The following is a 1,017,974-nucleotide window of genomic DNA, read 5'->3' as shown; positions in this document are numbered from 1 at the left end:
GAGTCAACTCGGGGAGGAAAGATGGAGAATCTCTTCCGGAGAGCGATAGGACCAGCGCAAGAGTGGCAGAGCAACGAGAAGTGAGGATTGAAGAAGGGGAAAGAAAGGCGACGGTCAACGTCTGCTTGCACTGCAGAAAACGAAAGATCAGCGAAGGCCCAAGCGGCGCGTAGCACCTGAAGAAGAGAAAACGAAAGGAAAAGAAAGGGAGGGAGGGAAGAGGACACGAGAGAGAGAGAGAGGTGGAGGGACGTACCAACGGAGCGGGTTACTGAGAGACGGCTGATGTGGCCAAACAACACCAATCAATCTCTGTGATCGCAACTGTCGCCGCGTCTGCTGTTCCACTTCGAAGACGGGAACCGGCTCTCTGAGGTGCAGCGTCCAGGCTGCGTTGGCTGGCGAGCGCGACAAAAAAAAAGAAGGACGATACGAAAGACGCGTGAGGTTATTCTGGCTTGCTCTTTCCCATCCTCCCTTGAACTATGAAGGACGCGCACGGTCTCCATGGCTACTTGCACGACCTCTCGCCGGCAGCCGCGCTGCGTCCAGACACGACGAGAACCATTCCTTGCCTATTGCGGTCACGCTTCCCCACCGCGTCCGCAGCTGATGTTGCTATATTCTGCGCAGTGCGCACCTCGTCGGACGTTGTCCTGCCGTCTCCAGTCGTCCCCACCCACCGTGTTCCATATTTACTGTCCACTGCTTCTCCTTGTCTATTCTTGCGATTGAACGGCATCATTTCTATTATCGGTTCTGCAATGCATCGCTTTTGTTTTTGATTGCTCCGCCAGATGCGCTCTATTTACAGCGTCGGCACCTATTCCGTGGTTAGGGTCCCAGGCGTCGCATCGCGCAGTATTGACCCTCCCTTCTTTATGATCTAGATATTTTCAAGAGGCAACGCCCATGGCAGATATCCCCGCGACGCAGCCTGCTGCGTCCCTTATGATCGCTTGGCAGCTCAGAGACAAACGAGTGTTGGTCGTGGGCGGCGGTGATGTTGCGTCAGGGCGCATCGGGCACGTACTCGCAGCCGGGGCAGAGGTCACGGTGGTGTCGCCCCGCGCGGGCCTCCATCCCGCGACGAAGCAGCACATCGACGCGTCCGACCGCATCACGTACCACGACCGCACCTTCGTCGCGGCAGACCTGGACGGGGCGGACATGGTCCTCACCGCCATCGACGACGTCGCCGTCTCGCGCGCGATCGCGGCCCAGTGCCGGGCGCTGCGCATCCCCGTGAACGTGGCCGACGACCCGCCCTGCTGCGATTTCTACTTCGGCTCGCAGATCCGCCAGGGCCCGTTGCAGATCATGATCTCCACGAACGGGCGGGGTCCGAAGCTGGCGAATATCATACGGCGCAGGATCGAGGAGAGCCTGCCGCGGGGGGCCGGAGAGGCCATTGAGAAGGTGGGGCGGCTGAGGGAGAAGCTCAAGGAGCGTGCGCCCGGCGTGGGCGGTGACGTGAGCAGGCGGCGCATGAGGTGGATGGTCGACCTGTGCACCGCGTGGGAGATGGACGAGCTGGCGCTCTTGAGCGAGGAGCAGATGGAGAGGATGCTCGACGAGGGCTGGGAAAAAGACTCTGTGCTCAGCCCAGAGGCGCTGGGAGTGGGGTCGTGAGATTCGGAGGTCAGTCGTGCCAGTGCCCGTTCTGCGGGATGCCCAGCTGATCGGCATTATCTGCGATCGGCAGATATGTGTATCGTTATTATTCTCAGGCGACATGCGCACGACGGCAGCAGGTAAGCCTCGAGCAAGTCTGGTCCCATGATGCGTCGGTGCTTCTTGCCTCGCGCGAAGCGCATGAATGATTGTCTTTTTAGCGCTTCCGTAGATGATGTACAAAGGGTGTCGTCTCCGTGATGTATTCCGCACTTGTTGACTGCCTCCCGCTGCAGAGCCGCACGAGCGAGTCACCGGCGGCAGCCGCCGTCAGCTGAGAACAGCATGGAAAAAGCTGGATGCATGACTCAGTGAGTGACGGCGTGACGCATATATACGAGTACACGCGCGTCACCCGTCTGGCCCCGCACCGCACCGCACTCCACCGTCCACTCTCCTCTTGCCTCCGACTCCCACAACCACCTCCCCCTTAGACCACCCCGACCCTACCCTAGACACCATCACCACCATCATGAGCGACGATTGGGATGCCAAGCTCGTTATCGGCCACAAGGCCCGCGCTCCTAAAGTAACCAGGACCACATCTGATCTGAACGGTATGCCGCTCCCTGTCCTAGCCCAGCCCCCGCGCCGTCGCTGACCTCGCTCTCTACGCAGCGGTATGTTCTCTGCAGCGAGTATCGTGCGTGAGGGAGAGCGTGTGCTCACCGGAAGATAGGCGAGGCGCGCCGGCGCCGTTGTTGCGACCGACAAGAAAGTGACCGCGGGGGGCAACAAAGCCCACCAAGGTGCGCCGCGCCGCGCTCCGTCCGCTCTTCTGCCCTCTGACCGCCGCCCGCAGGCACCGACCACCAGCGCATAGCGAAGCTCGACCGCGAAAACGAGGTCGCGCCGCCGCCCAAGATCTCGCAGACCGTCGGCAGGGTGCGTCTCTCTCCGTGCATATCTCGGCGCCGTTTCCTCGCACGCGCTCACGCCTGTCCGTTGGCCCCGCCGCGCAGGCGATGCAGCAGGCGCGCATGGACCTCAAGCTCTCGCAGAAGGACGTGGCGCAGAAGATCAACGAAAAGCCGTCCATACTGCAGGACTACGAGTCGGGCAAGGCCATCCCGAACCCCCAGATCCTCGGCAAGCTCGAGCGCGCGCTGGGGGTCAAGCTACGCGGTGCGCATCGTCCCGTTTTCGTTTTTCGTCCCCGTGGTTCTGACGCCCGGCGCTCGCAGGCACGGACATTGGGAAGAAGCTGGAGGCGCCGAAAAAGTCGTAGTTTGGCCCCTCCGTAGTCGCCCGCTCGCCGACGTCTGTCCTCGTGTCTGATGCTTGCTCTCAGTGTGTGTGTGTGTGTGTGTGTGTGTGTCGTTGTTGTTGTTGTTACAGTCTCATACGTTCATTCCGCGTTACATTCGCTGTACCAATTTGAAAAGCTTTATGTGTATCGGATGGTAGTACAGAGTAAGAGTAAGGGATACATGGGGGCGATAGAACAGGTACACGAGGATAGCAGAGACGACGATTTAACCAGCCTGATCGCCGTCGGCGGCGCCCTGCAGGAAAAAAAAAGCGTCAAAAACTGCCAAAAGCGCGAGAGGATCGTTCTGGGGAGCGCACGTAGGAGATGTAATCTGGGCTCTCGCAAGCCTTGTACTCCTTCAGCAGCTCCTCGGCGGTCGCTCTGGAACGCAAACATCGGTCAGATCGGCCGCGGCCAGCCAGGGAAAAAAAAAAAAGCAAGGGGGGAGGCGCTCGCCTCGCGTCGTCGAACTCCTCGAGCCCGTTTTCGAACATCTTCTCCTTTTTGTACTGTTCCAGGAACGCGTTGCGCTTGCGGAGGCGGTCGAACTGGTCGAGCATGCGCTTGAACAGCTATTGGGGCGGGCAGGGGCGATCAGCGATCAGCGCGTATTCTCAGAGTGGCAACGGCAGACGGGGGATGCGCACCGACGCGATGCTGGTGTGGTTCGCGAGCATGAGGCCGCTCACGCGGTGGTTCGTGGTCACGTACGGCGAGCGGCGCGTGAGCGCGACCTGGATCGAGGCGGGCCCCCACGGGATGAAGTTGGCGAGCTGGCGCTCGCGGATGCGGAGCAGCGACTGGTGGACGTCGGTCGGGTCGACGTCGCCCTGGATGATGTTGAGGATGGAGATGTAGCACGCCGTCTTGCTCGGCGTCGTCGAGACCATGCGGTTCTTGGGCTGCAGGAGGCGGCGCATGACGTCGAGGACGGTCGTGCGCCGGATGGGCTTCGCCTGGGCGGACGGTGGAGAGGACGTCATCGTGAGCGGGAGGAAGGAACGGGGAAGGGAAGGGGGCGCACCTTGTCGATGTTGTCGCTCGTGAAGGGGGTGTAGGAGGTCATGAGGAAGTGGCAGCGCGGGGTCGGGATGAGCGAGGCGATGATGCCGACGAGGTCGTTGTTCATGTAGCCCGGGTAGCGGAGGGTCTGCGTGCTGGCGGCCATGACCGTCGACACCTGGACCGGGCGCGCGGGGACACAGGGCGCGGGCGCGGCGGTTTGGTTCAGACGGGCGCGAGAGAGGGCGGCGCGGGAGAGGTGCGCACCAGCTGGTTCGTCTGGTCGAACGAGGGCGTCGACGTGTGGAGCCTGTCGGCGTTGATGCGCGCGAGTGCGCCGTTGTCGAGGACGACGACCGAGTCGGCGTGGTTCGTGAGGCGCTTGAGGGTGAGCAGCGCGTTGTACGGCTGCACGACGACGTCGCCCTCCTGCGCGTTCGGGAAGACGGAGTAGGTCTGGATGAGCTTCTTCGGGAACTTGTCGTTCAGGCGCTCGAGGAGGAAGGAGCCGAGCCCGGAGCCCGTGCCGCCCGCGATGGAGTGCAGCATCATGAATCCCTGCGCGGAGGGCGGTCAGCGCCGCGGCGGTGGCACGCGATCGCCGGGTCAAGGGCGGGCACGCACCTCGAGCGAGTCGCTGCCCTCGGCCTCGCGGTCGACCATCTCCATGATGTCTTCATAGAGACGTTCGCCCGCCGAGTAGCCCTGGGCCCAGTTGTTCCCTGCGCCGCCGCCGTCCTTGGAGACGAATATGTTCTCTGGGTTGTAGAGGTTCGCGTAGGGCGAGGTGATGATGTTGTTGATGACCTGCACGCACGGTCAGCTCGCGCGGGGCGGAGGGACGGCGGAGGGACGGACCCGCGGCTCGAGATCGACGAGGATCGCGCGGGGGATGTAGTGCTCGTCGTCGGCCTGGTAGAAGAAGACGTCCTTGCGGTCGCCGCCCTCGGTGGCCCACTCCTCGAGGATGCCCTCCTTGTTGATGCCGTGCTCGGCGCAGAGGCGCTGCCAGAACACGGAGCCCACTGTGCGCGCGAGACGGGTGAGACGGGACGGGAGGGAGAGAGAGAGAGACGGGCGCGCACTCTGGTTCCCGCATTGGCCGATCTGGACGGTGACGATCTCGCGCGGCATTCTGTTCCGTCGAGTCCAACGCTCGGCCTCAGTCTCAAGCTCGAACCCGCGCCGCCTTCAACAACGCGTCCACGGCGCGTCTGTCACATCCGTCACACAATGTGTCACACATCCGTCACGCAGCGCGATCAATGCAACGGTGGACGATGGATTGCAGCAGTCCCAACGACGGTCAGCCTTCAGCATGACCTAGGCAAAACAGGTAGAGTAAAACCAACAGGAACCGACGTGTGTGTATGCGTGTAAGTATGTGTGTGTGTGTGTGTGTGTATATGCGTGAGTGCGCGCGCGGGCCTTGAGCCCGCGCTATGAGATGAATAGAATACGTGGCTACCGAGCGAAGCGGGAGACGTGTCGGACGAGTGGCAATGTGGCAAACGAGAAAACCCAACGGGAGAGAGAAAGGGACGGGGACGGGAAGACGCCGCGATGGAGATGAGGGGATAAACAGATCCGGGTGGCTCCTTCAGAGTCGACAAGCACGCACGAGACGAGAGCTAAAAAGAGCTAGAAAAAACGAGAAAAAAAAAGCACACAGGGAAGCGCGAGAGGACGGATCGAATAATGTAAGAAGGAAATCGAGGTGCTTGTTGGATATAGCGTATGTATATGCGCGGGCGTCGTGATGATGGGCGAGGGAGACGAGAAACGATAAAAGAGAAATCAAGGGAGAAACGGAGCGCAGAGACGGAACACGAGCAGAAAGGAGCCTCCCCCCACGATGTACGTAGGATGAACGACACGGCATATCACCACACGACAAGCGAACCAAGCAGAAAAAGAGAAAAAAAAAGAGCAGAGAACAGAGAACAGAGAACAGAGAACAGAGAACAGGACCTATCGGCCACCGAAAACGCAACTCAACCACGACACCCAGTCGAAGCTTCAACCTCACCGCTTCCCCCCTCTCCTCATCGGCAGCTTTTTGATAGCCCGCCCAGCAGCCCCCGTCCCAGGCCCCGCAGACGGCGGCGCCCCCATCGTAAACAGCGACGACGCCCCGCCCGCCACAGGCGACCCCAACGGCGCCCCTCCAAACATCGCCGCCGGACTCCCCGGCCCCGCCCCGAACCCAAACTGCACCGGCGCAACCGCCGGCGACGCAGGCTGGCTCCCCGGCCCCGCCCCGAATCCCCCTACACCCGCGCCAGAGGGGCCGCCGAACGGGTTCGCGCTCGCGGGCGCGCCGTTGAACGAGAACGCCGGCGGCTGGCCAAACGCGGGGCTCGCGGGCGTCGAGCCCGCCGTGGGCGCGTTGAAGCTGAACCCCGTTGGCTGCTGCTGCGGCGCGGCGGCTGGCGCGCTGAACGGGAACGCCGCGGACGTGGAAGACGACGGGCGCGAGGCGTCGCCGAACGAGAACCCAGACGAGCCCGGGCGCGCCTGCTCCGCCGGCGCGCCGAACGCGAAGCCGGACGACGGTGTGCGCGCCATCTCCGGGGCTTTCTGTTGCTGTTGCTGTTGCTGTTGCTGTTGCTGCTGCTGGCCAAACGCAAACGGCGCCGGGGACGACGCGCCCTCGGCAGGCTTGAGAGCACCGAACGAGAACCCGCCCGCGGACGACGGCGCGCTCTCCGCCGGCTTGGAAGCCCCGAACGAGAACCCGCCCGCAGACGGCGGCGCAGGGGCAGGGGCCGCAGGCTTGACAGGCGTGAACGAGAATCCGCTCGCGGTCGCGGGCCCATTCCCAAACGGCGACGCCGGCGCTACCGAAGTCGGCGTGCCCGCCGGCTTGAAAGAGAACGGCGACGCGGCGCCAGACGCGCCGGCGCCGGCGGGGGGTGGCGTAGAGAACGAAAAGGCGGGGGGCTTCGTCGTCGCCGCCGCGGCGTTGGCAGCGGGGGTGCTCCCCGGGACGTGGATGGAGAGCTGCGGCAGCGCGGCTTTGGCGGCGCCGGCGCCGGCGCCGCTCTCGCGCGTCGGGCTCTCGTCCATGCGGACCTCCGTATCCGCTTGCGGGGCGATCATCGGATGAGCGTGTGCGTGGGCATCGGGCGTCTGCGCGGGGGCCGGTGCGGGCGCGCCGAACGTGAATGGCTTGCTCGCCGTCGGGGCGGTCGCTGCGGGGGCGGCGGTTGCGGCGGCGGGAGTGGGAGTGGGAGCGGAGCCAAAGGAGAACGGCACCTCTTTCTTCTCGGCTCCTTGTGCGCCCGTTGCGTCTTTCGCGACGGGCGTCGAAGGGGCACCGAATGTGAACCCGGACGGGGCGCCGCCGAAGAGGGTCGACGAGCTCGGGGCTGCCGCAGCAATAGCCGGAGCAGCGGTAGTAGGAGCGGGTGCAGCGGGTGCAGCGGGTGCAGACGAGCCAAAAGCAAACGGCGGCGGCTTCGACCCAGGCGCACCGAAGGGTGAAGCGGGAGCCGACGTCGCTGGCGTAGCGTTGTCTTTCTTTGGCAGGAGACTGAACGGCAGCTGCGATGGCGCGCTCGAGGTCGCCGCCGATGCCGGAGGGGCAAACGAGAACGCCGCGGGAAGCTTTGGCTGCGCGGCGGTCGGCTCAGGTGCAGGAGAGGGAGCAGCAGGCGTGGCACCGAAGAGCGCGCTCCCAGCCGGAGCCCCAGCCCCGCCGAACCCGCCAAACCCTCCAAACGTCGCAGGCGCAGGCGCAGCTGACGCGACCGCCACCGCCGGGGCAGCCCCGTCCTTCTTCTCGGCCGGAGCCGTGGGCGCGGGCGTGGGCGTGGGCGTGGGCGTGGGCGTGGGCGGTGCGACGCCCGTGCGCTGGAATATGCCCGAGCTCGCGAAGAAATTGGGCATTGGAGCGGGCTCCTGGGCGTCGGCTTCAGCGTCGGCTTTGGCAGCGGCTTCGGCTTCGGCTTGCGGCGGCGTAGGGGCCTTGGGGGGCGCCGCAGGTGCCGCAGCAGCAGGGACAGCGACGGCAGGAGGCGCCGCGGCGGTAGTCGACTTGGTGAGCGAAAAGGGCAGCGCAGCGATCGGGGCGTCTTTCGCAGGCGCGCCGTCGGCAGGCGCGGGGGACGACAGCACGGTGGCTGCGGCCTGTCGCAAACTAAAGTCAGTCGCGAGCTCGAAGCGGGTTCAGATATCAAATAAAAAACGCACCGCAGAGGGCGGGGCGAAACTGAATCCGGGGGGCGGGGCAAACGTCATGTCGACCTCCCTCGGCCTGGCCTTGACCCTGTCCCCGTCCCTGTCCTCGTCCATGTCGACGTCGCCCGCCTGCACGCCGACGTCCACCGGGAGGTCGAATGCGCCGCGCCCGTCGCGATCGTCCTCCTCCTCGAGCTCGCGCGCCGAGAACCGGTTCCGGCCGCGGTTGCGCACGGGGCCGACCGTGCGCGCGCCGCCGCTCGGGCCGGAGGGCCGGCGGCCGCCGGCGACGCCGAGCCCCGCGCGTGCGCCGGGGCCAGAAGCGGCGGGGGGCGGGCCTGCGATCTTGCGCGCGGGGGCGACGGGGATTGAAGGCGGCGGCGGCGGCGCGGTGGCGCGGGGGTCATTGTCCTTGTCCTCGCTCTTGGTCTTGTCGTCACGGGCGGCGGCGCCGTGCTTGCGCCTGCTCGGGCCCAGGTAGGCAGCGGGGGCGTCCTCGTCCATGCTGTTCTCGTCTGCGAGCACGGCGCGCACCTGCGCCTCGCTGTCGTCTGCCATCGCCTCCGAGTCTTCCTCGTCCCGTTTGCGCGCTGCGGCGGCCTCCTTCTCGGCGGCAGCGGCGTCTTCCTTGCGGCGGCGCCGAGCGAGGAGCTTCTTGAGGGGATCGCCGCGCGGATACGGCACGCCGGGATCTGCCTTGTCCTTTGTGTCCTTTTTGGATTTCTTCGGGGTCGGAGACATGGCGGAGGGGGCGTGGCCGAGGCGCGGTTTGGAGTCGTGGCCGCGGTGCATGGGGACGACGTGGCGGGCCTTGGTGCGGGCCTGGGAGAGCACCGGGGCGGAGGGGTCGGGGGCAGCGGCGTTAAGGCGGGTGGGCACGAGCGGGGTGCGGTAGATCTCGAGTTCTTGGAGGGCGCGCTCGGCGGCATTGGCGGGGCGGAGGTAGTCTGGGGAAGGGGAGGGTCAGAGGGGTGCGTGTGAAAGAGAAGGAGGAGGACGGACTGGAGGAGGGGGCGCTGGTGTCTTTGGGCTGCTGAGAGCCAAAGACGAGCGAGCTGCGGGATCGGACGAGGGGCGCGGCCTGGGCAAGCGCGTCAGCGAGAAAGCGAGGGCAGACGTTGTGGCACTGACCGATCTGTGGGCCTGGGCGAGGGATCCGAGGGTGGTGACGGGGGCGGGGTGATGGGGTGCGGGTGCGGGTGCGTGGGAATCGGGAACGGGGGGCGGCCTGACGAAGACGGGGCGGGACATGAGGGCGGTGAGGGGCGGGGGCTCGGAGGGGTTGCGGTCGCGGCGCTGGGGGTTGGGGCCAAACTGGGTGGCGGGGGGCGTCGGGGAGAGGCCGGAGCGCATGCGGAAGGGCGGGTTGTGGGCACCCGGTAGGGCGAGGTCCATGGAGACGTCGCGGCTGACGGAGAGCGGGACGAAGGTGGGCTCTCGGGTGACGGTGCGGGAGTGCGGCGGGGGATCCATGGACATAGTGCGGGAGAGGCCTTGAGGCGCGGTGGGACGGGGGCGGAGGTCGGCGGGGTGTGTTGCGATGGGCTCGAGGGTGTGGCGGGCCTGGAGGCGGGCAGGTGCCTGACGGACGGGGTGGGGGAGGGCGGAGAGCGGGGGATCGAGGTAGCCGGTGTTGGGGCGGGGGAGTTCGCGGACGGGGCTGTGGAGGCGCATGCGCTTGGGCCGCGACGGGAGCTCGTCGGGGTCGAGGTCGGCGGGCGAGTCGGCGCGACGGCGATGGGCGGCGGAGGCGGCGTTCGGGGGCGTGGGAGGGGGACGTCTGCGCTTGCCCTGGGCGGACGCTGGCTGGTCGAAGCTGTCTGCGGTGGAGAACCAGGAGAGCGGGGCGGTGACGATGTTTTTGATGGTGGAGAGCACCGAGGCGGCGCGAGTGGGCGGCGGGCGGCGGTAGTAGGGCTTTGTCTTGCGGCGGGGGAAAGGCGCCTGCCGCGGCGAGCGGGTGGACTGCATCTGTGGCGACGGCGACGGCAGCGACGGGGAGGACGACGAGGGCGAGGACGAGGGCGAGGGCGAGGGCAGCGAGGTGGGGTCGTGGGCAAAACCAGACAAGGGCAGTGGCCGCGGGGTCCCGCTGATGCATCGGCGGTGTGCGGGGGCCGCGAGCGCGTCGATGGTCCCGTCGCGTCGTGACGTAATGACTGGCTGACCTGCGTCCGTCGACGATGTTGCGCTCGCTCGGACACACCGGCCGCTCTTACAGCACACAGCAGAGCACGCACACAGCCGCACTCTTCATCGACTCCGTCTTCCCCATCCGTCTCGGCGCCTGGGAGTGCGTTCGAAAGTGTCGCTATTTTATTTGCTGCTCACTCTTTCCTGCAGCCTGCGCTACTACTACGGCCTCCTCCGCCAAGAGTCCCTCCTCGATGCCCTCGGCGCATCCCTCAACGCCGTACACGCCCATGGCTTCACCCCAGTCGCCCTAGAGCCCCACCCAAAAGACGGCGGCGTCTTTCTTCGCTTCCAGTACACCGCACCCGCACCCGACCCCGCTCTCCTCGCTCAAATAGAGCGCGCCGTCCGCGACCACCTCCGCGCGTCCGGCGGCGTCCCCTCCTCTGCCGGCCTCCGCCGGGGCGACGCCTGGCTCGTCCGCGGCACCCCCTGGCCCGAGGTCCGTCCGCCCTCGCCCGCCCTCTCTCCCCCCGCACTGACACCCGATTTAGGACATGCGCCGCTTCGCCTCCCCCATCCTCCGTGTCGCCTTTGACGGCCCGGACGTCCCCGAAGAGGTCCTCTACGCTCTCCTCCGCCCCTACGGCCGCATCCTCGACATCGTCCCGCCCACACCCGCACCCGCCGGCGCCCTCCGCGCCGCCACCGTCACCTTTGCAGACACGCGCGCTGCCGTCATCGCCCGGCACGCCCTCCACGGCCTCGCGGTTCCCGCCGCTGCCGCGTCCTCCACGCGCCTGCGCACCGCCTTCCAGCCCGCAGTCCAGGCCCACGCCCTGCGCGACTGGGCCACCGCCCACCCGCGCATCGTCATCCCCGTCCTCGTCTTCCTCCTCGGCACCCTCACCTACACCGTCCGCCTTCCCTCCCCTCCGCGTCCCCTCACCGCGTGCTCACTCGCTTGTTATTCTAGGTGTTCGACCCCATCCGCGCCTTCATGGTCCAGGCCAAAATGCAGGACTGGCTCGACTACCGCCGTGCGTCTCCTCCCCTCCCCAAGCCCTCCTGTCGCGCACGCCGCTGACACCGACCGTCCATCGCAGAGTTCACGCTCTACAAGTGGCTCCGCCGCAACGCCCTCGAGCGCCTCTCGCTCTCCCTCGACATCGCCCCCGACGGCGACGTCGTGGACGAGGAGGGCGCCTGGCAGGAGCGCCGCGAGGCCGAGGCCGCCCTCAGGCGCTATCTCGCCGACGTCCCCAGTGCGTCGTCTGCCCCGTTGCGCCTTCCGCACGCTCGATGACTCGATTTTTTGCATAGCCACGGTCGCGTTCGTGCACGGCCCGCAGGGGAGCGGCAAGTCGCGCCTGCTAGGCCGCATCCTGAAAGATATCGACCGGTGCGTCTCCCCTCCCCCCCCCCCTCCTGCTTAGCCGCTCACCGACCGCCGCCGCCGCCTCCTTCTCCCAGCCCTGCCCTCGTGATCGATTGCGCGCCGCTTCTCCACGCAGGCACCGACGCCCGCCTCCTCGCCGCCCTCGCCGCCCAGACGGGCTACTGGCCCGTCTTCACCTTCCTCAACTCCGTCAACCACCTCGTCGACCTCGCCAGCGTCGGCCTCATCGGCCAAAAGGGTGCGTGCGCGACGCTCTTTCTCTCTCTCGTCTCTCTGTCGCGAGCGAGCGACGCCGTCCTGATTTGTGTTTCTCTTGCATGCGACGCCGCGCCGCGCAGCCGGCCTGAGCGCCTCGCTCCCCGAACAAACAACCCAGCTCCTCGAAGTCGTCGGCACCGCCCTCCGCGCGTCCGCCGCGACGCGCCGCACGGGCGCGCAGTGCGCCCGCAACCGCACGGCACAGGCCGCGCAGGCGGAGAAGGAGGCCGCGCGCGTGCGGGAGCGCATCGCGCGCGGGACGTGGTTCGATCCGCGGATGGGCGCCGTTGCGGGGGGCGGGGTGATGGCGGAGCTGGGCGTCGGTGACGAGCGCGTGTGGGAGGCGGATCTGGAGGCTGCGAAGCCCCGAGGCGCCGCGCGCGATGCGGGGGACCACGTGGACGCGCTGCCGGCGGTTGCACCGGATATGGACGCGGACGCGGACGCGGTGGGCGCGCTGCCGATCGTGGTGGTGAAGAACTTTGCGCCGGGGGGAGGGAGGGAGGACGTGATGGACGTGTTTGCGCGCTGGGCGGCGGCGCTGGTCGAGGGCGGCGTCGCGCACGTCGTCGTCGTGAGCGACAACCGGGAACACTCGAAGCGGCTCGCGAAAGGTGCGGCTCATGTGCGCGGAGGTTCGATTTTCGGGTAGCTGACGTGATGATGCGACGCACCGCGGCCAGCGATGCCGGCGAAGCCGCTGAGCACGATCGCGCTGTCGGACGCGGACGCGGCGGGCGCGCTGATGTTCGTGAAGCTGCGCCTGCGCGAGGCGGGCGTGGAGCCCGAGTGGACGGCCGAGCGCACGGAGCGCGTCGAGCGGCTCGGCGGGCGCGCGAGCGACCTCGCCAGTGTGAGTAACCCCCCTACCTGCTCTCGCTCTCTCTTATTAATTTTATGTCGACGGGTGTGCGGCGCGATGCGGCGCACAGCTGATCCACAAGGTGCGCGGCGGGCAGCGGGTCGAGGACGCGGTGGAGGACATCGTGGGGCGCGGCGTCGCGGAGCTGCGCAAGGGCGCGTTCGGGGACGACGCGGAGGACGCGCGGGCGCTGCCGTGGACGCGCGTGCAGGCGTGGGCGGTCGTCAAGGCGCTCGCGCAGGCGAACGAGGTGCGCGCGCTTTACCTCCTTCGTATTTCGCGCCTTCAAGCGCTGACGCGCATGCCGCGGACGGCGCGCGCAGGTGCCGTACCACGACGTGCTCGTGAACTTCCCGTTCAAGGGCGACGAGGGCGCGCTGCGCGGCATGGAGCAGGCGGAGCTGATCGCTATCACCGCGCACGACGGTACGCCGCGCTCTACTCTGCGCCTCTATTTGTCCCTCCCTTATTCTGTGCGTCTTGCTCACGCTGTCTGTCGCGCACGCGCATAGGCCGCGCGGCCGCGATCCGACCCGGCAAGCCCGTGTACCGCCACGTCTTTGAGCGGCTCGCGAACGGTACGCACCGCTCCCCGGGCACTGGCATTGGCACTGACCCCGGCATACACAGACGCTGTGTTCGCGGCGACGCAGGACCTCGCGCTGGACGCCGCGCTCGCCGCGCGCGCGGAGGACACGATCCGCGCGTGCGAGGCGGAGCTCGGCGCACTGCGCGCGCTCGCGCCCGACCCCTCCGGCGGGTCCTTCGGGTGGGCGAAGGTGTGGCGCTGGGGCCGCGGAGGGGCCGCGGCGGCAGCGGTGGCGGCGCGGGAGCGGCGGGCGGCGTATTTGTTGCGGCGGATGCGCGCGGCGCAGGGTGTCGTGGAGGGCGTGGAGAGGCGGGAGGGGGAGCTGAAGAAGGTGCTGAAGCGGGGCGGGTGAGGGGGGCGTGCGGTAGCAGTGTAATAGTGTTGACGCAGGTATCTCTTTTTCGAGTGCTTCTCTTGCTTGTATGTAAGGTCTTTCTAACCCCGTAAACACACAGGAGATGACCTTGGATCTGTTTGTGTCTCAAGTGTGCATTGCTTCGATGTGCTCGGACCTTCGTTGCGGTCTTACACTTCCATCGTTGGAGCAGTCGTCTTCGAAGTTAGTCGTCCTCGGGGGCGTAATGTGCGACCCCATCTGCCAGGTTGGAGTCAGCGATGTCATGCTGGCTGATTTGCCCGTCGCAGGCGGAGTCTCAGGAACTGTCGCAGTGGGAGAGTATGATCAGATGCGAAACTTTTAGTGAGCATGAGAAACACATCCGAAGAATCCGTCAGAGATCGGCGCGGCCTCAATAATCGTGAGCCGAGCCGCGCTCTCGACAGTTAACGGGTTGTGCATCAACGTGCACAACGCCGTTCTGATTATTTTACGGTACCGATACAACCTTGCGGGCGCCACTGCACGGCGTGCAAGAACCAGCGAGAACCGTGCGGGAACCACCACTGAATAAGAGGTATCGCCTCAACTCTCTCTGAATGGAACATCACGATCCGTTAGGGCATCAGGATATTTTAGCACATCGCAGCACGTCAAAGATGCGCAAACTAGTTCCATGGGGTTTGGTGCATGTCTGACTGACACAACCGAGATTCACGCTTCCAGCTGCTGCCTGACAACTGGCTGACGGATCGAACTCGCGCGCCGCGCGCTGCCGAAGCACAGCGCTGAAGGTCCAGACAGACGGAAGAAGGAGCGTCTATTTGACGGATCGAACTCAGCGCCTATTCACATTCGGTGCCCGTTCATATTCGGCGCCTGTTCATATCCGGCGCCCATTCACATGCCTTTTCTGCCCTATATCCCATCTCCGCAACAGCGATCTCGCCGTACGTACGTACACGCATCTTCTAGTGTCGCGCGCCGCCCCCCTCGTGTGTACCCAGCCCAGATGTGACAAGCACCTTTGGACACACCTGAAGAGGGGTGTGGAGGACTCTGAGGTACGTACGTCCCTATCTTGTTTTCTTTGTCCCTTCTCACAGCTTTGTGCGTCATATCGCGTTATGTATATGTACTGTGTCTAGTTGATGGCCTTCCCTTGGTGTGAATTACGCTGTGCAGCTTTCTCAAAGAACCACTAGCGGGAAGAACGGCAGGACCAGCATTGGAACCAGCGTTGGGAGAAGTATCGAGAGTGGCGGGACGACTCAGCGGCAAGACGAGCGGCAAGGTGAGTGGCAGGACGAGCGGCAAGGTGAGTGGCAGGACGAGCGGCAAGGTGAGTGGCAGGTGCCAGGCCGCGTCCAAAGGATGTGTCGCGGTCACGTTCTAAATTACCCGTAGGATGGCGGCGAACCGTCAGCGTCATTTTCAGGCTGCGGCACCAGAATCAAACTATTCGGACTCTCATCAAAGTTGAACATTGAACGCCGAGCGCGCCTACACTTCTCAAAGTTGACACTCATCTCCTCAGGGTCAGGTGGTCTCTTCGAAGCTTGATTCCTTCTCCACAGCTCTGAACCTGCAGTCCTAATATAAATTAGCTTGGCTTTGCATTCTCTGTACGTATCTCCTCATCACCCTCACTCTTATGAACGACGAAGCTGATAGAAACATGCAAGAATTATCGCACGACGTGACAAGGAAATATGCCCCCCTCGTTCTGCCAGACAGTATTCATTGCCAGCATAATGCTCTTCTAGAGTCGTCCTCTACCCTGTACTGGGACCCTCCATCTCATGTTCAAATGACATATGACGTTGGTCATGGTCGCTCACCTGACTATGGAACACAGAGCATTGTCAGTGCAGTATATTCTGGTTCACGCTGTGCGTCGATATCTATGACTCTGTTGTTTTATACCAATTCTGCTCGCTGAGTATTGATCCAGACCGTCTAGTAGGTTTGTCACAACATCTTACACAAGGGCTAGCGCATCATGTGAATTTTCACAATGGTGAGTATTCCCTTCAAGGTGTCTATGACCATTTTTCCCAATGCTCACAGACGCCATGCTACATCAAGACTATCATCTCATATCGCCTGTGGAATCGGCTGTGCACCGCGATGGTGATATGGATCATCAATACATGTACTATAGATCTTCCTACTCCTCGAGCGTCAGATTCCATCAAGACGCAGCTGATGCTTCATTGAGTGAGGTTTTCAATAATCAAGTTCTATCGCTAGGTCTCAATCACTCTTAGGTGGATATATCCCACACCAGCCTGCACAGTCGGGTATAAGTGGTGACGTCGAAATGACTGGCACTCAAGGTGAGATTCCTTTTCCAGATCTTTGTATTTTGATGGGCCTATGACCTATTACCTTCAGGTCTGCATGTGCCTATGAACGAGCTGATGGCCCACACTGAAAAACAGGTCTTCCTAATTCACCAATTCTACCACGACATCTTGATTGTATCTTCTCATCCCTACAGGTAGCCCCGTCCTACTTCGAGGACAATTCGCAGTCTGGAACATATCTGGAGGAGACGTTCGGTAAAGAAAGCGTAAAGTCGCTCCTGTTCCAGGACCCTTCGGACCCTGTGATCAAGTCGGCGCCGTACAACTCCAACCCTCCCGTACACATCGTCAAGCAAAAATTATTCATACCCTATGACAGGACGAAGCGGACACTCCAAGAGCGTTCTAAGAACCCTCTCCCATCCCCAACCTTCTTCAATTGCGATGATGGTGCCATCGGTGTGTCTCTGGGACGTGCTAGACAGGGACACGGTTTGGCCATGAATTCGAACCATTCATCACCTCTAGGAGATCGTCAAACTTTACAGTTGAAGATCTGGGTACACTGTCTTCTACCCGCCTGTCTCTTGAAGGGCGCTCAATCAATCTCCATTGCTAACAGATTTACGACACCGCAAAGCCTGACTTGGACAAGCAACTTGCAACAAAACGCCCAACGGATTTGAAGAAGCTGATGAGCTCAATTGCCAATCATGTTTATCAACTTCTATCGGTACGTCAACCATGATGCATTGATGTATATCCATAAGTTGATCAACCCACATTCGCTAGACTGGACCCTGCCAAGTCGAAAACCCGGACGATTATGTTCTCATCGGGTACACCTTCGTATCCAAAGGGGCTATCATGCCCATCCTCCGGTGTCCTTAGGTGCCAACATCTTCCGCGTAATACCTCTCGAATACCAATAACGAGACTTGTGAATGTGCAACAAATATCCGTGATTTTCTGCTCTATATATTGACCCTGGCACTGGTCGTCTTTTTGTATCTCTATCCTCTATATTACAGCAATCGATTGTCCTAGCCCACAGACACGAATGCGGCTGCTCCTTTGAAGTCATTGATACCAGTTGCCTGCGGGGCATAGCACTTGCCGAACGAACATCTATCGTGTGTGGCCCACAATACCAAGACCAATGCAATAAGAATGTACATCGGAGTTGTTCCCGATGGTGCTATGTCACACTAGTCTATAACAGCATCTCGTTCCTCGTCATGTACGCATACGCCTTGATTGAAAATGCGACCTTGCTCCCTCTGTTCTCCACCCGTGCGGACCACGCAGCCAACGACGTGATGGAGAAGGAGACCCGTAGGAGAAGGGAGGCGAGCACATGGATGGGGCCGCGGATGCCGCAGTAGGCACGCTGCCGTGGTGAAGAACGTCGCGTCGGGCGTAATGAAGGACGTGATGGACATGTTCGCGTGGAGGGTCGCGGTGCTCATCAATGGCAAGGTTGTGAGCGACAATATAGACGCACTCGACCGCTGCGCCCCGAGTGCTGACGCCTGATTTTGCTGACTGGACGGCACCAGCGCTGCCGTCGAAGCCGCTGAGCACGCGATCGCGCTGTCGGATGCGGACGCGGTGCGCGCGGTGCAGTTCGTGAAGGAGCGCCTGCGCAAGAGCGCGTCGAGCGGCTCGGCGCGAGCGATCTCGATAGCGTGAGCACCCCCCTCCCTCTCTCCTCCCTCTACTTTGATTTAGCATTTTTATCTCGGCGGGTGTGCGGTGCGCTGACGGCGTGATGCAGTGGGCAGCTGATCTACAAGATGCACGGCGGGCAGCGCGTCGATGATGCGGTGGAGAATATCGTGGGGCGCGGCGTCGAGGGACGTGTTCGGGACGACATGGAGGACGGCGCACGCTGCCGTGGATGTGCGTACAGGCGTGAACGGTCGTCAAGGCGCTCGCTCTTCTCTTTTGTGCGTCCCCGTGTCTTGTGTGCTGACGCCGCGGATGGTCGTATGGTCGGATGAATTGTGCGCGCAGGTGCCGTACCACGGCGTCCTCGTGAAGTTCCCGTTCAAGGGCGACGAGGGCGCGCTTCGCGGCATGGAGCAGGCGGAGCTGATCGCCATCACCACGTACGACGCGTACGCCGCGCTCTGCGGCCTTCGTCTCTCCTACTCACCGCTCATCGGTACTGACCCCGACCTGGATTGACGCCTCACGCTGGACGCCGTGCTCGCCACGCGCGCTGGGTCCCGAGGCGGACGCGGGCGGCGAGCGATTCAGGTTGGCGATGCTCTGGCGCGCGTGGGCACGGGAGCGGAGGCGTGGCGATGGAGGCGTAGCAGCGAGCGGCGCAGGGGGTGGTGGTGAGCGTGGCGCGGCGGAGATGCGGGCGTGTTTGTTCTGCAGGGCAAGATGAAAGACCGTTTATGCTTCTTGACAGCGAGAAAACCCACGTATAGTCGTAGTAACGTTGTATTCCGCGCAGCGTGAGCGTGTTCAACGTTCAGGACAGAGATCTTTCAATTGTCACGCTTCCAGCCGGCCAGATCTATTAGCTAGATCTTTGTCCTTTGCTTGAGTCCTCATGAAGTGCGTTGAGCGGCTTAGCGCGCGCGCAAGCGATCTCGCCAGCGCGAGTACCGCGTCTCCTTTGTTTCTGCACAGTGCGCTGGTGACTATATTGCGTGATGCGGCGCGCAGCTGATCCACGATATGCAAGTGATATGCACGGCGGGCAGCGCGCCGAGGGCGCGGTGGTAGCTATCGTAAAGCGGCGTCGCAAAGCTGTGCAAGGGCGCGTTCGGACTCGACGACGCGAAGGCTCGCGGAGGACGCGCGTGCATGCGCATGCGTAGGCGAGCGAGGGCCGCGCGTTTACTCTCTGTGTCCCTGCCTCTTGGCGCGCTCCGCGGTATGGAGTCACCGCACACGGGTACACTGCGCTCTGCACTTCGGTCCCTCCCTCTGCGTGTCTCTCACTCACGTCGCTCCCGCGTGTCCGCGATCCATCTGGCAAGCCTATGTACCGCCAAGTCCTCGAGCGGCTCGTAAACGATACGCATCTCTCCCGCTCTCGTCTCTTGTTACTCGTCCGCTCGCCGCGCGCGCTCAGGCGGTTCGAGTGGACTAAGGTCTGGCGCTAGCCCCGCGGAGGTGGCATGATGGCGGCGGCAGGGGAGCGGGCGGAGAATTTGCTGCAGCGCATGTAGGCGACGCAGGGGATGATGGAAAGCGTGAAGCGGCGGGAGGAGGAGGTAGGGGGCGGGGCGGGTGAGGCTATGTCGAGGGAATCATGTGCAGTATTTTTCTGTCGTGAGTGTTGTTTCGAAGAGGTTTCTCTGCTTGGTGAGCCGTTTATTGTCGCGCAGCGCATGAGGCTTGAGCCCATGGAGGGAGCACGTCTGAACTACGTCTGAGCATGTTCAGGACAGAGATCTTTTAATTCTCACGCTTCCAACCAGGTCTTTGTCCGGGCCCCCTACGCACGAGCAACCTCGACAGCTCTTCCGACAAGTTCATCTTGTTCTACATCCCCACATTGTCTATACTACTATAGTCCCATTGGAATCTACAATCCAAGTCCGATCCTGTGGGTATTGAGCATTGATCGCTGATACAAACCGAGCAAGAGCATCTCTAGTAACAGCATACTACTCCTGGGGGTGTCTCTCCCCCAAGGCCTCTCCCGGTGCCGAGTGAGTTCGGATTTGGATACTATGCTCGTGACGGTCCTTGATTCGTATTTGCAGTGAGCGCTCTTCTCCCCACACTGGCGCCCGAGGTATATGGGGAAGGGACGCCGCCGCCCGGCTGCACATAATAGGCCATTCATATCGTGTACTTACAGTATTGCGCACCCTCCCGAGTCCAACCAGCTCTAAGCGTGTCTCTTCATTTCCGATCCCAATCAGTCTTCCATTGCATACAACCCAGACCTTCCACCAATGTCAGGGACACACAACAATCGTGCACAGGGTGATCCGTCAGGGAAAGACACATCTATGGCCGCAGTCATGTGTAGCGCTACAGTGCGTTGAGCATTCCCCTCGTAGTAGTCACCACAACTAATTCGTCCAGTCAAGTCGGAAGCAGAACCGTCCGTGAGTATCTACGCGATGTGGGTGCCATCTCTTGTCCTCACGGTGATCTCTAGGCAGAAGGGTCCTCTGAACTCCCTGAGGACGATATCATCGAAAGCCAAGTTTGCGATGCGGACGCACTCGACGCACTTTCGTACTCGATTGTGCAGGAATGGAAGCAGGAAAGTCAGTTGTCGTCACTCGAGACGACTCTGGATCTCCTCCGCGAAGCGCGCAATTCTCAGTCTACAGATAAGGATGATATCCCTTATCGAGATTCAACGAAGGACTTTGCCCTCGTCTTGGTCGTCAAATATGTTTGGACGGGACATGACGCGGCTTTGAATGGTGCTGTGAAAGTCATCACAGATGCCCTGGAGTCGGAGACTGGCTGTCACGAAAGCGATGTCGCACAGGAGAGGCGGACAGAGGCAAGTATATCCATCCATCCTGTTTCAACGCTAGCTTTGGTTAATGAGTTTCATAGCCTGATGTGTCATCGCTCATTGCGAAAGTTCTCAACAACGAAGGTCAAGCAGCAGAGGGCCTGCGTTATGTTTTAAATAGCTTTGGCCAGGTTGCACCGGTCTCGAAACTTAATTCCGCGATCTCGCTGTATCGTCAGGCTGTTAGATAGCGTGGGATTTCAGATGTCAAGCGATTGACGTCGATGTATCTCTTTGCAAACGCTCTTCTCTTGCACAACCTTCACACACGACAAGCTCGGTCTTTGGACGAAGCGATTTCAGTCGCTCAGGAAGGACTGCGCCTCCAGGCACCATCTCATCGCATCCATTCACACCTGCTAGGGATACTTTCGGCTGCTCTCGTGATCAAGTACATCTTGGAGGGTCGCGCCCATGACGTTGCCGAAGCACTCCGTACCAGCGCTCAACGGTCTGCAATGCAAGCAGAGGCGCGGGAATCGTTCGAGCGAGGTCAGACCGTCGTGAGGCAATTCCAGACATCACGCCGGGCAGAGGATCTCGACGCTGCATGTCTACTCTTCTATCGAAGCATCCGCACCTTGTTCAGCGTGGATGCTCCCTAGTATCATGAGGTACTCGACCGGCCGGCTGAATGGCGCTGTGATTTTTTCGAGGAGACAGGCCGCGAATTCGACCTCGAGGAGTGCATAGCTCTCCATGAAGAGCACCTGTTGTTTTTCCCTGCCACGCATCGTAGTCGCCCGAAATTGCTGGCCGACTTGGCCAGTGCTCTTTCGATGCGATCCGAGAAGAAGGGGCAGAGGGGTGACATGGAAAGGACAGTCAAACTTTGCAGGGAAGCCCTTAGGCTTGTTCCCGCTCCACATCCCATCCGCCTAATGGTGCTAAGTAACTTGGTGAATGCGCTCTGGGGTCGATTCGAGCAGGAAGGTGAATTGGACGACCTTGGAGAGGCCATCTCGCTTCTCAGGGAGGCCCTTGTCCTCTGTGCTGCGCCGCATGCCGCCTATCCCATGCTCTTGAACAACCTTGTGGATGCCGTTTCAGTTCGTTTCGAAAAGAACAGGAAATTGGACGACCTGGAAGAGGCAATCTTGCTCCGCCGGGACACTCTCACGCTCCGTCCCGCTCCTGATCCTGGGCGCTGCGACTTTTTGAACAGGCTGGCGAAATTGCTGATGACGAGAGTTGAGCAGTATCGCCGGCTGGTTGATTTGGAAGAGGCGATCTCGCTTGTCAGGGAGGCCGCCATGCTGTGTCCTGCATCGCATTCGGACCATCCGAAACTTTTGGACAATCTTGCAAATATGCTCTCCGAGCGTTATGAGCATGGCGGTCGAGCGGAGGACCTCGATGAAGCAATTGAGCTTCACCGACGTGCTTTGGCGCTCTTTCCTGCTCCACATCCTTCCCGTGCGATATCGTTGAGCAACCTAGCGGGTTCGCTTCAGAATCGATTCGAGCAAAGATGTCAACTGGCCGACCTCGAAGAGGCAATCTTGCCGCTCAGAGAAGCTCTCATGCTGTGTCCCTTCCCACAACCGAACCATTCGAACCTATTGAACAATCTGGGGACTGCGCTTTCAAAACAATTCGAGGAGAGAGGCCAGATCGATGACCTTGAAGAGGCGATCGTTCTCTACAGGAAAGCTCTCTTGCTCCATCCTGCTCCCCATCCCACTCGTCCGAAGTCCTTGAACAGTCTAGCGAATGCACTCATGACAAGATTTGAGCAGAAAGCAGATCTGGATGATGCCGCCGAAGCGGTCTTGCTTATGCGGGAAGCGCTTACGCTCTCTCCCGCACCACATTCCGATCACTCGATGTCACTGCACAACCTGGCAAATGTACTCATCAGAAGGTTCGAAAAAAAAGGCCAAATCGCTGATCTCCAAGAGGCAACCGTACTCTACCGCAAAGCCCTTGCACTCCATTCTGCTTCACACTCCGGTCGTCCCAAGTCGCTGAGCAATCTGGCAGCAACGCTGCACATCCTCTTCAAGGAGGAAAGTCAGCTGGATGTCCTCGAGGAGTCGATTCTCCTCGTTCGGGAGGCGCTTGTGTCCCGACCCGCCACACATGCCGATCGTCCGATGCTGTTGAACAGCCTAGCGCTTGTTCTGTCGAGTAGATTTGCCCAGAAAGGTCATCAGCGTGACCTTGGAGAGGCCTTCTCACTGCATCGCGATGCTCTACTGCTACGTCCTGCTCCGCATTACAAGCGCCCTGCGTCATTGAGCAATCTGGCGAGTGTGCTGTTGGAGCGGTTCGAACAGGAAGGTCGGCCAGATGATCTCGCAGAGGCAATATCACTTGGCCGAGAAGCTATCGCACTCTGTCCTGCTCCACATCGCAATCGTGTGAAGGCTCTAAACAATGTGGGGAATGCGCTGCTGAGTAGGTTCAGACAAGGAGGTCAGGTGGAAGACATCGACGAGGCGGTCTCACTCCTTCGAGAAGCTCATCTACTCTCTCCTTCTTCACATAACGACTATACGATCTCGTTAAACAACCTGGCGAATGCACTGTGCAGACGATTCGCGTACAAAGGCGCACCCAATGACCTCGAAGAGGCGGTCTTGCTTCTGCGAGAAGTCCTTGTGCTTCATCCTGCCCCGCACCTGGATCATCCAAAGTCATTAAGTAACCTGGCCGATGCACTTCAGAGCCGCTACAGTCAGGGGGGTCAGTTGGATGACCTCGAAGAGGCAATCTTACTTCTGCGGGAAGCCTACACGTTCCTTCCCACCCCACACGCCGGGCAATCGAAGTCGTTGAGCAACATGGCCATCGCCCTCCATAGTCGATTCGAGAGGAAAGGCCAGATCGATGACCTCGAAGAAGCTATTTCACTTGAACGAGAATCCCTTGCTCTTCGTGCTGCTCCACATCCCAACCGTTGGACATCGTTGAACACTCTGGCAACAGCGCTACGAAGCCGATTCAAGCAGCAAGGCAAACTAGATGATGTCGAGGAAGCAGTCCTGCATCTGCGGGAAGCCCTCGCACTTTGTCCTGCACCACATCTCAGCCGTTCGAACCTGGTGTATAACCTTGCAATCACACTCTCAAGCAGATTCAGGCAGAAAGGTCGGAAGGACGACCTCGAAGAGGCAATTTTACTCCTACGCGAAGGACTTCTGCTCTGTCCCGCTTCTCATCCATTCCGGAGCCATTATCAATCGTGGCTCGCTCTTTGTCTTTGGAAACAATACAAACTGAGCGCCGACACAGCCTTACTCGAAGAAGCCATGCTCTCATTTCGTACCGCAGTTGCGTGTGACTCGTCTGTCCTCGATTCCTCGAAAGCAGCTCAAGTGTGGGCAAGATGCGCAGATGAATCCGATCAGGAGTTTGCCTTGGAAGCCTGGATCCATGCCGTTGAACTTCTCCCTCGTTTGGCGATGATGGCTTCGTACATGAAGTCCCGTCATCAGCTATTGGCCAACCACTTGGGGGATCGTCTGATCGCGAGTAGCGCTGCCACTTGCGCCATCCGTTTAGGTCGATACGATCAGGCTGTCGAGATGCTGGAAGAAGGCAGATCTATATTTTGGTCACAGGCTCTGCAGCTTCGGACCTGCTTTGATGGCCTCTGGATGGTCAACCCCGAACTAGGGGGAACGCTGCAGGATGCCTCCCGTGCTCTCGAGCAGAGTTCATTCCATAAGACTTCCAGTGTCGGTGCTGTTTATGATCCGTCTACAGCGATGACAGCGGAGGCTCAGGCGGCACGATTTCGTCAACTGCACGACAAATGGTCGGCAACGCTAAAAGAAGTTCGGGATTTGGAAGGCTTCCAAGATTTTCTGCGTCCTAGAAAATTAGCATCGCTGAGGGAGGCTGCGGCTCATGGTCCCATTGTTCTCAATGCCACCGAGTCTCTCTGTGATGCGCTGATCATCACCTTAACTGGTGTAGAGCGCGTCTCCCTGTCCTCAATGATGACTGGTCGCGATGCTCAACTTCTCACCAACTCTCTACTCGATGCCGTCTTCAATAATCTCACACATGCAAATCAAGTTTCCCTGCAGTCCTTGCTTCAAAAAGTGTAAGCTTCCCGCGGTGCCCCGCTCACCGAGCAAGATCAGGCTCAAAAACGACATAGGATGCCTGAACGGGACGACATCTTCCGGGGCCTCCTTGCGATACTCTGGACGTCTGTAGTGTAGCCGGTGATTCAGTGCCTTGGTCTCGAGGTGAGCACATTTCGACATCATTTGTGCCGAGAGCTGACAATGAACCATTACGCATACTATAGAAATCTGATTTTTCGCTGCGTGTGTGGTGGTGTCCGACGGGGCCGTTCGCTTTTCTTCCAATCCACGCAGCTGGGATATATGACGGGGAAAGCCCTGAGAACGCGTCAGATTATATGGTGTCGTCCTACATCCCGACACTAAGCTCTCCTCGCTAGCTCGCCTACACCCTCGAGCTCAGATTCGTTTCAGGTGATGGTAGCGATACAACCTGAGCCCAGTGATCTTCGATACTCCCAGCTGCCTAACACGCGCGAGGAATTGAAGCAAATCGCCAAACATGTACCAGCCTCCTTTCTCATCAAGCTCGGCGACCGCGACTCCCCGTCTTCGAATGTGGAAGCCGTCCTTTCCCGTCTTCCTCACGTGTCCATCGCCCACTTTGCGTGCCACGGTATCGCCAACTCATCTGATCCGTTGGCCAGCGCCCTTCTGCTCAACGATGGCCTCTAGGAGGTCTCCAAAATCATGGAGCAGTCTCTCCCAGATGCATCCCTAGCTTTTCTCAGCGCATGCGAGACTGCAGTGGGGGACGTGCGATTACCCGATGAAGCCTTTCACCTAGCGGCGACGATGTTATTCTGCGGGTTCCGCAGGGTGGTTGCGACTATGTGGTGAGTGCCAGAGCTCCCTGTTCTAAGCGATGTCTCAATGGAATGACGACAGGTCAATCTACGACGAAGATGATCCCAAGATCGCGGACGAGTTTTATGGACATCTTTTCCATGGGGTAAAAGGGCGATTTACCTGATACCACAGAAGCGGCTCGTGCACTTCACCTCGCGGTGAGGAAGCGGCGCACCGAGCTCAACAACAGCTCTTTTGCGCGCTGGGTACCGTTCGTGCATTATGGGCTGTGATAAATAGTAGTCCACTACGTAGACTGTTTTTCGTTGGCCTGGTGGCTGTATCGACAAAGTGCACACTTGTGGGAGATCGGAGCTTGAACGACACAATTAACGACGCTCTACTACTCGAACGACCACCACCTCAAACGACGACGAGATGGATGGACCGGGGCACCTGCTTTCGCTCAAGGTGATGCGGCTCTCCGTACGTTGCTGGTCTTGTTGTCGCATGAACGACTTGTCGAGAGGATGACGGTCAAACCTCATAAGTAGCGGCCCTCTTTGGCGAGCGCCTGGGAGCCCTTCTACTCCAGCTCTCCTGCCTTCTCTGCACACTCCACCGCCTCCGTCCTCTCTCTCCAAGGCAAGGCTCCGCTCCCTGGCCACCCGAAGACTCTGCGCGACCTCTCGGGCGTGGCCGAGCTCCTCACCCTCCCCGCCTCCTTCGGCGCCATCCAGCTCGGCGAGACGTTCTCGGGCGCGCTCGCGGTGAACAATGAAGCCGTGGGCGCCGTCGGCAGCGTGCTGCTGCGCGTCGAGATGCAGACCGCGACGAGCAAGGTCCTCCTTGCCGAGCTCGGCGGCCCGACGTTTGTCCTCGCCGCGGGCGACACTCTCGAGACCGTTGTGCAGCACGAGATCAAGGAGCTCGGCCAGCACGTCCTCGCGTGTACCGTCACATACCAGCTCCCACCTGGTGCCCGCCCACCTGCAGCTACGTCCTCAGAGGGTGCAGTGGATCGCGATCCGAGTGTGCAGACGTTTCGTAAATTCTACAAGTTTGTGGTGCGTGCCTCTGAGCGTTCGCATGCGCGGCGTTGTTCATCTGTGAGCAGGTCACGAATCCGCTGTCGGTCAAGACGAAGGTTCACGTGCCGCGCTCGCCGTCCGCCCTGCTGTCGCGCAATGAGCGCGAGAAGGTGTTCCTCGAAGTTCATATACAAAACCTAACTCAAGAACCTATGTGGTTTGAGCGCATGCTCTTCGAGCCCGCGCAGGGGTGGCGAGTGGACGATGCCAATGTCTTTGCTGCAGGCGCATTGGACGCCGACGCTATGTCTGTAGGCGGGGAGAGTTTGTTCTCCGGACCGACAGGAATGATGCAGCCTCAAGACGCGAGGCAGTACTTGTGCATCCTCAGCGCCACTGTCTTACCGACTTTTGCTGTACAGCATTCACCAGGGCAGGTGATCCCCCTCGGGCGACTTGATATTACATGGAGATCGTCGTTTGGCGAGCCAGGGCGGCTGCTGACGTCGGTGAGTGATTATCGATCTAAGACTCCGCATACTCTTATTGAGCGATCTACTGCAGATGCTCTCTCGACGTATTCCTCTTTCCCCTACCACTCAGCCACCACGCCAACCTCCATCGGCCCTTCCCCTGCATCTCCAACGCTCCGCCACTGTCCAGACCCCATCACAGGGCTCACGACCCCCTTCGCGGGCGAGCACGCCGCCGATCGGTCCTGCATCATACCGTCCAAGTTCACCATTCAAGAATCGCCCCATGTCCATCCCTCCAAGAACCCAGAGCCCCGTCACTTTTGGGTCTGCGGGGCAGGCAATGGCGTCGGGGCAGGGGCTGACAATGGCGACGATCCCGATGCTTGATGCTGTTGACGTCGATCTCGTCGTTCGAGCCATACCCCGCGATCCTCTCTTGATCGAGACTCCTTTCAGCGTGGCGTTCACGCTCGCCGTTTCGGCGACGATGGTGCGCGCGCGGGGTCGAGACCGCGTGCTCTCGATTGCCGTGCAGCATGTCCAACCGACGCAGATACGCCCATCACAACAACCGTCTGCTCCTGCTGTTGAATCTGTCGATCAGCGCGCGTCAGTGAAGCCCATCGGGCTTGCGCCGCCTTCTGTGACCTCGACGCCGCTGAGCAGGGTGATGGACGATCGCACGCTCGTGGGCTCGCCGCAGCAGCAGTACCTGACGCACGGAGAGGACGAACGCTCTGGAGACGGCGTGCCACTTCTGCCGAGCCCTGTGCCGGAACCTAAAGACGCAGAGAAATACGCCAAACCGAGCGCTGGGGGAGCGAGATACCTTGGCGCGTCGGCGCTCTTCCTCCCGCCCGTCCGCCTGTCTCCCTCGGGCGAGGAGCCGCAAGGGAGTGTCGAGAGCGACGACGACTCTTCGGCCTCGCACGATGTCAAGCTTCCGGCGGCGAAGGTGGAAGCCTCTTGGGATTTCGAGCTGTCATATCTGCCGGTGAGAGCGGGTTTCTCGACTGTCGGTGGGCTGAGGGTGTTGTTGGTGGAGGATCGGTGGGAGGACGGGGACGAAGAGAAGGCCCTTGTCGAGGGGCGGCGACCGGCACCCGCGCGGGTGTTGAAGGAGTGGGATGTCGTGGGTGAGTTATGGGTGCAAGGCTAAAAACCATGCAACCACTTTATTGTCTAATATTCTCTGCTGTACGCGCTACACATGTCACTCGGAATCGTTGACTTCTGTCGCTCGAGACCGCTCGACAATTCAGCCTCACCACTTCTCCAAACCACTGAGACAGGAAGTCATGCTTGCTTATGGCGAGGGGTGCTGCGAGATGATTGTGTAGATAACACTGCATTTTGGCTGATGCTTTGACTGGCATGCCTGGCATGACTGACATGTGCACAAAAGAAATTGAGTGTGCTGTCAGACATGTATATAGAACACATGACTGCTCTGGCAGGTATGCTCTTGGTATGTTGATTTATTCGCCCTCTTAGTGATCCCTGCTAGAGAATATATGTGCTGCTGAATAGTGAAGCACATACAGCCTCTAGCAGGGATCAGGTATTGAGAATAAAGAATGATTCAACACACCAAGATCATCTAGCCAAAGCAGGCCAAGATCCTGTTGATATTAGACAGACACATTACCTTTCAAGAGAATCACGAAGCTTTGCAAATTTTACACATATTGTGAGGAATTGATAGCCATAAGCTGCCCATGTTGCTCTAAAGCCTCTTGCATCTTGATCAGACAATGCTGATCTAAAACTTTCACAGTCTTCAAACAAGGTGAGAATGGTATCCCTGATGATGAATAAACAATGACTGACCTTGAGGAAGGATACATGACAGCATCTGTAGTGACTCTAAGTTGAATACAAACCCTCCTTTGATATCTCCTGACTCTTCAAGTATCTATAAACAGAGAAAGATAGGCTGCTGATTAATGATAGGTCTGGGCTATAAGACTCACCATCCTATCAAGAACCACAAGCTCTGCATAGCACCTCCCTTGCAGATCATCCAGGTTGATTGAGCTTGAGGGTGGTGTCATACTAGGATTCAACAATGTTCTTGCATTGTCATCGTCGTTGTCATCATTGCAATCAGAAGTTTCCTCTTTAATGAAGGAACTGCCGTGCTGAGAGGAAAAGAGTGAGTAGCCATTGACAGCACAATTGTCGCAAGATGCAGCGCAGTCCTCCGGGTTGAACACTTCCTCAAAACGGCCCAGCAGCTGGAATCGGCGGCAATCCACGTTGTTGCGGCAGAATCGCTCGACCTCCTGGACAAGTTCTATCAGCCGTTCCATTTCGGGCACTGCCTCACGCTGGATTACCGCAATCCGACGCTTGCAGTCTTCGGAAGAATAGTCTGCAACAAAAAGTAAGATGAACCACTCGGCGCGAAGCTCCCTCGATACACATACACAGAACACAATCCGCTCGCTTCCCATCTCGCCCGGCACGTCCAGTTTCGTGCACATAACTAAATCAGAGGTTACGTCGTTAATCGAAGAGAATACGGCAATGAAGCCAAGTACCTTAGGAGCGACGACGGAATGTCGTGGTGAATCACGAAACGCACTGTCAAAGGGTCAGGATCAAAAGCCTTATCATTAGCATATGGAACGAGCATACCATTGAGCTTGTTGATCCCTAACCCGAATGCGACCTAAAAAGAAATATATTGCATCGTCGTTTCCAAATCGCGTCAAGCAAGATTACTCTGCTTACCGTCCCTACGATTATATTCCAATCCCCCGCGTGCCAACCTACGAGTACGTCCTGCTTTTCGGAGAGCTCCATATCTGAGTGAAGGTATCTAGCCTTGAGACCCAGTTCTCGAAGCTTTCGCGCGACTTGCTCGCACCGCTCCTTCCTGTTGCAGTAGACGATGCCGGCATCACCTTCGTGCTCTGTTCTGATGAAGGTGGCAATGTCTTGTATTACCGTCTCGGCTACCGTCGATTTCTTGGTATGCACGATGTATCGAAGATTCGCACGATGGAGTGATTGCGAGAGGAATAGATGATCGGTACGGAGACCAAGGGAGCGCACGATTTCGCTACGGTCTTTGGCGGTGACGGTCGCTGTCAGAGCCATTAGAGGAACGTTGGGGAATTGTTCGTGAAGGATCCCCAATTTTGCATACTAGGAATAAAGAGGGTGTGAGCGCTATAGTCATCTGAGATACGTTCGAGAGACAAACATCTTCTCTAAAGTCCTTTCCCCAGGTACAGATCAGGTGTGCCTCGTCGATGACCATCCTTGCCAGTTTCTGCTCAGAATGCAGATGCTTGAGAGCGCCCATCATGCGTCTGTCGCAGGCGAGTTTTTCGGGTGTGATATAAAGAAGGGCCGGCTTCGGCCCATGCTCGACGAGTCGGCTCCATATTTTGTCGCAATACTCCTCGGAAACATTCGATGCGAAGAATTCAACGTCGACGTCGATGCCTCTCAAATACATGACCTGATCAACCACGAGAGAAATAAGGGGTGAAATGACTAGAGTCATGCCACCTCTGGTTGTATTGTCGTGGATTGCGGGGAGTTGAAACGTGAGGCTTTTACCTCCTCCGGTCGGCATGACAGAAAAAACATCCCTGCCGCACAGAGTCGCTTCGATGACCTCCATCTGGCCTGGACGAAAAGCTGTGAGACGAAAGGTCTTATTCAAGATACGTTCAATCTCTGCGAGGTCAATGGGCGGCGATGACAGAAGGCAAGTTTCGTCACAATCCCATTCGTCCACATCAAGGAAATTGCTCCACAACTCGTCATCGCTGCTGGAGGGACTGGATACTTTCTGCCGTTTCGACGGAGGAGGTGTCGGTAGATAATTCGTAGCTGGGCGCTTGTTAGCGCTTGACGAAGAGCGTCCATCTGAGGGCTTGGAGGGCGGCGTCATCGTTGGCTATTCAGGTCAGACTGGATATGGGGGAAGATGAGCACCGGTGCGAGGCTAAGGAGAAGCGGAAACAAAACAAACAAAAGATACCTCAGCGCTACGGGGAAAGAGGAACTGTATGACCCTGGCGTGTTGCGGGGAACAAAGTCGGCGCGCACCGACGGGGATGATTGCATCCCATTTAGTCAGTTATCACGATCTGCAACGACTCCGGCCACGAAGAAGATGATATTGAAAATAATTATATACGTGAGTCCTCAATTCGTTCTCATGTCGTTACCTATCTTATCACATCTCGATCTCCATACCTTCAACGGGTCTTTCAGACTGCCTGCCACGGATGACTAACCAGCTGTTGTACCGATAGGAGAGCTTGGTACCTAACATCTGGATTCTTGTGCGACATCAGCTCCATCACACGCGTCTTTGCACCGAAATCGGTCACGACCCTGCAAGAACGAGTTCTCCATGACAAATACACAACACAATATTGGATGGCAGACGTACTTTTTGCCTCGTTCATAGTGTTTAACATACTGTCCCAAGTCGTGCGCGGCTACAGCGAGCACGACGGGGTCCGGCGACTCTTGAAGCAGACTGACTAGTTGCCTATGTAAGGCAAGGCGATGCCCGGCATCATTAGCGTCCAACCTGGTTCAGGGAAGCATAACACAAACTTGAGGCAGGCATGGTCCTTCTCATTCAGTTTGACGGCATTCTCTTTCCAGAACATATCCGATTCGTGGACTGGTGTCCAAGACAGGTGGCCGGAGGTCAGCTCCGAGGTATATTCGTCCCATGTTCTGCACGAGGCTTAGATCGTGCCAGATCAAATTCACAAAAACAGTAACATACGTAAGGCTCTCGAACCTTGTCTTGAGCTCGTCACGGAGAAATTGTACATCTTCGAGGATATCCTCATCTGACCATTTGCGCGTGGCTAGGTTGTTCGAGAAAGGTAGAAGCTGTGAGACTAGCATGGCGGGAAGGTTCGCGGACGGGGCTTTCGTGACAAGGTTCTGTTGAGAGATTAGGTTTTTTGACACGGAATTGTCGAGCTGCAAGAGACGCACCCTAAATGTTGCGACTATGACACGAATTACTTTCTCTTTGACTGCTGCTTGAGCAATGTCAACAAACAATGGTATGATGTCATATTTCCTGGCAAACAGTCAGCACGCTCTATAAGCGCAAAGAAAACACAAGTTTTACTGATTGATTTGCTCTGCAACCTCCTGCTCGAATGATAATAGCCAGAAGCAATATCCAACTTGGTAGCTCATTTGAGGACCAGGATTCCGCTTCAAGACGTCTACTAAGCTGTCGAATCGTGAGCCTGGATAGATCGCCCTGAAAGAAAGAGAATAGCCCACCCACCCAGAGATGATGCTTGGATGTTCCCAGACTGCTTTTCGCACTTCAGGGCGAGGTAGGATAACTTCTAGGCACTGTACAGCGATATCTAGTTTGTTATGCGACGCGTTCTGTACAAAAGCCGATATTGTGGCGAGGAATGGCTGAAGGTGATGGTGAGAAAGAGGCGTTGATTCAGAGCTAAGATATAGATGCGGTATGCGTTGGTCCTAGATCAATAAGCAGCACGACTCGTATGACGCACGTACCTCAATAAGACGGTGAGAATCTGAGCGGCTTTGAGTTGTACAAAGTCATCTGTGGTCTCGAGGACACTTTATAAAATCCGTATTGGGATGAGCATATTTGTGTAGATCTGGTATAGAGCGCACCGGAGTAGTGGCCCATAGGGTAGCTCCGGGTCTGTTTCTGCTGCTTTTGTGAACAGCGATATGCGTTCGTCGTGATCTACTGAGTCGACAATTAAATGCGGAGTTATAAACTAGATGCATATCGCGCACCGGCGATGGCGTCCGTGATGAGGACTAGGATACACTGCAGGGTGTCAACTGCTTGGAACTTCTTGAGCAGCCGAAGGTATAGGAGCGCGTAGGTCTGGCCTTCCGAGAGTAATATAGACTCTACTTTTGCTCTCGGTTGTCGGTCAACCCTCGTGATAAGGGCGAGCTCTTCCGAAGTCATGAGCCCTGTCCGTTGATATCCCTACTCCGGGACATCTAAGCTGCATCGACAGAAAGCAACGCTGAACGGTGCATACCTTCCATAAACCAGGTTTCAAGCGCAAGCTCGCAGAGCTCTCATCAAGATACGCGTTGGAGACCAGTGAGAGGGACATGGTTGGAAGATAGTGGCCGTTGCCTTACAAGCCCAACGAGTTGCGCGGACTCGAGCAGCGGAGCGGCTGCCCTAACAGGCAAAGTAAATTACGTAAGCAGATTTTCTGTGCTGTTTCCGAATCGAGTAACGAGCTGTCTGACATCCAGCCATGAACCATTCCTCCCGCTCCTGGCTTTCCTCATGTAGGCGACATACCACAGGTATGATCTCCTCCAAGTGCACGTATGTATTACCGCCTAACTTATTTTCCAGCTCGTGCCCTCAATTCGTGCTACCGCGGGCTGGCTACGGAGGCCGTAGCGTCAACAGAAACGACCTCGACAGGACCCCCCCCGCCCGTTAAACCTCGTCCAAAGCAGGCCTCTCGACCGATTCTTCACACTTCTGTGATATTAAATCGCTCGCCTATACTTACGCGCACTCCCTCGTTCTTCGAGCGCGCTTTCTATGCCTACCAGGCTCGCATCCGTCGCGCGCTGCACAACCCGTTCCCATACGAGTTCTACTTCAAGCAGGGATCGCTTCTCGAGGCGAAGTTTAACCTCGAAGAGCGCCAGCGCGACCGCACCGCGTTTGGGCGCGGATTTGGCGCGGATTCCCGCAACGCGCCTGGTGCGAAGCTGACGGCGGAGGATCTGAAGAAGTTTGGGCAGGCCGAAGACGAGTCGACGGTGTCCCGTAAGCACGCGAGTGACGAGACCGGGGATGTAAAGAGCTTAGACCGAAAGGGACAGCGGAACCTGTACTTGCTGGTCCAACGGAAAGAGAATGGGCGTGACGTGTGGGGATTCCCGCAAGGCAAGGTCGAGGAGGGAGAGCTTTTGCATCAGGTACGCCTATGCCGAATCATCACGAAACTTTCCATAAACTTTGCCTATCAAAGGCTGCGCGCCGTGACCTTCTTGCACAATGCGGCGAGGGTATGGACACCTGGATCGTCAGCCGAAAGCCGATAGGTCTCCACGAGATTGAACCTTCCGCACCACCTAAAGACACCTCGATGCCCTCGAAAGTATGTCCACCTATTGAGCCTTTTACGCAACTCATTCACACATGTGTTCCAGACTTGCGTCTTTTTTTTCAAAGCTCACATCATGGCTGGCCAAGTGCAGCCAGACGGTAAAAATGTCTCCGACTTCGCCTGGCTCACAAAATTGGAGATTCGGAAGCGGGTAGACCCTAAGTATTGGGATGCAACCAAGGATATGCTATCTGACTTCTAAATTCATATAATATCACTCCTAGCATGCCATGGAACCTTGACAGTTTGAAACATTCTATGGCAGACCGCGTCTGATGCAAAGGTAGACTAGTGAGAGATAGCCTTGGGCTTTTTCTGCGCATCATCAAATCGGCGCACAATGACATCGCACTTGGTCGTCTTGCAGATGTGCTTCGACCCATTTTTGATTGCGTCCGAGAAAAGGGTTAGACCTGCGGCACGTTCTACTGTCTCAACTATGACACGCCTCCTGGTCAGCATGGCGCCGTCGCGTTCTTTGAGGGATAGGAGACGCTCACCAGGGACCACGAAGCTTTCCAACGGTGCCTCGTCCGGAATAATCGCGTTTGGGAGGACAAACGCACCTGTCGAGATCTCGAAGACGTTGGGTGTGGAAGGAGAAGATGGCCGCGACGTGAGAACGACTTTGGCGAAGTGCGTCGGTACAGAAATATTTGGAGGGTTGCCAATTACTTCGTGCGTCTGCGAGCAAAGACAGTATTTCAGAACTGAGTGTAGACGTATGGAAGAGCGAAAGTAAGACGACTGACCACTCGCCATTTACCGTCTGGATCACGGTGTGGGAGGTATAAAGGAATGGTAAAGACATACACATCCGCGAAGGAGCCAGTCAGACGCCGGCACCAATCCTCTACGTAGGCCCAGTCTAAATTATCATACGATAGTCAAGGTGAGTGCTGGAGCACAAGATACTATCGCAGACGAACGCACAGTGACGGTTGAACCCTGCACCAACCTGAGGCGCGATGTTAGAAAGAAGGAACGTCTCGTCCATCGCATCCTGTTACTTCAATCATAAGCTAGACTCGTCAGACAAAGATTGGATCCACGAGCCTGGGATTTCTTCGCATCAGCGGCTGGAACCCTGTACACAGATCGTGAATATTTTCGATCATAATTGGAAGCGAGTGCGCTCACATGTGGCCACGGTCATAACCACTCCGGAAATAATCCTGCAGCCGTGCGCGGAAAGGCAAAGGAATTGCCTCGTCTTCCTTGAATTGCGATTTCTGACGGTCACCCTTCTCACTCTCTGATGAACCCTTCCCAGATCCAGAGCGTCCGAGAGACGATGCGGTCAGATGCTCTGCTGTCTGGGATTAAAGCCCTCGACTTAGAACTTGGGCTGATCAGCGAGCATATATTCATACCCAGGCAGGGTGTCGCAGACGGCGATCATAAGCAGCTGCGTATGCCTTTCTAACGAGCTGGTCTGAAAGAGGGCCTATACAACGGCATGAGATGAATATAGACTGTTAGACTGGACGACTCCGAACCCGGGTTGCCATATTTTAACACAGGAACAATCTCGGACTTTGCTGAAGGCGACAGGCGCAAGTCTCCTTTGGCACCGGTGTCAATGACTGGAAAGTTTTGCGAAGCAGAGGTCGAAGCTGGAACGGCGACTGCGAGCTCTTTCCTCTTGGATACACCGAGGGCAGTGGCGACTCCTCCGCCGACAGCAGCGCCGACAGCAAAAAACGCTGCGCGGATGACTGTCGCACTGGGCATGGAGACGAGATGAGAGCGAACAAGAGAGGGACCGATGCGCGCTGTTCACCGACAAGACGTGTTTGATTCTGCACAACGCCGCGCAGCTTCGGCCAAATCGGGATGTACGAGTACGGATGCAAAATAGTGGGGAAAAGCATGTACACCAATTCTCTATTATTCAGTCGTACACAATCGGAGAAGAAAGCATAGATATCGAGAATGTAGACATGAAGGTATGATATATATATATAACGAGCAACCGAGCAGACGTTGGTAAGAAATGAGGAAGAGCTAGTGACTTTTTATCTTGCGCTGCAATGTATTGGGCTGAGTGAAATAGAAAACACATGAAAAGAGTCAAGCAAAGGAGGGGAAGTTAATCTTCAGGGCTGAAGCGATGCGATCGGATTCAAGAGTTATACAAGATGATTTAAACGCAGCGTAGGATGAACTAGAATGACTGGGATCACGACGCGATTGAGAGGAATAAGAAAAGCCTCATGAACGAAAAGCCATTAATCGATGTAGTCGGCAAGCAATCGTTCTTCGAAACCTATTAGATTGGATCACTTATCTCCATTATCCCGCACCGCACTGCAGGCGTTTCACATCTCCAGAGGCTGGTGCGACTGAGCCTCGAAGCCACGAGACTGACTCTCGCTCACCACCACACGCTCGCGCCTGGTCCCAAAGCCGGAGACCCCAGGGCCCCTTGGCTGCCGAACAACACCGCTGGTGGGACTCTCGAGTCTGTCGTTATTGTTGACCATGCCGCTCACACTAGCGGGGAGGCTAGGGACGGGAGGGATGGAGCTCCCGAAACCAAGAGACTGACCGAAGAGAGCACCAAAGCCCCCTGGAGAACGACGCGATGGTGATGCGATCGTCGCATAGCCTTCGCGTATGTTGCCATTGGAAGAACGAGTGTTCAGGCGCGGAGCCTGGGTATGGAGAGTCTTCATATCTGGCATAGACTTCTTCGCACGGAGAGTCTGCGACAACGGAGAGGACGATGTGGGAGACAGGTATGCAGAAGGGGTGCGCGTCAAGCCAGGATGGTGAGAGGACTGTTGTCTCTGCAGAACGTCGTTAGTCAGCATATCGTGGCCTCGCATCTCCGCGGCAACGAACCTTTTCTGGGTCAATGCGGGTAACGACCGCATGACGTTCTTCACCTTCGCCGATAGAATAGTGATACACTCCGAGCTTCTGAGCGATAAGATGCACGATCCTCCTCTGTTTGGGGGTTAAAGTCCTGGAGAATGCGAGCTCGTCGCGCATGTGATCGTCCTTGAACAAGAGAATACGCGAATAGATGTCTAGGGTAGAGGGGTCGTTCAAATCAAGCTCGTTAGCCGATGACTTGCTTGAAGAGCTTGGAGTGGATGGGATCATCGGAGGCGGTGTCTGCACCCCGTAGGGCTGGGGAACTGGCATGGGAGGCGGGTTGGGTGGCGAATACTGCTGCTGTTGAGGCTGGTAAGAAGCGGCGCTTGCGGAAAAGGAGCGTTGAGGACTGAAGGTCGGGGCAATGATGGGACCAAAATCGTCATAGTGCTGCTGCGGGACACCTTGTTGGACGGATAGCTGCTCCTTCTCAAGCTGCATAGACCGCATGCGGCGGATGGCCTTCTCGCGCTCAATGCGTTCTTTCTCTCCGGCCTGGAGCACCTTTTTGTACTCGACACGCAGCTTGCGGCCTTGAACGTCGAAGCCGTTCAAGGCAGCAACGACGGCATCAGCATCGGACGCCTGTCTAAAATTGGCGAAAGCCAAGCCACGGAAAGAGCCTGACTGGTCAAGATGGTAATTGAAGGCATACGGGGTAGGAATGGACAAAGATGCCTGGATTCGGACGATGTCAAAAATCGGAACTGGTGAGCGCTGAGAAAGTCAAGAGGGGCACTGACGATGATGTCCAAGAGAGTCTCGCGCTTAACATTAAAAGGGATGTTCTTGATAACGATGGCGGTGGGTATAATCTCGTCATCGAAGGCCTGGCCGGGAAGGCCTGCCATGTTGAGAGGCGTACCCATGTTAGAGAGAGGAGGGGAGCCTCCACCAGACGAGAGATCCGAGGTGTTGGGGGGCGAAAGAGAGCGGTTGTCGCTGAAAAGGGAGGGGTTTTCGAGCCATTGCTGTTGAAAATGCGAGGTTTAATCTATGACCTGCTATCATCGAGCACGATCAAGAGAAAGATGGCGCACAGAAGGGAGGCCGCCGCGAGCAGGCTTGTTCTTCAGGGGAGACTGACTCATGCCGAGAGGGTTGTACTGGGGCTGGCCTGCGATAGCAGGGGAAGTTTGAAAATGATACTGAGGTCTACCGTTACCGCTGCCGCTGCCGTCGTAATCGTAAGTATCGTGTAAACGTTGAAGGGATGGCCGGGAAGAGAGCGACAGCGAGGCGATATCCGGAGTAGAAGAAGAACTAGTCATGATATCCTGAGAGAAGGGATACAAAGGATACTTGTGAGCTATAAACCGTTCGTAAAGAAGAGGAGAAAGACGAAGTGCAGCAGTGAGTGAAGGACTGTGATCAACGAACGCGGGAGGGTGTACACCGGACCCTAAAGTATTTCTAGGCTAACTCCGATTTCATCAGTCCCACGAGGCCCTCTCTCATTCTTTTTTGCTGCCTTTTCCGTCTCGTATCACACAGCAGCGTGCTCTCTCACGGGGAACCCGCATTGCATTGCGTCGCTTAGTGAAAGCTTGTTTTGAACAGCCTCCCTCCTCAAGAAACCACTAACAGCTCATCATGGAAGCTATGGCGAGCGCTAGATCTGCTGCGCTGCCACTGGTACTAGCCATCGATGCTGTCTTGCCATGGAACGCGTCCAACAATGCAGTCATGATCGTACACACCGCACTACAACCCCAGCCATGATACTATGTACTCAACGCCTGCACAAAGCAAAGACCCAAACACTCTCCAAACCTGTAACCCTGACCAAAGGATATAGACCTCCAAACCTCCAGACCTTCGACTGATATATGCCGCACTCATTGAACACTGCCAGAACTGACAGCTACGCGTTTCGGTGGGGCCAGAACGGATTCCACGTCAAACGGCACGGATATTGACCTAGAATGGTCCCACGGGCCCCGTGTTAGTTTGCTGCTCTGTAATGATGGCGAAGGCGATGCTCGTCCCGTAGACACGGGTGATGGGATGGGAAGATGAGACGGCTGGGATTGGGGCGATGTGACGGCATTGGCTGTGATCACGGAGGTAACCTCGCGCGAACGGGGTACAGGTCCACGGGCAACGGTGGATGGGGGATGAAATGTGGGTCGAGGGATGGATGGCAGTGTGAATTTGGATTTTCCCCTCGCAGGAAGAGGGCCGTCGATGAGACGGAGCGCAGTGGGGGGAGGGCGACGGGGCATTGTTGGGCGAGGAATTGATTATGAGGTGCTCGGAAAGGGCTACTGCACGTTTCAACGAACGTGAGGGTTCTTGTGATGGCCTGCGAGCACGATTCACTGTTGTTTAAGTATGGTCTCTAGATGCTGCGGCACAGCGAACTGACCTCGGTATCTCTGCTTCTTTGGTATTTGTTGGGTCCGCACGGCCAGCCTGCGGCAGATGCTGTTCTCGAAGGTGAAAGCCGCGTGCCACTCGTAAAGGGCAGTCGGGTCAACCGACTGGAACAGAGTTTCGCTGACAAGAGAAAGAAACAAAGGGAAGCCACCGATGAGACCCACAACCAGAAAGCCTAGCACGCAAACTGATGAAACCGAGCGAAGGAACGAAGGCACGAAGGCCTCAGCCATCGCTTACGTAATATCGGTACTGACGACGAAACCGACATCAATTTCATGCGTCGTTGCTAGGCGCAACATGAGAAGCGGATATCTTGTTCAGACACAGAAGGTACATGATGCAAAGGACCCAAAGAGTACAGAGAAAGGGGAAAAGGTAGAATCGGAGGCTTGACAAAGACAGTACTCTGAATGATTATTGATGCGAGGTCTTGCGAGGTGCACAGAGCGAAAACAGTGAATGGACAGATGTAAGATGTGCTGCGGAATAGCAATACAATGGTGCATGAACTAGGCCGATGGTTCGTCGCTGATGGGACGATAGTGCTTCATAAGCTGCGATTTGAAGGCTGGCGATAGATGTGATTAGGATGATGACAAGGAAACCTATCGAAATGTGAAACATACAAGCCGGAGAATCCCAGATAGTGGAGGCCTCGGTATTTAATGGAGAGGCATTATTAGGCTCTAGAGGTATGATAAGAAAATGCATTACAATGACATATTACAAACTCAGCACCTCCGAGGAGAGATTGCAATGACAGCAAGATTGTCTGCACGCTGTAGACAGCAGACCATTTGTCCTATACACAGCGTCATGTTTGATAACTGCTCAGAAGTTAAATAAGTCTCCACGGGACGCACCTGAAGGATATCCAAGCAAATAGCGCCAGTACCAATGTCAACGTTTGGATGAAAGCACGGGGAATCGAATTTGATATGGGGAGGAACGAAAGGATAATTTGAAGGGAACGTGATAGAAATTTTGAAGGCCAAGCCAGCGTAGACCTATTGACAAGGCGTTGAGGATGCTGAATACATCACGGATGCATGGAATAGCGCACCGTTCCGGCTGGTCCTTCAATCGTTCCAATCCAGTCGAACATATTTGCGTCGGATTTTGGGAATGCGGACTAGGTACAGTCATTCCAGATCATCATCCCCAGTCCGTTAAGAATAAAACGCACGATTCCAGGAGATGAAGACATCTAGTCAGACATGATAGAAATCAGTTGTTAAATAGCATGTGTATAAAGTAGCCACGCACCATCAGATTCATAAGCTCATTGCCGAGTCTATCAGTTGCAAAAGACGGTAGGATATCAAGAATTTGCTGAGTGGAAATCACGAGTTCCTGACCGTTTCGTTACGCTGCCAGCACTTTCATTTACAGTGTCAGCCATGGCGGATTTGGGGGAAGAACGCGCGGGGGCGAGAGAAGATGTAACTTGATCCATATCAATGAAGTTATGAAAGGCTGAGCGCTACAAATTTGGACAGAGAAGTAACAGGAAGAGGAAAACAGATCAAAGTGCGATGAAGGTGGGGAACACTGAAGACAGCGGTGAGGAGGAACAAGGACGGTGGAAAGTTTGTTGAACGCGCGACGAGACGGTCACGTGCTACGTGACGAGCGCTTGTTTGGCGAGGTTTGTCGTGACTTTGGATTGCCTCCGGTGTCGAAGCTAAAGCACTTTGCTGAGAATAACAACGAAGGAATGTTCTGCACCAACGATGGCGAATGTGTATGGGTGCCGCGCGCACGACACTGTGTCCTATTTCGTGGCTGCGTCATCCAGTGTTGGCTGAAGGGTGTTGATTGCCCCAGACGGCGCCCGAATAGACACCGGGTCGCTCCGCCGCGCCGTGTGACGAAAGCTCCTTCTCTCTGTACATCCACCGGACCGCCATGTCCTCCACATTCTCTCCAACACCTGGCGAGCTTGCCATTGTCAATCAATTGTTTGCTCAGAACGACCCCCAGAAGTTCGGCATCATCACGGGAGAGGTTGCTGTTAAGATATTTGGCGGTGCAAAGCTCTCATCCACAACCTTGGGGAAGATATGGAGTATAGCAGACGCGGAGAACAACGGCTTTTTGACGCGCAAAGGTGTAGCTGTTGCCGTCAGGCTTATGGGTTGGGCACAAAAGGGCGACGATGTGTCTGAGGAGTTGATCAACAAACGTGAGTAGGGCTCGCAGCCAGCCTGAGGCCCTAGCAGGGTTGCAACACTCATTCACACTTCTGGCAACAAAACAGCTGGACCCTTGCCTGTGCTCGAGGGATATCCACAAATCCCTGCGCAACGTGCAGCACCGAGTCCTTCACCGAGGTCCCCTCCTCCACCGGCGCTTCCGCCATTGACGACTATGGACAGGGCGAAATTTAATCGACTGTTTGTGGGCTGTGGGCCGGTCAACGGCTTGCTCAACGGTGCGTCTTAGCTTAGTCATGTTGTGTCCTGTCGTGTTCTCAAGCTCTGGCTCAGGCGAGAAAGCCAGGGACGTGTTCGTGAAGTCCAAGCTTTCGGTTGAGAAGCTCTCTCAAATATGGTTTGCACTACGCCTTCTTTTTTCCTGGCGAATCCTGACGATTCTGGTTCTGGTGCAGGAATCTATCCGACACGCAAAGCCGAGGCTCGCTCGATGCTACTGATTTCTCCATTGCGATGTATCTGATTCAACTTTCGATGTCGGGCCAGCTCTCTTCGATCCCTGCCACGCTTCCCCCCGGTTTGTATGAGCAAGCGACTGGTAGGAATGATGGTGTCACTGCACACGCTACAGGCGGTAGCGGCTCTTTGAGCCCAACGCTGACAGGTTCATTTCCGCCCCGCTCCGCAACTAGCGCTATCCAGCCGCAATATACTGGTCAAACTGTTCAGCAGCATTTCACCGGCCAGCCTCTTCCTCACCAGTATACCGGGTCTGCATTCAAGGTAGCGCCTACCATCCCTCCTCGGCCCGCGCCAGCCGTTCCACCTTTCCCTGTGCCGCCAACTGCACATGCACCACAATGGGACGTCACGCCCGCAGAAAAAGCGAGCTCGGATAGATTCTTCGATACCCTTGATAGTCAAAAGAAAGGCTATATTGAAGGTGATGTTGCTGTACCTTTTATGTTGCAGTCCAAGCTGGCCGAAGATGCTCTGGCGCAAGTCTGGTGCGTGTTGTATCTCCCAAGTCAGTAGATAGTATGACCTCATGTCGCATTCTGGCATTGTGCTCTACAGGGACCTCTCCGACCTGAATAATGATGGCCGCTTGACTCGCGACGGTTTCGCAGTCGCCATGCATCTCATTCAAGGAAAGCTTACTGGTAAAGATATTCCCGCCTCTCTACCAACCTCTCTGGTTCCACCGTCGATGCGGACGAATGGTGTCGCAGCATCTCCCCTCCAGACCCAGCAACCGCAGCAAAGTGAAACCATTAGGGATTTACTATGGGACGAGACTCCCCCTCCATCGGCTATCACTCCACAATCCGTACAACATCAACCAACTGGTTCACTCCACATGTCTCCCAGCGCATTCTCCACTCCTTTTCTTTCCACTCAGCAGGCGTTTGCCGCTGCTCAGGATCCTTTCGGCAGCTCCACCAGTAAGTCGTCATTTTGAACATAGCACTCATCATTCATAATTTCCATCCTGCAGCCACCAAAGATCTTCTGGGTGATGATGATGATGCCGGCACGACCTCCCCTCCCATACATGATCATTCAGCCGAGATCGGAAACGTTCAAAACCAATTGGATTCAACCAAACGCTCGTTGGAGACTACCAAAGCCGAGCGTACCAGCATTGAAGCTACCATCGCTAATCAAGCGGCACAGCTATCCGCTCTCCAAACGCAGCTCAGCTCGGCGAAGGCAGCCTACGAAACCGAAACGCGTCTCCTTGCTGCGCTGCGGGAGCGATACACTAATCAGACAACCGACATAAACAAGGCTAGGGAGGAGCTCATCCATGCGGAGAGTGATCTGAGTGCCGTGCGTGTGGAGAAATCCGAGATCGAGCAACATCTGCTTCGGGACAAAGAGGAAGTCCGAGACTTACAGCGGAAGATGACCGAGGCGGGTAGCACCATCGAACACGTGAAAGTGGAGATCGAGAAGGCAAAGAAAGACGCAAAGCAGCAAAAGGGGCTATTGGCTATCGCGAAGAAACAACTGGCCACGAGAGAGACTGAAAGAGCTAAGATCGAGAAGGATCTCGAGGAGGCGAATGCAGAGGCCCTGGCAGCTGCAAAAGAACGGGAAGAGGCAGAGTCATTGCTTAGCAAGGAGATACCGGCCGCTCCGTTCGCGAACGACGCACATACGACGACGTCTCCTTCGGTGGACAGTTTGGCGTTCGCCGCAGCCCAGCCTCTCCCCGCTACTCCTGGCAGTCCGGGATCCATTATGAGTGGATCAGGAAGCAAGAGCAACAACCCTTTCGAGAGACTTGTGATGTCCCATACTGGCTCGTCGACTCGCTCTCAATCACCGTTCTTGCCATTCACAAATGCATCAGTCCCAACACCGTTCGTTGCGCCCCCTCCCCCGAACGGCACGGCAGCGATGACAGATGATCCTTTCAGCTTGGCTTTCGGAACCGAGGAGCCCACGAATGTACCATCCTCGGGACTTACAGATGTTGGTGCAGAGCCACAAAGCTTAACGCCCAGGCTGCCATCCATCAACGCGAATGTCACTTCGACTGATGAAATGTCTTCGCCTCTCAGTGACAACGATATGTTCAGCACGCCACCTACAACTGCTGTGCCAGTCCTGGCACAGCACTCTGGATCTATGAGTCAAGCTGGCAGTTTCCCTGGTGTAGAGGCGACTCTTTCCCAGCTCTCCCCTGCAGAGGCATTTTCCTCTGAACCTCCCGCAGCGCACGAGCCGGAGACTGATCTGAATGCTCCGCTCAAGGAGATTGACATCGACGAATCTGATAGTAGTGACGACGATACTGAAGACAGTCAGCCTCTTGCCACCTTGGTGAAGAGGGCATCCAACATCCCCCCAGCGCCTCAGGAACCTGCCATCGCCACTAACGAAGCGACTGGAGCTCCTAGCACTGGCTTTTCGTTCGACGATGCGTTCGTTGAATCGTCTGGTCAGGAGACTCAAGCTGCCCCTCCCTTGGCACAGTCCTTGGAGAAGGGGCTTCCTCCTACATCCCAAGCAACTACTCCATTTGATTCGTTTGCAGATACACATGTCCCCCCGGCCATCGAGACAGTGCTAGAATCTCCTTCCAAGGTGCCTGCTGGCGTGAGTGATTTTGACGAGGCGATGGGCAAGATCCCTGGTTCTGCTTCCGGTACATCGGATCCTAACTTCACGTTTGACAATTCGTTCGACGATAACTTTGATTTTGGCGCTGCGAGCGGGACTGCATTTCCTCCTGCTCCATCCTCCAATGGAAACGCTGCCCCTGCACCGTTTCTAGCGGTCGCCCCTGCTCCCGCTCCTGCTCCGAAGAACGACGGGTTTAACTCTGTCTTCGCTCCACAAGTCAGCGCTCAGCCGCCTTCTCTGACATCGCTTCCTCAGGCTGCCCCCGCTCAAATTGCGCCTTCGCTTTCGTTTGATGACGCATTTGGTTCAGCATCATTCGCCACTCAATCGCAGCCGAGCCAGCCTTCGGCGAGCAGCGAAGCCCATGGTATCTCTTTTGATGATGCATTTGGTGGCGTTGGCCCATCACAGGCGCTAGCTTTGGACGACAACTTCGGGACGGCTTCGTCACGAGCGTCGTTTGTGCCTCCTCAAACCCAATCGCCAACCAGTGCAACGCCTTTTCCAACTGCATCCCCACCTCGTGACTCTTCATCGTCCTACAACGCGTCTCGGATGTCGGCGTCTCCGCCGGTCCGCGCAACGTCACCCCCTCCCCGTGTGTCCTCTCCGAAACTCAGGCCGTCGACAGCGTCCTCGAGCAAAGACGGCCATGAGAAGAAGGAGCCGGTGAGGCACTCTAAGCTCAGCGTATGTGCTTTCCTCTATTCTGTAGGCTCTATGGTGCGACTCACAAGCTCTTAGATCCGATTGCCCTTTGGGAAGAAGAAAAAGACCATGGAGCCGGCGCCCCTGCCACCCTCACAGCTTTCGCAGCACCTGTCGCCCTTGCCCGAACCTACCGCTGTTGGGACGACGACCCCTGCGGTGGAAGATGATGTCGAGCCTGTCAAGCAGCTGTCGGCCATGGGCTTCAGCCGTTCGCAAGCAGTTGCTGCGCTGGAGGCGAATGCGTACGACTTCCAGAAAGCGCTCAATAGTTTGCTTGGTTCTCAGTGAGGTTTTTTTATGTTCATCGAAGGAAAATAAGGAGCCCTTGTATTCTCTCTCTCTCTCTCTTTTGACTGTAAAGCTGCAAGCGATAGTGCTTGGCTTTGGTACATTCGTTTGATCCTATCTACATACAATCCTACGGACGCTCATTACTAGCTTTGTTTCCGCTCTCGATTGTGGCATCTATTGCTCCGTCGATTCTTATCTGCTCTCTACAGATTCGTTATAATGAATGATGTGTTTTGCGAAAGCTATGCCAGGCAGGGTGGCTGGGTCAGCTGATAACAATACCACCCCGAGCGGATACCAGTTCATGGCCACAGTCTGTGCTCGCCCATTGACCTTAACTGCCGCAGTTCAACAGGGCTTTATACCTCTCTGCTCATCGCCTCCCATTCACCCTCGGGGCACATCTACCGTTACCCTGCGACAATCCTATTATTATTGGGCTCGTGCCTCCCTGATACAGTATAAAGCCAGCTAGCCTGGCAAGGGTGCTGGCATCGCAGCCTCTCTTCCCCTGTTCTTCTCTTCCTAGCTCTGTTGCTCTGGCGTGCACCCTCGACGTTCAATACGCTTGATGCCTGCATTTGATGTTGTGGTCGTGGGCTGCGGGGGAGGCCCCTCGGAAACGAATTTGTCTGCGTGCGTCGTGCGAATCTGTCCCATGTCTCAGCCTCGGTGTACTGACGTCGCCCTCGGACGCGCCTGGTTGGGCTCCTGCGTAGCTATCTGCTCAAGCCTTACGATGCCGCGTGGTTGGACGGGACCGTCGCTCTGGAAGCTGGTGAGTCGCGCGCGTGCTGCTGTGGATGCGAACGTGCGCTCAGCTCAAGTGTGCACCCAGGCTCCGGGCTCGGGACGCTGAGCTACGTCATGGCGCTGAACCCCAACCTTTTCGATGATGAAGACGCCCAATCCACCTGCGGCCTCTCAGCATACGACGTCTACTCGTCGATCCGGTAGGTGCACGCGCGCACGCGCACACGAGTCTCGCCGGTCGCTCACGTTATTCTGTAGCTGTTTCCTCATCACCCACGCCCACTTGGACCACATCAACGGCCTCGTCCTCTCCGCGGGCACGCTCAAGGGCCCGCGTAAACGTATTCACGCCGCGCGACACGTTATCGACAACATCGAAACCGTGTTCTCGGATCGCGTCTGGCCGAAACTCGCCTCCTGGAGCGCGAAGGACGACGATTACAAGCTGATGTACGACCCGTACGTACACACAGCCGCCCTCCTCCCTCGCGCGCGTGCACATCTGATCCGGGCCCGGCGCCACGAGGCCAGGCTCAAGTTCACAAAGTCCTACCGGACGATCTCCCCCAACGTCTCCGTCCGCATGACGGCGGTCACCCACGGCCACAACGACACGACGGGCGTGTACGAGTCCACCGCGTTCTTCCTCCGGCACGACCCCTCCGGGCAGGAGCTGCTCTTCTTCGGCGACGTCGAGCCGGACAGCGTCGCGTCGCGGCCGCTCACCCTCGCGACTTGGCGCGCCGCGGCGCCCATGATCCCCGAGACGCTCGGCGCGATATTTATAGAGTGCTCGTGGCCCCTCGGGCGCCGCGAGGATCTGCTGTACGGCCACCTGAGCCCCGAACACCTCACCGACGAGCTCGCGGCGCTCGCGACGGAGGTCGTGCGCGCGCGCGGTGGCCTCGAGGAGTGCGCATCCGAAGACGCGACCCCGGTCTCGAACGGGGGCGGCACGAACGTCGGCAAGGCGCAGCCCGCCACGACGGGCAGGCGCGTGGCGCGGAGGGCCAGGGTCGCGCCCTACGGCGTTCCCACGCCGCACGGCCACCCCCAACACAACATGGACATGGACGAGCCCCCCTCCTCGGATGTCCAGGCCCTCCGCAAGAAGCCGCGCCCGAGCCCCGTCGACCCCGAGCTCCTGCGGGACGCGCTCAAGGGCCTGCGCGTGTACATCACCCACTGCAAGGACGACCTCGAGGGCCGGTACGATCGGCCGATCCGTCACGTGATCGCCGACCAGGTGCGGGAGCTCGTCGAGAAAAAGCGGCTCGGCGCGGAGATATTGAGCGTTGAGCAAGGCTCGCGTATAGGTCTGTGCTATTCCGAGCTGGGGCTTTCGTCGCGCTGACGCTCGTCTGCGCCTCTCTAGTTATTTGATGCTTTCATGGACGATCTCTCTCTCCCTCTCTCTCTCCTATCGTACATTCACGTTTGGGCCCATAAGCACCGTGTATCCTTAGTCGCTGTAGCATTACTCCCCCGTCGCCTTTGCTGTCCACCGTCTTGCTTAACTCCTTTCTCTCTCTCTCCCTCCTTCTCTTAGCCTACGAGCATACCTACCCCCTATTGGCGTTCGCCCTAGCCCGCGACCGTCTTCACGGCCTTTCGATGTTCTCGCACGTGCCAGATGCCCATTACAACAACGAATTATGTGTTATACGCCCGTCCTCCTCGCCTGTAAGATCGTTTGTACTTTCGAAGATAATCATAAGGGGTCGTGGCGAGCTAAGTAGGGCTTGCGTGCGTGCACCTGGCGCAGCCGGGGCATCCTCGACGGCAGCTCGATCCGCGCATAAAAAGCATCTCTGGTGCGGGACAGACGGGTCCGGTATAAAGAAAGAAAACCCGAGTGAAACATGGGAAAGACAGAGTGCGGGGGAAAAAAGAAGAAAAAAATTATGGATAGGACAGCAGAGCAAACAAGAGGTATGTAGCAACGACGCAAAGCTATCGACTGCGATCACGACGAGGCGTAGAGCTTGACGACGCCGTCCGCGCCCGCGCTCGCCATGAACGGCAGCGACGGGTGGAACTGCACGTCGAGCACGCCCTCGTGCGCCTTCTCCCGGTGGCTCGTGATCTCCTGCACGCACGCGCGCGTGCCGAGGATGTCCCAGAAGCGGATCGAGCAGTCGTGCCCGCCCGAGAGGAGCGAGAAGCCCGCCGCGTCGATCGAGAGCGAGGTGACGCCGTCGAGGTGCGCCGGCATCGAGTGCGTGCATTGGCCTGAAATTCAGAAAGAGGCGCGGGCGCGTTAGTGTGCTTGCGCAGCGCGTGGAGTCATTCCTACGCATAGAAGAACGGCACGGACCTGTTTCGATGTCGAAGACGCGGATGTACTTGTCCTCGTGCGCGGTGACTAGGAGCGACATCGTAGGATGCGAGACGAGGCTGTTCACCTGCGACGAGGGCCCGTCTGCAGCAAAACGCACGACGCGCGCGGTGAGCTCCTTGATCAAGACCCTAGAGCACCCACGAGGACGGGCTCACCGTGACCGGGCTCGCTCTGCAACCGCATGAGCTCCTTCCCCGCCTCGATGTCGAAGATCTTCACGACCGCGTTCTGGTACGCGACGGCGACCTTCTTGAGGTCGACCTTGATCGCCTCGACGGCCGTCGCGCCCGGCATGCCCTCCGTCTGCTCGCCCTCGTGGTCCAGGCCGTAGTACGACCACGATAGCTTGAGAGCGCCGCCCGCGGGCCCGCTCACGTCCCACACCTTGACCGCGCCCTCCGCGCCGCAGCTGATGAGCGTGCTCTCGTCGCGCGCGAGCGCGAGGTCCCAAACCGCGTCCGTGTGCCCGACGAGCTCGCCGCGCATCCGCGTGCGGTCGAACGGCGCGTACGTCGTGTGCGCGGCTGGCGGGAGCGCCCACACGCGCACGGTCTGGTCGAGCGAGGCGGAGTAGAGCAGCTGGCGCGACGGCGCGATGACGAGCCGGGTGATCGCGGCGGAGTGTCCGCGGAGCGTGAGCCGCGGCTCCACCTCCGTCACGAGTCGCGCGCTGTACATGTGGGGAGAGGGGTGAGCGGCATTAGTGTTTTTGCGATCAGCCAGGGGAGGGTGTGTGCGGGGCGGGGCGAGATAATTATACGCACGCGGATGAGGCGAGGCCGGCGACGTCCATGCGCCATATTTTGACCGTACAGTCGTCGCCGCCGGTCGCGAGACAGAGTTCTGTGGGGTGGAACGCGATCGCACGCACGGCGTCCAAGTGACTGAGAGGCACATCAGCAAACGGGTTCACACGCTCAGATTCTAAAGGAAAAAAAAGGGAGAGACGGAAACGGAAACGGAAGAAAGAGCGCATCGATCGGACGGGCCCCCAAAATAAATCACGCAGCGACTGACTTTCTCAGCGTCCGTTTCGGCTTCCACGCCTTGGCCCCGTTGCTGTCGTCCAGCGCGCCGGACTCGTCCTCGTCCACCTCGCCTTCCTCCTCCTTGCCCTCGTCGTCCGCCTCCTGGCCCACGCGCGGATCCCACGAGGCCGCTCCACTCGCGACAATGGTCCCTGCCTGCGCCGCGTCGTGGGCCATCTTCAGCTTCGCGCGCCACTCCCCTGCGTCATCTGGACGGAAGATCGCCGTGACCTGCTGTGCCTCGGCCGCGTCCCTGTCCTTGTCCGCGTCCTGGCCCTGTGGCTGCGGGACGGGCTGTCCCGCTTGCTGTGGTGGCTGAGACTGGGGCTGGAGCTGCTGCTGCTGATAGGGGTGACTCATGGTGCCAGAGAGTGGCGGCTGGGGCTGCGGTTGCACCGGGACCATGCCGGGACCCCCTCTCGGAGCGGGCGAGGAGGACGGGAGGATGCTCATACCGTTGAGAATGGGAAACTCCTTGCCGACCTCGGGCATAATTTTGCGTGGGCGCGCGCCGTAGTTGAGCTGCTCGAACGAGGGAACGTTGGGGAGCGTGACGGGGAGCGCGGGGTTGGCGAGCAGCTGGCGCGTGGGGAGCGGGTTCATGGCTTGGTGGGACGTCAGATACGATATTTCCTGTAGGCACCTAGGATGAAACCGAACATAGAGTCAGCATCTGGGGTCGCGAGGCGACGGGGAGGGACGCACTGCTTGAGGTAGTCGCGGCTGCGCGCTCTGCTCTTGGGATCGCGCCCAGGCGGAGGCTTGCCCACGGTGGCGGCGGCAGCGGCGGGGCCGTTCGTGCCGACCCAGTTGGAGGTGGCTGTGGCTGTCCACGCGGACGGGCGGCTCTGGGAAGGATTGCCGTTCGGTATCCGAGTGTCGGGAGGCAGCAGGGAGTCTGGGCGGAGGGAGAACGAGCGTCAACGACGACGGTGCTCGAGATATATGCCACAGGGTGTATCGCGACGGGGGAGGGAAGAGAGGACGGACCTTCGCTGCGGGGCGAGCTGCCGCTGCTGCCCTCCTTGTTGGAGAGCACGTCGTCCTTCTGGGACTGCGCGCCGGGCTGCTGTCCTGGGACGGACTTGGGGGCGGGCTGGGGTTGCTGGGAGGAGGAGGCGGCGGGCTGGGTGAGCTGCTTCGATCTGGGGGGCGGGGACACGTCAGTGTCAGTGTGGGGAAGGGCGCGGGCGGGCGGACGGGCGAGAGGAGCGACTGACCGCTCGACGCGGAGGGCGTATTCGAGCATTTTGATGCGGCGCATGAGGTCGACCTTGATGTTGTCAAAGGAGCGGCGCTCGCCCTCGAGGAGGGCGATGCGTGCCTGCAGAGGTCGGGCGGTGGGAATGAGCATTGAACGAGGTCAGCGGGGCGGGCGGGGACGTACGCGCATCTCGGCGCGCTCGATCTCCCACTCGTTGCGGTCGCGCTCGTAGCGGCGCCATTCAGACTGGAGGAAGTGGAGGACGTTGGAGAGGGTGAAGTCCTGGCCGTTCAAGGGGGGCGGAGGGATGTCTGCGAGGTGCTGCTGCTGTTGCTGCTGTTGCTGCTGCGGGTGCTGTTGCTGTTGCTGTTGCTGCTGCTGCTGCTGCTGCTGCTGCTTGTTTGGCTGGACGGAGGCCAACATGGGGATCTGTATGTGGTGGGGGTGGATGTGGTGGGACGGGAAGGGCGGGAGGAGGTCCTGGCCGGCTCTGGCTCGCGACGGCGCGTTGGCGAACATCCTGCACAAACAACGTTACAGCCACAGCCGCTGGCAACCACTCCTCTGCTCGAACAACGCGGGCGCGGTCGGGGGGGATGGCGAGCACACCGCTCGACTGCCTCGTTCCTGCTGTGTCTCTTCAATTGGGCCAGGCCCGCTCCCGCTCGAGATCTCGCTAGCGCACTCCGTTTTACGACATCTCCCTGCCCCGTGTTCACGCACGCACCGCCAATCGATGCAGCCCTCCGTGCTCATCAGGCGAATCGCGCCAACGTTCACTGCACCCGTCCCTCGAGGCACAGGACCAGTCTCTGACTCTCTCTCGGAACATACCAGGTCTCGCGCTCTCCATGCACACTCGAGCGCGGACATCGCGAGCACCAAGGATCGTGTTGCGATCCGCACACGCTGCGCGCTGTCCATGAGCGACGAGCCTCATTTCACGACCGGATAAGAGATCACGCCTGCGCACGCGCGCTCAGTGCTCACCCGCAATTTCAGTGCACCACCAACAGAGCAGCCCTATTAGATCGCGCAACGCATGCATGAATGATAGGTCGACGCAAATATCCAACAGCGAACATCTAATAGCACAACAGCAGCGCCCATCGTGCACCCCCGCAAACCGTTTATTTCTTCCCAGACCTGGCGATCGGCGAGAATGATGAGGGGACGAGTCCGACGCAGAACAGAGGACGCACTTCTTGATCCCGCCGCCGGGCGGGCCGCCTGCAAATCCCAGCGGGTCAGACCGATGACGATAACGAGCACGACAACAACGGCTGCGCGCATGTCAGGGAAGGAACACGCGCGACGCTTACCCTTCGTGGCTGTGTGTGCGCAAAACGCTCGATCAGCGGGGGCGGGGGGCGGGAAAAGAGGGCAGCATGTGCTTGCCTTTCATCTGTGCGGCCTTGAGCGCGGCGGCGTCCGCCTTTTGCTTCTCCTTGAAGGCCTGGTCTTCCTCGTCTATCTCCTTCTTGTCCTTCTTGGGCGCCTGGCGGCGGCGGCGGCAGCGGCGGCGGAGGGATTGGGGATAAGATGGAGATGGATGTGAGTGTGGGCTGGGGCCATGAAGAAGAACAAACGGACCTTGAGAGGCTTGAGTTTTCCACCTTGTCTGGACATCGTGAATGTGTTCGTGAGCGAGTGTGTTTGAGTAGAGCAAGTTGTGAGGACGAGGACGAGGACGAGGAGAGGATTTGCACGGCCACGTGCGAGCAACCCATCGGGATCTTATCTTATCTTATGACCCTTGGTTCGCCAGAGTGCGATCATCCAAAGCTCAGTAGTCTCTCAGATGTCCGCAAGGTGGCTTTCGGTCGTCCTCTTGCTTGTCTTGCTCTCCACAGGACCGTCCATGGGCCTCTCGGATCCTCAAGCTCGTTTTCAGCTTCACCAGGGCGACGAATGGACGGTGGAACTGTCTACGGAATGGGACGTGAGTCACCTCTAGTACGCCCATCCGCCCCCTGCTGAGATGCATCCACCGCAAGGTCCTGGGACCGTTCCCGATCCACGCCCGAGAACAACACTTCCTCTCTCCCTCCTTCCCGCTGAATCGTGAGCCCGATCCCCCTGCTTCATCCATCCGCCGTCTCATCCTCCATCCACACCAGTCTCCCAGCCCATCGACTTCCACAAGTCCTGGCCATCGTCCTACGCCGACGGCGGCCTCGTATCCTGGTCGACAGTCAACGCGACGGACTCGGCTTCCCCCGACCCCGGCAACCTCAAGGTCTCCTTCCCACACATACGGTGCGTACTAGAACCTCGTCCTCCTCACGCACGCGCACGACTGATCGAAGCCCGGTCGGAAGCACAGGTGGAGCGCCCTCCGCGCGACAGAGGGCTGGGCGGCGCTGCAGCACCACGCCGTGCTGCACACCACCCTCACCGTGCACGCCCCACAGCCTCTGTCAGAGTCCGAGTCGCAGCCCGAGCCCCAGGCCGTCCTGCCGAACCTCATCGTCACCCTGACCCAGGGCGCGTTCTTCACCATCCTCCCCGCGCACGATGCCGGGTCCTCGTTAGACTCCGCCATCGTGCCGGAGTGGTACTCCGGGAACATCTACGCGATGGAGCGCGCCCCGCCCAAAGCCGTCCGCTTCCCCGCGCCTCCATCCGCGCGCGGATCGACGACGTACGACGTGTTCGTCAGCGGGGACTACGAGGTACTCCCCACGCAGCAGAGACGAGCCTTGCCAGTGGCCGCCCTGACACCGTCCCCCGCCCGCTCTAGATCCGGCTTTTCGGCGACCCCACTGCGCGCGGCGAGGACACCCCGACGCTCGACATCACCATGACCGCGGCGCTCGAGCCGCCGGGGCCTGTGCCCGTCGTGCGCCAAGCCACGCACGACGTCGCGTGCGACTTTGTCGACGGGTTCGCGTTCGGCGACGCGCTCGGTGTCGGCCTGCGGAGCGTCGCGGGCTGGTGGACGGTCGACGCCGCCGCCGTCCCGCACGGCGTGCGCGCGCAGGTATCGCAGCCCCTCCGGCTTCCTATTTGTTTCGTGCGGCCTTGCGTGCGCTGACATCGCTCCCTCGATCGCCGCGCAGGGACTCGACGTCGCGCTCGTGCGGCCGCAGATGACTATTGCCCCGGGCCAGACGCGCATCGTGCCCCTGCGCATCGCGCAGGACCCGCGCGCGCCGTTCGCGGGCGATTCGCTCACCGTCGAGCTCACGCTGGCGTCCGGGACGTCGAGGACGACGGTGTCCGCGACGCTGCCCATCCGGCACCGCGCGCACGCGCTCGACGGACCCCGCGCGGGCACGGGCACGGCATCGGAGGCCCTCGTGCAGGCGTCATATTTCTTCGCGGGCGCCGTGCCGACCGCGTTCAACGTGCTCTTGCCCCTGGAGCCGACGCCGAGAGGCGAGCGGCCGCGCCCGCCGGTCCTCGCGCTCCGTGAGTCGCCTTGCCTGCCCCATTTCCATTTCCCCTCTCCGCGTGCGCAGAGCCCGAAAACTGAACGCGCGTGCGTGTGTGGCGCAGATGGCGCGGGCGTCGATGTTCTCGCTGATTCTTTCTGGGCGGACGCGATCCCGCGGCAGAACCTGAGCTGGGTGGTGATGCCCGCCGGCCGCACGTCCTGGGTGAGCTCGCGCGCGCCGACCGCTCGACGATGTGCAGCGCCTATCTGACGCGGGCGACGTAGGGACTCGACTGGCACGGGCCCAGCGCGCAGGACGCGTGGCAGGCGGTGGACGCGCTTGGGGCGATTCTCGCGCGCGCCGAGCGCTGGGGCGCGTGGCGACTCGCGCCGGACCCGCAGGTGCTCGTCCTCGGCCATTCGAATGGGGGCCAGGGCGCATGGTACCTCGCCGCGCGCTTTCCGGACAGGGTCGTCGGAGGTGAGCCGGGCCCCGCCTTTGCTGCTCGCGAGCGCCGGCGTGCTGACCGTTGTAAACTTGGAGCGCAGCGGTCCCTGCTGCCGCGTACATCAAGGCGCAGGCGTATGTGCCGCTGACGCAGTCGAGGTGAGCCGTGTGTGGACTGGACTGCGTGCGTTCGTCGCTGATCGTTCGCGCGTCTGGCACGTTGACAAGGTCGGCGCACTTCATCGACCCCTCGCTCCGTGCGCTCCTCGAGACGTCTTTCACGCCCGACGACAACGACCTCTTCATGTCGAACCTCGTCGACACTCCCATACTCGCAATACACGGGTACGCGTTTCCCAGTCCATCCGGTCGTTCACACTGATGTTGATTCGACGAACCTGCCGTCGTTGTAGAGGCAGCGACGAGAACGTACCGACTTGGCACACCAGGGAGCTGGTCAGCACGCTCAAGACGTGGAACCCAGCCGCCAACATAACGTGCGCTCCGATCCGCCGTCCCGCCCTCACAGCGACCCCGACACCGTCCTGACCTATCGTCCCCAGCTACCACGAAGCTCCAGGCGAACCGCACTGGTACCCATCCGTCTTCAAGAACGAGCAAGTCGCGGGGTTCCTGCGCTCGATCCTGCAGCCCGAAGCGCAGCCGGAGCGGCGATCCAGGTCGTTCACGCTCACTGTCGCCCTTCCGGCCGAGAGCGGACCCCTGCACGGCTGGAGGATCCTGACCTTGGCCACACCGGGCAGGTGAGCGCGCTGTGCCTTGCAGATGTGCATGCCCGCACCGCAGATGACGCCCATATATGCTCGTCACAGACTCGCGCGGCTAACTGTCCAGGAGCAAGACGGTGCCGTGTCCGTCAGGACCTCCAACGTCGCCAGCTTCTCGTTCGACGTCGTGCGCGCGCGCGTGGCATCCCTGAAGGTCGACGGGGCCGAGCTCCGCCTCCCTGATTCCAGCCTAGATGCCAAGGCGATCCACGTAAAAAAGACCGCCGACGGATGGGAGGTGAGTGCCCTCAGCCATCGACTCTCCGCGCGGCCTCTCACGTCGTCCCTCCGGAAGCCGCGCGCGCCTAGAGGCGCAGCGGCGCTACTCGCACCGCAGCCGTCCGGCCGCCTCGCCACGATCCTGCAGTCTGCTGGCCCGCTCACCATCGTCGTCCCCGCCCTCCACGCCTCCTCGCGCGCACTGTCCGTCGCGCACCGCCTCGCACACGACCTAGACGTGTACCATAAGCTCGACGCCGAGATCGTCGCGGACGGCGCGGCGCTGCAGCGCCTCGGCGCAGGCGAGCTGGGGCCGGGCAACGTCGTCGTCGTCGGCATGGGCGGCAGTGGCGACGCGGCGGCAGAGGGGCGCTTTGCGCGGCAGGTCCTCGGGCTCGGGAAGACGGCCTTTGGGATGGACGACGGGGCTATGCTCACGTTGAGAGGACAGCGTCTGGACGAGCCCTCGCAAGGTGAATCCGCTGGCACGCAGGGTCGCGTGAGCGGCGAGCGGCGCGAACTGACGCTCTTTTCCCTAGGCGCGATCTTCTTACATCCGCACCCGACGAATTCCTCGGCCAGTATGCTATTCATGATCGGGAGCGACCTCTCGGGCCTCGAGAGGATCGCGAGGCTGTTTCCTATCCGCACTGGCATCTCATTGCCAGATTGGCTGGTGATCGAAGGCGAGGCGGACACGTCGGGGGCTGCAGGCGTACAGGCGGCAGGGTGAGTTCTGTCGGACTATTGCGAGGCTGAAGACTCAAAAGCTGTTGAACGATTTTGAAGGCTATGGGACGCAGAATGGAGCTGGAAAGAGGTCGTCTCTTGGCACCATTAACGAAGCGTACGTAGGTAGTGTGATACAGGGGATATATAGGTGTAAGTACTCATCGTAGGACCTAAAAATCAAAGTTCGAGTCTCACGCGGATGCCTTTTAAACACGTTGACAGAGGGAATGATGGTACAATACAGTGTGTGATAGATAATAGGAAAGCCCAGAAGAGAATGCACGAATGTAGATGGGACAGATAGCGCGAGCAGAACTACGACAAGCGATTCTTTCATGACTGGAATATGGACCTCGCCACCTGAAACCGCCACCTACGTCAGCAAGTGGTCAAGAACTCAGGACTCGACGACTGACACTCTCGAGAAGTAGGGTAACCTCAGGCGCAGCCCGGATAAAATCTTTGCTCCAAAAGTCGTACTTGGGGTTGCGGAGAAGTTCGATGAAGGTGACCAAGGCACCCCACGGGTGAGGGCGATGAACAATGAACCTCTCCAACAAAACCTTGGTTACAACTTCACTGAACATATCGTCCTTCACTTCGACGAAGAGGTAGAGAACGAGTGAGCTAAACCAGTGGGTGTGCGCGTTGGGGTAACGAAGGTGTAAGACAATGGAGCTCAATAGATGGTGTTGACCTATCAGGAGAGTTAGCCAGGAAAGCAGGCGTCAAGAAAAACACTCACCCTCAGTGTCCATGCTCGTCGCCAAATATCTCAAGGCAACCACACCAGGGTCGCCAGCGTTGAACAGAGAGGAGCCACTCCTGGCCTTGGCTTGAGCTACCGAAGACACTCCGATGTACATGACCAAAGAGTTGATCAAAGACAAGTTGTAAGTCTCCGAGATTCCGTCCGAAGGTGACTGCTTCAAACGATCTTTGAGAGAAGGAAGGAAGGACGGTGAACCACGATTGAGGAGGTATTGATCGAGGTGAGTGCGAAGATCACCAGTCTTCAGCCCAGAGGTGAAATCAGAAAGGATAGGAGGTATAGGTCCCATTTCGGGAATCGAATCAAATTTGACATTACGAAGGTGCGGGTCGGGGAGGGTCAAGGTGGGGGGGAAGGCGCTAAGGACGATGTTGCGGAGTTGGATGCAGCGAGGCGGGATCATATCGCAGAGGCTGAAGTAATACTCGCTGAGGAACTCGGGAAAGTCGTGGAGAAGTACAAGAAGCAATCTCAGCGACCCGCGATAAAGGTCGCGGGACGATTGCTGCAATTCGGCAGACTTGAGGAAGGGAGAGAGGAACTTGAATAACGAGAGTAAGAGTTTGTAGAAGGCCGACCATCCCTAAATAATGAACATTTAAGCGCCGTGAAAAGATGTCCAGGAAAAGTAAAATTACCTCGCGATTTTCGGATAAGAGAAGTTTTGGCATAAACAGCCGATGAGAAATGAGACTCATCCACGAGAATGCAAACCCAGGGAAGTACGTCGGCTGCAACGAGCTGAAAGTGTCACTGCAATGAGGATGTGGTAAGTACCAACCAGCACTCACACCGACTAGAAACATACCTGATGGCAAGGAGTAGCTGGAAGTAGACTGATCCGAGATGACCCTCGATGGCATGCAGATCATTGATCAAGCTAGAGAAGAAGCGGAGGAAGGGTTTCTGTTGGAACGCGGGTCCTTGTTCCTCATGCATGTTAGCAAGCACCAAGACAAAGATCGAGAGAATCTTGGTCAGATAATGAACCTTCGCCTGGTCGTTGTTGACGCCGGATGCATCCCCGTGGTACTTGATGATGTAGACAATGAGCCTTGACATCGCATCCAAAGCATGGAATGCGTAGGCGTAGTCACCTGACGCCATGCACTTGAGATAGCTGTTGACGCTAGATTCTGCACACACTCGGAAGAAGAACGACGAGACGTCCTCGGCCTTCAAAATGCCCTGCTTTGTCAACTGAGTGATATAGGCGACGAATGACTTTTCCGGCGAATGAGAGCGCTGGAAAACGGTGACCCATTGCTGGAACCAGATGAAGAGCTTTTCACGAAGTTGTTGCGTCTCTGACTTATTGGCAAATGTGCGCGCGGTGACACCATCTCCAGCAACCTGCGAGGGTCGGCGAACACCCCTGAGATCTTCCAACAATCGGTGGGTCCTGTCGAGGCGCAGTCAGAAAGAAATCATAATGTTCATAGAAAATGGACATACTCGTCGTGTCCCTTCCCGGACTGAGCAATCTGCGTGAGGACCTCAATCGTGAACGAAAATTGACTCTGGGAGGCAAGGGGAGGGTCGCAAGTAAGGCATTCGCGGATGAGACCGGCAGCGAAGTTTTGGAGGCTTGGACGCTGGTCCCCGGATAGTAGCTTAGCCAACTGCTGATCCTGTTGAGCTATAGTGATCAAGCCACTGCGAAGCAAAGTTACGGTGACCGGGATGTTGAGCTTGCGCTGATCGGATGATGCGTCAGATATGCCTCGACAAACTGGAAAGAACACAAACCCACCTCGTCATCGGCATATATTAACCAGGTGATCGCCTCCTTCGCCACATCTTCAAACGAGTGACACAGCTGATCCAATAGGGCCACATAGATATCCCGGGCCAACTGAGAAGGAGTCTTGTACAGAAGTTGAACAATCTTCTGCGAGATTAACAGCGGTGTGCGGTGGCGATCGGGAGACTCTGCAGCGAGGTAAAGGATTTGCCTAACCAAGTGACGAACTTCGTGATTGGACGCCAACGCAGCAAGAGACTGGATTGGGAGTTGAATCAAAACAGCCTCTAGCTCCTTGACCAAAGCCTAGAGCAATGTGAGTGGATTGTACAGTAAAAAGATACACCACTTACACCGAACCGGTCCATAGCTTCCTGATGAGACGGCACTGTTGGTACTGTGAGGGGCTGATCCATGACCGGGGACGAAGGGTACATCGCTGAAGACAGTGGATCATGACGAGAGTATGACATAGTCGACGACGGCCGACTCGCCCAGCGACGTTTTGTGTCCAAGCCAGCTTCCAAAAACATAAATCTATGCACAGTGCCTAGATAATCAAGCTTGCTCACCGAAGTCTTCATACACGCCGATCTGATTTGGCTGAACTCCGCTTGGTTTAATCCTGAGAGGATCCGGTAGAGTTTGAGAGAAGTTGGAATTAAGCGCAGCGCTGTCCCAAAACATCTGACCCCGATTTGTCTGTGAAAGAGTGCATAAAGAACTTGAATGACATGGTGCATTGATTTACGAACCTGACGATGACGTCGCCGAGCTTCATACGCAGGAGCAAAGCTTTCGTCCACATCGGCGATAGCACGTTCCATGGCTGCCTTCTCGATGGCTTGGCAGGCCAGGTCGAGATTCTCTTGAACGAGCATCACAACCACCGGGTCAGGGATCATTTGCTATAAGCTTATGTCAACGCTGGACCATATCCCATGAAATTGTGCAGAGCGCACCTCACTGAAACCGTGTTCAATCAAAAACTGGCGCATATGGCTCGACAGGTTGCTTCGCAGCGGCTCCTTGCAGGTGACGAGGGCAAGGCTTCCAGCTAGCTTTTGTGCCATGCTGTGCGCTGCTTGACGCAGTGTTTCCTCGTTTCCTTCCGTTGCAAAGTCCTTCGCTACAAGTTCGCGGGTCGAGATGCCCGCAATCGTCACAGAACGTTCTACGACGGGAAGGATGATCTAGTGAGATAAAACGTCAGCGTCCGAGTTTGCGTTCGTGTGAGATATGTCAAACTTACCTCTCGCACAGACCGATCGACAGCCAGTTGAACAGCGCGTTTGAAGGTGTGGTTGGTGGAGAAAGGTGCGAGTTGAGCGTTGACGGTGACATGCTGAATGAGATCCGACAAGATGACTTCGATTTGAGATCCAATTACACGCTGAGCGTCGGTAGCATTAGCAGATCCCAGGGCCAACAACGAAGAGCCGCCTTGCATATGGACGGATGGATCGTAGCCGCCCATGGGCAAGGAGTCTATGTCGCCAACATAATCGGGTAAACCAGGCCCTGACATCGGATCGCCGAAAGGCCTACTACGCAGGACCGCGGTGGCTTCGACGGTATCGAGATCGATGTCCAAGCTTTTGCAGAGCACTTCGATTTCAAACTTCATGTTCAGCTTTAGTTCCGCATAGTGGTACAATTCCGCAAGCAAGCTGACGACCGCCATAAGCCAAGGGTTCGGAGGTCTAAACACTTTCGACTTCGCCGCGGGCTCCAACGTTTTGCAAACGAAAGGAATGGCGACAATGAGTCGACCGTTGTCATAACCCTCGACGAGCAGCTCCTTGAAACCTAAGTTCTTGTGCTTGATCGGTTTGTCCCGGGCTAGCGTGATGGTTCCTAACCAAGAGCCCATGTTCTTGAGAATCGCACGTTCGGAGCTCGACTGCATCGTTTTTTCCGCGTTTAACAAGTGCGCCGATTTTGCAATCGTCTCCTGGAGGACAAACTTCAGAAGAGTCCCTTTGTCGAGAGCGTCCAAGAACCGAAGGTATAGCTGATGATTGTTGGGCTCCGTGCTGACACGCTGATCGACAAGATAGTTGGCAAACCATCGAGCATAGTCATCTTTGAAGGAGCCCTTCATGTCCTCCAACTTGCTGTCAAAGTTTGTTGGGGCCAGATTGTTCACAATGAAGAGAATTTTGTCCGAAACCTCTTCCGGAGGCGGCTCCAGGGCGTCGTCGTACTTATCGGGTTTGATGGAATTAAATACAGGTAGGGGTTCCGCGGGAGCAGTGGAAAGGGCTCTCATATCCGCCGGGTTAATAGAGCTGTCGTTGGCGTTGGCGAGGGCTCGCTGGATGCTGGCAGCGAGATCGGGGCGAGCTTCCAGCAGGTGGGGTATGCTGAGCAGAGCCTGGCATAGAGGCTGCCACTCTGAGAGACGGGATTCGAATCGCGACAGCGCCTGGATACCGAATTTGAAAAGATTGGTCTCCGGAGAGCAATTCAAGGCATCGATGACATATCGGATGGCGATACCAAGAGGGATGTAGTCAACGAGTTCGTACTGGATGATGGACCCAAATAGGTAGCCAGTCATGGCCAATTCCCGAGGAGGGTACCATGTTTGGAAGAATTTATACTCATCAAAGAGAAAGTGGAGCATGCAAGAAAAGATTTCGTGGTCGCGGGAATTGGATGAATTCTTGTTGCGCTGCAGCATGGCGATCACCTCGTCGATGGTTATGTGTTCGTCATACATCTGCTTGAAGATACCATCCACCTCAACCTCAATGTCCGATGCATATGTGACCACGGAGAAGCCTGGCTCGGCATCAGAGCCAGGAATCAAGTTCATCAGGCGAGGGTGTATCTGGAGGCAGGCGTTGCGGACTTCAAGGCAATAGTCGACGTCGTTAGGGTGCATGATACTAGCACTGTTCGCAAGCGTGTGAGTAGAATGTCGGCACAACAAGTAGAATACTTCTCACCTGTTACGGAGGACGCGAAGAAATATGGTAATCGTCAATGGATTCAGCGTCATGGTCCGAGAGTCAACTGCCGCCTCCGAGATCCTGGTTGCTTTCTCGCTCTCCATTTTTGTGTCCAAGAACGCGATCACGTCGTGGAGGAAGTCCGCACCATGAGCCGTAACATTGTCTGCCAACCACTTGTCGAGATTCAGATATTCTCTTCGAGAAGCCAAAGCCGCAACATCAAGCGCAAAAGCGAAAGGCCGGACATCTAACAGAGCATCCAAAATCTGGGAATATCGTAAGTAACAACGATCGATGCTTTACGAGCGCATTTACCTTTAAATCTTGTGCAACATCCAAGATTCTGGTGATGTTAAGAGGACTGTCCTCATAGAAATCGCGGAAAGCGTTGGTGAGGTAAGTTGGTTGAATCTGCCAAATTCGCATGAAAACTAATTGGTGATTAGGGTGTCCAGCCAAGAACATATTGAGGAGCTTCTGAGAATATTCCAGCCGGATTTCGTTCCAGGACAATTGCTGATACATATGTCAGAGCGAACGCTTCAATCGTAGAGAAATTGTACTTACAGGAGCCTCAAGCAATCCCATGTGAACTAACTCCGCGCTTATGCGGACTGCTTTGTCCAACATCTCCCGCACGAAATTCCTTATATCAGCGGAGTCCGAATCCGCCAGGCGGACCAACACTTCGAAAAGATCCAAGGAGTTCCAGGTATGACCCTGGACGTTCGCAGCGAGGGCCTTAATCGTTGGGCTGGCGTTAGTAACATCATCCATCGTAACAATTCGCCGACCAGGCAGCGTAACAAAATTAAAAGTGTCGGCTGGGAGAGAAAGGAGAGCGTCCAGAAGGCGTAATTGATACAAGGAATTAGACCACATTGACCAGAAACCAGTCACGGCATGTACTTCAGCCTCGCGAGGACTGTTCAACAAGATGGCAATCAGCAGCTTGAGAGTCGCTGTATCAACACCATTGCGATCCGGGATGTCGAATGCTTTGATGGCATTGGCCCAGTTCAAAGGGACAGACTGCGGAAAGCGTCAACATGCAAACCAGCCAATGAAGTGATGACAGCTTACATAACTACTTAGGGCTCTAACAAACGCATTAACGTCACCTAGAGTCGAGCCCTCCGCCGCTTGCCGAGCCAATGTCGACATGTACTCGATGACTTGGGCGTCCCGTGGAGGGTTGGAGTCGGACACACCGAACCGAAGCAATAGTGCGCGTACAGTGTCTACGTCATTTGTAATCTCAGGCCCAAATTGATTGAACGCCTGAACGAGGGTCGTGCCCGGCGGTAGACTTGAACAGACGTCATTTCGAGAAGACCGGAGTGATAATCGAAGCATTCCTACCTCAAACGCGGAAAAATCTGGTGCAACATGGGCGCAACCGTCTCCGACCCATACTTCGCCTGTGCCGCTGCGATCAGCGCCTGTCTCTGGGTCGCGTCCAGCGTCGGCGACTCGAGCGACGGCGCGACAAGAAGGTTTGACAACAACTTCGCGACCTGCGATGGCGACAAGTCCGCGTGATCGAAAGAAGGGTGCTGACACAGGGACAGCACGGCGTTCTCAAAGTCTACACGTATGATGGTAGATGCCTGTTGAGAGAGCTCTCTCCGTGTGGGCGCAGACACAATGGACGACGCCAGCACGAGCCGCTCGAGCGGGCGCAGGCCTATACGATCCGCAAATCGCACGAGGTCGAAGTGCCGAAATATATCCCCTTCACCCCGATCGAGCCCATCTCTAAAACGATCCGCGAGGAAAGGGTCGCGCGCAAGACGCTGTGTTTCTTGAACAAGTAGGCGGAACGTGAGCGAAGTTGAGGTATCGAACGCGGAGAGTGCGGCAGTCGAAAGGAGTCGGGACTGGGAGTGGGCTATGAGGCGGCGGATGAAGTGGAGGTATGTTTCGATCCCATGCTGTTCAGACAGCTGCAGCGGGCGGTAAAAGAGGGCGGTAAGGTCGCGTGTCGTAGGCAAAAGCAGTGCGAAAAGAGCAAGATGCACGTACCGAGCGGATCTCGGCTTGGTTTCGCTCGAAGTTGTCTTCGGTGAGAGTGGAGAGAAGAAAAACGATTTGAGCCTTGACGATCGTGTGTATGTTGTTGTTCGGAGGGTTGTCCATGACGGGGGTTGGTGCAGCTGGAGCCTCCGTGCGTCGACCACTTCCTCCGCTGCCAGAAGTCGCTCTTATGGTTGAGAAGGGAGGTCCGTAAGGCTGAGAAAAAGACGCAGGCCGTCTATGACGGCGAGCACAATGTCAAAGGCTACTCAGGCTCTCCGCCGTGTGCACCTACGCGCGGACTGTCTGCACTCATTTCCAATCTCCGCTTCAATTCCAGTGGCTAAGCTCTAAGAGCTATGTTGCTTGTCGGCAGGTTTGCTTGTTAACGGGTCCTGCAGAGTAGGTCCTACTGTAGTGGTAGTCCCTGGACTCATGAAACCCAATTGACTCGTTCGCGAGGCTCACGGTCCCCTTCAAATAACCTCTCATTAACCATTAATGCTGTCTGGTATCATCCAATAATACAAAACTACCTAGAAACGATGTACAAACCTATTCAAACCCTTCCCTATTGATAAAGTGCCAATAACCCGGAGAACAAACAAATCGAAATGGCGAAGAGCCGGGGACTCCATAACGCGGCATCGTTACTCTGCGCAGATTGTGCCTGTCGTGTAATTTGAGGCGCGTACTTGCACATCGCAGCGCCCTTCAAGATCGCATCTGGTACCAGGATGACGGGAACACCGCCCTTAGTATACTCAACTTCCACCGTTCCATTGCTACCAACGGCCCATTGGGTGCACGTGAAAATGCTGAGGGTGCAGAGTTATTCAGGATTTGTGTCAACGTATAAATGGAGGGCTTACTCTGTGGAAGCGAAACTATTGTCCCAAGGCGTGTATGCCTTGATGCTGATATTCGCCGGCTGGCATTTCCCGTTGTGAGTCTGTCAATATTAATCGAGGGGGATTGAACAATGCGTACCGGCGAACCAATGTTCGTCAAAATTGTGATGACGTTTCCTCTCATGATAGAAATACCGTCAGGCTCGGTCGTCAATACTTGTGTTGTAGAGTTCAACCAGCTTGTCTGAACAAGATAGTTGCGAAGCTGCATTGATCGACGTGAGCAAAAGAGGACATAACGGATGCCCAGAAGAACGGATGGCATTTCAGCCTACGTGCCTGGTTAAGAGTGGCGGTCATGTTGTACGCCGTAGTCTTCTGGTAACCTGTCGGCCACAAAGCTTCACGGTTGAACTGGAGAAACAAGTGCTCAGTAGATGGCAGGTCATGTCACGGATGCACATACAGGATCAGCAGCACCGCTAAGACTCTGCTCCTGGCCGTAGTAGACGATCGGAATTCTGCTCGAAGATCAATCGCACTCTCAGCGGAAAAATTCGGGATACATACCCATCCTGAGAAGAGCACCAAGTTAGTGTTTCACTTGAGCAAAGATAAAAAAGACTGCTTACCGACATAAAATTAAAGGCCATTGCATTACTGTCATCCGATGAGCATGCCGAATCTACCAAATTCCAAGTAGGAATATATACTCACTAAAGCGATTGAGGATCGACGGAAAGATTATGCCAGCGAGGAAGATCCTGGTTCTCCAAGAAATTGCCTAACACGGAAGTGTCCTACAGAGGTAATATTGGGCAAGGACGAAACACACTTCGAATGTATCCACTTGCCTTCATGCTCTTCTGCAAATGCTGGAGCATGAGCGTGACGGCCGACATGTTTCCTGGACCCGGGATGCTAAAGCCTTGCACGAGGGCATCGTACATCGGGTAATTCAGGATGGAGTCCATCGAGTTCTGGTACGTGGAGGCCAAACTTTCATTGGACGTCAGAGAAGGAATCCTCGTGACAAGTGAGTCGCGGTGCACTTACGCGACATCGTCACCAAAGACCTCGCCCATGCAGAACACGCCAGCTTTGCCACAAAATTGTGGCCAAAATTCCGGTTTCACGTGTCTGGACCCAAAAGTTGACGAGTCACAATGGAAGCAGAGGATTCAGGTGCTTACTTAGCGGCTAGAATATTGCTATCAGCTGGAACGGTGAGGAATACACGCCGAGAGATGCTCACCATCAATACGCAGACCATCGATCCCGTACTCTTGGACAAGAGACTGAATCCATTCTCCATAGGCAGATATCACCACTGGGTCCTCGGTGTTCACGTCAGGCAGCGCGACCTTGGTGTCGCCAAGCCAACATTCTTGAATGCTCGTGATGTTGTTCCAATCCACGGGACAATACGGGTGATATTGAGACTCGTCAAACGTTTCAGCATGCGGCTCGTACGCGAACAGGCATGCATGCAACCGACCTGATCCTTGAACATATACGTGGACAAATCAGGCGTCGTCGATGTTGCCATCACGTTATTCGCAACAACGTCGACCATCAGAAACCTTCGAGAGATGGAAGCTTCAGTTGCGAGTACGCCAAGGGGGCAGATCTGCTCACATGTTACGGCGGTGCAGTTCATCAGAGAGCGCCTTCAGATCGTCAGAAGTGCCATAACGACTGTTCAGCTTGGTTGCATCTGCGACCCAGTAGCCGTGGTAGGGATCGCCGTACGCAGTGCGCGGGCCTTCGTAGTTTTGGGAGACGGGACTGATCCAGACTATATGCGCGTAAAATGCTCTCAATCACGGTCGGCGGGCAAGACAGCGGTGAGCGGCACTCACTGGCGGTGAACCCGGCATCTTGGATGTAGTCCAGGTTTTCACGGATGGTGTTCCACGTCCCTCCGCACCAGGTCTGCTGGCCAGGATCACACGCATTAGTATTTGCCCCGGAGGGGAGAGCGTAACGGTCCGTGATTATTCTGCGCGACTGTTAGAGCGACAGGAGCTTCCCTTGTGAAGGTGCGTACTGGTATATAGACCGGCCTCTCCATTCGGCCGCGGTTGCGGCGAGTGCAGAGCCCATGAGGGAGAGAACGAACGACGCAGTAAGGGCATGCATTATGAACCGGCAAGGGTACGCCGAGGCTTAAAAATGAGTGTAGTGTCGGGAGGTGACTAAGTCTGATATTAGAGAGCGTAGACGAGAGGGAGCGACTGAAGGGGCCCTTGACCAGCACGGACTACGCTTGCGACGGTGTACCGTGTTGGCAGAGACGTTGGGAGAGTGTGTGCAAGAGGTAAAAAAGGGCCCTGCCAGGAGAGTCGGAGGCGAGGCCATATGTATTTCTTGATGTTTGGATCATGTGTACACCGAAGCCATGCAACCGTTCCGTCGGCGAGTGGCAGCTATTTTTGATTAGCCTTTCGCCTCCTTGGTGAAACGCTGAGTCCGCCTCGGGATCAAGTACACAAACGGGACTCCTGCGGTCGTTTTCAGGTGCTCTAGCAGAGCTCCTGCTGATTCCTGTGGGATTTCAGTGCAGATGTGGGGTAAGTATTGGATATAACCCTTTAGTTGACAGATCTGCGGTGGCTGTCTGGGGCTGTCTGGGGACTGCCAGAGGGTGCCCAGTACGTACCGATTGCATTTTCGGCAGTAGAGCACCACGTGGGAACGATGTAGCAAGTGAACCCGATTTGGCGCTCGCCGCTACGACCGCAACATACGTACTGTACACCAGTCCGTACACTCGACGACCGGCACATTCGAACCCATCTCGAAGCTCTTCGTTGCTGCAAGTTGGCAGAAGTCGGCTTGCCTTTGACGCGTAATACCTGTTGACCTCTCTTGGTAAGACGCACAACGCGTTGATCGCAGAACCGCATGTCTAGTCACCTTGAACCTCAGTCATTCACAAGGTTTGGATGGGTGGTCTGTGCATGGGTTCTGGTGGTTTCATTCCAGGTATGATCTCTGAAGCAAGACATCTCTCGCGAAGGCATCCCCTGCCCAGAATCTGAACTCATTCTTCAAGTATGGCTACCACATTTCCACGCTTAATCAAATCCAAGCCGTCCTCACATGCAGGGGACGCGATGCCTCCATCCCATTTTACTACGGCCTCCCGTCATGCATACCCATGTCGGACAGCACCTTTTCCGTTGTAACCTCAGTGTTCACCGTCGGTGGCCTCATGGGCAGCTTGGTCGCAAATCTTATTCTGGACCGCTATGGCCGCAAGGGCGCTGTGCGAGCCAGTGGCGCGCTCTTTGCCCTTGGTGCAGGGTTGATGACCATCTCGGCATCTATCGGCCTTCTGATGTTTGGAAGGTGAACGGTCCTGTTTGCTCGAGGATCCAAGTGGGAGCGCTGATCCCGAATTGCAGAGTGCTAGCAGGCGCCGGTGCTGGGATCGGCCTCTGTGTTGGCCCAATTTATCTGTCGGAACTGGCACCTCCGAGAATCAAAGGCAGTGTCGGTGAGGGTCACTCGCACACACGGTGCTCTATGCTGTGATGTTGATAGCATGTGTGCGCGAAAGGTGTTCTGACGCAGCTCGCCATCGTTATTGGCATCATGGTCACACAAGCCATGGGGCTTCAGATGGCCACCCCTACACAATGGCGCTTCGTTCTCATGTTCTCCTCTGGCTTATCCGTCGCACAGCTCCTTGTCAGTCCGCTCGTAGTGGAAACTCCCGTTTGGCTGAAGAGGAGAGGGGAGCTGGCTGACCTCAAAGCGGTTGAACAACGCCTTTGGAAGTACGACGTGTCAGATGCTGACAGTAAGCTCATGGAAATTTACGAGGCGACTCGCTTGATTTGCAACAGCTGATCTGTATAGACTCTGCTGCTGATGTCGAAGATCCTCTGCTCGAAGAAGGCGAGGAAGAGGAGGAGGATCACCCCAGTTTGGCAGCGGAACGAACACATTCCGTATCCGTCTTCCAGCTGCTCACCGCTAGGCAGCTTCGTCGACCTTTCTTCGTCGCGTCCTTTGGTATGCTTGCACAGCAGCTGTCAGGCATCAACGCGGGTAACAAATAGCTCCCTCGCTTTCCACGACTAAGGGTTGTAAGTTGACCCTTTGATAGTGCTCTACTACAGCAACGACATTCTATCCAAATCTTTACCGGACATGGGACCCTACATCTCTTTGGGGATCACCATTGTGAATGTTCTGATGACAGCACCACCTATCTTCCTCATCGAGGTATCTGAAGTTGACACTCAACTCATCGAATGATGTTGATTCATGTGACATGTAGCGATGGGGACGACGGACACTTTTATTACTGTCCTCAGTGGGAGCCGTCTTGTCACTGATCCTCGTCGGCTACGGACTGGATTCGAGTGCGGTGACGCTTGCGAGCGTGGCCATTATGACCTTCGTCACGTACGTTCCAAAGAAACATATCAGTGCGGATCTTGCTCACGAGATTCTCACAGGTCGTTCGCTACAGGATTGGGTCCCGTTCCATTCGTCATCATTCCGGAAGTATCTCCGTCGAATGTATGCGTTCATTTCTCCTCCACACAGTACTCTCTGTGAGTTGGATAGTAGATACTGACTGCTCCGGTTATTCAGGCCGTGGCAGCCTTATCATCCGTAGCACTCTCACTTAATTGTAAGTTTATCCGATTCACTGAGGACGCATGATTGACCACATGATGTCCAGGGGTCGCAAATTTCTTCGTCGGCCTCGTATTTCTTCCCCTCCGGAATATCCTGTCTGGGGGTGATGTGGAGCGCGAGGGGAGAGTGTTCTACGTGTTTGCTGCTGCTCTGAGTTTATCGACATTGGGCTTGCTGAGAAGCTACCGGGGATAACATTTTCGGGGTTTTGTTCTTCTTGAGGGGATTTTTCAGTCTCATGATGAAATATCTTGGTGGTGGATGGCATTAATAAGGTCTTGCCAGTACTAGTCGTTTGTAGCATTTTGTTGGTCCGAGTCGAAGAAGTTCGAACAGATAGTAGTGACGTGATCCACTTGTGTCAAGGTCCGCGTCATTCAGTGCTTGTTCTTGTTGCACAACACATCTGCACCCCGAATATATCGACCGCCGCCCACCCACACAATATGACGACCATCACAGACATCCAGTCCAAGGCCCAGCTTGATGCTCTGCTCGAGCAACGGAAAGACAGCCTCGTCGTGATTGATTTTCACGCAACCTGGTGCGGTACGTCCTCCGTGCACTCTGCCATCGGCGAGTTTCCCTGAGTCAAGAAATTTGCGGCACACATCACTCTGTGTATAGGACCCTGCCATGCCATCGCTCCCCGCTTCAACGAGCTCAGCCGCGAGTTCACGAGCGCTGCCTTCGTGCGTGTCGACGTCGACCAGGTGCCCGAGGTGGCGCAGCAGTACTCCGTCAGCGCGATGCCGACGTTTTTGTTCATCAGGAACAAGGGCGTGGTCGCCACGGTGAGCTACATGCCCTCGTGTATAGGATGCCTAGAGACTGATTCATTGTCGACCTGTACAGTTGAAGGGAGCGATGCCTAAGCAGCTCGAAGATCTCGTCCTCGCTCACAGTCAAGCGCCTGCAGCCGCGTCTTCCTCTGCTGCTGCTGCTTCCTCCAGCTCTGGCTCAAATGGCGCTTCATCCGACGTACGTACTGTACGCTAATCCGCGATCGTCGCAGGGAGCTGATGGCTTCGCACCCTCAGCCATCACTGCTCGAGCATCTCGACCTGAGCCAAGTCAACTGTCTCAACGAAGCCGCAACCCATACCCTCAAAGGCATTGTCTCACAAAAGAAGTTTAACACCACCAAAGAATTTTTGTTGAGCGACGCCGATGAGCAGCTCCTCTTGAACATCGAGGTGTGTGTTCATCGTCGTCTTGTTCTGTCAAGCACAAGATAGTCAGTTCTGACGTGTGCGCAATATAGTTCAACCAGGTGGTCCGGGTGCGCTCAATTGTCATCCAGTCCTCAATCCTTGCCCAAGCACCAAAGAGCATCAAGCTGTTTGTGAATCGGCCGTCGCTCGGGTTCGACGATGTCGAAGATGCCCAGGAACCCGAAGCCGCTCAGGTATTGGAACTCACAGAGGAGCAGGTCAAAGAAGGGAAGCCTATTCAGTTGAGATTCGTGCGGTTCCAGGCAGTCAACAGTCTTCATGTGCGTTTTCCCTGCACGCGTGCGAACGATCACTCATACGATGCTCATGATCTGTGTATAGATTTTCGTGGCATCAAACCAAGGTGGAGAAGATGAGACGCGCATCGACGCTGTCGACGTTTTTGGTATTCTTTCGGGGTGTGTATTTCCGTTCGTTGATGTTAGATGGCATGAATCTGAATATAATTCACAGCGTTACGAGAGACCTTAGTGGCCTGAGGAAAACAGATGACTAGTGGATGTATATGACACCTTTGTATTTGATAGTCTTGTTTTGATCTATAGAGAAATGTCAAGATGACCGGCTATGCTTAGCGCTCAATGTGTCACCGCGGAAAGTACATGTCATTGTACGTCTCGATTTTTTTTCTTGCAAGATATCATAGGTTACATATGTCAAGATAATTAATACATTGGCAACTTGGAAGACCTCGGAGCACAAGCGATGGGCGGGCCAACTATGCTCGCCGATCGCAAACTTTCTTATGGCCCTTCCAATGCTCCTTCTGACAAGAGTAGTCACAGTACCTGCACAGTGCAATCGGTCAAGAGCAGATATTTAGTGGGACATCGACGAAGCGAACCTCGCTTTTTCGCACCCCTTGCATTTCTTCAAGAGCGCGCTCGGGTTTCTGCACCATGAACAACGGTAAAGCTCTACATCGCTGAAGTTGATCTTCGGATGAAGATATCCTTGATCATCTTCGTGCTGGTGGCCTCCCGCAATATCCGGATCTTCGATTTCGACCTTCTCGAGCCAAACGGCGAGGTCATCCTCGGCAGCGGCCGCAGAAATGTCAGATGGCATGGTCTCGGAGAACTGGGGGATGTGAGTATCCCACTCCTTCCACGCCTGTTCCATACGGTCGATGATGGTGGTGCACGTCAGGCGCATCTGGGTCTTGCTGATCGGACGTGAGAGGAAAGTAGAAAAATCGTCTGCAAGCTGCAGCTTCCCTTTCAGTTCCTGAACAGCGGGGAAACCCCAATAACAAGATAGTAAGATGAAGTCGATAAGTGGGCTGCGCAATTCTGACCTTGAGTTCCCTATTATCCGCGTGGAGTTCATGGCCTTTGACGAGGAGCATCGAGAGTAGGTTGATATACAAGACGCTCTTCATGCTGCGTGTATCCGGGGGTGCCTCTTGAATATAGGTGTGAGAATCTTCCATGGCGCACATGGCGAGCGCAAAACCCTCTGCCAGGTTATGCCCCACATTCATGGCTTCGTCCAATTTGGCCAACGCGAGGGTCATCGCGTGCTCGGCTGCTCGATAGATAAGACCAAACCGCACGTAATCGGACATGTTGGGGCACTTCATCCCCTGCTTTGCGATGCGGAGACCATCCACGGTGTCGGCACCCAACGTGAGCACGTAGTACCAAAATCCAACGTGTGGGCTGCGCTCTATGGCTTTGCGGGCCATGGCATGAGCTTCAGGCAGGCGAGACTTTATGATCAGATATTTCAGCTGGACAATGTCCGCCTTGTCTAGCTCGCCTGCGGAACCATGATCGTGAAGTGCTTTTGCTGCGAGCGGGAGTGAATCTATCCACCATATGAACGGCAGTCCTATGCTCCTTATCTCCCGCTTTCCCGTGCGTGGATCCTCCACCTCCCATGCGCCTTGACTGATGGAGTACTCCGTTCGAAGGATGTACTCCGCAAACTTTAGCCCGAGCGCATGAAAGTCACGATCTTTCGTGATGTCCGCCATCGCTACCTGGAAGTCGCGCATTGTGTTGACGAGCGTGTATGTTTCGCAGCGCGGCATGCCATAGTTCATCAGCACATCTGTGAGGTTGTCTGGCCAGCGTTTGCCAACGGCTTCAACATACTTCCTCGGATCCAGACGGGTGTCTTCAATTTCGTTGTCTTTATAGTATAGTCGTAGAATGCCACCAAGGCCCGTAGCCCGAGTACGAATGTCGGCATCTCTCGTACACGCGACAAGCAGGTTGACAACGCTGGGGATGGCGTGAAACTCTCTGTGGCAATGTTGTGCAGCACCGGATAGGAGCACAAGAGAATGATCAAAAAGCATCTGCGGTACTTGGGGCTTGCGGATGAAAGAGATTATCGTGCGAACCAGCCGCGGAACATGGACAAGTGGCAGCAGCTTAGGGTCAGGAGGTTGCTCGTTATTGGTGACGCTCGCTACACTGTGCGATAGCACTGTGATCGTTAGCTCAACCGCTTTCATGTCATGCGGCTGTTCATCGAGCAGTTGCAAGAAAACGGAGGTCTTTTTTGCGATCTGGAGACGGACGTCTATACCTCCATGATGGGTGACGGAGCTGAGAGCCTGTAGAGCAATATGACAGCATACGGGCCGATCCAGCAAGGGTATCACCATCGCCATGAAGTCTAAAGACAGAGGCGTCGACCTTGACCGCTCATTGAGAGATCACAGAAACATACCAGCTTCTTTGAAGATACGATCCCTTAGAATCGTGTCTGCGGACATTTTCGCGTAAAGTGCAATAACGGCTCCTGCGAGTCGATCATTCTTGCTGCTACGGGCGAATGAGTAGAGAAGGTTGAGAGTGCGCGATATATCGTCAAAATTCTTGTGCAGCTTCTTGAACCCGCTGCGGGTGACCATATCTAATATCAGAAGGGTGAAGCAAGACAATAGTGTAAATTTTTGCTGATGGTCTCTTTTGTCAAAGAACAAAGGATCGAGGAAGCGGAGGCGGAATCTCTAGTCACTTAGAGGAAATCGAGCCTTCAACCGTTCCAAGGCGCGGCGGATCACGATGGAGATTAAATGACATACCGGGTAAGTCAAGCATGGCACATAGAATATCTACAACATTGGACCATCCCTCTGCGTGATAGACGCTCTCTAAGAATTCGTCTGGAGGGACATATTCCGACGACTGAGCGCCTGAAATGCTAACGCGCGCGGGCTTGGGGCGGTTGGCTTTTGATTTTTTCTTCTTTGCTGAGCCTGGCATGGTGAGTGTGCAAAACGCCTGAAAAAGCGACCGTAAGTAAATTAGAGAATCGAGGATCTTTATACGTCAAACAAACCCAAATGCCTCTTTTCCCACGAGAAATTAAACGTTCCGTATGCAGCTACTAGCAGTAGTTCCATGTTTGTAAGCTTTATTCTAATAACTTGTTCCAAAGTCTGACAGTGGGAAATAAGCATGTTTCTGTCGATTATTATGCTTGTGCTACGGGGTGGCAGGCTGGTGTCGATCGTACAGCAGGGAGATACAGGACGTGCGAAAGTGTGAGAGTCGGTCGAACCGACTTGGCCGAAAGCGGTAATAAGCAGGTGTTGCTGGTCACCGTGCCCAAAAGGACTACTTGGAACTGGTTTTCCTGACTTTATCACCTCTCCGTCCTCGAACGCCGTTACCACAAATATGGCAGAATCACAGCGCAAGGAAACTGACGCCTTCTTCTCATTTTTCGCCTCGTTTGATCTTACCAGACCGGTGACGACCGTCTCCGACCTGAGCGATGGTGCCGCGCTCATCGAGATCCTTTCCACTATGTGAGAGCAGGTGTCTAAGCAATTCTGTTTCTTCGGCTGATCTCCTATATTCTATGAAATAGAGATGCAGAGTACTTCCGTCAGCCTACACGGCCTTCCGCTCAACCCTCGGACAACTGGGTCTTGCGATTCAGTGCCCTGAAACGGGTCTACCGTCTCATGACACAGTACTTCTCGGACGTCTTACGCCAACCCACAAGCGCATTGGACGTCCCAGATTTGCAGGCAATTGCAAAGGACCACAATGTTGCATCTACCTTGCTTATGTGCCGCCTCGCCATCGCCATCGCCGTGCAGTGCGAGAAGAATAAGGGCTTCATCGAAAAGATACAGGGATTGAGTGAGACCGATCAGCACTACTTAATGAAGGCCATCGAACAAGTGAGTATTGCATTGGCTTCGACAATGCGAGAGCTCGTAGTAACATCGTTGTAGGTCATGGTTAAGGTGAAATCGGCAGCTGGAGGTGGAAATGCTGGTGAAGCTAGTATGACCGAGTCAGTGCCTTTCTATCATGGTGGTCTATAAGTTGACGATCGGTGCAAACTTAGGGACGACCATTACTATCAGATCCAATCCGAACGTAGTCGCGTGCTAGCCGAAAAAGAGACCCTTGAGAAAGTGTACCAGACTCTATTGGAGGAACACCGCACTTTGCAGACCACTTACGACGATGCCGTCTCTGAAAAAAACGAGGCGCTTGCTCGTGCGCGGGAGGTCCAACGGGAGGTGGATAACCGGAGGAACGATAAAGCAGACGTCATGATGCGTGCTGAGATCGACCGGCTTCGCGTTGACCTGTGAGTAATAGTTTCTTCGCTTATTCGCATCGCATACTCAAGTGAGTCATTATGTAGTCAGAAGAGCGAAGACAATCTTGCCGTGGCTGAGTCCGAAGTTGACAAGCAGACAAACATGGTATCTGACTTGACGCGCAGAGTAGAGGAGTTACAAGTACATGCAGATGAAGCGGCGAGGTTGAAGGATCAAGTGGACGAGTAAGTTTCCTCAATGGTACAAAGGGTATATTGATGTTGATCCTCAATAGGTATCGTCACGCAGCAGACCGGTTAGCCAAGACCGAAAATGTAATGGAGAAGTATAAGAAGAAACTCCAAGAGGGTGCCGATCTACGACAGCATGTCAAGGTAAGGCCTTTGCCTAATCATATATCACTCGGTATGGATACATATCCTTTACAGTCACTAGAGAAGCAGAATGCGGATCTTGTGGATAAGAATGCATCGCTCGAAGAGGAGTACCGCAAAGTCGCGGCTTTCAAGCCCCTCATGGAGTCTTACAAGAGCCAAATCGTCGATCTGGAAGGCAAAGCATCGACGAGGAATAAGGAACTCGACACCTTGCGATACGAACTGGAGCAGACAAAGACAAAACTGCGGATCACAGAGGAGGAAAGGGCGAAGGATTCCGAGACGTTGGAGCTCTACCAGGAGCGTGTACGTGAGCTTGAGTTGAGCTCCCATCGTCCCATCCCGTCCGCGAAACCTGCAAAAGCTCCGCGCATCAGTGACGTGGCCACCGACGAAGATGGCATAGCCACAGAAGAGCCGCTTGACTCGCACGAGGAAGTGAATATGGAGGAGGAAGCAATCAGTCAAGGTCTGGGTGGAGAGTTGGATGATGCGCTCACTGGAACCACCATGACCGATCTCAAACTTCAAGTCCGCAAGTTGCAACGCGAATTGGAAGCCGCTAAAACCAACCATTCCGACTCGAGTCGTGTACTTGTGCTCGAGAATTTGCTCGATGATGCGAACCGGATGAAGGCGAGGTATGAGGCTGACTATCTTGCTGCACATCGGGAGAAGTTGGTCCTGCAAAATGACCTCGAAGAGATTCGCAGCGGAAAGGCATTGGGTGACGGGTGAGTATATTTCGTGTTAAGCAGGGCTTCCCTCTCATATTATGTTTCTATGTCCAGCACCGAGGCTGCCATCGCTCTGCGTCAACGCTTGAACGAAACAGTGGATCAATTTGACGCTTTGCGCAAGGAGCATGCAGAACTCGAGGTCAAGTGTGAAAGCATGACCAAAGAATTGACGATCGCTAGATCAGACTGTCAGTTGCGTCTTGTGATATGTCATAGTCTGATGCTCATCCTGTTCTTTGTCAGTAAACTTGGTCAACAAGGACCAGCTTGAGATTCTTGCTTCGTTGCGGGAGTCCGTCAATGAAGACAAGACAGGCTTGGAGGCCGAGCTCGATCGGATGCGCAAACAATTGAAAGAGGCTGCCGAGAAGAACAAGATGCAGTTAGAGCAGATCAACGGCCTGCTGTTCGAAAAGGTGAACCTTCAAAGCGACGGGATTGGCCAGCGGGAGAAAATGCTACAGCGGGAGCGTGACTTTGGGTCAGTCATTTGGCATCCGATCTATATGTTAGAAATTCACTAGCTCACCCATGTTTTCTAGTGAACTTCGTGCGGCCATGGGCAAGGATGTTCCTGAAGATGTCAAATCTCGCGTCCTTTCACAGCATGAGGATAACGTACAGCTGAGGGAACAGCTCAAGACTACTCAGGAAAAGCTAGTGAAGGCCCGAGCTGTTAGTATCCTCCGCTCAGCATCTTATATGGGAGGTGTATATTCTGATCGATGCACCTGCAGTTCATCAAGTCACAGGACAAGCTTTTCAAAGAAGAGCAAGCGAAGTTGACTGGATCGGCCCCACCTGTTAGTTCGCTCCCACAACCCTTGTACATTCGAATCGCTTATCGACGTCCCTGATCAGGGTACCTTCGACGAGGCGGAAGGCAGCATTCGTTCCAAGGTCAAGATCTTAGAAGAGGAGGTTGCACGTACAAAGGTCTTCAATCCTTGCTTCATTTCTCTTTGTTTTCATGCTCATGTTGACATATCACAACTGCTAGCGACTTCTCAAGGAAGCCAATATCCGATATCGCAAAGAGCAGGAGCTGCTACTGGGCGCGGTACATAATCTCGGGATGCGTGCAGCGCGAGACCATTTGGGACATCCGCAACAGCAAGGTCGTCTGGGACCCACCAGCTGGTTAGGGCAGCAGCGCAGAAACGTGCGTATCTATCCAATCACTGCCGGGAAGGCCACTGACGGCGCTCTTTCTTTCCAGTTTGGCTCAAGTCTGCGGCGGTGAGCTGGTACCGGCACATCGTGTTCATTTGATTTCTTTCTCTAGGCTGCAAAGAGTCTGGTATCGTCGGGAGGGGTCCGGGATTCTTTGATACCCTTAGCGTATTCTCATCTACATCACTGACTGCATCACCCATGTCTGTATCACTTATTCCATTTCACTCATTTCGGACTTTTGTTGGATATCTTCCTTAGTACCAAGTAGAACTGTCGTATAGAATCATGTTCACGCTCTTTCTGTTCTGTGCGTTCAACATATGTAACCGGTTACGCGTAGCCAGTGTGCCAGAGCCAACGAGTGTAGACATCGCTATCTTCGACCACATACACAGCAGCGAGAGATGACTCAGGCAGGAGGTTCTGTGATTACATTTCTGCAATAAGGACTGACTTTTCTCTTCAAACACTCTCATTATACATCTTCACACAGCTCGGGCATGAGCGACATTGATGCCTCGAAGGCCGACATGCAACTCTACAAACCAGTGGCGACTATAGCCTCGGCCGTCATCGACGGCTCGCGCCTCGAAGGCGGGGGCCAACTCGTGCGCAATGCCGTCGCGCTCTCTGCGCTCATGTCCAAGCCGATTATCGTGCAAAACATTCGTCAAAATCGAGTCCCCCCGGGATTGAAGAAACAGCATCAGGCCGGTACGTCGCACCCGCTCGTACCTGCGCTTGTCCTGCCCCGCCCACTCTACCGCGACCCGCGCAGGCATACAGCTTGTTGGAGAGATTGCGTCCGCGACGCTCGCCGGAGTACGCGACTGCTCTACAGAGATCCACTTCCACCCGGGCGCGCTGCGCCTCTCGCGCGAGTACAAAGCCGATTCAAAGACGGCCGGCTCGACCGCGCTCCTTCTCCAAGTCGCACTGCCCACAATCCTCTTCTTCTCGGCTCCCACATCGCCGCCGACACGCCTCGTGCTGCGTGGGGGCACAAATGCGCTGCACGCGCCGCAGATCGACTACACGAGCGTCGTCCTGCTCCCATTCCTCCGCAGGCTCGGGCTCGAGCCGCATTTGGACGTGCGGAGGCGCGGGTACTGGCCCAAAGGCGGGGGCGAGGTCGAGTTCGCTCTGCCCCCAGTGCCGGGCCCGCTGCGCCCCGTGACGATGCTGACGCGCGGGGCTGTCCGTGCCGTACGCGGGCGCGCATATGTGTCGGGGGTGCCGGCGTTCCTGGCGCGGGAGATGCGGGACGCGGCGATGGCGTATCTTGTCTCGAGGGGTGTGGACGCGTCGGTGATCGATATCGAGGCCGTGCGTGAAAGGGACAAGGACGCGTTGGGGGGTGCATCGGGGATTTTTGTGTGGGCGGAGACGGTGGAGGGATGCTTGATCGCGGGCAGCGCTGTGGGAATGAAGTTGCTACATCCGAAGACGGTCGGGGAGGAGGCAGCAGAACTGTTGTGGAGGAATCTGGAGCACGGGGGGTGCGTCGATGAGTTCATGCAGGTGCGTTCTTTGAGTTATATTATTGGGAGTCATCTGCGGAGACGCGCTATGGGCAAATAGGACCAGATGATCATCTTTCTCGCTCTCGCGAAGGGCGAGTCAATCGTGAAGACAGGGCCGTTGACGTTGCACACGAAGTAAGTGGCTCTCTCACCCGGGACGTTCTCATTGACCCCTCTCGTTATTCATCAGGACGGCCATATGGGTTGCCGAGCAGCTCACCGACGCCAAGTTCGAAATCGAGGAGGATTCGTCGGGACAAGGTGTCCTCATCCGATGTCAAGGTATCGGTCTCACCGCCGAGCAAATACCACATACGAACAAAACAGAGGCTAGCCCACCACCACGTGCGAAAAGCCGCGTCTTATATGATTCCCTATCGAAACGCTGAGTACAAACAAGGATTTCAATCCATTATTATCCTGCGCACTGAGCAGGCTCGCCGACGACAGCCGCCGCGCGCGCGAAAATAATACATGTATAGCAAACTGTCCAGTACATATGGTGGAAATTAGATGCGCGACGGGAACCCCTGATCACCGATTCCAAGATAGAAGACTCATGTCTCCGAGCCGCCTGCGGGAAAGGGCACGTGAGTGGACAATGGCGAGAGCAAGGTGGGGAAAGGGGTACCTTGGCTTCAGGAGGTGTCGGATAGTACCTGTGACGGCGAGCAGAACGAAGAGACCGGCTGCAGCCACGTATGCCCAGCCGAGGAACGGGTTCTTCCCCCCCATCCACGATACCGTGGTGATGACTATCGACTTCGTTCCTGAGTAGGACCGCACTGGGAAGTCTGAAAAGAAGGGGATAACATGAGCTGAGATAAGACGGCACGATGAGCAGACGTACTCATGGTGACGTTGAGCTGATACCGGCCCTTGAGCAGTTTGTCGCCATCGTTCCTGCCGTAGAGCTTAGTGAACGTGGGGAGGCCGGCGGTGCGCATCCAATTCTGAAAGTGCTCGTTGGAGCGGAGGTCGGGTGGGGGCTTGTCCGTCGTGTAGCCATCGGGGAACTGGGCGGCCCAATTCGGAGGCGGAACAATCTCGTCAAGGTTATAGTCGGGGGAGTTCGTATATTTCTTTGCCTCTCCCGGCCAGGCGATGCCCTGCTCGCTGAACTGATACGAGTCCGTAGCGTTCTCAGAGGGGTTGAGCATCGTCAGGTTCGAAAACGTGTCTGCGGTAGTCTATCATGAGATGGTTGACGGTGAAGAAGGGGCGAATGGATCGAAGGAGGTATAGATACATGGACAGAGGTGGAAATGGAGCCTTACCGTTGAACATTGAGTTAGCGATCAAGCCGCATGGGTAGACGACTTTGTTGTCGAGGATGGCGACAGGCTTGCAGTTACCGTTGTGAAGATCGCTCGCCGTGCGGTTTTTCCCCTTAAGCTGGTCGGAGTCGTAACTCTGGACATATCGACGGTGATTTTGGTAGAAGTTGGTGAGCTTGTAGTAGAGGAGGACAGTGTGATCGAGATCGAATGGAACGTCGAACTGGACGATACACTGATTGCGAGCGGAGTTGTCTGTTGAGCTGTTTATGAAGGCATACTGGGGTGCGGTATATTGTGCATCGGACTGGGAGGAACGAAGGCGGTAGGTGTAGTGGGGAACATTGACAAGGTTGTTCTGCGCATCCGAAAGGGTGGACTGAGCGGTCAGAGTGTCACAGTCTGTGTAGTCGATGGTCATTTCTGTGACCTGTCGTGAATGAACAGAACAGTGAGTGAGTGGATCTGGAGTGGGAGAACGGGCGAGGACGCACGGTGCTGCTGCCCCACACGAGCAGACCGCCGATGGGGGCGAAAAGGATACCGATGATGAAGAGAGTGGGAAGGACTGCCTTTGGAGTGAGAATGGGCTGCCATGCCTTCAATCGTTGCTGCTTGAACGCAGTATCTGGAGGACGATGTCATGATACATAGGCGAGACTGAAGCGAGAACGACTGACTGGCCGGGCGCTTCCAGCTGCCCTTTTCCTTCTTTGGTTCCGAATTGTCGTTGGGGTCGGCGTTCTTCCGCCTGTTGAAGATGGCCATGAAGAGAGCAGAGGCCTCTGGGAGGACGCCTGAGGGAGAGAGATGATGGAGGGGTTGGTGAGAGTGCCGGACTGCTTGGGCCCACCCGGCTGACTACGTGATCTCGCTTGCCTCAGCGTCAAACCCGGCCACACACTGCCTTTGGGCAGTTGGGCGCTCACTGTCATCAGCGTCGCCGTCTGTCGCAGTCCCTACACAACTAGTCATATCGCATGCCGCTTGCGTGAATGATGTGCGGCCTGCGGGCCATCAACTGATTCAATATGCACAACATACTACCATAACTCATACGCCAATTAATAAGTAACAGAATATAACACTTTCTACGTGATCCACACCCCATAAGCGTCTAGCCTGCCCTCCGAAAGCAACCCGGCCGTGAGTGGCGCGCGCGCACCAATTGTACAAGGCCACACTGTCTCGCCGCACCGTCATACTACCGTCAAGTCCCATACCAGCATCCATCAATGACCTCCGAGGTGGTTAGAGCGTGGGGCTCGTCGGCTTATCCAAGTCGTCCAAGTGTGATGTGGTGGTCGATGAGGACGTAGGCGCGGAGTTTTGTCGGCGCTCCCTACGCAGGGAGCGCCGCAGGCGTGTTTGAGCCATGATCGTGGCAGATGGAGAAAGGACAGGAGCAGGGACAGCAGCCGGAGCAGGGCCGGGTTTATGCGTGGAAAGGCGAGCGGGCAGTCGTATCTTGAGTGAGGTGAAAGAGCCCGACGTCGAGGTAGAAGTCTGCGAATGAGCGGATTGTACGGGGGCCACCGCGCGGGGTGTCGCCCCTGCCGTCGCAGGGAGAGCGGGTGTAGAAGGTACAGTGATGGTGCTGGGTGCTGTGTGCACGGCGACGGGCTGATGTTTGGCGGCGAATAAGGCAAGAGGGCGGGCCGAAGTTTCGCCGTTAGTCAGCTGAGGGGAGGCTTGAGATTGCGAGGAGGGCGGAGCCGCGACCACAATCGCGTCCTTGGCACGTATACGAGAGGATCTGGAAGGTGTAGCATTAGTCGGAGCCGACTTCCGTGGTCTCCCAGGAGGCCTCTTCGCCTTGACTGGCGCGAGCGACTGGGTGGAGGCTGGATCGACGTCCATAAGGGTCGGAGCTGAATGAGAGAAGACTGACAAGCCTTCGTCGGCAGAATCCTCCAAGTCAAGCTGAATGACCTGTAGCATCGAAGAAATGCAGATGAGTGAGACGACGGCTGGAAGGCGGTAGTGCGGGCGCAAGTGAACGAAGACCTACGTATTTGACGTCCCGCTTGGATGCTCTAGATGGCTGTCTGCGTTCTGGCTCTGTTGCTTTCGGTTCCGTTTGAACATCGAATGGCTTCTTGAACAAGAGGGAATCCAGGTCTATGGGACTAGGCTCTCTTTTGATGGGTCTGCGTTCTGTCTGTTGCACTCGCTTTGATGCGCTCCTCCCCCGAAAGTGGCGGCCTGCAGAACTGACACGGGAATGTTGATCATTCTGTTCAACCAGGGTAGAAGGACCTGGCTGGTTAGATGCGTTTGACTGAGCTAACGATTGCACTTGGGTGAAGGGATTTGGCTGTACGGGGGGCTTCAGACTGACAGAAAGCCTCGGTGGAGCAGGAGGCTTTGACGGAACCAGCTGTGCTCGGGGATCTATATCTGTTTGGACGCCACCATCGACTAAGAGTCGTCGCATGCCATTCGTGACGAGTTTCACGGGCTCTGGAGTGGCCGTCGACGAAGAAATTTCGGATGACTTCATATCGAGCAACATCTACACAACGATATCATTAGCGTATGGGTAAGGTTGCTTGGTCGTCAGCCTCACCAACGCCGTCCGTAGATCCTCAGCTTGAAACGACTGAAACAGCAGCTGCGGCGGAGGAAATACTTGACCCGGATCCTCTACCTCTTCAAGGGAGCTGAGGGAGGTAAGAGGTGAAGACATGCCGCTCGTGGCACCAAAGTGTCTTAGGCAGATTGTCAGCAAGTAAAGGATAGATCAAGGCGCATATATGCTCACTGGTCAGGCGGATTTCGTACTTTGTTCAGTTTATTCCAGAAATCTAGCTTGATGATTCGTTCTGGGACTCGATACCGTCGACCGTTGATGAATACTTCATCAACAGAGACTCTAGTTTCATCAACAGGAGAAACTTCGGGCTCGACGATTTCAATATTGCCGTTGTTGACCTGACCGGGCTTGTTGATGTCTATTGGTGGGGCGTTCTGCTTGGGTATCCTGTGTTTTGGGAGCTGCAAGCAAGATTAGCCCCTCAATCCCATATCTGAGGTGGCTACTTACCAAGGTATTTTCAGCGTGGAGGGGACACATCCATTTTTTGTCGAACGGAGGCATGTTCATCAGAGGAGGGTCGAGGCAATCAAGGTGCCAGTGATTGGGGCAGTAGTCACAAGACACGATGCTCTTCCAGCTCTCGTTGCTGGATACGTACCCTTGAGCTGACCGAAGACGTTTAGCTGCAGGCGCAGTGACTGCCATCCCATCTGGAATCGCAGATGTGGCACATCGATAGCATAAAACTGGGTCTCCGTTTCTATCCTTGGTCCGATAAGGATCACGCTCCTCAAGCTGTCCATGCCGACTAAGATAGGAATTGGTTAGATGTTAGTAGTGAAAGAGAAGGCTGGGCTGACTTCAAACGAGGCGGTTTGACGGTGGACGTGTCCACATAGGCACCGCGTGCACTGGTACCGACTATTTCGCATGAGCTTCTCCGTGACGTGATCTATGAAGTATGAATATTTACTTACCACTTTTAAAAAATGTCCTTATTTCATCGGGGAGTTGGAACTCCACGGGAAGGGTGTTTTGAAGGTGTACGATAAGGGGTGACATGAAAGAAGGGGGAGGCTTGGGCGGAGGATTCTGTTGATGTTTGTCAGTCTTGTTCAAAGTCGAAAAGAGTTGTTCAACGCACTTGGCGAAGTTTACAGCTGGGACAATACCATCTGTCGTCACCTTCGGGAAGGTCTGAGTGCTCCATTGGGGGGTCAAGGCACCAAAAGTGATATGCTCGTGGGCACCCATCACAGTATACTAGTGAACCCAGCGAACGGCACGCCGAACAGTGATCTTCATTTCGCTGAGAGGATGTCATGATCAACGGCTTTCATAGAAGAGCTGTGGGGGCATACCACGAATGAGGTGGGGTTGGAGTCAGTCATCTGCAACGTGACAGTCGATGGCTCCTCCTTGACCCTGACTACAACCTTCTCCTTCCCTTTCCCCTTGTCTTTCTTCGATGCTCGGGAAGTTCCAGACATCGCGACAGGATCCTCCAAATGCGAAATGGAGTTGGAGCGGGAGAGCATGGGACCGTCCGAGTCCGCCGCTGCGAGGAAGGGATCGGAATCTGGAATATCTAACATAGCCGATGCCACCCCCTCGTTGACGACGATGCTGTCCTCTGAAGGATTGAGTGCGTTGAGCCCGCGTGCTGAGACCCGCTGCCCCCGATGGGACGAAAGCCTGCTTTGAGCACAGGGCGCCGTGTGACGTGGACGCATAAGAGCGTTTCAAGTGAACCGACAAGGGTTCCCCATGGGAGGAAGTGAAAAAAGTTCAACACAAAAGTTTTTAATGATAGCTTTGTGAGAGAAAAAATCACTACGTACCCTTTGTCAATCCTAGCTCGTTTCCGCCTGGGGCCCTCCACCGCCGGGTTCTGCTCCAAGCTGCCGACTGTGGGGCCAGTCGTGACCCCTCCGTAGGTAGTACCTGGGTCGTACTGAGGCAAGTAGGAGACGACAGGCATAGGTTTTCTAGGATCTCGCTTTGTAGCTGCCTGCTGCACAGAAGCGAGCGAAGGTGGCCCAGGGAGGATTTCTGTCGCCAAGGCTGGATCTCCAGAGTCAAGACCCGAGCGGGGCTGCTGCACTGCGGGTACTCCTGGCAACATATAAGCTGGGACATTCGCTACAGAGGTCATACCGTCCGACGACTGATTAGTCGATTCTCAACGAGAGAGGGGGATGCGGCTGTGACGCGTTGGCGACTAGACAAGTTGGTGGAGGTGTTTATAAGAGGCAGCTAGACAAGTCTGTGCAATGGTGGCGAATCATGACCATCGCAACTTATTCACACTATATATTACATGCAGCCAACACCATACTCACTACACCAGAACTAATGCATACAAGCGTACATCCAACATGTCATCAACCAGAAGGATATCTTTCTATAACAGCCTCCATCCTTTAATATTCTCAAGAGCGTCTCTCTTGCGCATCAATGTCACCCACAAAAGGGTCCAACCTGAATGCCACTCACATAGAAGAACGGTCCTGGTTGTATGAGAAGGACGACAACAGAGAGCTCGTGCGTTGAGAGCCCGAACGGCACAGGTTTTGTCGTTCATGTTGTGATTGCCGAGCGGTCTTTTCGAAAGATACGGTTGTGGATACCATGACAATGGGAAGATAACGAAAATTAAGTGCGAGAGTCATTGGAAGAGAACAACGGGCCAGGTAATCCAAACATGAACAGCCCATAAATGTCAGTTTCTGAGGACGATGAGCAGAAGACGGTCACCAGCCAGTAGAGATCACAAGAACGGTGTTCCCCAACACAGGTCGGGTAAGGGCAGAGGAGTTTTCCTTGAGAGTTCACCTGTACCTCGTGTTAGAACTTGTGAAGACCTATTGCGCCTGGGTGATGATATATATGGCTGGATGTACCTTGTTACTTGAGATTCTACATGGTGCATGATACTCGTCCTGCAGCTGACTTGACATAGGGTTCATCGCTGAAAGACCTACAAGGATATACAGGTAAGGATCCATTTGTGAGGAAGATGCACGATGAGATACCCCTATTATAGGTGGGGACGGCATAGCCTGACATAGCCTGGCATAACCATGAAAGATGGGCTTTGTCAAAAAAAAAATGATACACGCATACAGGTATTATTAGGGGCAGAGCATTATACACTTACCTGGGACGAGCTGGTTCATAAGTCTCCAATGCTGAACTCAACAGACAACTGAGCCTCATTGTACGTGCGCACATCTCATATGTCCGCGACTAGCCCCGACTGCCAAGACTCAGTGAGAAACAGCCATCGAGTACAGATACATTTTGCACACTGAACGAGTGCGTCGCCGAGGATAGCTTTCGTGATAGACCCAGTCAGAAGATTTGAGGCTAAGGTGATTCCTGGACGATGCGGCATACGCTGTATAGGACATAGATTGAGAACACAGTCGAGGTCAGAAACAGATGAAATGCTGAAGCGCTGATGCATCACCTTGGAAGAACGATCTTACACGTGGTTATCTTATCTTGACTGTACAACCGTAGACAACTGTACCGAAGCTGTACCGATGGCTCTATAACCCTTCTACAATTGGCCGCTATTGGCCGTTCGTTTCATCTTTCCGAACGGTCTGCTTTCTCCCAGCATCATGGATCGTCCGGACATGGTGTCAAGCTCAACGTCAGCGCTCATCAAACGTTTCAAGATGTGCCTCAAACGTGTCCCCCATCGTGAGCTCCCATTCGCAGTCTGGATTGCACGTCTATGACGCTTTGGTCTTCGTGCGATGAGAACTCTATAGCTGTGGTCCTCAGAATATATATAAGATCCAATCCCTCCAGCTGCTTTACGGCCAACCTCGCTTTCTCCATTGATGTTTGCTCGAAGTATAATCGCTTTGGTAGCACTATCGACAGCTTCGTTTGTCGGAGGTTTAAACATCCTCTTGACTAACGATGATAGTTGGGCATCGGCTAATATCAGGTATATACGCAGCGATCATTGAAGATTCGTAGCACTGATGAAGGCTCCAGGGCAACGTACACTGCACTCAAAGCTGCTGGGCATGACGTTCTAATGGTTGCGTTAGTGCACTTCGCACAAAATGCAAGCGTTTTCTTGACTTTTTTGCCTGCAATATCAGACCAGCCATCAATCAATCTGGACATGGAGGAACTTTCGTTTTGCCTTCTGGAAACATCACGGCTCCAGGAGGAGAATTTGGTTCAATCCCTGTGGGCGCACCGTTTTTTGGACAGGATGCGACAAATCCTGACCTATGTAACACGACGCATTGAATGCCTGTAATCCTAGCACTGATACATTTTCTGCTAGGGTATTTCAATGGCACCCCCGCTGCTGCTGCGATCTGGGGCATAGACGTTATAGCGCCTATGCACTTTGGCAACAAGACAATCGACCTTGCCGTGTCCGGCCCCAATGAGGGTCAGAATAATGGCCCATTCTCGTTCACCATCAGTGGCACTATCGGTGCTTCTTATGCATCCGTTGAGCGTGGGGCATGTATTCATACCCACAGGCATTTCATGCGATGGCTAACACAACTTGTTTTCCGCCTTAGATTCCCGCCATCGCATTTTCCGCTGGTAATGGCACTCACAGATCTTTTACTACCAACGCTGGCGCCGAGAATGATCCCGCTAATATTGCTGCCGCAGTGAGTACTCATTTTTGAGGGTTTCGGATTCGAATAGTAAAGCAAATAAAGCTTGTGACGAAATTTGTTGCCGCTCTCGCTGAAGGAGTCAAACCGTCGTCTCGCCTCCTTCCCTTGGGTCTCGGGTTCAAGTGAGAGTTTGATGCTACCTTTATGGTTATCTTCGTTCTGATCACTGTGTAGCGTCAACTTCCCTGTGTTTGGGCCCACTAGTAATTGCACGAACCCGCCCTTCGTTCTCACCCGTCTCACTAGTGGAGCGACCATCAACAAACTTTCAATAGACCCCACAACCGGCCTTCCTTCGTCCACAAATATGTATAGATATAAAGTTCCAACCTCTTCCCCTACCTGAACTGAGGCGGTTACTGTTTTAGTCAAGCACCTGGCCTAAATACAGTCCTTAATGGTTTACCCAACCTTCCCGGTGCGTTCGATGGCTGAAAAGCTAGCCCTCGTAATGTTCTCGTCTAATTTCAGTACTTCCAGGTGAAACACCTACAAGTGCCGGGTGTGCTACCGCTGTCAGCGTATACTCTGTCGACTATGATGCTCCGGTCACTGCTGCGGCGCCCATCCAGGCTCATCTCGCACCTCTTTTCCAGAGATCACATGAGAAGTGATAGCAAGACGAGAGCATGAACGGAAGTTGATTGTTGGGATAGCATGCCTAGCAAATCGAGTTCATTGAGAATGTTCTGCTGACAAGTGCATGATGCGATACGACATGACGAGCACAGACTTGATCTCAGGTAATGTACAACGGTAGATACCTCCGTCTCCAGGTAGTGAGACAGTGCGCGCGCAGCAATAGATCGAAGGGTGGGACAAAGGAAGGACGAAGGCACCAGATTTGCGTCCGTCTTTCCAGTTAAAATATCTCTTCTAAGAAGAATGGGCAAGCGAGGAAAAGGGAAGACTGAAGGGTAAGAAATTTGGACGTCGTCGGAGCTACAAAGATCATCACAGGGGTGTCTTGGTATTACGGGAATGTGAAAGCTTGCTACGAGTGAAGTTTTGGGAGTAGACATGCGCGTTAACGGATGGAAGAAATTTCGAGTTCGCGTCGACGGGAAGACCAAGACAGTAGAGAGAAATGAGGTCTCTGCGACAAGAATTGGGGGCTCGACAGGCTGAAAATACTTGTACAGGAAATAGTGCGCGTGCAGTGATTGACACAAGGATGGCAGGCGTCTACTCCAGCATGGAGTACAATTTCACAATGGTCTCCTTTCGCGAGATTGACCGCTGCAGTGTGATGAGTAAAAATCTCTCCGCTACGCATAGAGCTGAAGCCGCACAGACAAACAGAATCTGAGCTCACCTACAATGCTGCGCAGCGCGGAGAATGATACAATTATACAATGTATCAGCGTGCCGCTTCTAGTTTTGCTATGCTCTTCGACTGTAGAGTTTTGCTACTGGGTGATATGCTGTAAGATATGGCCAGACCCATCGGAAAGAATTGACATGCGCGCTTGTAAAATAAGAGACAAGGGTCGAGGGGAAATGGAGACGGACTGCAGACGGACTGCAGACGGACTGCTAAAACAGTCGCATGCACACAATTGTATAAGCAGCACGTGCTTTGCGATCTTAGTCGAAAAGTTGTGCAAGTCTAGGCAAGTCTCTTGCTAGTGTCTTGCCACCATGGCTCGCGGTGTACTGCTCACATCGAACCTTCCTCAGCTCCAAAATCTTATCAAGAGAGATCCTGTAGCGTACAAAGAAGAGTTTATACAGCAATGGAATCATTACAACAGTGTCCGCCGCATTTTTCAGATCAACCCAGACGAACAGGCACATCACTTCAAAGAGCTTGTCTCATTCATCTCTCAGGTTCGTCAAACCTTGCTCTGCAACTCGATTGTTTGACTGATTCTTGACATAGGTTGCGTCTTGTTACCCGAAAGAGACAGTCGACTTTCCGACTCACCTTTCGTCCCTACTACTGGAACACTACGGAGCACTTTCTGCTGATACTCGGCATACGTTAGTCCAGAACCTTGTCCTTCTCCGAAAGAAGAATGTCATTGCATCGATAGAGTATGTCATATCTGCGTCTTCTTCACATTGTCGCTCATCTGTATTATTCAGGCTGCTCAAAACACTCTTCCCTCTTCTTCCCCGCACGACATCTTCGTCCCTTCGTACTTTCATACGCAAGACAATTTTGAATGATATCAAAACAGCCAACCAGCACTCGAAGAACCACAAGCTCAACAGAGCTGTCCAAGCGATGCTTTTTGGTATGCTAGAGCATGGGATGGACGGTGAAGTTATTGGTGACAAGGGCAAGGCAAGAGCTCAATCCACGCAGAGCGCTCCTGCTACTAGTCAAAATAACCACGATGCTATGTGGGCCGTTGTCCTGACGAAGGAGTTGTGGAAGAAAGGCATTTGGTGCGTCTTCCTTCATCGGCCCTCCAACTCTGAAATTCATGCATGTGAGCAGGGATGACGCGAAGTCCGTGGCAATTGTCGCTCTGGGATGCTTTCATCCAGTGGTCAAAGTGCAGAGTGCTTCGCTACATTTCTTTCTTGGGAGTGAGGAGGAGGAAAATGACAGTGACGACGAAGATCCTGATCATGTATGTTGTCGACTCAATGCATCTCCTATCGCAGTTTACCCCTTTCTCCAGATACCAGACATCAGGTCTCTAGAGCACAAACGGAATGTCACAAAAAAGACACGTAGCGGCGACAACAAATTGCGCAGAAACATAAAGGCGGCTGCGAAGGTACTCGTCGTCTGTGTACAATCCTTAGACATCTTCTTACATCTCTTCCAGAAACGCAAAGCAAGATCCATCGGATCGACGCCCAACTTCCCGGCGCTCCACCTTCTGAACGATCCGCAAACGTTTGGAGAAAAACTTTACGATATCCTTAATAAGTACGACAAGCGCTTTTCCCTCGACCACAAGATCCTCATCATGCAACTGCTATCACGCGTGATGGCAGCGCACAAGCTGACCGTTCTAAGCTTCTACACTTATATTCTTAAATATCTCACTTATCACCAGCTACGCGTGCCTGCTATCCTGGTCGCTCTTGCCCAGTCTGTCCACGACCTCACTCCACCCGATGTCTTAACGCCAGTGATACAGAAGCTGGCGCACGAATTCATTCATCCCGGTGTTGGCAGTGAAGTCATCGCCGCCGGACTGAATTCCATTAGAGAGGTATGTCGAAGACAGCCGTGGGCAATGGAGGAAGACCTTTTGGGTGATTTGGTGGAATATAGGAAAAGTCGAGAGAAGTCTGTCACAGCTGCAGCTAGAGGATTATTGCAGCTATATCGCGAAGTCAATCCTGGTATGTTGAAGAGAAGAGAGCGGGTACGTCACCTCTTCCTCGTACAAACGTGCGGCCGTCATTTATATTCATATTTCAGGGAAAAGCAGCAAGCATGGGAATCGCGGAAGGCAGCCAACCATTACCATTTGGTCACAGTGCGCAAGCAGCTGTGGATATCGAAGGCCTTGTGGTAAGTATCACGAGTATTTGCTATCCCCTATTATGATTGATCCCTTGATCAGCTCCTCGAGGACCATCTCAAAGAACTGCGGGCCGAAGCTGGCGTTCAATCTGGCGAAGACGATGCCGACGAAGATGCTTGGGATGGTTGGGACGTGGAATCGGATTCATCTGAACAATCAGACGATTCTGATGGCTGGATCGCAGTGGCCAGCGACGGAGATGACCACTTGAGCCTCAGTGACAGCGATGACGAAAGTAGTAAAAAGAAAGAACGATTGACTGAACCAATTCCCCCACACGAAGAGAGTCGCGTTTCGTCATTGGCCACTACGAAGGCCAGTCTCTCGGAATGAGTGTAAATTGGCTTGTGTACTAACCATGACTATTCAGATCCTCACACCTGCCGACTTCGCTTTGCTCAACGATCTTCGCCTCAAAGCGGCCACCAAGGAGGTAGAAAGTGGCGGCGGCAATGCTGCAAAGCGCAAGCTAGCAGTCCTCGAGGCATCTAAGAAGGCTATGTCGTCGAATGCGGACGATTCCAACAACTTCATTTCGGAGAACGACATCCTTGGGCCTCGAAAGAAAGCCAAAGCTGACTATGAGGAGCGTATGGCTTCAATCGCAAAAGGACGCGAGGGACGCGAGAAGTTTGGTTCCTTGAAGGGGAAGAGAAATAAGGAGATGCCGAGCAGTTCAACCAACAGGGAAAAGAAGAAGAACAAGCCAATCATGATGATAATGGGCAGCAAGGAAGTCAGAGGAAAGAAGAAGGCGTCGTTGCGGGACAAGCAGCAGAGGTTGAGGGCTCATATTGACAAGGCGAAGAAAGCATATCATTGAGTATCTCGATTTCACTCTGTTGAGTATTCTCGGCAGTAATATCATTTATTGCGTGGAATTCTTTGAGTCTGTATTCGTGAGCGTATCTTTGTATCTTACTATTGCTAGAGACCGTGGATATGCGAAGTGGTAGGCAGTCTACACGGTCTCGTCATTGACTTGATGAGCAAGCTCGAAGCCAGCGGCGAAGTGGAACAAGCGAGCATCAACGACGAAACCCTAGCATAGATTTGATTGATGTATGACTGAGATTGAGCAACGGGCTTACCTTTTTCTCGTATTCTGTGAAAAGTTCAGTGGGCGACGTTAGCCTTTTTGCAAGTTTTACGAGTCTGAAGCTACCTTTCAGCTCCTTGTATAAGCCTTTCAGTTCCACAACGCGTCGGACTATTGCTTCTCCGTCATCGAGCTTTTGATCCGGTGTTTCGAGCTTGCCTAGAAAGACGACATTGAGAGTGACTAGCTTCATGTTGGCTGTCGTCATGCCTGAGATCATTGATCGCATATGAGTCCTGAAACTCGATAGGCAGCACACGACTGACCAGGATCTGTAGCTAGGACTGCCGTCATATCGACAACGCTGTCTGCTACATATCCCGTCTCTTCCTTCAATTCCCGGATGGCTGCTTGTTCGGCTGTCTCGCCGTTGTCAATAAGGCCAGCCGGAAGTTCTGATGGCATGTTGCAATGAAACAGGCAAGAATGCCGAGATATAGAACAACTTGCCAACGATAAATTTGCCGATGGGAGGGCGATATTGCTCTATAATCACAGTCGAGACAGGGAAGGCTCGGGTCTTGGACCGAATGAGAGCCAGGATGGCGACTGCTGTAAAACATATGCATTTCGGTCGTATCAATGCGCTATAGGCTGTGAAGTAACAAACCGTCTACGTCCGTCGATCCCCTGGTCCTTCTCTCTGCGACCTCCCATGCTCTCTGAGAAGAGGTACAGAGATTAGCTATTGGACTTCAAAGCAACATATGCATGGAACAGCACACCTCCTTGCCTTCGCTGTCTTTCCACTTGATTTTCTTCAGACTCACCCACCTACTACTGTTATAGACACGTAGGTGATTGTCAAAGCTAGGATACTGACTTTGCATTACGAGTGTCCAGATCCTCCTTTGAGAGGACGACAGGATCCTGGGCCATCACACTTATCGTCCGGATCGGTCCTTTAAATCGGCCTTGTAAGATGTGCAAAAGTGCTGAACGACTTTGGCGAAGGGAATGATGGATGAAAGGAAGAAACCTCTGGGGCATTATAGCCAAAATTTTGTTTCATCGACATTGGACACCGAGGCACATGCATGTCATGAGTGCTCGAGCGCGTCATGAGTGATGTGAGCCTTCGCTTCGTCCCTCGTCCTCTGCGCGCCCGAGCCTTTCTAGTCTCCGCCGCCACTTCTTCTATGTACTCCAGACTGGACATCAACGATGGCGATGTCGTGGGCACTTTCAAGCACACAAGGGTTTCACACCACGATCTCTGCCCGTATTTCCATCAATCCTCCACCAGCGGCGACTTGCTCCCTCCATCTGTCTCTGCAGTTGCCGGCCCACCTGTTCGTAGACCCTTATGAACTTGATCACTACAGTGCACCCTATTCTTTCCAAATATTTGGGCCATCCAACCTCGAAGCGCCTGTATTTATTGTCGACAACAGCGACACCACCCTCTTGCTCAACATCACTCTGATGGATCATGGCGGTAATGGTCAAATCGCTATAATCGATGTGCCTTTACACTCACGCTACGGACGTCCTCTTCGCGGACACGCGACTGGCATTCACAACATTGTCATGACCGCTCCGACTGTATTCTGGGCTTGTAACGATCTGGGTGAGTCTTGCAAAAGCTGCCATGACTATCATCTTCATCTTTTCCATGCAGCTACTCCTCTCGTCGCCAAGGTGCCTGCAGACCTGCCCCCGTCTATCCGACCTTATTTGACTGGTGCAGCTGTGTCATTCATCCCCATCCCCGCCGAAAAATCAACTCCATTGTCACAAACGATTCGTATTCCTGTAGGCGAGCTTCAGGACTTGCAGAGAGTGGAGATCATCACTGCGCTTGGAGTCTTCTTCGCTTTTGCATGGCTCTTCCACGCAGCATGGCGGAATGCGCGCCGTCCACCTTTTGACGAGGTCTTGTCCAGCTCGAAGAAGGATTGAATCGCTGGGACGGTGTCGCAGTCAGAAGTCAGCACTATAGGGTATCCTTCGTATATCATACCATCGTCACGAGATTCCATCGAGTAAACAAGACGTTAAGTAACCACACACCGCCGCACCTTCACCATCTTCCCCCATTTCCCTCTCATGCTTTCTTTCAGCGCTAATGAAAAAACATCTTGAACTCCACTACCTGTCTTCGCTGAACACTCAATGTACTTGGCACCTATCTCCTTCGCCACGTCAGATCCCTGCTCCGATGTCACTGGCGTCTGTCCCTGTGCTCCCAGCATCCTGCGGGTCTGGTCATCACGACGCAAATCCGTCTTCGTACCGACCAAGATAAGAGGTGTTCCCTCACAAAAGTGAGCCACTTCTGGGTACCACTGCGAGACGTGACTGCGTGTTTATTCCCGAGTTTGTACCAAACGGAAAGAATAGTAGGCATACCTTGTCTTGGACATTCGCTAGACTCACTGGGAAGTCGATTGAGAATACGATGAGGATGACGTCGCTCTCTGGGTAGCTGAGCGGTCGTAGACGGTCATATTCTTCCTGACCAGCAGTATCCCACAACGCAAGTTCGACGACCTTCCCCTCATATGATACTTGCGTCACGTAATTCTCAAACACTGTTGGAATGTATGCCTGGCGATAGTTGAACGAAACACGGTGGAGGTGTCACTGACGCGGACATACCTCTGGGAATCTATTCTCTGCATACACTATAAGAAGACATGTCTTGCCGCAACCACCTTGGTCAGAAGGAAAACAGATAAGCGAAGAACGAGTTTGAGATAGATGTACGCGCACCATCGCCCACGACTACTAACTTCTTCTTGAGGTCTGGTCTTCGAGGCGCCTTGCCTGATTGCCCAGTCTGATAACTATCCATAGGAATTCAAAAGAGAGATGAAATGGAAAAAAACTTGAACCTCAGTAGTCGAGATGTGAGATAGAGACAGGTTGAAGGAGGTGGAGGATGATGATCAGTAAGTCTTGTGGTGAAGCTATCCCTTCAGTCCATTGTGCGGTCGCAAGAACGCGGTAACGTGATCGTATGGACTCCAATAATGCGTTTGCCCCTGTTTGGCCACCTGCTGTGTGTCATGTCTTCAAACCGCTATCTCCTCTATCCTGTCGAGGACGTTGATAAAGATGGATGGCTCTATGGCTGGTCGGACCGTCAATGTACTTGCATTGCAGGTATCCTTCAGTGTGTTTCACGAAGTTCGTTCATGTCTGATTTCTGCCGCTGTCAATACTGACATTCCGAGCTCCTTTGTATCTTAGATGCTGCTCAACAATGCCTCGATATACTCTTGCATCAAGGGGCCTATCCAAATGCTCATTGCGCCCTTCCGAAGGTACTAGGACATTCCTCTCTATGGAATGAGAGGCCTGTATCTCGATTACATTCAATGTCTGACAATGCCCCCTTCTCGTGCGTTGGCTCGTCGCGCCATATTTGGTGTCGCTGACATGGCAATCTAATAGATCTCAGTCTCCGACGACTTTCCTGTATCACCGGTCGGCTTTTGGTAACATGCGCCTCCAATTATCAGACACAATTTCGGGCGCGCCGCGCTCTGACGCACAGTATTTTTCGTTCGACGAGTCGCTGCAACTCGGACACTTAGGACTCAATCAATCGATAACAAATCAGGTATGATTGTGCACATTCCATTACACTCTATCATGTTTACACGGTATGTTTCAGTTAAACTTTGCTCAGCAACTTGCTGTCAACATTCTTGCATCGGGCTCCCTACTTTCGCAAATCCAGATGGTCATCGGAAAGAGTGTTCCTTGGAGGTCCTTTGGCTGTCACCAGTCCATTCGGCTGTTCTATTGTGCACTGCTATTCCTAGAAGAGTTCATGAAGATGCAATGGCTGATCAACACATCTAACTTGGGTTCGTTATTACCAGTTCACAGCTGCTTTCATCTCATTGCATGCCAGTATCACAGGGTCGGATGCGTATCCGGTCAATCATCGTGTTGCTGCAATCTTCTAGGATCTCGAATCAGTATGTAATGGATTTGGATGTCTTTATCGGATATACTGCTTATAAATTGTTAGATTGAACAACACTATTTGGCTCACTCTTAATGATTTGATTCTGGGTGTTGCTATTGGATCCTTTGTTTGCGAGAATCATGCAGCAATCTCATCAAAGTTTGACAAATCCATGAATGTCAGTATTTCAATCAATCATTTTGCTTTAATCAACTTATAACCTGTATAGTATGTTTTCATTGAACTTGTGACTGAGTGTCTAATATGGCTAAACAACTGGCCAGCTGGTCTTAAGCTAAATACAGAGCTTAGCTCTTTTTGTTGTCATATGTTTTTAGGCATTATTGGTATCTGGACTTGTGAGTCATTCTCATAATTAATAGTGTAATTATTTATGAATTTTGTATATAGATTTTTATCAGAGTCTATCTCTTCATTTTCCTATGATTGTATATTTTATTGGCATAATAGGCTATTGTGGCTTAACATTTCTATTATCAACCTTCTTGGATTTGTTGAGATTGTTAACTCTTCATATATCTCTTGGATTTATTATATGGAATAGGTTGATCAAGTTTCAATTGTCTTTTCTTCAATCACTTGGAAATCTTTTTCATGGTAAGTGTAATTAAAATCTAATCTTAAATAGGCATTAATAACTTTGTAGGAAAACAGCTTAATGTGCTTCATAATAGGATTGAACCATGGCATTATGAAGTTGATCAATTGATACTCGGCACAATTCTTGTTACTCTTTTTACATTTAGTCTTCCCACTTTTCTCAGCTATTTTATGCTTTTTGCTATTGTAAGTAATCTGATTTTTATCTTAGCTATATATTACTAATAAAATTATAGTTTAAACATTTAGTGATTATTATTGAGACTCTTATTCAACAGCTTATTGAGTTGATGAATAAGTTTCCATTATTTCCATTAATACTCAAAATCAAGCATCCAGCTAGACTTACTGGTATGTGATTTGTGGCAAAAAAAAGTTTAATATCTTATTTTATTGATTAGGTTTCTTTTACTTTCTTTTACAAAATGGTATTCAAAATCTTAAGGTAGGTTGTATATTATTATAAAAATATCATAAAGCTAATTATTAAATAGGGACAATATATGTCTTTTCTCTCAATTTTCCAGTATTTTGATGATATATAATATTATGAATTTCTTAGCTTATATATAATTCTCTATTATAAAAAAGCATGCTTAATATATAAGATAAATGTGTGATATATATCTTATCTTATCTAGAGAATATAATTGGCTGGTATATGTACTAGACCCTGTAATATAATACTAATACACATGGTTAGCTAATATTCTTCAACTATATTGTATTTAATAACAAATTAGATATATTCCTCTTCTTGTTTAAACTTTATACTGGGTGCCATTTAGTATTCTCCATATCTATTTATTACCTTTTTGTTTAAAATAGCCAAGGATTTAAGATAGTCTCATAATATATTAACTTGTACTCTATATCTGAGTAACTATACAATAAAAGATTAAAAATAGTAAAGTAAAAGATGTATTTTAGTTTTAGATTGATGCTATTTGTTATATAAGCATATTTTAGTTCTATCTTAGACCAAAAATACTTAGGATTTTTTTATAGTTTTCTAGTGCTATAGTATACTACTTAGTTAATGGCAATAATAGCTTTATAGGTCTGCTATATGTGCTCTATACTATAAACATAAGAAACTAATATTTTGAGGTAAGTCAAGTAGTTTTTAATATGCACATTTAACCTGAATTTCTTTATGCCTTGCTAATTAGCAATATTTCATTTAGTATTGTTAAAAACTTACTTAGCATATTACAGGATTACACTCATCAAGCCTGGTACTATAGTTGAGAAAATAATCTAGATTACAGTCCTTAATAGCAACTCCTATATTCTGCTATATCTATATTTAGTGAGGCATAATTAAGAATAGGCATATAGTGTGACTATAACTTGCTAAATAATAGCTTTTTAAGTAAAATCACAATCATTGTTGCTTGGAGTAGGCTAATTATTATTTGACCTTATTAATTGTTGGTAGAGCTTTGGCTATATCTAGGAATTGTTTTGGTAATTAACAATAAGGCCAAGGATGGATTTGTTTAGAGTGTAGTATAGTGTAAGAATAATTTAATTATTAAGCTATTCAATGACTTGGTCAAAGTGCTTTGGCCATAATGTTAGGATATTTTCTAGTTTGATATTATTATAGTTATTTTCTCCAAGCCCTGGACTATAGAGGTATTTAAGTTGGTCTAGGAGAATATTATTGGCTCTTTCAACAAGGCTATTAATCCATACAGAGTAAGCTGCTATTCCTTTGTATTTGATGTTTTAGTCTCTGCAAAATGTAGTTATACTATTATTTTCAAAGTACAAGCCTCTATTAGTTATAAATGTGTCCAGTTTGGTTTAACCTGTGGTAATTGTTGTAAGCCCTAATATAGTGGTTTTTGCAGTAATGAGCATGCCATCTCTCTAAGTGCTAAGATCCCTATTTTTGCACTCTGTTTATAGCTAGTCACATAGGTTTGTAAAGCCTTGAGCAGCCCTAGTATAGGCATTTACTTACTCTTTTTGAGGCTTGAGTCAACTTGCAGCATTGTATAATACTTTCTAAGGTCCTTATGCAAACATATTCATAATAGTAGGCTAGCTTAGTTGTTATTGTAGCATATTTAGCAGCACCTTGTGACACTTGTGATTATCTCTATATGTAGCTCAGCTAGTTAGTAAAATGCCATTAATAATACCAATGCTGCCATGCCCTAAATTTGTGTGCCTTGTACTATCCTATAAAAGAGCTTTGATATTTATCTTCATGATACTTTTCTTGTAGCAAGCTTTATTGTACATATCTATTAGATATTTTAGGTCTTGTAATTTATTTTTCTTCATCCTTTACAAAATCTATCTTGTTTGTGCCTTATATCTCTTTACTAAATATCACTTTGTTTCTCAACCATAGTATAATAGGACCTTATAGTTTACAAGCACTTCTACACATATGTCTACTTTGTCTCTTAATTTTACTGTCTTGGCATGATATTGCTTTTACTTTACCTTATAACCTTGCACTTGCTTTATTTACTTTGATTTTACAATAAATACCTATCTATAACTCTATTATATACTAGTTTTGAACACTTTTCTATTTATAGCTTAATTTTACAAGAAGATCTTGCTTATCTTGCTTATCATTGCTATTGTCTTTGCCTTACTTGCTTTACTTTGCTCCACCATTATACCTTTTGTTAGAGCCCTTGTTGCTGTTCTTAAAGTTGCCTTGGTCAATTATGACCTTGGATTGTGTATTATACATTGTACCATACTAGCTGTATACTATGTAACCTTAGATTGCCACAAACAACCTTGCTAATCCTTGTACACTCTTTATGCTATCTTGTACCCTATTTTATTACTCATAAAAGATCCTTTGATTTTTAAAGAAGTTGCATCTGGGAAATGCCTCTCTTGTATTAAGCTCTAATTAATGATAATTTTATGAAATTTTACTAAAATAGCATTAGCATTTTTTTGCTTACCCTCTCTATTATTTTAAGAGCTGATTACAGCTAATTAGTTGGATAGATTTTCGGAAAAATAGAATCTATTATAGTATTATTATTTCTTGCTATTACTACAATCTATAACCTAGAGATATCTATAAAGGTTACTACTTGAATATTTATAGCTAAAGTCTTATTTTATAAAGAACTTGTCTTTGGCCAGAGTTGAACCTACAACCTTATAATTATACACATTCTAAATAGACGCTCTAAACTACTCAGCTATAAGGTTAAACTAATATCTTGGTAATTCAAATATATTAACATAATTTAGGCAATCTCAATATTTCTAATCTTATTACTTACTTATTTTTGATTTACTTTTGATCAAAAAATATTCAAAAAATCAGGGCTTTTATAATCTCAATTTATGTACTAAATAAGAATATGATATACTAAATAAAAATAAAGAATACACTCTATGTAGGATAAAAAAATATTCTGGTACTTACATAATTTGGATTTAGAGTCTGTATTATTGTACTTGAGTTATAGATTTGAGTAAACTCTAGAGTTATAATAAACATGGTATTTATTACAGATTTGATCATAAAGAGAATTATAGATAATTATTTATAATATATCCTAATTATTTTAGATAAGCATTATCAATAATTACGTATAATTTGGATTTAATATAAGGGGGGGTTTCTAGATGTTATTGTATGTACCTATTAGATAGTATAGGTCTTATAATACACTTCTCCTTATTTACCTTATCTCACTACTATACTCTTTACTAAATATTACTTTGTTTCTTAATTGTAGCATAACAGAACCTTATAGTTTATAAGCACCTCTATACATAGTTTTTCTTTATCTCTCAATATTCCAGTCTTAGCATAATGGCAATTTTACTTTACCTTATAACCATATGTTTATTCTACTTACTTTGATTTACTATAAATACCTACTAGCAATACTGTAATAGACCAGTTTTGAATATCCCTTGGTTTAGAGCTCAACTTCACAAGAAGACCATACTTATATTGTGCCTCATCAATATTGCTCTCATTTTACTCAATTAGTCCCATATTCTTTATTGCCTTTATCACCAAAGCCTTTGTTACTGCTCTTAAAGTACTCTTGGTTGCTTATAACCCTAACCCATATACTTATATATAGCTCACATAATATTGTATTACCTTATTCAACTATCCTTAATACCTCACTAGATATCTTACATAATATCTTATAGTATGTATCTTATACCCTATTTTGTAATTCACAAAGGTCTTTTAATATTCTAGTAAAGTCAGCTCTCTGCCTACTCTATATTTAGTAGTGTGTTTTATGTTGTGTTTTCATATACAGAGCCTATTACAAACTACTTGTTCAGTAACCCTAAGAGTAAGAGGTTCTTTCCTAGGTTGCTCGTGGAGGAAGAGTGGAACAATGGTCTCAATTGTACATGTAACACAAGAGCCAGGTGTGTATTGTAGCATAGGCAATAGAACAAAGGTTGCAGTGTGAAGACTGCCATGGAATAAAGTTCTGTATGTGAGGATACAGAAAAGACAAGAGAATAGACTAAAGAATGTTAGCCTATTCTATGGGCCTTTTATACTACTTTAGGAAAGGGTGTGAGAATCCTGTATATATATCCATAGGTATTCTCTAAGTTGTTTCCCTCTCAAAACAACTACTCTTGCTTCTTTGCTTGCCTCCTTCTGACCAGGAGGACAAGGAGCTCTATGCCTATGTGTGAGTAGTTTGTAAGGTGGGAAAGGATGCCTGCTATAACAGGCTTGTGATACTTGACCAATGATGGATGATCCATTGGGAGTGGATGACCAAAGATTATATCTGTACCTTAGTGTATGCCTTAGGGTGAGGCTACCTAGTAGTTATAATAATTGTTGATATGCTAGAGGCAGCTCTAAGTGCCAAGCACAACACTCAAACAACCTCTAATGTAGGGGTGCTAGAGCTAGTATCTGATACCCAAGGAATTGTTAGTGATGACTTTAGAAATCGAAGGTGTACTGAGAAACAATGGGGAGTATGAGATTATAGCACCCGAACAGTTTCAGAACTATGCCAAACACCAACCAAATGTTTGGTCAGTTGAGTCAGGGATTTGGTCGGTAATGAGAAGGTAGTGTCACGACCAACAACTACGTGCTTCAAGAGCTACATGGGACTCTGACAATATATGAGGGAGGATGGGGGGTATGAGTGAAGAGATGAGTACGAATGCAAATGAGGCTGAACGACAAGGATAACAAGTTTTTGGGAGTTGATGAAGACAATTTTGATGGTTGAGATGAGTGTGAATGAGCTCTGAACTGTGGGGTGTGAAAGCTGGTTTATTCCAGAGTTGTATGTAGGTTTTTATAGTAAACAGAGCCCCTAAGTAAAATATCAAACATAAAATGAGGGTAGACATCAAATAGGCACCAAGCCCTAGCAATCAGAGAAGATAAGAAGGTAGGTGAGATGTCCATATGGGTTTCGAAGGTGATAAGGTAAAAGTTACTCAGCGATGGCAAAATCCTGAATGTTTGGGATTTGTCACCTGAGTGTAGGTAGCAGGAACAGGCGTTGGTGAGCCAATGAAAATAAAGAAGATATAACGTACAACCAGGGTGGCCAAGTAATGGTACAAGATTGTGTTTGACCGACCATGTGGAAGTCAGGAAGATAAGCGATAAGGACTGACTGACTTATGGAGCACATCGGCTGACATGGAATACTGGCTCTGATCTCATAAACACCTATCGTAATACTCCTATGCAGTCATGGTAAGTACATAAAGTGTGGGCAAACTGACCCAAGTGCTGCCGAATGTCCTTTGGTGGGTTACAGTCGGTCGGGTGGGGGCCGACTGTGTTCAGTGCAAGTTGGTGTCTTTGGTACTCATCTAGCGCTGTTCGGTGTCTTCCCAAAGCTTCCCGAATACCTCCCTCGGACCCTAGCGTGGGTGCATGCTCATCATTGTATCAGAATAGACCACCATTAAGGCCTGATAAGTCATGATTATAACAGAGCCATTGCTAGCATATTAGCATGTAGATAAGAAGGCTGGTATTTGTTGACTAAACTTATATGCAGTAGATTGTATACATGATACCAGATTATGTCATATAGTTGATTATCAATATTTGTTTCTAAGATTATAGAAGATTCCTAGTAATTATAGATATGACAAATGATGCAGCTTAGCAATGGCTGGCTATTATAGTTATGTCATATAGGGTTTTGTTGAAAATTGCTAGGATCTTGGATATATAAGATAAAAGAGAGGTTTTTAGCAAATAATGGTTAATATGTGGGCTATAAAAATAGTATGAGGATATATATTCTTTTTATCTACTATAGTCTTCCTACTATAGTATATTTTGTCCATTATAGTTCCCCTACTATAGTTCTCCAAATATTATCAACTCATATACTATTGTATAGTCAAGACCATTGTTCTACTCTTTTTTATTATGAAATTTAGGGAAGAACCTACTACTCTTGGGATTATCAAACAAGTAGTTTATCATATATAGATGAAAGACTAATTACTACAAAGAAGAGAATTTATATAAAAATGCTATTTAGTTTTTGAAATAGAGCTTGTAAAAGTAGTATTAAGCATAAGAAGAAATAAATATGGCAATTCTTTTTTAGAGAAGAAAAAGAGTTTTAATAATATAAAAGTAGAAAAACTATATTAAATGAGCAAAGTTATTCAAGATGGAAGAAGGATAGAGATGGCAAATCTTTCCTAGAAAAAACACATAATAAAAGCTTTGTAGATAACAAAGCACTTTGGAAAAAATTATATAATAAATTAGGGGACCTCAATGAAGATAGAAAAGAAACAGATATGAAAAAAAATTCCTAGATAGAGCACTAATAATAGAAAAAGACATTAATTTGAAAAATCCAAAGAAAAAATAGTGGCAACAATATAGTAATTTATTCCTAAGGAAAATACACATACAATATATGAAACAGTATATTAGAATGATCTAAGCATGGTAAATAAGGCAATGTTACACAAGTGAGGAAAATGGCAGCAAAAAAGGTTATTGAAAACAATAGCAATATACTAAACAAAAGTAAATAAAATATAGAAATTTGTATTATATTATGGTAGGCTTAGATACAGCTAGTTATTTCCAATTTCTACTACTCCACTTAAGCTCTAATAAGGGCTCTATAAGAGACTAGCTAGGCTCACTAAGGGCATTTTTGGTAGAGCATACCAAATAAGAGTTCAACTTAGCCAAATTTTCATGATTGAGCTCCCTTTGGCTTCCTCTTGTATCCACACTTATTATCTTTTTGTATAAACACAAAGATGAGTTTATATAAATATTATTAGGATAAGTGTATATATATAATCAACTAAATAATAAGGAAAAAAATTCTTGCTCTGTAGTATATAAAATAATATTGCCTAAGTCAGAAATTGAACCAGCAGCACAAAAGGACCAAAAACAAACTTAATAATTTAGCTATTAGAAGCACACTAAAAATATTCAGTCAACAGCCAAAATATATTTATATTCTAAGGGTTACTAGAAGTTCTTTTATGATTTTGCCTTTAAAAAGCTTTTTGAGTGTGTTTAATCGCCATATTTAAGTATAACAGTAATAAGATATCATTAAACCCACTTGTTATAATTATAGTCTGCCGGGACCTATAAAGGTCTAGTCTAACCAGCAACTAATCATTACAAGTACTGGGTGATGCCATTTATAGCACAAACATTATGGTCTAGGGTATAATTCTTAGGTCATCAACTCCTAGTGGATATCAGCATTACTAGTTAAGTATCAGAGAATATATTCTAGAAGGGATATCAAAGAAAGGACTAATTACTACTTCACAAAGAAACCTATCTTGTTGGAACTCCTATGTCAAAAGGAAATGATAAAAGAAGCATAAGAGTAGGTGCTAAGAGAAAGCAGTGACCATTAGAGAATTTCTGAGGGAAAGTAACAGAATTCTCATAACCTCCTAAAGTAGTATATAAGGTCCACAGAATAGGCTAAGGATCTTTGGTCTATTCTCTTCATTCTTAGTTAGCCTCTACACTATCTATTTTTGTTTAGTATAGTCATCTAACTATATCTCCATGAATACTACCTCCTCCTATACAATCATATAGTCAAGGCTATTGTTTCATCCTTTCTTATCGTGCAACCTAGGGGAGGACCTCCTACTCTTGGAGTTACTGAATGAGTAGTTCATAATACCACTTAAAAAGCTTGTTAGAAGCAAAATTATAAAAGGATCTTTAGTAACCTCTAGAATGTGAATATATTTTGGCTATTGACTGTTTTTAATATGCTTCTAATAGCTGAATTGTTAAGTTTGTTTTTGGTCCTCTTATACTACTAGTTTAATTCTTGACTTAGGCAACATTATTTTATATACTACAGAGCAAGAAATCTTTTTTTCTTTTTATTTAGTTGATTATATATATATACTCATCCTAATAGCACCTATATAAACTTGTCTTTGTGTTTATACAAAAGGGTAATAAGTATGGATGCAAGAGGAAGCTAGAGAAAGCTTAATTATGAAAATTTAGCCAAGTCAAACTTTTATTTGGCATATCCTACCAAAAACACCCCTAGTAAGCCTAGGCAGATTAGAGTTGGCTTGGCTTGTCCAGCCATAATAACTCTAATAGAGACATGTCATAGCCTTTTAAAGCCTACTTGGTCTACTCCACTTGGTAAGCACAGGGCTAATATTATGGTAACAAAGCCCTAGGAATATACAAACTATGGTCACTACTCTTATAAAAAGTTATACTACTTTCCATCAATCTGTAACCACATGCTCCAATTTCTTTGTTCATTCTTACTACCTTCAAAAAGCCAGTTAACTGTGATAACTTCAAGAAAACCTTCACTTTCTTTTGGTTCTTCAAACTTTTCTGCAAAACTTGAAAATGCCATGTAAGGTAGAAAATCTCTGTGTGGCTGCATTGGAGCATAATTAGCATACTATATAAACTCTTGCAAATCAACCATATCTCACCTCATGTAATGCAATAGAAGCAGGTAAATTAAAAGCCCGATAGAGGTTGTTGTGCCATGCCAATTCCACCGAACCTCTAAAATAAAAACATCTAGACCAGGTCGTTAGCTATTGTATTCATATCAGCAGCTAAGTTTATCCCAACCTTATTCTTACATCTGATTTCCGCGCTAGTTCAATGTAATGCCTCCGGGTCTGCACATCCCGGTTAGTGTTGTCTGCGCGTGCCACTATGAGCTTATCCAGCCAAAATGTATAAACATGATTTACCGATGACGCAACTCTTCCCGGCTCTAATTGCCTCATCTACGGCTTTGAGACATTTCGGACGAGAACCTAGCGTGTCCTGGTTGATGTGAGCATACCCCGCAGTTCTGAAGTGCTGCCTATAGAACGAAGATTTGCCGATGCAAGGAAAGCCAACAAAGAGAACTATTTCAGGGAAAGACGCCGCGGTTGCTGGAATGATAGATGTTCCTACGGGCAAAATGCGTGGCACTACAAGAAGCTCAGCATATCAGGTACACACACTTCTCTTCAAGGACATACCTGATTCGAGTGACGATACATTGAAGCCTGGTAGTTTGTAGGAAGCCTCGGAAAGATTGAGAAAATAAGCCTAGAATAACTTCGGTCGCGTAAACTGGGTCCGAACTCTTTATCACTGACCTCCGGTGTATGAAACGGCAGTTCGACATTCAGCGCAAACTTCCTATCTGTTGAAGCAAAATCGTTCGGACGACCTGCGGCATCACCGACATAGAAAGAAGTGGCTTTGTCTGAAAAATGATAGATGATGAGCGAACGACTCCAGTTGTGTGTCAAGGGCATTGACCTATTTCAACACCTTCGGCTTTGAACACGCGTTCAAGCTCATACCACATACCGGGCATAGGCTTTCGATAACCATCTTTGGCTGTAGCAGCAAGTAATCGAAACGGAACGTCAGGGAGCTATATATCGTTGTTACATGTGAGAAAATAAAGCAGACAAGGAGGACTCACTGCCGAGGCAACCAGTGAGATCTTTTTCTTCCATTCCTCAAGTTGCGAAGACCTGATAGCTTGATTGGAAATTAAGACGACAGCAGACCTGATGATGATAGGGCAGTCAATTTCAATAGCCACAAGATATATTGGAGCCGAAAGTGAAGTAGCACTAACCCAGAATTGTGTACCTCTTTGAGTTTCTTGGGTACGACATCCTTCCACCACTTCCATTCTGACGGCGACTTCTTCTTCTTGAAGATGTGAGACTGAAGCAACGTGCCATCAAGGTCGAATGCGGCGACTGTCGTGGATGCTCGGGGCGACAGATTGACACCGTGCAAACAGGTGCGTTTCGGACCCAATGGGGCCAGCCATTGAAAACTCGCTGTGGACGATGGCTGACTTTGTTTTGCGAAGATGGGAAATACTGAAGAACATAAAAAAATCGCCGAAGCAGGGGCATGGTGGGCTCACCCTTAACAATCTTCTGGGGAGTTTCACTCTCTACAAGCGCATCTCGAGACAATGGTCGTTTCTTTGAGTCTTGTAAGAGACATGAGTAGTTGAGACTTGACACGATCAAGGTAGATACATACTGGAAAGGTTCGTGGACAGCTTCGATGACGATGCCATGGATCTCGACGATACGCAGACGCGTCCCCGCGGTCGGAGTGGTGGTCGGACGTGTCGCAAGACGCGTTGCATCATGAGTTTCAGACGCCTTGGCCTCGGCTCGTTGAGCATAGGTAATCAGCATGTACGTACAAAGCGGAAAACATATCTCTCGATCAAGGATAAAGTAGTGTCTTTACTCTCCTCGTAATTCTCGTGAGAGCTCCTTCCTTTCCTTTTAATTTATTCTTCACCTCTCCTCCTTATCCGTCCACCATGTCTCACACCAACCATGACAATATCTGGACCGATGCCATCACTCCGCACCCGACGATGCAACACTTCCCTTCGGAACCCCTGTCTCCTCACCCTTCGACGTTGGTCTCCACCTCTTCGCCTCTCCCGTACAAACAGGATCCGTGGACTTTCTTCCGCACACGAAGACGCAGATCTCTGATAGCGCTTCTCCTAGTCGCGTCCTTTCTGCTCTTATTCTTCGCTCAGGCGCGAATAGGTGAAGATAGAGAGAGACGGATATGTTTTGACTCTGTCAAGCTGGACGTCGGACGCGACCAAGCGCACCTTACTGTCCAGTCCCCATCGGCTGTCACCGTCACTGCACCAGCCCGGACAGAAACTGTCACTATCTATGAAAACGCGCCGATAATTCCCGCTGTGACTGCCTCTCCACCCGCCACCACAGAACCTGTTTACCAGCCGCACACTGTTGAGTCAGTTGTATTTGCGTTCATCATGTGGTCCGAAAATTCAGCCATAGAAGGTTCAATTCTTATCAAGGTGAGGTCTTTGGTTTTTAGTCTGTGACAGTAGGAAGCGCAACTGATTCCGTAAATGTCCTGTAGTCGGCGATCATGTATAGCACACGCCCGCTTGAATTCCATATTATCTGTGATGAACCCTCACAGAACTATCTGCAGGGACGTCTTTCTCTGCTTCACCACCCTGTGTTCGATGTCACTGTGCGCTTTTATCGTCCGTCTTGGCAAAGTATGGTAGACAGGATCAGCCGCGAAGGTGGAATCAGCACGGACCATTCCGCTGGTGTCCGTAAGTCGTCGTAAGGACCGCGGCCGCTATTCGTTGAGACTGACAACCTGTTCTCTAGCCGGCCTTATGAAGCTCTTCATTCACGAGATTCTACCGGACAGTGTCGCCAAAGCCATATATGTCGATACAGACGCATTCTTCCTCACAGATCCCACTTTACTTTGGCAAACCTTCGCACACATGAACGCATCAACGGCTATCTCCATGCCCACACATCCCGATCAAAAGACTCCACATTGGCATAATGCCTCCAAAATCTGCTCCTGCATCATGCTCCTCGACCTTTCTAAACTTCGTGCCCTCCGCCTCATGGATTCTAGCTTCTATCGAGACGATACGTCTGGACTTTTCCCCCCTGCGCTCTCACCTCCGACGTTTGAGGCTCTTTTCGGTCCCCCAGGCCCTGACGGCCACTACAAAGATGTTGCCCTGGGAGACCAGGGGTATTATTGGGCTATTGTCAGCAATCGTACAGACCTATTTGAGCATCTTTCGTTTGACTGGGAGGTGTCGAGTTGCCTGCTTGACATGTATGGGACCGGCGTCGGACATGACGATGCGACAGAAGAAGAACAGCGGCGCGCTATGCTCCATTTAAACGAGACCCCTCACCAGGGCGAGGCAATCATGCCCAAACTTCTCCACTTGTGAGTCTCTCTTCGTTTACGCATCTTCTGTAGTTGAAATGATACATCGCTCGCTTTTCAGCAATTGCCTCGACGGCGTTGATGTTTACTTTGAATGGACCGGCTGGTACGATCCCGACAACAGCTTGACGCAGCGTTGGGGGTCTGCACTCGACTACCATGTCGGCACGAAGTGGATATGGTTGAATCGTGGTCATGGCAAACTCGACATGGACACGATCGTTGAACCGCTATTTGCCGACCAACGTTTTGCACTAGAACACTCACGTGGTTTTACGCCATGATTTGACCTTGTTATATGATACCATTAATCTGCTTAGATTTACTCACAAGTATATCCCTTGTCTCAATTATTGTATCTATCAATCCTTATTTTCACACGTCTAGACGACACAACATCAGGTTTGATCTCCAAAATATTCTCTATCCGTCGTGGGCTTCACTACAATTTGCGACTGCTTTGGTTTTGGTCGATGTGTGTCGACTGCACCGATAGGTAATGTGTATCTAGATTGAAAGTCAATCTTGCATCATAGGTGGCAGTCAGGGATAGCTACCTTTCCTCGTCACAACCATATGCTTTCGGAGTGAGCTTGATGACAGTATGCAAAGGGATCTTGATGTATGGTAGATCGGCTTGGGGGAGGTTATGGAAATATGCGTAACTGTAGAGCGCGTACGTCAGAGAGAAATCAAGATCAATTCAGATCACTCACAGGCACCGAAGAATAGCCTAACACATAACCTGCCTTCAGCAAGCGTGGGCAAATGAGGGTAGTCCTACGTACCTGGTGACCAATAATGAGGATGTTCTCTTGCCGTTCAAGCTCCATGATCACAGGCTCCAGACGAACGACAACATCTCGGTAAGATTCACCCCCTAGAAGGGCTTGAATCACTTATTTTCTGATCTAAAGGATCAAACGATACCTCGATATCTGTAATTGAATTTGTCCTCGTCTCGATTTGCGAAGTCCTCCGGATATGCTTGCTACAATACAAATCAGAGCAGCTGAACCCGGCACCAAAAAACAATTACCTCTATCTCTTCGTAGGTCATCCCATCGCAAACACCAGCGTCAAGCTCGTCCAGTGACTTCCAAGTCAGTTTGGTGTATGGTAGCTGATGTGCAGTTTGTATTGTGCGTTGCAACGTGGATGTCCAAACCTGAAACGGCACGACATATGGCAACAGCAGCGATATGACAGCAAAAAATGTACCGTTAGCGGTGCATCGCCAATATTGTCTGTGATGAGAGCTGGCAGCATGGTGGCGTAACGCATCCCACGTTCAGACAGGTACGAATCACCTCCAATCTTTCCTTCAACATTGAATTGGCTTTCTCCGTGCTGCAATTTTCAAAAGTTAGCGCAACGTTGGCCATCCATCAGGAAGAACTCACACGTGAAAAGAATATACTCCTCGGCTTCAGGTGCAGATTCATCAAGTAGAACGCAATTCGACTCTGTAAGTACCCATGGATCCGACAGACGGTAGTCTGATTTCCGACATTGGTGATGCGCAGATACGACAGGTGAGGTTCTGTTATTGTCTCGTATACAGATTCGTATTGTTTGATACGGCGAAGGAAGTCCTGCTTGGCATCTTCCGGAGACATGTCCTTGTAGTCCGGGTCACCCGAGCTTACTTTCAGTGCGACATTTGCCGCAATGAGCGCCGGATCATCGCAAACGGATTCGAGAAAAATGACAACGATGCCCTTTTCCTTGGCTACGCGGGCTTCGATCTTAGCTCTAGAGCACTGCCTGTAAGAGAAAATATGACTGAAATAATCATGAAATTTCACCTTCGAGCTCGCGTGCTATTCGTGGCATCTATGAGGCACAATCAACAATTAGTGCCCCCGACGTTAGAAGTAAGAGCTTGTTCACCATGAATTCCAACATTGCCGCCTTCCTTCAACCACTGTATCAACATTTCTAGACTGTCTTCTGCAAGTTGGTCGCGCGATCGTGTTGCTTCAACATTATCATGACTAAAATAAGATGCCGTGTGATCCTCTTTGATCCCGCTCCTGAAGAGTGTATTGGCACAATCAGCAGCATCCGTATGAGTGATAACTACTTACTGCTGTTTCTTCAGCCTTGCACGGCTACGCCGTAGTTGGCCGACATTGAAAACCTGTACCATCTCTTCAGCGAATGGTAAATGTGGAGAGATGCACATGCGATATGAACCTTGACATCATATTCCAACCACTGATCCATAATGAGTACATCCCAGCCAACGGTCAACGCGATTGGCTAACCTGCAGGTAGCGCATGAGCTTATTACTCAGGTATGATTTCCCTCGAGCAGGCAATCCAACCTGTAGGAATGCATCAACAATCTGATCATTAATGCTTGCGCGAGTTTGTGCCCGTACCATCGCCAACACGATCTTGGCTTCAGAGTAGTCAGGCTTTGCAACTATGTCAATGATCAGCAATCTAGCTTTTTGGATATATATACGTCAGACATACCCTTGCCTCCGATTCCAACTACCGATCGCGGCGGGGTCGTTGCCTGAGAGCCCTTCCGACTGGAAATATTAGATTCATCGAATTGTTTCAGCCTGTAGTAGTTCCATGAGAGTACCATCCAAAGACTGATATCCCAATCAAGTCATCCTTACATTGGTCCACCAGCTCCGAATAAGGCTGGCGGTTCCAGCGAAGCGTTCGAGGGAGCAGGTATGATATCCTTTGAGTGATTTACCAGAGCATTGTCGACCCTTGTCAAGTCCTCAGGTTCGAGGTGAAAGGCAGGGCTTGTAGGTGTAGTGAAGACCGAGTCGGCCATCGCTATCGTACCCAGATGAACGAGGAGAGTTGGCTAGTGCAATTCATGTGATTACGAATATAGCAAGCACTTTACGGGGTAGATCCAGATCTGCACAGCCCCGACTCTGTTTGGCAACAGCCTTGGGATAAAACAACCTCAGCCTCCGCCCTGCAGTCTATGGGCATAAGTAGTATACTGTACATCTTCACGTATTCTTACAACATTACTCTACTGTGATGCAACATCAAGATAATGCACCTCTGAGCATGCCCGCAACCTCTCCGCAGCCTGTTCCGGCGTCAGATCTCGCTGAGACTCGGCCATGAGCTCGAAGCTGACATCGCATTGCTGAATGAGACATTTTGTGAGATTAAAGTGAGATCGACGCACCCAACCAGGAATTTCTTTACGCTTGCACTTCTCAGAAGTGGGGGATAGAAATGCAAGTGCAGATGCGCCACGTTCTCGTCTTCGTCGTCTTCGCTTGGGGTACCATCTTTCGGCGGTACGGGACGCTGATGAATACCCATGGAGTATGCGAACGAACAATTAAAAAGGTTGTCGTATCTCCTCGTGATGGCTGAGAGAATGCTTGCGAATGAGAGCTTCTCCTCGGTAGAGAGATGGACGAGGGAAGGGACATGACGATGATGAGGCAGCACTGCAGAGTAAGATGTTGGTTCGCTAAACAGCATGAGTATGCCGCAGATCACCTACACATAATCTCAAAAGGCCACGTCGCCCACCACGGCACCACAGCTACCCAATGCTCGTTACGTGCAACAACGCGCCCCTTGTCCCTTGAGACACCAATCTCAAAATGTATGTATTCGCAGAGCATACATGGTCTGCCCTTCGGACCACGTGGTGCCTCTGACGGTGCAACTTCAGGATTAAGAGAAAAGTGGGCGAGCGAGGCGAGTTCTGTCGACGGAAATGTGGGAACCTCGGTGAGGGACCACACTTGACCATGAGGGTGAGGATTAGAACATCCCATCATCGCACCCTTGTTCTGTGTAGGCTCTAAGCAAGAGCAGAGGGACACAGGTTCCACAATGACGCCTACCTCGAAGATTTGAACATATTTTATTCCTTCCTGTGTACCGCGTTCCTTGTACACCTTGATCCACTCCTCGATCACCTTGTGAATGTCGTTTAGGGCTAGCCGTGCGAGGGTGAGGTCATGGCGAGGATGGAAGATGATGACGTCACATCCCCCCTCGACAGGTTTCATGGCCAAGAGTGGGTGTGGGGCGGTAGGTGCAACTGGGCCAGGAGGAGGCAGCACAGCAGCGAAGTCGTTGGTGAAGACCATGGTGGAATCGTAAGCCGAGTTCTTCTGACCACCAACACGGTCATTTCCCGGGCAGAGGTAGCATTCGGGATCATACTCCGGCAACGATGACGACTGTGGAGGCTCTGTCTGGCCTAGCCATGGACGTTTCGTCCTGTGAGGAGAAACGAGGATGTACTCATTTGTGAGTGGATTAACTACCAGTAAGAGATTAGATGTGGCTACGAGGAAAACGAACGAAAGGAAAATACGAACAACGACGGTGGGGATGGGTCGATGGATCGAACGCTTCAGCCATCGGATCGATGATGTGAAGAGGAACTTCATTCTGTCTGTGGAGAATCGAGGGCTCTTTATAAGACGATCTGCTCAAGTGAGCCTTGACGGCTTCCGCCGGCACACCGGTCCGTTACTCTGCACCTGCCTCACCATGTCCGACTCTGTCTCCAAACGTCGTCGCATCCAACGGTCCCCTTCTCCGGTCTATAAGCTAGATGACACAGATGCCTATGAACCTTATGTCCCCGTAGCCCAACGCCGGCAAGCAAAGATTGCAAAGCTCTCATCGTGGGGGGCCAATGGTGACAGAGACAAGGCGCGTCGGCTGCAGGAGGAGATGGAGGAAAAGGAGGACGAAGAGATGGAGGAAGTGAGACGAAGAGAAAAGGCTCGTAAGGAGAGGACATTATTGATGGAGGCCCAGGAAGTTCATTCCAAAAAGGCTGCCGAAGGTGCGTGGCGTGGTTCTTCCTGTGTCTCCTCGACGCTCATGCCCCACTCCAGATGCAAAGAAGACCGACGCCGAAAAGACTGCAGAGGAGGAAGCTCAGATTCTTGCTGCTATTGCGAGCAGAAAAAAACTGGCGTCCGATATGGAGCTGGCCAAAGGTATCCAGTATACAGAAGCTCTTAAAACAACGTTCGTGTTCACCTTCATTTCACCCACCATGTCATTAACACACAGTCGACAGATGGAGACCGCCCAAGTATATACGAGATACTCCAGTAGAAGAGATCCAAAAGATACGCGACAAGTATCACATCGTTGTGGAGGGTGACGAAGCTACACCACCCATCGAGCATTTCGCCGTGAGAAGCGCTCTTCTGTCCAAAGTATTCATGATCCAGCTAACTTGACAACTTCAGGACATGAAGATACCTGAACCACTGTTGAAGTTTCTGAAGTCAAAACGTATAATCACTCCAACGCCAATTCAACTACAAGGCCTACCAGTAGCGTACGTCTCTTGGACGTCTGTCTGACTGTCGGCTGACTTATTATCAGGCTCTCAGGCCGAGACATGATAGGCATTGCGTTCACCGGTTCTGGGAAAACACTTGCATTCTGCCTCCCGCTTATGATGCTTGCTCTCGAGGAAGAAGTCAAACTCCCTTTTATCCGTGGTGAAGGCCCGGTCGGCGTCATATTATGCCCCTCGCGCGAACTGGCATCGCAGACATATGAAAACATCCTGCAATGGGCCGAGGCTCTCTCGAGCACAGGTCAGTATCCTCGCTTGAACACACTGCTATGCATGGGGGGTATTTCGATGGGGGAGCAAAGCCACGTGTTAAATAAGGGGCTGCACATTGTTGTTGCCACTCCCGGGCGGCTCATCGACATGCTCGAGAAGAAGAAGTTTAACTTCGACAGCTGCAAGTACATGTGCATGGATGAGGCGGATAGGATGATTGACTTGGGCTTTGAGGATGACGTACGGAACATCATGAGCTTCTTTAAGGTGCACATCCCTATATCTGCTGCGTCAAATGAAGAGTCCTGATGAACCGTATTCGACAGCGCCAGCGCCAAACTCTCCTCTTCTCGGCCACCATGCCCCGTAAAATCCAGGACTTTGCCCAACAATCCCTCATCCAACCTGTCCTAGTCAACGTCGGTCGCGCTGGTGCAGCCAATTTGGACGTCCTACAGGTCGTAGAGTATGTTAAGCAAGAGGCCAAGATGGTTTATCTCCTTGAATGTTTGCAAAAGACTGCTCCTCCGGCGATCATTTTCAGCGATAACAAGAACGAAGTCGATGGCAAGTGAACATTGTCATTTATTCACTTAAAATTAATGATTTCACTGCATGCTTCAGACATTCAAGAATATCTTCTTCTTAAGGGCGTAGAAGCAGTGGCCATACACGGTTCTAAATGTACGCCAGTCTCCAACGTGTATTCTGATCTAAGGCTTACTAACATGCTCGGCCATACTCGTAAGCGCAAGAAGAACGACAATATGCCATCAAGTCTTTCAAATCCGGTGCGAAAGATGTCATGGTCGCGTCAGGTGTTGCCTCCAAGGGGCTTGATTTCAACGACATCCAACACGTCATTATCTTCTCTATGCCCAAAGAGATTGAGGACTATGTCCATCAGATCGGCCGCACTGGGCGAAGTGGTAGAACAGGTATCGCAACGACCTTCGTAAACATGAATACATCAGAGCAAACCTTGTTGGATCTGAAATATCTACTCATGGAGGCGGGCCAGAAGTGCGTGCCGTGTGGTTTCACTATCCGTCAAGGAATCTTGACACCTGTGTTCCGGTTTTTAGAGTCCCGCCATTCCTGCAAACTATCGAGGACCCGCGAGCTGCACAAGGCGGATCACTCAAAGGATGTCCAGTCTGCGGAGGTATTTTGGCTCTATATGTTCCTATGTTCTTCGAGCTTATTCGTGGCCTAAGGTCTTGGACACGGTATTTCCAATTGCCCGAAACTGGAAGATACTCAACGCAGACAAATGGCCTCCCACCATGGCGCGCAAGACATCGGCGGCTATTGATTCTATCAGTGGATTGCTATGCAGCACTTCCTGTGTGTATTTCTTTATGATGTTCTTACTACTCATTTGTCTGCGTGAGAATCCCGCGGCTCGATAGTTGTGATCGATTCATGTATCTTTATTTTTGACCCGAATGTAGTCACCTGAGTAGCTCCAGCTTAATATTGTGAACACATAAACACTGTACTTCATTCATCAATAATAGCAAGGGCTTTAACATGAATTTTTGCGGCAGAATTGTCGTAGAAAGGCGTGACACACACCACATGACGTGACTAGACGTGATCGACTGGAAGTTCAGCTGTCGTTGCAGACAACCAACTCTCAAACTGCTGCTATGAACAAACAACCGGGGTACTGGTACCCATCCATGGGCAACCAGGAATTGATAGATTGCTTCGATACTTGGGGAATCAAATTGACCACCCAACAGCTCCTTAAACCGTCCCCCGAGTTCGTGTACGACGTTTACCTCGCTTGCATTCTCCAGGTGAACGGGGTGACACAGCAAGTGCTGGATGAAAGGCTCGAAATATTACTGGCCGCGATTAATGAGCCTAATCCGGTATCGTTGATTTTGATCCTATCCATGCTACCGAGTGCTAACTCTCATTGGCGCAAAGGATATCTTTGGAAATAGCCTTAGCCAAAACCTCATCTTGTACCAGATGTGAGTACCTCCCATTGAGACTCATCAAGCATACGTCCTTGAACCACACTTTCAAGATCTCGCCTTGCAGATGCTGCGAAAGTGCCAGATTTCAATATCAAAGACCTGACCTTTCCTGATTCAACTCGGACGTGTGGCATACTCTGTGCCATTGCGAATTTCATCAAATTCAACGAACAATGCGAGGTCTTCATCTCCGAGCTTCGCGACGGGTCTGCTGCTCTTGTAAAAGAACGAGAGATCGTCGCAATGGAGCTAGCTGAAGTGCGAAGGAACAATGCTGCACTCAGGTATCTTCAAGTCATTGCTATCCCGATCGCTTATCCTACATTGTTGCAGTGCAAAGCAAGCGGAGGACAGACCTATGTGTGAAAGCCTTCAACAAGAGAATGCAGGTCTCACGGCACACCTGATTGCGCAAAAAGAGATACAAGGGGTTCTGCTGAAGGATATCGAAAATCTCAAGGCGGACAGGGAGTCTCTAGTGCAACGAAAAGTTCATGTCCTCTATATTGATGAGTTTATAAAACTGACCCTTTTTCTCCACAGGAAGGGCTCAATGCAGACAGTGCAGTTGTGTCCGATACAGTAGCACGTACACGTTCTCGCATTGTACAGTCTCCGGAACGTATCAGACGCAATATCTCAAGTATGAGCACAACGGCAATGGAGGACAAGAAGACACTTGGAGCTCAAGAGGCGAAAGCTCGCGATCTTCAGGCCAAAATCTCCGCTCTCTTGAATATTGAAAAGGTTTTGTATTTTACATCTATGTTTTCTGTCGATCTAACCACATTTCTTTTTACGCCTATTAGGACGTCCGAGGGGCCTTGGAGCAGCTACAAACTATTGAGAAGGAAGCTTACGCTCTTGAACTCACCCAAAAAGAGTTCATTGACACTCGAGACCATCTCGACCAAAAGAAAATCGAGCGTACAGAATTAGAGATGAAATATCAAGCAAGCTTTGTTCCGCCCTATCTATCAAGTGTGAAACTCATGTCATTTGTGTTCCTTAGCGTGTGCAAAAACAGCTATCAAACGCTCAAGAAAAATTAGAACGCGCACAACAACACGCCGAAGATAAGCGGCTTGCCGGTCAACACACGATTGAGCGATTGCAACGCGAATATGAAGAAATGGTTCTCGACCGCCGTGACAATGAAAAGCAGGTAGAGGAGTTGCGCAGTAAGGCGAATGAGTTTGAACGACAGGTCAGATCGTCTTCCCAATGTTGAGGTACAGAGGCTTACCACAACCCGCAGATGGCTGAGCATCTACGCAGTTGCGAAGCTGAGCTGAACGAGCTGCTCACAGAGTATTGGAAACTGCGACATGAGACTGGTGTGTCTTTGTACCTATTGAGCCATTTTGCAAGATACTGAATCTATTACAGAGGTATATATGGAGATACTCGCAAACAAGCTAGGCATGCGTGTTTCTGCAACCTAAGGGGATTTCTGAATTCAAATATATGTGTCTCGCCTACCAGTGTATTGATTGTGTTAGTATCATGTATACCTATATCATTATTATCAGTTCCCCTTCCGTACCGAGCCACATCATCTAGGAATTACATTAGTACAGAATTGAATAGTACAGAATCTTTACAAATTCATCGCACGAGGTGAACGATTATCGTCCTTTCCGCTTCCCTGTGCATTCCCGACAGTACCACTTAGTAGACTTTGGCGGTTCTGTGAGACCAGCGCAACTTAAATGGAACTGTGACAGACAAATCTGTGAGATGACACATCGAGAAACATGAGTTAGCTTACCCATTCGCGTTTGCATCCAGCATTGTCGCAGGCCACCATCTATGTGACAGGTCAACGGATGGGTATGTACAAAGCAAGCATGGTACTTACGTGTCCATAAGATACCTGATCGCAGTAACAATACTTTGGCTCGTTTGGATGAACTGGCAGGTCCCCTGAAACAACAGCGGTGGAAGGAGGAATCTTTAGCTTGAAGTTTGGTTGAGGCGCAGGCGTTGTTGCCTTGCTTGTGTCTCTCTCAGCAGCGTCTTTCTCCTTTTTTCTCCCCTTGCCTTTCTTGCTCTTTTTAGAAGCACTGCGTCCCCTGTCAGCCGCCACATCGCCAGAGGTCAACCCGAAAGCAGGACTTTCTTCGTCTCCATTGTCCACTTCTGCATCCTCGACATCGACGTCCATGTTTTCGTCATCAAGTGCATCAAAACCGGGGAGTGGGCTTGATTCTATGCGTGGTCCACGGGTCCACCGTGGAACAAGGAGGTCGGGTAGGAGAGCTGGATGATAACCAGGATGGAGATCGAGAGAGAGAGCATCTTCTTGTTCCTTGATAGCTCGATCTAGCATACGGATATGCCGATCCACCTATACGTGCATCGTCTGCCATGACATGAAGAAATCGATGGCTCAAGATGGCTCACTGAGTTATATGCAGCTTGAGCGATATGAACCTTCTCAAGAGATGCCTGAACGGCGTCTTCTGCTAGACGGGCGACCTGGGATAGCAGCTCCCGGGGAAGCTCAAAGGGCGTTTGGGATTCTAGAAGAACTGGTGCCGATACTGGTGTGCGCTGAGTCGATAAGGAAGCGGCGGTGGACGGTCCGACAGGATCAGGTTGTTTGGACGGGAACGGATTCCGAGCACCAGCATGTGGAGATGGCGCATTCCGAGATATGAAAGCACTTTTCTCAGAGTGATTAAGTTCAGCTTCGGTGCCATCTTTCATCGTTGTGTCCCCGTCCCCAAGTGGAGTGCTTTCGGGGCTTTCTAGCGGCATTTTGACAGGGTCTGGTGTTCGGGCTGGTAAGCCGGCCAAGGATCTCCGGACCGAGATATATTGCTGCAGAACTGGGGTGACCTTTGCAGCGTGCCCTGCGCGATGCGAAGTATATCCGTCTGTCTACCCAATGCTGAGAATGAACCAATTCACATACTGGTGGCTTCCTCATCTAATTCCTTCATCAATGCGAAATGTCGATGTAACTGCAAAGGCAGCTGCTCGAGAGCTACAGATTCCTGTTTAGAGCAGCAGTCAGTCTCAGGAGACGCGGCTAAACAAATACCTTCATGATACTCCTCCTTGAACGCCTCCCAAAGCTCCGCTTCTTTTGATACCTCCTTGCTCACAGATTCTTCATGCTGAGCACCGTTTGGCGAGTCCACCGTCTCACCTACATCATCTGATCGAACATCATCCTCATTTGAGGCAATGGAGCCGGGGGCAGCGTCCTGGCTGTGATCCCGCCCAAATGCTTGAGAGCGCCGTCGTTTGCGTGCAGGCATGAAAGCGTGGGAACATATTTGACTCGTGCCTCAAGGTCTCTCAACAGCTCTCAACCTGTTCTGCATGGCTGGTGACTTGACCCTCAATAGAGTATTATTTGCAACTTTTAAAGACGTGATCTCTATACCATCTTCGATCTACATACGGTGAACTGTTCCAAGGTCAAGGGAACGTACGGCATGTGACATTGCTAGATGAATTGGATATTATATTGTGGTGCAGAGTGATGCGACGGATTACGACGATGTGCAGGAACAACAGAAGGACAAGCAGAGCAGTAATAGGTAAAATACAGCGGACCAAGGGGTATGGAGGGCCAGCTTGTGTTTTCGTAAAAGGTACTCAATCTAAAAATGTACGATCAAAGTCATCATGGAGGTAAAATAAGTGAGAAGGATGTGAACATCAAGTTCACTTGTTGGTGGTCGTCTTTGAATCGACTTGTCAGTGTCATAGAACCAGCCGTGTGAATAAGATATACGTACTGCAAATCCGTTCAGTGTTCGGCTGGAGTGGTATGAGGATATGGCTTGTGTTTGGGACGTTCGGTAGGATCTCGCAGAACCCATCGAATGCATCGACGTAGAGCCACTGGGCGTAGAGGGAACTGCATTGGTTGTACGAGTGACACGAGCAGTTAGAGGCGTAGGAGCGCTGATTTGCGACTTCTTTGGCGTCTCGACGGGTTTGCTGCGACTAGACAGGTTTGAAGCAGAAGCGAGCAACGCTTTCGCAGTGCCAGGAGCAGGCGCGCTGATCTTCGCACGCCGTCCCGCAGTGAGGAATGGATGGCGCATCGCGTTCTGAGGCTTGATACGGCGCTCAGGATCCCAGACAAGGCACTTTGCGATGAAGTCGACGAAGAGCTCATCGTCGCAACGCAAAGCCTGCGCAAGCGTCTTCGTGCCTGGACGTCTTCGACGGCCCTTGGAATTAACGACAGGCCGTGGCGCACCGGTTGAATCTAGGTGAACATATGTGAGCAACCCAAGACATCCCGGTGAGGTGAGATGACTGACCAAAGAAGAGTCTCTTTCGAGAACTACGGTTGACAAAGTCTTTGTCCGGAACACCCAGCACCTCCATGATGCAAGACAACTGCTCTTGCTCATTCTCGCCAGGGAAAATGGGAAAGCCGGTGTACAGTTCGGCAAGAATACATCCAAGGCTCCACATGTCGATGGCCATGTGGTAGTTCATGCCCATAATAACTTCGGGGGATCGATAGAACCGGCTCTGAATGTAAGTATAAACTGGGGGAGAGATGAGAACGTCGTCCTACAGGCGATGATGGGATGCCCGGCAACTCACTTTTCTCATGTTCGAAGCAACTGCTACCAAAATCGATGACCTTGATGGCACTCTTCGCAGGATGTCGTAAAAGAACGTTCTGCAGACAGGATGAGGACGATGAAGGTGCGTGATACGAATCAACCTTACCTCTGGCTTCAGGTCGCAATGTACAATACGGTGATGTCGCATCAGCGAGAGCGAGGCGAGCATTTGCGTGGTGAAACGGCGAATCAACGCGGTGGTAAATCCGACAAACCCGTTGGCCTTGATGAGCTCGTAGAGATTGATGCTGAGGAGTTCCATGGCAATGCACAGATGATCGCGGAAGTAGAAATGCTCTGTCATCTTGATGACATGGTGTTTCTCGTCGGCATCCTGTAGAACATTGCGTTAAACGAGTGCAGAGATCGAAGAGTAGATGCGTACCCATTTGCGCAGATTGTCGAGGATCTTGATTTCGACCAAGGCCTGATGATGAAAGCGTTTCTTGTTGCGGATGATCTTGATAGCGACGGATTCACCAGTGCAGTGATCGCGACAGTTGAGCACTTGACCAAAGGAGCCCTTGCCCAAGGTGTCTATGACCTCATAGCGATAAGCCAGGTGGTCGTGATTGACGATCAGATAGTCGCCTCGCTCATCGTCGTACCCAAAGTTATTCGTCGGTTTGTCAGGGTGCGCGGGCTTCTTCTCGCTATTCGCGCCAATATAATACACAGAGGGGAAATTCAAAATTTCCTTCCGTTCGTAATCAGACAGTTGATGACGTTGGCTGCTCTTGAGGATAGCTATCAAAAAGGCATGAGGAATGAAAAAAGGTTCAGAAGCGAAGAGCTTACCAGCCGGAGTTGATGGTGGAACAGGGGGTGAAGGTTCAGGGAAACGAAGCATGCCTTCCAACTCTTCTTGGGTGGCCCCATGCGCCAGCTTCTTCTGCTGCTGCCGCTTGATATAATGCATCATCTCCTCGTCACCCAGCAACTCCTCTTCATCAACGGAACTTGGCACAGGGGATGGGGTATTGAGCGATTGCCGGCTGGATGACGGCGTACCCATTGCCTGATGTATATTCGAAGCATTGGAGTTGGAGCTGCGAGAGTGAGGCAATGACACCTTGGGGCTGAGAAGCTTGAGCTTGGATGGGGAGAGCGCGGAAAATCGGTGTTGAGTCTCGCTCGGAGCCACCGACGATAATGATGCCACTGAGCTGGTCGACGATTTGCGGAGGCCACTGAACGACATCGAATCGCGATTGCCCTTCCTCGGAATGCCCGACACAGATGTATTGGCGAGCCCAGAGGCTTGTCGAGCAGAAGACCCGTTCGAGGATGGCGAGGCACGGACAGACTGGCGTTGCACGGCCGTGGTGAGCGTCGCCTTGGGGGTCTCGCCGTTTTCCAAGACGCCGAACTCGTTGGTGGATGCGGCAGGAGATGGCGAAGGTTCGTTGCTAGGGGCCACAAGGCCGCTCACGTTCATGCTTGCCCTACGACTGGTCATCGTGGCAGAGCTGGACGTAGACCCTTTCAGTGCGGGTGATGTGACGGTCGAGGTGCGACTATGAATACGAGGGATCTTCGTGGGAGTTTCCTTCGGATTGGCCGATGAGACATGTAGAGACGAAAGGGGCTCCTTGCCATCCTTGGAAAACGACGTATTGCCAGCTGTGATGCCGACCGATGGTGAACCAGCGATGGTGGGCAGTTGGCTACGGTTCCTCAATGACGCATCCGACTGCCTCTGCATCGAGCTGATCGTCTGAGACGTGACTCGCGATCCAGTGGTAGTAGTGCGAGTCATTGAAGAGCCGGTCGTGGAGGGACTAGCCTTAAGATTGGCAACTCGTTGAGCTGTTGCCGGCGGCAACGCACTGATCTGCAGAGGTGGCATACTTACGGGCTGGGACTTCTTCTGGTCCGTGGAAGATAGAGTCTGCAGCACGACAACCGTCAATTGAGTGGTGGCAGAAGGCAAAACGCGCGTCAACTCACCTTGCCACGACGCCTGCCCATCAAAACCGAAATCCTGCCCTCTTTGTCATCCTTCTTTGACTTCTCTTTGTCCGAGTCCTTGCTGCGAGTGCTCTCCTTGCCGCTCTTGCCATCGCTCTTGTCTCCTTGCAAATTTCTCTTTGAACTGGACCCTTTCAACAGGGAGCCCAGACTCAGCATAGACGACTTTTTCTGGGCGGAGTTCGTCACAGAGGGAGTCGACAAACTCGAGTCGATCGGAGAGATACTGCTTTGAGTGGGTAACGCCAACAGTCCGTTTGATGCAGTTGGCGAGGTCGAGGGCTGTGTAGAGGTGGACGCGTGCAATTGAACACTCTGGGACGAGGAACGACGGAAGAATGGGATAGACGACGGTGTGAGGCGTTTAGATGATCCACGGCGTATCGAACTGGAAGGACTGAGCGGGGTGCGCTGCGCCCCTAACGAGGCTGATTGATTCGCGCTAGATGCAGTCCCAGGTCGGCTGGAAACAACACGATCAGGTATCTGTGGCTTCCGCGGAACAAAAGCTGATACTAACGATGACGGCGAAAGGGCATGAGCCGAAGACAGAGACGACAGCGACGCAAGAGAGGCTGCCGACGTCATTGCCTCGGGCTGACTTGGTGACCATCCCTCGTTGCGATCCTTGGAATGTGACCTGCGACTGAGGTGACCAAAATGAGCAGAACGGGGACTGACTCCGAGAGGAGACCCCTTTATACCCGTGTGCTCCTTGACAGAAGGAGATGACGGAGAACCGGACAATTTCATTCCAAGCGCATTAGTGAAACTCCATTTCTTGGACGGGGTCTTGAGCACGGCCGGTGCAGAAGCAGCAGACGTGTACCCTGGGACCAGATTCTGGCCGGGAAAGTCCATTTGGGGAGTCAGCGAGGTCGTCTGGGATACACTCCTGGCTGACGGCACGTCCAAGGGCATGTTACGGTCGCGTTCATCCTCGGCAGAAGTTATATCCTTGCCCTTCTCTTCGGAAGGCTCAAGAGGGAACTTTGCGCTGGCGGCAGACTGTGGCGGCGAACGGTAAGTGGTAAGGTCCTTGGGTAAAGGCGGCACAGGCGGCACAAGATCCCCAGCGTCCAACAGCTCGCCCGCCGCGAGCGAAGCGACGCGATCCTTGGAGACCGCATCCGCAGACTGCGAGCTTGAGATATCGCTGCCACCACTATTCCTTCTCGTCTTTCCAATCGAATGTCTGCCCGACTGAGCAGAGACTGACGTGGCGCTGGTCGTGGTCGAAAGCGAGGCTGAGTCCCTAGAACTGGTCGTGGGGGTGCTCGTGTAGGTCGTCGAAGAGGCAGATCCGCGCTTGCCCGTGTAGCTCAAACGAGCGCTTGCAGTCGACTTTTTTGGCTTGTCTTGTGCAGGCGAATTGAGCTGATTCTCATCGCTACTGCCAACAGCACTACCAAGCTCGCCTGTCCCAACATCGCCAATAGCCAATCCCAGTCCAACGACAGGGTGTCCATTTTCCTTCTCCCTTTCCCGTGATGCATTGCCTTCGCGCGCACTATCCCTGCGAGTGAGCTTGGCGCCGTCCGTGCCAATGCCTTCCCATTGACTGGTAGTCTTCGCTGGTGTGCCAGGGCGACTCGAACCAGGACGAACACTCCCGACGCTCGTACGCTTACGCGAAGCAGTTTTCCCAGACAGGCCATCCAACTTGCGAAGAGCCTCGGCTGTGGCCTGATCGTCGAGACCAGACCAACCTTCCTGTGTACCGCGAAGCAACGAATGGGCGACATTGGGAGAGTGGTGCGTCTGACTTTCTTTCAATGAAGAATAGGAAGGGGTTGACGTGATAGCGCCGTTACTGCCCGCATGGCGAAGGAATTGTTGGATAGACGAGGTCGAAGGCGAAGGTGGGAGGTGGGAGAAGTCAGTCGTGTGAACGCGACGAGAATGGTGACTCTCTCCGTGACTGGACGACGACGAACTCGCCGACGTATGCCGCGCGTGCCTCTCCGGCTTTGAGGCAAAGCTCGCGGCGACAGCGTCTCGTTGACGCTCCTTCCCTTTGTCCCGGCCAGAGGGAGGCGCGCCTACACCTAGACTGCGATGCTTACGGGTAGAAGTCTTCTCGTCCTTCGTTTTGTCCCCAGCAGACAGATTCCTTTGATGCTTCTTGATCAAGGTCCCCGACTGGTCAAGTTCAAACTCGTCCGAAGTGCGCTTCTTCGCCTTGTGAAGAGGGGTCAAGAACGCGCTGGGCGGGATGGGGACAATATTGACACCTGAGAGCGAAGACGACCTCGAAGGCGTCTGGGGTGCTAGGGCCGTGGCAGCGGACTGGCTGGGCGCTGACTGACGATGGCGGGGATAGAGGATCTCCTCACCGCCACTTTCCTCGGTGACCGATGGACGCGTGCGAACGGGCTTCGGGAGCGCCCAGACGTCCAGAGGCTATTGAGAATGGTCAGAACAAGTGAAAGTCCGCGAAAATGATCTCGATAAATACCTCTTCACCCTCCTCTCCCTCGCCATCAATGGCTTCTATAGTCCATGGGCTATCTGGAGACTCGACGTCCAATTCCTCCTGGGCGTGCACCTCACCCTCTTCTTGGACCCCATCCAGTTCACTCTGACTTTCCGACTCGAAAGCGTGATTGCGATCCAATCGCGTCGTCCAACGCGGTGTGGCCAGCTCACCTAGGCCATGAAGCCCTCTCCTGTCGATTGTTGCGGGATCTCTGATGGGTGTGACTGGCTCCTGGGCGTAGCGTGATTCGGGTGTCTTGCTGTGGGTACCGGATGTGGGGAGCGGGGGAACCGGGGAACCCGAAGGAGAATGGACACTGAAGTAGTAGGGGTCCAGTGACGAGGAGGGCGAGGGCGAGTGGGGTACGTCGGAAGCCTGCGCAGACGAGTCGTCCGTCAAAGGAGTCGGGCGTAGCTATATGAAAAACGGATCAGTGAGAGATGTGAGGGGGTACGCGACGGGCTGCAGACCATGTGAGCGAAACGTTGGGTATCCTGGAGGCGATGGTGATCTGGCTGCGCACGAGGGGTGGCATTGAAAGAGTCATCGATGTCGAGGGCAGGAGGGCGGACCCTCCTCTTCGAAGGGCTCTCGTCGTGGGCTGGTGCGGACGACGAGAGGGGAGAGGAGGACGCGGACATGGGAGGAGAGAGGAAGGGTCGAACCGTCAAAGGCACAGGGTGGGTAAAGAGGGACGAAAAAAAGAGAAAAAACAACAGAAAAAAGGAGGCGGCGAGCTACGGAATTTTGTATTGTGGATCGATGGGTTTGATAGATAGAGTGAACGCCACGGCGAGCTCGACGAACGGGCTGCGAGTGCGGGATGCGGTTGATGGGCTCTGCTCGCGCGGCGGCCCCTCGTGTCCCTTGTTTGGCCGCATTTGGCATCGGTGGCTCATCTTGGCCCGTCCCGCCCGCGAGCCGCTGGGGCCGTCACGCTGAGCTGACTGAGTTGCTGACTGTGTGCTTTGCGCTGCGCGTTCAGTTGAAGCAGGCTGCAGGCCTCCGCAGGACATCGTCCACAGTCTCCTCACAGACACGCACGCGGCGCCTAGACCAGAGGTGACGGAACACCAGCATTAGATGCACAAGGCGTCTGTTTGTGCGTGTGTGCACGCACGCACAAAGCGCAAGAGCCGCCTCGGTTCGGTGATAGGGTCAGAGGGCACGGCAATGAGCACGCCGTATAGGAAAGCAGGCAACGGGCATGGAACGTTCACGTCGATCATACTTTATAAAAAGCTGCGAACGGGCGCGACATGCGTCTGCTGTTCATCTCGGCGGAGACTGGGAGGGGAGCCTGGATTGGGGCGGAGAGCGAAGATGCAAAGTCCGGGCGCGGGGCCCCCCGAGGGTTGAAAAGACGGCGAGGACGAGGGCGACTCCGAGCGACTTTCAGCCCCCGCGTCACGTCTTCCCCCATCGCTTTGTGTCCCGCCTCTCCGCTCTCCGCCATCTCAGCGACATTTCCGGTACGTCCAGAGCCCATGCTCTTTGTCCTCGTCCTCCTCGTCCCCCTCGCCCATGTCGCTCACCCATCGCCTCCAGCGTCCCCTTTGTTGCGCCCCTTATCGCCCTTGTCTCCTCTCTGCCGTCCCCTCCCCCCGCGCTCCGAGGCGCTTCTATTCATTCCTCTATCGGGTATAGACGCCTGCGACACGTGTTCGCCACCAGCGTGATTAGTCCGACCCTCCCCCTTGCCCGTGTCCCCTTCGTCTGCACCACCCTCGCCCCTCCTCTCTCGCCCCCCCCCCCCCTTCCTCTCCCCAGACGATGTCCTCTGCCCGTGCACACTCCACCGATGCCGACGACGAGCACAACGACGGCTCCCCTTCTGCTGCCGCAGTACAACCCTCCATGACGATGCACCCCGTCTCCTACCCCGGCATGCCCATGCATATGTACCCCTTTGCTCCCGGCATGGTTCCCACCCACCCTCAGATCAGGTCCAAGCGCAGGCAGGTCAAGAACGCCTGCACCAACTGCCAAAAGGCTTGCAAGAAGTGCGACGACGCTCGCCCCTGCCTCCGCTGCGTCAAGTACGGCATCGGAGAAGAGTGTGTCGACTCTCAACGCAAGGAGAGGAAGAAAGGAATCAAGCGGGGTCCTTACAAGAAGCGCGATGGAAAGAGTGAGTTCCTCGTTTGGCCATCCCTCGCACCCATTCTACCCCCATCCCGCGTGCACTCACGATGTGCCCCTCTCAACGGATCGCGCAGACACTTCCCCAGACGAGCAACTGGATGACCCAGTTCAGCAGGGGATGCCGATACAACCCGGCGCTCCTGCCCCAAGTCCAGGGCCCCCGGTGCCGTACATGGGGCCCATACCTTACCCATCCGGCCCCTTCTATCCCCCCTACCCCGTTCCACCTCCTAAACCGGGAGAGCCTTATTATCCCGGCTTCTACCTCACCCCTGTTCCACATCCCCCCCCGAGCAATGGTCAGGACCCGGAAAACGTGAACGTGGGCTATCCGCCTCCTCACTCTCAGTTCTATCCCACCACCTTCCTCGCCCCCTATGCTCAGCACTATCCCCCAGCCTATATGATGCAGCGTCCAGACGGCCAGATGCAGATGCAACCCTCCCCTTATGCATACCCGCCGATGTACGGTAAGCCGCCTTCCGCCGCCGGCCCTAGCATGGACAACGGAGCCGGTGGCATGCACATGGGCGGCAGGCGAGAGGATCAGCCGGACGGTGGCAGGGGAGACGGCCTGATGGGGCTCGACAAGGCGGTCTGATGGAGGTCCGGAGGTTTTGTAATTGTAAATGTATTTCTGGTTGGTGCACTTTTTTTTGAATATGGTCTCGTGTATGGAATCACGCTTGCTTCGTTCTGCGTACAAATGTCCTTGCTTATACCGAATGTGATGTTATCTTAGCCCGCTGAATGCCCGTGGGACTTGTTGGTTGGCATCAGAACCGTAAGGTGACCTGGGAAGGGTTGTGTGAAGCTGCGGGCGTAAGAAGGTAGCATGGCAATGAAACAAACACGTAAACAAACAGACAACGGCATGAGAACAAACCGCAGGGCCACAGGAAGCATCTACAAAGGAATGCGACAGATGACAAGATATGTGAGACGACGTAGCACACTGCCATCGCTGGGTACTTTGTAGAACGGAACGAACAAGGAGGGGAGACCCGCGGGCGAGCCGCGGGGACAGATGCGAGCTCCGCTTGGAGCTTGGCGACGGACAAGGGGCGCGAAGCGGAGCGGGGGAGGGAGCGGAGGCGGTGTTGAGGCCGCGGCTGCGCTGAGCGACGGCGGGCAACGATCAGTATGCGCGGTGATTCCGTGAGGGCGACAAACGCCGCGCGGTTCTCACAGGTCGAGAACGGGAATCCAACTTCGCTGCATCAGGGTCGGAGCGCCCACATGCACTTCCGGCCTCGACTCGAGTCCCAGCCCCCGTCTGCACACGCTCGAGTCTGGTCTGGGCTGAAGCCCCTTGCGTTGGACACGTAAAGCGGCACTGGAGATGTGGATGCCAGCCGACGCTAATCAGGCGAGGAAGTCTCCTGAAAGAATGCGTAACAGATATATGCGGCAATTATCCGAGTATTATATTACAGACGAGAAAAACAGACGGGAAGAGGAGAATCGGCTGCCGTTTTGGACGTCATATCTCGACGTCATTGGCATTATCCAGGCATCTCAGCTTTAACATTACATCACTGCCTACAACGCGAGTGAGTCAGGCGAGACAAGCTCGAGGGTTTCAGAAACTGCTCACCCCATTCTTCCAACGAAAACAGATCCAGCGACCCGCCAAAATACCTAAATGAATCACAGCCGATGAGTAAAGCAAAGGCACGATGTATGACGGGGATCACTGACTTGGCATAGAGTCTGCTCATGGGGAGCCCGAAGCCCAGCCCGGCAATCGTCCCCATCCCAGTCTGCACGCCTTTCCCTGTCATCTCCCCAAATAAATTCACCTCACCCGCACCGCTGCTGCCCGCCCCAATCGCGGCGCTCCCACCGATATGCTGAGCTGCATAGGGCCCGCCTTCCGAGCCTTCGTCGTGAGAGGCGCCACGGCCGGCCGTCGTAAAAGCATAAGAGAAGATGCGCGACATGTTGGACGGGGAGACCCCGCCGCCATGATCGCGGATGCGGAGGGACAGCACTGAGGATGCAGACACGCCGGCGAGGTGCGGTGGTGGCGCGACGGTGATGAGCACGGGATGGAGGGGGTGGACAGTCGAGCTGCCGTGTTGTTTGTAGTGGTGCTCGACGGTTGCGCGAAAAGAGTTTTTGAGGATCTCAGTCAGGATATACTCAAGATGGACAGGAATGTATCTGGACGCGGGGAGGAAGTTTACACCCTGCGAAAAGAAAAGGCGTCGCACTCACGCGAACGTGGCATCGGTGTGGCCGTCGATGACGATCGGCGGACTGGCACCCAGGGTAGCTTCACATAGCTCGCTCACAAAGGACGCACACATCCGGATCATCTCCACTGGCGAGCATTTCATGTCGACCACCCCGGCATAGTCCCTGTTCCGCCCCGAGTCCTGAAGTACGTGTGACAGCAAAATGTGCTGCTCCGCGATCAGACGCACCGCAATGCGATTTCGGATGGCGGCATCGAGGAAGCTGCTGATCTGCATGGGGGACATGTAGCGTGTGCACTCTTGAAAACTATTAAGAGAATAACCAACACATCAGGTGCACTTCAGCCAATCCTGCATCTTCGAAGACCTTTTTGGATGCGCTCACCCTTTTGCAATCGTCGGAATGTCGTTTGCGTGATCGTGCACGAGCGTGTCGAGCTGCGCCGTGAACTCAGCGTTCTCTTGCAGTGAAGTGACGCGGGGGTACGTCGCGAGCCATAAGAAACTCTTCCGAAACCCATCGAGGATGCGTGCGATGTACGGGTTAGTGCCGACAATGAACGGTAGCCCCTCGAGCGAGCGGATGCGCGTCGCGAGACGACGAGGTATCTCGGCTTGTGCATATGCCACAGAGAGCAATACCGACTCCTCAGTGAGAGGTCGGCCTAAAGAGAGCAGAGTACCTAGAGTAAGTGGCCTGGGTGTATGCTGGGCATGGATGGCGAGTAAGCGCGAGAGTTCTGGCGACGCTGGCTGTGGCGTCCGACGATAGTGAGACAAACGACGGATGGCTATTGATCGTGACTTGCTGCGAGAGGTCGCGGTATACGAACGTTGCACAGTGAACATGGTTGTCGCAAGAGCAGTCACTAAAACTCATGACGGTCCGAGTCTCGTTATACGGGCGGAACAAGCGTCACAATGGACAATATGGCTCGATGTCAGATGCTTCTTGTTCACACATGTACATGTACATTCTCAACGACAGGGAAAGCTAAATTAAACATAGACAGAAAATGTACACAGGCGGAGTCTAGTTATACACTTGGTAGAGAGGTCTGCAAAATGGAAAGAAGTGTTGAGCGAGATGATCCCTTCTGGTAGTGGAGTAGATTACTTACGTGCTTGAAAACTTCGTGCCTTGCTGGACTACCTTCTCAACAGCATCGAGGAAGTCACGCTCGGTGGCAACCTTCCGCCGAGCGCGAATAGCGAACATACCGGCCTTGATGGGAAAGAACGTTATTTTCATACACTTCTGATGACGCAGCACGTTCTTACCTCGGTTGAAACGGACCGTAGCTCAGCGCCAGTTGTGTTAGGACACAACCGGGCAATCAAGTCGAAACGAATGTCCCGCTCGACGCTCATACTGGAATGACATCGGAGAATTCATCAAGAGACGCTGGACTACGAACAACACAATCACTGACCTTCGGGAGTGGATGCGGAGGATGTGCGCTCGGCCTTGTGCATCCGGTAATGAAAACTCCACTCGCCGATCCAGACGACCGGGACGCAGGAGCGCGGGATCAAGGGTATCTGGCCTAGATGCGGATGAATTGAGCGTGTTTCTGAAACTTGCCAACCAGCGATACCCACCTATTCGTCGCCATAAGTACTTTGATGTTCCCTCGTGGGTCAAACCCATCGAGCTGGTTAATCAACTCCAACATCGTCCGCTGTACTTCATTGTCACCTCCAGCCCCATCGTCGAACCGCGTCCCACCAATGGCGTCCACTTCATCGAAGAAGATGATGCAAGCCTTCTTGCCTCGTGCCATCTCAAACAACTCACGAACCATCCGCGCACCCTCCCCAACATATTTCTGTACAAGCTCGGAACCAATGACACGGATGAACGTGGCGTCTGTCCGGTTGGCAACTGCACGTGCACACAAGGTCTTGCCAGTCCCTGGTGGGCCGAAAAGTAAGACCCCCTTCGGCGGATCGATGCCGAGGTCGACGAAACGCTCTGGCTATAGATATCGTCTAGCAAGGAAGTTAGTTCAAGTGCGAAGATACTCACAGAAAGTAATGGTGTCTCGACGACTTCGCGCAGTTTCTCAATCTGCTCCTTGCATCCACCAATGTCCGAGTACGTCACATCTGGTTTCTCCTCGACTTGCATCAATGTGACCGACGCATCGATCTTCGGGGGAAGAGGTATCATGATTTGATATTTATGTCGGTCTACGCTGTAAGTCACTGTTAACTTACCGCACCTTGATTCAAACACACAAGCAACACTCACCCGACACGCATACCCTCCTCAATATCCGATGGCGCTACACGATCACCAAGGCCGACAACAAACTTGGCAATTTGTTTGATGTTGATGACATATTTGTCTTGTTCGTCTGCGCCCTTCTGGCCTTGAGCAGCGCCTGCGGGGTTCACAGCTCGAGCTGCCTCTGCTTGCTTCTCGTCCACGGGAATAATCTTCGTACACCGAGCGACCTGGAAGGCGTGTGCAGACATACGCTGACGATCGGCGGGAAGGTCCCAGAGGTTGGGTGATGAGAGACCGGTGTCGGATTCCTTCACGCCTGGAAATGGTTTAATAGATTGGTAAGTACGCGCTCAGTATAATAGCTTACCCAGCTTCTCATTGATTCGCTTCTGAATGTCTTTAATATCGCCGTCTATTTTCTTCAGCTGTGACGCGTAAGGGCCTTGTCCCTGAAGAGAAATAAGCTCTCGGGGTGATTCCAGTGTGTAAGCATGATACACACATAAGTCTTGAGAATCTGAATGTCACTATCATCCAGAGCTATAGTGTGTCGGAACGTATTGAAAATAAAGATAGATAATGCACACTCACAGACTATCTTCTCCTCCTTCTCGTCCACCTTCTTGTTGTCTAAAACACAGTCAATATCCTGCTTGATTGATTCTAAAGACACGCATACACTTTTCCCAATCACTTGGAGAGGGGCAAGACATCAGCTCGGGTATGACGCTTAACGAGTTATAGCGTACGCTTTAGGTGGCATCGTGAACAGCGATGAGGGCGGTTGTGGTGGTAATAAAGAAACGTAGTCGAGCGAACATGGATGGACGACGCGTCACTCTCAGTCTGGTCGCGTGCTCGGGCTTTGCCAGAGACAAGTCGACTTCTAGACTCCCACGGTCCCGGATCCGGATAACTCGATTAGTACGCAGCTTGCTGGTTCTCCACCTGTATTATTGACTTGAACGACGACGATGGCCGGCGCACTCCCAAACGCAAAACGGAATCTTCCAAAGATCGCAGATGAGGAGCGCGAGTCTCGCTTCGGTCAGGTCTTCGGCGTGTCCGGGCCTGTAGTCATAGCAGAAAACATGACCGGGTGTGTCATGTACGAGCTTGTCCGCGTCGGGCACGATGAGCTCGTCGGAGGTGCGTTGAGCTTGCGTTAGAGTCTAACGGATTCTAATGCGTGGGCAGAGGTCATCCGTATTGATGCCGACAAGGCGACGATCCAGGTCTATGAGGAGACCTCAGGCGTCACCGTCGGAGATCCGGTACTACGAACGGGGAAGCCGCTCAGTGTCGAGCTTGGGCCTGGTAGGAACCCGTCAAGTGTTTGTCCATTGAGAGAGGTACTTATATCCCGTGTATAGGTCTGATGGGTAATATCGTTGACGGTATCCAACGGCCATTGCGCGTACGTCCCATCCTTGCCCTTGATACTTCAGCTTGCACATCGCTGCCCCTCAGGCTATTCAAGAACTTTCGAAATCCATATATATTCCTCGTGGAATCAACACTGAAGCGCTTGATCGCTCACTGCAGTGGGAATTCACTCCCACCAACTTCCAGGTGCGTATCTGTCTTGAAACCTAAGCAGAGCGCACGAGCTTTATTGTCTTTTACCCTCTCTTCCCAGGTCGGTGATCATGTCTCAGGCGGTGATATCTTCGGACGCGTATACGAGAATTCCCTCGTCGATGCGCACAAGATCATGCTATCTCCCAAAGCAATGGGCACCATCACACATATAGCAGAAAAGGGCAGCTACGCCGTTGACGTACGTCCTGTATCTGACATGTTCAATGGAATTTCGTTCATCTAATGCGCTTGGGTAAGGATATTGTCTTGGAGACCGAATTCCAGGGCAAGACCACAAAGCATACAATGATGCAATTGTGGCCGGTCCGTGCACCACGTCCTGTCGCAGAGAAGCACACGGCGAACTACCCCCTTCTCACTGGCCAACGCATCTTAGACGCTCTATTCCCGTAAGTGCGCAAGCGGGACAGCTCACTACCACGAGGCCTCACGATCATTGCAGATGTGTACAAGGAGGAACTACCGCCATTCCTGGCGCCTTCGGGTGCGGAAAGACGGTCATCTCACAAGCCCTGTCCAAATTCTCCAACAGCGACATCATCATCTACGTCGGATGTGGCGAGCGCGGAAATGAGATGGCTGAGGTCTTGATGGAGGTATCGATATTCCTTGCGTTTAAAACATTGTTTTTTGTTGACCATGCTATCTCCAGTTCCCTGAGCTGACAATGGAGATCGGTGACCGCCAAGAGCCCATTATGAAGCGCACGACGCTCGTCGCGAACACATCCAACATGCCTGTCGCCGCTCGAGAAGCATCTATCTACACAGGAATCACCCTCGCAGAGTACTTCCGTGATCAAGGTACCAATGTCTCGATGATGGCCGACTCGACATCGCGTTGGGCCGAGGCGCTGCGTGAGATCTCAGGTCGTTTGGCAGAGATGCCTGCAGACTCCGGCTACCCCGCCTATCTGGGTACCAAACTCGCCTCTTTCTACGAGCGCGCCGGAAAAGTTACTGCGCTCGGCAACCCTGTCCGCCAAGGCACTGTCTCTATTGTTGGCGCGTAAGTTTTTCCCCCATCGTAACTTCTTTTGTCCTTGTGCTGCGGCTGAGCTCCTCACCGCAGTGTGTCGCCGCCTGGCGGTGATTTCTCCGATCCCGTTACGTCCGCCACGCTTGGCATCGTCCAGGTCTTCTGGGGACTTGACAAGAAGCTGGCCCAGCGCAAACACTTTCCTTCTGTTAACTGGAACTTGTCGTACTCGAAGTACACGAAGGTGCTCGAGCCGCACTATGAGAGCACAGAGCCTGGGTTTGTTGAGCTGCGCACGCGGACGAAAGAGATTCTTCAGAAGGAAGAAGACTTGGCCGAAATCGTGCAACTGGTCGGGAAGAGTGCGCTGGGCGAGAACGACAAAATCACGCTCGAGGTTGCACGGATGCTGAAGGACGATTTCTTGCAGCAGAACGGCATGAGCGAGTACGATCGCTACTGTCCGTTCTACAAGACGAGCGCGATGCTGCGCAATTTTGTCGGATTTCATGACGCAGCGCTCAAGGCGGTCTCGCAGGGGGATCTTACGTTCGCCAAGATCAAAGACGCAGCAGGCGATATCATGTTCAAGCTGTCGCAGATGAAGTTCGAGGTTCGTCAGTCTTCTTTTGGTTAAAAGCGGATGTTCAGAAACTCGGCTTCTAGTCTCCCTCTCAAGGGCAAGAAGCGATCAAGCAGAAGCTCGACGGCCTCCACGCAGAAATCCAAGACAAATTCAGAACGCTGGTGGAGTGAGCGTATGAATTTGCGGCTTTCCGGCTTTTGGATGAGACGACTGCAATCTCGCAGCCTGACTGGCTGTATCGGCGGCCAGTAATGTGATGAACGAGGACTTTTCGTTTGAAGATGTGTAGTTTTCTACATTATACATCCATACCCCCCCCATGTCGTGCGCTGTGTTGCGACGAGTGCTGGCGGTAGACTGTCCACGCATCGTCGTCACGTGAAACAGGACAAGCGAGACATGATGGCCACTCAAATTGGCCACTACGCCACAGGTGGGCTAGCCGACAGACTGACGTCACGATGATGGCGCTGTAATGACGGGGCTGGTCTGTCGCATCATCCGCCCACAGCCGCTGGGTGCAACCAAGCAGTTCACAGACGGTGCGTAGACCAAGCAACCTAGTACTCATGGTTATAGGAGACGACACAGGACCACACACACAAACCTGGGCGATCTGGATCTGATCGCGACCCCTTCATCTGGTCCGCAGTCGAGGCCGCCGCAGCGCCGTCACGCGCACCCTTTTCGAGCGACTTATCGACTGCGGATATGACGGCGGCAAGCGCGGAACTGTGCGCTTCACAAAGACCCTTATAAAGCCCGACAGGAGGTTTACCATGATGCACGTCTCTTGCACGAGCACCATGTTGCTCTCCGCCCTCATCACCGTACTTTCCGCGGGTCTGACGGTCGCAGCATTGCCTGGGCCATTCCGCGTGCAGCATCCGGAAGAACCACACGACATCAACGATGTCCTTTCAACTGGTCGGATGGAGCCTGCACAGTGGAAGCTCGATGATTTCGACAGGTTCACATCGCCGCCGAGGCCTCCTTCGGAGTCGCACCACAAATCCATCTACGACATCCTGAGCGACAATTCTGAGTGTGTCTGAATATTCCCCTTCATCACGTTTCACGTTTGACGCCGCTTGCACAGGTTTTCCCACCTTCTGAAACTGGTCAACTTCTCTGAAGACGTCGCAGACATATTGAAAGACACCTCCACCAGGTGACACTTTACGTTATTAACCATGATGGTCATGAACTTACACCTCTCCCCATAGCATCACCTTTTTTGCTCCACCCAATTGGGCGCTTCGCCCCCCTCACCATAGGCGCGAGGACTCTCTTAGTTCTTTGGGTTTCCACGACTTGACGCAGAGCGATCCTAATTTTGATCTCCTGCGCGCTTTACACGCCATAGAGTCGCTTGATACCCCATCGCCTTTAAAAGGGGATGGCGTTCTCGATGGTGATGATGACGAAGATAAAGAACGTCGCAAGCGGATCCTTCAGAAGATCGTCCGGACAGTGTTGCTGTACCACATCATTCCTGCAGAGTTGAATGCTCAGACCCTCGCTGTGAACATTACTCATGCAACCAATCTCACTATCCCTGGTGAGACATTGGGCGGCCAACCTTTGCGCCTTCGTATTGCCTCCGGACCTCCCATCATTCACGGTGCGCTTACCGTCAACTTTTACGCCAAGATCATCAGACCAGACGTTTCTGCTCTAAACGGTGAGCATCTTCCACCTCGTCCATGCATCATGACTGATAGACGCTGTCAAAGGCGTCATTCACGTCATCAATCATCCTCTTTTCCCACCCACGTCAATCTTTGAAGAGCTTTTCAATTTCCCCGATATATTTTCTACTGTTGTGAGTGTCCCAATGTGGATCTAATAACTTGCATAGCAATTCTAAATATCATCCAGACTTCCGCCGTTCAGCGTGTCCACTTGACCAAGGATCTCGATTGGCGTTATGTACCTGAGAAAGATAACAAGGGGTCTTTCAAAGGCACTCCGGCGTCGACTTTCTTCGCCCCTTCCAATTCCGCCTTCAAGAGATTACCCGAGAAACTTCGTCTCTTCCTGTTCTCGCCCTTCGGCGAGCATGTGCTCAAGAAGCTGTTGGCGTTTCACGCAGTTCCTGATTTCATCCTGCATACTGGTGAGTCTATATAACTCATCGTCTCTGCCTTACTAAAACATCTCTTTCAGACTACGCATACAACGTGACTTCGGACTCCGAGGTGTTCATGGATATTATTGTTATCGAGCACAACGCCCCTGAACTTACATTGCCTTCACATTGCGGGACGCCCCCGTCCGATTGGCATCCACACCCTCCTTCTGGGCACGATATCCCACTGCCCCCGCCCCACGGAATGCCCCGTAGACCGGAATACCCACACGATTCACAAGACGATGAGATTCCTCGCAAGCCGCTCTTCCCCTTCTTCGGGTTCCATCGTGGTCCTCATCACTCATATTTGCCGCCGAGTCCTCATTCCGATTTCTCTTGCGGACCTCATGGTCGCGAGCCTTCTCGCGATCATCCCATGCCCGATTTCCCCCATAGTCCACCTCGTCCTTTCCCTGGCAGTCGAGCGCCACACCCGGAACTACCCTGCGGTGCCCCTATGTCCGAGCATCCTCGCGGACCTCGTCGGCTACCTCAACCCTTCTCCGAATCCCCTCACAGGCCTCACGCTCCTCCTATTGGCCCTCCTTCGTCTTCTTCACCCCCAGGTGCCCCGGGCGGATCTAATCTGTACGCTTTCAACTACACGCTTCCCACGCTCCTCTCGAACAGCAGCCTTCACGTCCGTGTCGTGAAACGTGTACACAAATTACCTCTCCCCGGCCCGCATCACCCCAAATCATACACAACCGAGTTTTTCGTCAACGGTCAGCCAGTCTTCCTCTATGACATTCCCGCGCGCAACGGTGCAGTACATGTCATTGGGAAGGTGCTTAACCCTCGCGCACACTCCCGACAAGGACCACTCAGCAACCATCATGACGAATCGCGTCCCGGTTGGGTAGATGATGCTGCGGATGATTGGGAGGATTGGGAAAGTTGGTTGCCGGCTTGGGCAGACGAGCAGTGACCCTTAACAACTCTACCTACCATTGACATGAATTTTCTCTAAATTTTTCCCAATGATTTTCGGCGAAGTGCTTTCATTTCATTCTCATCAAATTCAACAATTATCATATGTACGAATTATTCCTTACTGTATCAGCGTACATCGAATAAACTTGATTGCTCGTCACCCCGCTCCTTCCCTGCCATCGTTCTCATCCCCTTTACCTTCTCTTCGCGGTCTGATTTGGAAGCAAGATGCCGATGCAGTCTTGTCTTTTGATGTACCACCCACTCCGTTTGTTCCTCAATCATGACCGGCTGTTCCGGATTGACTGTGCATGTGGGACATACAATCTTGCGTCGTGCTGCCAGAACTGCGGTGGGACTGAATGCAAAGGTGTAAGTGCGGTTGGCATTAAATGTATGACGAGATGAACTGCTTACTTGGCTGGTTTGCTCCTCACGGATAGCATATTCATCGCAGCTATCGATAGCGAGCGAGGGTCGGGAAGTGGCGCCTGTTTCAGGAACCCTTTCAGATGCGCCAACGTTAGCTATGTTGCAGCCCACGTAAGGCTGTCATTGGACACACCTTGTGTGATTTGGAAGGCGACTTCTTTCACGTTAGTTGTCCATTGGTCTCCAAGTTCTAGCAAACTTTGTGAGTCGGCTGCAAACAGATAAATGGATGCCATACCTGTTGCATCTAGCAGATATGCAACTGCCGTGGCTAGTTCTTTACTTGGCTGTGCAGCATACATTGCAGGCAGGAGCTTGTTACGAATCCAAGATACCTGCCGCTTAGCATACTTCCGAGTGGAGAGCTTCATATCATCGACAGCTTCTGCAAACGCTTTCTCTGATGGTGACGCTGCATTGAGGTATTCATGGAATTCCCTGTAACCTGTTCTTACAAATGAGCATCAGTAAATAGATGTGATGAAACATAGATGTTTCTACCGATTGATTGGTAGATTCCCAACGTATATTCTGTTGAAGACTGATTATTCCCTTCCGTACTGGAAGATGGAGCTCGGGAAGCAATGCTTCGCATAGTACGTATTTCGTCCAAGAGGCCTTGCTGCAAAGGCTGAATTGAACGTCGCTAACGTGAGAAGAGTCTGAACCGAACCTGAACCATCTCCTCAACACGTCTGTCAAGACGAGGATTCAAAGATTTCGGGTCTGCATATAACCAGAAACACAGCGTGTCGTATCTATTCATGTGAGCATGATGAGAATCGCATCTGATTGAAGATAGGGACACCGACCTAGGGCGCAACGCTGTCTTGGACTGTTCGGAGAATATGTCGCTTGGTCTTCGCCCACTGTCTCTCGTAATGACTAGGCTTCGCAGGACCTTCCGTGTGTCTTTCCAATGCCATCGGCCGGCGACCACAGGGTCAAGTGTAGAGAGCAGGGAGTGCAAAGCAAATGCTGCCTGTGGGTCTTCGGATGCTACGGGTGGTGTCTCCGGGAGGTTGTTGAAAAGATTCAGGAGATCGGACGGCAATGTGGCTGTTGATTTTATAAGGTCTTCTGAGATGAAGGAGGCAGAGCTTGAGCCAGATGAGATCGGTTCTGTAGCCAACCGGTCTGGAAATATGAGATGTTGGATCCAATAGGATGTTCCACCAACGACAATGGGAATCTGTCTTCTAGCATGCGTCTCCTCTATCTGTCGGAGAGTGCCATGAATGAAAATTTTTGGACATCAGAAGCATGAAAAGAACATCTAACCGCCTGCATAGCATCATGAACCCATTGACCGACGACATATTGCTCTCCAGGTTTTTTGAAGCTCATCAGAAGGTGCTCAACACCATGCCTCGCCGAGACGGGAAGCTTGTTGGTGATCACATCCATCCCGTCGTAGACTTGCATCGAATCAGCATTCAGGATTCTTGCGCCATTCCAACCATTCGCGAAAATCTCCTGGCGTAGTCGAAGAGCAAGCTCGACAGCAAGTTTAGACTTGCCAACCCCAGTCGTTCCGCAGATCGCTATGAGAGGAAGCGGAGACATCATTCAGTGCTGTGATATATTATCTGTATACAATATATGAGCTCGCTCTGCTTGCCGATAGCAGAACTAGTGAACGAACTTGCAAGCTTGTCGTTGTCTTGACACGTAAAAACAGGCTTCTGAGTCCTTTCGACATGATGATGACTGGCTGAAATGCAGCAAGATTCAGCATTATCTCTTGATATGGTAGATTGCCCTGTCCGCAAAAGGGCAAATATGATAAATGCTACCTTTTACGCATCTTGACATGTTGAAACGTTGACAGCTGTTTCTGAAACCTTGGCCGAGGGGTTTCCTTCTTGTGACTTACACTGTATCTCACATGGTCTGCTCTAATGGGTTGCATTGCCTCAAGGGACGAATTGACCAAGTCACGACACATCTCGATAGCCTACAAGAGGCTTCAGATCGTCCTTCATGAAGTGTCCCCTAACCTTGTGTAAAAGGGTATACACGGGAGAACGTCGCAGAAGAAAAAGGTATAGCATACAATATTACAATCAGACTGCAGGATCCGTAATGAGAGGGGCCGCTGTAGTCCCACTAGCAGCTTGCTCTGAATCTTGTTGTACATTAATTACATCCTCATTTGATGCACCTTGCCCTCGTCCACGGCCCCTTCCGCGCCGACCCTCACCTCTGCCCCTACTTCTTCCACTCCCTCGTGAACGCGGCGACGTTGGAGGAGAGAGCTCTGTGTCGACGTGGTCCCCGTCACCCTTTTCAGCATCTGGTCTGCTTGGCGAGATGGGGGATATCTTGACGGTCTCGGTCGCAACAGGCTGCACGCTTTGGGACTTACCCCACTCCCCTACCCCTTTCTTCCCTGAATCCCACTCTCTATGCTGGATTTTGTCCATTTTGCGCCGTGCATTCTGTTCTCGGGTGCGGTCGACACTTTCTTGCACTCTTCGCGTCTTAGCCTGCCTAACGCGTTCGACCTCCTGCGTCTTTTTGAAGGCCGCCTCATCTGCTTGGACATCCTAAGGAATGATGAGCACTTCACTAATGACCATGAAGCTGCATCCCATACCAATCGTCGCTGCTTGATCTTTTCATTCTGTTCTCTGATGCGGTTTATTCTCTCGGCAAGCTCTTCGTCACTCAGCTTATCCTAGAGAAGATGTGAACGGGATGTCGAAGAGTATTGAGCAGCATAGACATACTCGAGGAATACCTCCAGTCTTCACACGCTCCAGATTTACATACGGTTTCTTCTTGTCTCGCGGTTTGACATCGTCAGCGGAGACGGATTTCTCGGCCTCGTCAGCAGCAATTTCAGTAAGGGAAGTATCATCTGCGCTGGGATCGGGTATAAAGTGCGGAATGTCGGACGATGAAGACACTGTGGGGTCTTCGAGATCGAGCCCCAGAGAGTTTATAGGAGGGTCGGAGGTTTTCATAAGACCAGTTTCTCTGCCTGGAGCAAAGTTGGAGTTCTGAACACTCGAAAGCACACAGTTCTGAAGTCCTCCTGCAGGATGGTTGTTGAAGACGTTTAGAGGCGTTTGACGTACCTGTGGGATGCTTACATTACACTGCGCGCAGAGCCTGGGGTTTTCTATGGAAGCCCTGCGGTCAGACTGAACAAGGACGAATATGGTACCAATGTCACTCATTTATCACGATCTACGTGACAAAAGCGTGATGCTTGGAGAGAACTAACCCTTTTTAAGAAGATCTGACACAGGAATGTCCATGACGCAATAGGGTCCCAGACGGTCCGCGACTGGACCTGGCCTATGCCGAGCCCAAGGTTGCGATAATAGAGCACCTTCTCATCGATCTCTCCTTCACTCTTGATCACCACAATGTCTCTTTCTAACAAGCTCGCTGTGACCGACCTTGACCTCACGGGCAAACGCGTGCTCATTCGCGTGGACTTCAATGTCCCTATGCAGGACGGCAAAATCACCAACCCCGCCGTACGTCCCTTTTTGTGTCTCTCATGGTCCTAACATAATGCATATTGTATAGCGTATCGTTGCAGCGCTGCCGACGATCAAATACGCTCTCGAGAACGGTAAGCCAACTGTGGAACCACTGTCACAGATCTTACAATTACAATCTTATGGAGCTAGGCGCGTCCACGGTTATCTTGATGTCTCATCTTGGTCGCCCAGATGGACGGCCGAACTCCAAATATTCCCTCGAGCCTGTCTCCCATGAACTCTCTAAGCTCATCAGCAAGCCTGTTACTTTTCTTTCTGATTGTGTGGGACCCGATGTTGAGAAGGCTGTCTCCTCCGCTACACAAGGCTCCGTCATTCTCCTCGAGAACTTGCGGTTCCATATTGAGGAGGAAGGTTCCGTCAAGAACAAGGATGGAACAAAGACTAAGGCTGATCCAGCAAAGGTCACTGAGTTCCGGGAGGGTCTCACAAAACTTGGGGATGTCTATGTGAACGATGCATTTGGTACCGCTCATCGTGCCCATTCAAGTATGGTTGGCATCAAGCTGCCTCAGCGTGCTGCTGGATTCCTCGTCAAGAAGGAGCTCGAATTCTTTGCTAAAGCACTCGAGAGTCCCGAGAGGCCTTTTCTCGCTATCCTTGGGGGTGCTAAGGTCTCCGACAAAATCCAGTTGATTGACAATATGCTCGACAAGGTCAGGAAATCGCTCTTTTGCCACTGTCACATTCTCATCATCAATCTGACAGGTCGATTCGCTCATCATTTGTGGCGGCATGGCCTTCACGTTCAAGAAAACTCTTGAAGGTGTTTCTGTCAGTCTATGATTTATGTCGCTCTCGGCTGTAGCACTCAGATCAGACGGTATCATCAGATCGGAGACTCCCTTTTTGATGCTCCTGGATCCGAGAAAGTTGCCTCTCTGATCGAGAAGGCTAAAAAGAATAATGTCAAGCTTGTCTTCCCCGTTGATTACATCACTGCGGATAAATTTGACAAGAATGCAAACGTGCGTATCATACCTGCGTCTTCTTCGACATTGAGCGAGACATTGTTTGGAAAGATAGACGGGAATTGCCTCAGATGTAGACGGTATTCCAGACGGATGGATGGGCCTTGATGCAGGTCCCAAGAGCCGAGAGATTTATCGTCAAGCCGTCCTGGAGGCTAAGACGATCTTATGGAATGGGTCAGTACATATCACAGGACTATGATTCGGCAACTATACTCATCTTTTCTCCAGCCCGCCTGGTGTCTTTGAGTTCCCCGCTTTTGCTGAAGGATCAAAGTCGCTCTTGAATGCCAACGTCACTGCCGCCCAGAATGGTTCCGTCGTCATCGTCGGTGGCGGCGATACCGCGACTGTTGTTGCTCAGTATGATGCGGAGGACAAGTTAAGTCACGTCAGCACCGGTGGGGGTGCCAGTCTTGAGCTTCTTGAGGGCAAGGTCAGTTGTTCATCCACGTGTGTCCATAGTATAGGCTAACACACATACAGACGTTGCCGGGTGTTGCAGAGTTGAGTGAGAAGTAGAACGGTTGATAACAAGTATGAAACAAGAAGAAACGAAGATGAAGAGGTATCGCTTGTTCTGTAAACCGTGATGCCATATATCACAGACTGTATTTTTCGTACGGGATCACAGGGCGACCATCGGCAACTGACAAGCGGACAGAAGTGAGCAAGTGATCACATGGGGCAGTCGAAGCTCGAGCTTTGTTGAAGGCAACAAGACACCAGAGCTGTGCAACCTTTCACGTGTAGAGAGTTGATAAGGTTGACACGGTGGCGAGCTTATACACAGAACGACTGTTTTCTGTGTAAGGTCAGCCACGGAGACTGAGTGGCGAGAACTTGGCGAGACCAAGAGGCCAAATACATGTAAATGTCGAGCATTCCGTAATTGATGTGGCAGAAGCCGAAACGTCTGTAAGAGTCAAGCTATCCTGAGAATCGAGATCCAACGAGCATACACTAAGCAGCTTTCAACCTTACCACCAAGTCAGTGCTGCTGGCCATGGCGCGTCCTACTCGACGTCGTACAACACGGTCCACGGCGCATATAGACCCCGAGCCCAAGGCTGACTCTCCTCACTCTTCTGCCACATCCGTCTCAGATGTCACAAAACCTGCCAGGGCGGATGACGACAGATGCCCGGCCTGCAAAAACGAGAACGTGGAAGACCTAGCATCTATAAAGAAAGAAAACTGGATTCGATGCGACGCATGCAGGGCTTGGTTTCATTGGAGATGCTTAAACGAGTCTGGGGATCTGGACACCATAGACAAATGGTGCGTCTACCACAAAGCTGCTGCAGCATTCAGTTATCGTCAATGATGCTTCACACGTCTACATCAGGTTTTGCACATCATGCCAAGAGCAGGATCCCTCTCGTACTAAAACACTCAAACCTCCTGCGCGGAAGTCGACGCGAAAGAAACTAGCCCATGACTACGCCAATATGCACACTGGGCTAAGCTCGTCGGACCCAAATAGGTGGTTAAACATGCTTCAGGGAAAATCTATCGCAAAAGACCATTTCAAACGATTGAATGGTGAACAAGTCAATCTGGACTGGGTCAACGGTGATCCCGATGGGTTCAGGGAACCCGTTGTGATCGAGGAGCCAGAAGGATTGGGTATGAAGATGCCCGGACGTGACCTGTCGATTGAGAGCATTGCAGACACTTTGGGAAGAGATACGCCAGTTGAGGTCATCGGTACTTTGTCTCTTTCTTGATGGCAAGATGCTAGATGCTTAGATCGTCTGCATGATTTCTGCCATAGATGTAGCCTCACAGTCGAATTCTCCAGGTTGGACCCTCGGCAAGTGGGCAGGCTACTGGTCGACAGAATCTGCATCTCGTGACAAAGTTCGGAACGTTATATCGCTCGAGGTTTCCGGGACAAAGCTTGCTGACGAGATATTGCCTCCGCGGTTGGTGCGGGAGATGGATTGGGTGGAGAAGTATTGGCCGAATAACAAGAAAGGGCCTGGACAGGTGTACCCGAAAGTCCAATTATATTGCTTGATGGGAGTCGCAGGCGCGTGGACCGTACGTATCAGTGTGCTACTTCGTAGAGTCACAATGGGCTCACAAGTCGAGTAGGACTGGCACATCGACTTCGCTGGCTCGTCGGTATATTACCATATACTCCGAGGTTCGAAGGTATGTTCATGGACGTGTCACGATATATGATCCACTTTTCTATCCAATCCAGGTATTCTACTTCATCCGACCAACACCCTCCAATCTTGCTGCGTACGAGCGCTGGTCTGGTTCAGACGTGCAGAGTCATACTTGGCTAGGCGATATGGTGGATAATGTTGTAAAAGTTGAGCTCAGCGAAGGTAACACCATGCTGATTCCTTCGGGATGGATACATGCTGTCGTGCGTCATATCTTCATCTTCACAGACTGTCTTCCGCTGATGGATCGACAGTATACACCTATAGATACATTAGTTTTCGGAGGCAATTTTTTGCACTCATATGATGTGGCAATTCGTGCGTTCAAAATGTTGTCGTTTTCTGCGGTCGACTCAATTCTCCGCCTTAGAACTCAGAGTACGTGAGATTGAGAATGTTACTCGGGTGCCAAAGAAGTTTAGATTTCCCTTCTTTACTAAGTATGTCAACACTATCTCATGTGGACAAACGTTGACACGAATGTGTAGAATGTGCTGGTATGTAGGCGAAAGGTACCTGAGAGACCTCAAAGCCAGAGAAGAGTTTTCGGAACGTATCCTACAATCGTTGGATGCGCTGGCCGGATATCTGGTGTTAGAGGCACGAGCCTTGGAACGAGGCCCGGAGGCATCGAAACGGGAAGCAAGGGAGCAATTGCCTAGTGATAAAGTCAAGGATGCTTCGGCCGTGGCACGAGAGCTGAGATGGAGAGTAAAATTAGCATCGGGCGATTTCAGCGATGATGAGGATGACGATCGACTAACGAGGAACCACGAGCAGTCTTCGGCGTACAAGCGAAAGCGGGAAGAGAGAAACAGCCCTGAATCATGCCAGGACCCTATTTCGACGTTCAGGCATTTCCAGCCGAAAATCTGGGACGGTGTCTCTTCAGAGGTAATTGTCTCCCAACAAAAGTCGAGGACCCGTTCGAACTTTGAAGAGGAGCGGTGGATGGATGCTTGGCTCGATTGGAACAAGGAGCTTCTTGGATCCGCCGAGGATGGTGTGGCGGTCAATCGAAAGCGTCATGTCGTCGTAAAGGTGCGAAGAACAGCGAAGGGGTTGGAACGACATAGAGTGGAGAGAGTAATAGAAGAATGGGATTGGACTTCTCCTCCTAACCGTTTAAACAACCTGCTCGCGGACGAGGATAGTCATATGGACTTTTGACATATTTTAGTTGCTGTAATTCCTCGCTTTCTTGTAGGGTGATCTGTCTCTTGAGTGCGCAGTACTTATGTGTGGACTCGCTGCTGATATATAGTATATCAGTAGGTTCGCAGCGCTCTACAGGCGTTGTTGATTGACTTTGAACCGTTCAGGAAGCTCCCCGTTCAGCCGTTCCCGCGGTTGGGGGAGGCAGCACGTGCAATGCGACCATATGACCCACAGATGGATTGGCCGTAGATTGAATTATCGCCGACAGACCTAAAGCTACCTAAAGGTGCCAGGAATACAGTTCTTGCTCTCTTGTCACCGCATCCTCAAATTGGGACCTATATCGCCCGCGTCCCCCGGTCGACTTGAAAAGGAATATCAGCTTCGTACTTCAAGTTGACTCCAGGGCCTAACTACTACAGCCTTAACAACAACCCATTTCAGATTCTATGGCCGATGCGCAAAGCCACCTTGATATTGGATCGCGTCCTCACCATCGTACCTTGGATCCCGAACCTGGCTTCAGGACGAGTCGCCGTCGTGGATATGTTCAAGCGGACACACAGTCAGGATGGTCTCCGGACCTGGGTGCAATTCCTGACGAGACTGTTTACGACGACTCTGATGTCCTTGCTCCACCTGGTGAGAATTTCCTCTCAGTCAAGCCTTACGACTTGTTCATGTATTCTGAACCTTGCTTCACGAGATGCAGGTCATTCCTTCACAGCATTACAGAACCGCTCTGTGCCTTCTTTGCCATCTCAGCATCAATCGCCACAACAGGACTTGATGCCATCCCTCCCTTCATTACCACCATACGACCCTACATCCGCGCTCGATACATTTCATGCACTTCAGCTCAACGATCCTGTTACTCGAGCGGGAAGTGCGATGTCACGTTCGTCAGATCCAACGCCCCGTGGAGATCCTATTCCCCGTGCGAGCTCTTCTATGTCTCATCATTCGCAATCACAGATGTACTCAAGACCCCTCAATGGACTACCCTCTCGACCAAATGCCAACCGGACGCCATCATATCCATATTCTTCACAGTCACAGCAGGAAAGTTCACGACCGTTTGACAATATCTCAATTCGCTCGGGGTACAGTTCTGGCCCTCATTCCAGTGGCCACGAGGATAGTAACTACACTCCTGCTCTGGATCATATTCTAGGTATCGATCATACCACCCAATACCATACGAATGATCCCAACCTTGCCGGGGATTTGTATTATGCTGGTCAAGCTCCCTACGGTTATCCTACTCAAGGCTATCCCAACCGATACGCCCCCCCCGTCCATCCTCGACTTCCACAATCCGGCGAGTACAACCCTTTGTACGCGGCAGCATCTGACGTTCTAGGAGTTGGTCCACCCCCAGTCGCGTCTTCTACGACTGCCTATCCTATGACTGCCCAGGCTCATGCGGCGGAATATTCTCAGAGCAGCACATCTCTCATCTCCAGTCAGTCGGCACCTGTCATGGGACCTCCCACCCAGGTACTATATTCACAAGACATTGCTACGTCTCAATTTATACAACCATCCAATCCGACTTCAAGTGCTTCCACCATTCGGTCTCTCGATGAGGCCGAATTTGAGGAAAGATCTCCATTGTATCGCACGGGCACGACTGCTTCTGCCACACTCCGTACGCAGAAAACGAAGGCTGTTGATCTTCGTGCCCCTCCATATACCAAAGAATACATCGATAATTACCGTCAGCGCATCAAAGCCGACCCTGACCCTGAAGCTCACTTTGCTTATGGCAAGTATCTTATCGACGCTGCGAAGAAGATAGGAGCAGATGCCAAGGATCAGCGCGCCGTCCGCAAATTTCGTGATACCCTCATCCAAGAATCGCTGAAGGTAATGCGACGCTTGGCGACACAAGGTCAGCCCTACGATGAAGCACAATTTTTCTTGGCCAACTGTTACGGGACTGGTATGCTGGGCCTTCAAGTGGATCATGAGAAGGCGTATCACCTCTACCTTCAGGCTGCGAAACAAAATCATGCCGCTGCTACGTATCGTGTCGCGGTGTGCAATGAGATTGGTGCTGGGACAAGGAAGGAGCCTCCACGAGCCGCCGCTTTTTATCGCAAGGCAGCATCATTAGGCGATACCGCTGCCATGTACAAACTAGGGATGATCTTGTTACAGGGTTCTCTTGGGGAGGCAAAAAATCCAAGGGAAGCCATTGGATGGCTACGGCGCGCGGCCGAGCAGGCGGACGAGGAGAATCCACACGCTCTTCATGAACTCGCACTACTCCACGAGATACCGAACGGCCAGTTCATCCCTCACGAACCTCTCCAGTCGAAGGAGCTCTATACACGGGCTGCGTATCTGGGATACACACAGTCTCAATACAAGCTTGGTCAATGTTATGAATATGGAGCTCTTGGATGTCCTGTTGATCCCCGGAGATCAATAGCATGGTATACCAAAGCTGCGGAGAAGGGAAATTCGGAGGCCGAACTTGCTCTGAGCGGATGGTACCTGACAGGAAGTGACGGGGTCTTGGTACAAAGTGACTCAGAGGCATATTTGTGGGCAAGGAGAGCAGCAAATAAAGGGTTGAGCAAGGCTGAGTATGCCGTTGGTTACTATGCAGAGGTTGGTATTGGTATCAAGCAGGATGTTGAATTTGCCAAACGATGGTATATGCGAGCGGCTGGTACGTTTTTTCTACACTCTAAATAATACTCTTGACCAACAAGTTGTTACAGCACAGGGAAACAAACGAGCTATGAACAGGTTGACAGAGATGAAGCGGCAAGGAAGCAAGCGAGCGAACATGGCGCGACCCACTCGACAGCAGGCAAAGGATGAATGTGTCGTTTGTTAATGATACAACAATGGAGAGCAATCGATTAATTGTAGATTCCCTAATGAGGATTCTGGTACTCGGGGCTCTTCTGGTTTGATGGAGACTAGACAGATGTTAGGTCTTGTCACAGAAGAGACACCAAGGCTCCGCTCCGCCGTCTCCAACGGCATGGGATGTGTGCCTTCCAAATGATTATTCCTAAGAGTAAGCATACTAAGTAAGGCAAACATTGAATGATGGTGTGTCGGAAGGTGACCGAAGGTCTGCCGATGACGAGGACCGGGGCTCGTACGACTGTCTTAGATGTATGAATTCGATGCAGTGACGCAATACTGGGCAATATGAGGGACTAACCCGGACAAAATCAAAACTTTTACCTCAAAAACATCTGTTTTTTAACAAATCTCAACAATTCCTGGCAAATGCTGTCAATTGTCGACAATGTCCGACCACGATTGTCGCAAATTGCCGCAATTGGGTGCAACTTATCCGGCAGCCAATTTACCAATTCCATTCTACAGAACTCACAAATTTTCAACCCCTCAAAAACTCTTCCCAGATACCATACAATTATCAGCATTTGTCAACAATCTCCAAGTCTACAACACAGCCCTCAATCCAACAATATCCAACAATTGCTGACAATCAGCTAGGGCCATAGGTGGCATGGCATAGTGCACCCTAATATAACTTAGAGATAGAGTAGCAAGGCATAACAATATCTGACAAGAACCAAGAAAGCTTAAAAAGTGGATATAACATCAAGATTGGGCAGGATTAAAAAGCAATTATGATAGTGGACAATTGTCAATAATTGTTGGCAATAAGATCAAGGGCAGTTTGTCAGCAATTATCAGTAATTGACACATCTTGCCAACAGTGCCTAGTTGATGACAATTGCTAACAATTGCTGATAAGAGACCACCTGCCAATTGTAAACAATTGCTAGCAACTGTGGTGTTTATATAGAATTTGCTAGTAATTGTTACAAATTGTTATATATTGCTAACCAGACTCTAAAAAGTTTTATTTTTGTTTAAGAAAACCCTTCATAGGGTAAAGCAAGAACCATAATTCAGATAATATAGAAGGTTAAGAAGGTTGATACCACATTGTAGATAAAATAAATTACATAGCAAGACCTGAGTTTGGATAATTCTTAGAAAGCCTCTTTTTGGGAAATCAATAGTTGTCTAACATTGAAAGATTGCTTGGAGATTTTAAATATTATTAAGACCCTTTATTTTTAAGAATATGCTAGTATCTCTTAGAATTATTCCAAAAGGCCTATCAAAAGCACATCATGTGCTAAGAAATTGAAAATCTTTTAAGTAACAAGACCCACCAAAGCTCTATGCTAGTGTCTTGGAACCTTTAGCTCTTAGAAAGTTACTTGCAACCATAGTTATAAAGTATACAGAATATATTTTATGCTATATTATAGATACAAATTTCTAGCATTAAAAGGGCAAATATGGACCAATAGCACTACTATAGAGTGCATGAGATGAGCCCAAATATATATAAAGGAATGGAAAAAGAAGTACAACTTTACCAATGACTGCTATAGACCCTGCTGATACAAACAATAGGGTCACAAATTACATAAGTAAGGAGGATAAAGAAAAGCCTATTTGAGCAGCTCCTTACAGCTATAGTTGAACCTATGCTAGGGATGGTGCAACACACTTGAACTTGGGCTTAAGCTTAGGCTTAGGAATGCTGCATATGCATGCAAGCATGTGTTTATAGTAATATAAGTGTAAATGACAGATACTGGTATTAGGAGAGAATATAAATATTAGCAGTAGTGGTAGGACAGTGTTATTGTGTAGAGGGTGGCTATGTGGAAATAAGGACAAGCATAATAGGAGTACAGTGTATGCTGGTAGAGTAGGGGCTTGGGCTCAGACTAAAGCTTAGGTTCTTTGCATGCAATAAGTGTGCAAAGACATGGGTATGGATACAAGTATAGAATATGGGGAGGGTAAGGATAGAGGTTATTGAGGTGCTATATTAGATGCCCAGGCATATATCTATAGGGTCAAAACTAGCAACGTAGCTAGAGCATATAGATCAAAGGCTACAAACAGTGAGCCTCATGGCCTGTGGAAGACTTGAAAGAGAAATAGAGTAGGATAGGGCAGTAGTAGAACAAGATAGGATGAATGTATTTAGTATGAGCTAAATATGTGACAACAAAAACACAATGTTTGTGTTAGTATAGAGTGATGACTAATACCTATTAGTCCTTGTTTAGCATCATGCCTGAGTCTGTGACTCTAACCTATTTTTTCTATTTTCCAATCCTCTACTACAACTACTTTGACCTTAGCTCATTCAATACTATTCTTGTTTCTAATCTCTTTTTCTCTCTCTTTATTCTTTTTTTCTATTAACCTTATCTCAGACATACCCAATATTGAACCTCAATAGTAATAGGTGGCTACTTTGTCTATTTTCTACTTTTTGTCTCACTAGCTTGTGCTTAGCTCTCCTTTGTGTGCTTACCCACTTTGCTCACTTGCTTTCCTATGCTTCAGGCATCTTCTATCTAAGCATCTTTGATATTAATGAGAGCACCTACCCTAACTGCCTCTAGAACCCACTTATTAGCTAGATCTTTAATATAGTGGTAGTTTGTGAGTGCCTTATATTGTATTATGATAGATAAATGGACCAGCTAATATGTATATGCTTCTCTAATAGCAAGAAGTCCTTACATCTGGAAAACTCCGGATTATATCTAATAGTGTCTAAAAGTATCTAGACGTTTAATAGCATCTAAAAGTGTCTAATTTTCTAATTGGGAGCAATACTTTGTGAGCACTGGATTGGTTTCTAATTTTATAATATTAGCACTAATTCCATACCAAGAAATATTTGATTAGCAGTAGGAAATAATAAGTACTACTGCTCTATCAGTGAGAAGGTAAAGATGTGGCACATTCTATACTGTTTTAGCATATTACTCTCCTTTATATATACCTGCACCATCATCTTGTAACTCTTTTGCTGACTTTCCAGCTGCCTTTACAAGGGATATAGAAAGAGAAAAATATACATTGATGCCCTAGCCACTTTGTTGGCAGCTTAGCAGCTGCTACAAGAGACTATGAAGACATTAGTACCTTGGCCTTGCACACTACAGGACATAACATATAGGGTTGGGCTTATGGATGTGCTACATGCAGCCTCATAGACCTTGTCTATTAGTGCAGTGGTCAATATTGTCTTATGCAGCACACAATTGTTCTTACCATTGATATTATAATTTTTAGCACTATCCACATTGTTTATTGCCTTGTTATATAGAAGATGCTCAAACTTGGTGTTTTCCACAGCTATTGGGCTGTGGAAAGAACAGTCATGTTGGTATGTGATGCCAGAATGATATATTTGCTTGTTATGTAGGAAATATGTGCACCAAGCATATTAAGATTATCTCTAACAATCTTGTGCTTATTTATACATAGGCATGCCATATATATACCCTTATCCCTACTCTCTACCTCACTAGTGGCTATTTGGAAAACCCCTCTCTCTTATTAGATCTGAATTATTGATAATTATTAATAATGCTAATTTGAGCTAATTATTCATAATTATGTTTTTGATCAAATTTTCAAATTAAGGTAGTGTCTATACTAGTAGAGTCTCATTGAATATTACACTCAATCATAGTTTTACACATTCTAAATCTAAATTGTATAAGTGCCATAATTTGTTTTTACCCTATATAAAGTGTATTATTTATTTTCCATTAGTGTATTATCTTCTTAGCTGGTATTTAAAATAAATCCTAAAAGGCCTAACTTTTTGGGCATTTACTGCCCTGTTTATTTATTAGATAGAGAAATGATGAATATTGAATAATATTAAAGATGCTGAGATTGCCTATATTATGTCTACTTATTTAGATTACCAAGTTTATATATTAGACCTTGTGGCTTAGTGGCTTAGAGCATCTATTCCGGGTGCTTGTATACATGAGGTTATTGGTTTAACTCTGGCAGAAGGCAAGTTTGTTATAAGGTATATTCTGTGTTTAGGTATTGAACTAGTGCTCTTATAGACATGACTCTATAAGAAGGCTATAAGAACTGTGATGCTTGATTTATTATGATTTTTCCGAAATTTCAAGTTATAATCAATCCTAATAATTCTTAATTTAGGAAAATTATGTCTAATTAGAACAGGTTTAGAAGAGGGGTAAGCTAAAAATGTCTAATCCTAATCTTCCATAATTTAGTATAGCAGAGCATCAATTATAGCTAATTAGAGCTTCATACAAGGGGGTGGTTTTCCAGATGCTAATAAGCCCCTAAACAATAAACAATGGCAACTTTCTTGACTTTCTAGCTATTGGCATTGTAGAAACCACTAGTGACAAGGGTGCCACATTCTTCTACAATATTAGCACTAGGTATGTCCTACTATAGCATAAAGCCTTTTCCCACTAACACTTATCCCCTATATCTTAGATGCAATAATGGGTCTCAGCCAGGCTACTAGTAACCCTAGCTTATTAGATTGGTAATATATGCCATCTAGATGGATAAGGTATCTTACCCACCTGATTACTGAAATGGCACTAGGCTGGTTCCAGGTCATCTGGCTACTATCTATTTATCTTGTATAGAATATATCTGGTTCACTATTTAGTATTAGCCTAAAAATTACTATCATATATTCATGATATTTATATAATATTATAATATTTGGCTGTTTATTTTAGTCCTGATACCTGCTGCTGCCCCTCATCATACACATAATGCCCTTAGAGCATAGATATATTTATTGTACATAATATAATCTATATATAATAGTCATAGAATAACTCTGTGTCACTTCAGACAGTGTTGCCTTTTCTGTGCCTGCAACCCACTCTTATACTCGTCACTGATATGCTAGTAATGTCTCTGAGTGTAAAACACACCCAAAAAATACCCCAATAAGCATAGGTAGGCAGGAGCTAGTTTTAGTATGTAGGGAACTGTTAGCTATGCCACAGCCAATAAGGGAGTGTACTAAAAATATTTAGAGTGTGGAAACAACTCCAATATCAAAATCTTTAGCTGGGTGATGTTTGTTCAGGATTGATCAGGATGACTAGAAGTATTTGAAGCATAGCTGCAATCAAAGTGACATTGACACAATTGGCAGGGAGTGGACACCAGTTGAATATGATATAGACTGAACAAACAACTCCAAGATTGAAACCTTCAGCTAGGTGATGCATGATTGGGATATGATTAGAATGTAAAGGAGAAGAAATGAGTGTGAGGCCACACTGGACACTGGTAGAGGACAACAAACTAGATGAGAGGGAGAGAGCAAGATAATAAGGGCTCTGATAGAGGGTTGCAATCAAATGCAATGATACAAACAAAGGGCAAAATATAAATAAGGATTAAAAGGCAAAGGCTCAAAGTTTCATGAATGCAAGCATATAAATGCAATCTAAATGAGAGGGAGCTAAAGCTGGTCTATTGTGAAGGCCATAGATGCCTTTTTATAGTAGGTCTAAACAGGCATAAGATGGGAAGATTGGCAGAGACATAGAGTACTTGGAAATGCATGCCAAGAGCTGTCAAAGGTAAAGAAAATGAAGAAGTAATAGTGTGAACAATATAAGATAAGAAGCAATAGCTCTAAAGTCTAAATAAGTAGAGAGATTGCCAAGGTGAGTGCACATGGACCTGGAGATAAGAACCATATGCCATATAGGTAAACTAGTCAGAAACTTGGGAGCTTTGGAGATAAGGAAAGAGAGATCAATAGAAGGCATAAGAACAATAAGAGATATAAAGACAGATCTATTCTAAGTCAACAAAGTGTTTGGCTGCTTTTGATTCAGAACACTGAAGATAATTGGGTGTGCCGAAGATGTGAAGCATACCAAACTAATCAGTGACTGGCCATGACAATCTGTAAGCAGCCCCAAATGCTATAAGTGCTAATAAATATATAAAATGACTGTGAACTGCTCTGAATGTCTATATAGAGGTCTGGATACAAAGTTAGTATCTAATAGATAGCTGAGAGCTCTAAATAGATTAGGATTGGTCAAACCTAAGTTCACCAAATAGTCAAAGAATACTAAAAAGCTTTCAAAAGTGGGGTATTGGTGCCTAGAGTGGACTCATGCTTATCAATGCACATGACTTGGACACAGACTATTGACTTACTTGAATACTATTAACATGCTTATGCATAAATACTTATGGTATATAACTTATTCATGGGCTTGGGCTTAAACACTTACTTATATTGATCATAATTGATGCCTTGATTGCTAAAAAATATGGACAGACATTTATCATTGTTACTATACATAGGCATATTGAAGACTGTGGATTACTAATCATGATTGAGAACTTGATCTTTTAGAACCCCTAACACCTGTTAAATGGATTAGTATTTAAAAGCACAGACTAGATCTTGATCCTGCCCTAAATAGCTTATATATACTTATAGCTAAGATGAGCTTCTAAGAAGCTTAGCTTGTTCACTTCATATACAACTTGATCTTTGCACTGTGTCTGGCATTTGGCTACCTTTCTAGCTCACACATCACAAACTCTACCAGATCCAAAGTATTATACTTAGTCCGATAAAGCACTAGATTCATCTCAAAGCCTTATTTACTCTCACATTACTACCATGTATTAGGGACTCACTGCCTTTTATGTCATCTCTCAGAATCCATCAGAAGTTATTTATTGGATTAAGGAAGATAGTCCCATCTCTAATGATCATAGCCCTATCATTGAGAATCATTTTATCCATTTCTTTGAAGACAAGGTCAACAGTAATCCTTATCTATTGGATGGTTACCATTTAAATAGCCTAGGGAACCCAATCTTAGTGCTTATAGCATATGATAGGCCTAATGGCTTAATAGCCTGCTTCTTAGCCTTAGTATCATTGGGATACTTCTTATATGCATCCTCATGAATCTTTTTGAGGCTAGCATTGACATAATCCTAGTAGCCTTGATCACTGTTCTTAATCAGCAACTCTCACTATCAAGAACTCTGAAAGTTAGATTTTACAGGACTGTTTTAGATAGAAGAAGGGAAAAGTGGTGTACCAAGTACACATATTGGCACTAGTGCTCAAGGATTACCTTGATGTTGGCTATGGCTCTAATGGATTCTGCAAGGTTAGCTATATTTTCCTAATCATCAATCAAGAGTTTGATTTGGCTAATATGCAGATCAGGTTCTCTATATAGTGAGCAGATTTAAGTAAACTTACTCACTTTTTTAAGATTGAACAGTATTCTGTCGTAGCTTTCCCAATCAATATGCTAATTTTCTGCTTTTTATAGGGTTACTTTCCAGTTAGAAGGAAGCCCAGAACCTCCCAGCATGCACAGAACTTTCTAATGGAGACAATAATACTCTATTAATAGACCCTGTGAATAATCTATACAATATCAAGGCTCACCTTCACTAAATATAACCATTACCCTTGTATCCTATTATCTGTATAAGAGTGAGTAATGCATGAGTATATTTCTTGATATTTGTTTAATAATGAATAATTAGTATATGGAAGAGTCAAATGGATATTTATGCCATAGACCTTGGCATTGGGTGATAGGGACTAGTTGGAATCTATGTTGATACTGAGGATGTCATGAATCTTTAAGATAGAACTGTAAAGATAAATCTGACATGTATGAGAATTGTTCAATCATGAAAAGCAGAGTTAGTTTAGTTAGAATAGAAAAAAAGGAATTTGTATATAGTAGCTGCAAAAACAGCAAGCTTCTAAAATAAGGTATCTTTTAACTCCTTGGAGGCAATGATCATCTAGACAAGCATTATTATGCTACCATATGTATCTTTATTAACTTCTTCAGCCCATAAATCTTTGATGTTAGTGGTGGTAGTGCTGTATATGCTTTAAGAGTGGTTGGATTTCTATATGATATTGTTTTTATGTAACACTGTAGGATCAATGTTAGATAGAGGATTTGTTAGTCTAGTATCTTTAGGTAGAAGGCTTAAATAGAGGCCTTATTGCAAATACTTGTTGAAGTCCATATTGCTGCCACCTGCTATAAAGAGGAGGATATAAAGTGGATACTGTCTGTATTACCTATTTGGCCATAAGAAGGAAGGCCTTTTTAAGGGCATGGTAGTGATTTTCTAGGAGCATAGGTTTAATATTAACAATCTGCTTGTAGAATGTCTAAACTTCAAGTGTATACCTAGTGCTTATGGTTGTTACTGCCACTGTCTGCTATACAATAAGCCTAACTTTGCTGCCATTGAATCATTGCTAAAGATACATTGCAGATCTTATAAATTTCAAGTGGTATTTCTTCCAAAGTTTCATTGTGAGCTAAATCCCATCAAATAGTGCTAGAGTTTTGCTAAGTGTATATACCAAGAGTTGTCAAAATCTTCTAGTAAACTTGATTTAGAGTAAATAGTTATTATAGCTTTAGATACTATTTCTATAGACTTTATATAGTGGTGAGTGTTTTAAGTGAGTAGATACCAGCATTTCTAATTTATGCATTTGCTAGATTTGCTGCTTATTCTCACCAATTTATGAATATATACTAGTGTAGTTTAAATGGCAAGCAGGCTACATGAGTAGCAAAAAAGTATTATGGCCATTGTGTCTTACCAGATATTATTATACAAGAGCTTTCTACTACTCAGGCAATTTTCTAGGTTTATAATACTAATAGTATTACTCTTAATTATATTCATATCATTGCCTATATTATACACTATTGTATTACTCTATAGCTGTACTTCTTCTTATTTTATTGGATAACTCTCAGTTAGATACTATATGTTACTGCTTAGTTATCCTATATAATATTATTGAGTATGAGTGAGGCCTATATGACAAACCATAAGTTTTAATCATTCTTCAAAAGTCAATTTTAGAGAAATTTGAAATTCTCTTGTATTAAAAGATTATACAAAAATTCCTAGAAACTATTGAAACTCTCTCTTTTTAAGAATTCATTAATATTCCTTATAATAATTCCAGAAGACCTATAATAAGCCCAATATATGCTGCAAAAATGAAGATTTTCTAAGTTTTTAAATAGAATGTTTTTCATTGCTCAAATAAATAGTGGATTTTTATAAGTCCTAGTAACCTAGGTTGATAGGTGACTAAAAGACCTTTCTTATTTTCCTCTTTTTGTCTTGCTAACTTAATAGCTTGACCTCAAAAATATATCAAAATTTATTTGTAGAACTAAAAGTCTTATAGTAAATCTTAGAACTGCCTAGTAAGTCAGATGCATCTTTGAGGCCCATGCCTTATTACAGGTACCAACTCATATAATAAATGAACATTATTTTGAGCATAATTTAGAGTGTGCTATATTATGGTAGGAGTAAGAATAGAGTATACAGTTATGTCCAAATATAGCCCTATCCATTGTTATTATGGGCCCACTGCCAACTTGGCATTACTATTACTATTGTATATGTAGGTATACTTATTGCAGATATTGTAGTTCTTATAAAGAGTGTCAGTGTTGAAGCTCATGTACATTGCTAAGAGAGATAACAGCATCATGCTATTGTGGTAACAATATGTATACAAACATACTAAGCCTAGAAATCTTGAGCCTGCTATTGTCTCTAAGGCTGTTCAAGCCAGAAGTCATTGATAGCACCTACTATAGCAAGCCTGAGAAATTGTAGTTGCTGCTACTACTACTCATGCTACTGCTGCCCAACAAGTGCAAGGCCAGGTATGACTGCTACTATCCTTATTGCTAGTATTTGGCAGGTGGTGGATAAGGTTAGCATGTTTCCTTTCTTCTTCTTATTCTTATCAGTACTTACATCCTTCCTCTATACCTAGGCCCTTATATGCCTTAGAACTATGTTTACCAATACAGACTAGATGACACTTATGCCATATTAAAATAGATGTTATTGCTAAAAATAAGACCACATAATTCAATTAGAACAATATATCCCTCTAGGTATATGTTATACCTCCTACACTGTATCTAGGCTAATATCTATATATACTGAATATACTTCTTGTCTTGTCTTAATGCTGATATATTACTGTGTGATAGTCCCATATGATTCCTTATACATGCTTGCCATCAGCTTTTCTATAGTATCCATTAATGGGTCTAATAGTAAGTGTTCCTTCCAATACATCAATAGTTTTATAGCTATTTGGCATACTAGATATGCTAATTCATTGGGTTCAGACTTCTAGCATGTCTAGCATTTCTAGTGTGCTAGTATGAGTTTGGCTGGAGTTAACTAAGTATGTCAAAATAAAAAAGGCCAGGGTAAGATGCAAACCAACAAGCTGTTGCACAACAACAAAGGACTATAACTACTGTACCAAACAAGTATTAAATACTGAGGTATTTTGGACTTAGTGAAAATTTAACTCATCCCTAGTAAAAACTACAATATTTCACTTTTTGGGCACTTTTCACTGATTAAGGATATAATATGTCTTATATAAGTAAAATTCAATAGTTTATTTTACTCTATAGATGCTCTCAGATATATCTGGAAATATAGTCTTTAGGAACTATCTGGGGGCTAGGCTATTTAAGATATACTTGTGCTTTTAATTGAAGCATATAAGATATGAGCTTGGAACAAAATTTGATGGACTCTTTAATCACATAAAGTTATCTTCATGTATAACATGTTGTATTTCTAGTAAGTGAGAAGTGCCAAAAATACAAAATAGTATAGTTCTCTTGAGGGATAAGTCAAAATTTCGCTAAGTCTAGCTAATGTACTCATATTTTTTTCACCACCTAAGTATTTATCACTTGTTTGGTGTATTTATCACTTGTTTGGTGTAGTAGTTGTAGTCCTTTGTTGTTATGCAATAGCTTGTTGGTTTAGATCTTGGCTTGGCATTCTTTATTTTGATATACTTAGTCAACTCTTGGCAGACTCACACGAGCATGCTAGAAATGCCAGAAATATATTTTTCTAGAATATCTAGTGAATCTACTGGGGAGCTGGAAACTTGCACACTGGAACAATTAGAAAGTACCTGTATAAAGCAATTCTAGCATTCCAGACACAATAGGGAAAGTACCAATGTATACACTTCCTTTTTCTTGTATTCATCTGCCCCCCTAGTTACTATGATGCTTGATCACTCATACAAGTACACAATGCTCCTTAGCCCAGTCATTCTTAGCTCTATCTTGTTGTTTAACATATTACAATCAATTTTGGTGGATGGTGGGAATATCATGATGGTTTTGATGCAGCTGGTGCTTCATTGATGGCAGCATATAGCTATAATGCAGATAAGAGGCTAGGGGTGATATCATACCAATGTACATAGACAAATAGAATGAAAATGATTGGTTAATGAATATTTTTGGATAGCATGGTCCAAATCCAAGATCTATGAAATATCTAGAACTGAAGATCTTCTAGACAATAGAATAGAATATTCCTTGAATTAGTAATCTTTTATTTTTCTCTAAGTAGAAATTCATCAAGGACAAAATAAAACATTCCTAAACCGTGGGGTTTCAAGAATTTTCTCAGAACAGTGTCCGGCTGTGTAATACCTTACTTCAATTATGCGGGCGGAAATGCCGTAATCACCCGCCAAAATCAGGATCAGACCTCCGCTGGGGTATGCCGGGGTCCTTTCTGGATAGTCCGGATACCTAAACACCATCATGGCTAACACAACCGTTCGAGGCGCACAAGCCATTCACGGCCAAAATCCGCAGGTATGTCATTTCCCAATTCACAGAACTGCATGTCTCTTATTCATTTAGTTTCTAGTCGAGACTGTAATCCGCAATCGTATCTATGAATCGTCTTTCTGGAAAGAACACTGCTTTGCATTGACAGGTTTGCTTTGTGCTTTGATATGCCTTTCGTACATTGCTTATCTGGATTTTCTCTACACAGCGGAAACTCTCATTGACAAGTCTCTCGAATTGCGTTGTATTGGGGGAGTCTATGGCAATCAGCGTCCAACTGAGTTCCTATGCTTGTTGCTCAAACTGCTCCAGATACAGCCGGAGAAAGAAATTCTACTGGAGTATCTCCAGGCGGATGAATTCAAGTGCGGACCAGTATCTATGCTACCACTATTCGCTAATACGATCTGCAGGTATCTGAGAGCATTGACTGCGATATACATACGGATGACGTTTGGAGCATCGGACGTGTATGAGCTGCTAGAGCCATTGCTCAAAGATTTCAGAAAATTGCGCTATCGGAACACGAGTACGCATTTGACTGACTGTATGCATGCCACGACCTCATTTGCGCACTTCATAGCCGGCAATAACATTACTTTCATCGACGACTTTGTTGACCAACTGCTCAACGATGAGCGCGTCTGCGACATAATTCTTCCACGCATACCCAAAAGGCAGATGCTTGAAGAAGCAGGAGATCTGGGACCACGAAAAAGCCGACTTCTGGATGCAATGGAAGGCAAGATTGATCGTGGCAGAAACACGAGCAGCAGTGGTAGCAGGAGTAGGAGTAGGAGTGGCAGCCGAAGTGCCGACGAGATGATCCGCGGCAGAGGACGGAGTCTCAGTCATAGCGATAGCACGGCGTCAGATGCTGGTTCGCGGTACGTGTCGCGTAGTCCCTCCAGATCGCGATCTCGTTCTCCCTCTGCGTCGTTCGAGCAGTCACAATCTCTCTCTTGACCGTATGAATGCAATTACAGCACTATCATCAATTGCTGGCCACCTTTACGGAGACTGAACAGTCGACGTAGAGTGAAAAAAAACTGTGTACTGTATGAGCTATTTCTTTTCAAACTTCTCTGTCTGGAATGCTGTGAGCTGCCTCGACAAATCTTTCCAACGCTCCTCTACGAAGGGCATCTTTGTTATGCTCATGGGTGAAAGATAACCGCGGTTCTTCCAGTCAGTGTACCACACTACAGAGAAACTATTTGAGCAAGAAGCGCGAGAAGAAACAGCTAGACGTACTGATATCTTCTCGACGTGTAGGAGCAGCTGGTGTTCGGTCGTCGCGCCCTTTGACGCAGTCGTACAGCGAAAGGCGGTTGTAATACTGGCAGTAGACAGAACCGCCAAGTTTCTCGACTGCCTGGATTGCACTCTTGGAAGCCCGTGACGGGATGATGTGTACAGGGACGTTTAGTTGCTCAGCGCCCTACGCGAGAAATGTCATAAGTTCAGCCCTTATTTCGATCTATAGGAGTGACATACATCGCCCAATAGCTTGATGCCGTCGTGCACATTATGGACACATCCACTCGCTACCAGCTCGCGTGCGGTGATAGGATTTTCTGCACTCGACGTAAGTCGTCCTTGAGCTATCCAATGCGCTAGGCGGTCTAAATTCACTGGCGCGTATGTCTTTCCATTCCTAACGTACGTATCCAGAAGGCGCCGGGAAGTCAAGTTATACCTGAAGGGCAGACGAGGACACGGTACACGCACTGGTTGAAGAAACCGCGCTTCGGGAACAGTTTCGAGATAGGCGTCTGTCCACCTTCAAACCCTGCTTTTGGTTTCCCATTTCCTGACCGTGCCTTCTGGCCTTTGTGACCGCGACCGGAAGTCTTTCCCAACCCAGAACTACGACCTCGACCGAGGCGTTTTTGCTGGAATAACAATTAGAGCAGCTGGAAAGACAAGTACAGGTGTACTGACTGTGTGCTGGGAGCCTTGAGCTGGGTGGAGGTTGAAGAGATGGACACGTCCAGAGGCTGCCCGAAAGCTTGTAGCAGACATAGCAGTCATAGCAGTCTCGTCTCTCCCGCCCTGTTGACTCCTGACCTGGATCATGTGATCCTACGCTATGGCCGCATGCTTACCAAGCGGAATACACCACCGCCCGGTTTTGTTATTGATTTCGAACTGCTCCATTTTTGTCCGGACAGTGTGGGAAACGATACTGACCCAACACGAGCTCCTATGCCGGTCCTACCTCAGAATTCAAGAATTGCCGACTGCATCGGTGAGACCTTGCTTGAGGGTGTTACATTCATCAGTACCATTGTTTGCCAATTGATCATTCACTTGCATGTTATCTGCTGAACGTCTGCTAGGCGACAATTGTTGAATGTTGAGGGCTCATTCACAATGGTATGTCTTGATATTTTCTCTCACTCGCTTATCCTTGTCTTGTTCATTTCTATCTTAAATTGTTTGTCATCCATCATTGCTATCATACTAATCAACGGTGTCTGCAGCTCTCCATGTATCCTTTTGTCAACACAGTCCTTGCTGGCTTGCACCAGGGTATCAACAACAGCATCTTGGTATTGCTGATACATATGCTCCGGAAGCACATATGAGTTCTTTTGATTATGTTTATAACTTCAGCCACATCAGCCACAAATCAACAAAACGGGCCATTTCAGCCACATCAGCCACAGCAAGCCCCAAAATGGCATGCCACAGTTTGGCTATGCTTGCTGCTTCAGCCACAGCAGCCACATATCCAATAACAATTACCAATCATACTGTCACTTTTCCGGAGTTGCAAACAATTTTGTGTTTTCTTTGTAGTGGCCTCATTTCAGCATCTTTCCCTCCCCAATCTTAGCATATACCTACCTTAGCTTCTTAGAATGCAGATCATCATTTTTTTGTGTTTCTAAAATGAGATACCAAGATGCTGAGACATGAATGAAAAGGGACATCTGAAGACAGGCAAAAACAAAGAGCTGCAATTTTTCTAACCATTGGGTCACATGCTGTCATGTTCATAATTGGACCCCACAGTTGCAGCTCTAGAGAGAATGTACAGTAGAGTTGAACAAAAGTATGACTAATTATCATGTGACCTAAGCTTCTTGTCATTCTTTTCACTACTCATTACCAATATTTTGCTGTGGAATGTGAGACACTAATAGCTGTCCTAAGAACTTTTTTATAGCTCAGTATTTTCTTGATTGGTAGTTATACACTAGGATCTGAAAGATCTTGAGCATCTCTTAGAAAATTCCTTTTCTACCCTAGTATCTTAGCAATTTTGCACCTTGGCACACATTTTTCTTTTTCAAGAAAATTTATACACATAATGGTGGCCTATGAGAGCACACATGAGTATTTTTGAAGCATGCAGATTTCAATCACTTTCAAAAAATGGAATGTGATCCTCACATTCTATCTGTAACTCTAGGGAAATAATGATGCTATAAGCAGTCAGCCACACACATCAGCCATAGCTATACTAGAAAAGGTATCTATTTGTATCTAGGTACTAAAAAAACTTTCTAACTTAGCAAAATCTTGCAAATAATGTAAGGAATATCAGGGTGTGGAAAGACCTTGACAAGCAAGGTAATTCTACTAGGAAAATGCTGACTGTGTTAGTAGTGCCTTGCTTATAGCAAACATTTTTACTAGAAGCTGTGTATATTAGTGCTAAAAATTATGACATTATATACAGTATAATTTATCTAATCAAGAAATACTGTTTTTTTTGTATTCTATATACAGTAGGGTTATAGCTAATGCAGCATAACCAATTCAACTAAATAAGCTCATAACTAAACTTCTATATTCTATTGTCTCCCTTATAACACCCTAACAAAAGAAAGGCCTCAATTAATAAACCTACCAACATTTTGTATTAGTAAGGAGGCATGGGAACATTATTGCCATAGTTAAATATAGGGAGCAGGTTTATAGTGTGTATCTTTTTACTTAACAGATTGTCTGCTTCTACTGAGCATTTGGAAAACCCTTCCTTCTTATTAAATCACAATCATACATAACTATCAACAATATTAATTGGTGCCAATTATGATATATTTTATCTGATTACCAGTAATTATAATCATGATCAAATCTGCAAATCAACATAATGCTGTCTATACTACTAGAGTCTTATAAGAAAGCACTATTCAAATTACTATTTTATATCCCTAAATTTCAGATTGAGTAAGTGCTATAAATATTTTCCTCTAATATAGAGTGTATTCTCAATGTCTTATCAGCTTTTAGTAGTAGTATCTAGTATTTAGACTCACATTCTAAAAGACTTATTATTTAGGGTATTTATCAACTTACTTATAAATAAGAAAAATAAAGATAAAAGTTAAATAGAATTAAATATGTTAAGACTGTCTAAAATGTGTCTATATATTTGAATTACCAAGCTAAGTAAATTAGACCTTATAACTTAGTAGTTTAAAGCATTTTGCTAAAGTGCTTGCAAGTATAAGGTTATAGGTTCAACTCTGGTTTAGGACAGGTTTGTTATAAAGTACAATTTTAGGCATAAATATTTAACTAATAGTCTCTATAGCTAAGCTCTGTTAAAAAGTTATAGATAACCATAATACTAGTAAGTAATCCTAGTACTTGGTTAAGTGTTATTTTTTGAAAAATTTAAATGGAAATTATATATGATTAGAGCTGATTATGCATAATTCAAGATAATTAACCTTTATAAGCTATAGATAAAAAGAGAGAGGGGGGAGAGAGAAGAAGGAAAGAAAGATAAAAATTCATAATAATAATAAGTGGAAATTCTATATAATTATAGAGAATTTGAGCATAATCAGAAGTGTAATTTTCCCAGATATAACTTTTTGGCAATTTTTAATCCTTGAGATTATCTCTATGCCTTATCTATCTATGCTAGCTTATGGCAATCACACTGCTCTAATATTTAACCCTGATTACCCTCAAGAACTTTGTTGCTACTTTGCTAACCTTAATTTCCACTTTTCTTGCTTAGTAGTTATTGATAAGATAGAGTGAAAGAAATATGCATGCTACTTTGCTGATTTTGACACATATAAGCTTTGGAAGTCTTTAATGACCTTTTATAATCCCACAAGAACATATTGGGACTTTCACAACTCAATTTACAGGCTCTACCTAGGATTAGGTAATAATAAGAGATGGATAGTTACAGATATATATAGGCTCATTAATAAGTACTAGAGGATTAGAATCATGTCTCTAGGTAATCTAAACAACTATTATTGTTGATTTCTTATAATCTTACTATTCCTCTGTCATAAGAATTGGATAAACAAAGCTAAGCAGAGTTGAGCTTTTTCTCAAGGTTAACAAACTGAACTATGAGCTTATATCTTACAGAGATTACAGGTTAGGTTCCCTAATCATCTTGCAGATAACCTACATCAAATTGCAGAAATCTATGACACTATGTAATTTGTTTTCTATGGCACTAGTATCTTCTCCACATCATCTTAGTCTCCAATAGTTGCAGCCTCTGATTTTATGTCTAAAAAGCCTAGTGACCTTCTAGTTATTCTAGATTGCATTTCCAACTCTCTGGTTGGCACACAGAGTGATATGAGTCTCTCTTAACCTCCATGCTTGCAATTATAGTGTTGAAACAATGGTTTTAAGTGCTATATATTTTATAATGTGGCTGACACCTTATCCATGCATGCTCTGAGATTTATGCATATGTTTGTATAGGAAAGTGCCATTGGAACTTAGAAAAACAAAGTTGTCTTGCCTATAGATTGCTTTGTCTCATATGTGTTATGAACTGCTCATTCAGTAATCCTAAGAGTAAGAGGTTTTTCCCTAGGTTGCTCATAGAGGAAGGGTGGAACAATGGTCTTGACTATACATGTAGCACAGGAGCTGAGTGTATTGCAACATAGGCAATAAGAACAGTGAGCATTGTAGGAAGACAGTGCAATAACAAAAGGGTACTGTAGGAAAACAGTACCAGAATGAAGAGAATAGACTAAAAATCCTTAGCCTATTCTATGGGCCTTTTATACTACTTTAGGAAGGGGCGTGAGAATACCATATATGTATCCATAGGTATTCTCTAAGTCATTTGCCTCTTAGAATGACTACTCTTGCTTCTCTGCTTGTCTCTTTCCAATCAAGAGGATAAGGAGCTTTATGCCTATGTGTGAGTAGTTTGTAAGGCAGGAAAGGATGCCCGCTGCAACAGGCTCATGATACTCAACTAGCAACAGATGGTCCACTGGGAGTGGATGACCAAAGATAATATCTGTACCTTCATGTATGCCTCAGAATGTGAGGCCGCCTAGTAGTTGTGATGATTGTATCTGTATAGACCGCTGTAAAAGCCTGATAAGTCATAATCATAACAATACCCCCGTTTTACATCCTATTTACCTGGTAGGACAACATCTTGCATTTCATTGCCAGTCCATTGTGAGTAGTGTGTGGATGAGTAGAAACTCTAGCATGTGGGTTCTAATTCATGTTGTCAATTTCTTCTTCTTCCTTCTCTGAGGGCCAAACCTCAGTGTTTCCAGGATAGTCGTCTATCCCTATGATTGTTATTTCCTCCTGATGGCAAGTGGTGTCCACGGACAAGAAGGTTGATTGCTTTATGAAGGCTTAGGCCTACTTCTCCAGATTACCAGCATGCTGTCCCAAGCAGTATTGCTCCTATAAATTAAGCTCATCTCCGGTAAGGTAGTGTCAGCATCCAGAGTTTGTTTATCACAAATATGGGCCTAAAGGTAGGGACTACCATATGTAGTATTGGGTTTGAGGCAAAGATGTGAAGAGAATTAGACTAGAAGGGTGTAGTGAGGAGACAGGAGGAGTCTGACTCCTTCTCCAAGACTGCCCGTTTGCATGCACAAATAGCCATCAAGACCATAGCTGATGCATTCGTCAGGTCTACAAGATATATCCACGATGGTAGTTTAAATGTCATTCTGGACATCCACTAGTTTAATGTCATGGTGGATGCCTGTAGTTTAAGGTCATTGTGGACCCATTAGGGTGCCCTGCACTACCAGATAGTTTATATTTTCAGGTTATTTTGGACCTTCATCATCATCAACATGGAGAATCTATAGGGGAAGATGTTTCTGCATGCTGGACCATTCATTGGTTATGTGCATAGGGCCCTAGACCAGACTTCGCCCTCCCAGGTTCCACTAAGGCATGATGGGAATGGTTTATACTATATCAAACTAGATAACTTATAATACCTCAGAATTATGAGACCACTCAGTTTAATGCTATAAGGTAGGCAACTGCTATCATCTGACTGTGTCCCTTGAGTCATGATAGTCTTGGCCTTCTGAGGATGAAGGTAGTTTATCATCATTCCCAATGTCATTTCTGTCAAAAATGACATTAATTGATCCCTGTGGAGCAAAGGGACAAATAGGTTATCATCATTATAGACAAGGGCAATACTCTTTGTCAATATCTTCTTACAATCCCTATGCAGAAGGGGATAGTAGTTTAAAGTCATTATGGACCAATTGGGACTCAGGGTCACCAATCACAACTCCTATTTAACTAAGGAGCAAGTAGTTTAACGTCATTGCAGATATAGTAATATTTGATTGAGATATCCACCATACAATCCCTGTGCTAAAAGGGATGAGTAGTTTAACGTCATTGTGGACGTGGTGATATCTGATTGAGGTATCCCCACACAGTCCTTATTCTTAAAAGGATGGTAGTTTAATGTCATTTTGGACATGATAATATCTCTGTGATAAAGACGCCACTATATGATCCCTATACTGAAAGGGACAATAGTTTATCATCATTGCAGACATATCTTGCCACAAATATTATGGCAAAACAATGCCTAGTTTAATGTCTTCCCAGACATTATTGTTGCTAGATAATCCCAGCTCCAATATGATCCCTGGAACGGAGGGACAGTAGTTTAACATCATTTTGGATGCTAGTAGTTTAATGTCATTTCAGATGCTCACATCGGCGGAATAGACTTTCCAGATAAGTGGCCAGCTCCTGTTGTACTTCCATGATGTGAGCCTAGGTCTGTGATCTAGCTTGTCCGACTAGATTCTTGACTCGAGGCACATGTCCTAGTTGCCTCCTAACTAGGTCTTGGAGCGGAATTCCTTGTACTTCAACTCCAGGACTAGACTGGGCATGCCATAAAGAGATGCATGCTCTTCTACGTCCCCAGACCCCTTGCTTGGATTTGGACTAAGATGACCTGGTGTTCTTTACTGAAAAGTGAATGAACATCAAAGCACTTTGATCACTTATAGGCAGGGTTCTGTGATGCACGTCCTCCTGAAAACCCATACTTCACCAGAATGCAACCATGCTCCATGGGTCAATGGTAGTTTAACGTCATCTTGGATGGGGATAATTTTCCATTGTTTCGGACAAAGACTAGTTTAACATCATTGCAGACCCTAGTAGTTTATAGTTATTGTGGACCAAGCCTTTGGTAGTTTTACATTGTTCTAGATGTTATTTGTGGCCTTGCATTGCCTTGGGGCAAGCATGTTGATACACAAGAGGTGGCTCTAAGTGCCGAGCACAACACCAAAACAACCTCTAATGTAGGGGGTGCTGGAGCTAGTATCTGATACACAAGGAATTGTTAGTAATGACTTTAGAAATCAATGGCATACTGAGAATCAGCAAGGAGTGTAAGGTTATAGCTCCCAAGCAGTTTCGGGACTGTGCCAAACACCAACCGAATGTTTAGTTGGTCATATTGGGGATTTGGTCGGTAACAAGAAGGTAGTGTTGCGACCAACAACTACGTGCTTCATCAGCCACACAGGACTCAGACAATATACAAGGGAGGATGGGGGGGTATGAGCGAAGAGATGAGTATGAATGCAAACAAGGCCAAATGACAAGGAGGACAAGTTTCGGGAGTCAACGAAGATGATTTTGATGGTTAAGACGAGTGCAAATGAGCTCTGAACTGTGAGGTGAAAAAGCTAGTTTATTTTAGAAGTGTATGTAGGTTTTTATAGTAAACAGAGCCCCTAAGTAAAATATTAAACAAGAAATAAGAGTAGATGTCAAATGGGCACCAAGCCTTAGCGGTCAGAGAAGATAAGGTAGGTAAGATGTCCATATGGGTTCCAAAGGTGATAAGGTAAAAGTTAATTAGCGATGGCAAAATCCCAAACATTTGGGATCCGTCATCTGAGCATAGGTAGCTAGAACAGGCATTGGAAAACCAATGAAAATAAAGAAGAGGTATTGTATGACCAGGGTAGCCAAGTAATGGTGCAAGATTGTGTTTGATTGCCCATATGGAAGTCGGGAAGATAAGCAATAAGGACTGACCGACTTATAGAAGACATTGGCCGATATAGACTACTGGCTCCAATCTCGTAAACACTTATCATAGCACTCTTATGTAGTTATGGTAAGTATGTAAAGTGTGGGCGAACTGACCCAAGTGCTGCTAAACATTCTTCAGTGGCTTGTTGTTGGTCAGGTAGGGACTGACTATGTTCGGTAAAAGTCAGCATCTTTGGTACTTGTCTAGCGCTGTTCAGTATCTTCCCAAAGCTTCCCAAATACCTCTCTCAGACCCTAGCATGGGTGCATGCTCATCAATGTTTTAGTAGAGGTAGCCTAGACTCTACTATCTCATATATCAGCAGTTAGGATCCCCTAATATGAAAATAGTCCTGTAAAACTAGAGATCCAAAGTGGGACATCCAAACACCAGTCAGACCTTGACTGTGAGGGTTCACTTAACCGAGTTATGCATCATAATTATTTATCTTGGCTTCGGACTTGCACCAGTTATGTACAAGCATCTATGTTGTACCAAGACAAAGAGCCAGCTTGTTGACACCTGATACAAGAGTAGTCATGTGGAGGGTTCCCTAATGCAGAAAAAACCCTGTAAAACTGAGGATCTAAATAGGACACTCAGTGCATCTGTCAGATTACTCCTTGACAGTATGAATATGAAAATTCCACATATATGTCACATATAAAATATGCCCACTTATGTGCCATGTTCTACTATTCCAAGAACATGGGCTTGTGGTCAGGTACTTCCCCTGCCTTCTTGTCTTTTCACAGTTTTAAGACATGCAGGTCCGATAGTTTAGACATCATTCTGGATATGGGGTAGTTTAACGTTGCTTTTAGATGAGGGTGTATAGTTTAACATCATGAAGAATGAACCTAGTTTTACGTTGTGGCAGACGAGGGTAGTTTTAGGTTGTTTTGGACCTTCTTCCTGTCTTGGGTAAGGAGTTCCTCAACTTCCTTACTCCCTTTCTTGCCCTATCAATGTCTATTAATAATCATACCCTTGATATCTGTTACCCCCTTTATTGGGCCGGTAATAGGGATCTATGTCATCATAATTTCTAGGGTCATCTAGGGCATCCCAGGCATGGAGCTCAGACTAAGTCTAGAAGCAATTTCTTCAAGCCTCCAAATTAGCATGGCGAGTTCTGTAGCTACTTTGGCTATTCTGTCCCTTGTCTGCATAAAGTCAATGATTAATAGGAGGCATTCCAGACTGGTGTCAAACACCCTTGCTAGCATGTATTTCGCATCGGAGGGTTGCCTGGGTTCCTTGGTTTCTTTGTCCTTTATTTCTTTAATAGACAGGCAGTTCCTCCTCATTGGTATTCCCATGGGATAGGGGAAAGTCTCATATCCTATGAGAGGAGGGGGTCGTGGGATTGCCATCTGACATATGAACATCTCATTGTCACAGAAGAGGGCATTCCACAACCATGTGTGGAACCCCTCTTAGATTGATATAACTGCGGGACATTCTCCAGGACATAGGGGTACATTCCAGGTAATGACATGGAAAGGGTTGGTTCTGACTGCTTGAATATCTCCCAACTCCCCTGAGAAGAGGAAAGCTGGAAGGAGTTCTTAGTTGACATACTAGGTGAACTCATCAGGGTAAATAAAGAGGGCTCATGGTTGTCCGTCATTATCCTCATACTAAGATACTGTGTTGGGGTTAGTTTGGAGGGCAAGCATTCTGATCTGTAGGCTTGCACTGGCTAACCATTGTGGTATATTGTTATTTTTGTTTCCTAGTTGTCCTGCTGAGAAATTAGTGAGTCATTGGAGTGCCATGGCAGTAGCCATTTGTATTACCATAGAGATAGTGTTCTACTGTAAGAGAGTGTCTGCATATTGTTCCAGTTCTCCAGAGTGAGGATTTGAATGATGGGCAATTCTTCCCATAGTGCTGGGAACTTGTCCACCAACCAGTACTGTTGGTTGTGTAATTCCTGGTAGAACTGGAACCAGGTCAATCACTCCATCACCTGGTTGTTGATCTCCACCTCTCGTATGTAGTCCTGAGGGGTTTCCAGTCCCAGGAGTCATTGTGATTCTAATAGAAGGTGGAATTCCAGTTATAGGTCTGCTAGGATCACCATTGTTTCTATCATTAGTACCCTCATTCCATGGTGCATCTTGGGAATTCCTCCTAAACAATTGTTTATTAGTATGAGCCCGCTCCCTCTCATTGAACTTAGTGTAGTCTTCAGCATTGTCATCTAAGAAGTTGTTGAGACTTTGAGTAAGGAAGATGATGGCAGTGTTGGACTCTGGTGGTGTTGGGCTTGTTCCTCTGTCAACATATTTGATGTCTAGATTGGTGACTATAAGGATGACATCAGGAGAGGAGTTTCTTAAGGGAGACAAGGCTGTGTTGTCATCATGGAGGAGCATTGGTGTGTTAAGATCTAGGGGTAAGGAGTGTGGAGATGTCTGGTATGGGGCACTTTTGTTGCCCTTTTTATACCTTTTGATCAGAGTGATTTGGAGCAAGGTTTATTAGGGTATTGGTCGTGGAACTCTTTTAAGGCTTCTTCTACTATCCCTTTTAAGAGAGCATAGGGTTCCCAGGTGTTATTGGCTTTGGGATATCCCACCAACTTAACCAAATACTTGGTTCCCCATCCTTGTCATTTTGAGTCCAAGATCATCTCCACTTTATAATGCTCTTCATCATTTAGTATCTTCAGTGGTGGTCTTATGAAGTTTTTTCCATGTGCTTCTATTTCCCTATATTTGGTGAGCATGGTGGCATGGAAAACAGGATGGATTTTCCATTATTGAGGAATTTGTAGCTTATACGCTAGGAGTCCTATTTTTGCTAGAATTTTAAAAGAGCCATATCTTTTAGGGGCAAGTTTGAATTTGAGGTGCGTTGTCTGGATATGGGTTCCTTCAAGCCATACTTGGTCTCCTTCTTTCTATTGAGGAAGCTTCTTATTGAGGTCCTGGTCCTTAGTATGTTAACTTGCCATTTGTAAGCTGGCTGCAGCTTCTTCCTGGACTTCTGTAATTACCTGTATGTGTTCAGCTACTACAGGTACCTTTGTCTCCAGCACTGTGTCTGCTGAATATGGGGGGTTGAAGCTATAGAGTACTTTGAACAGTGGCTTTCCGGTGGCAGAATGTTTTCATGTGTTGTGTAAGAATTTGGCAAATAGCAGAAGGTCCACCTAGTTATCTTGGTGGTAGTTGCAGAACATTCTTAGGAATTGTTTGATCTCCTGGTTAACTTGTTCTGTTTCCCCATCCATTTGGAAATGATATTCTATGCTAAGAGTGGTGGTAATACCTAGCTGTTTCCATAGTTCCTATGTGAACTTGGCTGCAAATTATGGGCCATGATCGGACACTATCTTGGTTGGTAACCCATGTCAATTAAAAATATTGTTCTAGAAGAGTGTGATCATCTCTTCCACCGTAATGGTTTTCTTGCATAGAGTGATGAGTGATGACTATGCTTTTTGATAACCCTTGATCTACTACCACATTAATTGAATCGAAACCCTTGCTCTCGGATAAATCTGTGATGAAATCTGTCAAGATAAATATTGTTTTTGGCCATTCTGGGTGATGTAGCGGCCATGCCACATGGGTGCCACCTTTGGGACTCATTGATTACTTGCCTCTACAGCTGGGAGCGGCCCTACAGCCGTTCCCAGAGCGGGTATATTGCTTTCTTTCTCCATTTGGACTGTCTCACTTTGTTTTTACTTTGTCTCACCTTGTTTCAGTTATTTCACCAGGTTAGCCGGCTGAGGCGGTCCTGTGTGATGTTATTGACACTCCGGACCGAGCTCCAGGTGGAGCTTTTGACTGCTTTGTAAGATATTTCACCTGCAATGACCCATTGATGTTATACCTTCCTTTTTCATTTCTCATTGTTCTGTGTAGCTTAAATACCCATGGTCCGAGGGTAATTCTTTCCTCAGACTCTTACCCTTTGGACCACAGGTGCGCTCCCCTCTGTTCTTTGTATCTACTCAGACTCTTACCCTCTGGACCACAGTCCTGTCATTATAGAGCTTCTTTTGGGCACTCTCTCTGTGCCAGTCGCTTTGTTGTCACTGCGCTCAACAGGTTATGGGCCCTGCGCTCTAGCGACTTTGCTCTACATTGCTTTATCGACACTTTCTGGTCTCCCATCTGCTGTGCCACTCCTTTCTGGCCACACCCCATTGCTGCCACATCTTCCCCATTGCTTTCCCTGCCTTTCCCATTGTCCCACATCGCTTCCAATACTATTCCCTGCTTGTGCCACTCGTGCCACACCATGTCTGACCCCTCATTCGCTCTCCCTTCTGTCTCCCCTCTCAATAATCGCAACTATCCTTCCTGGTCTAAGGAGATCAAGGCCTGGCTTCATCTCAAAGGCCTGTGGCTTCTGGTCTCTGGTGATGAGACAGCCCCTGTTGGCACGAAGGAGAAGCCTGCTGACCCAAAAGAGGTGGCAGAGTGGAAGAGGAATGCTCAGAAGGCTGCTGGTGCGCTCTTACTTTCAGTTGAGGAGCAGTTCAGAGGCGTCTTGGATGGCATTGAGGACGACCCCATTGCTATTTGGACTACACTGGAGGAGCAGTTCAACAAGAAGTCTGCTGGATTGCGTTTCAACACGATGGAAGACCTCTTCTCGATCAAGAAGCGCAACGATGAGTCTCTCCAGTCCCTCATTCATCGTGTCAATGAGTCTATGTGCGTCCTGAAGAATCTCCGCAACTCTGGCTTCGATCTCAAGAAGCAGGACAAGGAGCTCACTTGCATGGCCCTCTTGTGGTCTCTCCACTCTGAGTTTGACACCTTCTGCTCCTCTCTCAGTCTCATGGACATCTTGTCTCATTCCAAGCTCGAGGACGTGTTCAGGCGCGAGGATTTGAACCGTGCACGTTATTCTGATCCCACAGACTCTGCACAGGCCCTTGTGGCATCCTTTCCTTCATCCCCCTCCTCTTCCTCCACCTCCTACAGACGTTCCAGGCCACCCAGGAAGCAGTACAAGTGCGACTTCTGTGGTGCCACTGGCCACACTGATGATAGGTGCTTCAAGAGGATCAATGAGGAGCTGAAGAAGTCCAAGCCACAGCAGGCCCACTCGGTTCAGGCCCCTGAAGCCTCTGGTCCCATATAGTTTGCAGGCAATGCAAGTTTTCGTTCCCCTGCTCCATCCCCTTCATCCACAGCCCCCTTACTTGTCACTGACCTCGATTGGAATGCGGACACAGGTGCGACCTCTCATATGACACCCCATCGCCACTGGCTTCGCAACTATCATCCCTTCGTCGTCCCCATTCGTCTTGCAGACTCATCTGTCATCTACTCTGCTGGTGTTGGGACTGTGGTGTTCAATCCGGTTGTTGGAGGCAAGAGGGCACAGTCTGTGGAGTTCTCAAACGTCCTGCATGTCCCTGATCTCGGTTGTAATCTCCTGTCTGTGCTGTATTTGACTCAGCACAAGCACTTCTCTGTGCTAATAGAAGGATCTTCGATGCATTTCCCCTGGGACGGTGCAGTGTGGTTCATGGCGATTGTTTCTAATGGTTCCAACAATGCATATCTTCAAGGGACCACATCCACCGTTGTTTTGCAGTCTGCTGGTGCTGCTTCTACTCTCCCTCTTGACTTGTCCCTGTGGCATCGTCGTCTCTGCCACTACCACCATGCTGGAGTGCAGAAGATGGTGAAGGAACGACTCATTACTGGTCTACAGCTCGATTCGGACGTGCAGCCTGACCCTGTGTGCGAGCCCTGTCTCTTTGGCAAGATGCACGCTCACCCCTTCCCCTCCACTGGCTCTGTGACCTCCAAACCGCTTGAACTCATCCACTCTGATCTCCATGGTCCTCTCCTTATTGCCACTCACTCTGGAATGCGCTACTGGATCACCTTCATTGATGAGTTCACCAAGCTCAAGGTGGTCTATGTCCTGCACTTGAAGAGTGACACGTTTGAGGCTTTCAAGCGCTATAAGGCTTACGTGGAGAACCTAACTGGACAGCGCATTTTGGCTCTGCAGGATGATAAGGGAGGAGAGTACATGTCCAATGCCTGGGACTTGTTTTGTTTGGAGCATGGGATTGCTAGGAGGCACATGGCACGCAATTGGCCACAGCAGAACAGTGTGGCAGAGCATGCCAATCACATTATTATGGAGGCCCTCACTGCCATGCTCTCTGAATTGCATTTGCTGCTTGTTTTCTGGGGTGAGGCTCTGGCTGCTTATGTGCATGTCTGGAATTGACTCTGGACGTCTACCCTGAAGGGCAAGACGCTATTTGAGATGGTCCATGGGAAGAAGCCGGACGTTTTGCACTTGCAGGTCTAGGGCTGCTTGGCTTATGTGCATGTGCAGAGGGACAAAAAGGATGGATTTGGATTGCATATGGAGAAGTGCGTGTTTATTGGGTATCCTGATGGCTACAAGGCATGGAAGTTCTACAATCCTGCGACTCGGAAGGTCATTATTTCGGAAAGGGCAGACTTTGATGAGCGATTCTTTTCTGGCACTCGCAACTTGAATGCTAACACTCAGTCTGCCACCCCTCCTCCTTCATCTCTATTCAGTCTTTGGGATGCAGATGTTGATCCAGTGCCAGTTCTGGGGGGGAAGCAGATGCTCCTCCTCCTGCTGGTCACCTCAAAGATGCTCCCATCGATCGGGATCATCCTGTAGCAGACCCAGCACCTCCACCACCTCTTGCTCCTGTCGTTGTCCCTCCTGATGCTCCCCCTCCTGTCATTCCAGCGCTACCTCCTGCTCTCAGAACATGCTCTAGGAATCGCTCTGCCACCCCTGAACCAGGTCCATCTGTTACTCGATGCTCTACTCATACTCGTCGTGCTCCTGAGGAATGGTAGAAGGTTAGGACGCTGCCTGGAGACAATGATGCTCATTATGACACTGCTGGGGACGTCCCTGATGCTCCTAGAGAGGCAGAGATGGAACCCATTGTTAAGGACACATTTCTGGCTGAAGTCGAGCGTGCCCTATTCACCTCTGGTGCTGAAAAGGCTGAACCCTCAACGTATCGTCAGGCAATAAAGCGCCCTGATACAGATAAGTGGCAGAAGGCAGCAGAGGAAGAGATGAAGGCTCATGCTCGGAATTGCACCTGGGACATTGTTCCATTCCCTGAGGGCTCCAAGGCAATTGGTTCTCGTTGGGTTTTCAAGGTGAAGCACAATCGGATGGCTCTGTCGAGCGCTACAAGGCTTGTCTCGTCGCCAAGGGCTTCAGTCAGTGCCCTGGGTTTGATTACTTTGAGACATTTGCCCCCACAGCCAAGTTTGCAGCCATTCGTGCCATCCTTGCTCTCTCTGCCCTCGAGGACTTTCACCTGCGCTCTGTGGACATCTCCCATGCGTTTATCAATGGCGATCTGGATACTGTGGTGTACATGAAGCAGCCTGAACGATTTGAGCAGGGAGGTCCTGAGATGGTCTGTCGCTTGATGAAGGGCTTGTATGGGCTGAAGCAGGCAAGTCGGCTGTGGTACAAGAAGCTCAAGGTGGTACTGGAGCGCATGGGATTCAAGGCGATCTACTCTGACAACAGCATCTATATCTATGCCAAGGATCAGGTCAAGGTCATTCTGCCAGTCTTTGTGGATGACTGCACTTTTGCATTGAATTCCTTGTCTCTGCTCGATGATCTTGTCGTTGAGCTCTCTAGGTCGTTCAAGCTTCGCGATTTGGGACCCACCACCGCTCTTCTTGGGATAGAGATTGCGAGGGATCGCGCCCATCGTCGCTTGATGCTCTCCCAGTGCCAGTACATCCTAGACATGCTGGAGCGTTACGGACAGGCCGACTCGACCCCTGTGAAGACTCCCATGGTCCCTGGCACCAATCTCTCTGTCTCCATGGCTCTTGTATTGACTGAGGACAAGGAGTACATAAAGAAGGCTCCCTACATCTCTGCTGTCGGTTCATTGCTGTTCCTTGCACTCGCCACTCGTCCTGACATCGCCCACACGGTCTCTGTCCTATGCCGTTTCAACTCAAATCCTGGGATTGTGCACTGGAAGGCCGTAAAGCATTTGTTTCGCTATCTGAGAGGCACCCTGGATTATCGACTCGTCTATGGTCCCACCGACTCCAAGGAGCTCTTTACTTCGTTCTGTGATGCTGATCATGCAGGCAACCCAGACAATGGACGGTCCACTAGTGGATATGTGTTGCGCATTGGCTTTGGAGTGATCAGCTGGAGCTTCAAGCTTCAGGGACTCGTTGCACAGTCGACCACAGAGGCAGAATTCATTGCTGCCATTGATGCGGGCCGGGAGATTGTCTGGATGCGCAATTTGCTGACTGAACTTGGCTATTTTCTGTCTGAGCCATCAATTCTCCGTGTCAATAACCAGTCGGCTGTTGCAGTTAGCAAGAATCCAGAGCACCATGGGCGGATAAAGCATCTCGATCTTCGTTTCTTTTGGCTCAGGGACCAGGTAGAGGCTGGTGTGATTGTGCCAGCCTACGTTCCTACTGCAGACAACGCTGCAGACATCCTGACAAAGGCTGTTCCACCTGAGAAGGTAAAGATTTGCTATAGTTTGATGGGACTAGAGGATCTGCCGCATTAGGAAGGTGTTTTGGACACTGTAGAGGCGTGCAATCAGGAGGGTGTGTTGTTTTTGGCCGTTCTGGGTGATGTAGCAGCCATGCCACATGGGTGCCACCTTTAGGACTCATTGACAACTCGTCTCTACAGCTGGGAGCGGCCCTACAGCCGTTCCCAGAGCAGGTATATTGCTTTCTTTCTCCATTTGGACTGTCTCACTTTGTTTTTACTTTGTCTCACCTTGTTTCAGTTATTTTACCGGGTTAGCCGGCTGAGGCAGTCCTGTGTAATGTCATTGACACTCCGGACCGAGCTCCAGGTGGAGCTTTTGACCGCTTTGTAAGATGTTTCACCTGCAATGACCTGTTGATGTCATACCTTCCTTTTTCGTTTCTTATTGTTCTGTGTAACTTAAATACCCATGGTCTGAGGGTGATTCTTTCCTCAGACTCTTACCCTCTGGACCACAGGTGCGCTCCCCTCTGTTCTTTGTATCTACTCAGACTCTTACCCTCTGGACCACAGTCCTGTTGTTATAGAGCTTCTTTTTGGCACTCTCTCTGTGCCAGTCGCTTCTTTGTCACTGCGCTCAACAATAAATTGCCAAGGAGCATTGGTGGTTTCTAGGGGGTGAATAGGGGGTCATGTCCTATGTGTCAAGTTCTTCATGGATTGGCATGTAGCACATCCATCCACATAATCATAGACAAATTTGGTCATGTTTTGCCACTAATAGTGTCGTTGTACCATTTCTAAGGTTTTGGCTCTACCTGGATATCCTATGGCTGGTGTGTTGTGGTGTGTCTTGATGATGAGTCTTCGGATAGCGTCATCTTTAGGGACATATATGTAGCCATTTTGCCTAGTAATTCTGTCCTCATGTGTCCATTTTCCTAGATCTCCTTTTATTGCTTATGGGCCTTCTCATAGTAATTTTGTGAGAGCTATGCCTATCAAAGCATCATGTTCTGAATGCGAGTGTCGGATGAGGGAAATAAGGTCTAAGGATATGATTTCCATGGATTTTATGTGCATAGTTTGGTCCAGTTCCACTTCAGTTTCACTTGCCTTGTTGAAAAGTTTGGCTGGAAGTAGGATTTGGAATTTATTGTCAGATTCCACCCCCTCACTTAGATCTGGACACCTAGACAGAGCATCTGAATGATTGGTTAATCCTGCTTTATAGCTGAGTATAAAGTTGAATCTGCTTAAATAAAGGCTCCAATAGGCATGTCTTTATGACAGATCATGTGCTGTTTGGAAGTGTTCCAGGTTTTTATGGTCTGTCTAGATCTCGAAGGGATGTCATGCTCCTTCGAGGTAGTGGTTCCAATATTCCAAAGCTTTTATGATGGCCAAAAGTTCATGGTCATGGATGTTATAATTTTGTTTAGCTGGGGAGAATGATCTAGAGATGAATGTGACTGGGTGCCAATCACCATATTTTCCTTCTTGTAGGAGGGTAGCTCCATAGGCAATTAACAATGTGTCCATTACAAGTTAGTATGGGCATGTAAGATCCGGGTAATTTAGGATGGGTTGGCTAATGAAGGCTTTCTTTAATCATTCGAAAGCATCTTGGCATTTCTGAGTCCAGTTCCATTTTTTGTCTTACTTGGTGAGGTTGTGTAAGGAGCACGCAATGAGCAAAAATTTGTCAATGAAGTGCCTGTAAAAATTTCCTAAACCTAAGAAAGAGCAAATGTCTCAAACTATGTATGGATTGGCCAGTCTTTTATCGCATCCACCTTAGAATTCTCCATTGCAACATAGTCTTTTGAGATCATGTACCTCAGGTAGTTAAATTTCTCTTTATAGAACTCACACTTTTCTGGTTTTAGGTAAAGATCATTGTCATGTAGGATCTGGAAAACATGATTTAGGATGTGAATATGTTCCACTATGGATTTGGAAAAGATGAGGATATCATCCATATATACTATTATTTTTTGAGCCATAATGAGTTCTTGGAAAATCATGTTCATCATGGCCTAGAAGGTGGTGGGAGAGTTGGTTAAGCTAAAAAATATCACCATTGGTTCATATGAACCCAGGGGGGTGATGAATGTGGCCTTCCACTTGTCTCCTTCCTTAATGCATATATTATTGTATCCCCATCGCACATCCAGTTTGCTGAAAATTATGGCCCCTTTTATTACATCCAGTAGTTCCTTGTATTAATGGGAGACATTCAGAATGGTGTGTGAGTTCAGATGGTGGTAGTCCTGTATCGGCCGTAGTTTTCCATCTTTCTTTCCTATGAAGAAAAATGGGACAGCTGTAGGTGACATGGACCAGCGAATGGTTCCCCTTGCAAGGTGTTCCATGATGAACTTTCCTAGTTTATCATGCCTCTCAGGGCTCAAGGCATATATCTTGGGCGTCTGAGTTTTGAATGTGGGTTTTAGATCGAAGGCATGGCCCTAGTAGATGTGTTCCGGAAGTTGCTGCAATTTTTGTTCACTAAAGATGTCCAAGTATTTGTGATGCACTGATATGATAGAAGTGGCTCTGAGTGCCAAGCACAACACCAAAACAACCTCTTATGCAGGGAGTGCTAGAGCTAGTATCTAATACACAAGGAATCGTTAGTGATAGCTTGAGAAATCAATGACGTACTGGGAAGTAGCAAGGAGTATAGGATTATGGCACCTGAATGGTTTTAGGACTGCACCAAACACTGACCAAATGTTCGGTCAGTCATGTCAGCGATTCAGTTGGTAATGAGAAGATAGTGTTGTGGCCAACAGCTACATGCTTCAAGAGCCATACAGGACTCTGACAATATACAAAGGAGGGGGGAGATAAGAGGTACAAGCAAAGAGATGAGTACAAACATGAATAAGGCTAAACAACAAGGATGACAAGTTTTGGGAGTTGACAAAGACAATTTCAATGGTTGAGATGAGTGCAAATGAGCTCTGAACTGTGGGGTGCGAAAGCTGGTTTATTCTAGAGGTGTATGTAGGTTTTTATAGTAAACAGAGTCCTTAAGTAAAATATTGAACACGAAATAAGAGTAGATGTTAAATGGGCGCCAAGCCCTAGCAATTAGAGAAGATAAGAAGGTAGGTAAGATATCCATATGGGTTCCAAAGGTGATAAGGTAAAAGTTAATCAGCGATGGCAAAATTTTGAATATTTGGGATCCGTTGCCTAAGTGTAGGTAGTTAGAACAGGCATTGGCAAGCCAATGAAAATAAAGAAGATGTGATATATGACCAAGGTGGCCAAGTAAAATGGTGCAAGATTGTGTTTGACCGACCATATGAAAGTCAGGAAGATAAGTGATAAGAACTGACCAACTCATGGAAGACATTAGCTGACACGGAATACTAGCTCCAATCTTATAAACACCTATTGTAATACTCCTATGCAGTCATGATAAGTATGTGAAGTATGGGTAAACTGACCCAAGTGCTGCCGAACGTTCTTCAGTAGGTTATGGTTGGTCAGGTAGGGACCAACCATGGTTGGTGCAAGTTAGTGTCTTTGGTACTTGTCTAGTGCTGTTTGGTGTCTCCCCAAAGCTTTCTGAATACCTCCCTTAGACACTAGTGCATGCTCATTATCTCCCTACTGAAATCCTGATTGTCCTCGGTCAGTGGTTAGTGGCTATGAGTTGGAACAGAAAAAAGTGGCATGGAAAAAGTGGCATAGAAAAAGTGGCATGGAAAATAAGTGGTGATGTGGCAAGTTATGTGGGAAAATGATCGGTAAAGAGCAGTGGCATAGGAAGACTAGCTATGGTGTGCACAATAGTGATTGAAGCAGAGTTGGCAAAGTCCTGTGGCATAGAGACTGGGATAAAGGCATAGAAAAACTTGAGTGGGATCAGATTAGGTGAGTATATGGCTGAGGTATGGGAGTAGTGTGGCAAAAGGCGGTAAATCAGCAAAGAGCGATGGTATGGAAAGGCCCAGGTTAATGTGTGTAAGAGACCAAAGCAGTGCCAGCAAACTCTTGTGGCATGGCAACTGATTAGGTAAAGGGGTGGCTGAGTCCTAGTGCCCAAGCTAGATACTAGTATAAGAGTTGTGTTAGCAAAAAGCAGTGGTGCGTATTGTGGCCTTTGCCGAGTACAGTGGCACAGGGCTTTGTCAGGTGACCACAATCCCCTGCTAATTGTTGATTCTCCAGCAACTAAGTCCTTCATCGCCATCCTCCTGCCACTTTGTCTTCTTGTCCGATCCTTTTGGCCTTCCAACATGTCCTCTATCCTTTCTGTCCTTAAAACCAAGCTTAGAGAGTACATGCTTGCCCTTCCTAATAGTGCTGCCGAGGACAAAGATTATGAGGCCTAGGCACAGGGGTTTGCCAAACAAGTGGTAAGTCAGTCCATCCCTTTGCCTTCTATTGGCTGCTAACATCCTTGCAGGCTATTTTCGATTATTTGGCGTGTGGGCAGGACATGCCCAAACTCACAGCCTAGGTTGCCAAGGCTAACAGTGGCCTTGATCATGTTACCACTAATGACTGGCTTGCCTAGGGGTCGCGCATCTTGCTGTAGCATATAGCATGCTTTGCAGTGCAGAAATAGCAATAAATGGCTGAAGAACAGGCCCTGGCAGAGGAGGCTGTACAGGTTATTATTGCCAAATATGAGGCTAAAAAAGCCGAGGCAATGCAGGCTGCTACTACATATCGGTTGGCTGAAGAAAATCATCAGTGGCATTGGAAGGCCTTGGTGGAGGCCATATTCAATGGGTCACTTGATCCTAAACAGGGTAATTGTCAGCTGGCCAAGCTGGAGTCAGAGTTTACCTTTCCTAATCCTCTCTTCCTTTGCTCCCCTTTTCCTTCTGCCACTGTGTCCTTCTCTTGTCCCAATCTATCCACTGACTCCTCTTATCCTGACCCATCTGCCAATGATTTGGAGCTTGTATCCGTAAACAATGCCCTGGACCAAATGAGCATGGGCCTGGTCGCCACCACTGCCCTGACCAATGTGAAGGGTAAGCAATTGGCTGCTGCCATTGTCATCGAGTTCGCATTGATAAGCATTCACCCATGCTAGGGTCCGAGGAAGGTATTCGGGAAGCCTTGAGAAAATACCAAACAGTGCTAGACAAAGTACCAAAGACACCAACTATTACTAAACATGGTCGGTCCTCATCTAACCAACCATAACCCACCGAAGAATGTTCAGCAGCACTTTGTCAGTTCACCCATACTTCACATACTTACCATGACTGCATAGGAGTGTTACAATAAGTGTTTATAAAATTGGAGCCAGTATTTCATGTCAGCCAATGTCCTCTGTGAGTTGGTCGGTCCTTATTACTTATCTTTCCGGCTTCCACATGGTCGGTCAAATGCAATCTTGCACCATTACCTGGCCATCCTGGTCATACATTACATTTTCTTTATTTTCATTGGCTTGCCAATGCTTGTTCCTGCTACCTACACTTGAGCAATGGATCCCAAATGTTTGGGATTTTGCCATCGCTGATTAACTTTTACCTTATCACCTTTGGAACCCATATAGACATCTCACCTACCTTCTTATCTTCTTTGATCACTAGGGCTTGGCACCTATTTGACATCTACTCTCATTTTGTGTTTGATATTTTACTTAGGGGTACTGTTTACTATAAAACCCTACATACAACTCTGGAATAAACCAGCTTTTGCATCCCACAGTTTAGAGCTCATTCATACTCATCTCAACTATCGAAATCGTTTTTGTTGACTCCCAAAAACTTGTTATCCTTGTCATTTGGCCTTGTTTGCATTTATACTTGTCTCTTTGCTTATACCCCTTGTCTTCCCTTGTATATTATCAGAGTCCCGTGTGGCTCTGAAAGCACATAGTTGTTGGTCACAACACTACCTTTTTGTCACCAATTGCCTCCCTGACCTAACTCAACCAACCAAATGTTTGGTTGGTGTTCAGTGCAGTACTAAAACCATTTGGGCACTTTAATCTCACCCCCCTCATTACTCTTTAGTGCGCCCTCACTTTCTCAAGTCCTAATTAACAATTCCTTATATATTAGATACTAGATCCAGCACCCCCCTTGCATTAGAGGTTGTTTTGGTGTTGTGCTTGGCACTTAGAGCCACCTCTAGCATATCAGTGTGTCAACTGACACTGACTGCTAGATGTGTCGTGCTTCCTCTAGGTCCTGGCACAGGCTGAATGTTGTCTGTTTGGCCTCTCGTGGAGTAAAATGGAGCTGGTAAGTTGCTGCAGGATCCTCCGGGCTTGTTGCTGAATAATGTCCTCATAAGTTCCCTCCCTCTTGCCACCTTTTGTTACTTGCTGACCCTTCTTTCTTCTAGGCCAAATATATGTGCCATTAGTGTGCCACTAAGTTTACAACTATAGCTTTTTGGTGCTACATGAGGGCTAGCCAAGTTTCTTGTATGAAGTGCTCTAAGAAGCATAAAGGCTGTAGCTTCTAGCCCAGGTGGATGCTGAAGGACAAAGGGAAGTCAAAGGGAAAAGGAAAGTTAAAAGTGAAAGTGGCAAAAAAGTTGGGGGAGCCAGAACCATTGTGCCTAACTAAGAAGTATAAGGTTGAGGTACTCATCCCCAAATAATCTGTCAGCAAAAGTATCATATAGACCAAATGTGAGTAATTAGTTGGTTATTGCTGGGCTGTGAGCTTATCATATTGTCTAGATGTTTGGGTTTGGAAACCCATCCAGCATTTCCCAACCACCACCCATACTATCCTAGCCCCTTCCCATCCCTGTTCCTCTGCTGTCCCTACCCTGCCTGACTCCTCTCACCTATCTTTTGTCATCGTGCAAGGCATTGCATCAGAGCTTTGGTACCACATTACTATGGCCAAAGGTATGTGTGCCTCACTAGTACATTCGATCGTAATGTGGCAGGGTGAGTTGGAGGTTCTTGAGGCATGTTTGGGTGGATCGGCAGTTTTGGATGTGGTGTTGGTGGAAGACTCATTGGATGCCAAGGATTTGGGAATGTTGGTGTTGGGCAACTTTGTTCCCAATGTATAAAGTAGTTTTAAGGTGTCTGTAGTATAGTAAAATGTAAAATAACAGTGAAAGGACTGTCCTGAGATGAATGAGACATTTGGCAAAGACTAGAGGTGTCGTTTGGGAAATCAGTTGGTGAAATGACTGTGAATGTACTTGTAAGCAAAGCATTTGGCAAAAATGAAGAAAATAAATTGAAATATTAGGGGAAGCCTCAGTATGTCATCACAGGCATAAAACCCTATGGTTTTGTATAAATCAAAAGAAGTCTTCAATGCAGCTTGGTACTTGAATGAGTGATAGGGAAAATGAGTGCCAACTATTTGGTCGGCAATCAGTTGGTGGCAAAAGTACTAAGAGATGTGGAAATGATTGGGTGTCAGTCCATGTCTATGACAAATAAACGAAGATAAGGAATGGGTATATCTGTGAATCCTCCTCCCTACTAAAATTGTGACTGTCCCCAGTCACTGACCAAAGAGAGCAAAGGGTAGAAGGGTGGGATCTAGTTAGAGGTTGCTGAAGCCACATTATTGTCTTTTGCCGATTGGACTAAGCTAGTGTCAGTATCTTTATTAGCACTATTGTCTTCGGCATCATCATTGATCAATTGGGAATCTTCCATAGCCCAAAGGCATTCCTGCAAGATGTCGAAGAGAGCTTCAAGGTCGGTGAGCTTCAGAGACCTACAAGCAAATAAGGAATAACACGGAATGCTGCAACTGGCTGATCAAAGACCAATCCATCGAGTTCGGCCAAAATATACACTCCTCTCCAATTCCTAGAAATTACTAGCAAAGGACCTAAATACCATAGATGCATCTTCCAATTGAGCACCTTTTCTATGGCTGTGTTGTGCATCAGGACAAGTGAGCATCAGTGAAAATTGAAGTTGTGAAGGATGGCCGAATGCTACTGTTTGAATTGTATGGTGGCCTAGACACGGGCGCCAACTACCAAGCTGCAAAGGTAGGCAAGGTCCAATTAGCATTTTTGCAAAGTGATGGCACATCAAGCAATGATGTTGATGGTGCTGAGAGTCATGGTTGGTAGTAGTAGAAGATAGGTGGCTTCAGCAATGTCAAGGGGAAGGAGAAGATGGGTGCTGGTAGCTGCAAAATATAGGGAACAACCCATTTGGTGCTGAACAGTAATACAATCAGCCCAGAATACAAAATAAGCAGCACAATTCCACTTGGCCTAGTCTCCATCAACAGCCTTGAACAGAGCCTGCCAAATATCGAAGTAAGGTTGTTTGGCAATGCCATTTATATGGGAATTGTAGCTGGAAATGCAAATGTGCCAAACATGGTACTTCTTTGCTAGCTGGTTGAGTGCTTTGACAAATGCTAGCCCATTATTAAAGACTATCTCTACCAGTGTTCCCCATCGGCATAGGATATCCTCAAAGATCCAGCTAAGCTTGTTTCACATTGTAGCATCTGGAATTTGGGGTAGTGTGATACCACACAGTGGCCTTGAATGAGATACTTAAAACCACTGGCAGTTGGTATGTGCATAGTTTCCATATACATTTTTGTGAAGAGTGGTGTAGGCGTTGCGACAGTTGGGGGAATGAGGATGTTGCGAGTTTGGTGAATCTGGCAAAGGTGACATGTCCAAACAAACCAGGAAATATCTCGCCTCATATACGGCCACCAAAAGTGTTTGGCAATCAAGGCAGTTGTGGTATAGAAACTCTTGTGAGCAACATTGTCGTGGGCGGCAGTGAGAATTGTGATCTAACTAGAGGGGGCTGCAACCATCTTGTGTCGACTATGTGAGTCTTTTATCCATAGCTTGTCGGCTGCAATGAAGAACTCAGTGCAATATTGCAGGAAAGTCGCATATTCAGAGTCGGAAAGAGAAGGGGGCCAAACCAATGTTCAGTGCCAGTCATAGACCAACCATAGGCATTCTTTGGCTTCCAAAGCTTTCTACAATCTTAGGATATCTGAATTGTCAATGGTTGGGCCTTCATCATTAGAGTTAGCATTGGTTGGGAGGTCGCCTATGAGTGAGAAGGTAAAGATGGCGGTTGTCGAGGTTGAGTTGGTGGTGGGGAATATGTTGTTGATCTGATGGAGGAAGCCATAGAGATTGTCAATCTAGTCATCAAAGTTGTCTTTAGGTTTGGGTCAATTAGTGGGTTGTGGTAGTTATCGGGAGAGACCATCAGGGCTGTGAGAGATGCCAGGGACATGGAAAAGTGTGAAATAGAAGGTGAGGATAGAGATGATTTACCAATTGATGCTGGCGCTGGGTTCAAGATCTGGATTAGTGAGCATGCCCTTGATATAGTGTGTGTCTACTTCAACTATCAGGTTCCAAACACTAATGAGGTACATTTTGAGTGATTGGAGGGCATGAAGAGGCCATAGAGTTTGAGCTTAGGTTGGGAGAATCACAATTTGCAGTCATTTAGGGTGATGGAGCTGAATCGGGCATAGTACCAAACCCATGAATTGTTAAGTGCGCACTGACAGAGATGGAAGCCAACCGCAATTTGTGAGGTATTGATGGTAAGGATGACATTGGCTGCCAACCCATAGTCGATCAGTCAAAAGGCTGGCAATTCAAGAAGTGCTGACTGGAGGTCATCCTGGGCCACTATCTAGTCTGGGCCAAACACAAATGGAAAATCTTTGCATGTTAACATAGTCAGTACATATGCCCTGTATGCAAAATTCCAAATAAAGATCCAAACAACCCTGATCATTCCCAAAAATGCCCAAACATCGGAGAGATCCCTGCACGGTCCTCACTTCATAATCAATTTTACCCTAGACTTGTTGGGAAACCTTCCTTTATATATGCAGCAATGACCTACGACTGTGATTTTGGCTGCACAGAGTGTTGCCTTGTGTTCTGAAAATGTTCCTCCACTATACTTCATCTGCTGAACCACCTGATTGAGGCCTTGAAAGTGCTCCCATACAAACCATCATATGCTGGGGTTGTCAGCATCTGGAAAAACACCCCCTTGTATTAGCTGCAGATTATATCTAATAGTGTCTAAAAGTATCTAAAAGTGTTAATAGTATCTAAAAGTGTCTAATTTCCTAATTGGGAGCAACACATTGTGAGCATTGGATTGGTTTCTAATTTCATGATATTAGCACTAATTCTATACTAAGAAGTCTTTGGTTATCAGTAGGAAATAGTAAGTACTACTGCTCTATCAGTGAGAAGGTAAAGATGTGGCACATTCTATACTATTTCAGCATATTACTCTCCTTCATATATGCCTATACCATGATCTTGTAGCTCTTTTGCTGACTTTCCAGCTGCTTTTATAAGGGATATAGAAAGAGAGAAATGTGCATTGATGCCCCCAGTCACTTTGTTGGCAGCTTGGCAGCTGCCACAAGAGGCTATGAAGACCTAGGTACCTTGGCCTTGCACATAAGATCATTAAAGTTGTCATTGTTAGCCAATGCCTGCTACTGGTCATTATAGGACACAACATGTGGGTTAGACTTAGGGATATGCTATATGCAGCCTTGTAGACCTTGTCTATTAGTATAGTGGTTAATACTGTCTTATGCAGCACACAATCATCATCACTATTGATATTATAATTTTTTAGCACTATTTATATTGTTTATTGCCTTGTTATACAGAAGATGTTCAAACTTGGTGTTTTCCTCTAGCTATTAGGCTGTGGAAAAGACAGTCATATTAGTATGTGGTGCCAGAATGATATATTTGCCTGCCATATAGGAAATATATGCATTAAGCATATTAAGATCACCTCCAACAATCTTGTGCTTATTTATATATAGGCATGCCATATATATATACTCTTGTCCCTACCCTTTACCTCACTAGTGGCTATTTGGAAAACCCCTCTCTCTTTATTAGATCTTGATTATTCATAATCATGTTTTTGATCAAATTTGCAAATAAAGGTAGTATTGTCTATATTAGTAGAGTCCCATTGAATATTACACTCAATCATAGTTTTACACATTCTCAGTCCAAATTGTGTAAGTGCCATAATTTATTTTTATCCTATATAAAGTGTATTATTGATTTTCCATTGGTTTATTATCTTCTTAGCTGGTGTTTAAACTAAATCCTGAAAGACCTGACTTTTTAGGTATTCATTGACCTATTTATTTATAAGATAGAGAAAAGATAAATGTTGAATAAAATCAGAGATGTTGAGGTTGCCTATATTATGTCTACTTATTTAGATTGCCAAGTTTATATCTTAGACCTTGTGGCTTAGTGGCTTAGAGCATCTGTCCCGAGTGCTTGCATACATGAGGTTATTGGTTCAACTCTGGCAGAAGGCAAGTTTGTTATAAGGTATATTCTGTGTTTAGGTATTGAACTAGTGCTCTAATAGACATGACTCTATAAGAAGGCTATGAGAACTATGATGCTTGATTTATTATGATTTTTCCGAAATTTCAAGTTATAATGAATCCTAATAATTCCTAATTTAGGAAAATTATGTCTAATTAGAACAGGTTTAAAGGGGGAGTAAGCTAAAAATGTCTAATCCTAATCATTCTTAATTATGCATAAATAGAACTAATTAGAGCTTAATACAAAGGGGTGGTTTTCCAGATGAGGATGTGCTCCGAAGCTGCTGTTCAGAAGTTCATATCAGGTTGGTAGGCCCGGAATTGGGACATTGTCAATAAAAGGAATGGTAGTGTCTGGGATCTCTGGCTGGAGGATGTGGGTAATGTCGTCATGGAAGATCAGGACCAAATTTGTCCATCCTATAGGCAGAGTGACAAGTTGGTGGGCACTAAACAGGGTCTGGAATGTAGTAAAGTTGCAAGATAATTCAGTGAGCCCTTGTTTGTCATATCCAACATAGAGATCCAGAATGCCACCACAAGCGCAAGCTGCAAACTATTCAGTGATCTGATCGGTATATGGGGGCATACTTGAATGCTAGATGGTAACTGCATCCAGAGGTTTGAGGCTGTGAACAATTCAGAGTTTGGTGCCAGTGAAGGTGTTATTTGTCTTTTTGATGACCATAAATTAGCACGATCAGTGAGAAGAATTCGACGGCTCATAGACTCTAGCGGCAATCTGGGTTTTGATAAGCCAGCACACTTTATCATAAATGCCTAGTGGAATCAGAATATTGTGTTGAACCTAGGGCTTGTGTTCGACCACTGGCATATTGACTGGAGGAAAGAAGTCTTTGCAGAAACGTCCACATTCTCAATTGTCCCAGGCAAATCCCATCTCTTGTAGACACATAAAATGGTGCATGAGCTGTTATTTGGCCAGCCAAAGGAAGTCATCTGAGTGAACTTTGTCGATGAGGTCACATTGTTTGGCTATATATCTACTGGTCAGCATGAAGGGTGGGGGGTTTGGTATCAGCTTTAGAAGAGTAGTGAGAGGATTACCAAAGATGTTCCAAATGATTCAGAACTTTTTGGGGAGGTCAGCCAAGACCAGTCATGTTTTCTATATGACTGGTTTATACTTGTGCTTGGCAGTGAAGATGGCAACCTGGTTGGTGATATTAGTAGAATGGAAAGATTCAGGGATAACTGAGGAAAATAAGGACAACATATCAGAATCAGGATTATTTTTGAGATGATTTTTGGGCCCCAAATTAGAGGCCATAATGTACTTGAGACAAAAATCACAACAAGAGGGAAATGGAAAATAAAAATCTGAGGATGCTTCAATAAGTAGGAAATTGGGGGTATCATGATCGGTAGAAATGATCAGTGCAACTTCTTCTTGATCCTAGATCAATTTATTGAATCACAAAAACCCACTTGTCTTCGGTGCAGAACTTGAGGGAGCCCTTACCGGATTGTCAAAATGGTGGCTTGTTGTTCTATGTTTGGGTTGCTGATGGTGATCATCTGGTCTTTGTTTGAATAATTTTTAATGATACTTTTGGTAAGGATGTCGAAAGGCCAACTGAGGAGAATATTATAGGCTGGGTTCCTGATAATGTGGACTTATAGGTACAGGGTAATGTCACCAATGAGGAATAGAAGATTGCATGCCAGGCCCAAGGATCGGTCAATTTTACCATTCGCCGACTGCATATTAAGGACAATTTCAGGATCATAGATGAGCGCTAGTTTGTTACAAATGCCTTCTGACATGGCGATGACTTGTGAACCCAGATCCCAGGCTATAGATTCTTCAGATATATTCCATATGTATTAGGGATGATGATTGCACCAGATAGAGGTGTTTCTGGCTAGTGCAGGACATTGACAAAGGAGAAGACAGTCGGTTGAGTTAGTGGTTCAAGATCATCGATGGTGTAAGGTAGATTGGCATCTTGGTAGAAGGTCTGAACATTGCTGGCGTCTTTGGTAGGTGATCAGCATGCCAACGTGGACTTTGGCGGAGAGAGAGAGTAGTTTGTGCTAGGTGAGCATCACCTGAGTGGCCATCATCCTGTTGTAGACCTCAGCTACTACCTTCTCATCGTAGATCGGCACCATAGTCTTGTAGGCTGGAGCTGTTGTTTGTGGCCATTCTAGTTGGTGTAGCATTCATGCCACATGGGTGCCACCTTTGGGACTCATTGATTACTCGCCTCTACAGCTGGAAGCGGCCCTACAGCCGTTCCCAGAGCAGGTATATTGCTTTCTTTCTCCATTTGGACTGTCTCACCTTGTTTTCACCTTGTCTCACCTTGTTTCAGTTGTTTCACCGGGTTAGCCGGCTGAGGCGGTCCTGTGTGATGTTATTGACACTCCGGACCGACCTCCAGGTGGAGCTTTTGACCGCTTTGTAAGATGTTTCACCTGTAATGGCCCGTTGATGTCATACCTTCCTATTTCGTTTCTTATTGTTCTGTGTAGCTTAAATACCCATGGTCCGAGGGTAATTCTTTCCTCAGACTCTTACCCTTTGGACCACAGGTGCGCTCCCCTCTGTTCTTTGTATCTACTCAGACTCTTACCCTCTGGACCACAGTCCTGTTGTTATAGAGCTTCTTTTTGGCACTCTCTCTGTGCCAGTCGCTTCGTTGTCACTGCGCTCAACAGGTTATGGGCCCTGCGCTCTAGCGACTTTGCTCTACATCGTTTTATCCACACTTTCTGGTCTCCCATCTGCTGTGCCACTCCTTTCTGGCCACACCCCATTGCTGCCACATCTTCCCCATTGCCTTCCCTGCCTTTCCCATCGTCCCACATCGCTTCCAACACCTTTCCCTCCTTGTGCCACTCATGCCACACCATGTCTGACCCCTCATTCGCTCTCCCTTCTGTCTCCCCTCTCAATAATCGCAACTATCCTTCCTGGTCTAAGGAGATCAAGGCCTGGCTTCGTCTCAAAGGCCTGTGGCTTCTGGTCTCTGGTGATGAGACAGCCCCTGTTGGCACGAAGGAGAAGCCTGCTGACCCAAAAGAGGTGGCAGAGTGGAAGAGGAATGCTCAGAAGGCTGCTGGTGCGCTCTTACTTTCAATTGAGGAGCAGTTCAGAGGCGTCTTGGATGGCATTGAGGACGACCCCATTGCCATTTGGACCAAACTGGAGGAGCAGTTCAACAAGAAGTCTGCTGGATCGCGTTTCAACGCAATGGAGGACCTCTTCTCGATCAAGAAGCGCAACGATGAGTCCCTCCAGTCCCTCATTCATCGTGTCGACGAGTCTATGCGCGTCTTGAAGAACCTCCGCGACTCTGGCTTTGATCTCAAGAAGCAGGACGAGGAGCTCACTTGCATGGCCCTCTTGTGGTCTCTTCCCTCCGAGTTTGACACCTTCCGCTCCTCCCTCAGTCTCATGGACGTCTTGTCTCGCTCCAAGCTCGAGGACGCGTTCAGGCGCGAGGATTTGAATCGTGCGCGTCGTTCGGATCCCACAGACTCTGCACAGGCCCTTGTGGCATCCTTTCCTTCGTCCTCCACCTCTTCCTCCACCTCCTACAGACGTTCTAGGCCACCCAGGAAGCAGTACAAGTGCGACTTCTGTGGTGCCACTGGCCACACTGATGACAGGTGCTTCAAGAGGATCAATGAGGAGCTGAAGAAGTCCAAGCCACAGCAGGCCCACTCGGTTCGGGCCCCTGAAGCCTCTGGTCCCATGCAGTTTGCAGGCAATGCAAGTTTTCGTTCCCCTGCTCCATCCCCTTCGTCCACAGTCCCCTCACTCGTCACTGACCTCGATTGGAATGCGGACACAGGTGCGACCTCTCATATGACGCCCCATCGCCACTGGCTTCGCAACTATCGTCCCTTTGTCGTCCCTATTCGTCTTGCAGACTCGTCTGTCATCTATTCTGCTGGTGTTGGGACTGTGGTGTTCAATCCGGTCGTTGGAGGCAAGAGGGCGCAGTCTGTGGAGTTCTCAAACGTCCTGCATGTCCCTGATCTCGGTTGTAATCTCCTGTCTGTGCTGTATTTGACTCAGCACAAGCACTTCTCTGTGCTAATAGAAGGATCTTCGATGCATTTCTCCCGGGATGGTGCAGTGTGGTTCATGGCGATTGTTCCTAATGGTTCCAACAACGCATATCTTCAAGGCACCACATCCACCGTTGTTTTGCAGTCTGCTGGTGCCGCTTCCACTCTCCCTCTTGACTTGTCCCTGTGGCATCGTCGTCTCTGCCACCACCACCATGTTGGAGTGCAGAAGATGGTGAAGGAACAACTCGTTACTGGTCTACAGCTCGATTCGGACATGCAGCCTGACTCTGTGTGCGAACCCTGTCTCTCTGGCAAGATGCACGCTCACCCCTTCCCCTCCACTGGCTCTGTGACTTCCAAACCGCTTGAACTCGTCCACTCTGATCTCCACGGTCCTCTCCCTGTTGCCACTCACTCTGGAATGCGCTACTGGATTACCTTCATTGATGAGTTCACCAAGCTCAAGGTGGTCTAAGTCCTGCGCTTGAAGAGCGACGCGTTTGAGGCTTTCAAGCGCTACAAGGCCTATGTGGAGAACCTGACTGGAGAGCGCATTTTGGCTTTGCAGGATGACAAGGGAGGAGAGTACATGTCCAATGTCTGGGACTTGTTTTGTTTGGAGCATGGGATCGCTAGGAGGCACACGGCGCGCAATCGGCCACAGCAGAATGGCGTGGCAGAGCGTGCCAATCGCACTATTATGGAGGCCCCCACTGCTATGCTCTCTGAATCGCATTTGCCACTTGTTTTCTGGGGCGAGGCTCTGGCCGCTTATGTGCACGTCTGGAATCGACTCTGGACGTCCACCCTGAAGGGCAAGACGCCATTTGAGATGGTCCATGGGAAGAAGCCGGACGTTTCGCACTTGCGGGTCTGGGGCTGCTTGGCTTATGTGCATGTGCCACCCCTCCTCCTTCGTCTCTGTTCAGTCTTTGGGATGCAGATGTGGATCCGGTGGCGGTTCTGGGGGGGGGGAAGCAGATGCTCCTCCTCATGCTGGTCACCTCGAAGACGCTCCCATCGATCAGGATCATCCTGTGGCAGACCCAGAACCTCCTTCACCTCTTGCTCCTGTCGTTGTCCCTCCTGATGCTCCCCCTCCTGTCATTCCAGCGCCACCTCCTGCTCTTAGAACACGCTCTAGGAATCGCTCTGCCACCCCTGAACCAGGTCCATCTGTTACTCGACGCTCCACTTGTACTCGTCGCACTCCTGGGGAATGGTGGAAGGTTAGGACGCTGCCTGGAGACAATGATGCTCATTCGGACACTGCTGAGGACGTCCTTGACGCTTCTGGAGAGGCAGAGATGGAACCCATTGTTGAGGATGCATTTCTGGCTGAAGTCGAGCGTGCCCTGTTCACCTCTGGTGTTGAAAAGGCTAAGCCCTCGACGTATCGTCAGGCAATGAAGCGCCCTGATGCCGATCAGTGGCAGAAGGCAGCAGAGGAAGAGATGGAGGCTCATGCTCGGAATCGCACCTGGGACATTGTTTCACTCCCTGAGGGCTGCAAGGCGATCAGCTCTCGTTGGGTTTTCAAGGTGAAGCACAACACGGATGGCTCTGTCGAGCGCTACAAGGCTCGTCTCGTCGCCAAGGGCTTCAGTCAGCGCCCTGGGTTTGATTACTTCGAGACATTCGCCCCCACAGCCAAGTTTGCAGCCATTCGCGCCATCCTTGCTCTCTCTGCCCTCGAGGACTTTCACCTGCGCTCTGTCGACATCTCCCATGCGTTCATCAATGGCGATCTGGACACTGTGGTGTACATGGAGCAGCCTGAAGGATTTGAGCAGGGAGGTCCTGAGATGGTCTGCCGCTTGATGAAGGGCTTGTATGGGTTGAAGCAGGCGAGTCGGCTGTGGTACAAGAAGCTCAAGGCGGTATTGGAGCGCATGGGATTCAAGGCGATCTACTCTGACAACAGCATCTATGTCTACACCAAGGATCAGGTCAAGGTCATTCTGCCTGTCTTTGTGGATGACTGCACTTTTGCGTCGAATTCCTTGTCCCTGCTCGATGATCTTGTCGTTGAGCTCTCTAGGTCGTTCAAGCTTCGCGATTTGGGGCCCACTACCGCTCTTCTTGGGATAGAGATTGCCAGGGATCGCCCTAATCGTCGCCTGATGCTCTCCCAGTGCCAGTACATCCTAGACATGCTGGAGCGTTACGGACAGGCCGACTCGACCCCTGTGAAGACTCCCATGGTCCCTGGCACCAATCTCTCTGTCTCCATGGCTCCTGTATCGACTGAGGACAAAGAGTACATGAAGAAGGTTCCCTACATCTCTGCTGTCGGTTCCCTTCTGTTCCTTGCACTCGCCACTCGTCCTGACATCGCCCACACGGTCTCTGTCCTATGCCGTTTCAACTCGAATCCTGGGATTGCGCACTGGAAGGCTGTGAAGCATCTGTTTCGCTATCTGAGAGGCACCCTGGATTATCGACTTGTCTATGGTCCCACCGACTCCAAGGAGCTCTTTACCTCGTTCTGTGATGCTGATCATGCAGGCAACCCAGACAACGGACGGTCCACGAGTGGATATGTGTTGCGCATTGGCTCTGGAGCGATCAGCTGGAGCTCTAAGCTTCAGGGACTCGTTGCACAGTCGACTACAGAGGCAGAATTCATTGCTGCCATTGATGCGGGCCGGGAGATTGTCTGGATGCGCAATTTGCTGACTGAACTTGGCTATTTTCTGTCTGAGCCATCAATTCTCCGTGTCAATAACCAGTCGGCTGTTGCAGTTAGCAAGAATCCAGAGCACCATGGGCGCATGAAGCATCTCGATCTTCGATTCTTTTGGCTCAGGGACCAGGTAGAGGCTGGTGTGATTGCGCCAGCCTACGTTCCTACTGCGGACAACGCTGCAGACATCCTGACGAAGGCTGTTCCACCTGAGAAGGTGAAGATTTGCTGCGGCCTGATGGGACTAGAGGATCTGCCGCATTAGGAGGGTGTTTTGGACGCTGTAGAGGCGTGCAATCAGGAGGGTGTGTTGTTTTTGGCCGTTCTGGTTGATGTGGCATGGATGCCACATGGGTGCCCCCATTGGGACTCATTGATTACTCGCCTCTACAGCTGGGAGCGGCCCTACAGCCGCTCCCAGAGCGGGTATATTGCTTTCTTTCTCCATTTGGACTGTCTCACCTTGTTTTCACCTTGTCGCACCTTGTTTCAGTTGTTTCACCGGGTTAGCCGGCTGAGGCGGTCCGGTGTGATGTCATTGACACTCCGGACCGAGCTCCAGATGGAGCTTTTGACCGCTTTGTAAGATGTTTCACATGTAATGACCCGTTGATGTCATACCTTCCTATTTCGTTTCTTATTGTTCTGTGTAGCTTAAATACCCGTGGTCCGAGGGCGATTCTTTCCTCAGACTCTTACCCTCTGGACCACAGGTGCGCTCCCCTCTGTTCTTTGTATCTACTCAGACTCTTACCCTCTGGACCACAGTCCTGTCGTTATAGAGCTTCTTTTTGGCACTCTCTCTGTGCCAGTCGCTTCATTGTCACTGCGTTCAACATCCAGTGCGCAATCCCAGAATTCGAGTTGAAACGGCATAGGACAGAGACCGTATGGGCGATGTCAGGACGAGTGGCGAGTGCAAGGAACAGAAGGGAACCGACAGCAGAGATGTAGGGAACCTTCTTCATGTACTCTTTGTCCTCAGTCGATACAGGAGCCATGGAGACAGAGAGATTGGTGCCAGGGACCATGGGAGTCTTCACAGGGGTCGAGTCGGCCTGTCCGTAACGCTCCAGCATGTCTAGGATGTACTGGCACTGGGAGAGCATCAGGCGACGATTAGGGCGATCCCTGGCAATCTCTATCCCAAGAAGAGCGGTAGTGGGCCCCAAATCGCGAAGCTTGAACGACCTAGAGAGCTCAACGACAAGATCATCGAGCAGGGACAAGGAATTCGACGCAAAAGTGCAGTCATCCACAAAGACAGGCAGAATGACCTTGACCTGATCCTTGGTGTAGACATAGATGCTGTTGTCAGAGTAGATCGCCTTGAATCCCATGCGCTCCAATACCGCCTTGAGCTTCTTGTACCACAGCCGACTCGCCTGCTTCAACCCATACAAGCCCTTCATCAAGCGGCAGACCATCTCAGGACCTCCCTGCTCAAATCCTTCAGGCTGCTCCATGTACACCACAGTGTCCAGATCGCCATTGATGAACGCATGGGAGATGTCGACAGAGCGCAGGTGAAAGTCCTCGAGGGCAGAGAGAGCAAGGATGGCGCGAATGGCTGCAAACTTGGCTGTGGGGGCGAATGTCTCGAAGTAATCAAACCCAGGGCGCTGACTGAAGCCCTTGGCGACGAGACGAGCCTTGTAGCGCTCGACAGAGCCATCCGTGTTGTGCTTCACCTTGAAAACCCAACGAGAGCCGATCGCCTTGCAGCCCTCAGGGAGTGAAACAATGTCCCAGGTGCGATTCCGAGCATGAGCCTCCATCTCTTCCTCTGCCGCCTTCTGCCACTGATCTGCATCAGGGCGCTTCATTGCCTGACGATATGTCGAGGGCTCAGCCTTTTCAGCACCAGAGGTGAATAGGGCACGCTCGACTTCAGCCAGAAATGCGTCCTCAACAATGGGTTCCATCTCTGCCTCTCCAGAAGCATTAGGGGCGTCCTCAGGAGTGTCCGAATGAGCATCATTGTCTGCAGACAGTGTCCTAACCTTCCACCATTCCCCAGGAGCGCGACGAGTACGAGTGGAGCGTCGAGTAACAGATGGGCCTGGTTCAGGGGTAGCAGAGCGATTCCTGGAGCGCGTTCTAAGAGCAGGAGGTGGCGCTGGAATGACAGGAGGGGGAGCATCAGGAGGGACAATGGCAGGAGCAAGAGGTGGAGGAGGTGCTGGGTCTGCCACAGGATGATCCTGATCGATGGGAGCATCTTCGAGATGACCAGCAGGAGGAGGAGCATCTGCTTCCCCCCCCAGAACCGGCACCGGATCCATATCTGCATCCCAAAGACTGAACAGAGACGAAGGAGGAGGGGTGGCAGACTGGGTGTTAGCATCAAAGTTGCGAGTCCCAGGAAAGAATCGCTCATCAAAGTCTGCCCTTTCCGAAATGATGACCTTCCGAGTCGCAGGATTGTAGAACTTCCATGCCTTATAGCCCTCAGGATACCCAATAAACACGCACTTCTCCATATGCGATCCAAATCCATCCCTTTTGTCCCTCTGCACATGCACATAAGCCAGGCAGCCCCAGACCCGCAAGTGCGAAACGTCCGGCTTCTTCCCATGAACCATCTCAAATGGCGTCTTGCCCTTCAGTGTAGATGTCCAGAGTCGATTCCAGACGTGCACATAAGCGGCCAGAGCCTCGCCCCAGAAAACAAGCGGCAAATGCGATTCAGAGAGCATAGCAGTGAGGGCCTCCATGATAGTGCGATTGGCACGCTCTGCCACGCCGTTCTGCTGTGGCCGATTGCGCGCCGTGTGCCTCCTAGCGATCCCATGCTCCAAACAAAACGAGTCCCAGGCATTGGACATGTACTCTCCTCCCTTGTCATCCTGCAAAGCCAAAATGCGCTGTCCAGTCAGGTTCTCCACATAGGCCTTGTAGCGCTTGAAAGCCTCAAACGCGTCGCTCTTCAAGCGCAGGACATAGACCACCTTGAGCTTGGTGAACTCATCAATGAAGGTGATCCAGTAGCGCATTCCAGAGTGAGTGGCAACAGGGAGAGGACCATGGAGATCAGAGTGGACGAGTTGAAGCGGTTTGGAGGTCACAGAGCCAGTGGAGGGGAAGGGGTGAGCGTGCATCTTGCCAGAGAGACAGGGCTCGCACACAGGGTCAGGCTGCACGTCCGAATCGAGTTGTAGGCCTGTAACGAGACGTTCCTTGACCATCCTCTGCACTCCAGCATGGTGGTGGTGGCAGAGACGACGATGCCACAAGGACAAGTCAAGAGGGAGAGTAGAAGCGGCACCAGCAGACTGCAAAACAACGGTGGATGTGGTCCCTTGAAGATATGCGTTGTTGGAACCATCAGGAACGATTGCCATGAACCACACTGCACCATCCCGGGAGAAATGCATCGAAGATCCTTCTATTAGCACAGAAAAGTGCTTGTGCTGAGTCAAATACAGCACAGACAGGAGATTACAACCGAGATCAGGGACATGCAGGACGTTTGAGAACTCCACAGACTGCGCCCTCTTGCCTCCAACGACCGGATTGAACACCACAGTCCCAACACCAGCAGAATAGATGACAGACGAGTCTGCAAGACGAATAGGGACGACAAAGGGACGATAGTTGCGAAGCCAGTGGCGATGGGGCGTCATATGAGAGGTCGCACCTGTGTCCGCATTCCAATCGAGGTCAGTGACGAGTGAGGGGGCTGTGGATGAAGGGGATGGAGCAGGGGAACGAAAACTTGCATTGCCTGCAAACTGCATGGGACCAGAGGCTTCAGGGGCCTGAACCGAGTGGGCCTGCTGTGGCTTGGACTTCTTCAGCTCCTCATTGATCCTCTTGAAGCACCTGTCATCAGTGTGGCCAGTGGCACCACAGAAGTCGCACTTGTACTGCTTCCTGGGTGGCCTGGAACGTCTGTAGGAGGTGGAGGAAGAGGTGGAGGACGAAGGAAAGGATGCCACAAGGGCCTGTGCAGAGTCTGTGGGATCCGAACGACGCGCACGATTCAAATCCTCGCGCCTGAACGCGTCCTCGAGCTTGGAGCGAGACAAGACGTCCATGAGACTGAGGGAGGAGCGGAAGGTGTCAAACTCGGAGGGAAGAGACCACAAGAGGGCCATGCAAGTGAGCTCCTCGTCCTGCTTCTTGAGATCGAAGCCAGAGTCGCGGAGGTTCTTCAAGACGCGCATAGACTCGTCGACACGATGAATGAGGGACTGGAGGGACTCATCGTTGCGCTTCTTGATCGAAAAGAGGTCCTCCATCGCGTTGAAACGCGATCCAGCAGACTTCTTATTGAACTGCTCCTCTAGTTTGGTCCAAATGGCAATGGGGTCGTCTTCAATGCCATCCAAGACGCCTCTGAACTGCTCCTCAACTGATAGTAAGAGCGCACCAGCAGCCTTCTGAGCATTCCACTTCCACTCTGCCACCTCCCTTGCCTCAGCAGGCTTCTCCTTTGTGCCAACAGGGGCTGTCTCATCACCAGAGACGAGAAGCCACAGGCCTTTGAGACGAAGCCAGGCCTTGATCTCCTTGGACCAGGAAGGATAGTTGCGATTATTGAGAGGGGAGACAGAAGGGAGAGCGAATGAGGGGTCAGACATGGTGTGGCACGAGTGGCACAAGGAGGGAATGGTGTTGGAAGCGATGTGTGACGATGGGAAAGGCAGGGAAAGCAATGGGGAAGATGTGGCAGCAATGGGGTGTGGCCAGAAAGGAGTGGCACAGCAGATGGGAGACCAGAAAGTGTGGATAAAGCAATGTAGAGCAAAGTCGCTAGAGCGCAGGGCCCATAACCTGTTGAGCGCAGTGACAACGAAGCGACTGGCACAGAGAGAGTGCCAAAAAGAAGCTCTATAACGACAGGACTGTGGTCCAGAGGGTAAGAGTCTGAGTAGATACAAAGAACAGAGGGGAGCGCACCTGTGGTCCAGAGGGTAAGAGTCTGAGGAAAGAATCGCCCTCGGACCACGGGTATTTAAGCTACACAGAACAATAAGAAACGAAATAGGAAGGTATGACATCAACGGGTCATTACATGTGAAACATCTTACAAAGCGGTCAAAAGCTCCACCTGGAGCTCGGTCCGGAGTGTCAATAACATCACACCGGACCGCCTCAGCCGGCTAACCCGGTGAAACAACTGAAACAAGGTGAGACAAGGTGAAAACAAGGTGAGACAGTCCAAATGGAGAAAGAAAGCAATATACCCGCTCTGGGAGCGGCTGTAGGGCCGCTCCCAGCTGTAGAGGCGAGTAATCAATGAGTCCCAAAGGTGGCACCCATGTGGCATGGATGCTACATCACCCAGAACGGCCAAAAACAACAAAGGGAGAGCGAATGAGGGGTCAGACATGGTGTGGCATGAGTGGCACAAGGAGGGAAAGGTGTTGGAAGCGATGTGGGATGATGGGAAAGGCAGGGAAGGCAATGGGGAAGATGTGGCAGCAATGGGGTGTGGCCAGAAAGGAGTGGCACAGCAGATGGGAGACCAGAAAGTGTGGATAAAACGATGTAGAGCAAAGTCGCTAGAGCGCAGGGCCCATAACCTGTTGAGCGCAGTGACAACGAAGCGACTGGCACAGAGAGAGTGCCAAAAAGAAGCTCTATAACGACAGGACTGTGGTCCAGAGGGTAAGAGTCTGAGTAGATACAAAGAACAGAGGGGAGCGCACCTGTGGTCCAAAGGGTAAGAGTCTGAGGAAAGAATTACCCTCGGACCATGGGTATTTAAGCTACACAGAACAATAAGAAACGAAATAGGAAGGTATGACATCAACGGGCCATTACAGGTGAAACATCTTACAAAGCGGTCAAAAGCTCCACCTGGAGGTCGGTCCGGAGTGTCAATAACATCACACAGGACCGCCTCAGCCGGCTAACCCGGTGAAACAACTGAAACAAGGTGAGACAAAGTGAAAACAAAGTGAGACAGTCCAAATGGAGAAAGAAAGCAATATACCTGCTCTGGGAGTGGCTGTAGGGCCGCTCCCAGCTGTAGAGGCGAGTGATCAATGAGTCCCAAAGGTGGCACCCATGTGGCATCCATGCCACATCAACCAGAACGGCCAAAAACAACATTTTGAGCATTGGAAGCTTCTATACATATATTTACTTTAAAGGCTATCTTAACCCAACTTTCGATATTGTCCTCAGGTTGCATTTCTTTGTCATTGATTTCATCTGAATTAGTTTTATACCTATCTAATTCTGCTATAAAAAAAAACAGGCATTGATGTTATTTGTGGCCATTCTGGTTGATGTGGCATGGATGCCACATGCGTACCACCTTTGGGACTCATTGATTACTCGCCTCTACAGCTTGGAGCGGCCCTACAGCCGTTCCCAGAGCAGGTTTATTGCTTTTCTTCTCCATCTGGACTGTCTCACCTTGTTTTCACCTTGTCTCACCTTGTTTCAGTTGTTTCACCGGGTTAGCCGGCTGAGGCGGTCCTGTGTGATGTTATTGACACTCCGGACCGACCTCCAGGTGGAGCTTTTGACCGCTTTATAAGATGTTTCACCTGTAATGGCCCGTTGATGTCATACCTTCCTTTTTCGTTTCTTATTGTTCTGTGTAGTCTAAATACCCGTGGTCCGAGGGTAATTCTTTCCTCAGACTCTTACCCTCTGGACCACAGGTGCGCTCCCCTCTGTTCTTTGTATCTACTTAGACTCTTACCCTCTGGACCACAGTCCTGTCGTTATAGAGCTTCTTTTTGGCACTTTCTCTGTGCCAGTCACTTTTTTGTCACTGCGCTCAATACTTAGAGGATTTTCTAAATTGCTATTCTTTTTTAGCTACTACTATTATACTCCTATGCTCATCTTCTTTTGACTAGGAGGGAGATGGCTTGTGTTTTTCTATGAGCATATGCTTGTAAGCCCACTATTAGTCATCTATATTATCCATTGTGACACTTGACCAGTAATAATGGTATCCACTGAGAGTTGATGACCAAGGATATTATCTTATACTATAATATATATGCTATAGTGGGCACTGCCTAGTATTTATAATGATTATTACCAGCTTAGACTGACTATGGAGGTCCTGGTAGACTATAATCATAACAATATATAGTACTCTATAATTAGACAAGAATACTAACTTAAAAAAACCTTGTACTTTCTACAAAAAGTACTTTTATAGGGCCAACTAAGCTATGATACCTTGCCTTGAGCAAATTAATAGTATATGTTGGTTATATAGCATAATTACCTCATACTAAGCAAAAAGTTGAGTATATATCATTATAATAGTCACTAATAAGCATATTGCTAGCAAGCTAATCAATTTTAGTGTATTTTTTAAAAGAGCTATCTATAATATGTATTTATATATACCTCCTTCCATATAGTACTTTTAATGCCAACAATTTAGCAATATAGCTTTTATATGCCCTATAAAGGCAAATCCTATATGTATATATTATGTAAGATTTATAGGTAATTATAAGATGTCTGAATGTATTTTTTCATATTACATACAATGCTTAGAATGATACATATGCCTATTAATATGACAGTTATTTATGCTATCTTCTGGTATTTTGACTCTTAGCTTATTTTATGTCATAAACTATAGAATAGTAATTAAATAACCTTGTTTTCCCTTCACATCAAGTTGCTAAACTACTGCTAAACCACTACAAAATGCTAGAGGTCATCTACTTCTTAATTAATCTTACAAACCTATAAGAATGGAACATACTATGCCTTTAAAAGCCCTCACTTGCCATCAACTACTAGTAGGACTTTTATTATATAATATAGATCCCTATCTTTCATACTTATGCTTTTACATATAACAAGACCAAACATATTTGTAATATCATTCTTATTTGGTTATTAATACTAGCCAACTTATATACACTTATGCTTATACCCTCTCTAGATCTTATTAGTATCATACTTACTTTCTTATTCTATCTCTAGCCTATTATATTTTTAGCATCTATAATCCCTCTAGCTTAATTATTACTATTACTGCTCTTAGCAACATCCTATCTGCTATTTCACATATTAATGAATATGAGATTATACTTAATGGTGACTTTGACTTATATAATCCACTTTAGTCTGGTCTAAATTTTTCTGACTAGACTAAATATATAAATGCTATTGCCCTTATATCATTATTAACTGACTATTACCTTCTTTTATGTCTTTTTCTTATTACCTTGATATTTTATTCTGCTATATATCAAACCCATACTATTATTAACCTTATCTTTGCTATTGCTAATCTAGTGTAGGCAGTTACCTAATATATAACTAGTTTTGATCATAGCTTTGACTATTAGGCTATTAACACATATATTAATCTTAAGCTTATACATGAAATTCCTACCCCTTGGCAAGCCTTTGCAAAACATATTAAAGCCCAACTTGTATATAGCCTACTTCCAACTATAATGCTAAATCTAATCTTGATAAGGGTATTGATAGGCTCATATTTTTATTCTAGGGTTATATTGATACTAAAATCACAATATTATGCTCTAGCCCTCATAGTAACTGATAGTAGTCTTCAGAGCTCTTCTAACTCTTCTAAGAATATAAGACTACCCAATACCATGCTTGTAAGCTAGCCATCTTATTGGCCATACATGAGGTAGTATACCAAGCATAGAACCAATACTATAGTGCTATCTAATGCTAGAAATAGCAATACTAGTAGAAATGAGTTAAAGCAGCAACTAAGATGGGTATCTGGCAAGTTTATAATTACATGGCTAATACCTTTAGCAGTGTTAGACCTACATATATACCAGCTCTTTAAACTGCCACTAGACTAGCCTTTACAAATCACAACGAATTCTATGCCCTTCCAATAACCTTTTTTCCTCCTTCGCCTAGTGCTAATATAATTGATATTGAAGACTATGTCTATAATAAAAGCCTTTTATTCCCTATTACTATGGACAAAATTTTTACTGTTATTAGTGGCCTTAGCCTCTACAAAGCTCCTAGACTATTGGGTGTCTCTAATGGAGTAATCAAGTCTATGCTTGGCCTTGTGCTAGATCTTTTCATAATGATGGCAAATGCATCTCTTTATTTTGCTTATCACTCTATAGCATAGTAGTATCTTAAAACATTCACACTAAAAAGCCACACCACAATAACTCTTTGCTCCTTAAATTATATTGGCCTATTACATTGGAAGACATATTTGGCAAGATCATGGTATTTATAGTTACAAAACATCTCTCAAGCTATGCTAAATAGTTCAAACTGCTTTCTACATTCTATTTTAATGGCAGACTTGGCCAAACAACTATAGATATGGTACTTATTCTATGCCAATAAATTAAAGATGCTTGGCAAATATACTAGGTTACCTTGGCACTCTTTCTAGATATATTACAAGTGTTTCCAACAGTCTCTTATATATAACTTCTCCATAACCTTCATAAATATTATATCCCAAAGGACTTGGTCTTCTAGATAGCAAGCTTTTTCATAAACCATATTACATTCCTATATTTTGACAATTTTGCCTTAGACCCTATTGCTGCTTTCATAGATATTCTACAAAGATCTCCTCTTAGGACTGCATCCTAACACATGCTTCACACATAAACAGAAGGGAAGGTCAGGTGTTTCATTGGACTTAGACATTGATGACTAGGACTGTGACTTGACATAGGCTAGGCATGTGACTCAGGACATAGTCATGAGCTACATATATAACTCAGACTTGGACTGTCTACCACTTACATGCTGACATATGAATGCTTATAACATTATGGCTTATCTTTCTCTTGTCCTTCTATGTGGCTTATTAATATTGATCATGATCAAGTTTTATTTAATATTGCTGCAGACAGACATTTGATATACTTACTATACATGGTTACATCGAAGAGCCACAGATTTGAACTAACAACTGCAGATTACTTAGCATTTAGAAGCATGGACCATATCTCTGTCTGGCCCTAAATAGCATGTACTATATATAGAGGAGCTGAGCTTCTTAGAAGATTAGCTTGCTTACTTTGTATACATCTTGATCTTTGTATTGCATCTGGCATTTGGCCCCTTCAGCCTACACTTTATGAACTCTGTCAGATCTATTGAACCATACTCAGTCTAATGAAGCACTGGACTTATCTCAAAGCTCTTACCATTCTTTCCTATCTGCAATCTACCAGGGACTTGCCACTTACCAAGTCATTTATTGGAACTTATTGAAAGTCATCTGTTGTATTCTTATTGAAAGTCATCTGTTGTATTGGGGAAGATCTCCCAGTACCCAATGAACATTGCCCCATCATCAATCAATATCTCCTCCACTTATTCAAGGATTGGATTGACAGTAAATAAGACTTCCTAGTACAAGCCCAAAGACATGTAATAGTCTTTATCCATTAGGCCATAACTGTTAGCCCAGGGAACCCCTCTTAGTGTATCAAGTGCATATGATAAGCCTAGCAGCTTAACATCACCCCTATTCTCAATTTTTTACCTATTCTTTGTATCTAACCTACTTGAGCTAGTAAACAATATCAAAACCCAATGAAAACTAGTAGCTGGCTTTATTAATAATACTACCCTTCTTGTTAGCTCTCTTTTTATTCATGAAAATATATATACACTCTCTATTCTGGTATATTGGACTGTTGACTAGTTATATATGTGTTAATTTAATATAAAAATATTCTAATTGGTCTATTTTACTTGTCTATCTAAGAACCACATTCTGTTTTCTCTTGGTCCTTAATGATTATATTATTCTACCTTTACCCTTGGCTAAATATCTAGGCATTATTCTAGAAAATGATCTATAATAATGCAAATAAGTCAAAGTTGCCATTACATATGGCATAATAGCCACACTCTCTATTTTCTATCTTACATGTCATACTTTTGGCCTTTGACACTACTATATCTGCCAACTGTATATTAATGTTATTAATCTCCCAACTAGCTTATAGTATTGAGCACTAGTATAAACCAATTTAGGCGAAAGTAGACTAGTACCATTTTAAAGGCTCTATTAGTGTTGTATTGTGCCTATTACATATATAACAGCTCATGGTATGCCTTATTACTAGTATTTTTTATAATATAGCAACTAATATTCTCAAGTACTATACCTGTCTGTTTTCTTTGCACTTATATCTAAATAACCTAGCCTTTGCTACTATAGCTTGCCTTATCTTGCTAAGTACCAAGTATTATTCTTATGTATTTTTACTGATGAATTAGGACTAGTAGACACATTAGGGCTATAGCATATGCTTAGCCTGCCTATAGTTCCAAAATTGACTGCCTATATTACCTTAGATATCTAGTCTATTACACTGTATTTAAAGCAGAGCTTATAGGAGTCTTTTTAAGCCTTAATATTGTATCATGTAGAAAACCCTCTCCTCTTATTAAATTATAATCATATATAATTATCAATAATGCTAATCAGTACTAATTATGATGTATCTTATCTAATTATCATTAATTATAATCATGATCGAATCTACAAATCAACATAATGCTGTCTATACTACTAGAGTCTTATAAAAAAGCACATTTCTAATTGTTATTTTACATACCCAAATTTCAGATTGAGTGACTGTTATAAATATTTTCTTCTAATGTAGAGTATATTCTTAAAGTTTTGTTAGTTTTTGGCAGTAATATCTGGTAGCTAGACTCATATTCTAAAAGCCTTCTTTTGGGGGGTATTTATCAATTTACTTATAAATAAATAGAATATAAGATAAATATGGAATAAAACTAAATGTGTTGAGACTGTCCAAAATGTATTTATATATTTGAATTACCAAGGGTAAGTTAGACCTTATGATATAGTAGTTCAAAGTTTCTTGCTAAAGTCATTACAAACATAAGGTTATAGGTTAAACCCTAGTGAGAATCCCCCTATGGCCAAGAAAATAAGGTGAAAATCTTCACACAGAAATATAACTAGGTAAGAGCTAATAGAAAAAAAGAGATTTAGCTATCAAAGGCTTCTAGAAGAACTGAGGAACTAAATAGAATTCTATAATTTTTCTAGCCTTTTGTCTTTCACTAGGGTTTATCTCTAGCTTTGGACAGGTTTATTATAAAGTATAATTTTAGGTATAGATATTCAACTAATAGTCTCTATAGCTAAGCTTTATTCAAAGTTGTAGATAACCATAGTACTAGCAAGTAATTTTAGTACTTGGTTGAGTATTATTTTTTGAAAATTTTAAATAGAAATTATATATAATTAGAGCTAAATATGCATAATTCAAGATAATTAGCCTTTATAAGCTATAGATAAAAGAAAGGGAAAGCTAAAAATTTATCATAATAATAAGTGGGAATTTTATAAGAATTTGAGCATAATGAAGAGTATGGTTTTTCTAGATGTTATCTTCTTTATTAAAATCCTGACTGTTTTTTAATGGTCTTATGCCATATTATATGACCTAGTGGCTAAGTAGAAAAGTGCATTATAGATATTGGCCAAACCTAGTGATATTAAGGTGTAGTATAAGATAGTAGTTGGTCATAAACAAAGAGACTAGATTATATGGCTATTGTAGGAGTTTGGTTAGAAGATGGCAGTAGCATGTGACTGAGTGGCAAAAATAGAATATAAAAGTATGGAAGAAAGTGAGTAGCATAAACAAGTTGAGTCAGATCTAGGTTAATAACAAAGTGGCATAAAAATAGAGGGTTAACAAGGTATAGTAGTTAATGAGAGCTTAAAGCAGAGGCTTGTTATACTAGAGTGGCTGATGTTTGCTCCTATTTAGTTAGAGGTATGCATTAATAAGCATGTCTCCATGCTGTGCTCTAAGCCCCCTAATTTTGCAGCTTTTATAACATAGATCTTAGCTACAGTATAACCTTAAAACTATTAGTACAATATTACAGGCTTTTATGTAGTTCTATGGGTATTATCATAAGCTCTGATTTTCCTACACAATCCCTCCAATGTTTGCATAACCTTACAGTACTTATGCAATCTCCATAGGCTATTGTACAATTTCTTACTACTTTTTCATTGTTCTTTTTCATTATATTAATATTATTGACCTTGGAAATTTTCACACTCTCATAGTATTGCTTATATGACCTTGTAATTATGCTATTAGTTCTTGGACTTATCTCTATTCTCATTATTTCTCTAAGCTCTTTGCTACTTATGCCAAAACCTTCCAATTTTATGTGAGATAAATAGAGCAATGCCAAGATTACAATCTCATATAGCCTAGAGCAGTTTCATATGTCTTTGAGATTTTCAAGTTTTATCATAGTTTTTCTCTTCTGTGTATCTAATATTTTTTTCTTACTAAAACCTACCTATCCTCTTTATAATATACCAATTTCATTTTCTCCACTATTCAGATCATACCTTGTCCAAAACACTCTTGTATTACTAATTATTGTAAATCTTGTAACCTTATAACCTCACAACCTTGACCTTGACCTCTAAGAGCCATTATAGTATGCTTTAGAGTTTTGTTATTATCTTCCTATTAGCTTCAAACTACTTAGTATTGCTCTAAATTATGTTATAGTCTTATAGTGTCTCATATCCCTATCTTCTAGCACCACTTCTTCTACTTGTCCAAATATCTCTTTATTTTTCCAAGCATCTCTTTGTCTCTCCTTATTTCTCCCTATCATATTAAACCTTATAATATCAAAACCTCAACCTTGCAGTATTACGGCCGCAATATTACAATATTATATCAAATCTTACAATATCAAGTCTTGTAGGGCATCACAAAGTATCACAAAGCATTATAGAGCATTTTATGCCTAGATCTAGACTACCCTATCTACAATTTGGTTGTTTCCTCTAGGCTGACTATTCCTTATACCACAAAGCTAGCTCTTGCCTACTCTATGTCTAGTAGTGTGTTTTATTGTGTATTTTGTAAGTAAAGCTATTGCTAGTGTATCAGCAGCACCCAAGTCTAATTTATTATTTGCCTATATTATCTCTAGTATGTTACTAATACCTCCTACTCTTCCAATCCAGCCCTCTTAATTACCTATTTTCTTCTACAATATTTCCTACCTATGCCTTCCCTTCTTATTAAGCTCTTCCTTGCCTCCTTCTCTTCCCTCATTAATACCTCTCTAAAGCATCTAGCCAAGATGGTGGCCTTTATCACATAGGGCCATAATTTACCAATGACTCTTGTGTATTTATTTTCTTTCTCTCTTGCTTTGTATATGAACCATTCTTTAGAATTAGCTTGAGGCAACTAATGAGCTTATCCTATCTTCCATACTCACATGGTAGCTCAACAGCACCAAGCACATACTTGAAACATATGTAACTAATAAGTAGTTGTAATAGGGGTCCTACATTTTATGGACTCATACAATATACTATAATAAGCACCTCTAGAAAGTGGCTGCCAAAGATAAGGCTTGTTGACTAGCTAAGGAATATTAATTGGTCAATAAAGAGTACATGAGGCATGAGGTAGCTAAAGAAGCTTGAAGGGTTAAAAAGCAATGGGTCATGAATAAGGAATAGCTGCAAAGCCAAAATCTTTGCTATTGTAGCTCTTTTCATGCTTGGTGAAATATTGTAGGCAAAGAGCAAAGCTGAGCCACTAGATAAGGAGTATAGAGTTAATAAGGAGCATAATAAGGACATTGAGATGGCAATGCCTATCTTATGGGTAAGTGACAGGATTGATGCCTTATAGGTGTTGACTACAGTACTATTAGTGTAAAAAAGCCTACTACCCTCTAGTATTGATTTGTTCCTTCTGGATAAGGAAGAGGCAGTGGTGGTGGTCAATTAGAAGAGAAAGTGGTATATATCCCTTGTATAAATGTTGATAAATTCTATGGCCCAGTTAAAGGTGTAGGAGGTCTAGGGGAAGGAGTGTACTATAAAGTGCTAGAGGTAGTCTAAGGAGGGTCTCCTCATGCCAGTGGACTTGCTGGCTAATGGACAATAAGTATGTCTTTCTTTTCTCTCTTTCTAACTGCTTTCTAAGTTGTGTAATAGTTTGCAGTGCCAGAACAAGTTGCTTGTCTCTTGTCCCTTATCTCCTTGTACTACACTTGTTTGTTCTTTCCATTTGCCTTCCTTTTTTCAACCTTCTGCTTCTTTTTCTTTCTTGCTAACTCCTCTTCCTCCTACTACTACCTCTTTGTCCTCTCAGGCCCTCTTTTCTCTTGCCTTTCCTATCCTTTTTATTCTTGACAACATTCACTGCCTTGCTTGTTATATTTATACTGTTTATATAGCAGCTCTGTCTTATTACAGTATTAAACACAATATATATGTTTGTGTTAAAGGATGGCCAGCACCAAAAGTAAGATTTTCCTCTTCTTGGCAGAGTATAAGGTATAGGGTATGTAGCATAGAAAGAGTTATTGAAGAAATATGGTAAAAAAATTTTAAGGGTTTTATGCCACAGATTGTAGGCTAAGAAATAGGTGGGACTAATATTAGAGAAATAAAGTGAGTGAGATAAGAATATAGACATAGCTTCAATATAGGAAGAATTTTGGATATATGAATCTTTAGCAATGACTAAAGCAATCTCTTATTAATTCACAATTGATTTCTTAAGTTCCAAAAACCTAAGTTGCTATGGTGGAGAATTCTCAGAGGGCTTTGTCAAATCATTAGTATTATCACCTTTTAACTAGTATTTAGGTTGCTTATTGTAATCGTCTGGTCTTTATTAGCAATGTTCTTAATGATATTCTCCATGGGAATTTCAAAGGGGCAACCAAGTAGCACATTATATGCTAGATTGCAAATAATATAAGCTTAGAGATAAGGAATGATATTGCCAATTAAGAAAGAAACATTATATACAAGACCAAGAAATTTGTTGATCTTTTTATTGGCCAACTGTATATTAAGAACAATTTCTGGGTCATAGAGTTAATAACACATTCAATAAGTTGCTGGTTATCAATAAGGAGAATAATCAACCTTAAAGCTGAGAATTCTTTAGCAACAATAAGCATTTGGAGAATCTGATTGGGTAATAGCAAGCTAAGGTACTGCTCATAAAAGTTGGGAACTATAGGATCCTAGTAGATGTATTACTGGCTAATAGATAATATGTATAAAGGAAGAGACCATTGAGAATGGGGGATTAAGGTTGTTAATTGTATAAGGGAGCTCTATATTCTGATACAGTGTTCAGACTTTATTAGGTTCTTTGGATAGTGTCCTCCTTGCTAAGGTTACTTTGTAGACTTGAAATCACACTTCTAGGGCAAACAAGAAAAGTTCATGCTGGATAGGTGTCACTAGGGTTGATATTGCATGATTATAAACCTTGGAGGTGATTTTATTATTGTATATAGAGGTCATGGTCTTGTATGCTAGCCTATCCTTTGTAACTACTAGAATATTCAGAGGTATACTAATATTATGGTTATGAGGCAGAGCATAGGTCATATCCAGAATATTTGCAAAGAGGTATACTAGTAGGTTAACTATTGCTAGTGTTGTGGTTGTCCTTGCCATGCCTTGCTAGACTTGAGCTAGTGCTTGTTGAGAGGCTATAAGGGCCAATAATATCAAGTGGCAATAATCTTTTTTTTAAATTCATGTATTAATGTCTAATTATAGCTAGCTGTATGCCTAGATGGTGTCCTATGTATTATATTATGCTATACATAGATGTATGTTTCTCACTCCTACTTTATACTCAGCAATAGCCCTTATAAAGCACATAATGACCTCTAGGAGGTTGGGTTACTTTTGTAAGGATTAGAGAGGGTAAGTAATATATAGTACTTATCTTTCACTTGTCTGTTCATTATGCTAGGTTTAGCTACTGATGCAATAATTCTGTTATCTGCTTCTACTTATCCAGCTCCCCTACTTCTTCTCTGTATGGTCTAGGGATTATTCATTTACTACTCATTCCTTTCTAGATTCCCTAGGTCATCCAATTCTATATCTGTTGTCTTTGGCCAGTTTAGGTCTCTGAATATTCCCTTGAAGCTCTGGGTCTTATTGATGTACTCGTGCCCGCAAAAAGTGTTTAAACAGGTGACTGTGACATGACATGTCTCCTAGTTTCTGACTGTCTCCTGAGAGCAATTGTAAATGGATCGACAATTTGATAGTTTTTATGAAGAGCTAGGAATGTCTTTTATACAATACAGTAGTTAGAATCTTGTATGCCAGCCTTTTGCTGCCTGAACTTGTGCAACTCTCTCTGACATCTTCCTAGTATGTCTCTGAATCTCCTCTTCTGTAATTTCTTCCCATGCATGCTGTGCTGCTAACCATAGGTTCTTGAGAGAATTACTGGCACCTAGGATATCAGCAACACAGTTTTTGAGCAGCAGCCATAATAGCTCGATAGGGTTAAGATCGGGTAAAGATGGAGGATGTGTTAGGGGTGTGATGCCCAGTTTCAACCGAGCAGATTTTGCGAGACAGCTTGTGTGGGCTGGTGCTCCATCTTCGACAACAAGCATGAGACATATCTGCTGCTGCTCCATCCTGTCGAAAAAATCCTTTAGAGGCCCTTCAAAAACCTGTGTAACATACTCTTTTGTATCCAAGCCTCCATCTCATCTTCAGCCCTTCTCACTCATGGTTTCAGGTGGGAATTCCAGCTTGATCAGCGGACCTTTCACATGATGTGCAATACACCCCCATACCATGATGGATTTGCGGCCACTCTTGAAGGTTGGCTGTATGTTCTCAGGAAGAAATTCTTCACCTGGTAATCTCGTCACTCTCCTGTGCCCTGGCCTCTCTTCTAACTACAACTTTGCCTCATCAGTCCAGATAACCTCATTCCAATCCCTTGTCATATTCTCCTTTACCCAAATGAGATGTTTCTGGATAGCCACTGGTAATAGGAAAGGCTTGCGACGTGCAACTCAGTGGTGATAGCCAGCAGAAGTTGCTATGGTGCGAACTTGTCGGGATGTTACATGTTCAACATGCTCAGAAATAATGGAATAAGGGTCCAGACGGTGTGTACGGATTTCACAAAGGACCCTGCGCTGTGTGTGGCCATCAATGATATGTGGCCGGCCAGATTGAGGAAGACTGTGTCGGGTATGGAATCAGTTCTTGCGAGTGACAGTATAATGGCATGCCCCGACAGAAGCACTAGTCAAGAAAGCAATTTTTTGATATAAGTATCCAAGATCATGCAAAGCAAGGATTCGACCTCTTTTTGAGGGTGTAAACTTAGTGGTTCTAGCAGGAGGCATGAATTTCTTAAGACTACTAAAGCTCGGCAACTCATATAGAAGCTTCACGTGACGGTGTTCAAACACTTTTTGTGGGCACGAGTATATGAACAGGTGCCAAAACATGTGTGAATTAGATAAAAAATTTAAAATGTTTCTGCCTACTCATCCAACTACTTGCTCAAGGTGGTATTAACTATCTTTGTAGCTGCTATACTAAAGTAAAAAGTGTGCTACCATCTCTTTATGTAGCCCACATGTAAAACATTTTATTTTGTGTAAATAACATTGAAGGGGTATATGACTAGTATAAAGTTATATTAGGGTAGTGATATATTTATGCAAAAGAAAGAAGGTGATTTTTTGGAATCTGTTAGAAGGCACCATAAAGTCAATGCTCTTTAACTTTGGCCATCTTAGTGAGTTCTCCATATGTTTCTTCTAGTGCTTTTTGAGTCTATTATTGAAACTCTGTCTGGCTATAAAACAACTAATTAGAAGCTATTGCCTCATTATCTTTAGTAGTGCTATGTTGTTGCTTTCAAGTCTTCTTACTACTTTCTTGGCCTTTACATCACTTCTCTCATTTTCTTCCACTTCAATATAGCCTGGTATCCAGCAGATGATTTACTTTTTGTGAATATGCCTATCAAAGTCAATTTTGAGTATCTTGTGTATGATATCTATTAGGTAGGAACCTAAGGAGCTCAATGTTGTTTTTATTGCCTATATAGCTATGATATTGTCCAGTGCAATAGAGGCTAATTAGTATATGGTCTTATCCTATAGAAGCTATATTGCTAATAGAATTCCTGTCAGTTTAGCTTTATAAATAGTGTAATGTCAAGGTACTTGTATAGTACTTTACTTTTCCTATTGGTATAGTAGAGTGCCACTGCTGTACCTACTCTACTACTAATAAGCAAGCCATCCAAATATACTTGTACTTTGTCTGTGTTTCCTTTTTCTTCCTCAATAGCTGCCTCTTTGTTTAGGATGATACTCATCCTGATATTGGAATGCTATTTGGGGCTATGCTGGACTGCCTTGATATTCTTGTAAATGCTTAGGTGGATTCCATAGGCCATGTTTAATAGCTTATAAAGAGGTGATTTGTTTGGTATATAGATTGTTGTGTAGGCTGCCACTAGTATGTATATATATAGAGGGTATTTTTCTAAGAAAGTAGCTAGTCTTGTAGCTTTGTTATGGCACTTTTTATCTATGAGCAAGTCAAATAGGAGGAGATCTGTATATGTGTCAAGGATGTCAGTTGCTGTAGTACATACCACGCCTACGACATGTATCACTGCTTGGTGTTACACTCTCACTAGCTTTTTAACAATGCCTTTTGAACCTTTGCCTACATAGTATAGTGGCATCAAGAGTATATCTACCCTATCTAGCATGCAGGGTAATTCATACCTAATGAAAAGATTAGTATTCTCAAGTTTAGCTAATGCTAAAACTATTTGTTCCTCATAGTCATTCACAGTAAGCTTTATTTTAATGTAATCTATTATTGGTCCTCCCTGGTTTATACTACCAGTGGTATTTCATACAAGGATTAGTTTAATGATTTTCTTAGTGCTAATATTGTTTTTCCTGATGAATTCCTTTGACAGTGTTATACTAGTATACTCCCAATCTAACAATGCTTTTATGGTAAAGTTTCTCTGGTTGTTGAATTAGATCTAAACATCTATTATAAGCTCATTAATGGGTTTTCTCTTTACTTAATAATACACTTTATGCATATCAAGTTATTTTGCAATACTTAGCTCTCTTACTAGGGTTTTATTTTTTTTTCTTATATCTGTAGTCTTGTCTGGTTAAATAATATTATTTAATATGCAATAAATACATTAGAATTTTTAATAGATGGAAATGATACAAAGATTAGCAGGGTTATAGACTGTTCACTCACTAACTCTAAGGAAAACCTAGCTCAGCCAGTAAGTCCTTGCGATCCTTCTCTAATAGTCCATCAATAACTTGTCTTACATAGGTTCTGGTAGACTTTTGCAGTTTTAAGCAGTTATATAATAGATGGCCTTTCTCGGCCGCACGCAACGGAGGCGGCACTTGCACCACAGTTGAAACATAGTCCCTCATAATGGGCTTTCTCAATGTCTATTGGCTATCCACATCTCCCAAACATGGTGCTAGTGCCATTCTTTCAAGTTTGTACTAGAGCCAATAATTGCTCTAATATTATCTTTGTTTTTTTAATTAGTTGTCTCCAATTTGGCATAGAAGAGCCCTTTGTGGAATTTCCAGAACCAGAGGTCCTATTGACTGATATGAGCCTTCTTTCCAAAGTGTCCAATGCTATTATATATTTTCTATAGTCTACAAGAGTGTTGAAAATCAAGCCAGATGAGTAGATCTTCTCAATTAGACTAAACCTCATGTTTCACTCAACCAGATCAATTAGAAAGTGGTTATGGTCTATGCTATACCCTGCCAACCTTGACAGAATATTGAATTGTTGGAAGAACTCTTCCATCATTGAGTTCCCTTAATGAAGTTTAGCCAGCTTGTCTTGTGCTATTTTTTTATCACCAGAGTTAGAAAAGGAAAATCCGAGTTCCTTTTCAAATTCTGCCTAGGTTTCCCAAGCAACTGGATCATATTCTAGGTCTTTGTTGATGAAATTGTGGGCCCATGTATTTGCTACACCTTTATGCATGAATGAGAGGGCAAAGATTATCTTGTCTTTATCTTTTTCAAAGTCCTTCTTGTTGGTTATAGTATATAATCTAACCAAGTGCCAGAATCAGTCAAGGTACTGGCCATCTTATTCTTCTAGTTTGGCAACATGACTTTTCCTAGTGGTAGTAGTAGTAGTGGTGTTATTAGCATTGGCCGTGTCTGCCATAAAGAGTTGTTGGAGGTTTATGAGGGGAGATAGGAGAGGAGATTCTTCTACTTGATCTATGGTATTATTATAGTGCTAAATATTGTTGTTGTTGTTAAGATAGATTCCTCATTTTTCATAAAACCAGGTATCAAAGATTTTTACTAGTCTATGTGGAAGAGAGGGGGAAGAAGAAATGACTGAGAGTTTGATGGAGAGGGAGCATATTTAAAAGATGAGGGGGAGTAGGGTAAAGATCATGGGGTTTTGAAATCTAGGATAACTAATCAGGGTATGCTAGCTTAAACTAGTCAGGTCATAAAATCAAGGCAATACTTCCCAATATATACTATAATCTATCATACTCCAAGTAGCTACTTGTAAGTAGCCTACAAAGCAGTTGTTCCAGAGCCTACTTTAGCTGGGTTGACTACTAGATAGAAGTATTCTAGACCCCAAAGCACTCTCTTTTATATAGGATACATGCCTAACCATTTAGAGTGAGGCATATAGTAGCTATTTACTATTATAATCTTAGGTGGTGTTATAAGTACTCTTTTTACTGAGATGTAATGATATACTAGTAATGCCTCTAAGTGCAAAACACACCCAAAAAATACCCTTATAAGTGCAGGTATGCAAAAGCTGGTTCTAGTGTGTAGAGAACTGTCAGCTGTACCACAACTAACAAGAGAGCATACTGAAAGTGTTTAGAGCTTAGAAACAACTCTAAAATAAAGATCTTTGGTTGGGTGACATTTGTTTAGGATTGATCAGAATGACTGGAATTGTTTGGAGTGTAGCTGCAATCAAAGTGACACTGACACAATTGGCAGGGAGTGGACACTAGTCAAATATGATGTGGTCTAGGCAAACAGCTCCAAAATTGAAATCTTTGGCTAGGCAATATATGATTAGGATTTGATTAGAATGCAAAGAAGAAGGAATGGGTGTGAGGCCACACTGGACACTAGCAGAGAATGACAAAACAGATGAGAGGGAGAGAGCAAGATAATGAGGGCTCTGATTAAGGGTTATGACCAAATTCAATAACACAAAAAAAGAGGCAAAATGCAAACAAGGATTGGAAGGTGAAGGCTTGAGGTTTCATAGACACAAGCATACAAATGGAATCTAAATAAGGGGGAGCCAAAGCTAGTATATTGCAAAGGCCATAGGTGCCCTTTTATAGTAAGTCCAAACAGGTACAAGATAGGGAGATCAGCAGAGGCATAGAGTACTCAGAAATACATGCTAAGAGCTGTCAAATGTAAAGACAATAAAGGAGTGATAGTGTGAACAATATAAGATAAAAAGCAATAGCTATAAAGTCTAAATAATTAGAGTGATTGCCAAGATGAGTATATATGGACCTGGAGATAAGAATCACATGCCACATGGGTAAACCAATCAGAAACTTGGGAGCTTTGAAGATAAGAAAGGAAAGGTCAACAAAAGGCATAATAATGATAAGAAATAGAAAGACTGATCCATTCCAAGTCCACAAAGTGTTTGGCTGCCTCTGATTCAGGATATTAAAGACAATTGGGTGTGCTGAAGATATAAAGTGTACTGAACCAATTGGCAATCAGCTGCAACAATCTGCAAGGAGCTCCAAACACTAGGAGTGCTAATAGATTTATATAATGACTGTAAACTGCTCCAAATATCTGTGCAGAGGTCTAAGTACAAGGTCAGTGCCTGATAAATAGCTAAGAGCTCCAAACGGATTAGGATCAGCCAGACCTAAGTTTGCTAAACAGTCAAAAAATACTTAAAAGCATCTAAAGTGGGATATTAGTGCCTAAAGTTGCCTTATGCTTATTAGTAAATGTTACAAACTGCTTGTTCAGTAACCCCAAGAGTAGGAGGTTCTTTCCTAGGTCATTTGCAGAGGAAGGTGGAATAATGGTCTCAACTGTATACATAGTATAGGAGCCAGATGTGTATTGCAGCGTAAGCAATAAGAACAAAGTGTACTATAGGAAGACAGTACTGGACAAAGAGAATAGACTAAAGATTCTTAGCCTATTCTATGGGCCTTTTATACTATCTTAGGAAAGGGTGTGAGAATCCCGTATATGTATCTATAGGTATTCTCTAAGTTGTTTCTCTCTCAGAATGACTACTCTTGCTTTTCTGCTTGTCTTTTTCCAACCAAGAGGACAAGGAGCTCTATGCCCGTGTGTGAGTAGTTTGTAAGGTGGGAAAGGATGCCTGCTGCAATAGGCTCATGATACTCAACCAGCAACAGATGGTCCATTAGAAGTGAATGACCAAAGATATCTGTACCTTCATGTATGCCTCAGGGTGTGAGGCCACCTGATAGTTGTGATGATCATATCAGAATAGACCACCATAAAGGCCTGATAAGTTATGATCATAACAATACCCCCTTTCTATGTCTTATTCACCTGGTAGGACAACACCTTGCATTTTATTGCCGCTCTATATACAATTTGCTTCCTTGAGTCAATATATCAACCAAATGCATCTTCCAGGATATGACTGCATTTTCTGGGAGGAAGACTGACTTATGTTGTTTGATCCTTTAGGAGTTTTCTATCTCTATTGAGCTGTTTGTTTGTTGTCTGTTGGAGCATTCCAAACACCTCAACTATAAGATGTTTTTCCTTTACCTGTCGATTTATTTTGCCATAGGTCCCTGCCTAATGGTCTTACTCCAGTTTTCCCTGGAATACCTTAAGAAAGGCATATGAATGCAAGTGGTGAATGGATGAGTAGAAATTTTAATATGTAGGTTCTAATTTGTGTTATCAATTTCTTTTTCTTCCTTCTCTAAGGGCCAAACCTTAGTATTTCCAGGATAGTTGTCTACCCTTGTAATTATAGTTTCTTCTTGATAATAGGTGGTGTCCATAGACAAGTAGGTTGATCGCTTTACAAAGGCTTAGGCCTACTTCTCCAGACTACCAGCATGTCATTCCAAGTAATATTGCTCCTATATAGTGAGCTCATCTCCAATTGAGGTCCTAGTCAATCTCAAGCAGTATTGCTCCCATACAGTGAGCTCATCTCTGGTGAGGTAGTATCGGTGTCCAGAGTTTGTTTATCACAAATGTGGGCCTATGGTAGGGAATACTATATATAGTGTTGGGTTTAAGGCAAGAATGTGAAGAGAATCAGACTAGAAGGGTGCAGTAAGGAGACAGGAGGAGTCTGACTCCTTCTCCAAGACTGCCCATTCATATACATAAATAGACATCAAGACCACAGCTAATGTATTTGTCAGGTTTGCAAGATATATCTACAATGATAGTTTAAATGTCATTTCAGGCATTTGCTAGTTTAGCATCATGGTAGATGCTCATAGTTTAAGGTGATTGTGGACCCATTAGGGCACCTTGCACTGCCTGATAGTTTACATTTTAAGGTCGTTTTGGACCTTCTTCATCATCAACATGGAAGATCTATAAGGGAAGATATTTCTGCATGCTGGACTATTCATCGGTTATATGCATAGGGCTATTAATTAGACTTCGCCTTCCCAGATTCCACTAAGGCATAATGGGAATGGCTTATACTATATCAAACTAGATAACTTGTAACACCTCAAGATTATGAGACCACTCAGTTTAACACTATGAGGTAGGCAACTGCTATTGTCTAACTGTGTCCCTCAAGTCATGATAGACTTGGCCTTCTAAGAATGAAGGTAGTTTACTGTTATTTCAGACATTTATCAGCATCATTTTTGTTAAAAATAATGTTGATATGATCCTTGTGAAAAAAGGAACTAATAGTTTATTGTCATTGCGGATGAGGGCAATATTCTTGTCAATATCCCCCTATGATCCCCATGTAGAAGGGGACAATAGTTCAAAGTCATTGCAAACTGATCAGGACCCAGGGTCACCAATTATGACTCCTATTTGACCAAGGAGCAAGTAGTTTAACATTGTTGCAGATATACTATGCCTTTGCAATTCAAAGACCCGGTACACAATCCCTATGTATAAAGAGATGGTAGTTTAATGCCATTTCGGACATGGTGACATCTTTGTGATTAAGATATTACCACACGATCCCTATGCCAAAAGGGACAATAGTTTAGCATTATTGTGGGCATATTGTCACTGGAGATAATTTCAGCTCCAATACAATCCCTAGAACTAAGGGACAGTAGTTTAATGTTGTTTTGGATGTGCATGTTGGCAGAATAGACTTTCCAAATGAATGGCCAGTCCTTGTTGTACCTCCACAATATGAGCCAAATGGAGTCATATGATCTAGCCTGTCCGACTAGATTCTTGACTCGAGGCATGTGTCCTAGTTGCCTCCTAACTAGGTCTTGGAGCAGAATTTCTTGTACTTTGACTCCAAGACTAGACTGGGTACACTGTAAAGAGATGTGTGCTCTTCTATATCCTCAGACCCCTCACTTAGATTTAAACCAAGATGACCTAGTATTCTTTTACCAAAAAGCAAGTGAACATCAAAGCGCTTCGACTGCTTATAGGCAGGGTTCTGTGATGCGGGTCCTTCTGAAAACCCGTGCTTCACCAGAATGCAACCACTCTCCATGGGTCAATGGTAGTTTAATACCATCTTAAACAAGGGTAGTTTTCCGTTATTTCAGACAAAGACTAGTTTAACATCATTGTGGACCCTAGTAGCTTATAGTCATTGCAGACTAAGCCTTTGGTAGTTTTACATTGTTCTAGATGTTATTTGTGGCCTTACATTGCCTTGGGGCAAACACATTTTAGTAGAGGTAGCCCAGACTCTACTATCTCATGCATTAGCAGTTAGGATTTCTTAATACTGAAATGATCCTGTAAAACTGGAGATCCAAAGTGGGACATCCAAACACTAGTCAGACCTTGACTATGAGGGTTCACTTAACCAAGTTATATATTATAATTATTCATCTTGGCTTCGGACTTGCATCAATTATGTACAAGCAAGACAAAGAGCCAGCTTGTCGACACCTAATATGAGAGTAGTCATGTGGAGGGTTCCTTATGCAGAAAAAACCCTGTAAAACTGAGGATCCAAATGGGATACTCAGTGCATCTGTCAGATTACTCCTTGACAGCAAGGATGTGAAAATTCCATCCAAATGTTGCACATGAAATATGCCCGCTTGTGTGCCATATTCTACTATCCTGAGAACATGGGCATTTGGTCAGGTACTTCTCCTGCCTCCTTGTCACTTCACAGTTTAAAAACATGTAGGTCTAATAGTTTAGATGTCATTTCAGATGTGGGGTAGTTTAGGATGGGTTGGCTAATGAAGGCTTTCTTTAAGTGTTCAAAAGCTTCTTGGCATTTTTTGGTCTGATTCCATTTTTCATCTTTCTTAGTGAGGTCATGTAGGGGATGTGCAATGAGTGAAAATTTGTTGATAAAGCACCTGTAAAAATTTCCTAAACCTAAGAAAGAATAGATGTTAACTGTGCATGGTACCAGCCAATCCTTTATCGCATCCACTTGAGAATCTCCCATTGCAACATGGTCTTTTGAGATCATATACCCTAGGTAATTGAGCTCCTCTTTGTAGAACTTGCACTTCTCTAGTTTCAGGTAAAGATTGTTGTCGCGTAGAATTTGGAAAACCTGATTTAGGATGTGGATGTGTTCTACCATGGATTTGGAAAAGATGAGGATGTCATCCATATATACCGTTATTTTTCACATTTTCACACTATGATGAGTTCTAAAAAGATCATGTTCATCATGGCTTAGAAGTTGGCTGGAGAGTTGGTTAAGCCAAAAAACATTACCGTTAGTTTGTATGATCCTAAGGGGGTGATAAATGCAGCTTTCCACTTGTCTCCTTCCTTGATGCATATATTGTTATATCCCTATTGCACATCCAGTTTGCTAGATATTGTGGCCCCTTTTAATTCATCTAGTAGTTCTTGGATTAGTAGAAGGGGGCAAACATTTGGGATGGTATGCGAATTCAGATGGTAGTAGTCCTCTACTGGGCATAGTTTTCCATTCTTTTTTCCTATGAAGAAAAATGGGGCAGCTATAGGTGACATAGACCGGCAAATGATTCCCCTTGCAAGGTGGTCCTTGATGAACTTTCATAATTCACTGTGCTTCTTGGGGCTCAAGGCATATATCTTGGATATTTGAGGTTTGAACATTGATATGCTAGTAATGTCTCTGAGTGAAAAACACATCTAAGAAACACCCCTACAAGCGCAAGTAGGCAGGAGCTGGTTCTAGTGTGCAAGGAACTATAAGCTGTGCAATAACCAACAAGGGAGTGTACTGAAAGTGTTCAGAATGTAGCAAACAAACAACTCCAAAATCGAAATATTCAGTTGGTTGGTTGGTTGGTTGGTTAGTTAGTTGGTTGGTTGGTTGGTTGGTTGGTTGGTATTTGATCAGGATTTGATTGGGATGCAAAGGGGAGGGAATGGGTGCAAGGCCACACTGGACACTAGCAGAGGATGACAAACTAGATGAGAGAGAGAGAGAGCAAGACAATGAGGGCTCTGACAGAGGGCTGCAATCAAATGCAACAACACAAATAAAGGGGCAAAATGCAAACAAGGTTCAGAAAGGCAATAGCTCAAAGTCTTATGGACACAAGTGCACAAATGGAATTGGAATAAGGGGGGAGCCAAAGCTGATGTATTGTGAGGCCATAGGTGCCCTTTTATAGTAAGTCCAAATAGGTACAAGATAGGGAGATCAGCAGAGGCATAGAGCAATCAGAAATGTGTGCCAAAAGCAATCAAAGGTAAAGAAGATAAGGGAGTGATGTTGCAAACACTATAAGATAAGAAGCAATAACTCTAAAGTCTAAATAAGTGAAGAAATTGCCAAGGTGAGGTCACATAGACCTGAAGATAAGAACCATATGCCACATGGGTAAACCATTTAGAAATATGGGAGCTCTGAAGATAACAAAGGATAGGTCAACAGAAGGCATAAAGACAATAAGAGATAGAAAGACAGATCCATTCCGAGTCAACAAAGTGTTCGGCTGCCTCTGATTTGGGACATCAAAGCTGACAGAATGTGCTAACCATGAGAAGCATACCGAACCAATTGGCAATCGGCCGCAATAGTCTGTGGAGAGCCCCTACTGCTGAGAGTGATGATAGATGGATAGGATGACTGTGAACAGCTCCGAATGACTGTGCAGAGGTCTAAATTGAAAGTCAGCACCTGATAAATAGCTGAGATTGCCGAACAGATCAGGATCAGTTGGTCCTAAGTATGCCAAATGGTCAAAGAATACTGAAAAGCTGTGAAAATTGGGATATTGGTGCCTAGAGAATACCCATTCTCATCAATGTGGGCTTTAAATTGATGGCATGGTCCCAGTAAGTGTGTTCCAGGAGTTGCTGCAATTTCCATTCACTAAAAATGTCCAAGTATTTGTAATGTGCCTTAGGGACCCTTTTCTTCAAGTTGGTGATGATGATTTTGTCCTCTAGGTCTTGGTTGAAGCTGGCAAATCCTGACAGTTCCAGGGCTAATTTCCGAATAACTGGTTCCTCTATGGCGATTGTTCCTGAGGGTTTGGAGGTCAGTTTCTCCCCTATTTGGCAAAAGAGATGGCTCAAGGTTTGTTCGAGCATGTCATTTCTCTTCTGCGTATTTTCTTATGTCCTGCAGGAGCCACTTCTTTTGAAGGTAGGCTCATAGTCAGACACCAGAGTCCAATATTCTCTAATATCCTTGAGAGATGTTCAAGGTGCTGCTTTTCGCGCTTGTTAATCCACAGCTTGTGGTACAGTTCCATATGTGCTAGCCAACTGCTGTTTGGTAGCTTTTCCCTTGCCCTAGTGAACCTGTATGATTGCTGGCAATTCTGGGGACACTGATCAAAGTGTACTTCATATTGTCTCCACTTGATGGAGGGATCATGGTATTTTAGCCAATCTGTTCCTAGGATGAGGTTGTCTTTCTCCAGATTGGAAGTGGGTGTCTGAATGTGTTGATATGCTAAAGGTGGCTCTAAGTGCCAAGCACAACACTAAAACAACCTCTAATGCAGGGGTGCTGGAGCTAGTATTTAATACACAAGGAATTGTTAATGATAGCTTTAGAAATTGAAGGTGTACTGAGAAGCAATGGGAATATGAAATTATAGTGCCCGAACGGTTTTGGGACTGTGCTGAACACCTACCGAACATTTAGTTAGTTGAGTCAGGGATTCAGTTGGTAATGAGGAGGTAGTGTCATGACCGACAACTATGTGCTTCAAGAGCCATATGGAACTCTGACACTATATGAGGGAGGACGAGGGATATGAACAAAGAGATGAGTATGAACACAAATAAGGCCGAACAATGAGGATGATGAGTTTTTGGGAGTCAACAAAGATAATTTCGATGGTTAAGATAAGTGTGAATGAGCTCTGAACTGTGGGGTGCAAAAGCTGGTTTATTCCAGAGTTATATGTAGGTTTTTATAGTAAACAGAGCCCCTAAGTAAAATATTGAACAAGAAATAAGTGTAGATGTCAAATGGGCACCAAGCCCTAGGAAACAGAGAAGATAAGAAGGTAGGTGAGATGTCCATATAGGTTCTGGAGGTAATAAGATAAAAGGTAATCAGTGATGGCAAAATCCTAACTATTTAGGATCTGTTGCCTGGTGAGCTAATGAAAATAAAGAAGACATAACATATGACTAAGGTGGCCAAGTAAATTGGTGTGAGATTATGTTTGACCTACTATGTAGAAGTCAGGAAGATAAGCAATAAGGACTAACAGACTTACAGAGAACATCAGCCAACATGGAATACTGGCTCTGATTTTGTAAACACCTATCATAATATTCTTATGCAGTCATGGTAAGTATGTGAAGTGTGGGCAAACTGACCCAAGTACTGCCAAATGTCCTTCAGTGGGTTATGGTCAGTTAGGTAGGACCAACTGTATTCGGTGCAAGTTGGCATCTTTGGTACTTGTCTAGCACTGTTTGGTGTCTTCCCAAAGCTTCTCAAATACATCCATTAGACCCTAGTGTGGGTGCATGCTCATCAGCATTCTATGTGCGTTTGTCCATGAATATCCTAAATTTTGAGGTTTATATCCAGTGCCAACTAGATGAGACCTGCTTTGTTAATAGTGTCATTGACATTGTGAACATTGATTGGGAGATTAAGTGAGTATGTGGGGAAGCAGTGTTTTTTGACCCACACTTTGTTTACTATAATCCCCTGGCATGCTAAGTCAATGGTTGCCTTTACTCCAGTATAATGGGTCCAGTTTGAGACTACCACGTTTAAGCAGATGGGGGTAATAATTTGATTGTTCATTTCTCCAATACAGATACACTTGTCCATGTCAAACTTGGGCCTTGCTTAACCTTTCTCCTTCACTGGTGAGGGAGAGGTCAAGAAAAATGCTTAGCAAATCCCAACACAATTTCTTTTTGCTTGTCCACCCCTAATTCTCTGAGTACTGCTCTGATTCGAGCAGTATGCCTAACATTTCTGTTCTCTTGTTGTCTATTAGGCAACATGACATGTCACTGATAGTTTATTGAGGGTCGTTGGGATGAGGTAGGGTGTGGACGTTCCATTGAAGGACTAGGTTATGGTACCCACTGGTCATTGTGATAAGCATCATTTATCTCCATTCTTCGATATATTCTTGCTTGGTTTCCTAGAGCAGGTGCATTGTTTTTACCCTCAATATTGACCATGTAGTTTCTTCTCCCTGCTTTACCCATGTATCCCTTCAAGTTTCCTCGAATTGGTTGAACACCTCTATGTAGTGATGGGCAGTTAGAAATATAGTGCCCTGGTCTTCCGCAGTTAAAACACAAGATAGGTTGCTTGCCATCAAATTTCCTCTTCTGGCTTTTAGTGTTTCATTTCCTCATGGCATCAATGTCCATATCAATAACTTGGTTATTCATTCTGTAAAGGGCATTTGTGGAGTTGTAGCAGAAAGCAGGCTGGATATGAAAACAATTCAGGAATTCACTTTGAAAGGAGGTGGAGTTGGCAAGAATGGCCTTTTAAGCACTTTTGGCTCTAAGTCACTTATCTATTTTGCAGGCTGTGTTAATCCAATCTTGGATTTCATCCTTTGGTTGGACTTCCTTGTCATAGATTTTATCTATAATGCATAGGTCTAGCCCATGTTAGAAGTAAGGGACTTGCTCCTTTTCAGAGATGTTGGCGTTAGTAACAATAAGGATGAATTGGTTGGAGTACTTGTCAACCATCATCTTTTCTTAGGAAAAGGTCATGAGTGTGCTTTACACTTTTTCAGTCTTGCCCATTTCCCTAAACTGTAATTTGAATTTTGCTAGAAAGTTTGCCCAAGTGCCTAGGTCAGTAGAAGGGTCCACTTCCGCTGTTTTGAAGAGAAAGTTCTCTGCCCAGGCTCCTACCGTGCCATATCTCATGCATGAGAGCACAAAGGAGATTTTGTCCTGATTGGTCTTGTACCAGTCGGACTCTGCTATGAAAAGAAGGAGGCATTAGAGCATGAATTTCTAGGATCCAATATGGTCACCTATGTAATTGTCGAGGAGTTTGACTTTTTCTTTTCTGGGTTGTACTATTGTGGAAGAGATGTTTGTAGAAGTCAATGCTTGTCCCAAAATGTCGGTGAGTGGTTGATTTCAGGTATTGATTGGTGTTTGGTCTGGTGATAGGTCAGAGTCTAATTGAGAGGCTGATTTCTCTTGCTCCAATTCATCAGGGATTTCTAGTTCCAGATCTCTGTACTAGGATGTGGAATCCCAATGGTTCTCTGTTTTGTTCCAAATAAACTCTTTCTCTGTTCTATCGTCAAATGTGAAATAATAACATCCATTTTGGTATAAGTGGTTATCATGGTTTGGTAGGGCGTCTCTATTAGTGTCTTTGTAGAACCAATAGCCTTCTTGTTGTCAAATAGGGCAATTGTTATGACAGAACTGGTTATTTATATGTCTAGTGCCAGGGGGGTAGTTTTGGCCTAGGTCTTGCTCCAAGGTGTGTACAGTAACATGTGTGCAGTAACACTTGCTTAATAGGGGTCTATTTCCCACTAAGTAAGGTTGTGAGAGAGAGTGTGGCAGCAAGCTAGAATGCAAGCAAGATAGGGGCAGAAGAGTTCATTTTAGTGTTACAAACTGCTCGTTCGGTAACCCCAAGAGTAGGAGGTTCTTCCCTAGGTCGCTCATGGAGAAAGGGTAGAATGTTGGTCTCAACTGTATGCTTAGCACAGAAGCCAGATGTGTATTATAGCATAGGCAATAAGAACAAAGTGTACTGTAGAAAGATAGTACTGGACAAAGAGAATAGACTAAAGATTCTTAGCCTATTCTATGGGCCTTTTATACTACTTTAGGAAAGGGTGTGAGAATCCTATATATGTATCTATAGGTATTCTCTAAGTTGTTTCTTTCTCAGAACGACTACTCTTGCTTCTTTGCTTGTCTCTTTCTGACCAAGAGAACAAGGAGCTCTATGCACATATGTGAGTAGTTTGTAAGGCAGGAAAGGATGCCCACTGCAACAGGCTTGTGATACTCAACCAGCAATGGATGGTCCACTGGGAGTAGATGACCAAAGATAATATCTGTACCTTTATGTACACCTTAGGGTATAAGGCCATCTGGTAGTTGTGATGATCATATTGGAATAGACTGCCGTAAAGGCCCGATAAGTTGTGATCATAACAGTGAGTCTATAATGTATATAAGTACATACCCTAGTAGTATCATAGGAATAAAGTGGTGAAGATAATGATAAATGGAGGACATAGATGGGGTATGTGTTTAGTTATGAGGATTATTGGATAAAGAGGTCAAGGTCAAAGGTTATAGTGATGAAAAGAAACATGGGTGTAGAGATAAGAGGATAATTGTCATAATGGTCTTAGGATCTGGTAAAGCAAGTAAAGGGAGTAGGTGACATTGTAAAGAGCTTCAAGCTTGTGTTAATAACAACCTTCTATTGTCAGGCACTCACCCTACTATCTTTGGAATGTGGGGGAGCTTAGAGGGTTGGAGGTGAAACCAGCTTGAAGCTAGGGATATATTGCCTGCTACACTACTCTATATATACTATTTATTCTATATATAGACCATGTAGATTAAAGACAAGCAAGTATGTGTCAGGTAACTACTTAGGAGAGTGTGCCCAAATATGGAATATGGGAAAGTATTATGTGAGTATGACATATAAATGATCAGGCATGTAATACTATAATTAGGTAAGAAGAAAAAAAAAGGATTTTGTACACAAGTCATGACAATACCCTTGCATCACCTTGCTCAATATCTTAACATCTTGCTCAATATCTTGAGATCTCATAATACATATCTTATGCCCTGTTTCTTTACTTACAAAGGTCCTTCAATATTCAAGTAAAGCTAGCTCTCCACATATCCTATTTTTAGTAGTATGTTTTGTATTGTGCTTCCATATACAGAGCCATTGCTAGCACATCACCATACTAACAATTTCTTGTATATTAAATACTAGCTTCTGCCTACCCTACTCTAGAGATGGTTTTATTATTGTACTTGGCACTTAGAGATACCTCTAGCATATCAGCATGTTCCTAAACATCTATAGGGCACTTTAGATATAAAGTTGGTCTACTAGGGCAAAAAATTAGAGAATGGACTCACTGGCTATGTTAATATGGACTAGGCTAGCAATATTAATAACCACAAGTCTATTTCTAGTTATGTCTTTAAGCTCTTAGATGAAGCCATTAGCTAGAGTTTAGTAAAGCAGGGCTCTATGATTGTCTAGTACTAAGATAGAGTATATTACCAGCACTTATACTATAAAAAAGCTAATCTAGCTGCATACCTTATTAGCTAACCTTAGTGTGCCTTATATTGAACTGACACCATCTAGGAAATCACCCTCTCGCATTATGCTCTAATTAGTACTATTTATGCATAATTAAGAATGATTAGGATTGGAGATTATTTGCTTCCCCCCCCCCTAAACCTGTTCTAATTAGACATAATTTTTCTAAATTAGGAATTATTAGGATTGATTATAACTTCAAATTTCGGAAAAATCATAATAAATCAAGCATCACAGTTCACATAGTCTTCTTATACAGTCATGTCTATTAGAGCACTAGTTCAATACCTAAACACAGAATATACCTTATAACAAACTTGCCTTCTGCCAGAGTTGAACCAACAACCTCATGTATGCAAGCACCCGGGACAGATGCTCTAAGCCACTAAGCCACAAGGTCTAAGATATAAACTTGGTAATCTAAATAAGTAGACATAATATAGGCAACCTCAACATCTCTGATTTTATTCAACATTTATCTTTCCTCTATCTTATAAATAAATAGGTCAATAAATACCTAAAAAGTCAGGTCTTTCAGGATTTAGTTTAAACACCAGCTAAGAAGATAATAAACCAATGGAAAATTGATAATACACTTTATATAGGATAAAAATAAATTATGGCACTTACACAATTTGGACTGAGAATGTGTAAAACTATGATTGAGTGTAATATTCAATGGGACTCTACTAGTATAGACAATGCTACCTTAATTTGCAAATTTGATCGGAAACATGATTATAAATAATTAGCCATAATTAGCTCAAATTAGTATTATTAATAATTATCAATAATTTAGATCTAATAAGAGAGAGGGATTTTTAAAATAGCCACTAATGAGGTAGAGAGTAGGGACAAGAGTATATGTATGACATGCCTATATATAAATAAGCACAAGATTGTTGGAGGTGATCTTAATATGCTTAGTGCACATATTTCCTATATGGCAGACAAATATATCATTCTGGCACCACATACTAACATGACTGTCTTTTCCATAGCCTAATAGCTAGAGGAAAACACCAAGTTTGAGCATCTTCTATATAACAAGGCAATAAACAATATGGATAGTGCTAAAAATTGTAATATTAATAGCAATAACAATTGTGTGCTGTATGAGACAGTATTAACCACTGCACTAATAAACAAGGTCTGCAAGGCTGTATATAGCATATCTCTAAGCCCAACCCACATGTTGTGTCCTGTAATGACCAGTAGCAGGCATTGGCTAACAATGACAACTTTAATAATATTGTGTGCAAGGACAAGGTACCTAGGTCTTCATAGCCTCTTGTGGCAGCTGCCAAGCTGCCAACAAAGTGGCTGGGGGCATCAATGCACATTTCTCTCTTTCTATGTCCCTTGTAAAGGCAGCTAGAAAGTTAGCAAAAGAGCCACAAGATAATGGTGCAAGCATATATGAAGGAGAGTAATATGCTAAAATAGTATAGAATATGCCACATCTTTACCTTCTCACTGATAGAGCCGTAGTACTTACTATTTCCTACTGGTAATTAAAGAGTTCTTAGTATAGAATTAGTGCTAATATTATGAAATTAGAAACCAATCCAATGCTCACAATGTGTTGCTCCCAATTGGGAAATTAGATACTTTTAGATGCTATTAATACTTTTAGATACTTTTAGATGGTATTAATACTTTTAGATACTTTTAGACACTATTAGATATAGTCCAGAGCTAATACAAAGGGTCGTTTTCTAGATGACATCTTCTTATAAATAACCAATTGGCTATGGACATTGCACAAAACACTATGTACTATGCCCACACAAAATATATTAGTGTTTGTAATTATTTCATATGAGAGAAAGTCATAAGTGGTAATCTTAGGCTGGAATACATACCCATAGATCAGGTGGCAGATATTTTGATAAAGGGCCTAGCTAGAGAGAAGCATAAGCTCTTTTCCAAGAGGATAGGATTATAGTATATCGGTTAAATAGGGGTATTGTAATGAGTCTTTTTTCCATAGCCCAGTAGCTAGAGGAAAACACTAAGTTTGAGCATCTTCTATATAACAAGGCAATAAACAATATGGATAGTGCTAAAAATTGTAATATTAATAGCAATAACAATTGTGTGCTGTATGAGACAGTATTAACCACTGCACTAATAAACAAGGTCTGCAAGGCTGTATATAGCACATCTCTAAGCCCAACCTACATATTGTGTCCTATATTGACTAGTAGCAGGCATCCACTGACAATGACAACCTCTATAATCTTGTGTGTAAGGCCAAGGTACTGAGGTCTTTATAGCCTCTTATGGCAGCTGCCAAGCTGTTAACAAAGTAGCTGGGGGTATCAATGCACATTTTTCTCTTTTTATATCCCTTATAAAGATAGCTGGAAAGTCGGCAAAAGAGCTACAAGATGATGGTATAAGCATACATAAAGGAGAGTAATGTACTGAAATAGCATAGAATATGCCATATTTTTACCTTCTCACCAATAGAGTAGTAGTACTTACTATTTCCTACTGCTAATTAAAGAGTTCTTGGTATGGAATTAGTACTAATATCATAAAATCAGAAACTATCTTTTTAGCCATAGAAAGAGATGGTTTCCAATTTTGAAATTCAATCCAATACTCATAATGTGTTGCTCCCAATTAGGAAATTAGACACTTTTAGATACTATGAACACTTTTAGATACTTTTAGACACTATTAGATATAATCCAGAGCTAATAAAAGGAAGCGGTTTCCCAGATGTTTGCATATTGCTTTTATACCTAGACTGCTTGTCCACCTCAAGCTCTACATACTGCCATTTCCTACTATATAAGCATGCTAGACTCTTACCAGTCCTTATATCTGTATGCTGTTCTATATGCATATGTGCAGCTTAATAGCCTTTTGTATGATAATGCACAGCTAATCTACCAAACCTTTTATAGATAGCAGATGTTCCTACTCTTATAGTTGTCTATTATATTCTTGCAAAGAATTAGATTATTGCTAATATCAATACAAGCATATTGCTACAGGCCTTTTTACAAAATATGACTTAGTTATCCTTGTCCTTGCTAATATTTATGTGCTTAGTAGACCTATAAGCAAATGAAATTTAAAACAAGATACATGTCCTCTACTTAATACAAGTCCACTAACTATTTTGTCATCTAAATAAAGAAGGGCATTGCTACACCACATGCTCTTTGCTAATAAGGAAATATTTGTGCAGGTAGTAGTGTAACCAAGAAAGGCACTGCTATGTCTTAGATATTAGGCCAAAGGCTTTTGTGCCAAGGATAGGAGTATAAAAGACAATATAATTAATAAGGCCCTACTAAGAGATATGGTCCATGCTTAATATAGCAAAACACATCTTATTTATGTGCCTTTAAAAGAAAATTATCAAGTTTAAGTGTATATATTTTCTTATAATGGAATTATGCTTGAAAAAGGCGAACTTTTTTTTATAGTGCAAGCCTTTATGATAGATGCTGGAGCTGGCATTGCAAGTGCTAGACAACCATATTTTGGATGCTAAAGCTAGCATCAGTATACATACACTCTATAATTGAGTTTGCAAAAGAAAAATATAGGCATGTTTAGCAATATATATAGCTGTAATTACATATATCAATGTTGGTAGATTATTTTTAACATTGCCAAAGACAGTCAAGAATATGAAATTATACAATACAACTATAATTATACTTAATTAGTACAAAAAAACATGGGCAAAAGTAATACAAAAATAGCCACAATTTTCAGGACTTATAGTTACAAGTTTCAAATTGATATTTTGTAAGTGCTACTTTGCTTGCTTAGGTAAGCTGTTGCATGACCGCAATATGTGTTGTAATACCTTCATTACACTGTAACTATTTCTATATTATCTTTTTTCTATTTTTACCAATATCTGTCTTAGCTGGTTCCCTATAGTTTTCTAGAGATCCTAGATAATGCCTAGAGAACTGTGATATAAATGTTTGTAAGCGGTCCTCTTGCTTGTCCTATGCAGAGTTTGGCATGACCATGATCTATATTGTACCACTATTGTGATTTGGCTGCTTTTATATCAATTTTATTTATTTCTTACCAATATTGTGGGTAAAAGAACATAAGGTCTGTCTTAAGTGATTTTCCTTAGGACTGTCACAAATAGCTATAAGTAATAAGAAATCCTAGGCCACAACAATAAAAGAAGATAAGGATATGTTGTGTAAGAAAAAAGTTGATTAGATTGATGAAATCAATGACTTAAATCAGAGAAGACTAGTAAGCAGCAGTTCCTAGATTGGACAAAGGTGGATAGCCTAAGGCTTCTTTACTATACACAAAGTGCCTAAATACATACAAGCAGATGCATAGACCAAGTGACTATAGAGTAAGAATATAGAGTATAGACTTGAGAAGGATCTAACATATCTCCATGCTAAAGGTAAGAAAGTACAGATATATAAGAAAACCTAAACAAGTTTATAATAGGGACCCATATACATGGATTTCTAGATAATGCTCAGAAGGCTATGATATATGACAAAGGTGTTATAATACAGATTATAGTTATACAAGAGCTAATCTAGGTAAGCAGGGTAGTGCTTACAAAATATCAATCTAAAATCTATAACCATAGGTCCCAAAAACAGATATAGTTTTTTTTCCCCAATAAGTACAATATTTTACAATATATATCAGTAATTATATTAGTTATTCGAACAATTCAATCTTGTCTTCTTCTAACTCTCCAGCCCTACTTATTTCTTCTTCTAAAACCGTTATTTTACTAATTTTGTCAATACTCAAAGATAAAGGAATTTCTTCTTTGTCTTGCACTAGTGTTGTAGGATTCTTGTAAAATATGAACTCTGAGAATACCTTATGATCTCTTAGGCACTTTACACCCTGAGCAAACAAGGAAGAAGGAATGATGTGTGGGATGTGAAGATTAGAGTCCAGTATCCTGAGTATACCACCCAATTCAAGAGCAGCAGACTTTCGAGACCATCCACAGACTGGACCTATGGTGCTATTCTGTGTGATTATTATTAAAATCCTCTTGAATCTGAAATTCTCACTTTGAAAGCAATAACGAACCTTGACCAGCCAGCCTGCAACTATATCAATGACACTAAGAGCTTTTGTCTCCTTCTTCAGACTGTCAAAGAACTCAGGCTTCCCGAATCTTTGTCCACTTCTTGGCACAGGGCTTGGAAGAGCATGAAGTGTCGAAAGTGTTTGCAGATGGAAAGTGTATGGATTTGTTTGGTGCCACTAGCAATATCCCAGAAACCAAATCCAACATAAGCAGAGTCAGTGATATGTAATGTCAAGCAACATTTGCATGACTAACGTACACTCTCACCCCCATTTGCATCAAGCCAGCTTAACCCATCCATAACTCCATCGCACTGGTCAATCTCTTCACAGAATTGAGTATAGTTTTGATGGATATACAATCCAAAGAGTGATGCATCAACCGACGTGTCCGCATACAGTGCCTGTCCATTGAAATAATCGAATGATGAACAAAGAGCTTGTCAAATAACGAAGAGCTTACATCGACGTCAACCCTACTTGTTCGCCTCTCTTCAAATTTGATCCATGATGGTAGTGGCTTCGGATTTTTGAGGGTCGTATCTAGTGCTTGTTCAGCTAATCTCTCTCTCTTCGTCGCAGAAGCGGGTGGGAGATCTCCTTTCCCTATATTGGCGTTGAAGTGATCAACCATCAAGCGCCGAACGAAGGATCCACACATACGTTTATTGTAGAGCACCTTGCCGACAAGATGAAAAAGCGCGAGCGCACTCTCACGCCTTGCTGCTACTACTAACGATCTATAGAGTAATGAGTCAGTGATAGAACTATAAGATAAAATATATTAACACACTTGTCTCTCTGCCCAGACTCGCCTGAACTAGTCTTAGCGCAAGCAAACTCCAGTCGCATGACCGCACTGCGTATATCCCCATTTGCTCCGTCAACAATTGCGGTCAGCATCGTTTGTGACACTGTCGCTCCCGCTTTGGCTAGAAGGGCCTTCAAGGCGGAGGTGAGAGTTGTTGGAGTGATCAGATTAAACCTGAACCCGCAAGGCAAGGGGCCAGCACCCAGACGTAAAAGTAGAAAGTAACGTTAAACCAGAATTGCCAAGAGAATCGATACGACGCACGCGATCTGGGTGACCCAAGCAGCACCCATCCCAGGTGGCATGACTGCTCGGAAATCTACGACATCGTCGCGGCCTCTTGCCCGCGCATTACTGCCTTCCGCCCATCTCTCCTCCCCACCTTCTCCTCTGATACCTGTATCGCTCAGCACAATCACGACGGGCGCGGCATCCTCCCGCATATTCTCAACGTGAGTGCGCAGCGCGTGATGAAATCGTTCCCGAACGGCTGGATGCAGTATGTTCGGGAGATCCTCGAGAAGAATAAGCTGTCGGGAGTTTGAGCCTGGCGTATTGCGGATAGTGGACCCGATTGGCTGCGAGCAAGCCGGGATTGAAGCTGGTGTAAATAATGAATGGTATGATCCCGCGCGCGTGAGGAATGATTCGAATTGATCAATCATGCTTTCATAGTCATAGTGTCCTGCGTGCTCTTCTGCCAGGTGACGATGATGCCATGTCGGTGGAAGAAAGCTATTGAATATGTGACAAAAGCTTACGACCGAATGATTCAGAGACCGGGAAAATGTTAAGAGAGCTCCTCCACTCGATGACCTCGATGTTTCGCTCGCGGGATAGAACCCGTATGGTCGTTGTCTTGGCCGAGCCAGCCGGGCCTGTTAGAACCAGTAGCCTCTGCAAGCAGTGTGATCAGCTGTCGAGACACCATAACTGTTCAAAAGACATACACGGAACTTCTTGAGCTTCCCGCCATCAAATGACTCAGTGAGCCATCTGCGCACGTCATCAACTTTGCGTTTGTGCACGGCAAGGTCCGCCTAGTTGATGCCACGACGATGGTAAGCTCAGAGAGCGCATGGCCATGGAGGAAAGAAGGAATTTGCCTCAGTTTGTGGTTCATATCTATCTACCCATAATCTATCATCGTCTGATATCCATTACTTGGGTGGTGTGCCGGGTGAGGGTTGTATGACACGCACTGTGTATCAACTCCTCTTCATCTGTCGCCTTTGTCTTTCCCTTCGTATCACATTGACCGGTTTTTGAGGGGGGATGGAGATGAACAGGAGATGACGATGAAGATGTTGCGTTCCGTCCAAGATCATAGGTCGGCGGGCTAGCCAGCTACCCGCATACCCTATGTCAATGAAAGATCACGGAGTGTAGGGATAAGGCATACCGTGCTAAGGGTCTTCAGTCTCTTCAAAGGTGGAGGATTGTCGAGTTTGAGGACGTTCACATGGGAGGCTTTGGTTTTACGAGTAACTCTTGGAGGCATCACGAAATCGACAGAGCAATGATGAACACGAAGTTGTATGGGCGAGTCTCAAAACCAGTCGTTATTTCTGGTCCCGTAGTAGGTCCCAGGAGGTCCCAGGTTTTCCTGGTCCCTTTTAGGGAGGAGCAGGTTTGATAGGTCATGCCGGGGTCCTGCTGAAACGAGTAGGGCTCAATACGTGCGCCTTCGTCAAAGGTCACTCCGTACACAGGCACATGAATATCATTGTCCGTGCTCCCTCTTCATGGCAGAAGCTATGATCACTGATCAGATTTTTCAAACAGGAAACACTTTTTGGGCGCACCGTCACCCCTGCTGAGCGGTTGCGGCAGCACCAGCGCGCCCTCGCGAAGGCTCAGCGCGAACTCGACCGCGAACGTACTAAGCTTGAGCAGAGTGAGAAGAAACTCATCATGGACATCAAGAAAAGCGCTAAGGCGGGCCAGATGGTGAGCTCACACTCGCTGGTGGCGCAGCCATCCATACTTGCGAACGCTAAATCTGACGCGATGCCCTCCACAGAATGCGTGTAAAATCATGGCGAAAGATCTTGTCCGGACGAGACGATATGTGCAGAAATTTTATCAGATGAGGACACAGCTCCAAGCTGTTGGATTGCGGATACAGACGCTTAGAAGTAACCAGCAGATGGCCGACGCGATGCGCGGTGCCACTCGTGTGCGTCCCCCCCCCCCCCCCCATCCTCTTCCCCGTGTGTATAGCTCACATTCTTCTTGCTTGATATTTGCCGGTCATACGCGCACAGGCGATGAAGGGCATGAACCGCGGGCTGAACCTGCCTGCGATCCAGCGCATCATGAACGAGTTCGAGCGCGAGAGTGCGACGATGGACATGAAGGACGAGATGATGAATGACGCTGTGGACGATGTCATGGATGATGACCTCGAAGACGAGGAAGAGGAGGGAGACAAGATCCTTAAAGAGGTCTTAGACGAGATCGGCGTTGGCCTCTCGCAGCAGGTGTGCATCTTTTCTTCTCGTTCCCCTTCATAAAATGCCACCGCGCTGCTATCCTAACGATTCTTTTTAGCTTACTGACGCGCCCACGGACATCGCTACCTCTGCGCCCCTCACGGAAAACCGTCAGGTTGTCGCGCTCGGGGACGGAGGCATCGCGGCTTCTGGCAGGCCCAAGTCAGGTAATGACTCTTCCGGGGGAAATAACGGTGCAGGCGGCTTATCGGATGAAGACTCATTGCAAGCTCGACTTGATGCTCTTCGCCGAGGATGAGAGGGAGGTTTAGATGTAAACCGATACCCACAACATCCTGCACTCACTTTCCTCGTTCCTATCCCGGGCTTTGTTAATTCTGAACATTTTACACTTGTAGTACTATAATTCTTCTGTCTCTGTTATCCTCTGTTTTGCTGTCTGCCTTACGATTTGTTGGATGTTCACAAGGTATATGAGAATATGGACGACATAGTAAATCACTCCACACACTCCTGGCCACATTTTCTGTACTGTCATACCCTCAGCCCCGCAATCGCCCGCGCCTCTTGCGAGCTCAACTTCCATTGTATCCCTGAGCTGCTGTAAAAATCGTCTACGTCTTCTTCCTACAATGTGCGTACATGAGTCCGTGGTACAGCGTTTGAGAAGACAGAAAGAAAAGGAGACAAAGAGAGATGGAACGGACCTGGTCGAGGTTGATCAAGGTAGAAATATGCTGTAGCCGCACAAATTTCTCGCGCACGTCGCCGAAAGCGGTCTGGGAGGACAGATGTGTAGTGATAGAGCGCAAGTCGTGGTCGAACCGGATCGCACCAAGCTAGGTCGCACATGCAGTTCAGTTTAGGATAAAAGATCTGCGTTTGCATCAAGGAAAGGAGGCGCACCTCACTGTATCGGAGTCCCATAACAATTTTCTCCCAGGGCCGGATCAGTACGTCAAGCGCGAGACCGAAAAAGAGGCGGTAGTTGCTCTCCGTAAATGTATCCTGCAGTCCGAGGTTATAAGCTGTGCAGCCAACACGCGAACTGAAGTCACGTCGAACACACTTTATATCCGTCTACAAGGCCCTCCCAAGCCTTGATAAATCGCTTGCGAATGACATCCTGATACTCGGCCGCAGCGTACGCATCCTCGTCAAGCACATACGAGGCATCTTTGTACACGTCTGCGAGGAGCATGCGCAGCTTCGGGCGCAGGAGCTGATTGAATAGCTGCTCAACGCCGGCCTACATTGGCAGATGCTATTCTGAGGAAAAAAAGTGACGAACGGAGGATGATGGGTAGACGTACCCGGAGGATTGATCGAAATTTGGGCACAAGCATTGTCAACGACGATATACTATTCGTCGCGAGATCAACCTCAGATGCCAGAAAATTCTGTGTGATGGTTGATGATGCAAGAAGGTCCCTCACAAGCCGCTCCATGTGTGAGGCAGATATGTCCAGATCATTCAACAGTGTCTAAATTTATAAAAGAACACCCACAATTAGCATATCTGTTTGTGGCCAGTGTATACATAGCAAAGAAACAAACACACGCACGATAAACGCAACACGACTCTCACGCTCAGCCTTTTCCCCGCGCACCGCGCCCGCCGAGCGGTACACCTCGTCCATCCTGTGCCGCAGCACGCCGGCATAGTCGCGTTCGATGACATCGCGCAGCGCCGCGGCCATGCGTTCCACAACAGGAGCTGCACCTGTCGAGAGGAGGCGCGCAAGGATGACCTTGATGATGTAGAATGCGTCGTCAGGCCTGGTGGTGGTTACGGGGCTGGAGAGTGCCTCCGAGGTCGAAAGATGGTGCGCCTATGGGTAGATAATCAGTATCTTCAGTTAGTTTGAAGGCGTAGGTAGGAGAAGTCGAGAAAGTAGGGATCACGGATGAAACTTCACCTTGTCAATGGCGCTACGGGCGTACCAAGTTTCAAGGGGGGTATAGTAGGTAGTCAGGAGGTCGCTGAAAAGCTTGTTGCAAGCACTCAAGTCTACAGCCATGAGATTCCAGGACGCAGGGGATGGCGGTCGCTCAGATAAGCCGGATACTTTTTCGATGTGAGTCAGATGTGATGCCCCCAAATTGGATGTCGACCCGTCTTCAGAACGCTCAGTCGTCTGTTAAATATAATCAAAATGCAGAAAATATATACATACAAAGATTCCCGAGAATACCTTCAAGCGGTCGTATAAGAATCGACGAAACAGGCTCCATCGGCTGGCCATTCCTGCTGCCTCCGTGATGACTTTGTCGATCTCGCGCGGATCAACCTCTTCGTCAATGCCTGAAAGTTGCGTGGGTGGTCTACGCATAGTAGGCGTAGATGTCGTTAGGGAAAAGAATGAGGTATTGGATGTATCCAAAAGCTACCATCACATTTTGATGTCAACAGGCATATACAAGGATATTTGGAGAGTGGATGAATGTAGATACCTTGCGTTTCATTGAGCGTTCTTCCTCCCAGCCTTCGATCAAAGATTTGGAAACGCGGTCACATTCTTGAAGCAGCCGCACGATCACACTCGCCATTCTACCCGGCCCATAATATTTTTCGACCACAGGCTGGTGCTGATCAACGATCATAGCGATGCTCTCAAAGAGAGCGGTGAGAGATGTGATGTAGAATAGCGGAGATGATGCTAGTGGCGATCCGACCCCGCATGGTGAATACGCAGATCCAAGAGGGGAAGGGCTGTGAGGACGAACTTTTAGCAGATGCGGGAGGGCGCACCTTCACAAGGTCGACAACAAACGAGGCATACGCCTCGAGGCCCTCTGCTTCCCAACCTATGGAAGGGAATAGCTTGAAGAACCGAGTCGTTGCAACAGCATCGCGGGACTTGGTTGCAGCATCAAATTGGCTGGTAAAGACATCTAGAAGGTGTTCTCGGGCGGCTTGCAAAGTCTGAGTAGGAGGAAGGTGACTCTCGGATGTTGGCTGGTCAGAATATTAAATTGAATGGTGCAGTAGAATGATAGAATACGATGAAGGGACTGACAACGGCAACCTCAGCGAAAGCGCCAGAGATAACCTCGTCGGGGAGCGCCATAGCACGCGCACAATATCGCGTGGCTGATTCCCAGTCTTGAGATTCTATAGAAGCCTGCATCGAGAGTAGTGACACCTTCAAGTCCATCACTTGCCCTACGCGCTCGCTCGCCTCGCGGACGCGATGCATCTCCTCATCGAGGGTGCGCACGCGCCCGCCAACGCGGGCGGCGGTGCGCGCAGTCACGGAGACCTTTTGGGAGAAGAGATGTGCTTCGGAGGAGAGCTCTTCGAGATGAGGAACGAGAGACTGCAGGCGGGCAAGCGATGCGAGGATGGGGTCTTGAGCAGCGAGCAGAGCAGAGTCCATGAGTAAAACCTTATGTAGCGGAGCCCCAGCTCCCCAGCTGCCTCAGATTCCTGGTTTACCTCTGGGTTCCAGGTTTGTCTCGCGAGTTTGGGCGGTGACCCCGACCCGTGTCGTAACTAAGGCTCCAACAATTTAGTTTACTTACTGTATATAAACTGTTTTTCTAGATTACATTTACCAGCTATTTACTCAGGTGCTAGCACTATTATTAATATAGTGTTCGGTAATTTAACGGTGTTCGGTAATCGCTCGAGGAGCGATGAGTTCTCAATAGATCTTCTTCAAACCAACTGGAGGTTATTTGGATATCATAACCGAGGTCCCAGAAAAAATCCGAAGCCGAGAAGTTAACGGGAGGAGAGATGGTTCAAGTAATACCTGCTCGGTAAAATCTGTTTGCTCACTTGAGCCAGCCGATCTTGTCCGATTTGCATGGAAATATTTGACTGAGATAAAATAAGATATATCTATACTGTACAAATTTCTCCAGGGACAGATCCCGTGTCATCGCTGAATCGCAGAACATCGTCCTCATCGAGCAAAGTCATACTTGACGAATTAGGAGCTTGGTTCAATCTCCGCCAGCGGCCCGTTTGGAAATATCCAGAAAAAGCAACATGATCCAGGAGGATCCAGGCCTCCTGGAAGCGGAGTGGCAACCACAGCTTCGTGACATCGTCGTGACCATCGTGCGGAGAAATCACCGAACACCCCTCAAACCCACCGGAAACGTTCCGCTCAATGACATACTAGCCTTCCGGTATATTTAAGTACACAGGAAGGTAGTGTGAGTGTTTGCCAGTATACATGCCAAGTCTCACCCTCTCAGAGTCCCATTTCAAAGCTATAGAATATTTTTACGGTTTTCTGGCAGAATGCTGCTGGAAGGATAGTATGTTGTATGTATACAGTATGTATAGGGTTACTTGGGAATTGCCGACTGTATCGGCATGACCTTTGCTTGAGCTTGATACCAATGTGTATCTTTGTCAAAACTTAGTAAGTACTAGTTGTCAATTTTTAGCCACACAAGGTACTTCAAGATCAAAATAATTTAGGACCCATAATTTTCTATATATTAATAAGCATGCTTTTATACTTTGTACCAAGCATCCCATTTAGTCCTTTTTCTAGAATAAATTATAGCTATAGTGCAACAACAAAAGGATTAGTACAACCTTTGTGCAATCTTGCACACAACATTGTAACCTTGAATACTCTTACATAACCTTTTTAGTAACTATACAACATTATAGTGTCTATTAAATTTCTATAAGTATCTGTGCAACCTCCTACAGCTTTTGCATTATTTTTTCTTACTATATTAATGAAGTACTAGTAAGCATATTACTATGCTATGCACTAAGTGCCCTAATTATGCAGCCTTTTAGTATAAATTGTAGCTATAATGTGATACTGAAACTGTCAGTGCAATTTTTTAGGCTTTTATACAATCTTGCACATAATCTTAGCTGTTTTTTTAATTAGTATGCCTCTATACTGTATATTAAGCACCCAAATTTGCATCTTTTTCAGCATAGACCTTAGCTATAATACTATCTCAGAATCACCAGCATAATCTTGTAGGCCTTTTTGTGGTCTTGTGCACACTATTATGACCTCAAATGCTCCTGTGTAACCTTCATAGTAAACACATAGTCTTATAGTGCCTGTGTAATCTTTGTTGGCTTTTACACAACCTTTGATAGCTTTTACATTCTATTCTACTACAGTGCCGGACAAGCAAAGTCAACAATTTTAGTCAACTAATTTTCCCACCCTCCGGAACCACCGGAATTGATGCGCATTCAGTAAATAAGCATTTTGAGCTCCTTACAAGCAAAATCCCATGAGCCAATCTCATGTAAATTACATTTTATTGATTTTGACCCTTAAAAAATTGGCCAACCCCCAAATTAAATGGTAGGGCCTCAGAAATAGCATCAATCAACTCCATTTTTCTATCTGAGTTCAATGGTAGTCTTAAATAGTCCCAAAAAAAATTACCAAGGCTGTAATGGTGGTGCATTTCCAAACCATGACATACTGGGCTACCAAATTATGTAGCATTCAAAGCATCCCCAAGGGCATCCTCCAAGAAAGAAACATGCATTGAAAATTCAGCATTTTCACAAAAAATCAATCCACTCGAGAAACTCACCTGAATTTGAGTCAGACACTGAAGAAGACATGGAGGATATTGATCTTGATAATCCATAAGACAGAGACTAGCTCTCATCTATGAAAAACCTGGTGAGTTCTCAAAAAATTACATTATAATCAATACTGGATAGACCATGAATAGCAGGTCCACATAAATCACACTCACATGGTCCTATTATCAACAATAAGTCAGTGCATATGCAGCAATGCCTAGAGTGGAAGTGAGTGTGAGAGGGCCAGACAAAGTTCAATGGTTATTTTTTAGTAAGCAAGATGACAACCAAGAATGGCAAGGCAAAGGGATTGCAGCAGACTCTTATAGAATGTAGCTTTGATGTCTACACAATAAAGGCCAAGTATTCTCCAATTTGTCCTTTTAAGAGTGACACTTGCTATATAGCCTGACTCCTGACCAGGCAGGATGATTTTTTTTTTCAAGAATCCCTTCTTGAGCAGAAATCAAAAGCTTGAGGTCACATCTGCATCTTTCTTCTGAAGTTCTATTGTGAGCTTCATCCTATTGAGATGGTCAGTTTCTTCAGTCTTTTCTTTTATGGCATGTTCATATTATTCAGTACTAAGGCTAGTACAAGCATTCGTACTGTAAAATTTACAAAGTCAAATTTGAGGATGCAAAGAAAGTGGCACAGCAATGCCTCAATAAGTGTCCTGTCAAGGTGATTCACCAATTTTTTTAATCAATCATGGTGGTTTATGGATGCATATCATAAGGGGCTTATAGGGAAAGTGGCAGAGTGGGCTGTATGCAAACAGAAGTCACATAGAAGGGTTGGGCAGTGCACAATGATGTCTGTTGATGCAATGCTGACCTGAGATTGACTCAGATTGACTCTGATGCCATTTTAGGCCTAATTACATTTTGTTTTTTTCACTCAAAAAATTGGCCACCCCCATTTTACCGTGGGAAATTCCATAAAGGGCATTTTTTGACTCCTTTTGCTTCCCTGAGTCCGAATCTGAACTCAGTTTGTCCCAAAAAATTCCGCCTGGGGAGTTAGCAAAATTGTCGACTTTGCTTGTCCGGCACTGTATATTGGTAAGACTAATAAGCAGGCCTCTATATTGTGTACTGATCCTCTAAATTTTATTATCTTTATAGCATAGATTTCAGCTATGGTATAACTTAGGAACAACTAGTATGGTCTTATGCACAAGTAATCTCAAATACTCGTATTATGTAATCTTGTAGCACCTATAAAATCTCTACAAGCTTTTATATTAATTTTTATATCTTTTGCATTATATTTTCTTATTGTATTAATCAAATAACATGCTAAATAACTTTAGCAGTCCTTATATAGCACTTACAATCCTTTTTTCAACATCCTTAACCTTAGAAATCTCTATACACTGATGAATGTGCCACCTCTCTAAGTGCCAAGGCTATTACAAACTATTTGTTCAATAACCTCAAGAGTAGTAAGTTCTTCCCTAGATTGCACAATGAAAAAGAGTGGGACAATGGTCTCAGCTATACAAAGGTATAAGAAGGAATGATATTAAAATAGACAGTATGGAGACTGTCTGAGTATAAAAGGATATAGTTAGGGGACTGTATTTAATGAAGAGAATAAACTAAAAATCCTTAGCCTATTCTATAGGCCTTTTATACTACTTTGGAAAGACATAAGAATGCCATATGTATTCCCCAAGCATATCTCTAAGTCACTGCTTTTTCTCAGCTACTACTCTTGTGCTTCTCCAATTATCTTCTTTTAACTAGGAGTACAGTGGCTTGTGTTTCTCTATGAGTATTTGCATGTAAGCTCATATTAGCCATCCATATTATATTCTATATTACTTAACTAGCAATGGTGATATTCACTAGAAGTTGGTAACTAGGGATGCTACCTTATACTATAATATACACTCTGTAATTGGAGCTATCTAGTAGTTATGATGATCATTATTAGCATAGATAGCCAAAGAGGCTCTAATAGACTAGATCATAACAAAGGCCCCCATTTTTACACCTTTTTTATAGGTTAATCACTTTATTCATAATATGTTTGCAGCCTTCTCTTAGTACTCTATTAGTGGTCAGCTATATCCTATTAGGCTTAGAGCAGCTCACAGCCTTATACAATCTGTCCCAAGATACCTTATACATATGTGTTTACAATAGCAGACCAATATAGTCATTGTTAGGATCATGTCCTAACACATGCTTGGCACGTGGACAGAAGGGAAGGTCAGGTGTCTCACCCTTGACTAGACATTAACAACTAGGACTGTGACTTGACACGCGTCTAAGCATGTGACTCAGGACATGATTATGAGCTATGCACATGACTTGGACTCAAGCTGGTTACCATTTACATGCTAACACATGAATGCTTACGATACTATGACCTCCTTCTTGTTATGGTTACTAATGTCGATCATGATCAAGTTTCATTAGAACATTACTGCGGACAGACATTCAATATACTTACTATATATGGTTACATTGAAGAGCCGCAGAGTATGAACAATGACTGCGGATTACTTAGCATTTAGAAGCACAGGCCATATGTTTGTCCTACCCTAAATAGCATGTACTATAAATTGGAGAGCTGAGCTTCTTAGAAGATCAGCTCATTTACTTTGTATACATCTCAATCTCTACACTACACCTGGCATCTGGCCCCTTCAGCCCATGCTTCGTGAACTCTGCCAGATCCATAGAACCATAATCAGTCTGACAAAGCACTGGACTCGTCTCAAAGCTCTTATCATCCTCTACCGCCTGCAACCTATCAAGGACTCACTGCCTATCGAGTCATTTGTTGAGATCCCTCCAAAGTCATCTGTTGTATTAGAGAAGACTTGTTCGTACCAGAAGAACAACAACATTTAGTTAACCAGCACCTCCGCCATCTATTCAAGAACAAGATCAATAGTGATCAAGAATTGCTGAACCAAGCTTGAAGACAATCGGTTGTCTTTATACGTTGGGCCGTCACTATCACGATTAGCCCAGGGAACTCTTTTTAGTGTGACAAGGGCACATGATAAGCCTAGCAGCTTAACACTTGAATGAGCTCTTTATTCTCTGCCCTAACATACCCTGGAATGACCTACTCTCTAATTACTAGCCAAATTAGCTCGACAGATAGTAGAAGAACAAACCGAAGAACAGTTATAGCAACCAGAATTAGCAAAGCAATCCAACAAGGAATTGCCCGACCCAGTGATGAGCATGCCACCTCTCTAAGTGCCGGGACCCCGTTTTTCGCAATTCTATGAGCACTAGCATGCTGACCTCAGGGAATACCCCAGACACCACCGGATGGCCCCGCAGCCCAGAGAAATTCCCTCCGATGCCCACTACAACCTCAGCATTACGGTATAGGGCCGACGTGGTCTTGTCTCGCACCCCTCAGTTATTGCCTTACATCATCTCACTCAGCCCCCACACGTATTACACAATGACCTCGAGCCTGCTGCACCCACAAAGACCTCGCCAAGCTCTCGCCATATGCCTTGCAAGCATCGACCGCATGGACCGCACTGCAAGCAGCTCCGTAACACGATATCACAGAGAGCTTTATCATGTGCGCTTATTGGGTAGTACAGGTCCTGTAATCCATTGCCCCTCCATTTTCCCAGAGTTTACCTCGTCTCACCGCTACACCTCTTTACTAAATATCACTTTGTCTCTTGACCATGGCATGATAGAACCTTGTGGTCTGTGAGCACCTTTGTGCGTGGTTTTTCTTTATCTTTCTATGTTACGGAGATATGCTAGTGATGTCTCTGAGTGCAAAACACACCCAAGAAACACCCTTACAAGTGCAGGTAGGCAGGAGCTGGTTCTAGTGTGCAAGGAACTATAAGCTGTGCAACAACCAACAAGGGAGTGTACTAAAAGTGTTTGGAGTGTAGTGAACAAACAACTCCAAAATCAAAATATTCAGTCAGTCAGTCAGTTGGTTGGTTGGTTGGTTGGTTGGTTAGTCAGTTAGTCGGTTGGTTGGCTGGTTGGTCGATCAGTTGGTAGGTCAGTTGGTTGGTCAGTAGGTCGGTAGGTCGGTCGGTCGGTCAGTTGGTGTTTGACCAGGATTTGATTGGGACACAAAGGGAAGGGAATGGGTGCAAGGCCACACTGGACACTGGCAGAGGATGACAAACTAGATGAGAGGAAGAGAGCAAGACAACGAGGGCTCTGATGGAGGGCTGTGATTGAACACAACAACACAAACAAAAGGGCAAAATGTGAACAAGGATTGGAAGGCAATGGCTCAAAGTCTCATAGACACAAGCGCACAAATGGGATTGGAACAAGGGGGGAGCCAAAGCTAGTGTATTGCAAGGCCATAGGTGCACTTTTATAGTAAGTCTGAACAGGTACAAGATAGGGAGATCGGCAGAGGCATAGAGCAATCGAAAATGTGTGCCAAGAAAGATCAAAGGTAAAGAAGATAAGGGAGTGATATTGCAAACACTATAAGATAAGAAGCAATAACTCTAAAGTCTAAATAAGTGGAGAGATTGCCAAGGTGAGTGCACATGGACCTGGAGATAAGAACCACATGCCACATGGGTGAACCATTTAGAAACTTGGGAGCTCTGAAGATAATGAAGAATAGGTCAACAGAAGGCATAAGGATGGTAAGAGATAGAAAGACAGATCCATTCCGAGTCAACAAAGTGTTCGGCTGCCTCTGATTTGGGACATCAAAGCTGACAGAATGTGCTAACCATGAGAAGCATACCGAACCAATTGGCAATCGGCCGCAATAGTCTGTGGAGAGCCCCTACTGCTGAGAGTGATGATAGATGGATAGGATGACTGTGAACAGCTCCAAACAACTGTGTGGAGGTCTAAATGGAAAATTGGCACCTGACAAATGGCTGAGATTGCCAATGGTCAAAGAATACTGAAAAGCTGCAAAAAGTGGGGTATCGATGCCTAGAGCATACCCATGCTCATCAATGGTCTTGGTGTGATATCAATTTACTTTACCTTGCGAGTTCGTGTTTACTATACTCACTTCAACTTGCTATAAATACCTGCCTATAACACTGCAATACACCAGTTTTCGACACCCCTCTGTTTAGAGCTCAACTTTACATAAAGATCTCGCTCATATTGCATCGCACCAACATCACATTCGCTCGATTTAGCACTCGCCACCTTTATCACCGCTATTGTCAGGGCCCTCATTGCTGCCCTTGAAGCTGCCTTGATCACTCGTGCCTTGGCCCATGGTCCACCACTTTATTTCACACAAGAATATTCTCATGTGACCTCGCATCACCTTGCTAGATATCTCAATATCTTGCAGTATGTATCTCATGCCCCATCTCGCAACTTACAAGGGTCTCTCAATATTTGTAGTGAAGTCAGCTCCCCGCCTACCCTGTGTTTAGTGGTGTGTTTTGTGTTGTGTTTTCGCATGCAGAGCCATCGCAAGCACATCATTTTGGAGCCCACCACAAGGGGTTGACTTTTAAAATTCCACTGAGGGACCTCCAATGATCTTCTCAACCCACCGCCGAATGCAACAAGATCCAAGAACTTATCGCCAGCTTCAGTAACCTCGGACTCGACGCCGATCTTAGCCTATTCACAGATGCTGACATTGTGCCTTACCATCTCTCCCACCATCATCTTCTTGACTTAGATAACTTGCCAACTCCTTTATCACCTTCACCCCCACTCAAAACTTCATTCTTCCTAACACCTCCTTTATTCCCAAATTGTACTCAACTTACACCCATCTCCCCATTGCTCGATCTGGCCCAGCTAGAATCCACTCCGCCATCCCTGATCTTATCCTGCCATCACTTGATATCTTCATTGCTTAGTCACACTCCCGAGAATTCCACCCCGACTTTTCCCATGCCCACTTTTACTCTACCCTCAATATTGTGTTCACCCGTAACCTCTTCACACCCACCTCACATTAGCACTATGACTACCCCTTTCATGCCAGCCCACGGCAATAGAACCACACCCACTTTTGACCCTTGCCAACCTCAGGAACTCTGGCGATACTTCTTGGACCTCAAATTCCACTTCAATTGATCTATAGTCATTGACACTACAGAATGCAAAAAACACACCTGCCGATTCCTCGATGTCGACACCTGCAAGCTCTGGGAAACCCTGGCCCAGTACACCAACACCGCAATGTCCTACGAAGATTTTTGCAAGGCAGTTTATTGCCTCTACCCAGGATCAGAAGAAGAGAGGAAATGGTCAGTGGTGGATATGGACAAGTTGGTTGGAGAAAGTAGCAGAATAGAGATTTTATTGCTCAGCAATCTAGGCAAGTACTACCACTAGTTCTTCGTGATCACCTCTTTCCTCCTCAGCAAGGATTGCATTTCCACCACCAAACAAGGTCGCACCTTTACCCGTGGATTTCAGCCCGAATTATGGGGCCGCATCTTGCAACGCTTCCAGCTCAAGTTCCTGGATCACTTTCCTGATGACCCGTACTAGTTACAAGACATTCATAATGCTGCGAGATTTATCTTACATGGCACCTCTTCGACATTTCAACTTGCCTCCTCTAACAGTTCTCGTGTGACTTGCGGAATGAACCATTGATAAAAACTGAGGACCTTGCCACCATGTTTAAATGCATCGCTGAAACCTTCGTCAAAGCACTCATGAACCAGCCCGCACAAGGCTCGACAATGTCACAGCCACCATGCACGCATTGCAATCCCAGTGGCTTAGACCGCTGCATGTTTTGTGGAGGACCCAATTATTTTGTACGTAAATACGGTAAGGTTGCTGAATATATTAGGATTGGGAAGTGCAAGAAGAACACAGAAGGGAGGATCGTATTATTGACAGGCATATTTGTACTGCGAGAAATCCTGGTGATACACTAGAGGTGGCTCTAAGTGCCGAGCACAACACCAAAACAACCTCTAATGTAGGGGTGCTGGAGCTAGTATCTGATACACAAGGAATCATTAGTAAGGACTTTAGAAATTGATGGCATACTGAGAAGCAGCGAGGAGTGTGAGATTATAGCACCCGAACAGTTTTGGGACTGCACCGAACACCAACTAAACGTTCAGTCAGTTGTGTCGGCAATTCAGTCGGTAACAAGAAGGTAGTGTTGCGACTGACAACTACGTGCTTCAAGAGCCACATGAGACTCTGACAATATATGAGGGAGGTCAAGGGGTATGAGCGAAGAGATGAGTACGAATGCAAACAAGGCCGAACGACAAGGATGACAAGTTTTCGGGAGTCGATAAAGACGATTTCGATGGTTGAGATGAGTGCAAATGAGCTCTGAACTGTGGGGTGTGAAAGCTGGTTTATTCCAGAGTTGTATGTAGGTTTTTAAAGTAAACAGAGTTCTTAAGTAAAATATCAAACACAAAATGAGAGTAGATGTCGAATGGATGCCAAGCCCTAGCAATCAAAGAAGATAAGAAGGTAGGTGAGATGTCCATATGGGTTCTGAGGGTGATAAGGTGAAAGTTAATCAGCAATGGCAAAATCCCAAATGTTTGGGATCCATCACCTGAGTGTAGGTAGCAGGAACAGGCATTGGCGAGCCAATGAAAAATCAGGAAGACATAACATATGACCAAGGTGGCCAAGTAAAATGGTGCAAGATCACGTTTGACCTACCATGTGGCAGTTGGGAAGATAAGCGATAAGGACCAACTGACTTATAGAGGACATCGGCCAACATGGAATACTGGCTCCGATCTCGTAAACACCTATTGTAATACTCCTATGCCATCATGGTAAGTACATGAAGTATGGGCAAACTGACCCAAGTGCTGCCGAATATCCTTCGGAGGGTTGCGGTCAGTCGGGTGAGAACCGACTGTGTTCGGTGCAAGTCAGCGTCTTCGGTACTCATCTAGTGCTGTTCAGTATCTCCCCAAAGCTTCCTAAATACCTCTCTTGGACCCTGGCGCAGGTGCATGCTCATTACTGGGTAACAGCCTCAAGGATTGTGTCAATGAATGGCACTGTCACAACCCCAGCCAGATTGCCACTGGCTCAATGATGTTCACCATCAACTCCCCACCAGCACCATCAGTCAGCATTGCCTCCCGACATAATTTTCCCTTGCTCCTCGATGCAACTGCCATATACCAGTTAACGGATGTTGAGAGGATTCAAAGCCTCGAACACAAGCTTTTCGTGCTATGCACCCGAGGAAGCATCAGAACGTGATCCCAGGCCCAGGTCGACCGCGACAGTTGGGAAGATACACCTGAGGTTGACAACTGCCACTCAATGTCTCCTACCCCGGTGGTACCTCAAGAAGCGCCAGCCCACCAAGCCGCAGCCTCGACAAGACCTTGTGCACCGGCGCTAGCAGAACCTCCAGTCCACCTATTTGCCAACACCCCCAACGCCACCTACACGCCACCTCACGATTATAACATTGGGGCACTGCCCAATGGTTCTGCATTCAAGAAAGACGGTCTGGCATACAAGACGATGGCACCCATCTATGATGAGAAAGTCACCTCCAAGGTCTATAATCAGGCAATGTCGACACAAGTGACACTTACTCAGCGCAAACTCCTCTTGCTCACCCCAAAAGTAAGATCTCAAGTTCGTGAGGCAACATCGGCAAGGAGGACACCTCCCAAAGACCCGAATCAAGTCAGGACATTGTACCAAGACATGGAACTCCCCTATGCAATCGACGACCTTGACCCATCAACATTGACAGTCTCCTCCTTTACACACATAATCCACCAACCAGAGACACCTCCACTGGGATCTCTCGTGGTGCCCAATTGTTACGAACAATATCTTAGCTCGCTCTCACCCAGTCAGACTCCCCAACCGCTCGTCGTCGCTAAAGAATCCTCTGCTTTAAGATCAATCATACCCCTCATTGACCACCAGCAACTTGTTGAGTGCGTTATCGACCCAGGCTCACAAGTCATAGCAATGTCAGATGGTATCTGCAACAAGCTTGCCCTCATCTATGATCCAGAGGTCGTCCTCAATATGCAATCGGCTAATGAAGAGATTGACAAATCCCTCAGTCTCACATATAACGTCCCCCTCTTAATAGGCAATATTACTCTCTACCTCCAGGTACACATCATTTGCAACCCTGCCTACAATATGCTCTTCGGTCAACCTTTCGACATTCTCACCACGAGTGTTGTCAAGAATTTTGCCAATAAAGACCAGATGATCACAATAAGCAACCCGAACACCAGATGGAAGGCAATGATCCCAATGGTTCGACAAGGCCCTCCAAGAATTCTCTACCATGACAACTCGGGTTTTTGGGACTTGAGGAATTGATTGACGATCAAGGAGAGGCCACTTTGGTTATTGCTGAAGATCCATATACCCAGAATTCCTTTCATATTGAAGCCATTGCTCCATTCTCATGCTCACCTCGTCCCCTCAATATTAGTCTTGCCTATCTCTCAGCCTGCAATCCATGGCATGAAGCCCTCAAAAATATCTCTCCATCTCTCCTCTACAAGTCTCTCCATGCTATGTCTCTTGGTTCTATTTTGTCCCCCATTTCTCTCCTGCCCCCATCTACATCTCTATCTCATATTGCTTTTTGCTGCTCAGTCCTCATTTTGCCTTGCTCGATGTTACCACTGAATCTCTCTAGCCCAGTCACAATTTTTGCAGCCAAACAAAAATACAAGCCTGTTGCTTTAGAAGTCCGCCTAGTGCTAGCTGACCTTCCTGACAAATTTCGCATTGTCTGTAACATTCGAGGCGACCCCCTTGCAGGCCTACCAACACTCACGCCCAACCCCCCTCCATTCGCACCGACTGGACAATATATCTCCAAACGACGTGACCTGATCAACCAAGTACACTCCTCTGACTTTCTCTGGCCAGCAGAGTGTGAGCTTATGCACCACTTCATGTATCTTCAACATCTCAGGTTTGCCTGGGATGACTCAGAATGCGGACATTTCCATGAGGATTTCTTTCCCCCAGTTAGCATGCCTGTTATCGAGCACAAGCCATGTGTCTAACACAATATGCCAATCCCGCCAAGAATCTACAATGAGGTCTGTTGGTTAATCAAAACCAAGATTGCGGCTGGCATTTACAAGCCTTCAAACTCCTTGTACCGATCTTGCTGGTTCACAGTTGTGAAAAAGACCAACAGCACCACAACCGGCACAAAACTCTGTATTGTCCACAGCCTCGAACCACTCAATGTGGTCACCATACAGCACTCAGGTGTGCCTCCGTATACCAATCAAATTACTAAGCAGTTTGCAGGTCACACTTGCAGAGGGATTTTTGATCTCTATATTGGGTACAACAAGCAAGGTCTCAATGAGAAATCACGCAATTACACAACATTCCAGACCCCATTGATGAGCATGGGTATGCTCTAGGTACCAATACCCCACTTTTTGCAGCTTTTCAGTATTCTTTGACTGTTCAGCACACTTAGGACCAACCAATCCCAATCCGTTCAGCAATCTCATCCATTTGTCAAGTGCCAATTTTCCATTTAGACCTCCACACAGTTGTTTGGAGCTGTTCACAGTCATCCTATCCATCTATCATCACTCTCAGCAGTAGGGGCTCTCCACAGACTGTTGCAGCCGATTGCCAATTGGTTCGGTATGCTTCTCATGGTTAGCACATTCTGTCAGCTTTGATGTCCCAAATCAGAGGCAGCCGAACACTTTGTTGACTCGGAATGGATCTGTCTTTCTATCTCTTACCATCCTTATGCCTTCTGTTGACCTATTCTTCATTATCTTCAGAGCTCCCAAGTTTCTAAATGGTTTACCCATGTGGCATGTGGTTCTTATCTCCAGGTCCATGTGCACTCACCTTGGCAATCTCTCCACTTATTTTGATCTTTCTTGGCACACATTTTCGATTGCTCTATGCCTCTGCCGATCTCCCTATCTTGTACCTGTTCAGACTTACTATAAAAGTGCACCTATGGCCTTGCAATACACTAGCTTTGGCTCCCCCCTTGTTCCAATCCCATTTGTGCGCTTGTGTCTATGAGACTTTGAGCCATTGCCTTCCAATCCTTGTTCACATTTTGCCCTTTTGTTTGTGTTGTTGTGTTCAATCACAGCCCTCCATCAGAGCCCTTGTTGTCTTGCTCTCTTCCTCTCATCTAGTTTGTCATCCTCTGCCAGTGTCCAGTGTGGCCTTGCACCCATTCCCTTCCCTTTGTGTCCCAATCAAATCCTGGTCAAACACCAACTAACCAACCAACCAACTGACCAACTGACCAACTGACCAACTGACCAACTGACTAACCAACCAACTGACCAACTGACCAAATATTTTGATTTTGAAGTTTTTTGTTCACTATATTCCAAACACTTTTAGTATGCTCCCTTGTTGGTTGTTGCACAGCTTATAGTTCCTTGCACACTAGAACCAGCTCCTACCTACCTGCACTTGTAGGGGTGTTTCTTGGGTGTGTTTTGCACTCAGAGGCGTCACTAGCGTATCACCATTCGGAGCACATTGTCTCGTCACCCTTCCGATGGGATGGACAAACTTAGTGCCCATTTTCCATAATGATGTTACTCACATCTTGCAGCCCAAGATTCCCAACACAACAATACCCTTCATTGATGATGTTCCCCTCCAAGGTCCAGCCATGTGATACAAGACACCCAATGGTGGTTACAAGACATACCCCAACAATCCCGGCATCAGGTGATTTGTTTGGGAACACTTTTAAGGCATTAATTGAGTCGTCTAGCACATGAAATACTGCAGCGGGACATTTTTGGGTTATAAAGCGATGCTTTGCATGCCCGAGATCATCATTGTCAGGCACCGCTGCATATATGAGGGCTGACTTCCTGAGGAATCTTGAGTTGAGAAGATAGTCAACTGGGGACCTTGCTGCAATCTCTCATAAGTACAAGCATTCATTGGAATGATTGGTGTCATCCACATCTTCATTCGTAACTTTGCCCATCGAGCACACCCTTTAACAATGCTCACTCGAAAAGACTTCTCTTTTATCTTTAGACCTGAACAGATTGTGGCGCAAGACGATCTCAAATTAGCACTCCTTTCCTTGCCCGCCCTCCGTCCAATTGACTATTCCTCACTAGCCAATGTCATCCTCATAGTCGACACCTTGCACCTCACAGTCAAATTCCACTTCTGCCAGTGTGACCTCGACAATCCGTGAATCCAATACTATGCCAGATTCAGCTCCATCACCCTAAACGACCGTGAGTCAAGATTCTCGCAGCCAAAACTAGAGCTCTATGGCCTGTTTCGTGCTCTCCGAGCTCTCAAGATGTACCTCATCGGGATCCGTAACTTGGTCATCAAGGTAGATGCAAGATATATAAAAGGAATGCTAACAAATCCAGATCTTAAACCAAGTGCGAGCATTAATTGCTGGATCATTGCCATCCTCACATTCCATTTTACCCTCGTCCGCATTCCCGGCGCCTTGCATGGGCCCGATGGTCTCTCTTGTCGACCACCACAGCCAGGCAATTGTCCCAAGGCTGACAACAACTTCAAAGACTGGATCAGCAACCTCCACAGCTTTATGCACTAAATAAACAACCCTCAACCACCGCCGTCAGCGTGCCAGTGCCTCACCATTCTCATGAACACCACCACTAACATTAACAATAACATCCCTCTACCTCTCAACTACTCTGACATTCCTCACACCAGCACAGCAATATTGGCAGATGACCAGATCGTAGCAGTCAGGAAATGGCATTCCGACCTCACATGCCCAAGCGGTCTATCTAACGCTGAGTACACAACATTCCTCCGATACTGCACTGAATTCTTCCTCGCCTCAGACAAGCTATGGAAGAAAGATGTTCAAGGCCGACACAAGCTCATCACGCTGCCCACCCACCACATTTCCATTCTTGCCTTGGCCCACAACGACGTCGCGCACAAGGGCTTCTTTGCCACTTGCATCCTCATCGTGGAAAGATTCTGGTAGCTGCTTATGAGGCAAGACATCGCTTAGTTCATTCGCTCATGTTATCTCTGCCAGATTCAACAAACGCGCAACGTCTTGATCCCTCCAGTTGTTGCATTGCCGGCAACTCTCTTTGCCAAAATATATATGGACACGATGCACATGCCAATGGCAGGAGGCTTCCAATACCTCGTTCAAGGTCGATGCTCAATATTGCACTATCCCGAGTTCCACATGCTCCACAACAAGACTAACGCCGCCCTTGCCAACTGGATCTCCGAGGATATTCTCTGTTGCTGGGGCACCCTCGTCAAGATCGTTTCCAATAACAGACCAGCCTTTGTCAACATCTAGAAAAATACCCCCTTGTATTAGCTCCTGATTATATCTAATAGTGTCTAAAAGTATCTAAAAGTGTTAATAGTATCTAAAAGTATCTAATTTCCTAATTGGGAGCAATACATTGTGAGCATTGGATTGGATTATAATTTCATAATATTAGCACTAATTCTATACTAAAAAGTCTTTAATTATCAGTAGGAAATAGTAAGTACTACTGCTCTATCAGTGAGAAGGTAAAGATGTGGCACATTCTATACTATTTCAGCATATTACTCTCCTTCATATATGCCTATACCATTATATTGTAGCTCTTTTGCTAACTTTCCAGCTGCCTTTAAAAGGGATATCAAAAGAGAGAAATATGCATTGATGCCCCCAGCCACTTTGTTGGCAGCTTGGCAGCTGCCATAAGAGGCTATAAATACCTAGGTACCTTGTCCTTGCACACAAGATCATTAAAGTTGTCATTGTTAGCCAATGCCTGCTACTGGTCATTATAGGACACAACATGTGGGTTAGACTTAGGGATATGCTATATGCAGCCTTATAGACCTTGTCTATTAGTATAGTGGCTAATACTGTCTTGTGCAGCACACAATCATCATCACTATTGATATTGCAATTTTAGCACTATTTATATTGTTTATTGCCTTGTTATATAGAAGATGCTCAAACTTGGTGTTTTTCTCTAGCTATTAGGCTGTGGAAAAGACAGTCATATTGGTATGTGGTGCCAGAATGATATATTTGCCTGCCATATAGAAAATATATGCATTAAGCATATTAAGATCACCTCCAACAATCTTATGCTTATTTATATATAGGCATGCCATACATATACTCTTGTCCCCACCCTCTACCTCACTAGTGGCTATTTGGAAAATCCCTCTCTCTAATTGGATCTTAATTATTTATGATCATGTTTTTGATCAAATTTGCAAATTCAGGTAGCATTGTCTATACTAGTAGAGTCCCATTGAATATTACACTCAATCATAGTTTTACACATTCTCAGTCCTAATTGTATAAGTGCTATAATTTATTTTTATCCTATATAAAGTGTATTATCGATTTTTCATTGTTTTATTATCTTCTTAGCTGATGTTTAAACTAAATCCTGAAAGACCTGACTTTTTAGGTATTTATTGACCTATTTATTTATAAGATAGAGGAAAGATAAATGTTGAATAAAATTAGAGATGTTGAGGTTGCCTATATTATATCTACTTATTTAGATTGCCAAGTTTATATATTAGACCTTGTGGCTTAGTGGCTTAGAGCATCTGTCCTGGGTGCTTGCATACATGAGGTTGTTGGTTTAACTCTGGCAGAAGGCAAGTTTGTTATAAGGTATATTTTGTGTTTAGGTATTAAACTAGTGCTCTAATAGACATGACTCTATAAGAAGGCTATGAGAACTGTGATGCTTGATTTATTATGATTTTCCGAAATTTCAAGTTATAATGAATCCTAATAATTCCTAATTTAGGAAAATTATGTCTAATCAGAACAGGTTTAGAGGGGGGGGTAAGCTAAAAATGTCTAATCCTAATCGTTCTTCATTATGCATAAATAGAACTAATTAGAGCTTAATACAAAGGAGTGGTTTTCCAGATGAAAGCTCTCACCCATCTTGCCAAGAAGTATCACATTTTGCACATTTGAATATTGGGGTACAATTCTCGCGCCAACGGCATTGTCAAAAGGCCGCATTTCGATGTCCGACAAGCTCTCTTCAAGGCGGTTGATGGGGATCAGTTGAAGTGGAATAGAGTGGCACTGTTTGTTTTCTGGGCCAATCGCATCACTGTCCAGCATCGCATGGGTTGCTCACCATACTTTGCAGTGCTGGGAACTCATCCTCTCCTGCCCCTCAATATAGCGGAAGCAATGTACCTCCTTTCACCACCATCCAAGACATTGTCAACCACTGACCTCATCGCCTGCTGAGCAATCGCACTCCAAAAGCATTGCTCTAACCTCGCTTGCCTCCGCACTGCAGTCATTGCAGCACGAGTTAAAGCCACTATCTGATTCGAGACCGACCACCAAGTAACAATTCGAGCATTTCATTTCGATCTCAGAGACCTCGTCCTCATCTGTAACACCGCCATCAAGAAGGCCCTAAACCGCAAAATACGACCTTGCTACTTGGGACCCCCTCTTGTTATATCTTAGAATCGCGGTAGTGCTTACATTCTCACATAATTAGATGGCTCAGTACTTGACTGCCTGATTGCAGCCTTCTGTGTCATCCCCTACTTTGCTCGCAAGAAGCTTGACATACCTAACCTCGACACACTCCTTGACATCTCTGCACAATGACTGCACAAGATGAAGGCCACCACAGACAAGGATCCTGAAGAGGAGGGCCTCCGCAGCAATGAGAAGGACAACTCGGAGGATGAAGCCATGTAATAGGATATTGACACAGTGTCTGATACCAACAAGCCCACCTACCCTCCCTTCTCACGCTGGGCAATGTGACTGAGGACAGCCCAGATTTTAGTAGGGAAGAGAAGGACCAGCTATGATACCCTATTTTTTGCATCCCAATCTTTTTTGCAGCAAGCTTACGACTATTTTTACACTTCAGACTCAGACTAGCAAATATCGCACAGTTAATTCAACGTTTCTCACATCCAGCATTTCCTCTTCATTTCAAAGTTGCATTAACGAACCTTATCGGATTTGCGCAAAACCAAAGGGTTTTATGCCTGTGATGATCTACTGAGGCTTTTACTAATTTCTATATTCTCTCAAATTCCAGTTATAATGTTATTACTTACCATCGAGACCTCTACAACAGATCCCTATTATATAACGGCTTCAACCCCACATGTAATACGTTTTAACTTATTTCTGACATTTCTCACTCACCAAATAACCTTTAGAATCTAGTGAGACTTTACTCAAGTGTTTCTTCCCGATTTTATCACAGATATTACTAAAACCAAGAAAGAAGTACTTTTACATTTTCATTAAAACTTATATATTACATCTAAAAGCATCCGAGATGCTAGTTGAGCACCAACTCCACACTACCCTCGCCATCCTCATCCTCATCCTCTGACCCCTCCGGCAATAATGTGCAAGCACGCTCCAGCTTGGCGAGCTCAGTTCCGCGCACCTCATGCTCGGACAACAAATAGCGGACCTCACTCTCAGTCCAAGCCATCTGCCAACGAAGGATTTCGATGTTGCGGTCCACTATCTGACAAGTCCAGAGTTTACCACGCATCACGTGAGCCAAGCAACAAGCAGGCTGACAAAGGTCATTGGGAAGGAAGCGGGCAGAAGAGGAAGAAGCAACAAGTGGAGGAAGAGCAGAGGAGGTAGAGGTGGAAAGATCATGCACAACGCGAGGAACAGGATGAGAGGAAGGGAGAGGAAGAGGGGCAATGTCCAAAGGGGTCGAAAGGAGCTTCATCTATTGACGGGGACCGTTGCATGACTTGTGATCACGGCGACACTTGAGGCAGTGCATCACATCACCTAGGACGTGGAAACAGACAAAGGGGGTAACGAAGTGGGAACAATAGGTGCAGGGTGGTTTGGCCTAGGGAAATCTGAGGATAAAAAAAGGGGAAAGGAGAGGGAAAGGAGCTCACCTGCTGCGCGCTGGGAGGCAACTAACCAGGGATGATAGAACACCCATCCATCTTTTGCTGACGTTTTGCAGCACACTCCTCTGCTTCCCTATCAGCCTCGGCCTTCAACTGTACCAGAGACTTCACAGACATCCATATAGGCAGGGCGCAATGCTTGCCCTTCCGCTCTTCATCCACGACCTCGCGCTGCTTCCCTTTCCAATCCAGCTCCACCACCTCCTCCTCGCCATCGGGAAGGAAGAGCCCAGTCCTGGATGGCACAAGACTCTCCTCTTGTATGGACAGTGCCGTGGTTGATGCCTGCAAGGAGTCAATAGTGTCGCCCTCCGTAAAATGGGCGCCACCATCTCGACATCACCATCACGCCCCACTACCCAATCCTCGGCACTCACCATGCTAGGTCCTGCCTCCGTCTCCAGCAGCTTGGCCAGATGATGCTCACTCTCTTCTCGCAAGATGAAACCACGCACGTACAAGCCCATGATCTCCCAATCACAAGCCTTCCAACGCGCCTCTTCAGTGACTCCACGCACAATGCGCTCTTCATCGGCCAACTGGTGAGCTTCCACCTCAGCAACACAAGTGACCTCAGCCTGAGCAGTAGTGGCGGCGGTGACCTCAGCCTGGATGCGCTTGTCATGACACATCACATGTGTCTGCAGGATTTGTGTCCCCCACGCTAACCAGTCATTAGTCATGTAGGTCTCGAGGGTGTCCTTAGCACTATTAAGCCAGATTGCAAGCTGTGGGGAAGGCTCAAATAAGGGAATCGCCTCTAGTCTGGCCTAGGAGAGAAGGGTCAGCACAATAGAAATAGAGAAAAGAGAGGACGCACTAGGGTATGGGCAAAGTTTTGACCCCAGGTCATGAAGTCCTCCAACTCGGCGGGATGCTCGAGGGACACAGTGATAAGGTCAGACAGGGTGGAGACAAGGAGATTGACAAGGGATGATGGCATTAGGAGAGACTTTTTGCGGAAGCAGAGTATGATTGAGAAAAGGCTAGATTGAGAGGGGGCAAGGGACACTAGGGAGACGGAAGTAGATGGTGCATTGAACTTGGGTGATGTGTACCCTGACCAAACAGGAACAAGTCACAGCCACATCGGCACCTCGGGCCCCGCACCAACCTGCTTCCTTGACAGCCACAGCATGTTTCCTACGCCACTTGTGTCCATCATCACTTACTGCATCTGCCATTGAGTCACACCTCTGCTCCCACGACCCACGACATCCCGTTCAGGCCAGTTTTACCATCATTTACCAACTTCCCCACGCCACCACGTCAATCCCATGCCACACCTTGATGCCACCGAGCACAGCCAACTTCTGTAGCACACGTGTATCTCAGCAGTTTTATAAGCACTAGCATGCTGACCTCAAGGAATACCCCAGACACTGCCGGGTGGCCCCACAGCCCAGAGCAATTCCCTCCGATGCCCACTACAACCTCAGCATTATGGTATAGGGCCGATGCGGTCTTGTCTTGCACCCCTCAGTCATTGCCTCGCATCATCTCACTCAGCCCCCACATGTATCACACAATGACCTCAAGCCTGCTGCACCCACAAAGACCTTGCCAAGCTCTCGCCATATGCCTTGCAAGCATCGACTGCACGGACCGCACTACAAGCAGCTCCGTGACACAATATCACAGAGAGCTTTATCATGTGCGCTTATTGGGTAGTACAGGTCCTGTAATCCATTGCCCCTCCATCTTCCCAGAGTTTACCTCGTCTCACCGCTACACCTCTTTACTAAATATCGCTTTGTCTCTTAACCATGGCACAACAGAACCTCACGGTTTGTGAGCACCTCTGCACGTGGTTTTTCTTTATCTTTCTATGTTACAGTCTTGGCACGATATCGATTTACTTTACCTTACAAGTTCACGTTTACTATACTTACTTCGACTTACTATAAATACCTGCCTATAACACTGCAATACACCAGTTTTTGACACCCCTCTATTTAGAGCTCAACTTTGCACGAAGATCTCACTCATATCGCATCGCACCGACATCACACTTGCTCGATTTAGCACTCGTCGTCTTCATTGCCGCTATTGTCAGGGCCTTCGTTGCTGCCCTTGAAGTTGCCTGGGTCACTCATGCCTTGGCCCACAGTCCACCACTTTGTTTCACATGAGAGTATTCTTGCATAACCTTGCATCACCTTGCTAGATATCTTAATATCTCATAGTACATATCTCATGCCCTATCTTGCAACTTACAAGGGTCTCTCAATATTTGTAGTGAAGTCAGCTCCCCGCCTACCCTATGTTTAGTGGTGTGTTTTGTGTTGTGTTTTCACATGCAGAGCCATCGCAAGCACATCACCAGAGCCACCACACCGGTCATACACCCAGATTTAACAGAAGTCAATACCATGACCAGATACTCAGTCACTGGACAAGTATATGCAGGAGTAGCAACCTACAGGCTACAACATGCACAAGATTACTTCTTCAACTTCAACGGAAGAATCAGATTCCCCTTTTGGGGGCTTTGCTTTACCAACAAACCCAAGACACCAGTCTCCACAGTTGGAGATCCAGAACTCAGCATTATTCACACCAGGAATGCCATTGACATTGACAACAGAAGGCCAGTCCACTTCCCTCAAGAACACATCACCAAGGACATCAATTCAGAAGGAATCAAATAGGAACTCATCAAGTGTGTCAACAGAGGCACAAATATGCCATCATCATTTTTTGGATCTACACAGTCACAAACTAGGATACGCTGGATCCTACTAGATACTCACCTCACAGAACAGAAATTAGTGGAACCATATCAGTTATTAGAAGAGGAGAGTTTGCCCACAAAACTTATTATTTCAGAAGTTTCATCAGTGAACAAACCTTCAATGAAGTCCTCACACTTTTGGACCAAATCAACAATGGAATTAATGAGATCATCAGAAGAGAACCCACACTCCAAGAAGGACTCAGGGCCGGAAGATGACATGAGATCCCCTTCTACTTCACAGAATAAACAATTGAGTTAACAGTCCAAAAGGGATACCCGCCCCCTTACCATAACAACCCGATCTACATCTTTAAACACTTACCCAAAGACATTGACCAAGACATCGTTTATTGCGATGAGAAGAACAGACACTTCTATATTAGAGGAATCCTCACTGGATTCTACACAAGAAGCGGAAAGGAGGAATTTTACAGTAGGCCATTCCTTGGAAAAGAAAAAGAAATCCATGCCGCACCCAAATTACAGACCACTACACTCACAATCATTATCACCGAGCTCAGAAGAATCAAGCCTAAATCACTGACAAATAGGCATTATAACTCACTAAGACCACACATATATAATGTACTCCAGGAAACAGCCAGTGGAAGTTGACTTTCTTGAAGAAACACACCTGCTATATTCCAATACAAGAAACCTCTCCACAAGCAAGCTTCCAAACCCCTTCATCAGTTGAAAGCCCCTGGGAAGAGCATACTCAAGAACTAGATACAAATGGAGAGCCTCCTGACAATAAGCAGCCCCCAACCAGTAAGATGTTGACAAATATTGGAGATCTTGGATCCAAGGGACTAGCTATGGCCAAACCCACCCCCTTTGATGGAAACAGGAAACAAACAGAGCAGTTCCTTCATGAAATTGACCTAATGATACCCACCAGGAAGCACAACTTCCCGGACAAGTTTACAAAGATTGCGTATGCACTATCCTATATGAAAGGAGGATCAGCCAGAATATAGTCGCAGAATCTCACCAAAGCAAGGAACTTAAACAATGATTGGGACCTCTACACATGGAAACCCACAGAATGCATGACCTCGGTCCATCAGAAAATATCAGTGGACTTCGAGGAATTTGACAAGACAGCAGATGCCAGAGATAAGCTGGCTAGGATCAACTAAAGGAAGGAATCCTTTAACACATACCTTCAGCTGTTTGAGCAAATTGCTGAACTAGCAGGGGTTAATCTTGAAACCAAGAAGACACACTTCTTGAGGGGCCTCAAATGGGAATTGGCCTGAGGAATTTATCAGGCCCCAGCAGCACAGGCCACCTGGGATGAACTAGTGGCCAAGGCCAAGAAACACAAGACCATGTACATAGAAGAAATGCATGCACAAGACCTCAGGCAGGGGAAATATCAAGTTTTCATCCCGACAAATTATTACTCAAACTTTGCCCCAACCCCACATCAAGAACGGAAATCACAATATGTTCCCATGAATGTGGACACAGCAGAATTGGATGTCGAGGCCATCCAATTCAAGAGACTTACCCCAGAAGAAAAAAACAGACTCACCAAAGAAGGAAAGCGCTTCTAATGCAAGAAGCCTGGGCACATGGCGTACGGATGTCCCTCTCAACCCAAACAAAGATTTCCTCCACCTAAAAGAGGAAGATTCCTTCTAAGACCCCGCACAATGAGGGCAGTGGAAGTAGATGAGGAGGAAGAAGACGACTACCAAGATGAAGCCAAGCACAGGGTAGCCCACATCAACCAAGCAATGATGGGGCTCAGTCTCAACAAAATCGCTGAAGTCAAGACATTCAGCGAATCAAAGGGTTTTTAATGTCTCTTCTACCGGCAGCAGGTGTGAAAAGTAGGATTCTTGCAGGAAATTGATATGCTCCTCTGGCCAGCAATGAAGCTGACCAAAAGCACGGACATCCAGACATATTGTATCTCTCCAAAATGAAAACACATGGTGCACCATCACTTCAGATCGAGACGGAACTCATAGGCAAGAATTGAAAGGCTACTACACAGGCTCTAGTTAACAGTGAAGCAACAGGAATATTCATGCACCCCAAATTTGTGGAAAAGCATCAAATCTACACATAGAAAACACCCCACCCCATACCAGTTAATATGGTAATGAGCATGCACCCATGCTAGGGTCCGTGGGAGGTATTTGGGAAGCTTTGGGGAGATACCAAACAGCACTAGACAAGTACCAAAGACGCCGACTATTACTAAACACGGTCGGTCCCTACCCAACCGATGACAAGTGTTTACGAGATCAGAGCCAGTATTCCATATCGGCCGATGTCCTCTGTGAGTTGGTTGGTACTTATTGCTTATCTTCCCGACTTCCACATGGTTGTTCAAACACGATCTTGCACCATTACTTGGCCACCCTGGTTGTACATTATGTCTTCTTTATTTTCATTGGCTTGCCAACACCTATTCCTGCTACCTACACTTGGACGACGGATCCTGAACGTTTGGGATTTCACCATCGCTGATTAACTTTTATCTTATCACCTTCAGAACCCATATAGACATCTTACCTACCTTCTTATCTTCTCTGATTGCTAGGGCTTAGTGCCTATTCAACATCTACTCTCATTTCATGTTTGATATTTTACTTAGAGGCTCTATTTACTATAAAAATCTACATACAACTCTGGAAAAAACCAGCTTTCGCACCACACAGTTCAGAGCTCATTTGCACTCATCTTAACCATTGAAATTGTCTTCATCAACTCCCAAAAACTTGTCATCCTCATCATTCGGCCTTGTTCGCATCCGTACTTGTCTCTTTGCTTGTATCCCTCGTCTTCCCTTGTATATTGTCAGAGTCCTGTGTGGCTCTTGAAGCATGTAGTTGTCGGTCGCGACACTACCTTCTTGTTACCAACCGAATCGCCAACACAACCAACTGAACGTTCGGTCTGTGTTTGGTGCGGTCCTGAAACCGTTTAGGTGCTATAATCTCACACTCCTTACTGCTTCTCAGTGTGCCATCTATTTCTAAAGTCCTCACTAATGATTCCTTGTGTATCAGATACTAGCTCCAGCACCCCTATATTAGAGGTTGTTTTGGTGTTGTGCTTGGCACTTAGAGCCACGTCTAGCATATCAACGGTCCAGAACACAGAGTTCAAGGGAGGACCTATCACAAGATTTGCAGAACTAAAACTACGAGTTCTAGGTGAAGAAGGGGGAGCACACACCAAATCGGCAAAATTCTATATAGCCAAAATCAGGAGAGAAGACGTCATTTTAGGAACCGACTAGTTGTTAGAGCACAACCCAGAAGTCAACTGGCATGCCTATGGATTACATTTTACTAGGTGCCCACCTAGCTACAACATTACCGGAAGACCAATCAAAGCCAAGAGGGCTTTTAGGAAACTAGGACGTTAAGAACCAAGGAAAGGACAGTCAGGCCAGAAAGTGGGAAACACTACAGTACCACTTCCGCGGATAATACCTAAAATCTGGGGATCACAACCCAAAGGAACAAAATTGGAGTACTACCTCAGGACCCAAGCCAAGCATTATATGGCACCGAGATGGGCTAAAGAGGAGACTCAGGAAGGTGGTGGACCGCTATTGGCTCTACCTTCTACAGATCTAGACAAAGATGGAGTATACCTCATCAGATGCCTGGACACAGGGCAATTGGAAGCCCTGGAGTTATACAATGACCAGGATGAAGGATTCAAGATCCATTGTACCAAGACCTCCACCACCAATACACTGGCACGTAAAGCAGAACCTAAAAAAGCAGCGGTAGGCAAACAGACCAACCACACCAATTTGCAAAAATTGGCAGAAGAGGCTTCAAAAGGGAAACCCAAACTACCCTTTGAAGAAATCGTCCCCAAAGTATACTGGAAGTACAGGAAAGTTTTTGAAGGATGAAAACCAGGGAAATTACCACCCAAACGACCATGGGATCACAAGATAGAACTCAAGGACAACATGGAACACTTGCTCAGGCCTAAACTATACAGCCTCAGCCCGATGGAGCAAGAAGAGCTCAAGAAATTTATTGATGAAAGTCTCAAGAAGGGATTCATTCGAGAATCCAAGTCGCATATGGTGTCCCCATTCTTCTGTATCAAGAAGAAAAATGGAAAGCTACAGCCGGTAATGGACTACTGGAAGCTTAACAAAATAACAATCAAGAACAAGTACCCTCTACCAATTATTCAAGAATTACTGGATCTCTTGACAGAGGCAGAATACTTCTTACTGGTAGACATTAACACAGGATATAACAACGTACTCATCGATAAGAAGGATGTCCACAAGGCAGCATTTGTAACAAATCTAGGAATGTATAAACCACTAGTGATGTATTTTGGACTCACCAACTCGCTAGCGATGTTCCAAACTATGATGAACTTGCTTTTCAAGGACCTTATCTATGAAGGAAAGGTAGCCATCTACATGGACAACATTCTGGTGTTCTCAAAGACTATGGACAAACACATCAAGACAATGCAGCAGGTTTTATAGATATTACAGGACAACGACTTATACCTGCAACTCTTGAAGTGTCATTTTCACAAGAAGAAAATCGACTATCTAGGATATGTCATATCTCATGGACACTTGGAAATAGACCCAATCAAAGTGGCCGGAATTACGGAGTGGCTGACTCCAACTAAATTCAAGGAGGTCCAATCATTTTTTAGGATTCTGCAACTCTTATCGCAGATTTATCAAGGATTACTTGAAAATAGCTAGGCTGCTATTTGAATTAACACAGAAGGAACACAGCTGGGATTGGACACCAGCATGCAAAGAAGCATTTCAGGCACTCAAGAAGACATTCATATTATCCCTAGTGCTTGTTATGCCAGAAACTAGGAACCCCTTCTGCATCAAATACAATGCATCAGACTTTGCTACAGGAGTAGCATTATCACAAGTCACCCCAGATGGAAAATGGCACCCCTGTGCCTATATTTCCAAATCACTCTCACCCACCGAACGCAACTACCCCATATACAATAAAGAGTTGCTAGCAGTCGTTCAAGCATTCAAAGCTTGGCAACATTACTTGGAGGGCACCGAGAACCCGGTAGATGTATAGATGGACCACAAGAATTTGGGGTGGTTTAGATCAAGTCAGAAGTTGAACCATCAGCAAGCAAGATGGTCATTATTCCTCTCGCGTTTTGACTACAAATTAACGCACAAGGCGAGAGTAGCCAATAAATCTGATGGTCTGTCACAGTGTCCAGACCATAAAGAGGGGGTGGAATTTGATAATTCAGGCAAAATGCTCTTGGAACTCAAAATTTTCAATCAAGCAAAAGAAATGGGGCGGAGACCTTCTGCAGAAATCAACGAAATCACCCCAAAGAAAGAACTGGACCCCCACAGAATATGGCACATCAGAGCCACAGGACGAGGAGGCATCACGATTATTGACAAAGACCTTAAGAAACAAATTATAGCAGCAAATCAGAAAGACAAGTGGCTAATCAAAACTCTAGCCAAAGTCAAGGAACTAGGCCCTTATAGCATGAAGAAAGGCCTACAGGAATAGAACAATGAAGAAGGACTTGTTCTACATAGAAGAAAAATCTACATTCCTGAAAATAAACAACTTCATCAAGAAATAATCAAGATGAATCATGACAATCTAGCTACAGGACATCCAAGACAAAGAGGAACATTAGCCTTAGTAGGACAAGAATTTACTTGGCCTAGTAATGTGCTAGAGGTGGCTCTAAGTGCCGAGCACAACACCAAAACAACCTCTAATGCAGGGGGTGCTGGAGCTAGTATCTGATACACAAGGAATTGTTAGTGATGACTTTAGAAATTGATGGCACACTGAGAAGCAGCAAGGAGTGTGAGATTATAGTGCCCGAACGGTTTTGGGACTGCACTAAACACCGACTGAACATTCAGTTGGTCGTGTTGGTGATTTGGTTAGTAACGAGAAGGTAGTGTCGCGACCAACAACTATGTGCTTCAAGAGCCACATGGGACTCTGACAATATACAAGAGAGGATAAGGGGTATGAGCAAAGAGTCGAATACAAATGCGAACAAGGCTGAATGGTGAAGATGACAAGTTTTTGGGAATCGACAAAGACGATTTCAATAGTTGAGATGAGTGTGAATGAGCTCTGAACTGTGTGGTGCAAAAGCTGGTTTTTTCCAGAGTTGTATGTAGATTTTTATAGTAAATAGATCCCCTAAGTAAAATATCAAACACGAAATGAGAGTATATGTTGAATAGGCACTAAGCCCTAGCAATCAGAGAAGATAAGAAGGTAGGTGAGATGTCTATATGGGTTCTGAAGGTGATAAGATAAAAGTTAATCAGCGATGGTGAAATCCCAAACGTTCAGGATCCGTTGCCCAAGTGTAGGTAGCAGGAATAGGTGTTGGCAAGCCAATGAAAATAAAGAAGACATAATGTACAACCAGGGTGGCCAAGTAATGGTGCAAGATCGTGTTTGAACAACCATGTGGAAGTCAGAAAGATAAGCAATAAGGACTAACCAACTTACGGAGCATATTGGCCAACATAGAATACTGGCTCCAATCTCGTAAACACCTATCGTAATACTCCTATGCAGTCATGTGGGCAAACTGACCCAAGTGCTGCCAAATGTCCTTCGGTGGGTTATGGTCGGTTGGGTGAGGGCCGACTGTGTTCAGTGCAAGTTGGCATCTTTAGTACTCATCTAGCGCTGTTTGGTGTCTCCCCAAAGCTTCCCAAATACCTCCCTTGGACCCTAGCGTGGGTGCATGCTCATCAGCGCAACCTTGACAATGAAGACTTGACTGACTATCTTGATAATGAGGATGAGGATCTCAATGAGGATGATGAGGACAGAGATGTTGCCACCAACCATCGTCCTTTTTCCAAGCACCCTATTGCCCATGCTATCAAAGTTGAACATCTTCCTTCAGCAGCTCCAACTCGTACAAGCAAGCCAAGATCTACCACAGCATTGGATGTGCTGACATGTATCAGCCAGAGCTTCAATCCATCTGTGCAGACTGCTCGTGGGGAGGATCGTGCGGCATGGTCATTTCATATGACCTAGGTCTTGTCTATGACATTGCAGATAAGAGACTTGCGGGCAGAGAACATGGAATGGCAGCACAGATTTTACGAAGCTGAATGGTGTGCTGATCGCACAGAACAACAGCTTTCACTCAATTGCATGGTTGAAAATCTCACTCGTCATTGATGGTATCCAACTTCCCCTTCCCTTGGCAAGCCACATGCCTTTGATAACCAGTACAAGATCACATACCAAGATGGTGGACATGCAACTATATATGGCATGCAAAATCTTCCTGATCCTTTCAACTTCAATCTGTCACCACAACAGATATAACATGTACCAACACCCCCATTCCAACATAGACCTTCTGCTCCACAGTCACATCCTATGCCTACCCCCCCCTGCCACTTAGTGCTACCTGGTTCAAAACCATAATTCATCAGCACCCATACCTCATACACCAATCCGTCATACACATCATCAAATAGCAGTTAAATCAGCTGATCGTGACTATGGCTTGTGGCCAACAATATTCAGCTCAGGCTCTCAGTTACCTGTCAACAATACTGTGCAGCCATTGGCCCTAGGATCTGAAAATGTCTCCAGTTTGTTGTCACATAGCTCTATAACCACTTTAATAGATCGAAAGAGCAAGAAGATAAAGGGTATGGAAACTGATGAAGAAAATGAACTGATTTCGGACTAGAGAGTGACACTAGCCCCTTAAACCCCCACTCTTTTGTTACTTGATACTTTATAGTGCACAGCAGTATAATCTCTTTATAATATGACCTTATAACCATTCCTTTAGTCAAAGCTTGGCATGATGTGAAAACGCAAGACCCTGTCATGTCTCTGCTGCTCTGAAAAGGCCATTCCTTCGAAACCATCCCATAAATTATCCTGATCTCTATCTTTCCAAATTGGCACATAAACAGACTGGATCTAATTAATTCCTACTAGCTGAGTACGTAAGTTATGCAGACAAAAGCATATCTCTAATATGTTTGCCCTTCTAATGTTGTCATTGATGTCGAGCAACATTCGCAACTGGCCAAATGAACCTTGTAAAGCACACATGCCCCATTTGGCTGTCTGTCAATAAGACAGAAGCTGTCGATTAAACTATAGTGCCTCCCTCAGCTCCTCATCGTCAATGGGCAGCCTCTCTCCCTCCTTCATTGGTATATGGATTTTGCCTGCAATTTGGTCTGTCCCATGTGGAAAAGCTGTATCTGCTACAACATAGTAGCTATCCAGTATGTCTTTCTGCAATTTATCATAGATGGATTTGGCAACTCGAGCATCATGCCAACTGCCCAGACAGTTATGTCTGCCTCCAATAATGAGTCCTACAATAATAAGACACTGCTTATCTCCATGTACATGTCAGTGAAAAGAGTGTACTATTTGCAGCAAAAGCAAGAACACATGACACAAAGTGTGCATGCAACCATCCATTATATGTTGCATTTTCCCACTCAATATCCTCTGAGGTCTCAACATGAACTTTCAGACCATCAATTGTAGCAAAGGCACCTGAGAAAAGAGAGTGTCAAGCCTGAACAAGCTCAGACAGCTCCGAGAACATGTCTGGAGAAGACCAGGTAATCTTAGCAGTATCAAGTGATTGTAGAGTTGCCAAAAGTAAATGAAGCGAAAATCGGAGATATCGAGAGCAGGTGGCTGGTATGATAGCAAAGATCTGCTGAAGATTGAAGCCTTGCATGGTAGAATAGAGATGATGAAGTGCAAGTCCAAGTGCTCCTGCTGCATTAAGAGAACGGTGATGAGCATGCACCCGCGCTAGGGTCCGAGGGAGGGATTCGGGAAGCTTTGGGGAGATACCGAACAGTGCTAGACAAGTACCGAAGACGCCGACTTTTACCGAACACGGTCGGTCCCTACCCGACTGACGACAAGCCACCGAAGGACGATTCGGCAGCACTTGGGTCAGTTCGCCCACACTTCACGTACTTACCATGACCGCACAGGAGGGTTACGATAGGTGTGTACGAGATCGGAGCCAGTATTCCGTATCGGCCGATGTCCTCCGTGAGTCGGTCGGTCCTTATCACTTATCGTCCTGACTTCCGCATGGTCGGTCAAACGCAATCTTACACCATTGCTTGGCCACCCTGGTCGTACGATACCTCTTCTTTATTTTTCATTGGTTCTCCAACGCCTGTTCCTGCTACCTACACTCGGGCGACGGATCCCGAACGTTCGGGATTTCGACATCACTGATTACCTTTTACCTTATCACCTTCGGAACCCATATGGACATCTCACCTACCTCCTTATCTTCTCTGATCGCTAAGGCTTGGCGCCCATTCGACATCTACTCTCATTTCTTGTTTAATATTTTACTTAGGGGCTCAGTTTACTATAAAAACCTACATACAACTCTGGAATAAACCAGCTTTCGCACCCCACAGTTCAGAGCTCATTCGCACTCGTCTCAACCATCGAAATCGTCTTCGTCGACTACCGAAAACTTGTCATCCTCGTCGTTCGGCCTCATTCGCTACGCCTTCAATTTCTAAAGTCATCACTTACAATTCCTTGTGTATCAGATACTAGCTCCAGCACCCCTGCTTTAGAGGTTGTTTTAGTGTTGTGCTCGGCACTTAGAGCCACCTCTAGCGTATCATTTTGGAGCCCACCGCGAGGGGTTAGTATTCAAAATTACCTCAAGGAATCTACGTCGCTCGTCCCGACCAACAGCGGAGCGCGAAGAACGACAAACAGTTATTGATAGCTTCAATACTCAGGAAACATCTGCCGACCGAAGTTTGTTCGGAGACGCCGATATAGTCCCAGAACACTTATCCCACCATCACCACCTTGATCTCGAATCCTCGCCATCGCTCTCACCACCACCCGACTCCACTTTCTTCTTAACCCCACCTTCGTCGCTGAACCGATCGTTACTCCCACCGATTTCCCCTATCCTCGACCTTGCACTCTTAGAACAATCACCCCCGTCTCCTATCCCATCTTTCCACGACTCCATCTCTCCGTTAATCCCACGCAGCCCCATCTTCTGGACGCCGACCATCCGACCGACTTCACTAGAACGCTCCTTCGAACCAGCGACTCCATCCCCGATCACCTTAGAAAACAATACCTTCTCCCCCACCTTTGACTTTCTCACTATGGCGACCCCATCCATGCCCGCTCGTGGAGATCGAACGGCCCCGACCTTTGACCCCCATCAACCCCGCGAATTGAGACGATATTTCTCCGATCTGGACTTCCACTTCGTTCGGTCTGCGGTAGTGGACGAACAAGAAAGAAAGAAACACGCTTGCCGATTCCTAGATGTCGACACCTGTGAGCTTTGGGAATCGCTCACCACTTTCACCGACGCCACGAAGACCTTCAAGGAGTTCTGCGAAGAGGTCTACAGGCTATACCCCGGATCGGAGGAAGAACGCAAATGGTCGGTATCGGATATGGACAAGCTAGTCGGCGAAACGAGCAGGGTCGGCATCTTGTCTCTCAGCGAACTCGGCGACTATCATCGGCGATTCCTGGCGATCACGGTATTCCTCCTCAGCAAGGCATGGATCTCGGTCGCCGAACAAGGACGCGCCTTCGCTAGAGGATTCCAACCGGAGCTATGGGCAAGAATCTCTCAACGTCTACAACTCAAGTTCCCCGATCATTTCCCAGACGACCCATACAACCTCCAAGACATCCACGACGCGGCCCGATTCGTCTTGCACGGCACCACGTCCGCCTACAGCACGATCCCTACCGACATCTCTCGAGCAGCCCCCGCCGCGCCGCCCACCAACGCGATCAAGGCCGAAGACCTGGCGACCATGTTCGAACGGCTCACCGACACCTTTGTCAAGGCCATCACAGCTCAGGGGACGACCAGGCCAGCCGATCGACCATCCCGACAGCCAGGACAAGGCGGCGACAACTGCATGTTCTGCGGCAGTCCCGAACACTTCATGCGCGCCTGTCCCGAGGTCACCGAATACATTCGGATCGGAAAATGCAAGAGGAATATCGAGTGGAAGGTGGTATTGTCAAGTGGGGCATTCGTACCGAGAGAAATCACGGGTAGTAACCTGAAGGACCGAGTTGACGAATGGCATCGCAGGAATCCAGGCCAGTTGGCGACCGGACAGATGATGTTTACGGTAAACGCGGTGCCGACTCACCCGATGACGATAGCCTCCCGTCACGATTCACCCTCATTGCTGGATGTCACCCCGACTTACCAACTCACCGACGTCCAGCGAATCGCGAGCCTCGAACGCGAACTATTCGCGCTCCGAACGCGGGGCGCAAGGGCACGCGAAATGGCGCAGGCAGGACGTTTGGCACCTACCCCTTCACCGGCCCCCGAACAACGAGCGAGGACCGAAACTCCCGAACCCGAACCCCGACCGACCACCCCGACTCAGCGACCGCCCCCGGTACCAGCCAAGGACGATGCTCCGATCCACCCATATGCCAAAGCCCAGGACGCCACCTATGCACCGCCACACGACCGCAACATGGGAGCCCCGGCGAAGATACCATCGGCAAAGAAGGACGCTCCGGCCTACAAAACCACGGCGCCGATCTACGACGAGAAGGTAGCAGCTGAGGTCTACAACAGGGCAATGGCCACTCAGGTGACGCTTACCCAGCGCGAACTACTCTCTCTCTCCGCCGAAGTCCGTTCACAGGTCAGGGAAGCCACGTCGGCACGCCGATCGCCTGCCAGAGACGCCAGCAATGTTCGGACCTTCTACCAAGATGCCGATCTACCCTATGCCATCGACGACCTCGAACCACCGACTCGACCGACCGTCTCCTCCTTCATCAATGTCCTGCACCAACCGGAAACACCCCCGCCGGGCGCAATCATCATCCCCGACATGTACGAAACGTACCTGAAGAATCTACAGCCCGGTCAGGTTCCTCAGCCATTGATAGTTGCTAAAGAATCGTCTGCCCTAAGGTCTATTGTTCCCCTCGTCGATCATCAGCAGGAAGTCGAATGCGTCATCGACCCGGGTTCACAAGTCATCGCCATGTCGGAAGGCATTTGCAACGAACTGGCGCTCATCTACGACCCCGAAATCGTCCTCAATATGCAGTCGGCGAACGGCGAAATTGACCGCTCCTTGGGCCTGGCACGCAACGTGCCATTCCTCATCGGCGACATCACCCTGTACCTCCAAGTCCACATCATTCGGAACCCCGCCTATGACGTTCTCCTCGGTCGGCCATTCGACATCCTCACCGAAAGTATCGTCAAAAATTATTCAAACGAAGACCAGACGATCACCATCAGCGACCCGAACACGGGACGACGAGCCACCATTCCGACGATCAGACGAGGACCCCCTCGAGTCCTTCACCGAAGACAAGCGGGTTTTCGCGACTCGATGAATTGATCCGAGATCAAGGAGAAGTTGCACTGATCATTTCCACCGATCATGATACCCCCCATTTCCCACTTATCGAAGCGTCCTCAGATTTCCATTCTCCATCTCCCTCTCGTCGCGATCTTTGTCTCAAGTACATTATGGCCTCCGATTTGGGGCCCGAAAATCATCTCAAAAACAATCTCGATTCCGATATGTTGTCCTTATTCTCCTCATTCGTTCCCGGTTCTCTCCATTCCACTAATATCGCCGACCCGGTCGCCATTTTCGCCGCCAAGCGCAAGTACAAACCGGTCGCACAGAAAACACGACCAGTCTTGGCCGACCTCCCCGAAAAGTTCCGAATCATTCGGAACATCCTCGGTGACCCTCTCGCTGCCCTTCCGACACTGACACCGAACCCCCCACCCTTCACGCCGACCGGCAGATACACAGCCGAACGACGCGACCTCATCGACAAAGTCCACTCGGACGACTTCCTTTGGCCGGCCGAACGACAGCTCATGCACCATTTCATGTGTCTACAAGAGATGGGATTTGCCTGGGACGATTCGGAACGCGGACGTTTCCGCGAGGATTTCTTTCCTCCAGTCAATATGCCGGTGGTCGAACACAAGCCCTGGGTTCAACGCAACATTCCGATTCCACCAGGCATCTACGACGAAGTGTGCCGACTTATCAAAACCAAGATCGCCGCTGGAGTCTATGAGCCGTCGAATTCGTCCTACCGATCGCGCTGGTTTACGGTTGTCAAGAAGACGAATAGCACCTCCACTGGCACCAAACTCCGAATCGTTCACAGCCTCGAACCCCTGAACGCCGTCACCATCCAGCATTCAGGTGTGCCCCCATATACCGATCAGATCGCTGAACAGTTTGCAGCTCGCGCCTGCGGCGGCATTCTGGATCTCTATGTCGGCTATGACGAACGAGGGCTCTCCGAATCATCTCGCGACTTCACCACGTTCCAGACCCCATTCGGCGCCCACCGACTCGTCACCCTACCCATGGGATGGACGAATTCGGTCCCGATCTTCCACGATGACGTCACCCACATCCTCCAGCCAGAGATCCCAGACACCACCATTCCTTTCATCGACGATGTTCCGATTCGGGGCCCGCCAACCCGATACGAACTTCCGAACGGCGGCTTCGAGACGCATCCCGACAACCCCGGCATACGACGGTTTGTGTGGGAACACTTTCAAGGCCTCAATCGAGTGGTTCAGCGGATGAAGTATAGCGGAGGGACCTTTTCGGGACACAAGGCGACACTCTGCGCAGCCAAAATCACGGTGGTCAGCCATCGGTGCACGTATGAAGGACGATTACCCGACGAATCTAGGGTAGAGTCAATTATGAAGTGGGGACCTTGCAGGGATCTCTCTGACGTTCGGGCATTTTTGGGGACGATCGGTGTCGTTCGGATCTTCATTCGGAATTTTGCACACAGGGCGCATGCACTGACAATGTTAACGCGCAAAGATTTTCCATTCGTGTTCGGCCCAGACCAGATAGCGGCCCAGGACGACCTCCGGTCGGCACTTCTCGAATCGCCAGCCCTTCGGCCGATCGACTATGGGTCGGCAGCCAACGTCATCCTCGCCGTCGATACCTCTCAAATTGCGGTCGGCTTCCACCTCTGTCAATGCGCACTCGACAATCCGCGGGTTCGGTATTATGCCCGATTCGGCTCCATCACCCTTAACGACCGCGAATCGCGATTCTCCCAACCCAAGCTCGAACTCTACGGCCTCTTCCGCGCCCTCCGATCGCTCAAAATGTATCTCATCGGCATTCGGAACCTGATAGTCGAAGTAGACGCACGCTACATCAAGGGCATGCTCACTAACCCGGATCTCGAACCCAGCGCCAGCATCAATCGGTGGATCGTCTCCATCCTCACCTTCCATTTCACACTTGTCCACGTCCCCGGCACCTCTCATGGCCCCGATGGCCTCTCCCGACGACCACCACAACCCTCCGATCGACCCGAACCCAAAGACGACTTTGACGACTGGATCGACAATCTCTACGGCTTCCTCCATCAGATCAACAACACGTTCCCCACCTCCATCTCAACCTCGACAACCGCCATCTTCACCTCCTCGCTCATAGGCGACCTCCCGACCGATACCGAGTCCGACGACGAAGGCCCGACCATCGACTATTCAGATATCCCAAGATCGCAAAAAGCTTTGGAAGCCGAAGAACGCCTATGGTTGGTCCGCGACTGGCACCGAACATTGGTTCGGCCCCCTTCTCTCTCCGACTCCGAATATGCGACTTTTCTACGATATTGCACTGAGTTCTTTATCGCAGCCGACAAGCTATGGAGAAAAGACTCACACGGCCGACACAAGATTGTTGCAGCCCCCTCTAGTCGAATCACAATTCTCACTGCCGCCCACGACGACGTCGCTCACAAGGGTTTCTACGCCACGGCTGCCTTGATCGCCGAACGCTTCTGGTGGCCGCACATGAGGCAAGACATTTCCTGGTTTGTTCGGACCTGTCACCTTTGCCAGATTCGCCAGACTCGCAACGTCCTCATTCCCCCAACCGTCGCCACGCCTGCACCACTCTTCGCGAAGATGTATATGGACACCATGCACATGCCGACCGCTGGTGGTTTCAAGTATCTCGTTCAAGGTCGCTGTTCGGTATCGCACTACCCCGAATTCCGAATGCTGCGACGCGAAACAAGCTCAGCCCTCGCCGACTGGATCTTCGAGGATATCCTGTGCCGATGGGGAACATTGGTAGAGATCGTCTCCGACAATGGACCAGCGTTCGTCAAGGCGCTCGACCAGTTAGCGAAAAAGTACCACGTTCAGCACATCCGTATTTCGGGCTACAATTCCCGCGCCAACGGCATCGCCGAACGACCTCACTTCGACGTTCGGCAGGCCCTGTTCAAAGCCGTTGATGGAGATCAGGCCAAGTGGAATCGTGCAGCTCATTTCGTATTCTGGGCTGATCGCATTACTGTTCGGCGCCGAATGGGTTGCTCGCCATACTTCGCAGCGATTGGAACCCATCCCCTTCTCCCCCTCGACATCGCCGAAGCCACCTACCTCCTGCCACCGCCGACCACAACCCTCAGCACCACCGACCTCATCGCCCGACGGGCCATAGCCTTGCAGAAACGCCGATCGGACCTCGCCCACCTTCGCAGCTCAGTTGTCGGCGCCCGTGTCCAGGCCGCCATCCGATTCGAACAACAGCATTCGGCCACCCTTCGCGACTTCAATTTCCACAGAGGCTCGCTTGTCCTGATGCGCAACACAGCCATAGAAAAGGCGCTCAATTGGAAGATGCGTCCACGGTATTTGGGACCTTTGCTGGTGATTTCTAGGAACCGAGGAGGAGCGTATATTCTGGCCGAACTTGACGGATCAGTCTTTGATCGGCCAGTGGCAGCATTCCGCATTATTCCTTACTTTGCTCGCAGATCTCTGAAGCTCTCCGACCTTGAAGCCCTCCTCGACATCTCACAAGCACGCCTTCGGGCCATGGAAGAATCCAGATCGAACGACGACGACGCTGAAGACGACGACGCCGACGAAGAGGATACCGACACCAGCTCCATCCGATCAGCAGAAGACGACGATGTGGCTTCGGCGACTTCCGACTAGACCCACCCTCCCACTCTTCGCTCTCTTCGGTCGGTGACTGGGGACAGTCACGATTTCAGTAGGGAGGAGGATGCACAGATATACCCATTCCTTATTCCAATTCATTCGTCACAGACATGGACTGACACCCGATTATTTCCGCATTTCTTAGTACTTTTGCCGCCGACCAATCGCCAACCGAATAGTCGGCACTCATTTTCCCCATCACTCCTTCAAGTACCAAGCCGCATTGAAGACTTCTTCCGATTTGCGCAAAACCATAGGGTTTTATGCCTGTGATGACATACTGAGGCTTCCCCTAATATTCCAATTTATTCTCTTCATTTCTGCCGAACGCGTCGCTTACAAGTACATTCACACAGCCATTTCGCCGACCGATTTTCCGAAACAATGCCTCTAGTCTTCACCGAACGTCTCAGTTTAAACTCAGGACAGTCCCTTCACTTTTATGATACATTTTACTATACGACAGAACCCCCGAAGCTATTCTACTCATCGGGAAGAAAGTCGTCCGACACCGACCTTCCCGAATCGTCTGCCTCCGACGAGTCCTCGACCAAGACAGTGTCAGGGGACGTGGAGGGACCCGCCCGCACCTCGAGCGACTCGAGCTCAGCCTGCCACATCGCGACCGATCGCGCCAGCGAAGCACGCGTACCCTCAGCCACCGCGATGCGGTACCGAAGCTCAGACGCGATGCCTTGGGCGACGATGGGCGAGAGAAGAGAAGAGTCGGAAGGAGCGGGGAAGGCAGCCGAACGAGCGCGGGAAGGGCGGGTAGGAGCGAGGACGGCCCTAGCCGTGGTAGGAAGCCGCTGGACCGGCTTTCGGGTGCGAACGGCTGCACCGAACAATACCGAACGATGAGCTCCCATCTCCAATCCAACCGAAAAATGACTTACCTTTCGTTTGGGCGATGCTATCCCCGACTGACCGCACGGGGATAACCACCTCTACCTTACGACGCTTTAAGGGGCGTTCCCTCTCCTCCGCCTTGGGCGCCGACTGCTCCTTCGACTTCCCCTTCCCCTTCTCCTTCGACTTCCCCTTCCCCTTCTCCACCGGCATCCACCTGGGCTGGAAGCTACACCCCTTCGACTCCCTGGCACACTTAGTGCACGACACTAGCCCAGGTCTCTGGTAGCAATGGAACGCCTTGGTCAGAAAGGCGGTCGCACAGCGGTGACAAGCGTAGTTGGCCTAGAAGAAGGATGGTTAGCAAGAGGAAACGGCGGCAAGAGGGAGGGAACTCACCAGTACATCACCAGGTAACAACTCGGGCGGATCTTCGAGCATTTTACCGGCACCATTCCGCTCCACAGGGGACCTAACGGTCGACATTCGGCCCGTCCCAGGGCCGAGAGGAAGGACAACGCGTCCAAGAGGTGGCGTCCGTTGGTGAGCAAACTCGACGACAACAGCCGCGGCCGACTGTTTGCCCTTCACGTCGGTCGGGGCAGCGGCGGCGACCCGACCCACGCTCATTCGGTCCAGGGCATCGGTTGCGGATGCAAGCGCAGAGTCAGCGGCGGACGGGTCGGGATAGGACGAGTCGGCGGACGGGTCGGGATAGGACGAGTCGGCGGACGGATCGGGATGGGATAAGTCGGCGGACGGGACAGGATGAGAAGAGGAAGCGGCGGCGGAGGGAGAAGGAGAGAGAAGGAAGAGAGGGAGAGGGAAGACGGACTTGGCCTCGAGCTCAGCCAATTGACGCTCACCCTCTTCAGGATCAAGCGAGCCATCAAACATCGCGTCCACCAGCAACTCCCGGCGCCGTTCACGATCTACTTCAGCCGACTTCCGAGCCGCAGCAGCCCGCGTCGCCTCAGCTTCGGCAGCCTCCTGTTCGGCGACGGCAACACGCTCCCTCTCCTCCACTAGTGCCTGTTCCTCGGCCGCCTGTTGTTGCTGCAAAGCGACGCGCGCCGCCCGCTGCGGCAGGATTCGCGCTCCCCATACCAGCCAGTCGTCAGTAGCCATCGGATCGAGACCACGTTCGGCCTCGGTGATAAAGTCGGCGAGTTCGGGCACGTCTTGCCCACGCACCGAACGTTCGAAAACAGCCTGTCGGGCGTCAGCAGCCAGCAGAAGACGAGAGGAAGGACTGACTCACCACCCGTTTGGCGAACCCTTGCCCCCAGACCTCGTAATCCTCATATTCGGCAGCGCCGTCCGGGAGGGAGAGCATGTAATCGGCGAGTTTCGCCTTCAGGACAGAAATAAGGGACGACATGAGAGACGAAGAGGGAGGAAGGAAGGCGATGAGGGACTTAGTCGCTGGAGAATCAACGATCATCAGGTGATTGTGGTCACCTGACAAAGCCCCGTGCCGCTGCGTTCGGCAGAAGCCGCGATACGCGCCACCGCTCTTTGCCGACACGACTCTCACGCCAGCGTCTAGTTGGGGCACTCTAGGTCTCAGCCACTGCCTCACCTAATCGGTTGCCACGCCACAGGACTTTGCCAACTCAGCCCCGGTCTCTCTTGCGCGCCGACCCGGTCCTTTCTACGACATCTCCTTGCCGATTACTCACCTGTGCCACATCTCTCCCACGCACCCACTTCTTTCCACGCCATCGCTCATTGCCGATCCTTTTCCCACGTAACTTGCCATGCCACCACATTTTCCACGCCATTTTTTTTCCCGCTCCGACTCATAGCCGCCGACCACTGACTGGGGACAGTCAGGATTTCAGTAGGGAGGAGATGATGAGCATGCACCCGCGCTAGGGTCCGAGGGAGGGATTCGGGAAGCTTTGGGGAGATACCGAACAGTGCTAGACAAGTACTGAAGACGCCGACTTTTACCGAACACGGTCGGTCCCTACCCGACTGACGACAAGCCACCGAAGGACGATTCGGCAGCACTTGGGTCAGTTCGCCCACACTTCACGTACTTACCATGACCGCACAGGAGGGTTACGATAGGTGTGTACGAGATCGGAGCCAGTATTCCGTATCGGCCGATGTCCTCCGTGAGTCGGTCGGTCCTTATCACTTATCGTCCCGACTTCCGCATGGTCGGTCAAACGCAATCTTACACCATTGCTTGGCCACCCTGGTCGTACGATACCTCTTCTTTATTTTTCATTGGTTCTCCAACGCCTGTTCCTGCTACCTACACTCGGGCGATGGATCCCGAACGTTCGGGATTTCGACATCACTGATTACCTTTTACCTTATCACCTTCGGAACCCATATGGACATCTCACCTACCTCCTTATCTTCTCTGATCGCTAAGGCTTGGTGCCCATTCGACATCTACTCTCATTTCTTGTTTAATATTTTACTTAGGGGCTCAGTTTACTATAAAAACCTACATACAACTCTGGAATAAACCAGCTTTCGCACCCCACAGTTCAGAGCTCATTCGCACTCGTCTCAACCATCGAAATCGTCTTCGTCGACTACCGAAAACTTGTCATCCTCGTCGTTCGGCCTCATTCGCTACGCCTTCAATTTCTAAAGTCATCACTTACAATTCCTTGTGTATCAGATACTAGCTCCAGCACCCCTGCTTTAGAGGTTGTTTTAGTGTTGTGCTCGGCACTTAGAGCCACCTCTAGCATATCAACGGTGATGTGGACATGGCATGCTATTCTGTGGTGTCTCATTACAAGGGATATGTAAAGAATCCCACCCATCTGAAAAGCCTCCCAAAAGAATAAGTTCAAATGCTTCCACATTCAAACCCATAGTTATGATGAATGCACGATCACTGCAACTGTTATACAAGGCTGTCCATAGTGTATTCATACAAGGATTTTGAAGAAGCTGAGGGCAAGAGAGGTATGTGGAATGGGCACTCTGGTGCTTGTTACATTGCTGATAAACTTGCTTAATTCCTGCAATTGCAATAGCTGTCGTGACTGAGATCAAGGCATGCTCATCATTCTCAGCATCCTGCAGCATCACTTCTTCTTCAGCTAAGATCATATCAAGCAAAACCAGGTCATCAAGATCCACTGTATATGCTATTATCTAATGTTATCGAAGCTGAACAATAGATGGTGGGCTTGTGGTGTATCTGTGGTGGACTTATCTGTGCTGGCTGCATGGGGGCAGGTCGTGGTTGATGCTCCGCTTATATCAAGTGTGTGCATTCACTGAGTTATAGACGGTCTTATGGTTCTGTAAGATTTCTAGTTTCAAATCTAAAACAAGGTTCGACTCTGATCTATTAATCTAGGACTGCTCTAAAGCCTGTGGAAATGCATCCATTAATGTTAGCAAAGTGCTGGCAGTGGTCTGGTCTACAAGAAATTTAACCACCCAAATAATACCATTTAAACTGTATATATACTATATACATACTGTATGGTTGGAGCGACTCAACACCTTTGTCACATCTTCAATGCTCCGTGTCACTCCCACTCGTTTCTCTTCGCTCGTCTATTTTTCGCCAGCGACTCGGAGCGACTCGAGCGCACGAGGGCCCAGGCAGTGCCCGGAGGGCTGTGATATTTCTGTATGTTTTACTTTTCATAAACTCCTGAGCCCTCATTTCTCTAAATACCTTTCCACCAGAAGCTCGTCTTCAACTCGACCTCTCCCTGCAATGGTAAATTCAAGCTGCTGTGCCCCACCAAAATCCCATATGCTCCTTCCTTTGCCATCCACCGACCCTTCTGAGTATCCCAAAAGGAAATCGCATATCGATCGAGATGAATAATAACCGTCTTTGATTCCCCTGGTGCTAGGTCATACGCCTTGGCGAACCCACGCAGCTGCAGCTTGGGAATGGTCACACCCACATCAGGGTAGGTGATGTACAGCTGCACCACCTCCGATCCAGCCACGGCACCTGTGTTTTTCACGGAAACTTTGACCTCTACTTTGAAGGCAGTGTCATGGGACGATGGCTCAGATATCTTCAAGTCTGAAAGCTCAAAATTCGTGTACGAAAGTCCATGTCTGAGAATCAAATAAGACAACGACATAAGATCTCTATGGGTAGCGTGCTCACCCGAACGGGAAGAGAGGGCGAATGCCTCTAGCTTGATAGTGTTTATAGCCCACGAACAGATCTTCGCGGTAGTGAATCTGCCCGTTCTCGCTGTACAGGTTCGGAAATGCCGGTACGTCCTCAATGCGCGCAGGAAACGTGAGTGGGAGCCGTCCAGAAGGGTTCACTTTGCCAAATAGTACATCTGCCAGTGCATTCCCGGCCTCGTTACCTTGATACCATGCTTGCACTAGTCCCGCGACTTGGTCAGCCCACGGCATCGATACTGCAGAGCCCTAGAGAGAAAGGAGGCTGAGTCGGACGGAAAAATGAAAAATATGTACGAACGCACAGCTTGAAGTACAACAACTGTATTTTTATTGGCTTCGGCAACTCTGGCTATCAATTCGTCTTGGAGGCCAGGCAGCCGAAGTGATGGCCTGTCGAACCCCTCGCCCTCCCATTCAGGTGTAAGGCCACTGACGATGATGGCAACATCGGAGTCAGATGCTAGGTCGACCGCGTCTTGAATGGCTCTCTCCTCGACAATCTTCTCTGCACCCCCCAATCGCTGTGACCAGACGTTCAAGATTCGACTTCAATGTCGCGCACGGTCACTTACGACTCCCCGCATCAAAGCAGGCTGCCCAAAGTTGCGCTCGGGACCTGGGCCATCCACCTGTGGCGGAGTATTTGTGTACTCTACCAGGATTTCCAGAGTTTTTCCCGCAGTGACATTGACTACAGCTTTTTCCTCTATAGTCCCTTGTCTTTTTTCATGCTAGTCAGAACAGTATCGAGAAAATTAGTCTGGATAAAAACGCACCCATAGAAGAAATCGCCTGGTGTCTGCCTTGTCCAATTATCGATTGTCATATGTCCATCGATCCAGAGCTTCGCACGGCCTAGACACAATAAGGATCGAACATACGCGATCGGTACTCATAAAGGGATAACGCACCTGCCACGGTCAATCCGAATTCAAACGGCCCAGTCGTGTCCACCGCAAGGGCTCCCCTGAGTTTGATCGACCATGTGGGTGTGAGACCCTGCGGCAAGAAGTCGTTTAATTTTATGCGCGTATCTTCGACTATATATTCTGCTACAGGTTCGTCCACCTCTCCATTCCTACTATGACTATAAAAAGAGCAGAGCCATCCGGGCCTGCCTGTCGGAGTGGTGAGACTGCTCTCGAGCGTTGGAAGATATTTGTGTGCTTTGGTGCATAGCAAGCACGTGAGCCAGTAGAGTACGGTAAGACTCGTTGATGGACTGACCATAACATCCGAGTTCATACCGTATCTCAATATCCTCGGCAGCACTGTTGATAATTCCTTCCAATGGTGTGATGACATAGGTGGGTTTGAGAGCAGCCGACCCGCCTCCAGAGATAACCCGTGCGCGGGCATTGGGTCCGATGACAGCGATCTTTCGAGTACCCTTGGGTGTCAGTGGCAACACAGTATTATCGTTTTTGAGCACGACGACGCCGCTCGATGCCAAGCGGCGGGCAAAGGCACGCAATACAGGAGAGTCACGCGATCGCTCGACGTTGTCACCGTAAACAACGTCAGAATTCTGTCGTGCAAGCTTTTGGACGAAGGTGAGCAGAGCGGTTACCCGCTCGTCAATGACCTGGGTCCTCAGCTTTTGAGAAGAAAGCGAGTGGTACATGAGGTTCGGTGTGCGCCAGCGTGGGGGACCGGGCATTTCGAGATCGAGGCCAGCGTTGAGAGCCTCAGACGTGCCATACGTTCCATGCCTGATAGATTATGATAAAAATATCATTAAGAGCTCACGTATCACAATCTCCCGATGGTGACAATGAAGGTTGACCACCTTTGGTGCTTACCAGTCACTGATCACGATGCCGTCAAACTGCCATTCATCGCGTAGTATCTTCTGCAGGAGACCTGGATTTTCGGAACAGTGAACCCCACCGATGCGTCCATATGAAGTCATGTATGCCCAGGGCCGAGATATCTTCTGCGCAAGCATGAACCTAGCATCCACCTTACTCATGAAGAAACCCCAGCATCAGTCAACAGTATACGCACGGGTATAGATATATCTCTCGCAAAGCACGATCAGACATGACCGATTCAGCTGCCGTGCGTTCATGCTCTTGATCGTTTCCCACGAAGTGCTTGATCGTGGCGGCGACACCCTTGGATTGTAAACCTGTCACATACGCAGCAGACAAAATACCTGTCCATATGAATGTCAGTGATAGACCTGTCCAGAAACGGCGCAACAAATATACCAGAAAGATGAGGATCTTCGGAGAATGACTCAAATGCCCGACCACCTAGAGGCGAGCGCTGTATGTTGCAGGTAGGAGCAAGAAGGATGACGGATGACTTGAGCTTGGCCTCTTCTGCGAGGAATTGACCGGCCTCGCGAATAAGTCGCTGATCGAATGTCGCTGCGAGCAGCGTCGCACACTAGACAGTCTATGGGTGGTGAGATCACTTGATCGCAAGTCTGGCACGCACAGGAAGACACTGTGCTGGAGTCGGAAGGAAATGTGAGGAACCTCTGACCCCCTAGTAAAATTCAGTAGACTAAAGGCATCCAGAACTAAAGGCTCACGTTAGGGCCATCGCTCATCCGCACAGAAGGAATATGCAGGCGTTCAATAGCTGTTGTATTCCACCAGTCAGGGCCAGAAAGCAGAGAGATCTTCTCATCCAGCTTGAGCTGCGTGACGAGGTCGCTGATCTTAGCATCGAGGAATTGACGAGACATTTCAAAAGCGGAATGGAGGGAGGGGTAATTTGGAAGGGCCAAGACTCATGAGGCTCCATCTTTAAAGTAAGTCGACCATCCATGGAAAAACGTCGGCATAACATAGGATGTCGACGCCAGTTATAGGCGCCGGAAGAGATCGCTGGGAAAGAGAAAGATATATCAAAATTGGAAATAATCAGGTCTTAGATCAAAGTCCGCGGCGGCCCGTCTCAAGTTCTCCTCCTACCATCATCGTCCGAGTTCCATATCTCAGGCTACTCTAGACTGCACATTGAATGTTGACAGACGTCTCTGACACACTCACTAATCTTGCGCTTCCCAAGACATCCGCAACCCTTACCATTCGTGTCATCAAATCGTTCGAGTACCGAACGGAACGCAGTCTCGTTCTTCATAATGTAAATCTTAAAGAAGTGACAGTCGGAGAGCTCAAAAACATCGTTCGGGAAAGTAAGCTTCTTATATTTCTCTCGTTCCCCTTCGTTCCCGGGTGATAATTGATCTAAATCAACGTCGGCAGCCATCAAGGCCAGTCCTGCATGGAAGCCTTATCGAACGGCCCACTTCGGTGAGTCCACCAACTAAATCTGCTCTGATCGACGCTCAATTACCCCGCAAGTAGATACGTTGAAGCTGTACACTAAGGCCCATGGAGCGAAGGTAGATCCGTATACCCTGGTAAAACCTCGGTATTGACATCGCGGACAGACGACCAATCTCATCATTAATCTTGATCACGATGAATGGGTCTTAGATGACGATTCAAAGTCTCTCTCCGACTACGGATTTGGTGCGCCCGTAGTATTGTGTGAGGGTATCCCGTCTAAACATTAATATTTATTGCGCAGAGAATGAGACGGAAGTCAGTTTCTTTGATCGGGGTTTATTTGAAAAATTTAAACTGAACCCAGAGGTGTGTCCCGTCTTGCAACTGATCATCATGCATCAAGCCTCATAGACACTCATTTCTAGACTCGCTGGGAGTGATGGATTTTTGTGGACTTCATGACCTGAGCGAATCAATTTCGCAGACGCTTGGGACACACCGTCGTTCAAGGTGCATTACAGTCCAAAGCAAGAGTCCTCTATACGAGATGTATTACTATTGGAAGTGAGATCGAAAGCATCGGGGCCAGAATGCAGCAAAAATGAGGAATGTGAATGACACAATACAGATGATGAAACACACGATCCAAAAAAACGTACACGAGAATCCACGATCACTGGTTCGCGCACTGCACACGCGGCTCTCCGCTATCCTCCTCTTCCATCGGCTCGTCAACCGCCCTCCGCTGTCGCGGGTCAACTTCCACCAGCTCAACCTCTTCTAAATGGATATTCTTGGGGAACTTCTCGACAGGCTTGCGTGGTGGGAGAGCACGCTCGAGGAAAGTTATTTTCTCAGGATCAATGTGCTCTGGCCACGCAACGGAGACTTTGATGTAGAGATCCCCGGGTTCATGATGCCGTTGGGAGGGCATGCCATGACCATATATGACCTTGAGAGCATCTACATGATCAGGAAGTTAGCCACTGCTTTCGCGAAATCAACCAGCAAACTGTACCGTGTTTGAGGACCTCTCCAGGCGTGATATTGACGATCAAAGCGCGGTCATCCAAATGCTTGACAGCAAACTTTCCGCCGCCGAGTGCAGTGAGGAGGTCCACCTCCGTTTCATAAATAAGATCGTTATCCTGGCGCTTGAAACGATCATGCGGCTTCTCCTCGATGACAATGATGACATCCCCCGGTGAAACCCCTGGCGCCTGGTCGCTCTCTCCATGGAACGTGATGGTCTGTCCACCCTTCATGCCCTTGTCGATATGCACCTCCAACATCTTCTTCTCCGATATAACCTTGCGTGCATTGCATGTTTTGCACTTGTCCTTGTGGTTGATGATTTCGCCTGTACCTGAGCATTCGTCGCACGGCTGCTGCAGCTGTTGAATCATCGGGCCCATCTGCCGCAGAGTGATTTTGACACCACGACCCTGGCAAGTATTGCACGACCGCACGGCACCCTCCTTTCCACCCTTGCCATCACACTTCGCACAGATGATATTGCGCGTGAGCGCAAGCTTAGTCGTCTTGCCTTTGTAAAGGTCTTCGAGTGAGACGTGCACTCGGTGAATGAGGTCCTTGCTCCGGCGAGGCCCTGAGTTGCGGGAGGGGCCACCGCCACCGAAGAACCCGCCACCCCCGAACAACTGGCTGAAAAGATCCTGAATAGGTGGAAGACATGTGAGCACGCAGTCGTGTCCAAAGACGCGCGGTATCTCATACCTGCGGATCCATGCCGCCCGCGCCACCTGATTCTGACAAACCAGCCTCTCCTCGCGCATCGTATATGCTTCGTTTCTGTGAGTCTGACAGAATCTCGTATCTAGACATCGTAAAAAAAGAATTTTTTAACAAAGGGATACTAGAATGCCGCCACGTTGCCGACGTACGCATGAGTAACTTCCTTGAACATATCAGGATCTCCACCCTTGTCCGGATGAAGGCGTAGCGCTCTAGTAGATGAGAAAAAAATCAGACACTGTGCTAGAGACTGATACACCGATGCGCCAATACTTTTTGCGATATGCCTTTTTCAAGTCGGCTTCGGACGCGTCGGGCGACACGTCCAAGAGATCGTAGAATTTCCTACGAGCAAAGAGATGTGAGCACAGCCGAGTTCAGCGCTTAGGACAGCGACAAACGTTTCTTTGACCATGATGGTGGATGGGAAGGGAAGCGAAAGGGTATGGGACGCAAGACGTTGTAGTAAGAGTTAGAAGAACGAGCGGCTGCGTCTTGCAGATAAAGGCAGGGCTTATGGAAACTGCTCGAATTTTCGGGCATGTTCCATCACCCATCCTTCCGTTTTGGGCAAAACGTGGCTGACACACACTCACAGCCTCTTCATTGGGCGCTCTAGTAATTTTATCTACACTGCTCTTACTGAAATACCAACACACAACATAGCAATAGCGCTGATCCGTCAAAAATCTTCACAAGAGGCTAAGTACATACTACTTGGCCACATCAGGATATACGTCAAACCGCCGCTGTGTAGTCACAGGAATGCCCGCCCGAGCTTCGTTGAACTGTTTAGGATCTGTGAAACATCAGATGACTATGATCAAGTATCGCGCATACTTTGGTGCTGACCTATTTTTGCATATATGATTGTCTCCCCCTCTTCTGCCTCACCGAGCTTGGCCCCACTGTATTTTGCGTTAATTCCAAATTTTAGGATACCAGATTCTCTACTTACAAAGGGTCGATCACCATTGAGTGTCCCCACTGGAACGGAATATCAGAGCAGTCAAGCAGATGGGTTGCAGGGAATTCACCGCATGATATCCTGCCGTCAAGTCTCGTGCTGGACTGCACATTGAAAAATAAACTTGATTGTCAACAGCCCTGCCAAAAGATGCAGTCAAGGCGCATCTGTTTGAATGTCGTCAGAACTTAGATAAGCATACCGAGATCGCTGTAGAAGTTCCCAGTGAAGAGGGCCTGTTGTCATATTAAAGGCTCCTGGATATATCAGGACTTGACAACCTGGTGCCAGAGTGAGATGCTAACTCTGACCGGACACTATAAAGAGCAAACCTTTACGAGCAGCGATCATCGCGAGCTCGGGGAATCTGACATCGTAGCAAATTCCAAGACCGATCCGGGCAAAGTCTTTTAGAAGACAAGTACATTATGTATTCACAGTGAAACGCGAGACTGCACCGTGACATACCTGTATCAAAGTAGTTCAGGGTTGTGCCGCCCGTCAATGTCTCGCTTTCCTACGTTGAGAAACATAACATCGAATCCGGCACTTGGTAAATCTGTAGATATTGCTCACCTTGAATGTGATCTTGCCCGGAATGTCGATGTCAAATAAGTGTACTTTCCTGTGGATCGCGACAAGGTCCCCTGAGTCAAAGGTGACATGTAAGGTCAGCTAGGAATGGTGGAGACATGGATTCACACCCTGTGGGTTGTACACTGTCGCAGTGTTATATACCTTCCCGTCCTCGGCATCCCGTTCAGGAATAGAACCTGATAATGCCTCCGTCAGCCTTTATACCAACTTTTGAGCTGGGACGGACCGCCAATCAACCATATACCAGCCTCCTTGGCTGCTTCTGAGAGTAGCCTTACACTCTCGCTGGAGCTCTTCTGGACATCGTAGGTCTTCCCAGGCTTGAATCCTATCGTTTCGGCATACACGGGGAAATGAACATGTCCATACGGTGAGTTAAAGCATTCCTGGATCCATCTTGGTTGTAATAAGCAATGTATTGATAACAAGAGACGTACTGGGAGGACAACGAGGGAAGGCTTCTTATCGCTCGCACCCCCTGCGCGAGCGGCGGTCAGTATCATTTCCTTTGCATGCTTCAAGTTGGCAGCTTTGTCGGCACCAATCTGGCCTAGCTGAATCAACGCTAAGTTGAAGGCCTTGAAATCCGGCGCGGGAGATGACATGGATGCCAGTGATCTAGAGAAGCGGGGGAGTGACGCTCGGTATGTGGAGAGCCAGGTGCGAAGCATCAGTCAAGAGCTTTGGCAAGCCTAGCCCTGTGAATTCCTGGGGTCTAATCTAATCAATTGAGGTATAGTTCACTATCTCATAATGTATGAATCAGATATATTCACAGATATTCACGACACCCTCAAACTCAAAGATTTGAGTATACAGGTATGAGGGGCCCTACTAGGACATGCGATTATCTTAATTGCACCTGTCACATGAGGGGGTCTGTGGAGAGCGAGAAATATTTTATGGTTTTTCTGATTTATGCATTATTAAAAAGTGAACTGTATATCTTTATTGGCCCGCTGAGTACACCATCACTTTCTGCACCATTCTGTACAATGTGAGTCAGATCCCGCTCAAGCCACCCACCCACAGGGTTCAAAGGCCGACCAGTGTCCAGATATATATCTGGGAACAAATTTCTACATCTTGGTCTTCCAACTGGCTTGGTCCCGGAACATGCCTCTTCTTGTCCTCTATAATCCCGTCAGCGGAAACAGTTCTGGCAAACAGATCGTCGAAGAACACATCCTTCCGCTCCTCTCAAAACATGGAAAAGTCACAGATAGGGTCGTGAGCACGGAGCGTCCGGGACACGCCGGCTCACTTGTTGTCAATTTCATCGATCAGTTTCCAGCTAAGGACAGAGTCGTAATCGACATCGTCCTTGTATCGGGTGATGGAACGCTACACGAGATTGTAAATCTTCTGGATGAGGAGTGTGCGCGGCGAGGCGACTCGAAGCCGTTTCCACGATTTCGTATCGCTCTTATCCCAGGCGGGACCGCGAATGCACTGCACTCCTCCTTCTTCCCTCAATCCACGGGCACAGAGACCTCTTCTCACCAATTTGCATCACTTGACGCTTTCCTTGGACCTACGCCATCGGCGAAAACGCTCACGCTCTCGCACACCGTCATCACGCCTCCGCATGCTTCCTCTCAGGACAGCGAGACAAGGGCGCATACTTCTGTTGTGTCCGTTGTGGTCACTTCGACATCCCTCCATGCATCTATATTGCACGATTCGGAGGCTCTTAGGAAAGGCATGCCAGGAATCGAAAGGTTCAAGGTGGCCGCGCAGCAGAACGCAACCCGATGGTATCACTCGCGTGTGCGCCTCCTTCCGTTCCCGCCCTCGTCGAGTGTGCAACGTTACGATCCTGTGACAGACGCATTCGTCCCAGTATCGGAAGCGGAGACAGAGCTCGATGGACCGTTTGCGTACTTCTTGAGCACCATAAATGTCGATCGTCTTGAACCTGCGTTTCGCATTTCCCCTCTCGCACGATCGCATCCTTCGGCATCTACAAACCATGAAGATGGTGCAATCGATGTAGTTGTCGTCCGCCCAAAGAGAGATCCTTCTGTAAAGGACGAGACGGAGGAAACAAGAACGCGGTTTACGGGGAAGGCGTGGCAGGTGCTTGGTAGTGCGTATGCAGATGGCGCGCACGTGAAACTGAGGTATGGAGCAGAAGGAGAAGTCGGCGAGGGAGGTATTGGATTGCCTGTCGTGGAGTATTTCCGAGTCGGCGGATGGGAATGGATTCCAGTAAGTGCAAGCACAGTCCCAACCGAATCTTTAATCATCTTGATACAGGATAAAGCGGACGAAGAAGCGCGTCTTCTATGTGCGGACGGGACGATCTTCACGATCCCGCCTGGCGGGAAAGCCCTGTCAATGATCTTGTCGCAGACCTCACACAAGTTAGACCTCGCTGTATACATATGATACTTTGAGGCCGATTTCAATGCCTGGCGATGTATATCTGAACCGGATGAATCATATATGTCACATTCTCCACCAGCGAACGCCCACCGTGGTATATCAGCGTAAATTAAGATCATGGTCAAGGAGGGCATATGTGCGACAATCGGTTCAAAAGTTGATGGTGCTACGCGAGATGCCGAGTTATGCTGAAGAACTGGTGATGCGGTCGCTGTGAAAAAGCTTGTTGACTGCTTCGCTGGCTACGGCGTGAACTTCTTCGACGGTCGGGGAACTGTCAATCTGTGAAAGAAATATGACATCAGGGAGACGCCGAACTATATATTATAACTTGGCGCACCTTCGCGATCTTATTTAACTTGGCGTAGTGCTCGATGACGGGCATGGTCTGTTCCTTGTATGTACCTACCCATCTGAGTATCAGTATGTGCGCCAAGCGAAACCAGAATGATGTACCAAAACGTTTCTTGATGCTCTCTACATTATCATCTGCACGACCGCTGGTTTGTCCGCGTACAAGAAGGCGCTTGAGCATGACTTCTTCCGTCGTGGTGAAGAATAAGGTTAACGAAGATAGACAAACCTGGCGACATTAATCGATCAGACGTGACATAGGAAATGAATCACAAGCAGAAGCGCACATCCTCCTCAAACTTGAGAGCCTGGTCCATCTTGCGCGGGAAACCATCGATGAGGAAACGGCCCTTGCCGTCCTCCCAGCCAAGCCCAGACTTGATCTTACACGCATCAAGCATTGCGGCCTCGAGCAGCTTGATGGTGACTTCCATGGGCACGATGGTTCCTTCACGGATACAAGTCTTGATGAGATCGCCATAAGTAGATCCCTCGCGATCCTGCTCGGCGCGAAGGAGGTCACCAGCTTTGCACGAATTAGAACTAATCAGATGTGTATGCTGTTGGACTGAGATGTACCAGACAGATGGCAGAAGTTGAAATCTTGCACGAGGCGGGCGCATTGGGTGCCCTTGCCTGAGCATGAATACATAAAGTGGATGCACGGAGTATCGATACTAGGCACTCACCGGCGCCTGGACCACCGAGGACGAAGATAACAGCTACTTTGTTATGATCAAAGACGGTCTTTAGATGATCTCCATGATGGTGCAAGACGTCGGCCACCATCTTGTCGAAGGAGGTAAGTCTATTCTTCTAGATTGTTCTAGGGTTGGGCTTGTCTGCCTCTTCGCTATGAATGGGAGGGACAAGAGGGTGGTCGTTGGGACGAGGACGTGCAGAAGCTGGTGCGGTTACTGCGCGATGATTTACGAGGAAATAGAAAGCACCGAAAGAGAGAAGGGCGACACCTGCAAAGAGAGCTGGGTTGGGTCCTTTAACGACCATGAACGTGCTCAAAGTGAGAGTAGTCACATGTCACACTTGCTGCAAACGATCATGGACATCCGACATCCTCTCCCCGAACACATACACGTCCTCCGCGCGTGCTACAACGACGACGCGCCGGATTTTGTCGCCCTGGGTGGTGACCACTCGGTCCATGTCTATCTCATCGTACGCCTCCGCCTGAGTGTCGCTCTTTTTCCAATAGCTGACCCATTCATATTCCGGCAGTACGAGTCCTCAGCCACTCTTGTCGCGTCATTTCATGTCGGTTCACGGATAACGGCTCTCGCATGGTCTTCGCGCTCAGTGTCGCCCTCTCATTCTGACCAGTGGATTATTGAGTAAGCCTGAAGTGCGTTGTGTTGTTCTTCACTCACGCGTTTCTCACATAAACAGACTCGCAGCCGCCTCTGCAGACTTTGGCCTACATCTCCTAACAAGGTCCCACCATATCAATGCCAGTGAGGATATATTTCCTTTCGGTGGGGGTCTCTCCGGCCACCATGGACGGGTGAACGATATGACCTTTTGCGGAGGCAGCACCGATGACAGTGCGAAATATGTTGCCACCGTTTCTGGTGCGCTAAGTCACCTATAAACACCTTGACCATTCTCACACATCCTTGTTCTTAGACGACAAAATGCTCATGGTGTGGGATCTACATCCGAAAGTTGACGCCCCTGCTTTACAAACACCGACTCCTGCCACTTCTCCTGATCCTAATCCTCCTCTCCTACAGCCGCTCGCTTGGGCTGTCCCTTTCCCTCATCCCCTTACCAGTGTCAACGCTCACCCCTCCGCCAGCAAAGAGCTGATCGTGTCCGACAGTCGTGGCTCTATCTTTCTCACTGATTGGCGCAGCGAAACCAACAAACCGAGTGTCATTGAGCTCGTCGAACCCCGCGCGCTTGCTGACATTGCCACAGGCGCGTTTTCTAACTGGTCAGGGTCTGTTTCGTGGCGCCGCGACTCCGTTGATATGTAGGTGCCGTCATCTAGCCTTTTATTCTCACTGTGTCAGCTGCATAAGGGATCCGAGTCGGGCTGCCGTTACTTTTTGATCTCGATGGGCGAGGTGGCATATCTGACGTCTCTTTTTGTCCATAGCGTAGGCGCTACGTGTGGCCCTCGTTTCGCTATATGGGACTTGGCCAAACTGCAGGGCGGAAAACCCACGGTTACAGGCATGAGTTTTCCCGAAGGAGGACATCGTTTCAGGTGAGCGCCGTTGCCTGCCGCCTTTGTTTCTCCAGATGAATATCATCTCTCCGTCTTGATCGTCCTCCGCAGATGGTGTCAGACCTTCCCAGACTATTTCGCCATCTCGACTCGTTCGCCGTCCAAGGGCGCCGTCATTCATGTCTACAACTATTCGTATGTTCAAGCAGAGCCAACAGTGTTCAATATTGGCCCCCGACCTCTACGAGTTCAAGATTTCGATTTTCTGGCGATGAAGGGCATTCCAAGGATAGTTGCTGTAGTTGAGAGGCAGCTGATCGTATTTTATATAGGTGTTGATTAAGAAGCTCTGTCGATGCTGAAACATATACATTTGAGTCATCTTTGTTGTGCACTTTAACAAATAGAGTGATAGCAAGAGGCCCAGGCTGCTGGAAACTTCTATCGCCGACACGTTTCGCTACACGGGTGTTTCTGTCGAGACCCATCGGAATTGATACTTGAAGCGGGAATATGGTAGGAAAATCCACACGCGGATAAAAGGGTTTGCCAAAAGACGAGTCCCAAGACGACAGGGTCTTGCATAATTTTCTGGAGTGTCGTGCCAGAAAAAAACCGGGTTCCTGAGCCAATACCTGCCTAACTGGGCACCGCAGGTCGGGATGATCGGCAAAGTCCCGTCACGCCCTCAGGCAGGACCCCTGAAAATAGGTAGGGAGCTTTTTCGCCCTTTTTTCTCAAATTTTCGCTCGGATGGGGGTTGTGCCCTCAGTCGAGTCCGGATGAAAGTGCCCATCCGCAGAAGTAGGCCTGAGGGGCTGTCCAGACGTTGGGGGGTCAATATTGGTCAAGGCCTGATTTTGAGCCTCAGTGGAAAGTTTGTCCGTAGCCTAGTGGTAGAAGTTGCTGGCAGTGGGGTAACAGGATCTTAGGATACGGAGTTCGACTCCGGTAATGAGAATTTTGTTTGAGGTCTTCGAAGGCCTTTGAAGGCACATGCATTGATTGCATCACTTCGCGGCACCTCATTCTTACGGCTTCTTACATGTAATAAGTACTTCTTGGTATTCATCTCAAGTGCATCCCTCTTGTTTAATTTTCTTTTCCCTTCAAGCTCTTCGCAACCTGCCATCCTTGACTAGCCAGACTCCTTGACCTCGATTACTTGGTAGTCCTCAGTAGTATAGTATGAGCACAATGATTTGTCAGCTCCTGTTAACTTGTCAATAATACTCTGCAGTGATCTGCAAAGACTGTCACCAATATTGGTGTTATCTCATATCTATCCATGTAGCTTTATGAGCAATCCTATTCAGCAACCTTTCTGGTAGTTCACACACAATTGGCTTTACTCCAGGCCTTCACATATGAACATCTTATATCAGCACTCATTTTTGTGTTTAATGCCAGACAGGCATCAGCAAACCTGTAACCAGTCCCAGCCAGTCCCAGAGCCCCAGATGCTCCTAGATGCTTAGGTCATCTGGGGATATCTGGCTAGATATCTGTGTATGGCCAGATCTGGGCAGATAAGGTGCTCTATCAATAAGCTGACTAGGAGCACATTTCCGGAAGGCAGAGTATGTAAGATTCCCACAGTACCGGAAAATCAAGAAATACATTTGTTGGACTTCAAAGATTTTAATTGACATTGGTGCTATCTGTTAGATTTCAGCTTGTGAGTGGTATTGGGATACTTCCCTGTATCATAGCATTCAAATGATGTATCATATGCCATCATTCTTCCATGGATAGATGCTAAAAATTGCAAAATAGATGACACCTCACAGGGTTTAGGCATCTCAAATTCTGTGAAGTCCCAAAAAGTGCAATATAAGCTAATTGTTGAGGAAGGATATCATGGACATATGGTGGAGTGGATAATTCTGGTACTCACATTGTTCTTAGCCAGTGAATAGTTCTGGGTTCAATCCTTGCTTACTATAGATTAATTTTTGCGGTCATCTATTGACATCAATTATCTAATCACTTCCATATATGGTGCATCTGGACAGATATGTCCAGACACTGGCCAGAAGTCATAGTGTCTGTCTAATCAGGGACTTGAGCATCTAGGGGCTCTGGAGCATCTGTCTAGCTCTGTACAGACACTTCCCAGTTTGCTAATGCAGCTCAGTCTCAGACTCCGACAACTGCCACCTCCAGCTTGATGATATCACTCTCACCACTTACAACAATCTGAACAAGCATTCTCAGAATCTTGGTATTGCTGTGCAGGATTTGTAGAAGCTGAGATGTAGAGGAAAGTGCTTAGCATGAGATCAAGATGATGTGGCTGATGACAAAGGCTCACAGGATGGTTTGTAAATAGTATCTCACATTGTACTTGCATGTTACAGCTTCAATAGGTTTTTTTTCATGTATATTCTAACAAAATACTGGCCTCGAAAGACCTGATTCTAGCAATCCAAGTGAAAATTTGGGTTCTGAAGGCCTGATCTTGGCATCCAATTGATTTTGAGCCCTTAGAATGCCTGATTCTCACATCTGGCCACATTGGGGAAAATAGACCCAAAACCTTAGGCAAATCCGAACTTTTTTGGTAAAATTTGAAAATTTTGTCTGAACTTTTTTGGGCATTTTGCAAAATTTTGCCTGTGCCCCACCTATTTTCAGAGGTCCTCCTCAGGCCTGCTAGGGCTAATGCTCTTAGTACATTGTGTGCTCACCTCTTTGTAGTACTTCATCTTACTATGGCTCTATCTGTCCCTCTCCTACCACCTCCAGGACTTTTGCTTAGATAGAGATCACAAACAATCAAATCTTGAAGACAACAGTGGAGTGTGATCGCTAGGTGGGTCACATAGGGAGGTCTGGCACTTTTTTCCCATATCAGGAGCAAAGTGCTTAGAAACCCAGTTTTTTTCTAGCATGATACTCCAGAAAATTATACAAGACCCTGTAGCATTTTTGTGATTGCACTGTACAATAGGTGATTTAGAATAACAATAAGGATAATATGAGAAGTAAAAAGTACAGTCGCAGACAAGCAAAGTCAACAAAAAAGAAAAATAATTGTAGCGGCTGATGTGCCTAAAATTTACGAAATCTGACTGCAGATTCAGACTCAGGAAGTCAAAAGATGTCTAAAAACGCCCTTCTCAGGATTTTCCCATGAGAAATTGGGACCCACCAATTTTTTGGTGAATTTTTATCAGTGCTAGATGCCCTCAAAAAGATATATGTGACACTATGTGAAGTAAACTAGTTAAGAACTGCCTCAATGCTCATCATTGCACTTTGAGAAACAGTGCAATGACTTTTCTGCTTGCGAATAGCTCATTCCACCACCTTTCTAGTCAACCCTCTGCAATACACATTTATAAAACTCCATGAGCAATTGAAGAAATGACAAATGACCTTGACAGGACAATTGTCGAGGCATTTAAGCACATGCTTCTTTGTGTCATCAAACCTCTCCTTACAGACCTCACAATACCTGTACTTAACAAAACCCCAGTACTGCCAAAAAAAGGGAATCAATAAACAGAGAGAAATAAAATTGAAAATGGCAGAATAAGCAGTTTACTCATCATCTCAATTAGGTTGAGCTCACAATGGAATTTTGGGTGAAATATACAGATGTGACCATGAGCGATAATCTCCTGTTTAAGAAGGGAGACTTGATTCTTGACATCGGCCTGGTTTGAGAGAAGACAAGCCATGCAGCAATGCTCATTCTCAATTGAGCACACCAGCAAGCACTTAGCCCATATGCACATCACCTTGACAATTTTTTTGGCAATAATATATATATATATAGTAAATCTTTGATGGATTCATACAGTACTCATTGAAAGGAGTCGATTGGTGTATTTTACATGATTTATAGACCTTTTTTGTGGGGTCAGCCAATTTTTGGAGGTTTCCGGATCAAAAAATTACTTTTTCTGGACTAACGGCTCATAAGATTTTACTCAAAATATTTCCATGACATCTACTCAAACATTGCTATCGATTCCGGTGTAGCCGGGAAGCCCTAGAAATGGGTGTCGAAATTTGTCGATTTTGCTTGTCCGCGACTGTACATATTACGAAAAATGAGTCATACGAAAGGGAAATGCGATTCAGACGAAGCGGCCAGGATCAACAAGCGCATGAAATAGTCATTGACGCTCCTATAAGTATCGAAGCACGCTAGGGCGCGATATGTGGGAGAGAGAAGACCAAGGTTGGTTCCTTAAAGACCAGACAAGAAAAGACTGGTAAGACGATGAACACAAAGCAGTGACGATAGCATAGCGACAGAAGCAAGATGAAAGAATGGAAAAATGGTAGTGAATGGTCAGGAATTGGTCACAAGAATCGCCATCGCGGGGATGCAGAATGTGATGCAAGACAGGAACAACGTCGAGAATGGATTGGGCGACGAGACCAAATGAAGTTCAGTGCGGGCTGTAGCCTACGACGGGCTGATGGATGCTATATTGGTACTGCTGGTGATGTTCTGGATAGGCATGTTGAGTACGTCCGTACCCCAGCATGCCGCCAGCCCCAGCGCTCCCACTTCCATTACAATTGCCATGACCGCTGCCGCTTGCATACCCAGCATATTGGTTCGCGGATACCGTGTTTTCGCCATACCCAAGCTCGCGGAACATGTGATTCCAATACCGCTGGTCGTCGGGCATCATCTGCGTCTGTTGATTGTAAGGAGCATATCCATTGGATGTGCGCATGCTCGGCTCGCTGGTCTGCATCAGAGGATCCTGCATCGACGGCGGAGGTGGGACATTAGGCGATGCAGGGAAGTGGAAGGAGGACTGTTGCTCCTGTCCCACGTTTTGTGGATACATGGCCGAAGGTGACTGTACCTGAGACGCCGACGGACCGGGATGACGCGAACTGCTCGAATGATCTAACAGGGAACGATGAGTCGCCGGAGAAAGCGATCGGCGGCCAACAGGACTCACTGAATACCCGGACATCCGATGGAGCAGCTTGAAACCGGGCGGTCTCCGTCTGGCGGGCCTTGAAAATATCTTGAGCTACCAGGCCGCGAAGGAAACGGGAATGATAGGCTGCTCCAGTAGAGGTGGGGGACAAAGAAGACGCGTCTTCGTACGCGTCGGCCGCATTAGAGATCACGGTGTGAATTTCGTTGGTGGCGCCCTCGTGCAATTCAGTAAGGGTGTTGGAGCTACGGAGCAGCTGTTCAAATATAGGATCACCTATGAATCAAACCGGTATTTGCAATCTTAATTCAATAGATTACCTTCAATAAGAAAACAGCGCAATAGGCGGTCATGACTGTGATCGAGTCTTGGCCGTAGCGCTAAATCGATAAGAAGGTTAGAATATTCACCCCAAATGGGGAAAAAAAAGTTCTCATACCAGCATGCTCATTGACGCAAATTGCTTAGTGACAATTTGAAGGTTCTCCATGGCGCTGGTATAGCACGCCGACAAAGCCTGCGAGCTGGGAGGAACTCGACTTTGCTGCTCAAAAATCAACACCGCAGTACATGGCAGAACACCGAAGAATGGACATACCGGCGATATAGAGGCTTGGACACCGAAGCTGTTCAAAAACAGTCGCACATACAGTCGGAAGAAGCTCAGAAAGGCAAAGTGGAACAATTCGCCATTGGCGCGGCGCATCTCGTTTTGCCATGTCTCCATCCACTGCGTCAGCTTGCCATTACAGTTGCTAAGCAAGACCTCCTGGTTCACGTCGGCATGAGTGGTGTCGGTGACTCCTTTGTTGGGCATGTAGAAGACGTCGGTGAGCTCAGCCTTGATATCGCTAGTATTGAGCAATTGCCTTGATCAAAAGATTGGTGTTACTCACTGCAATGCGACGTAGCTGGACGAATGCAGCCACAATGACATCTTCTGGCCGGATAATGGAGCCACCCTCTTCATGCCAAGTATTGGAATGTCTGACGAGGTCACACTTCGTCCGAGATGAGCGGAGCCATATCGACGTCTAGCGAAATAAATACTTACTTCAGGCAGCATCCACTGCTTGCCCGTCTGCATATTCAAGCTCCTGTCGTGAACGAAGAGAACAAGATATGTACGCTCGCGGTTGCGCCTCTCCCGCAGTTGGAACTCAGTTTCGTTGGGAGGGGGTTGGGAGAAGTAGCGATTGAGTCCCAAATCCACAGCCATGCGGCAGGCCTAGCAGACGGTATGAAAAGACAGAAGCCCATACCCTCGATGAAAGTACTCACATAGCCAATGTACGTAAATGTACGCTGCGAAGGTGTCAGCAACGGATAGATCATTCGAGGCGAAATGCGAAATGACGGACGGTGTCCTCAGGTTCCTTCCAGTAGGTAAGGCAAGCAAAAGCCTGAACAACCTCGACGCTCTTCAATCCTTCCGCAAATGAACGCACAGCGAATTCATGGGCAAGCTTCTGACAGGCCTTATAAGCTTCAGGCTTGAAGAACTTGCACCCCGCCATGAGGAGGGTTGTGTACAAGAAGGGAGATTTTGTGCGAACATATGTGGGCGAGTGGAGAGCAGGGTCAAACAAGTTGACGAACGGATTGAGGCGCAAAAAGACGAGGTCAAAGAGGACCTTGGCGTAGGCGTCATCGATGATGCCCGCTGTTACAGGATCGTGGAATCCAGGAGGTAGATGAACGGGCGAAACTGTATAGGTAGAGCTCAGGCTACCTTGATCAGAAGGCATCGATGATGTTGGGGGTTCGTGTTCCGGGTTGAGAATAGTTTTGAAGAATGACTGCCTCTGATTTTCTCTACGAATCAGCTTGGCAGGGAACATGCCTTCCCTGTTACGGTCTCCATCATCTTCCTCGTGTTCTGGATTAGTAGACCGAGAACCGTTTCTTGAAGCGTAACTTTCCCCATCATAGTCCGGGGGGAGGTTAAGGGGCGGGAGCTCGGTGGAGAACTGCGAGCCAGGAGTGCCATAGGGATCACTTGGACGAAGACGATAACCAGACTCGGAGCGGCCAGAACGAGCGGGCGAGGTAGGGTAAGGCGTGGAGTTGGAGTCATGGTTGTGCTTCAACTTCGCGCTATTAAGGCCCTTCTCTAGACGCCTCAACATCTTCGAAGCCTCGGAGAGCCTTTGTCCAGGTGAATCATGCGAAGAGTAGTAAAGGGAAGCGTCTTACTTGGAGCCTGGCTTACGACCTCTTCGGTGTTTCTCGAAAATACATCTAAGAAACCAATAAAAATAATGCAAATGTATGCTACGTAATATCCGACTCACTCTGAATTAGAGCGTCTGCAGCGTTGGCAGGGCTGCTGACCGTCTTCTGCACCAACGCATTTCATCTAGATGAGTGTGAGAATACATCTTTCAAAATGCGAAGGAATTGTACTTTAGCAGCGCGGCACACGGTGCAAGCCCTGGCACCTCTCTGGACCGGCGGCTTGGCACTGATTAACAGAGCACGAATGGCACTCGTAAGAAAAATCAGATCGTAGACGAAGGATGAAAGGGGACGACGTACTTGGACTTTGATTGTTCTGTGGTGGGCTCTGGCGACATATGGGGGACCGACTCCATGATAGGAGGAAAAAAGGAGGTAATAGCACGGCGATCAACGAGGTCCGGGCGTGCGTTCGACGACCGAGTATACTATGGCCGAATACAAGATGAGGACGGAGGAAGACGCAGAGCGAGAAAAAAAGGGGATTTGTAAAAGAGAACAAGGACGAAAAGACGACGGAGGAGCAGGAGAGGGGGAAGCGGATGGAGGGAAGAGATGGAAGGGAGACAAGAGGGAGGATGGCGGCGTCTAAAAGGACGAAGGAGGTTGGGTGGTGCAGCCACCGGCAGATTCCGGCATTCCAGCTGAGTTCCAGCTGGCGGCTCTTTCGCATTACGTCTCCATTTCAAGTAACCGCCAGCCCGGCCGGCTGTCTTGCGGCCTCCAAACACTCCGGCATCATTCCGGTTGCGGTCTTTTCCTTGCTCGCCGGTCACCCCCATATCACAGCATATCACTCCCATATCAGCCCAAAATAAAGTCTTGCTCCCATCGGCATTTGTTTGAGCCCCTTGCTCTACAGCGCTCAGAGCAATGTCATGCGGCGTCTCATAGCTTGAGGATGCGTCATAACTCGAGATGCCTTGCATATTTCTGCTTTTGTTATGATGTACAAATGATACATGCCTGTGTCTTCACATTCTGTGGCTGCTTCTTTGATTTTGTCCTCGCTATCGTAAGCATCATGTTTATGTTCACTGATCGCGCGCGAAACATTTTTATCGCAAACACAGCCTTCCACCCCTAGATCCGGCGTGTTATTACAGGCGATTACTTACACTCAGTACATAACAGTTCGGCATAGTTCGGCCTCCGACGGTATCTTCTTCTCCGCTTCAATATGTGGCTCCTAGTGGCGCTGGAACATCCACTTCTTACCTGCTTGCTCCCATGGTCCGTATCATAATCAAGGGTGGTGTGTGGAAGGTATGTTGTCTCTCGTTATTGGAGGCGGGGTCTCGCACTGATATTCTGCAGAACACGGAAGATGAGGTTCTCAAAGCCGCCATTGCTAAGTATGGCAAAAACCAATGGTTAGTCTCGTTTCGTTCGCACCTATCCTACAGTGCTCACCCTCCCAATTACAGGGCGCGAATATCGTCTCTTCTCGTTCGAAAGACACCAAAACAATGTAAAGCCCGATGGTATGAGTGGCTAGATCCCTCCATCAAGAAGACGGAATGGGCCAAGGTGCGCCTCTGCTAGCATCGACCTTTGACTCACAAATCTCATTTTCCTCACAGGAAGAGGATGAGAAACTCCTTCACCTTGCAAAGCTGATGCCAACCCAATGGCGTACGATCTCACCTGTTGTTGGACGGACTGCTACGCAATGTCTTGAGCGGTATCAAAAGCTACTGGATGAAGCTGAGGCGAAGGAGAACGAAGAGCTGGGCTTGGCAGGCCCTGGTGATTCTGGGCCGGGTGCAGACGACGTGCGTAGGCTTCGGCCGGGAGAGATCGATCCTGACCCAGAAACGAAACCTGCTAGGCCAGATCCCATTGACATGGACGAGGATGGTAGGCTCGTCAATACTATTTTTTCTTTTCCGTTATCGAATTTTGTTTAGAGAAGGAAATGCTATCCGAGGCTCGCGCGCGCCTTGCGAACACCCAAGGCAAGAAGGCCAAGCGTAAGGCTCGTGAACGCCAACTCGAGGAAGCTCGACGGCTGGCAGTATTGCAGAAGAAGAGGGAGTTAAAGGCAGCCGGTATCATCATGCGCCACAAGACCAAGAAGAAGGGAATGGATGTATGCTTCTTTTCTCTATGCAGCGCCCGACACTGCTCACGCTTTGTTCGTCTCAGTACAATGCCGATATCCCATTCGAGAAGAAGGCTGCCCCCGGATTCTATGACACGTCTGAGGAACAAGCTCGTGTTACCTCCGCTCCCGTTGGACAAACGCTTCGTCGACTCGAGAACAAGCGCAAACCAGAGGAGGAGGAAGCAGAGCGCAAGAAGCGACAGAAACGCAACAAGGAGGGCGAAAACGGGGCACCTCACCAGACCAAATTCATTGCAGCGAGGGACGCGCAGATTCAGAAGCTGAAAGAAGCTGAGTCCATCGGGCGGAGGAGTAAATTGATGCTCCCTCCAGCGCAAGTGGGTGAGAAGGAGTTGGAAGATATCGTCAAAATCGGACAGGCGGACGAGAACGCAAAGGCATTGATGGGCTCTACGGATGACCCAAGCGCGCAGTTGCTGGGTAATTATGAGGGGTTGGACAGAGCAAAGATGGCTAGAACGCCGAGGACGGCCCCGCAACGTGAACTTATTTTCCCCAGATTACATGTCTATGGTGCTGATCTTATATTCCAGAGGATCATATCTTGTCTGAGGCCCGCAATCTACGCAACATGACAATGGCCCAGACACCTCTACTTGGAGATGAGAACACCCCTCTACATGTCACTACTGATGGCGACACCGGGTTTGGAGGAGCGACGCCGCACCATCAACCTGCTTTCACGCCTAATCCTCTTGCGACTCCCATGCACCGTAATGGCGATGTATCAGCCACTCCTCGAACAGACAACAACGGTGCAACTCCCCTCCGCACACCTATGCGTGATAACCTCAGCATCAACCCGGAAGAAAGATCTTCATTCGTCGGTGACACACCACGCGAGCAGCGGCTCCGCGCGGCCTCTGCCAAGCGCTCTCTCAAAGCTGGCTTCATGAACCTGCCCAAGCCAGAGAACAACTTCGAGCTCCTGGTTCCCGAGGACGAAGACGATGAAGGTACAGAGGCATATGCATTGTCGGAAGAGGATGCAGCGGAGCGGGACGCGAAGTTGAGGAGGCTGAGAGAGGAGGAAGAGAAGAGGATTTTGGCGAGACGCAGTCAGGTCGTACAGCTAGGCCTTCCACGACCGCCAAATGTCGATCTGGATCAGTTGATGCAGGACCTGAGGATCGTGCCTCTTGGAGAGACAGGATTGGAGAAGGCCCAGCGCTTGGTGGATTTGGAGGTTGCGCGTCTTCTGCAGCATGATTCGATCGCGCATCCCATTCCGGGGACGACACAGCCCGGAGGTACGCAATCTGCGTATGAGATTCCTCCAGACGACTATGTCGTGGGGGCCAAGGACGAGATTCAAATCGAACTGGCCGCTGCTGTTGGATTCCCTGATGCTCCTGTGGAGAAGGTCAAGGAAGGTGTCATCGCACTTGCGAAAAATGAAGGTGTCGAGGATTTGTCGTATTGGGCGTATCTCAAGGGTCAACTGGCCTTCGACGTTGCCACCGGTCGATGGCTCACTGAAGACAAGATTTCACTGGAGGCACGCGTTGCCGGATACACTTCATTACTGGAGGAGAGCAAAAATATCATGGCAAGGGAGGCTGGTCGAGCTGCCAAGGTGGAGAAAAAGCTCGGAATAACCCTGGGCGGATACCTTGCACGCTCCCGCGATCTCTCGAAACGGCTCGGCGACGCGTTCGATGAGTTACAGCGCACTAAGATTGACTTCGAGAGCTTCGCACGGTTGAGAGGAAACGAGTCTGCTGCCGGACCAGCCCGGGTGACGCGTCTGAAAGAGGAGGTAGAGAAGTTGGAGAGTAGAGAGAGGATCCTACAGACTATCTATGCTGAGCTGGAACGGGAGAAGAGGGAAAGTGAAGAGCGGGTGGCAGCGCTCGAAGAGAGGATTATGATGGAGGCCGAGGCGTTGAACGAGGCTATGTTGGCTGCAGAGGATGGAGTCGCTGTGTAACTTTTCCATGTATATACTTAGTCTTCCTGTCATATTTATGTTTGTATCACCGATCTGACTTTTTTCCTTTCACCTGGAAGGCCATGTCGATCGCATTGTGCTAAGATTACACGTTCTTCCCTCGTGTGTGTAAAGTGACAGGTTGCATTCATATTGGGATGTGTGTAAGTTACCGAAGAAGATGGATGACGGACAGATCACGCGATCGTTTTCGTGGATTCAGTCCGATGAACAGCCAGAATTAGGATGAAGTGCCTAACATGAGGCACGAGCGTACCCTGCATTGTTTGTCGAACGTGTGCGTTGGCCCCTTCTCTTGTCCTTCACACATACAGATACTAACGTGCTTACCGGCGCATCGTCTGAAAACATACACCCAAGGATGCCTATAGCAGGAGTTGGATCCATAGACATTGCATCCTCGGTCTTATCAGATGGAAGATCGAGGGGACCCACCTTGACAATGGGAATCCATCATTTCATCCAGGTCGCAACAGCCACAGTGTTGGCCGGTGGAGGCTCTCCAACCGCAGGTACTGTAGATATGGAACCACGAGGCAGTGACATTCCTATAGCGGCCATTGCTGGAGGTACAGCTGGCGGGGTGCTTTTGGCGATTACCGCAGTCATAGCCTGGAAGTGGTGGGGAAGCTGTATCAAACATGACCAGGAGAAAAAACAAAAGGAAGCAGTGAGTACTATCCTCAACCGCAGCCTCTGCATCGACGTGCAGCGCTGACAGGTGGTTCACATCGCTCGCAGCATGCTGTCCTTGCGGTCCGAGCGAACACGCGCCGCAATGCATCATCCGCCTTCTCGACTACTCACACGCAGTATCAACCGGCACTGGCGATGGATGCGGGTGGTCGAAAGGTCAAGTTTGCTGCTCCTTCATCCCACGCGCAGAAGAAGTCACGCAGGATAGGGGTTCAGGATGGGCAAAACGGGAATGCGGCTGATCCTACTCGCCCATCTTTTTCGAAGCCGCACCGTCGTGTTTTGGAGAAAACACCCTACGTACCGTCCCCAAGGTCACCCATAGTCCAGAGAGCTGTCGCTCCGACTGCCGGCCATGTGTCAGCCGCATGGCCCTCGCACACAGCTCCTATCACATCTGCAGGAGAGGCTTCGCAGAGAAGACCTCTACATCCCACACCTATACCTAGCACGGTAGTGATGCCTAAAAAAGCCGCAGAGTTCAGTCCGAACCTAGAACAACCCACCCTTCTGCACAAGGACTCGATGACCAGCTCTGACTCATGGTATTCGGCCCAGAGCTTCGACTCGTGGTATTCTATGCAGAGTGGAGAAGAGCATAGGCCTGCACCTTCTCGCCGCCTGTTAAACTGGTTGGATCCCATGAACAGGCTGTCCATTTTAACTCGCAGTTCGGGCTCCATGTATTCGACAACCGATTAGGATAAAAAGTCCATAGATAGCCAAGATTTCACTCCGGAGGACTAGCAATGACAGTAGCGGTAGAGAAGACGGCAAGCTGCTAGGGAGGATTCAAAAACATTTTGAGCTGTTATGATAATTCGTTTACTTACACGACTGTCTTGTCATCTGGATCCGGCTTGATTGAACCTGTACATCTTTGGACTTAGTGAAATTACTAACTTGATGGTCGAACATTCGGCAAAAAGGCAGATGCAAAGTATGTTTTGTTCTATTAAAGATTTTGCTCGAACAGGCTCTATAAACATCGAGGACGAGCTGGAAGGAGGCGAGGCTTGTCACCGAAGGGAGGCAATGTATTGCTATAGAAGTTGTTGATTAATGGCGAGTTGGACAGGTCCAGAAGATATGAAAGCAACCTGCTCGACCTGCGATACGGCAGCCCGGAACTCTGAAACCTCGCGCCAGCAGTCTAGACTTGTCGATGGGTGCGACCTACAGCGAGTTCCAGAGTGAATGACAGGAGCAGAGAGTAAAATGGGAAGAAAGCTCATACCTGTAGCATGACACGACGGCTTCGCCCTTCGTCTTCAACTCAGGCAACTCAACCAATTGTTGTCTCGTCTGGAACCTTTCAACCTTGGTGCGCACCTCCTCCAAGTCACCCAGTAGGACTTCACTGCTCTTCACATCGCCGATAGCGCTAGAATCAGCCTCGGAAGTCGCGCTTACATCCCCTGCCATGTCCCTCTCTCGGTCCAAATTCTCCTTTTCCAGTGCCAACTCAATCTGCTGTCGAACTTCTTCTTCTTCTTCGCGCAAGCGGGCGAGTTCTGATTGTATACGCGCTCGAACGTGACCGTCGAGGGTAGACTGACGCTCTGGATGTGTATCGACCGTGTCAGCAAGGTGGTTGACGAGATCTTGAGAGAACTAGAGAACGGCAGGGATGAGATGGCAACAGTGCGAGCAGAATATAGCTGAAAGGACCTGTATGGGAGTCTCGTTGTAGAAGACTTTCGGTTCCTCGTCGGCTTTTGACTGAGATGCACCCATGACGAAAGAGACAAGGTTAGTGGAGGTTAGTGGGCACCTCCCAATGCGGAAATACGGGGACCACTCTTGCCAACGACGTCGACCTCCGTCCTTCGAGTTTCCTCGTTCAGTCTCGTCAACCTTCAAAAAGAATTTAACTTCTTCACCCTTGCATCATGTCTGAGCGAAAAGGTAAGCTTGTTTCACGGTCTAGCTACATCATGATGCGGTACTGATCCCTCCTCCAGTCCTCAACAAGTACTTCCCGCCCGACTTCGATCCTGCTCTTATACCCCGCCGCAAACAACCCAAGAATGCACAACAAGTTGTCCGTCTCATGGCACCCTTCTCAATGTGAGTCTATAACATCTAGGAACGAAAGCCTTGTCTAAGTCTCGACAGGCGTTGCAACACGTGCGGAGAGTATATCTACAAGGGCAAAAAGTTCAACGCGAGAAAGGAGACCGTCGAAGGAGAGGATTATTATGGTATCAAGATATTCCGGTTCTACATTAAATGGTGGGTACTTCGTCTTGCAGTCCGCTCATAGTCTGAGGCGTTGACTGCAACCCACAGCACTCTCTGTTCTGCTGAGATCACGTTCAAGACAGATCCTAAGAACACAGACTACTCCGCTGAGCATGGCGCCTCTCGTAATTTCGAACCTTGGAGAGAAGAGAAGGCTGTCGAAGAGGAGGACCGACTGGCGAAGCTAGAGGAGGAAGAGAACAACCCGATGAAGGTGTTAGAGAACAGGACGACGGACTCAAAGCGGGAGATGGACATTCTTGATGCGCTGCAGGACATCCGCGCTCGAAACGCTCGAAACGAGCGCGTAGGACACTCGACGGATTTATTGGAGAAGATTGGGGTGCAAGAAGATTGGGATGAAGAGGACGAACAGAAGAAGCGGGAGCAAGAGGAGGACGAAGCGCTGGTCAGGCAAGTTTTCTCGAAAGTCGCTGTCCCCACTGCTGGCCCCTCTCGCTCTCCCGAAAATGCACCCTCCGACCCAGATGTCGATGCTTTGCCACCCTCATCGACTGTTACCGTCAAACGGAAGGCGGACGACCTGGAACCAGAACTCCATAGTCTCCTGCCCGAGTCCACACGAGCCATGATTTCTTCATCGTTGGTGACCATTGAGCCACCAAAGAAGAAGAAAGCGAACGCTCCCAAATCGTTGGGAATAAAGCTGGTCAAGAAACCCAAGGTGAAAGCGATCTCATGACCCTACATCAAACGACGCTCGGAGCACTCCTGGCGTCGTGTTCTGATCATGACTCTTATCACTCCGGGTTGTATTCTGTCTGTTTTAATCAACCATAATGGAGTACATTATTCAGTTTGTTTCACTCAGCAACCACACCAGCCTGCAGCAGAGTACTGAGTAGGCATCTTGCACATGTTCAACAGGCGTCAAAGGCGCTCTGTACTACGCGTGGAGGAAAATACAATGCATGCATTCCGACACAATTGAGCAGCCGTGTGGCTGGACTGCAGACTAATGTGAAGGGTGCAAAGCAACACAGCTGGGACCAGGCCCGGAGGGCCGTGTCATGAAATTGTTGTAATGAGAACATGACGTCAGTTACATACTGTGCTCAAGCTTGGCTATGGACTCTCCACGAGAAGAATTTCCACGAGTGTCCGTTGATACGCAACAGGACTGGCAGCGCATTAGGGCCAACTTCACGCAGGCGGTTTATGCGCGGCTGGACGAGCAGCTTGCGCTCAATAACCTCACCGGACAACGGTCGCTCTTTGCTGACCACGTCCAACAGGTCCTTTCACTATTTTCGTGTTGCCACTTCAAGCTGACTTATCCCGACGCACTCCTGACGCTCACTGTAGCTTATAGATGCGACATTCGACATCGCACGGGCAAATGTACGCGTCAACGGCCGGAATCTGGAGGATTTAAACGGGGACGGTAGAGGTGAGAGGACTGATGACCCCCAATCCATCCTACTACCGCTCAGCCTATGTGCTCTTGTAGAGGTCGAGATTTTCGACGAAGCTCTTGATAGACGCATCTGGTCACTCTCCGACCAACGCTTGATATCGGAACGCGAGATTGCGATCAAGCGGCGAACCAGGCCACAGGAAGTGGTCACGCTCCTAGAAGATCTACTTCAACGCCAACAGGCCGAGGCAGATGATACCAACGAGGAGCCTGATGAAGAGGACGATCAGACTGATCAGCCTCACGTCAACGGTTCGCACTACATATCTTTGCTGTGATGGGGCTATCACTGATATCTGGTTGAAGAACGGCTCGTAGAAGCTGAAAGCACTTTTAAAGATCTCTCTTCCCTATCGGAAGGATTACAGCAGGTGTGTTTCGTGCCTTTCAGTGTGTACCCGTACTCACCATTCAATGTTAGACTGCCCAAACGCAGCTCGAACGCTCAAAACGACTTCGCTCTGCCGACAAGGAGATTCGCGCTCTTAAGACTTGACAGACTCGAGCATCCGCCGACAAAGCTTCTTATCTGTATTCATACTGTATCTGTTCTCAAGTCTTCCGGAGTTAAATCTCGCTAATATACCTGTCAATTGAACACGTATCTCACTGTGATCGAGCATCATGGGAAGAGGACCATAACGGAAAAACGAGAGCAACATTCATGAACCTCTGAAGCCTCCTCTCCCGCCGCCTCGGCTGAATCCCCCGCGTCCTCCTCCACGTCCTCCTCCAAAACCCCCACCTCCAAAGCCACCCCTCGAACCACCTCGTCCACGATCACCCGACATACCTCTTCCACCACCTCTACCGAATCCGCGGCTTCCGCCTCGTGGGGCGCCACGTCCGCCAGGGGCACCTCGACCTCGCCCCCCAGCTCCACCACGTCCACCACGTGATTTTTCTACATAGCCCGCTTGAGTAAAACGCTCGGGGATTTTTAACAAAGTAGGGATACGCACTAATGCCTGAACGCAAAGACCCGATGCCCATAAACTAGACGCTCCGATTTTTTTTAAAAATCAGATGGAAACGCACCTCCGACAATTTTTGGCTTTGGCAGGAATCGCTCTATCGGCAGGAGCTTGTCCCCCGCGATGTACACCTTGTCTCCCTTCTTAAAACTGCTCGCGACCATGCCGTCACCCATCTTTACAGAAAAATACACTTCATTGATCGGCCCAAGGATTTCGTCCACCTTTCCGATGACAGATTTGTTTTGCAAGTAGATGGGTGCGTTAAAGTATGGAACCTTGTCTGCAATGAGGGACGAGCAAAGCATCTCATCTTCGACTGCGTGGATGAAGGATCCCATTTCTGTGAAGAGGCATCAATAAAAGTGGATGTGGCAAGAAAAATCAAAAGGCACTCGCCGAAGACACTGTCGGGCGGACCCATGTCTCGAGGTCCGCCTCGACCTGCAAAACCGCCTCGACCTAGAGAAGAGAGATTTGTGAGGGCGTTCGAGAGGTGCGCATGACTTCTTACCCCCACCACGAAACCCACCACCCCTTCCTCCGCGAGACATTTTTTATTTAGAGAGTGGAAGGGTGCGAGGGCTTGAAGCACAGTATGTGCGGTGTTGTGGTTGGGGATGGCCTGTATATGCGCGCTTAGCTAAGGAATCGAATCACGAGGACGGACATTGGACGGACGCGTCGATCCTCGCACCGGCTCACTCGATCGACCTACAAGTGGCGGCTGATTTCAGCTGCTAAACAACTTTCCTTTGACCACTTTGTGCGCCTCATAGCTCTCTTGGAACGATGCCATTCGACTCGAGGCCGAAGTGCTATGCGTCTGTTGCATCCACTCCTGCGCAACGTTTCCCTCGACCCGATACCATCTTCTTAGCTAAATCAATTTGGGACAAAGTCGTTGCTGAATCCTCACAAGGCAGGGCAGCTATATCCATCACACCTTATCGTTACCCTCCCTCTCTCACCTCAGGCCGCGGTCCCTCACTGCCCTCTTTGATATGCTGGGCTATGCCGGACGAGAAGGTATTGACAGCCTTCCAACGACATACATTTCACCTGAGTTTATATTTGCTAGGCTGAAGGACTAACGGTGCCCTCAGAATTTTTGGAAGAATACGAGAGCATCTTCCCTCCCGTCCCATTAGGTCATCTCGATCACCACAGGACCTATGCTATTTCTCCAGTCCGGCTAGTACTTCTCAGAGAGCTGTTCGTACGCGCGCTTTCCAGGGATGCTTATGAGTTCGCGAAGTCTCATCCTCATGCTCTCGAGGGCTGGTTTTGCTCCGAAGATAAAATCCTTTGCCAAGGATCATTCCGCTCACTGCGTTCGTCTGAACTACAGCTCTCTTCCCCATCGGACTCTGGAGAGTCTCTTCTAAATTATCAGATTTTGATGACCGAACCTGTGCTCCAGGGATATGCTTCGCGGACAGAGACAACCTTTGTGATTTTGCCGCCGACTGAGAGAACGCCTATCGTGACTATCAACGGCACTGAACCATCACCATCATATGTTCCTGTTCAGGAAGACAGCGAAGACGAGGATCTCGAAATCCACGAAGACTTTCTTAGCAACACCCTCTTTTCTCGCCCCATTGACGCTGTGCTGCATGCCGTCTCGAATGGCTCTGCGGATTCCCTTTCGTCGCATGCACCGGGGAACGAATTTGCAGCGGAGCAATTGTCCAACATTATAGATCCAACTTCGGACGACTGCACAGTGTATATTCGAACCGCGGACCTCAGCAAAGTCGGCATCCTCGATGGAGACTGGGTGCGTGTCTATATGCGTTGTCTTTGTACCGCATTTAATGCAACACGTTCACAGGCTATCGCCAGTAGCGCTTCTTCGTCATTCTCGCGTCTGGTTCGAGTACGCGCCGACGACAAATTGGTGATGAAGCAGTAAGCCTTACCGTGATATTGTATCTCATACCGTTCTCACCTCGTCCGTCAGCGGTCATATTGTATGTTCTCCCATCCTACTTCGCAACGTCTTTTCAGACATCTCTCCCTCGTCACCTCGCATACACCTCCAAGCAACTCCTGGAGGACGCCTCCAACCTTTGATACCTGTCGCGAAATCCATCACGATTGCGCGCATCGCATCTCGAGTATCTATCAGTCGCGTGTATCAGCAGCAGGTCCTTCATGCTTTGAAGCGGTACTTTGATGGCACAAAGCGACTCGTGAAACGGGGCGATTTGTTGGCCCTTCAAGTGGATGCGAACGAAATACAATACTCACGTGCTCTCGGGAGCGGGAAGAGTGATCCTGAAAATGCTATCTATGTCGAGTCAGTCCTTGACAAATTCGTGTAAAATTCTGATGCTGACGAGACAGAGTAGACCTACGCCCACAAACTCGTCTCATCAAGCTGTTTTCTTCGTAGTCACCAACATTGATCATGACACACTTGCAGACAACGGCAATGATCTTCCTGGTTCAAACATTCATAAAGGCTCTGTCGTAGGAGAGTTGGGTTGTTGGGTGGATCCTCTTGTAACCCGGATGATTCAGTCTGGGGTTGAACACCTCAGGGTTCCGAATGTCACCGAATTTATGGGTATATCTAGTTCAAAGATATCTCAAATGCAATGCAGGCTTGCTCATTATTCCTTCGTAGCCCTGCATATTGTGAAGGCCCCAGTTGTCTCACCAGACGATTTGATGCCTGGTGGATCAGCAAATCATCAGGCCTTCCACCAGATGCTTGCACTTGCCTCTGTGGCATTCACGTCGCAAGCTTCGACGTATGATCTGCCGATCTCGATATTGTTGAAGGGTGCACGAGGCATTGGAAAGTTCACAACATCATCATGGGTTGCTCAGAGCTTGGGAATGCATCTGTTTGAGGTCCGCCTCTCCTTTCCTCGAACGAACGGATCTCAAACTGACACGGTGCTTAGGTGAACTGCTACGAAATATTCGGGGAGAGCGATACGAAGACAGAGGGCATCCTACGTGCCCGTTTCGAACAAGCTATCTCGTGCTCTCCATGCGTCCTAGTCATTCGACACATGGACGCCTTTGTGCAGTCTACGCAGCCCATAGAGCCTGGGAAAGGTGAGTATATTTCCTCCTTCCAGATGATATCAACTAATCTCATCGTGCAGAGCCTGGGGTAGTGAGTGCTCTCAAAGAACTCATCAATGATTTGTATGGTGCTTGGCGTCTGTCCGGGTATCCCGTCATTGTCTTTGGCACCACAAGTGAATCAACACGCGTTCCAGCAAGCGTCCTGTCTTGCTTCAAACATGAGGTCACATTCGAGGTAAATATATGTACTTGCTTAACTCGCTAAAACTCGAAAATCTGAGTCTCTCGAAAACCCAGGTCCCAGGAGAAATGGAAAGATTCGATCTTTTGCAATCGTTGCTTTCATCCAGTCATCTAGCTCCCGACGTATCCATCCCCAGCCTTGCAAGACAGACCGCAGCATTGGTTGCTGCGGACCTGCAAGACCTTCTGATCCGGGCCAGAACAGCGGCGTTTGCTCGTGCACAGATTTCTACGTCAGTTCTTATTTTTTCCCAATCTTGCACTAGCATTTTATTAATCTGATTTCATTCTCGGTTTCAATTTAGTAGAGCAGACATTCACAGCGAAATCGACTTGTTCTGCGCTGGTATTTCTCTCGCTGCTGCGGACTTTGACGTCGCCCTCGGCGAAGCGAGATCTTCACACTCCCAGAACATCGGAGCCCCCACGATTCCGAATGTGTCCTGGGACGATGTTGGTGGTCTAGCTCAAGTCAAGTCTGAGATCCTAGACACGATCCAGCTCCCTTTAGAGCATCCAGAACTATTTGGCCAAGATCTCAAAAAGCGCTCCGGCGAGTCTTTCTTACTCATCTTATGATGCCTCGCTTACTGAGGTTCTGTCAGGCATCCTACTGTATGGGCCACCGGGCACCGGAAAAACGCTCTTGGCAAAGGCAGTCGCAACATCCTGCTCGCTCAACTTTTTTTCTGTTAAGGGGCCCGAGTTATTAAACATGTACATCGGCGAGTCCGAGGCCAACGTGCGGCGAGTTTTCCAGCGCGCTAGGAACGCGCGCCCGTGCGTCATCTTCTTTGACGAGCTCGACTCTGTCGCACCCAAGCGTGGGAACCACGGGGATTCGGGTGGCGTTATGGACCGAATCGTGAGCCAGCTCTTGGCGGAGCTAGACGGCGTCGCGGCGGGCGAAGGCGGCGATGTTTTTGTCATCGGCGCGACGAACCGTCCAGATTTGCTGGATCCCGCACTCTTACGGCCAGGAAGGTCTGGCTATCCCATATCCTAATTGCTTCCCACCTCATACCAGTCGGTTTCCTTTCCTTTCTCAGATTCGACCGGATGCTGTACCTGGGGATCAGCGACACTAATGAGGCGCAATTGAAAATCATACAAGCGTTGACTCGCAAGTTCCGCCTTGACCCCGAGCTTGATCTCCGGGCCATCGTGGAGAAATGTCCTTTCAATTTTACGGGAGCGGACTTTTACGCATTATGCTCAGATGCGCTGCTCAAGGCGATGTCTCGCAAGGCCGAAGGCATCGATCGCATCCTCGGTGAGTCTATCTTGAGCGAACGGAAATTCCACAGCGTATCCTCATAGCAATCTTAACAGTCGACCTAAACGCCGTACATACACGCCGTTTCCCGATCACGCCGCAATACTACCTCGCCGAGATGGCTTCGCCCGCCGATATCGAGGTCACCGTCTCACAGGAGGACTTCGACGCCGCATTGCGCGAGCTGACGCCGAGCGTCAGCCAGTCTGAGATGGACCATTACGCCACCATTCAACAGCGGTTCTCTCAGCCGGACTCCGATGTCAATGTGCTAGATGCCAAAGATATAGACCAAGAAATCACTTTATCTGCGTAAACTGAATAGCTAGATGTGATATATATATATACACCATACACTACATAATATTCTTCTATCATTTAGATGGTACGAAAGCCCGTATGCTCCTCAAACCAGGAGCATGAATTTCTATAATAGGATGCGCCACAAGGCGAAATCGTCGTCGAGTCGTCGCAGACACTCTACTTAGAACCATCGGTTCGGCGTGAGCCCGACTTTGTCGAGGAGTCCCTTGAGCCCATCCGGCACGAATGCGCCTAACGATGTCGAGGCTTTGATGTGCACCGGCTTGCCCTTGACAGTCATGCTGATTGGATGTCAATGTGCTGTACTGTGTCGCTCGTCCTGGGGTGACTCACTTATAGGAAACAGCGCCATCTATCCACACCTCCAGCGTCGCCGTCGGGGACTCAGGATCCCGGGTATCGATCTCGATGGCAGACCTTGGGGACGGCGCGTCAGGACAGACCAGACTACGACCGACTCGACGGTGCGTGATACGCACCATTTGTGGTTTCCGAGAGGAAGATACTTGAGCACCCTCTCCTGCGGGATCTCGACCTCGACCTCGACCTTCACGTCGACCCCATCTGCGTTCTTCTCCACGACGGCGCTCCTCTGCACCGTGTTTTCGCTCTGTAGACGCAGCGTCCGCACGAGCGGGATGTAGAACATGCTCAGCGGGCTCGTTGAAATCTCGAGCACGCGGTGCCCGTCCTTTCTCTCGCTGTTGAACTCGACGGCCGCGAACTCGTGACGATCACCGGACAGGAGCACAACGTTCGGAACGGCGTGCAGCGCGTCCAGCAGCGTCGCCTTTTCAAGCGCAAAGCCCGCCCACGAGTCTACCTGCGCGTCGTGCGTCCATAGTGAGGTGAACGGGACCGAGGAGACGATAAATTTGAACGTCGCGGTGTTGTTCGCCTGCCCCATCAAAGGACATTTCTCAGGTCGGATGTGCAGTCAGGTGGAGAGGAGGCGCGGAATCGACAGACCTCCCCGAGCCATTTGTGCAGTGCGCTCAACTGCTTGTCCCCGAGCATCGTTCGCGTCGTCTCCCCTTCTGTCTTTACATCGGACCGATACCGCCGCGTGTCCATCACAAAGAACGCAGCGTCCCCGTACCTAAAATCGTAATAGAATTGCTCCTTCTCTATAGGGTCAAAGTTGACGTCGGCGTTATAGATGCGGAACGCGTCCGAGGCGCTAGGGAAAGGCGTGAGCGAGTCATTAGCCTGCCCTGCGAAATTATCGACGATCTGCTCCAAAAAGAGCAAAACCCCGCGGGGTGTTTAAGGTCTCATATCACAGCAACCGACGAAATTTCACGCACCTCGTGGTCATCGTACGTGTGGAAAATCGCTGCGAAGACGGTCAGCAGTGTGCACAGTTGTAGAGGAGCGGGTGAGCACCGTACGTACGAAGCTGCTCGTAGACCTTTCTGAAGCTCGGGCTCTGGTAGTTCCGTCGATAGAGCCGGCGGTAAGCCTCCTTATCTTCGCCAAAATACACAGGCACATCTGCGTAGATGAAATCGCCCAGGAACATCAAGAATTCGGTGCGCGGAGAGCGCACTCGTGTTGTCGAATTCGCTGAGCCCCGGGAAACCCTGGTCGAGTTCGCCTCCAGCTGAACGATGTTGTTGAGCCCCAGTGGATCTGACGACGAGTCATTGAGGCTTTCAAAGTCTGCAGAGTCGGTGGATGGCAGTTCCACCACAGTCTCCGCTGCAGGAAACTTCTCTAAGGCCAGATAATTAGCCAGCAGATCGAATCCCTTGATTGTGCGGCCATGGAACGGCCTATAGGGGAAGTTAGGAGTAACGCAAGAAGACACGACGAAACGGAAGCGGGAGCCGCCTGGCAAACGAGAATCGGGGAACGTCCTAAATCGGATGGGCTTTGCAGAAATAGCCGGAATCAATCCTTTATTCACGTCGACTAATATGTCTGTATCCCAGAAACAAACAAAACAACCGTTGTTTTAGGCAGCGAAGACGGAGCACGAGCCAACGTACATTCATATTCTGTGCTGGGCCATAGATCGTTCAGCTTCGTTGTGTTCGCCCAGTCGTGAGCAGACGTCAAGCTAATAATGGGACCGTCAGTCCACACGTCTGGGGCGGCTGAGCGTTCGCCGGTATCGGAGGCTCTTCGCCAGAGAATGCGAACGGAGTGCGGGGATTCCTCGCTACCATCGGTAGCATGATCGGGCCGGGGGTATCGAACGAATAGCTTCGCTGCATCGGGGTAGATTGCTCCTACACGGGTGAAGGCAACGTGTGAGGCGGTGTCGAAGATGGGGTGAAGGGCAAACTCGGCGACGGCGAAGAGAATGGTGGTGTTGACGGCGAAGTTGAGAAGCTTGGAGCGTTTAGAGGACGGGAATGAGAAGAGGACGTCCCAGAATGTGTCTAAACTTTTGGGCTAAATATTTGATGGTGTGAGTGGGTTTGCTGTGTGAGGCTAATAGGGGGTGTAACTCACGGGCGAAGGAACGGGAGGCTTCGCATGTTTGTCGCCCTTGCTATCGCCCTTGTCGTTTTTGGTCTCGTCGCATGCGGAAGCGCGCGAAGTGGATGCGAAGAGCGCGGGGAGCAAGTATGTGAGATAGAGTGTAGGCAGGAGGATCTCGTTCCACCGTGCGGGGATCTCAGGAATGGGCCCTGGTTAGTTACGTGGCTCGCTGCTGTACGAACCACGGAAGACTGACTATGCGCAGGAACAGCCAGGAGAAAAAGCGGAAGAGCGAGGAAGCGAGGGCGGAGACGTGGGACACGAGCGGAGGCATGCTGGGAGACGACCGTTGCAGCGAGCCAGGGGCCATCGCCGCAGATGGACCTGGCGCTCACCGGCGCAGCACACTGCGCCCTCCCGTCCTGCAACGAGCTCGACCTTCTCCCCATCCGCTGCATCTGCGGCACCCAGTACTGCAGAAAACACTTCACCAGGGACGCCCACGCCTGCCCCGTCGACCCTGCCGCCCTCAGATCCACCGCTGCTGCCGCTTTCGCCCCGCTCCTCCGATGCGCACTCACCACCTGCTCGAAGCCCAGTCTTGAGGCTTACACCTCCTCGAGCACCGCAGACGACCCAGAGCGAATATCTGCGCGATGCCCCCGCTGTCATCTCGCGTACTGCGCTACGTGAGACCGACTCATCCTAATTTGAATCCTATCCGTATATTAATCCATGATAGCCATCGCACCCCCGTCTCCCATTCTTGCCCTATCCCAGAACCCGCCCCGGCGCCGAAGGACCCATCCGCCCACGCTCTCCTTGCTAAATACTTTCCTTCCGCCTCCACCTCGACCGTCACCTCCAAACCTACCCCTCCCCCGCGCCAACGCAGCATCCCCACAGATCCCAAGAAACTAGCCCAGCTCCAAAAGCTCGAGCTCATGAAGATGCGCCACCGTGCGGTCCCCGGCGATCCCAAAGACAGCACACGCACCGCGGTCCCCGTCGACCAGCGGCTGCACGTCAAACTCAGCCCGCATGCCGCCGAATCATCGCCTCCTGGTCTTGGAACCAGCACGAAGCCAGAGTCTGTGTTTTGGTTCCGCAAGGTATGACGCGTTCCGCTCTCTTCTTCCGCGAACGGGTATACCCCAGCTTGTCTGACATTTACACAAGACGACAGGCACAGGCCGCGCGCTCGACCTCCTCGCGGACCACCTCCACACCTCCGCCCCCGCCGGCCATGTAAGTCTCTTCAACTACTTCTCCCACGTGCCGCATCGTTCAGCCAATTGCATGCCTATCCGTATCTAGTTTCTCCAGCTCGCGAAGATCTCCCCAACAGAGGAGGCCACTGTCCTGCGCACTGACCAGCCGTTGGTCGACCAAGTTGAAGACGGCGCGCTCCTCTCGATCTCTACTATCCCCGTTGACGCCTCTGGGGTCCCTGTATGAGCACCTGTGTGTATCACCACCTGCTGTCATGTATTGTCTCACTATCTCGTATCATCTTAACATCGTTCTGCATTCGAATCCCCAACAATGCGCGCACACACGTGTGAGTTTGTAGGAGATAATCAGAGACAGAGACCAAATATATTAGAGACGAAAAATAAAACAAGAAAATCCATACACAATTAGTCGACAGCGGTGACGATATCGACATCAACAACATCAGCAATTCACAAGCGAAATGGACAGAGACAGACAGATATTTGACCTCACAAATGAATGAATGAAGAACGAACAAAGAACGCTACCATATCTAAAATTCACGGCCCAAAACATGGAACTGTCCAACGCCAACAAGGGAACCCCGACCAACAATGTTGCGCTCGCCGAGGACTCACGCGACCAGCGCGGCGAGCCTACGAAGGTGGGACACGTTGAGGTACGCGGGGACGTATGTCTCGAGCCCAGACACCTCACGCGGCAGCGGGAGCTCGTACGGGCCGACCTCCTCCGCCTCGGGCAGCAGGAGGTGGTCGTTCCGATCGTTTGCGACCACGCGCGACGCGACGATGCGGAGGATCTCGGGCGAGATGGGGTTCTGTGCAGGCATGAGCGTCAGTCAGTTGTTCATCAATTCTTCATTCGATGTGAAGCGTGACTGTAACAGCGATAAATCGCACCTCGTAATCTGCAACGTAATAGTTCGTGCACATGCGCTGAATCTGCATTGGGCTGAGCATCCAGCACACGTCGTAGATGATCTCGATATCTGCCGCCGTCGCCTGTAGATGAGACAATAAACCATTAAAAGTGCAGGAAATCTCGCATCAGCCCACGACGCACCTTCTTGAGTTGCAAAAGCTTGGTCGCTTGCATCAAATGCTCGAGTTGCAGCGTGCCCTCGGGCATGTCGTGAGACTTGCACCATTCCTCAATACGCGTGATGTTGTACTGGATCTGCATGGCTGCAAACAACCCTTGGCGTCAGCACGCAATGGCTATTCCTTACCAAAGGCAACCCACCGCGTTTCCACGACGAAAAGTTCCGTCGCATGAGCAGATCGTTAAAGCTCGTCACACCGATGAGCTTCAACAGCTCCGTCACGACCTGCTGCACAACGCTCTCCTCCATGTAATAACTCTTCAGGCTCTTCCACACCTTGTTCAGCAGGTTCAGGATATCGTCCATGCTGAACGCCGGCTGGCTGTTCGAGTTGAACACGCGGTTGAACAATCGCCCGCCGCCATCGCTCGCGATGAAGCCCGGCAACGACTGGCTCTCAATCAGCGCCGGGATGACCATCTTCGCGAGCTTCTTCTTCGTCTCTGTCATCCATGTGTGGTAGATGTTGTACTCTAAGCTGTCCAGGTCATGCTTCACGACCGACACTAGCCGCTCGTAATCTGACCAGTCGAATGGCCGCACCGCGTTCTCCTCTCCCGGACCGATGCCCTGCAGCATGTCCGACTCGGCGACACAGATGAACGACAGCATCTCATGGACGTTTGACAGCCAGTAAACGCCAGGTATGATCGAGTCCTCGCTGAGGAAGGTCTGTGACAGTCATCATGAGCATCACATCATCAACGATAAATATTCACAACAATACGCACCATGACATGCGCCTGAACAGTCTGCATCACGTTCGCCAGGAATCGCTCGCTCTCGGGTATAAGACCGTATTTCCACATCTCATTTGTGACCAAACTGATGAGGTTCGCAGGGAACAGGATCTCTTTCACTGCTGACGGGTTTGTGAGGCTCGGCAGAGGAATCTTGAGGCCTTTGATGAGGCCCTCCAGCACGTCTTCGTCCAACCGCTTGATGTCCTGTAGCAATCGGATCTTCTCCTCCGCTGGATCGTCGTAGATCTCCGACAGCCCATTTGACCCGCGGAACCGCGTCAAGCCGTCCTCGCCGTTGTACGCAACGGACACCGCACGGGGGACTGCTGCCTGGCTGCGCTTCACCATCGTCATCAACTCGTCTGCCGACGTTCGGTGGTCCGGCGGCGAAAGGGCATATATGCCTGCCGAGCTGTGCCGCCGCTGATGCCGCTGAGAGTGTGCGGTGAGTGGAGAACCGTTCGTGCCGTTGGTCCCGTTCGGTTCTTGATGATCTGTGGCGCGTAATGTGGGTGCGAAAGTCGGCGACACGGGAGGCTCGCGCGAGCCCTTGGTGAGGGCATTGAGGGCATACGCACGGTTCAACTGCTCTCGCAAGTTGCTAACCTCGTTTTTCAACGTCAAGATCACCGAGCTGTCCTCGGCCGACCGAGCGGGAGGCAAGCTCTGGAACTCCTTCTGCTGGGTCTCGAGCTCTTCGACCTTGTGCGCAATCTCGCCTTCGAGCTTCCTGATTGTTTCCTCCTTGTCCGACACGACGGCAAGCGTCAATTCCAGGCGTCTCTCGATTTCCTCCTTCTGACGAAGGAGTTCATCGCGCTGAGAGAGCTCGGCTTGTACGGTGACGAGTTCTGACTGGAACTGCTTCGCTCGAGAGTCCGCATCCTCGTGCCGTGTCATCCAAGTTTGCAACTTTTGCTCGACTTCGTTGAGTTTGGATTGCAGCTCCTTCTTCTCCTCGGTCCGTTTTTGGAGGTTCTGTGTGAGCTCCACGACTTTGTTCTCCAACCGGTACGAGATCTCTTTGAACTTGGAGACTGAGCGTGCTTCGGCCTTCAGACCCTTCAGTCGCTTGCGAGCTAACCGCCGCCGAATACATGATTGCAGGTAGACGACATGCTTGACATCTGCACGGAATGTTCGGCGCACAAGACTATATAACGGGCTCGTCAGTGTTTCTTGCTATTTTTAGAGAAGTTGGGACTTACACTCCACGCAAAAGAGTTTGCAAAAGTATAGTAGCATGCTTGTGCTTTCTTTCTTTGAATGCACGACGAGCCTGCGCACCGCGAACGCCTGCACAAGAGATGAGATGGTGAAGTGAATGGTCGAAACCGGGACGTACGACTCTGGAATCGGACAACAGCCAATCTGATGTCGACGAATCGTTTTCTTTGAATGAATGTCCGAGCAGCTTTCTGTAGCCGAATTGCAGCAGTTTCACGACGAACATGCTGGACAAACCGCTTCGCTGTGATGCCTCGCCACCATGTCTGAATCTTGATAGTTGCCCGTCGCAGTTCCTGATAGTGTTTGACCGCCATATGTCGACGCATGTTCTTTTGAACTACGGTGACCATAGCATTCAATCTGCCAGATCGGAACGATTCAAGGGCTGCAAGCATGCCAGCACGGAAGAAGATCTTCGTGCGCCCACTCTGATACTTATCAGGGTCGTTGATAGTCTTCTCGAGTATAAGAGAGCATAATGACTTGAGCTCAAGCTTCTGAATCATCGGACCCCATATAGTTGACGATACGAGCATGTAATATCTGTGAAAATGTGAGAAATATACAGTACTCAACAGGCGGAAACCCTACCGTTCTGCAAATTCCTCGTAGGTCCATCGCGTAGGGTAACCCGCGCAACTAATTCGGATGGTCTCAAGTACACCACAAGCTCGTAGCTGGCTCAAGACCTGTTGGGGTGTGAACTTCCAGGCTTCCTTTTGCTCATTGGGCTTGATGCATCTGATATAGTGCACGTTTGTAACGCTAAGGGTATCCATCAGATTGCTCAATGATGCTTTGAATATTGAGGCTTGAGTGGGCTTCCGGACGGCAGCGCCTGGCCGTTTGGCGCCTGACGACGCTGAGCTTACCAGAGACGAGCGTCCAGGATCCGGAATCAGCGATTGTCGACGAGAACCTCCACTTGCAGAATCGGAAACAGCAGGTGATGCGGGATTGGGGCTTTCTGGAGGTTTTGTGGACGCAAGAGCAGCATCAAGAACTTCCCGCAGAAAAGGATTCTTGGTCGCTGCAAGCAGATTCATCTGTTCGTCGGGAACAGTGTCGCGATTCTTCTCCAGGAACCCCTCTACTTCATAGGTGACATCTAAGGCATAGTGAGCGATTGTAAAAGCAGAGCTACCAAAGCGAGGCTTCTTGAAGACCTCTTTGTTCTCCGGTTTATTGAGTTGGCTGTAAAGCTTCTGGAGGAATGATGCATCCGTGCCCGACGGCATACGAGCCTCTTCGTCAAGAAGAGCAAGCACACCAAGCTTGCCCTCGATAACATCAATGCAAGGTTGGTTATCCGAAAAGTCGATGAACGTCCAGTTGATTTCCTCTTTCACATACTCTTCTTGCTCGAGTTTGAAGACGTGCGCATTGAACTGTAACACAGTCAGCACCGTGCTATGTATGTATACAATGTGGCGGACAGACCTCCTGCTGCAATTTCTCGTTGGCGTAATTGATACTGAATTGTTCAAACGAGTTCTGATGCAAAATAGGTGAGAGATCGGCCTAGAAATGAGTCTTGTTGGACTGACCTTCTGGAAGTGCTCAAATCCGTAGATATCCAGAACGCCGATGAACATTTCAGCCCGCCTCTCTGCCTCACCGTTCTCGCCAGCTAGACTCTCGTTCACGATTGCCACAAGCCACTCGAACAGGCAGACGTAGACGAACTTCGCAACACTATCCCTGACAACTGTGGCCTGTGCAGCATTGAGAGAGGTGACGATCTTCTCCGACCGAGTAGTGATCTGTTTCTTTATCGTCCATTTCTTAAATTCTGCTTTGTCGACGCCCAAGAACCGTGTAGCCAGCAACAATGCACTGTCATTGTCATCTATAGCGGAATCATTGCGCATCGCCGTGATGCCGACGTTGCCAAGATGGAGTAGTGCAGAAAGCAACCGAAAAACTGCCCACTGCTTCTCGACACTGATGCCAATTGTGGAAAGTGCATGCTGTGTCTGCCGGAACTCCTCTGCGTCGTCTACTCCAGGTATTGGCGTTGATTGGGGACCGCCCTGTTTGAGGTAGTGGAATTTGGTGATATCATTGTCTAGTCCTAGATCCTTGCGTTCCTTGAGTGGCGCACCAGCGCAAAGTTGGTAGAAGATATGGTAGTTCCGCTCAGTAAGAGGCTGAAAGACGATACGAGAGCGCTCCAAGAGATATGTGCGTATACGTGCACCAACAATCTCCTGCTTGCCGTCAAAGAGGATCTGGGGGGACAACATGAAGTGAACATAGCGATGCACGAGATACTCTACGGACCTGGATGTACTTTCCAAACCGAGACGAGTTGTCATTGCGCGTCGTCTTGGCGTTACCGAAGGCTTCAAGTGCAGGGTTTGTAGCGAGAATTTGACGTTCAACCTCACTGGACTCATCTAGCGAGATCTTTGTCCTCGCTTTCGTAGCCGCATCTGGAGGGTTCACAGAGGCAAGATATCGCATGATGAACTTGGCCTATGATATATTAGAATCAACACTGAAGAGTCAAAATGAGCAGATTTCACCGATTCGGTCTTTCCAGCACCACTAAACACATGAAATCAAACTTAAGTTTATCACAAATAAACTAGTGTACGCACCTCTCGCCTGATACGATTATTGTCTGGCCCATACCCTCTTTTCTCATAGCTGTATACGCATCCTCTGCAATGGCAAACAGATGCGGCTCTAATTCCCCTCTTTTCCGCCCACTGTAGGCTTGAATAATCTCAGGGCCGTACATTGTAACACGCTGGAAGGGATTGACGGCAATTAGCACGATACCGCTATAGGTATATATGCTGTGTTGTGCATAACGATTTCGGATGGTATGCAAAACTATACCAACACGGTCAGATTCGAACGAACATGGATACTGAACGGCAACACGTACCCGAAGGCTCATTAAGATGAGATAGCGTAGCCAGATCATCCGCGGTCTCCAGAAGAGGTGGATTTCGTAATGGCGGGAGTGAGTCCAACCCTGCTTTAATGTCATTAACGGTCGTGTCGATATTGATGTCCTGGAGGAGAATGAGAGCAGTGGTAAGGAAACATCACGTCAATAATCCCTGAACTTGGCATGTGCACCTTTCCACGTTGGTCTTGAAAAGACAGTTTGATCTTGTCATCAGCACCTCTGACAACATTGGTGACCTCCGCAGAGATCCATCCTTGCTCCTTGTCGGCGAACCAGACTCTGGTTCCCTTGCTATAGATGTTTTCTGCCATGGGCCAGACGATCGTCGTGAAGATGTGACTTCTATATTCGACGGCCTGTCGTTCATCGTTTTCCCACGCCTCGCGTGGAATTCACGTGATGACTTCAGCGCTTCAGCCACAGCAGCTTTCCAAAATACTAGCTTTTCACCCGTCGCGTTGCGACGGCGCAACCATGCTTAATCTGAGTTTTGGTTGCAGTGCTTGGTCTCATGTGTCTATAAAGTCCAGTGCCCGTAAATTCCAGTGCCCATAAAGTCCAGTCCCTGTAAAGTCCAGTGCCTATAAAGTATAGTGCCTATAAAGTCCAGTGCCTGTAAAGTCCAGTGCCCATAAAGTCCATTGCCCCAATATCCCTATATGGATCTTCTGTGACATCCTATAAGGTCCTTCCTGTAAAATTTCCATATAAAACTCTCTATAAGGTCCCATCCATCAGATTCCCCTATGAAATTCTGCCCTATAAGGGTCCCCCATCAGGGTCCCACCTATGAGGCTCCCCTGTGAGGCTCTCTGTGAGGTGCTAAGATGCCATTTCAAGCTCCAATGGCTGCAGAGGCATAGCCCACTCTAGTTGCTAGGGCTGCAAGGAGCACCAAGACATGGCTCACTCTACTCACTAAATTTGTCATGGTGGCCTACATAAGTGTAACCAAGGACATATGACTTGAGCTATTAGCCCAGTGCCACCATTTCTTATTGTCCCCTTCTATTTATTATTTATTTACATATAAAAAATACCTGCAAACAAAACCAAGAGCCCAGAGTGGTTGCCAAGCTAAGCACTTGCCGAATGCCCCCTCATAGTTTACCTGAAGAAATCACTGCAAGACAGTGCCAAGAAAGAGAATTCCCTATGCTTAGGTTAGCCCCAGGCACGTGTGTGCTGACTAACTCCATTTAAATCCCCAACATGCTCTGTTTTGCCTCCCAAAGCCTATGGGACAGTGGTCTCGCATAGTTTGTCATGTGGGATTAGCTGATGGCTAGTTGCCACTGGACCCCTACTGTCACCCTCTATTTAGAGACTAGCTTCTCACCCATTGTGTTGTAACAGCGCAACCATGCTTAATCTGAGTTTTTGTTACAGTGCTTGGTCTAATGTGTCTATAAAGTCTAGTGCCTATAAAGTCTAGTGCCTGTAAAGTCAGTCCAGTGCCCATAAAATATTTTGCCCTAATATAGCTCTCTTGTCATATTCTATAAGGTCCTGCCCATGATATTCTCTACATAAAACTCTCTTGTCAAGTATTATTCAGTTTCTCTATAAGGTCTTACCTATGAGGCTTTTCCATAAAGTGCTGGGATACTATTTTAAGCTCCAATAGCTGCCAAGATATGGCCCATATAAGGTTTTCTTATATAGGTTCCTTCATTATATTCCCCTATTAGGTTCCTCCATTATGCTTACTTATTATGTTCCTTTGTCAGGTTCCTTTATAAGATCTTGCTGGTGAGGCTCTTTTGTGAAGCTTGTCTATAAGGTGCTAGAATGTCACTTTTAGTGCCCATAAAGTCCAGTGCTCTTAAAGTCCAGTGTCTGTAAAGTCTAGTGTCCATAAAGTCCAGTGCCTGTAAAGTCCAATGCCTATAAAGTCTAGTGCCCATAAAGTCCAGTGTCCACAAAGTCCAGTGCCTGTAAAGTCCAGTGCCTATAAAGTCCAGTGCCCATAAAGTCTTATGCCCCAATATCTCTATATAACTCTTTTATGATATTCTATAAGGTCCTTCCTATATAAAGCTTTCTATAAGGTCTTATCCATAAGATTCCCTTATAAGATCCTGCCCTATGAAGCTCCCCCATGAGATTCTCTGTAAGGTTCTAGGATGCCATTTCAAGCTCCAATGGCTGCAGAGGCATAGCCCATTCTAGTTGCTAAGGTTGCTAGGAGCACTAAAACATGGCTCACTCTGCTTACTAAAAGTCTTGTGCCCCAATATCCCTATATGGCTCTTCTGTGACATCCTATAAGGTCCTTTCTGTAAAATTCCTATATAAAGCTCCTTATAAGGTCCTATCCATTAGATTCCCCTATGAGATTCTGCCCTACAAGGCTCCCCCATCAGGGTCCCACCCATGAGGCTCCTCCGTGAGGTTCTCTGTGAGGTGCTGGGGTGCCATTTCAAGCTCCAATGGCTACAGAGGCTTAGCCCACTCTAGGGTTGCTAGGAGCACCAAGACATAGCTCACTCTGCTTACCCCATTTGTCATGGATGCTTGCTTTGCTCACATGGTTTCTTATGTGGCCTACATAAGTGTAACCAAGGACATATGACTTGAGCTATTAGCCCAGTGCCACCATTTCTTATTGTCCCCTTCTATTTATTATTTATTTACATAAAAAAAAAATATCTGCAAACAAAACCAAGAACCCAGAGTGGTTGCCAAGCTAAGCCCTTGCTAAATGCCCCCTCATAGTTTACCTGAAGAAATCACTGCAAGACAGTGCCAGAAAAAGAGAATTACCCTATGCTTAGGTTAGCCCTAGGCATGCATGCACTGACCCACTCCCTTTGAAACTCCGACACACTCTGTTTCACGTCCCAAAGCCTATGGGACAGTGGTCTCACGTGGTTTCTTACGTGGCCCATGTGAGCATAAGCGAGAAGCACACAAGCATAGCCATCGCTTAAGCACCACAATTTTCCAGTGTCACCTTCTATTTATGGATGGATGGATTTCAAGAATCCACTCTCATGAAAGCATGAATCCATGGTGTTGACAAAGGCAAGGCAATACCTCTTCTCCTTGCAGAGTGTTCTGTAGATGAATTATATGAGGGACTGTGCTAGGCAAACATTGATTAAAATACCCTTTCCTGATGATGATTTATGATTTGGAATAGAGTACACAAACTGATTCAGCTTCACTCTTTGACATGAGAAATACAAGGAGGTATCGGGTTTCCCCACAGAATAATACTAGTAGACCACTATGCCGAATATCATGGGCAAGAGGAAAATATTGATCAGCTTTTATTGCCCTAACAATGAGCATTGAAATGCATTGAACCTATCTTGGGTGCAAGGAAAAGTCAATGCATCAACAAATAACTTTAGTGATATCAAATGGCTCATGCAGGCAGAGACAGTATCACCCAAGATCAAAAGAGCCTAATAGGTGCGCATACGACGCTCAGCGCAACAAACGAGATGAACGCGGATATACATGACTATCACGTGAACGTCGATCTACATCACGGGACAGGTACGCCCTTGTCCCCTCTCTCTTTGGCTGGCGTAGGCGGAGTCAATATTACTTGCATGATCTCGACATTGTATCCCCTTCCTGTATCAACATCAAAGACCACGGGCTGATCAGGAGAGAGCGTGAATGAAGTTTGTGAAGCTTGTGACGTCGGCGTGACCCCTGATTCCTTCTCTTCCAACATGCTATCGTCAGGGTGCGTGTTTTCACAGTCTCCACCATCCCGCCCCGCGTCGTTTTTTGCAAGTCGAATTTGGCTGCGCACGCATGCATGAAGCAAAAGAAGCAGAAGCGTGACAGAGAGAAGTCCGACAAAGACAACGGCAACAATGACTGCTTCGTTCCATTCAGTGTCTGGTAATAGGTTAGCCGCAAAGTCTGCTCACAGGGCGCAATAGATCCGTTGGTAGATCCTGCCATGAAATGATGTGAGATAGAGTGGGTGTTATACAAAAGAGTGGAGGTTGTCCTGAGAACGAGAATGTACACGGTTTGGAGAGAGCGCTGGAAGAGTGTTCGATCAAGCCACCATACCACGTGGTTCAATAAAAATTTATTCGAGTTGTTTTTCCATACTGAGCCCAACGTCGACTTCTCTAAGCCTGTTGGTAGAGCCAACGTCCAATTGGCGTGATGGTCGCAATCATTCAAAGGCAAGATTTGGCAAACTCGAACCAGGAAACGCAATCCTCTTGTAAACCCATCCTCCATAACTACCGCAGTGATTAGTACCTCCGATAGGGTCACAGCTCTGGCTTAATATGAACAGCATTCTTCTCGGCTCTAACCTTTCAACGTGAGAATAAGTGGAATGGGTGTTTTCGAGGCGTCAAGACAGGATGTACGTACTGACTGGACGACTGGATCATCTTCATCCATCTTCGTCACTCCACTCATCAGGCTCTCCGACTCCATAAGTCTCTGGGTAACCAGAACAATGAGTCTTTGTGCCCGCAGCGACGGAAATAGCATGCAGCTGTTCTTCCGTGATATGACTTTGCCTAATATCGAGTAGCGAAAGGTCGAGGCCCAGCTCCCGTCGTCGAGTAAGAGCACTCTGCAATTTCCGGAAAAGCTGCTTCTCACCCAACGGGTGGGAAAAATGAGCATGTGAAATCACTAAGGTCTTGAGGGTGTGGAGAGGCACCAGGGTGTCAGCTGCATTCCGAGTAGAGAGCCCCATGTCATTGACACGAGGGAGCATGTTTTCCCACTCATCCGCAAAGGTATACGTGAGGTCATGCGAGACGTGAAACGTTTCGAGTTTTTGAAGCGAGGCAAACATAATCTGCCAGTCTCTATGCTCCATGGAAAACACTCCTGCCATTTTGAGCCCCCTCACGGTCTCCAGATGTAACGGGTCGATTAGCGTCTGCACGACAAGTGTGATCGGGATCAGAGGCAAGGCCTGCGCGCGCCAACAAAATCGCAGAGCGAACCGGTGTTTGTAAGATGTCTGGTCCCATTTTGAAAGGAGAACCTCGACGTCGGATGACGAGCCTTGTAGAAGATCGACCACCCATGATGGGTTTGTGATGCCAATGCCTCGATAATTACACTGCTCCTCCACCACGGCTGTCACAACAGGGAGAGAAATCCTGAGATTCGCATGAGCTGGATTGTGTCGGCACGATATGAGGACGGAAGCTGCAGGTGGAATGACAAAGTATCGAATGAGGTTGCTGGTATCGATAACGAACCCATCTAGACTTAGAGCCTCCATGTGAGGAAACTCGAGAAGACGGTGCTCGCTTATCAAAGGGGGCAGGGCATTGATGGTTTCGGGAATCATTGGTATCGAACGGTGAAGAGTAAGAATCTGAAGCTTAGAGAGGCACCGCAACATGCTGAGGAGATCATGAAGTGAGGGTCGAGCCTGTAAAGGGGTATCGACGATGGTAAGATAGGTCAAATTCTTGCTGAAAAGATGTGATCGCCAGCTGATGCTACACCCTTCAAGGGTTAGGCTACGCAAATGCGGTGCTTCACCCACAAAGATATCTTCAGGAATGTAGCAAGGGCCGCGATATGTGATCCGTAGCTCAAGTACCTCCAGCAATGGAGAAGGACAATTCTTCAATGTAAAAATTAGTCCATTAGCCGCTGAAGGAGGGGTTCTGAGGCGTATAACGCGAGCGTGATGTGAATGGGCAAGGGCAAGATCTACGCGCTCAGAACGAGTACGACCTGATAAAGAGTCATCAACGTCAGCCTCGATCACCAAAGGTGCTCCTCTAGAGCGAGCGAGCATTATAGTTGTCCACGGAGGAGGATCAAACATGATATTTGTCCACATGAGGGCGCATCCAATGGCGGCTTCACGCCATCTACGACATACGTGCGTTATGCGAAGCCACGTAGGAGATTCATCCGTAAATTTTTTGGCAGGGAAGAAGAGGAAGATGGTGGTGAGCAGATCAAGGGGAAGTTTCAAGATCGGTGCAAGGGCGTTCTGATGGAATAACGGGGCGAGACGTCCATCCTGACTCGAGGCGGTGATGACTGCTCGTTGTCGAGCAAAGTCGGATTGCATCTGAGAATCATGATGTCAAATGCTGTCGAAGGAATAGCCGTTGGTGCTCACCATGTCTCAAACAGCGGTGACAAAAAGAACAGAAAGACGTCGCCTGGCCGGAAAGACTTGTTGCCACTTCCCAGTTCCGGAACCCAGCACCCTCCCTTCATCTGTTCGACCACCATCATCGCCTCTCCCTTCTCTACCCTTTATACCCTTTCTAGAGTGCTATATTTTCCCCGATTCTCTAACGACGGCAACGCTATTTTCTCTTTGTTATGATGGAAAGTCTGTTCGGCAAGAAGAAATCTCGCCCACGCCAGCCCTCTGTATCTACCGGAGGCGAGTTGCGTTCCATGCCATACGACAGAGTTCCCCCAGGCTCTCCGTTGCCCATTGGGTCGTCTTCACAAGGCTTTCGCTCCGCCGTCCTCGCCAACGCCATCTCTGCACCTATCACAAACCCCACGCTCACCACTAATGGCACCGATCTCAACCTCAATACCATACAACGCGTCAAGGCAGAGCGGGATCTTGTCTACGCTGCCAACAATGTCTCTATGAGACCAAACTCCCCTCAAATGTCCCTAGTGACAGATGATTCGTCGACTTTGTACAGCGATTCCGCTGAGTCCCCTTCGAAGCCCTACACACCAACTGCGCGCCGACTACGCCAAAGTGAAAGCTCTGGCAGACGAAGTCCTTCTTTGGTCGACTTTGGCCAGTATCCCTCCCCAACTTCTCCTCACCCTCCGCTTCCGCCCCAATCCGCATCCTCCAGTACGATGCGCCCGTCCTCTACTTTCACAACGCGCTCCGACGGCAATCGTACTTCACGTTACGCCCCCTCTGTAGCTCCATCCGAGAGCCATTCAGCCCATTCACACTTCCCACACTTTCATCGTCACGGGCCTCAAGATGACTTTTATTTTCCCCGCCCCGAGAGCGATGCCGAGATCGAGGCGCTCTTCGAGAACATCATGCGCACGCGCGAGATAGGATCCCTTCCGTCTTTGTCGATAGACCAGAAATGGCATATGGTGGAAAGCGACGAGCGTATACGTTGGAAGGAGGAGAAAATGAAGGAGGAGCAGTCGAAGAAGCAGCAGGAAATGGGCAAATCAGCACCCATAGATGAGGGAACGCCGGAATGGTATCTGAGGAAGTTTTTGGACAAAACCATCACAGCCAAGCAAGCTTCTAGCCTGCTTGTTTCCTTGCGCAGTAAGGAAGTGGGGTACGTCTGCCATACATGACATGTACAATCTTTGCTAACCTAAGATTGGACTATTCATAGTTGGTTTCGTCAATTTATCTCAATACAGGGAACGCCGGTATTGGCGCAAGCACTTGCACATATCAGTCGTAAAGGCCCTCAAAGGTACTTTTTCACAACCTGTTGTTGAATCTAGTGTGAACTATCCGTAACAGACGAGACTCCGATGCGGCGCTTGAGATTGAAGTCGTCCGTTGTTTGAAGCAAATTTTGAACCATCCGGTCAGGAATACAGAAGCTCTACTAATAGAAATTTTGGTACTGACGATGTTACAGGCTGCAACAAATGAAGCATTAACACATAATCAACTCGTCACTCAAGTGGCTTCCTCGTTAAATTCGCCTCGGATAGGTACCCGAAAACTCGTCCTCGATCTCTTGACTTTCTTAGTGTACTGGAACACCGAGGCCATCAACCTTGCTATATCTGGTCTCGAGGCCCTGAGTGTCGCGAATAATGAAGGAGACTCGCCTTATGCCTTCTGGTTCAAAAGTATGGAGGTTTCGCTGATGGGTCGAGGTAAGATGGGCAGTCTGGTCGGTGCGAGTGAGGATATGAGAAAAAACGCCGGCGGGTTGGAAGGATCTCTAAATGAATACGCGGTAAGTCTTGCTTATTGAACTCGTCATGCTCTCCTCATGGTATCTTGCATTAGTTATCCAATTTTCTCCTCATCAATGGTATCATGGACGGCATAGACGACCTTGACTTGCGCCTCCATCACCGTGCCCAAATGGAAGCTGCCGGCCTGCAGCGGATTCTTGAACTTTGTCGAAGCTTTGGCCTGGATCAGCTAGATAAGCAATTAGATATCCTTCAAGACACAATCGATTATGACGAACAACAACTTCGGGAACGTCTGGATCAGGAGGTTCTGCGAGATATGAGGAGCTTGGAGGATGTGTACGGCGCTCTCAAAGCTAGGACGGAAGATTCGAAGGCTCACGACTACTTCCTATCTATGATGCAGCACTTACTCCTCATTCGGGAAGAGGGGCCAGGACTTGTTCACTACTATCAGCTACTCGATTCACTGGTCACGGATGTGGTCATGGATAAGAAACTTGCCAATGGAGAGAATCGATTGGGCCAGTCGGTCGAGCGCATCATTGCTCAGTTTAACGACGCAGATCAGTACCAGACTCTGGAAGCAGAATCCGCCAAAGTCCGTGCAGAAGCGCGCCGGCTTCAGCTGGAGAAAGAGTCATTGGAGCTTGAACTTTCACAGGGTAGTGAGGGGCTCGTTGGACAGTTGAAGGAGAGGGTTGCGCATCTGGAGGAGAAACTCCAAATATCACGAGAGAACACCACCCGCCTTCAGGGCCAACTCGAAACGCAGAAGACTGGGTACGAGGAACAGATCGCCCAGCTCGAGGCTCAAATCATGGAGCTTTTCCGAATGCTCCGTGAAGTCGGTAGAGGTGTAGACGAGATCCTTGATGACGTCGACAGCAAGATGGACCGCAAGGCACTCATGGAGACGCTCGAGCGGCATCTGCAGCGGAATAAAACTATCGATATACTCGAAGGTCGAGACGGTGACCGCCCACAGCGCAAGAAACGGAAGGATGGGTTTGACGAGAGTGAGTCTGAGGACAGCGAGGCGACACCTGGAAGGTCGAGCCTTGCGCGACGTCCACACTCAAGGAAGAACAGTAAGCCGTCAAAACCAATGCGTATGTCCGAAGCGGCGAATGGTAGGACCTCTCAATTCATGGATGCCGATGAGGCAGACGTGCAGGAGCAGATTCAACAGCAGCTGGCTGCGGGCGTAAAGATTGTATGTATGATTCCAATATCGTGTGTTTCAATTCTAAGATGTGTGATGTATTCATCTATCTCCATCCTATGTGGGCAGTATGCACCTCGGGATGGACCTGTCTTCAGCCCAAGATCTATCAATCGCTCGCCACGGCGGAAAGACTCTCGTCGTCTTGCCGAAGACAGTCCGCTAATGCAGCGGTCGCACAAATCGCACAACCTACTTGCTGCACCCCTGGAAGATCTAGCAGAAGCTAGCGACGGTGGTTCTACCCGTCCTTCGTCGACACGCGCAGATGACCAGGATGCAGAGAGCGAATATAACCGTTCGACACAGAGCGGATTCACCAATTTGACCGAAGACACCCAGCCGACATCGGTAACATCATCCATAGTTGATAGCGCCCGTCCATCAGGGGGCTCGTTTGCAGAACAGCTTAATAAACATTTCGCAGCTAGAGCCAAGGGTGGTCGCCCGCCATCCGCTTCCAGCAGCCCTCAACATTCGCCAACGTTACCACCTTTGCCTGAAGAATCTGATTCTGGCTCTGCCCCCCCGCCGCCGCCGCCGCCACCACCACCACCGCCGCCGCCGCCGTTCGGCATTGACGGGATTATGTCCCCTCCTCCTCCTCCTCCTCCTCCTCCTCCTCCTCCTCCTCCCCCACCACCACCACCACCACCACCACCACCTGGGAGCCTCGGCCTCATTCCCACATCAGGCGTACCACCACCACCACCACCACCCCCACCCCCACCTCCTACCAAGGGATGGGCCACGCCAACATCTGGACCCAACTCTGCACGTGCGTCTATGTTACTGGGTGCGAATCTGAACTTGTTACTTTCTGCGCGGAAGGGCATGCCCGTGACGCCCAGCACAAAGATGAAGCAACTGCAGTGGGATAAGCTGCCACAGCAGCAGGTGTCTAAGACCCTATGGAGCAACGAGGAGCCGTCAAAAGAGCAAGAAATGCTGGCGAAGCTGTCGACCGACGGAATTTGGCTGGAGATGGAGGAGGACTTCAAGGCTAAACAGCTCGTCATGAACCTCTTGGGTATGCTCCCTAGTGTCGTTACTATGACCCTCTAACAGAGTTCCCGTTTGCAGCCCGACAACGACGCGCGGATCTGAAGAGCGTGCTCGATCCGCAGACCAAGAAACGTGTCGGTAGGTACAATTTACTTTCTCGTGACAGTCTTTCTCTGAGAGTGCGGTCCAACAGAGATTCTCATCCAGCGAGTCAAGAAGCTTGCGCCAGAGGAGGTCGCTCAGAAGATCAAAGAGTTCGATCAGGACGTCTGCACACAAGTCTTCCTCAGTGAACTCAAGCGCGTCGTGCCCACACCAGAGCAGGTCGGTTCCCTTGATTACTTGGCTGTAGTTTGGGCTCATCCTTATAAATGACTCTATAGGTTGGCAAGCTCAACGTCTACCGCAATGCCGATGCCGAGGAGCTCGCTGGCCTACACTCTGCCGATCGTCTCATGGTCAAACTCATACAGATTGATCGCTTGGGTCCACGAATTGAGGGGATGCTGTACAAGATTTCATTTGAGGAACAGTGGGCTCTCTTGGACGATGCAAGTATCACATCAAAAGTCGTCTACGTCGACTGAAGCTGATACTAACCGTCTCCAGGGTGCTCGTAAACTCTCCCAAGCTGGCAAGGCGCTGCTCAGTGCAACTCATTTCAAGGAATTACTCAATGTATGTTGTGCTTGCGGCCATCAATGAGCTAGACTTACCTAGTCATTTTAGCTCATCCTCATGATCGGTAATTTCATGAATGGCACCGGAATAAAGGGCGGTGCATTTGGCTTCCGGGTCAGCAGTATCAATAAAGTGAGTAGCGCGCGAGCCCTTCCGTTATCTCAGTAGTAATATTGAGGTTGTCTCCGCTAGCTGGTGGACACGAAATCCATGAACAACACAACCCTCTTGCACTTCCTTGAAAGAACAGTCGCAAAGCACTTCCCAGAAATAGAGCAGTTTGTGGAAGAGCTGGCCAAACCTGCTGAAGCTTACCGAGGCAAGTTCTCTTGTTCTTCTTGTTCGTTGATTTGTTGCTGAAGCTCCCCTTCTAGTCAACCTGATCGACGTCCGAAAAGGCCTATCTGAGCTGAGAGAGGGAATCAAGACGATCCGGAGCGAACTCCACGACCACTTCTCTGAGGTCGAGCAGAACGACCGTTACTCAAAACAGATGTGGAATTTTCTCGGCAAGGCCACACGGCAACTGGAGGATTTGGTGGATGATGTGAACAATGCCGAGACGACGTTCACCGAAGTGGTGAGATACTTTGGCGAGGAAGACAAAAGTCTCTCATCATCGGAGTTTTATGGCATCTTCAAGACATTCATCACTTCGTATCGGGTTTGTGACAATTCTTCGACACAGTCATTCCGTCACATTACTGATCCTGATTCAACAGAAATGTCAACTTGACAATCGCACCGTTGCAGAGGAGAAGCAAGCGGTGGAAAAGCGGAAGCAAGCGCAGGAGGAGATGAAAGTCAACCGTGCAAAAGCGCGCGAAGCGGCAAGCGCACAGGATCTTGAGGATACGGCGGCGCTCGACAACCTGCTAGAGAAGCTGCGCAACGGTGACAGTGTCGGTCGTCGGATGCGCCGTGGCCGAACAGGTGCGGCAGTGCGGCCATCGGAGTCGCTGACGGTCTCGACGGAGGGATCAATCAGCGGAGGGAGGACAGACACGGCGGATATTGCGCGGGATATGCTGGCGCAGCTGAAGTCGGGCGGATTCGAGACATTCGTACCGACGTCGCCAACGATCAGCGCTACACAGGCGCCAACGACCCGACGGCGGAGATTACGTGCGGAGACGATGGCCGCAGAGCTGGCGGCGGAATTGGAGGCCGTTGGGGAGACTGTGGAGGAGGAACTCATTCTGTCGCCGGCTGGCTCGGCGGTGGAGGTTACGGACACGGCTGGGTAGGACCCTGGGCATTGACGATGACGCTCAGTAGACTGTGATTTTATTATCTGTAATATCTGATTATATTTTGATTATTCTATTCTCGCTATCGATGTCCGGAACCTTTGTAGAACGACCACTAAACACTGAACATTGAAACTGAGCAATGAGCACGACGTCAAGCGCGAGGACCACTCTATGAGCGCCTTGGCTGACTCATCCACGAGCACCCTTATTAGCCCAGACGGACTTTGCTCGTTCCGTATCTCTTTTCACTCTCGACCGCGACAACGACTTAAGTAGAACTTGTCATCGCTGTTCGTCATGTTTGTCTCAGCAGCATTCGTTCTTTCTCTCGCCTCGCTCGTTACCGCTCAGCCCACCAACCCCACCCTCGAGATAGAGGCCATCCAGGCCCACTTCTCCAACGCCGGCCTCGTCCCCTCCCTCCTTCCCACCTTCGCCCCCACCGCCTTCTTCAACCTCTCCTACTCAGGCGTGGGCACCATCTCTCCCGGCCAAAAGCTGACCAAAGACCGTGAGTTCATAACTCGCACAAACGACGCGATTAACCTGGCTAACCCCGCGCCGGCCTATGTGCGTGCGCGAAATCTGCTAGAGGTTTCGCCGACGCCCCAGCTCACCGTTATGCCCGCCAACGACACTGTCAAGCTGGAGGGAAACTACACGCTCGTCATGGCTGATGCTGATGTTGTCGGTACTGATGAATCCAAAGGACAGACCCGCCACTGGCTGGTCAATGATGTCACGCTCACCGGTGTGTCCCGCCAGTCCATGCACCCTACACACGCTGATTACCCCCTTTTGATTCAGGCTCGTCTCCCTTCAATGTGTCCACAGCATCCGGTCTGGCGGTCACAGAGTATGCAGGACCCGCTCCAGCGTCGGGCAGCGGTGCCCATCGGTACGTAATCTGCGTCTGTTCATCTCGGCTCAGCGCGATGACAGCTTCCCACAGCTACGTCATCCTGCTCCTTCCCCAAGGCTCCGACTTCACTCCTCCGGCGAACCTCTCGACGGCCAACGTCGGCGTCTCCGTCTTCAACCTCGAGGACTACATCTCAGTTCGCACTTCGCTTTCTCCTTGTCCCCTGCTGATTGACTCCTCGTCGTCCAGACCAGCAAGTTGGGTGCTGCCGTCGCCGTACGTTCTTTCTTTGGCTCGGTTGAGATCACGCCGCGTACTCACCTTGCATCAGGGCACGTACATTACCGTGGAAGAAGGCACAGCTACGGCCACTCCCTCTCCAACGTCCGCGGTCGTGACATCGACTCTGCCCGCCGCCCACGCGTCAACGGCCGGTGCGTCCGGTACCGCGAGTAGCACCGCTAAAACGACCGCCAGTACGGGGAATGCAGCGATGAGCGCGCAGGGTCTTAGCACGCCCTTGGCCCTCCTCGCCGCCGCCTTCGGTATCATCATGATGTAGGACCATTGCCCTGTAAAGGATACCTGCCTCGCCGTAAGTTAGACCTACGTACCTGTTCTCACTTCACGCAGACTTTAATGTCATCGAACTGTCTCTTACTCGAAGTATTAATGAATCCATCCTAATAAACCAAGCGCTGTGCTTATCGCGTGACGAGAGTAAGATAACAATATGTAGCACGGGATTGCAACAGTGATTCGACGATGCACAGAGGAATGAGTCCACACATAGGCGGTCGGACGATAGCCGCCCTACCCAACACTGTCAATCAGCTGCCATACCTCTCCCTGGCCTGTTTGCGAAGCGTTCAGCGACTTGCTCCAGATGCACAACCGTCTCATCCTATCGAGATGAAACCAAGAACTCACCGCATCCTGCGCCATGTGCACGTACCCCGTGTATCCATCAGGGTACTTGCCAACCTCCTTTGCCTTGCTCGCGCCCAGGCCCGCACCAGCAGCATATAGTGCGGTCTTGCTGCTCGGTCCCACGTCAGCAACGAGCAACGCATATGTGGACCACAATAAAGCGTGAAAGCAAACAGTCTTACATGGGATCGACCCTGCCCTCTCCATCCGCACCGAGCCCGGTGCCCTCCTTCCATCCCATCATCTTCAGTAGCTTGTTGCCCACGTTAGTCTCATCCTGGCCAGGGTTAGGGGGGGGCAAAGGCGGGGAAGGCGGGGGTGGCGGGCCCTCTGCGAATCGACGCATTTTCCGTTTCTCGTCAGAACCTTCGGGCATCGGAACATCTGGTTGATTGTGCATAACCCGCCGCTCGGATGCGCGATCGCGGTATTTCGGCTGCGCTGGGGAACTGGAAGCATTGGAACTGGAAGTCGCTAATGCTTTCGCAGCGTTGACCTTCTCGCGCGCGATCTCGCGCAAGTTCGCGTCTTTGTAGTTTTTCTATCAGGTAGGGTGACCATGAAATGTAAGAAGTGAACGCCGAAGGGAGAGGATGTAAGGCAGAGCCATTTCTATACCTTGTGCAAGTCAGACTCTTTGTTATGCCGCTTCAGCTGCTCCAACGACTTGAACTGGCGCGCACACAACATGCACGCGAACTTGGCAGTATCAGAAAACTCAAACTCGGACTCGGACGGCAAAGGCGTCGCTGGCTTCGCCTTGACCTCGGGTGTAACCTGCTTGATTGGGACAACAACCTGGATCCCGCCTTACATTGAGCCGGATGAATGCTGCCGCTAAACTAAGAGGAGACATTACCGGAGACGGCGCGGTGGTCGAAGTGGTGGCGGCGGGCGCGTCGGCGTTGAAACCTTCTTGGACTTGATTCCACTTTGTGATGTTATTGGCAATCTGTAGAGCAACAGTCAGTCGTAAATAACCACTGAACAGCTGAGTTGAAACGCACCTTCTTGCTGGCAATCATCGGAGCCACCTTCTTGGCCGCAGCAACTGCATGGCATGAACCATCAATAAACGCATCCACAACAAATTGTCTCCGTATCTCAGAGTATGAGACAAACCCTTGGCGTCATCATTCGCAGAGGACTTCTCCACATTAGCATCATCGTTTGTTCCTGACTCATCCGTCATCGAGAATCCCAAGGCCAAAGGAGCCACCGCTTTCGCTATGCATAGGAGTGGTTCAGATATAGCACGATTTCGAGACGGGAAACGTGCTTACGTGCGATAGTAGAAGCGCTTTTGTTAGCAGCCGAACCCTTAAAGTTCAGCGTAACTGGCTTGTTGGACACGGGCAGAACCGAAGCCTCGACAGGCGCGGGACGTTCTGCTACGCTATCGTCGACAGCTAACATTCCAATGGTGAACGCCACTTTTGTGGGCCAGAAAATCATAACACACCTTTCCTCTTCTTTTCCTTCTTACCTGTCCCAAACGTTGGTAGCTGTCGAGCGGGCTCTTGCACTTCAAACTCCAGCATAGCGATAGTGGAAGCCTCATCCCAGTATCGAACCCATATGCCTTCCACCCCACCCAGTGTTAGCGACGACGGAATGCTGGCCTCGTCACGGATCATAGGATCTGGCAGCGGCTGAAACGAGTATATGTGCGCGAAAGAGGCTGCCACAGGGCGATCAGATATCCGGAACCCATTTGGATGGATTTGAGGAGACATAGTCGCCGCAAGGACCGTGGATGCGGCCTAGGAACGAAAAAATGCAATTGAAAGCATCAAACAAGGTCAACGGAGCACACACACAGACACCGTACCTGGACGTCCACAAATTCAACGAAAGCGAAACCCCAACTCGCCATCGTGACCTTGTCCTTGATGAGGATGATGCGTTTCATGCCCTTAGCACCTTCCTGAGACGGACCAGAGGAGCCCTTCATAGCCTGCATGATCGCTTGGGGACCAGAGAGCGGGTCGAGCCCGCGGAACAGCAATATCGGAACCTGTGAGTTGCCAATATCCCGCGTGCCATCGTTTGAGTGCGCTGGCCGTCCGAAGCGGTTCCTGTCCCCAGGGTTCGCACTCTGGGAGTAATCAATCTTGACCCTGCGTCCGTTGTGCGGCGTACCCATCTCCAGCGCTTTGTAAAACGCGGCTGTAGCAGTCGCACCATGCGACGCGGGAGGAGGAACCTGGATGAACGGAAAGAGCGGGTCGACGAACGCACGTGAATGCTCGACTGTCGTGAACTGCGCAAATCCAAAACCCTTCGATTGACCTTCGGACGCGCATAGATGGGCAAGCGGTCGCAGGTAGAAGGATCACAAAGGGAAGCAAAAAAAGAAAGAGACGTCAATGCAAATGGCCAAGAGTAAAGTCAAGTGATGGGCAAGTGCCTGTTGATCTATCTCGGATTATCGTGACCGTCTCGACGGAGAAGCCGTGATTGTTGAGGTATGCCTGTAGCTGTGGCAGGCGTTCAGCGAGAGGCAAATCAGGAGGAAAGGAAAGTCAACGGACGTCCGCCTCTGTAAAGTCAGGATCTAGCCCAAGAAAGATTACATGGGGGCTGGGTTCGCTGGACACGAGGTTCTTTTTATGACCATAGAACCCCCCGCCGCCACCGCCGCCGCGTCCACTACTGCTTGTACCGCCGCCACCTCCGTTGTGTCCACCACGCGTCGGACGAGGGTCCTGCTGCTCCTGATAGCTTGTATCATAGGAGCTGGTGTCGTAGCTGCCTTCATCCCAGTTTTGGGATGCATCATAACTCTGCAAACAATCGATTGTAAATCGTTTGAGCATGATGAGAGGTGCAGCTGCGCTGACGCACCCCATTGTTATACTTTCTTCGTTTTCCTTCACCCTGGTAGTCCTCTTCTCTGCCCCTGACATTTCCGCGACCATTATTGTCATACCAGCCGCCTCCGTCGTCCCAGGTGTTCTTGCCTCTATCCCATTCACGATTGTAAGCCATGAGTTGAGTGACGAGTGACAAAGAAGTGCAAGATGGTGGAGAGAAGCAATTCTGCACAAACAAAGATCAACAAACTTACACTCGACATCCACCATGGCGGGTCACGGTGAGCCCGGCAGCCCTTTTCTTCTCTCTCTCCGCTCACTTGCCTGCTCCCGTACCGCAGGTTATGTGCGGGTGTGTAACCGAAATGCACGTATGATATTCAAAATCTCTAACTCTGTTCCAGACAGACGCGTCCGTAGAACGATGGAACCGTATGGTATGTTGAATCGCGTCATACCTTGTGCACACCCATTCATACCATCTTCGTACTGCGTAGCGTGAGGATGTGTATAAGCATTTTCGCTTTACCTCCAAAGCTAGCTGGATCTCGTTGACTGGGCTACTCTTCATCCCAGCCGGAATGGTCTGGTTCTCAGCTCAGCAGGATGTACGTCCTTGAATCTCCGTTTCTTAGCACATGCTCATGTTCTCTTGTCCAGCTCAAGTGGAGTTTCAGCGGGAAGCGCAAGGGTGAATCCCTGTACAGGATCGCACCTCCTGCCGCCGAGCCAACAGAGGACTGAACTAATTGCTATGTACAAAATCGGCATCTTTCATCTCGTAACTAGACCCGTTTGCAGAACTCAATGGCAATCTTACATCCTGTGCCGATGACTGAGCTGAGCAGCGCATGTGCAGGCGCACGCTGAGAGTCATGCTCGATCGCAGTATCCAAATGTTCCAACTCGTCGTCTCGGAATTCTCCAATGATATCCTTCAATAAGGAAAGACTCGGATGCTCGGTAGTAAACTCAGCCATCTCTTTGAGCTGGCTGCATGAGAGCGACAAGTCAGCTATATGAAGCATTGCTAAATAAACGCGAAGACGAACTCGTCATAGTGTTCGCCGATAACTGTTTCTACAGCCTCAGTGCAAGCCATCGCAGCTTCTTTGCCCATCAAGGCAGTGACAGCGCCAAGTCCAAAGCCAGCGACTTTGGCAACCTCCCAAAGGACGGTGGGCCTGACGCGATGCTGTACCTGCAGCTTGTTCATCACAGCCAGATGTTTCTTTTCTTGCTCCCACATGTCCTGATCGACCCGTGAACAAGACCATAACAACAGTGCGTGCTATGGGCACGATCTTCAAATGCGTTAGCCGCGGGACATACCTGAATCACAGCAGCTGTGCGACGGTCCCGCCGCAAGACAGCCAACTGGCCTTGGTAGATGTAGTTTGCGGCGACTTCTCCAGCTTGGTCGACGCGAAGAGCTGCATTCAACGTGCTCCTCTGAGACGGAGAAAGATCATCGGGTGATGACGATACGGAAAGATGGTGTGCTTGTGTCGAGTCAAGGTATTTCGATGATGGTTGTTGGGTGCCGGTGTGTAGCGCAGCAACCAAAGATGATCGAATACGAATGCAGGAGCGCGGAGATGGACGTGGAGAGACAAGCGGCATGAGATCAAAGACAGGAGCTACTGACAGGAGTTGTGTGCACTGCGCGAGTCTACCGATCGGGTCATGATGCGCCGAAGCGCGGATGGCGGGACCTGGACGATCTCATGAATGCTCGAGCAACCAGGAGCAACCTCGACACCGTGGGTGGCAACGGTAGCAGCCTAGTTTTCTTTTACAAGGCAATTCAGTCCCGACATCAATCCAGGGAGATCCAGGGTTCTCACTGGGCGTCAGATCACACAGTGCACTCCGACGTATCCTGCCAAGACGGCCAAACTTGGCCGACCCCCCTTCCGAAAGTCACCACGTGAAGGTGAGCGGTCTTGGTATGACATACCAAGACAGCATATTTCGCTGCAGTAGGCTGCCTGCTACCAGTATGGCCCTGCCTATGCGAAGTGTGGGCCTGTTCAGATCTTGGCACCGACTGGCATCAATATTGGAGTGTTTCATACATGGGCATTCAGTCCCGTGCCGCCTCCTGGCTGGTTTCTGACATGGATATTATTACGATTCAGTCCCACCGACACGGACAAGGAAAAACGCAACACAGATACTTGATCATGTCCACAGGTGTGTTTTCAAATTCATGAGGTTCTGGGCAGAAAATGTCATACATTAACGAAATAGAAATAGATATGTTGTTGATTTCCTCGCGTATAAAGAGGGAGGCCACTCCTCCCGAATTCCTCAGCTCCTGCTCTCTTCGTATTCATTTGGTACTGGTTGGTGAGACATCTCCCTCTACTCCTCTCCTGCTTTCGCTCCCGATGTTGACCATGTCTTTCCAACAGCCACCTACTTTTTTGTTCCCTAACGAGTCACTCTTTGCTTTCGCGCCCAAACTAATCTTAATCTTCACGATCACATCCATCTGATTCTTCTCATCCAAATCACTTCTGTCATAATGCACTCTTCTTCGTTGATCGCTGCTCTTCTGTTCGTCGCGGCCGCCTCCCCCGCGATCGCTGTTCCCATCTCGTGCGTCTCTCGTCCTTGATATTCCTGGTCTTCGGCTCGCATCCTCACTTTTTCTGTTCATCTTCTGATAGTCAAACGAAGGCTCAAGCTCGTGCAGAGGATATCGATGCTCGTGCGCTGGGCCTTGGCTCGATCGTCAAGGAACTTGGCCTCGGTGCTCTCAGTGGCGGAGCTCTCTCCGCCTTGAACCACTTCATTGGCGGTGACTCGTCTTCCAGTCGTCGCGATGTCAGCCCTGAGGATCTCGCGGAGCTCATGGAGGCTCTTCAAAGGCGGGTCTTTAGCTTTCATTCGATATTTCTCGCTTGCTAATCCTTGTCTGTCCCACAGCGAGTCCGGTGACGGCGACATCGAAGCTCGCAAGCTTTCCCTCGGTACTATCGTAAAGGAGCTTGGCACTGGTGCCGTTACCAGCGGTGCCGTCGCCGCCCTCACCCACTTCCTTGGTAGTGGAAGCGACAGCAAGGCCAACAAGCGTGCGCTCGAGGAGCTTGAGGCCCGTGGTTTCGGCAGCCTCCTCGGCAAGCTGATACCATCTGCCACGGAGAGCGTCAGCAAGGTCTTGAAGAACAGCATCGTCGGTGGGCTTGCTTCTGGTGGTGTCCTTGCCGCTGGTGAAGCCCTCCTCGGCAACGACAAGTACGTTTCTTGTGATACGGTTTATCAGACATATGGTGAATTTCATATTCAGGCGCGAATTGTCCGAGCTTGAGGCTCGTGCCAGCATTGGCCCAGCACTGGCCAAGTTGCCGGCGGCTCTTGGCAAAGGCCTCGCGGGCACCATCCTTGGTAGCCTTGCTGGTGCCGGTGTCGAAGTCGCCGCCACCACTGTTGTGAACAAACTCCCCGCTGACAAGGCGCAGTAGGTGCCACCTTCTTGGTTCACCAAACATATGCTGAATTACCCCTTAGGCGTCGCGAGTTCGACGAACTCGATGCTCGCAGCCTTGGCAGCGCATTGGGCAAGATTCTCCCGCAAGCCACCGACGACATCGTCACTGTTCTCAAGAACAGCATCATCGGTGGTCTTACTGGTGGCGCCGCTGTCGCCGCTGGCAACGCTGCCCTCGGCAATAACAAGCAGCGCGACGTCGCTCACACCCTTCCCTTCGACACCATCGACATCGACCAGCTCAAGAACATCCTCAGCAGCACTGTTGGCCCTGCAACCCTCCCTATCGTCAAGGACAAGCGCGAACTCAAGGATGACGACGTCGTCGCTCTCAAGAGCATCATCGACAACCTCAGAGTCGGTGCTCCAGGCTTCGCTACCCACGTTGATGCTCGCGCGTTGGGCGCCACTGGCAAGGGCATCCTGGGTACCGTCGCCGGCCTTGCCGCGTCGTCGGCAGTTGAGCCCATCATCGACGGGATCAAGGGTCTCTTCGATCGCGACCTCGATGCCGCCCTCGAAGCTCGTGAGCCCCTTGGTGCCACCGGAAAGGGTATTCTCGGCACCGTTGCTGGTCTTGCCGCGTCGTCCGCGGTTGAGCCCATCATCAACGGGATCAAAGGTCTTTTCGATCGCGACCTGGAGTGCGTTTTGTCTTATCCCTCACTGTTGTTCGTTGGCTGACGGGCTGAACTACTTTGCAGCACCGACTCCTTGATTGCCTTGAACTTGCTTGCCAGCCGGGAGCTGAACGAGCTTGATTAATTGACGAATGAGTGTTAACGAATTCTTGACGACCAGTAATCTATGGAGCATATTATCATTATTTGGGCATGTTATATCGTTATTTTGTAGGGTTCTTTGTGTTCCTCCTGTTCTGTAGTTGGAACGAATACAAAGGGTGTTTTCGGGAGCTGAAAAGAGTTTGACAACTTGCAAGATTTTGGAAACACAAATCATGCCTCGGCATTGAAATATTGAAGTCCTATCGTGCGCCATAGATAGCTTTTGTTGACCTTTTCGCGCAAGGCCAAATGGTACTTTGCCTTGGACCTTGGAATTCAATTCAGGATTATAAATGGGGGACATGCTCTGAACCTCTCTGAACTCGGGTTCATGCCAAGAAAAAAGTATCGAACACGCGGCATTCGTCAGAAGGCCGAGTCTGCATCGACGCAAGAACAGAGGTTCGAGACACCATATCGGACCAAAAAATAGATTGAACACGGAACCACCTGGGATCCCATGTATTTGTCCGATCTCCCCATATGGGCTTGGGTCTAGATGCCGCTCCGCGTTGTGCCGTTTTGCATATATTCTCGGTCGGTGTACGGCGGCACTCCTTCTTGCCCTGCCCTCGTTCCAGTTTCTGTGTGTGACATCATGGCCGGCCCCAATCTCGAGGTATTCAAATTTGCTGTCTACGTATTCTTCCCTGTGCTTGTATTCCTGCACTATGGAGATCCAGAATGGTACAACTCGAATGTACTCCCGGTGCGTTCCGTCGGTTTGAGGCACTATATTCCACTCACGGACATCCACAGTACAAGGAGAGAATATTCCCTTCGGAAGAGAAGACCACGCGCAACTTACCCACCCACCATCTTACGGTGCGAGAGGAGCTCGAGCGTATAAAGGCGCAGAAGGCCGCACGCAGAGTTCAGAGAGACAGAGCAGAAGGACGCGTTGTAGAAGAGCCTGTTACGGGGGCACAGGGGACAGAAAGGTTGGTCTAGCTGGCATTGGTGGCTTTCTGGTAAGCTCTCTCGGACACTCAATTCCTCCTTTCTATTGACATCTCCCCTGAAGTAGGTGTGTCGCCGCAATGCTTATCTTAAACTCTTCAACTGCATTCACCCCTGCATCGTATTTATCGGTAAAATCATCCGTATATCCCATCTCATTTGTGCAGCCTCAAATTTTCACTGTCCACCGTCACGTTCCAATATCCCCCTACTGCAACGTCGGCTGCGACGATGTCCTCGTATTCTTTCATCTCGTCGTGAGAGATCTTGAAGCCGCCGCATACGATGAATACCATATTTCTTATCTTCTTGGCCTCAGAATGTACCAGAGGAACCAGAGAGTCAAGGAGTAATGGGTTATACGCGGGTGCGAGTGTGGTAGCACAGGCAAGTTCGACCAGCATTTTGTGGTCCTCTTATGAAATTGACATCTTGAGTGAGAGCTAAGTGCACAAGGTGTATGCATACCCACCTGCAAATAGCCGCCCGGTCTTCATGCTTAGCTCGTCAGGGATGGTAACGCATTTAACCCTTCCTTTTCTCTCCAAGGCCATTTTCACGACGCCGCCTGACGGCTCAGATGCACCTAAGGAAGACGCTTTCGATGTCAAGTTGTGAATGTGTACGAGTTTGACGTCGTTCTTCTCGTCATAACGGACAGAGGTTCCGTTCGGAAGGGTATGTGACGAAAATCGATTTGCCATGACAGATTGGTAAAAGCAGCTTGAGCCATGTGTCTCCAGCGTGATGATGGGTACTATCGAATCGCGACGTGAGTGCAGTGAAGTAGACGAGAACGAGGGGCACTTACCGTCATCCCAATCAGCATTACGACACCCAACTATGATACCTCCCAGAAGTCCTCCCCCACCAACGCTGCAGAAGATTGCATCTGGCTTGGTCGAGCTAGGAAGCTGAGATTTGATTTCGTCAATCATCGAGGCATGCCCCTCCCACAACAGGGGATGGTCATATGCTGGCACCAACACTCTGCAGATTTCCATCAGCAAGGATTCTCTAAACCGTGGACTTACGCACGCATCCGCATCGTCCTTGACTGCTTTCTCAGCCGCTTGTACTGCTTGCAAGTAGTACTCCCCAGCGATGACTAGTTCAGCTCCTAGCCGCTTCAAGAAAAGCCTTGTGCTTTCTGCCACGCCCTTTGGGAGGTATATCGTGCACTTCAGATGCAGCATCTGTGTTGCACAGGCAGCCGCAAGCCCCGCATTTCCCCCCGAGGCACAGATGACATGAAGAGAAGGACCGTGGCGAGCGAATTGACGCTTGACAAAGAGCGAGAGACCTCGATACTTGTACGACTGAGATGGCTGCAGATTCTGTGCACAGATGTGAAATGAAGGTCTGTCACGTCTTTCCATCAGAATTCAAAGAAAATTAACCTCAAGCTTAAGATACACAGAGCAATCTGGGCCAAGGTTGTTAGATATGTGAACAGACGGTATAAGAGGTGTTTCGAGCCAGAGCTTCGAGTCGAAAGCCTCGGAATGTGTGGATGCTATTGACATTGTACACTGGTTAGAGCTTAATCGACAAAGCAGCCTCTTCCTGTCTCGACTGGACCCTGATCTACCCTGATATTCGTCACTTGATTCGTCACGTGGAAGATGTATCGACTCATGACCATGCACTATTTGCTGCTACAGTGCTGCCACCTTGTGACACCTTGCTCAATTCACTAAGAGTAAGTGCCATGTTCAGTCATTTGCAAACAATTCTCTTTTTGTGTTTGTACCACAGATTCTTATAGGAGACCTTGTTCAGAGTGTAGGCATCAGGAAATATCAGACAGGTTAATGCTGTGATAGCCTATTTTACACATATCCCCTCAGCAGACCAGTATAATTGACATAGGTCCTTAAGTTCTTAGAAGTTGATATTATCACTCTTGGACCTCAATGAAGTAGGTTGTCAAATTTGCTTAGCTGGATGTTTTTTCAAGCATACCTCTTCCAACCTGAGTGTGGCTGCCTATTATTTGGTTCTATTAGGCACTCAAGCTCAAGATCTCAAGATCTCAAGTCTGGGTTCCAAAGCAATATAATCCTTTCCATGTGTCTGGTTAAATTCTGATGTGATCCATATAAAGGGAAACATTGAGGAATAATATGTTGATATATGATACTATTAATCCCTATATTGATTATATATACACTATAGTCAAAATTTAGGACCCATAGCTTGCTTTGCAATATTTTAATATTGACAAACAATAGCATATTGTTATAACCACATCCTAACACATGATTTGTAAGGAGGATCAGGTGACAGAAACAAGGTTGGGGTATAGGCTGCTAACTTGTTCATTTACCATTTACATGCTTATACATAAACACTTACAATATATGACTCATTCACAAGCTTTGGCTTAAATGCTTACTTACATTAATTTTGCTCAGTTCCTAGATTCATAATGATATGGACAAACATTCGTCATATTTACTATATTAGAATACATTGCGGACTATATATTATATATCATAATTAAGACTTTGATCCCCCAGAAGTCTTGATACCTGTTAAGTAGATTAGCATTTAGAAGCACAGACCAGATCTGGATCTAGCCCTAAATAGCTTATATGTATCCTTAGCTGAGATGAGCTTCTAAGAAGCTCAGCTTATTCACTTCATATACAACTTGATTTCTACACCACACCTGGCATCTAGCTATCTTCCTAGCTTATGCATTACAAACTTTGCTAGATTCAAAGTGTTATACCTAGTCTAATGAAGCACTAGATTTGTCTCAAAGCCTCATTCACTCTTATATTGCTACTACATATCAAGGACTTGCTGCTTTTTTAGTTATTTCTTGGAATCCATCAGAAGTCATCTATTGGATTAGAGAAGATAGTCTAGTCATGAATAGTCATCACTTGGTCATTGAAGATCACCTTCTTTATTTCTTTAAAGACAAGGTCAATAGCAATAATTACTTTCTTGCACAAGTGCAACAAAGAGCTATAGTCTTTATCTATTAGATAGTCACCATTTAGATAGCCTAGGAAACCCATCTTAGTGCTTATAGTATGTGATAAGCCTAGTGGCTTTATACATGTTAAAAACAAGCAGTATTGCTTGCAGCTATTTACAAAATGATAGTCCTCTTAAATCCAAATGCACAATACTGTAGATGGCTGTATATATCAATTTTTGCATAGCCACTGGAGTTTGGACAAGGCTAGTCACCCTTAGGTAAAACAGAAATTCAAGTAGATATTATGCCTAGTCAAAAAATTGGTATTTTGTTATATATCTGTTAATAACCAGGCACTTACTCTAGGGTCTGAGGGAGGTAACATTCAGGATTTCAACATCGCTAATTACCTTTTACCTTATCACCTTCAGAACCCATATGGACATCTCACCTACCTTCTTATCTTCTCTGATTACTAGGGCTTGGCACTCATTTGACATCTACTCTCATTTCATGTTCAATATTTTACTTAGGAGCTCTGTTTACTATAAAAACCTACATACACCTCTGGAATAAACCAGTTTTGGCACCCCATAGTTCAGAGCTTATTTGCACTCATCTCAACCATTGAAATCATCTTCGTCTCTTGAAAACTTGTCATCCTTGTTGTTTGGCCTCATTTGCTGATATGCTAGAGGTAGCTCTAAGTGTCAAGCACAACACCAAAACAACCTCTAATGCAGGGGTGCTAGAGCTAGTATCTGATACATAAGAAATCGTTAGTGAGGACTTTAGAAATTGATAATGCACTGAGAAGCAGCAAGGAGTATGAGATTATAGTGCCCAAACAGTTTTGGGACTGCACCAAACACCGACTGAATGTTCAGTCGGTTGTGTCAGCGATTCGGTCAGTAACAAGAAGGTAGTGCCACGACTGACAGCTACGTGCTTCAAGAGCCACACGGGACTCTGACAATATATGAGGGAGGACAAGGGATACGAGCAAAGAGATGAGTACGAATGCGAACAAGGCCGAACAATAAGGATGACAAGTTTTTAGGAGTCAATGAAGACAATTTCAATGGTTGAGATGAGTGCTAATGAGCTCTGAACTGTGGGGTGCGAAAGCTGGTTTATTCTAGAGTTGTATGTAGGGTCTTATAGTAAACAGCACCCCTAAGTAAAATATTGAATACAGAATAAGAGTAGATGTTGAATGGATGCCAAGCCTTAGCGATCAGGGAAGATAAGAAGGTAGGTGAGATGTCCATATAGGTTCCAAAGGTGATAAGGTAAAAGGTAATCAGTGATGTCAAAATCCCGAACATTTGGGATCCATTGCCCGAGTGTAGGTAGCAGGCACAGGTGTTGGTGAGCCAATGACAATAAAGAAGAAGTAATGTACGATTAGGGTGGCCAAATAAGGGTGCAAGATCACGTTTGACTGACCATGTGGAAGTTGGGAAGATAAGCAATAAGGACCGACCGACTCATGGAGGACATCGGCCAATACAGACTACTAGCTCCGATCTCATAAACACTTATCGTAACATTCCTGTGCGGTCATGGTAAGTACATGAAGTGTGGGCAAACTGACCCAAGTGCTGCCAAACATCCTTTGGTGGCTTGTTGTCGGTCGGGTAGGGACTGACTATTTTTAGTAAAAGTCGGCATCTTTGGTACCTATCTAGCGCTGTTTAGTATCTCCCCAAAGCTTCCCAAATACCTCCTTCGGATCTTAGTGCGGGTGCATGCTCATCATTGTGTTCATACTCATCTCTTTGCTCGTACCCCTTGTCCTCCCCTTATATATTGTCAGAGTCCTGTGTGGCTCTTGAAGCATGTAGTTGTTGGTCGCAACACTACCTTCTTGTTACCAACTGAATTGCCAACACGACCAACTGAATATTTGGTCAGTGTTTGGTACAGTCCCAAAACCATTTAGGTGCTATAATCTCACACTCCTCACTGCTTCTCAGTGCACCATCAATTTCTAAAGTCATCACTAACAATTCCTTGTGTATCAGATACTAGCTCCAGTACCCCCTGCATTAGAGGTTGTTTTAGTGTTGTGCTCAGCACTTAGAGCCACCTCTAGCAATATAACGCGGTCCTAACGTGCCTCCTGCTAGAACCACTGAGTTTACACCCTCAAAAAGAGGTCAAATCCTTGCTTTGCATAATCTTGGATACTCATATTGAAAATTTGCTTCCTTAACTGGTGCTTCTGTCAGAGCATGCCATTATACTGTCACTCACAAGAACTAATTCCATACCCAACACAGTCTCCCTTGATCTGGCTGGCCACATAACATTGATAGCCACATATAGCATGGGGTCCTTCATGAGATCTGTACACACTGTCTAGACCCTTATCCTATTATTTCCGAGCATGTTGAACATGTAACATCCTAACAAGTTTGCACCATAGCAACTTCTACTGGCTATCACCACTGAGTTGCACATCGCAAGCCCTTCCTATCACTAGTGGCTGTCTAAAAATGTCTCATTTAGGCAAAGGAGAATATGACAAGGGACTGGAATAAGGTTATCTGGACTAATGAGGCAAAGTTAGAGTTAGGAGAGAGGCCAGGGCATAAGAGAGTGACAAGATTACCAGGTGAAGAATTTCTTCCTGAGAACATACAGCCAACCTTCAAGGGTGGTCATAAATCCATCATGGTATGGGGGTGTATTGCACATGGTGTGAAAGATCCACTGATCAAGCTAGAATTCCCACCTGCAACCATAAGTGAGAAGGGCCAAAGATGAGGTAGAGGCTTGGATGCAAAAGAGTATATTGCACAGGTTCTTAAAGGACCTCTAAAGAAATTTTTCAATAGGATGGAGCAGCAGCAGATACATCTCATGCTTATTGTTGAAAATATAGCACCAGCCCACACAAGCTGCCTTGCAAAATCTGCTCAGTTGAAACTGGGCATCATACCCCTAACACATCCTCCATTTTCACCCAATCTTAACCCTATTGAGCCATTATAGCTGCTGCTAAAAAACCATATTTCTGATACCCCAGGTGCTAGTAATTCTCTTGAGAACCTATGGTTAGCAGCACAGCATGCATGAGAAGAAATTACAGAGGAGATTCAGAGACATACTGGGAAGATGCCAGAGAGAGTTGCACAAGTTCAGGCAGCAAAAGGCTGGCATACAAGATTCCAACTACTGTATTGTATAAAAGACATTCCTAGCTCTTCATAAAGACTATCAAATTGTTGATCCATTGACAATTGCTCTCAGGAGACAGTCAGAAACTAGGAGACATGTTATGTCACAGTCACCTGTTCAAACACTTTTCATGGGCATGAGTACATGTCTAGAGCTAGTTGGCTTCTCCCTAAAGCTTCCCAAATACCTCCCTCAGACCCTAGTGTGGGTGCATGCTCATCACTGTTTTGGAAAGGATCAAGCTTAGATTATCTACATAGACTAACACTGAAATATTGAGCCATCATTAGCTATCTCTAGACATTTCTAGCTAGTGAAAGCCAGGTCTCAGCAGTCAGATTCTTAATGGAGTCACATTGGGCTCTTACATTGGTCAAGCAATGCAAAAAACAGACTGAGACATTCATAGATATCAAGTACTGCTCACAGGCCTGACAAAGCATCGCGAAAATGACTGTGGGGAATATCTAGATATGTGAGCAGCGTAAGGAACATAGAGCCTGATTAAGGCAAGTTCTAGGCACGTCGCGATGTCAGCATCAACTCGTGTGCTCTAGTTTGAGAGGACTATCGTTTTGCAAACAGCTGTAAGATAGACCCTAGGACACACGACCTGCACTAATTTTCCGGAGACATGCAGAAGGACACAGCGACCATGGGCAGTCCCCTTGACATCTTCGCCGCGGGTGTTGATAGAGTCCCATGGACTCAACCATGACACGAAGGAAGACATTTCAGAAATCTTGCAAGTTGTCAGACTCTTTTCAGCTCCCAAAAACACCCTTTGTATTCGTTCCAACTACTACAGAACAGGAGGAACACAAAGAACCCTACAAGATAACGATATAACATGCCCAAATAATGATAATATGCTCCATAGATTACTGGTCGTCAAGAATTCGTTAACACTCATTCGTCAATTAATCAAGCTCGTTCAGCTCCCGGCTGGCAAGCAAGTTCAAGGCAATCAAGGAGTCGGTGCTGCAAAGTAGTTCAGCCCGTCAGCCAACGAACAACAGTGAGGGATAAGACAAAACGCACTCCAGGTCGCGATCGAAAAGACCTTTGATCCCGTTGATGATGGGCTCAACCGCGGACGACGCGGCAAGACCAGCAACGGTGCCGAGAATACCCTTTCCGGTGGCACCAAGGGGCTCACGAGCTTCGAGGGCGGCATCGAGGTCGCGATCGAAGAGACCCTTGATCCCGTCGATGATGGGCTCAACTGCCGACGACGCGGCAAGGCCAGCGACGGTACCCAGGATGCCCTTGCCAGTGGCGCCCAACGCGCGAGCATCAACGTGGGTAGCGAAGCCTGGAGCACCGACTCTGAGGTTGTCGATGATGCTCTTGAGAGCGACGACGTCGTCATCCTTGAGTTCGCGCTTGTCCTTGACGATAGGGAGGGTTGCAGGGCCAACAGTGCTGCTGAGGATGTTCTTGAGCTGGTCGATGTCGATGGTGTCGAAGGGAAGGGTGTGAGCGACGTCGCGCTGCTTGTTATTGCCGAGGGCAGCGTTGCCAGCGGCGACAGCGGCGCCACCAGTAAGACCACCGATGATGCTGTTCTTGAGAACAGTGACGATGTCGTCGGTGGCTTGCGGGAGAATCTTGCCCAATGCGCTGCCAAGGCTGCGAGCATCGAGTTCGTCGAACTCGCGACGCCTGAGGGGTAATTCAGCATATGTTTGACGGATCAAGAAGATATCACCTACTGTGTCTGGCTGGAGGGTAGGTTGTTCTTAATGGTTTTGGCACCTACGGAGACACCAGCAGCAGCAAGGCTACCGACGATAGTGCTCACGACGCCTTTGCCGAGAGACGCCTCCAGCTTGGACAATGCTGGACCAATGCTGGCGCGAGCCTCGAGCTCAGACAATTCGCGCCTAAGGATGACATTGAGTCCGCGTTTGAGAAGCCGTACCACAGGAGACATACTTGTTGTTACCGGAAGCGGCACTTCCAGCGGCGACAACTCCACCAGACGCAAGGCCGCCCACTATGCTGTTCTTGAGGACCTTGCTAAGGCTCTCCTCAGCAGATGGAATCAATTTGCCCAGAAGGCTCCCTAGGCCGCGAGCCTCAAGCTCCTCGAGCGCACGCTTGTTGGCCTTGCTGTCGCTTCCACTACCAAGGAAGTGGGTGAGGGCGGCGACGGCACCGCTGGTAACGGCACCAGTGCCAAGCTCCTTTACGATAGTACCGAGGGAAAGCTTGCGAGCTTCGATGTCGCCGTCACCGGACTCGCTGTGGGACAGACAAGGATTAACAAGCGAGAAACATCGAATGAAAGCTAAAGACCCGCCTTTGAAGAGCCTCCATGAGCTCCGCGAGATCCTCAGGGCTGACATCGCGACGACTGGAAGACGAGTCACCGCCAATGAAGTGGTTCAAGGCGGAGAGAGCTCCACCACTGAGAGCACCGAGGCCAAGTTCCTTGACGATCGAGCCAAGGCCCAGCGCACGAGCATCGATATCCTCTGCACGAGCTTGAGCCTTCGTTTGACTATCAGAAGATGAACAGAAAAAGTGAGGATGCGAGCCGAAGACCAGGAATATCAAGGACGAGAGACGCACGAGATGGGAACAGCGATCGCGGGGGAGGCGGCCGCGACGAACAGAAGAGCAGCGATCAACGAAGAAGAGTGCATTATGACAGAAGTGATTTGGATGAGAAGAATCAGATGGATGTGATCGTGAAGATTAAGATTAGTTTGGGCGCGAAAGCAAAGAGTGACTCGTTAGGGAACAAAAAAGTAGGTGGCTGTTGAAAAGACATGGTCAACATCGGGAGCGAAAGCAGGAGAGGAGTAGAGGGAGATGTCTCACCAACCAGTACCAAATGAATACGAAGAGAGCAGGAGCTGAGGAATTCGGGAGGATTGGCCTCCTTCTTTATACGCCCAAGGATATCAAAAAAATGACCAATTTCATTCGGCTAGGCGACATCCTCCGCCCTTGGAAATAGTTGGTGATGGATGCATCAAAAACCAGGCCCTGGTAGATCTGAAAACCCACGCGTAAGTATGATAAAGTATCTGTGTTGCGTTCGTCCTCGTAGGTCCTCGTCCGTCTCGGCAAAATGGGACCGTAACAACGTTACAAGATGGGGGCTAGATAAGTGCTAGCCACAGGCAGGCATTGATGGAACGAGATGGCTTTGATGCCAGTTGACGCCAAGACCTGATCTTCGTTGCTGACCAACACAGGACGTTCCAGGACATTGCGTCGTAACTGGATGACTTTCCACAGGCCTTTAGAGCGAGTTCTAAAGTCCAGATTCTTCCGATGGCTTATTTGCCGCGTCGGCACGGGCGAATACTGGGCGAATCCATTCTGTCGGAGCTTGAGACCCCTCTTCTAGATTTTTGAACTGGAAGGGGGGTCCACTCCCTCCTTTCCAGTTCAAATTCATCGTTGTGAACAGTTTTTTAAGCTCCGACTGAACCTTATTGACTTCTCTGCGCGGAGAGGTGAGTCATAGTTGGAGCTCCGCTTTAATCAAATGCGCGCATACACCGATTTATAGATGGTCCCGTGGTTCTGGAAGATTTCTAGTTTTAAATCTAAATCAGAGTTCGACTCCGATTGATTGATGTAGCATTGCCATAAATACTGTGGAAAGGCATCCACTGTTGTATATCTAAAACATCTGAAGACTAGGCCAGACTAGGAATGTCATAGTTACCTTGATCTCATCTGATATTCCTCTGATCTCCTGCATCTCGCTAAGCTCGAGCGGTCTCGAGCCCATTTCACATTCCATGACGCTCCAGCAAGCGCACCTTGGAGGGAATGTATTTGCGTCTGCTGTCAGAAACTATTGCATTCCAACACGGATTCTATCGTACATACAGCACAAAAACGGAGTGGTAGTAGAATGGCTCAGAATTCGTTGACAGCCTCGAGACAATAGATTATACTTTACCTTTGAAGGTCTTCTAACATGGTGCAATCTGATTCGCTATGTAGGAAGAATTCTCCTCAACACGGTTTGGCATATGTGCCAGAGTATTTGGGGACACCAATCATGTCACCGTCAACTTTACCGTGACTTTCCTCATGAGTCGTGGATCGATGCTTTTGGTCCCCAAGAGAAGTTAACGCGTGGGTCGGGGAGTCGTCATTCGCAAGTGACTCAGTGATCTCGATCTATGAATGTAAGTGAGTACGAGGACCGCCAGACGATAGGGCAACAGCATACAAGATCCGCAACAAGGCGATCGATAAGGACCTCAGTCAAATTTTCTCTTACAACGACACGGAGGATCTCCACTGTCTCCATAGCCGGGGGAAGTTCATAGTTGGGGACAATCCTATAGACAGCGATATGGTCAATGAATATGCGACATGAATGAAGATCAATGCAATCACCATCCTCTCGACCGCAGGAGGGTCTGGATCCATCTTTGCTGCAAATCAGGATGTTTCTCTTTGAATTTGTCAGAGAACCGGAAAGATACGACCGGCAAACCAGGAATATAGTTCTGTTGGCACATCAATGATGGTAACTCGGATATCATTCGATCAACTTGCCTCAACATTCGCTTCATCGACAGCACCAACCGTCTTCGCAGCACCCATCAGGCTTCCTCCTTGCGCATACCGATGAATGTCACTCAGCACTGTATAATACCCAGAGCGCTCGAGTGCGCGTGAAAGCGTGCGCGCATTGGCTAAGCCATTTAGAGCGACCCTTCGATAGCCTTCAAATCCGAGGTGCAGGAAATTGAAATACTGCGCAATGATGGGGGCTGCGGGACGGGAGAAGTTGAGCGAAAAGGAATATTCGACAGAACCGAGGTAGTGGAGCTCGAAAATAAGGTCTTTCGGGAGGTATTTTTGGGAGCGCCAGACAACCCAACCGACGCCAACGTAGGCGAGACCGAATTTGTGGCCGGATGTGTTGATGGAGACGACACGAGGAATTTTAAAATCCCAGACAAGCTTGGGCTGTGAATTAAGCATGAGAAGAACTGCGATATATAAGTTGGCAGGAACGCACCGTGGCAAAAGGAGCAACAAATGCTCCAGATGCACCATCGACTTTGATAGGAGTGAACTCGATTAGCAATTCAATTTGAATCGCGAAGCAGATGTCCGTACCATGAATGGGCACATTGTTGCCTGTCTTGGCCTCATATTCGTCTAGGAGATCGGCCATCTCTTTTACAGGTTCGTAGTGGCCAGTGTAAGTGCCTGTTGTGTGGGTCAATGTGGTATACGTCAACGATGGAAAGAAACATCAACATACTGCCCAAGATGACATACACGCCGATCGTGTTCTCGTCAACGTATTCCATAGCTTTCACTGGGTCAAGCCTGTACTTGCTCGTGGCAGATACAGGAACCAAACGCATCTCAACTTCGAAATAGCGCGCAAACTTTTCAAGGGCAACCTGAGCATTCGCACCCATGACGATGTTCGGTCCTGGCTCATGAATAGACTTGCCGGCTACTTTGCGCTTTTCCTGCCAAATACGTTTCATGGCGAGCCCACCGAGTTGAACAGCTTCAGATGAGCCAGTCGTAGCTGTACCTATGGCCTGGTGAGCCGGTGGCGCATGCCATAAGTCACTCAAAATAGAGATACCTGGGAAGCAACAGCATTTAACAGTGATTCAAGATACATTGAGCAAAACTCACAGCGAGTATGGATTGCCTGCGTCATCGGGTATTCGTCCTGATCAATCAGGTTCTTAGACATGTTCTCTTGCATCAACCTGTCAGCAGCGGCAGGCATCCATGTGTGTACAAACGACGCCAAGTTCAAAAGAGGAGAACCATCGAGAGAGAGCTCGTCATGAATGAGTTGGTAACTGGATTCAGCGTCGATTCCCTGTTGCCAATAATCAATCAGTTTAGCCGTTCCGGAAAAAAATAGTTCATACGGCCTACCGTGGAGGGGATTTTGTATTTTGGAACAGAAGATGTCCCATAACGAGCGCCGTAAGACAAGGAGGTTGTATCTGACTTTGTTAAGTGATGTGCGTGGAGCGGCTTGTCCTAATAGAAAGCTTTTATAGTGGAAGTTAGCTAGTTCAAGAACGTATATACCTTGGACTGCTGTATTAGATGTTCTGGATTGACATGCTTTCGATATAGAGGATCAGTCTGTCAGGTACAGGCAAGAGGTGCAGATCAGGGCACCTTGGAGAGAGACATGGCGCTTTGGGGGCCCGAAGAGGGTGAGGAGCAGAGCGGCAGGTCGAAGGCTTATAAGCAGATTGAAACTCAACGAGGAGTGTATATCGTGCAGTGACGCCGAGTACACCTCTCCATGACCTCACCCAGACCGAGACTGGCCTCATACGGACACTGATGCTCCTGTGTTCTGAAAATAGCCATAGGAGGCATAATTGGCAAAAAAGGCAGCGCGTGATCAACACAATATATGATTCATATGTCAACGTTCAAGAACGTTCAAAGGGCGGCTTGAACCATTGGAATCGTGTGTGCGGTGAATGTTCGCATTCGAGAACTAGACGAAAGCGGCAGAGAGAAGACACACAACGTAAGTTACGATAATTATGTGTGACAATACGACAGGTGCGGTTGTCACGCGTCGCGTCTCTGGCCATAGCACTGCCATAGCCTGCTAACTCACGCGTCAAACGCACCTCGGTCTTGACTGACCACTACAATGTCCTCATCTGACCCATTGTCAGCACACGTTTTCTCTTCCATATTTCAGATACTGATAATTAAGTGTCTAATAGTTCGGTTCCATCAAGTCCTCTCGCCCGCCACCCAACAACGGCGCTGCCTCTTTCCGACAAAATCCCAACCTTCGTTATAAATGCAGCCAACAAAACATACAAACACCAATACGCGAACATTTACTTTGCACGACTACGCATATTGAGAGATTTTGTTCAAAATGAAGCGCAGAAACGCTGGAAAGATATTGCTGGTAAGCCCCAAACTCGGGCCGTACTCTTGGTGAATGTGGTGTATATGCCAGATATATCTGAACATCGCTCGCAGGGTCTCCAAAGCTCGTTCCTCGAGTGCTAGATGTGATCAAAGGACAACTATGTTTTGTCATTGGAACTGTGTACCTAGACATGCCGCTAAAACCAAATGTTTTGGAAGACATCGGGAGAGATGTATGTTGTTCAATATATGTTTTTTTTTGCGACATTAAAGTCTCTGTGGCTTTAGCGCTCCATCCCTGCACCACCTCCAAGAGAAAAAATCTACTCACCAGATGACGTTGTCACACTTGAGGACGAGTCTGGCCGCATTCAGCTTGTCGGTGACCGATTAAAGAAGGCGCAACTGTTGACAGGGGTGATTGTAGGAGCATTAGGGCTGGAAACAAGTGGCGGTGAATTTGAAGTCATAGATCTGTGTTTTGCTGAGATGCCCCCTCAACACGAAGGTGAAAGGTTAGAGCAAGATGAGATGGACATAGACGGTGTGGACAAATGCCCTTTTATTTTTTTCGTGAATTAACTTTAGAATGCTGCAGAAAAATCTTCAGCGGTATCACAGTCCCCGGAGGATTTTGTCGCATTTGTGTCTGGTCTGGACATAGGCTCACACACTCCATCGGATGCACAGATACAGATGCTCGTGGAATATCTCACAGGAGAGAGTGGTGGGCTGGGTGATCAAATTTCAGCCTCTCAGATTACGCGGCTTGTTGTTCTTGGTAACTCACTCGCACCAATCGGAGCTACAGGCACAACGGATGACGGAGAAAAAGAAACCGAGAAAAGGCCTGTCAGTCATCATTCTGTCCAATACCTGAATGTTAGCCATCGCTTGACATCTCACGATCTTTTCTCAGCGCCGATACGGATATGACTCTGCCTCTTTCTCCCCACACCCAATCCTCCACCTCTCCTCGCACCTCCATGACCTTGCATCATCAATGCCCGTCCATCTTCTTCCAGGGGCCTCCGACCCCTCAGGCACTATCCTACCACAACAAAGCTTCCCTCGGGCTATGTTCGGAGCTGCATCTACTTATGCCACTTTCACCTGCGAGACAAATCCTACGTATATACACCTTGCTTCGAGGGCTCAAGACTCTTTGGAAGACTTGAAGAAAGCAGGACAACCTCTTCCGCGCAGCCGCCTGATTCTGGCTACATCTGGACAGCCATTAAACGACATGTTCAAATACTTACCGAGTCCACCGGTCACGCGATTAAGCATTGCAGAATCGACCTTGCGATGGCGACACGTCGCTCCGACGGCACCAGACACACTCTGGTGTCATCCATATTTCACCACAGATCCGTTCATTCTTACCGAAACGCCCGACGTCTACGCCATCGGTTGCCAGCCACGATTTTCGACGCGACTCGTCAAACAGAACTCACAGAAGTGTAGAATTATTCTCGTCCCAGGATTCGCGGAGACAGGAGTGCTGGTGCTGGTAAGCTTGAAGACGCTTGATACGAGGATCGTCAAATTTTCTGTTGAGGGCATGAATCTTGGCATCTCATCAGAGAACCAATAACTAAGTTTTGTATGTCTTTACCATGCTCCCGCACGCGCGTTGATGAATCAGGGACTGCATAGCAGGTTTATTCTTTAATGATCAGCTATTCTTTGAGTGGCGACATCGATCATTGGAACCGGACCAAGTGCGTTACAGAGTCCCGGCTGATCATTTGTTGTTGTCTAGTGCAAGGTGCGTCAAGTTATTTCCTGGGTGTTTTATATTTTCTCGCAATCGTCAAAGTGATGCACTTGCAAAAAAAATACGCTCACATCGATGGGCCAGGATTTCATGTGATGTCGACCACGTGTACTACTGTCTCTCCGCATCCTTTCCTCTCCTTCACTGTCAATCATGTATGGTGCCAGACAAACTTGAGGACAGCGGATTCCCGATTCCGTCCTACGGTGATCTCGGGATAGCGGTACCTGACTTGATAAGTTCACACCTAGCCTAGATGCGGAGAGTTGTTCCCAAGGTATGTGTTACTTTTACCATTGCATGTCCCGGGTGCAATTCGCTAGTGTAAGGTGGAGTGCAAGGTCTTGCATAACAGTCACATCAGTAGTCGAGCCCGCATTCCCACACGCTATTTGAGCGCGTTTGACTGCGGAAATCCGTCTTTTGGGGCTCGTAGAATCCCTTCGGGCGGGATACAAGTGGGTCTCCCCACACTGATTTTTGTCCTCGGAAATGGAGTGCCTGTCGCAGAGCTTCTTGGTGTTGGTCTTTGAGCAGGCACCAGGTCCAGTGATTATTGATTTGCTGCCTCGGGCACCATGTCGCAGGGATGGCCTTGCATGATTTCTGGGAGCGTACTATATGAGTAAGTGTCAGTCACATATTACAGATCTTTGACAACACGATTACAGGATAGCTTCAGAAATGCAATCCGTGCTTATGACAAGCACTGGTTTTCCTTCTGGAGAACATCTGTCGCGTCTGATATGATGAATTCCATTGTCGAGAAAAAATATCTTTGACGTGCGAACCTCAAGCCCATTCTCGGTTTCCTGGTTCGACGGTGCCAAGATCCTGGCTCATTGCTTCGCTTCTCGTTCGCCTCCCTGCACCCTCCGTGTCCTCGACAAGCCCTCTTCCGGTCGGCAACCCGTTGTCTCCACTAATCAAGCACCGTGTGTTGTTGTTTCACAACTTTCCCAGCAACATGTTGTTTCTATTCTTCACACACCTCCGCAGCAAGCCATATGGTCTATTTTGGGTGCCTGCTCTTAAGTGTCTTACGCCTGGCAGTCCAGATTCACATCCCACCCTTTGAGACCCCCGCTTTCCCTTGGCTTCGCCGCGACTCTTGTTGACTTTAGAGCACCTGCAGTTACAATGTTGATCACTGCCTTGACCATCCTTCTGCTCTCCATCGTAGCGAACGCACAGATATATGGCCCAGCACCTGGTGGTAACACTGGAAACACCCCGACCGTTGCTGCTCCTGTTTCCGCACCATCTGCGCCGCCAAGTACCAGCAGCCAGATCAATGTACGTCTGCCTCTCTTCTCAGAAGTCGGTGTTGACAATAGTATTCGCAGGTTGACGTGGCCGCTGGCGGTAATTTCGTGTTCAATCCTAGTAATATCACAGCATCCAACGGGACGCTCGTGACTTTCTTCTTCCCCGGGTTTGTCTGAGCATATATGGTCTGGCATTCATTCTGAGTGTATCTAACCAAAATATAGCGGTTCACTTGCCCATTCGGTCACTCAATCGTCATTCGATGAGCCATGCACGTATCTTGCAGCCACAAATGGGAGCTCTGGAGGGTTCGATTCCGGATTACAGACAGGGGTCCAATTTACCATCAATATCACAGACGACACACAACGTACGTCCATGTCTTGACAATGAGGAATGTCTGGATAACATCTTCCGTCGCCTAGCTATCTGGTTCCACTGCAAGCAAGTGAGCCATTGCGGTCTGGGCATGGTTGGGTGCGTCTAAACCGCTCCCCTTCCCAATGATATATCTGACTGTTGTGATAGCTCGATCAACGCTCCCTCCACGGGGAACACCTTCTCCGCTTTCCAAGCTGCGGCTCTCAAAATCGGCGGGAGCGAGGTCCAGGTGGGTTTATTTACCCTATAGAAAACCAACGATCCTTCTCACCTCGCCCCTAGGAGTCAGACAGTGGGCCTGTGACAGGGGGTGTGGGCGCCATCGCCACGGCGACACCGGCCGCGACGGCTTCGGGGTCGAGCAGTGGGTCGTCGTCCTCAGACGCTACCCGCCTGGCGGTCAATGGGGCATCTGCCTTGATCGCGGCAGCTGTGACCTTGATGTTTGTGTGATAGATTTCTTGGATTGCGCTCCCAGAACGCGCAGCTCGATCTATTCGAAACCGTTGCTCTTTGATTTTGATCGAGATCTGGGAGACGAAACTCGTAGCGAATTCTGATACAATACTCTCGGTGGACCTCTTCTACGATACCAGTATGCGCTAGGACAGACGCCTCAAGGCTGAAGTTTACAATTTGTTCAACGGTAGCGAATAGACCAGGATACCTTTGGAAGTGAATTGTCGACTCCGTACTTGTAGCGGTCTTCCTCGCTGCTTACGCACTTGTCGCTTTACAGCACAATTCGACCACCACAACTTGAACTCACGACTCGACTTCGCACGGGTCATGATTGGCACAGATACCAGCAGATACTAAATAAAAAGAAAAAGACCACATCGCTACAGCATTGCAATTAATCACCAAATCCCCTATGCATGCAAGATCCTAGTCGTCACAATAGCCAAATACAGTTTACGAATACAGCAAAAATTGAGTCTCGAGTCCAAAGCACGACAACAACCACAGCATACGAGCTCCACCCGCGTAGAATAGATGATAAGCGATATCCTGGCATAGATATATCCCGACGAGCAGAGCAACAGCAACACCCCGGGCCGACTGCATCAGGCCGTCTGATCAGGGCTTCAAATCCTGTGACGAGCGCGTCGAGTGCGACGGCGCTGTGAGGCCCTGCTCTGCCGCGCGCACAGCAGCGACAAGATCAAGATGGAAGAACGGCGTATCGTCTGCGACCAGGCCCTCGCTCTCTTCTGACGAAGAGCCGTACCCGATGGCTGATGGAGACTGGGGAGCATTTTTGATGTCCAGTGTCTCGACGTCGGTGGGCGAGTGCTGGGATGTGTGCGGCTCGTCGTAGCCGCCACGGTAAGGCACGACGGGCGCGATCTCGCGCGGTCCGGAAGATGCAGGCAGACCGGTGCCGAACCCGCCCGCGACGAGTGCGCGGCGGATCCAAGGCGAGAGGATGGTCGCAAAGTGAAATTCGACGGGGCGGTCTGTCCACCGCTCCACTTCGTTTCGGGTATCAATTAGTGTCTGAATGGATGTAGTGTCGACTTGCGAACTGTGAAAATGGGCGGTCAGTGTTCTGTGTCTCGGGCTAATGGTCGAAGGGGTGGACTTACACAGTGGAGAAATCGAGTACAATGGCGCGGAGTAATGGTTTGGCGTTGTTTTCCTCTTGCTCTGCAACAGCGCCTCGCGCAGGGCCTGGATCGTTCCATGGACGGTCATGTAGCTTGATGGTGCTCATATCTATGCCTCTCTTGGTGTGCTCCTTGACGTAGTCCACCAGGGCCGAGTTTGCAATAGAGCAATTCGGGTAGAGGAAGCTCTCCTCGAAGCGATAGACAATGACGCCGGGAAGGGGAGGGTCGACTTTGACTTGAGAGTTAATGATTCCGTTGGTCTTGAGAGGAACGAATATGTCGCGAGATTCTTTGGATTTCTCGGCTTGGACTGTGACCCTCCCGAGGAAATATCCACGCGGGTGAGCGATGCGGACAAGCAATAGGGCGAGAGAGGCACAGATGGATGTATAGATGCCGTTTTCGATGGAGGAGAAAACCGTGATGAGGACAGCGGCAGCCCAGATGACGAACTCGAGAGGCGAGACACGCCAGAAAGAGAAGACCTGAGTGGGCTTCGCGACGAGGTCAGCGACGGCATGAATGATGACAGCACTCAGAGCCGCGTTCGGGATCCAGTAAAAGGCTGATGTAAGGCCGTAAAGCGCGACGACCACAACGATAGCGCTGATGATGCCCGCGGCAGGGGTCCGCACGCCAGACTTGGACTTGAGGGCAGAACGAGAGAACGACCCAGTAGCGGGGTATGCATTGAAACATGAGCCTATCGTATTAGTAACGCCGATAGCGATGAGCTCTTGGTTCGGGTCAATCTTGTATCCATTCAGTCTCCCAAATGCTAGTCAAGTAATAGCATTTAGCGACAGATGCAGTGAAGGATCAGGAACCCAAACCCACATTTGGAGATAGCGATGTGCTCCAGTAAAAGAATGATGGTTGCTACTGGGAGCTTTCCCGCGAGAGCACTGAGCAGTGCGCGCTCGATCACGGGCTGGCCGACATGCTGGAAGCCTCGGGGAACGGTCTGTATGATTTTGATGGGGTATTTGCCTTTCGCATTCTTGCGGTGGCGAACGTATAACCACGCCGCGATGGTAAGGACGACGATCACGAAAGCGTTTCTGAGCACGGATATGAAGAAGAATACACGAGCTGACGTGGAGATGTGAATTTGGTTTCAGTTAGAAGGCAATCAAATGAACAGACCTCTTCTGGGGTATCGTCTCGAAAAGTAGTCACAGAGCATACGGATGGCGTATAGTGCGAAAAGAGCAGGGAGGCCGAATGCTGCATCCTTAGTTGTTCCAGGCAGTCCCTTCAGGGTATTGATGATAACCTTGTATGTTGCGGCCCGAGTGCTGATGAAGGGTAAGTTCAAATCCAAAAGATCGACGTGACCATGAAAACACGTACTCGAATCCGGTGATACCCATCAAGCCCGGCACTTGACCAGCAGCGATGCTGATCGCAGAGCCAGTCATGAAACCGCTAACGGCGGGCGCAGGAATGAACTCGACTATCCAACCCAAGCGCAGGAGGCCGAGGCCCAGAACAATGAAACCGCAGATGAAAGCAACTGTCGTCGCAATCTGTGGAGATGACCATACACCAGGATGGGCTGCATTGACATCCCTGATGATTTGGGAGACGGTCAAGGACATGACAGCGACGGGGCCAATGGAAACATCTTTCGACGTAGCGAACAACTATGCCGAGAGCGTCAGTCGAAAAACATTTTGTGAGAGGTAACAATACTAACGCAGTAGATGGCGACTCCGACGAATGCCGAATATAGACCGTATTGAGGCTCCAGTGTAGCGATCTAGATGTCGAAGAAGAGTATGAACAAACACCGAAGCCGCCCATAGCAAAGACTTAGTCATACCTGAGCATATGACATACTCTGCGGCACCAGTACCATACCCACGGTAAGGCCGGCAATGACGTCGCCCGTCAACCATCCAAGGTCTAGAGGAACGATAAGTACGAAGGAAATGGGACGGTAAAAAAATCGCATACTGTATCTAGTGATCCATCCGAGGATGGGGAACAAGCGCTTGAAGTAGTTGATCGTCTTGCGAGGTATGTCAGCTAAAGAACCGATGGGGAAAGGGTGGGCCTACCTCTTGCTTGGGATCTTTGGAGAGGTTGTTGACCCAGTCTTTTGAAGAGATGACCGAGACGCGCTCCTCTGGGTAGCCGATGACGCGCTTTCCGAAGCTCTTCACCGCCGTAGCCATCGTGCAAGGATACGAAGAGAGGCGGGATGGGGAAAGGGTGGAGCAAAGCTGCAGGAAAGAGCGGCAATGTTCTTGATTTTAAGTCTGGAGTGGCTAGACAGGATTAGGGCATATACGCGATGATGCCTTGATTCGTGATCTCAGGGCCAGTGCCTGTCCGATGTACGGTTAGGAAAATCCTATATAGCGCGCAGCTGTGTCGGGTATGAAGCACGAAAACAAGCGTTGGAGCTTCGACGGTTAGGTGACGGGCTGGTCCGTAATAAAAAGGGTCTATGAGAGGAGAAGCGAACGGGGACGGAGAAGGGCGCGCAAACGGATGACATCAATGCCGAAAATTGACCACAATGTCGCAAACATCCTCGAGCACGCAATCCTCCCAGAAATTGACGTGCAATGAGCACGACGCGGAGTTTTAAAGCAGGTGGATGGTCCCAATCAGGAAGGTGAGGTGGATGACTCCAACTGTGGGTCACTGTCTCTCTCAGTCAGTGCCTACTCTTGTACTTCTCCAGTCTCACCAATCCATCTAGGTATGACAAGGTGCTTACCTATAAGCCCTAAGCCCATGGCATGTGAATGATCTCATTAATCCCTATGCTTATGACTCCCGTCATATATCCTCTTCCAATGTCTTGAAGAACCCTCGAGCTTGTAGGCTGCAGAACGGAAGATGATCGAATGACATCGACCGCCCAAGACACTTGAGCGTCTTGCTACATGAATCTCGCCGTAGACAGACCAGAAAGTCGTTTTCGGTCACTCGACGCCCGAACAACACACGATCGCGATATCAGTACACGCAAGTTCGCTGGTCCCGATCTCTGCGAACCACCAGATTCTGAATCGACCGAGAGAACACCGACACACCGGAAACTTTCCTTGGCCACAGCGAGGAACAAGCCTGCGCCACCCAAAACAGTTGGAACGACTTTCATGTGTGGGTCTCACCGGCAAGTACTACATAGCACCTCTATAATTATCTTCAAATCGTTCTGACAGCGACAGAATGTACCTCGAGTATCTGCAAGCCCCTACCCATTCGTCCATCCATCTTGATAGAACACTGCTCGTCGAAGTGCTTCGTTTGTTTTCAGAATTGAGAACCGTCATAATTCTGGTATTTGGAATATCTGTCCTTATAGCGTCGGCGGCCTCTGTTGGCTGATCTCCTACGATCGAAGGGAAAAATCCAAACCTGGAGGGTGCAGGCGCCCAAAGCACAGATCGCTGGCGTGATTGAGTCGAATGTGAACAGATACGTGATTCAATCATAATGAGCTATACATACCGTCACTCTCCCATTTCCAATGAGTACGATTGAGGTCTGAAGAATGGAATGAGGTACGCACCGTCGCTGAAGGTAAACCGAGGCTGTGCAAAGAAGGATTGCACTAGGACTTCGGCGTGTATAGAAGGTTCGGCGTGTATAGAAGCGTGCAGGTGTTGGTGTAAGATGCGCCCGAATTGGGATTCTCAAATAGCATCTCCATGGTTTTTGATATGTTGTGAGAATGAATCGTACAACAGGACAACGCCCAAATGGCGTCACGTTCTCGCAAGACTAATGACAGGAGATCGTGATCAATGATACGGCGAGCGCCAAGAAGCGCTCTCGCGGGCAGACGAAGCACGCATACAAGCAGTATACAACCTCTCGTCAAGGCAAGCAACAAAAGTCACAAGTCCGAATGACAGCCAAGAAGCAATGTGCGTGAAACACGTAGCTTTGGGTGGGCAGAAACCTATACCATGGTCTCCCGTGGTGTACCAGTACAATACATCCTTGTCTCGAAGCGCACTACAATATTGAGAAGTGTTGAATTCTTCGACTGTGACTGCGCAGAAGAACTGAGTGCTGACGGATGTAAACGTTCATCAGGCACTGCCGTGCCTGATATTAGGTAGTAAAGCAAGAAATCTCTACCTACCAAGCATTGCATCCCAGCCACTGTAGAGCACATATATATAAATATTCAGGAAACATACAAGGTGTAGAAATGTATCGTCTGAGGACATATGGAGACGCATGTCGTTGCCGGACGATGCGGGGTCGAAGCGCTGGCAAGAGACGGCAAAGATGATGGGGCCAAGAAAGGCAGGTGTGCTTGTCATGGTCTGCCACCGATAACTTACTACTGGAACACATCACGACCGTCGACACGAACATAACCATCATCTCACCCGCTACCCTCTCTCTCCTTTAATCCTTCAATTCTAACGTATAGAATGACGACGCCTCTAAAATCGGTGCCCCTCGTGGCGCCAGGCCATACGCGTCCCGTCACACATCTTTCCTTCTCCGCCCTCCAAGACGACGGCACCTACCTCCTCATTTCCAGCTGCAAGGATGGGAATCCGATGCTGCGAGAATGGACGGGGGACTGGATTGGCACGTTTGTAGGGCACAAAGGCGCCGTGTGGTCCACCAAGCTCAGCCCAGATGCGTCGCGGGCGGCGTCAGGGAGCGCCGACTTCACTGCGTGAGTCTCCCGTGACACGATGCTCCCGGGAGGGCCTCATGCGGACATCTCGTACTGAATACGCTTCAATATGCTCAGTAAGATCTGGGACTCGTACACGGGCAACCCGCTGCACTCTTTTCCGCATAACCACATCGTCCGCAGCGTCGCGATTTCTCCGATGTCGGGCCACCTGCTCACCGGCGGACAAGAGAAAAAGGCGCGCATCTTCGACCTCGGTCGGCCAGATGCGGAGCCGGATGTTCTCGTCGAGAGCGGCTCGGTGTCAACCCACGACGGCACGGTCAAGAGCGTCGTGTGGGTCGGCGAGCACACCGGCGTCACCGCTGGCGAGGACGGCAAGATTAAGTGAGTGGTGCGCCTCTCCTGCAAAGCCCCGGGACTGTCGGTAACCGTCGGCATTATCCTTCGCGATCGGATCAGGTGGTGGGACCTGCGCACGCGCAAGTTGACGACGAGCCTCTCGTTCCCGAGCTCTATAACGTCGATGGAGCTCTCTCCGCAGACGAACCGCCTCGTTGTTACCTCGGGGAAGACCGTCGCGTTCTTGCCGTCGCTACCCACTGGCGCAGCCACACACAGCCTGACCCTCCCATACGCGCCGTCGTCCGCGTCTATCCACCCGATCTTACAGGATCGGTTCGTCACGGGTAGTCTGACGGACGAGTGGGTGCGAGTGCATGGCATCGATGGGGAAGAGCGGGAGGTGCTCAAGGGGCACCATGGCCCTGTGCACTGCGTCGAGTTCAGTCCTGACGGAGAGCTGTATGCCAGTGGAAGCGGTCAGTCTCGTCGCTCTCGAATAATCATTTCAGCTGCTGATCGTTGCCCTGTGCCTGCGTGATTTTGTATCTGTAGAGGACGGTACGTCAGCGTGCTTACTTCGTTTATATCCTATAGCTCACTCTCTTTTCAGGCACTATTCGTCTGTGGCAGACGACGCCAGGAAAATCATATGGCCTTTGGCAAGGCCAGACCAACGGCGGCTGAACGTCGTTTGCCCGCCGCAGCACTCAACTCTCGTTGTTGTTCGTTCTGAAGTAGAATGCTGTCGTCACTTATTACCTGCTGCTGTTATTCGGTTTGTGTCTAGTTTGGTATATGGAGGTTCTCAATTTCCAGTGTTTATGAATTAGCATTCCTGGTCGACATGCGGTACAGTACTCAGCACGAACACACATGTAAGAACACTGCTTCCTTTATGGGGTTATGCGGAAAATTTACTGGAGGTCAATCTTTTCATTGATGTTTCACACACTGCTAATGACATTGATGACGTTGGGTTTCGAGCTGACCATCATCCGGAAACTCACACGTCTCTCGTGCTAGGTTCTAGAATAGTGTTGGAAGACCTGCCTAGGTCAAGATCCCTATAAGCTTGCGATCCTCAGAACAAGGGAGGCACGCGTAGCGGTCGGCAGCTCTGACTCCGTGTCTGCATAACCACCTAAACATTCTTTGAACGAGACTTGGATCTAACAGAGCAAGCGCTCGAGGGACTGGATAATTAAATAGCAGGATCCATCCGGGACACAAAGTACAGCGCCGTGACAGTCTTTCTCAGAATACAAAAAACCAAGGTCCTCAACGACCTGAACGAGAAACCGACAGTGATGCATCAATCGCGAGGAAGGCCGCAGGTGGAAGAGCACTCCTGGCACGACCTCCCTAGTCTCTCGACCACTCTGCCAGCCTGCCCGGTCGACCCACCGCCCAACCCAGTTCACTTGCTCGGGCCCGCGCCAGTTGTACGATACGCGCTTCGCAGAACTAACTGTGTGCTATCCTGTTTCAGCTGGGCTATCCGTTTGATGAGCGCAGTGAATTTCGCTTTCCTCTGTGGGGTATGTAAATAGGGCAGGAAGTTGTGGATGCACTCTCGCGTCGGTATGGAGGGGTGCTCGCGCAGAAAGTCGACCACGGCGCTGTCCTCAAGCTCTAGAAACTTGCCGTCCGGGCCGACGGCAGGCGGCGGGTGCGGCTTGGACTTTTTGTTCTTGTGCTGGCCCGCGGCGGAGTCGTCCGTCGCCTTGCGCTTCTTGCTCGGTTTGGTGGGGTGGGCGGTCGGCGTGACCATCGATGGAGTGGTGAGGGGCGCGGCGACGGGGCTGGTGGCGCGGCTGCCTGCAGACGCGCCGTTCGGGGCTTGGGACGAGGAGGCGGCCGGGCTGGTGGCGCGGACTGGCGCGCTGGCGACCACCGCAGACGACTGCGCCAAGGGGCTCGTTGCTCGACCGCCGTTCCCGAGGCGGTTGGGTTTGGGGGCCTTGGGGCTCGTCGCACGCTTCGCGACGACTACATGGCCGCCGTGGCTAGGCACGGGGGACGTTGCTCGGGAGTTTGATGTGGATGGGACGGAGGGTTGCGCAGGGGCTACAGTGGGCTGCGAAGGCGGCCGCGAGGCTATAGGAGTCGCTCGCGATGGCAGAGGTTGAGACATAACGGCAGGCTCGTTCGTGACGATAGCCTCTTCCTCTTCTTCCTCTTCCTCCTCGTCCTGTATGTGGGGGGGATGAGTAAATGGAAGCTCGATAAACATACCGTACTGACGTCGTTTTTGTACGGATTGAAGAGCCCGTCGTCGTCATCGTCGTCGTTATCGCCGTGCTTGTTGACAAGTTTATTCAGTGCCTTGCCGGCCTTGCTGAGCTCGAAGTCTTCTTCGTCGTCCGATTCATCGATGTGACCTTCTCGTTGTTTGTTGGCACTGATATACTCGCGCTGGAGCCGTTCCTAAAGACCACGGTGCTATAGCTATAGAACACCGGATCAAGAAGAAATGACCCACTTCTAATTCTTTTGTGAGGTCGTCCTCCTCTTCCTCGACGTTCATCTTCTCCTCGTCGTCCTGGAAGTCCTCAGCAAACAGCATCTCGTCGTAGCTGCCCTCCGCCCCGTTATCTTTCCTCTTCCGCCCTCCGCCCTCGTCGTCGTCATCTCCAAAGAGTGCATCGGAGCCCTTGTCGACCGTCCGGAGTTGCCGACCGCCAGGACCGAGACTTTGCCCCACAGTCATGCCATCGTCCGGTTCGCCCTTGATCGTCGCGGCAGTCGCAGCGGAGGGGCCTTGTCCGTTGTGCTTCAGCAGCCAACGAATGGGATCTTTGTTTTGGTTGATCCGCGCCATCTACGCGCAACGCGGGAGCTCAGGCTGTATTGCAGCAGCAAGGGCGCCACACTCACCAGCGACTCTGCCTCTTCCAAGCTCGGAATATAATGGTTCGGCTTCTTCTGGAACTTGTACCAGCGATGGGCCGGAACGAACTTGAACGTGTTGTTCGAGGCGGGCATGAAGAACGCCTGGGTCTCGGCCTTGACGACCTCCTCCATCGCCCCGACCCATATCTCGCCGCCGCTGGCGTCTTCCAGCACCCACGGATAGCGCTCCTCCTTGCGCAGCTGCCTGATCTCCTCCGCGACCTTGAACACCTGCTTCGTCTTCTTCTGGAACTTCTTCTTCGGCGGCTGGGTCTTGTCCTTCCCTTTGTCCTGCCTGTTCGAGGAGGACGAGCCGTCGGCGTGGATCGGCCTGCCCTCGGCGTCGACCATCACCGTCCGCCCATCCATCCCGATCACGGGCTTGCCGTCAGGCCCGAGCATGGGCCCGACGGCCCTGGCCTGGGGCACGCCGTCGTCTGCGGCGCCGGCCGAGCGGCGCAGGTCCTTGCGGTTGAGCTTGACGGGGGCGGGCCACTTGAGGATGTCGACCTGCTTGCGCGAGTCGAACTTCATGACGTCGTATTTCCAGCCGTTGAGTGCGGAGGAGACGAGCTTGAACTCGGTGTACGGGCCCTCGGGGAGGGCGGCCATGTCGTCGTCGTCATCTGGCTTCTTCGGCGGGGGCCTAGCCACGGCGGGACGGGGGCGCTTGGGGGGTGAGGGCTGCGGAGACGGGGCTGCGCCGTTTGTCTTTTTCTTCTTGGGGTGGAAGAGGAGGTTGATGGAGGGGGGGGCCATGGTGGTAGGGAGGAGAGTGCGAGTGGCGTGCGCCACCTTGCTATTAGACGATTGACTTGTAAGTTAGACGGACCGGGTGCACGTGATGTGCGTGTAGAGATATGACGGCCGCGGGCTCTCGGAACAAGGTGCTCGTTCTCCGTCTCGAGCTCCTCGCATGACTCCAACACCTCTTCGCTCAATACCACCACCAGCACCGTAGAACGACCCAGCGATGCCAGCCAAGTTGCAGCAGCCGCCCCGCCCGCGCTCGCCGTCCCCGCCGTCGCAGACGCACCACCACACGCACTTCCTCCACGCCGTGCCGACGCCCGCGCTGCTCCAGTCCGTCGCGGGCGCCGCGCACTACTCGGGCGTCGACCCCGTCAAGGAGCGCAGCATCGCCACGCGGCGCATGAACTCCCTCGAGCACGACCGCGGGCGCGCGGGGCCCAAGCGGCACAGCAGCGCGGCAGACGAGGGCGCGGACCACCGCGCCGTCGTCGACGACCTGAAGGAGGTGCGTGGCGGCGCTCTCTCCCGGCGCAGACGATCCCCGACCTGAGGCGCGCTGCGCGCAGCTGTATGAATGCAGGCCGACGACGGAGATACTCGAGAGGAGGTGGAGGCGGGATGCGTCGTTTGAAGTGTGTCGTTTCCGTCCTCGAGCGTCTCGTAAGCCAGCTGACGCGGACGCAAGCATCCGCTCACGAGGTGCAAGGACCTCAACGAGATCGCATCGCAGGCATGTCCCTCTCGCTCATCCTGCGGCGCACCGCTAACGTATGCGTCGCTGAACCAGTGGTTTGCTCTGGTATGTTGTTTGTTCGCGAGCCGTCGCCAGGAACGAATTCGCCGATGCGACTTGCACGCACGCAGACTAGGATCATGTCCTCGTCGACGACCCTCGGGCGCCGGGTCCTCGCCTCGACCGACTCGCCCAACCGCGTCATATTCTGGCAAAAACAGGAATACGTGGTACGCATCACGGGATCGAAGAAGGTCCGTGTCACCGTCATCCCCATCATCCCCGTCATCCCTATTACCTCCCTTCCTCTCTTCTCCCGATGACGTCGCTCATGCGCCCGCGCGCACCAGGTGATCGAGTCGATCGTCGTCGTCGACCTCGACGAGGCCGAGAAGATCATCCGCGTCGTCGACCAGTGGCACGGCAAGGACCTCCCGACGCGCTGGGGCGCGCACTTCTTCCGCCGGCTCAACGCCAAGGTCGTCCCGTGGGTGCCGTGGCTCGGGAGCGTCCCCAGGGACGACCCCCGCGGGGGCCGCGGCTGAGCACGCACGACGCACGGCGCGCGTGCGCGCAGCACATGCCAGCGCGTGTTTCTAGCGGCGCTTTCTCGGGAACGCGGCGCCCTTTGTTCTATCTATCGTGGTGGTGCCGATTCCATCGTTTTCCTTCTGGTTGTTGTTGTTTGTAACACCACGATCTATTACTTATGCCTGCTATCGGCGTCCGTATTAACTGCTTCTTGCCGCGTCGCCGATCGTTTACGGAAGGGAGGGGCACGCGGTTCCGCATTACTAGTGCTCATACCATGTATTACTACTACTTGCTGCTACAGTGCTTACCTTACACGAACATCGCCGCCTGTGGGAGGGCGAGCAGCAGGACGTGATGTGATATGCTATTCCGGAGCGCGAGTCACTCGAGTTGGCTGCCCAGTGCACGGTCGGGGGGCGGCGGGAGGAATGCGGAGGGAAGCGCGCCAGGTGACCGCTCAGGGGGTCGGCGCGCGGCGCGCGAGAAGGCGGATAACGTACTGCGCGGGAGAGTGTGCGTGCTCGGTACGTACCGTCGAGGGCTCTCGAGAGCGCGTCGCACGAGCGCGAGCGCGAGCGTGCCGTGCTGCTTGATCGAGAGCCGCAGCGTCCGAGCGCGCAGGGCGCAGCCGCTGCGCGCCCTCTGGCCCAGTACAGTGCAATGGATGCGAGTCCGAAGACGCGCGCGCCCGGAGCGACGATCCGCCGCGTCAGCTGGTCTTCCAGACCACACCGTGACCCTCGACCCGCGACCCACAAATAAGGCGGCGGAACACACGACCCACGACCCACGACCCGCGACCCGACGAGTCAAGACAGGACAGGACAGGACACAGGGTGCGGTCTAGGCCGCGGGGGCGCCGTGGGTAGCCCTTATGCGGCCGGGATACATATAGACACAGTCATAGGGGCGAGCGGCGCAGCGTAGCGAAGCCCCTGCAGATCTACACCCACCCACGAGCGACGAGCGAGAAATGCTGCTGTCTGTCAGGAACGCCTTACTGCGCCGCACTGCGGCCCTCGCCAGCGCCACGCGCACCCGCGCCGCAGCCCCTCCCCCTCTCACAAGACACTTCACCACCACCCGCCCAGCCTCCACCGCCAAGACCCCGCCCGCCGCAGCCCCCGCCGCGCAATCCTCCTCCCCGCCCGCCCCGCGCGGCGTCGCCCTAGCCCTCGCCGCGCAGACCGACGCGCGCATCGCCCCGCGCGCGCGCCTGCGCGACGAGTTCACGCTCGCGGGGCGCGTCGCGCTCGTCTCGGGCGCGAACCGCGGGCTCGGGCTCGAGATGGCGCTCGCGCTCGCGGAGGCGGGCGCGCGGGCCGTGTACTGCGTCGACCTGCCTGCGTCGCCCGGCGCGGAGTGGGAGGCGGTGGCGGAGTACGTGAAGCGGATGGGCGCGGGTGAGGGAAAGGGCGAGGGGACGAGGATGGAGTACGTGTGTGCGGATGTTACGGACCAGGCGCGGATGTGGGCGGTTGGGCGGGCGATTGGGGAGAGGGAGGGGAGGATGGACGTGTGTGTTGCCGCGGCGGGGATATTGAGGGAGCATACGGACTGCTTGGAGTACCCCGCGGAGCAGTTCCGCAAGGTGCGTGCGTGGGCGTGACTCGGTGCGTGCGTGCGGGGCGGCTGGCTGACAGGCGGGGCGGGGCGGGGCGGGTAGGTGTTTGACGTGAACGCGAACGGGGTGCTGTTTACGGCGCAGGCGGCGGGGAGGGAGATGGTGCGGTTCGGGAACGCGGGGAGCATCATCCTCATCGCGTCGATGAGCGGGAGCATTACGAACAAGGTGCGTGAGAGCCTGCATGCGTGCGTGCTTATCAGGCGCCCGACCGGTGTCTATCTCGCGCGGGCGTGTGCTGACGACGACGATCGATGATCGCCGGGGCAGGACCACGCGTGGGTGTCGTACAACAGCTCCAAGTCTGCGGTGCTGCAGATGGGGCGGAGCATGGCGTGCGAGCTGGGCGCGAAGGGGATCCGGGTGAACACGCTCTCACCGGGGCACATCTACACATCGTGAGTGAGCTGAGCGGGCGGCTGCGCTTGCGGGCGTCGGCTGCGAAGCGACAGGGGTAATGAGATACGCGCTGACGCCGGACCGTGGCTGCTGGCGTCTTGCGGTTTTTTTTTTTTTGCAAACGCGGGTGGTGCAGGATGACTGCGGCGTACTTGGACAAGCAGCCGGAGCTGTTCGAGAAGTGGTCGAGGTCGAACCCGCTGGGACGGCTGGGGCGGCCGGACGAGCTGCGGGGGGTGGTCGCGTGGCTGGCGTCGGACGCGTCGACGTTCTGCACGGGGAGCGAGTGAGTGTTGTTCATGTCATGTCGTGTGTTCCGGGCCGAGTGCGGGCGTCAAGCTGACGGAGTGTTGACATTGTGCCGGGAAGCATCATCGTGAGCGGAGGGCACCATTCGTGGTGAGGCAAGGGGCAGGGGGTGGGAAGCGAGGTGTACGTAGGACGATAGATAGGATGTGTTATGTTGGGACGGCGGGGGCGCAGCAGCAAAGTGTATTTTAGTGGAAATTGCATGTGATCTGTGGGAGCTTGGGAACGGCCGAGAACGCCGGATGCGGATGGGGCCCAGAGGACGGGAGGGTGTTGTCGTGGACGGGGGCGCGCAGCAGCAACGATGGAGCGAGGCGCGGGGCGGCCGTGTCACGCCGAGACCGCCAGCAGCGGCCGGTGCCAGGCCCCGCGCAGGCGAGCGGGCGAGGAGGGGCGTGACGGGGTGTGACAGGTGATGTGGGATCTCTCCGTGAGCGCAGCGACTGCGCAGCAGCGCAGCCAATGCACGGGACCGCTATACACCACCAGCCCTCGCCTTCTCTCCCTCTCTCCCTCTCTCCCGTCCGTCCCCTCTGTTCTCCCCACTCCCCGTAGCAAGCAATGGCCTCCGCTCCTCGCAAGCACAGGGAGCCAGACGCTCAAGTCGACCTCGCCGACAGGATCTTCGCAATCAAGCGCAAGAACGCTCCGTCCGTCCTTCTCTCCCGCGCACCCACTCACATCCTCATCGCTGCCCCATCCAGCCCCCCACGCACGCGCGACCGCACAGAGCGCCCCTCCCCCGCCCCGCTCACACCGGCCCCGCCCCCGCGCGAGTCCCCCTCCCCCTCGTCTCCGCGCAAACCCCACCCCGCCCACCGCTCCCCACAGCGCACCGTCCCCCACCCAGACGACGGCGCGGACGACTTCTCCCGACGCCTCACCATCTCCGGGCCCTCCCGCGCCTCCCCGCACCCCCACTCCGCCAAGCAGCAGAAGCTCTTCAACCACCAGACCGACGACGTCCCCATGCGTCGCCCCGCGGACCCGGATCCCATCTCCGACGCCACCAGCTCCTCCTACGCACCCAGGGCCCCCTCAAAGCCCTCCCACCCCCCACGCGACCAGTCCCACCCCGGCAGGCTCTACGACCCCCGCCGTGACGATCCCGTCCGCTTCGCCTCCCAGGCACGCAAGCCCCCCCCTCCACCACCCGCCTCAAAGTCCTCGCGCGACATCGTCTCCGTCTCCTCCGCCTCCTCCTACACCCCCTCCATCATCTCCTCCAGCTTCACCCTCTCCTCCAACACAACCGACGACTCCTCCAATCCCTCCATCTTCGACCGCAAGTCCCGCGACGAGTCAAAGACGACCGCCTTCTCCGCCCAGCTCAAAAAACTCTACCGCGACATCTCCGCACTCGAGGCGAAGATCATGCGCGACGACCCAGACGACGCCGCCTCCGAGGCGCGCCTCGTCCTCCGCCCCTCCCCAGAGCCAAGGGGCGACGACGCAGAGTCCCTGCGATGGCAGAAGCGCATCGAGGATCACAAGTCGTGCGTCCCCCTCCCTCCCCCCCTCTCTCTTTCTTTTCCTCCTTTTGCGCCGTCTAAACGACCTCCTCCACAGCCTCGCCGAGATGATGCACAACCTCCTCGAGATCTCCCTCGCCCCCACCGTCCCCGTCTCCCTCCGCAGCATCCCCGAAAAATACAACATCGTCATCCGCCTCTGGAGCCACGCCTTCCACCGCCTCCTCGAGAACCTCCGCCGCTTCTCCCTCTCCTCCCAGGTCGCCATGGAACACCTCCAGGAGTTCATCTACTACGCCTACACCTTCTACAGCGGCCTCTTCGAGGAGCGCAGCCTCGACACCTTCAAGATCAACTGGCTCGAGGCCCTCGGCGACCTCGCCCGCTATCGCATGGCCATCGCCGGCCTCATCGCCACCGAGGCCACGCCCCCGTCCTCCCTCGCCGCCATCCTCACCTCCGCCCAGCCCTCTCCCGAGTCCGCCGACGCCCAGGTGTCCGCCGCGGTCAGCTCCGTCAGCCGGCAGCCCTTCCCCCGCATCGACGACTCGCCGAGTCCGAGCGTGGGCATCGCCGCCGCCCGCAGGCTCGAGCTCGAGCCCGAGAAGGAGCGCTGGAGGACCATCGCTAGGGAGTGGTACGCGGCGGGCGTGCAGGACAAGCCGGGCATCGGGAAGCTGCACCACCACCTCGGCCTCCTCAGCCGCGAAGTCGAAGGCGAGGAGCTGCGCGGGCTGTATCACTTTGTGAAAAGGTCAGTCTCACGCGGCATTGGCTCCCTCCGCTCTGCGCCCCCTGACGCCCGGTCTTTCCCCCCAGCATGATCACCCTCCACCCGTTCACGACCTCGCGCGAATCCGTGCTCCCCCTGTGGTCGCCCGCGGCGCAGGCGCGGCGCGGCGCGCCGGACGCGTGCGCGCTCGACCTGTTCGTGTACCTGCACGGCATGCTCTTCACGAACATCCAGCTCGACGACTTTGCGCCGACGCTCGGCCGCCTGATCGAGCGCCTCTCGATCGAGGACCCGCAGGCGCGCGAGTGGACGATGATGGCCGCCGTCAACGTCGGCGCCATCCTCGAGTACGGCCGCCCGGCCGGCGCCCTGCGCCGCACGGGTGTGGTCGGCCAGCAGGAGCGGCCCGTCGCGGGCCCCCTTGCCAAGATGAAGCTCGCGCGGAAGCACGCGGCCGGTGCCGGCGCGGATGAGAAGATGGACGTCGACGGGGAGACCCAGCCGTCGCCCTCGCTCTCGGACGCGTCGGCGTCGGCGGAGCCGTTGCCCGCGTTCAGCATGGCGCTCCAGCTGACGTTTGCGATGCTCGCGCATGTCCTGAAGAAGCCCGTCCGGCGCGGGTCCACCCTGGGCGACGCGCTGAACCCGTACCTCACGATCGTGCTCACCTTCCTCGGCACGCTCTCGCAGCATCCCGCCGCGATGGCGCTCCTTGAGCGCGCCGTGCCCTGGGAGATGCTCGCCGCGTTCCTGTGCACGGTGCCGCGCTCCGTGTCGCGCTCCGCGTCGGTCAAGCTGACGCTGGACCGCTCGATGCTCCTGCCCGAGGATTGGAGCCTGCGCGGCATGGCGTGGGGCGGGCGCAAGCTCTACGACCACCGCTTCTGGGAGACGAGCGGCGAGGGGAACATGGAGATGGCGGTGCTGGACGAGGTCGAGGAGGCGCGCGTGGATGGGATGATCGAGGACGACCACGAGGACGACGACCCGAAGCTGCGCGGCGCGCGGCGCGAGCTCGCCGTCGCGGACAAGCGGTGGATGCGCGTGTTCTGGGCGGGCGAGCTCCTCGCCAAGGCCGCGGAGGGCTTCCGGCGCGTGGAGGAGGCGCACGGGCGGAGCCAGTGGGTCGTCGAGGGCACGCTGCGCGACAAGGTGCGCGTGTGGGCGGAGGAGGACCGGGCGGAGCGCGAGGCGGAGGAGCGCAGGAAGCGCGGCACGCGCTGGGACGATTCGGACGATATGGACGTCGACGTGGACGGCGACGACGAGTGGCAGTTCGCAGACTTGTCGGAGCAGAGCGAGGACGACGAGATGGACTCGGACGAGGTCAAGGTGTTGAAGGTTCGTGTGTTGCCTCCGCCCCTCCCACCCCCTTTTTTTGGGCTCGTTTGCCGGTTTGGAAATGGCGGCGGCTGATCGGTTCTGGCCCCCTCTTTCGCACAGGCGCGGCGACGACATCTGCGAAGCCTGCTGCAATCCTCGTCATCCACGAGCCCATCGGAGAACCCGGAGCCGCGCGAGCTCCGCCGAGCCCGGCGGAGCGTCCCGCGCCGCGCCGCGCCCGCGCGCCCGTCGCTGAAGCTGGTGCCGGGGTACACGACCCTCGTCGTCGACACGAACATTTTCCTCTCCTCACTCCCGCCGCTCGCCGCGCTCGTCGACAGCCTGCGCTGGACGGTGATCGTACCGCTGCCCGTCGTGATGGAGCTCGACGGGCTCGCGAGCAACGCGAACGCGCTCGGCGCGGCGGCCAAGGACGCGCTCGCGTTTCTGCTCGCGCGCGTGCGCTCGCACTCGGCGGCGCTCAAGGTGCAGACCTCGCGCGGAAACTACCTCGCGAGCCTCGCCGTGCGCACCGAGAGCGTGGACTTTGACGGACCGGGCGCGCTCGAGCGCAGCATGGACGATTTGATACTCAAGGCTGCGATATGGCAGGACGAGCACTGGACGGACCGCTCGGCGTTCATGGGGGGTGCCGGCGCCGGCTCTGGAGAGGCGCAGAGCACGGCCGGCGCGGCGAAGGTCGTGCTGCTCAGCCTGGATCGAAATCGTCAGTTCATCTCGCCTCGTCTGCCGCTGCGAGCAAGACGCGGCGCGTGTCGCGCGATCCGCGCTCGAACGGGGCGTGCGCAGGCAGTCGGTTCCGAAACCGTACCGCATCGATTGCCTGCGCATCCCCCACTCGCGCGCGGACCGCACGACACACGCCGAGCCTTGCGCATAGCGCGCATATACGTATACATACTGACGTCCGCGTGACCGATCTCCACAGTGCGCCTGAAAGCGCGTTCTCGGCGGCTGGACGCGGCGAACGAGCAGGACCTCGCGGGCTTGTTGGCCTCTGCTGACAATGGACGATCTCTGCTCGGTTGACGAGCGATGTTCCGACAAGCCCTCCAAGGCGTGGACGGACGGACGATCTTATGCGCGCTCTTGCTTTTGTTCTTGGCTCGGGGTAGCCAAGAACAAAAACAAAAGTGCTGTCTGCGCCGGCGGGGAGCTCGTCGGGATGCCGCTCGCCAACCATGTAGAGTTTATCCATTAGCGGCAGAGGCCAACAACCCCGCGATCCGTCTTGCCATCGGCGCCGTCGTTATAATTGTCCGGTGACGCCTATGGCGCGCAGCGCGCAGACTTGGGGCGTGTGGATCGTGGCGGCCGCCCCCGCGGGGCCGTAGAAAATCCCGTATGGCGCGCCAGGATCCGGCTGGATAGCTCGCCTGTTTTTTTTCAATACGTGTGCTGCGTTACCTGTCCTCCCCCCTTGGACCGTTTTGCTCTGGCGACACCCCTCCGTCATGTCTGTCTCGCGCTTTGTGCCCGTGCCCGTGCCCGTGTCCGTGTGCAGTCAAGCCGAAGGAGGCCGCTCAGAGCTTTCTGTGGGCCCCGCAATGGCGTCGTACATTCCTGCTGGCGTCGGCCCCTGGCGCGCGGTCTCTATTTTATTATTCGTGTTTCTGCGTTCGTTCTGCCCCCCGTCATCGTGGCCCGTGGACTTTCCTCCGGTGGTCAAATGCTGCCTCACTCAATATCATCGCCTCGCATTTTAATATCATCGCATAGCATATTTTTTCCAGTATCCATTTCCCTTCCCTTCCCTCCCCCCCCCCCCTCCGTTTCCTTTCCTTTCTTTCCATTCCATTCCATTCCACCCCTCCACCACCCTTTGGCCATGTCTATCTTCTGCATCTCGTCTCGGACCTCAATTATTTATATGGTGGGAGGAACGACCGTCGTCATTCGTTATTTATTCTCGCTGTTTTCCTTTGCTCTTCCTTGATGTTCCTGCTTCTTTCTCGGTTCTGCGCCGTCTGTACAGTAGCAGCACTTACATGTAAAAGTCTCCTTAGTCGCGAGTGATGTAATAGACGGACGGGTGAATGTGAAGAGGGCGCAGTGAGGCCGCGCGAGAGATCGGATCGCTTTCGAGCGAAGGACGTGCTTGCGGTGGACGTCACTTATTAACTTACGCCGCGGCGCGCACTCGCGTCTGGCTGGAGAAACGAGGCCCCCTCGAGGCGGGGATGAGTAGATAGATGGATGGATGGATGGATGGCAGCCGATTTGCGAGTCGCTTCCACGGCTATGATGTATATTTTTTTGTCTACAATCGATATCGCCTACAACAAACAACACATGCAAACTGCTTCTTCTCATCTCTTCTCGCGCCGCGCGGGGGCCGCGCCGCACGCGTGCTTTTTTACTCGAAGATCCAGCTGGCGAGGGTGCTCTCGTACTGGGTGACGCCCTCGGGGAACCAGCTGTGAAGGGGGCACGCGCAGTGAATAATTCGATCGACGAGGACACAGATAATGACGATAGGGAGGAAGAAAACGCGAGATACTCACAGCTTGATCTCGTGCTCGGCGGACTCGACCGCGTCGGAGCCGTGGCAGATGTTGCGGCCGACGGCGAGCGCAAAATCGCCGCGGATGGTGCCTGAGGGTCGACAATCGGTCAGTCAAACGGCTAGCATGACGCGCGCGTGGGGAAGGGGGGGGGGGACGGGATTTTCATGGCTGGACTGCGGGCGTACCGGGGGCGGAGGCGAGGGGGTTGGTAGCACCGAGCATGACGCGGCCGGTCTTGACGGCGTCGAGGCCCTGCCAGACCATGGCGACGACGGGGCCGGAGGCCATGTACTTGATGAGACCGGGGAAGAAGGCCTTGCCTTTGAGGTCAGCGTAGTCTGTGCGCGGGGCGACGATGTGAGCCCGGGGAGAGAGATGAAAAAAAACACGAAACGCACGCTTCTCGAGGTGCTCGGGCGTGGCGTGGACGAGCTTGAGCGCGACGAGCTTGAAGCCGCGCTGCTCGAAGCGGTTGATGATGTTGCCGACGAGCCCGCGCTGGACACCGTCGGGCTGCGATCGTCGCGGTCAGGCCGGTGATCCGCTCGCGGGTGAGAGTAAAAAAAAAAAGACGGACCTTGACCATGATGTAGGTGCGCTCCTGGACAGACATTGCGATGGATGTGAGTGGTAGTGGTAGTGGTGAGGAGAGGATGGGGAGCGGAAAACGATCTCGCAGCGCGATTTTAAGCAGACAGATATCTCGACCATCCGTATCTCGGTGATAGCCGGGGGGGTGTCGGTGGCCAAACAGCAGCCAAACAGAGCGAGGGGGCGCCGGAAAGGCCCGGATGGGATGCGCCTGCGACGCCAGCCGCTGGTTTTCAGCAACACCACACCACCACTCCACCTTGTAACGATGACCTTCTTCGGCCCCCTCGGTATCTCCTTCGCGCCGTACGTGCGCTCGTCCCGCACCCTCTCCAGGTGGCTCAAGCCCGTCGCGTCCTGGTACGCCAACCTCTCCGGCTACAGGCAGATGGGCTTCAAATACGACGACCTCCGTACGTGCCCCCGCCCGCCCCCCACCTCTACGTGCGTCTAACGCCCGTCGCCTCCCTCCCCTCGCCAGTGGTCGAGGAGCGCGAGGATGTCCAGCGGGTGAGCATTCGCCTCCGCGCGCGTTTCCGTCCTCGTCGAGACTGACCGCCGTCCGTGTCCCGTGCACGCAGGCAATCCAGCGCCTGACGCCCAACGAGGCGTACGACCGCGCCTTCCGCCTCAAGCGCGCCTCGCAGCTCAGCATCCTCCACACGGCGCTGCCCAAGGAGCAGTGGACAAAGCCCGAGGAGGTGCGTCTCGCCCGGTCTCTTCGCCTCCCTTGCGTGCTGACGGGGCTCCCGTGCCGTGCCAGGACACCCGCTACCTGAAGCCCCACGTGCAGGAGGTCGAAAAGGAGGACGTCGAGCGGGCGGCTTGGGACACCATGAACGTCGTGGCCAGAAAATAGACATCCTGTGATAGACTGCGTTCTTTGATTTGCTTGCAATCTCTCAGCTGCGTCAGTATGGCGTCACCTTTTGACTTCTTTGCGAGTCCCGTGTCTTGACTTCTGAGCTTGGTGCGACGCTTAGGTTTGTTTCCCGCAATGTCACATCGACATGTGTGCTCGCTCACTACAATTGAGGCCCCGACTGAGTGCACACCGAACGAAATCTTCTCAACAATGCATTACACATCTCTAGCGGTACATTCTATGACAAGCACAATCGTCCCACTTCTCGCGTCTATCTTTTTGTTCTCTCTCTCCCTCTCTACAAGTGAATGGCCTTGACCAAAGGAGAGACGACCTCGCCGCCCTTGGCCTTGTAAAAGTCGACGACCTTCTTGCCCACGACCGCGATGTCTAGGAGCAAAAGAATATGAGTGAACGCTCGTCGAAGGAAAGGGAAAAAGGCGTACTGCTGCCAGTGATCCCGAACTTCTCGTAGACCTGCTTATAGGGGCCGGAAGCGCCCCAGGCAGGAAGACCCCACTGCTCGTGGCTGTACTTGGCCCAGCCAGCGGTCTGCAAGTGATGCGACGACCACCGTCAGAGTTTGTAGTCTACACACAGCACAAGAAAACCGTCACGCACCGAAAGCGCCTCGAGCGACAAGATGGGGGCGCCGCTCCGGAGCACGCTCAGCCTGTACTCCTCCGGCTGCTGGTCGAACACGAGCCAGCACGGGAGCGACACGACACGGGTCTTGATACCCTGCGCCTTGAGCTTCCCAGCAGCCTCGAGCGCGATGCTGACCTCGGAGCCCGTCGACACGATCGTCAAGTCCTCCTTGTCCTCCTCGTGCACGACGTACCCGCCGCGCGCGGCCTTCTCGATCGTCGACGCCTCGAGGTTCGGCAGGTTCTGCCGCGAGAGCGAGAGGATCGAGGGTGTCTGCTTCGACTTGAGGGCGACGAGGTACGCCGCGGAGGTCTCGTTGCCGTCGGCCGGGCGCCAGAAAGCGATGTTGGGCGTCGCGCGGAAGTGGATGGCGGTCTCGACGGGCTGATGTGTGGGGCCGTCCTCACCGAGACCGATCGAGTCGTGGGTGGCTGACGGACACGAGCGCGTCAATTGAAACACACGGCAAGGAGTCTGAGGGATGTGTGCTCACCGACCCAGATGACTTGGTGCTTGCTCAGGGCGGACAGGCGGACGGCACCGGCCGCGTACGAGACGAAGTTCATGAACGTGGCGACGAAGGGGATGATACCACCATACGCGTGAAGACCGTTGGCGATGGCGCCCATGCCGTGCTCGCGGACACCATACCGGATGTACGTGCCCTTGTAGCTGCCAAGGCCAGTGCTCGGGGGCTGGAAGTCCTCCGTGCCCTTGACTTTCGTCAAGTTGCTGCCTGTTAGATCGGCGGACCCGCCGAGGAGCTCGGGGAGAGCGGGAGTGACGGCGGTCAAGACGATCTCAGAGAGCTTGCGCGAAGCCTGCGCAGCGTCGGTCGCCTTGTAGATGGGAAGAGCCTTCTCCCAGCCGTTGGGGAGCTCGCCGGAGATGCGGCGCACGAGCTCAGCGTGTTCGGCGGGGTACTTCTGGGCGTATGTCGCGAGCGCGGAAGTCCACTTTTGCTCGAGGATGGCGCCGCGCTTGCCGACTTCGGCGTAGGCGGAGTAGACCTCCTGAGGGACGTAGAAGGAGGTGTTGGGATCGAAGTTGACCTTCGTCTTGAGAGCGGCGATATCGTCTGCCTTGAGAGCTGCGGATCATGGTTCAACAGAGGCTCAGCGGAGAACTCGGGGACGGAGACTGCTCACGGGCGCCATGGACACCGTGGGTGCCCTGCTGCTTGGAGCCGTAGCCGATGGTCGTCCGCAAGCGGATGAGAGTGGGCTTGGTCTTCTCCTTGCGAGCCTCGGCGATCGCGTTGTAGATGGCTTCCAAGTCACTGCGGAGACGATGAGGTTGTGGACGACAGAGCGACAAGCGAAAAACTGACTTGTCGCCATCATCGACGTGAAGAACTTGCCAGCCGTACGCGAGATACCGCTGCTCGACGTTCTCGGTGAATGCGACAGCGGTGTCACCGTCGATGGAGATATCTGCCGGTCAAATCAATCTCTGTGGACACGAGCAAAAATGCAGAAAGGACTCACGGTTGTCGTCGTAGATCTAAAAGCGCGCGCGGATGAGTGATCAGAGCCGGTTCATGTTCGATTAAAAAATCAATATTCTGCACTTACGGCGATCAGGTTGCCGAGCTGCAGGTGCCCCGCGAGACTGCACGCCTCGCTGGCGACACCCTCCATGAGACAGCCATCACCGAGGAATGCTACAGGCGTCCGTCAGTCGAATCCACGCCAACAGATGGTTGCCGGCTCACCGTAAGTGTAGTTGTCAACCAAGTCGAAACCATCACGGTTGTACACCGCCCCGAGATGGGCCTGCGCCATCGCGAGACCGACGGCATTGGCGATACCCTGCCCAAGGGGGCCAGTGGTGACTTCGATACCTATCGAAGCATTTGATCAGCCGACGAGATGCATCGATAGGACGCAGAGCGCACCATCGGTGTGGTTGGCTTCGGGGTGACCGGGGGTCAATGAATCGATCTGGCGGAAGGCCTTGAGATCATCCATGGAGAGCTTGTAGCCCAAGAGGTGGAGGGTGATATATTGGAGCGCGCAGCTGATGCGGATTCAGAGGACAGTCAGAGACAGAGCGCGGTCTACACATACGCATGGCTGCGGGGATCATCAAGTCAGAACGAAACATCTGCGCCGATCAGGACGATGGACCGCGTACCCGTTCGAGAGCACAAATCGGTCACGGTTAAACCATTTCGAGCTCTTTGGGTTAGCGTTGAAGAAGCTAACGAAAAGGGCAAGCATGGTCAAGAGGCGCCAGAGGCGTCGAATATGGAGATCACTGCGCACCGAGTGAAGAGGACGTGGGTCACGGGCGCCATGCCCATAGGCGCACCTAGAACAGACACGGATCAGATATTTTCGAAAGCTCCACCACACGCCCCGTCCGTCGAGCTCGCCGACTGACCTGGGTGGCCAGAGTTGGCCTTGCCGACGACGTCGGCCGCGAGCGTGCGGATGGTCGCGATGGAGGTTGCATCGGAGGACTGGGGGGTGAATTTGGACATGGCGGTGAGACGGGCGGGGGGAGAGGGTGTATGCGCGAACAAGAAGCCGGAATTTATAGGTGGTGGAGGCAGGTGGAATTGGGGATCGTAAAATGCGCGGTCGGTCCGGGTTTGCAAGCAAGCGTTGGGGTCAACGCCTCCTCGTAACCACATTCTCGGGTTATCTAAGCGCGATTATCGCCTCTGCCGCTGCTGCTGACTTGCACCCGCGGGAACGCGCTTCCTCTTCCATCCTCGCCCTCGTCATCCAGCGACCCCCCCCAGCTATCCACACCGAGCGTGGGCCCGGGAGCCTCGTATTCCCTCCGGCCTACCGACCCTTCAGCCTCATGCACCCACAGGCATCCGAGAGGCGCATTGGTTGGGCTTTTCGCCGGACACGCAGACTCGACGTTTCCCACTGACACCCCTCGTTTTTTCCCTTTCCGTTTCCCAGCCTGCAGGGAGTTCTTCCAGGCCCTCGAGGCGTGCCATGCGAACTTCTGGACAAAGTGGACGGGGGGCTGCAACACCGCGAAGAACCAGCTGAACTCCTGCCTGCACAAAGAGGTGAGCGGCGCCTCGCGGTCCTCCCCCCTCTTTATTTTCGCGCAACGTGCCGCTTCGCTAACGATGGGCTGGAGACCATGGTCCGTGCATCGAAAAACCGCGAAGACGCAAAGGTCCGGCAAGCCAAGAAAGAACAGGCGTGGAAGGAACTACACGAGGACGATTGATCTCCCGCGCCCGTCTGCCTCAGACGAGCTGCCTGTTCCTCCATCTGGACACGGTCAACCATCCGTCGAGCTCCGTTATCGGTGACGTGTCTTGGAAGGTCGGTAGCGTCGAGTTGCTTACACTGCCTGTATAGGCTACGCAGTCAGACAATGAATCACACCTCTCATCTATCATAAACCCTGTGCGTGGAGTCTTCGCACCCGACGAAGGGAAGCGCGCCTCGACAATTGACCATGAGAGTCGCTTTTCGGGTTCTTTCGGTCGATTCTGATCACCGTAGATGCGCGATTAGGGATGCTCGAGCTCCGTCCGTCGCCTATTCCGGGGTCTATCTTGACGTGCTGTTTCATGACCACACAGAAGGCATTTGGGAATCGATCTCTTCAGGCAAAGTAGCACACAGCCTCCGTGGGCAGGCCCACAGCGCCGCATTCCTGTAAGGAGGTGCCGATGTGGGTCTCCGTGGCTCTGCATATATCGATACTCTCGAACCGTCACTGGCCATTGCATGGTATGTCCGCCTTGTGTTTGAGGTTGGCCATAGACCAGGTCATAATTTCGTGACCGCACAATCAGCCATGTCCTGTGCTCATTAATGACTCAGACGGCCGTCTTGAGATATGCTCTGTCGGTGAAATGATGGTCATCAATCACAAGTCACACTGTTAACGATACCATTTACCGCGGAATATGATGCTCGTGTTATGCCCGAGATCGTGACCATGCCCCATATAACTCGCGTGATAGCCAAAGCCAATCTCGGTTGAGCAGGAGAACGGCTTTCGACTTACCTTCGTCAAGGTAAGTAAGAATTAGATGTTGGGCCACACATTGACACCTGCGCCCCAAAAGTGAAACAGATTAATCGCTGATGACCCCAATCTGTCGCCGCAGGGATCATATAAGGATGATGATGTCAGTGTGTATAGTAGTCTTAGGCGGGTGTAGGCTGGGCAGGACGAATGATAAGGCCAAAGGATGGGTGAGTTTTTGGAGGGGCGAGAAATATCTAGCTTGAGGCTGGAGTGGAGATGGGAGAAGTCCTTGAAGGGAGAGAGAAGGACAGATGGCAGCTCAGAGAGTAGACCATGCATTGCTCAAGGGGGCTATGAGGCAGAGAGGCCCCATTGTGCCTCCAGTAAAAGTGCGAAACAAAACATCAAGTCAACTTTGAAGGATACTGGGTCAAACGGACGACGGAGCAAGCAAAAAACACAGCTGGTAGCGGCGAGGTTCGAACTCGCGCGGACTTGCGCCCATTGGGAATCAAGAATGACTTAAATCCAACGCCTTAGACCAACTCGGCCACGCTACCCAGTCTCTATTCGCCAGACCGGCAAGCTATCATGTGCGAGGGATGTTCTTCTGAGAAGCCCGTCGCAGGAAATGCAAATAAGCAGGATGGACCGTGCCAGTGGTGCACAGAGCACACAGCATGGCCAGCGTGTCACAGCAGGCCGCCAGAGAGCAGCAGGCCAGGACTGCGGGGAGAGAGACTGGCGGTGCGGCGGGCGTTATCTTGGGAGTACCAGGGACGAGGTGACCAGGAACCCACTAACGCCCATATAGCCCTCCGCATCCAGCGCGTATATGCCGCACCTCCTGCTCTCTCTCCCCTCCTCGCCCCCAAGCCCAAGCATCAGCACGACCTCTGAGGCCCATGAGCTTTCAGGACCTCGCTGCCCTCTCCAGCGCGCAACAACTCCAGCACGGCATCCACCTCGGTCAGTCTCCGCTCTGTGCTGAGTCCGCCCCTGGGCAGCCGATTGACAGCGTGTCTCGCGATAGTCCGCACGCTCTACGCTTCCGTCGAGAACGTCAAAGTATACCGCGTGAGCCCCCGCCCGCTCCCTGCCCTCCGTCCTCTCCACTCACCCCCGCACACAGCAACAATGCTTGGACCTCTCCAACAGATGCGTCACCCTCCTCCTCGCCCTCCAGGAGAACGCCGTCGGCCTTGAGGGCACCCCGGCCCTCCGCGCAGTCGACGACGTAGAGGCGTGCGTCCCCCGTCCCTTGCCCCTTTTTCCGTCCCTTTCCAGCACATGCCGATCCCGCTTATCCCTCTTCCCAGCGTCATATCTCGCATCCGCTCCCGCGTCCAGGTGTGGGCCGCGCACAACAAAGTAAAGTCCTTCGTCCACCAGACGGATATAAAGCAGGGCATCGATGCCTCGTATCGCGAGCTCGAGACCTGCCTGCGCCAGTTCAACGTATGTCCCCTTCCTCCCGAATCATGATCTTTTCCCGTTCTCATAGATCCCCCCCCGCGCGCACTCATCAGGTCGCCCTGCATCTTGATGCCAGCCGCCGAAGGGACTCTCTGGAAGCCATCCGCGAACGCGATCATCTCGAGCTCCGCGAAATGATGCACAAGTTACTTCAAGACATGCACACCCTCAAGGAGGGCCTCAGCACCGCCGGCCCAGAAGACGTCCAGTCCGTCATACGTGTCATCCAGCAGGTGCGTAGAACAGGCGCCCGGTCTGAGTCCCAACGGTGAGCGATCCGCCCACAGGAACTCCAAGATCCCATGCTAGAGATGCCTCAAGAAAATCAGCTTCGACAAGGCTTGAGGGAGCTGCAGCCGCTTCTGTCACTCCCCGTAATGGCAGACTGTGGGTCTCTGTTTTCGACCGCAATTCCTATCTGACCGTCGGCCGATCGACAGTGACTGGGCAAGTGACAAAGACGAGCGAGCACGCCGTGGCCATGGGCTCTTTCAACGACATCTTCATCGGGCAGTGGTTGGGAGAGGACGTGGTGAGTCCCGATCGCGCTGCGGACCGGCAGCTCTCGCTAACGCCCCGCAGGTTGCCCTAGGATTTCCTCGGCTGATGAATCAATCCCCCGCAGCGCAGCTGGTAAGCTCTCATCAATGCGTGTCAATGCGGTGCTTGACATCTGTGGGTCTCAGCGCTTTCAGAAGCAAGTGGAGATTTGGCGGTTCCTCCAGCACCCCAACGTCCTTCGACTGTATGGCATCGCATTCATCGGCGACTACGTCTACTCGGTACGTTGGAAGCATCGCCGGGGCCCCGTCATGTGCAACCTCTTACATCGCTCTCAGGTCAGCCCATGGATGGACAATGGCAACGCCATCACCTACGTGCAGAACCACCCCGAAGTAGACTGCGTTCGGCTTCTGAGCGAAGTCGCCTCAGGCGCGCCCCAATTTTATCGGCCGTGGTGAGCCCCGAGCTGACGTCGCATCCGATCAGGCCTGGAGTACCTCCATTCCAACAAGATCGTCCACGGAGACCTGCGTGGCGTGAGTTCTGATATGCGCCCTTTTGCCACCTGCGCAGCCTGCTGATGCGCCCACTTTTCCAGATGAACATCCTCATATCCGACACCGGAAAAGCGTGTATCTGTGACTTTGGCCTCTCTCAGGTCATCGAGGAGGTGCGCGTCTACACTGATTCCCATGACCTGTCTCGCCTCACTGCGGATCAGGCCAATCCCGGACCGCAGACCACGACCGCGGGAAACTACCGTTGGCTCGCACCCGAGATGATTGAGCCAGATCCCTTTGCGCCGTCCAAGCCCGCGGACGTCTGGTCGTTCGGCATGCTCTGCCTCGAGCTCTTGACCGGCGCGCCGCCGTATAGCAATCACTCGCGTGACGCGAGCGTCATCCTCGACATCGTCCGAGGGAAGCTGCCTGAGCGCCCGGGCGCTAGCGCTGCCGCGCGCGGCTTGACGGATGCGCTGTGGGAGCTCATGCTGCGGTGTTGGAAGAAAGCGCCAGAGGAGCGGCCGACGATGTTTGAATTGCGCGTGGCCATGAAAAGTATGCTGCCTGACAGGTCGCCCGGCATAGGTGCGTCTCTCGTTCCCGTACCGCCATAAACCCAGATTTTCATCCTTGTTTGGAAGTTACATCACCCCTTCCGATACCTACAGCGTCGCTCCCCATGCCGATCCGCCGCTCACACCAGCCCTCCTTGTCCACCGCGAGCAGCTCGTCCAGCGATATCCCCCCTTTGTCCGGTCTATCCATAACCAGACCGCAGGCCATCGACGTGAGGCGCACGCGAGCCAGCTTGTCGCCATACACCCCCGAAGCGATTCTGCCAATGGAGGAACCTGTCATAGGCAGTCCGCAATCTGTTCCCTCCTATCTCTCACCCATGTCCGCCAGCCACATCCGCCGCACGGGCGGTATCCTGTCCGCCCCCATCAGCGCGTCCCCGCCTTCCATGCTCTTCAAACCCCCACCTTCGCCCGCGTCGGTTCGTCCCGCGCCGAGCATGGCGGCGTCTGCCGACGCTTCGTTGCATGATGGCGCGCGCAGCAGCAATGACGAGCGGAGAGGCAGCCGCGTGGTCTCGCTGCCGTCGTTTTCCGATACGTCGTCGGCGCGACTGGAATTTTCGCCCTTCCACTCGGTGGCGAGCCGCGCGTCAAGCATAAGCGGGGACCCGTCGTTCGTCGTCTCGGACTTTGCTGCGATGCTGGACCGCGCGGTGATGGATCCGCAGGCCATTGTGCGCCGCAACGCGGAGGGGCTCGTGGACGCGGGGACGCTGGAGGGGCTGGTCGGGCAGCTGCTCGCGGACACGGGGAAGGACCAGTTGGAGTATCGGTCTGCGTTCCTGACGAGCTATCGCGCGTTCACGACGAGCGAGGAGGTGTTCAATATCCTGCAGAGACGGTTCGACGACATGGACAGGATGGCGGTGATCACGACCGAGCATCGCGTGTCGACGCGCTATTCGTGAGTCTCCCGTGGGCGTTTGGTCGCTCGAGCGTGTCCTGATGCGTTCTGCAGGATCCTCCTTCTGATGCAGACGTGGCTCAAGATGGAGCAGGGGGACATGAACACCGGGCTTCTCCAGCGAATACACGACTTTGCGGCGTCGATCAAGAGCTCGCAGACCATGGAGACGGCGGCGCGCGAGATCGTCGCGGGCGTGGTGGAGAAGGTACCATCTCGTTCATCGTGGTATTTACGGCGGCGTCGCTCATTCATCTACCTACCGCCCTCCATCAGCGGCGGAAGCTCGAGAGGGCACTTCAAAGCCCGCCTCTCCGGTCTCCGTCCGGGACGACCAGCGGTCGGCGGCCAGTGTCCAAGGCTTCGGACCTCGTCCCCACAGATCTCGCCATCGCGTTCACGCTGATCGAAGGCGACCTGTACAGCAGGATCACGCAGACGGACTGCGTGGTCCATCTGCAGCAGATCTCGGGGACGCGGCACATCGACGCCGCGCGCAAGACGAACAACCGGATCGTGAACTGGGTGAAGAAGTCGGTCTTGCGCTCGGACGAGGTGCAGTCGCGCAGCGAGGTCTTCAAGTTCTTCGTGAACACCGCCGAGGTGCGCGCCCCTTTTCTTTTCTTTTCTTTTGATGCGACGCCGTGATGCCGTCGCGATGGAAGATCCCGCGAGTGCTCACCGAGCCCGGATCGCGCTTCAGGAATGTCGGAAGCTGCGCAACTTCTCGTCCATGTCGGCCATCGTGAACGCGCTGCAGTCGTCGAGCATCACCGCGCTCGTCATCACGCACGACAATTCGCTCAACAAGCAGGAGAAGCGCGTGCTGCAGCGGCTGGACAGCCTCCTGGAACCGGAGCGCAACCACCGCGCGTACAGAGAAGCCCTTCGCGCGTCGGATGCGCCCTGTGTTCCTTGGTTAGGTGCGTCAGGCACCGCAGGTATCCCCATCGGCGCGCACTGACCGACGCGGCGTTCCTCCATTCCCTGTGCCCATGCCCATGCCCAGCCGTCCACCTGCGCGACCTCAACTCCGTCTTTCGCTCGCAGGCGCCCGCAGTCGAGGTCGACGAGCACGCGCTCATCAACTTCGTGCGGATCACGAAGCTCATCCAGCACATCCGCGAGGTACTGCGACACAAGCCGCCCGACCTCGCCGCGCACCGCGGCGCGGGCCCGCTCGACTACCTCCAGCGGCAGCTCAAGTCGATCCCGGACGACCAGAGCATCGAGGACGCGTTCAAGGACCGCAGCGCCGCGCTCGCAAAGCAGGAGCGCGTCATGCACGAGCAGCGCCTCCCCGAACTCAGGGCGCTCGGGTTCCCCACCGGCCCGGCGCCAGCGAGGGGCGCGTCCTCGTCCTCCGCGTCCTCCTCGCGGCCGCCCTCCAAAGATCTCTTCTCGCCCGATCCGCCCCGCGGCCGAGCATGACGCATCGAGCGCACGATCGCCCGGCCTCGCCTCGCTTCTGCCACCACTCCCTACCACACCTTACCGCACCCCGCTTCCCGACGTTCTGGCCCATCGCCTCGCGCCTGTATATACCGCATCGCCGCTTTGACCACATACATACCACTTGTCTCTCTAATCGCACCACCCATCCACCCACCTACCCCCACCAGGCGTTCTTTCTTGACTTCTCCCCTCGCGTCTCCCCCCGCGTTCTGTTGTAATAACCCCCTCCTGGGGCCGCCGGGCTCTCCTCACGCGCCCCAGGATGTACCGTTTACGTGCTGCACGCCTGCGACCGCTGGGTCGATCTGTCGCTCTATTATTCATCCATCATCTATCTATCATCTACTGCTATACCTGCGTCTTTCCCTTCTTCTTGGTCGACCGTTTTTTATACTATACTAGTACTTGTGTGTATCCATAGACGTGCATGGGGGATATTCGGTGATATATACGATCGGTCTATGTATCTGAGCACGCGGGAGACGACATCTTACAATCGGGCTCGAGGGAGCAAACACCAACCAAAATAAACCAAAAAAGTGAGAGGGGGAGAGACAGAGATAAATATCTAGAGCAGAGGATAAGGTAGGTAGGCAGGTAGGTAGGTAGGGTGTGGGGTGTGGGGTGTGGGTGTGGGGTGTGGGTGTGGCAGGCAGATGTGAGAGAGGAGAGGAACGTGCGACGGGCTGATACTACCCTCGGGTCAGCCGCAAAAAGACCAAACGCGGATGTCCCCGTCGTCGCTGCCCGACACGATCTTGTCCTCGCCGAGCGCGAGACACGTCACCGCGCCCGTATGGCCCACGAGCGTCGTCATGCACCGGCTCTCGTCCCGACTCCACACCTACAAACACCCCCGCAAAAAAAAAAAAAACCCCCCCGAACAACCAGCGGGTCAGCGCCTCGCACACGAAAAAAGCCCGGCCGGCACGCCCAACGCACCTTGATCGTGCGGTCGTGGCTCCCGCTCACGAGCCGCATCTTGTCGCTCGCGACCGCCCACACGCCCTCGATGTGCCCGAACAGCGTCCGCACCGCCTTGCCCGTCTCGATGTCCCACAGCTTGATCGTGTTGTCCAGGCTCCCCGACACCAGCACCGGCTGCGCGCGCGGCTTGGGCGGCGGCGATAGCGCGGGGGCCTCCGCCTCTGCGCCCTGCGCGCCGTCGCGGTCCGCTCCTGCCCCAGCGCCAGCCTTTGCCCCAGCCTTTGCGCCCGCCCCAGTAAAGTCAGCAGACAGCCTCGGCGCGATGGCGTCAAAGCCAGGATGGTTCGGCGGAAGCGCGCGCGGCGCGTTGTCCCCGTCCCCGTCCCCGTCCTCGTCGCCGTCGTCGCCCTCGCCGCAGCGGTCGTCGAGCAGGAGCTTCATGCTCTGCACCTGGCCCATGTGGCCCGTGAACTGGCGCACGCACGTCCGCAGCGCGAGGTCCCACAGCCGGATCGTGCCGTCGTCCGACGCGGAGAACAGCATCTTGCCCGCGTCGATGTGGCTCGCGTGCGCCGCGGACGATGGCGGCGGCGGCGAGCGCGCGCGGTCAAACGCGGGCACGCACGATGACGCGCCGGCGGACGACGACGCGGAGCGCGGCTGCGCGTCCCACAGCTGCACGGCGTTGACCCAGTCGCGGTGCCCGCGGAGCGTGAAGCACTCGCCGTTGCGGAAGTTCCAGACCTTGACCGTCGCGTCGACCGAGCCGGACGCGAGCACGTTCGAGTCAAAGTGGAGGCACACGACGCCCGCGGTGTGGCCCGCGAGCGTGCGGATGCACGTGCCCGTGCGCCAGTTCCAGACGCGCAGCGTGCCGTCCATGCTGCCCGTGATGAGCTTCGCCTCGTCGAACTGCAGCGCGCGCACCGCGCGCGTGTGCCCGCGCAGGCAGCGCACCTCGGCGCCGCTCTCGAGGTTCCAGACGCGCGCGGTGCGGTCGTACGAGCCCGTGATGAGGATCGGGAAGGACGGGTGGGTGAGCGTCTCGCTAAACTGCAGACACATGATCCCGTCCGTGTGCCCCTTGAGCGTGCGCACCGAGCAGCGGCCGCGGCGCCAGTTGCGCTCGACCGTGAGGCGCTCGCTGTAGACGGATTTCCAAGGACGCGTGATCATCTCTGAGGATTGTCGATGAAAGGGCGATGCGGATGGGGAAGGAACAGTGCTGCTGCTGTCGATCGAGGCAGATCGAACAGGGTTTGGAGTCGGTGAGGGCGCATGCAATAATGGTACGCCGTGGAGCGACTCTGGGACCAGCACGCGCGACGCTTCCGAGCGCTGTCGCTTCAGCTGCGGCTGCTCACCGAGGCTCTCGTCGTGCTTCCGTTTGCTGCCCGGCGGCGCGGACAACAGCAGCGGCGGCGCGGGCGAAGGCGACGCCGAGTGCGCGTGCAGCGTGCGTCTGCGCTCGAGAACCGGCAGGCCCCAGCCGCACTTGCGGCACTTCTGGCCGATGTGCTGCTCGCAGATGCCCCTCCAGAGAATATCGTCGTCCGCGAGGCCCTTCCACCGCCTGCTGACCTGCGCGGCGCGGCAGAGGGAGATGGCGTCGAGATAGCCGAGGATCTTGAGGGAGACCTCGCGCGGCAGGGCGGTGAAGGGGTCGATGCGGATGAGGAAGGTGAGCTGCTCGGTGAGGAGGGAGAGCTGGGAGAAGCAGCACATGGTGAGGATGCCGCGGAGGATGAGCTCGCGGCGGGGGTGGGGCGAAGAGGAGAAATTTGACCAGACGGCGTTGACGGCCTCGCGCTCCTCGACGGGCAGGGCGTCGAGCGACTGGAAGAAGGGGTCAGCATTGGCTATTACCAATCACTCGGAATCCAATGGGCGGCGCATATGGCCACGGAAGGGCGCATATATGCGGGCCACCGGGGTCGTTCGGATGGTCTATCTACGAGTCGCAAAGAAAGAAAAAACGCACCTGCTGCAGCTTCAAGTTCATGCCCTCGTCGGCCATGCGCTGATGCCTAATGCAGAGCTTGCGGTTCGGGGGCTGCAGATACCGCGAGGCGGCATCTGTATCCCTATCGGCGTCCTGGGTGTCCTGCTTGTCATCCCACTTGGCAGAGGCGTCGTCCGCAGAGAGGGTGGGGAGATCGAAGGTGGTGCTGGTGGGCGCGGGGGAGGGCGAGCGGGACTTGGAGGCCGGGTCGGAGATGCGCGCTGCGGGGAGGGTGTCGCAGACGTAGGACGAGCTGGATGCGAGGGCCATTGTGTGTGTGGGGGGGCGTGGGCGCGGAGGAGATGGGGGTCGGGGGGAGAGAGGACGGGGGAGGGCCTCCTAGGGCTGGTGCATTTGACGGAGGAGAGAGCTCTGGGGAGCACGTCCGCGTCCGCGATTGACGTCCATCGCACGCGACATCGCGCAAACACCACACGTGATCCCCTCCGCCTTTTTTTTTCTTGCTCTCCCCATTCGCCAGAATCGCAGCGCACTTGCCAATGCCGGTCCTCTTCTCACCCCTGGATGGCGACTTGCTGTTGTGCGCTCGACGTGGGTTGCCCGATCTCACAGCCGAGCCCGCAATGGCTGTGCTTGCTGTGCCCGGCCGTCCCCGCCACAGCCGAGCCACTCTGGCAACAGCAGCGCCCAAGGACCAGTGTGCGAGATGTGCAAATCACGATGCGAGATTCGCGACCGCCTGCATGACAACGCGCAACTCGCCCTTATCCCCATATACCAAGCCCGCAATTCATTCGCCCTTGCGCCTCTCCCAACTTCGTATATTTAGCGAGTAAGTAGTACACCGCGATGACGATATCGATGGGCCCGCCCAGCCCGTGTACCCACGGCAGGAGAGCTGCATGTAATGACACTGCAACACACACACACATTTCATTCTCTTTCAATAACAACATCGCACACAAGCTTTACAGCTGCCCTCCTGGAACGTTCGCGAACAGGCCGCTGGAGAATGAGGAAGAAGAAGAAAAGAAGAAAAAAGCAGCAGCAACATCGTCACGTATACAAACGGTCAACGAAAGAGGCGGGGAGCGTGAATCGACTCAAGATGAACAGTGAAGAAGAAAAGAAAAGGGGGGGAGGGGAGGGGGAGGGGAGGCGGTGAGAATGAATAAAAGGGGGAAAGAAAGACCCAGGAATGCACGGACGAGATGCGCGGACGAGCAAACGAGAGAGTGAGAGTGAGAGAAACAGAGAGCGCGAGGCCGACCGCGGCGCTGCCCCGTCAGTCCAACGTGATCCTCATCTGCTCCAATGGTATCGGCACGAAGTTGTTGATATCGATCCCCCGTGAGCGCAGCTCCGGCTCGCAATGTGGTGGCACGAGCTTGTGGATCAGATCTGGGAGCACGGACAGCTCTGCAAAAGAAGGAAAGGGGGGCCGCAATGACACATCCCGCCCGCGTCAGCCAACGCCACGCGACTCTGACAATGACGAAAGAGAGACCACTCACCCTCTCGAGTAAAGTCGAAGAGCGGAGGAAAGTCCTTCCCGTTCGGCATCTTCGCGCCCTCCATCCGCAACTCGTCGAAGAAGGGGTGCACCATCGCCTCCACCGCGCTCAACCGCGCCTCGGGGGTGTACTCCAACACTTTTGACACGAGGTCGATCGCCTCTGGCGCCGTGCGGGGCCGGAACACCTGCACGCGAGCCGGATCAGATCAGATACCAGCATACAGCGTGCCGGGCGCGCTCACTTTTGAAAACGGGTGGGCCTTGATTTGCGGGAACTTGTGTTCCATGTAGTTCGGGTTCATCGTCTTGATCTGCTCCCGCGTGGGCGTCCCCAGGACTTTGATGATCTCCACGAGCTGGTCGATGCCACTCTCACCGGGGAAGAGCGGCAGGCCGAGCATCAACTCGGCCATGACGCAGCCTGTCGACCAGATGTCTGACGTGCGCACGGGACCCCGGGTGAGCTCCGATGAGAAAATAAAAGAGAGACGGTGGCACCGGGAAACTCACCGATGTTGGTGGTGTAGTTCGTCGCCCCAAAGATCAACTCCGGCGCACGATAGTACCTCGAGCAGATATAACTGACGTTGGGCTCCCTCGGGACGAGAATTTTGGCGGAGCCAAAGTCGCATAGCTTGAGGACCCCTGTTGCCGGGTTCAAGAGCAGGTTCTGTGGCTTGATGTCGCGGTGGCAAATGCCGACGGAGTGGATGTAGGCGAGCGAGCGCAGGAGCTGATACATGTAGAGTTTGATTTGGAGGATGGGCATGGGCTGCTTGAGTTTCGCATAGTGGCGGCTGGCACGATAGACTGTTTCGGGGACATATTCGAGCACTAGGTTGAGATACACTTCGTCTTTCTGTGATCAAAGGGCGATGAGGGGGGGGTGCAGTGGCGTCAAAGCGGGACGAAGGGGGGACGGCGGGGAAGCGAAGATGGTGATGGGGAAATACCTTGTCGCCGTTGGAATAAAAGAAGGCTTTGAGGTCGACTACATTCGGGTGGGAAACGAGTCTCATGATCTGCAATTCACGATTCTGGAGGGGGCCATGGCGACAGCGGCCGGGGCGGTCGTCAGCGGTGCGGATGCGGGGGGGAAGGGCGGTGGGGGGAATGGAAGAGGGCCGCACCTTGAATCGCTTGTCCTGCAGGACCTTCTTGATGGCAATATCCTGACCATCATCCGGGCCCGAGACGAGCTTTGCCTGGAAGACGACGCCGAAGGAGCCGTTTCCGATGACCTTGCAGTTGGTGTAGGAGACGTCACGGAGCTCTCCGGACTTGCCGTCGGAGGCCTCGACCTTGACGACCTTGCGGGGGTCGTCGATGGCTGTCGTGATCGACGCGCGGGCGATCCGAGGGGGCGGGGACGATCACGGTGGGACGGGGCGGCGGGCGGGGCGGGTGCGGGGAGGGGCGGTGATGGGGGGGGATGGATGAGGGAGAGCGGAGTGAGCATCGGGACTCGAACACGAGGGGGCGAAACGAGGACGGAGAGGGGTACGGGGGTGGGTGGATGGACGGAAGGAGGACGCACGATTTATCTTGATGCCGTTTATTGGGGCGTGGGTCGTCATTGTGAGGAGGGCGGGCTGGGGCCGGGGGGGACGGGGGCTGGTTCAGGGACACGGAAGAAGATCGAAGGCAGGATGGGAGGAGCGAGCGGAGACGGGGGCTGTGGGTGGGGTGGGCGTCGTGGGGCGGTGGACCGGCAGAGACAGGGCTGGAGGTGTGTGTGTCGGGAGGGCGGGTGTGTTGGTCGGGGACGATGGGGACGAGGGGACGAGGGCTGGGAGGCGTCGTGCGTGGTGGAGGAAGAGCGTCGAGCGGCCGAACCTGTGACCGGCGCACGAGTGTACAAACAAACAACAAACAGCCTCTCCGTCCCAGCCCGCCCTCTATCTCCATCTCTGCCCCGCTTCCCCTCGCTTGCCCCCCCTCTCGCTAACACCCCGCATCACTGCCGCTTCGTCGATCGACTCCGAGCCAGCCGCCTGCCACAGCCAACGGCGCCGCCGCTCGTCAGGCGCGCACTCTCTCCCTGCACCCGCCCGCCTCAGCCCAGGCGTCTCTCTGCTGTTCCAGCCCCCTGCCATGTCTTTCCGTCGCAGGGACATATCCTTTTCAGCCGCATCTGGCAGTGTCCAGAGCGAACAGCCCCTATTTCCTATCATAGATTAAGTCTAGGCTGCCGTACTTGTACATACGCCCCTTCCGTTCGTCGACGCCAAATGAACCACCTGCTATGCGTGACTACCCAGAGTGCTGCCCGGTGATCTTGTCTCTCAGAACCGATCATGACGTGTCCGACCGCCCGACCGCCTTTCGCGACGCGAGGCACAGAATCCGCCGTTCAGCGCGTTCTCATCATTTTGTTCGCAACCATAACAATGGTGCGACGACGGGAGCCATCCGGTTTCCAAACGCCCGTCCGCAATAAGACTGGGCGCTAGCAAGACATCTTTGCGACGCTCGACGTCCTCCTCGAGAAGCGCAGTCTTCAGGGCGTCCATCATCCCCATGCCGTCATCCAGGCGTCCTTCTCGGTCCTCGAAACTTTGCATGGCTTTTCGCCGAGCCGCCGTCGATCTCAGTAAGCACCCATGCGTCGGGGGATACTCGCCGCCTCGACGCCCGGCGTACAACGTCCCATTGACCGGCGGGCCTCTCGCGTCTCGTCGGCTACGCTGTGGCGATCGCACTGCGCGCTTCCCCGACGCAAATCCGCGTCCGCTTCTTTGCGCGCATTTATCTGCAACGCCCCTGGTGCGTGTACGCGCCCATGATGCGTGCATGTGCCGTCACCGTACATGGCCCTGCACGCTGCCTCGCAACGCGACGAGCTCCCACGGGCACACACACCCTGTCAAGCGCGCACGCGTTCCCGTCCCGTCCATTCGCAAGTCCGAGCATCCCCTCCAACGAGGCATGTGCCGCGCCGCCCGCGCTGAGGTCACCGAGTCCCGCAAGCTGCTGCATCGGACATACTCGGACGGGTCCGGCGGCAATGGGGCTATCTCTCTCCCGTCACGAGTCGGCGAGAAGCACGATTCGCGATTCGTGGTGCGCGGGCGAGAGCTGGCGGGAACGTACTTAGCTCGCACCATGGGTCGTCCAAGAGGCCCTCGATCCCTCTGCTCGATCGTGCTCCCGCCTTTCGCCAGGCCTCGCCGTCTCCTCCCCCGTCGCCGCCCCCGCGCTATCACTATCGCTCGCAGGCCAGTCTGACACTCCACATTCATGCTTTTAAATCCACGCCGCTCACGAGACGATACCGAGCAGGCTCACGCTCTCGAGATATGCCGCCCGAGACTAACACGCCCCACGGGCCGGGAGAGGTGCCCGAGCCGCGCGCGGCGCCCAGCGCGTCAGAGCGCGCGCGCAGGGCCGCCCGCCACGTCGAGTGGGACGCCGCACCCGACGCGGTGCGCCCGGCCTCCGCCTCCGCCCTCGCCGAGTCCAGCGCGCCGCGGTACCCGGGGACGGGGACGCGCGGGGACCCGTTCGTCGTGGACTGGGACCTGGGCGACGCGGAGAACCCGTACAACTGGTCGACCCAGCGCAAGTGGGCGATCACGTCGCAGGTGCGCGCGCCGCCGCCGTCGTCGTTGTGCGTGGTATTGGGCGGTGCTGATGGTGCTGATGGTGTGGTGTTGGGGCGCTGCGGTGTCGCTGCGCTCGTGTGTTGTAGCTCGCGCTCGGGACGTGGACGGTGTCGTTCTCGAGTAGTGCGTATAGTGGGGGGATGGCGTATCTGAAGGAGGAGATACCGATGTCGGAGGAGGTCGTCGTGCTGGGCATCTCGCTCTACGTCTTGGGCTTCGCGCTGGGGCCAGTTTACTCTTTCCCTTGCATCGCGAGATTGTGCTGATGTGTATTTTAGTCCTCTGCTCTTCGCGCCTCTTAGTGAGGTGAGCTGGTCGCCGGGTATTACAAAAACACGTTGATTTACCGCGGTTTTATTATTATAGATGTTTGGACGAGTAAGGCCTCTGCTCCCTTGCAGACCCTCCTGGCTCACAACCTCGACCCGAAACAGCGCCTCGTATTTCTCTGCACCTACTCGACGTACACGCTCTTCCACCTCGGTGGCGCGCTCGGCCACAACGTCCCGACCATCCTCACGACCCGGCTCTTGTCGGGTATCTTCGGTTCCTCTCGTAAGCCTGTCGCGCAGATTCTTGTTTCCCTGTCAAGTGGGGTTATAGATTGATTGCAGCGTTGACGAACGCCGGGGGCGCTATTTCGGACATTTTCAATGCTCGTGAGCGGGGCGTTGCGTCGGCCATCTACTCTACTGCCCCCTACCTTGGCCCCGGTACGCCCTTTCCATACCTGCGGAAGGCAAGATCTGCCCTTATCGTCGTGCGATGCATACAGTCATAGGGCCCATAGTTGGCGGTTTCGTCTCTCAGAACCCCAAGCTGGGATGGCGCTTCTCGTTCTGGCTGATGTTCATATTCTCGGCAGTCACCTTCATTCTCGGTGTGATCGTGACGCCCGAAACGGTTCGTCCTCGTCGTCCTTTCTCCTCGTGACGGTTGACATCACGATGTGCTTAGTACGGCCCCGTCCTCCTGCGGAGGCGTGCACGGAAGCTCCAGAAACAGTCGGGCGGCTCCGTCCACTACACGACCATCTACGACCTGGGGCGCCACTTACCCTTCCGAGACCTCATGCGCGCCAACCTGACGCGGCCATTCCGTTCGCCCTGCCCTTCCTCGCGCGCCCTTCCGATCCAGTGACGCTGTTGTGCCCGCGCTGACATCTAGGCTTCCTGTTCACGGAGCCCATCGTCGCGCTCATCGCGCTGTACATCTCGGTCACCTACGCGACCCTCTACGCGGAGTTCTCCGCCTTTCCGATCGTGTTCCAGGAGCACCGCGGCTTCACGGCGGGCGAGGGCGGCCTCGCGTTCCTCGGCATCGGCGTCGGCGTCGTCCTCGGCACCGCATTGGCGCCGATCCAAAACAGGCTCTATTGGAGGGCCATGGACAAGAGCGAGTCTGGACATGCTCCTCCTGAAGCGTCAGTCGTCCAGATGTGCGGTGTCTCTGAAGCTCACCGTGACGGGTGCGTGTGTGCAGGCGGCTGTATTTGTCCATAGTGGGTGCGATATTGCTCCCCGCGGGACTATTTTGGTTCGCCTGGTGCGTGTCCGTTTCCCGGCCGGGGCAGCGTGCGACGACTCACCGGGCCCGTTCTCGTTTCCCGCACACAGGACGACGTTCCCCTCGATCCACTGGATCGTGCCCATCCTCGGCGGGATCCCGCTCGGCACGGCGATCGCGCTCATCCTGCAGTCGCTCACGGCCTACATGATGGACACGTACACGATCTACTGCGCGAGCGCGATCGCGGCGACGGTGCTGCTGCGCTCGGTGCTCGCGGCGGCGTTCCCGCTGTTCAGCCCCGTGATGTTCAGGGCGCTGGGCGACCAGTGGGCGAGCAGCGTGTTCGCGTTTCTGGCGCTGGCGATCATGCCCGTGCCGATCCTGTTCTGGGTGAGCGCCCTGTGCCACTCTCGCGCCCCCGAGCGTGTGTGTTTATTGACGGGCGGCGTCGGGGACAGAAATACGGCCGACGGGTGCGGGCGAGGTCTAGGTTCGCCTGGCACGAGCCTACGGGGCAATTCTCGGACGGGACGGCGACGTCGTCCCGAGCTACGACCATCCGGGAGAAAGACAGGGTTTGATGATTCGCGGGAAACAAAAACATAGAGCTCGGGTTTTATTTTCTCTTACTTAGATGACCATCAGTCAGTAACATATTACGATACGGTCATGTTTTGACGACCATTATGGGATGGGCAGTAGAGGTTCCGCTTTTGGACGGGATGGCTACGTAATTTAATGAGTGCGGGCAGTTGAAGTTGAAACCCGCTGCTGTTGCGACAGACTCCCAAAGCGCCTGTCAGGTCCTCGTCACTCACTCCTTCGTTCACGACCCATCCCTTCTATGTACCGCGACATGCCCACCCCACACTCCTTTCCCCCCGACCACGAAATATCGTCGCACACCGCCCACGCGCCGTCCGGCTCGCGTCCGACCGACTCGCCCGCGTCTGACTCGCCCGAGGTGCCGAACGTGTACGTGCATCCTCCAGAAGAGGAGCAGTACGATAACCCGCCCTGGTGCGTCTTCGACGCGAGCGACCCGCACGAGGACCAGCTGCCGCTCTCCTTGTCCGACGAGTCCCTCGCCGCGCGCGTGCTCGCGCGCCTCGCGCTGGAGAAGCCGCATCCGGCGGCCGACGATGCCCCCGCGTTCCACCGCCCGACCCATGCGTCGGAGGAGGCCGTGATGCCGCGCCGGGGCGCGCTCTACCATCAGCGACCGGAGAGCCCGCTGGGCATCCTTGCGGAGGACGATGCGCAGAGGGGCGGGGAGGACGAGGATGTGGTGGAGATCGTGAAGCTGCGAAGGAGCGCCATGCAAGAAGAGGTCATGGAGGGCCCCGCGCCCGCGCTGAAGAAGTCAAAGACGTTCAGGGCGCGCGCGGCGTCCGCGTTCTCGTCTCTGAAGACCATAGGCAGGGGCTCGCGCAAGCCCCCCGCGCAGAACGTGTTCCAGCCGTCGAGGGAGAACTCTGCTCCTGCCCTGCGGGATTTGACGCAAGACTCTGCGGACGCGGCGCGGTGGTCCACCATGCCCACCCCAAAGCTGACGAAGCGCAAGTCGCTTTCGCTCTCTCAGGTCTTCGGCGCGTCCCAGAGGAACCACCCCGCCCCCGACATCTCAGACTCGTACGAGGAAATCACCCCCGAGTCGTCCTGCGATGTCTTCTTGTCTTCTCCTCCCATGTCCTCGTCGATCCATCGCGCTACCTCAACCACCGTCTCTTCTCCCAGTAACAGCCATACGTCCCCGTCGCTCGATGAAGAAAGCCGACCGGTCTCGCCGAGCTACTCTACGAAGAGCAAGGCGAGACGCCGGTTCTCCCTGATGGACCTCCAGCGCCTTTTCTCCGCGCCAACACAGCCGATGCAGTCCGAGTCGCATGGGGAGACCAGCGACTCGCTGCCTTCGACGGTGGATCCGCCCACACCCAAGGACGAGGCCTACCACGTGCAGTTCTCCCTCCCGTCGTCGCCCGTCCTGGATGCCCTCGCGAGAACGCCAGAGCAGGCCAAGACGCCGCACGACGCGGATGCGGAGCAGGACTTCAGCTTCGAGATGCGGCTCGACTCCTTCCACTTTGACTCGCTCAGCTTCGATCCGGATACTTTCGACGTCCGTAATCTATGATTCAAATATCTACGCGCGCAGGCGTATGTACTGTACGGGTTGACCGCGACATGTTCCTCTGCGACACCTCCCTCCCTCCGTAGACATCTCTACCGTTCGGCGTTGCGAGCCCTCCAAGGGGGGCCCACGCGCGCATCATGTATATCCACGCCACGTCCGTGGATTCATTTATACCACCGCACATAATCCTTCAGCCATATCTGATCCATGGTGGGCCCTCGATCTCTTCGACTTTTCTGTTTTCATGACGTCCTTACGGCTTCTTCTTGTTTCCTCGGAACTTCCTCCTCCGTCTTTCCTGATTATTTCTCTATCATCTGACGTAGTTTATCTCCTGCGACGAATCGATTTCGCAACTGGCGGTTGACCCGCAGCACCCGCTCTGAATATCAGGGACCACAACAGTTCTATCATCGCGACGCTACAGCATATCACTAATCAAGGTCCACAAACCCTCTACTACGAGGAAACCAGCCTTTCGGAGACATGCGAGGTGGGCGACGGCTCCTGGAACGACTGCATCATACGTATGTTGAACACATACCGGACATGGAGTGAACTGCAGATCAGGGCAGTTCAGCGCCCTTAGCGTCAGTACGGAGGGCGGCATCTTCCTCAACGACCTTCTCAGTGATCTCGGGCTTCTCCTCGAAGATACTGTGGACGTCGAGTGGGGATCCGGCAAGCCATGCGGGAAACAGTTGCGTGGTAGGGGGGGGGTCAGTGAGCCCACCAGACGGCGGAGAGAAAACATGTCCGTGCGCCAAGCAGCCCACAAAAACCATCGCGATCTAGATGTATACGACGTATTGGAAAGCCCGATTCCATATGTCCGCAGATGAGATGCCGCAGGTGTTCCTGGTCATGCATGAAGGCCATGACGTTCCCGATCAATTACAGTGGTATTATCACGGTCATGGGCTTCCAGTTGTTGTACTGGATGTCCCTGTGGATGTAAATGAGATCGTATCCCGAAGCGCGTTGAAGAATGCATACAATGCATAGTCCGCGATCACGGAGGCGAGCGTGGAACTATTCATGGCCAGCCAGAAGACGATCTCCCAGACGGCCAGAGGCCAACATACTTGCCACTCCGTCTTACGTGGGTTGGTCGCGCTCGGTCTCTGGGCACCCAACGGGATCGCGACCACGTTGATGAGAGCCTGGGATTCGATGGACGTTGCTCAGTATCCGAGTCTGCATCGCGAGACAAGTGCTCATACCGACATCAACGAAAAGCCCCAAAGCACCTGTTGGCAACGGCGTGCGAAAGACATGTCCGGTGGGAAGGGTGCTTCGGTTACTAGAGCTCAGCGTCCATGTCCAGTGCTGTGTATTGTTCTGGATGCATTATTAGAGCACGCAGCCTGGTGGCTAAACTGCTTCCAGTCGCTAAGGAATATATGTGTTCCCTGAAACACTGTGCACCCTTGTCTTCCTTCACCGAATGGGGTGTGAGCGTCAGCGCCATTCGCTAAAGCACAGATACCGGGCTCCATCGATTTTGATCCAATGGTAGAAAATGGCATACTTGTCCCCGTTTACAGGTCAAAAAAGGCACCGAGGAGATGCCCCAGTTTCGGTACGAGTTGATTGGCACGTATGCGTAGACATTTCACAACGACGTCGGTGCTCGTATCTTCTCAGTTTAGATCACCAGATAGATGCTCAAGGCAGATATAATATTTGCAGGCAACTCGCAGAGATGAGTACAACACCTCAGTACTTCTCCGAGATAACTGAAGAGAGTGGTCGTTAGCGATATGAGCGTGACCTGACGAAGAAGACGCTCACTTAAGGTCACCAATGATGTCCATCCAGTGAAGGGGTGGCTACCAGAAGGCGTTAGAACGAGCGGGTATGCGCGACACAGTGCACCGACCTTCTCCTTCCCTCTCCTGTTTTGGCATCATATTGTTCCCATACGTACCCTGTCCGCTCGTATTCCTGCGCACGGTCAGAAAGGGCTGTGTGAACGGGTAACGCACTCAGCGCACCTTATGAACGTTGTCAACGATATTATGGCGCAGTTCCGAGTAAACCTTCTTGGCCGTATCCTGATATGGACCTTCTTGTGCGGCATACGTCTGTTGTTCACAGAGTCAGCGAACCGAATAAGTCATATTACTTGATCGGTATGAAACGCACCTTGTGCAATGCTCTCAGGGCTAGGTAGTTCATCTGGATCCATATCGGCCCCTTCCAGTAGTTCTCTCCTTGACCAAAGTCAGGATGAGATGCGGATAAGCTCCGCAGGCCATAGGGCGACCAAAGATGCTCAGGATCGCGCAGCAAGTCGAGGATCGCGCCGAGATGTGGCGAGTCAGGTGACACCAGGGACAAAAGGAATGGGAACAGAGATAGGTATCCTCTGTGACAGACATGATATGATTCATCTGCAACGCGGTCAGGCTTCTCGGTCAGGAGATACAGCGATATCAGAGGAAAAGTCACCATCATCGTTCACATTGACATCACAGTACATCTTTTCCTCTTTGTTCCAATGCAAGTCTAAGGCAAAGGCGATGAGATAAATTCACTCTTTGAGCAGACCCATGCTCACCGTCAATGTTGCCAATCACAGCATTTGCAACCTCGTCAAAGTAGCTCGCATCCTCCTCTTCGCCGACGAACTCGGCAATCTCCTTCATTGTTCTGGAAAAGAAGCCCATCCACGAAATGAGATCCAGATGCAGCTCACCCGCGTGGGGCGGGCCTCTGGGGTAGTCGTCCATGCCACTTGTCAGGACGTGCTGTTCAGACCTGCCTCTCCAGCGGTAGGCTTCAGTGCGCGAACGCGCCTTACGTGAATACTGTTTCAGCTGGCCGCGCTGTGTGCGCCTGAACCAATCGTAGTGGCGTTTGAGGGGTTTGTAGATGGATTTCAGGTACGACAAGGCTAACTCAGGATCCTCCAAATAACGGCTTCCAGCTACCCTTGGAGAGGAAAGAGGTATCTGCGTGTCAGCCATGCCGAAGTCTATACCAAGATCCTTATCGCTGGGGCCCCCTGTGGCTTTAAGGCGACCAATGAATGCGGTGACTGCCATGGCCAGAGTAGGGGGGTTGGCAAAGCTTGGGACTTGGGTCTGGAACTCAGGTGGAACCTAAAAATAACACATGCTTGAGATGGAAGTGAGTACGGTTTCACGAGCAACACACTTTGCTTCGTGCTTCCTCTCCAAGGATTTGCTCCCGGGCAACCCAGCCATCTTCGTCAATGAGATTGATCCAGTCTTTCAAAATTTCCAAGCTAGAGCAGAATGAAGTACTCGCTCCCGAAAAGTCGATGCGAAGGTACTTGCCTCAAATCATTGTCCCATTCGCCGATATGCATCAGATGGAAACCCTCATCCCTACCACAGATGTTATTTTCTTGAGAATAGCGAAACAAGCTGAGGCTCACCAATAGAATCCTCGAGGGAAGAAACTTCGACTCGGCGTAGCGGTCAACAGGGCCTTGGGCTCTGTCAGATGAGCACCTCCGTCACCTTTGTCTTTGCTATCCTCTGCATCTCCTTCGGCAGAGAAACTATCATCCTCGTCCCATTCGTACGCAAATGACTTATCGACTATGGATTTTCCGTAGAAGTACCCAACACCACCTATCAGGTTCGAGGTGATGGCTTTGGAGAAGGACTCAATGGACTCCTTTTTCGGTGAAGGCGGGACAGGGAAAACCGACTGGAAGCGTTCGTTAAAAGAACTAGTGAAAGCTTGCATGCCCTCATCCAGGGTAGCAGCTAAAATGTGGATGAGCATCGAGCATTCCCATGAATATTGATAAAGCAGGTGTCACCATTTAACTTTTGTTTCGCACTCTTGCTTTCGAAAAATACATCAAACTGGAATTCACCATCAAAGAGTTTCTGTACTGCAAACAGGTTGCTGTTGGACAGAGCTTCGTCGTTCAGTTGCAGTATGAAAGAAGGATCGGGTGCCCCGCCTGCAGGGTTCTGGTAGGGTGCAAGCGCATCTCGAGCACGTTGCAATATATCCTGTATAATAACCTCTGAAGTGTAAAAGTTCAGTAATCAAGAATAAATAAATAAATTCGATGATACCTTTCGCTTGCCACATGTTGTCTTGGGGGACTCGGAAGCCTCCGTAATGCGTCTTTCCGATCCGGTCTTTGAAGACATCGGCGAATGGACCGCCGTTGAATGCCGCATTCTTGGGGTCTAAAATATGTCAAAAATTCATCAAAATTATCGGAACATATTTGAGTCCATACCATCCTCAATACGAATGGTGAACTCGTCGAGCTCTGGCGTCGAGCCAGAAAACTCGATGGGGCCTTCTATTCCCTGATGCATGATATTAGCTCTGCCACATAAGGGTGGCTCAGGTTGAACTAACATTCTCTGCTTCCTGGGTCTCCATGTCAATGCCTCCAAGTCCCTCAAGGCCCGAATAGAAGATGAAAGACGTGCGAGAGGGAAGATCTAGACGGCCAGGTCAGAAACTCTGTACGAAGATTGTTATACGGTAAAAATGTGTACCAGGGTTCATGGGCTCCCCCTTGATTCGTGCAGCCCAACTCCCACCATGCTCACCACCTGGTATTTTGAGGAACTCGGTGGTGACCTTGACATTGTTCTTGCTGTCCTTCAGGACCTGGACACCTCCATCACGTGCGTCGTACATCGTCCACGTATACCCATCCAACTCGTCCCCTTGGTCACAAGCATGGCGAGAGCCTCCATGACATCCACTTCAATGACCTATTTATGCTTCATATAATCATGGGACATACGTGTAAAGGACTGGTAGTCTTGAGTTCCAAACCATATCAGGCCGGTCATGAGAGACTGTGGTATTCTGGGCTTCAGACCAAAGTAAAGATTCGGCCGATAAGCGCCCCACAAAAGAGAGTCTGTATCATTTGCGGGTTTCGAAAAGACCGAAGGTGCAAGCGGCAGCAGCAACCAGAGCAGTCGCATTGTTGCGAGCGGCGCTGGGTCAGAAGCTGGTCGCCGTTATGTAGGGATGCAGTGATGAGGAATCTATAACGATGTTGTACTTCTGAAGACTTCTGACTACCGTTGCCAGCTTTTCGAATTGGAGACGGGAGTGAGTGATGGCGGCAGTATGATCGAGTCGTTGGACGTGTCAATGCGGTATCCGCAGGAGATAAGATAAGATAAGATCAACATGGCGTTTGTCACAAATCTCTGACTTGGGAGTCGGAATTTCGACTCTGTATTCAGAAATTCACCCGTCGTTCCCGCCTCTTCCTGAGTTCGCCTTTGTTTCCATGGTCCAAGTTACTATCAGGAAGCGCCCCATTGAGGATGCGGTCATCACCCAGCGGAAGTTCTTCAAGAAGACTGCAAGGGGAAAAGTCATTAAAGGTGTGCACCCTGCCGTTCCAACACGATGCTCTCATAGATTACCTCGTACAGTCATAAGGGAGAGATATCTGAGGGATGATGTGTCCTGTGGTATAGAGGGCTGTAGAGAGTGTTCTACCTCGGCCGACACTGCTTTGCCAGTTAATGGCACCTTAGATCACAAACTATTTCCCAACGGCCATTTCATTTTGCCAGACACCAACGTATTTCTAGCTCAGGTGTGTCATTTCTAGTCTCTAATATCCGCTCCCTTGCGAGGTGTGACACTACGGCCACTCGTTGCCCTGTAAAGAGACGGACCCTCGCTAATAAGAGATTCCTCAGATGGATCTCATGGAATCCAGTCTGTTCACCTCCCCCATCATCCTTCTGCAGACGGTCCTCGAAGAAGTCCGCCATCGCTCTTTACCATTATACAATCGCTTGAAGGCACTTGTGAAGCTGGATGAAAAGCGGACATGGGTCTTCTACAATGAATTTCGATCGTAAGTAATCCTCTCGCTTTTTATATCATTATCCATCTACTCACCTTTGCAGAGAGACAGCTGTTGTGCGTGAAAATGGGGAGACACCCAATGACCGTAACGATCGAGGTATGTCTCAACTGATATCAAGGTATAGCTTCAATAGCATAAAAAACAATCATAGGCATCCGCAAGGGAACTGCTTGGTATAACTCTCATCTCTCACTCACACGCCCTGTCATCCGCGGCCAAACCGCTCCTTCAATTCCAACGGTTGTACTCCTCACTGATGATGTAGCCAACCGCCAAAAAGCGGAAAAGGAAGGCATCCAGTGCTTGTCAGGTAAGTACAGCATGTCTCGCCGGTCATACCGTCGTGGAATGAACCTGTCGCTAGTCCGTTCATACGTGGAGGGAATGCCAAAAGCAACCGAGTTGCTTGACCTTCTATCGGTGGCAGGGTCCAACGATCTTGAGCCAACGGTTGCGTCCGGTCGCACTGTCCTATACCCAGATGTACGGTGCTCAGTTTTGCCTCTTGATTGCATCTCACGGCATAATTCGATACAGTATCTGCCTTCTGGTGCTTTGATTGCAGGCATCAAAGCCGGCCAATTGCATCAAGGACACTTCAACGCTAATCAATACAATTACTTAGAGGTATGCAACTTTTAAGATCGTCTTTCAAAAAACACCATCACGAGCGTAAACAATCTAGGGCAGTATCATGGTGACAGGATTTGAGAAGCCTGTCCTACTAATTGGTCGAGAACACATGAACCGCTCTGTACAAGGTGATGTCGTTGTTATTGAAGTCTTCGACGAGAAGGAGTGGAAGGCTCCTGCGGATCAAGTAGTTGACCAAGAAGGTGATTATATGTTGTTTCGCTAGCGTTGTGTCGACTAACGAAAGTATTCGCCAACAGTCACATTGAAGAACGATGATGTCGAGGACTCAGACAAAGGAGAGGACAATGATGCCTTGATAGATGAGCGGAGAGCGCTCAAAAGAGAGGAGTCCAAAACGCCCAATGCGGAGAAACAGCCAACGGGTCGTGTGGTTGGCATTATCAAGCGCAACTGGCGGGCGTGAGACTACTGCTTCATCTTCTGGGAGCTTGTTCTGATGGGTTTGGCTGCAGATACGTTTGCCACATTGATAGCACCTCGTTGACCTCATCAAACCCCACTTCTCTGTCGCAACAGACGGTCTTTGCGACGCCGGTCTCTCGACTTCTTCCAAGGATCCGCATGCGTACGAGGCAGGCTCCCTCTCTTATAGGGCAAAAGATCCTCGTCACTATCGATAAATGGGATAGCACCTCGCGTTACCCAGAAGGCCACTTCGTGCGATCGCTAGGCAAAGTAGAAAGCAAAGAAGCGGAGCAGGAGAGTCTGTTGTTGGAGTTCGACGTTCCATATCGGCCATTTGGGAAAGCAATCCTAGACTGCCTGCCTCCCGAGGGAGATCGCTGGGTCGTTCCCCCGAAGAGCAGTTTGAGCCCCGAGTGGAGGGACCGAGAGGATCTGCGGAATTTGATCATATGCAGCATCGATCCCCCAAGTAATTCGTCCGCTCACCCTGCTGCTGATGTCGAAGTGCTCAATCCGTTGAACATGTAGATTGTCAAGACATAGATGATGCACTGCACGCTCGTCGGCTTTCGAACAGAAATATCGAGGCAGGAGTGCGTAAGTAAAAATGATCTCCACCTTCTGGAGAAACCTCACTCATTGCTTTCTAGATATCGCTGATGTGTCGCATTTCGTACTTCCGGACAATCCAATGGACAGTGAAGCAGCGTCTAGAGGGACTACGGTGTACCTTGTAGACAAGCGAATTGACATGCTACCAGCCCTGCTGGGAACCAATCTGTGCTCCCTTCGTCCTCATGTAGAGCGCTTAGCTTTTTCTTGTATCTGGGTTGGTGAAGCCTCCGTCTCTAACCCTTCGGCGCTGATGTTCTTACTTTAGGAACTCACCCCTGAAGCCGAGATTGTCAATGTTCGCTTCACAAAGTCCGTCATTGCCTCAAAATCTGCCTTCACGTATGAAGAGGCACAGATTCGCAAGGATGATCCGTCAGCACACCTATCTCTCCTCGTTCTATTTGTGTGACATTTATGTGCCCTGCAGGAGCCTCAATGACGAGTTGACGGAGAGCCTTCGATTGCTCAATATGCTCGCGCGTAAACTCAAAGAGGGGCGCATGGCTGCGGGCGCACTGAACCTAGCATCTCCAGAGGTCAAAATCCACATGGATAGCGCTGAGTCGTCAGACCCCGTCGATGTAGAGCAAAAAGAACTGCGGGAAACGAACAGCCTCGTTGAGGAATTCATGCTTCTTGCCAATATCAGCGTAGCTCGAAAAATACAGGAGACGTTCCCACAGACCGCTGTGCTCAGGTACCGTAGTTTGCTGTCTCCACCCTACGTCTCGACTCACGGAGAGGGTGTACTAGACGGCATCTTCCCCCACCGAAATCAAATTTCGAGAAGCTCCAAGATATCTTGAAAAAAAGGCGAGGATTGTCCCTTGATGTTTCGAGTTCTGGAGCATTGGCGGCCTCCCTAGATAAGTGCACAGTGCGTCAAACGTTTGTCATTAATCCCGATTCGGCTCTAACCGCCCAACGATAGGACCCCGATGAGCCAGCATTTAATACCCTAGTGCGCATTATGGCGACACGCTGCATGCTCTCCGCAGAGTATTTCTGCTCAGGCAGTGTATCTTCCGAGACGTTCGGTCACTATGGTTTAGCAAGCTCCATTTACACACACTTCACCAGTCCTATTCGGCGTTACGCCGGTAAGTGCAGGTATAGACATTGCTTTGCCCGTTCTACTAACATGGCCATCAGATGTACTTGCCCATCGCCAGCTTTCCGCCGCCATCGGCTATTCCCCCCTTCATGCCTCCTTGCACACTAAATCGCATGTAGAACGGGTCCTGGACGTTGTAAACCGAAGGCACAGGATGGCACAGATGGCAGGCCGAGCAAGTGTTGAGTTCTATGTCGGATTGGCGCTCAAATCCCGTGGAGAGAAGTCTCACAAAACTGGCGGCGGTCAAGTGACGGAAGAAGCATTCGTTATCAGAACGTTTAGGAATGGTCTCGGGGTTTTTGTTTCCAAGTATGTCCCAGGATCCCCAGTCTCGAGTAGACGTTCTAAACGCTGATGAACCTGTACGAAATTAGACTTGGAATCGAAGGTCTGGTGCTTTTCAAGCGGGAAACTCAGTTCGACGCAGATAACTATACTGTAACTGTCCCTTCGACTAAGACTGGCGGCAAGGAGGTGGAGATTGCGGTTTTCGACAAGGTGACAGTGAGCATAGAAGTGGAAAAGGACAAGAACACACAGCGAGGAAGAGTGAAGATGACACTCGTCAGCCCCGTGGACTCTAGCGCGTTGTAATCAACTCCATTGTGGTCAATTATCCCATATAAGGGCCATTATCATCTTGTCCAAACTGTGGTATCTGCAGACCGACTGCCCATAATATGGTGTTGATTCGTCAGATCGCCTATGGGCCTTGAATGCTGTGCATTCGCAGGTCGTCAAAATAGCTGCAGAACCAGCAAATAATCGAAAGATTTCAAGAGGTCGACGAAAATCAATCAAGATATACACTTGTTATATCTGCATCGCACTTGCAAAATATGCTCGGAGAATGCGTCGAAGTCTCTGTCAGGGTGATGAAGTAAGTTGGCTAACGATGAGTGCAGCACTGCAGCTGAGGGGAGTCAGCATCATCGACACATGTTACCTCCGAGGGAGTTCAAACCGTGGGACCTCGCAAAAATAGAATGCTAGCCATCAAATGGAACATGTACGTGGGTGTTTACTGATTGGCAGCGCCTGGGGGAATTGACTCGGTCAGAGAAGAGGCCAGAGAGTCCATTTATGAGTGGGTTTGGCATGATGGGGTGTTGTTGTGGGTTGTTGTGGCCTCTGGAGTCACGTCACATGAAGGGCTTGTTGTCCTCGCCTCTATAAGCTCTAACCGGCACCGTCTTCAGTATCGCTGCGTCGACCATCGCCTCCTTTCCTCCTTTGCGACTCATTCCAAAGCATCTGTACTCTGTTCAGCTCTTGAAATCCACTAGTTAATTGACATGCGATCCAAATTCAAGGATGAGCACCCTTTTGGTGCGTGCCATGCACAGTCATTGCACACGCAAGCCCGCTCACTTTACCCCTCTGCTATCAGAGAAACGCAAGGCGGAAGCCGAACGCATCAGACAGAAGTATCCAGATCGCATTCCGGTATGCAGTATATACAGGATTGTTACAGTCGTGAACTCACAGTAGTTGTATTGAAGGTGATCTGCGAGAAGGCGGATCGGACAGATATTCCTACAATCGACAAGAAGAAGTATCTGGTACCTTCGGTATGTGCGATCTTCACCTCTTCAATCCCATATTCGGATCATCGTGTCTGGTCTACGGAAGCTGATATGCTTGTTATACAGGATCTCACTGTAGGACAGTTTGTATACGTGATCCGCAAGCGCATCAAGCTTGCTCCCGAGAAGGCCATCTTCATATTCGTCGATGAGATCCTCCCACCAACAGCAGCATTGATGAGTGCAATTTATGAAGAACATAAGTATGTTGTTGTCTTCTTCGTCGCGTCGCCGTATTTTGATCACTGCTACTCCAGGGATGAAGACAATTTCTTGTATGTTAGCTATTCGGGGGAGAATACGTTTGGGCAGCGGGGATGGGTTGAGTTGTCATCAGACGCATGATGGCCGGCCAGTTTGTCATATCGATGCCTCTGCATCATCGACGGATGGCTATGAATGGACTCCCCAGCATAGATAATATGAGCGGTGCCTGGATAATTGGGATGATCGCTCTATCCCTCTCGATTTCCTTCCTTGCCGCTGTTCTCTCCCCGCTCGCGCTCATACCCATCTCCTTTATCCACCTTGCTCGTTTTGGGTCCCTCTGTACTTTAAGTTTGTTCTTGTCTCCTCATCTTACTATCGCAACGTGAAATGGAATATGTGTTTTATACATAGTAGTTATTGTATGCCTGAGTGTCTCAAGCGCTCATTCTCCGCATATGTTGTATCACCCGATAAGATCTAAGCAGATCTAAGCAAACACATTTCCTTGATTCGTTTGCAAATGCATCCTGAACTGGGCGATTGGTGACCCAACCTCGATATCAAACAAACCTGTATGGATACCTGGCGGAACGCTCTGGTAACACTCTGAATATTCGGATTTATGAACCCCTCATGTGAGTTACTCGACAATTGACCCGTTCCACATCCATAGGATGGCACGACTCAATGATGTGTCTTCCAGATCCCCCAGGGCGAGCTCACTCCGTTCGACTCTATTCTACTATCTTGGTACGGCCAATCTCTCGTTGTGATTCACGAATCACTTAATTCTTGTCGAGAAAGCAATTGGAAGCCAATCGCTACACACTCACCCGCTTGGTAGAACATCAGTACCTTCTCTATCTCTTCCATACTCCTTGAGTCCTTATGACTGTTCATAACGTACTGAAAATTATTACATGACAGCCGGCTGTTTCGAATGTCTCCTCGCGAAGAGCGACCAGAGCTTGTTGCCTGAACAGCGATTGTCTTTGAACAAGTCAAATGCCCTTTGGCGGTGTCATGGGGCTGGCCTTGAGGTCAGTTCCTTACAATATTCTGACTCCTTGGCAGCATCTTCATTCGCAATTCAGGACAGCGTGTCATGAAGTGTCTAAGAAGGTGTCGTAATGAACTCTCTTTCCCCCTACACTATTTTTGTGTCTAGGAGTGTCTGCAGTTTGATCAAGGTTCAAGAAACGCCTCGACAACCATGAGATTTAGCGGTGGCTTGCTCGCTTCGGTGGGGCGGCCACCGCCATGACTCAAAGCCACAAACTGAAACGAACGTGGCCTCAAAGTTGCATTGTCTTCGCCACACAACCGCGATTTTGTTTATAAACCCTCCCTCTCTGCGCTTCTTCCTCACAATCCCCTTCTTCCCACCAACCCTCCAACATTCAGGCCATTCACAATTCGTCTCACGCTCTCGTACCCTTACATTCTTTATACGCACATCGCTTGTCTGGAACAAGATGAGTAGCTTTGCAGCCCGCCACCGTTTTGTCATCTTTGGTTGTGAGTGCGATAGTGTCTTCTGTATAAAGCTGAGCCCAACCGCGATTTCGCAGCCATCATTGCCATGTTAAATCTGTGCATTTACATCATCTGCCTGCACACAACGGCGAGCCATGACCAGACAAGTTAGAGCTTGTAACTTGTATTTTTGTTTGTAGAGGCTAATGCAGTCGCAACACCAGACTATGAAATCGCCGCACTAATCTTCAGTTTAGTCTCTGCAGCTGAAGTTCCTATGCTGTGAGCGAGGCCTCCATCTGCCATAGCCACCTGCCTTCGATGTTAACATGGTCCTTTTATCAGCATATGCTACAAAGTGCGATTCAAGTCTGACAAGAATATCCCCAGAATAGAGACGATGGCGTTTGGAGGTCTTTTGTGGATGGGGTTCGGTAAGCTCCTCATGTCTTCTTCCTCATTGAATCTAGCGCATTGACGAGCAATCTACAGTCGTCGCTGTTCTCCTTTCGATTCGTGCGGGACAAGACAGCGGGCTTTGCAAGGACTTCTCTCGCCTTTCTGGCGCCTGCGGTGGCGCTGGCCCAGGACTTGTGGTCTTCGCACTGCTAGCCAGCTGGGTCACCCCTGTCCTTGGTGCGTGCATCCACCTATTTTTTGCTTCCATCGTTCGTTTGTCCTTACTGTTCTGAGATTAGCATCTGTGGGAATCTTCATGCATGTGCGCGAAGGCATGTGGCATGCTCAGAAGGCTCCACTCCGTCCTCTTTACTTGTCTGGCAATAGGGAGAAAGGACCGGATGTTGAGACGTATCCTGCACCGTGGAACCAGTTTGATACTGTACCTTTAGATGACTCTATCCCGACGGTTTCATATGGGCACATGGGTGCATGAACGACATATGTAACTATCGTAATGCGCTGTGTAGACTCCTAATAATGCGCTATACGTGTATTAGTTGATTCGCTCTCTTGTTGTCAAGTTGTTGGCTTAGATGAACAAAAATCTACTAGGCCAGAAGCCGTGCGATGACACAGTGAAGCAGTTACGTGGAGGAGTTATGCACTACTCGAAAAGATTGACTCGTCAACGTCTCCTTCATTCTCCGAGAGAGCGTCATCCCCACCAAGCTCCTTCCAATAGTGAGCCTCTTCATCATCCTCCTGGCCTTCAACGTCATGCAATTCGGCGACGTCTAAGGTTGATTGTAGGTCATTCTCTGCATAGGCGACATCGTTAATACTCACACCAGCCATCAGTGGTTGAGGAGGGCTGGAGTCCAACCCTGATGAGTGAGATGCTGAGGATATTCGAGGATCTGACGGCGGGGAAGAGAAACAGATCTCGTCGTCGATTGAGCTAACGCCTTGAGCGGTGATGATGAAGTTGAGAGAACCTGGCTGAGATACGGAGCTGAAGATGATAGTTAAGCGTCGAACGAGATAAGGCTGAACCTCCACAGCACTCCGAGGCACGGGGGTTTCCAAGCGTGGTCGCTTCGTCTCTCGGCCATGAAGCTCATCCAGAGCCTGCCGTCGATGAGTCCGCGTTAGCATGATGCGTGCGTTGATTTGATTAGCCCATGCCAGTCCAAGAGCGGCGCTTTTCCTGCCCTCCCCTGGGATGCCATCCGCACGACTGAAGAAACGCGCTTGGTCGGCATATATGAGGTCGCCCTGAACGCCGCGATCTGCGCCCTGCGCCCACACATCAACCACATGGTTAATGATTACCACTGCCATGCGATATTGGCTTGCCAATCGGTGAAGCATTTTCGAGATGTCCGAAACGCTCTTGGAGCGTTCTGAAAGCTGAGCAGCAGATGGCCTGTCCTCCGGGAAGACTTCTGCCAGGCTGTCTATGACGAGCAGTCTGACAGGCATATCTCCAGATGTCGCTGAGGATTCTACAAGGGCAGGTACTGAGTTTGAAAGGATGTATTGAAGAGCCCCAACGGACCCTGCCACAACGGTCTTCACATTTGAGAGACTGCAGGAGGATGAAGACAATAGCGGGTTTTCATGCAGCATCTCTACTAGACGAGTCGTCGGGAGTACTGAGTACGTTGTCACGTAGCACGCAGAGCCAGAAAGTCCGCCCTTGGATGATGGGAGCTGTACCATGAGCGAGAGTTGGAGGGCTAGTTGCGTTTTCCCTGAAGCACTGAATGCGAAGTCCTCGTTAAATAACGTTAGGCTTGAGTGGAGCTGAGCATACCCTTCTCCCGCAAGCTCCCAGATCATGCCCGGTCTGATACCTCCTCCGAGTATTCCATCGAGGGTGGAGTCACCTGTTGTAAACGCGTCGGTGCCTGACCGTTCAAGGTCTTCAAGCAGGCTCGGTGGGCGATCTAGAGCTCGACAAACGATGTCTACAATACTCTGTGCCTCTACCAGCGGCACCCTACATTTCCTTGCCAGGTCCTGGGGTGCGATCATCAAAACATCTGTTGCCTTCACAAGACCACCTGTGTAAACTGTTTAAATGCACAAAAGGTTGTAGGCAACACAATCAATATTCACCTCTCTTCAGAGCAACCTTATGAATTGGGTTGAAACCATCCACTGCTGTAAGTAGGACATTATCCATTTGTCAATTTTATGTTGCAGAAGAAGATCGTTCGCATCGTCGGCTAAGTCGAACCGCTGCAGTGTTTCGTCAAAAACGAAGAGTTCGACGCTGACGCGAGCCTGTATAACGCGCCTGTGGCATGCCGGCGACAGCCGACGGGACGTGAGTACTGAGTACTGAACTAATAAAATACGCATACGCCACGACACATAGATACCACTAGCTACAAGTCCTTTACATGAAAGCTAGGCCGTCTGAGACAACAATTCATGCACATGCACGAGATCGGGCGAACAGTTTCAACGATTTCAAGAGCGCTCTGACCGTTGTCTCGTCATCTGCGGCGACTCAGAGGCTCGGCCCAGCAGTCCTCCAACGACGCTGGAGACCGCTTCCGAGATCTGGCGCTGATGACTCTGTGCGTGCTTCACATAGAACAAGCGAACGCTCGTCGAGTTCCAGATGCCGAGGGGAGTCATGCCGCGCACGTAAATCTCGCCCCATATCAAGGAAGACAGCCAGACGATGGAACTCTCGGACCACTGAGGAGGCAATCAGAGGTGATCAGTAGATGAGCATTTTAATGAAGGGGATTCTTACAATGAAGCGCCTAGGGTTCAATGGTGGGGGCGGGGGAAGGACATGCTTCAAGGATGCGTGGCTCAAAAAGTCAACGATGGCTGTGGTGGCGTTCGGCTTGTTCCCGGAGGCCTGAAGTTCTTGAACTTTGGGCATCAGCTCCGAGATAGCCAGCATCACTACGTCGAGAGGAAGCCTGAACAGATGTTGATATTATTTCAGCGATTACTCATGATAGATTCGCCGAGAAGCGACACCACATACCCTTGCTGCCAAGATGTGACCTGAATGACAGTCAGCACCTATTCGACACGATACGACGTTCACTCAAGGCACTCACCCACTCCTGTGTCGGCACAAACCCGTTTCTCCCCACGCCCGCAGCGGCCACACGATCGAGACTAGCGTCTGTATCCAGCGACAAGGACCGTCGCTCCCTCATCTTGCCTCTGACTTTCTCGGAGACAGATGACTGGGCACCATGAGTAGGAGGCAATTCTGTTGTAGGTGACATCAGCGGCTGAACGGAAGGGAGCTCTTCTGCTGCGGCAGTGTGACCCGTCCCATTCACAGGCACTCCGTCTCGTGGGATGACCCGCACTTCAGCCAAGCTGTCCACTGACTGCACTCGGCTGGAAAGGCTGAGCGCGCTGCTGTTCTCGCGTTCTAGCAACCGCTGTTTCTCCTCGTGCGGCTGCTCGTGCTCGCCCACGGCTCTGCTCTTCCCCTTTGCGTCCGCCTTGTTCGCCTGCTCCTCTTTCGCCAGCTGGATCCTCTTCACTTCACGAAGACCCCTTGCGAGCGTAAAGGTTCCTAGATCCTCGAAAGTCTTGTGCGCACGCAGGATGCCGTAGACAAGGTTTGCGTTCTCTGGGAGATGATGAGAGATAACCGCGTTGAATGCTTCCAGCCTACCAGCGGAATATGACCTGTCAAGGCATATCCGTAAAACCAAGCACGGTGCTCACATGAAGAACAACAGTCTTGGGTGACCTTCGTCTGCTAGCAAGAACACGGGGTTCGAAAACGCTGAGAACAGTTGGACTAGTCGAGTCGAAGAGTTCAAGTTCAAGTTCTTGAAATAAGGCGCGGCATTTGAAAGCGCGATTATCAAGGCAGGATAGATCGAATTCAGAGCCCCGGATGTGGTCGCAACGATGCAGTATACGCACTAAGGGATCATGCTAGTCAGAATGATGCGTGATGAAAACGCTTGATCGAGCGTACATTGATCATGAAGTCTGCAGCAGCACCTCCTACATTCCATTTCGCCGGCACATGAGACGCTTTGAGCGGGAATGTGAGCCTCAACCCGAAAGCGGTCTCCGCAGAGAGTGTCTGAATGATATACGACAGCGCTCGGCACAGTCCGTGTTGTTCTAGATATGCGTAAGTACATAACTCTCGAAGAATTGATATGAAAAGACATACGGGGCTTGTCCTTGATCTCAAGAGTATAACACAGCAGATATGCGACTATGTCCATTGATTTCTCTAGGTCAAGGAGATAGACTCTGAATTTCTGAAACCATCACCGTGTTCAATCGAGCATGAAACGGACGGGACGTAATTCGCATACCCTGTTTAACTCGATCATTTTCCAAAAGAATACAACTAGATGCAAGGCTGAGAAACCATTCGTGTGAATATGCGTGATATAGCTCACTTGTTTCGACAATGTATGGAACAGACCTCCGTGATCCGGGAAGTAGATTGTTCACAGACGCCATCTGTTGTTCCAAGATGCCCAAGACACCATCGATGATGAATTGAAAATCTTGTGTTCGATGCTGGTATATGCGTCATCAAGGCCGCCACATAAGAGAGGAAGGACTCGTACAAGTTTTGCTAAGAAGTATCTGAAAGCATTAGTGCGCGGCGTTGGAGCCTGGGACTGATTCTCCCCCGTGCCGGTCGGGACATCTCTCGCGCTACCGCTCTGGAAGTCGAGAAGGGCACAGAGCACCTGAAAGCAATTGCCCACAAGACTTGCTCTTGGGTCTTCTCCTTTGAACACGAGATGGTTGTAAGGTAGACGTCCTGCGACACCACCGATGGAATTGGCTGTATACAGTTGTGATGAATTCATTGCTGTATTCAGTAACGAGCAGAGCACGGTTAGGACGTCGCGCCTCGGGGTGCGCTGAACAAACTGAAGGGTGTAGAGAGATGGAACGGTAAACAGCGAGGCGGGTGGGACGTATATTTGACGCGAAAGGATGATGAGCAGGAGTCGCAAGACTTCAGACTTATTATTATCATATGCATGACTAGGACCTAAATCCACAGTCGAGCCGACGCCTTTCTCCCTGCTGAAAGTTAAGGCCCAGCCAAGGTGAGTCCAATTATAAAGAAACGCACCAGATGATGTAGTTGATTTTGTAGTGGTCCACCTGAATCTTGGACGGCAAAGTAAAGCCACAGCAGAAAAGCAAGTCAACTAAGCAGCTGAAAAGTCGCTCCGCAAGCGAAGGAAGCGTTTTGGCGTGATGAGTCTTGTGGGGAGATGTCCGTTTGGGTTGAGATCCCCCAGTCCCACCTTCACCTTCTGCTGCATCTTCATCGTCGTCCTCTATCACAAACTGCGGCACCTGCTCTGTCTCTTCCTTGCTATCGCGTCTCTCGACGGCCTCCTTCTTCCAGAAAATCTCCTCCTCAAGTATGCTGGACTCACTGTCAATCTCAAATACCACTGGTAACACACGCTGAAGAACGCGTATGCAATTGAGTACTTCCTTAGTGGTGTTGCGCTCTGCCGCTCCTGTTTTGAGTAATGACGAGGTGAAGTATGCGACGGATATGTTGGTAGAGGATGGGAATGTGTGGTCTGAGACTAGGTTGAACAAACGGGCGCATATAACGCGGACGAGGGTCGCGACATTCTCTGGCGCTTCAAGGAGAGCCCGACGGACTAGGGATGTTTGCGATGTAACGGTTTTGTTCAGAAGGACTAGATAGGCACGTACTGTCATTGGGAGAAATGAGAGAAAATACATCGGATGCTGAATCGAACAGAACAGTGTACTGTGTCCAGCAATCGTGTTCAGTCGTGCGCAGCACATGGGCAGACCTCAACTCACTTGATCCCAATACGCATCGGTTTGCGAGATGTTCTGGAGTTCTGTTGTCAATCTGAGAGAAGGATTGTCGAGAAGATAGCAAGACGGACCCGTGAAGTAGCTAATTTCGAGATCCCTGTAGGCTGACTACGGAATGCGAGTTTGGCTTCATCGCCCAACAAGCCAAATGGTGCGGAGAGTTTGGTGGGTATTTTGGAAAACATGATCTCCAATCAAGATGAGGCCAGCTCTAAGTTAAGTAGTGGCTATCTAGAGGACAGATGCTGCCCAAGTGAATAGTCTCGGCTGCTGTGTACGGAAGAATGGACAGTGCTGAAGATTCGAAGAAAGCTCTGCAAGAGATGGCTGTCCGCCACGCGACACGTCCATATCCAGGTCAACCTCATCATCATTCATTCACATTCACTGCGTAGATGAACCCCTTGCTTCGAGCGATACAGAAAACCATCTCACTCTTGCCTCGTCGTCAGCGGCACTGCATACAATGCACTGTGCGATGTCCAGACTCCAGAGGAAAGTAGCTCGGCGCTACCCGGTGATCACGTACTGCTCATCACGCAGACTTTGAGTTCGACGCCTGAAACGTGCGCCACGAAATTCTGAACTCGTACCTCCCTGTACCTCCTGCTCCTCAATAGGAGCACTCCTGGCTGCACTTCGTTGTGCCTCAAGCCATCCAAAATGTTTCCTCGTAATCTCACCCGTCTCTGTCAACGCTCTTTTTCCACGTCCTTTCCCGCGTCCTCAGGACACAGTAAAGTGCGTACCCGGCTCGCCTTTCACCATCACCATCGCCCTCTTCATTGTCATTGATGTACAGTTTTCTGTAGTGGGCCAAGATTAAGCAGCGCAAAGGCATAAATGACGCACAGAAATCCGCTATCTATGGGCGGGCCAGCCGCGTACGTACTGCTGTCCTTTTCCAATATGGAATGCCTTTCTCGACTCTCCGCGCGTTCGGACGGTATACTCAGTGAATGTGTCATAAGATTAGGAAATTATGGTCGCGGTGCGGAGTGCGTAGACCATCTTCTCCCAATTTCTCGAGGCCTCGGAGATCACGCTAACAGGTGATGTGTATTCGGGTACAGACGGAGGCTCATCGGATCCAGACAAGAACCTAGCGCTATCTAACACACTTAAGAGAGCACGTTTGGAGGGTGTACCAAAGGCCAACATTGAGACCGCACTTCTCAAGGCGCGCATTCATCTGAGTCGGTTGTCAATGTCCCTTGACGGCGATCACTTTAGGCAAGCGGTGGAAAGGACAAGGGCAACCAGCTTGCGACGTACGAGGCGATGGCGCACGGGTCCGTTGGCGTGTTGATGTACGCCTGTGCTTCGTCAACTCTCATTTCTACGTTTGTCCCCTGATGCTGTGAAGAGAGTGTCTGACAGACAACGGCAATCGCACGCTGCACAATTTGCGCTCCATTCTCAACAAACATAAGTGCGTCTTTACATACGCCCCAGCCCCCCAGCCCATAAACTGACTTTTTTCCTTCGACCCATGTATATGTGTTTGTGATCTGTCCAGCGCACGATATGCGACTGTTGGATTCATGTTTCAGCGGAAGGGCTGCGTGCGCGTCGCGGTAGATGCAGGGCAAGTAGAGGCGCTCATCGACGCAGCGCTCGAAGCCGATGCGGAGGATTTTGAAGAGCAAAACGTGTCGGAAGAGAGTGTCGAGATCCAGGTGCGCCGTAGCATCTATTTCGTCGTTGAACTCGCTGACACGCGGCCCTGTCATTGTTGCGGCCTCAAAAAGTTTATCTGCCCAACACAATCTCTCACAAAACTCACCGAGGCCGTGATGTCCTCAGGACGCGTCCGGGAGCTGCTCACAAGTGAGCTAATCTACGTACCGACCGAGGCGAGTGAGAGCACAGACGAGGAGCTGGAAAGCAGAGTTGGGGAGATGGTGTATGAGCTCGAAGAGAACGAGGACATCCTTCGAGTGTGGACTACGTTGGACTGATAGTGCGGCTGGGGTTGCATGTTGGATTGGACTTAGATATAGTAAGCTCTAACAATGATTATCCAGGCTTATCCCAACTCTGTTATGCGCTTGTTGTCAACATTCTTAAACGCCTCCCTGCCGACATCAATGTCGCAGATACGAAAACTCGAACGTGATCAAATGAAGTCGGATACTCACCTCGTACAAAAAAAGCCGAGCGCGGTTCACTTGTGCCAGCGGATGCTGTCAGGTGAATCCTTGCAAATTGCCTCGACATCTTGTGGTGTTCCAACACGCGATGCGTCGTAGATTGTAAATTTATAAAATACTCAGAGAGGATCTCACGGTTTAATGAAAGATGTAATTGGCTCAAACCTTTGCGCAAGGACAGACCAGCACCCTGCCAGAGGGGTCGGAATAGCCTGGATGAGTAGGTTTCACGCAGGCAGCATCCGGTGGCGGTGTCAACAAAGAATAAGGTTCGTCAATCAACAACGCGTCCTGCGCTCACGTGATGGGAACGCGGGGCTATAATAGAGGCGCGTTGGCCAGTGCCGCCGCAACAACTCTTCGCTCATCCGCCCATCATCTCCGTCCCTTTGCCACACGCCCCCTCGCTCTATCCCTCCATCCACTCGATCTCTATCTGCAATGTCTGAGTCTGCATCTCCTCTTGCCTCACCCGCCCCTGAAGAAGCCACTATCCAAAAGAAGGCTCCTCGTTCTCGCTCCTCTCGGTCGACTGGCAAGAAAGAGGTTAAGGAGAAGAAGAAGATCACTGCCAAGAAACCTGTCTACAAGAAGTCAGTGGAAGAAAAGTCTGCTACCCATCCTTCATGGAAGGATATCATCAAGGTCTGTTTACTTTTATCATTGTCACTGATGTCAGGCCATAACTGGTTGTGGCAGGAATGCATTGCCGCCAACCCCGAAGACGCTCGCTCGGGCGTATCTCGCAGTACTCTTAAGAAGGTATGTCACTATCTCCCTCAGCACTCTTGTGCTCTCCCTCTGATGTCCATCGTGCGCAGTTCGCAGAGGATAAATACAATCTCGACATGAGCGGCGGTAACCTCTTCCAGCTCAACCGTGCCATCACCACCGGCGCCGAACAGGGTGTCTTCTCTCTGCCCAAGGGGCCTTCGGGCAAGATCAAGCTTGCACCCAAGCGTCCTCGCACTGCCGCCGCCACTGAGATGAAGGAGGTCCGTTAGCCTTTCCCTATGCCACTGCTCGAACACCTGAATCTGTTCTAACCTCAGAACAATAAGCCCACCAGCTCCAATGAGGAATCCGATGGACCCGCCAAGAAGCCCAAAGCACCGAAGAAACTTGTAGAGAAGAAGACGGCGAAAGCCAAGGCAGTGGCTGCTCCCGCCACAAAGGCGAAGACGAAGGCCAAAGCTCCTGCCGCTAAGAAGCCTGCACCCAAGACGAAGACCGCCCCTGCCGCTGCGCCAAAGAAAGCAAAGGAGATTGTACCACTGAAGAAGACGGTCGCACCGAAGAAGGTGGCTGCTATCAAGAAGCCTGCCGAAAAGGCAAAGAAGACGAGCACGGCTAAGAGCTCAGAGAAGAAGGTCGGTCTTGTTGGATCTTGTTCCGTCGCGGTGCTCTCTAACAACACTGATGTCAGGTTGCCGCTGCCAAGGCCGCCGCCACGAAGGCCACAAAGACGAAGGCAGCTGCCAGTAAGACCACAAAAACGAGGGCAGGAAAGAAGGTCCGTCACAAATATTCCCTACGCTCCTGCCAAAACTGATGGGGTTTTGTTTTTGTCATTCTCTGCAGACGGCGGCTTAGCGTTCTCTATCTAGTCATCTCCTTTTCTCTATGGACGGTCTGGTACACACTGCGCTCTTGTTCCGTCCTCGATATTTGGTCCATTGCTACTCCCCTTTGTTGTTTGGCTCTAGCTCTATGTTATACGATTATTATACCTTGTCCTGCCTGGCTGTCCCATTTATCTCTTACATGTACAACGCGAGTCCTCGTTCGGCAGATGACGTTGTCCTGTCAATGTATACATCTGATCTTCTGTGGTATATTATTTCGTGCGATCCGCAACGATTGAAATCTGACGCATGACGCATCGAGCCGCAGATTGCGAGTCCGAACTGAAACAAGAGACGAGCAAAAGTATTGTGTCGGCAGCTGCCGGCCCGACCTTGATATGTATTTATTGTGCGCGGCGTACCTCGCAAAACTGTAACATGCATCTAATGACAGTAGTTCGATCCATGTATAAATCACATCGACGGGAGAGAATAATAGGGCTCTCATTTAAAAGAATAGGCTACAATCTTGAGAATTGAACAGAGGCCTACACGGGTTATAGAATACAAGGAAGTACGGGGAGGAAGGTGGACGCTCGACGAGGGTATTGATGGATTCACCATGGTAGTGATCAGCCGAAAGCAGGGTTGGTTGAGAGCGCCTATCGATCTCGACACCTGATGTGCTCAGTCTACGCAGGAGTCGGCGGATCAGGGGGCTGGGGACGGAAGAGAGAGACCAGATATAGACGAGCCAGCGGGGTGGGGATTGGTGGGATGATGAATGGTGGAGGATATCTGCCTGGACAAGGGGGCATACACATACAGCAGCGGGGAACCAGGGAAGAGCCGGCGACCTCGAACAGGCGCAAGCGTGGGCATAAAGCCGGTTACGGATGAGCGCTCGAGCGTCCGAAGAGAACAATGTGCAAGTGGCGCTTGCTAGCTTGTGGAGACTCGTCGTGCTGGTAAGTGGGGGCAGCGTTCAATGCTAGTGTCAGACAGCGGACAATGGAGAGCGTTGAGAGGAATATGGCATAGAGTGGTTCCAAGACATGTGGAAGGGGGGAGCGAATTCATGCCAATTCGAAAAGACATTGTTCGATCCAACGAGGATCAGAAGTGCGTTCGTCCAAAGAACAATGAGATGATAATGGTGGGTTCGCCGGAGAGAATAAGCTGAGTACAAAAGAGCAAGCAAGTTGGACAATAGTGGAGCTGAATCTCGCATGCCATGGATCCTGACCAGTAAAAAGACCAGTTTCAAGCGAGAGCATCCCTGTTGTAACCTTCGCAGCATGAGGATCCCATCTAAGAAATGGGGGATGGCTGACGAGACGCTACGAAACATCCCCTGTATACAAAGTCATACGGCAGCAAAGGAGAAGAAGCCTGCAACGGCGTTCCTTAACTTGACTTTGATTGACAATTTAGCAGCGATCGCTATGGCGATGAGGGGGAACGGGGGATGCAAGCTGACGCAAGGGGAGGTAAATCTAGGTAAATGGACAGAATACGGGCGAGACTGGGCGCCGCCATGTTTCTTCCGCTGATACGTTGGGTCTGGTATACCAACCTGACTGGGGCTGTTCCGCCGCTAAAATTAAGTGCGGCTACGTAGCAGCATACGGTCGAATTTCTTGCGGAGAGCTCGGTTATGACCTGTTATGACCCTATTAAACACGCAAATCGCAGCCGAGAGATTTTGAACCGCGCAGCGCAGATTAAATTGAGACGAAGTTGGCGGAAGCTCGACGGCTGCAAAGTGCTGCACGTGTACGTCAACGAGCGGGCAAAACGGGTGTCTAGCACGCGACAAGCGACATCGGTGGTGACTCCGGCTGAAACTGTGCGCGTATAGAGTTTGCTGAGCGAGACGGTCAGCCGTTCTTCGACGTGGTCAGTAATAGAATCATGAGGCACGTCGGCACGTACACACACCAAGATCTCCGTCACAGAATCCATGCGTTCAATTGAGGTGCACTGAAAGTCAAGAATTGCGAAACAGTGCCGAGGTGCACCGTCGGACAATTGGGCACGTTGTGGGGTGAAAAAGTGGATTTGTCGGGTGGCTGTGATCGGCTAGGTTGACCTGAGCAGCGCCAAACTGTGTATACGCTGTGCACGGCAGTCCACCAGTCGGACTGTCCAGGAGAGGATGACGTCACATCACACTTGGTCACACTCGGTCACGCAGCATCACGTCCGTCCTCGCCTTGCCTTCTGAGACATCGATGCCGACGCTGGCTTCCTCTCTTTGAACGACGTCGCCCAACCTGGCCTGTCAGCATAGCAAAGTGACACTCTATTCTGCTCACCCCTTTTCGCATTGCGCGTCCTGATCTGGTGCGGCAGCCGTAAGGAACTCAGGACAACATTGATCGCGGATCAGCTTATTCCCGCACTTGCTGTCGTTTTATGGAAGTGCACAAGATGCACACGCTCTGGCGTCGGGCGAATGTCGATGGAAGCTTGACGCTATATGCCTGGCAACTAGTGCCCTTGCCCTGCTCGCGTGTAGACTTCCATGCGATGCGGTCTGCGCAGTGAACATCGGTCCTTCATCCAGAGATGCGCGCTCGAACGCACGCACTCGCCGTCCATGAACTGGGGCCCAACCCTATAGCCGCTCTGAGACCGACCGGGTTTACATTTGGCATGCGATCCCAGATAGGAGTGCTGTATGTGGATCGCTTTAGGTGAGTCGATCAGTCCTGTCCACTTCCGCTGAGCGTTCTCAATCCGGTCGATCTGGTTTTGGAGGGGGGGAGCACAAATCTTAGGTGCTGCGGTGGCTGTGGCCCTCGGTAGGGCCCGTCCGTGGTGCTGAGTGCCCAGCACTGGTATATGCCTCACGGATCTCAGTGTCGCGGCCTCGGCATGTCTGGGATTGTCTAGGTTTGTCCTTGTCATTATGGGGCACGCATGCACTACAACATTGTGGACGTGTCATCCGCTGCGGTATGCTGTCCAACTCCTCAGACTCCCCCTCGGGCTGGAATGACCACGGGCGGTTGACGCTGCTGCGAGGGCATGGCGCGACGGACGCTCCGAGTGGGTACGATTACGCGCGGCGCAATGCGTCATGCATCACGTGAGCTATTGATCTGGAACCCGCCATCTTTTTCAAGGCTCCCTTTCCTTTCCTGGCTGTGCTGCGTCACCTATTACGACGCGGCAACTCCGATTGAGCGTCCGCACGCCCCTCGGTAAAGTTGGATCCGGTCTGGCCCGTCACGGCGCGGGCGTGCGGTGCTTCGAAAGCGTTGAGATCGAGGCGGACGGTGAGGAGGCCTTGCGGGGGCTGAAGAGGAAGCGCACACGGGGAACGTGGCGGTTGATGTGAGTGATGCGCATCTTCTCTCAGGTCATGCGGCAACGTGGGGGCCAAAAGGTTCCCAAATGGGATGTTGGTTTACAGCCTAGATCAAGATGAGGTTGCCGTGGGGAATGGAAGGACGCCGTGTTTTTGTTGCGGCTTTCCAGCTCGCGGCTGCTGATGAGACCGACGATTGTGCTGCGGCTGACTGAATTTTGCAGGGACGACGAACGTGGACGGCGCGGACGTGGCTGGGAGGTTGCCGTGGTGTGGCGCGGATAAGGGAGTGCGGGGCTGGTAATATGGAGGGGGGGAGCGTGGGAAAGCAGGAGCCATACGGAAGGGAGGCCCAAGCAATTTGCAAAAGCGCGTGTTCCTAAGCTTCGCGCGCTATAACCTTGGCCTCCCTCCTGCTCCCTTTCTCCCTCCCCCCGTCTCATCCCACCACCACCACCTCCTCGCCCCTCCCTCCAGCCCCCTCCTCCCCAACTCATTCACGCCCTCCGCTCCATCGCTGGCCGACATCCGTCCCCCATACTCCTCCCCCGCTGTTCATGATACGTCCTGCATGGATCCTGCCCTCGCCACACACCCCATCCCTCACGGCCACCCCTCCGCTTCCTTCCAGCACCATTATGGCACCAGAATCCGCCAAAACTCCGTCATCAAACCCTCGGCGCGTTTGCGACAGCCCGCGGACTCCCCCGCCCCACCACGCCGCATAAGGCCTGCCCTCCCCGTCTCCAAGCCTGGCCAGCCTTCCCTAGCACCTCCGACGGACTCCGGCATCCCTGACTTTCCACCTCCTCATGTCATGCTCCACGTCGAGGATTCGAGCAGCAAGGTGTTCCTGGCCATCGGTCGATCATTTCTGTCTGTGGTGCGTGCCTACCCTATCCCTGTATCTGTGATGTACTCTATCTGACAGCACCCTTCCACTCCCTTGACCCTCTCAGGACAATCGCGCCATGACCATCAAAGATCTTGCCGAGATGACCATGAAGTTCGGCCTCGTATGCCAGAAGTCAGTCCTCCCGCTACCCCTAACCCCACCCGATGGCTAGACTCACGTTCTTGACTTCTTCCATAGCGCGTCCGCCGCTGGCCAGGCCATCACCACCTATATTCGCAATCATATGCACCGGTGTGACACCCAACAGGACTATCCGCTTCTTTCACGCCACGTTCTCTCCGGCACGCCCTCAGACGACGAACTGGTCTCCGCTCTTCATTCCCGTTCCGGTGGCGCCCACTGTGCCCTTGCCCCCGGAGACAATAGGGTCACCAACTTTAGAAGAGGCACCATGGTCTGGTATCTGAGCAAAGCCGCCGGCGCTCCCTGCCCGTTCGCAAGAGCCGGCATCCGCCTCTGCGAGTACACCGAGAACGGGAAGGTGGGTGTGTCGGCAGGCCCCAGGGAGCGGAAACGGGAGAGGGACAGGGTGCGCAGGCAGGAGCAATGCGGTCAGAAGCGGAAGAGATTGGCGAGGGCCTGCGCTGATGGGGGAAAGGCGGATTCTGATTCCGGGAGCGATGCCGAGAAAAGGCCACCGAAGGTGAAGTTGACTCTTCGGTTGAAACCTTCCCCCTCCAGTATTGCTTCATCTTCCCCTTTATCCACTCCGGCCCCGGAGCCGATCCCGAGAGAGATCATCGACGTCTCTGACGACTCAAATTCCGACGACGACTCGATGTCTGTGGACTCTGAAAGCTCTTCAGACGAAGACGAAGACGACGAATCCATGCGAGACTCGCCTTCGTCTGAGATGCCGTATCTTTCACCTCCCGTCGACTCCCCAATCGCCTATCGCCGCTCCCCTTCCGTGCCCTTCTCCGTTGCCTCACCGCCACCAGACTCTGAAGACGATTTTGACTACGTGAATTCCATCTCCGCCTTCCGGCGCTATCCCTCTATGCCACTGCGAGGTGCTCCGTGGGATGACGACGACGACGATATGGATTGGGATGACGAAGACGAGGATGAAGAAGAGTTGGAACTTGGCGGATCGAGCCTTCCACGAATCGCCTCCTCAAGTCACTTTGACGATAGTGGCTTTGTGAAACAGGAACCTTGTGACCACATGAGGCGAGTACTCGATGAATGGGAACATCTCGATAATGGCTTCGACAGCATGAAGGTCATGGAGGTTGTCACTCAGGCTGCTGCTGGATTGGAGGTTTCGTCGAACATGGTGAAGGTCGAAGAGTCTGACCATTGGGAGTACGACAGTCACGACGCACCTAGCCCGACGCCCTACAACCTTCCAGGAGACGACGAGACTTACCACGTTCCGCTCAAGGAAGAAGCGCATACCCCGTCACTCATCATGGGCTATTCGTCGACATTCTCTCCGGACGACGACGGTCTTATATGCGGCTCCCCACTCACCCCTCTGTCCGTAGTTTCGCCTATCTCAGAGATCGGTGAAATGCGATGGGCCACCATGCGTCGGCCAAGCGAGCTCATGTGGAAAGATGCAGAGTTGCTTGGGCCCGACAGCATACCCCCGCACGAGCTCGAGGAAGGAGACTGGGACAGCAAGAAGTCCAGAAGCCAGACGCTGGACCCTGTTCCTTCGATCCGTGCAGTCTCAGAAGCGCCTTCCGACATGTCCCCTTTTCCCGATACACCTTCGGCTGAGTCTGACGATACTCAGGACGAAGTGCCTCCAACACCACCCACTTTCACATCACCTCTTCCATTGTGGCGCCCGTCACAGCCAACGCTATCTTCATCAAGGGCCGATGTTAGACCTCGACCATCTCCATTACTCGAACAGAAAGGAGTTCAGACCGACGTCGTTGTCGTGGACACGTGCGAGCCTTGCTCCCCAGCTGTCACTGCAACGCAAGTTGAAGGTATGACTCTTTTCAATTCGATATGATTCCCAAGTTATTCACTGTTCTTTTTCCAACATAGGCATAACCGTGTATCAGATGACCGTCGAATCGTCCCGTCTGCTCCGCCGCATTGATACCGACTTTGTCAACCTCGGTCTTATTGCCAAATACTTGAGCGTTCCCACCCCTCCAGCCGCTTCCATTCCGAATGCTATGTATGTCACTCAAGGCTCTTCCATCGCATGTGGTACCTGGGTCCCACTCCCAGAGGCTCAGGCATTCGTCAAGGAGCATCGGGCTGCCGACTCCTGCCTTGACACGTTCCTCTCCGACCTCTTGTTTGAGCGTTTCCCCCAGGCCTTGCAGGATTTTCATAGGTCAAACGCGCGTGGCCGCCTTCTAAACCAGTTCGGACCACATTTTGCATCGACGCAGGAAGCCAAGGAAGCCAAACGGCTCCTGCAACGGAGAGAAGTCCCACTCCGCGAGGCCAGTACACCGTGGGAACGCGGCATGGTCTCGTACTGGGATGTGGAAGATCACCTGCTATCCGTGCACCCTTCGCTCACGCTGACGGATCTCTCCCTTCCTATGAAGTCAGAGGACAAGGCTGTGGTGGAGACCCCACTCAGCCCCACGGAGCAGGAGATGTTTCAAACGCTCTGCCATCTCTCGGATTGGGAGAACTCCCCGCCGACCACAGCCGTGCCCATCGCCGATGATTGCGCCCGGGACACTACCGCGGAGGTCGATGCTGATGTCCGGAAGGAGGCCGCGGCGGATGCGGTGGTTGTGCAGCGATCGTGCTCGCGCGATCGTCCTCTTCGGCGTTCCAAGCGGGTAGCAAATGCAATGGCTCGATCGCGGACGCGGTCCAGCAAGAGGGGCTCCCGAAGCTCTTTGTCATGAATTCTAGTTCTGCCTGCGGCCGGGCAGCTGCATCTTTTTCGCCGGCCGTGCGTGGGCGCATCAGGCTAGGTCTTGTTGAACTTGCCGAGACAGACGGCATTTTAATTATTCGGTTTTCATTGTGTTTATGTTCATTGTCGCGAAGCAGACGTCGCGTCTTTTAGAGTTGTATCAGTAACTCGCTCTTCACGTCTTCCCTTCCATTATTGCCTGCATTTGCAGGCTCAGGACGTTTCATCGCCCCGAGTTGAGACCCAGTACTTTACACCACGCGCACAGGCGTCGTCTCCCGCCCACGCCCACGAAGGATACCCATCGGCGTTGGGGCGAGAGATTGCGACGGAAGCATTATGAGCAGCTACGTACGTTATGTCGTGCTATATTTTTATTCCCCCACTCAGTACGAGCACATATGATGTATGGCATGAAAACGAATAGATATGATCGCCCTAGTCCGCAAGGAGGATGGAGAGAGAGTGTGGCACGGACGGACGCAACGAGCACAAGGGCTGCCCTGTTTGTACGAAATAGGGGTGTGCATAATTGACGGAAGGAGACGCAGGGGGGCAAGCGCCGGGTGCGGAGATTGAAACCCGGTAAAGTTAGGCAGGGAGGGCGCCTTGGTCTGCTCCCCACCACTCATTCCCTCTACTTAGTACTATTTACTGGACTTCGTCCTTACTATAGTAGCTGTGGGCAGCTCTTGTTTATCTTCGCCCATCAAAATTCTTTTCATTCCCAAAAAATCCGGTTTTCTGGCTCAACATTACGACTGTCCAGCTTGTCCAGCACATAGTAACCATCGCCTACTATCCGTTTGCGGAGCCCTGCGAGCCCTCTTTCTTCTCGCTTTCTACACGGGCCAGCCTCTGCAACAACCGCACCTTCAGTAATACCTAATCTCTATTCGTCTCCAAGGTTATAATGTCTCTATCCGCCGAACCCGCTGGTTTTTCCAGGACCCCTTCTGGGAAAACCCCTCCCCCGGCTCCCTCCGCTGCCTTCGCAAAGAGGTGTGTGCTTTCCCTGCGTTTTTTTTTTTGTGATGTTCGGCGCTGACAGTTGTCGACAGGGCACGCGAGATGCAAGGGGATGGCATGATTGGCAGATACAGGCCCCCTGCGCTGCGCGCCCTAGCTTCAGGTGGTTCCCCTCCTAATGACATTTCTCCTGCCACCTCCACCACCGCGGCCGATGGCTCTGGTCTGCCCCCCAACACCTACCCCGCTGGATTCAGAAGGGCGAGGGCCGGGACCTTACCCTCAAACGTGTCGCTGGCCGCCCAGCAGTATGCAGCCACAAACACCCTGGGTAGCACCGCCCCCTCCACTGAGTCTTTCAGCGACCAGTTGCAGCAGCTGGCCTCCACGGCACAGAACGCGGCAGCGGCGCCGATGCGGCCGAGCCTGCGCCACTCGGCTTCCGTAGCTTCTTCTGTTGCTTCGTCTGCGCTTACGGAACGTAACAGTCGTCTTCGCTCGGGCTCATTGACAATTCTGCCGTCCGATGGGCTGTCCAACGCGTTCGGTCCAAGCATATTTTCGTCCTCATGGCTCTCAAACAACAACAGCTCGTTCCCTGTCCTGGATGAGCTGCACTCGGTCACGTCGATGGACTCGGGAGCAGACGAGTTCGATGTTCACACACTCGACTATTTGGGACTGGACGAGAGTCACCATAGGATGATGCCCCAGGCGGCGACGATCTCAGAGCTTCGCAACCAGGCTCAGGCTGCTATCGCTGGGAATTTGTCCAACCCGCCCCGCATGCGCGCCACGACGGTTTCACATCCATACCGCCGCATGTCTGCCGCGACGGCGTCGCTCCTGGCCACCCCGAATGCAGAGGAAGAAGAGGATATATACGAACAGTCTTACAACCGCCAGAACATCGATCCCTACGGCGATTCCCTTACGCCCGACAGCTACTACCCACCATCGTATGTCGCGCAAGGCTTCAGGCAGAGCGAGCACCTCGGCGCGAACCTCAATAGCAGGCCGCGTGCCATCTCTGTTGGCATACTCGAGGATCCGTCGCACCTGCACCGTCGCGCTGCTGCGGCCTTGGACCCGTCCCCATACGAATTGGCCACTGCCGTAAACTCGTACAATAATGCTGGGGGCAGTCAGCTGAACATACCCGGTGGTATTCTGAAGACCGACAAGCTTGCGCCCTCTCGTGGTGCTGGGGTGTCTCCCACTGTCCGCTTCCCCAACGGCGAGCTGTCGGCTACGAGGTCGTCGCCGTATTTGGCTGCTCCGGGCCAGACGGGACGTGCTGTTTCCCCCAAGTCCGAGCAGAGCACACAGATGCAGACGCCCACTCGGTCGCTCTGGATCGGGAACTTGGACAGTTCTGTCACAAGCGAGCAGCTCATCCATGTCTTCGCCCCGTACGGCGCCATCGAGAGTTTGAGGCTTTTGCCTGAGAAGGTCTGTCACTGAGGCGCTAGGGGTTTTTCTTCGACAGGCTGATCTCTTTTCTCATTATAGGAATGCGGTTTCGTCAACTTTGTTGACTTGGCAGATGCTGTGCGCGCTAAAGAGGACGTTCTTAATCGTCTTGGGGGAAATATCGGCATGCCTAACGGACAGACCGTGCGCATCGGATTCGGCAAAGCCGACAGCGCGCCGGCCGCCCCAGGAAAGGGTGCTGGCGCATCCACTCCGAACAGTACTTCTTCCATCGGCACTGGCAAGAACGCAGCGAACGCTGGTTTGAGCGGTATCGATGCGCAGCTGCAGTCAAGCCCGACGCGCGCGTTGTGGATCGGCTCCATCCCGTCCACTACCACGCCAGCGACGATTTTGAGCGTGTTCAGTCCTTACGGACCCATCGAGTCGGCGCGTGTGCTGACTCACAAGAACTGCGGCTTCATCAATTTTGAACGCTTGGACGATGCTGTCAGGGCAAGGAAGGCACTCAATGGACGGGATGTCTTAGGTAGTGACGTCGGAGCGATTCGGATTGGGTTTGCGAAGGTCCCTGTCAAGAATGGGCAAGAAGGCGCTGGAGGACAAGAGGAGAACCCTGGTGTCAGTGCGCAAGGCGTGGGCGACCTCAGTGTCGGCGCTACCATCCACGCCCTACGCAGCGTTAAGGGAGCATCGACTATTCCTGTCGATCAGCAGGTGCTGGGGGGCGCCGTTGAGAACTACCGCTCGAATTTGCTCTTGAGCATGATCAGTGCTGGTACCCACAATACCGCGTACGTGAACGATGGTACCCCGAAGCCCGCGGGATGGACTCCGACTGTTACGGAGCAGCAAATGATCATGAAGGAGCTCGCGGGTGGAAGCCCTGATGCGGACGCCGATATCCAGGCTTTGTCGGGTGAGTGACACTAGTCACTATCGACGGTCCTTAGTCACCTAACAAACTGCAGAATTCCGGCCTCCTACCATGTATTACACGACCATCCCTCTTGTTTCCGAGAGGCCCCACAACAGACGTTGGGACGCTTCCAAATTGCGTGAGCTGCGCAAGCGGATGGACTCCAACACCATCTCGGACGAGGAAATTGAGCAGGTTGCGGCCGATTTCCTCGATGGCGAAATCGTAGACCTCGCTTCAGATTGGCTTGGCAACACAGTAAGTAATCGACACCTCCCTCGGACGACACCTCGATTGAGTTCGTTTGTTAGGTCGTGCAAAAGCTGTTTGAGAAGTGCTCCACCCAGGCTCGTCTCGCGATGCTGGAGCGCATCGGCCCTCATTTGGCAATGATCGGTATCCACAAGAACGGGACTTGGGCTGCTCAGAAGATCATCGACTGCGTGCAAACCCCGGAGGAAGTGGCCTTGATAGCGTCAAACTTGCGCCCCTACGCCCCGCCCTTGCTTCTTGACCAGTTCGGCAACTATGTCATACAGTACGTTTGGTCAGTACGTTCATAGGCTTTGCTTGACTCACCGTTTCCAGGTGCTGCCTCCGCTTTGGTGGCCCCGCTGATGACTTTATCTTCGATGCGATGGTCGACCGTTTGTGGGATGTTGCGCAAGGACGTTTCGGCGCTCGCAGCATGCGGGCCTGCCTTGAAAGCCCCAACATCTCCATCAACCAGCAGCGCCGTATCGCAACCGCGATCATCCTCAATTCGATTCCACTGGCGACAAATCCCAATGGCGCACTGCTCCTCACTTGGCTCCTTGATACCTCTGGCTTCCCATCGCGGTACCTGTTGTTGGCACCTCGCTTCACGCCGCATTTGTCGCACCTCTGCACGCACAAGCTGGCTTCTCTCACCGTTCTGCGCATCGTGAACCAGAAGGTGGAGCCCCAGGCATCCAGCCAGGTCGTGGACGCTCTGTTCTCATCCCCTGGTGATCACGTTCTCACGGATGTTTTGGGAGACCAAGTGAACGGAGTCGCGGTCGTGCACAAGATTCTCACCAGTCCTTTCATTGACGCTGCCCAGAGGCCTGCCTACATCGAAGCCACCAAGCGTGTGCTCATTGAGCTCAAGGTTATCGCGACTCAGGCCTATCGTCGTCTGATCGAGGAGGTTGGCCTCCCTATCCCCAACTTCCCGGCGAACTATCCCAATGCGGCTACAACACCGGGCGCGAAGACGAAGTTTGGGACTTCGCCGACCACCTACGGCATGCCTGGTCTTCCATCTGGCTATTCCACTCATGATCAGAACTTAGCCTCTATGATGGCGGCCTTGCAAATGGGCGGCCAGAACCCCCAGTCCGGGCAGCCCCAACTTTCCATTGATCCTGCGTACAACCAAAACAACCCGAACCAGCGCGGTCGTAACTCCAACCCGGCGTCAGCATTCTCCCCGGCGTCCGACCCCTTCAATCCCTTCGCCATCCGTTCCCCCGACTTGTCCAGCCCTCGCGGTGCGACTCCTCGTCGTAATGGCGGCATGTCGTCTACGCCGTCCGTTCCCGCGACACCCGTTCCGTCTGGGCCTTACGGGAACCAGTCGCCCAGCCTTGCCTCGGCTGGCAACATTCTTGGCATGGGCCAACCCTCCTATAATGGAATGGCACCACAGTCTGTTCCTCCCCAAGCGTATCAGGCCTACATGTATCAAATGTACCAACAGAACCTCACTCCCAATATGGGCGCTTTCCACGCCTAAACGACAACTCAGCGTCCGTGATGCATGACCTATATATCTAGCACGTCGCTCTCTTGCATTCTATCCCGCCCCGCGAATTTCTTGTCCTCTACGATTTCTCCCTCGAGTTCTGTCCCCCTTCGTTGGGTTTATGGTTGCTTGCATTGATTGCTCCACACTTTTTGATACCCCTGTTTTCCCCCCACGCAAAGTCTCTCTCCCATACGCCCTACTGCACTCTTTCGAGGACAAAATCGCGGATGAGGATCTTGCGCTGTCGTTGAATAGCCCGATGCTGGAATGGCCGTCGTTTTTCATTTCTTTTTTCACTTCACAATTTGCTGCTTGTTTCTTCTTCTCAGCCAGTTTTGATTCTAGCTTTCTTCCTTCGTCTCTCTATCTCTGTATACATAAGCAAGGCTGTAAAAAGTGGCCAACAAATATTATAGATGGATTCACGCGACCGTCTGAGTTTTGGAGTGCTGTTTATTGCGACTTTTCACGGACACATATTGTACATACGTCATTCATGGAGTTCAAATTTCTAGGTCAATAACACCACGTTTCATGCGAGTTGAGTCCGAGACTTACAACGGGTGCCAAACTTGGGACCTACGATGACCTGAGTCCTTTTTCTGCATAATCACCACTGCGCACCATGGGCTCAGCCTCGTCCAAAGCTGCACGGACACTTCCAAAATCTGTCGCTAAGCTACCGCCATCATGGGCAGGTGCCAGAGCACCAGGTCTCACAGATGCTTTACCTGCAGGTGCCCACGAGTCACAGACTCAAAGACCACCGCTGGCAAGCGAGACGAGAAACGAAGGTATGTCCGCGTTGCCGGCTTGTCGAATGTTTTGACGACATGTGTTGATATCCGTAGCCATTGAAAGAGATGCTCGGGACCCGCAGCTCCTGGCCAACTTGAGCCGGCTGGGCCCTGTGAAGGTGGACCACCATATGCAGACCGTCAGGACGGTACGTCTCCCGGGCCTTCGTTCGTGTGAAGCGCGCCCTCATCTTTGTCGGGAATGAACGTTGGCCAGACGGAGTACGTGAACCAGGCGTTCCGCTCGCGTGCGCAGTCTGAGACGGAGGCCGCATTGACGCGCATGCCGAAGAATCGCTTGCTGGCGGCGTCGTTGGCGGATCTGCTGGAGGAGCGCCGGTTCGTCACGACGCGCGGAGAGCTTGAGGAGCTGGCTGGCAAGTACGGCGTCGACGTGGAGAAGTTGGAGAGCGTTGCACGTTTCGTGAACAGTCCCAGTGTTGACGAGAAGGACATTGTGAGGGTGGTGGAAAGCAACGGGGACGAGGTGGTCACGATGATGGTGGGTGTTTTCTGCGTTTATCCCTATTGTCATGTTGAGCGTGTTGCTCTGCAGGCCTCGTGGAAGGATCCGGTAATAGTCAACGATCCCAATGCGCGGATAGCCTCTGGTTGAGCAGATGCACCAACTTAGTATACTCAGAACCTTTCCATAGTCACTTGTCAGCCCCTCTCATTGCCAATTTCTATCACTCTACATCATCCCGCGCGACATGATTTAATGTAGCTTTTTCCAAAGGACGGAAGTCTGATGTGTGCAGGGTAACTATATAAACAAGATTTATTTCGCGCGTCGATCAAGTTCCCTCCATTGTGATGGACTTCTGAAATTTTGGTGAGACGCGACGAAATCACGTGAGTATTAGGATGACGCCTTCCGCCTTCCGTCGTTCTCGTCGGGTGGACATCCTCCTCGCGTTTGCCTCTCCCGATTTCGACTGCACAATGGCCAGGTCATCATCTTCCCATGTCCTTCCCGTCCTGAGACTGGGACGTGCACAGACTGCCGGGATGACAGATTCACTCGCTGTGAGTGGTGCAAAGGGGTGCAAACAGCGATTGCCACGTCAGCTTTTCCCCACGTGCGCGAAAAAGCCGGGGAGGGAAATCTCTGGAAAGACGCTCACAAGGCCCACCCGTCAGTTATATCTACTGCCGCACCCACGACTCGACCTCCCAGCGTAGCATATTTCGCATTTGCTGCACCTGGTTGCCGTTGCATAGGCCATGGAAGCTCCCTGGACACAGTCCTCGCAGGATGTCCTCCAGCACTTTCAAGTAGACTCCACCGTCGGCCTGTCACCCGAACAGGCCCAGAAACACGCTCAGCTCTATGGGAAGAATGGTATGTAAGGCGTGGCCTCTGTGCTAATTACACATTGAACTGACGTGCTTGGTAACCAGTATTGCCTGAGGAACCATCTACACCGCTCTGGGAGCTCATCCTCGAACAATTCAAGGACCAGCTCGTCCTCATCCTTCTTGCTTCTGCTGTCATATCTTTTGTCCTCGCCCTGCTTGACGACGCTGAAGATGCCACCCTGTACGGTGCTTTCGTTGAACCCTCGGTCATCCTGCTCATCCTCATCGCGAACGCGACGGTGGGAGTGATTCAAGAGACAAATGCCGAGAAAGCCATTGACGTGCGTGCTGTCTTCTTCAGTCCTGTACAGCTCTCTGACATATACATCAAAGGCCTTGAAAGAATACTCTCCGGACGAGGCGAAAGCCTTACGCTCTGGTCAGATTGCACGCATCCACGCGTCTGAGTTGGTACCTGGAGACATCATCGCTGTCGCCGTCGGAGACAAAATCCCTGCAGACTGCCGTGTACTCTCCGTCTCCTCGAGCAGTTTCCGAATCGACCAGGCTATCTTGACCGGCGAAAGCGTCAGCGTCAATAAGTCCATAGACGTTGTCTCAGACTTGAAGGCCGTCAAGCAAGACATGACCAACATGCTTTTTTCTGTAAGTGTTCCTTCGATATTCGTGGTGTATGCATGTCCCTGAACGCCTGTTCTCACAGGGTACAACCGTCGTGAACGGCAATGCCCGGGCGATCGTTGTCTTTACCGGCCAACGCACCGCCATCGGTGATATCCACAAGTCTATCTCTTCTCAGATTAGCGAGAAGACGCCTCTCAAGCGCAAACTTGACGAGTTCGGCGACACACTGGCCAAAGTCATCACCGTCATCTGTATACTTGTCTGGCTCATTAACATCCGGCATTTCTGGGATCCTGCGCACCATGGCGCACTCAAGGGAGCAATTTACTACTTCAAGATTGCCGTCGCTCTCGCGGTCGCTGCCATCCCAGAAGGCTTAGCCGCCGTCATCACCGCGTGTCTCGCCCTTGGAACAAAGAAAATGGCACAGAAGAACGCTATCGTCCGGAACTTACCCAGTGTCGAGACGCTTGGAAGCACTAATGTTATCTGTTCTGACAAGACAGGCACCTTAACCACCAACCAGATGAGTATCTCAAAAGTGAGTAGTATGCATTTGTATAAGTTGGTATCGGTGCTAACTTGGACATTATAGTTCCTCATCGTTGACGCCCAAACGGGCGCCCCGAAGGAGTTTGTAGTTGAAGGCAGCACTTTCTCCCCGTATGGGTCCATCCGCTCTGTCAATGGCAAAGATGCCTCTGATGACCTCCGATCAGAGCCCATTCAACGTCTGGCCGAGATAAGTGCTATCTGTAATGATGCCAAAATTGTCTATAATGTGGTAAGTCATGTCTTTCTCTCTGGCGGCGCGGCATGAATTTAACATTGGCATGCAGGATAAGAATATGTACAGTAATGTTGGTGAACCCACCGAGGCTGCTCTCAAGGTCCTGGCCGAGAAGATAGGTTGCCCTGACAAGGAGTTGACTGTGTCACTTTCTTCGCTCCCTCCCGTAACTCGCGCATCGGCTGTCAACGACTTTTACGAGCGCCGGATTCCCCGGCTACTCACTTTTGAATTTTCCCGCGACCGCAAGATGATGTCCGTCCTTGTCAAGCTCAATGGCACCGGCGCGCTTTTCGTCAAGGGTGCACCGGAATCCGTCTTGGACCGCTGTACCTCGGTCCTTATCGCCGGCGGCCAGCACGTGCCTCTCACCCCTGCCCTCCGCAGCGCAATACTTCACCAGACCGCCGCATACGGCAAAGCTGGTCTCCGGACACTCGCGCTCGCGTTTGTCGATGTACAGGATATCGACGCCGCTCACTATCAGTCTCAGAGCACCGTTGACTACGCGCGCTTTGAGCAGAACCTTACCTTCGTCTCTCTCGTTGGCATGCTCGACCCGCCGCGCCCCGAGGCGCGTCTCGCGGTCGCGAACTGCAAGGCTGCGGGCATCCGCGTGGTGTGCATAACGGGCGACAACAAGGGCACGGCAGAGACGATTTGCAGGCAGATCGGGATCTTTGGTGACGACGAGGATTTGACCGGGAAGAGCTATACTGGGCGCGAGTTCGAGGAGCTGAGTCATGAGGAGAAGGTCCAGGCGGTTCAAAGAGCGTCCTTGTTCACCCGGACAGAGCCAGGGCATAAAAGCCAGTTGGTGGATTTGTTGCAGGGGCTGGGTCTGGTCGTGGCTATGGTATGTGGCTTTTCATGTATCGTTTTGTTGGGTTCTAGAATACTCATGTTTGTGTTCTTGGCAGACCGGTGATGGTGTCAACGATGCGCCGGCTTTGAAAAAGGCAGATATTGGTGTGGCTATGGGAAGTGGCACCGACGTCGCGAAGTTGGCCGCCGACATGGTTCTCGCAGACTCGAATTTTGCCACAATAGAAAAGGCCGTGGAGGAGGGTAGACTCATCTACAACAACACCAAGCAGTTCATTCGATACCTCAGTGCGTTTCCACTCTCGCTTTTCTGTCCCTGCTCTCTGTTGACCGCTTCTCTTCCCGCGATGCCTCAGTTTCTTCGAATATCGGCGAGGTCGTCAGCATCTTCCTGACGGTCCTGCTCGGCATGCCCGAGGCGCTGATCCCCGTGCAGCTGCTCTGGGTCAATCTCGTCACGGACAGCTTACCCGCCACCGCGCTCGGCTTCAACCCGCCCGACCACTCCATTATGCGTGTGCCGCCGCGGAGCAGCCGCGAGCCGCTGATCGGGAAGTGGCTCTTTTTCCGGTATATGGTCGTTGGGACGTACGTCGGTGTCGCGACTGTGGCCGGCTATGCGTGGTGGTTCATGTATTTCGCGGACGGGCCGCAGATCACGTTCTCTCAGCTGGTATGTCGCGCTTGCACTGTCCCACCTTGTGCTGGACTGACCAATTCATCTCGTTCAGTCGAACTTCCACCAGTGCGCGGCACGGTTCCCAGAGATCGGGTGCGAGATGTTCACGAACGTGATGGCGCGGCGCGCGACGACGATGAGCCTGTCGATCCTGGTGACGGTGGAGATGTTCAACGCGATGAACTCGCTTTCGGAGAACGAGAGCCTGTTGCGGCTCCCGATTTGGAAGAACCCATTCTTGGTCGCCGCGATCGCGCTCAGCATGGCGCTGCACTTCATGATCCTCTACGTCCCGTTCTTCACCGTGAGTTTTTTTCGTGCGATTTCCAGCGTCTGGCCACCGGCTGACGTATTTCTTTTGTCCGTTCGCTCGCCCGCGCCAGGCTATATTCGCGATCGAGCCGCTCAACCTGGTCGAGTGGAAGGCCGTGCTGTACTTCAGCGCGCCGGTGGTGCTGATCGACGAGGTGTTGAAGTTCATCTCCGTACGTCCGCTTTGTGTGTCCGTTCCCCAACCGTATTGATGCGCGCTTGCAGGCGACGTTCATCTCGCCGCCGTCCAAGGTGAAGGTGGACTAGACCCGGGCTAGCGTGTATGCGGTGTGCAGGAGTGTTGGATCAGGGGCAATCGAACGTTGGGTGCTCGAGCTAGTGAGCTTGGGCGTGAGCTTGGGCTTCGGCTAGCTTGGGGACGCCGAGAGTGTAGCACACGCGCATGTGTCCTGTAGACCCACGAGTGGGCGGTAATGGTGTGTTCTGTAGATCGTCGTACGGCGACGAGGACGATAGCACGCGTGTTGTTGGTTGTGTTTTCACATCTCACTTATTTCATTCGGGCCGCCGAGCCTTCTTTATGAATGAGGACTGCTTGCAAACACTCAGCTCGGCAAATAAGCTGCTGAACGCTGAACACGACGCGGCGGTCGTACGGGAACGCGCGGGGTAAGGTGGGGACGCATCGAGTTACGAATGCATTGCGGTGGGGCTACTAGGGCGGCGCCTTTCTTTTGCGAGAGGCGACGAGATGGCGTACGAAACGAAACGAAACGAAACGAAACGAAACTACGACACGGGAGGCGCGGCGCGGCGCCGTCACACGCTGACCGGGACTGTCTTTTGCACCTCAGTGTCTTCTGCAGCACGCGCGCCGCCCGGACGCTCGCGCGCGTCGTCTAAGTCTGAGCCCTCCTCGCTCGAGTCCTCGCTCGAATCCGAGTCGGATTCTTCGCTTGAATCGCCCGGGTCCTCGTCGTGCTCGTCGCTCTCGTCGTCACTGTCGGGCGCGCGGGGCTGGGCCTGGGTGGCGCGGACGGCGGCCTCGAGGGCGTCGATGTCCCAGCCGAGGGCGCGCTTGTCGATGCGCAGCGCGAGGAGGGCGGTGCCGAGCTCGTGCAGGGCGGCTTCGCTGATGCGGAGGTCGGGTCGGGTCAGCATTCATATTAAGAGGCCGCAGCGCGCGCGGGAGAGGGGAGGAGAAACGTGGGGCGAAGAAAGAACGAAAGATGAGATGAATGAAATCAAACGGGAGCAGAAACGACGAGCGAAGCGGCAAGCAAAACAGAAGATAGGAGTACTTAGAATGGCGATGAGATACGGCGGGAGAGGGAAGATGCAAAGAGGGAAAGGGAGAGAGCGCGAGACGCACCTCGCGCAGGCTGCGACCCAGGCGCAGAGGTCGTCGAGCCAGATGCGCGCGTAGACGTAGTAGGCGTCGTGCGCGTCGAGGAGGGCACGAAGCTCGAGGAGGCAGCGGAGGACGGTGCGCGGGCCGCGGGCGAGGAGGCGCGCGGCGTCGGCGCGGCAGCGGTCGGCGAGTGGGAAGGCGCGGTGGAGCGGGAAGGCGAGGGCGCGGCGGTAGGAGGGGAGGAGGTCGGCGGGGGTGATGAGCGCGGGTGCGGGGGAGGGCTGGAGGGACGGGATGAGGAGGGCAGAGGCGGAGGCGGAGGGTGGAGGGTAGGGCGGGGGGTCGAGGGCGGCGAAGGCGGGGGTGAGGACGCAGATGGTCCAGGCGCTTTCGGGGGTGGGATCGTGCTGCGTCGTGCGGGCGTCGTAGGCGTACGCGAAGAGGAGGGTGGCGAGCGTGAGGTAGAGGCTGTGGGTCTGGGCGGGGGTGGGGAGGTCTGCGTGCGGGTCAGCGGGTCAGGGGGATCATGTGGACAAGGGGAGGCGAGGGCCGGGCGACGCACATTCTTTGCGCGGGAGGCGGAGCATGGCGAGGTTCTCGGCTTCAGTGAAGGGAGCGACGACGGGTACGGCGAGGTGCGGGTGCTCCCACTCGAGAAGTTCCTCAATGGTCTCTGGGTCAGCGTAGTCCGCCCTGTAGGACGCAGAGATCAGCGGTGCGATTCGCTATGCGCAGAGAGACGGGGCGTGTACATGTAGTGCTCCTCGTCCCACTGCGCATCCTCCTGCGCGACACGGCGCGCGCGGCGGTCGGCGGGAGAGAGGGTCTCTGCGTCGGGGCCGAGGGCGTTGGCTTCATTGGGGGACTCGGCGACATGGCGGAAGTAGCCAGTGTAGGCGTCGAGGAAGCCGTATGGTTTTTGGAGGGCGGTGTGGAAGGAGGTGGGGGCGGGGACGAATTGGGGGAGCTGCCAGTCGTTTGCTGCGGCTGAAGAGGGGGTGAGTCGAGACAGGGGCGGAGAAGAAGGGTAAGGAGGTGAGATGGGCGCCGGGAGTGATGTTGATGTTGGTGCAGATGTGGATGGGACGTGGATGGGAGAGACGGAGACTACTGACCTTGGAGTATCTCGCGCTGTTCGTGTGTCAGGTCTGGGCGGTCGAGCGAGAGCGCCTGCGCGCGCTGCGCCAGGTCTGAATCTTGCGTCTGATGCGTTTCGCGGCGCGGACGAGCATCGCTATCGGCATCCTGGGCGTCGTGTGATGCGAGGACCTCGATCACGGGGGCGGTGGGCGGGTGGACCGGGCGCGGTGCGAGGAGCTTCGGGAGGAGGTCGAGGTCGGGGAAGTGCTCGCCGCGGGTCTGCTTGGAGAGGGTGAGGGTGAGGACGCCGGCGGCGGGGTCGTACGCGGCGGACGAGGCGTCGTCCTCTGTGACGGGTGCGGGGAGGGAGAGGCGGAGGAAGTAGGGGGCGATGTGGATGGAGACGAGGGTGTTGTCGACGTGGATCTCGACGTCGGCGGCCTGCGGGGGCGGTGCTGTGTGTCAGGGGTGGGCGAGGTGAGACGGGAGGGGTGAGTGTGTACGCACGCGGACGGCGGGGCAGGCGACGGTGAGGATGAGCGATGCGTCTGTCTGTTCGCACCTGAAGCGCGGTGTGATCATCTTTCGCTGCAACCCGCGTCCACCCTGGTCTGTCTTGTATACCCATTGGTCAGTCAAGCACGGGCGACTCTCGTCGCTTCAGCTCCCATCCCCCGCCCTCAATTACAACGGTCGCAACCATGTGTGCATCAAAGCGGAACGTGTCCGAGTCCCTCGAGAACACGATCAACAAGTTCAAAACAATCACGACCTTGCTTACAGCTGTCCTCTATCTTCGAGGACACAATACTTCGCTATCCCAGACTTGGACGGCATACCAGAGACAAGACACTGAAAAGCCCCTGACACAGCATAGATTGCTTGATCACCTTGCTACTGTGCTCGTCAGAGACCGTGAAGTGGTGGCTGTGGCCGCAGGTAGGGAGAGGAACACCGACATCAGCCGCGCGCACACGCGCGACGCCCTCTCGCTCTCGCTCATCATCTCAGTCTCACATCAAGGCGACACAGATATCCCCGTGGAAGGCGCGGAAGGTCGACTGATGAGAACCGCATCATCGTCACCAATCTGACGCGCCCCGAAGCCGCGAGCGGGAATACCAGATCGGGGAAGGGAAAGAGGGGACACAGGCTGAGAGAAAAGCAATGTCTCCGTTGAACACAAAACGTGAGTGTGAAATTCTCATCAAACAAAAACCTCTCCGAAACATTTTATAAAGTCTCGAGTTTCATGAGCACGTCTCGAGCGTGATCAACATCATCAAGGGAAAGGTCACCTCGCCTCTCGATCTAGGCATTCACATTGTTTCTCGTGGCTACCGCAAGATGCGCTCTCGACTCAGGTGTACGAGATCACTTGCCTTCCTCAACAAGGTCTGGAATGCCAAACCTGACCGCTTGCCTGAACTATATGATCAGCGGTCTTCATCATTACACAACAAAGAGGACTGCAACCTTTCGGAATTGCTCACACAAACTTTCTGGGACAAACACCTTTTCAGTGTGGAATATGCAGGACTATCCTCCATCGAGTTGAAAACACAAGCACAGAGCAATGATGTTCTTTTTGTCAAGGAGACATGCGTGGCCTTCCATCATATCTTTTGCTCGACTCTGAAAGCCTATCAGAACTGTCTGGACGAGCTTTGCAAAGCCAACTCAAAAACAATCAACAGGACGGCATTACACACCTGGCTTTATTGCACTCTTTTGAAGACCATCACATATTCCAATGCTTTTGCAGACTACCTAACTCTCGCAGTTCCGGACATGTTTGACCATCTTTTTGCAGGTGCAGGAACCAGGTATACCACACTATCTAGAGATCCTCAGGGCAAATCAAATATATTAGAGGAGGAAGGAGATACGGACATTGACAATGCAGATTTGCTTGAAGCTGTGGGCTCGACAACATTGGACGCATACAACCTGCGTCGACAGGTTGTGGTACTACATGCTGTTGACCGCCTCGTAGGTGCAACACCGAACTTTCAGGATATCACTCATACTGTCATCTCTGTCGAACATCTTGGGACAGATATGTGGCACTGGGAAGATGTGGTGAAGGAGATACTAGTCGAAGACGATGCTGTTCGCGTGGAGACAGTGCTCACGCAACTCCGTTCATTGATGCAACAAGACGGGATGGACGCGGGGGGCTCAATTCGCCGCATGTGCGAAGGTTTACTATCGCCGACTCCCGTGTTCCTAGGGTGTGTTCATTGTGAGGGTGGTTTGGCTAGCATCCTGGATGAGAGGAACCTAGACAAGGGCTTGCTTGATTTGAACCAAGTTGCACTTCACCAGGAACTGGACGATGTCCAAGGTGTCAACCTGGAAAATTACCTTTCTTCACACCTTCCAATGCCAATATTGACATGGAGATTTACAGAGCAAGATGGATCCGTGCTATGTTGGTGTCTCTGAAAAGGAATGTCCTGTCTGTAATCTCGTGAATTCTGAGTTTGGCATAGGCGCGGACAAGTGGCTGGCGAAACCACATCACGAATATACACGAGAAGGCAGAGATCTATTTCAAGGCCAAATTGCTGGACTCAATCGATGCGTTGCTCAAAGACAAGCAACAACATGTGCGGACCGATTCTGCTCAAACCGACGATTATCGGTCGGACGCTGATCGCAAGAGCCAAGAAGTCTTGAGGGCGAAGCAAATGATCGATTATGACAACTTGTCTGCAGACCACAGTCTATGGATTCACTGAAGATGGCCAGGTTTGAGTGTCGATTTGCAGAAGGTCAGGCTAGTGTCAGGTTTCTGGCGTAGTCCGAGAGCGCTGTAGTTTTTTCTCCGCATTCTAACCAATAGCATCGTTTGGTCGCCACTTGTAGATCGACGGCTGAAGGGTACTCCGAAGACGAGAGGTGACATCTCCACGATCAGAGAAACGGTGTTGTTTGTTACATGTATATCATTTTTGCATTGCATCAGAGCTGTGATATGTATGAGCGTACTGCGTGAGAGGGCTGATCATCATGAATGTGCTCGCACACAACCTGCGGTGTGATCATCTTTCGCTGCAACCCGCGCCCGAGTCATCCATGCTCTTATACCCGCGCACCCACCTCCACCCCCTCTCCCTCGCTCCCCTCTCTCGTCCCACGAATGGCTAAAAACATTGACCCCCAGGTCTGCTTCACCCCAAGCCGCGTTAATGTCTCTGACCGCCCCTGTCTATCCAGAAACTGCCCGCGTTTCCCCCGCTCGAAACAGTCGAGCAGCTCATCCTCCACCAGAAGAAGGGAAACTGCGTCCCCGTCTATGTCCAGCTCCCCGCGGACCTCCTCACCCCCGTCATGGCCTACCTCCGCATCGCAAAGGACTCAAAGTACAGCTTCCTCCTCGAATCTGTCATTTCCGGCGAGAACATCGCCCGCTACAGCTTCATCGGCTCAGGTGCGCGTGCCGCCTCCGCCCGTCCGCTGCGCCCCCGCTCACGCGTTTCTAGATCCCTTCAAGGTAATCAAGACCGGCCCCAACGAGGAGATCACCGGCGACCCCATGCTCGCCCTCCAGCGCGAGCTCGCCGTCTACCGCTACGTCAAGCTCCCCGAGGTCCCCACTTTCACCGGCGGTGCAATCGCCTACGTCGCCTACGACGCCATCCAGCATTTCGAGCCCAAGACCGCCCGCCCGCTCGACGACAACCTCCACATCCCCGAGGCCGTCTTCATGCTCGTCGACACCATCCTCATCTACGACCACCTCTTCCAGAACGTCAAGATCGTCTCCCACGTCTTCTGCCCCGACAACGTCGGCCCCGCCAACCTCTCCTTCACCTACCAGACCGCCGTCGCCAAGGCCCGCAGGCTCGCCCGCGTCGTCCTCCAGACCGCCACCCCGGAGGTGCCCCAGCCCCCGATTTCCCTCGGCGCGGACGCCGTGTCCAACGTCGGCAAGGAGGGCTACGAGCGCTTCGTGTCTACCCTCAAGGAGCACATCGTCGCCGGCGACATCATCCAGGCCGTGCCCTCCCAGCGCCTCCAGCGCCCCACCCAGCTCCACCCGTTCAACGCGTACCGCACCCTCCGCCAGATCAACCCGAGCCCGTATATGTTCTACCTCGACTGCGGCAGCCTGCAGCTCGTCGGCGCGAGCCCAGAGACACTCTGCAAGGTCGAGGACAACAAGGTGTACAACCACGCGATCGCGGGCACGACGAAGCGCGGAAAGACCGCGGAAGGTGCGCCGCACGCGCCGCCGTCACGCCCTGCGCCGACCCTGATACCCTTTTTGTTTGCGCAGAGGACGAGCGGCTCGGGCAGGAGCTGCTGGGGTCGGAAAAGGACCGCGCGGAGCACATCATGCTCGTCGACCTCGCGCGCAACGACGTGAACCGCGTCTGCCAGCCCAAGACGGTCAAGGTCGACCACCTGATGCAGCTCGAGAAGTTCAGCCACGTGATCCACCTCACGTCGCAGGTGTCGGGCATGCTGCGCGACGGGCTCACGCGGTGCGTTGTTGCGTTGCGTCTATGCGGCTGACAAGTCGAGGGGCCGTGTCGCTGACGCCGCGCGCGGCAGGTTCGACGCGTTCCGGTCGATCTTCCCCGCGGGGACGGTCTCGGGCGCGCCGAAGATCAAGGCGATCGAGCTCGTGTACGAGCTCGAGCAGGAGCGCCGCGGCGTGTACGCGGGCGCGGTCGGGCGGTTCGACTTTGCGGAGGACGAGATGGACACGTGCATCGCGATCCGGACGATGCTGTTCCAGGGCGGCATGGCGTACCTGCAGGCGGGCGGCGGGATCGTGCACGACAGCGTGGAGGAGGACGAGTACCAGGAGACGATCAACAAGCTGCAGGGCAACGTGCGCGCGCTCGAGGCGGCTGAAAGTGCGTTGCGTTTGACTCGTCTTGACTGTTTTTACGGCGCTGACCGCGGCTTGCGCAGAGTATTGGTACGACATACAGCGGAACCGGCCAAAGGGGCCGCCATAGGGGTGAGAGCGAAGGGGTGGGTGTGCGAGTAGAATACGCGAGCGTGTATTATCGTAGTGGGACCAAAAAAAGACAAAAGCTATGTGTACGTGAGCGAGACGTGCCTCGCCCTGCGCTGCCTTTGCTCCTCCCTGCGGGCCTCGGCCTCCTCCTTGAGTGCGACGCCCTCCCTGCCGGCGATGCTGAGGACGCCGGCGATGAGCTCCGCGACGCGGGTGCTCTCGTCGTTGGCGGGGATGGGGTACATGACGATGCGCGGGTCGACGTTGGTGTCGATGATGGCGACGGTGGGCACGTGCTCGATCGCGCACTCGCGGATGGCGTGGAGGTTCGGGATCGGGTTGAGGAAGACGACGAGGTCGGGGGTGACGCGCTCCGCGCGGGCGACGTCTGGGCCGAAGAACTGGATGCGGTTCGTGAGCGTGCCCGGGAGCCACTTCTCGCCGACGTGGAAGCCCTGGGGGCCGAGGCGCGCGGCGGCGCGGCGGACGCACGCGCGGAGGTCGGGGCGGGTGCCGACGAAGAGGACGGTGCCGTCGCGGGCGGCGACGGCGCGGACGAGGGCGGCGGCGCGGCGGAGCATGGGGAGGGTGCGCTCGAGGTCGATGACGGTGACGCCGGCGCGGGTGCCGTACGCGTAGGGCACGAAGTTGGGGTTGAGGAGCGCGCGCGAGTGGCCGAGGTGCGCGCCGGCGGCGAGGAGGGCGGAGAGAGTGAGGTCTTTTGGGGGCGGCGGGCGCGCGAGCGAGTGGTGCGGCTGGAAGGTGTTGTCGCGCGTCTGCGCGGAGCCGAACGCGCTCAGGTGCTCGACTGCGTGGCGAGGGGAAGGAGAGGAGGCGGGTCAGACACCGCGCACACGGACGGACATCGGCACGCACTCAGAGACTTGCGGTCCGCGCGCTGCTGCTGGAACGCCGTCCAGTCTTCCTCGGACGCGAGGCGCGGGGCGTCTGTGGTCAGCGGGCGCGTCTGTGCATGGCGCAGCGGGCGCGAAGCGAGACGGCGGGCTGCAGAGGCTGCTTGTGCGGGACAGCGCATGGCGAGGAGATGGCGAGGAGGTGGAGAGGGTCAAGGCGAGGGTCAAGGCGAGGGTGGCTGTGCGCACAAGAGCGTGAGGTGCGCTTACGTCAGCATCATCGATTTTTTTTCGTCGCCGGTCGACGTCCTCGCTCGTCCTCTCCTCCCTCAGTCCCCGCCCCTCTCTCTCTCTCCCTCTCGCCGTTTCCAAATCCCCCTCCCCGCCCTATAAAAAAATGGAAGACGCATTCGACGGCGCTATCGGCATCGACCTCGGCACAACCTACTCGTGAGTTCCTCTCTCTCCCCGTGGGCTCCGTCGTCCCGTTTCTCTCCCCTCCCGTGGGATCTACCGCTCATCTCTGCGTTTTTCCCCACAGCTGCGTGGGTGTATGGCAGAACGACCGTGTCGAGATCATCGCCAACGACCGTCAGTTTTTTTTTTCGCATTCCTCTTTTTTTCTTTGCGAGCGTCATGTTCAACGTGTTCGCATCCTGCAGAGGGTAACCGGACCACCCCGTCGTACGTCGCCTTCTCGGCAGAGGAGCGCTTGATCGGCGATGCCGCCAAGAATCAGGCCGCGATGAACCCCCGCAACACCGTCTTCGACGCAAAACGTCTCATCGGCCGCCGATTCGAGTGAGTCCTCCTTGCTCTCTGCTCGATCGGGCCGTATCTCATCGGCCTCGCCCACCCCGCAGTGATCCCGATGTCAAGAAGGTGACTTGAATTTCGTCGCATATCCCTTGCGTCGCCGGCGCTCACCCTTTTTTGCGCTCGCCATGCAGGACATGACCCACTGGCCTTTCGAGGTCGTCGAAAAGGACGGATCGCCTCTGATCAAGGTCCAATACCTCGGCGAGGACAAGACCTTCAGCCCACAAGAAATCTCCGCCATGGTGCTGACAAAAATGAAGGACATCTCCGAGGCCAAGCTCGGCAAGACCGTAAAGAAGGCCGTCGTGACGTGCGTTCCCATATTTCAATCATTCTTGATGCGAGACTAAACCCTCGTCGCAGTGTCCCTGCCTACTTCAACGACTCGCAGCGTCTCGCGACCAAGGACGCCGGCGCCATTGCTGGCCTCGACGTGCTCCGTATCATCAACGAGCCCACCGCCGCCGCCATCGCATACGGTCTCGACCAGCAATCGAAGACCGAGCGCAACGTCCTCATCTTCGATCTCGGTGGAGGAACTTTCGATGTCTCGCTCCTCAACATCAGCGGCGGTGTCTTCGCCGTCAAGGCTACCGCCGGTGACACCCACTTGGGTGGTGAGGACTTTGACAACACCCTCTTGGAGCACTTCAAGAAGGAGTTCCAGCGCAAGACGAAGCTCGACATCGCGGACGACCCCCGTGCGCTCCGGCGATTGAGGAGCGCTTGTGAGCGTGCCAAGCGCACGCTCTCCAGTGTTGCCCAGACCACCGTCGAGGTCGACTCGCTCTTCCAGGTAATTTACTCGATGCTTCAACTTACCACGCGTTCGTGTCTGATCGACTATTTTAGGGCGAGGACTTCTCCGCCAACATCAGCCGTGCCCGTTTCGAGGAGATCAACGCTGCGATGTTCAAGTCGACCATCGAGCCCGTCGAGAAGGTCCTCAAGGACTCCAAGATCCCCCGCGAGAAGGTCGACGATATCGTCCTTGTCGGTGGTTCGACGCGTATCCCAAAGATCCAGGCGCTCGTCTCGGAGTACTTCGGTGGGCGCCAGCTCAACAAGTCCATCAACCCCGACGAGGCCGTCGCGTACGGCGCCGCTGTTCAGGCTGCCGTCCTCACCGGCCAGACGTCCGAGAAGACCCAGGACCTGCTCCTCCTCGATGTCGCCCCCTTGTCCCTCGGTGTCGCCATGCAGGGCGATGTCTTCGGTGTCGTCGTCCCACGCAACACCCCCATCCCCACCAACAAGTCGCGTGTGTTCACGACCGTCGAGGACAACCAGACCACGGTCACCTTCCCTGTGTGAGTCCAGCGAGCTGTTTTCCTTGTTTCGTTTTGACATTGACAGACGAGGGACAGGTACGAGGGTGAGCGCACTCAGTGCCGCGACAACCGTCTGCTCGGCGAGTTCGAGCTCAACGGCATCCCTCCCATGCCCCGTGGCCAGGCCGAGCTTGTCACCACCTTTGAGGTCGATGCCAACGGCCTGCTGAAGGTCTCCGCCATGGACCGCGCCTCTGGCCGCAAGGCGTCCATCAGTGCGTAACTCCGCAGACTTTGTCGAGCTTTTACCAACGTTGTTCTACTTTTCTAGGCATCACCAACTCTGTTGGCCGTCTCTCGGGTGCCGAGATTGACCAGATGATCAAGGACGCTGAGCAGTTCAAGCAGGCCGACAAGGACTTCTCTGCGCGCCACGAAGCCAAGTCTGACTTGGAGGCGTACATCCACCAGGTCGAGGGCACGATCACGTCGCCCGAGATCGGGATGAAGCTGAAGCGCGGAGCCAAGTCGCAGGTCGAGGCTGAGCTCGCGCGGGCGTTGGAGAAGCTCGAGATCGAGGACTCTACGGCGGACGAGTTGCGCAAGGCGCAGTTGGGCATCAAGCGTGCGCTGCAGAAGGCGACGGCGGGCATCCGATGAGCAATGGGCGAAAAATAAAGCCATTTCTTTTTCCCTGGATTGCTCTTCTTTTTTCCCTTTCCACAGTTTCTTCTGTCCTTTGTCCTCTCTCTCTCTCAGCCTTGCTTGTGTTGTGTGCTCGCTACCCACGCTGTTCTCCCCCTCCACACTTTTCCATCCTGTACGCTGATGCATCTCATACGTAGTACGGCTTTGAAGCGCGCGTGTCATTACGACTGTATTCATGGCGACGTCCACGAGATTGGATGTGTAGCGATGCCGTTGAACAATGGATGAAGTCGGCCTTTCTTGTCTGACGGCGCACGTGGGGCCAGCTGAGAGCGCACGGGGAGGAAAGCCCGACTGGCAACGGATCCGATTTCCATAAACGGACGGTTGCAGCTCCCACCTTCACCGCCTCGCTCTCGCCTCCCCGCCTCCTCGCGTCCCCCTCCTCTGACGCTCGCGCAACGACGGCTTGTCTCTAGCCACAACAGTCCTTCACTCGCTCTCCGACTCTCCTTCCACCCACCCTCTCCTTATCAGACCCGCTCCACTCGGCGTCGGTCGGCACACACATACACGCACACAGTAACCTGCTTTATTACGACCATGCGCTCCTCGACCTTCCTCAGCGCCTCGCTGCTCTCGCTCGTCCTCCCGTTCGTCGCGGCGGAGGGACACGGCGGTAGCGCCCGTCGCCACCGCGATATCGCGCATCGCCCGCGCGGGGACCTCGCGAAGCGGTTCTCCAACGCTCGGTTCACGTTCTACGACGTCGGCCTGTGAGTGTTCCCCCTGACTTTTTTTTTTTTTTGCTCTCGCTATGTGTTCCCGCCCGCTGTGGGGTTTTACTCCTTAAGGCTTGGGCTTGGGCGGCGTTGGGCTGTGCTGTGATATACATGTGCTGTGATGGGATTGCTTGGGGCGCGATCGTCGACGGCTGGCGGCTGAAGCGTTCACGGCTGACGGCGGCGGTTTTTTGTCTTTAGCGGTGCCTGTGGGATCACCAATGTGCCTTCTGACTTCGTGAGTGCCTGTTTTCTTGGGTTCGACCGCGTAATAGGGGGCGCCGTCGCTCATTGTGTTTTCCCGTCGCCAGATCGTCGCGCTGAACAGCATCGTGAGTCGTCCTCGCTATCGCCGCCTCCCTCGCTCCCCCCTCGCTCCCTTACTCCCTCCGCCTCCTCCCCTCAAGCCCCGCGCCTCGATGCTTGTCCTTGCTGGGACATGCATGCGGGTGGAGGGTCGTGATCCGGCTTTGCTGATTTTTGATCCGTCGTAGCAATATGGCGGCGGTTACCCTGGCCCCGAGTGCTTCAAGATGATCACCATCAGCGTCAACGGCAAGTCAGCCCAGGCTCAGATCACCGACGAGGTGCGCGCGCTCGGTCGTTTGACGTTCCCTGTCTTTCGTCGCGTTTCTCATCACGCCCGCTTTTTTTTTTCCTGCCTTTTTCGCGTCGCTGGCGTCTGCAGTGCCCTGGATGCCCGTACGGCGGCCTCGACTTCTCCCGTGGCCTGTTCGACTACTTTGCGGACGAGTCCGTCGGCGTGCTCACTGGCACCTGGAACTTCAACGACGGCTCTGGCGGCGGCACCGTCTCCTCCAGCACCGCCGATCCGGAGCCCACCACCACCAAGAAGGTGCACACCACCACCACCACCCCCGAGCCCGAGCCCACCACGAGCTCGCCCCCTCCCCCGGAGACGACGACGTCCAAGTCCAAGACCCCGACCCCGACGCCCACCCCGACCCCGACGCCCACTCCGACGCCCACGCCCACGCCCACCCCGACGTCCACCTCGCAGGTCCCGTCCACGACGAGCACCACGCCGTCGACGACGAAGGTGAAGACGACCTCGAGCGCGAAGCCGAGCACGTCGTCCACCCCGTCCGCCGTGCCAACGACTGCGCTCGACCTGTCCTCGGGCGTCGCGAGCGGGCTCGCGGTCGCGACCGGGACGATCTCCAGCACGTCGGGCGACCCCGAGAGCCTCGACGTCGCGAACCAGGCGCTCATTGGCCTCAGCGGCATCATCGCCGGCGGCGCCGCGTTGTAGAGCGCGAGCGCAGAGGGCAGGCGCCCCCGCGTCGCCACATGTCGAATATGTGTATCGCCGCGGACAATAACGCTCCTTCCCGGACGGACATTCCTCGTTACTTAGACAAATTCTAACGCGTCGCATATTTACCTCTGGCGGGCACGTATGGCCTCTCTATATACCCAACACGATCTCACAGTTTATTTACTTATTACTTACGCGCACCGGGGCGCCGATCTCGGGCGGCCCGGTTTTTTTTCCCCTTTTTTCCTCTTTCTCTTTGCCTTCGCTTGTACGTCCCTTCAGCTGCTGCGGCGGGTTCTTTGTGGTCGTATGGGGGATCTACTACACGGGTGACATCGCGTTTGTGCTTCCGATTTTATTTTTCCTGACCAAACTTTTACTTTTTCTTTTACTTTATCGTTTTCATGACCCATGATGCATGACCACTACCCATCCTATCCCTCGTTGGCGCCAGGTGGCCTGCCTTTTTTTCTTTCTTTATTTCTTTTCTTTTCTTTTGGCTGTTATTTGTTGTTGCTGGTGCGTCGCTGATTGGTGTATTCCGCTGGCGTCGAGCGCGGGTGGATTGGAATGGCGATGTTTGTGGTGACTTGCTTGCGTGTGCGTGCGTGCGGCTGTGTGCGGCCTGCTGCCCTTGAAAGAGTCCTTCTGTGGGCGACGTGAGGTGAGCGCGAAAAACTGTGCGAGAGTGCGCCCGCGGAACAGGATCTGGGGCCGGGTGGAGGCCCGTGGGGACATACATACGAGTAAGTACCGGGACTCTACATGGGCAAGTCGAGCAAGGCTGCGGTCCGCGTTCGTTCGTTGTCGTTCTCGGGTGGAGTCAAAGGTCTGGATGCTTTTTGCGTGTTTTGGCTTTTTTTGCGGGTGTCTGAGTTGCTGGGCTGAGCAGAGTCTGGGCGCTCTGGGCAAAGCGTGTGTCCGTCGACCGCCGGGGCGAGAGAGGAGCACTGTAGTCGATGGCCTCGAGATAACCAGAGCCAGGCTGAGCCAGGGCCAGAGCCAGAGCCAGAGCCAGAGCCAGAGTTCAAGAAAGAGTCCAAGAGTTTCTCGCTTGTCTGATACTTAAGGGGGTCGCTTTCGAGCTCGTATAAGGCTCTGTAAGGCTTCCAGAAACTCCGCACCGTCAGGGTGTGGGGAAGCGTGCCCCGGGGAGTCGAACAGTCCGCTGGGGTTGCAGTCCGAGTGAGTTGCCGAAGCGGGAGCAAACGGTAAGCCCGAGCGAGAGAGCGAGTACAGGGAGCCGCCGTCTAAGGAGGGCGCGACAGAGGCCTCGTCGCGGGGTTCGGCGGTGCCGGCGTCCGTGCCCTGATTGAGCGCATATATGCCCTCTGTCGCGGCGTTTTTATGCATAGGTGCTGTTCAGATGTGAGAGGTTAGTTTACTCCATGTATGTAAAAAGGTTTCGAGGGGGGAAAAAGGCTCACCAGCGATCTCGTGTCCCCGTCTCCCTACACGAAAGCCCTTCCCCGCGTTCGGCATCCCAGGATTATCTGGCTTCTTGGATGCTCGCGTGAGGGGAAAAGGGCCACCGGATGCTTCACCAGCGATCACGTATCCCATTCTCCCTACACGAAAGCTCTTCACCGTGTTCGGCATTCCAGGATTGTCTGACTTCTTGGGTGCTCGCCCGAGGTGTAAAGGCCCACCGAGCCCCGTCGATGCTTCACCGTCGATCACGTATCCCGTTCTCCCTACACGAAAGCCCTTCCCCGCGTTCGGCATCTCAGGATTATCTGGCTTCTTGGATGCTCGCGTGAGGGGAAAAGGGCCACCGGATGCTTCGCCAGCGATCACGTATCCCATTCTACCTACACGAAAGCCCTTCCCCGTGTTCGGTATCCCAGGATCATCCGGCTTCTTGGGCGCTCGCCTGAGGGACATCTTTCATGCCCTTGCAGTCGCCAGAGCCTTGTCTCTCAAATTCATTTCTTCACGTTGGCCGTGTCGGTGGATCGTGCGGCGCTGCTGGATGAAAGGCGGATCATGCGTGCGGCACGGTGTGCAGGGGCAATAATCATAGCGAGCATCTGCCTGTGTCCGGTCTGAGGCCATGTGGAACGGAAGAGAAAAAAGTAGCGTTTGTCGAGGTTGTAGAGGCACACCCAAGGATCAAGAGAACATCGACGCGTCCCGATCAAGTCGTCGCGTCTCCCCAATCCAAATCGGGTACTGGAGCATACTGATCATGTCCAGCATTGTTGTCCACCATATGTATTCTGCTGGCATGGCGTCGAATGCAGGATAGTAGCACATTCGAAGAACGAATATATACTCCTGAGTGTTATCCATGCAGTCACGCCGCAGTGGGCACCAGGGCAATAACGCCCGGAGGTGCTTTCCCATCGCAGACAGATAACGAAATGAGTATAAACAGCAGCAACAATACCTTACAAACACCACCACCACCACCAACAACAACAACAACAACAACACCAGCGCCACCAAAAAAAGAGAAACCGCGTAGCAATCCGCCATCTACCTGCGGTCCCGCACGCTCAGCACCAGCAGGTCCTCGTCCTCCAGGTTGTAGCTCGCGATCGTGTTCGAGTTCGCGAGCATCTTCCCGCCCTGCGCGAGCCGGATGCGCGACGCCGGCACCGCGCTCCCCGTCGCGGCGAGGATGCGGTCGCGCAGCGTCGACACGAGGAGCGTGAGCGGCAGCTCGTGCACCGTGACCACCGCCCCGTCGAGCTTCCATTCCGGCCGCGCTGCGTCCGTCGGCATCTGCACCTGAAGCGAGATCGGGTGCTGGAGAGGACGCGCGAGGTGAGCCCGTGTCATCGCAAGGGAATTGAAACACGATAAAGTAAGATAAAATGAAATGGAAGAGGGATCGAAAAAGGAAGAAAAAAAAAAAAACGCACCGGGTGCATGTTGACCCAGTCCTGCTCGGGGTACATCTGTCCCCCCGGCAGCTTCGCGACCCGCTGCTTCTTCGCGGGGGGCATATCGTCTCCAGGCGCGCCGTCCATCATCTCGTCCGCGCTCCGCACCATCCCGGCGCCCGCAACGACCGGGGGCGTACCCGCCGCGCCGGGTGGGCTGAAGGCGGGGCGCCCGGGAGGCGGGGGCTGGTACCCGAACGGCTGTGCGGCGTCGAGGCCCTGGTAGTGCAGCGGCGGGAGCATGACGGGTGGCGGCTGCGGAGGGTAGAGCGACGCGGGCTGCGGGCCCGACGAGATTGTGGCGGCGGAGTACGCCGAGTCGGTCGCGGGCACGGTCGACGCGCCGATGGGCTTCGCAGGGATGGGGAGTGCGGCAGGGGGCGGCGCATTCATCGGGGGCGGCGCAGCGGCAGGGCCGATACCGGGGCCGATGGCATTGGCTTCTTGTCTGTGGATGCATACACACAAAAGGCGCAAGGATGTCAGTAGATACTCTGACCTAACTCTGCATAGCAAAGATCACGTACGGTCCGAGACCCTTGGCGCGATGGATGGCCGCGATCTGCTCGTCGAAGTTGACGTTGGTCGAGTACCTGTCGAGCGTGTTCGCCCTGGACGCCGTGTGCCCGTCCCAGACGACCTTCTCCCGCTCCTTCCGGCGCTCGCGCTCCTCCTCCTCGTCGCGCTTGCGCCGCTCCTCGTCCGCCTCGGCGCCGAAGATGTCCACACGCGTGCGCGCGAGGTTCTTGAGCGACGACACGACGTTCGCGCCGCGCTGCAGCTCCGACGCCTGCGCCTTGCGGTCCTCGAGCGCGTCGCGCTGGGACTTCCAGCGCGGGTCGAGCAGCTCGATCCGCATGTGCTCCTGCAGCTCGTTCACCGGCACCTGCTGCCCGCAGATCGTGCACGTGGTCATCGCGACCTTGGTCTTCGCGCCAACTGTGCAGCGCGAGCAGACGTTCGTCAGCACGACCAAACAAGCGAAGCGAGCGCTCGGACTCACTCTTCGGGACGTAGTCGGTCCTGATTTTCATCGGGCCACCGGCCTCCAGCGAGTTGGCCTGGATGGCCCGCGCTCTCTCCAGCTCCCTCTGCCTCTCCGCTTCGTCCTTTCGTCTCCGCTCCTCGACCTCCGCATCCTCCTCGTCGCTCTCCTCCACCGCCATGGCGTCCTCCTCCGCGGTCGCGGTCGCGGCGGCCTCGGCCTCGGCGGCAGCCTGGCGCGCGCGGTGCGCCTCGACGTCCTCGGCGGTCGTCTCCATGACCATCGCGGCCATGCGTTTTTGCGCCAACGTCATGTTTTCGACTTCCTGCACGCTCATAGGCGGCGGAAGCTCGGACGCGGCATCTGCGGCGGTAAACTCGATCGTCTGCACGATGGCATAGTCGTGCCAGTCGATCTCGGCGAACGCGGCTGTGGGTGCGACGGGCGGTCAGCTGTCCGTCGACGCAGATCCGCACGACGCGACGCCCGTGGCGCACGGTTGGAGTGACGGAGATGACGAGTGGGACGGATGGGTGGAAAACGCACTTCGCTCAGCCTCCCTATCGTCCTCGCGCTTTTTCTCCTGCTCGCGCTTCTTCTGCTCCCACTTGGCGTGCTTCCGCGCGACGTCGAGCATCTTCCACTTGGCGCCCGCCTCCGCGCGCTCCTTGAGCTGCGCGAGCGTCTCCTGGCTCGGGAGCAGCACCCTGGTGTACTGCTCGATCAGCTGGTTGAAGTACGCAAAGAGCGAGTGCGTCGGCTTGAGGAAGTCGAACTGGTAGTTCCGGCCCTCCCTCATGGAAAGCGCGTTGAGGAACGCGCGCCCGCGCCGCGCGGTGAAGAGCGCGGTGAGCTTCATGATGTCCCTGTACCAGACGAATCGAGCATCAGCGATCCCACCCACACCGACTCACCCAAACCGACACGCCACGCGAGCCCAAATCCGACCCAACAAAGGAGACACGCACAGGTCAATCGCGCTGATGTTCGGCAACTCGAGTATGAACTCCGGCGGCGGCGGCTCCTTGCCGATATCGGCCTCGACCGCGGGCTCCGCCTTCTCCTCGCCCTTGGCCTCCTTCACCTCGACGTCCTCGTCGAGCTCGCCCTGCACGACCTTGTCCATGCGGTGCCTGTAATAAGCATGATAAGGGTCGGCCGGGTTGAGGAACGAGAACTTGGGGTCCTGACGCTGGTTCTCGCGGATCTTGTCTTCGAACTGGGGCGGGTTCGCGGAGCGCGCGACGAAGAGCGCCGTGCGGTCGATGATGGCTGTGCGCGCGCATCAGGAGAAGGTGGGAGGACGAGAGCAAGGAGGGGGCGCAGAGATAAAATTGTCAGCGTGGAGTAAATACAACGCACGGACACGGCAGACGGAGAGAGACGCACATTTGACTTCGGGCGGGGGGAGGATGAGTCCACTGGTGAACTTCATCGCACCCTGCGGTGCGTCGTGGGCGAGCATGGCGCCATTGTCGTTGGCGCCTCCATTGATGGCGTGCCCGTTGAGGGTGGGTGGGGTGTTTGAGACGACGACGGTTCCGTTCATCGTCGACGTTGTTGGCGTCTGTGCTAGCAGCTTGCAGAAAGAAACGTTACGTCCCGTGGGAACCTTGCCCGAACCTTCGTGGCCGCGGCCACACGTGACTCCTCCCTCTCTTCCCCGCTGCTACTATGTTCGGCGCGTTCAGGGCCACCTCGCCCGTCAATGTGGGTCTTCTGTGGTGAGTGGACAGCCTCGCGTGCGTGTCCGGGGGCGATGACGCTCTGCGTGCCATTAGGAAAGTGCCATGGCGCCTGTCGTCGACCCGCAAAGCCAATGTCAGAACCCGCTTGAAGAAGGTGGATGCGGTTATTGAAGCCGTGCGGGCGAGCGGCGTCGAGTGCAGCGCACTGGTGTGTCCCCTCGCACCCGAAACGGTTCGTGCATATCTGATACTCGCTCCAGACCAGCGCACTCGAGCTTCCGAAAGAGCACGAGATGGACCCGAAGGACAAGTACACCGTCTTCACCCCTCACGCACGAGGCTACCGAAAGGGCATCCACAAAGTGCCCAAATTCACTCGTGTACGCCCTCTGTCCACACATTTTTTTCAAGCGCTCGTTGATACTCAATGCTGCCCTCAGATCACGCACAGAGTGAACCCCAAGGGCTTCTAGATTACTCCTGCTCGTACTATGTTCTACTTCGTAATATAATGACCCTCGCCAAACCGACATATGCAACGTGTGGGAATTACGGCGTGAAATAACCTAGAAAAGCACGAGCTGAATTTTCCCGGCCTGGATGGCGGCGAAAACCTGTGGTGCGCCGAGCACCGTTTTGAACACCTCGTCTCGCGTCTCCGGGATGTCGAGCAGAGAGCGCGACTTCGAGTCCCGATGGCTGACGTCGAGCATGATGTGCGTGAGGGCCGACACGGCCAGCGCATCTGCAACACATCAAAGCGCCCCTGTCAGCGCCCTCCGACGCGCGCACGAAAGCACGGTATGCACGCACTCGTCTCGCAGAGCAGCTTGCCCACCCTGCCCGGCGTGCCGACCGCTGCGCCGACCTTGGTCTTGTTGAGATACTCGACGTGCTCCTGCAGCTTGAAGTGTTTTGCGAAGAGCTTCGCGACGTCGGCGCCTTTTTCACCCCGCAACGTCTTGCTCTTGAGCGTTCGCGTCACGTCCGCGACGCGCAAGGCCGCGCCAGTGAGGAAGAGCAGCGTGGGTGCCCCAGGCGACTTGGTCCGCTGGGACAGGCGCGTGTGCAGTGTGGGTACCGCTGCGCACCATGATAAAAAGAAAAGGCAAGCGCGCGCGTCAGAACGTGAAACGCGAGATGTACACGGACACGGGCACGGCGCGTGAACGGGTGCCGTGCGCCGAGACCGAGGACGGGTCTGAACGGGTGACGGGAAGGCGCGCGCACCTTGGACTATAAATTGGACGAGATCGTCCAAGCTCCTCGATGCCGTCCATGCGGTCGTGTCCGCTATGGAGGACTCTGCCTGCGCCGTCAATATCAGAAGGCCTCGCCGGGCACAGGAGAAGGGCGGGGCGCACCGGGGATCTGCCTGTCCTGGAGCTCGATTGCGGACATTTTTGGGAAGGACTTGGCCTGCATAGTGGAGAGGTAGTCGGCCAAGGCGGCAGGGGGCTGGGCAGCGATTGACACCTCCTGGGTGGGCTCTGCGAGCTTTCGTTTCTGGGGTAGCCGGCGAGGAGGGCGAGGATGGAGAAGGGATGGGATGACGGGCTGGAGCGACGGGGGACGGCAGAAAAGACTCACCTTGAGCCTGCGCTCCTTCTCCTTCTCCCGTCGTTTCCGCTTCTTCTCCATCAAAGCCTTTTTCTCGTCCGCGCGGTCGTCCTCGTCCTCGTCCTCGTCTGCGCTGAGGAGCTTTCCGATGTCGTCGTTGTCGGCCACGAGGGAGCCTGCAGCGCCATCGTCGTCGAGGGCTACTGTGTCGTCGGGGACGAAGTCGTCTGTGAGGTCGTCGCCGTGCTGAGACATGGGGAGCGGTGGACGGTGGGCAGGGAGGGGAGGGAGGGCGCCGAGGGGGCGGAGGGACGGGCGGCGTGTGCCGGCCGAAGCCGATGAGGACCGCGGCGGGCGCTAGCGGTGGCGGGGTCGCAGCCTCAGAGGATCGCTCGCGTCCGTGGCGACGGTCCAGTCGAGGGCGCCCGATGCCCTTCCACCTCCTCTCTCTCTCACATCCCCCCTCCCTCGCCGCACCCGCACACATCCTCCTCCTCGCCGCCGCCGTTCTCCTCCTCCTCGCTCGATGGTACACGTCCCCTGCTGATCTCCCACACCACCCCCCGGCCCCCCCTTCCTCTTCCACCCCGTCCGCTTCCGTCTTCCGCACCATGTTCTCCATCATCAAGGCGAGGCCCGCGCCACTCCCCGCCAGTTTCATCCGTTCCGCAACAACCAACGACGCCCCCGTGTTCGTCTCAGATTCCGCAGACATCCCTGTCGCAGCCCCAGAACCCCTCCCCCCCTTCGTCCACCAGCCCTTCGACGCCTTCCTCGTCCTCGACGTAGAGGCTACATGTCTTCAAGGCACAGACTTCCAGTGGCCGAACGAGATCATCGTGCGTCTGCTCGCGTGATCACCCCACAAGCTTCAGGAACGTTCTCATCATATCCGTCTATCAGGAATGGCCCGTCTGCCTCCTCAGATGGACGGACAAGCAGAAGAACGGGCACGCAAGCACGCTCGAGACTGTCGACGAATTCAGGAGCTTCGTCCGTCCCACCTGGCGTCCCAAACTCTCAGAGTTCTGCACCGCCCTCACCGGCATCACACAGGTCAGTACCCCCCGTCCCCACCGCTCACCCGTCCTCACACCCTCCCGCTGCGTTCTCGTCCATCTTCTCACCGTCCCCCACCCGTCCCGCGTGCGCAGGAACAAGTCGACAACGCGCCCCAGTTTCCGCAGGTCGCGGAGAATTTTTCGCATTTCCTCGCCAAGAACGGCCTCATCCACCCAGACACCGGCGAGCGCCTCGTTCGCTTCTGCTGGTGCACCGACGGCCCGTTCGACGTACGAGACTTCGTCGTGAAGCAATGCTTCATCTCCAAGGTGAGCTTCAACTCCCCCCCCCCTCCCCACAAACGCCCCCGCACCCACGTCTGCGGAGACGTTGGGCGCCAACTCAGGCGGCGTGCGAGCTCGTGCTCGGGTTCTTACGATAACGCGATCTTCGCACACAGATGCAGATGCCGCACTGGATCAGAGGCGACGTCATGGACGTCCGCAGGGTGGTGAGCCATTGGCAGTTCGGGATGGCGCAAACGAAGAAGGTCGGTCTCGTCTTCCCTTTTCGCGCGCCCGGCCCCTATCTCAATATTCTGAAAATAAAAATAAAAATAAAAATAACACACGGCCGGCGTTTACGTTTGCATTCCCGCACGCACGCACGCACGCACGCTTATCTTCCTTGAACAACGGTCGTGTTTGGACGGGTGCCTTTCGCAGCCGTTATTACCGAGGCGGTTATCGCTGAACATCGCGGGCCAGCTCCGCGCGCTCGGCCTCGCGCCATTCCAAGGCAGAGAGCACAGCGGCATCGACGTCAGTCCCTTCCCCTCTCCCGTCCCCGTCTCCGTCCACCCACGCTGACGTCCTTGCCTCCTTTCTGACGTGTGTTCCGCTTCCGATTTTCGACCGGTCGTGATCGTCGTGCTCGCGGCGTCGCATCGGGCCAGGACGCGCGTAACATCTCGCGCATCGTCACGGAGCTCGCGCGCCGCGGGTTCCGCTTGGAGCCGAACACGCATATCCAGCCTGGCCGCCGGTGGGCGTGGATGGGCAGGTCGGGCCAGGTCATCGAGGCGTACTGCCTCACGTAGCGCGACGCGCGTCACGCCCACATCATACCCGACGCTCGCGGCCTCCGCCGCCTCTTTCCCTTTCTCTTTCAGCTTTTTTTTGTTCCTTTTTTTTCGTGTATCATTCGTCCTATCGCCCCTCACCTCCACCCCTCCGTCTCTTTTCTATCCCGTTTCTTCTCGTCTCTATCCCGCGCGCTGTCGCTGTATCTTCTCCCGGGGTGCCTCCGGGCCTGTCTGCTTCCGTCTCTGTTTGTTCATCTGTTCGTTAGTTGCCCGACATCTCCCCCTCCTCTTTCTCCGTCAAATAATGATCTCTCTTCCTCTTCCGCGCTTCCACATCCATATCCACGTTCCCCTCTCCTCTCGCACCTCTCTGTTCAGATACACACGTACCCTCTCGCTTATCACACGCGCATGTCTATACGTTGTCCGCCTCTCCGCGATCGCGTTCCCCCTCTCTAGCGTCGTGTCGTGAGTCCCCGTTACCGCTCGATCTATCTATCTATCTCTCCGTCTGTCCGCGTCTGTCCGTCGATCGCCGTCACCCGTGTGGGCAGCGGCTCCGCGCGAGCTGGGACGTGTGGTGCTGGTGCTTGGTGCTTGGTGCTGGTGCTGGGCAGCCCCGGGCGGCTGCGCGCCGCGCCGCGCTGTATGCTTTATATATTTTCTCTCTCCGTGCTGTCGGGTGGTCGGGTGGCCTTGGCCTTGGCTTAGTGGTTGTGCCCAGACGTGAGCTCGGAATGGCAGCGTCCACGGGCCTTGTACCCCCCAGCTCACGCTCACAACCGCGTTCGGTGCACGTGAGTCACGGCGCGAGGAGACATGTACAGAGCGCCGAGTGGTAAAAAAAAAAAGAAACAAAAATAGAAACAGAAAGGAAAAGAGAAAGGAAATGCGTACAGTATAAAATTGTTCGTGTGGCAGGCTGTCCGAGGACTGAGACTGCGCGCATGAGTGCCGAGTGGCTGCTGGCTCTGCCTCGTCATTCTGACGCGCCTGACGGCTCTGAGCGGAACCCACACCGGGGCGCTGGAAGTCAAGTTTGGTTGCGATTGCCACAGCTGCCAGCAATATCCAACGTCCAACGTCCAACGTCCAACGTGGTCCGACATTCGACAGCATTTCAATCCGGATTTAGTCCAATCTGGTCCGTTTCCGACAAGGCCCGGTCCAGACTCCACAGCTACTATTATCGAGATCCTGGATCATACTGCTTTTTTCTTTCTCTTGCATCACTGAACGTTGAGTGCCAAGCCGGCACTGGTAGAAGTGGGCCGGGCGGTTCACGACAGTTCACGACGGAGGATTTCGAGACCACTTGTCGAGTCTCGACTATCGAGATGTGACTAGGTCTTCTTATGCACAGAATGATTGTCTTCTGTGTAAATGCCAGCCACGGAGACTAACTAGGTCTATACTTCGACTCGGCCCTAGGACAACAAAATGAATCCAGAGCGGAGACCACAGTAAAAGGCCCGGCATTCTGTAGAGTGATTGCGGGACCCAAAAAGACGATGATTCGGTCGGGGTTGTTTCGAAAGTAGCTACAATAATCTCATCTGAGGACCGAGATCCTCAATGGAATTTGATGAAAATTGAACATTCGCGTTCTTCCACCCTCCAGGCTCCTGCTGCGACAATTTTATTCGCGAATGGGTTCGTGAGAGGTGAGATCGAGTGTCATAGGATGGTCCTTGGGTTCCTCTCTGTTGACATAGTCATTCCGCAGCGAGCATGCTTCACTCGGACCAAGTTTCGTTGAGTCTTCGGCAGACTGTATCTGCGGGGAGCCTCTTCGAGGCCTCAAGGCCACAGGCATCTCCCCAGTTCATATTACCAACACCTGATCGTCTTCAATCGTCCAATTAGATCCAGCCCCCCGCTGCGTTCATTATACCTCGGGGATGCACGAACCATGATTGCCCGTCCGGAGCTGATGTGTATTGCGTCCGTCCAATCAATCATCACGACCGTGAGGTCGCTTCCATGCAATGGACATACTTATCTCCTCCACAACCCGTCTCAGGCTGGCTTCCATTCCGAGTATCTCGTTCTCATCATCTCGAGTGGTTCGTGTGCATTGGCGTGCGGCCAAAAGCCTCCGACTCCCCCTCCCATATTTTATCTCCCCGTCATGGCGTCAACCTCTCACGCTTCCACGATTCGCACATCGTATTTCCAAGCGCACTACGTATACCATATCTTCTTCTCGTCCAATGACAGCCATCCTCGATCTCATTCGTAGCCCAAGCGAGGTACGCGGCTTCGTGACGCGTGGCAGGGTCAAGATATTCTCCACGCCTCGTCTGCCCCTCGAGAGAGCGTTCGAGCGTTCTCAGGCCTCCCTCTCACTTGGAGAATCATGTCACAAAAAGTCTGTTGCCCAAGACTGAATGAAAATAACGCATCTGCGTTCCCGCGAGCCGCTGCGTCGCTGGCGCTCCATTGTCCCGCTCGTCGTGGTCAACGTCAACAATACAACAGCTCAGAAGCAATTCCGCGGAATAGAGTAAGTGACGTGAAAGTGGTAAGAAGGGGGTGCGATACGTAGGTGTGCGCGTGTGTGGAGTGATAATGCGTATGGTGCCCAGAGCCAAACTAGTCTATCGGAAATATATACAGGGCTTCGTGCGACAAAGAAAGCAGCTCACTGACAACAAGGACAAAAAAGGAGACGGTGTCAGAAATGGGAAGATTAGAGGAGGCCGAAGTCAAGTTCCACTCACGAAATCCCACAGCGTCCCGAAAGCAGGGATCCCAGCTTCCTTGCACCCTTGTTGAATCTCCGCATTACCGACATAGTTCGACGTGATGAACACGACTGTTGTACACGCGAACGCATCGAGTAGGCGCGGTCTCAGGGATGAGGGGGCGCAGACACGATGACTTCCATGGACGCACCTTCTGCCTGCCATTCCTTGTACACGTCCCTTACGAGCTTCATTGTGTCGGGTCTGCCCCCTCGGGCCCTACTGTCCCACAGGAGCAGGCGTTCCGGGCCAATATGGCGGTGGATCAGCCCGCTAATGGTAGGCCCGAAGGTCTTCTCGATATCCGAACCTGAGAACGAATAGGCACCGGTGCATCAGCATCCAATCCGGGTTTCCAATGCCCACAGATATAGAGCCCGTCCTTCCTTTCTTCGATCAACGGCTCTGAAGAGAGGCAGAATGACTCACCGATCCAGATCAGATACCTGATGCGGGGAGGAGGAACGATGAGAAGACGAGCGTCAGGTCCCGAGGATGCGTGAGAAGGCTGAAGTTGGACACACCAATAGGGAGACTGCAAGCAGGTGGCCAGCGCAGCACCGATACCGGTCCCGGTGCATACCCGAATGCCCCGAGTGTACAGTTTCGAAGTGTTGGACACGCCGGCAAACTGGAAAGACGCGATGAGAGCACTGTGGGGAGGGGGGGACCACAGCGGGAATGAAACAATACCTTCAGCTCTCGGGTCCAGAGCGTTTTTGGCGGGTCGTTGACGAGACTGCGGGTAAAGTCGCCTATTCGATAGGTGTATCAGCGAATGGCTTTCTTGCCACAAGCGGATAATGAAGGGACTACCTTGCACACCACAGATCATATAGTGGTACTTCGCGTGGGTGCCCTCTCTGAAGACATGGAGTGGGAACAAAGGTCGTGTAGAATCAGACATTTACTCACGAAATAATCCCGAACGCATGGTATTCCATGATTGAAGATCGAGAGATGCGGCCAAGGAGACCTTGTTGCATTCCACGCTCAAAGCGAATCACAGCTACCTTGGGCGACGGCTGTATTTTTAGAGATTTGATTCAGTATGCCATGCTTTCTGAGCTCTAGTGAGCACTTACCAGCTCGATATCGATAGGTACTTCGCGAACGCACAGCCATGGAATGATGATGCTAAAAATAAGTCAGCGCAGAGATCATCATAGAAAATGGAATCGCAGCTCACAAGACCGACATTCCCATTGCAAACCAGAAGTCTTGCTGATGGGCAATGTGTATACCGCTCAGGTTCCACGTTCGGGTAGTCACGTTGTAAGAGTCACCGAGAATTGTGAACACCCCTGCCATGGGAGTGAGGCCCTACGAGGAAGAATCCTAGGTTGATCGCGCTTACATGTCAGAAGAAGTCCTAGCCAGCCAGCGAAACGGTGGTGACGCTCGAACACGCTTTGACCATGTCAGAAACGAAGCACATGCTGTGGTGGGAAGAGCCTACTTGTGGTGCGTGTTACGAACCCACGGAAATGCGCTCAAGGCACTGATGATAACAGTGAGATTTGTGACCGTCCCAAGAACCAAGATGGCATCGTGGTTGATTTGATGATTGCGAAAGTTGTTGACGACTTTTAGAATGAGCCAGCAGACGCCGGAAAGGGCACAGCCACTGTGAATGCCGCCAAGGTGCTGCAGAACTGACGTGCAACCTAGTCGCCACCACAATGGAGACCACTACACGCGTGGGTAATTTGTGTCTTGAGAAGAGATAGCTGTGAGATTTTGCAAGACGTACCTTAGCAAAGCAGAAATTGACAATCGCGTAGAGGACACGGCCGAAAAGCTCATTGCGCATCAAGATGGCGAAGTTCAGGTTTGCCAACGCCATAGCACCATTGTACCTGATAGCGTATGGCCAGTGACCTGACGCAGCAATGCCGATGCCAACCATGTTCAAAGTGAAGACAAAGGTGAAGAGTTTCCTGCAAAGCGATTCGAGATGTCAGAATCAGGTCCTCAGACGAGTCCAAGAGCACGAACCGGTACGTGTTGAACCACAGCTGCCAGAGAATCCACTTTGATACCTTCTTCTTCTTCTTGCCTGCAGGCTTAGAAGCCAGTTTTGTTGGTGCAGGCGTCACTTCCTTGGCAATAACCGTTGCCGTGTCCTCTCTCTTTCCCTTGTAACCGAGAGGCACTATAGCCATCTGCTCAGGGTTTACCTCCAACGTCCCCTTCTCGGCATCATCATAGGCGGGAACGGTTCCTTCAACGTTGGTAGACATTGAGAACTAAAATGACGGTAGCCGAGAATGTCGTCTAAGGAGAGGCCGTAGAGGATTGTCGCGGGAGGCGGGGGGCGTCGAGAGAGATTGCGAACCCTGCGCCCTTCTTATGTCGTAGAAAGTGCCCACACTTGGGAATCGTTCTGTGGGACAAAGATACTGCAAATGAGTAGAAGTACATGTGTAAGCGTAGGAGAAAAGAGCATCCAAGGACATGGACAGTCCGGATCCGTGGTCAGGGAAAGCCGGGAATCATGTCTGCGGATAGAATCTCTCAATCGCAAAGGAACCGAGCCAGGTACTCCTCGAGGAATTATAACGCAACTTCCTACAGGGTGATATGATCCACGCGCGTGCGAGTGCGAACCTATACTTGCCCACACCTATAGGCAAGCTTGTGTTGGCCTCGCAACAACTGGGAAACTACTTCATTGTTGCGGGATATACTTGCGTGTCACTTTCTCATGGCTGGCCTTCGTACTACAGCAGATGAGCTCTGTCTCTATCAGTGAACGTTACGAATTCAATATATCATTGGGAATTGTATCGATCACTTGCCTACGAAGAAATCCAGTGTCGGCCGCGATATCGTGCATTTTACGGCACAAAAGGTGTCGATTTTAGGGTGCGGCTCTCATCATAGGTGGCTTTTGTCGGGAAGCTGCTTAGGACCGATATTACACACGCAGTCCGGAGTGTGGAGCAACGGCACCATGGGTATATAGCTCACGCCCTTCTAATTATGAGCAAGACGGGCTCACGAACCAATGCCAGTGGTGTGAAACTCACCGGGCGGACCATTTGCATGTCCGCTCCAAATCCCGCTGAAGCTTTGAGGTTCGATATGAATGAGCCACACTGAGCACCTATTTTGCTCTACACAAGACGGCTATATCTTCTGTGTTGGTCAACAATTAGGATAGATATTTTGTCATAGTATGGGGCAAATTTTCTAGATGTGATATAAATTTCACTTCATAACGCTTTGCCGGCGCAGTAAACGCTACATTCGCACCGATGCCAAGGTTGAACTCGAGATAGCTTCCATAGCGCGCTGAAGCTGTACAATGACGTTAGGATACTCGTTAATTGGAAGAAGTTTCCGTCGGCGGTTTCAACGGACGAGTTTCATCACAGAATGTCGTATAGTTGGAATAGGATGCCGCGAGTTGCACGTTGAATAACAGCTGGATGTGTCCAACCGATCGCCCTCCATGACAGAGAAGTTTCGGTATATCGGGTCTACCGGGCGTGCCGCAGCAGTGGAACCGGAGCAGTTTGTTTTGCGTTGCCCGACACTGTGAAGACAGGGTACATGTCAGACAGAGCTTTGAAGGGACGCGTGCTCTGCAGACATGGCAAGCTGAAATCAAACTCGGCATGTCAAGCCAGAACAGTCAGATAATTAACATTAACCAGCAAAGACCCAATTCCACTCGCTATAAGTGCAATTTGACTTGACCGTACCTTCTCCTTCACAATTCGGATCTCAGATTTCTGGGTGAGAACAAAGCGGGTATAAATGCCCATGATCCGACAACCATACACAGTATGCATCAACGACGAGTAACACACAGCACTGTCAAGGGGGGCTCCCTTGCCCTGCGACTGCAGTTTGGAGAATTAAAAGATGTCACATTCAACACAAGATGGAGGATACGACAATTTCTATAAAACAACTCAAGCAAGTGATGAAGGTTATTAGATGGCGTACATAGGTTAATACAAGACGATAGGGATAGGTGGTGCAGAACGATAGGCAACCAGGCTCACTCAGGCATATACAAACACAATGATAAAATATATTAGTTTGCTTCTGCGAAGTCGCGAAGATCCTTGAGTTGCTGCGAGATAGACTCCTTGAACACAGCAATTTCGCTACTGTTCTTGACGATAGCTCGGACAGTCTCATCCTTCAACCGAGCAGTCTTCTCCACTTGCTCTCGATATCTGATGTGGATGCGGGTAACGTGAATGACGACGCAACCATCGAGGATTAAGAAGAGACCCACGCAATTTGTAGCCCTTGTAGACGAGACTTCACACCGACACCATTGGCTAGGGCAGCGGTTCTGGCCTGTGCAAGTTCTCTTTCTAGCCGGGTAGCCTCAGCGTTGCTTACGTGTGCCTCTTGTTGAACAGCCTAAACGTCGAGTTGCAGAAAGGTGAGAAACCACTTCGAGTAATAAGAAGACTCACTTCTCGAAGGTCTTCAGCCTGTTCATTCAATGCAACCACCTTCTTCTCGATTTGGTGTATCTCCTCCTCCAAGTTCTCGCACTCTAGCACCAGCTGATCAAGCTCATTGTCGACCTTGATTCGCTCGCTTTCTAGGCCAGCACGCTCGATGCGTTTTGATTCTGCCACTCCACTCAACGTAGGTTTGATGACACGTCGAAGATCCGCGCCCAATAGTAGTTGTTGCGGATTTGATGCTGCGGTATTTAATTCCAATGTCAAGTCGACATCCTCGTACGGTGATGGTAATGGCGGAAAGAGTCCGAGGGTGGAAAGCAGATTCGTGTAGGCGTCTAAAGCCTCCTCCGCAGCAGAACCACGATTCGTGACAGTGACTTCGAGAGATAATATGACCTTATTGGATTCCGCTATCCTATGTCTGAGGTCCTCTAGATTTCGGGAAAGCTGTTCGTGCTCTGTGTTCATCCGGATAACTTCCTCGGGGGATAGATTTTGTTCCTTTACGATATCACTCAGCTTCCCCTGCTCCGTTTTCAGCTCCTCCAGATAATTTGCTGCACGATTGTCAGTCAGCGTGGGACATCCGAAGGATGATTGCGATGATGAACCTACCCCTCATTGCCAACTCTGCCTTCTCCTGAGCAATATAGTCGATGAGCTTGTTTTTCCTCATCTCCCACCGCATTATGACCTCTTGAAACTTCTCTCGATCGCGTCTCAAAGATTGATTGGTTTTCTTTAGCTTTTCGATTGGTGCCTGTGGGTGGCACGCATCAGATGGACCAAGCCGTTTTGGAACAAGCACTGACCGCTTCTGACATGGCCTTCGCGTACTCCAGTTGAGCCTCTTTTAGCAACGCCTTTTGCTCTTCTAGTTCCTGGATGACTCGTTCGTTCTTCTTCTCTAGATTTTGTTATAGCAACTTGAAAAGGACATCTACACTGCCACTCACTGTATCGAGCTTCCAATGCTCTCTCTTGGGGACTATAATCGTCAACACCGGACAGAAAGACTTCATAGGCCTCGCTACAGTGTTCGAATGCGAGTGTGTGATGGTGATGTTCATCATCAAACTCCTCTGGCACCTCACTTGAATCTAAAAGCGTCCAATGCATACTTTCCAAATAGTTTAATCTACCCTACCGTAAAAAGGAAGCATTAGAAATAGCAATCGTCAAATCTTACATTTGTCGAGGCGTACAGGCCATCAACTTACCTTGCATAGCATGGCCAGCCAATGTAGAACACCCAGCAAAGCGGGCCATGAGTCCATACTAGCTGGTGCTGCAAGCCATATGGGTTTAAGCTGGCCAACAAAAGGGTACCGAAGGGCCTTAAGTGCGGTCATAAATTCGTCTTCAAATTTCAAATTGGGGTCGAAAGGATAATTTCCGTCGAGCATCAAAACAAGATGATTGAAGATACCGCGATAATCTCTCCCAGTGATGCTCGTCAATGTTCGCATCGAGATATCATACGATGTGCTCCGGAGCCAATTATAAACATCTTGGCGCATTTTGCTCTGAAACTGGGGCTCTCGAAGTGGACGAACATCCTTGATAACCTGGGAGGTTGGTGGCGGGGGCATGCCTCCTCCCCACATGGATCCTCGACGTGCACTACTGCAAGTTATTGACATCAAGAACATGAGAGAATCCAAGGCGACTCACCTGGTAAGTGGTGTCCGTCCAAAGCTGGGCTTTGAGGCACTAGCTAGCAGTGGATTCATGTTCTGAGAGCGGTACATAGATTGTCGCGGGTTAGTGGATGGAGGTGCCATAGCATTTGGAGGATGTAGTCCTCGGAGAGCTGGGCCAGCTGTGGACAGTCGCATGCCCGATCCTGGCTTCTTCGCAGTGGACATAGGTACAGGGATACCAGAGCGAAGATCTGTGTTGGGAGGCTGCATGGTAAAGCGACGGCCTGCATCGGCCATGGTTAGAAGTGTACTTCGTCAGTGACAAGTCGTATTTAGACGGTCTCCCTCCCGATGTATTGGGAGCCCATCATCCAACAAATCGCGTGACAGATGCACGTGCACACCATATTACACGTGACTTTTGGTCGCTCAGTGTCACCTAGTATTTCTGGTAGAGTGCTCGTTCTAATAATGACTTCATTTACCAAACGAGATCTCTTTGGAGGGACCATAACTGCTACATTGCCATCCAGGCTAGTCGACGCCTCGTACGTTGGTGGATATCTCTGCTCGAATCCTCTCATCGACCAAAAAATCTCAGTAATCTGCGTCAAGTCCCAGACACTCAAGAGGTCCTCTTGTATCCTGACTCCAGCGTCAGCATCATCTTCGAGATCTTACAGAGGGTCGAGCCTGATGACTTTTCTAATGCGGCCAGGTTTGGTATTCTATATCCTAGGCTTTATCTTTATCTCACCGTGATCTTCGACCTTTGCTCTCTTTCAGGTTTCATTTTGACTCTTTGGCTCACGATAATTCGGCGCAGTCAAGCCAAGTGCATGAAATAACTGTCATCCCGAATGACAGAGGAGATGATACCCCTTCTCCCATCGCTCTTTATGGGACTCAACTTGTTCAGAAATTCAATAGGGCCAGTGCGGATGATGTACGAGTTCTCATGGCCCTGTATAGAGTGGAAACTAAGGGCGTGGATCTCGTGCTGACCATGAACGTGCCCATCACGTCCTCCGATGATGGCGCCGTTGGAGAGGAAGGTTTCACCACTATGAGGGCAGATTTTGACTCTGCCGTGCGCTCTTTGCGCATCGTCGATTTCGGTTTATTTGCGTAAAAGTAGGATGGTCATCGATGCATACTACAGTCGTTTGCATGACAGCTTGCACTCGATGCGGGCGAAAAACTGTTTGTTGTAGCCAAATAGTCACATGGGTCACACTGTTACCTACTGTTACTTCGTAAAGTCGGCGGTTGCTCTATGGCACCTCAGCTCTCCGTCGAGTTGAGGGAACTCATTGTCTACTGGCATGACTCACAGCATAAAGGCTCTGACTCAACTCCGTTCATTCAAGGAGCGGTGGTCGTTGAAGTTGTCGCGCGCCGGTGGCTGTGTAAAGTGATAAAGGATATCATGCTGTTTGGCTACAACAAACAATTTCTCGCCCACATCGAGTGCAAGCTGACATGCAAACGACTGTAATATGGAAATTGCATCTATTTTTCAGTACCCTCCGACTGCCCTAGGCCACCAACTAACGGCACCCCTTCTAGTATGAACTACCCACACTGATTAGTTGGTTGCTTGATGAGTCCCTGCGAACTCCGAGTTTTCGCCCCTTCTTCCATGGCAGCTGAATTCTTCCGGACGTCACGCATGTGCATGAGCACCCATGTGTGCGAAGAGGACTCGCTTCCCTGGTGGCATGTCTTAGCACATTTCACTCCTCTAAGTATGCCCAGGGAAGATCAAAACATATCGGACTAGCTTCAATGATACATCATCATCGTGGGCGTCAGGCTCTGTTTATGACCTCGGAAGTTCAGTGCTTTCAATTGGCGTGATTTTAATGGCCTGACCTTTACTTTTGGAGTGTGCTAGGAGTGCGTGCCGCTTACGACGATATCCCGTCCTCCGTCCACGGTATTCATATCGGATTCGCCGCTGAGCTAACACATCACAAAAGAACCTAGTATAAAGCATCCATATATACAAGAGGTATGCCTAGAGGGCTATCGATACAACATATGATTTCAAGAAGACGAAAAACTTGAGAGGGGGCATATTGGGATCGGAATCACCTCAACTGCGTCTCGTCCGCCTCGAGAGAGCAATGGAACATCATGTCTACTGTTCTTGCTCGGCCTCGGCCTCGGCCTCAGGTTCTTCGTCAATACGCTCATGTACAATTGCACTTTGTACACCAGCAGCAGCAGCCCTCGCTTCCCGCTTGCGCTTCGCTGACTCCTTCAACTTGTCCCAGCGCTCACGGAACTTCGCAATCATTGCTTTCTGTTGACAGATTAATATCCGAACGAGATTAAAGAATATAGAAAGGCTGACTTGTTTCTCGCTTTCCACGCGCACTGTTCGTAATTCTTCTTCAAGCTCCTTTATGCGACGCATCAATTCTCTATCTCGCCCTGGATTTATCGGTGGCATAGGCGGTGGGGGCGGAACCAAACCCAAATTCAGACTTCCGATATCAAACGAAGATTGCCCTTGCCGCTGGACCACAAGCGATGCACCCATGGCCCGTTGTGCCTACATCGGCAGTCAGCTTCTCGAAGCAGACGGGTATGCACAACTGCAGTACTTCTCTGCGTGCGACGACAATGTTATCTCTGAGCTGCTGATCTTGCTCCTTACGTATTTCGAGCTGCCGTTCAACGACTTCTAGCTGCTTTTGGGTGGCCTCAAGGTCAGATTTGAGAGAAACGATCTCTTTTTTGAGCATTGACGGCGAAGCCTCAGACTTCGAGGGGATCATACAAAAGGAATCAGAAGAGTCATAGTCTGCATCCGTGTCACTAAGTCATTAGTCTCACAAATTCCATGATCACATGCTTCTGCTCACCTTCGTCCACGATTTCATCAAAATCATTTCGCGGGTCGATGACAGACTGTTTTATGCGCGTTGACTTCGTAGTATCTCTACTAATCTCGCCATCATACGCTGTAGCAAAAGAGTTATCAGGCGATAGGACCCGAGATTGTCCCGAAGCACGGGCTCGACGAGATCGACCGACGTCTTCGTAGTCCGTGTCGCTGCTATTGCTTCCTTCCCTCCCCAATGCTCTACGCGAAGACTCCGGCAAGCCAAGAGATGCTGTGGCAAACGCTACGGGTTGAGATAAATGATCGAGCACTTCCATCGCTTTCCAGAATGTATTGAAAGCGTCTCCAGCGTCTGTTGACTGTGGCAAAACATACGTCAGCGGAACAATCCGGAGATGAAGACACTTAGCAGCGCACCTGTTGCCCAAGGAGCATGAACGATTCATCGACTGTGTGTTGTGAGTCTGACATCCGACCTCGAATGTTTGTTGGAGGCGGGGATGACGAAGGTCGGGAAGCAAAGTATGTTGGAACCGGTGCGGGACGGGGAGCCGCAGGTTTCTGGGGTAAGGAAGGGTCCACACCATCCTGTTTCAATTTTTCTATCCGCCTGTTCAGGTCCTTCGCGATCTTAATGTGTTCACTAAATAGCATGCGCAGTGTTCGTTTGGCCTGCGGAAGAAATGTATGCATAAATGGAGGATCTCCTCGTGAACTCGAGAAAGACACGCAACGTTTTCATCGTGAGATGAGTCAATACAGGTCTGAAACGCTTCTGCTGCTTTCTCGTGCTCCTCTGCAGCAGAGACCAATAATCCTTGGGCGATGAAATCATCGGCGTTGGATGCATGTTGGTGAGCCTGTGCCTTTCAGCCTTAGTTCCATGTTACGGATCGTGACGTGCGTGTACATTTACCGTGGTTAACGGCGATGATATGGTAGACATGCTTCACAGTTAATGAGGGAAACAGGTAGGAAGAGAATTTCTGGAGAACTGGGAAGTTCGCTGTACAAATCTTCAAGGTGCTATGCGAGCTTGCGCGGTGAACTTCCCCAGACGCCCAAAACGAGGTCCATCGGGCAGCCACCCACTTACGTCACACTGCACCTGTCTCTGGACGTGTTAGCTTGTAGGTCCATGTCAGTCAATTTCGCAAAGAAACTGTAGGACGAGACGATACTTTCTGAGTAACTATGGAATATGAATCCAGCACAGAAAGGGATTCTGTAGATTACTACTAACTGTTTGAAAAAGTGATGAAAGTGTTCAATCATGCTGTCATATGGACGGCTATGTCCCCACGACTAATCGACCTTTCCATACAATTCTAGAGGTTGACACTATGCCTGGAATGCAGCCTGTGAATCCGAATCGTCTTAGCAGCAGTTGCAACCAAGTAGTTTGGCAGTGGCCTGAGGTTGCTTCAGAGGCTGGGGATCACAATCCAGACCATCAGTCATAGAAACGAAATGCAGGTATATATCTAGATGAGCGATACAGCCAATCCTACCTGTATCCATTTGCACTACGTCCACCACACCACCGAGCCTTATGATGCATTTCCTCGAGAAGAGAGGTCGAAGCACCAGCGAGAAGGCTAGACTTCTGCAGGGAAAGGTTATTCAAGTAGGAGTTTTCGCGTGGGTGATTGCTTACAGCGTTGCAGATGGATGTCAAGAATGCGGAGGAATCCTATGTGTTCAGGGTCGAAGATGAATGGAGCATGGTAGAGGACGCAGTACGTGTTCCACATAGTCTGGCAGAATACTTATGTTGACCCGCGTACAGACCGAGAAGGAGAAGAACAGACAGCCCTACCTGGTCAGTTGACCTCAAATACTGTGTTGGAGTTATCTGACACGATGAAACGACACTGGCAGACGCTCAATTTTGACCTACCAATTTATGAACAGCACGCCTTACCGCCACCTCCATTTGTGTCCCGAGAGAGCAGTCGAGAGCCGATCGATCGAAAGCCGACTACCCATAGCCGACGAGAGTTGGCGTATGCGGATGAGAGCATGCAATCCATCCGCAACCCATTCCTGGACGCCGCACCTTCAGGGGATACACCGAGGAAACCAATGGACAGAAATCCATTCGAAGACGTTGCAAGACCTATCATTGGTAGCGTCGTTGCACATAAGCCGCGTATCACCAGCCACGTTGCAGCAAACATCAGGTTACCCCTCCAAGCACAGGTGATCAACTGCTCGAGTGACCCAGGGGTGACACCAGCCCGGGACCGCAGAGTCAGGAGGGTAGCAAGTGGGAACGGACAAGGTAGACAGATCGACGTAGAGGAAGGTGGTCTGTTTTTTGCGTCAAGAGTTCACAAGTTTGGCCAGGTGGGCAATGTCTGTTCGTATCAGCCGAGAGAGCCTGACATTTCCATACCATACAAAGCAGCCCGAAGTGAAGCCACAGAAAGCTATACATTTCGATGAAGGACTCATTTCGAATCATCTGCGAGTAGCCATACCGCGGATAGAACTCTCTTTATCGGAGGACATGGGAAGTGGTCGGACCTGAGGAATCAGAGCTTCGTGTTTGCAAGCTTAGAAACGATTGTTGATACCAGTGCCAGGATCGCTTGGATAGTAGTACGTTCTTTCGGCCTACCAATGCATTGCCTCCGCAGATGTAAAACTGCGAGAGTCAAATGAAGCCGTTGCCTGTTGTCGAGATGAACGCTGTTTGATGGAAAAAGGACACTCTAGGACACTCGTGTAACAGAATCAATGGGTAATCAGGGTTAGTCCACGGACCTCGAATAGCGCCACATTGGCGGAGACTCGCGAGCGCGCTCTGCGCTCTCTGAATTACACCTTTTCCTCTCAACAACGATGAGCATGTTCCAGCGCGATCCAAGAGCCGGTGCCTTCCTCGGAGGGGACAGAGTGTCCGGCCAGGACATCCGCGATCAGAATGGTACGTTTGGAATTGTGGTTTCTCAAGTAATCGTTCGTGATTCGAGAGGACACTATTAGTGGTCGCGGCACAGACGATCGCAAACATTGTCAAATCGTCTTTGGGTCCTCTTGGTCTCGACAAAATGCTTGTCGATAACATCGGAGTGGGTCTTCTCTTGCGAGCCTGAGAGGAACTTTTTGACCATAATTCTCAGGAAGTAACGATCTCAAATGACGGGGCAACGATCCTCGCCCTTCTTGCTGTTGAACACCCCGCTGGACGCATTTTCGTAGATCTTGCGCAAAAACAAGACAAAGAAGTTGGCGACGGAACAACTTCTGTCGTGATCATCGCTGCTGAGCTTCTCCGGCGCGCGAATGAGCTGGTGAAAGCCAAGATTCATCCTACGACAATCATCACTGGGTATAGGCTGGCGTGTAGGGAAGCAGTGAGATTTATGCAGGATCAGCTCAGTGTGAAGGTAGATCAGCTGGGAAAGGATGCGTTGATAAATGCTGCCAAGACCAGCATGTCCAGCAAAATCATTGGGGGGTGAGTTTCAATATCCGTGCTATCGCTTTACACCTTGTTGATGATAATTTATGTCAGCGATGATGATCTGTTTGCACCTATGGCTGTTGAAGCCATGCTGGCCGTCAAAACCACCAATACCCGTGGAGAAACAAAATATCCTGTGAAGGCGGTTAATGTTCTCAAAGCTCACGGACGGAGTGCTCGGGAGTCGGTCTTCGTCAAGGGGTATGCTTTGAACTGCACTGTCGCTAGTCAAGGTGCGTATCGGGACATCAGATAGATCTACCTAGCTCAGATCAAACCCCTCTAGCCATGAAGACACGTATCACAAAGGCCAAAATTGCATGCCTCGACATTGACCTGCGTAAAATACGTATGCAACTGGGTGTTCAGATTTTGGTCGACGACCCCAATCAATTGGAAGAGATCCGGAAACGGTATGTCATCAACCGCTTCCCACAACACCGGATTCGCTGAAAATGACTGACAACAGGGAAGCTGATATCACTTTGGAGAGGATACGTAAAATCCTTGCCGCCGGTGCTAACGTTATTTTGACCACCAAAGGTATCGACGATCTTGCGCTGAAGGAGTTTGTCGAGGCTGGGGCAATGGCCGTTCGTCGCTGCAGGAAAGAGGACTTGCGTCGTATCGCCAAGGCTACAGGCGGCCAACTAGTCTCAAGTCTTGCGAACTTGGAAGGCGATGAGACTTTTGAAGCGAGCTATCTTGGCACCGCAGAGGAGGTTGTTCAAGAGCGCATCTCCGATGATGAATTGATCCTTGTCAAAGGGACGAAGGTCGTCAGCTCGGCATCGATCATCCTGCGAGGCGCCAACGATTATATGCTGGATGAAATGGAGAGAGCTTTGCACGACACCTTGTCGATCATCAAGCGAACATTAGAGAGCGGAACCGTTGTTCCCGGTGGTGGTGCTGTTGAGTCTGCTCTCAGCATTTACCTGGAAAACTTTGCAACTACCCTGGTAATTTTTTTATGTCTCATGTTAAATATCATCAGGGTGCTCATATTTTTTGTGCAGGGATCTCGTGAGCAGCTGGCGATTGCAGAATTCGCCACTGCATTGCTTGTGATTCCCAAGACCCTCGCCGTGAACGCAGCGAAGGATTCCACGGAGCTCGTCGCAAAGTTGCGGTCATTCCACAATGCAGCCCAGAATGCGCCAGCAGGCGATCCCAAGAAGGTGCTTCTGCGTTACGGATTGGACCTGCTCAATGGCGAGGTCCGAGACAATGTCACGGCTGGCATCCTTGAGCCCACGGTCAGCAAAGTTCGCAGCCTCAAATCTGCCTTTGAAGCTGCAGTGTCACTATTGCGCATCGACGATGCGATCCAATGTGTACCAGGTGTGTGGGCTCTACTGCATTGTAATCGGTGAAACTGATAACGTGACATTCTTTCCAGAGCAAAAAGGAGAGTCAGACGGTCATGGCCACTAGAACCAAAGCGTGTTTGTACAGTGAAGCTAAAAGTAGTGCAAGAATTTTCTGCCCCTTGTTCCTTTTTGTATCGTTAAGTCTACGAAACCATTTCTGGTGAATATCGGGAGTGGCGTGAAAGGAAAGGTCTGAAAGGACCTCTATCGAGTAAAGATGGACGGTCATCTGAAATTAGCGATCAATGTGGGAAGCCTTGAGTTTGACCCTTAATTTCGGGAGACTGCACTTAGCTTGAGGCCGGACGGAGTCGCTCGGAGACCACTGGACCAGTAGGTGAGGGCGGGATCACGTGATGAGTAAAGACGCGGTTGGTTTGCAAGACCCTTCCGCCGACTCTCATCCCGAGCTTCCTTGCCTGCTTGCTAGCCACTGACCACCTCTCCCACCTTTAGTCTCGGCAGCTTTATCTGGTTGCCTCTCCATATATTACCCTGAAATCTCTGCAATTTATGCACGTCTTGCGCCAATTCTGTATGCTCTAAGGCCATGCAGCCAGAAACCAATCCCTCCTTTTGGCCATATCTGCAACAGAGATTCAATTCACTGGTTTGGTCATGTCTGGATGCAAATTTACACAAATCTGCGCTGTTCTATGCAGAGAGGTATTTTGCTCTCGATCAGGATAATCATGACGCGCGACATCTATATGCCACGGCCATGCTTCGTGCTAGTCAGACCCACTCAGCACTTCATCTCGTAAATCTACCTCTCGACCAGCGGTGTAGTGGTTGTTTGGAGATCAAGTCAAAGTGCTGCTCGCTGCTTGGGAGACATAGGCATGCACGCGAGGCACTGGAGGAGAGCTTGAAAGATTCTACATATTCCCCCTCACGTACGTCTGTTCACGCATCTTTCTCACTTTCTCTAATCCCCATCGAACCGGCAGCATCACTTGGGCAACGCACTACACGTGCATTCCCCGAAGAGGCTGCCCTCCACTGTCAATCTGGCCTGAACGCGATGAAAGGCAAGCTGCCAGACCACGCCCGACGAAGCTTCCGCCTGGCACTGGCGCTCAACCCAATGTTATGGGATGCATTCCTGGGTCTTTGCAGTCTAGGTTAGTACCTCAGCCTCTGGATCACTCGACTCACAGCCATGGTATCAACTACAATCATAGGATCAGTCCCCGAAGTCGAGGAGCTATTCCCATCGCGTCCGCCTCCCATCCGACGTGCACAGTCTGACGAATCTCTGCCGCCGCCAAAACAACCACCTTCGGGGCCAGTTGCCACAGGCGCTGGTTTTTTTACACCCGACACAGGCAATGCTGGAAATCTTTTCCGCACCTACAGAAATGACCATGGCCACCCACCATTCCGCATAACAGGGTCAAGAGATTCTATGTGCGTCCTCGTGCGATCCATTGAAATGCAATGCGCGTTGAAATCTCATACAGCGCAGCGAATGATTCCTTCTCATACCCACCGGAACACTCTGTCCTCCAAGCCCATTATCGCCCCAAAGTGGCGCAATCTCAAGCGTCACGACCATTATATTCATCAGACGAAGCCGGGCCTGTGCCCAAGAAGCTGCGCTCGTCTAGTATACGCCAGCGCTCCGGCGAAATACTACTCAAGGCGTCTAAACTTCCCGCGCCGACCGCGGCTGCAGCGGATGACGCCCGTTCGAAAAAGGCACGCGCACGCCCGGCCTTGACTCTTGCTAACATCTTCTCATCATCTACCGGTCGCCGTCAACAGTCTGCGGCGACGACCTCCAGGAACGCAACAACCGCGGGTGGTGGCAAGTCAGATCGCGAGGCGAACGCGGCTACACGGCGAAGCGCGCGGTTGATGGGGGGACCAAGTAAACCATCAATCCCAGGCAAGGTGGGAACCTCGGTTTTCTTACAATCAGCAGGAGAAAAAAAAGTTAAGCTTTGATTGATGCCTCCAGCCTCCATCAGTTCGAGAACGACGAAAACTGCAGGCAAGGACTCATTCACAGTCGCGATCTATTGATTCCGACATGGACGAAGACCCTGCGACGATGGCGGAAAACACTCACTCACAGTCGCCACCCTCCATAACACATTCTCAGCCATCAGACCCGTCACCTGCTCCAAGTAATCCAATAGTTGCACAGGAGCAGGCAGCGCAAGAAGCATTTGAACTGGAACAAGCGGATCAATACATTTACGATCTAATGCGGTTGTTCGCTAGCGCGATGCGAGCTCTCGCTATCTACGACACGCAGTTATGTCTCGACGAGCTGGAGAAACTACCTCACGTGCATCAACGATCTGCGCTTGTCATGGCTACCGTAGGGCGGGCACATTTCGAACGGACAGATTATACTGCTGTACGTATTCAATCTCGCAGCTCCGGTGACCTCACTGACTTGTCATTGGCTCTTCAATCCTTATCAAACCATGCAGGCGGAACGTGCCTTCCAAGCGGTCCGAACCCTGGAGCCATATCGCTTATGGGATATGGAGGTGTATTCGACCCTTCTATGGCATCTCCAGAGATCGGTGCAACTTTCGTTTCTGGCACAGGAGCTCTTAGCGATCGACCCTCGCTCGCCTCAGGCATGGATTGCTATTGGAAATACCTTTTCACTCCAGAAGGAACGCGCACAAGCTTTGACGTGTTTCAGGCGTGCTCAACAGTTGGACCCCACTTGCGCGTACGCGTTCACCCTCGCCGGACACGAATTGATTGACGAAGACATCGACAATGCTGTTGTGTCGTTCCAATCAGCCCTGCGTGCGGATAGTCGGCACTACAATGCCTGGTATGTCATGTCCACTGCCGTATATGGCTCGATTGACTTCCGTGGAGCCTCGTCGCTTGACAGAAACTGTGTGCTTATCGCTTTTGTTACAGGTATGGGCTGGGAACTTGCTACCTGCGGATGAGCAAAATACGAATGGCCGAGTACCATTACAGGAAGGCAGCGGAGATTCATCCCAACAACGCGGTGCTCCTAGGTTGCGTCGGAATGGTATGTATATTGGATCACGCGGGACTCATCGCCTTTCCAACTAACTGGTGTCCTAGGCCGTTGAGCGCCGTGCTGATCATCAAGCTGCTTTAGCGCTATTCGACCAAGCCGTCAAGCTTTCTCCTGAGAACGCTCTGGTTCGTTATCGTCGAGCAAAAATACTGATCTCAATGAAGCGATACACGGTATGTAGCGGTCTTCTTTCATTTCCGGGACTGCTCGCTGACGTGTGTCCGTGTCTGATGCCTATATTGGCGGGTCGCCTTACTTAGCTTGCCGTGAGAGACTTGGAATTCCTTCGGGATTCGTCGCCAGAAGAGTCGAACGTTATCTTCCAGCTAGCGCGCGCATATCGCCTCATTGGCGATCAGGTGAAGGCAGCGCAGATGCTTGCAGTTGCCCGCGATGTGTCGCCGAAGAGCGTGAACAAGATTAAGAAGTTGCTGGAGACGACGAAGGACGAGGAAGCGGCCGACGAGATGGATGAGGGGTGACGTGATGTGATGTGTAATATGTTTGCTATAGATACATCAGCCAGATATGTGTCGCCTTTGGGCACGGCAAGTGTTGCCACTCTTGCAGGTGGTGAGCGCGAATAGCGCAACGTCGTGCAGAGTACGCGTTATCAAGGTTTATGGGTCGGAGCGACCGGCGAGTGACCCGAGGCTGTCCGACGTGACGAAGCGTGACGCGCTTCCGCCGAGGTGCTGGCGGCTAGCGAAAGACGGTGGCGATCGAGTCACGAAGGTCGTAACGCGCAGTGCCTATATAAGAACCCCTCTGCCGTCAACCGCCCCTCCCTCAGCCCCTTGTCGTCCTCCCTCACTGCCATGTCTACATAATCGTCCAGTTTTTTGCCCCCCTCGATCCTCGCTCTCCCCCTCGCCCCTGTCGCAACCCAGACAGTTAGGCGGTCTCTACTCACAATTATGGTCGACAAGCAAGCCCGTAAATCCAAACACGGTACCATACTCTTCGAGCCTTTCATAGTTTATCGCATACACCGCTAAGACTCCACCGCGTTCGCTCATGTATGTCCTTCTTCATGGATTTGCGGTTTCGTTCCATGAATGACGTCGTCCCAACAGACGACTCCTACTTCCCCGTATATCCCTGCCCCACCTAACCTGCCTTACATGTCATCAGAATCCCGGAGTTTAGTCTCATACGCCCGATCCAAGTTGCACTCGGCCATTGGAACCAGTTCCAAGGACAAATGTAGCTTGCATCGCTGGGTACTTCTCAAAAACTCGATTATTCGCTCTCAGCCCACTACTGTCCCATCTTGCAGCAGCAGCACGGCCGATGTAAATCATGTGTATCCTACTAATGCAGTAGACGAAGAGGCTGGGGACGAGGAAGTGTGTGCAGAAGAGGAACATGATTCGTTCATGTTTCCCGACGCTGGCCAGCTGGCCAATCATCCGAGTAACTCGGCCGTGAACGATTCAGAATCCCAGTGGCTGGACTCCCTCCTCGAGACGCTTGGCGATGAGGACGATTGCGAGTACGACTCGGACGTTCATGTGTCGCTTGTTCCCGTGGACGATGATGACGACTCAGCCTTCACCCCTTCGACGTCACCCATGTCATCCTCCGAGGACCTCACCAGTCATCCAGTGTATTATGACCCACCCATCCCTATGCCATATCCCATCGTCTATCCCCCATATCACTCTCACCTCATTTCGGCTTTTGAATACGTTCCCCTCAACTCCCCCCTCGATTCCAGCTACCCTCCTCTCAACGTTGCGCTCCCGTACTGCGACACAGACGACATAGATGACCTGCCTGTTCCAGACGCCATTGAGGATGAGTCTGACGACGAATCTGACGCGCTTTCTACGCCGTCTACCTCTCGCTCAATGTCTGCTTTTGTTGATCCATCCACTCCACATTCTCGCCAGCAGCAGTCTCTTCCCCAGGTATACGTTGACACGGACGATTCATATTTCTCTCCCTTCGAACTCGATCCGCTCCCCTTTCCCGATGACCGTCGTACATCGCCACTTGTGTTTAATAATGTCTATCATCAAGAGTGCTAGTCTTCGCTCTATTGCCCGGTTGTCGTTATCGTCTTTTTCTCACTGCATATCATCTTTGCGTTATTTGCCTGCACATATCCGTAGTCTTTCAACTTTTTCCAGGGAATATAGTTATGTGCATTCTTCGGAATTGCTCTTGTTGCGTGGTGGTTCGATTTCGTGTCGTGTGCTGGCATGAAACACGGCGGTCTATTTGTGACTTGAGCTGTGACGCGATTCTAGGGGCATGAGTGCATATTACGTCACTAACCCTAGTCCAATCTTAGACTTTGCGACTGACTTGCCTTGCTGGGCCTTTGTAGTGCCCCGTGTTGCCAACTGTATTCCAACAGGGGTTCTTCTGCACCTCGCGAAGATTGCGCACAAACGATAGCGATGACTCGTCGGCAAACTCAATTTCAGCCAATCGGGCACACGCGACCACCGTGTTCTCTGTCTAGACCTCCAGGTTCTCGGGACTCCGATATCAACTCCTCCAATTTCAACATCCCCCGGCACGTTCCCAAGCCAAGGACGACCAGGATCGTCCACCTCGCACCCACGCGCATAAGTACCAGTAAGGTCGGGCTTTGAAGACCTGACTCCTTTGCATCAAACATGCGCAATTAACACGCCCGCGCCCAAACTAGGGGGACCAGCTGATCTTCCATCGCCTCGATTTTCCAACCTTATCGGCCCATTGGTTGTTAAATAAAGCAACCCTTGTTTGATTCGCCGGCCACGTCAGACTGTGACGGAAGTTCCCAGAAAGTTGTATCCGTCCTAGGCGGAAGCGCCTGTGGGGCCACAAATTGAATGGCCAGGCTCACGAACGCCGTCGGATTAGGCCCACCGCTCGGAAGTGGTCGGGCGAGGAGATAAGGAGCTAGGGATCAGTCGAAAATAGTTGCAGGAGCGTCAAGAGCGGAGTGTATGCATCAGACAGCAAAAGGAGTCCGAACAGAATCATTTTTGGATTGACGTTTACGGTTGTGGGAACGGGCATCAACACGAGGCAACCAAACAGCGGTAGGTGCACTCACTCAACCTTGTGAGGCATGGGAACTGCGTGGCCATTTTATTTGATGGTTTGCTGCATGAGAACGACGTTACGTTAGTGCAGGGCGTTGCAGAGATAAGTCATCAGCAGAAGCGCACTTTACCAAGTAGTCGCTGAACAAGTTGCCAATCAAGAACAGGCTGCACAGGCGCTCGCTGGACCAGTTATCCCGCAAGAGCGCCTCATAAAGTCCCATGTCGCAATGCGGCATGAATAGCAGGGTGGGCGTCTCAATGGATAGATCCTTGGACTGCAAAAAGGCGCCGTTCAATGCATGTCGCCACATAACGCAAAGATAGTGATACTTGCGTGGTCTTCCGATCTGCAGGACACGCTCAACTGGGCAAGTAATGCTACGTCCTCGGCGGTGAACGCAGGGTCGTATGCGGCAACTTTATCGCGATCCTATTCACGACAAGAGTAAGATGATAGCCGGTATGTTGCAACTGTATGACATAGCAGATTGTACATACCAAGAAAAGGTTATCGCGTGTCTCGATGAGGAAGGCCAACTGGGATCTAGCATTTCGAGATGAAGCCGGACATCCAAGGCCTAGGCAGAGGACGGATGGGGAATCGATTGACGCCTCTTTCACGGCATCTCTTGTCAGTCCTGCAGGGAAACACGAGGTTTTAATGCTAGGATCAGGAGCACTTGCTAAGAACGAACGGTGACACTCCTGGAGCCAATTGCCTGTCCGCAATTCCTGTAAGGACGAATCGTACAGTTCGGATGAGGTATGCTGCAAGACAAGTTTGCCTGTGCGCTTCTTTCGCGGGCCAGAAGTTTTGAAACCATCTGCGTAGCGAAAGGCAGGCTGTTCGACTGACGCAGCCATGTTATCAGTTTGACAATAGATTCTCTTAGCGAAAGATTAGCTGCCTTCAAGAGAAACAAAAACATGACCCTCAATAAAGTGAATTATTGCCTTCACCTTCAATCAAGGACTCACTGCGGGAGACTAACGAGGACTAACGGTACGACCTGGGTGGTGGCTAATTCAAGTTGGAGTAGGAAACAGACATGTTTCCCACGATGTGTTTTGAGATCTGACTCCATTTGACAAACGTTCAGGCCACGAGCAAAGCTCAAGTCACGACATAGGCCCACCCTGAGGAGCCGTTGGATTCAGGAGAGTATCGCTGCACCGTTGACGGATCCTCGATCAGTCGTTGAGTCACATCAAACCAGAGCAAGTGCATCAAGTTAGCGTGCCGTTCACCGCATTCCTTTACGTGTGAGGATCCTTTGACGGATCTCGAATTGAAAGCGGCGAAACAGGCCATGATCGCACGCCGTATGTAGTACGAGAGGGGTTTGGTCGAACCTGATGATTACACCAATTGGATGAACGACGATCCACCTCTGCTTCAACCGTTTCCAAATGCACCAATGGTGCGCACACTTGCACATACTAGAAATACGCTGCACACTAACATACATACGCGCAAGAACACTTGTCATCGATAGCGGGTGTATCTGACCATCTGTATCAGGCCTTGACTCGGAGATGACTTCCACAACAGAAGCGAATTAGCGACAAGGGTGACTCACATTCCCCTTTTTTGACTGTGATAGAGGTCTAGAAAAGGATCCTTCGGACTACTATGTTTGAGATCCACGACGTATCAGTACAGCATCCTTTATCCGACGTCACCTTACAGCTTCTGTATGGACCAGAGGTCATCCCCAAGATAAGTGACAGACTCTACGCCCACCCCCTTGTTCACCTTCTTCATTTCCTCCGTGCCCATCTTCGTGATACCGATGCCTACGGCATGCTCCTTGCCCTCTGCCTCGATGGCAACGAGACTGTTGGGGGGAAGAGCGGCATCCGCGGGAGGGAGGTAGCCTCCTGCGGAGGTCATCCCAGGGCACATCATATGTGCACCGCTAAGGAGGAAACGAATAGCTCCGCGGTCAATACGGACCCGAGGTAGGACGAAAGGATCTGAGGGAGCGGCACGACCTGTCAGCGTCGTTGCTCACGTGTGATTTGGAAGCAAACTCACATTTGTGAAGCAATCTAAGCGTTGGGTAAAATGGTCCGTCGAAGTGCTGAAAGAACAATGGCTCGCCATGAAGGGTAAATATCGAGATGTGTTCTCTGCTAAGATCAAGCATGTATCAGAAACAAGATCAAGGGCGACCTCGTGTGTTCCATCAATAGAGAAGCGAGAAGTCGACAGACCATTTTACGTGCACGATTGGCTCCTTCTTAGGCCATATATCCTCAAGTGTTTCTGCGTCGATCTTCCAGTGAGAGAGTATGCTGGATCTGATAGATCGCTGCACCGAGGACTTCACGGGGGTCTGCCCCGAGACATCGGATGTCAGTGAAAACCTTGAGCATAGTGATCAGCGGTGGGCGCGGACAGCACAACAGCGGGGCTCACTTTTTGAACATCGAGGGTAGTTATGAAGGCAGGATTTGATCTTTACTTGACCTCAGCCTTGTTCGGCAAACGCCGGTTCAATGATGTCATACATACATCTAACATTCCTTCAACCTCGCACTTAGAAACGGCCGAGTCGTTCACTCACCTTCAACTTTGAACAATAGAGACAATGTAACCATGGATGTCCATATTATGACATTACAAAATGATTCTTCTCGTTTGCTATAGGCTATTGTTACATCCAAAATATGCGAACACCGCAAAAACAATAATAGCGACGTGAGCGTTAAGACTGCTGATAATATGAAGGGGGGGACGATGGAGGGACAGGGAGATGCAAGGACGGCGAATTTGGGAGATGGTTGTGGTGGGGTGCGAACATGAGCAATAAAACACAAAAAGATCACAGGAGCGGAAAGAGCATAAGGTGTCAACCTTCATCAAACGTCGTCATTCAGCGTCTCAAGCCTAGTTAGATATCTTCGTCCTTGTCTTCCAATTGGGACGGTTTCAACATCCCGGGAATACGCATCGCTGCCTCGCGCTCCTCCTGCGCCTTGCGCAGGACCTCTGCTTCTTTCTCGTCGATAAAGAGCTGCTCGGTGCTATCGCCCGAAAACTCTTTGAGCTGAATGAGGAAGTCACGAAGGGCGAGCTTGAAGCGATTGACGTCGCTGTGGTATTCTGAGAGGTTGATGACGAACGATTTGATGTCCGCACTGTAAAAGACATCTTGATTGGTATTGAGAACCTTACAATAAGAAATCAAGAACTCACTTCGATGCATGAGGGAATGCGGATTTGAGCAAGTTGGCGGTAAATTCTCTGACAAAGATGGCGTTGGTCATGTTTGGATCTGGCACGACGGCAGGGTCGAACAGAGGTGCCGAGATCTGGTTCAACGCCACTAGTTGCATCATGCGAGAGAGCAATGTAGACTGGAGTTTGAAACCACTCTTGTGATCCGCATCGGTCAAGACAAAGAACACGTCTTGTAGGAATCTGAGGTAATATTGCTGGAAGAACGTATTGGCCACTTGGGTATCTGCAGCAGCGAAGTTGTTGATGACTTCCAAGCAGACTGATCGTTCGCGTCAGTCACGTATTCTCACAATCGTTCATAATCCCACTTACGATTTAAGCCGGTCTCTACGATATCTCTCATCGTATGCTTGATCGACCAGACAATGCTGTCCATGAATAAACTGAATTGATTCGGCGGGAGTCCAAGTAAAGCTGAGGACGGGGGAATGAGCGGATTTAACATTGAACATCAATACTGATACAAACCTGGGAAACAATTGAGGTTGATCGCTCTCAACAGCTTGAAGAAGCCGACGCGATGTTCAGGGAACTCAGCGAAGTCTTGATTGATCATGGCCAAGGTCGGCTCGAAGACCGCGTCGAAAATAGGGGGAACTTGAGGTGTCAGTAAGGGCTATAGATATTGTCCAGGTGAGCGAGAAGGTATCAGTGTGGCACCATGAATGAAACGCACCCCTAGCCTCGATGTAATGGTCGCCATCACGTTCAAGACTTCGGCGTCTCGTGCTGCTGGTACATTTTGATTATAGTCCCCAAGGACTGAATCCAATAGTGGTGGAATAAGGGTAGTATTGACACTTTCTAGGTCCTCCGCCTTCTTGATGTACGTCTCAACGAGTTTCAAGATCTCTTTCTTCACCGTGCGCAGATGCCGAACCTTGGGCGTCTTCGTGGCGATTTGGCCTAATCAGTCGTCATTCAATAAACGAACAACTTTGTGATCATACAGTGTAGAGCAAATACATACCTTCCTTGGCAACGGTCTCGCTGATGATTCCACTTGTTGCGCGATACAGACCAAGCATATCCATGTATATGCGTCCAATCTGAGGCAAGAAGAAGCTCCCTATCGACGTACAAGCCGCAACGTTGGTTTTGAGGACATTTGCCAGGATTCTCAGGTTGTCGGCGTTGTTCAAGACGTCCAAATTTGCAGACGCTTGAGACATAAGGGAGTCCCACTATAAGTCATGGAAAAAATCGCAGATGAGACACGCATAAGAAGGAAAACGCAAAATGTCCATAGCATTGACAAACACGTACTGCATTGTTTGGCAGTTCCATGAGCTTCATGATGAGTTTCTCTTGCTGCGGTTTATTCGGCTGCGCAGAAATCATATGCCCTACGGCCTCGTAGAAAGTGTGCACCTGCTGTGGTGCGAGATCGACTGTGATGCGGTGAAGGAGGCGTAAAATCTCATCGACAAACGGCTCCTGCTCTTGAGATTGCTGCATGACAAAGTGACGTCGGCACTTGGTCGCAATCTTAATGAATGTATCACACGCCATGTCCTGCACGCCTAGGTTGAAGAGCGTGAACATCGCAGAGACAGACGAGACTATCATAAGACGTACCTTCGTGGGTTTCGTGCATGAACTCGAAGAGCTTGTTCACCACCGTCTTGAGAAACTTCCAGTGAGCCTTGAGGAAGCGAGGGTACTGGCCGACAATATACATGATATCAGAAGCAACAACGGCTTTGTTGTCCTTGCCGCGCTTGATCTCACACAGGCCAAGTAAATCCTTGATGACCGTTACAAGGAATCGCTTCTCGGTCTCCTCATCTGAAAAAATAATGAAGACCAGAGAAGACAGAAACAGGCTATCACAACTCACTCATCGCTCCAGAGATAGAGCCAATAGCCCAGCAAAGAGTGTTCAAGTTCTGCCAAGACCATTCCGACCCGTCAACTTGCTTTGCGAGCTTTTCGGTCAAAATGGTCTCGGTATCTGTAACGTCCAAGTGGGTGAGATAGACAAGTAGCTCGCGCATGGACTTATAGAGCACGATTGTATCGGACTCCTTCATGAATTCGCGAACAATCTCGCCCTCCTCGTTCTCGACAATGAGAACCTGTAGGGGACACTGTCAGCGAAAGGAAAGGCGGCAGAAACGTAGACTCGTGATGCGGACCTCTTCTGGCTTGACCATCTTCTCAATGACGACCAGACGCAGGTTGGACAGCACGTCCGAGTAGATATTCTTCCTCAATGGCACACCATTCAACATGCTCTGTGCCCCACTCGCTCCACCAAGGCTGAGGCCCATCATGAGACCACTGTCGCCGATTGGCAAGCTTTCGATCTCATGATACAGTTCCGCCACAAGCTTGAGCCAGTACTCCAAGCAAATCTTGAAAATCTCGCGCTCATCGACTTGAGATATCTTGACCATATACAGATGTGCGTTCAGAAGGACATCCTGAGTCGTCTCAGTCTCGACGCTGCGGAGATGGTTTTGCAAAAAGTTGGACAGGAACAGGGCGAGGTTGAGAATGAACTCCTGGCCAGCATCGTTCGAGTGAGCGTAAGCCTGAGCAATGTTTGTGTTCGGAGGGACCATGCGGTTGATGGCGGTCATGACCATCTCGAACAGGGAAACATATTTCGGGTCGTATTCGGGTCCAACACTCAAACCGGCGACTTCTGCTAAGCATTTCAAAGTGATGTTACGGAAGTCAGGAGTTTCAAGGAACTTTGAATTGTGCTGCGATTAGACATAACGACAGCAACATAAAGGACGCTTACTCACGCGCTGGATGAGAACATCAATGATAGTGGTCTCGAAAATATACCCCAATGGAATCCAATTCAAGAATCGGAGTAGGGTCTCCAACGATGCCTTGACCAGTGACGTCTTTTGCGCCTCTTCCAGGATCTCTGAGCAGAGCTTGAAGATCTCAGAGAATTCGCCGCACATCTGGTTCTTGAGATTCTTGATCTTGGTTTGTGTCATCTGCTCGGCGGAGAAATCGAAGACCTCTTCAGAAAGGAGACGGAGGATGGCCATGTTGTTCTCGCAGAGAGAAAGATTGGTTTTGCAAGACTCAACAAGCTCTGGGATGAATGTAGGCCAATTATGCGGCCATTCCTGTTTTAGGATCTGAAAATAGAGTTCAAAACTGCGCGAAAGCTGCGTGAGAGAGGGAGACGCACCTGGACAAGAGCAAGGTTGAGCTTATTGATGTATGTTTTCTCTTTCCGCATTGTCGCCTCGTCGGATGCGACTTTGACAGTGACACCGACTACAAAGTTCCGCACACCTGGAATCGTTGTGAGTAGAGGAACACATCGGGTGGGTGGAGTTGAAGCTACCTTGTCTTTGGCCCTCAGGAAGAGTCTTCCAGCGTGTGTTAATCAATTTCTCCAAGATCTGCAGTCCAATATACTACAAACAGCACCCGTGTCTCCCGGTCAATAATGCCCTACAGACGCGTCATAGGAGCACCGCACCTTGGTTTGAGGGTACGAAGACCTCTCCATGATATCTGGGACACGCGTCCATGCTTCAGGGTGGTCTTGAAATTGTGTGAGAGCTTGCTGGGCAAGTTGTTGCTAGTGGCGTATGAATAGCACACATATTTGTTTGAGTTGACCTATGAACAGTGCTGGATGAAAAAAACGCACCTCCTTGCTGCCAGAACCCGAGTAGAGAGTCATTACAACATTGTCCATGAGAGAGACATCAAACTCTCGCGAGAAGTCGAGTAGAGCCTGAGGAAGGACGCGTTAGTAAGATCTAGATGGGAACATACGCAGCAATTACCTCCATGATGGAAAAACGTTTGTATCAAACGCGGAGGGTGATAACGAAGATGAAAAGAAGAGAGAAACGGGGAAAGAGGACGAGGAGAGCGTGGTGGCTGAGCGCTGACAAGTTGAGATTCTTGAATCTTGGGCAGAGGGTCCTTTCCGAGATCCATTATCTAAGAGAGATAATCTGTTATCTCTCTCCCAGCACGTGACAGCGGTGGCGTTGCGTCATTTGTTCCCATTGCCGATTCCCTGCCTGGGCTGCTCAGCAATGTCGCTATGTCTGGGTACGTTCGGTAACCTCGGCCTCGGCACTCTAATCTTTTCTCTCACCATGTCGCTCCCCACACAGATTCCGCAAACGCAAAAAGCATGGCGCGTCGTTGCACAGGGACCTCCCAGCAAGGCACTCAGACTTGACAAGGAGTTACCTGTACCAACACAGCTTGACAAAGGAAATGTTCTCGTCAAAGTGCAAGCAGCAGCGTTGAACCCTGTGTAATAACCCGACCCCTTTCTAGAGAATTCTCGCTGAATACATTGTACAGAGGGTACAAACTCATGAAATTGTTGCCCAACTTTGTATCAGGAAGACCGTTTATTGCAGAGCAGGACTTTTCTGGCATAGTCGTCGATGCCAACGGAACGAACTTTGCCAACGGCGACGAAGTATTCGGCTGGATCCCTGTTGGTAAGAGATCGAATTTGGCAATATATCGCTGTGACTGAAGCGATGCAGATTTGAATCGGAAGACGAAATACGGAGCCTTGTCAGAGTACACCGTTGCACCTGCTGGCAATCTTGCCATTCGTCCTCCTAATATCTCGGCCACGCAAGCATCGGGAATAAGCCTTGCTGGGATGACAGCCTATCAAGCTCTATTTCAATCTGCACAGCTTGAGGAGGGACAGTCGCTATTTGTGAACGGAGGGAGCACAACTGTAGGGTCATATGCTATACAATTCGCCAAGGCTACAGGCGTCAAGGTCGTCGCCAGCGCGTCCGAAAAAAACAAAGATTTTGTCCTTGGCCTCGGTGCTGACGAGGTTTGTCGACAAACAAAGCTTCTCATATTTACACTGACGCTCCCCAGTTCGTTGATTACACGAAGCAAGACCTCGCTACTTTCTTCTCTCAAAACCCACCATCTCCAAAATTCAATGTCATCTTAGATGCCGTTGGCCTTGCAGATGGCTCTCTCTATGCCAAGAGCGAGAAGTACCTCGCTCCAGGCGGCGTTTTTGTTTCCGTCGGACCCACACCTACGGGATGGTCATCCACTCTCCAGCTTCTCAAGCTCATCACCGACTTGGTTCGGCCGACATGGTTGGGAGGCGTAAGAAGAAAATGGACGTGCGTATGCTCAATCAACACGTCTTATAATCTACATCTGACATTTTCTTTTAAGAATGGTTATGGTGTCCCACAAGGATGAGGATCTAGAAGCTATGAGAAAACTGATTGCCGATGGTCAGTCTTTTGGATTCGTGATCCTCGTCGACTATCAGTCCTCATCTTCCCTGACAGGCAAAGTAAAGCCGGTCGTCGACTCTGTGCATGCCTTCGATGACGCTATCAATGCGTACGATAGGATTACATCAATGCGTGCGACTGGAAAAGTTGTGGTCAAGGTTGATCCTAGGGCAGAATGAGGGTAGAGCTTGCGTTTCGTGATCAAGGCCGGCCGCAACTAGTAAATTGGGTTGTCTGTGTAATTGTATACTGACGTTGGAAATATACGAAGTTTCCCGTCTCTCGAGTCCTCCCGTCTCGGGCCTTTTTCACAGCTCTTTAAAGCTTCAAAGCCTTCCAAGCTTCACTAGCTTCACTAATAGCTTCACTCTCCTTTGCTCTGCCTTTCTGGTCAGTAGAGTACGCGTGACGTCACGGCACATGATACGTTCGACGCGTCCCGATTGGGCTGAGACTGTTCGCCCTGCTTACAGGTTCACAACGAATGCCAACTATCCGCTAGCGTCTGACCATGTCGATTGATATTCAAGAAGCAATGTATGTTTTTTGAATCGAAAACAACCTTGTATCGAAATTGCGGAATTGACGATGCGCTCCAAGCCAAGGGATTCGGGACATGGCTCCCGTGATTGACCCAGACGAGGACTACCTCACAGTCGCTGCAATGGAGGAGCAGATGACCAAGAGATCTGTGCAACGTAAGAGAGAATATGAAGATGCACATGGGAAACTGAAAGGTGCGTCATGAAAACTGTATCATATCCCGCCGCGAGCTTCTCACCGGAAGCACCTGTACATCAGCATTATCTCGCATCCTCGATGCGGTACGGACGTCATCCACACGTCCGCCGTCTGTCCCTTCTGCCGAAATACATGCCGAAACTGTCAATGAGCTCGATGCATCGGGCCTTTCACTCGCAAAGGCGATCAACGATGCTGAGAGCGCGGTGTCTAGGAAGGAAGCGGAGCTCGCGCGGCTGAAGGAGGAAGCGCGCGCACTGGAGAAGAGCGATCCGGCTGCTGAACACGACTTGGATGGAACTACGTGAGTCCAATCCTGCTAGAAGAATCGGTGCCTGTTTTGATCGAATACTTTGATGGGATTTCATTGCGATCCAGTTTGCGATTGCAGATCTTTAGAGGACTGGGATTTGAGCCTGTGCTTGACAAAGATGGAAATATTGAGAAGATGCTCGTCGGTATGTGTTCCGCTTTCCTGTTCATGCCATCGAGGCTAATTGGATGTTAAAGAAAGCACATCCGGTGACGTTCACGTCGTCAAAGATGATGAACCTCGCTCAGACTACGAGACAGCCGATCTCTTATGGAAGCTGGCGGCATCTTGAAAAGCACTTTGCCCAACCCCCAGCACTTGATACTTGATCTTGAACCTCCATGTTTGCCATCACCACTGTTGGGCCGTTGCTCATTATGTTGTACAATTATTGTATTACCTCTATAGTTTTGAAGCAATGGAAAAGAGCCCTGACAATGGTAATAGATGGAGGCGACCAATCAGCGGTATAATACAACGTAGTGTATTGGCAGGACGTATGATTAATCAACAACATTATAGAAAACAAAACAGCCGCTCCCAGTCATTCTCTTGCAGTCCATGTCTGGCTTAAGCAGATACTGTCAGTCCATCAAGAGCCTAATGTATGGATATAAATACAATCCACACAAATAATGAGTATCAGTCACTTACATGAAGCCCCTTCCTTACAACCCAGACTCTTCGTTGGTCCTTTTCACAGATCTCCCGAACCTTCACCTCGATAGCGTACTTTTTCACTTTGTGCGCCTTGAGGTCTTGATACACCGAGTCTACAAGGGCAGGCAGACTGCTTGTTGCGAGAGCTGCGATCTTAGAGACAAGGAATGGGAGATGCGCCTCAGGGAAGGGATTCTTCGGTGAGATTAGCGCGCGCTTGGGAGTGGAAACGGCTAATAGCGAAGCGGTAGAGGGTGAGTTACAGTTTGCCGCGAAATGAGATGGCAGAGCTGGCACAGCAAAAATAGGGACCGATGACGAGGCGAGCGCGGACGTGGACGTGGAAGGTGCAGGTTTAACTACCTGCTTTTCGACAGGAGTGGAGACAAACGTGAACGGGTCGATGGGATATGGAGTATCTTGAGCAATATCTAATTAGCAACCAGCACCGACAGGGAAGCGTAAAATACACACCGTTGAAGAGCTGGATTCGATATTGTTTGAAGGGTTCGTATTCGCACTTGCCCATCTTAGTTTCCCAGAATGGGCCCTTGACCAAAGGTACTAAGGGCACAACAGCCTTCCTCTTCTTATTCCTCGTTACGTCTGCGCCCTCTCCTTTCCCCGTCACCTCAACTTTCCGTTTCCCTTTCGCCTGCTCTGGTGGTGGAAATGGGAATCCGTCCATGCCTTCTCGCTCGTCGATAGGCGTGGCAACCTCTTCCTGATCCTCATCCACAAGCCAATCGTCCAGATCCGATGACCCTTCCTCATCATCTCCGTCCTCGTCGCTCGCCTCCGCGACGTCATCCCCTCCCCCCTCCTCTTCCTCGCCCCACTCTTCACCACTGTCATAAGAATAATCAACCACGACGTCGTCGCGTGTGAATGGCGTACGGGGGCCAATTGCTTGTGAGGATCGCGTGAACGTGCCAAAATAGCCCGGGCGCCGGTCTTCGTCGAAGATCAACACTTTCGCAGGGAAGCGCTTGCGATCTTGTAGATCAGCAAGAAGTTCGCGTACAACGGCTATGTCGTCAGAGAGTTCGGCCTCTGAAAGGCGGGCGATTATGGACCGGACAGGATCGGGATGATACACCTTGAATTGAGAACAGGGACGCCTCAAAAGACGCGAAGGGTCCAACGGGAGGGGCAACGAGAATATCAACGATTTGCAATAAGCTAGACGAATGTTAGCATCTTCGGAGATTGAGAACACAATGGAGTTAAACGAACATTTTGGGCTCAGCTCTAAGAGATCGGCCTCTGCATCATGCATCACCGTGTCCCGTGTATCTTCTCCATCGTCATCAATAACGATGACATCCGCATCCTCTCGTTTCTGTCTTCTCGATTCTTGAAACCAATTGATAGGCGCAAGCTCCGCATCCTTCTTCAGCACGAAGGGTCTGAAGGCCTTGTCGAAGTCGGACGTCGAGCTGGTCGAAGATCCGGCGATGGGCTCTCCAGAAGGCGAGCCATGTATCGATGTAGATGCGGAGGCTTTCGGCTTAGCAAAAAAGCTCGCCATGAGGGAGCGGGACTTATTCTGGGCGTCCTTCTCTTTCCTTTCCCTGTCGGCCTTCGCAGCTTTCCTCTCCAGTCGCTCCCTTTCCTGCGGATTGTTCGGTGAACACATTTTTTTTTTGGAAGGACGACTATAGATGAACTGGTCAACGAACCTTTGCAGATTTCTCCGGGTCAGCAGCTTTCTTCGGGCGGCCTGGGCCTGCCTTTATTTGGGCACTGTCATTTTCGACACTCTCGAGATCCACTTTGCTGTCTATTGGGTTGCCTGGTGAAGTTAGAGGTGAGGAGCCGCGGACAGGTGAGAGGTCGTTAGAGGTGGCATGGGAGAGTGCTTTCGGCTTCTGCTTCGCGACGGCACCCACGCCTTTGGTTCCGAGCATGGCATCTCGCTCACTTTGAGGGAGTGCATCAAAGAGAGCTTGCAGCTCTTGCTTAGCCTGTAGACCAATTCTGTCAATGTCTCAAACCATAATATGTAGTCACTCACCAGTAATCTTTCGGCCAATCTTGCTTCGATCTTCTCGCGTGAAGCCTTAGGCAGCCAATGATAGTAATCCTTCTGTACTTCCCACCTCCAGATACACAACAATGCAGGGGTCCTCGTGAGGTTCGCCAGTTCAATGCCATAGTTGACCCTTGTTGCCACGGATCTGATGGTAGCTTCAATCGTCTCCAATGGCAGCGAACTTGCGGAAGAACTCGCTTGAGCCATATCTCCGTCGTTCGGGGTAGGGATGAGCTCTCGTTGAATGTGTTTAGAAAGTGCAACTATGGTTTTGTCGCTGAAAGAATCGATGAGCAGAGCTCTACAACTATACGACACAATCGACACACACCTCTCTTGAGTGAATTTCGCTATGAGCGGCTTGTGCTCGTCTGGTACGTGACTCAACGGGGGGTCTTGGTTCTCTATTCGTCGTTCTAAGAACTCGCGAAACTTCACCAGTTCTATGTTACAGTGAAAGTTGAGCTTGAGCTGCATTCTCCAGCCCAAACACCAAGCCTCCTCTACGCACCTTGCATCGTCTCTGTCATCTTCTCCAGAGACATCGGCTTCTGTTTGAAGCTGACCTTTCCATTCTTCATTTCCACGTGAGACTGTCTCTCCTGTTTCCCTACGGAAAATGACGCGTCAAACCCCCCCCCTCCCCGACTGTGCGACGCGTGATGGCAGCTCACCGTTGATGGAAGAGACCGCTTGCCCTTATAGCAGATGAGTACGGGTATATGGAGAAATGAATGGCTCACACACCATTAGTCGCGTCTGATTCCATTATATCCTCGGAACGGTTGCTTTGTTGTCGGTGCTCGTCGGGGGCTGATGATTTCAGAAGACGGGTCCGCGCCGAGGGTCACGACAACAGCGCCTCAGACGCGTTTTCAGACTCAGCAGCCGTGAGAACGATCTCGACGCGTCTGCGCGCGTGAGGGCCTCTCAAGATCGCCAGACGCGTCTCAGGACGAACTCGAGCTCAAATATGGTGGCCAACTTCTTCCAGCAGCAGTCGTCAAAGAAATCAACGGAAAAAGGAGAAAAGCATGTCGTTGATTCGAACTTACAGCCCTGGGTCGAAAAATAGTTGCGTACCCTTGTCCAACTGAAGGAAGAAGCCGCTATTCTTACCCTGTTGGCAGTCGCCCAAAGACAATTGACGATGTATCATCACAGGAGCACATCATTGCTGTACTTGAAAAGACATTGACTTCGACGAATGTACTCACGTCTCTATACTCGTCATGCAAGTGCTAACGCAAGTGGGTAGCTTCCGCACATGTTGTTCTATGGACCGCCAGGAACCGGTAAAACATCCACAATCCTTGCTCTTGCACGTCAGCTTTTTGGGTAATATTGATCATTTGCTAGCATCCACTTCCTGCTGATTCACTTGCTGTAGCCCTGACAACTTTCGCTCGCGTGTTCTGGAGCTCAACGCCTCGGATGAGCGTGGCATCTCCATCGTGCGTGAGAAGATCAAGAATTTTGCTCGTCAGACCCCTCGAGCGACTACCGTCGCATCCGATGGCAAAACATATCCCTGTCCACCTTACAAAATCATCATTCTCGATGAAGCAGACAGCATGACACAGGACGCACAAGGTGCGCTCAGGCGTATCATGGAGACCTACGCGCGCATCACTCGCTTCTGCCTTGTATGCAACTATGTAACTCGGTACGCCTCACCTCTCTTGTTTCAGCTTCATCTAACCCGTGAGTCATCACATTTGACAGAATCATCGAGCCGCTCGCGTCTCGTTGCTCCAAATTCCGCTTCAAACCCCTTGACGCGACATCCTCGTCCGCCCGCCTCCAACATATTGCCAACGACGAACACATCACTGTTTCACCACCGGTTCTTTCCGCACTTATTTCAACATCCAACGGAGATCTTCGTCGTGCCATTACATACCTCCAGTCCGCGGCCCGCTTATCTGCCGCAAGCATACCTCCAGAACCTATCACAGCACGCGATGTCCAAGAAATCGCAGGCGTCGTTCCAGACTCGATAGTACACGACTTTGCGCGCGCGCTCGGCATTGAAGTAAGACCCAGTCCTGATGGCGACGCGATGGATGTCGATACGGACGGCGCCGCGTTGGCCAAACCGAATAGGAAGACCGAGACCCTACGCGGCTTTGATTTGATTCGGGAAAAGGTTAGAATGCTGATGCGCGAGGGATATTCGGCGTCGCAAATTTTGTCCCAGGTTCGTCCTCGACCATCTTCCATCGCCTTCCGTTTCTGATATCAGATTCTGTTCATATACAGCTGCACGATCTTATCATCCTTCACCCGACTCTAGCCTCACGGGAGAAATCAAAATGTGCGCTGGTGATGGCCGAGGCTGATAAAGCGCTTTGTGACGGCGCGGACGAGGAGCTGTGGATTCTCGAAGTCGCACTTCGAATAAATAAAGCCATATCATCATGACGTAGCGAGAGAGCATGTATTCTGTATCGACCTGTAGCAGTACTAATTGCATCGGTCAGTCCAGGCTGATCGCATCCATGACACAGACCAACATCGCAAAATCGATGCAATGGGTCAAAGAGCACACGATATATCGCCTGCTCCTCGCGATTTATATCCGGGCTCGATTGACATGTATTCACGGAGAATGTCAGCCAGTCTGAGAATTCTAGAATCTGTTCGTGTGGCTGACACCCGCCGCCAGAGCAAAATTCAAAGTTCAGTGGGTCCTAACCCCGCGCGCACAGCTACTGTTGTCCCCTTCGGGGTGACATACGAAAAAATTGGAACGATACAGAGAAGATTAGCATGGCCCCTGCACAAGGATGACACGCTTTCCCAGAGTGGTAGACCTACGGGTCTCAATATTTATTTTTGCCCATCTCTTGTTCCATTTTGTCTGTGTCCTTCGTATCACATGAGTAAGTCTCTCTTAGCTTGGCAGTCCGGCCTTCTGGTCGCCTGCCGTCGTTTCGCAATCCAATGGTCAGTTCTGTCCATGTGGTCTATTCTGGCAATATTTCACCGTTCTACCCCTGAGCCAATATAGGCTTGCAAAACGACTTCGCGAGTGGTTCACAGCCCGACACCTCAGTCAAAACAAGGAAAGGGTATCCCTCTTCCAGTCTATAGCGGGTCAGGCTCTGTCGACTGACCAACGACGAACGCATCAAACCTACGATACCGCGGAAGCTGACACTTTCAATAGATACAGATACAGCGGGCGCATGAATCGCTCAAGAAGAGGATCCATGAGAAACGGAGCCAAACCATCCATTAAGGGTACGATACATGTCGCATGGAGGGAAATACGACAGCGAAACGACAGGCAGGAAGGGATCGCAGACGCTGGATCTCGGCGGCGAAAGCCCACTTTTACCGGGATTTGGTGGGCTGGTCTGTCCAGAGAGGTTTTGCCGCGTCGGGATCCTCCAGCTGGACAGAGATGGACGGGGCGGTCAGCCACGGCAGTAGAGCATTGAATGACGCGGTTGGACGCCGGAAAATCGGGGGCGGCGTGCGCGTATGCCACGACGAAAAGACGGACCTGTGCACTTTGTTGGCGTTGGGTGCCGTGCTGCAAAGCAAGCCTAGCTTGGCGATTTGCGTCGACTTTCCGTCTCAAGTCCGGTGATAGAGCCTGCAATGGCAATGAGTGGTCGTGAATACAGGAGAAGCTGAGGGATTTCCGACAGGTCACACGCGAGGAAACACGGCTTACATTGTATGTCTGTTCAGGTGTTGGGACAGTGGCTACATCCCACGGAACAATCATCGGTAGCTGCCTTTGGGGGGAGCAGTGACAGGTCTCACTCACTCCGCATCAACAAGTACCCCAGTCCCATAACTTTCCGGCGCGCGCATCATTCCAATTGTGACATCGCATCCGAGTCGAAGGTCGATTGTGAGGCGGTAAGGGTGGTGCGAGGGGGGCGGGCAGGGGATTACCACGATGTCATACAAAACGATCACAAGGAAAGAGGCTGCGTACTTCCGACGGTGACTGTCGTGAGCTTCAACCAAGGCATTCTTGCGGACATGTTTGGGCTTGCGTTGTGTGATTCGTCGAGAAGGGTTCGGACGAAAACGTAAAGGGATCTGGGACTCCTGAGGAGGTGTGGTGGTGGGATGCCGCGTCAGATGAAATGACGTCGACCCTGGTATTCGGCCTCGGATACGGCATTTGCCGCCCATCTCTCCAGCATGAACTCATCTTTGCCAATGATTCTTTTCTGTGCAAGCTCCCGTATTAAAGAAGATCTCTCGCCACCCTCAACGAATTGACGCAAAAAAGTCAAGCCTAGAAAGTGCAGCAGGACGCACGCACGGCTTGGCTCCATCGGCGCCTGATCTGGCGACACACATTCATGTGCGTGGTGCACCAGCTGCGATGCAACTTCTTTCAAGATGCAGGGAACCTTGTTTCAAGTGTTCCGCCCCCTGCCAGCGAGTGTTTCTCTTCGAACTTTTCCACTCTATTGTGACCCTGGGTGCTTAGTATCCTCCTCTGACATCATGGCGCTTCCCTACGCGGGCCTTTCGGGTGTGGTAGGATAGAAGATTTAGCCCCAGCGCATCCGCGCGCACAGTAGTCAGCCAACACGACGAGCGCCTATGCTTTCTCATCATGAGCCCAGCGCATCTGGGGGACATCCTGTCGCGCAGACGCGTCGTCATCCTAAGCGCCGACTCGTCCACGCGATCTCAAAGGCTTCCCCGCATGGAAGATCCTGTGGAACGAAGTACACACACGCTGGTGTAGTGGCTGTGGATCTGGGGTGCCCGCACCAGGCTGTCCATTGAATGAACAGCGATAGTCGAGCGTCGCCGAAGCGGGCACCGGCACCGCACTGGGCTATCTCTATGCGTGGTCTGGAGAGGTTAGACTCGGCCTTGTCTCGTCTTGTTCCGAGTCTGGCCAGCATCGGTTCAGATAGCTATCGCAGCGCCCACAGAACTCCTGTGCGGCGGATTCAATTCGGAGATCAGGACACGCCGTCGCCGGGCTGAGCGGAGACGTACGAAGTGAGGTCGAGGATGCTTTCTCTCTGTGCGTTCCCGTCCTCGTTTCGCGCTAGCGTGCACCCGCCTTGCGCCACGGTCACGACATCCAGCATTCAGCACCGATGCACGTTTCTGTCCGGGCGCGCACGCAGCCATTCTTCGCGCGTCGCGCTGACGTCGCGCCCCAGCCCGCGAGTCTATTTCCGACTCCTGCAGACCCGAGGCTGCTTCGCACGGCCTCGAGGCCTCGAGCGCGGATTCATGTGATATGCGCCCCAGCTTCTGGCCCCGCTGTTCTTGTGCACAGACCGCCTGCCTTCCCGCGGCGCCTCTCCGGGCGTGCCCCCGTCCCAGCCCAGCCAAGCCATTCCTCCACGCGCGGGGGCTCCTCGCCCGTCCCGCATCGTCGGGCCCCGCACGCCGGCGCGCGCCGAACGAGAGCCCTCTGATCAAGCCCTCCTGGCCAGGTGCCCCCGCGCCCACGCCGGAAAGCCGCAGCGCGCAGCGCCCCCCCGCGCATCCGCGATTCCCGATCTCCTTTCGTCCCCGCTGTGCCCGAGACGTCGCGCTAGCGCGCGCGCTTCGCCCCTCCCCGCCCCCGGTGACGCTGCTTCTGGGTGCCGCGCACAGACCGACACTGCTCCAGTGGCACTGCGTTTGCCGCTGCGTGCGTGCGTGCGTGCGTGCGTGTGTGCGTGCGGATGGACCGCGGCAGCTGATGCAGTGTGGCCGTCCTCGGAACGGGCGCGGGCGCGCGCGAAAGGCGGCACCACCGGGGTTTGCGTACTTATATGGTGCGCTGTGCGTGTCGTCTGTCCAGTCGGGGGATCGAGATAGGGGGCGATCTGGCAGGTGGCGGGGACGCGCTGTCTCGTGAGACTGAGACGCGCACTCGGCCTCGCGCACTGGCAGGAGGTCTCAGTCGCGTACATGGCGGCTGTCTGTACGTACGTGCAATGCACGCGGTCGGTCGATCGGGTTGGGCGTCACTCTCAAATGACGTCCGTTCGATCGCGTCGTGTCCGAGGAGATTCGATGTCGCCTCTCGCTCGCGCCTTCGACCACGAGGCGGGGATGGCTTCGCGGGGCGTGCGTGCGAGAACGGAGATCACTTGTACTGTAGCACGGACGGACGGACGGACGGACAGACAGAGCGAGAGAGTGCTTTGGCATTACAGTGCTTCGCGGGGCGGCTGCTCGGGGTAACGAATGTACAGAACTATCTACACGCCGTCGCGCGCTGCATTATTGCTCGAGAGATGTGGCCCACCAAGAGGATCGAACGAACGGGGGAACGAGGACAACAACAACAACAAAAAAACAAGGAGCCTGTGGATAACGAGGGGGTAAACACTCCACGGGGTATATATGATACAGTGGGTCTTCGGCTTGATTTGGACGAGGGGTATGGAGGGGTGGAGGGAGCGGCTATCACCAATAATGTAAGGAATAGTTGTATATCGAGGTGCGAATGATGATGCTCGGGAAAAGGGGGATGCGCTGATGAGGGTGGGGTCGATGATGATGATGGTGGTGGTGGTGGTGGTGGTGATGGTGGTGATGCGAATATCCATACAAGCGAGGGCGGGAGACGAAAGCGACGAGCAGATAGGGAGAGCGGATGGACGGAAATGATACGGGAGAGGGTCGCGAAGGGCTACCTGCCGAGGACCTCGCCATAGAAGCGGCGGGCGCTCTTCGCGAGGGATGGAATTTTTGGGCGGGAGAGGATGCCGATGCTGCTCCGGCGACTCTGGGCCTCGATCCGCGCCAGCTCCTCCTCCCACGCGCGGACGTGGTCCGGGGACGCCGCGCCGCCGCTCGCCTGCGCGTGCGTCGTTGTCACGCCCGTCACGGTGTTGATCCTCACCGTGTGCACGCCGCCGATCCCCACCACCGCACCGATCCCCAGACCCCCGCCCAGCCCCTCCTTGCTCACCAGACCCCCCGCCGCCGCCGTCCCCGGCCGCCACACGCCGCCGCCGCCCGCGCCCAGCATCCCGCCCGCGCCCCCCTTCCCCCGATCCCGCGGCCCAGCGCTCGTGTGCGGCCGCTTCGGCGCGCGCGATTCCCGCTGCCGCTTGCCCTCCCGCTGCTTCTCGCCCTCGTCCCCCTCGCGCGCCCTTCGATCGCCCCCGGACGACGCGGAGTGCGGCACCGGCATCGATTCTAGTGGCGGGACGGACGGGACAGGCGAGGGCGGCGCGGTCCGATGGGGGGACTTGGATTTTGAGGAGCTGCGGGAGCTCGAGGCGGCCTGGGAGGCGTTGTATTTGGTGATCGCGAGCTGGCGCTCGGACGCGTTGGTGGAGATGACCGTGAGCGGCTGTTCGAGCAGCTCGATAGAGTCTGTTCCGGAAGGCGAAGATACGATGATCTAACGTGCCCCGCGGCGGCTAGATGAGCTTTCGAGGGAGGCGAACGCGGGAGCGGAGAGGGCGCACCTTGACCTTTACAAAAAACCGCACCCGCACCAGCTCGGTCGCCATCGTCTCGCCCAACGCCCACCGCGCCGAGCTGCGCGATGCGGGCCACTGCATCGTCAGGGTCCTGCTCCAGACGCCTGTCTGCACGTCGCGCACGAAGCGGCCCGACACGTTCTCGGTGCCCGCGACGGTGTTGTTGATCACCTTGTACGGGGCGCCGGTCCAGCTCGAGGGCGGGGAAGCGGGATGGTCTTGCTCCCGTGCCCGATCGCGCACGAGGAGCGGAAGCTGGGAATTTGCGCTCGTGGCCGTCTGCGCGGTGCTGATGGTGTCGAGGGTAAACGTGCTGCCGGACGCGGGCATGATCGGGGATGGCGGAGGGCTGATGGAGGTGGCCGACGGCGTACGCGATAGCGAGGGGAAGGCTTCTCGCGAGGATGTGGGGGAAATATTCGGCGGGGACAGCGTGGAGGCGGAGGTGGGGGAAGCGGGGGAGTTTTCTCGGAGCTCGATGCGGCGCTCGACGGTGAGGCTGGCCGAACGGACGGAGACGGACGGGTCGAGGGGGCGGAGGAAGACGCCGACGGAGAGGATGTCGTGGGGGCCGACGGCGTCGGTGGGGACGGAGACGTAGTAGCGGATGGCGGGTGCGCGGGATTTGGTGGTTTGGTGAGGGAGAAGGTCGGGGGAGGGCAGTGAGGGCAGCGGGATTGAGGAAGGGACGTCGTAGCGAACAAAGGGAAGTTCGGCGGACTTGACGAGCCGAGAGCCGATGCCCATGACGTGGGCATGGGAGATGACTGGGCAAGATGATTAAGATGGCGGGTCGAGGAGAGGACAATTGAGATAGGATGGACGGACCTGCTTCTACGCGCCAAAACAAGCGGTAGTCCTGGAAATACGCGGTGCTGAAGCCGGGGGCATCGCGGGGGATTGTGATGCGGAAAGCGTGCTCGAAGTCAGCGAGGGGGGCGGTGGCGGCGGTGGCGGGGGCGTGCCAGAGGACGGTGGAGTACTCGGCGAGGAGGCTTGAGTGTGTTGTGCCGCGGCGGCCTGTGCGTGCCTCGTAGCAGCGGACGGCGACGATGAGGGATTTTGCCTGGAGGGGCTTGCCGTCTGGGTCGAGCTTTGTACGGACGACTGTCGGAGAAACGGTGAGCGGGGACGGGGACGGGGACGGGGGGGGGAGAGGGACGGACCGCCTTGGACAGTGAGGGGGGTGAGGCCGAGATAGCCGTGGAAGGGGAAATAGCGAGAGCCCGAGTTGCCGTGGGGGGACGTGAGGAGGAGGACGACCATGGGGGCACGGGGGGGAGGAGGAGGAGAAGCATGGCGCGTTCTTATATACAGACCGATCTCCTGCACCAATCCTCCGTCTCCTAACAAGCCTCCCCGCTGACGTCAGCACTCCCTCCCTTCTTCCTCTCTGCCCCCAGTCCCGGCACCCACAGCCATGCCGTCCGCCCTCTACGTCCCCGTCCTCATAGCGGGCATGATCCTCACCGTGCGTCCCCACCGACCGACCGTCCATCCCCCCACCGTCCCCCGCGCTCACGCTTCTCCCACAGGGGTCATCCAACTCCCTATGGTCCAAGTACCAGGCATGTGCGCTGGCCTCTCGTTCCTGTCCCCGCCGGCTCACCCTCCTTCCAGGACATGCAATGTGTCGAGAACTGCGACGATCCAATCTCCAGGCATCACGTCCTCTACGAGCAGCCCGTCTGGCAGACCCTACAAATGTTCCGTCCGTCCCCTTTCCCGTCCCCTCCCCTTCTCAGCTCACCTCCCTCCCCGTCCCAGTCGGAGAGATGCTCTGTATGTCCCATCCCGGCTCGCTGTCCTCACCGCCCTCTCCCACTCACAGAGCATTCAGGTTTCCTCCCCGTGCTCTACGCCTGGATCGCATCTCGCCGCTCTTCCTCCGTCCGTCTACCCCCTGATGCAGATCCCCAAGATAGCATCATTCCAACGCCACCGACAGATCAACCCTCCGAGCCTGAGCTGGCAGGCTCCTTCTCCAAGCTTCCGCCCCCGCAGCTTTCCGGTTGGCGTATCCTCCTCTTATGGCTTCCAGCCTTCTGCGACCTCACCGGCACCACGGTCCGTCCCTTTCCTCTTCTCCTCCTTCGTCATACACTATGTCGCGTTCGGTACTGCACGCCAAAATTAGACTTCGCTCTCACTCTCCGCACGTTCAATCTATTCCCATCTTCTTTTATCTCCATACCTGTTGATCGCGATCCGAAACACCGTCACTTACGTCGCAACGTGATCTCACCTCCAGTTGATGAACATCGGTCTCCTTTACACTCCTGTATCCATCTACCAGATGACCCGTGGAGCTCTCGTGCTCTTCGTCGGCATCCTCTCCGTCCTCTTTCTCCATCGCCGCCTGTGGCTCTACCAGTGCGCATCCTCCCTGCCACCCCGCGAGTGAATCCTGCTCACAGAATCGGTCTAGATGGATTTCTCTCATTACCGTTATGGCCGGCGTCTCGCTCGTCGGCTTCAGCGGCTCCCTCATTAAGGACTCCCTTCACGAGACCGTGACCTCGCTTCTGAACGCCACCGCCCCGAGTGACGGCCCGGTTGCAGAGCCGATCGAACAGCCAGAGGCAACCAGAGTTCTGATAGGTAACTCTCGCGTCAGCATCATCCGCAGAGCCTCGCGACTGAACTCCGTCTCCAGGCGTCTTCTTCATTCTATTCGCCCAGATCTTGTAAGTCCCCATCCAGTACACACGGTTACCGCCATCTATCAGCAGGTCTTAATGGCGCCTCCCATGAATATAGCACTGCAACTCAATTCGTCGTCGAAGAGAAGATTCTCTCCAGGTATGCCGTCCCACCTCTCCTGGCCGTTGGGTACGAGGGTCTCTTCGGCACGCTCTCCATCTTCCTCCTCCTTCCGATTCTCCCCCTCATCACCATCCCCGCCGATTCCCCTGCTGCGCCGTGGTTCGACCTTCCCCGGGGATGGCACCAGCTCGTCGACACTCCCTCTGTGCTTTACTCCGGCCTCGTGATCGCCGTCAGCATCTCGCTGTTCAACTTCTTCGGGCTGAGCGTGACACGGCACGTCAGCGCGACCGCGCGCAGCCTGACAGACACCTGTCGCACGCTCGCCATCTGGATCGTGAGCCTCGGCCTGGGATGGGAAGTGCTCGTATGGCCCATCTCCCTCGTGCAAGTCCTCGGCTTCGGGCTCCTGGTGTACGGAACCGTGAGTTTTTCATCTTTCGCCCGCTCAAAATCATCGTTGACGCGTGCGCTATCAGTTCCTGTTCAACAACCTCGTCAATCCCCCGCGCTTCCTCTGGCGCCCTGCGCCCGCAACCGCGCGCGCCCCCTCGGACTCGGACGAGACCGTCACCGAAGCCCTGCTCGCCCCCGAGACTGAGGAAGAGCGCCGGGAGGCGCTCGACGAGACCGCGGCGCTGCCCGCGGACCTCGGCCAGAGCGGGTTCGACGTCGTGCCCCGCGAGAGGAGCCGCAGCAGGTCCAGGAGCTGAGCGCTGAGCCTGTGCAAGTGGCGGGTCGGGCGGTGAAGACGGACGGGGCGGTCGGTCGTCCAAGCGAGCGAGTCATCGCCGATCATGAGCGTGCGACGGCGCTGGGCTCGGGTGCGGCTCTTTCTCGATTTGATTCGGCGGGGCGGACGGCTGGACTGCTCTATCTTTTTTTAACCTTTTCGTGCTTCGCGCATGCGATATCTGATGCACCGCCGGTACATACACACATAACATGCTACATAATAGTTGAACGAACGGCGCCTCTCCACGCCGACGACGTCCTGGCCTTTTACGTCTCGCCTCGATATATTAATGATTTCGAACAAGCAAACAGGCCTCTTGACCATGTCCATCCGCTTCGCACACCCAGACTGGTGGGTGCGGGTGCTGAACGAAAGCCGGGCGGATCGCGCACATGCGCGGGTCTCCTGTCCTTCTGTGCGATTTCCCCGCAAAGATGGATCGCCGGGCCTCGCCCGCGCGCGGTGCGGTGCGGTGCGGTGCGGTGCCGATTGGGTCGCGCCCAGCGCTGGCTGGCGCAGCTGGCGCAGCCGGCCCAGCTTGGTTCAGCTTGGTTCAGCGTGTTCAGCCAGCCGACCGATCGCGAATTTGCGTCGGCTCGGGCGTTATCGAGGACAGCTATTGGGGTCAGCTCAGCGGGTGTTGCTCGGGACCGACGGTCGGCTGGGGTGGGGTGGGATACTGGAGTGGTGGGATGGCGCGGGATGGCGCGGGCGCCGTGCGCAAGTTTCCGCGACGGAAGGCGGAGAAGTGGCGGAGTACTGGCAGAGAGTTGCCAGTCGATCGCGACGGGTCCGTTTACTGATTATTAGCGTCTCTCTCTAAGTCTCTCTCTGCTTGCCCCTTGCTACTGGAACGAGGAAGCTGGTGTTCTTCCGCTCTCGGACACCCTCGATAATCAATTTAATCAATATCCAACTCGTCGCTCGCGGCGCGGCACGGCATTGGCGCGGCAGGCATTTGTTTTCGGGCGCCTTTTTTTTCTTTTTTCGAGCCTTCCAGCTTCCACACGCGATCGGGATTCGGGGCCACGGGCACGCATGCACGTTATTATATTCGGAGTGCTCGAGCGGCCGCGCGCGAGGATCCGAAACGACAGTCTTGTTCCAGCTTGTTCCATTGCTGCTACTTGCTTCCCCATTTTTTTTTGTTTCGCCTGACTGTCCGAGTCCACGTTGATCGATCCGCAATGCGCATGTTTCACAGACATCGAACAGCGCAGCGGCAAGGTGCGTCATTTTTAGGTGGACACGCGGTGGGACACGCGCTAATGGCAAGCAGCTTTGCGTGCTACTGGCGGCTTAGCAGCTGCTAGCTGCGATTAGTAAGTTATTGAGTTCGTTAGCAGGCGCTGGCGGTACCAGACGGTACCGCGGCGGCGCGGCGCGGCATGTGCACGATCGCCTGTTAAGCGCCGAAGCGCCCACGGAGCAGATCTTGATTTTGAGTTCTGCTTTTTGTTTTTCGCTTTCGCTTTTGTTTTTCATGCGGCCTGCCGCTCCGCGCGCACTGAGACCTGTGGGCGCTCGGCAAGGTCGGAGGGTCGTAGATCTGGACACACTTGGACTTGGCAGCCCCGATTATCGACGACGCCGTGATCTGAGGTGCCGCCTGGTGCCGCAGGACGGCGAGACGACACGAGGAATCAGGATAGATCAGGATTAGGCAAGGCATGGACGGCGTGGCAGGACCGAACGCGCGAGGGCGCGGTATGGGCGCCCGCAGAATAGTCGGGGAGATGGCTAGAGTCTGGCAGAATCCGTTTTCGAAGCTTCCACTCGACTCGACTCGACTCGAATTAACTGGCGGACGACCGACGTCTGGCTTGGCTTGGCTTTTTGGATGCCGTCGAGGGCGTCTTGGCGAAGCCCGACGCGATCGAAGACGGCTCTCCCTGGTAGATAGAGAGAGCGGACAACTGCAGAGAAGCCACGATCGCTCTCGCTTTTTCGACGGCCCGTTCGCGAGATCTTACGACGTCCAGAACCCGACGTCCTCGCCTCGCTTCACACTCGTCCTGTGTCGCCCCCAAATCGGCGTGTGGTGGGTTGACGAAGCGCTTCGATCGTCTGAGGACAGGCGTGCGACATACTACAGGCGCGGAGGATCCTGCACTGTCTCGCACTGTGGAGGAGCTTCCATGTAATTTCTTGACTGGGGATGTGGGCTCGGGGCTGCTCGGTGTACGGCACTTCGGAGATTTTGGCGATTGTAGTAGGCTGTCGGGTTCTCTGCCATGCCGCCGGGTTCAGCGCCCTCCCGAGCTGGCCTAGAAGTGCTGCTACTTATGTGTGGGCTTCGACGGTCCTTCTAAGTACTGATACGTGCTAGCCCTCGCTTGCCTTCTCAATAGGAAAGGTGAGCACTAAGATTTACTGAGTCGACCGTTTCGTACGCGACGACGCTCTTCATCCTGGCAGCCGTGTTTCGGAGACGTCGTCCGCTGCGAGACGCGGATACTATGCTAGTAGGCTAATCTGAACTAGTGTGGGTATGTTCGCCGGCCACGTCGCAGGTGCGTCTTGACCGATTGGCTGCGTACACGTACACGTACATCCCTCACTTCCGACATTTTAGACGCGCCGCAGCTGACCCTGGCTGGCCCCTCTTTCGCCGCGCACCAGTGCCAAACCAAACGCGTCGCTCTAAACCGACCTCATGTTTTACATGGGCGTCGACCGTGCTGCGCGTTACCTGCGTTCAAGTTCACGTTCGCTCATGGCCGTCGGGTCTGGCGCTGTATTGGGTTACCCCAAACCGGTTTAGCGTCGGCTTCCTGGACTCTCGCTCCGTTCTTGGGTGCGCACAGAAGCCGCTGCGCGCCTTCGACCAGCGTAGATCTCTCGACCGATGTCACGCGTCGATTAAATTGGCGGGCCCAGGATCATCACGATTGGATTCGGGGTGCGTTCTATGCGAGTTCTATGCGAGTTCTGTTGTCATGAACTTCTTCAATGCTTCCCCGAAGGCGTAGAGGTGCGTTCGCGACCAATCCTCGACCAGCGTTTCTCCTCATGTGAACTTTGAGGCCTTCTAGGACGCTTCATTATAGTAAGATCTAGTGACCGCTGCTTCGGTATCTTATAAAATGAAAGAATCTTTGATTACAAGCGGCTACTGTGGCCAAAGTGAGTAAGTAAGCGCTTGGTAGGCGTACATATGATTGACGACGTGTTCTTATGTAGAACAATTGACGTATCTGGTTTACGGTGGCCTTGCGGTACAAGCCCCCAAAATGTTCCGCCTTATGAGACTCCAACGATATTCGGCGACATCTTCTGCTACTATACCGGTGTAGCCAGCCGCTAATCAGCCTGATCCCAGGAAGAATACTAGACAGCCGACGACGCACCCTCGTCGCCTGTCCGACTCAATCAGCTTCGCGATTGAATTCATTAGTCTGATACTATTGCGGTGCGCAGCACCAGAGGCTTCTTCTCGATATTTCGGTGGGTGTACCATTCGAATCGACGCGAGTGACTATCACGGGGGTTCTCCACATAACTCTATTGTGTGTTCTTCCGGTCTTCTGCCATGCCAGCTTGTCTTCCATGGATGTCGCAGTGCCCCGCAGGTGTTGCCATGGCAAGGCGCCGCTAGTGGAGTGGGAAGGGGAGGCCGACGTCGACATCCCACCTATCCTGCTCTTCTGTCCATCATGCACTGTGACTCCGATATGAGGTCCGTCAGCTGCTGACGTCGTAGATGCGGGAGTGCGGGACCCGCGGCATCTAGGATCCTCGTATGTGTCGTTAGGCTTACAAAATTGAAAGGCTTTCGCGTCGTATCATGGCGATGTGGAGTGCTCCATCATTCATATCTTCAACGCCTCCATCCATCGTAGTGGGCGTAGGTGGCAACCCACCTACGACGACAAAAGCTCTTGATGAGACATGTCAAAATTTGAAAGACAAGCCTTGTACACACGTTCATGTCACTTGTGATCAAGCGCTGCGCTCATGAATATCAAGATCTCGAAGTCCACGGGCGACGTGCATGGTATGTATCCATTCTTGAGACCGTGTGAGCGCCATGGATACGTGAGTCTTCGTGAATCGAACCTCGCGATTGTTATAATAGCACAGCCGGATGGCTGATGATTGTCGACATAGACTAGCAGCACAGCTGAGTGGTCTTTTCTGGTCGATAATTGTGGTAGGCGGTGATGCCATCAGCCCTACAGCCTACCTCGTGTGAGGGGTCCACGCCGGTTTCATCCTCGAGGCGTCCAATGAGGCTGGTTCCGCGTCTTGCACTCTTTGTCCCCCTTGGCCTTGGACAGGTAGGTGTGTTTCCTGTCGCCCTCTCCTCGAGATCCGATGCCCCAGAGTGCAATCTGATACGATGGGCAGATGGACATCTTGCTGTGTAGCAAGAAGCCGACGTCGTCGAATGGCATGTATGTTCTGGTCCGTATTCCTCCGAGTCGGGTCCCGCTAGCGCGAATAACGTCGATATTGTGCAAACGACCCCACGACATATGGGCGCATCGCGGAACCGTCAGTAGTGTGTGATGGCAGCGCGGGACGGTGGAGACGGCGTCGGTTACGTAAAGCGGGGGTTGGGCTGGAGCACGAGGGGGCAGGCGAGGGTGGTCAGCGTACCCCAGAAATTTGTGCCGTTCTCTTGTTGTTCTGGTCCAGCCATTCAGGTTGTCTCCGCTCGTCCCCATCGCGCCCAGCGCTGACGCTCCTTACACACTTCCTTCTGTCCTTACCGTTTCCCTCCGTCGCTCAGTCCATTCCCCCGTCAATCACCCTTCCTTTGCTGTCACCATGCGTCCATTCACTGGTCTCGCTGTCGTGCTCTCCCTGGCCACGTCTTGGCCCCCTGTCGCAGCAGGTTCGCACGACGTCAAGAATTATCACGCTCGCAAACGCCTGGGTCCCGAGCATCATTTGGGCAAGCGGTTTGAGAACGCGCGGTTTACATTCTACGAGGATGGGCTTGGTGCATGTGGTAAGACAAACGCTCCGGGTGACTACGTGAGTGCATATGATTTCGTTTCAAAGAAGTGAGCGCTCGCTTACATGGTGTCGCTCAGATCGTTGCGCTCAACTCGGCTGTCAGTGATTTTCCTCGAGATGTATTTCCGATCATCGTTGAACGTCTTTTTCGCATTTTCAGCAATACGCCGGTGGTGGTCATTGCTTTGACATGATAACCATCACTGCGAATGGCAAGACAACCCAGGCTCAAATCGTCGACGAGGTCGGTCTCTTGGCCCCGCTCAAGCCCTAAATGGGAACCCATGTTGATCTCCTTCCCCATAGTGCCCCGGTTGCCCTTACGGCGGTCTTGACTTCTCCGAAGGTCTTTTTGATTTCTTCGCTTCCGAGGATGCAGGCGTGATCTACGGCTCTTGGGAGTTCGGATCCGCACCCGCGCCTTCGCCTGCACCCGAACCCACGACCTCCGAAGCGCCCAAGCCCGCCCCGCCTACGACGACCTACACGCCTCCCCCGCCTACGACGACGACGTCCAAGAAACCCCACACAACCACCACACAGCCCCCGCCCGAGCCGACAACGAGCAGCGCGCCTCATACTACGAGCACGAGCACGACGCCTACCACGTCCAGCGCACCGCCGACCACGTCCAGTGCACCTCCCCCGACGACGACGATGGCGACGAGTGTCGTGCCCACCACCGCGTCTATCACCGACGCGAGTGTCGCGACTGCTGGCCCGATCGCCGGCGTCGACGAGGGCAACATATACCAGTTCAACCTCGCGCTCATCCAGCTCGGCATCATGCTCGACGACGCCGCCGCTCTCTGATCGGCCCCTCTCTCGCTCAGCAAATACGCTCGTTATGACGGTCCTCGATACACGCCTGACGGATTCACTATTAGCACAACTACCCTTGTTTCGCCCACGTCCTTTCATCTCTTTTCTTCCCGCGTATTCAACTTCGCTCCAATTTGGCCCTCTGTGCCCCACGCTGCAGGGCGCGATCGTCCGGATTGCACAGTGCATACCCCTCATAGAAACGCATCATTCAATAGTGTACATGCTGCATTAATCGCAAACAGTTTGGGTCCTGTCAAATGCCTCAGTCTCGATTGTAGTCAGCAGTCTCGTCTTGTTCACGGTAGAAGACTGCATACGACCTGTGTTTGCGCGTGGAAAGAGCCAGCTCCGCTCTCGCGATTGAATTCTAGAGTAGTGTAGGTTACAAGGCATGATATGGACATGGCACATATGCGAGCATGGAGGAGAAAGAGCCGTGAACAGACATTCAAAGACAACAGTAAAGCGAGAAACTACAAAGGAAAAGAAGAGGTGGAGGGAAGCTGGTTGAAAAAGAGGGTGGGGTGGGATGTTAAGTTGGGTGCTACTCGAAAAGTAGTAGAGATAGCAGTGTTTGCGAGCCAACACAACAAGGATGAAAGAAACAATAATTCCATCCCGCCCATTCATTAGAGACACGGCTCGACGCATCACCACCCACGATCTACAAGTTCCTATCCGCCTACACAGTCCAATCATGGCCTTGACTCGCCTGACGATAACAACCACGACGAGTATACAATACACCTGCAAGTACGCCAGTAGAGTCCGAAATCATGGACTTTGGGCACCCTCTCCGTTCCGCACCCATAGCAGCATCCCTAAGCGCTTCCGCTCGGCACCTCCGGAGTCGGGTCCTCGAACGGATCTATATTACCAGAAGTCTCGTTCGCACTCACGCTGACGCTGCCGGCGCCCTTCCGGTCCGCCAGAGTTTCTTCGTGGGTATGCTCAACGGAACGCATGCTCACAGGAGATGCGTTATCAGGGATGAGGGGTGCAAGAGGCGGGAGAGGGGGCAAGTGCTCGCGGCGACGCCAATCTGCATCCGAGCTGCTCCCTATAGCGTTATTTGCATCATAAGAGACGGTTTGTTGGCTTGCAATAGTAGGAGGGTCGACATGGCTCTGTGGGGGTGAGGAGGTTATAATGGTCGGGGAGGCAGTGATCGGGGAAGAGGGTGCAGAGGGAGATACTTGATCAGGGGAAGGCGGATTTGAAGTAGACGAGGGGCCGGTCGTAGGAGTTGCAGAAAGAGACGAAGATGGCGATGCTCCGTTAGTTGCAGCACTAGCGTCTTCAGCAGGCGCAGGCACAGGCGCAGGCGCATTGCTACCCTCTCCACTGTTAGCTGCCTCGCGTTGCTGCCTGCGCTGCTGCTCCTCGTGCTCAAGTAACGAAAGCCGCATCGCCTCCATGACCATAAGCTGAACAACGCAATATCATGAGCAACTCACCTCCCCTCGATCATCGTGTGCGATGATGAAAATTGACGCACCTCTTCCAAATCCTGTCCACCTAGCCCCATATGGCCGAGCAGACTATTCAATTCCTGCTGTTGCTGTTGCCGCCTTCTTGACCGCCGACCTCCGCCATTGCCCTCACCACCCTCTCCCGAAGCACCAGCCTCTGGCGGCAGGGGGTGTATGCGACCGCTGGTTATACCAACAGGAATTAACCGGTCACCGACTTGCCTCATGATGATCCTGCGGTTAGCGCGCCGGGCTGCGGCAGCGCGTACGGCGGCCAACTTGGTTTCCCAATCAGGACGAATTTGATCTGAAAAAGATCGGAGGCAGGGTTCACGTCGGATACCTTGTGGGTCAGACAGGAGGGATACAACATACCTGTTGTGACGACTTCTGCGCTATCATGCCCAAAGCTCTTACGACGTTTCTGCTTCCCCAAGTCAGGCGTAACAGACTCAAACGAATGCTGAGAGTCAGGCCACATTGGGGAAGTCTATCAAGTATAAGAGAGAATTGACGGGGAGTCGCGAAGGAGAGTCAGGAAAGATCGCCGAGTCAGAAGCACGATATTGGGAATCATTGTGCATGAACTGACCGATCCCTCACTCCCTATACCGGTACGCCATGGAGGGGGCGTGTATACCACTCCAAAATGCTCCTGTACACAATATGGGCAGCACGCGGGGTCTGAGACGAGGTGGGTCACGGTTGGTTCGGAGCGCTTGATCTGCACAAAGCACTCGGTGCAGATAGCCTGATCACAACATCGCGAGTGATTGATATTCGGTGGATAATACTGGAAACCGAAGTAACGAGCGACAGATCAGGGTCATGTGACATCATGGATATGGGGCGAGTCAGGAAGAAAGAGCGTACGAGGAAACATATGGGACATTCGACGGCATTTCTGTATATCGCAGCCTCAACATAGCGCGGGACCTCTCTCGCAGTGCTAGGCCGCTTGTTATGTCCCAGTTTGGACGAGGCCGAGGGCACATCGTTGCGTGCTGGTGTCTCGGAGTGGCTAGAATCGGCCGCAGGAGGTTCTTTTCGTGCAGCGAGTATCTGGTCCTCATCCCAGGAGGGGTCGTAATCTTCAAGTGGTCGGTAAAAGGGAGCAAGCTTGCGGTCACAGATCAGTTGGCCGACAACGGTCTCGTTCCAGTCTCTGGACCCGGAGTACACTCCCTGCGGGTAGAGGAAACCGAGATCGACAGTCTCGTCCTGTACGGCTCGCCCAGACGATGAGGCACTATTGCCCATGACGGGGACCTAGGAGAGGCGGGGTGGAATGGACGGCCGCCGTATTATGAGGAACTGTGGGGGGGCGAGGGGGCGGAGCGCACTGGCCTCCACCGACCTCATAGGCCTGCTTTTGTGTACTCCTTGTTTGGTCCCAGTGGCTACACAGCGCTACTCACTTCGAATGCATCATGTTCCGCATCTCGACACAACGAGTTTTCTTCCTGCTGATGTTCGCAGCTTCTGATCGATGATCGGTCGCACAATGGCCTGCACCGTTGTTGTCTTCAAGCCCGAGAACACAGCGACGGTATGGCCCCTGGAGCTGGGGAAGCTTTCTGCTAAAGTCTCTTTTAATCGTACAGCGGCCTGTTCGTCGAACTACGTCAAATACCATCAAGTACCGCAATCACATCAGATATTTTCTGTTCATCGAGTGATACAGATTATGATTTACATAAATCTGCTGGTATTTCTCTACCAACTAGGGGATCAACAGGCGTCTAGGACACTCTCCCATCCTACTATATTCTACAACATTGACACATCGACGATCTGAGGGCCCATGCTCTCAGCATGGATCTTGGGCATTAATGTGACACACCGCGTCTTTATGATCTCCAGCCCCTTGGTGCCGAAATATCTCTCGCTCTCGTAACCCCACTGGTCGTGTCCCCGCACCCAATTCCCTACCCCGTCCAGGTATCGAGCAACCTGCGAGTCGATTGGCTCTCCCCACTGCGGAACTTTGACGAAGTTCTCGTTGAACTTGCGCTCTAGTTCCTCGTGGTAGTCTTTCACCCATTGCATCGCTCCTACAACGTCGGTCTTGAGCTGATTCATCACAATCGTGACGATGTTATGCTCGTCATCTCCGCGCGCTTGCTCGAGATTGTACGACACGATGTCCTGGGATAAATTGAGTACACCAGTCGGATCTCACAAGACGGCAAAATGGCCTTACATTCGACAAAGATAGCATGTCTATGGCCCAAATGGACAGGTCTTGGATGATTGGATGGCTAATGATCTCGTCCGGCAAGTCCATGCCAAGTTCGAGCAGCGCGAATGCGGGCTTAGCGGCCACCGTTTCGCGCCGCACTTCCAGGTAGCTATCGATGTCGCGAATGTATGAGTGTGACCTATCTGCGGCCTGCTGAACCATCGCTTGGGTGTAGAAGCCAAACGCATTGATGAAGCGCTTCTGGGACTGAGGGCTCGCAGTCTTGATCGCGCGCTCCCAAAACCTGACCGCTATCTGTTAGCCGGCATGGCCCTGACGCTTGACGCAGATGGGAGCTCACTGTCTGAAGATCTCACCACCCACCCATTCACCAGCGGGGCGGGGCTTGTGGGGGTTTCTCAGGGCGTCCATGATGCTATCAGCTTGCCTCTGGACTCCGGCAGCGTCCTCGACGTCCGAGTATTCGTCAAAAACCAGGTACAAGTTCATGAGGTCGCAGCCGGTGCGTAGATGATCTGTTCAATATCAAAGTTATGATCGGCTCATCAACGGCTTTATTCCCGCCAGAAGCTTACCCCTGCTTGCTGCTGGGTACGCCAACGCTGCCAGAAGATCTGTGTCGTTGCTAGGTCAGTGAGGAGACGCATGACTAGCTGATTGTGTTACTGACTGAAGTCGCAGAGATCGAAAGCATGTTGAGCCTTCGGAGTGAAGGCGCCAAAGCTCGCTACCCATTCTGCAGCCTCTTTCTTGACTGCAGGGTAGTGAGGATTGAGACGGCGGGGCCATCTCCAGTTGGCAAGGGTGTCAGGCAAGTCAATCCTGGTGGCCATGTCGATGTGAGTATGAGTGTGAGTGTCGGTGCTGAACTGCTGATAGATGTCTTCGATCCAACCGGGTTAAATACTCCATCGGACTGGTAGGAACGTGACCCTCCGAGGGCCTACGGACATTTGTACTGTTGAGTGACTTATCCACGTCATCGGAATGTTTTCCGAGGTCACTATCGACACTTCAGAAATGATCCATAGAGTGAGCGTTATGTGCGGATAACGCGACGCAGATACAGTTCGAATACGGCTACCATCCGCACTGTCTCGGTTTCAGAAGCGACGCGCTCGTACAGGCAGGGCTCGAAATATCTACGTCAAGTGTGTTTTCGCTAGGATGCTGATGACATATGAAGATGCTCGAAGCTCCAGCGCTCCTCTACTTGCGGTTGGTTTTATGCTTCCATTTTTTCTCAGGATGCTCCCTTGTCATTCCCTTGGAACGAGAGGGAGAGGTTTCCTTTTTGTTTTTCGTACTACGCCTTCGAATTCCTTTCTGGGTTATCAAGTGGGTTTTATGTGTCTGAAACATGATGTGACTCCGATCGTATCCCAAAGATCGTACTGTTCACCCATCCCGGTGCATCGTGTGTAACGTCCACCTGTTTCCTCATCGTTTTCCATGTATGATTTCAAGGTCAGCATGCACTGAAAAAGGATCCACATTTCTGGCTTGTCGGCGCTTTCATTCGACGCGAGTATCGTACTTCACCGTTGGCCGGAGATGGGCTTTCTCACGACACAGCTACACATGTATGAAAGTGACATCCAATGGAACCTCTTAAATCGTCAAGTCACCGGTTCTCCTCACTGTCGGCGACTTACGCATCTGCAGAGGTGTTTGGCTGATAATAGATGAAAGGCCTCAAAGGAGTTTTGGAATTTAAAATCCTTCAACTAAACCCAAATCTGTGCCAGTGTGCCAGTTGTCAGTGCAGAACAGAATAAAATATCGCCATCGGCAAAACATAAGCATGAAGGCATAGATCTCGATCGATATTTGAAATTTGATTCCGTTTACACGTCGCGGCCAATGATATCATTTGAGTCCTGAGTCGAAGGTTTACTTGTCCCCTTTACTGCTCACCCCAGCGTTAAACCGTGGTACAGAAGGTCTCGCTCACAAGCATATTCTCCGTCCACACGTCACTTCAAAAAAATGCTCAGACGTCATGGCAGTCCGGCCAGCACTGCGCGTTCATTGCGCCGGCTGTACTCAAAATCCCTTGGTTCGACGTCAAAGCGTCCAGCAGCCGCTATGCTCGGGGGAACGCTTGTTCTGGTTTCCGCTGCTGTGCTCGGAGCGCACAATCTCCGTCCACTGATGATTCATAATGATGCTGTCCCATCTGGTGACCTGGCAGATAAAACCAAAACGCTTCAAGAGGCATCTAGGATTCCGAAGGTGGAAGAAACAGATGGGAAGCTTCGACTTCTGGCATGGGGCTCCAATAAGTGAGTGTCAAGTCAGCGCCGTGGAGTGTCGTGTCTCATGATGTGTATTTGAACAGATCGCATATTATTTCACCAGACTCTTCAATCGACTCAATCCGCACGCCGGTCGCTGCATCTTTTCTGGAGAATTCTGCCCTTCGTGATTTGGCCCTCCATTCCAGCCATGCGGCGTGCGTTGATGCTCGAGGTGATGTGTACCAATGGGGAGACGGATTCTTTGGACCTTCGACATCGGCGTCGGGCACGAAAGATAGGGGGCCGACGCTGACCTTGAAGGGAAAGGTCAAATCTCTCCATCCATGTCAATGCTGTTTATGGTAGTGACGCTCTTTTTTCATCAAGAACATCAAGTCTTTACAAGTGACGGAATCGCGCGTTTATGCTCTGTCAGCGTCTGGCAAATTATACGTGTTATCTGCCCAAGCAGCTGCACAAAGCTTATCACCGGGTACGCCGACACCCTCGAGCTCGCCGTGGTGGGGTACAGGCTGGATGTGGGGTGAAGATGTGAGCATAGACTTTGCCGAGGTCGCACCAGCACACAAGCTCGCCTGGGGAGAGAAGCAAGTCACCCTATTTTGCTCAGATCCTAAGCGCACGTCACTGACTACCGATTGCCCTCAGGTTTATCTCGATTGCAGCGGGCCGTGACCACCTCCTTGCGCTGACGTCTTCTGGACGCACCTTCGCACACCCGATCACTAAGAACGCAAACACGTACGGCCAGCTTGGTTTCCGCAAGTTCGATATCTCAAACCCCTCTTCTGCTATCCACCCGCCTTCCTCACGACTCCACGTCGAGCTCACGCCCAAGGCGGTCATCGACCCGTACAGAAATCGATCGCGGCATGTGCGCGAGTCTTCATCTTCATCGCCTCCTGCGGTCAGCGCCCCTCTTCTCCCCATATCAGAAAATTTGGTCGGCGTGGACGATCAAAATATCAGGTTCTGCGACCGACTGTTCGAGATTCCTTCTCTTAGGGGCGTCCAGGTTGATCAAATTGCTGCTGGTGGGCGGAGCAGCTACGTAAAGACGACTACCGGCAGGGTGCTCGGCTGGGGCGCGAACGAATATGGGTGTGTAACTTGTCTGCACGACACTGCGCCGTGTGCTCACTTGATGTCATAGCCAAATTGGCCTGGGCGGTAATGTTTCGCTCGACACCATCACCGTACCGACGGAAGTCGTCCTGTGGAGATCCACAGCAGGAGACACGCTCACAAAATGCACTGACCTACATGCGGGAGGCGACTTGGCATTTTTCACGGTTGAACGCAGGGATGGTACGAGCATCCGCAACATTGATTTACTCTCGTGCGGCAATGGTCAGTACGGGGGACTTGGCAATGCACTTTTTAGCAACGCCCAAGGGGCCCCTTCCCGGACCAAAAGCGTCAGCGGCCTTTTGGAATGTACGTCATTCTATCTCTGTATCTCAGGTGCTTGTCAGACGGTTCAAATACTCGTTTTTAGTCTCTGAGAAGACAAACAATCTTCAGCCCATTTCTCCTCAATCGATGTCTATCTCTCCTGACGGACATGTTTTGCTCACTCTCGACACCCTGTCGCAGTCGGGACCAGGTGGCGGCGGCCTGGACTTGTTCGTCTGGGGCACGAACTACGAATATCAGCTGGGCAACGGAAAGCGCACAAGCATTGCCGTTCCTACTACCCTTTCCCTGCCCGACGGGAATCGGTTCATGCTGGTGAAGACAAGAGCGGCCGAGGTAAGAGATGCGCGGGGGAAGGTGTGGAAGAAGGGCGTCGAAGTCGAGCAGGTCGCGGTCGCTGGACAGGGAAATAGCGTGGTGTACTGGCGAATCTGCTCATAATAAGGGGCAGGACAGAGGTTCGCTCCTCCCTGTATGGATTGGTGCACCACGTTCTGACCACTGACACATCCTCGTTCGCAGCGGGCGATACTATGTATTATAGCACCTGTTACATTGCTCGCAACTCAGTTCCTTTTCGTAACATAGGGGCGCGTGACGGGAATGTGGACGCGGTGCGTATATTCCTATCATCTGTAAATTCATTTTGGAAGGCGAGAATATGGTCAAATTGGTCTGCCGCGAGGGCAGCTCGACTTAGTACCCCGAATCTCCAGATGTCGACCGTCCAAGCAAGGCGTCTATGAACACCTCTCCTCAACCGTGGTTTTAATTACGAGTTTTCATAGGCCCGTGCGCTCAACAATAAGCCGGTATTTGCAACACATTAGTGCGTGCTATACTTTGTTCAAACACATGAGCCTCGGATCACCTGTCAACACTCTCACTGACATAATCTACACCCTTCTGCACCCCCTTCGTGCGTGTCGAGCATTTCCTCTTGATCTATTTTCCTCACTACGCACACGTTCAGTGCCAAGCAAAGCTACCTGGACGGAAACTCTGCAAATTTGCTAGATGCACGCTGTCTACCCCTCCGTGTATCTGACATACCTTGGTCCACGACTGTTACCTCAAAGTCGTGGCAAAGAGAGGCTGGATGTCCATCCTCATCACTGTTGCATTGGTTTCGGTGACGTCTCTCCTCGATTGTTACCCTTCGGTTTCCCTGCTATATCTCCCGACGAATCCTGTATGGCGTCGGCCCCTCCCATGCGTGAACCATGTTGAGAGTGAAAATGCAGCTTTCCGCTAATTGTTCTCAGTGTGTCAGTCTGGGTTCTCTGCCAGAGTTTCGCGCTGGTCCGAGGCTCCGAGCACCCCGGACGGCCCCGAGCTTGCCAGATTCGTCATTCACTTCTCCATCCATACCGACTGCGCACATCGAGGGACACACACTCAGTTCTCAAGGGGGCAGCACCATATCTTGTATATATAGACACGTTGAATGGAATTGCTGCTTCAGGGTATCAAGTGGCTGGTGATCACTGAGGTGCTGCCTGACATGCCTGATCCGTGTCCTGAAACCAGCGAAACGAGGCGATTGGGAAGCACGCTACATCATTTGAGGATGTTCTTGGAACGAGTTCTCACGAAGGCATCGCGGCGGGACAATGGGGAACGAACCGGATAAGTGGCGAGCCTCGTTGGGCAGGGCATGAGGAGGGCCTCGAGGCCTGCTCTATCGTCTACCCTGGACCTCACTCCTCTTCCATCCTTTCCCCACCCCCCTCTCTTCCACCTTCCCCTCTCTTCTCGCTAGCAACGCTCGCTTGGTGGCGCCTTTCTGCCTTGCTCAGCGACGCATAGCTTAAATCGTCGTTTCGTTGGCAACGCCGGCTTCCAGCTGCGCTCGGAGCACTTTCAAGTCTAGCGCAGTCAGGGATAAGATCGTATAAGATCTCCCCCCTTCATTAATCCTCGGCCGCTTTACCTTCATCTTCCCCACCATCATCGCAGCATGGCGCGGTCACATTCACCTTCGTTCGATGTCCCCTCCTCTCCGTCGGGCAGATGGGCAGACGATTCGGCGACTTCAGACGACGAGATCGTCTGGAGTCTCTCGAGCAGCTCAATCGACTTTTCGCCCCCCAGGAGCCAGGCACAGCCAGGTTCCCCGGGCTCAGACGACTTCGTCTTCTTAAGCAGCCCGGAATCATCTGGCGTCCTCGTCCCACCGCCCACACGCCCCGTCGCCTCCTCGTCCATCGACCCGCAAGTCATCGCGGATGCTTTCGCTTCACTCTCACTCACTCCGGCGATTCCCAAGGCGAAACCCAAGGCGAAACCCACTTCTAAGAAAGCTACAGCTTCTACCCCGCCTCAAACGCCGAAGAAGTCCCCGAACGTCACGGGAAAGGCCAAAGCCAAAGCCGCTGCTACTGCCACCCCCACCAAGGCTCAGGCAGCCTACCCCTCTCCGCCATCCTCCCCTGCGCAGGACCGTGCAGCTGGGAAGAAAGCAGCCGTCGCATCTACCACTCCTCCGGCAAGTCCGACCAAGTCCAAGAAGAAGAAGGCCAAGGCCGCCGCCGTCAAGGCAAAGCCGACGGAAGGCCTTGGGCTCGGGCAGCGTACCGTCGTAGATGACGTCTCGGAGATGGGAGAAGAGAGGGAGCCGCCTGCGTTCCACCAGGCGCACAGCTTCATGACCTCGTACGTCCCGCTTTCCACATCGACAACCCATCTCGCCTGACCGCCTGATCTCCTTGTGCAGCTTCCTCGAGAATCCCAAGCCGACCAACAACGGTGCGATGCTCCCGCTCCTGCACGCGCTCATCATCGAGCTCGGCCTCCTCTCCAAGTTCCAGGGCAACAAGGTCGCGCCCAAGGTCGCGCCCAAGACCGTGCCCTCTCCCTTCACCCTCCCTGAACTCCCGCGCTCCCTGCGCCAGGCGAAGCTCCTCCTTAAATCACACGCGTTCATCAACATCCGCGACTACCTCAACGCGCGCGGCGACGGCTTTGCCGCGCTTCAGAAGGTGCTCCACCCGAGCCGACGCAGCCTCGTCCGCGAGATCAGGACACAGCCCAAGAAGCGCGTCCCGCTCGGATGGGTGAAGCAGTCGGGCCTCAACGTGTTGTTGGTCAGCAGATACTGAGCGCGTCAACGCTTGTCGTCTGTCTGTCTAGGCGTCCTATGCAGCGACGCCTATTATGCAGGCCATGTGATACGCCCTCCTTTTGGGGTTCACGACTCTTCGTTCTAATTTGTTCTATTTCGTTCTATTTTGCTTTCGATCTCTACTTCGTACCCCTATGTCCCCCGCATCCTGTTGTCGCCCGCCTTGTGTACGGTATAGTATTACCCTGTCTTGTTTTCGGAAGTTCGATCTGCTGCTGTACTAGATGTAGACTTGCCTCCCACCCCCCCTCCCCGTTCTTTCGCTAGAAGACCTGTATATCTGTATCCTGCCTCTTGTATGTATCCGCCGAAATGTCAAGTGTAATTGCTTCCCTCGTACTTTGCATGGTCCGAGTCAGGCATGTATACTTCCACCGAATAACTTCATGCAGTGTTGATCCACTCAAAGTGACGACTGACGTGTACCGGAAAGACCGACCAGCATATATAGCTAGCAACAACACGACGACCGTACATCTAGGAACTTGTCAAACACTCCTGACGACGTACCTTCCATACGACCATCTACATCACAGCGCCACATCGATCATGGACCTCCTCCACCTGTCCGACAGCTCGCTGACCTTGATCACCACCCCCGCCGCCGCCTTGCTCAGCCGCGCCTCCGCCGCGCCGCCCCCGCCGCGCATCAGCACGCCCTGCTCCAGCGTCTGGAACACTGCGCCCGCCCACTCGCCCACGGCCAGCAGCAGCGCGGTGTGCTCCAGCCCCAGGGACCGCCCCGCGTCGATCTCCAGGGACCCGTCGAGGACGATGAGGGCGAGCTCCAGCGCCGTCGCCAGCACCCGCGCCTCCTTGCTCTCGCCGCGCGCACCGGGCCCCGCGCCATCTCCGTCGTCATCGTCGTTGTCGTCGTCCTCTGGCGCGAGCGACACGGGGCGCGTGCCGATCGTGAGCGCGAGCTCGAGCGCGTCGGGCGCGACGATGGCGGGCCATTCTGGCGCGTTGCGCGCGGCGTGCACAAGCACGCCGAGCGTCGCGAGGAAGTGGACGAGCACGACCGGGTTGAGGACCAGGCCCGTCCCCGCGCCGCGGTAGCGGTGCAGCGCGTCGCGGTGCGCAGTGCGCTCCTCGCGCGTCTGCTCGTCCCGGAGGAACAGCCAGAAGCGGTTGACGAGCGGGTAGATGAAGGACGCGACGGCGACGTCCGCGAACGTCGTCTGCGGCGGCTGCGGCGGGTGGTGGGCACTGGGATCGGATGGTCGAGTGAGAGGGGGGTGGGGATGGGGAGATAGTTCGGTGACTTTTTGGGTTTGGCGAAGGCGCAGACGGCGCGTGCGCGCGAGCTCTGGGATCTGGTCCGCGTGTGCGTCTTTTGTGTTCTCGATTGCCTGTGCAGAGATCGAGCGGAGGAGCGCGCGGACCTGGCCGGTCGCGGCGTCGCTGGCGGTGAGATATCGATCGTGCAGGGCCGCCGGGAGTCGTTTGGAGGGGAACGCGACGCGGTCGCCGACGAGGGGGTGCACAGGGGCCGTGGGCGGGAGAGGCATGCCTGCGAGCTCGCGCGCGCCGAGGGCGAGGGAGTTGAGCATGACGTAGCGCTGATCCGTCGAGTACTGGTTCTTGAAAAACTCCTCGATGACGGCGCTGCACGGAGGAAAGCTGTGTCGGCCGGTGCGAAATGTGAGAGCATGAGGTGAACGTACGGAGCGGCTTTGCGAGGACTGCACGCCACGAGTGCGTTCAGCGCCGCCTGGCGCTTCCGATCAAATTCGGTGATCTCGTAGTTGTCCTGCAATCCAACGAACCCATAGATCAGATTGACTGCGTTCTCCTCTACCGTCGTCGATGACACAACGTCCGTCAACGCTTATTCTGTTCTGAAAAACGCGGCTATCTGTACTCACCCAACTCCGTCCCAAACCCTCGCTTTCTACGGATCAACTCCTCCGCCACCGCGAGGGCGACCTCGATCTTGTCCGCCTCCTGATTTTCATGCTCGCTCTTCAAGCCGCTCGTGTTCCGGATCATCTGGCCCAGCTGCGCGAGGTACACGGGCCTCTGGATCTTGTCGCGCCCCATGCGCACCGTCGGGTCCTTCTCGTACTCGTCGAGCTCGGAAGGTGTCGGAGACGGCGTGCGCGAAGACGACGCGGGGGACGCGTACCCCGTAACCGAGTCGTCCGAGTCGTACCCGCCAAGCTGCACGGAGGCGGAGGCCGACGGGCGCGCGGACTCGCCGTCTGGCGGCTCGGATATCTCGCCCGTGAGCAGCTCCTCGACGGACAACTCGCGCTCTGTCGCCTGCGCGTCCTCGGGGAGATCGTCCGCGTCCGCGTCTTTTCCAGCGAGCAGCGCGCGCACACCCCGCGCCCACGCCTTACCGCCCTCGTCGCCCTCCCAGTCGCCAAAGTCGAGCTGCTTCCCGGTCTTGTGCGCGACCTCTTCCGCGACGAGCATGCCGCATCGCCGCACGGAGGGGTCGAGGTGCCCGATATACGTGCCGATGCTGCGAATGAAGGGCAGGGACAAGGCGATGTCGGCGAGTACGGCCGAGGCGGGTGGGAGGTAGGCGATCGTCGCCAGGAGGAGAAGCGTGACGTCTGGGAACACGATATATCGAGTGTCGCGGTGTTTTTAATGGCGGGAAACGAGCTCACAGTGGTGGCGGGACAGCAGCGAATGCTTGATGTGCTCCGGAGAAGACCACATATCGAGTGTTTTCGACAACAAAGCATCCAGAGCTGCGGGATACCGCTCGGCGTGAACTCATAACATGATTGTCGACGAGAAAGGCCCACCTCCTCCGTTCACGGACTCCGTTTGCCCACCGGCGGCCCAGCACGCGAATATTCTTGCATGGCCTTCGCTCCAATCTCTGCTGAGGATCGCCGCGCCCACGCTCTCCCACAAACTCGAATCATTGGCGAGCTCGCCTACGGTGCCCCGCAGGAGTCCCGCCTCGCGCTTCACGAGGCCCCGCGCTGCCGACGATGCATCAAGACCAGAAGCCGGAGCGGCCACGTGCCCGAAGAGGGATGTCAGGATGCTCTGGAGCGTGAGGGACGAAGGCAGCGACACGAAGAGCTCGGACCACAGCGCGGAATACCGCGTCCTGTCCGCGTCGGCGCGCAGCCGCGCGCGGATGGCAGGGAGCGCGGAGTGGAAGAACGAGGGTTGGGAAGGCGCAGTGGGAGGGGCGGAGGGAAACGCGCCGACGTTGGCCAGTTTGGTGAACAGGTATGTCAGCGAGGGCATGCTTTCTGGGCGACGTCAGCGTCCTGCACCGCGCGATGCGAGTCGGAGCGCGCACGCACCTTTGGGTTGTCCGAGCGCGAGCGAGTGCATCAGGGCCTCGGACCGCAGGCAGAGGTTATCGAAGTAGTGCCCCTGCTCCAGCTCTAGGGGGATATCGCCTCTGCCGCCGAGCGCATTAGCCACCTTTGCGGGCACGGAGAGGACGTTCTTCACAGCGTCGTCCCAGGCCAGCAGAGCAGCCGCGCCCGCGAACGGCCGGCCTGAGAACACGGTGGCATGGAGGCGGTCGATAGGATACGCTCTAGACAGGCGAGCGAGCAAGTCGATGGCGTACGGAGTCAGAGGCGGCGAGAGAAGCGTCGTGTACGCGTGCAGGGAGACCTCTCCCGCCGCAGGGATGGCGTAAGAGAACGCGTCCGGGACGAAATACTGCTCGAGCAGCGGCTCGAGCTGGGCCTCCTGGAGTGCCGGCCCCCATGTCGGGACGACATGCTCGAGAAGGGCACGCTGGAGCGGCGGGAGATGTCGAGCGACCACCAAGGAACCGGGAGGGAGGGGGGAGGTGTTACAAGACTGGTGGTGCGGGGGCAAGAGGCCTATGGCGTCGAGCGGGGCGGCGAGGAGGGCCTGCAGGGTTTGGAGATCTGGGATGGGCGACTGCAGATGGCGGATGGTGTCTCGAATCTGCGACGCTGCGACTTCGGAACTCATCCTCGCGCGATTAGTTCTTCGTTAGAGTTTGGCGTGATATCGTGCCAACGAGGCTCGACCGCTTCACTGCATGGAAATCAGAGCTTAATTACAATGACAATGAGTATGGTTGGGCGCGGTATGGATTGTCCATGAGTGTCGCACACCATAGCTCATTTCATAGAACCTGCCAGTATGACTCAGCCACTTTCGTGAGCACGTGCCGATGCGTTCATGTCAAGCCTTGGACTCCTCCAGAGGTGTACCATCGACTTCTCAAACGTGAACGAATAGCCATGCGACACATGGTTTTGCGACTGCAAGAACAAGAGAGAGACCCCTCAAGCGCACGCGCAAAGAATCGGCCAATAATGGGAAACTGAACGTGGTGGATGGCCAGTGGCCACTGCGTAGAAAGGTAAGTAAAAGGTTGCCAGTGATGCATTGACGACGGGGCTCATCGGGTCATCCCCTGCTCACTACACTAACATCCCACGTTTGAACAGTTCTTACTGTATGCATGGAAAATTGAAATGCCAGGACAGACGCCAGCAGCGCTATTGCAGCACTTACAAAGTCCTACAAAGTCTTGCAAAGTTCCAAGTGCCCTCGGCCCCAAGCCCGCACCGCCGCGGCTACCGCCGGCTGGATGCCAGCCGAGGTTCTTCCGACTCGCAACCCACTGCCAACTGCAACAAACCGCACGTTGGAGGCAGCAGGCTCGCATTGGGAAGGGCATTCAGGTCCCAGGACTTTAACGTTCAGAACACGCTATGCACCGCCCCGCACTTGATCACTTCGTCCAAGATCCGAGACCGGAAAAAAAAGCTCAGAAAAGCCCCAGCTGGGCTCGCAGCCTCGTTCCGATTACGCCCACGCGTCGCAGACGCGCGGATCTTAATTATAAGAAAGCTAAGACGAGTAAGTAGAGCGCAGCCGACTTAACCCAGCAGGACAGCCACCCAGCCCAGCCAGGCGATACCGTGCGTGCGAGGTGCGTAGTAGCATAATAAGAAACAAGGGCGACGGAGATAGGAGCCAGTGGCTCCGCCCGGCGCGGCGAGGGATAAGATCTAAGTATAGTAAGATACTACTACCTTCTTTGCGTATAACTACGAGTATAGGTGGATGGATGGCGATCGAGAGATGCACGGGGCGTGCAGGGTGCTTTGGGAGTAGTGGAAAGTGATGAGGAGTGCTGCGTGCGGCACGATGGGGGTGAGAGCTGTACAGGGTGCGATACAGTGAAGTAAAGTGGAAACAGGGTGGCGAATCCGCGGGGTGCGCGGGCGGAGACGGCGCGGAGGGGTGGTGTGGAGTGGAGTGGCGAGGACGTGATAGCGGCAGGACGCGTCGACGGCTGTACATACGAGAACCACGACCGAGATCCGAGTCGCAGCTAGCTAGCCGTGGTCGCAGCGATAGTGAGCCGAGCGCTCGACGGAAATAGAACCAGCACCGGCACCAGCACCAGAAACAAGACACGGACACGTTGCACTGCGCCGTGGCACTGCCGTGCCGTGCCCGATCTCCATCGCCCGCCGTGGCCGTCTCGGATGGAAGGTGGGATCAAACAGGAAACAAGACACAAAAACGCGGCGTTCTTGGCTGGATCGGCGAGAACGGGGGTGGGCAACGGAGAGAGAGCCGAAAGCGGGGACGGAGGTGCGTTGCGAGACGGGAGTCGGGAGGCGATCGACAAGGCCGGATCGATCGGTGCAAGCGAGGCGGCTGCCGCGGGAGAAGCCCCCTCAACATCAGCCAACGACTCTATGGGGAGGATGGCATGCTATGGCATGTGTATCCGCGAATGCAGGCGCGGCAGTGCATATACATCCGGAGCTGTAAATGGAAAAAGGCAATCGAACGGGGAAAAAGGGTGAGCATGGAGGAGATAAGAATGCAAAGATGAAGAGATTGGACAGGCGGGCAGAGATGATGAAGGTGAAGATGGCATAGGGGAGATGACAAATGGAGGACGGAACCCAGGCGCACGACGCCTGCGACCGGCCGAAGAAACCGAGCCCACGAAAAAACAAAAATATAGACCAAAACCCAACGAGGAAGGCCGAAAGATAGAAGACAAAGGGGAGGGCGCATGAGACATAAAACCCAGTAAGTAAAGAAGCGAAGGACCTGGAAGAACGGCCGACTACCAGCCGCGCGCTCAGACAAAGTACAGCTGAGCACCAGCAGTAGGTAAAGAGACGTGAACGTGAACCCTGCACGCGACGCGAGTTGACGAATGCAGTCGACCTTCGGGTTCGCAATCTCCCGCGACAGTCTGCGACTCGTGCAACGGGCGATTGGCGTATGGATCGACGGCTCCCTCCCAGTAGTCGAAAACCCCTAAGGACTAAAAACAGAGCGAAACCCAGATTGACGTAAACCCCTAAACCCGTGAGCCTCCTCCACGTGAGTTGCTGCTATGACTGCGAACTTGAACGTGGTGGATGCGAGATGACCAGAAAGAAAAAAAAAAAGAGATGCCAAAGAGAGGAATTGGTGGATGGAGTGCCATGTATGTTTGATAGTGGATTCAGGGCCCGCGAATGCACGCGCGAGAACCCGAGGCAGACATAGATAGTGGAGTGAGAAAGAAAATGAGACAAGGCAGGGACAGCGGCAGATAGCGAGGAAGTGGAGAAGTGGAGAAGGGCAGGGGACGGGTTGGGGAAGGACATGGGGAAGGTGATTGAAAAAGGGAAAGACGGCCAGCTCAGAACAGGGATAAGAACAAGCACGAGGATGGACATAGACCGCAGCAGTGAAATGTGAACCGCGGACGGCGAGTGTCGAGGGAATGGGGACAGGGACAGGGATGAGGCATATGATACAGGGCAGGTGCCCGGTGCGGCGAACTACTAGCGAACTGCTGTGTACGTGTACGTGTGCGTTCGATGTCTCGATACGTACACCCCGTTGCGGAAGTTCGGAGGTTTCGGAGAGGAAGAGACCCTCGCGCCGCTGCAGACCGGAGACAAGTGTATGCACTGTGGATATCGGCGAGATCCTGGGACGGCGATCAGGGTAGAAGGGCAGCAGAGCAATCGAGCAGGCAGACAGGCAAATAAGCTAGCAGAAATGAAAAGGTTGTCAGACGACGACCTGCGCGCAGGACATTGGTGCACACTCACTGAGACTGAATGCGATATCGAAAGGAGAAAAAAAAAACAACGACCAGGAACTGGCAGTCATCCCCTCGCGCCTGCCCAACTGCCGATCCTCCTCCAAGTTCTTATCCTCTTCGTCCGACTTCTGAATCCACCGGCGGCCTTGCCCGCAGTTTGTACACACCTTCCCCTTTTTCTCTCCCTTGCCCATTGCCGCTCCTTCTTTCCCTTCAGCATTGACCCCTATCCCACGCGCATCTCATTCTCCGCCCCTTCCGTCCGTGCCCATCACCTTCCCCCCCTTCCTTTCATTTCCTTTTGCAGACCCCCCGAGCTCCGTCCGAAGCGCCGATAAGCCCCGCCGCGGTCACGACACCAGCACGACCCGCGCAGTGCGGGCGGCGTCGCCCTCGGACATGGTGTGCCCATGCCGCGCGTGGGCCCACGGTCCGCGCCCTGGTGCCGTCGCGGACGCCGACACGGATGCCGATGTGGTGCGCGAGGTGGAGTGGGCGAGGAGGGCGGCCATGCGCCAGTGGACGATCGGCGGCGAGTGCGGTGCGGGAGCTGTGGAGGATGCTGGCTGCAGTGAGGGCGACGCGAGGACGTCGGGCGAGCTCCACCAGCGGCCGGGCATGCGCCGTCGTTGGGGAGGCGCGCCGTGCGGGGTGTGTGCGTCCGTGCTGAGGCGGCGTGCGAGCACGCCGCGGGTGGGCCCGCCGCTGGGCATCGTCGGAGAGGACGAGGACGGGGCGGGCGAGCAGGACGGGGAGATGGCGGAGATGGAGGAGGACAGCGACGAGGGGGGGACGGGGACGGTGTCGCGGAGCCATTCTTCGTCGCGCTGGGACGGGCACGACGCGGTGTAGGCGCGGCGGAACATGCTCTGTGGGGAGAGGAGGAGCGGGGAGTGTGCGAGAGAGGGCGGGACGGGGACGGGGACGGGGGCAGCGCGGGCGTCACGGCGGAGGAGGGACTTTGTGCTGTGGGCACGGTGCATCGGGGGCCGTGTCGGACGACGGACAGCGAGGGACTGGCTGCGGTGCATGTTGGCTGGTGCGCTCTCGGAGGCAGCCAGGGCGGCGGTGTGTGTGGGTGGTGGTGGTGGTGGTGGTGGTGGTGGTGGTGGTGGTGGATGGGATGGGATGGGAGGTTGGATGTGTGGAGATGGGGTAAGCAAGCGAAGCTGGGGCGGGGAGCTGTTATATGTAGACGAGGAGGAGAGGGCAGGGGAATAAAAGGCAAGTATGGAGTGGGTTGGAGTGCAGCCGTCCCGTCCCCTAATTCGTTCTGCCGGACCGGTCATCTCCGAGCCCTCTCTCCTCGGCGCACTAATACGTGTGGCGCGCGCCCAATTCTCGTCTTAGCGCACACCGCCCAAATGCCCACCTAAACATGGCCCTCCCATCCACGCGCGCGCTAGCACGTCGTTTTATGCATGCAAAAAATTCTATCGGCAAGACAGGACCTGACACTGATGTGCAACCTTGCCGGTCACCGACTCTAACGTAGCTCGTGTCGAGACCGCGGCCGCCGTTCGGACGTCGCGGCGGCACAGCAGCGGAGAGTATAGTAAAAGAAGAGAAAGGGAACTCGAGGCGGGAATCGGTCAGACGAGCGGAAATCTACAAGGAGCAATCAAAGAAGGGCAGCAAGGCCGCCGAACGAACGAACGAACGAACGAACAAACGGCGAAATAGGAAAAGAGAAGCACAGCACAGCACAGCACAGCATAGCACAAGTCAAATGCGCGAGTATGAATAGAACAATTTAGTGGTAGAAGATGCGTGTATCGTAGTCCGTATAGTGAGTGGCATGTGACACAAAAAAACGAGCAGTCTGACCTAGTCACTTACTCAGAGCGGCCACAGGCCCGCCCCTCTCCAGGCGATAAGGCAAATCTCCAACGACGAGCAGTTCCGCTTCATCCTGGGCGCGAGCAGCGCGGAGCCCGAACAGAGAACCGCGCCCCGCACGACCGACAGCGACGGCGGATCTCGCCCTCTCGGGCTGTCAGCGGGAATCTCGTCATCAGAACACCCGCCGGCAGATCAGCGCGAACATCAACACGAGCAGCACGCAGATCGCGGTGTCGAGCAGGAGCGGCGGCCGCCGTGGCGCGCTCGTGTGGGTGCGCGACGCGAGGGGAGTCAATGTACGTTCGGGCGTGGCGCTCGCAGACAAAGACGCCGACGACGCCGACGACGCAGCAGACGGAAGAGCATGTGCAGTTACCCTGACCGGGCGGGCCTCTGCCTGCAGCGCTGCGCCGGGCGCTGTCTCTGCCCCTGCAGACGCCCCAGCGGGCGCCTGCTCCGATCGCGTCGCGGCTTCCATTCCAGCTTCCGCGCCCGTTGCTCTTCCCGTCGCCGCTCCTTCCGTCTTCGTCATTTCTGTTTCTGTTCTTGTTTCTGTTTCTGTTTCTGTTTCTGCAGCTCCCGCTCCCGGCTCCGTTCTCGCCTCCCTCGCCGCGCCTGCCTCCGGATCAGGACCCGCGGGCGCTGCCGACGCTCTAGCCGACGCATCTTGATCCGCGTTCTCGGCGGATGCAGCGCTGGCGGTGGCGGGAGCGGCAGCACTAGGATCAGGGGCAGGAATAGGGGTCGAGTCGGCATCGGGCTCAGCGGGCGGGTCCGGGAGCATCTCGAGGTTCGTGCGGTTGCAGTGCGGGCACACCCATTCTCTCGACCTGCAGGACGCGACACGGGGGAGGAAGAGAAGTCGCGTCAGTAGCAGCCAATGGACTTTTTTTTTTACATAAAAAATAAGTTCTCAGATTCAGATGCGACGAGGCGGGTCGTGTTTAGATGTCGGATTGGGGAGATGTAGTAGAGCGCATGTGCGCCCGGCAAGTGGCAAGTGCCTCGCTGGCGATCGGAGCTCGGGTAAAAAGTAGAATTAAAATGAGGCGGAGCCCGCTTTTGTTTTTGGGGCGTGTTTTGCGTGGAGTGCGTAGGCAACGGGCGTAGCGAGGGATGGCGGCGGTCGCGATGTGACGGTAACAAGGTATAGGCGAGGAGAGGGATTAAAAGCACCAAGGTGAGGAGAGGGGACTCACATCGTAGCGAGGTGCCTGCGCTCCGCGGCAGGTACTTCGAGCGCGCCGACCCCGGCGGCTGCCTGCCCCTTGAGCGGGAAAAATCCCTGCAGGCCTATGATCGCTATATGCGGTCACGGGGGTCAGTTTCATTCGTGTGATAGTAGGCTGTGTGGGCTGCGCGAGCGAGGCGGAGAGTGGGGTCTTTGCACGTACCTGTGCGGACGCCCCAGGCAGGCTGCCAAAGTTCCTCGTGGTCTGTTGGGTGGGTGGAGGTGTCAGCGATGTATGATGAACTGGGGTTCATGGATCGAGAGGCCGAGGAACTGGCGACTCACAGTTTGTGAAACTGATGCAGATCTTTTGGACACATATAAACACGTCCCAGCGTCAGCCGAACGCCCTTTCCAAGAGAGACAAAGGCGAGAACTCGGGGCGCGAGGTGCAGGCGCAGACGGGCCGTGGGTAGTGGCACAGAAGAGGCAGGATGCGCACCTTGGTGTTTAGTTCGAAACGCCCGTTCGGGGTGAGGAGCATGATACTTGGTGGGCGGAAGGGGTATTCGGCGGGGAGCATGACGCGGGCGTGGTAGAGCCCGCCGGCGAAATCGGTGCCAGGGGGGCCGCGGAGTGTGCAGTGCCATTCCTGTGTGCGTACGATGGGCGCGAGGACAATGGGGGTAGGCGGGGAGGATGGAATGAAGTCATGAAATCAAGGGACGGGAAAGGGGCACGCACAAAGATGTTGTCCTGTTCGGTAGAGAGCAAGAGGCAAGGTCAGCTGAGAAGTTGATGACGAGGGAGAATGCAGCAAGGCGCGCACCTCGAGCGGCGCTGCGTCATAGTCGGTGCTCGGGTCGGCAGCGAGCTCGCGCGCCTCCTGCATGATGCGCTTTACGGCTACATGCGGGGTCGCAACAACTCGTCAGCTCGTTTCAACAAGCCACAGTCCTGCAGGACCAAGGGACGCCGACGTACCAGAATTGTTCTTGTTCAGGGAGCGCGGGACCGCCATCGCGTCTATCTATCTACTACGTAGTTACACTGCTTAGTGAGTGGCGAGGAGGAAGAGGATGTCTGTGTCGACCAGAATAAACAGAGGATGTGGGGTCGGTGATAGAGATAGGCGTATTAAGTAGACGTTGAAACGAGCGCGCAAGCTGCCAGAGCAGCCGGGCGGCGCGGACGGAGGGCTGGTAGCACGCACGCCAACGTGGCTCATCCCGAGCACGTGGCCCGTCCTCCGACGTTTCTGCCCGTTTATAGCGCACCCATACTGTTCGCCCACCGCGCAGGTCCGCGCCACCTCTGTTTCATCCCATCTGTTAGACGCTGCTTCAGGCGAGAGGTCGGGGTACTAGGACAGGATGCATATCAAAAATTTGAAAGTGAGGCCGCAGAAAAGTGCGTTGGATTTTAGCTGGCCTTCTGGCCTTTGTCGTCGTCGACCTTGCTGACGGCTCTATCTTATGGCGTCCCCTCGCCAACGTCTCGTCGCCTCATCCTCGCTATTTCTCCTTCCTTTATACTCTAATCTGGCCATGCGCTGAACTACGTCGCTCACTCTCTCGCACTGTGCCTGCTTCGCCTCACCTCGTGTCTACAATCCAATCAGACACCTCGACGACGCTCTGCGCCCCCGAGCTCGCGCAGATGCTGGGCTGCTGGGCTGCGACGAAGGACCACTTGTCAGTCGATAAATGCGCGTCTGCCGCAACCACGCTGTTCGAGTGCATGCGCACCACGGTGCGTGCCGCTCTCCTCGTTCCTTCCGTTGCCCCAACCTTTGCTGTATGAGAGCGCTGAGGCTTTGACGGTTCTGCTTCGCTCTGGTACAGCCATTCAAGACTAAAAAGCAGCGGCCGACGATCAATTATCACCTCGCACGGCTCGGGAAACACCTTAAGTAGAGGACAGCCGTCCTTTCCCTGCCAGCGTAGAGTGTTCGCGGCGGCTGGTGGAGGATCTGCACAGGTGTTCGCACGGCTGGCTGATAGACATAGGGCGGTTGAGTATGCTAGGAAGTTCGTGGGGTTATATTTTACCTGCTTGCTGGCGGGAATTCGCCCTATACGGAGTCTCCGTGGCAGGCCTAATCGCTTGTGTATTGTAAGTTCGCACTCTCGACGTTTGACCCCATCTCTTCCTATCGCTGCAGTCGAACAACACCCACCCGTCATGAACGCGACGATGGAAGTGATCGCGGGCAACGCTCACTTTGTTCCGAGACATCGTCGGGGGACCATTTCCCTTCCGGACGCTTCTCGATGAGGCGGCCTTGATCTTTTGAGACCAACATTCGAGACATGCATCTTCAGTGAGGTCACTATCCAGGGTTCCAGGGTAGACACCCATGTGATGTTCAAGGATTTGAGAATTTCCGCTTCGGCCAGGACTTCCCTCACCGGACCCAGTTTCTCGTGTGGACACCAGGTACGAACATTGAACATTTTCGCATATGGGAGACAAACCAAGGACCACCGTAAGGCCCCGTGAAGATCTTCTGACCGTAGTCACGAGTGGGATAGACTGACCCGAAAACGGATTCGCCGTCTCTCGCAGAGATTGAGGAGAATCTCAAAGAATCAAAGAAACCGCATCTTTCTATATATAAATGCTACCTGAGCTGCAACTTTGAGCGCTTGGACAACATTGCAGCTCATTGCAGGCGCACAGACCCATCCTCGGACTGATCAACCAAGGCCCCGGGACAGTGTAGAGCGCTAGTGCTGAGTCATCCATCGAGTCAGTAGATCTACTCTTTTGAGACACCGACTCTTCATGACCACCTCCAACCGAATACCCATCCACGTCTCAAACAACCGCGCCTTTGTATGGCAAGTTGACCGTGCGCTTCATTGTTTGTTCCACAGCCTGTAATATTTGATAACACCCGTACCTAGTACAGATGTCGCGGAACTTCGCGCAAAACATCATATCTGCGGCGTCCTGGGCGGCACCCTTCCTCATTTATCCCAACAAAATGTCTTCCTCGGCCTACCGCTCATCCTGATGCCAGAAGAGGTCGTACTCCTCGTAGAAAAAGGTGCGCCTGTAGCGTCTTTGGGATATTTCAACAGCCTCGAAACAAGTCTGTTCTCAGAGTTTGCAGTCCTCGTCGACGACCCCGAGGCACACCACGCACCTTCGCATGATCAGCTCGAGAGATGGCAGGCCGAGTCTACGGCAGAAGTGCGTCTGCAAATCGCTCGCTTGCAGCAGGAAGCGGGAGGGAAGGAGGGCAAGGCGATGAGCGAGACGGCGATCAGGAAGCGAAAGGAGCGTGAAGAGCGGCGGCGAAAGGCTGAGGAGCTCGCACGTCAGGCAGCACAGAACTCCCCGATCGACGCCGAATTATCTGCAGGCCAAAACCTTCTAACCCAAGTGCCAGCTCCGTCATCTCCGGCACCATCGTCCGCCTCGCCCTCCAACCTCCCGTACACAGTGACCATACCCACGACGTCCGACAGTTTGAGCTGGTATGCCCCCGAGGAGCACGTTCACAACACCATAGACTCTGCGAGGACGGCCGGGGTCTGGAGCTACCCTTCGAACGACGAAGAGCGCGCCAAATGCGAGGTGTTCCGAGATTTGTGGGAAAAGGGGTATTACATGGGTGGAGGGAGCAAATTTGGTGGAGATTGGTTGGTGTATCCTGGTGCGTCTTCTATGATCCACTTTTCCTCGCGTGGTGGACTCGTTTATCGTTGCTGATTGCTCTCTGGTTGGCGTCCGCCGGGCGGATACACACAGGTGACCCTCTGCGGTACCATTCCCACTTTGCTGCCACTGTGCAGAGCTCTCCAACGGCTCCGATGCGTCCCATGGAAATTGTCGCGCACGGCAGGCTCGGTACAGCTACGAAAAAGGCACACTTGCTGTGTGGGTGGAATCCGGAGAGTAGAAAGGTCACGTATCTCAGCGTTGAATGGGCAGGGTTCGGTTGAATGCTGTCCTCAAGCGGCGACAAAAAACAAGCTATGTTCGGACTGCTCTTGTGTGTCCATTGTATTACTCGGTTCGTGCCGAGAGCGTGTGTATCATCACACAGAAATCAAAGTCCAGAGAAAGCCAGTACCTTAATATGAAGATGCGGCAGGTGCCTATGTTATGGTATAGATCTGAGTGGTATCATAAAAAATGCTCCGTGCGTGTCTGAATGTGAGTCATTACTGTAATAAATGGAAAATATAGAGCACGGGAGGGGCATGTGTTGTTCGACAGCGCAGGAAAGATCAGTCTATCTTCCGCCTACTATCCCCGAGGATCTTTGTCCTCCCCCCAATTCCCACCCTTGATGGACCAAAATTCGTAGCTCGTAACTCCACTTCATCACCGCCCTCTCCTTTTTCCACGCTTTCTGCCGTCTCGTACGCCTTGCTCCCTCCGCTGGTGAATCTTGATCTCCCACCTCGCGTGCCTAAGCTGAGAATGCGCACGATGCAGTCGTTTATGAATATGACGGGTACGAAGACGGGGAACCGAATTGGGATGTATGGGGAAGGATGGAGGATGGGCTGTTGCTGTGAACCAGGTGACGGCGATGGTGGGACGGGGTTGTATGGGTCATATGGGACAGGCCTAGCATGCATCGCCATGATGATGAACTTTAAATAACACAGGGGTGTAAGACAGCCGATATGCGGAGTCACGACGGTCAAAACGGACTGACGGATGGGAAGAGAAGCGCGAAGAGCGCGGCATTGGCAAGGGTGCTTCCCCATATGCAGAGAGCGGCAGATGGAAGACCTGAGGCACCATGAATTAATATTGACGCGCGGAGCGATCACTAGAAAACTGACCGAATGCAAAATAGTACGCCCAACGTTCCTCTAGATGCCGTACTCGCCGAGATAGCGAAAGACCACGCGCGATCCATGTGAATCTACACGAGAAAGGCAGTGAGTTTCTGACGCGTGGTTTTCGGCCCTCACAAAACTTACTCGAAACAGTAGTACCTACCATGGGCATCACCATTAGAACAGACACGCGGACACAGCGCGCACAGACTCACGCATCCACCCAGCATAGAAAGAGAAACTCAGCCGAACCGCCGACGAGCGGCACGTAGCTCAGTGCAAGTGAAACAATAATACTTGTGAGGACCATGACGCTACGGTATGCGGATGTCGCCAGCGAATGAAGGAAGGCGATGTATGCATTCGGGGAAGGGGAAGTTCCCGGACCTGGATACGACGAGGAGCGGCCGTGTTGTAAAGTGTATGTGCGTTTAGCTATGAGTGTGCACCATGAGGTCTGCAGAGTCGAATTTAGCTAAATCGAGATGTTCAAGGGAGAGGCCAGAGTAATAATCACATTGAGATAGAGTGAAAGGCCCACGACGGGGAGCAGCCATAGCACCTGGTAGAACCACCCCACATTCCGATGTAGCCATTTCTGAGGCTGATCTTTCGCTAGAGGATGCAGTAGGAGATCGAAGACATATATCGAGAGAAGTGAAATCGTATTCAACAAGAGAGACTTGAGCACATTTGCGCGGATCTCGTGGTCGCTGCGGGATGTGAAGGGTGGTCAATAACACATGGCCAGAGCCAAAATTCGATGGTCTTCAGCCTGAGGCAGCTTGTGTAAAGACAAATATGTCATCCACACCTTGCAACCAATCTCACTACCATGTCCCACCTAGAAGCATCGACAAGCCCACACCATGCCCATCCTGCCTGCAACTTGAGTGTCGCCTGGAATGAGAGAAACGTAGGATACGCAGTACGAGCTGATCGATAAGGCAGATTATGTTGTCCGGTCACTTGCTGAGGACGTAGGATCGGTCTCGACATCTCGACAACGGCCACACCTGAACACGCATGAACAGGCTCGAAAAGTCGCGACGCAGCTCATCAGCCACGCGGAAAACACGCCTGATTGGGTTGTTTGATTCAGAGGCTGTTGCCAAACAACCACCCAAAATGGAAATTTCGCTCTCCGCTGACCGCCATCATAGCACCGAGGATCTCTGAACAGCTTTGAACCACCTCAGACCCCTTACTATCATTGCAGGGCCTCATAAAATTCACTCTGATCCATGGTGTTACATAGTATAGCAAGTGAACTCATGCGCCATGCTATCCTCTCCATTGTACAATATGTCCTACTCGGGATAGGTATCTTTTCTCAACAATTCATTTCCAAAATGCAGAACCATATGTCAATTGTCGATCAGTGATTTGCCTCACTTTCTGTTCAATCCAATAGCACTTCCTACTGCTTAAACTATACTGTGAAAAGATTAGCTGCAGTCTTTTTACATCGACACTGATAACGTTCGAGCCCTCGAGTAACAGGCTATATAATGCGCTGGTCTTTTGATGTTTGTGTTCAGCTTCACTTCATGCAAACAAGGCTCAGTGCTTCTCTGGAGTAGACATCATTCACTCTTGCTTCACCCTTGACGCACTTAGCAGCTCGCGTTGAGATCAGTGCACATCATCTCGGTGTTGATAGCCTCTCTTTTCCCACTAACGCACATGGAAGTATGGAGCTACTTTGGATCTCAGGCAAGATCTAAAGAATTCACGGAAGTACCCGTATCGAGTCTTACATAACCGATCAGGTTAGCCAATGCCGACTTCCTGTTTTCCGTTTTTCTCAACCCTACGATGACTATCTCACCTTCACTCCAAGCTGCTGCTCGTTCGGCCTATCGCTCATTATATCGTGCTTCGGCAGCTACATTCTCTGGTATGCCTTGCTTTGGACATGTAGCGATCCCTCTATACTGATTGTCGCGGAAGGGGATGAACGAGTGCTCAGAGGTATGCGCTGGCGTATTCCTATCGCATTTTTTCGTAATCGGATCTCGTTTGCTTAGCGTTTCGGGATAAGATGCGTCATGATACGCTAGCTGGGAGGTCACAGACGGATACCCAACTCTATGAGCAAAATGTCACTCTGGCTCGGGAAGTCGCGGATGTGCTTCGGAAAAACATCGTGCAAGCTCAGAAGATAGCTGAGCCGTCCACAGTGAACGGGCAGGAGACCTGGAGTAAGCTTGATTCATATCATCCTAAAGGCAATACTGATGTATTGTGTAGAACTCCGTCTAACAAAAGACACTGAGCTGGCGGACAATGATTCCATCAAAAGTCCGGAGCCCATACCAGAGTTGTCTAGTCGCAGTCAGAGGAAGAGAGAACAAGTGCAGAAGTACGTTAGCTCTCCTATGACAGCCTTAATGCCCGTTGATATACCGTATTGATGTAGGTGTCACTGACTCACCAGCCCATCGTCTTCTCCCGATTCCTCAGCATCCACAGTTCCACGGTTCTATTCACAGCTCAAGAAAGCTCACAAACAACGCAATGTGCCTGACTTGAAAGAGGACGATCTAGAGGAGTCGTTTGTCCGAGGTGCGCGTCGCCTGCTTTGTATGTCACGCTTATACCCATTATGGGTCTTACATTGTATCGTTGATACTTAGGTAGTGGTCCCGGCGGACAATCTGTTAATAAGACCGAGAACAATGTTCAGCTCCTGCATAAGCCCACTGGGATTCGCGTCTCCTGCCAGGAAACACGTTCCTTGGAACTCAATCGCATGTTTGCGCGGCGAATTCTATTAGATAAAGTGAGATGCATTTAATATATACTTGCATCCCGCTAATAAACATGTGCAGCTGGACAAGATTCATAATCCTGGGCTGTCGAAAAGTGAGTTGCAGAAGGCCAAGCAGATTGAAAGAGAGCGTCGTAGACGGAAGAAAGCAAAGAAACAGGCTATGGAGAAGGAGACGGGAGTTGATAGAGATGATAAAGCCTAGATTTCGTCCGCTACAGTCGCTCTACTGTTACTTGTTTAAAGTGCAATCTCTTTTGCAAACCATGAAGATTTTCACATGTTTTTCCCTGGGGTTCTCGCCTGCTTTGGACAGAAAGACTTTGTTCAATTGTTCGTGAGAAAAACATACCAATTACGGTAAACATGATGCCTGGCAACATCCTGTTCCGTCGTCCGCGTCGCGTCGCTCATCGTTGCGCTTCTCATCACACAATGTCTAGTGGCTTGCACAACCTGTCAACCGTATTGAAACGGTACCAATAACTCTCGTGCCAACTTCCCCATGCACGACTGAGCATACCATTTACAGGCTTGAGGCCGTGGCCTCACGACTCGAGGACGTGTACAACGTTTCGCAGACTGCACAAGTTATACACGATGAACCCGACCCGAATGCCCAAGCTCGCGCCGCGGCAGCAGCAGCAGCAGGTCCACCACCAGTGCACCCTCCCCCTCCCCCTGCCCCAGTCGAGCAACCGCTTAGTGTCATAGCATTCGAGGCACAGATTATGCAAGGAAAGGTCAAGCCGTTCATAAAGTTAACAGACGCCCTTGCAGTCCCAAGTGTCATAGAGCAGGTGTGCAGCATGTATCAATTCCTCTATCATCTAAGTAACCAACCCGACTTTTGTTATTCAGGCCAAGAAGACCGGAGATCTGTTCAATACCTTGAATGGACTGATTAAGACTGCCGGCGCTTGCAAGAAGCCTGATCCAAATGCGTTTGCAGAGCTTCTTTTGGGTTTTCAGCCCGACATCGAATCCATAACGAAGATCAAAGACTCCAGCAAAGAGCGGGATTGGGTCCATCATCTGAGCATGTTATCTGAAGGTGCTTCGTGTATCGGCTGGGTCGCTGTGGTGCGTGATCTATCGCATTCTGCGAAAGAACTGAGTTGGAAAGATAGACTGCGAATGATATAGGAGAATAAACCAGGTCCGTTCGTCAATGATATCAAAGACTCCAGCCAATTCTACGGAAACCGCATCATTCAAAATTTCAAAGAGAAGTGCGTTGTATAATCATGATTTCTGTGCAAATGTATCATGCTAACCATTTCATTCCAGGGATCCCAAGCATGTAGAATGGGTCAGAGCATACATGGAAATCCTAGATGAACTGAAGAAATATATCATGGAACACCATACCACGGGTCTTGTTTGGAATGCTAAAGTAAGGACGATGGGTCAGAAGCTTTCTGCCTTCTGAACGTAGTCGCACAGGGAATAACGATATCGCAATATCAAGCGTCAGCTGGTGGGGGTCCTCCGCCTCCACCACCTCCGCCACCTGCAGTCATACCCGCGCCCAACTCTGGTGCACCAGCTGGCGGTCACGCAGCACTCTTTGCAGACCTCAGCCGCGGGGAAGATGTGACGAAGGGTCTGCGGAAGGTCGACAAGAATGAAATGACACATAAGAACCCGGCTTTACGAGGCGGAAGCACTGTGCCTAGCACCCCAGGAACTTCGGCAGGTGCGTGTTTTTGTCCTTATGATGGGGTTTATCTCCAACTTTCGAGAATAAAAAGTAGCTCCAAAAAAGCCAATCAAGCCGAGCAAGCCTCACGCTCTTATGGGTAAGAAACCGTCGAAGTTCGCACTGGAAGGTAGCAAGTGGGTGATTGTAAGTAGACAGCCATGCAGGGTAAATTCTCGGCTGATATACCGCGGATATAGGAATACCAAGAGAATGAGAAGAGCTTGATCGTGGAAAATGGCGAGCTGAATCAGATAGTGAGCCTGTTCGGGTGCAAGAATTCGACTATCGTAATTAAGGGCAAGGTAAACGCCGTGACGATTGGTGAGCCCGTTTCTTGTTTGCGATTCACCCTTTGCTGACTGCGCTTAGTGAACTGCACGAAAACATCTGTCCTCGTCGGCTCGGTCATTGCGTCCGTGTCCGTAACCAATTCACCATCGTTCACGCTTCAGATCACCGGCTCGGCGCCCACAATTCAACTGGACTCCACGGATTCGGGTCAAATCTACCTCAGCAAAGACTGTTTGGGCGTGGAGATCACCACGGCGAAGTGCAGCAGCATCAATGTCAGTTTACCGGTGGAAGGAGAGGAGGACGGTGTGTTCGAAGAGAAACCTGTCCCTGAGATGTTGAGGACATTGATCCAGGGAGGAAAGTTGGTGACTACGGTTGTTGAACACGTTGGATGATCAAGGAGGTATACATGACAATAAGACATACGCAACGAGCTCATGCGGAACTATCTAATAATTCGTATTCTAATTCTGCAACTTTGGTTACTTGGGGAAATATACCTGCAGTCTCGCCTCAATTAATGCTGCGGCTTGTCTCTCATTGAGAAACCCTAGATCTTGGTATAAGTGACCATTGATCCGGTTGAATGACGTCGCGAGTCGAGCACGCCGAGGAGCGCTTAAAGAATGTGATCACCTAAGACCTGATGCGGTTCTCATTACCTGTGTACTTGTTTCCTTCCTTCATTTTTCTGCCTTTTGGCACTTCCTGGATCGGTGTACTTCCTCAATCCGTAGTGCTCCCGATACACTATGGATAATGCAGGATGGCACGCGCAGCGCAGGGCTGCTCACGGAGTGGGTTGTGTTTACTACCGCCGGCTGTTCAACTCGCTCATCGGGATTTGGACACACAGGATGGCCAGCAAAGAGGTCCCGACGGTCGCTTCCAGCCATTAGAACAAGTTTTGCCATTACCCGAGGATTTCATAGGTGGCTTCAATCCCGCTGTTAGGCCAGCTACTCCTGGTCCCCCTCTGCCTCCAAAAGACGAAGCGGGCGTGCCTCCATCACCGCACTATGTCGCTCACTCGCCTCTCGGATTACCGCCCACCTCATGGGCTGCTGCAGCCCCCGGGGGCAACGGGGAATTGAGACAGCCATCTGTTTCGTCCATGACTTCGCAATTCACTCACATGAGTGCCATCGAGCGCTCTCAAACTCTTCGAGTCGCCAAGATGAACCCCCATTTACAGTTTATGTGTGGCCCGCTGCTGCGGTATGACACGGTAGATGAGCGCGGCGTCTGGCTGGGCGCTGCTCTCATTGTTAGTAAGTATCATGTTTTGTAGTATGATATTTGTGCTCAATGCCCGACAAACCAGCCGCTGACGCTGGTTCAATTTATGAACCACATCCCATGTTCACTTTTCAATGGGATCCGGATCGCCCGGCGGTGTCCAAAAGAACGCACAACGGGACAAGCAATGGTCATGGAAGGTCGTTTGACCTCGGTCCACACCCCGCCGATCCCATGGCAAGTCATATGTCTCCGACCGCGATTGACGGGCAGTACAAAGGCCCTCATGCTCAAAAGAGATCTGTGCCGGGCCAGGAGATTTATGTCTACGTTGGGAATGGAGGGTATGTGTGCTTGCTAGTCATTTCTGCGATAGCAGTAATTCATGACTGTTCTTTGGCGTAGAACCTACACATTTTGGAGATTTCTCATAGAAATCCCCTTGGATGAGCACGAGATGAGGATTCGCTATCACGTCAACCATGGTCAGGAGTTTGACTTCTATGTCCCGGGGCGTAATCAGAATATGCGTTTGGCAGCTTACTCAGTACGTCGTCATTGCAAAGAATGCCAGCGTCTTACTCAACATTATTACCAAAGTGCAATGGTTTCAGCGCTGGTGTCAATGCTGACGACTTTCGCGGGCCGGGGTTCCAAAGTGGCTACGATCCGGTATGGGTAGACCTTCTTTCAAAGCATAAGGAGCGCCCGTTTCATGCCCTTGTCGGCGGAGGAGATCAGCTGTATTGTGACGGGTAAGCGCTTATATGTGATGCAAGCTTCTACACACCTTACCGAGCCCTGCTGTCAGTTTGACTCGCGAACCGGAGCTGCAGGATTGGGTGAATCATCCGAAGCCTGACGAAAAGAAGAAGTATCCTCTTACACAAGAAATCTTGTCGGCGATTGATCGTTTTTACTTCAACCATTATTGCCATGTGTTCCGCAGCGGGGCATTCGCAAGGGCCAACAGTTCAATGTACGTATTTCACGAGAGTGTGCGACTGAACATCTAATCGATATTTGTGACATAGACCTATGATGAATATGGCTGGTAAGGATATTTTCTGCCTGTCAAACATAGGCTTTTGACTTAAAAAGGTATGTTGTTCATGTTAGATGATCACGGTACGTTTAGAGCAAGCTTGTCAACATGAAGCAGTAGCTGACATTTCAGGATGATGTTCACAGACTTGGTGAGCATATATTCACACGAATGTCACCATAATAGCTGATCATCCGAGTAAAGATTGATGGGTTTGGAAGTTGTCAGTCACACCGTTGATTAGTATAGACATTGCTTATATCATTGCCTTCGAACAGATCCTGATGACTTGCAGAGAGCCCCGGTTTTCAATACGTAAGGGGACAGTTCGGCGTGCGACGTTGGGTGTTTTTCTTACCGTTTCGTTGGCAGAATTGGCGCGCGAGGCTATTTTTTCTTCCTGCTTTTCCAGTGTTTCATCAATGGTGCGCTGTCTATCTCCCCCTCGCGGCGTTATTGTGCTTTACATGACTTTCCCTCTGCAGTTGATGTTGATGGCCTGGACGACCGACCGGGGGCCCATTACAGCAGGTCTCTCATCATAGGCGGTCAAGGATCGTATGTTCCCTTCCCGTCTCACACGTTCCTTTCGTACATCGGACCTACGGCGTGGATGTTGATGCTGGATTGCCGGTACGGTGCCCCCCCGCGATTCACCTAACACCCTTAACATAGACATACAACAACAACAGGGCAGAGAGAAAATTAGACCAAGTGTGCAGTCCAACTGAATACCAAAAGGTATTTCAAAGATTGAACGCAATACCCCCCGGCGTAGAACATTTGATTGTGCAGCTTGGTTTGTTCTCTGCACTTGGTACTTGAACATGTGTTCTTACGTTGAAAATTAGGTATCCCGATCGCATATCCTCGCATGGTCTTCCTTGAGACGATGCTAGGGTCAAAGCTGAATCCTCTGGTCTCGCTGGGCAAAAGCGGATCGCTGGGTCTGAAAGGATTCGTGAACAAGTTCAACGCGGATGCGGAATTACTGGACGATCTGGTACGGCTTTACATTTCTCCATCTCTGGACCCTTTTTCTTACATACAAACTGAATCGTCGACCAGAATGATCATTGGACGTCCAGACACCACAAGGTAACTCGTGTGCTCTGAATCACTATTAAAGCCCCCTTATTCAGTTTGTCGCGCCCGTAGTCTGAGCGTAACTGGTTCATCGAGCAGCTGCAGCAGTTTGCCCAGCACCGGCGCATTCGTATCAGCTTCCTCTCGGGCGACGTGCACTGTGCTGCAGTCGGAGTTCTCAAGACACTCAAGAAGAAGAAGACACCTGACGTCCAACCCGCTGCTGATCACCGATACATGATCAATGTTGTCACCAGTATGTATCCACGTTTTCTTCATCAGCTCCAGGGCAATGACATCAACTGGCGAATGCCATCTAGGCGCCATCGTGAACACACCGTCAGTGCTTCTGAAATCTAAGATGCTTTGGATGGATGTCCTCATTGCTTTGCGTCATTGCAGGCCGCCTGGCGGGGTTCTCACCATGGTGAACGCGCTCTCGACCAAGACGCACCGGACCATGCATTACGCGGATACCGATGAGACGATGGTATGTCTGCCGACCTGCTTCTGTTTCCTTGCTCTGCTCTCGCCAGCGCCGAGACCGAGCTGACGATCGGCACATGCCCCCAGCTGCCGCTGTTCGACAAGGAGCCGGATGGGTCGAACTCAAAGTCGAAGTACGTCATGGGTCGACGGAACTGGTGCAGCATCGTGCGCGACGCGACCAACGGCGACCTGATCTTTGACATCCGCATCGAGAAGCAGAAGGGCATCGGCGAGACTGTCGGGTGCGTCATTGCTCGTGTGGTCTGGGTTTCAGACGCGTGCTCATGCTTCCTCTTTCGTGTAGTTACAGCACACGGGCGCCGGCTCCGCGGTGGACGCCACGGTAAACTAGTGCATGATTCTAATCAGCCCCTATCTTTTTACTTCCTTCTTATATGGATCTTCCTCTCGTTTTTCTCTGCTGTCCAAAACGCATGCATTCCTACCGTCATTGACTGCACTCACTTTCGTCGTCTTTGCACGGTTAGCTAGCCTATTTATCGACTCTCCTCCCATTTTTTCCCCTGATTTCATACCGTTCTCTGCACACTGTAGCGATCTCGAAACCTATACCTCTCGTTATTATTCCCCTCTCGCTCGCCTTATTATGACTGACTAATGTGACGTGCCCGTGCCTGACAATCTACTATTTGGATACCTCTACATTACCTCGTCTGACCAAACCCACTCGATACCGTGATAGGTGAAGCCTGTCATCCCTCGGTTGCGTCGAGTGTCTCGATGTCATAAATTACTGTTGAATACAAACGTGGATGATGCGTGTGCGAAACAATGACAGGAGCAAGAACCACACACAACTACTGATCGTCCTCGAGCATCTGCGTCGGGCCTGTATGGTTATAATAATAAGACTGCTGTTGCGTTCGTGGTCCGGCGGCGGGGGCGGCGGCCACCGCATCCTCCTCCTCTTCCTCCTCTTCTTCGAGCGCCTCTCTTTCTCCGTCGCCGTAGTCCGAGTTGTACGCGCTTTGCATGCCGACGATGTCGACGCTCGACGCCGTGGGCGCGGGAGAGTCTACGGCAGCCGAGGAAAGAAGGCCCAAGCTACTCGCGAGCGACGAGCTGGGGAACACGCGCGAGCCCTCCGTGATCATCGTCGCCGGGGCGCTGCCGTCCCGCTCTGGCTCTGGCTCTGGCTCCGGCTCTGGCTCGAGCTCGCCTTGCTTTGGCGTGGACGTCGACGTGGGGGTCGCGGCGGGCGCGGGCTCCTTTTTACGCTTGCGCGCCTCGGACTGCAGACGACGCCGCTCGCGCTGCGCATCGCGCCGTTCCTGCTCCGCAGTCTCCTGCGCGAGCACCTCCTTCGCCTGCTCCTCCTCCTCGCGATCGAGCGCCCACTGCTCCTCCATGAACTCGCCGTAGCGCTCACAGAACGGCCGCCACGTGCGCTGTGCCGCACCCGCGGACACGATCGGCGCGTCCTCCCCGGCGAGCACGGCGTCGATGTCGGGCGGCGGGGGGAACGCAAAGTCGGGCCCGGGGTTGATGCGCACGCGCGCGTCGTTGAAGAGCGAGACGAAGGGGTAGTACCCGAGGCAGCCGTCGTCGAACGCGTTCTCCTTGTGCTCGCGCGCGCCCTCGCGGGCGCGCTTGCGCGCCTTGCGCTCGTCGGCGGGCGCGGCGCGCAGCGGGCGGTAGTCGTACAGCTCGCGGAAGGCGGCGCCGGGCGTGGCGCCGTTGACGAAGAACGCGATCTGCGAGGCGGGGAGCGTCGGGAGCGGGCGGAGCGGCGCGGGTTCCGGGGCGGTTTTGGGGTTGCGCGCGGCGGGGCCGCGCTCGGGGACGTTCTTGACGGTCGCGGATTTTTTGGCGGAGGGGGGCAGCGGGGCTGCGTCGCCGGCGGGCTTGCGGCTGAAGTCCATGAGGGCGAGCATCTCCTTTGACTGGGCGTACTCGAGGTACTCGAAGTACTCCTGGCCCTTGAACTCGATCGCGATGCGCTCGCGGCGGACGTGGGCGGGGTCGTGCGGGTCGTTCGCGGCGGGGGCGCGGAGGGGAGGGAGGGAGATGTAGAGGCCGACGACGTCGCCGGAGCGGAGGGCGGGGCCGTACGGGCGCGGGCGGGAGAGGGTGACCTTGTCGCCGGTCTTGTCGCGGAGGGCGTAGCTGTAGCCGTCGAGGCCGCAGGGGGCGTTGAGCGGGGCCTCGCGGCGGCCCCAGCCGAGGCGGACGTGGGCGCCCTCGGGCTTGGAGGGATCGGTGCGGGCGCCGGCGGCGTGCTCGATGGCGACCTCGAGGTACCACTTGCCCTCGCGGACGGGGGCGTTGAGGCGGGCGCTGCGGAAGCCGCGGTCGCCGAGGAGGCCGAGGCCGTCTGCGGTGACTTTGATGGAGGGGCTGCGGTCTTCCCAGCTGACGCGGGCGGTGGTGGGTGCGCTCTCGATGGTGCGGACGTGGACGAGGGAGCCGGGCGGGGTAAGGCCGGCGGGGACGTAGCGGTAGCCGAGGTGGTTGGTGGCGAGCTGCTCGGTGGAGTGGTAGGGGGAGCCGTCGGCGATGGGAACGAGGACGGGGGCGCGGGAGATAGAGAGGCGGGGGCGGGAGAGGAGGTCGTGTGAGGAGGAGGGGAGGACGACGTTGGCGTCGGTGGGGTTCGGGGTCGTGGCGAGGTCGGAGGGCGCGGGGGAGGCGGCGGCGGTCACGGTGGCGGACGCGGTGTGCTTGCGTTTCTTTGTGGGCGGGGCATGGTGAGAGGGGGCGGCGGCGGCGGGGGCGAGGAGGAGGACGGCGTCGTCGGGGACAGCAGAGGCGCCGCGAGCGAGCATGGGTGGCTCCGTCAAGCAGCACGCCTGCAGTGGCGCGGTCACAACCTCTCCTCTCTCCCACTCTCATCATCATCGCGTGATGACTGCCGTACGGTGAGCATCTCCACCCCCTCTCTCGCCCTCCCTCCTCTCAACCCCCACCCAGTCGGATCAACAAGGTGTCGTTTCTTCGTTCATCTCGCCGTCGTCACTCGCCCATCTGCGCGATCTCAGGAGCTCAAGGACATCTTCGACCACCCAATCGATGTGCGTCGCCTGCCTCTCCCACGCGACCTGTCGTTCACTTCGTCTTCTCAGGGGGTGACCGTTCAGCCAGACGACGCCAACGTCTTCCTGTGGAACTGCACCGTCGCCGGGGCGGTGAGTGGCTCCTTCGCTTTGCCTCGTTCATCGCTCGATCTTCGCCTCTCTCTCCTTCCCACCGCTTCCCACAGTCCGATGGTCCCTACAAGCACGGCGTCTTTCACTTCAAGCTCGAGCTCTCGGAGAGCTTCCCTTTCAAGGCCCCAGCGGTGCGGACGCCGCTTCGCGCCTCGCCCTTCACGCACTCACTGCCGCTTGCGCTGCGCTAGGTCAAGTTCAGCACGAAGATATACCACCCTGGAATAAACGACGAGGGCCACATATGCGTGCCCATCCTGCGCGATCAGGTGAGCCACCCTCGGTTCATGCCCGCGTCTTCTCGGGGCGTCACACGAGCCCGTGCTCTTCCTACGCGCCCCAGTGGAAGCCGGCAATCAAGCTGCCCACAGGTATGTCATCCATCGTCGAGTGCATCTCGCTCGGGCGCATTAACAGGGTCGTGCATCTGCGGTGCCGGACCTGCGCGGCGCTTCATTCGAATTCGACGTCATCGCCCCGCAGTGCTTGCTGTCATCAAGGAGAAAGTGAACAACCCCAGCCCTGACGATCCATTCGAGCCCGAGATCGCGGCGGTGAGCCGTGTCCACGTTCGTTTCGCGTCGTTGTGCGTGCGCTCACAGACTCTCTCTTGCCGACGGTAGCAATTGCGGGACGACAAGGCGAAGTTTCTGGCCACCGCGAAGGAGTGGACGAAGCAGTGAGCAGACGTGTTCTCGCGGCTTCTCGACCGCTGTGCCCTGACTCGATGGTCTCAGACACGCGATGGCGTGACCGAACGCGTCCCCAGACCGCGTCCGGTGTAGTTAGTGTCGTCGTGAAGTACTAGCAGATGTCTCCAGTTGTATGTAATTGTGACGGGGAATCGACGAAATGTGTACGATAGCTGAGTACGCTTGCGACGCGTCGAGGGACCTGCCCCTATCCGAAATTGAAATGGCCGGCCGGCGCCGGTGCACTCGGGCAGGCCGAACGCAATTCTCGTTGTGGCGGAGGGAGTGCCTGCCGCGGTGCCCTCCTGCGCGTCGACGCTCGTTCTCCTCTCTGCCATTACACTCCCATCTCCTCCAACTGCCCGACGCCGTTCGCACCGCACACGTGTCTTGCGAGGGCATCTGACGTGCCCCACCGGTGACGACGCAGGGACCTGAGCCAGCCGTCGTTGTGTTCTATATTCCAACTCCTCGTGTTCTCCACGTTGTCCTTGCCCCTCATTTCACTCCCAGGCCGTGGCCCCTCCCCGCGACAACTCGTAATTTCCCCTTTCGCCTGCGGGGCGCTCCCAACGTGTGCACAGCGAGGCCGCACAACAATCATGCATCGCTTCCGGTATGTCCCCGCCCTCTCCTCTCCCTCGTCTTGGCCCCACATACACGCAAACACACACACTGACGCACTCGCACTGTGATCCCTCGCTCGTCAATATCTTTCTCCTTGTGCTTTTTGCCAACACAGCAAGTGGTCCGATCCCAGACGCAGCCAGGTCCCCGACTCGACGCGCTCCAGCACCGCGTCTTCCTCCCGCATAGGCCAACCCCTTCCCTCCCTCCCCCCCGTCAGCGACTTTCGCACCTCCCTCATCCTCCCAGAGTAAGCCCCCCCCCCCCTTCTCCCGCACAACCGCCGTTTCCGCCCGCCCAATGGGTGGAGGAGGCGCGCGCCAGTCCCACGATCCGTCCGCTAACATCAGAACCCTCTGTGCGCTCCCTGATAGCCTCACGCGCCGCTTCACCCTCCTGCGCTCCTCCACCGGCGAGGCCGTCTCCATTGAGGACCTCCGCAACAGGTTCGCAGAGCAGCGCGCACGCGGCGCAGAGAACCAGGTCTCGGAAGAGGAAGAAGAAATGATCCTCGAAACCCTCGGCCGCCTCCGCGCCAAGGCGTCGACGACGAGCTCGAATGCCTCCACGGCCGACGACTCGGGCTACCACGCCGGCCGCGAGTCGCTGCGCTCGACGAACACCTCCGCGTCCGCCCAGTCAAGTCTCACCTCGTCCCCCGTGGGCAAGCGGTATAGCAATAATTTATTCGGATCCGGCAAGTTCAGGGACTACAGCTACATGCGCAGCGCGACGCAGCAGCCGCCGAGGGGGGCCAGCGGCCGCAGGGCGCTCTCCTCCGTCTCCGTCTCCTCTACCGCCAGCAGCAGCAGGCACAGGCGCGGCGACAGGCCGTCCTCGCCAGAGGACAGTGTGCTCAGCTCGGACCTCTCCGGCAACGACCGTACGCCGGTCATGTCGACCCCCCGTGCGCTCCCCGAAGGCCCCGCGCTGTTGGAGAACAGGCTCGCCAAGGCGCTGCCGCGGGACCACATGCGCCGCGCGTCGTTGGCGCTCGAGGAGGTCATTCGCGAGATCGAGGAGGAGGCCGAGGTGGACACGGATGGCGATCGCGTATTGATGCCTCGCTCGCCCGTTTCGTACAGTGATAGGCACAGTCGGAACGGAGAGTTTTCGGGCGAGGCGGTACGTGCGCCTGCAAACAAACGCCTTGCAGATCTGATGTTTCCTTGTGATGTTTCCTTATTCCCCTTTAGGACAACAAGACACACGACGCGACCGCGACGGCCGTCGCTGGCCACTATGCAACGGGGACTGCGCTCACCTATGACCAGCATCAGAACAGCGATACGACGCGCTCCTCGCCTTCACCGTACCCGCGCTCCGCCACGACGTCCCCTACGCCACGTCTCCCCGGCTATATTCCGGGCATGCCGAGGCCGATGACCCCCCGCGACATGGGCTTCGACTCCGATGACCAGTCGCCATCGAATTCGACCACCCCGCGCGCGACGTCCCCCCGCCTACCCGGCATCGGCGCGAGCGATCGCGCATCCCCGGTCGTACCGTTCAACATCGTCTCAGGCCTGTTCAGACGCGACTCCGGCGGCGGGGGAGGGCGCTTGCCACCCCGCGCGACGTCCCCCCTCGTCGCCGGCGCCAGCGCGCGGACGGCGAGCGGGGAAGACGGCTCGCGCAGCGGCGACGACTCGTACCTTGATTTTGACCCGGTAGACTCGTCGATCCTTGGCCGTCGCCGTCCCGCATCGCCGCTGGCGGGCCCTGCTTATCAGCCGATGGCGGTCTCGGTCCCGTCGCGCCCTAGCACGCCGTCGAACGTCACGTGGAAGGCGCCCGCCAGCCCGCACAAGTCCTCGCGGCACGACGCGGGCAGCGGCTCGGGCCACAGCCGCAACGGCAGCTCTGTCAGCTTCAGCGACGAGTGGCAGGAGCGCCCCGCGTCGCGGGCGCGCTCGCGGAGCGGCAGCCAATCTATGTCTCCATCCGCGTCTGCGTTCGCACCTTCGTCATTGGGCCACGTGCGCAGCGGCAGCGCCATGAGCACGACCGATTCGCATGATGTGCCGAACGCGGGGATCGAGCGGTCGCGGTCGCCCACGTCACTGGCTTCGCAGTCACGCTCCCTGCGCTCTCCCGCGCTGCCGGACTCGCCGCTCATTGACGGCACGCGTCCCGCCGGCGACTCGTTCGGCATGGCCGTGAACCGGCCGCCGTCCGCGATGTCAGGAGTCGACCTCGGCTCGCCGGTATCGTTCTCAAGCCGCGTGCTGCGCTCGCCGACGCCGACCCAGTTCGCCGCGCGGTCGCCGGTGTCGCCGACGTTCTCCGACGGGGAGATGTCGCCCGGCATCACGCCCAAAGGCCCCCATCGCCCACCGAAGCACGCCCACTCGTCCTCCCACTTTTCTCTCAGCCAGTCTCAGCCGCTGCTGCTGTCCCCTATCGGGAACTCGTCGCGTTCTTCGTTGGAGTCTGCGGGCTCCAGCTACCACTCTTGGGAGGGGGATCAGAAGCAGGATCGCACGGTCGCGCTGTTCAATGCCCTCGATCCGGAACAGCCAGCGTGGCACGATCTCTCTGCGACGGACAAATCCAGCTCGACGGCAGAGGTGGAGGGAGCAGATGGCCAGGATGGTATAGATCCCGAGGAGATAATCCAGCACTACGCAGGTCTCACCAAGGCCGATTTCGCAGCGGTCCAGGATCGGCTGGTATTTGCGGCCAAGGTGAAGGCGGATGCACCGGACAATCGGGATAGGAACAATTCTGTGCGGAGACGGAGGCCTTCGACGTCCCAATCGAACTATTCCAACAATGGTCGCGATAGCAGGGTAAGCCTTCTCATGTTTTTTTTTGGGAGTGGAACTGTGACCCTGTCGATATGCCTGATTATGGCAGTGGCTGCAGACACACGCTCTCTCTATTTATCTGTGATATCATCTATCTAAACCTATTGTAGACCGCAGATCCTACCATCCAATCACAAATTCAGCCTCAGTCCGCAGCTTCCGCCCCACGTGCCGCCCCTGCTGACAGCGTCTCAAAGGCCAACGCCCTGCTGGATTCCGTGCTGAACAGTATCGAATCGCCGCGTGTCCATCCGATCAACGTGCACGTCAGTATCCCCAAGAGTGAGACCGCCGAGATCGTCGTGCATTCTCCCACAGACACCGAGGTCTCCAGCCCCACCCGTCGTAGACGTGCTCTGGCTGACGCGTTATTTGGAGAGATGGGGCCGAATGGTGGCGCGGAGTCACTTGAGACTCCCAGGAACGGTGAGGCTGACAGTTTACCGTCTCCGTCGAGTCAGGAGACGCCGAAGGCTGCCGGCGGGTCTCCGGTGACCTACCAGACCAATCTAGCCGACCCTTCTCTTGAGCCGCCTCCTTCGACCTCCGAAGTGCCCCCATCCGACTCGAGTACGGTCGCTCCACCTTCAGATGGCCCAGTTGTTGGGTATGCCGACCACTCTGAGCTGGCCAAGGAAGTGCAGCGGAGGACAGAAGTGGCCATGGCACAGCTGAGAAAGATCCCGTCCAACTCAAAAATGAGTGAAACTGCTTCCTCGGGACAACGCAAGCGGATCACTCCGAATCAGATATCAAGTCCGCGTCTGGTTTCGGCGTCGACAAGCGTCGACACTATACCCCTCCGCTCGCCGTCAGCTGCCTCCGGCCACGCCCACAACAGCTCGAAGTTTGGTCAACGGATCAAGAAATTGAGAGGCACCCTTCGGCCGAAGCCAGTCCACCTCGGCGGTGAGGAAATCACTCCTTTCCCGATGGACCTCTTATCGCCCACGTCAGCTCAGACCATTCGCTACAATCCGGTATCGTTGATCCCGCCTGGCGGTCCACCCGCAGCCGTCAGTGCCACTGAGCTGGGCCGGTTCAAAGTATCTGTTCCCAGCCCTCCTGCGTCTGCAGGACCTGGCTTGAAGGGATTTATCGCCCGCTTCCGCAAGCCGCGCCCCATGGAAGCATCCTTCGAACATGATCATCGAAAAGTGCCGCTCAGCTCGGCGGCACAGTCAGCGTCTGTGGGCCAGCTTCAGGATATGCACGATCACGCTCAACCTTCTGCCCCGAGCGATGGCATGTTTCCGTCCTTGGGCCAGGCAATGGCCCCGTCTTCTGCATCACAATCAGGGCCTTTGTCATCTAATCCCGCCATGACTGCTTCTTCGACCGTCGGCGAGACCGGAAGGCCACCTTCAGACCAGGCTGCTCTGAAGCAGCTCTTCGACGCGGCCTCGAATCTGGGCCTCGATCAAGAAGCCCTCAATGACCTCTTGGCGCGCTCGACATCGGTGTCATCGCGTTCGACGGCGGCCAATGCTTCGAGACATGCATCCGCTGCAGCCAGCCAGAGGAGCGCTTGGTTGGACTCATCGCTCCTGGACCGTGCCCGCTCTCCGGCTATATCAGAGGGTCGACCCAGCTTGGAGCAGTCGACTTCGCGGCAAACTCCCGAGCCGGCGATCAGGCAACTGTCCTTCCGGAAACAAAGCGGCCGGAGGGACGAAACAGCACCGGATCGCTCAGCCTCCAATGCGGTACTCCGAAGGACGCTGATATTTCCTTCAGAGACGCGGCAGTCGAACTTTGACCTCAATGCTTTGATGCGTAAGAACTCCGCGAGTCGCCGGCGTCGTTCGGCCAGCGCGGCATCCGTTCTTTCCACCCGTTCCGTTCACGATCGTGCTCCCACCCCCCCGCCACCAAAGTCCCCAATCAGCCAGCGTTTCTCCACAGACACCTCCCCTCCCGTTCCACAGTTGCCCGCTTCTTTTCTGTCGCGGGGCGATAACGCTCTGGCTGTTTCTCAGCCTGCACTCCTTCCATTAGAGAAATCTAATTCAGCTTATGATTCTCTGTAAGTCACATTAACCCAAATGACTCTCGGCCAGAGCGTGACCTCTCTTTCCACTAGTTACGAGATGTACACGGGTGAAGCCAAACCGACAGTGACTATATCCGGCGAGCAAGTTGTGGACGGCACGAACCAGAGTTTGAACTCTGATGCATTGCCAATTATCGAACCAGGTCGTGCCGTAGAGGTCCTGGAGTTGGCCAACGGCGAAACCATATGGTAAGGACGTATTTACAATATGAATGGGTGGGGGTCTTATCGATGGTACTCCAACTAGGTCGATCGTAAATGGGTTACGGGATGACGACGCTGAGTCATTCTACCCTAACAGAGCGAGTTTTGTCTCGGAGTATTCCTTCCGCGAACCGAGTTCCGAGGGGGTTCAGCTGTTTTTCAAAGAACATGGGAGAAAAACATCTAAGGATAGCAATTCCTCGTTTCTCTCTCGACGGAAGACCCAACAAGGTCCCCGGCGGCCCGAAACAAAGGTAGCGATCGTGCGCTTTTCTCGCGCAACACAGTGCTCACTCGATCGCCAGGTGTTCTTCAGCTCCTCCGCGCAAATCGGCCGTCTCATCGACAACATCTCCCACGGCATCGAGGCTGGATCGTTCAACATCGTGCCGACCCTGCCTACCACGGCCCCTTCCATGCACTCTCAATCGGATGCCCACTGGACCGTCGAGGAACGACTTGAGCATATGCTCGGCTCTATGGGGACATCGTAATCTATTGCTCGGCCGTTGCTCTATCTGCTCACGTAGCACTTATTTCTGGACTCTTTTTTTCATCGACCTGCTTTGTGTCACTTTTTGCTTTCATGCTTTCGCTTCGTCAATATGGATACAGGCTACTCGTTTCAAGATATGTATGTCACTTTCGTGCCGAAAAATTCTAATCAGAACCCGTTTTGATCCTTCCACAAGTTGAGAATCAACGCTATCACGACGTGAAGGAAGAGGTGGTCGTCAACAAATCCGTAACTTAAACTGCCGAACGTGCGACCTTGAGGATCTTCGACATGTTGGTACGTGGCGATGTGAGACGGGGCGAGCTGCGGATGCAAATACACATACAGCTTCGAGAAGAGTCAGTCATCGTGAGGCCAGGGATGAAGAGCGGTGGCGATCCACTGACCATGTACAGTCCCAGCTGGGTTCTTGACCACACATATTGGTACGTCACGCCGTCTTGCCCTGCGAAATCGAAACTTCGAGAGCTGGAAGTATGCCCGTGAGAACGCATAGCAGCACGCTCATATGGGGTGAATCGTTACTTGGGCTGGTCGGTGACGTTGACGAGGTCTGCCATGTATATAGACTGCCCGTGGATGTGAGCGGTGCCAAAATGCCCATCCGATACCCAATCGAGGGTGGCGGAGGGAGAGACGTTTCCGATTTGTCCAGAAATCTATCGTTGCCCCAGTTATAAGCAGATCTCATCTCGCGGACCAACTGCGATTTAGTGTACTCACTGATGTGTGCATCTCACGCGCCCCTATGGGTGTACGTATCTCTAGGGAGACGAAGGGGTAGGGTTCGGTCCCTATGATTTTGCAGTGTCGAGGATTCCCTGCCTGGCCAAAAAAACTGACAAAGACAGCATTGAAGGATAGCTGAGGAGCTGCCATAGCTAACGCGGGGAAAGAGGGCTGTCGAGATGCCGATCGTTCGACAGATCCCAGCGGTTTTATAGGATCCAGCCATCCAGACCCGATCCTTTGATAAAGGTCCAACTGAGCCTGGTTTCCCTGGAGCGTATATTCTGGCCCCACACGCGCACACAATCGGAAGCACTCCCAGAGAGGAGGTTACCACTGTAAGTGAGCTTCGAAGAGCAGGTTTGCGCTTCTCGAAGCCTGAATCCACGCCATCTGCCGACAAGGTAGAGAAGTCATGCTACCAAGTGGAACACATATGTTTGGTGCGTGAACTTATTCAAGTGCACTCTCACCACGCCAGTGTACTGGTTAATGGATTGCCTGTGATAGCGTATGTGACAGCCAGCCATATAACGTACAATCAACTTTGGGCAAGCTGTTATGGCATCAAACACGCACGGTAGCAATACAAGATCACCGGAACGATGACACGCCCTCGAGGCCTCAAGGAGAACTGACCTTCCAGAGAGGCCGCTTACGCAATTTTCGAGTGACATGCACTGCACTACCATCTGAAGTCCCACCACCAAACGCCAAAACGACTGTCTCTTCCGATCCTCCATTGCGCGCGACGCTCGGCTTTCTCAACTCGATAGCGTCCTTTGCAAATTGAAAACGAGCACGATCGGATCCTGCGGTCCGGCATCAGTTACTAAGTATCGGAGAGAGGAATTAGACACAGACCGATTTGGAATGCAGGGGACTCTATTGCCGCCTTGAATAAATCGAAGGGGACATGGGAGAAAATTTGAAGCATCATGCTTCGTCCCCTCTCTGGCTGGGGCGAGACATCTCCTGAAGGAATGTCCAAGAGCGCGGGAAGCGTGACAACAAGGAAAGTGAGTATGTCATTCCTTAACCGTTGGGCGTATAATCCAAAGACTAAAGAGGGCGGCATTTCGGGCGCGGCAGCTCCTTCCGCCGACGGATTACTGTTGATGAAGTTGAGCCACTCGTTGATCGTATCTGGCCCGATAGAGCGCTGACAAGCTTCATAGGCGTATTGGCAAAGATCGTCCATGCCACCAAGTAAACACCCTGCAGCAAGAACTCCTCGCGCGTTCGATGAGTGGATCAGATTGAGCGATACAGAAGAATACAGGTATCCGAGTGCTAAAAACAATAACAGGATTAGCCTTCCAGATTAAGAAATAGTATCAGACCATGATACCTATCGCAAAGCCCTGTGGGAGCGTGGCGGTATGTCAAATGACGATGTCAATTGAAATGAAGAGACCAACCTCTTGGGTGACTTCTGGCTCCTGCTCAAGATGAACGTATATCACACGTTGACCCACTGCTTGTGGCGATGTGGACATTAAATGTACAAGGTACGGGGACCGAGATAGGATAATCGCATGGAGGCGATAGATATTTTGATGGACATGCTGTAGATAATCGCATCACATGCGGCAGACACCCTCTGGAAGGCGATGAAAGCTTACAAGAATAGTGTCTGCATAGTTCTACACAGCCCCTACCCGTGATCAGCTTCGTTCTACGGGCCGTTCTGGCAAAGCCTAAACTACACTTACACCGGTCTGGAACCCCGAGTGATACAGATGGTTTATTATTTCCTCGTTATGTGGGACATGGGATGGCCTAGAAGACGATGTGAAACAAAGGTCGCCGCGATCAGTCCGACTACTTAGCCTCACTCCCTTGAAAGTGGAGTGCGAAAAATGTGGTTCTTTGAAGCAGCATGAAAGAAGTATGTTGTCCTTAGATGACTCACTGGGAATAGCCATTTGAGTGAGATGTATCTGATCTATTGTTTTCTGTGAAATGGCGCTCCGGTGAACTGAAGGATTGGGTCGTGTTCATGGCCCCATTGCTAAGTCCTGAGTAGCCATTGATCGTTGGTTGTGGTACTGATGTCATATAGATTCTGAAAAAGAATGATCTGAACCTCGAAGAGGGGGAAGGGAGGCAGTAGGTATATAGCGGGAGGCACGAATCGACACGTTAGACACACTCGGGCAACACTTGTAACGCTCATGTCACACTATTAAGGAGGACAGTTATGGATTTTTCAAGAAAATATTATGTAACGTCGTCTTAGAAAAGGTTGAATGGCGACATCGGGTAAAATGTGTCCTATTCTACAGTCTTTCCACGGGATACTCATGGAAAACTCCAATGTCTGCGCGCAGTGTGCGCCAGATCAAGTCAGGCTTTCCAGTAAGCACAACAATGTACAGTAGTCTCGTTTATGTGATGAATCGGGCGATAAGATTGAGATGGAGCAGGGAGACGTGTAGCTGTCGAAGAGAATGAGTTCAAAAACACCATTTCTTAAACTTCGTCAAAGATAGAACACTTCCAAACCCCTGAGGAAGATCCATGCGAACAAAATCTGCCAGATTGTTTCCTATGCCATTTTCCTTGGCCTTGGCACCGCAAAGAAAAGGATAAGGAGGGGGGGGAGAACGATACTCTGCTCTAGACGACTCCGTCTCTGGAGCAAGGTTGACCGGCTGATCATTGTGAGTAATGGGAGAAATCTAGATTGAGGCACAAGGAGTACACCGAAGACTTGGTTAGCGATGTGCTGCTTAGTTTTTGGAAAACGCGAGAAGTCGGGAGACTGACGAGGATATAACATACCATATGAGACCGATCTGAAGCAAACCAGTCCAAGACTTCGGACGCAGGAACGACTTTGAACAAACTACCCATACAGTGAGACATCGAAGCCGAGGGATGGTGGATACTTCGTGAGTCATCATGAGAGGGAGCGTTCTTACCTATGGTAGCTTTCGGGCAACGTTACACTTAGATCGAAAGTTTCACTGAGATAGTCTATGCGAGATCGTCGTTACAAATTAGGCACGTTCACCGCCAAACGTACAATAGAGAAACAGACCTCCTGAAGAACATGGCATAGGCAGCTTGGAGTCAAAGTCATAGATCCAGGATCCGCCAATAGTAGTGTTGATATGATCGCCGTCGGCTTGGCACTCGCGATCCGCCGAACCTGCACTCGTGCCAGAGATTCTGCAGCGCAGGATTAAGATCACATGATAGTCCCATACAACGACATGATTTGTCGCGGCTTTCTGCATCCATAGTGCGACCTGTCGTTGACGAAACAGTACCGCACACAATTAGCAGCTCATGATGCAAGATTGAAGATGAATAATCTAACGAGAATTGCTCAATGCTGACCGATTTTGTATGATTCGAGATGAATACGACGGAGATGTCCCAAACATCGCGCACGTGAGTTTGCTGCTCGAATTGCTGAGCGAGAAGATAGATGTTTTCCTCGCAGTAGTTTTGTGTGTACGGCGCGTCAATTGGGAGCAAGGGCGGAATATCAGGAAGACCATCGACCATTGAGGGCAGCAGTGAGATCAGGAAGCGGTATTAGAACTCCGCAGTAATCAACAATCACGAGGCATGCAAAGTCAGTGCAAAGTCTCTCCAAGTCCCACGGCTTCCCCGCACACGACCCCACACGACCCCACAAACTCCCACAGAACGTCCATTATGCACTACTCTCGACTCGTACCAGTATCGGTGATAGCAAACAGTGGTAAATCGTGAATGTGGAATTATTCCTGTAGCACCAAGTCAGTATGATATGTGGATCGGCAGCGAAAACGTCCGCACCGATAGCAGGCAACATTATACAGGAGGATTACTGAGTCACTCCGTAACCTCGTCATGTCCTACCCCACGTCTGCGCCACCTTCTTCTTCGACAGGATGTCCTCGAGGTCTGGTGTAGGACGTCTGTCTGGCTGGTACGTGACAAAGATGCCCTTCGACTGCTGGGGCGGAACGATCCCGGTGGGGGAATGAGAAGTTGGAATGGGCGACATCGTAGCATGTGGTTGTGGTGAGGCTAGTTGGATGGGTTGGGAGGATGATAAACTCATTGCGTGGTGAGTGGAAGTATGTGAGGCAGGCTTTTGGCGAGGGTAACGGGAAGGATTCTTCATATTCGTGAAAGGATGCTCGGCGAACGGGTCAAACGACGAGAGCGTTGGTTGGGACATGATCAGCTGGTGGTTATGGGAGTGACTTTGGAGGTCAGGGAGAACGCGATGGAGGGAGACGATGCTGGTGAAATTTCCAGCTTCATAAAGGTCTCACTGAGCCCCGATATAAAGCCGGTGTTGATTTGCGTGGGCAGAACAGTCCTGATAACAGATCCCTGCTTCACGGAAGCGGGAGGAACTATTGTCACATGCATTCTCAATGCCCCTCTCCGTCTCGTGGAAACACAAGGTAGATCAGTCTAAAGCCCCATCAAGAGCTATCAAAAGCCTCAAAAACCATCACGTGTGAGTAATTTTACGAAGCATGGTGTCTCAAGTTGCCCTCAACTCCTATCGAAGCACAGAAGCTACGACACGAGTCAACTGAAAAACTTGATTGGCGATGAAATATCTTTGGACGGAGAGCATGTTTAGGCCATGAAGGATCAGATGCCCTTCCGGCCTTCATCAACCTAACGCCTGTGGTAATTGAGCACGTAAAGATCATGTTTGCGGAGGCATGGCGTGAAATGCGTGTGCTTGTTGCGGATAAAGTTTTGCGTACATACAATGCTTCTGCGACGAGGTGTGCTGGCTAGATTTACCAAATTTCTTCACAAGACCCATCGGTAGCCGTAATACATGGTCCTTCCACATCAAAACCCGGAGTGCGTCTTGCACACAGCGCGACGGCAACGCCACCTGACGCCCAACAGTGTTTGGGCAGCCTTAAGGCGGATTTGGAGTGAAAATTGAAGACGGTGAAGCGCTGACACGTAAAGGTGCGATATCGCACAGAGACATGGAAATATCGGCACATACCTTACATGATAGCATCATGTCTGGTCCGAAATGTTTGGCCTATCTGCTGCAGGACTTGACTGGGTAGACTCGTCCAGCAAAGCGCGGACACTGCAAATTATGAAGATGCACATCTAAACGCAGTAACCTGTGGATTAAGTTGTCGATTATCGTGAATACGAACGACGTCATCACACAGGAAGCATTTTATACGAACTCGACTGCGATCGGGCAAGAAGGAAGAACGGTCTTACCAGGACATCTGCCATCGCTGCCACTCTGATCTCGCATCTTCGTCGGTGTTCCAGGTGCACGATATAACCTGGCATGACGCATTGCAGACAAGTTAGGATATAATTCAAGTCGTATCTGTGCTTCGGAAAGACTTCTATCAGCTCTCACACCTATACTTGTCGTATACACACCGAACAAAGGGATCCTTCTGATGGGGCCATAAGTCCACGTCCCAGAATCATGAGCAGCCGATATATGTCCGCAGACGTCCATGGTGCTAGCGCGTGCCGGGACACTGTAAAGCCTGTGATGCAGACAACACAGCGTGTTATGCGTCCAATCTAAGCAGTCGGACACTAGACCCTATGGCCCATGTGGTTAGAGTCACATATAGTCCGGATGTAGGAGGTAGTTTATAGCGTCGGTTGCTGTCAAGAGAACTCAATGTCAATGTATTCAAGCATGAGATATAATGATTAGGACCACGGTTGTCAGGGTTAGGCGTGGCCGCCGATGACCATAACTTACTGAGTCGTCGAACCTTTTGATGGTTGGCAAGAAAAAAACATGGGAAGGTAGTGTGAAGGCGTCGGTAGTTTGAGCAGGAAAAGAAAATCAGCGACATCTAATGTTGCCATTACAGACTGTAATATATTCAATGATGAAGCTGGGAGATACTTATTCTTTGCTGCGGTCTGGACATGGACTGGCAGCGCTTCAGCAGTCCCGGACCGGAGGAGGACAGCCTTCGCTGTCGGCGAAAACTACCTAAAATGGCAGGATCGGGCACGGGCACGGGCTGAGTGGAAGTTTGAAGCGCTGGATAGTCAATCCACCTTCCATCACCAACGACAACATCGTCCAGAGCGTCCGGATACACAACCTTCGTTTCATTTCCTTGCTTCATCTCATAGTCTCTGTTGCTGTCACAGTTCTGGCAACAGCCTCGGCACCTTCAATGTCTTCTGCTCAAGGGGAATTGTGAGTCCACATCCCCCTGAATTTGTCAGGTATTGTCTGACGAGATCACGATCCTTTGTAGGAAAAAGATCAGGATTACAGGTGTGTACCTTTAGGCATCACACCTCTTCGGGTATCTGGCTCAGTCTCCCATTCAGTCGTCGCTGCCGATGGCTTGTCCAAACGCGATGTCTTCCGCCTTCCTGACCCCTTCGCTGTAATCACTGTCGATGCTGAGCAAACACACACGACTAGTGTCATCAAGAAGACGTTGAATCCCTACTGGAACGAAAGTTTTGATATGTCAGTGCAGCCAGTTCATTCTCTATTGTTTGTGTATTTATAAGCGCCTACCATGAATGCAGTATGGTCAAGGAGTCGTCTGTCGTTGCCGTCCAAATCTTCGATCAACGCAAGTTCAAGCGCCGGGACCAGGGGTTCTTGGGCGTTGTTAATGTACGAGTCAGCGATGTGTTGGACTTGGAACTTGGTGGACATGGTACGGCCCCTTTATCTATCATTCGATCAGAACCTCTAATATCTACATAATTATCAGAAATGCTCCAGCTGGACCTCAAGAAGTCGAACGATAATCTGGTCGTTCACGGCAAACTCATCATTTACCTATCTACGAACCTGAGCCAACCCGCCACCAACCCTCGCAGTCCGGGGGCTGCTGGCTCACTCTCCGCTGGCATTGCTGGCCTTTCCATGAACGAGTCCTCACTATCAGTCAATAACGCAGCAGCTGGCGGGTCAGGCGCGCTATCACGCACTCCAAGTTCTCACGCCACCAATCAAGAGCCCGTGATCTCAATGCCAACGCCCGTTCTATCACAGGAACCCGAGCATCCCCTGCAGAACACCGCGACCCGCCCAGTCAGTTCCGGAGGTCCACCGCCGCCTTCAAGCGCTGCTCAGCCAGGAATGCGGCCTACAGCACCAGGCGTTGTATCCCCTGGTCAGACGGTTGTCGCAAACAGCCAGGCCCAGCATAATTTCAACCCCAATGAGGATCAATACGGCCCCTTGCCGCCTGGGTGGGAACGACGAATAGATCCTCTCGGTCGGACGTACTACGTCGACCACAACACCCGCACTACTACCTGGAATAGGCCGTCGAACAGCCAATCCGCAAACACCCATACTCAGGAGGGCGAAACGAATGCTGCCCGCGACCACAATAACCGCCGTATTCTTGCCGATGATCTGTTGGAGGCCAACAGTGGAGCGACCGTTGGGCGGAATACATCCACGACAGCACCTCCTCCAAACGCCGCGGCCGCGGCCGTCGCAGCCAGTACGAATGCTACGACGCCAGGAAGTGGTAACCTGCCGGCTGGGTGGGAGGAAAGATATACGCCTGAGGGCCGGCCGTACTTTGTCGACCACAATACGCGCACGACCACATGGGTGGATCCCCGTCGGCAGACCATCATCCGTGTGATGGGGCCAAACGGCCAGAACACTGCCTTGCAGCCACAGACGATCTCACAGCTAGGTCCCTTGCCATCAGGATGGGAGATGCGTCTTACGTCAACTGCTCGTGTCTACTTCGTCGATCACAACACGAAGACGACGACATGGGACGATCCCCGCTTGCCATCTTCGCTCGATGCGAACGTTCCCCAGTACAAGCGCGACTTCCGCCGGAAGCTCATCTACTTCAGAAGTCAGCCGGCAATGCGCGCACAGCCAGGTAATTGCCAGATCAAGGTCCGCCGTAACCACATCTTCGAGGACAGTTACGCGGAAATCATGAGGCAAACGCCGAATGATTTGAAGAAGAGGCTTATGATCAAGTTTGACGGCGAGGATGGTCTTGATTATGGAGGTCTTTCTCGGTATGTGATCCAGTATGTGTGGACGGCGCGGCTTCTCATATCTTTTACAGAGAATTTTTCTTCCTTCTTTCCCATGAGATGTTCAACCCGTTCTACTGTCTCTTCGAGTATTCGGCACATGACAACTACACCCTCCAGATCAACCCAGCGTCAGGCGTCAACCCCGAGCATCTGAACTATTTCAAGTTTATTGGGAGATGCTTGGGATTGGGTATCTTCCATCGTCGCTTCCTCGATGCGTACTTCATCGTCAGTTTCTACAAGATGATTCTGAAGAAGAAGGTCACGCTTGCGGACCTTGAGAGCGTAGATGCAGAGCTTCACCGTGGTCTGACTTGGATGCTGTACGGGGCATTCGTTTTCTCCAGGGCCACAAATACTGATGATGACATGTTCCAGGGACAATGACATCACCGACATCATCGATGAGACGTTTACGACGACTGAGGAGCGGTTCGGCGAGATGGTCACGATCGAGCTGAAGCCGGGCGGTGGGGACGTTCCCGTGACACAGGATAACAAGAAGGAATACGTCGAGCACGTCGTCGAGTACCGTATTTCCAAGCGCGTGAAGGAGCAGTTTGACGCGTTCATGTCCGGCTTCAGCGAGTTGATCCCGCAGGATCTGGTGAATGTGTTCGATGAGCGCGAACTCGAGCTTCTCATCGGCGGCATGTCCGAGATCGATGTGTACGTGCCTATCCTTCTTTCAACCGTATTCATGTGCTGTCCACTTGTGCTCACTCGAGTCTGAAATGACGTAGTGACGACTGGACCAAGTTTACGGATTACCGCGGGTACGAGGTGAACGACGAGGTGATCCAGTGGTTCTGGAAATGCGTGCGCTCGTGGCCACCCGAGCGGAAGTCACGTCTGCTGCAGTTCGCGACGGGCACGTCTCGCATTCCCGTCAACGGGTTCAAGGACCTCCAGGGCTCCGACGGCCCGCGCCGCTTCACGATCGAGAAAGCGGGCGACCCCTCTCAGCTGCCCAAGAGCCACACGTGCTTCAACCGGATCGATCTGCCGCCGTACAAGGACTACGCGAGCTTGGAGCACAAGCTGACGTTGGCCGTAGAGTGAGTCATTCTGCGTAGCCCTATCTAAGCGGTGAACTGATGGTTTTCGTTTGTGTCACAGGGAGACCGTTGGGTTTGGCCAGGAGTAGACTACTCTTCCCTTGTCAGCCTTCCTCTTCTACGTTTCCATTCTCTCCATTTTTTTTATGACTGTGTTTATGTCTCCACCTACCATTCTCCCATACAATCTTCCGTATTGTCACTACGTTGTTGATTATGCCCACCCCGCCGCTGTAACAGTAGCACTTCTCCATAGTCCACGGATCGGACCGTATCCCGACCTATATCTAACGCTACATTCACGGTCCTGTCTACGACATCCGTCGTCGTCTGTTGTCGTGTGGCGGCGCTGCCGGGACTGCCGTCCGTAGATAGATTTGCAATGGCGAGGGGGGGGCGTCACGCGTCAAGTTGGCGCTCTCGTCGTTTCTAAGTTGTGATGTGACGGGTCTTTGGCGACGTGATGACTCGTCACAGTTCCTTCCTTCTTCAAGCCGTTGCCCGCTCTAGCAGGGCTGATAATTAGGGTCTTGAATAAACCCTTTAATTGCTACGTACGAGTACATACGGTGCCTACCCCTACAGTTTTCTATAGCCGCCCCTGGCCTTATGCCGCGCGGGACATAAATGCGTTGATTCAAAGAAAGGAATCGTCACAGTAGTACTGCTTGGCACCTCTTGTGTTCCACATCGTACCAAGTACCACGGCAGGGCATCCGTACCATTTGGCGTGGCGAGGAAGGACAGACGCAGCCGCTGGGTCGCAAGTACATTACATTACTACGACTGTCTTGGGCCCCCATGGCCGCCCTAGGAATATATCTCGCCTCGCACTCCGTGGGACACAGATGCCTGATCGTTTTTATCTTATATTTGAGAAATACGGTGTTGCCGCGAGATGTCAGCGGATCCGACGCTCGGCGCCTTCGTCCTTCGTCGTGAGTTATCTGCATACTAAAATAGCGGGTACAGATGTCATCTAACGGGCGGACGCATATATACACGGGGGGCGTCGCGCGCGCGTGCGCGCGCGGGGCATACGATACAAAGCGGTGCACGAGTACAGTACATGTTTGGGCGGGGCTGCGTCGGGCTGCGTCGGCGGGGACGAGCGCTGGGTTGGTCAAGAAGCGCGAGATGGGGGGCTGGGGACTGGGGACTGGGTGGGGCCGGGGAATGTGGGGCGGGGTGGGGCCGGGGAATGTGGGGCGGGGGGCGCCAGCGCACGGCGGGAGAAGGGTGAGGGCGAGGCGGGGGCGGGGGCACGGGGCTGGATGTGGATATGACGGCGCGGGAAAGTTAATTTACGGGCGAGGCGAGCGTGAGAGGGGAGAGGGGGAGAGAAAGAAAGAGTAAAAGAGTGAGAGTGAGTGAGTGAGAGTGAGCGAGTGAGAGTGAGGGTGAGGGTGAGAGTGAGAGTGAGGGCGAGGGTGAGAGTGAGCAGGGCTGAGTTGAGACTAGGCGAGGCGAGGCGAGGCGAGTCCGATCGCGTCGTGTTGGACCGATCGAGCAGGGCGCAGAGGGGCTGGCGAGTGGCTGGCGCGACGGCGGTTCGGGGCATGTGCTTCGAGGGTCGGCGTCTGGCCGGCGGCTATTTTGGTGCGTTTCGAACTCGGCGCGTGCGCGGGTCTCAGCGCTTCTCCAACGCGAACGCGATGTAGATATCTGTGGGGGATGTTCCTAGTTCAACGACGCTGATCCGGGAGACGGGAGCGCCAAGAAGAAAGAAGGAAAGGGCAGATGGAAGAGATTGAATGGATGGAGGGTGAAAGATGAGCAGAGGAAGGAACAGGAATACGGAGAACGAATGGAAATGAGTGGACGGATGGGGGAGGAATGAAGAAAAAATAGTACGGAGAACGAACGAACGTGCGAGGGATCGAAAGGAAAGGTTGAAAGGTAAGGAACAAGGATACGGCGAACAAAAGGAGAAAAGGGAAGGGAAGGGAATGACAGAAGAACGTAATAAAGTGACTAGGTGGATGAAGGGAACAGGGATATGGATTCCGGACGAACGAACGAACAAGCAAGCAAGCAAGCAAGCGGACAAACGAACGAACGAAAGCACGAACGGACGAACACACGAACACACGAACACACGAACGCGCGAACGCACGAACGAACGAGCGAACGAACCAAGGGACAAAAAAAACAGAAGGGGAAGCAACAGGAGACGAAAAAAGACACGCACTGGCCGCCTCCCACTGGTCCTCATCCATCTGGCTCTCGCCGTCCTTATCGACGACCTTCATGCGCTCCAACAACGGCCCAAACTCCGCGTGCCCCTGATGCTCCTCAAACACCTCATGGAACTCCTTCTTATACACCGGATGCAGCCCGTACTCCGCCGCGAGCCTGCACGCCCGCCGAAACCGCCAGCCCAGCGTTCGACGCACGAAACGCACGAAAGGACGAAGATCAGTAAAAAAAAAAAATAAGGATAGATACGAGCGAGAGACGCACTCGACGAACGGCTCCCAGTGCACGATGTACTCGGGCACGTCCTCGACGGCGTCGCGCAGGAAGAACCAGTACTTGTGCCCGAACACGGGCCGCGCCGCCTTGTCCCGCGCGCGCTCGCCGTCCTCGAACCGGATCCTGTACACGTCGTTCCCAAAGCTCGGCGGCGCGCCGGGCGGCAGCGCGTCCAGCCTCGCCCTGCGGCCGCCATCCACCACCGACACCACCACCACCAACATCGCACGATCAGCAAGGCGACGAAATAAAAAGCCAGAACGCACGCGCGCGACTCACAGCAGCTGCTCCGCGTTCGGTATCGTCCCCACGAACACGCCCCCAGGCCTCAACCACCGCGCGGCATTATCGAGCATCCGCCGCGCCTTCTCGCGGCTCTCGAACGCGTAGTGCATGCAGAACTGCAGCGACACCGCGTCGAACGGCGTCGAGAGCCGCTCCGGCGGCACCGCGCGCGTCAGCGCGTCCGCGAAGCAGTCGCACGCGGCGAAGAACGCGGCGAAGCCCCCGTTGGCGCTGGCGCTGGCGCTGGCGTTCCCGTGGCTGCCGCGGGGCCCGCGCGAGGGGCGGGAGGTCATGGACTCGTAGCGCGCGCGGGCTTGGTCGACGGAGACGGCGGCGATGTCTGCAGAGGATGCGCGATGAGAGCTGCCTTCAAAGCGGAAGAGGGAGAGGGAAAGGAGGAAGAGGAGGAGGAGAAAGAAGGGGGGACAGGACGGCACGCACCGACGCCGACGTACTCCTTGACGCGCGCCTTGCTCCACTTGGACAAGTCGCCGCCCTTGCCGCAGCCCATATCGAGCACCTTTGCGTTCGCACGCCCGCCGAACGCGAATGTCCCGCCACCGCCGCCGCCGCCGCCGCCGTTCCCGCCCGCACCCGCGCTCGTGGCGCCCGGCGCGGGGGCGGGGGCGTGCAGGGCGGGGTGGGCAAAGCGCGTGATGAGGACGGACTTTACCCAGTTGTTGAACTTGCGCAGCCCGATGATGGGCGACTCGCGGCGCTGCTGCACGCCGACCTCGGGGCGGGCGTTGTCTGTCACGCCGGGATAAGTAACGCGGGACGGACGAGGGAGAGGGGGGGACACGCACAGTGGTCGGCGACGAGGGCGACGTCCCGCGAGCGCTTCGCGCGGGGCGCGTCGGCGGCGGGGTCGGCGTCGAGGGCGTCGGTGCCGTCCGCGTCTGGGTGGGGGTGGTGCTGCGGGGCGTCCGCAGCGCGGCCGGGGCCGGAGCCGGGGGCGGGGCTGTTTTCGGAGCCGGGGGCCGCGCGCTTGCGCTTGGCGAGGCGGCGGGTGCCGGCGCCGACGTAGGAGCGGTACATGTCGATCTCGTCGTGGGTGAGGGGGACGAGGACGGAGCCGGCGGGGGTGCGGCGGTGGGGCTCGTATGGGAGGGGTTGGGGCGGGGAGGGTGCGGGTGCGGGTGCGGGTGCGGGCGCAGGTGCAGGCGCAGGCGCAGGCGCAGGCGCAGGTGCTGGTGCTGGTACGGGGGTGGGTGCTTGGGAGGGTGCGGGGCGGGGAGGAGGGGGCATGTGGGGCGAGAGCGGGGTGCGGTGGGGTGTGTCGTCGGAGGTGGAGGGACGGGAGAGGGAGTGTGCGCTGGCAGAGGTGCTGTAGGGCGAGGGGGGCGGGGGTGGGAAAAAGCTGCGGTCCGTGATGGGGGTGAAGAGGGCGTCGGGGGACGGCGGGGGCTGCGGCTGCGGGTGTGCCTGGGGAGCGGCGGGGGCGCGGTGGGAGTAGGCGAAGGGCGAGGGGTGGTCGGGGCCGTCGTCGGGCGGGGAGGGTGGGGAGACGATGGAGGCGATGCTGCCGGCGCGATGGCGGAGGAGCGGGGGTGCGCGCGCGAGCTTGTCGTCGTCGTCGTCGTCGTTGTCGTCGTTTGCGCGGGGGGTGGGGGCGGCGGGGAGGAGGAGATGGGCGAGGGACGAGGAGCGGGGCGGGAGGTAGGTGGCGGAGGAGGGCAGCGGCGGCGGCGGCGGCGGTGGGTGTGGGGCGGCGGTGTTGAGGAGAACGCTGAGGTCGGTGGCGCGACGGTGGACGGGGACGCTGTCTGTGTGTGCTGGGTGTGCGCGGGGAGGGAGGATGGGGGACGGGGAGAGCGGGGAGTTGAGGACGGCGTCGCGGACGGGGTCGAAGGCGGGCATCTTGGAGGCAGCGGCGGACGGCAGACGGCAGACGGAGGCGAGTCTTGGTTGCTGATCAAACACTTTCGGCGCCACACTAGCTACTCTTCCCACACACATACTGTAGCACCGTAACACGTCCCACTCGCGTCCCCGTACAGTAACTCCATCGCCGGCGATCTCGGCCCCTCCGCTCTTCCCAGCCGCGATGCAGAGCGACGGCCCCCCCTCCGTCCCCCGCCATCACTTGAACCAGCTCCGGCTCCGCCGCAGCTCGCGCGCCCGTGGCGGCGGCGGCCCCACCCCAAGTAGCGCCTGCGTCAACTCCGCTCCCGTCCCCGTCCCCGTCCCCGCGGCCTGCGCGCTCGCAGGCGCAGGCGCGTGCACGTGCACGAGCACGCGCGTCGGCGGGGGCGTCGGCGGCGCGTGCACGAGCACGTGCGCCGCCGGGGTGCGCGCCGCCCGCGCGAAGACGCCGGGGAGCGCGTGCAGCGCGGCGGTCTTGCCCAGTGCGAGGCCCGCATCGAGGGCGGGGCGGATGCCGAATTTGAGGCCGAGGCCGAGGCCTGTGCGCAGGGACGGCGAGAGGGAGAGGGAGGAAGGGGACGGTGCGAGGGTCCATAGGCGTGCTGCGAGGGCGCGGAGGGTCGCGGGGGGTAGGAGGAGCGCGAGGAGCGCGAGGATGGCGAGGGTGAGTGCGAGGAGGAGCGCGAGGAGGAGCAGCAGGAGCGTGAGGAGCGCGAGGAGCGCGAGGAGCGTGAGCGCGAGGGCGACCAGGTACAGCGGGGACGGGCGCGGGGAGGGGAGCGCCGCGTAGAGCCTGTGGAGCGTGCGCGGGAGGCGGACGATGTGGTGGAGGAGGCGGAGGGGGATGGAGACGGCCCACTGAGAGGGGGCGGATTTTGGGATGGCGGGTTCGTGTAGTGGGGGGGTGGGAGGGGGCGTGGGGAGGCAGGTAGGCAGTGAGGAGGCAGAGAAGCACCAGCGCGGGTAGGAGAGAGCTGCTCTGCAGAGTGTGCTCGGGGAGAGGACGTGCAGGGGGCGCAGCAGTGGTGCGAACATGGCCCGCCGACGCAAGACGAAGCGAATGTAGGTGATGCAGGCGCAGAATCTCAGGCTGCCCCTCGTGTGCAGTCCACGGTCTCGGCGAAAGGTGCGAGGACGTGTTGCCGTCGTCCGTAGTGCGTATATTCCAGTCCTATGACGAAGGAAGACGAAGGACGAGCGCGGATGCAGGAGCAGGGATGTTGGCTGACCCTCTGGCCAGAGCGGGCGAGCGGGCGGTCTGGGATGTAGGACGGAGGTCCATGCCGCCTGGGTGCCCTCCGCCCGAGCTGGCGGGTGGGTTCGTAACGCGGCGGGACAGACTCTGCGGTCGTATGTCGAGGCTGAGCGCTGAACACGCACAGGCGCGTCGCCTCGAGATGCCCAGAAGACCGCGGTGTAGGAGCTGAGCTGAACCAAGTAGAGATTAGGCTGCTCGCCGGCGACGGACACGCGAGCACACTTGAACACTCAGCCCCAGACCACCACTGGGACGCACGCACGCCCCGACGAGTGCGCCGCCAGAATCCAGATCCAGCAGAGCGCGGTGCTCGTCCTGCAGTCCGCAGACGCTCCGAAGAGTGGCAGTTTCGACAAAGGAGCCAGACTCGCAGCTCGTAGTATTACATTGCCTGCCCGGTAGAAGAAATAAAATAAAGATCGAGGTCGAGATCGCCGGTAGGGACGACGTACAGTGCATGCCGACTGGGGCGACGTGATGGTGCGCGCGCATGCATGCCCGACGAGCGTTCACTAGTCCCTACCAGCAGTTCCAGTAGTACTCGTACCACCGACGTCATCGCCGACTATCGAATCCCGAGTTATCCGACCGACACAGATGCCGACCGGATGCTGAACCCCGTCGCGCTTCAACAGATGTAAGCGCGCACAGTGGTGTGTTGTCGTTGGAACGGCCAAGGCGTCAAAGACTCAAATTCACCGACGCGGAGCTCGTCGACAGCGACGCGACCTGACGCGCGCCGGCTGAACTTAACTTGGCCTCTACCGCGGCCCGCCAAGGCGTCGGCGACGTTGTCGCACCGTGACCGAGACCGGTCACATTGCACAAGCCGTCCCAACCCAAGTCGGCTTCCAACCTCGACCCATAAGTACCCTTCGACCCTCTAGCAATCCTGTATACCTGGCTCCTCGGTTCTACCTCTGCCTCTGCCTCTGCATCCCGCCGCCGCCACCGCCGCCGCCCCGCCATGTCCCCCCCACACGCTCACCTCTCACTCGCACCACAGCGCCCCAGCGCCCCGCACCCCGCCTCCCAATCCCAGACCGCCCCGCGCGCGCGCCACGTCGGGAACCGCACCCGCCGGCACCTCCCCGGCGGGACCGAGGCCGTGTGGACGGAGGAGCTCCACGCAGCCCTGCTCGAAGGCAAGTCCGCGCACCCGGGCGTTTTGGCTCCTCTCCTCCATTGGCCGACGCTGATGCCCCACGATCGCAGCGCTCGCGACATACCCGCCCAGCGCGCGTTCGCGCCCCGCCCGCTCTGGGGGAACGCGCGGCGGCGGTGGCGGCAGCAAGGGCAACGAGACCCGTGGTCCCGGTGCGCTCGGCGGGGATGGGGACGCGCACGGCGGTAGGGCGCGCGTGGGGCGCTACCAGCTGATCCGCGAGTTCCTGCGGCGCAAGACGGGCAAGGTGCGCTCACTGCAGCAGATCGGGAGCCGCATGCAGCATCTGCGGCGCGCGCACGCGGGCGATGCGTATAGTGCGTGCTCGCCCCTTCCCCTACCTCGTTCCCGTCGCCGCCCCCTCCCCCGCCGACGGTCGATCGCGGTGCTGACTGAGCGGGACAGTGATGGCGCTCTTGCGCTCGGACCTCGAATTCCGCAAGGACGGCTCTGCGTCCGCCGCCGCCGCCGACAGCAGCAGCAGCCGCCGTCCAGACACAGTTGACGCTCAAGGTCTGCGGTCCACGGTTCGCTATCTGTACACACCAAAATAACCGTTTCCCAGGTCTCGACGCGTCTACCACCAGCAGCGCAGCGTATATGCTCCCCGGCGGACCTTCGCTCGGGCTTTGGACCACGCTGCCTCCCGCCGGCGCCGATACTCTGAGCCCCTCCCTCGATCCGCACGCTCGCCCGCACGTGTCCGCGGCGCCCGACGGCGGTGCTTTTGGTTTTGGCTTCGCACACCCGTCGCTGGTGCCGACGTGGGCGGAGCCCTCGATGTCGCGCCGCCGCCTCGCCGCGAACATGCCCGCTCTCCGGTGCCAGCTGCAGCTCCCACCGGCCTCCGCCTTCGCCCAGCTCCTCGCCGTCCACGAGTCTCGTCTCGACGGCTCGCAGGCCTCCTCCGCGTCTGTGTCTCTTGAACATATGCACTCGGACGGACAAGCGATGCCTGGTGCGGCATTTACCGACCCGGCCTCGCCCAGCGCGAACGGCGCCGGGGCAGCGGGGGTGCCTCGTGCTGGGAGACGCAAGTCGTTCTGCTTAAACACCGAAGAATGCACGCCTCCGCCGCGCGTCGGGGGCGCAGAGATGCCGTCTTGTCTCCCGCCATCGGTGTCAATGTCGGTGTCGGTCTCCCGCACCGCGCGACCGTCTTCCTCGGTCGTGCTGGGACAGAGCCAGCTCACCAATGCGCAGCCCTTTGCGATGGTCCGTGCCGCCCCTCCTCGTGATAACAAAGTCTCGACACAGCCGTGAGCGCTGGATGCTCCTGGACGGCTTGTCTGCCTCTGTCGACGATGACCCGCTTCTCTCTTGTGGCTACAGCACCTGTCTTGCCTGTCTTGCGTCGCGTCTCTCAGATATCTCGTACCGCCTCAACGAAGCTCGCCTGGACTCTCGGCTCTGATCTCGATCCGCTGATTCCCCCGAGGCCTAATTCTGTCCAGCACTCCATAATCTCGTGTCAAACTTGTTTTAATGACCTCCATAGTTGAAGTGGCCCGTAATTTACCTGTAACATATTTATGCCGGCTATGCTGGCTCTTTTGTCGTCATAACCGGCGCTGTATCCGTTCTGTTGTTTTTGGAGTATCAGTATGTTTCTTTGCGTGCAATCCGACGTCGTTCCTAAACACCTGCCGAATCGGGCGAGATTCTGAGCGGCGCCGGCGATCAAGCGAACACGCCCTGACGGAGCGGTCGCTCCGGCGTGCGCCACCAAGCAGACAACGATCGCTTCAGCCGACACCGCCGCGCAGCGACCAGTCCGAGCACGGTGCTTGTCGCACGAGATATCCAGCGTTCAAGGACCCTCGACGTCGACACTCAACCAGCGTCCACCTCCAGTGCTCGTTGATTCGCATCCGTGCCACAGAAGAAGCTCAACGCCGTTCGACGTTCGACGCCGGCTCACATCATGCCTACCACGGTGCGACCCACTGCCACCGCTGTCCACGCGCCGAGCTTCGCACGCTGACGCGCACCCTTCCCGTGTGCACCCATAGCGTCGCAAGCTGATCTCGAGGAGGCACCTGAGAAAGGCACGTTCGCGCGACGTTTAAACTGAAAGACCTCAGACCGCCTGGCTGACTGACGCCCCGCAACGCATCAGTACTCGTGGCTCCCGGACGTATTCCGCGTCAAAAATAGCGTACACGCCCTTCTGCTCTTCATGCGCGCGCGACGGGTGGCTGATGCGCTTTTGGAGTAGATCATAGGACGCGTGTTCGGACCCGTCCTGACGGTGACGATCTTCGCGACTCTGGTCGCCTATGCAAAGTCCAAGGGGAAAGCGGTGACACTGACCAACTCGGTCACCCCATTGCTCGCTGTCGTGGTGAGTGATTGTGATTCGGGACTTGTTTCCTCGATCGTGGACTCATGCCGGCGACCGTGACAGGTGGGTCTTATCCTGGTATTCAGGAACGGGTGAGCGCGTTTCTCCTTTTCTAAAAGCGCGTCGCTGCTCAACCACACTCGCGTGACGCAGTACGTCGTACGATCGGTATTACGAAGGCCGCAAATCCTTCGGCGCATTGACCGCCCATGTGCGTCCACCTCTCTCTCCCGCCTCCCCTCTCTGTTTACGGCCGACCAGGTACGCAACTTGTCCCGCATGATATGGGTCAACGTCGCCCTCCCGCCCACAGACGACGCGCCTCCTAATACCAAGGGCAAGACGCCCACCACGACCGTGACCGCCGCCCAGCTGCACCGCACCAAGGCCGACGCGCTCAAGCTCTGCCTCGCGTTCTCGTTCGCCGTCAAGCACTACCTCCGCGAGGAGGATGGGCTCGACTGGGATGACTACGCCGGCGTCATTCCCGACTCGTTCTACAAGGCGCACGGCATGGGCCCCCGGCGGTCGCGGAAGAGCTCTGCCGCGGCGTCGTACAACGCCGTCACGGATGCCGCGCTCACCACGAGCCCGGAGACCTCCCGCACGGCGAGTCCGGATAAGCATCTGACTTCTGATAGTGTGGGTCAGACGCTGACGGCGACGAAGAGGGTGAGGGTGAAGAGGAGCGTGGACAAGTTGCCTGGGTCGAGGACGCCGCTGATGAGCTCTGAGCATCGCACCATCAACTTCAACCCGTACACGGAGGCCACCATTCCCTTGCCACTCATGTCCGTTCGATCGACGCGCTCGAAACGCCGAACGTCATCGCTGACGTTGTTCCTTCTTCAGCTTGGCTCACGAAATATCGAGGATGTTGTTTGGGTTCCGTAAAAATGGTTTCTTGGAAACCGTTGGGCCTGCAGGCAAGCTGATCGGTTGGTCTCGTTGTCTCGTTGACTGAGTAGTGAACCTCCCCAGGTGCGAATGCGATGAATCAAATGTAGGAATCTGACTGTTATCTTAATACCCTGTTTCTCATCTCACCATGTCGTTTGTCTAGCGTGCACGGTATGGTGGAACAAATGACCAACCTGGAGCGGATCGCGAATACCCCTATACCAAAGTCTTGTAAACGTCGTTCTTTAGCTTCGCAATCAAAAGTCTTCTGACAACGACTTGTTCACGAGCGCAGATAGCATCCACCTGAAGCAATGCGTCTCGCTGTACCTGTTTGCCTTGCCGTTCACCCTCATCAAGGAGCTGGGCTGGGCGATGATACCCGTGGTCACGGTGGTCGCGTTCACATTCATGGGTATCGAGGGCATAGCAGACGAGATTGAGATGCCCTTCGGTGAGCGACGGGCATCCTCTGCGATGGAATCTGTTTCTCACACGCGTGTCGTGTTTTTTTTTTTCACGCAGGACTCGACGATGCTGACTTGCCACTAGGTTTTTGCTTTTGCATACTGAAAGGTACTGGGTTACTGAACTCACATCACAGATCGCTATTGCTCTGACCTCAAGGAAGAAGTCGAGTACGTGAAATATGACCTTCACAAATTGCCCACTGACAGGGCATCACAGCTACATGATCGAGAGACTGCCTGAAGGTGGTCGAGGCGGTTATGGCTATGATGACGGTGAGGGAGATGACTGACGATAACACTTTGATGATATTGTTATCAACTTGCACGGATTTTGCATGCATACAACCCATGATTCATGAATGCGATGGTAGACTTCACTAGTATAGTTTTCAATACATGGACAAAGGCGAAATGTTGACGATCGTCAACATATGGCTGCAGGTCTTTGAGCTTTGAAATTCACAGGGAACGATGGTAGTCAATAGATCATTGACTGACGTCTACAACTAACTAAACTCTGGTGTACAGAACTCCCCCGGACCGTAAGGCTGTGGGACTCGCTCAATCGCTAAAATTATCGAGGACAGACCAAGGGACTGACCTTCGACGTGAGCGCTGTAAGGCCTGCAGAGTTCTCACTGGTATGGCGACCGCTCTGAGGACCAGGCTTGGGCTTCTCTCCTTTGGAGAACGCATCCAGGATCTTCTTCGTCGTCTCCGAAGTGAGGTCCTCCTTCGCCCGAGGTCAGTTCGGCGCACGCGATCCGTCGAAGGAAGGGAACGTACATAGAAATCATCCCCCACGGCCATCATTGGTGCATTGCTGCAGGCGCCCTGGCACTCGACCTCGATGACCGTGAATTTTCCGTCCTTCGTCGTCTCGCCCGGCTTGATCCCGCCCAGGTGGCTGCAGACGGTGTTGAGGATCTCGGTCGAGCCTCGGAGCATGCACGGCGTCGTCGTGCAGACCTGCACGAAGTTGTCCCCGATGGGCTCCCTGCGCCGCAAGCACGAAACGAGACGATGAGGCACGGAGCATCGCCGCGCCCGAGAGTTGTCACGCACCGGTTGAACATGGTGTAGAACGTCGCGACCTCGTACACCCGCATCGGCGGCATCTCGAGCAGCTTCGCGACGTAGTTCATCACGCTGATGCTGGTCCATCCTTTGTTCTGCCGCTGGCCGAGGTCGAGGAGGGGGATGACGGCCGCTTTCTTGTACTGTGGCGGGTAATGCGAGATGATCTCCTCTGCACGCTTCAAGTTCTCCGCGCTGAACTCAAATGGGATCTAAAAAGAAACCTCATGAGACCTCATGCAACGTCGCGAGACGTCTCGCGCACCTTGGGGTTGTTGTAGGTAGTGTCGCGGTGCTGAACGTCGCAAGAGGTATGAGCGTCACCGACAGCATTCGAGTGTGACGAAACTGCTACCGACCACAAAGAGGGCGTCCGAGTGCCTGGGTGCAGAGGTGGAGATAAGCCTCGCCGGCCTCGCCGGTCGTGGCAGAGGAATGCGTTTGGGGAGTCTAGCGGCAAACATGGTGTACGCTCGCTGTGATGAACGGCTTCAGGTCGACCGTGACGACTGCTCCGGCTGTTTCCGAACCAATCGTGTTCCGCACATCTTGCATGAACGAACGACGCTCGACTCGTCGGCGCGCGTATCTCGAAAATGCGAACGACAAGTCTGCCAACGGAGTTCGTGTTGGGCCACCTCTATACACCCATGATTCTGCACATATAGAATTGTTCATGTAATTCAAAGCTAATCATCAGCTCAAAAAATAAGTAAAAGTACAAGATCACGACCACAAAATCTTCTTCACAACTGAGCCCAATCATTTCACTAAATAAACACGTACAGCGACTCACACTGAGTCGAAGCGGCACTTCGGCCCATATCGTATCGTACAGTGTGCCTGAAGTCGTATTTTCTGACCGCGAAATAATACAGCTTGGAAGAAACGCAGCACATCGAATGCCTTGGTACATACCATGTTACACGGACACCGGAGTCTGCTTATACAACGTTAGACATATAAAGGTCTTTCGTATGAAGCCATTCGAGCTCAAGGACTTGCCTTCTTCGTCGTCGTTTTCTTGTTTGCGCCCTTCCTGCTAGCAGTGGCTGGCTTCTCCTTCGCCGAAGCCTTCACAGAGCCTCCCTTAGACCGGGTCTTCCTTGTGATACCTCTCGCTGCCTTCGTCACGGGTCCTCTCTTCCTGGTAGCGGCGATTCGAGACTTCTTCGCAGCAGCAACCTTCCGCGAAGTATATGTCTTCTTGACACCCGGCTTGGCACTGGGTGTGGCCTTGACTGCTGCCATTTTCTTCTTCATGGCAGCGCCGGTCGGTTGAGCTTTGGCAGGTACAACTTTCTTGGTAGATGCTTTCGCCGAACTGATCGGTGCTTTCGCACCCGCGGAGGTGTTCTGCTGAACGAGCGGACGTGAAGAGTTAAAGGCAAGGGATGCTAGGCAGAGGAAGAGTATACCTCTTTAGTCGTTTCATGAGGGCTAGAGCCCTTGGGGGGAAGCTTGATCTTGCCAGACGGGCCTATTAAGGTGGCGTAAGCTCACTAACGCCTAAGCAAGAGGTATAAGTGTGACCTTTGGGCAAGACAAAGATGCCTTTCTCAGCGCCATGCGTGATAGCACGGGCAAGTTGACTGTTACTCGTCTGGTTCGGGTATATTTTGTACTTGATTTCGACGAACTGTTTTTCGGAATGTTGAAGACCGAATAAGAAAAGGCGAGGTATAAAACACGCAAACCTTCTTGATCGTCGGACGAGATACACCATGGCGAGCATCGTCTGGGTGGGCAGTGATACATTCCTGGAGGTGAATTAGTACACGCATTAGAAGAGACAGCCGTATGGAAGTCATCGATATGTATTAGGAGATGATGGGCCATCGCTTGGTCCGTGCGCTCCGTGTATCATATAGTGATATAGCCCCTGACAGCCCGGATGAAGAACAGAGCGCACACAGAGACAATGAAGTCGGCTGTAGCTTGTGACATACCTTGACCATGTCTACCCAGGAGGGATGGTTGGTATGGTGGTCTTTGCTACTCTCAGTAACCTTCTTCTCAGTGACCCCGGTGTTCGCCTTCGCATTGGCCTTCTTATGAGCGGTGACCATGGCTTAGACAATAATCAAGACAAGGCAAGAGTGGGAACTGGTTGTGACACGCCTCGAGCGGAGACAGATAGAGTGTTAGGCTGTTGAGGGGAGATAGGTGGAAAGAAAGCGAAGGGCGGTTCAGGTGCGAGATCCGCGAGTTTCGCCCGTTATATTAGAGTGCACATCACGTGGTTGAATAGAATCTGCGCACGAGCCAAGCGGCCAGAAAAAACACAGGAAACCAGGATGTGGTTCCGTGGGCTACAGCCTGAAGCGATATGGACAGCACCGCCTTGAGAGAGGATGGAGAGCGTCAGTAATGGAAGTAGTATCCGATTGAAACGAGCAAACTTTAGCTACCGAGCACCACAGTCCAATGTTCTGGCCAAAATTATGTCAATACTTAGTGGGAAGGAAAATCTGGATACATAGTCGTGTCATGCAGACAGATACTCTGATATCCCAAGGCTGTCCCACACGAGCTGTTTCATTATGAGGAGGCGGTCGACCATGGTGGGAGGAAAAGGCAAGTGAATGCCATAATTTCCATACAAGGCTGTTACTCCGAACCGAAAGCCCGGCGAAGAGCGGGGAACACATCATCCGTCATACACGCAACCAAGTTCTAAACGCTGAGGTCGTCTGATTCATCCTTTCCTCTCTCCCACCACAGCGACAGCTGTCTGCGCACATACCGGTATCTGACGAGAACTGCACCATGCCGCTCTCCGAACATCTCGTCACCGACGACCTGACCATCCTCCTCGGTCTCATCACCGCGTCGGTGTTCTTGCTTGCCAATCTGTACAAACCGCAACCGCTTGTGCACCCAATTTTGCTCGGAAGGCAGAGCGATGTCGGTCGGGTCAGGAACCCGGGAGAGAGCGCTGTGTACAGAAACTATGGGACCGGGTTGATGGGCAGGGTATGTCGCCCTTGACAGCCACGCGACGTCGTTGTCGTCTAATCTGATCATCTTTGCTGGCGGTCTCGGCTATAGTTTCCTGTGAGACCGACGAAGGAGGTGCAGACCCTTTTGGACCTGGTCAAGCCTGAATCTGATGCCCCGCGGACCCTTTGGTCAACGAAGGCAAGAGGCTTGTCGCGCATCAATAAGCAGCCGATTATTTACATGTCATTTTTAGATTTCGAATCCCGAACTGCTTAGCCGCATAGCTGCCTTTGGCGCTGGCCTGCTCAGGGCTGGCCTCACACGCGAGTCAAATGTGCTGTTACTACTGAATGATGGTCTCGGTACGGGTTGTTCTTGCTTGAAAGCTCTCCTGGCTCTGATGACGTATGGTCTTGACCAGAGTTTATCATCACCGACTTGGCTCTTGCTTCGAACTCCATCCCTTCATTCACGCTTTCCTCACTGTCGCTTCTCTCTCACGTTCTCGAGGTCCATCCTCCCACTGCCATTGTCATTGATGCAGCCTTCCTTCCTCACGTGCTAGAGCTCATCTACGACTCAAATGAGGACTCGCATCATGTCGTCATCGTAGTCGGCGAGCCTGACAGTAAGGCTTTAGCCGGCGCAGCGAGGCATATCAAACTGGTTCGGTGGGCTGACGTTGAGACGGAAGGCCAGGCTAGCCCCGCCCCGGCAACTACTCCTGGTGGGAGTTCATATAATTCCTTCTTTACCAACATTGATTTCGTTTTCAGACCCGAATGATGTCTTTACTGTATCATTCTACCAGGACCACCACGGTGGAATTCAAGCTGCACAACTCACGCACCTGAATATCACAGCCGGGGTTACCGCGACGCGGTCTCTGTTACCTCTTTCTACCCCCATGTCTGCATTGGATACCCTTGTCTCTGCCCACTCCTTGAGCACGGCGTTTGGTAGGACGGTCGCATATACCGCACTTTATGAAGGAACCAGCTTTGCAACCCTCAGTAGCACCACTTTGTACAAGACCGACGATAGTACGTCCGTGATTTCTATCAAGTGTGTCCTCCATTAACATCGATCTCGATGCAGCTGTTACACTTACAGGGATTCCAGACATCTTGTCAACGAAGCAATACCCCCTCCCTTCGCCTACAATCTTGTTCTTAACCCCAAGGCACCTCACAGATTTGACGACTGCCGTCGTGCGCGAAGCTGAAAAGAGCGTCGTGTTCAGACTTGCATGGCGACACAAGCTCGCTGGCATCATAGACGGCTACATGAACAAAGACAGCCTTTGGGACCGTCTAGTCTTCGAAGGCGCCAGAACCAAGGTCTTGGGCGAGGGCGCTGCGACCCTTCGAGGCTTAGTAGTCAGCGGCGGTATCGATTCTACAGTGGTCACTCCTACGCGCATCGCGCTCTCTGTTCCCTTCGTGAACGCATTCACACACCCTGTCGTCGCGGCGCCCATCTTCGCGTCTCATCCCCTCGACCTGCAAACTTTCGCGCCTTCCGCGAATGCGCACGTTGGCCCTCCCGTCATCAATGTCGAGACGAAGTTGACTGGGGTGGAAGACGACGTTGTCGAGAAGGGCGGCGATCCCGTCGGCCATCTGCACGTGCGCGGCCCCATCGTGGGACGGATTTTGACCGTGAGCGACAACGCAGAACCGGAGCAGAAGGATCAGGAAGAGCCGTGGGTGCCGACCGGGTACAAGTCGCGCGCGCAGACGAATGGGTCGTTCAAGGTCTGGCCGTTGGTCGAGTCGTTGAGCAAGTAAAAATCGCATTGTTGTGGCCTATGTGGTAGTCGCTCTGGTGAAATTTGGGCATGTTGGACTTCGCACATACTTATACTTCCGCGTGGTGGTTGAGTATATTCTCCGAGCGTGCCATCCTTGCTATCGTTTTGCAATAGATCTTTTACAGCTCTCTGTATATCTTGTACCCATTATCGTCGGTCATTGGAAAGTAGATCTCTTGTTTAGTGTTTTACCAGGCCGGGCTTCAAACCCAGTGAAAATGCCCTCGTTTGGGAGCGAATGTGGTCGAATGGAAGCCACGAATTCGTTAGCGAAGGAACTCATTCGACCGTATTCATTCCCAGTCCGGAGTTCAGTAATACGGGCGTGTAGATGGCGACAATGGATGTAGCGCAGACGAAAGAGAGGATGTGGTGGGTGTAGCTATCTGTGCATGCATGGGTAGTACCGGCGCTGAAGGAATCTGGATGATGGGAGCGGTACATGGCTGCGGGACGCTCGGCTGTGTTAAACGAGCCTTTTTTCTTCTCGATCCTTCACCGTCATTGTAAACACCATCGGCAGTGCGCTCGTGTTTCACGACAGCTATAGGTATCGCATCCATATCTGCATGAACAAGTTCCTCCTTGATAGCCTTGCGGCCGTGGTTCGTCCAGAAACCTGGATATGCCTGCGAAATCATGAGATCAATCTTCCACCTTCCTCCTTCACAGAACAAAAGTAGAGGAAAGTTGTTGTTGTGTCATCCAAAGTGTCAGAGTAACCGACTCGAGGTAACGCAAGCCATCAAATCCCTCACTGGCGGGGAACTTGACCCCATCTTTCCACTCGAAACCATTGGCCAAGAACAGGCCAACCAGTCTCGATACATCGATGAGCTTCTTCTGCTCCTCGGAGACGCCTCCCATCTCCTGGTACAATGTCTCCCAGAACAGGTCCCGCAGTTCCTGCTGGTTTGGATGGTAGCGCCAGCCCCAGCTCACCGTCTCTGTCCCAAGCAAGGTCTCGAGGCCCCCGAGCGACATCCCAAAAGGACCAATGGTGGTGTCCTTCCAGTCACAAATTCCCATGATGTGGCCCGTCTCCATGCTCACGTGGATGTTGTTCTCCAGGAGGTCGGTGTGGTTGGGCACTAGAGGCCAATTCACGTCCAAGAGACTTGGGAGCATTGAGATGAGATGGCTCAGCGTTGGGCGAAAGCGCTCGGGCAGCCCTGTCTGGAGCTGGGAGAGTTCCGACGAGTATTCGTCGAGCAGCGAGGCACGACTTGGACATGGCATCTGCTTGGGTGTGTTGTTCCATGCTGAGGCGAAAAACCTGTATGGCCAAAGCCAAGTCAGCTGGACGTTTCTTCCATGTAGGTAGATAGAGGGGGGTATGGGACTTTAGGATCAACGTACCTAGCAAAATCCTGCACCGTACACTTCCGAAGGCTGAAGTTATTCCGGTTTAACGCATCCCGCGCAAGATACATCGAGACCCCTCCCACATTGAGCATCGTATAGACATGGAGCTGGCCCAGTTTTCCGCTGGACTCGTGATGTGGCGTGAATCGACCGTATGCTTGCTCAATATATCCGAGAAACCCCATGTCGAGGGCAGCGTAGCCGGCGCGAAACTGAACAACACGTGTCTCATCGTTGGTGAGGACGGTGTAGCTCTGCCCGCCTTGGAGAGATGTCGTGTGTATAGACATGCCTGTAATCCGTTCGGCCTCGAGGTCGCATTCCTGTTGCGTCGCAGGAGCATTCTTCTCGAAGAAGTTCGAGATCTGAAATTTGGATAGTTTAGCAAGATTAGCCTCCATCACGTCTGTCGTTGTGGATGATACTAATGGATGCTTGGGGACAGTAAGATCGAGGTGACGATGGGTACTAGAGGAAAGGAAGAGAAAGAAAGAAAGCAGGCGGATGTGGAACTCAGCTCGAGATATATAGGTGATCATATTCCAGCCGCGCAACGTCTTTCAATCATGTACAGGACTCAGATAAGCGCCAACGACACAGGCAGGGTGCAAGTCAAGTGGAAAAGCTTCCATTTTTCGACATATGTAATTGTTGCTAGCTAGGTAGTACGGACATGATATGGGTTTTCGCGGTTTAAAGCAGCTGCAACGACGAGCACGAACAAATCGAACAAGCAATATAGAAAAATCAACAAGCATAAAGCAACGGCAAGTCATAATATCGTAAACGAAAAGAGAGAGAAACCAGTGCCATATGCCCCAACTCGATACATCACTCTGCAACTCGTTAATGTGCCAGCAATCAGTCGATGATGATCCCCTGCTCGACCAACACCTTGGCGAGCGTGTCGGGGATGAGAGGCTTGGCACCGTCGTAGTGCACCTTGTGGGTTTCCTTGGGAGTGATGACCTTGTTCCAGTGCTCGCCAGCCAGGGGCTTGCCGTCAGGCACACCGGTAGCAGGGACATGCCAGCTGGTGAGGATGAGACTCTCGACGCCCTGCTTCAGGATGGAGGTACGCACGACGACAGTGAAGAGGATGTCCTGGCCCCACTGGAGCTCGATCTCCCCCGTAAGCTCGGGCTCGACACCATCAGGCCCGGCGAAGTTCCCGACCTGGAGGGCGATGACATTGCAATAACGCGGGTCTGGCCTGAGATGCTGACCTCGTGTCTTCTATGTCGCAAGGACAAGGACTCGCCCCAGGAGGGGGTGTTTTGAGCCTCAACCCTCGAAGGGTCACCATAATGAGACTTCAACAGCGCCTCCATTCGACCGCTGCGCATCTTCCTATGACAACTAGGCAGTGCCAAGGCCTCGAGATGATTGTGAGTGTTCCTGCATACAAGGAATCTCCGTTCAGGAAAGCACCGTTCGAAAAAAGACGCTAGCCAAAAATAAGAGACACTGGACGTCAATTCGTGGGATATGGAACGGCGTAGATATAGCGCCCATCACAGTTTGAAGGTGGTATGATCAATGATGACCGAAAGAGCTCGACTTCCATAACAAGAACAAGAGCATCATTGGACTACCATTGGGCCGTCTAATCTCAGAGCCGGAGGAAAATGGATATAAAGACATCATACCTAGGCCATTACATCGCATGTCCAACGTCGGTTGTTCCTCGTGCTGAGTCCTATTAATGATGTTTTTTCTATGGGGGACAGCATCCACTATATTCGATTTGTTCGATGGTGACACCTATTGGACCGATGAGCCGATTGTGAGAAGCGCCAACGGCCAGCGAATCGCGGCGAGTTGGGGCGGTGATGATAAGCGAGGAAAACAAGAAGCTCGGCCGTAATCAAATATTGGTGTGTGTTCCCAGCTGTAGCCCAATAGCTGGAGTGGCGGAGCTGAGGAGTTGAGATCTGTTGAGATGTTGTGACGGGAAGGTGATAAGACTGCACTAGTCCCGTGAAGATCTCAGCTTTCTGACGCCGTGTTCCCACGCCTCTAAGAGTCTTCCTCGAGTCAGTGTTCGTACTAGGCCAGTGGAAACTAACAGTACGTGGGATTGTTCACTGCTAACGGCGAGCACTCTGATACCATTGCTTCTTTCCCGACAGCGCTCATGAAAGCCTAATCGTCGCCTCGTTTGGCGGCAGTTCTGATTTTGCGAGGACTATATGTGCAAAATTAGATGCAAGGATCCAACGGGTTGCAGAATGGCATCGTGATAGCTTGATCATACGTGCGACGTCAAAATTATCCATGGTATATGTCTGACACACTGCAACTCCCTCGACCGCGAGCTTGCTCTGAACATCGAGAACTTCTTATCATGTGTATGGACGGCTCCCTGAATAAATTATAACAATCGTTAGGTTTGTGAGGGTTTGTGACTGCTAGATGGCCCTGATATCTTCAGGATTGTAACTCAAATCCAGACGAGCTGTATGGCAGGAAGCTGCCGAGCCCGTCATCACTTATGGCTGCTTCTGCCGCCGTAGGCGATCAATCCAAGGACACTGGCATACGTACATCTGGAGGACTAGGTTCACACTGATTCTTACCAGCCTCATGGACTGATATTGGTCCGTTAAACTCAGAAAACCGGGTCCTCTGAGCGCAGAGAGCGCTTCTACGTTCCACGCAAACATATAAATACCATGGTCCTTGAAATGTAAAGCAACCCCCATTCATCTCACATCTCGTATACCATACGGATCCCATCACAAACTCTAGTAAGCGGTGTCCATCTCTGACACTCGCAGTGCTCTGACTTATCTGCGTCCGTTGAAGCTTTCGGCGATTGAAATGAAGTTTCAGTCCTCTGCCTACCTGGAGCCATGCCATGCATGCCGTGCGACCGATAGTCGTGAGGGCATTCCTGTCAATCAATGTTCCTTCAAGACTATGTGGACGAAGGATGGCAGGCGCTACATTTGGCATGATGATTGCAACAGCCCGACCTGCCCCAAGTCCCAAGCTTACGTTCCCCCCAGGAACCGATTGTGGTCAGTTTTCATTATCGTGATCTCACATCTAAGCTTGATTTATTCTTCCCTCAGGATCTCATTCATGCATCTCTACCAACTTCATCATATTTTCCAATCGTCACTGTCCTTTGATACGATTCAGTTGACTGATCGAATGTTTTCGGTAACGGCGGTGGTATGTACGATAGCGAAAGTCGGGTTGATCTGATTGTACCGCTCCTTCACTGAGGAATCATTGTTATGTGTCCCCCATGTCTCTATCATATGCCCTGTGTGTATAAGTGCCGCTGTGAAGATCTGTATTGAGGTAGATTCGGCTGTATAATGACACCAGAGACTCCATCGGCCAATTATACGCTGTGCATATCCGCCTGAGAATTTTTCATCCACCTGATCATAGCGGTGGGCTAGGTCGCATGAGGCTGATGTTCGGAGTCATGGGCCCTGATGATTGTTTTGGCCATGGGCGCTTCACTATATATCACAATCTGCGCTTGAAAAACCAAAGTTCAGACTCCGTTTAAGGGTGGAAGACGTTCAAAAGCGTTGCTACGGCTTTAGCTACTATTAGGCTTTTCCTGATCAGACACTCGATGTGAGTTGAACGAATAGCTCTCAGTAATTCAAGCATACTGATACCTACTTGATTGCTGACAGAGAAGAATACGACCATGAGGACTCTTGTACGCAGGCTGACTGCATACGACTGGATCGAGAATCGTTTTATGGAGCAATGCATCTACTGGAAAGAAGATGGATTTTTCTTCAGATCCGTCTATCATTCTCCTGGTATCGTTGACCTCGACACCCTACCCAAGCCAGATCCCATCCCCATGGAAGATATTCGGGCTTTATGGCATGAGGGCCTCACGGTGGCCCCAAGCCCGTTGCCACAGCCGTCCTACGTAAAGGTCCCCGACATCACGACTTGGGAGGTCGACGCCGGCGAGTGGACCGTTGGAAAGAGGTTCTCAGCCGAAGTCGAGATTCTTGAAACATTGAGAAAGCACCCTCACCCAAATTTATGTGCATACCTTGGATGCAGCCGCGATGGCGATTACATCGAAGCCATCTACTTCCAGCGCTACTTACGTACGCTGGAGGAGGCAGTTGAAATGCAGGAGGATTTAGATCGCGAATCCATCATCGCTGGGATCACAGCTGGCATCGAACACTTGCACTCTTTGGGGCTAGTCCACTGTGATATCAAACCGCAGAACATCATGCTGGATGACAAGAATGTTCCTGTTGTCATCGACTTCGGTTCGTGCGAGCGGGAGGGGCAGATTATGGTGAGGGGAGGTGCCACTCCCGGTTGGGCGAAGTCCTCGTGGATGTACGGTCCTGGCGCTATTCGCGTGGCATTTAAGGAGAGAGACCTTTATGCGATCGGACTCGTCGAGAAGTACCTGAGGGGAGAATGGTCGATGGAAGAGATCAACAATGAGGTGGGTACTTATATTCCGAGAGGATAGTGGCTTTGACTTACTTTACTGGAACGAAAGGAACCCGAATACTTGGAAAGTGCAAACGTTAGCCTTGGATTAGATTCGACAGAGAATGAGGTTGGCCACTTGAGCGAAGCGAGGTAGCAGCCGAGTACAACACAGGGATATCAAACAGTCTACGAATCGTATGCTCTATGACTAGTTAGTGGTGATGTGTTCCTGTAAACATTGCACTACACCACTGTATATCATTTATGGCGTATAAGCAACATCCGTTTCGATTTGCCGAGTCTGCTGCTGTGCGGAAGGCTAGCCTGAGAGTTAACCAAACGTATGAAGACAAACAAATACGCCATATGTTTTGCCAATCCTGCCTTCTCCGCCGGTGCCCCGGGATATAATTGATGATTCTGGCGTTGGTAAATATAGTAGCTTCCTTTTTTGAATCGAAAGGCAATGGGACTCCTCCCGTGAACTTGAATTTAAACCTCAATCCTATGAAAGCTATAGTCTGAGCGTTATGAGCACCTAGAGTGTACCGTGATGACCGAGAGGATCTAGCGCCTGCTTATCAGAGGTTTATCTAGAATTATTCGTGGAGATGTGGCGGCGGACTTCTCCCACAGTCTTGTCCATACGTACAAAAGGCGAACATAATTATGTCCTCTGTGTTCGCATTATCGACAGAGACAGCTGGGTAGTGCGTCAGTCTCGAGAACTCGGAGGCGAATGCCATATATTTGGAGCGCACCGAGGATTCATGGAGAAGGCCGTCTTTTAAAAAAAAACAAGATTCATCCTTCAGCTCAACGCACCGCTGTCACGACCCCGTCGACCTGTCTACATTCCTACGAGTGTTGGTGAAGAAAAGCTGGACAGAGTTTACGGAGCCGATTGTCGAGCGGGCGAAGCCGAGCTGATGCATCCCATTAATCCTATAAGAATTGTGCTAGTCCACTTGCAGAAACGATATAAGAAGTACTATCTACTCAACTTCGATAGGAGACGGTGAGCCCAGTCTGCGCGTGTCTGCCGCACGGCAAAAAAACGAGGCTGTGCTCTAGGCGTAGAAAAACCAGCAATCCTTATAAAGGGGACACCTGCCAGCTCAAATCCATGAAGCAACACACGCGCCGACTCCGTCGAAGCGGTCAACATCTTTGATGTACCACTGCGGGCCACTTTAACTCGACCGCCTTTCGACCCTATATAGCCCCGCGCTCATATCTCGAACGGATGGTCATCCCATGCGCCTCCGCCAGGCGACGCAGGCCGCCACTCCTCCACGATCTCCTCCTCGGCGCCAAACGCGCCCCCACCGAGGCCCGCGGCGCCCGCCCATCTCCCAGGGCCGTCGATCTCGACCCCAAACTCTCCATCTGCATCGATCACCAATCCGCCCAGTCCCGCGGCACCATCCCATGACCCAAGACCATGCATCTCACCGTCGTCGTCTCCCTCGTCCTCCCCCTCGCTCCACTCCTCTCCATCCCCGCCCGCGTCCCCCAATATCCGCGCAAGCGCATCCATATCCACCCTCCCCGCCCCTTCCTCGAAACCCCCTTCCCACCCTCCCTATCCTTACCCCCCTTCGCCCCTTGCCCCGCCCCCACCCGCGCGATCTGCGTATCCACACGATCACAGTGATAGACCGGGTGGTATGAGGCTGAAACGCTGACGTTGTAGTTGGAACTGAAGATTTCTCGTCATGGGCGCTTCTATATATCAAAATCTGCGCTTGACAACCCAAAGTTCAGACTCCGTTCAAGGGTGGTGGAGATTGAACAGTTCTGCAAACTGCGGTCTTAGCCATTACCAGGTTTTCCTTCATCAGACAAACGTGAGTTGAACGAATAGCTCTTAAAAGTTCAAACGTTTATATTGATACCCAACTTGTAGACTGTCAGGAAAGATCACAACCATGAGAGAACTCATACTTGAGCTTACCGCATACGACTGGATTGAGAATCATTTCGTGGAGCAATGCATCTACTGGAAAGAAGATGGTCTTTTCTTCAGGTCTATCTATCGCTCTCGGGATACTGTTGACCTCGATAGCCTACCCAAGCCAGACCCCATTCCCGTGGAAGACATTCGCGCGTTATGGCATGAGGACCTCACGGTGGCTCCGAGCCCTTTGCCCGAGTCATCCTACGTCAAGGTCCCCGACATCACGACCTGGGAGCCCGACTTCGGAGGATGGTCTGTTAGCAAGAGGTTCTTCGCCGAGGTCGAGATGCTTGAATTCTTGAGAAAGCATCCTCACCCGAATATATGTGTATACTTTGGATGCAGCCGTGATGGCAACTACATCGAAGGCATTTGCATTCAGCGCTACCCACGTACACTCAAGCAGGCGGTGGAGGAGAATAGGGAGGGCTTGGATCGTGAAGCCATCATCGCTGGTCTCACAGCTGGCATCGAACACCTGCACTCTTTGGGATTAGTCCATTGCGATATCAAACCGCAGAACATCATGCTGGATGAGAACAATGTTCCTGTTATCATCGACTTCGGTTCGTGCGAGCGAGAGGGGCAGGCTATGGTGAAGGGAGGGGGCACCCCCGGTTGGGCAAAGCCTTCGTGGATGTACGGTCCTAATTCTATTCGTGTGGCATTCAAGGAAAAAGACCTGTACGCGATCGGTCTCATCGAGAAGTACCTGAAGGGAGAATGGTCAATAGAAGAGGTCAATAACGAGGTGTGTGCCTATCCCCAAGATTGTCATTGATTTTGACTTACTTTACTGATGCCAAAGGATCGCGAATACTTGGAAAGTGCACGCGTCGATCTTGGATCACATTCGACAGAAAAAGAGGTTAGCCACTCGAGCGGAGCGAGAGACGGTGGAGCCGAATAGAACGCGAGAAGCAGGCAGTCTACAATTACAAACGCTGAATAGGATGTTCTCTTGTAAACATTGCATTACTAGCAACATTCGCTTAACGTCAGCTGCGACTGAATGATCACTTTGATGTGCGAAAGACTTGCCTGATACTAAGAAGGGTCAATTGAACGCATGGAAACAAGTGAATCGCCGAAATGCGTTTTGTCAACGCCAGATGTACGAAAGCCACGATTTGGTTCCGCCTGGTTCCGTCTTCTACACTGGTGCACCGGGTCAGGAATCGGATGAATCCAGTGTTGGCACGAGGAGCGATCATGCATAGCTAGATAGCTTCGTTTGTTGAATTGAAAAGCGCAGAGACTCCTCCCGTGAGCTTGAAAACATGAATGTTATGAAGGCTGTATTCTAGACTTTGTGTGCATCTATAGTGCCGTCATGCAATAACCGAGAAGATCAAGCGCCTGCTTACCGGAGTTAGATCTAGAATTATTCGTATAGATGTGATGGTGGACTTCTCGCACAATTTTGTCTACACAAACAAAAGGCGAACATATTTGTGTCCTCTGTGTTCGCGTTATCTACAGAAACAGCTGGGACGTGCGTCAGTCGCGAGAACTCGGAGGCGAACGCCACATATTTGGAGCGCACCCAGGTTTGGTTTCACGGAGAAGGCCGTCTTTTGAAAAGAACAAGATTCATCCTTCAGCTCAACGCACCGCTGTATCGACCCAGTCGACCTGTCCATATTCTTACGAGTGTTGGTGAGGAAAAGCTAGACAGAGTTTTACCGCACGGAGCCGATGCACATGCTGCGAAGTTCGATAGTGCAGAGAATTCATAGAGGAAGCTGATTGTTGAGCAGACGAAGCCGATGCATCCCATTAATCCTGTAAGAATTGTGCTAGTCCACTTGCAGAAACGATATAAGAAGTACTATCTACTCAACTTCGATAGGAGGCGGCAAGCCCAGTCTGCGCGTGTCTGCCGCACGGCAAAAAAACGAGGCTGTGCTCTAGGCGTAGAAAAACCAGCAATCCTTATAAAGGGAACACCTGCCAGCTCAAATCCATGAAGCAACAAACGCACCGACTCCGTCGAAGCGGTCAACATCTTTGATGTACCACTGCGGGCCACTTTAACTCGACCGCCTTTCGACCCTATATAGCCCCGCGCTCATATCTCGAACGGATGGTCATCCCATGCGCCTCCGCCAGGCGACGCAGGCCGCCACTCCTCCACGATCTCCTCCTCGGCGCCAAACGCGCCCCCACCGAGGCCCGCGGCGCCCGCCCATCTCCCAGGGCCGTCGATCTCGACCCCAAACTCCCCATCTGCATCGATCACCAATCCGCCCAGTCCCGCGGCACCATCCCACGACCCAAGACCATGCATCTCACCGTCGTCGTCTCCCTCGTCCTCCCCCTCGCCCCACTCCTCTCCATCCCCGCCCGCGTCCCCCAATATCCGCGCAAGCGCATCCATATCCACCCTCCCCCGCCCCTTCCTCGAAACCCCCTTCCCACCCTCCCTATCCTTACCCCCTTTCGCCCCTTGCCCCGCCCCCACCCGCGCGCCGTCCAAGTCCGGCCCCCATATCCCCAACAACACCTGCCGCCGCGCTTCGTCCCCCTCTTGCTCCCGCCCGCACTCAACAACCAGCTCCTCGAGCTCGCCCTCCGCGAACAGCTCCTCGTCGCGCACGCGCGCCTCGCTCCCGCGCGCGACCGCGAGCAGCTGCAGCCGCGTCGGCGCGCGCGCGCGCGCTCCCGTGTCGAGGGCGGCGTCCGGCGCGAGGAGGTGCGCGGTGTGCGCGAGGGAGATGGCGGTGTCGGGCGGCGCTGGGGAGGAAGATGCGGGGGTGGTGCGAGACGGGGCTGAGACGGAGAGCGGGTTGAGGAGGAAGGCGGTGGCGAGGTCGTGCGCGGTGCGCGGCCGCTTGGGCTTGGGCTTCTTCGCGCGGCCGGAGGAGGCGCGTCCAACCGCGCTCTCGCCCTCGTCCCTGAGTTTCCGCTTCCCAGATCGCGTCGCGTCGAGGTCCGCGCCCGTCTCCCCACCCACCGCCTCGAATACCGACTCCTCGTCGCCGCTCTCCGCGCCCGCGTCCCCCTCCCCTCCAAACCGCACGTCGACGACCCCGCCGCCCCGGACCCCCCGCCTCCACACCTCCCCACGAAACTGCACCACATCCACAACCGCACGCGCCACCTCCGTCCTCCTCCCCACCTTCTTCGCCTTCCCTCCACCCTTCCCTATACCCTTTGCCCCACCCTTCTCCCCACCTCCTCCCCCACCCCCCAACCACGGCACCCCGCCCTTCGCGCGCTCCACGAGGTCCACGAGCCCCCGATACCGCTCCATCACGCTCCCCGCGCCCGCCCCAGCGCCCGCGCCGAGCCGCGCGCCGAGCGCCCCCGCGAGCGCCTGCACGTGCGGCGCAGCGCGCGGGGGCGCCGCGTGCGCCTCGAGCGCGAGGATCACGAGGGCGGGAGCGAGCGCCGCGGAGTTGGGTGCGGGCTCGGCCGATGCCGATACCGATGGCGAGGTCGGTGCGGAGGGGGCAGGGGCTGGTTGAGGGGCGGGGAGAGCGAGGAGATCGAAGAGGCCCGCGGCGGTGCGCTGGACGGCGGGGAGCTTGTCGGGTACCATAGGTCGGAGGAACGCCTGGAGGTCGACGGGCAGCGCGGGCGCTGCGGTGGTCGGCGTGCTATTGGTGCCGGTGGCTGCGCCCGCGGGGGTTGTAGATTGGGAGGAGGAAGCAGATGAGGACGAGGAGGAGAGGAGGGCAATGAGGTGCGCCGTGAGGGCGGGGATGTGCGTGGTCGGGAGCGCGCGGGGGAGGCGGAGGGAGAGAAGCGCGAGGAGGCGGGTGAGCGCGCGGGTCAGGGTCATCGGGGTTTCGGAGAGCAGGTACTGTCGGACATAACCAATGTCAGCAAAATAGACACGACACGATGCAAGTGACGAGAGAGCGTGGGTGAGATAAAATAAAATGAACGGGTGACGAGAGATAGATGTGGAGGACGGGCGTGGGCGCGTCCCAGGCTCGGTGAGTGGACGGAATGCCGGCACGCGCGCCTCGAGATCTGCTCCCCGCGCACGTACAGTACGGGCCCGATGAAGCATAGACCGGTGCCTATAAACACACACGTACACGCGCACACGCGCGCACGGAAGCAGTGCGAGTCTGTGCCCTACCCCACACCCGCGTCTTCGCGAAGCCCCCGGCGTCCAACGCCCCACACTCAATCACGCCCCCGCATTCGCCCCCGCATTCGCATTCGCAGTTGTTACGTCACGTCTGCGCAACCCGCTTCCGACCCCGGACACGACACCGCACGAGCTAAGAGGCGCAGAAACCCCCGCCGGGGCCACCGTGCATGCGCACACGATCCGCAAAGGCAGGAGCGCCGGCCCTCCGCGACCCTGGCGCCCTCCTCGCTCTCCTCGCCCTCCTCGCCTTAGCCCTTACACGCTCTCGGTCATGCGCGCGTCGGGCCACGCTATTCCCTCGCCCGCATTCGTCGCCCCGCGGCCGCGCCCCGTGCGCGTGCGCCGACAATCAGCGGGGGCGCCTAGAGGGTTCGCAAAGCGCGCACGAGGCAGCCCCAGAAATAGGTGGACGGAGCGAAGCCTTTTAGGGTGCGCGGATGACCGTGGTGGACGCGGGGAGGGGCCCGCGCCGCGTTGGGGTGCCGTGCTGTGCGTGCGAAGGCGCCATGCGGGGTAAGGAAGCGAAGAAGCAGGAGCGCGAGGGGAAACGCCAAATGCCAGATCGCGCGAGCGCAGTTCCCGGCCGATGGGAGTCTGTCTGTCTGTCTGTACACGGGCAGGCGGGCAGGCGGCTTATCTCCGCGCTTCGGGACGCGGGGGCACGCGCTCTGTTCTCACGGCGGTGGGCGCGCTCGAACGCGCGTGTGCGTGCGCGTGTTGGCTGCTCGTTTCCGAACGTCAGAACGGACGGGGCATGCGGGTGGGCACGCGCGCGGGCACGAGCGCGGGCACGAGCGGGGTGCTGTCAGGTGGTGGAGGCAGGCGGCGGCCTCGTGCGGGATTGCGCGCCTCGGAACGCGACGGGGCAGGCGCGGGGGGCGCCCGATGCGGGGTGCGTTACGAGAGCGGGGGTGCGGGACGCGCGGGGCGCCTGCGGCTGACGCACAAGCGAGGGGCTGGCGTGCGCACGAGGGCGAATCGAAGGTGGGGAAGTGTGGGGTCGCGGGAAATAGGGGTGCGAGCGGGGAGGGGATGGGAGGAAATGGGAAAGGGGACGGGAGGGGAACTTACGGCGAGGTCAGGGGTGGCATCGGGGCAGCCGGCCTCGCGGAGGGCGAAGAGGACGGCGGCGCCGGCTGCGAGCTTTGCGGGGCGGCCCCAGCGGAGGGAGGCGCGGTGGAGGGCGAGGTCGAAGAGGGCCTGGGCGCGGGGCGCGATGCCGGGGTGGGCGAGGCGGACGGCGAGGGTGCGGATGGACTCGTGGAGGGCGATCTGCGCGAGATAGAGAATGAGGAAGTCGGAAAGAGCGGGAGGAGAGCGGACCTTGTTGCGGTCGTGGGTGGCCTCTTTTCCCTGGCCAGCGAGGAGCCAGCCGGCGGTGCCGCGGAGGGACTTGAGGGCGGTGGGGCGGGTGTAGGGGAGGGAGGCATAGTCGCGGGTGGAGGCGTCGTTGGGGAAGTCGACGTGGGAGGTGAGGACGCTCTGGGAGGGGTCTGCGAGGGTGCCGCAGCTGGTGCAGACGTCAGAGCCGACGTCGGGTGCCCATTCTGTGGGCCGGCCGCACTGTCTGCACCGTCCGGCCATCGTCGTGCACGGCGAGGGGACGGGGATGGGCTGGGCGGACACCGGACAGCGTGTGCGGGCGGGTGCACGGGGTGCTGCTGGGACGCCTGGCCAGGTCGAGATGGATGGACTCGGGTATAAAGCCCTCGTCCCTCTGCAGCCCACCGCCCACCGCCCATCCTCACCCGCCATGGCCCCGAATCAGTTCCAGTCAAAGTCCTCAGCCGCAATCCGTCGCAGGCTCTCCAGCGTCAGCACTTCCAGGAGGCCAAATGCTCCCGCCTACTCCACCCTCACCGTGCGTAGCCCCCGCCCCCCGTCTTCCCGATCTCACCAGATCCCTCCCCATCGCGCTCCCAGCCCATGTGGGCGGGCATCGCCGGCGCAGTCGTGAACAACAACGCCGGCTACGAGATCGCCATCTCCGTGCACGACTCCGTATACAACACCGACTTCTCCTCCAGCGTCATCCCCTACACCCCCAACCAGTCCGAGGAACAGTCCGCCGCCGTCGAGGAGCACATCATCCAGGCCATCCGCAAGTTCTCCTCAGAGCATCTCTGCAAATTCCTCGGCGCAGGCGTCACTCTCAGCCTCCTCCGCGAGGCCAGTCCTCATCCGATCGCTTGCCATCTCCCCCGATCCGATCGACTAACCTACCCCGCAGGCACCCAACCTCTGCACCCGCCTCTGGCTCGAACTCGACATCGTCCCCATCGTGTTCAACATCAAGCCCTACCACACAGACTCCACAACCCGCCCCAACATAAAGCACCGCATCTCCTCCACGACCGGCTCCTACGTCCCCTCCGGCGCCGACACCCCCACCGTCTACGTCGACCACTCCGTCCTCACCGGCACCGTCCCCCCCAACTCCCTCTCCGCCGGCGTCGCACCCCGCCTCCCCATCCCCCGCACCCTCGATGAGCAAGCCGACTCCGCCGCTCGCAAGTGCCTCATGTACTTTGGCCCGAACAACAACCCCCGCCTCAGCATCGGCCCCCGCAACCAGGTCACCGTCGACGCAGGCGGCAAGATACATCTCATCGACGACCTCGAGCCCTACCGCAACTCGGTCGGCAAAGGCACCTGGAACGCCGTCGTCAGGCTCGCCGACGAGCTCCGCGAGAAGAAGGTCAAGATCGGCTTCTTCTCCTCTACCCCGCAAGGCGGTAAGCCCCCGCACTTCCTCCCCGGCCATGAACATTCATGCTGACCAAAAAAAACCCTTAAATTATTCGCACAATTCCTCGGTTTCTGGCATGCCCTGCGCCCACAATCATGCCTGATCTCCCACGCGTGCCCGGCACGCAGGCGGAGTGGCTCTCGTGAGCGGCCTCTATCCGCCCATCTCCTGCCGAAATTGCTGCTGAGCGCGTCTGCTGATCCACAGATGCGCCACGCGCTCATCCGATTCCTGACCGCTTTGGACGTGGACGTGGCTTGGTGAGCATCCCCTCTCGAGGCGTGAAGCTGGAGACCTGCTTTGGTCTCTGCGTTCCGTGTTCCGTGGGGGACCGACATTGCCGTGCGAACGATTTCATTGGGGATGGGGCTCTCGTCACTTGGGTTGCACCATACCCAAGTGGGTCTCCCGCGCGCCGATCGGAGCGCGTCTTTCCCGCATCACGCGTCATCTCCCTACCTCCATCCTCCCCCCAGTTCCGAATCAAATACTGACGCAGCCCTTTTCTCTTTCCCTGTGACCTCGGGCGACAGGTACGTCCCGAACCCGTCGCCGTCCGTGTTCCGCACGACGAAGAACAACCACAACATCCTGCAGGGCGTCGCGCCGCCCGAGCTGCGCCTCACGCGGGACGCGGAAGATAACTTTGACGCGTGGATCCTCAAGAACGGGCTCCGCTGGACGGCGGAGGGCGGCCCGCTCGCGCCTGGCGGTGTCGATATCGCGTTTATCGGTGCGTGGCGGCCGCTTCTCATGCCCCTATGAACGTGTACCGTTCTGCTCTCTGCGCTGCGTCGCACGCTCCGGCAATAGTGCGGTGACGCGGGTGCAGTCTCTCTCTGTCCTCTCCTCTCTATCGTTCCCCGTTAAACCCACGCTGACATCCACGCGCACCGCGTCGCGGCGGATATCCCTCACAGATGACCCGCAGATGCCGGGGCTCATCCCGCTCATCCGCAAGGTGCGTCCGGAGGTGCCGATCGTGTATCGCTCGCACATCGAGATCCGGAGCGACCTCGTGCACGTCCCCGGCTCGCCGCAAGAGGAAGTGTGGAAGTACCTCTGGAAGAACATCCAGCTTGCGGACCTGTTCATCAGTGCGTGCCGCCCCTCCTTCTCTTCGTCTCGTCTCGGCTCGCTACCGGCCGCTATCGCGTCGGTATATCGGGCTTGGTGTATTTCGGTGCGATGCTGATCGGATCCTCGGTGTTATCTTGGGCGGCTTGGTCTGGGTGGTGCCTGTGTGGCGGACGTGTAGGTCATCCGGTCAACAAGTTCGTGCCTAGCGACGTTCCGATTGAGACCTTGGGCTTGTTGGGCGCCGCCACCGACTGGTACGCCTTCTTCGTGCCCACTCGTCGTCCACGCTGACCCTTGGTCCCCGTGCGCGCGCAGGCTCGACGGGCTGAACAAGGAGCTCGGCCCGTGGGACACGCAGTTCTACATGGGCGAGTTCCGCTCGCTGTGCGCGAAGGAGAAGATGATCGAGCTCAATTGGCCCGCGCGCGAGTACGTGATCCAGATCGCGCGCTTCGACCCGTCCAAGGGGATCCCGAACGTGATCGACTCGTACGCGCGCTTCCGCGCGCTGCTGCGCGCGCTCGGGACGATCGAGGAGGAGGAGATGCCGCAGCTGCTCGTGTGCGGGCACGGCGCGGTCGACGACCCCGACGCGAGCATCATCTACGACGAGATCATGCACCTGCTCACCACGGACGCGTACGCGCCGTACGCGAAGGACATCGTCGTCATGCGGCTCCCGCCGAGCGACCAGCGTGCGTGCCGCCCTCCCGTGTCTGACCCCGCGTGCGCGCCGCATAGCTGACCCGCCCCGCCCCGCCTCCCTCACGCGCAGTCCTCAACGTGCTGATGGCGAACGCGAAGATCGCGCTCCAGCTCTCGACGCGCGAGGGCTTCGAGGTGAAGGTCTCCGAGGCGCTGCACGCGGGGATCCCCGTCGTCGCGTCGCGCACGGGCGGGATCCCGCTGCAGATCCAGCACGGCCAGTCCGGCTTCCTGTGCGACGTCGGGGACAACGCGGCGGTCGCGCGGCACCTGTTCGAGCTGTACACCGACGGCGCGCTGTACGAGCGCGTGAGCGAGTTCGCGCGCACGCACGTGAGCGACGAAGTGGGCACGGTGGGGAACGCGGCGGCGTGGCTGTACCTCGCGGTCGTGTACGCGCGTGGGGAGAAGGTGCGCCCGCGCGGGGCGTGGATTAATGATTTGATGCGGAAGGAGACGGCGCAGCCGTATGTGGAGGGCGAGACGCGCCTGCCGCGCGGCGGGCTGGATATCCAAGGCTGAGCGGCGCCGTCAAAATCGTCACTAATGGAAGGGAATCGCGCGCGCGCGTGCGTGCGTGCGTGCGCGTCTGCTTGTTGTTTTGTGTACTACTACCCCCCCTGGCCCGCGACCTAGAGCGTGCCCGTGTACCCCGTGCGATCTAGCGTGTTGTATGTTTTTGTCCCTGTTGTTGCTCCTATCGTTGTTTTTTGTTGTTGCTGTGCTGCCGATCGTGGCGTCGTTCGCGTAGAGTAGTAGCTGTACAGTGGCTGCGTTTACCCTCTCGGGTTGCATAGAGCAGCGCGTACGCACTGCGCGCCCTGATATCAACGATGGTACTGATCCTTCGCTTTGGAGAGGACGATCGCGGCTGGTGCAAGTGCTGGCGCTGGACGCTGCTGCAGTAATCGGTGCCATTTGGAAGAGTGCGGGGCAGGCTACCAAGTGCTATCAGGCACCGAGGATGTGCGATCGCATCGGGAGTCGGGCCCGTCCCCATTTGGATCCCTTTGTGAGAGCCTGCGAGCCTCGAGAGCTGCTGCCGCCGCCGCCACTCCACCGCGCCCTTAACACCACTACCACTACACTGACTGTTCACTCACTCCAATACTTGCTCGCGTGCCGGATTTCTATGGACGTCGACCCACACTCGCCCCGCACCCCGCGCGCGCGCCCAAAGCGCCCCCGCTCGCCCTCGCCCTCGCCCACGCCCACGCCTACGCCCACGAGCACATTCGCGCACGGCGGCGAGCGCCCCTCGGTGAGTGTCCCCCCGTGCTCTCGCGCGGCGGCTGACGACGAGCCCGCGCCGCGCGCGCAGAAACGGGCCATGCTGTCCCTCGGCGGCGCCAGTGGCGCGGGGCCGCGCGCGGGGTCCGAAGAAGGCTGGGTCGTGCAGACGCGCGAGCTCACCATCGACGCGCGGGCGCGGCGTCCGGCGGGGCTGCCCCGGGAGGACGAGGAGGACGGGAACGACGGCGAGGACGCACGGATGGTGAGTCCCCGAGTGGCTCGCGCGAGGTGAAGCGCGCCGCGCTCGATTACTACGACGATGACGAGTTCGATGACACGCCGCGCTGCGCCCGCTTTTTCTTTTCTCTCTTCGTCGTCCCGCTTTGCGCCGCACGCGTGTGTGTGCCTGTGTGTGCGCGCGCAGAGCCTCGATGCCGACGCAGACGACCCGCCGGTGCTCGCCCCGTCCCCGCTCAGGCCGCCGTACTCGCCCCCGTGGCCGCTCCGCCCGCCCACCGCGCACACACACGTCCCGCACGTCCCGCACATCCGCATCTCCACCGCCCCCACATCTCCAGCGAACCCCCTACCCGCGCACACCTCGCGCGCGTCAGCATCCGCGTCCCCATCCCCCGCGCCCCTTCACCCTCACCCAGACCCTCACCCGTACCCCCACGCGCCCTTCCTCTCCGCGCCGATCCACAACGCGCCTACACCTCCCCTTCTGGCCGCCGCGCACCCCTTCGCCCTCGGTCTCGGCGTAGGCCACAGCCCCTCCCCGTCGCCCTCCCTCTCGCCCTCCCCGTCAATGTCGCCCTCCCCGTCCCCGTCTGTGCACGGCCAGCTCCCGCCGCCCGCGATCCACATCCAGCCCGCGTCGCCGCTCGATCCGGCGCACCCACATCCGCAGCACCCACACTACCAGCACCAGCACCAGCAACCACCATACCAACATCAGTCGCAGCAACAGTGGGCCAGCGCGGACGCGCCGGGCGCGGCGGCGGCGGCGGCGGCGACGCAGAGGAAAATGCGCTTCACGATGGGCCCGCGCGCGGACTGCGAGAAGTGCAGGCTCGGGCTGCGCGGCCACTGGATGCACTTCGACTGACCCGGCGGCGCGCCCCACGCGCACGTCCGTTTGCGCACCTCGCGCGTCCGGTCCTCGTCTGCGCGTCGCGTGCCCGATACCACTGCTCCCACTCCACTGCTACTATCAGCGCGCTCGTAGACCCCCTGCTCTCGATCGCGATTCCCATCTCGATACTGATTTACCCCTTTGCGCGCCGCGCGGATATATACGAGTACATGTGTGCACGCTACGTCGATGCTTACTTGTTGTTACCCGGTCTCTCTCGCAATCTCTCTCCCTTTCTTTCTCGCGCTCTGTGTTTGTTTTGTTTTGTTGCTACATATACATGACACGTTACACGCACGCACGCACGCTCGCGCGCTCGCTAGCACGCTTATCCTGCCGCTCTGAATGCCATCCTTGTCTGTACGAGCGCGGAGCACGCCGCACGCCGCACGCCGGCCTGGCCCAGACAGACCCGCCGCGCCTTCCCTTCTCTCGCGCGCTCATGCATACACACACGCCGCGAGCTGTGAGCGTGTCGAGACAAGAGGTGAGATGGGCCGCGGGCGCCGGACGTCCATCGCAGGGACGTCGCCCGCTGCGTTCTCAGATAGCGCCGAGCAGGCCGACGTGCACACCCGCGCACGACCCGCGTCGCGAAGCTCGCGCGAGGCCGAGGCAACACGCCGACTCGCCCGTACCGTCGACCGCCGCACCCCACCTGTGACCTGTGAACAAAAAAAAAGCCAACGGCGAAGAACTGAACGACGTGCGCCCGTCGCGACGCGTTGCGATCCCGGCGCTCGCGACCGGAGGTCTCATTCGAAAGGATGCTGGATACGATCCGTACGCGAGCGAGCGCAAGCGTTCCCGCGCGGACGCCTCGTGCTGGGCTTCTTGTCGACGAGCTCCTCGATGGCGGCGCGACGGGTGCCTCGGCAAGGGCGAGAGATCATCGAGGGGAGAGCGCTCGCCGCTCCTGCCTTGAGCACGCCCCAACGCGCCCCCGACTGGACCGCGACACGGCCCTCATCTGCCCACCGGGGCGGCGACCAGCGCACCGCGCAGATCAGACAAACCAGCCTTACCGATTTATCTGGATGAGACTGCGTCGCGCCGTACCTCTCGCAAGCAACGCTACAGGCCGGTGTGGTGGGCGCAGCCCTCTCGCGAAAGCCCGAGAGAGGGCCGATGGATACGGACGCCCTCCGTACGTCGGGCGCGTACTAGATAGCCCCTCATTGGATTGAGTTGGCAGGGCCCTCGACTAGGGCACAGGCATACGATGGCGTCCGTCTGCCCCCGCCCCTTTCGAAACCACGCTGCGGAACAATCGTCAAGGCGCCCCTGCGATCGGTGCTGGAAAATCCAGCGCCAACGAGCAGGGAGCGACATGCATGTCGTCGGCGTGAGCGAACAAGTCAGAAACCCCCCAAAGGCCTGCAAGTTTCTTGTGGTCGCGGAGGTAATCCAGCCCGACAAGACTGGGTTACTGGGCCTCTTTCCTTCTGGTAAAATTGGTCAGCATGACGAGCCTAAGGTCTCAAATCCAACTCATCTCTAAGCGAGATACCCGTGGCCCGACGATCGGAAAGCATATGTGATGGGAGTCGGGATCGTAGGCCCAATAAAGGGCGCATCTGTGGAGATACGCGTGGCGGAGGTGGGCCAGGTCTGCTGCAGACCATGCGCTCGAGCTGTCAGGACGCGGAGCGAAAACTACAACTCAGCGGCTAACGGAAGGAGGTCGCGCGACCGAACCGATTGGCCGCTCGTCGACCAAAAGTCGAATCCCTATCATCGTCTCTAATCCGCATCTACCGTTCTCTCGCCCCGGATAATGACAATGCAAATCCGATTGCTCTAAACGAAAACCAAGGACAAAAGACAAGACAATCCGGAACAACAGAAAGAAAGCTGAAGCGTACGAAACGGAAAGAAAAGAACACGGACAAAAAGTTTGAGCGTTCGCGGTATCAAATCGTAAATGGGCCCGACCGTGCAGGACATTCAAGGGCGATACGGCGGGCGTGTGTCCCAGATGAAACAATGAATCGAAAGCGGGAAGCGGAAATGAGAACGGAAATGGGAACTAAACGAGAACGCGAACGCGAAGAGTCCAACAGCTAGACGACGAACGAAGGATAAGAGTGAGAGTCTGCGAATGAAACGATGGGATTAGCGTGGAAAGACGGCTCCAAGGAGCAGTTGAAAGAGAACTGGGAAGATGAGTCGAACCATTGATGTGTGGAGAAGCGGAGACAGAGGAATGCATAGATGACAGTTCTGATACGGGTTGTATGCACGTCGAGAGATGATAGGGGCATATATAAACACAAATAGTGGTCAGATGAACCGTGCCGGACCAATGGCGGTAGGACGATGTGGGAATATGCTGTCGTGCTGGGTGTGCGATAGGATAGAGCGCGGTCGGCAAACGGAACAGCCATATGATCGTATGTGGTGTCAGGAGATGATATAGATGGTGTTGCAAAATTGTGCATTTCTGCTGATATTCTGTGATATTTGGAGTGTCGATGATATGGCGAGTCGTGATACAACGCTTCGGTTTGTTTGTCTTGAGGTGAGGAATGATGTCGAGGGGCGCCAAGCCGGAAACAAGGGAGGTCAAATGAACAAGGCCAAAACGGTGGAAGCACAGGAGCGAACGAGCGGTCGCGCGGGGACGGTCCAGTCGATGGAACGCAAAGCGAAACATATCGAGAAGGTGATCGGAAACCATAGACAGAGACGGACGAAACATGAGCATGCGTGCGAGCATGAACGTGAGACATAGCGAGTCTTGATCGTGTAACCGCGACACGGCGGACATGAAGCCGGACAATCATCGAGCGGGCGTGAGGTGGAGATAGGAGTGGAGAGCGACGAATTGGATCAAACAAAGAGAAATGGGGAGGAATGGGGATAGGAAGCGGAGCCTCGTGGCGACGATCGTGGAAATTGAAGGGGGCAGGAAAGTCATTGCGCAAGCACGCTATGGCGAGAAGCGATGTCCTGATTGGGAAAGAACAAACGTGATGGAGGAAGTGGATAGGACAAGCATAGGAGGTTTTGCATGGCGTTCGAGGTGAAAACAGAAAACAGGATGGAAATAAAACAGTGTGTCCGAGGCATGGACCTTGCGCTCATCTCGAGAACGATCAGAATCCTCCAAAGCGGGTCGGATTGAACGTCTCGGCCTTTCGGACGGGATTTCTTCCACCATACATCTTCTTCCCCATCGCCTTGGACGGGGCCGGGCAAGGGCTATCGCCCAAATCAGTATCGGTCTCATCTTCACTCTGCGCGTGTCCGTCTTCTACGAGTGTCCCTAGCACTCCAGGATTTGCGCTTCCCCCCCTCCTTGTCCTCGCTGCATTGGCGGCCGCGAACAGCTGTGTCGACCCTGGGGCGGAACTCCGCTTCTGTTGCTGAGCAGCGGCATTACCCAGTACCACACCATCGCCATAAGCGTAAGACTTCGTGCGCCCAAATTTGTTCTTGCGGAACTGATCCAGGTCCTCCTTGCGCGCCGCAGCGTGGTGTGGATCATCCATGCGCACGTACGCACTAGGCTGGCAGCGCACAGCGCACTCCTTGAAATATTGGCAGTAGCCGCCTTCCAGAATGTATACTTCGGGGTAGTGAATCCGCGGGTAGCAATGGTTATTTAAGGCACGATCCTTCGAACGCAAGTGCTTCGCGCTAATTACGGATTAAGGATGGCATGAGTCCTATGATTTGCGCGGACCTGAATCTGTGCTTACAAAGTCGGCGCCCTCTGCAGACTGAACTCGCAGTGGAACACAAGGATAGACTTCTGGGGGCCGTCGCCACTAATGCTCGGGGTTGGTTTCATGACGCCGGAGCCGAGGAGGTATTCCTCCAGCGCGGTCGTGTTGTTGATGTTGACGGCGCCGGGAACATGGCCCCCATTGTACTCGTAATCAAACCGGCAATCAATAACCTTGAACGACGCAATTTTCGAGTTGTACGCGCCATCCAGGAGCTTGTCCAACTATAGGAAAGTCAGCGACCTGAATCTAGGGGGCATAGATTCAGTTGGAGCTCACTGTCTGGCAGTTGATCCTCATCAGGCCATCTTCCCTTACCCTGTGGCAAGGCAAGATCTTCCCATGAGCCTCGTTGTCACCAAAGCCAGCGAGGCCCGCCCCCCGTGGGCTCTCCTCCCTGTCCCTCCTGACCATGGCAGTGGCACCAGTCAGAGGTCTGAAGTCGTCAGTACCATCGCACCTCCTGATGGTCTTCATCTGCTGCCTCTTGGAATAGGCAGCGGCAGGGGAGGACATCTCGCCCTGTTCGAAGGACGACTCCTCGGAGTATGGCTCGCCCAGCCCACCGACAGGGAGCATAGCGGAGAACGCGCGACGAGGAGGTGCCAACGGCGCATTAATATGGCGATCCTCATTGCCGTCCATGACCGGATAGGCTGAACGGATACTCTCTAGCGGAGGGACTATCGCGGTAAGGGCGGGACGACGGGGACGCTTGCTCAGTGAAGGGTTACCCATTCCACCAAGCATGGGCTTCGCGAGGCGCTCAAGCTTTGAGTCGCTAGGGGACGAAGGGGGTATGGGCGAGCTATCCATTGTCCCTGCACGGCGCCTCGCAGGGGTCGGCTCAGGCGAAACCGAGCGCCTTTTCTTGGACAGATTGAGAGTAGTGTCATCACGACTTGGGGAAGATGGGTTATAGAAAAAGCCGCCGAGAGGTTTCCCGTTGGGGCCTGTCTGTGGGGAAGGGGAGGAAAAGGCGTCGGGTGCCGACGATCCGCCGGAAGCAAAGGAGCTGTCAATGTCCATCGCATCTGGGGAACCAGGAGCTTGCGGTGACTGGCGAAGAAAAGACATCATCAACGACATGCCAGTTTGCCCATGAAACAGTACTTACAGGGGCAAACATGTTGTTGTCGCTGTGTTGGATGTCAATAGGCTGCGAGGCCTTGGACTGCCCCAACCATTCCATGGGCAAAGCAGCACGCTGGGTGCGTTTGCCTGTCGTAGTACCGGTCTTTGTCGGGGGAGCCTGTGGCAGATCGTTGCTCACGTCACGTCCGAACAGTCTCCCGGAAGTGAGTGCCCGAGGTCGAGTGGAGTCGTCGCCGCCGCTCTTGCGACTCGAAGGGAACATACGCATGGGAGCGGGGGAGATATCCATGGGCACGACGTCCTCCTTCTCGGCTTCGGGGGCCAGGGCAATGGTGTCACGTGGGGGGGAGTTGATCGACATGGTGGAGGCGAACGAGAGCTCCAAGTCTGAGGAGAGAAAGTCGTCGATATCATCCTTCGCGCCGAGAACACGCTGGCTCAGCTTGCGCATAGGCGCGGCCGGCGGTTTCAAGAAGCGCGAAGACACGTTGTTAGAGGGAGCTGCGAAGAATGCTTGCATGTCGTCTGAATCCAATCTTTGTTTGTAGGCGTCCGGTTTCTGTCGTTTGATCACGCCGCGATCGTGTTTGGTGTCTAAGGTACGGGTGAGGAATCGGTACATGGTCGTTGTCGATCGTTGGAGGCGTGGATGTTGTCGGTGGCAGAGTCGGTTTTGTGCAGCAGGCGTCGGTTGAACACGGTAGTGAAAGAGCGAAGGGTAATGGGAACGCAGTAGATACAGGAGTAGTTGATACAGATGGTGTAGCAGGCGCGTCGAGGACAGACGAAACGAGAGTCGAGCTCAGAAAGTTGAACAGAGGAAGGTTGGTTATTTAAGCACGCACCGAAAGTGAAGGTGGCCTGGACCTGAAAATGGGATCGTGGCGGACTGAAACCCTGTTAGAGGCAGTCGGCTGGTGCAAACATATGTGTCAGCAAGGAAACAGCGAGGACGAGGGACAAGACTGGGACAAGTGGGAGCTAAAATAGGGGGACTTCGGGGGTAGCCGCGTGGTCATCGCCAATTGTTCCCCCAAATCTGGAGACGATGGCGGCGATGAGGCAACGCGCGGACTTGAACTGGAGCGTGACCCCCGAAGTCGCCATTACGAGTAGGTGGCGTCAAGGGAACATATTTACCTTGGCGTAACGAGTGTGTAGACGGAGGAGGCCGCGCCTGGATCAAGAGAAACCGAAGGATAGAAGGATTGTCAGCTTGAGGACTCGAAGACTGGAGAGGGACTGGTGGGACAGCACACAGAAGGAAGAGATGTTCTCACGGGACTTGAACAAGACGAGGGAGGGCCAAACACAGAATGTGGACAATTGTGGGTCCACCTGGTGCCGTCATCACATCAACACGTTGCTTCTGCCGCACTGGAACGCCATGAACCACGCACCGCTCAACGCCTCGAGGTGGAATAGGAGAGTTCTGTTCGTTCAGCGGGACCTGCGCCGTCGCTCTTGTCCTGCCCGGTGGTGTCGCTAATTAGAGGGGAACCGCGTCGCCCTTTAGGCGCCCCTTCTTATTTGTACCGCGTTTGCACCCAGTTGAATTTGCCCACGTGATCGTTTCCTAGCCTCTTTTGATCCTCCGTCGCGAACCGCTGGTCCGAGTCGCTGTTGTTGGCCATCACTGATGGCATAGACCGGTCCTTGATCAGACTGATCATTATCCCTTCCAGCTTTCCGGCCGTGTCGACCAGCTGAGACCCATCGAGTTTATGGCAGATCCGGCTCAGACCGTGCAAGCTGACTTTTGGTATATTCTGGTACATTACACTAATACATTCCGCCAGGTCAGTGCCTGTCGGTACTGATTGCCTTCGGTATTCGACGTAATTCTGTTCCGCATAGCAACCAACACCGGCTCGGTCCTTTCTATCTCAACCTCAGCGCTCAGACTGCGCTCAGCCAGGCCCGGTGATCCTATCACATACTGTCACAGCACAACTTACCAATGATCCTTGTCTCTGAGCATCGTCATCATCGCCATCATCACCGTGCCAGAATTCTCTCGGTTCATGCTGCAAGATGATGTTCCTTCTTGAAGTCGTCGACGGAGTGGTCGATGAAATAATCCCAGGTTGGGAATCTATACTGCGTCGCGTCATGACGCAGTTCCGGGTAATGTGTCGCGATCGCCTCTACGATTCCATCATACACGACCTATCCACATCCAAGACGTTTCGTTCTAGCGTGAATCGAGTTGTCAAATACTTGGCTTTATACCACATACCTTATAGCCTGCCTCATTCACATGTAGACCGTCGTACAGGTATTCCTTCAATGCGCTTTCCTCCTTCCCCGCTGCCTCCCACAGCTTCGTCCATGCATCGACAACTGGAAGACCTTCCTTTTTTCCGAGCCTAACAACCTCCTCCGCATAAGTCTGCGTCTTTTCGAAGAGCCTGTCTAGATCCTTCGGCGGGTCACGGCTGGCAAGGTCGGCGCCGCGCTGTTGTGTGTTCACCGGCGGCGCAGATATCAAGATAATCTTGGTATCGGGTGAGTAGTATGGAGAGGACGGTGATTGAACCATCTGGATCATTTTGAGCAGGTTCTCGGTGAAGCGGGGGAGCGGGACGTGTTGCGCGGTTCCGGGAATGCACGCGTCGTTGGCACCGAACCAAATGGTGAGCAGCCGCACAAGGGGGACGTGCTGTTGCTCGTGCTGCTTTGCGAAGATCTGGCGGACAGGAAGAGAATCAGTCGCATCGAACGAATCGCATAGGAGTGTAACAGAACGCATCTTGCGGACCTGCTCGAATACGGGCAGCGCCCATTCTGTGTTGTACCCCGAGAATCCACGGTTTAACACGTCGAATTTACGTGCATAGACGTCTGTCGATGTTCAGTGACACGAACGTATCAGGGAGATCACTGTAATGTCACTCACGAGCGAGGCGTGCACCAATCCCATTGAATTCCCAAGCTCCCTGGGTCAGAGAGTCTCCGAACAGCATGATAGCGTCTTGATATGTAGCTGCCATTGCTCACGATGTCTCGATGGAAGAAAATTGTAATAATGAGAGGATGCGGGTCTGACTTAAAGCGCAGAGCGATGGCCATCGGGCACCTATAGATCTGAATTTCTCCGTTCGCTAGTCCAAAAATGGGCATTCGCCCGGTAGGATCAACATCCTTCAGTGTCTTTGCTCCACACCGCGCAAGTTGTTCTCTCTCCAACACCGTCCTGATCACTGCTTGGCCGTCCATCTCGAACTCTTGACTGGGCAACACCAACGATTGTATTCTGAACGAGTATCAATGTCTGCTCAACCTGCGGCTCGTGCAAGCCTCGTAATAGCTTGCAAATTGCCGCGCCTTCTTTGCCCGGATCGACCGAGGCAAAGCGATCGACATACGTGTCTCGAACCTCGATACCTCTCGATATTTTCTCTCTCATCACTACCAGTCTTCTCATATGATGCGATCTCTGTCATGCTGGCCCTCTTCCAACTCGCCCGACCAGATACGAGTCAAGCTCAGTCAGGCTCAGTCACGCGTCTTTAGTTGGCTGTCATTCAGATGACTTTATTTCCCGCCGCTCAAAGCGCAGCTGCTCTTCACAATTTCCCACCCAGCTAGGCCGAAGAAGCTGCTATGACGGTGCGTATATATCTTTGGCGAGGTGCTAATGGAAGTTGTGAGTCCCACGTCTCGCCAACGCCTTTATGGGGCAGTCCTGCCGCCTGGTCCAGCCACGTTGGGCCGCATGCTTTGCTTGTTCCATGCCGAAGCGGCGAGGAAACCTCGCTTGGTCCGGCAGTCATCATTGTACGGTGGCACGGAGAGTTTGAGGCGGGTTGACCAATGCGAATCATTTGCCGCCACCCCTAATGCACTCCTATATATACTCTACTCAGAATTTCTGAACCGCCTGTGCTTCCGCATCTTCATCTCACACCAGTAATATGTTGTTCCATCTTTTTCTGCCTCTTTTTGCCGTCATGTTCGCCTCCGTCATTGCGATGCCTGGGCCCTCTCTTCACGCTCAGGGTGTGTTCTGAGATTTCAACTGACTAGCTATTTCTGACATCTATCTGCTGCTAGCTGTCTTGTCTCGACTATCCCTCATGGAATACGTCCCTATTCAAGACTTCATCAACCCTGACTCGGTGTCCTATGCCAGCATACATACAGATGATATCTCTGATCAGCTGTGTCCTTCCGGGCTGAGCGTATGTCCATTCGTGAACCAGGCGGAATCACAACCGCAGGGTTTGGCGTGGAGCGAGACGTGGACTCTGGACAACCTCGTCAATCATGGCTTCAACTGCCCGAACTTCGACCGTGATCTCGAGAATTGTGGTGGATGTTCGGTGTTAGATGCTACGTCAGTACAACGATGCTACCTGAACTCTGCTAACAAACAGTGTTGATCTGATCAACGTTTCGATTCTTCCTTCCGCTAGCTTCAATTGCTCTGATATTTCTAATGCTGTGAAGACTTCGTGCGTAACCGGTCGGTGTATAGTTGGGTCCTGCGATGAAGGGTACGCGATTTCGTATATGCAAGATCGATGCGTGATCATGAACGATTGATCTGATGAGCCGTGTATGACCACCTCTTTTCGCGTTATGATGGGCTGAATATAGGGTTGCCTCGATCTACTCTACTTGTACTCTTTTCGTAATTCAAGCAACTGGGTTAATTGCGCCTTATGTGCGACTATCTGTCGAAAATCAAAACAGCTTTTTGTGGTGACGTGGGCACAGTTTCGCGGCATTTCTACATGATACTCTAGACTTTCACGCCTTACTGTCATATTGAGCGTCGATAGGGGAGCTTGTTGTTCGTTGCTTGGCAAGAGCTTCAGAATTCAACAAGAGCAAACAACCGTCTCACGTGTGAAATAGGACTAGCCAAATTTTGCAGTCTGCTGAAGCATCTTCATTTCCTGTAAAGACCCCGTCTGGGGCAGTCCTACGACTACAATCATGTCAACTACTCTCCCACTCTTTTGGAACTTATCATCCGCCAGTAAGAAGGAGCGTATTGACGCGTCTGTCAAGCTCATCAGCGCGCTCGAAACTCTTCAAGTATCGTTCGTTCCAAAAGAGCCAAGCCTGGCTAGTGAAGACGAGGAAGACGATGAGGAGGAGGTTGACGAACACGAAGATAGCGATAAAGCGGCTCTCAAGAAGGAGGAAGCCAAGCTGAATTTTTTGAATGCGGGGGATGTATCGTATTCGATTCGGCGGTTAGTGAGGGGTTTGGCGAGTCCAAGAGAGAGCAGCAGACTTGGATTCTCGGTTGCGCTCACTGAGGTATGTCTTCGTTGCAACTCGGTCCGCGCCCTTCTGTTTTTTTCTTATAACTTTACTTTCTTCCACAGCTACTTTCCCGCATCAACACAGTGACATGTTCACAAATCCTTGCACTCATAATAGATGCTTCCACAACTCAAGGCTCCGCCTCCGGCCAGGAGGATCGGGATGTTCTTTTTGCTCGTCTCTTCGGAATCACCGCACTTATCCAGTCCGGGCTCCTCACTCGCCAACAGCCCCTTCCCTCGTCCGGCTCCGCATTGACAGAGGCCAGCAGCCTCACAGGCTACGTAGATGTGCTTTCGGAGCTAATTGCTCTTGGGGAGAAGAAATCGTGGCTGCGAGAGAGCGTGTGGTGGACACTGGGTCTTGCCGTTGACTCGCTTCACGGGTCTGAGGCGCCCTGGAGGGAAGATGCCCTCTCCAAAACTCTTGATGTAGTTTTCGTGGACAATAAGACCTGGACTCCGGAAAAGCTTGCTCTTGCTCTAAAGCTGCAGAAACTGTGGCCGAACCGCGAATGGCGCAAACTTTTTGCACCGATGCTCAAACATGGGCAGGTGCTGCACACAGGGAACATGTCGGCGTTATCAAAGATTTTGAAGGTCATTGAACGAAAGATATTTGACTGCCCGTTTTTGTCAATTAACGATTCACTCTTCTACCTCAGGAGTCTGCCATGGAAGAGGAGGAGGATGGGCCGAAGGTTGGAGGACGCTCTTGGAAACCACAGGTCCACTACGTATGGGACATATTGCTGGATGAGCTGCTCCCATCTCAGGAGAGTGAGGTGACACCAAAGGGCTCCTTTCAAGAGTTTTTCAGGATCGTCGTTGACGGTAAGCGTGATGGTTTTATGCTGTGGGCGGCCTTTACTAATAGTTGTCCTAGAATCCTTATTTGCTTCTTCCGCGTCTATTGAGAGGAAGTATTGGGGCTTCGAGATTTTCAGGAAGGCGTTGCCCCGTGTCAGGGAGTCGGATTTACCAATGCTTTTCACTCAAAACTTCATGCGGACATGGATCAACCATCTTTCAAACTACGACCGTTACCTGCATAGTTTCGCTAAGCAGATTGTGCGCTCTTCTATGATATGAGCCTGGACATTCTGTTAATATTAATCCACACAGGCCACTAATATTCACACTGTTGTTCAAAAGAACCCTGCCATCGGTTTCGCTTTCATTATCCAGCTTACGGGTGTGAACGGAAACCAACAGTTCGACAAACTAACCAAGACGAAGACCGTCGAATCCATTCTGGCCACCATGAACGTGGATGGAATACAAAACTATATCGGGCACCTGCTCAAGCATATAGACGAAAACGACGAGTACGCATCAATTTCGAGTCAAATTTCCTTCTCAAAATAATGTGGCGTCGCAGGGATGATATCCAGGTCACAAATTCCCGCCGCTCATGGATCATCGAGCAGCTCGCAGGGCTTATTCGAAACCACACTATCCCCAGAACTGATGAATGGCTAAAAACTGTTCTCGATTGGTTCACGGTGCATGGCATGTTTATAGTCAAGAAGAAGTCCGAAAAGAGCTCTTTACGCGCGGTATGTTCTCCTAATCACTCACTGACGACACAGCAGGACTAATTACTTTCTTCGTAGTTGCACTCGGTGATATCCCCTCCATTGTCAGACGTTTTGCGAAAGCAATGCAGAGAGCGCCTCTTAAGCTCTTTAGCGGAATTGACGGCCCAGGCAAGCCTGGTCAAGTCCGATGATGAGAAGACTCAGAAGGTAGCTGGTGTTGCTGCAGATGGATTTTTTTGGGTCTCAAAGGTCGTTGTCACGATCGAGCAATTGGAACAAGACTCCAAGCATGTCGAACCCCTCTTCGAGTTTGATGGTGCGGAGAAGGTTATCCACGAGAAAGCACGGGAAGTGGTCACCGGATTGCGCAAGGTCTGTCCTTTTTCCCTTCGCTAACGTAGTGTGACGAATTAAATCCAAATGCTATGAATAGATCACGGGTGACCAGCAGGAGGCGGCCAAGGGCGCTGAACTTCTTCTCGTTTCCTCTGTTTTGCAGCACTATGCTGCAGATGACTCTGATAGCAGGCATACTGAGTCCCTAGAGGTGATTGCTATACGTCATTGTCATTCACATTTACTCATGGTGTTTTCGCTCAGACATGCATCGATGGCGCCTCTCGTTTATTCGCATCGCCCCGGAAGACCACTCAAAAGAAAGCTAACAAACCGACCACCGATGAAGAGAATGTAGAGTCTGTCCCGGAGCCAATTGACGTCCTCGTGGATACCATCATCGGGTTCATGGAGAAAGCGACAGCCTACATGCGCTCCGTTGGCGGACAAAGCTTTTCATTACTGAGTGGAGCTGTGAAGGAAAGTACGGTAGACCTGATCCTCTCTGTGAGTGGATTCGCTCTCGGAAGTTGATATTTACTGATCTGTGTACCAGCAACTTGAGCGTCGTGACCCTGCCGAACTTCTAGCCGACGACAGCAGCGACGAAATGGATGTTGACGAGGATGAAAGTGAGGGGCGCGATGCAAGCAGCGGCGATGAAGACGGAGATGAAGATGATGATGAAGATGAAGACTCATCGTCAAGTGGCGGCGAGGACGATGACGATGAAACTGGCGATGAAGACGAAGATCCAGAACTTCGTAGAAAAATCACTGAGGTCTTGCGGGCGAACGGTATAGAAGCAGCGACGGGTTTATCCGACGACGAAGCAGAGGAAGATCAAATGGACGACGAGCAGATGATGGCTATAGACGATCAGCTGGCGCAGATCTTCCGTGAGCGCACGAAGGGCAAGGGTAAAGGTTAGTTTCCAACCTTGTGCATGACATTATGAGACTGAAATCAAGTATCAGATGGGAATGCACAACGGGAGGCGACGCATTTTAAGAACCGTATCCTAGACCTGGTTGATATATTCATCAAGAAACAACCCACCAGTCCCCTCATCATCAGATTCATCACACCTCTAGTTGATCTCACCCTCGGATCAGGCTCAGACGAAAGGCAGTTGTCCACTAAAACAGCCGGTCTCTTGAAGTCTCGCGTGGGCAAATTGAGGGACGCGCCTTCGAGCGTGGACAAGGATGGCGTGGTCCGAGTTCTCGAGGAGCTGCATACGCGTGCCCGCAAAGTCCACTCGTTGGATGCGTTGGCTACCATCAGTGGATGCAGTCTTTATGTGTCGAAGGTTCTGCTCCATGCAGGGGCAGAAGAGCCGGTACTCAAGGTTTATCGAGAATCCCTTGTCGACTTCATCACCAGGAAGGCGTCGGATTTAAACGCAAAATTCTTCTACGATTTCATCAAGCGCAATCCAGTTGTCGCTTGGACCCTTCGCGGTGTCCTCATATCCGTCACAACAAGGGCAGTGAATGTATATCGCCAAATCCAAGCCTATGGGCTTCTCCAAGCATTGGTCAATCAGCTGCCATCTATTGTGAGCAGAGAAACATATTGTGTCAGCATATATCCTAACAATATATCCAGGATGACCAGCAAAAGGAGATCGCATCCTTCATGTCTTCGTTACGCCAGAATCTTCATGACATCATCTCAAAAGCCTGTGATGAGACGACGCTCACAGCTGCGCAACTCAAGGACATTTTGAAGCTTGCTCTCCTGGCTGTACGCCAATCAAAACGGTGCTTGTCAAAGCCCGATGACTTGTCAAAAATTTGGATGCCTGCCACTTGGATCGTCCTGACATCAAAACTAGCTGGGAACGACCGATTTAAAGCTTCGACATCTCTACAAGCTATGTGTCGCCAGATAGCGCAACTGGTCCAGGCTCCGGCCGCACAGAGCAAGAAGAATAAGATTGCAGTGACGAATACAGATGAAGTTACTGGCAAGAGAAAAGCCGAGGCGAGTGGAGATGACGCAGCGTCAACCAAGAAGGCCAAACGGAAAAAGTCGAAGACGGCTAATACTTCATAGAAGCTTATCATCCGTTCATAGACAACGAATCTATCATTTCCCGGAGTTCTCTATCATTTCCCGGAGTTCTGCTAGAGCAGATAGGTCGCATGGCTCAGCCATGCATTGCTTGAGCGTGCGGGCGACCTTGCGGATCCTGGTGATTCTGTCAGCATATTATGCAGATGAAGGTGAAGGATTGCCCGACTTATTGCGTTTATGTCGCTCTTCCACCTGCAGACGTAATTTGTTCGCATGGACGTCTGCGGCCTCTAGTATGTTTTCTGAGAGACCCGCTAATCGTCCGCATTCGATACCAAAGGACTCTGTCGCTAAACCAGCTGTAAGCCGGTACAGAAAGGTAATCTCCCTGACATTATTGGCTCTCGTCTCCTCAGAAAATCCCATGTGCAGATTCTCCAAGTCGCCTGGGAATCGTCGCTCAAGTTCTGTTGCCACTAGTGGATAATGTGTGATGAACAAAGTCTTGCATCTCTTCATCTGAACGAGATGCTGCAAGACGGCTTGGGCAATGGCCATCTGTTTTGACCCTCTGTGAGCTCCAGGATAAATGGGTCAACGACAAGACTCGTTACCCCATCAAAAGTTGAAGTTCCTCTGCCTAGCTCATCGAGAATAACCAGACTCTTAGCGGTTGTATGGAGGAGAATGTCGCTCGTCTCAGACATTTCGACCATAAATGTAGATCGTCCTCTAGCAAGCTCGTCTGACGCTATATCGAACGCATGAGTTAGACCAATGGACACGGATGGTCACGTCTAGACGTACCGCCCATTCTTGTAAGGATCCCGTCTATCATGCTCATTTTGACTGATTTGGCCGGGACATGAGATCCAATCTGTGCCATGATTGTGATGAGGGCAATCATCCTTACGGACGAACTTTTTCCTCCCATATTGGGCCCAGTAATAATCTTGCTCCTGGGCTTGTCGGCACCCATTGTGACAGTGTTGGGAATGAAGGGGTCCGATCGCATCGCTTCGATCATGGGGTGACGACCGTCTATGATCTCTAAGACGTCTTCATCATCATTGAACTGGGGCTTGACATAATCGCCTTTGACGGATACGAGCGCTAGACTAAGAAGACAGTCAGCGACGGCAAGCTTGTTGACTGCATCGCGCAGCAAGGCATAATAATTTTGTGAAATGTCTTCAAGAAAAGAGGCAAAGGCCTGCTTGGCTGCGTCTTCAAGCAACTCTTGTAACTGCGCAAGTTCCTGAAGCTTGGCATTAATAATTGGCGAACGATATCGACGGACTTTCTTCGTGCTGTAGATGCTGTGTCAGGTCGAGGATGAAGGGCAGAAGTAAACTAGACATTACGAAGAGAAAACCTGCCAGTTCTCTGGAGCTTTTGCATGCTCTTCAGTAGGTAGTTCGATCAGATACTTGTCATGTTGTCAGCTGCTACAATGGCGAATGCACGAACAAGAGCTAACCTCATCACCTTTGACAGTCGTCCACTCGATGCGTGGCTTTCTAAGCACCCTTCTGACTACCCAAGGATATCAGACAGTACATCACGCATCCTCAGTACCGATGACTTACTCGACTTCAATTCCTCCGCTATATCCATTTCTATAGCCTGGATACCCATGTCAGCATTTGAGACAGAGGGATATTTTTCGCAATCAGTCCACATTAATGCCTTGTTGCCCTCAGCCGCACGTTTCAGGTTTATTTCGCCTATGAGGCGTTGAACAGGTTCTCTCAGCCGAGGCAGCGCCGCCATGATTTCATTTAAAATCGGTGAATTGAAGCCAACGTCCGCTGGGCTATCTACCGCATGAAACGCAACAGCGACCTTGTTCAAGGCCGGGAGTAGAACGGACAGCTCTTTTGGAGTGCACTGTGAAACATGTCATCGATGCGAATATAAGGAATAAATTCGAGCGACTCATACTTTGCCGTATTGGATACGACACAGACCTTTCGCTAGGTCAGGCAATCCTTTCAGGACTTGTCGCAGTTGAACCAGCTTCATGGATGGGCTCTCAATGATTTCTTCTACGGCATCTATTCGTTCTTGCAATGCACTTGGACATACCGTAGTCAGCACCTCAAGGACCTAGAATGGAATCAAGAGCACACGACTGACCTCCTGTCCACCAACGGCTTTCCGACCCAATCTCGCAGGAGTCTAGATCCAAATTTCGTTGTCGTGTGATCCAAAACCCACATCAAAGAGCCTTTGATGGTAAAATCTGTTTCGTTGCGGTATATTTCCCTTTGGGCGTATTGGCGATCAGCGTTAGCACACTAGCATGACACATTTCGAAACGGATACCCACAAGTTCGTGAGGGTATTTCCATTCAATAGCATGTGTGTCCGGGTCGTAAATGTGCTGTAAAATTCAGTGGCCAATAGGGCGTCTGTGATGTTAAATGCAGAAAGATATTTGATGCACTCTGCAAGCGCAACAACGACTTGGCGAGGAAAGTCTGTGATGCCCGCCATGAGTTTTCCTAGAAAACAAGTTGAACTCTATGTCATGCCGGACGAAGGAAACGGCGTACCGGAGGCCACAGTTTGAGAGGCTACTCCTGACTCTAGCTTTCGGGCGTAGAAATCGGACACGTACTTGAAAGCATCAGTGTAGGACATTGGGTGTTTGTATCTTTCTACTCGAATTGTATTACCACCCGTCCCATTCCTGCTCAATGGCATGTGAGTTTCCAGGAATCTCGGAGGCAGATACAACATCCTACTGAACAAAATGGTTAAGCATGCGCTCGGTCGGGCTGCTCATTTTCTTGGAAGGCAGCAGAAGTTCGGCAGGCTTCAGGTGTACCATCCGCGTCTGATATGACTCGCTCAATTCGACTTCTGCAGATTGGTACAGTGAAATAGTCACCTCAATTTCGGTGCGCATATGTCCGTCTGAATACGATTATTGACTGTGAAGTCCATCTGAGACGGTGAACGTGCTCACCAATGAACTCATCATGGACGACATCGCCGGTACTGGGGCAAATGACAATCATGCCTATGCAGACTTTCTCGTCAGCGCCCATACCCCCACGGGATTCTTCCACCAAACACATTAAAAGAGGAGCGGTGGACTTGTCCACATCATCTACGGAGTCTATCTCATCGACATATCTGTAATCCATATTAGAGACCCTCAAAAACCGCGACCGTGGATGACAGAGGCCGACTCACGTAGTAGCTGTGTAGAGATGGGTTAGTTCTCGCTCAAAGGGAGCATTGCGGTTGTCGCTCGCTTTTTTCAATGCGGCAGTCTCGGTCTGCTCAATAATGCCAACCTTATGCCCTCTCGATAGAAGCCTGTTTATAGCTTTGTAAGAAAACGTAGCGAACCGACGAACAAAACAAGTTCGAGCAGTACTTTTTGAGATGTATATCTCGGCGGTGGTCAGGAACTGACGCGACTAGGTAGTTATGGTCGGGATAGCATACAATACTCAATTCTTTTGAAGCGATCTAGGGATATAGTGAGTACCTTTTGATGCCAGTCTTGAGAAGAACTTACTTGGGCATCTTCGCCGAAGAATTTGTACTTGTAGCCAACCTCAATCATGAGAAGCACCCCTGGATGCTTCTCCTTAAGCCGTCGAACCTTCAGAACGAAGGATGGCCATGAGAAACAATAGGAAACTTTGAGTTCAGTACTCACCTGCTGCTCTAACGCAGTGTAAGGGAGACCTCTTGGACCAATCTCCTCTACCGCCCTGGTGCGTTTAGCTGGCCCGGCCTTCTTCTTCCCTTTCTTGGATGACGGAAGACCGAACATGGCATGTAAATTCTTGAACTGAGGGTCAAACTCATCCCCAGAAGCCTCCGCATTGTTCGAAGCGGTTTCCTCTTGGCCTTCAGCCTGGCCCTCGCCATCGCCTTCTGACTGGGTAGCGCTTTGGCGGAACAGGTTGTTCTCCAGTGAAAGCTTCTGCGAAAGTTTTTCGCGGACGGCTTTGCGTTTGCCATCTTCCTTTGAGGAAAGAGGAGGTTGCTCAGGCGAAGACGGGTCATATCGCCACTGCTCGGGCGTGCCAGCGCTTGCGGGAATGCGTGGCGGGCCAGCCTCATTGTGAAGCGACGGAGACGTCGGTAGAAATAACGGCTCTGTGGTTTTTTGTTTCTTTGGTGGTTGCGCATCGTCATCGGAGATGGTTAAGTCAATGGATGACGCGGGTCGTTTGCTAGGTCCTGCGGCATGGTGTTCGCCAGCACCGCGTGCTGCTGGGTTCACCTGAGGAAAGAAAGAAGAGAGAACAGGTTGTTTCAGGTGGACATCCTTTCGTGTTTTGTTTGTTGACATGTACGTGGGATGCGAAGCAAGTCTGATCCTCAGCGACGGTAATGACGAAGACGCGACGCGACGGACTCAGCGGACGACGCGCCTTGATCGACGCGTCTCACGCTTTTGTGACCTGTTTTCACCCACATGCAAGCTGCAAGACTCTGCCGCACCCCGCTCTTCAACTCTGCGTGCAGGAGGCACATATGGAGCTCTCCATCCATCTACAGTGCTAGGGGCTTTGCCACGTCCCAAAACCCTCTGGAGGGAGCTCCAGTGACCGCTACAAACCGTGAATGATCCATGCCTTCGTGCGGTTGACATTGTATCTAAACTCTCAAAACCAGGTGCCGAGGCAACTCTCAAACGGTTCTGGAAGACAGTTAACATCGAGCCACAAGGGGATTCTTTAACTGTGAAGTTGGACAACCGAGCTCTGAAGACACCGTCCGGACACCCCCTCCTCGTTCCACAGTACAAGAAACTCGTCGCGACTTTGATTGCCTCCGAATGGGAGAACCAGACATCTATTTTGAAGCATCATGCCCTCCCTATGGTATGTATCAAAGTGCTGTGATCATCGTGCCTGACCGATGACATGCTTTGTAGACTTCACTCACTGCGCGTGCAATTGACGCCATGACAGATGAGGCCACTCGTACAGAGACTCGTGCCGCTCTTTTGAAGTATCTCGATACCGATACAATATGGTGCGCTCGATTCTTAATTCGTACTCACAAATTCATCTCAGGCCTCTTAGCTTCCACCAGGATGACCCTCCACCTTTGGTCCGTCTGCAAGACGAGCACTGGATCCCCTTGTTAGACTGGGCCCGCTCGGAGTTCAACGTCGAAATCAAGACTTTTGACTCCGTCCTATTCCATGCCCAGCCGAAAGAGACGAAACAAAAATTTGACGAAGTGATGAGTAAGTTCGATCCTTGGCAAATGGCAGGTACGTGGCGAACTCCAGTCAGAGGCAATACATCCGTATGACTAACCCCCTTTGGAAAGCCATGGAGCGGGCAACCTACACTACAAAGTCTTTCATTATTGCGTTCGCACTGGTGCACAAACGTATCACCGCGGAGCAAGCTGCGCTGGCCACGCAGGTAGAAGTATCTAGTCAAATAGAGCGATGGGGTGAAGTAGAAGATTGTGAGTCCCGCATACACCTTTTCGCCCTCGCATCTCACATCGCATTTTCTGTATGAACAGCGCACGATGTAGACTATCACGATGTCAGGCGCCACGTAGCAAGTGCTGCCTGTCTGCTGTCCAACCTTTAGAGCCCCATAATCGACACCGCTGCTCTTCGCTGACCGTCATGATTATATACGTGGCTTCATGCATTGAAGGATACATTCTCACACCCTCTCCCCTGCTTCAAGACTTCGAAGGATAGGATTGAGCGTCACGAGTATGAAGGATCATCGATGCTTTGAGAACGATGCATACTTGATGGAATGTAACGCACCTATTGGGTTTCTGCCTTCGCTCATCTTCGACCCTAAAACAGCCAATTCACCGAGGTACGCAGACGTTCTGTACCGTACTGGCGCTCACATCGTCCGCAGCTATCCCGAGAACCCTCAATGGGCAACAAATCCTTTCGCTACCCACAGCGTATTGAGGCTCTCGAGCTACGACATATATTAAGCTGATTTTAAACTCAAAACCATCAGACTTACTATCTGGGCAAACCCCGGCTGCCTGACGACGTCATTGACAAGGCTCTCCAGCTCTGGACGCGAGAGTTTGTATAGTTCAGACGTCTCACGCAAGGAAGATAAGAACAACGACCGTTGCGTTTCCGAGATACCTGCCTGGGGCTCTGTGGATGCTCGTTCCCTAGAATCAGACGAGACTACAGGCACAGGTGGCGGAGGCATCGATGCGTCATGACCGGGAGCAGATGAAGATGGAGGAGACGACGGCGGAAGGGACGAGCTGGGATGCAGGCTTTGCACCAGACTGGAGATGTCTCTTGCTTTATTTCTTCTGACCTCAGAGACCAGCGGAACCATAGCGCCGGAGTTCAAGCGCAAGGTAGAGTTGGTCCTGGCCAAGGGGTTAGGAGACGGAAGAGCAGACGAGAGCTGGGACGAGCTATCCAGAGGCAGAGATGAGAACCGAGATGCGGGATCACGACCAAAGCCAAACGAGGTGACCGAGAGCCCAGAACTAGAGGAGCTTCGGGCGTGGTCAGGTGTGTCGGTGGATAGTCCTCTTGAGAGTGCACTCGGTTGAGGTGCAATAGCGCATAGCTTCGGAGCCAGTGACATTGTCGGATTCAAGTTACGAGCAGGCGCAGAGGCAGGTGCAGAAGCACCGTTTTCTTTACACGGGCACACAACACGAATGCCGTCGATGAACTGCGATGCTGCATCCGGGGACTGAAAGTTAATCTGGAATCGCCGGAAAGCCTGGATATATCCGTAAGTGAGGGAGCGTCGAATACGCGACACCGAGCGATCTTCGCATACTCACACCGGCGGGTGTTGCGCTCTCACGACGATGTAGGTACCGAATCATGACGACGGAATCGCGGTAGGCCGCTCTAAGAGGGGGACCGTGCATAGTGGCGCCCAACGATGGCAGAGAAGAGAAAGACAGAAGATCCAAGTCCTCCTAAGATCAGCCATGAATGAAAGCGTTGTACACAAAGTCAAAAAGACGCGCATATATACACCATCAGTGTCAGCGATACTCACAAAGACGACAGGATCGCGCTGGTCGATGTCCATGGCATCGTTGGCGGGCACAGGGCCACCATCCATATACCAGAGAATCCTGAGCCTGACAGACTCCAATTCACCACGCTCAGATTTTGTGATATCAAGAACGAGGCGCATAAGAGGGTTGAAGAAGTGCTGCCAGTCAGGCTGGGGTGCAAGTGTTCTCTGGCTAGCCTGAGATTCAGAGCCAGCAATTGACGGGGGAGGGTAAGACCTAGAATACTTCACGATATCGAAAGATCCCGTAGACGTCGTGGAGTGCAACATTTCGGATATGATGGTTGGAGGGCACGAACCTACTATTGGACGAATTTGGCACGCGTCAAGCGCGTCAAGTCGATCCCCAAGGTTTTTGCTGCTAGCTACACTGAATCCTTTCTACTACTATTGATACAATTGTGCAGTGTGGATATAAATATGCCTCAAAAAACATCCACTGTCAGTGCTGAACGCGAGTATCTAAACAACTTCAGCTATGTCCGCAAGTTTCCCAAATGCAATCTGTTGCTGTTCCTGGTCTAGAGTCAATGATTGGTCCCTCTCGCGCTGGCGAGCCTCCCACAGAGAACGGTCCCACTCATCATAACTGTCTGTCACGTCCGATATCTCTATCCCTCTGCTATTGGTATCATCGCTTGAAGTAGTCCAGTTGCGGCCATTGTCCCAAACTCGCCGCCTCGCAATCTTCACGCGCTCGTCGAACCAACCACGTTCCCCGCTCCAATCAACAGGACCGTCTCCGTCTCTTGATTCGAGGTCCGATGGACCGAGCGTTGCGACATGGACATAAAAGTCTATTTCCTTCATCCGCGTATCATAGCGTACATCGGGGTCGTCTTTCGTCTCGGCCCAATGTAAGAAGTCTGGCGGCACCGCAAGCTTCTCCTCGAGAACCCGGACGTCTTTTGCATCGATCATCCAATGCGCGGGTGATATTGTCTTGAAAGCACATTCAGGTTTCAGCACGAGTGTATCATCGGATTTTCCGCACCTGATTGGGAAGGCAGTAAAACCAAGTAGCACGAGGGAATGCATAGCAATATGTCTCTGCTTTCGGCCACGCAGGTTCTGGGACGATTGCGGTGCCGGCATCATCCGAAGACAACGGAGACATCGAAACAGGGACGGTAAGAATCCCATCCGCTGGGACGCCATGGCCGAGCGAAACAACGTGGATCTTGTAGAGAGACGTCGAAAGATCAAGTTGAAAGCCAATGACGATTGCCGGCCTGGCAGAAGTACGCCACTCTTCAGAGGACAGAGCAGGGTCGTGCCAGTATGACTGGTCGTTGGCCTCCATGCTATATCCTTCGATCGACGTCCGCGACACAATTTGGACGAGTATGAGCTGCCCCACTTCGACGGGGCATTTATTAGTAGCTTTGTGATTCGGATTCATGACCAATTCTGTCGAAGCTATTCGAGCAGGCATAAAAGAGATGATTGTGAGGAGACGTCATGATGTAATTACCTTCTACGTCCGTATCGTCAAGATTGGCTGTCTTTTGAAGGTCTTGAATCTGAGCGCGAAAGCGCCCATAATCAATGGTCTCGCGAAATTCCAAACCGCGCGCGTAGTCTAGAAGCTGGCCGAACACGGGATGATGACCTTCAGCCAGTCTTGATCCCGTCCAAGCACGCTTTTTCTCCCGAATGTGAGCGTACCTGCCAAAAATGGTTCCTCTGAAGCAATGGTCCTGCCAGGGAAGTTCTCCGCGCAGCACAAAGAGAAGCGTGTAAGCGAGTGATTCCAGATCGTCGCGAGGACCGAGGTCTATGGAAATGAACGATGAGCGTGGTCCTTTGCATATCAAAGACCACTCACCTATACCGTGATGTGCATTGATGCTGGCCCATCTGAGTGTACCGATGACATTACTGCGCTCACTGAAAATATCGAGAGTCTTTGGCTCGCCCACTGGACACGGCCGCGCAATTCCAAAGTCGATCAGATGTATGACAGAGAAGTCTTCGTTGACCATGACATTGTTGGGCTTAATGTCGCGATGAATGATGCGATGTTTATGTATGTGTTCTAAAGCGGAGAGCTGTGAGGAACAGTACTAGTCAATTCATCGTTTCACCAAGGCTCAAGTTAACGCATACCAATTGATTGGCAATATTCAAGACAGACCTGAGAGACAACCTCGCATTCTTGGTAGGGACAATGCTTCCGAGGCATTCATCGAGAAGCTCCAAGGCCAAGTACTCGAAGTGTTCGAATCGCCCGTAAGCAAAGGCAGTGGGAATGGAAGGATGTCCGGCAACAAGCGCCAATACACGAGCTTCATGCTGGAGGATGGTTCGCTGGACTTTGAGGGATGTCCTAGATTTCTTGAGTGCAACGACGCGTCCAGTCGAGATATCTTCCGCTTTGAAGACAAAGCCCTGCGATTGTAATCACGGTCAATCAATCTCACATGCTTCATCGGAACACTACCACTCACGAAACTACCAACTCCAATCTCGACTTCCAGTCGATATGTGCTGCCGGTAGACGTGGTCATTAGTATACTCTATCAACAGCTCAAGATGAATGGAGATGTCACGACTCACTGCTGTGGGGCTACAGCCTTGTCGCGGACAGTGGCACGAGTAAGACACGAGTCAGCGTGTGAAAACTTCCCTCGTGATTGAGGGGGCCAATCACGTTATTTCTACGCCTCGCGTTGAATAAGTCCAGCCTCCGACTCCATACCATCGCTCCATGTTACTGTAAGACATCCGCAAGACCGATTAAGCAGAGTATATAAAGACAAGATGCGCGGAAAGTATCCCTATTCTGTCCTCTTCCTTCTACTCCTAGCATCACCACACAATACCCGTTTATTTGACCTGCGTTGACCGCACTTGTTATTCACCAATACTCATCATGCCTCGCATCAGCGATATCATCCCCGACTTTACTGGCTGCTCTATCGACAACGGCTCTCTCCGTCTTGTCGAGAAACTGGGAACAGGGGCGTTCGCCGTCGTCTACCGTGCCCTCACATCCCCACTCACACCTACCGAGTACGCCGTGAAGTGCGTCAAGAAGTTCAAGGCTGGCTCCAGGATAGCCGAATCACAAAAGCTTGAGGCGAAGCTGCACCAGCTCGTCCTCGGCCCTCGAAATATCGTCCACGTTCATCGTGTCCTCGAGGACAGGGGCTACATTTACATCGTGATGGACCTTTGGACTTCTGGAGACTTGATGTCTTCCATCGCCGACCGGTGCATGTACTATCAGAAGGATGAGCTGCTGAAGCAGGCCTTCGTTCAGCTCATCGACGCCGTTGAGTCCTGCCACGATAAAGGGGTCTACCATCGCGACCTCAAACCAGGCAACGTGCTTTGCTCTGAAGATGGTTCTGAGGTCTCCCTCGCGGACTTTGGCTTGGCTACCACTCAGATATACACAGAGGACTTCGGCCTTGGATCCAGGAGCTACACAAGTCCAGGTAACTTGCCCCTTTATTTTCCTAACCTGTAACAATCCTGACCGTCACACGAACTTGTAGAATCGCGCGACGAATCCGTCACGCGTATCCCCTTCTCCAGCGCGAAGTTCGACATCTGGGCGCTAGGCATTGTCCTCGTCTACATGCTCACGGGCCGCCATCCCTGGCGCGTCGCGCACCCCGACGACGCCGAATTCATGCAATACATACGCGATCCTGACTTCTTCCGCGACCGCTACCCGCTCTCGCAAGAGACAGACGCGATCCTCCGGCGCGTACTCGCCGCAAACCCCGCAACCCGCATCGAGCTCTTCGAGCTCCGCGAGGAGGTGCTCAAGGTCGAGACATTTTTCATGTCTGACGAGGACATCGTCGGCGCATCTGAGCGCGTGCGACGCGTCGCTGATGATTGCGCGAACAAAGCGGGCCTGTTGGACTCGGCTGGAGTTTCGTGCTACGAAACCGCGCCCTCGCTCATCTTTTCTGGTCCTTCGGCTTCGGACGCTGAGTGCGAGGCTCCTCCCACTCCACAGATTCCCATGGCTTGTCTCCCTGAGGTTTATGCGAAGTTGGAAGCCATTAAGGCGGAACACGCCGACGGCTTTTCACTTCCTTCGGGGAACAACATGGACGATCCTGTAGTAGCTGGCTGATGCCTGAGTGCAGGCATCTTTATATACCATGTCCCTACGATTCGTTCACTCACTGCACTATATAAACTCCTTTTCGATTCTCAAATACTTGAGCAAGGGTGTGGACTCCCAAGATCATCGAAAGTGAGAATACAACCACTTCTGTCTGTTGTCAATGACAATCAAGATGCCTGACTTTGGGGAATCAGACAAAAATAAATATTGAGACCCGTAGGTCTACCACTCTGGGAAAGCGTGTCATCCTTGTGCAGGGGCCATGCTAATCTTCTCTGTATCGTTCCAATTTTTTCGTATGTCACCCCGAAGGGGACAAAGGTAATCATGCGCGCGTCGTCCGGACCCACCAAACTTTGCTTTTTGCTCCGGCGGCGGGTGTCACGTGCTGATAGGGCTACCACACCGATGTCGAAAGACTCGAAACTACCTTGCGTCGTACCGTACTACTGTACATCGATTTTTTGTGTGGAGAGGAGAACAGATGTTCATAGGCTAGATAAGAGATACAACTACATTACTCGTACATTTCGATTCCAATTTCGACACTAACACAAACAAGCTCAGCCCACTGAGATTTTCCGCCTGAAGCAACCTACATACAACACACACGATCTAGAACCAGGCTCGGGGCCATCAAACTGGATGGGAGAGCCGTCAGTAACTGCGGTCGCGACGCGACAAGTCGCATGACGGGGCGGGGGACCCGCCCCCCCTAGCGCGCGCACCTCTGGTGCTCTTGCACAGCGGGTCGATATTCGTCGACTCGATGATCCCGGGCCGCCCCTCGATGACGCCCGCGGCCTCCCTCATCGCGTGGCGCGCCTGGCGCGAGCTTGCGGACTGGTGGCCCGTGCCCGCGCCCGCGTGCTTCTGTTTCGTTGACGGGTGTTTCGCCTGCGCGTGCGGGCGGTCGCGGTCGCGGGGCGTCGGCGCCAACGGCGACGGGAATAGGAGGAAAGCCGCGGAGGCAGTGAATGACGGCGAGCGATGCGAAGAAGAAGAGGAAGAAGAGGCAGAGAGGCGAGAGGTCAGCAGCGGTCTGTTGAAGATGGAGAGGGAGGGAGAGAGGACCGCACATAGTCGGCCGCGAGCGCGTCCGCGCGCTTGCCGTGCGCGGTCGGGTTCGCGAGCCCAAGGTGGGTGTCGACACCTCTCGTGCCGAGATTCTTCTCATTCAGTGCCATGGACGGGTCAGCAGATGGAGACACAAGGGTTGTTTGTGTTTAGGATGTTTGTGTGAGTTGGGGCGAGTGCGAGTAGGCACTAGGGGCGCGCGGTATTTATGAGCGGCCGTCTATGACGTCCCGCAACGTCACGGATTGCCATCCTTGGGAGAGGGGTGGGCCAGGCGTAGGACGGCGCAGTACGGCGCAGTTGAGACAGGGGCTTTGGGCTCGTCATGTCTGGGAGGTACTAGGCTTCAAGCAACCTCGCGCAACCGTTGCATCGTTCAATAGAGAGGATATCGTCAGCACAAAGAGCGGCGTCGCGAGAGGCGGTACAGCCATAATCTTAAGTGGGGTCATCAATTGCTAAAATTACTCCATTTCCATACAAACCCATATATACCACCTCCCCCGAGGGCGTGTGCCCGCGTCTCCCTGAAAGGGCGACTCCTACCACCTGTGTCTGTCAGTGAAGAACTTCTGGTACGCGTCGCGGCTGACGATGTGCACGGCAAAGTCGCCCGCGTCCACCATCGCCCATCCGTCGCTGACTGTTCTCCGCGAGTTCTTGGGCAGCGGGAGCGGGGGGTCCATCGTCAAGAGCTGCACGGGCGACGAGTCGGAGCATTCAGTGGTGCCTCGCGCGTTGCGGGGACCAGGAAAAGGAGAGCCCACGCACCGTTTTACGCACGAGACGCACGACGGACTCGATGGCGCCGCGCTTCTCCGTGCCTTCCTTGACCTGTGGCACGCCGAACGCGAAGTAGCAAAGTGTCAGCGTCGGCAGGGACAAGCCCTGGGAGGGAGAAACCGAATGGCAAGACGCGCACCTGGGCCAGCACGATCCATGACCAGATCCCGCCCTGGAACGCGACGCCGTGGCCCGCGTGGGTGCCCCCGCGCTTCCGCTTTCCCTTCGGCACTGCGTCCGGGAGCGGCGGGCCCGGAGGGGTGGGTATTGGGTCGCGGACGAGCAGCGCGGAGGGCTCGAGGTGCGGGGACTGCATGAGCTGGGCGTGGAGGATGCGGATTGGCTCAGAGACGGCGGCGGGGAGCGGGGAGGCGGCGGCGGGGAGGTGGGGCGGGGACTGGCGGTGGTGGTATATGGGCTCTGTGTCGGGGTCGACGAACCAGGGTTTTGGGGGCGGTGTTGGGGTCGGGGGGTCGTCGAGGGAGGTGGAGAGCGCTCTGCGAGATGCGAGAGGGACGCATTTGAGGGAGGGCGAGAGGTGCGCGCTGCGGAGGACGGTGCGGAGGGTCTGCATACTGCGAGGGAGGGTGTTGTGTGTGCAGAAGGAACGGGGGTTGGCCGAGGTGCCGGGGCTGGGACGAGTACGTCAGGCCAAGAGGAAAATGAAGGCGAAAATGAAAATAGGACAGCGCTCGGAGGGAAATCACAGGCTCGTCCCGCTCGACACGTCTCTCTACTAGCTTGGTCCTCAGCAAGCTGGCTGCCTCCAGCACCCTCGCGGCCACCACCCCTCCCCCTCTCCTCGACGATGGCCCTCCGCGTCAGCGCGATCATCTGCGTCACATCCTTTCTCCTAGGCAAGTCTCTCGACGAGCGCTCACATGCTCACCCACCCTCGCGCGCTCCCACCTCCCCTTACCCTTACCGAAATACCAATACCCCCGATCCACACTCACGCTCATACACCCTCCAATAGGTCTCCTCTTCACCCACTGGACCGCCGACTCGCTCACGCTGTGGAAACAGCCCGTAACGGATGCGCACCTGTGGACCGCCGCGTCCTACTACAACACCCTCACAAAAATATCCCCCTACACCGCCTCCTTCGTCTCTGCGGTCGTAGTCCTCGGCGCAGCAGCGCTCCTCTGGAGCCTCCGTGATGGCGAGGCCGTCAATCTCATGTTCGACGGCGCGAGCACCTGTGCGTCCCGCGCCCCCGCCGCTCCTCCCGTGCGCGCTGCCTTCTGACGTCTCGCACATTCTTCAGTCTTGTACGGCACCGCCATAGCCGTGTATCTGTACTCTGTAATCCCCAGTAAGCCCCTCTACCCCCGCCCCTGCCCTCGCCTCCTTCCTTCCTCTCATCCGTCCACCGTCCACCGCCCGCTCTGCAGATCTATCAACAAACTTCCCCGCCCTCCCTCCACACACCCTTGCCGACGCCGTCCCCCCCGCACTCCGAATAAACATCCTCGAGCTCGCGTCCTCCAACCTCATCTGCAGCGTCGCGCTCACCGGCGTCCTCGCCCTCCAGGCCGGCCGCTGGTGGACTGAGCGCGCAGAGGAGGACGTCACCGAGGAAGTCATGGGTGCCGCCACCGGGAGCGATGCGAAGGAGAGGGAGCCGGAAAAAGTCGTCGAGCCGCCAGAGGCGTCGACGGGCAGGCGGAAAGTGCGCGCAGTCGACGCGATGGACCGATGATCCTGCCGGTGCCGGTGCTTTGCATAACTACCTACCTACTTACGCTTTCAGTTCAGCTCGGTGCGGACTCGAATCTGTGGATGCTTCTTGTTTTTATTTGCTCATCATTGGGGCGGATGTGCTCAGCGCTCATGCTCATGCTCATGCTCATGTTATTCAACTGAACAAAACTCAAGAAGGGTGGAAAATAGTCTATAAGGCGATACGCGATAATAAGTAGGCGATGCGGAGGTGCTATTACTCCTGTACTATATCTTCCTTGCGCGGTTTCGAGTTTTTGATCTCTTTCCCTTGACCAATGATCGACTGCGCCTCGCCGTCCACCACGATCCCTGTCGCGGAGACGGAGAAGGTCAAGACTCCGAAGACCGAGTAGTCATAAGTAGAAATGACACTCACCGAGCCCCTCCTCCCGCGCGAGCCCAAGCACGTGCTCCAGCTCGACGTATCCATCCTTGTCCACGTCCAGCTTCTCGATAACGTTCTGCACGACGTCCTCATCGGGTCGGTGCTTGATGACCGCGAGCGCGGTCTCGAGGTCCTTGACCGGGATCCGACCTTGCTGGTCGAGCGAAATCATCTGCAGAGAGTTACCCACCCGCGCGTCGTACTCTTCCAGCTGCGTGTCGATCTTGGTGAGCATCGTCCGGATGCGCTTCACGAGCGCGGCCGAGGGCGAGCCAGGGTCCTGAGCAGCAGTTAGGGTTAGGGCTGCGGACCAGAGAACAGGAATGACAGGACATGCCTCTTCGGCTTGCGAGTTCTCTTCCATGAGTGCGCGCAGCTCGTCACGCTCCTTGAGGACGCTCGATTTGGCCGAGAGGATCGAAAGCGCCTCGCCGAGCTCCTTGACCTGTTCCGTAGTCATGCGAGCATCTTCCTCTTCGAACTTTTCCGGGTGCAGCTGAGAATGGCAATGCGCTCAGCACTGAACGGGACGGAGAAAGAAGGTAGCTCACTTCAGAGTCAGGCAAGAGCGACTCGGCCATGCGTGCCTCCTCTTCCCGTTTGGAGCGCTCTTCCGCTTCCTTCTTCGCCCTGCGCGCGTCTTCCTCCTTCTGCTCCTGCTCTTCCTCGTCCTCGATCAGCTCTTCTTGCTGCTGGAGGACTTCGAGCTTTTGCTTGTACGACGCCTTGTCCGAGTCGACTTCCAACTCCGCTTCGTTCAGCTGTGACACGCACGCGTGCATAAATGTCGGAAAGGGAAAAAGACGAAACGCGAGCCGCGCACCAGGTTATCCGGGAGCCCGCTCAGCACATGCTCGAGGCCCTTGGTCACGGCCGTCTGCCCGCTCTCGCCCTCGCCCGGCGTCCGATCGAAGTGGAACGCCTTGCCGAGGATCAGCAGCACGCCAGACACGCGGTTGTGCAGGTGCAGCTCGATCCACGTCGTCAGCTCCTCGCGCAGGCGCGCGGGGCTCACGCCGAACGTGCGGATCCCGCGGCTCGCGCACGCGGCCTGCAGCTCCGCCGTGCTGAGCTCGTCGACGCCCTCGCCGTCGATCGCCTGGTCGTCGCGCCGGATCTGCAGCAGCCGCGAGCGGATCGCGCCGCGCAGGAAGTTGTCCGTGCCGAACGCGTTGAGGCCCATGTACCGGCACGTTGAGACCAGCTGGGGGCGCGAGAGGTTGTCGAGCGTGAGGTCGTCGTCGAACAGCTTGGCGACGTTCACGACGTCCTGCGCGGAGGGCGTCTCGCCGGTGGAGCGGACCTGCGGTGTCCGTGAGCGGGGCCCAAGATGCATTTTTATTTTATTTCCGCACCTTGCGGAAGAACTCTTTGAAGGCTTCGCTGCCGACGATGTGCGCGTTGGCTTTGAGCCCGGACTCGCGCAGCGTCTCTTGGAGGAACTTGGCCATTTCGAGTCTCACGCGAAGAAGCTTCCGGCTTTTCTCTTCCTGTAGGATGTGACGGCCGCATGAACGGCTGAATTTGTCGAGCCATGAAGACGAGTACTCACAGCGGCGTATTTGTCTTCGAACGTCGAGGGCAGCATGGTAGGGAAGAGTTTGAGGGCGACCGGGAGGAGTAATTCCATGAACGGGACGATGATGAAAACAGCAAACGGGATGAGGCGGAGCAGGTCCTGCGTCGTGCGCCTTAACTAAACGAAACATTGGGAGGGCAAAGCTCAATTAAGGGTCGGTCGGCTCGAGTAGAAAGGTTGAGATGAACCTGCCGACGCTCTCTGCGAGTCAAGCTCTCACCATGCAGGATCTTCCACTGGAGCCGCCCGGAGATGCGCACCTCCTTTGCCAGCAGCTTGGAGCCGTGCCAGTAGTGCTGCGCCTCGTGCTTCACCTTCTTCCACGCCCTGCTCAGCACTGGCTCTTTCGGCGCACCGCTGCTTTCTGTCGTCGGCGGAGAAGGTTTGACATGAGAAGAGGTGGAGGGGTCGTTTATGGTGGTGGTGGAGCTGGCCTGTTTCGCTGGCGAAGATTCCTTTGTCTGCGTGCTCTGGAAACGCGGGTGCAATCCGGTGGAGGGGGAGAGGGGAAGGAAGGTGCGTTGGTGATGAAGAGAGGATATTAGGCGGGGGTGTAGCGCGAGCTGGTGGGGTCTAGCATATTGACGAGCGAGGAGGGAATGCGGTGAGCGGGGCAACCATAACGACATAAGAGAGACAGAGCAATGACGGCGACTACTGAAGCATCCAGCGGTGAAGGCAATCGTCGGGCTTGGTCGGGTTGGAGTAACTTCACCGTTCCTTCAAACTCGCCGGCTCCAAGTCGCGTCCTCGGCATCGGTTTGTTTGGTCCTTGTTTGGTCCTGATCGCAGCCCATGTCCTCTACCGCTACCACCCCCACGGCGGATCCATACGACCCTTCGAGCAAACAGTACAAGAAGGCGAGGCGGCAATATCACAAGACAACCAGAAACAGAGCGAAGGACGTCGACGCGGACTGGACGCCGTTCAGAGCGAAGGAGAAGAAGTACAAGGCACGCTTCCCCCCACCAGATCTCTCTGATGTTCTCGACCTCGCGACCTTGGACCCGACAAGAGTCGAGGAGATCGCGAATGGCGGGTGGAAGGGACGGCCAGATGCCGTCGAATATCGAGAGATACAGCTGAAGGGCCATGATAGAGGGAGGCACGCGAGGAAAGCGTATGCAGTGCCCCGCATCCCTGGTGAGTCTCGCTCTGCACATCCGCAGTCTCTCGGACTTACCTTTCTGGTATTGAGAATAGGCCTCGTTCTTCTTCCCTCGTTCGTTTCTCCTGAGACGCAACGGGACCTCGTACGCTGGTCCCTCCGTGACCACACCCGACACCCGAACGCGACAAATCTCGACACGCACTACATCCTCCCCGATCGCGGACTATGGAACTCGCTCATTCACACCCGCGAAAATAACCTCGAAGAAGAGATCATCTATCCCCGCGCCTCCGCTCCCTCGCCTCCATCTCCCTCCTCAGCATCTTCCTCAGCACCCTCGATCCCTGAACTCCCCGGCCCTCGTCAATTGATCTCCAACACCCCCTCGTCCCCATCAACATTTCCCCTCCTCTCGAGCACCCCAAAACTTCCCTCCTCCCCATCCACTTCCGTCCACCCCCTCCCGACATCCGCGATCATGCCTAAACTGCGCTGGGCGAATATCGGCTGGTTCTACCACTGGGGGACGAAACAATACGACTTCACCAAGGGAAAGCAGCCCGTGAGCGATGCCTATCGGAGCGTATGCAGGGATGCGGTGGAAAGCGTGCACTGGGATGAGGTATTCCGCCGGGAAGACATCGAAGGATGGGGCGAGGAGGGTCCGGATTGGCATACTTGGAGAGACAGCTACGGTGAGTTTCCTCGTGTTGTCTGTTCACGGTCGTGCTGTAACAAATGACATACCCGACGATATTAGAACCCGACGCTGGAATTGTGAACTTCTACCAAACGCGGGACACGCTCATGGCGCACGTCGACCGCTCGGAAGTATGTGCGACGTCGCCGCTAGTCTCCATCTCGTCAGCGCCACTCTTCCTTTGAAACCCGACTGACAGACTGACATTACTCTCTGCCTTTTTGTTGTCCATCCACCCGTCCGCGCAGCCTCGGCAATGCTGCTGTATTCCTCATCGGAGGCCTCACGCGCGATGTCGAGCCCGTCCCTATCCTTCTCCGCTCCGGCGATGTGGTCATCATGTCCGGTCCAGCGTGTCGACGCGCATATCACGGTACGCTTCTCTCTCTCAACCCGCTCGTCAAACAGTTCCGAACGGCCTCCAAGGCGTGCCCAGAATTCTAGAAAACACGCTTCCCGTGCATCTTCGAACGCTATCAGCCGACGATGATTCCAAGGTCGAAAATCGGGGCGTGGCGGTGGTAGAGCGGGAGCGAGAGTGGGCGCCATATGCGGAGTACATGCGGACGGCGAGAATCAACGTGAATGTGCGGCAGGTGTTTCCTAAAGGATTCGACCCCGGCCTCGACGTTCCTGTTCCACAGTGCTAGCTCAGTCGTGCGTCTATTTGATGTATCTCTACCGCACGGTGTCTGTATCCAGTACTTCTCTTGCTACCATCTACTGTTCGTGAAGGCTTGATACCATCATCGCTAGCTTTCCCTACAAGTAACTAGGCAATTATGTCCACCTGGCCAACTTACGTCCTTCCGTACAAACGCTCCCAACACCCGCCGCGCGCACAAAATCCGATCCTACACTCGGTGCCCCGAGGCGCACACAACGGTCATTGTCCCCTTCGGGGTGACATACGAAAAAATTGGAACGATACAGAGAAGATTAGCATGGCCCCTGCACAAGGATGACACGCTTTCCCAGAGTGGTAGACCTACGGGTCTCAATATTTATTTTTGTGCTTTTCCCTAATCGACGTGCGTCAGAGACCCTGGACTTCAGAGAGCGCGTGGGTGTTGCTAGGGGGTGTTCTCTGGGCCATGGCTGCACAACATCGCCGAGACGAGAAAGAGACAGCCCAGGGATTTTGTTTGGTTTCGCCGATAGTGAGCGCTGCTGTCACTATTATTTATAGAATGATTTTGGAAAGTTTGACTGGATGAGGCACAACTACTGTACGTGCCATCACGTCGGACGTCGAGCAGTGACGGAGAGGCGAATTACAGAGTTTGATAACGCAATACCATGCATACATTCATTCCCAGAGCGATACCGAATGCATCCGACTACCGACTATCTAGTACCCACCCCCGGTATCAGCCTCATGCACTACCCAACTCAGTACTCAGCCTCGGCGCGGGTACAACAGATGTGTTTCCGGGAGAGAAGGAAGCTTGCCCGTTTAGTACACGCGCTTGAACGGCGGCACGGACTTGCACTCGTTCTCGTCGAGCGTCGTGCTGATGACGCCGCGGTACTTGATGTCGACCTCGGGCGAGTTGACGTCGCGCTGCCACGTGAGGGTGTGCTTCATCCAGTTCTCGTCGTCGCGCTGAATAAATAAAAAAAGACAAGGCGGCCAGTCGTTAGCTTATGTAGGACTGGATCGGAACACGTAGCCCCGCAGGAGCAGTTCTCACCTCGGGGTAGTCCTCGCGGGCGTGCGCGCCACGGGACTCCTTGCGGGCGGCAGCGGCAGTGATCGTCTGGACGGCGTTTTGGAGGATGTTGCGGAGTTCAAGGGTCTCAACGAGATCACTGGTAATGCATCGTCAGCATATGCCTAGCATCGCGACAGCAAGACACCCACGAGTTCCAGATCATGCTCCTATCCTTGATGCCGACATTATCAAAGGTCTTGTAGATCTCCTTGATCTTGCCGACACCCTCGTCAAGCGTGGACTGGGTCCTGAACACAGCGGCATCACTTTGCATGGCCTTCTGCATCGCCAGCCGGATCTTCGCTGTTGGGTCGGGACCGTCCGAGGTCCTGATCTTGTCCAAAAATTCGATAGACTCGATACCGGCCTCGTCATTGATCTTCTTGTGCGGCTTGCCAGGAGTGAGGGTCTCTTTGATGTGGTGGGCGCAAGCGCGGCCGAAGACGACGATGTCCAGGAGAGAGTTGGCGCCGAGACGATTCGCGCCGTGTACAGAGACACAAGCGGCCTCACCAGCAGCATAAAGACCGGGGACAACCTTGTCTTTACCGTTCTGCAAGGTTATTGTCAATGAACTGACAAGGTTCATGAAATTGTACTTTAATTAACCCACCTCGTCCGAAGTTATTACCTCACCGGTGTACTTTGTTGGGATACCACCCACTGTCAAATGTCTGAGTCAATCGGAAGGTTGCAGAAAAGGAATTAGAGCGTACTGTTGTAGTGCACGGTAGGTAACACAGGAATCGGCTCCTTCGTGACATCGACACCGCTGAAGATTGCAGCCGTCTCCGAAATACCAGGCAGGCGCTCGTGAAGGACCTCAGGAGGCAAGTGGCTGAGCTGGAGGTAGATGTGATCCTTGTCAGGACCAACACCGCGGCCCTCGCGGATCTCAATCGTCATCGAACGCGAGACGACATCGCGAGACGCAAGATCCTTGGCAGTCGGAGCATAGCGCTCCATGAAACGCTCGCCCTCGGAGTTGAGAAGATATCCTCCCTCTCCTCGAGAACCTGAAGACCGTTGAGTTCGAAAACAATGAGAGTATGTTAAGAACATAGCGTACCCTCAGTGATCAGGCATCCAGCACCGTAAATACCCGTAGGGTGGAACTGGACAAATTCCAAATCCTGAAGCGGCAATCCCGCGCGCGCAACCATGGCATTACCATCACCGGAGCATGTGTGGGCACTCGTACAACTGAAATATGCCCGTCCATACCCACCAGTCGCCAGAACGGTCTTGTGCGCGCGGAATCGGTGCAGCGTACCGTCTTCCATGTTGAGAGCGATAACGCCAACGCACTCGCCGTCTTGCATAATTAAGTCAAGAGCAAAGTACTCGATGAAGAAGTTTGTGTTGTGGCGGAGAGATTGGCCATAAAGCGTGTGTAGCAGCGCATGGCCTGTGCGGTCGGCGGCGGCGGCGCAGCGATAAGCTTGACCGCCTTTGCCGAATTTCAGGGACTGTCCACCGAAGGCGCGCTGGTAGATTTTGCCTTCCTTCGTTCGGGAGAAGGGGACGCCGTAGTGCTCGAGCTGTGATGAACTACGCTAAGGCCGACGACGTCCGAAACTTGACATGTGGGTTACCATACCTCGATCACGGTATTAGGAGCTTCTCGGGTCATGTAGTGAATAGCATCTTGGTCACCGAGCCAGTCAGAACCTTTGACCTACGAATGATGAGTACCAGATGCGAGAACAAATGCGGGCGCTACTAACGGTGTCATACATGTGCCATCTCCAATCATCCTCGGTCATGTTCTGGAAAACATTGAGAATCACTTCGCTCTCTTCAGAACACGCTAGATACTCACACCGAGAGCAGCGTTAATCCCTCCCTGAAAGCGCAGTCAGCCGCGATATTGATTGAGAACGGCCAGGTCAGACACACCTGCGCAGCGACGGTATGACTTCTTGTAGGGAACAGCTTCGTGATGCAGGCCGTGTTGAAACCTGCTTCCGCAAGGCCGAAGGCTGCTCGAAGACCAGCACCACCAGCACCACTACGCGCATATGTCAGTTCATTCTTGTAGGCCGGATTCGTCGGCCGTCGAAAGACTCACACAACAATGGCGTCGTACTCATGCTCAATCAAGGGATACTTTCCTGATGCCCATGACTACGACCACCAACGAGAAAAGACCCTTGTGTAAGCTCCATTGGTCGACAATCATGAATGAACCATGCCCACCTTGACCTCCTCGGCCTTAACCGGGTTGGTCGCTACGACCCTCCGAGCCGGTGCCGAGCTGTGGAACGCGCGCGAGCGGTTCAAAGCCTTCGACAAGCTTTTTCTGAGCATTGTGGGGGTGGCAAGTGACCTAGAACAGAGCGGAGATGATGGACGAAGGAGGAAAAGAAGGAGGATGGCGGAGAGGATGCGACGGTCCAGAAACAGACGGGTCTGGAGTGACCATTTTGTGACGACGCGATCTGTCCCGCCAATCACACGCGTGTGATTTCCCCGGCTTCGGCGAGCTCAGTGGGCGTGTGTTTGCACGGGTTATTTATGTCTCCACTCTCAGGTCGTCTCGCGACTGCAGAAATTAAGTCCAGAATGTTACATCAAGCGCACAATCAATTAAATGTGGTAAGTGCAGCACATCAGGATCACATCCTCGCCGTTTATCGTAGCACACCCAATGGATCGTCATGTACCTGCGCCTTATTCGGCGACTGTCCGGGCGGGGGTGGATGCGGCTTGTACAAGGCTATTGGCAGTGGAGGAACTCGAATGACGGATGCTCGTGGTGGAGGCGCAAGAGACGGTGGTGTGAATGACGGCGTCGTCCCAGAGAAACCTGATCGTGTGTAATTCCATGGCGCACGAGGCGCACCGACATTTGAAGCTGCTCCGGAAGAGTTGGCTAAAGCCGTCGACGACCAGGGTGTGATTAAACCTGTTGGCTGCGCGTTGTCAAACCTGGGAGAGTTGAAAGTGGAGGATGTTGTTGTATGCGGATTAAGAGGTGCGAATGCGTGTTGAGAACTTCGAGATGTCATCGTCCTTGAACGTGGTTCATTGACGGAGGCAGGTAGTGGTGCAGCTGGCTGTGAATGTGAGGGCAGCGGAGGATGGATGATACTGTGAACCTGAGAAGTCTGGGAAGAATGGCCTGTTTCCAGAGCTCTCGTCGGTGCCCTATCTTTCTCCTTTTCCAGCCTCTCCTTCCTCCTTTTGATTTCCTCTTCGCCGACTAAACGCTCCTCCTCGATATCTGTCACGCTCCCACGTAGAACATCGCGCACATATGCCAACGACTCCAAGGCTTCCCGCTTTCGCGCCCGGATTTTCTTAGCCTGATCCTCAGCGGCATTCTCACCTTCGTCGAGCAAAAGCGTGTCTACAATCCACCCAACAGATTCTCCAAGGCGTTTTTGCAGGGCTTTCATATCAGCAACATCTTTCTCCATTTCGAAACGGGTTCGGGGCTCCCACGGAGGTCTTTCTTCAGGTGGCCGTTCGTCGACAAGAGGGTATGCAGTATACGAAGCAGACTGCGATGCAGGAGTACGAACTAAATTTGCCGCTAAATCAGGAAGGTTTTTCTATGAATCCAGCAGAAAAAAATTAGGTCATCATAGCATCGAAAGTGAGATGCAGGCCGACCTTGATTTCGGAGACAGCGTTCAAGATCGTCTGGTTTAGCCCTAATGCTTCTCCCCGGTCCATCAGTCCCTGCTTAAGCATCCCCAGGTTTGCAAACTGCAGGCTCGCGGCCGATGCCTGTCTTGCATGTCCATTCCTCCCTGGCCCGCCGTTGGGCAGATCGCTTCCAGAGACGCTTGTCCGTCGCCTCTGTGTTTCTCCGGGTCTACCTGCTCGACGAACTCGGGGTTCTGGGGGATCCGAAACTTCAGTGGGGATTCCAAGGAGATTGCGGTTTTCGAAGACAATTGCGGCGCCTGTAGCGGGAGTAGGGGACATCTGGAGGGTAAGTGCCTGGCGCAGAAGCAAGGTCGCATGATGGGGCATAGTTGGGGATGTGGTAGGAGGAGTAGGGTACCGGAGGAGGTAGGTTAGTTGAGTGCTATAATCAGATGGTATAACTGAGATACATTCAGTTAGGATTTCGAGAAATAGTTCGACTAAAGACCCACGTCGATTTCGTATGCGTAAGAGCATGGCTACGCAGATCCACGGCGCAAGCTCAAACGAGGGATCAACAGCAAAAAGACCGTCCCAAAGAATCATAGAATCGTGCATATTGAACTCCCGTGTGAACATGAGTCGCAACCAGCGGCTGTCAAATCAGTAAACTATTAGCCTTTATCGAATTTCCCGCTACCATCGATAGCAGAGGTTTAGAGCACGACTCACATGCCATAGATCTGCGGCTCGATGCCTGCGCTCTGCATGCGCTCCCAAAGCGCTGGGTCGACACTCTTCAGATGCTCCTTCTGTATTCGATTGCAGGCCAACAAAATCGGGGAAACATACGGCTGGATCTGAACTTGACCGTCTGGCACGTTTAGCTGGACGTGTCCCGGAACTGACCCAATCATCGGTACTTCGTATTGCGGCTCCCTCCACTCGTACCACCGCCCGACGCCGCGCATCACGGCTTGGAAAAGCGACCACGAGTCTGCCGCAACCCATCTCCGTGAGCACATTTCCGTAAAATCGTCGGTAATGGTTGAAGACGATCCATCAGCCTCCGGAACAGAGTCGTAATCTACAGCGTAGTACAATGGTGCCAATAGTTCGTGCATGCCTTGGCGGTACCCGACTGCGGGGTTCATCACAGAGTAGAGGAATAAAATATTGATAAGCTGCGATTGAACAACGGGGGAGCGAAAATATTCAATATCAGGGAAACTAGATCGAGTGTGATTTGGTTCTGGAGCATGATAAGAGAATCAATGACACGCACGTCCGTTCAACGTCTTGTGAGATTGTCTTGCGAAGCTCGACTGCAGAGAACCACTCTTTCCACGGGTTCTGGAATGCACAGATGATGCCAATCGTGCGTGATGTTATCTGGGAAAATGACATACCTCATCGTGCAAGCTGAGAGGATTGTTCTGCTCTAGGTTACTTGCAGCCCTGTTTGGTCTCTGTGGTGGCGAGTTCGTCCCAGGGACAATGAACCCGTCTTCATAGCTCCCATCTGGTGCCCTCATCTTCGCGAGTAGTAATCGTGTGAAATCGGTCCTCAAAGCACGCATCGGTTCAAGGTACGCGCTGGGCGCCAACGGCAGTTCGGGCGGTCGCTGCAGTGGTTCAAGTGATGTCAAAAATACCTGGAGAGGTACGGCGAGTCCCATAGATGATTCAATCTCAAAACAGCCTTTAAAAAGAAACGCAGAAACGCACTTTCCATGCCAAACTCCTTCCTGGGACGCCAGGAGATCCTTCCGGTGACTCGAAAAGCCTCCCACCAAGTGCCGCATCCTTGACCTTCGACAGACATAGGCCCGGGCTAAACAAGTGATCATACGCAAGCCTTTAACAAACCCCAGAATGAATGACCAACGTCGACTCAGTATCATGATTCGATGTGTGTGAAGCTGGATCAAGACCAACTTGATCTCATCTACAGAAGGGCGCGTGCGCCGTTCATTGGCGGCCATATTTTAGGTCGCAGGTATTGTGCGTGCTGCTCTTTAGATAGTTTCACAGAGTAATACAAGACAAGAGAGTGGAAGGTGAGGCAGGTGTGGAGGAAACGACTCTGTCAATGACGGAAGAGTAGTAAGGAGCAACCCTAGGTCGGATGCCCATGTCACGAGACTAGGAACATCATTAAGATCTAAGATGAGATCTGAGATTTGCGAAGGAAAACTAGCTCGCGCGTACAAGTACAACTACATCCAGTACATACTGTAAGCATACACCTGCATACGCAGACTGACTTCGTGATTCTGTACGGGGTGTATCGCACGACTATGTTTTGTGAGCTACTTGTGTCACTTACCACAGGATCCAGCCTGGACACATAGTTGTGCTGCGAGATAAATGTAATATTTCGGATCAACACCGCTGTCAAGTTTCCACAAGTGTTAAAACCACATAGACACAGAGAAACTGGTCTCTTCGCTCTTCATCGCATGCCACCAACCGGGCGGGAAGAAGAGTATATCTCCGGGCTCCAACGTCGCGCAAAGAGCATTAGGAGCAACATTTTCCGAAAATAAAGGGAAGAGATCTCTTTCGGGCTCTTCAAGCTGGGATGCGAAAACATCTACACGGGATGTGTTGCTCATGGACGGCTCCAAGTTATTGGTAGCAGGATTGTGTATCGACTTGACGGAAGAGTCGGACGTTGGTGTTGGGTATGGATACATGTAGGGAGTGGCACTGGGAGCAGCCAACCAAACAGTCTTTCTTCCGACGACTTGAGCTGTGTCAAAGGTGAGCACGCGGGGTAGAAAGCAAGAAAGTATGCGCATATAGACCCACCGTAGAAATTATAGTATGGATCCTATGCCAACTTAGTTTACCGCCGATGCACAATGAGGAGGCTACTTACTGTATGTGCAGGGGACACTGTCCCTTTTGGGCCCAACCATGCATTGATGACGAGCTGATCTTCGTTTCCTGGAGGGCTGTAATCTGGGTAATCGGAAGGGACAGGAGGGCAAGTATACACGTAGTCGGGTAACAAGATGTCCGCCCTCAGCTTAGAAAACTGAGAAAAGAGGTTGTGCTGAGCAAGATATAGCACGGGTGCGCGCTCAAAACGGCGGGGATCAAGAGAGTCGAGAAATTCATCCCAGTCCATCATCTGCTGTGACCAGTCTTCCATCCGATAGTCACTGCCTACCTCGATCGGAACTAAGCGACCCGGGCCAGCAACGGACTTGAGATAGTCGATCGAATGCCAAGGATGATCATTCATGGCAGGCCAATCGAGTGCATAGCCAGTGAGTATGAACGGCTGCTGGTAGAGTTGGCGTTGGAACGATATGAGAGAAGGAGGCTTGTTGAAGCGCGGGATAGCTTTTGTAGGCGATGCGGTCGATGGCAATTGGCAGGTATCTGGAGGAGTGAGGCTGTGAGAGAAGGGAGGCTCGAAGGTCTTCGACGGAAGATATTCCGTTTGCAGTCTAGATATCAAACTCAATACAAGATCTCTCCTCCCTTCACCTGGGGCACCCGCGATTACCAACACACGATCGAGGCGCGCGATGGACGCTCTGACGATTTGCTCATCGAAGACATGCATATAATTTACGTCCACGATAGAGCGTATAGTACAAGCGTCGGTGTAGAGTCGTCTCCAACAAGCAGGATCCGGTTGACGACTTGTAGACATGGCATTGTATGCAACATGTGCCAGTTCGTCGAGCAAGTTTGAAGATACAGATCCGACAGTAGAAGTTCGTACGGCGGTTCGAAGATGATAGATTGTTTCTGGGCCACATGATGACATGCCTAAAGTTATGAGATGCGTCAATCTATTGTGATCAAAAAGCCTAATATCACGATCTCGCAATGGAAGCATTTAGACTCACTGGACACGTTGCGGTTAGAATCATTGTCAAGCTCGTCTGCCAGCTCATGCAGCAGGCAATCGAGCCACGACATAGATGATGGATGAGAGCTCACTCAAACAGGTCCACAAGGCTGAGACTGAAAGGTTTGAACTGGATCTGATGTGATGAGGACACAAATAGACCACAAAAGGGGGACAAGGAGCAAGAAACAGCGCCACCGAAAAGCCGGCTAGCACGCATGAGGTAACAGGCTGGTAACAGACCTGTCACGGGATGGCCTTTTTTATGTCACGCAGCTCGTCAGCGCAACTGATAAAAAGGTCGGCGGAGGGCTCAGACCCGTGAGAAACAACCCCGAGCGATCGTTCTTTTAGAGCAGCTACTTCGGCACGGACGGCCCGGCGAGAACCGCCTTCTTTTTACGTTATGTCTTCAAGGTAAGCGTCGCTGGCTATTTCGTGTTCGTGCGCTTATTACCTGTCATATTGCAATAATTTTGAAGGTTGGACCGGCTCCTCCTTTTACTTGATACAGGATCATCTGCCTCAGTGAGGACTACCGCCGCCAAACAACTCGCTCAACTCGCTGCGAAAAGCGTCATTAGCGATGTTGTTATCGAAGAAGATGTCAAGTACTCCCACCGCCATCACGTTCCTCTGGGAGACATGTTAGGATGGACAGAGTTGATGGCTGTCATAGCAAGAGTATATACTCTCCTATTTGAAATTATTCTATCTCGCTCAGTGCTCGTTGCTGCAGGTCCTCCCATTTTTGCACTCTAGATCTTACGAAACACGAGCAGCTGCTTCTGCTGCACTACTCCACATATTCAACTTAGTCCCTCTCTGGCACCCTTTCCATGATGACGACCTCGACTCTGACCTTTCATCTTCATCCACATCTCTTCCCCTCCCGGAATTTCCAACGCTGTCAGTAAAAGAACTCATGCAAAAAGGGTCTCTCCTTCTTGCCTCGTCTGGCAAGGAATTTACGAAGCCTCCGGGAATCTTAGCCAACTCCTCGGAAGTTTCGAAAGCTCGTAAAGAAGCTATCCGTCGCCTTGGACTTGAGTTTTTGGACACGGAGGATATCAACTTCGTGAAACTGGAAAATGAAGTCGACACCGACGTGCAGATGGAAGATGCAACGGAAGCAGCGTCTTCTGCCGTCTCACCGATCTCACCGACGAACGATGTGGGTCCCAAGCTGAAAGAACCCTCGCCTCCGCCTCGGTCTACGTCTGGCACTCCTGCAGCATCGTCTCCGTCGACGTCAGCTGTACCTCCACCACCGACCGAAGATGACTTGACTGGTCTTTCGGCTCGAGAGCGCAACCGGTTGAAAAGAAAGCGCAAACAGGGCAACAGTGCGTTTGTTGCTGCCCCCCCGCCACCTTCACATCCAGGGGCCAGAGTCCAAGCTACCCCTGCAGGGCTGTCAAACAAGTAAGTCTGACATTATGAGGGCACGTCTGTTTGCTCATACTTGATGCAGAGCGCGTCTTGTAGCGGTTGAAGACAAGCCAGTGACTTCCTCCAGAGCAGACAGCCCCAAACCTACTCCGAGTACAGACAAGGTGGTCGTCGATCCTACTAAAGGCGGCGCTGTATCGCCCAAAGCTTCTGGTCAAGAATCAAAGGCCCTCGAAGTGCCACCTGGGCATTGGATATGGGACGGTCTTGTCAAGGTCCTTGAGGTTGATCTTTTTAGTGCTGCATGGGAGGTTCGCCATGGCGCCGCTATGGCGCTGAGAGAGTTGCTCAAGACTCAGGGAAAATACGGCGGTACGAAAGGTGTGAGCGATTCTTATAGAGTCCTACATTCGGTTAATATCTTGCATCAGCTGATTTCTCACGAGACGAGAACGAGACTGCGCATGAACGATGGTGTAACGACTTGGCTGCCAAACTGTTATGCGTGTTTTGCCTAGATCGCTTTGGTGATTTTGTCTCTGACCAAGTACGTGATCATGGCCTATTCGAAACTTGATATATCACTAAACCCGTCTAGGTTGTAGCGCCTGTACGTGAAATTGTTTCGCAGACACTAGCCTCCCTACTACTTCATATGCCTCGACGTTCAGTGCTGCATGTGCACCGTGTTCTCTTACAAATGATCCGCCAAGATTTCACTCTATCGTCCCAAAACACAGATATACCCCGTCAACAGGGTGCTCATGAAAAGGGACATGTCTGGGAAGTCCGACACGCTGGCTTGTTGGGAATCAAGTACGAGGTCGCTGTGCGCAGCGATGTTGTCGAGGATGAGCTGGTCAAGATGGAAGTCGACGAAGTCGAGGTGGCACCTAGTGCCTTCGTCTACAGTGGCAGGGAGATTCTACAAGACGTTGTTGACGCCGCTATTCTTGGGTGAGCTGTTTTTTCTATCTAAATTCTCAGTTAAATACTCAAAAAAATTATCAGCCTAGGCGATCGAGATGACGATGTCCGTTCAGTGGCAGCATCGTGTCTGATTCCGGTAGCAACTCACCTCGTTCGACAAATACCGGAGTGTCTGAGTTCCGTTCTCGCGGTTCTCTGGAACTGTCTGCGTGACATGAAAGACGACTTGAGCTCAAGCGTAGGAATGGTTATGGATCTTTTAGGTATGAAGTTGTCAGTTGATTGAAATGCTACTGACACGTCGTTGATCTACACATAGGCAAGCTTGTCTCCTACCGCGAAGTGATCGACATTCTGGCCAACGAATCTGCTTCGTCTGTCTTATTGTGCTGTCATATCATGCTCTAGCCACTGATATAATTTTGCGTAGGCGACCGCTGACTGTGCTTGCGCCTACCCTATTCCCGTTTTTTCGCCATACGATTCCCAGTGTCCGCCTAGCTGTAGTTGAAATGCTCCACTCTTTCATGAATGTGCAGACCTTACCGAAGGATTGGGTCACAATCCCGCTTCTGCGTCTGCTTTTCCAGAATTTGATAGTTGAAGAGCGGACGGACGTTCGGAATGCCACGACCGCAACATGGAAAACTACCATGACTCTACTACAATCTGTTCAAGGCTGGATGGAGTCACTGGTGCCGCAAGCCCAGTTGCTGGAGTGGTTCGCCATCATGATGACTCCGATGGGTGTTGCTATCGATCCTGCAGCTCTTTACGACCCTCTTCAGATTGAGGGCGGAATCGATAATGCTACAGAACGACATAACGTGGACAAGAATATGCTTGCTCAGGATCTCACGCTGGTCACGCAGGATGTGGTCTGGAGAGCGAGGATTGCGTCTGCGAATGCCTTGGCCTGCCTCATGTCCCGTTGGGGCTCTCCGGTAAGTAAGGTCGTTTCATGTACAGTGGTATTGCTCACTCGTTACGCGCAGGGCCAACTGGTCGATGACACGTTCCAACCAATTCTTCTACATTACATCGACTCTGCCAGCATGCTCCAGAAAGTGCTCACTGCTATAGTCACAGAGGAATGGGCGAGACAGTGTGACGCACACGGAATTCCACAACATCTGGTCGAAATATCCTCACTAGCTCGCGACCTGAGTGACAAGACTCTAGCATGGTTACAAACCGATCCACCCACAGCCTATCACGAGATGGCCTTTACTCTGGCACGCATTCATGGCGAGTGCTCAACTCTTCTACAATCCTTTGGCCACGAGTGCAAGATCCCATGGTCAAATATCCCCACATTGGCTTTGGAGATTGATCCCACGGGTATGAAACCGGGATGCTTCTCATTAGCGACAGCCGAAGAAGCCGTAGGAGATATTTTCAAGAAGTTGAAAGACAGCCTTGGTAGGACGAAGAAGCGGGAGCTGGGGGTCATTGCTGAAAAGAGAAAGGCTGTTGTCACCAGCATCGAGCGGTATAAGGAAGTGAAGTCACAGCATGACATTCGTGTATCTGCGGCCTTTGCTGCCGCATTTGTTGCTTTGAAGAGTACTCCGGACAAGGTCAGCCCTATCGTCAAGGGGGTCATGAACGGAATCAAGGTCAGTCCGCATTCGCATACGTCGACATCGGTTTCTCTATGCTAATCTTCTTCTCAGAATGAAGAGAACATTGACCTTCAGACTCGTTCTGCGGTGGCTGTCGCTTCCTTCATCGAGTTCTGTGCCCATCACAACCTCGCTCAGCCTCCAGACAAAATTGTCAAGAATCTTTGTACATTCTTATGTCAGGACGATGAACGAACGCCTACATTCGCTTATAATCGCAAACACTTGTCAGCAATCTTGTCATTTCCCACTTCGTCAAGTGCAAATGACACTGGTCCGAAAGAGGAGTACAAGGCTGAGAGCGCTCACAAAGCAAAGATCTCAAGGCGGGGTGCAGGGCTTGCGTTCGTACAACTGTTGGCACGCTTTGGGCCTAGGATGCTAGACACCGTGCCAAAAATGTGGCAGTCGATGGCCGGCGGGCTTCTCAGCGCATGTGATGCTCGTACGTATACTAAAACGATGCTATTGATCCGTCTGATTATTTTGTGTAGAATTGCCAGAGGAGGCGGACCGACTCATCGAACAGCAATATGGCCAAGATGTTATTGATTCTTTGAGTGTCTTGGAAGCTGTTGTACCGACGCTGCATGAAGACTTATGGCCCAAGATCAGAGAGCTCTTCCCTATGATGACAATTGCTTTGCGGAGTCGCTTCGCAATAATTCGACAATCTGTTGCTCGATGTTTCGCGACAATATGCGACGTCATGACGGTTGACGCAATGCGCTACCTGATTGAGAACGTTATTCCCTTCTTGAACGACACTCTCATCCTATCTAATCGACAAGGTGCCACTGAACTTCTATACAGTCAGTCATAGCCCGTCATCTCTCCAAACTGAGACTAACCAGGTTCATTGCCATTGCAAATAGACGTTGTTCAGAAACTTGACGATAAGGCTCTGCCGTATGTCATCTTCATGGTCGTACCTATCCTTGGGCGTATGAGCGACCCTGACGACGATGTTCGATCGACGGCTACTAACACATTTGCCTCACTCGTGAAGATGGTTCCACTAGAGGTATCTGACCCTTTCTTCATACCGGTACGATCACTGAAACATACATCATAGGTTGGACTGCCTTCTCCTCCGGGCTTCCCGGAAGAACTACTGAGGCGTCGTGACAAAGAGCGCCAGTTCCTCACTCAATTGCTTGACGGAAGCAAGGTCGAGCATTACGAGATTCCTGTGCCAATCAAGGCCGAGTTACGCAAGTATCAGCAGGACGGTGTCAATTGGTTAGCGTTCCTCGCTAAGTACCAACTACACGGCGTTCTTTGCGACGGTTAGTAGTATATTCGTATCTATGCTAACACGCTCTCAGATCAACCCCATCATAGATATGGGTCTCGGAAAGACTTTACAGTCTATTTGCATTCTAGCAAGCAAGCACCACGAACGTTCCAAGCGGTATCAAGAAACAAAATCCGCTGATTCCGTCCACCTCCCTTCGCTGATCATCTGCCCTCCGACGCTGACCGGACACTGGTACTACGAGATCCTCAAATATGTCGATAATCTGAAGCCTGTCATGTACACTGGTAATGCTCGGGAACGAAGCAAGCTGCTCACAAAGCTCAAGAACTACGATGTGGTCATCACGTCGTATGAGGTGGTTAGGAACGATATCAGCAGCCTTCAAGGGAGAAGTTGGCATTACTGTGTTCTTGATGAAGGCCATTATATCAAAAATGCGAAGACCAAGATATCCAAGGCTATTAAAAGCATCCGTGCGCAACATCGCCTGGTGCTCTCGGGAACGCCGATCCAGAACAGCGTTCTGGAATTGTGGAACTTGTTCGATTTCTTGATGCCCGGTTTCCTCGGTACAGAGGGGTCTTTCAACGAGCGATTTAGCAAGCCCATCATAGCCAACCGGGATGGCAAAGCCAAGAATCCTGAAGCTGGTCAGTCTGAGACCATCTTCATTTGTAAATATTTTTCTGACTAACCTCAAATCTTTAGCCGTGCTGGCGTTGGAAGCTCTACACAAGCATGTGTTACCGTTCCTCCTCCGTCGTCTGAAAGAAGATGTTCTCCATGATTTGCCGCCAAAGATCATCCAGGACTATTTCTGCGAACTTTCCGATGTTCAAAAGCAACTCTACGACGATTTTTCTCAATCGCAGGCGCGCGCTAATGCTGAAGACGCTGTCAAAGCCGCTCAGGTGACGTCGGGCGAGAAAAAAGAACAGCAGCACGTTTTTCAGTCACTTCAGTATCTACGCAAGCTGTGCAATCACCCGGCTCTTGTCCTCAAGAACAATGCGGAGGCCACCAAAGCAGCATTCGAAAAAGCTGGGCTCAAGCCTGAAAGCTCAAATTTAAGCGATATACAACATGCTCCCAAGCTATTAGCCCTACGGTAAAACTATAGGTTGCAATAGTTCAAATTCTTCGCTGACACTCTACGACAGACAATTGCTCGTCGATTGTGGTATCGGGGGATCTCCCACTATCGCTGCAGATACAGCCAAAAGCGAACTTGCAGACGCAGAACCGACCGCCACAGACTCATTCTCCCAGCATCGCGTGCTGATCTTTTGTCAGATGAAGCAAATGTTGGACATCATCGAGACAGATCTATTCAAGAAGCACCTTCCTTCCGTGACATACATGCGACTGGACGGAAGCACGGACACGAACAAGCGTCATGCTGTCGTTCAGACATTCAATTCCGACCCCAGTATCGACTGTCTTCTGCTCACGACTCACGTCGGTGGACTGGGACTCACGTTGACCGGCGCCGATACTGTGATATTCGTAGAGCATGATTGGAATCCCATGAAGGATCTTCAAGCGATGGATCGCGCACATCGTATCGGGCAAAAGAAGGTTGTTAACGTGTATCGGTTGATCACCAAGGGTACGCTGGAGGAGAAAATCATGGGGTGCGTCCTATGTCGTTCAATCTCTATTCTCTTGTTCACGTATCCCCTTTTTTCATGGCACAGTCTACAAAGATTCAAGTTGAATATCGCGAACTCTGTCGTGACGCAGCAAAACGCAGGTCTAGATACGATGGACACGGACTTGGTCCTCGATCTTTTCAAGCACACCACAGAACATGAAGAGCTCTCCCATCAGCGAAGGGAGAAGAGGAAGGAAAAGGAGCACGCTCTTGGGAACAGCAAGAACATCCTCGACGGATTGGAGGACTTGCCCACTGAAGAAGAGTACCAGGACCTAGAGCTGTCCAGCTTCATGAGTTCCATTGGACGTTGATCGTGGGTGTTTTCTGTTATGTTTATTCTCTTGCAACTTCATTCAGTATGTTACATCGCGTAGACCGTTCTACTGTATCTTTACAGCTGCCTATAATTACTTCACAAGGACAGTACATAGTTGTGCAATAGGATCATATATCACAACAACGGAATGTATGAACTTCTTCCATATAGTGTATTCAGAAGAGATAGTAAGGCCCGCCAGGTCTTCTATTACGACGAGTAGGAAGATGATGCCGAAGTAAACGTGGAACGCTGAAGGCTAAGAAAAGAATAATGACGCCTGAGGCAAGACCGGCGATGGTACCGGCCAGCGCTCCGCGACTCAAATGTTTGCCGGTCGACGACCTGGACGAAGAGGAAGGTGAGGAGGTATTCGATGGTGACGAAGTAGACGAAGAATTCGCTAAGCAAGTACGGTTGTTACCGGATGCTACGAAGAAGGGCGAAGACTGAGCGAAAATGCCTGCCGCACGCGATGTATCGAATGCTACAGCTGTATAAGATCCTTCATCAACATCCACCGGAGACCACTCGAGTTCTGCTGCGGTCGACGGCACATCAGTCGTCAATGTGCGAAAGGAAACCATGGCTCTGGAGTATCCTGGGGCTATAGCAATTTGCACAGAAAGCGAGTTCGTTATCTGTATAGTCAAGGGTACGGAAGTTTGCCCCTCAAACTTCCATGAGAACGTCGTATCGTTGCATGTGGTAGTGTTGGCGGGAGAGTCGAAATAAAGATATGGAGAATTGGATGATGTTGGAGAGGGCGATGCTGACGTTGGCGACGCCGATAGCGAAGACGCAACGGTAATAGTAGAGGTCGTCGATGGATTGCTCCCATCCATTGCTGTGTGTGAAGTCGATGATGGGGCTTCAGAGGTCGATGACTCTAAGTGCTCCGAACCCTTCTTGGCCATCACAATATAGAAAGATAGGATCAAGACCAGGATGAAGGAGTAACGTTGTAACATTTCTTCTGCCAAATTCTGTTGTTTGTCAGTTGCCCATAATCGACGGGAATAATTGAGCGACTCACCAACGATGCGAGAGGCAGGCATCCTTGCCTGAGGCGATCTTGAAGCATTGCATATAAGTATATCTACTTCCCCCGATGACAAGATCGTGTGAACCTGGCCCGCTGAATAGTGTGGCTTGGGAACATCGTCCGTTTGCTCGCCGAGAACGCCTGACATCAAGAGGTGCTTCGATCATACTCCCAGGCCATTGTTGTCACCCAGCCCGGCGAGGTCCTCAAAATGGAACACTTTCCTTTAGTTCACGCGGCTTAGGGTGCCACCCGACCTCTTCCAGAGTTGACTGGTCTGAAGTGAGCAGTACATGCTTCGGAAGCTACTCGTTCACACGAAAGCCGGGTATGGTGGATAGATCGGTAGCAGTTGACCCATGATGGCTTCGTGAGAAACATAGGGCTGAAAGTGTGAGCTGATGCAGAGGTCGATGAGAAGAAGCGTGATGAGCTCCAGTTGTATAGCTCTGTATCGTGCGAGAGAAATGGCAGGCATGCTGTTGACCAATACGGATCGAAAATGAAGGACTCACAGTATCTAGGGTTGAAGAACACGACCTTGCAAGGGTGTGATCGGGTCAGCAACGGAGACTACTTGATCATAGTGCTTGATTTAATGCATAGATCACCGAGTACAATGTGGTGAACTCAAGGCTCGAAGCTTGCCTAGTCCACAAACGTCCACAACAAGCGTCGGTGATCTCCGGTTGTCTCCGGTCAGCCAAATAGTCAGGGATGGACTCACGATCGACGGCCCGGGAACACTCTCAGCCGACCATAGTGAGCTCGTTCATACTTCTGCACGCTCAATCCCTTCCAGTTCGTCGTTAGCGTTTGGGTATGAAAGTAGCCATCATTGGAGCAGGCCCAGCAGGATTGGTGACTTGCAAGACTCTTGTAGAGACATCCTCACCTGAACTTCCGTTTGATCCCGTAATTTTTGAACAAGAGGAAGATGTGGGCGGGACATTCCAGTATCGTTCGTACCAGGTAAACAACTGTCCATATCTGAGCTCCAGCATGGGATTCAAAAAGCATGTGACATAGAATGCTACCTTAGTATCGTCGAAGCAACTCACTGCTTTCTCTGACTTTCGACTACCTCTGACTTGTCCTGATCATCTTACACTGGAGGTTTGATTTTCTATCTTTAGATCAGCCTCACTATCCTTACCGCCTTCTTCCTAGGAGTATGTTGACTACCTTCGAGCTTATGCCAAGCACTTCCACGTATGGGAGAGGATTCAATTCGGATGCAAAGTTGTCAATATCTCACGCAACAGGATTCAAGGGGGCCACAATGTAACCTATGTCCGGCGCGCACAGGGTGACCTGAACGAATGGTCAGATAGTAAGCCAGTCACCTTGCGCTTTACCCATCCATGTCATCCTTTTCACATATCCAGAGACGGAGGTTATCCACGTCGCATATGTGGCGGTGTGTACTGGATTGCACGTTACACCTTCCATCCCCGACATTCCTGGCATTAACCATGTCCTTGAGAAGCGTGATGGCAATAAGGATGTATCTCCTGCGGTCTTTCATTCAGCCCAGTACAAATCGCGTTCTCAACTCCAAGGAAGGCGCATCATGATTCTCGGTACTGGCGAAACTGGGATGGACATAGCCTATGAAGCTGCCAAAGCAGGTGCCAAAGAAGTCATACTATGCTCTCGGGCAGGGTTCGCGCATTTTAATCAGTTGATATCCTGCCTCTAATTCTGAAGAACTCTTTACCTAGCTTTCTCTCGTTTCCCAAGGCACTGGTGATAGAATCTGCTGCAATGCTCGTAACGTTGTGCTGATGATCTTTGCTTGAAAGAATGACTTCGAAATCTTTGGCTTCAAGTTTGAGTCAACAAATCCCGTCCCAATTGACTCCTTGATCACAAATTTGGCAGAAACAGCATACGTCGTACGTATCATATTATCCTTGATCGTGTCTCAAACAGGTTCGTAAATACCGCTTCTCTCGCTTCAGCATCCATGGGTAGCTGGATCGCACATTCGGTGGTTGTGAGCTGATCTCTGGTTCTCAAACCTGACTATATCTCACAGAATGTTATACAGTATCTCTGATTTCGTGATCAAACGTGTATTGTGGATCCTCACAGGCAACCATTCTCCCTCTTGGCACTGACATTCCATTCGACTGACATCGTACAGGTACACATGCGGGCTGCAACCAATGGGTACGAGAGCCTCTTATCTTTCCTCCGTCTCTACAGTTTTAAACGACACGTCAGGTCGGAGAATTGGAACCTGAACGTCTAGGGCGAGCCTATGTTTTTTTGAACAAGGTGAACTGTGGACTGTCCACAATATGCACATGTCTCATCATATTGCATTCAGTCTCACAAAGCAATGCCATACATCAATCGTCCATATCGCAAACGACCTGCATTATTGGAGTACCTGTCCAAATACATAGACCCCCCGGAAGATATGCCCCCTAAAACAGACTTCACTGTCGATCTTGCTCCATTCCCTTCACATTTCCTATCAAATGGTCGCGCCGTTTTCCCCATGTCTAAACGAAAGGATGCTTTGCGCATGGCGGGCCGCGATGTAAGGCCTGACACCGTTGTGTATGCCACTGGATATGCTCAGAAGTTTGATTTCTTCGATAAAAACGGTGACTACGGAACACCTTCGGAGGCCGATATCCGAAATGTTGCGAAGAGTGGAGACGAGACCGTCGCATTTATCGGATTTGTACGCCCGGGAGTAGGTGAGTCGAGTCCACCAATGGACGTATTTGCGTTTTCACAACGACTCACTGGTCTGATACGATAGGTGCGATTCCACCGATTGCGGAGATGCAATCATTTTTTTGGGTCTCTTTACTAAAAGGCCAAGTGAAGATGCCCTTACCTCCGCCTTATTACCATCTTCTCGTAAAGGAGACTGCGCGAATCAAGTATGGGGTTGATCACTCGACATATATGAGCACACTAGCGAAAGACATCGGAGCAGCTCCCGGACTCTGGGAACTCTGGAGCGAGTATGGGACTCATGTCCTTGTATGCTATTGGTGTGTTGTTTCTTTGATATCGTCTACATCAGGATGTCTTCTAAACCATGTGCCGGCCCTGAAGTTTTGGAGCAGCGTTCACCCCGTTTTACCGCCTTCGCGGCCCCTTCCGGTCTGAAAAGGTCGTTCCAATCATCAAGACCGAGCTCTGGGATACCATCACCAGACGAGGTATACTCGGCAATCTTTTGATGGGACTCATCCCTATGATTTTCTACTGTGTGATCAATCTGGTAGCTTTCGCCTCGGAGAAGGTATGGGCACTTGTTGGGGGCCAGCAATTGTATGTTTAAGTGAGCAACGTTTCACGTGTAATCCATCATCAATTATTTATACTCATCGCAGCAGCAGCGGTAGATCAGATAGCCTTTATCGTCGCGGCCTGGTGTGTATCGGACAGTCCAGCCAGGTGTTCAAACAGTCTTGAAAACCTGGCTTCGAATGTTATTCTAATAGAAAGATTCGGTACACAGGGTGCTTTGAGTTGCAGGGACGAGAGTGATACACTTTACTATACGCTACATGACGTGTGCCCTCATCAAGTCCACGGCGCTGGTCCGTTATACCGGGTTGGTGGGGTCATTGTGAAAAAATTTGGTGGTTGTACAGCACGTTGGAAGCCGCCTGGAGTTGGTAGAAGATTGCTCTGGAATGGGCTGAATTGTATGGAGTTCGGAGTTGCAGCCGGAGTCAGCGCGAGGGACGGTGCATCTACAGTTGCTCCCGGAGCTGGTGGGGGCTTCCATTGCTGTCACATACAACAGCGATCAACGGAGTATCGAACAGCTCAGTAGGTATGTTTACTTACGTGCTTGCGTCCCTCCCGATATAACTCTTCCAACTTCTCGTCGAACACACCTCGCTCCTCAAATTCATGATACGCCTTGTACAGCATGAGCGCAGAGCGCGCATCTTCGATTGAGTCATGTGTATCCTGTTGGATCTGCTCGCCCAAAACAAACCAAGATAGAAAGCGGAGCGAAAGACGTCGTTGTCGAGAATTGAGGAAGTACAAATCGACTGTGTCGATAACTTGTTCCGGTGGGACGAATATATCTGAGGTTAAATGCGAAGATTACGTCAACGGATGGGATAACAGGCGAGTCCGTCGGGAGCATACTGATAATGCGGAAGTCCTTTGAAAGGCCATGTCCGATGAAGACACATCCTCGATCGACGAGTAGCCGAAGTTTTTTATAAACGACCTTCAACGGTGTGAGTGTATATGGTGAAATATTGGGGTCAAGGTCTCCGACTGCAAAAAATAATGGTGTTAATATAGCTCCGAGATATATGGGATGGATGTTTACATTTGATGCCAGACCACTCGGTTAGATAGTCGACAATAACCTCGCTGGTATGAATATGGTCGTCGATGAACGGGACGCCTTGCCTCGGCCCATCTCCACGCAGCACGGAGACTCGAGCCAAACTGAGACGCGCAGGGCGGAGAATCTTCTTCGTTCCATCTGAGCGATACTCGGTCTCTTCCTACATGTAGAAATCAGCGGTCTCATTCGGACGCCCTAGTGATCTGCTAATACCTGTTGCATTGACACGAATTCAGCGTCAATCGCGACAAGTGTTCCAGGCCGCGGAAGCTCGTCTGGTCGGAGAGGATCGTGCTTGATTAAGTTTTCGTCACGTTTGCTATCCGATGATCCATTCCGTCAGTGTAGGTTTCAAGAACGTACATGGCAATACAGACCTAGAAATCGACGTATCATGACTCAAGATTGAGGCATCGATCTGGTCAGGCAAGCCCGAAAAATCCAGCCGGTCTCGCATGTCTACTCGTTCCATGTAAAGTATCGTAGGCACCTGCAAATAGGGTCAACACAATGTGAATACAGAGGTAGGTGGGAACGCACCTTCCACTTGCCTGGAAAGCTCAAAGCCTCTTCTTCTGATATATTGTGAACGACGAAGTCGTTGAAGACATACCACGGGCTCTGTCTGTCTTCGAGGCCTTCCGCTTCTGGGACTAAGGCAGGAAAGTTGGTTTTTTAATCAAGGGCGAACATAAATTCGAACGTACCTTTGACTACCGCAACTAGATGCGATCGCTTATCCTTTGCCACAACTTTCACAACCATAGCCTGTAGTGATGAAGTCAGCGGTCACGATGTGTTGATGGAAAGCAAAATACTCGCCCGCAATTCATAAATAGCACTCTGGAAATCATCGATGCCTTCTGTCTGGCCCCTCAATTGGACCCGTGGTTTCAAGAATGTCGTTTTTCTACTATCCAGCCAATATTCAAGGCTCTCTTCGCTATGGACATTAGCATTGAGCGCGAGGATGGGTGGAAGATTTCGCGTGGGGATCGAGTGCACCGACTCGAAGTTTACGAATTGCTTGCATTTCTGGCAAGTGGCTTTGTAACCGTTCCGCCGGACGAGCGACGTGTATAAGATAGAGGCAAAGTCCATGGCACTGTTGCTATCAGTGCTGACAGCCTGAGGTTGGATAAAGAAAAGTGGGTAGACCGTCAGATGAGTCGGAATACATAATGAGCAACAGGCTGAACATTTGCGTACTTTACGCGGATATACCAGGTCGACGATATGGGTATTGTGCTCCTTCTCCCGAACTGCCTTACAGCTTGTGCACATGATGATGTTTTTGCTGTTCAGCCCGAGAAGTTGTGAGATGGGTGCGACCGCAGGTAAGGCTGAAGGCACAATGGATGGGTTTGACGAAAACATATTTCCCTCGGAGCCTATCTTGTCAATGAGGAAGCGGTGAAATGCTTGGATCATGTGAGCATAGTCCATATAAATGCTATCACGTCCATAATCGACGAGTTCGATCTTGTTTTCGACTTTGATCCCGACCCGCAGAAGTAAGAATTGTGATAAATTTGACAAAGAGCAGGACATACTATGCGCCAAGACACCCACAGTCTTGCAAAAATTACTTGACTGACAATTTGTACCTCGCGCATCTTCAAGCATACGTGTGACGAAACCGAGCTCGCATAGAAGGCAATGCTCTCTTGTGCAGTTGGTGGTGATGTGGGACTTGGCTAGACACCGGATCGGGTAACTGTAATGCATGACTTGAAGAATAGGGTTCGTGTACGAATTGAGAATGTGTGTTTCGAGGCCGCTGAACTCCGTCCGGTTATAAAAGCTATAGGAAATGATTTGAAAGGAGTTAGGATAGAAGGATATGATCTTGAGCTTACGCGAAGTCGAAGTCTTCGACTCCGAATTTTGAGTACGCGATTTCCACTTTAGCATAACGAGGTGGTACATCGTCCAAGCCGTAACGAGCCTCATTCGCCGAAGACGTGAGCTCGGCCTACAGGTCAACTGATCGATGAGCAACCAGCAAGAAAAATGCACTGAACTGACCTCCGGCCTAGATAACTTCCCGCTCCTGAATCGAGCTTGATCCTTCCTCGGTGCCGTAGCGACCATATTCCTCCGTCCCTTAAGTTCCCTCGGCAACGGTGCATATGCTATATTATCATTCATCTTCATCGTGTTCAGCACCTGCTGGGGGATCTTTTCAGGAGCGCTTGAGTATTGAGGCGGTGCTTCGAACTGGGGTGTCCAAGATGAAAGCAACAGCGATCCATAGTACGGTAGACCGATTGAGTTGAGTGGTCTTTAACATATCATGATTCAGTCTGCCTAGGGAAGTGATGGGACCCTTACGTTGAGTCTGTCCATTGAATGTCGGGTAACGGCTCTGGTGTATCAGCCCATTCAACTGGTTGGCCCTCAAAGCCGTTGAAAGGATGTACACCTTCATCATCCGCAGCCGTCATGAGGTGGATCACCCCGTCGGCATCCCCGAACGCCATGTATGCACCCGTTGGAGAGACGGCCACAGAGCTGATGGGTACTTGAGTATCGAGCTGTTTCGTTGATTAACGGTTCAAAATCAATCTCCCAGTGGCAGATAATACCTGATAAAACTCAGTCGCATTGGTGGGATTCGACGTATCGACAATATTGACCAAGCCTTGATTCGACGTGACGACAATGCTTGAGGATCGTCTTGGAAGGGAGTTGATGAAAGCGGGGCCTGCAGGGAAGGGCACAGGGGGCAACGGACGCATTACACGCATGTCGTACACTTTGACCAGCGGATCAGGTATCGGACGTGATTGTCTGACCACTTTGAACTCAAGATCACAAGATTTTGAATGGGTTGGAAACATACCTCAGTCCCCAGCCGATAGTATAAACGCAGTTTCCACTTGACTGTAATCCTTGTATTTCGCTCTCGTGTGCCTTAGCAGTAGCCTCTGCGCCACCGTCTCTCCTGAGACCAGTGCGTGGATCGTGGCAACGCACGAATCCATTAGCGTCTCCAGAAAGAAGAAATGAATGTGAATAATGCAACTGCGTCACAGGAGAAGAAAATATGCTTTGTCGGACAACACTGCCAGTCAAAGGGTTAAGCAGAAGTAATTCGAGCGCCGACGTCGCCACTGCGAGAAGGTTGGATGAGCCTGAGGTGTTCGAAAACGTAGTCACAGTAGCGGCAGGAGGCCTGCCATCGCAACGGCATGAAAAGGTCAGAATTATGTATCGAAAACGCAGATCAGTAACACAAGGCATACCGATGATACCACTTGTTGACTCCTCCCTTATTCCACGAGCCGATTCCCTCACTTGCGACCCCGCTTGCGCGTACATAATTCTCATCTGCGATCACTTTCTTGACTGCAAGATTACCGCCGACGGGGAAATTGACACCACGCATCCCGCGTGGTGTGTAGTAGGCGACAACATGGCCAGTGTTTGTACCTGACCAGAGTGTATCGGAGACGGGGTCAAAACAGAGAGCAGTGATAGGCTGGGGGAAAGTTTGGCTTTGATGCGTAATAGGTACCGTGGGGCGATATGCAGCAGTTGACATCGACGACGATGAACAAAGAAACAGAGAGACAGTAGACAGAGTTGCCGCCGGTACAGTATCTGCTGTATTAAGGGTAACTCTCTAACATGATTGTAGGTCTGTAATCTGCAAAGATCTTTTGTCATTTTCCCAGGCGAGGATCTTCTAGATCCGCTTGGCATTTTACAGATATACATTTGGCTTATGTCTCCGCTTGCTCGCAATTTTTAGACGCATCAGTTACAAGCAGTCGATGCGCGTGCTAATTATATGGTATCAGGTTTAAGCAAGGCCGTAGATTTCTAAGCATTCAATGCAGTCCAGTCGACGCCCTGACCAGGCCCATACCTCGACTCCAACCACGTATTTGCTTGTTTGAAATGCGCGTTTCCGAAGAAACCTCTGTACGCAGATAATGGCGATGGATGAGCTGATCTATCACCAACGGGTCAACGATCTGCCAAGAACACTCATGCGAGCTCACAAAAATCACCCACTTCAAAACAAGATGCTTATTCTTGAGCGTTGACACAGTTAGCTCACTCATCAGCTGATTTGCGATTATCGAGTTTCCAGTGCTCACCTCGTCTATACCAACCGCAAGGCATGTCTTTTGCGCAGACAGTCCCCACGCTAAGATCACCACGCCCCGGTTATTATCGTCGTCGTTGGCAGCCTTACGATGCACGACAGCCCGAAGCGCTGCAGTCGTTAATTCTTCCCAGCCTTTACGCGCGTGCGAGTGGGCTTTGTGCGCGCGGACGGTCAAGCATGTGTTGAGGAAGAGCACGCCTGACTTCGCAAGCGGTGTGAGGTCGCTAGTGGCAATTAACAAGCAAATCTGTGTGATGAGTATCCTGTCTTTGCAGGTCGAAGTGAACAAAAGGTGGCAGACCCCGAGGAAGGGATCACGAATGACGGGATATCATCCTTGATCTGTTTGTAGATGTTCTTAAGAGAAGGCGGCGGCTTGGTTGGAGAAGGAACGGAAAATGCTAGACCTAAGGCAAATAGTGTACATCAGTCGTATCACAAGACACATACGTGAGGTAGGATACCATGAGCCTGATCCACATCGTGATACGGGTCCTGTGAACTGAATGATAGGCTGTGGCATTGTACTCGAAAGACTTCGGACGCACCTGTCCGATGATGATCGCTTTCACGGACTGCAGCGGCGTGAGGCGCGACCAAGAGTATATATCGCGTACTACGGAGAGAACCCTCGTTCAGTATTTGGTAACTGAGAAATGTCTCAAGACCGACCAGCAGGGTAGATCGTCTGTGATTTGTGCTCAGCTAGTAAGAACATCTTCAGCTAGCACATCAATGAAACGGCTACCGTAAGTCCAATACCGTCGAGTCAAAAAAATATACTTACTTTATGGAAATAGGATTTCTTGAACTCATCCCGCAGAGCAGCATACCAACTCTCCCCCATCGTGTCGCGTTCCAAGTTCTCTATGGCATGCTTGATATCAGTAGTATCAGCCATGTTAGGACGCGTTTCTATAACTAATACAGCGCTCTTCAATGCCTCCGATGCCTTTTCGACAACCCTGACGCGTCACACGCAGTGAGCTGACAATAAAGAATGCAACGACTCGCTGTGGCTTGCCATACCTTTGACTATCATCACTGAGATTGCCTATATCCAACTTTCGTCTCTTGTTCGGCGGTGGTGATGGTAACGCCTGCCTTGAGAAAGTAGCCGTTGATTTGATTTGGAGTGACGTTACACGAGGAACCTTTCGCGGAGGCATGTCTTTGGTATTGCGAGGAGGTGGAGGTGGTGGGAGGAAGATGACTCATTTCATATGACATGTTTAAATTTGAAATTGATTAAAATAAGAAAAACAAATCCTTGTGCAGGGGCCATGTTAATCTTCTTTGTATCGTTCCAATTTTTTCGCATGTCACCCCGAAGGGGACAAAAGTGAATGTGTGCACACCGTGTAGATCTGATAGATTTTTGCTCTGTGTCGCCGGTAAGTGTTTCCCTACTGGAATTTTCTGCGATGGTAGTCATTTGAGATAACATACTACTAGCAGGTAGACTTTCGATATCCTAATGTTTTTGTATATGAAGCTATGAATATGTGAAGTCTGGACTCTGAAACTACTTTTTGTTCTTGGCAGACATCCGTTTCTTCGCAACACGCACTTCCTTCTCGAACCGGCTCCTCTTTCTTTGTCTCTGCTCATCACCTCCAGGCCCATCAACTTCATCTCGTCCCCGAGTCCTTGCCCTCGACAGCGCATCCTGCTTCCTTCCTTTCGTCCTCAGCTCCTCGTAACCGTCCCCGACCGCGCCCATGCGCGTCCGTCCGACAGATCTAAGCACGTCAGAGAACTCGTCTTCCAAGCCCCCGCCACGCCGTCTTCCGACGATCCCACCTGTTCCACCGAGTGCAATATCCTCTTCATCTTTTCGCCTCCTCTTATCATCCTTCTTCTTCAGCACCAAGCGTGTCATATTCTCTTCCTCAAACTCCGTCATGCGCTGGATCTCCCGTGCACGGGTGCTTTGCATCGATGGAGTGGCGCCCAAGCCCGACGTGGATTCCACGAATGGACGGGAAGGGTCAAGGTGGGCCAAAGAGGAAAGGGCAGCAGGGATTGGCGCACGGCGCGCACGTTTGTCTTTGCTGGACTCGGTATAGGGCACAGGAGCAAGCTTAGGGGGGCGGTATATACCGTCCCGATCATGGCTGTCATTTTCTTCATCACCATCATCTTGGTCGCTGCTCATGTTCCCGTTCTCGAGGTTTTGAGGGTTTGGTCTGAATGCGAGAGGGTCTGGGTAGTCCACAATGAGCTGATTTGCCCTCGGCAGTTTTCAAGGCCCACGTACCATCAACAACTCCTTGGCTGGTGTCTTCCGCGGCCCGGACAAGTTTTTCGATCTGATATCTCATTCTGCCCTCTAGGGCATTCACCTTTTCTAGGACAATCCTACCCTCTATCATGGAATCTACCAGGTCACCGGCCATTGAACCTCGTGAACCTCGTTCTAAAGAGCTGAATGGGAGGCAAGGCGGAGTACGATCATTTAAAGGTTGACCAATAACCTTGCGGGAGTCGGCAAGGACAAGGGAGTGCATATAAGACAGTAGGACGTGGTGCTTGAGGGATAGAAGGGATATCCCTTCCTTAAAATCGTAATCCGAAGAATTATTTTGCCTGAAACCATCAAGTCAATGATTTCAGAATAGCAAGGGGAAAGACACACACTTTTCGCGCAAAGATTTGATTAGCTCACGCACAGAGGACAGGCTGCGAGTCATTTCCTCCATGACGTCGCAAAAACCCTGTTGGACGATGTCTACGTCCATGATTGCCATCTACTGTCGATTTAAGAGGTGTGAGGAGCGGCCCTGATAAAGTATGCAGAAACCAAGGCGGGTTAGAAGAGAGTTGAAGACCGTGGGAAAAAGAATATTTCAGTAAACGGTTTTCTAGGCCGCCGCCTCGGCGAGGCGTAGAGCATGACATCGAGATTCATCAGAGCCCAGTGCATTTCATCTTTTCTGAAAGATGGTGCAAACTTTCAGGCTTACCTGTCTCTGAGGCTGGGAAACCGTACTGGGGGGATAAGGTGAGGAATAGACGCTCAGTCGTGAAACCAGTAGTATATGACCCCACTTCGATTCCAAACAAGGAGCTACAAGGAGTCAACAAGGATCGTCATGGCTAAAGCGCTAAACCACCCATGATCATCAACAGGTCCTCGCCTTATTCACTTCAGTAGCAGACGGACCAATCACTTTGCCCAGCGATATCGACATCACGCAGCCGCTAAGTACAGAAGTCACCTTTGCGAGTGTATTAGGTTGTATGGTGTAGTACTTCATGATGGAAATCGCCAATCTTCTTCGTCGACAGGCATTTAGTCTGTATCTGAAATTTGCTCTCAATTACAGGATACGGTTGTAAACCATAGTCACCGTTACCGTGGTGCGTGCGACTTCAGACACCTTCCACCTCTCCTATTACGCTCCCGGGCACTCATCGGCTTGGGACATATATAGACATGGGTCGACAAAGGTAGATGATTTCATACACGCCTCTGTTCATTTTATTTCACTTCGGCCTGCCTTCAACTCTTGGAGATGATCTGTCGATGTCAAAATTCCACTGTTGTTGAGAATTCCTGTAGTCTCGCACTCGACGTCCATCTGATCGTCAAAATGGTCAACATTCGTTCGAGGTGAGTGCATTCTTCTGTACTTCATCACATCGGGTCCTTGACCCTTGTTTGCTAATGGACCGATAGGTCAAAAATCTGTCACTCTGTTAGCGGAGGTTCCTGACTATAAGACACTGGTTTGACCGTTTTATAATGTACCCAACACTGTCTTCAACTTTCTACGCAGAAGATGGGGTTCAAAAGTTTAAATGTATCTTGAAAGAACAATGCACGAAGGTATCTGACACTAGAAATTTCGACATGTCCTGGTCTGGCCTCATCCCCCCATCTCGTGTATCTATCAAATTCATGCCATTATCAAGAATACGCCTGATATTCGACTGACTTCCTGACTCGAAGATGGTTCATCCTGCCTTACCATTCACTATACACGGTATTTTAGAGAGACATGAGAAATAGCAATTTATGTGACCAAAACATGATACGTTGAAGTCCTTTCTGTTGTTATTTGCACAGGATTTTTACAAAAAGGCTCAGGCTCTCCACGAGTCTCCTGACAGTGCGTGATGACAAGGTGCACTGCCACTTGTACGAGTACAGCAACGCATGATCCTCGTTTCTTTGTATTCACGGACGTATATTAGACTCCGGCTAGTGCTAACAATTCGCTGAACCCGACCCAACCTCATTTCCATGAGCGGACGTAAATCCACCCCATCCAAACACGCGCAGGCCGACGGCAGCGACCCAGCACAGAGTCTTCTCAACAGCTTCAACGGGCTTAGTCTATCTGGGAAATCGCCCATCAGCACTCCTCGTCGAGGGAGTCGATACACAACCCAAGCCGGACCCTTCGCTGGGGGTTTTCATCCAGGACTATTGCCTCCACCTCCTATCCTCTATCAAGCCGCACCACGTCTTCCCCAACCTCCGTACGGCGCAACAAACGATGGGATGACCAGTGCGCGCCCTGCACACATGCCTATGCCCATACCAGAGCATGATCATGGACAATCCCTTACGATGTACCATGCTTTAAATCCTTCCTTGGAGTTAAAAGTTCCTCCTCCCCCGTCCACCCCTCCGCGACTGTATTCAGATCCAGTCGCCCAATTATCCGTGACTGCCTTGACTCAGACCCCGCAATCTGCCTCTGCTAAGACGCCGCAATCCGCATCTACTAAAACGCCGCGATCCTCCCGGCGCAAGCGTGAGTCCTCGGCCGGCGTCGAAGGGGAAGACTATGTTCCATGCAACGGGATAACCCTCAGAGGTCAAAAGTGCACGAGGAAAGTCAAGAGAAGTTTATACCAGGATGTGGCTTTTTGCTATCAGCACTCGGACACGCTGCTTGAGCGAGTGAAATTCACAAGTCCAAAGACGGGAGAATCTGTTAGATTTCAAGGTACGGTTTTTAGAGTCAATGAATCGTCAGACTTGACGGTTCTCTAGATTGGATCCCGGACTATCTTCACCGTTCGACGCAAATCAGCCTTCGTGCAGAGATGACCAAGACTCGCTCGGACAGCGACGAAGATGGCTACATCTATGCTTATGAAATAGAAAGTATGCGGTCATTCAAGTGGAGTGCTGGTCGTCATTCATCTAAATATCCCCCGCAGAGCTTGGTTTGGATTCCAACCAAATTCACATCAAAGTCGGACGTACGACAGTCTTAAACAATCGCATTGACCAATGGAACAAGCAGTGCAACTCCACAGAGCCGAACCTACTTGGATGGTGGCCAGATGGCACACATTCTGATACCGTCATACGTTTGATGGCGGGGCGAGTGGAAGCGGGTCGAAAAGGTGCATTGTGCCACCGCCTTGAGCGACTTGTGCACATCGAGCTCTTCGATCTGGCCGCTCGCAACCTGCATCTGGACCCCGCTTTCCCTGGCGATGTCGACCCCGATAAAATCGATGACAGTGACTTTTTCAATAGAAGCCGCAAGACATGTATCGACTGTGCGTGTTCTTACCTCTCCGTGAATAAAGATGATTGGTTGCTGATTAGGATCAATGGCAATAGGTGGTAGAGTCCACAAAGAGATCTTCTCCTTTGCGCGAGCGCAGGACGGACCGTACAAGAGGAAGGAATGGGACCTTATCGTTAAGCCAGTGATCGAGAAATGGGGAAGTTTCGTGGAACAGTTCGTGTGACGACGCTGGACGACATCGTTAATTGGTTTTGTCAAGTCTGTTCTGTAGTACGCCACGCGTGATGAGCTGGCTGTATTCCCCCACATTTGTATCTGTCACTTCACCACGGACGCCGCCGTTATAGGCTATTTCGATCACTGTGTACTGTTGCTTCGGAAGATTTTGTTCTATGGATCCTTGTGTGTTTTTGTCTTAACGTTTGTGGGGGCCTCACTGCATTCTTTGGACTTTGAAATTAGAGCCTTTCAGAACAAAGAGGGACAAAGCCGGTCGAAATGTGGCTGTGGTCGTTGTGTGGCTTTGTTGACGTGTTTTAGGCTTTTGACGCGCTCGGCCTCACTGTATTGTCCAAGCGTTATTGTCCACTCACTCTTCGTAGCACTTATAAAGGCCCTCGATTGAACATGGAGGATTTCTATCTCATTCTGCCCTCGACCTGGTTGTCACTTCCGACGCAGCCGCCCAGCATTCCATACACCACACATCTCTGCGACCGCTAACTCTTGTCATCCATAGTTTACTTGTACACGCCATGTTACCATCGTTACCGGCCCTTACCGCTGCGGTCTCGTTTGCTGCGTTCCTTTCGACTAGAGGCGCCGTGCACCAGATTACTGTTGGAGGCCCAGGCATTCTTCAATTCAATCCGTCGTCCCTGGTGAGTTCTGTGGTGTGTTACGTGTTTTTCATGCGCCTGACATGTCCGGCGGCCCCAGACAGCGGATCCTGGTGATCTCGTAAATTTTGTTTTCCAGCAGAAGAATCACACGGCGACACAATCTACCTTCGCGAATCCTTGCCAGCCAGCTGACGGTGGTTTTGACACTGGGTTGTATGTGGACCATATCCTCTCGCTTCCCTTGTCTAATATACTTTGTCCCACAGTGTTCCCGTGGCCGATAATGAAACCCAATTTCCCGCAGCGCAGTTCATTGTGGCAGACACCAATCCCGTTTGGGTCTATTGCCGTCAAGCAAACCATTGTCAACAGGGCATGGTTTTTGCCATCAACCCCGCAGACAAGTTCTCTGCTTTCCAAGCCGCTGCAATGGGAAATTCCTCATCTCAGTCGTCTTCTATTGCTCCCTCGTCTACTGCTGCCACATCCTCGGCCACAGCCACGAGTTCTTCCGCGACCGCCGCTTCCTCTTCTACGGGACAGGGCACTGATCACAAGGTTATTGTCGGAGGCCCTGGCACGCTGACATTCCAGCCGTCGAACATCACGGCGCAGCCTGGCGACACCGTTACGTTCGAGTTTCATCAGAAGAACCACACGGCTACCCAATCTAGTTTTGCTGCCCCCTGCCGGAAGCTGTCAGACACATCAACTAGCGGCCAAGTCGGTTTCAACTCTGGATAGTCAGTCAACTTATGTCATCTGCGATATGGTGTGGGTATTGATAGCACCTCATTCCAGCATGCCTGTCGCGGATGACGCAACCTCTTTTCCCACTTGGACTATCCGAGTCAATGATGTACGTATCGTGTATAGTGAACCGTGCTATGCCGATGCTAATCATCGCACCCCTAGACCGCTCCCATATGGACGTACTGCGCACAGGCCAATCATTGCGGCTCGGGCATGGTCTTCTCTGTTAATGCGGTGGAGTCCGGCCCCAATACGTTCAATGCCTTCCAGGCGCGCGCCATGCAAATTAACGGATCAAGTTCAAATAACTCATCTGGTAATGGGGCTATGAGGCTTGATAGCGGTGCAGGCATCGCGTTGGCGCTCGTCAGTGTCGTTCTTGCCCTGGTGCTGTAGATGCGTGTCGGACCACAGTGGCTAGACTAGTCTTTTGACGACACTTATGAGTGACTGTTGTGGGTATTACATTACCTTCGATTTCTCCCACTGTCATCTCGCATCCGACTGTAGCATATTCTCTCGCAAACCCATTGGTAGCTGGCACTTACTTGTAGTTTCTAGCATTGTTTCAGTAGCATCCCTCCTTACTTGATCGTCGCCCCCCCTCTTTGCTATACGATATCACGATCCTTACTATAAAGGTTTATTTCTGGCTGTTGATCATCGATTGTTGTCCGGGTCGGTCACGAAGCACTACCATGCCTAGGCTTTGCATGTTCAAGTGTGTACTTGATACTTAGACGGAGAAAAGCCTGAAGTCGGTGAGGGCATCACCAACGATGCCACATCGGACTCAAGAGCAAGTCGCTCAAGTGCTATGAACGACAATGGCACGTCCATTGGTTTTAGTAGCGCCATGACCTTGTTGACTTGCGTGCGAACTGAATGAGCACGGAGTTCCCTCGAAGCTGACTATGAATTTGTCGCCCCTGACTCGCAGGTCGCTGGCGCAGCACGATCATGGAAACCACGGCATTGTCCGATCGATTGCCCATCATGCATCACGACACGCGACTCGGAGGCGCAAGCAGCTGTCTACTTCAAACATACCTTCGGCCCCTTATCTGAGCGCTCAGTGGATGATTATATATATATGCCAAGACACCGCCTCACTCTCTATGAGAAGGATCCGAATGAACCTTAGATGAGTCCGATTTATCCACTGAAAGCCGTGGGATATCGTCTGGAAGACCACTTCAGACGCGCTGTCAAAGTCATGTCTTTGACCCAGCCTACAGAAGGTTGTGCCACTTCCGACCAGCGGAGGTCTCCGTTGATGCAGAAGACATACATGTGTGAACAGCTCTGCAAAAGCTAGCCTTCTCGGTCTTGCGGCTTTGATGAATAACGGCAGCTATCCTGACGCCAGCAGTTAAGTACCTTCATGCTCAGATCAAGCAGCCACGTTTTCCTTCGACGCTCTCGCTGCTGACTGCCATCAGCTGAACCACACCGCGCAGCATGGCGATCTCTATGAATGAAGCACAATTTCTTGGACTGTTCCTGGAAGCCTTCATGGTCGGTACGTTAGTACATTACTGTGCACTATCTCACATGCACTCTCATTTGAACTGATCCTGCCGATAGGAATATTGTGCACGCTGTGCTGCGTGATTGCCTTCATACAGCTCCGACTACCTACGCACCACTCAACTGGATGGCTGATACCCGTTACCACCTTGATGCTGGCGATAGCGTTGATTGTAAGTGAAATGTGCACTTCATCGTTCGTTCTAGCTGAATTGCGGCATATCTTTGGTCCTATAGCATTTCATCGTAGACTTTGTCAGAGCATATTATGCATTCGTGCGGCTGGTGCCTTTTTACTACCTCAACTTCAAGAACCCGCTGTTTTTGGTCAAAACGGTACTTCTAGCTGTGCAGACCTTGGTCGGCGACTGCGTCCTGGTGTGTGCCCATCATTTCCTTTAGATATTATTGTGCGTCTGATGCCTCGCTGTACCATTTATTCCTTCTCCGATGGAAGGTCTGGCGATGCTACACCATATACAATAAACGTGTATGGGTCATAATTATACCCCTGCTCTTCACTATCGGTGGTCTAGGTTTGTCTACTTCATCTCTTGTAATAATTAATTGTTCAATGAATTGCTGCAGTGACAACTGGCGCTAATGCTGCCATCTGGGTGCATGCCAAAACAACCAATAGGCAAGACGCAGCTCTTCCTTGGGTCACTGCGTACTTTTCCCTGACGCTAGCGGTTAATTTCTATTGCACATGTGAGCACTTTCAAATTTTCCTGTTTGAAAGATCGTAGCAATTTTTTCCATGACTGAGGCGTGATCATTGTAGGTGTCATTTCCCTCTGGTGTGGATATCATGCTCGCAAACTCCCTCACGGACTGCGTACTTTTCGACCGATCGTAATCGTCCTTATTGAGAGCGGTGCTTTGTACACTGTCAACTCGTTGGGCGCTATCAGCACAGAAGCCATCGGCAATTTTGGAAACTTCACAGCCGTTGCTCTACTTCCATCAACTGTAGTGAGTGATATCTGCCTGATATGCTTTGCACAGTGAAAATCTGCTCTGACCGACTGATCACCGCTAGAGCATCATATATTGTTTGATCATCTTGCAGATCAAATATGGATCAGAGACATACAAGTCCCTTATGCTCACTACGACGCAACAAGTCACTGTGTGTGACCTACTTAATCAATTCTCGTATACAGAGCTGGCTGACGAGCATCACAGACACTTGAAATCGAAATTCGCCCGCGATCACCATCGCCACGGTATCGTTCATTCCATCGAGGACATCAGGAAGTTGAGCGACCAGCGTTCGAGCTCAACGAGTTGCATACGACGAGCACACACCATGATGGCGCATTCTCGAGTTCGCAAAAGGATACCGAGTAAGCTCCTCGCCGAGGGGTTTGTCGACACGCTCGGACACGATTCTTGTGTCATTACTATGTATACTACACAATTCTGATCTCTGGCGACTATAATGTACGCTGTGATCTACAATGGTGCGTATGATGCTTGCATGCGATGGTACTTGTCGTCAAAAATAAGTTAACAATGGATACATGCTGACTAGAGCGAAAGCACCGAGATCTGATATGATGCCTTCGTCACGCACCCCTTCGACGGGGAAGAATATAATGTCTTGTGAAAGCTGCAACCCATCAATGCATCAACATTGATCTTCGTCCTGATGACGAGTGTTGCTTTGGGAGACTCTCGAGAACATACGCTTAGAGAGGCACCGGACCCGCTCAGCTCGAGCATATCGAACATTACCAAACAATTGATCAGCTAGGATATTCTTAGAAAGTACATGGCCTTGCTTGGGCTTGCGTGGCAACTTCCAAGTGGACATCGCGTGACATCATAAACGCGTCAGGCGCGTTGTTAGGGAGCAGTTAATTCGAAGTCCAGTGCCCGAACAAATACACATTGATTATTCTCGCCCCGCTTATATCTGTCTCACGGTGTTGCATTCGTGTTGAATTCCTCCTTCCTTCACACACTGACTGTTTGACAGCAAATCTTCCCATCCATCATATTGACAGCGAAATGGTCGGTGCGTCGCGCAAAGTCATCCTGTCGTGGGACCCCGGGTAGATCACAGATACACCATACAGGTAGGAAACGTAAAACGGACGAGGCTGGTATGGCCACCAGAGGTTCCGCCAAGGCTGCGCGAGTTAGTGTTAGCCCGGACTCCAAGGCCAAGGGTGGTAAAAGAGGCCCGAAGGTGAGTGCCCTTGCTGCCTACTGCGCTGACCTAGTCTCATCACTGATCCTTGCGCGCAGGCAAACTTAGCCGCGTCGCAATTCAAAGCGCGCGCGCTTCCCCTTCATATCAACGTCACAAATACTCCTCCCTCCATTGCAGACGGCGAGTCTGCGCCCGCGACATCCGTCGATCCTGGATTCATCGGGACCACCACCTTGCTTCCTAGCACGTTCTCCACTGGGAGCTATGGCTGGAAGGGCAGTAAGCGAATCACCATCGAGTTGCCAAACCCTGACAGTGGAGACGACTCGAAGGAGAAAGTCCATGTGATGCTGACGTGGGTATTGCTTCGTGCGTCTGGATAACTGCTGACCATGCTAAACAGTATCAACGCTACCGTCATGGGTAGCAAGAATGCCAAAGAGGAACCCGAGGGAAAGGGCGGAGAAGAGGTTGAGGTTGCTGAAGAAGAGGGAGCCAAGGGAGAATCACTGGATGAGGGAAATGAAGCAGCCGTTGCCGAGGAGGCCGAGTGAAAAGGTCCCATTGCCTGCGAAAAATCATCCGCATCGTTTTCTTGTTTATGTTGTGGAATGTAAAGATCTACTGTTCTTGGATTTACCTGTTGAATCCGCTATAATGTCCGACTCAATTTCTTCTGGCTCGGCGATGATATCTACTTCGACGCCAGCCAACTGTCGATTTGGAAGTCTGCATCAGCGTCGCCGAAACAGCAGCACTGAATAGAAGATATTTGATACATCAGGAGAGTAAGCCAAGGAATACATATATTAGAGATCAAAATCCGAGTCACTGTCGTCCGCTTTCTCCGTCGGTCCTCGTACGTTCTTCGTGGTGTGATTGGTCCAGGTGGAGGTCGATCGCATTTGCGAGGATCGGTCATTACTCTCTTCATCTTCGTCATCTTCGCTGTCGATGTCTCTGCTGCCAGGTGGTGGTCTCTCAGGTGGTATAATGGCGCCGCACATGATGAACATCGCTTCCAATTCTATCGTCGCATGTCAGTCTCTGGAGTATAACAGAAAATTGGGGCAAACCTTCAACGCGTCGCTCACGATCGGCTCCCCAAGATACGATCTGTGTCCGGATCTCGCCCCCTCTGTATACTATGAACATTGGAACTCTGGAGTCGGGGAGGTTGGGGAGACATTTATCTCCTACGATGGAAACGAATTTTGTTCGCGGATGGCGAGCAGCTATGGCTCTCACATGCTCATAAGCCCGATCGCTACGAGGTATCCTGAGAAATGATGGGCGAATATGAGATGCGTTCCAGAGGACAAAAGCAAGCGAGGTTCATTTACCCGTCTTTGTAAAGGAAGCAAACAACCCCGGTGCCCTTTTTGTCCTCCTCCCCTGGCTCGTCTGCCTTACTAGCATCCGTCACTTCTCGCGTATAATCGTCCCTGCCAATGGGATACAATTGACCGAAGCGTGCTTTGTTTGTATCCTTCTTCATCTCAGTGAGGACACGCTGGCGATACGCGGCAATGTAGCGTTCAGCATCATCATCGTGCGCATCTTCCCCGAGCTCTTGAAGCTCCGATGGTGTGAAGTCGTCAAGGATATCGTCAAGTGTGGGCGATGGAGGTGGCGAGGGAGAAGGAGGAGTCTGTTCGCGTGGAGGGAGGATGCCGTGCTTTCGTAGGGCCTCGTTGCTGAGTTTCTGTCGGTAAAGCTCAGACAGAGATATGTTTCTACTCACAACTCTGTATCCTCGTTCGGGTTGATGGCCATGATAATGGAGGTTATGGTTCAGGATATGTCTGCAGCAGTGCTGGACTGCGCGACTGCGAAGCAGAAAGAAGCAACTTGGAATTCCAGCTACGCAAGACGGCGACCTGACTGGAATGACTATTCGAGCCTCTTACTTTTCCCTCGACATACTCCAGCGGCCTTCCCCGTTTTCTCCTATCGCCAGTATCTACTACACTCATCCTGTGATCTCGCCGTCGTGCGGTATAGATTGACCCGACCTTGTTGTATCTGTGTATTTTTTCAGTGTGCCCTTTGACTGCCCTTCATCATGCCATCACCGTCTCCAGTCTCTCTCCAGACTATTCATTCTATCACACCTCGCCACTATCAAGAAGAAATATTCTTACAAGCACAGAACGGAAATGTCATCGCTGTCCTTGATACCGGGAGCGGCAAGACATACATTGGCATCATGCTCATCAAGTGGACCGCAGCGCAGGAGTGCAATCGAGGAAAAGCTATCATATTCATTGTGCCGAAGGTGCCATTGGTAGAACAGCAAGGTAATTTTATCGCAAAACATACCCCATTGCGCGTGAAGCAAATACATGGAACGACCGCGCTGGACATGACGGACCGCAGTGGATGGAAATTTATATTCGATCGTTCAGATGTGCTCGTCATGACCGGTACGTCTCCGATCACTTTAGAAGATGAAACCAATAGAGTCACTGAGAACTCCTCATAGCCCAGATTCTTCTCAATCTTCTGACGCATTCGAACTGGAGCCTGGAAAAGGTTCTTGCGATCTTGCACATTTTTTGGCATTCCACGCACAGATCCTGATCTCATGTTAGGTATCCCTCTTAATCATCGACGAATGTCATCACACCAGGGGAAACAACCCTACAAACGTTGTCATGAGAGATTTCTATCGCCATGTACCCAGGGAGCAGCGTCCCAAAATATTTGGCATGACAGCCTCACCAACCTGGCGGACGACTAATCCAGAGCAGAGTATCGCCGCGCTGGAACAGAATATGGATGCGAAGGTGATCACTGTTATGCATCACGCGATCGAACTTGAAAACCATGCACCAAAACCCACAGAGGTATCACTGCCTTTTCGATCCATCTTCATCCTAATCAAGATGAGTTTCTTACCGTTATAGATCATTCATCGGTATCCGGCCTCCCAAGAAACTTATTCTGAGTATCCTTTGCCCACCATTCACAGCCGTTTTGATTGGTCCAAAATCCCTGCCAGCGTTGATATCTCCTGGTCCAAAATCCAAGCAAGATATGACGTGGCTATGGAAAGCCTCGGACCCCTTGGCGCCGAACTTTTCTTGTACTCCCACCTCCGGCAACGTATTCTTCAGCTTTTGGTGCCATCTGTGTCCGACGAAATGGAGATCTTGCGCGCACAGCTCCACGACGATAGTTCCATATCAACATCAACCCTGACTTACCTCACGAAACAGCTTGTCCCTGAAATGCGTGAGATCTACGAACTGGTGGAAGAATATGCACCATTGTTCGAATCTGTTGATGACAATCCGGACCTACCTGATTCTTGGTCCTTTAGTTTGGAATGGTGCTCGCCTAAGGTCAGGGAACTCGCCGAGATTCTCACATCGTGTCACACGGCAAATTTCCAAGGAATTGTATTCGTAGAGCAGCGGCATATTGCAGCTTGTCTGGCGAAACTTCTTTCTCGCATTCCTCAGTTGCGAGGAATAGTGTCGTGTGCAGAATTGGTCGGCCATGGGGGCGAAACCGGAGATCCACTCCTTGAAATGCAGGGTAAACGGCAGAGGGAGATCGTTGATGCGTTCCGCCAGGTGATGATTATATTCTTGTCTTTCCCTCTTTATATCAATTGACAAAGTGATTTCCATTTTCTTAGGGAAAAATAAATCTCCGTGAGGTGTTTGTATCCCTCGAGCAGCTTTTTAAATCTAATATCGATCAAAGTCATAGCTACACCGGTTGCGGAGGAAGGACTTGATTTTCCGGTGAGTTGGGTTCGCATGCCCAATATAATGTATGTGTGAACATCGTTCTCCTCGAGGCATGTGACGTCGTTATTCGCTTCGACGCCATCCATCACATGGTTGGATATGTGCAATCGCGCGGCCGGGCTAGGCACAAAACGTCCACCTTCATTGTCATGGTGCAGGAAGGTCAATCTGCGGAATTGGAAAAATATCTAGCGTTTTCCGGGAAGGAAGAAGAGATCAAAAAAGTGTATCAACAAAATGCTAACGCTTGTCGACGAGAGGAAGACGAAGACACTTACATCCATCCTGACGATCTCTTTGCTCGGGAGCGATATACCGTACCATCTACAGGGTCTACACTCACCTACGACAACGCAATAAGCCTATTGAACCGTCTTTGCGCCCTCATACCATGCGACCCGTACACCCCTCCCTTAATACCGTCTTTTTCAGGCGACTTCGTCTCTACTGTACGGCTTCCGTCAGCTTTGCCGCTGTCGATGGAACAGCTGATCTACACCGGTCCCAAAAAGCAATCAAAGAAAGAGGCCAAGCGAGCCGCCGCATTCATCGCCGTCAGGGCGCTACACAGGCTTGATGTTTTCGACGATTATTTGCTGCCAGCACGTAATGCTAAAGATCGCCGAGGTGGTGCAGATGAGGCGCTAACCACAGATGTCGGGTCTGTTCCACCCATCATGGATGTTGTCGTTCGAGATCCGTGGACCCTTGGACAGAAGATGTGGACACATGCCATCAGCCTTGATGGGAGGTGTGTGGTTGCTCTCGTCACTGGTACGGATCTGGGATCACCCGTGGAATTGACCTGGGACGGATGCGTCGTTCGGACCCATCCGCCTGTGCCTGTCCAATTTGACATCGACGACGAGCGCAGGCAGCGCCGATTGCTCCAAGAGTTCACGAAGTTTGGCTTGTGGTGGTACGTAACTAGTCGACCGATCGATTTTCCTTTGTCGTGCTATCTTGTCCCGTTCTCCGCCGAGACGAACCAACCGGATTTTCAGGCCATGGAACGTATTCTCGAATACCCATTCGGAAACTACGACTGGACATCTGTCAATGAGGAACATTACCATAGAATTTTGTTTAGGAATCGACACCGGCACGCACACATGTATGTCCTTCGCCGTATTCGTCACGATCTGACGCCTCTGTCGAGACCACCAGAAGGTTCATTCGAATATGGTTATGAGACCTACCGTGATTTCTACTTGGAACACCAGAGAGTCAAAGTGAAAGGCTCTCTTCCCGAAATACCTCTAGATGGTCCTCTTGTTGAGGGATATCGTATCAACAGGCAGGTCTCGGGCACATACCATCTCGATTCTTCCCAGTTGACCACAAAGATTGATTCAAACTTGAATGCGCGGGGGAATTTACCACATTTAGTTCCTCTATCTCTGTGTACATGGTACAATATCTCGGAGGATATCTATAGGGCATTTGCTCTTCTACCCCGACTCTTGCACCGCGTTTCGGATGTCTGGCGTGCTCGTGGTGCCCGTTTGGAGTTGGGGTTCCCTGCCATTAAAAACGATCTCCTCGTTGAGGCTTTCACAATACCGGAAGCCAACGCAGGCTTCAATAATCAACGCTTGGAGACCCTTGGTGACGCTGTACTCGAGCTTTGCACATCCGTCCACATTTACAACAAGTTTCCTCGCCGACACGAAGGGCAGCTCTCTGATCTGCGCCAGCGGTATATATCAAATCGGTATTTACTATCTCGCGCGAAAGACATTGGTCTCGAGCGATACCTCACCAGTGAGGCACAGGCTAACAAGACCTGGAGGTATGTTATCACTGATGCTTCTCAAGACTATGCCCAGCCCCAGGCACGTCGTTTTGCGAAGCGTCGGTTTGCGCGGAGGAGTTTGCAGGATTGCATGGAGGCTAGCCTCGGTGCCAGCTTCTTGACTGGCGGCATACCGGTGGCTTTGCACATGGGAGCGGCACTAGGCTTGAATTTTGGCGGCACACTTCCTTGGTCTATTCGATATAGTCGTCCTCCGGAGTCAGCACCCCTACCGGCGCTTTTTTGCCGATTGCAGGAAGTGTTGGGCTATGAGTTCCACCGCCCAGAGTTGCTGGTAGAAGCTATGACGCATACCTCGTTTTCGTCAAACGGGACCTCTTATCAACGGCTCGAGTTTTTAGGAGATGGTACGAATTATGGATCCATGCAACTTTAACGTGTTTACATTGATTGTCTTCTAGCCGTGCTTGATTTGGTGGTCATCGCTTATCTGTACAAGAAGTTTCAGCATGCCACTTCGCATCAGCTTGCCTTGCCACGAACGCGAGCCGTCTGCGCACCAGTCCTAGCGTCAATCGCAGTGAGACGCCTGGGCCTTCACAAAGTCCTATTATCCAACAATACGGAGCTTAGTATTGCTATCAGCCAATATGTGCCGATCCTCGAAGAAACATCTACTGAAGAGATGGTCTTGAAGAGCTGGGCGCATGATCCACCAAAGGTCATCAGCGACGTGCTCGAGAGCCTTGTGGCCGCCATCCTGATCGACTCTGCTTATAACTTTGAAAAGACTTCTGCTGTCGTCGAAGAGCTCATGCAGGATGCTCTGGATGCGCTATCTCCGGATATGCCCCCCGACCCTGTATCTGCGCTCATGGTTTGGGCCGCTCGGTCAGGGTGCCGTCGCATATATCTTCGGTACGTGACAATGTTATTGTATTTGGCGTTTGGCAGGCGTCTCGACCTTGCCATCTACAGGAAATCGCGCGGTCGACCGGAATCAAAACAAAATGACACTGTATGTGTCGTTGTTCACGATACTGTCGTCGCAGGCCCTATGACAGCGTCGAAATTATCTGTGGCCAAGGCGTTTGTCTGTGAAAAGGCTTGTATGATCTTGCAAGATGCCAGATCTCCCCGATGTCTACACCAACTATGCGATTGCTCTCTTTCTACAAGCGTCACAGCAAAAGCCAACGTGAAAACAACATACGTCGCGCTTGACGGAGATGACCCAGAGATCTTTCTGGATGACAGCACGGAGGAGGGTTTCGAAGCATTGGCTCAGCAAACGCTGACGGACACCGGTGGGTCGATGCCTCTGAGGACTGAAGACCCAGGTGAGCCAGGAGATGATCAGAATTCAGAAACGGACATACTGCTGGAAGAACTTGAGGTCGAGCAGATGATTCACGCGGTTCATGAAGAGATGCCGTAAGGTTTGTTGAATGTCCATCACTGGATTGACTCTTCCCGATTTCAGCGACGTTGTCTCCATGATTTCATGCTACCCAGTCTTCCTTGGCAATATCATGTTGTGCTGCTTTCCGCTTGTCAATATGCTCCTTGGCCCGCCTCGAGGCTTCGACTCTTATGACTCTCTGATATCTCCAATGCTTTACGATAGTCTACGATTTCCTTTGCTAAACCAAATCTGTTACATTTTCAAATTCAAATAGGGTAAGCATGACCTCGTACGACTCGTCCCTTTCTTCCGTCCTTTCACTGAGACTCAACTCTGCCACGCCCATGCCTCAAGGTCGTTGATCCGGAACAGCTCCGTCACGCGTCAAGCCCCAGAGAGATAAGTGAAGAGCCCTGGTGTTTCGGAGATGATATGTTTCAGCGGCTAAGAGAGCTTATCAAGCAATCATAGCGCTGGTTCGCTGACCTGCCTAAGCCTGTAGACATGGACACTTCGAGCTTCAAGCCCACGGTATAGGCCACTTGCTAACATTGAGATTTTGACAAGACGACATTGATCACTAGCTGGTTTTCACGCTCGTTTCAACAGGATGGCAGACTTAAATGACCAGCGCTCAGTAACGGAGATGTTCCTTTCTGGTTTAGGCCAGAAGACCACCGTGTCCGAAAGTGCTGTCAATAGGGCATCACTGGTTGTCGTCTTTTCCGAATAGGGCTTATCAGTAAGTTTGAGATTCCCAAAACCGTGTATTACAGATGCATGTATCACATTTGCGCAGTGTCTTACGCCCAATACCTCCGTCATCTCAGCCTCCCATCCTATTCGGAATGGTGGTACGTACGTACATATAACGGGAGGCTCGGATGCTCAAGTGACCCCCAACTCGAGCTTGAGTACTGACCCAGCACCGACCTTCTATCATTGGTAAATTGGACGCCCACCCTTATATGCTTTTGCCAGTTTACCTTTCAATCGCCTTTGACAGCGCTACCTTGCTTTCTTCTAATTTCATGCGCCTTCTTCCACTCCTCGGGTTCGCTTTTTCTCCTTTTGCCATAGGTCTCCAAGTACCTCTTACGGTCGATCGGACCAGTGAACACCACGCACAAGTACTTATACTCGGAGGTGGTATGACAGGTATAATTGCCGCGCGAACTCTTCACCAGCAAGGCATCCATGATTTCAAAATCGTTGAGGCCCGCGATGAGATTGGAGGACGAATGAAGAGTACCTTGTTTGGGTCGCCTAGTATGTCTTATAGAGTGGAGGTCGGTGCCAACTGGATCCACGGGACGCAGTCTGGAGATGGTCCTGCGAATCCTATATTCGAGCTTGCACGGAAATATAATATTTCCCTGCAGGCTAACCACTACCATAGCAGCATGAGTCCGTCTTCTTCCTCATTCGCCGACGATACAGCTCATGAAGAGTCGACAGCAACTTTCGATTATACGGGCCAAGTGGACTACCTTGATGTCTTCAATGCCTCTGTTGATGCATTTACAAGATTGTGTATCGCTGGAGGTAACTTACCGTTGCTATAAGCATCCCAATCGAATCATCTGATGTTCAGCATTAGGTGGAGATATCCCCAGGGACGCTACGTCTCGTGTCGGCTATTCTACCATCGGCACCACCCCTCTGACTCACCAGGAACTGGCTGCGGAGTACTACCAGTTTGACTGGGAATACGCTCAGACTCCTGAGATGACTTCTTGGGCCGCAGCTGCTTGGGTAAAATTCTTTTTTTCCTTGGGGAGCCATTTTGGTAGTTGTTCCGAGGACCTTGCGCTGGCCTCGTGTTCAGAGACCAAGTATGGAGTTGCCTTTTCGAATGCCACTGCTTATTTACTTGCCCATAGGCAGCCAACCTCACCTTCAATATTGATCAAGGAGGCTTCTCGAGCGAGAACCTGCTTTCGATTGACCAGCGTGGCTTTGCGAGCATTCTTCAGGCTGAGGCCGCTGAGTTTCTCACTGATAATCAAATCCTACTCAGCACCATCGTAAAGACCATCCAATATTCTGATGATGGTGTATCGGTAGTCCTTGAGGACGGATCGGTTTTGAGTGCGGATCACGTACTGGTGACGTTTAGCTTGGGTGTTCTACAGAACGACGATGTGATCTTCGAGCCTACTTTGCCGAAATGGAAGACGGAGGCAATTCACGGGATGAGCATGGTAAGCCACTTTCGACTGATGTCTGGCGATGCCTTTCTAGATACCTGTTAGGGAACGTATACCAAGGTCTATTTGCAATTCCCGGAGAAGTTTTGGTTCGACACCGAGGTGCGTATAAAGCCTCTTCTCCCTGAAATCTGTTCTCGACACTCTTCTAGTTTGCTCTGTTTGCGGATAAGAAACGGGGGTGGTATCCAGTTTGGCAGGACCTTGACACTGTAGAATTTTTCCCTGGTTCTGGGGTCGTCTTCGTGACGGTGACGGTATAGTGCAGCAATCGTCATCGTGAATGTGAGCTGACGATTCAAGACAGGGCGAGTTTTCAAAACGGATTGAGGCCCTTTCAGACGATCAAGTGGAAGGAGAGGTTCTCTCCGTGCTCCAATTGATGTATCCAGAAATGACGATCCCTGAACCTGAGGCATTCTATTTCCCTCGCTGGTTCAGCGACCCGTTATATCGCGGAAGCTACAGCAATTGGCCAGGCAACTTGACCATAGAAGATCATGAGAATATCAAGGCCAGCATTGGGAATAGACTATGGTTCGCAGGCGAAGCCACGAGTCGGAAATATTTTGGTACATACAGATAATCAATTCAGAGTTATTGGTTGACCAAAAATTGACCTGCCTTAGGCTACTTGCACGGCGCGTACTATGAAGGGCAAGAAACAGCCGGCCTGATCGCCCGTTGTATAAAGTCACGCTCTTGTCACAGTCCATCGCATTCTGTTCGCCGAAATCCTTGGGATTGACGATTTTATAGGATTGCAAGTATGACCGCTACCCCCCACATTGCTCCCATTTATTCCTGCATTGTAACTGGTGTAATTGAAACACATGCTGACTGCACGCAATTTACCGTATTGATGTCGCATTGGAGACCTCGCCTTGAGTGTTTGAGCTTGAACGACCATTGTGTGGGAAACCAGACAGACGACGACGTCATCGCACGTGGTAAGGCGTCTTCGCGAACGATATCAGGGAGTTTGGACGGCAATACTAAACGTTGCTTATCCTGGACCATCAACTGTACCACGGTGCACCTTGCTCTGATACTGATCAAGGAGATACCAGCACGGCAGATTTTTTTTGAAACTAGGTGCTCAGACATGGCTAAATTAGCAACCTCCACCTTTCTAGCACACCTCAAGTCTTTGTACCCTGCCCCCACAGAGCTTACTGCATCGGCTGATGGTGGGTGGTTGAAAAAAAAAACTATCGAGGAGTCCATTTGGATGATTTGTATTCTAGTTTTCAGGAACCCATGGTACATCGTAGCCACCGTAGCATTCAGCACAGGCAACAGGCCTGACGCCGTGCCGCTCATCTTTAAGCATGTATTGAGCGAACTGGAGGAAGCGCACAACCAGTTCAAGGTACCCGGCGAGAAAGCACTTGAGGAACGCCTCCTTCTCGCTCGCAAGTTCCGTGATTGCTTGTTCAAGTCCGGGATGGTGGCTGGTTACTCGAAGGTACTTCATCCCGGCCAAAAGAAAGCTCGCTAATTTTCTACTTGCAGGCGATCAACGGATTGGTATCGCTCCTTGAGGTAACGCCCGAAGAACTTCGTGACACAAAGATCCAAAGGTATGGCACGTGGAATATGCAGAGGTTTCCCTGAACACAACTGGGTTCTATAACACAGGACTGTTTCCCTCCCGATCGCAGAATATGAGAGGAAGGGCCAGGAGTTCTTCCAGTCATTGTATGGTGAGACTGGTGACAATGTTCAGGGACTCCTGGACAAGATAAGTCCCGATATGGGTGCGTCATTCCTCAAGCTCCCAACGCTGTTTCTGATGTAGCAATCTGTCCAGGTTGGTTCAGCAACACGATAGCCTACGGAATAGTGTATGGTTACGGCGAAGTCACGGACCAACTGGAGACAGCATATACCCTTGTTGGCACTCTCATCGCAGGTGACACCCCGCGTCAGATCAACTGGCACATGGACAATGCCCGTAGGAGTGGTGCTTCTTTGGAACAAGCGAAGGCGATCAGGCAGATTGCCATAGAGGCTTCTGAGAGTGCCGGCGTAAGGTGGAGGGATGGTGTACCAGAAGTCAAGTGAATGACGCGATCGGAAAGTATACTGGCGTAGTATGTAGGATATACAAGATTCGTCTGTAACGGAAGCCTCTCGGGCCCTTCTACGGGCGATTGTTTCGAATGGCTGCGGCTTGCGTCTAATGTTGGTATCACGAATTTACTAAACGAGAACGAGCGAGGGTGTGGCACAGGAGACGAGTTATCTCAGTCAGGAGCTGAATGGCTCAGAGTTGTAGTACGCCCTAGTGCACTGCAGTACCGTGGCGCGCAGTGGCTCTGCCATCCCTCATGATTGTGCATGAGTGTTGCGTTTTAGGAGACAAACCTATCCCAAATAGGGAGCACAACTAGCTGAATACAGAGTTTTGCGCTGTTTTGGTAGCTTTGTACAAGCAATCGGAGTTTGCCGACGTGGACGCATTTTGAGCTCACTCCTGTTGTTTCTCTCTTCCCCCTACATTATACGCCTCTCCACCTCTTTGGAGGTAAGCACGCCTACCAAGCATACTCTCATATTGCAGATACCATGCAACCCGACGACCATGGCACTACGAATTCACCCACAGCAGCCTCCATACTCGGAATAAAGGGCCACTTGCGTTTGCGTCCGCACGGTTCAAGCCAGAAAGCCCACATCGTGTTGCGACGTGTGGAACTGAACAAAGACTCTGGGGATGAAGGAGATGATGGGAATGTGGTATACTTCAGTCTCTTTGCTCAAAAGCGGATTGAAGTGAAACCTGGGAAGGAGATTCTGCTCACGATTGGGGACGGGCCGTTCAAAGACCAGGCGATCATCTTTGAAGGAGACTTACCGAGCGAGCCCTCGCTTTCCGACGAAGAAGAGGACACCCAAGTTGCTGAAGATGAAGATGACCTTCCGCCCACAGACCATCTCATTCCCCCCAAAATGCGCAAGCCCTGGATCAAGCGAGTGGAAGGGCCGGTCGTTATTGGTGAGGACGTCTGATTATAGTCTCGATATCAGCCGTTTATCGTTGTTCACCCAGACTCTGTACACACGCCAATGCTAAATTACCAGTCTGTGGCAATCCAAGCACAGCCTGAAATGACGGCAGCTTCAGTACAAGCCGTGTCGACTACTCCCGAGCGTATCTCGACAGCCTCGCAAACACCTACTCGAGAGCATTCCTCAGATATGTCTATCCAGACAGATTCATCTCTTCTATCTCCCGTACCCGAAATTCCTACAACGGAGGCGTTTGTTGAAATCGATACAACCTCGATTCAAGAGGCGTCATTGTTGGAAACAAATCAAGTACGTGTTTCAACATCTTTGACGGGCATACAGCATAACCAGTAGATGTAGCAATCGGACCGAGAGCGCAGTCTTTCTCCTATGGAGCTCGATTCTCCTCCTAGCAGTCCAGCACAGTCACCTATCCGTACGCCTACGGATCTTCCCCCCTCGCTATCTCAGGAAAGATTCATTCCCGGCCTGCAATTCGTGCGTGGATTCATATCTCTTCGCCAATACTCTCTCTTCACGATTAATCAACCATTCAATAGTCGCAGAGTGAGGCACACATCAACACTATTTCTTACCAGAGTGCCACATCACCCAAATCAAAATCCCCTGTCACCGCGATTCGGCAACCCCTTATCGTGACTGCAGCCCCATCACGCTCACCTCTCCTTACGAATACTGTTCGTCAGAATGGTGCATCGACGTATGTGGACCCCTCCGTCGTCACGAGTGCTCCGTGTCAGACCACAAAAGCATCGTCTAATAACTCGCAACAACCATACAGCCTGCAGACACCTCCAGCATCCCGTTCACCCTCTCTCATGCCTCGCCGCAGAGCGGGTTCAACTTCTCATCAGCCTCTCCCACCACAGCATATCGCGTTTTCACAACAATCTGCATTAGCAGACTCGTCACATTCATCACCGTCTGCTCTAGCCGACATCGGTGTTTATACCAGAACTGCTTCGGTCAAAGCGAATAAGCGCAAGCATGTTGTGAACCCATTTGTTTCTGGAGGGTTCATGACCGACTTCGTCGGTTTACCTTCTCAACCTACACCCGAAAAACCTGTGTTGTATGAAGATCGGCTTCGGAAGGTGGGCTTCGACATGCTCATACCTGCCCCAAGGTCTACTGATTCTGATTCATGTTTTGCTTCACTTTGATTTGATCCGCTAGCCTGACACTATGGCAAAGGATGCACATATGCCAAATGCTCATACGTCTGTCAAGCGCGAAGGCTCACCTCACTCATCGAAAGTCTTGAAGGCCTCACAAAGTCCCGTGACATCCACCAGTATGGTACAGCCAATGAGGCAGCATCCGGCGTTCGGTCATCATTTCCAACCCTATCCTCCACAGAGTATGTACGGGCAACCAATACATCCCTCGACAATGATACATCCTACGATGTCAATACCGAACATGCTTCCACCAAGCAATATTCCGCGGATCCAACATATTTCTTCCGGCCCTGCTCAGCCCATCGCGATTCCACATATGACTAGTTCATCTGTTCTGCCAACTTGGCACTCACAACCGCAATCGCCCCGCCCTACCCCAGAGGCATCATCGACCAGTTCAACGTCTTCAATCCTGGCAGTGATGGGCTTTGATCCGTCGGCTTGGACCGCTGCTCTTTTGCGAACGTCTGCTGCCTCACCAGCAGGCCAGGCCCCAGCACCACTGGCCCCTGTTCCTCTTGTTCCGCCATCAGCGTCTTTCTGTCACCCAAATTTTGTTCCAGAAAGCTCTACAGCCATCAACCCTGCAGCTCCTTCAGGGAATTCTGCACCTATCCCTATCCCTATCCCTATTCCGATGAATCATGCTGCCTCACAGTATTCTCCCTTGAATCCCTCGTTCGCACGGGACCCTTCACCCATGTCGGGGGTGAAGGGGTTTTCAATGCCACAGGATTTTGGGAGTCAGTTCTCACCGCCGCCCGGGACTAGGTTTGGTTCAAGTCTTCAGAATTCCAATGTCTCGTCACACCCTCTCCCAATGAAACCGCAAGTCTTGCCGCCCATGCCCCATTTATGTGAGTGCATTCCATGAGCCGACGCCACTGCGGTCGTTTTTTTCGTGATTTTATGTTCCTCTCGAGGCAATTCAACCCTAATCGTCTGTATTTCTCGTTGTATATAGCGCGTCATGCTTCACCCCTTGCGGCTCCTGCACGCGCTGCAGACGTCCGTTCCCGCGTCGCTCCTCAACCACCGGCGCCCACTAGCGGCTACAAGCGCAAAGTTAGCCCAATTGCGATCCCAGAATCACCTCCAGCTGTTCAGTCCGGGGATATATCCCCCCCTGCTCAACCTTCTTTCAACTGGCCTGTTGTACACAGTGCTCGCGTAGTACGAATAAACGGGGATAATGTTGGGATCCGAGGAATTTCGTTTGATTCCACGGGGCAATACCTTGCTGTCAACTGTGCGTTATCCTTTTCGTTGATACCCAGTTGAACACTTAATGAGAACTACGCATACTAAGAGGTGTTCTTAATTTTAGGCCACGACTGTACTGTTCGTGTGTTCGAAAATAGTTCACACTCAGAGATTGCAAAGCTGTCGCATCCTGCACCTGTGGTAGCAGCTGCATGGATGGAAGATGATGAAGGCATCTTATCGCTTAGCGAAAATGGCGTTATCAGCAAGTGGAGCAGAAACGTATAAGTCCCCTCGTCCACGTGTTGGGACATCACTAATCCTCTCATCATTTTCAGGACGATCAGTGGTACTGGACAAAGGTTGCCGACGCAAGCAATCCAGAGCGAAAACCCGAAGATATTCCGACAACTATGGCTTATACGAAAGACAGGATTGCTGTAGCATATCCAAGGATAGGTGTCAAAGTCTGGATGTTGAACAAGGGTACGTGTGTTGCTCTAGTCTTATAACCCAATTAACTGAGTCTGCCTGGAATAGGAACATGGCAATCACAGCGCTCAATATTGAGGCAGAATGTTACCGCGATCAAGTTTGTGGAGGATGGTGACGCGTTGTTGGGTGGGACAAAAGACGGTGTGCTGTGAGTATAATGCATATACAAGTGCGAGAGACTGAAGTTGACAGACAATTTTAAGGTGGTATTGCCAAATCCCTAATGGGACCCTACGGGCTTACACGTTTTTCAAGTCTCAAGTGTCAGTCAATTTGAACCATCTTTGCCTTATTTTGCTAATTTGCGCATCAGATATCACATCGATATCAATTCTTCCGGTTCGCATGCCCTCGTGGCCCAGATGGGTGGCCGCACACATCTTGTGGGCATTCGACAAGACGATAACAAAGGCCTGGTGGAGCAGGCGTACGTACTTAAGGACGCTGAATTACAAGCGAAAGCGAATTACGACTTTGGTGCGTCGTTTACGAGCAAAGGCAAGGGGGTCTTGTTTGGGTGTGTAGACGGCAATGTTATTGTCTGGGATAAGAACAAGGCAGAACCAATGTGTGGATTGGATCATGGGGAAGGTAGGCACAGTGCTTCTGTCGTGTGCGCTATAAGCTTACGCGTCGGCGGTCGACCTGTACAGATGTGGTGACGCAAGCCGTCGGGGTGCGTGTTTTCGTACGGTGCCCTGTGATTCCGCCACTGACAGCTATGAACTGTAGAGTTACATATCCAAATCTTCCAATGTCGACTTCTGGCTTGTAACAGGGAGTGACGACGGAAGGCTGACATGGTGGATGCAACCTCAATCATCTGATTGTGAGTATTCAGCAGCACTGTCGTATTGTCTAGCCTTTGCTAAAGTCTTTGTTTTCAATTAGTTGAGGACATGGAATCTCCTCGGAAACGCATGAAGACAAACTGATCTGGGCTGTCGTATTTTACTGCTCCTTTATTCTGGATTAACTTATCTTGTTTTCTTTTTGCTCTGGAAACCTCTGTACAATACGTAGAGTACATAATTGGTCATTTGGAGAATTTAGTCTGGATCTGTGTTGGTTTGTGTTGGTGGGAAGTGTACATATACGCAATTTCGGCGCCACGTGAGCCATTCAGTAAAAATGAAATTTGGTGGTGTTTGTGCGTGCGGTGGCCGAGGGCCGAACAGCCGGGCGTGCAGTCAACAACGCTGCTAACTACTTGAGTCGTCGCCGTCGTTACCTCCCTCGACGTCCTCATCGTCTGCGACAGCCGCTCACTTTTGTCATTGATCACAGACATCCCTTCATCCTCTTATAAGTCTATTGTCAGTACCCTTTCGTCTCCTCGCCCCTCTTCGGCACGAACCATCAAGTTAAACACGTCAACTGACGACTGGATCAGCTTGCGTTTCAGATTAAAGCGACTGATCAACTCAAGAGAGGCCACACGTTCCTGTGAACTCCCATCAATTTAAGCCACCAGCAGCGCTTCAGCAAGCTTTCTGTCTTCTTCAACGCCATTGTAAGTGCCTCTTTTTCTCTGTAGCAGCACTACCCCCGCGTGTCGAGATGTCATCGTATCTCCCACTTTCACTCTTTCTTTGAGGGTCAATCCGGATCAATCTCTGCGTCGACATCGTAGCGAATTTCATGACTGATGCTGTTGCTGGCGGTCCAGTTGTCGCCAATTCTATCCTAGAACCGCCATCGAGATGCAGACAATTAAGTGCGTAGTTGTTGGGGATGGTGCCGTAGGAAAGGTACGTCCACATAGCTATTGGTGTTTCCTGTTCATTGGTAGTTGAACATTGCATTGAATTCTAGACTTGTTTGTTGATATCGTACACCACCAACAAGTTCCCAAGCGAGTATGTCCCAACCGTATGTGCGATCACTGCTTTCTTTTTGGATGTGTGTATGAGAGGTTTTCCAGGTGTTTGACAATTACGCCGTTACCGTAATGATTGGGGACGACCCCTATACATTGGGATTGTTCGATACTGCCGGTGAGTTCGCCAAGCAATGATGGTTGCACGTTGTATATTCAACCCTTTTTTGTACAATCAGGCCAGGAAGATTATGATCGTCTCCGTCCATTATCCTACCCGCAAACAGATGTTTTCCTCGTCTGCTTCAGTGTCACCTCCCCCGCGTCCTTCGAAAATGTGAAGGAAAAGTGGTTCCCTGAGGTTCATCATCACTGTCCTGGGGTGCCATGCCTTATCGTGGGCACGCAGATAGATTTGCGAGACGATCCCCAGGTGATGGAGAAGTTGCAAAGGCAAAAGCAGAGGCCTGTTACGTCTGAGCAGGGTGAAAGGCTTGCTCGGGAACTTGGCGCTGTCAAGTACGTGGAGTGTTCGGCTTTGACTCAGAAGGGATTGAAGAACGTCTTTGATGAGGCGAGTGGTCATATTTTTCAAAGCGAACCACTTCACTCATGTTTTTTGCTACAACCAGGCCATCGTCGCCGCGCTTGAGCCTCCCGTTGTCAAGAAGAGGAATAAATGTGTCATTCTCTAATACGCCTGAGAACTCCAGCCATCTAGTACATCCCGTTCACGACCCATCTACGATTCTTCCCTTATATCCCACACTTCTCCCTTCCTTTCTCCACCTTCGCCTTCTGTCATCCTTTCTGCTTTGCCGCCTCTTCTTCCGCGCCAACTCAATACCTACCACACTTTTAACTTTTTCGCTGTGCGTGGACTAGGCGAGTTGTATGAAGTCCGCGATTAGGCGGCTTGGCACACTCCTATGCGCTGGCGTCGCTTCCGTTGGCGCTGCGCTCGATGTTTATGTTCGTAGGCTGTTTTGTAGTCCTTATCTGGCAAACTTGGTACAAGGGGAGAAATCTAATACCCGTCGACAGGGATAAGGCCAAAAGGAATGACGTCACAGGCAAACTGCACATCGTGTGAGAGCTTGGCACACACTTTTTTGATTTTTCAACCTCGAGATTTTGCAGCTATACTTCATTGATGCAAATTGGACTCCTATTTATACGGATTTCATCATGCGTGCAGGATGGCGAGTGCTGAAGCGCCTTCCAGTGCCGACCCTTGCCCGCTCCCATGTTGACCGGAGTCCAGACTCTCATTTCGAGGTCAGATTACATCTCAAGGCAAAACATCGAAGGAAGTTCTACTTCTGGTAAGTTACACTGATATACCGTGTCCAAATTAGGATATCGAAGTCTGGAGGACACTTCATGCCGTTACCGCGTTTATCTCAGTGAAACGACAATGGGGGAAGAGTCAGAGACGAAGCGGCCCCACTGAGCAGTGAGCTCAGCCCGGCGAAGCCGCTCCTGGTCTTCGTTTTCCGAAGTTGTTTCTCCTCCGGATTAGGTTCCACATCTACGGGGTGAGCGTGCTGTAGACGCCTTACTCATACTCCTCTAGGCCGAGCGCTGAGCCATCAGTTCATTTTTTCGTATCGCCGCTCCATGTGGCCTCTTGCGGAATGACATCGTGAGGGTGAGGTGCCAGCATATTTTGGGGTTGCCCCATGGCTGCTCTTAATGCATGCGCACAGTAAGATTTTTTCAGCGCCTCCGGAGGACGCACTGAAGTAGCTATAGCTAAGGCAGGAACAATCCTAGATAAGTGGTTTTGAGCTTCAATCCTACTTCATAACAACCGCCGCCATGGATAGATCTGCTTTTTCCAATTCATCTCTTAGAGGGCCCTTAATCCCACAATAACAGAAGCAAGCTGAATTACAAATGTACTGATCATCTGAGAGCTAGGCTCTGGACAGAGAGTTCGTTCCATCCTCGGCTTCACCGGAGACAGTGCAGCATAAACACGCAATTTCTCGTTTCGGGACATTGTCTATGAGACGTGACACGTATATCATGAGGATCGGACCTGGAACGGACCAGACAGATACACAGTGGCATGATGAAAGTCGATCTAGCAGGATATCTGGAAGTCATGAAGCGATCTGCTCAAAACTACACGAACGGCACTCACGAGAGTACAAATTGATACAAGAATCGGAGGGAAGGTGAGCGAAAGCCGTTCAAGTCTGAAAGAGTAGTCGATTAGTGGAAAGCATTTCTGAAGCATCCTGTACCAACGTTCAAACACCAGCAGTGGGAGCAACGAAGGGCCAACTGAACGCATGTAGTATAGTCGGTCAGCTAATGATTATTGAAATGATTCGGAAATGAGAACTGACCCATGAGAAGGCTTATGCTTCTCGTCTTGCCTTTTCACGGGCTGCTCGCCCCGCTTGAGTTTGAGTTGCTTGAGCTCCTTGACAGGAGCAGCAAACACGTTCAGAGCGAGGAGCAGGCAGGCAAGAGCGATGAGTGAGATACGCATATACATCGTGATCACAACGAGAGTGGAGATGGACGGGAGTATGAGCGAAGGTGTATGGTCGCCTAGAAGGCCTAGAGAGCACATCTGCTCCTTTATACCTGCCCCTAGACATGAGGCGCTCTAGCCGTGTGAGCTATCTCGGCCCATGTGGAGAAGGAAGGATACCGTGATGTCGGGCTAAGAGCAGGTTACAAGTGGAGATTAACGGCGACAGGTTGCTGAATGAGATGAGCGAACGCTGGTTGCAGCCGTCGGACAGCAGATCGGGGCGCTCCGATTGTGACATAATTCCTCGAAAGCTGGCCAGATGAGGGATATCGGAAGCACGTATAGCGTGTTCGGAGTCACACCTCGAGCTGCATACCCCGAAGGTGAAGCCCATAGAGCTTCGACATCCCAAACGAAACCTTGAGCACCATATCTTGCTCGCTGGAAGAGGGGCCATTTCGAAGCAGCACGGAGAAACCGGATGGAATTGCGTCCGTGCAATGAATCCTGGTTGTCATCGGTGCATCAAGCTGCCCGGGCTCCGTACGATGGCATGCATCAGGATCCTGTTTTTGCGTCTGAGCGCGATGGAGCCTGTCCGGCACGCAAGGCTTTGCTTACTGAGCGCCATTGCACAAATAAGACTGGAAGAAGTATGCATTGATTGTAAGTCTCATTCGAAGGTTTACAAATGGAGACAGGCGTACATTTGGATGCGCATTGTGTGCGACGAGGCATGCAGCGGATACTTCCGCCACAGTCGTAGATAATACGCCACTGGGACCAAACAAGTGGCAAACATCCATTTCCATTTGGGGTTCAGCAACCTCTCTCCCTTTGGTACGTCTTCAACGCGAATATGTCTCGGCCACAGGACGATAGGAACCAGGAGGCCACAGTATACTTGGTGTGCTCTTTCTTATGGATACGCACTACGATCCTAATGCGGTGACTAAGGGAAATCTAGATGAAAGGTGTACAGATGCGCTCGTATGGGAGCTAATGCTGCAAGCAGGTCCAGTAGGTGCGTCACCAGACATCCGCCTATAAATTTTCCATTGAACTCGTTTCATCCGCCCAGTCAATGTACATTTACCGAAGGATCGCATTTCCATGGCACATCAAGGCTACGGTTTCTGCGAGTTCTTGACCGAAGAGGATGCGGAATACGCTTGTAAGATAATGAATCAAATAAAATTATGGGGCAAACCTATCAGGGTCAACAAGGTTCGTCGAGATTTCTTCTCTCATATCGTCGCGGCGCTCAATCACCCTTGCATTCTTATCTTGGACTCGCTCGTCTGCGCTTAATCGACAATTGGTGATATTTATTCTTGCTATCCAGGCCTCCTCTGACAAAAAGCAACTTGATGTCGGCGCCAATCTGTTCATCGGAAACTTGGACGACAATGTGGACGAACGGTTGCTATATGACACCTTCAGCGCGTTTGGAGTGATGGCAACAACTGCCAAGGTGAGTTCTGTCATATTTCGAGCCCCGTATCGTTCGTGTGCATCATGTCTTGTACACCGCACGTCATTGTTTTCTGACATGCTCCACTCGCCGGCCACAGATCGCTCGCGACCCGCAATCGGGTAAATCCAAGGGATACGGTTTCGTCTCGTACACCGATTTCGAGTCATCAGACGCGGCGATCGAATCTATGAATGGCCAGTTCCTCATGAATAAAGCTATCACCGTACAATACGCATTCAAGAAAGAAGGCAAGGGTGAGCGGCACGGAACTGCTGCCGAGCGTCTTCTCGCCGCGCAAGCACGCAAGAACAATGCTCTTCCCGTCACAGCTCGTCCTCCTCCTGCACCCTTAGCATTCGGGGCGCGCCCTCCTATGCCCGGCTTCCAAGGTCCATATCAAGGGCAATTTGCTGGTGTACTGGCACAGCCTCCGCCCCCTCCAGGATTCACGCCGCAGCAAACTCTTGGTCCAGGTGGTATGCCTATGCAGATGACTGGCATGCAGCCAGGAATGCCGGGCATGCCGGGCATGGTGCCTCCGATGATGGGAATGCCACCACCTCCTGGTGGTATGCCTATGTACAATCCTGCGCAAGGATATCCTCCTCCTCCCCCACCTGGCTTTGCTCCGCAAGGGATGCCTGGCATGATGCCCATGATGCAACCTGGCCCGCCACAGCAAGCATACCTAGGATAGTATCTACCTTTCTACCCTGTAGCTTTCGCGTGCTGGATTGTTCCCAATCTGAGCTTTATGGTTGGATGATCAGCCCCTTCATATTTCTGGCGATCTTATCGGGTAAGAAAGCCCAATCATGAAAGGGGTTCGAAGACGACAGTAAGAAAAGAAAGCATCACAAGGGGCTGCTGGGAAAAATAGTCCCATTACTTTCACCGGAGGTGGCAGATTCAGCGGATATAGAAGATTGGACAGGCACTATCAATAGGCCCAGAAGCTGGTCGATTGTCACAAGGACCATGCTGTGCATGAAGTATGTCGCCGTTGAAGTCTAGGAATTCGAGGCAGGGAGCGCACAGGGAGCGCTCTCCGTTCCGAAAGAGTTGACGATTCTGGGAGCCCCTTGCGCCGTCGCGAGATTGATGACACGAATCTGCTTCTGGGGTCGTACGATGAAGCGGGTTGTGGGAACCATAAGCATGGGATTCAAGGCACGAGCATGACGGACACACATATCCTCTGCGGCAGTAATTCCTAGTCGTCCGGTACCGCGGCCACGTACAAGTCCTATCTATACCCAAGTATTCCAAATGGGAGATTGCTATTCTGTAATTTGTGATGGCTGGGATGATTATATTTATCTGGGACTCTTCGTCAGAGTCAACCCTCGTCAGCAAGAAGAAACACATGGTAGACAAGGATGGTTACCCAAGGCATGTATGTACTACCCATGTCTTGCATATAGATGTCCTGACGGCTGTACAAGATTATTCTTCAAAACGATAAGTGATACGCGTGGCAAAAGTATGCATGTCCATCTGAAAACAAGGGAAATAAGACTATGCAGCCGACACAACGGGCATGAAGCAGAATCGAAGCTCTACCGTATAGCGCTGTAACCAGTTGGACACCACGACATCTCAAAAGAGGTGTCTTTCTCGAGTAGGACTCTCTATCAAAGGTGAGTCCATAGCCAGCTCTCACCTTCGGCAAGAATCGATCATAGAAAGGGATGTACTTGACCGAGTCGATGTAACGAGGTCGAGGATCCGCGATCCATGGGATCCATGGGATGAACAGGGGCCTGGATTGTCCTCGGAGAGGATACGGGCCGCGATCGCGCCAATGCCTGGATGCAGTATAAGTAATGGAAAAGGTGATATGATGATCTCTTATGATGAAAGGTAGGCCCAGAGTGAGTCGGCCTTGGCCATTGACCACTGGCAGCGGTTGATTCCGAGAACATGGCAACTAGATGCCCATGACCATTTTGCTCCCGTGTAGGCGCCGCCGATACCAAACAGCGCGGGCTTTCAGCGGTATTGATATCAGGGGTAGTGTGACGGCGGCATGATCAAAGGGTGAGAAAAGGGTATGCGGCTCGGATAGCGATCACTCCGTGCGTTTCGTCCATCTGCAATGAGGTCAATGGCCGGTGGTATAGCAACAGAAAATAAATGCTGATAAGTGGCAGGGGGTAAATAAAGTGGGTAGAATTTAGTGGCGATGGGGAGATGCGACGCAGTTATGGGACCAAGGCGACTCGAGGACATATCAGAACGTAAGATATTTTCATTGGAGCACGCCCGTGAGCTCGCGCCCGTTCACAATCCTATCCTTGAGGATAAGTTGACAGTGCACGGATAGCCAAGCGTGATCCTTGATTTCTCGGTCGACCTTTGGGCGGGTGAATACCAAGATCCGATAGTCGAAGCCTCGATCCTCGCCAGTGTCAATGACCAGAACGAGGACTTCTCTTGAACGATTGAGCCTAGAGTCAGTCATGGTGACCTCTACAGGACAAGCAAGACGCCCATACAACTCCTGTGACATACGCGCAAGTACATAGTAGGTCTTACTTTATCCCTGTCCTTCGTTAGCGTAAGTAAGAAGTCTGGCGCTTGGCGTAAGCCCAAGTGCTACACACCTTTGCTAGTCCACCAGCGCTGCTGGACGAAAGTTGGTATGCATCCACGGCCGCGTTGAGCCAAAATGTCATGGAGGAGATTGTGAAGGAAGCAAAGTTCAAACCCAAACGGAGGCAACTCAGCGGTCGAGGGAGCCAACACAGTGGTGTCTCACAAATATTATTCTTCCCCATGTAGGTGCTGTCCAGCGAAGAGTGGAATGAATGGACTGGGAAAATGATACGAGCCCACTAGAGAAATATGGTCATCATTGTCATGTTACGCATGACCAGAACGGGTAGTAACGCGGGTGATCCGTAGCTCTGAGCTAAGAATTGGATGTAGTTGTCGATAATGCGAGTTGTACGTTTTTTGCACGAATATCAACGATTATGACAGGCAACAAGAAGCAGATAGTACCTTGACTGAGACGCAGAAGGCTACGCCGGGAATTGCCGACTCCACTGCTCGGAAATTTTGAGAACCACAGAACGATATTCAAAGATGGCCAATGCGCAACATTTCTTGGCAACCCTGCAACTCACACTTACAGACCAACCCACTGCTCCTTACTTCTTGCAGTGCTTTGGAAGACGCTCCGCAGCTACCTGAGCCATGTCTTTAGAACCAGAGGCTTATGTTCTCCTCACAGTCCCTAACTGTGTTCTCTCACTGCCCTCTGGCAATGCCACATACAACGGGAGCCTTGCTCTAGAATATGTGTCTCTTCCCCTCCCTCCATCGTCTGTCGTCGACCCTACAGCTCCCGACATGTTTCTTATCCTTCGCCTCAGCTCATACGAAGTTCTTTTGGATCCCGCGCGCACCATTACTGCAACCGTCTCACCATCGGGTGAGCGCAAGTACATCTTCCATGCGACCCATGATGGACCAAATCAACTCTTCCTATCAATCCCTCCTCCCGATAGCGTGCACGCATTGGAGGACATCGAGCTTTTCCATAGTGTCTTAGCCGAATACGGAGACTTTCGTGGGGATTTTAACATTGACTCTCCAGCAGCCGATGCTCAGGCCACTGATGAGAAGGAAGAGGATCTGCGCGGAAGGTTCATCCTTGTGGATGAGAATAATGGCGAAGTCATCGGCGCTTTGGATAACACCATCTCTGTGCGCGAAGATCCAATGCTGCGAGAGAAGGGTCACGAGAACGATCCTGTAATCGTCGAGCTACCAGAGGGCGTGGAAGGCGCGGGGGACTGGACAGGTCAGGAAGTGCTTGTGCGGGCCGTACCGCCTGAAGATAGGGATTGGATGATGAAGGGGGCCGTATTCGCCAGGTACCTGACTGGCTTTCATTCATCTCTATGAATCATGACGCTGACATTTTCTCACAGCCACGTTATATCCGGGACGACGACCCTGCTCACATCTGCAATGAACTCGGCATCAAGCTACTACATCGCAAACTCCACCCCGTCGCCTCATGCCACCCCGTCCACAACCGCGCCTGCATCTGGGACCGCTTCACCACCATCTTCACGCACCCTTCTTCTTCTGCAGTCCCCCAATACCCGCAAGCATCTGACCCGCATTCATGCCCTAAGCGGCCAGGCCGTGAAGGTGAGCAGCAAAACAGCAGGTATGGTAGAAGGAATGATCCACCGCGTTGTCGGCGGTTCTGATAAGGGCAAGGGTAGGGCTTCGGGGACGTCGACACCCTCATCCGGCAGCATTGCTTCGGGTTACAGGCCTCCTTTACCCCCACGGGCTAGTTCTAAAGCCGGATCAACGACAAGCCAACTTCAGCCCTCTCCACCCCCATACACCGCTTATCATGGAAGCGCCGCTGAAATTCCGCTTCCGCTACGTAAATCTTCCACCATCTCCTCGTCACCATCGCCGTCCCCAGCACCCACGCCTCGCGTGAACCGTTCACCCGTGAGCACGCGCACCTCTCTCGCTCTCTCCGCTGGCATTCTCCTCTCCACCCTCTCCACTTCTTCTGTTCGCCTTGTTGACGCCGGCTCATCTGCCCTGAGCGCTGCCGTCACGCACAAGTACGGTGCCGAGGTAGGCGGTAATGTAAACATTGCTGCAGGCGCAGCACGAAATGTTGTCCTTGTGTACGTGGATGTGACGGGTATGGGCCGACGTGCAATTGTGAAGACTGCAGCAAAAGCATGGGTCAAAGGGAAAATGCGGAATGCAACGACGGGTGTTGAAGGCAAGTAAAGCCACAAACTATCTTCGTTTCTCGATATACCTATGAGGACATTTGGTCAAAGTGGATGTAATTGCATGTACGGATTCAAGTGTATCACCGTATCTTCCGGGCCTGATTTTTGTTTCACCCTTTAGACGACCATGTTACTGTATTATGCTGTCAACTTGTATGCATTGTGAGCAGGGTTCATGAGGCTTTCACAAAGGCCTGGCGTGCGCGTCAATTCTTACTGACAATTCATTCTCAAGTAAAGCTATATCTTTCCTGGTGATCGACGATCACTCGAGGATGCCATAGTGAACCATCCCCAGAGAGGAACCACATCTCCATCAAGATTGCGTCGCAATGTTATCTTATTCTCTTGCACTGGTTACTTGGTCTCAAAATCTTGACGACCGCACATGTTGTGATCCATTGCAAACGTCTCGGTTATTAAAGCCACGGCCTTGAAGTCACGTTTTCAGGCCACAGCACCGTCTGACATTTAAATCGACGCGTTCCCCTTTGTTTCGCCATATACCTTGACCTTCTTCAGTGCGCCACTGAATGCCACAACTGCCTTCCCAAACGACATCGTCTTCTCGCTCTCAGTGATATCTCCTGATCGCCTTACACCTCATCAAGACTCAAGACTTCACAAGCAATGCCTCCAGCTCGGTCCTCACAAATCCGCGCTCAACGCGCTCATTCATATGAACGCGAAGAGACAGGTTGTATCTTTGGTTGGTCACCCCAGCCGCATACTCCACTTGTTCCTATTTCAAATGGCGCGACAATCTTTCCTCTGGAGTGCATCCGAACATATAATGCATGCCTTCTTTTGTTTCCTCCCGTTGAACGCGTCTGACGCATAGTCCCCTCTGACCAGAATTTACGACATCCTTCTGCTCCGACAGTTCTGGTCATCACGCCTTCCGATATACTCCCATTCGCGAGTCTACGCTCCGGGCAAGACGGGTTTTTCTTCCCACTGGCAGGCTATCTTCTCGATGCTCTCAGCGCATCTGCCACCTTCCAAGTCCCGAATACCGCTCCCACGATGGGTCTTTATCCGTCGTATCTTCGTCTCATGCCCATATCCTCGCCATCACAGCGGAGGTCTGGGTCCGTTTGCTCTCTAAAGCCGACAAGACCCGGCGGTGGCAGGGCCGTCAACGTATTCGTACAGGCGCCAGCAGCTGTCAGGCGAATGGCCAAGTATCTCGGCATGTTTGCCCTCGAGGTCTCCTTTCACGATACATATCGACATCAAGATACAGCACTCCGTCCTGCTGAATATCTACAACTCCCGCCCAGCGTAAGTGTATTCGACACACCCGTGTTCCATAGAATGTCTTCTTACTTCGATGCCTTTTCTTCTCCGCGATCTATAGATACAGACAACCCTCTGGCCTATCCCTCGCACAGTATCAGCGCGAGAAGCGTTCACAACCTTGAACCACTCAGGATTGAGCGATCGTTTCAACATGTCTTTTCTTACGCGCATCCCACGCGTGCACGCAACTTTCATTCGAACAGACGATGTCATGTTGGATCAGCTTCGTCAAATTCCCTGGTCATGGTAGTGGCCAGGTTGGCCCGTGGCAATCATCGCCCATCGTAATATTATGTTCAGTCATTTATTGGGGTAATTGTATGTACGGCTCGTTAATGAAGAAGTTGAATATTCTTAGATCGGACAAAAGTCGTGTCAAATTCACGCATAGTTACCATGAAACTTGAAGCTCGAAGGTCAGAAACGAAATATGTCCATCGCAAGAAATGGCTTCTTTGTTTGTTGTCTATTGCATTCAGTGCTTCAGCCCCGAGCTGGACATGATCACTTGTCGTCTGATTACATTGATAGTCCAGAATGATTGATTCTTATGAAGAACAGCGTCGGATTCAGAATAAATTAACCCTTAAAACATACAACTGAATCTCACTCGGCGTTTAGGGGTATATGAACATTACAATAGCGTCAACTCAGGCGGCACGCCTCGACTCTCGAATGCTAGCCAATCGCCAGTTCCCGTAGGGAGCAAGCCCATCGAGCGGCACTTCCAAAGTCCGAGACCGAGCGTGAGGAGATTGCATGCGAGATAGACCAGTTTTTGCAGTGAAAGCGTCGTCAGGGAGTTCGCGTCTAATTTTGATGAAGGCGACGATGCAGGGGCCCCGGGTGCGAACGGCGCAAACGCTATACCCGAAATTGACAATCCAGGGATACCAAGAATTGAGTTTCGTCTTTGGGGGTTGGATGACAATTGAAGGTGACGTACCAGCGTTAATCCCAGCAAGGTTCGTAAACGGCGAGAACAGGAGCATAGCCACGATGCCCATGCTAAATATCTGTACGCCTCCACCAGACATATAGAGCATGAACGCCTGCATGGGAAGCGACTTCGCAGGAGCAATGGCGAAGTCCCATGCTCGCTTCTCCTTCAGAGCCTCGTATGACGCGTTGGCGGCGATGGAAACAGGAGCGGATTTGTTCACAGCTTTCCCCTAACAGAGTGACGTGGAAGAAATAGAGTAAAAAAAGGATGTCCCAATGAATGATGGAAGCGAGTGCTACATACCATGGCGAGTGAGGAGAAACCTGGGGGAGGAGGGAGATTGCGCCATCTGTGCACAAGTTCATGCATCAGTAAGTTCTAACATGACAATAAAACACCGCCTACCTAGAGCTTTCCAGAGAGGCATAATCCAACGCCATTGCCATTTGGTCAGGTGGAGGGGTTTGAGAGTTTGGTACAAGGAGTCTTGACGGTAGTAATACAATTGTTGTCACCGCATTCGAGTGACGTGATTACAACACGCGTGCGAGCGCTAGCTTTTCAAGTCCAACGAATTTGTGACATCTTACAAAAAAAAGGCAATATTCAAACATTCAGGTCTACTCGCAGAATGCGAGGCCATTGCGCGCAGAGCCTTGACAGAAAGGCCCGATAGGTTTATGTACGATCTTTAGACTTGGACACCGTGCTCAAATAATCAAAAAAGGAGCCTCAGATAAAGCGAAGCCAAAATTAAACACCATGGTCTCCTATACGGCATTAAATCCAGACAAGCGCAATCAATTACTGTGTTTTTGTCTTTTTAGCACCCCCTGTCGAAGAGTGCGAATTAGCACGAGAGAGATTCCCAGAGAATAAAGCTTAAAGTGAAACATACCGCTGCCGTTCACCATGCTCTTTTGTGCCACCGTTCCGCCGACAGTCCTACCAGGCGTTGACCAAATAGACGCTCCACCGAACGTCTTAACCGTGCGCGTGACAAAAAGGGAACCAAGAACCAAAACACACACCGCCCTGGCAGTGTCGGGATCTACTGGCTGCAGCTCCTTGTGTCCATTGAAGCTGGCCAAACCGACAGGTGATAGAACTGTATAGAGAAGCTCATGCAAAAGAGCAAAGAACGGTTGGGCATGCGTCAATGTGGCATAAAGGCCAGTAACCACGGGCGCGACCCAAAGGTCAGTTGCAGTCCATCCGTAGGGCAGGAGCTCTGGTGGAGTCGTGAGGCCTATAGGAGTAGGATGTAGAAGGGAAAGAGCATTGGTGAACAAAGGACCGCCATTTGCCATTATCTAGTGAGATGACGAGATGAATAAGTTGAAGAATCGAGACAGAGGCAATTAAGACGAAAGAAGATCAATGAGACGGCATGTGTTGATACACACCAGTGCAGTGACCAACAGAGTCCATGGGGATGAAGACACGACAGATGAGACGTGGTTTGTGACGACAGTGGGTACGATGTTGCACAGCAAGGTAGCACGAGTGAACGCATCTAGAACCGCAAGAGGAGCCTCATTGTGAATGGACGGAAAGGGTACGGAAGGGAGAAAGTCGACGAGAACTTGTGCGCCGAGATACAGTGCAGGTATCGAGCCGGAGAGCAAGAATGAGGGTTGAATGCCTAGCCAAGGTGCTATCGCAGGCATGCGCAGAGACAGCCAAAGAAACCCACAAAGACATAGAGGAATTATAGTCTAGATCAGCTGATTGACTCAAGACGCGCAGGAGACACACCAACAACTGCCTCGCCGCCGTAAACCATGACAAGCGTCGTAGCAAAGTCGCGCGTCCGAGCGCGGCTCTCTACAGAAGGGCGCGCTCTCTGACCGTGATCGCCATTTGCCGTGGCGCTGGTGCTGGATGTATACTCCTGGAGAAAGGCCTCACGTAGTTGTCGAAGAACCACCGCGAGCCGGAAGGCAGCTGCAAGGTCCAGTGCAGATATGGATGCACCGAGCCACGCGAGGGGCCCTACGGGCGCCAGGGCGTATTTATATACAGCAAAAATGGGTGCAAGGGCGGCGGGCGGCATGGCAGAGAGCGCTGACACCCGGAAGGGAGAAAGATTGGGACAAGCGATAATGAGATGCTAGGTGTCCATCTATAAGGCCTACTATGCGGCGCTTATTTCTGGCTGAGATTCGTCTGAGCGCCAAACAGACGCTCACGCGTGCATCACTGCATCGTCCTTTTGACTTGACCATCCATACACCGCTGTCAGTGTCAGGTCATCCGGCTAGTTCGCATATCATATGCATGATGGATTTACTCTCAGGCGCAGTACAAGGGCTGTCTTGAACGGACGGTAACTTCCCAACGGTCCCAAAGTTTCAAGTCCCTCAAGTGTCAAGCAATCTTCTCTCTCAGTCTTTGCCCTCTTCCTGTAGGCGGTGACATGATAGCCCTGGCTCTTGCCCAACTTTTCCTTCCAGAAATGCTACCGTGATGTAGAGAGTCATCCGATTCAGTCGTGTTGCATCTACTGAACTCTCCCATAGCCTGTCAGGACGTTCCGGGATGTCAGCGTCCGTACCTCCTTTCAAAGCAGGAAGGAAGGCCATATGGGTCGTCCTTCTACAATCAAATCCTGTTTTGGAGGCTCTGTGGATTTGAGCGTGGACTCTGGGCGCCCGAGAACTGCGTCGCGATTGTGATTGTCAATGGTGCGTTTTTTGATCATGATAAGCAACACCGGATAACGCGCTTGAGCCGCTAGTTATGTTATGCGACCTGTCAGGCGACTCGGTCCGTGCATACCCGGGGGACATTATATTCGCCCGTATATCGTAAATTCTTGAGTATCCAGCATCCTAAAGTTCTTGTGTTCCTGATCTGTCTGCAGCTGTTCGTTCTCTCTCTTTGCCAGTCCGACAGGTTGAAGAACTTCTCGTCAGTAGAGGGATAAAGCCTCGGTCGGGTAATGTTCCATCTTCGATACATACCATACGTTCCAGGTTAGCCAATGATTGTGTCTGAAAAGGCGTTTTTTGGCCCTCAAGATTTGACAGTGTCACACTGCCATTGTTGTTCATTCCGTTTGTCGGTCCTCGATGACTGGTCGCGTCTTTCTCTTTTATCTCCTCTTGTCTACACACACTTTCTGTCGAAAAAAAATTGGGTAGACATGGCGCAGACCAGGAGGATGGTTCATATATTTCCAGCCTCGAGTGTTGACCGAACAGGCACTGAGAGGTCATATACGGATATCTGAGGACTACGTTGAAGGTTGAAAGAGTATTGCTACCCTCGGGAAACTGACTGAGAGTGTCTGGAGCGTCGATGATCACGGTCACTGTCCATGTGACTCGTCAATCTTCTGTGACTGCTCGCGATGGTGACTAAGCGCTTAAGCACGCCCCTTTCTTGAACTTTTGCAATATCGACTCGCTGGCATTTCTTTTTGACTTGATGGTGAACAACAATGTTGGGGATCTTCTCAAATCGGACATCCAAGATCCCTCTGATTTTCCTCCACATTCTGTTGCCCCGGGCCTCCGAGAACTTGACAGCGCGCTGCGCTGCAAGATCTGCTCCGAGCTGTATGAGGCCCCTGTTATCTTAGCATGCGGCCATTGCTTCTGCTCTCTGGTGTGCCTTCAATTTTTGGAACGTAAATAACGTGTCTCACACGTGAACTAGTGCGTTCGGTGCGCGATGGCTGACAAGGCAGAGTGCCCTACCTGCAGGAAACCAGCCAATGACACGCAGTTGAGGGCAAATATGTATATGGAAGAAGTTGTTGTGGCTTGGAACAAGGCGAGGTGAGTATGCTACTTTATCTGATGGTCGTGTGCTCTTCCTTAAAGCTTCTACAATATCCATCAGATCATTTGTGCTGCATTGGTCCAAGGAAGAAGAGTCGAGGAGCCAACAATCTAGTGACAACACTGCTCTTGAGAGTGGCACGCGTCCAGCCAAAAGGCGCAAATTGAGCTCCGAGAGATTTGTAGGTAGCTCAGATGTCGAGAGGCTTGGAAGTGAAGATGAGCTGCTCAGATCGAATTTCACTGCTGAACGCTCGAAAGCCAAAATAAGACATCGCAACCATAACAATCTAGTGACTTCCAACGGAGAGCCTAGTTCTTCGTCACGTCCCGCAGGTAGATCTAAAGTCTCTGAATCTTTATATGAATACCGACCAATCCGAGTTTCTCTAGATGTCCCTCTTGTGGATTGTCCTGTATGTGCTAAACAAGTCCCCTTTAGTGTGATCAATCAGCACATCGACGGTGGATGCAGGCTGTCGCCCACACCTAATTCAGTTTCTTCTCCCCAAATGAAATCAAAGACGGCACAGAAGACCGCATGGTCCAAGATATTGAACGGAGTGCCAGCAGACAAGGGCAATTCGAAGGGAAAGTGAGCGTTCGGTATTCAGTGCTAACCCCTGCTGTGTAACCGCTTATCAGCAATGTCGGCGTATAGGGGCAAAGCTTCTGCAAAAGCTTCTGGCTCGGACATGTCGCCATTGCCGAAAGTCTCCTACACCGTCCTCAAAGACAAACAGATTCGCGACCTTTTAGCTCAATCCGGGCTATCAATCTCTGGTGAGCGCAACGTTCTCATCGCTCGGCATCAGCGGTAAGTACTTGTAATCAAAGTTTGTATAACATTGACTAATGAACCAATTAGATGGGTCTATGTCTATAACGCCAACCTAGACCGAGGGGAACAACATCGAAAGCGCGTCTCCGAACTGCGTGCAAGCATGAAGCAATGGGACGAGAGACACAATGATCAAAAGAAGGGCGGAAAGGAAATTGTCAAGGACGTCGTTCAGCATCAGGTGTGCGGCCCCCGTTGATCTCACTTAATAATGCAATCAACGTGCTGACCGTATTCTCAGAAACAAAACAAAGCACATTTTAATGCCCTTATCGAACAAGCTCGCCCGAAGGCGCCCGATAAAACACCACCTACAAATCTACCTGTCAGCGAACCTGTTGGGTCTAGTAATGATTTAAAAGAAGGCGATCAGCTCGATTCATAATTCTTATCGCGATTAAAATTAGTACGGGGGTGTGAGTGCTGAGACAGAGAGACTCGATGCTCAGGGCCCGCAGTCTGTTCTGCTATATTGAAACGGCGGGTGATAAGCTACAATGTCTCGAATATGTTCGCAGCTGATGCAATGTCCTAGTTGCTCTTGAGCGCAAAGCGCTCGTTCATTCGTGAACTTGAACCCCTGAACATTGAGCTCTCGAGCAACAAGTCCATCTGCCCCTTGGTAGGCAACATCATATCTGGATGCACTGCTGTCGATTAGCGATTCAGTCCTTCTCGCCGGGGAAAGTCTACCTGGTTTCTTTACTTGAATTCCGCCCAAGGTCATCTTGTAGTCGAGTGGCTCGAGCTAGTGCAACATTGAGTATTCCTCTGTCTTTTTCGCCCAGCACTCTGTCGGACGAGCAATATAAAGGAAAAGTCAGCAGGTGCGAAGTTCCTCACCTCGTTATATCCCAATATGGTACCACAGAGACCATCAGTACGTGAGTGTTTAGTGCCATGTCGTTACTTCTCATCTCGGTTTCATAATCACAAAGATGCATACATTATTTCCCCTTTTTTGATTCCTTTTCGCAGGATTCCAGTCAACACTGGTACGGAGCAGCGCCGGCCCTTTCTCACATCTACGATGTCTGGATCGGGCCTCCATTTTTTGAGTTTCTGGACCAGGGCAGCTGCTGTACGCTCACGGGGACCATCCTCCGCTGTCCCGCGCTACGTCTGACTCGAAAAGGCTCGAGTCTTTATATTGAACATAAGCGCCCCAAGCCTTTGGAGACGAGAGAGCTATTACTTCCGAGGATGCCTTATGCGCGCAAGAGCAGGTACGATGATTGACTCGCTTGGGTCATGCGGCCCTCTGTAACGCAAACTTGTGTTGGGGTACGCCTCACGCGATCACGATCAGCCATGTCGTCGGCAGATTTCATGTTGCCAGCAGACGCACAACAAAGTCCAAAGCAGTTCTCTCAAAATCAACGTTGTCCACCAGCCAGGATGAGATTCTAGTAAAGACAGACGGACCGGTAGCGATCCACTCGATGAAAAATAAGAACCCCGGTCCCAAGGAAAGTATCTTTGTAGATTTATGTTCATTATTCGGTGTTGAGTGACTTTTGGATTGAGCTGTGCCCATCGCAATGTGATATGAAACAGGCCCGAAGGCTTTTAGGAGAATTTCAAGAATGAAGCGATGAAATGAGATGGCTGCGCATCTCCGAGAAAGGGGTACAACAGCTTCCCTCCAACGTCGATCTTCCGCCATTCAACAAATGCTTCCTGGTTCGGGTTGACCCTTGGGTATGGAAGCCCGAGCCAGCACCGCTCACTATCCGCTATATCAATCAGCAACCATAGATGGGGACACCACTCGCAGTAACGATATATCTAAATCGGATCCGAAAATCATCAAAGACATCGGATCCACGATGAGGGAATGCCATGCTACACTGAGCATGTTGTATTGGCCGTGATCACTGTCGAGGTTCAATGTAATGTTTATGCCGGGACTAGTGGTGACTGTGATAAGCTGCCTACCCAGCGCACAGTAGCGCTCGCGGCGAATGCGCTCCAGCGATACCCGATCTGCGTGTTTAAAGCTGAGTTAGGAGCGCTGCATCATCATGGGCATTGAATATGAACAGGGCTAGCTAAGCTCCACGCTGCTTCACGGTTAGGCATATGATCTCCTTGTGCTTGTCACATCGCTGACCGCATCTATCCGTCGCCTAGTACTGGAGGAACTTGATGGTGACTGCTTCGAGAACAGCGGCACTGAAGAGGAAAGATAGATCCAGTGAAAGCGGTACGATTGGCGACAGCGACAAGAGCTACCCGTCTCGGAGTTGTGTTACGACGGTGTTGTACTCTATCGAGGTGGAGGAGGGTGGAGGGCGGTTCTGTCAAGCAACTATAGTAAGCGCCGAGCACTGCCGCGGAGTTTTAAGTAGATGCTTAATGCCTGATCGCAGGGTTTCTTTTGTCCTCAAATACAACAGTGACCAAAACGGGAGAGCACAAAGGGAGACAAGGGGAGACGCCTGCGCAGGCCGCATCTCTTCTAGTACCGACCTGAAGACTTATATACCACTGTGCAGGGCGCCGGGCTGCCTTGTTCTGTTGCCCCCCCTTTGCATTTTCAGCCGTGTCTTGTTTCGTCCTTCAACGTCACCTATTGAGATGCCTCACTTGGATCCGCTCAGTCCAGTAAAATTGAATGTCTCGTCGCTATGAGTTTGGCCGCTGACATGCGTTCTTTTTAGACACCCTCTTCCCTCTCTTTCGAAGAGACACCAAAACAAGTAGGTACACGTCAAACCTGACAACGCTGGCATTGCTTACCATTATGCTAGTGCTCAGCCGTCGGCTCGTACAAACTACACTACCAACCTCACAGGCAATGGGACTTTTGCCTTATTAACGAGGCTCTTCCTGTCGACCTCATGCTCATACTCCCGCATTATCGTGCACACAATCAGCCAGCAGAGCATCGCATGAGCATGTACATCAGCAGCGAGCATGGGGAAATCAAGACTAAACTTGTGAGTATTGTCCTCCCAATCTCCGACGAAAATGGCGCCGACGCTCTATGCTTTAGTGCCGCAAATATCCCCGTTCACCATTCTTCCTGTCCGTACACTCTTCGAGCGACGCCCCAATAACACTCTACCTCCCTTCCGACTTTGCTGGCTGTATACACCTTCCTACCTGTTCGAGCCTGACCGCACATAAGCCCAAGGTATCTTTTTCCGATGGATTTACAAATCGCATCCTCCCACGTGTCGTGTTTGGCTCTTCCGACCGTCTGCCTCAGCTGTACTCACGCGAGGCTGAGGATGAGGATGACGACTGTGTGCCTGGTATGGACGAAGTCGAGATTTGCGGCGGGGGCCATGTGACTTTGAGGATGTGGGATGTCTTAGAGGGAGCCCCCGAGAGCATTGCAAAGGAGGCTTGGAGGAAGATTGTGAGGAAAGCGAGCTCAAAGAACTTAAAAGGTGAAGTCAAGTATCGCGAACGTAATCGACAGCACCAGCAGCACCAGCAGCAGCGTGCTATCGATTGGGATTTCCTCTTGGAAGATTGAGCCTCCATCCTCGCAGCTTTCTAGATCTTCGTTGTTTTCCCCTCCAGCAGGCACGTTTTATACACACGAACGAATTAGCATATCTTCGACACGCATCCCATAATGCTTAGTTTCTCTTCGCCATTGCAGGCTCTCCGCATATGTAGCCCCTATACCATACCTACGCATGTACTATATTTTCACGTCTTATATCTACACCTGATATGTTCTCCATGTAGCAGTTTAGCATCTTCGTCATTTCTCTTCATACATACCTACATACCGGCGATCTCAGGTTAGACACGTCGGATTCTTTCCACCGTATTGCGTAGTAGCGCAAACAGCGACCTTATCTCATCGACGGCGTTTAGACTGTATGATATAGGATTTAGAGAGATTGGTCAACGCCAATCAGAGGGGGCAATACAACCAAGATGGGGTTATAGATACATATGACACCTACACCTTCGCAAAACTATCAGTCAGACTCTAGAGACTGACCGCGCCTACCCGCTGCCTCCAAACATGTTTCAAGAACCTCAATAAGGGCAGGATTTTCAAGGGCAGCTGCGACCCTCTCCTTGTCGTTTAGTTGCTTATTCACTACGCCCGCGATGTCAGGCACATATGAAGATGGTGCCGATGCAGCATGAAAGCATACCTGCATGTTCACTTTGGTGCGACCCTGGTTTCACCTTGATGTCCACCTTGAAGCGATTCGGCAGACTACGCAAGAGCCGGACGCGTATTGACAGCCCTATGTTTCGCGGATGAGTAAGGCTTAGTTGTTACGAAACAAGCATGCGTACCAATTAGTGTCGACATCCCACAGTGGGGAACAGTCGGGGTAAATTCGACCATAACATGATTCCGATCATTTGAGACAGCGATCTGAGGGGCAGAGACCACAGCAAGCTCTTCCAGAGACATCGAGCGATGTTCTGGGTCGCTAATCGAACGGATAAGATCTATATGGCCCAAATGACAATTTTATCACAACTTTGTTGAGGGAGTATAAGCCTACTCACCGTATACTTCGTCGCCGTCAATCAGCTCGATATCCCCAGAAGGATCAAGTGTAGGGTCGTCGACCTCCTCCGCAACCCATAATGATCCCTTACCAGTGAACGATCTCCGGGTGAGCTGCCTGGGTGGCTTGATGATAGTAGGGTTGGGATTGAAGGCTTCAGACGACATTATTGCAGAAATTAACAATGGACGTGGTTTTTGCTCGGGGAGAGACCCTGAGACCGAAGCGATGTGATGACTTCATCCAGTCAAAATAAATGACAAATCCGACATGGCTAACTCTCGTGCCACGTGACACAGCTGCTTTATTGTGTGCTCGCGCGGCGCGCCTCACTTTCGCATCACCTTACAACGTTCGTCTTTGCGTTTGCGTTGTTTTCACGCTCTAGCACGCTTCAGATATGCCTCCCAAGGTGGGTTCTAATATATAACATGGAATATTTACCTGACTTGGTTGCAATTGTCACGCTAGAGGAAACATGCACAAAATAATGCTGCCGAGGCAGCGCCCACGAGGAATACGCGTAGCTCAGCGCGTCTGGCAAGACAGACTGATCTAGGATGTATGTTCGACGCCTCACACTCCATGTAGCCACAGCTACACTCCAAATTATGCGCGTTCACAGCCCCTGAAAATGCGCCCATTACCACCACTTCCAAGAGGTATGCTTGCCCCTTGTTCTCGTCGATCTTGATACGCTGCATCCTCGTGGTGTAGCTTCACTCAAGAAATGCTCCTATATAAACAGCACATTGGAAAAGGAAACGAGTATTGGCAATGCCATAGAAGTCAGAAGCTCTTTGCCTCCATACGTCAAGTTACCTGACGGCCAGCGATCACACATTACAGGACGCCCCTCCAGCGAAGAAGGCCAAGGTAACAAAACCTGCTGCAAGATCCGAAAGTACAAAGGGGAAGGCGCCAAAGTAAGTCATCAGTTCCAGAGCCTTGTGCGCGCGGGTCATTGGTTCGCTTGCTGTAAGTCTATCTCTTTGACGTTCGTAAACTTTATTGCAGCTCACGAAGGCCATTATTACGCAGAATTTGAACTCACTGTAGGGCTTCAAACCACAAGTCAAAGGTTTCGCAGCAAATGACAACGTTCGTCTTTTCCCCACATTCTCCTCTTTCTTGGCTGCTTCTGACTCAATCCAATTTTATTCTTCCTCATCGTATACATTTCTGTACTCGTACACCTTGCTGGATTTCAGTAGCCCGCAAGCTGCTGACGTAATGAGCGCTTTCATTTTCTGGGTCCGTATCGGTGGCTCACCTCCGCTTCCAGGAACAACAGTCAGAGCCCCCAAAAAGGTATGCCCCAAATTCTGACGTGTGCTCTTGTCTATTTGTTCCTTCCCACCTGGTGCTTTCACTTCACATCTCCCAGCACAATTGCCTTTTCTTGTACCACTAGCTAGTGACTCACATCACAGCTTCGGAAATGCGGTTTTGCGGTCTGTTGTGCCGTGGAGCGGAACCAGAAGCTGATCTTCATGTTGATAGCTCTGTCAAGGACGTGTCAAGCTCTTCGGTATGTGCGTATAACCTCTGTGAAGGAAACATCCTCAAGTGTTCTGGTCCAGAAACCTCGAATACCCAAGAAGTTATCATTCGAGACCTATGCTGACTCGGACAATTCGTTGGTCATCGGCCCAGAAGGATTCGAACGACTCTGCAATGACGGTAATCTTCAGTTAGAGGGGGCTATGCCAATGATACTGGCTTGGCAGTTAAACTCGAAAGAGATGGCGAAGATATCTCACGATGAGTGGCAAATAGGGATGGCAAATCTGCAGTGTGTTCTCTCATCTTCGGCGTCTTTTCCACACTACTCTTCCACTCATGCTGACATGCATTGCGCGTGTGCCAGAATCACATCCCTTTCTGCCCTTACGATTGCTTTGAACGACCTCAATGATCTGCTTATACTGGGAATGCCACCCCTCACTCCTGCTGCGTCAACGAAAAAGAAAGGTGCGGGCATGCCGGCGAAGGACCCTTACAACCGTGTTCGGTACTGGGCCTACGCAGGTGACATACACAAATCTTTCTCGGAACTGTATGGTTTCTGTTTCAAGCTCGCCAAGCCTGAGTACGCCCCTTCTGCTCACAGTTGATCTCTATTGTACTCAGTCATATCGTGACAATAGAGGCTCTCGTAATATCGACATGGAGACGGCAACGGCGTTATGGAGCGTATTATTGGTCCCGCGGTACCCTTTGATCGCTGAGGCCATAGTTTTCATTAATGTACGTTGACCTCATCGTCACATTCTTAGTTCTCGTGTTTTGATGCTGTGCAGGAGAATCGGACCTACAAAGGCGTCAACAAGGACTTATGGAACATGGTGAGTCCCTTGGAATGATTTTGTTTGACACATAGTGATGATCTCTTGCCGTGTGTGAATCAGATGCTAGAGTTCTCCAGGACTGTCAGCCCAAACCTCGACAATTATGAAGCGGATGGCGTGAGTATCTTATTCTTCGACTTCGAGATTGATTGATTGATTGGTCACATCCGTGTGTGAATACAGGCGTGGCCGACTTTGCTTGATGATTTCGTTGCATGGAAGAAAGACAAGTCGCAGGGAACGTAGCCCGCTGAGGACTGAACATCTTGTATCTCCCGCACCCGTATTTGTGTTCCGACCAGTTTTTCTGGACATTGCGCAGGCCAGTTCCATGTATCTATCATCGTTGTTCGACACTATAGTCCATTGCAATACAATAAATTATTCACTAGTTAGGCATGTCCTAAAGTGATAGGTGAGCACCACATCCAGCGACCATGAAGGATGGGAGCACAGGGACTCTACTGTTTCTTCTCAGGCGCGTCCTCTTGTTACTGGCTCTGTCGCCTGTTCGCCTTCGTTTGGAACGGTAGATGAAGATTACCGGCCGCTCGACTCTTCTGGCGCTCCTTTGCTTCCCGCTGCCGTTCCCGTTCCCGTTCCCGCTCACGTACACGTTCCCTCTCAATCAACGCGACCTCCGCGTATTCCCTTCTGATATCCTCCAATGACGCCATGGACTCGTGTACCGCGTCCTTTGCCAACCATAAGGCTACTTCCTCTCCCTTCCTTTGAGTCCCTTTGCCTGTCAACGCCCAGGTTCGCCTGCTTAAATCGAACCGCATAAAGACCCGCCGGTGATGCTGCATGGACGAGGGCCCTTGTACATTCACAGGTGTCAATTCTCGGACTCCGAGCATCGCATGCACCTTTCTCCAGCGGCCGTCGGGTTGTTCGCGTGGTGAGCGGGACGACGAGCGGGAGGGCGATTGGCCTAGGCAGGTTAAGAACAGTACGCAAAGTGCAGCAAGGAGCAGATAAGTGGCGGGATGGGGCAAGCATAAAGATCTGGAAATGCGGTCGTGGCTATTCAACATGAGAGGGGTGATCTAGTGTGTTGGTCAACCGTCAGAGAGCTGCCAAATAGCGTGCCAGACTCGGGGTCGTGCTTTCAGCACGCGTCGCGATCACATGCACATTCTGCAGACTTGCCTTTTGTATTCTTGTCTTCGGAAACTGGAGGGATAGTAGACACATTCACACATTGAAAGCAGCTACATGACCATGCTACATCTCTTTTCGAAAGCATGTTTCCTTACGCGTACACCAGTTCAGTAATAATCTAAGTCCACTGGCTTGAGTTCCTGCATCTTCTCCATCGCCTCCCTCACCTCGGTCTCTGCGAACACAGCCGCCTCTTTCGCCACTACCAGCTTCTTCTCCAGCTCATCTACCATCATCGGCCTGTAGACTGCGCCTTCGCTTACCATGCCCAACAAATCGAACTTCTGCAATGTATTGCCCATGCGAGGAGCGAAACCATGTGGATCCCAACCGTTGTCATTGAACGACAGCACAGCTCGCACCGCCGCGGTGTTGATATCGCGGTGTAGCTCCTCGAGCTTAGATAGTTGCACCTCCATCCAGCGCGCACGGCGTTCAAGCGCAAGGGTGAGAGCAGCCACTTCGTCTTTGCCGTTGCCCTCCTCACCTCCTTCATCCAAGAAGTCGTCTCCCTTGAGCATGTCGCGAAGGACGCCATCGAAAGAGGAGCTGTCATCCCATGTTGTGCGAGGAAGTAACCGAAGAAGATCGGAGATGGTCTGCGTTAGCGTCTCTAGCAATTGCTGGAACGACGATACTGCGTTATCAATCGATCCAGACGGCATGTTGTTTGCGAACGAGCCTCCGCCAACCGAAAGAGCGGATAGCGCATGTACCAATGGCCCATACTCCAGAGGCATCTTCGCAGCAGGGTTGATCTTCTGTAGGTCGAAAAAGGGGTGCTCTGCTAGGTTCAGGGACGGATTTTGCAATTCGATCTCCTCGAGTAGCTCTTTGACCGATGTGCGCTCGTTAGGTGGCGTCCTCTCCATCGACTGACCTCTTGAAGAAGCCGAGTTCGTGTCCATCATGCTGCCTCCCCTCCCAATCGGTAGCTGAGGTGCCTCCGAGGTCGCCGCGGAGGCAAGAGCCGAAGGGGGTTCGGTAAGCGATTCCTCCTCTTTTGGGATGCGTATAGGTTTTGTGACGGGTCGATTCTTTTTGGGCATCTTGGAGAGGAGGGGGCCTTGACTGACAAGCTCTGGTGCAGGAAGGGCGGGTCCTGAAAGTGTTTTACTGGTGATCGAGGGTTGTCGGGAGCCCTTACGAGGAGACACAAAAGGAGCTGCCTGTCCTACCTGTGCAGCGTTTTGGAGGCCTACTTGTTTGAGTGTTGCCGCTGCCCTCTTCCCCTCGTTGGCCTTGACCCTTACCAACTGCGCCGCCTTCTCCTTCTCCTTCTCTTTTTCCTTCTCCAGCCTCGTCCTCTCCTTCTCCAGCCTCAACTTCTCCATAGTAGCCTTGGTGCGCTCTAACCGCAACTTCTCCGCCTTGGCCTCCTCCCGCGCCTTCTCCCTCTCATTCTCTAGTCTCTCCTGCGCCAACCGCTCCCTCTCCACCCTTTTACCCGCCTTCTCCTTTTCCTTTGAAACCTTCCGTTCCGCAGCAAGCCTGGCTTTCTCCGCAGCACGCTCGGCCTGCTTCGCTGCCCTCTCCGCCGCCTTATTGTCCGTATCCTCATAGGGCTGTTCTAGGAGCTGCTCGGAGGTAGCGGTGATAGACGGCTGTGGAGGCTGCGCCGTCAGCGCGGGGAAATCGGATGACGAGAGCATGGGGGACGGAGACGGTGCAGGCGAACTGGAACTCGGCACTGCGCGAACACGTCAAATGACAAGAAATATATCATTTCATAGAGAGAAAAACAAAAGTAAAAGAGATGGCATGTCAGCATCCAAGTGTCGTGGGGACCAGACAAGGCCAATAAATAAAGGAGGAAAGAGGCATCGCATGTGAAGTGACCGAGTTCGAGTGCCGGATCAACGCGGGGGATCCAAAGACTGAGATGGACGCGGGGTAACCAATTGGACAATCAAAACCGGGTGTAGAATTTCCGCACTGAGAAGGCACGGCGCTCGGTACTCGGCACTCTGATATGGGACTCCCTCCCCTTGAAAACGAAGGAGTTGTACTCACCGTTGGAAGCCATGTCCATGCCGTTGCCCATATTCGCCAGGCTAGGGCTTGGAGATAAACCGGGCGGGGGGAAAGAGATACCAGGAGGCGGGCCGAAAGACATATGGGGCTGCGAGTACGACATCGCAGAGACTGCTTGCGCGAAGCGAGTATCCGAAGGCACAGGTTGCGGAAAACTTGCGGACATGATTGCTGGATCAGCAAAGGGCTGCCCAGAAGTGTATCTGTTGTACTGCTGCACATGGTCTTGTTCTGTAATCCAGAAAGGTTGAAGATAGGTTATTATGGCACGAAGGGAGAGCACATAGAAAAGAAACGTCGCATGGTCAACACAACAATTCCGCAGGACATCATACAATCGAGAGTTGCGTACCGGTTAGCACAGCGGCGTTCATACGCGTATTCATTCCACGTTCGCGGTCGCGACTTGATTGAATCAGCTCCCGAAGCGCTGCCTCGCTAACAGGCGTGTCACGATCAAAAGATTGGAACCGTCCGATCCCATTAGACGGTGTATGAACATGAGCCTGAGCCTGAGCAACCATAGGCGAATTTGTAGCAGAAGTATTGGACTGGTGAAAGTTATGTCCAGGATATGGTGACCATTGACTCGCCGGAGACGCCATATCTTTGCCACCGAACATGGATGCATGGTTTACGCTATCACTGGGACTTAGAGGACTCGACGCGATTAAGGGACTCGACGTCGAACTCAGATTCCCATTCTGCTTGGCACCTCGAGCGAATCCGAACCTGGACATCTTACGTGATGGGTCCTCATCCAGTGCGAGCCGGCGTGCCGTGACTGCCGAAGAGTCGCCATCTGTGGAATCCGCAAATGGATTGAACGAGCCGGTATAAGAAGACGAGGCAGAAGGTTGCTGGTCGCTTGGAGAACTTCGAATAGCCATAGGATCGTAAATCGACCGAGAAGAGCTGTGAGGGTATGCTAAACTAGGCGGTGAGGCATAAGAGTTGCCACGAAGGGCAGGAAAAGCATCCACAAAGTTGCCATGGAAAGCCGTATTTGCTTCCGCCACGCCAAGGTCGGGAATATTGGACAAATCTTCGACACCCACCAATTTCGGATCCAAGTTGAAGCTGAAGCCTCCAAGCCCTCCGTTCGCACCACTGAGGTTTTGCAGCGTACGGTCGAAATCGGGGAATGGGCTGAGACCCATCGACACTGGACCAGACTCTCGACGAGCCTTGACGTCGTTGAGGAGGGCTTGAACCTGTGTTGACATTTGATACGACTGAGCAAATTGCTGAGAGCGATTCGGTAGGGGAAGGCCAGGAGGCACAGAGAGGCCAGGCGGGACGGTAGGAATACCAGGAGGGACAGCTGGTGTGGAAGGTGCAGGAGTTGATGCGGGAGGCTCAGGCGACGCAGACGAAGTAGGCACGTCTTGCGAACCTGATCCGGCATCGGAGTCTACAGCAATCGAATATGTGGGAGAGCGTGGCGGAGGGAGTGGTAATGGGGGTGCAGCAGGTTTGGGTTTGGTAATCTTGTGAGCGGCATTTGCAGGCGTCATAGGTCGCAACACGCCGGCAGGTGTCGGAGGACGAGAAGACGAAGCCACCGACGAAGCTTTTGGGGCTGTCGCTATTGTGACACCATTCCTCGCCTCCTTGATCTTCGGTGGTGGATGCAAGTCTGGAGTTGGAGCTCGTGGTCGTGTCGTTGCACCACGGCGAGCATTGCGGGCTGCAGTTGTTGTATTGGTATTATTGTGCAGAGCCGTTGAGGTATGGCTCCTAGAATCCTTTGCCCATGATGCTGATCGCGGTAAACGAGCTGGAAGGTGCAGATAAGAAGAGTACAACGACAAAGAGATGAAGGGACATACCGGATGGATCGTCTGGCTTCTTGCCCAGCACGACTATTTTCCTCGTGGTCTCAGAATCCTTGATTCCATGTTGCCTAAAGCATGCTCAGCATCATACCGGAGGGTTGCACAATAGGAATGATACGCACAATGTGGTAAGATCTTCCTTCGTGAAGATGTCCTTCTCATCACCCCACTCGTGCAAGTTCATACAGCTATGATCCGAACAATTGACACCACGCAAGAAAGCCATGCAATACTTCGTCGTTCCGAAACTCGCGCGCATAGCCTCGGTACCTCCTCCAGGAGACGATGTTCCGTCCACAGCAGCAATGCAACGCGCCGCGTCTTCCCGGCGGTGGTATGTTATATATAACCCAACGACAGGCGTCTGTCCGCCGGGAGGAGTGCGCTTCACCAGCAGTATTTTGGATATTCTGCCATACTGACCGAAGTATTCGTTGGAACGAAGGGTGGATATTAGCTAACGCACCATCGCCGGTCAGCATCGTCAGGTCGGATCATATGACTTGATCACAAACCTCTTCCTTTGCAAAGCGAGGACCGATTCCAACGACATAGACCACGTTGCGTTGGACGACGCGAACATTTGCCAAATGACGACGACCCAGCGCATCAAGATCCTTGCGTTCGCGCTCCCTCTGCTTTTTCTGCTGAGTGAGGCGCCGATGGCTGTGAAAGGTGACAAAGTTAACCGATCATGCATCTGCAAGACGATACCACCACAAAATTAAGCCACGCACTCTTCCTTGTTGACAGGTTTGAACTGGACAGTCTCGTCGGAATACTCCCTCCTGCACGCCGGGCATTTCTTGTTCAAATTCTCCTTAATGTGATGCCAGCAGAAACGACAGATCTGAGGAGACGGATGAGCATAAAGTGAGTGATATGACAAGAAAAGGTAAAGCCTACCTGATAACCACAGGGGCACGGCTTGAAATTGAGGTCTGACACATCCATCTCTTCGAGGCAAAGTGGGCATTCCTCTACCTCCTACATCCAGCACCCGCGGATGAGCAGCGGTCTTCAACTATGATCTTATGAGGACAAACACACCTCTTCATCGCTCCAATACGCGTCTTGAACGCCCGTCAAGACGTGAGATTTGTTTTGCAGAGAAAGATTTGTATGAGCTACCGGCGCCGTTGGTAAAGAAGGATGAAGTTTCACAGAAGACATGTCGAAAAGATGCAACAAATGCGTTGGCGATGGGGTTATATAGCAATTTGTTGTGATATGGAGGAGCGTGTGTAGGAGAAAGCGAAGAGGGCGAGCGACGCGACAATGAGGCTGCTCGTTGCCCTTCTTTTCCCACGAATCGATGAGTGAGCCAGGACCCCCGCCACCCCATCCTCAGCGCTCCAGACACCCCGCCCCCGCTCATGCATTGTTCAAAACATTTATCATGGTCGAAAAAGACCAAGGAATATCTGCAGTGATTGACGAACATTTTTGAACTGCGTGATATTATGTCGAGTCTGAAGCTGTCCTGACGCACGACAACAACCGGGCAAGCGAGTCCGGTAGAACAATTAGGCCCAATGAGTACGCCTCGGTCGATGAGAGGTAGACAAAAGGATGGAAGGAATTGGACCCAAAAAAGCGCACAAGAAGTGCCACCGCTGCACAAAATAGGCGAACAATTACTGGTGAAGATAAATCGTGATGGAAGTTGATGTTCGATCTCTGAATCTCCCATCGCAATGGAGCGCAGACTGAAGAAGCTTGGAAGGCAATTGTTGTTCTATTGCTATCGCCTTCGCTAGATAAATGGTGAGCAACTAACTTTTAATCTCTTCTCGGTTGCACCTGGAACGTGCACATAGCTTGTAGACTTCAGACAAGACCACTCTCATGTATCAAAATCATCGTCATCGTCCAACTCTCTCCGTTGAAACTGTGAACAAAATTAATTCAATACAACTGAAAGATAGATATGGGTGAGGCCTGACCTTGATAGCGCCTTTCTTCACAGACCCCTTCGACTGTGCCTCTTCAGCCTACAGAAACATCAGTTGGGATCAGCGTGCTGCACCTTGAAGGACACCTACCTGCTCCAACAAGTCGATGAGCTGATTCTCATTCACTCTTCCACGCAACTGCCCCGACTGCGCCATGCGCAAGAGGATTCCTTCGATCTGTCGCGATCGTTCCGGGGAAACCAGCGCAATACGAGACACTGTGTGTTCACCCGCAAGAGTTCACCCAACGCCATGCACAGCCATCAATCAACCGAGAAACGACGGAAAGTGCAATAGCGATGCTTACGCCGTTCTCGCGCAGCAGGCTCCAATACAGTAGACAGAAGATCCCGTCTCATCTGCTCCTCGGACTGCCTCTTCCCTTCCTCCTCGGCACCCTCAGACGCACCCGCGGGTGCGTTGGCCTCAAGCTGATGCAGACGCGCGGCGCGGAGAGCGGCAAGTTCAGCATCAGCCATTGTACGATGCGTTTATCAAAAGATAGTAAACTAGAAGTACAAAGAGTGCAGGAAGTGTGCACGAGCGGAAGAGAAGATTGTCAAGCTCAGCGCCAGCCACGTGCTTGAGCAGTACAGGCTCGCGGATTCCCCGATAGAACTCGATCTCGGATGGATCTCCAGGCTTCCAGTTGCAGCGCTCGAAACAACTAAACATCCAGAACAAAATAAATATTGAGACCCGTAGGTCTACCACTCTGGGAAAGCGTGTCATCCTTGTGCAGGGGCCATGCTAATCTTCTCTGTATCGTTCCAATTTTTTCGTATGTCACCCCGAAGGGGACAGTGTATGTTGTATGAGCTCCGACTGCCAACAATCTATTTTGCATTTTGTTGGCGAGGCGGGTGCGACAGAGTTTCAGCGACACACCTCGGTTACATTTACGTAAAGATGTTGTGAATACAAAGACTAAAATTGATCCCAGCAAGCCCTTCAGCTTGACAAAGTCAGGCGTGCCCAGCCCCGTAACCGCGTCCCAACCAATTGTAGCATAGAACCCAGGCGTCCCACATCCTGGGTTGTTTCCAGACAATATATCTGTGAAACCTGTGCCCATCCTTAGATCAGCACGGTTCTGATTCTCTAAAGGGAAGCCTACCAGGCAGGCCGGTGGAATAGAGCATCGGGTTCAGGAATCCAAGCGGGGGTTTGCCGTTCGCGAGCCGGAGATCATCCAGCAGGGTAACGATCCCTGCAAATGTCGGCGAACTCGCGGACGTGCCTCCTACCGAGTGTACAGTGCCATTGACAATCACTTGGAATCTGTGGTCACGACGTTGAAGATTTGTCATGTCTTGTATGGAACTAAATATTCCAGAACCCACCCCTCCCCTTGAGTACTGATGTCTGGCACTGCTCGTCCAGTTGGGCTAAATAGGATCTATTAGCTGATGGTCTGCGTTTTACAAACCCACCCACTTGAATAAGCTAGCATAAGTAGCCCCGAGACTCTCGAGGAAAGGCGGCACAACTTTTGCATGATATTCAGGTCTCGAGAAATAGACGGAGAAACCCGCCTTGCAAGAATCCTATCCTGACTTCTGGTGCAATATAAAATGTCGCGCAGACCCAATCAAAGATGTGTGGATTTTCCTAAGGTTGTGTGTCGATTGAGCGGAGAGGCTACTAACTCATGTCACAAAGGGGCATGTGGCAGGGAATACCTAGAACCAGTACGTTAAAAACACCTAGCAGATTGAAAATTACAGATATTCTAAGAGGTACCGGTTGGAATATGGTCCTATTGGTCCCGTTGTTCATTTGACAAGTTCCTGCGCCTACCCCACCATCCCCGCTGCTGAACGTGACCGAACTGCCTCGCGCACCCAGCTGTGCGAATGTGCTGCAGACACGGCTAGCAATGCCTGAATTCACCACGCTTCCAGTGCAAAGTGCTGAGCACTTACATGGCAAAATCTCCGGGGAACGTCTGTCTTGAAAACAGGTTCAATACTCCACGTGCAACTCGATGGGCAATATTTCGCTCACTCGTCGCCGCCATAGCTGGTCGTATATGTAAATGGAATATCTGTCTGAGACAAGACGAAATTCAACCAGTTGAGATATGGCTCGTCTCTTTGCGGAGGGGTCGCCGAGTCGTTGATAGTCGGTGTAGTGCCAGGCGTTGAGTAGTACACATTCGGTGTAGAAAAAGTTAGGCCTTCGGTATATTGGACGTCTAAACCTGCCTGGACACAAATCTGAGTACGAAGGCATCGCAACAAAGATGGTGACATACCCCGGTGCCTGGAATACTTTGATCATTGAGACCACCATCCACGAGCCGGACTGTGACGTTCGCGCCAACAGCGTCGAGCTGAAATCTGCGAAAAAACGTCTGGTCCAAATACGCTATAATTCCTGTGGTCCTTTCTGAGAGAACGCACAGACCTGCAAGTCGGCAAAGTTGACAGACTACAACGTGTCGAAGATGATCAGGACAACCCATAATGCCATTATGCTTCACACGCCGTACAAGAGAACCCACCTGTTCCAGATACCCCGCAATTTCAATGCTATTGCCCTTATTGGCGGCCGCAGGTATGTATCCCTCAGTCCTGTACAGGGCCTGCAAGCAAGCAGGCGTAATCGTTGTATTACAACTCGCCGGGATATCCTGGTCAGCGGGACCCTTGATCATACTACCTTCTGCAGCGCTTGTTATATCACCAACAGTAACATCATGATCCTCCAACTTGAATGTGGCCCTCATTTCCTGGAGTCTATTAAATACCGTGGTAGGATGGACGACATCGATATGCGCGTGCAAGTGTCGAGGGGGGCTGTACGAAAGTGTCCGCGTGGCGAGCATTCCAGAGGATGCATGGCGATAGGACAAGAAGGAAGCCGACAGCATCCGCTCGATAGTTGAGATAGGAAGAGGAGGCAAGAAAAGCTAATCTCGAGCGGGTGAGTATGAGATGTTAGTGGGAGTGATGTCGTGCAAAGCCAGCCAGTCATGAACAAGGGATGTGGTTTCGTCCGCAGAGATACCAACGCTTCTACTTCACTGGAAAATATATATGTATAAGTGTCATCAGATCAAAATCATTGAGGCTGCTATACTTTTTCGACAGATGCCGCCCATACTTCTCATGAAACGGGTCGCTGATCTCATACAAAGCGGAGATCAACTCGTCCACGCGATTCTGCTTAAGTCCGATTCTGAGAGGGAATGCACGATGGGGAGGAGGTGTGCCGTGATATTCCCACCCGGCGGGGATCGTAGACCAACTGTGCTTGACAGCGAAATCGCGAAGAGGCGAGGCAAGAGCGACCGCAATGAACGATTCCAAGACAAACAAGTGCAATGCGTATTGAAGGAGCATATTCGCTAGCTTTAGTTTGATGTCGGTGTATGCGTCGTACCCATCTTATACATTGACGGGAGCAGAAAGAGGTCTTCGGATAAGAATGGCGGCTGATATGCGACTCGTGTTAGTACCTGCAGGCATGACAATGAATGCTCATATGATCACCAATACACATAGATTGAACTCGATCGTACCGCAAGCGAGAGCTTTTCGGCTCGAAAGGGAAAATCGCTTTCCACGCTGAGGTGATAGCACGCGCGGAATTCGGGCGCAAAGAATGCATTCAACGACGATAATACAACATTACAAACACGCACTACCGCCATCTGCTCAGGGCTGAAGACATGCTTTGACCCTACTTCTTGAGAACTGCTCCATTAGCATAAGATTTGTGCCATAAGGCACTGACCAGGGAACTTCTGCAAACTCCTCCCACACCATCGTTCACGTTGTACTCACTGCTAGATGCAATGGACATATTGGTTAGCACAATCAAATGAGTGGACATGATAACCACTCTTGCCTACGACGACGAAAAAATTCGAATAACATTGGCCAGATGGAGACGGCCCTCGATCGAATAACCACTCCGTGCCCGACCCCTACTTTCGCATGTGGTTGATTGATACCTAACATCCACTTCATACCTCCTCCAACATTGATACTTGGCGAACCTACCCCTTCCCTTTCCACCCCTTTCCCTTCCACCGCATCCCTTTCCACCTCGCCCGGCGTACCCCAACCGACGTCACCCCCGGGCGAGGCTCCACGAAGGAGCCCACAATACCGTCAGATGTCCTCATCATCAGAGTAGAACTCATCTTCCTCCTCATCGATCGACGTCAAATTGGTGAAGTCGACTTTGTATCGCAGCAAACCTCCGATTCCACCAAAGCCCTTAACGAACTGTGCTCCCTCTTGAGAGCGATCTGTGACGAATTCAAGGTTCGCGCCGAATTCCTTGTATTTCTCGGCAAACCATTCCAGAAGAGGTTGAGGTTCAATGGCCTGCTCCATCTCGAGTCCAGTAGACTTATCCAAGAACTTTTCACGGTCCTTTTCTTGTTCCTTCTTTGCGTGAACAATATTCTCCTCTGAAGATATGATAAGTAGATGTAACGCAACAGAACTTTTGAACAACCCTTACCATTGGCAGCGTTGCGAAGGACATAACGAGTGATATCAAGGTTCTCCCAGACGATCAAGGTTTCCACGGCACCCAGTTCCAGAGCCTTCAATGTATCATCGATACCGAAGCAATATTTGCCTGAATCTTGACTGATTTCGTCAAAGTACCGTTGGATAAGCTTTTTCTCCTGAACAAACTTGACATTGGCCAAAGACTCCGCGGCAAGCTCGATAGCCTGATATGTATGTTTCAGTACAATATGATGCAAACAGTCAGAACAAACGACGCACCTGATTGAACCCATTTTCGCCGCCGTAACTCACATCGACGACCTTGATGATCTTTGCAGCTAAACGCAGATCGAACATGTCGCTCTGCCCCAGCTCCGTTTTAAAATCGGCACTACCAGCCAAAACGAGGCCCGTGACGTTGACCTTGTCGTTGGTGATGTAATGCTGTACGGCGAGTTCAGCTACCTTACGAATGTAGTTGTGACGTTTTTCATCACGGAGACGCGAGAAACGCAGGGCAGATTGTCCACCACGACCGTGCTTTTTGGGGAGATCGACAGTGAATTTATGAATGACTTCGCGGGTGTTCCCTGCGAGAGTGCCGAAAAGTGTACCGTTGCCGTCCATGACGATAAATCCAAATCGAGAATCTGACTCTAGAAGTTCAGAGAGAGCTTCCGTGTGGAACTTATTGTCGCAGAGGTATAAAGATCTACGAAGTAGAAAGCATTAGAAATTTGTGGGCAGAAAAATAATCTGAACTGACGTGTTGATGGGCTTATGAGGCTCGAAATCAAAAGACACCTTCTTCTCCTTTCCCTCATCCGTTAAAATGGTACCGACGAATAGGACAAGACCATTTGGTGGAACTCGGTTGTACAGCTTCAAACGTTGCTGTGTACTAGTGATTGCGGCTAGGACAGACAGTCGATTGACTCGCGATTTGATGTTAGACGCTGTTCCATATTCCTGTGTTAACATAGCGGATGCACGCGAGATTTGATCCTGGAATAGACGTAGGTTATTTTCGCTGAAAACATCTGAACGCAATCGCGCGTACCTTCGGGGGTATAATCAGACTGATCATGGAAGTGCCAGCGCTGATAATGGGGTTTGTTAGCCAGGAGCCAGATGAGAAAAGAAAATCCATATCGAGCGCACCCTCTGGCCGCGTCAAGGCTCTTGATGAGCTTCTTGACCTTCCACATCTGGATATTCTGCTCAGCTTGATCTTGACTCATTGTACTGACGTTCTAAGCCTCCAAAGAGCGATATGAACACGAAGAGACGAGCCGAAAACTGAGAAAAAGGCCTATAGGCCCGGAGACGATGAAGGATCTGATCAAAGTCAAGACGAGGCAGTTAAGGTAGTTGTCTAGATTACGGCATCCAAATTTTGCGGGGTGTGCAATTTTAGGGCCGGCCTTGAAGGACTCGTGCGACGTGCCACATCTCTTGGTCTCCCTCGCCCTGTTCTTCACTGTTTCGACCTTAAGTTTATTATTCGTCACCATGACCAACGGCGCCGTCAAACGCAAGAACGATCTCCCAGATAATACTGAAAATCCTAAACGTGCCAAGTTGAATTCGACAGAGGCGTCTGCTCAGCCAGAACACTTGCAATCACCCGGTTCTCCTGCGACCGAGATTCCTGCGCCCTCTGGAAGCGCCGCCCGCATTGAACAGTGCTCTCCCTTGCCTGTTACCGCTGCGGATCCGCCTCCTGAGATTGTGATGAATGATCGTATCACTGAAGAAACCGTCGGATCTTCTGCAGGTCTACCGAGCAAGAAGGGGAAGGAAAAGGCAAATGCACCTTCGTCTGAAGCGGAGTCATCTGTGAAACCCGCGTACAAAATCAACAAACTCGTTCCTGCACGACCTTTTCCTACTGTCCCCACCTCTGTCTCTGCCACAGGGCCACGGTCAGCACATCACGAAGGGAAAAACTACATCGCGGTGACGCGGAAGACGCCTTTAGGCGCGTATCTACGACGTTGCAAGGATGTCGTTCTGAAGGACGGGTACGTCGAAGACTCAATAATCATATTCTTCTCAATATAGACACACGATGACAGGTACAAGACATTACATCTGAGTGCTCTGGGCGCCGCAATTCCGCATCTCATGACTCTCGTTGTGTCACTCCCTTCGGTTTTCCCCTTTGCGGCTGATGAGTACAATGTCGAGGTACAAACTGGGACCGTCGATGTGCAAGACGAACTTATTCCGGATGACGAGGAGGAGGATATCTCATATAGAACAAGAGGCAAATCGAGTGTGAGTGTGATGATGAAGATCGGTGACGGGATTGATGAGAAGCCCGTTGCCGGCCGCAAGCGCATTCCGCGAGGGAAGAGACGGGGAAGGCTTGGTCTAGTAGAAGGTGTGCAGGCTAAGAAGGGCAGCGGAGCGGCAAATGGTTCCCCACCTAAAATCGGTGATACCAGGATGGACGAGGATTAATGGTGGAGACATTCGTCATTCTAGAGGCCCGGCTCAGAGTCCGTCACAACGGGTGTTCTTCTCCACAGTCTAGCCGGGTGAGTAGACTCATGAGTCTCGATTCTTGTTTATTTTGATGTTTCTTTTAGTGCAATCTCGCAGGAGCTTCCCCACTTCCTGAATATAAATATACATACCCCAAATTTTCTCAAAGGATCGCTATGTGCTGTGTTTTATTCTCCATTCGGCATACCTTCGACGCGGCTGCTCACGATTCTGTGTGCACTGCGGCCCACAAGATTGCATATTGCAGATGATGCATCGCCCAAATCTCTCTGTTGCGATATTGTTTACGGTTTGGCCCCATCGGCTGTGAATTCTACTCGTTGTAAGTTTTTCCAAGGTAACCTCGACCTTTCACAAGCTGGCTCTAGAACTTTGGAAGAGCCATAGATCAGAAGCTAGGTGTGTTGCCGCTCCGCCTCTGGAGGGTATTATGACGTTATCTTATCTTATCAGATAGAATCGATTAACTTCCAGGGCCGACAAAATTATCTATCCTAGCGACTTTGATCGGGTTAGTGAACTCCCCAGATCTTTTACCCCGCAGGGAGGCCAATCGAGGGATATAAGATGCTCAGTTCCCTGCCTTTTCCCTTCATCTCCCCCTCTTCAATTTTCCCTAATGTCGACTACATCTACCATCACTGAGGCTGCGCCTCGCCAGCCCGACATCGACTATCATCCTGATCATGTGAAGTACCTTGCTCGAACTGCCCGCCGATTGCAGAGCGACCCATCTCTCCCCAAATCACCTCTCCCTGCTGGTTTCCCCACACAAGTTGAAGGCCCGATCGTGTGGGAGGGCGCTGATTGGAAGGAGGAGAAGCAGTGGGTCTACGAACTCAGTCAGGTAGAGTTGAAGGAAATTGACGATGCCATCAAGCACTTTCAAGGTATAGATCTCTCTTTGTATCGTATCCCTCGATTTGTTGACATCCATTGACAGGTTTTGGTAAGCCTCTTGGCTACCTGAGCCAGGGTACCTTCCCTCTTCCGACCCTCTCTACCTTGCTTCACAACTTTTCCAAGGAGCTCTACTTTGGCCGCGGTTTCTTCGTCTTGCGCACTCTACCCGTCGACAAGTACAGTCGCGAAGAGATCGCCATAATGTACGCTGGCATCGCATCACACGTCGGATCTGCACGTGGGAAGCAAGACGGTTTGGGCTCTGTGCTTGCGCACATCAAAGATCTCACGCTCACGCATGGGAATGGGGCGGCCGGGAAAGACGGGAAGCCGTTCGGAAATGCAGCATACACCACAGACGCGCAAGTCTTCCATACTGACGTGGGCGATTTGATTGCCCTGCTAGCACTGCAGACCGCCAAGGAAGGTGGAACGAGTCGAATCGCGAGCGGCGCGCGGGTGTATAACGAGCTCGCCAAGACTCGCCCAGATCTGCTCCAGGTGCTCTCGGATCCGTGGCCGCTGGACAGGTACGTTTGTCCATATTATTCAATGGGTCGTTCGATCTCACGAGGAACGTGCATTTCCATGTATGCAGCTTCGGCGGCGACCCTGCTTACACGACTCGTCCTCTGCTCTACTACTCTGAGCCCCACGTTATCATCCAGTACTCTCGCCGACACTTTACCGGGTACGGCATACAGAAACGCAGCCCGAATATTCCGGTCATCAGCGAGGCCCAGGCTGAAGCCCTCGACGCCGTGCACTACCTCGCCGAGAAGTTCTCTCTTGGGCTCAATTTCCAGAAGGGCGATATTCAATTCATCAACAGTTTGGGTCTGCTGCACGCGCGGGACGCGTTTGTCGACGATCCTGAGCACACGTGGGTTTTTTTCTTCCGATTGGCGCCAACCTCACTGACGTCTTATGGACTTTGGGAAAGCCGGCACCTCATTCGCCTGTGGCTCCGCAACGACGAACTGGCGTGGAAGACGCCGGGACCTCTGGAGCCCATCTGGAAGAGGCTATATTCGGTTGGCTCCGACCAGCAGCGGTTCCCTCTAGAACCTGAGATCAGGACGAAGGCTGGTGGCGTTGCGAAGTAGACTTGGGTCACTACGCGTTCTTGATTTACTTATGATCGAGCATATCAGGCGTAGACAATGTCGAGGATATCTTTTTTGTGCGCTTTTCTGGCGCCTTCTTGTGAGTATAGCACGTGAGACGACGTCAGCCACAAATCGGCTCGCTGCTCGCTGTAAGTTTAGACCGGACCGGGACGCGATATAAGCAGACGGGGTCAAGAGGGTCAACGATTACCGGAGTACCATCTCACACCCAGAACCACCTCCTACCACCTCCCACCATGCCAACTCTTGCCCTCACAACCAACGTGAAGGTACAGTGCTTTTTCTCCCGAATGTGCAAAATATTTCGCACTGTTTTCCGGCTTGACTGATGAGATCTCTCTGATCTCTGATCGCATTAGCTTGCCGATCCGAAGGCATTTGCCCTTGAATTCTCCAAGGTCCGTCCACACTTTCATTGTCACGATCAGGATTTATCGAAGATCTCGTCATTCTGGCAGGCTGGAGCACAGATTCTGGGCAAACCAGAGGCCTACATCTCGGTCCTGTATCACTACGAGGAGATCCTCACCTTTAACGGCACTTTTGATCCCGCACTTTCTCTCGAAATCGTGAGTGAAACCTGTCGATAGAAATAATATGGTCGTCCATAGCGGGAGATCTTATAGACGTCCTTGGATAATATCTCGCCCGAAGCGAACGAGGTATACAGCAAGGCTTTGTTCGAGTTTTTCGAGAAGCACCTTGGAGTGTCGAGCGCCAGGGGCTACATGTGCGCTTCGCTTTTAATCTATAATGTGCGCAGCTTGCCCTGATATGCTGTGAATACACTTTAGAAACTTCAACGATCCTGGAAGGGCGTTCTTGGGGTTAGTGTCTCCATCTCTGCATCCGCGCGTTGTCTGATGCATGCTGACGTCGATTCGGCTGAAGGTACAAAGGCACGACGTTCGAGCAGATCTTCAAAAACCTTTGAGAAAGTCCTCGATATCAGTTCTGTGTCTCCGTGGAAAGAAGCAGGAAATTATAACAATTGCATTGTAGTGCCAAAATTGTACGGATGTTATCTATGGACCCTTCAAGTACTATGAAGTGTATGCGCGGATTCATGCAATGAAATATGGCGCTGTTGTACGAGACTGACAACTCGGTTTGAGGACTTGGTATGCTTTTTGCCCTACTGATATTATGTAGCTTCTAGGATCTTAGGCAAGACTGACCCCGACGTGGATGCACAAACACTCGACGTCCAGTTGTTCGAATCTTGTTCGTGGATGCGATGTACTTGATAATTAGCTAACCATTTGCACCTCTATGATATATCTGGGTCGATTGGTTTACGATCAAGGGATGTGTTATGGAGTGACTTGGTAGTATATGAAGGCAGAATAGTCGTAGAGATGCCGATCGGCAGACGTGGACTCTCGGCACGACACAGCCTTCAGTGCCGCACGCCACGAATCTCCATTGAAAAGACGCAAACAGGTATCTCTCAGCTTTCTTCCTTACTCTCACTCTCCTCCTGTTGATATCTCTATACACATCATCGACGCCGCTCTCCTTAAACCAGCTGTGTTGTAGCTGACTTGCGACTGCTCGCGATGCCGTTAGCGTCGTCGGGAACCTGGCAGTCTTTAGGACGCCAGGCTTACCACCTATTCAATCAAGCACCAAACATATCTGCACACCGAACCATCCATATTCCTTCTGCGCTTCCTAGGGGCGCAACACACTCCCAGTCATCCCATGCGCAAAGGCTTCTGCAGCGAACTCGAAACCTCGTTCAGGGGTTCGTCGGGCATCTCACCACACCTGGGACTCTCGGCAACCACGCTGCTGCAGGCCGTGCATATCACGGAGCTGCGCACGGTACCAGGGGACCGACGATTCAACAAGGTCTTTCATTCACTACCCGTTACACCCTCGCCCAACCTCTCGGCGCGCCGAAGCTGCCTCGCGCACCCACCGTGCCCCGCAGCGTGACGCAGGTCGGTCTGGGTACCGCACGTAACTTCTCATCCGGACGTCCCATCTTCCAGCATCTTGCGGAGAATGTCTCCGTTACGGGTCGGGCATTTTCGCAGCTTGACTTTGACCTCAGGATGAACAAAGAACGACAGGCGTACCTTGGTAAGAAGGTAGCTCGTGAGGCCAAGAAAGAGAATCAGAAGGTTCGGGCAGAGGGGATCCAATTCCACCCTGCTGCTACTGCTGCTGATCTTGATGCTTCAACCTCGCCCTCGACAGCGGAGCGCGAGATCGATCATTACTTCCCTGCTACCCCTCTTCCCCGTGTCACTGCAACTCTTCTCATCCCCCTCGCCCCCACCCCTACGTCGCGTCTCCCTCTCCCCGCCAATCCAGCCTCCTCCTCGTTGCACCCACTCCTTCCTGTTTCTGCTCTTTCTTCGATCCACCAGGACCATAGGCTGCACTCACTCCGCATCTCCACCATTTTCGCACGCCTTGATGTCGCAGATGTCTGGGCTTCTGGCGCAGTCTGTGATGTCTTTGGAGATACACGAGGCGAGGCGAGTGTCCTGCGTATCACATTCGCAGGGTGGGACGCAAACAGGGTCCGCGGTGTGATCGGCGAGAGTGGGCAAGGCTGGTGCGTGCTCGAGGAGGAGCGTGAGGATGATCCGACTGCGAGCGAGATCGAGAGCGAGATTGAAGACGTGTTGTCACAGATCACACTTAGCAGAAGTCGCGCGAGCACCGCCAACGTCGCAGAAAGCCGCATCTTTGAAGACCCCGAGGTCTCGCGGTCCTTCGTGCTGCCCTCGCTTGACTTTTCTTCCTCCATACATACTACAGAGCCCATCTCGCCGTTGTCGGTCGCAAGCACACCAGGTTCAGAACCTCCATGGATCGACGGGGATATGTTCTCTGAGTTCGGGTCGATCAGCGATGGCTCGGGCAGCTGGATTGAGCCTCCATCCGTCAGCATCGCACGCACATCTTCCGACGCTTCGTCGAGTTGGATCGGATTCAGCTCGGCGTTCCATGACAGGATCGAAGGCCCGAGAGAGGTGTTTTGATAGGTTATGATTATTCTCTTGTTAATGTTGATTCCTGTACCGCGTGACTGTCTTTTCTTCCAGATGGCTCGTATACACTCTTTATTTCCGTGTTGTTTTGTGTTCTATAAACGATGTATAACACTCTCAAATGATCCTGCATTCTTAGCTTTACCAGCTACCTGGATGAGCTACAGTTCAGATTTTACCGCGGGCCTGGTTGCACAAAGAAAGACATCCAGAGGTTGATAGAAACCAAAATTCTCAGCTTCGTCCACCGAGGACTATTCCCTAAAAGAAGAAAATACCGAGAAAAAACACATGCAACTCGGCGCGACAGCACGAAACCAACCGTCCGACGAGCACCAATTTGGAGCCCAAAGTGATCAAGTTTCACAGACTGTATCTTTCCCCAAATATTCCTTCTTCCATGGCCTTGATTTCTATTGATGGATGAGCAACGTCCGCATTCGAGAGGCGCGCTCAGATACTCACGAAGTGCCAAGTGCTTCGAGTAGAACCTGCACAGGGCTAGATTTCCTGGAACCCACAAAGGTTGAGATGCGATCTCTGATAGTGGCAAGCTATCGAGGAGTACCCACCCATCATGCAATACAGATTGGGCACACCAGAATCCCGCCACGTTCCATTGATCTCGCCTTCCTTGTTTAGTCCCCAGATCGGCTTCAGCTTGTCTCCAAGTTCGTCTCCGATGACAGCGCGGATAGAGGCCCTGACGTCCCCATACCTTGTCAGATGAAGAGCCCGTAAGTAATTGAGATTGTCAAGTAGAAAGTGAAGACAGCCCATCCATACCCTGTGGCAAATATGACCACGTCGGCGTCCAGCTTGCTCCCGTTTTCGAACAGGAGCCCGGACTTTGTGAAGCGGGAAATTTGACTGTCGTTCTTGAGCTTGATCTTCCCGTCAATGATCGCCTGACTCGCGCCTACGTCTAATATCTTCGAAGTTGACGGCGTTCAACATTCAGTAATGACGAACGTCTTACCAAAGTAATATCCGCCTGCCCTTTCCCAGGCGAGTAATGGAAAGCCTGACCCATCAATGCCATAATTCAAACGGAAGCCAACACGCTCTAGCCCTTCGAGCACGTCCCTGTCCGACGTAAAGACTAATTAGTTACCATGTGTGTATATACATCCCATACTCACCTATCCTTGTCCGCTATGAGCTTCACCACTCGCTTGTTCATCGTTTTTGAGAAATAGATGGGAAACGAAGCGTTGATGAGGTCTGCTCTCTCAACAGGCGGACCGTGTTCAGAGTAATTGCCTATGGACCATCGTTAATTGTGACATGAGGAAAAAAGTAGAGCAGACGTACTTTCGATCTGGATCGGTACGCCATGTTTCGTAGACATGATGTACGTCGAGCTGCGTTGGAAGAGGGTGACATCTACTTGCATTGAGTACGAGGATTTGTTCTCCACATCGTAGACTCACCGACACCTTTATCACTCAAGTCCTTGGAAATGTCATGGCCTAGGAAGCCTGTTGGCAAACATATTGAAAAGCGACAGCTGACCTACGTACCAGACGTGCACGCCCCGACAACTACGACTTTCCGTCCTTGATATTGTTTGGCTGTCTTGAATTGTCCTGAGTGCATGACCTGGCCTTGGAATTCGTCCTATGCTCAGTTAGTAGGCGCAAAGACATCACACTTGGGGTGGCTCACTATTCCGGGGACCTGAGGCATGCTCATGACCCCACCCCCAATACCAACAGCGAAAACAAGATGATTGACCACGAAGGTCCGTTCTGAAGCATCATCGCGCTTGATTGTGATAGTCCATTTATGTGTCAAAGTGTCTTGCTTTGCGCTGGTCACATTGGCAGATGTCCAGACGTCTAACTCTAAGCTGTGAGCATAATTCACAAGCCAGTCTGCAAGCTTGAAAGGAAAAATCAGGCAAGGAAAATCACTTGTCACACAATCCCTACCTTGGGAGCAGGACAGTATACTGGCCACGTAGGTGGGAACCTGGAGTCAAGTTGGTATATTTCTGAGGCGTGCGCTGAGGTGACATCACCTACGGAATATATGGCATGTGATCGTACCCTAGATAATTGATGTGTAAGTCTCGACTAGCAATCACAATGGACGGTAGTATGACACTTGCAGACAGGATCATGGAGACAAAGTGCTTCGTATCTCTTCCTCCATTGATACCCGACCTGCGATTCTTTCTCCACCACAAGCGTTTTGATACCCTGATATTTGAGCCTCGCCGCGATCTCCAGACCGCTCTGACCGCCGCCAATAACGACGACCTTCGGATCTTCATCGAGACATTCGATCTCTCTTTTTCTCTTCTCCTGCCATTTACCATGGTTCGGCTCCTGCTCACGCAGCATGCCTATTTGCTCAGGGAAGGCTCGCAGGCTCTCCAAGTTGGTCAGGATAGCGTGCGCGAGCCAAGGTCCTTGAGAAGAAGGCACAAGCCTGACGATCCCCGAGGCGTGTCCAGTGGGTGTATCAAACGTGAAGAAGGCCTGGATCCATGCAATGTCGTTATAAGGGCGCTGAAGCTCAATAGAAGATGCGTCTAATTTGAGAGACGAGATCTGCGCCGATGCGAGGCGATCCTCCAAAAACTTGCGAATATGAGTAATGGTATAAAACGTGCGCATGTCCCATGTGAGAGCAAGTATATCGCGCCAGAATGCGTCCTCGAGCATCAGGTGGAGCACACCAGTCACGTTTCCTGCCTGAGCGTGCTGTTCGAATGAGCCAAACCATTGTTGCGCTATTTGTTCCGCGTTGACATCGTCAGAAATGGTAGCGTTAAGTCTGTCCAATGTTGGAAGTGCTACTTGAGTGATGTCGAAATCCATGATAGCGATGGGATTGGCTGACTTCGGAGTTAAATTCTGCGTATCTGGGGAGGACGCCCCTTATATACCTCGGATATGGTCCCGTGGCCGCCATGGAAGGAAGCTGAAATCTATTCGCCAGCGAGGAACTGTCTTCTGAGTGGTCACAGGTTAGTGCTGGAGATTGTCTGACGTTCGTGTGAACACAGCCACTGAAAAGTACTTCACCACGGCCTCTCGCGGGGTTCTTAGTGTGAAGGGCTGACTCGAGGCAAGGGACTGAGTCGACCGCTGAGAATAATCAGATCCCTGCCTTCTGCCGGTGTCGAAACTCGTCCAGAATTAGGGCGTTGCTGCCGTTTTCAAAACACGGTCCACGGCTCCAAGCTGGTTCGGAGTCATACGTTAGTATTCCTATTACCCCAGTACTACTTACCATGGTCCTTCCTTGACTTTGTTGACATTGACATCGTCTTGGCACGGAACAAGACGGAGGATGCCGGCCCATGTCATGTCCGGTGATATACCTTCCCGACATGCAGACATCTTGAATGTGGGACAATAGTTCAATATAGACCGAATTGTTGAGTCAATTTACTTCGGTGCACGGACCATCGTCGCTTACTTTGAACCGCGCCTTATTATCCTATGACCTCTCTTCGGGGCCGATTGATAGTCGGGAAAAAAACCAGTCCTGAATGCAGCTGTCGACGCGGCGCAGACGTGCTGTCAGGCAATTACTGCCTTTCACCCAGTGGTGACTGTTGAGATCAGTTCAAGACCCAACATAAGCTGTCGGCGATTTGGAGCCTGATATATCAAGTGCAAGATATTGTCATGTTATCAATTTCTGGAACGCATGGGGATTTCTGTGGTACATATTATTTTGTTCTGCGTCATATCTCAAATCCTAGTCGTACCTTCAAATCCAATGTGAGGAACCCTGTGAAAGTGCTAGACAGTAACAAAACACCACTCACTCACAGAGCTAGTCGTATCCTCCCCTTAGTTACCATTTCCCGTCATCGTCGCTGGGCGCCCATGTAGCCATGTAAATCTCCCGTTCTTTCTCCATGAGAAACGACAGCATATGCTTGTGTAACGTTGCGCAAAAATCGACGACGTGGGGGAACTCAGAGTTGGCCTCGTAAAATTTCATGGAGCTCATGATCTTGTAGAAGCCCACCTCCCGAAGGACAGTTTCAGGAAGCGTTGGTAGGTTGTCGGGTCGCAAACCCGTCTCTTTCGCTTCGTCCAACATAAACATGGCCGAGATCAGATCCTTAACCGAGGTTAGCGTATCTGCATAATCGGTGCATATGGAGTCAATGTCTTCCTGATTGGTTGTAATACAGTCATACATGTCAGATCACAATTGATCGATATCCGATCGGAGGACTGACCTGCCCAAGAAGCGCTGATTTGAAGTGAATAACAATCCGCCCATACATGTGTCTGCCCGCCTGGATAATCCACACTATCGAACCACTGTGAGTGGAGAATAGAGTGGTGCTGGCAGAGAAATGACGCACATCTTCGTGCTGTAATGTCCGTTATGATGAGTTTAGAAACGACAGGAAGAAATATCGTCCTGTAGATCGGTGAGGGCAGTACTGAGAAAGTGCCCAGATAGTACGTCGAGTCCAGCAGCTTTGAAAGTATCGAGCGCAACGAGTGGCCCTTTTCCCATTCAAGAAGCCGCTTGCAGATGATGCGAGAAGTGTAGGAGGCAGACAGCAGTGCGATGGGGCCTTTTGGTAGTTCTCCTTCCATGAAGCTCTCCAGCATCGAAATGAGCGGAAACGTGAAAGCCACTATGGTATATTGACGTATACTGGATATCGAAGGCTTAAGTATTGACATGTCACTGTGGCCATGCAACGTTGAGATTATTCGTGTCACACATTGGAAAGATGTCACTCACATTCTATCCTCCGAGTCGGTAAGGCTTCCACCGAACACATACCGCAGGATGCGCAGTGTGCAAGCTCGAAATGTATGCGATGTTTGCAGAAGGCTAAAGACGGCGCTCCAGCTCTCGCTAGGCTGGGGAACGAGGATGAGATCTCTAAAGTAATCACCAAGGACAAAGATTATAATTTCGTCGAGGAGTTCAACCGGCAGCTGAGGCTGAGAAGATAGGATGGACTTCACAGAATCCACGCTGCGGGACGCGGCAGGCAAAAGCCTTGGTTGTGGAGACTGAACGCATCGCAAAGTATCGAGATCGAGATTGTGATTCTTCGAAACTGTTTTCGAGAATGAACAACCCATAGAGAAGATTTAGACGGGTTTCAAAGTGATTAAGAAGTCTCAAAATGCTGGATGACAAGCCTGCGAACGCCGATTACGAAGGAAATGCCGCAGAGAACAAGGTGGATCCGACGGGCAAAGGTATAAGCTTGACGTTTGTCTTTGATTTATGACGGATTTGAACAGAACTAAGACACAAGCTCAAGTCAATGTGTCGGAAGGCTACTAAATTAGTTGGCATCGTACAGTCAGTGCCGAATGGGAGCCTGTTTCAAGTCGACACGTACCACCTGATAGTGCCTTCAGCAACCAGAGTTGGATCAGACGATGCCAAGGTATGAGAGCTGTGCATCAGCTGTGCAGAGCCTTCATCGATGGGCGAAAGGAACGAGGAATAGCCGACACCTGTGGGCACTGGCTGACAAGCACAAACATTGGTCACGGTGTTGTGGGGAAACGGGCTGGAAACGGGTGTTCGCGGACTAGCGGTGTTTTAAATCAAATCATCGTCAGTGATTTACTCCACGCACGTCGCACACACTACGAAGCTAAGCCTGCTGCATGCGTCAGAATAGTTCAGGATGCGAATACTGAGCCGATCGTATTCAACAACCTCAGAGATATTGAGGATGACTTACTCATTAGAGATTTTTGGTCCCAATCCCCTTCTGCATCTTGTCGTCGACAGGCCTTTTGAACGGCTTCTCAAGGGTCTCCCAACGAGACAAACATGCCGGCTCAAGATTGACAGTCTATCAAACGAGTTGGGCTAGTACAGGGCCCAATGTTCGCCCTATGAGTGCGCCAGACATCCCAAGATGATCAGTCGCTGCGAGTCGATTATCCTACGTCATGACTCCACCTCCTATTCTGCAGGTATATAAACTCAGGCATCCCTCAGTGCGTATCATTATTCACTCACCAACAACCACCCCACGAAATCAATCAGAATCTTCACTCGCATACGTTCGCTCTGTCATGGATTTCATCAAAAAGAACCTCAGTCACGGCGGCTCTTCTCAGCTGCAAGCTGGCCAAGGTCGTCCGACGGACAGTGGCGGTCTCGGAGGCAACGTGAACAATGCGCTCGGTGGTGGTCAGGCGGGAGAGAAGAATGAAGGTATAGCAACCTTTTTCTCATGTTCGGAATATGCTGTACTCATGCGGCTGTTTCCCTGATCTCAGATTACCTTGACAAAGGAACGCTTTTCAAATCACGGACATCGGACTTGTCCTGATTCAATGTACTCATAGGTGTGGACTACGCGCAGCAGCATGTCCTCGGACAAGGACCTCAGAACAATGAGTCTGCAGTTGAGCAGGTCAGTGCTTAAATATTTTCGAGGAATGTCGCTAAACGTGCTTGCTCTTCATAGGCCAAAGACGAGCAGATTTCCGACGCCATTCGTCGCGGGTATAAAGGTATCAGCGGCAAGGACTTCCCTATCAAGGACAAATAATCATCAGACCCACTCTTTGTAGACGCTGTATGATTATGATGTGTTCTGTGTATCGCGTGTAAAACATGTATTTCAAAAATGTAAATAGCAACCGAATGCATACGTGGAAAGTTGTTCGTTCACGATTAGCACTTATTCCTCGAACAATATCGAATTGGAACTCAATCAATGTGTCAACACCTAGCTAACTAGCATCCTCAATAGACTCCTCAACGCCTGAGATCCAGTGGACACAGCGAGCATTCGCTATCTGGTCAAGGACCTGAAGACCAACAAATGACATTCAATGTGCCGTACTATGGACAGTACAACAAAGAACGATCCGTGAGGAAGGGGTGTGCGCAGCGATGGCAATGGTGTTGAGATTGATACACCACTATCCTCAACGCGCAACGATGACCTGGAGTAATTGGTTTGCGATTCGCTGCGGCCTCACAAGATCAAATTCTGGAAACAAAGGAGGGTCAGAGAAATACACCAAAAACATAAACATCAACACACTTTGAGATCGGTACGATATCAGCAATGGGAAGAGTGAGGTCTACAGCAATTAGGCCTCTGACTGCCGCTCTGGGAGATTAGCGACGGTTCAGTGACAGGATGAAAGTCGATAGACAACACGAATCCATTAAGGGAAGGTCATACAATCGTCTGTGCAGTTGCTCAGAGGTCTTGAGATGAGATAGCCTGGCAAGAGGCCGTCTTTGATTGCGAACACGCCATCGTAGACAGTGTCAGATAGAAGGACGAGTTTATTGAACTCGCCCAGCGAGCAGTCGCACAATGCGACAAGCTGAGAGATCGGAAGTCACGAGAAAGCTTTAGCAGGGGCTATGTCGGCAATCGCCGTGGGGCTCCCCGACGCGCTCCGAGTCTAACATACTCTGACCGCTCAGGTGGAGGACAAGGTTGTATCGCACGTCAAGGCAGGACTCCGAGAGTGAGACGTGCGACGGGTTCACCCTGTTGCCCAAAAACTCCTGCGGAAGGGTAGAGTCGCCTCGGCTGAGTACCGAGCCGAGGCCTCAGACGGAAGACAATGTCGACCGCGGGCAAAGGCGAGGGAGCAGACGAAAGAACTGAGGCGCGGTCCCACAAAGGACATGAGGAGTGTACATGGGGTCCCAGAGGGTGCCTATATATAGACGAGGGCCAAACAAGAGCCCAATGTATAGGTGCAACTTTTTGGACGATCTAGTACGGGAGGAAATGGATCTTTGTCGATGGCCGTATGAGTGCCATAAGAACGCTTCTACTCGCGGCACTGATAGGAGCATGAGTCTTTTGTGCCATTAGTTCGAATCTATATTCAGATCGGACATTATACTAGGTGTTCCTTGGACGCCTCAGCTAGTATTCGGAATGCCAAAGTAGTATCGAGTAGTATGGATAATTAAGAGGTACTCAAGCACATCTGACCTTGATATGGTCTCATCCCTAGGCCAATATGTCCTAGATGTCGGACAGGTCTTACCACCTGCAGAGAATTCCAATGGACTGCCTCGAAGCACCAGGTGGAACGCAGTCGTTCACCAACGCAGTTCGGCAGCAATGTTATCTTCTGGTATGATAGGGGTGTCATCCACGTAGGTAGCGCGCGTATCGATGGTAAGAGCGTTGATGCCTACTGAGACGTGTGCTTCGATCAGCTTCCGGGGAATTCAGGGCCAGCGTGACGAGACAGCTTCTTCAAGCATCCTTCAACTGCACGTTTGAGGGGCAGCATAGTGTGTGATGGTGAATTCTAGCCGTCGTGCACGAATATCATGCATTCAGCAACTATGGAACCGCGAGGCCAAGTGATGTATCCTGTACAAAGGATGAAAAAAGGATAATAGGCGAAGAGTCTTGATCGAGATCCCGCCTCGTGGAATTCATCTGCAACGTTCTAAAAGCAAAACTCGCGCAAGATAATCTGAAGAAGTGAGGCACGCTGCGCCTACGCTCGATTAGATCGTCGGAAATGAACGTGCGATGTAGGACATAGAAGCTTCTTCACCGACTGACATTGAAGTCGATCGGGTCCTCCTTCTCGAAGACATGAGCGACCCGAGGTCTATCTCGCGTGAGTAAGCCTGTCCCTCTAGAGCATTGTTTGCTCGCGTGACTTGCTCGAACTCGTGGCATAGGCGGTTTTATGACGTAGCGCGGGCATTAGAGAGGAGAGGGCACTCTGGGGCACCGGTGCCTGCATGTTTCAAGCAAGAATGGCCTAGGAGCGTTGATGACCAAGGATGTCGAGACCACAGACACAGGTTGTCAGTCAGCGGAGCTACGTTGACTAGATATGACAATGCAGGGTCCGGTATAGCTAGGGCAGTCAAATACGGAAGGCTTGGCATAGTAAGAGCCGTCCGAACAGAGGAGTGGACGATGTGGGAGGGCAAAGCTAAGGCTGACATAGGGGTCGCACTAAGTCTCGAAGCTACAGGAAGTTCACAGAATGGCAACCACACTCGATCGCAAACGCCTGTCAGATGGCTGCCGCATTGTGTCAAGCAGTCGGTAAAGAAATTGGGAAGCTGATCGATAACGGCAATGCGGAAGAGAAGATCCTTTGCAGAGGAGAACATATCCTGAGAAAGTTGGAAGAACATACCCGCTGACTTGCGCCCGAAAGCTGCCTCTTGTGTAATTCAGTAAATGGTAGAAACGGCGTCTTATACGGGTGGTCGCCCGATGCGGTACTTCCAAACGGACCCACCGCTCGAGCACAGTAAACTCCGAACGCCACCAACGCCTTCCGAACAGATTAGTGGTTAATGTATCGAAGAACCTTGAAAATGAACATGAGGATAAATCACGGTTCCGCGGCGCGCTTCAAGCTCTACGTCTTTGATTTCGGAAGCCCTATGTTCGGGTTCCACATTTAGAAAACGATATCACCGGAGGTGCGGTCGGAGAGCATGCGGGCACCCTCGAGAAGGACCCCGGCGATGCTGGATAGAAAAAAACATGTCAAGTGACTGTCCAAGTCCGGTGAAGCCTCACATTCGACCGGCGTCTCGTGATCACGGTATCGAGGCCAAGAGAGAAGGAGCTGTACTGGTGATTAGATATGATGTAATGGTGGTCAAAAGAGGAGTGCGGAGGAGTGGCAAAGCGGGGCAAGCGAGAGCCGACGGCGGGGACACAAGGGGATTCAGTAGGGCATCACTTCGCCAGGCTATAGGCTATCGCGATCGCGTACAAGCAGCCCACAATGCATGAGAGATTTCAGTCCACTGCAGCAAAAGGGTAAACTTGAGCGAGCTCATGGCCCTTGATTCGATAGGACGGCTGGTAGGTTTCCTATCAACTAGAAAGGCACCTCTACCGGGAAGACAGGACAAACCTGGTGGTTCTGATCATCTGGTCAAATTTGCTTCTTGCTCTTTTCAGTCTCTCACACTTGAGCGTGGAGAACCCGGCCACTTACGAAAAAAAAGTCCCTGCGCACAGTGCACGGCGCTCCAGCACCCTGACGGAGCAAAATTGGGGCCATATACAGAGACGAGTATAAGCCTTAAACGTACAAGGACAAAAGAAGGCCATCCCCAACTTCATTTGCACACACTCAGGCGCGCGGCTGCCAGTCGTCACGACCGCAAAAGGAACATATTTTTTCCTGGGGACAACCGACGGAGACGTGCTTGGTATTCTTGGCCCTAGGTCTCGGCAGAGGTCACTCACTAAGCAAGAGTGTCAAAAACACGTTACGCACCAAGCGACGTGAGATGACGTTCACTGAATGGTCTGTCGGGAACTCGGGTAAGGGAAGCATCGGGGCCGGGAGGAATAGCGCACTTCCGGTCCTGAAGGTCCTCGAAGCTGGCCTCCACATTCCCTTCAGTGGGCGCGCGCAGATGTTCTGGCAACACACGGATACCTCAGTACTCCACGAGAGAGCACGGATAGAACAGGAACAATCCCCACGTCCGCCGATATTTTTGGGATACGCGAGGCTATCTCGGCGACGCCCATCGCGAAGACCCGGACCGTACCATCCAGCCATTGTATGCACTCGCACGCACGGCGATTGATGATCATCTCGACGCGCTGGCATGGTGCACTTGCCCTTGCACCGGAGGGATCACTGACCGACCGGTCCCGCGAAAATGCATCAAGGACGATGGGATGGCTGCTCGCCGTCTCTCTAAAAAAACAGACGAACAACCAAACAAGCCAGTCTTGAGCGCGCACGGCGATAGGCCCTGAGGCCTGAAGCCTGCGGCACATCGCTCGCCCAAAACAGCCCGTCAGCGCGAGTTCTCATCGGCAATAGAACAAACGACGGAACGTGTGCAGCAGCGTTACTCCAGTGAGAAAAAGCGCAGCGATATGACGGGGCGGCTCGGCTCGGGTGTATGATGCCGCCCTTTCCGTCCCGCCGGCATCCGCGGTTGGGGGGTGAGCGCGGGCTGACCCCATACCTGAAGAAGGCAGCCGGTTCATTTCCGACAGACCCAGTAGACCCGGTGGGCAGCAGAGCATAGCTCGAGACTCCGAGAAGGGCAAACTCGGAACACCGCCGTGCAGTTGCCCGCTCTCGATATAGCACAGCTGCACCGTTATAGCACGACCTCACTCGTGGTGGTGGTGAGGAACTGGCGCTTGCAGATCCAGGCGAAGCCGCTGCTTCCTCGACGCACCGCAGTCTTCCAACGCAGACATGCATGCCCATGATATAACCGTCACAGGTGGTCGATCCCGCCGAGCTAGCACGGATGAGGGCGCCGGCGCCGGCGAGGACGCCATAATCCATCGGTTTGGACCGAACTCGGAGCCTCGATGTTCGAAGCATGTGCAGCGGCCCAAGGCAGAATAGGAGTGCACTTGCGTGCACTAGATGTGGTTCGGAGCGGGACCTGGTGAGAGAGAAGAGCGCGCGCGGAAGAAAGAACCCGAGCGCGAGGGGCCATGCACGTCCGGGGCGTACCGCAGCACATGAAGCACGGCACGTACGCCAGCAAGTCGCTGGCGTCATGCGCCCCACCTGTTCTTCGCACCCGCACGTTTTTCAAGCCTCGAGTTCTCCAAGCATGGATGGCAGATTGTGTCGCGCAACGCCTGCACGCACGCATCGATAGCGCTTCGCACGATGGCGCGTCTCCCACGGGTGCATCTCGGTCCTCCGAAGCCTTCCGCCCCTGGCACGCCAAAGTTCCAAGAGCCCGTGCTGCGACCCGACGTTCGACTCGGGTCCTCCCCGGGCAGAGCGTGTCCACGTCTTCCCGCCTTTGTCTCTGTCTTTACCTTCGCCCGTGACAAATGGGCGCGCGCATATGTCCGGGGCCGCATCAGCATCAAAGCTGCCATCGCCGCGATCGCCTCGGAACCCGGAGTCGGCGATGCCCCTTCAGACCCTGCAATGAACCCTGCAATGATGAGAGAAAAATCCCAGCGCTCAGCGCCCGGCATCCGCTGGCGTGGGCCTCGCCCGCATCTTCGTTGCCGATCCGAGTGCAAAGTTTTCGCGAAGAGGAAGTTGTTTCAGGCCTCTTGCGAGCTCGCCGACGCACGTTCGTATTCTCCCAAAGGCATCGGTGTGAATCTTGCGGCAGCCGCGCAAGCGCAAGGACGCGATGACTGCGTCAGGGCACCGCAACCGCAGCCGCGACCCCGGATAGCCGAGCCCGCGCGCGAACACCAAGCCAGCACTAAGCCTCAAGAGGCACTGAATGAGCAGAAGCACCCAGGTCCCCGCACGGACGAAGAGAGGGAGAAAGACGTTCTCACCCCAACTTTAAACCGAAAAGAGAAGACACACCGTTGGCTCTTCGCGCGGCGCAGGCAGGGACAGAGGCACAGTGCGCGGGCCAAGCCAGCCCCGCTTCGAAGTTCGAAGTTCCCGCGGATCGCCCGCCATTTCTTATCGTGCGCGTGCATCCGTGTGTAACTTGTATGTATGCGCGCGCGCGGTATCGGCCAGTCAGATTGCCAATGCCCCAGGCGTTGCGCCGCCGCGTCTGAGTACGGTTGCGCCGTCAGCTTGATCTGCGCACGGTTTCGAACGCGCATAGGCACACGATCACGTACGCACCTCCTGCGCGAGATTCGCACGTCGGGCATCGTCAGACAGGCTGCCGTCGACGCCATACCATAACCAGCGCCACCTCCTACCCCAAATTGAGCCCCATACGTACTCAGCGCCGACCCATCTGCTCCCGTCTGCAGAGCGCGGAACGCAGATCAGGGAGGATCAAGATCAAGATCAAAATCAAAATCGCCAGGAGGCCAGGGTGCGCGCGAGATGCCAGATAAGCATCCCCAGCGCTGCGAGGTGGAGCACGCGCCAGATGCCATCGGGAGCTGGAAAAGATTCGGAGGATCGCGATGGACCGAGATGCGGCAAACCGCGACGCGTCGCCAGCACGCCACCGAGCGCCGCGCGCGTCTCCCTGCTCGCTCCCACCGGGGGGCAAATGCTCGCGCCGTACGTACGCGAGCCGCACGCGCTTCTTCGAAGCGCCTGCCGTCCGCATCGCGCTTCGCGACGCCGTGCGATGCGCTCCGATAACGACACCACCGTGCCGGCATCATGCGCACGCGGGCGGTCGCGATCGGATTTCGACGAGCTTGACTCGCGTTCGACGTCCCTTGATGTGCGTCTCCGGTGGCGTCTGGCGTTGGCGAGTCGGCGAGCAACCGAGGCTCGAGCGTCGCCTGGAAACTTCGCGGGCGGGGGCTCCGACGGGCGGCTGTAAGCCTGGGCGAGTGCGAGCCGGACGTCGACGGGTCGGTCGGTGCGGCTGAATCGCCTTTCCCCCGCGAGACTGGTGTGTGGCGTCCGCGAGTCTCCGAGCGAGCGTGCGTGCGTGCGAGCATGGCCTGGAAACATCGGGGCTTGCACCGGGCGTCGACGGCGGGGTCGGTACGAATGAGAGTTGCCTGGGACGTTCGTGTAAGTAGTGGCGGCGAGGGCACGCATGTATGTATGCGCGTCCGACCTGCAAACACGATCCCAATCCCAGTCAGCGTTCGCGTGCTCGAGCCAAAGAGAAACAAAGCACTCGCTCACTCGCGTATCCGTATCTTCGAAAGCGAGAGCCGGACGCCCCACGCACGTCTAGACAGTAGCGCAAGCTCCCCCTCCAGCTTACTCCACCTCGCGTGTTGCGCCCTCTCACGACTGTATAGCAACCTCCACCGTCTCGCATCTACCGCGCCGAATACTGTACCCTCGCTCCGTACAATCGCCCTGCACATGACCTGTTCCCTCGAGCGCAGTCCCGAGGCAAAAGATAGACCGCCCAGCGCGCGTGCCTGCGCACGCCAAGCCCCCCAAGCCAATCTCGCGAGGCGCGCAGGAACCACGACTCAGTCGTCTCGCGCACAGATTGGGCAACCGCGGGCCAGCTTCGATGGCCCCGTCTAGTCAAGCCAGAACTAAAGCCGCCGACGGTCCGCAGCGGTCGGCAGCAAGCGATCGGGGGGAGGAGGCCAGGTCGACGAGGGCTGGATGGACGCGAGTGAGGGAGTACGTAGAGGGCGTCGATGACGCGCGGGGGGCCGGTGACGTCGCGCGCTTAGTGCCCCAGACGTCGAGGTCTCGCGGCAATGAACGCGGGCCCGTAGTCTTCGGCGCGAGTCTCGCGCAGGGCGTCCGAAGCGCGCGCGCCCTGACACGCAGCAGCGCACCCGCCCTTGGCGCGCGGGCGCAGGACGCCGTCGCGCGGCGCTCCTCTGCGCTCCCGTGAGCTGCAGCGCCGCCGCGCGCCGCACAGGGACACACGCATGACCGCCGCCACGCGCGAGGGCAGACAGCGACACGCCGCAACGCGCTCGGAATGCACGCTACCGTCGAGGTCGGCCCTAGCGGAGAATGGAGCGCGTCCGGGGGTCTCGGGGCAAACGGCCTCGAATGGCTCGCGGCGTTGAGTAATAACAAGTGCTGTTTTAGCGGCGTGGCGGCGTGGCTGGCGGGAGGTGCTTGGGGTTGCGCGGGTTTGGACGCGGAGGAGGAGGGTGCGTGGGAGGGATTTGTATCGTGCGGGGCGGCAGGACGGGCGGACGCTGAGAGCGCTCGCGATGTCGATGGGCACAGACAGAAGAGAGATCACGGGGGAAGAGGATCGAGATGCGCATGCGCGGGATCTTGGCCATTGTCAGAGAAGAAGAGATCACGCTCGACGGTCGAGATGCCCCTGGAGACGGAGAGCGACGGGAAATGAAAAAGGACGGCAGGGGACGACAGGGGACGACGTGAGCGGGGACACGCGACGGGACGCGCGTCGCGTCCCAGACCCATCGGCCTGGCGACGGCGTGCGTGCGTGCGTGCGTGGATTGGATTGTTGAAAACGGCGTCGCACGGCAGGATTGCCAAGGGGGGATGATGTGCGTCGAGGCTCGTCGGGGGTCGGAGTCGGAGGGGCCGCGGGGGGCCACGCCGGTACGTTCGTGAACATTCGATCGTCGACGCGGGGGATCGAAGCCCGCAGAACGGAGGCTGGCTGGCGTGCTGGCAGTGTGGGCTTGACGTAGGACCTCGCAGGGACCGATCGGGGGGTGCAGGCGCGGGCTCAGGCTGGGGAGCGAGCCTGTGGCGGGGAGAGCTTCCAAAGACTGGAGCGAAGCCGGGACCTGTCGAGGCTGGCACGGCCGGAAAGGAATAGGAGTCTGCAGGAGTCCGCGGGTTCGAGAGGAGGTGGCGGTGGCGGTGGCAGTGGCGGGGGTCCTGCGGTGGGGATGCCGGGGCGGGCGGACCCCGGCGCGTGGTAATGCGGGGTCGCCGGAGGCATTTCGTGAGCGAGCGACGGCGTCGCTGGGGACGCACCGGGGGCAGGGAGGGCAGGGAGGGGGGGCAGGGAGGGTGGGCGGATGAGGGGGGGGAGAGATGGGACGAGACGGGGATCGGTGGGGGTGGGTGCGGGAGGGCGCCAAGAACGGGGGACGGGTCGGCACGTGTGCGCGAAGGGGAGACAAGATGCAGCGACCATAAAGGACGAGTGCCCCCGCAGCGCCGCTCCCTGCGCTCTCCCACAACACAATGGCTGCCGTCGTCCACCGCCAGCCCCTCCACGCCCACAGCCGCGACTCGCCTGCACCCGGCATCCTCCTCAGCCCCCGCCCGTCGCCGTCCTGCGCCCCGCTGCCCGCCCCGGCCCCTTACCGCTCTCCGCTCCCCCAGCACTCCTCCACACACTCCTCCACCCACTCCCTCTCCACCGTCTCGTCCCCCTCGGACTCAGACGACACCCTCGCGTCCTCCTCCACAAAAACGACCCCGCCCCCGAGCACCCACCGCTCCTCCCCGCCCTCCGCACACCCCGACCCCCCGTCCTCCCATCCCCCCCACACCGCCTCCGACCTCTCCGCAGCCACAGGTCGCCGCATACGCTTCGCCCCGCTCCCAGACCCCCGCCGCCTCGTCCTGGTGACAGAGCATGGCGACGAGCTCCCCCTCCTCCCCGCCGTCTTCGACGACGACCCCGACGACCCCGCCGCCCTTCCGGCCACTCTTCCCCCCTCCGACTCCTCTCACAGCCCCTCTCCCGCCCTCGCCCCCACCCGCTGCCAGTGCCCGCCCCCGCTCCTCCTGCTTGGCCGCTCCCCCGCCGACTGCCCATGCCGCTCCCGCCCAACCATCACCACACCCACCGCCGACAGCACCGCCCACCCCCACCCCCACGCCCCGCCGTCCCCGGGCATCAGCACCTCCCTGCCCCCCTCCCCAACCTCCACCGCCCGCAACGCCTCCCCCCACGCCTCCACCCGCCGCCCCTCCTCCTCTTCCGGCCACCCCACCGCCGCCGCCGCCCTCGCCAAAAAACTCTTCAAGCCCTTCCTCCGCTCCACCCACCACCAGGACGACCTCCTCGGCACCGGCCTCGGCCTCTTCCGCTCCTCCTCCCGCGACAGCAGCCGCACCCGCGACGACTGGGGCTCGCCCCTCGGCCGCTGGGCCAGCGAGTCCGCCACCCCAGCCGCAGCCGCAGCCGAGGGCTCCGCCCCGACCGCCCGCCGCGGCAGCGCCTCGAGCACCACCAAGGGCGCCCCGCTCGCCCGCGCCCAGTCCGCCCAGTCCGCGCCCTCGTCCCCGCGCCGCACCACGCGCCTGCTCAACGGCCGCGTCTACGGCGCCCCGCGGCGCCCCGTCCAGCCGAAGAACGCGTTTGCGAACGTGCGCGACGAGGAGCCCGAGTTTGTCGAGTGGGGGTACGGCGGGATGGGCAGCGTGCGCGCGAATCGCGCCGCGGGTGCCGGGGTTGGTGGGGCGCAGGCGCCGGCGAGCGTGTGGAGTCGCTTGCAGAGCGACGACAAGGTCGTCGTGGGCGCGTGGGGGAGCGCGCGCGGCGCTGCGGGCGAGACGACGGACGGGGAACGAGACGAGCGGGGGAGGACGGTCAGGAGAGCCGGCGGCGGCGGGGGGGCGGTCGAAGACGATAACGACGGGAGCGGGATGGCGTGGGTGCGGAGGAGGAAGGAGGAGAAGATGCGCCGGGAGCGCGAGGCGGAGGAGAAGGCAAAGGCGCCGGACAACGCGCGGCCCCCGTCGACCAGCCCGACGCCCGGCGACGAGCAGCCCGGGCGCACGACGCCGCGCCCGAGCGCGCTCGCGTCTGTGCCCGAGTCGCGCGATGCCGACGTCGACGCCGTGTCGGTCGTGCCCGACGACGTGCCCGCGCTGGACTTCGACGAGGCCGAGGGCCCCCCTGCCGCGGACGAGTCTACGCACGCGGGGGTGCACGCGGACCATGTCTACACCGCCGTGAGCGTCCCCGCGCCGCACTACCACCATCACCACCACCACCACCACCACCATCCCCATCCGCATCACCACCATTCGCACTCGCACTCGCACTCGCACTCGCATTCGCACTCGCGTGCGCACTCGATTGACGCCGCCGTTGCCGCGGCGCACGCGCACGCCCCACAAGCGGCCGCGTCCGCGTCCGCGTCCGTGTCCGCGGCGGCTGGGATAACCCCTGTTTCGGCGGCTACAGCGACCCCTAATGGGGTCCCGGAGGCCCTCGAGGCGGCGACGCCGGCCGCGGCGGAGGCGGTGATCCCCGCACCTCCAGCGCCGGCGGACGAGCCCGAACCGTCTGCGGCCGCGGTCGCGGTCGAGGTCGAGGCGGAGGTCGAGGCGGAGAGCTCCTCGAGCTCGGACAGCGAGGAGGAGACGGATCGGGAGGGGTCGAAGGAGGAGGGCGAGCGCGAGGGGAGCGCGGAGAAGGACGATGAGGAGGACGATGAGGACGACGAGGAGGACGAGGAGGTGCGTGTTGTGGTGTTTTCTTTTTTGTTGTTGTTGTTGTTTGCTTTATGTTTCGTGTGGCTGACGGTGTGTGCCGTGTAGGACCAGCACCGCAAGACGGCGCTCGGGGCGGGCGTCGAGCTCGTCAGCCGCCATCGGGATTGAATTCGCCTCCACCGTCGTCGTCGTCGTCGTCTTCGTCCGTCCGTCTCTCCGTCTATATGCACGACTCCCCGACGTCCAGTCCGTCTTGGCTTCTCTCGTCTATGGCCACGGACACGGACGCCAGGCGACCGCCGCATGCTGACCGTCGAACCCTCGGCGCCCGCAACGCCGCTCCGCCTCGAGACACCCACCGCCTTGCCCCCCCGCAGCGCGCGCATCCACACACACGCTCGCGCACCGACACGCTCGCGCACCCATACTCACCCATACTCGATCGTCTACACCTAATTGCCGCCTGCGCGCGCGGCCGCCAGTCCGTCGAGGGCCCCGGCGCGCACGCCCGTCGCCGCGTCCGGCCGTCCACATGTATTATCTGTATCTTTATATCTCGCGCTGCTGTGCTCCCGCTGCTCGCGTCGTCGCCGTGTGCGTGCGGACGCTGTATATACCCTCCGCGCTCGCCCTGTTCTATCCCACCACACACTCGCTCCGTCTCTCACCTTGTCCCATCTCATCTCATCTCATCTCACCGCACCGGATCTCGTCTGCTCTGCTCTCATCTCGGCTCATCTCGGCTCGGCTCGTCGTTCCCTCTCGTGTTTTATTTCGTCCTGCATCCTAGAACGCCACCCAGCACCATGTCAAACTCCCCCGTCCTACTGCTTATCGTGCCTGCCTTAATCATCGCTCCTAATCTCCCTCTCTCTCTCTCCGTCGTCGGCGCCGTCGCGCTGCGTACAGCCTCCCACCGGGCACAGACACGCTTCGCTCGTACACACACACGCACTCACACACACACACATGCACGCATCCACATGCTTATATGCGCTTTTTCCTCGCCGCCGGCATCCGCACGCCGCCGTTCAAGTCCAATACGCCGCCACCACCGGCGCCGCTCTGCCCTCCCCCCTCTTTTTTATTGGCTTCTGCTTCTTCTTCTTCTTCTTCTTCTTCTTCTTCTGCTTCTTCTTGGTTTTCTCCACCCCCAAAATAACACACGCCCGTACGTCGAGCACGCGTCACTCTCCTTGGCCCCCCATCTCGTCTCATCCCCCTCTCCCAGGTCTGCTCATCCGCCTCGGCAACGACAGCCACCCGCCGTCTTTAGCGCCCCGCGTGCGGCCCACAGCCATCGTATCCGTACACACGCGCACACATTTATATATATACATATACATATATTACCCCCGCCCCGTACACCTCTCCGCTGCTTCCTGCTTCCTCTCCCATACATCTGGTTGGTGTCTTAGGCCTCGGCCTCGGCCTCGGTCTCGGTCTCGGTCTCGGTAGCGGTCTCGGTACTTTACCTTTTTTTTCTTTTTCTTTTTCTGTTCCGTTCGTTCTGTCCGTACCGTTCGTTCTGTCTCTCTCGAAGCTGAAGCCTCTCGGACCTTGTTCGTCGTTTCCCCCCCCCTCCCCCCCTTTCGTGCTTCTTTCTTTGGTGCGTCGGCGAATCGCCGGCGCGCGTGCTTGCTTGGTTGTTTGGTTGCTCGTTCATTCGGATATCTTGGTTGTCTTTTCTTTACATCTCGCTCGACGTGTCTGCCTGCCTGCCCGCCTGTCTGTCCGTCCATCCGCCTGTCCGTTTTTTTTACACGTCGTGCTTCTTTCTGTTTCGGTTGTATATGATAATCTTATTATGGGTTCGACTCGCCTGCGACGCCCCCCGCTCGTTCCAAGTCACCGGCTCTAGTCGACGATGCTGCATGCTATACGATCGACGACGCACACAATGCGGCCTATCTCTATCCACGTCCACGTCTACAGCAAAAGAGAAAAAAAAATAACGCAAAGGCGCTACCAGGGCTCGAACCTGGGTTTCAGGAAGGTGGCCTTTGTTTTTGGATATCAGAATCCTGAGTGATAACCGCTACACTATAGCGCCGACGCCTTGGCACGGTGCGTGTTGGTTCATGGCGCTAAAAGCTCGCTCGTCGGCCGCGGTGGCCCCTTCGGCGTCGAGCACTGGCGCGGCGGGCGCACGGTCGACGGGGATGCGGGACCAGGGGGGGCGCGGTGCGCACGCGTGCGGGGGGCGGAGCACCCGAGCTTCGAGCGCGGAACGCCGCGCGCACCGAGGGGGACAGCGGCGCTGCGCAGGCGCTGCTGTTCGATAGGGTGCTGCCTACCCCTCGATACGCGCTCGAGGCCGGGCTGGCTGGCTGGCTCGAGGGCGGGTGCGGACCGCGTAGGTCACAGACTGCGGCGTCGATGCGGCTCGGCGGTGGGTCGAAGCTGCGTCGCTGGGGTCTTCACTGGGGTTCGTCGGGGACGGACTCGCGGCGGAGTCGCGATCGCGAGGCTGGCGACTGCTGGCGAGGGCCCGCCGGGTGCACGCCAGGCCCGGTGGTCTGGGCGCCAGGCGTGCTGGGGACCTGAATGGATGTGATGCCCTGTGGAAAGGCTGTTCGAGGCGTAAGCACTTCCCGTGCGTGTGTCCCTGCGCGCTGCTGTGCCGCTCATGGAGAGGAGGCGGTTTCCACCGCCGATCTTTGAGAGGACCGCGTGGCGCGCGAGCTGTAGAGGGGAGGTTATCGGACGTACGGGCGGTTTCGGTGCGGTTCTGAGATAACGGGGGGGGGGGGGGGTGCTTGCGCTGTTCATTCCGCAGGCCACCGTGTTCTAGCGGCAATGGCTATAGCATGGACGATGATGAGCGCGCCAGACGTCGTCTGAGGATGAACCGGAGAGAGCATGCGCCGGTGGTCGAGAAGGAAGCGGGCTCATGTGCGCCCTTGTAGATGAGATAAAAAGCAGCGCTTCTGGACATCCATTGGACGCAAGTTGCCAATCACTGCTCCAGGAATAGACTCTGGTAGATGAACGGAAGCCGCTTGTCCGTCCCTCGGAAGTGAATGGAACGGCGTAGACACTCGCGGACCCCATGCATCGCCTGGGCCTGGCGTTCTGCGCGATCGTGAGCGCAAGCTGACCGTGTGCTGCTCGCTGCCTGAACCGGACGAGGTACTGTGATCATGGGGCGGATGCAACCGCGAAAACGCACCCGAGGCGCGTCTCGAGCCCGCTGAAATGTCACCGAGGCAGGAGCACACGCTCCTAAGTGTGGCCGCTACAGGACCTCGGTCTCAGTTGCGGCTACCGCAGACGCCATGATTTCGAAGAGAACCAGCATTGGGATCGTACTGGACGAATTAAGAGCGTGGGGAGCTTAGTCTGTGAAACGGAGAATCGAAGTCGACGCAGGGATACGGCAAGCTCCAAAGATGGAGATTGCGACGAGTATGGGGACGCATTCTCAGAATCCGGATGGACGTTCTGAGCGTGTCAGGGACTTCAAAGACACAAGAGGTTCAACTCCGCGTTTAATGAGCATTTCCCGGGAGATTTCTAGCTTGCAATGTCAAATTGAAATATAGAAGAATACCGCAGAGCCTGCTAGATCGCTGGGGTGTAACCTCAACCTGCCTTGACAGCGTCACGCTGGAACCTGCTGCTGGCACGAATGGCGGCCGTTCCCAGTAACCTGACGCATAGTACGGTCTTCAATTTAACGCGTCATGAAATCGACCATATGCGTCGAGACGAGTCGACACGCCCAGTGAGACTTGCTTGACGGCAGTCGCCTTGCAGTCATTTTCCAGTTTCACCTGCAAGGTCGCAGGCATATGGGAATGTGGTGGCCGGGAGTTGGCCGGAGAAGTGGCCGGTGTGCACATGACCGACGCAAGATCTGACCAAGCGTCAAGGCCCACGTGACCGGTATCCTGTCGCGCGTCAGCAAACGCGCGGGCTGACGAGAGTTGCACAAGGAAACTAGGACGGACGTGATTGATCAGAGGATTGTACTCGCGGACAGAGCGCAGTATATATACCGTCGACGCCCTGGCTTACATCCATTCTCTCTCTCGCTTGTCGCCCCAGGCTCTCAGGCTGCATCCGTCTTCCTCACCCGCACTCAGGCTTTCCCAGGTGCGCATGATTGATCATGGCGTGCCCATGTCAAAATGAGACTCAAGCGCTCCTCCTTTTGTCATCAGATAACCAGAGCCTTCTCATCGACCAGCATATCCAAAATGGCCCCCATCGACAAACCAATTGACGGTGAGAAGTTTGATATCGTTTACATTGGCGGGGGGAGCGGCGGGTCTGCAGGCTCGGTATGTTCAGCTTTTGCTGGATTCCGGTTCTTGGTTTGCTCACCTTGCCTTCAAAGCGTCGTGCTGCTCTGTATGGTGCCAAGGTCGCTCTGATTGAGGAGAGCGGGAAGCTTGGGGGGACTTGTGTGAACGTCGGTATGTCGTTCAACGCTACGATCTATATTTTTTACTCATAGTGATGTCATAAATTGTAGGATGTGTCCCTAAAAAGGTCAGTATGCTTCCAATGGTCCTTCCGGGTATCCTGACCAAGTATATATGAAGATTATGTGGCATGCTGCCGATATCGCAGAGAAACTCCACCACGCTGCCCATGGATATCACTTTGATCTGCCCAAGGATAGCTCCACGAAGTTCACCTGGTCAACGTTCAAACCCCAGCGCGATGCCTACATTCGCTGGCTCAACGACATCTACGACAAGAACGTGAACAAGGAGGGCGTCGCGTACCACGAGGGACACGCCAAGCTCACCTCCCCGACCACCGTCCAGATCACCCGCCCGGACGGCAAGAACTACTCGATCAACGCGGACAACATCGTCATTGCCACGGGCGGACGCCCTACTGTCCCGTCCGATAAACAGATCCCCGGAGCGTCGCTCGGCGTCGACTCGGATGGGTTTTTTGACCTTGAGGATCAGCCCAAGCGCGTCGCGGTCGTCGGTGCTGGGTACATCGCCGTCGAGCTCGCAGGCGTCCTCAAAGCGCTCGGCTCGGAGACACATCTGATCATTCGCAAGGACCAGGTGCTGCGCACGTTCGACCCCTCGCTTTCTGAGGTCCTCACGCCGTGGATGGAGCACACCGGCCTGCATGTCCACAAGAACTCGCACGTGCTCAAGGTCGAGGGCGCGAAGGGCCAGACGCTCACTGTGCACACGGACAAGGGCGAGGCTATCGAGGTCGACACGCTCATCTGGGCTATCGGGCGCACAGCGAACACCGAGAACCTGGGCTTGGAGGACGTCGGCGTGAAGACGGACAAGAAGGGTGACATCATCGTGGACGAGTGGCAGGCGACGAACTTGAAGGGCGTTTGGTCGATCGGGGACGTGCAGGGGAAGGCTCTGCTGACCCCCGTCGCTATTGCCGCGGGCAGGCGCCTCTCAAATCGTCTATACGGCCCTGAGAAATTTAAGAACGACAAGCTCAGCTACGAGAACATCCCGACTGTTGTTTTCTCGTGCGTCTTTAGACCAAGCTCGTTTGTTATACGCGCTCACATCACATTGTCAGCCATCCTACCATCGGCACTGTCGGTCTCACAGAGCCAGAGGCCAGGGCGAAATACGGCGACGATGCTGTCAAGATCTGTAAGCCAGTTATTTCACTAATACATAGTCTCAACTCACGTCTTGTAAGATAAATCAAACTTCCGCGCACTCTATTTCTCCATGTTGGCCCCAGAACACAAGGAGCCCACCATGTACAAGCTTGTCTGTGTAGGACCAGATGAACGCGTCGTCGGCGTGCACATCATCGGTGCTGGGAGCGACGAAGTGTTGCAAGGTTTCGCTGTCGCTGTGAAGATGGGCGGTGAGCTCTCCGTTAATCTTTGTGTTCTCAAGACATATGCTGAGGACTTCCTTACAGCCACTAAGCAAGACTTCGACGACACTGTCGCCATTCATCCGACATCTGCTGAGGGTGCGTCTTTTATGTATCTCGCTGAACGACATAGCTGATGGTCAAATTTTTCAGAGCTTGTTACTCTCCGATAGACAGTGTTTACGAAGAGATAATTGAGGAAAATTACGAGGATCATGTAACGTTTGAGTTGTATAACCTACAGATAGTACCATGGAATTATTCGAATTATAGAATACTCTTGTCCGAACAATGTACGTGCGGTCATTGGCCAGATCCGAGACGCGTAAGTTGGCTAGCCACAGGCGCGTCTAAGTTCTCACTGCGCCCTCACTACGCCACTTTCAGGGTTACTCGTTGCATATATCTACTGTCGCCCTCTTGCTCTCCTATCATCTGTATCCTTGACACCGTCGGACAGAATACCAGACTTGTAGCAGGCGTTGCCGAAGTTCCATTTACTCGTCATTCTCCGAGCTGAGCCTGTCTGGACCGGCCACCTTACAGAGAGCAGTTCAGAAATCTCTGAGCTAGTACATCATCTAGGGCGCCTTCCAGCTCAACCCGTATATTCGTTCTCAAAAGAGAAAACGTTGACCATGATTCTGTGGACCACCGATTCGAACGAGGCGCTCACATTGTCCCTCGGTAAGTCACCCAAATAGTAATTCCTGCCCGGATCCAAATTATCAGGTTTCCTGCGTGCGTGCACTGACCTCGATCCCAAGTTCGCGCTCCAAAAGACAAAGAGGTGTTAGGAGAAGATGAATCATACGAGAACTTCCACCCTACATTCACATATCCAGTGCGTATGCTGTGCTTGCGCTGTTTGTGCTCTTGGACTGACCTCCCGCCGCTTCCCTTGAGATTTTTGGCGAACAAGAGAAGATATATGGGTATCGGGATCTGGTCATAAACGTACGTCTCTTTCGATATCCTTGTGTCTTTGCCCAGCCTTTCACAACTCTTTCGTTATTCCGAACCCACAGCTCAGCTTTGCCTCAGGCTCACTAGCATATTTCCTCGACATCAATTCCTCTGCTACGCTCGAGAGCTCGTCCACGATTGACGATGTGCGGGGGACGCTGGAACAGTTCATTCCCGCAGATTACTACAAGACGGAGGAGGCGTTTCTAGGAAGAGTGGAAGAGGAAGCGGATACGTTCCGGCCTTTTGGCGAGAAGGTGTATTCATATACACGAATGGCTCCGGGCGCCGCGGGGAAGGGGAAGGGCGTAGGTGCGCTGGACGAGGCGGACGCAGACGCAGTCGTGTTCGAGGTGTGGCATGTGAGTTGGTATTCGGCAGGCTTAGGTCTGGCAACTGGTTTTAATCCTCTTTCAATGTTTAGGCCAAATGGAACACGCCTGGGTTCAAGATGTACCATCGACGGATGCAGCTTTTCATCCTGCTCTATATCGAAGCAGGGTCATATATCCAAGAAGGGGAGGAATCGTGGGAGTTTGTCGTCCTGTAGGTACCTCTCCCTGCTCATTATACCAGACCGACGTCCCGCTGACACGACTGTGGTCTGTATGCAGTTTTGAAAAACGGAAGCGACGCACAGCGTCGCCAGTCGAGACGTATCACTTTGTCGGATACTCGTCGCTTTACCCGTTTTATTGCTATCCCGAGAAGGTCCGACTAAGGCTCAGGTAACATCTTTTTCACGTTTTGTATGCCTTCAATTTACAGACTTCAATTTATCAGCCAATTCATCATCCTCCCGCCCTACCAACACAAAGGCCATGGATGTTCGTCGACCGTTCCTTCTTCTTGTGCCACAATATCGCTCATCACATCGCTCACCTCTCCAGCCGGCTTGTATAACGCAATCTACCAATATGTCCTCTCCCAGCCGCTCATCGCCGAACTCACCGTAGAGGACCCCGCAGAAGCGTTCGAAGACCTGCGCGACCGGAATGACCTCAAGATGCTCCTGAATCACGAACAATTCATGTCGGAGGCTTTTGGCGACGCTGGCGTGTCTACATCGAGCGGGGGCGGAAAAGTAGGTGGCGTTGGCCCACAGAGGAGAAACAAAACAAAAGCGTTCGGCAAGACTCGCGGTAAGCTGGAACCTCCCGCTGACAAGGCGTGGATGGAAAAGTGGAGAAAAGATTTGAAAATCGCTGCGGTAAATCCCGTTTCATGTTCTTGTTTTGTGCAGGACTGAGGAAACCAACCGTAGCGGCAATTCAACCGATTGATGGAGATGCTCATCCTCTTGCACTTGGACCCAGCAGACGCAAGGGCGATGCGTGCCTACCGGTTGCAAGTCAAGGAGAGATTGTATCGCTTTAATTATGCAAGTCCATCCATTGTGATATAACCCTTTGGCATGACTGATCGCAATGGGTTGTAGGAGGTCCTAGTGCAGTTGGAGGACAAGGAGCGTCTAAAAAAGCTCCAGGAGACATTCGACAGCGTCCGGGAGGACTATCAACGGATATTAGCCATGGTCCACTAACGATATTGATCTCATGGCGAGATCTTATGCTCGCTCTGCCTGCGACATGGCTTTGTATTTTATTATTGTTATCGCATGGCCTCGCCTCTTCCACCCGTGTCACGGATCACAAATTGAAAAAATTCGGATTTCGAAAGCGGTGGTTTCTTCCTTAGTGTGAGATCCTAAAAGAGGCGCACACGGAGCCGCTAAACAGTTCTAGTGTACCCTGGGTGCATAGGAGCCAATTTACTTATGTTTCTGAGAAAGCCTTTTGAAATAGGTACGAAGTTCCCACGGCCTCTGCACAATTACCGTCCTTCGACTCACCTCAGTCTTTTGACTTGTCTTCTCTCTGTTCGGCTGGCGGACCCAGAGCCTCGCTGGTCGCGTGTCTTAGGAGAGCTCTGGAGAGCTGTGCAAGGTTTGTAAACTCTGCGATTTCGCTGCGGCGCCGTTACCTAAGTATATCTGTTTATTCTTAGTAAGTACCAAGAAAATTTGGCGCGCGAGGCCGACGAGTCATTCGGCAAGATGACTTGTAAAAACGCTGCCTTTGCCTTTGAGTCATAACACGTAGCGCGCCCCAGTTACCAACATGGCCATCGAGAGCAAATCTGTCCCGTTCACCATTCTAAACGCGTTCACCGACGATATCGCGGGTGGGAACCCCGCTGCGATCGTGTTCATATCCTCTCTCTCCGCCTATTCCGACGAGGTGCTGCTCACCATCGCGAGGAACTTCAACCAGCCGATTACCACCTTCGTCTCTCCGGGTCCTGTTCCAACTACCAGCGACGCTGAGATCGCAGAGTTCGGCGCGCGCTGGTTCACGCCGGACGTCGAAGTGCCGATGTGCGGGCACGGCTCACTCGCGGCTGCGAAGGCGATCTTCACGCACGGTTCCCTCGTCCCCGCTTCTGTAAACACCCTGAGGTTTGAGTCGGATAAGGGCCGTGTGGCTGTTGCGCGTCGTGCCGAGGACGATCGTATCGAGATCGCGTTAGACGCTGCATCTCTTACCGAGCTCAGCAATGAGGACGATGCCACGAAATTGCGCGCCGCTCTTGAGCGAGCGGTGGGGAAGGATGTGAAAGTGAAGTTTATGGGTCGGGGAGACGCGAAATATCCCCAATATGTACTTGTGGAGCTCGACGTCCTGGACCTGGGTGCACTAAAGGTAGATCCACAAGCTCTAGTCAGTTACATCATTTTTTGACACATGGGGTCTGAGGTTCTGACTATGTCACTTGCCACCAGCTTGACTCCCCGTTTGGCGTACATGTCCTGACCGCATCCCCAACTACCGGCCCTCCTGATGTAGCATTCCACTCCCGCATGTTCGCACCAGCGGCCGGAATCCCAGAGGATCAAGTATGCGGGACCGCTCACTGCCTCCTTGCACCGTACTGGAAGGCCAAAAAGCAATTGTCGGGGGCCATCATAGCTAAGCAAGTAAGTTCCAGAGGAGGAGACTTGAGGGTCGTTGTCGACGAGGTTGAAGAGCTTGTCAGACTCGCAGGACATGTGAAGGTCGTGTCCAAAGGAGAGTTGTTTTTGTAGCTTGATCGGCGTATAATCACTGTACATTTTGAGGACTTTTATGTACCTTCCCATCTATTGACCTGCAAGACCTTACATTCTAATGTCTCGACGACTAGGTCTGCGGCTGTAGCCACACAAGAAACTGCACAGCAAAATCGCTTAGCAGCGCCCAGCACTCCGTTGCCCTGTTCCGTTGAAGCCATACCCACATTGGTTCTCTGACAATTTGTAGTAATTTGCCTCCGTATTTTCAACAATTCTGCAATCACAGTAAAGACTACAAAAACCAGGTCCTAGATCTTGGATTGATTCCTGTCGATGATTGTGAGAACCCTGTTTCAGGGCTACGCAAGAGATCTTGAAACGGTGGGACTGACACGGAAGAAGGTCCCATCAACATCAAATGTTGCATGCGTCCAGATACGTACATGGGATGATGGCAAGGCTACTTTATCCACATATTTCCGATATGTCACCAATTGTCGTCTTCGGCAGTCCGATTTTCCCACTGCTTTTTCCCATCCTAAATCACGGTGAGCACAAATTTCTTCAGGTCTTCTACCCACTCCTCAGATAAATAGCACTGTTGAATGACGATCCTCTGCAGATTTTGACGGCCATTTAGCCTATGGCGGGTAAAGGCTCGTTGACGTTGACGGCAGTGTAGATATGATCGACTTCAACATGGTTTAGACGTATAGATTCAAGGTTCGGAAACAGGGCTATCTGGTCGTGCGCCTGCGTTGCGACATTCCCGGGATTCTGGTCGACAAGCGCGCAGAACATTGGTGCAGCAATATTGGCGAGATGAATGTGTTTGAGACGGTGCGCATGTCAAAATACACCACGAAGAGTTGCGAGGCTCCAGAGGGAGAAGGTATCCATGCGAAGTCGAAGAACGACAAGGTCACGAATATGAATCGCTCGAACGATAGAGACCATCGTCCATAATGGCAATATAGAGAACTTCAATTCAAGCGCCCGCTCTAGGCGAGAAGAGACAGTCTGCTCAGGTGAATATGACCTCGACTAACCAATGCCCCTCAAAGATCTGCCAATTTGTATCGACATAAAACCCAGAGGCGATGTATCTCTTAGCCACTTTGCCTGCCTTTCGAGGACAGAGAGAAGCACGTTGACAGGAGGGTCGTGGTTTGTTCTAGACACACAAGTCAGAAGTAATTGCGCTGTGCCAGGGAACCGTATGCCTGCGAGGAGGGCCACGCAACTTCGGAAGGTGGAGCTATATAGCAAACCCCCAAAATGTGTCTAAGGCGTGATCAACCTGAATATCATAAATAATTTTTTCAGAAAGTGGCCCAGGGTCAAATTCACGATCAAACACCACTGCCTCTTCATCCTCAGCGAGAAGCCCAATTTGTGCCTTGAATTGGGCAGTGGACACAACACCGAGTTGTCCGAGTCCTCTGTATCCCAATTCCCATACGGTGTGGTAAAAAAGCATCCTCGTCAGTTCCTCTTTGGTGATCCGTGGCACGTCGTTGAACTGGATGTTGAACTTGGCGCACAAGTCGAAGTGAAGGAAGTAGTACTCGGGGGGAACGGGTTGAACTGGAGTAGGGCCGGGTAACATGCTATGTGGAATGTTCTAGTTGAGATAAAAAAGTGTTTCATAGTATTTCAAGGAAAGTGATCGATGAGATAAAATCACTCACCGCGACCGTAGTATGAAAAGGGTTCAAAAACATGCTCAGGTTAAAGAGAGGGACAACCACATCTTCAAATTCGAGCACTAGTCGATTCAATCAATGAGCAATTAACGCAACCGAGATACTTAGACAAAAAAAGAAGATAGAAGCTATGCACTCATGCCATTCCCAAACCACGAGCCTTTCCACCACCCGTCCCATAACACGACCGAGAATAGCATACCGGACGTGCACGGGAATAGCCATAAAATCGCGTCGGAATTTCTCTGAGTCCTTCTCACTGTGCGTTTCATTGCGCATTTTTTGACGGCGGACACCGTAGATGATGAACGCGCTGGGCAGCATTCATGAGAATGTAGTGTGCTAGACGCGCCAAGTGAGTGCGCGGTTGGCGGATGGTGCGGTGCTTGAGAATCGATGGTTGTGGAATGTTGAAGATGGTGTTGGGAGCACTATATACGAGCTGAGAGAGGCGACGGAGGGGAGTTAGGACCCGGAAATAATTTATGATCTTCCTTGGAAGGATTCAAGGAGAAAATCCCTATTGAATTGATGCAAGAGTCTATGAGTGCTGCACGAGTCACCTTGTCGAACCGTGAAAAAATGTCTCCTCGTCGAGTTCCCTCAGTAATCGGGTCGTGCACGCCCGAAGTTTATATGTCGAATGCAATAAAGCAGTCACTGCATCCCAGCTCAGCTCGTTCGATTTCTCGTCGTCTGGTGGCCCAAGAAATAGCTCGACGAAAAAGTTGCTGAGTACAAGGGTTGTAATCTCATAAACAAGCTCAGTTGGAAGAAGAATAGGCTTCTGCGCATTGATTTCAACACAATTACCAGCATTGGAGCACTGGAGATCAGATGAGGTCTGGCGCGGGCAACGAGCGCGGCGTCGACTCATTTGTTTCGAGCGACTTCTGTAGAAAGAATGGAGGCAAGCTACAATTAGGAGCTTTCAGGAAACACAACCTTCCGTTGGTCTTTGAAATTCAGTAGGTTCTCGCAATCGCCCACTTGTAAGTTATCACTCAAGGAGAGAAGAGAGAGTGATGGGATTGGCGATAATACGATATGGGGTGGAGTGGACAGCATGAGGCCTCGAGGAGTTGTGGATGAGTTCAACGCTGATTAAAGCGACATTTCTCAGAGTGGTGTGCTGATATTGGTAGATGAGTAGTCAATGAAAAGGATGCAGTAATACAACAGTGAAGATCGTCTTCGACATGCACGATGAACTAGATGAGACAGACGGAAACAAAAATCGGACCTTGGAATCTCCACGACGCTCGATGTGCGCCAATATTCCTACCCCAAGGCTTTCCATCACTCTGGGTCTCGCCAATCGCCATCCAACAGCCTCACACCCCTCCTGCCTAGTCTCCTCCTCCACTCCCTCATCTCCCCTTGTACCCCTGCCTCCAGCGCCCGTCCCGACACTGCCCGTCCCAACCACTTGACATTTTTCAGCTGCACAGCGCGAAGCTGGGGAAGACGCGGGAGGAGGTATTCCAGGTCACGGAAGAACCTGATGTTCGGCCGTGGAATGGTGAGGATCTGTAAAGGATGCGTGGACCCCGGTGGCATAACCAGCATCGGAAGAGGATATTCAAGTGAAAGGTGCTTGAGCGCAGGAGAATCGAGGAGGATGCGCGACTGTGATGGCTGAGGGACAGTCGGCCAGTGTTTTGGCGTGTTCACGTGGAGAGTCGTGAGATGGGAGCCATGTTGGGCCAGGAGCTTGCTAGTGGGTGACGAAACGCTATCGTCGTAAGGGGTTACCATTAAATGGTGCAGAGAAGGAAGGGATGCGTTGAGAAGAGAGGAAAAGAGGGGCGACAATGGTATTGTGACGAGGGCGAGCGAACGCAGGCGGGAAAGACGGAGTGGTGGGGCCGATGGGGCAGGCATATCAGGTTCGAGTGTATATGCATAATACTGGTGAGTAGCCTCGTCATCTGGGCTCGCAAGCTCCAGTTCTTCGATGCTTGGACAGCATCGAAGCAATTCAATGAGAGGATCATACATGTCAGGAACGTAAGTCCCAACTTGAAGAGGAGATACCTTCAGCCCTTTCAGGGACTGAAGCCTCTCGACGCCATCTTTGAATAACAAAGTCTCCAAAGCCCTATTGCTCATGGCCAGATGAATATGGAGAGTCAAGCGGTTCAAAAAAGGCAGGAGCGGAAACAGCTTTGTGAGCAGCGAGTCGATGTAGAGTGCCTCTGGTTTAAGAAAGGTGATCTCAGAAATATCGAGAGATTGGACCCATCGCCCTGGAGTAGAATATGGTATCCGCCGGATGGAATCCCACTTCTGGTCAGAAGTGTACAGGTAAGACACAAATTTCTCCAACGAGGACAAAGCGAAGATGTTGACGTGTGCGTAAAGCAGTGGCAAAGCAATATCCTAATGAAAAGGTCGCAAAAATCTATGAGTTAGTGTCCATAGAACATGTTGGGGAGCGCAGATAATATGGATCAAGACACACAGTTGCAAGTCTGAAGCCCCAAACGAAAGGCGGCCTGTCAGGAATCAAACACTCACCATCCAGCTTTTACACACAAATGCAGTCCTCCAGTTAAACTTACAAGCCATTCGCCTCTGCCTCACCTCCAACTTCTCCAGCCCGTCCCCTGCGAACACATAAGCGAGTACTTTGGACCAGACTTCCGCGGGTAAGGACTTGGGCGGGCTCTTCTTAGGCAGAAGGGGGAGCAGAATAAAGCTTGACGGATGTGATGCGAGAGGTCGTGGACGCAAAAACACAGCCGGTGGATCGATGAGAGTGCCCGTGTAGCTCATCGTGTCCGAAATACAATGCGCAGAGTTAGCGATTTTACAGATGAGTCAAAAGAAAGCGTGTGATTAAGCTGGCATAGCAGTGAGTAGGGGGTTTGAGCAGAGATGACCGCTTCTGCAGACGAGGTGAGGAGTACTACGTGGTGGTGTGAGCAATGGACAGAAGCCCTGTCGGAGTCGGCGACATTCGCCTTTGTCAAGGCGTGTGACAAACCGTCGCTTGTATCCCAATCTAGAAGGCGTAGTCACGGCGTTCGACCGTCGCACGGAGAAAATAGACCTCGCTCAGACAGTGGGCACGTTTTACAAAACATCTCACTTATCACCTTATATTGGATTAATATCGTGGGGCTTTCTATGATATACGAAGGGCAATTCACATCGCTAGCAATGTGTGGGTATCCTAAGGCCCGAACAGGGGTACAGTGGGGTACATATGTGCTAATTCAGGAGGCGGCGGCGGGCGTTTTCGACCCACGGCGACCAAAATAAGAAGTCAGGCGATCGCGTTGGTCCATGCGTGGGCGTATTGGACGAGAAGCAGTCAAGTCACCTTTGAATGGTGGGGATCCAGACGAGGATGTCGGGGCACTACTAGACCTAGAGCGTGATTTGTTCACTTCCACTGAACATCTGGTGAATCAGCGGCAGAGAATGAACAAAAAAGAGACGAGGCACCTTGCTGATCTTTAACTTCAGTTTGCGGAGCCTCTTTAACGGTGTCCGATTCTACTATTTGCACCGCGCCGGTCTGCTTTCCGGTCAGAAGGTTGCGGATTGCTGTAGAAATAGGTACGGCTGGCGGGGATACCAGAGTTTCTATGGAAAACGAGGACGGAGACGTAGGTGAAGGGGACGGTCTAACGATGATGATTTGCTGTGGAGTGATAAACAATTTGACGAAAATCTATGAATAGGACTTAGTGGGCTGACTTTGAGCGATGACAGCTACGGCTGGCACATACCAGGGTTGAGAGGGCTGTGACTATGGCTGTCATGACCAGCATGAAAGCAGACGCGCCTATGCAGATCATTATCATGTTGTGAAGATTTACGATCAAAGGCCAGTGGGTGTAGAACAGGTCAGCGCCGACGGGTAATTAAAAGATTGGGACGAGTAAAGGGTTAAGGGAAGAACGGTGATTCAGTCTTTCCTTGGAAAAGCAGCCTATTTATGCACAAATCACTTAGGAGCTTTCATTGCTGCATAGCCTCCTTTACTGCTCTAGACCCGCCATCCGAGACATTCAGCACTCCTATCTGCGAGCAGAGCAGCCCAAAACATGATTGCTCGGAGACGACCTACATAGACTGACCCGACTCTGCGACTGTCGATGGGCTTGTTCGGTAGAGGAAGAGAGGGCTTAGTAACCTCAACAAAAACAGATAGCACGATTCGTCTGAAAAGGTAAACCGTATACCATTATAGGAAGTGGCCGTATTCTAAACTGGACAGAAGCGTAATAGGATTCCTGTCAACCAAGCTCTGTCAAATGCACTGACAATCCGAATTCAAGTGAGAAAACGTACAAGATAGGGTAAATCATTAATAGCCGTAGAGCTATAAGACGGTGAATGAAAACACATGAAGCGGCAGCTACCAGGGGGTCTACACGGTGACGGCTCTTCTCAAACAAGTCTCGCCCCTCGGGGGAACAAGGACCAACTTGTCTTCCAGGTCCTGCTGCGCCAAATCCCCTAGCTCCCACAAAAAGACTTCGTACTGCGTCTGGGCCAGGGTATCGTCAAATCCGTCCATCAAAGAGGATAGCGCAACGAAGATTTTGAGCCTGTTGAAGAGGGGCTGGCGGGTGCGAGAGTAGATCGTATGGCGAAGATATTGAGAGAGCTGGCCATACCAGATAAGGCCATGGACGTGAAGCTCTTCGAGCAAAGGTGTGATCCACGGTAGGTCCTCAAGGAGGCGCCAGCCTTCGATGCCAGCATTCAGACAGCTAGTGAAGTGGATGTGGAGGCATTTCAGAGATGGGAGGGGTTGTAATGGCGCGTCCGTAGTCGGACGAGAGAGCATGCCCCTGACAGTGAGTTCCTGCAGAGCAGGCAGGGGCACGGGTACCAGCGTGGAGGGGAAGCTCGCTGACATACTCAAGTCCATGGACAACGACTGCAGTGTTGATGCCAGTGCCGTAAGGATCCGCTTTACGGCAGTGGCAATAGTGTGCGTTTCCAACGGCGTGAAAAAACGTTCTTCCTGCATCTCATTCTGAACGCAGAGGGCGTGGTCGGAGACGGATAGGATGTGGGTGTGACGACGGTCTTGAGGCAAGGACTCAAGCATATCGGCTACGCGGGGGAGCTGTTCGGCGGTTTTGACACCGATGGACTGCAGCCGAACGCTCGCAGATATAAAGTTCGTCCAGCGGGCAGCGAGGGCGAGCGAGCACCCCGTCGTGCCGTCGTCCGTACATGCGAACTCAAAGATGAGTTTCCAGACTTCCATAGGGCAGCGATCCATAGTCTGTGAAGTGAGAATAGATAAGATAGAGAAAAGAAAAAGAACAGCCTAACGACTATGCGGTGTGGGGACGCTTGTGAACCGAGGAGGGCAGATGCTTCCCTGTCTCTTATACGTCCATAGACGATCCAAATTGTTGCAGATTCAGCGCTTTAACTGGAACGTGGCGTGTCCCTTGCGTCACGTCAGCCACATTCGCTTGTGCAGATCGGGTCGCCTCAGGAAGCTATCCAAGGGTTCATGTCGTCTTCGAAAATGTTTAAGCTTTAAGCAGGACAGCTGATCATGAAACACGGAAACTATTTGCACAGGGTAGATCCAGATCGCGGGCTACAGATTCCATTGGGGCAACCTGGGCGACATGCTGAGGCAACGTTGCGTACAGCAAGTATTGATCGATATTTCCCTGGTTCTGCGGCTGCAGTTTCAGTGAGAGAGATGGCGAACTCGACGGGCTTACCTGGCAGCCTACAGAGACGGAGCGGTTTGTTTAGCACTCCAGAGGTTTCACTGCACTGCGCAACGCTGATAGATGCCATGAGAGAGATCGTGAGAAGACATGTCATTTCGCGAGGTATAACTGATACCACTGTCGTCACGTATGTAATTCTCATCACGTCATGTAAAAACAGACTAACGCAAACTGAGACCTAGAGAATCTAGACATAGCGATGTAAAATACAGTAAATCCTTCCATCGTGTAAGTCCGTGATAGTATGGATTACAGACATGCATATCATTACCGATAACATCAAAATCTCTCTCCCGCACGCCCCCTAAAGTTGCATTCCACTAACAGCGGAACTACACCAGCATCGCCCGGCTCCAGAAAGAAATCCATCAGCGTCCACGCTCTGATCCTCGGCCCCTCGCCTAAGTCCGCCCTCCTGTCGACAGTCTCGCTGAGCGCATCTAGCAGCCTCCGCGCCACTCTGCTGTTCACGCCTTCGACGCCGAACCCGAAGCGTGGCCATCCGAAGCCCGTGGACACGACAGTCGGAGTGGCGAACGGGAAGGACGAGGCGGAGAAGTAAGTTATGGACAGTACGGGAGTGGATATATTGTTTGCAGAAGGCATCAGCATGCTTGTTGAAAGATCGACCTTTTCGGGTATCGACAGGAAAGAAGGGATGTGGTACCTGCCGGTCGCGGCGTCAGGAGATGGGGAGAAATCAGATTATAGATAGACCGACCAATCATGCGTCCTCACTAGGGTCCCCTTCAGCTCCCAGGTAAAACCCTCTTTCGCGCTATCGGGCCAACGCGTCGGGTGAATTCCCATGCCTTCTAACCCGCGATCCCAACCTGTCCCGTCCGCGCCAAACCGGCTAAACATAATCGCTCGTCCTCTGACCTCCCCCAGCCTCGGAATACGGTTTTCGAGAAACCACATATCCAAACCGCCTGGACCTTGAAGGATATCTCTCCTCACTGCCATAGAGAATTCGATTGCACCGACGTCCGCATAGTTTTCCTGTTTGATCGACACAACGAGTGTTTCGCGGGATGATATGGGCGATGTGAGGAACGCATGCAGGTCAGATAGAATCTTCAGGAAGGGCGTGCGCTGAGGATATGTGCTGTGGTAGGATAAGAGTTTCCCTTTGATCAAAGAGAGACGAATATCAAGCATTCGGATGCCAGAGACAAGTTGAACAAGCAAAGGGGTATCAGTAGACTGACACTGGCTGACAGGCCAACCGTAGAAAGCCATACTGAAGAGGCGTTATAAGTTGGGGACCAGATTTCAAGACAACATAGCCTACGTGTCATGCGTCCCTAAAAATTCATCAGGTTTCGTGCGTGGGATGGATATCTCAGAGTGAAGACGCACCAGGGAGACTAAGGGAGTGTAGGGGTGTCCTGTCTGGCACTTGTGACAGAAATGCCGCAAGATTGCGTTTCTCGAAAAGCAAGATATCAACATGCTCCTTTGAGGCCTGTGACCTATAGTGTTATTTGAGAGGGTGAAGCTAATGAGGTCTATTACGCACCCGTCTGTAATATACCCGCCACGGGCATACAGGAGAGACCTTTACAAGCCCCCAGGGAGCTCTTCCTAGTTTCTTAACTTTCACCAAAAATACCTCACCAGAAATAGTTTCTGAGGATGGAGACCATGCACCCTTAGAACTAGGAGCGATGCTCCTAGCCCCTATCAGAAAGAAATGGCGATCGGCGTGGGGCAAATCGATTGACGCATTCGAGAGGACTGTGCACTCCTTCTCGTCTCGCTGCGAATGCGTTCTGATAGACACGATCGAGTTGGTGAGGTTTATGAGCTTGCGGCGCATGTCGTTGCAATTCAAGGGGGATTTGGGACTCCAGAAGGCTGCGATCAGGCTTATGAGGGGTTCAGAAACGGAAAGACAACCATGAATGGATCACACCGTGCATTGCCCGCTGCGACTGTTCCGACTTCCCCTCTTCCCATCAAACTCCGATGACTCATAATCTCTCTTATTGGGGGAACGAGCGTCACACGTGATACACGCGTCTCGGTGGTCGCGTCAATATCCTTCTCTCAACTACATCTCGTGAATAAGTTCTGGTCATCTGAAATCTTCTAGCCAGTCATCAAAAAATAATACAGCGAAGCTACCAGTAGGCAAATAAATGGCATCACAAATAGAAGAAGAAGAACCTCTCGTGCCCGTGGGTCCCCTTGACTCTCTCATGATTTTTTCAGCTCTGACCCGAATCGCTGGGACAGATACTTACGATATCCGTGCATGATCTCCGTTATTTCGCAGGACTGCTCCGTGGTGTCAACTTTGCAAATGTCAGCTCGACTCTCGTTCGTAGGCCCCCTCTAACGTCATGACCAGCGCGCTACCACGAACATCACGAAGACTGGGTTCACAGTGACAGTCGAAGAAGCTCGTACTCTCCTAGGTGGCTCATATCTTCTCAGGCATATATCCTCTTACCTTCTTCACCGAAACAGCAACTGCTTATGTATTCGCTGACACTTTTGATGAATATGTGTACAATCCGCCGCCAGAGAGCCGCCCAAACTCTCCCGTCCCTGGCACCCAATCCACCGACTCCGACTTCGCCGAAAATACCGCAGTAGAGATACCTCTCAACAGGCTTATTGACTGTCTCAACTTATTTCACACATCGGGTGCAGGCACCAGTGGCCCTAAGCAGAAAAGCTGGCGCCACGCTGGTGATGATGACGAGGACGACGATGCACCCCATGCTAATGCGCTGGACCACAATGGGCGCATTGATCAGTACTTTTATCATGGGACTGGGGAGAAGGGGGCAGGCATGCGTATGTCATATGTCGGTCCTGGTCATCCTTTAACGTTCTTGATGTGAGCATTGTTATATTGTTTCTGACATCAAGTCGGAACCTGATCGTCAGCGGACACCAGTGCTGGAGAAGCAGCGGGTCCGACAGCTACGTTTGAGATCGCGACATATGAAGCGGAACCGCATCTCGAGCTTCCCTTTGATGCAGATCAAACGTGTGTTTCTGTACTGTATTCATCAACCGCACGTTTCTCTGACTCCTTTCTTCGGTCAGGGTGCTGAAGATTATACTGAAGGTCTCTTACTTCATTCGTTCCCCTTGATCAGGGGCTCACGCAATGCTGCAGTCTTCCTGGCTTCGCGACGCGCTCTTCTCGCTAGATCCATCCTGCGACAAACTCACCTTCATAGGCAATCCGCCAATTCAGCGGGACAACACGCGCGCGACTACATCTCGATCTGCGGCTCTCAAACCGATGTTGCGCATCCAGGCTAACGGAATCCTTGGTAGCACAGAGGTCCGTTTATCCCCTTTAAGCTACTCGAATTTCGTTCACACCCTAACTCCTTTTCGCTACTTTGATCAATGCGTGCGCCTGCGCACCACGTATTGGTGACAGATGGACTACCCAAACGATCGGGAAGTCCTCGAGACATTCGAGTGTGCGCAAACCACGAGCTTTAGGTATGAGCTCCTTCTGACATTTGTAGGTATCTGTCGCTGACGGCAAGCGCCAGCTACCGTCTGGCGCATATAGCGCGCACCGCACGTGCGTTGCAGAGCTCGACGAAGACGTCGCTGAGGATTGACGCGGAGGGGCTGCTGAGTCTGCAGTTCCTGATGCCCTCACCGAAGCCGCGCGGAGGCACGAGTGACGCATTCATCGAATTTCGCGTAAGCCTCGCGGTCAGCATATCCACTCCCTCTGACATCCTGACCCACGGTAATGAGTAGTGCCTGCCTCTCGATGACGATCTCGTATAGGCGCCGCTCGCCCGCACTGCGCGGACTCACCTTTGTATTGATAATTCTGACTGTATATCGCTGTCTGTAAAAATCTATTAAGCAAAGATGTCTCTTTACAACAACCGGAAAGCACACGGAGCTCAATGTAGACTGTGCTCTAGATCAGCCCATCGAGGAAACTCGCAGAGGTACTCTGATGCTTTTGTGATTCAGCACGTCGAGATGATGGCAGAGTAGATGAAGGGAGGTAGTCAGATATGATTGAGTCGAAGTCGGCTGACAGTTTTGGGGCTGGAGGGGATAGGCGTCGGTATATGCACGAAGACACGACGAGGCGACAGGGCACTGACCTGCTGATGCCCTCGCTTTGACTGACGACTGGTAGAAGTTGCCGACGATAAGTCGGCGGATCGCACCACCGTCCAAAGGCTGCACAATATGCTTGAACAAAAATTCTGTCGTAGAGACGTGGCGCGCGTACCTCAGCCTCAACCTTTCTGGGCGCCTCAGCCGTCTTTTGAGCTTCCTTGAAAGTGCCCGTGGGGCTGGACGCCTTGCCTAGATATGCCAGGACATCGCCCTTTGTCAACATGCCGCGAACACCCGTACCCTTGATCTTCTCTAGGTCAGGGATATCGTGCTCCTGAAGAAGACGAGAAACAGATGGGAAGAGGGGACGCGAGTATTCTATGTATTTCGCAGGATGAGGCGGCACTGGGGATGGCGAAGGAGGCGGAGGTGTAGCTTCGGACTTGGGTGTCTCGTCAGGCTTTGCGACTGCGGGTTTGAGCTTGGGAATCTCCAGGTTAGAAATGTCATCGCCCTCTTCTGCTAGGAGGGCGATGAGTTGGCCAACTGGAATGTTCTTAGCACCATCAGGAACCTACACGCACTCAGTCATGAGTTCCATTCCTGCATCGCAAAATACATGCATGTTGAGCGTACGATGATTTTGCCCATCACACCGTCCTCCTGTGCCTCGACATCAATGATCGCTTTGTCCGTTTCCTAATGCGACGTGGATACCATGCACTGTCAGTCCATCATTCTTATTACAAAAGGGAAACGCACAATTTCAAGCAGGACATCGCCCGCGATGAACGATTCGCCCTCTTTCTTCTTCCACGAGGAAATCCCACCCTCGTTCATCGTCGGCGACATCGCAGGCATCTCCATATTGGTGATTGCCCTGCGCGCAGACGTCGAATGCAACCCTACACATACCCCAACGAAGTTCGGTCACTGTGTATTCATAAGCACTGCCAGGTGAGAAACGGATGCGCACATCTCTGAGAAGCGGCAGAGCGCGCAAGAGTCGACGCTGCGCGCGAGATTGACGAGATGGCCATGGGTATCGTGGGCGGTGGTGGGAAAGGAGTGGTGCGCGCTGTTGCCGGCGCTCAAGTGTGCAAAATCCACGACTGACGCAGGATTGGGGAACGGACGGAGAGCGCCGGCTCCCCGGACCGATAGACCTCCGACGACAAAAAATTCACACGGTTCCGAATGGAGTGCGAACTGCGGCGACGGGCGGAGGCAGCGCTCGCCGCTCGCCGTTACGCGCTTGCACCAAACCACCGCGAGGCATCTGCCATGCAACGTCTGCGTTTTCTTTTGTTCCTCCACGCACACGGCTAATGTTTATCTAGATACAGTCTAAATACGTGTCATGAGCCGGCCTTCATAACTGCTTTGACTTTGACCTCGATCACACTGCTTGGGATCACCGCCAACTGCCATTGCATTCCTCTGCATCTTTGCACGTCACTGAGCGCCTGTCTGCACTGCGCGTCACGACATCGTTCGATTTCGCATTCGTCGTTGTCATATATACATAGCCACGAAGGATAAGGCCGAGATGGATGCGCTCGGGAACCCCCTCATGCAGCGCGCACGCACCTTGGGCCATCGGTTCTTTCACCGTTTTGGAATGTGCGTCTTCGCAGCTTCTTCACTTTGTCGGTCGATCTCTTACTGGAATCCCCGAATTCGTGATGCGCCGAAGTCACTGCGCGACGCATCAAATTCGAGTCATTCTCATCTCTGCTATTGTCATTACATCCCTCTTTTATCCCGCCCTCGCTATATACTCCTCGTCTCAACCGCGCTTTCTAGCTCACTTCTCGTCTCAAATCCTTGACCCTTTCATTGCCGCGAATGCCATCTCAAGCTACTATGCACAGCATGATCTATGGAATGTCTGGTCCGGCCATGTCAACCTCCATGTCCGGGAGGACTCCGTCGCGCGCGCTCGGTGCGGCGTCGAGCAGACCTTGCGAGTCGAACGCGTCCTGATTCATAGCTCCGGTATCGAGGACACCGGTGCTCTTAACCACCAAATTCTTCTGTCGACACTGAACGTCGAGCGCCGGATCGGGCAGCAGCTAACTGCCCAGCACATTCCCTGTCTCAGGGGCCCGGACCGAAAATGTCTTGTCATAAGCCCGCTGGAATTCTGGCACCACGACGAGAAATTACTCATGTATGATCAAGACATCCTTGAAGTGCTCAATTTGTCAAATAATGTATCTATTGCTGGCGTGCCGATTCTGCCTCAGATGGTTCTGGCGGGACGTGAAATGGACGAATATTCGACGTCAAAAGTCAACTTCGCCATGTTCCTCGTTCTCACGTATTTCTTTCCGGAAACAGACTGTCTTGGCAATTCTGGTCATTTCGCTTGGCTGGAGACCTTGGAGAGTGCTGCGAAGGCGCATGCAGAGCTGATGACGGAGGCACAGGAGCCAAAACTCATCGCTCTCGAGGTCCGTGTTCATCCTCTCACACGTTGAGAGCCATATTTGATCTGAGTTTCCAGTACAAAACCAACCCATCTTCCTCATCTGGGTCTTCTCTCCTAACAAGTTTCCTCTATTTCGCATATCTTGTCTTCGCTGCCCTTTTCATGTCATCTATGCGAACAGGGCTTCCTGTACACAATCGTATCGGTCTCATTCTGACAGGCGTTGTCGAGCTGTTGGTAAGTACCATCACCAGTCTCAGCGTATGCGCTTTGGCCGGTTTCAAAGTCACAATGGTTCCCTGGTGCGTCGCTTTCCTCAAGGATGTGAAGTCCAACTAAGGGGGCTCCTGTTTGAAGGGAACTATTTCCTCTTGTTGTAATCTTCATTGGGTCCGAAAACATGTTCAGATTGGTACGCTCTTGTATTTCCAGTTTCGTCTTTTCAACTGATGCCGTGGTCCTCGTCAGGTGGAGGCTGTCGTCAGGACCTCGGTTGCCTTACCCGTCAAAGAACGCATCGCTGAAGGACTTAGCCGCGCTGGCACCTCCAATTCGCTCAAAGTGCTCACGTACAACATTATTCTAGGGGTCATCGCCTTCTTCTCCCACGGTGCCATACGTCAATTTTGCGCGTTCGCCATCGTCGTCCTTGTCGCACATTGGTTCCTGGTTCACACATTCTTCGTTGCAGTCCTGTCCATCGATCTGCAGCGTCTAGAGTTAGAAGAGCTATTACAGCAGGATGCGAGCTTGGCCCCCGCTGTTCCTGTGTCGGATACCAGACCGCCAAAGTCGCGGCCGAGCTCTGCATGGATGAATGTCATGGCTTCGGTTAGGGGCATGCTGCAAGGTCGGGCTGCAAAGAATGTCAGCCTGGTAGTAGTAAGTCCCATCTACACGCGTCTCTAGCACTACCTCATTTCTTCCGCGACTAGCTACTCGCGACGGCGGCGACTCTATATTTTACGACCTATCCTGCCGTGCGGACGAAGGAAGATCCACGGCTTCCCCTCAGTCGCGGCAGTGCGTTCTCGCGGCATAACAACACGCTTCAGGATGTGTCGCAGACAAATTCTCCTGCATGGCGTACATGGCGCATGCTCGGTGCAGCCGAAGATCCGCTCATTCATCTCCGCCTTGAATCACCTACCATTCTTATGTTTTACCCGGCCGACGCGAGTCAAACGTCCGCCCAGCAGCTGCGTCCTCCACTCACTTACCGGCATAGACTGACGACGTCACGAGTTTTACGAACCGTCACCTGGATGGTCCGTATCGTGATTCTACCAATCGCTGCTACAGTCGGCCTTTTATATGGTCTCTTGCTCTACCTCCTCAAGGATGCCGAGCGACTAGAGGCACAACGGAACCGCTCAGAGCCTGATATGAAAGATAAAGCGGAGGAAGACGCGGTGGAAGACACCATATCGTTTACAACATTACCGCGTGCGCTGTCTACAGATGTAGAGCTGATCGCGGCGAACAAGGATGGGAGTATGGTAGCCATGGTGGGTCTGGAAAACGAGATCGTGCTGTGGTTTTCGGACAAGCAATCCCATACGTCGATCGATGCGACGGATGTGCTCCTTGGCAGCGCAAGCACATCCAAAGCAGCATCTGCTATCACCGCTCTGGCGGTCAACGACACAGGGACATTCTGTGCAGTTGGGACCGGCGCGGGCGTCATTGCGCTCTGGGCGATCGGGAACGGAACAATTAGGTCACTGCCGAACCTCGTCTTGCAGACAACTTCGTCCGCGATCGTCGATCTCCAGTTTCTCAACACGTTCTCTTCGGGTACCATCACGCCTGGCCGTATCGGCTCTCTCGTGCCTCCGGAGACACCTGCGATCATCGCCGCATCCTATGAAAACGGCATGATCGCGAAATGGGACACGAGCTCGCCAGAGAGCCCGCTGAACATCCTCCCGTCGCGGCCGGGGCTTGTCATCTCCTCGTCGCTTCTTCGCCTCCCAGATACCGATCGACTTATCGCCGCGTTCCCGATGGGAGACGGGATGGTTGAGTTGTCCGAGATCACGTCTTCGGCAACACTGCTTCTGTGTGCAGACTGCCGCCTTCAAGCAGGCAATCCGGCGGACTATGTCACGAAGGTGTACGCGAGCTGTGTCAAATCGGGCGATACGCGACATCTGATCATCGGTGCTGCGACGCAGGCCGGTGTGGTATCGCTGTGGGACGGCGAGACGGGCGAGTGCATCTCTGTGCTCGACGATGTACATGGCCAGATCAACAATCTTCGCATTTGTCCGGTGTACTGTAAATCCTGCCCGCATTGTGGCGAGCTGCCAATGGACAGCTTCACCGTGTCGTTCTCGGTCGGCCACAACGTCGTTTTCTATCGCGTATATATGTCCACCGATACCCGCCGATGTACGTGCACGCACAATCAACCCCAGGTGCAGCCGTCCTGGAATACGGGACGAGGAAGGCGCTCGCGGAGCACCAGTTTCGCTTCAACCTCCAGCGGGCTCTCGCGCTCACGTCATTCGTCCATTTCGGAGAACCAGACACCAGATGCGCAGAAACCCGCCTATCCAATATCAGGACATGGCGTCCTCAAGCGCCGAGGATCAGAGAAGGACTTCCGACGGCATCTGGATGCTCTTCCGGTCTCCTTCGACAACGAGGAGGGCGAGATGGCCGTGGGGCCGCTGGACGTGTCGCCGTTGGGCGGGTCATCGCTGTCGAAGTTGAGAGATCTGGTGGTGGTGAGAACGGCGGACGCGACGTTTGAGAGGGGGAGCTGGGATGTGGTGGACGATCGCATTGTGGGCGTGCGCAGGAAGCCAAGGATGTCAACCACAAGAGGAGGGTCTGGGCGGTCGCACCTACCTCAAGATACCCACAGGGGCCTTAGCGCCTCGGCCTTAGAACGATGGGAAGTATGGACGTTCGACCCTTCGACGACGGGCTTCCACGTCTCTCCTCTCGCGGCCTTGGAGCATCGCGACCACGACCACGACCGCTCAAGTACGACGGTGACGCCTTCGACATCGCATATGCCAAGCCGGCGGCCTTCGTTCTCGTCTGACCGTTCGAGTCGCGCCCGCGACACTATACCGCGGCTGCCGTTCACACGTGTATCGCCGTTCGTGAGCGGATATTCGTATTGCTTGGCTGGGTTCGGCAACACCGTGGGCCTGTTGTCCATTGCGCCGTGCAGTAATCTAGAGCGCACCTTGTCTATGCGATTGGCGAGCAAATTGACCGAGAAGGACCGAGCATGAAACGGCTTTTTCTCTTTCTTTTTCCTCTTTGTTCCATTCGTTCATCACTGGCTTGTCTCTATCTCTTATCATTTCTCTGGTAGCTTGTATAATTTACGATTGGACGCTCTAGTCATGGGTGCTGGTTTGGGTGTATAGACATGGTGCATGACCTCACAGCTGTGAACGACCTGTGTGTGAATCTGACGAGTCTGGCTTCGCCGCTCATCAGATGAGCCGGATGTGTTAGCTGTATCTGATTGATTTGGCGTCTCTGGGCGCCGTGAAGAACAAGATGGAGGAGATGGGGCGGCTCACGTGGTGGTGAATCGTCTGGCCACGGCGGCCGCTTGGCATCGCTGAGGGCCACCTTCAAGCCTTCAGCACTTCACTGTGCGCCCATCACCGCGCCCTCCTTTCCTTCCCTCCATTTTTTTGTCTTTTGCTTGCGTGCCCCTATAGATGTCGAAGACACGACGGATAACACATTGCGGTTACTCATCTGCACGATCTCGCAACAGGGCTGCCTCTGAACGCGTGCTGGTCTTTCCCGGCGCCCCCCTTCTCCCTACAGAGCTGATCTATGAGATCACGACGCTCGCCCTTAGCGACTACCTCACAGACTTATTTATTTCTCCACATAGCATTTTGGAGTGGGATGGGATCACCGTCCTACTGCAGTCCACGTCTCAGATCAGGTCGTGCACCATGAAACTCCTGGGCTTTCTGGACAAGGAGACGTTTATTAATGATAAGGACAGGTCTGTCTCCACTATATCGCTGCGCTCCCGGCCCTACAATTCTGCTCTTATGTACAGAGTTTCTCGGATGGCCAATTATTTTCCCGTATTATCTCCACTTCGCCAACTGTCTAGGCTCGCATACTGTACACCGCAAGCAGCCTTTACACCTCCGAAACCGAAATTCCTTGACGATCGTGCAATTCGACGACCTATCACCCGCTTCCCTCGCATGGCCGGCTTCGTCCTTCAGAACTTTGCGCGCACACAGGTTTTCGTGAAGCGCGGCATGCGCTGCATACGCATCCGCGAGGCTACATATGTCCTCGAGCAACTGCGTACATTCCGCGATGACTATATGGCCGTGCACGCTGTTGTTCGCGGCGCGCTGCTCGGTCGTGTGGTGGAGCAGCTTGTTGAGCGGCTTGGGGTATGGCAAAGAAGTGAGATGAGGCTGCGTCATGCCTACTCGGATTACTGATACAGCTTCTTCCAGTGCTTGCGATCGAGCTTACTGTTCGCCCGTTCTTCCAACAGATCAGTTTCATCGAGGAACTGCGTCATATGCTTGATCTCGCTCAGGTATGTTCTTCCTTATATCAGCTTATTCTATCTCAATTTTTTTTGCATCGTTCAATCTTACTTTATTGTACATATTCCAGCCTATTCCCCCTCACATGCTAGCGACTACCGTACCGTTTCCGCCACAGTCACAGATCCCTGCGTACGTGCGTATCCACGAAATGCTCTCCACTTTCTTCGAGGTAGAGCGGAAACAGCTGCCCTCCGTCACGAAAGAGGAGCTTGGGCGCGTATGGTTCTTCACCACCCTCCGCTACCTGCGTAGTGGTCCCTCTGGCGAATTCGGGGCCCTCCTTTCGAAACTTTTGCGATGCTGCATCAGGCCATTGTTTTCCCCGGACGACAGGGCGTTGTATTTCGATGAGAATTTTGACTTCGAGCAAGATGGTCTGTACGGGCATTTTATTTCGGACTAAACTGTCGCGTCAAGTCTTGATCATGTTGTATTTCTTCTTCTTGTGTGAGGGGGACGGCTCCTCTCGATTACATTCTGCCTATTTTTTTAATCTTTGCACTATGCAAGTCTAGTTGTTCATGACACTTGGCTGGGCGAACGTTTCATGCATTAGCGCTGCCTTGTTTTTTCTTTCTTTCTATTAGTACTTACCGCCCGCAACCCCGAAAAAACTGGAACGTGAGGATGATTAGTTTATGTTTCAAACTTCTGAAGGACGCTTTGCTAATAATACATAACCTTTAGCGCGCGGCTTCACGCAATGCTCACCCATTCTGCTCAAGTATACGTGAAGTGCAAATATAACAGCAATTCGCGACTGACAGTCCTTGCAGTGGTATCATCGTGCTCAATGGTGAATGCTCGAAGGAGAAAATCTTCATGCGGGACGACTGGATGATTACAGCAGATAATACAATGGTGAACATAGGTAAACCACATGGGCTTACTCTGTTTCGAAGTGCCATGTTTCGTCCTCTCGTGTGTTCCAATCTTGGGGAGAGGTGATCAATAACCACAAAGGATGTTGGCCACAAATGTGGCAAACAAACGGCGGACGTCTTTTAAAGTTTGCTGGTCGGGCCTCCACTCCACTCCAAGTTGCTACTTAGGCCGGGACGATCTGCCACCACTGTTCGTCATCCTCCTTCCTCGCCCCTCTCTGCCGCGTCGCTGTTCGAGCTGAACGTCCACGTCTAAAGCAAAGCCAAAATGTCAGTCGCGGGCATCCTCCTTGCTGCCAAAATCGCCTCCGTCGCGACTTCTTTGATCATTTCGGGTGCGTCGACGGCGCTCATGGCGCGCAAAAAGAGGAACGTCGCCTTTCCCTTGGAGCTCCTACCGAAAGTTGCTGGGCTCGTGGTCGGCGAATTCCTCTTTGACCTCGTTCTCCTCCCGGAGCTCGCGAAGGATTGGGACGCGATCATGACGCTGCTCAATGCGTCCAAGGAGTTTCGTCGCAACACACTCGACATCCTGTGCGCCCTGTACGGCTTGCACGCCGCAGGCGCTGGAAGAACACAGTGGGTGCTCATTTGCCACCTAGATAACGCGCGCGGCTCACCGCTCACCTCGCTTCCAGAGCGGTCGTGAAGTACAAGGAGACGAAGCCCATCTTCCGCCACCTGTCGAGCGTCGCGCACGACACCCCTGCCGCGTTCGGGAAGCTGTCCGCGGAGCTCTTCCGCCGTCCTTCCGCCCCCGTCGTGAAGCTGTGGCTATCCGTGCTCGGCTGCATCGCAGAGGAGAACTCGTTCTTCAAGAGCTCACAGAACTCGTTCATCGCCATTATCACGGGCACGCGCGTCAAGCAGATGCGCAAGGAGTACAACTTGGTTCCGAAGGAGATGCGGGGACAAGTGCTCGGGCTGTTCATGCGGCACGTCAACATGCGACACGCTGCGTGGCTGAGGCGTGAGTGTTCTAGATCTGGTTTTTGAGAATTCTTTTGCTTTGAGGTTCGTCCATGATCACGGTTGCTGACTCGCGCTTTTTGTTACAGTCAAGGCTGTCCACACCGCGATTGATCGCGTCAGCCTATTCTGCAAGAATTTCAGTAAAGCCGGCCTCAAGTCCAAGTGGGAGGTGAGCAAACACATCCACCCAGCCCGCTTTCCCTCTCTCCCTCTCTCCCACGCTTACAACTTACCGCGCTCTTCCTTGTACCCAGAATCTCCCTTTCGGCCTCGGCCAGCGCATCAAGACCAGAACCGACCTCACCAAGCGCTCCAGCGCGGTCCGTGCTCTCGTCGCGCACATCACCGGCATCCCCGAGCATGACCTCCCCGAGCTCAAGCTGAAGGAGGTCGCCACGGCGTGCATCCTGACCGGCCTCCGCGAGGTGCTCTCGACGCTCACCGCCCTCGAGAGCAGCTCCGGAGACGCAGACCTCGGCGCGAAGAACTGCCAGTACGCGCGGAACTACCTTGCCATTCATTTCACGGAGAATGAGAGGGAAGTGTACATGCCCGGTCAGGTGAAGTTTTGGGACAAGGTCCTGAAGCTGGTGGGCATGGCTTAAAGGACGAGGCCAGGGTTTCGCGAGTCTGTGTCTGACTTACTCCATCTGAATTGTCCATTGCCGGTCTTTCCTCACGTATTATCATCGTGTTCGTCTAATATGATGTCTGTAATATGTTCCGGTGCTACAGTGGCCTTTAATATTTAATGATTATATTGTTTTGTTTTGGCCCTTGCCATCATGATAAGGTTATCACAGAAATGCGCTTGTGGGTCCGTGTAGACCATGAATTTTATGTCACTCGAGCAGAGGTACTCGGCAATGGACTGCGCGAGAGGATTTTACGTTTTCGCGGCATCAATGTTTTGACTAGTATACATTGCCCTGACAAATAAGTAATTGACAGAAAGCGTAAAAACAAACCTGTGAGTAATACGGTCGTATCGTATCGTAATTGCATTGGTTGGATGAATGGATGGGGAGGATGGTGCTTGCATGGGTAAAGGGTAAATCAGAAAGAAAAACAACGACAACCAGATCGTGACAAACCAGAACAGCGACGACTATAATTGTGTATATGGGGAGATAATGTAAGAAAGAAGTGTGGGAGGACATGAAGGATCCACGGCAGGGGCAGAATATGTCCATGTAGAGACCGACACTCGCCACTCTGCCACCCGCCACACCACATATATTTTCAAGCTCTCGTGTGATCAGCGACCAGCCACGGCCGTACGTGACGACGCTCGTCTGGAGGCGTAATCGATCGACACGGGCAGGGAGACAAAGAAGACGCCAACGACGATCACGGCTTGCGGAACTCGCAAAGCACAGTGTAGATTGTGTTGAACGCCGTGTAGATCTCTTCTCGGACCTAGTCGTGGTAAGTAAGACGTCAGCAACTGTTTAAGGCCAGATGCATAACATCAAAGGGGTCAAGGTGGGCAAACTTGGCCAAAAGCTCAAGAACTCATACAATGCGGGGAACGCCAATAGAATGTGAGTAAAAAACAAGCGTTCACCTTTGCACCAGTCAACACGATCTTGCCTGATACAAAGATCAGGAGCACGACCTTCGGCTTGATCATGCGATAGATGAGACCAGGGAAGAGCTGCAGGAGTTTTGTCAAAACCATGCAACAACACAGCGCGAGAATGACGTACCTCTGGCTCATAACTGCTAAACTGTCCGTGACTGTACGCAAGACCCTCTAAACGGATCGGGAATTTGACGTCACAGCTGCCGACAATATTCTGTATCTTAAACTCGGAAAACTTGGCGTCGAAGCCGAGTTTCTGCACGATGCGAGCGTACTTCCGAGACGCGAGACGCGAGTCGTCTTCAGACTTCGCACCCGTGACGACCATCTTGCCCGATGCGAAGATGAGCGCAGTCGTCTTCGGGTCGCGAATGCGCATGATGACGGCTGCGAAACGCTAAAACGTGGAAGCAAGCAGGGTAGCATTCTCGCTTATACATCCCCACCGCCAACGCGAGTGGGCAGAATATATCAGGAGAATGGAATGTGTACCAACCTTGGGATTGTACTCGGCGTTCCGAGCGTGCAGTGCAATCGTCTTGAGGTCAAGGCGGCAGTCAAGATTGACTGTTGCCACAATGTTCTGAAGGGTGGGCACGATACCCTCAACAGCGGTGATGTGCTGCTGCTCGAGGGTGAGAGGTACGGGAGTAGCGGGGACGACAGCGCTCGGGGTCGATGGACCTGCGAGGGCATTGCCGTTTGGTAGATGTGAGGGAGACGCAACTATGGGCGGAGATTGGGAGTGCGTTTTCGAAGGGATTTGTGGCGCAGTGAGTGCTGCTTGAAACGTAGTGGCAGGCGTGACTGGACCTGGACCTGGCAGAGCGAGCGATGGTCCCGCCAAGTAAGGATTAGGCCCTGTAGGGAGAGCAAGGCCGTGAGCAGACGCGTGCTGCTGCTGCTGGGCCTGCTGCTGTTGCTGTTGCTGTTGTTGCTGCTGCTGAGCGTACTGCTGAGGCTGGTACTGAGAACGGCCACCAAAGGTGACTTGACGCGCAGGCAAGGCAAAGGATGACATGATAGATAGATTCGTTTATGGAGGATGCTAGCAGAGAACAAGCACGGCAGATGAGGATTTTTGAGCGTGAGAAAAAAAGCTGTGGCGCGGGGGAGGGAGAAAGGATGCCAGAGCGCGGCGAGGGTTCTCTTTATATACCCTCTCAATTGAAACTCCGCTTATCATACCACGTTCAAACCTTATTCCTCTCTTGATTCGCCATCATTTCTGTGATTTCCCCTTACCTCCCCTTGCCCGTCGTCCTCACTGTTCCCATCATCGTCGACGCTGCATGTAGATCCTATAGCTATCTGGTGAGTCGCTCATGGTCCATGAATTCATGCTCGACGATCTCTCTGGATGCTCGCCGTCAAGATGGTCGAGTCATGTCCGACCAGCGCAAGCGCCAAGCGGCGTCCGGCTATCGCTCCTCGCAATTTTCTGAACCGGCCGTATTCCAATCGATGTCTCAGCTTCCTTCCTTTTGCTCTGAACCGCCACTCTCGTCCGCTCGACATCCGCGCCTGCGCTTCCAACCCGGAGCTTTGCACTCCGCTCGCCGGCGCTTCCCCAATTGGCCAATCATTCTTCCCATCAATCACTCTTCCTTCCCTTCTTGGTGCTTGCATTGTCCGCCACTTCCCCTCGTCTTCCGTAGCACACGCCGGATGAACGAGCGTGGTCCAACGCGCGCCTACAACTGCCTTCCATTCTCGTGCGGCTACTGAGGACTATCAATAGAAGTTTCTAGAAAGTCGTCGAACGCGGCTTTGAGGCGCTAGCGCTATGGCAACACTGTGCCTGCGAGCTCATCGATACTTTCCATCTCTCTGCTCCGTCGTTTGGATACATGGCCGATGTGTTTGTGACTTACCATCCTCTGTACCTTAAGCGTGCTCAACCTCCACACGGATGTAGCTGTGTATGTACTATTTTGTCTACATGGGATCCATTTGATACTTTAAGTCACAGTAGATCCATGAGTGACAATATTAACACAGCCAAATATAGACCAGTATGATGAGATGTTCAGGAGGTCTGTGGATTGATATGCATGCTGCGCTATATTTTTGCACAACTACGGTTCGATCCTAAGCATATCAACATCCAGCACTGAACAAGGCGTGCCACAAAAACGGAATAGAGCAGGCTAGACCAAAGTTTGATGTGAACACGAACATGTTGAACGATACTTTGAGGACCCAGTTATGTTCAATCGTCGGATTGAAACACGCGACACTCTGGTTTCTAATGATAGAGATAGGGGAAGCGGTGCAATGGACACGGGTAAGACGGATTCGAAGATACCTGAAGGCTGTTCTCGAGTAAAACATTTAAACAAAGCAAATGCTATGAGTACGAAGGAGCATCACGGATATGCAGCGGCGTCCTTGGGTTATGGTAAAGCGGAATATCATTAGATACCCATCAGCAAAGTTCAAATCAAACGCCTACGGCACTTCAATGAGAGCTCTCCGGGTCCATCAGCCGTAGCCTCATCGGAACTGTCAAAGCAAGGATCTCACAAACGCTGCGCATATATAGACAGATAGATGCGGAGAACGAGCAGGAACGAGCCTATACATAGCTAGTGGCAGATATCAGATGTGCGGGGAGCAAGGGGAGGTCGACATCGCACAGCTGTCGAGTCGAATGGGTGCGACGTAAAGAGCAGAGCAGTCGGCTGCAGTCTGAGACGGTAGCGAAACGTCCTCTGAGAAGATAGGCCAAATATTCCCTGCAAACTTTCGAGATGTGGTCCAAAGTCGAGTAAGACGCACTGACGCAGTGGGAGACCGGCCAAAGCTCGGCGAGAGTGGCGCTCGTTCCCAAAAGGGAAATAGCTGCGGCCACACTGCCTCGCGTCGGCAGCACCAAACTCGACAAGCCTCTCGCCATTTCTTCACTTCCCTCTCTTTCTCTCCCTTTCCACGTACATTCAGCAATTAGATATGGCGACAGGATTCGGCTCAGAGATTGTCTCCGTTGTAAACAAACTCCAAGATGTATTCACCTCCATCGGCTCTAGCGCCGCGTCGATAGACCTCCCACAGATATGCGTGTTGGGCAGTCAGAGCAGTGGGAAGAGTAGTGTGCTCGAGGTGCGTCGTTTTGTGCGGGGCGGCGTATTTGCACTTACTCTTTGCGTGCTCTGCAGAACATTGTTGGTAGAGATTTCTTGCCCCGAGGAACGGGTATCGTGACCCGACGGCCCTTGGTACGTACACACCAATAATTGCCTGCTGTAGTACTGCGTCATCCAACGATTTTCACCTAGGTACTTCAACTTATCCACAGACCTGCTACCTCACCAGCCCCCAACGGCGACGCAGGTCAGTTCCACCTCGGCGTTCCTGATGGGATTCACTATTGATCATATAGACACAGTCAAAGTTTCCAAGGAAGCGAACGGGGCTGACCCGAACGCCAACGAGAACGAATGGGGCGAGTTCCTGCATCTCCCAGGCGAGAAGTTCTACGACTTCAACAAGGTTCGCGCTGAGATCGTTCGCGACACCGAGGCCAAGACGGGCCGCAACGCTGGCATCTCCCCGCTCCCCATCAATCTCCGCATCTACTCTCCCAACGTGCTCACGCTCACGCTTGTCGATCTCCCGGGGCTCACTAAGGTGCCTGTTGGCGACCAGCCGAAAGATATCGAACGACAGATCCGTGATATGTTGTTCAAGTACATCTCGAAACCTGGATGTATCATACTTGCTGTTACTGCCGCAAACCAGGACTTGGCCAACTCGGATGGGCTGAAGATGGCGCGGGAGGTGGACCCTGAGGGGACGCGGACAATCGGTGTTCTCACGAAGGTCGATTTGATGTGCGTGCTCATTCTGTCTCCCTTAAGGCCCGTAGCTGTCCCCGAATAGTGCTGATAGTGATGCTGTGCTTTCAGGGACGTAGGCACAGACGTGGTGGATATCCTCGCTGGTCGCGTCATCCCGTTGCGGTTGGGCTACGTGCCCGTTGTCAACCGTGGACAGCGCGATATTGAGACATCCAAGTCAATTGTGTTGGCGCTGGACAACGAGCGCCAGTTCTTCGAAAACCATGCATCTTACAAGGGGAAGGCGCAGTTCTGTGGCACGCCGTTCCTCGCGCGCAAGCTCAACATGGTGCGTCGATTATAAGATGCTACATGAGAAGACCCATCGAATATCCCAAAAAATTAGATCTTGATGCACCATATCCGAGCAACGCTCCCCGACATCAAGCAACGGATCTCGTTCCAGCTGCAGAAGAATCAAGCGGAGCTGCAGCAGCTCGGCGGCACCTTCGGCGAGAACAACTCGTCGAGCATCGTGCTGAACGTCATCACCGAGTTTACGTCCGAGTTCCGCACCGTCATCGACGGAAACACGAACGATCTGTCGCTGAACGAGCTCAGTGGAGGAGCGCGTATCAGCTTCGTGTTCCATGAACTGTTCAATAACGGTATCAAGACCATTGATCCGTTCGACCAGGTGAAGGACGGCGACATTCGGACGATATTGTACAACTCTTCGGTGTGTTGTTGCGTTTTTCACGTGGTGTATATATCACTGACCTTGTGTGTAGGGTTCGACGCCGGCCGTGTTTGTTGGGACTACTGCGTTTGAGGTCATCGTGAAGCAGCAGATCAAGCGCCTCGAAGAACCATCCCTCAAGTGTTGTCAGCTGGTTTACGACGAGCTTATTCGCATCTTAGGCCAGCTTCTTGCCAAAGTCGTACGTCCGCAATATTTCGTATTCCCTGCAATAGTCAACATTAAACTGTGTCCCATGCAGCAAGCGTTCAGACGGTATCCCGCGCTGCGCGAAAGGTTCAATAGCGTTGTGGTCAACTTCTTCAAGACATCTATGACGCCCACGACCAAGCTTGTCGCCGACATGGTTGCGATGCAGGCATGCTACGTCAACACGACTCACCCTGACTTCCTCAACGGCCACAAGGCGATGGCGATCGTCACCGACCGCCTGAACGCGAGCAAGCCGCCGCCACCAAGCGCGGACCCGAAATCGGGCAAGCTGGCGCCCGGGCAGATCAATAACAACAAGGATCTGGAGGTCGACATCAAGAAGGAGGAGCCGAGCTTCTTCGGGAGCTTCTTCAGCGCGGCGAAGGGAGCGCAGAAAAAGAAGGGTCCACAGCCGATGGAGTCGGTGCGTGTCTCTTCTTTTTCCATGGTTCCATCGTTCTTTTTGGCATCCTTGTGAGGGCATGACGAGGAATATGTAGCTGACGCTTTGGATGTATATGGCAGTCACGCCCCGGCACTCCCACTACTCCTACGAGAATGGAGGCGGTGCGTGCTCATTCCATTGCGTCAGCTCAACCCATCGGTTGTTTCTTCCGTTTTCTTTCGAGGATCTCTATCTGTATGCCTGCGATTGCATAGCTGATGCATGATGTTATGCACTAGCCCCCATCCGTCATCCGTCCCCAGGCCGCTCTCAATGAACGTGAAACAATAGAGACGGAGGTCATCAGTGCGTGATTCATTCATTCTATCCTATGTTTTCAGATCCAACTCACGCGTCGTGATACAGAACTGCTCATCCACTCATACTTTAATATCGTCAAGCGCGAGATGATTGATATGATCCCAAAGGCCATTACGCTGACGCTCGTGAACCATTCTAAAGAGAATTTGCAGCGCGAGCTGCTCCAAGAGCTCTATAAGCCTGAGGTCCTTGACGACCTGTTGAAAGAGAGCGAGTTTGTTGTGAACAGGCGGAAGGAATTGGTGGCCACCGTCCAGGCATTGAACAAGGCCGAGGAGTACGTTTTTCTCACATTCTTTCTCTGATGAGTTATGAGCATACGGCTGACTTGTGACTTTTTTGTTGCGTGCAGGATCGTCTCAGGAGTCTGATATATGTCTTGTCAGAATAAGCTGGGAGTCTCTTCCTTGAGTTTGGCGACTTCTTCTTTTGTGCTTTCTACTTCCTGGAGTTGTGACAGTTCTTTTCCCTGCGTGTATGTTCTCCTGTTCGATATTACTCTATATAATACCCGAGCTACGTTCTTCTCTGCGAAGCAAACTGTTGAGGCCTTCAATTTCATGAGAAATTGCGTATTTACGGCACGTGATCTGCTTTGTGTTTTTGCCGGTTCTCATGCACTGTAATGGGGTATTCATGATTGTCTGAAACCCCCACAGACGGGTCTCCGAACATCTTGGAATTAACCTACGCCTCAACTGGATTTATGAAACATAATTCTCCGGAACTCGAATCACGGTTAGGATGATTTCACGGACAACGGTGTTTTCTTCGCAAACCAGATTCCAAGGCCTTCTCTGCCGACGAACAGGCATGTTCCAAGAGATGTCAAGGATGAGGAGTGTATTTCGTCGGGAAACCAGAAACTACGTTCGTTATTTCTCATTGACACATTACCTCATCACAAAACTTGCTCTCTCAGGTTGACCAGAAGACTCCCATAACCCCATCCCAACGACGTGCACCGGCATCGCGATCAGGGTTCGTACCCAAACGTGTCATCCAGACCCTTTGGGCAAATAAACTAGCACCCTCTGACTTCTACGACATCTCCGGCCACATATCTCCCGTTTATCGCGCCATACGTTTTTCATACGGCCGGCGCCTGTCGATGAGATTCTTCTATCAGCCAGACTCACGGCACTTGGGTCCCAAACCTCCATTCCCATCTGGAACTCACGGATTTCTATACTACGTTTCTAAAACGCCGTGGCTGCTCGGCGGAGAGCTCCGATTTCGCATCACGAAGGACAATAACCCTGCGAGCTTTGATGGTGGAGACGATCTACGGTGTCCAGATGGCGAAGTGTGGTGTCGGAAACTGTCGAACCTTCGCAACTTCAAGCAGATCGCTCTCCTGCGCAGCTTAATTAATCCGGAGGATGACTTTGACACTGATCTACAGCACAGCGTCAACCCAACTCTTTCACGGCGCTGCCTTCAAACCCTTGATCCCCATCGACTTCGCCCTTCTGACTTCCAAGACTTATCCGACCTTAACAAAGTCAGGCTGACCGTACCAAACCCTCCAGCGGGCAGAACAAGGTCTTCGGACATCGCCTACGACACTCGCAAACACGCTGAGGGTCATTATCCCACCGGAACTCACGGTTTCTTCTATTATCTCTCACCCGTGGATAAACTTGCGCAGGGAGAGATACGCTTCCGAATCACTAAGGATGACAATCCGGCCAATTTTACCTCTGGCAAGGATCTGTTGTTGAGGACCGGGCTGCCTTGGACAATATCAATGGCATCGCTGTTAAAAGATACACATATTGTATTTCGACATCTGTTGCTAGAGGAAAAGCTGGTCCCGGATAACTATTTTACCAATTTGGCAGCCTCTGTGATCAGAGAATCCAGCAGTCGTCGGGCACCTCTCAGGCGCACAACGTCCCCCATCCTAACGTCATTTGGGCAGCAGTTCCGTTTTGACTTCTCTAAGCATACCGGTTGTGTCTATATCAAGGGTGAACACGAACTTCTTTATGTCAAGTTTAAGAACCCACTGCTGTATGTCAATTCGATCACAGGTTTTGACGGTGCGTGTTTGCACCACAAATATTGGATGTTGGGGAAGGAGCTTGGACATAAAGGCTGACGGCCTTCTAGGTCTTGGGCTTTGTTGTTTCGAGCCTCTAATGCATGCAGATGGGCGTCGCGGAGTTGTTATCCGATTGAACAAAATTGTGGAACCCCTGAGAGCACGTCCGGTTCCAGAAGGCAGGAAGGCAATGCAGGAGCCAGTGGAGGGACAGCTGCTCACTGAAACCGGGGCCGGAATCAAACCAAAGTGGTATGATATGGAGAAGAAATGTCGATTCGGCCACGCCATGCGGACATTGTATGTGAATACAGCAGGTATATCTGGCGAGCGATCTTTGACGGACCCATAGTTTTGTGTGAGTTCTGATCTTTTGCAGCCAATAAGAGCGATTCACCAACTGGTCTATTCTAGATGCTCGACGCTCTATTCCTATGAGACCAGCAATCTTTTTGTCCGCGCACTTGGATCTTTAAGGAAGCCCGGTTAATGCGGCGTGTACGTTTCGTGATTTGTGGGTTATACTCCGTAGCTCACTGGATTCCCCACCGTGACAAGACAAGTATCGCTGGCTGTAGATATTCCACCATTCACGTAGGCTCTCCTCGATGGGGCATCAGCAATGACTTATTCGATCCCGTTACATGAAAGATGGGGTCAGAGTTAGACACTCATCGATGCTATGTATACTATTCTTTTTAGCTTATCTCCCGACCAGGCATCCACCCAGTTGTCGTGGATCAACTCAATGTTCTGCTCGAGCTGTATAGATTTTCCTGGACGCTGTGCAATGCTGAACTACGGCTCGCTCCAGAACGCTGATGGAATATCGACCAATCACGATTAGCGCCACGCCAGCGGGACCGCTTCCAACTCTCAACGACTCACGGACAGCAAGCGACCAGTTCCCCCCGACCGTCGAATATGGTTGATATATCTTCAATGATCTCGATACTATCATCACTACTTATAGGTCCAACTTAATGCTGTGTTTAACTTCTTGCTTTATCTACAGAGGTCGAGCGGCTGCCCGTCGTCGATATTTTCAAGAAAAGTGCCAGATAGATAGCATGTATCAGTTGCTCAGTCCTTCTGTCTACCGGATATACGACGATTAATCATTTCATGTGAACTGTCTTCAGAGCAGTAGGACCTGATGTTGCCACCAAGTGAAACATTCTCTATCAACATCAGAGGAGCCGGATTGTGTTCGGACGCCAGAACCAACGTGCCGCAGACGGGCAGCGAGGTGTTGAGTACTACTAGGCAGGTGGCATAAGGGTGCAATGAGGGCGAAGCTTGATAGATGTCAAGTAGACGGGCCAGAGTAGGGCGGGCAATCTATTGAAAGAGGCCTTCGAAGCGGTGGTGACTCCCTCGGAGGCATCGCCAATCGACCGCGCTTCTTTGATGAAACGGTGGAAGAACAGAAAATATATCATCAATAACAGAGGGAGGGTGCCCGCCTAGACCTACCTCCGCCTGGTAGGTCTTTCGACTGATATAGCAAACAATGGACTCGCCAAATATGCGGATCATATCTGATTGAGGAGGGCTCTGACAAAGAAATCGCAAGCAGATAGAGCAGGAGAGTTGTTGCCTTGATGCCTGTTGACATCGAGTAGCGCACAATCAAGTCACAGGCCGCTGCCGCTGCCCTACTAACAGGAAACACAGAGCCTACATGAGGTCCATCTCTCACGGTGATTGCATTGACACGTGGATAAATGGACCCATAATCGGCATCGCCACTCGACACAAACAATGACAGATCCCAAACCAAATAGGATGGATAAGTTCTCCCGTCCCTCATTACAATGGTTGGTTCCTCTGTCCGGTCAAGTGCCGTCAATTGCCAAGTCAACATGGCAGCTTGTGAGAAATTTGTGCAGCGATCATGAACGAGAAAGCGGACAGAAAATGGCACCAAGAAACGTGCCTTACTATACCCGCGTACAATTTGAGCTAGGTGCACATAGGCTTCTCTGTCACCCGCAAAAACCGTTAGAAGAGGCAAATTTTCCATGATGCTGTTCAAAAGGGCTGGTACCATTGGCGCAAGCATGTAGCATCAATGGCTATTCGGAAGCAATGGGCATGGATGGCAACTCGTTCTAAAGAGAAAGCCTCAGGGGGGGAGAGATCGACTGGTGAATGCATCGACCACGGGGAAGGCCAGAATAGAGGGACTATCGCGACATGGGTATATCTCTTGTCGTCCTTCCTCTTTAAAAGATTCACTCGCGTGGTCAGAAAACCTACACAACCAACTTTTTCAAAATTCGGATGCAAGGCGGTTGAAGGTAACGTACGCCATAGATCGGAGCGTGTTTGGTCCTTTGAACGCGCTCTGGACACGAGGCAAAGATCTGTATAATGTTCCTAGTCAGTGATAGACAACCGCCCATTCTCACCTTCAAACAGTGACGGTGCCGTGCACCTGATTCGAAAATCAATCTCAGTGAGCGAAAGAAGATGGCTATGCGGCATCAGAGAACAAGGCATGATGGTCGCATCGTGGAATTTTCTGAGAAGTCATTTGGCGTCCATTCGAAGATGATACATCTAGATAGATTGACGAAGGTGAGCCCATCAATCGACCGCGTTGACCTACACCTCTCCACAATCATCTTAAACACTCAAAGCGCGACGCGCCAGCCGTGTCGTCTGGCTGGCCTTCCTGGATGCAGGAAGAACTGTCGAGTGGGTACATTTCCACGCAGATCTTTCGTTTTGTGACGACTTGCACATAGCTCCTGGCGCGGGGCCCTCAAGGTCCCAATTCGATCACACTGAGCCCTTGCTCAGACAAGATTCAGATGTAAATTTCGATTCATTCTGATATTTGCGGGGGTTGCCACTTACGAGTGCTGTACCGGGGTTTAGGGCGTACATGTCGAACGGGACCGCAAGGGACCTCATGTCCTTCAACGCGAAGCCGGACGCGTATGGCTAGATGTACGCGCGTCGGGCCAGTCACTCCCCGCCTTCTCGCTGCAGCTGGCCTCTTCGCCCGCCCATTATTTCGTTGCTGGTCCCCTTCCGTGCCTTGTCGTCCCGCCTACGCGGGCACCCACCTCCACACTGGCTACATTCCCGATAGTCCCGCCACACGAACTCGTCCCAGCCACCGCCTCTAACGTATCAGTAAGGACATACAATCCCTTCCGGCTCGAACCTTCGCTCCCCGCCTCATCCGAAAATCCATCGACCCATGACCCCTTGATGGAGCGTGTCATACCCACCGACGCACAAATATCTACCTTCTCGGAGCTGGAAGGTGCTGTCTACCCTTTCGCAGGTCCCTTGGTTGACATGGCATGTGTGGTGGTGGCGTCGCGCCTTGACCCACGGTGGGACCTGGAAGCCGTGCAGCGAATGATAAGGGATTGTTTGGCATATGCGGGGAAGCAGCAGCCATTGAGCAGGGCGAGCCTGGAGTCGAGGGCAATGGAGGAGACTGTGGAGGTCAGCGAGGTCGAGGTCGGAAGTGGAGATGAGGATAGAGAGCGAGACGAGAGCGAGACAACTTGGTCTCAGGAGACCGGATGCTGGCGCGTCGCGCCTATGCCTACCCCGAGGCCAATGGAGGCAGCTGGAGGGTTACACCCAATGCCTGTGGTCATACCACAGACTGACGGCGATGCCCTCAGCAATGACAAAGATAAATCAACAACGTCCACCCACGAGGTGGACAACCCCGCAGGCGAGCCTGTCGTCGAGCTTGTACCGCTGTCAAGTGGAGGGCCCATGGCATCTTGGTCTGTGGACGACTAACCTGAGGCTCCAGGTCCAGAGGATGTACCTCAGCCCCAGCCCGGAATCCCTTATCCCAAGCCCACGGCCGTGATCGATGAGACGGTGTACGGCACCGATCTTCTCCGTTGCCAGCCATGCAACAAGCACTTCGTGCGCGCATCCGATCGCAAGCGACACATCGAGACGCATTCCGTACCTTCCGAAGGACTATCTTGCGACTGGTGCCAAAAGGGAGGCTACTCCCGCCAAGACGCGATTGACCGGCACAAGAGGAACAACTGCCCGCGCAAGGGCAAGATATGTGAGCAAAAAAGGACAAGGCAAAAGTGGAATATTCAGGGAGCGGCAAATTTTGGTGGACTCCAGGGTACGACGGTGATTCGGATGGAGGCGCAGCGGGATCGTTGTCGACAGTGAGCTGAAGCTGGAGCTGGAGGTACGCACTTTTATATATCACTAGCTCTCCTCTCTTCTCTTTTGTTTGCGCACTTCTCAACCCTCCCCCACCCCACGCGAGTTCCGGGTCGTCGGTATCGATTTCATGTACTCGGGGCTCGCCTGTACCTTCGCCTTCCCTTTCACGACGTCTATCTTCATTTTTGACTATGATTGTCCGCCCGGATCGATGAGGGTGCAGACATATTCCGGCGTTGAAGCTCATGCTCTTTGTTTCCCGCAGAGATCCTAGTTTGCGATTTATTGCCGCACGACCTTGCGCGCTCTTCGAGAGTCTTCGTGGTGTAAAGTGAGAGCAAGTCATTATGTAAGGCAGGCTTCAACGAGGGCTGTTCGTGAGTTGTTCGTGGTACCGGCGAGGGTTCCATTCCTAACTTACTTGCATTTCCTCATTATTCGCGACATAATTCAAAGTGCTTTCGCATGTCTGTATCTACCTGTGTTCGGTTCTTATTATTTCCATTGTCAAAAGTTCGTCTGTGCTCCTTGATTCCGCACCTCACCGTGGTCGACAATCTCGCTATTATGATAAATGGATAGAATGCAACATAAGCCGATAGGTCCAATCAGAAAAACCATCGTGGGGATGACCATTTGGTATGAGAGCGCTACAGCGCGTCGAAGTTGATGTGATGCGAGACTCTCCTTCTCTCCAATTCGTCTTCTCTCTGAGATATGGGAATGGGGCATGACAAATATGACGATAATATAGATCAGAAACTGACTGACCTTCTCGTTTAGATGCAGCACGAGCACGACGGCGGCAAGCGTCACCGTGGCCGCCACGACACTGACACCGACCCACGTAAACCAATCCCCTGGCCGAAGATATAGCTCTTTCCGCCACGCGTCGTTCGAGTCTCCAGGGTTGATCACGATTTTGGAATTGGGGATGACCATCTCTAGATTGATATAATGCTGCTGATCGTGCTTCGTTGACCCCGCGAAGAGGTTCTCGATGTAGTTGTTTGTGCGCCCAAGGCCGAAGAAGGCGTAAGGCGTGTGGAGCGAATGATATGAGGTTTGTGGTAGTTGGGCGACTAGAGGGCCTGTAGGTCAGAAGGGTGATGGAGGGCGGGAAGACAAAACAGACTTTGCGCAGCCGATCGGCGCCCAGAGGTATCAAGAACTGTGTATTTGTAGCTTGCACCTGAGTAGCTGACACCAAACGGCTAGGGATTTGAATTTAGTGTTCATGACGGGGCAGTGAAGATTCAGGACACCCACATGATATTTCTCGCTACCGTTTGGCGATACACACCAACCGCTTCCGCATGCACCATTCAAAACTATGACCCGATATTCAGTCTAACTAACGAAACCAGATGAACTTTCAAGCTGACCAATAGCTTTCATGAAGAAAGCGTCATAGTAGAAATTATTCTGCACGAAAAGAATATTTCCTTGGCCCTGTTCTCCTGTCCGCTGGACTAGTATATCTAATGTTCCCTGATACCCGTGAATCAGTATATAAAGTACAGATTATCAGATAATAGACGTACATCTTCGTCCATGTCTAGGAACGTGACCCCCCGTGCATCACCTATGCTTTGGAGGGATTCCACGCCCTTTGTAGCTTCCTTCCAGCCTCTTCGAGCACCTGGGACATCGCATCCCTCAATACCTTTCCCGCATTGCTCAGAGAAAATCAATCGCGGCCTGCGCGCCCTATCAAGACTCGTGCTTGTAATAAGCAATAAATCAGGAAAACCATCGAGGTTCGCATCGCCCACGCGTGGGAGCACGGGTAGAGGAGGGGAGAATGTTGTGTCGAGAACGAGGAGGGACGGGGAAGAAGACTGTGAGTGGAGCAGCGTGGATAGAGGAAGAGACACGTAGTGCTGAGAATGCAAATGTAAGCGCAAGTGAATATGACCAGTCTAACATTACTTACAGGCACCGTGAAATCAAACTTGGATTGAGGGTCTGCAGTGCAGAGTTCGTCTGGTCGTCGGCACGTCCTCTCTGCGTCTTTACCATCAGCCGAGCTGTTGACGGGAGCTGTGGAAATAATAGCGGAAGAAGCCGATGCACAAAGTGGGATCTGCTTGTTGTACGCGATATTGAGTGCACAGCCTGTGCCGAGCCCGGTACTGGCCGACACAGAGGCACATGTGGTGATTAAAAGGTCAATCGTACCATCTCGATCTAGTAACGAAGATATCGATTGAAAAATGTAAGAGAGGATATGTAGCACAGAACCGCGGATGGTGTATGCAGATATTGCACTCACCCATGTCAGCGAAGGTCACAGACTGAGTCCCCTGTGGTAGACGCCCGCTCTGCGCGAGCGTGAAGCCTCTGGATTTGTTGTTCACCCAAATCTGGAACGATTTTCGACCCGAAGGTTCGTCACAGACAAGAAAAACATCTATATAGATACTGTTCAGACAAGCGAAATGCGCCATAAGCTGTTAGACACACCGGCAAGGCAGTCACCATTTAGATCAATAACAGCGTTACTATGCGGGTTGGATATCTTGCACTGGTTACCACTGAAGGGCGGATTGATGCTGAGACAGAGTGTCAGTGATGTTTTCCAACAATACGGAACCACTAAATTGACGCACACGTTATACAAAATCTGACTCGGATCCGAGGCATTCCATACATTTTGCCATACTTTCAGCGAAGAGCTTCCAGGACGGAGACCTAGCAGGTCAATCTTCATGTCCCCATCAATGTCCAAAGGCACAGGCTGTGATAACGAGGACGACGGGAGGGAAAGGGGATCCAAATCTATCGAGAATTTCTCAGCTCCCGTACGCAGAGAAAATAGTTGGTTGTAGTATACCGAAACCTCCTCCATGCCTTGCAGGATATAAAGACAAGGAAAGTTCATCGGATGAAGAACTCTGCGACATGACGAGGAGGTCAAGTGTCCCATCATGTGTGAAGTCGCCTGGAACGACGTTATAAACGCGCTGGGGATGACGGAAGGAGGCAGAGCGACGAAAGTCAAAGCTCTCTTTAGTGCCGTGGATTTAATTGCTGTGTTCCAAAATATATGTCTGAGTGCCTACCGTGGTTCCAAAGGTACACGGAAAGCGTGTACTGATCGGACCCTAGCACAACAATGTCAAGACTTCCAATCTTGAGCATTGAGACAACCTGAAGGAAGCTCGAATATAGATACTCACAACTGATCGCCATTGAAATCTCCAAATGCGACCACTCTGCCATCGTCATCTACTCCCATAGATCCTGCTGTTAAGAGTGCATTCCCATTGAAGCGTTTTGGTGGAAACGGCCAGATGGCGGATGCGGGTAAGGTGGCAATGAATAGATAGATACAACAAAGAAAGGTGAGATGTAGTCTTGGAGGTTTCCGTCGCAAAATCGGAGGATGCATTGTCCTATCGTACGAAACTCGGTGCATAAGATCCTACTGAATTTCCGTTTGACTGCACGGAGAGAGATTCTGGCAATTCTTTCCCATCACGTGACTCAAACGCGTTGTATGACTGCAAGGATGATTTATGTATGCCCGCGTTGTCATGTCCTTTAGTATCGCATTTCAGCCCGCGAAGTCCTGTGTGAGGTCGCTGTATCAGTCCGCATGATTGTAAGGGTGGCAGAATTCCGATAGAAGTGCTTTATAACATGCACAATCCATATCATACAACATTGATATACATATCCAATTTAATCCCTACAAGAGTCCCAAGACGGTCATGAACCGTTATCCTGTAATCAATTTCCATCGAGCCTCCTTTCCTTCTCCACCGTCATAAATTACCCTCCCCTCTTTCTCGAGCTTCTTCAGGTGCAACTGAATGCCATGCGCTGCAGGCTCCCACAATGACTGTGGATATCTTGCATACAACTTCTCGACGACGCCCCACGTCGTCCATATATCGTCCGAGCTGCCAGGCGGAGGCACTCCGATGGCCTCAATTATCTGTTCCTCCCTCTCCAAGCGGTGCTCGATGTACATCCGTATCGTCGTTGTGCCTTCCTCAACGACAGGTCCGTGGCCAGGATATAACAGGGTATACGTTGCCTCTGCTTTCCCTTCCGGTTTCCCTTGTCCAAAGTCCTCATTACGTGCAGCATGAAGCATGGTGCGAAGGCTTGCCACATATGATCCGAGATCTTCGAACACAGCAGTTCCTTTCCCAAGGACGGTGTCACCAGTAAATAGTGCGCGATCCGTAGGGTAGAGCAATGATATCGAGTCTGCGGTGTGCCCCGGTGTATGGATGACCTTCAGCACTTGCTGAGGTGCGTCGGGCGACGGGATAAAGATGCTTTGCCCGTCATGCAAGTCGTGATAGACGCCGCCGTTCTCTGCTGGAATATAATCGCCCTCTTTCAATTGAGACGCGACATTGGCTAGGGTAATATCTGGAGAGCTAGCCGGTGGCAAAGGAAATTTATGTATCCGCGGAGGTGAGAAGGGGACTTCGGGGTTACGAGCTACCCAGAGTTCTCGGAGGACCCCAATAACGGAGGGTAGACCACAGACATGATCATGATGTTTATGGGTTATTACAATGTCGGAGATATCTGGGAGATGGGCGTGTGTTGCTTTGAGCATTGATTGGAGGAGTGGTGGAAAGGCTGTTTGCCCTGCTCCAGTATCAAGTAGAATATATGGGTTCGTAGGGCCGATGAGGTAGGTATTTGTGCCTATAGAGCATGAGGAAAAGGCAGGATTGAGATTCCGTCAAGCCTTACCTTGAAGTGTGAATTTGCCAGGATTCTGTTATGACTGCATACCAAAAACTGAAGATCGACGAAGGGAAAGCGATTGACTCACCTGGCCTAGCACTCGTACAACTGAGTTACTCAGCTACAGACATGATCTTCAGACCACATGTTGAAAGTATAGCAAATGTCCTCGAACCTGAGACTTACCCGCGTAATGGAAGGCAGAGGAGGTAATTTATCCATGAAGGTGAGGCAATGGACAAAACAATCTCGAGCCTCGACTAATCTCGCCGATAACACGCCGTTAGTCATGAAACGACGGATGTGACTAACTGAACAGGGTGTAACGTCGCTTGTCACAGACTCTGCTTGCCCACAGCGAAGATGTCGACGGCAGCAACACTGGCCCCTTCTGCACTCACCGACACCCATAAAAGAAAAAGGTGGGCATATTTTGCATTCAATGACTTATAATACTAAGACACGCGCCAGATCACGCTCCCGCTCGCCGTCAGCAGATGGTGCACCACCACTTACACGCCGACGCTCCCTTTCACCTCGACCCCGCACGTTAGATCTTCCAAAAGTTGACGATGTCGACCCTGTTCGTCGTAAGGAGCGTGAGCGCCAACTTGCAGCCCGAATGGCTACGAGCCAGCTCGAAAAGGCGGGCAAGGAGAAAAGCGTCGAGGACAAGGAGAAAGCTAAAGAGTTCGATGCTCAGGCCGAATTCGCAAAGCTCGTAGGGTCTCGGTCTGGCGGCGTTTACATGCCACCTGCTCGCCTCCGCGCTCTTCGCGAGGCTGCATCTTCCGACCGCACAAGCGCGGAGTACCAGCGATTGTCTTGGGATGCGCTACGCAAATCTATTACTGGTATTGTCAACAGGGTCAACATTGGCAACATCAAGAATGTGGTGCCGGAGCTGTTTGCCGAGAACTTGATCAGGGGCCGGGGCTTGTTTGCACGTAGCATCATGAAGGCGCAGTCGGCGAGTTTGCCATTTACACCCGTCTTTGCCGCAGTCATTGCTGTCCTCAACACCAAGCTGCCTCAGGTTGGCGAGTTGGTGTTGACTCGGCTCATCAGTCAGTTCCGAAGGGCATTTAAGAGGAATGATAAGGTATGTGGTAACATCATCACCAACTCGTGGCGCACTGAAACCGCCGTTATTAGACTGTGTGTCATTCTACTACCACTTTCATCGCACATCTGGTAAATCAAGGTGTGGCCCACGAAATCATTGCCCTTCAAATCCTTGTTCTTCTTCTTGAGCGGCCCACGGACGACGCCATTGAGATTGCGGTGGGCTTCACACGTGAAGTCGGCGCTTTCCTTGCGGAAAACTCACCCCAAGCCAACGCTTCTGTCTTTGAGCGCTTCCGTGCGGTGTTGAATGAGAGCAAACTCAGTCATCGTGTGCAGTACATGATCGAAGTGCTCATGCAGGTCCGAAAAGACAAATATAAGGATAACCCAATATTGCCCGAGGGGTTGGATCTGGTGGAAGAAGACGACCAGATCACTCACCAGATTGGATTGGAAGAAGAGTTACAGGTGCAAGAGGGCTTGAGTAAGCCATTTTTTATTTGTTTCGGCTCTTCGTTGACATTAGTTTGTCCGACAGACATATTCAAGATCGATCCGAATTATCTGCAAAACGAAGAAAAGTACAAAGCTATCAAGGCTGAAATTCTCGGCGAGGACAGCTCTGATGGAGATGAATCAGGCTCCGAAGAGAGCGAGAGCGAGGGCGAAGGTACTTGCTTCAACGATAGTCAACTTGTATACGGGCTAACGCAACACCGACAGCCGTGGAAGAAAAGGAAGGTATTGAAGATCGCACGCAAACAAACCTCGTCAACCTTCGCCGTATCATCTACTTGACAATCATGAATGCTCTCAACTATGAAGAAGCCGTACACAAGCTTCTTAAAGTCCAGATCCAAGAGGGTGAGGAGGTGTGTGTGCTCGCTCGTCTTGACCTTCCTCAACTGTCTTACATTCCGTCCAGATCGAGCTTGTCAACATGATTATTGAATGTTGCTCCCAAGAGCGTTCCTATTCAACTTTCTACGGCCTCATCGGGGAACGCTTTTGCAAGATCAATCGAGTATGGAATGAATGCTTTGAATCAGCCTTCCAGACCTACTACTCTACCATTCACCGATATGAAACTAACCGATTGCGAAACATCGCGCGCCTCTTCGGCCACCTTCTTGCCACTGACGCGGTGTCGTGGGTCGTCCTGGAATGCGTCAAAATCAACGAAGATGATACTACCAGCAGCAGTCGCATCTTTGTGAAGATCATGATGCAGGAAGTGTTGGAGAACATGGGCTTAGCGACGCTGAAGGAGCGGTTCGCAGACCCTGAAGTCAAGGCACTCTGCAGGAACATGTTCCCTCTCGATAACCCGAAGAATACGCGTTTCGCTATCAACTACTTCACCAGCATAGGGTTAGGTGCGGTGACAGAGGAAATGAGAGAGCACTTGAAGGTAAGTTACTTCTGGCCGCTGATCTGCTCGCTCGGTTGGCTTATATTGATGTCATCGTTCTCAGAACGCCCCGCGTATCATCATGGAGCAACGGCGGGCAATGCTCGAAGCCGAATCGTCCTCTTCCGACAGCGATTCTTCTGACTCGGATTCGGATTCGGACTCCTCTCCTTCTACGTCCTCATCTGACTCGGGCCATTCTGACGACTCTCGTAATCGCCGAAGGCGGCGTCGCTCGATGACCCCGCCTCGGAGACGAGAGCGGGATGATTCGCGCGACCGCGAGCGTGACCGTGGACATAGCGGCCGTGGCAATGGAAAGGCTACAACTCACACTCCACCCTCGTATTACGATGGGAAGGACACTAGAGGGAAGGAACCTTCGAGAGAAAGGGATAATAGCAGGGACAGAGATGTCGGTAGAGAGAGATATAGGTCGAAGAGGGACTCGCCATCACCACCGCCGACACGAAGGAGATATTCAGCCGATTCGAGATCCCCGCCGAGACGGGCCCCGAGGAGGGAGCCTTTGTCTCCCCCGCCAGAGAGGGAACGAGGATATGGGTATGGGAGAGGTGGGGAGCGTGACAACGGTTATGAGAAACGGCGGCACGACTCCAGAGAGAGGTACACGGAGCGAAGGTGATGATGCAGATTGGGCAACGACCATGACTTAGACTGTCTGCACGACAGTGATCAGTCCTTTTCGGTTTTTGTGTGTACTCTATGTGAAAGTCGGCCACTGTTTTAGCTTCAGCTGCCAATGCATGCATGGCTTACAAGGTGAACAAGTTATTTCACTTGTTCGGTCAGTCTCAAAGCCACTCAAATCCTGGCAATCTTGAAACATTGCTAGAAATCGTATTACCGGCACATCCAGTTGAGGACAGTCGAGGCCGCACTCGATGACGCCACCATTAAGGGTCACTGCTATTTCACGCAATGGGATCAATCACAATCCTCACCACTTAACCCGCTCTTTCTACGGTGCATCCTTGGACGATGGACCCATTTTTTTTTTCACTTTCCCCATCGATCATTTGTTGAGGCTTTACTATTCCCGAAATGGGTTCTGTGTATGAACTAATGATCATTAGACTCAGAGCAATCGAACTCTTGTGCAGACACAAGGTTTATTCACTCTTTTCGCACATAGTGTTCGCTGATCGTCCCATCCAGTGCAGAGGATTACTGGAATTTCACTATGAAGACGAGGTTCCCAATGATCGCATCAGCATCCGCCGATGTTACTTTGGTTCTCAATGTGCTGAACGATGAGCTTGTGGCCATGCGCCACTCAATCCGTCCCGTTTATGTCCAACGATGCAATATGGCTCCCATATCACGTCTACCTTTCGAAATTTAAGCATGCATCTTCAGGCTCTTGACAGCGGAAGAATCCCCAGTAGGTCTTGATAGCCATTCAGGAAAAGCTCGGTGCACAAGACTAGGATGGATCAAAGTCGCTCACGTCTGCAGCCATTGGAGAGAGGTTGCTCTTCAGAACCTAGTGCTGCGACCGCTCGTCGCTTCCCACACTGCACGCGAAGTGTTGTCGGCAAAAGCTTCCGCAGGTCCAAGGTTACATTCCATTTATTTTGCGAACCATCGATCGCAAAACAAATCCAAACCCATATAGCGCGAATGATTATTGGGGCCACGCTGTGCGCAAAAGATTCGCCTCTATTGCGGAAACACCCGCAAACGACCTTTGTCGTGCATTTGACAACGATCTACACTTCTTCCGCCTTTCGCTTTCTGATACTGCCACGCGACACAACAGCTACATCCTCGTATCGCGTTTCACGTCCGATATCTTGGAGTACGTTTTTTTGCTCCTAAGCCTGAGCTCGCAGCCACGCAATTTCCGTAGGTTGCCCATACACTAAAGATTGGGATGGATCAAAGTCTCTCAAGTCTGTCGTTACTGGAGACAAATTACTCTCACTACCCCAATGTTATGGACCCGCACCGTCTTCGATCTCGGCCTCAGATGGGCCCTGGAGACACTCACGCGCTCCAAAACAGTGCCAATTATCATCAAACACAGTGCTATCATTTTTGCAAGCCGTTTGAACCAAAGGCTGCCGGTTGCTATGCCGGTTGACCTGGTTGCTGCTTATTTGTCTCACACAAGGGTGATAGATTTATATGGCAGTGATAAAGATTTATCGCTTGTTATTCAGTCTCTGATCCTTGCTGCCCCCGTTCTAGAGCGTGTCAGACTGAAGAATAATTCATCGTATGGGGCGATCAGTGTTATATCGAATTTTCCTCATGATTTGTTTGTTCAATTCGCCCCCCTTCTGCGCACAGCCTCGTTCAACGGATTTAGAATCCCCTGGTCCTCTGGATTCCTACATAATCTGATGAATCTGTCTGTTTCATTACCCTCGACTGCTTCCGATTCGTCAGCATTACCGCCTCCAGACGAGTTTTATGAAGGATTGTCTCATATGACACATCTGGCGCATTTATCACTCGACCTTCTCATCCCAGTCACATAATCACGCTTCCTCGGCTTTCAAGCCTCAAGTTGAGGGGGCCGTGGTCGAGTTGCATGGCGATGCTTGCCAATATTCAATGCCCTGACGATGCACACCTAGATCTAACGGCACACATGGACAATTCAAATAGATCCATGGACGCTCTTACTGCAATCCTGAACGGCATGCCGGTGGACTAGGGGGGGCTTTGCCTTTGCACTCTCTGTGGATATGTGATGAAGGCTATGCTTTCAGGGTCTTCGGTTGGCTAGGATCGGCACCCCGTGTCATTAGATCCTCTCATACGTCTCGAGTCTTCAAATTCACCCTTCATGAAAGAGGACCATCTTTGGAGACCCGATGCTCAATCATCAATTCGATTGACGTCAGTGAACTATCGTCACTCTACCTTACCATACATGACCTCAGGCGTTGGGACCTCACTACTATGCGCGCAACATTCCTTCCCATGCACAATCTGACACGTGTCCACCTGTCACGGCTTGCCCCACCTATTTTCTCTGCGCTTCTTCGTCCGACTCCAGATTTTGGAGGCAAACCATGGGCATCCGCGGAGTATGCCTTTTCCACATCTACGGGAGATCTGTCTACGCCAGGATCAAACTAGAGAATCTGGGCACTTCCTCTCTGCTGATGGGCCTATACCTGTCACACGGGACATTTTACCTCCTGTTCTCGAGGAACGTCGCAAGCTAAACGCTCCAGTAAAGAGCATCGATATTAAGCAATGTTATATTTTGGAAGAGTGGGTGGATGAGTTGAAAGACAATGTGCCGACAGTGACCTGGGATGGGAAGACGACGCCTGACGGCTATGATAACGACGAAAATTTTGATCGTGACACCGACGACGACGACGACGACGACGACGACGACGATTGGTGATCCTACAGAATTTCTAGTTACATGTACGACGCGTGTTGCGATCAACGGCCTGTTATCCAGAGCAAGATGTGTTGGAATCGTGGGATTGTCTGGTTGTCCGAAATGTCTCCTCTCAAGTGGTAAAATTCAGTGATTCTATATATCTTCATGTTATGATGCCATGAACGGGAGGCAGTCAGAACAACTTCGTGCATCACTAATGAATGTATCGGCGTTGCGCTAACGATCGTATGATGCCAAAACAGCAGTTGTCCTTGAGGCCTTGAGGTCCCGACGAAGACATGATGCCGTGCTGTGCGTCAAATTCACCAAAATTATTTAAGGTGTTTAGGACAGTCTACATGCATCGCTCAAACTTCGCAGCCTAGGGCATCTTTGATCTGAATGCGGAGATACGAAAACATGTTACAAATACAGCACCAGCGGCACGAGTGTTACTGCCTTTCTTCCTTGTCAAAGCAAGACTTTCAATCGCTGGACGAATAGCGCTGTCCTTCGAATCTAAAGACCTCTTCCAATTCCTAAAAACGTCGCCAAGTCAACCATTGAACGTCAAAAAAATGAATGGACAGAAGAGCGCAGATTAAGATCCTACCTGCCACCAAGGAATGTCCTTCCCACTACCTGTTGCACCCTCGATGAAGCTTTCCTGCATGCCATCCGTCAGTTTCCACCAGCGCTGAGTATCCGGATCGTCCGCGACGCTCTTCATGTCTTTCTCATAGTCGTTGCCGACATACTTGAAGTTGGCGATGAGCAGGTGGAGAGGGGAGTAGTAGTGAATCGAGTAGTCGACTATATGCGCACGCTCGATGGCTGCGAGAACGCCCGGCCAGACTGCTGCGTGCACCTGCTTGTATTCGGCCTCCGATTCGGGCTTAAGCTGGGGAGGAAGTTGAGAAGTGCGAGACGCAGGGTCAGGAACTTGGCGCGCGTCGGTCAGGTATAGCAGATACAGACAGATACGCACTTTGACAATTTGGCACACGCGCTTGGGTTGCGAAGCAGGCATGGTGGGCAACAGTAAATGGGGTCAATCCGCGAAGAGTATACAAAAGCGCTTTGCTTTTATAAGGGATGTCGTGACCACCGACCTGGGACGAGCGGGCCGCTTTTCCGCCTTCAGGGAGAATGAAAGGAGCACCGATAACCCACCAAGATACACATGAGATAGCGACAAGATTGATTCGTCTGAATCCTTCAGGTGAAAGCCACAGAACTATCATACACCTCTGTTTTATCAATTCATCCAGTTAGGCAGCTACCGCGTAATCTCCAAACCATTGCGGAACAGATCAGAAGCCGCGAGAGCCCGGTGGGAGATGCACAGATGCTATTCCCAGAACCGTTATATCCCCTTGAGGTCCAGAGGACAATAAGTAGTCGAAAAACTGTTGAGCTCGAGAATCTCGCACTCACATATATGGAGGTGATAAACGGACTGCCGCCGTGACTTGCTGGTGCCACAATTCATTCTCCGCCACGTTCATCTACCGTTACGACCACCATCCGCTGCCTCCGACCGACACACTTGCCCATCTTTGTTCACTAACTTACCCGCTCCTCTCTTCTCTTCATTTTTCTGATTCATCATCATGGCTGAAGGAAGCAACTTCGATTATCTCTTCAAGGTGCGTTCGATGCTCGTGCTGTCAGGCCGCGCGTTCACGATTGGCGAATCCGGACTCTAGGTTGTGCTCATCGGTGATTCCGGCGTCGGGAAATCGTGGGTGTCCCATCTACTTTTCCTCCAGCTTTATTCATTGAGACGGCTCCGATGATCTGCGGAATAGGAATTGTACGTTCAGATCCAATGAATGAGCGGAAAGGGGAACACTGACGATCTGCGGACGACAACCCGCAGTGCTGTCGCGATTCACACGCAATGAGTTCAATCTCGAGACCAAGTCGACGATCGGTGTTGAGTTCGCGACACGGACGATCAGCGTCGATGGCAAGACGCTCAAGGCGCAGATATGGGATACTGGTACTTGCCGTCTCGTGTATCGCTGCCACTGTGCATCTACTAATGACCTTCTTCTCCTCTATTTACATGATGCATTAGCTGGCCAGGAGCGGTACCGCGCCATCACTGCTGCGTTTGTTTCTTGCTCCGTGTCTGATTTGGTTGTTAGGCTCTGACAACTGACATCTACAGGTACTACCGCGGGGCGGTGGGCGCGCTCCTTGTATATGATATCTCGAAGCACGCAACATATGTCAACGTCACACGGTGGTTGAAGGAACTCCGAGACCACGCGGACTCAAACATCGTCATCATGCTCGTCGGGAACAAGAGCGATTTGAAGCACCTGCGGGCTGTACCGACCGAAGAGGCAAAGGCCTTCTCAAGTGCGCACCTTCTTCTCTATTGGCCACCGTTTCTCCCAACTGACGAATCGTTGAACTTGACCGCCGTGTTCTAAAGCGGAGAACGGACTTTCGTTTATCGAGACGTCGGCATTGGACGCATCGAACGTCGAGTCAGCATTCCAGACAATCTTGACTGACATCTTCCGGATCGTGTCGAGCAAATCTCTGGAGTCATCCGGGGACCCAATCAAACCCTCTTCCGGCGACACCCTTACCGTCAGCCCCTCCGTGGACAACTCCGCTAACCAGGGCAGCAAGTGCTGCTGAGCGGCCATCCCGACAGGAGTCCGCCCCTCTGATCGGCGTAGTTGCAGCTGCGGAGGGTTTGACACGGCTGTGTCCTGAGGGTAGTGGCGGTGTTGTTGATACGGCTACACGTTCTGTGATTTCGTACTGTAATCTTACTTTCTGTTTTTCGACTCGTGATCGTTCTTTGTTTCCATTCACGAGCGTTTCAGCACATCCGCACGGCAAAGGGAGAGGCTCTGTGCTCCTTTTTGCCCGATACCATAGTGTAGATATCAAGGTGATATAGATTGCGATGAACAAGTAGGTACTGAGGGTCGACTTCGTCGAAGCAGATCATCTAAGAATGGCTCGAGATAAGATAACGATCATGGTCTCGAGATCGAGATAATACCAGGAATTGACTCGGACTTTCACGCTTTGACTCAATTAACTCGCGACGCTTTAAGCCACGTATCCTCACGCATCTCACCTCCAATTCAGCCCTTATGACTGACACAGCAAATTCCGCTCCAATAGAGGGCTTGGAGACCGGGATGGAGACAGCATCCATTTCACCGTAGGCTCTCCTTTCTGTCTGTGTGCTCGAGATGTAACAGGTGCTACAGCCAAGCAGACTCTATGCATTCTGAAGCCCCTACAATTAAACCTGTAGATTCTTCAGCAGTACATGCCCAAGTAGTGACGCCGTGGGACGTACAGGGTTCCGTTTCGAGCGATGGTCGGCAGCTCGCGATCGACTATGACAAGCTCATCGACCAGTTCGGAACGCGGCGTATCGATCAGGCGTTGTTGGAAAGATTTGAGCGGTTGACTGGGCACAAACCTCATGTGCTATTGCGCAGAGGGACTTTTTTCTCGCATCGGTGAGTGATGGTTTTTCGTAGGCCTCCTGACATCCCAACCATGCTACTCATCGCATCTGGCCTGCACTTATACACGACACAGTGAATTCGACAAAATTCTTGATCGCTATGAGCAAGGCAAACCGTTCTTTTTGTACACCGGGCGTGGTCCAAGTAGCGACAGTATGCATCTTGGACATATGATTCCGTTTGTATTCACAAAGTGCGGTCTCTGTTCTTTCAACCATTCCATCTTCATCTCCTCTAACTGAATATAGATGGTTGCAAGATGTCTTTGATGTGCCGCTCGTTGTTCAATTAACGGGTGAGTCCTCGTGGAATTTCCACCTGCTTGATTCATCAAACTGAGACGTTGTAGATGACGAGAAGTTCTTGTTCAAACATGAACTGAAGGCAGAACAGACATATAAATTTGCCTTCCAAAACGCACGCGATATCATTGCGGTCGGCTTCAAGCTTGAAAGAACTTTCATCTTCAGCGACTACGACTACCTCGGCGGGCCGTTCTACAGGAATGTGTCTAAAATCTCTCGCCAGATTACCATCAATCAGGCCAAAGCGACCTTTGGGTTCAACGATTCGTAAGGTTGTCTACACTAGAGGCCGCAATACTTCGGCTGATCAATCTCTACTCGTAGTGACAATATCGGGAAAATCCACTTTGCTGCTATTCAAGCTGCCCCTTCCTTCTCAAACTCTTTCCCTCATATCTTCGGCGAAGTGACCAACATCCCCAGTTTGATTCCCTGTGCCATCGATCAAGACCCATATTTCCGCCTCACTCGTGATGTCGCCCAGAAGCTCAAGTATCCCAAACCGACACTCCTGCACGCCAAATTTTTCCCCGCACTGCAGGGCCCACAGACCAAGATGAGCGCGTCGGACGTCAACTCTAGTATCTTCATGTCCGACACGCCCGGACAGATCAAGAACAAAATCAACAAGCACGGGTTCAGCGGTGGCAAGGAGACTGAAGAAGAACATCGGAGACTCGGCGGAGACCCAGACGTCGATGTCAGCTACCAGTACCTAAGCTTCTTCTTAGATGATGACGAGGAACTCCAGCGGATCGGCGAAGTATCTCGCTTCGCTTTGTACACTGAGTAGATTGCTCACCTATCGGACTACAGGAATACCGCGCGGGTCGCTTACTGACTGGCCAGCTCAAGGCGAAATGCATACAGGTGCTCCAGGCATTCGTGAAAGACTTTCAGGATGTGCGTATCATATCTAAGTCGTGTTTGTGTGATGAATTAACACTTGCCTATCTCCCTTCTCCAGAGAAAGGCTCACGTCACAGACGATGATGTGAGGGCATTCATGAATACTGACCGCAAGATAGACCCATCGTCATCCAAAAAACCCATCATCGATGCTTCCAAGGCATAGGACAACAGAACAGATGTAGGGATGCAGTTCATATCGTTGTATCTCTATCTCTTGATTGTAGAGTGGTTAAACCGCCTCCCGGTACCTGGCTGGGGCCTAGCGCGATCCACATTAATTATCATTACTGAGTTACTCATGAAGTAACTGTCATATAGGATGCGAATCTACCTGTCCAGTACCTGTCCGCTTTCACCGACTTTACGTCAACATGAATCACGAAGCCTCGAGCCCCCCGGCGCTCTTCCCTCCGTTCTCGCGTACTTTCCAATCGAACAACGCGTTTCCGCTGCGTGTCCACCCATCGAGGGCTGCAAGTGCTGCGGATCCCCAGTCGAACGTTGGATGCTCCGAGAGGTCGGCAGGGCCATCTACGAACACGACCAGTTGTTCGTTGTGCGGCCGAATAAAGCCCTCGCTGATCGCGCGCTGGATAAGTGAACGCAGTGGGTCAAAAAATCCGAGAACATTGACGAGGACGACGGCTGTGTGAAAAATGTAACGGGGATGAAGATGAGCAAATGGCAAGAGCAGTAAAAACAAACGTTTGTTGTGGATGCCCAGTTGCGTCCATGTGATCACTTCCATGATCTGTATAGCGTGCTGAGCGGATATTCTTACAAAGAGAACATACGTAGGCCTACCTCCTCAAAGGTCCCAAAGCCCCCCGGAAGGCCTACAAAACCGCCTGCCCGAGTAGCCATTTCTACCTTGCGATCGTGCATGGAGTGAACGACGATCTAGGGTATGAACATGAGCACGATAGTATAAGATATGTCGGCGACATATGCGTGCTCACCGTCTCGACCTATATGTCCATCCCGCAACAGCTGAAATTAGATATGCGCTCGTTCGACTGAGACGCACATACCTTTTCCCGCCCTTTCTCGTTCAAATGGATCTGCACCTTCGGCCTTGTGCTTTTCTCGCCTTCGCCCCCAGCAGCCACCATAGCGAAGGGTATGACACCTGTGACTTCCCCACCTCCATCAATAACTGCTCCGGAGACAACACCCATGATACCAGTCGATCCGCCGCCGTAGACGAGAGGTCTCTTCGCATTGGCGAGTGCATTCCCAAGAGCTAGTAGGCAATGTATACGACGTCAATGGTCATAATAGGAGATAACTCAGAGTGGGTAAGCAACTGACAGCCGGCGGCATTTCTGTAGGCTGGGTCCTTGCCAGTCGATGACGCACAGTAAACTGCAACGGCGCGAGAAGACGGTTTTGGCGACGACATTGGCGCAGCGGAGACTATGTTTATCTTAGGTCGAGCAGTGCGGGATGAGGACCTTGTATTTATGTTGAAGCGATGGTGGGCATGATCAAATACGTGTAGACCAACTTGTGACTCGAAAACTCGGCATCGTGGCTACCGCATTGCCCGCAACAAAAGAGTGCCGAGACCTGGGGGTAGCGTCTCGAAGGGTTTTCCAATATGCTGGATGAAGGTTTACTGTGCATTGAAATAATGGTTTGTGGAGTACATATGGTTGGATATCAAAGAGATTACGACTAGTAAATGAATAAAAATGACAACGCCTGTGCCTGGGCGGCTATAAAGTGGCTATAACCTGCTGTAACAATGCTGTACTAACAGGCTGTAACTGGCCCAGTTCTGCGCCGTCGCAGTAGAATACGACTTCGTGTCTCGCCCAAGCAGCCATTGCCTTGTTCATAGAACCTATCACTCGTCCTCGACCCAGTCTGACAACCCGTCCCACATTGAATACTATCACTTCCCCATAGACTTTCGACTTCACTCTATGGGTATAAGCTCAAGGCACCCATCGCTCGCCCTAATCCCCTCTCATCATGAAAGAAAAATATTACACGGGCCTGAGTGAGTTCTTCTCGCTGATGAATACAACACCGCAGCGCACGAACCCAGACTCACAAACATAGGCGTCAATGAAAACAAACAAAGGTAAGGGAGGAAACGGAATAGAAAGAGAGAGAAAAATAACACAACAGTGTGAGATGGAATATCAAAAAAACAACAAAAGTAAACGTCTTCTTTCTTTCTTTCTCCTTGCTTCTACTTCTTTCTACAAGAATACCGTGAGCACGCTAAAAATCGGCCGATCATTACGCGCCGTAATTGAGCCGGAAGATGTCGTTAAATCTAAAAACGCGAGATCGCGTCGCGTAAGATGACGAGCGAGAGCAGAGGATGGGAACATACACGTAGTAGCTCCCGGCATCGGGAATAAGATGGAAGATTTGGCTGAACTGGAGCGGGTTCGGGCTGTCGTCGACCTGGTGTGTGCCATCGAGGAGACGCAATGCATGGCATGGTGTACGGGACATATGATGTGCGATGAGACGAGAGCGAGACAGATGCGCGCGGAATCAGGTCACAGACAACGCGTGGTTCATTCGCACGTGAGAGGATATCAACGTAGTTTGCGATTGACCGAAGAGGACAAAAACAGGCAGAGATTCAAAGGAAGAAACGAGGGACATGGAGGAGATGACCCACGAGTAGGAGTCCGGTGACGCTGACGATGAGGCTTGCAGCGGTGGGGGAGGACGGCTGCGCGTCAATTGTGGTGACTTTGTGTTGTACGCGCTCAAAGGGTAGCGACTTGTTTTCAAAGGCAGGGAGGGAGGTACGCGAGTAGCACAAAGGAAGGACCAGGCGAGGCCAGAGGGGGGGCAAGACAAAGGTGACAGAAAATTAAGAAATGTGAGCCCATATGGTCAATGAGAGAGGGATCGACGCACGGAAAGTTTTTCACTAATGTTCGGTGCACCGAGAGTCTGTGCACCCTCGAAGGAGAGCATCGAGTTCTCGCGCTACGCCGATGTGATTCGATCAAGCACATAGGCGCGTCAGTCGCACACATATGAGTCAAGATGGTAGTATGTGCGAGTCAACGAAGAGATCGGGCGCGAACGAGACGTGACGCACATAGAGAGTCTGAAGGCTGGCTCGATTCGAGTCGAAGGTAGTGTAATAGAAATCCGTGAACTGCTTTGCAACGCTGTTGATATCTGCCATTTTTTCGAGCGCGAGAGAGGAAAGACGGCTTATTTTGGTGGTAGAGAGATGGAGATGGATGGGGATGGGATGGAGATGGAGATGAAACAAGATGAACGTGTATAGGGCAAGGGCAAGACAACAGGCCTCAAAACAGTTGGCGATCCATCAGTCACGTGACTTGACGCCGGGTGGCGTCGACTTCATCCCGCCACTTTTTCATGATTTTATGCGGTATCTGGGCGCGCCGATAGCCTGGTCAAACGGCGGCCAGGGAGCTCATATTTCCTGACGAAAAAAAGTGAAGTGACAGAAGAAGAAACGGCGGGCGGAAGTCGACGATCAAGATAGCCGCATCGAAGCTGGGGATGATGGCGCCGCCTCCGACCGACCCGCCCACGACCAATATCTCCTCCGTGTCGACGTCTATGTCCTCACAGCAGCAGCGCCCAATCATGCGCCGCAAATCATCTGCTCAGAACCTCCTCTCCTCCTTCAAGTCATCCTCGCCTGTCCCCGTGCCCGCACCCCCGCCCCCACTAGCAATGAGCCTCAACATGAACGGGAATTTGAACGGAAACATGAACATGCAGCTCTCGAATGGCGCTCCAGCCTCGATATCGTCCGCCACGGGGCTCGCATTTGTGTCCGCGCAGACACCCACCGCGTACACACCCACCGCGCGCGAATGGGATGTCCAGAGCATGCACTCGGACTCGACGAACGGGACAGGGCTTGGTGGCGCAGGCAGCCCCGCGTTCGCACAGAGCGCGTCCGTTGAATACCTTCGAGATCTCGTCCAGAAGAGGATCATCACGTTGACGTATATGCGCAATGTACACGACGGGTGCGGCTTATAATTTTGCTCCCTGCATCTCTACTTAGAGGGTACTGATGCGGTTGCATTGTATGTTCAGACGAAGTCATTGGTTCCACACTATCATGATGTCGCGTGGTGAACTCGATCGTGTTTTCAGCAATGCTGCAATGAAACGGCGGTAAGCATCATCTGTCTCCGTCTTGCGTCCCCGCCCGAATGCGATATATTCCTCTCCCTTCTCTGATCTCAGCACCTCACGCTTTGCAATTCTCGCTATGTCGCTCTCCACACTTTTCGATATTCATCAACCGCAAGATCTTCTCCGTGGTCTTCTCAACACCGTCACAGAATACGAACAGGCTAAAGAGGAAGGCGAGAAGCCATCCAAGATGGTGAGATGATACACCGCCTAATCTCTTCTTGTTTTGTTTCTCTAAATATAAACCCCTCTTTCTTCCTGTTCAGCGCATCTTCAACCGTAATAAGTTTCCTAAACGCCAAGCAGGCGGCTTAGGCGACTACCCAATATCCCTCTCCGACAATTCCGAAACATCCTATCTCGTCGCCCCCCACACGGTACGCCCCCTCCCCATTCGCATCGCTCCCATGAAATTCTTATGATACCCTCCCCCCAATCCCAGCCCTTCCCTCTCGACTATCACCAAACCCTCCTCTCCCTCCTTGACATCCTCTCCGAGCTCTACTCAAAAATCTCCAAGCTACTCGGGCCATCGCCTTTCCCACACGCCTCACAGCACATGCTCGGACCTCTGGGTCTCCTCTCCCCGCACCCTGGCGTGTCATACCTTTTTTCAGGTGCGGATGCGGCTCCTATGGCCGACGGTGACGGATTGTGGGGCATTGCGCAGGGAGGGCTGAACATCAACGGAGGTCCGGGGATGGGCGCGAGTGGCCCCGCGACTGCGAGCGCAGGCGCGCCGCCAGTCCCATCGACGCATGCAGCGGGCCCGCTCGCGAGTCCACCGCCGAGCTGGACGCCTGCGCTGGGAGAGATGGTTCTGAAGGTGGACGGCAAGTTCAAGGTACGCGCCATCTTCCCCTCCATCGTCCCATCTCCTCCGTCTCACGTTCCCTATCTCACTCACATTTATCTTTTCACTGTGGCAATTGGATGACCCGTGCGGTTTTATCGATTTCGCAGAAAATCATCTCGCAGCTGCTCAAGGATCTCGATGCCTTCGCGCGCAACGGGATCAAGGACGAGCTTGCGTCGCTCGACCCGCTCCTGCGCAATGTTGCCATCGCGGATAGCGCACGGGCGACGTACGACTTCGAGATCTGAAGTTAGAGTTCGTTCAGGCTTGAGCCTCTCAGATGGCGGGGCGCTTGGGGTGCCGACTACGGTTTAGATCGGACGCACACACCTTATCATAGCAGCAGGATAATCTTGTGTAACAGTATCGGTATATGCAGCTGACGCATGCTGTGACCTGGGGATGGCACTGCAGGATAGCATAGTATGTGTTACTATTTTTTCTCTCTTTTTAGTTTCATCTGCACTTCGATTTCTGTTCAGAACATGGTCTATGTTCTGAAGAGATTATATGGGATGATATATATACCACCCACCCAATCAATGCTCACACTGCTTTCTGTCGCTTTCTGTGGTGCGTTGTCTGTAGGGCGCTGTGTAGAACTCCTAGTTTTTAACCGGGTTAATAACAGGTGTCAATAACGCGTTAATAACAGACACCTATCGGACCCTTTGGTTTTTAAGGTTAATAACTAATTTTCTAAAATAGCAATGTCTTGAATTTGTTGTTATTCAGTGCAATCTCTAAGTTACAGCTGTTTTTGAATGATTTTCAAACCTCTATAAACTAAACCTAAATGGACTAGAGAGGTACAGATGGCTGGAGCGCAAATGGGGTGATTTGAGTGAGCAGTTGCCTCCCCTTGCGGCGGAACCAGAGAAGAGACCAGAGAGGTTAGGCTAGGATACCCAACTCTACAACCGCTTACTCAAATCATCCCGTTTATGCTTAGCTATCTGAGCCTCTCCAATCCATTTAGGTTTAGTTTCTGTATATATACAACTGAGTGAACTGTGAGCGCTGTGAGCCATCATTTTGTTGACCTATTTTCTCGATTTTACTTTCATTTTCCCACGCTCACAATATGTAGTTATTAACACCTCCTGGTTAATAACCGGTTAAAAAGTCCTGCGGAGTTCTACACAGCGCCCTAGTTATCTGCGATTATCGATCCGAGCCTCCCTTTTCGACGATTCTACGAAGAGGTGCTACTCAGGATTGGACCTCCACTCATCAGCCCAGGTGGCGCCTACTTGCCCTCTGAGCACGTGATCATACAAACAGTAACGACAACATTCAGTGGTAAATCCTCCATTGTGTCTGCCTACAGAATACAATACAGATAACGAAGATACTAACACGACCAACGAACCAGTCGACGTTGGTCGAAGGTCCTCGGATCTGCCTCAAAAGCGAATTTGTGAAGTATAAAATCAATCGAGCAAATCTGTGTCTAGAATCCAGATCGTGTGGCGCCCTGTCAAAATCGTCGTTCAGTCTCTCCAAGAATTTCTGTTAAGCTATGCGGCCGCCTCAGGCTCCACGATCGAATGGTAGACTATCCAATGGATCGACATGTGCCATTGGCATTTTGAACCTTTGAACGTGCCACTGCGATTATTCGTCCCAGAGGCCGTATCCACGAGTCCCAGAGAAGTTTGCAAGGTTCTGTCACGGCCTCGCCAAAGCCTCGAAAAACATCACCGACCGAGTTGGAACACCGCGCCCTTGGGGGTGTACAGTGCATATATTCTTACATTGAAGAGATACCAAGCCGCTTCTTAGCTATTCATAGGCACTAGTCGCTGTGGGCGGTTGCCGGCCCCCTCCGAGAGAAGTCAGTACGCGGCAAAGCAATCCGCCAATGGTTAATAGATGTACATGATGCAGGATAGCGAGACTGAGAGAAAAGTGAGCGATAATACAAGCAGGTCCCAGATCATGATATTGTCGACAGATCTCGACTATTGCCCTCCCGTTCATCCATTCTGGCATGAATCATCCCCGTGACAAGGTTCTTGACATTGTCCCATTCTTCTTCATCAATGTCCATCGGGTCCTCTGGATCATCCACATCCTGTCCCATCAATACTTTTGTCTCGCGTGCCAGTAGGCGTGACAGGAAAAGGGCCACTCTAATACAAGACACCGGCTTGAGCTCTGAGGGACCAATCCGGAGCGTCTCGAGTGTCGGTGAAAAGGCATGCGTGAGTCTAAATGATGAAAATCTTTCTGTGTTCATGTAGAGAGACAATTCCCGCAGGCGCGGGCAATGCTCTGCGCAGATGGGCAGAGCGCCCATTGTGAGATTCGGTGGAATCAAGACGGCCGGTCGAAAATTGAGGCTGAGATCTTCGAGGAGTGGGAGGCTTCGGACGATCGTGAGGAGATCATCGTCATCAAGGGTCAGCGGCAGTGCTTGCGCCAAGTGCAACGTCGTCAAGCTTTGAATGGCAAGAAGCGGCTTGATAGCCACCGCGGTGAGCGGGTTCTCATGGTCGTGGTCGTGGAAGTCACTACCGCCTTCTTCGAGGGCCCATTGAAAGCTTAAAATCAAGCTCGTCAACGACTTGCACCTTGCAGCCAACGTACGGCAGAATTCTTGCATCACGGGGGCCGGCTGAGCGGCGACGCTGATGAAGAACAGTTTCCGCAATCGCGATGCGTCCAAGCTCGGATGCGTGAGCAAGCGCTCGGCGTCAGAGAGCCTGAGATACACGGACAAGTTGATCAGTGACGGAAAAGCGCCCGGTTCGAGAGCGAATGAATATTCAGGGGCGTCTGATATGCTTTCAAACTGATTTCCGCAGCAGAAGCGATGCTCGTTCAGAGTGTATTCGAACGAGATGGTGCGCAAATCGGCCAACTTTGAGAGCTCGGTGAGTGCTTGATCGTTGAGGCGCTCCGCGGGCAAAGTGATCTCCGTCAGGCCCTGGTAGCCTTGCAATAAAGAGAGCAGCGACCCGAGGCCATGCTCCTTCCCATGGACCCAGTCGCATGCTAGAGACGTGATTCTAGGCATCGATTGAAGAATGTCCAGAGCAAACTGGTGATACGGATATTTTTCTTTGGGCCAGTCAATGCGGAAAGAGAAGTCTTGAACAGTAGCGGTGGCAAATAACGGGAGGAATTTAGGCCCTGCAAGCCATTTCAGAGAGCGGAGGTTGGGGAGGAGTGTCGCCGTCTGACGGCGAATTGCAACATCGACCAGTAATCGGTAAACCTCCTGCATGCTTCTGTTGTCGGAAGACGTGAATTGGAACACGCGTATACGGGGCGCGTAATGAGTAAATCGCGCCCACGAAGCAGAATCAATGGCGAACGTCATCGACTCATCCTATTATTTGGAAAATTGTTCAAATCGAGGAAGTAAACACGACTCGGTAAAACGACAGACTATTGTGTCCCAATATCCTGCGGGCCCGTTTGCAGGCTGCAGCAGTTGGGTGATGCATTCAATATCGGTGATGACTCGCCAAATGTTGTCTAGCGCAGCATCTGACCAGAGCTTGCAGACGCGGGCGTTAGTGGCATTAGAGGATTGGTCGAGGTGCAGGAAGATGTTTTCGAGGATTTCGTAGATATTCAGAGCCTGATGAGGCTTGACGTCCACATTGAAGGAAGTAACCATCAGTTATTTGAGTAAGGAAATGTGTCGGAGACCACGAAAAGGTGAATTGTGATGTGCTGCGAATTGGGGACTGTGCTACGGAGAGCATAAGAAACAGTGGCACAAACACTAGAACGAGTACAGGATGGTCAGACTTCACGCGACAAATGGCGCTCTGTAGGACGGTGCTATGACGTAAGGCCGCTAATCAAGATTATTACACAAAGCTACGGAAAGTACTCCATCGCGCAGTGCTCAACTCGTCCCCGAGAACTACGTAACATGCAGGCCTCATCATATAGATGGTATCCAAAAAGTCCGCGATATACATTATCCTTACAAGGTAACAAGGATATACAAATATCAAGAAAGATTCTCATCATGTCAACAGATATCAAAACTGGGCAGTAATGTTATAGGCGAAATAGCATAAGGAGCGCAGAGGAGGCGCAAACAAGAAGAGAAAGGGACAACCCAGACAGTGGGGATGTCGATAGAGCACCGCTGGATCCCGGGACGGGAAGGAAATGCGAAGCATCCTCCTTTTGCTGCGCTGCTGACTCCTGTAGGTAATGGTGATCAGCGAACACATAGAATCAGACGTGCGAAGGGGCGTCCGAACCTTGAACGCGACCAAGCCAACGATAATGCCGAGCACAAAGAAAATGAACGCCTGGATGAGCCAGATGACTCCCCAAACTATAAGAGGTATGGCCAAGAAATTAACGAAGGTTCAGATGAAGGGTCTCCGGGTGTGACTCGCCTTGTGATGGACAGCAGCCACAAATATCAGCGAATGCAGAGGCATCTGAACTATTCACTTTTCGGGCAATGGTGTCGTCTGAGATATTGGGTCAGCTTACAGGACGAAATTCATGAATATGACGGCGGACCTATGACATCCCAGAGCACATACAAACACGACATTACTCCGATGAACAGAACCTAGCCTCTTTGAAAAAAGGAAGCTTGAAAAAGAGAGAACACACGCACGAAGAATCTCAGCGCAACGCCCTCTCCGACGAACCAAAACAGTACGATCAATCCCGACATGCCCAATATCAGCACCCAGGTCCTACCCGCCCAATGGACTCCATGAGCACATCCGCGGCTATACGGACGCTCACGTCACAAAATACAGGGAAAACATTGAACTCACAGCCAGTTCCGCCGCGCCCACCACAGCGTGAACAGAAAAAACACCGCCAAGACGAGGCTGGCGATTTTGCTGGCGTTTGTGTCGAACCCACACGTTATCAGCACCGCGCCAATGAACGAGGAGCCGAGGTAGCCTGCCGGCAACGTGATCCAGGATATTCCGCCGGACATTCGCGTCGAGCCTCCTTCGTCCGCTGTTCAAAGGAAGAAAATACCTCCAACAATTTCTCTACGGATGGTCAAGGACAGCGAACTCACGATCGAGCTCGATAGCGTGTATGTGCGCGCACGTCAACACGCCGGCGAAAGCATGGCTCATCTGTAATACACCGTCAATTCAGCCACCTCCAGGATATTGAATCATATACGAGATCAACTCACTTCATGGAACCCGACCGTAAGCAGCCTACAAGAAATCGAGCATTCACAGGTCAACTCGCGCCCAGACTCGCTCAGCTCCATGGACGCTACACTCACTTGAATGGATAAACTGCCAGCCAACATGACCACAAATTACATCAGTCCACGGTTTGACGACATGTCAGAGCCTCCCCCAAGCCTCCAACCAGCAAATAAATGACCACTCACTTATATAGTTCAAAAACGGCACATGCCTAATGAGCAGCGACACGATGAGCGCAGAAGTCCCATGAGCATACGCCCCATCCTAGAACCACCCATTAAAATCGAGACTCACCAAAGAATGGCGATAGCAACAATATAGCACCCAGCAACGATCAGCGTCGTCCGCTGCGTCGCGTTCGGCGTGATCCTCGACTCGAAGTTGCGCGCGTAATGGAACGTTGTGGACGCATTGAACGTCTGCGCCTGGTCATAATCGATCAACGGCATCGTTTCAACCCTTGTCCTAATCTTGAGCTTGCTAGAGCCTAGCGCTGTTCCCTTTTTCTATGCTGCAATATTCAGAGAGCTACAAAGAGGCGCCCGTGCAAGTCTGCGCAGATTGCTATGAGGGTTATGACTGGGTTATGTCCAAGTGAGTGGAGGCGGCGTCAAGTTGGATCCCGAACGTCGAACGGCCGGGGCTTATATACACGAGCAATCGCGCAGCGCAGGCAAGGCTGTGAGTAATGGCTGAAGCGAGAGGCTGAACACCAGAATAATTGGAAATAGCCGCAGCACTGAAGCAGTATTACTGGAGCCAAGCCTGGAAATCGTTCTGCCCTTGCCGCGGCCCGTAAGCTTGGCACCCATTCTCTTTGGGTCATTTTGGAGTTGTTTAAAAATGGACCCACATTCTCTTGGCCACAAGAATCACCGCAAACAGCCCATGTCCACAGAAAATAGGATGAAGATATATAATATTGTAGACAAATAATTGAAAAAGTACGACACGGGCGGTAGAGTACAGATGCGACAACAAGGACAAAACACACAAGCTGCTAGGGCGGCGCATGATCCAGGAAGTAAGATAGATGTTATGGAGGGAGGCGAGTCCGTCGTGACCAGAAAGAGAAAAGTATAGTCGAGCGCACCCACAGCTTCAGAGCTCGTCGTCGCTGATCTCCTCGCCTCGCTTTTTCCGTGCCATGCGCTCCTTCTTGAGCTGAAGACAAATCGACATGTCAGCACTCATCACTTGCAGGAAACGAAGGTAAACGACCACGAACCTTGCGCGCCTCAGCAGACGTGATCTTCTTCTGCTTCTTGTTCTCGATCTTGTTGCCCATGGCATCGTACGTGTCCTCCTCCGGGCCATCCTTCTTGTCGATGCGAGGGCCAGCGCCCTGACCCTCAACCCAGTTGTGACCAGACGCCTCGAGGCGGCCATCGCGCATTGCCCACACCTCCTTGCAGATCGACTCGGAGAAATCGCGATTGTGAGTGATGATAAGGACACCACCCTCAAAGACCTTGAGGGCCTCGATGAGGGCAGCGAGCGATTCACGATCGAGATAGTCTGAAAGCGGAGGTCACATTAGCTGAAGACAGACTGCGCGAGGAAGAGATGACGTACTTGTCGGCTCATCCAGGCAGATGACGTGCGGACGGCGCCATGTAGCAGCGCCGAGGACAATCTTCACCTTTTGACCACCGGAAAGACCACGCATGGTGTTGTGCGAGACAAATTCGGGCTCGAGACCGAAGTCGGCGAAGTGCTGCTCGATCTCCCGACGGACGAGGGGGCGGAGCAGGCCGAGGCGCTGGGCCTCGCGGGTGTCAACCTCGATGACTTTCTATAAATTGAGGACAGCAGGGTCAGCGGAATGAGCATGAGAGCAGGATCCGCGCGCTAAAACCGAGACTCGCCTTTTCGAAACCACGCTTGACAAGCTCATCGCGTGGCAGCCAGATGTTCTCCGACGAACTGAGACCCTTGAACGACACCTCGTACTCATACGACTGCTTCAACTTCTTGCGCGCCACAATCTCGTCGATGAGACGCTTCTGGCCCTCGACGATAACGAGCGACCCGTCCTTCATCTTCTGCTGCTCCTCATCAGAGATCTGCCGGTTCGCCTTGGACATCTCTTCCAGATCCTCGCCCGTCTGGTACCGCCAGAGCATGTACTCCAAAGGCGTCTTGTCGAGGTGGTGATCAATGTGGTGGAAAGCGTGTTGGGCGACATAGCCGATGACCAAGTTTGGGTGCTTCCACACCTCACCACCCTTGTTGGCCTCCATCTCGCCAGTGAGCAACTTGACGAGCGTGGATTTGCCGGAGCCATTAGGGCCAAGGACAGCGACACGGGATGAGAGGGAGACTTGCAACGTGATGTCGTACAGCTGCTGAACGGGCTGAGATGGGTACTGGTAGCCGACGCTGCGCATCTTGAGCAGCGACTTCTCCTTTGTTTTGACACCCTCGAGCAAGGGAGGGTTGGGGAGCTTGAAGCGGTAGTCCTCAGCTGCCTCGAGAGTGTAGTACGACTTGGCCTCAGGAACTTGCTTGACGAAGGCCTCGAGGTTGCCCCTGTAGCGGCGCAGCTTGAAGCGGTTCAAGTGAAGGACGTCGGTGATGGTATTGTTGAGGAACCCAGAGTCGTGCGAGACGATGATCGAAGTGCAGTGGGTAAGGCCAGTGAGGTAATTTTCGAGCCAGGCAACGTTGACGACATCCAAATGGTTAGTCGGCTCATCGAGCAAGAGGATATCAGCCTTGAAGAGCATCGCACGAGCGAGAGCGAGCTTCATCTTCCAACCGCCGGAAAGACTGCCGATGGCGTGCTGCTGCCTCTCGTCGCTGAACCCAACGGAAGCGAGGGTCTCAACGACTTCCGTCTTGTCAGCGAGGATACGCTCATCGGAAAGGATGAACTGGAGAACAGAAGTATCCTCCTCGCTACCATCGATGTCGTGCTCGACGTAGAAGGTGCGGACCTCGTCGGGGGACGGGAAGCCCTCGACTTGACTGTAATTGACAAAGGGTCAACCAAAAGGGTTATTTACAACAGAAGGATGTGCTGCTCACCCGTTCGTGATCGCGCGCATCAAAGTCGACTTTCCTGTGCCGTTCTTACCGCAAAGACCATAGCGGTGACCGCGCTTGAGACGGAGCGTCGCCGTGTTCAACAAGATCTTGGCACCGTACGCAAGGGAGAACTGGCAGTTGCACAGATCCTCGCCCTCCTCCTCGTCTTCGAGCGCCTCGCCTTCGTCGGTGCCCTCTGTGGCCGAGTGAACCACCCACTCGCGCGCAATGGTGACGGGCTCGGGAGACTGAGCGAGGAAGGCGAGGTAGAGCGCCAGCGTGTCCCAATCTGGGACATCGAAGTTCTTCGCGTTGGCAAGGTTGGCTGCAAGGCGCGAGGCGTAGATGGTGACCTCATCGGCGACGGACGGAACCGGGTTAGCACCGGCCTTCTTGTAGATCGAGATGAGCGAGTGCGCGAGCTGGCCCGATTCGGCCTGCTTCAGTGGCGGAAGGTCCGAGCCGTCGCCCGTCGGGACCTCGCCAACCTGGCGGAGCGTCGCGATCGCCCGACCGACGACACTGCGGGCCTCGGGATCGCCGATGGTGGTCTCGACCTTGAGAAGGCCGGGGAGGAGTTTTGGAAGGAACGGTCTGACGGTCACGGGCGAGTCGACCAATTTGGCCATGTTGTCGACAATGCTGCATCGAGCATCGAGCATCAGCGCGTGATCAACCACATGCCATGGGTAGACTTACACAGCAACCTTGCGCTTCGTCGCCGTAAGTTTCTCGGAAAGGCCTCGGGCAAGAAGGGGAACCATGAGAGAAAGAGTAGGAGAATCCACTTCGGAAACGAAGGTGGTGGCAGAGAGGAGCTGGATCGTATTCGGCACCTCTTCGACCGGATTAATCAGGGCTTTGATAAGAGCAGGAATGAAGCGTTCAATATCCTTGTTGGACACCAGAGCGGTGGCCTTCGTGAGCGACTCGCGCGCGGCCTTCTTCACATCCGCCTTGGTATCCCAGATCGCCTCAGAAAGGACGGGGACGATCTCGGGCATCAACTTGGCAGTCTGAACCGGCGCGCTCTCGACGAGCTGGTCGAGGATCGCGAGCGACCCGGTCTTGACCTGCCACTTTCCGGCGGTCTTGATCTCATGAAGAAGGGCAGGAAGCAGAAGTCCAGTGCCCCATGGGCTCGCCTTGGCTACGTACGTCCGGACCGCGTCGACGGCCGCCGTCCTCACGGCAGGCATCTTATCGGCAAAGGCCTCGAGCAGAGCGGCATAGAGACCCGAGTCAATGAAGGATGGCTCGAGCGCCTGGACGGCCGTGTTGACAACGATAGCGATGACTTCCGCAGCGCCTTCGCGTGCGGCGGGAGACTTCTTGTCGGCGAGGGCCTTAATGACCAAGTCGGTGAAGCCAGTGGACCTCAGAGCTGACGCGCCATCTTTCAGGGCGAGAGCAGCAACGGCCTCAGAGGCGCTCTTGCGCGCAGCTTTGTCGGCGGCAAAGAGGGCAACGGCATCAACCTGGCCATGGGCGGCGGCCTTGAGGGAAGCAGGGGAGGGGATAGTAGTAACAGGGGCGGTGGTGGTGGCAGCTGGCATTTCTGGTATCTGAGCAGAGGCGTTCAGCCGTTGTCACCAAGCATACGTGCCAACAACAAGCGACAGACCTTGGAAAACGTGACGGGTAAAATTCGTTGAGGGCGAGTTGCACACACAAAGGCGACAAGGACAAAGAAGGCTTCTAAGTCTATGAGATGGCCGAGTACTGTGAGGAGGGACAGATAAGCAGACGACGGGGAGCTTTATAGGGTCGGGCACGCACCTCTAAGAGAAAATGAGGGAAAGGGGAGGACGCAAGATGGGAACGTTGCGATTTCACAGATCCCTCGCTTATGAAGGGCGCACAGCCACCGTGCGCGTCCAAATGCGGGGAAACTTACCCCACAAGGCACTCCTCCCCCGCACGTCCGGCCGCTCCCGCCCAAACAACCGTCCACACAAGCATCCGATAAAGACAACTCCATGCGCCCAAACACCTGCTCCAGTTCGATCTGGCCAATGAAAGTTACGTCCGCAGACGGCGTAGCGCTCATGCGCTTCCCCCCTCCCAGGCCTTGTTCAATCCGGCAAAGTACAGCAGCACGAACTGCTGGAAAAAGATCGCCGAGGCCATGTACATGTGTCTTTGCCAGCAGGGCGCCCATCACGAACAGCCGATGGGAACCCTGTGCGGGCAGAACACGTACATAGCCACCGTCCAGTGCAGCCGGAGGGCGTGTAAAGATGTCAACAACTGCTTTGCCCCGAAGATGTCGGTCAGCATGCCCAAATAGGATTATCGATACGCAAAGAAGCATGCCACGTACCTCGAAGATACAAAGGATGAAAGCCGCGAGGACAGACCACAGTACAAACACGATGGAGGAACTAGTTGAGCCGATTACACCTGATGTCCCCAAAACGTTCTCCAACGTCATATTCCACAGCACCTCCGAAAGCATCCACAGACGAAGGTACGATGCCGTGTGTGATATGCCTTCCAGCCAGAATTCGATGGAGGTGATGACCTGATAAATCACAAAATCAAGCTGTTCATCCAAGCGAGATTATCATTTCATCGGCCGTGAAGTGTCAAATTAAAGTCGATGATCACTTACACGCTGCCGATTCATTTTTCTTCGTCCTCATTTTCTAGACAGTCACGACGCCTGCCCGTATCCTCACGATGCTCCACACCATGATCGAGGCCTAGGTGGCCTTAACACTAGATTATCTCCATCTCCTCTCGTCGCATATAGGACTTCACTCAACGATTGGGAATGGCATGCGGACGTTGAAACCGCAATCCACGTGATGATTTGCCCGGCATAGAACATTGACGGAACCCTGAAGACCGATTGTGCTTCAGAATTCGGGGAACGAGTCAAAGCGATCTACAAAAACCTCGCTGAGGATCAACTGAAGCACCCATCGGAAGAAACACGTACATGAAACAGTATCAAGATCGATCGACGTCTTCATCGTGCAAGATGATGTGACGATGAGGAAGAGCGTGTCTCAATCGTGCCAAAATGGAACCAATTCTAGAGGATGATCATCCCTACTGGCCCTAGCGGTTACTCGGTGAGTCACACTATCTTAGAGGGTCAGCCAGTGCGGATCGAGATCATTCAATGAGAGGGTATCCCCATGAGTCGCAGCGATACTTATATCGTGCAGTTCGACGGATTACTGATGTCCACGAGGTCATGACGAAAGTGAGATGTCCCGGTCAACATCTCTCAACTTCACATCACGAACCGGTACGCACTTACAGCTGGGCCACGTTAGACCACGGCATCACAGTTGTGTGCATGATCGTTGGGAAGTCTCTACGTGCAATGAATAGTCTGCGCGGTCTAGTTCCAACTTCTGCGCTATCTTCGAATGACGTCTTGATGCATGACTGCCCGACTTCTGTCAACATGTGTGAAGAAATTGAGTTGCATCTCACCTTGTAGAAGATCATACACAAATATCCCGCCCAAGGCTCAGGGTATGTACTTCAGCCTTGATCGATAATGCAGCTATATGAAGGGTATCTTGTACGTTCCTTCTTAGATTCAGCAACTGGATCCCAGACGGAGAGGATGGGGATCATCGAGGGTTATTGTCAGCTCAGCCTTCCAAAAACAGACAACTTCAGCATGGTGAGTATCACCACCGAAATCGCAGAGGACGACTAAGCCCGAGCTCTGACGGCGGACGACGAAGTGTGTCTCCTGGCGTGCACCTCCTGGCCATCTGCTTTGTTCTGCGGTCTGCCTTCGTCAGGGGTGGGCCTCGCTCAAAGTGACTCATGGCCTTACAGAACAAGGTAGCGTATAGGAGTGAGATGGCAAAGTAATCGCAATATTTTATGACGAACCCATTGCATGTTGGCCAGGCGTAATGGACGTTAATTCTCAAACACGTTGTCCGCCCTTAATTAGCAGACAGACTGCAGGATCTGACGCGGCACACGGTGACGACGCGAGCGAGGCGCATAATTCACGCTTGGCATCTGGCCGGTGTGCCTGCGGGAGTAAGCTCGTCAGGATCACATTGTTTCGACAAACAACGTGACGAACATACGGCGAGCGCTGCGCGCACTCGTGTTTTCATGCCACAATTTTTGCTGTATATTTTCAGGCCACATGTCGAATGCTCTTTATTGCGTTTTTGCTCCCGTTGGTGGGCGATTCTCCAAAAGAATGGGATTTGAAACTTGAAAGTAGTCAAAGCCAGGAGCAAATACTCGCGCAGGCACGTTATGTGGACGTGCAAGGAAAAGGCTTGACGATGTGAGTGAGCTTGCTCAAGTTTGTTACCCTCGTATTGTTTTTGGACAGGATGAGCAGCCAAGAGCGGAGGGAAGATGACATCATGGAGTTAAATGGAGACTTGTAGGAGAAGATTACTCACAACGTCGCTGGCTTTTGATTCTCCCTCACCGTTCGCATCCACCCCTCCTTCTTCCTGCATCGGGTGGTTCTTCATCACCGTTCGGAACCTTCACGTCTGGATGCAGGAGCGAGGGCGCGGTATCATGGAGCAACTCGCAGACGATATCGAGTACAAAGGCGGCCATGGCGACGTGTGCAATAGCAACAGGGCACATGTGATGTTCTCAGAGAGGAGAGCTTGAGCTACTGGGAGTAAGATGGTGTGGGGTTGCGTCGCGTTGCAAATATTGTCATGGAAATCAAGGGGGTGTGGGTGAGACAAGATACAACGACATACGGCATGAAACCCTGGAGGAGGCCTTGAGCGTTATATGTCTCCCGTGTAACTTCAGTCATGGAGGCTGTCTCAAGTCATATTCTCTAGCTAGAGGGCACAGCGTCTTATGTCTTCCAGGTCTACCGAGCTGCAGATTAAAATGTGGGTCTGCGGAACCTAATGACGAGGAAAACAATGCATAGACTCATACTCATGTTCGAGGTGATCCTGATAGAGACTGGCCCACGACCATCTTCTGTGTCTAGGGATTAGGGTCAGCAATGGAGACTACTTAGGGCTGGCCTGCCTGGTCAGGTTTTGTCGTGTAAGAAAATCTAGCGAATGTAATCTAGGAATGATGCTGACGCTTGCGTGATCCGTTTTCCGCGAGTAGAAAAGGTGTAAAACTACCTGATTAGGGCCAGTTTAAGTCCGGACGACAACCCAAAAGCCTGCGGAATCCAGACAAACAGCGAAGAGCCGTGCTCCGAGTCGCATCATCGCCAGAAACTCTCTCCATCTACAAGTCTTCCACCGCCATGGGCACCCCTGTGGTCAATGAATATCCTAGCTTATTCCGTTCGTATCTCTACGTTTCGAACCATCTCTAGGTGACTGAACTAGCCCCCATATCAGGCTCTGAGACTATGAGCTTGGTGCAACTATTCGTACCAACAGAAGTTGCCCATGACACGGTCGCTGAGCTTGGGGAACTCGGAAACATGCAGTTCAAGGATGTAAGATTAGGACTGTTGGAATCACGTTATATGCAGCTAATGATGAGCTGCACAGCTGAACCCCAACGTCAATCCCTTCCAACGATCATTCATAGGCGAGATTCGTCGCATCGACGAGATGGCTCGTCGCGTTCGTTTTTTCTCCACTCAAATCGAGAGGGAAAAAGACAAGATACCCGTGCGCCCGCTGTATGATTCGGCGCCTCTCATCACCGTTGGTCCGCGAGCAGCTCAAACAATGGACGGCTTAGATGTTACATTTACCGAGCACGAGTCGAGGCTAGTACAGATGAATGAGAGCTACGAGCTGCTTAGTGGTCGATTGAGGGAGCTGGTTGAGGCTAGGCATGTTCTGAGGGAGACAGCTGTATTCTTTGACAGGGTAAAACACGCTCACAAAAACACAAGGAATCGCCTCATAGCTAACTCTTTCTTACAGGCTGAAAGCAACCAGTCTGATATCAGGACCTCATTCGACGACAGCTCGGCACCCTTGTTGCAGCACGATGACCGCGAGAACCAGTTCTCCATATCAACTGTCCAGTTTGACCTCGAGTAAGTGGTTCTCGCCTTGAGTCGTCATCTTATCCCAAGCGTCTTTTTCAGGTTTGTTGCTGGCACGATTGATCGCGCTCGTGTTCCTACATTTGAGCGCGTGCTTTGGCGCGTGCTCCGTGGTAATCTTTACATGAACCATACCGACATTGCCGAGCCCTTCGTGGATGCTGCGAGTGGTGTCGAGACTCGAAAGAATGTCTTTATCATCTTTGCTCATGGAGACGCTCTCCTCGCCAAGATTCGCAAGGTTGCCGAGTCTATGGGCGCTACACTCTACCCCATCGATGCCAACGCGGACAAGCGCGTTGAGTCCTTACGCGAAGTCAACGGCCGCATTGAAGATCTCGAAATGGTGTTGTACAACACTGGATCTACAAGGAGAGAGGAACTGTTGAGGATTGGAGAGAGCCTGGCCAGCTGGCAAGATGTCGTGAGGAAGGAGAAGATGATCTACGAGACGTTGAACCTGTTCAACTATGATCTGAGGCGGAAAACGTTAATTGCAGAGGGATGGTGCCCATCAAGGGATATCACTATCATTCAGCTGGCTCTACGCCATGCAACTGTATGGAACCCTTTCGTTAATTTCCCTTAACTACTAACAACGGACTTAGGAGGAGTCGGGGACCACCGTCCCGCCAATTCTGCATGAGTTGCGCACCAATAAGACTCCGCCGACTTTCCAGCGCACCAATAAATTCACGGAGGGCTTCCAGACCATCATGGACAGCTATGGTATCGCCACTTATCAAGAGGTCAATCCGGGTCTATTTGCTGTCATCACCTTCCCGTTTTTGTTCGCTGTGATGTTCGGTGATATCGGGCATGGCGCCATCATCTTCTTCGCTGCACTGATAATGATCCTCAACGAGCGAAAGATGGCCAGAGCTGACCTTGGCGAAATTTTCGGCACCTTCTTTTAGTGAGTCGTCAGCACGAACCTTTTTTTCCTGTGAAGCTCATCGTCGATGTCTAGTGGTCGTTACATCATCCTCCTCATGGGACTGTTCTCAATCTACACCGGCTTCATCTACAACGATGTTTTCTCCAAGACTTTGCATCTCTTCAATTCGGGATGGACCATCCCTGAGGGCGCTAATGGTACCGTTACCGCTCGAGCCAATGGGCGCGTCTACCCTTTTGGCTTAGATCCTGGTTGGCACGGTGCCGATAACGGCCTCATCTTCACTAATTCCTACAAAATGAAAATGTCGATCGTTCTTGGCGTCATTCATGTGTGTAATCGTTCTACCTGGTAATCGAGTTGATGCTGAGGCCTCTTGTCACAGATGACCTTCGCTCTTTGTCTCCAAGTCCCAAATCACATTCGCTTCAAGCGCCCTCTCGATATCTACACCAACTTCATTCCGCAAATGCTTTTCCTCCAATCAATCTTTGGCTACCTAGTCGTTTGCATCTTGTACAAATGGACGATTGACTGGAGTCAAAGCTCAACTGCCCCTCCATCTTTGTTGAACATGCTCATTTCCATGTTCCTTTCCCCTGGCTCTATAGAGCCGGGTACACAGCTGTACGCTGGCCAGAGTATCATTCAGACTGTGCTATTATTACTCGCATTTGTTTGCGTGCCATGGATGCTTGTCGTGAAGCCGTACGTGCAATGGAAGGAGATGAAGAAGATCCAGAATCAGGGCTACGTAGGCCTCGCCCATGGTGATGGACCACAGGAGAATATGGGTAGGCGGAGCGATGATCTAGAAGGCGAGGAAGAAGGAAATGGGCGAGCTATCGCAGAGGAGATGGATGAGGAGCATGTAAGTATTTTCACTTACTTTGAACTTGGCGTTTAATGACGCATTTAATTCTCTTCTAGGAACAGCATGATTTTAGTGAGGTCGTGATTCATCAAGTCATCCATACCATCGAGTTTTGTCTGGGGTGTATCTCACACACGGCGTCGTATCTTCGTCTGTGGGCGCTTTCACTTGCACATGCGCAGCTTTCCGAAGTGTTGTGGAATATGACGTTGGGAGGCGTTTTGGGAATGGAGGGCGTCATCGGCTGGATTGCTTTTGGGCTCGTGCTCGTGTTGTGGTTCATTCTAACAGTTTTCATCCTGTGTATTATGGAGGTGCGTTTCTAGCTTCTTGGCTCTGCGGTAGCGTCATCCAGGAGCGCTCATTCTCGTCGTTTCTGCCAAAGGGATTGTCGGCTTTCCTCCATGCGCTCCGGTTACACTGGGTGGAGGCTAACAGTAAACACTACGAAGCAGGCGGCTATGTACGTGCTCCGCTTTACATTTCTAGCGAGGATGCATACTGAATGTGTTGGCTTTCTCTTCACAGCAATTCACACCATTAAGCTTTGCCGGGTTGAATGAAGAATAGGCATGAGTAGTAAACCTGTATGTGCTCCGTCGTACTCGTGACCTGCTTACTTTTCCTCTTGTCACTTTCTTTCGATACTGTGTACCCCACTACATTATTCTTGGTCACGTCCTGCGGACTGATGCTATCCAAAGTGATAACCATAGACTGAGGGAGAATCAGCGCTCTAGGCAGTCATTTATGAACGGTATCAATCGCTGACATCACACTGCGCTGATTTTACTAAGGCCCAAGTCTAGTCATATCTCTGTCTAGCTATCCACCAGCCCGTGAATGCGCTTGGAATCCATTTACCTGCCCACGCCAGTGCCCATAAAATGCACTGCATAGTGGCTGTCTACGACCTCCTGATTTCGTTCATCGCTCTGTGCGCTAGGGACGTATATGAAGGAGCAGGATATGATCTTGTTCACTCACTCCTAAAACAATGTGGTCCTAACAGGCTTGCTTCCGCAGACACACCTCCCAGACGCCGAGCGTGCGCTCGCATCATCACCATATGCCGCATCAGGTCCTGAGCAAATATCGGGTCTGTGAATGAGTGTATCGACGGCTGGCCAATGTGCAACGGGTTTGTAAAGAAAGACTTCGATCCGTTTGCGACCTCACTCTGCCTTTCTAATTACATTGTATGAGTCACTTCAAGTGAGTCTCGTCCCCATTTGTCGTCAGAGGTTGATGCTAAATGCAAGTGCTCACTGTAGCCACAGGAATCGAAAAATGATCACGTGGCTAGGTTCAAACGGCGTTTACCAAAAGAGCGGACGGTCGCCGTCACAATCCAGTATTCTAGTACGTCCTCGATCCCAGCCAGTGGCATTCTCAGAACCTCCTGGTCTGCTCTTGACTTTCTAACATGACTTCACACAGAATCCCCGGCGCACAACGTTGCGATGAAAGTATCCAATGCGCCAAACGGATACGCTCTACTCGCTGAAGAGACTGAGAACGACTTTCACGGACCTATGCCTATCACAGAATTCTTTGACGCTTTCATGAAGACGAAGGATGACAAGAAACCTCCCAAGCGTGCCACCCAAATCTTCAAGAGCATACCTAGGGTCGGAAAATTTGAGGATCACTTTGTACGTATATATTCTCCTTTGTTATTAGAGACCGATGTTGATTATATCGTATTCACAGAAAGATGCTGTCGAGGCATCTGGAATTTGCCAGAAGCTGAAATTTGTCAACACGACCGACGATCTGGATGCAGACTTCAAACGCAAGCCAGACATGGTTGCTTACAAGAGATCTCTGCAAGGCGGTGATGTAACTGACTTTGAGCTGATGGAACTGTGCATCGAGCGCAAGCCAGAGGCTAAGGACCCATTCAAAGATCTCGCTCCCAGTGCGACCTCTGGCGATACACACACATTCTTGAGCCGCTCGCAGGCGGCGACCAAGAATCGAGGCCAAATCTGTTCATATGCAGGCTTGCAGCTCTCGGCGCAAAACCGGTTCTTCCTGTTCACTGTGGTCTTGCTTGGTGACTATGTTCGCTTCATTCGATGGGATCGCGCGGGAGCTATTGTGACTGAACGAGTCAACTGGAGGAGAGATCCTACTCATCTGATTATGTTCCTTTGGAGGTTCAACCGTTTCAATGACGTGCAACGTGGACGCGATACGTCACTCACAAAGCCCATGGCGAGAGACATCAAGAGGGCGAAGAAAGCATTTGACGAACGAGCCAAGTTTCTGACTAGGCTCCTAGGCGAGGACGAAGAGACGGCTCAATGCCTCTACTCGTCCGATGCCACCTTCCACCAGTTTTGTATCACGGACGATGACACATACCGGAAACACTATTTCATCGCATCCAAACCTCATTGGCAGAGCGGCAGCCCGTTTGGGAGAGCCACAGACGGGTACATTGCATATGACATCACGCGACAGAAACTTGTGTATCTGAAGAACAGCTGGCGGTACTTGGAGGATGGGATCGAGAAGGAAGGAGCGACCTATCGACACCTCGAACGATCAGGTGTGACCGGGATCCCGACGCTGATCTGTTCTCAAGACATTCTGGGTCAAGACACGCGGACGCACGAGTACAGTTCAAAAGAGTGGTTCTGCAAGACTACGAATCTTCCGAGGCGACACAGGCTCCATCGGTTAGTTTTGGGGGACATCGGACGGCCCTTGAGCCAATTTAGATCGTCAAAAGAGCTCGCTAGCGCTACGTGCGATGGGATGAAAGGTAAGTCGACGATGTCTTTGACACCTCGCATGCTTACCAACGTCTTTCTGTGCAGCACACGATCTGGCATTTAGATTGGCACGCGTGCGACATGGGGATCTCAGTGACGGCAACATTTTGATATCTGATTCAGGCAAGGGAATCTTGATTGACTGGGATCTAGCTATGAGGTTGCCAAGCGAGGATAATCAAAGGGTTGACACGCAAGGGCCGCAGGGACCGACGACGAAGTGGCAAACGGTGCGTCATAAGATAGCCATGTAACTCGCCTCAAAAACTGAACTCCTGTTTGCAGGGAACTTGGCAATTCATCTCGGCGGCCCGGCTCATGGATCCTGACAGCACGCGCCATGAACTTCGTGATGAGTTGGAATCTGGTCTTCACGTCTTGCTATACACCAGTGTCCGCTATAGAGCCAGCCATCTTCCTAAGCAAGAATGTGATGACCTCAAGGTAGCCTTTATTCAGCATTTCGACAGCAGATCCGACACCGTCCAGGGGCGAACATCCGGAGGAATTGGTAAAAAACAGTTTTTCCAGCCATCTGGGAGTATCGCCTTTTCTCAAGATAGCCTTGAAAAGTTCCTCAGCGAGCCGCATGCTATCCTCGTCGAGACACTTAGAAGATTGTTTGTTCCCCTTTATAGCTCAGAAAGACAGTTAAAGCTTATCCCTAGCATGGAGCAATCTCGGGACGCTGCCCTCGAAGTCCTCAAGACTTCGGATCGGTTCATAGAGATCATCGAGCAGCACCTCGAGATGGACGGATGGATGGAGAATGATGTCAGCGATGAGCTGCGTGGCTGTGATCGTTTCTTTACGGAAGCACGAGGCCTGATATTTGCGGCGCAGCGTAGCTCGTTGTTGAGGGCTAACATAAAGCGCGGTAGTGGCTCTGCAGGTGTAGCTAATGCGACGCTAGCATCCCTTCCCCCTATGGCCGAGTCCAGTGGGGAAGACTAGTACGCTTGGTAATTTGGTATGCTAGTTTTCCACCACAACTTACGATTTATGCTTTTCGATCCCTCCTCCATGTATAGTATGTGATTATATGCATTACATCCTGTGTTTCACCAATATGCCCTTCCCTGAGCTTTCTAATGTCAATCCTGTCTCGTTAGCCAACAGCCATCGGGCACCTGCGCCGTACTCTACAGCAACGCGTTCGTATTTTCGAAGCACCAGGCAGGGACGGCATCAAGTTGCCTCAGGAATTCCAAGCGGCAGGCAGACGTTGTGATCACTTGTTATGATGAACAGATGTTTGAAGAATTGGAGAGTCGTGGCAGATGAAGGACCTGCAGATCAAATTCTAGCACTGTACTTATCTGAAGAGATTTGTGCCTTACTGCTGTCAATGGAGATCGAGTGACAATAGACATCATCGGTTGCCCGGCTTGGAAGAGCTGCACGGTAATCCTGTGGAGATTTTGCGTCTACGCAGCCGCAGACAAACAAAGCACAACGCCCAACATATATCTATAAGATTACTAGTATCATGAACAAGTCCATAAAACAACCTACACAAATCAAGCTATTCAACTGATTTCGCGCACGCGACTGACATGATCCATCAGCACTCGTTCCATCTTAACCGCCCCCTTATAATAGATGGTATCCTCGGGGTTGTATACCTTAGCGTTCTCGAACACCAGCTGAGCGTCTACAATGAACGAGTCGAGATCCGCATATTGCCCCGTCTCGAGTTTGTGCTCCATGGTAGAGAAATCTGCACGAAACGGCCGACGTGAGCAGGATTGGTCGACCATAATGGTAGTAGAACGGACCCATCGGATTTTGAATCACATCGTAGTAATCCGGCACCTCCTGAGCGTTGACAGGTTCCTTGAAGGGCCAGGCCTGAGGGTGGGCCTGCAGGTCTGACAGGATAGATTCCATTGCGCTGCGCTCAAAATTCTTAGTCGAGGGGCGTGCACTGCAATGGCGTGAGTGACTGACAGAACACATCCGAAACAAGATACACGCACGGAACATTCATATTGGGTATCCACCCGCTCTCCCCTGTTGCTCGTCAGTTGCCCCGCAACAGAAAAAGAAGTCAGTACACTAACTCAAACCTGGCACGTCCTTGGGATCGATGACGAGCCCTTCCCCTTTCCCATCCTGAAACTGTGGCAGCCCCTCGTACACAATATGACTCTTCGACATCTGCCTGATCTTTGCCAAGATCGCTTCCCTCTGCTGTGCTACGATCTCTTTCGTGGCGAGGTAATCGACCTTTCGTAGCATCGTGCATTGCATGATCGTTCCACCCTCGTAGTCCTTGATATAACCTGCCCATATGGCCCGATCAAGCGTGATGTTCTTTGAGAAACCTTGCTTCTTGAAATATCCAACTGCGAAGTTATCTGCGTATGTCAGAAAATGCATCATGTCGGGGTAGGTCCGTCGAATATGAGCTTTGAAATGATCCATTAGCAGGGCACCGTAGCCCTGTGAGATGTGTCTTCAGCTTTTACTCAGATGAGAGTACGATCGAACGACAAACCTTGACTTGATCTGCTGATGCCGTCGCAAAAAAAACGATCTCGGCGAAGCCGCGATGGGTGAACGGACGGTAGCAAATACCGCCCACGACTTTATATCCTCGTTTGCAAATGGCGAGACATTTCGAGTTGGAGTCGTAAACCAGCCGAGCAATGTATTCGCGGGGCATTACAGGTAATTGTTTCTGAAAAAGCGTCTTCAGGTTCGTCAAAATGACGAACGATCGTGGCTGTCCATCATTCTCGATAGGTAGGATCTTGATCACACCCTTTCGCAGCTCCTTTGCCGAGATTTTCTCTGGTTTCAGGGGAGGCTATAAGAGAACGTCAGTGTGAAGGAGGATGGTCCATGAGGAGACTCACAGAGATCGTAGCGGCACTGGCTGTGTCGACGGTTACGCCTGTTGCTAACAGATCCAGCTGCCCTTCGTCTAGTTGGTCTTCCATTTTGACCGGTGGCTCATGTCCATTCAGCTGCGAAAACTCCCCGTTCATCTCTGCTTGTTGTTCGCCTGTGGGTGGCGGTATTGACGCCGGAGCGGTCTGTGCTTTTGACTTCATACTCGATGTCTTCTTGCCGCTGCGTCTTCCATGCGGACGAGTGCCGTTGCTGGAAACGTGTGTCCCCACCATTCGGGATGCAAGGGGCCTGTTCTCGTCTTCGTCGTCTTCTGCGTCGCTCAATGAAGATGAGGAAATACGTCGTCTCTTTGCGGGTGGCTGTAAGAGTTCCTCGTCAAGCTGCGAAGAGACCGATGAAGGTGGTAGTTTGTCTGCGGAAGAAAGGGCTGTAAAGTGATACATGCTCAGCCGAGTTAGATGCGCATCGAACAACGGAACGCAGCCACAGTTGCTGAGAGTGTGTGCCTCGTGGCGATTGCGGGGAACTTACCGGGTGACGCCACTGCTTCTGTCAGGGGACTCGCGGCGGGCTCGGGCAGTTTGAATTGTGATCGGAGAGTTTCCATTTCTGCGTCTGTGTAGTCAAAATCCAGCAGATTCCCGCTGGCCTGTGTACAGATGGATTACAGGGACGATGAATGCTCGCAAGACATTGCACAAAAGTCATTCAAACTCCGCACCTGATGCACGGACGCGAAGGTTTGCGAAAATCCGCCTTAAATTGCTCCAGAAGCAGGCCAATCAAGCCACGGATCACGCACCTCCAATCGTTGCTCGAGACGCACAGCAATCTCCGCCCGACGCCCAAACTCTTCTCTGCCCAGTTTGTCCGGGTCCGCACCATGCTCTTTCGCGTCATGCCCGCAAGAACACTGATGGAGGTATTCCGTGGGACCATCCTCGTCGTCCGAATCATACTCTACAAGGTTGGACAAGGAATTCTCCGGCTGTTTCGGTAGGTCGTCGCGAACCACATCAGACCCGTGTGGAGGCCGGAGCCCCAAGCAACAACCCTCGCAAATCTCGCACGGGACGTAGCGCGAAATTTTCGTCGATGTAGACGCTTCGGGGAGCGAAGCTAAGTCATTGGAGGCGGGATAGAGTAACTTCATGGTCAAAGTGGTAGAGTCACGGCTTGAGTTATCAAACGGGAGAACTGTTCAAACGTCGGCTCCTGGTGTCACACGTGGTTATCTTATGTGCCTCTTCAGCGATTTGCTTCCGCTTCCGACTTCGCACAGTCTTCGCACTCCACACTTCCTCTGGGAACGTACTAGAGGCCTCTCTTCAGCATCGCGCTCGTTCTCTCTATATTCTACTAACAGCAAAAATTCTAGCAATCGCTGTAGACATCATCTCCACTCAAGGGGCTGCACGATACCAGCGACTCCATAAGCAGATTAGCTGGAATGAGGACTCGCAAGGATGTTTTCTGGATTCAGCTCAGGATGCGGATCATACGTCAGCGAAGAAATCTGTGCTGGGCTGACGTCTGTGCCATTCCCCGAAGGCCGGCCAGGGCTTTGTGTGATCCTGATTCTCTTGTTCACTGCGTCGTTCTCAGCATCTGGTCCCACCGGCCTCTTTTCCAGCGCAGCCATGGGCCTCATAAGCTCCTCTACCGCGAGAGGGAGACCGTTGTACAGATCGACGTTAAAGCCCACACACCGTAGACTGAAGCACGGGACGCTCCACTCGCCCGTCTCGTAGCGCCGTTTCATAGTCATTTGAGCCGGTAACGACGCGCTTTGATCTGGAGGCAGGCCGGCACTCGCTACTTGCCGACAGTGTATCACTTTTGTCTGTTAGAAAAATAGGTATCAGCATCAAGCAAGGGCTGAGTCGAACAGACTATCTCGTTTAAAGTCATCCACTCTGACAACTTCATCTCGCTTCCCGGCATAAACGCGCATAGGTATTTCCCTAAGTACATCCACTACAAATCATCGTTGAAATTTTACAGTAGGGCCACATATTTCGAAGTGCGCTCACCATGTTTGGTGTACTCTCGATCACCAGGTCAACCGGCTCGTTTTCCCGTACTTGTGCTGTTGGATAAAACCAGTGTCCATGCATCCCACATTCTTCTACGCGAAGGGGCATGCAGATCGGCGGACGACGAATGAAGTGGATATCGCTGGGCTCATGCACGTTCATCTTCACCTTCAATGCACGTGAAGAGATACACACCTCTGCATTGATGGTCTATCGCCGCTGAGCTTTACATGACAGTTCGATGCATATGAGTTGAAATATGTGGAATGAAGAGAAAGCTACAACTAAACTCCTCAATACGCACCATGAGCGACACCTTCGGACCAAGCACGTCCAACAGTGTCTCCGGAAGCTGGACAGGCTTGATGCCCTCAAGAAACACAGGATCAATGAATGAAACAGGCGTGAATTTCCTCGACCTCGGCCCTCCTACTTTGATCAGCCTCCGCAGCCAGAGCATTACATTGACCATAGAAGTCCTCGATCTAGAGACGCGTTTCTGATAAACACCACTCAGGCTTAGATGCAGAGCACCACACCTACTGTTTGAGCGCCTCGTTCTGCGCCTCCAGATCGGCGACCTTTCTGACCGTCTCTGTCCTTTCCTTCTCGAAACGCACAACTTCTTCCCGCCACTTGTCCTTTTGCTGCTGCGCCTTCACGACTGTCTTGGTCAACTCTTTTTCGTGGGCAGCCCGGGCGCGACTTTCTGACTTCAATTGAGATACGAGCGTCTTTAGGCTCTTCTGCTCCTGCTGGAGCTCGTTCCTATCAGGCTGCGTAAAGAGGTGTCGCTGTATCAGACACACAGTCACTGCCTTGTCAGAATCCCGGCACGAAGCTTCAGAAGAGGAGAATGTGATGCATATGCGAACCTTGAGCAGATCAAGCTCGTTCTTCGCATCTTGATACTTCTTTACCCAGAACTCGATCATTTCAGGCGCGTAAAACGCGTCGATGGATATTCTGTTACGCGCAGATACGGAGGCAAGTGGAGACTGATCAGATTCGTTATTTCGGCTAGGGCCGGTATGGTCCTCCACGGTGGCCGCCATGTCAGTAATTTTGAAAATCAAAGAGTCTCAATAGAGGAAAGCAAGGAAAGAAACACAAGATGCAGATTCAACTTCGAGGTGATCAACGCAGTGGACAGTACTAGTGTTCGAAGGTTGAGAATCCAAACACCGGCACTGGAAATCACCCCGAATTTTCCCCAGGGGATGTTGCAGATATATGGCAAATATATCTGAAATATATCCGCAATATCTCGTCCGCGGAATATATCCCAAATATCCTGATGTCGAACCAAAGTGACAGCTGACTAATCTTTTTTCTACAGACATGTGACAGGGGCGTGTCATTGGACGCCTCAAAATTTCTTCCAAGTCGTCCTACGCTAGTCATCTCCTCGTTGCCTGTACCTCGTTATCCCTCAATAAACCCTCGTTTTTTCACATATGCATACAGGCTGGAGAGAAGCAGACACCCGATATGACCCTTGCCCTTGTGAACAGTGCAGCACGCACAATCCTCCAATGCACCAGCTCTGCCGTACGATCCACCGACACCTCCAACAACAAGGGATTCTTCAACGCAATGCCCAAGGGTATACATCCACCATATTTATTGTCCCTCAGAAGCAAGGACATGAAGAATCAGAGGCCCCCGCTCATCTAGACACGAGGCAGGAGGTTTTCGGGGCATACGAGGGAGGCGAGACATGGACCACCCTCGGTGGGTTTTCTCCTCCTCAACAAATGTTTCTGTCTCTTCATTTCATCAATGCTCACATTTGAACAGATTTTATTGATGATGAGGATAAAGGAGCATGCATATATGCGCTCCCATAGGTCTCAGACACCGGTACTGACCCACATACACTGCCCAGCATGTTCCCATCACCCTCGTGGCTTGACGACGACGACGCATCCACTCTAGACAACAACGCATCCACTCTAGATGACAACGCATCTCTCTTAGACAACAATGATGCTGGTCATTTCTCTCACTCTGGTACTTGCTCACTTGCTCCATCAGCATCTGACTTGGATTTGGACCCCTGTGGTCTTCTTGGCACTCCAGAGCCCACTCTATCCCTTTCTGATGATGAGGAGCCAATACCTGAGCTCAAAAACAACCCTCAGTATCAGACTAGCGAGGAACTATTCGAGTGTTTCTTAGACTCAGGCTCAGAGCATCTCGATGACAACAACTCAAACCCCCCGGCATTTGACAAAGATCCTGCCATTTGCAATGCCTACATCACGGCATATCTCCTTACTGCGTGTCACAGATCCACGCAAGAAGCCATAAAAGCCTACTTGGATGCTGAGCACGAGATGCTACTGTTTATGCAAAGGAGGACTGGGCTTGAGATGCCTGGTCTCGACACTATGGCATGGACACTCTTGACCTTGGAATGACGGCTGCGTATTGATGCCAATGAATACATAGTATACTATTTTCTCTGTGATGTTTGCTGGGCATGACACACGCCGAACACTTTGTATGAACTCAAGAGTCCCTTTTGCTGCAATTCTGAGTGCTCGGGCCTTCTATATGATGTCAAGGTACTCACTAATGGCAGCTGCAAAAGAATGCCCCGCAAAGTCCTTCCAACCGTGCCCATCAAGCCCATGCTCCAACAATTTCTGCTTCGCCCTGGCAAGTACCAAGAATTTCAACATTGGAGGAGACCAGGAGCAGATGACGCCAGCGAGGCCAAGCCCATTGATGAACTGGCTGAGCCCCTCAATGCATACAAAAATCCCCATGAGGTTCTTGGTGACATAAGCGACAGCTGGCGCTAGTGGGCTGTGTCTTGGGGCCTCGAACGACAACAGGCCAGTAGCGCCGTGTCTACATGGGGCATTGAGAATGTGTTAGTAGAGGAGAAACAGCAGCAGTTCGTATCTTTACCATGCGGTTTGCTGTTCTCCATCAACATCAACTGGTATGTCCACACGAGTTCCCCTTCATCCTATTTGTTCATTAGTTTCCTCCAGGTTCTCACCAATAAAGCGCTTGCATGCGTACTCTACCAGCGCCATTTATGTCATCATTCTCAACAATCCCAGATCCAAGCATTTCTTGGCCCAAGAAATGTTACTGTACTGTGTCATCCCAGGGCCTCATAAACCAACCTTGGAGCAACTGAATGAGATCATGGAGCCACTTGTCAAGGAATTTCAGGAGCTATACAAAGGCGAGTGCATGGTTTGCGTAAGCGGGAAGGAGAAAACAGCCATTAATGGACTGACCTTTCTTCAAGCAGGTGTTGCCATCATTTGGAAAACCACCCCCTTGTATTAAGCTCTAATTAGCTATAATTAACACTCTACTATACTAAATTATGAAAGATTAGGATAAGACATTTTTAGCTTACCCCCCCTCTAAACCTGTTCTAATTAGACATAATTTTCCTAAATTAGGAATTATTAGGATTAATTATAACTTGAAATTTCGGAAAAATCATAATAAATCAAGCATCACAGTTCAAGTAGCCTTCTTATAAAGTCATGTCTATTAAAGCACTAGTTCAATACCTAAACACAGAATATACCTTATAACAAACTTGCCTTCTGCCAGAGTTGAACCAACAACCTCATGTATGCAAGCACCCGGGACAGATGCTCTAAGCCACTAAGCCACAAGGTCTAATATATAACCTTGGTAATCAAAATAAGTAGACATAATATAGGCAACCTCAACATCTCAAATTTTATTCAACATTTATCTTTCCTCTATCTTATAAATAAATAGGTCAATAAATACCTAAAAAGTCAGGTCTTTCAGGATTTAGTTTAAACACCAGCTAAGAAGATAATAAACCAATGGAAAATCAATAATACACTTTATATAGGATAAAAATGAATTATGGCACTTATACAATCTGGACTGAAAATGTGTAAAACTATGATTGAGTGTAATATTCAATGGGACTCTACAAGTATAGACAATGCTACCTGAATTTGCAAATTTGATCAAAAACATGATTATGAATAATCAAGATCTAATAAGAGAGGGGGGTTTTCTAAATAGCCACAAGTGAGGTAGAGGATGGGGACAAGAGTATATATATGGCATGCCTATATATAAACAAGCACAAGATTGTTGGAGGTGATCTTGATATGCTTAATGCATATATTTCCTATATGGCAGGCAAATATATCATTCTGGCATCACATACCAATATGACTGTCTTTTCCACAGCCCAATAGCTAGAGGAAAACACCAAGTTTGAGCATCTTCTGTATAACAAGGCAATAAACAATATAAATAGTGCTAAAATTTGTAATATCAATAGTGATGATGATTGTGTGCTGCACAAGACAGTATTAGCCACTGTACTAATAGACAAGGTCTATAAGGCTGCATATAGCATATCCCTAAGTCCAACCCACATGTTGTGTCCTATAATGACTAGTAGCAGGCATTGGCTAACAATGACAACTTTAGGTCTTGTGGCAGCTGCCAAGCTGCCAACAAAGTGGCTGGGGGTATCAATGCACATTTCTCTCTTTCTATATCCCTTGTAAAGACAGCTGGAAAGTCAGCCAAAGAGCTACAAGATAATGGCATAGGCATATATGAAGGAGAGTAATATGCTAAAATAGTATAGAATGTGCCACATCTTTACCTTCTCACTGATAGAGCAGTAGTACTTACTATTTTCTACTAATAATTAAAGACTTCTTAGTATAGAATTAGTGCTAATATCATGAAATTAGAAACCAATCCAATGCTCACAATGTGTTGCTCCCAATTAGGAAATTAGACACTTTTAGATACTATTAACACTTTTAGATACTTTTAGACACTATTAGATATAATCTGGAGCTAATACAAGGGGGTGTTTTTCCAGATGTGGGTATGGGTAAGGAATGGAAGTGATGCAACTGTATAACCTCAAGACTAGGGAAAGGGATACATTTGCTGTATGAGTTGGCTGGTGTCTGCTTGGTAGCTATGGAGTCTATATTCTTCTTCATAGCTGTACAAAATAGCGGTAGAATAGATTTGGAGAGGAAGGTGTGTTTGAAACTCTGAGCATGTCCAACTACATCACAAAACATAGCTAGGGTCCACTGGGGGTCCGCATCTAGGGAGAAGGTCTCAGTATCCTATGTGAACAAAGCTCGTAAAATATCACAACTAATCAGAGGCCACGGAGATGCACCATGAAGTGTCGGAGCAATAAACGCTGAGGAAACATCAGGAGAAAAATCTGGGCCACACAGCCAGCCATAGAATTCAATACATCCTGTGACACGGTCGCAAGTCATGCGAATAATTCAGAGAGGGGCCGCAAGTCCCATTTTACCACTTTGCCTCTCTAGAATGGGAAGCAGCAAGCTTGTAGAGAGCTCAGCTTCTTTGCATTTACAAGCGAGAGTGATTCTGGTAGTAGTTGGAAATTCCACAATTTGCGAGATTGCTATGCAATGTGACCAGAAGCCCCTTAGATCCAAACTTGAGAGGTGTGAGAGTGTAATTCTCCTTTGCATTTGACCAGATGATGTAGGGGAAAGAGCAGGGAGGGCAAAGTAATTCATGAGTGTCTCAGGCATGTTGGACAATGTGTCAAAAAAATCATTATATGATGGCAAAAGAGATGTTGAAGCAGTATCTTGTGATAACATAATGGTAAGACTGGTCATATTATGCAGGACAGGAGAAGACCAAGGAACTGCAAACCCGGTGAAAGAGGCAGTGCGCAGGAGTGGGGCATGGTTGGCAAACAGGCTATCTGGGATTTCCATGATATCAATGTATAAAGCTACTGCCAGATCGATACACTCCATCATTAGTGCAGGAGTTGCAAGGAGACGCAGGTCTGAGAAGTGGTATATATCAGATAGAATGGTCGAGTTTGTGTGAATCCAATGGGGCAAGATCAAAAGGCGTGCATCATGTGGGCTCTGATTATAGGAGCTTTCAAAAGCAATAGCTGTTTATTTTGCACATGTAGACATTTCCAAAACACATGATTTGCCAAGGTCAAGATTGATTATTGACCACAGTTTCTGATACTCCAAAGCAACTTCTCTCCAGTATCTGCAAATATATGAGATTTTGATCCATCCCAGGTCACATATCCATGGGGGATTGATTACTGCCAGAAAATAGAATACATGCACTAAAGTCTCAGATGGGAGATGATGCATGAGAATTATATCATTGCACCGCACATTAATCACACATATTGTGTTGTGCAGAAAGGCTACTTCATCATCAAAGATCCTGTAAATGTTTGGATCATTGACAGATGCAGTGATGCTGAGATCTGAAAGCAGATCTAGTCTCAGTTGTGCAGGAGGACTCTAGTAATCGATTGCACTATGTGGAAATTCAGGTCGATATGATAATGCAGGATGATGCCAATGATGCGACTAAGACTGACACGTGACTTAGCCGGCCCTGCCGCAAACCAGCCTTGGGTCAGCCGTACGTCGCAGATTTAGCATCGCGCTGTATCTGCACATTTTTAAAACAGAAATTCAGTCGTAGTTAAGAAATATTGAGCTCTCATTGTCAACAACATGAAGAGCAAGTGAACTTTTGAGGGGCACCAGCACCGATGTCCAATCACATCAGGCGCCACTCTAGCGGCGCCGACTTCAACTTGTCCTTTACACCCATCTCAAGTGCAACGACGACATTTACTTCACCGCAAGAAACGGCCCATGGCTCGTTTACGACCTCAACATTATCTCTCATAGCTATTCTCCAAAGATAATCCAAGTGTCGCTAAGGTACTTTGTCGAATACAGCATCTCATTTGCGATACTACAGTTACTACTCCTACAGGACATTGGCAACTTCCGTTTCTTAAGACATTTTCAAGTCGCTCGGTGAGTCAATGCAGGTTCACACACAGAGTAGCTTATTAACATGCTTCTCAGATAATTTGAATGTCAAGAATAGTGGCAGTTATCAATCAAGTCCAAATGTGGCACACGGTACTTTATCCGTCAAAAACGCTCAATCAACGAGGCATTGATGGTGCAGAATAGAGCCGAATGAAGGTGCGCCATCTCCATTGTCCGTTGCTGTGCTGTGATAGCGATTATTGCATGTCAGGTTGGGTGGAGACGGGTTTTGACCTTGACGGGATGGTTATCTATCTTGCTTCACTCTCCTCCGTTATCGTGCATGCAGAACCAATCAAGGAAAATAGACATATTTGCAACGCAGAGAGGCGGTGAACATCACGAATCCACCAAACGTATCGTAGGCTTGCTCTGAGTATGAATGTAACACCGACAATGGCATCGTAGTAGCAGCAGGATAATGGGAATCCCATCAACTGTCGAGGAGGCTTCGCAAAGGCCAGAGCGTATGCAGAAGGAAAGAGCAGCTTGTGGGACAATGGGGCACCAGTGATTTCTTGACAATTAGATACCCTCGCGTTGGCGCTACATAGTGCAGCATGCGGATCTACGCTCGACATCCGACCTTGCCGATCGATGAGGCGATGAAGCTGGTTGCGACATCTAGACTCCCTTGTCCTGAACAATGAACCAAACCTACATCCTGGCTCTAGTCATGGATTCTCTACCGAGGCGAACAATAGGCCGCAGAGCGCGCGAGAGTTTACTTGGCCCCCAGAAATGGACTCGCCGAGAAAACGGGTCCATGATCAACTCAGTAATGACATGGGCGAGCACACGTGGAGCAGTATGGTGGGCAGGCATAGGTGGGGAGGGCGCAGCGAGCACCGGGCCACATACAACGGGGCTCTGGAGTGCCCGAAGGTCAGTCATGACATTTGTAAATTGTCGACGGAACGCTTCCACCATCCGTACCGGAGCTTGCGGGAGGAAACGGAGCTATCGTAAGTCGTACCCGCACGAGACTAGATAATGAATCGGCTTCCATCCCTCGGTTGTTGTGATGTCCGCCTAGCCTGCAATCGTCTCAACGGGGAGTCTCGAGTGAAATTTTGAACCGGACATGCTACATCAATGCTCTGTTCCCAGCGGAGCAATTAAAAGAAATATGTGATAAAGGGGTGCCTCGCTACCCCTGCGTGTTGTGTGAAGGCGCCATAAACGGCTAGAAGATTCGAAAGAGAACAAGAGAGCTGAATCATGTCGTTTGTGATAGACCCACTCGCGAAATCAAGCGCCCTGATGCGCCTACAACCTATAGACGAACGCGTATGATTTCAATTGAGGCGACTGGTCACAGATCTTCACAGATGTAGCGCACGCCGCCGGAGAAGACCCGAAACAAAGGATCAAGCGGGATATTGCGACGGACGTAACCCCACTTCTCGCCTTGCTTTGCCACAGATGTTATCGAGGTCCGATGAATGATGATAAGGCGAATGCACCCCAAAAATCCACCAAATGGTCACAGCACGGACACATTCTGCCTCACAGGACTGATGGAACAGGGAATATTGCTCGCCTGCCGCTGGAAGAGAGGACGCCCGAAAGGAGACAATGGACGCCGGCTTGCGGCATGGGAACAATGAGCCCGCTTCGCTTTTGGCTCGGAACCTAATTCCAATACGCGAGGGAAGTGATTACAGCGATGTCTGAGCCGTAGAGGGCGCTTCTTCGATGGTATATCTAGAGAACCGAAGAGAGTGAAAGGTCAACCATTCACCGTACCACTAAGTCTTACCTGCCTCTCCCCTACAAATTACACATCAGCACCTTCAAGACATCAACATGTCTGACTACTACAGCGACGACTCGTTTGATGACGAGTTATCCAGTGCGTTATATATTTGTATACCATTTCAGAAATTCACTACATATTAACGCGAATCGACCTGCAGCACCTGGCGCAGGTCCGTCATGCTCCCAACCCTATGTCGACGAGACACACGGTGAGAGCGATCACATAGACGAGTCGGTAAGTTAGGAACTTAGCTTCAGATCTTTCAACACGCCACTCATACTTGGGTGCTCCTAGGACGAGGACGTTCACCTTCCTCGGGTCAGGGGGGCTTCTATACAGCCATGGCCTTACGCCTATATCGCCCACGGTGGACACCATAGCCCTTATGCGCCACTCACACATCCCTCGCTCCCTGAAACCAATCTTGAGGTTCCAGCCTCCTTCGCGCAACGCGCGCCCGCCCGGGCCGTCCAATGGGACGACGACAACCAGATGGCGTGCCCGTGGCCATTCCCGGTTCCACTTCCCGCCACACACACTTACACGGAGGCGGCCACACGCCACATCCCTACATCTACCTTCCCGACACTGGCGCATCCTATCGAGGTCGAGGAACGCCCTCTAATGCGCTGCGCTGCGCCCTTCTCCTCACTATTAGGCGCCGTCTATCCGATCCAGGGTCCGTGGAGAGACATGGCACGGGAGATCGTGGAAGCGCCGCGCGACATCGTCCTTCGGGTGTTGGCCGAGGTCCCTCCGCGGATGCCCGTCGAGGAGGTCCCGAAGCCCGCCCCAGAGCTGCCGCCGTCACCAGAAACCGCCTCGGTGCCAGTGCCGCAGGAGCACTACGTAGATATGGAGGAGGGGCCGAGGCGGAAGAAGGCGAGGAACGAGAAGGGAAGTGAAGGGGAGGGGGAGGGCCAGGGAGAAAGCCAGGGAGGGAACGGCGCGAAGGCGGAGAGGCGCATAGTCAGGAGGCCGCGCATGCCCCCGATCGCGGGGTGTGGGCTGTTTTCAGTCAGGCTGCCGAGCCACTATGCGGCGAGAGGGAGAGAGATGGTGGGGGTGCAAAGCCAGATCCATGTGGTCCATCCACAGGCGCACAGCAGCGCCCTCAAACAGAATACAAATACATCGACGACGTCCACCCACAGGGTGGAGATCCCCATAGGTGAGCCAGTCCCCGAGACTGTACTGCAGTCCATCGAAGGGCCCTCGACGGCGACACCTGGGGAGGAACAGAGAGGCGCGCGAAAGCGCAAGAGGGCTGACCCTCATATCTGCGACGGCCCCGACGGGTGTAGCAAGCGGCTGTCGTGCCCGTACGACATGCCCCGACACAAGGCGACTCTGCGCCATGAAGGAGTGCGCAGGTTTCCATGCGACGACTACAAAGTCCCATTCGTGCGCAAAGATGAAGTGCTTCGCCACAAGCGGGATCACTGCCCGAACAGGGCCAGGACAGATAACGGCAAGGATGGTCCCTCGCAGGGCCCGAGAGACGATGGTTCAGGGGGCGGCGGAGGGGGCATGGGGGTCATGGGGAATGGTCTGCTCAGCGGATAGAGCTGAAAGTGCGTCCCGTTAGCTTTCATTTTCTCTTCGCTCGCTTGTTTGTTTCGCGCCGCACGCCATCGATGCCTTTGCTATTCCTTTCCTTACCACCCTCGTTGTTCTTGCGCTCGTCTTGCGCTCGGATCGATGCGGATAGGAAGCTGACTTGCTCTGTGTTTTCGCAGAACTCTGCTCATGGTCGACAACTGGTCGACATCGTCCAGCCCGGCATTGCACGACGGATGGGAAACCGGTCGTTATGTAAGCTATCATACCACCAGGGGCGCTCATCGCGTCGTCGACTTCGTCCACGACGGCGCCTCAGCGACAAGGGTTTGATAAGCTCATCTCTTACGAGGTTAATCACATCTATCACGGGGATATCCCGTTGTACAGTCTATTCACTCCAGCGCTTCTAATGCAAACATCTATTCCTTCTCATATCGTCCTTCGAACTCGAGCCCTGCTGGCATATGACTATCTTAGACAAATGAACTAGACTAGGCGGAATAATTTTTTCCTCGATGTCCCACTGATTTCATCCAATGCGGATGACCGTCAGCTCTGACGAGACTAACAACTCCTGCAAGCAGCATGGTCTTCTGTCCACGTGGTTCGGAATTCAGACTGGCGATGTCAGTGATGGAGGCTGAGGCTGCCGTTGTTGAGAACGAGGCTGTCATTCTCTCCCGGTATACGTTGGCGATACCGCTTTTCGTAGGCTTGCTCTTTCATCCACAAGGTTCTCACATGCTATAACGCAGAATTTCCTTCTTGCCACCCGCTCTTGCAACAACGGTCTATCGAATGTCTTCAATGCGCTCAACACTTTGTCAAATGACGTGCGCTGGCTTCTTTGTGCACCTGAACAACACCATCGCAAGAAAGATAGTGTAAACTTCGAAGTAGACGCTCGAGGCTATGTCCATCAACGAGGTCGGCTCTGGAGTGACAATCAAAGATTTACTGCAGGGCATCCCTGCTGATATACCTGCGAGTCTCATCATGAATTTGGTGCGTTGTTTGGCAATCGCTTGTGGAAGGAGAATTAAATCTGGCCCACTGTTAGCTGTTCGGATTTAGAAGTAATTGATACTATTGCAACGTTTTTGTGCTGTTCGCCTTCATGGAGTGAGTGTCATTGCAATTGCTTTACGCAAGGTGCGAGACGAGATGATACAACTTCTGAACTCGAGGACTCTCAATGTCGAATTAAGTTTATGAGAAAGTGTCGCAGGGACAACATACCTGTGACTACGAGTGGCGCGCGGCGGTGGTTTCTGAAGAAGCCAAAGCCACCTTACGACGACTCGCGCCTTCAATCATCTCGGGGACAAACACGATGCACGAAGTCAACGACGCTTATCATCCCGATGGCAAAAAGCTCCGGTTCTCTTTCCATAACGGGCGAGGTGGCTGGGCAGAGAAGCATGGCGTTTGGACATTGTGTGGCGAATGTTGGTGGCAGCGGAGGTCCAAGCGTTCACCGATGGCCCCAAAGCCACATTGGTGACCCTGAGGTGTATAAAAGGCTCACCATTCTCTCCTCTTTGTCTCCATCACTCTCTCTTCCTCCCCACCACCACCACTACCCTTGTCCTCTCTCATGCTGTCCTGCGGTACTCACTGTCCTCTCCGTGCCCTCCTTCATCTGTACAGGTACATCTCATTCATGCTGTTCGCCATCACTTCAACCATTGAACCTCGATGCGCTCTAGGTTATCAGGCACGATCGCCCCAGGCACGATGTCAAGTTCATAGGTACGTCTTATTGACCACTGCTCGTATATCCTTGGTGCTCAGCGACGCATTAGCAGGCACGATCGCCTTCAAGCACGACAGCAAGTTCACTGGCTACATTGTATCTTCTGGCGACACTGCTCTGGGATCTGTGGCTTTGGTCTGTGGCATCGGGCTCTATCGTTCTCTGGAGGTGGCTTCGACGTCTGGTTGCTGGTGTGTCTCTCCATCATGTCTGGGTTCTGTCTTATTTGTCTTTCTCGTCGTCTTACCCTTCTTCCCATTGGTAGTTCTCGTCTCTTATTATTATCTCCTGCGCTTTGATGCCCTTGGCTGTGGTCTGCTCGCTCTTCGCTGTCTTCTCTGCTCGCTCTCTGTTCTCGTCTCTTCGTGCTCTCTCCTCAATCTGGTTTGCTCTCTCTGTCTTACTTGCTCCTCGCTGTCCTCTTCGTCCTCGCTCTGTGTTCTCTCTGCTGGCTGTGTCTTTTTTCTGCTCGCTCTGGGTTCCTCACTCTGTTTGACTTGGTTCTCGCTGTCTGCTTCTCTTGCTGTGGCTTTGCTCTTGGTTTCTGTCTTCTCATCTCAATCTTTGCTCGTTTATCTCAGTCTTGTCTCCTTGCTCGTCAATCTTCTCTTCCCTTTCTTCATGCTCGACGGCCCTGGTCTATCTCGGCGACGCTCTCGGTCTCTCTTGCCTCTCTTCCTTCCTTGCTTGTTGTTATTTTCTGGTGTATCTTGGCGACCTTCTCAGGCCATCCTTGGTCATATCTTGTCAGTGTAAGTACACCTAACCATTCTGTCCCTTAGGTCCCGCACCGCCACACACACCTACTTCAAGCTGCAAGAGATCGTGTCGCCAGTTAGGGGGCGTCAGCCCCCGGTGAGTCCTTACTTCCTCTTCCCGCTGTCGCAATTACTGAGTCGCCCACACGTCTTACATTTCCAGGTACGTCTCCATCCGGCTGTTCATGATTTCTGTCGCCCTTACTTCAAGTTTCAAGTGCCACAATGCTGTATTCATTGGCACGATCGCCTTCAAGCATGACCTCAAGTTCACTGGGAGAAATCAGCAATGATAGATAGGCTAATTCGTCATCAAAGACCCTGAGAGCATTTGAATCACCTGAGGATGCAGTGGCGCTTATATGGGAGAGCGTAGTCAGTCTTGATTGCAAGGGAGGACTCCAGTAGTCGATCGCACTGTATGGACTGGTCAGATCACTGCACCATCGCAATGGTCCCAAATACAGCAGATCAGGATACTCACCTGGTCTCGATAGCGACCTCTCCCACATCACAAGGTTTCACCTGTATCTCAGAAGAAAGAGATGGATCAAGAGTCTGATTCGACGGCATGTGGGTGTGGACTGCCTATGAAGACGCAGAACCCAAGCACTCGAACGGCCGACTATAGCCACGTGGCCTTGCCGTGCAAAGTAAGGCGCATCCACGTCATTCGAGCGCCACTCTAGCGGCGCCAACTTCAACTTGACCTCCTACATACATCTCAAGAGCTGCAACGACATTGGTTCGACCGCTCAAAACAATACATGACTCGTTCATGACATTACTACTGTCTCCTAAAAATGTTTTCGAGAAATGCTTACGGCGATGCTTTCTCAGATCCAGCAAGTCACGCCAAACTGCCCATCATTGCTGCACGACAATATCAATCGTTCTTTCCAAAGCGTCTTCCTTGTCTTTCTGTGATAAGACACCTTTTCTGAGCCTAGACGCACTCAAAAACCGTGTTTCTCAGAACCTGCGCGCGTAAATATCAGCAGCTGTCCATCCGTCGAGTCAGCTATGGCATACGGCATTACAACCATCGAGAATTGCAGTTGATAAGGTGTAAAGCGGTCCTAAATGAAGGCGAACTATCTGGCCCCGCTGAGACGTTGAACCCTCTGAGGTGATAATCTCCACCTCGTCCATCAAGACGTCTTGCAGAAATATTTGCCGAACGGGGACATTCATAACACAACGATGCAGAGAATAACAGGAGCCGCGCTTGTATCGTATCAGCTTGTCCATTTGTAGCAAGCAGTGGGACATTGAGGATTCCATGACATCTGCAGAGTCTGTTGAGAGAGTCCGACTCGAGTGTACAGCCTGTAGACAGAGAGAATGAAAGGATCGGACGAAAATGAGAACCCATGTTCTTGATCGCAAGATACCCTCGCAAAGCAGTACGTACCAAAGCATTCTTATCTGTGAAGCGATGAGATTAGGTACGACACATAGACCATCTCCTCATAAACGATAGCTCGATCACACATTCAAGCTTCGCTGTGCTCTGTCGACACTGACAATGGTCGACGAGCAGGTGGCTTCCCATTTCCACTTGAGGACGCCTCCGGATACTCACGCGCCGAGAGGACCAAACCGATGGGTAGTTCAGGGAAAATACGCTGATGGTTGGATGTATCTGTTCCGCCTATGGCTGTCCACGGATGCCGCATACAGGGAGTGTACAGGCCCTAGACTGCCGACCAAATTAGTCATCCCAATTGTGCATTCATCACTGAGCGCCCCCACCTTCGCACCGGTATTATCGTAAGTCGCACTCCAGACGAGAACAGGCCCTAAATCCACGGTCATGCGTCGTGACATTCCGACGAGCCTGCAATCGCCCATACGCGGAATCCTGATCGAGCTGAATGGGCCCGTCATGCTCCAACGATCCTCTACTCCCGAAAAAGCGATGAAATAAACATGGCACAATGCTGTGCCTTGCTACCCCTTGCGGGTTGTGCGGAGACACCAGAAGCGGCTAGAAGTTTCGATTCCAAAATACAAGCGGGCTGGATTATGCCGTTTGCGATGGAACCATCCGTAAAATCAAGCACCCTGATGCGCCTACAACAATCGGCGTATAATTTCAACTGCAGCGGCCCGTACCAGATACAAGGCATGGCGCTGACGGGAGTCAACTGTCAAAAGAAGCTGTGCAGAACAAGGGAGTAAGCGGGTTGTTACGACACGTGTAACCCCGCTCCTCGCATGGCTTTGCCACAGATGTTATCGACATCGGATGAACGACGATAACGTCGAACGTACCCCGGAAATCCGCCGAATGATGACAGCCTGGACGCATTCTGTCTCACACGACTGATGGGACGAAGAAAATATTGCCCGCCTGTCGCTGGAAAAAAGAATTCGCCCGAAAGGAGAATATATCACTAATTTGCGGGATGCGAACAATGCACCCACCTTGCGCTTGGGTCTGAGCCTGATTACAACAGAGGAAGAAAGGCATCACAACGACTTCTGATGCGTTCCTTGAACCTTGTAGAAGGCGGTGGGCGCTTCCTACTCTGTAACGTCAAGTCTGACCCACCTTTCCCCTACCGACCACCACAACGCCGTTGAGCCACTCAACAACACATCCTACGCAACATTATCCACCTTCCCAGCAATGTCTTGGTGCTATAATGATGGCCGTGACGCCGAGGAAGACCTCTTCAGTATGTTCTGCATGTGCATGCCATTTGAGTACGTGAACACGAACTTGCCCACAGCTCCTGGCGCAGGCCCGTCGCGCTCCCAGACCTGTGCCAACGACGAGTCGGTAAGTCCAAATCTTAGCTACAGGATATCAGCACGCCGCTCATTGATCTGCATTCCTAGGACGAGGACACCCACTGTTCCGCACAACCGTGGCCCTATACCTACATCGCGCATGGGGGACACCTGAATCCCCACGTATCACTGCCGCCTCCATCCCTCCCTGTGACCCACCTCGAAGGTCCGACCCCCTTCACACCACACGCGTCCGCCCAGGCCGCCCACTGGGACGACGACAACGACGAGTCGACGGGCGCATGGCCGTTCCCGGTTCCAGTCCCCGCCACTCATGCATACACGGAGGAGGCTCTACGCTATGTCCCCGTCTCGACCTTCTCAACACGGGTGGATGCATTGGACCGTATTGAGGTCCCTCGGAGGCGCGGCGCGGCGCGTTTCTCCTCGCTGCTGGACGCCGTCCAGCCGATCCGGGGTCCATGGAGCGAGATGGCGCGGGAGATCGTGGAGGCACCGCGCGACATCGTCCTTCGGGTGTTGGCCGAGGTGCTTCCGCGGGAGCCCGTCGAGGAGGTCCCGGAGCCCATCCCAGAGCTGCCGCCATCACCAGAGACCGCCTCGGTGCCGGTGCCGCAGGCGCACCGTGTGGATGCGGAGGAGGGGCCGAGCCGGAAGAAGGCGAGGAACGAGAAGGGAAGCGAAGGGGAGGGGGAGGGCCAGGGAGGAAGCCAGGGAGGGAACGGCGCGAAGGCGGAGAGGCGCATAGTCAGGAGGCCGCGCATGCCCCCGATCGCGGGGTGTGGGCTGTTTTCAGTCAGGCTGCAGAGCCACTATGCGGCGAGAGGAAGAGAGATGGTGGGGGTGCAAAGCCAGATCCCTGTGGTCCGTCCACAGGCGCATGACAGCGCCCCCAAAGATACTACAAGTACATCGACGACGTCCACCCACAGGGTGGAGATCCCCATAGGTGAGCCAGTCCCCGAGGCTGTACCGCAGTCCATTGGAGGGCCCTGGACAACGACACCTGGGGAGAAACAGAGAGGCGCGCGAAAGCGCAAGAGGGCTGACCCTCATGTCTGCGACGGCCCCGACGGGTGTAGCAAGCGGCTGTCGTGCCCGTACGACATGCCCCGACACAAGGCGACTCTGCGCCATGGAGGAGTGCGCGAGTTTGCATGCGACGACTGCCCAGCCCTGTTCGTGCGCAAAGATGAAGTGCTTCGCCACATGCGGGAGCACTGCCCAAACAGGGGCAGGAAACATAACGGCGGGGGCGGTCCCTCGCAGGGCCCGAGACACGATGGTCTAGAGGGCGGTGGAGGGGGCATGGGGGGGTATGGGGTATGGCCTGCTCGGCGGATAGAGCTGAAGGTGCGTACCGTTAGCTTTCATCTTCTCTTCGCTCGCTCCTTTGTTTCGCGCCGCACACCATCGATGCCTTTGCCGTTCCTTTCACCCTCGTCGTTCTTGCCATCGTCTCGCGCTTCGGATCGATGCGGATAGGAAGCTGACTCGCTCTGTATTTTCGCAGGACTGGTCGTGGTCGACCCGCTCGGCATTGCACGACGGATGGGAAACGGTCGTTATATAAGCCATCATGCCTACCACCGGGGGCGCTCATCGCGTCGTCGACCTCGTCCACGACGGCACCTCAAGGCCAGGCCTCAGGGCCTCTGCGGCGAGAGCTCGAAAAGGTCATCTTTCACGAGGTTGATCGCTTCTATCACGGAAATTTCCTGTACATATTATTCTCTCCGGCTCTGTTTCCGAATCACTATTTCTTCTCATATTGTCCTTCGAACTCGAGCCGTCCTGGTATACAGCCAATTCCAACCAAACTGAGCAGAGTAACTATCTCGATTTCGTACAGATTTCATCCATTGGAACTGACCATTAGCTCTGATGAGACAAACGAAGCATCGAACTCAGCGAAGCATTCGTGGGTGTGCTACTCTGTTTTTCTGCATTGATGTCAGATGGGTAAGGCGATCTCAGTGGTAGAGGCTGAGGGTGCAGTTGTTGAGGGCAAGGTTTCGAATGTATTCTCGGTGGACCAAGTGGAGACTCGGAGGGTTGTTGATGTCGGAGGAGCAGTGCATCAAGCTGGAGAAGGAGCGAGTTGCACACAAGCCTGGACGAATTAAGGTCGTCGACAAGAGATGGGGAGGTAGGCTCGATTCGCGGCGGGCTTCAAGGGCGACCAGTTCGGGACGATCGACGCCCCATGTAAAGCGGCCGCAACAACAGCGAGGCCGCTCGACGAAAGTTTTCTGCTGGAACTCAGAAGTCTAAATGACCAGGCGGGTTTTTAATCAGTCGGGGAGACGCTCAAGGACTGCTCAAGGTGCAGTACCACCCGGCTTCACATAGTCTTCACATACCACCCGGCAGCTATGCTTGACATTGACGCTTATTCGTGTCTGCACGGAAACACGCGCATACATACAGCCAGGCAACCTCGAAGCCAGCACCTATTATGACACTTTTCCGATAAAATGGGCCCAGATCACATGATACGAGGGCACAGAGATCGTACAAGACAAAATCTGTGACTGCCTCCCTCAAGCACGAACTTCACCCTGATTTCGTACAACATCGCGTCCTTCCCTCGACCCTATTCGCTCGACCCTATTCGCTGTTGAATGCGTCTTGATGATCTTCTAGGAGAAAAAACAGCTCGTGTAGGACGTCATGGAACAGCCCGGCGCGTCAGAATAATTTGGGCTCAGTGCAGGCGGCGAATTCGAAGGGGTTCTGAGATGCGGAGGGTCGGAACTAGTCGTCAGTGCGGACGTGTTGATTCTAGACGAGCCTATGTCTGGTGAGCGGCATTCTCTAGTATCAAAGAATTTATCACTGAATTCTCGGCGTAGGTGTGGATCCTTGTCTGTTTCCAAAGTGGCTAGTGTACTCCATGCAGTCGTGCACGACTGAGAGAATCGATAGATCAGCCTGCATACGTCCTTCCCAGAATGAATCTGGTGCGTTGTTAGGCAATCGCTTGTGGAAAGAGGATTGAATTTGAGCCCTTCTTAACTGTTTAGGTTTAGCAGTAATTACGACTATCGGGATGTTCCCGTGCTATTCGCCTTTATTGCAGGATTCGGAGTACTAGGCATCATAGGAGTTGTTTGGTTCAAGGAATGAGAGACGAGATGATGCACCTTTTAAACTTGAGAACTCTCCCTACTGATCCACGTATTTCGTTCCAGTTCGGTATAAATCTTTGCTGGAAAGGGCTGCAATCATCCAGGATTTGCAAAACAAGTACAATACCACTGTGACCATGAGTGGCGTGGCGCGTACGAGACGCAAAGCCACCCTTGCGGCACTTCGTGCCGGGATGATCGTGGTCAACGACCATCAGCCGACTGCACACGCCGATCACGAGGTGGCTGGGCCGAGAAGCGTGGCGAATGTCGGTGGTCAACCGATGGCCACAAAGCCACATTGGTGACCCCCAAGTCTATAAAGCCTCGTCGTTCTCTCCTCTTTCTGTCCACCACTCTCCCTTCCTCCCCACCACCTCCATTACCCTTGTCCTCTCTCATGCGCTCCGGTACTTACTGTCCTCTCCAAGATCTCCTTCATCTGTACAGGTACATCTCATTCACGCCGTTCGCCGTTACTTCCACCACTGAACCTCGACGCACTCCAGGTTATTAGGCACGATCGCCCCAGGCACGACGTCAAGTTCATAGGTACGCCTTATTGACTACTGTTCGTATATCATCGATGCTCGACGCCGCACTAGCAGGCACGATCGCCTTCAAGCACGACAGCAAGTTCAATAGCTACGTTGTATCTTCTGGCGACACTGCTCTGGGATCTGTGGCTTTAGTCTGTGGCATCGGGCTCTATCGTTCTCTGGAGGTGGCTTCGACGTCTGGTTGCTGGTGTGTCTCTTCAACATGTCTAGGTTCTGTCTTGCTTGCTTGCTCTCACTGGTAGTTCTCGTCTCTTATCATTATTTGCTGCGCTTTAGTGTCCTTAGCTGTGTTCTGCTCGCTCTTCGCTGTCTTCTCTGGTCGCTCTGTGTTCTCACCTCTCTGTGCTCTCTCATAGCTGTGTCCTTTTTTCTCCTCGCTCTGGCTTGCTCGCTCTGTTTGACTTGGTCCTTGCTGTCTCCTTCTCTCGCTGTGGCTTTGCTCCTGGTTTCTGGCTTCTCATCTCAATCTTTGCTCGTTTATCTCAGTCTTGTCTCCTTGCTCGTCAATCTTCTCTGCCCTTTCTTCATGCTCGGCGGCCCTAGTCTCTCTCTGCGACCTTCTCGGTCTCTCTTGCTTCTCTCCCTTTCTTGCTTATTTCCCTTTTCTGGTATATCTGGGCGACCTTCTCAGCTCATCCTTGGTCACGAATATCTTGTCAGTGTAAGTACACTTAATCATTCTATTGCTTAGGTCGCGCACCGCCACACACGTCTACTTATAACTGCAAGAGATCGTGTCGCCAGTTAGGGGGCGTCAGCCCCCGGTGAGTCCATCATTCCTCTTTCCGCTGTCGCAAATACTGAGTCGCCCACACGTCTTACATTTCCAGGTACGTCTCCACTCGGCTGTTCATCACGTCTTTCGTCGATGCAACCCTGCTTGCCCCAGTCTGATGTTGTAATGGTTTGACGGTTCCTCTGCTTTTGTCTCTTTTCGCTTGTTCTCTCATCTTTTACAACTGTCTCGGCGCTTGTCTTTCACACCCTCTAGCTTGTCTCTCTTTCCCTACTTGTCACCTTCTGCTCGCTCCTCTTGGCTTGCTCGCTTCGTTTTATATTCTCGTCCTGCTTGTCGTTCTCCCTCCGCTTTTCTTTCTCACTGTGCTTCCCATTCTCATCTCGCTTCCTGCGAATTATCCTTGTCCCTCTGGCCCTTCACTTATGGCGACATTCTCTCTTGACAACCTACCTTCACAAAGGACGATCCTGCAAGAGATGGGATCGTCAACAAGGAGGTTGGCACTCTCTGTAATTTGTCCCTTCAGCATGCAGTTTCCACAGCCCCTGACCGCTCACACGTTCTTTTTCTCTAGTGACACCTGGCCATTGATTCGCCAGTTAATATGCCTACGATTCTGATTGAGGCGGAGGGGTTTGAGCAGACGATGGTCTCATTGCCCACTGTGCTATCAACGACTTTTTTGGCGATGTATATGATAAGATAATTGAACCACTATTGAGTGAACCTTTCCGTACGAACCTGGTGGTTTTCCCTGCATTACACTTTCTTCTGGTGAGATCATAGCTGCTGCCATGTCCCTGGTAGCTTTGTCTTACAGGAGTATAAGCGGATGTCCACATTAGTTCTGCAATAGTTCGCACCAAATGTCCCACATAGTCCCGTTTATATTGCATGGAAATTTCTTCTTATCTGAGACTAAGAACACACAGTACAGCATTCCCTGCATCGTACGTCGCTTCGTATATGAGAGCATCCCGATATTCATCCAGATCTATCCCCTTGGGTCACTTCTTGTTTATTCGCGCCAACACACAATCGGCACGATGATTCTGAGCTCATCAAACCACCTCTGCGGCACGCTCCAGTCGAGATCGACTTCTTGGATAGGAGACCGCGATGTACTGCGCTGTTCGAGTACGCGGGTCAAGAGATCTCGAGTGGATGTAGGTGAGGATTGGAAGTCATGTAAATGTATGGATTCAAGGCTGGGGAAAGGCAAGTGCTCGACAAACGAGTCGGCTGGTGTCTGCTCGGCATCTGTCTTCGTATCCATAGCTGCGCAAAACAATGGTAGAATGGAATCAGTGAGGGAGATGTGCTTCACACCCTGAGCACGTTCGATTGCGCTGCGAAACATCACCAGGTTATGAGGGATGTCTTCAACCAAGGAAAGAATCACAGTTTCTGGGGTGAGCAAAGCTCTTAAGATGTCCCAATCGAACGTCGGTTGTTGGCCGGGTTCATATTCGAGCGTCAAAGAAGATGGCGCCGTGTCTGTTTTGGAAGAGTGATGAGAGTGTTGAGGATTACAATGCAGCCATCCAACAACAGAAATCTGGTGTGAGTATTTATGGCGAGTCATCCGAATGGTACGAAGAGGGGGTACAAGTCTCATTTTCCCGCTTCGCCTCTCAAGAACTGGAAGAAGGGAGTGCCTATATATGTTGGACTGAGGCAAATCGCCTTCATCATCTATTTCTTATGATTTACTTATTGCGTACTTACTTGACGAGCTCGGAGATTGCTGAAGTACTATACAGCTCTTAGCCACTGCGCTTGTAGTTACTGATGCCTTCGGTGTTGGGCTTCCCTCAGTGATCTACACAGACACTGAGGTGAGCCCGCTTCTTCTTAAGACATAGATGTCACTTTTACTTACGCTTCTATCATGTAGTAATACTTCTAGGTACTTACCGATTAAATATACAGTGATCTACACAGACACTGAGTAATACTTCTAGCCCATATCTCAATAGGTTATGGGCCCTGCTGTCCAAGCCATGTCGCTCTCCAATTCAATCACTGTCACTACCATTCCGAAGCTCTCAGAAGATCTGTCAAACTGGCCGATCTACAAGGATCGGGTACAGACAGCCATTGAATCAAAGACAGGGCTGTCGCGACACCTGGCTGGCACTGCTCGGCAACCACGAGAGCCCATGCTTCCTGCCGAAGATGCTAAAGATGATGTTCTAGAAAAGTATGACAAGGCTATTAAGAAGATCGATGAATACAATCAGAGAGAAGCCGCCATCAAGCAGCAGATCTACTCTACAATCCCTGACTCCATCCTCAATTGAATCAAAGGGGAGACAACCGCTAAGGAAGTTTGGATGGCGCTCTGCGATCTTGCAGAGAAGCGGGGAAAGATGGTCGAAATTGACATTTGACGGCATATTCACAATTCTCGATGCCAAGAGGGCAGCAATGTCCGCGCGCACCTCGACACCTTGATCGCACTCCAGAACGAGCTCATTGGCATCGATGCGGCTCTTGGTGACAATGACTTTGTTGCTGTCATTCTCTCCTCTCTCCCAAAGTCCTATGAGTCCATTATTTCAGTAATGACGGCTGCTTCGAGTCTCAATTCGAAGCCCCTTACCCCTTCCGGAATCATTTAGCACCTCATGCAGGAGCATGACCGGCGCAGCATTCAAGGTTGGCTCGAGAAGAAGGCATCGTCTGATGAGATGGTGCTGTATTCACATGGCAGAGGTAAACAAGGAAAAAGGGGACGCGGGAAAGGAAAGAAGGGCAATCAGTCATCGAGTGGCAAGAAGTGTTATAACTGTGGACTTACCAACCACATAGCTGCAGACTGCTTCTGACCCGGCGGTGGGAAGGAAGGCCAATGGCTAGCAGGCATGCATCGGCCAGGCCAACACAAGAAGGGTGCGGACCAGAGTGCGGGGAACTTTGCAGTTGCTGAGGATGCTGAAGATCCCAAATTTGGATTCATGGCGACATTTGACCTTGCGGCACTGATAGCAGGCCCCGACATCTCGTCCATGACATGTGTCCGATGCCTTGACATGGGCGCAAGTCACCACATGTCACCCTATTGAGAAGAATTCACAGACTTTGTCAGTATCCCATTCAAACCCATTTACGCAGCTGACAAACGTACCTTCATAGCAACTGGCCGTGGAAATGTTACAGTCATGCTCCCAAATGGGGACAATATGACTGCTGTGCAGCTGTCCGACATGCTGTATGCGCTGTCAATCGCGATCATGTTGATCTTGTCCAGTTGCATTGACAAGGCTGGATACTCCATTTATCTGAAAGGGGGGATCTGCAGGATCTCCGACCCCTCCGATCATATTGTCACAAGAATTCCGTGGTCAAACAACCTGTACAAAGTTGGCAGTCAAAAATTTGATGCACTAAGAGGGGTTCCCTGGGCTAAAGCTGATTGTGATGGCCCAACGAATAAAGACGACGGCTCGTCTTTGGGCTTGTTCCAAGAAAGGCTGGTCTGTATTGATCTTCTCCTCGAAGAGTTGAAGGAGGTGCTGATTGATCATGTGGTGGTGTTCGTCTGGTACAAACAAGTCCTCTCCAATACAACAGATGACTTCGGAGGGATCCCAACGGATGACTCGATATGCGGCGAGTCCTTGATAGGTTGCAGGCGGTAGAGAATGATAAGAGCGATGAGACGAATCCAGTGCGTCGTCAGACTGAGTATGGTTCTTTAGATCTGACAGAGATCGCGAAGCATGAGCTGAAGGTAGCCAGACGCCGGGCACAGTGCTGAGATCAAGATGTATACAAAGTGAACAAGCTGAGGCTTCTAAGAAGCTCAGCTCTCCTATATATAGTACATGGCTATTTAGGGTGGGACGGACATATGGTCCGTGCTTCTAAATGCTAAGTACCATCAACGATCGATGTGTGTAAGCCGCAGTCATTGTTCGTACTCCGCGGCTCTTTGATGTAACTATATATAGTAAGTATATCAAATGTCTGTCCGCAGCAATATCAAATGGAACCGATCACGATCAACATCAGTCATCATAGCAGAAGAGGAATCATAGTACGTAAGTGTTCATGCATCAGCATGTAAATGGTAGTCAGTCCGAGTCCGAGTCATGCGCATAGCTCATGACCGTGTCCTGAGTCATGTGCCTAGACGCGTGTCAAGTCACAGTCCTAGTTGTTAATAGTTTGAGTCCGAGGAAACACCTGACCTTCCCTTCTGTTCACGTGCTTATGCACGTGTTAGGATGCGGTCCTAACAGGTAGTACATGTATGCGTCTACTAACCGTCGAGAACGGGATGATATATACTATAAGGCCTGTGTTCTTGCTCATTTGTGGGCATCTGATTATCTAGGCCATCTTGATGGTCCTCAGCCTGTGGAAGGGCTTGGATTTTGTTGGTTGCATTACTGTTGTGTACAGCATTGCGATATTATGTGCAACCTGACCGATTTTTGAATCCAAGTGGGCATGTCCCGATGCCGCAGGTGAATCTGCGATGTTTGAACCTGCCACGGGGAATCATGATCAGTATCGAAGAGGGGAAAGAAAGAGGTAAGGAGATGATACACAACGGGACTCTATTGCCATCAAAATACAGACGAACATGGGGCTTACCTTGTGATATTCTAGAGTCTAGCTGTTACGAAACGCCTTGCCTATGCTTACCTATCTTTCTCACCTTCTTGATAAGGACTCGTAGGACCTTTCTCCCGACTATACCTCGCGTCCCCGCTCCATTGATACTTGGTCCGTGCATCTGCTTATACATATTTATAGATACTGTGGCGCAGTGTGGAAGCCTCAGGCTATCCACTTCTGTCCAATCTAAGAACTGCTGTTCACACAGTCTTCTCTGATTGCAAGACACTAGTCTGATCAGCCCCGATCATCCTCTCAAACTCCTTTCCATTATTTGTGGCCTAGGATCCTCTCGTCTCGAACAGCCGTTCGTGACATCTGGATAGCCTCTCCACACACAATCCTACTCCACCTTTTTCTTTGCAGCAGAACACCGGCTAGTTACATACGGCGCTAGGCAGTCCCAAAAGACAAGCGTCCGTCGACCGTAGTAGTTACTATACACTTCGAGCGAACGATTGGATGATTCCACTTCAGTGTGGGTCGTTTCAGGTTGTAGAATACTTCTATCTGGTAATCAACCCAGTGGAGGTACGACTGAAACAATTGCACTCGACGTTACGTACGGTACTATACCAGAAGCAGAAAATACTGTACCCGACCAGGAAGAGCTGCTGTTGCCTTGACCCTCGAACCTTGATCAGGTCGAGACTAGCGCGGGCTCTTTGATCCAACAAGACGACTTCTCAAGGTTCAGGCAGACGCGTAGGACGAGTTCCACACGGAACCGACTACTTGAAACACTCGGACACATTCGTCCATTTCGGACAACCTATCAGAAGGACATCCAAAGGAAACTGGGTTTACGTAGGAGGACAGAACAGCGGAAAAACAGTTGACGCCCCGCTAGTACCCTGGGAAGACAGGAAAGCACCTCTCAGAACCGTTGATTCTCCCACTCGAACGAAACCCGCTCTATCACCAGTCGATATCCCCAAAGAAGATATCGAAAAAACCCCAATTCCTGCAGGAGTCTTAACCCCAGTTGACGAAGAAGACCCGGAACCTGTAGCAGGACCGAGTCAACCGAATCCTAACCCGAACCCACAACCGAACCCTCCACCAACCACAGAAGCTACAGACGATGAAGACGAAATGTCGGACAGAGGAAACAAACCGAAAGACTTCGACGGCACAAGGTCGAAGTATAGAGAATGGATATATGAATGTCACATGTACATTCTCGCCAACCCTACCAAGTACGACACCGATAAGGATAAAATCCTGATGGTATTGTCATACATGAGGGAAGGAACGGTGTCACTCTTCGCCCAGAAATATTATTTCGATAGGGAACTCCGAGAATACAAGGTGACGGAAGTAAGAAAAACATGGGGAACGTTCAAAGACTTCTTGAAAGAATTAGCCGCTGCATTCAAAGATGAAAGCCTCGAGCAGAAGGTGAGGCAGAAGTTATTCACAATGAGAATGGGAAAGCGGTCAGCAGACAAATTTGTCACGGACTACCTCATGACAGCAGGAGAAAGCAGGTTCGACCTCGAATCCACCGTTGACTATTTCCGCCGCGCCATACACCCGGAAATCCTTAAACAGATTTATAGACTCCCAGACATGCCGACAACCATGGACGATTGGGTAAAATACACCCGAAGGTTTGATAACCAGTGGAGAGAGCTGCAGAGCATAAAAAGCTCCGTACCCTCTGCCGCTGTTCGATCCAGCAACCCCTTCCGCTACAACTCATCCAATGCTCCCTCCTCCATGAACAACTCCGTTGTCCCTATGGCCGTAGACTCAGTCCGAACAACCCTCACCGACGAAGAACGCAACCGCCTCAGAATGGAGGGTGGGTGCTTTTATTGTCGCCAGAAAGGACATATGGCAAACCAGTGACCTGTCAGGGGTTCGTCTAGGATATATGAAGGGTCAGCTAGATATGTTCAACAGGGTAGTGGAACGGTGGGGAACCGCTCGGCTCAGACTGGCAGCAGGATGGGAAGCGGAGGAAGCGGCTATGGCCGAACGGTCTCGGCAGGAACTTCAGGCGGTACTCAGGGAGGCACTTCGGCGCAAGGTAGAGGCGTGGCGACGACTAACCCGTTCCAAGCCCGACTCGCAGCTCGCCAGGCCCACGCACCTGGACCGGATGCGCCTGTACGTGAGACGGAGCCTGAGATTAGCCGAGAAGAGATCCAGAGGGTCATCGGGAAGATGAGGTGGGACGAACAGGAAGCACTCCTTCAGGAGTTAAGCGAGATGAGCAAGAAGAAAGAATCGGATTTTTAAATAGGCCTACAGCTCCGGTGTACCGTAGACCTACCCCAGACCCTCCTGTAAAAACATTTGTACGGCTCACAAAGTCCAATCAGAAATCGTCTATGCGAATAAATGTGCATTTAAAACACAGAAAAGGAACCACCAAAGCCCGAGTACTGATCGACTCGGGAGCAGAAGGACTCCTTATCGACAAACAATTCTGCCTAAATAACAACATACCAACGCAGAAAATCGACAAACCTATCCCTGTGTTTAACTTAGATGGAACAGCCAATGACGGAGGAAAAATCACCGACAAAGCTTGCGTACTTATGAGGATAACAAACGAGGAAGGCGACTATCACAACGAACAATGCGAACTACTGGCCGCTAATCTAGGAGGCGAAAACGTGATCCTGGGAACAGACTGGCTGCATGAACACAACCCACAAATTAACTGGGTAAAAAACAGTCTTACGTTTTCAAATTGCGCCACCACGTGTCTAGTCAGCCGACCCAAGTTTACCATACAAGCATTAATGCCTATTCGGCAAAGGAAAAACAGAACGATCGGGTATTCCAGGATAGAAGACAACCCGGAAGAAGACGAAATCGAAGATACCTTCTTTTCCGAATTCTATGAGGAATGGTACTATCAAAACCCACTAGAGATACATCCCCTTGAAGCAATTCACATCGGTTCCATCGGAAACAAATCGCAACAACTGGCAGAAAAGGCGAATAAGGCAAAGACGGAACGACCTATTGAGGAAATTGTTCCGGCATATGTTCTCAAACGATTCGCCAAAATCTTCAGCCAAGAAGCTTCACAGCGACTCCCAGAACACTCACAATGGGATCATAAAATCGATATGAAACCAGGATGGGAACCGACGGGATGTAAACTATACCCGTAAATGGAAGAAGAGGAAGATCAGCTGCACGAAATGCTCCAAGAGCATCTAAAGTGGGGAACCATTCGGGTATCCAAATCGCCACAAGCATCACCCTTTTTCTTCGTAAAAAAGAAGGAAGGAAGCTTACGACCGGTTCAAGACTATCGAAGACTGAACGAATGGACTATAAAGAACAAATACCCGCTACCCTTAATTGATGACGTGATAAGGACCATCGCCAAATCAAAGGCGAGGATCTTCTCCAAGTTCGACGTCAAATGGGGATACAACAATATCCGCATAGCCAAAGGAGATGAATGGAAAACAGCCTTCATGACTAAATTCAGCCTATTCGAATGCCTCGTAATGTTCTTCGGTCTCTGCAACTCACCTGCAACCTTCCAAACAATGATGAACATCATCTTCCATGACCTCATTGTCGCACAGGTCCTGGCGGTCTATATGGATGACATTTTGGTGTTCACAAAGACCATCGAAGAACATAGACGCGTAACAACCCAAGTCATGCAAATACTCCTGGACAACGATCTATTTCTGAAACCTTCCAAATGCACCTTCGAGACGGACACGGTCGAGTACCTTGGATTCATCATCTCCGCGGACAGCATATCCATGGACCCTGTCAAGATTGATGGAATCGCCGCCTGGCCAACTCCGAAGAACCTCAAGGAAGTACAATCCTTCTTGGGCCTTGGAAACTTCTATCGCAGGTTCATCAAAGACTTCGCCGCTACGGCCAGACCCCTCAATGACCTTACAAAGAAAGACGTCATCTGGAAAACCACTCCTTTGTATTAAGCTCTAATTAGTTCTATTTATGCATAATTAAGAACAATTAGGATTAGACATTTTTAGCTTACCCCCCCTCTAAACCTGTTCTAATTAGACAGAATTTTGCTAAATTAGGAGTTATTAGGATTGATTATAACTTCAAATATCGGAAAAATCATAATAAAACAAGCATCACAATTCTCATAGCCTTCTTATAAAGTCATGTCTATTAGAACACTAGTTCAATACCTAAACACAGAATATACCTTATAACAAACTTGCCTTCTGCCAGAGTTGAACCAACAACCTCATGTATACAAGCACTCGGGACAGATGCTCTAGCCACTAAGCCACAAGGTCTAAGATATAAACTTGGTAATCTAAATAAGTAGACATAATATAGGCAACCTCAACATCTCTGATTTTATTCAACATTTATCTTTCCTCTCTCTTATAAATAAATAGGTCAATAAATACCTAAAAAGTCAGGTCTTTCAGGATTTAGTTTAAACACCAGCTAAGAAGATAATAAACCAATGGAAAATCAATAATACACTTTATATAGGATAAAAATAAATTATGGCACTTATACAATTTGGACTGAGAATGTGTAAAACTATGATTAAGTGTAATATTCAATAGGACTCTACTAGTATAGCCAATGCTACCTTAATCTGCAAATTTGATTGAAAACATGATTATAAATAATTAAGATCCAATAAGAGAGAGGGGTTTTCCAAATAGCCACTAGTGAGGTAGAGGGTAGGGACAAGAGTATATGTATGGCATGCCTATATATAAATAAGCACAAGATTGTTGGAGGTGATCTTAATATGCTTAATGCATATATTTCCTATATAGCAGGCAAATATATTATTCTGGCACCACATACCAATATGGCTGTCTTTTCCATAGCCTAATAGCTAGAGGAAAACACCAAGTTTGAGCATCTTCTGTATAACAAGGCAATAAACAATATAAATAGTGCTAAAAATTGTAATATCAATAGTGATGATGATTGTGTGCTGCACAAGACAGTATTAGCCACTATACTAATAGACAAGGTCTATAAGGCTGCATATAGCATATCCCTAAGTCCAACCCACATGTTGTGTCTTATAATGACTAGTAGCAGGCATTGGCTAACAATGACAACTTTAATGATCTTGTGTGCAAGGACAAGGTACCTAGGTCTTCATAGCCTCTTGTGGCAGCTGTCAAGCTGCCAACAAAGTGGCTGAGGGCATCAATTCACATTTCTCTCTTTCTATATCCCTTATAAAAGCAGCTGGAAAGTCAGCAAAAAAGCTACAAGATAATGGTATAGGCATATATGAAGGAGAGTAATATGCTGAAATAGTATAGAATGTGCCACATTTTTACCTTTTCACTGATAGAGCAGTAGTACTTACTATTTTCTACTGATAATTAAAGACTTCTTAGTATAGAATTAGTGCTAATATCATGAAATTAGAAACCAATCCAATGCTCACAATGTGTTGCTCCCAATTAGGAAATTAGACACTTTTAGATACTATTAACACTTTTAGATACTTTTAGACACTATTAGATATAATCCAGAGCTAATACAAGGGGTGTTTTTCTAGATGGTCCCATTTGAGTGGACTCCCGAACGAGACGAAGCATTCCATCAACTAAAGCACTGCTTCACGTCGACTCCCGTCCTTGTTTATCCGGACGGCAACCGCCCCTTCCGTCTTGAGACCGATGCATCCGACTTCGCTTCCGGAGCCATCCTGTCACAAGAAACGCCCAATGATGGATGGCACCCTGTTGCTTACCTATCCAAATCGTTCAACGCGGCCGAGCGGAACTACGACATCTTCGATAAGGAACTACTTGCCATCATACACGCCCTCGATCACTGGTGCGTGTACCTCGAAGGTGTTATGATCACGTTCTATCGGGCCTACACGGCGGTCTATTCCGATACGATCATCACAAATATCAAGCGGCCTCACACAGTGAGGCGTACAAACAAGGTACAGGTAGTAACCTTGGTCATCCACTCCCAACGGATCACCTTATCGTTGGTCGAGTATCACGGGCCTATTGTATTAGCGGGCATGGAACGCCGCCTTATAAATTACTCACACGCAGGGCATGAACCTCCTAGTCTTTCCTGGCCGGAAGGAGACAAACGGAGAAGCACAAGAGTAGTCGTTATTGAGAGAGACGACTTAGAGAATACCTACAGATACATATTCGGTATTCTCACGCCCTACTTCCTAAAGTAGTATAAAAGGCCCATAGAATAGGCTGAGGATCTTCAGTCTATTCTCTTCGTTCCCCTGTATCTTCACATACAGGGATCTTCGTTCACTGTGGTCTTCCTACCACAGCACCCTCATCCACTGTAGTCTTCCTACTACAGTCTTCATTGCTATATCGCAATACACTTCTGGCTCCTGTGCTACACGTACAGTCGAGACCACCGTTCCACACATCCTCCACGAGTGACCTAGGGAAGAACCTCCTACTCTTGGGGTTACCGACGAGCAGTCGTAACACTAGAATAGACTCTTCTGCCCCTACCTTGCTCGCACTAGCTTGCTGCCACACTCTCTCTCATAACCTTCCTCGGTGGGGATAATAGACCCCCATCAAGAAAGCGTTACTGCATACACTCTGGAGCAAGACCTAGGCCAGGAATACCCACCCGGCACTAGACTTATCAATAACCAACTCCGTCACAACAATCGCCCTATCCGGCGCGAAGGGGACTTCTGGGTCTACGAAGACAATAACGGAACTGCCCCTCCGAATTACGATAACTGCTCATACCGAAATGGGCGTTATTACTTCACCCTTGAAGACGGAACAGAAGAAGAGGATATTTGGAACGAAACAGAAGCACAGTGGGAACTAGCCCCACAATACAGGGAACCGGCGCCGGTAATCCCCGAAGACTCGGAGCAAGAGGAAACAACCTCGGAATCAGACTCCGACTCACCAGACCAAACACCGATCAACACCCGAAACGAACCACTCGCCGAAATGTCGGGACAAGCTTCGACTTCTACAAACACCCCTTCCGCGACAGTACAACCCGGAAGAGGAAAAGTCAAACTCCCAGACAATTACACAGGCGACCGCATTGAATCCCAGAAATTCATGCTCCAATGCCTCCTTCTTTTCGCAGCAGAATCCGATCGGTACAAGACCGATCAAGACAAAATATCCCTTGTGCTCTCATGCATGAGATACGGCACGGCGGGAGCTTGGGCGGAGAACTTCCTCCTCAAATCAGTAGGAGCAGATCCACCTACCGATCTAGGCACCTGGAAGGACTTTTTAGCCAAGTTCAAATTACAGTTCAGGGAGACGGGCAAGACCGACAAAGCGCAAAGCGCACTTATGGCCTTCTCCCAAGGACGAATGACGGTTGATGAATACTCCAACCAATTCATTCTCATCGCCGCCGATGCCGACATCTCCGATAAAGAGCAAGTCCCTTACTTCCAACGCGGGCTAGACCCGCGTGTCATGGACAAAATATACGACAAGGAAGTTCAGCCAAAGGATACGATTCAGGACTGGATCAATACAGCCTGCGAAATAGATGGACGACTTCGAGCCAGAACAGCTCAAAAAGCCATCCTCGCCAACTCCACCTCCTTTCGAAGCGATTATCTGAATCGTTTTCATAACCAAATCTCTCCCCGCTACAATTCCACAAACGCCCCTCGCAGAATGAACAACCAAGTCGTTGACATGGACATTGACGCGACACGCAAGCGCAATGCCCTTAGCCAAAAACGGAAATATGACGGCAAGCCTCCAAGCGCCTGTTACCATTGCGGAAAAACAGGACACTGGAATACTGACTGCCCGTCCCGACGCAGAGGCGTTCAACCAACTTGAGGAAACTCGAAGAGACGCATGGGTACGACAGGGAGAAGAGGCCGCGCGGTTGATTTGGAAAGAGAAGACGACGCACCCGCTATGGGAAACCAAGCGGGAATATATCGAGGAATGGAGACAGAGGATGTCCCTCGCAACGACCAGCGGGTACCACAACCTGGTCCTTCGATGGAACGTCCTCACTCTACCTCATCCGGACGACCCCAAACGAACCATGGGCAACGCGCTATGTTACCTAACGGACGACGGGGAGACGGAAGCGTCAGTCATTCTGCTCGAATCGGAGCAGTGCTCGGAGAATTAGGAGAAGATGAAGCCAGAGAAGTAATCTTGGGACACGCGGAGCGTTTTTCCTAACCTCTCCCTCACCAGTGAAGGAGAGAGGTCAAGGACGACCCGAGTTTGATGCCCGCACTTGTATTCGTATCGGAGCAATGAACGACCGTATCATCACCCCCATACGCCTGAACGTGAAAGTATCAAACAGGAGTCAATACGCTGGAGCAAAAGCAACCATCGACTTGGCCTGCGAAGGAGTTATAGTAAACGAAACTTGGGTCAAGAAACATCGTTTCCCCAACCATACACTCAACAACCCCATTCGCGTCCGGAACGTCGATGACACCATTAACAAAGCAGGTCTCATCCGATCCGCCTTGGATGTGAACCTCACCATTCGGGACATCAGTGGACGAACGCATACCGAGCGCGTCCAGATGTTTATCTCCAATCTAGGGAAGGACGACCTTATCCTGGGAACAGATTAGTTGAAATACCACGATCCCTCCATCGAATGGAGGCGACGTGAAGTGCACTTTGATCGGTGCCCCCAGAAATGCCAGCAACCATATGGGTTCACCAGGGCAAGGGAAGAACCGCCATACAGCAGGCGGTTATCAAACGTGGAGCCACGGCATAAACCACGCATCAATGAGCGCGAAAAACAGCGCCTAGAACATCTCCGAAGACTATCGGAAGATGTAGGACTCCGCGACCATAGCGGAACGTTTGGTGTCCAACTACGAGCATACCTCAAAAGGAAATGGCTCCTAAAGGACATAAGGAAATACGCAGAAGAGAAACGCAAGGCTCAAGACAAGCCATCTCTTTCACCAAACGAGGGAGAACCTGATCTCCCAGACAAACCCTCAGGAAAACAGGCCACCTGGGACCCAGTTATTCGGAAACTGGCCCCCGAACCGTCAGGATTTGCCAGCTTCGACCAAGACCTGGAAGACGAAATTATCGTCACCAATCTAAAGGAAAGAGTCCCCAAGGCGCATCACGAATTTTTGGACATCTTTAGCGAACGAAAGTCGCAGCGACTCCCAGAACACACTTACTGGGATCATGCCATTGACTTAAAACCGACCTTCAAACCTCAAGTGCCCAAAATCTACGCCCTGAGCCCAGAAAAACACGACGAATTAGGAAAATTCATCAAGGAACATCTGGAAAGAGGAACTATCCGTCGATCCACCTCGCAAACAGCAGCCCCATTTTTCTTCATAGGAAAAAAAGATGGAAAACTACGCCCGGTACAGGACTATCGCCACTTGAATTCGCACACCATCCCGAATGTGTGCCCCCTTCCACTAATCCAAGAACTACTGGACGTGATAAAAGGGGCCGTCATTTTTAGCAAATTGGATGTGCGATGGGGATACAACAATATACGCATCAAAGAGGGAGATGAGTGGAAGGCGAGCTTCATCACTCCGTTAGGTTCTTACGAACCTACGGTGATGTTTTTCGGCCTAACCAACTCACCAGCCACCTTCCAAGCTATGATGAACATGATCTTCAGGGAGCTCATCACAGCCCGGAAGATAACCGTATATATGGACGACATCCTCGTTTTCTCCAAAACCATGGCGGAACATGTCAAAATCCTAAACCAGGTTTTCCAAATCTTACGCGACAACGATCTATACTTGAAACCCGAAAAATGTGAGTTTTACAAGGAAAAACTCCAATATCTGGGATATACAATTTCAAAAGACCATGTCGCCATGGAGGACTCAAAGGTGGACGCGATAAAAGATTGGCCAATCCCACGCACAGTCCGCGACATCCGCTCCTTCCTGGGCCTAGGGAATTTTTACAGGCGCTTTATTGACAAATTCTCACTCATCGCGCGCCCCCTACATGACCTTACCAAAAAGGACAAGAAATGGAACTGGACTGCAAAATGCCAAGAAGCTTTCGAACGGTTAAAGAAAGCTTTTATCAGTAAACCCGTCCTGAACTATCCAGATCCCATGCACCCATATCGATTAGTAACGGACGCATCACTAATCGCCTATGGAGCTACCCTTCTACAAGAAGGAAAAGATGGCGACTGGCACCCAGTCGCTTTCCTCTCTGGATCGTTCTCACCAGCAGAGCGGAATTACGATGTTCACGACCGGGAACTCTTGGCTATAATAAAAGCATTGGAACACTGGAATCACTACCTCGAAGGCGCGCGACACCCCTTCGAGATTTGGACAGATCATAAAAACCTGGAACATTTCCAAACGGCGCGAGACCTATCACGACGACACGCCCGTTGGAGCCTTTATTTGAGCAGATTCGACTTTACACTCAGCTATAAAGCAGGATCAACAAATCACTCCGATGCTCTGTCCAGGCGTCCAGACCTAAGTGAGGGGGTAGAATCTGACAACAAATCTCAAATTTTACTCCCGGCCAAGCTTTTCAACAAATCCGACGAAACATTGGTAGAACCGTCCCCGACACGGCATATAAAATCCACGGAAATTGCCTCTTCAAACCTCATCTCCCTCATCCGACACTCGAAATCGGAACATGACGCCTTAACAAGAGTAGCTCTTGCAAAACTCTTACGAGTAGGACCACAAGGGATGAGAGGATTATTGGGACATTGGACATATGAGGACGGAATCACCAGACGCAACGGCCACATATGCGTCCCCAAAGACGACGTCATCCGAAGACTCATCGTCAAAACACATCATGATGCACCCGCGGTAGGACACCCGGGTAGAGCAAAAACATTGGAAATGGTGCAACGACACTACTGGTGGCAAAACATGACAAAATTCGTCCATGAATATGTGGATGGATGCGCCATATGCCAATCTACGAAGAATTTGACACACAGGACACACCCACCTATCCACCCTCTGGAAACCACCAACGTTCCCTGGCGATTCATCTCGACGGATTTCGTCACGGACCTACCCGAAAGCAAAGGTTTCGACTCAATTAATGTGGTAGTGGATCAAGGTCTGTCAAAAGGCATAGTCATCACCCCATGCAAGAAAACGATCACGGCAGAAGAAACAACCGTGCTTTTCCAAAATAACGTTTTCAATCGACATGGACTGCCGACCAAAATAGTGTCCGATCGGGGCCCTCAATTCGCGGCCAAATTCACCCGAGAACTCTGGAAACGGCTAGGAATCACCGCCGCTCTCAGCACGGCGTATCATCCCCAAACAGATGGAGAAACGGAACGGGTAAACCAGGAGATCGAACAATTCCTGAGAATGTTCTGCAACTACCATCAGGACAACTGGGTAGACCTTTTGCCGTTCGCCGAATTCTCACATAACACACGGAAACACACAGCCACCGGAAAATCCCCTTTCGAAGTACTATACGGGTTCAATCCCCCCTATTCAGCTGACACGGCGCTGGAGACAAAGGTACCTGCGGTAGCTGAACGCATTAGGACGATCACAGAAGTTCAGGAAGAAGCCGCTGCCAGCTTACAAATAGCCAGCAATTACGCCAAAGACCGGGATCTTCACAGGAAACTTCCCCAATGGGAGGAAGGGGACCAAGTATGGTTAGAAGGAACCCATATTCGAACAACCCATCCTAAGTTCAAGCTCGCCCCTAGGCGATATGGTCCTTTCAAGATACTGGGAAAAGTAGGAACCCTGGCGTACAAACTCCAAATTCCTCCGCAGTGGAAAATCCATCCGGTATTCCACGCCGCAATACTCACTAAATATAGAGAAACCGAAGCCCACGGAGAGAACTTCGCGCGACCAATACCGGAGGTATTGAACGACGAAGAACATTACGAAGTAGAAATGATCGTGGATTCAAAACGGCAAGGACGGGGAACCAAATACTTGGTCAAATGGATGGGATATCCCGAAGCAGACAACACCTGGGAGCCCTACGCTCTCCTGAAGGGAACAGCGGAAGAAGCCATGAAAGATTTCCATGACCAATATCCCGACAAACCCCGTCCAGGAACAGCCTGAGAGGAGAAACAAAGATTATAAAAGGAGCGACAAGAGGACTCCAACAAAACATCTCCTCACCTTCTTTCCCTCTCAAACACTTTCCCCCATTCGAATGCTCCTCCACGACGACCACGATGCTTCGTCTCCATCCAGAAACTCCTCCCCCGATGTCGTCCTTATGGTCGCCAATCTAGATGTCGAACGAGTGGAAAGAGGAACAAGTCCTCACCGACCAGATGCTGGACGAATTGATAGAGGAACAAGTCCTCAACAACCAGGATCTACCGGGGTCCTCCTCACCCCTCATATCAACAACTTCTCCGACGACGACGCCGAAGACTATGCCAAGTTCAAGGAAAGGGAAAGAACCCGAAGACCCTCACCGGAGAGGGCCTCACGAGATGCACCACGGCATGAAAGTTCTGATGACCGAAACCAGTCGAGCCTTGGCCAATTACCAGTGGGAGTTCCACCTCCTAGTGAAGGCACGCCAAATAGTGGAGTTGCAGGTCCCTTGGGATTTCGAGCAAGAACAGCAGCTCAACTCCCAAGCCATGGAGAAGCTGAGCCAATACCAGTTCTATCAGAAACTGCATCTCCGCCAGTACCAACTGGTGGACCGATTCCCAGCTCCATGGGAGGACCTACCCCTCGTGCAGATCCTCACGCCGGAGAACTGGAGCGACACGCGGACGCGCTCCTCCAGTGGAACACCATCTCCGCGGTAATACAAATGGCCACAGCCATGGCCCTCCAAAGACTTGCTAACTTCTCGGCAGGACAACCCGGGAATGAACATAGCGACGTACCTCGACGATTGGCTAGTGCCAGTCTTCAGATCCGAACACTCGCCCTCCAAACCGACCCGGACACAGCCTCCTGGTACGCCCACAATGACGGGCGACCGCGAGCCCTCCTCATCCACCCTGACGAGTTCTCCCAATACGTCAACCGAGAGCTCCTTCCAGCTCTCCTCTTCGGAGGGGAACTGGGGAACGTCCAACCAAGCAGAACCGACCCTTTCCGGGTTGTCACTTGGAACGTACCACGTCCCGGAGAACACACCACGCCTGTACCAAATCTAAGGAGGGTTCCGCGCACGGTCGTGGAGCACCCTCCACCGAGACAACGAGAGGTTTCTACAGCGCATAGCCATACCGCGACTCCCCCCTCTCACCGGATACGAGGTTTTCCCCTATCCCAAGGAAATACCGACGAGGAGGAACCGCCCGTCTATCGAAGAAACGAGGGAAGGCGGAGTCGGGGAAGCCAGACAACCCTCGGACGCGGAACAACTGCTGGCCGGAGTGTTCGACACCGGCCTAGATCGCCTCCTCCTAGTGCTCGACTTCGTACGCACAAAAGAGAGGATAACCGAAGTAGCCGCAGAACTCGCCGCACTGATTCGGAGGCTCGAAGAAATAGCTCGTGGACTAGATCCAAGCTCGATGCATGGGATGCTCTAGACGACCCCGGAAATTACGACGAAGCGGACCCCTACTATCGACCTGACGAAGGGGGCGGGGATTATCAAGGACCCTTCGATTATTAAACGAACTAATAACAGGGCACAAGGAGAAGAAAGGGGGTAAGGAAGTTGAGGAACTCCTTCCCCTCACAAAATCGCATCCGAAACGATGTAAAACTACAATCGTCCGCAACGACGTAAAACTAGGATCGTCCCTCAAGACGTTAAACTGTACGACCTCGTCCGAAAGAGACGTTAAACTACCCCGCGTCCGGAATGACGTCTAAACTATCGGACCTGCATGTCTTAAAACTGTGAAAAGATAAGAAGGCAGGGGAAGTACCTGACCATTTAGTCCTAGGTTCAAATGATGGTACGAATCAAGGACAACAGCGGGCATAATTCCACGTACGACCTACGGCGGAACCTTTCACATCCTCGCTGTCAAGGAGTTAATCTGACAGATGCATCGAGCGTCCCATTTGGATCCTCAGTTTTACAGGGTTTTTTCCGCATTAGGGAACCCTCTACATGACATATACTCTACTCGTAGGTGTCGACAAGCAGGCCCTTCGCCTTGGTACAGCGAAGTGCCCATACATAACCGGTTGCAAGTCCGAGTCAAGAAATTATGATGCATAACTCGTAACGTGAACCCTCACAGTCAAGGTCTGACTGGTGTTTTGGGACGTCCCACTTTGGATCTCCCGTTTTACAGGATCGTTTCCGCATTAGGGGATCCTACAGCTGGCGCATGAGATGATGTAGAGAGCGGGCCGCCTCTACCTCACAAGTCTTCCTAATGATGTGAGGCCACAAAATTACATCCGGAACGATGTAAAACTACCAAAGGCTTGGTCCGCAATGACTATAAACTACTAGGGTCCGCAATGACGTTAAACTAGTCATCGTCCGAAACGACGGAAAACTATCCTCGTCCGAGGTGACGTAAAACTACCATTGACCAAAGGAGCGTGGTTGCATTCTGGCGAAGCGCGGAAGGACTCGCGTCACAGAACCCTGCCTATAAAAGGTCGAAGCACTTCCAATATTCACTCGCTTTTCGGTAAAAGAATATCGGGTCGTCTTGGTTCAAATCCAAGCGAGGGGTCTGGGGACATGGAAGAGCAAGCATCTCTTCATGGAGCGCTCAGTCTAGTCTCGGAGTCGAAGTACAAGAAATTCCGCTCCAAGACCTAGTCAGGAGGCAACTAGGACACGTGCCTCGAGTCGAAGATCTAGTAGGAAGGGACTAGATCACGCGACTCTCATCTGGCCCACATAGCGGAAGAACGACAAGAGCGGCCACTCATCCGAAGTCTACTCCGCCAATCGTCCGCAACGACGATAAACTACGAAGCGTCCGGGAAGACGTTAAACTAAGCATTGTTTTTCCACAATATTTGTGGCGAAACAACGTCCGCGATGACGCTAAACTATTGTCCCTTTCCACACAGGGATTGTTCGAGGCCAATGGCATCGACGTCCGCAAAGACGGTAAACTACGGGCATCCGGAATGATGTAAAACTACTGTCCCTTCGTTCTAGGGATCGTGCGTGGCGATCTTGACAGGATACCGCGCGTCCGAAACGACGATAAACTATTGTCCTCTCAAGAATGAGGATCGCGCATGGAGGATACTGGACTGATCCCCCATGCGTCCGCGACGACGTTAAACTAGGTGCCCCCTGAACCTAGGGGTTGTCATTGACGTCCAATCCCCTGGCCGCCAATGCGTCCGCAACGACAGAAAACTATTTGCTCCTTACCGAATAGGAGTTGTGGATTGACCGCCATGGTGTCAATCGGTCTGCAATGACACTAAACTACGTGCTCCTTACCGCATAGGAGTTGTGATTCATCACTCTGGTGCTGAATCGTCCGCAATGACGTTAAACTACTCGTCCCTTTTGGCACAGGGATCATCGGTCGACATCATTCTTGACGAGAATGTGTCGACAATGTCCGAAATGACATTAAACTACCCTCATCCTCGGAGGAAAAACCTATCGTGACTCGAGGGACATAGTCAGACGATAGCCCGCCTAATGCACGGCGTTAAACTGCAGGTCCGCCTACCTCACGGCGTTAAACTGAGCGGTCTCATAACTTTGAGGCGTTACAAGTTATCCGGTTTGATATAGTATAAACCGTCCATCATGCCTCAGTGGAATCTGGAGCGGGTAAAGTCTGGTCTATGGCCCTATGCACATCACCGATGGAAATTCCGGCGTGCAGAAACATCTTTCCCCACAGATATTCCATGTTGATGATGAAGCACATCCGAAACGATGTAAAACTACTGACGTCCGCAAAGACGTTAAACTACGGATCGTCCGAAACGACGATAAACTACGGACCATCCCGCATGACGTTTAAACTGCCAGTCGTGGATATATCTCGCAACCCGACAAATATATCAGCTGTGGTCTTGATGTCTACTCGTGCAAGCGAACGGACAGACTTGGGAAAGGAGTCAGACTCCTCCTTATTCCTCGCTGCACCCTTCAAGTCTAATTCTCTTCACATCCTTGCCTCGAACCCAACACTACACGTGGTATTCCCCACCATAGGCCCACGTTTGTGAAAAACAAACTCTGGACGCCGTAAACTGCCTCACCGGAGATGAGTCCACCGTATGGGGACAATACTGCTTGGGATTTGGCTGCAACCTCACCGGAGATGAGCTCACCGTATGGGAGCGATACTGCTTGGGGCGTCATGACTGGTAGCCTGGAGAAGTAGGCCTAAGCCTTCGTAAAGCGATCAACCTACTTGTCCATGGGCGCCATCCACTGTCGTCAAGAGGAACAACAAATCATGAGGATAGACGACTATCCTGGAAACACTGAGGTTTGGCCCTCGGAGAAGGAAGAAGAAGAACCTGATGACACGAATTAGAACCCACACGCTCGAATTTCTACACATCCACACACCACTCGCATTCATACGCCTTTCTTGATGCTGTTCCAGAAGCGGGCTGGAAGTAAGACCGCAATGCGGTTTACCCGCGGCAAAATCAATCCCACGGGTGAAGGAAGAACACCCTACAGAGCGGAGGTTTGGTACCCTCGTGCCTCGACAAACAAACAGCTCAACGGAGATGGAAAACTCCTAGAGGATCAAACGATGTAAGTCGGTCTTCCTCCCAGAAAACGAAGTCATGTCCCGGAAGTCGCATCCGGCGACCATCATTGGATCAAGAAAGCAAATCGTATATGGAGCGGCGATGACACGCAAGGCGTGGTCCTACCAGGCGAATAGGACGTAGAAAGGGGGTATTGTTATGATCACGTTCTATCGGGCCTACACGGCGGTCTATTCCGATACGATCATCACAAATATCAAGCGGCCTCACACAGTGAGGCGTACAAACAAGGTACAGGTAGTAACCTTGGTCATCCACTCCCAACGGATCACCTTATCGTTGGTCGAGTATCACGGGCCTATTGTATTAGCGGGCATGGAACGCCGCCTTATAAATTACTCACACGCAGGGCATGAACCTCCTAGTCTTTCCTGGCCGGAAGGAGACAAACGGAGAAGCACAAGAGTAGTCGTTATTGAGAGAGACGACTTAGAGAATACCTACAGATACATATTCGGTATTCTCACGCCCTACTTCCTAAAGTAGTATAAAAGGCCCATAGAATAGGCTGAGGATCTTCAGTCTATTCTCTTCGTTCCCCTGTATCTTCACATACAGGGATCTTCGTTCACTGTGGTCTTCCTACCACAGCACCCTCATCCACTGTAGTCTTCCTACTACAGTCTTCATTGCTATATCGCAATACACTTCTGGCTCCTGTGCTACACGTACAGTCGAGACCACCGTTCCACACATCCTCCACGAGTGACCTAGGGAAGAACCTCCTACTCTTGGGGTTACCGACGAGCAGTCGTAACAGAAGGCGTGCGACACCCATTCGAGATCTGGTCCAATCACAAGAACCTTCTATACTTCTCTACCGCAAGAACTCTCTCCCGCCGCCAGGCACGCTGGTCACTCTTTCTCTCCCGCTTCAATTTCACCCTCGTCCGGTTGGGGGCATTACCCACTGACCCGATGCTCTGTCCAGGCGTCCAGACCTAAAAGAGGGGGTAAAATTCGACAACAAAAATCAGGTACTACTACAACCTCAAATGTTCGTCAAAAGTGCAACAGGACGAGGAACAGTCGAAATGCTTGATAGCCAGCTGAGACGAAAGCTAAAAGAAGTCACAGCCAAAGATAAAGAAGTAACAGACGCAATGGAACTTATCAAAGCATCAGGACCCAGAGCACTCTCAAAAGGTCTGCAAGAATGGAATTATGAAGATGATCTCATCTGGCACAGAGGAAAAATATACGTTCCACCAGACGACGAACTGAAAAGACAGATCACAAAGATGTACCATGATTCACCAGCCGTGGGACACCCAGGAAGATGGAAGACCTACGTCCTAGTATCAGACAACTTCTGGTGGCCAGGAATGTCCACGTTCATAAAAGAATACGTAACGGGATGTGCAACGTGTCAATACACTAAAAATATCACACATCCCACACGTACTCCACTCGTTCCCAACAAAATACCAGAAGGACCCTGGCAGACAGTCACAATGGACTTCATCATGGATCTTCCACAAGTCGGACCGTATAACGCAATACACGTAACAGTAGACAGAAGCACTAAAGGAGTCGTCTACACTCCGTGCGACAAAACCATAGACGCCAAAGGAACGGCCGACCTCTATATGAAAAATGTCTGGAGACGATTCGGACTCCCACAGAAGATCATCTCCGACAGAGGTCCGCAATTTGCCGCTCGATTTACAAGAGAACTATGGAAGAAACTAGGAGTTACGACAGCGTTATCAACCGCTTATCATCCCGAAACAGACGGAGAAACAGAAAGAGTAAACCAAGAACTAGAACAGTACCTGCGAGCATTCTGCAACTACGAACAGACAAACTGGCCTGAGCTACTACCATACGCCGAATTTGCGCACAACATAAGGGAACATTCAGCCATACACCAATCACCATTCGAACTCATGTACGGCTATAACCTGACCTTCGCACCCCAAATCGCACCAAGGACCGACATCCCCGGAGTGGAGCTAAGGCTGGAAAGGCTAGAACAACTTCGAAAAGAAACGAAGGCCAGCCTGGAAGTCGCAGCAGAATTAATGAAAAGAAAAACCGCCGAGAACGAAGTCAAACTAGAAGCAGGACAGAAAGTTTGGCTCTCAGGAAAAAACATTACCACTACACATCCAAAGGACAAATTAGCCCCTAAACTACATGGACCGTTCCAAATAGAAGAAAAGTTAGGGCCAGTTACGTATCGATTAAAACTCCCGCCAACATGGAAGATACACCCCGTGTTCCATGCCTCTCTACTTACACCATATAAAGAAACAATAGCCCACGGCCCCAACTTCGAACAGCCACCACCTGACCTAATCAAAGGACAAGAGGAATACGAAGTGGAAGACATCCTCGACAAAAGGAAATGAGGACAAGGATATCAATATTTGGTACATTGGAAAGGATATCCGAGTTCGGCGGATGAATGGATCACAAGGGCAAACCTAGGGAACGCCAAAGAACTTTTGGAAGCATTTGACCAAAGACGCAACACTTTGCCTTTACGAGAGGCCCTTGTAAAGATGGGATCATCAAAGCACAAAACATATAAAAATCCGAACTCGATCCTTGAAATCCCTCCAGCACTTCAACCATTCCTTTCCAACTCATCTCCGATAAAACATGTCCTCCGACGAATCCCTTTACCTCTCATCTGCTGATAACACCCTCGTCGACAAACGAATGTCGCTCCCCAGTTACCTCCGCTCCCCCACCATGTCAGAAGCAGGAGACTTCGAGGCTATACTCCGTAACGAAGACACTCCCATGCTCAGCGCGAGGGGACAAGAGTATCGAAGAGAGGAAGCAGCAAGGAGGTATCAGGCTCAAGTCGACGCTGACGCGGCAGAAGAAGCAGCTGCGGCGCAAACCCCCGGATCCCCCGTCATAGACATATCCACATCCTCGTCATCCTCCCCCTCGCCACCCCCTCTGATCCGTGAAGCTAACGAAGGCGTTGTCTTCCCGGATAGGGAAACTTACCTCACAACTCCCGTTGCGTACATGATGGGACTTATTGAAGGAACGCCCAACACAGAGTTCGTGTCGGGACCAACTAGACCGGAGATTCAGAGGGCGTTAGAGATCTTGGAAGAAGAAAGGAGTTTCGTTCGACACGCACAGCGAGCTCTGCAGATCAGAGAGGGCACGATCATCGCCCGTATTAACGCTGGAGAGCGAAAACTCATGGGCTTGCAGAACCTCCGAGACTCCTTTCATCCTGCCGACGATCCCACTCCCTCTACCGAGTATCACATGCCTACCACGGCTGTGGTATCTCGTGCCTCGTCTTCGGCCTCAAATGGTGCTCCGCTTCGCCCAATGCCAGGGACTTACTCCACGAGGACCGACAGAGAACGGGATGTATATCAATTCGCACAAGTCTCCCCCCGCTATCACATCATCCCCGCGTGTCTCGGCCTTATCCGCTCCTCGACGAGAACTCGACCTCCCCTTCCCTTCACTGAATACAACTCTAGCGAGTCCGACACCACGCCCGTTGTACTCCGCCCTCGTGGAGCTTAGAGATCAACAGATGCCCTCGTCCGGTATGACGTAAAACTGCCGGGGCAGACGACGGTTCGAATCCATTGGGCCGGTACCCACTGCCATGATGAGAAGAGGGACTCGGCTCTAAAACGCAGTCCCCGCATGGTTGGTAATGAGGTGGGGTATCATGACGTCCGTACTCAAGGGCTATCGCGTCATGACTTGACTGTGGGCAGCGAGAATTTGTGCCCTAAATATTATTTTGTATGATCTGACTCATGTGCATTGCTTATGTTTTTCTTGGACTGTTACTTACCGTCTCTGGCACTGATGGCCTAGAGGGGGGGGTAATGTTACGAAACGCCTTGCCTATGCTTACCTATCTTTCTCACCTTCTTGATAAGGACTCGTAGGACCTTTCTCCCGACTATACCTTGCGTCCCCACTCCATTGATACTTGGTCCGTGCATCTGCTTGTACATATTTATAGATACTGCGGCGCAGTGTGGAAGCCTCAGGCTATCCACTTCTGTCCAATCTAAGAACTGCTGTTCACACAGTCTTCTCTGATTGCAAGACACTAGTCTGATCAGCCCCGATCATCCTCTCAAACTCCTTTCCATTATTTGTGGCCTAGGATCCTCTCGTCTCGAACAGCCGTTCGTGACACTAGCTCCTTGCACCACGGTCATTGTGCAGTAAATGTATTGATGGAGCATCTCTCAGAAGATATTGCTTATTATTAGCATGAATCAGCAGACAGATAGAAGCAGCAGACCTTGCAAAACATGCCATTCATCCATGTCCTGTTTGTGATAGCAAGGTTCAGTTACCAGTACCAGGAGGACCATAGAATGACACGTCCTTTGACAACTATTGCGAGTCCAATGCTTGAGTATGCTTGGATGAGGATCTAATAGGGCAAAGGATTTGGAGCGGTGCGTACTAGACAATGGGTAAGGTCCGTTTGAAATGGCCCATAGAATGATGGGCATGTTGGGTGTTTAGATTGCAGCCATAGAGTGAGAGGTGTTGATATTGCTGGCATTACAAAGCTGTGTTGAATCCTGTGGGTCAAAAGGCATCCATGGTATGCCCACTGTCATTTCCATCCCCTCTTGTGTCCACAGGTTCTGACATACCTTAAATTGAAGAATGTCTCAGATTCCAACCACTCATCGCCTTGTTACTCGTGCCTCGAACAAAGATCGGCATCCGGGACTCCTAGATGCTAAGGTGCGGCGTCGGAGCCATGCTGATGTTACTGAAGAGCGAGATTTGGTGGAGGCTGCAAAGGAGAGTTCTAAAGCGAAGGGTAAAGCTTCAGTCAGTAAAATTGCTCTGTTGGAAGATCATATGCAAGCTGTGTACACATCTGACATGGCTAATGCGTCCAATCCTGGTATGAGCACCATGAAAAAGGCGACACGGCAGATTGCAACAGTATCTGCATCGAGCACTGTGATCAGTGAAGGGGTCCTAGTCATTCCTAAAGGTCAGCAATGCTTACTAGTCTCCAATCTTTACCTCGTTGACACAATTAATGTGAACATTAAAGGTCAGAAGGCTGCTGACACCAGCAACGGATCTCAAGATGGACCAAGCAACCTACCGAAGAAAATTCGACCTACCATCAGGTCTGAAATCATGGCCGAATGCACTGTGGCCGAACAATCCTCAAAGACAAACTTAAAGAGGAAAGCTATGGAGGGCAGTGAGCAGGAGAAGTCAAACAGGTTTGTATGGCATCTTGGCTCGCATGTTGGTTGGCTCTGAACCTTACATACGCAGCTTGGCTTCATTTGATGCACAGAGGTTGGTGCGCTCGCACCAATCTCAGGCCCCTTCAGGGCTCAACCCAGGATTCTCCACCAGGAAGGTAAATCCGGCCTTCAAAATCCCTGTTCTCCCCAAGGCGCATTTGCCCTCAGCATCCATCAGCACTCCTAAACAACAGGCTGCACCCACTCACAATAAGATGGACGTGGATAGGAATGAGGACCAGGCGGCCTTAGACACTGACCGCGGTGATAGCGATAACGTTATCTTGGGAGCCGATTATGGCGGTCTTGAAGATGAAGATGAAAGCCGTGAAGGTGCTGCCATTCCACGAGTCATGGCCAGGCAGCGCAACAAGGGGTCCTTGAACAAAGAGAAAGGTCACGACTTCAATGTACGTTCTTGCTTATTGTTCTGCTAGACTACTAACAAAACTAAGGTACCCAGCCTTCTCATTACCCATGGGCATGGGTTCTCCATGCGAGCCATACAGGCAGACAACACCAATCACAACGCAGTGATGCCAGCTGACCTTGATAAGGATGGAGATACTATCAAAGAATTTGAGAGTCTGCCTTGTCACATGGTGTGTTCTCATTATCTTTCTGGTGACTTACCACCAATGATTGCTTGACCTTTCAAGCCTGCGAGCGTCAAGATCCAGCACCATAACCTCCCTGAAGTCGACCAATTCCCCCTGCTGTCGCAGCCGCGGAATCAATCCAAGTCCGGGCGCTCCAATGGATTTTCGATAGATGACCTGCCTGCTGGAACTCAAGCACGCTGGCGGCGTATCTTCATTCCCTCCTGGCGCGACTTCGTCGGCACATTGGAGAATCCATGGGATGTATCAAGCCTGATCCACGAGCTTCAACAGCTATGGGATGCAGTATTCCCATCTGTCCCTCACACAGTCGCACACACCGAGGTTGTGTACTGTCTGGTTAGTTATCATTTCATTTTCATCCTTCACTGATCTCCAATTGTGTAGGCTATGCAACATATCTATGAATGGTGCAACGGGTTCACAATCGCCGCGCTGTAAGCCGTCAACTCCTTCTGGAATGGTGATCCAGTCTACCATGACCTCAACGACAAATCCGGCGATGGTGCATTCTGGAATGGTGATCAGGTATTCAAAGACAAGGGCGAGAGAGCGGAGTATGCGAGGTGGGCCATTGCTCATGACAGGAAGATTCCCTTCCTATGGAACTTCTTCGATGATACAGATCCTATCAATGTGGTACGTTCGTGTATGCCTTCATTTTTTACTATTAACGCCTGCTCTTAGAAAAGTAAAGGAGCATTCGAATCTCCATGGGTCTGTCGAATATTCGCATACCATCTTCTATGGTTTTGGTGATCCTTGCGAATAGGGGGGGGAGGTTGTTTGATGCACGCGCAAGGGAAGGCAGATCAAACAACTGACATTGCGAGAAGAGTATGTATGTGTAAGCAGAATATGATGACTAAAAGCAGCGAGACAGCACGGGAACGAGAAATGGTCTGAGCAAAATGTATGCCGAAGAGACAGGGGTGGGCGAAAGCCCGTGAGGCTTTCCGATGTGCAGCAGAAAGAACGTCTAAACAGAAAATGGGGCAAGAAAGAGGTCAGCCGCGATGGGAGGGTGGGACCATCGCGGAGCGCCTGTCCTATCAGTGGGTAGGCGCGTTCCCGAGACGTTGCTTCTCAGCTGAGCATCCGAACGCGTGCGAAGGGAGAAAGACAAGGAGGGTGGGTGTGTTTTAGGTCAGAGAAAAATGATGGTAGGTATAGAAAGGAACGACATGGGCAAAATGCAATTGGTAGCATGTGGGAGTATCTGGTGCAGAGAAAATAAGATAGAGGTGGGCAATAAGCTGATGCTTATAAAGTGAGAAAGCTAGGCGAAGTGGGAAGCCTGCTGACTTGTTCCACTGCAACTTCGCCTGGTAAGCAACGATGGTGACGGTGACCAATGAGGGGGTGGATATGGGAGCAGTGCTCCCATGTGACATTTGGTGCGAGGAGCCGGTGGCTCGGTAGGGGGGGGGGTGGTGTTAGATAACCAGGGGTTGAGGACAAGGTGGAGCAGAGTGATGTGCCAGGGCACAACTGCCCATGCCCTCAGAGTACATAAGAGAGCGGTGCACTCGTTGTCAGTCCCTTCCAACCAAAACTCTATCCAGTCGTGCTCTATGGTCCTGATGCATCGGGGAGTTCCAGAGAAGGGTGTACCAACACGGGTGCTTATAAGGGTGACTGGGATGCCCAGGCAGATGCGCTCACTAGGGCGACATGTGACATTCCAGATTGAAGGGTCAATTGGAGAGCCAGCCTGTGCAGCCAATTGTGCATGGATGGGAATGAGGGATGTCTTCCTGAGTGGAGATGCAGACGGGTGCTGAGAAGAAAGGGATGGAGATGGGGGGGGGGGAAAGGGCAATCTAATGGCAAAGGCGTTTCAGCGGCGACTTCAGTGCCATAAAAAATTATGAGGTGCGATGGGTCATCAAGGGATCCAGCGACAATCCGTGCATCAGGAGGAAGGTGGAGTTGCATAGAGGAAGACATGGGTTGGTAAAAGGGGAAGACAGGGCAAGGTATGGGATAAAGAAAAATTGCATGGAACGGCGAGGTTGATATGCAGAGGGAGGCACTTATTTTTTTATAGGGAAGCAAGTAATTTTACGTTATGATTATGTGGCATGTATGAATGGGTTTAATGCACTAGGATTGCTGCCTGATTTCTTTAGGGAGTGGAGGGAGGGTAAATGCAAAGGAATGAGTTTAGCTGCTTGGGCAGCTTGACGAGGGGGAAAGGATGAGAGTTGCTGCTGGCACTGCGTGGGAGCAGGCAGCGGAACCCTCATCAATCATAGACCTAATTCTAGGGTTCCAGTCATGCCTCGTGGAACCTTAGAAGACAATCTATGGTTTTGGTGATCCTTGCGAATAGGGGGGGGAGGTTGTTTGATGCACGCGCAAGTGAAGGCAGATCAAACAACTGACATTGCGAGAAGAGTATGTATGTGTAAGCAGAATATGATGACTAAAAGCAGCGAGACAGCACGGGAACGAGAAATGGTCTGAGCAAAATGTATGCCGAAGAGACAGGGGTGGGCGAAAGCCCGTGAGGCTTTCCGATGTGCAGCAGAAAGAACGTCTAAACAGAAAACGGGGCAAGAAAGAGGTCAGCCGCGATACCCAATCGGTAGGAGTTGGCGACGCGTCTAGGCTGGCCTGGATTCCCACTATGGTAGGAAGGCAACAACGAACCTGCTCAAAGGGGGGGGTGTGCTAGTTCGGGCCGAACGGTGAGGCGGAAAAGGCTGCTGTGCACCTCAGGGTTGGCTTGCATGTAGGGCGCCATGACCTCTGAGTGGTCTCGCAGGTAGACAAGGAAAGCAGAGCTGGCCCAGCGGCCTTTTGCCTGCATGGTGTCAAAGGGTACACCCCGCAACAAATACTCTAAGGTGCCTCCAATACGGAAGCTGTGTCCGTGAAGTGGCTTTTGCTTGGCGGCGGTGGAAGCAGCAGAGATGCGGGAGAGGAATATCTTTCTAGTGAGGGGGCGGCGCGACCCAGCAACTGTATGGGTAAAAAGATGCTCGCCTGGGCGAGGGTTATTTATGAACAAATGGTTAGAAAGAGCGGCGTGCGGGTCGGACTTGTCGTTCTGTTGGGCCCAGTAGATTGCTTCGCCAGCCTTGTTTGTCTTTGTGTGGGGAATGAAAAGCTCCGTAACCTCGTCACCATTGCGGCTAGCTTTGTAGGTGATGCTGGATCGCTGGAGGTGGAGTTCTGGGTCGAAGGCTCCAAGCTTTGGGATGGTCAGTTCTCCTACCCGTGCGGCGCCATAGAAAAGCGAAGTTGCGCAAGCCCACACAGCCGCGTCAAGGGGATCGGACAAGGCTAGTTCCTTTTTGATGGCGATGAGGATGCTGGGGGTGTATAGCTCTCGCTGTCTACGTTTGGAAGCCACAGGGGCCATGGTTTTGGCAGACCGGATCATGACCTCAATTTGATCATCCTCGAGGGTCCATGGCATGCGGTGAATAATGTGCCAGGCCCTGATGCCCGCTAGATAGTTTTTTATGGTGCCAGCAGCATAATCGCCTGCCGCCCGATGATAAGAGAGTTAGTGAGAAGAAAAAGGAAAGGGATCGCACGGCGACTGCACCTGTGAGCGCAGAGATGAAGTATAATATGACGTCCGTGGAGGCAGGTGCGCGCTCAGCCTCACGGAAACCCTTATTGTCACAAGCGACGTGGAATGTGAGGAGGCCTGCAGCATATGTACTCAGGGTAGAACGTTCCTAGCCACGGCCCATGATGTCTTTTATGCGGTCTTCATCAGCTGGGGAAAGTGTGGTGTTGGAGTGCGGGGCAGTGTTCTCTGGGCGCCACTGAATGAGACGGTCAACCGCACTACAGTGGGGACGCAAAGGAGAGACGGCAGGAGTGAGGTGCATGGGGTAGGGTTTAATGGCTGGGACCGGATTGCTGTGGGCATCAGGCAGTTGAGCATGGAAACGAGAGGGTCGCGTTTGTGCAGGGAGGAGTGGAGTCGTGAGGTTGGTGTGGCGCATGGTAACGCTCGTAGGTAAGGGGATAATGGACGGGGAGAGGAGAACAGTGGATGAGGAGGGGAGAAATAAGCGACTAGCAACGGTAAGAGGGGCAGGCATCACTGTGGGTGGACAATTGGCTGCTAGCGTGGGGACGGAGAGGGAAGACGTCGACCAGGAATGGTCGTGCTTCGTCCGGAATGAGAACGGGAGGGAGGAGAAAGCGTTGCGGAGGGTAGATACCCCGGGAGGGACCATCTGCTGGGTTGTCCTTGCTGGGGATATATCTGGGATGGACGAAAACCTCATGAGGTTCGAGGAGGTGGATTCTGCAAAAGATAAGGTTTGTTTGCCGATTGCGGCTGCGGCCACTTGCCCAGGCATCAATAATGCCTTGGTTGTCTCTGTAGACTCTGAGATGATGCGCCGAGGGAGAGTCAGGGGAAAGGGAAAGGAGCACGCGGACGAGTAGCTCAAAACCGAGCGCTTCGGCCCAACCAATGTCGTGTCCTTCCTGGTTCCAGCCCGGGGTGAGAGTCCACGTGCGCCAGCGGTCACCGATGATGATGCCAATGCCAATGGCTGAGCTGACGTCAGAGAAGGCCCTGACATCGAGGATAGGCTCAATTCCGGGGACAGCGCGTGAGACGTCGTTGCGGGAGAGTGTTTGAACCCACCACGCAATGTCGTTGGGGGTGTCACGGGGAGGTGTGCGGGGTTTGAAAGGGGTGTCACGGAAAACGCTTAGCATAGCCTCTAAATTTGTTAGGTAAGCTCGTCCAGACGGCACGATTAGGGAGGCATGCTGTAGCTTCCCGTGCAGTTTCTGCACGTCTAGAAGGGTGTGAGAGCGGGAGCCCTGCCACTGCGCAATCGCTGCGAGATACTTCTCTTTTTTGGAGGCGGGAATTGAGACGCGCTTCGTTTTGAGGTTCCATATGAACCCTGTGAATGGGAATTCGTGGCTGAAGGGAATGTCCTTTTCTACTTGCCATGGAATGCCAAGGTAACTTGAAATGCGATCGATGTCAGAGATATTGCAGGTGTAGGCTTGGTCCTCGGGAGTGCGGGGGCTCCATGCGGAGAGATCCTGCATAGGAAAGGCCATGTCGTCGTCAAACTCAGCTGGCTGGTCGTTTGGTAGCGCAGGGCCTTCATACCAGATGCGGCCTCCAGCTTGCTGGGGGCCACCCGCTGAGTGGATCTGGCAGCGCCAGACCTCTCGTTTTTTATTATACTGGGAGAGGTGCTCGCGCAGTAGGCGGAAGAACACGTGGTCATCAACCCATTTTGAAATTGGGCCAAGACCTCGATGGCGCATGATGTCGACTGCACCGTCCTCGAGGTTACCATAGCATCCCGGGGTAGAGCCGGTGCCAAAAGCACCCTGTGTATCGACAGCAAAGGCATCCCCTTCGGAAAGGCGGACTACTGTGCCCGGCCACTGCGAGGGATGAAGTGGAAGGGTACGGTATGCTTCAGAGACGTTGCGAACCGCGGCCTGAGAACCCGGAGGGAGATTCGAAACTAAGAAAGCAAAAATGGGAAAAGTGCCCCATGTGCAGGGATAATTGTCAGAGCATATGTACGAATTAATAGATGTGTGGATGGGTGAGGAGGTGTATGGGAACGAAAATTTTTGTATCAGACGAAAGACGGAAGGTCTATGAGGTTTCGGAATTAAGGATAGTGGAGATGTTTGGAAAGGGCCCAGAAGGCTTTCGACTCCAGAACGAGTAAACGGACCGAGATAGCGGCCACTCGCAAACTCATGATCAAGTATCTTCTGAAACTCAAGGGTCATCACAGTAATGGTAGGACTATTAGGAGGGATATTAGTACGTAGGAGGGGAGGGATACCAATGTGGAAACCGTGGGCGAGACTTGGATATATAGTAGGATATTTTGACAGGAGACCGGTGTCGCGAAGAACGTGGAGCCAGTTTCTGGCCTGATACGGGGTCAAAGGTTTAGATCTTCTCTGCGAGAGGGCAGAAAGAGGCACCGTGATCAGGGCGGCCACATCCGGAGCATTCATGCTTCTCGGGATGGGAGTTGGAGGCACAGCTACGCTCGCGCTGCCAATCGAGACAGATCTCGAAACTATGAGGGTTGAGGATCTTGCCCCGCGGGCTCCGGCGACACCGCGTGGCGGCACCATTCCAGAAAACGGTGGCGTTGCATTTTGAAACTTGGTGCTCTCGCCAGCCGAGGCAGACTGCGCAAACGACTGGGCCGGAGGCATTTGCGCTGAGCGGAAAAGGCGCGCTAGATAGGCCAGACCACCGATCTGGTCGGGGCGGGTAGCCCAAGGCCGGGCGAGGGGGAATGCCACGATGCGGGGAGTTGGAACGCTTTCTCTGTGTGTTATATGAGGAGGGAGAGGGGGAGCGTCTGCGGCGGTATGAGCCCGTGGAGTTCTGCATTCTGAAATCGCGAGAGTAGGGGGGTCCATCATTTGACCTGCCAAGAGTGCAGCGGGGAGTAGACACGCGGGACGGGGTGTGATGTGGAGGGCAAAGGAGAGGAAAGGGCGCGCGGCGAGGGGTGCAGGGGCAAAACGCAGGGGGGGGGGAGAGAGGAACACAGGACGCAGCGCGGTAAGGGGGGGGGGAGGGAAACCGAGGCAGCGGGGGACGCAGGAGAATGGGTGGTGCAGGGTTAGGGACAGAGGGTAAGAGAAATGCGGGGTGCTTGGAGACGGAAAGGGGGGGGGGAGGAGGTTCAAGACTGACCTTTGGGTGGATGCAAACTTCAGTTCGTTTAAGTAGGTTGTGGCGATGCGGTCCAACAAGGTTTCGTTGATGTGTCGCAAGTTAAAAGACCCTCCTGGGATCTTGAGTTGCTCGTGCCAGAGGCGGCGCGAGGAGGCTTGGTAACGCAAGAGGATGGTGTCCCCGTACTCGTGCGCATTCCTGTAAGGATGCATGTCTAGGGCGTAGAAAAACTCCTGTATGGCTTGGCGGTGCTTCAACGGCCAGTTTAAACGCTCGATCTCCGCAATGTATGTCGACTTGGCGGTGGACATTTGATACCAAGAGAGATTGTCATCGGGGATGGCTTTCTTGGACGGGCGCGTGGCTGCAAGGGACCTCAAGGCGAGGCCATCCTCGGATCTAATGAGGCCAAAGGCGTCGTCGTTGATGGTGCGTAGGTGGTTGGTAGCATCTAGGCAACCATCTCGAGTGAAATACCAAAGTTCTACATACTCGAAGAGGCGCAGTTTGTTGACTGCGAAGGGGTGCGGCCGGAGGACTGGGTGGTTCGGGATGGATGCTTCCTCGTCGAAATCTGGTGCCTTAGGCTTCTTTTTCTCGCTTTCACGATGCTCTTCCTCCGCCTGCTGCTCGGCTTCGAGGCGTTGCTGCTCGGCCTGTGCTTGAAGGAGCGCTTCGGCATCAGCTGCCGCGATGGCATCTGCTTCTACCTGATGGTTACAAAGTCCCCTGTCGACGTTGTTCCCGGCTGTCCAAATGTTGGCTAAACGTTGCGCCACCTCCGCGACTTCTGCTCCGGGCGCGATTAATTTGCGGGCCCCAGCATATATGTCTAAAGCATAATCGGGACAGATGAGAGCATTGGGATCAACAAGGATACGAGGGGGCATGATTTGTCAGATAGGCTCGAGTGGAAAGGATGTGGTTTGTGCTATGGTGTTAAACAAATGCAAAGGAATGAGTTTAGCTGCTTGGGCAGCTTGACGAGGGGGAAAGGATGAGAGCTGCTGCTGGCACTGCGTGGGAGCAGGCAGCGGAACCCTCATCAACCATAGACCTAATTCTAGGGTTCCAGTCGTGCCTCGTGGAACCTTAGAAGACAAAACTGCTACCGCAAGCATTGGACAAGAGTTCAAATGTGTAGACCCGCCCATTGGTGCATTATCCCTCGCGGCGGCTGCAGTACGTCGCACACTAACTATCATTAGCACAGATCTGATTGCAATATTCTATATCACAGGGCGAGCATGAACTCAAGATGTGGGCCACTGGAGATCAGCTCAAACATCAAAGGAAGGGTGAATCAAGCTTCTCGGAGGAGAACTGGGGGGATTCCACGCTCGAATATTCAATATCAATCCAGCAGCTCGAACCCCCCAGGTGGAAGAGGATTCTCGCCCGTGCGGCAAGGTACAAACAATCCCGTAAGGGACACACAGTGAATGAAGCTGATGAAGGTGCATCTGCCCTGTCCATCCGTGCATCAATCATCGACATGGCCCAGGAGGATGATGACATCAGCGAGGAAGACACCAGCGATGATGGCGTTGGAGACATCGGAGAGGTTGAAGGTGGGATGGAGGAATCTGACGGTATTGACGAGGACGAGAAGACTGATGCCGATGATGTTGATGAGAGCATCGAGGATGTGTGGGTTGATGAGGACGAGGTTTAGTGCAAGATCCCTGGGTCAATACAACCCCCTCCTATGTTACATGTTGTGTTCTTGCTGCACCTGTGTACTTTTACTATAGCATTCCATCTGTACCACGCAATGATTATCTTGGCAATTGTTTCAAATCTCTTTGCCCCGAAAATTCATAGCCCAATACTTGTGAGTTGGATGCATCTTGTGCACCTTACCTATAACTGAACACTTGACGCACTTTTCTAAGACAATCAACTTATTTCAGGCAAAAAAGCGATTTTGATTGACTTAGAGCACTTTTCTAATAGGGGAATCTGCCTAGGTAAGTAGGATATTCTGGAAAGCTTTGGCCCACTTTCCGAGACTTACAGCCTTGCCCAAGCCCTGTAAGTTTCGAAAAGTATTTTGATGATTTACTGATGTGTTTGGTGCTTCGAAAAGTCGAACGCGTTGCTGGTAGAGTACGGTGCATAGTCCAGGATAGAAAGCCCGATGGCTGTTGGTTAATGAGACAGGATTGACATTAGAAATCTCGGGAAGGACATATTGAGTGAAACATGAGATATTATACATATAATCACATATACATGGAGGAGGGATTGAAAAGCATAGAGCGGAAAATTAGCATGTCAAGTTACCAAGCGTACTAGTCTCCCCCATTGGATTCGGCCATAGGGGGAAAGGACGCTAGCGTCGCATTAGCCACACCCGCAAAGCCACTACTGCGCTACATGTTAGCCCTCAACAACGAGTTACGCCGTGCCTCAGATATCAGGCCTCGTGCTTCGGTAAAGAATTGATCACAGCCACGCAGCTCATCGCTGACATCATTCTCCGTCCATCCGTTCATCTCAAGGTGCTCTTCTATGATCTCTATGAACCGATCCGAAGTCTTGAGGACTTCGAGGGCAGCGTCCCGAGATTGCTCCATGCTAGGGATAAGCTTTAACTGTCTTTCTGTGCTATAAAGGGGAACAAACAATCTTCGAAGTGTCTCGATGAGGCTGGCATGCGGCTCGCTGAGGAACTTTTCAAGGCCTTCTTGAGAGAGGGCAGCCGGCCCGGTGGGTTGGAAGAAGTCGTATTTTCCTCGTCCTCCGGATGTTCGCCCCTGCACCGTGGCAGACCTACTGTCGAAATGCCGGATAAAGACTGTCTTGAGATCCTCACAATCTTCCACAGGAAGGCAGCTGGCTCTATAGCGGACGCTAGTGTATAGCAAGACGTGAAGAGTAGATTCTAGCTCATCGCGAAGATCGTGCCGTGTGCTCTCAGGATCCATGAGCCGGGCTGCCGAAATGAATTGCCAAGTTCCCTGAAGACAGTAGTTCGGTTTTTGAGGCCACTTACATAGCTATATCATGACGCACCGTTTGCCATTTCGTCGTCGGTCCCTGAGTGGCAACCCCCTGATCATCGACATCTGGCAATATCATAGCTAGATCCCAGTCAATCAAGATTCCCTTGCCTGAATCAGATATCAAAATGTTGCCGGCACTGAGATCCCCATGTCGCACGCGTGCCAATCTGAATGCCAGATCGTGCGCTGCACAGAAAGACGTTGGTAAGCATGCAAGGTGTCAAAGACATCATCGACTTACCTTTCATCCCATCGTGCATAGCGCTGACGAGATCTTTGGACGATCTAAATTGGCTCAAGGGCCGTCCGATGTCCCCCAGAACTAACCGGTGAAGCCTGTGCCGCCTCGGAGGACTGGTCGTTTTGCAAAACCACTCTTTTGAACTGTACTCGTGCGTCCGCGTGTCTTGACCCAGAATGTCTTGAGAACAGATCAGCGTCGGGATCCCGGTCACACCTGATCGTTCGAGTAGCCGATAGGTGGCTCCTTCTTTCTCGATCCCATCTTCCAAGTACCGCCAGCTGTTCTTCAGATACACAAGTTTCTGTCGCGTGATGTCATATGCAATGTACCCGTCGGTGGCTCTCCCAAACGGGCTGCCGCTCTGCCAATGAGGTTTGGATGCGATGAAATAGTGTTTCCGGTATGTGTCATCGTCCGTGATACAAAACTGGTGAAAGGTGGCATCAGACGAGTAGAGGCATTGAGCCGTCTCTTCGTCCTCGCCTAGGAGCCTAGCCAGAAACTTGGCTCGTTCGTCAAATGCTTTCTTCGCCCTCTTGATGTCTCTCGCCATGGGCTTTGTGGGCGATGTATCTCGTCCACGTTGCACGTCATTGAAACGGTTGAACCTCCAAAGGAACATAATCAGATGAGTAGGGTCTCTCCTCCAGTTGACTCGTTCAGTCACAATAGCTCCCGCGCGATCCCATCGAATGAAGCGAACATAGTCACCAAGCAAGACCACAGTGAACAGGAAGAACCGGTTTTGCGCCGAGAGCTGCAAGCCTGCATATGAACAGATTTGTCCTCGATTCATGGTCGCCTCCTGCGAGCGATGTAAGACTGTGTTTGTATCGCCAGAGGTCGCGCTGGGAGCGAGATCCTGGAATGGGTCCTTAGTCTCTGGCTTGCGCTCGATGCACAGTTCCATCAGCTCAAAGTCAATTACATCACCGCCTTGCAGAGATCTCTTGTAAGCAACCATGTCTGGCTTGCGTTTGAAGTCTGCATCCAGATCGTCAGTCGTGTTGACAAATCTCAGCTTCTGGCAAATTCCAGATGCCTCGACAGCATCTTTCTATGAATACGATATAATCAACATCGGTCTCTAATAACAAAGGAGAATATATACGTACAAAGTGATCCTCAAATTTTCCGACCCTAGGTATGCTCTTGAAGATTCGGGTGGCACGCTTGGGAGGTTTCTTGTCATCCTTCGTCTTCATGAAAGCGTCAAAGAATTCTGTGATAGACATAGGTCCGTGAAAGTCGTTCTCAGTCTCTTCAGCAAGTAGAGCGTATTCAGCTGGTGCCTTGGATATTTCCATCGCACTGAAACGTTGAGTGCTGGCTATCTTGTGCGAAGACATGTCAGGAGCAGTAGAACAGGTGTTGAATGAATCACTTACAGGAATGGAGAAAGTGCTTAAGTACTGGAGACTAATGCCACAAACTGTGGCCCCGAGTTTCGAACAAGCTTCTGATAGTAACCTCTGCTGGTGAACGTTTGAACCAACGCTGCGAGCCACGAAGCCATGGAACTCCGCGACATAGACACGTGATCGCATTGTGGCCGAGTTACAAGGCCGCTTGTATGAACCTTTGTGGCGGCAGACGAGCCGTCATTGCGATCACTGAGCTACACAATACTTCATTCTATGAGCAGAGCGCTACACACATCAAATTAGTGATCGCTCCGCAGCCCAGCCTCTAGATACCATGGCCACGACCGGCAACGACCACGCTTGTCACGGCGCAAATGTGATCGGAGTGTGTTTGAGTGGCCTGCGACAATGGAACGATCCATCACAAGTTATATACAGACGACGCGCCACCGTTAGATACGGATATCCGGAGACCACGTCGGAGGTTGAAGGAGAATCGTCAACGTTGCTGCCTTCGGGAGACTAGCGCCACCACGCACCCGCGCTACTCTCGATGGACGCAGATCGGCACCAATCTTGGCGATAGATGTATAGCATGCACGACTCCATCACCAAGCGTACCTCATTAAGAACGTGTTAAAGAAGGCACTCTGAGTTATCATTTGCTCGACACCGAAATCGTGGAGGACAGCTGAGCCTCTGCTCTGACAGCGGATAGCGAAGTGTGTCTCCTGGTGTGCGCATCCTGGCCATCCACTTTGTGTTAATCTGCGGCCTTCCTTTGTCAGAAATGGGCCTCGCTCAAAGCGACTCGTGGCCTTACAGAATAAAGGTAGCGTATAGGAGTGAGATAGCAAAGTAATCGCCATCTTTCTTCACGAACCCGTTGCATATGAGCCAGCCGTAACGAACGTTAATTCGCAGACACGTTGTCCGCCCATATCTAGCACACCGACTGCAGGATCTGTCGTGGCACACGGTGACGACGCGAGCGAGGCGCATAATGCACACTTGGCATCTGGCCGGTGGGCCTGCGGAACCAAGCTCGTCAGGATCACATTGTTTTGGCAAACAACGTGACGGACATACGGCGAGCGCTGCGCGCTCGTGGGAGTTTGAAGTTGGTTTTCCAAAAGAATGGGATTTGAAACTTGAAAATAATCAAAGCCAGGAGAAAATGCTCACGCAGGCACTTTATGTGGACGTGCAAGGAAAGTGTTTGACAGTGTAGGTGAAATTGTTCGAGATATACGTCGGAATCAGTGGGCGGTGACGGTGCGTAGTAGCTGTTGCAGTCGAAGGGCATTTGTTATCCTCGTATTGTTTTTGTACAGATATAATAAGCAGCGTAGAGCGGAGGGAAGACGGCATCATGGAGTTGAATGAAGACTTGTAGGAGAAGACTACTCACAGCGTCGCTGGCTGCAATCTCTTTTGATTCTCCCTAACAGATCACGTCCCTCATCAGCCCTACCCTCGACCCCTCCTTCTGGTCCGCAACTCCTGCATCCCGTGGTTCTTCATGACCATTGAGAACCTTCACGTCTGAATGCAGAAGCGAGGGCGCGGTATCATGCAGCAACTCGCAGACGATGTCGAGTCCAAAGGCGGCAATAGCGACGTGTGCAATAGCAACAGAGCGCATTTGAAGATCTCAGAGAGGAGAGCCTGAGCTACTGGTATTAAGAAGGTGTGTGGTTGCGTCGCGTTGCAAACATTGTCATGGAAATTAAGGGGGTGTGGAAATAGGACAAGATGCGACGACGTACGGCATAAAAACCTAGAAGAAGCTTTGAGCGTTACATGTCTTCGGTGTAACTTGAGTCGTGGAGGCTCTCTCAAGTCATATTCTCTAGCTAGAGAGCACACCGTCTTATGTGTTCCAGGTCTAGCCTGCAGCAGATTTAAATATGGGTCGGCGGTACCTAATGACGAAGAAAATAGTGCATAAACTTGTGCGCATCAATGAGGTGATCCTGGCTGGGACTGGCCTACGAATATTTTCTGCGTATAGGGTCAGCAACAGAGACTACTCGGGACTAGCCTTGCCTGGTCAGGTTCTGTCAGCGACTCAGCGCAAGAGAATGTAGCGAATGTAGTCTAGGAACGATGCCGACGCTTTCCGACGATCAGTGCGAGTAGAAAAGGTTGAAATACCTGATTGCGGCCAATTTGAGCATGGACAAAAAATCGAAAAGCCTGCGGAATCCGGAAAAACATTGAAGCTGGTGAAGAGCGTGCCTCCTCGCATCGTCAGCATCTCTCTTAATGACTCTCCATCTACAATTCTTCCACCGCCATGGGCACCCCTGTGGTCAATGAATATCCCAGCTTATTCCGTTCGTATCTCTACGTTTCGAACCATCTCTAGGTGACTGAAGTAGCACACACATCAGGCTCTGAGGCTATGGGCTTGGTGCAACTATTCGTATCAACAGAAGTTGCCCATGACACGGTCGCTGAGCTTGGGGAACTTGAAAACATGCAGTTCAAGGATGTGAGATTTAGGACTGTCGAATTCACGTTATATGAAGCTAACGATGAGCTGCACAGCCGAACCCCAACGTCAATCCCTTCCAACGATCATTCATAGGCGAGATTCGTCGCATCGACGAGATGGCTCGTCGCGTTCTTTTTTCTCTACTCAAATTGAGAGGGAAAAAGATAAGATACCCGTGCGCCCGCTGTATGATTCGGCGCCTCTCATCACCGTTGGTCCGCGAGCAGCTCAAATAATGGATGGCTTAGACGTTACATTTGCCGAGCACGAGTCGAGGCTTGTACAGATGAATGAGAGCTAAGAACTGCTTAGTGGTCGATTGAGGGAGCTGGTTGAGGCTAGGCATGTTCTGAGGGAGACAGCTGTATTCTTTGACAGGGTAAACACGCTTACAAAAACACAAGGAATCGCCTCATAGCTCACTCTTTCTTATAGGCTGAAAGCAACCAGTCTGATATCAGGACATCATTCGACGACAGCTCGGCACGTTGGCGAAACGTACTGCGGCGTGTAGCATCTGACCGCTTTTATCGATGAGGCGATGAAGTCGAGTACGACGTACAGACCTTCTTCTCATAAACAATGGCTCAAGCCTGCTACCTAAGTCTCATGAATTCTCTCTTGATGCGAATAGTCGCACAATTTCACGGATCCCTGCGCATCCCCACTCGAGCAAGCCTTTGGATGTGTACGTGCCGAGAGGCCGATTCGATAGTCGGTTCACTGAGTACATGAGTCCGACGCGAACACACTAGATGTTGGCTGTGCCTGTTCTATGGATACCCACGATGCTCAAGTCACATACAACGAGGAGGATGCAGGCCCTATATTGCCCACAAAATCAGTCATCCCGCTTGTTAATTGATCACTGAGCGCCTCCACCTTCGCACCGGAGCTATCGCAAGTCACGCTCCGACAAGATCAAACCATCCTTAGACCCTCGTCCTGACATTCCGACCAGCCTGCACTCGCCCATACGGGAAATCCTGAGCACGCTGAATGAACCAGTTAGGCTAGAACGATCCACTGTCTTCAAAAAAGCGATGAAATGAAGGATGGCAAAATAGTGTGCCTTTCTACCCCTGCATGTTGTGCGAAGACACCATAAGCGACTAGAATATTCGATTCCAGACCACTCGCGGGCTGCATTATGCCGTTTGCGATGGGACCATCAGTGAAATCAAGCACCCTGATGCGTCTACAACCTATCGACAAGGGTGCATAATTTCAACTGCGGCGACCCGTGCCAGATACAAGGCATGGCGCTGACGGGAGTCGACGGTCAGAAGAAGCTGTGGAGAACAAGGGAATAAGCGGGTTGTTACGACATGTGCAACCCCGCTCCTCGCGCGACTTTGCCACAGATGTTATCGAGGGCCGGATAAACGACGATAACGATGGACGCACCCCCAGAAGCCCGCCGGATGTTCACAGCCTTGACACGTTCTGTCTTACAGAATTGATGGAACGAGGCAGAGAAAATTGCCCGCCTGTCGCTGGAAGAGAGGACACGGCCGAACAGAGAAATGATGAACAACCTGCGGGATGTGAACAATGGACCCACCTTGGGCTTGGATTGGAGCCTAATTCCAGCATGCGAAGGAAGACATCACACCGGCGTTGGAGGCGTTCCTTGGACTGATTCCTCGAGAAGGTGGTGGGCGCTTCTTCGATAATAAAATTAGAGAGCCGAAAGTAAAAAGTCAACCGTTCACTGTACCACGAATTGTCACCCGCCTCTCCTCCACATCAGCGCCATTAAGATATCAACATGTCCTACTACTACAGCGACGACTCGTTTGAGGACGAGCTTTTCAGTGCGTTGTATATTTGCATATCACGTCAGGATTTTGCTATATGTTAATGCGAATCGATCCGCAGCACCTGGCGCAGGTCCGTCGTGCTCCCAACACGATGTCGACGAGACACACGGTGAGAGCGGTGACACAGACGAGTCGGTCAGTCTGGAACTTAGCTTCGGACCTTCAACACGCCACTCATTGTTCTGTATTCTTAGGACGAGGACACCTACATCACCCGTAGATACCCGAGCCCTGACGTGCCACTCCCACATCGCTCGCTCCATGGGACCTACCTCGAGGTTCCAACCCCCATCGCGCCACACGTACCCACCCAAGCCGCCCACTGGGACAATGACAACGAGTCGACGGGCGCATGGCCATTCCCTGTTTCACTCACCGCCACTCACACCTACACGGAGGCGGCCCAACGCTACATCACCACATCGTCGGTCTCAAGTTTGATGGGTGCATTGGACCCTATCGCGGTCGCGGAGCACCCTTCGAGACACCGCACGACACCCTTCTCCTTGCTGCTGGGCGCCGTCCATCCGATCCAGGGTCCATGGAGCGAGATGGCGCGAGATATAGTGGAGGCGCCGCGCGACACCGTCCTTGGGGTGTTGGCCGAGGTGCCTCCGCAGGTGCTCATCGAGGAGGCCCCGGAGCTTGTCCCAGAGCTGCCGCCGTCGCCAGAGACCGCCTCGGATCCGGTGCTGCCGGAGCACCACGTGCATGTGGAGGAGGAGCCAAGGCAGAAGAAGGCGAAAAATGGGGAGGGGAGACATGGGAGGGAGGAGGGAGCGAGTCAGGGAGCGAGCGGCGCGACGGCGGGGAGGCGTACAGTCAAGAGGCCGCGCATGCCCCCGATCGCAGGGTATGGCCGATTTTCGGTCAAGCTGACAAGCGACTATGCGGAGAGGGAGAGAGAGACGGCGGGAGAGCGAGGCCAGATGCTTGTGGTCCATCCACAGGCGCACGGCAGCGCCCCTCCAGAGACTACAATGACATCGACGACGTCCACCTACAGGGTGGAAAACCCCACAAGTGATCCAGTCCCCGAGGCTGTACTGCAGTCCATCGGAGGGCCCTGGATAACGACACCTGGAGAGGAACAGAGAGGCGCGCGAAAGCGCAAGAGGGCTGACCCTCATGTCTGCGACGGCACCGACGGGTGCAGCAAGCGGCTGTCGTGCCCTTACGACATGCCCCGACACAAGGCGACTCTGCGCCACGGAGGACAGCGCGAATTTGCATGCGGCGACTGCCCAGCCCTTTGTGTGCGCAAAGATGAAGTCCATCGCCACATGCGGGAGCACTGCCCAAACAGGGGCAGGAAACATAACGGCGGGGGCGGTCCCTCGCAGGGCCCGAGACACGATGGTTTAGAGGGCAGTGGAGGGGGTATGGGGGGTATGGGGTATGGCCTGCTCGGCGGATAGAGCTGAAGGTGCGTACCGTTTGCTTTCCTTTTCTCTTCGCTCGCTCTTTTGTTTCGCGGCGCACGCTATCGATGTCTTTGCCTTTCCTTTTCTTACCACCCTTGTTGTTTTTGGCCAACATTTTGCGCTCGGATCGATTCGGTTGGAAACTGACTCGCTCTGGTTTTCGCAGGACTCTGCTCATGGTCGACGTCGTCCAGCCTAGCATTGTACGACACTTGCACGATGGATCGAAAGCCGATCGTTATGTAAGCCATCATACAGCCTGGTAGGGCCTGGTCGCTCATCGTCCACCCCGTCCACAACGGCACCTCAGCGACGAGGGGTCGATAAGCTCATCTCCCACGAGGTTCATCACACGCAACTTATCACGGATTTACGATTGTTGTACAGTCTGTTCACTCCAGCGTTTTTTTCATAAAATATCTATCTATTCCTTCTCATATTGTCCTTCGAACTCGAGCCTTGCTGGCATACGGCTACCTTCAACAATGAACCAGACTAGGCGGAGTAAATCTTTCCTCAATTATTTGCTGATTTCATCCATTGCGGCTGACCGTCAGCTCTGACAAGACTATCGACGCCTGCACTGCAGCAGCATCGAGCTCAGTGTATGGTCCTCTGTCCACTCCATTCACGTCGTTCGGAATCCAGATGGGCGAGGCAATGTCAGTGATGGAGGTTGACACTACCGTTGTTGAGAACGAGGCAGACATTCTCGCCCGGTATACATTGGCGATGCCGCTTTTTGTACGCTTGCTCTTTCATCCACAGTTCTCACATGCCATAACGCAGAACTTCCTTCTTGTCACCCTTCCCCGCAACGACGGTCCATCGATCCTCTTCACTGCACTCACTGCACTGTATCAAATGACGTATGCCGGCTTCTTTGTGCACCTGAACGACATGCTATCTATCTTGCGATTGCGTAAACGTTGAAGTACACGCTCGAGGCTCTGTCTGTTAACGAGGTAGGCTCTAGAAGGATGACCAAAGATTTGCTGCAGGGCCGGATGTATCTGCGAGTCTCATCATGAATTTGGTGCGTTGTTTAGCAATCACTTGTGAAAGCAGAATCAAAAATTTACCCACTGCTAGCTATTTCGATTTGGAAATAACAACCGCCATCGCGACGGTGCCATGCTATTCGCCTTCGTTGGAGAATTCGTAGTGGGCGTCATTGAAACTGTTTGGTTACAAGGTAGGAGAGACAAGATATTGCACCTTCTGAACTCGAGGACTCTCAATATCCATTTCTCTTCTACCGATCTATGTATCCTATCATTCCGATCGCACAAGGCGCCGGTTCTCTTTCCAAAACGGGCGAGGTGGCTGGACAGAGAAGCGTGGCGTTTGTTACGTTGTGTGGCGAATAGTGGCAGCGGAGGTCCAAGCGTTAACCGATGGGTGGTGCCAAAGCGACATTGGTGACCCCCAACTCTATAAAGCCTCGCCGCTCTCCCCTCTTTCTTTCCATCACACTCTCTTCCTCCCCACCACCCCCTTGTCTCATGCACTTCGTTACTTACTATCCTCTCCGCGCCCTCCTTCATCTGTACAGGTACATTTCATCCATGCCGTTCGCCACTTTTCCCATCGAACCTCGACGCGCTCTAGGTTATTAGGCACGATCGCCACAATCACGACGTCAAGCTCATAGGTACGCGTTTTTTATCACTGTTCGTATACATTGATGCTCAACGACGCATTCGCAGGCACGATCGCCTTCAAGCACGACAGAAATTTCACTGGCCGCGTTGTATCTTCTGGCGACACTGCTCTGGGATCTGTGGCTTTGGTCTGTGGCATCGGGCTGTATCGTTCTCTGGAGGTGGCTTCGATGTCTGGTTGCTGGTGTGTCTCTTTAACATGTCTAGGTTCTGTCTTGCCTGTCTTGCTCGTCCTCTTGCTCTTTCTCCCACTGGTGGTTCTTGTCTCTTATCATTATTTGCTGCGCTTTGATGTCCTTGGCTGTGGTCTGCTCGCTCTTTGCTGTGTTGTATGCTCGCTTTGGGTTCCCGTCTCTCTGTGTTCTCTCTTCGATCTGGCTTGCTTGCTCTGTCTGGCTTGCTCCTTCTCGTCCTCGCCTTGTCTTCTCTCTTGGCCTTCTCTTTTTTTGCTGATCGCTGTGGCATGCTTTCTCTGTTTTACTTGGTCCTCGCTTTCTCCTTTACTCGCTGTGGCTTTGATCTTGGTTTCTGATGTCTCATGTCAATCTTTGCTCGTTTCCGTCTTCGTCCTGGCCTATCTCAATCTTATCTTCTTGCTCGTCTATCTTGTTTTGGCTGTTATTCACTCTCGGTGGCCCTGGTCTGTCTCGGCGACGCTCTCAATCTCTCTTGGTTCTCTCCGGTTCTTGTCTATCTCCTTTTGGTTCATCTTGGCGACCCTCTCAGCCCATCTTGGTAACGAATATCTTGTCAGTGTAAGTCCACCTAACCGTTCTATCACTTAGGTCCCGCACCGCCAGACACAACTATTTCAATCTGCAAGAGATCGGGTCGTCAGTTAGGGGGTGTCCGCCCCCGGTGAGTCTTTCATACCTTTTTCCACTGTCGCAAATACTGAGTCGCATATACGTCTTACATTTCTAGGTGCGTCTCCATCCGGCTGTGCATCATTTCTTTTGTCGGCGAAACCCTTGTTATAGATAATGAAGCACCAGCATCTTATCAACAACGTCCACTCCAAGGTTCAAGTATCACACATCATTATGCGACGCAGTTGAGGATCAATGTTGTATTCTAAGGCACGATCGCCTTCAAGCACGACATCAAGCAACCTAGGCCAGGCAGCGAACGATATTCGGGTGACCTCGACCTCGGGCATCTTGGCGAGCTTTTCTGGTGTCTCTAGCTTTGCCTTCCGCCTTGCTCTGGATCGCTGGTTGACGGCGCGCTGGTGTCCTATGGCTGTCCAGGTCTATGGATTCTATCTCGCTTACTCTGTATGTCTTTGCTCTGTGCTACTCTCCGTCTCGTCTTCCTTCACTTTCCTTTCCTTCCTGCCTCCGCACTCCTCTTTGTGATTTTTGTTGTGTACTGCTTTATCTTGGCACCATCCTCAGTATATCTGGCCAGCTTGAATGCACAGGTCAAAACCAAGGTTGACATATTTAGGTCCGGACGCCAAATTCAAGTATGCAGGGCGATCCCTCGAGAGACGGGGTTGTCAGTGAGCGGGTGTGAATCACCCGTGAGTTTGATGATCCGCTCTCATTACCACAGACATCAGTCAAGCATCTGTTGTTTTATTGTCTACATGTACAGTCGTAATATTCTTGATCTCCACGAATGTTTGCTGGCTCTGGCATATGCGGATTTGCAAAGGCTCGCTCGAAGCTTGCGGACAACAACTTGTTAACGCTCGATCTATTGAAATATCTTGGTCTTGTCTCCTGGCTCTCACTCGTGGTTCTTGCCTTGCTGGTTATGTTTTGCTCGCATTCCTGTGTTGGATTTGTTGCTCGTCGCTGGGATTTCCCAATCACTTGATCTTGTCCTGGTTCTTGTCTTTGAAATCCTTGTGCTTGTCTTGCTTGTTCTGCTTGTCTTTCATGTCATCCTGGCTGTTGCTCTCACTCTGCTTGGCCCGCTCGCTTCACTTTCACACCCTTGTCCAGCTTGTCAATTTTGCTTTGCTTGTCATTCTCACTTTGCTTTTCGTTCTCGTCTTGCTTTCTGCGAATCATTCTGGTCTCTTGGGCCCTTCACGCGTGACAACATCGTTCCACCGTATTTGCTGTTATTCGCCTTCGCGTAAGCGCAACTCATCATGTGCTTCTCCACATCAATTCGCCCCACGTTCACGACGAGCTGCCTGACTGAGCGAAGGACGATCTTAGAAGAGATGCGATCCTCAACCTGCGCCCCCTGTGAGTTGTCCCTTCTGCATACCTTTCTCATCGCTCTCACAACCCCTGACCTCCCTAGACATCCTTCATTTAGTGACATCCTGCGATCCAAGTCAAGCCATATGCGACGTTGACATAGGAGCGGGGGTCATATGCTGTCCTTACAACCAGACTTGTCGAGATTTTTTCGTTGATAATGTGTATGACACTATCATCGCTGTTGAATGACATTCCGGCTCGAACCGTGTGGATCTTCCCAGATCAAATCCTCTGCAAAGTATGCCAGGTACTGGTATCTCTGCTTGATTTCTTTCGCAAATGATCCCATTCACTTCGCACTCGCTGGGATTTCATCTGACCCCGATGTTCGTTTGAATTAAATCGTAATCTTTTCTGAGATCAAAAAAAAAAAGTACACTGTTTCCTTTATGAAACGCCGACTGACGCGGTGGCATAAAACTACAAGGCGGACACAGATTTGTCCCCTTACGTCACGTCTCGGTTCTCTGCATCAACTGATTGGTATTTAGTGCCTCTCTGGGAGATCGCATCGAACAATTCCGACTTAAATTTGAAGCAGTCTGCGGCTCGTCCTCCACGCCAAGTAACGTTGGGCACAACAGCTCTCAGCTCTTCCATCCACTTTTCCGGCAAATCCGGTTGGATGATGTCGATCTGTCGAATAGGAGCCCGCAATGTAGTGCGCTTTCTGAGCACACGGGTCAAGAAACCTACAGTGCGATCTAGTTTGGACACGTTTGAGACTCGCAAGGGGTGTGAATGGATGACCTTAAGGCTGGGGAAAGGAATATGCTCGCTGTACGACTCGGCTGGAGTCTGCTCTGGAGCTGTGGTATCCGTGTCCTTCTTCATAGCAATGCAAAACGGTCGTAGAATGGACTTAGAGAGGGAGATGCGCTTCAGACTCTGAGCACGTCCAACTACACTGCGAAACATCGCCAAGTCCCAAAGAGGATCTGCATCGATAAAGAGATTCACCGTCTCTTGGGTGAAAAAAGCTCCTAAGATGTCACATTCGATCTGCCATTGCGGACAGCTATTATAAAGTCTCAAAGTAACTGGAATCGTGGCTCCTTCGGAAGAGTGACGAGGATCACAATGCCGCCAGCCATGAAAAAATATATACCCTGAGGATGGAGGGCGATTCATCTGAATGGTCCGAAGAGGGGGCACAAGTCCCGGTTTCCCGCCTTGTTTCTCAAGGACGGGAAGCAGAAAGCGAGTAGAAAGCTCCTCTTCTTCGCAGTCACAAGAGAGAAACAATTCAGAAAGGGGTGAAAATTCCACAATTTCCAGGAATGTCATACAACACGACCAGACTCCTCCCAAAGTCAAGTTCGAAAGATGAGAGAGTGCGATTGTATTTCGTGGCTGACCAGATGTCGAAGCAGAAAGGGGAGGGAGGGCATCGTAGATCAAAAGTGTCTCCAGATAACACATTTCGGACAATGCGTCGAAAAAAGTATCATATGGTGGCATCGAAGAGTTCTCGGCAGAATTTCCATACACCTTGAGGCTGGTCAGATTATGAAAGACTGTGGAGGACCAAGGGATCGCTAACCCAGAAAAATAAGCAGTACGCAAGAGGGGGGCATGATTAGCGAACAGGTTTTCCGGAAGCTCTGTGATACAATTGTCTTCAGCCCGTACTGAGAGCTCAACATGCTCCACTATCTGAGCAGGAGCATCAATGGGCTGTAAATTATGAAAGGGGTCCACAAGGCCAGATAGAATGATCACCCTCGCGCGAGGCAAATGGGGCGTGATTAATTGGACAGAGCTTTCCATGCAGGAGCTCTTGAAAACAAGAGATGCCTGCTTTGCACGCATAGACATTTCCGAGACCCATTCCCTGCCGAGATCAAGGTTGATTTTTGTCCACAAGTTTGTGTTCTCGAGAGCGACATCTCTCCAGTAACTGCACACATGTGAGACTTTGATCCATCCCAGGTTCTGTTTCCGCGGCAAATCAACTACCACCAGAAAAGAGAATATATTATCCAGGATCTCTGGTGGTAAGCGACATGTGGGGATTGTGTGATTGCGCCGCGCATGGATGGCACATATTGCAGTGCGCAGATAGACTACTTCGTCATCAAAGGCCTTGAGGACGTTCAAGTCACCTGCGGATGCAGTGGTGCTGAAATCAGAGAGCGAATCGAGTCTAATTCGCAAAAAATGACTCCAGTAGTCAATTGCACTGTGTGGGATGGCCAGATCAACATCGCGATAGTCTCAACTACAGATCAGGATACTCACCTGGTCTCAAAAGCGACCTTTTTCAGATCGCAAAGCTTCACTTATCCCCCAGAAGGCAAAGATGTTTCAGGAGTCTGATTCGACGGCATGTGGGTGTGGACTGTCTATGAAGATGCGGAACCTCGCTGAACTCAAGAGGTCAAGCATCCGAGCAGCTAGTTGCATGTGACCCTCAGTAAAAACGGATTTCAAGTGAACGTCATGCCCAGTCAAAAAATTGGTATTTTGTCATGTATCCGTCATTGAAGCAGTGCAGAGGTCGTGTAAAAGTCGTGTCCAATTTTGGTAGTTTATGACTTGTGTATGACTTTTTGCGCCACTTTCTTGACAGATACATGACAAAATACCAATTTTTTGACTGAGCTTGACAATCACTTGAATTCCGTTTTTACTGAGAGTGACTTTAGCCACGTGGCCTTACCGCGCAAGGTGCATCCACGTCTAATGTCATCGAGCGCCACTCCGACGGCGCCGATTTTAACTTATCCTCACCCCAAGAGCAGCAACGACCTTCGTTTTCACCGCTCAAAACAGGCCATAGATCTTTCATGACATCACTATTGTCTCTTGAGCCTATTCTCGTGAAACGCTCACAGTGGTGCTTTGTCGAATCCAGCGAATTATTTGCACAACAATGACAATCGTTCCTCCCAAGCCTCTTGCTCCAGCTGTAACATACGGAGATACATCTATCGGAGACGTGCAGTAAACATGATATAATGGGGTATTGAAGAATTCGAGAGCACTATCGTGAACATTGCCTTCACATCTTCGAGATAATGCTCCCATGCCGAGCTGAATTTGGCTTGGTTCATAGTCCTGCTGGGACGTTGCATCCTTCGATGCGACTCTATCCTCGCTCCAACATCGTCTATTAGCTTGAAAACGCGAGCCGATCATAGGAACGATCCCTTATCGCAAACAGCAGGACACTGGTATTCCTTGAAATACGGAGAGTCTGTTGGGAGAATCCAGAGCGTACAATTGGATGATAGGTAGAAGGCAATATTTTGATCGTACATTAACATCGCGTTGGCGGTTAGTGTTGAGACATGCAGACCTATCCCTAACATCCGCACTGATCGATGAGGCAATCAAATTGAGTATGACATCCAGACCCTCTTCATGAGCAATAGCTCAAACTTACTTTCCGGCGCCGCTGATGGATGCTCTGTCGACACGGGAAATGGTCGATCGGGCGTGCAGGTGCCTTCCCAGTCTCACTCGAGAAAGCCTCTGGATATATACGCGCCGAGAAAACTAATTCGATAGTCGGTCGACTGAGTACATGGCACAATACTGTGCCTTGCCACCCCTGCGTGATGTGCGAAGACGCTACAAGCGGCTAGAATATTCGATTTCAGAACACGAGCGGGCTGAATTATGCCGTTTGCAATGACCCTTCCGTAAAATCAAGCACCTTGATGCGCCTACAACCTATCGACGAACGCGTATAATCTCAATTGCGGAGGCCCGTCCCGGATACAAGGCATGACGCCGAAGAGCGTCGACCGTCAAAAGAAGCGTTACAGAACAAGGGAATAATCGGGTTGTTACGACATGTGCAACCCCGCTCCTCGCGTGACTTTGCCACAGATGTTATCGAGGGCCGGATGAACGACGATAACGATGGGCGCACCCCCAGAAGCCCGCCGGATGGTTACAGCCTGGACACGTTATGTCTCACAGAATTGATGGAACGAGGCAGAGAAAATTGCCCGCCTGTCGCTGGAAGAGAGGACACGGCCGAAAGGAGAAATGATGAACAACCTGCGGAATGCAAACAATGGACCCACCTTGGGCTTGGGTCGGAGCCTAATTCCAGCATGCGAAGGAAGGCATCACACCGGCGTCGGAGGCGTTCCTTGGACTGATTCCTCGAGAAGGTGGTGGGCGCTTCTTCGATGGTATATCCGCCTAATCAAGCGAGGTGAAAAGTCAACAGTTCACTGTACCGCTGAGTCTTACCCACCTCTCCCCTACCAACCACCACAACGCTGTTGAGCCACTCAACAACACAACCTACACACCATCATCCACCCGCTTAGCAATGTCGTGGTGCCACGATTACGGCCGTGACACTGAGGAAGACCTCTTCAGTATGTTCTGCATGTGCATATCATTCGAGCAGGTTGCTACATGTTAATACGAACTCGCCCACAGCTCCTGGCGCAGGCCCGTCGCGCTCCCATGCTATCGACAACGAGAGGCATCGTGAGAGCGACCTCACAGATGACGAGTCAGTAAGTCTAGAACCTTGCTCCAGATTTTTAAAACGCCACTCATTGCTCTGCATTCCTAGGATGAGGGCACGTACTTTCTCCAGGACGGGAGCCGTTCTGCACAACCGTGGCCCTATGCCTATATCGCACGTGGGGGACGACTGAATCCGTTCCCTGGAACCTACCTTGAGGTTCCGACGCCCTTCGCGCCATACGCACCCGCCCAGGCCACCCACTGGGACGATGACAACGAGTCGGCGGGCGCATGGCAATTACCAGTTTTAGTCCCCGCCACTCATGCATACACGGAGGAGGATCCACGCCACGTCCCCATCTCGACCATCTCAACACTAGTGGATGCATTGGACCCTATCGAGGTCCATCGGAGGCACGGTGCGGTAGCGTTCTCCTCGCTGCTGGGCGCCGTCAAGCCGATCCGGGGTCCATGGAGTGACATGGCGCGGGAGATCGTGCAGGCGCCTCGCGACACCGTCCTTCGGGTGTTGGCCGAGGTGCCTCTGCGAGTGCTCGTCGCGGAGGTTCCGGGGCCTGTCCCAGAGCTGCCGCCGTCGCCAGAGATCACCACGGAGCCGGTGTCGCAGGAACACCACGTGCATGTGGAGGAGGAGCCAAGGTGGAAGAAGGCGAGGGATGGGGAGGGAAGCGAGGGGAAGGAGGAGGGAGCGAGCCAGGGAGCGAGCGGCGCGACGGCGGGGAGGCGTATAGTCAAGAGGCCGCGCATGCCCCCGATCGCGGGATGTGGGCGCTTTTCCGTGAGGCTTCCGACCCAATATGCGGAGAGAGAGAGACAGACGGTGGATGTGCAAAGCCAGATCCCCGTGGTCCATCCACAGGCACACGGCAGCGCCCCCCAACAAACTACAAGTACATCGACGACGTCCACCCACAGGGTGGAGATCCCCACAGGTGAGCCAGTCCCCGAGGCTGTACCGCAGTCCATCGGAGGGCCCTGGACATCGACACCAGGAGAGGAACAGAGAGGCGCGCGAAAGCGCAAGAGGGCTGACCCTCATGTCTGCGACGGCACCGACGGGTGCAGCAAGCGGCTGTCGTGCCCTTACGACATGCCCCGACACAAGGCGACTCTGCGCCACGGAGGACAGCGCGAATTTGCATGCGGCGACTGCCCAGCTCTTTTTGTGCGTAAAGATGAAGTCCATCGCCACAAGCGAGAGCACTGCCCAAACAGAGGCAGGAAACATAACGGCAGGGGCGGTCCCTCGCAGGGCCCGAGACATGATGGTCCAGAGGGCGGCGGAGGGGGCATGGGGGGCATAGGAGATGGCCTGCTCAGTGGATAGAGCTGAAGGTGCGCACCGTTCGTTTTTCTTTTCTCTTCGCTCGCTCTTTTGTTTCGCGGCGCACGCTATCGATGTCTTTGCCTTTCCTTTCCTTACCACCCTCGTTGTTTTGACCAACCTGTTGCGCTCGGATCGATTCGGTTGGAAACTGACTCACTCTGGTTTTCGCAGGACTCTGCTCGTGGTCGACATCGACTCGACGCGTCGTCTAGCCCGGTATTGCACGACACCTGCACGACGAATAGGAAACTAGTCGTTATGTAAGCTATAATATCGCCATAAGTTGCTCATCGTCGACTTCATCTACGACGGCACCTCAGCGACGAGGGGTCGATAAGCTCATCTCCCACGAGGTTGATCACATCTAAATTATCACGGCTTCACATGGATCTGTTGTTGTACAGTCTGTTCACTCCAGCGCTTCTCTTTTACAAATACCTATCTATTCCTTCTCATATTGTCCTTCGAACTCGAGCCTTGCTGGCATACGGCTACCTTCAACAATGAACTAGAATAGGCGGAGTAAATTTTTCCTCAATTATTTGGTGATTTCGCCCATTGCGGCTGACCGTCAGCTCTGACAAGACTATCGACGCCTGCACTGCAGCAGCATCGAGCTCAGTATATGGTCCTCTGTCCACTCCATTCACGTCGTTCAGAATCCAGATGGGCGAGGCAATGTCAGTGATGGAGGTTGACACTACCGTTGTTGAGAACGAGGCAGACATTCTCGCCCGGTATACATTGGCGATGCCGCTTTTTGTACGCTTGCTCTTTCATCCACAGTTCTCACATGCCATAACGCAGAACTTCCTTCTTGTCACCCTTCCCCGCAACGACGGTCCATCGATCCTCTTCACTGCGCTTACTGCACTGTATCAAATTACGCACGCCGGCTTCTTGTTTGTGCACCTGAACGGCATCATATCTGTCTTGCGATTGTGTAAGTGTTGAAGTACAGGCTGGAGGCTCTGTCCGTCAACAAGGGAGGCTCTAGAAGGATGATCAAAGATTTGTTGCAGGGCCGGATGATGTATCTGCGAGTCTCATCATGAATTTGGTGCGTTATTTGGCAATCACTTGTGGAGGCAGAATTGAAATTCACCCGCTGTTAGCTATATCGATTTGGAAGTAATAACTGCTACCGCAACGTTGCGCTATTCGCCTTCGTTGGAGAATTCGTAGTGGGCGTCATTGGAATTGTTTAGTTCAAGGTGCGAGAGACGAGATGATGCAACTTCTGAACTCGAGGACCCCCGATGTCGAATTATCCCCTACTGATCTAGTACATATCCCGTTCGATCTCGTATAGTCTCCGTGGCTGACCTTACACAGAAGAAGATCGTTCTGTGTATAAGGATCTCGTAGAGAATCCTGGTAATGGTCTGATGTGAATCGGGTCTATAAGGAAGTACCGCAGGGACAATAGTCCTATGATTATGAGTGGCGCGCGATGGTGTTTTCTGAGAAGCCTCGAGCCTTCATGCATCGTTGTCCCCGACGAATCAGCGACGCCTGTCACCCCGGTCGCACAGGGCTCCGGTTCTCCTTCCATCACGGGCGAGGTGGCTGGGCAGAGAAGCGTGGCGTTTGTCATGTTGTGGCGAATGGTGGCGGTAGCGAAGGTGCAAGCGTTAACCGATGGGTGGTGCCAAAGCGACATTGGTGACCCCCAACTCTATAAAGCCTCGCCGCTCTCCCCTCTTTCTTTCCCTCACACTCTCTTCCTCCCCACCACCCCCTTGTCCTCTCTCATGCACTTCGTTACTTACTATCCTCTCCGCGCCCTCCTTCATCTGCACAGGTACATTTCATCCATGCCGTTCGCCACTTTTCCCATTGAACCTCGACGCGCTCTAGGTTATTAGGCACGATCGCCACAATCACGACGTCAAGCTCATAGGTACGCGTTTTTTATCACTGTTCGTATACATTGATGCTCAACGACGCATTCGCAGGCACGATCGCCTTCAAGCACGACAGAAATTTCACTGGCCGCGTTGTATCTTCTGGCGACACTGCTCTGGGATCTGTGGCTTTGGTCTGTGGCATCGGGCTGTATCGTTCTCTGGAGGTGGCTTCGATGTCTGGTTGCTGGTGTGTCTCTTTAACATGTCTAGGTTCTGTCTTGCCTGTCTTGCTCGTCCTCTTGCTCTTTCTCCCACTGGTGGTTCTTGTCTCTTATCATTATTTGCTGCGCTTTGATGTCATTGCCTGTGGTCTGCTCGCTTCTCGCTGTCTTCTCTGGTATCCTATGTTCCCTGTTCACTCTGTATCCTCGTCTCTCTTGGCTGTCTCCTGGATCTGGTGTGCTCGCTCTGTCTTCCTTGTTCCTCGCTCTCCTCTTTATCTTTGCTCGGTCTTCTCTCCTGGCAGTGCTTTTTTTCTGCTCGCTTTGTCTTTTTTCTCGCTCTTTTTGTCTTGGTCCTCGCTGTGTCCTCTCGCTGTGGCTTTGCTCTAGGTCTCTGGCTTCTCATCTCAATCTTTGCTCGTTTATCTCAGTCTCGTCTCCTTGCTCGTCTATCTTGTCTGGCCTTTCTTCACGCTCGGCGGCCCTGGTCTATCTCGGCGACGTTCTTGGTCTCTCTTGCTCCTCTCGCTTTCTTGCTTATTGTTCTTTTCTGGTGTATCTTGGCGGCCTTCTCAGCCCATCTTGGTCGCGAATATCTTGTCAGTATAAGTCCACTAACCATTCTATCACCTAGATCTCGCGCCGCCACACACACATACTTGAAGTGATCGGGTCGTCAGATAGGGGGCGCCAGCCCCCGGTCAGTCCTTCATTCCTTTTTCCACTGTCGACAATACTGAGTCGCCCACACGTCTCACATCCAGGTACGTCCCCATCCGGCTGTTCATCAGTTCTTTTCTTACTCCAAGTATCAACTGCCACACCATGTCCACCGCCCACTCGAAGCCAGATACTGTATTCATTGACACGATCGCCTTCAAGCTCGACCTCAAGCTCGAAACAACCAACGGTCTTTTGTAACATTCACATCAGGCATCTTGGCGACCTCATGTTGTGTCTCTAGCTGTGTCCTCCGTTTTGCTCTGGATCGCTGACCGACGGTGTGCTGATACTCTAGAGCTGGCGATGTATATTGGTTCTCTCTCACCTAAATTGTTTGCGCTTCTTTACTCTGTGTGACTCGCTCGCTCGTCTCGCTCCGCTCGTGTTCTCTTCTTGCTTGCTCGTTCGTCTATGTGATTTCTTGGGCATTGGTCTATCTGGGTGACTTCTTCTGTTCTCTGGTCACATCTCCGTCAAGGCCTCAGTAATCAAAAAGCTTCGCCTCTTCAGGGCATGATACCGACTTCGATTGCGGAGGACGACCTTGCAAGAGATGAGGTTGTCAATGGGGAAATGTGAATTATCGGTGAGTTTTATGATCCTCATTTCATTCCCGCAGATGTTAATTGAGCAACAGTTCCTCGACTGTCTCGACATACAACAGCAAGATTCACGTTCTCTAAGGGTCTCCTGGCATCTCAGGCGATGTAGCTTTGTAATAGTGTATCTCTCGAAATATATCTTGGTCTTGTCTCCTGGCCATCGACCGGTCTTGCTGGGCTTGTGTTTTTGTTCTTGGTCTTGATTGCATCCCCATTGCACTTCTCGCTTTGTCGCTTTGATCTCGTCTTGTCTCTTGTCTTTAATCTCTTCGTCCTTCACTTTCACTTTCTTGCTTCTCATGTCCTCCTAGTTGTTTTTCTGTCGCTGCTTGGCCTCACGCTTCGCTTTTTCGCTCGTATTCTGCTACTCATCTTCGCTCCGCTTCTCATTCTCGCACTGCTTCTCATTCTGGTCTCTTTTGCTCCGAATAACCCTGGTCCTTTGGGTTCTTCACTCGTGGCGACATTCTTCCGCTCTCTTTGTCGGCATGTGTTTTCGCCTAAGTGCAACTAACCACCCTTCTCCAGCTCAATTTGACCGACATTGATGACGAGTTCGCCATCTAGCTGAGCGAAGGACGATCTTGCAAGAGATGGGATTGTCAATGTGGGGGTATACGCACTCTGTGAGCTGCATACCGTTCTCGCAGTTGCTGGCCATCCCCCACGCCTTCCTTTAGTGATATCTGTCGATCAACCTGCCAATCAATATACGATATTGAGATAGAAACAGGGATCCGATTCTCTCCTTGCTTACTGACCAATCGAGATGCCTTCGTTGACAATGTGCATGATATTACAACTAATTCTTGAATGAATATCTGCGCACAAATTTTGCACATTTCCCTGCATCAAACTTTCCTCTGATGAGTATGATCACTGCCAGTGTGTTTCTACTGTTTTGCTTTCGTAGGAATAGAAGTAAATAAATGCACATGTCAATATTGTCAAATTTGGTAGCAAATCTCACCCATATGTTCGCTCACATTGCAATTTCTCTTAGTATGAGAGTAAGAACATAAACTTCAGCCATCCCTGCACCAATTGCTGATTGACACATAGGTGCAGTAGGGTTCTGTGAGTAATTCCCCGAGAGTTTCTAACATTTGTTAATAACGTGCTTAGCTCTGAGCCTTCATTAACATGCATTAATAAATAAAAGTACTTGGAAACATACTTTCAATAATACTAATACTGCCAAGTTCCAATAGTATACACTGTTGATATGCTAGAGGCATCTCTAAGTGCTGAGCACAATGCTAAAACAACCTCTAGAGCAGAGGGTGCTGGAGCTAGTATCTAACATCTGGAAAACCACCCCTTTGTATTAAGCTTTAATTAGCTCTATTTATGCATAATTAAGAACAATTAGAATTAGACATTTTTAGCTTACCCCCCCTCTAAACCTGTTCTAATTAGACATAATTTTCCTAAATTAGGAGTTATTAGGATTGATTATAACTTGAAGTTTCGGAAAAATAATAATAAATCAATCATCAGTGTTTTCATAGCCTTCTTATAGAGTCACGTCTATTAGAGCACTAGTTAAATACCTAAACACAGAATATACCTTATAACAAACTTGCCTTTTGACAGAGTTAAACCAACAACCTCATGTATACAAGCACCTGGGACAGATGCTCTAAGCCACTAAGCTACAAGGTCTAATATATAAACTTGGTAATCTAAGTAAGTAGACATAATATAGGCAACCTCAACATCTCTGATTTTATTTACCATTGATCTTTCCTCTATCTTATAAATAAATAGGTCAATAAATATTTAAAAAGTCAGGTCTTTCAGGATTTAGTTTAAACACCAGCTAAGAAGATAATAAACCAATGGAAAATCAAGAATACACTTTATATAGGATAAAAATAAATTATGGCACTTATACAATTTGGACTGAGAATGTGTGAGACTATGATTGAGTGTAATATTCAATGGGACTCTACTAGTATAGACAATGCTACCTGAATTTGCAAATTTGATCAAAAACATGATTATGAATAATCAAGATCCAATAAGAGAGAGGGGTTTTCCAAATAGCCACTAGTGAGGTAGAGGGTGGGGACAAGAGTATATGTATGGCATATCTATATATAAATAAGCACAAGATTGTTGGAGGTGATCTTGATATGCTTAATGCATATATTTCCTATATGGCAGGCAAATATATCATTCTGGCACCACATACCAATATGACTGTCTTTTCCACAGCCTAATAGCTAGAGGAAAACACCAAGTTTGAGCATCTTCTGTATAACAAGGCAATAAACAATATAATAGTGCTAAAAATTGTAATATCAATAGTAATGATGATTGTGTGCTACACAAGACAGTATTAACCACTGTACTAATAGACAAGGTCTATAAGGCTGCATATAGCATATCCCTAAGTCCAACCCACATGTTGTGTCCTATAATGACCAGTAGCAGGCATTGGCTAACAATGACAACTTTAATGATCATGTGTGCAAGGACAAGGTACCTAGGTCTTCATAGCCTCTTGTGGCAGCTGCCAAGCTGCCAACAAAGTGGCTGGGGGCATCAATGCATATTTCTCTCTTTCTATATCCCTTATAAAAGTAGCTGGAAAGCCAGCAAAAGAGCTACAAGATAATGATATAGGCATATATGAAGAAGAGTAATATGCTAAAATAGTATAGAATGTGCCACATCTTTACCTTCTCACTGATAGAGCAGTAGTACTTACTATTTCCTACTAATAATTAAAGACTTCTTAGTATAGAATTAGTGCTAATATCTTGAAATTAGAAACCAATCCAATGCTCACAATGTATTGCTCCCAATTAGGAAATTAGACACTTTTATATGCTATTAACACTTTTAGATACTTTTAGACACTATTAGATATAATCTGAAGCTAATACAAGGGGGTGTTTTTCCAAATGTAATCATATATAGTAATGATATCAAATATCTGTGCACATCATTAGTCAAAACAGGAACCAATCAGGAACTCATCATAACAGGCATATATAAGTGTTCAAGCCAAAGCTTGTAAATGAGTCATCAACAAGTAAGTGTTCATGTCATTGCGTGTGTATACATCTGGAAGAACACCCCCTTGTATTAGCTTCAGATTATATCTAATAGTGTCTAAAAGTATCTAAAAGTGTTAATAGCATATAAAAGTGTCTAATTTCCTAATTGGGAGCAACACATTGTGAGCATTGGATTGGTTTCTAATTTCAAGATATTAGCACTAATTCTATACTAAGAAGTCTTTAATTATTAGTAGGAAATAGTAAGTACTACTGCTCTATCAGTGAGAAGGTAAAGATGTGGCACATTCTATACTATTTTAGCATATTACTCTTCTTCATATATGCCTATATCATTATCTTGTAGCTCTTTTGCTAGCTTTCCAGCTACTTTTATAAGGGATATAGAAAGAGAGAAATATGCATTGATGCCCCCAGCCACTTTGTTGGCAGCTTGGCAGCTGCCACAAGAGGCTATGAAGACCTAGGTACCTTGTCCTTGCACACATGATCATTAAAGTTGTCATTGTTAGCCAATGCCTGCTACTGGTCATTATAGGACACAACATGTGGGTTGGACTTAGGGATATGCTATATGCAGCCTTATAGACCTTGTCTATTAGTACAGTGGTTAATACTGTCTTGTGTAGCACACAATCATCATTACTATTGATATTACAATTTTTAGCACTATTATATTGTTTATTGCCTTGTTATACAGAAGATGCTCAAACTTGGTGTTTTCCTCTAGCTATTAGGCTGTGGAAAAGACAGTCATATTGGTATGTGGTGCCAGAATGATATATTTGCCTGCCATATAGGAAATATATGCATTAAGCATATCAAGATCACCTCCAACAATCTTGTGCTTATTTATATATAGATATGCCATACATATACTCTTGTCCCCACCCTCTACCTCACTAGTGGCTATTTGGAAAACCCCTCTCTCTTATTGGATCTTGATTATTCATAATCATGTTTTTGATCAAATTTGCAAATTCAGGTAGCATTGTCTATACTAGTAGAGTCCCATTGAATATTACACTCAATCATAGTCTCACACATTCTCAGTCCAAATTGTATAAGTGCCATAATTTATTTTTATCCTATATAAAGTGTATTCTTGATTTTCCATTGGTTTATTATCTTCTTAGCTGGTGTTTAAACTAAATCCTGAAAGACCTGACTTTTTAAATATTTATTGACCTATTTATTTATAAGATAGAGGAAAGATCAATGGTAAATAAAATCAGAGATGTTGAGGTTGCCTATATTATGTCTACTTACTTAGATTACCAAGTTTATATATTAGACCTTGTAGCTTAGTGGCTTAGAGCATCTGTCCCAGGTGCTTGTATACATGAGGTTGTTGGTTTAACTCTGTCAAAAGGCAAGTTTGTTATAAGGTATATTCTGTGTTTAGGTATTTAACTAGTGCTCTAATAGACGTGACTCTATAAGAAGGCTATGAAAACACTGATGATTGATTTATTATTATTTTTCCGAAATTTCAAGTTATAATCAATCCTAATAACTCCTAATTTAGGAAAATTATGTCTAATTAGAACAGGTTTAGAGGGGGGGTAAGTTAAAAATGTCTAATTCTAATCATTCTTAATTATGCATAAATAGAGCTAATTAGAGCTTAATACAAGGGAGTGGTTTTCCAAATGAATGGATCCCCTCATGCTGGATAGGGCAATTGTTATGACAGAGTTGATTGTTTATGCATCTAGTGCCGGGAGGGTAGTCTTGGCCTAGGTCTTGCTCCAGAGTGTATGGAGTAACACTTTCTTAATGGGGGTCTATTATCCCCACTAAGGAAGGTTGTGAAAGAGAGTGTGGCAGCAAGCTAGTGCGAGCAAGGTAAGGGCAGAAGAGTCTATTCTAGTGTTACAAACTGCTTGTTTGGTAATCCTAAGAGTAAGAGGTTCTTCCCTAGGTCACCCGTAGAGGAAGGGTGGAATAATGGTCTTGACTATATGTGTAGCACAGGAGCCAAAGATATATTGCAACATCTTGTATTCAAGGATACAAGGGGCAGTGGTGGTGCAGTAGGAAGACTGCACAGAATGAAGGAGAATAGACTGGAGATTTGCCAGCCTACTTTATGGGCCTTATATACTACTTTAGAAAATAGGGCGTGAGAGTACCAAATACGTATCTGTAGGTATTCTCCTAAGTCATCTCTCTCAAGACAACTACTCTTGTGCTTCTCTAATTGTCTCCTTCCAGCCAGGAAAGACTAGGAGCTCCATGCCCTGTGTGTGAGTAGTTTGTAAGGTAGGAAAAGATGCCCACTACAATAAAGCTCGTGATACTCAACCAACGATGGGTGATCCGTTGGGAGTGGAAAACCAAGGTTATTACCTGTACCTTGATGTACACCTCAGCCTGTGAGGCCGCCTAGTATTTGTGATGATCGTATCGGAATAGACCGCCATTAAGGCCCGATAGAACATGATCATAATAGGATGAATATCAGGATTCAGAGTGGTCAGCAATTCCTTCCACTCTGAGGAATCAATGGCATTGGGGACAAGACTACACATGCAAATCAAGCGCATGATGCAGTGGTCGATCCGGCACTGGAGGTCTGCCTTCATTTCCAATTGCTTCCTGGTAAGAATCTTCCTTCTGGCATCCCTGGTAGCATGGATAACCGATGGCTGTTTTAGGTTAGGAGTGATTCTGCTGATGGGCAGTTCTTGTGAAAGCAAACCCCTTCCAGACTCAGAAGCAGTGTCATTGTGTTTTGTGATCTTGGCTCCCAAAGAACTCCTTTTCTGGGCTAGACAGGCCCATTCCCACAGGGTTCTGTGCTCTATGGACTTAGAGTGCTGGAGGTGCTCACAGCTGGTAGCATGGCTGTACACTCGGGCCTCCACTCTGTTGCCCCGCTTAGTCCATCGGCATCCTTCAGCAACACACTAGTAGCTTCTCACACCCTTGGAATCGGTACCTATCACTGCAAGCTTTGACATGAGCTCATCAGGGGTCAACCTCAGCGGACACCCTTTCACAATAAATAAGCTCATGTCAATCCACTTAGAAACATTGCTTACTATTTTTGGAAGGTCTGGTATTCTACCAAGGAAGTCGGATCTTGAAGAAGCAACTACTTCGACTTCTGTGCTGGCAGATTCCATGGAAGCTGACCTCTTGTGCTTCAAAGTGTTTAGCTTGGGATCCATTGACACCTGTGCTGTCAATCAATTGAAGTGGAATCTGTCTAGGTAATTGATCTCGCACCAAAGGGTAATCCAGCCCCTTCTTTGTATAGATTTGTCTGACGCCTCTCAGCACATCCCTTCCCCACTTCATGATGACCTCATTTGAGGGGTACTGATCATGATACTTCTGAAGCACATCAACAACAGCACATATTGCTGGGCCGTGTTCCACGATTGGTATGATTCCATCTCCAGTCGACCATGTTTGCCAGCCAAAAACTGACTTAAATTGTTCACTGAATACCTCAACCCCATCTTTGATCTTCTGCATCAGATCAGAGTCCAGAGAGAAGTTGAGGAAGCATGCATAATGTGAGTCCTGAGAATTTTCCATGAAAGGCAGATTTGGTTCCGGAGGTATTCCCAATAGCAGGTAATGCAGTTCTGTGAGAACAGTCTCAAAGCTGACATCGTTTGACTTGGTGGACATGGCGCGAGCAGGGGGAATGGGTAATGGAATGTCCAAAGCAGGAACTGATGCAGTCTGAGACTCTGCACTCCCGGACTATTAAGCTGCTAGGCTTATCACGTGCACTTTAATGCACTAAGTAGGGTTCCCTAAGCTAAAACTAAGATTGACTGCCCAACAAATGAAGACGATGGCTCGTCTGCATGCGTGATCCAAGAAGTCTTGGTTACTATTGATCTTGTCTTCGAACAAGTGGAGAAGATGATTATTTATAATCGACCGATGTTCTTCAGGAACAAACAAGTCTTCTCCGATAGAGCAGATCACTTTGGGTGGATCCCAGCGAACGACTCAATAAGCAGCGAGTCCTTGATAAGCAATAGAGACGGGAGAATGATAAGGGCTTTGAGACGAATCCAGTGCTTCGTCAGACTAGGTATGATTCAATTGATCTGACAGAGTTCGCGATGCGTGGGCTTGGAAGGAGCCAGACGCTAGGTGCAGTGCAGAGATCAAGATTGTATACAAAGTGAACGAGCTGAGGCTTCTAAGAAGCTCAGCTCGGCTATTTATACGTACAGACTATTTAGGGCAAGCCGGACAAATGGTCCGTGCTTCTAAACACTAAGTACAATCAATGATCGGCGTATGTAATCCGCAGCTCTGTGCCTTTATCCAATTATAGTAATAATGACGATTGTCTGTCTACATCAGTAAACAGTTCAGGAACACAGTTAAGTGACGTCATAACAGGCATACGTAAACGTTCAAGCCGAAGCTTGTGAATGAGTCAGTAAGGTAAGTGTTCATGCATTGGCATGTATATGTAATCAGTCTTTGTCACCCGAATATGCCAATGAGTCACATGCTGAGCACGTGTTAGGACTGCGTCCTAACACGGACAAAATCATTATTTTGTAGGGAAGACATAATTGTACAGCTACAACCTTTATTATTTCCATCTGGCCCTTGCCCAAATATGTACATTTCAATGTAAATTCAATTGCTAATCATTATATACAATTTTGAACATTATTAACATTATTAACATCGACATTGTGCTCCCCTGGAGGGGGCCTGTTAATAACATAAGTTATTAACATGTTAGCAATTCAGGGATTACTCACGGAACCCTACATCTGACATCAATGCAAAAAAACAGAGTAGCACACTCACAAATGCTTCGCTGAGTTCAACACTTTGTTTGTCTCATCAGAGCTAATAGTCAGTTCCAATGGATGAAATCAGTATGAAATCGAGATAGTTACTCTGCTCAGTTTGGTTGGAATTGGCTGTATACCAGGACGGCTCAAGTTCGAAGGACAATGTGAGAAGAAATAGTGATTTGGAAACAGAGCCAGAGAGAATAATTTGTACAGGAAATTTCCATGATAGAAGTGATCAACCTTGTGAAAGACGACCTTTTTGAGCTTTCGCCGCAGAGGCCCTGAGGCCTGGCCTTGAGGTGCCATCGTGGACGAGGTTGATGATGCGATGAGCACCCCCGGCGGTAGGCATGATGGCTTATATAATGACCGGTTTCCCATCTGTCGTGCAATGCCAAGCGGGTCAACTACAACCAGTCCTGTGAAAATATAGAGTGAGTCAGCTTCCTATCCACATTGATCTGAAGCACGAGACGATGGCAAGAATAACAAGGGTGAAAGGAATGGCAAAGGCATCGATGGTGTGCGGCGCGAAACAAAGAAGCGAGCGAAGAGAAGATGAAAGCATACGGTACGCACCTTTAGCTCTATCCGCTGAGCAGGCCATACCCCATACCCCCCATGCCCCCTCCACCGCCCTCTAGACCATCGTGTCTCGGGCCCTGTGAGGGACTGCCCCCGCTGTTATGTTTCCTGCCCCTGTTTGGGCAGTGCTCCCGCATATGGCGAAGCACTTCATCTTTGCGCACGAACAGGGCTGGGCAGTCATTGCATGCAAATTTATGCACTTCTCCATGGTGCAGAGTCACCTTGTGTCGGGGCATGTCGTACGGGCAGAAGAGCCACTTGCTACACCCATCGGGGCCATCGCAGATATGAGGGTCAGCCCTCTTGTGCTTTTGCACGCCTCTCTGTTCCTCCCCAGGTGTCGTTGTCCAGGGCCCTCCAATGGACTGCGGTACAGCCTTGGGGACTGGCTTACCTATGGGGATCTCCACCCTGTGGGTGGACGTCATCGATGTAAATGTAGTATCTTTGGGGGCGCTGTGATATGCCTGTGGATGGACCACATGGATCTGGCTTTGCGCCCCACCATCTCTCTTCCTCTCGCCGCATAGTGGCTCAGCAGCCTGACTGAAAACAGCCCACACCCCATGATCGGGGGCATGCACGGCCTTCTGACTATGTGCCTCTCCGCTTTCGCGCCATTCCCTCCCTGGCTTCCTCCCTGGCCCTCCCCCTCGCTTCCCTTCCTTTCCTTTGCTTTATTCCACCTCGGCCCCTCCTCCATATCTATGTAGTGCTCCTGTGGCACTGGCACCGAGGCAGTTTCTGGTGACGGCGGCAGCTCTGGGATGGGCTTTGGGACCTCCTCGATGGGCATCCACGGAAGGACCTTGGCCAACACCCGAAGGATGATGTTGCATGGCGCTTCCACAATCTTCCATGCCATGTCTCTCCACTGACCCTGGATTGGATAGACAGCGTCTAATATTGAGGAGAAAGGCGCAGCGCAGCGCATTAAAGGGTGTTCCTTGACCTCAATAGGATGCGCCAGTGTCAGGAAAGTAGATGTAGGGATGTAGTGTGTGGCCGCCTCTGTGTAAGTGTGTGTGGCAGGAAGTGGAACCAGGAATGGCCACGGGCACGCCATCTGGTTATTGTCGTCCCATTGGATGGCCCGGGCGGGTGCACGTTGTGCGAAGGAGGCTGGAACCTCAAGATCGGTTTCAGGGAGTGAGGGATGTGTGAGTGGCGCATAAGGGCTATGGTGTCCACCGTGGGCGATATAGGCATAAGGCCACGGCTGTATAGAAGCCCCCCTGACCTGAGGAAGGTGAACGTCCTCGTCCTAGGAGCACCCAAGTATGAGTGGCATGTTGAAAGGTCTGAAGCTAAGTTCCAGACTTACCGACTTGTCTGTGTGACCGTTCTCATCGTGTGTCTCATCGACATAGGGTTGGGAGCATGACGGACCTGCGCCAGGTGCTGCAGGTCGATTCACATTAATATGTAGTGAAGTTCTGAAATGGTATACAAATATATAATGCACTGGATAACTCGTCATCAAATGAGTTGTCGCTGTAGTAGTCAGACATGTTGATGTCTTGAAGGTGCTGATGTGTAATTTGTAGGTAAGACTTAGTGGTACAGTGAATGGTTGACCTTTCACTCTCTTCGGTTCTCTAGATATACCATCGAAGAAGCGCCCGCTATGGCTCAGATATCACTGTAATGACTTCCCTCGCGTATTGGAATTAGGTTCCGAACCAAAAGCAAGGCGGGCTCATTGTTCCCATGCCACAAGCCGGTGTCCATTGTCTCCTTTCGGGCATCTTTTCTTCCAGTGGCAGGCAAGCAGTATTCCCTGCCTCGTTCCATCAGTCCTGTGAGGCAGAATGTGTCCATGCTGTGCCCATTTGGTGGATTTCTGGGGTGCATTCACCTTATCATCATTTATCGGACCTTGATAACATCTGTGGCAAAGCAAGGCGAGGAGTAGGGTTATGTCCATCACAATATCCCACTTGATCCTTTGTTTAGCACAGGTTCTCTCCATGGTTGACGGTAGTTTCGGGTCTTCTCCAGTGGCATGCGCTACATCTGTGAAGATCTGTGACCAGTCGCCTCAATTGAAATCATACACATTCGTCTATAGGTTATAGGCGCATCAGGGGCTTGATTTTGCAAGTGGGTCCATCACAAATGACATGATTCAGCCTCTTGTTCTCTTTTGAATTTTTTAGCTGTTTATGGTGCCTTCACACAACACGCAGGGGTAGCGAGGCATACCTTTATTACATATTTCTTTTAATTGCTCCACTGGGAACAGAGCATTGATGTAGCATGTCTGGTTCAAAATTTCACTCGAGACTCCAGCATGCCAGGATAGATTGAAAGGGTCCTAGTAGAGCATGACAGACTATACAAGACAGTTACCCAGGGCAAGAGATTGGATCAACTGTCTCTCAACCAGGCTATGCAGAAAATTGTTGGGATCACTTTTGTATGAGGTGATCTTTTCGATGGTTTGCTGCTAATGTGTCACCGTGGAAGGTGGTCGAGGAGGGTCGAGGATGTACAGTCGTGGACAAGCAAAGTCAACAAAAAAGAAAAACAATTGTAGCGGCTGACGCGCCTAAAATTTACAAAATCTGACTGCAGATTCAGACTCAGGAGGTCAAAAAACGTCTAAAAATGCCCTTTTCAGGATTTTCCCACAAGAAATTGGGACCCACCAATTTTTTGGTGAATTTTTACAGGTGCTAGATGCCCCAAAAAAGATACATGTGACACCATGTGAAGTAAACTAGTCGAGAACTGCCTCGATGCTCATCATCACACTTTGAGAAACAGTGCAATGACTTTTCTGCTTGTGAATAGCCCATTCAACTGCCTTCCTAGTGAACCCTCTGCAATATGCATCTATAAAATGCCATGAGCGATTGAAGAAGCAGCGAATGACCTCGATAGGACAATTGTCGAGGCATTTAAGCACATGCTCCTTCACATGATCAAACCTCTCCTTATAGACCTCATAATACCAGTGTACTCATCATCTCAATTGGGTTGAGCTCACAATGGAATTTTGGGAAAAACATACAGATGTGACTATGAGTGGTAATATCCTGTTTAAGAAGGAAGACTTGATTCCTGACATCGGCCTGGTTTGAGAGAAGACAAGTCATGCAGCAATACTCGTTCTCAATTGAGCACACCAGTGAGCACTTAGCCCATATGCACATCACCTTGACAATTTTTTTGGCGATAAAATATAGATATTTTTAGCAATTTTTTGATGGATTCATACAGTACTCATTGAAAGGAGTCAATTGGTGTATTTTATGTGATTTATAGACCTTTTTTTGTGGGGTCAGCCAATTTTTGGAGGTTTCTAGGTCAAAGAATTACTTTTTCTGGACTAACAGCTTGTAGGATTTTACTCAAAATATTTCCACGACATCTACTCAAGCATTGCTATCAATTCCGGTGTAACCGGGAAGCCCTAGAAATGGGTGTCGAAATTTGTCGACTTTGCTTGTCCGCGACTGTAGGAGTAACTTTTTTTTTTTTTTCTTAGATCAAGTATTTATATACCGCGCAGCGCTAGCCAGGGGCGGTCGGGACGTAAGGGGTGTACAAGTACGCTATACAATGTGACTGCGCATGGCTCATTTAAGGCCCGAGTGCGTTCCCTCATCGAAAGAGAAACCTTTCTTCGTCCGTCTTATCTCGGAGACGGCAGGACGAGGTGTGCGCGACATGGTCACAACATGTGTCATAACAGGGCCAAGAGGTCCTCGGCGTTCGGGGGAGCATCTTCGAAGGTGAAGGCTGAAGGGTTCTCCTTCAGGAAATGGACAATGAGCGGGACAGGTTCGACCGCTGCTCTGAATCGCTCCTCCGTGAGGGAAGGTGGTCGCTGATAGTGTGTACATCTGAAAATGATGTGGGGAGGGACTGTAGGAGTATCCCCTTACATAATGACCGTCTTGACGTCCACCACGACCAAACTCCTGCGAGCGCACACAGCGCGTCAGTTTCTTATCGAAATCGATTTCAGTGAAGAAGGATTCCAAACACAATGAAGGTGTGCGATGCGGGATAGAGCGAGCGGAGAGACTGCGAAGAGAGAATCAAAGTCAAGTTGAAACGGTGCGTACCTTCAGCTCTGCCAGCAACCCCTCTTAGGCCCTATACGGTACCCCCCTTCACCGCCTTCTGGACCTACGCGTCTCGGGCTCTGCGAGGAACCGCCGCCGCCATTGCGCCTATGCCTGTACTTGCAGTGCTCCTGCCTGCTCCTGCCTGTGGCGGCGGACTGCATCCAGCGGAAGAGTGAGGCTCCACACTCGTCGCATTCGAACTTTGCGAGTTTTTCTTGGAAGCGGTCGGCTTTCTTACAGGGCATGCCGGACGGTCGCGATAGCCACATGTCGCACTCGTCACAGACTTGGGGGTTGGCGCAGGTTGGCGCTCTTGCGCTTTCGCGCATTTTCTTCTTCTTCCCCAGGTGCCGCTGTTGAGAGCCCTCTGATGGATTGCGGTACAGCCTTAGGGACTGGATCACCTGTGGGTTATCTACTCCGTGGGTCGACGTCGTCGATGTATCGTTCGTTCCTCGGAGGGCGCTGTCGTGCACCTGTGGACGGACCACAGGGATCTGGCCTCGCGCCCTCACTGTCCTTTTATTTTGCCACATAATCCTGCACTTCATCACAGAAAACTCGTATCCCTCAATGGTGGCCCGGCAATGCCTCCGGGCGATCTCCCTCGTCCCTTCCTCTCGCTGACACCCTAGATCACACTCTGCCCTTCCCTCTCCCTCCGCTCGTCGTGTCCCCCGAGCACCTTAGCCTTCGATCGCGGTTCTTACTAATGGATCATTTCATAGTTCATGTGTGACGGACTTACCCCGACATGATGTATGTTCTGGCATACGCAGATAACTTCGCAGTTGGGCATTTCAAGGCTGGAAGCAAGATTTCCCCGGAGACATCACGCTTCATTCGATCATAAGAGCAGATTATATCAAGGACTACGACCGCGGAATCATGCAACGCACAATGCTGTGAAAGGACGATTACCTTGCCACGAAAGAGATCGTAGCGCGCCAGAGGGAAGCGATCTTGGCAAAGCTCAGACAGGCGCCGAAGAGTCCTATCGTGTACGAGAGGCTGCCACAGTTTCAGGATGGGAAGGGGGAGGGCTCGTCATCGATCCCAAGGACGTGCCAGGTTTGAGTTAGTGTATTGGCTTCTTTTTCTGTCGCGGGGCAACTGACGAGCAACAGGGGAGAGCGGGTGGATGCCCAATATGAATGTTCCGTGCGTGGATCCTTGTTTCGGATGTGTTCTGTGTGTCGATCAAGAATTGAGCACAACGCAATGGAAACTATCCGGTCAGACTTGCAGGCCCACCCTCAGGCCTGGCCCTTCAAGGAACCTCTCAACGCTCAGAAGGCGCCGGATTACTACGATGTAATGCGAAATCCGATGAGTTCGTCTTACTACCGTTAGGGTCGACCAATCCTGCTCACATCGACCGTTTCGTGCAGATTTCTTTACCATGGAGCACAAACTCGAGAAGGGGCAATATGCGGATCTCGACGCGTTCATTACAGACGCTCAGCTTGTGTTCGACAACGCTAAGGTGTACAACCCCGAGGATACCATCTATTATAAGGGCGCGGTTAAGATGGAGCGGGTGCTGATGGATCACGTCATTCGCGTGCGCGAAATCAGCTGAATGAGCACGATTTGTGTAGGGTGGTTTATGGACTTGTTCACAATGCCGATATTCTTGTAGAGCTATGTTGGACATTATGCGTCGTTAATTTGCGGCTACATAGGCAAAAACTGCTGTACAGCTCTTCCATATCATATCTACTGACACTCGATCTCTCATGAAGGCCGTATCTAAAATGGGCAGTTATATTATTGAATACGGTAGGATACAGTACAACCAGACACTGGTTGTGATGATCCTGCAATGCATGAAACATCCGTCATTACGGCATGCTTTTTGAAAAGAACCGTCCCTCAGGCTAGGCAACGTTGAAATACTGGCAAAAATTGAACTTGAAGTGAGGTGAGATGGGTATAAAAATTCATGATTACATGGTCTCGGGTAGTCATCAGGCGAAAGACACTTTGGAAATCTGCGTGCTGGAGCGAGCCGGCGTCAACTTGGTCATCCCCTCTTCCGCAAGATATTCTGTGCTCGAGTAAAAGCACGGCTTATCGCAGCATTCGGCGGGGTCGGCATTGGATTGCTTGAGGAATTGTCAGCGACGCGCGGACGTTGCAATCACCTCGCCACGCACCGTACCAACAGGGCCTTCGAGCTAGATGCAGAGCTCCCGACGAGCGTGGAAGTGTGAAGTCCCCTGGCTTGTGATCCTCTGTAACGCTTACATTCACTATGTGAAAGGTGAACATGAGAAGAGTCCAACGTACTTTTTCCAAGTGAAACAACGATCCTTTGGGAAAGGCTTCCTGGCTTCGGCCACACGCCTGATTGGACTGTAAATAAACGAATTCATCAGGGAACGAACAGCCCCACGCACCCCATACCCTCAAGAATGGCTCTGCGAGCAGTGACCTCATCAATCCAGCCCTTATAAGTGTTCCTGATGTTCGACTCCCAAAGGCGCCTGTTCTCCGGCTTGAGGCTTGCCGAGACAGCAGCGTGCTCAGGTTCGAGGTCTCCGTTCGGGAGAACACGAGGGAAAGCACGAAGAGTGTAGAGGTTGATGTAACTGATGTAAGTGAAAAGTCTAGCGTCCAGCTTGCCGTGTCGAACTCCAGTGGGTGGATCGAGGATGTTCGAGATCAAAGAGTCCAAGAACGCTGTCCGCGTTGGAAATCGCAGAGCCGAGTTGGCAGGCGCAAGGGGGGGAACGAGGGAGACAGAGCGGGAATCGTCCTTGACATCGAAGTAAAACCAAGATGCCGGGTGAATATAGATGTCGACGGGATCATCTTCGTGCCGTGACGACTGTGGCAGTGTCAGCTCAAGCCGGATGGAATTAGGGAAACAGCTCCATTGATCAGGGTCCATGAACTCGAAGTCCAACCAATCCTTGTGAGGTTCTGTCAGTCGCCTGTATGGCAAACTGGAGGTGATGGCTTGCGCAGCCCTCTCTATGTCCTTGTCAGGGATGAGGAGTTGTAAAGCAAACATCTCGGTGGGGACGAAGTGAGCAAAGCTGAGAGCGTCCTCTGCCCAGACTAAGCAAGGAACGCCTGCATGTGCGATAGCTCTTGCTGGCTTGAGACGAGTCTCCATGGTCATTGGAGACATAGGACAAGAGTCGTAGAAGTGAATTCCCATGGTTGGTTGGGTGTTGAGAGTAAATCAAGTCCGTGACCGAGAGGTTTATATATCTGCTCGGTCTGATGAGAGCCTGCCTTCCGGGTTCTTGTTCGACAGAAAACGCCACGCTCGTTTCATCATGTTATCGTACATACACACAATCAGACAAACAATCAGAACATCGCAATCCACTTCGATTCTCCGTTCATTCGAGAAGCTCATTCGCTTCCAGCCCCTAACGTATGATCGTGCCTCCTAGTAGCTATACTGTATCAGCCAAAAGCAGCTCGCAAGAGGCGTAAGAAGCGCACCTAATTCGGTAGAATAACGTCCAACTCCTCCAAGAAAGTGCGGTATACCAGATGATCTTCGATGGGTACACGTTCAAGGAAGGCCCTGAGAATGTTTTCGCTAAGGATCGATTCCTTAAGCTCGTCTGGCATCTTATCTCCCTTTTGCCTCATGACATCGATGAGCTGTAGGACATCGTACAAATCGTTTTCTTGCTTCTGAACAGCCTGGAACGGGCGTCGTCCATATGTACGAATCTTGTCCGCCAAAAGAATGTTCGCCGAGGCATAGCGAATGCCGTCCTCTGTGACGCAGCTATAGGTCTCAAATGCATCATTCACGAGTTCAGTGCGCTCGGTAGCTACATCGCACTTGACGGTGTTTGCCCAGGTGATATGCTGGCGGGTGTCGACGGTGCGAGGGTGACAAACGAACTCATTCGGCAGGAATGTAGCGAATCCAAGAGAGGATACATTGATGTCGAGGTCCTGGTGGAACGCGCGAAAACAAGCACAAATGGAGGAATTAAAGTGACAGGTGACGGACTTTGGTGCCGCGTTTGGCGCCATGGAGTTTGGCGGCAGCACCGCCGAAGAGAATAGCCGTAACATTGGCTCCGTTGGCTGCTTCAAAGATGAGTCTAGCAGGAGTGACAAGGCGTGGGGACAAATCCATAGCGAGTGAGGACTAAATCCAAGGAATGTGTTCTACGATGGCTAACAAACTCGATTAAATACCACCACTCCCAGAAATTTGATGACTGTGACCATTTCGTGAGTGGCGCCTGTCCTAGCTGTCGGCTGAGCTGGCATACGACATCTATTGGCGGTCTAGCGCACCGCTGTGAACCAACTTCAAGCTCTGAGCTGACAGAATGGACAGTGGATAGAATAGATGGCTTCACAAGTCCAAATCCAGGTGCTGGCCAGCATGCTGTACAATGATCGGAGTCTATTTAACTAGATCTAGAAGCAATCGAACATGGCAGCAGTGCATTTGTTCGAGCAGAATCAGCCCGTGTCATAGAAGCACAGAGGTGTCTTCTAGGATATGAGGTTTCCAGACGCTCAAAATCTTCAGATAACATACAGCATGTCAGCCATCACGATCGAAAGGCAATATGCGAGTGCTCACATTACACATTAGTTGCCGTCGAATCTCGATGCTTTGAACCTTCAATGTAGGGTCCACCTTTTGGGAATCATCGGGGCGTTATGGGTACTTACCACAGTAATCACAGGCGTTTTTTGAGATTGCCAGTCCCTGCAGGGTCCCAAATATCCTAGACAAAAAAGACCGTTACCTGTGAGATTGATAGATAGATCAGGAACCAAGGACTGACGCTGACGCATGTGCTCGACGTCTGCACTTCTGACGACAGGCCCTGTCAGGTTTGGACGCGTCGGTTCAAGTCAGGTCAGCTTTCAGTCTCCGTCTGTCTCCATTTCAAGGATTAATAGCATGATGCCTCAATTGTATCCATTGTCATCGCACTGCAAGATATAGGCATTGTGTATGTGCTTACTCGTTGGAGCATGGAAGAGTTCTGATCCTCCCAAACGTAACAAGAATCGAATTCTTTTGCCACTTGAACAGTGATCGATCTAGCCCTGATAGACCCTGAAGCCTGAGCGTGAATCTTCAAGGCGTGTAGCGGCGTATCAAATGATTCTCTTCGCATGACGTTCGATTATCGACTCTTCCCAAGCCACGGCCCTTCACCAGCGGCGTCTTGCTGTGGTTTGTTCCCGAGACCCCCTCTTTCTATGCCACGTGGGGGAGAACAAGGGCTCGATAGCGACCGAGGGAGTGGCGTGTGTGCAATCTCACTACTCAAGGTCCCCTTCGTCAGCTACCACTTCCGCAGGAGAGCCGTTCAGTCGTCTTTTCTCACAAAAAAGAATGCTACAAATTGACGTACATACATGAACCTGTGACGACATTTGGCGCGCAGGAACTGAACTGATCGAGATGTACACAATTGCTCATATCCTCGGAGCCGTCCGGATGTAGCTGATGGTCTCTGTGCTCTTGGCGTTATGAAGACATTATACAGTGGTCGCGGACATCTTGACCCTCGCATGTGACGTCATCCAGCTCAAAGGGTCGTCACGAACATGACCGACAATGCAATCAAGAGGGGTCAAGGCGCGCTGAGCTGTCATCTACGCCAATTTGACGCAAGAATGTGCGTGATAGTAGAATTGGTATGATATCGAAATAACGCTCTAAGCGAATGTGATTACAGAGTCGGAGACGAATTGCGAAGGACATCTATGAGGGGGGCCTCGGCATCAACTCGACTACCAGGTAGAACAATTACACACATAGATGACGCCGGGGACGATCAACGTTTTCATTCTATAGGAGCGCGCATGGAGGCGTAATGAGAAAGGGCAGCCTGCTGAGCTGAGAAAGTTGACCGTTGAAAGTGCATACCGTTCGCTTCCTCTTTCTCTACACTTGCTCCTTTGTTTTGCGCGCATCGCCGCACGCCATCAATGCCTTCGCTTTTCCTTTCTTTACCACCCTCGTTGCCATCGTCTCGCACTTCGGATGGATGCGGATAGAAAGCTGAATCGCTCAGTCTTTTTCGGAGAACTCTGCTCGTGGTCGACGTCGTCCAGCCCCGGCAGCGCCCTCCAAGGAACGAACAGCAAATCGACGACGTCCACCTACAGGGTGGAGAACCCCACCGGTGAGCCAGTCCCCGAGGCTGTACCGCAGTTCTTCGGAGGGCTCTCAACGGCGACACCTAGGAAAGAAGAAGAAAACACGCAAAAGCGCAAGAGTGCAAACCCCCACGTCTGCGAAGAGTGCAACTTGTGGCTGTCGTGCGCGTCCGACATGGCCCGTCACAAGGCCAGCCGCGACCACGGAAACCCTGCAAAGTTCAAATGCGGCGATTGTGGAGCCCTCTTCTTCCGGAAGGATGCAGTCTACCGCCACAAGAGGGACCACTGTATGTCCAGGAACAGGCGCAACGGCGACGACCATGGCGACGGCCGCCGCGACGGTCCCTCGCAGGACCCGGGGCGCGACATTCCAGAGGGCGGCGGAGGAGGTATGGGGCCCATGGGGGGTCGGATGTTCAGCTGGCAGAGCCGAAGGTGCCTACCATTCCTGGGACCTTCGGTCCCGGGTTTCAGAACAGAAGTTAATAAGCGATTTGTGAGCTTTCCTTCCATCCTCCAGCGTCAAGATTGGCCAGAATGGCTGACCGGCGAGAGACTGGTCTAATAGACTAGTAGACAATAGACGATAGGACCAGGGGATATTAGACTTTGGGAGCTTATCTCATCCATTCTGCGCCGCCACGTCACCCCGCGTCCCGCTCCTCCGGCGCTGGGGTCCGCTGTTTGATGTAATAGTAGACCATCTGGAAAACCACCCCCTTATATTAAGCTCTAATTAGCTCTATTTATGCATAATTAAGAATGATTAGGATTAGACATTTTTAGCTTACCCCCTCTCTAAACCTGTTCTAATTAGACATAATTTTCCTAAATTAGGAATTATTAGGATTGATTATAACTTGAAATTTCGGAAAATTCATAATAAATCAAGCATCACAGTTCTCATAGCCTTCTTATAGAGTCACGTCTATTAGAGCACTAGTTAAATACCTAAACACAGAATATACCTTATAACAAACTTGCCTTCTGCCAGAGTTGAACCAACAACCTCATATATACAAGCACCTAGGACAGATGCTCTAAGCCACTAAGCCACAAGGTCTAATATATAAATTTGGTAATCTAAATAAGTAGACATAATATGGGCAACCTCAACATCTCTGATTTTATTCAACATTTATCTTTCCTCTCTCTTATAAATAAATAGGTCAATAAATACCTAAAAAGTCAGGTCTTTCAGGATTTAGTTTAAACACCAGCTAAGAAGATAATAAACCAATGTAAAATAAATAATACACTTTATATAGGATAAAAATAAATTATGGCACTTATACAATTTGGACTGAGAATGTGTAAAACTATGATTGAGTATAATATTCAATGGGACTCTACTAGTATAGACAATGCTACCTGAATTTGCAAATTTGATCAAAAACATGATTATGAATAATCAAGATCCAATAAGAGAGAGGGGTTTTCCAAATAGCCACTAGTGAGGTAGAGGGTGGGGACAAGAGTATATGTATGGCATATCTATATATAAATAAGCACAAGATTGTTGGAGGTGATCTTGATATGCTTAATGCATATATTTCCTATATGGCAGGCAAATATATCATTCTGGCACCACATACCAATATGACTGTCTTTTCCACAGCCTAATAGCTAGAGGAAAACACCAAGTTTGAGCATCTTCTGTATAACAAGGCAATAAACAATATAATAGTGCTAAAAATTGTAATATCAATAGTAATGATGATTGTGTGCTACACAAGACAGTATTAACCACTGTACTAATAGACAAGGTCTATAAGGCTGCATATAGCATATCCCTAAGTCCAACCCACATGTTGTGTCCTATAATGACCAATAGCAGGCATTGGCTAACAATGACAACTTTAATGATCATGTGTGCAAGGACAAGGTACCAAGGTCTTCATAACCTCTTGTGGCAGCTGCCAAGCTGCCAACAAAGTGGCTGGGGGCATCAATGCACATTTCTCTCTTTCTATATCCTTTGTAAAGGCAGCTGGAAAATCAGCAAAAGAGCTACAAGATAATAGTATAGGCATATATGAAGAAGAGTAATATGCTGAAATAGTATAGAATGTGCCACATCTTTACCATCTCACTGATAGAGCAGTAGTACTTACTATTTCCTACTAATAATTAAAGACTTCTTAGTATAGAATTAGTGCTAATATCATGAAATTAGAAACCAATCCAATGCTCACAATGTGTTGCTCCCAATTAGGAAATTAGACACTTTTATATGCTATTAACACTTTTAGATACTTTTAGACACTATTAGATATAATCTGGAGCTAATACAAGGGGGTGGTTTTCCAGATGTAAAAAGACTAGAACAACTATGAAAAGAAATGAAAGCCACCCTGCAGAAATCTAGGTCATTGTCAGTTAGGTGGGCCATGATCCCATAGGAGGAGCTCAGATCCTTTATCTCTATAACGCACTCCCACCCAGCATTGAGGTCCTCTTGAATAAGCAGGATGGTTGCCTTTGGGATGAGCACACAATTTGTGAAGTCAAATGCAGGTACCATACTGATCTTCTATTTGACAGAGAGGTTGAACAAGGCTATTAAGCTCTAATATATTATTTCCTTCCCCTTGAGTCCATAGCTACAGAACAATGTATGATTAGAAACTAGCACAAAGAATAATGAAATAGCAACACACTATCCAGTCCCTGTAGCCTTGAAAGATCCATATTCCCCTTCAACCCCAAATGCAGAGTCACTCCTTATTGCTGCTAGCAACCTCATAAGATTGTGAAAGAATAAACTTACAGTCGGGTCCAATATTATCAAGCACAGCACAATGAAATTATTGACAATACAATGGGGCATAAAGGTGAAGTCGATGTTTGGCCTGCTTGGTATGGTATCTAGTCCCGAAGCCTGGAGCTCGAGCTTATGGCGCTTGCAATGCTCACCAGTCCTGTGATGGGGATGAACCTTCTGATGAAGGGGGTTTGGGAGGCAGTGGTGATTGATGGGACCTTGAAAGTGATGGCAGCTGCCCAAATATCCCTTCTCCTTCACAGACAAGATCAGAAGCCTTCCATTTTAATCCAGCTTGAGCACTTGGGTGAGAACGCATGAACAGCTCATTGTGGACATCAAGCACTGGCCCAAGCGACGAGAGGGCATGGCAATTTTAATCTGATGCCCTAAATAGAGTCCCAGACTGATGAAATTGCGGCACTGATGAGACTTGTTTTGCTTTGCCATAGGTTGGGTTTAGACAGTGAGGGCTAGGAAAGCTGAACAGCCTCTCCCCTACTGTGGAAGGGCTATAAATTGGTGCAAATGATCAGTGTGCTGTATCCACATAGGTGTTCTCGGAGACCGCCGTATCATGCCAGCAAGTACTCCATTCCAATTAGCAGATATTGGTGAAGCAGCACATATGCATTTAGGTATGTCCTGATAGCTTGATGCATCATCTTCAGATGGCATTCGATATTTCTTTCCTTTATGCAAAGACATCTTCTTGACCCTCACAATTTTCTCTCCTAGCTGTGGACAATTGTTGAGCCTTGGGCCATCAATCCCATTAAGAAGCATGTAATACAACAATGTTTCATTAGCTTGCACTTGATATGGCTAGTCAATGGGGAAGCAATCCTAACAATCACATTTGGCATTATATATCTCAACATTTGATGGATGTGCCAAGTCAGAATTTATCATAATCCCTTCCAAAAGATTAGGATAGTCCTTGAAATAAAGGAATGGGAAAGATTTAAGGGAGACGGGGTATCCAATCAGGCAGCGGCCATTCTGTCCCAATTGTAAGTACTATTGCCTTATTCACAATTTATGAACTATGCTCACCTCCTTCCATATTATTACTATTATACTCTGCCACACTTGTGCCTGTGCCTCAAGATTCATCTGCTTCCTTTTGGCAGCGCCATCTTTAGCATCTGCTACTGCATGCAGTTTTGTAACCCATTCCAAAGGTGTCTTCTGCTAAAGCAATGAGATTGGCTGTGCATAGCCAGAAGCAGAAGGTCCTGTGCTCAATGTAGATGGACCAATTTCTAATGTCAGCTGGGTGGTCTGCAATATAGCTGGTATTGCTTGTGTTTGTTCAGCTGTAGCATTGTCTGGAAAAACACCCCCTTGTATTAGCTTCAGATTATATCTAATAGTGTCTAAAAGTATCTAAAAGTGTTAATAGCATATAAAAGTGTCTAATTTCCTAATTGGGAGCAACACATTGTGAGCATTGGATTGGTTTCTAATTTCATGATATTAGCACTAATTCTATACTAAGAAGTCTTTAATTATTAGTAGGAAATAGTAAGTACTACTGCTCTATCAGTGAGATGGTAAAGATGTGGCACATTCTATACTATTTCAGCATATTACTCTTCTTCATATATGCCTATACTATTATCTTGTAGCTCTTTTGCTGATTTTCCAGCTGCCTTTACAAAGGATATAGAAAGAGAGAAATGTGCATTGATGCCCCCAGCCACTTTGTTGGCAGCTTGGCAGCTGCCACAAGAGGTTATGAAGACCTTGGTACCTTGTCCTTGCACACATGATCATTAAAGTTGTCATTGTTAGCCAATGCCTGCTATTGGTCATTATAGGACACAACATGTGGGTTGGACTTAGGGATATGCTATATGCAGCCTTATAGACCTTGTCTATTAGTACAGTGGTTAATACTGTCTTGTGTAGCACACAATCATCATTACTATTGATATTACAATTTTTAGCACTATTATATTGTTTATTGCCTTGTTATACAGAAGATGCTCAAACTTGGTGTTTTCCTCTAGCTATTAGGCTGTGGAAAAGACAGTCATATTGGTATGTGGTGCCAGAATGATATATTTGCCTGCCATATAGGAAATATATGCATTAAGCATATCAAGATCACCTCCAACAATCTTGTGCTTATTTATATATAGATATGCCATACATATACTCTTGTCCCCACCCTCTACCTCACTAGTGGCTATTTGGAAAACCCCTCTCTCTTATTGGATCTTGATTATTCATAATCATGTTTTTGATCAAATTTGCAAATTCAGGTAGCATTGTCTATACTAGTAGAGTCCCATTGAATATTATACTCAATCATAGTTTTACACATTCTCAGTCCAAATTGTATAAGTGCCATAATTTATTTTTATCCTATATAAAGTGTATTATTTATTTTACATTGGTTTATTATCTTCTTAGCTGGTGTTTAAACTAAATCCTGAAAGACCTGACTTTTTAGGTATTTATTGACCTATTTATTTATAAGAGAGAGGAAAGATAAATGTTGAATAAAATCAGAGATGTTGAGGTTGCCCATATTATGTCTACTTATTTAGATTACCAAATTTATATATTAGACCTTGTAGCTTAGTGGCTTAGAGCATCTGTCCCAGGTGCTTGTATATATGAGGTTGTTGGTTCAACTCTGGCAGAAGGCAAGTTTGTTATAAGGTATATTCTGTGTTTAGGTATTTAACTAGTGCTCTAATAGACATGACTCTATAAGAAGGCTATGAAAACACTGATGATTGATTTATTATTATTTTTCCGAAATTTCAAGTTATAATCAATCCTAATAATTCCTAATTTAGGAAAATTATGTCTAATTAGAACAGGTTTAGAGAGGGGGTAAGCTAAAAATGTCTAATCCTAATCATTCTTAATTATGCATAAATAGAGCTAATTAGAGCTTAATACAAGGGAGTGGTTTTCCAGATGCACTTTGCAACGAACTGGCGATAGCTGTAGGACTGCAATGCCTTTTCCTTTTGCCTCATGGTCTGAGGTTCTGTTGCTGATCATTTTGCAGGTTCCCCAAATAGCTTATGTAGAAACTCGCCAAGACTCTAATCTGCATCTCAGATTGCTGCCAAGATGTCCTCCAGCTTTTCTTCATCAAACATCGCTTTTTATAGGCATGAGTCTTTTGTTTAAGCTTGGCCAAGCCTGCTATATTTGATGCAGGGACCACATTTGCCAGGGGGACTGCGTTGTGATATGGGGGTTGATATATGGCATAGTAGGGCATGGACATTTTGTTGTGACTCTTGTGGAATGGGGATGCACGTTATGTGGCAGTCAACTGTTTTTCATTGCAGCTCAATCTCTTGTTGCTCGTTATGATAATCATGCTGACCACTTCGTAGATAATATGACACATAATAATTATTAAGCACGGCAGGGTTCGGCATGGGCTCTCAAACCCTTGAGCGCGCTCGGCTATCGCCGAAATCGGTACTACCTGCAAGGCCCCAACATTTGGAAGCAGACCTTAACACAGAACGACTGCAATCTTCTGTGTTGGTCAGCAACGGAGACTAACGTTTTGTCAGTTTTGCTGATGCTATGCCGGCACCTCAGCAGCGAGCAGTCAAATCATACGAGGTTCAATTCCTCTTATATATTACCTGGACAGCCTCTTTGCGAGGTAGTTGATACCGTTTATTACTTCGTGCAGCTTTGTTGTACAGTTTGCCAGGCTCTATGACCCTTTCAATATCTATCGTTTCTTGCATCCTTCTTCGCTCTCAAACACTTCTGGCATGCCACGACTTTGAAGTCTGAATCAGACTAGGCGACGCAATCATTTTCTGCATCTTAATCTTGACGGCTGACCGTCAGGGCTCGGCGATGACCAGACCAGCGACTCATCCCCCAGCTCTGTGCTCATTCGCTGCTCACTCACTGCACTCTTCAGTCTAGACTGCCTCGGTCTGGAACAATCTCTGCTCCAGAAAGGTATAAATCCCTCCTCGCTCACCCTTCTTTCCTTCAAGGGACGTTCTTTTGAACCACCTTCTGAGATACCGCGCTCTTGCCCAGTATTTCTGACACACCCATCATGCGCTCCCCAGTGCCACCCACCCACACCCACACACCCATTCATATTTCACTAACGGTCTCCGAGAAGGTCCAAGTAGAGCGCAGGTGGTTCGCAGTCAGCCTCAGTTCCAAGGCCGGCCCCATCACCGTCTGCGCCCTCGATGCCCACCGTCCCGAGGCGGCCTTCTCCGCAGCATACCCCATTTCTTTGCAGCTCTTCGGATTCAACAAAATTCAAGCGGCGATGGCCAGCATTGCACGCACAGAGAGGATGATCCGGCGCCGGTTCACTCGTGAGTATGCTTCTCTCTTGTCCTCCATTGATCTTGTCCAGGTGCCCGAGGCGATGCCGGTGGTTGAAGTGGAGGCTGTGGTCGAGGTCGAGGCTGAGGCTGAGGCGAGGGTTGAGAACGATGTGGTGACTGTCGAATTGATGGAGCAGGTCGAGGCGGTTGCTGCAGTTGAGAAAATGGATGGTAAGGACGCTGTTGCGGGCGAGGAGGCTGTTGTGAACGAGGTGCAGTGTGTCAAGCCGGAGGAGTCGCCGCAAGGTAAAGGGACGGAACAGCAGACCCGATCCAGGAACAGCGACACGGACGACCTATTCTGGACCACCGACGCCCTACAGCGACGGGCGACACCCGACAGGTCTCCCAAAGGGAGTTTCTTGATGGGGTTGGAAAGGCTACACGACCAGGCCGATTTCGAACCTGACGACCCGTACAGCACAGGACGTAAGCCCAAAGCACGATCCCGGCGAATGGCGATAATCCGCGTCAAGCCCATCCAAACCGGCTCTGTTCGACGATGGGTCGTCAGTGTGTTCGTGCCATCATTCAATCACAGCAAGAATGTCCTGGTGCGCTCTCTATGTTACTAAGAACTGCTGACGGACCGGGATACTGACGACGATGGGCAGGGCGGCGGAATGCGTCTTCTTTTCTCTCGGACTGTCGATCAATATCCCCGGCCTCGGGTTCCGTAACGGTCGCTGGCAAGAGTCGTCCAAGTTTCGCCTCGACTGCTTATGGTATAGTATCTTTTTCCATTCTTTAGCGCGGAGGTGTTGGGTGGATTTTCAATCGGACTGGGGTAAGTATTAGAAGACGAACGCAAATATGGAAAGAATCTGACCTGGTGCGTCTCTCGCCCATTTGATCAACTGTGACGATACCGACGCCATGAGTAGGACCATGAAATGTGTCTTCTCTTGTTCCGGACTGTCGTTGGATCCCCCCGGCCGGGGATTCGGTAACCGTCTCGGGCAGGAGCTGCATGTCATGGATCGCCCTGCACGGCCGCAGTATAGTATATGGTTTTGTTCTCTTTCAGGACCCATCGAAGTGAGTGTTCGGGGACGAAGGCTATGGAAGCAAGACTTGGTGCGTATTGAACTTCATCTAGTTACCGTTGACGACGCTGACGTCCACCAGCGATGACCAGGGCCACAAAATGCGTCTTCTCTTGTCTCGGACTGTCATTGGATCTCCCCGGCCGGGGATTCGGTGACCGCCATGGACAAGAGCTGTATGTTATGGATCGCCCTGCAAGGTCCCGGTATAGTATAGCTTTTCTTTCTTCTCTCAAATGGACCCGAACGCATGCCAGAGGGGGTAAGTATCGGGGGACGAAGGCTACGGAAGCATGGCCTGGTGCGTAACTTAGTTTATCCAATTACCGCTCACGACATTGACGTTCGCCGGCAGAGATCAAGGGCACGAAATGCGCCTTCTTTTGTCTCGGACTGTCGTTGGATCTCCCCGGCCGGGGATTCGGTAACCGTCATAGACAAGAGCCGCACGTCATGGATCGCCCACCGTCAGTCAAATGTAACTTGGAGTACAGCCCGGTGAGCCTCCCAGCCCATCGAATATCAAGCGTCGTACTCACACGCGAGATGTCGGACGGTTGAACAGGACCACCCACCACCCTTCTGTTATCTTTGCTTGCCGCTGGGTACCTCTGGCCCGGGGACTCGGTTTCAGGAATGGGTGAGAGCGAGACGTGATGACGTTTGTTCAGGTTTCTCTCCAGGGATCAACCCGCCGCAGAAAGACGCTCAACAGCGAACGGGTCCGTCTCGTCCGAGACGAGTATACAGCTATGTTCCACGATTTCTGATTTTAGAAACATCTTGCTGACTTGGGGGCGTGATCTGACCCGCCCCCGGTGAGTTCTTCATTGTCCTTCTGCCTCTCATCAATGAATACTGATTTCCCTACATCCTTGCGCAGGTCCTTCGACGGAGTCGAGGCAATGTAGTATGTACCTTGCTTCCCCTAAGTATGGAGGGTGTGTTGTAGCTTTACTTCGGTTTGGCTGAGTAGATACCGGCCCACTCACGACTGCTCGATGAGTATCGCGTCCCAATATATATATATATTGCCAAAGCAGATACGCCACACTCAGAATTGATCGCCACGTCTCCGCTACTCCGTTTTCGCGCTGCCCTTCTTCGCGCTTCTGTCGTCTCCTGCGAGCCAAAGCGCCGAGAACAGCAAAAAGCCCACGCTCGTGCTGATGGCCCCCGCATAGTACGGCCACGCGGCGCTCAAGAAGCGCGGGTACCCATCATGGCGCGGCGGGACGACGGGCACGGTCGTCGAGCTGGCGAGGAACGTCCAGCCGTGGCGCTTGAAGTCGACGACGAACTTGAACACACCATGCCGGTCGGGCGCGCGGAACGTGACGGAGTATTTTCCAGGTACGCCAGGGACGGCGGGCAGCGCGGTGCGGATGTGCGGGTCAAGCATGGTGAACTCGAGCTGCAGATCGGTGAGGCCGGAGTAGGGCTCCCAGGTGGATGTCTCGGCGCTGTATTGGGACACGTAGGCGTCGTAGACCTGAGGAGGCGAGGCGAGGATAAGTATCGTTGATATGCGAAATAGGGACAATTTGGAGTCGTGGTGGGCTTACGATTTGGTCCTTGATCGTGTAATGCTCGCGGGGCTCCGTCTCATTCAAAAGATGGTGTGCGGTGCTGTCTATTCTGAGGACGAGCTTCTCCTGGAACGTCCAAGCCGTGATATCCTTTGCAAATTGTTCGTTGCCGGACTTGACACCCCTACATCCCAGGTAAGCAATCCGCACGACAAGATACAATTAAGTGGTCCACCTACTTGGAAATCTCTTTCGTTGTGAACTCGTTTGAGAACAGCTCGACGCCCCCAGCCCACATCGCGCGCGACCCGTCGCGCGTCTGGAAGCCAGTGACGACACCGAGCGCGCTGCCGGCCCAGAAGCCCTCGCCGCCCTTCTCCGCCGCCTCGACGAGCGTATCCGCGGCCGAGTCCGCAGTCGAGTCCGCAGCAAAACTTTCCGCCGGCGCCTTGAGGACGGGAAACAGGAGCGGGTTGTTTCCGAACGCATGGGGCACGCCGGAGAACCAGATAGGCGCGGTTTGCGGGGTGAGGATGGGGTGCGGCGGGACGGGGATAGGAATGGTGGTGACGTTGGTGCTGCGTTCTGGGAAATGCGAAACGAGCGGGGTGCCGGGTGGGGGTAGAATGAGGGAGAATTCAGAGGCTAGGGAGGTGAAAAGGGATTGTTTGGGGGAGAGAGCAATGAGGAGATTGGTTTTAGAGGAGAGCAGCGTGATGAGGGATTGGGGGGTGATGTCCTGCGCGAATGCTGCTCGCAAAGAGGTATAGGCACGTAGTACGACGCGTAGACAGTCTAGAAACACCTACTTTTGGTATCCGGGGCGAACAGGATGACGTGTGCGAAGGAGGGTATATCATCCTGGATGAGACGAGGGGTTTCGTCCATTGGAGCACGGAATGTCAGGTCGTATCCCTGTTCTGACGTGAAGTTAGCATACAAGGCAGACTCAAACAAACGTGAAGTGAGCCTCACTTTTAAGACCACCAAAAAATATTGAGAAATCCTCTCTCTTTAAGCTCGGCTGGAGGACGACGAGGACAGAGTTGCCAGTGCTCGACCTGCCTTGTGCCAGCGCAGCAAAGCCCAGCAGCAGGAGTGAACAGAGTGAGTGCAGCATGGTGAGTGAGTTGTGTGCTGGTTCAATACCAGGGAGGAGGGAGGATGATGTGCTGCAGCTGCTCCAAGTTCCACGTCAATGAGCGTTGTCTATTTTTAGACGACGCTGCGCTGAACCGCGTCGTGTCCTGTGACCGTGACGCTCATCTCGCACCTCAGAAAATCCGAAAAAATTCTTTCATCATTAAAACTTGGCCCCTTTGATTCAATACTATCTCATTTGGATTCTAGGATTTTCAATAGCGAGCGAATGAGCTTGAGGAGACCTAGTCACTCGATTTTAACAGCCAGAGGGTCACGCACGTCACAGATATCTCCAATGTCCAGCCCTCGGCATCCAGCGGCAATCTCAGGCCAGACAATGTCTCTCGACGGCAAAATCTAGAATCGCTACGAGAGTCGGCACCAGTCCGCTTTCTTTTCTTCATGCATGTCGAGTGAATAGCTCGCAATTCATTGCACGATCACAGACTGCCGCCGCTCTGCCGTTTGTCTTATGAAGCCCGAGAGACATCGGTGTCCAACGGCAGACAAGCCGCATAAACTCCGCCGAGGCCGGCGGTCACATATCCTGTTTATTTGGGTATTTATCTACGCTTCGTCTGACGTTTCTCCTCGCATCTCTCCACGTCCTCGCCGCAAAAATGGCTGTGACCGATGAGCTCGAATACCTCAAGTCGCTGGTCGCACAGCTCAATCAGAAAATAAGCACGCTCGAGGCAAAGACAAAGACCGCCGCGCCCTCGAGGACGCCAGCCAGCCAGCTTCGCACAATCCTCATTGGGCCCCCAGGCGCTGGTACGTTGTGTCTGCTCGCAGCCCGTCGTGTGCTGTAGCATTGTTGTGCTCATTGCTGTGCGTTGTGTGCATGTAGGCAAGGGCACCCAGGCTCCCCGCATCCGCGACCAGTTTTGCGTCTGCCATCTCGCGACCGGTGACATGTTGCGCGAGCAGGTCAACCAGAAGACGAAGCTCGGCGTCGAAGCCAAGAAGATCATGGACGCGGGCGGTCTCGTCAGCGACGACATCATGGTGGGCATAATCAAGGATCAGCTGGAGAACAACGAGGCGTGCAAGAACGGGTACGTGTCAGGACGTCTTGCATTCCCTTTTCATTTTGCGACCATCCATCGTCCATCGCTGCATACACCACACGTGCTTGGGCGACTCCACCTCAAACCCTGAGGCCGCTCGGCGCACACACCCGATTTCACCCGTCTCCTGCTCCCCTCCTGCCCCGCATCGTCTCACAAACACGTGTTAACTCATGTCGTTCCCAGCTTTGTCTTGGACGGTTTCCCGCGCACAGTCCCGCAGGCCGAGAAGCTTGATTCGATGCTGTTCGAGCGCAAGGAGAAGCTCGACTCGGTCGTGCAGCTCGAGATCCCCGACGAGCTGCTCATCTCTCGAATCACTGGTCGTCTGATTCATCCTGCCAGCGGGCGCACCTACCACAGGGAGTTCCAGTGCGTCACAAACCCCTTTGGCTCTGTGTCTGAACCTCAGTCACGAACCCCTTCGTTTCGTCTTCTCTAGCCCACCAAAGAAGGCCATGACCGACGACGTCACCGGCGAGCCACTCATCCAGCGCTCGGACGACAACGTCGAGACGCTCACCAAGCGTCTCAAGTCATTCCACTCCCAAACTACGCCCGTCGTGCAGTACTACAAGAACAAGGGCCTTTGGCACCGGATCGACGCCGCCCAGTCGCCCTCGGTCGTTTGGGACAACCTCCGGAAGGTGTTCATCGCCAAGCCGCAGTGACTGGCGTGCTTATATATAGATTACTCACGTTTGGGTTATTTAATCAAAAACTGTAGACTTGTTCATATCGTGTTGTTGCCCTGTTCGTGGCGATATCTCCGAGCTTAAGACCCTTTCGATGGGACTTATGTGAGTGATCCGCGGGCAGTGCAAGGCGGTGCAGTTCTCAGATGGGAAGAGATCGAAGGCATGGATGGTGAAGAAAAACTCGCAGATGACGTTCATGCCTTCAGTTCTGGCTGCTAACTAGAGTTGGGGTGTCCGCGGGAGTAATTTGCGAGATGTGCTCAGGCACAGTGAGGCCAGTATGAACATAGCATACAACATCTATTGGCAGTCTGGCACACTACTACGAATTAACTTCAAGCTCTGAGCTGACAGAGTAGATAGTGGACATAACAGAAGGCTTCAAGTCTAGATACTAGCCAGCACACTGCATAATGATTGAAGTCTATTTAACTAGATCTAGGAGCAATCAAACATAGCAGTAATACATTTGTTTGAGCAGAATTAGCTTGTGCCATAGAAGCACAGAGGTTTCTTCAAGGATATGAGGTTTCCAAATAATCAGAATCTTTAGATGATATACAGCATGTTAGTTATCATAACTGAAAGGCAAAATACGAGTGCTCACATTCTACATTGGCTGCCATTGGATCTCAATGCTTTGAACCTTCAATTCAGGGTCCACTTTTTGGGAATTATTAGGATGCCATGGGTACTTTCTACAGCAATCACAGGCATTTGTTGAGATTGCCTATTCCTATAGAGTCCCACATATCCTAGACAAAATAGGCCATTACCTATAAGATTGATAGATAGATCAGGAACCAAGAACTGATACTAATATATGTGCTTGATATCTGTACTTCTGATAATAGGCCCTTCAGCTTTGGGTGTGTCAGTTCAAGTTGGGCCAACTTTTAGTCTCTGTCTACCTCTATTTCAAAGATTAATAGCATTCGGGCCAACTTTTAGTCTCTGTCTACCTCTATTTCAAAGATTAATAGCATGATGCCTTATATCTATTGTCATCACACTACAAAATATAGACATTGTGTATGTACTTAGTCATCTGGAAAAACATCCTCTCTTAATTAGATCTAATTATTCAAAATGCTAATCTAAGCTAATTAGAATATATTATCTGTAATCAACTTTATAATCAAATTCCATAAGTAAAGGTGACATTGTTTATACTATTATAGTCCTATTGGTATCTACAACCCAATTACAATTTTACACATTCCAAATCTAAATTATGTAAATGCTACAATCTTATTTTTATGGTATTCATTATTTTCTATTGGTTTACTACATTATTGTCTAGTGCCTAAATTCAAATATCAAAAGCCCTGATTTTTAGGGTTGACTCCTTTATATATAAAATAGATAAAAGATAAATATATAAGAGAATCAGAAATATTAAGATTGCCTTATTTATATCAACATATTTAGATTACTGGGTAAATAACTTAGACCTTGTAGCTTAGTAGTTTAGGGCATTAGCCTAGGATATGTAGGCATAAGATTATTGGTTTAATTCTGGTAATGGGCAAGTTTATAATAAGGTGTGACTTTGGTTTGATTAGTAAGCTCTATAGATACTCTATAATTAAAGGTGTGGTAATAGTAGAGAAACCATAAAACTGGGTTGGTTAATATTTTTCCAAAAATCCATATAATAAATTAGCTTTAATTAGTTCTAATTTGACCTTATAATTTTAGGATTAGAAGGGGGTAAGCTAAAAATCCTTGATAGTAATTAGCAAAAATCTAGCTAGATTTAGGCTTAACTATGGTTAATTTGATATAGAGCTTTTCCCTAATATATTTATTGGAGTATGGAAGAGTTCTAAATTCTCACAAACATAATAAGAATCTAGTTCTTTTGCCACTTGGATAGTGATCAATCTAGCCCTGATAGACCCTAAAGCCCAAGCATGATTCCTTAAGGCATGTAGTATTATGAACCACTTACTATATCTTTCTTGCTTTACCACAATCCATATAAGAACACGTAGGACCTTTCTCCTGACTATGACTTGTGTTCCCGATCCATTGTTACTTGGTCTGTGCTCTTACCTGTATATATTTATAGCAGCTGTGGTGCAGCAGGGAAGCCTTAGGCTATCCACTTCTGTCCAATCTAGGAACTGCTATTAACCAGTCATCTCTGATTCAAAGGCATTGGTCTAATCAGCCCCAAACCCTTCACATCTATCATTCTCATCATCTGTTATGATCATGACTTATTAGGCCCTAACAGTGGTCTATACCGATAGAATCATCACAAATATCAAGCAGCCTCATGGGCTGAGGCATACAACAAGGTACAGATAATAACCTTGGTCATCCACTCCCAGCGGATCACCAATTGCTGGTTGAGTATCATGAGCCTTTATTGCAATGGGCATCTTTTCCCGCCTTACAAACTACTCACATACAGGGCATGGAGCTCCTAGTTTTTCCTGGCCAGAAGGAGACAAATGAAGGAGCAAGAGTAGTCAGTCTGAGAAAGCCAACTTGGGAGAATACCCTATGGATACATATATGGGATTCTCACACCCTCTTTTTTAAAGTAGTATAAAAGGCCTATAGAATAGGCTAAGGATCTCTAGTCTATTCTCTTCATTCAGTGCAGTCCTCCCACTGCACTTTCACTGCAATACATCTCTGGCTCCTGTACTATGTGTATAGTCGAGACTATTGTTCTACTCTTCCTCTATGAGTGACCTAGGGAAGAGCCTCCTACTCTTGGGGCTACCAAACGAGCAGCTCATAACACTAGAATAGACTCTTCTGCCCCTACCTTGCTTACACTAGCTTGCTGCCACACTCTCTCTCATAACCTTGCTTGGTGAGGATATAGACCCCTATTAAGGGAGTGTTACTGCATACACCCTAGAGCAAGACCTAGGCTGAGAATATCCACCTAGCACTAGACACATAAATAACCAACTTCATTATAATAATCACCCTATCTGGAACAAAGGAGTCCATTGGCTCTATAAAGACACCAATACAATTGCTCCATCAATCTACAATAACTGCTCATACTGAAATAGGCATTATTACTTCACCTTTGATAATGGTGATATGCTAGAGGTGGCTCTAAGTGCCGAGCACAACACCAAAACAACCTCTAATGCAGAGGTGCTAGAGCTAGTATCTGATACACAAGGAATTGTTAGTGAGGACTTTAGAAATTGATGGCACACTGAGAAGCAGCAAGGAGTGTGAGATTATAGTGCCTGAACGGTTTTGGGACTGCCCCGAACACCGACTGAACATTTGGTTGGTTGTGTTGGGGATTTTGGTCAGTAACGAGAAGGTAGTGTCGCGACCGACAACTACGTGCTTCAAGAGCCACATGGGACTCTGACAATATACAAGGGAGGACGAGGGGTACGAGCGAAGAGACAAGTATGAATGCAAACAAGGCCGAACGACAAGGATGACAAGTTTTCGGGAGTTGACAAAGACAATCTCAATGGTTGAGACAAGTGTGAATGAGCTCTGAACTGTGGGGTGTGAAAGCTGGTTTATTCCAGAGTTGTATGTAGGGTTTTATTGTAAACAGCACCCCTAAGTAAAATATCAAATATGAAATGAGAGTAAATGTTGAATGGGCGCCAAGCCTTAGCAATTAGGGAAGATAAGAAGGTAGGTGAGATGTTCATATGGGTTCCGAAGGTGATAAGGTAAAAGTTAATCAGTGATGTTGAAATCCTAAATGTTCAGGATCTGTCGCCCAAGTGTAGGTAGTAGGAATAGGTGTTGGCAAGCCAATGACAATAAAGAAGAAGTAACGTATGACCAGGGTGGCCAAGTCATGGTGCAAGATTGCATTTGACCGACCATGTGGAAGTTAGGAAGATAAGTGATAAGGACCGACCGACTCATGGAGGACATCGGCCGATACAGAATACTGGCTCTGGTCTTGTAAACACCTATCGTAATACTCCTGTGTGGTCATGGTAAGTACGTGAAGTGTGGGCAAACTGACCCAAGTGCTGCCAAATGTCCTTTGGAGGGTTGCAGTTGATCGGGTAGGGACCAACCATGTTCAGTGCAAGTCGGCATCTTTGGTACTTGTCTAGTGCTGTTTGGTATCTCCCCAAAGCTTCCCAAATACCTCCCTTGGACCCTAGCACGGGTGTATGCTCATCAATAGAACAGAGGAAGAACATATTTAGAACAAAACAGAGAACTGTTGGAATCCCACACCCTGGTACAGAGACCTAGCACTGGTAATCCCCGATGACTCAGAGCAAGAGGAACCAGCCTCCCAATCAGACTCTGACTCATCACCAAACCAAACACCAATCAACACCCAAAACCAACCACTCGCTGACATGTTGGGACAAGCTTCGACTTCTACAAATGTCCCTTCCATAACAGCACAACCCAGAAGAGGAAAAGTCAAACTCCTAGACAACTACACAGGCAACCACATTGAATCCCAGAAATTCATGCTCCAATATCCTTCTTTTTGCAGCAGAGTCCAACTGGTACAAGACCAATTAGGACAAAATATTCCTGGTGCTCTCATGCATGAGATATGGCATGGCAGGAGCTTGGGTAGAGAACTTCCTCTTTAAAACAGTAAGAGTGGATCCTCTCATTGATCTAGGAACTTGGGCAAACTTTTTAGCAAAGTTCAAGCTATAATTCAGGGAAACAGGCAAGACCAATAAAGCACGAAGTGTGCTTATGGCTTTCTCCCAAGGAAGAATGATGGTTGACAAGTACTCTAACCAATTCATTCTCATTGCCGCCAATGCCAACATCTCCAATAAGGAGCAAGTCCCCTACTTCCAATGTGGGTTAGACCCATGCATTATGGACAAAATCCACAATAAGGAAGTTCAACCAAAGGACAACATCCAAGATTGGATTAATACCACCTGCAAAATAGATGGATGGCTTAGAGCCAGAAGCACTCAAAAGGCCATCCTCGCCAACTCCACCTCCTTTTGAAGCAAATTCCTGAATCATTTTCGCATCCAACCCTCTCCCCGCTATAACTCCACAACCGCTCCTTTCAAAATGAATAACCAAATTGTCAACATGGATATTGATGCCACAAGAAAACAAAACACTGAAAGTCAAAAAAGGAAATTTGATGGCAAGCAATCCCCCTCATGTTCTAACTGTAGAAAGCCAGGGCACACTAGTGCTGACTGCTGGTTCCCTCACATAGGTATTTAACCAGTTCAAGGAAACTTGAAGGGATGCATGGGTAAAGCAGGGAGAAGAAATCATACAGTTGATTTGGAAGGAGAAGACAATGCACCTGCTATGGGAAACCAAGCAAGAGTATATTGAGGAGTGGAAATGAAGGATGCTCATTGCAACTACCAGCAGGTACCATAACCTGGTCCTTCGGTGGAACATCCACACCCTACCTCATCCAGATGACCCTCAACAAACTATCAGTGACACATCATGTCACCTGATGGACAATGAGAGAACAGAAATGTCAGTCATACTGCTCAAATCGGAGCAGTGCACAGAGAATTAGAGGTGGATGAGCAAAGAGAAGTAGTCATGGGGTTTGCAGAGCATTTTTCTTGACTTCTCCTTCACCAGCAAAGGAGAGAGGTCAAGCAAGGCCTGAGTTTGACGCAAACAAGTGTATTCACATTGGAGCAATAAATGATCATATCATCACTCCTATTCACTTGAATGTGACAATATCAAACTGGACCCAATATGCTAGAGTGAAGGCAACCATTGATTTGGCATGCAAAGGGATTATAGTAAACAAAACATGGGTCAAGAAACACTGCTTCCCCACTTACTCGCTAAATCACCCAATCTGCATCTGTAATGTCAATGACATGATTAACAAAGCAGGTCTTATCTGGTCAGCACTGGATGTGAGCCTTAAAATTTGGGATATACATAGACAAACACATATGGAACACGTTCAAATGTTCATTTCCAATCTGGGGAAAGATGACCTCATCCTAGGAACAGATTGGCTGAAATACCACAATCCTTCCATTGAGTGGAGGCAACGTGAAGTACACTTTGATCAGTGTCCCCAGAAATGCCAGTAACCACACAGGTTCACTAGGGCAAGGGAAAAACCACCAAACCTCAGTCGGCTAATGCACAAGGAACTGCGTCACAAACCATGGATTAACGAGCATAAGAAACAGCACCTTGAACACCTCTGAAGGATATTGAAGGATGTTGGACTCAGCAATGACAGTGGAATGTTTGGTATCCAACTACAAGCTTACCTCAAGAAGAAATGGCTCCTATGGGACATAAGGAAATATGCGGAAGAGAAACAATGCACTTAAGCAAAACTCAAGCCATCTCTTCCACCAGACAGAGAAGGACCTGACCTCCCAGGTAAACCCTCAGGAACAATTGCCATAAAGGAACCAGTAATCTGGAAATTGGCCGCAGAACTATCAAGATTTGCCAGCTTTGACCAAGACCTGGAAGATGATATCTTCGTCACCAACTTGAAGAAAAGGGTCCCCAAGGTGCATCACAAATATTTGGACATTTTCAGTGAAAAAAAATTGCAAAGACTCCCAGAACACACTTACTGGGACCATGCCATCGATCTGAAACCCATGTTCAAACCTCAGGTGCCCAAAATCTACACCTTAAGCCCCGAGAAGCATGACAAATTAGGGAAATTCATCAAGGAACACCTCATCAGAGAAACCATCCATCAGTCCACTTCACAAACTGCAGCCCTATTTTTCTTCATAAGAAAGAAAAATGGAAAGCTATGCCCAGTACAGGACTACCGCCATATAAATTTGCACACCATCCTGAATGTTTGCCCCCTTCCTTTAATCCAAGAACTATTGGATATAATAAAAGGGGCCACCATTTTTAGCAAACTGGATGTGCAATGGGGATACAACCATCTGGAAAACCACCCCCTTGTATTAGCTCCAGATTATATCTAATAGTGTCTAAAAGTATCTAAAAGTGCTAATAGTATCTAAAAGTGTCTAATTTCCTAATTGGGAGCAACACATTGTGAGCATTGGATTGGTTTCTAATTTCATGATATTAGCACTAATTCTATACTAAGAAGTCTTTAATTAGCAGTAGAAAGTAGTAAGTACTACTGCTCTATCAGTGAGAAGGTAAAGATGTGGCACATTCTATACTATTTCAGCATATTACTCTTCTTCATATATGCCTATACCATTATCTTGTAGCTCTTTTGCTGACTTTCCGGCTGCCTTTACAAGGGATATAGAAAGAGAGAAATGTGCATTGATGCCCTCAGCCACTTTGTTGGCAGCTTGGCAGCTGCCACAAGAGGCTATGAAGACCTAGGTACCTTGTCCTTGCACACATGATCATTAAAGTTGTCATTGTTAGCCAATGCCTACTACTGGTCATTATAGGACACAACATGTGGGTTGGACTTAGGGATATGCTATATGCAGCCTTATAGACCTTGTCTATTAGTACAGTGGTTAATACTGTCTTGTGTAGCACACAATCATCATTACTATTGATATTACAATTTTTAGCACTATTATATTGTTTATTGCCTTGTTATACAGAAGATGCTCAAACTTGGTGTTTTCCTCTAGCTATTAGGCTGTGGAAAAGACAGTCATATTGGTATGTGGTGCCAGAATGATATATTTGCCTGCCATATAGGAAATATATGCATTATGCATATCAAGATCACCTCCAACAATCTTGTGCTTATTTATATATAGGCATGCCATACATATACTCTTATCCCCACCCTCTACCTCACTAGTGGCTATTTGGAAAACCCCTCTCTCTTATTGGATCTTGATTATTCATAATCATGTTTTTGATCAAATTTGCAAATTCAGGTAGCATTGTTTATACTAGTAGAGTCCCATTGAATATTATACTCAATCATAGTTTTACACATTCTCAGTCCAAATTGTATAAGTGCCATAATTTATTTTTATCCTATATAAAGTGTATTATCTATTTTATATTGGTTTATTATCTTCTTAGCTGGTGTTTAAACTAAATCCTGAAAGACCTGACTTTTTAGGTATTTATTGACCTATTTATTTATAAGAGAGAGGAAAGATAAATGTTGAATAAAATCAGAGATGTTGAGGTTGCCCATATTATGTCTACTTATTTAGATTACCAAATTTATATATTAGACCTTGTAGCTTAGTGGCTTAGAGCATCTGTCCCGGGTGCTTGTATACATGAGGTTGTTGGTTCATCTCTGGCAAAAGGCAAGTTTGTTATAAGGTATATTCTGTGTTTAGGTAAACTAGTGCTCTAATAGATATGACTCTGTAAGAAGGCTATGAGAACTGTGATGCTTGATTTATTATGAATTTTCCGAAATTTCAAGTTATAATCAATCCTAATAATTCCTAATTTAGGAAAATTATGTCTAATTTGAACAGGTTTAGAGGGGGGGTAAGTTAAAAATGTCTAATCCTAATCTTTCATAATTTAGTATAGTAGAGCATCAATTATAGCTAATTAGAGCTTAATACAAGGGAGTGGTTTTCCAGATGATGAAGATATCAAACTGGGACTATAACGCTGGAGCAAAAGCAACCATTGACTCGGCATGCGAAGGAGTCATAGTAAATGAGACTTGGGTCAAGAGACATCGTTTCCCCACCTATGCACTCAACAACCCCATTTGTGTCTGGAATGTTGATAATACCATTAACAAAGCAGGTCTCATCCGATCCACCCTGGATGTGAACCTCAAAATTTGGGACATTTGTGGACAAATGCACACTGAGCATGTCCAGATGTTTATCTCCAATCTAGGGAAGGACAATCTTATCCTAGGAACAGATTGGCTGAAATACCACAACCCCTCCATTGAATGGAGGCGACATGAAGTACAATTTCATCGGTGCCCCCAAAAATGCCACCAACCACATGGATTTACTAGGGCAAGGGAAGAACTGCAGAATAATAGGCGGTTACTGAACATGGAGCCATGGCATAAACCATGGATCAGCGAGCACAAAAAACAGTGCCTAGAATACCTCCAAAGGATATCAGAAGATATTGGACTCCATGACCACAGTGGAACATTTAGTGTCCAACTACGAGCCTACCTTAAAGGAAATGGCTCTTACGGGACATAAAAAAATATGCAGAAGAGAAACGATGGGCCCAATTCAAGCCATCTCTTTCACCAAATAGGGGAGAACCTGACCTCCTAGATAAACCCTCAGGAAAACAGGCCACAAGGGAACCAGTCATTCGGAAACTGGCCCCCGAACCTTCAGGATTTGCTAGCTTTGACCAGGACTTGGAAGATGAAATTGTCATCACCAATCTAAAAGAAAGAGTCCCCAAGGCACACCACCAATTCTTGGACATTTTCAGCGAACAAAAGTCACAGGGACTCCCGGAACATATTTATTGGGACCACGCTATTTGTTATGATCACGTTCTGTCGGGCCTTAACGGCGGTCTATACCAACACGATCATCACAAATATCACGCGGCCTCACAGGTTGAGGCGTACACCAAGGTACAGATATTAACCTTGGTCATCCACTCCCAACGGATCACCTTATCGTTGGTCGAGTATCACGGGCCTATTGTATTAGCGGGCATGGAACGCCGCCTTATAAATTACTCACACGCAGGGCATGAACCTCCTAGTCTTTCCTGGCCGGAAGGAGACGAACGGAGAAGCACAAGAGTAGTCGTTATTGAGAGAGACGACTTAGAGAATACCTACAGATACATATTCGGTATTCTCACGCCCTACTTCCTAAAGTAGTATAAAAGGCCCATAGAGTAGGCTGAGGTTCTTCAGTCTATTCTCTTCGTTCACTGTGGTCTTCCTACCACAGCACGCTCATCCACTGTAGCCTTCCTACTACAGTCTTCATTGCTATATCGCAATACACTTCTGGCTCCTGTGCTACAAGTACAGTCGAGACCACCGTTCCACACATCCTCCACGAGTGACCTAGGGAAGAACCTCCTACTCTTGGGGTTACCGACGAGCAGTCGTAACACTAGAATAGACTCTTCTGCCCCTACCTTGCTCGCACTAGCTTGCTGCCACACTCTCTCTCATAACCTTGCTCAGTGGGGATATAGACCCCCATCGAGAAAGTGTTACTGCATACACTCTGGAGCAAGACCTAGGCCAGGAATACCCACCCGGCACTAGACTTATCAATAACCAACTCCGTCACAACAATCGCCCTATCCGGCGCGAAGGGGACTTCTGGGTCTACAAAGACAATAACGGAACTGCCCCTCCGAATTACGATAACTGCTCATACCGAAACGGGCGTTATTACTTCACACTTGAAGACGGAACAGAAGAAGAGGATATTTGGAACGAAACAGAAGCTCAGTGGGAACTAGCCCCACAATACAGGGAACCAGCGCCGGTAATCCCCGAAGACTCGGAGCAAGAGGAAACAACCTCGGAATCAGACTCCGACTCACCAGACCAAACACCGATCAACACCCGAAACGAACCACTCGCCGAAATGTCGGGACAAGCTTCGACTTCTACAAACACCCCTTCCGCGACAGTACAACCCGGAAGAGGAAAAGTCAAACTCCCAGACAACTACACAGGCAACCGCATTGAATCCCAGAAATTCATGCTCCAATGCCTCCTTCTTTTTGCAGCAGAATCCGATCGGTACAAGACCGATCAAGACAAAATATCCCTTGTGCTCTCATGCATGAGATATGGCACGGCAGGAGCTTGGGCGGAAAACTTTCTCCTAAAATCAGTAGGAGTGGACCCTCCCACCGATCTAGGCACCTGGAAGGATTTCCTAGCAAAATTCAAGCTACAGTTTAGGGAGACGGGCAAGACCGACAAAGCGCGAAGCGCACTCATGGCCTTCTCCCAAGGACGAATGACGGTTGATGAATACTCCAACCAATTCATTCTCATCGCCGCCGATGCCGACATCTCCGATAAAGAGCAGGTCCCTTACTTCCAATGCGGGTTAGACCCGCGGGTCATGGACAAAATATACGACAAGGAAGTCCAGCCAAAGGATACCATTCAGGACTGGATCAATACAGCCTGCGAAATAGATGGACGGCTGCGAGCCAGAACAGCTCAAAAAGCCATCCTCGCCAACTCCACCTCCTTTCGAAGCGATTATCTGAATCGTTTTCATAACCAAATCTCTTCCCGCTACAATTCCACAAACGCCCCTCGTAGAATGAACAACCAAGTCGTTGACATGGACATTGACGCGACACGCAAGCGCAATGCCCTTAGCCAAAAGCGGAAATATGACGGCAAGCCTCCAAGCGCCTGTTACCATTGCGGAAAAACAGGACACTGGAATACTGACTGCCCGTCACGACGCAGAGGCGTTCAACCGACTCGAGGAAACTCGAAGAGACGCATGGGCACGACAGGGAGAGGAAACCGCGCGGTTGATTTGGAAGGAGAAGACGACGCACCCGCTATGGGAAACCAAGCGGGAATATATCGAGGAATGGAGACAGAGGATGTTCATCGCAACAACCAGCGGGTACCACAACCTGGTCCTTCGATGGAACGTCCTCACTCTACCCCATCTGGACGACCCCAGACGAACCATGGGCAGCACACTATGCTACCTAACGGACGACGGGGAGACGGAGGCGTCAGTCATTCTGCTCGAATCGGAGCAGTGCTCGGAGAATTAGGAGAAGATGAAGCCAGAGAAGTAATCTTGGGACACGCGGAGCGTTTTTCCTGACCTCTCCCTCACCAGCGAAGGAGAGAGGTCAAGGACGACCCGAGTTTGATGCCCGCACTTGTATTCGTATCGGAGCAATGAACGACCGTATCATCACCCCCATACGCCTAAACGTGAAAGTATCAAACAGGAGTCAAAACGCTGGAGCAAAGGCAACCATCGACTCGGCCTGCGAAGGGGTTATAGTAAACGAAACTTGGGTCAAGAGACATCGTTTCCCCACCTATACACTCAACAACCCCATTCGCGTCCGGAACGTCGATGACACCATTAACAAAGCAGGTCTCATCCGATCCGCCTTGGATGTGAACCTCACCATTCGGGACATCAGTGGACGAACGCATACCGAGCGCGTCCAGATGTTTATCTCCAATCTAGGGAAAGACGACCTTATCCTGGGAACAGATTGGTTGAAATACCACGATCCCTCCATCGAATGGAGGCGACGTGAAGTGCACTTTGATCGGTGCCCCCAGAAATGCCAGCAACCATATGGGTTCACTAGGGCAAGGGAAGAACCGCCATACAGTAGGCGGTTATCAAACGTGGAGCCACGGCACAAACCACGCATCAATGAGCGCGAAAAACAGCGCCTCGAACATCTCCGAAGACTATCAGAAGATGTAGGACTCCGCAATCACAGCGGAACGTTTGGTGTCCGACTACGAGCATACCTCAAAAGGAAATGGCTCCTAAAGGACATAAGGAAATACGCAGAAGAGAAACGAAAGGCTCAAGACAAGCCATCTCTTTCACCAAATGTGGGAGAACCTGATCTCCCAGACAAACCCTCAGGAAAACAGGCTATAGAGGAACCAGTTATTCGGAAACTGGCTCCCGAACCGTCAGGATTTGCCAGCTTCGACCAGGACTTAGAGGACGAAATCGTCGTCACCAACCTAAAGGAAAGAGTCCCCAAGGCGCATCACGAATATTTGGACATCTTTAGCGAACGAAAGTCGCAGCGGCTCCCAGAGCACACTTACTGGGATCACGCCATAGATTTGAAACCGACTTTCAAACCTCAAGTGCCAAAAATCTACGCCTTGAGCCCCGAGAAACACGATGAACTAGGGAAATTCATCAAGGAACACCTCACTCGGGGGACCATCCGTCGATCCACCTCACAAACAGCAGCCCCATTTTTCTTCATAGGAAAGAAGGATGGAAAACTGCGCCCGGTACAGGACTACCGTCATTTGAACTCGTACACCATCCCAAATGTGTGCCCCCTTCCACTAATCCAAGAACTATTGGACGTAATCAAAGGGGCCACCATTTTCAGCAAATTGGACGTACGATGGGGATACAACAATATACGAATCAAAAAAGGCGACGAGTGGAAAGCCGCTTTCATCACTCCGCTGGGCTCTTATGAACCCACAGTGATGTTCTTCGGCCTCACCAACTCACCAGCCACCTTCCAGGCCATGATGAACATGATTTTCAGAGAACTCATCACAGCCCGGTGATGAGCATGCACCCGCGCTAGGGTCCGAGGGAGGTATTCGGGAAGCTTTGGGGAGATACCGAACAGCGCTCGACAAGTACCGAAGACGCCGACTTTTACCGAACACGGTCGGTCTCTACCCGACCGACGACAAGCCACCGAAGGACGTTCGGCAGCACTTGGGTCAGTTTGCCCACACTTCACGTACTTACCATGACCGCATAGGAGTGTTACGATAAGTGTTTACGAGATCGGAGCCAGTATTCCGTATCGGCCGATGTCCTCCGTGAGTCGGTCGGTCCTTATTGCTTATCTTCCTGACTTCCGCATGGTCGGTCAAACGCGATCTTGCACCATTGCTTGGCCACCCTGGTCGTACAATACCTCTTCTTTATTTTCATTGGCTCTCCAACGCCTGTTCCTGCTACCTACGCTCGGGCGACGGATCCCGAACGTTCGGGATTTCGACATCACTGATTACCTTTTACCTTATCACCTTCGGAACCCATATGGACATCTCACCTACCTTCTTATCTTCTCTGATCGCTGGGGCTTGGCGCCCATTCGACATCTACTCTCATTTCGGGTTCGATATTTTACTTAGGGGCGCTGTTTACTATAAAAACCTACATACAACTCTGGAATAAACCAGCTTTCGCACCCCACAGTTCAGAGCTCATTCGCACTCGTCTCAACCATCAAAATCGTCTTCATCGACTCCCGAAAACTTGTCATCCTCGTTGTTCGGCCTCATTCGCGTTCGTACTCGTCTCTTCGCTCGTACCCCCATCCTCCCTCGTCTATTGTCAGAGTCCCGTGTGGCTCTTGAAGCACGTAGTTGTCGGTCGCGACACTACCTTCTCGTTACCGACCGAATCCCCGACACGACCGACCGAACGTTCGGTCGGTGTTCGGCGCAGTCCCGAAACCGTTCGGGCGCTATAATCTCATACTCCCCGTTGCTTCTCAGTACGCCATCGATTTCTAAAGTCATCACTAACAATTCCTTGTGTATTAGATACTAGCTCCAGCACCCCCTGCATTAGAGGTTGTTTTGGTGTTGTGCCCGGCACTTAGAGCCACCTCTAGCGTATCATTTTGGAGCCCACCGCGAGGGGTTAGTATTCAAAATTACCTCAAGGAATCTACGTCGCTCGTCCCGACCAACAGCGGAGCGCGAAGAACGACAAACAGTTATCGATAGCTTCAATACTCAGGAAACATCTGCCGACCGAAGTTTGTTCGGAGACGCCGATATAGTCCCAGAACACTTATCCCACCATCACTACCTTGATCTCGAATCCTCGCCATCGCTCTCACCACCACCCGACTCCACTTTCTTCTTAACCCCACCTTCGTCGCCGAACCAATCGCTACTCCCGCCGATTTCCCCCATCCTCGACCTTGCACTCTTAGAACAATCACCCCCGTCTCCTATCCCATCTCTCCACGACTCCATCTCTCCGTTAATCCCACGCAGCCCCGTCTTCTGGACGCCGACCATCCGACCAACTTCACTAGAACGCTCCTTCGAACCAGCGACTCCATCCCCGATCACCTTAGAAAACAATACCTTCTCCCCCACCTTTGACTTTATCACTATGGCGACCCCATCCATGCCCGCCCGTGGAGATCGAACGGCCCCGACCTTTGACCCCCATCAACCCCGCGAATTGAGACGATATTTCTCCGATCTGGACTTCCACTTCGTTCGGTCTGCGGTAGTGGACGAACAAGAAAGAAAGAAACACGCTTGCCGATTCCTGGATGTCGACACCTGTGAGCTTTGGGAATCGCTCACCACTTTCACCGACGCCACGAAGACCTTCAAGGAGTTCTGCGAAGAGGTCTTCAGGCTATACCCCGGATCGGAGGAAGAACGCAAATGGTCGGTATCGGATATGGACAAGCTAGTCGGCGAAACGAGCAGGGTCGGCATCTTGTCTCTCAGCGAACTCGGCGACTATCATCGGCGATTCCTGGCGATCACGGTATTCCTCCTCAGCAAGGCACGGATCTCGGTCGCCGAACAAGGACGCGCCTTCGCTAGAGGATTCCAACCGGAGCTATGGGCAAGAATCTCTCAACGTCTACAACTCAAGTTCCCCGATCATTTCCCAGACGACCCATACAACCTCCAAGACATCCACGACGCGGCCCGATTCGTCTTGCACGGCACCACGTCCGCCTACAGCACGACCTCTACCGACATCTCTCGAGCAGCCCCCGCCGCGCCGCCCACCAACGCAATCAAAGCCGAAGACCTGGCAACCATGTTCGAACGACTCACCGACACCTTTGTCAAGGCCATTGCAGCTCAAGGGACGTCCAGACCAGCCGATCGACCATCCCGACAACCAGGACAAGGCAGCGACAACTGCATGTTCTGCGGCAGTCCCGAACACTTCATGCGCGCCTGTCCCGAGGTCACCGAATACATTCGGATCGGAAAATGCAAGAGGAACATCGAGGGGAAGGTGGTATTGTCAAGTGGGGCATTCGTACCGAGAGAAATCACGGGTAGTAACCTGAAGGACCGAGTTGACGAATGGCATCGCAGGAATCCAGGCCAGTTGGCGACCGGACAGATGATGTTTACGGTAAACGCGGTGCCGACTCACCCGATGACGATAGCCTCCCGTCACGATTCACCCTCATTACTGGATGTCACCCCGACTTACCAACTCACCGACATCCAGCGAATCGCGAGCCTCGAACGCGAACTATTCGCGCTCCGAACGCGGGGAGCAAGGGCACGCGAAATGGCGCAGACAGGACGTTCGGCACCTACCCCTTCACCGGCCCCCGAACGACGAGCGAGGACCGAAACTCCCGAACCCGAACCCCGACCGACCACCCCGACTCAGCGACCGCCCCCGGTACCAGCCAAGGACGATGCTCCGATCCACCCATATGCCAAAGCCCAGGACGCCACCTATGCACCGCCACACGACCGCAACATGGGAGCCCCGGCGAAGATACCATCGGCAAAGAAGGACGCTCCGGCCTACAAAACCACGGCGCCGATCTACGACGAGAAGGTAGCAGCTGAGGTCTACAACAGGGCGATGGCCACTCAGGTGACGCTTACCCAGCGCGAACTACTCTCTCTCTCCGCCGAAGTCCGTTCATAGGTAAGGGAAGCCACGTCGGCACGCCGATCGCCTGCCAGAGACGCCAGCAATGTTCGGACCTTCTACCAAGATGCCGATCTACCCTACGCCATCGACGACCTCGAACCACCGACTCGACCGACCGTCTCCTCCTTCGTCAATGTCCTGCACCAACCGGAATCACCCCCGCCTGGCGCGATCATCATCCCCGACATGTACGAAACGTACCTGAAGAATCTACAGCCCGGTCAGGTTCCTCAGCCATTGATAGTTGCTAAAGAATCGTCTGCCCTAAGGTCTATTGTTCCCCTCGTCGATCATCAGCAGGAAGTCGAATGCGTCATCGACCCGGGTTCACAAGTCATTGCCATGTCGGAAGGCATTTGCAACGAACTGGCGCTCATCTACGACCCCGAAATCGTCCTCAATATGCAGTCGGCGAACGGCGAAATTGACCGATCCTTGGGCCTGGCACGCAACGTGCCATTCCTCATCGGCGACATCACCCTATACCTCCAAGTCCACATCATTCGGAACCCCGCCTACGACGTTCTCCTCGGTCGGCCATTCGACATCCTCACCGAAAGTATCGTCAAAAATTATTCAAACGAAGACCAGACGATCACCATCAGCGACCCGAACACGGGACGACGAGCCACCATTCCGACGATCAGACGAGGACCCCCTCGAGTCCTTCACCGAAGACAAGCGGGTTTTCGCGACTCGATGAATTGATCCGAGATCAAGGAGAAGTTGCACTGATCATTTCCACCGATCATGATACCCCCCATTTCCCACTTATCAAAGCGTCCTCAGATTTCCATTCTCCATCTCCCTCTCGTCGCGATCTTTGTCTCAAGTACATTATGGCCTCCGATTTGGGGCCCGAAAATCATCTCAAAAACAATCTCGATTCCGATATGTCGTCTTTATTTTCCTCAGTCGTCCCCGGTTCTTGCCATCCCACTAATATCGCCGACCCGGTCGCCATCTTCGCCGCCAAGCGCAAGTACAAACCGGTCGCTCAGAAAACACGACCAGTCTTGGCCGACCTACCCGAAAAGTTCCGAATCGTTCGGAACATCCTCGGTTACCCTCTCGCTGCCCTTCCGACGCTGACACCGAACCCCCCACCCTTCACGCCGACCGGCAGATACACAGCCGAACGACGCGACCTCATCGACAAAGTCCACTCGGACGACTTCCTTTGGCCGGCCGAACGACAGCTCATGCACCATTTCATGTGTCTACAAGAGATGGGATTTGCCTGGGACGATTCGGAACGCGGACGTTTCCGCGAGGACTTCTTTCCTCCAGTCAATATGCCGGTGGTCGAACACAAGCCCTGGGTTCAACGCAACATTCCGATTCCACCAGGCATCTACGACGAAGTGTGCCGACTTATCAAAACCAAGATCGCCGCTGGAGTCTATGAGCCGTCGAATTCGTCCTACCGATCACGCTGGTTTACGGTTGTCAAGAAGACGAATAGCACCTCCACTGGCACCAAACTCCGAATCGTTCACAGCCTCGAACCCCTGAACGCCGTCACCATTCAGCATTCAGGTGTGCCTCCATATACCGATCAGATCGCTGAACAGTTTGCAGCTCGCGCTTGCGGCGGCATTCTGGATCTCTATGTCGGCTATGACGAACGAGGGCTCGCCGAATCATCTCGCGACTTCACCACGTTCCAGACCCCATTCGGCGCCCACCGACTCGTCACCCTGCCCATGGGATGGACAAATTCGGTCCCGATCTTCCACGACGACGTCACCCACATCCTCCAGCCAGAGATACCAGACACCACCATTCCTTTCATCGACGATGTTCCGATTCGGGGCCCACCGACCCGATACGAACTTCCGAACGGCGGCTTCGAGACGCACCCCGACAACTCCGGCATACGACGATTCGTGTGGGAACACTTTCAAGGCCTCAATCGGGTGGTTCAGCGGATGAAGTACAGCGGAGGAACATTTTCGGGACACAAGGCGACACTCTGCGCAGCCGAAATCACGGTGGTCGGCCATCGCTGCACGTACGAAGGAAGATTACCCGACGAATCTAGGGTAGAGTCAATTATGAAGTGGGGACCTTGCAGGGATCTCTCTGACGTTCGGGCATTTTTGGGGACGATCGGTGTCGTTCGGATCTTCATTCGAAATTTTGCACACAGGGCGCATGCACTGACAATGTTAACGCGCAAAGATTTTCCATTCGTGTTCGGCCCAGACCAGATAGCGGCCCAGGACGACCTCCGGTCGGCACTTCTCGAATCGCCAGCCCTTCGGCCGATCGACTATGGGTCGGCAGCCAACGTCATCCTCGCCGTCGATACCTCTCAAATCGCGGTCGGCTTCCACCTCTGTCAATGCGCACTCGACAATCCGCGGGTTCGGTACTATGCTCGATTCGGCTCCATCACCCTTAACGACCGCGAATCGCGATTCTCCCAACCCAAGCTCGAACTCTACGGCCTCTTCCGCGCCCTCCGATCACTCAAAATGTATCTCATCGGCGTTCGGAACCTGATAGTCGAAGTAGACGCACGCTACATCAAGGGCATGCTCACTAACCCGGATCTCGAACCCAGCGCCAGCATCAATCGGTGGATCGTCTCCATCCTCACCTTCCATTTCACACTTGTCCACGTCCCCGGCACCTCTCATGGCCCCGATGGCCTCTCCCGACGACCACCACAACCCTCCGATCGACCCGAACCCGAAGACGACTTTGACGACTGGATCGACAATCTCTACGGCTTCCTCCATCAGATCAACAACACGTTCCCCACCTCCATCTCAACCTCGACAACCGCCATCTTCACCTCCTCGCTCATAGGCGACCTCCCGACCGATACCGAGTCCGACGACGAAGGCCCGACCATCGACTATTCAGATATTCCAAGATCGCAAAAAGCTTTGGAAGCCGAAGAACGCCTATGGTTGGTCCGCGACTGGCACCGAACATTGGTTCGGCCCCCTTCTCTCTCCGACTCCGAATATGCGACTTTTCTACGATATTGCACTGAGTTCTTTATCGCAGCCGACAAGCTATGGAGAAAAGACTCACACGGCCGACACAAGATTGTTGCAGCCCCCTCTAGTCGAATCACAATTCTCACTGCCGCCCACGACGACGTCGCTCACAAGGGTTTCTACGCCACGACTGCCTTGATCGCCGAACGCTTCTGGTGGCCGCACATGAGGCAAGACATTTCCTGGTTTGTTCGGACCTGTCACCTTTGCCAGATTCGCCAGACTCGCAACGTTCTCATTCCCCCGACCGTCGCCACGCCCGCACCACTCTTCGCGAAAATGTATATGGATACCATGCACATGCCGACCGCCGGTGGTTTCAAGTATCTCGTACAAGGCCGCTGTTCGGTATCACACTACCCCGAATTCCGCATGCTGCGACGCGAAACAAGCTCCGCACTCGCCGACTGGATCTTCGAGGATATCCTGTGCCGATGGGGAACACTGGTAGAGATTGTCTCCGACAACGGACCGGCATTCGTCAAGGCGCTCGACCAGCTAGCAAAGAAGTACCACGTTCGGCACATTCGCATTTCGGGCTACAATTCCCGCGCCAACGGCATCGCCGAACGACCTCACTTCGACGTTCGGCAGGCTCTGTTCAAAGCCGTTGATGGAGACCAGGCCAAGTGGAATCGTGCAGCTCATTTCGTATTCTGGGCTGATCGTATTACTGTTCGGCGCCGAATGGGTTGCTCGCCATACTTCGCAGCGACCGGAACCCATCCCCTCCTTCCCCTCGACATCGCCGAAGCCACCTATCTTCTACCACCACCGACCACGGCCCTCAGCACCACCGACCTCATTGCTCGACGTGCCATCGCTTTGCAGAAACGACGATCGGACCTCGCCCACCTTCGCAGCTCAGTAGTCGGCGCCCGTGTCCAGGCCGCCATCCGATTCGAACAACAGCATTTGGCCACACTTCGCGACTTCAATTTCCACCGAGGCTCGCTTGTCCTGATGCGCAACACAGCCATAGAAAAGGCGCTCAATCGGAAGATGCGTCCACGTTATTTAGGACCTTTGCTAGTAATTTCTAGGAATCGGGGAGGAGCGTATATTTTGGCCGAACTCGATGGATCGGTCTTTGATCGGCCAGTTGCAGCATTCCGCGTTATTCCTTATTTTGCTCGCAGGTCTCTGAAGCTCGCCGACCTTGAAGCCCTCCTCGACATCTCGCAGGAACGCCTTCGGGCCATGGAAGATTCCCGCTCGAGCGACGACGACGCCGAAGACGATAGTGCCGATGAAGATACCGACACCAGCTCAGTCCGATCGGCGGAGGACGACGACGCGGCTTCGGCGACCTCCGACTAGATCCCACCCTCCCACCCTTCGCTCTCTTCGGTCGGTGACTGGGGACAGTCACGATTTCAGTAGGGAGGAGGATTCACAGATATACCCATTCCTTATCTTCGTTTATTCGTCACAGACATGGACTGACGCCCAATCATTTCCACATATCTTAGTACTTTTACCACCGACCGATCGCCGACCGAATAATCGGCACTCATTTTCCCATCACTCCTTCAAGTACCAAGCCGCATTGAAGACTTCTTCCGATTTGCGCAAAACCATAGGGTTTTATGCCTGTGATGACATACTGAGGCTTCCCCTAAATATTCCAATTTATTTTTCTTTATTTCTGCCGAACGCTTCGCTTACAACTACATTCACACGCAGTCATTTCGCCGACCGATTTCTCGAACGACACCTCCAGTCTTCGCCAAAACGTCTCATTCAAACCAGGACAGTCCTTTCACTATTATGTTACATTTTACTGTACTACAGACACCTTGAAGCTATTCTACACATCGGGCACAAAGTCGCCCAACACAGACATGTCCGAATCCTCGGAATCCGACGAGTCTTCCACCAGCACCACATCCGAAACTGCCGATCCACCCGAACGCGCCTCAAGACTTGCCAACTCACCCTGCCACATCGCGATCGAACGCGCCAGCGAGGCACGCGTACCTTCGGCCACAGCGATGCGGTACCGAAGCTCCGACGCGATGCCTTGCGCAACGACAGGAGACAGGCGAGAGGAGTCGGACAAAGCGGGGACAGCAGAGGAACGGGGACGGGAAGGGGCCAGGACGGTACGAGTGGTGGTTGGAAGACGCTGGACTGGCTTCCGAGCCCGAACAGCTAGACAATACGATGAGCTCATATCCCAGCAATGTCCGACCGATTACTCACCTTTTGTCCGCGCGATACTCTCGCCGACAGATCGTTCGGGAACGAGCACCTCGACCTTACGCTTCTTGGTCGGGCGCGATGGTTCCGGCTCCCCCGACTTTTCGGCCGCCTTCGCTTTCGACTTCCCTTTCCCCTTGGACTTTCCCTTGTTCGGCATCCACCCGGGTTGGAAGCTGCAGCCTTTCTGCTCCCTGGAGCACTTCGTACACGAAACTTGGCCGGACCTCGTGTAGCAACGAAAGGCCACGGTGGTAAACTCAGCCGCACACCTTTGGCAGGCGTAGTCGGCCTGGAAGAAGGAGAATCAGCAAGCAATGAGAGGCGGCAAAAGGGAGGGGACTTACGAGTACATCTCCAGGCATCAAACCCGGGGGATCCTGCATCATCTTCCCGGCACCGTTCCTCTCCACGGGCGACCAAACAGTCGACATGCGACCCGTTCCAGGACCGAGAGGGACGATCACCCGACCTTGAGACGGAGTTCGCTGGCGAGCGAACTCGACGACAACAGCGGCAGCGCGCTTCCCTTGAGATTCGATCGGAGCGATCGGAGCGGTCGGGTCCACACTCATGCGATGCATAGCCGCGGTTGTTGAGACCAGGACGGCGTCGGCGGAAGGAGCAGGATCCGGGGAGGGAGAGGGAAAGAAAAGAGGGGGAGGGACCGCAGTTTCGGCGTCCAGCTCGGCCAGCTGACGCTCACCTTCTTCAGGATCGAGAGACCCATCAAACATGGCGCCTACCACAGCGTCCCGGCGCCGCTGACGATCTTCTGCGGCCACCTGCGACGCAGCAGCAGCCCGCGCCGCCTCCGCTCGCTCAGCCTCGCGTTCGGCGGCAGCTACCCTCTCGGTCTCCTCAGCCAGGGCCTGTTCTTCGGCTTCTTTCTGCTGCTTCACAGCAAAGCGCGCCGCCCGCTGCGGCAGGACGCGCGCCCCCCATACCAGCCAGCCGTCGGTAGCCATGTGGTCGAGCCCGCGCTCAGCTTCGGCGATGAGATCGGCAAGTTCGGGAATGTCTTCACCACGCGCCGAACGATCGAGAAGAGCCTAAGGAGGTGGTTGGCAGCAAGTAAGAGCAGGAGGGAGGGCCGACTCACCACACGACGGGCGAAACCTTGGCCCCAGAGCTCATAATCTTCATACTCAGCCGCTCCATCTGGGAGGGAGAGCATGTATTCAGCAAGTTTCGCCTTGAGAACGGGGAGGATGGACGGCATTCGGAAGAGGAGACAAAGCGGCAGGAGGACGGCGACGAGGGACTTAGTCGCTGGAGAATCAACGATCGGCAGGTGATTGTGGTCACCTGACAAAGCCCCGTGCCACGGCGCCCGGCAGAGACCGCGATACGCGCCACCGTCCTTTGCCGACACACTCTCACGCCAGCGCCTAGTTGGGGCACTCTAGGTCTCAGCCACTGCCTCACCTAATCAGTTGCCACGCCACAGGACTTTGCCAACTCAGCCCCGGTCTCTCTTGCGCGCCGACCCGGTCCTTTCTACGACATCTCCGTGCCGATTATTCACCTGTGCCACATCCCTCCCACGCACCCATTCCTTTCCACGCCACCGCTCATTGCCGATCTTTTTCCCATGAAACTTGCCACGCCGCTCCAGGTTCCACGCCACAGCTATTCTTTCCACGCTAGCGCTTGTTGCCGACGCTTTCCCACATCTCTCCCACGCGCCCACTTCTTTCCACGCCATCGCTTGTTACCGACGCTTTCCCACATCCACACACCACGCGCCCTGATCCACGTGCAGTGTTGCCACGCCATTTTTTCCGCTCCAACTCATAGCCGCCGACCACTGACTGAGGACAGTCAGGATTTCAGTAGGGAGGAGATGATGAGCATGCACCCGCGCTAGGGTCCGAGGGAGGTATTCGGGAAGCTTTGGGGAGATACCGAACAGCGCTCGACAAGTACCGAAGACGCCGACTTTTACCGAACACGGTCGGTCTCTACCCGACCGACGACAAGCCACCGAAGGACGTTCGGCAGCACTTGGGTCAGTTTGCCCACACTTCACGTACTTACCATGACCGCATAGGAGTGTTACGATAAGTGTTTACGAGATCGGAGCCAGTATTCCGTATCGGCCGATGTCCTCCGTGAGTCGGTCGGTCCTTATTGCTTATCTTCCTGACTTCCGCATGGTCGGTCAAACGCGATCTTGCACCATTGCTTGGCCACCCTGGTCGTACAATACCTCTTCTTTATTTTCATTGGCTCTCCAACGCCTGTTCCTGCTACCTACGCTCGGGCGACGGATCCCGAACGTTCGGGATTTCGACATCACTGATTACCTTTTACCTTATCACCTTCGGAACCCATATGGACATCTCACCTACCTTCTTATCTTCTCTGATCGCTGGGGCTTGGCGCCCATTCGACATCTACTCTCATTTCGGGTTCGATATTTTACTTAGGGGCGCTGTTTACTATAAAAACCTACATACAACTCTGGAATAAACCAGCTTTCGCACCCCACAGTTCAGAGCTCATTCGCACTCGTCTCAACCATCAAAATCGTCTTCATCGACTCCCGAAAACTTGTCATCCTCGTTGTTCGGCCTCATTCGCGTTCGTACTCGTCTCTTCGCTCGTACCCCCATCCTCCCTCGTCTATTGTCAGAGTCCCGTGTGGCTCTTGAAGCACGTAGTTGTCGGTCGCGACACTACCTTCTCGTTACCGACCGAATCCCCGACACGACCGACCGAACGTTCGGTCGGTGTTCGGCGCAGTCCCGAAACCGTTCGGGCGCTATAATCTCATACTCCCCGTTGCTTCTCAGTACGCCATCGATTTCTAAAGTCATCACTAACAATTCCTTGTGTATTAGATACTAGCTCCAGCACCCCCTGCATTAGAGGTTGTTTTGGTGTTGTGCCCGGCACTTAGAGCCACCTCTAGCGTATCACCGGAAAATAACCGTATACATGGACGATATCCTCATTTTCTCCAAAAACATGGCGGAACACATTCAAGTCCTGAACCAGGTTTTCCAGATCTTACGCGACAACGACCTTTACTTGAAACCAGAAAAATGCGAGTTTTATAAAGAAAAACTCCAATATCTGGGATACACCATTTCAAAAGACCATGTCGCTATGGAAGACTCGAAGGTGGACGCCATACAAGATTGGCCAGTCCCACGCACCGTCCGAGACATTCGCTCCTTTTTAGGTCTAGGAAACTTCTACAGGCGTTTTATAGATAAGTTCTCCCTTATCGCAAGACCTCTGCATGACCTCACCAAAAAGGATGCAAAATGGAACTGGACTTCGAAGTGCCAGGAAGCCTTCGAACGATTAAAAAGGGCATTTATCAGCAAACCCGTTCTGAATTACCCGGACCCCATGCATCCATATCGACTAGTAACGGACGCCTCACTAATCGCTTATGGAGCCACCCTCCTGCAAGAAGGAAAAGACGGCGACTGGCATCCAGTCGCATTCCTTTCCGGGTCATTTTCACCAGCAGAACGGAACTACGACGTCCACGATCGCGAACTCCTGGCCATCATAAAAGCGTTGGAACACTGGAACCACTACCTCGAAGGTGCACGACACCCATTCGAGATCTGGACAGATCACAAGAATCTGGAACACTTCCAAACGGCGCGAGATCTCTCACGACGACACGCCCGTTGGAGCCTTTATTTGAGCAGATTCGACTTCACGCTCAGCTATAAAGCGGGATCAACAAATCATTCCGATGCTCTGTCCAGGCGTCCAGATCTAAGTGAGGGGGTGGAATCTGACAACAAAGCTCAAATTTTGCTCCCGGCCAACCTTTTCAACAAATCTGACGAAACATTGGTAGAACCGTCTCCGACACGGCATATAAAGTCCACGGAAATCGCCTCCTCAAACCTCATTTCCCTCATCCGACACTCGAAATCGGAACATGATGCCTTAACGAGGGTAGCCCTCGCAAAGCTCTTACGAGTAGGACCACAAGGGATGAGAGGATTACTGGGACATTGGACATATGAAGACGGAATCACCAGACGCAACGGCCACATATGCGTCCCAAAGGACGACGTCATCCGAAGACTCATCGTCAAAACACACCATGATGCACCCGCGGTAGGACACCCGGGTAGAGCAAAAACATTGGAAATAGTGCAACGACACTACTGGTGGCAAAACATGACTAAATTCGTCCACGAATATGTGGATGGATGCGCCATATGCCAATCTACAAAGAACTTGACACACAAGACACACCCACCTATCCACCCTCTGGAAACCACCAACGTCCCTTGGCGATTCATCTCGACGGATTTCGTCACAGACCTACCCGAAAGCAAAGGTTTCGACTCAATTAACGTGGTAGTGGATCAAGGTCTGTCAAAAGGCATAGTCATCACCCCATGCAAGAAAACGATCACGGCAGAAGAAACAACCGCGCTTTTCCAAAATAACGTTTTCAATCGACATGGACTGCCGACCAAAATAGTATCCGATCGGGGCCCTCAATTTGCGGCCAAGTTTACCCGAGAACTCTGGACACGGCTAGGAATCACCGCCGCTCTCAGCACGGCTTATCATCCCCAAACAGATGGAGAAACGGAACGGGTAAACCAGGAGATCGAACAGTTCCTGAGAACGTTCTGCAACTACCATCAAGACAATTGGGTAGACCTTCTGCCGTTTGCCGAATTCTCGCATAACACACGGAAGCACTCGGCCACCGGAAAATCCCCTTTCGAAGTGCTATACGGCTTCAATCCTCCCTATTCAGCTGACACGGCACTGGAGACAAAGGTACCTGCGGTAGCTGAACGCATTAAGACGATCATAGAAGTTCAGGAAGAAGCCGCTGCTAGCTTACAAATAGCCAGCAACTACGCCAAAGACCGGGATCTTCACAGGAAACTTCCCCAATGGGAAGAAGGAGACCAAGTATGGCTAGAAGGAACCCATATTCGGACAACCCATCCTAAGTTCAAACTCGCCCCTAGGCGATATGGCCCTTTCAAGATACTGGGAAAAGTGGGAACCCTGGCGTACAAACTCCAAATTCCTCCGCAGTGGAAGATCCACCCGGTATTCCACGCCGCAGTGCTCACTAAATATAGAGAAACCGAAGCCCACGGAGAAAACTTCGCGCGACCAATACCGGAAGTATTGAACGATGAAGAACACTACGAAGTAGAAATGATCGTGGACTCAAAACGGCAAGGACGGGGAACCAAATACTTGGTCAAATGGATGGGATATCCCGAAGCAGACAACACCTGGGAGCCCTACGCCCTCCTAAAAGGAACGGCGGAAGAAGCCATGAAAGATTTCCACGACCAATACCCTGACAAACCTCGTCCGGGAACAGCCTGAGAGGAGGGGCGAAAGATTATAAAAGGAGCAACGAGAGGACTCCAACAAAACATCTTCTCACCCTTTTCCCCTCTCAAACACATCCCCCATTCGAATGCTCCTCCACGACGACCACGATGCTTCGTCTCCATCCAGAAACTCCTCCCCCGATGTCGTCCTTATGGTCGCCAATCCAGATGTCGAACGAGTGGAAAGAGGAACAAGTCCTCACCGACCAGATGCTGGACGAATTGATAGAGGAACAAGTCCTCAACAACCAGGACCTACCGGCGTCCTCCTCACCCCTCATCTCAACAACTTCTCCGACGACGACGCCGAAGACTATGCCAAGTTCAAAGAAAGGGAAAGAACCCGAAGACCCTCACCGGAGAGGGCCTCACGAGATGCACCACGGCATGAAAACCCTGATGACCGAAACCAGTCGAGCCTTGGCCAATTACCAGTGGGAGTTCCACCTCCTAGTGAAGGCACGCCAAATAGTGGAGTTGCAGGTCCCTCGGGATTTCGAGCAAGAACGACAGCTCAACTCCCAAGCCATGGAGAAGCTGAACCAATACCAGTTCTATCAGAAACTGCACCTCCACCAGTACCAACTAGTGGACCGGTTCCCAGCTCCATGGGAGGACCTACCCCTCGTACAGATCCTCACGCCGGAGAACTGGAGCGACACGCAGACGCGCTCCTCCAGCGGAACACCATCTCCGCGGTAATACAAATGGCCACAGCCATGGCCCTCCAAAGACTTGCTAACTTCTCGGCAGGACAACCCGGGAATGAACATAGCGACGTACCTCGACGACTGGCTAGTGCCAGTCTCCAGATCAGGGCGCTCGCCCTCCAAACCGACCCGGACACAGCCTCCTGGTACGCCCACAATGACGGGCGACCCCGAGCCCTCCTCATCCACCCTGACGAGTTCTCCCAATACGTCAACCGAGAGCTCCTTCCAGCTCTCCTCTTCGGAGGAGAACTGGGAAACGTCCAACCAAGCAGAACCGACCCTTTCCGAGTTGTCACTTGGAACGTACCACGTCCCGGAGAACACCCCGCGCCTGTACCAAATCCAAGGAGGGTTCCGCGTACGGTCGTGGAGCGCCCTCCGCCGAGACAACGAGAGGTTCCTACAGCGCATAGCCATACCGCGACTTCCCCCTCTCACCGGATACGAGGTTTTCCCCTATCCCAAGGAAATACCGACGAGGAGGAACCGCCCGTCTATCGAAGAAATAAGGGAAGGCGAAGTCGGGGAAGCCAGGCAACCCTCGGACGCGGAACAACTGCTGGCCGGAGTGTTCGACACCGGCCTAGATCGCCTCCTCCTAGTGCTCGATTTCGTACGAACGAAAGAGAGGATAACCGAAGTAGCCGCAGAACTCGCCGCACTGATTCGGAGGCTCGAAGAAATAGCTCTTGGACTAGATCCGAGCTCGACGCATGGGATGCTCTAGACGATCCAGGAAATTACGACGAGGCGGACCCCTACTACCGACCTGACGAAGGGGGCGGGGATTATCAGGGACCTTTTGATTATTAAACGAACTAATAACAGGGCATAGAGAGAAGAAAGGGGGTAAGGAAGTTGAGGAACTCCTTCCCCTGACACAACAACATCCGAAACGATGTAAAACTACAATCGTCCGCAACGACGTAAAACTAAGATCGTCCCTCAAGACGTTAAACTGTATGACATCGTCCGAAACAGACGTTAAACTACCCCGCGTCCGGAATGACGTCTAAACTATCGGACCTGCATGTCTTAAAACTGTGAAAAGACAAGAAGGCAGGGGAAGTACCTGACCAATAGTCCTAGGTTCAAATGATGGTACGAATCAAGGACAACAGCGGGCATAATTCCACGTACGACCTACGGCGGAATCCTTTCACATCCTCGCTGTCAAGGAGTAATCTGACAGATGCATCGAGCGTCCCATTTGGATCCTCAGTTTTACAGGGTTTTTTCCGCATTAGGGAACCCTCCACATGACATATACTCTACTCGTAGGTGTCGACAAGCAGGCCCTTCGCCTTGGTACAGCGAAGTGCCCATACATAACCGGTTGCAAGTCCGAGTCAAGAAATTATGATGCATAACTCGTATCGTGAACCCTCACAGTCAAGGTCTGACTGGTGTTTTGGGACGTCCCACTTTGGATCTCCCGTTTTACAGGATCGTTTCCGCATTAGGGGATCCTACAGCTGGCGCATGAGATGATGTAGAGAGCGGGCCGCCTCTACCTCACAAGTCTTCCTAATGATGCGAGGCCACAAAATCACATCCGGAACGATGTAAAACTACCAAAGGCTTGGTCCGCAATGACTATAAACTACTAGGGTCCGCAATGACGTTAAACTAGTCTTCGTCCGAAATGACGGAAAACTACCCATCGTCCGAAATGACGGAAAACTACCCACCGTCCGAGATGACGTTAAACTACCATTGACCAAAGGAGCGTGGTTGCATTCTGGCGAAGCGCGGAAGGACTCGCGTCACAGAACCCTGCCTATAAAAGGTCGAAGCGCTTCCGATATTCACTCGCTTTTCGGTAAAAGAATATCGGGTCGTCTTGGTTCAAATCCAAGCGAGGGGTCTGGGGACATGGAAGAGCAAGCGTCTCTTCATGGAGCGCTCAGTCTAGTCCTGGAGTCGAAGTACAAGAAATTCCGCTACAAGACCTAGTCAGGAGGCAACTAGGACACGTGCCTCGAGTCGAGGATCTAGTGGGAAGGGACTAGATCACGCGACTCTCGTCTGGCCCACACAGCGGAAGAACGACAAGAGCAGGCCACTCACACCGAGAAGTCTATTCCGCCAAACGTCCGGGATGACGTTAAACTAAGCATTGTTTTTCCACAATATTTGTGGCGAAACAACGTCCGCGATGACGCTAAACTATTGTCCCTTTCCACATAGGGATTGTTCGAGGCCAATGGCATCGACGTCCGCAACGACGATAAACTACAGGCGTCCGAAACGACGCTAAACTACTTGTCCCTTCAAGTATAGGGATTGTGCGTGGCGATCTTGACAAGATACCATGCGTCCGAAACGACGTTAAACTAGTGCCCCTGAACCTAGGGGTTGTCATTGACGTCCAATCCCCTGGACACCAATGCGTCCGCAATGACGTTAAACTACTTGCTCCCGATCGCATGGGAGTTGTGATTCATCACTCTGGTGCTGAATCGTCCGTAATGACACAAAACTATTGCTCCTTACCGTATAGGAGTTGTGGATTGGCCGCCATGGTGTCAATCGGTCCGCAATGACATTAAACTACGTGCTCCTTACCGAATAGGAGTTGTGGTTGTTGACCAAGACCGTGGTCATCAACCGTCCGAGATGACGTTAAACTACTCGTCCCTTTTTCAGTATAGGGATCATCATCAACGTCGTCCTTGACGAGAATGATGCTGATAACGTCCGAGATGACGTTAAACTACCCTCATCCTCGGAGGAAAAGCCTATCGTGACTCGAGGGACACAGTCAGACGATAGCCCGCCTATCGCACGGCGTTAAACTGCGAGGATGCCTATCGCACGGCATTAAACTGCGAGGATGCCTACCTCACGGCATTAAACTGAGCGGTCTCCTAATATTGAGACGTTATAAGTTATCCGGTTTGATAAAGTATAAACCGTTCCCATCATGCCTCAGTGGAAACCTGCGGGAAAAAGTCTGGTCTAGGGCCCTATGCACATAACCGATGAATGGTCCGGCGTGCAGAAACATCTTTCTCCCACAGATATTCCATGTTGATGATGAAGAACATCCGAAATGATGTAAAACTACTGACGTCCGCAAAGACGTTAAACTACGGATCGTCCGAAACGACGATAAACTACGGACCGTCCCGCATGACGTTTAAACTGCCAGTCGTGGATATATCTCGCAACCCGACAAATATATCAGCTGTGGTCTTGATGTCTATTTCGTGCAAGCGAACGGGCAGACGAGAAAAAGGAGTCAGACTCCTCCTTGTTCCTCGCTGCACCCTTCAAGTCTAATTCTCTTCACATCCTTGCCTCGAACCCAACACTACACGTGGTATTCCCCACCATAGGCCCACGTTTGTGAAAAACAAACTCTGGACGCCGTAAACTGCCTCACCGGAGATGAGTCCACCGTATGGGGACAATACTGCTTGGGATTTTGATTGGGCGCCCTCACCGGAGATGAGCTCACCGTATGGGAGCAATACTGCTTGGCCGTTCGACTCATGCTTAGGCATGGTACAAGGTAGTCTGGAGAAGTAGGCCTAAGCCTTCGTAAAGCGATCAACCTACTTGTCCGTGGACGCCGCCGGTCGCCATTGAGGAAACAACAAAATCATGAGGATAGACGACTATCCTGGAAACACTGAGGTTTGGCCCTCGGAGAAGGAAGAAGAAGAACCTGATGACACGAATTGGAACCCACATGCTAGAGTTTCTACACATCCACACACCACTCGCATTCATACGCCTTTCTTGATGCTATTCCAGAAGCGGGCTGGAAGTAAGACCGCGATGAGGTTTACCCGCGGCAGAATCAATCCCACGGGTGAAGGAAGAACACCCTAGAGAGCGGAGGCTTGGATAACCTCACGACTCGACAAACAAACAGCTCAACGGAGATGGAAAACTCCTAGAGGATCAAACGACGTAAGTCGGTCTTCCTCCCAGAAAACGAAGTCATGTCTCGGAAGTCGCATCCGGAGACCATCGTTGGATCAAGAAAGCAAATCGTATATGGAGTGGCGATGAAGCGCACAGCGCTGTCCTACCAGGCGAATAGGACGTAGAAAGGGGGTATTGTTATGATCACGTTCTGTCGGGCCTTAACGGCGGTCTATACCAACACGATCATCACAAATATCACGCGGCCTCACAGGTTGAGGCGTACACCAAGGTACAGATATTAACCTTGGTCATCCACTCCCAACGGATCACCTTATCGTTGGTCGAGTATCACGGGCCTATTGTATTAGCGGGCATGGAACGCCGCCTTATAAATTACTCACACGCAGGGCATGAACCTCCTAGTCTTTCCTGGCCGGAAGGAGACGAACGGAGAAGCACAAGAGTAGTCGTTATTGAGAGAGACGACTTAGAGAATACCTACAGATACATATTCGGTATTCTCACGCCCTACTTCCTAAAGTAGTATAAAAGGCCCATAGAGTAGGCTGAGGTTCTTCAGTCTATTCTCTTCGTTCACTGTGGTCTTCCTACCACAGCACGCTCATCCACTGTAGCCTTCCTACTACAGTCTTCATTGCTATATCGCAATACACTTCTGGCTCCTGTGCTACACGTACAGTCGAGACCACCGTTCCACACATCCTCCACGAGTGACCTAGGGAAGAACCTCCTACTCTTGGGGTTACCGACGAGCAGTCGTAACACTATTGACCTGAAACCAACCTTCAAGCCTCAGGTGCCCAAATCTACACCTTAAGCCCAGAAAAACACAATAAACTAGGAAAATTCATCAAGAAACACCTTACTAGGGGGACCATCTGTCGATCTACTTCGCAAACTGTAGCCCCATTTTTCTTCATAGGAAAGAAAGATGGAAAACTATACCTAGTACAGGACTACCATCATCTGAACTCGCACACTATTCCAAATATGTTCCCTCTCCCACTAATCCAAGAGCTATTGGACATGATAAAGGGGGCTGTTATTTTTAGCAAACTGGATATGTGATGGGGATACAACAATATATGCATCAAGAAGGGAGATGAATGGAAAGCAGCTTTCATCACCCCGCTGGGTTCTTATGAACCCACAGTGATGTTTTTCGGCTTAACTAACTCACCAGCCACCTTTCAAGCCATGATGAACATGATCTTTAAGGAACTCATCACAGCCTAGAAGATAACCGTGTATATGGATAACATCCTCATTTTCTCCAAATCCATGGTGGAACACATTCAAGTCCTGAACCAAGTTTTCCAAATTCTATGTGACAATGACCTCTACTCGAAACCAGAAAAGTGCGAGTTTTACAAGGAAAAACTCCACTATCTAGGGTACACAATCTCAAAAGACCATGTCACTATGTAAGACTCTAAAATGGACGCAATAAAAGATTGGCCAATTCCATGCACAGTTCAAGACATTTGTTCCTTTTTAGGGAAATTTTTATAGGCGCTTCATCAAAAAATTCTTGCTTATTGCGTGCCCTCTGCATGACCTCACAAAAAAGGACAAAAAATGGAACTGGACTCCAAAGTGCCAAGAGGCTTTCGAACGGTTAAAGAAAGCTTTCATCAGCCAACCTGTTCTGAATTACCTGGATCCCATGCACCCATGCCGACTAGTAATGGACGCATCATTAATTGCCTATGGAGCTACCCTCTTACAAAAAGGAAAAGACGGTGATTGGCATCCAGTAGCTTTCCTTTCCGGGTCATTCTCACCAGCGGAATTAAATTACGACATTCACGACTGGGAACTCTTGGCCATTATAAAAGTGCTGGAACACTGGAACCACTACCTCGAAGGCGCATGACATCCCGTTGAGATCTAGATGGACCACAAAAACCTGGAACATTTCCAAATGATGCAAGATCTATCATGACAACATGCCTATTGGAGCCTTTATTTGAGCAGATTTGACTTTACACTCAGCTATAAAGCAGGGTCAACGAACCATTCCGATGCTCTGTCCAGGCGTCCAGACCTAAGTGAGGGGGTAGAATCTGACAACAAGGCTCAAATTTTGCTCCCAGCCAATCTTTTTAACAAATCCGACAAGACATTGGTGGAACCATCCTCAACAAGGCATATAAAATCCACGGAAATCGCATCCTCAAACCTCATTTCCCTTATCCGACATTCAAAATTGGAACATGATGCCCTGACAAGAGTAGCCCTCACCAAACTCTTGCAAGTAGGGCCACAAGGAATGAGGGGACTACTGGGACATTGGACACATGAAGATGGAATCACTAGGCATAACAGCTATATATGTGTCCTAAGGGACGATGTCATCCGAAGACTCATCGTCAAAATGCATCATGATGCACCCACGGTAGGACACCTAGGTAGAGCCAAAACATTGGAAATGGTACAACAACACTACTGGTGGCAAAACATGACCAAATTCATCCACAAAATTGTGAACGGATGTGCCATATGTCAATCCATGAAGAATTTGACACACAGGACATACCCGCCTATCTACCCTTTGGAAACCACCAATGTCCCTTAGTGATTCATCTTAACAGATTTTGTCACGGATCTACCTAAAAGCAAAGGTTTCAATTCAATCAACGTGGTAGTGGACCAAGGTCTGTCCAAAGGCATAGTCATCACCCCATGCAAGAAAATGATCACTGCAGAATAAACAACCATGCTCTTCCAGAATAACGTTTTCAATTGACATAGGCTGCCGGCTAAAATAGTGTCCGATTGAGGCCCTCAATGTGCGTCCAAGTTCACCTGGGAACTCTGGAAATGGCTAGGGATCACCACCACTCTCAGTATGGCTTATCATCCCCAAATAGATGGAGAAACGGAACAGGTGAATCAGGAGATCGAACAATTCCTGAGAACATTCCATCTGGAAAACCACCCCTTTGTATTAAGCTTTAATTAATTCTATTTATGCATAATTAAGAATGATTAGGATTAGACATTTTTAGCTTACCCCCCCTCTAAACCTGTTCAAATTAGACATAATTTTCCTAAATTAGGAATTATTAGGATTGATTATAACTTGAAATTTCGGAAAATTCATAATAAATCAAGCATCACAGTTCTCATAGCCTTCTTACAGAGTCATATCTATTAGAGCACTAGTTTACCTAAACACAGAATATACCTTATAACAAACTTGCCTTTTGCCAGAGATGAACCAACAACCTCATGTATACAAGCACCCGGGACAGATGCTCTAAGCCACTAAGCCACAAGGTCTAATATATAAATTTGGTAATCTAAATAAGTAGACATAATATGGGCAACCTCAACATCTCTGATTTTATTCAACATTTATCTTTCCTCTCTCTTATAAATAAATAGGTCAATAAATACCTAAAAAGTCAGGTCTTTCAGGATTTAGTTTAAACACCAGCTAAGAAGATAATAAACCAATATAAAATAGATAATACACTTTATATAGGATAAAAATAAATTATGGCACTTATACAATTTGGACTGAGAATGTGTAAAACTATGATTGAGTATAATATTCAATGGGACTCTACTAGTATAGACAATGCTACCTGAATTTGCAAATTTGATCAAAAACATGATTATGAATAATCAAGATCCAATAAGAGAGAGGGGTTTTCCAAATAGCCACTAGTGAGGTAGAGGGTGGGGATAAGAGTATATGTATGGCATGCCTATATATAAATAAGCACAAGATTGTTGGAGGTGATCTTGATATGCATAATGCATATATTTCCTATATGGCAGGCAAATATATCATTCTGGCACCACATACCAATATGACTGTCTTTTCCACAGCCTAATAGCTAGAGGAAAACACCAAGTTTGAGCATCTTCTGTATAACAAGGCAATAAACAATATAATAGTGCTAAAAATTGTAATATCAATAGTAATGATGATTGTGTGCTACACAAGACAGTATTAACCACTGTACTAATAGACAAGGTCTATAAGGCTGCATATAGCATATCCCTAAGTCCAACCCACATGTTGTGTCCTATAATGACCAGTAGTAGGCATTGGCTAACAATGACAACTTTAATGATCATGTGTGCAAGGACAAGGTACCTAGGTCTTCATAGCCTCTTGTGGCAGCTGCCAAGCTGCCAACAAAGTGGCTGAGGGCATCAATGCACATTTCTCTCTTTCTATATCCCTTGTAAAGGCAGCCGGAAAGTCAGCAAAAGAGCTACAAGATAATGGTATAGGCATATATGAAGAAGAGTAATATGCTGAAATAGTATAGAATGTGCCACATCTTTACCTTCTCACTGATAGAGCAGTAGTACTTACTACTTTCTACTGCTAATTAAAGACTTCTTAGTATAGAATTAGTGCTAATATCATGAAATTAGAAACCAATCCAATGCTCACAATGTGTTGCTCCCAATTAGGAAATTAGACACTTTTAGATACTATTAGCACTTTTAGATACTTTTAGACACTATTAGATATAATCTGGAGCTAATACAAGGGGGTGTTTTTCCAGATGTCTGCAACTACCACCAAGATAACTGGGTAGACCTTCTGCCATTTGCCGAGTTTTTGCATAACACACAAAAACATTCAAGCACTAGAAAATCCCCTTTCAAAGTACTGTACGGCTTCAATCCCCCTTACTCAGCTGACACAGCACTAGAGACAAAGGTACCCGCAGTAGCTGAATGCATTAAAACAATCACAGAAGTCTAGGAAGAAGCCGCTGCCAGCTTACAAATAGCCAGCAAATACGCCAAAGACTGGGATATCCACAGGAAACTCCCCCAATGGGGAGAAGGAGACCAAGTATGGCTAGAAGGAACCCATATCTGGACAACCCATCCTAAGTTTAAGCTTGCCCCTAGGAGGTATTGCCCTTTCAAAATATTGGCAAAAGTAGGAACCCTGGTGTACAAGCTTCAAATTCCCCAACACTAGAGAATCCATCCGGTGTTCCATGCCACGATGCTCACTAAATACAGAGAAACAAAGGCGCATGGGGAAAACTTTGCAAGGCCATTACCAGAAGTACTAAACAATAAAGAACATTACAAAGTGGAGACAATCGTGGATTTGAAGAAACAAGGATGGGGAATCAAGTACTTGGTCAAATAGGTGGGATATCCCGAAGCAGATAACACCTGGGAACTCTATGCCCTCCTGAAAGGAACAGTGAAAGAAGCCATGAAGGAGTTCCATGACCAATACCCTAGCAAACCCCATCCGGGAACATCCTAAAAATACATCACATCACTTGAATGCTTCTCTATGATGACCACAATGCCTTGTCTCCATCCAGAAACTCCTCCCCCGATGTTGTCCTTATGGTCTCCAATCCAGATGTTGGACGAGTAGAAAGAGGAACAAGCCCTCATCAATCTGATGCCGGACGAGTTGACAGAGGAACCAGTCCTCACCACCCAGAACCCACCATCGCTGTTCTTACCCCAGGTCTTAACAACTTCTCAGATGATGATGCTGAGGACTCAGCCAAGTTCAAAGAAAGGGAAAGGACCCACTGATTATTGCCAAGGCAGAATTCCCAAGATGCACCATGGCATGAAGGCTCTGATGACCAAAACTCGCCAAGTGCTAGCAAACCACCAGCTAGAGTTCCACCTCCTGCTGGAATCATACTGAATGCTGGAGTTGTAGGTCTCTCAGGACTACAAGCAAGAACTGCAACTCAACTTCCTAGCCATGGAATAACTGAATCGGTATCAGTTCTACCAGGAACTACATACGTGCCAGTACTGGTTGGTGGACAGATTCCCAGCTCCATGGGAAGACCTACCCCTCGTGCAAATCCTCACTCCGGAGAATTGGAACGACACGTGGACATGCTTCTCCAGCAAAACACCATTTCCATGGTAATACAAACGGCCACAGCTATGGCCCTCCAATGACTTGCTAACCTTTTGGCAGGGCAACCCGGAAATGAAAATAGTGACATACCTCGATTACTGGCTAGTGCCAGTCTCCAGATAAGAATACTCGCCCTCTAGACTGACCCTGACACAGCTTCCTGGTATGAACACAATGATGGATGACTACGAGCTCTCCTCATCCACCCCGATGAGTTCTCCTAGTATATTAACCAAGAGCTCCTTCCAGCTCTCCTCTTCTCCAGGGAACTGGGGGATGTCCAACCAAGCAGAACCGACCCTTTCTGCATTGTCACTTGGAACGTACCACATCCCAGAGAACGTCCCACACCTGTATCAAATTCAAGAAGGCCTCCGTACATGGTTGTAGAACGCCCTCCTCCAAGACAACGAGAGGTTCAAACAGCACGTAGCAATCTCATGACCTCCTCCTCTCACCAGGTATGAAATATTCCCATATCCCAGGGTGGTACTAATGAGGAGGAACCACCTGTCTATCAAAGAAAGGAAGGAAGGAGAAGTTAAGGAAGTCAGGCAACCCTCCAACGCGGAACAGCTATTAGCAAGGGTATTCAATACCAGCCTGAAACACCTCCTACTGGTACTCAATTTCGTGCAGATGAGGGACAGGATAAACGAGGTAGCTGCAGAGCTCGCCGCACTGATTTGGAGACTTGAAGAAATCGCTCTTGGACTCAATCTGAGCTCGATGCATGGGACACTTTAGATGATCTGGGAAACTACAACGATACGGATCCCTATGATTGACCCAATGAAGGAGGCGATGGTTATCAAGGACCCTATGACTATTAACGAGCGTCGACAGGAAAAGAAAGAAGGGTGAGGAAGTTGAGGAACTCCTCACCCAGAAGCACCTGAAAAGGGTCCAAAATGACCTAAAACTAGTTTGTCCACAACGACATAAAACTGGGTTCATCCCTTATGACATTAAACTATATGCCCTCGTCCGAAAGAGATGTTAAACTACCCCATGTCTGGAATGATGTCTAAACTATTGGACCTGCATGTCTTAAAACTGTGAAAAGACAAGAAGGCAGGGGAAGTACCTGACCACCCATCCTGATTCTAATGATGGTAAGAATCACGGGCACACAAGCGGGCATAGTTCCACGTACAACCTGTGGCAGAATTCTTCTACATCCTCACTGTCAAGGAGTAATCTGACAGATGCACTGAGCGTCCCATTTAGATCCTCAGTTTTACAGGGTTTTTTCTGCATTAGGGAACCCTCTACATGACAAAATCTACTTGTAGGTGTCGACAAGCTGGCTCTTCATCTTGGTACAACAAAGGTGCCCATACATAACTGGTTGCAAGTCTGAGGATGAACATGCACCTGCGCTAGGGTCCAAGGGAGGTATTTGGGAAGCTTTTGGGAGATACTGAACAGCGCTCGACAAGTACCAAAGATGCTAACTTGCACCAAACACGGTCGATCCCCACCCGACCGACCGCAACCCTCCGAAGGACATTCAGCAGCACTTGGGTCAGTTTGCCCATACGTCACGTACTTACCATGACTGCATAGGAGTGTTACGATAGGTGTTTACAAGATCAGAGCCAGTATTCCGTATTGGCCGATGTGCTCCGTGAGTTGGTTGGTCCTTATTGCTTATCTTCCCGACTTCCACATGGTCGGTCAAACGCAATCTTGCACCATGACTTGGCCGCCCTGGTTGTACATTACTTCTTCTTTATTGCCATTGGCTTGCCAATACCTGTTCTGGCCACCTGCACTCAGGTGACGGATCCCAAACGTCTGGGATTTCGACATCACTGATTACCTTTTTACCTTATCACCTTCAGAACCCATATGGACATCTTACCTACCTTCTTATCTTCTCTGATTGCTGGGGCTTGGCACCCATTTGACATCTACTCTTATTTTGTGTTCGATATTTTACTTAGGGGCACTGTTTACTATAAAAACCCTACATACAACTCTGGAATAAACCAGCTTTCGCACCCCACAGTTCAGAGCTCATTTGCACTCGTCTCAACCATCGAAATCGTCTTTGTCAGCTCCCGAAAACTTGTCATCCTTGTCATTTGGCCTCATTCGCATTCATACTCGTCGCTTTGCTCGTACCCCTCGTATATTATCAGAGTCCCATGTGGCTCTTGAAGCACGTAGTTGTCGGTTGCGACACTACCTTCTCGTTACCGACCGAATCCCCAATATGACCGACCAAACATTCAGTCGGTGTTTGGTGCGGTCCTGAAACCGTTCGGGCACTATAATCTCATACTCCATGCTGCTTCTCAGTGCGCCGTCGATTTCTAAAGTCATCACTAACAATTCCTTATGTATTAGATACTAGCTCCAGCACCCCTGCATTAGAGGTTGTTTTGGTGTTGTGCTCGGCACTTAGAGCCACCTCAAGCATATCACTGAGGCCAAGAATTATGATGCATAACTAGTTAAGTGAACCCTCACAGTCAAGGTCTGACTGGTGTTTTGGACATCCCACTTTAGATCTCCAGTTTTAAAGGATCATTTCCATATTAGGGGATCCTACTGCTGACACATGAGATAAGTAGAGTCCAGGATACCTCTGCTTAATGCGCTTCCTCCAAGGAATGCAAGGCCACAAAATTACATCCAGAATGATGTAAAACTACCAAAGGCTTGATCCGCAATGACTATAAACTACTAGGGTTCATAATGACATTAAAATAGTCCTCGTCCGAAATGATGGAAAACTACCCCTCATCCGAGATGATGTTAAACTACCATTGACCCAAGGAGTGTGGGTGTATTCTGGTGAAGCACGGATTTTTGGGAGGATCCGCGCCGCAGAACCCTGCCTATAAGCGGTCAAAGTACTTTGGTGTTCACTCGCTTTTTGGTAAAAGAACATCAGGTCATCTTGGTTCAAATCCAAGTGAGGGGTCTGGGGACATAGAAGAGCTCGCATCTCTTCATGGCGCACCCAGTCTAGTCCTGGAGTCGAAGTACAAGAAATTCCACTCCAAGACCTAGTCAGGAGGCAACTAGGACATGTGCCTCGAGTCAAGTATCTAATTAGGAAGGCTATATCACATAACTTCCTTTGGCTCACATCGCGGAAAAACAATGAGAGCTGGCCACTCATTCGGAAAAGGTCTATTCCGCCAATGTGTCCGAAATGATGTTAAACTACCATCCCTTTGTTCTAGGGATCATATTGAAGCTGGAATTATTGCTCCAGCTCCAATGTGTCCGAAACGATGTTAAACTACTGTCCCTTTTCCACATAGGGATCATAGGATGTCATCTCAAGATTGAGATGGCATCACATCCGCAATGATGGTAAACTATATGTCCCTTTTCGTATAGGGATCATAAGGTGGCATCTTAATCACAAAAGATGTCACCTAACATCCAAAACGACGTTAAACTACCATCCTTTCCAGAACAAGGACCATGTGTGGCAACCTTGGCAAGATACTGTGCATCCGCAATAACGTTAAAATACTTGCTCCTTACCGCATAGGAGCTGTGATTGGCAACCCTGGGTCCCAATCGTCCATAATGATGGTAAACTATTTGTCCCTTTTGGCACATGGATCTTCATCAACATCATTTTTGACAAAAATGACACTGATGACGTCCGAAATGATGGTAAACTACCTTCATCCTTGGAAGGAAAAGCCTATCGTGACTCAAGGGACACAGTCAGACGATAACAGCTGCCTATGGCATAGCGTTAAACTGCAAGCTCACCTATAGCACGGCGTTAAACTGCTGACTTGCCTACCTCACGGCGTTAAACTGAGCAGTCTCACAACATTGAGACATTACAAGTTATCTGGTTTGATATAGTATAAACTGTTCTCCATCATGCCTCAGTGGAATCTGGAGTGGGTAAAGTCTGGTCTAGGGCCCTATGCACATAACTGACGAATGATCCGGCGTGCAAAAACATCTTTCCCCACAGATACTCCATGATGATGATGAAGCAGGTCCGCAACAACCTTGAAAGTAAAATACTGGGAGGTGCAGAGCGCCTTAATATTGTCCGCAACAACAATAAACTGTGGACCATCTGGAATGACATTTAAACTACCATCATGGATATATCTCGCAACCCGACAAATATATCAGCTGTGGTCTTGATGTATATTCATGCATGCGAATGGGCAGACTTGGAGAAGGAGTCAGACTCCTCCTTGCTCCTCGCTGCGCCCTTCAAGTCTAATTCTCTTCACATCCTTGCCTCGAATCCAACACTACACGTGGTATTCCCCACCATAGGCCCACATTTGTGACAAACAAACTCTGGACACCGTAAACGGCCTTACCAGAGATGAGTCCACCGTATGGGGACAATACTGCTTGGGATTTGGCTAGCAACCTCACTAGAGATGAGATCACCGTATGGGAGCGATACTGCTTGGGACGACGATAGGATTGCGCTTTGTTTGTCTGTGGCTGCGTATGCGCAAAATCTTCACAGGATTGCCATGCAGCTCTTCCATACCGCGCAATTTTTCCAAGCCGTGCAACCGATGACAACTATTTTCTCATCCGATTTCCTCTGATAGCAGTCGGCATAAACATCTGATAAGTACAATGCTAGACGCTGCTGCGAATTTGATCTGCATTCCCTTTAGCCGCCATGACTCTCCAATTCTTTGAAACATCCATTTATCATAACAAGTGATTACAACGTCTGCCTGCCACTCGGAATTCCTGAGGCAACCTGATGCCGGCCCTGCTTGGTGGTTCGAAAGGTCGAACGCGTTGCTGGTAGAGTACGGTGCATGGTCCAGGATAGAGGCGCCCTATGGCTATTGGTGAACAAGACAAGATTGACATTAGAAATCTCAGGGAAGGACATATTGAGTGAAATATGAGATGTTAGACATATAATCACATATACATGGAGGAAGGATTGAAAAGCATAGAGCATAAGTTGTGATGGAAAACTAGCATGTCAAGTTACCAAGCGTACTAATCTTCCCCATTGGATTCGACCATAAAGGGGAGGGACGCTGGCGTCGCATTATCCATACCCGCAGAGCCACTGCCGCGCTTTATGTTAGCCCTCAACAACGAGCTACGCCGTGCCGCAAATATCAGGCCTCGTGCTTCAGTAAAGAATTGATCACAGCCATGCAGCTCATCGCTGACATCATTCTCCATCTATCCGTCCATCTCGAGATGCTGCTCGATGATTGCTATGAATCGATCCGAAGTCTTGAGGATTTCGAGGGCAGAGTCCCGAGATTGATCCATGTCTCGCATCCGTTGTAACACTCTCGGGGCACTATAGAGTGGAACGAATAATTTTCGAAGCGCCTCGATGAGGCTGGCATGCGGGGTGCTTAGGAACTTTTCGAGGCCTAGTTCAGACAATGCAGTAGGCCCGATTGGTTGAAAAAACTCGTATTTTCCACGTCCTCCGGATGTTCGCCCTTGCACGGTGGCAGATCTGCTGTCGAAATGCTCGATGAATGCTTTCTTGAGCAACTTACATTGCGCCACAGTAAGGTGGCTGGCCCTATAGCGGACACTGGTGTATAGCAAGACGTGAAGACCAGATTCCAGTTCATCACGAAGTTCATGGCGCGTGCTGTCAGGATCCATGAGCCGGGCCGCCGAGATGAATTGCCAAGTTCCCTGCAAACAGGAGTTCAGTTTTTGAGGCGAGTTACATGGCTATCTTATGACGCACCGTTTGCCACTTCGTCGTCGGTCCCTGCGGCCCCTGAGTGTCAACCCTTTGATTATCCTCGCTTGGCAACCTCATAGCTAGATCCCAGTCAATCAAGATTCCCTTGCCTGAATCAGATATCAAAATGTTGCCGGCACTGAGATCCCCATGTCGCACGCGTGCCAATCTAATTGCCAGATCGTGTGCTGCACAGAAAGACGTTGGTAAGCATGCGAGGTGTCAAAGACATCGTCGACTTACCTTTCATCCCATCGCACATAGCGCTAGCGAGCTCTTTTGACGATCTAAATTGGCTCAAGGGCCGTCCGATGTCCCCCAGAACTAACCGATGGAGCCTGTGTCGCCTCGGAGGATTCGTCGTCTTGCAAAACCACTCTTTTGAACTGTACTCGTGCGTCCGTGTGTCTTGACCCAGGATGTCTTGAGAGCAGATCATCGTCGGGATCCCGGTCACACCTGATCGTTCGAGGTGCCGATAGGTCGCTCCTTCATTCTCGATCCCATCCTCCAAGTACCGCCAGCTGTTCTTCAGATACACAAGTTTCTGTCTAGTGATGTCATATGCAATGTACCCGTCTGTGGCTCTCCCAAACGGGCTGCCGCTCTGCCAATGAGGTTTCGACGCGATGAAATAGTGTTTCCGGTGCGTGTCGTCGTCCGTGATACAAAACTGGTGAAAGGTGGCATCAGACGAGTAGAAGCATTGGGCCGTTTCTTCGTCCTCGCCTAGGAGCCTAGCCAGAAACCTGGCTCGTTCGTCAAATGCTTTCTTCGCCCTCTTGATGTCTCTCGCCATGGGCTTTGTGGGCGATGTATCTCGTCCACGTTGCACGTCATTGAAACGGTTGAACCTCCAAAGGAACATAATCAGATGAGTAGGGTCTCTCCTCCAGTTGACTCGTTCAGTCACAATAGCTCCCGCGCGATCCCATCGAATGAAGCGAACATAGTCACCAAGCAAGACCACAGTGAACAGGAAGAACCGGTTTTGCGCCGAGAGCTGCAAGCCTGAATAGGAACAGATTTGTCCTCGACTCATGGTCACCTCCTGCGAGCGATGTAAGACTGTGTTTGTATCGCCAGAGGTCGCACTGGAAGCGAGATCCTGGAATGGGTCCTTAGTCTCTGGCTTGCGCTCGATGCACAGTTCCATCAGCTCAAAGTCAATTACATCACCGCCTTGCAGAGATCTCTTGTAAGCAACCATGTCTGGCTTGCGTTTGAAGTCTGCATCCAGATCGTCAGTCGTGTTGACAAATCTCAGCTTCTGGCAAATTCCAGATGCCTCGACAGCATCTTTCTGTGAATACGATATAATCAACATCGGTCTCTAATAACAAAGAAGAATATATATGCACAAAGTGATCCTCAAATTTTCCGACCCTAGGTATGTTCTTGAAGATTTGGGTGGCACGCTTGGGAGGTTTCTTGTCATCCTTCGTCTTCATGAAAGCGTCAAAGAATTCTGTAATAAGCATAGGTCCATGAAAGTCGTTCTCAGTCTCTTCAGCAAGTAGAGCGTATTCAGCCGGTGCCTTGGATATTTCCATCGCACTGAAACGTTGAGTGCTGGCTATCTTGTGCGAAGACATGTCAGGAGCAGTAGAACAGATGTTGAATGAATCACTTACAGGAATGGAGAAAGTGCTTAAGTACTGGAGACTAATGCCACAAACTGTGGCCCCGAGTTTCGAACAAGCTTGTGATAGTGACCTCTGCTGGTGAACGTTTGAACCAACGCTGCAAGCCACGAAGCCATGGAACTCCGCGATATAGACACGTGATCGCATTGTGGCCGAGTTACAAGGCCGCTTGTATGAACCTTTGTGGTGGCAGACGAGCCGTCATTGCGATCACTGAGCTACACAATACTTCATTCTATGAGCAGAGCGCTACACACATCAAATTAGTGATCGCTCCGCAGCCCAGCCTCTAGATACCATGGCCACGACCGGCAACGACCACGCTTGTCACGGCGCAAATGTGATCGGAGTGTGTTTGAGTAGCCTGCGACAATGGAACGATCCATCACAAGTTAAGTACAGACGACGCGCCACCGTTAGATACGGATATCCGGAGACCACGTCGGAGGTTGAAGGAGAATCGTCAACGTTGCTGCCTTCGGGAGACTAGCGCCACCACGCACCCGCGCTACTCTCGATGGACGCAGATCGGCACCAATCTTGGCGATAGATGTATCGCGTGCCCGACTCCATCAGCAAGCGTACCTCATTAAGAATGTGTTCAAGAAGGCACTCTGAGTTATCATTTGCTCGACACCGAAATCGTGGAGGACAGCTGAGCCTCTGCTCTGACAGCGGATAGCGAAGTGTGTCTCCTGGTGTGCGCCTCCTGGCCATCCACTTTGTGTTAATCTGCGGCCTTCCTTTGTCAGAAATGGGCCTCGCTCAAAGCGACTCGTGGCCTTACAGAATAAAGGTAGCGTATAGGAGTGAGATAGCAAAGTAATCGCCATCTTTCTTCACGAACCCGTTGCATATGAGCCAGCCGTAACGAACGTTAATTCGCAGACACGTTGTCCGCCCATATCTAGCACACCGACTGCAGGATCTGTCGTGGCACACGGTGACGACGCGAGCGAGGCGCATAATGCACACTTGGCATCTGGCCGGTGGGCCTGCGGAACCAAGCTCGTCAGGATCACATTGTTTTGGCAAACAACGTGACGGACATACGGCGAGCGCTGCGCGCTCGTGGGAGTTTGAAGTTGGTTTTCCAAAAGAATGGGATTTGAAACTTGAAAATAATCAAAGCCAGGAGAAAATGCTCACGCAGGCACTTTATGTGGACGTGCAAGGAAAGTATTTGACAGTGTAGGTGAAATTGTTCGAGATATACGTCGGAATCAGCGGGCGGTGACGGTGCGTAGTAGCTGTTGCAGTCGAAGGGCATTTGTTATCCTCGTATTGTTTTTGTACAGATATAATAAGCAGCGTAGAGCGGAGGGAAGACGGCATCATGGAGTTGAATGAAGACTTGTAGGAGAAGACTACTCACAGCGTCGCTGGCTGCAATCTCTTTTGATTCTCCCTAACAGATCACGTCCCTCATCAGCCCTACCCTCGACCCCTCCTTCTGGTCCGCAACTCCTGCATCCCGTGGTTCTTCATGACCATTGAGAACCTTCACGTCTGAATGCAGAAGCGAGGGCGCGGTATCATGCAGCAACTCGCAGACGATGTCGAGTTCTAAGGCGGCAATAGCGACGTGTGCAATAGCAACAGAGCGTATGTGAAGTTCTCAGAGAGGAGAGCCTGAGCTACTGGGATTAAGAAGGTGTGTGGTTGCGTCGCGTTGCAAACATTGTCATGGAAATTAAGGGGGTGTGGAAATAGGACAAGATGCGACGACGTACGGCATAAACACCTAGAAGAAGCTTTGAGCGTTACATGTCTTCGGTGTAACTTGAGTCGTGGAGGCTCTCTCAAGTCATATTCTCTAGCTAGAGAGCACACCGTCTTATGTGTTCCAGGTCTAGCCTGCAGCAGATTTAAATATGGGTCGGCGGTACCTAATGACGAAGAAAATAGTGCATAAACTTGTGCGCATCAATGAGGTGATCCTGGCTGGGACTGGCCTACGAATATTTTCTGCGTATAGGGTCAGCAACAGAGACTACTCGGGACTAGCCTTGCCTGGTCAGGTTCTGTCAGCGACTCAGCGCAAGAGAATGTAGCGAATGTAGTCTAGGAACGATGTCGACGCTTTCCGACGATCAGTGCGAGTAGAAAAGGTTGAAATACCTGATTGCGGCCAATTTGAGCATGGACAAAAAATCGAAAAGCCTGCGGAATCCGGAAAAACATTGAAGCTGGTGAAGAGCGTGCCTCCTCGCATCGTCAGCATCTCTCTTAATGACTCTCCATCTACAATTCTTCCACCGCCATGGGCACCCCTGTGGTCAATGAATATCCCAGCTTATTCCGTTCGTATCTCTACGTTTCGAACCATCTCTAAGTGACTGAAGTAGCACACACGTCAGGCTCTGAGACTATGAGCAACAGAAGTTGCCCATGACACGGTCGCTGAGCTTGGGGAACTTGAAAACATGCAGTTCAAGGATGTGAGATTAGGACTGTCTAATTCACGTTATATGAAGCTAACGATGAGCTGCACAGCCGAACCCCAACGTCAATCCCTTCCAACGATCATTCATAGGCGAGATTCGTCGCATCGACGAGATGGCTCGTCGCGTTCTTTTTTCTCTACTCAAATTGAGAGGGAAAAAGATAAGATACCCGTGCGCCCGCTGTATGATTCGGCGCCTCTCATCACCGTTGGTCCGCGAGCAGCTCAAACAATGGACGGCTTAGACGTTACATTTGCCGAGCACGAGTCGAGGCTAGTACAGATGAATGAGAGCTAAGAACTGCTTAGTGGTCGATTGAGGGAGCTGGTTGAGGCTAGGCATGTTCTGAGGGAGACAGCTGTATTCTTTGACAGGGTAAACACGCTTACAAAAACACAAGGAATCGCCTCATAGCTCACTCTTTCTTATAGGCTGAAAGCAACCAGTCTGATATCAGGACATCATTCGACGACAGCTCGGCACGTTGGCGAAACGTACTGCGGCGTGTAGCATCTGACCGCTTTTATCGATGAGGCGATGAAGTCGAGTACGACGTACAGACCTTCTTCTCATAAACAATGGCTCAAGCCTGCTACCTAAGTCTCATGAATTCTCTCTTGATGCGAATAGTCGCACAATTTCACGGATCCCTGCGCATCCCCACTCGAGCAAGCCTTTGGATGTGTACGTGCCGAGAGGCCGATTCGATAGTCGGTTCACTGAGTACATGAGTCCGACGCGAACACACTAGATGTTGGCTGTGCCTGTTCTATGGATACCCACGATGCTCAAGTCACATACAACGAGGAGGATGCAGGCCCTATATTGCCCACAAAATCAGTCATCCCGCTTGTTAATTGATCACTGAGCGCCTCCACCTTCGCACCGGAGCTATCGCAAGTCACGCTCCGACAAGATCAAACCATCCTTAGACCCTCGTCCTGACATTCCGACCAGCCTGCACTCGCCCATACGGGAAATCCTGAGCACGCTGAATGAACCAGTTAGGCTAGAACGATCCACTGTCTTCAAAAAAGCGATGAAATGAAGGATGGCAAAATAGTGTGCCTTTCTACCCCTGCATGTTGTGCGAAGACACCATAAGCGACTAGAATATTCGATTCCAGACCACTCGCGGGCTGCATTATGCCGTTTGCGATGGGACCATCAGTGAAATCAAGCACCCTGATGCGTCTACAACCTATCGACAAGGGTGCATAATTTCAACTGCGGCGACCCGTGCCAGATACAAGGCATGGCGCTGACGGGAGTCGACGGTCAGAAGAAGCTGTGGAGAACAAGGGAATAAGCGGGTTGTTACGACATGTGCAACCCCGCTCCTCGCGCGACTTTGCCACAGATGTTATCGAGGGCCGGATAAACGACGATAACGATGGACGCACCCCCAGAAGCCCGCCGGATGTTCACAGCCTTGACACGTTCTGTCTTACAGAATTGATGGAACGAGGCAGAGAAAATTGCCCGCCTGTCGCTGGAAGAGAGGACACGGCCGAGCAGAGAAATGATGAACAACCTGCGGGATGTGAACAATGGACCCACCTTGGGCTTGGGTCGGAGCCTAATTCCAGCATGCGAAGGAAGACATCACACCGGCGTCGGAGGCGTTCCTTGGGCTGATTCCTTGGGAAGGTGGTGGGCGCTTCTTCGATAATAAAATTAGAGAGCCGAAAGTAAAAAGTCAACCGTTCACTGTACCACGAATTGTCACCCGCCTCTCCTCCACATCAGCGCCATTAAGATACCAACATGTCCTACTACTACAGTGACGACTCGTTTGAGGACGAGCTTTTCAGTGCGTTGTATATTTGCATATCACGTCAGGATTTTGCTATATGTTAATGCGAATCGATCCGCAGCACCTGGCGCAGGTCCGTCGTGCTCCCAACACGATGTCGACGAGACACACGGTGAGAGCGGTGACACAGACGAGTCGGTCAGTCTGGAACTTAGCTTCGGACCTTCAACACGCCACTCATTGTTCTGTATTCTTAGGACGAGGACACCTACATCACCCGTAGATACCCGAGCCCTGACGTGCCACTCCCACATCGCTCGCTCCATGGGACCTACCTCGAGGTTCCAACCCCCATCGCGCCACACGTACCCACCCAAGCCGCCCACTGGGACAATGACAAGGAGTCGACGGGCGCATGGCCATTCCCTGTTTCACTCACCGCCACTCACACCTACACGGAGGCGGCCCAACGCTACATCACCACATCGTCGGTCTCAAGTTTGATGGGTGCATTGGACCCTATCGCGGTCGCGGAGCACCCTTCGAGACACCGCACGACACCCTTCTCCTTGCTGCTGGGCGCCGTCCATCCGATCCAGGGTCCATGGAGCGAGATGGCGCGAGATATAGTGGAGGCGCCGCGCGACACCGTCCTTCGGGTGTTGGCCGAGGTGCCTCCGCAGGTGCTCATCGAGGAGGCCCCGGAGCTTGTCCCAGAGCTGCCGCCGTTGCCAGAGACCGCCTCGGAGCCGGTGCTGCCGGAGCACCACGTGCATGTGGAGGAGCCAAGGCGGAAGAAGGCGAAAAATAGGGAGGGGAGAGATGGGAGGGAGGAGGGAGGGGGGAGGGAGGAGGGAGCGAGTCAGGGAGCGAGCGGCGCGAAGGCGGGGAGGCGCATAGTCAAGAGGCCGCGCATGCCCCCGATCGCGGGGTATGGCCGATTCCCGGTCAGGCTGCCAAGCGACTATGCGGCGAGAGAGAGAGAGACGGCGGGAGAGCGAGGCCAGATGCTTGTGGTCCATCCACAGGCGCACGGCAGCGCCCCTCCAGAGACTACGATAGCATCGACAACATCCACCCACAGGGTGGAGAACCCCACAGGTGAGCCAGTCCCCGAGGCTGTACCGCAGTCCATCGGAGGGCCCTGGACATCGACACCTGGAGAGGAACAGAGAGGCGCGCGAAAGCGCAAGAGGGCAGACCCTCATGTCTGCGACGGCACCGACGGGTGCAGCAAGCGGCTGTCGTGCCCTTACGACATGCCCCGACACAAGGCGACTCTGCGCCACGGAGGACAGCGCGAATTTGCATGCGGCGACTGCCCAGCTCTTTTTGTGCGTAAAGATGAAGTCCATCGCCACAAGCGAGAGCACTGCCCAAACAGAGGCAGGAAACATAACGGCAGGGGCGGTCCCTCGCAGGGCCCGAGACATGATGGTCCAGAGGGCGGCGGAGGGGGCATGGGGGGCATAGGAGATAGCCTGCTCAGTGGATAGAGCTGAAGGTGCGTACCGTTTGCTTTCCTTTTCTCTTCGCTCGCTCTTTTGTTTCGCGGCGCACGCTATCGATGTCTTTGCCTTTCCTTTCCTTAACACCCTCGTTGTTTTGACCAACCTGTTGCGCTCGGATCGATTCGGTTGGAAACTGACTCGCTCTGGTTTTCGCAGGACTCTGCTCATGGTCGACGTCGTCCAGCCTAGCATTGTACGACACTTGCACGATGGATCGAAAGCCGATCGTTATGTAAGCCATCATACAGCATGGTAGGGCCTGGTCGCTCAGCGCTCATCGTCGACCTCGTCCACAACGGCACCTCAGCGACGAGGGGTCGATAAGCTCATCTCCCACGAGGTTGATCACATCTAAATTATCACGGCTTCACATGGATCTGTTGTTGTACAGTCTGTTCGCTCCAGCGCTTCTCTTTTACAAATACCTATCTATTCCTTCTCATATTGTCCTTCGAACGCGAGCCCTGCTGGCATACGGCTACCTTCAACAATGAACTAGACTAGGCGGAGTAAATCTTTCCTCAATTATTTGCTGATTTCGCCCATTGCGGCTGACCGTCAGCTCTGACAAGACTATCGACGCCTGCACTGCAGCAGCATCGAGCTCAGTGTATGGTCCTCTGTCCACTCCATTCATATCGTTCGGAATCCAGATGGGCGAGGCAACGTCAGTGATGGAGGTTAACACTACCGTTGTTGAGAACGAGGCAGACATTTTCGCCCGGTATACATTGGCGATGCCGCTTTTTGTACGCTTGCTCTTTCATCCACAGTTCTCACATGCCATAACGCAGAACTTCCTTCTTGTCACCCTTCCCCGCAACGACGGTCTATCGATCCTCTTCACTGCGCTCACTGCACTGTATCAAATGACGTATGCCGGCTTCTTTGTGCACCTGAACGACATGCTATCTATCTTGCGATTGCGTAAACGTTGAAGTACACGCTTGAGGCTCTGTCTGTTAACGAGGTCGGCTCTGGACTGATGATCAAAGATTTGCTGCAGGGCCGGACGATGTATCTGCGAGTCTCATCATGAATCTGGTGCGTTATTTGGCAATCACTCATGGAAGCAGAACTAAAATCTACCCACTGCTAGCTATTTCGATTTGGAAGTAACAACCGCCATCGCGACGGTGCCATGCTATTCGCCTTCGTTGGAGAATTCGTAGTGGGCGTCATTGAAACTGTTTGGTTACAAGGTGGGAGAGACAAGATATTGCACCTTCTGAACTCGAGGACTCTCAATATCCATTTCTCCCCTACCGATCTATGTATCCCGTTCGATCTCATATAGACACTTTGTTGGTGAAGGCTTGATGTGACTTAGGTCTATGTAGAAGTTCCGCAGGGACAATATTCCTGTGAGTATGAGTGGCGCGCGGCGGTGTTTTCCGAGAAGTCAAAGCCACCTTACGACGACTCGCGCCTTCGTGCATCGTGTTTGTACAGCTTCCTGCAGGACACCGGATGGTGCTCCCCGAGATGATCGAAGCAACGACACCTATCATTCCGATCGCACAAAGCGCCGGTTCTCTTTCCAAAACGGGCGAGGTGGCTGGGCAGAGAAGCGTGGCGTTTGTTACGTTGTGTGGCGAATAGTGGCAGCGGAGGTCCAAGCGTTAACCGATGGGTGGTGCCAAAGCGACATTGGTGACCCCCAACTCTATAAAGCCTCGCCGCTCTCCCCTCTTTCTTTCCATCACACTCTCTTCCTCCCCACCACCCCCTTGTCCTCTCTCATGCACTTCGTTACTTACTATCCTCTCCGCGTCCTCCTTCATCTGTACAGGTACATTTCATCCATGCCGTTCGCCACTTTTCCCATTGAACTTCGACGCGCTCCAGGTTATTAGGCACGATCGCCTCAAGCACGACGTCAAGCTCATAGGTACGCGTTTTTTTATAACTGTTCGTATACATTGATGCTCAACGATGCATTCGCAGGCACGATCGCCTTCAAGCACGACAGCAATTTCACTGGCCGCGTTGTATCTTCTGGCGACACTGCTCTGGGATCTGTGGCTTTGGTGTGTGGCATTGGGCTGTATCGTTCTCTGGAGGTGGCTTCGATGTCTGGTTGCTGGTGTGTCTCTTCAACGTGTCTGGGTTCTGTCTTGCCTGCCTTGCTCGTCCTCTTGCTCTTTCTCTCACTGGTGGTTCTTGTCTCTTATCATTATTTGCTGCGCTTTGATGTCCTTGGCTGCGGTCTGCTCGCTCTTTGCTGTGTTGTATGCTCGCTTTGGGTTCCCGTCTCTCTGTGTCCTCTCTTCGATCTGGCTTGCTTGCTCTGTCTGACTTGCTCCTTCTCGTCCTCGCCTTGTCTCCTCTCTTGGCCTTCTCTTTTTTTGCTGATCGCTGTGGCATGCTTTCTCTGTTTTACTTGGTCCTCACTTTCTCCTTTACTCGCTGTGGCTTTGATCTTGGTTTCTGATGTCTCATGTCAATCTTTGCTCGTTTCCGTCTTCGTCCTGGCCTATCTCAATCTTATCTTCTTGCTCGTCTATCTTGTTTTGGCTGTTATTCACTCTCGGTGGCCCTGGTCTGTCTCGGCGACGCTCTCAATCTCTCTTGGTTCTCTCCGGTTCTTGTCTATCTCCTTTTGGTTCATCTTGGCGACCCTCTCAGCCCATCTTGGTAACGAATATCTTGTCAGTGTAAGTCCACCTAACCGTTCTATCACTTAGGTCCCGCACCGCCAGACACGACTATTTCAATCTGCAAGAGATCGGGTCGTCAGTTAGGGGGTGTCCGCCCCCGGTGAGTCTTTCATACCTTTTTCCACTGTCGCAAATACTGAGTCGCATATACGTCTTACATTTCTAGGTGCGTCTCCATCCGGCTGTGCATCATTTCTTTTGTCGGCGAAACCCTTGCTATAGATAATGAAGCACTAGCACCTTATCAACAACGTCCACTCCAAGGTTCAAGTATCACACATCATTATGCGACGCAGTTGAGGATCAATGTTGTATTCTAAGGCACGATCGCCTTCAAGCACGACATCAAGCAACCTAGGCCAGGCAGCGAACGATATTCGGGTGACCTCGACCTCGGGCATCTTGGCGAGCTTTTCTGGTGTCTCTAGCTTTGCCTTCCGCCTTGCTCTGGATCGCTGGTTGACGGCGCGCTGGTGTCCTATGGCTGTCCAGGTCTATGGATTCTATCTCGCTTACTCTGTATGTCTTTGCTCTGTGCTACTCTCCGTCTCGTCTTCCTTCACTTTCCTTTCCTTCCTGCCTCCGCACTCCTCTTTGTGATTTTTGTTGTGTACTGCTTTATCTTGGCACCATCCTCAGTATATCTGGCCAGCTTGAATGCACAGGTCAAAACCAAGGTTGACATATGAGGTCCGGACGCCAAATTCAAGTATGCAGGGCGATCCCTCGAGAGACGGGGTTGTCAGTGAGCGGGTGTGAATCACCCGTGAGTTTGATGATCCGCTCTCATTACCACAGACATCAGTCAAGCATCTGTTGTTTTATTGTCTACATGTACAGTCGTAATATTCTTGATCTCCACGAATGTTTGCTGGCTCTGGCATATGCGGATTTGCAAAGGCTCGCTCGAAGCTTGCGGACAACAACTTGTTAACGCTCGATCTATTGAAATATCTTGGTCTTGTCTCCTGGCTCTCACTCGTGGTTCTTGCCTTGCTGGTTATGTTTTGCTCGCATTCCTGTGTTGGATTTGTTGCTCGTCGCTGGGATTTCCCAATCACTTGATCTTGTCCTGGTTCTTGTCTTTGAAATCCTTGTGCTTGTCTTGCTCGCTCTGCTTGTCTTTCATGTCATCCTGGCTGTTGTTCTCGCTCTACTTGGCCCGCTCGCTTGACTTTTACACCCTTGTTCAGCTTGTCAATTTTGCTTTGCTTGTCATTCTCACTTTGCTTTTCGTTCTCGTCTTGCTTTCTGCGAATCATTCTGGTCTCTTGGGCCCTTCACGCGTGACAACATCGTTCCACTGTATTTGCTGTTATTCGCCTTCGCGTAAGCGCAACTCACCATGTACTTCTCCACGTCAATTCGCCCTGACTGAGCGAAGGACGATCTTAGAAGAGATGCGATCCTCAACCTGCGCTCCCTGTGAGTTGTCCCTTCTGCATACCTTTCTCATCGCTCTCACAACCCCTGACCTCCCTAGACATCCTTCATTTAGTGACATCCTGCGATCCAAGTCAAGCCATATGCAACGTTGACATAGGAGCGGGGGTCATATGCTCTCCTTACAACCAGACTTGTCGAGATTTTTTCGTTGATAATGTGTATGACACTATCATCGCTGTTGAACGACACTCCGGCTCCAACCGTGTGGATCCCCCCGGATCAAACCCTCTGCAAAGTATGCCAGGTACTGGTATCTCTGCTTGATTTCTTTCGCAAATGATCCCATTCACTTCGCACTTGCTGGGATTTTATCTGACCCCGATATTCGTTTGAATTAAATCGTAATCTTTTCCGAGATCAAAAAAAAAAAGTACACTGGTTCCTTTATGAAACACCGACTGACGCGGTGGCATAAAACCACAAGGCGGACACAGATTTGTCCCCTTAGGTCACGTCTCGGTTCTCTGCACCAACTGATTGGCATTTAGTGCCTCTCTGGGAGATCGCGTCGAACAATTCCGACTTGAATTTGAAGCGGTCTGCGGCTCGTCCTCCACGCCAAGTAACGTTGGGCACAACAGCTCTCAGCTCTTCCATCCACTTTTCCGGCAGATCCGGTTGGATAATGTCGATCTGTCGAATAGGAGCCCGCAATGTAGTGCGCTTTCTGAGCACACGGGTCAAGAAACCTACAGTGCGATCTAGTTTGGACACGTTTGAGACTCGCAAGGGGTGTAAATGTATGACCTTAAGGCTGGGGAAAGGAATATGCTCGCTGTACGACTCGGCTGGAGTCTGCTCTGGAGCTGTGGTATCCATGTCCTTCTTCATAGCAATGCAAAATGGTCGTAGAATGGACTTAGAGAGGGAGATGCGCTTCAGACTCTGAGCACGTCCAACTACACTGCGAAACATCGCCAAGTCCCAAAGAGGGTCTGCATCGATAAAGAGATTCACAGTCTCTTGGGTGAACAAAGCTCCTAAGATGTCACATTCGATCTGCCATTGCGGACAGCTATTATAAAGTCTCAAAGTAACTGGAATCGTGGCTCCTTCGGAAGAGTGACGAGGATCACAATGCCGCCAGCCATGGAAAATATATACTCTGAGGATGGAGGGCGATTCATCTGAATGGTCCGAAGAGGGGGCACAAGTCCCGGTTTCCCGCCTTGTTTCTCAAGGACGGGAAGCAGAAAGCGAGTAGAAAGCTCCTCTTCTTCGCAGTCACAAGAGAGAAACAATTCAGAAAGGGGTGGAAATTCCACAATTTCCAGGAATGTCATACAACACGACCAGACTCCTCCCAAAGTCAAGTTCGAAAGATGAGAGAGTGCGATTGTATTTCGTGGCTGACCAGATGTCGAAGCAGAAAGGGGAGGGAGGGCGTCGTAGATCAAAAGTGTCTCCAGATAACACATTTCAGACAATGCGTCGAAAAAAGTATCATATGGTGGCATCGAAGAGTTCTCGGCAGAATTTCCATACACCTTGAGGCTGGTCAAATTATGAAAGACTGTGGAGGACCAAGGGATCGCTAACCCAGAAAAATAAGCTGTACGCAAGAGGGGGGCATGATTAGCGAACAGGTTTTCCGGAAGCTCTGTGATACAATTGTCTTCAGCCCGTACTGAGAGCTCAACATGCTCCACTATCTGAGCAGGAGCATCAATGGGCTGTAAATTATGAAAGGGGTCCACAATGCCAGATAGAATGATCACCCTCGCGCGAGGCAAATGGGGCGTGATTAATTGGACAGAGCTTTCCATGCAGGAACTCTTGAAAACAAGAGATGCCTGCTTTGCACTCATAGACATTTCCGAGACCCATTCTCTGCCGAGATCAAGGTTGATCTTTGTCCACAAGTTTGTGTTCTCGAGAGCGACATCTCTCCAGTAACTGCACACATGTGAGACTTTGATCCATCCCAGGTTCTGTTTCCGCGGCAAATCAACTACCACCCGAAAAGAGTATATATTATCCAGGATCTCTGGTGGTAAGCGACGTGGGGATTGTGTGATTGCGCCGCGCATGGATGGCGCGTATTGCAGTGCGCAGATAGACTACTTCGTCATCAAAGGCCTTGAGGACGTTCAAGTCACCTGCGGATGCAATGGCGCTGAAATCAGAGAGCAAATCGAGTCTAATTCGCAAAAAATGACTCCAGTAGTCAATTGCACTGTGTGGGACGGCCAGATCAACATCGCGATAGTCTCAACTACAGATCAGGATACTCACTTGGTCTCAAGAGCGACCTTTTTCAGATCGCAAAGCTTCACTTATCCCCCAGAAGGCAAAGATGTTTCAAGAGTCTGATTCGACGGCATGTGGGTGTGGACTGTCTGTGAAGATGCGGAACCTCGATGAACTCAAGAGGTCGAGCATCGGAGCAGCTAGTTGCATGTGACCCTCAGTCAAAAATGGAATTCAAGTGAACGTCATGCCCAGTCAAAAAATTGGTATTTTGTCATGTATCCGTCATTGAAGCAGTGCAGAGGTCATGTAAAAGTCATGTCCAATTTTGGTAGTTTATGACTTGAGTATGACTTTTTGCGCCACTTTCTTGATGGACACATGACAAAATACCAATTTTTTGACTGAGCTTGACAATCCATCCATCCCTATATAGAGGGCGACAGTGAAGAATTGTGGCAAAACTCCGCCGGCTAATGTCGCGTGTTGTCGCTTATGCTCGCGTGGGCCACGTAAGAAACCACGCGAGACCACTGTCCCATAGGCTTCGGGACGCGAAACGGAGCGTGTCGGAGTTTGAAATTCGATGAGTCAGCGCTTCCGCGCGAGGCTTGCGACATTGGATCTCTGCCGCCAACCACCATCATCTCTGTCCTGGACCCTCATCTGTGCTCTCCTCTGCTTTATTCCTCACTGGCTTTTCTCTCAAACTCTACTCTGCTCTACTGGGTGTCTCTGAGCACGGATTCTGCTTAGAAAGAGCCTACAGGGTGTGAAGTCTACCAGCACGGCCTTAGTTTGCTGTAGCCAAAAGCAGTCTTTTCATAGCTGCCTGGACCTCTCTCATCCTGCGGTGTTTCAGTTGCTCAGGTACCTTTTACCACAATCTCACAGTCACAACGACCTGCTTTGCAGACAACGAGTGACATCGAGTTGTCAAAGAGCATTGGGAATCCTCTTCCCCTGGCACTGTCTTGCGGCAATTTCTTCAGGTGAACTGTGAGGGGGCATTCAGCGAGTGCTTAGCTTGGCAACCACTCTTGGCTCTTGGTTTTGTTTGCAGGTGTTTTTTTTATTTAGCTTTTCACAATGAGTGTTCCACCTTTGTAAGTCTGTGTTGCTTGCATCATGTCTATTGTGCTCAACTCTTTTTGTAGGCCTCCTAACGAGGGTGTGGTGGAAGTCTGGATGCCTGCATTGGCACCTTTGTGAGTATCTTTGGCTTGCTTGGATACTGTTTCAGTGCTAAAATTCTCTTTAGAGATGATGATGAGGATGATCTCTATATGACACCTCCACCTGAGACTGTACATAAGTATGTGTTTTACTTTTTGCTTATTATTGGTTGTGTGTACTCATATTTGCTATAGTGAGAATGCCAATAATAGTGAAGATGAGGATGATCTGTATATGACTCCTCCACCTGAGAATCTTAATGGGTATGTGGTTTTATTTAATCTTTTTATGGTCATTAGCTAAAAAAAAGAAACTATAGACATGTTGAAAACCAAGAGGCTGTTGAAGAGGCTGCCCATGTGGATGTGACTATGACAAGGTATGCAGTTTTTGTTAAACCACACAAAATTTGTTTATTAATTTTAGGGTTTATAAGAACTCCTCCTAGGACTCCTGAGCATGAACGCCAGACTGTGCGGGAGCAAGAGCGTGCTGAAAGGCTTCAGATGACTTCTCCTACTCTTCGGTGCGAGCGTTCTGCATTACAAGGCTCTATTCGTCAGCCTGTCTTTGAGGATCTCTCTAGACCTTCCCATCCTGCTACTTCTAATCCTGCTCAGCCTCCTATTTCTCTTGCACCACCCATTCAGCTTCACCAGCCTGCCACACTTGCTCCTCCTGTCCAGTCATACTATTCTGCAGTTGCTGCTTCCTCTGCTCCATCATATTATCCTGCTCAATATGTTCCTCCCCACTTTTATCCTGCTCCCATGTTCCAACACTCTGTCTATCAAGGTGCTACAGCTTACCAAATTCCTGGACAGTATCCTATCTATGCTCCTCCTCCAATGCCTGCACCACCACCTCATTATTGGCCTGTGAATGTTTCTGCCTATCCTAATCTTCCACGACACTTGATTGGGAATCATGATAGACAGGCTCGCTCACGTCTTGCAGCAGCTAGCCATCCTGACTATGAGCGCCGCATGATGAATAACTTTGAACAAAGCCATGCAGAGCGTAGACGGCGTCGTAGAGAGAATACAAGGCCTGAATCAGATGTTCTCCCTCATAATCCAGCTTCTTCCTCTTATCGACCACAGCCTCCATTGCCACCTCAGTCAGATGTACAGGCTTTGCAATATCAGCAAGAGCAACAGGCATTTGATCAGCATAGAGCATTCCTTCATGAGCAGCGTCTTGAAGAGGTCCGTCAGCAGCTTTTGCAGCCTCAGCAAAGACATCAGCAGCATGAATTGCAAAGACAGGAGGAAGGAATCCATGAGCAGGCATTTGTTCAGCAACAACATCTTGATGATCTACAGCAGCAGCAGCACCTTCAAAATCAAATACAAGTCCATCTAGAAGAGCAGGAGCATTATGCCAATCTAGCCATCCAGCAAAACCACCATGCTTTGGCTCAAAATCAAGTAATGCAACAGCTATCTCTTGGTTGTCGTCCTTATCAAGAGCCTGACGCACGCTATAGTGTTGGCCATATGGATGTTGAATGTTCCCATTGCAAAGCCCTTCACTTTTCCTCTGAAAAGCTATCATCCTCTACTCGCAATCACATCCGCTTTGGCATGTGCTGTTTACAAGGCCAAATTAGGCTGCCTGTGTTATTGGACCCTCCTCAAACACTGCGTAATCTTCTCTGTGGAGACACTGAGAATGCCAAATCATTCAGGCTAAATATCAGGCAATACAATAGTGCATTTGCATTTACTTCTATTGCTGCCAAGCTATCAGATCATGTTACCACTACTTCTGGGCCATATGCATTTAAAATCCATGGAGAACTTTATCATCAAATGGGTACCCTGCTACCACCCAACCATCTTAGACCTTCCTATGCTCAGCTCTATGTTATTGATCCTCAGGCTGCACTCAATGAGCGCAACAATGCCAATCCCAACTTGAAGTCTGAGATCATGAATAACTTGCAGGATATGTTTCATGAGCACAATCCTTATGTTCCCCTGTACCGCCATGCCTATCAAATCATGGCAGACAAGAATCCTGGAGAACGAGACAAGCTTGCAGCCCGTATTGCTGTCTTGCCCAATACTGATCATCGCCGCTATAATGAGCCTACCGCAGATGAAGTTGCTGCCATCATTCCTGGAAGTGGAGATGAGGAAGTAGACTTGCACAGAGATATTGTTGTCCGCTATAACCATGGAGGTCTAAAGCATTTCAGCCATCTTCACCCTCACTATAGTCCCTTGCATTATGTGACATTATTTCCACATGGCGAACAAGGCTTTCATCCCAATATTCCTGCTCATCCTGGACCTAATGGCCAAATGCTCTCATCCAAGGTGTCTCAGCGCTGCTATTATGCCTATCGTCTTATGCGCCGTCTGCTTGATCCTGAAACCATCTTTAGAGCTGGCAAGCTATTTCAGCAATATGTGGTTGATGCTTGGGCATCTATTGAGTCTAGCAACCTTTTCTGGATCAGGAACCATCAGAAGGAGATCAGAGCTGAAAAGTACCAGTCATTGTTTGATGCTATCCATGCAGAAGCTGAGGTAGACCTAGGCCAGCGGGGAAAACGTATTGTGCTTCCCTCTACTCATGCAGGCAGTCCACGTTATATGTATCAGCTTTTCCAAGATTCTATGGCTATCACTCACCACTGCCATAAGCCTGACATCTTTATCACCATGACTGCAAACCCTAACTGGCCAGAGATCACTGAAGAGCTCTTAAAATATGATGGTGGTTCAACTCAGCAGCCTTCTGATCGTCCAGACTTGGTTGCACGTGTGTTTGCCTTGAAGATGAAGGCTCTTATAAAGGATATCAAGGAGGGCCTGTTTGGCAAGGTGGCAGGGATGGTTTATACCATTGAGTTTCAAAAGCATGGTCTTCCTCATATGCACCTTCTTCTTTTCCTTGATGCACAGGACAAGATTCAAAGTGCTGAAGATGTGGATAGGATTGTCTCTGCCCAGCTTCCAGATCCTGCTGCCCATCCTATGCTTTATGAGTCTGTCACAAGATACATGCTCCATGGACGCTGCGGCCCTGAGTTTCCTCAAGCACGTTGCATGGAAGAAAAAGATATTGGAGGCACAAAAGTCAAGCTTTGTAGCAAGCGCTATCGGAAGGACTTTACTGAGCAGACCCTCTATGGTGAGGATGGCTATCCTACATATGCTAGGCCAAACAATGGGCGCACCTTCACTCGGCATACTATGCAGTTTGACAACCGTGATGTTGTTCCTTATAATCCCTATCTCCTTGCCAAATACAACTGCCATATCAATGTGGAGGTCTGTGCATCCATCAAGGCTGTCAAATATATCCACAAGTATATCTACAAAGGTCCTGATCGTGCTACACTTCAGATTGGAGACATTGATGAGATTAAGGACTATGTGGATGCTCGCTATATTGGACCTGTGGAGGCTTGCTAGAACATCTTTGAATTCCCAAGGCATCTGGAATCCCCCACAGTCTATCGTCTTCCTGTTCATCTCCCTAATGAACAGCAGGTCTACTTTGATGCTGATGATAATCCTGAAGAAGTCTTAAACAGAGACAGGTCCCAGAAAACCGAGTTGACTGAATGGTTTATTGCCAACCAAAAGTTCCCTGCTGCTCATGCTCATACCTACCAGGACTTTCCTCTTCACTATGTCTGGAACCAGTCAAAGAAAATATGGACTCCACGTCAGCAAGGTTCTACTATTGGCAGAATGTTATTTGTCCATCCCTCTGCAGGCGAACACTTTTACCTCAGAACATTGCTCACCATTGTCAAAGGTGCCAAGGACTGGAAAGACATTCGCACTTATGAAGGCATTGAATATCCTACCTATCGTGATGCCTGTTTTGCACGTGGCCTTTTGGAGGATGATGGAGAGTGGGATATGGCCTTGGCTGAAGCAGCAGATATGCAGACTGGAACTCAACTTAGATCCCTCTTTGCCACCATTCTTCGCTTCTGCATTCCTTCACAACCTCTTATTCTTTGGAATCGCTACAAGGACAAAATCTGTGATGATCTGCATGTGCGTCTTACTGCCATGGGCTTTCCTGATCCTACTCAAGAGGATGTCTTTGATTATGGCCTCTATCTACTGGACAAAGTCCTTACTGGAATGGGAAAGCGCCTCATTGACTATCCTCCAATGCCTTTGCCTCTGCAAGATTGGAACCAAGCTGCAAATGTGCTTCTTCAGGATGAGCTCAACCATGATTATGTGGCTCTTTGGGAACAGGTCAGTTACCATGCATCCTTCAAAGTTGACCTTGAGCTGACCTTGCATTTCAGGTGGAGACTAATCTATTGACCTTCAATGCTGAGCAGAGGAATGCCTATGATGCTGTCATGCAGTCAGTCCAGTCCAACCAAGGCCAAGTCTTCTTTCTGCACAGTGCTGGAGGTGGTGGAAAGACCTATGTTTGCAACACCATTGCTGCCTCTGTCCGCTCTCAAGGCAAGGCTGCTCTTTGTGTTGCTTCTTCTGGCATTGCCTCCTTGCTTCTGGATGGTGGTCGCACTGCTCACTCTCGCTTCAAAATCCCCATTGAGGGTCTCAATGAGCGCTCCTCTTGCTCTTGGGAGAAAAACTCTGACTTTGATGGTCTTATTCATCAGACTGGGGTGGTCATTTGGGATGAGGCACCAATGCAGCATCGCTATGGAATTGAAGCTGTTGATCGCACTCTTCAGGATCTTATGGGCAACCCTGCTCCTTTTGGTGGTGTTACTGTGCTGTTTGTTGGAGACTTTCGTCAGACCTTGCCTGTGGTTCCCAAAGGAAGCAGAGAGCAGATTGTGGCTGCATCTTTGCGGAAGTCCTCACTCTGGAATCACATCCAACTTCTCACTCTCAAACAGAACATGCGTCTAGACCAGACTCCTGAAAGCAATGCCTTTGCTCAATGGCTCCTCAATGTTGGTTCTGGCCATAACCTTGGTGAAGACAAATCTATTGAACTTCCTCCCAATATGCGTCTTGATAATAATACTAAGGAATCCTTGGTTGACTTTATCTATCCTAACATCTCTGATCAGCACCCCAAACCAGACCACTTCTTCCTTGACCATATGATTCTTTCTGGGCGCAATGACACTGTTGCTGAGATCAATAAGGAGATTCTGGCCAAGTTTCCTGGAGAAGACAAGCTCTTGACCAGCATTGACTCTGTCAAGGATATAGAGGGTTATCCTATAGAGTTTTTGAACTCTATCAATATCTCTGGCCTTCCTCTTGCTCACCTCCATGTCAAAAGAGGTTGTCCTCTCATTCTTTTGCGCAACATTGATCCCTCTCATGGCCTATGCAATGGCACTCGACTCATCCTACTTGAGGCAAGGACACGTGTCTTAAAATGCCGCATCTTGGGTGGAGCACATGCTGGAAGAATTGTGTTTATCCCTAGGTTAACCCTGGAGCCATCTGGAGAAGCCTGCCCTATTCCTTTGAAGCGCAGACAATTCCCTGTTCATGTTGCCTTTGCTATGACCATCAACAAATCACAAGGACAGTCTGTCAAGTTTGTTGGATTGGATTTGGAGCGGCCTGTATTTTCCCATGGCCAACTTTATGTTGCACTGTCACGCTGCACATCAGGAGATAGAATCAAGGTGTTATTCCCACCAGACTCACAAGGGACCAAAACCACCAATATAGTGTACCCTGAGGTATTGCAAGGCATTTTGGATAATCAATAGTATGTCTTGGATCATAATTATTGTGACATGGCTAACAATTATAATAGGACTTGAATAAGGACTGTAGTATAAAACTTATATAGAAACTTCTTACACTTTGACTCTCAATCCCCACTCTAACTTTTTATATGTATGCTTGAAATAAAACTGCTACTCTAACTTGGCTGCTTGACTAAAACCTAACCACAAACTAAGCACTATAACACAAACTTAGATTTAGCACTGCCACACAACCTCAGACTAAGCACTGCAACAAAAACTCGGATTAAGCATGGTTGCGCCGTCGCAACGCGACGGGTGAGAAGCTAGTCCCTATATAGAGGGCGACAGTGAAGAATTGTGGCAAAACTCCGCCGGCTAATGTCGCGTGTTGTCGCTTATGCTCGCGTGGGCCACGTAAGAAACCACGCGAGTGAAGCAAGCGCCATGACAAATTTGGCGAGCGGAGCGAGCTGTCTCTTCAGCCGCCCGGCAACCTCTGCAACTGGAGCGGGCCGTGTCTCGGCAGCTGTCGGGGTTTCACACGGCATCCCGGTCTGCCCGGCAATGCCAGCAACTGGAGCAGGCCGTGCCTCGGCAGCCATCGGGGCTCAAAATGGCATTCTGGCACCCCACAGGGAACCTCACGGGGGAGCCTCATAGGGCAGAATCTCATAGGGGAGCCTTATGGGCAGAACCTTTTATGGAATATGAAAAGGGAGCCTAATAAGGAAGCCATATAGGCAGGATCTGGCAGAGGAACCTTATAGGGAAATCTTTTGAATGTCATCTTGCAAAATCTCATAGAAGGGCCTTATAGGGGAATCTTATAGGCAGGACATTATAGAAAATCATGGGAACTGGACTTTATGGGCACTAAAAGTGATATTCTAGCACCTTATAGAGAAGCTTCACAAGAGAGCCTCACTGGCAAGATCTTATAGAGGAACCTGACAGAGGAACATAATAGGTAAGCATAATAGAGAAACCTAACAGGGGAATATAATAAAGGAACCTATATAGGAGAACCTTATATGGGCCATATCTTGGCAGCTGTTGGAGCTTGAAATAGTATCGCAGCACTTTATGGGAAAGCCTTATAGGTATGACCTTATAGAGGAACTAAATAATACTTGACAAGAGAGTCTTATATAGAGAATATTATGGGCAGGACCTTATAGAATATGATCAGAGAGCTATATTAGGGCAAAATAATTTATGGGCACTGGACTTTATAGGCACTAAAATTTACAGGCACTGGGCTTTACAAGCACTGGACTTTATGAGCACTGGACTTTACAGAGACTAGACTTTACAGGCACATGAGACCAAGCACTGTAACAAAAACTCAGATTAAGCATGGTTGTGCCGTCGCAACGCGACGGGTGAGAAGCTAGTAAATAGAGGGCGACACTGCAAAATTGTGGCGCTGGGCCGGCGGCTCATGTCGCGTGTCTTCGCTTATGCTCGCGTGGGCCACGTAAGAAACCACACGAGACCACTGTCCCATAGGCTTCGGGACGCGAAACGGAGCGTGTCGGAGCTCGAAACGGAGTTGGTCAGCGCGCGCGTGCCCGGAGCTAACCTAACCATAGGGAATTCTCTTCTCCTGGCACTGTCTTGCAGTGATTTCTTCAGGCAAGGGGGCATTCACCAAGTGCTTAGCTTGGCAACCACTCTGGGCTCTTGGTTTTTTTTGCAGGTATTTTTTTTATGTAAATTAATAATAAATAAAAGGGGACAATAAGAAATGGTGGCACTGGGCTAATAGCTCAAGTCCTATGTCCTTGCTTATACTTATGTAGGCCACATAAGAC

General features: G+C 51.4%; 395 protein-coding genes across 395 annotated transcripts in view; 219 read left to right on the top strand and 176 right to left on the bottom strand.

Moving 5' to 3' along the window:
* Window positions 1-240, bottom strand: part of HETIRDRAFT_407613 (uncharacterized protein) — a 1,683-nt gene extending 1,443 nt beyond the window's left edge. Inside the window, exon 1 of the mRNA XM_009544213.1 lies at window positions 1-240. This exon is cut by the window's left edge and continues 34 nt beyond it. The gene's annotated coding sequence lies outside the window, so the exon portion shown is untranslated.
* Window positions 241-945: 705 nt separating this feature from the next.
* On the top strand, window positions 946-1,899 carry HETIRDRAFT_379742 (uncharacterized protein). Its single transcript, XM_009544212.1, has 2 exons — window positions 946-1,641; window positions 1,706-1,899. Exon 1 carries the CDS (start codon window positions 952-954, stop codon window positions 1,630-1,632), a length of 681 nt encoding a protein of 226 aa, XP_009542507.1. The 5' UTR covers window positions 946-951; the 3' UTR covers window positions 1,633-1,641; window positions 1,706-1,899.
* A 172-nt stretch (window positions 1,900-2,071) lies between these two features.
* On the top strand, window positions 2,072-3,069 carry HETIRDRAFT_379740 (uncharacterized protein). The gene is made up of 5 exons (XM_009544211.1): window positions 2,072-2,231; window positions 2,352-2,423; window positions 2,477-2,559; window positions 2,637-2,799; window positions 2,859-3,069. The coding sequence occupies exons 1-5, from the start codon at window positions 2,147-2,149 to the stop codon at window positions 2,900-2,902; spliced, it is 447 nt and encodes a 148-aa protein (XP_009542506.1). The 5' UTR covers window positions 2,072-2,146; the 3' UTR covers window positions 2,903-3,069.
* On the bottom strand, window positions 3,047-5,096 carry HETIRDRAFT_150132 (uncharacterized protein). The gene is made up of 9 exons (XM_009544210.1): window positions 5,014-5,096; window positions 4,787-4,953; window positions 4,553-4,735; window positions 4,196-4,486; window positions 3,951-4,106; window positions 3,574-3,882; window positions 3,383-3,498; window positions 3,244-3,307; window positions 3,047-3,179 (listed from the first exon to the last, which is right to left on the bottom strand). Exons 1-9 carry the CDS (start codon window positions 5,060-5,062, stop codon window positions 3,150-3,152), a joined length of 1,365 nt encoding a protein of 454 aa, XP_009542505.1. The 5' UTR covers window positions 5,063-5,096; the 3' UTR covers window positions 3,047-3,149.
* Window positions 5,097-10,277: 5,181 nt separating this feature from the next.
* Window positions 10,278-13,274, top strand: HETIRDRAFT_470792 (uncharacterized protein; the record flags this gene model as incomplete). The annotated part of the gene is made up of 11 exons (XM_009544209.1): window positions 10,278-10,403; window positions 10,454-10,745; window positions 10,798-11,160; window positions 11,220-11,283; window positions 11,350-11,508; window positions 11,567-11,645; window positions 11,717-11,880; window positions 11,981-12,514; window positions 12,584-12,753; window positions 12,833-13,012; window positions 13,086-13,274. Exons 1-11 carry the CDS (start codon window positions 10,294-10,296, stop codon window positions 13,272-13,274), a joined length of 2,304 nt encoding a protein of 767 aa, XP_009542504.1. The 5' UTR covers window positions 10,278-10,293.
* Window positions 13,275-15,366: 2,092 nt separating this feature from the next.
* Window positions 15,367-16,683, top strand: HETIRDRAFT_168115 (uncharacterized protein; the record flags this gene model as incomplete). The annotated part of the gene is made up of 6 exons (XM_009544208.1): window positions 15,367-15,580; window positions 15,643-15,708; window positions 15,759-15,908; window positions 15,959-16,027; window positions 16,086-16,132; window positions 16,192-16,683. 6 exons carry the CDS (start codon window positions 15,367-15,369, stop codon window positions 16,681-16,683), a joined length of 1,038 nt encoding a protein of 345 aa, XP_009542503.1.
* Window positions 16,684-17,235: 552 nt separating this feature from the next.
* Window positions 17,236-18,187, top strand: HETIRDRAFT_115163 (uncharacterized protein; the record flags this gene model as incomplete). Its single annotated transcript, XM_009544207.1, has 5 exons — window positions 17,236-17,378; window positions 17,557-17,685; window positions 17,729-17,752; window positions 17,775-17,946; window positions 18,014-18,187. 5 exons carry the CDS (start codon window positions 17,236-17,238, stop codon window positions 18,185-18,187), a joined length of 642 nt encoding a protein of 213 aa, XP_009542502.1.
* A 376-nt stretch (window positions 18,188-18,563) lies between these two features.
* On the top strand, window positions 18,564-19,122 carry HETIRDRAFT_100714 (uncharacterized protein; the record flags this gene model as incomplete). The annotated part of the gene is made up of 3 exons (XM_009544206.1): window positions 18,564-18,615; window positions 18,680-18,777; window positions 18,835-19,122. 3 exons carry the CDS (start codon window positions 18,564-18,566, stop codon window positions 19,120-19,122), a joined length of 438 nt encoding a protein of 145 aa, XP_009542501.1.
* Window positions 19,123-19,923: 801 nt separating this feature from the next.
* On the top strand, window positions 19,924-28,525 carry HETIRDRAFT_443577 (uncharacterized protein; the record flags this gene model as incomplete). Its single annotated transcript, XM_009544205.1, has 13 exons — window positions 19,924-20,007; window positions 20,062-20,079; window positions 20,133-20,493; window positions 20,709-21,007; window positions 21,110-24,558; window positions 24,675-24,706; window positions 24,948-25,132; window positions 25,220-25,380; window positions 25,433-25,496; window positions 25,888-26,400; window positions 26,451-26,873; window positions 26,929-27,976; window positions 28,086-28,525. The coding sequence occupies 13 exons, from the start codon at window positions 19,924-19,926 to the stop codon at window positions 28,178-28,180; spliced, it is 6,732 nt and encodes a 2,243-aa protein (XP_009542500.1). The 3' UTR covers window positions 28,181-28,525.
* Window positions 28,526-29,014: 489 nt separating this feature from the next.
* Window positions 29,015-30,537, bottom strand: HETIRDRAFT_237617 (uncharacterized protein; the record flags this gene model as incomplete). Its single annotated transcript, XM_009544204.1, has 6 exons — window positions 29,015-29,214; window positions 29,270-29,328; window positions 29,384-29,426; window positions 29,481-29,514; window positions 29,577-29,993; window positions 30,052-30,537. Coding segments are annotated over 6 exons (1,239 nt in total), but the record flags the coding sequence as incomplete, so codon positions are not given.
* A 423-nt stretch (window positions 30,538-30,960) lies between these two features.
* Window positions 30,961-32,968, bottom strand: HETIRDRAFT_154439 (V-ATPase, subunit H). Its single transcript, XM_009544203.1, has 11 exons — window positions 32,882-32,968; window positions 32,625-32,826; window positions 32,496-32,571; window positions 32,373-32,438; window positions 32,128-32,304; window positions 31,963-32,070; window positions 31,824-31,911; window positions 31,606-31,769; window positions 31,428-31,553; window positions 31,258-31,359; window positions 30,961-31,199 (listed from the first exon to the last, which is right to left on the bottom strand). The coding sequence occupies exons 1-11, from the start codon at window positions 32,957-32,959 to the stop codon at window positions 31,073-31,075; spliced, it is 1,314 nt and encodes a 437-aa protein (XP_009542498.1). The 5' UTR covers window positions 32,960-32,968; the 3' UTR covers window positions 30,961-31,072.
* Window positions 32,969-33,098: 130 nt separating this feature from the next.
* Window positions 33,099-34,184, top strand: HETIRDRAFT_457440 (uncharacterized protein; the record flags this gene model as incomplete). Its single annotated transcript, XM_009544202.1, has 4 exons — window positions 33,099-33,161; window positions 33,214-33,791; window positions 33,845-33,973; window positions 34,026-34,184. The coding sequence occupies exons 1-4, from the start codon at window positions 33,110-33,112 to the stop codon at window positions 34,182-34,184; spliced, it is 918 nt and encodes a 305-aa protein (XP_009542497.1). The 5' UTR covers window positions 33,099-33,109.
* Window positions 34,150-35,716, bottom strand: HETIRDRAFT_443574 (uncharacterized protein; the record flags this gene model as incomplete). The annotated part of the gene is made up of 8 exons (XM_009544201.1): window positions 34,150-34,419; window positions 34,483-34,666; window positions 34,735-34,850; window positions 34,916-34,985; window positions 35,039-35,069; window positions 35,123-35,298; window positions 35,356-35,429; window positions 35,482-35,716. The coding sequence occupies 8 exons, from the start codon at window positions 35,714-35,716 to the stop codon at window positions 34,271-34,273; spliced, it is 1,035 nt and encodes a 344-aa protein (XP_009542496.1). The 3' UTR covers window positions 34,150-34,270.
* A 125-nt stretch (window positions 35,717-35,841) lies between these two features.
* Window positions 35,842-38,228, bottom strand: HETIRDRAFT_438376 (uncharacterized protein). Its single transcript, XM_009544200.1, has 4 exons — window positions 37,906-38,228; window positions 37,609-37,836; window positions 36,830-37,543; window positions 35,842-36,774 (listed from the first exon to the last, which is right to left on the bottom strand). Exons 1-4 carry the CDS (start codon window positions 38,134-38,136, stop codon window positions 36,304-36,306), a joined length of 1,644 nt encoding a protein of 547 aa, XP_009542495.1. The 5' UTR covers window positions 38,137-38,228; the 3' UTR covers window positions 35,842-36,303.
* A 475-nt stretch (window positions 38,229-38,703) lies between these two features.
* On the bottom strand, window positions 38,704-39,090 carry HETIRDRAFT_414650 (uncharacterized protein; the record flags this gene model as incomplete). Its single annotated transcript, XM_009544199.1, has 1 exon — window positions 38,704-39,090. The coding sequence occupies one exon, from the start codon at window positions 39,088-39,090 to the stop codon at window positions 38,704-38,706; it is 387 nt and encodes a 128-aa protein (XP_009542494.1).
* A 666-nt stretch (window positions 39,091-39,756) lies between these two features.
* On the bottom strand, window positions 39,757-40,703 carry HETIRDRAFT_309228 (uncharacterized protein; the record flags this gene model as incomplete). Its single annotated transcript, XM_009544198.1, has 8 exons — window positions 39,757-39,815; window positions 39,874-39,933; window positions 39,986-40,049; window positions 40,111-40,254; window positions 40,311-40,379; window positions 40,434-40,454; window positions 40,514-40,541; window positions 40,606-40,703. The coding sequence occupies 8 exons, from the start codon at window positions 40,701-40,703 to the stop codon at window positions 39,757-39,759; spliced, it is 543 nt and encodes a 180-aa protein (XP_009542493.1).
* Window positions 40,704-41,155: 452 nt separating this feature from the next.
* Window positions 41,156-45,784, top strand: HETIRDRAFT_457436 (uncharacterized protein; the record flags this gene model as incomplete). Its single annotated transcript, XM_009544197.1, has 8 exons — window positions 41,156-41,432; window positions 41,508-41,681; window positions 41,737-41,800; window positions 41,859-41,980; window positions 42,035-42,410; window positions 42,481-42,848; window positions 42,902-45,228; window positions 45,283-45,784. The coding sequence occupies 8 exons, from the start codon at window positions 41,156-41,158 to the stop codon at window positions 45,535-45,537; spliced, it is 3,963 nt and encodes a 1,320-aa protein (XP_009542492.1). The 3' UTR covers window positions 45,538-45,784.
* An 89-nt stretch (window positions 45,785-45,873) lies between these two features.
* Window positions 45,874-47,647, top strand: HETIRDRAFT_181115 (cyclic-AMP phosphodiesterase-like protein; the record flags this gene model as incomplete). Its single annotated transcript, XM_009544196.1, has 6 exons — window positions 45,874-46,176; window positions 46,260-46,318; window positions 46,379-46,493; window positions 46,552-46,752; window positions 46,825-47,179; window positions 47,405-47,647. The coding sequence occupies exons 1-6, from the start codon at window positions 46,112-46,114 to the stop codon at window positions 47,645-47,647; spliced, it is 1,038 nt and encodes a 345-aa protein (XP_009542491.1). The 5' UTR covers window positions 45,874-46,111.
* Window positions 47,648-48,085: 438 nt separating this feature from the next.
* On the bottom strand, window positions 48,086-49,887 carry HETIRDRAFT_438374 (uncharacterized protein). Its single transcript, XM_009544195.1, has 5 exons — window positions 49,652-49,887; window positions 49,399-49,518; window positions 48,790-49,304; window positions 48,611-48,715; window positions 48,086-48,525 (listed from the first exon to the last, which is right to left on the bottom strand). Exons 1-5 carry the CDS (start codon window positions 49,837-49,839, stop codon window positions 48,260-48,262), a joined length of 1,194 nt encoding a protein of 397 aa, XP_009542490.1. The 5' UTR covers window positions 49,840-49,887; the 3' UTR covers window positions 48,086-48,259.
* A 2,333-nt stretch (window positions 49,888-52,220) lies between these two features.
* HETIRDRAFT_100726 (uncharacterized protein) lies at window positions 52,221-52,495 on the bottom strand (the record flags this gene model as incomplete). Its single annotated transcript, XM_009544194.1, has 2 exons — window positions 52,221-52,364; window positions 52,460-52,495. The coding sequence occupies 2 exons, from the start codon at window positions 52,493-52,495 to the stop codon at window positions 52,221-52,223; spliced, it is 180 nt and encodes a 59-aa protein (XP_009542489.1).
* A 172-nt stretch (window positions 52,496-52,667) lies between these two features.
* Window positions 52,668-56,541, top strand: HETIRDRAFT_150141 (uncharacterized protein; the record flags this gene model as incomplete). The annotated part of the gene is made up of 15 exons (XM_009544193.1): window positions 52,668-52,808; window positions 52,864-52,930; window positions 52,987-53,125; window positions 53,193-53,541; window positions 53,610-53,849; window positions 53,929-54,280; window positions 54,368-54,468; window positions 54,531-54,726; window positions 54,795-54,852; window positions 54,922-55,038; window positions 55,107-55,190; window positions 55,257-55,457; window positions 55,527-55,719; window positions 55,777-56,429; window positions 56,490-56,541. 15 exons carry the CDS (start codon window positions 52,668-52,670, stop codon window positions 56,539-56,541), a joined length of 2,943 nt encoding a protein of 980 aa, XP_009542488.1.
* Window positions 56,508-65,684, bottom strand: HETIRDRAFT_154447 (uncharacterized protein). Its single transcript, XM_009544192.1, has 26 exons — window positions 65,630-65,684; window positions 65,493-65,575; window positions 65,408-65,435; window positions 65,242-65,297; window positions 65,115-65,189; window positions 64,915-65,040; window positions 64,797-64,855; window positions 64,624-64,742; window positions 63,271-63,496; window positions 62,992-63,217; window positions 62,476-62,940; window positions 62,224-62,424; window positions 61,903-62,174; window positions 60,201-61,848; window positions 59,911-60,141; window positions 59,704-59,856; window positions 59,521-59,650; window positions 59,302-59,468; window positions 58,958-59,254; window positions 58,660-58,901; window positions 58,558-58,606; window positions 58,013-58,515; window positions 57,843-57,957; window positions 57,178-57,787; window positions 56,849-57,129; window positions 56,508-56,792 (listed from the first exon to the last, which is right to left on the bottom strand). The coding sequence occupies exons 5-26, from the start codon at window positions 65,133-65,135 to the stop codon at window positions 56,766-56,768; spliced, it is 6,168 nt and encodes a 2,055-aa protein (XP_009542487.1). The 5' UTR covers window positions 65,136-65,189; window positions 65,242-65,297; window positions 65,408-65,435; window positions 65,493-65,575; window positions 65,630-65,684; the 3' UTR covers window positions 56,508-56,765.
* A 437-nt stretch (window positions 65,685-66,121) lies between these two features.
* On the bottom strand, window positions 66,122-67,444 carry HETIRDRAFT_145926 (glycoside hydrolase family 13 protein; the record flags this gene model as incomplete). The annotated part of the gene is made up of 5 exons (XM_009544191.1): window positions 66,826-67,444; window positions 66,638-66,777; window positions 66,414-66,573; window positions 66,274-66,358; window positions 66,122-66,217 (listed from the first exon to the last, which is right to left on the bottom strand). Coding segments are annotated over exons 1-5 (573 nt in total), but the record flags the coding sequence as incomplete, so codon positions are not given.
* Window positions 67,445-67,632: 188 nt separating this feature from the next.
* Window positions 67,633-69,788, top strand: HETIRDRAFT_145927 (major facilitator superfamily). The gene is made up of 10 exons (XM_009544190.1): window positions 67,633-67,763; window positions 67,834-68,129; window positions 68,186-68,277; window positions 68,341-68,583; window positions 68,643-68,834; window positions 68,893-69,011; window positions 69,067-69,194; window positions 69,248-69,311; window positions 69,387-69,426; window positions 69,478-69,788. Exons 1-10 carry the CDS (start codon window positions 67,683-67,685, stop codon window positions 69,627-69,629), a joined length of 1,407 nt encoding a protein of 468 aa, XP_009542485.1. The 5' UTR covers window positions 67,633-67,682; the 3' UTR covers window positions 69,630-69,788.
* Window positions 69,789-69,855: 67 nt separating this feature from the next.
* TRX4 (thioredoxin-like protein) lies at window positions 69,856-71,242 on the top strand. The gene is made up of 7 exons (XM_009543556.1): window positions 69,856-69,983; window positions 70,062-70,228; window positions 70,290-70,415; window positions 70,475-70,630; window positions 70,699-70,929; window positions 70,991-71,067; window positions 71,123-71,242. Exons 1-7 carry the CDS (start codon window positions 69,881-69,883, stop codon window positions 71,163-71,165), a joined length of 903 nt encoding a protein of 300 aa, XP_009541851.1. The 5' UTR covers window positions 69,856-69,880; the 3' UTR covers window positions 71,166-71,242.
* A 267-nt stretch (window positions 71,243-71,509) lies between these two features.
* HETIRDRAFT_236485 (uncharacterized protein) lies at window positions 71,510-73,887 on the bottom strand (the record flags this gene model as incomplete). The annotated part of the gene is made up of 4 exons (XM_009544189.1): window positions 71,510-71,896; window positions 71,967-73,297; window positions 73,352-73,537; window positions 73,710-73,887. Coding segments are annotated over 4 exons (2,082 nt in total), but the record flags the coding sequence as incomplete, so codon positions are not given.
* Window positions 73,888-74,264: 377 nt separating this feature from the next.
* Window positions 74,265-77,847, top strand: HETIRDRAFT_379686 (uncharacterized protein). The gene is made up of 15 exons (XM_009544188.1): window positions 74,265-74,438; window positions 74,501-74,819; window positions 74,874-74,935; window positions 74,990-75,238; window positions 75,296-75,436; window positions 75,487-75,586; window positions 75,641-75,965; window positions 76,029-76,323; window positions 76,381-76,517; window positions 76,573-76,810; window positions 76,872-77,004; window positions 77,067-77,132; window positions 77,191-77,265; window positions 77,330-77,491; window positions 77,549-77,847. The coding sequence occupies exons 1-15, from the start codon at window positions 74,308-74,310 to the stop codon at window positions 77,570-77,572; spliced, it is 2,457 nt and encodes an 818-aa protein (XP_009542483.1). The 5' UTR covers window positions 74,265-74,307; the 3' UTR covers window positions 77,573-77,847.
* Window positions 77,848-77,958: 111 nt separating this feature from the next.
* Window positions 77,959-79,760, top strand: HETIRDRAFT_379682 (uncharacterized protein). The gene is made up of 4 exons (XM_009544187.1): window positions 77,959-78,219; window positions 78,284-79,026; window positions 79,087-79,163; window positions 79,219-79,760. Exons 1-4 carry the CDS (start codon window positions 78,006-78,008, stop codon window positions 79,415-79,417), a joined length of 1,233 nt encoding a protein of 410 aa, XP_009542482.1. The 5' UTR covers window positions 77,959-78,005; the 3' UTR covers window positions 79,418-79,760.
* Window positions 79,376-81,149, bottom strand: HETIRDRAFT_145932 (cell cycle control protein). Its single transcript, XM_009544186.1, has 6 exons — window positions 80,986-81,149; window positions 80,800-80,933; window positions 80,306-80,735; window positions 79,879-80,208; window positions 79,660-79,822; window positions 79,376-79,602 (listed from the first exon to the last, which is right to left on the bottom strand). Exons 1-6 carry the CDS (start codon window positions 81,071-81,073, stop codon window positions 79,563-79,565), a joined length of 1,185 nt encoding a protein of 394 aa, XP_009542481.1. The 5' UTR covers window positions 81,074-81,149; the 3' UTR covers window positions 79,376-79,562.
* Window positions 81,150-81,556: 407 nt separating this feature from the next.
* HETIRDRAFT_310118 (uncharacterized protein) lies at window positions 81,557-84,999 on the bottom strand (the record flags this gene model as incomplete). Its single annotated transcript, XM_009544185.1, has 10 exons — window positions 81,557-82,228; window positions 82,317-82,820; window positions 82,875-83,016; window positions 83,070-83,302; window positions 83,352-83,652; window positions 83,705-83,765; window positions 83,822-83,936; window positions 83,989-84,153; window positions 84,206-84,542; window positions 84,686-84,999. 10 exons carry the CDS (start codon window positions 84,997-84,999, stop codon window positions 81,557-81,559), a joined length of 2,844 nt encoding a protein of 947 aa, XP_009542480.1.
* Window positions 85,000-86,698: 1,699 nt separating this feature from the next.
* HETIRDRAFT_443564 (uncharacterized protein) lies at window positions 86,699-88,329 on the top strand (the record flags this gene model as incomplete). The annotated part of the gene is made up of 9 exons (XM_009544184.1): window positions 86,699-86,808; window positions 86,859-86,909; window positions 86,969-87,105; window positions 87,160-87,344; window positions 87,407-87,502; window positions 87,554-87,633; window positions 87,686-87,820; window positions 87,880-87,929; window positions 87,992-88,329. The coding sequence occupies 9 exons, from the start codon at window positions 86,699-86,701 to the stop codon at window positions 88,123-88,125; spliced, it is 978 nt and encodes a 325-aa protein (XP_009542479.1). The 3' UTR covers window positions 88,126-88,329.
* An 823-nt stretch (window positions 88,330-89,152) lies between these two features.
* On the top strand, window positions 89,153-91,849 carry HETIRDRAFT_154456 (uncharacterized protein; the record flags this gene model as incomplete). The annotated part of the gene is made up of 9 exons (XM_009544183.1): window positions 89,153-89,341; window positions 89,394-89,548; window positions 89,600-89,905; window positions 89,958-90,097; window positions 90,152-90,243; window positions 90,295-90,843; window positions 90,900-90,992; window positions 91,045-91,320; window positions 91,376-91,849. 9 exons carry the CDS (start codon window positions 89,153-89,155, stop codon window positions 91,826-91,828), a joined length of 2,253 nt encoding a protein of 750 aa, XP_009542478.1. The 3' UTR covers window positions 91,829-91,849.
* A 117-nt stretch (window positions 91,850-91,966) lies between these two features.
* Window positions 91,967-92,983, bottom strand: HETIRDRAFT_414631 (uncharacterized protein; the record flags this gene model as incomplete). Its single annotated transcript, XM_009544182.1, has 7 exons — window positions 91,967-92,047; window positions 92,157-92,314; window positions 92,371-92,499; window positions 92,555-92,656; window positions 92,715-92,766; window positions 92,830-92,878; window positions 92,928-92,983. 7 exons carry the CDS (start codon window positions 92,981-92,983, stop codon window positions 91,967-91,969), a joined length of 627 nt encoding a protein of 208 aa, XP_009542477.1.
* Window positions 92,984-93,277: 294 nt separating this feature from the next.
* Window positions 93,278-93,664, top strand: HETIRDRAFT_243614 (uncharacterized protein; the record flags this gene model as incomplete). The annotated part of the gene is made up of 1 exon (XM_009544181.1): window positions 93,278-93,664. A coding segment is annotated over one exon (387 nt), but the record flags the coding sequence as incomplete, so codon positions are not given.
* Window positions 93,665-94,101: 437 nt separating this feature from the next.
* HETIRDRAFT_43630 (uncharacterized protein) lies at window positions 94,102-94,901 on the bottom strand (the record flags this gene model as incomplete). The annotated part of the gene is made up of 4 exons (XM_009543493.1): window positions 94,102-94,392; window positions 94,457-94,654; window positions 94,706-94,761; window positions 94,820-94,901. The coding sequence occupies 4 exons, from the start codon at window positions 94,899-94,901 to the stop codon at window positions 94,102-94,104; spliced, it is 627 nt and encodes a 208-aa protein (XP_009541788.1).
* A 214-nt stretch (window positions 94,902-95,115) lies between these two features.
* Window positions 95,116-97,192, top strand: HETIRDRAFT_310432 (uncharacterized protein; the record flags this gene model as incomplete). Its single annotated transcript, XM_009544180.1, has 12 exons — window positions 95,116-95,236; window positions 95,300-95,450; window positions 95,504-95,672; window positions 95,727-95,922; window positions 95,970-96,036; window positions 96,090-96,204; window positions 96,256-96,385; window positions 96,438-96,644; window positions 96,694-96,833; window positions 96,884-96,998; window positions 97,049-97,092; window positions 97,142-97,192. 12 exons carry the CDS (start codon window positions 95,116-95,118, stop codon window positions 97,190-97,192), a joined length of 1,506 nt encoding a protein of 501 aa, XP_009542475.1.
* Window positions 97,193-105,296: 8,104 nt separating this feature from the next.
* Window positions 105,297-107,227, bottom strand: HETIRDRAFT_470728 (uncharacterized protein; the record flags this gene model as incomplete). The annotated part of the gene is made up of 11 exons (XM_009544179.1): window positions 105,297-105,547; window positions 105,606-105,696; window positions 105,751-105,823; window positions 105,876-106,103; window positions 106,155-106,224; window positions 106,275-106,384; window positions 106,441-106,558; window positions 106,610-106,697; window positions 106,769-107,021; window positions 107,069-107,137; window positions 107,191-107,227. 11 exons carry the CDS (start codon window positions 107,225-107,227, stop codon window positions 105,377-105,379), a joined length of 1,308 nt encoding a protein of 435 aa, XP_009542474.1. The 3' UTR covers window positions 105,297-105,376.
* A 255-nt stretch (window positions 107,228-107,482) lies between these two features.
* On the top strand, window positions 107,483-109,205 carry HETIRDRAFT_448676 (uncharacterized protein; the record flags this gene model as incomplete). The annotated part of the gene is made up of 4 exons (XM_009544178.1): window positions 107,483-108,004; window positions 108,070-108,274; window positions 108,333-108,921; window positions 108,983-109,205. 4 exons carry the CDS (start codon window positions 107,483-107,485, stop codon window positions 109,203-109,205), a joined length of 1,539 nt encoding a protein of 512 aa, XP_009542473.1.
* A 68-nt stretch (window positions 109,206-109,273) lies between these two features.
* On the bottom strand, window positions 109,274-111,721 carry HETIRDRAFT_32529 (uncharacterized protein). The gene is made up of 16 exons (XM_009543448.1): window positions 111,558-111,721; window positions 111,406-111,497; window positions 111,309-111,352; window positions 111,192-111,251; window positions 111,121-111,141; window positions 111,012-111,064; window positions 110,815-110,957; window positions 110,730-110,757; window positions 110,325-110,676; window positions 110,143-110,271; window positions 109,961-110,089; window positions 109,852-109,912; window positions 109,710-109,801; window positions 109,638-109,654; window positions 109,479-109,586; window positions 109,274-109,428 (listed from the first exon to the last, which is right to left on the bottom strand). Coding segments are annotated over exons 1-16 (1,440 nt in total). The 5' UTR covers window positions 111,560-111,721; the 3' UTR covers window positions 109,274-109,319.
* Window positions 111,722-111,876: 155 nt separating this feature from the next.
* HETIRDRAFT_470722 (uncharacterized protein) lies at window positions 111,877-113,325 on the bottom strand. Its single transcript, XM_009544177.1, has 5 exons — window positions 113,256-113,325; window positions 112,773-113,197; window positions 112,424-112,718; window positions 112,097-112,367; window positions 111,877-112,040 (listed from the first exon to the last, which is right to left on the bottom strand). Exons 1-5 carry the CDS (start codon window positions 113,296-113,298, stop codon window positions 111,935-111,937), a joined length of 1,140 nt encoding a protein of 379 aa, XP_009542472.1. The 5' UTR covers window positions 113,299-113,325; the 3' UTR covers window positions 111,877-111,934.
* A 105-nt stretch (window positions 113,326-113,430) lies between these two features.
* On the top strand, window positions 113,431-115,790 carry HETIRDRAFT_414623 (uncharacterized protein; the record flags this gene model as incomplete). The annotated part of the gene is made up of 10 exons (XM_009544176.1): window positions 113,431-113,731; window positions 113,784-113,919; window positions 113,972-114,089; window positions 114,147-114,238; window positions 114,286-114,742; window positions 114,802-115,042; window positions 115,100-115,159; window positions 115,225-115,498; window positions 115,561-115,640; window positions 115,693-115,790. The coding sequence occupies 10 exons, from the start codon at window positions 113,431-113,433 to the stop codon at window positions 115,788-115,790; spliced, it is 1,857 nt and encodes a 618-aa protein (XP_009542471.1).
* A 337-nt stretch (window positions 115,791-116,127) lies between these two features.
* HETIRDRAFT_309393 (uncharacterized protein) lies at window positions 116,128-117,911 on the top strand (the record flags this gene model as incomplete). Its single annotated transcript, XM_009544175.1, has 9 exons — window positions 116,128-116,355; window positions 116,414-116,460; window positions 116,517-116,750; window positions 116,800-116,956; window positions 117,010-117,213; window positions 117,276-117,428; window positions 117,479-117,673; window positions 117,725-117,803; window positions 117,856-117,911. 9 exons carry the CDS (start codon window positions 116,128-116,130, stop codon window positions 117,909-117,911), a joined length of 1,353 nt encoding a protein of 450 aa, XP_009542470.1.
* A 55-nt stretch (window positions 117,912-117,966) lies between these two features.
* Window positions 117,967-119,735, bottom strand: HETIRDRAFT_457421 (uncharacterized protein; the record flags this gene model as incomplete). The annotated part of the gene is made up of 6 exons (XM_009544174.1): window positions 117,967-118,184; window positions 118,238-118,276; window positions 118,328-118,816; window positions 118,873-119,324; window positions 119,387-119,458; window positions 119,516-119,735. The coding sequence occupies 6 exons, from the start codon at window positions 119,733-119,735 to the stop codon at window positions 118,095-118,097; spliced, it is 1,362 nt and encodes a 453-aa protein (XP_009542469.1). The 3' UTR covers window positions 117,967-118,094.
* Window positions 119,736-119,925: 190 nt separating this feature from the next.
* HETIRDRAFT_379660 (uncharacterized protein) lies at window positions 119,926-122,085 on the bottom strand (the record flags this gene model as incomplete). Its single annotated transcript, XM_009544173.1, has 7 exons — window positions 119,926-120,165; window positions 120,222-120,700; window positions 120,756-120,989; window positions 121,048-121,126; window positions 121,177-121,404; window positions 121,456-121,817; window positions 121,869-122,085. 7 exons carry the CDS (start codon window positions 122,083-122,085, stop codon window positions 120,148-120,150), a joined length of 1,617 nt encoding a protein of 538 aa, XP_009542468.1. The 3' UTR covers window positions 119,926-120,147.
* Window positions 122,086-126,727: 4,642 nt separating this feature from the next.
* Window positions 126,728-127,274, top strand: HETIRDRAFT_432307 (uncharacterized protein; the record flags this gene model as incomplete). The annotated part of the gene is made up of 2 exons (XM_009544172.1): window positions 126,728-126,992; window positions 127,069-127,274. The coding sequence occupies 2 exons, from the start codon at window positions 126,728-126,730 to the stop codon at window positions 127,197-127,199; spliced, it is 396 nt and encodes a 131-aa protein (XP_009542467.1). The 3' UTR covers window positions 127,200-127,274.
* Window positions 127,275-127,286: 12 nt separating this feature from the next.
* Window positions 127,287-128,414, top strand: HETIRDRAFT_457419 (uncharacterized protein). The gene is made up of 2 exons (XM_009544171.1): window positions 127,287-127,651; window positions 127,740-128,414. The coding sequence occupies exons 1-2, from the start codon at window positions 127,294-127,296 to the stop codon at window positions 128,264-128,266; spliced, it is 885 nt and encodes a 294-aa protein (XP_009542466.1). The 5' UTR covers window positions 127,287-127,293; the 3' UTR covers window positions 128,267-128,414.
* A 2,384-nt stretch (window positions 128,415-130,798) lies between these two features.
* Window positions 130,799-132,910, bottom strand: HETIRDRAFT_32539 (AAA ATPase). The gene is made up of 12 exons (XM_009543449.1): window positions 132,849-132,910; window positions 132,779-132,792; window positions 132,691-132,729; window positions 132,602-132,639; window positions 132,467-132,548; window positions 132,121-132,415; window positions 131,896-132,064; window positions 131,469-131,845; window positions 131,300-131,413; window positions 131,148-131,238; window positions 130,988-131,091; window positions 130,799-130,924 (listed from the first exon to the last, which is right to left on the bottom strand). Exons 1-12 carry the CDS (start codon window positions 132,860-132,862, stop codon window positions 130,900-130,902), a joined length of 1,362 nt encoding a protein of 453 aa, XP_009541744.1. The 5' UTR covers window positions 132,863-132,910; the 3' UTR covers window positions 130,799-130,899.
* Window positions 132,911-133,027: 117 nt separating this feature from the next.
* On the top strand, window positions 133,028-135,632 carry HETIRDRAFT_60749 (vacuolar H+-ATPase V1 sector, subunit A). Its single transcript, XM_009543557.1, has 10 exons — window positions 133,028-133,248; window positions 133,297-133,416; window positions 133,473-133,516; window positions 133,570-133,671; window positions 133,739-133,879; window positions 133,939-134,090; window positions 134,144-134,297; window positions 134,354-134,709; window positions 134,773-135,292; window positions 135,346-135,632. Exons 1-10 carry the CDS (start codon window positions 133,074-133,076, stop codon window positions 135,433-135,435), a joined length of 1,854 nt encoding a protein of 617 aa, XP_009541852.1. The 5' UTR covers window positions 133,028-133,073; the 3' UTR covers window positions 135,436-135,632.
* Window positions 135,633-136,044: 412 nt separating this feature from the next.
* On the top strand, window positions 136,045-138,500 carry HETIRDRAFT_432303 (uncharacterized protein; the record flags this gene model as incomplete). Its single annotated transcript, XM_009544170.1, has 6 exons — window positions 136,045-136,310; window positions 136,365-136,436; window positions 136,492-136,949; window positions 137,002-137,090; window positions 137,147-137,384; window positions 137,435-138,500. The coding sequence occupies 6 exons, from the start codon at window positions 136,045-136,047 to the stop codon at window positions 138,325-138,327; spliced, it is 2,016 nt and encodes a 671-aa protein (XP_009542465.1). The 3' UTR covers window positions 138,328-138,500.
* A 245-nt stretch (window positions 138,501-138,745) lies between these two features.
* Window positions 138,746-140,330, bottom strand: HETIRDRAFT_309881 (uncharacterized protein; the record flags this gene model as incomplete). The annotated part of the gene is made up of 7 exons (XM_009544169.1): window positions 138,746-138,837; window positions 138,898-138,954; window positions 139,003-139,209; window positions 139,266-139,386; window positions 139,438-139,522; window positions 139,571-139,983; window positions 140,046-140,330. 7 exons carry the CDS (start codon window positions 140,328-140,330, stop codon window positions 138,746-138,748), a joined length of 1,260 nt encoding a protein of 419 aa, XP_009542464.1.
* Window positions 140,331-140,781: 451 nt separating this feature from the next.
* HETIRDRAFT_379644 (uncharacterized protein) lies at window positions 140,782-141,733 on the bottom strand (the record flags this gene model as incomplete). Its single annotated transcript, XM_009544168.1, has 3 exons — window positions 140,782-141,313; window positions 141,364-141,444; window positions 141,497-141,733. 3 exons carry the CDS (start codon window positions 141,731-141,733, stop codon window positions 140,831-140,833), a joined length of 801 nt encoding a protein of 266 aa, XP_009542463.1. The 3' UTR covers window positions 140,782-140,830.
* A 383-nt stretch (window positions 141,734-142,116) lies between these two features.
* On the top strand, window positions 142,117-143,907 carry HETIRDRAFT_407577 (uncharacterized protein). Its single transcript, XM_009544167.1, has 8 exons — window positions 142,117-142,255; window positions 142,308-142,353; window positions 142,412-142,938; window positions 142,991-143,056; window positions 143,116-143,250; window positions 143,309-143,430; window positions 143,485-143,689; window positions 143,740-143,907. Exons 1-8 carry the CDS (start codon window positions 142,142-142,144, stop codon window positions 143,773-143,775), a joined length of 1,251 nt encoding a protein of 416 aa, XP_009542462.1. The 5' UTR covers window positions 142,117-142,141; the 3' UTR covers window positions 143,776-143,907.
* Window positions 143,908-144,237: 330 nt separating this feature from the next.
* Window positions 144,238-146,743, top strand: HETIRDRAFT_407575 (uncharacterized protein). The gene is made up of 8 exons (XM_009544166.1): window positions 144,238-144,534; window positions 144,602-144,963; window positions 145,031-145,299; window positions 145,354-145,413; window positions 145,466-145,636; window positions 145,688-145,751; window positions 145,804-145,873; window positions 145,922-146,743. The coding sequence occupies exons 1-8, from the start codon at window positions 144,260-144,262 to the stop codon at window positions 146,601-146,603; spliced, it is 1,953 nt and encodes a 650-aa protein (XP_009542461.1). The 5' UTR covers window positions 144,238-144,259; the 3' UTR covers window positions 146,604-146,743.
* A 1,162-nt stretch (window positions 146,744-147,905) lies between these two features.
* Window positions 147,906-149,483, top strand: HETIRDRAFT_379636 (uncharacterized protein). The gene is made up of 3 exons (XM_009544165.1): window positions 147,906-147,971; window positions 148,062-149,271; window positions 149,324-149,483. The coding sequence occupies exons 2-3, from the start codon at window positions 148,074-148,076 to the stop codon at window positions 149,440-149,442; spliced, it is 1,317 nt and encodes a 438-aa protein (XP_009542460.1). The 5' UTR covers window positions 147,906-147,971; window positions 148,062-148,073; the 3' UTR covers window positions 149,443-149,483.
* An 8,152-nt stretch (window positions 149,484-157,635) lies between these two features.
* On the top strand, window positions 157,636-157,800 carry HETIRDRAFT_309807 (uncharacterized protein; the record flags this gene model as incomplete). Its single annotated transcript, XM_009544164.1, has 1 exon — window positions 157,636-157,800. A coding segment is annotated over one exon (165 nt), but the record flags the coding sequence as incomplete, so codon positions are not given.
* Window positions 157,801-161,104: 3,304 nt separating this feature from the next.
* Window positions 161,105-162,130, top strand: HETIRDRAFT_379633 (uncharacterized protein; the record flags this gene model as incomplete). The annotated part of the gene is made up of 5 exons (XM_009544163.1): window positions 161,105-161,158; window positions 161,207-161,282; window positions 161,343-161,499; window positions 161,548-161,663; window positions 161,718-162,130. 5 exons carry the CDS (start codon window positions 161,105-161,107, stop codon window positions 162,098-162,100), a joined length of 786 nt encoding a protein of 261 aa, XP_009542458.1. The 3' UTR covers window positions 162,101-162,130.
* A 69-nt stretch (window positions 162,131-162,199) lies between these two features.
* Window positions 162,200-163,159, bottom strand: HETIRDRAFT_309175 (uncharacterized protein; the record flags this gene model as incomplete). Its single annotated transcript, XM_009544162.1, has 5 exons — window positions 162,200-162,336; window positions 162,389-162,575; window positions 162,632-162,791; window positions 162,866-163,029; window positions 163,079-163,159. The coding sequence occupies 5 exons, from the start codon at window positions 163,157-163,159 to the stop codon at window positions 162,200-162,202; spliced, it is 729 nt and encodes a 242-aa protein (XP_009542457.1).
* A 15,536-nt stretch (window positions 163,160-178,695) lies between these two features.
* HETIRDRAFT_247268 (uncharacterized protein) lies at window positions 178,696-178,998 on the top strand (the record flags this gene model as incomplete). The annotated part of the gene is made up of 1 exon (XM_009544161.1): window positions 178,696-178,998. A coding segment is annotated over one exon (303 nt), but the record flags the coding sequence as incomplete, so codon positions are not given.
* A 356-nt stretch (window positions 178,999-179,354) lies between these two features.
* HETIRDRAFT_311624 (uncharacterized protein) lies at window positions 179,355-179,619 on the top strand (the record flags this gene model as incomplete). Its single annotated transcript, XM_009544160.1, has 2 exons — window positions 179,355-179,455; window positions 179,511-179,619. The coding sequence occupies 2 exons, from the start codon at window positions 179,355-179,357 to the stop codon at window positions 179,617-179,619; spliced, it is 210 nt and encodes a 69-aa protein (XP_009542455.1).
* Window positions 179,620-180,227: 608 nt separating this feature from the next.
* HETIRDRAFT_311549 (uncharacterized protein) lies at window positions 180,228-180,392 on the top strand (the record flags this gene model as incomplete). The annotated part of the gene is made up of 1 exon (XM_009544159.1): window positions 180,228-180,392. A coding segment is annotated over one exon (165 nt), but the record flags the coding sequence as incomplete, so codon positions are not given.
* A 770-nt stretch (window positions 180,393-181,162) lies between these two features.
* Window positions 181,163-181,405, bottom strand: HETIRDRAFT_43228 (uncharacterized protein; the record flags this gene model as incomplete). The annotated part of the gene is made up of 1 exon (XM_009543479.1): window positions 181,163-181,405. A coding segment is annotated over one exon (243 nt), but the record flags the coding sequence as incomplete, so codon positions are not given.
* Window positions 181,406-183,013: 1,608 nt separating this feature from the next.
* Window positions 183,014-183,289, top strand: HETIRDRAFT_310608 (uncharacterized protein; the record flags this gene model as incomplete). The annotated part of the gene is made up of 1 exon (XM_009544158.1): window positions 183,014-183,289. A coding segment is annotated over one exon (276 nt), but the record flags the coding sequence as incomplete, so codon positions are not given.
* Window positions 183,279-183,502, top strand: HETIRDRAFT_168180 (uncharacterized protein; the record flags this gene model as incomplete). The annotated part of the gene is made up of 2 exons (XM_009544157.1): window positions 183,279-183,313; window positions 183,364-183,502. The coding sequence occupies 2 exons, from the start codon at window positions 183,279-183,281 to the stop codon at window positions 183,500-183,502; spliced, it is 174 nt and encodes a 57-aa protein (XP_009542452.1).
* A 29-nt stretch (window positions 183,503-183,531) lies between these two features.
* Window positions 183,532-185,957, top strand: HETIRDRAFT_115196 (uncharacterized protein; the record flags this gene model as incomplete). The annotated part of the gene is made up of 7 exons (XM_009544156.1): window positions 183,532-183,940; window positions 184,003-184,089; window positions 184,985-185,064; window positions 185,111-185,167; window positions 185,271-185,277; window positions 185,614-185,787; window positions 185,872-185,957. The coding sequence occupies 7 exons, from the start codon at window positions 183,532-183,534 to the stop codon at window positions 185,955-185,957; spliced, it is 900 nt and encodes a 299-aa protein (XP_009542451.1).
* Window positions 185,958-187,399: 1,442 nt separating this feature from the next.
* On the top strand, window positions 187,400-187,720 carry HETIRDRAFT_310231 (uncharacterized protein; the record flags this gene model as incomplete). The annotated part of the gene is made up of 1 exon (XM_009544155.1): window positions 187,400-187,720. A coding segment is annotated over one exon (321 nt), but the record flags the coding sequence as incomplete, so codon positions are not given.
* A 3,466-nt stretch (window positions 187,721-191,186) lies between these two features.
* HETIRDRAFT_42970 (uncharacterized protein) lies at window positions 191,187-191,339 on the bottom strand (the record flags this gene model as incomplete). The annotated part of the gene is made up of 1 exon (XM_009543466.1): window positions 191,187-191,339. A coding segment is annotated over one exon (153 nt), but the record flags the coding sequence as incomplete, so codon positions are not given.
* Window positions 191,340-191,890: 551 nt separating this feature from the next.
* HETIRDRAFT_43873 (uncharacterized protein) lies at window positions 191,891-192,064 on the bottom strand (the record flags this gene model as incomplete). Its single annotated transcript, XM_009543498.1, has 1 exon — window positions 191,891-192,064. A coding segment is annotated over one exon (174 nt), but the record flags the coding sequence as incomplete, so codon positions are not given.
* Window positions 192,065-192,476: 412 nt separating this feature from the next.
* HETIRDRAFT_310985 (uncharacterized protein) lies at window positions 192,477-199,187 on the top strand (the record flags this gene model as incomplete). The annotated part of the gene is made up of 5 exons (XM_009544154.1): window positions 192,477-192,524; window positions 192,592-192,680; window positions 197,639-197,698; window positions 197,754-197,827; window positions 199,126-199,187. Coding segments are annotated over 5 exons (333 nt in total), but the record flags the coding sequence as incomplete, so codon positions are not given.
* Window positions 199,188-201,273: 2,086 nt separating this feature from the next.
* On the bottom strand, window positions 201,274-203,016 carry HETIRDRAFT_311000 (uncharacterized protein; the record flags this gene model as incomplete). The annotated part of the gene is made up of 4 exons (XM_009544153.1): window positions 201,274-201,835; window positions 201,891-201,950; window positions 202,774-202,862; window positions 202,930-203,016. The coding sequence occupies 4 exons, from the start codon at window positions 203,014-203,016 to the stop codon at window positions 201,274-201,276; spliced, it is 798 nt and encodes a 265-aa protein (XP_009542448.1).
* A 491-nt stretch (window positions 203,017-203,507) lies between these two features.
* On the top strand, window positions 203,508-203,805 carry HETIRDRAFT_309539 (uncharacterized protein; the record flags this gene model as incomplete). The annotated part of the gene is made up of 2 exons (XM_009544152.1): window positions 203,508-203,608; window positions 203,664-203,805. The coding sequence occupies 2 exons, from the start codon at window positions 203,508-203,510 to the stop codon at window positions 203,803-203,805; spliced, it is 243 nt and encodes an 80-aa protein (XP_009542447.1).
* Window positions 203,806-214,079: 10,274 nt separating this feature from the next.
* On the bottom strand, window positions 214,080-214,685 carry HETIRDRAFT_43906 (uncharacterized protein; the record flags this gene model as incomplete). Its single annotated transcript, XM_009543499.1, has 2 exons — window positions 214,080-214,489; window positions 214,511-214,685. Coding segments are annotated over 2 exons (585 nt in total), but the record flags the coding sequence as incomplete, so codon positions are not given.
* Window positions 214,686-235,428: 20,743 nt separating this feature from the next.
* Window positions 235,429-237,666, bottom strand: HETIRDRAFT_308672 (uncharacterized protein; the record flags this gene model as incomplete). Its single annotated transcript, XM_009544151.1, is given in 9 exon segments — window positions 235,429-235,776; window positions 235,816-235,992; window positions 236,076-236,219; window positions 236,279-236,421; window positions 236,479-236,555; window positions 236,609-236,800; window positions 236,891-237,361; window positions 237,378-237,523; window positions 237,577-237,666. Coding segments are annotated over 9 exon segments (1,788 nt in total), but the record flags the coding sequence as incomplete, so codon positions are not given.
* Window positions 237,667-237,878: 212 nt separating this feature from the next.
* On the top strand, window positions 237,879-239,709 carry HETIRDRAFT_457410 (uncharacterized protein). The gene is made up of 5 exons (XM_009544149.1): window positions 237,879-238,354; window positions 238,412-238,576; window positions 238,650-238,805; window positions 238,894-239,109; window positions 239,180-239,709. The coding sequence occupies exons 1-5, from the start codon at window positions 238,343-238,345 to the stop codon at window positions 239,378-239,380; spliced, it is 750 nt and encodes a 249-aa protein (XP_009542444.1). The 5' UTR covers window positions 237,879-238,342; the 3' UTR covers window positions 239,381-239,709.
* On the bottom strand, window positions 237,879-242,522 carry HETIRDRAFT_470679 (uncharacterized protein). Its single transcript, XM_009544148.1, has 16 exons — window positions 242,103-242,522; window positions 241,810-242,041; window positions 241,537-241,742; window positions 241,260-241,469; window positions 241,002-241,133; window positions 240,648-240,914; window positions 240,396-240,566; window positions 240,152-240,331; window positions 239,989-240,090; window positions 239,790-239,921; window positions 239,180-239,709; window positions 239,086-239,109; window positions 238,894-238,992; window positions 238,650-238,805; window positions 238,412-238,576; window positions 237,879-238,354 (listed from the first exon to the last, which is right to left on the bottom strand). The coding sequence occupies exons 1-11, from the start codon at window positions 242,460-242,462 to the stop codon at window positions 239,617-239,619; spliced, it is 2,085 nt and encodes a 694-aa protein (XP_009542443.1). The 5' UTR covers window positions 242,463-242,522; the 3' UTR covers window positions 237,879-238,354; window positions 238,412-238,576; window positions 238,650-238,805; window positions 238,894-238,992; window positions 239,086-239,109; window positions 239,180-239,616.
* HETIRDRAFT_309304 (uncharacterized protein) lies at window positions 238,089-238,262 on the top strand (the record flags this gene model as incomplete). The annotated part of the gene is made up of 1 exon (XM_009544150.1): window positions 238,089-238,262. One exon carries the CDS (start codon window positions 238,089-238,091, stop codon window positions 238,260-238,262), a length of 174 nt encoding a protein of 57 aa, XP_009542445.1.
* Window positions 242,523-244,831: 2,309 nt separating the features above from the next.
* On the top strand, window positions 244,832-245,644 carry HETIRDRAFT_414600 (uncharacterized protein; the record flags this gene model as incomplete). The annotated part of the gene is made up of 3 exons (XM_009544147.1): window positions 244,832-244,846; window positions 245,213-245,302; window positions 245,471-245,644. The coding sequence occupies 3 exons, from the start codon at window positions 244,832-244,834 to the stop codon at window positions 245,642-245,644; spliced, it is 279 nt and encodes a 92-aa protein (XP_009542442.1).
* A 5,120-nt stretch (window positions 245,645-250,764) lies between these two features.
* HETIRDRAFT_100767 (uncharacterized protein) lies at window positions 250,765-251,079 on the top strand (the record flags this gene model as incomplete). Its single annotated transcript, XM_009544146.1, has 2 exons — window positions 250,765-250,832; window positions 250,950-251,079. The coding sequence occupies 2 exons, from the start codon at window positions 250,765-250,767 to the stop codon at window positions 251,077-251,079; spliced, it is 198 nt and encodes a 65-aa protein (XP_009542441.1).
* Window positions 251,080-252,361: 1,282 nt separating this feature from the next.
* Window positions 252,362-252,622, top strand: HETIRDRAFT_310015 (uncharacterized protein; the record flags this gene model as incomplete). Its single annotated transcript, XM_009544145.1, has 1 exon — window positions 252,362-252,622. The coding sequence occupies one exon, from the start codon at window positions 252,362-252,364 to the stop codon at window positions 252,620-252,622; it is 261 nt and encodes an 86-aa protein (XP_009542440.1).
* Window positions 252,623-252,855: 233 nt separating this feature from the next.
* Window positions 252,856-253,890, top strand: HETIRDRAFT_424807 (uncharacterized protein; the record flags this gene model as incomplete). Its single annotated transcript, XM_009544144.1, has 1 exon — window positions 252,856-253,890. The coding sequence occupies one exon, from the start codon at window positions 252,856-252,858 to the stop codon at window positions 253,888-253,890; it is 1,035 nt and encodes a 344-aa protein (XP_009542439.1).
* A 350-nt stretch (window positions 253,891-254,240) lies between these two features.
* On the top strand, window positions 254,241-254,456 carry HETIRDRAFT_244280 (uncharacterized protein; the record flags this gene model as incomplete). Its single annotated transcript, XM_009544143.1, has 1 exon — window positions 254,241-254,456. A coding segment is annotated over one exon (216 nt), but the record flags the coding sequence as incomplete, so codon positions are not given.
* A 2,033-nt stretch (window positions 254,457-256,489) lies between these two features.
* HETIRDRAFT_16245 (uncharacterized protein) lies at window positions 256,490-257,044 on the top strand (the record flags this gene model as incomplete). The annotated part of the gene is made up of 2 exons (XM_009543424.1): window positions 256,490-256,746; window positions 256,768-257,044. Coding segments are annotated over 2 exons (534 nt in total), but the record flags the coding sequence as incomplete, so codon positions are not given.
* A 138-nt stretch (window positions 257,045-257,182) lies between these two features.
* Window positions 257,183-257,869, top strand: HETIRDRAFT_100769 (uncharacterized protein; the record flags this gene model as incomplete). Its single annotated transcript, XM_009544142.1, has 2 exons — window positions 257,183-257,518; window positions 257,591-257,869. The coding sequence occupies 2 exons, from the start codon at window positions 257,183-257,185 to the stop codon at window positions 257,867-257,869; spliced, it is 615 nt and encodes a 204-aa protein (XP_009542437.1).
* Window positions 257,870-259,310: 1,441 nt separating this feature from the next.
* Window positions 259,311-262,426, bottom strand: HETIRDRAFT_115203 (uncharacterized protein; the record flags this gene model as incomplete). The annotated part of the gene is made up of 11 exons (XM_009544141.1): window positions 259,311-259,337; window positions 259,793-259,956; window positions 260,145-260,182; window positions 260,318-260,385; window positions 260,647-260,670; window positions 260,738-260,804; window positions 260,893-261,067; window positions 261,469-261,489; window positions 261,531-261,768; window positions 261,861-262,253; window positions 262,304-262,426. 11 exons carry the CDS (start codon window positions 262,424-262,426, stop codon window positions 259,311-259,313), a joined length of 1,338 nt encoding a protein of 445 aa, XP_009542436.1.
* Window positions 262,427-265,038: 2,612 nt separating this feature from the next.
* HETIRDRAFT_44014 (uncharacterized protein) lies at window positions 265,039-265,200 on the top strand (the record flags this gene model as incomplete). The annotated part of the gene is made up of 1 exon (XM_009543502.1): window positions 265,039-265,200. The coding sequence occupies one exon, from the start codon at window positions 265,039-265,041 to the stop codon at window positions 265,198-265,200; it is 162 nt and encodes a 53-aa protein (XP_009541797.1).
* Window positions 265,201-266,231: 1,031 nt separating this feature from the next.
* HETIRDRAFT_309333 (uncharacterized protein) lies at window positions 266,232-266,468 on the bottom strand (the record flags this gene model as incomplete). The annotated part of the gene is made up of 1 exon (XM_009544140.1): window positions 266,232-266,468. A coding segment is annotated over one exon (237 nt), but the record flags the coding sequence as incomplete, so codon positions are not given.
* Window positions 266,469-270,789: 4,321 nt separating this feature from the next.
* Window positions 270,790-271,269, top strand: HETIRDRAFT_311265 (uncharacterized protein; the record flags this gene model as incomplete). Its single annotated transcript, XM_009544139.1, has 1 exon — window positions 270,790-271,269. The coding sequence occupies one exon, from the start codon at window positions 270,790-270,792 to the stop codon at window positions 271,267-271,269; it is 480 nt and encodes a 159-aa protein (XP_009542434.1).
* Window positions 271,270-273,555: 2,286 nt separating this feature from the next.
* On the top strand, window positions 273,556-273,816 carry HETIRDRAFT_309190 (uncharacterized protein; the record flags this gene model as incomplete). Its single annotated transcript, XM_009544138.1, has 1 exon — window positions 273,556-273,816. A coding segment is annotated over one exon (261 nt), but the record flags the coding sequence as incomplete, so codon positions are not given.
* A 6,939-nt stretch (window positions 273,817-280,755) lies between these two features.
* Window positions 280,756-282,906, bottom strand: HETIRDRAFT_424803 (uncharacterized protein; the record flags this gene model as incomplete). The annotated part of the gene is made up of 5 exons (XM_009544137.1): window positions 280,756-281,108; window positions 281,170-281,467; window positions 281,522-282,334; window positions 282,384-282,704; window positions 282,829-282,906. The coding sequence occupies 5 exons, from the start codon at window positions 282,904-282,906 to the stop codon at window positions 280,756-280,758; spliced, it is 1,863 nt and encodes a 620-aa protein (XP_009542432.1).
* Window positions 282,907-284,703: 1,797 nt separating this feature from the next.
* On the bottom strand, window positions 284,704-287,977 carry HETIRDRAFT_60775 (glycoside hydrolase family 3 protein). The gene is made up of 12 exons (XM_009543558.1): window positions 287,808-287,977; window positions 287,711-287,761; window positions 287,479-287,659; window positions 287,273-287,423; window positions 287,068-287,217; window positions 286,493-286,977; window positions 286,177-286,431; window positions 286,042-286,120; window positions 285,838-285,985; window positions 285,568-285,786; window positions 285,237-285,511; window positions 284,704-285,184 (listed from the first exon to the last, which is right to left on the bottom strand). Exons 1-12 carry the CDS (start codon window positions 287,961-287,963, stop codon window positions 284,779-284,781), a joined length of 2,556 nt encoding a protein of 851 aa, XP_009541853.1. The 5' UTR covers window positions 287,964-287,977; the 3' UTR covers window positions 284,704-284,778.
* A 216-nt stretch (window positions 287,978-288,193) lies between these two features.
* HETIRDRAFT_470671 (uncharacterized protein) lies at window positions 288,194-288,974 on the top strand. The gene is made up of 6 exons (XM_009544136.1): window positions 288,194-288,416; window positions 288,487-288,534; window positions 288,589-288,626; window positions 288,675-288,756; window positions 288,815-288,879; window positions 288,939-288,974. The coding sequence occupies exons 1-6, from the start codon at window positions 288,242-288,244 to the stop codon at window positions 288,951-288,953; spliced, it is 423 nt and encodes a 140-aa protein (XP_009542431.1). The 5' UTR covers window positions 288,194-288,241; the 3' UTR covers window positions 288,954-288,974.
* HETIRDRAFT_407567 (uncharacterized protein) lies at window positions 288,963-290,731 on the bottom strand. The gene is made up of 6 exons (XM_009544135.1): window positions 290,670-290,731; window positions 290,542-290,613; window positions 290,418-290,480; window positions 290,251-290,350; window positions 289,532-290,189; window positions 288,963-289,476 (listed from the first exon to the last, which is right to left on the bottom strand). Exons 1-6 carry the CDS (start codon window positions 290,681-290,683, stop codon window positions 289,187-289,189), a joined length of 1,197 nt encoding a protein of 398 aa, XP_009542430.1. The 5' UTR covers window positions 290,684-290,731; the 3' UTR covers window positions 288,963-289,186.
* Window positions 290,732-290,981: 250 nt separating this feature from the next.
* On the bottom strand, window positions 290,982-292,437 carry HETIRDRAFT_309934 (uncharacterized protein; the record flags this gene model as incomplete). The annotated part of the gene is made up of 11 exons (XM_009544134.1): window positions 290,982-291,067; window positions 291,121-291,176; window positions 291,227-291,255; window positions 291,306-291,375; window positions 291,438-291,516; window positions 291,568-291,642; window positions 291,704-291,752; window positions 291,812-291,882; window positions 291,940-292,008; window positions 292,059-292,218; window positions 292,270-292,437. The coding sequence occupies 11 exons, from the start codon at window positions 292,435-292,437 to the stop codon at window positions 290,982-290,984; spliced, it is 912 nt and encodes a 303-aa protein (XP_009542429.1).
* Window positions 292,438-292,716: 279 nt separating this feature from the next.
* Window positions 292,717-294,301, top strand: HETIRDRAFT_470663 (uncharacterized protein). Its single transcript, XM_009544133.1, has 2 exons — window positions 292,717-294,043; window positions 294,092-294,301. Exons 1-2 carry the CDS (start codon window positions 292,949-292,951, stop codon window positions 294,221-294,223), a joined length of 1,227 nt encoding a protein of 408 aa, XP_009542428.1. The 5' UTR covers window positions 292,717-292,948; the 3' UTR covers window positions 294,224-294,301.
* Window positions 292,717-295,602, bottom strand: HETIRDRAFT_438339 (uncharacterized protein). Its single transcript, XM_009544131.1, has 7 exons — window positions 295,264-295,602; window positions 295,154-295,210; window positions 294,862-295,100; window positions 294,677-294,803; window positions 294,561-294,625; window positions 294,092-294,502; window positions 292,717-294,043 (listed from the first exon to the last, which is right to left on the bottom strand). Exons 1-6 carry the CDS (start codon window positions 295,361-295,363, stop codon window positions 294,404-294,406), a joined length of 687 nt encoding a protein of 228 aa, XP_009542426.1. The 5' UTR covers window positions 295,364-295,602; the 3' UTR covers window positions 292,717-294,043; window positions 294,092-294,403.
* Window positions 295,391-295,582, bottom strand: HETIRDRAFT_414588 (uncharacterized protein; the record flags this gene model as incomplete). The annotated part of the gene is made up of 1 exon (XM_009544132.1): window positions 295,391-295,582. One exon carries the CDS (start codon window positions 295,580-295,582, stop codon window positions 295,391-295,393), a length of 192 nt encoding a protein of 63 aa, XP_009542427.1.
* A 31-nt stretch (window positions 295,603-295,633) lies between the features above and the next one.
* Window positions 295,634-297,105, top strand: HETIRDRAFT_309790 (uncharacterized protein; the record flags this gene model as incomplete). Its single annotated transcript, XM_009544130.1, has 6 exons — window positions 295,634-295,750; window positions 295,811-295,923; window positions 295,979-296,160; window positions 296,216-296,564; window positions 296,691-296,801; window positions 296,874-297,105. 6 exons carry the CDS (start codon window positions 295,634-295,636, stop codon window positions 297,103-297,105), a joined length of 1,104 nt encoding a protein of 367 aa, XP_009542425.1.
* A 3,157-nt stretch (window positions 297,106-300,262) lies between these two features.
* On the bottom strand, window positions 300,263-300,505 carry HETIRDRAFT_308975 (uncharacterized protein; the record flags this gene model as incomplete). The annotated part of the gene is made up of 1 exon (XM_009544129.1): window positions 300,263-300,505. The coding sequence occupies one exon, from the start codon at window positions 300,503-300,505 to the stop codon at window positions 300,263-300,265; it is 243 nt and encodes an 80-aa protein (XP_009542424.1).
* A 370-nt stretch (window positions 300,506-300,875) lies between these two features.
* HETIRDRAFT_407563 (uncharacterized protein) lies at window positions 300,876-301,627 on the bottom strand. Its single transcript, XM_009544128.1, has one exon. It carries the CDS (start codon window positions 301,496-301,498, stop codon window positions 301,169-301,171), a length of 330 nt encoding a protein of 109 aa, XP_009542423.1. The 5' UTR covers window positions 301,499-301,627; the 3' UTR covers window positions 300,876-301,168.
* A 359-nt stretch (window positions 301,628-301,986) lies between these two features.
* Window positions 301,987-304,138, bottom strand: HETIRDRAFT_309579 (uncharacterized protein; the record flags this gene model as incomplete). Its single annotated transcript, XM_009544127.1, has 10 exons — window positions 301,987-302,058; window positions 302,118-302,222; window positions 302,277-302,519; window positions 302,575-302,679; window positions 302,733-302,906; window positions 302,960-302,983; window positions 303,040-303,826; window positions 303,875-303,919; window positions 303,973-304,037; window positions 304,085-304,138. Coding segments are annotated over 10 exons (1,674 nt in total), but the record flags the coding sequence as incomplete, so codon positions are not given.
* A 1,008-nt stretch (window positions 304,139-305,146) lies between these two features.
* Window positions 305,147-308,045, top strand: HETIRDRAFT_379594 (uncharacterized protein; the record flags this gene model as incomplete). The annotated part of the gene is made up of 7 exons (XM_009544126.1): window positions 305,147-305,182; window positions 305,234-305,289; window positions 305,344-305,446; window positions 305,500-305,776; window positions 305,827-306,008; window positions 306,065-306,524; window positions 306,578-308,045. 7 exons carry the CDS (start codon window positions 305,147-305,149, stop codon window positions 307,972-307,974), a joined length of 2,511 nt encoding a protein of 836 aa, XP_009542421.1. The 3' UTR covers window positions 307,975-308,045.
* A 283-nt stretch (window positions 308,046-308,328) lies between these two features.
* On the top strand, window positions 308,329-309,393 carry HETIRDRAFT_470647 (uncharacterized protein; the record flags this gene model as incomplete). The annotated part of the gene is made up of 2 exons (XM_009544125.1): window positions 308,329-308,665; window positions 308,737-309,393. The coding sequence occupies exons 1-2, from the start codon at window positions 308,357-308,359 to the stop codon at window positions 309,391-309,393; spliced, it is 966 nt and encodes a 321-aa protein (XP_009542420.1). The 5' UTR covers window positions 308,329-308,356.
* Window positions 309,394-309,710: 317 nt separating this feature from the next.
* Window positions 309,711-310,428, bottom strand: HETIRDRAFT_309080 (uncharacterized protein; the record flags this gene model as incomplete). The annotated part of the gene is made up of 4 exons (XM_009544124.1): window positions 309,711-309,734; window positions 309,792-309,867; window positions 309,929-310,305; window positions 310,363-310,428. 4 exons carry the CDS (start codon window positions 310,426-310,428, stop codon window positions 309,711-309,713), a joined length of 543 nt encoding a protein of 180 aa, XP_009542419.1.
* A 226-nt stretch (window positions 310,429-310,654) lies between these two features.
* Window positions 310,655-311,638, top strand: HETIRDRAFT_308704 (uncharacterized protein; the record flags this gene model as incomplete). Its single annotated transcript, XM_009544123.1, has 4 exons — window positions 310,655-310,761; window positions 310,810-310,926; window positions 310,984-311,425; window positions 311,564-311,638. Coding segments are annotated over 4 exons (741 nt in total), but the record flags the coding sequence as incomplete, so codon positions are not given.
* Window positions 311,639-312,023: 385 nt separating this feature from the next.
* On the top strand, window positions 312,024-312,591 carry HETIRDRAFT_242799 (uncharacterized protein; the record flags this gene model as incomplete). Its single annotated transcript, XM_009544122.1, has 3 exons — window positions 312,024-312,191; window positions 312,262-312,346; window positions 312,407-312,591. Coding segments are annotated over 3 exons (438 nt in total), but the record flags the coding sequence as incomplete, so codon positions are not given.
* An 818-nt stretch (window positions 312,592-313,409) lies between these two features.
* On the bottom strand, window positions 313,410-313,691 carry HETIRDRAFT_243966 (uncharacterized protein; the record flags this gene model as incomplete). The annotated part of the gene is made up of 1 exon (XM_009544121.1): window positions 313,410-313,691. A coding segment is annotated over one exon (282 nt), but the record flags the coding sequence as incomplete, so codon positions are not given.
* Window positions 313,692-314,749: 1,058 nt separating this feature from the next.
* HETIRDRAFT_154483 (AAA ATPase) lies at window positions 314,750-318,230 on the top strand (the record flags this gene model as incomplete). Its single annotated transcript, XM_009544120.1, has 12 exons — window positions 314,750-315,130; window positions 315,185-315,261; window positions 315,314-315,575; window positions 315,700-315,906; window positions 316,054-316,212; window positions 316,266-316,422; window positions 316,473-316,630; window positions 316,693-316,871; window positions 316,944-317,191; window positions 317,244-317,622; window positions 317,688-317,911; window positions 317,971-318,230. 12 exons carry the CDS (start codon window positions 314,750-314,752, stop codon window positions 318,228-318,230), a joined length of 2,691 nt encoding a protein of 896 aa, XP_009542415.1.
* On the bottom strand, window positions 318,203-321,002 carry HETIRDRAFT_432282 (uncharacterized protein; the record flags this gene model as incomplete). Its single annotated transcript, XM_009544119.1, has 9 exons — window positions 318,203-318,519; window positions 318,572-318,655; window positions 318,718-319,136; window positions 319,208-319,471; window positions 319,546-319,574; window positions 319,634-320,161; window positions 320,230-320,638; window positions 320,699-320,863; window positions 320,925-321,002. The coding sequence occupies 9 exons, from the start codon at window positions 321,000-321,002 to the stop codon at window positions 318,399-318,401; spliced, it is 2,097 nt and encodes a 698-aa protein (XP_009542414.1). The 3' UTR covers window positions 318,203-318,398.
* Window positions 321,003-321,046: 44 nt separating this feature from the next.
* HETIRDRAFT_448635 (uncharacterized protein) lies at window positions 321,047-322,126 on the top strand (the record flags this gene model as incomplete). The annotated part of the gene is made up of 4 exons (XM_009544118.1): window positions 321,047-321,357; window positions 321,411-321,780; window positions 321,848-321,916; window positions 321,986-322,126. The coding sequence occupies 4 exons, from the start codon at window positions 321,047-321,049 to the stop codon at window positions 322,124-322,126; spliced, it is 891 nt and encodes a 296-aa protein (XP_009542413.1).
* A 123-nt stretch (window positions 322,127-322,249) lies between these two features.
* HETIRDRAFT_432280 (uncharacterized protein) lies at window positions 322,250-328,213 on the bottom strand (the record flags this gene model as incomplete). Its single annotated transcript, XM_009544117.1, has 15 exons — window positions 322,250-322,721; window positions 322,804-322,905; window positions 322,967-323,088; window positions 323,147-323,678; window positions 323,738-324,902; window positions 324,958-325,045; window positions 325,095-325,522; window positions 325,571-326,367; window positions 326,420-326,473; window positions 326,527-327,210; window positions 327,263-327,457; window positions 327,508-327,529; window positions 327,583-327,820; window positions 327,876-328,005; window positions 328,073-328,213. The coding sequence occupies 15 exons, from the start codon at window positions 328,211-328,213 to the stop codon at window positions 322,518-322,520; spliced, it is 4,902 nt and encodes a 1,633-aa protein (XP_009542412.1). The 3' UTR covers window positions 322,250-322,517.
* A 3,185-nt stretch (window positions 328,214-331,398) lies between these two features.
* On the bottom strand, window positions 331,399-331,829 carry HETIRDRAFT_115217 (uncharacterized protein; the record flags this gene model as incomplete). The annotated part of the gene is made up of 2 exons (XM_009544116.1): window positions 331,399-331,763; window positions 331,796-331,829. 2 exons carry the CDS (start codon window positions 331,827-331,829, stop codon window positions 331,399-331,401), a joined length of 399 nt encoding a protein of 132 aa, XP_009542411.1.
* Window positions 331,830-332,280: 451 nt separating this feature from the next.
* HETIRDRAFT_414574 (uncharacterized protein) lies at window positions 332,281-333,942 on the bottom strand (the record flags this gene model as incomplete). Its single annotated transcript, XM_009544115.1, has 1 exon — window positions 332,281-333,942. One exon carries the CDS (start codon window positions 333,940-333,942, stop codon window positions 332,281-332,283), a length of 1,662 nt encoding a protein of 553 aa, XP_009542410.1.
* Window positions 333,943-334,202: 260 nt separating this feature from the next.
* Window positions 334,203-339,923, top strand: HETIRDRAFT_407557 (uncharacterized protein; the record flags this gene model as incomplete). The annotated part of the gene is made up of 15 exons (XM_009544114.1): window positions 334,203-335,161; window positions 335,222-335,305; window positions 335,356-335,422; window positions 335,477-335,803; window positions 335,857-336,981; window positions 337,060-338,020; window positions 338,074-338,133; window positions 338,189-338,319; window positions 338,379-338,546; window positions 338,605-338,673; window positions 338,725-338,808; window positions 338,869-339,007; window positions 339,051-339,340; window positions 339,399-339,801; window positions 339,823-339,923. 15 exons carry the CDS (start codon window positions 334,203-334,205, stop codon window positions 339,921-339,923), a joined length of 4,968 nt encoding a protein of 1,655 aa, XP_009542409.1.
* A 247-nt stretch (window positions 339,924-340,170) lies between these two features.
* Window positions 340,171-341,484, top strand: HETIRDRAFT_145960 (phosphatidylethanolamine binding protein). Its single transcript, XM_009544113.1, has 7 exons — window positions 340,171-340,440; window positions 340,522-340,680; window positions 340,737-340,827; window positions 340,882-340,987; window positions 341,041-341,067; window positions 341,123-341,386; window positions 341,459-341,484. Exons 1-6 carry the CDS (start codon window positions 340,227-340,229, stop codon window positions 341,351-341,353), a joined length of 828 nt encoding a protein of 275 aa, XP_009542408.1. The 5' UTR covers window positions 340,171-340,226; the 3' UTR covers window positions 341,354-341,386; window positions 341,459-341,484.
* A 137-nt stretch (window positions 341,485-341,621) lies between these two features.
* On the bottom strand, window positions 341,622-344,712 carry HETIRDRAFT_154489 (uncharacterized protein; the record flags this gene model as incomplete). The annotated part of the gene is made up of 13 exons (XM_009544112.1): window positions 341,622-341,645; window positions 341,722-341,830; window positions 341,904-342,262; window positions 342,340-342,450; window positions 342,581-342,673; window positions 342,729-342,772; window positions 342,844-342,948; window positions 343,005-343,130; window positions 343,184-343,484; window positions 343,553-344,013; window positions 344,132-344,201; window positions 344,256-344,507; window positions 344,569-344,712. 13 exons carry the CDS (start codon window positions 344,710-344,712, stop codon window positions 341,622-341,624), a joined length of 2,199 nt encoding a protein of 732 aa, XP_009542407.1.
* A 68-nt stretch (window positions 344,713-344,780) lies between these two features.
* HETIRDRAFT_379576 (uncharacterized protein) lies at window positions 344,781-345,370 on the top strand. The gene is made up of 5 exons (XM_009544111.1): window positions 344,781-344,818; window positions 344,879-344,889; window positions 344,942-344,974; window positions 345,035-345,145; window positions 345,198-345,370. The coding sequence occupies exons 1-5, from the start codon at window positions 344,806-344,808 to the stop codon at window positions 345,279-345,281; spliced, it is 252 nt and encodes an 83-aa protein (XP_009542406.1). The 5' UTR covers window positions 344,781-344,805; the 3' UTR covers window positions 345,282-345,370.
* HETIRDRAFT_432275 (uncharacterized protein) lies at window positions 345,323-346,596 on the bottom strand (the record flags this gene model as incomplete). The annotated part of the gene is made up of 3 exons (XM_009544110.1): window positions 345,870-346,596; window positions 345,590-345,789; window positions 345,323-345,530 (listed from the first exon to the last, which is right to left on the bottom strand). Exons 1-3 carry the CDS (start codon window positions 346,158-346,160, stop codon window positions 345,323-345,325), a joined length of 699 nt encoding a protein of 232 aa, XP_009542405.1. The 5' UTR covers window positions 346,161-346,596.
* Window positions 346,269-346,656, top strand: HETIRDRAFT_310173 (uncharacterized protein; the record flags this gene model as incomplete). Its single annotated transcript, XM_009544109.1, has 2 exons — window positions 346,269-346,313; window positions 346,366-346,656. The coding sequence occupies 2 exons, from the start codon at window positions 346,269-346,271 to the stop codon at window positions 346,654-346,656; spliced, it is 336 nt and encodes a 111-aa protein (XP_009542404.1).
* A 411-nt stretch (window positions 346,657-347,067) lies between these two features.
* Window positions 347,068-348,954, top strand: HETIRDRAFT_457393 (uncharacterized protein; the record flags this gene model as incomplete). Its single annotated transcript, XM_009544108.1, has 6 exons — window positions 347,068-347,141; window positions 347,213-347,417; window positions 347,476-347,780; window positions 347,833-348,003; window positions 348,054-348,677; window positions 348,738-348,954. The coding sequence occupies 6 exons, from the start codon at window positions 347,068-347,070 to the stop codon at window positions 348,796-348,798; spliced, it is 1,440 nt and encodes a 479-aa protein (XP_009542403.1). The 3' UTR covers window positions 348,799-348,954.
* Window positions 348,955-349,381: 427 nt separating this feature from the next.
* On the top strand, window positions 349,382-349,769 carry HETIRDRAFT_470622 (uncharacterized protein; the record flags this gene model as incomplete). Its single annotated transcript, XM_009544107.1, has 2 exons — window positions 349,382-349,527; window positions 349,578-349,769. The coding sequence occupies exons 1-2, from the start codon at window positions 349,417-349,419 to the stop codon at window positions 349,767-349,769; spliced, it is 303 nt and encodes a 100-aa protein (XP_009542402.1). The 5' UTR covers window positions 349,382-349,416.
* Window positions 349,770-349,877: 108 nt separating this feature from the next.
* On the bottom strand, window positions 349,878-351,330 carry HETIRDRAFT_438326 (uncharacterized protein). Its single transcript, XM_009544106.1, has 5 exons — window positions 351,179-351,330; window positions 350,817-351,115; window positions 350,590-350,768; window positions 350,251-350,535; window positions 349,878-350,193 (listed from the first exon to the last, which is right to left on the bottom strand). Exons 1-5 carry the CDS (start codon window positions 351,302-351,304, stop codon window positions 349,934-349,936), a joined length of 1,149 nt encoding a protein of 382 aa, XP_009542401.1. The 5' UTR covers window positions 351,305-351,330; the 3' UTR covers window positions 349,878-349,933.
* Window positions 351,331-355,227: 3,897 nt separating this feature from the next.
* On the top strand, window positions 355,228-355,485 carry HETIRDRAFT_43591 (uncharacterized protein; the record flags this gene model as incomplete). Its single annotated transcript, XM_009543491.1, has 2 exons — window positions 355,228-355,283; window positions 355,326-355,485. Coding segments are annotated over 2 exons (216 nt in total), but the record flags the coding sequence as incomplete, so codon positions are not given.
* Window positions 355,486-356,660: 1,175 nt separating this feature from the next.
* On the bottom strand, window positions 356,661-358,550 carry HETIRDRAFT_470617 (uncharacterized protein; the record flags this gene model as incomplete). Its single annotated transcript, XM_009544105.1, has 6 exons — window positions 356,661-356,880; window positions 356,941-357,564; window positions 357,615-357,785; window positions 357,838-358,146; window positions 358,205-358,405; window positions 358,477-358,550. The coding sequence occupies 6 exons, from the start codon at window positions 358,548-358,550 to the stop codon at window positions 356,820-356,822; spliced, it is 1,440 nt and encodes a 479-aa protein (XP_009542400.1). The 3' UTR covers window positions 356,661-356,819.
* Window positions 358,551-359,883: 1,333 nt separating this feature from the next.
* Window positions 359,884-362,073, bottom strand: HETIRDRAFT_60818 (glutamate decarboxylase/sphingosine phosphate lyase; the record flags this gene model as incomplete). The annotated part of the gene is made up of 11 exons (XM_009543559.1): window positions 362,050-362,073; window positions 361,957-361,992; window positions 361,798-361,905; window positions 361,546-361,738; window positions 361,154-361,492; window positions 361,006-361,098; window positions 360,905-360,945; window positions 360,442-360,852; window positions 360,274-360,386; window positions 360,104-360,215; window positions 359,884-360,051 (listed from the first exon to the last, which is right to left on the bottom strand). Exons 1-11 carry the CDS (start codon window positions 362,062-362,064, stop codon window positions 359,884-359,886), a joined length of 1,629 nt encoding a protein of 542 aa, XP_009541854.1. The 5' UTR covers window positions 362,065-362,073.
* A 356-nt stretch (window positions 362,074-362,429) lies between these two features.
* HETIRDRAFT_154493 (uncharacterized protein) lies at window positions 362,430-364,543 on the top strand (the record flags this gene model as incomplete). Its single annotated transcript, XM_009544104.1, has 7 exons — window positions 362,430-362,448; window positions 362,609-362,812; window positions 362,887-363,008; window positions 363,064-363,319; window positions 363,374-363,627; window positions 363,695-364,381; window positions 364,435-364,543. 6 exons carry the CDS (start codon window positions 362,430-362,432, stop codon window positions 364,370-364,372), a joined length of 1,533 nt encoding a protein of 510 aa, XP_009542399.1. The 3' UTR covers window positions 364,373-364,381; window positions 364,435-364,543.
* A 268-nt stretch (window positions 364,544-364,811) lies between these two features.
* On the top strand, window positions 364,812-365,088 carry HETIRDRAFT_414561 (uncharacterized protein; the record flags this gene model as incomplete). Its single annotated transcript, XM_009544103.1, has 2 exons — window positions 364,812-364,832; window positions 364,885-365,088. The coding sequence occupies 2 exons, from the start codon at window positions 364,812-364,814 to the stop codon at window positions 365,086-365,088; spliced, it is 225 nt and encodes a 74-aa protein (XP_009542398.1).
* A 607-nt stretch (window positions 365,089-365,695) lies between these two features.
* Window positions 365,696-366,658, top strand: HETIRDRAFT_311041 (uncharacterized protein; the record flags this gene model as incomplete). Its single annotated transcript, XM_009544102.1, has 6 exons — window positions 365,696-365,851; window positions 365,902-365,990; window positions 366,049-366,194; window positions 366,250-366,301; window positions 366,353-366,434; window positions 366,488-366,658. The coding sequence occupies 6 exons, from the start codon at window positions 365,696-365,698 to the stop codon at window positions 366,656-366,658; spliced, it is 696 nt and encodes a 231-aa protein (XP_009542397.1).
* A 313-nt stretch (window positions 366,659-366,971) lies between these two features.
* HETIRDRAFT_32618 (sulfate transporter) lies at window positions 366,972-370,252 on the bottom strand. The gene is made up of 9 exons (XM_009543450.1): window positions 369,882-370,252; window positions 369,778-369,832; window positions 369,644-369,726; window positions 369,518-369,580; window positions 369,172-369,464; window positions 368,965-369,116; window positions 368,656-368,910; window positions 367,795-368,596; window positions 366,972-367,733 (listed from the first exon to the last, which is right to left on the bottom strand). The coding sequence occupies exons 1-9, from the start codon at window positions 369,996-369,998 to the stop codon at window positions 367,286-367,288; spliced, it is 2,268 nt and encodes a 755-aa protein (XP_009541745.1). The 5' UTR covers window positions 369,999-370,252; the 3' UTR covers window positions 366,972-367,285.
* Window positions 370,253-372,227: 1,975 nt separating this feature from the next.
* Window positions 372,228-373,471, top strand: HETIRDRAFT_448621 (uncharacterized protein; the record flags this gene model as incomplete). The annotated part of the gene is made up of 5 exons (XM_009544101.1): window positions 372,228-372,481; window positions 372,560-372,829; window positions 372,905-373,263; window positions 373,340-373,345; window positions 373,398-373,471. 5 exons carry the CDS (start codon window positions 372,228-372,230, stop codon window positions 373,469-373,471), a joined length of 963 nt encoding a protein of 320 aa, XP_009542396.1.
* A 733-nt stretch (window positions 373,472-374,204) lies between these two features.
* HETIRDRAFT_448620 (uncharacterized protein) lies at window positions 374,205-376,438 on the bottom strand (the record flags this gene model as incomplete). Its single annotated transcript, XM_009544100.1, has 4 exons — window positions 374,205-374,978; window positions 375,032-375,214; window positions 375,270-375,608; window positions 375,665-376,438. 4 exons carry the CDS (start codon window positions 376,436-376,438, stop codon window positions 374,205-374,207), a joined length of 2,070 nt encoding a protein of 689 aa, XP_009542395.1.
* A 238-nt stretch (window positions 376,439-376,676) lies between these two features.
* On the top strand, window positions 376,677-377,659 carry HETIRDRAFT_246944 (uncharacterized protein; the record flags this gene model as incomplete). The annotated part of the gene is made up of 4 exons (XM_009544099.1): window positions 376,677-376,937; window positions 376,999-377,071; window positions 377,262-377,419; window positions 377,525-377,659. Coding segments are annotated over 4 exons (627 nt in total), but the record flags the coding sequence as incomplete, so codon positions are not given.
* A 1,013-nt stretch (window positions 377,660-378,672) lies between these two features.
* On the top strand, window positions 378,673-380,012 carry HETIRDRAFT_311043 (uncharacterized protein; the record flags this gene model as incomplete). Its single annotated transcript, XM_009544098.1, has 4 exons — window positions 378,673-379,290; window positions 379,366-379,491; window positions 379,594-379,721; window positions 379,859-380,012. 4 exons carry the CDS (start codon window positions 378,673-378,675, stop codon window positions 380,010-380,012), a joined length of 1,026 nt encoding a protein of 341 aa, XP_009542393.1.
* A 580-nt stretch (window positions 380,013-380,592) lies between these two features.
* HETIRDRAFT_457384 (uncharacterized protein) lies at window positions 380,593-384,889 on the top strand (the record flags this gene model as incomplete). Its single annotated transcript, XM_009544097.1, has 5 exons — window positions 380,593-381,527; window positions 381,601-382,257; window positions 382,323-383,577; window positions 383,680-384,286; window positions 384,509-384,889. The coding sequence occupies 5 exons, from the start codon at window positions 380,593-380,595 to the stop codon at window positions 384,607-384,609; spliced, it is 3,555 nt and encodes a 1,184-aa protein (XP_009542392.1). The 3' UTR covers window positions 384,610-384,889.
* Window positions 384,890-385,808: 919 nt separating this feature from the next.
* HETIRDRAFT_470594 (uncharacterized protein) lies at window positions 385,809-386,717 on the bottom strand. The gene is made up of 5 exons (XM_009544096.1): window positions 386,665-386,717; window positions 386,486-386,600; window positions 386,273-386,425; window positions 386,085-386,175; window positions 385,809-385,997 (listed from the first exon to the last, which is right to left on the bottom strand). The coding sequence occupies exons 1-5, from the start codon at window positions 386,698-386,700 to the stop codon at window positions 385,937-385,939; spliced, it is 456 nt and encodes a 151-aa protein (XP_009542391.1). The 5' UTR covers window positions 386,701-386,717; the 3' UTR covers window positions 385,809-385,936.
* Window positions 386,718-386,927: 210 nt separating this feature from the next.
* HETIRDRAFT_141404 (uncharacterized protein) lies at window positions 386,928-387,580 on the top strand. Its single transcript, XM_009544095.1, has 4 exons — window positions 386,928-387,091; window positions 387,160-387,188; window positions 387,260-387,379; window positions 387,442-387,580. Exons 1-4 carry the CDS (start codon window positions 386,947-386,949, stop codon window positions 387,535-387,537), a joined length of 390 nt encoding a protein of 129 aa, XP_009542390.1. The 5' UTR covers window positions 386,928-386,946; the 3' UTR covers window positions 387,538-387,580.
* Window positions 387,581-387,723: 143 nt separating this feature from the next.
* On the bottom strand, window positions 387,724-390,775 carry HETIRDRAFT_379532 (uncharacterized protein). Its single transcript, XM_009544094.1, has 14 exons — window positions 390,577-390,775; window positions 390,459-390,504; window positions 390,328-390,393; window positions 390,261-390,266; window positions 390,089-390,210; window positions 389,906-390,034; window positions 389,766-389,854; window positions 389,679-389,694; window positions 389,522-389,624; window positions 389,340-389,470; window positions 388,685-389,281; window positions 388,165-388,622; window positions 387,990-388,095; window positions 387,724-387,933 (listed from the first exon to the last, which is right to left on the bottom strand). Exons 1-14 carry the CDS (start codon window positions 390,674-390,676, stop codon window positions 387,842-387,844), a joined length of 2,061 nt encoding a protein of 686 aa, XP_009542389.1. The 5' UTR covers window positions 390,677-390,775; the 3' UTR covers window positions 387,724-387,841.
* Window positions 390,776-391,090: 315 nt separating this feature from the next.
* On the top strand, window positions 391,091-391,392 carry HETIRDRAFT_310637 (uncharacterized protein; the record flags this gene model as incomplete). The annotated part of the gene is made up of 2 exons (XM_009544093.1): window positions 391,091-391,225; window positions 391,300-391,392. Coding segments are annotated over 2 exons (228 nt in total), but the record flags the coding sequence as incomplete, so codon positions are not given.
* A 1,612-nt stretch (window positions 391,393-393,004) lies between these two features.
* Window positions 393,005-397,544, top strand: HETIRDRAFT_443524 (uncharacterized protein; the record flags this gene model as incomplete). The annotated part of the gene is made up of 17 exons (XM_009544092.1): window positions 393,005-393,117; window positions 393,182-393,225; window positions 393,281-393,393; window positions 393,468-393,606; window positions 393,678-393,857; window positions 393,912-394,011; window positions 394,065-394,156; window positions 394,207-394,257; window positions 394,311-394,406; window positions 394,464-394,582; window positions 394,702-394,798; window positions 394,850-395,216; window positions 395,300-396,113; window positions 396,168-396,321; window positions 396,390-396,716; window positions 396,817-397,036; window positions 397,123-397,544. The coding sequence occupies exons 1-17, from the start codon at window positions 393,054-393,056 to the stop codon at window positions 397,542-397,544; spliced, it is 3,399 nt and encodes a 1,132-aa protein (XP_009542387.1). The 5' UTR covers window positions 393,005-393,053.
* Window positions 397,545-398,271: 727 nt separating this feature from the next.
* HETIRDRAFT_414551 (uncharacterized protein) lies at window positions 398,272-400,767 on the bottom strand (the record flags this gene model as incomplete). The annotated part of the gene is made up of 4 exons (XM_009544091.1): window positions 398,272-398,412; window positions 398,511-399,885; window positions 399,952-400,331; window positions 400,477-400,767. 4 exons carry the CDS (start codon window positions 400,765-400,767, stop codon window positions 398,272-398,274), a joined length of 2,187 nt encoding a protein of 728 aa, XP_009542386.1.
* Window positions 400,768-401,743: 976 nt separating this feature from the next.
* HETIRDRAFT_414549 (uncharacterized protein) lies at window positions 401,744-403,551 on the bottom strand (the record flags this gene model as incomplete). Its single annotated transcript, XM_009544090.1, has 7 exons — window positions 401,744-401,877; window positions 401,973-402,159; window positions 402,217-402,410; window positions 402,485-402,833; window positions 402,928-403,011; window positions 403,105-403,304; window positions 403,512-403,551. 7 exons carry the CDS (start codon window positions 403,549-403,551, stop codon window positions 401,744-401,746), a joined length of 1,188 nt encoding a protein of 395 aa, XP_009542385.1.
* Window positions 403,552-405,273: 1,722 nt separating this feature from the next.
* HETIRDRAFT_60846 (major facilitator superfamily) lies at window positions 405,274-407,876 on the top strand (the record flags this gene model as incomplete). Its single annotated transcript, XM_009543560.1, has 10 exons — window positions 405,274-405,558; window positions 405,666-405,809; window positions 406,014-406,134; window positions 406,194-406,292; window positions 406,355-406,482; window positions 406,537-406,678; window positions 406,747-407,002; window positions 407,062-407,124; window positions 407,196-407,478; window positions 407,547-407,876. The coding sequence occupies 10 exons, from the start codon at window positions 405,274-405,276 to the stop codon at window positions 407,667-407,669; spliced, it is 1,644 nt and encodes a 547-aa protein (XP_009541855.1). The 3' UTR covers window positions 407,670-407,876.
* A 68-nt stretch (window positions 407,877-407,944) lies between these two features.
* HETIRDRAFT_457377 (uncharacterized protein) lies at window positions 407,945-409,594 on the top strand (the record flags this gene model as incomplete). The annotated part of the gene is made up of 1 exon (XM_009544089.1): window positions 407,945-409,594. The coding sequence occupies one exon, from the start codon at window positions 407,945-407,947 to the stop codon at window positions 409,220-409,222; it is 1,278 nt and encodes a 425-aa protein (XP_009542384.1). The 3' UTR covers window positions 409,223-409,594.
* Window positions 409,595-409,788: 194 nt separating this feature from the next.
* On the bottom strand, window positions 409,789-410,499 carry HETIRDRAFT_100823 (uncharacterized protein; the record flags this gene model as incomplete). The annotated part of the gene is made up of 4 exons (XM_009544088.1): window positions 409,789-410,013; window positions 410,135-410,168; window positions 410,219-410,385; window positions 410,446-410,499. 4 exons carry the CDS (start codon window positions 410,497-410,499, stop codon window positions 409,789-409,791), a joined length of 480 nt encoding a protein of 159 aa, XP_009542383.1.
* Window positions 410,500-410,878: 379 nt separating this feature from the next.
* Window positions 410,879-414,165, bottom strand: HETIRDRAFT_150185 (glycoside hydrolase family 63 protein; the record flags this gene model as incomplete). The annotated part of the gene is made up of 16 exons (XM_009544087.1): window positions 410,879-410,961; window positions 411,017-411,054; window positions 411,105-411,169; window positions 411,220-411,309; window positions 411,371-411,618; window positions 411,677-411,733; window positions 411,786-412,329; window positions 412,385-412,475; window positions 412,528-412,578; window positions 412,629-412,965; window positions 413,022-413,234; window positions 413,287-413,403; window positions 413,457-413,529; window positions 413,582-413,667; window positions 413,779-413,922; window positions 413,979-414,165. The coding sequence occupies 16 exons, from the start codon at window positions 414,163-414,165 to the stop codon at window positions 410,942-410,944; spliced, it is 2,361 nt and encodes a 786-aa protein (XP_009542382.1). The 3' UTR covers window positions 410,879-410,941.
* Window positions 414,166-414,431: 266 nt separating this feature from the next.
* HETIRDRAFT_60852 (putative exoribonuclease) lies at window positions 414,432-418,565 on the top strand. The gene is made up of 18 exons (XM_009543561.1): window positions 414,432-414,576; window positions 414,628-414,794; window positions 414,901-415,061; window positions 415,114-415,169; window positions 415,225-415,383; window positions 415,438-415,556; window positions 415,611-415,700; window positions 415,759-415,909; window positions 415,967-416,129; window positions 416,183-416,604; window positions 416,664-416,732; window positions 416,786-416,964; window positions 417,016-417,122; window positions 417,178-417,447; window positions 417,504-417,627; window positions 417,682-417,850; window positions 417,903-418,176; window positions 418,242-418,565. Exons 1-18 carry the CDS (start codon window positions 414,480-414,482, stop codon window positions 418,459-418,461), a joined length of 2,997 nt encoding a protein of 998 aa, XP_009541856.1. The 5' UTR covers window positions 414,432-414,479; the 3' UTR covers window positions 418,462-418,565.
* Window positions 418,566-419,162: 597 nt separating this feature from the next.
* HETIRDRAFT_311076 (uncharacterized protein) lies at window positions 419,163-419,798 on the top strand (the record flags this gene model as incomplete). The annotated part of the gene is made up of 5 exons (XM_009544086.1): window positions 419,163-419,196; window positions 419,258-419,313; window positions 419,370-419,438; window positions 419,520-419,656; window positions 419,711-419,798. The coding sequence occupies 5 exons, from the start codon at window positions 419,163-419,165 to the stop codon at window positions 419,796-419,798; spliced, it is 384 nt and encodes a 127-aa protein (XP_009542381.1).
* Window positions 419,799-419,842: 44 nt separating this feature from the next.
* HETIRDRAFT_309063 (uncharacterized protein) lies at window positions 419,843-420,049 on the top strand (the record flags this gene model as incomplete). Its single annotated transcript, XM_009544085.1, has 1 exon — window positions 419,843-420,049. One exon carries the CDS (start codon window positions 419,843-419,845, stop codon window positions 420,047-420,049), a length of 207 nt encoding a protein of 68 aa, XP_009542380.1.
* A 1,490-nt stretch (window positions 420,050-421,539) lies between these two features.
* HETIRDRAFT_100826 (uncharacterized protein) lies at window positions 421,540-422,034 on the top strand (the record flags this gene model as incomplete). The annotated part of the gene is made up of 3 exons (XM_009544084.1): window positions 421,540-421,573; window positions 421,632-421,775; window positions 421,838-422,034. The coding sequence occupies 3 exons, from the start codon at window positions 421,540-421,542 to the stop codon at window positions 422,032-422,034; spliced, it is 375 nt and encodes a 124-aa protein (XP_009542379.1).
* A 164-nt stretch (window positions 422,035-422,198) lies between these two features.
* On the bottom strand, window positions 422,199-423,611 carry HETIRDRAFT_309113 (uncharacterized protein; the record flags this gene model as incomplete). Its single annotated transcript, XM_009544083.1, has 2 exons — window positions 422,199-423,303; window positions 423,358-423,611. Coding segments are annotated over 2 exons (1,359 nt in total), but the record flags the coding sequence as incomplete, so codon positions are not given.
* A 321-nt stretch (window positions 423,612-423,932) lies between these two features.
* HETIRDRAFT_432249 (uncharacterized protein) lies at window positions 423,933-427,573 on the bottom strand (the record flags this gene model as incomplete). Its single annotated transcript, XM_009544082.1, has 14 exons — window positions 423,933-424,253; window positions 424,312-424,486; window positions 424,555-424,574; window positions 424,631-425,201; window positions 425,259-425,461; window positions 425,518-425,669; window positions 425,722-425,812; window positions 425,870-425,904; window positions 425,957-426,080; window positions 426,131-426,599; window positions 426,652-427,201; window positions 427,257-427,314; window positions 427,371-427,403; window positions 427,460-427,573. The coding sequence occupies 14 exons, from the start codon at window positions 427,571-427,573 to the stop codon at window positions 424,020-424,022; spliced, it is 2,829 nt and encodes a 942-aa protein (XP_009542377.1). The 3' UTR covers window positions 423,933-424,019.
* A 478-nt stretch (window positions 427,574-428,051) lies between these two features.
* HETIRDRAFT_457373 (uncharacterized protein) lies at window positions 428,052-431,425 on the top strand (the record flags this gene model as incomplete). The annotated part of the gene is made up of 12 exons (XM_009544081.1): window positions 428,052-428,129; window positions 428,201-428,272; window positions 428,622-428,698; window positions 428,755-428,820; window positions 428,908-429,067; window positions 429,140-429,328; window positions 429,869-430,186; window positions 430,241-430,303; window positions 430,363-430,536; window positions 430,594-430,911; window positions 430,968-431,054; window positions 431,123-431,425. The coding sequence occupies 12 exons, from the start codon at window positions 428,052-428,054 to the stop codon at window positions 431,132-431,134; spliced, it is 1,614 nt and encodes a 537-aa protein (XP_009542376.1). The 3' UTR covers window positions 431,135-431,425.
* A 2,644-nt stretch (window positions 431,426-434,069) lies between these two features.
* HETIRDRAFT_432247 (uncharacterized protein) lies at window positions 434,070-434,896 on the top strand (the record flags this gene model as incomplete). The annotated part of the gene is made up of 3 exons (XM_009544080.1): window positions 434,070-434,200; window positions 434,299-434,448; window positions 434,647-434,896. 3 exons carry the CDS (start codon window positions 434,070-434,072, stop codon window positions 434,705-434,707), a joined length of 342 nt encoding a protein of 113 aa, XP_009542375.1. The 3' UTR covers window positions 434,708-434,896.
* A 97-nt stretch (window positions 434,897-434,993) lies between these two features.
* Window positions 434,994-443,711, top strand: HETIRDRAFT_443517 (uncharacterized protein; the record flags this gene model as incomplete). The annotated part of the gene is made up of 12 exons (XM_009544078.1): window positions 434,994-435,305; window positions 435,382-435,449; window positions 435,516-437,284; window positions 437,346-438,052; window positions 438,203-438,222; window positions 438,455-438,537; window positions 439,135-439,188; window positions 439,238-440,607; window positions 440,668-441,508; window positions 441,561-441,766; window positions 441,820-442,055; window positions 442,097-443,711. 12 exons carry the CDS (start codon window positions 434,994-434,996, stop codon window positions 443,265-443,267), a joined length of 6,837 nt encoding a protein of 2,278 aa, XP_009542373.1. The 3' UTR covers window positions 443,268-443,711.
* Window positions 443,045-443,711, top strand: HETIRDRAFT_438307 (uncharacterized protein; the record flags this gene model as incomplete). Its single annotated transcript, XM_009544079.1, has 1 exon — window positions 443,045-443,711. A coding segment is annotated over exon 1 (312 nt), but the record flags the coding sequence as incomplete, so codon positions are not given.
* Window positions 443,712-443,895: 184 nt separating this feature from the next.
* HETIRDRAFT_470555 (uncharacterized protein) lies at window positions 443,896-444,692 on the top strand (the record flags this gene model as incomplete). The annotated part of the gene is made up of 4 exons (XM_009544077.1): window positions 443,896-444,073; window positions 444,131-444,225; window positions 444,294-444,578; window positions 444,633-444,692. The coding sequence occupies exons 1-4, from the start codon at window positions 443,905-443,907 to the stop codon at window positions 444,690-444,692; spliced, it is 609 nt and encodes a 202-aa protein (XP_009542372.1). The 5' UTR covers window positions 443,896-443,904.
* A 611-nt stretch (window positions 444,693-445,303) lies between these two features.
* HETIRDRAFT_154512 (Ca-transporting ATPase) lies at window positions 445,304-449,173 on the top strand (the record flags this gene model as incomplete). The annotated part of the gene is made up of 11 exons (XM_009544076.1): window positions 445,304-445,421; window positions 445,481-445,719; window positions 445,772-446,044; window positions 446,103-446,564; window positions 446,619-446,807; window positions 446,863-447,669; window positions 447,734-447,832; window positions 448,015-448,311; window positions 448,370-448,621; window positions 448,701-448,802; window positions 448,855-449,173. The coding sequence occupies 11 exons, from the start codon at window positions 445,304-445,306 to the stop codon at window positions 448,894-448,896; spliced, it is 2,880 nt and encodes a 959-aa protein (XP_009542371.1). The 3' UTR covers window positions 448,897-449,173.
* HETIRDRAFT_309281 (uncharacterized protein) lies at window positions 449,033-449,263 on the top strand (the record flags this gene model as incomplete). The annotated part of the gene is made up of 1 exon (XM_009544075.1): window positions 449,033-449,263. The coding sequence occupies one exon, from the start codon at window positions 449,033-449,035 to the stop codon at window positions 449,261-449,263; it is 231 nt and encodes a 76-aa protein (XP_009542370.1).
* A 3-nt stretch (window positions 449,264-449,266) lies between these two features.
* Window positions 449,267-451,603, bottom strand: HETIRDRAFT_443514 (uncharacterized protein; the record flags this gene model as incomplete). The annotated part of the gene is made up of 6 exons (XM_009544074.1): window positions 449,267-449,722; window positions 449,963-450,437; window positions 450,504-450,634; window positions 450,694-450,928; window positions 451,057-451,462; window positions 451,529-451,603. 6 exons carry the CDS (start codon window positions 451,601-451,603, stop codon window positions 449,410-449,412), a joined length of 1,635 nt encoding a protein of 544 aa, XP_009542369.1. The 3' UTR covers window positions 449,267-449,409.
* A 119-nt stretch (window positions 451,604-451,722) lies between these two features.
* Window positions 451,723-453,765, top strand: HETIRDRAFT_100836 (uncharacterized protein; the record flags this gene model as incomplete). Its single annotated transcript, XM_009544073.1, has 3 exons — window positions 451,723-452,077; window positions 452,835-453,448; window positions 453,517-453,765. 3 exons carry the CDS (start codon window positions 451,723-451,725, stop codon window positions 453,763-453,765), a joined length of 1,218 nt encoding a protein of 405 aa, XP_009542368.1.
* Window positions 453,766-454,166: 401 nt separating this feature from the next.
* HETIRDRAFT_154513 (uncharacterized protein) lies at window positions 454,167-456,690 on the top strand (the record flags this gene model as incomplete). The annotated part of the gene is made up of 6 exons (XM_009544072.1): window positions 454,167-454,190; window positions 454,244-454,457; window positions 454,510-455,244; window positions 455,307-455,514; window positions 455,585-455,892; window positions 455,951-456,690. 6 exons carry the CDS (start codon window positions 454,167-454,169, stop codon window positions 455,995-455,997), a joined length of 1,536 nt encoding a protein of 511 aa, XP_009542367.1. The 3' UTR covers window positions 455,998-456,690.
* On the bottom strand, window positions 456,077-457,035 carry HETIRDRAFT_309928 (uncharacterized protein; the record flags this gene model as incomplete). Its single annotated transcript, XM_009544071.1, has 2 exons — window positions 456,077-456,807; window positions 456,876-457,035. The coding sequence occupies 2 exons, from the start codon at window positions 457,033-457,035 to the stop codon at window positions 456,077-456,079; spliced, it is 891 nt and encodes a 296-aa protein (XP_009542366.1).
* A 215-nt stretch (window positions 457,036-457,250) lies between these two features.
* On the top strand, window positions 457,251-459,603 carry HETIRDRAFT_310898 (uncharacterized protein; the record flags this gene model as incomplete). Its single annotated transcript, XM_009544070.1, has 9 exons — window positions 457,251-457,303; window positions 457,395-457,444; window positions 457,516-457,654; window positions 457,717-457,735; window positions 457,804-457,982; window positions 458,036-458,468; window positions 458,525-458,982; window positions 459,040-459,218; window positions 459,275-459,603. 9 exons carry the CDS (start codon window positions 457,251-457,253, stop codon window positions 459,601-459,603), a joined length of 1,839 nt encoding a protein of 612 aa, XP_009542365.1.
* Window positions 459,604-460,194: 591 nt separating this feature from the next.
* HETIRDRAFT_115243 (Non-catalytic module family EXPN protein) lies at window positions 460,195-461,646 on the top strand (the record flags this gene model as incomplete). Its single annotated transcript, XM_009544069.1, has 5 exons — window positions 460,195-460,367; window positions 460,575-460,611; window positions 460,649-460,705; window positions 460,868-460,960; window positions 461,062-461,646. 5 exons carry the CDS (start codon window positions 460,195-460,197, stop codon window positions 461,644-461,646), a joined length of 945 nt encoding a protein of 314 aa, XP_009542364.1.
* A 767-nt stretch (window positions 461,647-462,413) lies between these two features.
* Window positions 462,414-463,536, bottom strand: HETIRDRAFT_100841 (uncharacterized protein; the record flags this gene model as incomplete). Its single annotated transcript, XM_009544068.1, has 3 exons — window positions 462,414-462,750; window positions 462,815-463,010; window positions 463,080-463,536. 3 exons carry the CDS (start codon window positions 463,534-463,536, stop codon window positions 462,414-462,416), a joined length of 990 nt encoding a protein of 329 aa, XP_009542363.1.
* A 392-nt stretch (window positions 463,537-463,928) lies between these two features.
* HETIRDRAFT_32667 (uncharacterized protein) lies at window positions 463,929-467,064 on the bottom strand. The gene is made up of 7 exons (XM_009543451.1): window positions 466,915-467,064; window positions 466,494-466,797; window positions 466,072-466,391; window positions 465,544-465,954; window positions 465,068-465,479; window positions 464,520-464,988; window positions 463,929-464,403 (listed from the first exon to the last, which is right to left on the bottom strand). The coding sequence occupies exons 1-7, from the start codon at window positions 466,988-466,990 to the stop codon at window positions 464,131-464,133; spliced, it is 2,265 nt and encodes a 754-aa protein (XP_009541746.1). The 5' UTR covers window positions 466,991-467,064; the 3' UTR covers window positions 463,929-464,130.
* Window positions 467,065-467,199: 135 nt separating this feature from the next.
* On the top strand, window positions 467,200-467,686 carry HETIRDRAFT_309932 (uncharacterized protein; the record flags this gene model as incomplete). The annotated part of the gene is made up of 4 exons (XM_009544067.1): window positions 467,200-467,249; window positions 467,307-467,421; window positions 467,474-467,593; window positions 467,654-467,686. 4 exons carry the CDS (start codon window positions 467,200-467,202, stop codon window positions 467,684-467,686), a joined length of 318 nt encoding a protein of 105 aa, XP_009542362.1.
* Window positions 467,668-468,638, bottom strand: HETIRDRAFT_470534 (uncharacterized protein; the record flags this gene model as incomplete). The annotated part of the gene is made up of 4 exons (XM_009544066.1): window positions 467,668-467,958; window positions 468,027-468,296; window positions 468,444-468,518; window positions 468,578-468,638. The coding sequence occupies 4 exons, from the start codon at window positions 468,636-468,638 to the stop codon at window positions 467,780-467,782; spliced, it is 585 nt and encodes a 194-aa protein (XP_009542361.1). The 3' UTR covers window positions 467,668-467,779.
* Window positions 468,639-469,384: 746 nt separating this feature from the next.
* On the top strand, window positions 469,385-471,381 carry HETIRDRAFT_60879 (uncharacterized protein; the record flags this gene model as incomplete). The annotated part of the gene is made up of 6 exons (XM_009543562.1): window positions 469,385-469,612; window positions 469,677-469,829; window positions 469,928-470,104; window positions 470,236-470,325; window positions 470,501-470,596; window positions 470,731-471,381. The coding sequence occupies 6 exons, from the start codon at window positions 469,385-469,387 to the stop codon at window positions 470,872-470,874; spliced, it is 888 nt and encodes a 295-aa protein (XP_009541857.1). The 3' UTR covers window positions 470,875-471,381.
* Window positions 471,382-473,292: 1,911 nt separating this feature from the next.
* HETIRDRAFT_438301 (uncharacterized protein) lies at window positions 473,293-475,794 on the bottom strand. The gene is made up of 14 exons (XM_009544065.1): window positions 475,605-475,794; window positions 475,360-475,546; window positions 475,066-475,298; window positions 474,964-475,016; window positions 474,796-474,910; window positions 474,692-474,743; window positions 474,522-474,631; window positions 474,423-474,469; window positions 474,300-474,361; window positions 474,131-474,237; window positions 474,036-474,052; window positions 473,758-473,916; window positions 473,583-473,677; window positions 473,293-473,506 (listed from the first exon to the last, which is right to left on the bottom strand). The coding sequence occupies exons 1-14, from the start codon at window positions 475,769-475,771 to the stop codon at window positions 473,504-473,506; spliced, it is 1,407 nt and encodes a 468-aa protein (XP_009542360.1). The 5' UTR covers window positions 475,772-475,794; the 3' UTR covers window positions 473,293-473,503.
* A 1,672-nt stretch (window positions 475,795-477,466) lies between these two features.
* On the bottom strand, window positions 477,467-479,985 carry HETIRDRAFT_443511 (uncharacterized protein; the record flags this gene model as incomplete). The annotated part of the gene is made up of 9 exons (XM_009544064.1): window positions 477,467-477,799; window positions 477,862-477,992; window positions 478,049-478,602; window positions 478,661-478,805; window positions 478,858-478,952; window positions 479,002-479,145; window positions 479,167-479,188; window positions 479,266-479,671; window positions 479,720-479,985. 9 exons carry the CDS (start codon window positions 479,983-479,985, stop codon window positions 477,655-477,657), a joined length of 1,908 nt encoding a protein of 635 aa, XP_009542359.1. The 3' UTR covers window positions 477,467-477,654.
* Window positions 479,986-480,159: 174 nt separating this feature from the next.
* On the top strand, window positions 480,160-480,979 carry HETIRDRAFT_457360 (uncharacterized protein; the record flags this gene model as incomplete). The annotated part of the gene is made up of 3 exons (XM_009544063.1): window positions 480,160-480,236; window positions 480,290-480,406; window positions 480,475-480,979. The coding sequence occupies 3 exons, from the start codon at window positions 480,160-480,162 to the stop codon at window positions 480,818-480,820; spliced, it is 540 nt and encodes a 179-aa protein (XP_009542358.1). The 3' UTR covers window positions 480,821-480,979.
* An 852-nt stretch (window positions 480,980-481,831) lies between these two features.
* HETIRDRAFT_414518 (uncharacterized protein) lies at window positions 481,832-483,488 on the bottom strand (the record flags this gene model as incomplete). Its single annotated transcript, XM_009544062.1, has 7 exons — window positions 481,832-481,996; window positions 482,048-482,248; window positions 482,301-482,500; window positions 482,562-482,901; window positions 482,960-483,214; window positions 483,277-483,402; window positions 483,459-483,488. 7 exons carry the CDS (start codon window positions 483,486-483,488, stop codon window positions 481,832-481,834), a joined length of 1,317 nt encoding a protein of 438 aa, XP_009542357.1.
* A 721-nt stretch (window positions 483,489-484,209) lies between these two features.
* Window positions 484,210-485,075, top strand: HETIRDRAFT_100850 (uncharacterized protein; the record flags this gene model as incomplete). The annotated part of the gene is made up of 4 exons (XM_009544061.1): window positions 484,210-484,281; window positions 484,332-484,364; window positions 484,424-484,891; window positions 484,953-485,075. The coding sequence occupies 4 exons, from the start codon at window positions 484,210-484,212 to the stop codon at window positions 485,073-485,075; spliced, it is 696 nt and encodes a 231-aa protein (XP_009542356.1).
* Window positions 485,076-485,395: 320 nt separating this feature from the next.
* On the top strand, window positions 485,396-487,451 carry HETIRDRAFT_310363 (uncharacterized protein; the record flags this gene model as incomplete). Its single annotated transcript, XM_009544060.1, has 8 exons — window positions 485,396-485,474; window positions 485,534-485,619; window positions 485,671-486,008; window positions 486,066-486,247; window positions 486,301-486,427; window positions 486,484-486,976; window positions 487,034-487,358; window positions 487,417-487,451. 8 exons carry the CDS (start codon window positions 485,396-485,398, stop codon window positions 487,449-487,451), a joined length of 1,665 nt encoding a protein of 554 aa, XP_009542355.1.
* A 486-nt stretch (window positions 487,452-487,937) lies between these two features.
* On the top strand, window positions 487,938-490,894 carry HETIRDRAFT_311072 (uncharacterized protein; the record flags this gene model as incomplete). The annotated part of the gene is made up of 9 exons (XM_009544059.1): window positions 487,938-488,283; window positions 488,338-488,511; window positions 488,572-488,797; window positions 488,851-489,283; window positions 489,351-489,755; window positions 489,832-490,190; window positions 490,283-490,400; window positions 490,457-490,585; window positions 490,673-490,894. 9 exons carry the CDS (start codon window positions 487,938-487,940, stop codon window positions 490,892-490,894), a joined length of 2,412 nt encoding a protein of 803 aa, XP_009542354.1.
* A 299-nt stretch (window positions 490,895-491,193) lies between these two features.
* On the top strand, window positions 491,194-492,573 carry HETIRDRAFT_145989 (uncharacterized protein). The gene is made up of 2 exons (XM_009544058.1): window positions 491,194-491,431; window positions 491,489-492,573. The coding sequence occupies exon 2, from the start codon at window positions 491,537-491,539 to the stop codon at window positions 492,443-492,445; it is 909 nt and encodes a 302-aa protein (XP_009542353.1). The 5' UTR covers window positions 491,194-491,431; window positions 491,489-491,536; the 3' UTR covers window positions 492,446-492,573.
* Window positions 492,574-493,131: 558 nt separating this feature from the next.
* HETIRDRAFT_448582 (uncharacterized protein) lies at window positions 493,132-494,323 on the bottom strand (the record flags this gene model as incomplete). Its single annotated transcript, XM_009544057.1, has 6 exons — window positions 493,132-493,310; window positions 493,468-493,517; window positions 493,583-493,734; window positions 493,818-493,889; window positions 493,958-494,097; window positions 494,155-494,323. The coding sequence occupies 6 exons, from the start codon at window positions 494,321-494,323 to the stop codon at window positions 493,132-493,134; spliced, it is 762 nt and encodes a 253-aa protein (XP_009542352.1).
* Window positions 494,324-494,937: 614 nt separating this feature from the next.
* On the bottom strand, window positions 494,938-495,894 carry HETIRDRAFT_457356 (uncharacterized protein; the record flags this gene model as incomplete). The annotated part of the gene is made up of 4 exons (XM_009544056.1): window positions 494,938-495,436; window positions 495,498-495,595; window positions 495,677-495,829; window positions 495,882-495,894. Coding segments are annotated over 4 exons (557 nt in total), but the record flags the coding sequence as incomplete, so codon positions are not given.
* Window positions 495,895-500,797: 4,903 nt separating this feature from the next.
* On the top strand, window positions 500,798-502,116 carry qor6 (quinone oxidoreductase 6; the record flags this gene model as incomplete). Its single annotated transcript, XM_009543474.1, has 6 exons — window positions 500,798-500,961; window positions 501,012-501,154; window positions 501,203-501,510; window positions 501,558-501,817; window positions 501,873-501,934; window positions 501,992-502,116. 6 exons carry the CDS (start codon window positions 500,798-500,800, stop codon window positions 502,114-502,116), a joined length of 1,062 nt encoding a protein of 353 aa, XP_009541769.1.
* Window positions 502,117-502,448: 332 nt separating this feature from the next.
* Window positions 502,449-503,283, top strand: HETIRDRAFT_309730 (uncharacterized protein; the record flags this gene model as incomplete). The annotated part of the gene is made up of 5 exons (XM_009544055.1): window positions 502,449-502,474; window positions 502,538-502,674; window positions 502,739-502,982; window positions 503,057-503,136; window positions 503,189-503,283. 5 exons carry the CDS (start codon window positions 502,449-502,451, stop codon window positions 503,281-503,283), a joined length of 582 nt encoding a protein of 193 aa, XP_009542350.1.
* Window positions 503,284-503,370: 87 nt separating this feature from the next.
* On the bottom strand, window positions 503,371-506,455 carry HETIRDRAFT_457354 (uncharacterized protein; the record flags this gene model as incomplete). Its single annotated transcript, XM_009544054.1, has 10 exons — window positions 503,371-503,591; window positions 503,646-504,070; window positions 504,126-504,833; window positions 504,888-505,266; window positions 505,334-505,618; window positions 505,669-505,963; window positions 506,018-506,129; window positions 506,198-506,296; window positions 506,361-506,384; window positions 506,434-506,455. The coding sequence occupies 10 exons, from the start codon at window positions 506,453-506,455 to the stop codon at window positions 503,562-503,564; spliced, it is 2,379 nt and encodes a 792-aa protein (XP_009542349.1). The 3' UTR covers window positions 503,371-503,561.
* Window positions 506,456-506,659: 204 nt separating this feature from the next.
* Window positions 506,660-508,110, top strand: HETIRDRAFT_310016 (uncharacterized protein; the record flags this gene model as incomplete). Its single annotated transcript, XM_009544053.1, has 7 exons — window positions 506,660-506,760; window positions 506,817-506,895; window positions 506,945-507,024; window positions 507,077-507,352; window positions 507,412-507,721; window positions 507,803-507,886; window positions 507,949-508,110. The coding sequence occupies 7 exons, from the start codon at window positions 506,660-506,662 to the stop codon at window positions 508,108-508,110; spliced, it is 1,092 nt and encodes a 363-aa protein (XP_009542348.1).
* A 289-nt stretch (window positions 508,111-508,399) lies between these two features.
* HETIRDRAFT_28700 (uncharacterized protein) lies at window positions 508,400-508,555 on the top strand (the record flags this gene model as incomplete). Its single annotated transcript, XM_009543433.1, has 1 exon — window positions 508,400-508,555. A coding segment is annotated over one exon (156 nt), but the record flags the coding sequence as incomplete, so codon positions are not given.
* A 124-nt stretch (window positions 508,556-508,679) lies between these two features.
* Window positions 508,680-508,903, bottom strand: HETIRDRAFT_100859 (uncharacterized protein; the record flags this gene model as incomplete). The annotated part of the gene is made up of 2 exons (XM_009544052.1): window positions 508,680-508,776; window positions 508,830-508,903. The coding sequence occupies 2 exons, from the start codon at window positions 508,901-508,903 to the stop codon at window positions 508,680-508,682; spliced, it is 171 nt and encodes a 56-aa protein (XP_009542347.1).
* A 1,001-nt stretch (window positions 508,904-509,904) lies between these two features.
* HETIRDRAFT_141426 (uncharacterized protein) lies at window positions 509,905-510,786 on the bottom strand. The gene is made up of 2 exons (XM_009544051.1): window positions 510,149-510,786; window positions 509,905-510,096 (listed from the first exon to the last, which is right to left on the bottom strand). Exons 1-2 carry the CDS (start codon window positions 510,301-510,303, stop codon window positions 510,075-510,077), a joined length of 177 nt encoding a protein of 58 aa, XP_009542346.1. The 5' UTR covers window positions 510,304-510,786; the 3' UTR covers window positions 509,905-510,074.
* On the top strand, window positions 510,454-510,660 carry HETIRDRAFT_414505 (uncharacterized protein; the record flags this gene model as incomplete). The annotated part of the gene is made up of 1 exon (XM_009544842.1): window positions 510,454-510,660. One exon carries the CDS (start codon window positions 510,454-510,456, stop codon window positions 510,658-510,660), a length of 207 nt encoding a protein of 68 aa, XP_009543137.1.
* Window positions 510,787-510,991: 205 nt separating the features above from the next.
* HETIRDRAFT_145992 (uncharacterized protein) lies at window positions 510,992-512,312 on the bottom strand. Its single transcript, XM_009544050.1, has one exon. It carries the CDS (start codon window positions 511,584-511,586, stop codon window positions 511,104-511,106), a length of 483 nt encoding a protein of 160 aa, XP_009542345.1. The 5' UTR covers window positions 511,587-512,312; the 3' UTR covers window positions 510,992-511,103.
* On the bottom strand, window positions 510,992-514,379 carry HETIRDRAFT_457352 (uncharacterized protein; the record flags this gene model as incomplete). Its single annotated transcript, XM_009544048.1, has 4 exons — window positions 510,992-513,031; window positions 513,099-513,880; window positions 513,942-514,220; window positions 514,280-514,379. 4 exons carry the CDS (start codon window positions 514,377-514,379, stop codon window positions 512,312-512,314), a joined length of 1,881 nt encoding a protein of 626 aa, XP_009542343.1. The 3' UTR covers window positions 510,992-512,311.
* Window positions 511,519-512,447, top strand: HETIRDRAFT_432223 (uncharacterized protein). The gene is made up of 3 exons (XM_009544049.1): window positions 511,519-511,681; window positions 511,813-512,000; window positions 512,058-512,447. The coding sequence occupies exons 1-3, from the start codon at window positions 511,585-511,587 to the stop codon at window positions 512,127-512,129; spliced, it is 357 nt and encodes a 118-aa protein (XP_009542344.1). The 5' UTR covers window positions 511,519-511,584; the 3' UTR covers window positions 512,130-512,447.
* A 354-nt stretch (window positions 514,380-514,733) lies between the features above and the next one.
* HETIRDRAFT_60903 (uncharacterized protein) lies at window positions 514,734-516,916 on the top strand (the record flags this gene model as incomplete). The annotated part of the gene is made up of 8 exons (XM_009543563.1): window positions 514,734-514,824; window positions 514,881-514,895; window positions 514,954-515,180; window positions 515,365-515,486; window positions 515,542-515,714; window positions 515,770-515,800; window positions 515,874-516,303; window positions 516,359-516,916. 8 exons carry the CDS (start codon window positions 514,737-514,739, stop codon window positions 516,590-516,592), a joined length of 1,320 nt encoding a protein of 439 aa, XP_009541858.1. The 3' UTR covers window positions 516,593-516,916.
* Window positions 516,917-517,007: 91 nt separating this feature from the next.
* On the top strand, window positions 517,008-517,418 carry HETIRDRAFT_100861 (uncharacterized protein; the record flags this gene model as incomplete). The annotated part of the gene is made up of 1 exon (XM_009544047.1): window positions 517,008-517,418. One exon carries the CDS (start codon window positions 517,008-517,010, stop codon window positions 517,416-517,418), a length of 411 nt encoding a protein of 136 aa, XP_009542342.1.
* Window positions 517,419-518,411: 993 nt separating this feature from the next.
* On the bottom strand, window positions 518,412-518,851 carry HETIRDRAFT_100862 (uncharacterized protein; the record flags this gene model as incomplete). The annotated part of the gene is made up of 2 exons (XM_009544046.1): window positions 518,412-518,682; window positions 518,739-518,851. The coding sequence occupies 2 exons, from the start codon at window positions 518,849-518,851 to the stop codon at window positions 518,412-518,414; spliced, it is 384 nt and encodes a 127-aa protein (XP_009542341.1).
* A 1,595-nt stretch (window positions 518,852-520,446) lies between these two features.
* HETIRDRAFT_470495 (uncharacterized protein) lies at window positions 520,447-521,290 on the bottom strand. The gene is made up of 2 exons (XM_009544044.1): window positions 520,541-521,290; window positions 520,447-520,478 (listed from the first exon to the last, which is right to left on the bottom strand). Exon 1 carries the CDS (start codon window positions 521,283-521,285, stop codon window positions 520,827-520,829), a length of 459 nt encoding a protein of 152 aa, XP_009542339.1. The 5' UTR covers window positions 521,286-521,290; the 3' UTR covers window positions 520,447-520,478; window positions 520,541-520,826.
* On the top strand, window positions 520,448-522,851 carry HETIRDRAFT_145993 (Non-catalytic module family EXPN protein). The gene is made up of 5 exons (XM_009544043.1): window positions 520,448-520,478; window positions 520,541-521,598; window positions 521,658-521,678; window positions 521,741-521,824; window positions 521,887-522,851. The coding sequence occupies exons 2-5, from the start codon at window positions 521,389-521,391 to the stop codon at window positions 522,391-522,393; spliced, it is 822 nt and encodes a 273-aa protein (XP_009542338.1). The 5' UTR covers window positions 520,448-520,478; window positions 520,541-521,388; the 3' UTR covers window positions 522,394-522,851.
* Window positions 520,558-520,785, bottom strand: HETIRDRAFT_414501 (uncharacterized protein; the record flags this gene model as incomplete). Its single annotated transcript, XM_009544045.1, has 1 exon — window positions 520,558-520,785. The coding sequence occupies one exon, from the start codon at window positions 520,783-520,785 to the stop codon at window positions 520,558-520,560; it is 228 nt and encodes a 75-aa protein (XP_009542340.1).
* A 932-nt stretch (window positions 522,852-523,783) lies between the features above and the next one.
* On the bottom strand, window positions 523,784-525,137 carry HETIRDRAFT_432216 (uncharacterized protein; the record flags this gene model as incomplete). Its single annotated transcript, XM_009544042.1, has 5 exons — window positions 523,784-523,832; window positions 523,904-524,184; window positions 524,253-524,367; window positions 524,470-524,670; window positions 524,751-525,137. Coding segments are annotated over 5 exons (1,032 nt in total), but the record flags the coding sequence as incomplete, so codon positions are not given.
* A 510-nt stretch (window positions 525,138-525,647) lies between these two features.
* HETIRDRAFT_42859 (uncharacterized protein) lies at window positions 525,648-526,913 on the bottom strand (the record flags this gene model as incomplete). Its single annotated transcript, XM_009543465.1, has 4 exons — window positions 525,648-526,025; window positions 526,081-526,363; window positions 526,421-526,595; window positions 526,751-526,913. The coding sequence occupies 4 exons, from the start codon at window positions 526,911-526,913 to the stop codon at window positions 525,648-525,650; spliced, it is 999 nt and encodes a 332-aa protein (XP_009541760.1).
* Window positions 526,914-528,069: 1,156 nt separating this feature from the next.
* On the top strand, window positions 528,070-530,198 carry HETIRDRAFT_115260 (Chloroperoxidase; the record flags this gene model as incomplete). Its single annotated transcript, XM_009544041.1, has 6 exons — window positions 528,070-528,365; window positions 528,422-528,647; window positions 528,708-528,964; window positions 528,990-529,442; window positions 529,495-529,778; window positions 529,840-530,198. The coding sequence occupies 6 exons, from the start codon at window positions 528,070-528,072 to the stop codon at window positions 530,196-530,198; spliced, it is 1,875 nt and encodes a 624-aa protein (XP_009542336.1).
* A 2,161-nt stretch (window positions 530,199-532,359) lies between these two features.
* On the top strand, window positions 532,360-533,219 carry HETIRDRAFT_407507 (uncharacterized protein). The gene is made up of 2 exons (XM_009544040.1): window positions 532,360-532,412; window positions 532,474-533,219. Exons 1-2 carry the CDS (start codon window positions 532,405-532,407, stop codon window positions 532,856-532,858), a joined length of 393 nt encoding a protein of 130 aa, XP_009542335.1. The 5' UTR covers window positions 532,360-532,404; the 3' UTR covers window positions 532,859-533,219.
* An 85-nt stretch (window positions 533,220-533,304) lies between these two features.
* On the bottom strand, window positions 533,305-536,811 carry HETIRDRAFT_470484 (uncharacterized protein; the record flags this gene model as incomplete). The annotated part of the gene is made up of 6 exons (XM_009544039.1): window positions 533,305-534,489; window positions 534,549-534,678; window positions 534,750-535,445; window positions 535,503-535,586; window positions 535,644-536,101; window positions 536,156-536,811. 6 exons carry the CDS (start codon window positions 536,809-536,811, stop codon window positions 533,412-533,414), a joined length of 3,102 nt encoding a protein of 1,033 aa, XP_009542334.1. The 3' UTR covers window positions 533,305-533,411.
* Window positions 536,812-537,702: 891 nt separating this feature from the next.
* Window positions 537,703-538,211, bottom strand: HETIRDRAFT_470482 (uncharacterized protein; the record flags this gene model as incomplete). Its single annotated transcript, XM_009544038.1, has 1 exon — window positions 537,703-538,211. The coding sequence occupies exon 1, from the start codon at window positions 538,156-538,158 to the stop codon at window positions 537,703-537,705; it is 456 nt and encodes a 151-aa protein (XP_009542333.1). The 5' UTR covers window positions 538,159-538,211.
* A 1,039-nt stretch (window positions 538,212-539,250) lies between these two features.
* Window positions 539,251-541,141, top strand: HETIRDRAFT_424745 (uncharacterized protein; the record flags this gene model as incomplete). Its single annotated transcript, XM_009544037.1, has 5 exons — window positions 539,251-539,311; window positions 539,408-539,481; window positions 539,722-540,079; window positions 540,138-540,721; window positions 540,773-541,141. The coding sequence occupies 5 exons, from the start codon at window positions 539,251-539,253 to the stop codon at window positions 541,139-541,141; spliced, it is 1,446 nt and encodes a 481-aa protein (XP_009542332.1).
* Window positions 541,142-541,751: 610 nt separating this feature from the next.
* Window positions 541,752-543,954, bottom strand: HETIRDRAFT_424744 (uncharacterized protein; the record flags this gene model as incomplete). Its single annotated transcript, XM_009544036.1, has 9 exons — window positions 541,752-541,913; window positions 541,944-542,592; window positions 542,962-543,064; window positions 543,157-543,198; window positions 543,279-543,300; window positions 543,436-543,585; window positions 543,678-543,689; window positions 543,763-543,839; window positions 543,918-543,954. The coding sequence occupies 9 exons, from the start codon at window positions 543,952-543,954 to the stop codon at window positions 541,752-541,754; spliced, it is 1,254 nt and encodes a 417-aa protein (XP_009542331.1).
* Window positions 543,955-544,306: 352 nt separating this feature from the next.
* HETIRDRAFT_44209 (uncharacterized protein) lies at window positions 544,307-544,849 on the top strand (the record flags this gene model as incomplete). Its single annotated transcript, XM_009543511.1, has 3 exons — window positions 544,307-544,343; window positions 544,555-544,685; window positions 544,778-544,849. The coding sequence occupies 3 exons, from the start codon at window positions 544,307-544,309 to the stop codon at window positions 544,847-544,849; spliced, it is 240 nt and encodes a 79-aa protein (XP_009541806.1).
* Window positions 544,850-545,720: 871 nt separating this feature from the next.
* On the top strand, window positions 545,721-546,886 carry HETIRDRAFT_309297 (uncharacterized protein; the record flags this gene model as incomplete). The annotated part of the gene is made up of 4 exons (XM_009544035.1): window positions 545,721-545,787; window positions 545,848-545,985; window positions 546,043-546,597; window positions 546,693-546,886. 4 exons carry the CDS (start codon window positions 545,721-545,723, stop codon window positions 546,884-546,886), a joined length of 954 nt encoding a protein of 317 aa, XP_009542330.1.
* Window positions 546,887-547,041: 155 nt separating this feature from the next.
* On the bottom strand, window positions 547,042-548,770 carry HETIRDRAFT_443500 (uncharacterized protein). Its single transcript, XM_009544034.1, has 7 exons — window positions 548,553-548,770; window positions 548,256-548,451; window positions 547,954-548,195; window positions 547,883-547,897; window positions 547,742-547,824; window positions 547,612-547,688; window positions 547,042-547,546 (listed from the first exon to the last, which is right to left on the bottom strand). Exons 1-7 carry the CDS (start codon window positions 548,735-548,737, stop codon window positions 547,175-547,177), a joined length of 1,170 nt encoding a protein of 389 aa, XP_009542329.1. The 5' UTR covers window positions 548,738-548,770; the 3' UTR covers window positions 547,042-547,174.
* Window positions 548,771-549,556: 786 nt separating this feature from the next.
* Window positions 549,557-550,716, top strand: HETIRDRAFT_168321 (uncharacterized protein; the record flags this gene model as incomplete). The annotated part of the gene is made up of 7 exons (XM_009544033.1): window positions 549,557-549,638; window positions 549,692-549,712; window positions 549,769-549,942; window positions 549,992-550,103; window positions 550,179-550,324; window positions 550,378-550,523; window positions 550,573-550,716. The coding sequence occupies 7 exons, from the start codon at window positions 549,557-549,559 to the stop codon at window positions 550,714-550,716; spliced, it is 825 nt and encodes a 274-aa protein (XP_009542328.1).
* A 230-nt stretch (window positions 550,717-550,946) lies between these two features.
* HETIRDRAFT_60912 (cyclase-associated-like protein) lies at window positions 550,947-553,025 on the top strand (the record flags this gene model as incomplete). The annotated part of the gene is made up of 9 exons (XM_009543564.1): window positions 550,947-550,987; window positions 551,044-551,311; window positions 551,373-551,591; window positions 551,658-551,743; window positions 551,802-551,907; window positions 551,958-552,210; window positions 552,266-552,360; window positions 552,414-552,537; window positions 552,586-553,025. The coding sequence occupies 9 exons, from the start codon at window positions 550,947-550,949 to the stop codon at window positions 552,903-552,905; spliced, it is 1,512 nt and encodes a 503-aa protein (XP_009541859.1). The 3' UTR covers window positions 552,906-553,025.
* A 662-nt stretch (window positions 553,026-553,687) lies between these two features.
* Window positions 553,688-557,014, top strand: HETIRDRAFT_32709 (uncharacterized protein; the record flags this gene model as incomplete). The annotated part of the gene is made up of 18 exons (XM_009543452.1): window positions 553,688-553,781; window positions 553,835-553,939; window positions 554,030-554,093; window positions 554,155-554,296; window positions 554,350-554,504; window positions 554,561-554,747; window positions 554,999-555,017; window positions 555,073-555,109; window positions 555,167-555,219; window positions 555,280-555,427; window positions 555,487-555,593; window positions 555,646-555,797; window positions 555,863-555,892; window positions 555,953-556,136; window positions 556,201-556,219; window positions 556,283-556,370; window positions 556,454-556,611; window positions 556,674-557,014. 18 exons carry the CDS (start codon window positions 553,688-553,690, stop codon window positions 556,714-556,716), a joined length of 1,785 nt encoding a protein of 594 aa, XP_009541747.1. The 3' UTR covers window positions 556,717-557,014.
* An 85-nt stretch (window positions 557,015-557,099) lies between these two features.
* Window positions 557,100-559,155, bottom strand: HETIRDRAFT_432206 (uncharacterized protein; the record flags this gene model as incomplete). The annotated part of the gene is made up of 1 exon (XM_009544032.1): window positions 557,100-559,155. The coding sequence occupies one exon, from the start codon at window positions 559,153-559,155 to the stop codon at window positions 557,188-557,190; it is 1,968 nt and encodes a 655-aa protein (XP_009542327.1). The 3' UTR covers window positions 557,100-557,187.
* A 27-nt stretch (window positions 559,156-559,182) lies between these two features.
* HETIRDRAFT_379405 (uncharacterized protein) lies at window positions 559,183-560,399 on the top strand. Its single transcript, XM_009544031.1, has 9 exons — window positions 559,183-559,248; window positions 559,301-559,313; window positions 559,369-559,401; window positions 559,453-559,515; window positions 559,590-559,667; window positions 559,728-559,805; window positions 559,880-559,903; window positions 560,016-560,090; window positions 560,160-560,399. The coding sequence occupies exons 1-9, from the start codon at window positions 559,235-559,237 to the stop codon at window positions 560,217-560,219; spliced, it is 438 nt and encodes a 145-aa protein (XP_009542326.1). The 5' UTR covers window positions 559,183-559,234; the 3' UTR covers window positions 560,220-560,399.
* Window positions 560,400-561,155: 756 nt separating this feature from the next.
* On the top strand, window positions 561,156-566,416 carry HETIRDRAFT_448557 (uncharacterized protein; the record flags this gene model as incomplete). The annotated part of the gene is made up of 6 exons (XM_009544030.1): window positions 561,156-561,980; window positions 562,052-563,647; window positions 563,776-565,691; window positions 565,749-565,907; window positions 565,966-566,176; window positions 566,228-566,416. 6 exons carry the CDS (start codon window positions 561,156-561,158, stop codon window positions 566,414-566,416), a joined length of 4,896 nt encoding a protein of 1,631 aa, XP_009542325.1.
* Window positions 566,417-567,650: 1,234 nt separating this feature from the next.
* Window positions 567,651-569,291, bottom strand: HETIRDRAFT_457338 (uncharacterized protein). Its single transcript, XM_009544029.1, has 8 exons — window positions 569,084-569,291; window positions 568,884-568,950; window positions 568,794-568,814; window positions 568,590-568,736; window positions 568,520-568,532; window positions 568,033-568,461; window positions 567,748-567,980; window positions 567,651-567,669 (listed from the first exon to the last, which is right to left on the bottom strand). The coding sequence occupies exons 1-7, from the start codon at window positions 569,227-569,229 to the stop codon at window positions 567,793-567,795; spliced, it is 1,011 nt and encodes a 336-aa protein (XP_009542324.1). The 5' UTR covers window positions 569,230-569,291; the 3' UTR covers window positions 567,651-567,669; window positions 567,748-567,792.
* Window positions 569,292-569,518: 227 nt separating this feature from the next.
* On the bottom strand, window positions 569,519-570,696 carry HETIRDRAFT_407495 (uncharacterized protein). Its single transcript, XM_009544028.1, has 5 exons — window positions 570,517-570,696; window positions 570,215-570,425; window positions 570,096-570,150; window positions 569,956-570,019; window positions 569,519-569,852 (listed from the first exon to the last, which is right to left on the bottom strand). The coding sequence occupies exons 1-5, from the start codon at window positions 570,685-570,687 to the stop codon at window positions 569,628-569,630; spliced, it is 726 nt and encodes a 241-aa protein (XP_009542323.1). The 5' UTR covers window positions 570,688-570,696; the 3' UTR covers window positions 569,519-569,627.
* A 109-nt stretch (window positions 570,697-570,805) lies between these two features.
* Window positions 570,806-571,478, bottom strand: HETIRDRAFT_141440 (uncharacterized protein). Its single transcript, XM_009544027.1, has 2 exons — window positions 571,306-571,478; window positions 570,806-571,237 (listed from the first exon to the last, which is right to left on the bottom strand). The coding sequence occupies exon 2, from the start codon at window positions 571,229-571,231 to the stop codon at window positions 571,016-571,018; it is 216 nt and encodes a 71-aa protein (XP_009542322.1). The 5' UTR covers window positions 571,232-571,237; window positions 571,306-571,478; the 3' UTR covers window positions 570,806-571,015.
* HETIRDRAFT_414473 (uncharacterized protein) lies at window positions 571,307-571,597 on the top strand (the record flags this gene model as incomplete). Its single annotated transcript, XM_009544026.1, has 1 exon — window positions 571,307-571,597. The coding sequence occupies one exon, from the start codon at window positions 571,307-571,309 to the stop codon at window positions 571,595-571,597; it is 291 nt and encodes a 96-aa protein (XP_009542321.1).
* Window positions 571,598-573,244: 1,647 nt separating this feature from the next.
* Window positions 573,245-576,559, top strand: HETIRDRAFT_379392 (uncharacterized protein). The gene is made up of 9 exons (XM_009544025.1): window positions 573,245-573,349; window positions 573,411-573,430; window positions 573,487-573,631; window positions 573,694-573,827; window positions 573,885-575,172; window positions 575,223-575,516; window positions 575,572-575,862; window positions 575,937-576,251; window positions 576,313-576,559. Exons 1-9 carry the CDS (start codon window positions 573,327-573,329, stop codon window positions 576,338-576,340), a joined length of 2,538 nt encoding a protein of 845 aa, XP_009542320.1. The 5' UTR covers window positions 573,245-573,326; the 3' UTR covers window positions 576,341-576,559.
* A 1,322-nt stretch (window positions 576,560-577,881) lies between these two features.
* On the bottom strand, window positions 577,882-580,871 carry HETIRDRAFT_311168 (uncharacterized protein; the record flags this gene model as incomplete). The annotated part of the gene is made up of 8 exons (XM_009544024.1): window positions 577,882-577,916; window positions 578,443-578,606; window positions 578,715-578,909; window positions 579,006-579,351; window positions 579,453-579,761; window positions 579,818-580,109; window positions 580,215-580,326; window positions 580,654-580,871. The coding sequence occupies 8 exons, from the start codon at window positions 580,869-580,871 to the stop codon at window positions 577,882-577,884; spliced, it is 1,671 nt and encodes a 556-aa protein (XP_009542319.1).
* Window positions 580,872-581,093: 222 nt separating this feature from the next.
* On the bottom strand, window positions 581,094-582,627 carry HETIRDRAFT_448552 (uncharacterized protein; the record flags this gene model as incomplete). Its single annotated transcript, XM_009544023.1, has 4 exons — window positions 581,094-582,048; window positions 582,107-582,219; window positions 582,258-582,326; window positions 582,394-582,627. The coding sequence occupies 4 exons, from the start codon at window positions 582,625-582,627 to the stop codon at window positions 581,094-581,096; spliced, it is 1,371 nt and encodes a 456-aa protein (XP_009542318.1).
* A 2,597-nt stretch (window positions 582,628-585,224) lies between these two features.
* HETIRDRAFT_100887 (uncharacterized protein) lies at window positions 585,225-587,304 on the top strand (the record flags this gene model as incomplete). The annotated part of the gene is made up of 14 exons (XM_009544022.1): window positions 585,225-585,236; window positions 585,313-585,363; window positions 585,420-585,458; window positions 585,519-585,644; window positions 585,708-585,736; window positions 585,798-585,853; window positions 585,904-586,435; window positions 586,497-586,582; window positions 586,626-586,647; window positions 586,708-586,775; window positions 586,840-586,998; window positions 587,070-587,096; window positions 587,149-587,182; window positions 587,232-587,304. 14 exons carry the CDS (start codon window positions 585,225-585,227, stop codon window positions 587,302-587,304), a joined length of 1,314 nt encoding a protein of 437 aa, XP_009542317.1.
* Window positions 587,305-587,520: 216 nt separating this feature from the next.
* HETIRDRAFT_414468 (uncharacterized protein) lies at window positions 587,521-588,555 on the bottom strand (the record flags this gene model as incomplete). The annotated part of the gene is made up of 6 exons (XM_009544021.1): window positions 587,521-587,562; window positions 587,616-587,747; window positions 587,801-588,011; window positions 588,080-588,303; window positions 588,357-588,386; window positions 588,451-588,555. 6 exons carry the CDS (start codon window positions 588,553-588,555, stop codon window positions 587,521-587,523), a joined length of 744 nt encoding a protein of 247 aa, XP_009542316.1.
* Window positions 588,556-589,099: 544 nt separating this feature from the next.
* On the bottom strand, window positions 589,100-590,139 carry HETIRDRAFT_246587 (uncharacterized protein; the record flags this gene model as incomplete). The annotated part of the gene is made up of 5 exons (XM_009544020.1): window positions 589,100-589,447; window positions 589,510-589,571; window positions 589,625-589,730; window positions 589,789-589,851; window positions 590,041-590,139. Coding segments are annotated over 5 exons (678 nt in total), but the record flags the coding sequence as incomplete, so codon positions are not given.
* Window positions 590,140-591,519: 1,380 nt separating this feature from the next.
* Window positions 591,520-593,040, top strand: HETIRDRAFT_407493 (uncharacterized protein). The gene is made up of 3 exons (XM_009544019.1): window positions 591,520-591,761; window positions 591,811-592,077; window positions 592,133-593,040. The coding sequence occupies exons 2-3, from the start codon at window positions 591,942-591,944 to the stop codon at window positions 592,822-592,824; spliced, it is 828 nt and encodes a 275-aa protein (XP_009542314.1). The 5' UTR covers window positions 591,520-591,761; window positions 591,811-591,941; the 3' UTR covers window positions 592,825-593,040.
* Window positions 593,041-593,141: 101 nt separating this feature from the next.
* Window positions 593,142-593,696, bottom strand: HETIRDRAFT_438274 (uncharacterized protein). Its single transcript, XM_009544018.1, has one exon. The coding sequence runs from the start codon at window positions 593,486-593,488 to the stop codon at window positions 593,159-593,161; it is 330 nt and encodes a 109-aa protein (XP_009542313.1). The 5' UTR covers window positions 593,489-593,696; the 3' UTR covers window positions 593,142-593,158.
* HETIRDRAFT_32724 (uncharacterized protein) lies at window positions 593,142-594,697 on the bottom strand. The gene is made up of 2 exons (XM_009543453.1): window positions 594,203-594,697; window positions 593,142-594,023 (listed from the first exon to the last, which is right to left on the bottom strand). The coding sequence occupies exons 1-2, from the start codon at window positions 594,611-594,613 to the stop codon at window positions 593,514-593,516; spliced, it is 921 nt and encodes a 306-aa protein (XP_009541748.1). The 5' UTR covers window positions 594,614-594,697; the 3' UTR covers window positions 593,142-593,513.
* A 376-nt stretch (window positions 594,698-595,073) lies between these two features.
* On the bottom strand, window positions 595,074-595,558 carry HETIRDRAFT_424731 (uncharacterized protein; the record flags this gene model as incomplete). The annotated part of the gene is made up of 2 exons (XM_009544017.1): window positions 595,074-595,388; window positions 595,439-595,558. The coding sequence occupies 2 exons, from the start codon at window positions 595,556-595,558 to the stop codon at window positions 595,074-595,076; spliced, it is 435 nt and encodes a 144-aa protein (XP_009542312.1).
* A 1,477-nt stretch (window positions 595,559-597,035) lies between these two features.
* HETIRDRAFT_414464 (uncharacterized protein) lies at window positions 597,036-597,425 on the top strand (the record flags this gene model as incomplete). The annotated part of the gene is made up of 2 exons (XM_009544016.1): window positions 597,036-597,235; window positions 597,290-597,425. The coding sequence occupies 2 exons, from the start codon at window positions 597,036-597,038 to the stop codon at window positions 597,423-597,425; spliced, it is 336 nt and encodes a 111-aa protein (XP_009542311.1).
* Window positions 597,426-597,801: 376 nt separating this feature from the next.
* Window positions 597,802-598,935, top strand: HETIRDRAFT_432193 (uncharacterized protein). The gene is made up of 3 exons (XM_009544015.1): window positions 597,802-597,812; window positions 597,875-598,665; window positions 598,723-598,935. The coding sequence occupies exons 2-3, from the start codon at window positions 597,889-597,891 to the stop codon at window positions 598,807-598,809; spliced, it is 864 nt and encodes a 287-aa protein (XP_009542310.1). The 5' UTR covers window positions 597,802-597,812; window positions 597,875-597,888; the 3' UTR covers window positions 598,810-598,935.
* A 951-nt stretch (window positions 598,936-599,886) lies between these two features.
* HETIRDRAFT_100894 (uncharacterized protein) lies at window positions 599,887-600,195 on the bottom strand (the record flags this gene model as incomplete). Its single annotated transcript, XM_009544014.1, has 1 exon — window positions 599,887-600,195. The coding sequence occupies one exon, from the start codon at window positions 600,193-600,195 to the stop codon at window positions 599,887-599,889; it is 309 nt and encodes a 102-aa protein (XP_009542309.1).
* A 379-nt stretch (window positions 600,196-600,574) lies between these two features.
* Window positions 600,575-601,615, top strand: HETIRDRAFT_438273 (uncharacterized protein). The gene is made up of 2 exons (XM_009544013.1): window positions 600,575-601,366; window positions 601,424-601,615. The coding sequence occupies exons 1-2, from the start codon at window positions 600,587-600,589 to the stop codon at window positions 601,523-601,525; spliced, it is 882 nt and encodes a 293-aa protein (XP_009542308.1). The 5' UTR covers window positions 600,575-600,586; the 3' UTR covers window positions 601,526-601,615.
* A 1,071-nt stretch (window positions 601,616-602,686) lies between these two features.
* On the bottom strand, window positions 602,687-604,402 carry HETIRDRAFT_448543 (uncharacterized protein; the record flags this gene model as incomplete). The annotated part of the gene is made up of 1 exon (XM_009544012.1): window positions 602,687-604,402. One exon carries the CDS (start codon window positions 604,400-604,402, stop codon window positions 602,687-602,689), a length of 1,716 nt encoding a protein of 571 aa, XP_009542307.1.
* A 170-nt stretch (window positions 604,403-604,572) lies between these two features.
* HETIRDRAFT_448542 (uncharacterized protein) lies at window positions 604,573-605,240 on the top strand (the record flags this gene model as incomplete). The annotated part of the gene is made up of 2 exons (XM_009544011.1): window positions 604,573-604,616; window positions 604,688-605,240. The coding sequence occupies 2 exons, from the start codon at window positions 604,573-604,575 to the stop codon at window positions 605,238-605,240; spliced, it is 597 nt and encodes a 198-aa protein (XP_009542306.1).
* A 116-nt stretch (window positions 605,241-605,356) lies between these two features.
* On the bottom strand, window positions 605,357-606,307 carry HETIRDRAFT_448541 (uncharacterized protein; the record flags this gene model as incomplete). The annotated part of the gene is made up of 3 exons (XM_009544010.1): window positions 605,357-605,444; window positions 605,504-605,572; window positions 605,625-606,307. The coding sequence occupies 3 exons, from the start codon at window positions 606,305-606,307 to the stop codon at window positions 605,357-605,359; spliced, it is 840 nt and encodes a 279-aa protein (XP_009542305.1).
* A 151-nt stretch (window positions 606,308-606,458) lies between these two features.
* On the top strand, window positions 606,459-610,106 carry HETIRDRAFT_146007 (glycosyltransferase family 4 protein). The gene is made up of 10 exons (XM_009544009.1): window positions 606,459-606,584; window positions 606,647-606,892; window positions 606,954-607,458; window positions 607,601-607,614; window positions 607,680-607,732; window positions 608,006-608,205; window positions 608,393-608,569; window positions 608,731-608,806; window positions 608,868-609,247; window positions 609,328-610,106. Exons 1-10 carry the CDS (start codon window positions 606,477-606,479, stop codon window positions 609,777-609,779), a joined length of 2,211 nt encoding a protein of 736 aa, XP_009542304.1. The 5' UTR covers window positions 606,459-606,476; the 3' UTR covers window positions 609,780-610,106.
* Window positions 610,107-610,344: 238 nt separating this feature from the next.
* HETIRDRAFT_432189 (uncharacterized protein) lies at window positions 610,345-611,125 on the bottom strand. The gene has a single exon (XM_009544008.1). It carries the CDS (start codon window positions 611,043-611,045, stop codon window positions 610,353-610,355), a length of 693 nt encoding a protein of 230 aa, XP_009542303.1. The 5' UTR covers window positions 611,046-611,125; the 3' UTR covers window positions 610,345-610,352.
* An 845-nt stretch (window positions 611,126-611,970) lies between these two features.
* HETIRDRAFT_448538 (uncharacterized protein) lies at window positions 611,971-612,974 on the top strand (the record flags this gene model as incomplete). The annotated part of the gene is made up of 4 exons (XM_009544007.1): window positions 611,971-612,285; window positions 612,378-612,492; window positions 612,552-612,772; window positions 612,834-612,974. The coding sequence occupies 4 exons, from the start codon at window positions 611,971-611,973 to the stop codon at window positions 612,972-612,974; spliced, it is 792 nt and encodes a 263-aa protein (XP_009542302.1).
* Window positions 612,975-614,557: 1,583 nt separating this feature from the next.
* Window positions 614,558-617,956, bottom strand: HETIRDRAFT_154545 (uncharacterized protein; the record flags this gene model as incomplete). Its single annotated transcript, XM_009544006.1, has 9 exons — window positions 617,852-617,956; window positions 617,732-617,789; window positions 617,592-617,628; window positions 617,297-617,365; window positions 616,474-617,045; window positions 615,636-616,415; window positions 615,330-615,580; window positions 614,786-615,267; window positions 614,558-614,577 (listed from the first exon to the last, which is right to left on the bottom strand). The coding sequence occupies exons 5-9, from the start codon at window positions 616,969-616,971 to the stop codon at window positions 614,558-614,560; spliced, it is 2,031 nt and encodes a 676-aa protein (XP_009542301.1). The 5' UTR covers window positions 616,972-617,045; window positions 617,297-617,365; window positions 617,592-617,628; window positions 617,732-617,789; window positions 617,852-617,956.
* A 517-nt stretch (window positions 617,957-618,473) lies between these two features.
* Window positions 618,474-619,444, bottom strand: HETIRDRAFT_448536 (isoamyl-acetate hydrolyzing esterase-like protein; the record flags this gene model as incomplete). Its single annotated transcript, XM_009544005.1, has 4 exons — window positions 618,474-618,620; window positions 618,691-619,140; window positions 619,213-619,295; window positions 619,351-619,444. 4 exons carry the CDS (start codon window positions 619,442-619,444, stop codon window positions 618,474-618,476), a joined length of 774 nt encoding a protein of 257 aa, XP_009542300.1.
* Window positions 619,445-620,530: 1,086 nt separating this feature from the next.
* HETIRDRAFT_309020 (uncharacterized protein) lies at window positions 620,531-620,999 on the top strand (the record flags this gene model as incomplete). Its single annotated transcript, XM_009544004.1, has 2 exons — window positions 620,531-620,790; window positions 620,870-620,999. The coding sequence occupies 2 exons, from the start codon at window positions 620,531-620,533 to the stop codon at window positions 620,997-620,999; spliced, it is 390 nt and encodes a 129-aa protein (XP_009542299.1).
* A 396-nt stretch (window positions 621,000-621,395) lies between these two features.
* HETIRDRAFT_470426 (uncharacterized protein) lies at window positions 621,396-625,668 on the top strand (the record flags this gene model as incomplete). The annotated part of the gene is made up of 13 exons (XM_009544003.1): window positions 621,396-621,560; window positions 621,615-621,725; window positions 621,794-622,330; window positions 622,396-622,564; window positions 622,617-622,801; window positions 622,856-623,058; window positions 623,112-623,289; window positions 623,347-623,643; window positions 623,705-623,818; window positions 623,872-624,114; window positions 624,164-624,533; window positions 624,579-625,168; window positions 625,219-625,668. 13 exons carry the CDS (start codon window positions 621,396-621,398, stop codon window positions 625,666-625,668), a joined length of 3,612 nt encoding a protein of 1,203 aa, XP_009542298.1.
* Window positions 625,669-625,824: 156 nt separating this feature from the next.
* Window positions 625,825-629,425, bottom strand: HETIRDRAFT_44359 (uncharacterized protein; the record flags this gene model as incomplete). The annotated part of the gene is given in 16 exon segments (XM_009543519.1): window positions 625,825-626,187; window positions 626,244-626,380; window positions 626,437-626,939; window positions 626,994-627,058; window positions 627,110-627,165; window positions 627,219-627,519; window positions 627,574-627,706; window positions 627,769-627,897; window positions 627,962-628,153; window positions 628,172-628,327; window positions 628,380-628,497; window positions 628,604-628,773; window positions 628,834-628,959; window positions 629,021-629,115; window positions 629,165-629,251; window positions 629,309-629,425. 16 exon segments carry the CDS (start codon window positions 629,423-629,425, stop codon window positions 625,825-625,827), a joined length of 2,748 nt encoding a protein of 915 aa, XP_009541814.1.
* Window positions 629,426-629,845: 420 nt separating this feature from the next.
* On the top strand, window positions 629,846-631,217 carry HETIRDRAFT_414451 (uncharacterized protein; the record flags this gene model as incomplete). Its single annotated transcript, XM_009544002.1, has 7 exons — window positions 629,846-629,875; window positions 630,197-630,221; window positions 630,277-630,485; window positions 630,539-630,639; window positions 630,690-630,883; window positions 630,943-631,086; window positions 631,147-631,217. 7 exons carry the CDS (start codon window positions 629,846-629,848, stop codon window positions 631,215-631,217), a joined length of 774 nt encoding a protein of 257 aa, XP_009542297.1.
* Window positions 631,218-631,520: 303 nt separating this feature from the next.
* HETIRDRAFT_100907 (uncharacterized protein) lies at window positions 631,521-632,933 on the bottom strand (the record flags this gene model as incomplete). Its single annotated transcript, XM_009544001.1, has 4 exons — window positions 631,521-631,571; window positions 631,620-632,354; window positions 632,419-632,559; window positions 632,643-632,933. The coding sequence occupies 4 exons, from the start codon at window positions 632,931-632,933 to the stop codon at window positions 631,521-631,523; spliced, it is 1,218 nt and encodes a 405-aa protein (XP_009542296.1).
* Window positions 632,934-633,125: 192 nt separating this feature from the next.
* On the bottom strand, window positions 633,126-635,173 carry HETIRDRAFT_414449 (uncharacterized protein; the record flags this gene model as incomplete). Its single annotated transcript, XM_009544000.1, has 6 exons — window positions 633,126-633,605; window positions 633,658-634,082; window positions 634,138-634,440; window positions 634,492-634,714; window positions 634,773-635,054; window positions 635,114-635,173. The coding sequence occupies 6 exons, from the start codon at window positions 635,171-635,173 to the stop codon at window positions 633,126-633,128; spliced, it is 1,773 nt and encodes a 590-aa protein (XP_009542295.1).
* Window positions 635,174-635,538: 365 nt separating this feature from the next.
* HETIRDRAFT_309898 (uncharacterized protein) lies at window positions 635,539-636,759 on the top strand (the record flags this gene model as incomplete). Its single annotated transcript, XM_009543999.1, has 2 exons — window positions 635,539-636,106; window positions 636,167-636,759. The coding sequence occupies 2 exons, from the start codon at window positions 635,539-635,541 to the stop codon at window positions 636,757-636,759; spliced, it is 1,161 nt and encodes a 386-aa protein (XP_009542294.1).
* Window positions 636,760-636,920: 161 nt separating this feature from the next.
* HETIRDRAFT_310466 (uncharacterized protein) lies at window positions 636,921-637,082 on the bottom strand (the record flags this gene model as incomplete). The annotated part of the gene is made up of 1 exon (XM_009543998.1): window positions 636,921-637,082. One exon carries the CDS (start codon window positions 637,080-637,082, stop codon window positions 636,921-636,923), a length of 162 nt encoding a protein of 53 aa, XP_009542293.1.
* Window positions 637,083-637,223: 141 nt separating this feature from the next.
* Window positions 637,224-637,990, bottom strand: HETIRDRAFT_379364 (uncharacterized protein). The gene is made up of 3 exons (XM_009543997.1): window positions 637,833-637,990; window positions 637,482-637,650; window positions 637,224-637,394 (listed from the first exon to the last, which is right to left on the bottom strand). The coding sequence occupies exons 1-3, from the start codon at window positions 637,938-637,940 to the stop codon at window positions 637,390-637,392; spliced, it is 282 nt and encodes a 93-aa protein (XP_009542292.1). The 5' UTR covers window positions 637,941-637,990; the 3' UTR covers window positions 637,224-637,389.
* Window positions 637,991-638,384: 394 nt separating this feature from the next.
* Window positions 638,385-638,986, bottom strand: HETIRDRAFT_243369 (uncharacterized protein; the record flags this gene model as incomplete). The annotated part of the gene is made up of 3 exons (XM_009543996.1): window positions 638,385-638,525; window positions 638,602-638,664; window positions 638,753-638,986. Coding segments are annotated over 3 exons (438 nt in total), but the record flags the coding sequence as incomplete, so codon positions are not given.
* A 377-nt stretch (window positions 638,987-639,363) lies between these two features.
* HETIRDRAFT_379362 (uncharacterized protein) lies at window positions 639,364-640,180 on the top strand (the record flags this gene model as incomplete). The annotated part of the gene is made up of 4 exons (XM_009543995.1): window positions 639,364-639,470; window positions 639,590-639,814; window positions 639,881-639,928; window positions 640,008-640,180. Coding segments are annotated over exons 1-4 (495 nt in total), but the record flags the coding sequence as incomplete, so codon positions are not given.
* Window positions 640,181-640,311: 131 nt separating this feature from the next.
* HETIRDRAFT_310274 (uncharacterized protein) lies at window positions 640,312-640,479 on the top strand (the record flags this gene model as incomplete). Its single annotated transcript, XM_009543994.1, has 1 exon — window positions 640,312-640,479. The coding sequence occupies one exon, from the start codon at window positions 640,312-640,314 to the stop codon at window positions 640,477-640,479; it is 168 nt and encodes a 55-aa protein (XP_009542289.1).
* A 10-nt stretch (window positions 640,480-640,489) lies between these two features.
* HETIRDRAFT_443483 (uncharacterized protein) lies at window positions 640,490-642,412 on the bottom strand. Its single transcript, XM_009543993.1, has 7 exons — window positions 642,276-642,412; window positions 642,079-642,213; window positions 641,547-642,026; window positions 641,275-641,484; window positions 641,061-641,219; window positions 640,715-641,003; window positions 640,490-640,647 (listed from the first exon to the last, which is right to left on the bottom strand). The coding sequence occupies exons 1-7, from the start codon at window positions 642,351-642,353 to the stop codon at window positions 640,553-640,555; spliced, it is 1,446 nt and encodes a 481-aa protein (XP_009542288.1). The 5' UTR covers window positions 642,354-642,412; the 3' UTR covers window positions 640,490-640,552.
* A 685-nt stretch (window positions 642,413-643,097) lies between these two features.
* On the top strand, window positions 643,098-644,764 carry HETIRDRAFT_311160 (uncharacterized protein; the record flags this gene model as incomplete). The annotated part of the gene is made up of 6 exons (XM_009543992.1): window positions 643,098-643,446; window positions 643,507-644,109; window positions 644,175-644,277; window positions 644,363-644,487; window positions 644,541-644,611; window positions 644,648-644,764. The coding sequence occupies 6 exons, from the start codon at window positions 643,098-643,100 to the stop codon at window positions 644,762-644,764; spliced, it is 1,368 nt and encodes a 455-aa protein (XP_009542287.1).
* A 226-nt stretch (window positions 644,765-644,990) lies between these two features.
* On the top strand, window positions 644,991-645,140 carry HETIRDRAFT_309384 (uncharacterized protein; the record flags this gene model as incomplete). The annotated part of the gene is made up of 1 exon (XM_009543991.1): window positions 644,991-645,140. A coding segment is annotated over one exon (150 nt), but the record flags the coding sequence as incomplete, so codon positions are not given.
* A 238-nt stretch (window positions 645,141-645,378) lies between these two features.
* HETIRDRAFT_379356 (uncharacterized protein) lies at window positions 645,379-648,227 on the bottom strand. The gene is made up of 12 exons (XM_009543990.1): window positions 648,029-648,227; window positions 647,901-647,956; window positions 647,729-647,840; window positions 647,652-647,675; window positions 647,557-647,598; window positions 647,430-647,507; window positions 646,899-647,370; window positions 646,546-646,845; window positions 646,443-646,492; window positions 645,979-646,382; window positions 645,809-645,926; window positions 645,379-645,720 (listed from the first exon to the last, which is right to left on the bottom strand). Exons 1-12 carry the CDS (start codon window positions 648,137-648,139, stop codon window positions 645,571-645,573), a joined length of 1,917 nt encoding a protein of 638 aa, XP_009542285.1. The 5' UTR covers window positions 648,140-648,227; the 3' UTR covers window positions 645,379-645,570.
* Window positions 648,228-648,399: 172 nt separating this feature from the next.
* HETIRDRAFT_432180 (uncharacterized protein) lies at window positions 648,400-651,476 on the bottom strand. The gene is made up of 8 exons (XM_009543989.1): window positions 651,365-651,476; window positions 651,155-651,284; window positions 650,836-651,081; window positions 650,712-650,779; window positions 650,159-650,656; window positions 649,939-650,081; window positions 649,448-649,887; window positions 648,400-649,386 (listed from the first exon to the last, which is right to left on the bottom strand). The coding sequence occupies exons 1-8, from the start codon at window positions 651,409-651,411 to the stop codon at window positions 648,463-648,465; spliced, it is 2,496 nt and encodes an 831-aa protein (XP_009542284.1). The 5' UTR covers window positions 651,412-651,476; the 3' UTR covers window positions 648,400-648,462.
* Window positions 651,477-651,840: 364 nt separating this feature from the next.
* Window positions 651,841-653,433, bottom strand: HETIRDRAFT_432179 (uncharacterized protein; the record flags this gene model as incomplete). Its single annotated transcript, XM_009543988.1, has 4 exons — window positions 653,296-653,433; window positions 652,311-653,215; window positions 652,241-652,262; window positions 651,841-652,181 (listed from the first exon to the last, which is right to left on the bottom strand). Exons 1-4 carry the CDS (start codon window positions 653,366-653,368, stop codon window positions 651,841-651,843), a joined length of 1,341 nt encoding a protein of 446 aa, XP_009542283.1. The 5' UTR covers window positions 653,369-653,433.
* Window positions 653,434-653,777: 344 nt separating this feature from the next.
* On the top strand, window positions 653,778-660,647 carry HETIRDRAFT_470402 (uncharacterized protein). The gene is made up of 18 exons (XM_009543987.1): window positions 653,778-653,888; window positions 654,022-654,713; window positions 654,772-655,070; window positions 655,121-655,236; window positions 655,288-655,533; window positions 655,576-655,646; window positions 655,701-655,882; window positions 655,939-655,993; window positions 656,050-656,563; window positions 656,615-657,238; window positions 657,296-657,689; window positions 657,739-658,056; window positions 658,120-658,268; window positions 658,320-658,533; window positions 658,589-659,155; window positions 659,214-659,613; window positions 659,666-660,139; window positions 660,203-660,647. The coding sequence occupies exons 2-18, from the start codon at window positions 654,223-654,225 to the stop codon at window positions 660,471-660,473; spliced, it is 5,385 nt and encodes a 1,794-aa protein (XP_009542282.1). The 5' UTR covers window positions 653,778-653,888; window positions 654,022-654,222; the 3' UTR covers window positions 660,474-660,647.
* A 7-nt stretch (window positions 660,648-660,654) lies between these two features.
* On the bottom strand, window positions 660,655-661,562 carry HETIRDRAFT_168367 (uncharacterized protein; the record flags this gene model as incomplete). Its single annotated transcript, XM_009543986.1, has 2 exons — window positions 660,655-661,464; window positions 661,515-661,562. The coding sequence occupies 2 exons, from the start codon at window positions 661,560-661,562 to the stop codon at window positions 660,655-660,657; spliced, it is 858 nt and encodes a 285-aa protein (XP_009542281.1).
* Window positions 661,563-662,345: 783 nt separating this feature from the next.
* On the top strand, window positions 662,346-664,833 carry HETIRDRAFT_414437 (uncharacterized protein; the record flags this gene model as incomplete). Its single annotated transcript, XM_009544843.1, has 13 exons — window positions 662,346-662,495; window positions 662,553-662,639; window positions 662,694-662,856; window positions 662,912-663,188; window positions 663,248-663,272; window positions 663,329-663,421; window positions 663,488-663,522; window positions 663,577-663,620; window positions 663,673-663,698; window positions 663,753-663,806; window positions 663,859-664,237; window positions 664,303-664,540; window positions 664,605-664,833. 13 exons carry the CDS (start codon window positions 662,346-662,348, stop codon window positions 664,831-664,833), a joined length of 1,800 nt encoding a protein of 599 aa, XP_009543138.1.
* Window positions 663,965-669,418, bottom strand: HETIRDRAFT_432176 (uncharacterized protein; the record flags this gene model as incomplete). The annotated part of the gene is made up of 20 exons (XM_009543985.1): window positions 663,965-664,237; window positions 664,303-664,540; window positions 664,605-664,833; window positions 664,892-665,288; window positions 665,349-665,596; window positions 665,661-665,795; window positions 665,851-666,031; window positions 666,085-666,190; window positions 666,249-666,361; window positions 666,412-666,524; window positions 666,579-666,639; window positions 666,694-666,999; window positions 667,081-667,364; window positions 667,425-667,675; window positions 667,731-667,846; window positions 667,900-668,155; window positions 668,206-668,408; window positions 668,460-668,664; window positions 668,717-669,049; window positions 669,120-669,418. 17 exons carry the CDS (start codon window positions 669,416-669,418, stop codon window positions 665,079-665,081), a joined length of 3,420 nt encoding a protein of 1,139 aa, XP_009542280.1. The 3' UTR covers window positions 663,965-664,237; window positions 664,303-664,540; window positions 664,605-664,833; window positions 664,892-665,078.
* A 281-nt stretch (window positions 669,419-669,699) lies between these two features.
* Window positions 669,700-671,158, bottom strand: HETIRDRAFT_470396 (uncharacterized protein; the record flags this gene model as incomplete). The annotated part of the gene is made up of 9 exons (XM_009543984.1): window positions 671,021-671,158; window positions 670,779-670,956; window positions 670,664-670,715; window positions 670,540-670,607; window positions 670,456-670,486; window positions 670,293-670,398; window positions 669,981-670,215; window positions 669,895-669,914; window positions 669,700-669,832 (listed from the first exon to the last, which is right to left on the bottom strand). The coding sequence occupies exons 2-9, from the start codon at window positions 670,890-670,892 to the stop codon at window positions 669,700-669,702; spliced, it is 759 nt and encodes a 252-aa protein (XP_009542279.1). The 5' UTR covers window positions 670,893-670,956; window positions 671,021-671,158.
* A 149-nt stretch (window positions 671,159-671,307) lies between these two features.
* Window positions 671,308-672,522, bottom strand: HETIRDRAFT_407479 (uncharacterized protein). The gene is made up of 2 exons (XM_009543983.1): window positions 671,447-672,522; window positions 671,308-671,385 (listed from the first exon to the last, which is right to left on the bottom strand). Exon 1 carries the CDS (start codon window positions 672,147-672,149, stop codon window positions 671,517-671,519), a length of 633 nt encoding a protein of 210 aa, XP_009542278.1. The 5' UTR covers window positions 672,150-672,522; the 3' UTR covers window positions 671,308-671,385; window positions 671,447-671,516.
* A 133-nt stretch (window positions 672,523-672,655) lies between these two features.
* On the bottom strand, window positions 672,656-672,892 carry HETIRDRAFT_168373 (uncharacterized protein; the record flags this gene model as incomplete). The annotated part of the gene is made up of 1 exon (XM_009543982.1): window positions 672,656-672,892. The coding sequence occupies one exon, from the start codon at window positions 672,890-672,892 to the stop codon at window positions 672,656-672,658; it is 237 nt and encodes a 78-aa protein (XP_009542277.1).
* A 1,678-nt stretch (window positions 672,893-674,570) lies between these two features.
* Window positions 674,571-675,712, top strand: HETIRDRAFT_311200 (uncharacterized protein; the record flags this gene model as incomplete). The annotated part of the gene is made up of 4 exons (XM_009543981.1): window positions 674,571-674,952; window positions 675,000-675,113; window positions 675,170-675,517; window positions 675,582-675,712. The coding sequence occupies 4 exons, from the start codon at window positions 674,571-674,573 to the stop codon at window positions 675,710-675,712; spliced, it is 975 nt and encodes a 324-aa protein (XP_009542276.1).
* A 553-nt stretch (window positions 675,713-676,265) lies between these two features.
* On the top strand, window positions 676,266-677,399 carry HETIRDRAFT_240092 (uncharacterized protein; the record flags this gene model as incomplete). The annotated part of the gene is made up of 5 exons (XM_009543980.1): window positions 676,266-676,370; window positions 676,429-676,544; window positions 676,598-677,074; window positions 677,133-677,190; window positions 677,247-677,399. Coding segments are annotated over 5 exons (909 nt in total), but the record flags the coding sequence as incomplete, so codon positions are not given.
* Window positions 677,400-678,206: 807 nt separating this feature from the next.
* HETIRDRAFT_470386 (uncharacterized protein) lies at window positions 678,207-679,363 on the top strand (the record flags this gene model as incomplete). Its single annotated transcript, XM_009543978.1, has 5 exons — window positions 678,207-678,606; window positions 678,672-678,787; window positions 678,852-678,992; window positions 679,072-679,150; window positions 679,203-679,363. Exons 1-5 carry the CDS (start codon window positions 678,546-678,548, stop codon window positions 679,361-679,363), a joined length of 558 nt encoding a protein of 185 aa, XP_009542273.1. The 5' UTR covers window positions 678,207-678,545.
* On the top strand, window positions 678,229-678,402 carry HETIRDRAFT_310198 (uncharacterized protein; the record flags this gene model as incomplete). Its single annotated transcript, XM_009543979.1, has 1 exon — window positions 678,229-678,402. The coding sequence occupies one exon, from the start codon at window positions 678,229-678,231 to the stop codon at window positions 678,400-678,402; it is 174 nt and encodes a 57-aa protein (XP_009542274.1).
* A 1,334-nt stretch (window positions 679,364-680,697) lies between the features above and the next one.
* Window positions 680,698-681,329, top strand: HETIRDRAFT_311361 (uncharacterized protein; the record flags this gene model as incomplete). The annotated part of the gene is made up of 3 exons (XM_009543977.1): window positions 680,698-680,811; window positions 680,871-681,130; window positions 681,179-681,329. Coding segments are annotated over 3 exons (525 nt in total), but the record flags the coding sequence as incomplete, so codon positions are not given.
* A 427-nt stretch (window positions 681,330-681,756) lies between these two features.
* Window positions 681,757-682,551, bottom strand: HETIRDRAFT_310062 (uncharacterized protein; the record flags this gene model as incomplete). The annotated part of the gene is made up of 3 exons (XM_009543976.1): window positions 681,757-682,054; window positions 682,119-682,472; window positions 682,520-682,551. 3 exons carry the CDS (start codon window positions 682,549-682,551, stop codon window positions 681,757-681,759), a joined length of 684 nt encoding a protein of 227 aa, XP_009542271.1.
* Window positions 682,552-682,840: 289 nt separating this feature from the next.
* On the top strand, window positions 682,841-687,730 carry HETIRDRAFT_168380 (ribonuclease III; the record flags this gene model as incomplete). The annotated part of the gene is made up of 9 exons (XM_009543975.1): window positions 682,841-683,201; window positions 683,261-683,310; window positions 683,370-683,624; window positions 683,685-684,356; window positions 684,422-684,437; window positions 684,496-684,530; window positions 684,587-686,699; window positions 686,754-687,210; window positions 687,271-687,730. The coding sequence occupies 9 exons, from the start codon at window positions 682,841-682,843 to the stop codon at window positions 687,728-687,730; spliced, it is 4,419 nt and encodes a 1,472-aa protein (XP_009542270.1).
* Window positions 687,731-688,728: 998 nt separating this feature from the next.
* pao1 (polyamine oxidase1, flavin-containing amine oxidoreductase) lies at window positions 688,729-690,655 on the top strand (the record flags this gene model as incomplete). The annotated part of the gene is made up of 8 exons (XM_009543475.1): window positions 688,729-689,104; window positions 689,156-689,252; window positions 689,314-689,452; window positions 689,581-689,901; window positions 689,953-690,009; window positions 690,060-690,164; window positions 690,215-690,479; window positions 690,537-690,655. 8 exons carry the CDS (start codon window positions 688,729-688,731, stop codon window positions 690,653-690,655), a joined length of 1,479 nt encoding a protein of 492 aa, XP_009541770.1.
* Window positions 690,656-691,012: 357 nt separating this feature from the next.
* HETIRDRAFT_448513 (uncharacterized protein) lies at window positions 691,013-691,974 on the top strand (the record flags this gene model as incomplete). The annotated part of the gene is made up of 5 exons (XM_009543974.1): window positions 691,013-691,097; window positions 691,155-691,375; window positions 691,423-691,490; window positions 691,549-691,667; window positions 691,721-691,974. 5 exons carry the CDS (start codon window positions 691,013-691,015, stop codon window positions 691,972-691,974), a joined length of 747 nt encoding a protein of 248 aa, XP_009542269.1.
* A 504-nt stretch (window positions 691,975-692,478) lies between these two features.
* On the top strand, window positions 692,479-694,556 carry HETIRDRAFT_457316 (uncharacterized protein; the record flags this gene model as incomplete). Its single annotated transcript, XM_009543973.1, has 6 exons — window positions 692,479-692,908; window positions 692,963-693,231; window positions 693,283-693,420; window positions 693,483-694,037; window positions 694,120-694,242; window positions 694,449-694,556. The coding sequence occupies 6 exons, from the start codon at window positions 692,479-692,481 to the stop codon at window positions 694,554-694,556; spliced, it is 1,623 nt and encodes a 540-aa protein (XP_009542268.1).
* Window positions 694,557-695,786: 1,230 nt separating this feature from the next.
* Window positions 695,787-696,895, top strand: HETIRDRAFT_407473 (uncharacterized protein). Its single transcript, XM_009543972.1, has 7 exons — window positions 695,787-695,813; window positions 695,868-695,970; window positions 696,026-696,085; window positions 696,136-696,413; window positions 696,476-696,498; window positions 696,555-696,651; window positions 696,714-696,895. Exons 1-7 carry the CDS (start codon window positions 695,801-695,803, stop codon window positions 696,755-696,757), a joined length of 618 nt encoding a protein of 205 aa, XP_009542267.1. The 5' UTR covers window positions 695,787-695,800; the 3' UTR covers window positions 696,758-696,895.
* A 162-nt stretch (window positions 696,896-697,057) lies between these two features.
* HETIRDRAFT_154562 (GTPase-like protein) lies at window positions 697,058-698,695 on the top strand. Its single transcript, XM_009543971.1, has 7 exons — window positions 697,058-697,138; window positions 697,216-697,335; window positions 697,492-697,573; window positions 697,638-697,694; window positions 697,747-697,819; window positions 697,881-698,215; window positions 698,274-698,695. The coding sequence occupies exons 3-7, from the start codon at window positions 697,526-697,528 to the stop codon at window positions 698,334-698,336; spliced, it is 576 nt and encodes a 191-aa protein (XP_009542266.1). The 5' UTR covers window positions 697,058-697,138; window positions 697,216-697,335; window positions 697,492-697,525; the 3' UTR covers window positions 698,337-698,695.
* Window positions 698,696-699,493: 798 nt separating this feature from the next.
* Window positions 699,494-700,150, bottom strand: HETIRDRAFT_424707 (uncharacterized protein; the record flags this gene model as incomplete). The annotated part of the gene is made up of 5 exons (XM_009543970.1): window positions 699,494-699,649; window positions 699,697-699,742; window positions 699,791-699,845; window positions 699,908-699,933; window positions 699,999-700,150. The coding sequence occupies 5 exons, from the start codon at window positions 700,148-700,150 to the stop codon at window positions 699,494-699,496; spliced, it is 435 nt and encodes a 144-aa protein (XP_009542265.1).
* Window positions 700,151-700,991: 841 nt separating this feature from the next.
* On the top strand, window positions 700,992-702,306 carry HETIRDRAFT_310193 (uncharacterized protein; the record flags this gene model as incomplete). The annotated part of the gene is made up of 6 exons (XM_009543969.1): window positions 700,992-701,039; window positions 701,090-701,156; window positions 701,214-701,359; window positions 701,478-701,606; window positions 701,707-702,082; window positions 702,119-702,306. 6 exons carry the CDS (start codon window positions 700,992-700,994, stop codon window positions 702,304-702,306), a joined length of 954 nt encoding a protein of 317 aa, XP_009542264.1.
* A 1,554-nt stretch (window positions 702,307-703,860) lies between these two features.
* Window positions 703,861-704,287, bottom strand: HETIRDRAFT_100932 (uncharacterized protein; the record flags this gene model as incomplete). Its single annotated transcript, XM_009543968.1, has 2 exons — window positions 703,861-704,112; window positions 704,216-704,287. The coding sequence occupies 2 exons, from the start codon at window positions 704,285-704,287 to the stop codon at window positions 703,861-703,863; spliced, it is 324 nt and encodes a 107-aa protein (XP_009542263.1).
* Window positions 704,288-704,810: 523 nt separating this feature from the next.
* Window positions 704,811-706,355, top strand: HETIRDRAFT_237857 (uncharacterized protein; the record flags this gene model as incomplete). Its single annotated transcript, XM_009543967.1, has 2 exons — window positions 704,811-705,493; window positions 705,551-706,355. Coding segments are annotated over 2 exons (1,488 nt in total), but the record flags the coding sequence as incomplete, so codon positions are not given.
* Window positions 706,356-708,329: 1,974 nt separating this feature from the next.
* On the bottom strand, window positions 708,330-708,819 carry HETIRDRAFT_311528 (uncharacterized protein; the record flags this gene model as incomplete). Its single annotated transcript, XM_009543966.1, has 2 exons — window positions 708,330-708,559; window positions 708,642-708,819. Coding segments are annotated over 2 exons (408 nt in total), but the record flags the coding sequence as incomplete, so codon positions are not given.
* A 623-nt stretch (window positions 708,820-709,442) lies between these two features.
* Window positions 709,443-710,694, bottom strand: HETIRDRAFT_448507 (uncharacterized protein; the record flags this gene model as incomplete). Its single annotated transcript, XM_009543965.1, has 4 exons — window positions 709,443-709,471; window positions 709,537-709,951; window positions 710,045-710,295; window positions 710,397-710,694. 4 exons carry the CDS (start codon window positions 710,692-710,694, stop codon window positions 709,443-709,445), a joined length of 993 nt encoding a protein of 330 aa, XP_009542260.1.
* A 1,376-nt stretch (window positions 710,695-712,070) lies between these two features.
* On the top strand, window positions 712,071-713,652 carry HETIRDRAFT_424703 (uncharacterized protein; the record flags this gene model as incomplete). Its single annotated transcript, XM_009543964.1, has 7 exons — window positions 712,071-712,250; window positions 712,302-712,423; window positions 712,488-712,762; window positions 712,820-713,021; window positions 713,088-713,243; window positions 713,295-713,448; window positions 713,509-713,652. The coding sequence occupies 7 exons, from the start codon at window positions 712,071-712,073 to the stop codon at window positions 713,650-713,652; spliced, it is 1,233 nt and encodes a 410-aa protein (XP_009542259.1).
* A 2,149-nt stretch (window positions 713,653-715,801) lies between these two features.
* On the top strand, window positions 715,802-717,093 carry HETIRDRAFT_432168 (uncharacterized protein). Its single transcript, XM_009543963.1, has 4 exons — window positions 715,802-715,874; window positions 715,931-715,969; window positions 716,021-716,209; window positions 716,266-717,093. The coding sequence occupies exons 1-4, from the start codon at window positions 715,848-715,850 to the stop codon at window positions 716,752-716,754; spliced, it is 744 nt and encodes a 247-aa protein (XP_009542258.1). The 5' UTR covers window positions 715,802-715,847; the 3' UTR covers window positions 716,755-717,093.
* Window positions 717,094-717,211: 118 nt separating this feature from the next.
* HETIRDRAFT_309061 (uncharacterized protein) lies at window positions 717,212-717,930 on the bottom strand (the record flags this gene model as incomplete). Its single annotated transcript, XM_009543962.1, has 4 exons — window positions 717,212-717,336; window positions 717,395-717,490; window positions 717,543-717,701; window positions 717,762-717,930. The coding sequence occupies 4 exons, from the start codon at window positions 717,928-717,930 to the stop codon at window positions 717,212-717,214; spliced, it is 549 nt and encodes a 182-aa protein (XP_009542257.1).
* A 1,434-nt stretch (window positions 717,931-719,364) lies between these two features.
* HETIRDRAFT_241884 (uncharacterized protein) lies at window positions 719,365-720,339 on the top strand (the record flags this gene model as incomplete). The annotated part of the gene is made up of 6 exons (XM_009543961.1): window positions 719,365-719,558; window positions 719,634-719,855; window positions 719,914-720,013; window positions 720,067-720,111; window positions 720,175-720,231; window positions 720,298-720,339. Coding segments are annotated over 6 exons (660 nt in total), but the record flags the coding sequence as incomplete, so codon positions are not given.
* A 266-nt stretch (window positions 720,340-720,605) lies between these two features.
* Window positions 720,606-721,151, bottom strand: HETIRDRAFT_100940 (uncharacterized protein; the record flags this gene model as incomplete). The annotated part of the gene is made up of 1 exon (XM_009543960.1): window positions 720,606-721,151. The coding sequence occupies one exon, from the start codon at window positions 721,149-721,151 to the stop codon at window positions 720,606-720,608; it is 546 nt and encodes a 181-aa protein (XP_009542255.1).
* A 234-nt stretch (window positions 721,152-721,385) lies between these two features.
* On the bottom strand, window positions 721,386-722,930 carry HETIRDRAFT_168395 (uncharacterized protein; the record flags this gene model as incomplete). Its single annotated transcript, XM_009543959.1, has 1 exon — window positions 721,386-722,930. One exon carries the CDS (start codon window positions 722,928-722,930, stop codon window positions 721,386-721,388), a length of 1,545 nt encoding a protein of 514 aa, XP_009542254.1.
* Window positions 722,931-723,042: 112 nt separating this feature from the next.
* On the bottom strand, window positions 723,043-726,104 carry HETIRDRAFT_168396 (uncharacterized protein; the record flags this gene model as incomplete). Its single annotated transcript, XM_009543958.1, has 8 exons — window positions 723,043-723,236; window positions 723,292-723,543; window positions 723,665-725,092; window positions 725,145-725,218; window positions 725,273-725,607; window positions 725,666-725,816; window positions 725,888-726,000; window positions 726,057-726,104. 8 exons carry the CDS (start codon window positions 726,102-726,104, stop codon window positions 723,043-723,045), a joined length of 2,595 nt encoding a protein of 864 aa, XP_009542253.1.
* Window positions 726,105-726,871: 767 nt separating this feature from the next.
* HETIRDRAFT_379316 (uncharacterized protein) lies at window positions 726,872-727,601 on the bottom strand. The gene is made up of 4 exons (XM_009543957.1): window positions 727,413-727,601; window positions 727,196-727,323; window positions 727,097-727,144; window positions 726,872-727,041 (listed from the first exon to the last, which is right to left on the bottom strand). Exons 1-4 carry the CDS (start codon window positions 727,582-727,584, stop codon window positions 726,997-726,999), a joined length of 393 nt encoding a protein of 130 aa, XP_009542252.1. The 5' UTR covers window positions 727,585-727,601; the 3' UTR covers window positions 726,872-726,996.
* Window positions 727,602-727,772: 171 nt separating this feature from the next.
* HETIRDRAFT_311073 (uncharacterized protein) lies at window positions 727,773-727,952 on the bottom strand (the record flags this gene model as incomplete). Its single annotated transcript, XM_009543956.1, has 1 exon — window positions 727,773-727,952. The coding sequence occupies one exon, from the start codon at window positions 727,950-727,952 to the stop codon at window positions 727,773-727,775; it is 180 nt and encodes a 59-aa protein (XP_009542251.1).
* Window positions 727,953-727,981: 29 nt separating this feature from the next.
* HETIRDRAFT_122670 (serine protease S53) lies at window positions 727,982-730,452 on the bottom strand (the record flags this gene model as incomplete). Its single annotated transcript, XM_009543955.1, has 12 exons — window positions 727,982-728,032; window positions 728,067-728,170; window positions 728,223-728,386; window positions 728,449-728,493; window positions 728,543-728,640; window positions 728,849-729,002; window positions 729,113-729,312; window positions 729,363-729,461; window positions 729,600-729,740; window positions 729,777-730,019; window positions 730,118-730,133; window positions 730,190-730,452. The coding sequence occupies 12 exons, from the start codon at window positions 730,450-730,452 to the stop codon at window positions 727,982-727,984; spliced, it is 1,578 nt and encodes a 525-aa protein (XP_009542250.1).
* A 250-nt stretch (window positions 730,453-730,702) lies between these two features.
* Window positions 730,703-732,890, bottom strand: HETIRDRAFT_379314 (uncharacterized protein). Its single transcript, XM_009543954.1, has 7 exons — window positions 732,739-732,890; window positions 732,638-732,677; window positions 732,344-732,582; window positions 731,857-732,289; window positions 731,585-731,801; window positions 730,961-731,531; window positions 730,703-730,898 (listed from the first exon to the last, which is right to left on the bottom strand). Exons 1-6 carry the CDS (start codon window positions 732,816-732,818, stop codon window positions 731,227-731,229), a joined length of 1,314 nt encoding a protein of 437 aa, XP_009542249.1. The 5' UTR covers window positions 732,819-732,890; the 3' UTR covers window positions 730,703-730,898; window positions 730,961-731,226.
* A 541-nt stretch (window positions 732,891-733,431) lies between these two features.
* Window positions 733,432-733,887, top strand: HETIRDRAFT_240615 (uncharacterized protein; the record flags this gene model as incomplete). Its single annotated transcript, XM_009543953.1, has 2 exons — window positions 733,432-733,601; window positions 733,656-733,887. Coding segments are annotated over 2 exons (402 nt in total), but the record flags the coding sequence as incomplete, so codon positions are not given.
* An 815-nt stretch (window positions 733,888-734,702) lies between these two features.
* HETIRDRAFT_457310 (uncharacterized protein) lies at window positions 734,703-736,195 on the top strand. Its single transcript, XM_009543952.1, has 4 exons — window positions 734,703-734,978; window positions 735,032-735,521; window positions 735,590-735,874; window positions 735,935-736,195. The coding sequence occupies exons 1-4, from the start codon at window positions 734,708-734,710 to the stop codon at window positions 736,095-736,097; spliced, it is 1,209 nt and encodes a 402-aa protein (XP_009542247.1). The 5' UTR covers window positions 734,703-734,707; the 3' UTR covers window positions 736,098-736,195.
* Window positions 736,196-736,306: 111 nt separating this feature from the next.
* On the top strand, window positions 736,307-737,055 carry HETIRDRAFT_470362 (uncharacterized protein; the record flags this gene model as incomplete). Its single annotated transcript, XM_009543951.1, has 6 exons — window positions 736,307-736,390; window positions 736,481-736,519; window positions 736,580-736,690; window positions 736,748-736,851; window positions 736,916-736,948; window positions 737,013-737,055. The coding sequence occupies exons 1-6, from the start codon at window positions 736,358-736,360 to the stop codon at window positions 737,053-737,055; spliced, it is 363 nt and encodes a 120-aa protein (XP_009542246.1). The 5' UTR covers window positions 736,307-736,357.
* A 502-nt stretch (window positions 737,056-737,557) lies between these two features.
* HETIRDRAFT_407464 (uncharacterized protein) lies at window positions 737,558-740,826 on the top strand. Its single transcript, XM_009543950.1, has 10 exons — window positions 737,558-739,542; window positions 739,595-739,639; window positions 739,702-739,847; window positions 739,916-740,054; window positions 740,109-740,215; window positions 740,272-740,392; window positions 740,444-740,515; window positions 740,563-740,601; window positions 740,653-740,749; window positions 740,798-740,826. The coding sequence occupies exon 1, from the start codon at window positions 737,681-737,683 to the stop codon at window positions 739,118-739,120; it is 1,440 nt and encodes a 479-aa protein (XP_009542245.1). The 5' UTR covers window positions 737,558-737,680; the 3' UTR covers window positions 739,121-739,542; window positions 739,595-739,639; window positions 739,702-739,847; window positions 739,916-740,054; window positions 740,109-740,215; window positions 740,272-740,392; window positions 740,444-740,515; window positions 740,563-740,601; window positions 740,653-740,749; window positions 740,798-740,826.
* HETIRDRAFT_379299 (uncharacterized protein) lies at window positions 737,558-741,969 on the bottom strand. Its single transcript, XM_009543949.1, has 13 exons — window positions 741,243-741,969; window positions 741,157-741,181; window positions 741,064-741,103; window positions 740,798-741,013; window positions 740,653-740,749; window positions 740,563-740,601; window positions 740,444-740,515; window positions 740,272-740,392; window positions 740,109-740,215; window positions 739,916-740,054; window positions 739,702-739,847; window positions 739,595-739,639; window positions 737,558-739,542 (listed from the first exon to the last, which is right to left on the bottom strand). Exons 1-13 carry the CDS (start codon window positions 741,955-741,957, stop codon window positions 739,493-739,495), a joined length of 1,812 nt encoding a protein of 603 aa, XP_009542244.1. The 5' UTR covers window positions 741,958-741,969; the 3' UTR covers window positions 737,558-739,492.
* Window positions 741,970-742,683: 714 nt separating this feature from the next.
* HETIRDRAFT_115311 (uncharacterized protein) lies at window positions 742,684-744,210 on the bottom strand (the record flags this gene model as incomplete). Its single annotated transcript, XM_009543948.1, has 7 exons — window positions 742,684-742,746; window positions 742,857-742,890; window positions 742,950-743,238; window positions 743,340-743,424; window positions 743,469-743,477; window positions 743,551-743,770; window positions 743,861-744,210. The coding sequence occupies 7 exons, from the start codon at window positions 744,208-744,210 to the stop codon at window positions 742,684-742,686; spliced, it is 1,050 nt and encodes a 349-aa protein (XP_009542243.1).
* Window positions 744,211-744,478: 268 nt separating this feature from the next.
* On the bottom strand, window positions 744,479-744,676 carry HETIRDRAFT_234176 (uncharacterized protein; the record flags this gene model as incomplete). The annotated part of the gene is made up of 1 exon (XM_009543947.1): window positions 744,479-744,676. A coding segment is annotated over one exon (198 nt), but the record flags the coding sequence as incomplete, so codon positions are not given.
* Window positions 744,677-745,167: 491 nt separating this feature from the next.
* On the top strand, window positions 745,168-745,649 carry HETIRDRAFT_309646 (uncharacterized protein; the record flags this gene model as incomplete). The annotated part of the gene is made up of 3 exons (XM_009543946.1): window positions 745,168-745,309; window positions 745,444-745,511; window positions 745,566-745,649. The coding sequence occupies 3 exons, from the start codon at window positions 745,168-745,170 to the stop codon at window positions 745,647-745,649; spliced, it is 294 nt and encodes a 97-aa protein (XP_009542241.1).
* Window positions 745,650-747,074: 1,425 nt separating this feature from the next.
* HETIRDRAFT_424692 (uncharacterized protein) lies at window positions 747,075-748,175 on the top strand (the record flags this gene model as incomplete). The annotated part of the gene is made up of 5 exons (XM_009543945.1): window positions 747,075-747,235; window positions 747,315-747,376; window positions 747,398-747,453; window positions 747,630-747,718; window positions 747,779-748,175. 5 exons carry the CDS (start codon window positions 747,075-747,077, stop codon window positions 748,173-748,175), a joined length of 765 nt encoding a protein of 254 aa, XP_009542240.1.
* Window positions 748,176-748,518: 343 nt separating this feature from the next.
* Window positions 748,519-752,456, bottom strand: HETIRDRAFT_150244 (uncharacterized protein; the record flags this gene model as incomplete). Its single annotated transcript, XM_009543944.1, has 11 exons — window positions 748,519-748,588; window positions 749,068-749,109; window positions 749,206-749,320; window positions 749,353-749,499; window positions 749,663-749,784; window positions 750,062-750,496; window positions 750,625-751,074; window positions 751,151-751,305; window positions 751,397-751,597; window positions 751,672-751,799; window positions 752,069-752,456. 11 exons carry the CDS (start codon window positions 752,454-752,456, stop codon window positions 748,519-748,521), a joined length of 2,253 nt encoding a protein of 750 aa, XP_009542239.1.
* A 536-nt stretch (window positions 752,457-752,992) lies between these two features.
* On the top strand, window positions 752,993-756,994 carry HETIRDRAFT_424690 (uncharacterized protein; the record flags this gene model as incomplete). The annotated part of the gene is made up of 8 exons (XM_009543943.1): window positions 752,993-753,324; window positions 753,448-753,596; window positions 753,680-753,833; window positions 753,957-754,021; window positions 754,124-754,346; window positions 754,415-754,491; window positions 754,590-756,850; window positions 756,932-756,994. 8 exons carry the CDS (start codon window positions 752,993-752,995, stop codon window positions 756,992-756,994), a joined length of 3,324 nt encoding a protein of 1,107 aa, XP_009542238.1.
* Window positions 756,995-757,095: 101 nt separating this feature from the next.
* Window positions 757,096-758,102, top strand: HETIRDRAFT_448490 (uncharacterized protein; the record flags this gene model as incomplete). The annotated part of the gene is made up of 3 exons (XM_009543942.1): window positions 757,096-757,765; window positions 757,863-757,997; window positions 758,086-758,102. The coding sequence occupies 3 exons, from the start codon at window positions 757,096-757,098 to the stop codon at window positions 758,100-758,102; spliced, it is 822 nt and encodes a 273-aa protein (XP_009542237.1).
* Window positions 758,103-758,905: 803 nt separating this feature from the next.
* On the bottom strand, window positions 758,906-759,721 carry HETIRDRAFT_448489 (uncharacterized protein; the record flags this gene model as incomplete). The annotated part of the gene is made up of 3 exons (XM_009543941.1): window positions 758,906-759,115; window positions 759,180-759,616; window positions 759,679-759,721. 3 exons carry the CDS (start codon window positions 759,719-759,721, stop codon window positions 758,906-758,908), a joined length of 690 nt encoding a protein of 229 aa, XP_009542236.1.
* Window positions 759,722-760,760: 1,039 nt separating this feature from the next.
* On the top strand, window positions 760,761-762,934 carry HETIRDRAFT_379293 (uncharacterized protein). The gene is made up of 9 exons (XM_009543940.1): window positions 760,761-760,924; window positions 760,993-761,112; window positions 761,169-761,247; window positions 761,307-761,323; window positions 761,377-762,296; window positions 762,350-762,426; window positions 762,476-762,649; window positions 762,707-762,760; window positions 762,815-762,934. The coding sequence occupies exons 2-9, from the start codon at window positions 761,029-761,031 to the stop codon at window positions 762,832-762,834; spliced, it is 1,425 nt and encodes a 474-aa protein (XP_009542235.1). The 5' UTR covers window positions 760,761-760,924; window positions 760,993-761,028; the 3' UTR covers window positions 762,835-762,934.
* A 164-nt stretch (window positions 762,935-763,098) lies between these two features.
* HETIRDRAFT_60992 (uncharacterized protein) lies at window positions 763,099-765,265 on the top strand. The gene is made up of 10 exons (XM_009543565.1): window positions 763,099-763,348; window positions 763,429-763,505; window positions 763,568-763,618; window positions 763,690-763,989; window positions 764,052-764,173; window positions 764,242-764,355; window positions 764,411-764,454; window positions 764,518-764,837; window positions 764,892-765,023; window positions 765,066-765,265. The coding sequence occupies exons 1-10, from the start codon at window positions 763,300-763,302 to the stop codon at window positions 765,168-765,170; spliced, it is 1,314 nt and encodes a 437-aa protein (XP_009541860.1). The 5' UTR covers window positions 763,099-763,299; the 3' UTR covers window positions 765,171-765,265.
* A 471-nt stretch (window positions 765,266-765,736) lies between these two features.
* HETIRDRAFT_438246 (uncharacterized protein) lies at window positions 765,737-766,793 on the top strand. Its single transcript, XM_009543939.1, has 2 exons — window positions 765,737-766,347; window positions 766,410-766,793. Exons 1-2 carry the CDS (start codon window positions 765,748-765,750, stop codon window positions 766,710-766,712), a joined length of 903 nt encoding a protein of 300 aa, XP_009542234.1. The 5' UTR covers window positions 765,737-765,747; the 3' UTR covers window positions 766,713-766,793.
* A 1,144-nt stretch (window positions 766,794-767,937) lies between these two features.
* HETIRDRAFT_115317 (uncharacterized protein) lies at window positions 767,938-768,657 on the bottom strand (the record flags this gene model as incomplete). Its single annotated transcript, XM_009543938.1, has 3 exons — window positions 767,938-768,303; window positions 768,371-768,447; window positions 768,588-768,657. 3 exons carry the CDS (start codon window positions 768,655-768,657, stop codon window positions 767,938-767,940), a joined length of 513 nt encoding a protein of 170 aa, XP_009542233.1.
* An 839-nt stretch (window positions 768,658-769,496) lies between these two features.
* On the bottom strand, window positions 769,497-771,321 carry HETIRDRAFT_457304 (uncharacterized protein). The gene is made up of 2 exons (XM_009543937.1): window positions 770,906-771,321; window positions 769,497-770,767 (listed from the first exon to the last, which is right to left on the bottom strand). Exons 1-2 carry the CDS (start codon window positions 771,161-771,163, stop codon window positions 769,685-769,687), a joined length of 1,341 nt encoding a protein of 446 aa, XP_009542232.1. The 5' UTR covers window positions 771,164-771,321; the 3' UTR covers window positions 769,497-769,684.
* Window positions 771,322-771,606: 285 nt separating this feature from the next.
* Window positions 771,607-772,167, bottom strand: HETIRDRAFT_311554 (uncharacterized protein; the record flags this gene model as incomplete). The annotated part of the gene is made up of 3 exons (XM_009543936.1): window positions 771,607-771,785; window positions 771,839-772,067; window positions 772,126-772,167. 3 exons carry the CDS (start codon window positions 772,165-772,167, stop codon window positions 771,607-771,609), a joined length of 450 nt encoding a protein of 149 aa, XP_009542231.1.
* A 1,241-nt stretch (window positions 772,168-773,408) lies between these two features.
* On the bottom strand, window positions 773,409-773,636 carry HETIRDRAFT_311201 (uncharacterized protein; the record flags this gene model as incomplete). The annotated part of the gene is made up of 1 exon (XM_009543935.1): window positions 773,409-773,636. A coding segment is annotated over one exon (228 nt), but the record flags the coding sequence as incomplete, so codon positions are not given.
* Window positions 773,637-774,387: 751 nt separating this feature from the next.
* HETIRDRAFT_311254 (uncharacterized protein) lies at window positions 774,388-775,555 on the bottom strand (the record flags this gene model as incomplete). The annotated part of the gene is made up of 3 exons (XM_009543934.1): window positions 774,388-774,775; window positions 774,830-775,351; window positions 775,467-775,555. Coding segments are annotated over 3 exons (999 nt in total), but the record flags the coding sequence as incomplete, so codon positions are not given.
* A 697-nt stretch (window positions 775,556-776,252) lies between these two features.
* Window positions 776,253-777,882, top strand: HETIRDRAFT_122682 (uncharacterized protein; the record flags this gene model as incomplete). The annotated part of the gene is made up of 10 exons (XM_009543933.1): window positions 776,253-776,291; window positions 776,350-776,418; window positions 776,465-776,531; window positions 776,584-776,959; window positions 777,020-777,112; window positions 777,172-777,193; window positions 777,245-777,415; window positions 777,518-777,582; window positions 777,636-777,792; window positions 777,853-777,882. 10 exons carry the CDS (start codon window positions 776,253-776,255, stop codon window positions 777,880-777,882), a joined length of 1,089 nt encoding a protein of 362 aa, XP_009542228.1.
* A 139-nt stretch (window positions 777,883-778,021) lies between these two features.
* HETIRDRAFT_309435 (uncharacterized protein) lies at window positions 778,022-779,076 on the bottom strand (the record flags this gene model as incomplete). The annotated part of the gene is made up of 5 exons (XM_009543932.1): window positions 778,022-778,155; window positions 778,215-778,293; window positions 778,346-778,747; window positions 778,810-778,872; window positions 778,936-779,076. Coding segments are annotated over 5 exons (819 nt in total), but the record flags the coding sequence as incomplete, so codon positions are not given.
* A 646-nt stretch (window positions 779,077-779,722) lies between these two features.
* HETIRDRAFT_310183 (uncharacterized protein) lies at window positions 779,723-783,858 on the top strand (the record flags this gene model as incomplete). Its single annotated transcript, XM_009543931.1, has 6 exons — window positions 779,723-779,796; window positions 779,870-780,629; window positions 780,683-780,909; window positions 780,965-781,019; window positions 781,076-781,489; window positions 781,543-783,858. 6 exons carry the CDS (start codon window positions 779,723-779,725, stop codon window positions 783,856-783,858), a joined length of 3,846 nt encoding a protein of 1,281 aa, XP_009542226.1.
* Window positions 783,859-784,210: 352 nt separating this feature from the next.
* Window positions 784,211-785,698, top strand: HETIRDRAFT_457302 (uncharacterized protein). The gene is made up of 4 exons (XM_009543930.1): window positions 784,211-784,598; window positions 784,656-785,020; window positions 785,074-785,159; window positions 785,240-785,698. The coding sequence occupies exons 1-4, from the start codon at window positions 784,300-784,302 to the stop codon at window positions 785,573-785,575; spliced, it is 1,086 nt and encodes a 361-aa protein (XP_009542225.1). The 5' UTR covers window positions 784,211-784,299; the 3' UTR covers window positions 785,576-785,698.
* A 626-nt stretch (window positions 785,699-786,324) lies between these two features.
* On the top strand, window positions 786,325-787,633 carry HETIRDRAFT_448481 (uncharacterized protein; the record flags this gene model as incomplete). The annotated part of the gene is made up of 4 exons (XM_009543929.1): window positions 786,325-786,635; window positions 786,695-787,026; window positions 787,115-787,197; window positions 787,283-787,633. The coding sequence occupies 4 exons, from the start codon at window positions 786,325-786,327 to the stop codon at window positions 787,631-787,633; spliced, it is 1,077 nt and encodes a 358-aa protein (XP_009542224.1).
* A 745-nt stretch (window positions 787,634-788,378) lies between these two features.
* On the bottom strand, window positions 788,379-789,247 carry HETIRDRAFT_242765 (uncharacterized protein; the record flags this gene model as incomplete). Its single annotated transcript, XM_009543928.2, has 4 exons — window positions 788,379-788,447; window positions 788,596-788,685; window positions 788,738-789,010; window positions 789,110-789,247. Coding segments are annotated over 4 exons (570 nt in total), but the record flags the coding sequence as incomplete, so codon positions are not given.
* Window positions 789,248-791,543: 2,296 nt separating this feature from the next.
* Window positions 791,544-794,642, top strand: HETIRDRAFT_438239 (uncharacterized protein). The gene is made up of 12 exons (XM_009543927.1): window positions 791,544-791,715; window positions 791,772-791,831; window positions 791,892-791,946; window positions 792,002-792,446; window positions 792,522-792,741; window positions 792,799-793,131; window positions 793,184-793,333; window positions 793,394-793,768; window positions 793,870-793,911; window positions 794,029-794,095; window positions 794,156-794,387; window positions 794,463-794,642. The coding sequence occupies exons 1-12, from the start codon at window positions 791,566-791,568 to the stop codon at window positions 794,479-794,481; spliced, it is 2,148 nt and encodes a 715-aa protein (XP_009542222.1). The 5' UTR covers window positions 791,544-791,565; the 3' UTR covers window positions 794,482-794,642.
* A 281-nt stretch (window positions 794,643-794,923) lies between these two features.
* On the top strand, window positions 794,924-796,509 carry HETIRDRAFT_414387 (uncharacterized protein; the record flags this gene model as incomplete). The annotated part of the gene is made up of 3 exons (XM_009543926.1): window positions 794,924-794,980; window positions 795,033-796,155; window positions 796,265-796,509. 3 exons carry the CDS (start codon window positions 794,924-794,926, stop codon window positions 796,507-796,509), a joined length of 1,425 nt encoding a protein of 474 aa, XP_009542221.1.
* A 1,412-nt stretch (window positions 796,510-797,921) lies between these two features.
* HETIRDRAFT_424678 (uncharacterized protein) lies at window positions 797,922-799,934 on the top strand (the record flags this gene model as incomplete). Its single annotated transcript, XM_009543925.1, has 6 exons — window positions 797,922-798,032; window positions 798,199-798,465; window positions 798,544-798,618; window positions 798,731-798,740; window positions 798,911-798,978; window positions 799,044-799,934. The coding sequence occupies 6 exons, from the start codon at window positions 797,922-797,924 to the stop codon at window positions 799,932-799,934; spliced, it is 1,422 nt and encodes a 473-aa protein (XP_009542220.1).
* A 944-nt stretch (window positions 799,935-800,878) lies between these two features.
* On the bottom strand, window positions 800,879-803,728 carry HETIRDRAFT_154581 (uncharacterized protein). The gene is made up of 14 exons (XM_009543924.1): window positions 803,513-803,728; window positions 803,396-803,457; window positions 803,167-803,340; window positions 802,943-803,111; window positions 802,797-802,885; window positions 802,606-802,743; window positions 802,407-802,520; window positions 802,267-802,373; window positions 801,875-802,213; window positions 801,716-801,821; window positions 801,600-801,661; window positions 801,466-801,544; window positions 801,102-801,412; window positions 800,879-801,040 (listed from the first exon to the last, which is right to left on the bottom strand). The coding sequence occupies exons 1-14, from the start codon at window positions 803,722-803,724 to the stop codon at window positions 800,981-800,983; spliced, it is 2,022 nt and encodes a 673-aa protein (XP_009542219.1). The 5' UTR covers window positions 803,725-803,728; the 3' UTR covers window positions 800,879-800,980.
* Window positions 803,729-803,937: 209 nt separating this feature from the next.
* HETIRDRAFT_379268 (uncharacterized protein) lies at window positions 803,938-805,268 on the bottom strand (the record flags this gene model as incomplete). The annotated part of the gene is made up of 5 exons (XM_009543923.1): window positions 803,938-804,662; window positions 804,789-805,004; window positions 805,053-805,077; window positions 805,135-805,167; window positions 805,233-805,268. The coding sequence occupies 5 exons, from the start codon at window positions 805,266-805,268 to the stop codon at window positions 804,055-804,057; spliced, it is 918 nt and encodes a 305-aa protein (XP_009542218.1). The 3' UTR covers window positions 803,938-804,054.
* A 400-nt stretch (window positions 805,269-805,668) lies between these two features.
* HETIRDRAFT_311406 (uncharacterized protein) lies at window positions 805,669-807,667 on the top strand (the record flags this gene model as incomplete). Its single annotated transcript, XM_009543922.1, has 6 exons — window positions 805,669-806,148; window positions 806,202-806,598; window positions 806,653-806,784; window positions 806,838-806,986; window positions 807,040-807,525; window positions 807,590-807,667. Coding segments are annotated over 6 exons (1,722 nt in total), but the record flags the coding sequence as incomplete, so codon positions are not given.
* Window positions 807,668-809,417: 1,750 nt separating this feature from the next.
* Window positions 809,418-810,032, top strand: HETIRDRAFT_309943 (uncharacterized protein; the record flags this gene model as incomplete). The annotated part of the gene is made up of 1 exon (XM_009543921.1): window positions 809,418-810,032. A coding segment is annotated over one exon (615 nt), but the record flags the coding sequence as incomplete, so codon positions are not given.
* Window positions 810,033-810,459: 427 nt separating this feature from the next.
* On the top strand, window positions 810,460-810,916 carry HETIRDRAFT_100973 (uncharacterized protein; the record flags this gene model as incomplete). The annotated part of the gene is made up of 2 exons (XM_009543920.1): window positions 810,460-810,587; window positions 810,640-810,916. The coding sequence occupies 2 exons, from the start codon at window positions 810,460-810,462 to the stop codon at window positions 810,914-810,916; spliced, it is 405 nt and encodes a 134-aa protein (XP_009542215.1).
* A 467-nt stretch (window positions 810,917-811,383) lies between these two features.
* HETIRDRAFT_448476 (uncharacterized protein) lies at window positions 811,384-811,928 on the bottom strand (the record flags this gene model as incomplete). The annotated part of the gene is made up of 3 exons (XM_009543919.1): window positions 811,384-811,437; window positions 811,512-811,799; window positions 811,887-811,928. 3 exons carry the CDS (start codon window positions 811,926-811,928, stop codon window positions 811,384-811,386), a joined length of 384 nt encoding a protein of 127 aa, XP_009542214.1.
* Window positions 811,929-812,418: 490 nt separating this feature from the next.
* Window positions 812,419-813,855, top strand: HETIRDRAFT_407449 (uncharacterized protein). Its single transcript, XM_009543918.1, has 7 exons — window positions 812,419-812,547; window positions 812,608-812,644; window positions 812,675-812,677; window positions 812,781-812,903; window positions 812,982-813,015; window positions 813,075-813,268; window positions 813,345-813,855. Exons 1-7 carry the CDS (start codon window positions 812,512-812,514, stop codon window positions 813,554-813,556), a joined length of 639 nt encoding a protein of 212 aa, XP_009542213.1. The 5' UTR covers window positions 812,419-812,511; the 3' UTR covers window positions 813,557-813,855.
* A 96-nt stretch (window positions 813,856-813,951) lies between these two features.
* HETIRDRAFT_432147 (uncharacterized protein) lies at window positions 813,952-815,979 on the top strand. Its single transcript, XM_009543917.1, has 8 exons — window positions 813,952-814,094; window positions 814,144-814,401; window positions 814,484-814,603; window positions 814,659-814,705; window positions 814,760-814,982; window positions 815,040-815,478; window positions 815,532-815,618; window positions 815,683-815,979. Exons 1-8 carry the CDS (start codon window positions 814,024-814,026, stop codon window positions 815,788-815,790), a joined length of 1,353 nt encoding a protein of 450 aa, XP_009542212.1. The 5' UTR covers window positions 813,952-814,023; the 3' UTR covers window positions 815,791-815,979.
* A 24-nt stretch (window positions 815,980-816,003) lies between these two features.
* On the bottom strand, window positions 816,004-817,029 carry HETIRDRAFT_310450 (uncharacterized protein; the record flags this gene model as incomplete). Its single annotated transcript, XM_009543916.1, has 4 exons — window positions 816,004-816,378; window positions 816,432-816,527; window positions 816,659-816,870; window positions 816,939-817,029. 4 exons carry the CDS (start codon window positions 817,027-817,029, stop codon window positions 816,004-816,006), a joined length of 774 nt encoding a protein of 257 aa, XP_009542211.1.
* A 577-nt stretch (window positions 817,030-817,606) lies between these two features.
* HETIRDRAFT_432146 (uncharacterized protein) lies at window positions 817,607-818,890 on the bottom strand. Its single transcript, XM_009543915.1, has 5 exons — window positions 818,704-818,890; window positions 818,517-818,588; window positions 818,272-818,376; window positions 817,975-818,048; window positions 817,607-817,914 (listed from the first exon to the last, which is right to left on the bottom strand). The coding sequence occupies exons 1-5, from the start codon at window positions 818,791-818,793 to the stop codon at window positions 817,878-817,880; spliced, it is 378 nt and encodes a 125-aa protein (XP_009542210.1). The 5' UTR covers window positions 818,794-818,890; the 3' UTR covers window positions 817,607-817,877.
* Window positions 818,891-819,200: 310 nt separating this feature from the next.
* Window positions 819,201-820,895, top strand: HETIRDRAFT_310749 (uncharacterized protein; the record flags this gene model as incomplete). Its single annotated transcript, XM_009543914.1, has 8 exons — window positions 819,201-819,290; window positions 819,366-819,619; window positions 819,690-819,770; window positions 819,843-819,984; window positions 820,058-820,168; window positions 820,234-820,483; window positions 820,556-820,635; window positions 820,755-820,895. 8 exons carry the CDS (start codon window positions 819,201-819,203, stop codon window positions 820,893-820,895), a joined length of 1,149 nt encoding a protein of 382 aa, XP_009542209.1.
* A 154-nt stretch (window positions 820,896-821,049) lies between these two features.
* HETIRDRAFT_414375 (uncharacterized protein) lies at window positions 821,050-821,288 on the top strand (the record flags this gene model as incomplete). Its single annotated transcript, XM_009543913.1, has 2 exons — window positions 821,050-821,070; window positions 821,130-821,288. 2 exons carry the CDS (start codon window positions 821,050-821,052, stop codon window positions 821,286-821,288), a joined length of 180 nt encoding a protein of 59 aa, XP_009542208.1.
* A 1,193-nt stretch (window positions 821,289-822,481) lies between these two features.
* HETIRDRAFT_438234 (uncharacterized protein) lies at window positions 822,482-823,669 on the bottom strand (the record flags this gene model as incomplete). Its single annotated transcript, XM_009543912.1, has 2 exons — window positions 822,482-823,173; window positions 823,240-823,669. The coding sequence occupies 2 exons, from the start codon at window positions 823,667-823,669 to the stop codon at window positions 822,587-822,589; spliced, it is 1,017 nt and encodes a 338-aa protein (XP_009542207.1). The 3' UTR covers window positions 822,482-822,586.
* An 892-nt stretch (window positions 823,670-824,561) lies between these two features.
* On the bottom strand, window positions 824,562-826,427 carry HETIRDRAFT_407445 (uncharacterized protein). The gene is made up of 11 exons (XM_009543911.1): window positions 826,113-826,427; window positions 826,004-826,029; window positions 825,893-825,905; window positions 825,797-825,821; window positions 825,674-825,734; window positions 825,417-825,609; window positions 825,251-825,332; window positions 825,151-825,202; window positions 825,021-825,098; window positions 824,880-824,956; window positions 824,562-824,820 (listed from the first exon to the last, which is right to left on the bottom strand). The coding sequence occupies exons 1-11, from the start codon at window positions 826,265-826,267 to the stop codon at window positions 824,671-824,673; spliced, it is 912 nt and encodes a 303-aa protein (XP_009542206.1). The 5' UTR covers window positions 826,268-826,427; the 3' UTR covers window positions 824,562-824,670.
* A 210-nt stretch (window positions 826,428-826,637) lies between these two features.
* HETIRDRAFT_154589 (ABC transporter) lies at window positions 826,638-830,642 on the bottom strand. The gene is made up of 8 exons (XM_009543910.1): window positions 830,628-830,642; window positions 830,473-830,570; window positions 829,548-830,413; window positions 828,849-829,490; window positions 827,687-828,788; window positions 827,394-827,613; window positions 827,047-827,336; window positions 826,638-826,982 (listed from the first exon to the last, which is right to left on the bottom strand). Exons 3-8 carry the CDS (start codon window positions 830,402-830,404, stop codon window positions 826,920-826,922), a joined length of 3,174 nt encoding a protein of 1,057 aa, XP_009542205.1. The 5' UTR covers window positions 830,405-830,413; window positions 830,473-830,570; window positions 830,628-830,642; the 3' UTR covers window positions 826,638-826,919.
* A 3,442-nt stretch (window positions 830,643-834,084) lies between these two features.
* HETIRDRAFT_61031 (vacuolar H+-ATPase V0 sector, subunit A) lies at window positions 834,085-837,332 on the top strand (the record flags this gene model as incomplete). The annotated part of the gene is made up of 11 exons (XM_009543566.1): window positions 834,085-834,124; window positions 834,182-834,282; window positions 834,338-834,664; window positions 834,722-834,837; window positions 834,889-835,405; window positions 835,455-835,762; window positions 835,817-836,075; window positions 836,130-836,615; window positions 836,675-836,932; window positions 837,004-837,081; window positions 837,147-837,332. The coding sequence occupies 11 exons, from the start codon at window positions 834,085-834,087 to the stop codon at window positions 837,186-837,188; spliced, it is 2,532 nt and encodes an 843-aa protein (XP_009541861.1). The 3' UTR covers window positions 837,189-837,332.
* Window positions 837,333-838,081: 749 nt separating this feature from the next.
* HETIRDRAFT_309534 (uncharacterized protein) lies at window positions 838,082-840,355 on the top strand (the record flags this gene model as incomplete). Its single annotated transcript, XM_009543909.1, has 4 exons — window positions 838,082-838,273; window positions 838,332-839,391; window positions 839,447-839,631; window positions 839,687-840,355. 4 exons carry the CDS (start codon window positions 838,082-838,084, stop codon window positions 840,353-840,355), a joined length of 2,106 nt encoding a protein of 701 aa, XP_009542204.1.
* A 436-nt stretch (window positions 840,356-840,791) lies between these two features.
* Window positions 840,792-842,734, bottom strand: HETIRDRAFT_438227 (uncharacterized protein). Its single transcript, XM_009543908.1, has 6 exons — window positions 842,263-842,734; window positions 841,902-842,213; window positions 841,465-841,846; window positions 841,381-841,414; window positions 841,180-841,328; window positions 840,792-841,121 (listed from the first exon to the last, which is right to left on the bottom strand). Exons 1-6 carry the CDS (start codon window positions 842,701-842,703, stop codon window positions 840,931-840,933), a joined length of 1,509 nt encoding a protein of 502 aa, XP_009542203.1. The 5' UTR covers window positions 842,704-842,734; the 3' UTR covers window positions 840,792-840,930.
* On the bottom strand, window positions 842,715-843,413 carry HETIRDRAFT_309678 (uncharacterized protein; the record flags this gene model as incomplete). The annotated part of the gene is made up of 2 exons (XM_009543907.1): window positions 842,715-842,909; window positions 843,063-843,413. The coding sequence occupies 2 exons, from the start codon at window positions 843,411-843,413 to the stop codon at window positions 842,715-842,717; spliced, it is 546 nt and encodes a 181-aa protein (XP_009542202.1).
* A 288-nt stretch (window positions 843,414-843,701) lies between these two features.
* Window positions 843,702-845,351, bottom strand: HETIRDRAFT_168444 (uncharacterized protein; the record flags this gene model as incomplete). The annotated part of the gene is made up of 6 exons (XM_009543906.1): window positions 843,702-844,103; window positions 844,154-844,237; window positions 844,294-844,438; window positions 844,492-844,520; window positions 844,601-844,781; window positions 844,840-845,351. 6 exons carry the CDS (start codon window positions 845,349-845,351, stop codon window positions 843,702-843,704), a joined length of 1,353 nt encoding a protein of 450 aa, XP_009542201.1.
* Window positions 845,352-846,185: 834 nt separating this feature from the next.
* Window positions 846,186-846,719, top strand: HETIRDRAFT_424665 (uncharacterized protein; the record flags this gene model as incomplete). The annotated part of the gene is made up of 1 exon (XM_009543905.1): window positions 846,186-846,719. The coding sequence occupies one exon, from the start codon at window positions 846,186-846,188 to the stop codon at window positions 846,717-846,719; it is 534 nt and encodes a 177-aa protein (XP_009542200.1).
* Window positions 846,720-847,109: 390 nt separating this feature from the next.
* HETIRDRAFT_310866 (uncharacterized protein) lies at window positions 847,110-847,608 on the top strand (the record flags this gene model as incomplete). Its single annotated transcript, XM_009543904.1, has 2 exons — window positions 847,110-847,249; window positions 847,302-847,608. Coding segments are annotated over 2 exons (447 nt in total), but the record flags the coding sequence as incomplete, so codon positions are not given.
* A 2,642-nt stretch (window positions 847,609-850,250) lies between these two features.
* HETIRDRAFT_310269 (uncharacterized protein) lies at window positions 850,251-850,619 on the bottom strand (the record flags this gene model as incomplete). Its single annotated transcript, XM_009543903.1, has 1 exon — window positions 850,251-850,619. A coding segment is annotated over one exon (369 nt), but the record flags the coding sequence as incomplete, so codon positions are not given.
* A 257-nt stretch (window positions 850,620-850,876) lies between these two features.
* On the top strand, window positions 850,877-851,035 carry HETIRDRAFT_414366 (uncharacterized protein; the record flags this gene model as incomplete). The annotated part of the gene is made up of 1 exon (XM_009543902.1): window positions 850,877-851,035. One exon carries the CDS (start codon window positions 850,877-850,879, stop codon window positions 851,033-851,035), a length of 159 nt encoding a protein of 52 aa, XP_009542197.1.
* A 1,942-nt stretch (window positions 851,036-852,977) lies between these two features.
* Window positions 852,978-854,496, top strand: HETIRDRAFT_168447 (uncharacterized protein; the record flags this gene model as incomplete). The annotated part of the gene is made up of 3 exons (XM_009543901.1): window positions 852,978-853,023; window positions 853,088-853,164; window positions 853,225-854,496. 3 exons carry the CDS (start codon window positions 852,978-852,980, stop codon window positions 854,494-854,496), a joined length of 1,395 nt encoding a protein of 464 aa, XP_009542196.1.
* A 621-nt stretch (window positions 854,497-855,117) lies between these two features.
* Window positions 855,118-861,260, top strand: HETIRDRAFT_100987 (uncharacterized protein; the record flags this gene model as incomplete). Its single annotated transcript, XM_009543900.1, has 12 exons — window positions 855,118-855,201; window positions 855,249-855,326; window positions 855,394-855,498; window positions 855,722-855,896; window positions 855,953-856,143; window positions 856,203-856,245; window positions 856,302-856,440; window positions 857,032-857,170; window positions 859,520-859,691; window positions 859,746-859,795; window positions 859,855-861,090; window positions 861,135-861,260. The coding sequence occupies 12 exons, from the start codon at window positions 855,118-855,120 to the stop codon at window positions 861,258-861,260; spliced, it is 2,538 nt and encodes an 845-aa protein (XP_009542195.1).
* Window positions 861,261-862,391: 1,131 nt separating this feature from the next.
* HETIRDRAFT_310367 (uncharacterized protein) lies at window positions 862,392-862,683 on the top strand (the record flags this gene model as incomplete). The annotated part of the gene is made up of 2 exons (XM_009543899.1): window positions 862,392-862,570; window positions 862,623-862,683. The coding sequence occupies 2 exons, from the start codon at window positions 862,392-862,394 to the stop codon at window positions 862,681-862,683; spliced, it is 240 nt and encodes a 79-aa protein (XP_009542194.1).
* A 482-nt stretch (window positions 862,684-863,165) lies between these two features.
* On the top strand, window positions 863,166-864,206 carry HETIRDRAFT_414361 (uncharacterized protein; the record flags this gene model as incomplete). Its single annotated transcript, XM_009543898.1, has 5 exons — window positions 863,166-863,348; window positions 863,408-863,450; window positions 863,504-863,645; window positions 863,744-864,119; window positions 864,150-864,206. The coding sequence occupies 5 exons, from the start codon at window positions 863,166-863,168 to the stop codon at window positions 864,204-864,206; spliced, it is 801 nt and encodes a 266-aa protein (XP_009542193.1).
* A 1,009-nt stretch (window positions 864,207-865,215) lies between these two features.
* HETIRDRAFT_115341 (uncharacterized protein) lies at window positions 865,216-867,435 on the bottom strand (the record flags this gene model as incomplete). The annotated part of the gene is made up of 10 exons (XM_009543897.1): window positions 865,216-865,694; window positions 865,926-866,019; window positions 866,080-866,133; window positions 866,233-866,271; window positions 866,327-866,392; window positions 866,642-866,742; window positions 866,803-866,896; window positions 867,001-867,226; window positions 867,248-867,258; window positions 867,328-867,435. 10 exons carry the CDS (start codon window positions 867,433-867,435, stop codon window positions 865,216-865,218), a joined length of 1,272 nt encoding a protein of 423 aa, XP_009542192.1.
* A 1,853-nt stretch (window positions 867,436-869,288) lies between these two features.
* On the top strand, window positions 869,289-871,073 carry HETIRDRAFT_424659 (uncharacterized protein; the record flags this gene model as incomplete). Its single annotated transcript, XM_009543896.1, has 3 exons — window positions 869,289-869,357; window positions 869,505-870,633; window positions 870,712-871,073. The coding sequence occupies 3 exons, from the start codon at window positions 869,289-869,291 to the stop codon at window positions 871,071-871,073; spliced, it is 1,560 nt and encodes a 519-aa protein (XP_009542191.1).
* A 92-nt stretch (window positions 871,074-871,165) lies between these two features.
* Window positions 871,166-871,960, top strand: HETIRDRAFT_311368 (uncharacterized protein; the record flags this gene model as incomplete). Its single annotated transcript, XM_009543895.1, has 1 exon — window positions 871,166-871,960. One exon carries the CDS (start codon window positions 871,166-871,168, stop codon window positions 871,958-871,960), a length of 795 nt encoding a protein of 264 aa, XP_009542190.1.
* A 528-nt stretch (window positions 871,961-872,488) lies between these two features.
* On the bottom strand, window positions 872,489-879,138 carry HETIRDRAFT_310895 (uncharacterized protein; the record flags this gene model as incomplete). The annotated part of the gene is made up of 4 exons (XM_009543894.1): window positions 872,489-872,759; window positions 874,388-874,488; window positions 875,619-875,682; window positions 878,996-879,138. Coding segments are annotated over 4 exons (579 nt in total), but the record flags the coding sequence as incomplete, so codon positions are not given.
* A 1,816-nt stretch (window positions 879,139-880,954) lies between these two features.
* HETIRDRAFT_310169 (uncharacterized protein) lies at window positions 880,955-882,394 on the top strand (the record flags this gene model as incomplete). The annotated part of the gene is made up of 1 exon (XM_009543893.1): window positions 880,955-882,394. One exon carries the CDS (start codon window positions 880,955-880,957, stop codon window positions 882,392-882,394), a length of 1,440 nt encoding a protein of 479 aa, XP_009542188.1.
* A 5,672-nt stretch (window positions 882,395-888,066) lies between these two features.
* Window positions 888,067-888,969, top strand: HETIRDRAFT_448457 (uncharacterized protein; the record flags this gene model as incomplete). Its single annotated transcript, XM_009543892.1, has 1 exon — window positions 888,067-888,969. The coding sequence occupies one exon, from the start codon at window positions 888,067-888,069 to the stop codon at window positions 888,967-888,969; it is 903 nt and encodes a 300-aa protein (XP_009542187.1).
* A 1,119-nt stretch (window positions 888,970-890,088) lies between these two features.
* Window positions 890,089-892,553, top strand: HETIRDRAFT_424654 (uncharacterized protein; the record flags this gene model as incomplete). Its single annotated transcript, XM_009543891.1, has 13 exons — window positions 890,089-890,428; window positions 890,492-890,669; window positions 890,725-890,752; window positions 890,774-891,106; window positions 891,134-891,298; window positions 891,356-891,645; window positions 891,704-891,753; window positions 891,789-891,955; window positions 892,004-892,033; window positions 892,119-892,157; window positions 892,200-892,375; window positions 892,431-892,451; window positions 892,490-892,553. The coding sequence occupies 13 exons, from the start codon at window positions 890,089-890,091 to the stop codon at window positions 892,551-892,553; spliced, it is 1,881 nt and encodes a 626-aa protein (XP_009542186.1).
* A 1,422-nt stretch (window positions 892,554-893,975) lies between these two features.
* Window positions 893,976-895,167, bottom strand: HETIRDRAFT_414354 (uncharacterized protein; the record flags this gene model as incomplete). Its single annotated transcript, XM_009543890.1, has 3 exons — window positions 893,976-894,811; window positions 894,876-894,980; window positions 895,020-895,167. 3 exons carry the CDS (start codon window positions 895,165-895,167, stop codon window positions 893,976-893,978), a joined length of 1,089 nt encoding a protein of 362 aa, XP_009542185.1.
* Window positions 895,168-897,979: 2,812 nt separating this feature from the next.
* On the bottom strand, window positions 897,980-898,870 carry HETIRDRAFT_309375 (uncharacterized protein; the record flags this gene model as incomplete). Its single annotated transcript, XM_009543889.1, has 1 exon — window positions 897,980-898,870. A coding segment is annotated over one exon (891 nt), but the record flags the coding sequence as incomplete, so codon positions are not given.
* A 593-nt stretch (window positions 898,871-899,463) lies between these two features.
* HETIRDRAFT_457289 (uncharacterized protein) lies at window positions 899,464-902,689 on the bottom strand (the record flags this gene model as incomplete). Its single annotated transcript, XM_009543888.1, has 6 exons — window positions 902,621-902,689; window positions 902,348-902,566; window positions 901,230-902,289; window positions 900,999-901,174; window positions 900,609-900,943; window positions 899,464-899,665 (listed from the first exon to the last, which is right to left on the bottom strand). Exons 2-6 carry the CDS (start codon window positions 902,537-902,539, stop codon window positions 899,464-899,466), a joined length of 1,965 nt encoding a protein of 654 aa, XP_009542183.1. The 5' UTR covers window positions 902,540-902,566; window positions 902,621-902,689.
* Window positions 902,690-904,895: 2,206 nt separating this feature from the next.
* On the top strand, window positions 904,896-905,332 carry HETIRDRAFT_168464 (vacuolar H+-ATPase V0 sector, subunit A; the record flags this gene model as incomplete). The annotated part of the gene is made up of 3 exons (XM_009543887.1): window positions 904,896-904,935; window positions 904,993-905,093; window positions 905,150-905,332. The coding sequence occupies 3 exons, from the start codon at window positions 904,896-904,898 to the stop codon at window positions 905,330-905,332; spliced, it is 324 nt and encodes a 107-aa protein (XP_009542182.1).
* Window positions 905,333-907,094: 1,762 nt separating this feature from the next.
* HETIRDRAFT_470293 (uncharacterized protein) lies at window positions 907,095-908,337 on the top strand (the record flags this gene model as incomplete). Its single annotated transcript, XM_009543886.1, has 1 exon — window positions 907,095-908,337. The coding sequence occupies exon 1, from the start codon at window positions 907,360-907,362 to the stop codon at window positions 908,335-908,337; it is 978 nt and encodes a 325-aa protein (XP_009542181.1). The 5' UTR covers window positions 907,095-907,359.
* Window positions 908,338-909,003: 666 nt separating this feature from the next.
* Window positions 909,004-919,222, top strand: HETIRDRAFT_101001 (uncharacterized protein; the record flags this gene model as incomplete). Its single annotated transcript, XM_009543885.1, has 4 exons — window positions 909,004-909,087; window positions 918,822-918,957; window positions 919,037-919,074; window positions 919,130-919,222. 4 exons carry the CDS (start codon window positions 909,004-909,006, stop codon window positions 919,220-919,222), a joined length of 351 nt encoding a protein of 116 aa, XP_009542180.1.
* A 225-nt stretch (window positions 919,223-919,447) lies between these two features.
* Window positions 919,448-919,882, top strand: HETIRDRAFT_414346 (uncharacterized protein; the record flags this gene model as incomplete). Its single annotated transcript, XM_009543884.1, has 1 exon — window positions 919,448-919,882. The coding sequence occupies one exon, from the start codon at window positions 919,448-919,450 to the stop codon at window positions 919,880-919,882; it is 435 nt and encodes a 144-aa protein (XP_009542179.1).
* Window positions 919,883-926,622: 6,740 nt separating this feature from the next.
* Window positions 926,623-928,084, bottom strand: HETIRDRAFT_424645 (uncharacterized protein; the record flags this gene model as incomplete). The annotated part of the gene is made up of 6 exons (XM_009543883.1): window positions 926,623-926,721; window positions 926,798-926,815; window positions 926,860-927,338; window positions 927,384-927,437; window positions 927,487-927,508; window positions 927,581-928,084. The coding sequence occupies 6 exons, from the start codon at window positions 928,082-928,084 to the stop codon at window positions 926,623-926,625; spliced, it is 1,176 nt and encodes a 391-aa protein (XP_009542178.1).
* A 967-nt stretch (window positions 928,085-929,051) lies between these two features.
* On the bottom strand, window positions 929,052-931,328 carry HETIRDRAFT_115355 (uncharacterized protein; the record flags this gene model as incomplete). The annotated part of the gene is made up of 9 exons (XM_009543882.1): window positions 929,052-929,069; window positions 929,104-929,140; window positions 929,191-929,202; window positions 929,240-929,281; window positions 929,441-929,648; window positions 929,846-930,359; window positions 930,413-931,081; window positions 931,142-931,206; window positions 931,268-931,328. The coding sequence occupies 9 exons, from the start codon at window positions 931,326-931,328 to the stop codon at window positions 929,052-929,054; spliced, it is 1,626 nt and encodes a 541-aa protein (XP_009542177.1).
* Window positions 931,329-933,508: 2,180 nt separating this feature from the next.
* On the bottom strand, window positions 933,509-934,141 carry HETIRDRAFT_101003 (uncharacterized protein; the record flags this gene model as incomplete). Its single annotated transcript, XM_009543881.1, has 3 exons — window positions 933,509-933,652; window positions 933,711-933,852; window positions 933,936-934,141. 3 exons carry the CDS (start codon window positions 934,139-934,141, stop codon window positions 933,509-933,511), a joined length of 492 nt encoding a protein of 163 aa, XP_009542176.1.
* A 976-nt stretch (window positions 934,142-935,117) lies between these two features.
* On the top strand, window positions 935,118-935,478 carry HETIRDRAFT_448449 (uncharacterized protein; the record flags this gene model as incomplete). The annotated part of the gene is made up of 2 exons (XM_009543880.1): window positions 935,118-935,229; window positions 935,288-935,478. 2 exons carry the CDS (start codon window positions 935,118-935,120, stop codon window positions 935,476-935,478), a joined length of 303 nt encoding a protein of 100 aa, XP_009542175.1.
* A 325-nt stretch (window positions 935,479-935,803) lies between these two features.
* Window positions 935,804-937,067, bottom strand: HETIRDRAFT_438223 (uncharacterized protein; the record flags this gene model as incomplete). The annotated part of the gene is made up of 4 exons (XM_009543879.1): window positions 935,804-936,004; window positions 936,056-936,133; window positions 936,189-936,245; window positions 936,299-937,067. Coding segments are annotated over 4 exons (986 nt in total), but the record flags the coding sequence as incomplete, so codon positions are not given.
* A 348-nt stretch (window positions 937,068-937,415) lies between these two features.
* HETIRDRAFT_247078 (uncharacterized protein) lies at window positions 937,416-938,007 on the bottom strand (the record flags this gene model as incomplete). Its single annotated transcript, XM_009543878.1, has 2 exons — window positions 937,416-937,826; window positions 937,885-938,007. Coding segments are annotated over 2 exons (534 nt in total), but the record flags the coding sequence as incomplete, so codon positions are not given.
* A 177-nt stretch (window positions 938,008-938,184) lies between these two features.
* On the bottom strand, window positions 938,185-939,154 carry HETIRDRAFT_438222 (uncharacterized protein). The gene is made up of 4 exons (XM_009543877.1): window positions 938,864-939,154; window positions 938,681-938,806; window positions 938,473-938,620; window positions 938,185-938,412 (listed from the first exon to the last, which is right to left on the bottom strand). Exons 1-2 carry the CDS (start codon window positions 939,017-939,019, stop codon window positions 938,792-938,794), a joined length of 171 nt encoding a protein of 56 aa, XP_009542172.1. The 5' UTR covers window positions 939,020-939,154; the 3' UTR covers window positions 938,185-938,412; window positions 938,473-938,620; window positions 938,681-938,791.
* Window positions 939,155-939,894: 740 nt separating this feature from the next.
* HETIRDRAFT_101007 (uncharacterized protein) lies at window positions 939,895-940,558 on the top strand (the record flags this gene model as incomplete). Its single annotated transcript, XM_009543876.1, has 2 exons — window positions 939,895-940,448; window positions 940,534-940,558. 2 exons carry the CDS (start codon window positions 939,895-939,897, stop codon window positions 940,556-940,558), a joined length of 579 nt encoding a protein of 192 aa, XP_009542171.1.
* Window positions 940,559-947,589: 7,031 nt separating this feature from the next.
* On the bottom strand, window positions 947,590-948,337 carry HETIRDRAFT_407432 (uncharacterized protein). The gene is made up of 2 exons (XM_009543875.1): window positions 947,956-948,337; window positions 947,590-947,908 (listed from the first exon to the last, which is right to left on the bottom strand). Exons 1-2 carry the CDS (start codon window positions 948,096-948,098, stop codon window positions 947,779-947,781), a joined length of 273 nt encoding a protein of 90 aa, XP_009542170.1. The 5' UTR covers window positions 948,099-948,337; the 3' UTR covers window positions 947,590-947,778.
* HETIRDRAFT_310745 (uncharacterized protein) lies at window positions 948,257-948,733 on the top strand (the record flags this gene model as incomplete). The annotated part of the gene is made up of 2 exons (XM_009543874.1): window positions 948,257-948,473; window positions 948,528-948,733. The coding sequence occupies 2 exons, from the start codon at window positions 948,257-948,259 to the stop codon at window positions 948,731-948,733; spliced, it is 423 nt and encodes a 140-aa protein (XP_009542169.1).
* Window positions 948,734-949,016: 283 nt separating this feature from the next.
* Window positions 949,017-950,821, bottom strand: HETIRDRAFT_61042 (uncharacterized protein; the record flags this gene model as incomplete). Its single annotated transcript, XM_009543567.1, has 6 exons — window positions 949,017-949,100; window positions 949,165-949,664; window positions 949,738-949,885; window positions 949,941-950,451; window positions 950,511-950,621; window positions 950,677-950,821. The coding sequence occupies 5 exons, from the start codon at window positions 950,819-950,821 to the stop codon at window positions 949,251-949,253; spliced, it is 1,329 nt and encodes a 442-aa protein (XP_009541862.1). The 3' UTR covers window positions 949,017-949,100; window positions 949,165-949,250.
* Window positions 950,822-951,464: 643 nt separating this feature from the next.
* On the top strand, window positions 951,465-952,619 carry HETIRDRAFT_379225 (uncharacterized protein; the record flags this gene model as incomplete). Its single annotated transcript, XM_009543873.1, has 4 exons — window positions 951,465-951,618; window positions 951,695-951,902; window positions 952,101-952,286; window positions 952,357-952,619. The coding sequence occupies 4 exons, from the start codon at window positions 951,465-951,467 to the stop codon at window positions 952,583-952,585; spliced, it is 777 nt and encodes a 258-aa protein (XP_009542168.1). The 3' UTR covers window positions 952,586-952,619.
* A 10,450-nt stretch (window positions 952,620-963,069) lies between these two features.
* Window positions 963,070-964,293, top strand: HETIRDRAFT_308973 (uncharacterized protein; the record flags this gene model as incomplete). The annotated part of the gene is made up of 1 exon (XM_009543872.1): window positions 963,070-964,293. The coding sequence occupies one exon, from the start codon at window positions 963,070-963,072 to the stop codon at window positions 964,291-964,293; it is 1,224 nt and encodes a 407-aa protein (XP_009542167.1).
* A 77-nt stretch (window positions 964,294-964,370) lies between these two features.
* Window positions 964,371-965,420, top strand: HETIRDRAFT_230253 (uncharacterized protein; the record flags this gene model as incomplete). The annotated part of the gene is made up of 1 exon (XM_009543871.1): window positions 964,371-965,420. A coding segment is annotated over one exon (1,050 nt), but the record flags the coding sequence as incomplete, so codon positions are not given.
* Window positions 965,421-965,561: 141 nt separating this feature from the next.
* HETIRDRAFT_311135 (uncharacterized protein) lies at window positions 965,562-965,765 on the top strand (the record flags this gene model as incomplete). Its single annotated transcript, XM_009543870.1, has 1 exon — window positions 965,562-965,765. A coding segment is annotated over one exon (204 nt), but the record flags the coding sequence as incomplete, so codon positions are not given.
* A 1,579-nt stretch (window positions 965,766-967,344) lies between these two features.
* HETIRDRAFT_424637 (uncharacterized protein) lies at window positions 967,345-969,591 on the top strand (the record flags this gene model as incomplete). The annotated part of the gene is made up of 2 exons (XM_009543869.1): window positions 967,345-968,823; window positions 968,878-969,591. 2 exons carry the CDS (start codon window positions 967,345-967,347, stop codon window positions 969,589-969,591), a joined length of 2,193 nt encoding a protein of 730 aa, XP_009542164.1.
* A 185-nt stretch (window positions 969,592-969,776) lies between these two features.
* Window positions 969,777-970,076, top strand: HETIRDRAFT_41833 (uncharacterized protein; the record flags this gene model as incomplete). The annotated part of the gene is made up of 1 exon (XM_009543456.1): window positions 969,777-970,076. A coding segment is annotated over one exon (300 nt), but the record flags the coding sequence as incomplete, so codon positions are not given.
* A 425-nt stretch (window positions 970,077-970,501) lies between these two features.
* On the bottom strand, window positions 970,502-970,762 carry HETIRDRAFT_310108 (uncharacterized protein; the record flags this gene model as incomplete). Its single annotated transcript, XM_009543868.1, has 1 exon — window positions 970,502-970,762. The coding sequence occupies one exon, from the start codon at window positions 970,760-970,762 to the stop codon at window positions 970,502-970,504; it is 261 nt and encodes an 86-aa protein (XP_009542163.1).
* Window positions 970,763-971,051: 289 nt separating this feature from the next.
* HETIRDRAFT_311498 (uncharacterized protein) lies at window positions 971,052-972,545 on the top strand (the record flags this gene model as incomplete). The annotated part of the gene is made up of 1 exon (XM_009543867.1): window positions 971,052-972,545. A coding segment is annotated over one exon (1,494 nt), but the record flags the coding sequence as incomplete, so codon positions are not given.
* A 39-nt stretch (window positions 972,546-972,584) lies between these two features.
* HETIRDRAFT_308540 (uncharacterized protein) lies at window positions 972,585-973,217 on the top strand (the record flags this gene model as incomplete). Its single annotated transcript, XM_009543866.1, has 1 exon — window positions 972,585-973,217. The coding sequence occupies one exon, from the start codon at window positions 972,585-972,587 to the stop codon at window positions 973,215-973,217; it is 633 nt and encodes a 210-aa protein (XP_009542161.1).
* A 490-nt stretch (window positions 973,218-973,707) lies between these two features.
* HETIRDRAFT_120884 (uncharacterized protein) lies at window positions 973,708-975,807 on the bottom strand (the record flags this gene model as incomplete). Its single annotated transcript, XM_009543865.1, has 6 exons — window positions 973,708-974,051; window positions 974,103-974,391; window positions 974,447-975,151; window positions 975,202-975,490; window positions 975,528-975,595; window positions 975,652-975,807. The coding sequence occupies 6 exons, from the start codon at window positions 975,805-975,807 to the stop codon at window positions 973,708-973,710; spliced, it is 1,851 nt and encodes a 616-aa protein (XP_009542160.1).
* A 3,732-nt stretch (window positions 975,808-979,539) lies between these two features.
* Window positions 979,540-980,979, top strand: HETIRDRAFT_310851 (uncharacterized protein; the record flags this gene model as incomplete). Its single annotated transcript, XM_009543864.1, has 1 exon — window positions 979,540-980,979. The coding sequence occupies one exon, from the start codon at window positions 979,540-979,542 to the stop codon at window positions 980,977-980,979; it is 1,440 nt and encodes a 479-aa protein (XP_009542159.1).
* An 8,053-nt stretch (window positions 980,980-989,032) lies between these two features.
* Window positions 989,033-989,203, top strand: HETIRDRAFT_43394 (uncharacterized protein; the record flags this gene model as incomplete). Its single annotated transcript, XM_009543484.1, has 1 exon — window positions 989,033-989,203. A coding segment is annotated over one exon (171 nt), but the record flags the coding sequence as incomplete, so codon positions are not given.
* A 665-nt stretch (window positions 989,204-989,868) lies between these two features.
* Window positions 989,869-990,343, top strand: HETIRDRAFT_448436 (uncharacterized protein; the record flags this gene model as incomplete). Its single annotated transcript, XM_009543863.1, has 3 exons — window positions 989,869-989,958; window positions 990,014-990,058; window positions 990,110-990,343. 3 exons carry the CDS (start codon window positions 989,869-989,871, stop codon window positions 990,341-990,343), a joined length of 369 nt encoding a protein of 122 aa, XP_009542158.1.
* A 4,429-nt stretch (window positions 990,344-994,772) lies between these two features.
* HETIRDRAFT_150264 (uncharacterized protein) lies at window positions 994,773-997,354 on the bottom strand. The gene is made up of 6 exons (XM_009543862.1): window positions 997,286-997,354; window positions 997,013-997,231; window positions 995,895-996,954; window positions 995,655-995,839; window positions 995,468-995,599; window positions 994,773-995,446 (listed from the first exon to the last, which is right to left on the bottom strand). Exons 2-6 carry the CDS (start codon window positions 997,202-997,204, stop codon window positions 995,123-995,125), a joined length of 1,893 nt encoding a protein of 630 aa, XP_009542157.1. The 5' UTR covers window positions 997,205-997,231; window positions 997,286-997,354; the 3' UTR covers window positions 994,773-995,122.
* A 42-nt stretch (window positions 997,355-997,396) lies between these two features.
* HETIRDRAFT_146058 (uncharacterized protein) lies at window positions 997,397-998,382 on the bottom strand. The gene is made up of 4 exons (XM_009543861.1): window positions 998,347-998,382; window positions 998,085-998,292; window positions 997,801-998,029; window positions 997,397-997,661 (listed from the first exon to the last, which is right to left on the bottom strand). The coding sequence occupies exons 2-4, from the start codon at window positions 998,151-998,153 to the stop codon at window positions 997,561-997,563; spliced, it is 399 nt and encodes a 132-aa protein (XP_009542156.1). The 5' UTR covers window positions 998,154-998,292; window positions 998,347-998,382; the 3' UTR covers window positions 997,397-997,560.
* Window positions 998,383-999,560: 1,178 nt separating this feature from the next.
* Window positions 999,561-999,988, top strand: HETIRDRAFT_309625 (uncharacterized protein; the record flags this gene model as incomplete). Its single annotated transcript, XM_009543860.1, has 3 exons — window positions 999,561-999,600; window positions 999,674-999,738; window positions 999,794-999,988. The coding sequence occupies 3 exons, from the start codon at window positions 999,561-999,563 to the stop codon at window positions 999,986-999,988; spliced, it is 300 nt and encodes a 99-aa protein (XP_009542155.1).
* A 3,676-nt stretch (window positions 999,989-1,003,664) lies between these two features.
* Window positions 1,003,665-1,003,949, top strand: HETIRDRAFT_309600 (uncharacterized protein; the record flags this gene model as incomplete). The annotated part of the gene is made up of 1 exon (XM_009543859.1): window positions 1,003,665-1,003,949. One exon carries the CDS (start codon window positions 1,003,665-1,003,667, stop codon window positions 1,003,947-1,003,949), a length of 285 nt encoding a protein of 94 aa, XP_009542154.1.
* Window positions 1,003,950-1,004,640: 691 nt separating this feature from the next.
* HETIRDRAFT_309468 (uncharacterized protein) lies at window positions 1,004,641-1,005,991 on the top strand (the record flags this gene model as incomplete). The annotated part of the gene is made up of 4 exons (XM_009543858.1): window positions 1,004,641-1,004,902; window positions 1,004,959-1,005,648; window positions 1,005,699-1,005,771; window positions 1,005,838-1,005,991. The coding sequence occupies 4 exons, from the start codon at window positions 1,004,641-1,004,643 to the stop codon at window positions 1,005,989-1,005,991; spliced, it is 1,179 nt and encodes a 392-aa protein (XP_009542153.1).
* A 1,080-nt stretch (window positions 1,005,992-1,007,071) lies between these two features.
* Window positions 1,007,072-1,007,381, top strand: HETIRDRAFT_309880 (uncharacterized protein; the record flags this gene model as incomplete). The annotated part of the gene is made up of 2 exons (XM_009543857.1): window positions 1,007,072-1,007,096; window positions 1,007,155-1,007,381. The coding sequence occupies 2 exons, from the start codon at window positions 1,007,072-1,007,074 to the stop codon at window positions 1,007,379-1,007,381; spliced, it is 252 nt and encodes an 83-aa protein (XP_009542152.1).
* A 180-nt stretch (window positions 1,007,382-1,007,561) lies between these two features.
* HETIRDRAFT_424632 (uncharacterized protein) lies at window positions 1,007,562-1,009,147 on the bottom strand (the record flags this gene model as incomplete). Its single annotated transcript, XM_009543856.1, has 2 exons — window positions 1,007,562-1,008,052; window positions 1,008,472-1,009,147. The coding sequence occupies 2 exons, from the start codon at window positions 1,009,145-1,009,147 to the stop codon at window positions 1,007,562-1,007,564; spliced, it is 1,167 nt and encodes a 388-aa protein (XP_009542151.1).
* A 2,835-nt stretch (window positions 1,009,148-1,011,982) lies between these two features.
* On the top strand, window positions 1,011,983-1,013,170 carry HETIRDRAFT_44213 (uncharacterized protein; the record flags this gene model as incomplete). Its single annotated transcript, XM_009543512.1, has 1 exon — window positions 1,011,983-1,013,170. A coding segment is annotated over one exon (1,188 nt), but the record flags the coding sequence as incomplete, so codon positions are not given.
* Window positions 1,013,171-1,017,974: the final 4,804 nt, after the last annotated feature.

The sequence above is a fragment of the Heterobasidion irregulare genome, assembly GCF_000320585.1.
Source record: "Heterobasidion irregulare TC 32-1 unplaced genomic scaffold scaffold_02, whole genome shotgun sequence".
NCBI classification, from domain to species: Eukaryota; Fungi; Basidiomycota; class Agaricomycetes; order Russulales; family Bondarzewiaceae; genus Heterobasidion; species Heterobasidion irregulare.
Note: the sequence above shows the minus strand (reverse complement) of the source record. Positions and strands in the feature narration are given on the sequence as shown.

What these genes read in the sequence shown, in the direction of transcription:
- HETIRDRAFT_379742 (XM_009544212.1), top strand. Translation starts at nt 952, where the DNA reads ATGATCGCTTGGCAGCTCAGAGACAAACGAGTGTTGGTCGTGGGCGGC.
- HETIRDRAFT_379740 (XM_009544211.1), top strand. Translation starts at nt 2,147, where the DNA reads ATGAGCGACGATTGGGATGCCAAGCTCGTTATCGGCCACAAGGCCCGC. An exon ending in GACCACATCTGATCTGAACG is followed by an intron (nt 2,232 to 2,351) that starts GTATGCCGCTCC and finishes TCACCGGAAGAT; the next exon opens with AGGCGAGGCGCGCCGGCGCC. An exon ending in GGGCAACAAAGCCCACCAAG is followed by an intron (nt 2,424 to 2,476) that starts GTGCGCCGCGCC and finishes CGCCGCCCGCAG; the next exon opens with GCACCGACCACCAGCGCATA.
- HETIRDRAFT_150132 (XM_009544210.1), bottom strand. Translation starts at nt 5,062, where the DNA reads ATGCCGCGCGAGATCGTCACCGTCCAGATCGGCCAATGCGGGAACCAG. An exon ending in ACCACACCAGCATCGCGTCG is followed by an intron (nt 3,499 to 3,573) that starts GTGCGCATCCCC and finishes CCGCCCCAATAG; the next exon opens with CTGTTCAAGCGCATGCTCGA. An exon ending in GCCCAGATTACATCTCCTAC is followed by an intron (nt 3,180 to 3,243) that starts GTGCGCTCCCCA and finishes TTTTTCCTGCAG; the next exon opens with GGCGCCGCCGACGGCGATCA.
- HETIRDRAFT_154439 (XM_009544203.1), bottom strand. Translation starts at nt 32,959, where the DNA reads ATGTCCCTCTCACTGGTCTCCAACGCGTATCTTGATGAGAGCTCTGCG. An exon ending in TCATAGTCGCAACATTTAGG is followed by an intron (nt 31,770 to 31,823) that starts GTGCGTCTCTTG and finishes ATCTCTCAACAG; the next exon opens with AACCTTGTCACGAAAGCCCC. An exon ending in AAGGACCATGCCTGCCTCAA is followed by an intron (nt 31,360 to 31,427) that starts GTTTGTGTTATG and finishes TGCCTTACATAG; the next exon opens with GCAACTAGTCAGTCTGCTTC.
- HETIRDRAFT_438376 (XM_009544200.1), bottom strand. Translation starts at nt 38,136, where the DNA reads ATGACTAGTTCTTCTTCTACTCCGGATATCGCCTCGCTGTCGCTCTCT. An exon ending in CTCGCGGCGGCCTCCCTTCT is followed by an intron (nt 37,837 to 37,905) that starts GTGCGCCATCTT and finishes CATTTTCAACAG; the next exon opens with CAATGGCTCGAAAACCCCTC. An exon ending in CCCGCATTGACCCAGAAAAG is followed by an intron (nt 36,775 to 36,829) that starts GTTCGTTGCCGC and finishes GACGTTCTGCAG; the next exon opens with AGACAACAGTCCTCTCACCA.
- HETIRDRAFT_438374 (XM_009544195.1), bottom strand. Translation starts at nt 49,839, where the DNA reads ATGGCCCACGACGCGGCGCAGGCAGGGACCATTGTCGCGAGTGGAGCG. An exon ending in GCCGGCCTCGCCTCATCCGC is followed by an intron (nt 49,305 to 49,398) that starts GTGCGTATAATT and finishes CCACATGTACAG; the next exon opens with CGCGCGACTCGTGACGGAGG. An exon ending in CGTCTTCGACATCGAAACAG is followed by an intron (nt 48,526 to 48,610) that starts GTCCGTGCCGTT and finishes TCTGAATTTCAG; the next exon opens with GCCAATGCACGCACTCGATG.
- HETIRDRAFT_154447 (XM_009544192.1), bottom strand. Translation starts at nt 65,135, where the DNA reads ATGACCGCCACTCTTAACCAG. An exon ending in TTGAACACGGTTTCAGTGAG is followed by an intron (nt 59,857 to 59,910) that starts GTGCGCTCTGCA and finishes ATAAGCTTATAG; the next exon opens with CAAATGATCCCTGACCCGGT. An exon ending in GTGTTCGCCGACCCTCGCAG is followed by an intron (nt 58,516 to 58,557) that starts GTTGCTGGAGAT and finishes TTTGCCAATAAG; the next exon opens with TCAGAGACGCAACAACTTCG.
- HETIRDRAFT_145927 (XM_009544190.1), top strand. Translation starts at nt 67,683, where the DNA reads ATGTCTAGTCACCTTGAACCTCAGTCATTCACAAGGTTTGGATGGGTG. An exon ending in GAGAATCAAAGGCAGTGTCG is followed by an intron (nt 68,278 to 68,340) that starts GTGAGGGTCACT and finishes TGTGCGCGAAAG; the next exon opens with GTGTTCTGACGCAGCTCGCC. An exon ending in GCCATTATGACCTTCGTCAC is followed by an intron (nt 69,195 to 69,247) that starts GTACGTTCCAAA and finishes AGATTCTCACAG; the next exon opens with GTCGTTCGCTACAGGATTGG.
- TRX4 (XM_009543556.1), top strand. Translation starts at nt 69,881, where the DNA reads ATGACGACCATCACAGACATCCAGTCCAAGGCCCAGCTTGATGCTCTG. An exon ending in ACAAGGGCGTGGTCGCCACG is followed by an intron (nt 70,229 to 70,289) that starts GTGAGCTACATG and finishes CGACCTGTACAG; the next exon opens with TTGAAGGGAGCGATGCCTAA. An exon ending in CAAATGGCGCTTCATCCGAC is followed by an intron (nt 70,416 to 70,474) that starts GTACGTACTGTA and finishes TCGCACCCTCAG; the next exon opens with CCATCACTGCTCGAGCATCT.
- HETIRDRAFT_379686 (XM_009544188.1), top strand. Translation starts at nt 74,308, where the DNA reads ATGGCAGAATCACAGCGCAAGGAAACTGACGCCTTCTTCTCATTTTTC. An exon ending in TAATGAAGGCCATCGAACAA is followed by an intron (nt 74,820 to 74,873) that starts GTGAGTATTGCA and finishes ACATCGTTGTAG; the next exon opens with GTCATGGTTAAGGTGAAATC. An exon ending in CAGCGGGAGCGTGACTTTGG is followed by an intron (nt 76,811 to 76,871) that starts GTCAGTCATTTG and finishes CATGTTTTCTAG; the next exon opens with TGAACTTCGTGCGGCCATGG.
- HETIRDRAFT_379682 (XM_009544187.1), top strand. Translation starts at nt 78,006, where the DNA reads ATGAGCGACATTGATGCCTCGAAGGCCGACATGCAACTCTACAAACCA. An exon ending in GCGTCGATGAGTTCATGCAG is followed by an intron (nt 79,027 to 79,086) that starts GTGCGTTCTTTG and finishes ATGGGCAAATAG; the next exon opens with GACCAGATGATCATCTTTCT. An exon ending in CCGTTGACGTTGCACACGAA is followed by an intron (nt 79,164 to 79,218) that starts GTAAGTGGCTCT and finishes GTTATTCATCAG; the next exon opens with GACGGCCATATGGGTTGCCG.
- HETIRDRAFT_145932 (XM_009544186.1), bottom strand. Translation starts at nt 81,073, where the DNA reads ATGGCCATCTTCAACAGGCGGAAGAACGCCGACCCCAACGACAATTCG. An exon ending in CAGCTGGAAGCGCCCGGCCA is followed by an intron (nt 80,934 to 80,985) that starts GTCAGTCGTTCT and finishes ATCGTCCTCCAG; the next exon opens with ATACTGCGTTCAAGCAGCAA. An exon ending in TCGTGTGGGGCAGCAGCACC is followed by an intron (nt 80,736 to 80,799) that starts GTGCGTCCTCGC and finishes CATTCACGACAG; the next exon opens with GTCACAGAAATGACCATCGA.
- HETIRDRAFT_32529 (XM_009543448.1), bottom strand. An exon ending in AGTTGGAATCGGAGGCAAGG is followed by an intron (nt 111,353 to 111,405) that starts GTATGTCTGACG and finishes TCATTGACATAG; the next exon opens with TTGCAAAGCCTGACTACTCT. An exon ending in TATGGTTGTGACGAGGAAAG is followed by an intron (nt 109,429 to 109,478) that starts GTAGCTATCCCT and finishes CTTTCAATCTAG; the next exon opens with ATACACATTACCTATCGGTG.
- HETIRDRAFT_470722 (XM_009544177.1), bottom strand. Translation starts at nt 113,298, where the DNA reads ATGGCTGAAGCGTTCGATCCATCGACCCATCCCCACCGTCGTT. An exon ending in AATATGTTCAAATCTTCGAG is followed by an intron (nt 112,719 to 112,772) that starts GTAGGCGTCATT and finishes GAGCCTACACAG; the next exon opens with AACAAGGGTGCGATGATGGG. An exon ending in GTGGCCTTTTGAGATTATGT is followed by an intron (nt 112,368 to 112,423) that starts GTAGGTGATCTG and finishes CTTACTCTGCAG; the next exon opens with TGCTGCCTCATCATCGTCAT.
- HETIRDRAFT_457419 (XM_009544171.1), top strand. Translation starts at nt 127,294, where the DNA reads ATGTCCTCTGCCCGTGCACACTCCACCGATGCCGACGACGAGCACAAC. An exon ending in CAAGAAGCGCGATGGAAAGA is followed by an intron (nt 127,652 to 127,739) that starts GTGAGTTCCTCG and finishes CGGATCGCGCAG; the next exon opens with ACACTTCCCCAGACGAGCAA.
- HETIRDRAFT_32539 (XM_009543449.1), bottom strand. An exon ending in TCGAGACACCATTACTTTCT is followed by an intron (nt 131,846 to 131,895) that starts GTGAGTATCTTC and finishes CGATATCTATAG; the next exon opens with CCAGAGCGTTTCGTCGACCT. An exon ending in GTACTTATGGCGACGAATAG is followed by an intron (nt 131,414 to 131,468) that starts GTGGGTATCGCT and finishes ATCCGCATCTAG; the next exon opens with GCCAGATACCCTTGATCCCG.
- HETIRDRAFT_60749 (XM_009543557.1), top strand. Translation starts at nt 133,074, where the DNA reads ATGGCCGGCGCACTCCCAAACGCAAAACGGAATCTTCCAAAGATCGCA. An exon ending in GTATCCAACGGCCATTGCGC is followed by an intron (nt 133,517 to 133,569) that starts GTACGTCCCATC and finishes GCTGCCCCTCAG; the next exon opens with GCTATTCAAGAACTTTCGAA. An exon ending in AGGGCAGCTACGCCGTTGAC is followed by an intron (nt 133,880 to 133,938) that starts GTACGTCCTGTA and finishes CGCTTGGGTAAG; the next exon opens with GATATTGTCTTGGAGACCGA.
- HETIRDRAFT_407577 (XM_009544167.1), top strand. Translation starts at nt 142,142, where the DNA reads ATGTCTCTTTCTAACAAGCTCGCTGTGACCGACCTTGACCTCACGGGC. An exon ending in CAAATACGCTCTCGAGAACG is followed by an intron (nt 142,354 to 142,411) that starts GTAAGCCAACTG and finishes TTATGGAGCTAG; the next exon opens with GCGCGTCCACGGTTATCTTG. An exon ending in TTGACAATATGCTCGACAAG is followed by an intron (nt 142,939 to 142,990) that starts GTCAGGAAATCG and finishes TCAATCTGACAG; the next exon opens with GTCGATTCGCTCATCATTTG.
- HETIRDRAFT_407575 (XM_009544166.1), top strand. Translation starts at nt 144,260, where the DNA reads ATGGCGCGTCCTACTCGACGTCGTACAACACGGTCCACGGCGCATATA. An exon ending in GAGTCGCAGGCGCGTGGACC is followed by an intron (nt 145,300 to 145,353) that starts GTACGTATCAGT and finishes CAAGTCGAGTAG; the next exon opens with GACTGGCACATCGACTTCGC. An exon ending in CGGGATGGATACATGCTGTC is followed by an intron (nt 145,637 to 145,687) that starts GTGCGTCATATC and finishes ATGGATCGACAG; the next exon opens with TATACACCTATAGATACATT.
- HETIRDRAFT_379636 (XM_009544165.1), top strand. Translation starts at nt 148,074, where the DNA reads ATGGGACCTCCCACCCAGGTACTATATTCACAAGACATTGCTACGTCT. An exon ending in ATGGTATATGCGAGCGGCTG is followed by an intron (nt 149,272 to 149,323) that starts GTACGTTTTTTC and finishes AAGTTGTTACAG; the next exon opens with CACAGGGAAACAAACGAGCT.
- HETIRDRAFT_457410 (XM_009544149.1), top strand. An exon ending in GCGCTAAGGCGGGCCAGATG is followed by an intron (nt 238,577 to 238,649) that starts GTGAGCTCACAC and finishes TGCCCTCCACAG; the next exon opens with AATGCGTGTAAAATCATGGC. An exon ending in CGATGCGCGGTGCCACTCGT is followed by an intron (nt 238,806 to 238,893) that starts GTGCGTCCCCCC and finishes ATACGCGCACAG; the next exon opens with GCGATGAAGGGCATGAACCG.
- HETIRDRAFT_470679 (XM_009544148.1), bottom strand. Translation starts at nt 242,462, where the DNA reads ATGGACTCTGCTCTGCTCGCTGCTCAAGACCCCATCCTCGCATCGCTT. An exon ending in AATTTCGATCAATCCTCCGG is followed by an intron (nt 240,332 to 240,395) that starts GTACGTCTACCC and finishes CTGCCAATGTAG; the next exon opens with GCCGGCGTTGAGCAGCTATT. An exon ending in GCCTTGTAGACGGATATAAA is followed by an intron (nt 240,091 to 240,151) that starts GTGTGTTCGACG and finishes CTCGGACTGCAG; the next exon opens with GATACATTTACGGAGAGCAA.
- HETIRDRAFT_60775 (XM_009543558.1), bottom strand. Translation starts at nt 287,963, where the DNA reads ATGTCTCGTCAATTCCTCGATGCTAAGATCAGCGACCTCGTCACGCAG. An exon ending in GTATGAACTCGGATGTTATG is followed by an intron (nt 286,432 to 286,492) that starts GTCAGTCCATCA and finishes TATGCACCAAAG; the next exon opens with CACACAAATATCTTCCAACG. An exon ending in CTGCTTTGATGCGGGGAGTC is followed by an intron (nt 285,787 to 285,837) that starts GTAAGTGACCGT and finishes GTCTGGTCACAG; the next exon opens with CGATTGGGGGGTGCAGAGAA.
- HETIRDRAFT_470671 (XM_009544136.1), top strand. Translation starts at nt 288,242, where the DNA reads ATGTTGACAGACGTCTCTGACACACTCACTAATCTTGCGCTTCCCAAG. An exon ending in TTATCGAACGGCCCACTTCG is followed by an intron (nt 288,535 to 288,588) that starts GTGAGTCCACCA and finishes CCCCGCAAGTAG; the next exon opens with ATACGTTGAAGCTGTACACT. An exon ending in CTAAGGCCCATGGAGCGAAG is followed by an intron (nt 288,627 to 288,674) that starts GTAGATCCGTAT and finishes CATCGCGGACAG; the next exon opens with ACGACCAATCTCATCATTAA.
- HETIRDRAFT_407567 (XM_009544135.1), bottom strand. An exon ending in CGGGCGGCATGGATCCGCAG is followed by an intron (nt 290,190 to 290,250) that starts GTATGAGATACC and finishes CCACCTATTCAG; the next exon opens with GATCTTTTCAGCCAGTTGTT. An exon ending in TGGAGAGGTCCTCAAACACG is followed by an intron (nt 289,477 to 289,531) that starts GTACAGTTTGCT and finishes CTGATCATGTAG; the next exon opens with ATGCTCTCAAGGTCATATAT.
- HETIRDRAFT_470663 (XM_009544133.1), top strand. Translation starts at nt 292,949, where the DNA reads ATGCCTCTTCTTGTCCTCTATAATCCCGTCAGCGGAAACAGTTCTGGC. An exon ending in GCGGATGGGAATGGATTCCA is followed by an intron (nt 294,044 to 294,091) that starts GTAAGTGCAAGC and finishes ATCTTGATACAG; the next exon opens with GATAAAGCGGACGAAGAAGC.
- HETIRDRAFT_438339 (XM_009544131.1), bottom strand. Translation starts at nt 295,363, where the DNA reads ATGGTGGCCGACGTCTTGCACCATCATGGAGATCATCTAAAGACCGTC. An exon ending in CCTCGGTGGTCCAGGCGCCG is followed by an intron (nt 295,211 to 295,263) that starts GTGAGTGCCTAG and finishes ATTCATGCTCAG; the next exon opens with GCAAGGGCACCCAATGCGCC. An exon ending in CAACTTCTGCCATCTGTCTG is followed by an intron (nt 295,101 to 295,153) that starts GTACATCTCAGT and finishes ATTCGTGCAAAG; the next exon opens with CTGGTGACCTCCTTCGCGCC.
- HETIRDRAFT_407563 (XM_009544128.1), bottom strand. Translation starts at nt 301,498, where the DNA reads ATGCAGGATCCTCTGATGCAGACCAGCGAGCCGAGCATGCGCACATCC.
- HETIRDRAFT_145960 (XM_009544113.1), top strand. Translation starts at nt 340,227, where the DNA reads ATGTTTGTCTCAGCAGCATTCGTTCTTTCTCTCGCCTCGCTCGTTACC. An exon ending in TCGGGCAGCGGTGCCCATCG is followed by an intron (nt 340,828 to 340,881) that starts GTACGTAATCTG and finishes AGCTTCCCACAG; the next exon opens with CTACGTCATCCTGCTCCTTC. An exon ending in ACCTCGAGGACTACATCTCA is followed by an intron (nt 340,988 to 341,040) that starts GTTCGCACTTCG and finishes CTCGTCGTCCAG; the next exon opens with ACCAGCAAGTTGGGTGCTGC.
- HETIRDRAFT_379576 (XM_009544111.1), top strand. An exon ending in TAGAACGATGGAACCGTATG is followed by an intron (nt 344,975 to 345,034) that starts GTATGTTGAATC and finishes CGTACTGCGTAG; the next exon opens with CGTGAGGATGTGTATAAGCA. An exon ending in GGTTCTCAGCTCAGCAGGAT is followed by an intron (nt 345,146 to 345,197) that starts GTACGTCCTTGA and finishes TCTCTTGTCCAG; the next exon opens with CTCAAGTGGAGTTTCAGCGG.
- HETIRDRAFT_438326 (XM_009544106.1), bottom strand. Translation starts at nt 351,304, where the DNA reads ATGTCAATAGCATCCACACATTCCGAGGCTTTCGACTCGAAGCTCTGG. An exon ending in CTGTGTATCTTAAGCTTGAG is followed by an intron (nt 351,116 to 351,178) that starts GTTAATTTTCTT and finishes ATCTGTGCACAG; the next exon opens with AATCTGCAGCCATCTCAGTC. An exon ending in GTCAAGGACGATGCGGATGC is followed by an intron (nt 350,769 to 350,816) that starts GTGCGTAAGTCC and finishes GGAAATCTGCAG; the next exon opens with AGTGTTGGTGCCAGCATATG.
- HETIRDRAFT_32618 (XM_009543450.1), bottom strand. Translation starts at nt 369,998, where the DNA reads ATGGCTACGGCGGTGAAGAGCTTCGGAAAGCGCGTCATCGGCTACCCA. An exon ending in CCAAAGATCCCAAGCAAGAG is followed by an intron (nt 369,833 to 369,881) that starts GTAGGCCCACCC and finishes ATACCTCGCAAG; the next exon opens with ACGATCAACTACTTCAAGCG. An exon ending in CGGATGGATCACTAGATACA is followed by an intron (nt 369,727 to 369,777) that starts GTATGCGATTTT and finishes TCGTTCCTCTAG; the next exon opens with ACCTTGGATGGTTGACGGGC.
- HETIRDRAFT_470594 (XM_009544096.1), bottom strand. Translation starts at nt 386,700, where the DNA reads ATGTCTGTCCAGGAGCGCACCTACATCATGGTCAAG. An exon ending in GCACCTACATCATGGTCAAG is followed by an intron (nt 386,601 to 386,664) that starts GTCCGTCTTTTT and finishes CGACGATCGCAG; the next exon opens with CCCGACGGTGTCCAGCGCGG. An exon ending in CCCCCTCGCCTCCGCCCCCG is followed by an intron (nt 386,176 to 386,272) that starts GTACGCCCGCAG and finishes GTCGACCCTCAG; the next exon opens with GCACCATCCGCGGCGATTTT.
- HETIRDRAFT_141404 (XM_009544095.1), top strand. Translation starts at nt 386,947, where the DNA reads ATGACCTTCTTCGGCCCCCTCGGTATCTCCTTCGCGCCGTACGTGCGC. An exon ending in CTTCAAATACGACGACCTCC is followed by an intron (nt 387,092 to 387,159) that starts GTACGTGCCCCC and finishes TCCCCTCGCCAG; the next exon opens with TGGTCGAGGAGCGCGAGGAT. An exon ending in AGTGGACAAAGCCCGAGGAG is followed by an intron (nt 387,380 to 387,441) that starts GTGCGTCTCGCC and finishes GTGCCGTGCCAG; the next exon opens with GACACCCGCTACCTGAAGCC.
- HETIRDRAFT_379532 (XM_009544094.1), bottom strand. Translation starts at nt 390,676, where the DNA reads ATGTCCAAATTCACCCCCCAGTCCTCCGATGCAACCTCCATCGCGACC. An exon ending in GGCCAACTCTGGCCACCCAG is followed by an intron (nt 390,505 to 390,576) that starts GTCAGTCGGCGA and finishes TGTCTGTTCTAG; the next exon opens with GTGCGCCTATGGGCATGGCG. An exon ending in ACCCACGTCCTCTTCACTCG is followed by an intron (nt 390,394 to 390,458) that starts GTGCGCAGTGAT and finishes CCTTTTCGTTAG; the next exon opens with CTTCTTCAACGCTAACCCAA.
- HETIRDRAFT_60852 (XM_009543561.1), top strand. Translation starts at nt 414,480, where the DNA reads ATGGTCCAAGTTACTATCAGGAAGCGCCCCATTGAGGATGCGGTCATC. An exon ending in AAATATCGAGGCAGGAGTGC is followed by an intron (nt 416,733 to 416,785) that starts GTAAGTAAAAAT and finishes ATTGCTTTCTAG; the next exon opens with ATATCGCTGATGTGTCGCAT. An exon ending in CCACAGACCGCTGTGCTCAG is followed by an intron (nt 417,448 to 417,503) that starts GTACCGTAGTTT and finishes AGGGTGTACTAG; the next exon opens with ACGGCATCTTCCCCCACCGA.
- HETIRDRAFT_32667 (XM_009543451.1), bottom strand. Translation starts at nt 466,990, where the DNA reads ATGCTCGCCCACGACGCACCGCAGGGTGCGATGAAGTTCACCAGTGGA. An exon ending in CCCCCCGCCCGAAGTCAAAT is followed by an intron (nt 466,798 to 466,914) that starts GTGCGTCTCTCT and finishes GCGCGCGCACAG; the next exon opens with CCATCATCGACCGCACGGCG. An exon ending in GACCGACTACGTCCCGAAGA is followed by an intron (nt 465,480 to 465,543) that starts GTGAGTCCGAGC and finishes CGCGCTGCACAG; the next exon opens with TTGGCGCGAAGACCAAGGTC.
- HETIRDRAFT_438301 (XM_009544065.1), bottom strand. Translation starts at nt 475,771, where the DNA reads ATGGCTATAGTGCCTCTCGGTTACAAGGGAAAGAGAGAGGACACGGCA. An exon ending in GCAATGGGAATGTCGGTCTT is followed by an intron (nt 474,744 to 474,795) that starts GTGAGCTGCGAT and finishes ACTTATTTTTAG; the next exon opens with CATCATCATTCCATGGCTGT. An exon ending in TATGATCTGTGGTGTGCAAG is followed by an intron (nt 474,362 to 474,422) that starts GTAGTCCCTTCA and finishes CCTATCGAATAG; the next exon opens with GCGACTTTACCCGCAGTCTC.
- HETIRDRAFT_145989 (XM_009544058.1), top strand. Translation starts at nt 491,537, where the DNA reads ATGTCATCAGAATCCCGGAGTTTAGTCTCATACGCCCGATCCAAGTTG.
- HETIRDRAFT_141426 (XM_009544051.1), bottom strand. Translation starts at nt 510,303, where the DNA reads ATGTCCCCCAGATGCGCTGGGCTCATGATGAGAAAGCATAGGCGCTCG. An exon ending in CATGATGTCAGAGGAGGATA is followed by an intron (nt 510,097 to 510,148) that starts CTAAGCACCCAG and finishes AGAAACACTCGC; the next exon opens with TGGCAGGGGGCGGAACACTT.
- HETIRDRAFT_432223 (XM_009544049.1), top strand. Translation starts at nt 511,585, where the DNA reads ATGGCGGCTGTCTGTACGTACGTGCAATGCACGCGGTCGGTCGATCGG. An exon ending in TCGATCGCGTCGTGTCCGAG is followed by an intron (nt 511,682 to 511,812) that starts GAGATTCGATGT and finishes AGACAGAGCGAG; the next exon opens with AGAGTGCTTTGGCATTACAG. An exon ending in AGCCTGTGGATAACGAGGGG is followed by an intron (nt 512,001 to 512,057) that starts GTAAACACTCCA and finishes GATTTGGACGAG; the next exon opens with GGGTATGGAGGGGTGGAGGG.
- HETIRDRAFT_145992 (XM_009544050.1), bottom strand. Translation starts at nt 511,586, where the DNA reads ATGTACGCGACTGAGACCTCCTGCCAGTGCGCGAGGCCGAGTGCGCGT.
- HETIRDRAFT_470495 (XM_009544044.1), bottom strand. Translation starts at nt 521,285, where the DNA reads ATGGGGACGAGCGGAGACAACCTGAATGGCTGGACCAGAACAACAAGA.
- HETIRDRAFT_145993 (XM_009544043.1), top strand. Translation starts at nt 521,389, where the DNA reads ATGCGTCCATTCACTGGTCTCGCTGTCGTGCTCTCCCTGGCCACGTCT. An exon ending in CAAACGCTCCGGGTGACTAC is followed by an intron (nt 521,599 to 521,657) that starts GTGAGTGCATAT and finishes GGTGTCGCTCAG; the next exon opens with ATCGTTGCGCTCAACTCGGC. An exon ending in AGGCTCAAATCGTCGACGAG is followed by an intron (nt 521,825 to 521,886) that starts GTCGGTCTCTTG and finishes CCTTCCCCATAG; the next exon opens with TGCCCCGGTTGCCCTTACGG.
- HETIRDRAFT_443500 (XM_009544034.1), bottom strand. Translation starts at nt 548,737, where the DNA reads ATGTCGAGACCGATCCTACGTCCTCAGCAAGTGACCGGACAACATAAT. An exon ending in GTAGTGAGATTGGTTGCAAG is followed by an intron (nt 548,452 to 548,552) that starts GTGTGGATGACA and finishes CACATCCCGCAG; the next exon opens with CGACCACGAGATCCGCGCAA. An exon ending in GGCGTACTATTTTGCATTCG is followed by an intron (nt 547,689 to 547,741) that starts GTCAGTTTTCTA and finishes ATGGTGCCTCAG; the next exon opens with GTCTTCCATCTGCCGCTCTC.
- HETIRDRAFT_379405 (XM_009544031.1), top strand. An exon ending in TGCCCATCCTGCGCGATCAG is followed by an intron (nt 559,806 to 559,879) that starts GTGAGCCACCCT and finishes TACGCGCCCCAG; the next exon opens with TGGAAGCCGGCAATCAAGCT. An exon ending in AGCCGGCAATCAAGCTGCCC is followed by an intron (nt 559,904 to 560,015) that starts ACAGGTATGTCA and finishes CGTCATCGCCCC; the next exon opens with GCAGTGCTTGCTGTCATCAA.
- HETIRDRAFT_457338 (XM_009544029.1), bottom strand. Translation starts at nt 569,229, where the DNA reads ATGACATCAGTACCACAACCAACGATCAATGGCTACTCAGGACTTAGC. An exon ending in CACTCAAATGGCTATTCCCA is followed by an intron (nt 568,951 to 569,083) that starts GTGAGTCATCTA and finishes ATCGTCTTCTAG; the next exon opens with GCCATCCCATGTCCCACATA. An exon ending in GTCCCCTGCATTCCAAATCG is followed by an intron (nt 567,981 to 568,032) that starts GTCTGTGTCTAA and finishes GCCGGACCGCAG; the next exon opens with GATCCGATCGTGCTCGTTTT.
- HETIRDRAFT_407495 (XM_009544028.1), bottom strand. Translation starts at nt 570,687, where the DNA reads ATGGTCGATGGTCTTCCTGATATTCCGCCCTTGCTCCCAATTGACGCG. An exon ending in TATGCCATGTTCTTCAGGAG is followed by an intron (nt 570,151 to 570,214) that starts GTCTGTTTCTCT and finishes GATCTCGCATAG; the next exon opens with ACTATCTCAGTGAAACTTTC. An exon ending in TTGCCCGAAAGCTACCATAG is followed by an intron (nt 570,020 to 570,095) that starts GTAAGAACGCTC and finishes CTGTATGGGTAG; the next exon opens with TTTGTTCAAAGTCGTTCCTG.
- HETIRDRAFT_141440 (XM_009544027.1), bottom strand. Translation starts at nt 571,231, where the DNA reads ATGAGTTTATCATCCTCCCAACCCATCCAACTAGCCTCACCACAACCA.
- HETIRDRAFT_379392 (XM_009544025.1), top strand. Translation starts at nt 573,327, where the DNA reads ATGTCTTCTGCTCAAGGGGAATT. An exon ending in CTTGGAACTTGGTGGACATG is followed by an intron (nt 573,828 to 573,884) that starts GTACGGCCCCTT and finishes CATAATTATCAG; the next exon opens with AAATGCTCCAGCTGGACCTC. An exon ending in AAGCTGACGTTGGCCGTAGA is followed by an intron (nt 576,252 to 576,312) that starts GTGAGTCATTCT and finishes TTTGTGTCACAG; the next exon opens with GGAGACCGTTGGGTTTGGCC.
- HETIRDRAFT_407493 (XM_009544019.1), top strand. Translation starts at nt 591,942, where the DNA reads ATGTCTGCATTGGATACCCTTGTCTCTGCCCACTCCTTGAGCACGGCG. An exon ending in TTTGTACAAGACCGACGATA is followed by an intron (nt 592,078 to 592,132) that starts GTACGTCCGTGA and finishes ATCTCGATGCAG; the next exon opens with CTGTTACACTTACAGGGATT.
- HETIRDRAFT_438274 (XM_009544018.1), bottom strand. Translation starts at nt 593,488, where the DNA reads ATGATTTCGCAGGCATATCCAGGTTTCTGGACGAACCACGGCCGCAAG.
- HETIRDRAFT_32724 (XM_009543453.1), bottom strand. Translation starts at nt 594,613, where the DNA reads ATGGAGGCTAATCTTGCTAAACTATCCAAATTTCAGATCTCGAACTTC. An exon ending in TGCAGGATTTTGCTAGGTAC is followed by an intron (nt 594,024 to 594,202) that starts GTTGATCCTAAA and finishes TCCCAGCTCCAG; the next exon opens with ACAGGGCTGCCCGAGCGCTT.
- HETIRDRAFT_432193 (XM_009544015.1), top strand. Translation starts at nt 597,889, where the DNA reads ATGAGGACTCTTGTACGCAGGCTGACTGCATACGACTGGATCGAGAAT. An exon ending in TGGAAGAGATCAACAATGAG is followed by an intron (nt 598,666 to 598,722) that starts GTGGGTACTTAT and finishes CTGGAACGAAAG; the next exon opens with GAACCCGAATACTTGGAAAG.
- HETIRDRAFT_438273 (XM_009544013.1), top strand. Translation starts at nt 600,587, where the DNA reads ATGAGAGAACTCATACTTGAGCTTACCGCATACGACTGGATTGAGAAT. An exon ending in TAGAAGAGGTCAATAACGAG is followed by an intron (nt 601,367 to 601,423) that starts GTGTGTGCCTAT and finishes CTGATGCCAAAG; the next exon opens with GATCGCGAATACTTGGAAAG.
- HETIRDRAFT_146007 (XM_009544009.1), top strand. Translation starts at nt 606,477, where the DNA reads ATGGCCCCGAATCAGTTCCAGTCAAAGTCCTCAGCCGCAATCCGTCGC. An exon ending in CCGCCTACTCCACCCTCACC is followed by an intron (nt 606,585 to 606,646) that starts GTGCGTAGCCCC and finishes TCGCGCTCCCAG; the next exon opens with CCCATGTGGGCGGGCATCGC. An exon ending in TTGGGCGCCGCCACCGACTG is followed by an intron (nt 608,807 to 608,867) that starts GTACGCCTTCTT and finishes GTGCGCGCGCAG; the next exon opens with GCTCGACGGGCTGAACAAGG.
- HETIRDRAFT_432189 (XM_009544008.1), bottom strand. Translation starts at nt 611,045, where the DNA reads ATGCGGATGTGCGGGACGTGCGGGACGTGTGTGTGCGCGGTGGGCGGG.
- HETIRDRAFT_379364 (XM_009543997.1), bottom strand. Translation starts at nt 637,940, where the DNA reads ATGGCACTGAATGAGAAGAATCTCGGCACGAGAGGTGTCGACACCCAC. An exon ending in ACGCGCTCGCGGCCGACTAT is followed by an intron (nt 637,651 to 637,832) that starts GTGCGGTCCTCT and finishes CCGCACGCGCAG; the next exon opens with GCGAAACACCCGTCAACGAA.
- HETIRDRAFT_443483 (XM_009543993.1), bottom strand. Translation starts at nt 642,353, where the DNA reads ATGGAATTACTCCTCCCGGTCGCCCTCAAACTCTTCCCTACCATGCTG. An exon ending in TCGAAGACAAATACGCCGCT is followed by an intron (nt 642,214 to 642,275) that starts GTGAGTACTCGT and finishes CACATCCTACAG; the next exon opens with GAAGAGAAAAGCCGGAAGCT. An exon ending in AGAACTCGCAAGCCGAAGAG is followed by an intron (nt 641,004 to 641,060) that starts GCATGTCCTGTC and finishes ACTGCTGCTCAG; the next exon opens with GACCCTGGCTCGCCCTCGGC.
- HETIRDRAFT_379356 (XM_009543990.1), bottom strand. Translation starts at nt 648,139, where the DNA reads ATGCTCAGAAAAAGCTTGTCGAAGGCTTTGAACCGCTCGCGCGCGTTC. An exon ending in GTCATACCGTCGCTGCGCAG is followed by an intron (nt 647,676 to 647,728) that starts GTGTGTCTGACC and finishes CTGCGCTTTCAG; the next exon opens with GGAGGGATTAACGCTGCTCT. An exon ending in GATGGCACATGTATGACACC is followed by an intron (nt 647,508 to 647,556) that starts GTTAGTAGCGCC and finishes CATCATTCGTAG; the next exon opens with GTCAAAGGTTCTGACTGGCT.
- HETIRDRAFT_432180 (XM_009543989.1), bottom strand. Translation starts at nt 651,411, where the DNA reads ATGGCCGCCAATGAACGGCGCACGCGCCCTTCTGTAGATGAGATCAA. An exon ending in GAAGGAGTTTGGCATGGAAA is followed by an intron (nt 651,082 to 651,154) that starts GTGCGTTTCTGC and finishes GTACCTCTCCAG; the next exon opens with GTATTTTTGACATCACTTGA. An exon ending in GAGCCGCAGATCTATGGCAT is followed by an intron (nt 650,082 to 650,158) that starts GTGAGTCGTGCT and finishes CTGATTTGACAG; the next exon opens with CCGCTGGTTGCGACTCATGT.
- HETIRDRAFT_470402 (XM_009543987.1), top strand. Translation starts at nt 654,223, where the DNA reads ATGCAAAAAGGGTCTCTCCTTCTTGCCTCGTCTGGCAAGGAATTTACG. An exon ending in TCTCAGCGCATGTGATGCTC is followed by an intron (nt 657,690 to 657,738) that starts GTACGTATACTA and finishes TATTTTGTGTAG; the next exon opens with AATTGCCAGAGGAGGCGGAC. An exon ending in TGAAGATGGTTCCACTAGAG is followed by an intron (nt 658,269 to 658,319) that starts GTATCTGACCCT and finishes CATACATCATAG; the next exon opens with GTTGGACTGCCTTCTCCTCC.
- HETIRDRAFT_407479 (XM_009543983.1), bottom strand. Translation starts at nt 672,149, where the DNA reads ATGAGCAGCGACCAAGATGATGGTGATGAAGAAAATGACAGCCATGAT.
- HETIRDRAFT_407473 (XM_009543972.1), top strand. An exon ending in GGGACAAAAGACGGTGTGCT is followed by an intron (nt 695,971 to 696,025) that starts GTGAGTATAATG and finishes GACAATTTTAAG; the next exon opens with GTGGTATTGCCAAATCCCTA. An exon ending in TGGATTGGATCATGGGGAAG is followed by an intron (nt 696,414 to 696,475) that starts GTAGGCACAGTG and finishes CGACCTGTACAG; the next exon opens with ATGTGGTGACGCAAGCCGTC.
- HETIRDRAFT_154562 (XM_009543971.1), top strand. Translation starts at nt 697,526, where the DNA reads ATGCAGACAATTAAGTGCGTAGTTGTTGGGGATGGTGCCGTAGGAAAG. An exon ending in CAAGCGAGTATGTCCCAACC is followed by an intron (nt 697,695 to 697,746) that starts GTATGTGCGATC and finishes GAGGTTTTCCAG; the next exon opens with GTGTTTGACAATTACGCCGT. An exon ending in TGAAGAACGTCTTTGATGAG is followed by an intron (nt 698,216 to 698,273) that starts GCGAGTGGTCAT and finishes TGCTACAACCAG; the next exon opens with GCCATCGTCGCCGCGCTTGA.
- HETIRDRAFT_432168 (XM_009543963.1), top strand. Translation starts at nt 715,848, where the DNA reads ATGCCTCACTTGGATCCGCTCAGTCCA. An exon ending in ACTTGGATCCGCTCAGTCCA is followed by an intron (nt 715,875 to 715,930) that starts GTAAAATTGAAT and finishes CGTTCTTTTTAG; the next exon opens with ACACCCTCTTCCCTCTCTTT. An exon ending in GGGAAATCAAGACTAAACTT is followed by an intron (nt 716,210 to 716,265) that starts GTGAGTATTGTC and finishes TCTATGCTTTAG; the next exon opens with TGCCGCAAATATCCCCGTTC.
- HETIRDRAFT_379316 (XM_009543957.1), bottom strand. Translation starts at nt 727,584, where the DNA reads ATGGCTGATGCTGAACTTGCCGCTCTCCGCGCCGCGCGTCTGCATCAG. An exon ending in GCCTGCTGCGCGAGAACGGC is followed by an intron (nt 727,324 to 727,412) that starts GTAAGCATCGCT and finishes GTGAACACACAG; the next exon opens with TGTCTCGTATTGCGCTGGTT. An exon ending in TCATCGACTTGTTGGAGCAG is followed by an intron (nt 727,145 to 727,195) that starts GTAGGTGTCCTT and finishes ATGTTTCTGTAG; the next exon opens with GCTGAAGAGGCACAGTCGAA.
- HETIRDRAFT_379314 (XM_009543954.1), bottom strand. Translation starts at nt 732,818, where the DNA reads ATGAGTCAAGATCAAGCTGAGCAGAATATCCAGATGTGGAAGGTCAAG. An exon ending in AGCCTTGACGCGGCCAGAGG is followed by an intron (nt 732,678 to 732,738) that starts GTGCGCTCGATA and finishes CCCCATTATCAG; the next exon opens with CGCTGGCACTTCCATGATCA. An exon ending in GCGAAAATGGGTTCAATCAG is followed by an intron (nt 731,802 to 731,856) that starts GTGCGTCGTTTG and finishes CATACATATCAG; the next exon opens with GCTATCGAGCTTGCCGCGGA.
- HETIRDRAFT_457310 (XM_009543952.1), top strand. Translation starts at nt 734,708, where the DNA reads ATGTCGACTACATCTACCATCACTGAGGCTGCGCCTCGCCAGCCCGAC. An exon ending in GATCCGTGGCCGCTGGACAG is followed by an intron (nt 735,522 to 735,589) that starts GTACGTTTGTCC and finishes CCATGTATGCAG; the next exon opens with CTTCGGCGGCGACCCTGCTT. An exon ending in GTCGACGATCCTGAGCACAC is followed by an intron (nt 735,875 to 735,934) that starts GTGGGTTTTTTT and finishes ACTTTGGGAAAG; the next exon opens with CCGGCACCTCATTCGCCTGT.
- HETIRDRAFT_407464 (XM_009543950.1), top strand. Translation starts at nt 737,681, where the DNA reads ATGCCGTTAGCGTCGTCGGGAACCTGGCAGTCTTTAGGACGCCAGGCT.
- HETIRDRAFT_379299 (XM_009543949.1), bottom strand. Translation starts at nt 741,957, where the DNA reads ATGGATTTCGACATCACTCAAGTAGCACTTCCAACATTGGACAGACTT. An exon ending in GATCACATGCCATATATTCC is followed by an intron (nt 741,104 to 741,156) that starts GTAGGTGATGTC and finishes ACTTGACTCCAG; the next exon opens with GTTCCCACCTACGTGGCCAG. An exon ending in CTCATAGCGGACAAGGATAG is followed by an intron (nt 740,216 to 740,271) that starts GTGAGTATGGGA and finishes TACGTCGGACAG; the next exon opens with GGACGTGCTCGAAGGGCTAG.
- HETIRDRAFT_379293 (XM_009543940.1), top strand. Translation starts at nt 761,029, where the DNA reads ATGGCCCCCATCGACAAACCAATTGACGGTGAGAAGTTTGATATCGTT. An exon ending in GCGGCGGGTCTGCAGGCTCG is followed by an intron (nt 761,113 to 761,168) that starts GTATGTTCAGCT and finishes TTGCCTTCAAAG; the next exon opens with CGTCGTGCTGCTCTGTATGG. An exon ending in TGTCGCTGTGAAGATGGGCG is followed by an intron (nt 762,650 to 762,706) that starts GTGAGCTCTCCG and finishes ACTTCCTTACAG; the next exon opens with CCACTAAGCAAGACTTCGAC.
- HETIRDRAFT_60992 (XM_009543565.1), top strand. Translation starts at nt 763,300, where the DNA reads ATGATTCTGTGGACCACCGATTCGAACGAGGCGCTCACATTGTCCCTC. An exon ending in TCGTGGGAGTTTGTCGTCCT is followed by an intron (nt 764,174 to 764,241) that starts GTAGGTACCTCT and finishes GTCTGTATGCAG; the next exon opens with TTTTGAAAAACGGAAGCGAC. An exon ending in CCAACACAAAGGCCATGGAT is followed by an intron (nt 764,455 to 764,517) that starts GTTCGTCGACCG and finishes TCACCTCTCCAG; the next exon opens with CCGGCTTGTATAACGCAATC.
- HETIRDRAFT_438246 (XM_009543939.1), top strand. Translation starts at nt 765,748, where the DNA reads ATGGCCATCGAGAGCAAATCTGTCCCGTTCACCATTCTAAACGCGTTC. An exon ending in AGGTAGATCCACAAGCTCTA is followed by an intron (nt 766,348 to 766,409) that starts GTCAGTTACATC and finishes ACTTGCCACCAG; the next exon opens with CTTGACTCCCCGTTTGGCGT.
- HETIRDRAFT_457304 (XM_009543937.1), bottom strand. Translation starts at nt 771,163, where the DNA reads ATGAGCTACACGGGCACTCTCATCGATCCACCGGCTGTGTTTTTGCGT. An exon ending in TTGTGTGTAAAAGCTGGATG is followed by an intron (nt 770,768 to 770,905) that starts GTGAGTGTTTGA and finishes CCTTTTCATTAG; the next exon opens with GATATTGCTTTGCCACTGCT.
- HETIRDRAFT_457302 (XM_009543930.1), top strand. Translation starts at nt 784,300, where the DNA reads ATGTCGAAGACACGACGGATAACACATTGCGGTTACTCATCTGCACGA. An exon ending in TTTATTAATGATAAGGACAG is followed by an intron (nt 784,599 to 784,655) that starts GTCTGTCTCCAC and finishes TCTTATGTACAG; the next exon opens with AGTTTCTCGGATGGCCAATT. An exon ending in ATATGCTTGATCTCGCTCAG is followed by an intron (nt 785,160 to 785,239) that starts GTATGTTCTTCC and finishes TACATATTCCAG; the next exon opens with CCTATTCCCCCTCACATGCT.
- HETIRDRAFT_438239 (XM_009543927.1), top strand. Translation starts at nt 791,566, where the DNA reads ATGGCGACAGGATTCGGCTCAGAGATTGTCTCCGTTGTAAACAAACTC. An exon ending in GGAAGAGTAGTGTGCTCGAG is followed by an intron (nt 791,716 to 791,771) that starts GTGCGTCGTTTT and finishes CGTGCTCTGCAG; the next exon opens with AACATTGTTGGTAGAGATTT. An exon ending in CTCCTACGAGAATGGAGGCG is followed by an intron (nt 793,912 to 794,028) that starts GTGCGTGCTCAT and finishes GTTATGCACTAG; the next exon opens with CCCCCATCCGTCATCCGTCC.
- HETIRDRAFT_154581 (XM_009543924.1), bottom strand. Translation starts at nt 803,724, where the DNA reads ATGCATCCTCCGATTTTGCGACGGAAACCTCCAAGACTACATCTCACC. An exon ending in AGTCAGATTTTGTATAACGT is followed by an intron (nt 802,886 to 802,942) that starts GTGCGTCAATTT and finishes ACTCTGTCTCAG; the next exon opens with CATCAATCCGCCCTTCAGTG. An exon ending in ACGGTAGCGAGAAATATCAT is followed by an intron (nt 801,545 to 801,599) that starts GTGGGTGTCCTG and finishes TCAAATCCCTAG; the next exon opens with CCGTTTGGTGTCAGCTACTC.
- HETIRDRAFT_407449 (XM_009543918.1), top strand. Translation starts at nt 812,512, where the DNA reads ATGGCTGAAGGAAGCAACTTCGATTATCTCTTCAAG. An exon ending in ACTTCGATTATCTCTTCAAG is followed by an intron (nt 812,548 to 812,607) that starts GTGCGTTCGATG and finishes TCCGGACTCTAG; the next exon opens with GTTGTGCTCATCGGTGATTC. An exon ending in AGAGGCAAAGGCCTTCTCAA is followed by an intron (nt 813,269 to 813,344) that starts GTGCGCACCTTC and finishes CGTGTTCTAAAG; the next exon opens with CGGAGAACGGACTTTCGTTT.
- HETIRDRAFT_432147 (XM_009543917.1), top strand. Translation starts at nt 814,024, where the DNA reads ATGACTGACACAGCAAATTCCGCTCCAATAGAGGGCTTGGAGACCGGG. An exon ending in GGGACTTTTTTCTCGCATCG is followed by an intron (nt 814,402 to 814,483) that starts GTGAGTGATGGT and finishes TACACGACACAG; the next exon opens with TGAATTCGACAAAATTCTTG. An exon ending in ATTCCGTTTGTATTCACAAA is followed by an intron (nt 814,604 to 814,658) that starts GTGCGGTCTCTG and finishes AACTGAATATAG; the next exon opens with ATGGTTGCAAGATGTCTTTG.
- HETIRDRAFT_432146 (XM_009543915.1), bottom strand. Translation starts at nt 818,793, where the DNA reads ATGGCAGATATCAACAGCGTTGCAAAGCAGTTCACGGATTTCTATTAC. An exon ending in CCAGCCTTCAGACTCTCTAT is followed by an intron (nt 818,589 to 818,703) that starts GTGCGTCACGTC and finishes ACATCGGCGTAG; the next exon opens with CGCGAGAACTCGATGCTCTC. An exon ending in ACATTAGTGAAAAACTTTCC is followed by an intron (nt 818,377 to 818,516) that starts GTGCGTCGATCC and finishes TTTGAAAACAAG; the next exon opens with TCGCTACCCTTTGAGCGCGT.
- HETIRDRAFT_407445 (XM_009543911.1), bottom strand. Translation starts at nt 826,267, where the DNA reads ATGCCGTTGATCGATTATGACCAGGCGCAGACGTTCAATGCGTCCACA. An exon ending in TTACGGTCGGGTTCCATGAA is followed by an intron (nt 825,735 to 825,796) that starts GTGAGTTGATCT and finishes GGTGTATTACAG; the next exon opens with ATGAGCCATGCTTTCGCCGG. An exon ending in TGGGCGCGGCGGAACTGGCT is followed by an intron (nt 825,333 to 825,416) that starts GTGAGTTCAATG and finishes TTGGGCGGGTAG; the next exon opens with GACCTGGGTGCTGATATTGG.
- HETIRDRAFT_154589 (XM_009543910.1), bottom strand. Translation starts at nt 830,404, where the DNA reads ATGCCAGCTGCCACCACCACCGCCCCTGTTACTACTATCCCCTCCCCT. An exon ending in ACGAAGCGCAAGGTTGCTGT is followed by an intron (nt 829,491 to 829,547) that starts GTAAGTCTACCC and finishes TGCTCGATGCAG; the next exon opens with CATTGTCGACAACATGGCCA. An exon ending in ATGCGCGCGATCACGAACGG is followed by an intron (nt 828,789 to 828,848) that starts GTGAGCAGCACA and finishes TGTCAATTACAG; the next exon opens with TCAAGTCGAGGGCTTCCCGT.
- HETIRDRAFT_438227 (XM_009543908.1), bottom strand. Translation starts at nt 842,703, where the DNA reads ATGTATCACTTTACAGCCCTTTCTTCCGCAGACAAACTACCACCTTCA. An exon ending in CATCAGCAGATCAAGTCAAG is followed by an intron (nt 841,847 to 841,901) that starts GTTTGTCGTTCG and finishes CACATCTCACAG; the next exon opens with GGCTACGGTGCCCTGCTAAT. An exon ending in TGTGATTCAAAATCCGATGG is followed by an intron (nt 841,122 to 841,179) that starts GTCCGTTCTACT and finishes CGTTTCGTGCAG; the next exon opens with ATTTCTCTACCATGGAGCAC.
- HETIRDRAFT_438222 (XM_009543877.1), bottom strand. Translation starts at nt 939,019, where the DNA reads ATGCGAAGAGAATCATTTGATACGCCGCTACACGCCTTGAAGATTCAC.
- HETIRDRAFT_407432 (XM_009543875.1), bottom strand. Translation starts at nt 948,098, where the DNA reads ATGCAGCTCCTGCCCGAGACGGTTACCGAATCCCCGGCCGGGGGGATC. An exon ending in ATGGGCGAGAGACGCACCAG is followed by an intron (nt 947,909 to 947,955) that starts GTCAGATTCTTT and finishes TACTTACCCCAG; the next exon opens with TCCGATTGAAAATCCACCCA.
- HETIRDRAFT_150264 (XM_009543862.1), bottom strand. Translation starts at nt 997,204, where the DNA reads ATGGAAATATCCAAGGCACCGGCTGAATACGCTCTACTTGCTGAAGAG. An exon ending in GAAAATTTGAGGATCACTTT is followed by an intron (nt 996,955 to 997,012) that starts GTGCATATATAT and finishes TCGTATTCACAG; the next exon opens with AAAGATGCTGTCGAGGCATC. An exon ending in TATGTGCGATGGGATGAAAG is followed by an intron (nt 995,840 to 995,894) that starts GTAAGTCGACGA and finishes CTTTCTGTGCAG; the next exon opens with CACACGATCTGGCAATTAGA.
- HETIRDRAFT_146058 (XM_009543861.1), bottom strand. Translation starts at nt 998,153, where the DNA reads ATGCAACGGGTTCGTGAAGAAAGATGGCGATTACTTTGCTATCTCACT. An exon ending in CTATACGCTACCTTTATTCT is followed by an intron (nt 998,030 to 998,084) that starts GTAAGGCCACGA and finishes GGAAGGCCGCAG; the next exon opens with ATTAACACAAAGTGGATGGC. An exon ending in GTCCATCGAGAGTAGCGCGG is followed by an intron (nt 997,662 to 997,800) that starts GTGCGTGGTGGC and finishes CCATTGTCGCAG; the next exon opens with GCTACTCAAACACACTCCGA.